Below are 1,029,758 nucleotides of genomic sequence, written 5' to 3' on the forward strand. Positions count from 1 at the left end.
AAAATTCAAGTCCTGGGTTGAGCTCGTTTGGTTCTGTCTCATTTTCCTCCCCTGCCACTCCCTCTTTTTTAAGTAAGCTGAAGAAAATGTACAAAGCATATACCCAAAAAGTAGTGATGTAACAAAACAAAAGTTTTGCCGAAGACTTTAGGCTGTGCTTTGCTACTTGAAGGTCCATCCTACTCTGCAAAGGGGAAGGCTGAGAGCTTGCTGTGGTCACAACCCAACACATCCTCACAGAGGCCTATGGGGACCCTCATCTGTGCTTGTAAATCTCATCATGACTTCAGACATCTGCCAGAGCTCTTTTCAATGGGGTTCATTTTCAGAAGATTTTAATTTCCTGGGATGAAAATTGCTTCAAATCATCTCTCACACAATATTCCAAAGTCAAAATTCATTTTGCACACCTTAACTTGGACACAAAGGCAGGTGCTGCTGGAGACGGAGCTGGTGAGGAAAAGACTGATCCTCTCAGTCTGCAGAAAGCAGCCCTGGGTACAAACAACCCCTCCAGAGAGGGGAGAGCAATCAGTGTTTCCTCCAGTGATACTGAGAAAAATGTCACTGCCAAAGGAAGCCAAATGCAAAGCAAAGGCACAGCAAGAGGCTCCCTCCTGGCCCAGACTTGATCATCTCCAGGCACCACGAGTGAGGCATCTGGGCTGGCCTCTAGCCTGCAGGACTGCTCACATTAGCCTCCTTCACCCTAGCAGATTTATTGGATTTTGAGCAATAAAAACCACATTTAGAAAGCATATCAGGGGCTCAGCAGTGCTCTTTCACCTCTCTCTATCATATGCAGACAGGAATGAAACTTAATGGATATAGATGGGGAAAAAACCACCCTCACATAAAAATGAGACATGATTAAACTCAAAGGTGAGTGTTGAGGAGAGGAGAATGAGTAAATGGCTGTTTGGGTAAAGGGCTAACTGGGTAACTTTCACCATACTCTGCCCAAATATTTGTCCTGAAAAGAAAATGATGACTTCAAGTTATTGTCACCAGGAACTCAAGCAAGCAGAAGTAGCCTGGAAGATTTAAAGACCTTCTTCTTCATCTTGAAATATACTTGTGTTTAACAATCTCACATTGGAACTACTTTAAGATTTAAAAAATGGACTAGTGACAATTTTAGTTGGTTAAATAGTTAAATATCTGTGAGTTTTTGTAAGCTCCTATGAGAGATTTGTGTAAAGTTTTCATACTTGATTTTATGCTTCTCAGTGGCTGACCTTCCATGCATGCCCCAAAACCAGCTTTAAGCCAATAGAGAAATCTCTTCCTTACAATAACAAAGAGAAAGCAGTTTGGGTTAAAAAGTTGCCAAGGACAGAGATAAGATCAATAATTTGCTGGCATTGTTTTAAATGAACTTCTACAAATTTTGAGGTATCTATTCCTAGAAAGTACTCAGCTGATTAACCTCCTGCTCTCACAAGGTGGGACCTAATTAGAGGATGAACCTAACAAGGACTGGAGCTGTAAAATCTCTATAAGTGCATGGTTTGTCATTATAAAATATCCCAGAAACAAGGCAGATCAATAGAGGGGGATTCCACAAAATGCCTGCTGAAATCCTCCCGAGCACCACTGTGCTGCTTGCTTCTCCAGTAATGTCATTCCCTGCCATCCCTCCTGTTCCCTGATGTGGCTGTTAATCCTCCATAGGTGTAATCTTCTTTGGGAACTGGCTGCTTAGCAAAATGCAGTTCACCCTGGGTGCTGACTGCTAATGCAGGCATCCATGTTAGTCCTGCAAGGAAGTTCTCCAATGTTTCAGTGCCTTTAGGGTGCAATTAAATAACTGAGTGATTACCAAAATATGCTGGAGAATATTAAAGCTGGGAGCAGATGCAATAGAGCAGGTGGCACTTGCCCGTGTTGGAGGAGCCCCTCAGTGCACTGAACAAACCTCCTTCCTGAAATATTTAAAATGAATAAGAAATCAACGTGATCAGCCAGGAGAGTTGATCAAGCTATCCAGAAAGTTTGAAAGAAAAGAAAATCCCTGCTTGTGACAGAAAAGCCTGCATGTCCCACTGTCCAAGTGCAGTGAGTGGCTGTGGGCAGCAGAACTGCTGCTGGAGGCAGCATTTCCCAGAGGCTCCTGATCACTATTCAAGTCCTGCAGTAACCTGCTCTTAGAAACTCCCAATACAGCTCCCCAGCCACACATTTTCCTGCCTCTTATTTTCTAAGCCTTATGTTCTTAAAAAATCCCCACAACCCTTTCTCCTTTTTTTTTGGTCACATTACATAAATTTTATAATCACCATCCTGAGAAATAAAATATTAAAGTGTATATTGGTAATTATAGATACGTTGTGGCAACATGTTTTTCTATAGCTGTAGAAAAATATTTGCTCTCTTTTCTCTTTTATGCAAGTACATAAAATTTAGTCTTACTGCTGCTCCACATACCAAGGGCCTCATTCTCTGCTCACACATGTTGGCAGCTATTGACACAAGTGAACTCAATTTCTAATTCACACCAGTTCATAATCAGATTACAGACTTCCCTGTTTATGGATGAAGAAGTTTTAATACCATGAGGGAGGCTCACTTGGGATCATTGTGAGGCTGGCAGCTCCCTCAGAATAATTACCCATCAGGAGTCATGCTGTGTGTGAGTGCTGTATGAAACTGAACAGGGCAGAGCCTGCCTCCACTCAGCTTCCCAAAAATCCTCCTCTCCCAGCAGCTCTCAAGGGAAAGGGCAGCAGCTATCATGCATTGCTGCTCATGGCCAGCAAGCTCACACACAGCCCAAGGTATCCCAGGAAAAGCTGCTCCAGGAGGATGGCCCTATGGCTATGCACATACACAGGTGTTCATATGTGTACAATCCCATGTACCCTGCAGCCTTCAGTCTGGCTGCAGCTCTTGGAGGGAATGTGAAAGAAAATTCCCTCAAGTGAAGCACAACTTCAGGCAGACTCAATAAATCAGTGGGATGCCAGCTTGAGCCTGGCTGCAGTGCCAGGAGCTGCTGCTGCTGTGTTAACCCACAATGTTTGGTTGCTGCAGGGAAGGGACACCTCTCCCACTGTGAAAGCCTCATGTTATCCCTGCCAGGTGTTATATTAACTGTGTGTATGCCCACTCCTTTCAGCACTCCAGAGCTCCCTCACAGCTTACTGTCTTGAGGTTTTGCAGGATGATTTCTAACCACCTCAACATGGTTCACTAATTGAAATTTTGAACAAAACCAAGGAGAATCCACTCCATTGCTGAAAGACATGCTCAAAACTTATAATCCAGTCCAATATATGGAAATGATGAAGAAAAAAATATAGATATTCCTCCTTTATACTAGCTAATATCCACTGAGGTATAAAGGTGCATTAGTTATGATTACTTTCTGTTCTTATTCACTACATTTATTTCAATAGAAAATATTTAGATTAAGTATTTGCAACTCCTTTTAGAAATAAAAGGTGTACTAAAAACTTCTGGCACACAAAGGAACCATTGGTGCACTTCACTTAGTTTTCTGTGAAGGTGAATGGTATTGAATTATAGTCAGAAGATGAAAAAAAAATCTTCCCTGTTACAATAATAATGAATTATCTTTCTAGATTTTGCCTGAAAAGAGGAGATATCATGAAAATAGATCCAGTAATGTCTACATATCATTGATTCAGTGCAGAGAGTACGCTGTGAGAAGAGATGAAAAAACAGCCTGCATACAACTGCCTTGTTACCAGGGAAGAGAAGCAAGTGGTGTTTGAGATATAAAACTGCAAGCAGAGGCAAGAGAAAATGGTCTGTGCCTGAATGAACTGAATGTGTCACCCACAAAACCTGCACAGACAGGAGGTGGCTGTATGAGCAGCCCTTTGCAGGGCACCTCTTATCAGGTCTCTGTGGTCTGCTGAATTAATTCTGATGAACTACAGGCAGTGCCACAAGCAAAGAGCATCTTCCTCAGGATCCCTCCAGTCTGTCCTGTATGTGCCTGTTACCAGACTCAAAGAGAAGAAGAAAAGAATGACTTTGAGTCCTTTACATTTTCAACTGAGGCTTCAGAGGAATAGGCACTACTATCCAAGAAAATAAAACAAAATCAAGGAAAAAAAAACAACACACACGGCCACCAAGCTATATTCATTTTCTTTAGCACTCTGTATATTGACAGATAGACATACTTCACAGGTGAGGAACTTCAGGAAAAAAGAACAAATCCTTTTTCTTTGGTCTCACATGAATTCCATAGTAGACCCCTGGAGCACTCTGCTCCATCTCACTGCATTCATTTAGCCTTCTATTTGCACAAGCTATTGCAGTATAAAAAGAAGGTGAACCTGACCTATCTGAGAAGTAGATTTAATTTCATGCATAACTATTACTCACACTGCTAACAGGATTCAATATTTCTACCATGCAAGAGCTACAGGATGAGTAATGCTTTTGCACATGTGAGGATTTACAGGAGCAGAGCCACCCATCTCCCTGCCCATGGCATTGCATCACACTCAGGAACTGCCACAGAGCACTGGTGGAGACATGCCAAAAGCAGTGTCAGGTAATGTGAAATTTCTGTACAAGTTTGTGCTTCTTTGCACCTTAAAATTTTGCTTGCCATGGGAAACACTGAACACCTTGCAGAGCAATTGCTCTGCAAGAGCATCAGAGCCCTGTCCAGTGCTGGCTCTCCAGGGATCCTCTGGCTCACTGAAGACAGGCCTGAGCAGTGGATTTCTGGGTTGACACCACAGCCAAAAGCCAGTCCAGAGAGGAGTTACAGAAGGTTCAAGATTAGCACACAAGCTTGAATGAAATGTCAAGCAAGAGCGAGAGTATTTTGTCTAAGCAGGATCATTTCCCTTATTTTCAATATATATAATAAATCATCCAGAGGCAAGTCCCCTTATCAAAGATTAGACACCAGGTAGTTAAACTTCTGAAACAGCACAAGAATTCCTACACTGATAGCCCAGCATTCCAAGTATTTATGTATCCAAGAGGTAGCCCAAAAACTTGTCAAGGCTTTGCCAAATTTACTATGGCAGAACTTCATGTGATCAAATTCTTTGTCCCCTTAACATGAAGAGGTTATCCCACAGCTCCTTCTGCTGCTGGGATATTTGCACTATGTATATATCTCATGAAAGCAAATTTCACAGTGAGCCATTGTTTTGGGATGAGAAATTTTGCTCTGAACTGTTTGTATGTAGAGATATCATCCTGAAATCAGCTCCCAGAAAAGCCATAATGAAACATTAAAAAAAGAAATTTTACATAATTTAGAGGGTTTGAAGTTTAAATTAATTGTTTGTAGCTATGGAGTGGTGAAGTAGAGAATTTTATGTTAGGTCTCATAGGCTGCAGGAAAGATACTTTCCAAATTAAACAACCCACAAAAATTCAATGACAACAGAAAAAAAAATATATTGGCTACATAGATAATTTTCCTTCATCCATCTGGGTTAATACAAGCCTAAGCAAAATTTCAGAGACATACTATCACTAAGAGAAAATAAATGAGAAGAATAAAACTTAAACCATAATTATTTCTCTAATGCTTCAATGGTATTGAATAACAGACAAAAACTCTCCCTTCCTTTACTCAGGGTAAATCTCATAACACATAACAGGATTCTTTTTTTCACAAATGAAAGATAATTTGCCATCAAATGAGTACTTTCCCTGGAACACTGCAGAGCAGTTTGCTCAAAGAACAACAAGGAGCAATTGCTATCAGAAATGAAAAGATGATTTCTCAACCTCTGAAGACAACCCTCAGTCTCTTCCCTGCAAGACATGTATTCCTGTCTCCCCACTTAAAAATTATTTTTACAACACTCTCTGTGGGGCACTGAGGAAGGCCCTAACTCATTGCCACATGTATAAAAACACAGATGAGTGATTAATGTTCTGGTGTACTCTCCTCTCACAGAATTCATTGGTTTGGCTTGGTCTGTGTCCATGTGTTATGACCACCTCTAAGGCAGGGTAACAGATCAGCCTTTTCCCTTATGTGAAAACCCTTTAAGGCATCAGGCCTGGGCCATCAGGGAAGCAATAGCAGGTGCAGGCAAAGGTCCATCAGGACGTGTTCCTTTACCGAGGCAAAACCCATCATTTTAATCAGGGTGAAAGATGGGATAGCCAGCAACCATGTCAGAAGGACTGCAGCTCAGATTTCCAAGGTGGCTGTTATCAGGACACTGCTTTGTTTCCCCTCCTCTGGGGCAGGAGGGAGCATCCCGAGAACAGCAGAGGCTCAGGCAAACTGCCAGGGTTGTTCTAGCAGTGCTGATTGCTGAAAGTGAACCCACCTGGTGAAATAGGGGTTCTGCACCATCTCAAATTGTTGCTCCAGGAAATTAAAATACAAAATGCTACAAGAAAAATGCTGGTGAGGAGGAAAACTTAAAGAACTTAAACAACATAAATGAAAATGGGAGAAAACAAACCACAGGAAATTGAAAGGAGAACTTGTCCAAAACAGCAGTAATAAATGAGAAACTCAACCTCACATTTTAGCTATAATCCCTACCAACAGGCTATGAAGACAACAGTGGGGTTGCAGTCCGGGACCAGGTTTGACTGTGTCTTTGACTGCTATTGGTCACACCCATAAGTGCTGCTGTTAACATGTTCCTGGAAGACAATTCTCTTCCTCCATGTGTAAAATGTCCCAATCTCTTCTTGTAATGCCTTTTCAATAAGAAGGCATCTGAAATTCCCCTTATCTCTGTTTTTCTGTTCAGTCAGAAGTGTGTCAGTCACAAGCCCACGCTGCTCAGCCACCATGATTGCTGCTGCAATTCAGCTGACAAGCTGTGAAAGTTTTGGCTGCCCAAAAACATATTTACTTCCTTTTGTTAGAATGATGTTTTTGCCTCCTACTGGCATACACCAATGTACCTTTGCTCACATACATCAGGGGTTTTTAGTGACATCAGGGATCACATCCAACCCTTTAGAAAATACTACCTTGTTAATGAGAGACAACATTACTGCCAGCTGCTCATTCCAATATCCTGTAAACATGCATAGAAATCATTTCCCTCTGCCTGAACATCCTTTTTATATTCTGCTTATAAAAAAAAGTAGAACATTATGTGGGGGAAAACAGTGTGGATCCCACTCCTGTACTTTACAAAAACCAAGAGCTGTTTCAGTGTAAATTCCAGTCAATGTCACAAGGCTTAAACTAACCAAGGAAGATGTGAGATCAGAAGGATTTCTTCTTTCGTTTGGGCTGTGAGCCATTAGTAAGTCCCAGAGAGCTGTTGAAGACTTGTGGGACTCACAATGTTAATAATTTTTTGGAAACAACCAAGTCTCATATGCAGTTACATATTCTCTAGCAATTGTGCAATCTTCTAACAACTAAATCCAGAAATTATGTTATCCTGCTGTCAGGAAAATATCACAATTTATGCTTACTGGGATGCTGAAGGCCTCAAATGCAGGCTGACAGCTACAGTTGCTATAGGAAAACACTGTTCATTGCATTTACTCACAACCTCTGAGGCAAATGTAACACAGCCATCCAGCACACACAATAAAAGGACACCAGCTCCAAACACATAATCCAGCCATTATTTTGATTGCAGTATGTTTTCCAAATTGATTCAAAAATATGTTTTTATTAAAGTGCATGATTTGTCAAACGCACTTCCAGGAGGTGTAAGAAAAACAGCAAAGAGATTGGAGCTTGCTTAACCAAGTTTATAAACCTGCTGTTTCAGCCTCAAAGATGAATTACACTGCAGGAGCACGTTCACTAAACGTCTGTGCTCTCCTTTTTGCCCTCCTACCTATGTTCAAAGAATAGAATAGAAAAACATAAATCAAAGTCTCAGAACATATTTCTCCCCCAATTCTGAAGCTGCCATATCTCTATACCAGAATCAAAATCCCCTGCAATACAAATAAAAAGCACAGCCCTGCAATCACCACTTCAAAATAATTACAGGCCACACAGTAATTTACACTTATCTAAAGCCTTTCACCCCAAGAACCCCCAAGCAATTTATACACAATATGGATGTGGCTGATATGAAAAATATAATGCCAAGGAGCTACTTGGGAATTGAGGCATTGTCTAAATCATGTGGATCTTTGCAGTCCAAAACTCACCCATTATCCTGATGGCAGTTTGAACCAAACCTATTAAAGTCTCAAATTAAGGACTATTCTAGGCACTGACAGGCATGTTCTGAACCTTTCTTTAATTTTAGTCAATGATATTGAGAAGTCAAGAAATGAAAAGACTCAAAACAACATTGCCCAGCAGACATATACAGCTTCAGAAGGTGCTCATCTGAAGTACAACCAGGGATGACACATCCTTCTATAAAGAAAAAAAGTCTAAATGTCTGTATTTGCTTCCTTTTCCTTTATAGAATTTAATTCTCATCTATCCAGGCTGCAGCTAAGTAGTAGCTTACAGGCAGAGATTTGCTCCTTCTGTGGTAGCTCTGAAATATCATCATTCACCTCCCAGCTGCTCAGTAAATTAAAGCAGACAGCCCACAGGTGCTTGCTGGAGTCCCAGCACTCTCAATAGCACCAGGCCACACGGGTACAAATGGGTCTTTAAGCAGGGCTGTGAAATAGCTGCTGGTTCCCTAATCCTCCAACCACACCCCTGGGGCTCTGGGTGAGAGGAAGCTTGAGAAAGTGAAGGGATATGTATTTCTAACAATTAACTGCTAATCCATTTACATTTTCAAAGCTGTTTTCATACAGAAAGAGGCTACTGGCTTTTTCTATATTATTAAACACAGACTTTGTTATGGCTTTCTTCAGTCTTCAAAGTGCAGGCGTGCAAATGTTGAAAGCATTCACTGTACGCTTTGTAGGATCCCCAAAAGGCAAACTTGGGGAATATAAAAATCTCTTGCAAGGTGAGTTATAGACACCAGCAACAGAGCTGGCCCCCTGGCAAGCTTCACATCCAGAGAAATCATTGCAAACCCCAGTATTTTAAGGGATACCTAGGTATTATTACCATATTTCAAAATTAGGAAATTGAATGAAAACATAGGACTTTGTGCCATAGGACTTAAGGGTACGAAAGTTTTTCCCTTGCCCTTTGCAACATATTTCTGTACCCAAACATGTACATGGGCCTGTCAGGGAAATACAGGATTTTTAATGTTTTGAGTGAGAATGGCACACACGACAGGACTGCAGCATCTCATCTGCATGGCTGATGCATCTGCAGTCAATCTGATCACTGAAAGCATCGGCCTCACTGCACCAGCAGGAGTGCTGCTGGCTTGGGAAGGAGGAAAAGCTAAGTGTGTTTTGGGGAGCAGAATATTTCCTTTTGTCTTAAAATAAGCTAACATCATGGAGAAATATTATTTTTGCTGCCTGCATGGTACCACACTTCTGTTTCACCCCTGAGTGCAGTTGCAGATCTCTCAACAGGGAGACAGAACTTTGCTATGAAAATGCAGAGAGAAGCCCCTGAAAGGGCAGTTTCTTGCAATTCTTCCTGATCCCTGGACTGACAGCTGATCCACCAATAGCACTCAAAACAAGTAAATAATTCAACCAGTTTTCATAGTGTTATGCTGGAGATGGTTGATTGCATTGCCTCACACTGGATTTCTTTTCCTTATTACTTTTTGGGGGGCAAAGTTGTCACAGAGCAAATATCTTTCTTTAATTAAAATGTCCTTAGAAATTGCAAATATTCAGTATTCTCTGTTAAGAGACAGATGCCACAGAAGAAAATGTGATGAAATAACAGACCTCCTAATGAGACTGTATTTGGCTAAACTCTGAAACTAAAACAGCAAAGATACAGGGTTTATTTCTTTTTCAATCTTCATATCGCTTCAATTTGTGGTTCACATCTTCAAGAGGTGAAAAACAATTTCAGTTAGTAAAAAAGCTGCCCAAAGAAGCTATGTCAATTTATACCACCTGGGAATCTCACTCTGTGCTAATCTGTTTCATTCATCCCCATTTCTTGACATAAAACTGCCAAGGGACTAGCCTGGATGTGGAAATGTATTACCCAAGTGTCACCAGTAATGCTGTCTCTTTTTCTCCCATTCTCTCCAGAGCATCTAAGCCAGAACTGACATCAAAACTAGATTTGTAAAAGTGAGTGGAGGCAAGGCCAAAGAAAAAAAGGGCTGTAGGAGTAGAATTCTGAGTAAATTCTGGGTAAAACAAGCTCTGTCATTGCCTTTACTGTAAACAGAAGTTAATTTCATAGTTCAGTTTTATCTTCTGTGTTCATATATTTATGAACAGGCTTTATAACTTGGAGCCTGCAACTGTAAGGGAATATTATTAGAATGACCCCAGTAGTCCCAGGAATCTTCATCTGTGGTTTCACTGCTCTCATGGAGCACAACTATTGTGAGAAACTGGTCTGAAAATTGCAAGGATTTTGATTATCCACACAATAGGCCTTGCACTGACTTTGGAGTTCAATAAAGAATCATTGCAGAGACCTGATGTCAGGGAGTACATATCTGCTGCTTCCTGTGTTTCTAATCACAGTACACTGGGCTGGAAAGACATCCTGGGGTATTCAGTTCAGTCCCTTGCCATTGCAGGTGACCAAATAATAAAACCCATTTTGTAACCTGATGGATTGCTTTGTTCTGTCAGAAGACATTTCAGGTCGTGTAGTTTTATTTCTGGTTACAGAAACTTTCAGTCAGTGCCAGGCACACTCTTGATGGAAATGTATTTTGCAGTCTCAGGATATTGAAGAGGCGGGGAGGGAGGGAGGGAAGGAAGGAATTCAGGATCAAAAAATAGCCACTGTCACATAATCAACAAAGCATTAGGACTTAGGAATATACTTATTTACTGTGTATGGAAAATAGGCCATCTCAAACAAAATTCAAGTTGTGTTCCCATTAAAGTACAAACTTGGCTGTAAAAGTGGCTGTGCTGATGGAACAAAGTTCTGTATCTCATTTGATTTAGTTCCAAAAGATGCTCTAAGTGAAAAAAGCATTATGACACTACACAACAAAGTTCATGCTAAATGGATTTAAATTATAGAACTGATAGATCTTACAGCATAAATTTTAATTTAAGTGTCTGTCTTAGCTCGGTGCTGCTGTACATTGCATTTAGAAGCAGATATAAGTGATCATTAATAAAATTCACAGTAACATTAAAAACTAGTGAGGTAGTCAATAATATCGGGAACTGCTGGATTATGTAAATCAACTGGCAGAGTAACACGCATTTTAAAACTGCAAAATGTCAAGTGTTAAAGTTTCTTAAAAGGTGGGAAACAGAATAGCTGGACATGCTGGCAATGAAAGGGACTTTTCATAGAAAATCCCCAATGAAATGTGACATCCACAAGTGAGAAGGGACAGATCAAATATTTGGCTGCATGGAAAGCAGAACCCAGAATGCTCAGGAGAGATTTTTTTTTTACATTTTTTAAAGGAGCTATTGAAAGTGCTGGAGAAGGAGAGGGGAAGAAGAAGAGGCTGAAGGCAGAGCAGGAGACATGAACAGTGTGAAAAGACACAGAGGGATTTTCAGCATTGAGCTACTCAGAGCTCACCTGGCATCACAAATGTTCATGATCAGGCTGTAACTGTGAGAGTGTCCACTCCCATCATGGCTGCTGTTGGAAAGAGACTTCCCCTCTAGCCTGTAAGAACTCCAATGTCTTCCAGCTTCTGCACTGCTTGGTAGATAGCTTGATAGTTTATTGTAAAGCACTTCCCTGAAGTAATACTCTTTCATTCCCTGTTAACTTTGTATCTAGCTTTACACAATTAATTAGGGAAGTGTTCAAAGACCTAGATTTTAAACCACTTAATTAATTAGAAATGAAGGTTTAATGGTTATTCCTCTCAGACTATTTAATTTAATGAGAGAATTTGCAGGAAAAAGAAGGAAGAGAAATCAATTTTGTGTATAACAAATTGCAACAGAAAACAGAAAAGAGATGAACATATGTATCTGTTTACTGTTGGACTGGATGAGAGCATCCCTATCAGAGCTCAGGGAGTTGCAAATTTTTGGCAATGGGGACACAACTCATCAGTTCCAAGAAACTGCCCATTCAAACAAACTGGTATTTCCATCACAACCCAGGACATCACTGTTTCCATCCCACCTCCAGAAAACAAGATCCAGAAACACAGGAACAGAGGAGCCTTGCCTCAAATCTCAGAAAAGGCTGGAAAAGAGAGACAGGACCTCCTGAGGGGGGGTCCAAGATCTCCCAAGAGCTGTGCCAGCAGCTGGCATTCAGCCCAGCATCATGCTGGGCAGGGAAGCGGAAGGCTTCTGCCATGGTATCACAGGAGGAAAATGACCCTTTCCAGAAGGAGAAGGACACACATGGCCCCATAATGTCCCTGACTAGAAAAACTAGTGAGTCATCATCCTAACACCCAGCTGAGCAATGTGATTTCATGCAGGACACACTTACTTGAGCTAAATCTTTCTATTAGAGGAAACAAAGCCATGCAGCAGCAGCCCATCAGTTCTGCTTTTTAAGAGCTGTCACACTGACATCTCTCTAAAAGCAAAATTCCTTTTTATGCCAGTGGAAGGTCTGAAAGCCAAATGATGGGAACATGCCCTTCTAAGTTACTGAAACATTTTCAGTTGTTTCTTTCCCTGAGGTATCTGCCACAAACAAGAAGATCCAAGACTGAAGACAGGATAACTTAGTAAAGAACACTGAAATACTTCTAATAATATGAGCAAGACCAAGAAAATATCTGAGCTGCTATTGCACTAAGCTTTGTAAAGACAATAAAAGAAGCTGCCCCTCTACTGAGACATTTCAAATCTAATCTCTGCTTTTAAAACAAAATTACTCTGATACATAGAAAAGATCAGGCTTTGGGTTGGGGAGAGACATTGCTTTGTTGTTTTATTTTAAGAACTTGGAATTTGATAGGATCTAAGTATAAGCATTCAAAAAAGCACTAAATTTGAAAAGAGGCTTTGTTCATGAGTACTGGCAAGACTGATTGGTGTTAAGATTAAATGAGACTCCTAAGCCTAGAACACTTCAAAATAAATATCAGCATGTAGCACTGCTGTGACTTTGCCAGCCATCTGCATGATTCATGCCTATATGATGCTTTAGCCACCTATCTGTTTTTACCAAAGCATTTGGAATAAAGCCTTGCTGATACAAAGCATAACTTTTTTCCCCTCAGCTCTTGCTAACTAATCCTGTCACTAATTCAAATCAATTCAGTTGGTCTAATTAATCAGGAAATGGATCTGCTCAGAATTGGGTGTCTCTTCCACAATTCATATAGGAAAAATATTTACAGTGAATATTCCTATTCCATATCAGCAACTGACTTTTTAAAAAACTAAGGGATAATCTTTGCTGCAGAAGAAGAGGAGGGGGAAAATATTAGGGACTTTTTTTTTTGGCTTTCAGAGGGTAATCTGGGTACAAAGCCTAAGAAACTCTAAGGAGTAAGAAAAAAATACCATCCTGCCCAGAAAGCAGCAAGACTGGCTGGATAAGTGAGTGGCCTGGGGTAAGCAACAAAATGTTTCATCAGCAAATCTCTGAGTACTCCCCAATAAATTCTAGGCTGGCCAGCAGCAGTATCACTGCCAAAGAGGGAGGATGCCTCTGCATTTTCTGTTCCACTCAGGACAGGGTTTAATCCTAAACATTTTTTTTTTAATCATTTAATCTCTAAAATTTATGTAATCACTTATGACTAACTCCTCATTGTAACAGGACTTTTACTGTACGCAATTATCTCTTTAGTTTGGGTTTTAAATTAATGTCAGTCATTCTCCTTCCATTTAAAATCTCATTTTTCACATGTACAACACTTTCAACCAGCTTTGGAAGAGAAATATCAAAGGAGCTAATTCCCCCTGGTTTAATTTAACTGAAGAAAATAGAGTTACAGAAAGGACAATTTTGAATTGTTACAGTGTTTCTGAACTCTCACAAGCAAGAGAGACAGCAGTGGCAAATCTATGGATGAATAAAAAATTCAGTGTCTTTTACTGGATTTTAATGAGGCTTTTTTGTTTTAACTGAGGGGAAGGCAGGGAAAGAGGAAAGTATTTCTGCAACACCACAGTAAACATCCCATGGAACAGCACTTTTCTTCTCTGACCCCTATAATGCTCCTGGAATTGCTTACAAAATGAAGCATAATTCATGTGATTGTAAAATCCCCTTCCTCCAAGCACCATAATAATTTCCTGCACCTAAATACTGTGGGACTCTCATCAGGAGAGAAGTCCTCAGCACCTTCCAAGAAGCAGCAGCAGCTTCCTTTGCACTGCCCTTCTGTTTCAACAAAATCATCTGATCCATATGCTAAATTATGGCCAAACTTCAAGCTCCACTGCCTCAGCATGGTGGGTTTTGCTTTGGGACATTTTATCCAGGCCAAACCTGACCATACAGAAGTTGCCAACACTTAGCAAGTAGCTGCTTTAAAGATGCCTCATTACATCTGATTTTGACTAATAAGTGATGTAGGTAGGAAAATGAAGTTTGTTATGATTAATCTGAAAATAGCCTCTCTCATAACTATGTTCACTTTACTTATGTATTTTACCAGATCCACTACATCTTCTAGTCCATCCTCCACAGTATGAACTCCCCTGAATAACAAGAAATTTATAATCAGGTGTATTTTGAGGTCCTCCTTTCTGTATTTCCATTCCCATGTTGAGCAAACATAAGGATTCATCATCAGAATGTGTGCACACAAAATTATCAAATTCTGTTTCTGAGTTTTAACTTTAGAATTCACTTCCCAGACAAAATTTGAATGCTCTAAAAGAAGCCAGGAAAATTATCAAAGTGAATTGGAAACAAATATTTGAGAATGTTTGAGAAATGTGGAAGTGGGGTTTTGCTGTATTGCTTTGGCTCCATCTTTCCATGGGATTCATCTGAATGCATTAGGAAGACATTAGAATTCATCCCTCTTTTGCATGGAAAATGTTAATTCTCTGACAAATTACTTGAAGTGGAATGTATTCAATTCCATCCCAAGAGATAACATTTTGTTTTGAGGAGAGCCAGATGCATGAATGCTGCTGAGCTGTAGGCACACAAGTACTTAAAGCTGTGTTTAATTAGAAAGCACCTCCCTAAAATGGCACTGCTGGAAAACTGAGCTGAGCCCAGCACACTCCTGGTCCATTTCTGGTCCAAAAAGGAGGGGAACGCCCTGGAAAGCCCCTGTCACAGCAAGGCAGTTGGATTTGGGGGACTCCAGAAAGGCAGCTGGCCAGAGGCCAGCATGGGGATGGGCAGCTTCTGACAACAGCAGCAGCCACTGAACACAAATCTCTGCTAAAGCAACGAGATTTAGTAACAGACAGGTACTGGTGGTGCTGCTGTTCCAAAAGGAAGGATTCCTAAAGAAAAATATTCCAGAATTTTAGTGACAAGTTTTCACTTTCAATTTTTATATTTCAATTCTAGATTCAAAAGAAAGAGAGAGAAAAAATTACAACAAACTCTTGGTTTTGGCAGAAAGCAGAAACTTCTTTTTTTCACGCACTCATTTCATTGAATTAGTAATTTGCCAGTAAAGGATTTCTGACAGAAAAAGTTGGTCCACCCCATGCTGCCTTACACACAGTGAAAGTGGATTTAAAAACTTCTCCAGCATCTAGAGGGTGAAGTAAGTTTCCCTTTGCCCCAAGAACAGCATCTTCAGTTTGATACCTTCAGTTTGATGTGAACAGCAGCTCACCAGAAACTCCCCTGGGTTTGGGCAGTGAGATGCACAACACTGTGATTACATCTGAAAATGTGATGATCAGATGAGCACATTGAATGATTGACACTAATACATTGCAAAGATGACAGAAGTAAAAATTGCAGGAGAAGCAATTCCTATAGAAGCTATATTTAGATCTGGCCATGACATAGAATAGCTCAGCACACCTTTACTGTTAAACTATTTTTGCCAGCATTCTTAAAATATTACTGCTAACCCATAAGAAATATTCCTCATTGATTTTGACAGTTGTATATATTTGAATCTTACCCAGAGATGAGCTTTCAGTGACTGGCAAGTTAAATTTTTCCATGCCATTTTTTTGCAGATGGGGCAGTCAGCTCCCTGAATGGCTTAAATCTCACTGTGGTTCAAAAGACTTCATACTGGTGAAGGTTTCTTTCCTAAGAAACATTCACAAATTTAATGTCAAAAAAGGTAGCCAAGTAATCTGTGACTTGACTGACATTTACACACACACAGTCATAGGCAATATATTAACTCAGTGTTTATGGCTCTGCATGCAATTAACAGCATTGCAATTAAGTTCTGGCATAATACTGCATTTCAAAAGGGCAGCACAAGCATGGATATAAAATAAGCCAGCAGAAAAAGTCCTTTTTTCATTGCATTTTCCCTTCAGTGGCTGCATCCCTAGAGACAGATTCACAAGCACTAGGACTGGGCTGAGCCTGTGGAATGTTCAGAAGAAAGTTTCTTTATCACAGTCCTGCTGGGGATGATCTGACTCAAATTTCAGTACCTGTTCTGAAAAGAAATGTAAGGCATGAGTCACTTGGCTCATTATCAAATATCATACCCAAACTAGATGACAAAAAGATGGTGATTTGCAACGTGACCTGCTGCTTAATACTGCAGTTTTATTTCTTCTTTATTCTGAAGAATCCAGCTACAAGTGCTGTTGTTGTCCAACTTCCAAACATCTCAGCAGCATGGATTGCCTCCTTTCAGAAAGATGCTGTCAGATCCACCTGTGCAATACTGAGCTACAGGGATGGCAAGTGCTTGGCTGATGTGCTTCCCCCTGAGTGCCCATTCAGCATTTGTGCCCTAGCACCTCATCCAAACTGGCTAAACGATTGCTGTGCAGCTGGACATAAGGTTTCCAACAAAACAGCTATCCATCAAAAAATGCCAGTCTGTAGAAATTAATTCGTCTTACAACATGTCAGTTTTGATTTACCAGGGGCAATCTTTTGCTTTCCAGTGGGATTTCTGATAAAAAGCACACAGCACATTTTACCCCAGAGCCCCTGTGAGTGTGCTCATGCAGCACCACCCTTCTGGCCCATTGCAGACCCCAATACTTCTCACATGTCTGGGTACCATTTAAATACTCAGAAAATGAGCACAGACTTTACGAGGTCGTTCATCTTTAACACATTTTCTAAGTATTTAAATATGATCTACTGTTTATGACATTTCCTGATGAATCCGGGGTAGCTACCCAGGAGAAAGGCTGCATGCAGTTTAGATGTCACCTGTGCAAGGCAGCAGTGGAGGAAGGATTTTCATGGGCAGGATTCTGGGCTTAGGACCATGGACAGCACCCTTGGACTGATTGATTTGTTTTTGCTTTGGCGCTGATGGCAGAAAATAGTCCTGATCCTTTACACACTCAAGTAATGTAAACAGCAAAGGGAATGACACCAGACTAAATCCTGCTAGCTGGTGTCTTTTTAATGTTATTTTTATGGCATTTTTTCCTCAGATTAATTAATGGATGCAACACACAAAACATAAACACAGAAAGACTCTGTGTCATGGGCAATCACAGAGCTCAGCTGCTGTTAAAAAGGAAAGTGAGCCTGCAAAATGCTCTGCTCTTTGGAGACACAAAACACGTGGAAGCTAATTTGTTTCTCTGCTATCACCACTTCTGAACCTGGAAAGAATCTCCTGAACTGAGTCCTATTTTATTCATAAGAATTATACAGCACTTTCAGTAAAGCAGCTGGCAACTACCAGTCATTCTGCCTTTTAAAGCTGAACAAGCAAACCCCTTTGTTTTATTAACAAGTACAGGTTTTGTTTGTGCCATCTGTAATACAAGTGATTCTATTGATTACCAGACTGGCTTTTGCTAATTAGCTAAATTACACTTCAGAAAAACATCACTGAATTCTCCAAGTTTTATGAAAGGTAGATGATCTGGCTTATCAAACAAATCAGTCCAGATCAGTGAATATCAGTTGTGTTTTATCCTTGCACAGGAATCAGAAACCTCTTTCTGAAAAGCTTCTGAGGAGCCAGGAGTGATTCAGAGTTAAAAGGCTAGAGAGTGAAGCAGGAACACTTATAAATGAAGGTAACACCTAGTGCTTGTTATCTGCTTGCTAATTCACCATAGATAATTGAAATGTGTTTGCTATCCAATTAGTGCCTGTTTCTGTCCTTGGTACTGTGCTAAATCAGTTTAATGAAAGAAAATTGCTGATGGTTTCATATCACTCTTGCTATTTTGACATATTTAAATCTGCTAAGCAGATTTAGCATTGATTTCTAGCATATGTTCCTTTATTCAAACACAGTTTGGGTTTATATATACTTATATATACACACACAAGGCATAATAATCTGGGAAGTGAGGGTGGAATAAGGCCATCTCTTGTATGGAAATTCTAAAATCTCAAAAAAACAATTTGAAATTGCATGCCTGCCTCTATGCAGCACAGCCCTCACAAAATTGTGTCCAAGGTTTGCATCTTACCATGTGGTAAACCTGTGCATGTGGCAGGTGACAGCCTAGTGGTTCAAAAACCAGTTCCCACCTCCTTTTTTGCCTCCTCATTAAACCAGTGGCAAGTGTCCCTGTTGATGGTTTTTTACCAAGTCTCCCTCCTATCAGACAATGAACCCAACCTTGCTGGACACAATTTTGGCCAAAGAGAAAGAGGTCTTCTAAATATTTTTGATAATATTTGTTTAAAACAGCACATAGAGCTGCTTCAGTAATTTTTCTCAGTCACCCAGAGATGTAAACACTCTAAAGGGGACATGAAATAGGCTATCTCATGGTCAATGCAAACCCAAAACCTATTTCAGAGGCAAAAGCTCTAAATTCAAGAGAATTGTCCTTTCTTTGGCTATTTCAGTATTTTATCTTCAAAAGACCAAGATTAAGAGACTGCAACTTAGCAAGTTCTTTGGCAGATTAGCATTAGTGAAAGTTTCAGGAGCTGTAGGGATTTCTGAAAACCTGACCAATCCACATACTGCACTTCTACATGCTTTTAGACTTGAAGTTCCAGCAGTGGCAAACTTATTGTGCAGATTATGATCAGATAAGGCTCATTTGCATGAGCTAAAAGCATAAACTCAGAAGTTAAATCCTGCTTTTTCCCATTTTCTTTGATCCAATCAGTATGCATACTGTCTAAATTCTTCCACAAAGCATAAGTGAACTTGAACAGAACTTTTATTGTTGAGTAGTTGACATTGACTGTCATTACTGGTCCTACTGAGCCAGAGAGTTTCTGATCACATTTTCCTGCAATATCTTTGTAAAGTCATAGGATTTACTTCACTTAGACATGACACATAGCTCATCACTCTGGGAGCTATCCAAATTCTTCCTGTGCTCATTAAACTCCTAAAACCAAATGAAGCTGTGCTACTTTCTGTAGGTTACAATGATGGAAAAATATGTTTTGAACTATCAACTTATCATAAACTTCAAAGAAACTGAGAGTTTAAAAAAACTATTTCACTACCTCCAGTTTCTGAACTATATGACTAGAACAAAGGTATTGAAATGTGAGAAGATCCATTATTGAACTCCATTCATTTTTCATTGACACTTTTTGTCAATTAAGCCAGGCTTCACTTTCTCAGGCTTCATACAGGATATTTTATTATGGTAATTCTTCTTTTTGCTTTTTTCCTTCAAGATTGTCTGTTATTTTTAAACTCCTAGCTCACAGCAGAGGTAGACTGCTTTTTAAGGTAGTAAGACTGTTTTATAAAAACTCTGCAAGATGGAGTTTTCTCCATGATATTCTGCTTCAGGGACATATCAGGTTTTCCTGAGACAGACCTTTTTTCCTTTTTCCTTTTCCCTTTTCTCTTCCTGACAGAAGTCCATTCATGCTTTTTCTCACATCCAGCCAGGAAAACATCATTAACTACCTGCTTTCATCAGAGGAGTCCCTACAGCCACCACACAGTTAAAGTGTAACTGAGAGATTTAAGGTAAGGTTAAAATCAGCCCCTGTGTGAGAGAGGGAGTTAAATTAGTTCTGAACTTCATAGCCAGGCTACATAGCCTTTCTGAGCTTTGGTTTTTAAGTTGGTTACTTTGCTCTTGGACAGTAACTACGTCAGGAAATTATTTTTCTTCCCTTTTTTTTTTTTTTTTTTTTTTTGACTGGTTGGTTGGGATTTTTCTGGTTTGGTTTGAGCTTCTTGCTAATAGATAATTCAACAAGAATAGACAATCCAAGCTACCAGCCAGAGAATTCAATAAGTCAGAGCCAGGTACCTGCCATGCAGTCTCTGTCTTCCAGACTGAGTGATCACCCAATACTGCAGCACATTTCAGGGACATATACATTTACTCCTCTGTACAAGTCCTTTTATCTGTCTTTCCTCTGCAGTGTCTGAACAGTTTCCTGTAATGCATTAAGAAATATGAATATTATACATCACCTCTATGGTTCTCTTTCTCATGTTCATGTAGGTGAGGAGAGAAATATATTAATGTTAATGATCACTTTAACTTCCTTAATACTTATGCTGCTTCCAGCTTTTCTGAGCAGGGACTCTTTCTTACTGGTAAGACCATCTGGGCTTAAAGCTCTTTCTGATTTTAAAATGTATTACAGCAGTGACAGTCTCTGCATTTCAAGGCAGCTGTAGTAATGGATTTGGTGACCTGTCTAAAGCAGCATAAATTTGGTGTGCCTGGGGTGAGTGAGGACTTTTCCAGACAGTGGCACCCAAAGGGGTGGGGTGGCATAGCACAGCTGTCTCTCTGCCCCAGCACCATGCCAGGGCTGCTCTCCAGAGCCCTCAGGGCCCCCAGCCCTGCAGTGCTCACCTCCTGAGCAGCCCCTGCTGGGTGTTTGTTATGGGTGCTCTTGGTGCAAACCCCAGGGGGAAGATCTCTGAGTGACTCTGGGTCTCACTGCAGGCTCAGTGTGTCCTGGCTCTTCCCCTCTGGCTCTTGTCCAGGGCTTGAGAGCAACGAGTTTCTTCTCATCTGATCTCTGAAGTAATCTCTGACTCCTCCAGTCAGTGCACAAATATTTCATCATTCATTCCCATTATTAACCAGCACAGCAACATTTTCATACCAAAGGTGTTATGGACAGATGGTTGAGGCACTCCTTATACATTCCTATACAATTTGCTCCAAAAGAAAATTCTGAATGCAACTTTTCCATACTTGTGATTAGAAATCATCCTCCTCTTCCTCTTGGTGATCCAAGGGCCTGCAGCCACCCGTGGTGCAGGACCAGTGGCTGGTGCAGGCAGGGATGGCCCAGGGCCACAGATTTCCCCACCACCCATCTGAGAGTTACTGCCACACAAATGATCTTGCCCTAAAATCCCAATGCACAGCAGCACAGCCACCCATGGACACTCCTTTAGCAGACATCAGTGAAGCTGAGACTCACCAGCCCTGTATCTCTCCCATCTACTCAGTCCCTATTCAGCATTTCTTTTCCAGCTGTCCCTGAGCCTACAGACAACCTCTCCTCTAAGCTTCTGTTCCCTCTTCAGAAATACATTTGGAAAGCTGTATCATGATGGAAAACAAAAAATCCCCTTTTAGGACTTATCTTTCTCCTAACACAGTTTCCAGTTGTTTGTAGGCTTTGTTTAAAGTCATCTTTTCAATTTAAATGCTCTTATTCCAAGATAAGAAAAACAATTCCCTGACTTGCATTTCTTTTATCTGTCCTAATTAGTTTCTTAATTAATTCATAACTCCAAAAGCACTCATTTATTTCATGTTTCAATTTAACTTCCAAGCTGGCATAATCAGATTAGCAATCAGACCCATTTTTAAAATATTTCTTCTCACAGGAAGCTGAGAAAACTTGTACAAAACTGCCTCTGCAAACCTAAGAAGCTTACAGTTCCTGCTTTGTTCCCCCAGCCTAACGTTCAAGTTTGCAGGCATCCCACTCCATCTGATTACTTACAAGGGTGATTCTTTCCCCCAGCAACAGCTCTGTTATTATTAGTTATTTGCACTGCAGTGCTTGGAAAGGATTCAGAGGAGCAGGGATCTGGGTTACAGGGAGCCCCACGATGCCTCCTGGGCACAGCTCTCCAGCTCCCCTCCTCCTTCCCGAATCACCGCTCTCCCCGCAACGCCAAAGTGTTCTGGGACATTTCATGGGCGTACTTGGAAAGCAGTCTATTAAAAAGTACTGGCAGCTGCAGATCAAAAAGGCTGTGATCAAGCAGAGGCAGATAGCAGGGAGTTGTTTCCTTCCCCCAAACAGTTCCACAGCACTGCTGTAACTCAGGAGAGCAGCACACTTTGGAAAAGCTCTTCAATACGTGCTTGCCTCAATATCGGCTCGGTGCTGCTGAGGCCCCTGAAAGATAAACATCCTCAAGAGCATCTTGAATAAAGACAGACTTAGCATGTGATACACTCTGGAGCTGATCTGGGGTCTGGGAAAGGCAACCCAAAAAGTAGAGAGTCATTTTCAGGGTAAATTTACAGAGCAGCACAACACTAAGATTTCTTATCCAACTAATAACTCCCATTCTTGCCAGTTTTGCCCTGGAAATGGATCAATTATACAACATTTCCTACAGAATCCCTTCTAATCTTTCTGCTATATCCTGGAGGTATTCAGAACTTTCTTTGCCATGGTGATATTTATAACAATTTTCTAAAAATCCTAATAAACACTGTCCCATTTTTGAGTTCTCCTTCAAGTATTACCTGATGCCACAAAGCACTCATTCAAAGGACCCCAAACACACCAATGGTTCACACCACCCTCACAGTCTCTACACCTCAGAAGATTTCTTTTTAAGATTACATAGCATGCTGTTTTCTTTCATACATGTGTGAAGAGACAGGAAAATATTAAGAAATTACGTAGATTAGGAACCTTTTCCTTCATGCTTTGAGCTTCTTCATTCACATATTAGGAAGCAATTGAGAGAATCACAATACAGTAACTTTAGCACAGGCATTGAAAGTGCAAATATTTTAACTCCTTGAACACATCAAACCCATAAAGATTTTAGAATTTAACTAAACATTTACTACTCTACCCCTGTAGTGTCTGGCCAAAGGTAATGCAATTATTAAAATATGGACACAAATAGAAAGAGAGGAATAATATCCATAATGACATGTTCTACTGTGTTACACTAAGGAGAAGTTTAGTTGGATAAAGTCTGCTGCATGAGAATTTTACCAAGGCTCAAAGTTTCATGTATACAGATGAAGAAAACCTTGAAAGAGATAACTATAAAAAAATAAAATAAACAAAATTACTCATCTATTTGTGAACTGAAGCTTCTCTTGCTTTTAAAATCATTCAGAAGAAATCTAAGTGGTATGGCGTGACAATACAGTTTAAATTAAGTCACATTAATCAATATTAATTTATTCTTATAGCAAGGAATATGTGTTGTCAACATTTCATCTTTAGAAAAGCATTAACATTAAAACTAGCTCTCATGATGAGATAAAATTAAATGTGTGTTTATCCTCACTGAAGAATATATGCATTGCTCCTATCATGTTGTTAAATAAGCTTTCAATGCATTCATAGTATTTGCATGTTTGCACATTAAACATTTGCACTGATGATCTGCAGATTCACTGCTGAAACTGCCTATTGTGCAACTGCATAAAGATTATTTTTTACAAAACCAGAAAGATATTTCTTCTTTTAAAAACATTCTGCACATGCTCTTATGTAAAACATTGCAGTAGCTGGCAGCACCCAGATTCAGATGTCTGTGTGAGCTGGGTGGGAAATAATCTTCCATTAATTTTCAAATAACTTCTGGATGCCACAAGTAACGTGATGCTCAGTGTCATGTTTTTCTTGGGATTTTCTTGACAACTGAAACCCATTCATAATTCATCTACTTATAAAATACACCTGAGGAACACATCAGAGAAGGGGACACAGCTGTACTTTCCACTCTGCAGTGCACAGGCATCACAGCATGGTTTAAGTCTGTCCCCTTAAAAACTCCCCATCTTTAGGTGGCTGCAAAACAACCTTAAAAATGGATATAGGGAAGGGCTGAACGCTGCCAGCATCTCAGTTCTGCCCCAGCATACTCTGCCACCAGGCATGGGTGCAGAAGTGAGGTCTGAGTTTGGGCTCCAGAGCTGCTCTCACTCCAACCTGTAGTCCAGCCAGACTGGGATCCATTTCCAGGAGGGGCCCTTCAGAAAACCCCAGTCACACCTACCAGCTCACACACAGTGTGGGGACCTTGTGCCACCCTCATCCCACCCATCCACACAGCCCATTTCTGCTGGTCAGGAGAATGAAATTTACCAAGACAGAAACCAAACCTGCAAGCAGAGCAGTTTGAGGGCGTTAACACATTTAGAGTTGTCTCCTGCTGTGCAGTTTGTGTGTCACTTGGGTTTGTCCCCTCAGAGGGACATAATGCCAGGCAGAGGTCCAGCAGCTGCAGGTGAACCTGTGCAGAAGAAGGCTTTGGTCATTTTTTTCATCACAAGGGCCTATTATAAACTTCCTAAATCATCACTTGGCTAGAATTTCACTTAGGCTAACATACCTAAAGGAAAATGAAGATGTTCAAGATGACCATTATCCATAAAATCCCTAATTCCCACCTTTCCTCCACCACCACCCATGGAGTGATATAGGCCCAGACTGGGGCAGTGAGGCAAAGCAATGCTATGTTTTGTTTATCTTATAGATGATCTATTAAGGGATGAAGGAGGAGACAGTTAAGAGATGTGTGACCTCTCAACACCGTGCCCACATCTGTGTTATTGTGTTATTGTCTCTCACAAACTCCTCCTGCCTGCAGTGTGGGTGCAGTGGATGTCAGCAGAGCTGGTGCACCCACATGTAGCACTCAGTTGCCTTTAGCAGTGCCTTCTTGCTTTCCTAAGCATTTTGCTTGAAGGATTTAATCCTTCCCATTATCTCCTTTTGCTAGGTACCCCTGTGTCTGACACATAAATAATGAAAGTGTGCTCTTCCTATTGTGATATCTCGTCCTGACAATCAGCTGCAGGGAAAGTGCAGTCAGTCAGTATTTGACAGGAATGAAAGAGAGAAAACAGGCTGAGTTTCCTCTGTGCAGTAAGTTTCAAAGGCAATCCCATAAACTCTCTTCAGCAGTGCTGGAGCCTAACAATAGCAGCTGCTAGAAACGCTCACTGCTTTGCAGAAGCCCCTAGCTCCAGCTGCAGTTCCCACTAAACATCAGAAGAACACAGGAGCTTTAACAGCTCTGACAATTGTGTGACTGGCCACACATCCCTGTGCTGTAGGGCTAGGGGTGAGCCTGAGGTGAAAACCAGAAACTTTCAGGCAGAAATAGAAAGAACCATGTGACTGGGTCCCCCTTCTCTGAGCACAGCAGCCCCATGTGTGGGCACCACACTGCCCAGCCACACTCATTAATGGCCCAGGGAGAGCAAATTCAGATGCAGCAGGAAAAACTTCAAGGGCTTGGCAGCCTGGATAACAGAGAGTGGAAATGTCCATTTGCCAAATCCACTGAGAGGCAACTAACACTTCACTTTCAATATTTCTGAAGCTTGGATTAATCTGACTCCCAGACTAGATATTCTGAACTATGAAGATGGTTTTAATATTGATTCTTGTTGTATTCTCCTATGCCAATTACTATTTGCAACTGCATGGAAATCCTCCAGGAATTTTTCAAACGACTGATGGTTTGAAAATACCTGAGATATTTTATCCACAGAGATACCCCTTATACTGGAAGAAATGAGAACTTTGCACTAAACACTTGGGAAATATTCATTATTCATACAATCAACATCCAGTCTTGGTCTCTGTTTATGTACTTCTCTGTCAAAAACTTTTACACTCCTCTTACAAGTATCAGAGCCTGCCTTTTTGATGCTTAAGTTTCACATCCTTACTGAAATTCAAGCTTCCAGCAGCTTGGAGCCCCTCTGCACCAGAACTGAGCATTAAATATCTGCTGAGATCAAAAAGCAGTTGGTGTCATTCTAAAATATTTACTCCCCTTCCCCAGATCCCTTACATAGTTATCCACATAAAGTAAACATGCAAGCCTGGCACTTTATTTTCACACCAGATATTTCTCACAGAATGCTTTTCCCCCATGCAGGAAAATTTTTACCCCTGTGAAAATTTATATTCAGAAGCTTCTGAAAGTGGGTGCTTAGTCAGAGGCATCTGCACCCTCAGCTGGCTCAGAAAGCAGAGCATAAACCACATAAAGCAGCTCTAACAAGCACCAAGGCTTTGCCTTGCTTGGGGCACTTTAGAGCACCTGGGTAGAATTGCAGTTGCAGCTGACCCCATGTAACACACAGAATAAGATCATTCCCCCTGAAAGCATCTCTGACTCTGCTGACTGCAGAGATCCCAGTGCAATTACCTTCCTAACCTGGATGCCTCGAGCAGGGTAAATCCATACTCCTTTTGTGTAGTCTTAGCACTAAAATGCTTTGAATTGCTGCTGTTTTGCCTTCACCTCCATCCTCTTCCCCTGTGCTGCCACATGTCTGCAGAAGGCATCTGGTCCTTCCCATTCAGTCCTCTAAAAACTAAACTTTTTATTGATATCATTTGTCTCTGACCTTCCAGAAAGTAAAAAACAGAAAAGGAAAAGTACCACAGGTTTCAAATTCAGAATGGATAGAAAAAGTAGCTACAAATATTTTCTTTCTTAATGGCAGATAATGACAGTAGATAACACCAAAATACATTTTTTGAGACATTTCCTAACTGGAGTGAGAAATAAATTAAAATGTGCAATAAAAATTTTATACCAGTTAGTGATTTCACTTTGGAAAACCTGCTAGGAAAAAAAGTTAATGGCATAATAAATTCTTTTTCTTTGGGTGAGAAATGATTATTTGGGGGGTTTAAGGTTTGACAATTTCTCGTAAATCTAATCAGCCAGCTAGCAATTAATAACATTAAATTGCTTTATGTCTTTCATGCTGTACCAAGGCAGAGCACTGAATGCTCAAGTTTCTCTGGCAGGCTGGTTCGCATCAGCTGCGTGCACACAGAAGAAAAGATTCTGAAATGTGTTAAATAACTATCAGCAGAAACTCAGGGCAAGGGATCAGAGGGCACAAGATTTCTCCCAGCGTGGTTGGAAGACTATTTTACTTTGGATTCTGCCTAGTGTATCTTTAGCATTTCATTTTAACTCCGAGGAAAAAGCAGGAAATTTGGGTCTGACATGTCTCAAATCAACACTCAACCCCCCTGACATACTGTGTTTTCAGCTATCATGCTTTTGATCCTTGAAGAGACTGAAATCTGTTTGAACCAAATTATTTTTCAGCATTGTGGATGACACTACAATTTTTAGCCACAAACTCAGTTCAAATGAGGAACAAGGAACTGCCAAAATGTCAAAGCCAGGGAGCTGGAGATGGCTTTGGTACTTTCATTAATTTGGATCCAAGATAATATACAGGACCACAGGGCACAAAAAAAAAAGAGTTTGAGCTTGAAATAAACATTGAAAAGATAAGTGGGATAACCAGAGTTCAAACACAAAATTCAAAGTGTCCATTCCATAATACACCCCCCTCTTCAGAGTTTTGCTTTAAAACTGAACTCAACCAGAGTTTAATGGCAAGAGATGATGTGAAGCTGCATCAGTAGCTGACAGCCTGAAGAGAAATTTCATAGCACCACTGCACAAGAAAAGAAGCAGAGCTGAGCTGGTGAGACTTAAAATTTATATTTGTCCATTATAATACTTTTTCTAAGTTATTACATGTCCCTAAGAAAAATGAATGTGCTACAGTGGGTTTATTTAAACCTCAGTGGAGTTAGAAGTTATTTGTATTTGTCTTTGAGCAATTTCATCTATTGCTCTTCATGTCTCCAATCAGCAGACACATAAACCAAAGTCCTGTTACAAAATCAAGTAGCTTTTCATCTTAAAATGTTAATTATCACAAAGTCTTTGTGAAGCTGATAAGCATCACTGCCCTCCATTCCTCAAAGGAGACAGACAGCAGCAAAGCAGCTTTCCTGAAACCACAGAGAAACCATTCCAGAGCCCAAAATGTGATTTAACTTCTGTGCTTTCCTAAACTGAGCAGTGGCAGGGACAGTGCCTTCATGATGAGTGTCACTGGGCACTACGGTAGCAAACACTTTAAATCACTCTTTTGAAAGTTTGCAGAAGTGAAAAAAACGTCCTCATGGCAGGGCCACTGCAGAAGCTTGCCCCATGCAATTCCACTTAGCTCAGGCAAAACCTTCTCCAGGCTCATCCCTACAGGCACATGTAGGGATCAGCCCAAGGCAGAAACTGCAGGAAAGCCTGATATGATAATAATGTGATTCCAAGAAAGGCAGAGCAGATCTTCACCTCTGCATATGATCTAACATCACATAAGGGAGGGAGCAGGAATCCTGTGCTCCCCACACTCATTTGGCTTCAGTCCTTTTCTCCCAGCTAGAGCAAACCCTGTTCTCATCACAGCAGTTCCCTTTACCTCCTGTTTGATGTATGTGCTGGGATTCTTATTAGGCCATGGAGAAAAAGCATCAGAATAGATGAATTCCATTTTTCAGGAGCTCTTTTGAAGAACTAGCCCTTAACCATAATTTGCTTTCTTCAGTTAAGCAGAAGGTTTATGACATTTGGTGCAGCCTGGGTGTTCCTCAGGACAGAGCCTTTATCTGCCAGTCCACAGGAACTTGTGCAACGAGCTCCATATCCTTAGCCAAGGCTTTTCACATCTCACCACAATATAAATCCTGCTCTAAGCATAAAGTACATCACTTTTATCAGAAGTCTTCTCTCACTTCAAAGGGAAACTGCAGTGGAACAGAGCATTAAACAGATCCATGGGGCTCATAAGCATTTATAAGCCTCCTAAAAGCAAAACTCTTACAGTTCATCTTCTCAGTTAAAAAAATACTCAGTTTTAACTTCTTTTTTTTTTTTTTTTTTTTTTTTTTTTTTTTTTTTACAGTGAAATAGAGCAAAGCTCACAGTGACGATAATTCAGGGATCTTGGTCACCAAAGGAGCAGCATCCTCCCAGAGGTGGTGGCTCTCCCCAGCCTTTTGCCCAGCTCAGTGTCCCCCAAAGGTGCCCTCCCCAGCCCAAACCTCAGCAGTGCCCAACATGCAGGGTAGGGAGTCACTGAACCTCCAGGCTCCACTCCTCGGGCTGTCCCCACTGCCACAGGCAGCTCCCTGGGCAGAGGACATGGAGCTGGGATTTTCGACTGGCTGTGGGCTCTCCACAAATGCTTATTATGGGATAATTAATGACAAAGCACCAATTGTAACTCTGCCTCTGCTGTGAAGAGCAGTGTGCTGTTCCTGCATGAACAACTTGTGTAAGGTTGGCAAAACCAAAGGATCAGGGCCAAACACAACCAAAGCCCATCACATGGCACAACAGTGAAGCATCACACACTCTCTCATTCCTTATTCTCTTGGTTTTTGTATTTTCCTTTAAAGAATGAGTAAAGTTAGGCATTTAAAAATTCCCATTACAAGTGTGGAATTTGATAACAAAGAATGTGGTTGCATGCACAACTCAGGGTATTTACTCCTTCAAAATAATGTCTGAAAACTTCCACTCAATTAGTGCTGCCAGTATAAATTGTTTTCATTAGAAATGAAGTGATAAAATGTTACATAGCAGGTGGGAACTCCATTACTAAATGCCCAGAAGGAAACCAGATGAAGGATTTTTTTTTTGTCTGCTGAGAATTGACCATTATAATTGAATAACTTTTTTTTAAAAGAGGTACTGAGCAAAGTTTTCATGACCTTAATTGCTTCACATAATTTCCCACGTCACATGCTATTGTTGTTCATATCCTAAGTGTCACTTGATATTCATAACAATTCATAAAGACTATCATTTGTGATAATTGATGTCATTAATATACAATCTTTGAAGGCCTTTCTGTAATCATTAGCTAAACCATACAGGATGTAAAATCAATGATCTGAACTATGTCATTAATAATAATAAGTTAGGTGTGAGTGAGTTTTTCCCCAAAATACAAATTCTTTAAGTTATTTCATTTCTACTATCACTCTAAAGAAACAGTAACCTTGACATAAGCCAAAGTTTCCATATGACCCAAGACATTTATTTAATGCCAGCTCCTGTTTTCCTTTAGGTGGAGTAAAGTTGAAATTATTTTCTATACACCGTGTAAAACATTAGTCCCAGATAAATTAAGATTTCACAGTGGAAATGCTGAGGGCAAAATCTGCTCTAGTGTAATTACTTGGAGTACTGAAAAAAATTCCTGTGGTCTGAGACAGAATGAAACTAGTAAAATTTTGCCACTAACTTCATGGATATTGCAGTATTTCCCTCTTTCCTCCTCTTTTCCATAAAACTCTGGGGGACTTTGCACCCTGCCTGCTGTTCTCTGCAGAAGGTGCAAACATCAAGGGGAAATAGTATAAAGGAAATCATGCAACATCCTCATTTTTTTGCTGTCTCTTCTAGGATCTGTTCTCTCATAAATCAAATCACAGGTGGGCTTTACCTGTTGTCCATACTCTCACTTGGCAGGGAGGAAAGAGATCACTGAGTCACCAGGTTTAACTCCAGCTATTGACCATGAGAAAGGGACTCCTCCTTCCCAGGGCTGTACCTGGGTCTCACAGAGGTGGGACACCACAGTTGCTGCCCAAAGCAGCACCCAAAGGCACAGGACATCACACCTGCTAAATGCCCCTCATGAGCTGCCTGACCTCCACTCTGAAGCTGGTTCAGAGCTTCTTCTTTAAACAGAAACATAAGGCTTTTTGTTTTCCAGCTGAGAGGATGGATGGACCCAGAAGGCAGAGGTTTCCTGACTAAATACTGCCTGGAGGTATAAAAAAGAACTGTAAGTGCTATTTTCTCCTGTGAACTCTGAGCTGGAGCCTGCTGAGCTGTCCTGCCCTGGGTCACGCCGTGTTTTAGGTGTTTTAGGTTTCAGCTAAGGAGGGCAGTGTGTCATCAGCACAGCCAGAGCCAGCAGTGGGCACTCAGAGCCAGCACAGCTCCAGCTCCTGGGGAAGCACAGCACAGGAGGACATGGAGGCTTCACCCTGAGGAGCAGCAGCAGCACTTACAGGGCATGGTCCTGGGAGAGGCTTTCTCCAGGAGACACGCTGGGGAACAGGACCTGTCCTGAAGTGAGACCTCTCTGTGCACCCTCCTGCCCACTCAAGGCTGGATCCATCAGCCCAGCCCTTGTGGGAGGCAGCAGGAAGGAAAGCAGCTCCAGAAAGCAAAGGGAAAACTCTGACTCTGCCCTATCTTAGCAGGAGGTGCTAACATGCCCCAGTCATGGGTGCAGAGCATTTTATCCCCCTCCATATATTACATGCAGATCCCAAGCTCTGATTTCCAATGCCTCTTCTCCTCTTGACTGAGAACTCCCCAAAATGACAGCTTTATAAGAAAGATGTTGCTGAAGACAAGATCTGACTGACAACATCTTTACAAATGAGGGGCTGTCAGGCAGAATGCATCTTGATTTGTGGATTTGCAGAGAAAAATGTTTCAAATGTTTACTCCTAAACTCAGCAGATTTGCAACAAAGAAATTAAAAGATATTAAACTAGGAAAGTTTAGTGCAATTTTATGAGAACTACTTTAAAGAATATTACCTCATTACACAAATAAGAGTTTGCTGTTTAAGACTGAATAATTACCAGTGGCAAAAGCAGCAATGTGGCTGAGAATGCCTGAAAAATCATTGACATCACCACTGACAAAGAGAGTGGGCCTGCTTTTGCCTTGGAGGAATATACTAGTAAAGCCCATTTTTGGCCTTTTTTACAACATTTTTGTTGTTCATTTGTTTCAGAATACTAATATTTGTCCAGGGAAGCTTCTCCTGAAGAAATGCGGATTCTCAACAGAAAGTTTGTGTTTCAGAACAGTTTCTAATGAAAGAAATGGTTGTTCATGGAAATCCAGTCTGTCTCTGGCCCATGCCATGGGTTTGTTAGACCACCAGGGGCAGGGATTTCTCTTTCCAGCTCCCCATCCATAAAAGTATCACTCCTGAGCACTTCCCCTGCCCCGTTCCTCCCCAGGGAGGCCCCTCATGCCTCTCCTTGGCTCCGTGTGCACACCCAGAGCTGGACACTCGCCAGCACAGGGTAACAGAGGGAGGCTGAGGCTGAGATTGGGGGGCTTGAATTTCCATATTTCATTTCCTTCAACATGGTGCAGAGTTTCTGTTTCCATCAGAGATCAAGATAACTTTGATCAGGCTATTTTTATTTTGTAATACATTTTTTCATTGCTGCATGATCCCCTCTTCCCTCAAACCGAACCACAATGAGTTATCTTCCTGTTTTCAATCACCAATTCTTTGGGGAAAAAGAAAACAAGGCAATCACACAGCAGGGACAAGAGCATCTTTTTCTTTTTTTTTTTTTTTTTTATATATATATATAAAGATTTTCTGCATGTTTTTCTGTGAGGATGGTTTTATTCTCATCCCTTAGTGAGAAGCAGAGGAACATTCTCAGGAGGCTGAACTGGCATTTGGGCACCTATTAAATTTGGATTTCACTAGAACTCATTTCCTTGCAGTCTCCTTGAATTAATTCTGGTGGCTGACACATGACTGTCCCCGCTCACTACAAAGTCCATTTCAAAACCTCATAGAAACTGCATTCCTGGATCCTTCTTGAAAGCATAATTGTGTTCATTCTGAATTTAATTATTTTAATTGCCAGCCAAAAGAACTTTCTTTCATTACACTCACGTAAAGCTTATCATTTCCCCCCTTCTACAGTCACTAACCAACTTGCATAAAAGAAAATACATTAAATTGATTTTCTTCCATAGCAAATGCATCAAGGAATGGAGAGGATTGATTTCCTTCCATAGGAAACAAGACATAAATGTTTTTAATCCAGGTGCTGCATTCAGTTACCATGTACAGTATGAAAAACCGTGCCATAAAAATGAAATTAAATGCATAATAGCATGGGAAAATCTTCCTTCATATTATCTTAAAGTATCTATTTTTTTGGCAGGACACAAAATATACCTTTAAGCATTACCTACACCCATCTATTTTCCAGTGGGTTCTAGTACTTATTTATGCACCTTTCTGAGATGTTTTTTGGAAAGGACCATGTTTCATCATCTCTCTCTAATTTCAGTGAGCAGACTTGGAATGCAATGTACTCACTAAATTTGAGTAAGAGTGACAAATCTCACCCTGTGCTGTGGCAGACTGCTCTCTTCCATCAAGTATCAATCCCATGAAGATTTATAACTGAGGATATAATTCACAGCCTCCTTTAAAGTTTGTATCTCAAGGCTGTACCATCCTTGACGTTAAAATCATCCATGCAGATTTTACAGGTCAAAGCTGTAATTATATAAAATTTTAATAAATCTTGTGGCCTGTATAAGGCAAAAAGAAGGCAAAGTTAGAAATACCAGATTCAAATATCACAGTTTCCAGCTCAACTATTCCATTAAATCTTATCCTTAGTGAAAATACATTAGTTATTATGTCCTTCTGAGGTCATTTTCATGGACATGCTGTTGTTGAGCAGAAGGATTTCCCCATATTTTCCATTCAAAAATAATTCCCAGCAGCTCTTCTCTTCTGCACTGCAGGCACAAGGGGACAGCACAGTGTTCTATGATCTCCTTGCCCACAGGAGGTGCTGAGTGCTATACAAGGGGTGTTGTGTGTTCATGCAGACAGGACCCACGTGCCATCACACCCTCACTCTGGCCAGGCAGCAGGAGCCAGGGGAATGCAGCAGGAATGGTCTGTGCACCAGTGCTCCCAGCAAAGGAGGGATATTCATTTCCTCCTGACTGGTTCACTTCTGAGCCTTCTGTTGCCTTGAACACAACTTTTACATTTCTCTTTCTCTTCAAGCCCATTTCCCTGGTTAATAAACACTAGATCTTCTTTGATCAGTATTCGGTAAAAGCCACACAGATGTGATCTTTTTGATTGGCATTTTCTATATCTGTAAACAAAATATCAGCAACAGTTTGACTCTGTTCTGTCTGCCAGAGAGGGACCCAGTTATTGTTCTGGATGTTAAGCTGCCATTTTATTGAAATACTGATTATCTTTGTATCTAAATTGGCAGAAGATATCAATAAGAAACTTCCTATCTTAGCATAGATGCAGGCAGGTCCTCTTTCCAGAGTAGCATGTTGGCCAACAGCAGTCATGACTTCCTTCATGGCTCTCTAGTAGTTATTTTCTGCCATTGAAAAGTAGAGATCAGTTTTAGATCAAAAGTTCTGAAGTCAAACACATGGAGTGCCATAACTGAAACTGGAGATCAAATGCAGTTTCTAGGGTCCCATTTTTAATTGTCCAACAAAATATGCAATCCTGGTTTTTCTTATTGCCTTGTGCCACTAGTGTACCAGAAGTGCCCACGTGTAATCTCTGTCTCTGGTTTTCATTTCAGAGAATGACAGAACCACAGAATGGTCAGGTTGGAAGGGACCACAGTGAGTCATCTGGTCCAACCTCCATGCTCAAGCAGGATCAACCCAGAGCACATTGCCTGGGATTACTTGCTTTAACCATATCTCAGTTGTGCAGATGGCAGGAAGAAAAAGCCCCACCAAGGTCAGAAGTAATCTTTGAGCTGTGCTGTAAAGAGAACCAGAAATGTTGGTGACAATTCATGTGGTAGCTGGTTTGTGCTCACTGTGTCAATGTGCCACTCCCAAATATGCAGGTGCAGGCTCTGCAAAGCTTTTCCTCATTCTTGTAGCCCCTACACTAGTTTTACTACCTTGCCCAGAGTTTTAATCATCTGCCTTTCTAATGTTTTCTCAAAGATTTTGACTGCCTTTGCATTTTTTACCAGAGCTCAAATAGGCTCCTTGACAGGCTTTAATGACAGCTACTCAAGAGGTGGTGGTTGAGTTTGCTACAAGAGTACCACTCCCATTTGATGTTCATTTATAGACCAAAGGGTAAATAAATCCACAAGATGCACTCAGGGATGCACTGTCAGCCATGCTGGTAAAATATTCCAATCTCATGCTGGAAGATTTCCACACTTATATTGGCAAGATCTCCCATAAAAGAGAAAAACTACTCTGAAAATAAGAAAATGCCTTTTGCCTAAGATTTTTTATGTCCCTAGGTTTATAGGGATACGCAAGATGCAGCCACAGTTCCAAAACTTGCTCCTTCTTGCTAGCTAATGGTTTGTTTCTGCAGGCAGAAAGCCAGACCCTGAGCATTAGTCAGACCACAGCACATTAAGGCTTATCTTTCACCTGTCTGTGCTGCTGGCCAGGAGACACCACATGTCTCCCTGAGCTCAATTCCAAGGAATAGGCTAATTTCTTTAATTGATTCCTAATCTGAAAAATGCCTTCCTAGGAGTAATGAAGGGAAACAGTGCTTACGCCACACCTGCTTGGTTTATGGTCTCCAATATCTTCACAGAAAGAAAATGTAACAACACTTGAATTCTCTTGCCAATGAGACATGGATTATAAACTCTCTATCCTGCAAGAATTTCAACACATCAGTAAGAATCAAACAGTTAAAGCTGAATTCACATGAGGAGGGAGTTACACCACTGGAAAGCAAAAAGAATTGCAAGATTCTTTTTGCAGATTCACCCCTCCTGTGGTTGATGCCCAGCATGGTCCCCATTCCTGTCAGACAGCAGAAGCAGTAGCTTGTAGTTTGTATAAGCCCCTGTAGACTAGAATTCCATTTATCAGATAGTGTCTCACACCTATCTGTGTGTCTTTGTTAGCCACGTTCCTGTCTGTACAGCAGTGCAACAATTTAACTGGACATGGAGCTATTGAGACCCAGGACAGGAATGCAGGACACAAAGGAATGAGCCTTTCTGGATGCTCCTCATTCTCCAGTGTCTTTTCAGAAAGTGCCCTTATCCTAACCTTCAAGTTATCAGTGGCTTTGCTTATCCTAGAGATTTCCCATAGCAGCAGGATTAAGGTTATGGTCAAAATGTGCTTTGCAGGTGACAAGACACCTCATGTCACACGGGCTCCCTGACCAAGGGGCAGCACTTCCTCACTGACTTGAGCAAGATATTTCACTGCATAAAAGCCTCTCTGTCAAATAGAGGCCAAGAATAAGGTTTTGGCCATCCTTTTTGTGTACATAACTTAGGGACTATAGAGCAAAACCACATGCAAAGCTTACAATGAGCTGTTTAATGGTAAAATATCACTGTACCGTTGAGAACAATTCCTGTAAAGCTGTCATGAGCTGCTGTCAGCTTGTCTGTGTGATCTATTAATCTGTTACTGCTGCAAATGTGACCCTTATTTCCTTGTTTTTCACATGTGGCATCTTGTTAGAAACTTTGTCCAATCTTTCAGCAAAACAGTAATTATCTTCAGTTATTCACTGTGGCATAAAAGGTCCTGACCCCTCAATGAGGATCTCCAGCCATGGCTTACTTGTAAATAAATATATATGCAAACAATTTAAAGCCATTAAGAAGAAAGACAAAGTTTGCTTATTCTGCCACAGCTACTTATACTGCCTGTGTTGATTTCTAGAAATAACATTGCTGCTTTATAGTTCAGGGGAGGCTGTAAATTAACCAGCACTGCACTGGATACATGCACAGTTACCATTTGCCATTGCCAACCACATATAGATTTCCAATAAACAGGTCTCATTCATTGCAAAAATTAGATAATTGAAACTATCTATTTGCTTCAAGGCTGTGGTCTCAGAGGTGATGCTTCTGTGTTGCCATGACAAGAGGGAGACAGCAGCCATAATTCACTTCCATAATACTCTCTGCCCAATTTTTTGGTCAGTAATAAGCACATTTTATGAAATACTGAAGATTATGAGTTGACTTCTGCCCACAGCTCTTCTGCCTGAGGAACTCCCCTTTTTCCCCTTTTACCACCCTTACCTCAGTAGCGGTATTTAAAAATTGTAAGAGAATAGAATCCTGTCAGAAACAGCAATCTCAAACTACTCTTTTATCTTTTCCATGCTGCAGATTGAAACTGTTGATTATTATACAGAATCTGAAATAAATGCATTTGTGTTGGTGGGAAATGTATAGCAAACACTGCCAAACAAATTTTCAATCAGCCCTTTTCATTGAAGAGTAGCTTATCTACTGAATACTAATTAAATATCTTTGCCTGTCTGATTAAAATCTTAGGGTTGAAAATCTATATTTTGTGCTAGACTGCAGTAAAGTAGAAGAGGTAGAGAAAGGTTCAGCTCATGTAAAATGCTTGCATCACCATCAACAAATGAATAGCTTTAAGTGTATATCTCCACTTTAAACAGGAAAAAAAATTAGAAATGAGTAGTTTCCCATTTACAAAATGTTTCTTTGATTTTCTCATCATAATTTTCATCCAATGCTACAACACATCTACTGACTTCTTGTTACAGTAAAAGTCCACTTAGTAATTTCAACAAACCTGTATTCATCATGAGGAAATGTGGGACGGACCTCACACTTGGAACTTTAGGTTTTTTTTCAGGACAGTCATTGAGATAACATGCTCCCTAAGTGAAAATCAGTCAAATACATCCCCTGATAGTTCAGGGAGTCGGTGAGTGGATGATCCATCACCCATTTCCCAGACACAGAGCTATTCCTGAGCCACTGCACCTTGTCGTCTGACAGACTGCTGCTCACATCCCTGCGAGGCAGTTTATAAAATCTTATGGAGTCACTTTTCTACTTCATGAAGCAATGTAGAAATATCAGCCATTATTTATACCACATATCACTAGCTTGAAACCAAAATAAATTTGCAACAAAATTACATCTGCATTTTTCTCAGAAAAATTAAAACAGACCTGGTCAGGGATTTATAAAGGAAAACTCTTCTCTTGTTTTAATGCATGAATTGCTGGCAGCTGGATGTGCCTTGCATTTGTAAGCCAAGGAGCAGAAGAAGCTGGTTTGTGCTCCTCTGCTAGCTGAGCCTTTTCCCACATCCTTGGGAAGCTCCATAATCACAACCATAACAGAAACTTTGGATTGGATGTTTGCCTCAAACATTTTCACATAAAGGAGAATTTCAGCCTAATGCAGAAATGCTCCAAAAATTATCAGATTCCCTCAGATTTTTGTTTCTTGTACTACAGTGAGAAAATTAGTTTAAACCCCAACATCTTTGTTGAGCTGGTTTTTTAGGTAACTGTCTGGTGTTCCCACAAGCAGCCTTTGCTCAGCACTGGTGACATAACCAGAGCTCTGCAGGAAAGACATGCCAAAATTAAAGAAAGTAGCAGGAGCAAATGTGGAGAAGACTGAATTTTGTCCCTTCTAGTGAAGGACTTGCTGCTGAGGCACCCCTAAGAGCAGCTCACCTCCACTGCACTCGGAGGGAAGAGGATTTTATGCAATCTGTTAATAAATCTGGCTGTTCCAAAGGAATACTTCACCCCTATTATCATTTCTAGTCCCAAAGGAGGAGGATAAATGAGGCTAATGCTGGCAACTGCCCAGGCTAAAAGGGCAATATCACTCAAGAGATGTCATCAACAGCTACAGGGGGAATATTTGACTGAGTAACTCAGAAGCATCAAGGCCTTTACCCTTAAAATTATGCTATACTTCATGTATCATTTCCAGCCATGTTCTGCATCATTCCCTTCATGATTGAAAATGATCTTTTTACTCTTACTAACAATATTTAAACCAAGATGTACCTGCAGGGAAATACATGATTGCTCTGCGAGAGAGCACTTCAAATATTGAAATTGGCAAGTCCTTTCTCCATAAGCCAAGAGATTTGTTGCACTTGCTAAAACTGAAATATGCAATACTGAAAAAGAAGGATATAATTATAATTTATGGAGAGAGTATTCAGTAAACAGTGTGATTCAAGTTGTTTGTATATGCTGCTTTAAATAGCCTGCATGAAAAACTCTTGAGTTCAAACAGAACAAATGAAGAACTGGAATTCAAGTTGGTGTTTTATTCCATATAATGACCATTCAAATAGAAAAATCTCTACTGATTACATTCATTTATGGGCCATGGTAAGCATAAGAAAGTATTTTAGCTAATTTATGAAGATTAGAATCATCATGACTTATAGGAAACAATTTATACAAGTCGTTCTAAAATATACTTTTGGATTAGGAAAGAGCTAAAATTCTGACAGTAGCCAAATTAGCAAAGAGAAGACACACAATAGTATTGATTAAAATTTGCATAATATCTGCTTAATTAAAAAAAGCAGTGTTATATATTGCAGCCAATAGATTAATCCACTTTTCAACCGGTTTAAAAGAATAACGTAATTGTAGATCAGAAATATTTTTTCCTACAAGCAATTTGCCAAATAAGGGGCTAAAATGTAAAATATTTTTTCCATTAGTTTTAGGTAATTGAAATGCAAAGTGCTAAGTACTTAATCTTTCCAGGCAGGAAAAGCTGCCTGCTGTCAGATTTTATTAAGTCTTTTTGCTGCACTTTGTATAGTCAATAACAAGTGTCTAAACCCAGGAAATGATGTAGAGGTAGTGCTCAAAGGTAAGGATATGATAAGGTGGTGTTTGCATTCAGGATAATATGAAAAAGTCCAACATGTACACAGGAAGATTATTCTCCATGTCAACTAATTAGCATGTTTATTGGAAGCATTAATTATTCTGACAACCAAAGAGATTTTTAAGTGTGTTAACTCTTCATATGCTCATTTCCTACATGCCTTTCTAGGCAGACTCTTTATATGTTTATATTAATAAGGTTAAAAGAAACAGTTCTTTCCAATTCTAATATGTGCTATATGTAGTAAGTAAAAAATAAATTCTACCAGGAATAAGTGAGTTTCAAAATTAATCCAAGACAAATAAAATTCCAACAAAGATTAGAAAATCCTTGGCAACTTTCAGGAGCTGGCCTCCTATTTGAGCTCATGATGCTATCTGCACCTCAGAAAAATCATTTAGATTTAAACCTACACCTGAAAACACAATGGTTTACAAGATCTCAGATATTAAAGCAGCCACTAAAGACAGGTGCAGGTCCATGCCCACTTGACAAATAAACAATGCAGTTTCCTGATGTGCCCCCAAAGGCAGCTCCTGGAAGCCCAAAGTCCCTCTAGCAGTCTGGTTGCAGTTCCTCTCCCACAGAGATGGGGTCCTGCAGCATCTCCTGTACCCTGGCTCTGGGGCTGGGACCTGCTTCCAAAAGCCTCCTGCCAAGACCTGTGCTGCCACAAAGCACAGCTGGGATTGACAAAAGTGATGGGAAGGGTTTGGGAGCTAATGCCTAAGCAAAGCTAAGTTCTGAGCAGATAAATAAAAGCCTTGTCAGGTTTGATTATGCAATCCCAGTGCAACACTTAAGTAAGGGTTTGGGGTTAGATCTGTTCATAAATTAAATAATTTGGCATGTAGCTTTTCTGCTTAGAGCAACCACTGCATTGCCAGGACCACACTCTCCCACCAGCCTCTTCCCCAGTGCCCTTCTCGCTCACGCTGAAATTTTTAGAGGCAAATAATTATTTTCACTGTGCCCAAAAGCACTGTTCAGAGCCATATTTTCTCATCTCAATCTCAGAAAACTGTCCCCTGCAGAAGGAAAAGGGATTTCTTTATGTTTTTCTAGTCTTTGTAGTGTGCCAGTACACAGCTTTTTGAGAGCAACACAAATATGCTCTATTTTCTCCCATCTTTCTTCTTTCCCATTATTTTCTTTCAACTTTCTTTGCAATTTTTCTTTCTTTCATTTCCTCTAGTGTTATTTCCCCTGCCTACCTTTCTTGTACTTTAACCATCCTATTCTCAGTTCCATCTCTTTACACCCATATCTCAGTCAATCTTTCTTTCCTGACTTCTCCTCACTTTCCCTCGCTGCTTCTCTCATCTCCAACTTTTCCTTCCATCTTTATCTCTGCACTGAGGCCTTTCAGTACACACTGCAACCTTCTCCTTCTGCTACATACATGCAGTAAATTATCTGCTATTGGCATGAATGCATATGCATGAAAACTGGGTGTTTATCAATAGCTCAGAGTTGCTGACCACAGACATTTTTTACATTTACTGTTTTTTCTTAAGATTTCTTCCTGTTACTTCTGTGTCTACATTACAAACCAGCAAGACAGAGACCATTGTCTATAACACATTTTGAAAAACCACTATCTAGGGCCATCATGTAGCCTTTCTTTTTCTCCTGTCAGCTTCTCTTGGTTTCCTCTTCCTCTGACAAACAAAACAGCTACAGATCTAATTACCAGTATCTCAGGCCATCATTAGCAAAGTAGACACAGAGTGAATTGAATATCACTTCAGGGAGACCATTACTTAACAATCCCACAAAACCCTTTAATATACCTTGCTTTGAAACTGCACCTCCAAGCATTTTGCAAGAGCTCAATAATACACTTTCAAGGCTGAATAATTTTGGGTACAAACAGAGAATTCAAGAATCTGCATACAAAATTTTAAAAAACCCTAAATCAAGATAAAACCCAAAGAACAGAGAAGTGGCTGTGGGTGAGATGATAATGGTTTCTATCCAGAAACAAAATCTGACAGAGGTGTTAACTGTGCACAGCTCTGCACTTCAAAGCAGCTCCTGACCTGGCACAAGATGAACAGCATTCCAGTGTCTTCAGTTTTCGATAAAAAGCTACAACTCAAGGGCCATAATTTTATAAATGTTTAGGGATATAGGAACAAAGGTAACTATAGTTAACTACTAGACTCATCTGCCCTTCTAGGTGTATCAAAATCTACATTATTTAGTTATAATGATATTATATCTAATATTAAATCTACCTCTGTCACATATTGAATACAGACAGCATTGATTATGACATTGTATGGTTTTCAGATATGTTCTAATCACACTTTTGTGTGGTAGCAAAATCAGTCCAAAAGGCAAAAATAACTGAAACAACTGGTTTTAAAAAAGAACCCAACTTCTTAATAAAAGCTTAAGAAGAAAAGTGCAAATCTCATAAAATAACAAAAGAGAGTTTGCTGGTAGATTTCTTACTATTATGATTGAGTTAATTTACTTTGAGCACTAAAATATACCTTTTGTATGAGATAACTGATAATTTTTGGCTACAAAGCAGGTTCCTTCTCATGGGAAGAAAGGGAAATCCAAGCCAACAATGGAGAACTTCAGCCAAAATACTATTTCACAAAAGACCAGAAAACTCAAAGGGTAAAATAAATTGCTGAAAAAAATTACTGGCTTGATATTTAAAACTGCTGAGCATCTGCAAGTCCCATTTAAGTCACAGGGAGCTAAAACCATTGACCACCATTGTAAATCAGGCTGGATAAGTGGCAGGACCAATAACAAGTCAGGCCTACCAAAGAGATCTCAAAAACTAGTGATGTGAAATAAGAGCTCTCACTTGAGTTAGTGGCAAAAGAAAATAATACAGCTTAACAAGAAAGCTCTCAGAATCCATGATACAAACATTTACCTATTTTTTTGAGTGTTTTCTTTTACAGAAGACTCATTTTCTCTGTCATGCTCCTGATAAGGAAAGCATTTCAATGACAAGTACAGGATTATATGCAAACCAAACCTGTACAAACAAATCAGTATTCAAGAGAAATTTTCATAAGAATATATATGTGTCAAAGCTTGCCTCGGTGATTTTACTTTTAGCTTTGTTTTTTTTTCAAGAATGTACTCAAAATAAAAAGGAAAAAACTTCTTCAGAGTCCTTAGACACTGACATGCTTAGGGTTACAAAGATAAGGAAGATAAGGGAGCATCATATAATTTTCTACTGGATGGTACCATCCCACAAGTTTGAACATCTCTTTGCACCCAGGTCGTAATATTTTCACTTGTCTGGATATCTCTCAGCACATATTTGTGAAGAATATCATAAACTGCTAAAATCTTTGGGCACAGTGAAGTAACAGTTAAGCATTTCAGTGTTGTCTGAAATGAAATCCAAGGCAACTGCTTTGGAAATACATGCAGTCTTGGAAAGAGTAAAAATTATTTCAGGAGCATTCATCAATATGTTCAGTTTCTTTTAATAGGCCACTGAAAATGGTTGTGTGTTTTGTCATTGGATGCACTGAGAAGATCTGACTACTGAGATACCATTAAATTAGAACTATTCACATTGAAAAGTGTCTCAAATTGGCTTTTTTTTAGTAAGGAGAGAGAAATGTTTTTGTTCCTTCCTGTAATTTGTCACAGCCACACAAATCTATTACATAGCTTGACACATTCTTGAAGAGTAATTTCTGAAAGAATTCATAAGAGAAAGATGAATACACATTTCACAGAGGCATCTCAGTAAAATATTGTGCAGATCATCCTCTGCACACGCAAAATTAAGTGGACATTTTCCTTGCTGCTATACAAATGATTTGTACCACTTTTCCACTGTTTCCCATCCCTAGACCCTTTGGAAGAACCCTCTAGGGGAGAAGAGGATTTGCTGCTACTAGCCACAGGTTCTCCAGAAGACCTGCCCAGGTCAGCCTACTCCAAATTCTCCAGGGGGCCAGCCTGGAAAGGGAGAGATGAGGCAGCCTCTGGTACAACACAGAGTTTTCAGAAAGAACTCTCTGGCTGCAGACAATCCTGGGAAAATGAAGACTGAGTCACTTGCTGACCAACAGATTAGAAATCTTCACCTTCAGTGAATCAGTATAATACATCTGAACTGAGGGGAATGATCCCTCTAAGCACTCTATACACCCCTGGATCAGTATTTTTCAAGTGAACAGTTAAAAAGAAAGACAAACATATTCCAGCAAGCTGGCAGTGCTAACCTGGCTTCAGTGGTGAGCACCCAGGCACAGCACATGGCCCTGCGAACCTGTTTGAAAGAGCTCCATCTCCAGTATCCATCAAACCTCCATGGGAAAACATGAATTCAGCTGGAGCCTGATAACTTTTTGACCACTTTTCTGATAGGTCAGAAATATATGTAGCAGAGAGAGAACCAGAGAAATTTTTCATGTGCCACAGTTGTTCTCTGCTGTTACATTTTCTAAGGTATTAAGTTGGTTTTCTATATTACAAAGCAGGGTGATCTAGGCCTCATCCATTGTTTTATCACCACCCTCCACATCTCTAAGAATTTAAAATGTAAACTCACCTTGGGTATGATGTTTTTCAAGCCCTGAATATTCCTGATTTTCTGGCACCAAACTTAATATGTTGATCCTGACTCCGGTGAGTGGCATCGCAATATCGCTCACTTCACACTCCAGTGGTGATGCTGTGCAGTCATACCACAGTAGGAAGGGTCAAAATCTGACCACTCTGTGTTAAAGAGGCTTTACCTTCCCTTCTCCCTTTCAGGTTAGCTAAATACTTGTTTCCAGTGTAGTTAGAAAAAGTCCAATAAAGTTTAACACTCTGAAATTCAGTGGAAAGTGTGATTCATAACGTAATATAGTCCTAAAACTCTTCTTTTTTCCTTCTCATTTGCACTTCTCTGAAGTCTCCCTCAATTTTGGTTTCCAAAGCACCATGAAAATACAGGAAATTCAACTGAGGTCATCCACAGACTAACATGGGTTTTATGGTGCCATTTTCTTTTACATAAGGATATCTTAAACTTAAGACGACTGCAAGAGGGAAGAAAACAATGAGGAATTAAAACATTAATGCACTAAATAATCTTTTTTCCTCTGAGGGAGGAGCACAGTATTTTTCTTTGATGTCTCCACTAACTTTTACTGTTTTCTTACCTCAGGTCATCTTCACCTGGTTCAAGGGGAAGTGGGGCCAAAACCCAAAGCAGAACTTCACCAAATGGCTCTTGCACTTTGGCTAGAAATTCTGGCTGAGTTAGGAAACATATTTTAGAGGAAAATACATACAGGAAGAAGAGGGAAGTGTCTACAGTTTTGCTTATAAACAGCTTGGCTCAATGGGGCCTCTGATCTCCAATGAAGCCTTGAGTGCTTTGTCATGCAATTAAGAAGCTAATTATCCTCATGCAGACATGTCATTTTTAGGACACTGAGCCTTTCTCCAAAGATGTGATAATTTTTCTTTCCAGATTAAGATGTAAACTCTTTCATGGATATAAATGTTTGTACAAAAGAATTGCTTTTATGTAAACACTTCACTGGTGAAAGTCACAGAAACCTATTGATGCACAAAATTCAGCATATATTTCCAGTGCTAGTCAGGTGTTCATTACATCTCTGAGAGGACAAACCAGGGGTAATGAGGAGCATTCTAGTTTTGATCCTTTTATATTCTGTGATGTGTCTTGTCTGCTTTATTCACATATCAAACACCAGTCACTGTACTATAGAGAAGCAGCTAAGCTGCAGAAACAGGCTGTAATAAGCTTTTCAAGCACCTGATGTGGAAAAACAGAATACTTGTTTATATATTCTGGGAAGTTTTGGAAATGTGAGTTAAACATGCAGTATCCATAAGACGCAGAACATTTTATTTCACCAGCAGTTAGTGTAAGAATTTTTACTTTACTTTGTATCATAGCAACTAATGAAGCCATTACTTTTTTCTGAATTCAGCTCACTAATAGTTTCAGCTGAAAACTTATTCAAAACACTTCACCAGAGGCCTCCCTAATGTTCTGCCAGTAAATAACATATTTCATTTATAAACCTGTTTTCCGTCCCACTTGGCTGGTCCTTTAGAAGCCTGTCAATAGACCAGGGAAATCCAATTTTCAAACTCAGCTAAATCTCATTTTCAAAAGTGACTTCAGTGCTCAGAGCTTGTCCTCACTTCAGTCAAAGATATGATTGTAATTCAGATAGGCATCTCAGCACCAAATAACTGTGCAAGGTATGATCCTGATACTCCTGACACAGCACAGGGGCCAAATGGGAGAACTTGCAGTAAATCCTGGATGGGTGTGTGACCCCTGCCTGGGCTGCCATGGTTATATTGCTATTTCTGCTCTAACGCTGTCTTTGATCTCACTGTGCAAGTTGGAGTCTGACTGCAGCCCTGCACAGACAGGGTGTCCACGTGCATGATTTTACATTTATATGTTTTATCTTAGGCTTGCAGTGGGCTAGAAGTGATTACATAGCTATGACCCCCATGAAAAGTCAACAAAACCTGACTTCTAGGCCCACTTTAAAAACATGAAACAAAAACCCTTAGCACAATCCTAATTTCAAATACATTTTATAATGTACAATTAAGAACTGAACAGCTTAATCAGTACTATTGTGTAAAAGGCAGGAAGAATCCAACTAATCACTCAAAAACTGCTAAATCAAACACGTTTCTAGCACATATGGAGAATACTTTGTCTTTTAGTAGGGGTGTTAAGCACTGAGCTGAGCTGGACTGCCTTGCAAAAGCCACTGCAATGCAAAGTAACCCCCTCACAGCTGGTGGGTTTAGTGCCTCTGGGTAAAGCTTGTCCTGGTTCAGTAAGTCCTGAGTATGAGTAGGTGTTAATACCTACAGCAGTTTGTAGAAGGGAAAAGAGCATATAGGATACAAATCTCCACCTCATTTTATTTAACCAAATATTTAAGCCCTTCAGGCTCCAGTGGGAGTGCTGAGGAATTTTTTTCTCGTTTAGCAGCTGCAAAGTTTTAAGGAAATCTAAAACTTTATATGAAGAGGAATAATAAGTCATGAGGAAAAAAAACCTGCAACTTGCATGATTTTATCTGCAGATACATGCAGCATGTTAGCAATTCAAAAAGAGCTTGTGGCACATGCAAGACCACAAGACTGAGCAAATGCAACTCCATGGAAGAATTGTGTAAATAAATAGATCTCACAAAAAGCTATCTCATGGTATTTTCTGTACTTGGCAAAGAATATTCAGCCAATTAAGCCATTGAAATTGACTTCTGATTTAATTACTTGAATTTCTGACTCTCAGAACATTCACTCCTACACACAGTAAAATGACCTTATGACTGAGCATTAAGACAGAATGGTATCACATCTAAAAAAAGCTGTAGCACTTTACCATGCTAGAGACTGCTTTCTGAAATGAGAAAACAGTAAAATTACTAAGTTGTTTGGGGAATACTCATTGATAACACATACAGCCAACTTCTTTTCTTCTGCCAGGTTTTAAATTACTGTCTAGGTGTCACATGTTCCCTCATTTTTAAATACATTTTCTCCCAGCTTTGCTTCTAAAACTCACTGTAAGTCAGCTGCTTCCCTAGCTTAGTACTAGTATTTTTAGAGTTTAATTATGTGCATATGAATGATTTATTACTGTAGGATTGCTCATAAGTACAGGTTGGCACTTAGGATTCTTCCCAAGTTTATGAAATAACTTGATTTCAACTCCAAAATTTTCAGTATACTGCCAGTTTTAAAACCTGTACATCCTCTTATCTGAGGTGTTTGACACAAGCCATCAATTCTAGCATTTTCTTTTATATATGTATATATATTCCACAAATCAATAAGGAGAGGTCAAACTGGTGACTGTTAAAGCTTCTATTAAGAAATGTCATGAGGTTATTCCATTTTAATCACTGTATAAAAGAGGTATCTTTCAGAAAATCTCTTTCAAATCAAGGAAAATTTGCAATTCTCAAATAAGGGAAAACTTCACATGAGTCCAGTGGTCATAAAACTTCATCTGCTTTGATCTTTTCAGGAAGAAGGTGTTATGGGAAAGTGTGTTCCCCTCCATTCTGTTTGATAGCCCCAGTCTTGGCAGAAGTTGTTATATTTTCTTTGGATCTATCTCAATATTCTGAAAATCTCTCTCTATGGATAAAACTTCATCACTTCATTCAGCCTTTTAAGAATAAATATGTCAACATGCATTATATTATAATGAGCTAAAGGGAAACACAAAAGCAGCTGAAGGTTTGAAAGTATTGTGTTGATGTTTTTCATTGTGGTATTGAATCAGAAAAAGCTGGACTTTTCTAATTCCCAGTATCCTACCCCATAAAATCTAAATGCTAGGTCTTCACAAAGGGCATAAGACCTTGCTCAATACCTTATGGCTTGGCTCAAGGCTTTGAACATGAAAAACCTGGCTGAGGCACACTGTTCTTAGATTATTGAAACTTTGGGGTCACAGTCTGCCATTAATATGTGAAGCTTGCTTTGATTTTTATGATCAGAGAGGATATATTCATTTATACTCCTTTGACTGTCTTAGAATAGCATCAGAATTGCCAAGAGAATTAGGTCAGACTTCTTTGCGAAAACTCAGTGTCCATTATAGGAATGACAAGAGACAGAATACTCTCCAGTGAATCCTATTCAATGCAAATTGAGAGGAACTACATGCTGGAATGATACACAATATTGTGTCTGAACTCTACAGCGTCTAATTATAAAACAAAGTTTTATAATGAACACTTCTCTTAGTGTTCACCTTTGATGTGCCTCATTGATGACAAAGGGAGTTCAACACAAGGACAATTTAGATGCCATCCAGACATCAGGGATGCAAACTAACAGCTTTTGCAATTGGCAGTTTTCTGCAGAGTCTTGTAAGTCAGTGTTACCCTCAGTAAACATGCTTTGGCATCTAAAAGCATTCAAATTTCCCTGGGTTTCAGATGTGAACACTTCCAGTTCTGAAGTTCCACCAAACTGACCCATGAGGGCTCTGCAGAGCCCTACAAACTCTGAAGCACTCTAGTAAAATTCTAACAGGAAAGTCCTGAACAGAGAACTGCTTTGCAGCTGTCTGCAGGGTTATATTTGTAGTTGCTTTGGCTATAGGAAGCCTCTTCTCACAGAGGGGTCCTGTGCTGGACATTCAGGTCATTCCAAACGGGATCTCATGTGCCCTGTCCTAGCTGCAGCTCCCAAAGAGCAAGGCAAGGAAGTCAGCAAGGAGGAAGACAAGAAGGGCATGCAGAGCTTGTCCTGGAGCCCTGGCCAGCTGCAAAACTCAGGTCCTGGCCAAGGAGAAAAGGTCCTGCCAAAAGGCCAGTGAAGTCAATGGGTGTCACAAGGAGCATTTCTGTCTTAGAGAAGTGGGGGTTTGGGGGAGGGGTGGTGCTTGCTTTGGGTTGTTGCCTTCTTTATGATTTCCCTTCATTCTGCTGTCCCATTCTTTCTTCTTATCTCTGGAACTCATGTAGCCTATTTCACAGTGCTGCTGCTGCTGGAAAAAGGGAAAAATCTGGAAGGGAAATGGTTCAATTTGCTTGTGCTGGGATGTTTGTTATTTTCACAGGCTAGTAGTCCAGGACTGTAAAATACAGCTGAACAAAAATTTTCCAATTGTTAATTGCTATCTAGAGTCTGTAATCCAAATGATTATAATTTTTTATATTATTTAAAAAAACTAAATGAAAAATCATAGTATTTTATATATTTGCAATACTTACATTAGTATGGAGTCATTTTCGCCTTCAAATTGAACATAATTTTAAGATAAAATGGCCATTTTGACATTTAGAAAACAATACAAAAAATGAATCTGAAAAGCTGAAAGCCTGGACTTAGAGCAGAACACTGATTTTCTTCAATTCAGAGCTACGAACTCCAATTTCTTTATGATAGTGAAATTGTCATGAACAATATTTGCGTTGTTTTATTCTACAATATTTCAGCCTGAAATAACTTCAGTTTTTTATTAACTGCAAGACTGAGTCCTATTCATCAGTTAGGCAGGTGTATTGCCTGATAATGCAATAAGCTTTCCTGGATGTATGAGTTGTTTTATTTCTTTTATACCAGCAATCAGCCATTTCTTTTATACCAAGAGCATAATAAAAACAAAAGGCTTATTTCTTTCTTACTGGTAGGAGAGTTATAAATTATCATCCATCAGCAATAACTGTTGCCATTTAATAAAAAAAAATAAACCTTTCCTAAATCTCTCATGGAACATAATAGATAAGAATAAACAATGATATTAAAGTTGGTGCCAAAATGAAGGATTGCTGCAAGTGAGGATGTGCAGTGAAGTTTGTGTAGATAACACAGTCTGGCAACCAAAAGGAACTAATTCAGTTGTAATAAAACAAATAATCCAAACTTTTCTGAAATCTAAATAATCATAAATTGCAATAATCCTAACTTGCTGTTCAAGTATTTCAAAGACAAAAAATCAGTCAGAAACAGAAACTAATCTAAAAACATGTTCTAAATATTTCACCTGCAAAGTACCTATAATCTTTTCACCTGAGGATCTCCACAGTTTCTTTTTCAGTTCTGTCCTGCTTATCTCAGATCATCAGTCCAAAGTTGATTGATATTTTTTTTTCTAGAACTAAATGTCAGCTTTAAACAACCAACATGGAGATTGCTACTTCAGAAAGTCTGGAGATCTTGTAGCTGCAGCCAGATATGCACCATATTTTAAAAATTTAATTCCAGATGAAAAGTTAGTGCCTTGGGTAGCTGAAAAAAATCAACAAGTCTGAAGAGCCAGGTTTTCAAAGACAGTGGGCAAGCAGTATTGGATGTGAACATCTCTGCAAGGCACAGCTTGCATTTAGATGGAGTGGCCACATGCTTCATCAAGAAAACCTGCACAGAGTCTTTAGGAATAAGCAGAAGAACAACAATGAAAGGTGTTAACCAAAATCCCTGTTTCTCCTCTTGGCTCCAGTCAGGTTGCCCATTTCAATGCTCTACCCTGGCACAGAACGCCCCTCAGCTTCTCGAAAGCACTTTCATTCTCTCATCACTCTTTTTCTCTGCTCACACAACACAGTGCACAGTGTGTATTTCTGTGGAGAACACTTCTTACACCCCAGCTGCAGAGCCCTTTCACAGGTGCTCACTCTGTGCCTCACACTTGGGAGATATAGCAGGACAGAGTGATCAGCAGCTCAATAAATCAGCAATATCAGTGTATGAACTGAAGATTATGTTGCTGGAAAAACTGATTTGTGGATAGACTTATTGTCTTCCAACCTGTTATCCTGAGAAGGTGATCAGTCATCCTCCATCTTTCACCTGAGTAAAAATTCTCTTTCCCATTTGCACAATGGCCACTTAGTGACTGGATCATCACTGGTGTCCTTCAGGAGAAGGGAAGACACTTCTCCAGTTGAAGCAGGGCAGAGAGGGAAGCACAACCCCATGGGAAGCTCCTTCACCTTGGGATGGAGGAAGCAGAGTGGAAACTGAGACAATGCTGAGGATCATTCACCCAGAAACTTCATCCAGGTGTGCAGCTGCAAGCTGATGTTGAAAGGCCAGTACCCACAGCTTCCTATACACCCTGAAATTCAATACTGGCTTCTTTAAATATAGATATGTTAACTACAAGGAAGATAAATTATGACCTAGCAATAAAATTCATAGGGTTGTCTTTTTTTTTTTTTTTTGCTTAAAGTTTGAAAATGGAAAATATCTTTCCATTATCTCTTTCCTTGATATATAACCTTTATAAATCACTGGCACTCTATTAGTCTACACTGAGAAACCAATTTATATGAGCAAATAATGATGTGATTTCCTTCCTTTTTATTTCCACACACACCTGACCAACTCAAGGCTAAGGAGGATGCAGTTAAGGGACTCCACAGAGTAGAGAATAAAGACACATGGGCCAGAGGGGATGTCAGAGAGGACATTCAACAGCAGGGCAGCAGGCTCACAGGGAGGGGATTAATATCCACTCATTCCCAGGCACCAGCCAGGATGGAGCATTAGAACAAGCCATCTGTGAGAAAGGGTTGCATGAAAAAATTTTTATAGCAAGACAAATGATATGGATTAGTTTTAAATTTTGGGAAGTCACATCTCACTTCACTGGCAAAAGTTCTCTTACTGACAGTTGTCTCTTCCAGCCATCCTGAAATAATTTTTTTCTCTCATTCCTTCCCTCTTTCATGTTCTCCTTCCCTACTCCAGTCTCTGGCAGCCCAAGCACATGTCAGCTCTGTTCCTTTGCCCTTTAGGACTCATCCTAAAAGGGAATTTATGGTGGAGGCTCATTCCTGAGATTTCATCAGAACCTGGGGAAAGCCCAGGGTCCCATATGAGCACCTCCAAGTTCCTTGACATGGATGGCCAAAGAAAAATTTTTAGGGAAAAATACCCTTACTGCAAATATATTTAAGGACCAGGTACATTTGATCTCTGCAAAAAGGGTCAAAACTTCTTTCCTAAGGGGCCTTTCAAGAAACAGTGTAATGAAAAAAAGAATAAACTGGTATTAAGAAGAGGGGAAATTGATTGCAAACATTTGTAGAACAATGAATTCAGCAAGACACCCAGAGTAACAATATAGGCTTTAGCATTTGGGCATGAAAAGTCATCCTTCATGAGCACATTCATTGCAAATCCTATGAAAATCATGACTTTTTTACTGGAGATGGAGAAGGGAGAGAATTTGTTAAATAGCCTCTGAAAATGATGCTGTATGTTTCAAAGATTAACAACATAAAATTTCCTTCATATAAACTGCAGCAATTCCTCTGTGTTATAATAGCTTAACAAATATAGTTAGGAATTTTACAATAAAGAGAAAGCGATAAGGCAATTATTTACTACCCACAAAAAGCTGTGAAACTATTTATTCAATATACCATCTAAATTACACATTAGGTTAACAGGTTGTAAATGATAATCTAGCACAAATCTCAAATGATGGCTTTTGCTTCCCAGAGTGATAACATTATTCCCAGCTAGAAGGGAATAAAAATACAAATTATTTTTTCATTGTGACCGTGAAAACTTTCCAGTTACAATTCACATGCAGTTCAATATTTTATGCACAAGTGAAGGAAGCAAGCAACATTTACATGACAGAGTTATCAGTCTTTTTTTTATATTGCAGCTGTTTGGAAAGCCACAGGGCAAAGGCATTTATATATGAGATAAGCTCAGTCTGTAGAACAAATTAATGCTGGATTGTGCATTAAATGCCCTGTCTTTGGACAGCTAATTAGCTTTGTGCTGCTCAATTAAGCTTTGAAAGGACATGTTGTGTTTCTTGATGGAAGAGCAAACATTTCCAGACTATTTCACATTCTCAGTACTTTCTGTTTCTATGAGTGAGAAGTCCAAGAAGAAAAAGAAAAATCCAGCAGCCTTACCAAAAGGTATCAAAGTCTAAACTACAAAGTAGGCAACAAAGTTATTTTCTACAGTCCTAAATACCTTTGATTTTATGTCAAATAGCTTAAAAATGTAAGTTTGGGATAGGAAGGAAATATAAATCCATGTCTTCAATGCTTCTTAAACTAGAAAAGTAACAGAACCTCTCCAAGGAGAGGATAGAAACTCTGTATAACAACTTCCAATGGCTTGTTAATATTGCCTCTTTATTGAGTTAGTCCAAAATTTTCCAACTTTTTTCTTCCTGGCTAGTATCCTAAGCATGAGCACTGAGCAAGAAACACTCAGGTGTCTTTGGTTTCCTCAGTCAACAGGATGAAAGAGACATTAAAGTTTTAAGTCTGATGTTTCTCTTGTAATCCAAACCCTTTGACACTTAAGCAGTGAGGAAAAACCTTCCAAGACCAGGTTTTTCACAAGAACTTCAATACTTGATTTTTCTTTTTCCTCCTGGTAGTAACTAGACAGCTGCCTTCTCTTTTTTCTGCTTGCTAGCCTTAGAGTAGGAAAGCCTGGTTAAATTGCCATGGAGAGAGGGTAAGGAAAGGAAAGGAGTGATGGTTTTCAAACCTAAGCCCATGGTGGCTCAGGCTGCATTGACCTCTAGCAGTGGGATCTCTTGTAGGGTGAGCAATCAAATTCTCTTTCCCAGTCAAATTTCTATTGCTCTGAACATTAATCTACTGTTGAGCTGCAAATGGCACATGCAGAATATTCATTCAATGTCAGCCAATAACCAACAAAAGGAAAAAACCTCTCATCAAATGCTGCCTTTGGCATTGTGAACTTCAAGGATCAGTTTCGTATCAGATTTCTGTACCTGGGGTATTTTCTTCAGCCTGAATCTTAAAGATAAGAGCATTTACTAAGCACTTTGGATTGTGAAGTAAACAGACATCAGAAATTTCTGTCATAGATCACTGATGATCACACTAACAAGGAGGGTAAAAAATCTGAGAAAATTCTGAAGCTATGAAAAGGTTTTCATCTTCAGTTGCTAGTGTTATTTATTTTACTTTTCCAAGAAAATTCTGACTTTCAGAAACTTCAGAGGCAGAAGTGGAAATCCACCCCAAGGAAGGACTGTCATCTACCAAACTGCAGGACTGAGTACACATTTTGCACGATAATATGCTTGTATATATATATATATATATATATATCCACATGCATAAGTATTATATATACTGTTAAAGTGGGCCCATGTACACCTGCATGTTATTCTGGCACCTCAGAAAGGTTCCCTTGTCAGACACAGATGGAACAGCTGTGCATCAAGACTCTTTTTTCTATAGCTCTATTTTTAAAGATTTTCACTTCCAAAGCCCCAATTTAGTATACAATGCTATACAAGTATACAAATACATGTGTTCTGCACATAATAATATGACATGTGCACTCATCTGTAAAACCATTACAGAGAAACCCTTTTAAATATGAGCATATTTTGGGCTTTATTTTTTTGCTTCAATCTGTTTTCTCTCAGTGTTCCCGCTCTTGCAACTCCTGTTTGGGAAGGAAAGAAAAATTCCTCAGGGTTAAGCAGGAAAGTCTTTGAAATCAGAAGTTAAATCCACAGGTAGCAATACTGAGAAAGCAGTACTTTTTATGAGCTCAGATAAAAGCTCATCTAGAAGCCACAAGGAAACATTAACACTAATTTAGAAATCGTTCTCAAAGTGATGTTTGGAATTTGTTGTATGGCAGTTCAATCTCTTAGAGATATTCCAGTAGACACAACCTTTAAAATTTAAGCTGAATGTGCCTATAAGCACTTCATTATGGCCTTCCTCAAATGTTAACATGAATTAGCTCTTGATGCCTCTCTTGGAGGAGGAAAACAAAATGGCAGCAGGTGCAGCTGGAAGGCACAACTTGCCACAAGAATGGAAAACTTCAGTGCACAAACAGAGCTAAGAAGCCTGCTCTCTACACAGAGAAATCAGCCTGAGTGCATCATTGCCTGGAACCAACAACAGCTCTCCCATACATATATTAATACTTCCCCAAAACCATATTTCCAATTTAGAAACCTGAGATATTTTTCATGTGTCAGGAGCAAAGCAACCACTTCTTTATTTAAATATCAAAAAGAGAAAAAAACCAACATTTTTAATCACTGTTCTTCTATAAGCTGCACCTCTGTGACAATCAAAGGTTCAGCATCCTCAAAGCCAGACAGAATGTTTAGATTTGCAGTTATGCCTGCTTGCTCAGTGTTTAAAATGTTCAAAGCACACAAGTGGTCTTGAAAATCTTAATAGTTATAGCTACTAAGAAAATGTTTTCAATTCGTTACTCTCATATCCCACCTTTTTTTCTTTTTTTTTCCTTTATTTTAAAGACAGTTTAGTTTTATTTCTGCCTGTTTGCCCCCTCAACATTCATACCACCACTTTTAATTAAGCAGACTGTAAACTCTGAACACACTTGGGGTATGCCAGGCCTCATACACCTGTATATAAAATAGAAGTGCTTCCTCTAGAAAGCTCTCAGGGAAACAGCATTGGTCTGAGCTGTATTTAATGTTCTTAAAGTAAATCTGATGCTCTGTTGAGAGTGAAGAATTAGTGAGAGCCCACCATGAAAGGAGGAGAGCTTGCTTTGTTCTGAGTCCAAGAAAACCAGCACCACTACTTCCTAGATTGTACATGAATCCTGCCCCACTTTGTTTTTCAAAACCTTTAATATCATGGGTTTAAACCAGGGAGAGTTCAAAATGCACCAGAGCAGATCTGCTGATTAAATAAATTATTAAATATTATGCTGTACTACTCCTGCAAATTCTGCCCTGCCAGTTCCCAAACTAACCCTCTGAAGCCAGCACAGAGGGGAACAGCAGCTCCTTGAGGCATTGGTTTGTAAGACTGCTTAAACCAAAGTCACATGAAGGAAACTAACATGCCCAGAAAGGAAAAGCAGGTGGAAGAATTAAACAGAACACGCACAATAACTAAACCAAACAATTTTGCTTTGGGAGAAACAGGAAACAAACCTGTTATGTAACAGGAGAAACAATAGGGGGTGAAATTCTTCTTTCAGAAGTGTTGGCCAGCCTGGCTGAGGGGCACCCTGGGGCAGCAGAGCCTTCCCTGTGCCCTGCAGGCTGCAGCAGGGCCTCAGTGGTTCCTGTAACTGAGCCTGGACCAGTGGTTCCTGCAGCTGAGCTGGGCTGAGCAGAGCTGCTGCTCTCCTTTGCTGCTCTCCTTCCCTCCCTCCCTCCCAGCAAAGCCCCCTTGGAGCTCAGAAACCTCCCTCGATGGGAAACACGGGGTAAGCCCTGAAAGACATTTCCACCCCTTAGCAGCCTGTGAGCAAAGATTAATGTCAGCAGAACCCCAGATAAAAGCTTGATTGTGTCGAATGCCAGAAATATTCCTTATTTCCCCTTTCATTATGAAAAATTATTTTATCCTGACTTTTCAGAAATACAGCATGATTGCTCTTTCAATTAACTTAGTGTTCTGTTTTCCATTAGTGCAGTACAGAATAACTGTAACCCATCGTACTGTCACAGGGCATTTTTCAAAGGTTCTGATTTACAGCAGAAAAGGGATTTTATGTTTCTTGCCAGTTATAAAATTGCTAAGGTAAAGCCAGGCAGGAAGCAGACATGTTAGCATTCATTTCATCTCCAGCTCCTTCTATTTCCCCATGAAGGCTGCAGCAGGCAGTTCAACATAAAAGAAAGTTATTAAAAATTCCACACCCTTGAAGCAATCTTCATAAAACTGATAAAAAATTCAATTTTCAAATTGTTTAATACAGCCTTCTCTTGACTAACACAGTTATCCTAACTTAAGGACCTTTTAAACTAATGACCTGGAAGGAATAGAGAATATTTCATTTGAATCTGTGCAAAATTTGAAGAAATGCTCTGTGCTCTGATTTTTTGCATCTCTTAGAACCATTAGTAGTCCCTGAGCATCCTTCTCTGCCATGGAAACTTGCAGGAAAGAACAGGGTGATTCATAATGCAACACAAGTGATTAAGTACATTTCAACACAGAAATATTAATAAGTTGCTAGTCATATATTTAAAACAAAGCCATGAATACATAATGCCTTACAAGTTCCATTCAAATATTACAGTAGTTGAAATAAGGAAAGTTTACTTAACTAAACCACCTAGGAGCAGAACATATAATAAATTAATTTTGGACTTTGTTTTTGAATTGGAGTTATGATAATTTATATCTCATAGATCTTTTTCAAACACAACACTTGAATAAAATTTTAAAACAACTTTAGTGGCATGAATCTACATTAAAAACTAGATTCCTAAATTTGTCTAGCTTAGTGAATATCAGCTATACCACTAAGAAGATTTCTTGAAAGTTTCTTAAAAGCTTCCCTACACAAGACAATACACATAAATCAGTCTGCAGTAAGCCTAAGAATCAAACAGAAGTTAAACATTTGTTTCTGTCAGCCCCCTTAGAGGAAGTGGCCCAGATTTCCAAAGGCTTTGTGCAGAGCAGCCCCACAGAGGTGCAGAGATCTGTCCTGCCAGGTGCTGGGTGATGGCACAGACCCGAGTGGCACCTGCAGGGCCCTGCTCCCATTCCCAGCTGCTTCCTGGCACAGCCCTGAGCAAACAGCACTGCAGGCCCCCAGCTAAACCAGCCCCTTATCAGCTGCTGGTGTATTCCACAGTCTTCACTGGCCCACAGAGTTAATAAAATAATTCCCTCAAGCCAGACTTTCCCTCAGCAGAGAGACCCCAGCTCTGGAGATGGTGCTTGGACAGGCATGAGTGACAATTCATGCTCCCAACCTGCAGCTTAATGGGATGGTTTCACATCCCCCAGCTTTCATGACACTCAGATCCTGCTGTAGCACTTGCTGACAGAGTTAAAATGCCTGCACCCTGACAGGGGGATGGCCTGTTTTGTGAGGAAGCATGAGCAGTTTAAGACAAACATGAGAGAAGGTAATATTTTGCAGCAGAGTGCTCCCACAGTTCCCATCAAAGTCTCTGTGCCTCTCGCAGGGCCGAATCCTTCTTCTACACACCATGACTATTCCTTTTGAACTTCTGCTGGGGTTTTAGCTCTGATTTGAGAACAAGATTGTGTATTGATTAGCAAGAGAAAGAAAAATCTGGCTTTGAAACTGTTCTTTTGAAGATATTTTCTTCCAGCTTCATGTAAATATCCAATGAATTTGGGAAATATTTGCAATGGCATTCAGGTAGCAGGATAAAATCTTGACATATATGGAAGCTTCTGGTCTGATTATACTGTAGAGATTTGGATGAGTGGGTATCCACTTGGATGAGGGAGTACCCACTTGGACTCACATACTATCTCCAAGAGTTACTTTTTAAAGCCAGTTATCTGATCAAAATTAATTTGTATTTAAACAACTGCAGAAATTAGTTTCTTTCAAGTACTCGCTTTTATAAATTGCAGATGCAACTTAATTATCTGATGAAGTGCAGTGCATGTTGTCAAATTCAGGAAGGGACACACTCACACAGTAACTGAGCACGTATTTGTGAAGAGCATCCATGACTTCTCAAATTTTAATGCGTAGCATAGGGACATAGGCTAATATCTGGAAAACTTTAGAGATTTCTGAAGATGGATTCTTTGATTGGTTGGGCTTAAAAGCACTGTATGTTACAACCAAGCCTCTGTCACACCTGAGAAAAAAGATCCAGCAGCTCACATAGAAACAGTAACACCACTTCAGAGCATGATCTAAGTACAGACACACAAATGAGAGGAAAAAGCCTTAACCCCACTTGACAGAGAACTTAATCCTGAGCAAGGTGCAGGAGAAAAATCTCCCCCAGAGCAGGGAACTGAGCCAGCTCCTTGTGAAGCCCTGTCCAAGGCTCAGCAGTGGCACTGTCCTGGCTCCAAGTGCCCCTCGGTGTCACAGATGTCCCTTTGGAGAAGTGTTTGCTGTTGACCTCTGCCTGCTGCCTGTAAGGTCAATGGCAAAGCTCCTACTGGAGGCAATGCAAGCACAGGCAGCTGAGGGGAAGAGTCTTTTAAGAGGTTTCCCATAATATGCAGAGTGAGAAAGCGACTTTACTTGCACCGTTGGTTTGAACAAAGCATTATCATGCTTTGAGCACACCTATTTTCTGGTGAGCTACAGTGGTTGTTAGAGCATAAGCACAATCTGCCATCACATAATAAAGTCAACACATTACACTTTAATTGGATGGAGTCATTTACTCAGTAGTAACGGGGACTGAGAAGCAAAACACAGCTCCTCATTTTCTTAAATCTATAACCAGCTGCTTTCACTGCAGGAATAAAGGCTATGTGCCTCACTCACCTCTTATTTGTCTTTGTGTTTTGCCAGGTAATTTAAGAAACATTTACAAAAAACCCACTGTTTTCAGAGATTGAGTCATTCAGTAATGCAGCTGCTTGCAGGGGAGTCAATCTGCACAGGAGTGCAGGGGGAGCTCCAACAACTTTTGCAAAGCTACAAAATCCCTGGATAGAAAAGCAACAACCCAAAAGACAAAAGGACTCCTTTTCCAGAAGAAATGCCTCAGTGATGCAAAATACAGCTTAATTTAGTGCACTGATAGAGACAAAGACTCCAAAATGTTTTGAGAGATTTTACTGTAGAAAGAGAAAATTAAGTGTATAAGAAATTAATTATTTGCTGCAAGATTTTTCCCAAATTAAATCTCAGTATTTCTTTCAATGTATTTTCTGGATGCATTTCATTCCAAATGACACTTTATAACCTTTTAACTGCATGTTACTAATTCCCCCTTGCTGGCTTGATTAGCACTAATCAGATGAAACATTTGACTGGATAAATATTGTAATGGTTTTTCTTCAGTTGTAAACATGCACTGTTGGTGCCATTGTGCCAGCATCAAACACAACTTCCAAACCTGGAACTGCTGTCCAATTCCATCTTGCCAAGAAACTCTGGATGACTTTAGGAAATAAATTTTAACCATTGACAAACCTGATTCATTACCAAATTTAATAGGTATTTCCATAAATTCTATGGCATAATTAATCTGAATCTCATAATTATGTTTTTCCCCTCCCACTGTTTGTGGAAGGACTTGTTTTCTAGCAGCAGCAAATACTGCTCCACAGTGCAGGCAGTGCAAAAACACAGACTGCAATGTGAGAATATCTATCATTAGATAAGTAGAAATTCAGCATAAGCTGCTTCTTGTAAAAAGCTGCCATCATTTAAAGTTTCATCTTCATCCATAATTTTATATCTTTGCACCTGTTTCTCTTCAAGATGTATTTTGAACACAATTCTAGTGTATTATACATCCCTGAGCAATCTGTTAAATTTTTGCATTACCAACTCTTCATATAGACTGAGTTAATAAAAGCTTTTAGCCTGTTTACTCCTATCTACTTCAAAACAAATACATCCAAAAGCTTTTTTTTTTTTTGAGTCAATGTAGCTATAAGAAATATTCTGAGTATTTTTATCTGTATAGTTTATTTTGATTAACATATTTACACGATATTCTTCTACCTTTACTAAGGCAAGTGTTTCTAAATACATATTACTATGTAACAGAAAGAAAACCCTGCAGACAGCTCATATTGCATTCTCTGGGTATATGTAAAAATCATCCTTTAAAAGCACTGTCAGGTCCCACAAAGCAATTCCTCCCAATTGCACTGGGCCTCTCATTGTCAGCATCATCACTGGAGGGAAAAAATGGCACTGAGACACTGTGTGGAAGCTGCTGTACACACATGATGTCCATCTGTTAAACATGACTTGGAGCAGTGGCCGGTGGAAAGTGAAACGCCCAGGCTAGATAAGTGTCCAGCCAACCTCCAGCCAGTCAGGCACTTCCCCAACCCGGAGTCAGGGCCTTGTGCCTAAGGCGATGTCAAGCCTTGCGGACGTGTGGCCGCAGTAGAGAGCTCCGAAGTCGCAGGATGAAATGAAGAGGCGACTCTCAGTTTCTTCGGGGGGGGTGGTTTTATTGGTAGGGAAACGTGCAGGTTCAGGTAGAAGAAGCTGAGAGCCCCGAGGCAGGGAAAACCTCGGTTTTACAGAGGGTGGGAGGGGTGAAAGATAGCAAATCAGAGAGGGATACATTAAGGATTGGCATGATCGGAGAACCCATCAAACACAGTTGCGGGAGGGACCCTGGCCCCTAACCCAATCACTCGACACCCTGGCCCGAACTCTCTAGAAAAAGAGGCAGGGGTGTCGAGTGACAGGCAGGCTGCCAGGGGTGGGGAACAAGAAAGATACATTTGGTAGTGGGGAGGGGTTTGGGGATTGACACAAACTGGTAACAGGGCAGGACCTTCTGAGAGAACAATGGGGGGAAAACTGAACAAGCATAAAACACACCACAACAATGACTGAGACCCATGATATTGGGAATGCAAACCAGGGGAACTTAAGCTCTGATTTTAAAATTGAGAACATCTTCCTAACAAGTCTAGAAATGCCTGCTCCAAAAGCAAATAAGGACACTTTTTCCCCCCTACTTTTGCAAGTTACAAAAGAACTGAAATATGCTTAGTATATAATGAAGCATATTGTTCCACTTGTAACACATGGAAAATCATTAAATTATGCCTTTACAGGGACAGCAAATACTGTAGTCTAATTTCAAGGCGAAATGTCTCCAAGTAACTTGAAATACAGAACAAAAATTAGAATGACAAAGCCATACCTCATTAATTGTCTTGAACAAAAATGAGTTAGTAGTTCAAAGAAAGGGCCTGGAAGTTTGTGACATGCTGCTCTCTCTAAAGTGTTGAAGAAAATCTACCAGTGTTCAGAATTAGCAATTACAATAAACTCATTTAGTTTTCCAAGAGATAGTGGCAAAGCAGTACTGCCTTCCAAACTAACAAAATGGTGCAGACAGCTTTGATATCAATTACTGCCTCTGCAGCAATTGAGAAGACTTCTTGTCATTGTGGAAGAGGCTGGTGTAATGTTTGAGAGCCAGTTAAGACCCCAACAACATCCGTGTAGTCGCTCCAATCTCTCTTCCCTCTGGACTACAGCAACTTTTCAGATTTTCAACATTCCACATTCCATGCCTAAAGTCCTGTGGGAGGTACCCAGACCAAGCACTGCAGCAGTTTTTACTGTGTTACAAAGTGCTTCTGTAAAACCTGCCTTGGTCCGTGACAAAGTTTCACATGCTTGGGTGAAGGCACAGCAAGAAATGGGGCAACATATTCCTCCAATTTCCCACTCTGAGGAACCTCCTCCATTACCAGGACCACAATCAAAGAAGACTAAAATTTGCCAAAAATATTCCTTTTAACAGAAAGTCCATGTCCCAAACACCTGAGTAAGCCCTAGGTCCAAACTGTGTCTCTAAACACAATTAAGAGAAATGAGGTAATGATAGTTCATAATTATGTACAAAATATCTTTGAGTGTATAACCCTGTGCAATCTGACAAAAACTTGTTCTTTAACATTAGCTCTGTGATTTACTAGAGAGAATTCTTTTCTGGAAAAAGTTATTTAGTATTTTCTTGTTTAAATTCCCGTATGATTGTTGACAGAGCTTCCATGGACATTTACCTGTGATTACTCAGTTACTGTAAGAGGCAGGTCAAGAGAAAAGATGGGGTTTTACACCTCTGCTGTTGGTAGAGTGGAGACAAGGAAGTAGGGACACCAAAATTTGTTCTCTACCCATTCCCATTGCCTCCTACATAGGTAGTGCAGGAACTTGCTCATCTCACTGTGGCTTCCTGCTTGTAGCACATAATGTAAAAGGAGAATTATCCCAGCCCAGTGTTAGCTGCCCTTTGTACCCACCAGCAGCTGCCTGGGGCTGAGCAGGCACAGCTACACAGCCTTCTTGCAAGGCTGCAAATATGCAAAGGTAAGATCAAGATTTCTTTTTTCCAGCACTTACCAAAAATGTTTTGGATGCTTAGCAAATCTAGGCCCAAACATTCACCCCCAGTCAAGACAAAACCCCTTGTTTTTCCAGAGCATCCTCTGCCACTCAGGCAGTGTTATTCCCTTGCCATTGTCTCGTGCTGACATTGTCATGATAACACAACTCAGTCTTCTTCACAAACTAAATATTCCTGCACATCTCTCTCATTATCCCTCTAAATGAAAGCACCAAAGTAAATATGAGTTGAGATTAGGCTGAGTATACTCTAGTTTTAATTAATATTGTAGAAGTTTTAGTGAGATCCAGTGCTTTCCTTACCCTTGCTAATCCATTTAATAGCTTTTCCATGGCACAGACAGGCTGCTAGACGACCTTATCCTGGTAATAAGGGAAATCAGGCCCTGCCCATTTCTAAAGGACAAGTTAAAAAAATGCCTCCTGAGCTTCTGATGTGGTCTCAGTTGCTGCTGGAAAACAAAGTAACTACCATAGCCAAAGCAAGTTGCTCCCAGCTGAAGGCCTGGCACCTCTTCTCACAAAGGAAGACCAAGTAAAATAAACACATGGGCCTTTAGCATCTTAAAACCAGTCTACATTAAACCCTGTAGGACTGGCCTTAGAGAACTTGGTAGCCTATCTGATAAGAAATATGAGTCTGTTTCCTGATAAGAAGTATGAGTCTGTTTCCTGCAGGTTCCCATATGACTCTAGATTTTTGTTTTATCAAAGCCCTAGCTTACCCTCACACCTATCTATTTCCTGGCAGCACAACTGCTGGGGCTGCAGTTGAGCTCATCAACTGAGCATTTTCAGTATGAAAAAAGCCAAATGTTCTCCTTTAGGGTCCTTGACATTTGAAATTTATATTTACTCACTCCCTTATGAACCAGAGACTAATAAACCTTCAAGGCACTCTTGGCCACTTGGCACTTTAAGGCCAAATGTAGATTTACACCACTGCCCTGAAACAGACTAGAGCAGTGGGAAACTGAACAGCAATTTTGGGAACTATTTTGATGCATTTGTTTGTAGAGAGCTATTTGATTTAGGGTAGGATTAAAGAAGAATTAATAAAGGTCTGCTCTTTATTGGATTTCAGAGATTTTTCCAAGACATGCATGGCGCTGGATTTTTTATAAAGTAACCCAAGTAAATACATAAAATATTGATCTTTCCCAGCAAGGCCAAAATAATGCAGATGTTAAAGTTCCCTGCTCTCCATGTACGTCAAAACCAGTAAAAACTAAAGCAAAACACTACAATTAAATGTATAGGTTTGTGTCTTTCATACCAATATCCCTCAGGTCCTAAAGTCCTGCAAACATTTTCCCCAGCTCTGCTGCACAGGGGCATGCATTATTTATGCACTGTGCACACTTAGAAAAGGCAAGCTCTTTGCCATTCTCAGGTAGTCTCTGAATAACACATAAAAGTACTGGGTTGCTCAGAGCAGCCCTAACACAAGCTCTACAGAGGCTCTTCACAGGCCTCTCTCTAACAAACTGTAACCCAGGGATGTGCTGGGAATGCAGCTGCTGGAAAGGCCATGGCAGGAGTGAGCAGCTTCTGAAGCTCTGCTCTCAGGGGCCAGTGGTGGCCCAAGACACACAGCCCTGCCACAGTGAATAATCAGAGTGTGGCTGAACACTCAAAGACATTTTAATCCCTCTCCCTAGGCTGCACTTTCTGTCCTTTGCCTCCTATACACTACAAAATCCTGCCTGTGGTTCACTAAATACCTGGAAGAAAAGCAGGATAAGAAGCACTGCAGAATGTGGAGTGTTATAGCTCTACACACGTCAGACAGAAGAGATACAATCCCTTTTAGTGACCCAGCATAGCCAAGGTTGACATGAAAACTGGTTCCCTTCACTCATCCTCACCAGCAAAGTGCTGTCTGTGCTAACACTGCACACAAACCCTTCTCAGCATGGCTGACCCTGGCTCTGGTCCCTCGGGCTGGCTGCTCTCCAAACAGAGCTGTGTTTGTCAGAATGTGAGTCAGCATGGGCTAAAGCTTGTAGCAGAAGGACAGCAGGGGCTGCAGAAAAGGCCCTTCCACACTCAAGCAGCTTCAGACACAGAGACCATCTCATACCTGACTGAGCTGGTGTCACCCAGAGGATGGGATCAGCACACTTCTGGCATTTGGTGGGCAGCAAGGGCAGTCTGAAACAATAGCTGGCACATCTGGAAACAGGGACAGCATTCAGGTGGATCCACCCTAGGCATGATGGAATGAGGTGGCGGTTTCAATTCGAAACTGGGTGAAAACACCAATTTTGTGTAGTAGTAACCCAAGTGCTTCCTCCCTGGTTAGGTAGCAAAGGAAGGGTTCAGCACTGTAATATTTTTCCCTGCCCCCACACTGCAGCTCACACATGTGGGGATTGAGAGACAGGGACCATGCTGTGCAAGCAAAGCCAGTTTATTACACTGGTCACCAGCATTTAGAGTTCTCTACGTTCCATACAAAATTTTCCACTCAGACTCCCTTGCCCCTGTTCCCGTAGCAACACAATCTCTTTGGTTATCAAGTCCTTGTTACATCTTCTCTTGTCAGAGCAGGCAAAGTGACCAGACATGATGTCTTCACTTTTGTTCTTGCCTTGAGTTTATCTCTCCCACAGCTTCCACTGTACCAGGGCCAAGAGGCTGGCAGTGCTACTAGCTCAGCTTCTCTAGCTGTCTGATCTTCCATACACATGGAGTGCACTGAATTAAGATTTTCCATGAGATTGGGAAAGGCTTAACTCTATCAGGCTGGTATTAATTAAGAATATTGTAGAAGTTGTAGTGAGATCCAACAACAATTTCTTCACATTTTAGATTCTCAGGACAGATACTGTTTGTGATCTTGTTTCCATGTTACTACACATTTTTATTACGGTAATTTGTTGTATCCTTTAATTAGGGCTGTCAAGCTTTTTCTGAATTCACTGCTTTTAAATATTTGGTTTCATGAGTTACTTTTGCCCCCTGGTTATTCCTGGAAGACAGAGGATTACTAACTACTATGTAATTTTATGTAAAATTAAATGCAATAGAAGTTTGAAAATATAGAATGACCAGCCATATAGCCTCATGCAGCCATAGCTTGTTTCTCATTAGCCTGCAGCAATTTCACTTAAAACTTGTGTCATCAAATTGTCTACTTGTTTTTTAAAAATAAAATACTAACCATCTTTCCAGAGAGGTGATTGAAACCATATATTAAAAATCCAAGTTGTAGTGCCTTCAGGATACACCATTTCTCAAAAGGCCTTTGTTCAGTTAATCAGACATAAGGGGCTTGGCAGTATCACAATCTGTATATTGGTGTCAAGGACATCACCCATGTGTCACCTCTATAATCAACCCAATTTGCTAAGCTCTCAAGTTTCTTGCCACAGCCTTTAGATGGAAATAAAGCCCACTTTGTAATCACAAAGATACTGGATTTTGCAGTAGTTGACAGTGACAGAAGTAAAAACAAGTTGCCTAGGGTAAACAACTACCAAAAGCCTCAGTAGCAGCCAGGTATGATCTGCATTTCTGAATAACAAAAGCTGCCCAAATAATGCCTAAAGTCAGAGGCAGTGAGAGTTGTGTGTACTTCCCAGTATTTCCATATGCATCCTATGCCACATGCAACATGTAGCAGCAGGAATCATGTCCTGCAAGATAAGACCAGGTAAGATCAGGTTGGGACAGAGTGAAAAGCAAGTAGTCCAGAACACCACTGCCAAAGTGCCCTCTCCTCAAATGTCTGTCTTTGGAATATTCAGCTACTCAATGCACTACTCTTTTATCATTACTTAAAGTATTAAAACATCTGTCAAAATGTGAAAGAGGAAAAGCCTTTTCTGTTGGAGTTGTATTCCGTTAAACACTAGTAATAATTCAGGCCAATACTATTTAAATTGTAAATACTGAAGGGTATGGAACAATTAGTGCAGGACCAAACAGTTCAGAAGTGTGAAGGACAGAATTTACAAGCAAAACGTATCTAGAAAAAGGCTTAATAATGGTCATTTTTTTTACACCCTGCTGTCACTCCAGTGGATTCAGTCCAACAGATCTCTGTTTTAATATCCATCCCTATTTTAGGATTATTAAAAAAATACCCAATTCATCATAACATTTCAGGAAAACATATAAATTTCAGAGATAGCAGCCCCCTGGTTATGGATCACAGATTTAAAGGACTACTGGGAGAATAGGATGAGGAAATTTACTTTGGAAAGATTGTACATTCTGACTTAGCAATGAAATACAATCATCAGAAAGCAGGATGTGCTTGGTAATAAGTGTGGATTTCCAGCCTTATAGTTGGCCTGGGAGCTGGGGAAGGTGCTTACTGTTTCCAGACATAACTTTTCCTTTGTCAGCCTGCCACAGAGCATTGCTGCATTGTGAAAACAAGACTGCATTTACACTGTAGTTATCAGAAGACTTCGCTTAGTTTGGATTCTCTGGGCACCCACAGGAGGCAGAGGATTTCACATTCACTTTGCAGAAGACCAAATCGAGTCATTATGAAATCAGCCCTCTAAACTTCAGGAAATAAGTGAAATTACAAGACCCCATATGCCATATTAGAGCTCCTTAAAACACTGGAGTTCCTAATACTCACAGCAGAAAAGATTCTGGACACTGCTCAGTTTCACAGCACATGTCATACAGCTAAACATGACAAATCACTGGTTCTTTTGCAACATCAGTGATGTATTTCTCAAAACATGTTCCAGGTACAAAGGAAAATTAACACACTGACAGACATCATTAACACTGACACTGTGCTACTGGTCCATTACCTCTCACATTTCTGAATCTTCCACATTTAAGAGGTTCTCTGTAACAAATATAGGAAGTTTTATTAGTGTTCTAACCTTTCCTAGCTTTCTTCTTTCTTTGTAACTTTTTCCACTAGGAGCATTGTGAACAACACGTTGGCAGCTCTGACACACTGCAAAGCACTTGCTCTCACTTCACCAGCATTTGTCACATGCCCTCCCTGGTCCCATGTTTCACAAGCTGCCCTTATATACATTATATGCACAATATGAATTCTGAGAACCTGTTGTCAAAGCATTATAAAAATCCTTCAGAGCCAAGTTCTTTAAACATTTATGGCTAACTGCTATTCGAGTCAAGTGCACTGTTTATATTACCAAATGTCATATCTAATTCCCTGTTATGAACCCTTGAAATAAAATTATGTGATAATTACACAATCTGTTTGAAACCTGACAAATATACCAGTACAAATGATTTATGAAGATAATGTGTTGCTATAGCATAATGGTACTTCTTAATGGAAGCAGTAAAGCTGTTTCCTATGCTCCGATAACCACAGTGATTTCTTACACAACCACTGATTAAGCAATAGATAATGTAGGCATTTTGGAAACTATACACACCACAGATTTATTTCAGGCTGCTCAGAAGTTATGGCCTGCCTATCTAAATGGCCTGTTAGCAAGGTATGAGGTTCAGCTGGGCTGTTTTACTTGCTCCTACCCAATTTAGTGCCACTGCATTAGATTTATGTTTAGAGCAATGCACAGTTTAGTCTCTTTTTGTAAGAACTGCTGTTAATCAGAAAATTAATGACTTGGCTGGTGTGGTGTGAGACATTAGTATTGCCAGCCCCGCTCTCCTGGAAGGGACTTTGGGCTGGTAACTGGTGAGAAGGAAATTCCCCCATGTGGGAAAGGCTCGTGGCCCTGCTGCTCTGGGAGCACCACCAGTGACACTGACTGAGGCACAGCCTCAGTGCAGCCCTGTGGCACCTCCCCTTGCTCCTCTTCCTCCCACCAAGAGGGGCAAGTGATGCCCAAGAGGGAAAGCAATTCAATGCACTGGCAGCTGCATATTACCTTACTTTCCTGTCTCCTTTTCCCACCAAATGAGAAGTCCATTCTCCACTGTTTCATCATCATTATAATTAGTATGTATGGCAGATGATCAAATTAATTGTTTCTTGGGTTGAAATCTAGTACTGGTAAGATGTTAACAATTTAAATGAGACCCTCAATTTTCTACACATTTCTGCAGAGAGTCTAGTAATTGCTTTAGCTTTGTTCATTCTGCCAATCCATGCTTCAGAACACTGATTTCATTAATGAGCAGCTAAACATGACTGCCCTGCTGATGATTTGTTCCCATGCTACCTGGGAAATGTCATTTGAAATGGCCTAAGCTCAGTGAAAGGGCACAGAAAAAAATTTAAGTGGCAGCACTTTGTTTTACTCCAAATTGCTACAAGTAGAAGAAAAATTCCATCTTACACAGCAATTTCCAAAGGCATATCCAGAAATGATTGGTGCAACTTGCAAAATCATGCCTGGTGTGAAGATGAAAACTCTCACTATGAAGATTTTTTCTGAGCTTTAATTATAATAAATGTATATTCTTCAAGAGCATCAGTGCTAGAATTATAGTCTATAATTAAGGAGGAGCTCTAATCTGGTTTGTTCTTGTCTTCACTCTAATTTCTCAGTAACACAACGTCTGTACAGCATGAACATTTAATATTTCAGAACCAATGCCAAGTGGACATGATGAAAGTAAGACTGAAAAACTGTATCCTTTCTTCCTTAGCACTATTCAATATTTTTCTGTGCTTAGCCGAGAGCTTCTTCTGTTTTCATGCTTTCAGATAGGCAGAGGAACATTGGTTAAGGGAGCAGAATAATGTTGCAGACATGTTTCTTGCTAATTTAGTGAAAATGTATCCCTATTCATGCAAACCTTTTGGATCTTTTGTTATGTGACTTTATACTTTATACATGCTCAGATTTTGTCAGATGAATCCTACAGCTGGGACAGCAGAAGGGAAGCCAGGTACCCCACTGCACAAATCAATTCACTGAAATCCTGGTAAGGTTTGGGATTGAATTGGGATTTTCTTCAGCACCACCCTTGCTACTGACTGGGGTTAGATCTCTTCATGTAAAAGGTTGACCCTTTCAGTTCCCTCTTGCCTGCAAATGACCAAGAAGTCTGCTAACACTGCTAAAAATTGTAAGCGCATTTTTAGCATCAACAATATATGGCTTTTTCTTAGACTTTGTTGTGATTCAACAATTTCAACTGAAACCTTCCTAAGCAAATATGTCTAAGGATTAGAAGATGGACAAAAGTATAAGTAACTGAAAGGATGGCACTAAGGAAAAAAGCAAACATACAACCAGGCACTGTTACCTGTACTGCCAAAGCAAGGATTAGCCCTAAGAGAGGCATCAGCAAATTACTGTCCTCATGAATAATTTTAAGGCAGTTATTTAAATTAGAAGTAGAGCAGGTGTTAGATACTAATCTGTTTTGCAAAGTAATTACATTAGTTGTATGCAATGTAATTGCAAATGAGTGCAACAGGCATTGAAGTAGGGGGGAGATAAGAGTAACAAGGGTACAGGCCTGAAACTACAGCAGGTGAACTCCATGCATTTATGGATGAGGTAGGAATGGGAACTTTCATTAGTTCTGGTGGGCAGGTGGCCATATCATGGCCAAGCAGAGTTACCAGAGTGCAGCAGAAAGGATGATGCCAACCATGCACCAGTTTGCTGCTCTCCACAGCATTTAAAAGAGAAGTTTGAAAAATGCAAACAGATTTTGTCAGCAGCTCTGCAGTATTGCCATGAGGCAATAAAGTTCAGTGATATTTTGAGGCATTCACAGATGTGAGAAGGGAACCACAAAGAGTTTGATTTTATTCAACTGCTGCCTGCTTCCCTTTCCACTGCTTTTCACACACACATGTGCTGGAAATCTCCCCTTTCAGCCCAGCTCAGCTTGTTGATGGCAAGCTTGGATGTGTCCCAGAAAGGAGCTGGCTCACCAGGAGGCCACTCTGCAACCTCTCTGCAGGACAAGGCAGGTTCACCAGCAACCCTGGGCAGCTTAGGAGAGCAGAGAGAAGGACCCACTGGGCAGGTTGTAGGCAACATGTGAAAATGTGTGAGAATCTCCCTGGCAGAAAGTGGTTGTCAGGAGGAAAGGGTCCCAGGGAGCCAAGGCTAACTTCACAGGAATGTAAAAAAAATGCATTTTACACTGGGGAAAAGACTGAGGTGGCTTGAGGCTGAGACAGGCCAGAGAGCAGGGAAGGAAGGAGAGGAGGTTTCCAAAAATCCCATCTACTATGTATAATATCAGGGCACCCTGTAGAAAGCAGGGTGAAGACTACTGAAGACCATTAAAATTTAGCAGTATGGTTTAAGTTCACATGATCAGAGGCAAATCTCCTGGAGAGGATTTCCTGGGTGCATCACACGCAAGAAACCCCAGAGGAACACCACCACCACCAGCAGAGGACCAGTGCCCAGAACCCCAACCCTTCATGAGGTTCCCTGCACATTTGGGGTGCTTCTCCACAGCCAGACACTTCTCCTGGCCTTTCCTTCACAGACACTTCCCACTCACAGAGTGCTTCAGCAGCAACCAGAGCTCCAGGGACCAAAACCCAGGTCCCAAGGGTTCCCTGGTGAGCCCCTGGTTCAGGTCACAAACCAGCACTAATGCTCTGAAATTCTGCATTCATCCAAGACAGGCCACAATCCCAGGTCTGCTCTAGCTTCATATGGAATAGCATGGTTTCTGTGAAGCTTGGTTTTTCTAACTAGAGCAAAATGCTCTAAAGGCTAGAGCAAGGAGACAACAGCTTTGCTATAAGGAAGAAGCTGGGAGGATTTTTTTATGCAAACAGTTGACATGTAGACAGCTATCTTAAAATCAGAGCAAGGAAAAAGGTTTTTCTCCACATTTTGTAGTTATCAGTGCCCAAAAAACAAAACATTTGACTTCTGAGTGGGTTTTGGTTGCATTTTTAATTCTCCAAGAATCCTGATGTGATGATTAGATCAATTCCTGTCCATTAGAATTTGAAATGAATCTGTTTTGCAACCAGAGTGAGTGCCCTTCTAGTATTTCACTGAGCATTTTTGATAGATGGGTGAATTTAAATAGAACAAAAATGTATCTGATAACGATGTCATTATGCTTTTTCTGATTTAATCAGAATATTTGTACCATATAAGTCCATTAGAATATCAACGAGATGATTCATATCAGGCTTCTTCAGGGAAATAACAAGCATTTTAAAAAATTTTATACTTCCAGCAGTGAGACTTTGTCCTCACAACCATCCACTTTGCACAAAGCTTTGGTATGTTCATTGTGCATCTCTGCAGCCCTGTGATCCTATTTCAATGCTTTCTTCACAAAGGTGCCATCACTTAGAAGATGTCATGTGAAGAAAAGCATTTTACCTTTAACAGGTATTCACAATTCAGGTAAATTGCCTTGAGGCAAGTGAGTAAAGGCACATCTAACAGAGCTTCTGGGGAAAATCTCCTCTCTGTTTCTCAGTCACATAAGGAGGGCCAGGAGCAGGCAAGGGCCAGGAACAAGGCGCTGTCAGTGCTGCAGGACAGTAGAGCCATGACCACCAGGAGTCCCCCAGGTACTAATGGCAGTGTCTGGGGACAGATTGTTTATGCCCATTTGCCAAATACAAGCTACACCTACTTTGGGGGCTTTTAATATCCCAACACAGACAGCTGTGGGGCCACTCCTATTCCCAGCTCTAATAGATGACCCTAATATAATCCAATGCTAGAACTCTGCTGCTGGACATTCCCACCTTCTTATCCCTGAACTCTATTAATGGGGTGTAGAAATCAGAGATGCAACTGAACACATTCATGAAAATTCATCTTTATCTCAAGCCCCTTTGTTGCCAAGCACCAAAAACCACTGTGAGAAACAAAGACCTTGAGTCAAGCACAGTCCAGCAGTGGTTAAAACACCGGTGTCTTATCAACACTGTTTTAATCATCAATTCAAAGCTCATCCCCATACAGGCTCCCATGAAGTGAAGTGACTTTGTGGGTAAATGAGGAATTAGCAATGAGGCTCATAACTAACTGCTGTTTGTCAGGCAGTTTTCAAACAAAATTTTTAGTCTACATGTTTTATTTCACATCCCTACCCATACAGACCTTTAATAACAAGCCATTGACATCATTAAACTTTAGCACATATTTCTAATTACGTCCTAAATATCTAAATGTTTGAAATAACAATGTTCTGAGTTTCAGTCAGGCCCTACATGTTAGCATACATGATATGAAGATACATTTCACTAGGTAAAACACTTGAAGGAAGGACTTGGGAAATTCAGCTCCAGCATATCACAAATGTCAACCCAATCCAAGCTAGAAACCATGACAAACCTGAGGATAACAGAGCAATGAAACTTGCAAATGGCCCTTTACAAAAAAGATGGAAAAACCCCAGTATTTTGGTGGTTTTAAGTCTCACAGGTACTTATTTTTAAATTAGGATTTTTTTTTGCTTCTTTGTCAAGTATGAGTTTAATTTCCACGTTTGACTGGAGTTAATAAGGAAATAAGAACATTTTCCTTGCTCCTCCATGTTACTCAGCCCTGTTGAGTCTCACATACAGAGACTGGTAAAGTTTCAGAGGCAGTGGAGCTCATTTAACTATTTCTGATCCCAATACAGAGGGGAAAAGCACACAAGCAGAACCCCAACCCCCATTCCTGGTGATGGGCAGTCATGTCTGAAATCTGCATTCATGGGCTCGTGCAGTTGTGCTTCCCCCACCCCAGACTCAGTGTGTTTCAGCTCAGCACTGACCTACCCAACACCCATTTCACACCTATGAAAGACAGATCAGGTAAAGATTAGTTTTTCATCCATTTCCATGTGTTAGGCTGTAAAACACTCCTCTGTTTTTCACATCCTTCCCGTGACATCTGAAGCAGCACCAGCCCATCTGGAGGTTCTGAGTGCATTCAAACATTAATGTTTTGATGAAAGGCCTGTTCCACCTCTGATGCATATTTCCCTTCCAATCATTCCCTTTTTCCAACTGCAATTCCACCAAGGCTGCATTTGCTCTAAGTTGTTATTTATTGCTCAACAACTCACATAACAACAGGTGAGTTATTGGATGATACCAAACTCAGCCTCATCCTCCTCTTGTCAGTTGTGCAACCTGCACAAAGCATTCCAGGAGAAAGGCAGGAGAGCAGAGGAGGAGCTACTGCATGGCACAGGAGCACACCAAGCCTGGTGCACAACTCCTCCTAAGAAACCAGTTCACAGCCAGGAAAATTGGTCTTAGGGGATTATTTTCTGGAAGCCTAAAAAGCCCTCTCAGTGTTGAGAGATGTTTCAGAAAGAATTCCTCCTCTAAGCATATTAAGACTTAAAATCTGCTTTCAGAAAAAAATATATATCACATAAAAAGTTTTATGAAGTCAGGCTTTTCTTCTTCCTATGGACAGATCAACCATAATTGCAAGACAAGGCTTTCAGAAACCCACAAGCTGTGAATACATCAAATAAACAATGCTGACAAGGTTTAGTTCAAATTCCCTAACTGGCTTTTACTAAGTATAAACTTACTTTTCCTCTACATTTCTGAGTATCCCTTAATACCAGTTGCTGTTGGAAGCCAGATTTCAGGCTCTCAGCTACCCTTTCTATTTACATAGGCCAGGTGATAAGAATCAGTGAGATTCTAATCAATCTAATTCAAGAGATATAGTCTGCAAGATTGCTATCTCTACATGCTGCACAACTCTAAAAGCATCATCCAGAGTAGCTCAATAAAACTCTGCTCTAGGCACAGCAATGGTCAAAAAAATCTAATCAAACAATTGGATGCCTAGAAAACACGATAGAAAATAGTGGAATTATAATAATGTCCTCAGATCAATATTACTCTTTCAGAATGTAAAGAAAGACTGAGCAGATGAGTGGCAAAGGTGAAGTTATAAACTTCAATTCTTACTGCTTCTACAGAAGGGCATAGGGCTTGCAGAAAAACTGCAAATTGCTGGTGCCCTGATTTTAAAACCACTTGGTCCCCTCATTACAGCAATCAGTGAGAACGTACGTGAGGAACACGAACCCAAGGCTCTGTCAGCATCTGCAGGCTCTACTCCTGCTCTCAATCTTACAGCCAGAACACTTTATGGCTCAAGCTGTCTGAAATAGATACTGTGGACAGCAGCACAAACGCTGAATTTGTCAAGAGAGCTGACACCGCATTCAGCACATCTGTAATTGCAATCTGGCCCCTACCAGAAGTAATTCCAGGCAACCACTTAGGAACAATATTTTTTCTCTCCCCTCCCTTTCTGTTTTTAAAGAAACTCAGAGAAAGTCTCTTCAGATGACTCAGTGCTTCTCACTCCTGCATCCTGACAGACTGGGAACTGACCTCTATGTGCACGTGCACCCACACAGCAGTGGAAAATCCAACAGCTTCTGCCTGTGTCCCTGCTGGACAAGTGGGGTCCTCTCAATCTCTTCTGCAGAATATTCACTTGGTGAGTAACTTCAGAAGGAAAAGTGTTTTCCTGCAGCAATGTGGTAAACTCCTTTTCCCATTGCAACCCCATTAGCATCCCACCTTCCCAGGACTGCTGCAGCACCAGAAAAACCCTAACTGCTTGACAGCCAGAAGGAGCTACAGAGACTCTCTGTGCAGATGCCTAGGCCATCCTTTTCATTAAAATCACAAAATAAAACCATTTACAGCTACATTTATCTACAGTCTCTGAAAGCACAAAGAGGAAATGACAGGAGGCTTTTCTCTCTAGAAATGCTTTTAAATAAATACACCATTTTCACCAAAGGAAGAACAGTCTTACAGGGAAAACTACTTTTGCTATCACACCCAGTTAGCACAAAATACACATTTATCTGTTAAGATATGGTCAAGAGGGAATTTTGGTATGGGTAACATAATCACCACGTTACTGATAGAAAGGCAATTCAAGGTTGTTAAAGCTCACAGCAGGTGCCTGCTAACTCCCAGTATGTGCTTAAATCCTGCAGTTCTCAGTGGCAGGTAGAGATGTTTGCAGAATTGACATCCTCAGAATAATGGCATTCAGATGGTAGCAGGCCTGAAACACTTCTATTCATTTTAAAGTAGAATATGTAAAAACTTTGGGTACCTTAAACATAAAATCTGTGCTTCCCTTAAGCAAATGAAATTGTAATTTTTAGCTTTCACATCTAGATTCATGGACTCTGGAACTTGATTTTACTATCATGCATCTTCACACTGGTTTCTGTTCAAAACTTTGTTTAGCACTCCTCTGCACAGGACCACGACTGAAGCTAAAGTGAAAGCTTGATCAAAGCTGAAACTGTTTTGTAGATAGTGACAAGAACACTTAGAGAAAGAAAATATTTAAGAAAAATTTACCCAGCTGAAAAACCAAAAAGGTATAAGCTAGTAAGCTGTTACCAACTATATTATTTCCTATTTGAATGGTACCTTGTTTTCTCCAGCTGTATGAAACAAATTGCTGCCCTGGTCTGAGCTGAACTGGGCTACACTGCAGACACTCAGAATCAAAACTCTTTTTACCCCAATTGCCACAATACCATAGAAAAAAAAGGCTAACATTTTTAAAGGAAATTGTTTTGACAACATTTTTGTTTTTAAACAAATGTTGCAGGTTTTTAAAATACAGAAATCAGTGTCTGTTATAATGATTTTCACAATAGCAGTTCCAATGCCAAGAAATAATTATGGTTTTAATAAACCATTTGCTATTTTACTGGAAATGTCCAGACTGATGATAAATTGTTACACTACTCAGTCTGGATGCTAGACCACATCCAACATTAGAAAAAGTTATGAGTTTAATTAAACTAGCTGTGATAACAAGAAATCTCCTTCCATATAATGGTACCATCTTCCCCATGAAAAAACAGGAAATATCTGAAAGGGTTGATTCCACAGAGTTAATTGAATAAATTATGGCTCAGATTTTTCCCACAGGCAAATTTGAATTTCAAAAGAGTTAATTTCAACCTTTCAGCCATATTTTTCCTATAGACAATTTAACTGTGCATCTTTTATAATTATGTACAAGCATATTCAACTGACAAAGGTATTCTCAAATTTTTGGTGGCCTTTCATTTTTTGTTGGGAATATGAGACTATCATCAGTAAGAAACACTCCAATGTGTACAAGTTGGGAAGAAGTTGAGCAAGCTTGAATTGCCTCTGCCAAGACTAGCAACTTTTGCTATAACATAGAGATCTACCTGAAAGAAGGGCAGAGCTGAAAAATGTCACTTTTGGCCCTGGGTATGACAGGGCCTCACCCTGAGGGGCCGGAGATCCCTGAGTTCCCCTCAGGCCCTGGTGTGGCTGTGAAAGAAATGTTCCTTCCCTAAACTCAGTTCTTAGAGAAAAGGGAGGCTGTAAATCATCAAATAATTAAAAACACTGGAGTGAAAAGTGAAAAACATAACAAAAATCAACTTACAGTGCAGGACAGGGAGGTGGGGGCCTGTGGGGCCTTGCTCCTGGCAGCCGCCTGCTGTCGGCTCTCTTGCTCACCCCTCACTCTTTAATTTCTGTCATCTTTAAGTATAAATGATCAAATGTTTTAGTCAAGCCTTGGACTGGGTGTTTGTGGGCAGGTGCTGGCCATGAGGGTTCCTCTGTGAGGAGATTCCCACAGGAGTTCTCTGCCACAGCCCCACGGCCGGGTACAGCAACACCACCCTCAGCAATGCTGCACTCAGCAACGCCACCCTAAGCAACACCATTCCCAGCAATGCCACCCTCAGCATTGCCACCCTCAGCAATGGCACCCTCAGCAATGCCACCCTCAGTAGTGCCGCCCTCAGCAGTGCCACCCTCAGCAATGCCACCCTCAGGAGTGCCACCCTCAGTATTACCACCCTCAGCAATGTCACCCTCAGCAATGCCACCCTCAGCAACATCAACCTCAACAATGGCACCCTCAGCAATGCCACCCTCAGTAGTGCCACCCTCAGCATTACCACCCTCAGCAACGCCACCCTCAGCAATGCCACCCTCAACAATGCCACCCTCAGCCCTGCCACTGGCAGCCCTGGAAAATCACATTTCAGAAAGCACAGTGTGCTTTTGTGGTGGAACTCTGAGGAGAACATCCCTTGCAGTGCTTCAGTGGCCTGGGGATCTTTCCTCACATCAAAAGCCCTGGCAGATTTTTAGGGAATTCAGTGCTGTTAAATAATGTGTTTCTGAGATCAGGGGTAAAAACAGCTCCTGCCTCAAACTGGCCAACTTTAATCAGAAATATTCATCAGAGACAGCTATGGCCATGGAGGCTGAATTATTTCTCTCTCAACATCTTGAGCTCAGATCAGGACTTTTGCCGAATCTTTGCCTGGCTCACAGGGCAGGACTGATTTCCAGGAAAACCTTGCCAGAGTCCTTAGATCTGAGCCAGATCTGCCACAAGGCAGATTTCCTCTGAAAAGGAATGCTCTCTCCAAGTCCCATCAGCTTTTCCAAGACTTTTTTAATTTCTGCCCTATACTCTGGAAAATGGCCTTCCAGCACTGCAAATTAGAAAGTCCCACAAGTGCTGAATGGATTTGGGCTCCAACAACTTCCAAATTCTTGCTGCAGAAGTGGAATTGAGGATAGAAAACAGCATTCTTTATTTGGGTGTTTGGATCTTTTCCTCAAATTTCCAGTTGAAAGTTTGCACTTGGAATTGAAACCACATATCAAACCCACAGGCAGAAAAAACCCTGGCAAATGTCTGCCTAATCTGTCCTTTAAACCTCAGCAATGGAAATCCTACAGCCTTTTTCACTGTGGTTCAAAAGAGAGAGACATGGAAGAAGAAAATCCTTGCCTATGGCTCCTTCACGGAGGGACAGTGGCAGATTAGCTAGTTCCCATTCTGAGAAGTGTTTATTTGGGCTGTATTTTAGCACACCATGATGTGTTTTGAGAATCCTCATAGAATCAGAGTGTCCTTGTGCTTGGTTAGCCCAGAACTACAAACATCTTATAATGCCCAAGTCCTGCTTGCTGTAATTTAAGTCCAGTACTTCTTCCTTTTCCTGTCATAGTCATGGAAACAGTTTCTTTCTCTACACATTTTTTTAGCTGTATTTTAGGCCTGAGGTGTTTCAATGATGCTCTCCTCTTCAGGACACAGCTCCAGCACCTCACTCTTTGCTCATATATCTCACTTTTGGTAGCCCTGTACTCCCTGGGACAGGTCCACTTCACGTTATTGAGAACAGTGCCATGAACACCAGTGACCCTTCCCAGAGTGCTGTATCTCATCACTTCAAACATTTCAATTGCCAAACTGCTCCTTACACACTGCAGTATTAGGGGGGAGGAGATATGCAAGAGTGTAATGTTCATGATTTTCCTGATAGCTGGAGGATAATTAAGTGCAACTCAAAGGTCCTTTTTATAAACATCATTTGTCACCAGCATTCCACTTTTTATAAAAATTCATTTTAGAATTTCAGGTCACTAAAAAGCTGACAGTTCAACTTCCTAACCAATCTTCACAGCAGAATACTTTGCTTCCAAATTCCTTAATAAACAGCAAAGCCTTTGGAATACCTTTCCTTTGTAGATTTGTTTTTCATGTGGAAATCTTACCAATTATTGGAGACAACCAGAATGTGCTGTCTTTATTACCTTTTCCTGTTTCACCTCCCCAAGAACGCTTTCATGATCATGATTATAAAAAAGTGCCTTTCACCATTCTTTTCTCATGAAGTCCCCTGTGCTGATCAGGTCAAAGCCACACAATTCTTTTTCCCTGCTTCTCTGCTTCTCTGTCCAAAGTTGTATCCAGGTTTCTTCTGGAACCTCTGCCTGTGTCCCTGGGCAGTCTGCTCCCTCCCATAAAGTGTCTTATCAAGCCCAGTCTTCCCTTCAGACGATGTTATTTGCTGTTGTTGAGGTCTCAGCCATGTGATGATTACCTTGGCCCCTATAACTGGCATCCTCATCCTTCATTCCTTTCACTTCACTTCCAGCCAGGGACTTTAAATAGTTTTATTGCTCATCACTTTCTGGACCTCAAAGTAGTTATACAGCTGCCTCTTTCCCCATGCTGTACCTTGACATGTTCACATCACCACTCCTCTTCCTGTCATGTCTTTTTCAAGGATCAGCTTTTCACTCACAAATCTCATTTACTATTTACCAATTTTACAACTGAAGATACTCTTCCCATCATTTATAGTTCAGACCATCTTTTGATTTTCACATCACCTTTTTTGCACTGGTTGAACCATTATTCTCTGGATAATTGATGGAAGGGGGCCGGTTCTCATAAATATGTTGGTCAGCAAAATGCAAATTATCACAGTGGTTTGGAACCAGAAGAACTTAATTTAATACTTCCTGGCTTTTGAATGTTGATGGAGCAAGTATAGAAAACACGTATAGGTATAGAAAGAGATTTATGTGTATGTATAGAGAGATAAACAGAACTATAAATTTACAGATTCAAAACTTGCTCATTATCAGTCTCTATACTGTTCTTTTCCTTTGGCTTTATTACAGATGAACTTTCTTTAGATCAAAGTCTAGCTTCCTGGAAGCATGTTTTCATAATTTATTAGTTACAGAAAACAAAATCCAAAAATATTGCAAAATGTCATGTGCTTATCCCATGGCAGTTATTTTGAATACATAAGAACAGATGCTGCTGACCTTGTGGCAGTAAAACGCCCACTCAATGAGGTTACATTTTTGCTTAGGGAAGAATAGCATGTTTCAGTCCACAATGGTATTTGGTTTGATTTTCAGAGATTGTTTTCTGCAGAGTTTTACAGTGAAGATGATTTCCACAATGCAAAGCTATTCAAACATTTTAATCAACTTGCAGGTGGACACATCTCAATCACAGAAAACGTTTAACTAAGACTAAGAAAGCATCATGCAGTGCCAAGAGCATTGAATGTTTTAAGGGAAGCGGCACAGAGAAAAGACAAAAAACCAGAAATTCACTTTTAAGCTCCTGTAACACCTTCACTTTGACTACATAGAAAATAGTTTCAGAAATCATGTTTTGTAATCTAATAATTTAATCTCATGCTATGGCCCTGGTGCTGTAAATAGAAAGACTCTCCAAGTCTCATATGCTGCTGAAACCTCAAACACACTGGTGGCTACTTAGATCAAATAACCCAAATAACCCAAAAGCCAGTGCTCAGTGCTGCTAATGGGGCTCTGCATGACTGAGACTCTGCAGGAGCCCAAAAGCCTCCAGGAGCTGCTCCCCAGCTCTGCAGAGCACTTGCACACAGGTCCAGCTGGAACTGCTGCCACATCTCACTTGGTTCAAAAAAAATGAGCTCACACGGCTTTCCTTGAAAGTCACATGAATTACCAGGGTCTGGATGCTTTGCAGGACCAGGGTGAGATCTGTAATTGCTAGAGGAGTCAGCCAGATTGAACAGCTGAGAATATCAGGGTATTTGAATATGAGGAGATTTCTTTCACTTGATAGGAAATCTCTCTGCTCAGGGACCACAGGCGTTATGCTGGGGCTTGGCAAACTCTTTGTGTCTTGGCCTGGACCAGAGAACAGAAAGAAAATCCTGGCAAGGACTGGAAGGCAGCATCAGCTCAAGGCACATTTGAGGAGTTAATGAACTCCAGGAGTGAAGCTCTTAAAGGAATGAATATCCTCAAATTAATAAAATTTTTCATTTCATTAGGAAGTGAATACTCTTTCTTTTTACTCTACATCATTGAAACCATAAAGACAGCCCCTATGGAAATGGAAGACTCATCTGAAAAACTGATTTCATCTTTATCCATTATCTTTCTAAATGCAGCATCTTAGTGCCTGTGCTTTGAGTGTTCTCTAGAGAGCCAATGGGATTTCTTAATGGACTCTGTGCCAGGCTCTGTGCAGCTTCACCTAACAATATAAATGTAGCAATTCTGCTGAGGAATGATGGAATGAGGAATGATTGTCAGTTATAGCCTTGTATGTGGGAATCTCTCTTTTTCAGTGCATTTGTGTGCATTTCCTGCCAGAGAGAATTTCAGTCCAAATTTCTGTGCAATATTTAAAACGTAATTGTGTTTAACAAACCCAGCAAAAAGTGGCAAGCAATGCAACAGTGAGGAAAAGCCCAGACTTGTTTCCAAACAACTCCTGGGCTAGCTGAGCCAGGCAGCTCTCAAGAACTGTGCTCGAGGATGTGTCCAGAAGGATGGGATGCCATGGGGAGCCACAGAGCAGCTGCAGGAGGTGTGGGGGACCTTACAGGGTTGGAAGGGGCCTGTGGAGATCACCTGGAGCAGGGGATGCAGGAACATCCCAGGTGGGTTTGGAACGTCCCCAAAGAGGGAGACTCCACACCCTCCCTGTTCCAGGGCTCTGCCACCCTCAAGGTAAAGAAGTTCTTCCTCATGGTGAGGTGAAACTTCTTGGCCATTGCTCCTCATCCTGTCCCTGGCACCACTGAAAGGATTCTGGCACCATTTTGTTCAGCTGAAGATGTCCACTCTGGGCTGAAGACAACTGGTCACAATATGAAACACTAGGAGACTGTTCATCAGCTGCTTCATTTGGTAATTTTTTTCCAGTAATTAACCATCCTCACTGCTAAAAACTGTGCTGGATTTCTCATTTGAATGTGTTTGGCTTCAGCTTTCTGTTATTCCTTCTTATTATTCTTTCTTATTATACCTTTCTTTAACCTGAGCCACTTAATTTTATAAACCACTACTCTTTCCCTGTGGATTTCCAGGGTAATCAAGTTACCTCTCCATTTACTTTTTGATAATTTAAAAAATTTAAACTCCTTAATGCTGCCACTTTCAGATGGAGCCTAAACCAACTCTGCAGACTGTAATTCTGTGTACAGCTCTTTTTTTACTATATCCCCAATAGTGTTCTTCAACATACTTTTTAAAATATCAGTCTCATTAAAATCAGATTAAAATGCATTTTGCCCAAATAAGCCTTGCCTCCCAAGTGATCTGCATGACTTTAATAAGATTTCCCCTTCCTCACATTAGTTCTTACTTTGTACCAGCCAGGGGTTTGCAATCCCTGTTGTTATATTTGCTTTGGTGGAGTGCAGCAGTGTCAGGGGGGCTCCTCTCTGACCCCAGAGCCACCTGGGGCAGGTGGCAGCTCCTGTAATGTTGCACTCCCATCAGATCTCAGCGTTTTTCCCGGGCTGATTCTGCCAAGTGCAGACCTGTCCGTCCCATGGCAGTGAGCTGGGCTGTCCCTGACCCGCAGGGTGCAGCTGGGCCAGGGGAGCTGTGCCCCTGCATCCCTGGACCAGCTCCAGCCATCCCTCCTCTCTCACGAGTGTGGTGCAATGTCTTTACACTCCTCTACAGTTGTTGAGGCTTTTTCTCTGCAGGCAGCATGATAAGTAAAACAAGCAAGGCAGGCAACCCAGGGTTTTGCTGATGTCTGGTGCAGTCAGAGCTCCCACTGCTGTGTTCCAACACCCATTTGCCCATGCGGAGGTGTGAAATGAGCAATTGTGAAGCTGAGACCAACTTCAGCTGTTCAACATTTTAGGAATCTCCTTTTTTTGAACCACCATATGTGCCATATTTTTTCATCACAGAACTTCTACATGTGCCTTATCTTTTTTTTTCTTTCCAGTAGTGTTGGTATGGCCAGACTGTCAAAGACAAAAAGCTTGTAAAATACTTCTTTGATTAATTCCAGTAGCTTAAATAACTTTGTTATTTGCAACCAGGTGCTCTGTGCAGGAGGGAGGGCAGCAAAAGCACTGCTCTCTGCCACCTGGCTTTCACCCCCACCACCTCATGCAACCCCTCCCACTGCACCAGAGCCGTGGGCTTTACAGGGCTGGTGGTGGCCATGGCCACAAGCCTGACCTTCTGGACTTCAACTACATAAAAGTGATGTGGATTCCACGCCCTGATATCTGTGGGTCTGCAGACACAATCCCACCATGGTTGGTACTTATATTTCAATGGAGTTTTGATTGTCTCTGGTGGAATTAAGGAAAATGGGGTTACAATGAAAGATCTGTTTGTATTTTCAAAATGTGCCTTGTGAAATCCCTCACAAGATTCACCTTAATGCATTTCTCAAGTCAGGAGTGAGTAATGTGATTTAGCTTCTACATTTTATGGGATCTGCAGCCGTAGAATTAGAAAATTGAGACAAAATAAATAATAAAAATAAAACAAGTGCCAGAGAGACACAATTGCCATTCTAAGCAGAAGGCAGCTCCTGTAAATGGGAGTGTCAGGTAGAACCTGCTGGGCTTCCTTAGGGAAATAACAGGACAGCATCTTTCCATCACTGAACCCATCTGGGAAACAGCCTGTGTGGGAAGTTCTCTAGCGCTCCTCGTTTCTCATGTTGTCTCATGTTAGGTCAGCCATTACTCAGGGACCTGCCACCGATTATAATCTGCCAAACTAAGGTTTGTGTGTACCCAGAACCAGGGGCAGATACGGCAAGATACAGCAGATACCGCTGGAAATGGGCAGCGGTGGCTGATTTCTGGTTTGGGTATCTTTGAGCAAGCCCTGTCAGGTGCTGGGTTTGTCCCTGCCTTGGGCTGGACGCTGTCATTGCTGTGATCGCTGTCATTGCTGTGATCGCTGTCATTGCTGTCACTGCTGTCATTGCTGCCATCGCTGTCACTGCACCAATGGGCGCGGCTCCATCGCTCCCCCCGGCCAGAGCACAGCATCAGGGGCTGCACAAACAGCCAGCCCGGACCAAGCAAAGTTAAAGCACATCTCTGTAGTACCCTGCAGCGTGAACACATTTAAACTCTCTGCCTTCCCTTCCCTCCCCCTCCAACCACCCATCTGCAATGATTTTGCCTTCCTATTTGCTAATGAAGCCGAAGCAGCCGGGACAGCAGCTGTAATGCTGGATGAAACGCCCCTCCCTGGAGTGCTGAGTGTGTGACACAGCAGGGGGAGCGCTGGGTGTCGGGTTGGTCTTTCTGTGGGGTACCTGTGCAGCGAACTTGACATCCTTGTCTAGACAGATAATACATTTCCTTTTCCCTATCACTTTGCAATGCAAGTCTGAACATTCTTAGTCTTTCAAATACGAATGATTTTTTTTTAACAGTTTGCAAACGTCTTTCTGACTTTGTTCCTTTTCTTCTTTTCAGTCTGGTACTCACTGGAATCGATTTTTAATTGAAATCGCTCCACCTCTAGGTCAGCCTGAAAGGTACAACCATTACATTTCTGTCTTCTCAAGTTTGGAACATATTTTTCATTTTGCAGCTATAGAAATTAGCTCTCTTTGCTTCCAAAAGAGCAGCAGTTACAAGAAATGCACAACTTGAGCAGCCAAAAAACAAAAAGTGGCAATAAGCAAAGCCTTGGCAGAAAGCCTGGGGAGTGCACAGGTGCCCCACTGCTGTGTTTTGGGGCAGCTCATTTGTTCATTGCTAATTGGGCTAAAACTCAGGGAGCTCCCTGGGACTGGGGAAGATGTCTGGGCCGAGGGGAAAAGGGTCTGTAAAGGTGCAGCCACATAGCAGAGACACCAGTTTGCTATGATTTCCCTTTGGATGCAATTATTAGATCCATACTTCAATGTGTTTTGGCAGGTACCGCTGGGTGGTTTTTTAGGTTTGTTTTGTTTGATTTTTTTATCCAGTTCATTTTCCATGAAAATCTGATTTCCATTTGGGATTAAAATTTACATTTCCTATCAATTCTACTGAACTGATGAACTTAGAGTTTGTCCTTTTTTTATTTTTCAATGTGGCCAGAGCTCTGCCTCTCCAAATACTGTGTGCTTTGTCCTGTCTAGCTTCCATTTAATTTTCTGCCTTTGTGCATGCTGTTCACCTTTCACATTTTGGAAATTGCTTTAGATGCAAATACATGCATTTGTGACTCCTCATTCAAGATTTTACAAGTTACTAGAAAATTCAAAGTAACATACGACAGATCTGAGCCTCTGCTGCTGATTCACATAATTGGTTTTAGGGATTTTGGTTTTTCCATTTTCTTCTTTTATTAACAGATGTTCTCTTCCATTTTAAAGGGCTTGAAAATGTTAATTGTTTAAAATATCAAGTCTGATCATTCTTTATCCTCTCTGTGTTTTTCAGCTTTTTCTTTCTGCAAGATCACCGAGCAGCACTCAGCACATTTAACTCACTCTGCAGACCTTGGTCACAGATTAGTAGACTCATTCCCTCCACACAGCACACTGGGATTTACAGAAATAGAAGTAAGCTGAAAACACTGGACTTTAAACATGGGTCAGACACAAAAGCAAGTTATCTGGCTTGGCAAGTTTAAAAGAAGCAGCTGGGCTTGAGGAACCAGCTGTGTCCATGCTTTTAGCATGACTCAAACAGGAGAATGTTGATTTAGTTTTGTCTGGAACACGGAAGGATGAGAGAAATCCACCTATCTGGTATTTCCAGTGGTTCAAACCATGCACACAAAGAGGTACAGCTCAGCTTGGCCATGGCAACTTTCCTCATTTGTGGTACCATTTTGCTGCCCTTGAGCCACACATTGTCATTCACTCAGAATATTTTGGATGGGCTGTAGGGAACATTGTCTGACTTGTGTTTAATCATTAAATACACATCTGTGCTTGAGCCTCCTGTAGATTTCTAGGAAGATGGGCACTTCCAAGCTGAAGCCAAATAAGGCACTCTGAGTGATCACCTGGAGGGTGCTGGCTCCAAAACATGCCTCCAAACACAAACCCCAATGCCCCAGGGCAGTTTGCCTTATTTAGAGTGATGGGAAAAACATCTCCATTCCTCAGTTACCCTTCCCAGACCCATTCACAAGGGCCAGAGCACAGCAAAGCAGAGTCCTCAGGGTGGCAGCTGCAAAGACATCAGCTTCTTCTCTAAATATTAGAAATCATATGAAGTGCTCTGGCCATTGAAAACTGCTGAAGGTGGTCCAGTGATCAGGCAGCAGCAATGATGCTTTGCCTCTGTTTCCCCCAGCTGTCTTCCCTGCTCCTTGGACACATCTGTCACACACTGTTGGAAATTGAAGGGGGTTTTCTTACCCCTGTGGGTCTGATTTTTAGTCTCAAATAAAGGTTTTGCAAGACCTTCATGGAAAGCACTAGAGAAATTCAACATCCTGTTGGAGCTGGGGCACAGATGACACACAGCCCCAGGGCTGCCTCAGGGAAGGGTTTCTTGTGCCCTCATTCCTGTTTCTATCCATCTTGCAGCTCCAGCAAAGAGCTCTGGATAAACACAACTTGGGCCTTTAATAATGTACAGCTTGCAGTGAACAAGACAGCAACCTTGTGTGTCTTCTCCTTTTCAAAGGGTGCTTCTCCTCTGTTTCCCCCATCAAGGCGAGGGCCAGAGGCAAGGTTAACACTTCCCTGGCTGACAGCAGGAGGGCTTGGTGATGGAGAGGGGAACACAGAGGTTCTGGGGACAGCCAGAGGGGTGTCAGACAGGGAGAGGAGATGGCACAGACAGGCTTGAACCTGCCCCCTTCTGTTCTGTCAGTAATTCACCACTCCTGTTTCAGCACAAACAGATTCACCACATGATGCACAGGCAAGTTGTCATCTCAGGAAGCTGCTCCACCCAGCAAGGATGACAAGGGCTCCCTCCAGTTGCCTGAAGTGCCACCTGAGGGGGGACTTGAGGACATCAGAAGGGTAACTGAGATCTCCTTGAGGCAGATATGAAGCGTAGCAAGGTGCCCATAGGGATCTCAAATGGCACCAGATCCCTGTGTTTAAGCAGCTGCCTTGCAGGCCTCTGCCCCACTGGACCACAACATGTGAGCACAGCTGCCAAAAATGCACATTTTGTACTTTAACATCATTCCAAAGTCATGTTGTGTTGCAAATTACAGATCCAAGTGCCGACTTTGCCTGTCACAATTCCCAGCAAGACATTTCAGCTGGGCCAATTAAGACTCAGTCTGGTAACTTTCTGTAAGTTGTTTCTTTTAGGATTTCAGCAATGGGCCTGGCTGCCAAGTGACATTTCTGAGCACTTTGTTCTAAGCTGAGGCAGTCTCTGATGATCCAAGCCACCCTGTGAAGACATGAGCAGTAATCCCTTCAAAGACACAACCCTCTTTTTCCTCTGAAATGCAGTTGGTAGTTTGTTCCTTTCTGAAGAAAAACAGCAAGTGCTACAACATGATATATAGTTTATTGCTATTAATTTTTGGATATGTTATTTCTGAGCATATCCTATCTCTTTAAGTTTTTTATTAGCTGGAATAATTTTCCTATTTAAGGGATTCTGCCTGCAGAATTGTGGGGTTTTCTTTCTTAATTAAACTCCAAATGAATTTCGCTGTTAATTTTCCCGATATCCATTTGCTCAGTACAAATAAGTGGAATGAATGTCCTGTCAGCATTTTCCTGCTGCAATAATATACAAACAGCTTCCTCACCAGCTCACTCCTGTGAGGGTGGGAGATCTGCACAAGAGGAAATGTCTGAGTGACTGGAAGCCAGAAGCCTCCACAAGCTGTCCCAAATCACCACGCTGTGCTCAGTGCAGAGCTGGGAAGGAGGCAGATGATAAAGAGAAGGGGAATTACTCAAGACATGTGGTCACAGTTCAGGTCTTCCTCGAGCAAAAATTTCTCTTCATGCATAGTTTTCCACATCACCTTCTCAAATAATTGGGAAAGAACAATGGAACTGCTTAGAGGAGAGCCCTGGAAGCAGAGCAACAATAACTGAAATGCCATGCCCTGCCCACAGCTTGTATACCTGCACCTAGGTCAGCCCACACCACAGGCACTGCAGTCAAAGGCTACAGTCACTGCTTGGGATTTTCTGGATGGTATTTTATGTGTCTGTAGAGGAGGGGGTTCAGAGACATTTCCAAATTCTGGAGGTGATCAGCTATGAAGTTTAAATCTGTTTCATAGTTGGAATAGGCCATAACAATATACTGCTTTATAGATAATTCTGCATAACAAAGTTTTTCTATATCATTCTGTCAGCTGCAGCATCTCTCTCCATTCTTACTGCAGCCCAAGAAATCCTCACATTAAATCTTCCCCCACCAGTCTTGTCTGTCACATCTACACCAGCCTACATGTTATTGTCTCTTTGATTTTGCTAGGCAGGACTTCATCATGCCTTACACCTTCCTACACATGGTTCTCATACTATCCTCTCCTTTTATTTCACATCCTTTATTTTGTATTTCCAGGCAGTTGCTGTTTCTCTTAGTCCTGTTGTTTTACATTATTCTCCTGACCTGACTATATGATCATCCTATTTTTCATATGATCACATTTCACCTTCTGCTTTCCCCAATTCTGATTGGTTTTCATTTATTTTGCTGGCAGGGCTTTGGTGTCAATTAACCAATTAATTCTTGCTGTCACTACATGCTTTTAATATGGATTAGGTGACTACAGACTTATGAGAACTTGAGCCCTAATTTCCAGCAGCTTTAAGGGGAGAGAAGTAGCTCAGGGCTGACCTGCCAGTTTGGGAGCCCAGATGTCTTCAAACTATGGCTGTACTGGACCAGACAGCAGAAATCTGCAGTATCTCACATGAGGAAAAGAGAGAAAAGAGGAAACATCTCATGGTTATTACAGCAGTAATGATATCACAGTGGGGGTGTGTTGCCTTATTCCAGATTTATAGCTAGGATCTGTAAATGTCCCAGGGCTCAGCATGCAATCCCAAAGACACTCTATTTGCATGTACCCCACATTCAATAAATAAAAAATGGAAGTGTCAGATTCACAGTTTAAAACACTCTGTTATTAAGCAGTTGCCAGCAGATCTTGTGCTTTTTGGTCATTACTCTCCCACAAGCTCTCCCTGGATGTTGTGACGAGCTGGAGATGTTCAAGCTTTACTGCCAGGCTGAGAACAAAAGCAAAGGGGGAAAAAATGAGAGGGGCAAACTCATCTTTAAATCTGTGTATCTTAAGGTAAAATCCTGCCTGCAGACAGCCCAGAGGAGTGATGACAGCCCCATGTCCTTCTGTGAAGAATCACTTTGCTGACAACTTCAGCCACGCAGCCCTACACACCAAGGCTCACTGATGGGCCATGAAATCTGAGTCTGCATCAATGATCTGTTTAACTTCCCATCCTTCCCTCCAGTTCCAGAGATAGACATCATTCATAAAGAACAGGTTTTGCAGTTACCAACCATAAACAAAGCCAGTTAACACAAAGGACAATTTTTTACCAGTCCATTCTTTTTCTGCAGATTCAGGATCTGAGAGGTGATTAAAGGAACACAAGATTATTACCCAGAATGAAAGCATGAGGATATTGCTTTTCTCTGAGATGCAAAGCATGCAGAGGGAAGAGTGAGACCTGCAAAATCCCTGAGCAGGGCCCTGTTTCACACCTCCACCTCTTTTCAAGCTGTCTGTTCCCTCCCCAGCCCACTTAGCTCACACCTCTAGTGAGGGAGACACAGGACTGTCATTCCTGCAGCACATCCCTTTTTCCCCAGATCCCTGTGTGAGTGGGCAGACCAGCAGAGCTCACTCCTACGTGACCCCAGCAAAACTGAATCTTAACGTTCATCTGGGCTGCCAGCCGGGAAGAAAAAAAACAAACGGTATCCTGAGAGAAGGTCCCTGCATCCTCACCAATGTCCTCCCCATGGTTATCTGTCCCCTGAACCTGTCCACTCCCAGGACCTGTCCTCTATTTTGCTGTCCCCTCTTTCTGCTCATTTCTCTCTTTCCAGAACCTTCTGTTTTAACTTCTGGGCATCACACAGGCTCATGTCAACTACATAACCCCAAGATATATGGTGTATTTAACCACTGCAGTCAGCTCTCTTAATTTCACCCTCTAGAACATAACCTTTTCTTTTTCCTTCCAGCAGAAGGCAAAGCATTGCCATGCAATCACCTCTTAAAGATGAATAACTTTATAGCTCTTCCACCCCTGCAAAGGCAAAATTTTAATTTGCTTTCCTCAAGCAGGACTTTTCCTACTCCATTTTATTGGCACTTTACCCACTGCATGATGTGAGAGAAAGTCACAGAGAATAAAATAATTTGTGCTGCAATGTACCTCAGCCATTTGGTAATTAATCTGAATTATTTTTGTGTTTGGGCTGGAGGAGGTGGAAGGGTGAGTTCCACCTCAATGAGAGCTGAGTGTTTCTGTGCCCCAGGTATTTTGTCCATACCTGCAGATATTTCCCCACTAAGGGCCACACCTGGTTCCTACACAGGTGACAACGAACACAAGCTGATGTCTCTCACCTCCCCCACCAGCTCTGCCAGGTTTGGTGACTTGGTTGAGATCTTGGTCTTTACCCAGTGCCTTAAAGCCATGGCCCCCAAAGTGAAGGTGCCGGGTGGGTCCTACCATATGCAAAATTACCTGAGCCCACATTAACATTTTCCTGAATTACTGTTGGGTCATCCCCAAAAAAGCAGCACCACAAATGATGCTGAAAGTTTGAAACTCGTTGGCTTGGACTTTTTGATTATTATTCTGCTTCCTCTGTGAGAGATGAACTGCACTCCCAACCTCGTGTTCTCTATTTGCAGGTGATTTTGACTTAACTGCACTATTGATCCCAAGATGGATAGGAAGCCCAGCAGCTTAAGCCCTGTCCCTGAAGGTGTGAAAGCTTCATTAGATTTATGAAATTCTCCAGGGTACACTCGGGCTCTGCAGTCTACCTAGCAAAAAGGCTTTACATTTTACTCACATTCACATGATTTGTATTCCTGGTTGAATTATTATTTTTTATTATTATTATTTAGCCTCAAGATTTCTGAGGCTAAATCAACTGCACAAGAAATGTAGTCAATTAGTAGGTGGGGAGGTGAGCAGTCCATCCCCCATGGGTCTCAGATATCCCATCTCTCAGCCTCATCCTACCAAATATCTTTTCCCCTTCGCATCCTTTTTGTCAGGCAAGACAGATTTTCCTCTGAGGGAACCAATGAGCCTTCATGACTTCCTCTTGTTTTCACCTGGGATAAACCAAAAACGTCTTCAGAAGGGGTCAGATAAATGCAAGAAGCAATGGCCTCACAGGTATGTCCCAGTTTTGGCTTGGATAGAGTCAATTTTTTTTTCACAGTAAGGCTTGTGGGGTTTTTTGTGGAAGCAGTGCTGATAACTCAGGGATGCTTTCCTCATCCCTGGGCAGTGCAGTCACAGGGCCAAGGCCTTTTCTGCTCCTCATCCTGCCCCACCAGTGAGGCAGCTGGGGGTAGCCAGGGAGTTGGGAGGGACAGGACAGCTGAGCCCAGGGATATCCCAGACCCAGGTGTCTTGCTTTGAAAAAGACAGGTCCTGCTAAGGAAGGCAGGAGCCTCCCTTGAAATGGAAAATGTAAACCTCCTCCCTCCAAATTGTTATAATTTTAAATTAAGGGGCTCTCAGGAAAAGATATGGGAATAGGAATAACAGTTCTTTACAAGGAAAATTAAAGTTAAAATGCAGTAATACACAAAAACAAAACAAAACCAAAAACCAACACTGTCAGAGTCAGAAGATAACCTGTTGGTGAGGCTGTTGGTGTTAGTCTGATTAAATGGTGGCTGCAGTCCTCCTGCAGTGACAGGTGTGGTTCTGTTGAAGAAATCCTGCAGAAGGGTGCAGTTCTCCTCTGAAGGCTCAGTGCTGGTGCAGATGGGCCCAGTGTTCCTCTGGGAATGCAGTGGGAAAAGGCTGCTGTGGTGTTCCAAAACTCAGATTATATCCAGGTAGGAATGCTTGGCTCCTCCCCCTGGGTGGAGCACTTCACAATGGGATGATGGGATTTTATCAGCCATGCAGGGACATTCACTGGCCCATGAACAGAAGAGATCTTCTGGAGGGAGGATGGAAGAGATAAAGAAAACTGCCCTCCTGGTTTTAGCAGCTGGCCCGTGAACAGAAGGTAAGTGCCCCACCTGGTTTTAACAGGTGGCAATAGAATACACACTTTTGGTTACATTTTGCATTGCAACCTAAGACCACAGGGCATCAAGCTCAGCACACAGAGCTGGGGGAAGGAGGAGGAAGGGGAGGATGAAGCAGTGGTGTTTGCCTTCTCAAGTTTCCTTTGTGTGTGACAGAGCCTGGCTTTCCTGGAGATGGCTGAACACCCTCCTGCCCACGGGAAGTGGGGAATGAATTCCCTGGTTTGATTTTCTTGAGAGAACAGCTTTTATTTCACCTATTGAGCTGTCTTTATCTCAGCCCACCACTTTTCTCACTTCCACTCTTTCAATTCCATCCCTCATCCCGTTGTGTGGGAGTGAGTGAGCAGCTGAGTGGGGCTGAGTTGTCACCTGGGGTTAAACCACAACAAGATGCAAATAAAACCTGGCATCCCCTTGTGACTCAGAGCAGGAACATCTCCCAGCCCTGGGGACAGAGCCCTGAGGCAGCACACTGCACACCAGCTCCATGGCTAAAGTGGCACTGGGGCACCAAGGGGACCACTTAGGGACACAATTTTTAATAACTTCCCTCACCGTGTGTCATGGGGAGTTAGTGGCAGATCCCTGACATTTGTAGAACAGACTAATTCAGAGGCTGAGAAGTCCAGAGAGGATAATGAAGTTAGACAGGTATTGTCTAAATGAGAGAAGAAAAAGGCCACCTTGTATATATAGGAAATACAATCCAAAATGTGGAATTTTTATTCAGGAAGAGAATGAAGCCTTGAAAGCAACAAAACAGAAGTAGCCTGAGAACAGACTACTAATCAGGTAAGTGTAAGGTGAGCACAAACTGGTAAATATCATCAAAATGTGACCATGGCTCAAGGCTGTTCCCTGAAACAGCCACAGGTTCTGCTGCTCCAGAGGGAATGGAGGCAGGCAGTGCCCTGCATACACTGGCAGGATTGGTGAGGAGGACAGCCAGGACTGCTGAGGATCAGGAAGAAGGAGACATGTCAGCTACACACACTTGAGGATTTTGCAGAATTGCAGCATCCAGAGAAATGCAAGCAGGTTTCAATAGAGCTGTGTGTGGAGGGAATGTGAATCAGCCTGCTGGAAGAGCAGGAAACCTCCCTGACAGCCAGATCAAGCTGCCTGTGAAGTGCCACAGCTTCCAGAGGCAGGATGGGAGCATCCTGCACCCAGCCTGGACCAGCATGAGACAACCTCCCCCAGACACAGCCACAGTCCTGGCCCAGACAGCTCCTCTGGCTGCCCCAGAGGAAACCTCCCACCCCAGCAAGGCAGCGCTGCTCCAGCAGTTTCCCACTTAGCTAAAGATAAAATAGAAACATTCCTGATTGCTCTTTTTCTGCAGTTTTGGCGAAGCTTCAGCATTACAAACAAGAGTGACATCTTTTTAGGCACTTCTAGTTTTTGTGCATAGCAAGAAAACACACTTTTCTTCCCATGAAATAGTGACTGTTCTCACCACTAAATGGCTGTTTGGATTTTCATTACATTTTCTACTTGCAAAAACCCTTGGACATGGGCATTATTTTAAGCTAGCTCTAGCAATGATACTTGAAGTCATAACAAAAATGGAGCTTTAAAAGACCCTTTACAGCTCTGATTTTCCTCACTTCTGCCTGGAGAGCATCAACATTTTTGCTTGCTTGTTCAAGGCAGCATTACTGAGGATCTAATACACTTACGGTATATTTTTAAAAAGACATTTCTCAAGCAACCTCCCCAGATTACAAGCAGTACCCCTTTTTTATAGGTGAATTTTTGGCTGTACCTGGTGGTATTCTGGAGCAGCCTGGGATCACAGGGATTGCCACACAGCCAGGGCATTTGGATGTGACAAGCAAAACTCCTGTGCCATTATCAGATGGGCTGCAGCCTCATGAACCAAATCCTTTTTGCTCCCTTAAAGTGTATTTGCTAAATGGTGGCAATGCACCAATCTGGAGCAGGCAGCTGGTTTGGTTTGGTTTGTTGGGTGGGGAGTTCCTCCACTTCTCTGACAGAAGAGCCAAGGGATGCACAGTGTTACTGTAATTAAACCCCCTCTGTGCTGAAAAACAACTGCACCAGGCAGCCCTGTGCCAAACAAGTGCTGTGAGCTCCCAGGCTCCACACACAGTCCTGGCTGACCTTTACAGAGCATTTCTGCTGTGCCATTAATTTTCCCAGGTCCCTCAGGTGGGCACTTCAGAGAGTCTTCCCTCGCTTTGCACGCTGCAGTTCCAGGGTTATGGCATTTTCAGACACAGCAGCCAAAGACCCATGCAGGCTTATTTTATTTAATGGGTATTTTTATATGCCCTTTAATCAAATATTTGGCTGCTGCAATCATCTTGGCTAATGAATGTGAGCAGGACCCCTCTGTGTTCAATGTCTGGGTTCCTCTCTTCATTTCACACCCACATCACACCATTCCTCCCCTAATACAGGGACATGGGTACAGGGCATCTTGTCAGAATCTAATTTATAAGTTCCAAGCATTACTGGAATCTATTTCTTCCTCTTGAACTAGAATCTGAAATAGCGAATTAGTTTCCTATAAGATAGCCCACCTAAACGATTAAACCTGTGACCATGTTGCTAATTTAAATAATCTGTTTTTAAAAGCTATTGAAAAAGCTCTACTAGTCAAAACTATTTTCCAAGGTCTTGCTTTATTTAAAAGCACAGTCCTCATAAAAAACACCTCTGAATGCAACCACTTAAACATATTTTAAGCTGTCCAAGAGTTACTTGGGCAGATTTACCAATGTCTGTGCATTGCAGATAATGCAGGCAAACACTGCAGTGACAGAGGGAGGCCAGACAGTGTAAGGTCCTGCTTTCAAAAATCACATCCCAAGTAGCAGTCGCTGCCCCAGAAGAGTTCCCAGTAATTACAGCCCCACAAGAAGCATAATGGGATGTAACACCAAGCAGTTTCTGAAGTTCAGAGTACACCTGTGGTGCATCCCAATTCTACAAACAACCACAGCAAACATTATATAGTTTTCCTTTGGGGACGAGTGAAAATTACACACAGAGGGGCTGGAAATCTATTAAGCCATTCAGCAGGTAATAACTCCTGCCAAATCAGGCAGTAACGTTAGCTGCTTATTAGCTGCATTAGATACCCGCAGACAGAAGGCATCCGGCACCGTTCTGTGGCACAGCTTTAGCCCTTGATTTGTTTCAGGCCACTTGTATTTGTCACCCTCCCCCTCAGGAAGCCAGAGCCACCACCTGGCGTCAGTTAGCTGGAGGCTTCCCTCTGTAAATTGATCTTTGTGAATTAAGGCAGCAGAAGCTGTGGGCTGAATTACACCCAGCTGCGTGCAGGGCTGTTTTAGGAGGAGATTGTGTTTTCAGCTCAGGTGAGCCGAGGAAGGGATGAGCAAGTTTTGCTGCTCCAGTAAATCATACACTGAAGGCTTTGTGGTTTTCCCCAAAACACAGCTGCACCCAGACCAAGGGCTCCAGCAGCAGTATTAGCACTTGTAGCCAACATCAGACTTAACAATAACATGATCAATGCTCCTGCAAGAAAAGAGGAGAGAGAAAATGCATCAAGAGATATTTTATAGGCATGAAGTACAACAATTTGATTAGTTATGCAACTCCTTCACCAATTGTTGGGTAATAATCTTGGAGAGCAATCTAATTTAAATTTCTATTTACTGTTATTATATTACAGCTGCTAAGAGCAAGAGCCTGTGAATCTTTCCCCTCCTTTTTCCTGACTGCCTTCACTCTTTTACGTGGAGCTGCTTATCCAAACCCCCATGTGGAGCACACAGGAGTAACCCCTCGGGCAAAGGGCCCCAAACTGCAGGGGTACCATCCCCACTGGTGTTTAGAGAGCTCAGGGACCTCAGTGCCATAAGTGACCATCCCTCTGTCCTGTAACTTACTCAAAAAACACACCAGATTTCAATTATCACATTATTTCCATGTAATACCTAAACATCACGGCAGAGGGACACCATATAAAAAATATTATCCAGTAAGTCACTCAAGACTTGCACTTATCACATAAAGACCTGGTTGTTAAATGGTCTTTCCCATCACATCTTAATTGTTCACTTTTAGAGGGCAGATTTGGAGTTTCCTGAGCCACTTCTGTCTAAAATCTAATACACATGACAGCTTCATAGTGTGTGATCCAGCTGTGAATGAGTAAAATGCCTTTTCAATATTGCCTGTGCACATCAATATAAAGACAATATTGAAAAGTCAGTTGTGTTTACCAAGTTAATGTGCACATTTTACGTGCTCACTTAGGCCAGTGCACTGTGTCAGTGGCAAGCCAAGGCTGTTAAGGCAAATACAAACGCTATAAAAACTGAATTAAGTTTTTCTCTATCTTTGCAGTTGCCTCTTATTTTATACTCTCCTGTTCCTTTTTTATTCCCCATGCGAAGCTGAGCACCATCCCCCTGCTGAAATGCTGACACCTCCAGTTATAACTTCATTGCAGCAGAAAAGCCTCAGGAAGATGAGTCTGGATCCTGCTGCCAGAGCCTGGGTAAGGGGTGGAAGGTGATGGAGGTCACCAGGCTGGGCCAGGCATTGCATTTGCAGGGAATGCCCCAAAGAAGGCAGGAATGATGCATCTGACTCCATGTTCTCAGAAGGCTAATTTATTACTTTATAATACTATATTATATTAAATACTACACTGTACTATACTGAAGAGTACAGAAAGGATACTTACTGAATGCTAAAAAAATAATAATGAAAACTCATTACTCTGAAAAGAGTCTTGACACAGCTTGGCCCCAGAGTGAAAACAACTCATAGCAGAATCCAATGAAACAATCACCTGTGGGTAAACAATCTCCAAACACATTCCACATGAGCAGAACACAGGAGAAGCAAATGAGATAAGAATTGTTTTCCTTTTCTCTGAGGCTTCTCAGCTTCCCAGGAGAAAAATCCTGGGCAAAGGGATTTTTTCAGAGAATGCGAATGCCACACCACAGTAGTGTCCAAAAGTTCCAGGTTTGCAGCAAGGAGTCTCCCAGCCCTGCAGCTCCTTCCTTCTGCTTCTTCACCAGGTATTGATTGCTTATCATGTATTGGACAAGTGCCTTTCCTGATCCACCACCCCAGACAGTGAGAGGAGCCCCTGTACCATCATTACCTTCCTCATTATATCTGGACATTTGTCCTTCCTTAGGAACTTTCAGTCCCCCTCTCTTCTCCTCTGCTGCTCAAACACACCCAAAACTAAGTATGTGAAGTTATCCTTATGCTGAACAATGGGGGAAAAAAAAAAAACCCCAAACCCAAATGGTATTTGAGTTGAATCAGGGCTTAAATGCACAGAGAGACAATTTTAATCCTGCATTGTCATCACTACCCATGAGGAAGAAAATATTTTTTCCTTTGGGAAAGATAGCAAACAAAGCAGCAAAGGGACTTCCATCACTTTCTGGCTTTGGCTGCAGCAGCAGGTGGCAGGGTCACACATCTGAGGGGACTCAGGGATGCACCAGGGGATTCACTGCAGCCCTAGACCCCAGAGTCCTGCAGCAGCAGCACCTCCTCCTCTGCCAGGATCAGGGCTGAGGCAGCTGCCAGCACTGCCCACCAGGGAAAGGAAAAACCTGCAGATAGGATCAGACAGGTGCAAATGTTTACTGCCAAGAAAATTTCACATTTCCAGTGCGTTTCGAATGAAACTTTTAAAAGCATTCTTTTTATGCCAGTGAATTTCCCCTCAGATTTTTTATTTAAACTACTCTGACCTGCTTGAGTTTCTGCAGAGCAAGAACTCTGTGAAAATGAATAAATTGCTACACAGCTATGTATTTAACAAAAATTCTATTTCTCTGACCAACAGCCTGTGTACCCAGCAGAAGGCATGCATCTGGTCACAAAACCTGGCAGGGGAGATGCTTGGGTGGGCTAAGGAGCACGTAAAGAAAGCTGCCCCTTCTTCCCAGCCCATGATCCACAATGATCTGCAGGATTCAGCCCTGTGCAATCCTTCTGCCCAGGTCCTTAACCTTGCTCTGACTGCTGGAGCCAAACACATTTCTCATTTAAAGGATAATTAACCTTCCAACTGAAAGTCAGGGCTCCAGGCTGCACGGAGGTGCTGCAGGAAGGAAAACCAGGGAGACCCCAGCTGCAGGTCTGTCAGCTCAAACCCCACCTCTTGCTCTACACAGGCTCCAGGTGTGCTTTATCTGTCCCTCCAACACCCATTTATAGCATGGTTAAACTCTGAGGGGGTTGGAAAATAGTCTGCCATTTGGTTTCCCTGTCCCTTGGAGGCTGGAAAAGCTGCAATTCTCAGCAGGGTTAGAGTGGGTCACAGCACCTGGGCCCCAGCAGCCATTACCTGCAGAAAGCAGCTAACCACTGCTGTCCTGTAGGTTTTTCAGCTGGGAGGAGGTGGGAGCAGGCATGAGGGGGAAGGCTGTGCTCAGGCAGCACACCTGAACCGTGACCACGGTCTGGACATCACCACCAGTGGCACAGAGTCCCCCAGTGCCCATGGCATCTCTGGTTTCTCAGCCTGGTGCTCAGCTCTGCTGCCATTGCCACAGCAAACTCATCCCATTCGTTAGGGGAATTATGGACATAATGGAATAAGAAGATAAAAAAATAGGACAGCAATTGCAGAGTGCTACAAAATGAGACATTGACCCCACAGGTCATAGAGCATTGTCTCCTATCATCCCTTTGATCATTAGTTTTGATCTATTTAGCTCTTTGGGGCACAGATAATAAATGAGAAACCCTTTCCCTGAGTACAACAGGAGGAGGAGGGGGAGCAAGGGACCAGAGCTATTCAGTGGGCAGTATTTGTGCCATCACCACACAGATTCCCAGCACAGAGGCTCAGAGGCTTTTGCCACATCCATGTAGAGAGGAGTTGAAGTATAAACTGACCAAGTCCACCACCAGAACAACCCCAGGAGCCCCAAGATCACCTGGGAAAACACATGGGCTGTGCTGTGGGATTGCCCTGCTCCATAACCTGTGCTCAGCCCCTGGTGCATCAGGCACTGTCTCACCTTTACCTTGCAGACAGCTCCATGTTTGCCTGACTTGGACAGGTTTTAGCAGCTGCCAGGGTGCTGCAGGGCAGGCAGGCTAAGGCAGTGAAAGGACCAGGAGTTAGAGGTGACTGGCCAAGCAGAACAAAGTCATCCCCTCCCTCAGGGTGTTTCACAGCTGAGGAAAGGTGTATCTGCCCTTTTTGAGCTCGCTGTCAGCTTGCACATTGGGCAGATAAACCACATTAGACATTTTGTAGGTCAGATAGGTTAATGGAGGTGAGAGAAGAGCAGAAGGTTGGCAGGTCATGACTTCATGAAATCAAAGTGCATTAGCAATAATTAGAGGAGTTCTTCTATAAATACTCATAGCTCTGTAAAATACAAGAGGCACACACAGCTGCTGCCCAGCTCCAGCCCAGGACCACTTTCTGCCTGGGCTGAACACTGTGATTACACCAGAACAGCCTGATTATGGCTCAGCTCCCCAAAACAATGTAAAAACTTTCCTCTTCCCCAAATCAACCCTCAGGTAACAGCACAATTTGCTCAGGAATGCCTGGTGAGCCATACTGAGGGCAGTGCTGAGACATCTGTGCAGGATCACCACAGCAGGGTAAGATTACCATTACCCACACCTTGGGGGGACAAGCTCAGCACCCTAAAAAACCACAACAAGCAGAGCTCTCCCTGCCTTTATCTCTGCCTGTGGGATGGGTGCATGCCCGTGCCATCTTCTGTGCACTCCCCACGACCAGGGGCAAAGAGAGGTTGAGGTTGAGAACTGGATTGAATGAGAGTGCAGAAACCTCCTCACAGTTATCCCCTGAAGGGGTGTCACACCCTGCATGTGACATGGATTCCCTTTCAGTGCCCCCCCAGAATTCCCTGTGCCGAGGGACGCAGTCCTGCTCAGCACCCACAGGTGAGCTCACTCCACTTCTGGCTGGAGCAGCTGCAGGAGACACGGATTCCTTGGCTCCAGACAGAAGGACAAGGCTCTAATCCTCCTATTATTGCCGTGACTACAAGGCACCAGCCTTCCCGGGAAGGTTTGCCATCAGATGCTTTCAGGCAGCTGCTTTTTCCCAGGCCGGCTGTGCTGAGGGGTTTTCCAGGCTGCAGGATTTCTTGTAGGAAAATGCCATCGTGTGGCAGAGTGTGAAACCCCAGCCTGCACCGAGCCCGCACGCTCCTGCCGGGCAAAGCCTCACGCAACTAAACACGTGCTGCAGTAAGGCCAACTGCGATACTATTATTGCAAATGTGAAATTGCAATAATAGTATTGCAAATGTGCCACAATAAGGCCATTCCCTTCCCCTCTCCACAGTGCTTCGGCTGCAACTCTGCATCACAACAGATTCATGCATGTTCTTGATTTTCTGGGTTCATTGGGAGATAAACCAGTTGCTTCATATTTGTTATTATTGTTTGGGGCACAAATTTTAGTATTTTTCATCACTAACACAGTCTGGCTAAATCAGAACCCAGAGAAGAGAATAAAACCAACCCACAAGTAAAGGCCACCTTTGGGGGTTGCATCTCAGAGCAGTCCCTGCTGGCAGAGCCCTTGCCATGCTGAGGGCAGCCGGCTCAACAAGTCAGGGACAGGCACACCCAAAAAAGACCAGGGGTAAATTTTCCTGGCTAGTTGAGTAGCCAGGGAATTTAGCCGGAAAGGAGAGATGTATTTAAACCCCTGCTCCAGTTAAAGTTCATTTATTAAAAAAATTGGAACTCCAAGATGCTAAAAGAGATGAGTCCTGGGTGCTCATGTTGGTCAACTTCTGGGCTTTCATGAATGGCTTCTTCTGTGCCAGTCTGTCTTTTAAACAAAACATCTTTCTTGATATTTGAATTCATGAAAAGAAGAAAAAAACCCAAGCTTTTTTCTCAGCCATAGCAGTGTTACATGCTTCATATCAAGCACTACATCTTCAGCTCCTATAAACTAATTGCTGCTGTGTTCTCTGGGCCTCCCTTCAGCAGTAAATGCATTCATACTAAAAATATATATTTATATTTATACTGCAGCTTTAGGGGGAAAAACTTACAGCCACTGTGCTTGCTACTGCCCAAACAAGGATGGGGGCATTGCTTCTCATGGAGGTGAGGAACACCTGCAGCCAACACGGGCCAGGCTCTGCCCTCCCTTTGGGAAACCAGCTTCTGATAAAAACCTGGAGAGGAAAGAGACATCTGCAGCATCCACATGGGAGCTGGGGTCTCTGTCCTAGTTAAAACAGGAAACTCACAGGCATGTACTGGAACAGAGGACTGGCACTTAGAGCTGATTATTCCAGCACTTTGCTTCTGTGGGGGAAATTTAAAAAAAAAATAAACAAAACAAAAACTAAGTGACACTAAAAAAGTATTTCTCTTCATTTTACTGCCACAGGAGTTTTGGCCTACACAGTTATCAGGCAGAGAGGCTGCACAGCACCAGCCCACAGCTGGCAGGAGCTCAGCCAGCCCAGCAGTCACCTCCAGGCAGCTTTTGCAGTGATAACTCATCCACCCCAACAATACCTAACACTTGGTACAAACATTTGCACAAAATGAAGAGATGAGCCTAAACCAGTGACCTTTGATTTATTCCAAGCTCAGCTGCATGAAACTACCAGCTTTTAAGCCAATTAAACCTAGAGTCCTACTCATCTACTGGAATAAAATCAAATTCCTGGAGAAGGGTAAAGTAAGCCAAGTTTGGGCAGGCCAGACTGCAGCTGTTTAGTGCTCTTTACTGTATTCTGTGCACAACCAGCACTGCTGCTCAGCCTGCTGGCAGCAGGACAGCAGAAGTGCAAATCTCCTTTATAGAGATTATATCCTACAGAATCAGTAGGTTGGAAATGACCAGCTCAGCTTTCAGCAGATGGGGAGAGCCTGCTCCTGTGTCCTTGAAATTTCCTTCTTGAAGAAGGTCCAGCCTGCCTGGACTCCTCTGCCCTTCAGGATGGTCTCCTAAGGGATTCTGTCAGCCACTCTCATCCACAGGACACAAAGCTATGCTGTGACATCAGTCCCATTAAATCCTCCTACATGGGTTTAAAATTGCTTTCTTCATGTAACCACCCCAGTAACAAGCATTTGGAGAAAAAAAAATGTAATTTCATTCTATGCAGGTTTTTTTTAAACACTTGCCAGCAATGAATCTTTCGGATGCTTTAAGCCCAGCCCCACACAGAACAATGGGAAATCCACGTTTCAAGATTGCAGAGGGTTTTCCTGGAGCTGACTGTGTTCCAGGTTGTGCAGTGTGTGCTTTACACAATCCCTGGGATGACTGACCCACAGGCTGCCCAGCCCTTCACCACTCACCAGCAGATGTGATTTGGAGCTGGTGTTACAGGTGCAGAACAGTGATGTGAAGAGTGAGTGGTGTGTTTAAGTATTGATGACTCTCCATGCAGTCGAAGTCATTAACAGGAGCTACTCATACTTTTTTTTAGTTCTTTTAACACACTCAAAATCAGCTGTGGCTGTGTAACTTCTCCAAAAGTACATCTACAGTATTAAAAAAAAAAAAGAAAAAACCTCCCACTTAATTTTCGATCACAGCTACCAAAACAAAATCAATGGTTGTGTAAGGGTGTGGTTGCCTTCCATTCTCTTCTACACAAACAACAAATAGAAGCTTAGAGCCTCAGAGCAGCTTCCCTGGGGCCTCAGGAAGATGAACTCACACTCAAGGTCTCTCTACAGCTGTGTGTGACAGGAAGAGGAATTCACTCCTTCTCTTTGCACTTGCTCACTGTTATGTATATGTGTGTCAGGAATTTAAGCTTTTCAAGCGAATTTTTAAGACTTTTTTCCCAGAGAGGAAAAAGATCCTTGCCTTATCTTCACAGCACTGCAGTGTATCAAAATATCCTGTCACTAGAGTATGATACAGTGGCAGAAGCAGGACTGCTGGAAAAGCACAACTCTGTTTTTTATGTATTTGCCCTATTGGTCTTCCTTACCACATGAATCAATCTACAGTTATGACCAAACTGAGTTAAAAAGTCATTTATAAAAAACCGAAACACTGTATCACTGTTAAGGAGATATCACTAATAGTTTTGCAATAAATTTGTCCAAAATTTTCTTGTTTGCATCATGTTCTGTTTGATTCCAGCATGTAAACTTTTTACAATGCTTACTGTAAAAACACTTTCCCACATTTATCCTTGTTTTTGGAGTCGCATTTACCACGTTTTGAAGCTCTGGCAATAGGTAAGCTTCTCTGATGAAAAATGTGAGGCATCTTTGCAACTCAGAAGAAACCAGGATATCTCCCTCTTGTGGTTTTCTATGCAAACAGCCTCAACTCCCTCTGTGGGCTCAGAAGTGCCTAAAGAAGAGTTTTCTCTCATCAAATATCAACAAATTGTAAGCAATTCCAGTCACTACAGAAAGTGTTCTTCCTAGAAAGAATGAGAAAGAGATTGTTTTCACTTTATTTTTATCTACATGGTATTTTCTTGCAGAAAAACCACAGAGATTGAAAACGCAGTGCTGACTCCTGAATAGCACCACCTGCAAGAAAGTGGGGGGAAAAAAGTTACAGAACAAAGTAGATGAACAAACCCAACAGTGGAGGAGCTGTCAGGCTTCTCTAGGTAAGTGCTAGCTAGCTGAACACACAAACTGCAGCTCTAAAATGCTCACACTTGAGTTACACAAAGCACATTACATCTCTACCTCACAGACCAACCTCACTCCTCAAAAGCCACAGCGGATATGTAGGGACCCATGCTCAGAACTTCCCATGTCATGAGATTAACAAGTCTGACACCAACATAAAAAGAAATTTTGTGCCTTTATTGGAATGGTGTTAGGCTTTAAATACACCAAATTTTGATAACCTGATTATTTGGTTTAATTAGAAATGACACTACAGAACTGCAATACTGGTCCAACAGTCTTGTCTTTACTTTTTCTTTTTTTTTTTTTTTTAAAGCAAGAGATAGTATGAAAATGCACCAAGTAATCAGAAAGCACTAGCAGGCATTGGTTAATCCAAGATAGTAGCTTTTAGTTCCAAAAGCACTCGCATTGTATGGAACCCAGGATTTAGACTGGTCATGATTTGCAAGAGCTAGTTGCATGAGTCATGACTTTTTTTCTTATTTTTTTAATTTACTTTCAAGTTGGTCACTGGTAAATTTTTTTCCTCAAATATTACAGTTTTTTCCTCAAAGTATAAAAAAGTATGAAATATAAACAAGCTCCTGTATTGCACCCATGAAGGGGTACAATGGAAGCATTAGAGAGCTGACTATCTACACACCATCAAATCCCATCAAATCTTGGATAATTCATTAATATACAAAATATCAGGGCACAGAAAGAACTAAAATCCACTTTTTTTGTTTTGTTACGCACAGGTTCAAATAATCAATCTAAAGAAAAAAACGTGATCATTTTGGCTTTCCACTACATCCGCATGTTGAGACACTTATTAAAATGATCCTGCTTAATTGTGTTTGGTCTTTTTCTTATTGTCAAGTCATGTTTGCTATCTTAATACCAGCCATCAGACAAACAAGTAATCAGAAAGACTCTTCCTCCTCCCCACTTCCCCCTCGCTGACCCCTGCAGGGCCAGCTTTAAGACATGACTCCAAACACAGGGTTGTGACGACAGATGCTAGGGCCAATCTCTTCATAATCTTTTTTGGTATGGCATACTTGGTAGAATTCAGGCTGTAAAGGGAAGGGAAAAAAATATTAGTGTATGGTATAGACACTTTAATTAACAATATTAACTTGTATGTAGCCAGTGGAAAAAACAAAGCTAGTACATAAATCCTAAAATTAACTTACATCATGTGTGGCTAAACACCAATGCAAACAATATATTCTGGCACAAAACTAAATGTGCCATTTAACAACTCACACAAAACTTGAACACAGCTTTCTTTTGCTCTTCCAAGTCTTTGAAGTCTAATGCAAACACAGGGAAGGTATATTTACCACCTGAAGCCTATCAGAAATTCCCCAATCATATTTAATATACAATGAAGGTGACATGAGAGCTCCAAAAGCCCAGACAGAATGGCCCAAACATGCTCAGCTTTACAGCTAAACTCACTGTGGAAGCCAGCATTGATCCTCCAAACCAGACTGCATATCTCTGCATATGGTGTGTAATGACTTGGACATCAATGGGCTTGGGCTGTAGAAAAAGGAGAGAAAAGCAACACATTAAAAGTCACTTCTGCTGGTAAAAACCAGATCTAGTTTTAAAGGAGTGTATATGCCAAGCTTACTTTTCATAATTAGTATTTTCATAAATGCTGTACACGTAAATTTACATTTATGGCATCAGACTTTCCCTTGTACAATGAAGAGTAAGAAACAGCTCCTGCTAATAGATAAGTTACCTGCTTTATCAGACAGAGATACTTCCATTCACAACCACTTTTTTCACACAATGTTCTGATTAATTTCTTGATGGACTATTTATTTATGCATTTATAAGGACTGACCCATAGTACCTAAACTTTTTAAAAAAACACACTTTAGGAAGGTAATTTTCAAGTTTCATGTGATTATTCTAACAAAGCATCAGTTGCAGATTGGAAGTTTATCCAGGATCAATACAGTCAACCATGCTTTTCTGAACCATAGCACTCATTCCAGTCAGCCATTCCCTTTCCCTCCATAGGCACACAACCTATTCCTTACTTGTGCCAATCAAAACTGCCAGTGTATGTAACAGTTTCAAAATTTATTTTTCCAGCCCAACCAGCTGAAACAGTATCTAAAAATGTTCTGTAACATGTGTGCAAAACTCCAGCCAGTGATTCTTTGCCATGCCTGGTACTTAGAATAGACGAAGAATCACATCCAATTTCCTTACTCAGATTCTGCTTCTTTACTAAGTGGTACAAATGTAGTGAAGAAAACAGAGACTAAATGATGCTTCTTGGGCCAGAGAACTGTGTATGATTGAAATCTCAGAGTTGCCTACATGACATATTATAAAGCTCTGCTGGGGTTTTAAAGGATTGTTCGAGCTTGTCAAGCTAGATTGCTTCTAAAAAATAAATGAGGAAAATCAATTTCCTTTAAATGGGAAAAAAACCACTTTTTTTCTCTGCTGGTCTTTTCTTCACAACAGAAAGCTGTAACAGTTAGGTCAGAGGTGTGCAGTGGAAAGAGCACAAATTAAGGATCACACAGTTTAGTAAAAACATGAAGTCCCTTATAGGGTTGTAAGATAATTGAGGTGGGAAGGGACCACATCACATCTCTGGTTTGGCCTCCTGCTCAAGGCAGGGTAAGCTATGAAGCCAGAGGAAGGTATTTAGGGTTTTATCCAGCTGAACCTCAAAATCAGTAATCTCCCCACATGTACTGAGGTGCTATCAGGAGTCCCAAAGCTGTCCCTTCTCTAATCAAGGCTCCCTCATTCCTCACAGGACACGTGCTCCTGACTCTCCTGGTGGCTCAACAACGAGCTCAATTCATTTCTCTTATCTTCAAGCTCAAGAGCCTGAGCACAATGAGCTGTAACTGATCAATAAACACCAAGCACAAAGACAGCTGCAGTGGCCAACTGCTGGTATGCCATCAGTGTAATGGATGAACCTCTGAAAAGCCTCTGTAAGAGTATCAAATAAGATAAAGACATTTCAACAAAGACCACGATCGCTGCAAGATGTTATTTGCACATTTCCAGGTAACAGATGCTTATTAGGTGCATGAGCTGCAGGAACCAACCTTCAGTCTGCCACCACTAAGTTCTTCACTAAGTTTCAGCCTGGCATCAACAGTCCTTTTCAAGTCTCGCTGTAAACGGCGACCGAAGTCCCTGAACATGGTTGAGCCTCCAGAGAGGACAATATTCTGTTTTGAATAACAACATTTGTTAACCACATCTGAAAATGCTAGTCTACACATTACCCACTTCCTAAATTCTAAATGCCTAAGTACAGTTTTAAAAGCTACAGTTAGCAGGTATGCTTTTACTGTAAATGATACAAGCATGACACAACATGAACTCACCAAGAGTTTGCCACATTAAAATTGTCTGTGCTTTAAAATCCATTTATATCTTATTACATCTCACCATTCCTGCTCAGTTTTTTGTTTCCCTAATGAAAAAGCATATTCTGAAAATGTCTAAGTGAACAACAAACCCTTCTGCATATTGGATTAATTTCTAGGAAAATGGTTAGTTTTGCTCATTTGGTACTGGTTTTTAAGAGTTTCAAATATGTACCTTAAAAAAATTCCAATTCTTTAAAAACCCATGTATAAAAAATAGACATTATAGTTACTGACCTTATATAGAGGACGTCTAACATCAATGGGACAGTTCTGAATAACTTCATCTACTACTTCTGAGATTGGTTGCGTGAAGTCAGGATTAGCAAACTGCAATCAGGAATAAAATCAAGTCAAGTCACTGTGGGAACCACAGATTGCAAAGGAAAAGAGGTAAAGAGGAAAAAAAGGAAAGAACCATTCTGTTATACTAGAGATATCATGAAAACTAATAATGGAAACAGTTGTTAGGCATTTTTGCTGCCATTTTAAGTGCTTTGTGTAGCAGCCTGGATTTTTATAAAGATTAGCAGCAATCAAGAATCAAAGCACACTGACTTGCAACAATAGCTAGTATCTATTTATAAATAAGAAGAAATGTAAATTAAGATAACCACTTCTTTACAATTTTGCAAATAGGATTTCTATGCTATCATCTAAAACAAAGTCTAGACAATTCAAACCAACTTACCTCAGGATGGAAGAAAATCTCTGGCCCCAGGAATCTCTCGTAACCAACATCAATGGTAAATTCTTTCTTTGAGATAGCATTAATTCCAGTATATTGTTTAATCCACTTTGTACCATCTGTGTCATACTTGTTAAATTCTTTTACTAAGTCAGGGCAAACATAACTAAAGCGCTCCTGAAAATTGAATAGATACAGTTAGAACTATTAAAAGTATAGAAAGCAGGTAAGAAATTTCAAAAAAAAGTAGTAATTTAAACTTTTAGGAGTAAGTATTAAATTGGCAGATAAAGAATAGGCCTCAAAACAGCTGAACTGACATTTACTGTACACAGGTAGATAATGGCTCTGCTACTACAGATCATTTCTGTGCAACACTGAAGGCTCTGGCTGAGCTAAATTACTTTTCTTCTGCTTCTCCCCTAAACTTCCAAGATTGTAAGAAATTAATTCTGAAATACATTGAAGAACTGCCAGAGAAACAAAATTGAAGTGTACTTTAAGCTGAATGTCTTTCAGAATAGCTTTGTTCTCTATGTAATGTGTATTACAAAAAAGAACACATTAATATTCAGAAAGAATATAAGAGCAATTACTGCTCTTTATATGACACATCCAGCCAACAGTATTTCCTACAGAACATTACAATAATAATAGCAACAGGATAATAACAACAATAATGATAATGGAGGAGAAGAGAAAGGGGAGACAACAGGTGAAGAGTGAAATTCCAGGCCAGACTGAGCGAGTATAACCCAAGTGTAAACCCTGTTATTTCATGTTATTACATTAAGACATTTTAATATTACTTAGAATCAGGGCCCCATTACTCAGAAGTACAATTACTTTCAGATGTTCTTGTACTTTAAAATCAGATACCAAGCTGTGATATAAAATAACTTTAAGATCTGCAGCGTTCACGTTACCTTCACTGCTTTAGCTGTTTCCAAGGATTGTTCAGGAGGAATTCCTACTTCTCTCTCCCTCAGCAACTGCTGAATGAAGTATGTGATATCTCTGCCAGCAATTGGAATGTGTTTGATACAGCTGCCAATCACATATCCTTCAGCCTGTAAACAAAATTAATGGGGACAAAGGTGCTGATAAGAACTACTTTCATCAAAGCTCAGAGGGAGAAAAAAAGGCATGGAGTCTAAACTCCTACCCACTACCTGTGGTTCTGAGGCTAAAGCCCTTTAAAACTGGCTCATTTAATTACCACAAATCCAATTCTTCACAGTATAGCCTTACTTTACTTTGCATGGCATTGGTTCATAATTCTTACAAGGTTAGAAGAACAGAAAGGTCACTAGTACATAAGGCAGACAAATCACTATACTCACTATTCCTTGGCCTTTATTTTCTCTTCAAAATGAGGTTACTCTTACCAAAAAGGTCAAGGAACCTTTTTTGGTGAAATATTATTTTAGAATAACTGATGTGGCCCTGCAGTCACAGCCACTGATGTAAGACGTTACAATCCACATGAACCAAAATTAATTTTCTGAAAGCAGGGAGAAAATGCATCATTTCAGGACATTAATTGAGACTGCTCAGAACATCAGACTGGCCCATCCTCATCCATCAACCTACCCTTACAAGTCACACTCATCCTGGGGACAAGTATAAATACACTAAAAAAAAGTCAAGTGTGCAAGGTTGGCCTTCAACCCTACCAGAGCTGCTAAATCCAAACAGAGGAATCCAGATATCACACTCATAAAATGTTTAAGTTTTCCTGTATACACAAACCTCATAGTCACACAAAAATGTCTTACTAACACAGAAAATAGTATCATAAAAAAAATCTACCACTACTTCACTACAGAGATAAGCATTTGTAATTCCTTTTTATCTAACAGAAATGGTAGAACATCACTAACAATTTGTTCAACATGTTTAAACATTTCAGAAGTAAATGACATTCTGCAAAGGAGGTTAATGCTTCAAATAATATAGACTACCTACTCTTATTTCAACTAAAAAAAACCCTAATCCATAATTCAGGAAAAGTTCAATTCTTTTAAACAGTAATTTTGAACTACTAAGTAAAATTTTAAAAGTTTAGCTACAGAAAGTCTGAGGTGCCAATTGTTTCCTAAGCCTTATTAAAAATACACCAACTTTGATGAACAGTATGGACAAAGATTTAGCCACTATATTCCCCAAAATTACTAAGTAATTGCTACATGACAGTGTATGTTTGACCACCACCAATGCTACTGTTTTTAAAAAATTCATGCTACTGGGGCATGATAAAGCTTTGTACAGATTTTTATCTTAAAATTTGTAATCTAACTTCATTCTGAAAATACAAATATATCTGGTACATAGACATGAATTTAGCTCCCCCAGGAAGATGGGCAATAATTTGACAGTAAAGCAAATTATTGCAGCTCTAGGTGTTTATTATTTAATAAAACATCACAGAATCATCCAAAATTCTGCTTCAGCAACTTGATGTACTGGAAAAGATATTCAACTCTAGGGGTTGTTTTCTTTCAGTCAAACAGGAACTTTGCCTTTGCTTGTATGCTGAAACACTACTAAATACTAAATAGATGAAGAAAAACTATAAACAATACTAGCTACATCTGCCCTTGAATACTTTGTATTATTTCTACTTTATATATAAATGGATTGAGCTAAATGAAAATGAGAAGTCAAACTTTTTGTACTGACTACTGTAAAGAGCCTATTCATTCTTACCAGCAAGCCAAAATAGAAATGTGCTAAAGCAATTTCACTCATCACTTAGCATGGCTTTGACAATTCACCTTTTAAGGTAAGTGACTGAAAAACAATTAGTCCTGCCAAACTCAGGGTTACAGAGTTCTTCAAGAGTTTCTGCACTACAAAATGAACCAAAACTCACACCTACAGCCCTGGGAATTATCTGATGTTTTTGAAGACTCCTGTCTATACTTGAGTGTAGGTGTACATCCAGAGAACTTAGAGGACACATAACTCTGCACTGAAGCTGTAGTGTAGCTGTGAGGCACACTTACCACAGGAATGACATGAGTGACACCATCTCCACTGTCTATAACTGTGCCCGTCAGTGTTCGCTCTCCTACTTGCCTTGATGTCCAAGATGCAGCTAAGGCAAGGACAGCCTTGGAAAAAAACACACTAAAATCAAATACTGGCAAAACATCTGCCTGCAGACCTCACCTCCCACCACTCCTCCCAAGAACAAGCTGACACACCCATGGTAATTCACAGCATGGAAACTGATTTAATAATATTATATATGTCAATACAACAGCTTAGAAAAAAGAGGCTGCAAAATGTAATTTTTGACACTTGCCTCGTATTTTTTTCAGCCATGCTCAAACACAGTTTTCCGTTACTTCATACTGAAAGGGATTCAGTTCTTGGATTAATAGAATTATTATGATGTGGTGTGGTTTTTTTATTTACTTATGATGCAACAGATATCATACTCTACTGCTCAGAAGGCCGTAGAGGTAACAGAGGAACAGTGTCCAGTAACCACCCACAGAATCAAAGCATGTCAAACATGCAGTGCTGGAACTGCCAACCAGAAGGACATAAACATATTCCAAACACCACTTACACTGTTTTTTCACAGTGAAATTAGTTTTAGCACAAGGAAAAATACTGCAGCTGTGACTTTCCCCAGCCCTCCCCTTACCTGAACAGCAATATATAGCCCTGGAACATTGAAAGACTCAAACATGATTTCAGCAGTATATTCTCTATTTTCTGGCGTATTTAATGGAGGCTCAGTCTGTGAGACACACAAAAAAAATAAAAAAGAAAAACCCATGAGTTTTACTTACATTCAAACCAAACATCTGACTTTAAAAAAAAGAACCACCAACTCCTAACTTCTAAGATGAGTCATTCAACAACAATAGCATGTAAAAATAGTAATGGACCAAGGGTGCTTGTAAGAATTTATGCAAATTGCATTAAAAGAAAGAAAAACAAAAGTGCAATACAAACTACATCAGTTACTGCTTAAGAATTTACATCCAAGACCCCCTTTGTGTGCTGGCTAGCTCATTACAACTTTTGATTTCACTTGAAAGAATCAAGGACTAACAAAATATGTCAAAGGATGCAGTTTAGCACATTTAAAGAATGACATTTTTTAGATTTCTCAGTGAAAAGAGCTGTTTTCCTTCAGAAAGCAGCCACTGTAACACAAGTTGGTATGCCCAGCTATAGGAATGTACCCAAATGAGAGAGGCTGAACATAAACCATACCATAATAGTGTGCTATAGCTTTCATTGAAATATCAAACATACTCAAGGCTCTACTCTGAAGGACCATTTTGGATAGTGCTACAGAACACTTGAGAAAAGAAAACATCATTCTTCCATTGCAGCAAGTGTGTAACAGCAGGGTAAAAGAGGAGGGAGTCAGATTCTTCACAAAGGTGTTGAGACAAGGGGCCAGGGACACAAAACTCTACTTGGGAAACCCTAAGTAGGTATTAGGAAGAAAAAAGGTAACTTAAAGGTGGTCAAATATTGAAAAGGGAGCCAGGGTTGCAATGGCATTTTGATCCTTGGAGATATTCACAGCTTGGCTGGACACAGCCTTGAGCAACTGGACCTAATTATTGTTTCAAGAAGATGAAGGCATTTAAACAGGTATGGCCAACACCTCTAATTCCAAACTTGGTCTATAAATATCACACTAAACCAAAGTGCCTATTTCAATGACCCTAAATAAAATACTAAGGAATAGCAGATGCTTCAGAATAACATTGACCTTAATTGAGATCTAATCAGCCCAAATATGACAATCAGCCCTTCAGTTCCACAGAAAATAAAAGACAGAAATTTACTCTCTAGATACTTCATCCAGATGGCAGTACTGCAAAAACAAAATAATTGCAATTATGTAAAGTCAAAACACAAGTATTGTTTTTGTGTCAAACATATAAACTTGAGATTATTGAATTCAGTGGAGAAGGAAAATAAGAAAGTGATGAATCAGACAATTTGGAGAGAAATGAGAAGAGAACAGAAAAATATTTGCTGTTCAAACACACTGATATTTTCAGAAAATTAAAGAACCTGGATGGCTTAAGGCAAATCAAGAAAGCTCCAGGTAATTTATTTACTTTTGCTTTCAAAATACAAATATTTATATTTAAGAATTTACATAAATCAACACATTGTTATTCATCATACAGAACTTCTTAAGCAAGGTATAAATTTACCTACCAAAAGAAAATAATGGTCCTCAGGTTCTGCCCTTAAATACTTAAAGATTACTTGCTCCATAAACCTCTCCATCAAGTCCCAGTCTTCAACTATACCATGGCGGATAGGCCACTGGTGGAGAAAAACATCAAATTATAATTGGAAAGAAAAAGGAAAAAAAAGAAACAAAAAACCCTAGAACCAAACAAAAAACCTGTTTTCAATTGCATTGAAAGTATATGATCTACACAGGCAAGAAACCTTGATTTAGGCTTCCCCTATTCCTGTGTGACACCTATTGAAAATTCTGATTCCAACCCTGAGTAGCAGAGACAACACATTGCATTTTCCCAGTACAGCAGAAAGGTGGCACTGGGAAAAACCAAAAGTTCCCTCAGCCCAGTATTCCACTCTGATGCTGCTGATAGAAGCTGCCAAGGAACAAGAGAATGTGGCATTTCCACTTAAGACCCTCTCAGCCTCCTTTCACTTATGAAGGAATATATATATATATGGAATATATATATATATAAAACAGTGTTTTGTAAAATCCCACAAGGTCAACAAAAACTAATACCAAAGCTTATTTTCTATTTAAACAGAGTTAATAAATAAGATTTAAGCTATCCAAAAAGCATTCTTAACATTATATCTATTGTACACGTGATGCTTGCTAAAAAAAACAAACAGGATTGAAAAATTATTTTTAAAATTTTTCTGAATACCTTGGTTGCATAAGTTGGTTTTTCTATTGCTTCGTCCCCAATGAAGAAGTCTAAATCATCCACACCTTTCAAAACCCTCCTTTGTGCTTGATCCACCACTTTTGCTGACTCTTTGATAGCAATACCTTCAACAGAGAACACAAACATTATTACAGGTCATATATCCTGCACTAAAAAAAGAAAATCTACACTGGAAAAACAGATACACTGATCACAATCACTCTTTGTTCCAAGTCTAACTCAGAAAAGCTACATAGAACACTGATAATTTGACTTCCAGTCATGGGTAAGCATGGTAAGGACTTAAAAAGCAACACAGCAACAGACTTAAATACAAATTTAATTGTTAGACACCTAACATGTAATCAGAAAGATAAAATATACTCAGAAACACTAAAATAGGATATCCTTACAGATCTCATTTTATTTAACAAACATGGTAATTTTCTGCACACTCTAATAATGATAATTTCAAGTATTATTATTATTAGTGTTGCTATTCTTTCAAAAAGAATCACTCCCCAGCCATCAGGGCTGCAGCTCCAGCAATATATGCTGTATTTTTTCAAATCTTACTAATTGCCTTTAAACAGATGAGGAAATTCACATATCCAGTTAAATCAGGCTCAGCTGTCCTAAGGCTGCGCTCCAAAAGCTCTTTCAATGGCAGAAGTATTTTTCTAGTTCTCACCTTCAGCAAGAAGTTATGTTTGCTCACAATTAAGATTTTAAAAGTTATGAAAAGCTGCAGTCTGAAGCCCAGCAGCCAGGGCAGCACAGCTACAGGACCTGGAAATCAACAGCTGAGCTCACAGATCCTCCTCATCCTCCTCCCTTCCCTTCCCACACCGAGCAACACAGGCAGAGCCAGAGGAACCAAGAAGCTGAGTGTTGTGAAAGACTGAACAGGATGGAACGCAAGTCATTATTTTGAGCTCTTCAGGAAGAAAAGTGAATCATAGTGCAACTTCTGTAGCTGCTTACAGGAGAGCAGAGAGGAAGCAGAAGGCTGGGGGAAGCCAAACAGAAGGGGGGGAGATGGGAAGCAGAAGCTAAAATCACAGGGAAGGAAATGTCGCAAGGCAGGTGCTTGCTGCAAGTCAAGACAGGAACCCTGACAAATGTTTTCAGGTCATTGTTACAGAGCTCACACATCTGGGGGAATTATTCTGTCCAGATGTGTCTCATCCTCAAGAACTTTCAAGTAAAATCCACCACTTGCCACAGAATTACTTTCAAACCCAATGTTTTCACCCTGTTACAAGCCTAAAACAAGATGGGAGATCTCCAATATTTTGCTGCCCTCAAGGCCAGCTTGTTCAGCCCTGCTTTTGAAAGGTAGAAACTAGGAGCAAACAACCTGAATCATATCCTGAAAATACAAACAAGAAAATGAATCTTGCTGAAACCTCAGCTGCTGTGCTTGAGGATGGGCAGCACCCCAGCAATATTCAGAGCAGTTGCCTTTGGTTGGCTTGGCACAAGAATGAAGAGCTTTTAGGGGAAAAAAAAAAATCCTTGCATTGAATCCATTTTTTATGCTGACATTACTCAAGTAATTTTCTTTTTTCTTTTAGAAGTCATCAGCTATCACAGATAAACTGAAATAATGAAAAATCGAGGGAACTTCTGGGTAATGGAAAGTAGGTGACTCCCATTTTAACAAACAGCAGGAAAAACCTGCGAAAGTGAATAAAAAAGTCAAACAAAATTAATGATCTAAGATCTAAAAAGCAGCCAGGGAAAAAAATATTGAACCCAAGCAGCATCAAAACACTGGCCCAATATATTCTCATTTACTTCACTTTTCATGCAAGTATTTATCATCTCTACAGAAGCATATCCAGAACAAAATCAAGAACACCTCATAAGGAGATAAAAATTTATTAAGAGCAGGAGTGAATAAGATAAGCTACAAGTGAACAAGGCACAAGGAATGCTGCTCAGACCTGTTTAACAGCAAACATTAATTTTAGAGAATCAAACTGATAAAATGCCACTGCTGGAAGTATACAAGGAGAAACCAAACCATTTTTCCACAGGGAATAGGATTAAGGAAATGACAGACACCAAAGTGCTTTTTTGTAGCATTTTACTTTGAAACTAGGTACTGCTGTACTCTATTTCTGTTTCTCTAATGTGGATTAACCCAGTGCTATTTTGTTTCATTCCAGGCAGAGGATTAACACAAACTCATGCCCTTACTGTAATTATCTAGCTTGGGCTGCAGCACAAATGAGAAAAATGCCTTTTTTATTGAGAGAATTGCAGTCAAGGGTCGTTTCAGCTGCAGGAGCATCTGGACTGAGCATCCTTTTTTCCATAGACCACACTGCATCAAAAGGCCATCAAAAAAAAAAATCTCATTTCGTCTCCTTCTCTTCTACTTTAACACATCCCTGTTGGAAAAATTTCTCTGCTTAATGATCTGACAGGTCATTGCATTTCCAGTGTTTAAAATATCAATATCATATTTCTTCTTTTTTGGAATGAGAAAGTGATCTTCAAATTAAATAACCAAATCTAAAGAGGCAGAAAAAGTATGTCAACACTATGTTTCTGAAATTAAATAACCACTTGCCCATTTATATTTTAATGAGTGCTACAAAGTTTAAAGAGCACTGTAAGCATTTTTTCAATGTTTAGGAACTTTTAATATCTAATCTTAAACTAGCTTTTGTGTGAAAAACAGAACTGTAGAGTGCTTTATATGACACTAAAATAAACTTAATGAAATTAATTTAGAAAACCAAATAATCTAAGAAATGCTTATTAGAAGCCAAAATAAAAAAATTCAGAATGGATTCTCTGAATGCAGTTTCCTGTTCTTATATAAGTGAATTAGCCTTATCTTTCCATGAAAATTACTTTTTGAAGCAGGTTTCCTTGAAAAATCAACACAGAGCCTGAACTTCCAAGTCTATTTCACAGTGACTGTGCTAAAGTAGCATGAGTTCCAGCTCTCTTCCTGTTGTATTTGCAAGGAAAACTGGGTGTGCTAATTATTCCTTTTCACCAGGATGTAATCCATGATTACTTTGGCACAGATGAACAATGAGGAACTACCAAGTGGTGTAGGAGGTCAAAAGGTGAAGCATTTCTAAGGGAAGCTGAGTGAGCTCCACTCTCTGGAGTAGAACTTTATCTCTTCAAGTGGGAGAAACAGTTCAGGAGCCAGGCAGCAAATAAATAAGCTGCTCTGCATGGGGGGGAAAACTGACACGGTTTCTTGTTACATTTGCAAAATACAGTAAATTAACATAGCTGTAATACTGACAACTTTCAGGCAAGCAGAACATTTTAAACCCTAGAGATATTAAATCATACAATTTTAATTTTTTTTCCAGTTATAATCAACTCAGCGTTTTACCAGATAAATCACTAAACGGGGGGGGGGGAAAAAACCTCCTGAAAGGTAAATGTAGCCATGCTACTGGATTTTTACATTATTTCAATGTCCAGAAAAAGATCAGCTTCAACTATTAGTATTCCTTTTTATCTCTCTAAACTGAGTACCCACAGCAAAACAAAAAAGCCACATTATTGCTCTGTGTCATGACTCAGAGATCAAGTAATTCTCTTTTAATGTTTTCTCCTGGGGATTTTTTGGGGGTTTGGTTTTTGTGGGGTTGGTTGGGCTTTTTTTGTTAGTTTTTTTTATGGCATGTTACACAAAGTCCAAGAGTAACTTTAGCATTGATACACAAGTAACAAATACTTACATGAAGGGATAATGAACTGGGGTTCAGTATTACCCGCATATCCGAGTTTTGTATACCTGTTGAGGAAAAAAAGATTTGGTTGCAATATTTAATACCACAAACAACAAAGATATCTGCTTTTTTAATGAAGAGACCCCCCCTTCCCATATCAAAGTCCCACACTGACTTTTCTATAAAAATAAACAAAAAAAAAAAAAAAACCTAAGGCAAACAAAGAATTTATCTTTTAAAGTATAAAACAATGCTCCCAGCCATAGATCAAGCATCACTGCTAACTTCTACTCCAATAACATTTTACTAAGGAACACAAAGTATGCAATTCAATCTATCAGTGTTTAGGAGTGTAATTTTTGTTCCTCCCTGCTCAGCAGCTAGTGTCCTCACAGAAATATTTTCATATAGCTGATGCTGGTGGTAAAAGTGTTTCTGTAATTCTACTGTGGGGGGAAAAGCTGCCCAGCCGGGCATGAGGCAGGGCTGGTCATCCTCATGTCACAAGCAGCTGATAATGCCAAGTCCTAGCAAAAGCCATTCCATTTCACAAATGGAAAACAGTGTCAAAATGTGTCTAATAAGAGTAAAGAAAGCAAGGGGAAAATAACTACATGCCTCCACCCAGTCTCCAGAATGTGCTATGGATATATATATATTATCTTCATTATCATGATGCAAGAAAACTGAAGAAATTAACAAAGTATTCATGAAAAAAAACTTCAAAACTCAGGGTACCGAAACCAGCTGCTAGAAATGCTGTCACTAAAGCAGCACAGGCAAATTCTAAACCGTGCAGACCAAAATGCACAGCTCTAGCTCAAGAGTTAGAGCTCACCCACATGTTTTTAACAAACACAGACGTGACAAAGTTCTCATTTAATTTGAGAGCAGCTGCACTGAATTAGCACCACCAGCAAAGGCACGAAGGCTGTAGTAGCACCTCTACAGCTTTCAGCACTCTGATGGAAAGCTGGAAGATCTTAGGAGGTGTAAGGCAGCAGTAACTCTCACAAACCATAAATCCATGGCAGTGACACAGCAGGAGGCTGGGCTGCCAGGCTGGGGGGGAGCGCTGCTCCGTGCCCCACGCAGCAGAGAGCAGCAACACCTTCACAATTTCCATCCCTGATGCTAACTGCACCCATCAGCGCTGGCCAGACACCAGATCTCACAGGGAAGGTGGCTTTCTCTCTGAGTTACAAAGTGGTTAGCACAGGACCTCATCTAACACCACAAATGCTATGCAGGAGATGTATTTTCAAAGCTGTAAACAGGATCTTGCGTGTAACACACTGTAACAGTTGTGAGTAACCATGCAGAGAAACCTGACTTCATACCAATCAACAGGAATGTTTCTTGACAAAGAAAACTTTGCAGGCAGAAGATGACAAATAATGAAAAAAGAAACTATCAGAAAGAACTTCACACCTCATGAAGACATTAGGCACTGTATGTGCCTCAACTCAGGAACACAACTTGGATTTTGCTCACTGAAGTTTCATTTTCTTCTTAAAGATCTACTTCCCAAAAGAAATATCAAGAATTCCACAAACTGGTGCTTCTTTAACCTAACATGCAGAGTACAACTGCTCATGTATTTATATTGTTTTAAGAGGCTTTTAGTGCCACAATTACTAAGTAAACCAGCAAATACTGACTCACTCCCTCTACCTTCCCCTGCAAACCAGAACTGTGGCATGCAGATTTTACAGCTAAATCTACACAAGAACTTTGGAGCCTGAATGCTACATAAACCTACAACGAGATTAGAAGTGTTTTTTAACAGTTTAAAAAGTTAAAACTGTTTGATTATTAAACTCAGTATTTCAAAGAAAGCAAAAGCTCAGCTGTTGCAGGTAACTGGCAGCTTAGTTGCTTGTGGGAGGAGTTTGCCCAGCACACACACAGCCAGCAAGACTGAAAGAAAAATAATCTCATGAAAGATGCATTTTACATAAAAAGAGAGTACTCAGACATAAAATCAGCATATATAAAAATACTATGGCCTACTCAGCAAGAAGTGTACTGACTCAGGGAAAAAAAAAGTAGTGCATTTTTAGGCTTACAAGAAAAGAAAGGGGAAAAAAACCTGCATGATATCTCAATATTAGAGCATTGTATCAGCAAGTCTCCAGGGCATTGTCCTACACAACACCTCACACCTCTCATGTACAAGACTTCCTTGCACCCCTGGAATTCCAGCATTGCTGGCATGTGGGCCAGGGATGACCCCCTGCTGCCCTGGGAGCCTCAGGCTCACAGCACAGCCAGGGACCATGGCACAACACATTATAAACACTAAGCCTAATTTTCATAACTAAATGCATATGGAGATACTCTTGAGTTAAAATGGAGTCTAAAAATGTGCTAGGTGAGGCAAAAAGCTAAGGTAAAACTGAATGAAAGTTGATAAAAATCTTAATAAATGCACACTCCAGTCACTGTGGGATTCTTTACAAATTAACTTTTGCAGATACAAGGCTCTATTCAGATCAGATCTATCACTGTCACTTGAAGTAAATATTTAAATCACATGAAAAGAAGGATACTACAGGCAATGCAGATTCCACAAGTATATAGTTTCCATAAGGAGTTCTTCCATAGCAACATGTGTCTGACTAATCAATGATTCACAGGGGAACAAGGCACACCCCAGCTTCCCCAGGGCAGGAATTAGCTGCTGCTATAGAAAAAGAATCCTGATACTAGAGATATCATAAGGCAGTACCAACACTGGATTTTCCATAAATCACCCTTGGTCTTGCTACCCAGAACTGAAGAGTGGCAGAAGGGACTTGCACAGAGACAGGCAGGCACACCCCATTAATGAGACATGGACTCAGCTTTCCCACATGGAATTTGGGGCATTCAGCAGTAAGGGCACAAGGCACTGCACACAGGAGTGTAATGGTATAAGCTGATTTCTATTAAAATCTGTAACACAGAACTGATTTACAAAATCCCAAAGGTGAAAGCCTGGATTGTTCAGGTGTTTCCCTCCTATTTCTCTGTGTTCAGCTCCCTGAAGTGTTTCTGTAGGCCTATTACTCATTAAAAAAAAAAAAAAAAAAGGAAAAACCTCTAAGAAACAATCAGGCAAAAAATTTATTGGATAATCATGGCCTATAACTTTAATTCAGAAAATCAGCTACAGAGTATCCAAGAGCAGTACACATTCTCTATACATATGTGCATGTCTGTATATGGAGAATCATATACACCCCCTCCCACACTCATATATACATATATATATATAGTGCTGATATTCCCCAGTGACTTCCCTGTAACACCTTCTCCAAAAGGCAGCACCACTCTCTAGTCTACAGAGCTATGTGATAAATAAATAAAACATTATCTTTTTGTAATAGACATTCATAGCACAAGCAGATTTGGGAGAGCAACTAATGAAGGTTCCTGCTGAGTTAACTCTACTAACCCCTATCTCACCTATCAGTGGAGAAATATGTTAATATCTTCACCCTCAAAAACTCACATCCTGAAAGTGCACAGCAGCTCTGCACTCTCTGCCCAAGAGCTCTCTGGAAGGACAGCCAAAGGGCTTCCCACAATGTTCTCAGCAGCACTAATGGGATTTCTTACATGTGCTCTCTCACCTAGAATAGATGTTTCTGAGGCTATGACACAGAAGCAAAGTCACTGGGAGGTTACTTGTGCATTAGTCACACAGACAATTTTAAAGCCAAGAGGAAACAGTGCTGAGGGTAAGAACTTGTAACAAGGATGTCATTACTAGAACCTCCATCTGCAAACTACAAACTATGACCATGTGCCTTTGCTCCACTGCCCTCCTACCCACAAGAAATGCCATTCTCATGAGTTATACACCCCTGTTCAAGCACAACTGCAATTCCAACAAAAGTGAGGAACACAACTGCTTTGTGGGCAATGCAGTTGCCCAGCTGCTCCTGCAGTACCACAGAGCTGGGGGGTCCAACACAAATTGTGTCATTTCTCTGACAGCTCCACACAAAGACAGGAGCTAACCAAGCACAAGCAGGCAAGAGCACTTGAGGACAAGCATCACCTGATCTCCAACTCCTAGAGCAAATCTGGGTTGCAGCCTATTCCTCAGGTGCTCCTAATGACCTGGGCTAACAAAAATGTCACACATTTAAAATGCACACACAAAAGATATATCTGCAATGCTGGTCCCACTGGAAAGATACAAAGCAACTTGAAAAACAAAAAAAAGAACCATTTTTCTGTGGGAAAAGTGAAGCAAGTGGGAGTAAAAAACCCCAAACTGACAGGAAATCAAAATGGTCACTTTCTGGTTTACCTTCGAGGTGCATCATTAGCAAAACAAGGGCATTTTGTTCAGAGGGCTATTTGTTTCCTTCTTGTTCAAACTGCTCTCTTCATGATGGTTCTGAATTACTTTTCATCATCTGAGCTACAGTCCTTCTGTGCAAGCTCTCACTCCAAATACAACACATCCTTTGTCTCTATCTCACCCTGCGGATGCAATGGGTTTCCCGGGCACCATAGCCTGGACAGTACACATGTGTAACTGCTAAAATTCTGCTTTGGTGTGCACCACAGCGTCTACATCAAGCCCAGCAAGGTTTCCCTACCTAAACACACCTCATCTTCCATGCAGAACACATCCAAGTGGTGATGCTCCAAGCAAGTCTAACATCCAGTGATTACATGAGGCTTTACACAGTTAAATGCATTTATTCTTAAATGTAAGCTGATACTGCCTTTTTGCAAGGTGTCACACCTGCTCAGGCAGCAGGAGATCTCTGCTCCATATCCCCTTCCATGCAAATGGGTTGGAGCCAATCTCCCATTTCCCTTGAGAACCTCTCTCAAGTGTTTATGAACTCTCCTGAGGCAGGAGTGCTCTGCATTTCTTTACTGAAACCACGTGGAAAAAATACTCCATTTAACAAGGGCCAAAGACAGAAAGCAAGATGATTGCAACACTCATCATTCAACACATGTTCATTGCTGGCTAAATTACCTTAACTCAAAAAATAGTAATTAAGTAAAGCAGGGTATAGAAGGCACTACAGAAAGCTCAGACTGTGGAGATTTTAAGGAGAACATGCACCTGGTAATATATTCAAAAGGGCATGAAATAAATCTCATGGCAAAAACTCCAAATTTTTAAACAGAATGGAAAGGGATTCTGCTCTTCAATATCAGCTCCTTGCACATGGTCTGTCCATAAAAGACTTTATAAAAAGGGTGTAATATCCTTTCTTGTTTTAACTGGATAAATTCAACATAGACAGGGATTATAAGATAGATACCATGTTTTTACTGTCTGATGTCTTCTGATAACAGCTGCCTTAAAAAGAAATTGAACATTTCTCAAACATGGATGAATTCCTAGTCTTCATACAGAGAGCCTCATGTGACTGAAAAGCCTGAACAAGCCCTTATGTTTTTATTTGTTGCTTTTCTTCTATCATCAAACTTGTATCAGGATTGTTCTCTCACCCAGATGGGACTGAACTTCCATATGGGAAGTATTTATTTTTCAAATCATCTAAAGAGAAATTATGAGGAAATTCCAGTGAAAGAGGAAAGCTGTCTTGCCCCTTTAAAAAAGGTCCCAGCTCTAGCATCAGGTGCAAATTGGTTAAGCAGCAGCAGAAGTCCCTGAAGAACAGATTACATTAGGAAAATGGGACTTGCATTAATAAATTAGTTTACTATCTCTTTTTAAACGTCCTTGATAAAACATAAGACAGCAAGATTTTTAACTTAGCCATGTTTTTCATATTTTACATCTTTAGCTAATATAGTTTACCTTTCACACATTACTAGTTTGCATTTTTAAATAGCAGCTGCTTCTGTCAAATTTGAAAACATTTTTGATCCACAAGTGTTTCAAGTAATCAATAGTGGAAACCAAAGAAATTGCTCTATAAATGGAAAAAAAATCACAAGATTAGAAGCACTCTCAGGTAAAGAAAACCTTCTTAAATTGTAGATAAGTCACATGAAGAGATGGTAAAAGGGAGTACAGTATTTCAGTGACATATGGGACCTCTAGGTAATAGAAGTGTTAAAAACCTCACAGACTACAAGCTTGACCTTGGAATTAACTGTACCACTGTGTGTTTCAAACTATTATTTTTCAGTATTTCCCCCCAAAAATATCAGCCCACTCAAGCAAGAGCCTTTACCTTGACAACAAACTTCTGTGCCTCATACTGAAACTATCACAGTAAAACAAACCATAAGAAGATTGGTGAGCAATTTAATAAATGAGCTTAAAAGCACCTTGAAAGAGAAATGCTTCTAGCAAAAAGGCTTATTTCCTAAATAGACCAAAACCACCTTTGAAAAAGGCTGATTTATCTTTAAAGGCATCTCTATTTTTTTGTAGAAATTTATCCAGTGCTGCTTTTTATCAGCAGCTACCTCTACAACTCAGAGCACAGACAACTGTACTGCTTGCTAGTAAAATCCAGCTATAAAATGGGGAGTGAAAACCACAAAGACACAGCTGCACACAGCCAGACCAGAATGACCAAGAGGAACAAGGGGACAAAAGCAGCCCGTGCTGCACAGCACTCAGAATAAATTCACTAGTACTGTAATACAGGTCTCCAGGTGACATTTTGAACACCAGTCTGGAGAACAGAGCTCCTGCATTGTGCTGCTTCTAACTTCACTAACATTTGGATGGAGTAGAAGAGCAGCAACTTTCAATTTTGCTTTCTGTTTACTACCACCAAATATCTGAAAAACCAACCAAAAATGAACAGCACTGCTAAGCTGAGTCTGGAAAAGTTCTCCTGAAAGTAAAGGGGAAGATAAGATGCATTTATGTCCAAAAAACTGGATTATAATTGAGCCATGAAAAGTGGACTTAAAACCAGCCCATACTTAAAAGTGTTTTCAACTAACAAAATCCAAACTCTGGCATCCTGATGATACTACCACATGAACCTGTACTCTTTGTCAATTTTATTTGTATACCTATTTCTAATATTTCATGCTGACACATACTTTAACACAAAAGTTAAAGCTTTTCTTTGAGTGCATTTTCCTCAAAAGAAGAGCAAATGGCTTTGGATATTATCTTTGTATGAGAGTAGAGTAGTTTGTGTTGGCAAAGGCAAAATGCTCCCTTTCTACTCACTGCTTCCTTTGAGACTTCTAGACTAATTCATTTTAACAAGTGTCTTAACAGTGCCTCTGTGTTACACCACACCCACACAGCACTCACCTATACTGATAGGCTTTTTAATAAATTTCTATTTCATTTTTCCAGGCTTTCTGAGCATTTTTCACAGCCTGCCTACTCCACGCAGTATTTCCAAATACTGAGGAAAGAATGCCCAAAAGTTTGGCAGTCTTACATGAATAATTACTTAACAGTGTAAGTTATTTAGTATGAGGGGGAGATTTATTTGGCAACTTTCTACATCATTTACCCAAAATAATCTAACATCAGGAGTTGGACTCAATTATGCTTGTGGGTCCTTTCCAACTCAGAATATTCTATGACTGCACAGACATTTATCAGGAAGAAAAAAACCCAAGACAATAAATGAATTATACATATTTTTCAACAGATAAAGCAAGGAAGGAGTGATCAATTGAATGAGCACATATATAACCTGCAAGTAAACAAAATTCTGCACTTGAAGAAATTAAACACATGAAATATAAGTCTTATGATGCAGAAAAAGCCTGACTTGACTTGAAAACAAATGTAATAAGGGGCTTTCTTCAAGCAAATGTAATAAGGGGCTACAACTGTAAAGTTCTTCCACAATTAAAAAAAAAGGAAAAAAAGAAAAGAAAAAAGTTGAGCTTTTGTGCTTGCAATTTGCACAGTTTCAGCACTTGAGAGCTGCAGCTTTGACCCAAGAGCTGTGCAGAGGGCAGGATGAGACTGAATGGCCAGGGAGAGCAGGGATGGAGGGCAGGAGTACCCACAAGCACCAAAGGATTGTCCCAGCATTCCCAATCTGCCCCACTGCCACTTCAGCCTTTCAGCAGGTCACCAAATGTTTTCCATCAAGAGCAGGCCTGCACCTAAAGCACCAGATTACATATTTATCATGTTACACCACATTTGTAATAAAAGATTGTTTCAATTAGAAACAGTTGGCTCATAGAAAAAAACTCAGCTGTGGACAAAAACATAGCAGTAAATCTTGTTTAATATAAAAAGCAGGTCTCATTTAACAGGATCACAGAGGTTCTGCAGTCTGACAGTAAATATGCAAGCAGTTGTATTGTGAAAGCTCCTGCAGATGATAAGCAATGTTCTGTATCTAAGGCAAGTAATGAAAAAAAAAATACTAATATTGAAAACCTAGATAAGGGGTATGGTGATAAAAATTACAATCTGGATTCATCCATTGATAGCATTTATTTATCAAAATAAACTATCAACCTCCTGTCTGCATCTTGCTCTCTACAGCCTGAGCATACCAAAACACATCCTGTGCACAGCTGCAAACATTTGCACTGACCACAAGAGAATAATAAAGAGAAAAAGGAAATCCCAGAAAAAATCAAACCCGTACATTCATCTAGAGTTTTTCCGTCTAGTCTTAAAAATGCAAACCCATGACCAGAACAAAAATAAAAAGATATGAATCATATTATACCCTACATTAAGTCAGCAAATAACATGATTATTTTTTTTCAATTTTGAATGTAACTGAATAAACAAAACCCCAGCAATAGATCACTAGCAGCACTTGGAAAGGATTGATGCTTCATTTTGATGGGTAAATAATCCTGCTATGGGCACTAACAAGTTTGCAATCCAATTGGTATTTTTAAACATCTACCCAAGGATGACTTCTGTTAGATTAGTACACCTAAATATATTTTAGCTCAGTGACCAAAAATTAAAGATTAAAGCAATAGAGATTCCTTTTCTTACATTGAGGAGAAAAGAACTTGGAATTTCCTTGGGGACAAAGTATGTTTTTAGTTATTTTACCTTTGAAATTAACCTTGTCCCCCAAAAGTGTTTTAATTTTGGACAAGCATTCATTTAAAGTTCTTTTTAAAAAAGTTTGTTTCAAATTGTTTAAACCTTTTAGCGTGTCCCAAAGAAAGTCTGCAATGATGAAACTAAATGTTGAGACATTATGTTGAAACTTTCCAACTGCATGAACTAACAGACCTACTGCAAAGTTTCTTAGATATGCCTATAAAACAACAGAGAACATGGACTACTAAGAAGTGATGCAGTATTTCTCAACTCATAAAAACTGTATTTTCAATTAATTTAGACAAGTAAATGTCCCTAAGAGTCATGCAATCAACACACTTGCTGGGCAGAAAGTCCAAGGCAGGCACTAAACACACCAAGGGACAAGGATGGCACCTGCCCATGCCAGGCACACCTCAAAGCCTGCAGTTTATACAAGGAAGTTCATTAATCTTTAACTTTACAGATCCAGCCCAGGGATGCAAGTGGCTTTGTCCTCTACCCTGAAATGCCACTGCCCCTTTCCTCTGTATCAAGCACAAGTAAGACACAGGAAAAGAGGAGCAGAAACTGAAGGATTAGAAGGTGCCATGCATCTTGAATGGCTTCTGGAATGCACTAAATAAAACAAGATATAAACTGATTTCTATGATGGAATTACACCAAAAAAAAAAAAGTGTGTCAGTAGAAATTTGTACTCCTAACTGAACTCCTATTATTCCTAATTACATTGCATACTCTGAGCATTTAGTGTTGCAACATGGACTGTGATGTATTAGTATCATCCAAGAGACACCACAGGTCATCATCAGCCTTCCAAGCGTCCTTGCAAAGGTTTTTTAAATGTATTAAATCAATTCTTAACACAGTACAATTCCTTTTTCCACATGAAGGATGAGACATTTCCCCCTCCCTCCTTAACCACACTTCAGCCACTGGCAAGCAAAAGATACTCTTAAAACCCTGGAAGAAGATTTTTTCCAAATGCCATCAAGGAAGTATTTTTTCCATCCTTTCCATATTGAAAAATTACTTCTGGGATGACACAATACAGAGAAAATTCAGCCCAAAAGAGAAAATTTTCATGAAGACTGAAGCCCATAGAAGGTCATGACAAGACATCCAGTTGAAGTATAAACTGCAAAAATACCATGGTGCTGAAATCTTTATACTAAACATAAGTTAGGCTTGGAAAAACCTGCAGAAATAAACCATGCCTGGAACATTAGGAAAGGAAAATAACTTCAAGGCACAGTATAAGATAGTAAAAAGTTCAAGAGCTCACAAAACAGACTGTTACTTCCCCCCTACCTTGATTTTATAGCACTGGATTTCTCACCTCACAGATCTTGCTGTCTATGGAAAATTATTGCTTTTCATGGATCTTGTACTTATTTACGCTCTCAGGTCAAAACCCAGAAGAGAAACAGAATTACATTATCCTGTCATATCTAATCACATCAGAAAACACTGAACCCATAAACACTTGGCTCTCCTTAAGAGCTATAGAGGTGCTGCATGAAGATTAACTAGAGCAGCAGGGTTTGTAGAGAATTTCCCCAAAGCAAAGCTCACTCCAGCCTGCTTCTGCTTTTCAGAGGTTCTGTGTGCCCAAATTTACTCTTCCTTCATTCACAGCACTGGTTAGAGAGACTGAATAGCCAAGAAACTCTCAGAGATGTATGTGACTCATTCCAAAGAACAGCTTGCAACTCCACATCAAGAAACCCTGGAAATCCTGAGCAGCCTCGATCCTCCTGGCTCTCAGCTCAGAGGGAACCCAGACTGCCAGGAGGTGTCCAAGAAATCCTGAGTTCCCATCAAGAACAGGAAATCTTCCTCCAGTCAACTCTAAAACGTTTCATTCACCCCTAGTATGCAAGAAAGAAGTTAAAAAAATACATCACTTTTTTGCAACCTGTGCATGGGAAATAAAAAAGGGAAATAAAAAGCTGGGCATAGGAGGAGGCAGAAAACAAGACCCATGACAACAGGTTGGGTTTTTTCCACACAATCATATAACCAATTTACTCAAGAAAAAGGTTACCACCAGACATGACCCTCCCAACAAAAGACTCTTGGGTATATTAGAGAAGCTGGTCACCACTGACAACTCAAGTATTGAATGGATCCACCTGGCAGCCACTGAAAAATGGCACACAAACTTGCAGAAAACAAAGCTCAGGTATAGAAAATACTAATAATATCCTGTAAATCTCTTTCAGTGCTATAATTAAGTTCTCATTTTAGAAGTGCAGTAGTTGCACAGCCACTTACTGCAGCTCAGCTGAAGAGCCATTAATTCGAACACTTTGCAATTATCTGCCACCCCAAATGAGCTAATTCAGTGTTATACAAGTCACACTGAAGGAAAAAAGTGCATTTACACAGAAAGACACAGTTAAAATCTACTTGTCAACCTAATCAAGCTAAATTCCAAAGTGGCGTAGGAAGAGCTTTTAATCATGACTCGCAGGCAGCGCTGTGCTCGCCTGTAGAAGAGGCAGCAAGAACAATTCAAATACCCAAAAGGCACAGAGCAAAAGACTGCAGCCTACTGTGATTAAAAAATGACTAACAGCCTTTTCCTTTCTTTGGTATGTTGCTCACATACTTTATGGGAAGAACTCCATCTCATTTTTCTATTTTTAATTCTTGTTTTAAAATGAATGTAATTCTTAGATACATCAAGTATGAAGTAAGTCTCAATTACAGCATACCTACTGACTTCAGGAAAATCAAAAGTTTGCCAGTGTTTGAAGGATATAAACAGCACAGAAGTTCATAGCTCATTGCTCATGGACCTGGTGCCCATCTTTTGTGGAAAGAGAGGGGCTCTCAGCAGCCAAGTGAAATCAAATTCACTACCAACATGGAAAAGACTTCCTGACAACAAGGTCCTTGGTGTTGCTCTACAGATTACCCAACAAACAATGTACTTAAAACTAAACTAGACAAGGCTATCAGTTCTAGAAATAAATAATACTGGGTTTAACAGTTATGTTAAACTAACTGGGCTCTTCAGATTTTTCGTATCATGTAGAAAGAAAAGGACAGAGCTTCAGGCAGGCAGCTTCTAAACCCACAAGTATTTACTTGCTCTTACTAGCTATCAATTACCTTATTTTCTAGGTATCAAGTTTGCTTAAGCAAAGAATGCAAATTTCAGGGTACAAATGTAACACTGGAAGAATTTCAGCTGCATCTGATTGCCATGTCACTGATTAAACCCATTTCCCAGCTCCAGCTGTATGACATGTACTTAGATGACCCCTAAAAAGTTTGACTGAGCTGTTAAAACCTCAAGCAACAGTCATCATATTATTTCCCCAACATCTTCCGTGTTTTTTGTTTCTTTATGCTTTGAAAGAAGTCCTTATCATTTCTATAATCTGTGCAGGCTGATGATGAAAGCCCAACTCTGCTGCCTTTCTCATCCCTCTGTCTTAGCTGGCAAAAATGCACACACACATTAAAACAACCCCAAATTTAACACTTAGATAAACTGAACTGTGGCTACAAGCACAAGACATAGGAAAACACTTTTCAATACCACTTCTGCACCTGCCCTTTTGCTGATTGAGGTCAACTCTCCTGAGACTACAAACTATCAACCCTTTCCTCTAAAATAAACCTACTTACTGGAAAACCAGTGCACATTTAAAGGCTGTTCTAAGCAAGGCAGCTCCTTTCACCCTTTCTGTTTTGGCTGTATTTTCAAAACCTCTTCTCCTCTTTTTGGGGGCTATATTTAATTTGTCTGCTTTCAGTCATTTTGGCAGGCAGGACAGAACACTGGAACCTCAGCTGACCTGCACTGAGCACAGGGCTGACACAGTGGGTGCTCTCACACAAAATGTGAGATGGACTGGGAGGGCCATTTTATTTTATACTAAATAAAAAATAAAAGCCAAGAGCATGATCATGCTATCATAACCCACTGCACTATTACCCAGGTGTTCCTTATTCATCTCAACCATCATAATTTTCCTTTGTAAATTCACCACTTTATATTTTTGTCTACTGAAATTATTGAATTCAAACCACCCCAACACTCTGTAATCTTTACAGTGCTACAAATCTTTGCCTCACTTTCTTGAAGCAGAATTTTACAGAAGAACAACCTTGGATGATGAAATGCACCTGAAATGAAATGCCTGGAGAGTAAAATAGGTTGGGGTGCATTAAAAAAAATACAATGCACAACAAAACAGCATCTTAGAACATTTTCTCAAGATTTGTAGGGAAATAAATAAACAGGAGCAAGACTTGGCTAACATCATATTCAAGAACATTACAGAGCACATCATCTGAAGTGAAGTTGATTCATGGTGTACTTGCACACACACCTTCCCCAGGAACATTTGCTTTAACACTGATGTCCCTTGGTACACCTCTCACATCACAAAGTTATTTCTTACACAGCTCTGAGCTTGCATGCTGCTCCTGCAGGGCACTGCTGAAAGCCTCAAGCAAATTTCTAATCCAGTGGTCATAACCTGCACTTTACAAACCTCTAAAGACATAATAATTGCCTTTAATGGGACTACTGGTGATACACAAACATGTGGGATGGGAAAAAGTCTCTGGTGGCATGTGGAAGAGCAGTTAGAGATCTTTTGCTCTGAAAGAACAAACAGCACATATACACGTTAAATTCACATATACTTCACTCGGCTACACACCCTCATTCCCACTGTGCCAACTCTCATCTATCCCACAGAACTCAAGGTTTTAATTCTGCTTTCATTACAGGAATGACTTCTTCATACAACTGTTAGACATGCAGACATCAGACACACACATAGACCTGCTCTTCCTAAAGATTTATTGATGTCCTACACCAAACAGGTTCTCTTGAGGGGATGATGAGCATGTGCTTTCAGAACCAAGTGCTTGGGTTGCAGAAGAACACACCCTTTCAAGAAAGCGTGATAAATACCTGCATCTACAGAGCAGACGAAAACTACTCACTGAAAACTTTATTTTTAGCAAAAGGGATGAGACGTGAAGCAAAAGTAAAAAGCGAGCTAAAGAAGCAGCATGCCATCAGCGGTAGCTAAAGAGCTCTGAAAACACAGCAGTGCTTTCCCTTCCCATGAAAGCCGCGGCCCGATGGAGCCGTTTCCTCTTCCCGAGGGCCCCGCGGGTGGCAGCGCGGTCCGCGCTTCCCGAGCGCTGCTGCCGCCGCCGCTGCTGCCAGGGCCCCGCGGAGCCGCCCGGCCCCGCTTCCCGCCGGGGCTGCCGCCCTGCCCAGCCCCCGGAGCCCCGCAAAGGCCGGCCCGGCTCCCCGGGGCCTCCTCCCGCACCGCTCCCGCTGCTAGGGACCACTGGCACCGCGTCCCCTCCGCCGCCTGGCAGCTGCTGAACGAAAAGAAGCGTTTCCAAAGCGGATTTGGTTCAGGTTTGACACTGAAAACTGCCTTATAAGGTATAAAAGCCCGAAAGCAGGAAGAGGCTTTGACAAAACTAAGGAAGTTCCTCTGCGCCTGCTCGATGGAAGGGGAGGGGTTTTTTTCTTCCACAGAGAGAAGTAGCACAGAATAAATGACATTATCCGCACATTAAAACAAAAAATAAATACACACGATCCCCCCAGACGGCGCCGGGCAGAGCAGCGACTCCCCCGAGCCGGGGCTCCCAGGGGCCCTGGGCAGCCGCAGGAGCCGCGTCCCCGCTCGCCTCCCCCGGCCCCGCAGCCGCACAAGGTCCCGCACCCCGGCCCGGGACCGATGGGGGCGGCCCCGACCGGCCCCGGGCGGCCCGAGAGCAGCGAGCGGGGCCGCGCCGGGACGCGGAGAGCGAAGGGCGGGGAAGGGAAGGCGGCTCGATGCTCCCCCCGGCCCAGCCCGGCCCGCTCCATCCCTCCCAGCACCGGCCCCGCGGCGGCTCGGGCGCGGCCGCCCAGCCCGGCACCGCGACCCCCGCCGCCATCTGCAGCAGCATCGGCGGCGGAACCCGCCCGGCCCCGCCCCGGGCGGCCCCGAGCTGTCAGCGGCCGTGTCTTACCCCGTGCCGCAGTCCACCACGCAGGCCGGGAGCCGCCCTGCCATGCTGGTCGGTAGCGGCGGTGCTGGGGACGGCGGGCAGCCCTGGGCTCCGGCGGGGCTCGACGGGCTGCGCTCGGCGGCACCGAGGGACTTCCGCAGGGCGGGCACTGCCTCCGCCCCCGCCCGCTCGCTCGCTGCCCGGCGAGCCCAAGATGGCTGACCCGCCCCGCCCCGTGACGTGCGGTGGCGCGGCCTCGCCCGCCGGGCGGAGCGGCCCAGTGCCCTCAGGGCGGCGGGAACTGCTCGCCCGCTGGTTATCGCGGATATAGCACGGGGTTAGTCGGGCTGGAGGACATCCCCGAGGTCACCGGGTCCGACCCGTGACCGAACAGCACCGTGTCAAACAGAGCATGTGCCATGTCCAGGCTTTCCTTAAACACCTCCAGGGATGTGGCTCCACCACCGCCGTGGGCAATCACGGAACTGTTAGGGTTGGAAGGGACCTGTGGAGGTCATTCGGTCCATCCCCCATGCCCAGGCAGGGTCACCTGGAGCAGTGACACAGGAATGCATCCAGGTGGGCTCGGAATGTCTCCAGTGTGGGAGACTCCTCTCCCATCTCAGACAGCTGTTGCAGGGCTCTGCCACCTTCAATAAAAAGAAATTCTTCCTCATGCTGAGGTGAAACTTTGACCAATGCTCTTCATCCTGTTGCTGGGCACCCCTGAAACAAGTCTGACACCATCCTCTTGGCACCCATCTTTGAGATATTTATATGCATTAATGAGATCCCCTCTCAGTCTTCTCCAGACTAAACAGGCCCAGCTCCTGCATCCCTCCTTGTAAGAGAGATGTGACAGACTCCCCCTATCATCTTTGTCCCAAAGAGGGCAGGAGACAATGCACGGTTGGGGTCAGGTGCTCAGGTGGACATAATATAGTCTGTACTTTCCTCTTTCTCCCTCTTTCCACCTTCCACAACCCTTCAGGCTTTCAAGGACAGAGTGCTGAGCTCACCAGGCCTGGCCTAGTCCTTGCCCTGTGTTGTACTGCAGCCATACACTATTTTTTGTGTTTTTTCAAAGTATCTGTTCTCATATTGGGTATTTCAGGTATTTTCAGTCCTTTGCTTGCAGCTCCTCCCTTGGCAATGAGTTGTGAGCTTCATGGTATAATCGAATGTCAAGCTGTGAACAAACTTGGTAGTAGATCAAAATGAGTAATTGTCAGTGTGCACTAATGGATCTTAATGGCTCTAATAAGCATCACCAGGCATCTCCACCCCACAGTCCTTGTCCCAGAGAACTGGAGACCCAGTGAAACTCAGCTCTGGCCCTTCAGATTTTGTTTGAGCTAAGCTGTAGGTCTGTGCTGTCCTAGCCTTGCTTGCTGCCTTGATATGAGACTTGCCTTGTCCCTCTGGTAGCCTCCACATGCTCCTAGTCCTGCTCTGACATCCTGACTTCACCTTGGAGGTGTGTGGCTGCAGGTGTCCCCTGGGGAACCCTCCAAGTATTCTCACAGTGGTCTGGCTTCTTTCTTCAAACATTTTCTCCTCACCTATCTCAGGTATCTTTAATTAATAGGCTTTTTGCTTTTTTTCACTGGAGGGATAGACTGGAGTTAGTACCAAAGCAAAGGAAGGACTGGGTACATGCCCTTCAGGATGAGACAGGAGAGAGCAAAACCATCCCTTTCAGTAGCAGCAGTTCATTTGGGAAGTTCAAGTCACCATCTGGCTTCTGTGGGCTGCCAGATCTTCCTGAGGAACATAAGCAAGGAAAGGAGATATTGAGAATATTAACATTTCTATTTTAATGTCAAAGCAAATTATGACTAGAACATTATGAGACATTTTACAGATAATGAAAGGGATTTCTGCAGGAAATTGTGTAGCTTGTGAGCTGTGCTGAGCTAGAATATTAAAGATGAATATCTCTGAAAGCTTTTCAGAGAAAGTGCAAATAGCCCTTTATTTTGTATGTGCTGCTGTGTGTGCATAGGTAAATATTTATCTAAAATACATACAGTCAGGATATAAACTACCATGTGGACTTTTCACTCTCCTCTCAGTTTTATTACATGGTAGTCAGGGTTATATATGCAGCAGGTTCAACTGCTGCATCTGGCAGATGGAATCACGGAATGAGAGACCAGCTTTGGACTCCAGCTGCTGGAGTTAAAGTATCCTCCCAGAGGAGCACAAAACAAGGTCCAAAAACCTGAGGCATGTGGAAAGGATGGAGCTGGCAGATCCTGTCCAGGCCATACAGCACAGAGGGGATCAGCACCAGAGTTAATTTACCCAGCTGCAGTGAAATTTAAACAGAACAATCATTAGTATTCCATAGCTGGCCAGCCTTTATTACCTAATATTTCCAAATAATGCTCCTGATTAGTCTTATTAACCTTAATAGCAAAGCCAAAGGACAGAGAGCAGAGTGGCTGTAATAGTGTGCTGGAGACTTTCTGCTAGCAGAAGCATCATTTCACTATAAAACTTTAAATCACACCCAAAAGCACTTAGAGTAATGCACTCTCCAGAAAGTATCCCATTGCTGAATTTATCTTTTCCTCCCTCTGAGTACAAGTGTTTTCTGGGAAATGGTGGGGCACTGAGCAGAACAAAAGGGTTGAGCAGAACAGAAAAGTGCTTCAGGTCATATGGAAAGTGAAACAACTCTGTTAAGCGACTCCTTTGCAATCTCTTGCTATCAGTGTGTGTTCTTCCTGAGTCTGCATGAAGAATGACATTGAAAAAGAGCAGTGCTGGTGCATTTTAATTTACTGAATTACAGTGGAATTTACATTTGAGGACCAAAAAGCATAGGATTTCTCTCAGTATCAAGGTGCCAGATGAATCACACTTTTGTCAGGGAAGGGGTTGAAGGACCCTGGCCATGAGATCTCCTGTTTCATTTTATTAGCCTTGCCAGATGCAGTTTTCAAATGCCTGTGGACACAGGCATCAGCCCAATAAAATAAAGGGGCAAGATTTCTCTTTAAGCAATATTGTCTCACATTGTTGAACCATAAACACAAGTTTGATATATTAACTCGTCCAAATTCAAATAGATCAATCTAAATTTCAATACTGGTTTCTGTATAGACCTTTTGTAGTTTTATGCATTGGCATCTAGATTATCTTGGTAGATATTTTTAGCACAGAAGTCTTGTGCTTAAATTACAAAATTGAGCTTTTAAAGCTGAAATTCAGCTAGATCCAGCAGGATTGCTGTGCTGATTGGTATATTTCTTTCATGGAAAGATTTTCCAACCTTTACTTCCAACCTTTTGGTACAAGAGCAGTAGAAAAGCCTACAGTCTCTTTTCATGGTGTAATTTTCTGAATCTTTTCTTCCTTATTTGGCCAGAAGTCAGTTCCTGTGTTATGAAAAGCTTTTCATTGTTTCAGGGTGTACCAGAAACAAAATTTTTAATGTGTAGAAGAAATGTCTTAGTATAATCTCAATCTTACAGACGGAATGGGAGTGAACAAAAGCCTGAGTTGCCTTTATCTGGTACCATCTCTGGAAGTGTTCAAAAAGCATATGGATGTGGCACTTGGGGACATGGTTTAGCTGTGAGCATGGTGTTGCTGGGCTGGTCTTAGAGGTCTTTTCCAACCTGTATGATTCTATGAAATCCTATACAGCACAAATAATCCAGCAACAGCATCCAGCATCCTTCAATGATGCACCAAGTCCAGGTTTGTAAGCACAGTTGGATTGAAGGTGATCTTCTCCTAAACATCCATGCTAACAGAAGTAATTACCATTGCAGAGCATCCTCCTTCTGTTGCCATCTGCCTCCAGGCCGTTTTCAATGTAAACACAGAGCAAGGGAATGCAGATGAATACAAATGGATAAGGAATGAGAGGATTAAAGTCAGGAGGAAAGTGTTTCTATTAATCAACAGGTAAACAGAGATGCAGTCTAACAGTTTGATTCAGAGGGAAGGAATTTGCAGACAGCTTTCTATAAGTGTTATACAAATCAGTGTGGGGCTCCACAGTTTTCCAAGATGTTTTGTATGGTTTACCAGCTACAGCAAATGCTAAGTGTTAAAATTTCACACAAGTACCTCAACCTGAAGAGGTGTGTACCTAGACAAAAGCATTACAAATCCCTTGCTAAGCTGTGTGTGGGAAGCTTTTCAGCATCCTGCTCGCTCTGGATCGTTTTCATGCAGTTAATGGCCTGCCCTTGAACATGCAGAAAGAGCAACGCTGTGAATCCATATATAAATCCAGGCCTGGGAAGTGCAGTAAAGTGCAAGGGGAAAGCAAAAAAAAAAAACCAAACAAAAACAAAAACAAAACAGAAAACCAAAACAAACAAAACAAAAGGAAGTTCCAGGGGTGGAAGGATTTTGGAAATGCCCAGGAGGGCTGAGAATCTGATGCCTGCCTGGATCAGCATGTTGCCATTCAGATTGGTATAAACTGAATTTAAAAGGCACCTTAATATCCAGTACATCACACTGAACAGCCCTTAAGCCCAGCTAAACATGACAATAAAAGTTAGAGAAACAGCCAAAAAAAATCATGTCTAGTTTATCCATTAGATGATATTCCTTTATTGTTAAGTATTTATTATAAAGTACCCTGTTAATCATTTAACCATCATGTTCTGAGTATTTTAATATGAATATGTTTTCCAGTAGTTGAGAGAATACTACAGAGAGCTAAAAATACCCAAAACATTTTATCTACCCAGATAAAGGATGTGTGTAGATTTCCTCCAAGAAGGGCCACAAGCAAGATTACAGTGTAATTGGTTGATTTTGGCATAGCTATAGCAACAGCCGTATGGGAGGCATGTAATTTCATGGAGCTGCACATGGTGAAGTCATGGCAAATTACCAGGAATTCATTTGATGTGGCTGCTTGCCAAAAGTTCAATGTAGATACACTAAAACCATTAACTTTCAAAATATAATTAGTCCATATTTTTTCTAAATATGGACTATTATAAATTTTTCCAAATGAAGGATGAGAAAAAAACCCAGCTATAATTCTTGGTACACTGAAATAAGGTGTGTAAGGAAGAGAGAAACTTATAAACTGGGGCTTGTTTATGTCCTTGGACTGTTGTGATGATAACACCACTATTGCCCATTTTATTTGGTAGGAATAACAGCAAATTGTATATCAAAAGACAAACCTAGAAAAAGAGTTTGATGAAAATGTGATGCCTTAAGAACTTGATGTTCTGGGCTGAGGCAAAATCTGCAAAAGTCTAGGCAAACTGCATTCCTATTTACAGCTTGTTTTTCCATTCAAAATTAGCTATCTGCGTGCTGTTATTCTGTTCTTTGTCATAACTTCTTAATCCTTTATATTTCCACTGAAAGTGAACTGGCAGAAGGATGGCAGCAGAATCCCTCCAACTGCAAAGCAGAGCACAAACCTCTGTCCTGGGGTTGTATCTGTACTGGAGCCAAGGAATAGCAGTGCAGAGTTAGCCCGTGATCAGAAAACCTGGGCTGCTTTGTGTAATAGAAACATTATTATGTGTTCTCTGTTGCACCTATTTACTTCCTTGGCTGGAACAAATGTGGATTGCTGCCTTTTTCATGTGACTTATGCACTTCAACTGAACTGAGAACCTGAATCAATCACAGCTGTGCATGCCTGACCTGTATCAACTGCCACTCTCACTGTGTCATGAACATTAATTTGAGTAAAAGCCATGATAACTCGAAAATTGATGTAAAATCACTGTTTTTATTTTTGTAGTCCTTTATTTTTTTTCCAAGGATGTCAGCAATGTGCTAAATAAAACCAGTCTGTCGCCAGCTTGCAGTTTAGCAGGTGTTTAACTGTTATGTGAGCTTTTCAGCAGAGCACAGAAGTCCACAGGGGCAAAACTGAGCCTTAAAACAGTGCTAAGTACCAGAGCAAGGAAAACTGGATTGGAAAAGAGGATCGAGGTAAACCTAGTGGGTCATTTCACAAAAGAAATAGCATGAAGAGTCAGAGAGAGTGCAGTGGCACCATGGGGTTTTTTTGCTACTCACCCACTTGAAACTGCAAGTAATTGAATGTGTGACAGGTAGACAAATGGGTTTCTGTTCTGAGACATTTTTCTGGCTTTCACCATTGCTTATCAACTTTTGAGAGGGTTTGGCTGCTAATATTTGACCTCTCATTCTAAATGGCTTTTCATAAGAGTATTGTTTAGAAACCCTCATATTTTATGTGTTTGGATTTCTCCTTGGTGTGTGACTTTTGATAAAAATATATTCTCTTCAGCTGACCCAAACTGTTGACTCCTCAGATTAGCTTTCAGAGGACAATAGATGTGATAAGGTCCTTATATCACATCTATGGTCATTGTGCCACATTACTCTTATTGTATTTACTTTAAGATAATGCAGGGAGGAGAGGAGGGCTAGGAGGAGAATTTGGGACACACATGGACAGGTGTCCTTCTCTGGATGTAGCAGGGTGCTGCTTGAATATGAGGTATCAGTCATCTGGATATTATAGCATCCACAGCTCTATCAGAGAAGCATGGATGAGCACTCTCCAATTGTCTCTAGACAAAATGGAACATAACTAAAAATACTCCTTCTGATGGGTTAAATTATTTGGCTGTCTTCTCTCTAGCAGGATGGGGAATGTTCTGTCACAGAACAGGGAACATTCCCTCCACCAGAGCTGGGGGAAGGCAATGAACAGCTCATGCAGCATCTTTTTCAATTATCACAGCTATCTGCAGTCCAAGTTTCTTATTAGGATGTATGATTTATTTAGAAACAATATACAATGCCACTTAAGTTAGTCAGCAGTGGAACACTTTAAAAATACTGTGTTCTTCGATAAGTGTATAACTCAATCTATTTCTAGTGACAATGCTGCTTGCATACAAAATGGAAACAATTTCAAAGCACTATTTCTGAATGCTGGGTGCCTCCATACAGGATTTATTGTTTCTCTTTGGTAGTATATAGAGAAACTGTTAACTCATTTCTGTAAAATTGCTTGTCCTGCTCAAAGACCATAGGAAACTTTCCTGAAATAATACCTTAATGAGTCACCAAAAAGTATAAAAGCTGATTTGCAGCTCTGCAGTGCTGTGTATGACACTGTAAGGATCATGTGGATGTCTTTGAAGAAGGCCACAGCCAATTTTTAATGATGTGGTCTTCACATGTCCAGTATCAAAAATATATCAAAACTAACACATTGTATCCAAGTGTTTCTCTCACTCTGCTGCTTTAAAAACAGTATTAAAAGCAATCACTCCGGTAAATATTGCTAATGAATATGTAAATTAGACAAAATCTTCTAGACAAACAGATTACATTAATTATGTTAGTCCTTACTGTGAGAATAGGGGCATTAAAATCTCTATTTGCAGCACTACATGCCTGTTCAATTTTGTGTGCCATCCTAACAAGCCAACAGACTTGACCTTTATGAACAATACACTTTGAAACCTTTTGGTCTAAAAATAATGCACCAGCAAAGCCCCAAACCAGTAGCTCTGTCCATGCAATTCCTCACTTGATAAAATTTCATTTTTGGTGCAGTTTAGGATCAGCTGCACTGAGAAGACCAGTGGTGTTAAAATTAGAAGATGTGAAAAACAAAACTTTCCCTCCTGTGTTTCCCTGCAGAACAGCTTCCAGTTTAATCCTTTTGTGGGCTCTCTCTACAGAACCCACATAAACACAGGAGGTCTCCCTTGCTACTGGGGTAAGAATCTACGTGGGACATTGATTCCTTTGCTTTAGCCCTTCCCAGGAGAACCCCTGCCCTCTCTGGAGCATTCTGCATTCCCAGCAAGGGATCAGTTCCCTATTGCCATATTGGGCAATGCTTCCATTCCCTTTGAATACCACCTTATGTTGCAATGTGCCTCCCTGAATCATTGTGATTATTCACCCAGGAATGTGCAGAAGCACAAATGTAAAAATCTGTTCTGTGTTCTGAACATGCGGGGTCGCATTAGCAGCAGTTCCATCTGGTTGGACTTGTGCAGAGAGAACTGCTTGACTTGACCTTTAGAAGAGTTGCTTTCATGGGGATATTCAGTGTAAATAAAACTCACTTTTGGCTCTCTGTTAAGGACTGTTTGGTGTTTTTGGCTCACATCTCCAGCAGGACAGGTATTCATGCTCACACATGCATTTCTGCTAACCCTGGAGTTCAAATGGTTCTCTGGTTGTCAACATGCATGAATATTACACATGCAGTCCACTCCTACATATGATTTCTCTCAATGGCATGGTAATTCAGTAATTCAGAACACTTCCAAAAGGTTTACTTTCCATTTACTTTTTGGTTCGCTTGAATGGGCTTGCAAATGGTTTTTAAAATGTCCTTTTTATAACAATTAATGATCACAACTCATCTACGGAAAATAATTGAGTGATAGCAATTTAATAATTTTCAGTCTGGGAAATCCCATTGCCAATTAAGCTTCCTGTTTTCTTTCCTGTTATAAATCAGCAGAGTAAAGAGACTGAAGTAAGTGATGGCAAGTTCCCTAAACGAGTTGTTTTACTCATCTGTAATTTTATGACTAGCTAATATTTGCAAGTAATATTCGGTAGGAAGCAGAAAAAGCTCTCAGTTCCAATTAATTTTCTACAGCTATTAAAAGTAATGGTTGATAAAAAAAATACAAAAATATTTGTGGTTTTTTCTTGTATTACATCTGCAGAATAACATTTTTCCTGTAAGTGCCAGTAGTTCTCATAGTACTCAGCATAGATTTTATTCAAAATAATACATTTTTAAGCACTAAGATTTCTTAGAGATGGCCATCAGGTAAAGCATTAAGAAAACAGCCGTGTAACAGTTCAGCAAGGTCAAAACCACAAAATGTTTGAAAATACACAAAAAAGGGACTGAAAACAGATTGGAAATCATAACTTTAATAGGCTAACTATATTTCATGTATTCATATGAATGTTTTCATTTCAGCCTCTCAAGAATTGGACCAGAAGGAGAGGAAGGCAGTGAGGATAATTGAGCAATAAAATCACTCCCTTAGTCACAAGAGGCTTCTTGCAAAGCTGGACTTAGGATGTTAGAACACCTCAAAGACAGTTGAGGACAAATATAAGACAGTTAAAACTCAAATAATGCAAAGATGAAATGGAACAACAATTACAAGTTGTGTGACAAGGTTATTATCCAGGGGCCTAAACCCAAGCAAAACAAAACATTTTCTGTTATGTCACAAGACTCTGCCTCAGTAAATCCATAATGACTCCGGTGTTACTGGGTTCACAAAGGGGATTTGCCAAATTCATGGGTCCATCAGAGCTATTAAATGCATTGGCTGAATACATCCTTCCAGGTAAGGATGCTGGTACCCATTTGTTTCTAAAATCTGGAAGGATGTGCCATGGAAACAAATCCCTTGTTTCCAGCACCATTTTCCCCAGGCATCCATTCTGAAACGCTGGGGATTCTGAGCTGGATGGATTTTTGTCTAACCCAACAGGACAGGGTAACACCCCACTGTCTGCATCCTACACCAAGTCTACTCCTGAACACTCTAACTTTGTCCTTTCCCTAAGGAGAACAGAAGTTGATCAAAACTGACTTTGTCACTTTGGGTTTTTATTACAGTTTCTTCTGCTGCTCTGCCTTGTTCATCAACATGGACATTTTGTTCATCAAAGATCTGTTCCAAATCCTTTTGAAGGAGGCATTTCTCTAAAATAAGTAGATTCAATTCCTTTGTAGAGCTCTATTATGAGACCAACAGAATATTAAATTTCATTCTTGGGATCTGATCTTTTTCTTCCAAATCAGCTTTTATGTTCTTGTAAGTAGAACATATATGAGCAGAAACTAAATTCAAATTTTCTTGATAAATGCAATTTAGAAGCTTTGCATGTTTTGTGGATGTTTTGTCTTATGAAAATATTACAGTGATGCTGGGAAATAGAATTTTGCTTTGCCTAAAAAATGCCATGCATGTAACTAAAATATTCACAGCAAGAAAAATAAATATGCAGTATGTGCACACTTTCAAGATACGTATTGTTTTATTACATGTGTTTACTAAAATCTAATTCCTGAAAAAGGCTCAGTAAAAACAAAAGACAAATCATTCTCATAATAGTTTCTTTCAGAGAAGACGCAAGATCATCACATGAATTTTACAATAGGAAGCAAATTAATCAAGAGCTAAAAATACAGAAGTCCTGTGATATTTTTGAGTGTAATAACTACAAACTTCTGGGCTTTTGACAATGCTGACCTGTTTCTCTCAAAATTCCCCAGGAACCACAGTGTAAGTGCTTCATCCTGTGGTGAAGAAATCTTGGCACTCAACCTGAAGGACAACAGTGCCCTCCTGTTTGCCTGCCCCAGTCAAAATGCTTCAGATCAGAACCTTGACAAGGTGGATTTAACTGTGCTGCCATTTTGAGGTGCAAACTGCTGCATTGCCTCCTAAAGAAGAAAACTCATACACCTGAGAGGCCACGTGGAGCTATACCCAGAAAGCTGTTCTTAATTCAGGTGGGATTTCATGTGCTTTCCTCTGTCAAAGGAGACTAAAGCATAAAAAGAGAGAAAATCTGCATATCACAGATACTTTGTCATCACTACTGCTGGTCACTATGGGAAAGCATTTTCCATGGACAGCAAACCAAGTTTTTTCTCTTAATCAGGTAAGATAGAAGAGCCTGGGAATCTCAACCTTCCCTGCTGCCTTGTTTATTCCCCCTGTTCAAATGCAGCAGGGATTTTTTTTTTCCATATAAAACATTCACCCCATTTTAATATAAATTGTCTATAATATTTTTCAATATATTATTTAGTAAAGGCACTATTAGATGTAGGAAAGTATTACAGGCAGTTTCTCTGTCACAGTGCTGTAGTCATAACTCTTTGGTTTTCTCTTCAGGTTTGGCTGCTGATGAACTGACTGACCTTGGATAAGCTGTGTAAGTTACTGAGTCTCTGTATAAATACTAAACAAAGACCACGAAAATTAGAGGCTGTGAGATGTACACACGTTTTTTTCTGTTACATTGTATTTATTTTCAACTCCTCTGAATTCCACAGAATGCACCATCAAGAGGACTGCTATTTTCCTGAAACTTTATCTAAGAACTTCACCTAAAATCTATTTAGTTGTAAAGTCACAATTTCAGGGAAAAGCACCAGGCTGCACATTTTGGCAATTTCATTTTGGCCAATAGTGATAATGAGGCCAGAAGAACAAATCAATACTTTATTTATAATGTACACTCAGAGTACATCAAAAAAGGACAGTTTGAACCAAGAGTATAATTCACTGCATGTCCTTGTGCCATTTATGCTATAAATGCCTCGGGGTAGGGATTGTATCTTACTACTTCTAACAACCATTTTTATGGGGCATCAAACTTGTTGGATGTCTCTTAGTGCTACTGTATGCAAATTAAAATACAGCTGGATTGTGAAATTCAGGCTCACAAAAAAAGCCCAGACCAGTTTCACACTAGAAGTTCTTCAAGTTTGGGGTTTGTTTTTTTAAGAAGTAACTTTTGTTTATCTACAGGGAATAAGCCCAACAGTAAAACTCACCCAGATATATGATGATAAGCTGTCACATTTTTATATGAGAGGGAATGGATTTTTTCAATCACTAACCTATAGGAAGGGTGAAATATCCTGTTTGATTTCAACAGTTTGTGAGTAGCATTTAAAATAACTTCACAGCTATATCATATATATCATCTAATAACAATTAAACACCTTCTTATTCATGTATATACATTGCTTACTATTGTTTCCTAACAGTTTTTGCTATAAAATTTCCAAAATATGTAATAGCTAAATTTTGCCAAAAGCTTTATTTTTGTTAGCAGGTGAATATTGAATAATCTGCAAGATGTGACATACACTTAGTTATCTTTAGGCTGCTATTGTGAGCTTAATTCTTAAATAGTAATCAACACTGACTACAGAGAGTACTAACATTGACTATAAAACCAAACCAAACAGGACCAGGATCTGAGTTTGCAATTTCATCTAAGCCTATGAAAGTTCATTTAATTCAATGTTTTTGATAGACTTTGCCTAGCATTTCCTTTTGCAGCTTGTTAGTCACTAACATATACGTCTTGAAGTTTTGCTTTAATTTAGCTTGCATGTCTACACAATATCACTTTTTTATGCTCTTAAACGTGTGTTGATAGTGAAGCCAAAAATATAATAGTTGCCACTGCTTTCAGGTCCTGTGAGATTTTGTATCACAGAATGTAAAGATTATGGTAACTATGAAACTAAGATTCACCACCTCGCTGCATTTTAGGACATTTCTCAAGGGTCTTGCACACTTCTGTTTTGCTTCTTCCCCTTTTTAATTTTTTTTTTTTGACAGACTAGTTTCAAGCTCCATTTCCACTTCTCCATCTCTAGTTCTTCACTCCGTGCTCTCTTCCTCCGCCTTCTCTGTTCCTCCATATTTTAGTTTTTTGGGGTTATTTTGTGGGTGGTATTTTTTTTCTGTCTTGCTTATGTTAAAGTTTTGGGAGAGGCTGTATAAATGTCTGTGCCCAGAGCGGGGCTGCCCGGCGGGACACGGGGCCCAGCGGGCACCGCAGCGCAGCCTCGGGCTGCGGGCAGGATGGGAACGGGGATGGGAACGGGGATGGGAATGGAATGGGAACGGGGATGGACACAGGATGGGAACGGGGATGGACACAGGATGGGATCGGGGATGGGAACGGGATGGGAACAGGGATGGACACGGGGATGGGGATGGGGATGAAGACAAGGAAGGGGGAAGTGATTTGGCCTGGGATGGAGATGGAGATGGGGGCGGTGAAGGGAATGCTGATAGGAATGGGGTCGGTGATGGCAGTGAGGACGGGGATGGGGATGAGTGACAGTGATGGCAACAGGGATCGGAATGGGAATGGGCACGGGGATGGGCTTAGGGATGGTGATAGTGACAGTGGTGAGGACGGGGATGTGGATGTGGATGGGGATGATGACGATAACGGTAGTGGGGACAGGGATGTGGATGGGGATGATGACGGTAGTGCGGACAGGGAAGTGGATGGGGATGGGGACGGTGGTGGGAGCAAGGATGATGACGGTGACAGTGGTGAAGGCAGGGATGTGGATGACGGTGGAGACGGAGATGTGGCCAGGGCTGTCCCCGCCGCCCTTCCCGGTGCCGCTCGTCCCCGCCGCCCCTCCCGCACCGGGCGGGGGGCGGGCAGCAGGACAGGGCTGTGGAGCTGCTGGCCGAGCGGGTCGATGGGGCCGGCCCGCGGGCGGGGCGGGCGGGGCGGTCGCTCGCGGGCTCGGGGATGGATTGCGGGTGTCCGGCGCGGGCGGGCGGTGCCGCCGCCGGACGGAGCGCGGGGGGCACCGGGCCCGGCGCGGCCTCAGGTACCGGGAGCGGGGCCGAAACCGGAGCGGGGCCGGAACGGGCGGGTCCCGCCGCTGCCGGGGATACCGCGGGCGAGAGGCCCCGCAGGGCTGAGCGGGGCCGGGCCCGGGAGGGAACTTTGTCCCTTCGTGCGGGAGGGGGGGCCGGGGGTGTGTGAGTGCTCCGCGTCCCGCCGGCCCTTGGCCCCGGCCGCCCGTGACAGCGCTGTGGGGAACGCGCCCTCCGCTCCCCGGCGCGGGGGAGCTGCCCTGGGCGCGCTGGGGGTGTGTGGAGGGTTCCGCTGTGCCCAGAGCGAGCCTGTACCCGCGGCAGTGCGGGCAGTGACCGTGGCCCTGGGCTCGGCACCGCCTCGGCCGCCGTGCCCCGCTCCGTGCCCTCGCTCCAGGAAAGACTGAGGCTCTGGAGCGTGTCCGGGGAAGGGCAGCGGAGCTGCTGAGGGTGTGGAGCACAGCTCCTGTAAGCAGTGCCCCAGGGAGCTGAGGGAGTTTAGCCTGGGTTAGAGGAGGCTTTGGGGAGACCTTGTTGCTCTGCACAGATCCCTGACAGGAGCCGGGCGGGGGTCGAGCTCCCTGGCAGCAGTGACGGGACAAGAGCACACGGTGTTAAACTGCGCCAGGGGAGGGTCAGGTTGGACATTGGGAAGAATTTCTGTGCAGAAGGTTGATTAAACAATGGAGTGGGCTGTCCGGGGAGGTGGTGGAGTTGCCATCCCTGGAGGTGTTTAGGGAAAGCCTGTGCCACGGTCTGGTTGACAGGGTGGTGTTTTGTCATGGGATGGATTCGATGATCTCAGAGCTCTTTTCCAACCGAATAGATTCAGTGATTCTGAGCTGGCACAGCTGTCCTGCCTGGCTGGGGCTGTGAGGAGTATGTGCTTCCTCTGCTTGGGCTGCAGCTCCCTTTCCTTTCCCCCTGCAGTTTCCAGTGTTCTACTTGTGAGTTTCTAGTCATTCTTCCTCCCCCGAGGTCCCCAGGGCTTGAGCCATATATCTTTTCTCTTAGGCATTCACTTTTCTCTGAGTGCATTAGGAAGACTTACTCATTTCCTTCTCTTTGTTCCTGCTACTTTTCCCCAAAGATATCTGTGGGCAGGAAGGAGACTCCTGTTCACTCCAAGTGCAGTGATTTCGTGGTTTTCTCCCTTGCCTGGAAGGCTCGGCTTCCAGCTGCCAGGGTGTCTCTCTGCAAGCTGCCCTGCTGGTTCTTATCAGGAGTCTGTGTCTGTATATCCTGTGACAAAGCACGATATGTTTAGTCCTTGCACTAGACGAGATTAGATCTGCAGCATGTGAAATGGATGTCATTTGTAATCTTTAGCTGATGTTAAATGTGGAGCTACTGGTGGCTGGGATTCCTCTCTATGTAGTGAAGCTTAGAGAGGCCTTGGCAGCTTGACATGGAGTTTTTTCTCCTAATGTTGCTGGACAAGAATAACAAGGAGGTCAGTGGATGTTCTGCTTGTCAGATTTCACTCTGTTGACCTGAAACTGGGTGTTTCCAGCTCATTCAGTCAGACTTGAACAGGGTCACAGCCTTGCAGGGGGTGCTGGGGGGGTTACTGAGAGCTGAGTGCTTGGATGGGCTGGGAGCTGGTAAGGACCCTGAGGTATAAAACAGATTAATGCTCTGCACTACTAGTTCTATATAGGAAAATTTGTTTGAAGCATTGTTTCATGAATTTTGAGTAAGTGCTGAATAGGAAGCTTTCATTTCATTGGTGAAAATGTTTAAACATTCTTGTTCTTTTTATTCCTCAAATGCCAATATCCAGCTGTGCCATGACAGTTTGATAGCATAACTGTTACATATCAACAGATTCCTAAACCATACCTTTGATTAAGCTAAATTCTCTTATTCTGGTAGTAAAATTAATGTGTTTTCTGTGCAGACTTTGGTCTTGTGTAACTTCCTATGCAGATGGGAGCAGTGATCTCTACTTGCAGAACTCAGTACTGGTATGGAAAACTTGGTTGCTTTTTTAGATCTTTTGTTTTGCTATATTCTAAGATCCTACAGGAAGCTTTATTTGAATTAAAATGACAGGGCTGCAGTGAATATGACAGTCATGTTGCATAAGGCTCACTTTTCCATCTCTTCTGAATATTCTTGCCTTTGCTCTCACCTCATGGTATCCTTTGGAGGTTGAGTAGACATCAGAATTGTGTTAGGTTAATGTTGCTTTAATGTAGGCTTACAGATTTTGACATATAAATGTAAATAATTTTACTTTCAGTTTTGTTTTGGTTTTTTTTTTCTGGTTAAAGTGAAAGCAGTGTCTCTGTTTCTTTTATCTCAAAAGCAATCTAATATGAAACAAGACATGATGACAGAACATGTTAAAAGGGGGAGGAGGTTGTATCCCAGAACTTGTATTGTTGGAGCAGCTGGTATAACTGGAAAAACTAAACCCATTTATTTTGCCTGCAAGCCTTATCTTGATATGTTGTCTTTCGACTTGTATATGAAATAATCTTGAGTAAATACAAGGAAGAATTTCCAGTTGACTTGCTTGCACCATGGCTTGTGACTGAGATGCTGTTCTGTGTCTTTTGGCATTCTTGCTATGTCTTTTTTTCTATTTTTTGGTGGTGGAGGGGAGAGACAGGCTGTGTGTTTTCCTCCTGGAACAGCCAGAACAGCAATACTTCTGTTTTGCAATGATTTGGCAATTCTTTGGCCTATAATGTTTTCTTCTCTAATTGTCAGTGCAATAAAAGTTTGAGAATTTCATGTGATTTTCTCTTCTTGGGCGGAGCTTGTAATGTGGAAATAATCTGCACAAAGAAACATTTGATGCTGTCCCCATAAGCTTGCACATGAAGTATCAATGGTGCAGTTTTATTTCCTGCCCTCAGAAGTTGCTTGTTTCATGTTCAGGAGAGGAGAGTTGGACAGGCTGCTGAGCCTGTTGCCTTCAGTGCAGTCAGCTGTGTGCACATGCACTGTAGACTACACAGTGAGACTGCTTTCTATATCTTTTGATATCATAAATTGAAGTGGTGGATCTTCTTACATGATCTAGGGTACTGCAGCATTTTAAAATCAAAGTACAGTGTCATGACAAGAAAATTTTTAATGTTTGTTTTTCAGAAGATCTTCATGTAACTGGCTGAAAAATGGTTCTGCAAGATGACAGCACCAACTCTAAGACTGTTGGAATGGTAAATAAATTTAAAAAAGGAGACTTTAAAAGGTCTCATTGCTGTTTGCTGAAAATTATAATTATATTAACAAAAGTCTTTTAAATGAATATTTCTTTAAATGTCAGATTAGAGCTGGTATGCTTAAAGTTACACCATGTGGAAAGCATATTATTTCCTAATAATGGAAACAAAGGACAAACATGCTTAAGTTTCTGCTCTATTAATAGAGTAGAATATGATATTTACTTTTAAACCATAATTTTTATTGCAGTCTCTGTGTCTTCTGGTGGCCTAAATTTATCATAACTTTTTGCACTTGATAAATTAAATGTTCTGTAAGGGTAAAGCCCTACAATAAAAATGCCAAGGTTGTGGCTTCAGTCCCTGTGCCATTCGTTTAAGAGTTGGACTTTATGATCCTTGTGGGTCCCTTCCAACTCAAAATACTCTGTGATTTTGTGATTAATTGCCTTGGTGTGCAGGATCTACAGTGAGCATTGTCTTTATGGAATAGAAGATGGATAATCACATGCTTTTGTCTTTAAAAAATACATCTTCCAGTTTGTTGGGTCTTTTTAAGCAGTTATGATAATTTGGTAAACTGTGGAAAAGGTTTGAACTTGCTGTGTGTAAATGTTGAGTTCAATGGGGGCTTGTGGGGTCCCTCTTAATGAGTTACCTCTTAATCAAAGAGGTGAAAAGCATGAATTTAACTATTGCTCCCTGTTAGCAGTTTACAAACTCTCAGCCATGCTTGACAGGTGATCAAAAGCTAATTTTGGGTAAGCATTTAATTCTGCCCTTGGTGTCACTTCTGCTGGGGATACTAATTTGAGACTCCTTAGCATAGTGTGTGACTCCTGTTCACCCTAAAACAGAGCTTAGCAACATTTTACATTAATAATGACAATAAAAATTCCAGCACTTCCAGGCAATAAAACTTATGGCTCTATTTTGTATAATGTTTCTTTTCCTATAAAACAGTGGATTTTATTGAATGTGCTTACAGAATCTGAGTTTAAAAATGATAAATAAATTTTATGTAAGACGATGTTTTGTTTTAATACAATAAAATGCTGTATCCATTTAAGGAAGGAAAGATACTGGGCTTTCACAAGACATAACATGGAGGTGCTTTATCTTTCTAGATTATTTTAAGGCAAACAAGGCTGTATGTTCTTCCATTACCTTCTTAGTTCTAATGTTTAAATTCTTTGCTTAGGAATGTGCACTGGAGAAATAGTGCCTTTCTCTGCATAGCTTAGAAAATCAGAATTTAACATCATCAGGTTCTTGTTCCTCATGTGAACCTCCTAGAGTCAATTAATAAGGAAGGGATTGTGTTCTTTGTAATATCAAAATTAGGTAAGGATCCTGTTTTCCTGCAATTCAGGGCTGCCCTGCATTTTTGATGCAGACCAGTTCTTAAGGTTCTAGATCTGTATGTCCCCAACACTTAGGGCTTGAGCTGCAGAAGAACTTGTAGAACTTGAAATTTTAGACAGTATTTTGCAAAGATACATGCTTAATAAACCTGTGCACATGATGTTTCACACTTTGCTTTTTTTTTTTAGGAGACTGTCTTCACTTTGACATGAAGTGTGAAGTTTGTTAGTCACCACTTTTGTTCCTTTTTTACAGTTATTGTGGAAGGTAATGTGACAAAAGTCTTGTTCTTGTGTGTTCATTTCTATCAGAGCATATTACCCTCAATGTACAGAAGGCAAACATTAAAGTGTGGAATTGTATTTCATTGCAAGTTAGTGAGTACTGTTAATAAGTGGGACAATGTGTCTGTCTAAAACTTCTCAAAATAGTACTTTTAAGCTGTCTTTGCATTTTTGCATTTTGTGTGATGTTTTACAGGGTTTTAATTCCGTCCTAAAACTTAGTATTTAGGTTTTAGTAGGCTTTTGAATTTCTGCTGAACTTTACAGGCATTTTAGTATTGCTGCTTGGTAACTTTTTTAGTCAACTATTAGCTTGAAGGTGCTGCACTTCATAGTCACCTTTTCTTGTTAAGCTTTTTGCCTTGTTAGGGAAGGATCAAGCAAAGGCTATATTAGGCACACAGAAATGTTAAACAGCTACTTGGTAGTCAGATGAGAAGTAATAGCTGCTCTTACTGCAACATAAAAAAATTCCAACTTCCAAGGCATAATTATGGGCTCTTTATTTAGAATTTTAGCATCTACTTAGCAAAGTTACAGAAGAAATGGTGTAAAATATGCATAGACTCTGAATAACTTTATGTGTAACCTCTTATCTAAGAAGTGCTGGATGTTCCATCATCCTTTACTTTGCTCCTGTTGAAGGATTTTAAAGCAAGGGATTTGTTCAAGCCTAAGGTAGACAAGCTGAGCACAAGATTAAACAGCTGCAGAATGTGACTGTTGTCTGTGCACGATCTCTGTTCACAGAGTGTGCTTTGAAGCAGCCTGTGGTGAGAGCAGCAGAGCTGGAGGTGTGAGGGAACACCTGATGTGGAGATGTCCAGTTGATCAGGCTGGGCCATTCCTTCCTGTCTCCCCAGCTCCCTGTCCCCTCCTGCCTGCAGCACAGAGCTGCTGGAGGGCTGCAGTGCTTTCTCTTTCTAGGGTCATTTCCCACTCTCCCTGCATTGTGCTATAGCCTGACAGGAATGAGATTTCTTCCTTCCAGCTTCTTTGAACTCTTCTGTGCCCAGCTTCCACATTAGCTGCACATTATGCAAACACACAAACAATTTTTAGGCTATATATAACTTCATGTAATGGCTTGTAGACTATTAGTCTACAAGCAAAGTTTGTAGAGTATGAAAGCAAAGTTTGTAGAGTATAATATGTAGTATTTGTTAAACCAATTCCTAAAACCTGAAAAAAACCTTTATAAGCTTTCAAGCTTGAAAACCTTTATGTTAGTTTCTTCAAGTTTAAGATAATACATTTGTTTGCTCTCTCTTTGAGAACAAATGTTTTCTCCTTTATTCTGTATCAAGTAGAAACTAATTCCTTGCTGAGTCTTTCATAACTTTGCCTCTCTCTACTTACAGATTTCTGCTTTCTTGTGTCAGTCCCACCATTTTATCAGAAAAGCAGAGTAATTATCCAGAACTGATGCCCACACATGGAATATATCGGCAGAGATCTAGTGGTATAATTATACTTCAGGAACTCTGCCTGTTCATTTTCCTTTTGAAAGAGGCCCTTTGAGAAATGGAGGAAAAAAATGTCAAGATTTGAACATGGCAGAGACTGTATAGAATATGAGTCAATGCAGAAAACAGTGCTGTGATCTGCAATGTGCTTGTGCATATCTGGGCACTTAAATCCTTAATCTGAGGCTGTTCTGGAAAAAAATAATGTACCCTCCTCACTTACTGAGGACATTATTGCACTGTCTCTTTCACAAATCATTTGTAAATAATGCAAAGAAAGCAAGTATTTGTATGTTGACACATGTGGAAGAAACAAAGCTCAATTAAAATTTATCAAACCATATTAGCAAAGCAGATGACCTCTATTTACTGTGAAAGTCAGAAGCTGCTCTCTAAAGATGACTTAGATTGCAGTTCCTTGAGCAGTTCTCTCAGATATGGTGTTTGAGTTTATGGTATACTGTGCCATCTGTAGTTAATGAACTCTTAATAAATTGGTTCTTAAAATATATACATAAAGAAGTGAAGGTTAATGATAGAAATCCCACATACATGTTTGGCTGACATTAGAGAGTTTGTAAAGACTTCTAGTACAAGAATGAGTCATCAGTCTTTGTCAATTGTATTTGAAGCTTTTTAGTAATATAATTGAAAGTTTTCCTAGATTTAGGCCTTCCATAAATTTAGGCCATCCAATGGGCAGCTGTAAAGCTGTGTCACAAATCTGAATTCCTTTGCAGCAGCGTTAATGAATTTTTGATAGATTTTCACTAGAATTGGTTCATGCTTATATTTAATAAATTACCAAATAGCTATATATATTTTTAATACAATTACATGTACTAAATATAATTGTATTAAAATTGCATTTTACTTTACTTTGTAGAATACATTGTATTCTACTTAAAGTAGACTACACATTACATGTGTAGTCTACTTTAAGTTTACAATTAATTATTCTATTTTTTCTTGAATCACCTCTTGTTGTAAGAGTTTATAATTTACCCAAATGTTTTCCTACATCTTCTGTAATATTTGCTGAATGCCTCTAAGTTTAAACACATTTCTGACATTTGTCACAACACATCAATCTAATTTATACTGTTTGCAGAACTTGTAGTGTAAATTCCAAATTGTATTTTACCTATTTTTTTCTTACTTCATTCCTAAAGCAGTTGATAAATTTTTGCAAAGTCAAGATTTACTTTCTAGTTGTCCCTAATATCTCTGAAAATTTCCTGCTGGATCTGTCAAAGATCTGCTTTTTAACAACACAGTCATGTGTGTCCTTGCAGATCAGGTCCTGTTTATATGTATGTAACAGTTGCCCCCAGTGTTTATTTTTCTGTGTGCCAGTGTAACCTTCTGTGTGTTCTTTCTGTCCCTTTGCCCAGGTTCCAAATGGTGTGGGTGTTTATCATGAACCGGATGAGCTCCCAGAGCAGCTCATCTGCCCAGCGCAGGCGAATGGCTCTAGGAATTGTCATTCTGCTCCTGGTTGATGTCATCTGGGTGGCCTCTTCAGAACTCACTTCTGTGAGTATTGTCCCACACACTTTGAGGGAAAATTAATGAGGAAAATGCAGCAGAATCATAACTATCAAACTTCATGTTTCACCAGCCTGAATCCACTAAAACTTACAGATAAGTTCAATTCAGTGCCTGTTTCTTTTGAGACAGAATGTGTTACTGATGACTTTAAAATTAAACAGCATAAACTCATCACTGTGTACTGTAATCAGGGAGTTAATTTTGTTATTGCTGTATTGATTAAAATAATGCCCATATGGTTCCCAAAAACTGGTAAATGAGCTGTCACATGCCAGGCTGATTGATGTAGTGAATTGTAGTTCAGAACATCCAGAAGTTCAGGATGAAAGGACTCAAAGCATGGAGTTTAAACCCTGTAATTTCATCTAGTTCATATATTAACCATATTGAAACTGTTGTGGTATTTATTTCATGTTAAGTTTTAGGACTTAAACCAGAGCTTTAGTAATGGAAATTGAGTTTTTAATAAACTCCTAAATTAATTTCTTTCAACTGTCATTATGTTCTATATCAGTTTTGAAACTAAACATATACAATTGTTTGTGCTTGTCTTGTGATATTAATAAAACATTTTTTTGAATGAGCTAGCGGAGTCACTTTTGATACTGAAATGTTATTTAGCCAAAGTAGTCTTCTCTAATTTATGATTAATATGTTATTGCTTATAAAAGTGGTCTTCGATTTAGAAAATATTTGTATGTAAATGTATTTTCAGTGCTATTTGAGTTCAGTAGCATACATAGTTGCTTGGTGAGATACAAGTAACAAGTGGTTTTCCTTCTGAGGCATTGTTTCTTTCAAAAAGTCTCCTTTTTTTGGCATTGGAGGTAGTTCGGGAGAGGGTTCCCCCAGAACAGGTAGGGCTATTTGATTCCTTTGGTTAACCATGCCAATACTCACAGCTCTGGTATTGTGGGAAGCAGGCTGTTCTGGACTGTATATTTACACTTGATCATTCATGTTGTGAACTCTTATCTATTTGGTAATTTTGGATACTGCAATTATTTTCTTTCCACAGTATGTTTTTACAAGGTACAACAAACCCTTTTTCAGTACATTTGCAAAAACATCCATGTTTGTTCTATACCTCCTGGGATTTATTGTTTGGAAGCCATGGAGGCAACAGTGTACTCGTGGGTTTCGTGGAAGGCATGCAGCTTTTGTAAGTATTACAACTCTGTGGATGTGATATTTGTCTAAGTTTGTACAGAAAAAAAGCCCTGAAAATAGAGACTAGAGAAGAGCAAGAGTTACATATTTGAGGTATAAGCTGAATCATGCCACAGGAAGACATGGCAGTCGTAACAGTTGTCATGTGAAAGGATGAGAGGCAAGAAGAAGCAATGTGAGATGTGTCAGGAGTTGTAAGAAATGCTAGAAATGCTCTGCTGGGCCAGGCCATTGGTCCCTGCAGCCTGGATTTGTATCCTGGACAATTGCAGAGGATAATTCCTCTTAACAAGAGCTTATGAAACTCACTGCTGGCTCTTGGTTCCCTTTAACTCCCCCCAACATCTGCAACCAATGGAATCAGAGCTTGAACTTTGTAGCTGATTTTTAGCACTGACTCTTTTTGTCTCTGGCACAACTATGAACTGTTTGCTGAGTGTTTTGAGGAGTTTAAAGTTACATTTAGTAAGGGTTGTAGAATTACATGTTTGTTGTTGTTAATATTATAGCTTTTATGCATGAGTGACCTTCTGATGCCCATTCCAGAGTTAGGCATAGTTTGTGCTAGAACCTAAAATTGTTGTTATATGACAGAAATACTGGGGTTTTTTTCCAAGAGATGCTGGGAAGAGCAGTTGTTCTGTGCCAGTGTTTCAAGATGCTGAACAGCAGCACTCAGGAAGCAGGAAGGCATTTGGCCTGATACTAATCTCACATAAAACCCAGAAAATGTGATCCAAGAACATGCTGTTAATCAACATGTCTTTATGGAAAATAGATTGTGTGAAAGAAACTGACTTGAGATTTTCTGGATGTGTTAGACTTCACTGATAGTGACAGTTGCAGGCATAACATATTTAAAGTGTTACATGACTTTTATCTGATTTTTTTTAAGAAAAGACAAAGCACAAAGAACAACTGAAAAAATATTTTAAAAAATTCTTGAGTTAAACACATAGAGCATTTAAAGTTGGCTGATATCTTGATACAATTTTTGCTAGATCAGCCTTTAATACCAAGTGTTTGTGTGTTATATGGCATGTGTTAGACTTGATGTTGTTCAGAGTCTTCATAAAGTAATTTGGGAATAAACAGAACTTAGTTTCTTTGCTGACAGTAATGAAATACGAACTGGAAAGCAATGACTAAGAGTGCCCAGTCTGTCACATGTTGTGTGTGGCACTCATGACACTGCTACTGGAATCCCATTATTTTTCCTTTTCAAAAGAGCAGTGCAGACAGGACTGTAATATGCTGTTAGAAAATTCCTTTCTCCTTCAAGGAGTGTAGTTAAATATTCAACTCTGTAATTATTGCAAGTGCCTTTAAAGTGTCTTGTGTATTAGTCTGGACAACACATCCATTTATATGGTTTTATTTCAATGATTGCTTGGAGAAACACTCACATCTTACTTTTAAGTTCTCTTCCACGTTAAAAGTTTTGTTTAATAATTTTGCTACCATCATGGTAGAACAGCAAGCTGCAGGTCAGGGAATATGGGTTTGCTAAGGTGCAGAAAGGAGGAGGGAAAGGAACTTTGCCTCAGTAAAATGAAGGAGGCATCTTGTTGTTAATAGATGCACAATCATTTAGTGGGCATTGTGTCCCTAAGACTGAATTTTTCAGGTTTTCTGTATCTAAGAGCCTCATCCTGCATTCATACCTGGGTAGTTTAACTCAGTGGGGTTCAAGAGGTAAAAGGAAGTACTGAAATTATTACTGAACTTGTAAGCCCTCCTGGTATTGGGGAAGGAGGGCTGAGAGGAGAGAGGGAATTGTGACAGAATGATGGAAAAAGTCATAAAAAACCTTACTCTTCAAAAATTACAGTTACTAATAACTTTGCCTTGGTAGTTTATTACATTAAGATTTCTGTAATTAGTTTGCAGATGCTGAAGGTTATTTTGCTGCTTGTACAACAGATACCACTGTGAACAGTTCTCTGGTAAGTGCCTTAATTTATGAAGGTGAATGCTTTATAACAACAAGGGACAGCTATCTTGACTTACTGTTCATAAAATATGGCAGTTTTAAGTGTAATAGGTTTTGTCAAAGGGGATTGGTAACTTGCATGCTTAATGTTACTAATAACTACTGCAAATAATGGTATTGCTTACTATGAGAAATATGGGTTCTCAGCTCAATAAAGCACTTAATTGAATGCTTCTGTAGTAGTTTGTCAAAGAAATATCTTCTACAGAGAAAACCTTTACAGATTCAGCTCATACCATCTCTGTAATAGAGTGGAGGAAGCAATGGAGTATTGCAAATTACTGTATAGATATTTTATACAGAATTACTTGAAGAGACATTTTTTCAGATGTAATTTTTTGGGGATTTTTAACTTTATCTATCTCTACTTAAGAATAAAATCATCTTTGCCTTCTCAATTCATTAAGATCATGTGACTAGAAAATGGAGCAATTTTGCATTAATTTAAACATCTACCAAAATTCTTAATCCTAAGCAAGTGTAATGAAAATCCAACTACCAGATCTTTTTAATGACTTTACTTTTACAGTTTATCAACTTAATCTAAGCAAGTAGCTTAAAACTTGTCTTGTAAGCAAAATTTTTAATTGCTTGAAATACTTCTAAGTGCCTAAAGTATTGTAGATATTTCCCAAAGTTTTTTGATGTAGGTTTAGGGTAGAAAATAAGGGCTTTTAGGGTCATGGGAAGAAAATGAGTACTTGAATTTTTCTACATACAGTCTGTATTTCATGTTTCTAGTTTATAATTTGGGCAGAAGCTATAGCTAATGAAATATCTGTAATATTGATGACTTATTTTGTAATTTTAATCAGTAGGCTGGCCATAAGTTTTGTGTTCATGAGGATACACACAAAAGAGCACAGTTCTCTTTTAGTACTGTGTTTTACCAATGTGTGTAACATACAGTATATTGTATACATGAATTTTGACAAGTCTATCCACTGTGTGCAGACCTGCTTTAAGTCTGATTCTCTTGCTATTAGCTAAATTTTTCTTTATTTAGTTTTCTAATTTGCTAAATAAATTCTGGTAATAATTGAAATATCCTGCTTAACCATATTTTTACTTATACTGATTCATTGCAGAGTGAACCTTTATATGTTCCTGTAAAGTTTCATGATTTGCCAACTGAAAAAAATGGCAGTAATAGTAGTGATGCAGAGAAAAGTGAGTAAAGACTTTGTTAGTTCTTTGGAGAAGGAGTTACTTTTCTCTTTGTTTAGTATAACTGCTGTCACGTTGCAGGACATGCTTCCCCTTCCTCCCCCCCTTTTTTTTTTCCTTTTTTCTCCTTTCTAAAATCTCTTATTGCATGAATTGCAGTCTCAAATGTTTACTTTCAGGTAGAGAAAACATAGGCCTGTCGTTCAGTTTACCTTTCTTGGTCACTACAGATGCAGCCTATGTTTATCTCAAGGGACCAACTGGGTTCAGTACTTGTGATTCTTTCCTTCTGGCCTTGTAAGACCAGCAGCAGTGAGTCAGCCTCTGGAAAAACAAGCTATTGTCCTTTTTAGAGCAGGAGCAAAGCAGTCAAAGTAAGAATTTTAATAGTCTATGTGCATTCTGGTTTTATTTAAGCCTCACTATCTTGAGATAGTACCTGAAAAAGGCCTAACTGTCCCAGACAATTGTGGGAAGGTTGGCTTCAGAACATCCAGTCAGGCAGTCCTCAGCAAAAGAGCTCCTGCTTATCAAAGGGAAACTCTCTTAATTTCCCCATGGCACACTTTGGTAGGCTCTGCTTCCTGTGGCAACATGCACCAATCACTTCAGAGTTGTTCCAGCTGCAGCTTTCCCTTTACTTTTTTAGGAAATCAGGTATTGTTTCCCATTGATTTAAGCTAATATTTGCCTGTAGTGTTTAGTGCAATATTTTCTTTATGGAGGAAGCTAATGATACTAAAATAACCTTCTAAATAAAAGCTGCTCCTAGTTTGCAAGATTAGTTAGAGAGTGGATTTCAAAAGGGCAAGTGACTTTATGGTCTCTGCTAAGCATTGAGGGCTGTTGGACTTTAATCTTGTAAATGAAACATTGTCCTTGCAGTTAGGTATAATTGTGTGCAGGTGTTGGCAGTTTGGCTATTAGTCAATTAAAGAAAATCATATATATATATGTATATATATAATGGTTTTTAAGATGGAATAATTCCTATCTAAAAATGTCTTGTTACCTTTTGTTGATGTTTTTTACAGGGAGCAGGGGTGGTGCTTTTCAATGAGGTTTTCGTGGGTGGATAGATTACTGATTGAAAACAGTAATTAATTGTGCTTTGTCTTATTAGTGGTCTCCTGAATAGCAGAATATTAGTTTAATAAATCATGATGACATGTCTTCTAATTGAATAAGAACCTGTTATTTGTGCAGTATTTTAATCAATGGTATGTTACAATATCATCATTTTATTTGCATATTGTGTTGGCTCAAAAAGTTTAATAATAACACGAATATTTTTATTTTTTAAATTTTTTTTCTGTTTTTCTGCCTCTGAAGCACCCAAGAAGCCTCGTGTGAGGTTCAGTAACATCATGGAGATCCGGCAGCTGCCATCAAGCCATGCTTTGGAGGCAAAGCTGTCCCGCATGTCCTACCCAACAGTGAAGGAGCAGGAATCCATCTTAAAAACTGTGGGAAAGCTCACTGCAAGCCAAGTAGCAAAAATTAGCTTTTTCTTTTGCTTCGTGGTATGTGCTCCATTCTTTCAGAAAACTTAAGTAAAGATGCATTTAAAACTTGTATAATAAGAGTGAATAAATATTGAGATGATTTGTATTCTTTAAACCTTATTTTATAAATGTGCAATAAGAAGTAAAACTCTCCTTGTGCTCGATTTAATTATGGATCTTCTGGTAGATGCTGTTGCTGCATCATGCCTCAGTTCTGGGGGGAGAGAGAGAATCCAGGCAGGATTTTTGAGACAGAAAAATGTAGAGGGCAGATCAGTGATGCCTTGTCTAGAAGCACCTTCACTGCTAGTGCCAAATAGATTCTATGTAGTGTGGACTCATCATGGCTTTTCCTCAGGAAGTAGTTATTTAAGCATTATTTTTATTGTTATTATTACCATCAACAATAATAATACCACTGATGGATGTACCAGAAAACAGTAGTGTAATTTTTTCTGGGGTAGTGTCCTCATGTCCAAAACAAATCCTGTTTATTCTGTTCATGGATGCTACTGCCATGTACATGTATTTCTTCTTGGACTTTATGAATGTTTCTACATAAGACTAGAGAGTGGTTGCTTCCCTTTGGATATATCTGAGATCTTACTAGTGAGATCTCAATCAAGAAGTAAGAAAACATTTGCCATTTTATACCTTTATGGAGGAATGAAGAAATATTTTTTAGGCATTGAATGTAAGAGATCTTGTTTTTAACAGTGGAGATGTGTGCTGGTTTGAAGTACTCTGAAAGAACCTCATTAGGATGACTAATGCCACATGCATTACTGAAATTTCTTTGCAGCCCTTGTGCAGTTATCATCTTGAAGCACTCCAAAACAAGTTAAAAGTATCTTTAGTTACTACAGACTAGCTATTATAATGTCATTTTAATTCTTTTTAGGTTCTGAAGTATGGTATTTTGTTATTAAACATGTGCTTGAATGTGGTTGGTTTGAGGCAGTTCTAAGTTTGCTACTGTCTTTTAACGTGCCTTCCACTTTAACAGAAGTTAGAAGTCTCTCTAAGCTAAAAATCTAGTTCTGATTTTATTTTTTAAATAACTGGAGTGGTTTTTTTTTAAAGTAGGATTTTATTGCACTGAGAAACTTAAACTCTGTTGTTGCTACCCATATAATAAGTGAATTATTTTTCTTTTTCCCCAGTGGTTCTTGGCAAATTTCTCATACCAAGAAGCTCTGTCAGATACCCAAGTTGCCATAGTTAATATCTTGTCATCAACGTCTGGTAAGTTTTATTTACACCACCAGATGTGCACTACAACACTGTTTATAACATAGAAATCTCATTGCAATGGGTTGGTGTAACATTTTTACCTGTGGATTTGACCTAAAGGCATTGAATATGTATGTTTAGAAAATTCATTTTGTATTTGCAGAGGTTTTTTAGAGTACCTTCATATTTCCCCTGCTTTTTATGTGTGTACTTCTGCAGCTACCTCTGTATATTAAAGAAATGTATTTGGAGTATAATAGCTTTGAAGCTGTGTAGTTTTCTGAGCAAACTACTGGCAAAACTTGGTTGTATAAACTCCTCTGAATTTCTCTTGCAGGGCTTTTTACATTAATCTTAGCTGCAGTCTTTCCCAGCAACAGTGGAGATCGGTTTACCCTGTCCAAATTATTAGCTGTTATTTTAAGGTAAGACAATGGGAGGGAACATTTGGTCCAAAACTCCCTGGTACAGTGAGAGGACAACTGTACCAGCTGTGACAATCTGTGACAATAAATGATACTCATCACTTTTTCAAAATCCTTGTTTCACAGATGAATTGAGCAACTGAATTAAGGATTCTTAAATGCTTCATATCACGAACCATTTCCAAATATCATTCTCCTGTAGGAAATTAGATTAATTTCGGTTGGAAATAGATGAACTTATTTTCTTGTGGTTTATTTGTGGTTTGTTTTAGCTTTGTGTAATGGTGAAAAAGTTTGACACTCAGTGTTGTCAGCCTGTTTCATTAAATGCCTGGAGCATTGTTCTGGGAATTTAAAGGTGGGGTTGGTTGGTTTTAATTTGGGATCATGCCTTAGCAGTTGAGAGCTTCTTTTGACTTTCCAGAAGTGGGTTTTGGTTAACTAAAAATGCCAAAAGATAGAACTGTATATTTGTTTTTCTCTTTCTTTTATCTGTTTTTGTAAAGAAATTATTGAGTTCAAGCAATGTTTTGCATTTCTTCTTTTTTTGCTAGCATTGGTGGTGTGGTACTTGTTAACCTTTCTGGATCTGAAAAATCTGCTGGAAAAGATACAATAGGTATTTACTTATGGGTTTTAATCCTGGAATATGCAGTGATCAGTACCATCTTTTGACACTACAAAGTAGTCATATAACAAGATCTGTATCTCTTATTCATGTAACATTTCACAATCTGGCTTTTTAGTTTCAACTTCTAAAACATGCCATTTATGATAAATTTTCACTCTATGCATATATTGGGAAAGTATTTCTATTTTAGAGCTTTTTCCATTTTCCCATGTTTTTCATTTAGTAATGGATTCTAATCAACAGAAGTTTAGGAGAGTTGATCCTACTGTACGTAACATGTTCAGCATATCTCAAGGGAGTATTTTTTCCATTTTTCCAGGTTCCATTTGGTCTCTTGTAGGAGCAATGCTGTATGCTGTCTACATAGTCATGATAAAAAGGAAAGTAGATAGAGAAGATAAACTTGACATACCAATGTTCTTTGGTAAGACCAAAAGTAACTATCTCTGTTGAAAGCTTTAATTCAATGTGTGATTAAATCATATGCTTTCAGGCACTGAACTTTGTCTGAGTGGTAAAGGGGCTTAGAAAAGCCAAGGAAGTAGAGAAATCCTCTTACTCCCACGATTATGAGTCCTTTAGAGACTGCTTGTGTGAATTGTTTCTTGTTTAGAGCTTTAACAAGGAGAGGAACTTCCTGTAGGTATGCAGACAGCCCCACTGACTTAATGAGATTTCTTAATTTTTATTTTCTTTTCAATTTCAAACCTGTAAATATCTGATGCAAATTTAGTTTGTGAATTTCAGGTTGAGTTTCTTACATTTGTTTCCTTTGCAACATTTCAAATATTGCTTCCTGGCTGCTTTTCTATATGCATCTATAGAATAGTCAAAATAGCAGATTTTAGCTGAGATTTTGGTTATGTTGAAGAAAATTTATTATGATTTACTTAATACTGTTTTTATATCCAGGTTTTGTAGGACTGTTTAATCTGTTGCTGCTGTGGCCAGGGTTCTTCCTGCTTCACTATACTGGGTTTGAAGCATTTGAGTTTCCTAATAAACTGATATGGATGTGCATTGTCATAAATGGCCTTATTGGAACAGTTTTGTCAGAGTTCCTCTGGCTGTGGTATGTACTCCATACATTGAATATATTTGACATGAATTATCTTTCCTATGTTAAGATGTAGAATTGTCTAGGTTGGGCTTTGTGCCCTTTTCTTTTTCCTGTTTTTCCTGTCCACATGTGCAGTTTCACCATTGTGTCACAACGTCCTGTTAAGACAACAGCTGACTTTAGAAATTAGCTGATGTGTGCTTGCAGTAATTAAAATTCTGTGTGCTTTACTTATTCTAGAATTAACATTTGACTTTAAAGAGGCTCTGTGCTACAGAGTTGAATTAACATTAAAGATGCTCTGTGCTACAGAGTTGCAGTAGCAGAAGTAGAGGATGAATTCTGTTGTAACAGTTCTGTGGCAATACTGCAACAAAAGATCGAGGTGGAGTAGATGGAGTTCAACAAAAACGTTTTTTTTTTTTAGGGGATGTGGATTTTTGTTTGTTTTTTCAAGTTTAAAGTTATGTATGAATTTTACTAATTTTTTGTTTATTGACAAACTTTTACACCAGTCCTAGGTGTAAATGCATTGTAGCCTATATTCCTTGGCAATTGAACTGGTTTGTTGATAGAATATTTTTGTGATGTTAATGCCATCCTGGAAGATTAAACTGCAGCTCAGTATCAGTGTCAGGTTAAGTGTACTTTTAATGTAGGCAAAATAACAAACAAACACATAAATCTCTCAAACCTCAAACATTGTCTCTCCAAAATCAAGTACTAGCATAGGGTTAAGTACATGGGTGTGCACAGACTTTTTACATACATGATATTTGTTTAATTACTCAGAATGATATTCCAGTCAATTTAAGAGCTAGTTTTACTTCCAGTTTCTTTTCCCTAGAGTTTTGGAGTAATTACAGAGTTTGTGCTGATATCATTCTTTACCAGTCCAGTGTGCCACTAGGATAGTCTTCTTTAATTTTTTTCGTAGTAAATAATATAATTTAACCTACTTGTTTACTCCACCCAAGCACATATTACCAACTACATAATGTAGGGATAGATGTGACTCTTTGTGTTTTTTTTTTTAACTTTCTGATAAATTTTTATTGGCTTCTGTACCATTTATGCATTTACAGTTTTCTGTGGACAGGTTGGTTGTAATTCAGAAGCACTCTCTTATGCTCTAGAGAATCAGGGTATGGAAACAAAATGCAGATTTTTCTAGATGAAGTTAGCACATGTGAAATAGGGAAATTTCCATCATCTCAGAAGATTGGTATGGGAATTAAACCTCAGCCCAGAAGACATGCATTGCCTAGTTAAGAATTCTGTACACTTTCACAGATTTATGATGGAGTGTGATGGTGTGAGTTAATTTTTGATTATTAAACAGTAACTAACAGTTCATCAAATGTCTTCCTCTTTGATGTATTACTTTGGTTGTCTTTTAACTTTTAAGTAAGACCTCATTATTATAGTTATTATTTATTGTCATTAAATTGTATAATTGTTATGATTTTATTGTCTTTTAGGGGCTGCTTTCTTACCTCATCACTGATAGGCACACTTGCCCTAAGCCTTACAATACCTCTGTCCATAATAGCTGACATGTGCATGCAAAAGGTAAGATACCACTAAATTTTGATCATTGTTTACAGAATTTCCTCTAATTAAATTCTTTTAGGCTTGTACTTGTTTATTTGGTACAAGAAAATAGTTGAGTTTTGCATTTGGAATGTTTCCAGCCAAAAAGAGGCTTTGCTGTTCAGTGTTTTTGCCAGCAAAGTGTAATGAGTACCTTTAGACTTCTGAAACTTTGTGCACGTAAAAATGAAGTTAAAAACCCCAAACATAACTTTTATGTTGCTTTTACTTCATGTCAGTGTGGATTTTGGAAAATAAGTCAGAAAAATAAAAGGATAAATATAAAAAAAGTCAAAAAGAGTCAGATCCTGAATAAATACTTCTGTAATGAACATGTGATAGGCAGTATATTTTGTGTTAGTCTTACCTGCATATTCCAGCATGGAAACAGAGCAAACACTGCAGTGGTTCCAACAATAATAAAGCATTTGTTGGTAAGACAGTTGTATTTGTGTTGCTCTTAAAACATCCACAATGCACACTTGAGATATAGATTGTTATGGGATGGTAAATAACTTATGATAACTGTAAAAGAAACAAGGAATAAAACATCTGTAGACTCCTCCCTCAAAACTCACTTCCATGAGGTCAATACATGGGAGCTAATGCTGGTAGTAAAAATTAAGAATTTTATATGTAGGTTTGTGTGTCAGTACACATTTTAGATATACACAGATGTGTGTGTATGTGCCAATGTAATACCAATGTATTAACATTGGTAGAGGTGTATATTATAGTTACATATTTCAATATATGAAAATTTTAGGTTGTCTTCTGAAGTGATTCATCTAAACTTCCTTCTGGGATGCACTGAAAAATGGACTATACTTTTCTAATTCCCAGTAAACAGTCTAATCTCTAGACTTTTTATTCTGAATAAACACAGAGTCCAGTTCTTGTAAAATTAATTTATTCTTCATGTACTAGTGCAACATGGAGGCATTTCAAATAGCAGAAACATCTCCCAAGCTCTGTTGGATGACTTTCAGCTGACATTGGTAACAAAAGGGCAAATTACCTTTTTAACTCATGTTGTGGGAAGTAATCCTTTCTGTATTACATTTTCTAAAATAAATTACTAGTACTAGAGGCACAAGTGAGGGACCCTGATTAAAGGCAAAGTGCTGCAGACTTTGAAGTTTTTTGGACAGGTGTATTTGTGCAAGTCTGTCTCTGTCATACAGACATCAGAATATCCTAAACCAGGCCCTGTGCTCACTGAAGTCTCAGGTGTCCACATCTCAGATAACCTGACAGAAATTTTAGCTGCCCTGCCTCAGGCCAGCCTTGTGTTTACTTAAAAGAACCCTGCACAAGAATGCCACTGGCATGGCTAATAATCATAGAATCATAGAAGGTGCTGAGCTGGAAGGGGACCCATCAGGATCACCCAGTCCAGCTCCTGGCCCTCCCAGGACATCCCAAGAATCACACCATGTAGTGTAAAGATTAAAATATCAATACATGCAGCCTTCATAAGACTGTCATGGGGTGGTAATTATACAATATTCATAATTACTAACTTTCTGGGTATTTATTTTTCTGTAATTTTGTAACATAAATCTGAATCTTAGGAAATTACAACCAGGTTTCTAATGACTAATTCCTTTTGGCAACTTACGTGTTCTGAATTTCATTAGAAATCAGTTGGGAAACAAAGGGTTTAACAAATGCAGTTGATGAGGTCTTTGAGGAGGATCATCAGTGCCAGGTGCCAAAGCTGAATCTGTTTTCTCCAAAGTCTTCAGCTTTGGATCCTCTTTCCACACGGGGGGGCTGTGCCCACGGCTCATGGCTCTGTCATCCTGAGAGGCAGGTCCCAGGCTCTTCCTGTCCTTGTGCCCTTGGTTTGGAGTTCCAGAACCATGGAATTCCAACCACTTTGGGTTGGAGTAGGATTTATGGATCACTGCTTTCCAACCCATGGAAGGTCTAGGAGACTTTCTCCTTGGCACCAGAAACACAAGTAAAAACCTAAACCTGAGACTATTTGGAAATAACAGTCTTCATTCAGCTCCCAGTGCAAACAGAATTTTCCATTGTTAAGAATTAATCAGTGGGAACAGGTTATGCAGTTCTTAGAAGAAGCAATAACTATAGAAATTGTACAAAATAACTCACACTGTTTGAAAGAACTCAAACTGCATCTCAAACTTACAATAATAATCATTCCAAATATACAGCATGTCAATTATTTTTTGAGCTATCTAGTGAATGATGTTTGTGTTTCAATTCCAGGTGCAGTTTTCCTGGTTATTTTTTGCAGGAGCAGTACCTGTATTTTTTTCATTTTTCATTGCAACTCTCTTGTGTCACTATAACAACTGGGATCCAGTGATGGTGGGAATCAGAAGAATTTTTGCCTTTATTTGTAGAAAACATCGAATTCAGAGGTAGGGCAGTCACAAACTATAATCCTGTTTCTTTAGCCTTTCCCATATCCTATAATCCTATAGTATTTTATAAGCCACAATACTCATCCTCTGTTTATTTTTACCTGATTTTATATTCAGGTGTACTAATTTCTTAATAGCAGTAGTTGCCAATCCATTCATACAATTAACCTATGTAATGCTCAGAAAATGGAAAGATGTGAAATCTGCTTACCTTTTAAAATAAGTTTCCTAGTGCTTGTCACAATTTTTTCCCTTAATGCATCTGTAATAATTTCTGTACCCAGCACATGCAGTGAAAATTGTGCAAATTTGAGTACACTTGATAAATTTAAGGAGTCTTTGCATGGTTTTAATGGCTAAAATTCAAACAGCTGCATATTTGGTCCCTTATGTTGGCTTCATAACACTCAATTTAATATTCCTGTATGACTTGAAATAAATGTGTTTCTTTTAAGAATGCCAGAAGAGAGTGAGCAGTGTGAAAGCCTCATCCCTATGCATAGTGTTTCACAGGATGGAGATGGCTGCTGTTCATAGACAAAAGGTAAACCTTTAATAAACCTCAAACAATGCACAGAAATTTGAGGTTTGGTTTTCATGGTGGCATTTGTGTTATGCAAGGACACGTTTTTAAGGAGCATGCAGTCAGTCTTGTTCTATATTGATGGACAGAGTTTGAAAGTGTATCTTCAAAGTTATGATTACTACTTGTTGCCAAGCATTATTCTCACAGTTCTTGGTCAATGGTTTTGAAATATAGTTTTTTACTAAAGAGTATTACAAAGTTCATCCAAAACTGGATGTGAGTTAATACACCAGAAAAGCCATACAACTTCTTGGCATGGGTGATGTGTTTGGAAGACATCTGAAGTAATTAATTCACTCTTTAGTGTGTTGGGGTTTCAGTTTGGGCTGCTGCAGCCCATGAAACACAGCACCATTCAGGGAAGTTTAAAGATCACCAGACTTTATCATTACTGGTCCAGAAAGTGGAAAGGAGCCCTTGTGTTTGTGGATGATAAGAATTAAGTTGGGAAATTCCATTAAGTATTAGGCTAAATATTTCTCATTATAAGCATAGGGAAAGTAGACTGGAATAGCTAAAGAGTTTGCAAAATATCCCACTTTTAAGAGGAGGTTGCACAAATCTCTAAAAGGAACATTACATGGTTTGTCAGTACTGGCCTGGAGCATTAAAGCAGACAAAGTTTAGAGCTCTCCTAGCCCTGTGCTTCAGGGTTTTCAATAATGTGTGCAGAATTACACGAGAAGTATATTTTTATTTTCCAACATTGCTTAAATCTAATAATGAAATTAAAAATATCCTAACCAAAACAGTAATTGTGATGTCTTAAGACATGGACTTATTCCTTTGTTAGTAAGATGGAAACAAATATTTATGGTAATTTCTCTTTTGTAATCCTGAGTTATGTACCTCTGATAATTTTTTTCTTCTTCTTCTTAGTTTAAAAATGGAATGATGCCCAGCGAAGAGACAATCTTCTGGAAAAGTCCCTAAGGAATCATGTTTCAGTGCCTATTCTGAATTTGTAGTAAAAATAGAAGTTTCAGTTCTTTTGAAACTCTAAACTTTTTCTCTTTCTTGCTTTCATCTGATTTTATAAATGAACAGATCTACTACATGCCTGTCACCATGGGAGTCTTAGTCCATCTGAGCAACCAACCTGCCTTATAACACTTGAGCTGGTGACATTACTTGACAAAATCAAGAAAGCAAATGCTGTTAAGTGATTTATTTCTTTTTTAAGTCACAATTTTGTTAAATGCTGGACAATATTATTTTTAAAAGATACTTTAAAGTGAGTTATGTAAATAAGTTTGCAGGTCATCAAGTCTTACAGGCTTTCAGATGAAAAGCTAAATAGATATGTTACCTGTAGTAGGTACAAATTAAATTTTTTATGTTGTATAAACTATTTGCATATTAATAGATTAAAATAGAAAAATAATTTATTAAGTGCATTCCTATAATTCCTGAGGCAGGATCTTTGTATGGTCCTGGAACACTACATATACAATGTCCTAGGCCATTTTGAGTAGCCTTGTCATGGCAATGGGTGCTGATGTTTAAAAATCAAAAAAACTGCCCAACAATCAGGAATGCTTAAAATTTCAGTGAATAGTTAAATATTTCTAATTACAATACATTTGGGTGTACATTCTTATACATGGTTTAAAACAGACTGGTTCTGTAACCCATTCTCAGTCCCAGTTGTCTCTCAGACATGGAAATTTTAAGGTGTAGCTGCCACATTGTGAAAGAGATCAAATTAATTGTGGAAGTTTTCAATCAGTGGGTTGGCACTACACTAATCTGCTAAGCAATATGAAGAGGAAAGGTTGTTTGCATTGATTTTTCTTTCCCCCCAGCTGTATTAATAAATTTATTCTAAAACTGATAATTATCTTCCTTCCACTGCAGTGTTTAATCCTTTTGAATCCAGAGAAGCTATTATAATTATATTCAAGAATATTTGAAATTAGTCAATGCTATTTTTCAGCTCCTGGCCTATAAGACACTTAGATCAAAGTTAATTTTGGCTTTTGATGGATTTGAGTTTTTTATAATGAATGTAAGATGGATTTTTAGCCAAGAGTATTTTCTTCCACATAACAAGATTAATAATAATGTAGGGTATTTCTACTGTCCCTCCACACAAATACAGAAGGATGACATAGCAGAAATGCCTCTTCATGTTTTGGCACTCAGTAATAATCCTTCCAAAAGCAATTTTGGTGTTTTGGTAATATAACTATTATTTAAGAGGGAAAGCAGGAAAGCAACATGCTTAAGCTCTACATTTATAGAAGAATTTGAGCCAGCAGCTGGAATTTAATATAAGAAATGTGTGTAGAGTAGGAAGACAAAATGAACCTGGGGCTATTCTGTTCAAGTATTTAACCTTTATCAGGTTTTTCCTTCTTGTTTTTAATACTGGATTGCACTACAAACTTTGGTGATCTGAGGCATGTCCTTAAGATGAGATAGTAAGTCCTTCCTGGACCCTAAACAAGAATTAAAAAATATCCAAAACCAACCACAACAAAATCACAAATCCAAAAGAGACAAGAAAGTCAATTAAATCACAGTTAAGTTTCCAAACCCCACAAGTAGAGGGGTCACAAATGCAGTATGTTGAACTAATTTTATTTTGGTCGAATTTTCAGGCATTTCTTGATCAGTGGAATTTCCTTAGGTTTTGGATTTTTCCTTCCAAATTATGACAAAATTAGAGGATGTTTGCTTTAACATTTTTTCAAAAAGTATTGTTAATGCCTACTTACAATAAAAAAAGGCTCTTTTCAGTTAATAAAATATTTCAGTGAGATGCTGCAGAATATTTGATACCAGGCATTAACTCCAAATTTGAATCAGCTGGGACTTATGGCATTTGTGCATTAAGCCTGGGAAAACCAAGTTTGCTTTCAGATGGCAGTGACAGTATTTGTAGCAAAATCTTCCATGACTGTTTTTTGCAATTGGTCACACAAACAGGATCGGATCTATAATGTCAAATATGCAGTTGCTATTTATATTTGCCCTTATGTTCATGGCTTAAAGTCAAAGATCATCATAGCCTCCCATGTATATGACTGTTAATTTTCATTATTCATTAGTTTGAGAGGTTAAGAAAAGAAGTACTAAGAAAATATTCTTCTGTCTCTGACCCTAGGAATGATGAAGAACATTCAGTACATTCAAAGTCAGGGCTATCCAAATGTTTTTCACGAAAATGTGTTATTTTTTTTTTTAAATAAGATATAAAATATTTTTATCTTCTGGCACTAGGTAGCTTAAGCTGTGTTTTTGCATTAAATTACAATTCTTTAAATAGTAGGAACAAAACAAACTGTCCTTGCTGAAAGGATTTTTAAACAGTGGTGCCCCTGTAGTTACAGGAAACGTGTTACAGTTTTAATTACAGAAGCTATGATATACAACATTGTTCCTGCATTTAATAGAATGTGATGGAGTTTTTTCTACAAAACCTTGTGATTTTTAGTACAATGATATTTTATAAATATAAATGTCTGATTTGAAATGTAAATTGCATAGCTCTCTAATGGATGCTTGGTAAATGCACAAGAGATTTAGCTTTGATTCTCAGGTACCTCTGATGCAATGGAGACGTGCTGGGTTTTTCTTCCCTGTGACACAACTGGAATGTGAAGGAGCTCTCTCATGAATGGCAATATACCCTGTGTAGTAGGGTATATTGTCATTGCTCTTATTGTTTCAATTTGGGAATGGTTTCATTCTGACTTACTTCTTGTAGGAACCACATATGCTTTAGAAAAATAATGTCGAGCATTTCTTTGATTGTCACCCACTGGTTAAGGAACAGTGATTTCCCAGGCCTGCAAAATGGGGAATGAATACTATGTGTTACTCTGTCAAACAGTTGAACTCATTCCTGTAATCCTTTGAGACAACCAACAATTTCTTCTGTGTGTGCAATTGAGGTTTTAGGGCTGTTTGGTTTTTATATATGAAGGAAATTATGATAATTTGCCAAAAGCAAATGCTACAGAGCATGCCTTTGCTTTTAGGGTTTTGGTGAGTCTTGCCTAGTTTGATAAGCAGTGTGCTGCACTTCAAAAGCAGAAAAGAATTTCAGTTTTTCTGGCCACTTCATGTTGGGTTTCAGTCACACTGAAAATGTGTTCCCTACAAGGGGCTGCTGCAGATGTAGTGCTGGTTCAGCAAGGGTTGGAAATGCCACCTCTGTAACCAAGTCTGGGCCACATGAGTGCTCCTGAAGGCACTGAGGGCTTGCTCTTTGGCTTTCCCAGTCTTCACTGCATCCTGCTCCTTGGCTTCTGGCCTCTGGGAATGCCTGAAAGGGCTGGGGGCTGTAGGACAGGACTGGTCTGGCTGGCTGCAGGGATTGCTCACAGGCTCAGAAGCTGGAGGCTGAGGCACAGCCTGGCTGTCCCTCTGGGTATTTGTGGAAATGGGGTGTTGAGCAGGGCTGGTGTTCAACCCTGCAGGGAACTGCAGGTGATTCTTGGTCTATTCATGGCAGACCTCCTTGGAATGTACTAACAGAAACAGGAGGGCTTGCAAATTGCTTTTCTTGGTGTGTGATGCTGTATTTTGTCATTCCTGTCACAATGCTCCTGCCTAGGTACTGCTATTCACAGCTGTGATGGCTTTAAATAAGGTGGCAAAACAATTTCTTTATAATTCTTGGTTCTATTTCTCTTAATGTTGAATGTTGTCTTTCCTATTCTCTACTGAAGATCCTCCTATCTTAGGGAAATTGTTACTGAGCTAAACTGAGCTCTCAGACGATGGGGAAAACCAGTAAAATTGTGGAGATAGGCTGAGTTTATGGACACACTTTGAATTTCATATGGAAATAGACCTCAGAAAGGCAGAGTGTAAATGAAGTGAAGAACTGGCATGCTCAAAAATCAAGATACAAACTGATGTTAATATCACAGTGTTGGGTTATATGGCTAACTGTAGGATGGTACTTTGAATCAGTTTCCTTTACTTGGCATAAGTTTTAAGTTACCATTTCTGTTCTGGCTGTCACATGTAGCCTGTGTTTTAATAGTTATAATTCCAGTAGCATTTATGTGATTCATAAACTGTTGTTATGCATTTTTCCCTCCCTAATCCACAATTTCATTAATGTTGTATTTTGTTTTACATGATCATTTCAGGGCATGATTTCTCAGGGAAATATGGATGATACCATATGTTGTGAGAGCCAATAACTAATTCCTGCTTTTAAAATCGTTACAAACATTTCCAGGTTTCACTCAAACATTTCACATCATGTAACTTCCATGTTGAATTTCCTTAGGCTTATCAGGTAAATCATGATGAGAATGTTAAGAGCATTTAAAGATGTCAATAAATTTTACTCTGCCCAACACTTTGTTACTTTTTGGAGAAACATCCATTCTAAGGTAATGAAATGTGTGTGATTTTCTACTTAATTGTGCTCTTTGCCATAGAAATGGATAGTTACTCTGCTGATTTTGAAGCTGCACTTCTGGCATGACAGTGACATTAACTTTTAGGGTTAGGCAGTGCTGTAATAACACATAATCTGATTCTGCGATAGATCAGTATAAATCTCTAACATAAATATATTAATTTTTATCATTAAATTTTTAAAAAGTCTCATCACTTTGGGGGATGTTGTTTGTTTTTCCAGTAAAGTTACTTTGGCCAGAATGGGATCTGATCCAAAGCCCACAAGAGTCATAGACAGCATTAATAAAGTAAAACTTTATTGAAAAGAGCTCTGCAGTCAGGTTGACCTTTATGCCTTTGCAGTATTTCTGTCTGCAGCATGTACTTGGAGTGGTTTGCTTTAAGACCTCAGTAATATAAAGGAGGAGTTTTAGTGCTGGTAAAGATGGTAAACACACTACTGTTACTGTTCACAAATGATATTTCCACATAGCCCGTATGCAACTCTAATTATTTAGAAGGTGAATTTGTCTTGCTAAGTGACTTTTGTCTAAAATCAGCAGCATGAGAAATATTAACCCCTGCACTTTGCTGTACACTTCTTTTGTCATAGTGAGAACATGTGATCATAGTCATCAGCCTTGAGCACCAGCTTCCTCTTGATGATTTCTGCTTTGACATTTCCATTTCCATGCCCTGTTGCATTCATTGCAAAGTGAATTTCCTCTCTAGGTAAAGCCAGCGTAATTGTATTTTGACTGCCCTAGTCCTCTGTGGTGTTAGAAATCTGACATAAAATATAAATCTGACATGTGTTGTGACTACTTAGAGATTTGTGTTCTCACTCTTGTCATTACATCTGGTGTTAGTAGGTAACCAGACTTTTTCTGGATATGCCTGTCATGATGTGGAATGCATCCACAATTCCATCTGGCTTTCACTTCCTACTTTTAAAAAGCATAAAGGGCTTTTCTCTGAGGATTTTTGTAGAAAGCAGCTGTTTAGTTCCACAAGTTCAGAGTCCTTTAACTGCATCTCAGTTTATGAAGTTGCATCCAATATTCACTTTCTTTTATTAATGAACTTCTTAAGGTTTTTTCAGGAAAGGTCCTCAAATTTTCTTTATGTTCCACAGAAGAAATATGCCTGGAAACTGAAATGGCCTCAGAAATAAAAATTCAGGGGTGTTTATTCTTTAGTTTTTCACATATGTTCCTGAGTTTTTGTACCCACTTTTTTTTTTTTTTTTTTTTTTAAGAAATCCAACCACATAAAACCAATGAAACCACCATACTTATCAAGCTGAGGGGAATTAGCCATTTAGCACAGAACTAGTTTTATATTATATACAAATGATTGTATTTTTATCAATGATACCAGTCAATGTGTTACTGATGTGGTCAGTCCACAAGTCTTCCTTGTCTGAGTCACAGGTGATGCTTCTCTTCTATGTAAATCTGACCTCTTGCATACCAATTAAGTTAGTTCCACTGCCAGTATGAGTAATTTCTAAAATACTTTAGAATCTACTTTTTCCTCTAGCTAAGGGGACAGCAAAGGCTTTCTAACCAATGTCACTTTCCTGTTGAAGAAGAAGAAAAAAAACCTAAAAAAATGTAAGACAGAAATGTTAATTAAAAATCAAGAATATTAGTAGGAAAGTAGGAAGCATATGCTGTAAAATCGTTGGGGTCATTTCTTGCATAGCCCAATTCCACATAGGCAGTAGTTTATTGGATTGATCTCTGGTTGGGTATTTTAAATAATCATTTCATATTGAAGCTGAAGGTTTAAATTAAGCCCTGTGATTGTTAAAAAAATCATGGAAAAAAAAATTATAATTGGAGAGTTAGGAGGTACTTTTTGTTTGTGGTTTGGTTATTTTGAAGTCCATCCAATGCAGTTACAAAGGAATGCTCTGTGAATTGGCACTCATGAGAGGCTGTTTACACAAGGCTACATGGAAAGTACAGCCAGGTGTTGGAGCTGACATTACCTGCATGGAATTAGAGAAATGTACTAAGTATGAGGTACAACTTCAGCATTGTAGAGCTGAAGGGACGTTTGTAATTATTTAAAATTCATGTAAGGTCTCTTTGGAGTAGATACTAGTAAAACAAAACTGGTTTGGAAACCTTGATTTCTGAAACCCCTGACACCTGAGTGCAATAAAAGATGCACAAAACCAGTTGTAGTTTTGGTGGTTGTTCTGGTGTTGCATTTTGGACTGACTTTCAGGGAATTCTCAGTTACACTTTTAAAGGGGAAGCTGCTTTAAGTGAAGAGCTTTCACCTGAAGAAAACTTTTTTTTTTTCCCCCTGAAGTCTGTACAGTTTGCTGATAATTCAGATGTTCTGGGAGCACAGCAAGTTCCAGATATCCAAGTATCCTCTATGAAACATCTTTATGCATCATCTTTTAGCCATTTTCCTTGTGAAAGCAGAACCTGAATTGCTGATGTGTATTGCATTTGCACTTGAAAACCTGATTTCAGAGTGTGTTAAACCTTGATCTATTTTTGATAAAAAAGAAATGTAGCATTTTAATCTAATTTCCATTTAATGGCAAGGATATTCATGCAGAGAAAAACATATATCAGGGTTTGATGCAGTGATTTTTAAGCCAAGAAAACAGCAGGATGGCAGTGGTAAATCTGAAATGGAGATGCATATCTCTTCAGAAAATCTGGTTTCCTCCTGCCCTTTTTATACCAAACTGTGTCTCCATTATTTCAGGATAATGCAGCTGAAGCAAGAACCAGAGCTTTTATCCTTTTGTTCTCTGAAAGTGAACACTGGCTTTTGCCTGGGGTGTCTTTGTCCTGTCACTTCATTTTCTGATGGGAGGTCAGTTAAATAAAAAATATAGAATAAGTATTTTTAATTAAAATCAGATTTAAGCTATTAATTATTTTGAAATTCTCTATATTAGTAGAGATCTAATGAATGGAAATTGAAGTCCTATATTGCAAATACTGAACAGTGCTTATATATTTTTAACAAAACCAGTATATATATGAATATTTGAAACATGCATGAAGGTGGAAATTGGAAGATTGTTTTTATGTTAAAAGGTTTATAAATTGAAATTCTCGATATCAAGTACCAAAACCCTATAAAAGGGCTAATGAAAAGAAAATGTAATGTATTCTGATTAACAGCCTGTGTAATACAATCAATGGGTGTGATGTTTTTGTTCTGTATTATATTTATTATATGTAAGTAAACAATAAAGATTATAAATCTTATTTTCTTAACAGGAATTGGTATTTGATTGGGGTTACTGCTTGGTGTGTTTTATATCATCAGTTAAGAAAAAATGGTCACCAGGGCTGGGGTTAAAAGTGAGTTTTGGGATGTCTCGTGTTACCTGGAGTCAGCCAGGATGTGGAAGGCTGTAATTTGGTGTCAGCTTGGTGTGAGTGCAGGTTTGGGCTGGGGCAGGGCTGATTTTCCTCCCCATGGCTGCTTTGGGGCTGGTTTGGGTCTGTGCTGAGCACGGGGTGCTAATGCAGAGATGTTTCTGCTGCTGCTGCCGCTGAGCGGGGCTTGCACAGAGCCAAGGCCTTGCTGCTTTTCCTGCTGCCACTCTGGGAGGAGTTTGGGGTGCACGGGAGGGGACACAGCCAGGATGGGGGACCAGGGCTGACCAGGGGACATTCCAGACCATGGGACAGCGTGCTCAGTACCTACAGTGGGGAAGGAAGTGCCGCTGTTGGGATGGATACACGACACACACGCACACTTGCATAGAGACAACAACAGCAGCTTCATTATTGCAAGTTGTTCTTAAGTTTTTATACCCTTAACAAAGTGTGATTTTAAGTCATTAGTTACATCAAAACAGCTCATTATATTCACTGGACACAGCAATAACTTACTGTGTTTTATTGGTGTAAAGTCATTAACATCAATAATTAATTGGTCAGAATTTACAACAAATTATTCAGGCTGCTCACTAGGGCATGTATCTTCTGCCAGTATCTTTTATGTGTTTATTTTATGAGTTTCCATGCTAATGGCTTTGCTTTCTTCTTTGCTATAGATAAACTCATATTTTATCAGTTTCTTCTGCTGCTAACTCAGTTTGGCTTGCAGACTAGCTGTTAAGCCCATCTACAGGAAGGAAGAAGAGGGGACATTGGGAGTGGAGGTGTTTGTGCTCCCAAGTCCCCATTGCGCTGGCAGGGCCCTGCTCTCCCGGGGATGGCTGAACGCCTGCCCGGCCCTGGGAGCAGGGAATTCACCCTCCGTTTGTTCCACGTGGCATTCCCTGTTTCCCTGCCTTAATCCCAGCCCACGGCACTGCTCGCTTTTACCCTTCCCCTTCCTCCCCGATGTCCCTCTGGGGCTGGGCTGTTCACTGGGATTAAAGCACCACAGTCCAACACCGATTTTTGGTGGGCCATTTCCACAGTCCAGCACCGATTTTTGGTGTGTTTCGGGTGGTTTTTATTGGCGAGCTCCTGAATGGCAAAGCGCGCACAGCCTGTGAGCAGCAGGGGGAGCTCCGGCCGTGCCCATCCCGCGGCTCCGGCTCAGCAATTATTGTGTAAGTGGTGAAAAGATAATTAATTTACCTGTTTATCATCGCTGATTCCCGCAGTTAGCCAGGGCTAGACATTGACCTTTCTTCTTGCAGCTGAACTTTCAGCGTCTTTAATAATTAAAACCTGGGGGATGATAGGCATTTACCTAAATAGTTCATCACAAAGAAAAAAAAAAAATTCCACCATAGGCTTTTCTGAGTTTTCTGGATTAACTACAGCTGAATTCTTTTTTACCGAGATCCTAAATGTTACTGCGCAGCTATAGCGAGATGCAACTCTTTACACTAAAACAAGGGGATACTTTCTTTGCCACTAATTAAGGAGTTCACCTCATATTCCCTGACGAGCAACAGGAATTCTGAAGCTCCAATAAAGAATTTGAAGCAACTTTACTTAGAAAGTTTCTTTATACTTTCAAAGGCAAGCTGGCACTAACAATGCTGTTCTTTCTGTGGTGTACTAACTGAATTCAACCAGGGCAGAACACTTTTTCTCTTTATAATGCCGCTATTAAAAGTGATCAGCTCAAGATTAGGAAGCTTGACAGGTCTGCAGTTTCTGCCGTCTCTCCCAGGACGACTCGCAGGAGGACAGATACAGCTTTGTCCACTAACAGCAAAGTTGAAATCCTTTAGGACACCACCTAGATATTGACCCAAGTTGCTTCGCTCTCTGCACCTTCACGGTCCGAGAGGATTTTGGTGCTCAGGGCGAGGGGTAACGAAGGCCCCCAGCATCTCTGCAGGCTCAGCACTCTGCTCCTCACGTCCAGACATCGCTCCAATTTCCCAGCTCTATATTGGCTCGTTGTTTTGGGGGTCTTTTCAGTACGTTTGCAGTAGTAGCCGCTCATGGCATGCTGGTCCTGAGGGATTTTTGCACGCTCCCCCTCCCAAGTCTCGTCCCTTCTCCTCACGGCCTGGGGAGGTCTCCGGCCTTCACTGTCTGGAGAGGAGCCATCAACGCAGCCCCGGCCGGGGCCTTTACTGATCCAAAAAAGAACCATTAACGACAAGGACTTGTAATTATCATAACAAACAGGTAGCACTTTAGCAGCAACAGCGGCCTGACTAGTGTTTGTAACCTTTTTCTCACAAAAAAAAAAAAAAAAAAAAAAATTGGCAGATTTTTTGTTTATAACACTAACCGATGGCTAGAATCCCAGTCATTGTGTGATTCCTCCCTTTTAAGTAGCAGAGATAAAGTAAAATATGGAATCATTTTTGGCAGGTTCTGCCAAAAAACCCATAAAAGCCTAAAATGCATCACTTCCTTAGGCTCTGTCAGTACTTGATGAGTTGTGCTGAGGGGACAGCTGGCTGCATAAATGGCTGGGGCAGGTGGTGACAGAGCCACAGGGAGGAGGTTTTGGAGGCTTTGATAGAGATCTGGGGGTCAGAACTTGTTTTGTGGTTTGGTTTTTCTGTTGTTTTGTGGATATTTGTTCGTTTGTTTTTCCTTATCCACAGCGTGAATCGATGTATTGTTATTCTGTTAGGCTAAGATCTAAACTGTCCTCTGTGATATCCTGACACCCGGTGCTTTTCTGTATACAAAGGAATCAGTCAGGCTCTCTGGATTGCTTTCAGTCTTTGGGATATAATTTGTTGACACATTATCTTGTTCTAGTCTGTATGCTCTTCAGTTTTAGGAGACACATTTCATACATGAAACTGCCACTTGCCAGAAGCTCAGTGTCACTTGCTACAAGGTGAGGTTTAAAGCTTCTCAGAAGGATGATTTAAATCCCATTTTCAGACTTCTTTTTCTATCAATAGTATGCATGTGGGAGACATTCTTGGGTTTTATTTAGATCTGCAACCCAAGTGTATTCCGTTTATATTGATTTTCAAAAACTTGGACAAAACTTAAGGTTTCTAAAGAAACAATAGTTTACTCTCACTTTCCCTTCCTCTTGCCCCCAGCCACTACTTCAAGATCATGTGAAAGAAAAGCTAGTTCTAGTTTGTGGCTTTGCAAGCTTTCAGGACTTTTTTTGGCAGTGTTGCCTAATGTGTTATAATTTGCTGGGAGATGAAAATCTTCATATCATAAAGATTCCTTAATTATCTAAAGAGCCTTTTCTTTGTGGGAATCTTCCAGTGGTGGGACATTTTCTAGGCTTCTTTGATTTAGCTGCTGGGGTCCTGCTGCTAATGGTGATAGAAAATTCATGATTACACTGCAGAGTGTGCATTTACACAGCACTAGAGAAGCTGCATAAACATAAAGGAACATTCTGTCTATCTGTAATAGTGTTCCCACTTAGAAAGAAGCTCATCTGCCAGCAGATCTACTTTTTTTTTTTTTAATCCCTTTGGAAGGAAAAAAAAAGTTTAGTTATAAGCAGATGGCTTTTGTGGCTGTGGTGTTGCAGGCAAACAGGAAAGTGAACCCATGAGAGAAAGGGAAATAAAGAGGAAATCTGAAGCAAGGACTGTGATGGATGGAGTTGGGTCTCGAGCACACCTCTCCCCAAGTCCTCCTTGCCTTTTTGTTTGTTTCCCTCCTCACAAAGGAATGTACAGAAAACACTTTTCACTAATTGAGAGGATGTCATTAGTTCATAGTATAAATATTTAAAATATTATGGGTATGTGTTAGTAATTTAACACATGTCTTTTGTTAAAAACACATTTTGACAAAAGTGCTGAGACTGACTTCTACCTCCCCTTTCACTGTTAGGTAAAAGCTGATACAGCTCCATCTGTCACTCTTTTTGCATGTGATGTTTTCCCCAGTACTTAAAAATGGAGTTGGATTCATTACTCTTCCTACAGGAATGTGTTGGCCATAGTGAGTTTCAAGTGTAGGAAGAGAAGCTCCTGGAAAATGTGTTCCTAGGGTAAAAGAGAAATATTTCTCACTGAAATATTTTTTCTCAAGGAAATGGTGATGGACTAAGCCAGTGTCCTCTGTGAGATGCAAAGGGGCAATCAGGACCAGCCTAACCTAGAGAAGAAAAGAACAATGGGATGATCTGTCAGGAGCTGATGGAGAGCCATGGAAGGGAATGAGCAGCCCCTTGGAATTAGATGCATAATGGATTTCCAGTAAATGAGGTATACCTGAGCTCCTGCAAAAGGAGTCAGCCGGAGCTGAAATTATTCCTGTCCTTGTCTGCTCCTTTTGTACCCAAGGGTGGGGTAAGATGGTGAGTTCTTGTTAAAGCTTCAAGACAGAGCAATTTTTCTAAAAGTCTCAACTGTTCTGTGAATAGTGGATGAATCACCTTCAGATTGTCATGGATTAAAAGTTTCAAAACACCCAAAAACTGAAGCATTTCATTATTTTAAAAAAACACTAATTTGCTTTTAGGGGTCTAAATGATATAAAGGTTTGGTGACACATCAAGTCTGTCATGAAATAATAGTAATGTCATATTGGCACCCTGACAAAGTAATTCCTCAAAACACTTAGTTAATGCTTTTAATGATGTATCTCTCCTTTCTGGCTCTGGTCTGCCATTATACTTGCCAACCTACCTCCTCCCTTTGCAGATGATTTCTAAAACTGACACATTTATGTCTCCCTTTATAAATTCTTCATTTTTTCCCTTTTTTTTCCCCTTCTCCTCTCACAGGTTTAAAAAAAGACAGTTCAATTCTAAATTGTTTGAAAAATTGGCAGCAGAGTCACCCTAGCAGTATAGCAAAGAGGCACAAGTACAGAGCTGAGAATCCTGGTTTTGTGAATTTCTCCTCACATACCAGACTATTTAAAATCTAAAGTGTTTGTTGGCCTTGAAGTGGATCTTCAAGAGAACTCTTTAACAAAGCTGCTTGTTCCACATAACAATATTTTATTATATGTTTAGAAAACACTCTGCTTCTTGCTTAGCTTGGCTTTTCAGGAGAGGATGATAGTTCCAAGGTAAAGGTTGCTGGGTGTAAACTCAAAACAGAATGAATTCTTAGAGAAACTCTAGATTCCTACAGTCAATTCCATAGTGTCCTTCTGAATTTGACCTGTTCCAAGGACTCAATCTTTTATCTGCTGCTTTGAGTGTTGTGAGTGACACAATATTGATATCATACTTGGGCAAGTTCCTTCACCTTCCAGTGGTTTGAGTTTTCCCCTTCCTAAAATCATGGTAATGATTGCAATTTCTTTTTTAGGAGGTGAAAACAAGACAACAAATTGTTGGCACAGTTGCTTCAGGGCCTGGGCAGAAAGCTGTAGCTCCCATTAAGGATGTTAAGTTCCTATAAAGAACTACTGCCAAAGTTCTTAAGGAAACAATAGCTACAGCTTTCAGCCCAGGCCCTGCAGCAATTATTGCCATCTTGTCTCTCATATTCCTTTAAATCTCCCTAATTCCTCCTGCCCTGCCTGACCTGTGCCACTTGAGCAGTCAGTTCACTTCCCAAAGTCCTTAATCAGTCCCCACTGGAGGGGCCAGCACTGAGATCAGTGCTGGGCCAGGACCTTTAGTGTGGATGCCACCAGAGAGACACCAAGGAAGATGAACTATTTGTTACATTTTTAAAGGAAGTCTTTTAGCTGTTTGAAAAGAGAGTGGGGATTGCTCCAAACCTAAAAATCTTTTTTCTCTAATGTAACAAATGTCAGTTTACCTCGACTGCTGCTGCTGCAGAAGCTGTGCCTGTATCAAAGGGTGCAGAGCCATCATAATGGAGATGTAGAAATGTTAGTGACTGTGGCTGAAATTCAGTGTTTAAGGAACTGGCTCAGGCTCCCAAAATTCACATTTGTAGGAGACCAGGGAAAGGACTAAGCCAAGAAAGAGAGAGGAGTAAGAAGAGAGTTAAATAGGGTGAAGGTTGTGCAAGTCCTCTCCCTCCATCTCCAGTTCTGCTGCTTCAGGTAGTTATCAATAATTCCCAAAACTCTGGAAGATCAAACCTTTTCTATGTTTACTGTTCTCTAAGCTATTCTTTCTTCCAGCAGTGAAATAATTTTTATGCTCTGTCCCCTTAGACCAGACATACCTTGCAGCATTGAAACACCCAAGAGATGTTTGCATATTTACTTTTCTGTCTTAGAAAAATCTTGACCTAGTGAAAAACATCCTGCTAGAGATAATGTCATCACTCTCCACCCACAATCTATTGAGTCTGAATATTTACTTCCTCTGAGCCACCTTGCTGCCTCTAAACCTATTCATGGACCTCTAAAAATGCTTTTCCTGCATTCTGCTAATCACCAAACTCAGGTTAGGTAGGAGAAATTCCTCTACTGGTAAATGGACTGCTGGTTAGTGGTACTCTGGTGTGCTTTTTGTTTGGGTTTTAATCACATGGTACTCCCACAAATGTACTGTGTTCTGCTTTTTCCTGTCTCTATATGCACCAAGTTACTCTTTGGAGATAGTCTGGCTTCTAGAAATCGGGAGTCTGAAATGTGTGTCTTGTACAAAAAGTATACATACTTACATGTAAATTGTAACCCTCTGAAGAAACATCTAAAAAATTCCCCCTCGCCCACATGTTCACTGTCCCACTGAGCTGAGATTTCTCTGTGCTTTATGGGCTTTAAATAATGGGTGTCCCTTTCCCCCTTCTTAATTTGCTGTGGTGTTGGAAGGGTTTTTGCCTTCCTTTGCAGACAAAGCAGCCTTTTGGAGAATTCAGGAGAGCTGAAACATCTCAGCAGGTGTGGTGTGAAACTGGGCTTGCTGTGAACGCTGACTTACAACTTTTGGCTCGGAGGCATCCCACAGAGTGTCTGTTCAGGTGAACAAAATCCCACTTCTGAGACTGTTACAGGCTGGATCATCAGCTGGGAGTCAAAGGCATGGCCCCATTTATTTGGATGGAGCTGTGCTAATTTACATCAATGAAAAAGTCTGATTTTAGTGGATAATCTGCAGTTAATCCCTACAGTGGGTAATAACTGTCTCTAAATGCCGTCCTTTGGGTACTTATTTTCTGTTTAATTGATTTTGTAACTTTTCTGTAGATTTTTTTGATAGCAAATTGAAATGTATGTGACTAGAAGAAAGAGATGCACCTGAGGCTTGTTACAGTAAAAGTGAGAGTAGGAACAACAGAAATGTCTTGCTCCTTGCTGATTTCATGAGCAAATGTGGATCACATGAATGAATCCTTTATATTTAATGGAACTTCTTTGTTGTCCATCACCCTAAGAAAATCGCAGAGTTTTAAATTTTGTCTTTCTATTTCTCTCTTAGTTACTGCTTCAGTTCTTCTCTGCACTGTACTTGGAATGGAGTTATTAAAAATTTCCCAAAATTGTTTAGTTTTGGAACGATATTAACATTATTACTCATAGTGACTAAAGTGCAGATCTTGGGGTTAGTGATTTCATGGCTATGTGCTGGTTATAAATTTCTGGATGGGGTTTAACAAATTGTGCCAAGAGAACAGAAAGGCAGACTGTCCTTGACCCTTAGTAATGTTGATTTTCCTGGAGAGAGTTCTAGTCTCTAGTCTTGATCCTTTTGCAAAGTAAGTACATCCCTGCTGCAATTTTCTGTCTGCAGAACATCCTTTTAAGAATCAGTTATGTACACTGCAATAATTATTTACTCTTAATTAGTGTGATAGTTTAATTCATGGCTTCCTTTACCGGTCATCTGTTCTGCTATTTCAAATCCAGGTCTGGCAAAATTTCTTTGCCTGCAGTTGCTTGAGAGGAAGATTATACAACTAATTGAACTTCCTGGCTGTGGTCCATGGCCTGTAAGTGTCCATCTTGCTCAAACAGCTGTATAGAATTTTCCAGACCAGCAGGCTGGTCTGGCATTCAGAGTCAAGCTTTATTCACCCATTATGATGATCACTCATCCCAAGTGAAAGGAAGGTGAAGATTCCTTCTTGGGAAGGATACTTCAAGAATTAGGAAACTGATTTACTCTTCAAGTGTTTAGTTATCAACCAGAGATCATGTTATCAAATATACACTGTATGAGTTATCTCATTAGTAATATGGACAATTATTAAAATGTCCAGATTATTAAAATATCCAGACAATTGCACAATGCAGGCAGGAAGCTGAACCTGGTAGCTGCCACAATACCTGGTGTTCAGCTCACTATTGCTCCTCAGTCTTACAGACATGGCCTGGGAGAGAGGGAGAGGATGCACACTTTGCAATAATGGATCACCACACTGAAGTGTGTCATTCAAAGTCACTTCAGGAAACAGGTTCAGGTGTGTAAGGTGCATCACATGTAATATTTACTGATGTTGAAAGACTTACGTGGACAGAATTTACAATTCTGTGTGGCAAAATAGAAATTAAGGAAAAATATTATGGCAAAACCAGACTCCAGTGAGTGTATGAGTGTATTTGTATATATATATATATATATATATGTTCAGAGGAGCTCTTGCTGAATTCACACAGTTTTAGGGCTGTGTTCATCTCCTGGCTGATTTTGTACTATGTCCTGCTCTGTGAGCACCTCCTCCCCTGCTGCCCACCCTGGGCACTCTCCAGGCTGTCCCCCACACCTGTTCCCTCAGTCCCTGGGGCCCTTTCTGAAGTGCCCAGGTGTCATTGCTGGGCTGAGCTGTGCCCTGTGTGGGGTCTGTGGCTATGGGGAGCTGCTCATGTCTGGCACAGAGGGAACCCCACAGCCCAGACACGAGCAGAGGGAGCTCTGGGCTGTGCTCTGGATCTGTCTCTGGAGGATTTGGAGCCACCAGCTGTGGAGAGGGAGCCCTGGCAGCCATGCTTCAGGTGTCTGATGGCAGCAGGGCCAGGTGAGCACCAGGATCTCCTGTCAGGGGCCCTCAGGGTGGGTGGGGTGTGGGTTCACAGCACAGTGTGCAGTGGTGAGGCTGGGAAAACCATCAGATCAGCTCTGTTACTTTATTCTTTCCTCACAAAGGAGTGTCCCTTGAAATCATAATCTTACTAATACCCTGTGTCTTTCCATAACCTTGTCCTCCAGTTGTCACTTCCCACGGGTTCTTGTGGACACAGTGCTTTGCTGTTGCCCAAGTGACATGAAGTCTGAGGGAGCTGCCAAAATATGCCCTTGAAATCATAATCTTACTGACATAAGCTCATATTGGAGCTCTTTCATGCTGATCTACTTATGTGGTCTCCAGAGACTGCTTTAACATTGATTTGGTTCATCTGGACATTACAGTGTGCCCTCCATAGGTGCCTGCTAAATTTATCTTACCCCTGGCTTTAGCAGGGACACCACCCCACAGAGCTGACACCCTGTGCCCCAAAATGTGGTCATGTAGAGTCAAAAGGTCAGAAAAATGCTGCCCAGATTTCCACTTTGGGTGCTTGGCTCACGAGTGCTTGGGCAGGCTGGGAGCTGCTCTGCTCCCACACATCCTGCAGTGCCCGGGGCATGGAGCAGCTTCTTGGGAGCTCCTCCTGGGGCTGGAGGTGCAGGTTCCTTGGGAAACCTGAGAATTCACCCCCAGCACCTCCTGCTGTGCTGCTGATGGCTTGGCTTGGGCAGTTGTTGGGTTGGGTTGGGCGTGTCCCTGTGCTGGGAAGATTCTGAGGCTCAGGCTGAAAGCTGCAGGTGGCTCTGTCCTGGAACACTCCAGCCCGAGCCTGGGTTTGCTCAGTAACACCCCAGGGGAGTCAGCTGCTTGCAGGGGTGTAGGAGGAAAGGTGTTGCCTTCACTCCCTCCCCAGCAATCCATCCAATCTGGAGCAGTGTTAGAACCCAGGAAATTCCTCTGGCTGCCCTGGAGGACTGGAGACCCTGCTGGGGGGGCTGAGAGACCTTGGCACAGAGCCCCGGACACCTGTGCCTTTGATTTAGCCCTTGGAAAAAACAATTACCAACCTTATATGAGGATCTGCAAGCCACAAAAGTCTAAGTAGAATAATAGTTAGTTGTCATGGGGTGGAAAACTAGAATTTTTTGGGTTTTTAGAATGGGGGTTCAGGGGGCAAGATGGAGGAATCTGGGTGTGTCCAGCCTTTCTTCTTCTTGGCCTCCATCTTCTGCTGTGATGGTGGCACTTTTAGATTGGTTTAGAGTAGAAGCTCACTGTCTAACATAGGTGATATGTATTGGAAAGTGATTGTAAACATTGTATATGTAGTTTTTAGTATAAAAAGGTAACACCGCCCCGGGGGCAGGCAGAGTGCCTCTGCCTGTCCTGCTGAGCAGACCTCGGCAGGACAAGAGAAAGAATTTTATAGATAAGAAACAATAAACAACCTTGAGACTGAGAACAAAAGAATCCTGCCTCCTTCGACTGCTGGGCTGGGAAAAAGCAGCTTGTAGGTATCGCAGAGTCACTGTGACCAGCAGAGATTCTGAGAGTGACAGGTCTGTCTGTCCTGTCCAGCTGCTCCTGCTGTCTGACTGTCTGGGCAGAGCTCCTGCCTAAAATCCTGCCTTTTGGAACAGCAGACAAGGTCTTCTGGTCTGCTGTGCTCTCTGATTTGAAATTCTGTGCACTGAATTTTAAAATTCAAAACCTTTCCCACCCTTTCTTGCAGGACATGGTGTTTTGCAAGCCAGGCCTGGGGTGACTGAATGTGATAGCACTTTGTGATTTTTGATGGAAGAGGTGCACTCTGAAAGTGAAACAAAGCTAATGGCTCCATGTTCCTTGGATCATAGTTTTCCAAGGAAGAGACCTTGGCTTCTTTGTACAAGCACAGCAACTTTTTACTGCAGTAAAAAATTTTTAATATATAGAATGGGGAGCTAAATAACCTAAAATATAAAGTATTAAATAAAAAATAATTTAACAATAATATATGTAGTCAGTTTCATATACCACATATGCTAGTCTTTCAGATAGTACTAGTAAGAGTATAAACTGCTCTTCTGCATACTAAAGCAAGTGAATTCAAACAGCCAAAGTTGCTGTTCCCTCAAAAATTATCTTTTCTGAGAACTAAATAAAACATATAGAAAATAACAGGGGGAAAAAATCCCCATTTATAGGTAATTCTTGCTTGCAGCCTGGCACCTGAAGAATTGCAGTGACAGAAGATACCCAGAGCCACTCTGAGACTGCAAGCCTGAATGAGAGCCAGGCTGCTTTGAACTGCTGCTTTTGGAGCTTCTCTGCTGCCCTCAGCTCCCAAAGCCCCTGGCTGAGCTGCCTAAGCCAGGCTCTCTTTGGAGAGAAGGATAACAGTAAGGAGCAGTTTACAGAAGGAAAAGGAAACTTATCAGGGACAGGAGGCTATCAGGAATTACACATCTTGCCTGGTGGTGTGTGGGTGTCTCAAGCTGATGGAGATAGTATTTCAGATTATCTTTGCTTCTGTGTCTGCTCAGGATTTCTTCAAATGTGAGCTTGATGAGATCTGGGTGGTGTCCCACTATCTTGGGAGCCCTTGAGGAAGGCAAGTCAGGAGAACAGCAAATTGAGTTCTTCTTTATATGGGTGCCTAACAAAAATTGAGCATAGTTACCCCAAAGGGATGGGTAAATAACCAACCACCACATCTAAATATTTTTAATGATCTGATTTTAATCCTGGAATATCTTTGTTTAACTGATTTTCTAGTTGATTCTCCTTTTGTATTTAGTCGTGGTCAGAACACCCTTCTTGGTAATATTTATTTTTTTGTATAAATTTAGACCAAATAATATTTTTATAGTAAAAATTTGACATTTTTATCATCACTGGTAGCTCATCCTTTGTGAGCTTTTTTTCTGTGCAAGAGCTATGTTGTTCAGGATCCCTTGAGCGCCCAGTTGTGAAACTTTCCAAAGAATGAAATTATGACCTCACTGAAGCCAGCAGGAAAACACATTTTGTGGTGATGAGCAAAAAAACCACTTCTGGGGGAAATGCTGGACATCCATAAATATAAGTGCATCTATTATGTCTCTTTTTATATATCACTTTTAGATCTAAGATGCTCTCCACTAAAAGAAGCAAAAATACCTCTTATGTTATGTTCTCCTGGGATTTCTCCCTTTCCAGCTCCCATCATAGGGCCTTTTAGTAAGTTTTGGGATCTGTGGAAATTTCTGACTCCTGGAAGTGCTTTTACTTTTAATTTAAGACTTTGAAATCCTAAATTTCTTACACTTCGTAATGCATTCTGCAGAGGAACCATAAGAATTGCCAGACCCAATAATAAACACAAACCTGTACTTACACACTGTGGATTTCATACAAATAAATGGACATGCACTATTCATTCTCAAAGAGTGTAAACACAGCTTTCCTATATTTCTAAGATTTTTTTGCAAAATTTCATGATGGTCTTAATTATTCAGTACCAATTATGAACCTCCAAGATGGGAATGAGAGCTGTGTTTTCTAGAAGTGAAACATGGAAGTGTTCTCCAAGCTATTTTAATGCTAATTCTTGCTCACTTTTTCAGAGCCTGAGCTTTAAACACCACAACTGCAAAAAGATCAGACCGAAGTGGGAAATGTATTTTGGCCATAAACATGAAATTGTGAATTGGCATTTAATTGTGGGAAGTGATTCTGTAGTAGGTCGTTTTAGATCTTTCAATTGGTGTGAGTCAGAGAGCTTTTATGGCAACAAAATTGCACAGTAGGCTTTAATTGTGCATAATTATTGCACTGCATGGTGCAGATACTATACTGTAGGCATTCAGCTGCATTCTCTTAGATGTTTTTGTTGAAATCTCTGAAGAAGTGTACCTGATGTTATTTGATATATGTTTGTTTAATGTGCTCCTGCTCTTTTTTGTCTTAGGAAAATGAAAATAATCATAATAGAAAATATTTCCTCCCTCCCTCCCCCCCATGTTCCAGATGACTAATTATACTGCATGGGATACCTGTGGGCATCTGCTAAAATTAACTGGAGTCTTATTTCTGATTTCAGCTCCAAGAATCTTACAAAAGGTCCTTGGGTTTAGGAGTGTAACTTTAAATAATACAGACTAGGACAGGGTTCAGGGTTTTTACACCCATCTGCACATTCTAAAGGCTGAATGATACTTGGTAGACTTTTATCTTGTTACTTCTGTAATCTGCAGCTGTTTCCAATTTGATTATTTTTCTTCCTTGAGTGTTTTATGTCTGCTGGATCTGACAAATGCACCCACCTACAACACAGCCTGTGCCTCGGGATTAGGAAAATTTTATTTCTTCCTCTACAAGTAAGTAAAACATCGTTATCACTATGGACCTAGTGATTTGTGAAATCCTGTTGTACTTTCTTATTCCTCCTGCTGAGCTTTTAAGTTGTCAGCAGTGATCTGATTGTTTCCCACCCTTTCACCAACAATGGAGCCCAGGCCAGCACTCTGTTGCTCTCATGAATTCAGTATCACAGCTCCCAGCCATCAAGAGGGCTTTATGATGTTTCTAGGCTGTGACATTTCTGTGGAAAAAACAGCTTTGGGTTTGGAGCTTGGGTTTTTGGGGGATGAAAAAATAGAGTCTGATATTATTGTCATTATTCTGCCACAAGATTCTGTATTTCTCCCGCCTCTCCAGGGATGAAAGCAGTGTGTAACAAACAGTGGCTCTTGCAGATCCTTTTCCTGTCTGTGCTGATGAACTTGCCATTGCTATAATGTAGATAACAAACCTCACAATAACCCTCTTTCTTGTTAGCATCTTCCAGCACAGCAGCTTCTGGCCTCAAAGAACAAGGGCCAGGAAGAATGAATGTTGATTGCACCACTGCAAAGCCTTTTATTGTTCTTGTTTGTATAGCAAAAGTGAAGTAGCAGGAAGAAACTCCATTTTTTAAAAATAACTGCTCTGTATCCAAGGCAATCTGAAAATATTGTTTCAGGCTGGATTAAGCCAGGCAGGGATTTTTCCTCTCTTCCAGACTATTTCCTACAGTTATTCTGGTGATCTATGCAATTCACAAAGAACATGTGAAAAATTCCCCAACAGTCTTACAGCTCTTTTCATAGGAGTGTGCATTTGGGAACAATGCAGGATCACTGGCATCCCACCTACTGTGAATTTTACCAGGGAAGTGAACTTCTATCATTTCTGCTTCACTACTTGCATGAGTGGGCAATAACTGTACAAACACCATGTCCTGTCTGACATCTGCCTTCCCACAGTGCTCTCAGCCCAGAGGGCAGAGAACAGACACCTCTGGGGGAGCTGAGGGGTAACTGTTGATAGGAACTGGGAAAAGGAACATTTAAACACAATTTAGGACCTTTTTCTTCATAGGCTCCACCTGTAAAGTGGGGTCTGAACCTCAGTTAAATGCAGTCATTTTACAACATGGCAGGTTTAAATGGTTTGTTTACTTCAAAAGCCATTGCACTTCCAGAGATAATCAAGTCTTTGATAATGTGCCATAGAACTGTATTCACTGTGAGGCTTCAGTCTGGTTTTTTGTTTAGATTTTTTTCTGTTTTGTAATTTTTTTAAAAGCTTGCTATTTTAAATTTTCTTTGTTTTCCTTGCTTCCTCCTTGCAGGAGGAAGAATGAGCAAAAATAAAAGGGAAGAAATTCTTACTGATTATCTTACTGCCTTAAATGACAATTTGGATGTAGTCCCAGATTGTACATCTGCCCCTCTAATGTACATCTGAAATGATATTAATACCAAAGCAGACATCTGTGTGCTGGATGTGTTCAGCTGCTTGGGAGAGTGCTGCTGCTGCTGCTGCATCTGCAGAGAGCAGCCTGAGCTCCTCCTGTGCTCAGCAAGGAGGGGCACGAGGGAAGAGCAGCCCTGGTGCCTGGGCTCTCCACGGGGCTCAGAAAGCTCTGAAATTGGCATTTCACCCCTCAGAGTTCATCCTGCTTTCTCTAACTCTTGCCATGAACTCTAGCTCACATCTAGAGCCAGGTTATGCTGTGGGATTACAGTGGCAATGGAAGAGAAAAGGTTTTCTCAAGGTATTGTTACCTGGACAGACACCAGCCCTGAGGTCCTGATGGGATGGGCAAGGGCAGCCTTTCTGTGCAGGCTTGAAGCCTGAAATGGAGAAAATTGCAATGCCCTGGCTGCACCAGCTACTCAGGCACACTTCTATGACTGTTCTTACGCTTATATTAATTATTAATTAATCATTTGCACCTGCAGAAAGAGCTGAACCTGTTTTCAGCTCAGATGAAGTTACAGACCAGGCTAGGAGAGTAAAAAGGTCAGGACAGGGAAGAGGTTTTACCATCCTTGTTTGTTCATAGAAACATATTTATATTTTTGTATTTTGCTAATAATTCTAACTTTAAACTAGTCCCAGAGTGGAAAGACCCATTTGCACTTGAGATCTTTTGTGAGAGAGCTTCATTTACAATGTAGAAAGATGACTGATATTCAATAGGTCCCTTCTTCTTCCAGGTTCCTTTTCCAAAGGCGTCATTTATAGGTTGCCAGGTAACCATAAGTCTTTGACTTTTAAATAATACTTCATGGAGGTACAAAAAGCAAGATTTTTTTTCCAGAGCTGAAGTGGCAAGAGCTATCTGAAATGAACAGTAGCCTTAGCAAAAGTGTATGGAGCTGACCACTGATATATCCACACCAAAATGTGGAAAAAGCCATGTGTTAAACTCTTCTGTGGCCTTGTGAATCCAATCCCAAACACAGAGAGTGTGCATTTTCCTAGCTGGTTATTAAATTGAATCTGCATATTCTTACTTAAGATCATATTAGTGTTCAATAGGTAAATAATATTCTTCATCACCTCCAGGAAAAGCAGGTGTCTGCTGCTCCCAGTCTGCTTCTGCTTCTCCACCGAGCTGGCTACAGTTCCTGCAGTGTGGGAGAGAGGAATAAAAAAGATAAGTGTAATTAAAATTGTCAGCATTAACATAAGAAGCCAAATGTCCCTAAAGGACAGTGCCAGCTCTTCCTTTCTCCTTCTGCTTTAATCTGAGGAGAAGCTGAGTGCTGTGGAATGGCCAGGATCACCCATGGAGCTGGAAGAAGGAGCTCAGTGATGGCTCTGCCACTTTTTCAGCCCTCTACAGGGCTGAGGCTCAGCCACCACTTAGGCAAGGTCCCTTATTCTAAGAATGTAACCCACTGTAAGCCAGAGCTAAACCCATGCCTATTACTGTGCTAAGCAGCACCAGATGCAGTGATTTTGGTTTAACCCCTTGTTACCAAGGCACCCCAGTCCTGCCTGTCCTGTCTCCGGCAGGAGAGCCCGGGCTGGGACTCAGCCTGGGGAACAGGGTGGATCTCAAAAGTTGTTGGTGCTGCCAAAGGTGGAATCAACTTTCACAGCAGTTAAAGGAAGATGTGACAATGCGGCCTTAAAAGCAAGAAGGTCATTGCTCCACCATTCCTCCTGCTCTAGTTGGCTTGGTGGTGAATCTTGCTCAAGAGCAGCTTTAGTCTGTGTCTTGCAGTGAGTCCAAGGGGCAGGGGATTGCCTCAGGTGATTGCCTCTGGTTCTTGTCTCTCTGATGTTTAGTGGCAGGGCGGGACTCCAGCCCAGCCCTGCTGGCAGGGAGCTGCCTGGGGCCAGGAGCTTGTGTCACAGGGTTTGCTCTTTGTCCCAGTGTGGCCAGGAATTTCAGTTCTTGCATGCCTAGCTTTGAGTCTAAAACCTCCACACAGCTTTCAGCTCCCCTTAAAGGCTGGCCTTTGAAAGTTTTCTCTGAGGCTATTGTGGAATATCTTACTCAAACATTCAAGCCAAATCAGTTCTCTATTCCAGACCTTTATCACAGCAGCAAAGTGTTAGAACAACTAAATGAAATGTTTATACCAATGTCTGAAGTTCACAGTAATCTGAGAGTGTGCAATGACATTCCTAGGATAAATTGTACAGCTCAGCATTGAAACATGACACATGACCACAGTACAAAGATTGTTTGGAAATCTACTGTCAGACAAGAAATCCAGCTTTGCAATTTTGGCTTCAGAATTTATACTGACACTTCTTTATCATAAATGAGATACTTACATGCCATCCTTTTGGGCATTACAGAATACTTCAGGATCAGAATTGGTGCTGAAAACACAGCCCATGTACCACTAAAACCAGCCAGATTTTTCCTAGCAGTGTGCTCATGTTAACTTTTCTGATAAGGTAAAACTGATAACACATTTATTGTGTGTTTTGCTAAGTCTGTGCTTCTGATGAAGAGCTCTGGCATTGCAGCATAAAGACTGCAGGCTTATTGCAGCATAACATGAAAGTCTTAATCCCTTATTGCTGCAAAAGCAAACAACTGTCCTTATGAGGAGCCTAAGCCAGGACAACAGAGCTCAGAGAAGAATCTTTCCACCCAGAGTCCCTGCAGTGCTTGGGTAGCAGGTTTCCCACCTGTGCTTCTGTGTGTGTTTATTTATACAGATGTTGCTGAACTAGGAGGACTTTAGTAACACAAAGTAGAGATCTGGCACCTTCAGCCTGCTTTTCTCTCTTTGCATTCCTACCAAACCCCAGTAAAACAGATTCACACCTGCCCAAGTACCAAAAGCCCTCAGCACAGCTAATACACCAGTTTGCTCAAATTGCAAATGGAAGTGATTCATCTTTGCCACACACTGGCTCCCCACTGTTAGGTCAGGAATAGCAAGGAGATGTGGGGGAGCAGGAAAGCTCACCTCAGCAGCTTTTTTCATTCATAATTCAGTTGGGGTTGGACCCAAACCTGTTGAAGAACTATTGCAGTTGATTGCAGTAGGATTGTGGTATCCAGCCATTTACTATGCAGGCAGAGCATAGTAAATTTACTTTTCAGCAGAGCTTAGAAATTAAATACAGCCATGTGATGCAATGGAATATTCCAGTCAAATCACAGCCCAATCCTTCAGACCCCACTCAAGTGTTAGGCTGTTGCCAGGTGAAGACAGCAAAATTGTCTGTAGTGATTCAGAAATGTTCAATGAAGTTTCTTGGTTGATATCACAGCAGGAAGACTTAAACAGAGCAGCAGATCTGGTTGTCTTGCACTCTACAAAACTGAAAAGGGGATTTTTAAAATGGCATCTCTGGCCTTGTGATGCTCTTTTAAAATGAGGAAATGTGGGGTAAAATAGCTAATGTTTTTTAAAAGATTTAAAAAACTTGACATGGGTAAGAAACTACACCCTCATCCTTATGTTGGCAAAATAATGGAAAAGTTAATAAGGGATTTAAATGATAGAGATTCAAAGGAGAGAAATATAATAAATGTTAATCAGCACAGTTTTTCTGAAAAATATAGCTTATGAAGGAAGCCTGATTTTGAATGTGATTACAAATGTGTTGATAATGGCTGTTGTATAGATATTGATAATATTTTTCTTATATTCTATTGCAAAATTTTGCATTCTGCAGCTTCAGTGAAGCACGCATTGAAAATGAGCTAGCAGATCTCAAAAATGAGATATCATTGGCAATTATTCCAGAACTCTGAAATTGCTCCAGGGAGGTTGGCTGGGGGAGCATTAAACAAAGTGCAGCAGATCGACTGATGAGCTCGGGCTAATCACGGGCTGGAGCTGGGCACCCCCTCTGGGAAACAGGAAAACCTGGATCTATTTCAGACTGTTCAAACAGCATCTGAAACTACTGAGCATTTCCATCAATGATCCAGCTGCAAGTGCATGGATTAAAGCCTGGGGCAGTGGTCAGCACGAGGGCAGGGTATCCCAGTTTGCTCTACACTTTAGTCGATAAATCTGAGCCCGTGCACAAAATGCAACCAAAAGAAAACCTGTATGGGATGCTTCTGCAGAAGGGAGAATTCCCTGGAAATCAGCAGCTTGAAAGATGTTTTAGGAGATTAATTGAAACTCAATGCCATTTGCCAAGGTGATTCTGTAGCAGAAAGGAGGAAGAAGAATGAGTGTTAGCTAAGCAATATCTGATAGGACTGGAAGGTATATCCCAGGTGTCCCACCCTGGTGGGGCTAAAGGCAGTAATGCCTTTCATGGGAAACCCTGACCTGGGAGGTGTAAAAAGCTGGATTCCAGGTAGAAAACAAACAAACATCACCAGGGCCAGATATCTTGGTATAAGGAAGAAATAATCAGGAAGACCACACCACACACAGGTGACAGTACATGGGTGACTGGAAGAGCCTGTGAGTCCCCTCTTAAGGGCTGTTTGACTTAAATTAGAGTCACAACAAGAGGCAGAGTGTGCAGGCAGAAATCAAACAAGTGCAAATAAGAAACTGTACTCACATTTTAAGGAACGACAAAAAGAAATGATGATGCCTCCATCTCTTGGGGTCTCTGGGTGGAGAAGGGTACAGATATCTCAGCCAAACAGAAGCTAATGTGCTCACTGTGGGGGACTGGGGGATTGTCATGGGATCCAAGCAGCCTGTTCCCTTCTGGTCTTCAATGTAATGAGCCTGAGAGGGAAAAAGCACAGCTTTTATTGAAGGCAGTGAAATTTTGCCTGAAGAAGTTCTGCAGCATAATTCCAGGTTTTTGAAAATTGAACAAAGTTCTTGGTTCTGAATACAAATCTTGCCTTAGAGTGTTGCTGTTTGCACACATCACAGAGTTCTTGAGCTATTTAATCCTCATTAGCGAAGCATTATTAATCCACAACACTGAAGGACAGAAGGTATAATTTAGAGAAATCCTTATGGGAAGGATCTCATAGGAGATAAAAAGGAATTAAAGTGTTTCCATGGACTAGTAACACAAATCATGGCATCCTAATGCAGTTATTCTATTAATGCTGTAAATCTAAAATTCTGCACAAGAGTTTTGGGTTCCTATGGGTGCTATAAGGTTAGGGAATAATGTTCATTTTTAACCTGTGTTAGATATAACCCTGGTCTGTGGGATTCCCATCTTGTTTGCTCCTTAAGGCTTTCCAGTAGTGTAATGTGTTAGAGAACTGAACTGTTCAGTTTACTATCTTGGGATTATTTTCTATTATACTCACTACCAGTTTAACCTGTCAAAAACAATTATTAAGCAATTTGTAACATAGTAGAGATGTAAATGGTCTCAAAAAGCATATGACTGAAAAAAAGAGCAATGACTTGCTGGAGCTTGCATACTGTAGAAATCTGTAATAACTTGTTTCCCAAGGGTTGGACCACTTGAAAATATTTTGGAATAGTCAGGAATTATCAGTCTGGATAAAAGGGGAAAGGCTTTACAGGGAGAGGGAAATCCCCCTGCTCATGGGAGTGTTTCCTTCTGTTTCACAGAGAGCAAAGAGGAGCAGCTCTCAGGGACACATGCCAGGTTCCCTGGGAAAGATGTGACACCCTCAGTTTGAGAAGCTGTGTCTGTCATTTCTCACAGCTCCCAGGTAAGAGCTGCAATGCCTTGGAAACAGCAATCTCCCCAAGTGATACTGCAATCACAGAGGGAATGAAACAATGGTGCTTTACACAGCACAGACAATGGGTGTGATACTCTATTCCAAAATGTTTCAGAGTGGGAGGCAAATTATCTCTGCCAGTAACAAAGGGAGCAAATAAAAGAGCTTGTATTTTCACTTAACAGAGCAAAATGGCTGTTTTGATCACATTTAGTGGTTCCTCAGCTCCTTCTCACTGAATTCCCTGCACAGAGGAGTTAAAGATGTAAAGTACTTAGACTTCAGACTGACATTTATTTTTTATGGTAGCACTACATAACTTCCAGAGCAGTCTGGGGCTTCCCACAACCCTGCAGTCAGGCTTCACCTCAGTGTTGGTAGTAGGAGACTTTGTTAATTCAGGGCCAAAAGAGGAGACAGAAACCTCAGCAGGCAGAGTTTCTCACTGCAAGGCTGTGGAGCTTGATCTAAATCAGAGAACAATTATCCTCTGGCACTCACCAATCCTCAGACCTGCCTCTTGGTTTGCTCCTTGTTTCTTTTCCTTTGCCAAGCTGTGTACATACTCCCCGTGAGGAGAGCAGGATGTTCATGAACCTGCACTCTCCTGCCCACTCCAGGTTTCCTGTGGGGAAGGTGCCCTTCAGCTCTGTCTCTCTGAATGTGTTCTTGGGTGCAGGTCCTCTACCAAGAACTTGTTTTGGAGATGAGTGCTGAGAATTGGAGTGGGGTCTGTTGTAAGCCCTTTGCAGCCTCCAGAGCTGCAGAGTCCCTGAGTCATTCACCCATCTGCAGAGCTCCATGCAAGTCTCACACAGAGTTTGCAAATGCATTTTTAAACTTTGCTTATGTAGATGTTGTCATTATATTGCACAGGTTTCATTCTGTTGTCTCCTTAGTGGAAGAGCTTTATACCTCTTTGATGTTTCTTGTAGGCAACTCCTCCAAGCACTGACCCTTCCTTCTTCTCACAGCAGCAAACTGATTCCAATTTTCTCTCAAGCAACCAACCCACTCTTTTATAACACTCTTCTTATTGGCTACAGCTGAGGCCTGTTAAAGTCAGGCCTGTTCCCAATCTCTAAAAATTGGCTCAACTGCAACTCCTTAAGGGGTAAGATTACTTTCTATACTACCTTTATTTTCTTATGTTCTATCCCTCTACATGTACATGTGCAGACAAAACCCAAGACCAACTCCAGTCTTGCAAACATTTACACACAAAACATTTTCTAGAAGACCTTCCTGACTTATCATCCCTCTAGGATTTTGGTTGATGTTTGACAGCTCCAAGTTTCTATTTTTTTGCCCTAGAAAGCCTTTTCTTCCTGTAGATAATACACAAGCCTGAGTTAAAACTTTATGTTTTTATAGATTCCAGTTCCTTCTTTCTGGGTAGCATCTGGAGACACTATCTGTGGACTGTGGACAGTGTTTCCACATAATTTCTATTCTTTATCAAATGTTTATTTAGGAGGAAACCAGGCAAGTCCATTCTGGAAGAGTGATTTCCTTTGACCTAGACCCAAATCCTTTATTCATCTGAATGGCTGTCCTGAAACACTAATGGCTCTTGAGCAGTCTGTATTGCTAGCTGGCTTCTGCATGCAGTGATTCTTCCTGATGGCTCTTAAATCAAAGAGAAGTTAAGACTGGGAGCTACAATAACAAAGAAAAGTCACCCAACAGTTGGGCAGTCAAAGTAGCATTCACAAAAAATGTGGGATATGTCAGCTGATGCACTCACAAAGATTTTTACATGCTGTCTCCACGCTGTGTTTGTGTTGGGAGCCCTTTCTGTTAACAGAGAAAAGAGAGACTCCCAGGGCAAGAGGAATATTTTGCATATTTTCTTTAGGATGGCATCAATCAGGTCTTGGTTCCAGAGAGGAAGATCTTCAGTGCCAAGAGGCACTCCTGGAGTGACAGTGTCAGGTGTCACAACAGGCCTGGTGGCAGCAGGTTGGCATTTCCAGCTGTTCAAAGCATATGTTTTCTTAGTAGGAATAGCATGGAACAGAACAAAGATAGAAACTATTGTCAACAGGGGTGGGGATGAGGGGGAGAGAATTAGAGATTCAGAGAGCAAAGAGAAAAAAAAGGCTTAACTAAAATATTTTCATGTTAACTTGATATAATTCATGCTTCAAAATTTGTATAAAAGCACTCAGTTCACTACAGAAAAAGGTGTTTTTGTATTTTTCCCAAACAGAAGAGCTCTACTTATCTGGTATGTGGATTCATAACAATTTATAGATCATAAGTTTGTCCTGTTGTGCTTAAACAACCACTTGCAGAGAATGCAGGATCACATAAACCCAGGTGAAATAAACAGTTTGGGATCCCATGTCCTGTTTTCCCTGTTCAGTTTTGGGATTTAGATCTGTAGGACAGTGAGCAGCCACTTCCCATGTCATTGTTGAATAGAAGCATTTCCAGAATAAAGGAACTTACACAGATAAAGTGAGCATAAGTGCATGCCCAAAGCAAATGATGAACCACACGCACACTGTGCAGGGCCATCAGAAATAAGCACTGCAAGCAATGCAAACCTTAACTCTGAAGTAAAGTGTGTGCTCTAAATTTAGATCAACTCCCTTGCACGTTTGTTTGTTTTATATTTTCCTTGCTTGACTTGCATTTATCAATATAGTGCTAAATTGCCAAACAGTCCCATTACACTGTTAATATTTGCCTCTGCATTTCAATGACAGCTAAAATGCACTGAAGAAAAAATGCAATCCTCCATGAGTCAACACTGAGCTGGTGGTGATAGAATATCCTGGAGCCAAATTCACCTAATGCTTTTGCTGAGAACAACAAACTGAAGCCTTGCATTCTGGCCGGATTTAATCTCTGTCAGAATTTATACATTTTACTTAGAAAACAAGATGTGGCATCTTCTAGATGCATAAATTACTGTCTAATACTAATTTTCCTGTTGTATCCAGTGGTTGTTGGTACCTTTTGTAGCCCACATCACAGCAACAGGTGAAACACTCTGCCTTTTCTCTTACAAGCTATTTAAAATTGAATTTGTTGATGTTTCTGCAAGGGAATGAACTGCATAATGGTAAAACACAAGACCCTTAAAATGAGAAGTTGGATATTTTGAATTACGTGTATTGTGAATGAGAAGGAGCAGGGTGGCAGGAGTGCCCTTGCTGTGGTGATGTGCTGCTAGGACTCCTTGGAACTGGGTCAAAAAGCTGTCATTGGTTTACTCCAGGCTAAACCTCATCAGCTGAGTTCTGAAAAGAGGCAAAATTATTCTGTAATAGCTCAGCTGGGCACGTGAGTGCAAGTCCTGACAGTGACAAAATGGCAAGCACAAGAAGCAAGCAAGGAGATAATTTTTGCTTTTTTTTCCCCCAATGATAAGGCTTAGTATTTCTATAAAGAGATTTTTTTCAGGAGACTGGGATTAAACTATCAACATTTTAAAGAAGATTCTCTGTTGGTTTGGTAGAGAAAAAAAAAAAGCACGAGCTCTGAACTGCAGTGTTTTGGTACCTGCATGTGACAACCATTTCCATGGATTATCGACCTTGCAGATTTAAAAAAAAATTATGGAGAATTCAGGATGTGAGATGCATTTTTGCAGAAGTTCTCTCTGTCTTGTCACTTTCAGCAATGAGCCACATTCAGAGAAAGAAATCTCAAGGTTTTTTTCTAGGGCAGTAGCATAGCAGCATCCAAAAGTGTGAACCTCTGTCAAAAGTTGAGCACTGCACAGAAGAGTTTCACTTAAAATATGGCTTAAGGAGCTGAGTATGCTCTCAAATAGGAGCTTTGAATTGTATTTTGTAGCCATTAACATCTATCTGGACAAGGTGGCAGTTCAGAAGCTACACAGAGAATGGGATTTGATTCAGTGTGCTGGGGATTGTGCCCCAAGACTGAGATTTGTTGAACCAAATGTTGTGCTTTGGGGTCACTGTGCTTCAGACAGAGGGAAGTCTGACAGATATTTCAGGATATGAGTTCAATATAATCAATTTGTGATTACTGGGACCTGGGCTTAGTGTATGTGTTCGTTTTGGTTGTAAATTGCAGTTCTTTTGTCAGGCCTGGGATATAAATAAACTCATTTCCTTTGGTGCCTCATGCCCAAAGGATGCAAAAAGGACCATCTAATTTCAGATTTACCTGCATTTTCCAGCCTGTCTAATCAGCTGCTCTCCACCTGGGGCCAGGACTGGTGGCCTCTCCTTGGCCAGCTAACACCTCCTGCAGTGTTAAGGGACAGAGAGGGGAATCTCTTCCCTTACTGCAAGAGTGGAACATTAACCCTTTCATTTCCTTGCCAGGCAAAGTGCTCTTCCACCTAATCACAGCAAAGCACAGAGCTCCTGGTGAGTTTGGTTTGCTTCAGACAGCATTGCTATTGAGTGAAGGCTTTGAACAGCTTTAATGTCTTTAATTTAGCAGGGAGATCAGACAGCAGGTGGTGCATTGTTCAACAGTTCCAGATATGACTGCGTTATGTGTTTTAGTGCTGTACTTGTGCTTTAATTACCATGAATTAACATCAGTTAAAAGCACCAGAGCAGCCAGTGAAGACCTGTGGAAGTGCATTTGTTGCTCAGCAGTCTGGGTGCTGCAGGTCATGTGAGGAAGTTAGCAGGAGCCCAGTGTACTGGTGAGGAGGCTCAGGTGTTGCACAGATTTTCTGTATCTTGGAGAAACCATTTATTCTCACTGTGCCCACTTTCTTCCCATGTTGCTTGCCAATTTGTAAAATACACTGCAAGCAGAGAAGTGCTTTCATCTATTTATTTAGATGGAATGATTTGGAGCAGAGACCTTTTTCACTGTGTATCCTGGAAGCACTCTCGAAACCCTGTCTCTATCCTCCAAATAAGCAAACACTCATAATGCACTGCTCCAAGAGGATGGCATTACAGCAGGTAGCACTGCACATGGCTGAATAAAAGATTCCAGCTTTCCACGTGCCACCCTTGTAATTCCATTAGAATTCATTATGGATGTTCAGGTTACATGGAAGATGCACTGCCCAGCTCACATAACCCAGTCTCTCATGCTGCCAGAAGAGAAGGAGCCAAGCAGTTAAGAGAACAAGGGTCATGAAACTGTTTCACCCAAACCCAAACTCCTAGGGAAATTAATAAGAAATAAATTTCACAAAAGGCTTGTATTTATTTATACTATTAACTATCACAATAATCTTCCAAAGGAGAAAAAACATGATTCAAGAATAACTCACCAGAAGAACAGAAAGGGATCTCAAGGGTAAAGAGGCTGCTTAGATTCCAGAAAGCAGAAAGAAGCCACAAGTTATCTGAGAGCTGTCTTTAATTATTTAAATTTCTAATGAAAAATAATTTACAAAGCCAACATGGGCTCTCTTAAGCAAATTGATTTCTTAAAACATTTAAAATCACTCGGACATTTCACTTTTGTCTGTGTTGCTTGTTCCTTTCATTCCTGCAGCACTCTGCCTGTGCAGATCAGAGTAGCTGTCACTGCAGAACAGCCATCTCATTTTGTTTACTTTGTGTTTCAAAGGGAATCGAACAAGCCCAGGATTCACTTTCTCTAAACAAATACTGGCAAGACAAAGGTATCACAGCTATTCTGGGGACAAGAGGTTCGCTGAGATGGGAAATGGTAAAGACTGGCAAGAAAAAAACAGTCAATGTGTTTTTATCTGAAAAAAAGTTAATCCTTTTCACAGCCTCATTTTCTTTGCTTTTGAGATAGCTCTCCTTTTTCATTTAGGTTTTAGAGTTTTTAAGCTAAGGGAAGCAAGAAACCAAGATATTTCCTTTGTTCCTGTCAAGTAGCTTGAACAGTTCCAGAACAGAAACCAGTCGGAGCAGTGTGATTAGCGTAGCCAATTAAAGTGGATTTGCATATTCACAACGCAGCTATCGAGAAATAACTCTGCAGAGATAAGGGGAGTGTGGCAGTGCCTGCGTGCCAGTCAGAGCAGGCTGGCACTGTGCTGTGTGGCACTTGAGCAGGGACAGCGGGGTGATGCTGCACCAGCCTGGCACAGCAAGGGAGGGAAGGGCTCTGGGCAGGCAGGAGCAGCCTGGCCCTGCAGGCTGGAAAGGGTTAACCTGCAACCTGCTGTTGCATCTGTCCAACGGGTTTGTTTTCCCAGCATTCATTCCAGCCGATTTTTTGCTGACAGTTTTTACCTCCTCGGGAGTTTGGGATGCCCTGGTCCACGGGCACGGTGGGGGGCAAGGTGGGGGGTGAGCTTTGCAAGGTGCACAAGGGAGCTTCACTCAGTGGATGGATGGTAAAGCCCTGCTTTCTTCTGCCCCAAAAAAGGCTTTTCACCATGGTGGCATCCAAGGACCAGTCCAGAAAGCATAACAGCCCTCCAGGAAGCCTTGTGCACTCTGTTGGATAACAAACTGGGGCTGGCCATCACAGCTTTGCTATCTCCGAAGGTGAAAAATCACCTTTTGCACTGCAGCAACAACAATCTGTGCTCCATCTCAGTGATTCTCTGTGCTCCATTCTCAGTCATCACTTACCAACAACTGCATCATTACAAACATTTGTGTGAGCATGAAATGGCTGAGTGAGGGCACACAGAGCCAGCTGCACCCCGAGCCCATGGGATCTGCACGCCCAGGAGGCTCAGCTCTCTCGCCAAGGGGCTGTGCAGCATCCGTGGGTGCTGATTTGAGAAGGAAATACAGTGGGTTCTGTCCTTAATGCTCTTGCCTCCTCCTCCTTAGCAGCTGAAGTCATGGTGTGCAATTGCAACAAATGGGGTCAGGAGGGAGTCCCTGGAGTGCTCTCCCGGGTACAACTCCACATTCACCTTCAAAACTGCTATGGGAAAGGCAACAACGCAGAAATTAACTCGTGGTATTCACTGCTACAAAATATCAAGGAAAACTTAATGAAATGCCTAAGGTGGGACCATTACAAAAATCCTGAGTCTATAAACTGGTATCGCATCCACTGGGGTAAAAACTGTGAGCACTGAACCTCCTTGCCACAAAGAGGCATTAAGCATATTTAGTTGTGGAGCAATGCCTCTCTCCAGGAAGATATATCTTTCTGTAATCACCCACAATAGGCATTTTACTCTGGAATACTCAATCCTGGTTTATCTAGTCCAGTAACCCATGGAGAATTTTTTTATTTTTAATGGTCTCCATCTATGATTATCCACAATTGTCTCTTTCCTTCCTAACCCCTTTGTGGCACCAGCTCTTTATTAGAAACTTAATAAACTTTGTGTACATTCTAAAGATAATATTGAAAACGTAAAATTGTATTCTGCATTTTATAATTGGTGTGGAAAAAAAATGGGGAGATCTAATCCTATTGGGCCTTCTCTTTTTCTCTCTCTCTCTCTCTCTCCCTTTTCCCTTTTGATGGTAAGCAGCAAATTTTAATTGGCTTCATTTCCACAATTCAGTCATGCATATGTAATCTTTGTTCACACTTTTATAAAGTAAAATTAAGTGAAAGAAATGGGGTAATAATAGAAAGCTTGTCTGAGCAGAACAAATGTGAATTATCAAACGTAAGGAAAGATGACTGGGACTACACAGCTTGAAGTTCTGCCAGGTTTGAGGTGATTTTTCGGAAACAGAAGTGCATAAATAATGCACAGAAACAGGTGCCGATTATCCTGTTTGGGGCATCTTTCTGTTCATTGTGTACTTGGGCTGCTGAGGTACAGTGATAACCACTGAATGTGAGGAGACTGTTTAATAACAATTTCCTAATGTTTCTCTTTTATCATGAGCTGCAAGCGTCACATGAGCTTGTCTAGTTAATAAAAATCACTTTGTGAGCCCACTGCTCTTAGATTTGGCACTGGAGCAGATCACTGTACTGGGCCTCTCTTTATTACAGCTGCAAAAGCTCTACTGTCATTTTGCATTGTAATTTAAAGGTTTCCTAATCTATATACACCCCCTCTAATTAAATGTTTCCAGGGGTTACCTCGGGCGCATTCAGTGCTATGGTTTGAAACTAAAACTAAGGACCACATCAAATTCTTTCCCCTTGGGGTGAGACACAGGAGGGGGAAGAACATTTGCATCCCTGCCACTCCAGATTATTTGAAAGCATTGGCATGACTGGGATTACTGACTTGGTTATTTCTGTTATCTTACATGAGAAGATGGAAATTTGAAGGGAAAGAATCCTCGTGTCTAAATCTAGAGCTCATCTTATTTTATAACTTCCAAGAAGCCTCTTTAGAGTCTGTCTAAGCAGTTATTTTAAGAAGCTACCAGTTCATTAGCAGAAGCTGAAAACCAGAACCTCCTGTTGATGTAAATCAGTCTGTGGCTGCACAGGCTCCATAACCAGCACTGCAGATGTGAGGTCTCCGTTAAAGGAAATGTGCAGTAGTGAAGCATGTGGGCAGTAACACACACTGCAGTGAAGTCTGGAGCCCAGGGAATATTATCATGAGGAGATACTTTCTCTTCAGCACCATTCACACACTCAGCCTGACAACCAAACCACAGCTTTAGGAGAAACACCTCTGCTTATGACAGGAAGTGACTTTCAGATATGAGGGGCTTGCTTTTGTCTATTTTTTCCCTCTCTCAAAACCTGCTGTGCTACCAGTGACTAAGGATGGCCAAGATTTTGGTTAATGGTTAACAGAGTAACGTTAGCACACAGACTCTGACTTCCTCCTGCTGGGGCCAGGACCAAAAGCTGCTTTGCTTGCTGGGGAACAGACAAATGTGGAAAGCAGAGCAGCTCACACCGTGAAGGGCTGGAGAACAGAGGCTTCACCCCATGGAGAAAGGAGGAGGAAAATCCAAAAAGAGCAAGAGGTGTTTGGTATGAAGAAAGGTAAGAGCTGAAACACTTTCCTGTTTAACTTACTGACTCAGAGACTGTTGCTCACAAACCAACAAAGCCCACAGGTGTGGCTGGTTGAGACACACTCGTTATACCTGACTGCTCAGACATGTGTGGCTCGGGGAGAGGGGCAAAGTGAGGAGAATCTGTTTGCTGTGAACCTGAAACTTGGGGAGGGCAGGAGAGCACCTCCTCCACCCTGGGACTGCTCATGGCAGGAAAGACACCCGCTTCAGACTGTTCTCCTGTCATTGACCACAGCCACGTCCCGGAGTTTGAGGTGGCTCTGTGGGTCAAGATCACCTTGGCCTTGGTCTACATCTGCATCTTTGTCGCGGGCCTCTTGGGCAACAGCATCACCATCAAAGTCACCAGGATCCTGCAGAAGAAAGGCTACCTGCAGAAGGAGGTCACTGACCACATGGTGAGCCTGGCCTGCTCCGACCTGCTGGTCATCCTGCTGGGCATGCCCGTGGAATTCTTCAGTGCCATCTGGAGCCCCTTTTCCACCCCCAATGGCAACATTGCCTGCAAGCTCTACTACTTTCTCTTTGAGGCCTGCAGCTACGCCACGGTGCTGCACGTGGCCACGCTCAGCTTTGAGAGGTACGTGGCCATCTGCCACCCCTTCAAGTTCAAGGCCGTGTCCGGGCCCCGCACGGTGAAGCTGCTCATTGCCTTTGTCTGGGGCACATCCCTCATTGTGGCTCTGCCCCTGCTCTTTGCCATGGGCACAGAATATCCCCTGGAGGCCATCGAGGGCTACGAGAGAACGAGCTCCTGTGTCAAGCCTACTCCCAGGCACTACATTCCTGAGCTGAAGCACAACATGACCATCTGCACCTGCCTCTCCTCCAGGTGGTCTCTGTTCCAAGCCAGCATCTTCAGCGCCTTTGCTGTGTACATCATCGTGCTGGGCTCTGTCACCTTCATGTGCCACAGCATGATGAAAGCCCTGATGATCCACAAGAAGGGGGCTGTGACAGTGAAGGGTGGACTGAAGCACCAGGAGCAGTACCTGAGGAAAAGTGAAAGTTCAGAGGGCAGGAGCTCCAGGAGACAGATCACTTTATTCCTGGGTAAGAGCCATGTCCTGCTCTGCCTCCCCTCCCTCCCTACCCCCTTTCCACTTGGGAAGAAAGCCCAGAAACCTCTGGTTTTATCTTACCAAGCTCTCCCAAAGGGTTTGAAAGTGGTACAAAATGAGGGATAATACTTTTGGTTGCAATGATACATTTCAAGAAGCCTGATGTTTCTCTATCATTTTGGTTCTTTTTGTCATTAGAACAGGTGGGAAGGAAAACCAAGGAAAAATCCAATCACTCTCTGCTATTTCTGTTGGATTTTATTACATGCAGCAATATGGGTGACAGGCTGTTGCAGCTTGACCTTTGGGGTAGCAATAGGCAACAGTTGCCTGGCTATAAAATAGCTCTACTTTATATATGTTTTATATATTTATATATGTTTTAATATATTTGTCTATAAATATTTTATATTTATATATATGTTTTACGTATTTATATATGTTTTATATATTTATATACGTTTTCCCACTAAATTACAAATATGAGTGTATTTAGTAAGGCTGCTGATGGGAGGGAAGACTGTATTGCAAGCTCTCAAGCTTGTCTCTCTCTGAAGGCATTTCCCTGTTAATTCAGGATGCTCCTTGGAGAGTTCTCAGCCTCAGCAGTTGTGGCTGTGTTGCATGTGAGCATTAAGGAAGCTGGACTGGAGAGCTGATTTGGTCTCACAAATTGCGGTTGCCCTCTTTGAATTTTTTTTTTCCTCTGGTTTTATTTGAAAGCCTGTAACCCTGAAATTATGTTTGATTCTGATCTCTCTCGCCACATTCATCAGACAAAAAACTAATGGAGCTGTCATTCCACCAGCTTGGAATCTTTCTGGGCAGTGATCCATGCAGCCTCCACGTTTGCTGATAGTCTTATAGGCACCCTCAATCATGTCCTGAGCATTACTGTTAGTTCCTGTTTTGTTGGGTCCCTTATTATGGTGCTGGATATAATAAATGAACCATCTAGAAGAGAAATGCACAGTACACCCAGTATCTGTGTTGCTTTTTGGTGCTCTGACTGATATGACAGAGAGGGACTTGAAATTTGTGCATCTGTCCACTTCTACAACTTTAAGTAGATTAGATTTTGTATTACTTTTTTCCTCCTTTTTAATGGTTTTTTTTTCCCCTGAGGATCCTCTCCTTCCTCATCTAGTCCTGCTCTTGCAATGGCCTGTGTCAGGCCATGAAATGAAGAAATCATCTCCTCTCACAAGGAGTGGAGAGGCCCCATCTGTGGTTTATTAAAAGGGCTCTGTGTCTCTCACTCCAGTGACAGTACAGATTTCTAGAGTTCAGGCTCAGCAGTGGAGCTAAACACACCTGTGGCACAAAGCAGAAAAAGGGATCTGCTCTTGAAGGGCTGCCTGGGGGATCCTTAGATATGTGTGGCTCTCCCTCCCATTAAAGCCAAACCTGAGATCCAAATCCTGGCTGGGCTGAGAGGGGAAGGTAAATTGTCATGGCTTTTCCTCCCCTTCTTGATTATTCTTCCTGGTACTCTAGCATGGAATAGGAGATGCAATGCTGCTTGCAAAAGTGCTGAATAAACAAAAGCAACTGGTTTGCCCTTTATGATAAGGGAATTTGCCCTCCTGTGTATCTGACACTTCCACTGTGCTCTCAGCTTTCTGGAGACAGGAGATACTTGTGTGAATTCCCCAAAATTATTTTAGTGGCAAGACTCTTAATACAAGCCTTGCTAATTTACTTGGCTTGGGGAATAAATTAATAAACTGAGGAGGAAGAAACTCTGGCTTGCATTTCTGAGAACAATGCAAAGCAATTTAATTTGGAGATTTCATAACAGTGATGCTTTAGGGCAGTTTTAACCCAGAAGAAATGAACATATAAATTGTTTACAAATTGCTGAATTTAAATATTGTGATTTAGAAGTCCTCTTTGTTTTTCATTTAACAGATGGGTCAAATTAAAACCAATACTTGCACATTCACGGCATATTTCACTTTTAATGTGAAATGTAAATGACAGTATATAGCATCGTGTCTTTGTACATCTAACAGCAATAAAAACAATTTAGCATTTTCTTCTGGTTGTTAAAAGTGATAAGTTCTATAAAACGGAGATTAAAATCATAAATCTGACTATGAGAAAAAGCTAAGTAGAGGATGACACTGGGAGGAAATAATGTTTTTTTAGTGTCCTGTTATTGTGTGGCACTCGAGAACGTTCATGGAAATTAATTGTAAATGTTGAAAGATTACTTGCTATAGATGGTATTGATGCTTGCAGGAGGGGTGACACCACTGCAGAAACTGGGTAGCTGAAATAAGTCTGAAAACACTTGGCTGATGGCTCTTTCATGAAATGCAAGCTTTTAACAGTATTTAAAGCCTCTTAATATGCTTGACCCACCCTGACAGGAATCAATTTAGTCTTTGTGGCTACTTGATCTTGTCTTTCTCCTATGGCCATGAAGGCAGTGACCACCTAAATGGTGACAAGGTGCCACTGGGACCTCTTGCTGCTCCAACACCTGAGGCCCTACGCTGTAGGAGCTCTCAAGAAAGGGGGGGTTTGGAGGGCATATGTCTTATAATTATAAATGTTATAAGTGGATTGCAGCAAACAGAGAAAGGGAATATAAAGGAAGGATTCCGTAAAAGACAGCTCCAACTAGTGCAATAATTATAAATATTACAAAAAGAACACTTCCATAGCTGAAAGTAAGTTAAGAATCCCTAGGAAAGTAAGTTAAGAGTCTTTGGGAAGTGTTAGCACTGGGAGAGGGGAGCAGTATGTGAGGAGCCTCCACATGAGCTCCTGGAGGGAAAGCACCACCAGCAGTGCCTGCTCCCTGGCCATGGCTACACCAACCTGGCCACTGTCCAGAAGCACATTTGTACAAAACCAGCTGTGTGGTTTGTCATCACACTGGACCTGACTCTACAACAAAGTGAGTTCTGATGATCCCAGCTGAAAAAGGAGTCGGTTCTAAAGCTTCTGTGATGTTTCCCTTGGCAGCTTCAGTTTGAGCTTCTGCTAAAAGCCTTGATCATTTTGCATAAAGCAGCCTCAAGCCTACCACAGTACAGACATTGAAATAAGGGTCTGTTTGTGCTGCTACATCCTCTTTCTTTGTATTATACACTTCCAGTTGGCCCTTCGGAGCAGCACTCCTCTGTTTCCACAGATCCACTGAGTGGGGCTGCTGGGCTTGGTGGCTGCTTTGCCAGTTGACATCTGGGCAGCATTCTTCTGTCTCCTGTCCATGATGAAACATCTGTCCTTCCTGAGGTGTTCCATCCAGAAAAGAGAAATATCCAAGTGGTCTGGCTGCTATGGAAGTATTGGTGGAGGTGCACTGAAGCACTGCTGTAGCTGCAGCAGTCTGCAGGAGCCAGAGCTGATGCTGGACCTGCCCAGCTGGAGATCCTGTTGGTACCATCCAGCACCATCAGCTTCCCTGGGACATGTGAGGCAGGAAATTCCCACTGCTCTCTCTTTCCCACCTCTACAGAGCTGCAACTTTTCTGCTTTGAGGCCATCTGACGTAGGATGAATTTTTCCTGGACAGCAGATATCCTGCAGCTCTTTTGATAAGCAGGCAAGAGAATTTGTTATAACCTACAGCTGTGCATTCATCTGAGAAAGGCAGCATAGTGGAGGTTTTAAATTTTTTTTGGTGGGGTATAACACTTAAGTGTGTCAAATACACTGAGTGTAAACCTGAAGGCAATGGCAGTGGTGATTTCCTGTGATGTGGTATGGTACAGACAGCTTCAGGGCAGGTCTGCTTTACAGGGCAAGGGCAGCCAGAGGCTTTGCTGACACTGGTGAGTGACATGGAATGAAAGAGAATCCCTGTCTCTAAGTTGAAAAAAAAACCCATCCAAAGCCAAAAAGAAAATGGGCAGAAGGGAAGGGCTGGAAAGCTAGGCAGGAGGAAGTCAGACCTGACCAAAGCCATGCCACTTTGCTGGTGGCTGTTGTTAAAGCAATGCCAGGCTATTCTATAACAGCACCAAAGCCTCTGTGAACACCATGACCAGCTTTACTGAGCCATTAGCTGAATCTAGATAAAACCTTGACTCACAACTTCAAAGGATCTCTTAGAACTTCAGATGGAGCACCATTTTCTTGCCATATACTACTGCTGGCAGCTTAATGCTCTGCTCAGAATAAAGGTATTATGTGTAGGAATGGCCTCTCCAAAGATCACTGAAGAAGTGTATTTTGTAAGGCACTTGGAAAATTTCAGGAGGCAAATTACTTCAGAGTACTTCAAGTAGTTGTGAAAAATGCATGGTTGTCATCTAGGTATGACTCAGGCACAGTGTAATTGGACAACAGACTTCTGGTACAGGAAAATTAGATGTTTCTTCATAGGCTGGAATTTGGCTGGGTTTTTCCCTACTGAAAAAGCTGAAGGTTAGGGATAGAACAAAAATGAAAAGAATAAGCTAATTGATGAGATTCCAGAACGCAGCTCCAGCCCACGTTCTTTAAACTCAGCTTCATTGACTCCTTGGGGTTCAATTCTTTAATCATTCCATCAAGCTGCCTTTCTTCAGGCACCTTGCTGCAGACATGTCTGAAGATGACTACCCTGTAGGCTGGATTTGATTTTAATCTCTCTGTGTTTCATATGGTGATTCCATCCATAGGTTTTCCTGAGCAGGGCTTTGAATTCCACAAGACAAGCAGGAGGCTCAGTGCACTGAAATGGGTGGACACTCAGACCAACAGACCAGGGTCTGGCCACTCTGGTGTCTGGGGCATCTACCCTCTGTAACTAGTAAGTTTTTTTTTTCCAGGTCCTGCTTCTTGGAAAAGTGATAAAAGCAAATTATTTTCCTGCTGGTGTTGGGTAAAATTTGTCTTCCCCTTCTCTGCAAAAGCATTAACCTGGTGTCAGTGGCAAAACCAATCAGTGCTGTTGAATGCTGGTAGCACAAAACTGAAGCTCAGCTATTCAACAGGTGACAATGGAAAGGCTGCATTGAGGGATGATGGATTCTCAGGGCAATTGTGTACAAATAATCTCCTCTGAAGAGCAGGGGAACTTCTGTCAGTTAAAAAAAAAAAAAAAAAACCCACAGTAAAATAGACTCAATGGAAACTTCCAAAATCCAGACATCTCTATGTTCAGGTTTCCCACACAGCAATTTAAAAAGGAACATGAGGAGAGACCAGCATAATTTTCCTCCCTATTGTACAGAAAGCAATTTATCTACTCCTGCTTTTAACTGGACTCATGTAATAGAAGATTGTGCTTTCAGCATAAGTGGACACTCTTCCTTCCCTCCTACACTGAGGGATGGCAAAACAACAACAAGAGAAATAGAATCGAAGAATAGGGACTAATTGAGGCCAGCACCCCCAAGGTATTTAAGATTTTTGTAGTTTTAATGGAAAAATCAATGTGTGATTACACTTTGCATTAGAGTACTTAAAAATTGCTTCAGCATGAAAAGTCTGCAGCTTTGAAAACAACCTCACCCTGCAAATACTGTAGTCAGAGGAGCAGATTCACCACTAATGGAATTCACATAATTCCCCATATATGATACCTTGGCAGATGGGGTCTCTGGGGACATCTGAGAGCTGGTTTTCCATGAGGACAGTGAATGCTTTCCTGGTGCTTTGTTAGAGTTGTGGCCATGCTTCTGTCTTTCACCTGATGCCTACAAGGAAGCTGGGATTTCACCTGGTCTGAAGCTGGGATTTCACCTGGTCTGTAGGGACTTGCAGCTTTTGATTCTTTATGCCTCAGCATCTGTGCTGCCCAGAGAAAAAGTGCCCAGCTAAGATTCCTGAAGTACTTCTGCCCTGTACTTACAGCTGCCCAAAGTCTTTAAGCCTCATTAAGGACCATTACCCGTGTTGGCCTTAAACTTAATATTATTAATCTCTCTCTCTTTCTCTTACAAGCTGTAGTTAATAAACCTAGTGGCCCTTGGTTCTTTTGGCACTCCTAGGTAAATGCTAAGAGAAGGAATTAGGGAAGTTCAGGCAATATCCCTCACTGTGCAACCTGAGCCAAGAAACAGGCAGGACAGGCTGTGTCACCTCAGCTTCTGAAAAACACACTCTGTGTCATGGCAATCCAAGACATGTTTTCTTACAAGTAGAAGCCTTGGGAAATGTCTTTTTTTTCAGAGTGGATAAGAAAGCAGGAAGATTTATTTCTCTCAAAGTGGAGAAATACAGATGTTGCTACAGGTATGAAGTGGCTTGACTTGTACTGGCCTTTTTCTTTGGTCAAGAGAATATTGCCCTAAGCATTAATTTCCCAGTATTTCTCTGTTTTCTTGCTCTCTCTTCTGAGTAAGATGCCATCTCAAATGTAGATGGCTCTTGCAATTCCCCAGTTTCAGAAGGTAGGAGTCATTTGTGGGAAGTTCACAGATAATTTATTGGAATCTTCACCTGTGAAAGCTAAATGCCTTATCTAATCCTCTGTTGTTTCATATTCAAATTATACTACAGTTCCTGTAATTAAATCTTTTGTTTTCCTATCTGATGTTGGGGCCATTATCTTTTAACAATGATTGCAAGCCTGTGAATTTTAATGGGGAAGAACTTTAATATCTGTGCTTTTGTTAGTGAGGCTTTCAATTTTGTTGTTTATTATCATAACAACACAGAGTGTCACACTGGGTGCACCTCAGCACGTCTGCAGGTGACACCAAGCTGAGTGGTGTGGTTGACACACCTGAAGGACAGGATGCCTTCCAAAGGGACTTGGACAAGTGTCCAAGGCCAGGTTAGACAGGGCTTGGAGCAGCCTGGTCTGATGGAAGGTGTCCCTGTCCAAGGCAGGGGGTTGAAGCAACATGAGCTTCACAGTCCCTTCCAACCCAAATCATTCTATGGTTCTGTGATTTTCCTACATAACTTCTTGGTTTACTGGAGGCAACATTTGTGTAAGAAACTGAGAACTGACCAATATCTTAAAGACTTCTTCCCTTTCATTGTAGCAGGTGAGTTCCTAAACCACAGAAGACAAACAGACATGATTTCAGATTCTATTTGGCACAATGTGCTGTAGCAGTTTTCCAGCCTTTTTTTGAGGGTATCATAAGCTTATACTGCTTAGGTGAGAAAGCAGTTATCCTTCTGATCTCTGCTGTTCATGGATGAGTAATATCAAGGCCAGAATATTATAGATTAAATGAGTCTGCCAAGAACCTTTTAATCTTATGAATTGTGACTTTCAAGGAAAGGTGAAACTGAGAAAGAGGTCTGGTACTGTGATGAGCTAACTTTTCCATGTTTCCTTTTAAGCTGTCTGTAAGCTTCTCGTTGCATTAATTCCCTCTTAAAAGCACACAGCATTTTTGTTCAATTTTGATCAATTTTTAGAATAAGGAATTTAAGTTGAAATGCAGATATGAGGTTAGAGTTGGGGATCCATCAGCAGGTGAATGTTGTTACAGAAGCATGCAGGGAGAGTTCTGTGAGTGCTCAGAAAGCGCTTGACGACCACCTGCAAACAGGGGCACGTGTGTAACAATTACCAGGAAACTAAACTTTAATCATCAGTATAAAAACAACAGGGGTTCATTAGAGAAGATAACATTTCTTAGCCATCCATCCTTGTCCTCAGTGTAAATGGCTTTCTTTTCCCATGTTTGATCAGGCAGCATCTGCTCCAGTCTCTAGCTGAACCTTGCAAAACAGCTCAGAGCTCAGCCCCTTTCAGAGGGTAGTGCAAATATCTTTTCCTTGCTCATTTGCTTATTTCTGCAAATCCACCTTGATTTTCTCCTTCATATATTATTGCCAGCTTGTTTTCTGTTCAGTGTAATGATTGTCTTACCCAGCTAAAACAGCAGCCACCTCATGCCCAGATTTTTTGTGCTATGTCTGGTATGGTGCTGCTGAAGGTGATTTTGATTTGAAGAAATTTTAGAAGGCTTTCTTGATTGCTCCTTCATAACTAAACCCCTGGAGTTCAGTATATACCTATGCCTTCTATTAGATTGCTGTAACTGCAATTGTTATAGTCCTTTTACCATAAGGCACACAATTTAAATTGTGAAACTCGCTGTTGTGGAGGCCAGATGTAAAAATGAGATCCTAAAAGAGGTTAAATATAACCTTGAAGGATAGTGCTGACAAGAACAAGATATAATCTCCACTCTAGAAGCCCCTGATACTGCTGACTGCCAAGACCTTGGTGTGAATAGAACAGGAAAATCCCTGGTTCCTTCTCCTGCAGATCTCTGTGTGGGATCATCACAGAGAGAAATTAATGGGTAGTCCTAGGTCTGTCCCAGTATGTCTGCTTTCAATATGAAACTTTCTGTATATGCAAAACCAGGCATGTAATCTGTCTGCCATCAGCCAGGAACAGGAACATGAGCTTTTTAAGATGGTAGAACAAAATTTTTGAGTAGACAAGAGACAAAAAAGGATTGAAATGCTCTGCCTCAAATTCTGCTTATTTTTCGCTGCATCCTTTTGCCCCTAAAATGTAAACTTTTTAAGAAAAGAAAGGTGTTAATTTCTGGGTGTGTTACTTACCTCTGTTGTGTGTACACCAAAATGTGTTTTGTTTGATAAGCTCTAGTACTTGCTGATGTTATAATTCCTGTGCCTCACATTGTCTCTCTCTCTCTCCAACAAAGACAACTTTTGAGCTGAGTTTGAAAAGAAAGCTGACATTTGTCCCATAAAGACACTGAGAATGAAGTTCCTCACCAGCTGAATCCCTTAGTAATGCTTAAAGGCATCTATAGAAGAGAGTTCTTGAATCTGCTAAGACTGAACCAAGAATCAGAATAAAACTTTTAAGGTAGCTAAAGGCTGCAGTACGTCAGCAGCAGAGCACACAGATATTCAAACAGCCTTTCTTGTGAACACAACTTCTAACATGTCAGGTTTTAACCATGAGATAAGAAGCAGCCTTGTGTGATGAAGGTCAAACAGGAGTCAAAAGCAAGCACGCTGGTGCTTGCCCTTGTCCTTCAGACAGTGAAATTGCTAAAAGCTGTCTGACTTTCTGTCACAGGATTACTCAACAGACCCTTCTGACTGCTTGAAAGAAATGCTTGTCTAAAATGGGTGAAATGGGTTGTGTTACAGGTGTTCATGAGATGGTGTTTAAAGGATTGTTTTGTCTTGAAAGCCAAAATACCTAAGCCTTAGTGCTAGTAAATGATGGCATCAGGTTCTGCCAGGTGTGTGAAAGCATGTATTGGCATTTTCAGACATACACAAACTTTTGAAATCTTGGATGATGATTCTAGAGGAATAACTTAGCTACTGAAGTTTGATGGTTTACAATAGATTTACTTTTAAACTTGAACTTTTGAAAAGATGCCATGTGTAACTACCCATATTGAGGTTGGAGGAAAAAAAGGCTTCCAAGGTGGTTGCAGAATGGGGGGACAGATGTTTAACAAGAGCTAAAAAGTTTGCGTTGTTTATTGTAGCAAACAGAAAAATACAGCTGGCTTTGAGTTATCTGTAAGTACAGTGGGGCAGTGAGTGAAAGAGGAAGATGTGGTTTGAAAGCCTTGCAAAAGGGATTGAGAAACAGCTGTATGCAGATTGACTGGGCACAATCAGCCTGATCTCACTGTCCATTGGGTTAAGCCTGGCAGGTTAAACATGCTCAGACACTGCCCAAGGAGCCCAGCCTGTTTAAGTCAGGTTATCTCAAGCAGCTTGCAATTGCCTACAGCTGCAGAGCAAGAATATTCCTTCCAGCCTGCACACCTTCCTCTCCAGCTTAGAGATTGGAGTCTGAAAGTTGTAGTACCCTTGATTAAGTGCACATTTAAAGAGCTTTAAATCCATGCTGACTATAGATTTGCTATAAAAAGAACCAACTAAAAAACAGTAGTAGAAGAGCAAAATGAGAAAATTCTTCTGAAACTGCTGGTCTGGTGGGCACAAAGAGCCATCCCCCCTCAGCTGGAGCAGTGTCTGTGCCTGTGGAGGTTTGTGACTGTATTCCTCTTCTTGCCTTCAGTGCTTCCCTTGTGCCCTTTCTTGGAAATTTTTCCCCACCTGGTGTACTTGGAGGCAGCCTTGGGAACTCATTGTTTAAAGTTAATGTCTGGAGACTGAAGCTTTCCATTGGCTGGATTCCCTTCCCTTTTCCTGCCTCCTGCTCATATGCACATCTACTGAATTCTAAAAAGCTTTTTGATAGCAACTTGGAATTTAAATGTCCCCTTTCTATTTGTCTCCTGGTCCAAGCCAACATCTGAATGCATTCTTTTCTATTACTAAGAACATATTGACAATTTAGGAAACATTGTCCTACAGTGCAAACACTCTGATATTACAAAATACTGCCATGTTCTCTGCATTGAGCTAAATGAGAGCATTGGCACAAGAACTAATAGGTCTATAGGGGCCATGAATGAGTACAGACAGAAATGAGAAAATTTCTAATCATGAGAAGGACATGGCCAGGGACAGTTTTCCAAGCAGAGACTGAGACTGAACTCATTCAGTTTTTGGGTACAGAATGTGATCATTTCTGCAAGTTGTGGTGTGGTAGCCTGTGCTGGGAGGGGGGACAGATTTCTGGTCATAAAGCCAAGGACTGCTGGTTTGGAAGGAAAAGGTTGGAATGGAAAAGTCATGCTTGGTGCTCCTTGGTGTGGCCTGTGCGGCTCTGCATCCTCCTTTGGGAGACAGCTGAACTTGCAAGGTCCAGCAAGCCTAAGCAAGCTGAACATTTCAGATACCTTTCAAATACCTTTTGCCAAAAGGAAACTTTGAGAAATGTGACCTGGGACCACACAAGTCCCTCTTGGTGCACATCCAGATCTCTGCCTGGAGGTGGAGGAATCATTTCCTGCATGTTCTGGTCTCTGAATCAGGGGTAAGCTATCCCTGTGCTGCTCCTCCTCTCGCTGCCCAGCTCCCTCTGCCCTGATGCCCTCCTCCAAACCCACGTGGCTGTCAGCCCCCCTGTGCCTGATGACTACCACTCAAAACCCTCCTCTGAGCCCCTATCTCCACGAGAGAATTGCTTTAACCTTATCAAATGGAGGTGAAATTTGAAATGACTTAATGTTTATTTGCTGACAGGCAGGAATGTCCTCTAAATTGACTGTCATAGCTGGAACACAATGCTGTAGGACAAACTCACAACCTCTTTCTGGCCTTCAGTGAAACAATGTTAAGATTGGGAACTGGGGATATAATTTTGGCCCCCGTGGATAATATGGATAGCGTTCTCATTTTGAAGTTTTACACAATGAAGCTATATTTGATATTTGCATAATTCAAATAGATGAAATCCTCAAACAGGCACAGAAGACTTGATTTCATTAACTTGGGATGCAGCCATCCCCATCTTTCATGCAAATGGAAAATACCTTTCCTGTAAGTATGCTTTAAAGATTCATTTCTTTCTCTAATCAAGTGGTGAAATCCTACCCGTGGGAACCAGAATTGATTTCTTTTCCCTCCGGACTCGATATCATAGACCTTATTTGGGTTAAGTTCTGTCATGGAATTGAGGATTAACCCTTCTGTGTGCTCCTGTTGGCTTCCCTGGCATGCTGAAAATGCACCTGGTGCAGTTGTCCTGCAGATGTAGCCACCAGCTCAGGGAAGCTCTGCCTCTTGTCAGCAAGGATCTATTTCCACTGAATCCCTGACCTTGAGAGCTCCTTTTTAAATTTCCTCCTGGGCCTTGAATGCTGTAATTGATTACGGTTGTTTTGGTTTTAGTCTTTAACAATCAAGGTGAAGAATTGCTCCTGAATTTTTTTAAGATGTCAGGAGGAAGGCAGCTTGCCCACACTGCATGGCCAGTGCCACAGTGGGCTCCTGCAAGCCTTCCATGAGACACTGATGTTTCTGCCTGGGATGGAAACCAGACAGGAATGCTCTGCTCTTGGAGCTGCCACTTGTGCCAGGGGCCTCTTGGGGTACCAGACAGCTCCACTGCATTAATTCAATTCAATAGGCACCAGTGAAAATTAAAGGTATTTGATGTTGGTCCAAGTAGTCTTAGGGAATAGTCCTTCTCACTATGTAGCCTGAGCCCCTGCTGGGACTCCTGTCATGGCAGTGCTTAGGTGAATTTCCCTCTCTCCTTACTACTGAATTACCTGTATTTCTTTGTATGCTATTTTCTGGTTCACCTTTTTGGTAATAAAGCTCTGCATTTTTTTTCTGTCTTTCAGATACATCACTTTTCACTTGAATTGTCTTATATTACTTGAAACTGATAGCCTGACCCCTTGGCCACTGTGCTTCATCCATAGCAGGATGCTCTGCTACATTCTAATGAAGAACTGCCTTACAAATGACAAAAAAACCCCCAAAATGAAACCAAATGAACCAACCAAAACAAAGCACCCCTCCACCCCCCCAAATTAAGAACCACAAAGACAAGAGGAAAATATGTATTTTTCTGTGATATCTCCTGATGCTTCATTTTCTCATTCCCTTTGCCTTAGAACACAAAGCATTGTCATTGGGAAGGGTTTTTTCTCACTCTGAAAGTGATTTTATGGTGTGTTCCTTGCCTCTGCTGCCTACTAGCTTGTCCTGCAGAAGAAAGCAGTTGGTCAGAACTGAATGGCTCAAGAGAAGCCAAGATGACCTGGATTTTCCTCTTGCATTGAAGGAATATTTTACTCTCTGACTGGCACTGATTAGCAAACCCTCCCTTAAGTGTATACATGTTGTGGTATTTGACCTTGGCATGCCTCAGGGTTCATGTGGCCACAAAATGTGACTCTTTTGGTACCAGGGAGTGCTGAAATAGTGTGTCTGCAGATACCTCAGATGTGTGTGTATATAAACATATTTACATTATATATTACATATTTACATTATTTGAGTGAATAGGAGTAGCCATTCTCACCAATCCTCTTGCTGTGTCTCAGGGCAGGTTGCTCTCACTGAGCAGCAGGGGGGGGGTTTGGCTTGTTTGGTTCAGTCTTTAAGCAGAATCAGGCACTTTTTGGGAAAACACTTGTCCAGCAAAAGCCCCAAGAGCCTGGAGAGTGGGGCAAACACCACGTTTGGCAGTGTTTACTGGAGAGCACCACACTGAATTCAGTGGGACTAAAAGCATTTCAGACTTTGGGTGACAAAAATCTTGCCGACTGAACTCTACTGAACTCTGCTTTCAAGTCATTTCAGGTCAGGAATAATTGCCATCTTTACATCACGATTTTCAAATTCTTTATCCCTTGAAGCAGCACTGAGAAATCCAAGTGTCCCTAGGGTTCAAATCTTCTTTATTTAATTTTCCTACTATTTTAATGTATCGATGGTTCTGATCATTTTTGCTCAATGTGGTTTTGAGGAGAAAATTCTGAGGCATGAAAAAATCTGTTTAAAGTGAAACATCATGCTTTTGATCCAAAGACTGATGTTCTATGGGAGGAATAGAAACAAAAGTCTCATGATAACCCTTCTGCTTTCCTGAAATAGAAAACCTGCCTAGTTAATGAATATAAATGAATGTACATTCACTTCCTTTTTTTTGAGGTTACTAAAGCTGATTAGCATTAGGGTACCACAATTTATTCAAAGCAGTTGAGTAATTATTCTTCTTTCTATCCTATGAACACGCAACTTATTTATTACTAAAAGTTTGGGGGCTTTTAAGGCATATCCTTGAAATAACATTGAGGACATATCTTTGTCATCATCTGAGTTTTAAATGAAGTTTTTTACAATAAGTAGTTCTGGTATACAGGCAAAGAAGAAAAATTGGTCAATGCTATAGATATTCAATAAACTGTGATGCATGGTCCTACAGGAAAGGACCTAAAATCCTTAGGCACGAAATAATGTATTGACAATTTGTGTTTACACAAGTAGAATTCAATATTCAGCATAATTAAATTAGAAATTGATAGCTTGAGCAAAACAAAACAGTTTTTCATATAAAATTTAACACAGGTGAAGGCACTTTGCTTTATTGTGACGCCAGGTGGATCAGGGTGCTTTGGCTGACAGTTATTCTCCAGCAGATCATCATAAAGTGACTTGTGTGCTTTAGCCTTACCTGTTATGTTGGGTTAATGAGAATTTATTCCCCACTTGCCTGTAGAGGCTGTGTTGTTAGTAATGCCAAGCAGGTTAAGTTGCTCTCTCTAGCTCTATCCTTGCAAAAATTGCATCTTCTTTTCTCTCCAACCACTTGTCCTCAGGGTGTGGAAAGAGAGGCAGAAAGGGGAACTGATTCTGGCTGCAGCTGGAGGTGCTCAGGAGCTGTGAGGGTGTGGAGAATTTTCAGGCTTGTTCCTTGTTGTGCCTTTTAAAAACTTTAATAAGCTGGTTGTTGGACAGAAACACCTCTAACCTGGTTAAAAGTTACTCACTAGGTTTACATAGTTTAAGGTACAATTGGAGTATTCTTTGGGCTGGGAACACTTTATTTCCTCATGCTTGGTAGCTGTCCCTAAAGGCACGTAAAATTTTGTGTGGAGGAAAATAAACTATGAGATTCTTAAGCACAATATTATTATTTTAAATGTAGCAGCACCATTTTAGATTAACTATCACTTCAGAATGTGAACATTCTATTTTGGGATTAATGACTAAATCATAGACACTTCCAGCCAAAACAAATGAAACTGTTGATATGAGCACCTAGCAGAGCAGAGTTTCAGTTTCAGGTTTACCTTCCCACAGGAGCACACACGCAGCTTTCATTAGTATTTGCAAGTTCTGTGTAGGTACCCAGGGAGGAGCACACACCACTTAAAAACTGGGGGAAAATAAAAAAAGAATCTGCTCTGAAACTTTCCTGCTAATGCACTTGAACCTCATCTAAGGAGTATTATGGGGCTGAAGAGGAAAAATTCTGCAGCTGGTGAACTTTATGGCAAAGTTGCATTTCATCCTCAGACCAGTTGTAAAAAGACAAGCTAAAATAAATCTTCTACGTTTTGCAGGTGTGCAGAAAATTCATGAATAAAATTTAAGTCTGCAAGCAACCTATTAGGTCACAATAAGAAGTTAAACAAATTCAAAGCACCTGTATGCTCCTCATGTAGAACCACCAGCTTTGAGAACAATGACATTGGGCAGCCTTTCCTGAATTAGCAGGAGCAGTACTGAGTTATATAAATGTGGGTACTTCAGTGCTGTAACTGAAGTTTATTTATCACAAAACAGTGTTTTGGAGCCCAATCTGACACCAGGTTCTGCTGTCAATGCACTGAGCAGACAAGAACCAATAACTTCTATGTCAAAATGTACAAAATCTACATAGAGCCAGAAGGAATGGTGAGAAGGAAATTTGACATATAAAGCTGGTCTCCTCTAACGTTTATTAACAGAGCAGTTACATTTTAAGTGCATGTACCAAATATTTTGAAACTAGATAAGAAATGTTTATTTGCAATAGAAAAGTGGCCCAGCTGCTTCTGAGAACCAGAGGCTCCATGACATCTGTGTAGCAAGTTTTAGCATTTCCTGAAAATGCACATGCAAGAATCTTCATTGTAAGAACAATTATTTATGTTTGAAGACATCATGATTACCAGGAGCTCCAACGTGTAGCATTTTTTAAGATGTTGATCATGGGTTACCAGATGAAAATGAGCTGCAGTAAGCTGTCAAAGGCAGATGGATTTGAGTAGCAAGAAATGCTGCTAGCAGACATTCATTGTCAGCCACCTCTGCTGCTGGTGTTGGAAGATGAAGAGGATTATTTGCACCAGCTTGTAGCTGCTCACAGGAAAAATAACTTCTGTGTATTTGCAGATTAGACTAGGCAAAGGCTTTGCTTCTCTGCAGAAAACTCCTTAATAGAACTTGTGCTGAGGCCCTGAAGTGCAGCCTGTTTGTATTTCTCCCTTGGCAGTGTTACAAAACCTCATCTCTCCCTGATCTGCATTTGAAGAATCTTCATTTTTATCTCTTTTAGATATGGGACTTTTCCACTTTAAGCACTTCCTCTCTTTCATTTGAGCATGGAGCTGTTGGGAGGCTTTCTTTTTTCCATCTTGAGCCCAACTGTTTGCTTTAGAGAGTCCCTGGTTTGTCACTGATGGGCAGTTGTATTTCCAAATGGACTGACTGCAGCTCTCCTGGATGAGAGTCATGTTTTGTCTGATTGTCTCTTGGAGTGAGGCAGGGAGAGCCTGCAGCTCTGTTTGTTCACAGAGCTGCACACTCAGACACACTGGTGCATTGAACTTGATGCATTTAGGAGGGTAAACATCCCATGGCATGTGGATGTGTAGGCCTTATGGAATCATAGAATCACAGAGTCTCCTGAGTTGGATAATTTCTAATCTGCAGTTTCATGTGCAAAGGAACATTATGGAATGAAGAGAGTGGAGAAACCACACAGTTTAATTCAGGCACAGCTCACCCCACAGGAACAGCCACCTCTGGGAGTGATGTGCTTGCTGCACAGATACTTTGGACTTTTGAAAAGACCATCATCTGATGCTGATAGTGCAGGTTTTCTGAGCCCATGATATCCATGTGTGAAGAAATTAAGCTGAAACCTCTCTCCCCTTTCCCCTCCTTTCTCTGTCTCCCACCAAAGTGCCAGTTCTGGGTCAATCAGCAATGAACAAACACGTGGGATCTCTAAATGGGATAAAGGCATGCAGCTTACTCATGGCACTTGATTTGAGTCCAAAAATGAGTAATTAAACAATTTTGGAAGACTGATCTTCCCTTTTCCCTACCTGCACTCTATTTCTCCCCAGCTGGCTGAACAGCAGTGTGTGGATATGTACCTGCAGATAATACAGGGAATTTCTTTGAAGTCTTCCCTGCCTTTAATTTAATAGCTTATTTGTGGAAAATGTGATTATGTAGGCAGTGATTTCATAGAATTGTGGAATGTTTTGGGTTGTAATGGACCTTAAAGACAATCTCTTTTGAACTATCCTCTACAGGCAGGGATGCTGAGCGCTAGACCAGGTTACAGAGAAAACAAAATGCTTTCATTTTCTGTGTGTTTCTCTGGAATCACTCCAAGAACTCCACATCCTTCTGATGCTGGGGCCCCAGAGCTCCAGGTGGGGTCCCAGGGGAGTGGAGTAGAGGGGCAGGATCACCTCCCTTGCCCTGCTGGTCATGTTTCTTTTGATGCAGCCTGGGATTTGGTTTGGGCCTTCTGATCTGGAAAAAAATTACCCACAATTTTGGGTAATTTTGAGCTTCTCATCAGCCAATTGACAACCAACTCAATTTGACAGAGGTTGTTTTCGCCTTGGATGCCCATAAGACCAAAAGTGACTGCCAAGTGTCCACCACTTTATGCTTCAAAGACAGCATCCTCTTTGTAGCTTATAAAGCTCTATAAGCCAGGAATATATTCTGGCCATCAAATCTATGGCTCTCTCTTACATCCCAGCCATAATAGGGTTTTTTATGGCTCTTGTGCTCTTCCTCCAGCAGGCAGGACATTTTCAGCAGGCTGCAAACAGCCCCGAGTCTGTTGACCAGAGGTGTGTGCACAGTGTGATTGAGGAAGGGCCAATATTGTCAGCACTCTGGTTCTGGAGCCCAGCCTAAGAGGAATTTTTAATTCTCTGCTTAGAGAAAGAGGTGCCAGCTTCATAAAGCTGTGTTACTTCTAAAGGGTTACAGATGAAGATAATCTGAAACACAGTAAGTATTAAAGCACTGGACAGGAGAAGATTTTCTTTACGGGAAATTGCCCATCCACAGCATAGTAAAGATTTTATTCCTTTCATAAGTCTGGATTCTGAGTTCAACTAAAGCTTTTACAACTTCAGATTTTTATCCTGCTGTCCAGCTGCCTCTGTTTCTTTTGGAGAACCAGTGAAGGTTTTTCTTTTTAAAACACTTTTTCCATGCCTCACCACCACACACCAAAGTGTATGCATATATTTTGCTTACAGTATGGCCAGGCTGATTTCTTATTTAACTTGCTTGTAATTAGGGTTCTAAAAAGATAGCTACTTTTAGCCCTTCACAGTTATGGAGCAGCAGTTTTCTCACTGCTCAGTAGTAGCAAACCCTTTTCTTCCTTCTTCACCCAAAATAAAGAGTAAATAGAATTAAATTTAATTCCCCCAGCCCCTACCTTAAGTTGCTCTGTCCCAATGACACCATCACTACAATTATATTTAACAATATAAGTTTTGTTCTTTACACCCTGTGAAATAAACATTTTACTAGCCATAACTTTGCTAAATTTGTAGCCCTTAGACTCAGGGACTCTGCCCTCAGGTTCTCTGTGCTTTTGCTATAGAAAAATTGGATGAGAGCTTCAAATGGTGTAGCTGGAAAAAGAAGTACATTCCCAGTATCTTTTTCTTTTCTTTTAAAAAGCAGCAGAAATTATTTCAGTGACACACAAAAAGATTTGTGTTGCAGAATAGCTGGAAAGCAGGTTTCCCTCCATTTGTATTCATGACAGCTTCTATATATTCAGCTATCAAAACCTATTATGAAGGGCTGTATTGTAGTGTAGATAGATTTTTATGCTTGTCATAATACAGATCTATAGGTAAATTTGTCAATGATATGTTCACTGTCATATTGCTCTATTTCTTACAGAAAATATTCTTAATGATACCAAGCTATATATCTTTACCATGTAAGACTGAGCTTGATTTGTTGCTTGGTTTTAAGAAGAATGTTTTAAATTAACAGGGGTTTTTCAGTTTGGAGCAAATTTAGAACCCCACATTTAAACCAAAAGTAATTTGCTGGGCTAGTTACTTTCTACATCCTGGTTTTTTTAATAAGGTGTGCACGGTCCAACAAGCTTCTTCTATGACTTCCAGTGCTAGATTTTCCTTCTTCCCACTTATACATGACTTGTACAAACCATGTAAGCAGCTTATTCTGGAATGGATTTTAGCAGATTGATTTAAAACCAGCTCTTCTTGATTCTCATTTAAGCTCTAGGCTTGAGCTCAAGGGCTGTCCTTAAAACCAAAAAAAGAAAAAAAAATCTCTGGTTTTGGTAGAAAATCTCCTGATGAAAGAAGTAATTTCTTCCATTTCTTCAGTGTTTTAGTTCTCATCCTGTCCTTCTTCCTGTGTTTCTCCATTGCCTGTTATTATCTGAAGTGGGGCTGAGTGTGGGGTGACCAGGAATTTATAGGGAGGGAGCAGGAAGGAAAGAGATAGGGGTTGGAAAGGGAGTTTCTTTCCTCACCAAACAGGAGGTATTTATACCAACCATTTTGTTGTTTAGTTATTTTGGTCACAAAATAGTTCATCACTTGGGAAAAGGAAGCCTCAGGTATGTCAAGAAGATAAAGCCAATTCCCTCATCTGCAGAATCAACAGCAGAGGCGTGCCCTGTTCCTCCCACCCCATAAATAAGCAAACTCATCCAGGGCAGAGGGAAGGGAGAACTGAGGGCACAGCTCCGTTCTGGGGCTCTCAGGGTTGTGGCACATCCGTGGTGACACATCTTAGCTCCCACAAATACACAGTAATGTCATTCTCTGGTACCTGTGGGGTACCAGCAATCACTGCTGTGTTACCCTTGAGCTCTGACTAATTTCCTCTCCAAACATAAAAATGACATCGACCACTGACTGAGTGACAAACTCGGTGATGCCAAGAGGGAAAAGAAATCCAGGCTGAAAGATGTCACACCCTCACCAGGTAAAGTCTGAGAGAGTGTTGGGGGTGCCCCAAGCCCTACCAGGAAAACTCAGTGTGGGCAAGTGGGGCAGCTCAGCCGGCACAGGCAGGCACCGAGGGCTCATTTGTCCCTGGGTGCTGGGGCAGCACCCAGAAAGTGCCTCTGTGTCACAGGGGAGATGAAGGAGAAGAGCTGTTCCCAGCACTGCTTCTGGTCTAGGCAAAAAACCTACAAATCAGCTAATTTCTGAGACACAATCCATAGTTTCCCTGCTGAAGGTCTTGTGCTCTGAAGGAAAAGATACTAATCCAATCAGAGGAGCCTTTCTCATTCCATTTACCTGGGATTTTTCTGTGTTTCTTTTCCCAAATTGCCCTGCAGGTTAAACTACTGCTCCACGTCCTCTGTTGTTCAGCTCCAAGTACAGCTCATATTATAGCAACAGCATTCAAGATGAACCCAAATTAGGTCTGTGTCTGCAAGGGAGACAAAATAAAAAGAGCTAACTAGTTTAATTACTCCCCATTCAGATGTAATTCAGTTGCATTGCACTAAGAAAAATAAACACTGCTGGGATGTTATGAGACAATTAGCAAGATAATGGAAAATAGTTAATACCCCTCATGTCTGTGAAAGAATGTTCTCCCCTCTGCTTCAGAGCAGCCTTGAAAGTGTTTTCTGAATTCTATTTTCGAGCAAGAATATCCTCTCCCTTGGGAAATACTAACAAAATCCTGTCAGAGGACAAAATGGTTATTTACATTTTGGAAATCACAGAGTTCAAAGAAATCCCCTTGGTCCCGAGCCAGGCACAGGGTGCAGATCCAGGTGCTGTGAGGATATTCCTCTGCTGGGAATGAGGAGTGAGTGCTGCACTTTCTCACTGGCTGTGCCCTGTGTGTCCTTGCAGGCACACCCAAATGAATCCTTGGCCACAGCAGCCATTCACAATATTTCACTCAAAATATGTCACAAGTATCTTTGTTTTTTTATGTTCAAGATTGAGGCTTTTTCCTCCTCCACTGCCACAGCAAAGTTAGAACAGTGGATTTGCCAGTACCTTGCCATCTTATCTTCCCAGCACCTCTTGCCAGCCATGAATGCATTTGCCCTTGGTCTGGGACTCAGGCTCTGATCCTGGCTCCTCTGTGGCCTCACTGAGTGACCTTCAAGCTGTGCCTTCTCCCTGTGCCTCAGACACTTCCACACCATTGTGATAATCATTTCAGACTCTCTAGAAGTGTGTTTTATTTGTTACAGTAGAGTCAATTACCCTGGATTTTGCCACTGTATGAATTACCAGCTGCCAGCACCCATGGGCACAGCAGGGTGAGCCCGAGCACTTGTGTGGGCATTAATGCAGATTTCCTCATTTCTCATGGTTTGAAGTCCTTCCCTTGGGGTTAGGAGTTTGGGGATTTTTTCAGTCTCTTAGATGTGGAATTCTTATTAAAAGTCAACTGCCCTGTGCAACTCGATCAAAAAAAAAATCCCGTTTAATGTGAGATTAGTTTAGGCTTTTGTACTTGGTTTCCTTGGGACTCTAATGGCAGTCTGCAAAAGAAAATCACCCCTGAGAATGTCTGGGTTTCACATAAATGTAATCCAATTACCCCAGCCTAGGCCATGCAGAACTATTTGGTCTGAGGTATCCATCAATCTAGGAGAAGTACAATATCCTGAGCTGAAAAGAAGGCAGATTGGGCATATTTCTTAATAGCATAACACAATGCAATTGCCAAAGGAAAAGCAGATGCTTCTGTCCCACATTACACAGAGCCTGGACTGAGTAATTTGGGGGGGAGGCGGGAGAGAGTGAAGTCCTTGCAGGAAGGGATTTTAGAGGTATCTTCCCTGGAGGCCAGTTTTGTAAAGGAGCACCATCTGGTGCATTCAAAGTGCAAAAAGATTTGTTCTTCAGAAGTCTGAGCCAGGGATGAAAGTCCATCCCTGCCAGGGATGGCTTAGCAGTATCCAGAGAGAAGGATGAGTTTTATCACAAACAACGAGAGTCTCCTTTTCCTCCGCCCTTAACCTCTAATTCAAACATGAAATAGACTGATCTGACTGTAGCTGCTGCCTTCTCTAGTGAAAGTTTCTGATGTCCTTGCTTACTGGGAACTGAGCAATGAACTGGTTCATTACTATTTCTGCTTTGCTTCCAGGCACCTTCATTTTACACAGAGGTCAGAAAGGGGTTAAATGCAAACGCTGACATTATCCCGAGCACAGCCTGAGCTGGGGCTGCTGCTCCCCCCTCCCTCCCTCCCTCCGTGCCTCCAGCAGCAGCCAGCCTGAGCTCTGGCTGCTCAATTTTGGCACCTCCCAGCAATGGTTGAGTCTCCTTGCAGAATGAGGCAGTTTCTGCCCCATGCCTTGCAGGGTGGATTTCAGATTTCCTGCTGGAGCAAGGGGTGGATGTTTAGCTTGCCTTGGAGCCCTCAGTGCATCACTGTCACCACTGCAGCTCTGCAGAGCCTGGGGGCCTGCAGGAGGCACCTGCTGGCTCATCCCCTGTTGCTTTTATGCTGTCTCTTCTCCTCCCATTGGCAGGAGTAAGATGGGCAAGTCAGAAGCTGTGGCCAGTGGTAGAAAGTGTAGTCACACCCAGATAAGCCCTTAACCAAGAGAACATCACAAAATTAGGGACAAAAACTCTTATGCACGAGCTCTTTAGGGCTTATAGTGCCCTTGGTGCTCCCACTGGGTGGGCTCAGGCTGGGCACAAAGTGTCCAACAGATGTGTTGAATAAGCACAAGTTAGGATTTTACAACAAAGGATGGCATAATCACTGAATAAGAAGACTTTAGTGCTTCGTGCCTGAATACTGGGAATGTGATCAAAATCCACTGCTCCTGGCATATCTCATGGCTGCAGGCTGAGTTTCCTCTGGAAGCTGGGAGCCATAAGACAGCAATCTTGAATACTGAGAAATTAAGTTAATCTCTAGCTATTACTGCCATGTATATCTTTGCCTGCATAAAAGCAACAAAACAAGCACTGTGGGCTGCACGTGCTGAGGCTCAGCAGAGCAGAGTGCTGCTCTGGCTCCCAGGTGTGCTGTGTGCACAGGGATGTGGACTGCTCACCCACAGGTGGTGTTCTGGCAGCCCTGCTCCTTGCTGTGCATGTCTGCAGAGCTTTGAACTTGGCTTTGTTTTGTCAAATTTAACATGCAGCCAATCGATGTGCTGCTCATGAGATCCAAGCGCTGTCAAACCTCTCTCAGATGTGGCTTTTTGGTCTAATCAGGTGTAAAAGGAAAACTAGCTTTTTTACTTTATTTAAAAACATGTCTTATATTGGTTTTTCTCATACTAGGAGAAAAATCCTGTCTGCCAACTAGAGGGACCCTTTACAACCTCCTCTTCCACAGGTACTTTTGCAGGAGAGAAACTCATAGGAAACAACTTCTACTCTGTTCCTTTTAATTTCTCCTGCTCTTCCTCCAGATTTGTGAATTGACTTTCCTATGTCTTTGAAGCTTAATAGCTTTAACCTCATTCCAGTCTCCCTTCAATTTGGGCACCTAATGTGTAATATCATGGACCTCAGGAAGGAGTAACTCACGGGAAAGTTACTGGGCATCTTCCTGAGCCCTGCAGTTAATGGGTGCTTCAGCCTTGAGGAGGCAGACAGAGTCCCAGTGGTGATGCTTTGCTTTGTGTCACCTAAATTTGTCCCTTAATGATCTCTGAAATGCATTTGCTGCACTATCATTGGGTTCTAACAGCTCCCACAAGAAATGTGCTTTTTTCACTAATTTTGTGATGTTTTCTTGGTTAAGGGCTTACCTGGGTGTGACTACACTTTTTCTGCCACTGGCCACAGCTTCTGACTTGCCCATCTTATTCCTGTCAATGGGAGGAGAGACAGCATAAGAGCAAAATCTTGCTATGATAACTTATGTGATCACGACAATTAATTAAAATAAGTATATTACAGAGAGGCAGCAATAAGAGAGCCCTTACATTGTCTTTTGTATGGCCATGGTGGGGCTGGCTGTTATGAATAAACCAAATCACCTAAACTGGGGCTTTCTCCTGGTGAGTCTTCCTTTCTTACATTCTCTGCCCTTTCTCCCTCTTGGAGAATCTTTGAGGACTTGATAGAACTTGAGAGCTGAGGAAAGCTTATTCAAATATGACTTTTATGGCCAGGTTAAAGGGTGCTCTTTGCTTTCTCTGTCTCTGTTCCCTTTCACCTGCCTTGCCTGACAGAGCACGGTGTCAGCAAGGCCAAAGGAGCATACTCACTATCACACTTGGAAAAATGTATTAAAGCCCTCTGAAAACCTATTAAAGCTCAGGTTAGAAGAAGTGTTATTCTTCACCTGTCTATTCCTTCTAAGCTGTTTTTTAACCATCCATGTTGTAAATATCTCTGACCCAGAGGAGTGTTTCAGGAGGAAGCCAGAGCAAAACAAAAAATGTGGCTTAATTTAAAAGTCTTCCAGGGAAAAAAATGTGTTGACCATTACAGAAAAATGCCAAAGCATCATTAAGTGCTGTAAATATCCTATTAATAAAACACAGTAATTTAGAGTGGTTGGCCTTCATTTGCCTTGCTGGGGGAAGGACATGTGATTTAAAACTTTCTTTTCCCTCTGTCACCTTGAGTAAGGAGGACCTGGCGGATTAATGGTGAGCTGGTGAAGGGGAGAAGAGGAGAGAGAGGCTGTTGCTAGAATAAATTACCCTGAACTTCCCACTTTAGAAGCCAGCACTGCTGCTCTTCACCTTCCTTTTGCAGCACCCTTCCCTCCTTAGCAAACCCTCCAGAGGTTCACTGAGGGCTCAGCACAATAGTAAGCTACTTTTATTCCTTTTTTCCCCAGCCTCCTTTTGAGTGATATGAGGTCCTTGAGTCATTTCAGCTGCAGGGGTCAAATTTCCCTTTTGTCTCTGGGGGTGCAACACTTCCAGAAGCCACTGAAGTGTTGTTGGCAATAAGCAGGAGAGGTGTATGATGTTGTTGTGGATAAATGCCAAGGCTGCAATGATAAAGCTTCCCTTCTGTCTCATTCCTCTCTGGAAATGCTTGAGACAGGCAGGACATTTCAAGTGCCTGCAATTGAAGGCACCGAGGTTTTTATTCGGTTCTGCTTAAATCAGTGGTCTCAAGCATATAGTCTCCTGCAATTATATATTGCTCCATGCTTGATTTTATGGTTCTGCTACCATAAACTTCTACTGGAGCTTTCTCAGGCATAAGAAGATTTGAAATGTGCAGATCATTAGAGGAAGTATTGAACCATTTGCTTGTAGAATAGACATAGATTAACTGGGAACGGACCAGTGCCCTTTTATCACAGAGCATCAATAGTAAGACTGGATCTTTGGGATAAAGGAAAAAACCAATTGTTTGCAGTTGCAAGGAGATGAGGGGGCATGGTGTGAGAGGTACAGCAGCCTGCATCCTCTAAACTGAAGTGAATATTTGAAAGCAGAGTTCAGTCCTAGTTTATGTGAAATTTCAGAAGTGAAAAAACTCACCCATTGGGAAAAAACTTTCCCATTGTGAAAAGAGGCTGGCACTGAGCTGCACCTTCCCTCCTCACCTGCCCAAGCCCTGGTGACTTGCTCTCTGTCCCCTTGCTCTCTGTCTCTACCAAGGCCTGGTTTGGTGCAGGGAAGGAGTTTCCCTCCCCTCCCTCCTCCATGCTGTAATGGCAGCGGGGATCAATTCAGAGGGAGAGTCCTCCAGCCCGTGTTTATTGAGCGGGTCACATCAGGAGATTGGAGTGGTTCATTCTGCTTTTCTAATCTAATAACCTGCTTTTATCCAGTTACCCTCTGGACTTTATTTTGAGCTACTATTCGATCAGAGAGCAAACAAATGATAGAAACCCTCAATGACAGCATGCCAGAGGAAATGCTACAAAACCAGAATTAATTGGAAATATATATTCCAAGAGTGAGATACGGACCTTTTTTCTAATAGACTTAGACTTGGATATTATTACTGAAATACTGGCAAATTCACACATCAATGTAAATTGTCTTGCTGCATCTGTCAACAGGCACCTAAAGCAGTAATAAAGGCAGAATAGCTCCTCATAAATATCCAATATCCTAATTATCAGAGCTTGACTTAACCAATGGCAGGGTAATAAAAAATGAGATTTTTGGATCTTTTGCCATGACAAATGCATACTTTATTCTTTGAAGACTGACTGCAGTGTCACAACTTTTGTGGCAAATAGAGCATGAAGCATATTGTCAAAAATATGGTTAGGGAATATGAAGCCACTAAATATTTTATCTTCCTGGCAATGTACTAGGAGAAAAGTATAAACCTTAAATCTATCAGGTTCGTCCTCCCATCTCCAAAACTGTTTTAATAATATAGAAATTCGAGTTCCAAGAGAAAAGCAATACATCCATTTTCCAGTGTGCTTTGATGTAGTGAGTATTGTGAATTTTGTAGTGTTTGCATTGGGGTTTAAAATGTCATCAGTGTATATCTCAGAGAATTGTTTAGCAGTCACATGTTGTGAATGTTCCAAATTTTTCCCTCTCTACTGATCACAGTCACAATGTGCTGGTTGGGTGCAAACCCCTTCTGACTGGGTGTCCCAGGGATGCTGAGAGATGGGGGGCCAGGAGGGGTCCCAGGGAGGGACAATCTGCCAGAAAGTGACATTTCCCAGGGCAGGGTGAGACTTCTGTACGCTGTCACTGAGTAACAGCATTGCACTTTGAAGGGAGATGGATGGAAGCACTCCAGGAGTAGTGGGATCCATCCCATTTTTTTCCTCACGTGGCCATGGCTGTGGTTGGGAACCCGTGGCTTGCTCAATAAATTGGTGACAGTCAGCACTAAAACACCAAATCTATACTGAGCACCTGGATATGTGCCGTAGTTCGCATTTAAATTTATTTAATTTATTAAAACAAGGCACCTTTTTCCAGTGTGATCGGGATATCATCCTACGTGGCAAGGACACACTGTGCCCTTAGGACTGAGTGCTGACCCTTGTGAAAAAGTGCTGATGACAAAGTGTCTGGGTCATAAAATGGTTTTCTGCTGTTCATTCCTAGATAGGGGGAAATGGGCATGTGTGTGCAGAGCTGTGTCATGTCAGGGCTCCAGTTACACAGCTAAGATCCCAAACTTTCTGCTCTCCAGGAAAATGGGGTTTTTGTTACACTGGTGATATGGGGACAAAATATTTCAGGGTGCTAAGCAAATTCCTGTTTTATACAGAGAAATCTTTAGACATAAATGCTGCCTTTCCTCTCCTTGGTTTCCTTGGAACAGCCAAATGGAAGCTTCCCAGCCTCACCCCACTTGTGGCTGCAGTCCCAGCCTGTGTCAGTGTGATGGGGAGGAGGGCTGGCCTTCCTCCTGAGGTGATCATCCCCCTTACAGTCTCAGTGCAAGGTGTTCCACCCAAAGTGTCAAAATCCTGTGCACCCAATAATTTCTTGGGGAGATTTGAAAGCAGGAATACACCACATACAGATCTAACTGGTGAACTCTGATCTTCTGGTCTAGAAATTTAAGTGCTCTGTATGATGGTGGTGGCATAAAAATGCTGCATTCACTACACTCCACATGGTTTGAAACAAAAAGGACTTTATAGTTCTGTTTTGACAACAGTGCTTTTTGGGAGGCTTTGCAGCAGTGAGTGTTACTTTTTGATGAAAAAAGCTTACAGATGGATGTGCATGAAGTAGGAGAACCCAATTTTTCACGACTTAGGGAAAAAAGCCTCCTTCTCCTAACACATCACTCATGCTCCAAGTACATTCACCTCTCTCTTTTAAAGCACAGAATGCACAACAGGCAGGACAGCTCTGAGAGTACATCCTTTGGAAAGGATAGTCTATCATCTTGTCTCTGGCTTTATACTCCCTGTTGAACAAATCTGCCAACATGACACTGGATACTGATGAGCAATTTGTATGGTTATAAAAATATTGGCAGTGCTCCATTGTTTTGCTATTTAATTCTTAATTTACATTTTTAATGTGCTGTGTCCTCATTCATATTATAGGTTTTACTCTTCTGTGTATATCTATAATAGAATGATTTTTTTTTCCAAAAATTAATTATGAATACTAAAGAGCTGTTACAATTGCACTGTGTTTGAATTAAGGACTGTGCCTGTCTTTTAAGATATGCTTCCTTAGGAATGGAGTACTTCTGCGAGGGACAGGGGAAAATGAAGTAGGTACAGAAGAGGTGTAATTTCAAGTGCTCTGCCTGAGCTACAGATTGTGTCCAATACTCAGACTGGCAAAAAAAGTGTAATAAATGATGAGGACTGAAGGCCCAAACTCTGAATGGCCTGTCTCAATGTATTTATTAGTTCTCCCTCCCTCCCTCCTCCTCATCCCCAGGTTTTGATGAGGAGGATGATGTGGATTTTTCCCAGCCCAAGGAAATAAAGGGCTTAGCAACAGTGCCTTCACTCTCTGTATCCAAGCAATGTCTTTAAATTGCTGTGTCCAGTAAAAATTTTTTACTGGACTATGATTTGTGTTGGAACTGAACTGCTGGTAAATGGTTTGGTTTCCTCCTCCAGTACAGCCTGCCCACAGAAAAGTATCCTAATATGTGTGTGTTTCTGTGCTGTGTTCCTACAACCTGTGGGCTGTTAGAGGAGGCAGGGAAATGCCAAATCTGCTGCTGGAGCTGGGGCTGAGCAGTAGGAGCTGGGACCCCCTTCTCCTGTCCTCTATTCTGTCCTGCCCTGGGGAGCTGGGCTGCAGAGGCATCACCTGGAAGAGTGGAAAGCCTGGAAAAAGTCTGGAAAAGCAGAGGTGCAAGCTGCACAGAGAGAAGTGTCTGCAGGCATTTCACTCCATCAAACAGACTGCCATTCCCAGTGATTAATGGCTTATGGAATAGCAATACAGTGAAATCATTGACAGTAGGTTTAAAGTATAGTTTAAGGACTCTGAACCCAGAGAAATAACAGCAATCAAGTTTATGTGGCACAGGCTGATAAACCTGCTGCTGTGAGGAGCAAAGCATGGGAAGGGAAAATGAGTTTGCACAGAACACCTCAGTGATCCTGTGCCAGTGCTGTGCTTCCTCTGCCCTCAAAAGCAGTAGGAAGGCTTCTCATTTCCAATGCTTTGCTCCAGCAGAAAGCTTTGCAGTTGCCATGAAACCTGGAATTACCTGGAATACCTGGAATAACTTTAGGACCCTGTTCAGGAGTGCACACCTTCCCCCAATGGGGACTGTGTAAGCACAGGGAACAGCCCCAGAAGGTGCAGCAGAAGCAATTTTTGTTGTCACAGAGGGACTTTCAGGAACACGTGGAGAAATTCACCAAGAGCAGGAATTAGACTGGAAACAATTTTTTACATACATGTGCAGACCCAGGCATTTTTATGAGGACTCCTAAAGCTGGGGTTGAGATAAAAGGGCTACAAGGAATGGAAAGCAAGTTATTCAGTGGAATTAAGACTGCATCCTGGGTAACTTTTCTTGGATCACTGGGGATCTCTGATGTATATCTTGGACCCTTTATGCTCATTGTATGGAATTCTATTTTTAACTAATTGTTTAATGCTTTGCTTTCTTTTACAATGAGTAGTCACAGTACTGCTAAAAATAAAACTTTGTGTGGTTTATGTCCAGATTTGGACTTCTTATCTTTTGGACTTCTCTTTAATCTACCAGCTTTTTGAAGGCATTGGTGAGGAAAGAATTGGGGCATCCCCTAACTCATCAGTCAGAGGAGTTTGCCATATTGATGGCACTTTATTCTTATGGTTTTGTTCTAAACATCTGTTTATGAAAAGAAAAAAAAGCCATTAACCAAGAGAAATTACCCAAGCCCCCACAGAAGCCTGTTCACTGCTACGTGATCTCATAGAGTCTCACTTTTTCCAGAAACATTAACAGATTGGTTTGGAATTTTTCAAAAGTGCCTCTTTCCTCGTGGCAGCTGTGTAAGAGCACAGTGGGAATGGTGAGTGGGAGAAGAGCTCCCTGCAGAGCAGCTGCTTTAGGGCATTCCCAGGACTGGGATGGGGGCACTTCCATCCCACAAGGTGCTGCAGGTCCCCCTCCTTCCCGAGTGGTTCCCGAGGTGGGTGGGAAAGGGAGCAGAGAAAGGGGAGGAGGCACAGAGCCTGTAAGGGGTGAGACCCCGGGGCATCCTCCTGGAAGGCACCCAGGGGGATCACTGGGAAGGGTTTCTACCTGCTGCTTGTGCTTCCTGCAAGGAAATGTGTTGGAAACACCACCCTGGGCTCCCTGGACAAACACACTTTAGCTTCCTCAGTGCTGCATAGGGTGTAATAAACTCTTACTGCAGGGAGTCTTCCCAGTGCTTTAGTTTTAATTCAAAAGATGTCTTTAATCTTCCTGTTGCTTTGTGTAAGTTGTAAATTACACAACCCTGCAGAAAATTATATGTAAAGTAGGATTATGATTCTCATTTTTATTTTGAAGCTGGCTCTGCATGGTAAAAACCGATTCTCACGGTCACTTAATTTTTCATTTACTCTCTGATTTGCATTTTGTGTATTAAATTCCTTCAAATCTGGGCGGATTATTGCAGTGTGGATATTCCAAATTTATTTATAAGCAAACTAGCTAAACAGATGCTGTAGACATGAGCTATAAATGATCATAACTGTTGGGCTGACATGCCAGAGGCTGTTCCTGTGCACGTGCAGAGCACAGCCAGAGCTGCTGCAGGGCACCAGGGTGCTCAGAGCTACTGACAGACCACAGCAGGCGGCATCCCCACATCCCCTGGGGAGCTGGGCAGGGCTCAGGGAAGGGCAGGAGCCAGAATTTGAAGCAGCACTGCAGACATTTATGGAGAAGCTATACAGGGAGTGAAGAAGGCACAGCAACACAGGGAGCATCTCAGAAACTTGAAATTGGCTGTAACACCTGCTGGTGGGGGCTGTGCTGGGACAGGGCAATGGCTTGATAATGTTTAAACTTTATTTTGGTTCTTACTGAGCTCTGCATTTCTCTGCAGTTCATCCTCAGTGTTTACTCCTTTGGAGTTTGCAGTGGCCCTGGTGGGGGAAGGAGGATGTGCTGGGTGAGCTGAGGGGCAGAGGGCTTTCCTGAGGGGGGAACCTGAGCTGGGAGTGGGAACAGAACACCAAAAATAGGGAAAGGAAAATTAAAATTCCTGAGAGGACATTGTCCCTGATGCTCCAAGATCCCTGCAGGCAGCAGTGTATGGTTTGAGTGCTGCCCTGGCCAGCAGACAAATCCCTCTGGGAAGCTCAGCCTCTCCCTGCTGTTGCTTTCCAGCTAGCATTGGAGTTACAGCACTAATGGGATCTTTTGTTTAAAATGAGCATAAAAAATCTCCATCACCAGGTACTGTGCAATGACATTCAATTGCCAGTTCTGTGGGACTGCAGACAGAGCTGTGGAGTGCATCTTGAAAGTTTCCTGATTATTAGGGATTTGTTTTTTCACCCTCCCCCATAGGTTGAAGATTTTGTATTTAGTCTTTCCCTTCTTTCCTCTCCTTTTCTTTCCTCCTTCTTCACCTCTCCTTCCCCTCTCTCTTTTTCTCTTTCTCTCTCTCCTTCTAATTTAAGCTAAATTGGTTCAGCTGTTTTTGATTTATGCAAGCATGGGGAAAATATGTTTTTCCCATAACTTCAGAATAAAATATGTGCACACTCATAAGTCTAAGCTGGCTGGAGCTAGCAATGTCAAATTAGCTTGTTTATAGCTCTCACTGGGGAGTTCCAAGTTTTTTGGAGAAAATTGGTTCCGTGCTTTTGAGTTCTGAATGCTCTGGAAGTCAGCGTTTTCATGTACACACATTAGATGGGGTTTGTTTGATTTTTTTTCTCCTTCCCCTGATGCTTTTAACCTGAATCAGCTCTGAGCCTTTAAGCATGCATTGCTAGGAGACTCTTACATTCTGTTGAAGTGCTAAAGCCCTTTGGTCACACATGGGTGCAGAGAGTAGCACACTTTTCTTCCTTCTAAATAAACGTGTATGAGAGGCAAGATGCAGCGGGGAATCTTGAATAATGCAAGCCTAGTGTTTCTAATGCAGTGTAAACCATGGGAAATGGTGAGTTTTCAGAAGGCTTGGACTTGTTTCAAAGACCTCTGCCACAGTGTTTACAGCAGCTGCTAAATGTTGTTATGCTCTGTAGCACACAGTATCAAACAGGTGCACAGCAACCTCTAAGTGCTTTCAGTGCAGTGATGCATTCCATCATCACTGTTGTGCCTGCCTGATTTTGGGGAAGTGTGACAGTGTTCACAGGGGTCTCAGGATGAGGGAAGAGATGAGGGTCTGACTCCAGGTTTCAGGAGGCTGATTTATTATGTTATGATATATATTATATTAAAACTATACTAAAAGAATAGAAGAAAGGATGTCATCAGAAGGCTGGCTAAGAATAGAAAAAGACGAATGATAACAAAAGCTCATGCCTCTCAGTCCGAGCCAGCTGACTGTGATTCGCCATTAATTAGAAACAACCAATAGGCCAATCCCAGATCCAGCTGTTGCATTCCACAGCAGCAGATAACCATTGGTTACATTTTGTTCCTGAGGCCTCTCAGCTTCTCAGGAGGAAAAATCCTAAGGAAAGGATTTTTCATAAAAGATGTCTGTGACAGTACAGATCCTGCTTTGGACAACTATTGGCTGATGTTAACTCTGGAAAGGCTAAAAATAAGCAAATTAACCTAACTATAAATTCCCCCTACAGGTTTTTAGCAGTCCCTGGCCTCCTTGTTTCCAAAGAGCTTTGCTGAGGTGAAGACCTGGTTCCTCCTGAGGCTGTGCCCTGCCCCTCCCAGGCAGCACTGCCTCTTCCAGAGGGATGCTTGGGCTTCAGGAGAACGATCTTCTGGATTTTAGCATCTCCTTATCTATGTCTGCACACATTATTTCCTCCTTCCTCTGTTTAAGCTGGTCCCTGTCTGTGTTCCAGTGCAAGCAGGAGGTGGTACAAAATTTGATAGGGACCACTAATGGCGCAAAACAACTCAGAGCTGTTTTCACCAGAGAGGTGGCAAGCAAAGGAGCTGAAGGCTCTCCCTCTCTTCCTCACCTCACTGCTCTGTGCCAGACATTGAGTGGAAGCCCTGATGCCTGGCCCTGTCCCTTTCCTCCCCAAAGAAGGGGTGAGGAAAGAGGGGAGGATCACTGCTGGCAGAGGAAAAAGGAATGCCAGGCTTGAGGCAGCTGATGAAAACTCCTGTAAGAGCAAGGAAACATCCCAGGGAGACTGGGGTTCAGGATTTGAGGGGAACAGAGGCATGCAATGGATGCTGGACACCACAGCATGTCCCTGTCCATGCCCACTGCAGCACCTGCTCCCAATCCCTGAGGAAACATCTTTATTCTGCAGTGTTTAACTCAAGTGGCTGCATCTGCATGTCCAGAAAGTAATCTAATTTTGTGCTGTGTTCATGTGCTGCATCTCTAATGTGAAATCTGAGAGTTGAACTTTGGCTTGGAAAGATGTTTCTTGAAGTTGTGGTGGGTGTATTTGATGCTTGCACATAACAGCAGTTTTTGGCAGCACATAAACATCACCTGCTTCTGTGCAAAGTGACAAAGGACACGTTTAGATTAGATATGAGGGAGAAGTTCCTCACTGGGAAGGGATGAGGCAGAGGCACAGGGTGCCCAGAGAGGCTGTGGATGCCCCATGGTTTGATGGACTTGGAGCACCCTGGTCTAGAGAAAGGTGCCTGTGGCAGGGGCTTTGGAACAAGATGATCTTTAAGGTCCTTTCCAACCCAAACCATCCTGTGATTCTGTGAAATGCATCCAAAATCACTCTCTATCATCGTTAACATTTATCATTGCTAATGAAATTACTTACTTAATCATTTTAACCTTGATGCTACCCTGGATAAAAGACCTACGGTGTATCTGAAAGGAATAACTACACATTTGATACAGTTGAAAAGATAGCACTAATTTATTTTAGTCTGATTTATGATTAGTGCTGGGCTGCATGACGCACTCTGTGCTGCTCTGTACATCATTCAGGGCCCACAGGATAAATAATTGCTGTGCTCACCATCCCAGAAGCTGTGTGTGTGGTGGTGTGATTTGAGTTTCCAAAAAATATGGGTGTGCTCCCACCATGGGGAGATGCTGAGCCATGAAAGGCTGAGAGGGTTCCAGCAGGGTGGGGAGAAGAGACCAAGGAATGCCAGAAAAGGCTCAATCAGGATTTTACAGTTGTTTTCCTTTAAGAGAAGTCACCTCTAGAATCTTTCCCTGTTGGCCACCAGAGTGAGTCTCCAGGAACAAGATTTCCCCAATAAAGCTGCTCAGGTTTAAAAGCTGCCTTTTTGTATTTGTGCTGGCCAGTGGTGATGGTGAAATGATATGCTGCATTATTTTTGGCTCTTAATTTCAATTTAGGATGGCTTTTTCAGCCATACCTTAATCACGTAGTGCATATCTAATCTACAGAGAGGACTGGATCATTAGGATAATTAGCAGCCATTAGGAGTATAGGATAATATCACTATAAAGCTGTGCAGATGTTCTGTATTTTTCAGGTCTCTGTCAAAGGAGGAAATTTAACATATGTCAAGTCCTATCTCTGATGTCTACTTTATTTCTGTAACATACAGGAAGCTTGGAGGGATTCATTAAGCCAGATTCAGAATATCTTTTCCTTCTTTGTTTTCAAGTTAAAAAAAGTGTTTTCTTCTAAAAAAATCAGTAATTTTTCTCTTGCTCCATTACCCCCTCCCAGTATTTGGACTCAGAGGTATAAAACCATGAGCTCTTGCCACTTGTTACTTCTCATTGAATTTCAACTTGCCTTTTTGTCTCTTACATCTATTCAGCCTGTGGTCATCAGTCCTGAATTACACAGCCCTGTCTAACCTGTCATATTTTACTCCAGGAAATGGAAAGGGTGGCTCTGTGCAGCTGTTCCCAGGTGTGGCAGGTGTGACACTGGGACTGGCCTTGCACACCCACACCTCCAGGCTGGGATAGCTGTGCCCTCCACAGGGTCACATTTTGAGTGAGAGTTATACCTGCATGACCACTGACAGTTCTGGAGAAATCTAGGTGCTGGTGATTTTATTTAAAACCTTCAATGCAGTTTTTGGTTTTTTGTTTTTTTTTTTTTTTTTCAAAGAGTCATGGCTGCTTTGTCATGTTACAATACATAATTTTAGATTGCACTGTGTGGATTTTGCCTCCTTCTCTCAAAGGTATATTTTAAGGTTGTTGTCATTTTGGATAGAGTCTCTGAAACAGATTTCCAGATGATTTGAATGGACACCAAAAGGTATTTTAAGTCTTAATGTTAGATTTAGTTCATATCTTTCACTCACTCTCTCTCTGGCTTGAAGGATGCTTTCAAAATGCAGAGCTCTGGTCCTATATCCCTATGATTGGCACAAAGATGTAATAATCTCTTTTGTCTTTATGGCAGTTCCATTTGTAGCAATTTAAGCATCAGTCTCCAGTGAGCCTGAGTAAAGAAATGTATTTAATATGAGCCAGCTAAATATAATTTCCCATTTCTTTGATCTCCACTATTTTAATTTGCTTCTTATCAGGTACCTGTAGGGCTAATAGATACAGTTGATGGTGTGCTGCTTACGGACAGATCTCATTTAAGCCCCATGGATTATTGTTGGTGAGATATTGCAATATCCCTCTCATTATGGCTGTGCTAGTGGAGGTTAGAGATGTTGCTGCTAACAAACAGCCTGCAGCTCTTTTGGGTAAGGGTTTTGCTTCTGAATCTTCCAGAAACTTCTGTGAAATGTAAGGAAAGCATTGGACGAACATCTTGAGCAGGTGCCTGTTGAGTAACAGCAAGGGTGGCTCAGTCACCTTCACCTGGAGGATTCTCAGGGTATTTGTGGTGTGCAGTCTCAGCTGTGAGTTGCAGACAGAGCATCCCTTCCTGAGCAGAGGAGATGAGCTAAGAACTGGGTGTCACCATCAGGTGTCCCAGCTGCCTGCTCTCTCCTGCCTGTCTCCTCAGCCAGGGCCACCTTTTGCAAGCAAATTGCATCCTGAAATGTCTTTCCTGGAGGCAGCTGGAGAAGCGGGGAGCACTGAAGCCCCCAGCTTTTCTTTTGTTTTGCTGCATCACATGTTACTAAGAGCAGCAAGAGGCAAATAGTGCTTCAAAATCCTGTGAAGAAAGCACCTCAGGAGCAAGTGTGAAAAGCAGGATGGAAGAGCCAGGCTCAATCAATGTTTTTGTGCTATTGCCAGCACCCACTGGAGATGTAGCCTGCTGCCTGCATTTCCCTTTGAGGATGAGTGTTGAGAGCTGGTGAGGGTAGCTCAGTGCCTGTGTCCTGCTCACCCATGCAAACCACCTGAGCAGGCATTTGTAGAAGGAAAAAGCAGCTGTTCTTTCGTGCTGTGGATTTTGGTGCTTTTGTTCTGTGGGCTGATAAGGACCTCGGTGCTCCTGAAGTAGAGATCAGGTGTGCACATGCACAAGTACATTACACTAATTAGAGCCAATTTGAAAACCAAACTCTTCTGCACTATTTAAAACACAATAAACAGCTTTGCTCCCTAAGTGTTAATCATCTCCTGCTGTTCAGTCTCTGAAGCTAAACCCCTCTATTCACTTCAAAACACTCTCAAGTAACCGAGTGTGACATTGCAAAAAAGATTTTGAGGACTTCAGTCTGGGAAATAGCAGATGTGTTTAGGAGAATGAAATCACCAAGGTCTTTGGAACTACAAAGAAACTCTAGGAAAGAGAAGGAGAAGGAATGAAAAAAACCTACCCCTAGTCAATGTAAGTGGACATGCTCTAAAATTAGCAGGAGGTGAGGGAGAAGGAGGTGTGTGTGTGCTCCCAAGAGTGCCTCCCCCAGGAGCAGTCCTGCAGCTCCTGCAGCTCCTGCAGCTCCTGCAGCTGGGGCTGTGGGCTGCTGCTGGGGCCCTGGACCCTCCCTGGGCTGAGAGGGAGCCATCCAGCCTCTCCCAGCCCTCTCAGCCTCGCTGGAGCTCAGACTCTGCCATGCCATCAGCACTGTGAGATGGAGTGTGTTATTAAGCTGAACCTAGGCATAAAGAAAGGGCTGAGAAATTGCTGCAATCGCTGACCCATGCATTTATTATAATTGAGTCCATTAGCCTTAATTTTATAATTTCTACATTAGCTCTTCAGGTTTACAAATGGCCTTAATTGCTTCGTGGAGGGAGTTGGGCTTTAACAAAGCTAAATGCCTGAAAACTGTATCAGTTACATCAGAATCACTGGGTTCGTCTGTAACATAATGCCTCCAATTTAGATCAAGCAAATTGTTTAGAAAATGCATTGTTGAAGCATCAAAGTTACTTAAAGTGATTCTAGCTAGGAAGAAAAAACCCCAAAGCTCAACTGGAAGTTTTCCCATGGAAATTCCTCCCTATGTATGCTAAGCATTGATTTTTAATGCTTACAAAAGGTGTTAGCATGCAAACATCAAAGCTGATGTTGTCTCTCTTGACTAAGAGTAGCCTCTCTGTATCAAAGTTCTCATCCAGAATTTGGGGTCATTCTCTGGAATTTTCATGGCAGCCTGTGAAGTTCAATATTGATATTATAATCTTTGTTGTGGCTTTCTTTTGGACCTGATGGATGTTCCAGTTTCTATTCCCACATCCTGGTTGGTGAGGGACATCTAGATGGAAGATGTTTAATCTAGAGATGCATATTACAGGTTTTGGAAAACATGTTCTTAGGGGACATTGCTGGAAAGTAACAAATCCTTAGTCTTTATTTATTTGTACAACTCTGGGAGACAGTTCCTCCAGTCCAATCAGAGATGTGAAGTGGTTTTAGAGGGCTGATGGGCTCTGCCTAGTGGAGACAGCTGTAAGGAAGTAGACAATGAAACCTCAGTTGTCTTTCAACTTGTATTATTGTGGGGTGTTTTGGGTTTTTGTTTTTGTTTCTGTTTGTTTGTTTGTTTTTTAATGCATAGAAATGCAAAAAGAAACCCCATCACTTTTAAAACCTTACTCTTCTTTTGAGCACATTACTGAGACTGAATCCAGTCCAGCTGGCACATTGCCTCAAACAGCTGTTGCTGGTGTCCATCTCCCAACAGGAATATTTTCTGATTTTTTTTCCTCATTACTGAGAAATGCCAGGCTCTGACACTGAAATACCTTTGATGTTAATGGCTGCAAGGTGAATATTTTAATGTTTTCCCTGAAATGTTGCTGTTTGGCCTCCTGCACAGGTAGCATTTCCTGAAGGCACTGTGGAGTGTCACCAACAGTGTGCAGGGTCACCTACTGTGGTCACAAAACTCCTGCTGTGGTGAACTTCTTAGAGCAAGTTGTTTGGACTGAAATTTTACTTCTGAATGCTTTTATTCAAAGTAGGAAGGGACGTGAATTAGAAGCTGTAGTTGTCTCATCTTTATCTAGAGAAAGTAAATTGAGGGGAATAGAAAAACAAGGCTTGAAAAGTAATTTATTCAAAAGAAAAGAGAATTTTACATATTTGGGGCTATTAATATTCAGCAGTAGTGTCTGTGCTTGAGAAGAAAGTGAACAGAGAGACTTCAGCAGACAGATCTGGTACAACATGTGACATTATGGTGTGTTTGATTGTCAGTAGTACTCTGTGACAGACATGGAATTGGGACAGGAGGACCAAATGACACCATGTTTTTATGTGAACATTCCTTTTCAGGCCTGGGTGCTTTGATTGAAGCTTTGAAACTGAACTCAGTTCTAAAGTAGGCAGCAACAAGAGGTGTAGCTAGATTAAAAACCTTTTCCCCTTTTACTTTCTATTTCAAAATATCAGTGCTTTTCTCCTCTTCTGCACTAGGATGAGCTCTCTCCATATCCCCCCCCTTGTTACTCCCCTAAAAGAAACCCTCCTCTATGAGTAATTTGATGATGGGGGTATTGTTGAAGATAAACAGCAGAGGCTGTGACCTAGTCTGAACTCCCACATTATTGGCTATTTTGAGGTTGAGTCTCTCTGGCTACATCAGAAATTTCCCCTGTGACTGGACAGTCTTTTCCTGGAGAAAATTTCATTTAAAACTATTCATGTATTTCTATAAAAACTTACATTTAATGCATGCTTTTTCCAAGGTCAGGAGAGGAGAAAACAAACCTCAGATAGAGAATTCTCTGGAGTTCTGCTCCCAGTGGGGCCTAGGTTATTTTCAGGGAATGTAGACCTGTTTAATGTGATTTTTGTTATTATACTTTAAACAACTTATTTTGTTGCTTACTCAGTTAGTTATGAATCTGAAATACCACTGAGAAAAAAAAATGAAAAAAAAAAAAACAAACCCCAAATCCAGACCACCTCAGACAACTAATGTGTGGATAGCAGATAATATTTCAGAGAGTGGTGATTTTAAAGGTGTCACCCATGAATTGCAGCATTCATGTGCAGGTGAGCTCTGCTGCCCTTCACATTTATGGACTGCATTGCTGAAATCAGGGGGAGTGGAGGGAATCCTCCCAGGAGTAGCTGTTCCTTCTGTCACTGTACCAATTTCCACTGTCTCATCTTTCACCTCCACAGCCTCCCTGAGAGGCTGCAGTCCCCTCAAGTGCAGCACAGCAGCTATTTCCCAGTGTGTGAGGATGTGTCCCAAACCCCTTAAATCTTTCAGCTCATTTTTTCCCTGTTTATCTGTTGGCCTGGAGGTCATAGCATAAATTTGTCCTAAGGCCACCGAAGGCCTCTTCAGTTACAAGCACTGGAAGGAGTCTAAGAGTCCATTTAAACCGTGCATGACCCTTTTGTCTTGGTCACTGACTTCATTTGATCGAGCTTGGCTTTATTTTTGTAAAAGATTGCAGTGGTAGAGGCTATAAATATTAAAGATTTAGAGAAAAGGGAAAGTGACAGGACACAAAGGGTTTAGTTATGGATATGTAAAGACCAGAAAGGCAGTTTCCTCCTTTCTTTTTCCTTTTTTTTTTCCTTTTCCTAGCAGGGAAATGAGCAATAAGAGTGAAGTTAGGTGGACTTCCTGAAGTTTTACAGTACATCTCCATTGAGTAAAAAGCATGTGCAGAATGACAGGAATCTGAGCTCTGACCTATGGGCACCATCAGGATGGAAGATGAGAGAGAAATGAATATAGGTGGTAGTCCTGACAGGGCTGAAAACAGCCTGTTTGATTTGCAAGCAGTGGCAGTGCAGATGGTAATGCTCAGATTGGATGCTTTGATGGGATGATTTGTGCTGCATCCTTTGATGTCTGATAACAATCAACACCCTTTTATATCTAATAATACAGAAGCATCAGCCACAAGCTGTGATTGAATCCTGGTAAACAGGAGCCACAGGGCCAAGCCCATCCTCCTCCTCCTGCAGCTCTCCTGCCCTGCTGAATCTCAGCTTTCTGTGGAAACCCAGCTTGGAAAGGTTTGTGTGTGGGTTTATTTCCCCATGGCAGCACTGTGAGCTGGAACCCCCACAATTAACTGAGGGAACGTTGTATCCCAGCCAGTCCTAGCACCACCAGGCAGAGGAGAAATGCCTCACAAAAACTATGTTTTTCCAAGTCTCACTGCAGTTCTCCATTTTTCCAAGTTCCCTTCAGTGAGACCGGGAAAAATCTGGCACTGTGGGTTTTGAGGCACCAAGGCTTAGGGGTTCTTTGGTATTCACCTCCTCAGAGGATTTTGGATGAAAGGAAGAGCCCCATCCTGGGTGCTGAAGGAACTGAGTCCCTGGATGTGAGCCCAGTTCATTTCATATGGGAGAGTCAAGGTAAACCCATGGTGCCCCAAGTGCTCCCATGTGTGATGTCCCTTGGTGTCCCACCATGCCTCTGATGTCCCTTGGTGTCCCACCATGCCTCTGATGTCTGTCCCTTGGTGTCTCACCATGCCTCTGATGTCCCTCGGTGTCCCACCATGCCTGTGATGTCCCTTGGTGTCTCACCATGCCTGTGATGTCCCTTGGTGTCCCACCATGCCTGGTGAGCTTTGCAGCTCCTGTGCATTGAGTGTTAGAGGCTTGAGAGGCCTTCACTTGCAGCTCCCCCAGGACTTTTTGGATAAAAGTCTGACAGACACAATCTTTGGGAATTAAAATTTTGGATTTAAATTGAGCACTTGGTTCTTACACTGAGAAAATAGAGGGGTCCAAGACAAATATCTCTGCCAGAAATCGATGACTTGTGGAAGGCAGAAGTGCAGATGAGCTTCCTAGAGCCTCAGGGGTTTCCTTCAGGCTTCTGAGCAATGAAGCAAATGTGATCCAAGATGAGTGCTCCCAAGAAATTCGAAAAATGGTCCCTTTTTGTAGCAGTGGGGTTTTCTCTGGAGTGTGCTGTTGACTTTGGGGGTGTTCAATAAACCAACCCCCATGGAAATGATGTCAGGGTGGGCACAGCAATGATGCAGTTTGGGTACATCAGAGCATCAGGACTGCCTCCATACTTATCCCAGCATAATGAAAGTGGAGAGGGGATGTGAATTGCTGTCTGTAAATACATCAGAGAAGTAAACACCAGGGATAGAAGGGAAAGGAGCTGGTTCAGCTAGAGGACAGTGCTGGCATGAGAACAAATTGTTAATAAACTGGCCGTGAATAAATTTGAGATGGAAATTAGAAGCAGCTTTCTAATCAGTTAAAAGGTGAGGTTCTGGAAAAGCCTTTCACTGGGATTTTGAGGGCAAAACCCTACCTATTTTGCAGATGGATCTTAATCAATTTATTAATGTGATTGTATGATGTGGTTGTCTCTAATATCAAGGGATGGGGCTCCTTGACCTGTACATCCCTTCAGTGCTGTGCTCCTACATGTTATATTTAGTGATTCCCTCTGAATTGCCAACGTGCACTGAGCACAGAGAAATGCTGCATTCTTCTGATGCAATGCTATTTTTCAAAGAGCATATCAGACTGTAAAGGCACAGGGATGAGGTTAGTGCTGGGTACCTTTTTATTTAACCTCCTTTGAAATGAAACCCAGGTGCTAAACGGCTTTAGTCACTCAGAGGATATTGGCCATATCTCTCCACACTCCATTGCTAATTTAATTTCTGAAACTTGTGCTTCCAAAAAATATTGGCTGCTTAGGACTGGAAGTGGTAGAGGATATATAATATTCAAGGTTACTCTGTGATTAAGGACAGCAAGCTGCCATCACATACTCTAGGTGTTAGAACAGCCTTGTCCACAAAAAGATCATTACTCCTCTACTTCCCATGGTGGTAGACACTTCAAGCAATAGAGAGAGCAATTTCTTACTTAAAAATTGGTTTACTGGTTTTCCTTCTGGCATCTGGAACTGCCACTCTTGGATCCCTCCCTTCTGATGGGCTGTTTGACAATGGCAATGGAAAAAGGAGTTGGCTGCTAAAAAAAAGCCCCAGACCCCTCTCCCTGGTTTTGTACTTGGGAATGTGAGTTTTAAAATGAATCCTGTGAGTCTGACTGAATGTGACTGGCATCTGCCATGGATACAGTGAGGAGAGGAAAGACCTCCATTTCTGACGGGGAGAAAACCGACACCTTGCAAAAATCGTTTTCTTTTCCCTTATTCATCATCTCTCAGGCTTCTCAACAATAGCTAAATAACAGGAAACAAATTCTGTATTCTGAGGCTGCTTTCTGAAATGCCAAAAAGCAAATCAACAGCCTGGCTCTTCCTAGGGTAAGAGGTCTCAGAATTTAAGTCAAGCTATGATGAATATACCATAATGCTGAAATTCCAGCAATGATTACTGTGTAAACATTATAAACAACTAGTCTGAGGGAGTAATTTTTTTTGCATTGTACAGAGTGCTTTGGTTGTGACTGTCAGCAGAGTCTAATACTGATCCCAAACCTCATTTTTATTTTTAAAAAAGGTGTAATAAGCAGATCAAAGAATGTGAGAGAAGAAAGAAATCTAAACAGAACCGCACACAGGTTTAGAAAATATCCTCTGCACGGAGGATTTGCACTTATGAAATGCAATTTGTTTGTGTAGGTTTTAAAGGATTCTGTGCAGCTTATTGACTTTTGTGTGTAACAAAGCATTTTGCATTTGATCATTGAATTCTGCTTTGCACCCCGGTGTGGTGGGAAGCGCGGCGTGGCAAAGAGCTGCTGGTGCTGGCAGGTGTGAAAGTGCAGGGGTAGCACTCGCACCAGTCAGATCTATTTTGTGTCTCCTGTTGATAATTGCCTCAAATTTTGACAGAGCTGTGATTCATCAGGTTTGTGACATGTCTGCCAATCGCCTCTGCAGCACTCACAGTGCAACTGCTCTGCTCAGGTGTGGGGGTTGCTGGGCTGGGCTGTGCTGGCAGTGGATGCTGCTCAGAGCACTCTGAATTAGCACTTCCATTAGCAGGAAGGAGCAGTAATCTGCTGTCCAAGTGCAGTGAATCAGTACATCTGCATCGGCTGGGGATTAGCCCCAGATTTCTATACGTTCTAGTCCCTTTAACCAAATTACAATTTTTTGATGTTGGAGTCTGTTTTCCTTCTAGCCATGGGGAAGTGTTAGGAGGGAAAACCCAAACTAAATTGTTTTGGAGGACTTGAAATTTGGAGTGCAGTTCATTTGGTGCTCTTATTCTCTGTATGAATGACTTCATAAAATGTAGTTTGTAGTAGTTTTAATATGCAAATGCTTTTTTGCCTTTTTTTTTTTTTTTAAGTCTCCATTTTTCCAGCAGAAGAAAGGAAATGCAGACTGATGCATGCTTAGGACTGAAAATGGAAAGTAATCTCTCAAACCATAAACATATCTTTTAATGTAGGCACATCTCATTTCATTACCTGCCAGACCAAATTAATGTGTTTGAGCATCTCTGTTTGGTGATGCTGATACTACTCTTGAGTCCTTCAGTATCTGCTCTGTGCCCTTTGCAGCCTGGTGCTCCCACAACAGTAAACTGAGCTTGTGTAAGAGCCCAGCTGAGGGATTTTGACACAAGAAGTTATTTCTGAAAAACATGATGTTGAACTAATCTACCATGGAGCAGTCTCCTGCTGCAATGAATTTCCCTGTCCCTTGGCAGAGGCTTGTTAGGAAAGGGAGAGAGAGGGTTTCAGAGCATTGCTTTGAGGGTGCTGTGGGGAGAGGTGCTGCTGCAGGATGGGACCACAGCTCTGCTCTGCCCCACATCTGGAAATTCCCAAGTAAGGAGTCCGTCCTGGAAAACTGCATCGGGATTTTGATTTTCAGAGGGAGAGTGAGCAGAGAGGGGCTAAGATTTCACCTGGACACAGGCCCCTGGAAATAAATGCTTCAGGATGGCCAGGAAATGCTGTAAAGCATCTCTCCTTGGAGGCACTGTCCTCTGGGTTGCTGTTGCTCTAGTTAAACCCCACATCCTTGGAGGACATGAATTCTGTTTTCATTTCAATGGTAAAAAGGGGCAGTATTACAAATGTGCAGCACTGAAGCTCACAGCAGCCCTGGCTGTATAACCAGGTGCCATGTTGTAGGTATAATGATGAATTTAAAAAAGGAATGTAAGCAACTGAATACTGCAGGAATTTCTGTGGGGATTTGAAAGATTTCTGGAGTAAGTTGAGTTTGGATTTGCAGATGGTAAATGTGAGGAGATGCCTGGGACAGAGCAGGGATAGCTAATGAAAACCAAGAGGAATGCAAGGAAGCCAGAGGACATGTGGGCTCCAAGGTCTCATTTGCTGCTGAGGAATCAGTGCTGAGTAGGGGCAGAGGGCAAACTCTTGGCATCCCCTCTCTCACCTGGTGGAAGGGAGAAGCAGAGCGGAGAGGGGCAAAAGCTGCTCCATCTCAGCACCCCAGTAAAAAGCTCTGTTGAGCCCTTGGGATGGATGTACACACAGCAGAGCAAAGTTTGCTGAGGCTGAAGAAGAAATGAGCTCAGTGTGCTGCATAATGAGTGCTGGGGTCACAGGCAATCAGTGAGGGTGAAACCCAGGATGAGCAGCCCTGCTGTAGGCAGAACAGGAGGCTGAACTATGGGCCAGGGAGATGAGCAGGTCTGGAAAAGATCAGGAAAATCAGTGGTGGTGAGAGGGGGGACTTCAATTTTTGCTCCATCCAAACTGCTCACAAGCTGACAGCTGGACATCCAGGTAGGGATCAGGGAGACAGGCTGAGCCTCTCACTGGGACTTACTGAGACAGGTCGGTGTTGGAGAGGCAGATCTGAGTTGTCAGCATGGAAATGGCAGCTAAATTTGTGCTGGCAGCAGAAGGGGGACCAAGAACCAATCTATTCACCAATCTATGCGGTCCTAGAGGAAGGAGAGTGAGGAATTGTTCTGGTGATTAAATGAAGCAGGAAAAAATCCAAGAGGCTGACCTAATTGGGGGTGGGAACCATTTTCCATTTCAGAAAACTCTGTAGGATTGAAAATATTAATTTTGCAATTTTGCATGCTTGAGATAACCAACAGCTTCGCACTTGATAGAAGGACACAAAATCCAAAAGGAGTGTGCGAACCTGAAAATACACCCTGCCACCAAAGAGCCCTTTGCTATCATCAGCAAAAACAATATGGCACTGATAGAAGGGCTGTGGACAGAACTTCAAAACAGAACTGCAGAACAAATGTTTTCAGCTGATTTGTTGACACCAGCTCCTGTGATTGTTTATCTTCAGCTCACTCGTGCCAGGGTGCCTGCAGCAAGCTTGGCAGGCTGCTTATGCCCTCTGGAGCTTTTCTTCTCATAGAGTGGGATCTGGAAAAGCGGAGGAGGAAAATACTGTGGTTGGTGCAACTCCCAACCATTGCCCTATTGCAAATACTGCAGTCCAACATCAAAGCCTGTGGATGCATGAGCAGGGGGGGCAAGGATCACAGAGTTCTGCCAGACCAAAGAGCAGCTGCATGCAAGCAGCCAGGCTGCTCCTCTCGGGGCTCTAAAGCAAAAACGAGAGAAAGTGACAGGAGGTGTATTTGTCACCATTCTGTCGTGACACTTGTAGCAGTGGCGTGTTGAGCTTGCAGCCCTTCAAGCCCTCCCAAAGCTTGCCTTAGGTTTTCTCTCCCCACACCTGCACCCTGAGATCCCTGCTGTGTTTGGCAGGGGAATGAAGGATGGTGGGGAGCTGCAGCGTGCTGGGCTCCTGTGTGGGGTGTCTGGGTGCTAAACCCTGTGCTCCACTCCCACAGCAGCTGCAGGGATGCGCGGGGCAGGAGCGCACACAGCGAGGGAGGCCGTGCTCCAGTGTCTCTGTCTGGGGTCTCTCGCTGGTCACAGTGACCCCAAGATGTGTTAGAAAGTCTCTTTTCCCAGCCCAGTGGTTGAAGAAGGAGTCAGAGCTCTTCATTTCTCTGTCTCAAGGTGGTTTATTGTATCTTATCTGTAAAATTCTTTCTTCTGACCTGCTGAGGTCTGTTCAGCAGGACAGTCAGAGGCACTCTGCCTGACCCCAGGGCAGTGTCATCTTTTTATACTAAAAATTACATGTACATTATTTACAATTACTTTCCAATACCTATCACCTATGTTAGACAGTGAGCTTCTACTCTAAACCAACCTAAAAGTGCCAACATCACAGCAGAAGATGGAGGCCAAGAAGAAGAAGGAGAAAGGCTGGACACGCCCAGATTCCTCCATCTTGCCTCCTGAACCCCCATTCTAAAAACCCCAAAAAATCTATTTTTCACCACATGATAAATTCACTATCATTCTACTTAAACTTTTGTGGCTTGTAATTCTTCATATAAGGTTGGTAATTGTTTTTTCCAAGGGCTAAAGCAAAGGCATAGGGGTCTTGGGCTCTGTGCCAGGGTCTCTGAGCCCCCTGGGCAGGGTCTAGAGCCCTCCAAGGCAGTCAGAGGAATCTCCTGGGTTCCCACATCTCTGCAGAGTCCCACCATCATTCCTGGATAAACAGGGCAAACCCCAGGCACCTGGGCTAGCAGGGCTGTGCCAGGACTGGGCTGGGACTTCCTGGTGCTGGGGTCTCCAAATCTGACAGGTGGAAAACACCATCAAAAGGTGGGACAACAGAGTCCAAGACAAGGCTGCAAGCGAGTTTTAGGCCAAATCTTGTGTCTTTAGAGCATCATTATCTTCTCAAAGCTATTTCTTAGAGGAAGGAATTCACAGAAACCCAGATGTTTGCATGCAAATCAGTCCGTCCCAGGAAATCAACAGGAAACAACAGATTTGTTTAGCATTTTTCCTTCTGCTCCTATTTTTCTGTGCTGGCATGATTGCCTGGAAGGGCTGCAGAGTGCTTAGGTCTCCCTTGCCACAAAACCCAGCACAGTTGCCATATAATTAAAAAGACTTGAAGCAAAAATGTTGCCAAATTACCTTGTGATCATTTGGTTTACAGAAGAGGGAGAGGAGGAAAACCTGTGTACAGCAGTCACTTAAGCAGCGGTAAGAACTGTGGATATGAGCAGAAAATGAATGAAACTTTCATTATTAACCTAATGGCTGCATGGCTAGAAGATTGCAGGGTTTTTTCTATAACAATGCCAACTGCTGTCTTTATTTACAGTATCTTAATTTTTTTTAGACCTCTTGTTATGTTCTCTTTCATAAAGACACATATGAGGCTACCAGCAGCATTAGTTTAGGGAATGTTTTTTATATTTCTCATATGCAGTTGAAGACTGCCATGGAAACAATTCCTAGTCCAATTGGAGGACTTTTGTTTGTTTTAATCACTTTCTCCTGGGTCTTCAGTTATTTTTACCTTTAAATATTTTGAAGTGTAGGAGAAATTTTTATAGAAAGTAGCAGCAATTGACTTTTGGAATGTAGTTTTAATTAAATTGCAAAGACAATACCTTCCGCAGTACTAACAAACTATATTAATAAAGTGATAAAAATGAAAGAAACAATTTATTGATGACAAAATAGAGGGAAGAGTGAGCAGGAAGATAGGTAATGAAAGGCAAGTAAGGGCTTGGCAGCCCTCTACAGGGCAGAGCGGAGCTGGCAAAAGTCCAGCTGGAATATGTTCCCTAATTAACCTTAATTCTCCCGTTTAAATTCAGACGGGATGGCGACACGACATTTCTCTGTTCACGCGCGCTCCCCTTGCCGAGCAGCGATGTTGGCACCGAATGGCGAGCGCGCAAATAAATAAATAAAAATAAATAAATAAATGAAATAAAACCAAACTGCCACAAACCATTTGGGTTTTCAAGGATGTGTTCTTAGTGGCCGTGTCGGAGCTGGGCGCTCAGCTGCGGGAAGTTCATTAAGGCTCTCATTAGCGCTGTGCGATTCCCTGGCGCAGCCTCTCCCGGGGAGCAGCTGCGGGAGCGGCTCCGGCAGATGTTAATAACACATCTAATGTCGGAGCATTCGCTGCTCCTGCTCGAGCAGGGAGGCACAAAATATCTGCGCCGACAGTAAAATATCTACGCTTTAAAAAGGAAAAAAAAAAAAAAAAAAAAAAAAAAAAAGCTATACCAGTGCAGTATAAAATAAAGCTATCAGCTCGGAATGTTTATAGTGGGTATTTATAGATTAGTGCAGTAAGTTGGAAAATCAAACACTGCTATGCACACACGAAGAGCCATTCAATGAATTATTCAGGGAGATCTATTGTAAAGTGCTCCGCCGACAAGGGAAGCAGGGGAATGTCTCAGGGAGGTGAGCCGAGCCTGCCCCTGCCAGCCTGGCACCTCCACAGCCCTGGCTGCCCTGAACCCACCTTTCCACGAGCTCTCTGTGCTCAAAGGAGGTGCAGCCGCACCTTGGGCTGTGCTGGAAACCCCGAGGAGAGTCAGACAAATTGGCAGCTTCTCCAAGAACCGGGGGGATGATGTGCCTGGCTGCTCCGCCCCAAAACACTCCGGAGCGGCCCCGCAGGGGTACCTGGGGAAAGCATTTCGTGCATTGGCCGCGCTGAAGGAAATGCCCAAAGTCAGCAGGAAAAGCAGCCTGTTCATGTTTCAGCAGTACTGCAGGTTTGTGCATATGTGGTGGCCCATTTGAATCCAGCTGGCTGGGAATTTCTGCGTTTCCACCGTGCAAGGTGTAACTGGGACCTGAGGTGATAGGGTTTTTTTAATTTTCACCTGTTAGGCTGCTTTGCTTGTGTCCTTTTCCTGCGGCTTTAGGAGGGCCACATGTGGGTGCCTGGCTGGTGCCTGGTGTCAGAAGAGCTTCCCTACTCCTGTTTCCCACTCACTAAAATCACATCAATGTGGCATTAGCAAATTGTGCCTTTTTGGGACAGCTCTGCCACAGAAAATGCTTGTGGAGGGGGCAGGACTAACCACATTGAGTAATTTAAAAAGGAGTGTTGATATTTGATGGAAAGGTTTCCTATATGGTACCTTGTAAATGTGACTAATTTCTGGTGTGAAAGGTGGTCTCAGTGCCTCAGGACACTCATCATGCTCAGATACTGTGTAATGGGCACCTCTCCACACATAAATAAGTGACATATTAATTTTGTATGAACTGCTTAAAGCTAAAATAGGTTTTCGGTCTCTTTGCCTGGTTGCAGTATTACCACCAGGCTCCTCTTATTCACATGGGATAAATCTTCACTTCTGGCCTCAGTGTATGGTGGAACTTGTGAATTTTTCATGCTATTTACTGTGGAGTTGTTTTCCTGCTCATGGTCTCTGTTAAATACTGATACATTTTCAATTATTTTTTTAATCTGATAAAGCTTTCAGCTAATTTTATTTGAGCTAATAAGCAATTCACCCCTCAAAAGTGTTTTTTCAGATCTTTTATCTGGAATGCCAATCTCCATTGCAAATTCTGCTTTCTGCTCACCCGCTGAGGCTTTGCACACCAAGATGATGCACAGCACAGCTGAGTGACTCCAGAATTGTAGACTTGAAAAGTGTTTGGTCCAGCACTGGGCAGTTTTCCCCCCTCCATATCTTTCTATTTCACATTTGAATGTTTCACTGTTGTGTGTTGGTATCATGGTGTTTCTTTGTGCTGCCAGTCCTGTATTGCTGTGACTGAAAAGTGCCCTTGGGGCCATGGTGTGGTGACAAAACTCAAGGTTCTCTGCAGTGTTTCAGGAGGGAGAGGGGTGTGGAAAGCCTCAGCTCCTTCCTTTCATAAATTCACTCCTGCTCTGAGCATCACTTTACTTACAACCTGTCAGGAGAGGGCTTGGCCAGAGGCAACCCCGACTGAGCCAACAGCAAATTCCCCAGTGACACCGATGTGCTTTTCTGGCTCGGGTGAATGAGTTTGCTTAATGAAATTCACGGGGGATTTCCTACTTACTTACCAAAGTAAAAGGCTTGGATCTCCCTCATCAGTCTGCATGGACAGCTCCCTCATGCCACAGCTGCAACCCAGCTTGTGCGCACTTTCTTACAAAGAAGTGATGTTTCAAATTCTCTTTTCTGTGCTCTGTAATTGCCAAGTTAAGACAAGGGCCAGGACCCCGTCCTGTGCCCCTGGGGTATATCGGGAATATTCACCAGGGTGTACCTGGTGTGTGCTGACCTTTGCTCTCAAGGGGACCTGCCCAGGGGCTGGGCTGGGTTCCCTGCCCACCCTCTCAGGGCTTTGGCTGCTCACATTGACCCCGAGATATTTTAAAAAGTCTCCTTTCCCAGCCTGGCGGTCGAAGAAGGAGTCAGAGCTCTTCATTTCTCGGTCTCAAGGTTGTTTATTGTACCTTATCTATAAAATTCTTTCTCCTGTCCAGCTGATGTCCATCCAGCAGGACAGTTCCAGGCACTCTGCCTGCCCCCAGGGTGGTGTTATGTCTTTATACTAAAAGCTACATGTACAATGTTTATCATTACTTTCCAATACCTATCACCTATGTTAGACAGTGAGCTTCTACTCTAAACCAACCTAAAAGTGCCAACATCACAGCAGAAGATGGAGGCCAAGAAGAAGAAGGAGAAAGGCTGGACACACCCAGATTCCTCCATCTTGCCCCCTAAGCCCCCATTCTAAAAACCCAAACAATCTAGTTTTCCACCCCATGACAACTAATTATTATTCTCCTTATACTTTTGTGGCTTGCAGGTCCTCATATAAGGTTGGTCATTTGCTCCATGGGTCATAATCAAAATCACAGGGCATCTTGGGCTCTGAGCCCCCTGGCAGGGGTCCTGGCAATCCAGCACAGCCAGAGGGATGTCCTGAATTCTGACACCACCCTACACACAGAGCTCTGCCAAAAACACCCTCTCGACTGCGGCATGCCAGGAATTTCCTGCTGCTTCTGACACATCCTGGGACCCTGCATCCCAAGCATTGTCATGGAGCCGATTTTTACTGTGGAATCAAATCCCTTGGAAACTACTTTCTAATGGAAATGATGATGCAACTTTAATTATAACTGTGCTGCTTGGTTCCCTGAGCGTACACATCCCATTAGATGGTTTCTGCTAAGATAGTGACATCTTCCAAGTTAATTTCCAAGCACATTAAAAAAAAAGAGAAAAGATGCTATTACCTGTGACGTTACAGCTGTTGGTATTTTTTCTGGGTTCATTGAAATGTCATTAATCAGAGATGTGACCAGAGAGCAATGTAGTTCCTTGGGTTATAGAATTGAACAGAAATATTTGCATGAGCCAGAAACATATTTTTTGGTGAATTTTTATTTGTTTAAGGTGTAAGGAATTTTTCAGTACAGCAGAAGGGTTTGTACAGATTGTTGTTTGGGCAGCATGCAATCCAGGTTTTATTCAGGTGATTAAGCCTATTGTTCCCATGTGACTAGTAAAGGAAAAATACGGTGCAGCCTTTCCTCACTTATATCTGTATCATCATCTTATGCAATAATTTTGCAAAAAAAGGGTATTTAACGTATTTTTAGCAGATGAGCCATTCCATTAGCTTCACTTGCAGACTCTGTGGGTAAGACTTGCCATTACTGCAACCCAGAAACATGCAGCTGGAGCTAGATTACATTAACCTGTTTATGAATGAGATTACTTGTAGGGCAACTACAACCCCCAGATCCTTTCTGCATGAGAAACTGAGCAGTTTAATGGTTTGTGGGCTGAATGCAGATCACCGTGTGTCATTATTTGTGTGACAAATAATGCAGTGCAATTCCAGGTGGTGGAATCTGATCTTTCCAAGCTTGTGCTCGGTGCCCATTGGTGACACCTTCTCCTTGGAGGTTTGGATATTGCAGGGCTGTGAGCATGGAGCTGGCAGAGACAGGCAGGGAGGGATTCTTCTCTTCAGCCTCAGCCCTGTGGGGTGTCAGCAGCTCAGGTGATGTGGCCAGCAGTGATGAGCAGCCCTCAGACAGACAGACAGACAGACAGACAGAGAGACAGGCAGCTCTGTGCACTGGTGTGGGATGTGAGCAGGCAGGGCAGCCCGAGGCACTGTCTGCTCCCAGCAGGTCTGTCAGGGAGGTGCATGGTGCAGTCGGGGCTGTAGAACACAAGTCTTTGTCCTTTTCTAGGTGGACTTGAAAAAGAATCTTAACAATAATAATGATGATGAAGATGCTGCTAGCTAAGAGGGACAGGAGAGGCCTTTGCAGCATTACAACACTGGAAAGTTAGAGACGTTTCACTGTTGATTTTTGAAAAAGGCACTCCGGTGCAGGAGAGAGTAGGAAAGGATGTTGTTCTTAGTTTAAAATAGCCCCAGAAAGCAATTACTCTTCTTGTGGGAACTGCAGCATTCCTGGGCACTTCTTAAGCCTGTCCTGCAGGTACAAGTGTGCCTTTTAAAGTGTAACCTCCTCTGTGAATCCTGCTGGGAACCCTGTTTTCTCTCCTTGGCTTTGTTGCTGTATGTCCAGCTTGTCTGCGTGAGCCAGGCCAGATTGCAGTACAGAAAAGTTGACATTACAAGTCAGAATAAAGCCTCCTTCCCTGTGCAATGCAAGGGGCTTGCTTTTCAGAGATAAAGTGACCACCTTTGGCTCCAGCACTGCCCCTGAGCTAATGGTTATCATATCCCAGATGCAGAACCAGGGGAATGAGCATGGTGCCAGCAGGAGAACCTGTGGGAGGGATGTGCTGCCTTTGACATGACACCAGCTGTGAGCTGAGGGCCAGATCTGTAATTCAGTGCCCACAGCAGCCTCAGTGTTACACTCTCCTTCCATTGCAGGTTTTAACTCCAGCCATTAATTTGTGTAAAATGCTGGGACTGGGAGAAACAAGGGAATGTAATTCAGCCCAAAAACCTTCCTGTGGGGTCAGGCTTTTGTTCCTTGCTGCTAAGCAGAGTGACACAGGACTGAACACATGAGCTGTGGGACAAGGCAGATGCAGTGTTTCCAGGTGTGTATTACCTGTTCAGTGTGTACCAACCTAGCATGTGAACAGTCCAAACCTTCTGTGTTTGAAAATTAATTAAAAAAACTGAAGTAAAAAATGAAGGGAAGGAAAGAAAAAAGAGAGAAAGAAAAAAAAATCTGTCTATAATGCTTATGAGAACATTTTAACATCTGGAATAGCCAACATGTGTAGATCATGTTCATCATCCTCCTAATCAGCACTTTCCTTAATGAGCTAATTGGTGGCACACAAAGTGGCTGTGTGAATTTGGTGCAGCAGGATGCTGCACAGTGGCTGCCTGAGCATCATGGCTGTAACTGCTGAAACCATCCCACTGCTCAGCAGCCCATCCTCTCGTGATCTCAGAGCCCCTGCTCTGCTCCCTGTCTGTCATCCTGGGCTCCTGCAGCTCCATGAGTGCTTTTCTCCCCTGAGGAGCACTCAGGGCAGCACTGTGGCTTTGCTCCTTGCTGCCCCAGGCCCAGGAACAGGCAGCTGTCTCCCCTCGGTGCCTCTCATCTGCACTGGCAGCATAAAAGTCAGTGTGCTGTCCTTTTAGACAGCAAAAATATCTCTGTGCCTGGCAGTCCGTGCACAATGGATTTTATGTCTGCACCATCTCAGGAGTGGGGGGTTTTGTCATCTCTGTTGTTCCTGTGTGCAGAGGGAGATCCTGGGAGACCAGAGATTCCTGGGAAGACTGGAGTTTCCTGGGAGACCTGAGATTCCTGGAATTTGGGGAGAAGGGGCAGCTGCAGGCTTGCACTGGGGTGCAGGGAAAGGTGGGGAGGTGCAAAGCAGATTGGCACAGCCCAGGTTCCTTCTGGCACTGCTTGTGCAGAGCCAAACCAGGGGAGGAGGCATGTCTAAACAACACCAGGAGGGTGCAGGCAGGAGAGACACAATCAGAGAGGGGCTCAGAAGGGAAGAGATGCAAATTCCCCCTGCCTCACATGGGCAGTTGTGCAGCAGGGACTGTCCCATGGCAGCATGCAGGGCCGGGTGGGAATGGGGCAGCAGCTGCAGCACTCCCAGCATGGTTGGTGGCTGGCTCTGTGGGCTCTCAGAGCCTCTGATCCTGCCCTGTCACCCTGCAGGGATGGCCCCTCACCCATGGGGTGGTGACAGGCTGCAGGGGGATGTCCCTGTGCACTGCAGTCCCTGGCACAGTCCTGTGCTCCATCTCCACACAGGCTTCCCTCTGGGAACACAGGCTGATCCTGGATGAAAGCACTTTGTTATTTTATATATATTGGAGGACTTATCATTTAATAATTTTGTCCTTAACGTGGTGCTGTTCATCTCTATTCATGATCTCTGGATTTCAAATGAACATGCCCTACAGAGCACGAATTTACATGGAAATTCTTACAAATCTGGGGGGAAGTGCGCTTTGTGTCTGCAGTTCGAATTTCTAGACCAGAAACTTCCTTCAAACATCAATCTGTTCAATTCCAGTAAAAAGATTATAACTATGACACATGAATTTTGTTTTAAATTAGACTCTAAGGCCCAAGCTTTAGGATGGAGTCAGCCCAAGGTCTCAGTACCTGATGTTGTGAGCCTGAATCCACATTTTCACATTTGCCCCTCCATAAATCCCCCCATGTCCTGTCCTGCCCCCACACAGGCACCAGCATTAAAAATGCCTTGGCACCAGCAGTGTTCCTCCTCTTCAGGGAACAGCCTGAAACACAGAAAATCTCTGCAAAACAAAGTGCACATTTTATTATATAACCTCTAAATTGCACTTTGGAAAACAAACAGCTGCTTTTCTGGCTCCCTAAAGCCACTGTGAAGAGAGATGTACTTTGTCTTAGCAAGCCATCTACTGTTATCTACAGTGTTTGTGTGTTCAGTTGCAATGATAGTATGGGATTAAAGGAGAAGAATTCCAGCCTGTAGGTTAGGGACTAAGCAGGGCAGAGGCACCCAGCTTTCCAGGGAGGCTCCACAGAGCCTGCAGGAGCCTGATTTTCAGAGTACTGTGAAAGTGAAACCTGATGAACTGGAAGGACAACCAGATTACAGCGCAGGCAGGACCAAGACTTTGAATTAAAAGTGTGTATTGGTGCACAAACAGATAAAAATAACCAAAGCCTCTTCATTTGAGGGCTTGCAGAGGAGTAATATCTTTCTAAGGTATGCTTTTATAAGCATTAAACAGTTTTTGGCACTTGTAATAATCACAAGGTCCAAAAAAAATGAAGGTAGAAAATTGCCTTTTTCTGGGAAAGAGCACTGTTAATATTGAAATCATTAAAGAAGCCAAACTGTGTGAAGGGCATCTTTATTCCCCTTTGGCATATCATGACTTCAGTTCGATCAATGCAAGCTACATCTGCACGGTTTTCTTTGTCTAAACCGGCTTTGATCAACTCAATTGCACAAATTTCTCCAGGCTCCTTCAGCAATGAGGGTGTGTGCTCTAGGCTGGTCACTGGCCACCTGTCCTTATCCACATGACCTTAATGATGAAGAAATGAGATTTTTTTAGATGAAGAAACATCATTCAGATCTCGGTGGATCAGCAAAAGGACCTGGTTGTGAATCGCTGCCTGTCACTGGGGCTGCTGGGTTTGCTCCAGCCACTGGCACGGGGTGCCTGCTCCTTCACTGGCAAAATGTGGGGGCTTCACCCCTTTTGGAGAGGAAATCCATGAGGAAATGGCTGAGGGAAGCTCTTTTTGTGACTGTGGGCTGAGCAGGCTGGGCAGCCCAGGGCAGGAGGGAGGTGTCAGGGGCTGCTGTTAGCTGGGAGCAGCAGCACAGGAAAGGGAGAGGTGGGTCTGTAAAAGGGGCACAAAACAGGCACAAAACCCCACTTGATTTTAAGTGGGGGAGGTTCAGCTTGGTGTTTATCTCCTCCTTGAACTGTTGGCTCTTCATTTCCCTCCTTAATTCCTCTCCCCAGTGGGAGCAGGGTGCCTCTGTCCGGGTGGCTGTGCCAAAGGGACAGCAGGGATGGAGACAGGAGACATAAAAGCACTCTGGCATGCACAGAGAGTAAATCAGGGTGTTAAACAAAACCTCTGCTCCCAGCTGGCTGATGTTTCAAAGGAAAACATTTCAAACACTGAGAGAGATGGTGCAGTTAGCTGGTGATGCAATTACATGGCTGTAAGCTGTAGAAATTCTTTCAATGTGGCACATATTAAACCTTTCAGAGGTAGTGCTTTGATTTTTAATTTTACGCTGTTGGCAGGCAATCAGGGTCTTTAATAGTATGGGGGCCAGAGGGAAAATGTTTCAAAACAGCAAGGATCTTATCATAGTGTGCAATTAATGAATAATTATTAAAAACCAGAAATAGCTGGAAGAGCAGGCAAGAGCTGGCAATGCAATTCTCTGGTTTCAGGCCTATAATGAAATCTCAAGAGAGGGAACTATGATATGCAGCTTTGTGCAATTAAAGGTGGGATTTTTTTCTCCCTAGTTGAAAGATCAGTGATCTTGAAAAATATACCCGTCACTTGGGTTTGTTTTCCAGTCTTTTAATTGCCGTGGTAAAGCATTAACATATAACAAATATGGATACATTCTTCTGCAAACTATGGATTTTTTGGGATTCTTTCTCTCAAGCAGTAAGATCTTGATTATTTAAAAAAAAAGTCTGAAAGGAAGATTTGCAGCATAGTCTGAATGTGTTAATCATGGGAAAGGGCTGAAGCAATGCTCTGCCATTGCTCTGGCTGGTAAATTTGTCCAGGAAGACAGCAGAGATAAGAAGAAAAGATTCCATGAGGACATCCACATCTGTTTGATGCTCTGCCTCGGGACAGTGCTTTCTCTGTGATGCTGAGGAAATCTTTTAACACCTGTAGCATCTTCCTATTTCAAATCCACTTAAAAAAGAGCAACCAAATGCTGCAGCTATCACTGGTAGTGTTACACTGGCCTTGTTTTTCTAACCAAAAGTGAGCTCAGAGTTTGCACTTTCACTTGAGGACTATAGGACCTTCCTGCTTGGAAGTGGGAACAACTGCTCTGCTTTTAAAGCTGCGTAACAATTCTAATATTTAAATGTGCAACACTCGTGTTTTGGCACTGGAATCCATTATCCTGTGGCACAGCAAGAGGGCTCTGCCATGCAGGCTCAAAGATGCATTTGCTTGAGCAGCCTCTTCTCCTGAGTGCTGAGCCACATTTGCTCACTGCTGTTTCATTATACATGAATTAAAACCAGAGAAAGTTATTTACAGCTATCAGGCATTGCTGCACACAGTGCTGAGAGGGGTTTTTCCACGAGCTGTGAGCTAGAGCAGCTTGAATGGTGTGTGTGTGAGTGTGTGAGTGTTTCCTGGCTGCTCTCATCCCGCAGTGTCCCTGGTGTCACCCCGTGGGATTGGCGCCCTGCGGGAGTGTAAGACTGGCACCCTCCTGAGCAGTGCCTGTGCTCTGCTGCCTGACTGCTATTGACAAAAACAGACTGTGAGCAACTCTGAGCTGCTGCTGAAAGGCAGGGGGAAAAGCTCTCTTGGTTCCTTGGAAGGCTTTCTGGCTTGAGCACGCTTTTGCATATTTATTGAGACACTTTGATTGCCACGGAGCATGGCAGCTCTAAAGAACTTCACGAGCTAGAAAATGCTTCTGGAGAAACAATTAGATTTCCCAGACACATTGCACTGGGAACCAATGGCACTCTGTCAGGGGGGATGCCAAGTTGGCTGGTGGAGGCAAGTGAAACCCAGCACAAATGAGAGGTGGCATTTTCTTAAAACTGTTTCTCCGAGACAGAAGTCGATCCTCAGCGCTGAGACTGGTTCCTTTGTGCTGGTGTTGTTTTCTGGCCTCAGGGTTTTATTGTGCTTTAGTTTTCTCCCAGTTCTGATGCTCCTTTGTTTCTCCAGGATGTTGATATGGTGTAAGTGTGTGAGAGAGATCCCCAAACCCCTGTCCTGGCTGGGGGACAGGAACTTCCCTGGAGATGTGGGAGAGGGATCCTTGCTGAGCTCTGCCAGCCGGTGGTGCAGGGAGCTGTCCCTCTGGATGGACAGCTGCAGACATTGGAAAATGGCTCTTTTTTGGGGGCAGAGGTTTTGCAGTCCCTGTCCCTATTCCCAGGTTCCAGCCAGTGCTGGGTGCCCAGGAGGGCTGAGGCACCAAACAGGAGCCGTGTGTGCTCCTGTCCTCACATCACTCAGTGCCAGCAGCTCCTCTTCATCCCGGGGAAATGCTCTGAGTCCTTTTGTTCCTGAAACACCTCCTGAAGGCAGCAGCTTTTTTTGCTCCTTCTCCCCTTAAAGTATGGAGGCAGAGTGTGCACCAGTGGAGTTTGTTATGCTGTTGTACCTGCCTTCAGCTGCTGGCATTAATGGAAAATCTTACTGGATCTGCTCTAATGCAGTGCCAGCTCAGCAAGCTCCAAGGAGCTCTTGGGTAAAGTGCTTTCCAGTTTGAGACCACTGTTGGCAGCTGATCACTTGATTTATCTCCTATTTCCAGGTGTGGAACTAAAGGTAAACTTGTCACTGTAAATCGCTAATTCTAGCAGAGTGAGTGAGCAGCTCACAGTTTCCATATTTCAATACCACTTAATTAGGAAAAAAAATTCCCTTGTTCTGTACAAATGTACAATGCAAATCCTTTCTCTTAGTGCTTCAGATGGGTAAAATGTTCTTTTGAGTCCCACATGTCTAACACTGCTGCTCATCTTGTTACAACAGAGTTTTAATTTTGTCCCTGGGACCAGATTGGGAAGGAGATTTTTTTTTAAACCCAACCCAATATGTGTCTCAATCTGGGAAAGAATCCTGCCTGCTGCTGGCACGTCCACCAGCACTGACACCTCTTAACCCACCTTTGAGCCTGCTGGCCATACTTATTTATTTTTTAATGAAAAAAGGCCTTTTGTCCCTGGTAATTGTGTAACTGCCCTTTTATGTCCCAGTAGTCCTAGATGAGGTTGAGCTGTGTGTCTTCCCTAAAGGTGTTCTCATTTGACTCTTGTTCAAAACCCGCTTCCAACTGCAGATTGTGCTTTTGCATGACTGGACCTTCTCCTCTACCCACCCCTGATTTCCTTAAGCCGCCTCCATGAAAAACAGACTCATTTACTGGATCAGTGGGAATAACATTTTCTTGTGGCATGCTGCTTCAAAAAAACAAGATATTGTTGATACAATCAGTGCCTTCAGCCCTCCTCTCTTAGCATCCCTTCTTCCATTACCCTTTACACTCCTGCAGCACTGCTGGATGGCTGCACATCCAGCACTTGCATCGTGTCCCTCCCTCTGCTCTTCATCTTGCCAGCCTAAATTGCTCCAGCAGCCTGATAATTTTGATCTGCAATCATTTTGCCCCAGTAACTCATGGCAGTGCACAAACCAAACCCTCCCTTTCTTTTCAGCCGGGGCTGGCTCCTGCTGTGCTGATCTCAAAGTAACTCTGGAGCTGAGAGGTTTGTCAGGAGCCAGGTGCACCAAAAGGCAAATTAAAAATTAAAGCTGGAAGACAGAGCATCCCTCTTAAGACACCATCCAGTGTTTTTTTCTTTCAGCGCTGGCCAGGTGCTATTTAACCACGAAGTTATAAAACCACTATCCCATTAGAAAAAGAAATATCCTTTAGAAAAATAAAGCAACAAACAACAACACAATCTTTTGATTTATTGGTGCGATTTTTTTTTTCCCAAACATCATTCCTAGCAGGTCTTTCCAGTGTGGATAAAAAAAAACATGCATTGTACATAGGATTTTCTCGTTCAGATCAATTGGCTAAATTTTCATTTAGTTTCAAAGTGGTTCATTTTGTTGAGGCTTCATTTTGTTCAGACTTGCAACTCAAGAGGTTTCCTGTAGCTTAGAGAGATTGCTTTTGAATTGGTACATTATTCAGCCATGAATTGTTTCTTTAGTATATGAGCAGCTGAGTGGGGCTTTTATTACAAATACGAATTTCAGTGCAGAACAACTACTATTTTTGCCAAAAAAAGAATGTAAAATTAAGCACAGGTCTTTATACTATGCTGAGATGCTTTTCCACACTGTGTCCATTGGGGTTTTTTTAAGTACTTCACAAAAAACTCCCATAGGGCACGCTAATATGATTGACTGCAAACAAGATTTAAAAAATAATACAGTTTAATGTAGAAATGTGGCTACAGCAGTAAAAATTGAAACGCTTTTCCTGTTATCTGGAGATGCAAGTAAGTACATTTTGGTTTTTGTGATCAGCTGCTAATTAAACAGGTTTTCAGCTGCATTCAGCCCCTGATCCTGTTGTGAAGTTCCAAGTGAGTGTAGCAGGGTTTCTGCAATCACTGTGGTAATGAGGTGGCTCAGGGTAGCAGAGCAAGTGCAATCCCAGTGTTATGCACCAGCCTTTTAAAATATGGTTTTCCTCTGTGTTGTTTCTTGTTGTTTACCAGTGTACATGATTGCTTTTACCTACCTGGAATTAGTTTCCATCTCTGCAGGATTTTTTGTCCAATAAATTAACTTGGTATATGGAAAGCAGTAGGAAAGGAGTGCCTGGGTTTTGAAGATGCTGCCTCTGGATTTAGGTGGATGCTGTAGATGGAATATTCTTGTAGCAAATCAGGTGACGTTATTTACTTGGTGCTTGGGGTAAATTGGAGGCCCTTGTGTTCCAGCTGCCTTAGCAAAGAGGTGGAGGAGCCCATCACTGCCCCAAAGCAGATCCCATGCTCTGTTTTGGCTCTAACAGGCTTTAAAGGTGCAGCCACCAAAAGAGTTTTCCCTGACTTCAGAGGTGGGAGGCAGGGTTTGGAAGGGTCACCCACTCACAGCTACCCAGGGGTCACCAGAGCACCAAGTCCTGGCTCTTGGCTCTCTGACTTTGAGGAGAGAAGAGACCATTTTAGCTCTGGTATTGTAGGAAAGAGCTGCTTGTCCTTTGCTCTGTGACTTACCGGTTAAAGAAGTTTCCTGCCATATGGGAAGATGATTTTTACTTTTTGGGTTAATCTCTTGAATACTTTGAGAAAAATTAGCTCTATCACTTCTTGGGAGTTAGGGTTTCACTCATTAGTAGGTAGAAACCTTACAATGTTCAAAAGAAAGTATTTGAAAATCTCTTCCCAAGATGATAGCTCTCAGTAGAAAAACTTATTTCAAAGGAAGAGACCATTCTGGAAGGAGGACCAGAAATGAAAGTCCAGTGGATATAGCTGTGTTAAGAGGGGCAGAACAGCTACTAAATTATGTAGCAATGTCAGAAGCAATAGGATTATCTATTTCTGTCATGATCTGGGTCAAACTGAAGTCCAGCAGTTGAACTTAAAGTGCTATATAAATGCATAGGAAAGTTCCCAAATGCTTATAATCACCCTCTCAGTTGCTGTGAATTCTGATATTTAATGATCTTCTTTCTCTCTTTCACAGTCATATTTTTATTATATGTGAAAGGGTTATTGTAGAAGTCTTTTCTCTTCACATGGGTCCTATGTGTCCCCAGTTGGAACCAACTGCATGAGGATGGAGGAAGAAATACATTTTGTAATTTACAGTAGGGTAGATTTAGTCCTTTGTAGAATCCTCTGTATCCTCACTATTTTCCAGAAAACAGCATATTTATCACTGGATTCCAGAATTTATGTTAAAAATGGCATAATGGAATGCATTTCTACATCTTGATTCTTGCCATTTGTCTATAGAGTTTCCTTCAAAAAGCACCATTTTATTCCTTCATTTTCTGGGAGAGAGGGACAGAGCAAGCTGTTGGGTACTTGGAGCTCAAGCCTAATTAGTTTTCTCAGGTCTGCAGTAATATCTTATGGCTCTTACTGTTTCTTGGAAAAGTGCTACAAAAGACAGAGAGAGCCGCATGCTCCAGTTCCACCTGGGATACTCTCGTTAGCTGTGGATTTGCCCCAAGGAAATAAATGAGAGTTAAAAGGCCAGAAGAATGTACCCTGTAGAGCTTGGATAAAAGAAAGGAGCATACATTGTTTTTTTTTTTTTTTTCCCTAAACTTTAAATAAAGGAGATTATTTCAGCTAGATTATAGGCAGCAACATGAGCTGACATCTTTTGCTATAGCTGAGGTGCAAGGCTGAGGTTGGGTTTGTGGAGGAGAGGAAGAAGCACTGGCTGATGTCTGCTATGAGCTGCCCACCTGAGATATTTTGGAGGTCCCCAGCAGCTTCTGGAAGCAAAGTGCAAATATCACAGCACAGACAGCAGGCTCTCAAACCAGACAGTGCCCATGTGCTGGGCAAATCCATGCCCAGGTGTTTACCTGAATGCCATTTGCAGGGCACATTTGCCTTCCAGCCTGGTTTGGGAAACTGTGAATTAGGCTGCTGCCAAGGCTGTGGTGAGGGGGAAGAATGCTCTTTGTCTTGCATATATATTCCTTGAAAATGCTTGAGAAAGGAGGTTTTGACAGGTTTGCACTCATTACAGTTCTCTGGACAGCTCCAAAATGTAAATAAAAGGAGAGTCAGGTGTTAGCAGAGAAGAAACTTTGCTGCAATCAAAATACTACAGCTCCCTGAACAGCCTTCTTGGAGGGAAGCTGCAAACAAGCCCTGTTTGCCTGGCACATTTTTCTTAGAGTGATTTCAAGGAGCTTCGCCACTGCCCAGGGGTTTGATCCAAATAATCAAAGGTTAGGCCCAATTTAGAAAATACAGCTGCCTCGTTGCTTAGCATTTACTTTGTTTCCCCCGTTGACATGCCAGCCAGGACACAATTCAGAGTCAGACTGGAATTCAGCCCTGCAGGGCTGGGATTGCCACTGGAGGTGGCTGAATCAGAGATTCCTCCTCTCCCCATCCTTCCCAAAGGTTCCTGTCTGCCACCACCAAACAGCTCGCTCCTCACCTCCTGCAGGTGATGATATCACTGTTCTCAGGGACAGAGGAGAACAAAGAAGTGCCCTTCAGTCTGAAAGCTGAGCCCCTGAGCTGTCAGCCTCATGCCAGGGGTGCCACAGCTGCCTTGTGAATTTCTGCTCTTCCATTCCCTGGCTCCTGCTTCCCGTTGCAGATTTTGGTTGGTGGAGTTTGGATAACTACACATGATTTTGATGGCAATTTGCTTTGGTTTCTCTTCTCACTTAGGCTGCTGAACATAAACTCCAATTGCATTTGTTTTTTAGAGCAGCTGGCAAGCATGATCGTGCTACCATTTGTACATCAATAATTCCATTTTCATCTCACTTGCTAAAATAGAGCAAGTTTTATTCATTTGCAGGTTTTTCGTACGAAAATCTGACTTGTGTATTGATAATACATCTCTCATTTAGGGAGAGCTTTGCTGATCCCCCCATGATCATCAGTTCCATATAAAATATATTTAAAGCTTGTCTTTCTGGCAGAGCTCACTGAAGTATCTGATGTATCTGCAGAGCTAATAGAGCATCGTTCTGTATTTGTATTCTGCAGTTGATTGTTCAATGATTTCTCCTGCTGAATTGCAATAGATGAGCTGTTTAATGTTGCAACGGCTCATTTTGTAATGTAAAAACAAAAAAACCTCTCAATTCCAAATTGTGTTTGCTAGTTAGAATGCAGAATTTAAATGAGATTTATATGGAAGATGTATTTTCCCCATTGTTTCGCCAATGCAGAAGGAAAACAGGTCTTCAGTCTTTCTAAAAGAAAATCAAACCAACCATGGTAAGAATTTGTTTTGCAAGAAAGAAACATCAATAAAAACTAAACCTCTTCCCTTCTACACATTTCAGTCCATATTAGTGATTTTTAAAAATACTTTCTCAGTTCAGAAATAACAATTTCCAATAAGTGTGTCTTTCCTGACAGTTGAAATGTTAAAATTTCTAAAAGTGAGCACTTTATATTTATTTTACCCTGTTATGTCTTCTGCTGCTGAGTCAGTGAATATTTCCCCAACATTCTTGATCTTCTTTTCACCAAAGTAGCCCTGATTTTAAAGGGGCTTTTATGTTTTACTTGCAAATTGTGCTTGTGAAGGGCAGTGAATGGCTCAAAAGCAGATGCTGGATTTTGTCTTTTATTGACAGACTGCACAAATGAACAGTCAACTCTCACTTCAAATGCCAAGTTGGTATTTATTGTATGTTCATGACTGTTTACCCACCTCTGTGAGGGAAAGCACCCAAGAGGGCAAGGGAGCATTGGAAATTCTGCTGGCTTTTGTGTTTGGGGGCAGCCTTGGCTCTGTGCAAAGAGTTGGGGTCCCAGGCAAAGGGCTGTGGTGTGTTGGTGAGTGACCTGAAAGACAAACCCGCTCTCAGGGCGCGCAGCCTTAGCACTGAATTATCCAGTTTTATCAGAGATTAAAGCATCATCTCTGTGTTGTGCACATTTAGGACTGAATTGTAGCTGATGAGGAATGCTAAAATGGAGCTTGATATTGTAAGATTAACTCTGAAGAGCAGGATAAACCTCCAGTGCCAGGTCCATCCCAGAGCCATTGGCTCCACTGGACATGGGGGAAGCTTCTGGCAGCTTCTCACAGAGGCCACCTCTGCAGCCACCCACTGCCAAACCCTTGACATGCAAACCCAACACAGAGCATTCAAACTGGCATGATTCCCTCTGGTTCTCCATGAGCATGTCTGCTTTTTAAAAGCATATCAAGACTTTAATCAGTGTTTCACAAAGCGTCTGCTGATGTTCGGTAGCGGTATTCCTGTCGTGAAGCCTTTTCCAGTGCTTTTAGGTTTTTTCCTGCTGTTTGTACTGAGAAATGACAGTATTTAAAAATGTTTGAGAAGCAAAAATTGACCCTGCTAGGAACTGAAGATAATTGTCAGACATTTTAAATTGCTAAGAAGTAAAACTGTTAACACTTGTGTCCTCACTAATTATGTTCTGCATATCTGTGTTCCCCTGGCAACTTCTGGTGCCTCTGGTTCCACTCTAAGGGCTGTGGGCTGTGAGATGATGGTGCAAAGTAAAAATAGCTAATTCTTCTGAAGAGCAATGATTGCCATTGCTTGTGGAGAAGTGTGTGATGGGATCCACTTATGTTCCAGTGCTGCAGAAAAGATTTTGCTATAGTGCCCTGCAGGTCCCAGATGTATGGATCAGTGATACACAGACAAAATTTGTTTCAGCTCCATGTAAACCTCTCATAATCTTCCTGTTTATTGGCAGTGTTCGTGTTTCTCAACCCAGGACACTGAAGCATCATCAGCACCTCTGCAAGGAAGGTCAAGTGTTCTTCTGGGCAGGTTCCTTCAGCACTGGCTTCTCTTAAAGGTCAGGTTTCTGGAAACACAAAATTGGCCTTACTCTTTGCCAGTGAGGCACTGATGGGATGTTGCTGTGCTTCAGCCAGCCCAGAGCAGCTCTCTGTTGCCAGTCAAGAGAGGAAATGTGTGTGGCAGGGCAGGGAGGACCTGAATGGAGCAAACTGTGGGGTGATGCTGGGGTTTAAGGCAGATAGAGGGATTGTGGGCTTGTTTTTGTATCCCTGGTTTGGCTCCATGACTCTTGGCCAGAAGCTCTGAGAAGCCAGCTTGGTCCCTGTGGTCTCATGGCACCCTTTAGAGGGTTTAAGGCAGGGGAGTTAGTCCAGTCCAAGTGAGATTTTGGATTCTGCGGCATCTGCTGTGCCTCAGCAATGATTTACGTAGTCACCTGTGAAATGAAGTGTCAAAAGCAGCAGCAGGTGATTTTCTGATGCCATGGGGCAAATACTGTGTGCAATTCTTCTTCATATGCCTGGCAACTCCAATTACCTACAGAAGCTTTAAATAAAATAAAAGATAGACTCCCTCTGTTGTCAGTGCCCCACACCTGAACCCATTGCTGTTCTGAGCAGAGCACGGCCCCTTACAGGAAGAATTTGTGCATCACTTTAGCATTTGGGGTTTAGTGAAACTCTTCACTTGGAAGAGACACAACTTTATGTGCAACAGAACAGCAATATATTTATTAAAATCTTGCAGGTTTGGTTCATTTATTGCCCCAAGAGGCAGCTGGTTTTTCCTCAGTGCCTTTCATTTATTGCTCCAGTTCGTGGGACAGCACTGTCCTGTCACCCAGGCGTGCTCGCTAATGAGACGTGGCCTTGCTGCACAGCACCCTTGGAGCTGGAGGAGCATAAGGAGCATGAGATGGACCCAAATGCCTCTGAAGGCTCTGGGACTTGCTGGTCCATTGGTTTTTTGCTGGAAGCTGTTGATGGGGTGTACATGGAGCTGGTTTCCAGCCGTTTGTCCCAGGCCATATGTTCAATCCTTCCAGCAGCATTCACAAGGATAACGAGTTTGTTGCTGGCTTCTGTGCAGCTCAAGCCCATTCTGAGAAGGGCTGTGGGCTGTTTGCCAGAGCCTCTTTGTGAGCACTTAGAGGTTTTCCTGTCTGTGCTGGTGACAAAGATGCTCTCTCACTCTCCTTTGTCCCTGGATCCCCTGCAGAACCAGCAGAGGCAGGGCAGGGGTTGACCTCAGTTTTGCTTTGCCTGTAGCACTGTGTATGTGGTCTGTTAGTGAGGTGGCCCCACAGCAAAGGCAGAGAGTTGCTGATGTGCAGCCATGAGGAAATCCCTGTTCTCTGAGGAGGCTGCACACAGCAGCCAGCCCAGATCCAGTGTCAGAGCCCACACGTAGCCTGAGGGTCTCCCTGGTGGTTAGAAAAACTGAATGGGAAATCCCTGGGAGATAGACACTGGCCATATTGTTATTTTTTCTCCCTGTAGTTACTGCCTGAGTAGGGCTAGTTTCCTTATTTCCTTCTTCTCTTACAGAGAAGCATTTCTGAGAGGCAAATCTGTGCTTCTGAAAGTTGAGGATAAAAAAAAAAGACAGATTCTGAATAACTTGAGCTTATAGAAAATGCATATGGCAATGCATGTATTGACTTGTTTCAGTGAATATCAAAATTTATTGTCCCTTGAACTAAATATTGACATGGACAAAGCAATATCAATATTTATCTCTCAGGTTAATACATTTTATATTCTCCTCAACATGCATCAATATTGCTTATTATTACTATAATGTTTGTCCTTCAGCAGAAGAAACTTGCATGTGGTTGAGAGGGGCAAGGGAGAAGTTTGTATTAGTATTCTTTTCCTGTTTTTAATCTTTGTTAGAAGTTTATCCTGCCCGTAGAGCACAGTGCAGCCCTCATTCAAGCAAAACCCTTACTGATGGCTGTGGCATTGTGCACTGAATACAGATTGGGTGGTGGGGTTTTGGGAAATGGGAGATGAATGGTCCTGAGTACCCTGGTAAGGGCAGTGAAACCACCCCTGGTGTTTCATAGGCCTGGTGGTGCTGCCTGCAGTGACTCTGTGCCCAGGAGCTGCCTCAGTGCCCACAGGGACACAGAGCAGGGACACAGGGACAGGGCTGATCTGAGACCCAGCTGGGAATCTCTGCCCAGACAAGGATGTGCAGGTGTTGGACAGGGGCACACAGCTGGATCTGATGGGGGCCCTGTGGCAGGCTTATCTCACAGCTGGAGCTGGGTTTGTGGGCACTCCTGGGCCACAGAGAGCCCAGCAGCCTGCCTGGGCCTTCTGCAATTGTGTGTGGGCAGGAGGAGTGTGGCCATTTCTCTGTGTCTGGAGGATTACCCCTCAGGTCTGTCCTGTTGCCTTTTTTCCCTTATTCTGGATCTTAGAGAGCAAGGCAGAGGTTTCCTGGAGAGATGACAGGCTGTACAAGAAGGATGCAGGCATGACAGCACTGACAAGACTAATTTAGGGTATACAAAGGCCTTCTAGCACATGATTTGTGCTATACAGACCCTTTTATGTGGAGATACCAGCTCTGGCACAAATACTGCAATTTCCCCAGAAGCCTTGAAGAGACACTGCAGTTCCTCTGTGCATCTTGCTTTTAAACTTTCTGCCCTTAAACCCAAGGGAGATGATGGGGGAGACAATGATGGACTGGGAGCAGAAGGAGAAGCTGTGTTCCTGTTTCCCACCCTCCTGCACACCCTTCTGCTCATCAACAGCTCATTGCTGTAGGTCAGAGATTAGAGAGGGGGTCCAGGCACTTTTTGGACAGTGGCTGACACCAGGTACTCACCAGGAGCTGTTATAAGCTGCAGGCTTGGGCCTGAAATTCTACCCAGCTGCTCAAGGAGCAGAGAAACTGCTCCAGACTCTCCCCTGTCCAAAGAAGAACCAACAGGAGATCCTTGAGACTGGAGAGCATGGAAAACCACCCTCTGCTTGAGGTGCTGCAGCCTGCCTCAGTTTCCCAGCAGAGGCAGAGCAGCCTGCAGTGCTCAGGGGCAGCTGCCACTCAAGCATCAGTCTGCCTGCTGTCCTTGCTGCACTCACAGGCCAGACTTGCAGCAGTGAAAGTAACAGCTGTTTGCAAGCTGACATTTCAATGGCAATTGTCAGGAGACAGGAAGCATATGGCAGCTGCCTCCTGACATGCAGGGAGCTGCAGCAGCAGAGGCACAGAGCAGCTGCAGATGCTGCTGCATTGATCTGCAGTTGGGAAGGTCATCTCAGTGCCTGAAGGCTGCATTTCATGCCTTGACTCTTCCTGGAAGCTCAAAAGACAATAAACTAGTGCCTTATGTCTTTATTTCTAACAAAAAGCAAGATTTTTCTCATGGTTAAAATAAATGTAACACAAATATAAGCCAAAACCCCACCTCCTGAAAGTAGCATTCTTAATTAGTACTTCTGTCTTTGCTTTTTCTCCCTTCTCCTGAGTTATCAGTGGCTGATAGTGAGACCATTGAGACCCTGATTAGTGGGAAGTTTCTTTGCACATGTTTTCAAAGCCTGTAGCAGACTCCAGTAGGGACCAAGTGCTTTCCTGGTAATTAGCATTGCTTTATGATGGTAAACTTAATAATTAAAGGTGGCCTTTCTCCCTCTGTTGGGACTTTTTGGCACTTCTGATGCACTGTTTGAAGACTTTATGACTAAGCATTAGTGTCATGTTGTGCCTTTGAGTATAGACAGGCCAAGTACACAAAAGTGAAACCAACACTAAAAAAAGCTCTTCCTCTGAACCAATTGCATTCCTGCCTGCACTTGACTCACAGCTCAGTAACCATATGCTTATATTCCACTGACAATTGCCATTTAAATGTCAGTTTACAAGCAGATGCTGGGAGCCTGCCTTTGTGTCATTAATCAGATCCCAGAGAGGCAAAGTTTTGGGTCTGGCTGTGCTTTGGGCTGGCTGGAACAGAGCAGCAGCAGAGTCTGGCAGACCTTGACCCACCAGGGTGGTCAGGGTGAAGTGCACAGGTAAAGGATTCTGTACCTGAGGTCACCAACAGCCTCAGCTAAGGGGCTGTGGCAGCCAAAGGAAACCTGTTCTTGGCACTGTCTGGTGGCAATCATGATCTTGTTGACAATTTCAGGCTTTTTGGGATGGCTGGCAGCAGCCAGGATAGAGGCAAAGCACTGGGTTTTGAAAGGAGACAGATTTAAGTGCTTAGGTACAGAAAAAAAAGACAAAAATCTATTCAACAGAAGAACAAGGGGAAGTGTGGAGAAGGAAGCCCTCTCTACCAGACATCTGCACATATTTAAAATCCTTCCCAATAAAGTTCATAATGAATTTAATTCAGTCCCCTATGGCCCAGAGGAATTTTCTGAGTAATAAAAAAGTATTGCTAAGGGATAGATGACTGCCAAACTCCTATTCTCTGCCAGCAATGAATATTTATACTATTGGCACTTAAATGCTAGGTTTATTTTACTACATAAATGATCCTTTGTTACATATTAAGAATTAATACTGTGAGATTGAGTTTTGGGAAGTTAGAATAATAATTACCAAATTTAAAGTGTTGTTAAATTTGTATGCTTTGTTTGTAAAGATGCTTGGGCTGGGCTCTTTTCAGATTCAAACAGTAGTAGGATGTGGTAATTCCTATTTTGGGGTAAACTGTTTTGTGGCTTGTTTATGGTTTAACTTTATAATGTAGTTTTAGCCAAGGACCTTTTCATGTCTTTTGTTTTGTTTTGTTTGTTACCTTGAAATATCTAAATCAATGTTAAATGAATTCTAAGCTCCTGCTCTTACTTAAAGGTTGAGATGTTCTTACTTACAGAATGTAACACAAGGGCTCCTGGCTTCTGCTGGCATTTTTCTAATGCCCTTCTGATGATTGAACTGGAATAATTCAAATGTGAGTTGGAAATTTCAAGCACCAGTGATGGAGGTTGCAAAACCACAGCATTACTTTGTTTATAAATATTGTTATTCCATGGAACATAAAGCTCTGCTCTGTGTCACTTTCATGCAGTGGTCAGGAAAATGGGGTGGAAAAAGCAGAGCCACTGATCTTTCTCCCTTTAATAAGAAGGAGTGGAAGGCAAAGTTGGACATGAGCTGAAATGTGGAGAATTATTCCCATCAGACAGCAAGCTCACAGGAAAAATACATCAGTGCTGGTGTAAGATTCAGTGTGGTTTCCATTCCAGCTGCTTGAGGCTGTTTAAGCACCTCTGGCACAGCAGCACAGCACAAATTCCTGGAGCCCAAGTCCAGGCTCAGCCTGACAGCAGCAGTGCTGAGCTCAGAGGCTTCCTGAGTGAAGCCATGACATTTTCTGAAAAATCCTTTCCTTAGGATTTTTTCTCCTGAGAAGCTGAGAGGCCTCAGGAACAAAATGTAAACATTGATTATCTGCTGCTGTGGAATGCAACAGGTGCATCTGGGATTGGTCTCATGTGGTTGTTTCTAATTAATGGCCAATCACAGTCAGCTGGCTCGGACTCTCTGAGAGGCACGAGCTTTTGTTATCATTCTTCCTTTTCTATTCTTAGCCAGCCTTCTGATGAAATCCTTTCTTCTATTCCTTTAGTATAGTTTTAATATAATATATATCATAAAATAATAAATCAAGCCTTCTGAACCATGGAGTCAGATCCTTGTCTCTTCCCTCATCCTCAGACCCCTGTGAACACCACCACACCTGAGGTGCTCTTCTGCTGTGCTTCCCTTTACTCCACACTGCCATGCCAAGTGTGAAAGCTGGAAAAAATATTGTGAGTCTGTCAGCATGTTTATTTGCATGGTGCATCTCCTTTGAGTCAACAGGCATCTTCTCAAAGTGTGAAAATGAACAATTAGTCATCCCTGGGAAACAACAGTTTTGCAGCCGTCCCCTCCCGCCCCCCGAGAGACAAACCTGCCTGTGCTGCACAAGGGCACAGGCAGCTCATTTTTCACTTGCTGTACACACTACCAGATACTCACTTCTCCAGAACAAAAGGGTCTGAAGAATATAAGGAGGTACCTTAAGCAGTTGGCGGTTTGAATTAAAAAGAAAGGTCAATGCCAAAGGAATTCAGATAGAAGCAAAAAAAAAAAAAAATCAGACATTTCAGAGCAATGTAGTTAGGCTTTAAAAATGAATGCATGCATTGTTTGCTCACAGTTTTTCTCAGCAGCACTCATAATTTAGGAAACTATTAATCAGCATGATGAAGTATCCTGTTTCTAACCAAGAACAAAAAAATAAAATAAAATTGTACAATACAGCTTATTTTCTTCTCACTTGAGAGAGATCTTCTGGTAAAATTTGATGAGAATTCCACAGATCTGGGCTTGTGAACTTTTGTGTTTAAGTTGTGCCAGAGAAAAAGCCCCAGTGAAGCAATAAAACCCTTCCACTGCCTTTTTATAAGATTCATCACAAGTCACTGCTCAAGGGGCCTTCTTTTCTTTTGGGCCATGCCAGGACTGACACCCTATAGTTGTTAAGCTGACAGCAGGAGAAGAGCACTGAAGGCCTCAAACTTTGCAAGATTAATACAGAAGTCAGATCATAGAGGCACAGCAGGTACTGAACAGTGAGGCAAGGTGGCAGGGCAAAATCAGGGGCAGGGAGGGGACAGTGGGACTGAGAGCAAAGAAACAGTGGCTGAGGAGAGTTCTGGTAGGCAAAAAACTGCAAATGGCAAAGGTTTTGGTGATGGATTTACTGCTGGCCTGCCAGCAACAGCCCTCCAGGGCTCTTAAGCCAGTGCTGTAGGTTTAAGATCTGCTACTTCCCCATCCCAACAAAGTTATTATGACAGTAAGTGATTACAGAAGCAAGGGATCCAAAGGACAGCTTTTATTTGGTAGCTCATTCAGGGAGATAATAGATTCATTAAAGTAATTATCATTTTTATGGAAAAAAAAAAAATTCTTTATTTTAAAAGGCATTTCATACCTTTTCTTTGCTTTGAGGGTAGTGGTGGCGAGAACTTGGACAGAGCCTGATGAAGCTCTGGCAGTTTCAAAGTTATGAAAAATCTTTATTCTATTTCCTGCCTCCCTTCCCTGCTACATTCACATCTTCCTGCTAGTGAAGTATCCTTTTCCTGGCTTCAAAACCCTGCTATTTCCAAATGGCACTGCTACAGTGACCTGTCCAGTGGGGCAAATCTGACTCAGCTTAGAGAAGCAAGAATTAAACAGCTTCTGTGCTGCTTTTGGGAGCAGAGGTCAGGCATTGGATGAGGTTCACAGGTGACACAGGACGAGAACTGCCCCACCAGGACACTCCCTGCCCAGGGAAGCAGCCAGGCTGCAGCTTCTGCTCCCTCCAAAGCTGGTGTAAGGCACAGCTCCTGCGCAGAGAGAGGCAAAGAGGGGACAGCAAAGTGGAGGCTGCCCTGTGAGCCAGCACTGCTGGGGGAGCAGCAGCAGGAGGAGTGACTCTGTGTACCTGGCATGTCACACAGGGTGGCAGGATTTCTTTCCAGTGCTGGCACACAGGAGAAATAGAGGATGCCATGAGGTGCCTTGCTCCTGCTCCATGTCCTGCCTGGGCACAGCCAGCTCCATCACTGACACATTCCTGCAGGGCTGCTGCACCCTGCAGAACTCCATCCACGCAGGCAGAATTTTCAGACATCCAAGACTTCAGCCACCCCTTTTTAATGCCATTAGTGATGCAGCAACATGTATTTATATTTACATATAAATACAAAATGGTCAGATACCACATTTTAAAGCGTAATTTACAATCTGAAACTGCTTACACTTTCATGACTAGGCTTGGGTTTTTCTCATTTACATTCATCATTTAATTCCACTGGAATTTGATTTTTAAGAAAGCCCAACATATCTTAATTACCATAAAAAGACCCATACACATTTTACTTAAAAATAGCTTCTGTAAGAGGAAATCTACCAAAAATAACACGAAATATATTATTATGCATACATTTTCTTTTTTTTGTAAAGTACAAACAAGAATCTGATCTCTTCTGGGTATTGCCTGATCTAATATGGCTATAGGTTCTATTTATTGTGTTTGTTTTTCAAAGTAAAGGGAAAGACAGAAGAAATGTAAGAGCAGAAACCAAACTAAAACCATATTCTTTCCAAAGACACAGATGATCAGAGAAAGAACACTGTGAAAACCAATAAATGACAACAGGTACAAAGAAACACCATCCAAGCACTGTGCAGTGTTTTGTCTGAGCATGTGCCACAATGACCTTGTAACAGTTATTAAAAACAACAAATAAAAAATGCTACTGGCAGAAAAAGCTGTCAAGCAAAACACTGAAAAATTGGTGCCATTTCCTAACAAGTAAGTGCAGAACTGATGGTATTTCATGTGTCTTCCCCCACGTATGCAGACCTCTTTCTTGCTCTCTGTGCCCGCAGGACTGATCATCGCCACGCTGGCGGTTTGCTGGATGCCAAACCAGGTCAGGAGGATCATGGCAGCCGCCAAACCCAAGCAGGACTGGACCTACCCCTACTTCAAAGCCTACATCACCCTCCTTCCCATCGCCGACATCTTCTTCTACCTCAGCTCCGTGGTGAACCCGCTGCTGTACAACATCTCCTCGCAGCAGTTCCGCAGCGTGTTCCTGCAGGTGCTGTGCTGCCGCCTCACGCTGCAGCACGCCAACAGGGAGAGGTTCCTCAGGGCCAACCAGAGCTCTGGGGCGCGGAGCAGCCGCTCCCTGCGCCCCCTGCTCTTCACGTCCTCCAGGCACGGCTCTTCCGCCAAGGGCAACGCCAAAGTTTTCCTGAGCACCTTCCAGAAGGAGCCCACGCCCAGCTGCAGCCCACAGGAGACGGGTTCTGCACCCTCAGATCCCAGTCCGGAAGTGACGCCCCTCGAGAGCAGCTCAGAGCCCAGTCAGGGCGCACAGAACGGCCTCTGTGAACATCAAGTGTGACCTCATAAGGCAAAGTTGCTGCTTAGCAATGAGCTTAAAAAGATGGAAATTGAAATGACCCAGGAAAGAGACAACATGGCAAAAGGAATAACACAGATGGATTTGTTTCCAGTTATGCAAAAGGAACAGGAGTTCTGTGTCCTGCTGGGATTTTTAAGCGCACACTGGAAATTCAATCTGCTAAATGAACTCATTAGCTGACAAAAATATCAGCCCCTCTTCTCCACAAAACCACTGAACTTCCCTTGCTCTTGACAGGGATTTGGAAACAAACAGAAAATAATTGCAGCGTCTTTGAAGAAAGAAGGATGCAGAACAAATTGCGTCAGGGAGAAAAAACCAACCAAACAAACCAACTTGCTTGAAGTTTAGCAGTACAAAAACAACAGAGCCAATTTAGGGAGCAGAAGAGTGGTCATCATGGGTGCCCTGGGCACCACAGCAGAATTGCCCCTCTTCTTGGGGCGGGGTCCATTGCAGAGGGGAGTGTTGCAGCAGCTGATGCAGACGGAGTTGACCTTGCCAGGGGAGCAGAAGGACTGGTAGCCGGCGGAGGCGATCAGGCACGCGGCCGAGGAGGCGCAGGACTTGCGGTACATGATCCCTGCGACACACAACAAGGGTTACTCCGTTTGAGGGGAACACCTCACAGCAGGATTCCTGCTCAAAAGCAGCTGCAAAGCCAGCTCTCAGTGCCCCAAAGCACTGCTGGTGCTCAGGACAGACACCCCAGCAGTGACAGGACAAACAGCCCCGCGCTGCCGGAGCACCGCGGTCGCTCCGCCTGGGATTTCTCTGTACTTCGATCCTGGTTGGAACCAAAAATATGACAGACTTAATTTGCATAATGTATATCAAATGGTGCATTTTATAGCTGGAATTCTTCATCTTTCAGAATAAACTGTTTGAATAGCTATAACTGAAATGCAATTAGTGAGAAAATTAGTTTTGTTTCTATTGCTGAACATGTCTGAGTTAAGGTGTCTAAGTAATTACAGCTTTCTATGCTCTTCATTTGTCTTTTGAGAATTTTTTTTTTCCTTTTCTCATTCCTTTGCCACACACAGACAGGTAACTAGGAGTAAAAGGAGATGATTATCAGCAAAACTTTCATCCTCCTCCCTCCCCTTTTAAATTTTTTTTGAAGAAGAATTAGAAGTACTTTTCCAGGTAATCTCAGTTCTTGCTTATCTTTGAAGTTTAATACCCTCAATAACAAAAATTTCCTTTTCTATAGAAGCATCTTTCTTGAGTTGAAAGTCTTCCCTTTTTGAATGTAATTTAAGGTAATTTTAATTAATAAGCTAATTTATAATTTCTCAGATTGTTTTTGACTGAAAAAAGTACATTCTGATGCATATATTTTAGCTACTATTTTAACATGGTTTAAAAAGGCTGTAAAATACACTGTTGTATTTTCTTTTGTCACAGTGGAAAATGGTTATGGGCAGTTCCCCACCTCATTACTCCAAAAATTTCCTGCAAGTGATACAGTAGAAATTTTGTCTTAGAAAAACATAGACATAATAGAAATAGATTTGAATATGGGATTTTCAGAATGTTTTTAGTTTTTTCCTCCTGAAAAGCAAGGGAACATGATTCCCTTGGAGAATGGTACCTTTACATCCTGTGGCATGATCCCAAAATGTCTTTAAATGCACAGTGACTGAGACTTTTTTTGGAGGGAGTGAGGAGGGAATATAACCCTGGTGCTGGATGTACAGTGCCTGCAGATATTTGTTCAGTCCCCAGAGACTTAATAACCACTACAGCACCTCCATGGTCCAGGAGAAACCTCTGTAATTTGGCATCAGCCACTGCACCTCTGAGTGCTGAGAGTAGCAGCAGAACACCCTTTCTTTGGGCTGTGCTCAGAAAGAAGGATTTCCTGTCTTCAGAGACTTTTAATTAAAGCAATTCTTTTATACTGTCACAACACTGCTGCCATCCCAACAATGCAGGGGTTTCCTTGTTTTGTGCTCTCCCTCTGCAAATCTCAACTCTGAAATGTGTTTTTAGGCTATCTATCTCATTGAACTTATGAAGAGAAGCCCTCAAGTGAGTGTTAAATCTTCCTCTGTCTCCAGTGAGCTTCAATCAATCAACACAGCAGGTAGAGCCTTTTCTCAAGAAGGAAGAGGAGCTGTGGGCTGTTCTCCCTGTAACAGCAAAGGCACACAGATCAAGCAATGCAATCTTTATTACTACAGTTTGCAAGAAGAAGGGAGTTCTGTCTCTGCTGACAAACCACTGCTGTCAAGGAGCCTCAGTGGTGCTGCCACTGATCTCCTTTACAATACCAAAATCTTAGCTGATGTTCCCCAAAAAGACCTGGTGCTTTGGCCATATTCCTCCTGCAGCCTTCCCAGAGCAGAGGCAGATATGACCCTTCCCATGGCTACAATTAATGTTTCTCCTTCCCCTTCCCTCTTGAGAAAGGACTCTTGTATTCAGTTAAACCAAGCACAATGACTGCTCTCCATTCCCTGATCCCACATCTCCCCATCACAAATTATGTCCCTGAGCAACCAACACCCACCAAACTTGGCCATTCCTCAGTCTTCCATATGAACAGCAGTGAATTTGACTTTCCCCTCAAAGACCAAGCCTCTAAAAAGCTTTTGACCCTGGCAGGTTTCTTATTCCCATCATTTTATAGATCACTCTCTTCCTGCTGTTTCCTTTTCACAGTTTCCTGCAAAGCTCTGTTCACAACTTGAACTAGTGATTTATTAGTTTGGATAATTTATAGTCTGGAAATATCACACTTTGCACTCCTCCCATAGATTAGGAGGCTGGAATTGTTCATTGCTGTGAACAATTAGATGATGCCCTCTGAGGCATGGTTTTCACCAGAAAACTCTAGGAAACCCTCCTACAAAAAAATCAAAGTCCTGCAGCTTAACTCCATGTGTTTACAACAGATCTGTTCTCCAGGATCAATCCCATAGAACAATCCTGAGCTTCTTTTAAAGTCAAAACACAATATTCCTGCACAGACTGAAATTTTACTACTCAAAGTCTCATGAACAGATGGACCATGTTCACACCTAAATAGGGAGAATAATCTGACTAGCAGCAAAATCCCCTTGTAACGCTTCTCCAGTGGCTTTTCAGTAAATGCCTTACAATAGGAAATTTCACACCCAAATGATTGTTTATTCCCATTCCCTGTTCTAGTAATCTAAATTTTAGAAAGATTTTTTTACTTTAAAAACTCAGCACTTCCATGAGGTTTTCAACAGCTCCTTTGCTAACAACATGCCCTTCACATCCAAGATTTTTTTCCTGTGAGTACTGATAGAGTCTCTTGATCTCACAAACCAGCTGCTATCACACTGAGTGCTTTTTACAAAGCATCAGGTATGAAGGAAGCTTGCTCAGCATGGAAAGGCTGTGCTCTCTCTCTCTCTGGTTCTGCAGTATCTTGACAGGAAGACACAATGCAAACAGGCACAGAAATTGGTGGAAAAAGAGGGAATGTTAGCACTGCAGGTGTGACATTTTTAAAACACTTGTGCTGTGACTTCACTTACTCCTAAACCTTGTTCCTATCATAATTCTGGTAGGAAATACATGAGTACAACTGACTTTTATGATCTGATGGCAGGGACACCATCTTCTCACTCCAGCAAACAGGTTCATGGGTCCCAGAAACTTCACCCCGAGTTCAGCCAGGACAGCAGCCTCCTCTCTGAGTTACACCCTGAGATCTCTCCTCAAATTCCTCCCTTGCAGCATTGCTGAGCCAGTTCCAAATGATCCCCAAGATCTCCCTGAATCATTTGCCACCAGCAGGCTGAACTGCAGACAGATCTTCAAAGTGGTTATCTGCCTCACAAGACTCATAGCACAGACATAACTGCTAATTACTGGGTATTCTTGCCTGAGCAATCAGCCCCATGCATTCATTAACACATCACCCAGAAAAATAATTGCAAACCTTTCTGGAAGCTTTTCTTCTCCCTCAGATTGTTCTGATTCACTGGCTAAGCAAGGAGATTTCACTTTTTACATTCTGCTTTTACTGGGATGGGGTCATTCCCAGCTACCCACTCCCAACAATTGACACCAGTGATCAATTAGCATATTTACAGCTACTCAATTAGTGTATTTATTGCCCAGTTATTTGATGGATGAAGTTTGTAACTTGTACTTTTTCAGGGATTCAGCAGACCCCCAACAGCAGTTTAGGTATTATAAGGATGTTTTACTGTGAAGGAGCTATTACTGACCAACAGATTTTTCATTATTTTGGCTTCAAGGCTTGTGGGATGCAGATCAAGAAATTTCAAGAAAAGAGGGGAGTGCACAGAGCTAGAACAGCTGTGTGATAATGTGCTTATATCCCACACCCCCTCCTGTCACATATACCTGCAACAGCCATGTTTGTTTTCAGGGTTTTTTTAAAGTAAATTTTGTCTCAAATCTGGCATTGAAGATTTATTTCTAGACTAAGCAACTTGCCCACGGTTACACCTCTCTCTGCTCCACAAATCATCACATATTTAGACAGTGTCAAAGCCCAAACTAATATTTCTGCCTTATTCCTTGCAATGAAGGGATGGGTGTAAATCTTTAGGCTTTTCTACAGTTCCTGCTTGCAATATTTATTTTCTCAGCTGGATCCAGTCTAGTCCTGTGCATCTGCACCCTGGACACTTGTCCACACACAAGTGCATTCTGTCTTGATTTTAACAAACAATTTGAGCAATAATTTATTCCAATCCAAAAGGGAGTGTTCTTTCATCTACCCTGTCTGCACAGCCCAGTGCATTTCCCTTGAATAACAGCTTAACTTGTTACTAGGATAACCAAAAAAGGTGACATCACACCTACTTCTTACACTGGCTTTATGCAGAAGGCACCAGAAGATCCAAGGTTTTTGTCTTACTGATTGAAAAGAACCTTATTAGACACCTCTGATTCTTCTGTTGTAGGAGGTGCAGACAAAAAAGATGCTGTGTAAGCATGACTCTCCAACTTTTCAGAGCCAAGCACAATCCAAGCATTGTGCAACTTCAGTTTGCACCTGTACTCTCAGGAGCGTCCTTCAGCAAAATGCACAGAGCCAAACCAGGCAGCCAGGGTATCACCTCTGAGATCAGTGAGCTAATTTCCAAAAAAGTCACCTTCCCACTCCTGTGATGACCCAGCTACTCTGAAACTGCTTTCTGCAAAGGCACAGCTCAGCAGGAAATCACAGCCCTGCCCTTCACCCCAGGACCCGATGGCCACAAACCCCTCCTCTCTAAGCTTGCCTCAGTCAAGTGGGCAGTGTCACTTTGCCCAACACTGAGCTTCCCAAGCCAGATGTTCTCTGATCTTGTGGGCTGTTACTGACACTCCACTTGTTTTTCTACACCATTTTATTTGTATATTTTATATGCATATAACCAATTTCACAGGCACAGGTGTGAAAGTCAGTCTTGTGCAGCTCGTTCCACAAAGAGCGTTTTAGCAAAATCCCCTGCACGTGCTCTGAGCAAAGCTGCCTCATGAATCTTCTGGAGCTTAGAAAGAAGTCTGTGTCCAACTAGGGCCCAGCACTGAAGCATCCTTGAGCCTTTTCAAGGCTGCACCAGGTGCTGGAAGTGAAAAAAGAGCAGCAGAAAAGTTTTGTATCTTAAAGTAGCTGAGAAAGCCAGCAGGTAATCAAGGCAAGTTTGAGGTGTACATTTACAATTTTGACAGAACCTCCACTGAACTCTTTTAGATGGGGTGTTTAAATCTTGCCCATCTCTTCTAAGCAAAAGCTGGGAAATTGGCCAGCAGTGGATAATTCACAGTGTAGCACACAGATCTCAGGAGGAGCCCCAGGCTTGTCCCAGCTCTTGCATTAGCATGAACTGCTCAGGATCTGTTTGGGTGTTCTCTCAATGTTGTTGCTCATAGGGAAAAGTTGATGACTGTGCTTATGTACCAATACTCCTTTCTTTGAATATTCTGCATAGTTCCAACTTTCTTATTTCACCAGAATTTTCAATTTTCTGCTCTTGGTGAATCTGCAAGTTTTCCCTCTCATTGTGCATAGACTTGATGTGTGCTCTGCCTAGCCATGCTGGCTTTGTGATTTCATTCATAAATTTCATTCTGTATTTTTTTTCCTAAACTTTCACTAGCTTGCCCTGCACTCAAGCAAAATTCAGCACCCAGCAGGACTTACAAGAGCTCTTTTCTGATGTCTGCCAGGAAATAAAATGAAAATTTATACTAGTGCAAGAATAACACGTAAACAGGTGAACATCACCTTCTATGGAACATAAAATATAAATGTGATTATTTCTGCATTTTACTGTATCAGTAATGCTACAAAAATTGCATTCAGACTATACACAAATAGGTTTGCAAATTATTTGTTTTAAGTTCTGTATTAGGTTTTATGCCCATCTCTTTATGGCTTCAGTGGTTTTGCTATGATAATTATCAGTTCCTCAGCTTGTACCTGTTCATATACATGAAACAGTGACAGACTCCAGGGGTCCTATTGTGATTTGCTGTTTTCTAGAGAGAGTGATTATAAATATTTTATCTAATAAGGTCCTAAATATCGTAGAAGGTGACTGAATATTGAAGAGCAATCAATCATTCTTTTGAGGTTGTTCTTCCTCAACAATTGCAGTTTTACTCAGATCATGTTTTTATTGGTTTAAAGTATGAATTAAGCTCAACACACAGACTTTCAGCTATGGCTAGAAATTTATTGTTACAAAAAACCCTCCCAAAAACCCCAAACAATTTGAGCAAGTGTAAAATATGACAATATCCACTTCCTCTAAGTTTCACTTCACAAAAATTCTTATCCTTGTGTACTCCAGAGAGAAAGTTGACAAGTGGTTTAAATAATTTGCACCTTGCTAGAATTGTATCACAAGATTTTCTAATTACCTTGTAAACAGCTACTTAAATACTGTGAGATACCATGGTCGATGTTTTCCAGACCAAAAAAACCCCCCAAGGCACAAAAAGTATGTGCCTTGAAATCTATTGCAAAGCTATGCACACACTTCCTGATTTTTAATCTTGTGTTTTAGGACTGCAGCTATTTCATCCTGGTCCTCCCTTTAATGCATTCTATAGACAAGATAAAAGCACATTCATGCCTTTAGGTTCTTAGGGAGTATACAATTCTATGAAAAATAAAACAAACCCAGCCCACTCTGCCCCCCCTGCAAAATGAAAACAAATCACCTTGTTCACTTAGCATATTGTCATTGTGATTTTGTATGAAAACCTAATATCATCACAAACCCTCCATACATTTGGCACTTTTAAAAAGTTGCACATTTTTTCCAGAAACTAACAGGAAGCTTTTCACAATGAAAGTCTGACCTCATCCCTCTCCTTCTGACCCTGACATGACACCTTGCAGAAATTAAGTCAGCTCAGGAGAAAACTGGACAATTGTCAGCTGACAGAGGACAAGGGTTTAGATTACCCTGATATCTTTTTGTAAGTTGTGCCTTCTAATTCTGGTGCTTGAAATGTGACTCGAAATGGTGTTGTTAACAACAACAACAAAAAAATAACAAAAAATTCTTTGTCACTGCTTGCAAAGCTGAAGCATGGCATTGAAATGCTTAAAAATGCATAGGCTGGGAAAGTGAAGTACAACTGCTAATGGTGGTGTTATCAAATATTTTTTAAAGCCACAGGAGGCTACAAATGAGAGATCAAAGCTCAGCTTTCACCTGCATGTCTAATAATTCTTTGGTTTCCTACTGTTCTCATTCATTTCCCTGCTCACCACTGTGGATGCAGTCAAGCACTACAACACACAATCTTCCCAACAAAGCCTCCCATCCTCTCCTCCTACCTGACACAAAGGAATCAAGATCTAAATAATACTTCATCTTGTAGAGAGAGAGGTGAACTTGGACTCAATTTTCAGAATTCTGTATGAGGATTTTTCTTGACAACCCTTGCATTCTGAGCTGAAGGGAAGCCTTTCACCTTTACAAATGTTAAAATGCTACATCCTTGCAAAAAGTCACAGAAACAATTTTACACATGAATAGTCTTGCTGCATCCCTAATTGATGTCCTTACCAATTTCAGTGGCATGGCTCAGATGTTGGCACTTGCATGCCAGAACTTTGGAAATTCATTCTGCTCTTAAATCTTTAGCTATTTTCATGGTCAGAGTTTTACAGCCTGTTCAACTTAACAGTAGGATTTTCCTGGGTTTTATATGGCTTTTTCCAGTTTCAAAGCCTTACTGGTAAATTGGCAAAGTCCAGTTTTGTCAAGTTTCCCAAAAAAACCCATCCAGACTACAAAGGAAAAATGGAAATGAAAACTGTTTGGATTAATTAAAGCTTCTTGCCAATGATTTGATAAGGTCACTGGGAGCTAAGAGGAGTGACAGGGTCAGGCTTCAAAAGGGTTTGGAAACACAAACTCATTTGTGTGTGAAATGCAATAGGAAACTCTCAGGGGAGGTTTCAGAGACACCAGGCTGTGGGCACTGTATCATCACAAAATTCATTTGTATATCTTTCATAGGAGCCTGAGAAATAGAATAACATAAAAAGCTATTGTCCACATCCTGTGAAAGATGGAACTCGCTGGACCAGATACCCCATCTTCCTTAAAATAATGCAGCCTTCATCACTCTGCACTTGGATCTTTGTCATGACTTTCAAGTCATAAACTGCTTGAACTGTTAACTCCACTGCTGCTTTTCTTTATTGAAAGGCAGTCAGAGCAGCAGCTGCTGAACAGTCTCATCATTTCTCCTTAGCTGACACACTCAAGTCAGTGCATTCCATAAGTGGCTGGAAGTTTTCTGAGAAACCCAAAGATTGGAAAAAATTACAAGTGAGGAAATGGCTTTGACATTTGAGAAAAAGTGTTTCTGAATGGAAATGTATCCACAGATCCAAGTGTTCAGCATACAGTGCAAATTAACAATGTCCATTGCAAGTCTTTTATTCAATATCAAAAGTGAACTGTGTTTCCAATATTGGCATTATGTCTTCATTTTGCTGGCACCTGGTAGCACAATATGTGATGTTACAGGTACCAACTGTCCCATGCAAAATTTTTATTTATCTTTTAAAATTGTCAATAAAGATTTATTATATCGTGCTTTGCTTTGAGTAAAAAACAAAAAAAGCCCCCCCAAACACCACAAATTCTCTTGAGTTATGTTGATATCCTTTGGCCAAAAAAGTGTAGAGGAAAAAAAAATAAAAATTCACCACCAATTTAGTGGTTGTTTCTAAATGGATGCTGGGGAGGCAACAACTTCCTATAAAGCTTTAATGCCTACAGTAATTCTGGCAACATTAAACTTTGTTTGCTGTTTTAATTACTTTGTCAATAAAAGTGATTAAAACAGCAAAGAGCATAATTTCCCCTTGATATAAATCCTTGATAATTTCTCCTTGATTTGCAATTAATATTAGTACTAATGGATTCTATACATGAACACAGACAAAAGTTTGTGGTTCTGTAATCCTTGCACACATGAACAACTCAGTCATGGCAAAACCAAGTAATAACCACAGGTAAAGAATTCACCACAGCCCAACTCATCATACAACACAGCCACTGATAAAACAAATGATGGGAAAACCAGTACTGGAAAGAGTGCAAAGAACTAGATAAAGTTCTAATTGAACACTGAGATGCTGATCTTGCTCATGGTGTTTCCATGCACTGCTTTTAAGCACACAATCACAGCAATTTCTTTAACTACACTGCAGACTTATATACCAATTAAATACATTAAAAGGACCATAGTAAACCAAACAAGCAAAATTTCTTATTGCAGATTAATACAATAATCTGATTGCTTCCCAATTTGCTTGCAAAAGGAAAAATCCTTGATATTTTCAGGCATTGGCATTGCTACAGTGAGTAATTTTTTTCTCCTTGCAAAAGTTAGTAAAAGTATATTCACAATTAGATTAGAACAGAAGGTGTATTGTTCAAAACATGCTTGTGGGCAGGTTTGCTTGCAGAGAGCTCCAAGAAATTGAGAGTGGCTACAGGCTGGCTGTCTCATCCCTCCTGCTTTATCCCTCACTGATGTATTCACATGGCAAGTTTCATTTTGCCCTAAGTAGGTTTTAGATCAGCCTTTATGCTCAGATAACTCTTCCCCTCAGTAAAAGGCAAGACTATCATTACCAGTATGTTTTCTGTGATATATAATATATATAAAAGCATATACACACTGTATACTCATCTATCTATCACCAAGATGTTTCACTTGATCCCAATATACTGTGGGATTTCTTTGTTGCTACATATATTCTAAAAATGAAGGAGCACTGACATGTCTAATTTAAAAGTCCATAGAGTGGAAAGAGAGAGGCAAGTGAAGGGAATCTACCATGGGTATTTCCACAAGGTATCTGCAAGTAGAATTGTGGTAAAAACTTTGATCCTTTGTCAAACATTCAGTTTACACAGTTTTCAAACACCTGCTTATCCAGTTGAAGAATGCATTAGAAACTTATCCCTTACATTAATTTCTGTGGGATAAAAAATGTTGTGGTACAGTCTTAAATGCCACTTTCCATTCTCATCACTCCTCCCTCTAAAAGAAGGCTTTTTCTTTTCTTTTTTAATTAACAAATTAATTAGTAAGATTCTTTATCACAGGGAAAATACTGTCTTGTCCTGTATCTCCCACTAGAACAGAATTCTAACAATCATTAAACTTTTTCTGGCAAAATTTTTAAATACAACTCAGCCTTAAGAGAGAAAAATATTTTGCTATTTGCTGCTCAATTCTCAGCTGTCCAGAGGAGCAGATGTCTACCTGATACAACAAACAGCTGAGATCAGATGCCTGATGATCCAATTCAAAATAGAAGTTACTGACACCTGCTTTCTTAGCTGCTCCCATCAGAGGCTGCCACAGGCACAGCCACTTTTTAAGCTCTGGGTTAGGAACAAGCCTGAGCTGCTGCTGTTTCTCACCTGAAGCTGCTTCTGCAGGAGCTGAGGCAATGTTCTGAGAGAGCCCAGTGACATCTGAAGCACTGAATTTTGGGAGGCTGAGGAGGAGCGGAGTGTGAACAGGCATAAAGAACTTTGTGCAAGGGAAATGGGAAGAGCAGCCCAGGGCTCTCGTTTGCCACCCTCCAGGACAGGGGGTTTAACACAGAAATGCAGCTGAGCCACAGAGCTGCCGTGGCAGCATCTCAGTGTTGAGTGAGAACTTGATCTGCCTTTATCCTGAGCACAACAACCATTGCTGGAAGAGCCCCTGGCCACAGGCTGGGGCTGCCCTGCAGGAAGCACAGAATTGTGCCCAGCACAGAGCCTGAGCCAGCAGCCCCTGACAGCAAAACGCCCAAACTGGTGCCTCCTGCAGGGCAGGGGTGGCTCCCCCAGAGGATGCTCAACACTCCCACCACGAGCTTTGTCTCAGAACACTGGGCTTGACTTTTCAATAAAGTTTGAGATAACTTGCTGCACTTTGCTCACTGACACAGCTACTTTTATTGACAAAAGTGGGTTAACCTACAAAAATTGCACTCCTTTGACTGCTTTTATTGAGGAGGAAAGAACTCTAATTAGGAGATTGTGCTGTCAAATGAATGCAAAATTTCCATCTTTCACTTTCTGGGTTAAAAGCTCAAACTCGAGTCTATTATAAATTAAAATCAATACTTGAAACATTTGAGCTTTTAGTAATAAGCAACAACCAAAAGAATCAGGTTATGAAATATACTGGTAGAAGTAAAATGAATTATTAAATAAAACTTGAGAGAGTAAGGCATTTATATTGCACACATTTAAATATCAATTAGGAATAAAACCAATAAAGGATGATGAACTGAATCATCTCTGTTTTACAACCAACCCTCTCTAAAATTGACTGAGGGTAACAGAAACTAAGCTTGCAATGTAAATTTCATTCAATTTGAAATAGGTTAGAATTTTAATTTATTAACTGGCTGAAATTTACAATCTCTGAACTTAAAATTAATAAGAAATGCATTTATAGAAGTAAATACAATAAAACAGTGGCACCTGCTATGCAGAGCATGTTAATAACCTCCTAAAGAAAAAAAAAAAAAAAACAAACAGGGATCTACTCAGAAAAAAACATAAAATTGCACAGAAAAAAACCCCACCAAGCAATTTAAGGCTGCTTATTTACTGTACTGCAATTTCTTCACAGGAATAATGGCAACTTATGCATCCATGAAAAGAGTTCAAATCTGACTTTTTTGTCTGTGTCTGCTACCACATCTAGAGCCCTCCAAATCACCACAACATCCTGTCTAACCATATGAAAGTGCTACAGAAGCTGTGGTGTGGAGATAGCAAAGCCTTCAAGCAGTCATTTAGAGATACTCAAGATTTTAAAGGCACCTTGCAAGCTGTAACTATCACACACCCTCACCCCCCTTTTCAAGTAAACTTGAGATAAAATACTCCAGTAAAAAAATAACTTAGGAGAGACTAATCTTCCTTTAAACAGCTTAAAACCAGTTTTTTTCCCCTACACTGGACAGGTTCTAAGTATTTCACAGCAGTAGCCACTGTGGATGGTGTTACCCAGGATGAAAGTGTGTCAGCAGTTCAGCTATTTTTGACATGTAACAACAATTATTGTTTATGCAGGGCTGATTACACAAACGAGTGGCCTGAGATCAGCAGCACAGGCTGACTGAGGAGGAAGAGGAGTTTGCTCAGCCCAAGGGGCGTTGCTGCTGCTCAGGATGGAGGCTGCACACGCTGGCACCCAGAGGATTCCTGCTGCTCCTGGAGGCCTTGCTGGGAGAGGACAGGCTGTGCCTTGGGCTACAGGAACAGCAAAACCCCAAAGCTGTGAGATGGGCAATCCCAGAGAGCAGCATTCCCTTCAGTCAGGGTTCTGAAGCCCCAAATTCCCTTTTGCTCCCCAGGCTTGGCACAGGGGGCAGGTCCAGGCTGGGGCTGCTCCTTGTCCATTCCAATTCCCGACCCCCTCTCAGCTGCAGCTCCCTCCCTGCCATCTCTCCCAGAGTCCCCAGCAGAGTTCCTGTCTCCTGCTCACATAGAAAAGCTACAGAGCAGCACAGCAGTGTAAGACCTGACAGTTCCCTCTAAATCTCAAATGCCTTCCACGGTGCTGAACAAAACCCAGCCTTTTATAAAACAGCTCAAGAGGCAATAGAGGCAAGGTGCAGAATCACAGCTGATTCCCTCTTGCACACATTGCTGTCCTAATGTGTTAACTTAAATATTAATTGCTGTAAGGGAAAAATTAAAAATTGGGATGACAAATCCATTTGTGCCCTTCTCTTCCCCCCCAAAAACCCCTCCCCCCCTTTTTTAAAAAACCCCTTCTCCCTTTTGCTTGATGGTTTCCTTAATGGATGAAAGCAAAGATCACCACACTTTCCATCTCTTAAGACGAATCTTCAGTGTATATAAATTGCTTGAGTAAATAAAAGAAAGGAGGGAATTACTAATTTAATGCTCTTCTATCTCTTGGGGAAAAAGCCCATGTAATTAACTGTAATGAGATTAAATTAACTTGTTGTTATTAATTTCCCAGTGCTGGGAAACTATATCAGAGACCCATAAGGGCTGTGTCTTAACCAGCTTTATCAACATTTGGCTTGCATCCTTCAGTTTTAAAGGAAAATGTTTAACTTCATTGAGTTGCAAAGCCACTCAGAAGTATAAGGCATTGAATCCAGTCCCTTCAGGTAGGAGCACGAGATTCATATGAAGCTGAACACCATGAATGGGTGGAGCCAAAAGCAACAAATGCTGCCTAAAGCAGATAAACTGAAGAATAATGATTAAATTCTTACCAAAACTTTTTTCCATTACTTCTTTCTGACACATATCTTGAACGTTCACTGTACAGTTCACAATGAACTCTGGAGAGGAGCAGTCATTGTTTAGCTGGAACTCCTCACACTGGTAACACTGTATTTGCAAACCCGAACCTGGAACAGATAGAGATTTGTTCAAAACCACAGAACGCTTTCTTTTGGAAAGGACCTTATAGATCATCTCATTCCAAGCCCCTGCCATGGGCAGGGACACCACCTGCTAAACCGCGTGCCCCATCTAACCTGCCCTTAAATAGTATTAAAAAAAACCAAACCAAAACAAACAAAAACCAAACACCGAAGAAAACCAAACAACCAACACGTGCCAGAAACCTTCCTTATCCTTCCCCTTCCCGCATTTGGCTGTTCCTGGCTCCTCAACAGCTCAGCCCAAGTATCCCTTTGACAAATATGAAGTAAAGGAAACGCTGCCGGCTCTGCTGATGCTCCTTTCCGCGGGGCGGCCGCTCCGGCGCTGGAGACGCCGCCGCCAGGAGGCGACGGGCACCGGTACCGACACCGGCATCGACACCGGCACCGGCGCAGCCCCGCAGCCGCTGCCCATCGCCCGCCCCGCGGCACAGCGCGCTGAAAGCCGCCCGCGCCCCGCAGAGCGCAACGCGGCTCACAGATACTCTCCGGTCTTATCTGTGCCGACGGGTTTACTTAGCTACTAATTAATTACAAATTATTTAATTACTATTTTGCCATGCACAATTAAAGCGGCGGAGCATCCCTCGCCAGCCGCCTTTATCATGCAAACGAGGCTCCCGCGGTTCGCCAGCAGCTTCCGCCGGCACATCCCGCACCCCTCGTCCCGCGGCGGGGACCCCCGGCCCGACCCCTCGATCTCCGCTGGGAGCGCTGCGGCGGCGGCAGCGCCCGCTGGCACCGACCCCCGGCACTGACCCCCGGCACCGCTGGCACCGACCCCCGGCACCGCTGGCACCGCTGGCACCGACCCCCGGCACCGACCCCTAGCCCTGCATCCGCGGGCGGCATCCACCGAGAGGCACCGGGGCTGCGCCTTTCCCCGCGCTGGGGACACCGGCGGGCGCTCTGCGAGCCGCGGGCAGGACGGGGGCTCCGCCGCTCCGTTGGTTTTAGCGCCCGGCTAAATCAGCTCCGTCGAGGGGCTACGATGGGACGGAGGCTGCCAGCGCCAGCGCGGAGCCCTTACCTGGCGCCAGGCACAATCCCCAGAAAGTTGCAGCGAGGAGGAAGAGCCGCATCCTCCCGGAGCCGCGGCCGCCGGGCTGGCGTGCAGTCGCGAAGGGGCATCAGAAGCCGGGATGCAGCGGAGGCGCCGCGCTCCTGTGCCGCTTGCCCGCCGCCTCCGCTGCGGAGCGGCGCCCCGGGAGCCGGCGGCGGAGCCCGCCCTGCCCAGCCCCGCGCCGCGCTCCAGCCTCGCCAGAGTTGAGCGCTGAGACTGGAAGAAACTGTAGGAGAAGCGAGGGCTGGGGGGCGGCTCCCCCTCCCTCCCCCAGCACCATGTGATGCCGGCGGAGCGGGGCGGGGATCCCCGCACCTCGCCGGGAGCGCCTCGGGCACGGGCGAAGTTCAGCGAGGCAGGGAGGGAGGGGAGGGAGCCCCGCACCGCCCGCTCCGGCTCCGGCTCCGGCTCGCACGGCGCTGCCGCGACCCTCTGCCCGCCGGGGCTGCTCATCGCATGGCATCACAGCACATCGCATCCCCGCCCTGCTCCTCGACTCGGCACAGAGCCCGCGCCGTGTCACCCCGGTCCCTGCGTGTCCCCGCCCGGCCGAGCCCACAGGTGGCAGCCGGAGCGCGTCCGCGGGGAGCGACGGGCCGGGCCCCGCTCCAATGGACACCCCGCGGCCCCGCCATTCCCTCCTGCCAGCCCCCTAAAAGGGAATTCCAGAGTAACAAAACGGGGGGGAAAGGGCGGCCAGAGCCTGCAGCCTGCGCGGACACACGGCGGGATGGCCCGGAGGCGGGGGAGGCGGGATGCGGCGGCAGGAGCTGGGGATGGGATGGGATGGGATGGGATGGGATGGGATGGGATGGGGCGGGTTAGGGTTAGGATGGGGCGGGATGGGATGGGATGGGACAGGGCAGGATGGGGCGGCGAGAGCCGTCGGGGGCTGGGCAGGGCCCGTGGGGAGGGAAGGGCTGGGGCAGCCCGGGGTGCTGCCCCCACACAGTCCCCCCTGGGACCGTCTCAGTGCATCGCCTCCTCTCCGGATTATTTCCCAGTGATCGTTTCACAGCTCTGCTCCAAGGAAGAGTTAATTAAGCTGAAATCGCTGTTTCACAGCCCCGTGTCACGAATTCTCCCAGCACTGCCCGCCCGTGTGCGCTGTCCCGCAGCGGGGGCGGCTCGGTGGGTACCCCCTGACCCCAGCCCAAGCTGTCACAGCATCCCCCTTCCCAAAACCCCTCAGCAGGCACCGGTAGGCAAGAGAAGTTTTATTTACCAAAGATGTTTCAATGAAAATCTCTTAAAAGTTGAAAAAGACGATGCAAGTATACGGCAGAAATGAATTAAAATATAACAAATTGCACAAAATAGTAACACTGATCATACAATATTTCAAAGATTAACAAGCATGTGCTAAAGAAACTGTAGAGTCTAGAAATACTCCAAATATATCTAGTTTACAATTGCTGTACAAAAAGCAGTTATAAATACTTCACATCTAGAAAAAATACACAGAACCTTTGAAATAGACTCTCCCTTACATATAAACAACCTTTGTAGAAAAAAAACAAGAACACCCAATACAGCCCCATCCCCCTGCTCCAAGATATGTTTGAACTAGTACTGGTTAGCACCAACATCTTAATGTGTCACAAACAGGAGTTGTTTTGTTTTTTAAAAAATAATTTTAGTGTTCAGAATTTACTTAAGACCAAACAGAGACTAGAAAAGATAACACAGCATGGTACATTTTTAATTTGATGGGAAATGAGTACAGTACAGAGGAGGTGGAAGGTGAGAAGCCACGTTGCAGTCAGAAGTAAAGGGTGGTTTATGTGGCTCTCTTCCCTACAGGACTCCTGTTTGTGTCAGCAGTGAATTGCTTTGACCCTGATCCTTCAAACAGTTATGTGCATGACTGATGAAGCCAATGCCAGCAGTATCAGGCCTTTTAATCTATTCATTTTCTTGCCATGTCAAAAGTCAAAACCCTTCTGAAATAAGACACCTGTTGTGAAGTTGTAATAACTGAAATGCATGTTTCCCTAGAATACCTGTATGGAATTGCACTAAGAAGAAAAAATAAAGTATGTTTTCTAAAAGGGAGTCCACGAGAGTTTATTAAAGACAATCTGGTAGGCTCAAGTTTATGGTAATGCAGTGTTTCTACATACAGTTTTAAGACTAGGACAATTATAACTCTTTTTAAAAAAATCTACAAGCTTTTCTTGTTAATATTCACACCAATATCTTTAAGTTAGTAATCTGCCATTACAGGAGCATAGCACCAATTTAATATTTATTGCCGTCGTGTATCCCTACAAATATATTTTCCCAAGGTATTTACAACTGTACAGATATTCACAAAAGTGCAAAATTAAGACTTTATTCTGTGTATTCGCTGTGTTGGGTGTGTTGAGTCCCCTGCACCACCGTGATGCTGCCCTGTGTTATTGCTGTGTGGTGGGAGCTCAGAACACCCCGAGGTGAGCACAGCCAGCTCCAGGGGGAGTTGCCAAGCAAAGTCTCCTCTCCCTCCTCTCTCCACGCTCACCTCCAGCTCCACCCCGTGCTGCAGCCTGTGGGAAGTGTCCCTAAACGTCGTTGGAACCTTGGCTGGCACAAGAGGAGAAGCTGTCATACAGGGAATCACTCAGGGATTCCAAGTTGTCCACATCCTGCCGACCCGAGCTGGTCAAGGAAGCTGCTTCTTTCTTTCCATTTTCTGCCTTCTGTCCTTCAACCTTGTTCAGACAGTTCTTCTCTTTTTCTAGTAAAAGTACATTATTGCTGTTAAATTTATTGAGAGACTCCAGGGAAATTTTAGGGACTCTATTCTGGGAATCTTCTTTTGTTTCTTCAGTTAGCTTCAATTTCTGTAAAAGTGAGAGAAATATTGGAAGCATATTCCTTTAAGAGTTATACTATTGTACACCATTAATTACCATCTTTCTAAAGTTCACAGGGTTAAAGGAAATAGAACTGTTAGATGCTTTAATAACTGTTATGATTAAATAGAGCATTAGTGTCCATTTTAGGATAAAGAATAACTTTAATGATTCTTCTAAGACAAATAGAACTCCATTTATGTAACACTCAAGTGCTATTAATGTCCTAAGCAGCAGACCCTGGCTATGCATGAGTTAAACACATCTCCAGCATCCTCACAGGAATTCAGATCTTCTCCTGCATGAATGCTTTGGGGGGTATGTTTAAACAGGTATTTGTTTAAGTAGAGTTTAAAAAAAAAGAAAAGTGCAGAGGAGAAAAGAGCATTTTCCATAAATTACGGATGCAAATGAAACTTGCTAGGGAATAGCTTCACATTTTGCATGTATAAGGCTATTGATTTCCACAAACCCAAACCCTCTCTAATAGACAAGAAAGCAACAAGACAGGAAATTGCACTGAACTGGGCCAATCCCCACAGACCAGAATCAATCAGATATTGGTCAGGACTTCTCACAGAAGTGGTGTAATTCTGTGGGAACACTGGACAATGTATTAGCACATTATATTAAAAACACACAGTAGGATTGTACCAGAGTAATTGTATCCCTTTGTTAGCTACTGGTATTTTCAATCAGAGATCTGACCAAGGAATCATTAGGGAGCTGTGTAGGGAGCAGCTCAATAAAAATGACCTGCTGTTCATATACAGAGTATTTCAAAATCTGAGTGAGTAACTAACTCCTCTTACAGATCATGTTACCAGAGATATATGGGATAGCATTTGACATTTTACAATCAACATTCAATAACCTCCTGGGCAGATAAGATTCAGGCATTCTGAGATATGCCATCAGAGTGCAAAGCCATTCCTCATTTCTGGTACTCCCATCAGATGGCAAAGACAGAATCAGTAAATTACTGTAAATCCAAGGCATCAACATTTTTGTTTAGCTAGAAAATGAGGTGGCACTTTAAGCACACTGAAGATACAGCTTGGGCAGATGTGTGGATGCTCTGGGTCATTACATGTGCAGTTGTAAAGGGTCCTTAGAATTTTCTGCAGAATTCAAGCTTCAAGTCAGTGAAATGTTGTGCACGCTGTGCTGCTTCTCCTTGGAAATCTCTGGCGAGGGGAAGACAAATTGTTACATAGTTTGATTGCTTGTTTTGATGGCTACTTAGATAAAAATTGAAATGCCAGTCCAATGACTGTTTTTGCTTTGATTTTGTCACATTTCATAAGATGACAATGCATGGATTAGATTACTATTTTTGGAAAATGTTTCAAACAAACTTAAGCAAAGCAACAGGAGATCCTAAAGTCTTAGCAAATGAACATTTTCTGTTTGGTGCATTAATTAATCTTGAGTCTAAAAGGTTTTAGGGAATGTTGTGTTGGATTCTAATTTTAGATGACAGTTAAAACTAATGTCTTCAATATCTGTAATTAAAATGTTTTCTGAGATAGAGGAATATAACCCTTGGTAATGGGAACGAACACAAATTTAGGACCCTACAATAGAAATTTTTCACAATTTCACCTTTAAATGCTCTCCTCTTTGCCCTCAATTGAAATACTGAAGAAGCTGTTTCACTTCTCTATAGGCCAGATGAGAATATTCTCAGCCATGGCATCAATAACACATGTTAGCACTTTCTGCTTTTCAGAGTGCTAAGCCTAAAATGCTTTATTATATGGCAGACTAAATGATGTTTCTTTGTCTTTAATTTTCCCACTTCCCAGCTTTTCTTTAGATAAATGGAATGTGACTAGTTAGCACAGGCTTGGGACTGCAGGACTCAATACTGCAGTCAGTAAGGCCTGTGATAAAAAACTCTTATTGATTCAAATGGAGCCAATTTCAACTCCTGGGCAGGAGGGGCACCTGGAGAATCTGCAGGACAGAGCAGCCTGGGTGAGGCATCACAGTCAGAGGATTTTGGCTACGCTACTGAAGGATGGATTTACACCTCAGGACAGACTAGACTGAACTCATTGGTATATTCTGCATATATGCAGTATCAATAGTTTTTTTATACCCTTCAAGCACAACCTAGGCTACAATCCTACTTTAATCACACCCTAGTTTCTCATTTATTTTATAAAGTACATTAGAGAAACTGCAGGGAGCAAAAGTACTCTAAAAATTTTAGCAAAGACATTGAATCAAGTGAAATTGAAGTGAACTGAAGCCCATCAGAGAAACCTGTTGGCAAAAGATCCTGAGTAGTGAACAGTACATCTACAATACAGCAGGGCTTAAAGGGAAAACTAATTCTAACAGTGGCAGCAAAATTTATTACCAAAACAAGAAACAATTCAGAAATAAGTTATGGGTATTTTTTTGGATAAAGAGTTGTCCTTTTTAGGTGTCCTCATACCCAGTTACATCCTTCTGAAAAAAAACCCTGAAGCTTCCTTTCTTTAACACATAGAAGAAAACTCATAAGCAAAAATAAAACTTTAAGCAGAGATATTAATGTAAGAATCTGCACAATCAACAAATCATTTTCTCTCACAATAAAACAATTATGTACATTCCTAGAGCTGAAAAGTCACTGGTCATTTCTTTAACCTTGTGTGTCAGAACAGAAATGCTAATCTAAGATTTTTTTCTCTAGTTACTATAAATACAGCTTGTAAAAAATTACCAAAGAGTGTTTATTTAGATTCATCCTTGAATAAATTTCTTGTTATTCATGGCAGTCTCAAAAGCTGCTAGATGAAACAAAAGGAAAAAGCAAACCAATTATTGTTAGAATTTGATTGATAAATTGTCCATGTGGTTACATAGTAACTTTGTGGTTTTTTATGTAGATTTGCTATTGACTGCAGCAGAGTCACAGCTCTAACAAAGAACAAGGGTTAACCCAAAGATGTTAGCATTGTTTATTTTCAAGTAATTAGTTCATTAATGCATTTGAGAGTCACACTGCAGTGACTCAGCAGCTGCTCCTGCAGAGTGGAACATGAGGTGGGTGTGCCCTGCACCCAGGAGGGCTGGGTGAGATTTGAGGAGTGCACAGAGCGCCCAACCTCTAAGCCATGAGTGGCTTTCTGTGTAGTGAACAGGTGGTTTTGGCACCACAGCACAGAGAAAGACTCCTGATTTTGCTCAGTGCTGCTACAAGAGCCAAGGTGGACCAGCAGCCCGTGCTTGCCCTCACACAGGATCCTTGAATGAACCATTTCAGCCCTCAGGTGTTGGCTGCTGACTGTTCTGATCTGTTCTGTGAACAAGGTGAGTGTTGCATTTGGTGCAGACTCTCTGTGTTTTCCTAAGTATTAATTAAGGGAAAAGACAAAAACATGTAGTCAGAGATTTTGGTCTACAAGAGACAGATAATAGAAAAAAAAAGGAAAAAAGGTTCAGTGCAGACAAGATCTGTAGTTTTCACAGTGCCTCTGTAACAGTTCTGGCCTAAATCAGATCAATGGTTAGCTTCTTTTACTTAACCTAAATGTATTTTTGTATGGAAAATCTGTACCATTATGGCCTTAGGGTATGGGGAGCATTTGTTGTTCTACTCCACTGTATAGGTGCAGAGCTCCCCACAGCTGGAGCTTCCTTACCTGCCCAGCATGGGGAGCCTTGCACCACCTGGGAGCAGTGAGCAGCTGTCAGAAGAGCAGAAACTCCTCCTGACATACACAGACATTCATCACCAGCCACATCACTTTGAAATAAATCCATGAGTCATGAATCAGAATGATGTTTCCTTGCTGGCAACATCCTAAAGGGAATAACTAAAACCCATTAGTGATGTAATAAAATCTGGCATGTCACTTCAAGCACAGCAAATTAGGAAAACAAAACTAGCCTGCAGTTACACTGATACATTATAAATAGGTGTTATTCCTACATTAATACATCAAATTAGATTTTCTCCAAACTGTAAAAATGAGAGTTACATGTGGGTAGAATGCCTTTTCAGAGCTGTGTGATCAAGGAGCAGGAAGAGCTGCACAAGGATTCCTCAGGTGTAGTGGGAAGGAGGAGAGGGAAGGATGGGCTGTTCATAGGCACAGAGGCCCCACACTCGTGTGCAGGAAGGAGAGCAGCAGCAAGGCCATTTCTTGACTGTGGTAGCACACAGAAGCTTTGGTTATCTGGAGGTCAGGCTGTGCTTATGAGTCCCAGAGCCCAGAAATAGAAACGAACCATTCTGCAGGATAAATGTATTTTCCAGCTGTCTAAGTTTAGTTAACCAGCACTTTAAAGAGCTCAGAATCAGTTACAAAAAGGAATAAAGTGAACTTTATTTATGTCACTCATGCATTGGGCAATTTAGTTTTTAGATTAACACAAAAGCAGGAAGGGCATTGTTTCAAGTGAAGTATAACTGCAAAACACTATTGGGTAAAACCAACAAAATTGCTATGAGAATTAAACATAGATCAGCAAAATCAATACTTAATTGTATAACTCAAGGTCTTTGGTTTCAGATCTGATCTCTAATAGAAGATACAAAACATGTTCCCTTTTGTTTTTTTAGTTATTGCTCATAACTTTATTGCAAGGGAAAACAATTTTCTAGATTTTACTTTTTAAAAATTGCTTGTTACTCTGTCTGCATATGCTCAGGGTAAACTTGATCCCAGGAGCCACTATTTCTTATTTTAAATTCACAGTTCTTCCAATTTAGCTCTCCTCTAACTCCTGTAACTGCTTTGTATTTACGACACAGGAGGTCTAAGTGGGATGTGCTGCTGCAGCACCATAGGCTGCTCATACATAACCTGTTTAGGGGGACAATTTTCATACATTCACAGCTTCTTGCAGAGCAAGGAGATACAGGGCACTTTTCTGGCCAGAGATGTGCTGGTCTCATCAGGAGTAACTTCTCACTGAATTCTCCAGTGTCCCAGGGCCCTTTGCAGTAGAAGGTGCCCCATGAAAAGGGCTGGGCAGTGGCTGTCTGTCCCCCAGCCAGGACAGAATGCCATGCAGGCTCTCTGTGCAAAGTGAACAATCTCCAGATCCCACTGAACATCAGGTGAACAGGGAACACTCTGCAGTGAAAATAGTTACACAGCCCCATCCAGCAAACTACAAAGGTGAGAGCTGTAACTGCGTGACCTCTGCTGCATTACAGCGGAGCTAAAAATGGGATGTTTGAACCTCTTTCTCTCTAAAGCATAACTTTAAATAATAAGATAAGCCTTGCTCTCCATTGTGCATTGTCAGAAGCTTTCATCTATTTTCTGGACTGACAGTAAAATAATTTCTGAAATAATGAATCATTTTTCTTTTTTCTACTTGAGCAGAAATCCCAAAATTATTTTGCTGTAGCAGATAATGACATTCTCAGAGACACACATCAGATTTCAATGATAAACAATAAGTGCCAGCTTCTTTTTGTGTTAAAAAAATGCATTGCTAGGAAGCATTTTTAAGTTAATTAGTATGTTCAGCAGCTGATAGGAAAGCCAGATATACATTGGTATGCATCATCCCCTGATGGCATTATGGGTAATGTAACAATGACTATGTAATCCAAGTTTACCTACTGTATTTCAGAGTATAAAAACCTACAAATATATTTCAGTATCACTTCTCATGATCCTGAATTGTAAGTGAATTACCTTGAAGGAAAAGCAGCTGATTAGCACAAACTGTGTATAATCCATAGCTGCAGATCTGGACAAAACAGCTATTGCCTCCTGAACTGAGGAATTGAGACTTATGTTGTCTATAGCTTGAATTCTTGTGTGGTTTAAAAGGAAATAAAAGAATTTAGTTTAGTGAGCTGGGCCTTATGCTTTGAAAAGCAGAATTTTCATAAAATGATGAGATGACTCAGTACATTCAGCATTGTAATGCCAAGATTACCATCCTCTACATGAATATTTCCTTGACATGACAAGACTGTTTGACCTGATTAGGTTTATACCAACCCTCTTTGAACTATGGCATAATTTAATAGACCAGGGTGTCGAGGTCTGAGTTCCCAGGCTTTTTGCCTTTGTTCAGGTACAAACTGAATGGCAAAAATGTTATTTTTTTATAGTGCCTCAGAATGGCCACTGGCTGCACCAACTCTGCATGGACAAAGTTTATTTAAAAAGGAATAAGAAAATACAATTCTAAGTGGCAATACCTTGGAAAGTGATAATGGTGCTGGTGCTCAGCCAAGTGTGTTGAGGCAATGTATTAAAAAGAAAAGCAATTAAACACCAGGACTTTCTCCAGAAGGCAAAGCACAGCCTCGCTCTGTTCACTTTGGCAGAATCACCAATTTTGCTTCTCACAGAGGGAATCTGCCCACTAAAAGCAGTGCTTAGTGCAATCAGAAGCTCACCACAAGGCATTAAGGAAGAAATATCCATGGTGAGAAAGGAAGCTGTTACTCAGTTTTTAGAACCTGATGGACTGAAAAAGAACAAGAGATGTATAGGATTCACTTCACTTCTCAGAGATCCTTTTAGCTCTACTTGTAGAGGGAGTTAAATAGCAAAATTTTTCTGATTTTCTAGTGGTTGAAAAAAACAGCAGTGAAAAAAATCATACTGAAAGGTAAGACTGGTGACAAAGAGACTGAACTTGACCATTTGAAGGTCAGTATTCTTCCTTGACAGAATTATATGAAGGGTTGTGTTGTCAGTGATAACCAAATGGTACTGGAACTATGCAGTCCTAAGTAACTTCACTGTTTCAGTCTTCATCACACTATATTTCACCTCACAGAATTTAAATATATAGAGGTTAGTCCTACTGAATGAAAGTAGTTACCCTTTTTTTGATGAAAGTATGGCTGATTGCTTCAATAAAGAAGGGGCTTTATACAAAAAAAGGGCTACAATTTTATCCTAGACTAGAGGTTTGATTGATTTTTTTTTTTTTTAATTGGGATACTTACATGGATCTGAATCCAGGAGGGGGAAAAAGTACAGCTTGAAGTTGTTGGTTTTTTAAAAAAAATCCAGTACCAAATGCATTTCTTAAAGATACAGGTTCTATATCCCATTTGACTGATGAGAAAAAATCCTCTCAAACTCAGTAAATGCAGGGCTGCAGTCATATAACATATAATCTCACTGACATTTTCAGTAATCAGAGTAATTTTTTCTGTATGGCTGAACCATTCTCAGAGTACTGTTCCTGAGTTTTAGCTGTGTTCTTACCTGTCTTCATCTTCCACCTTTGGCTTTTTTGAATAAGACAATTCATTTTGGTAGTTACAAAGACACTTATCCCCCATCTCCCTAGTGATGCCTCAGCTCCTGGCCTGTAATGTCTGTGTCATTCATCCACAACACTGGAACTGGAAAAATGGAATTGCACTCCAATACTGTACTGCAAAAGGTAATTGCAAGTGGGTAGGGATTTTCCTCACTAGTAATCCTGTCTTTTGTGCCCTGGACTAGATTCATAACCTGTGACCATCCAGCTGACCTGTGGGTAAAAAGACAGCAGCAGTAGAAAGGGAATCATGGAATAACAGGACTGTTTAGGTTGGAAAAGACCTTTAAGATCATTGAGTGCAACCAGTGAAGAAGCAAGGTTATGTGGCAGGATCAAGAAGAAATCAAGCAGGATGACAAAAGCATGTAGGGATAATTCTCCCAGCTATGAAGACTGGCTTGTGGTGGGCATTGAGAGGGAGTTCAGTGAGCATGAACCTCTGCTGGAAAACCTGCAGAGGAAGGAGAGGGAATGCCCCTTCTTGCAAGCTCTCAGAAGGATTCAGGGAGGTGATTTAAACAAAGTTCCACAGCAAATGGGGCTTTTTTTTACTTTTAGCCTCTGAGGAGGAAGGAAATTTGGGAGGAGACAAACAATCTTTCCAGAGCCATCAGTTCCCCTCTCTGTGAACACAAGGCTCAGCTGCTGCAGAGGGAGCCTTCATGTCCATGGTGCACATACATCAGAACTAAAGCTCTCACCAGGAATACAGAGGTCAAAATTTTAGAATTTGGAAACAGGGCCTTCTTCATTATTAAAAAATTCTGAGTTAGCTTGCTTAAATCCCAGTCTAAAAGCATAGTTTATTTTAGGAGCCTGAAGCTGACATTTCCCATTCCACTACTGATTTTAATCAACTCTACATAGCAGAGATGTTTTACCTCTAATGATTCTAACTCAAACCCACTGCCCTTTCTTTTCCCTTCTGTGACACCAGGCTTCTGAAAAGCACTAAGGAAAGAAACTCACTAGGTGTGCCCTCCTCTGCACCTTCCCTAAGTGAGGGTCAGGGGCTGGGATAAATGCTGCACTGGGATCAATGCTCTTGGAGGAGCAGGGGAATGGGGCAGAGCCCAGGCTGCCTTCCCAGTCAATCTGTAGCAGCCTGAAGCACAGGCACACTGTTTTCTGACTGTGCAATGAGACTAGAGAAGTTCCTTTGTAGTCAGAGGAAAGTGGGACAGGACAGATGCAAATAATGATGCTGGTTATGTGACTGTGCTTGTCACCTCTCCAGCTGATGTTCTGAGCTGAGCTCCAGCACTGATTCAAGCAAAGCATGAATTGCAGATGGAAACCTATGCTTGAAGTTCATCTGCTAACAAATCCTACATAACAGTACAGTCATCTACATGGACCTGGACCTTCTAAATTTATGCAAACAATTTATCTCTGCTGTAGGCCAGAGGATTTCAGGGACAGCAGCACAACACGCACAAAAACCCAAGACAGAGTTTCAGGCACAGGCTGCAGAACCAAATTAAAGTAGAAGGATAAATCCTCTCTTGCAATTTTTAGTTCATTTCAGTACAGCAAGTTGTATCAATAAAAAGCCTATAGTATAAGTCAGCTAGAAAATAAATGCTATGAAGGATGTTCCATTTTATGTGGTTGGAATTTGATTAGTGATTAGTCCTGGTGGTAAAACCACATGGGAACAGTAATCAAGGGTTCTCTACTGCAGTTCTGCAACAACAGGAAAACACTGTTGGCTCATGTCCTATTCCATGATGGGATATTAACCTAAAATCTAATTAATATATAAATGAATTACATTTCTAGAAACATACTATATTATAATCAATTTTAAGTGAGTTCCTAACAGGAGATAAGATGAAGAAAAAGCTGTAGAATTACCAGAGGCTGATAAATTCTGTTTACTGTGACTGATGATTTTTATGGAGGATAATTTTACAATCCATCAAACTTTTGTCAGTTCAAGAATCATGCTGCCAAACGTATGCAGTAAATTAATTTTTAAATTTACATATTTATTAAAAATCTTATTGAAAACAGCAGGAAGTAAGCCTTGTTTGAATAATAAAATAACTTGTTATTCTACTGGAAAGAAAACAAAAACCCCCCAACCTTCTATTAAGATGATTTTATAGCAAGGCAATAATTATAAACAACTACATGAATTAGTTAACCAAACACTGTATTAAACAGCCAACCCCAAAATTAATCAAGAATTTAGAAAACCTTTTGGAAGCTAATCAGGTAAAAAATGCAATTTAAAAGGGAAGGAATTAATGCTGAGTTTCAGATGTGCTGGAGGACAGCTTTTCCAAGCCAGGCCTGTGGCTGGGGCTCCAGGATTCCTGGGGAGCTGCAGGTGCCTGCCTGGGGCTGAAGGTGCTGAGGAGGAGGGGATGACAGCAATGCTCCCATGCACGTGGCCACAGGGAGCTGCCCACTGGGCTCTGGGACCTTTGCTCCCTTCCCTGCAGATTTCTGTGGCTGCTCTGACACTGGGGCCAGCCACTGACACTCTTACAGCACCTACTTTGTGTGTTCAAAATGCACATTGGGGTACGTGCAGGGAACAGGCAAGTCATGTCTGAAATGCTGATGGCAGGTGATAGTCCCCTTTTTAACTCTAAAGGATGCTCAAAACCAAACACTGTTTCTCTATTATCAGGAGAATTAAGAATTACAATGATTAGAAATGATCACAATTAAGCAGAGCAATGCTGGGCACCTAGATGACCACTGCTACAGCTGCAGATGGAGCCAGGAGATTTATAAATGCTGAACTTGCCTCCTCACTGAATTAAAGCAGTGATATCCATTTTGATTAACATGCATATCATCTGGCTGCGATCCGAGGGGAATTTTAGGTAATTTATGGATTTAGATGTGTTTACTTCATCTTTTAGAAATGAGTACATCTGTTTCTGGTGGTGAGAAGCTCTCTCCTACTTGGTGGCCCAGCCAGGCACACAGAGTGTGTCCCACTGGGACCTGGCAGGAGCCATCAGGGGCTGAAAACTGTGAGGGGCACAGCCTTGAGACAGAAAACTCGAGCACAAGTGCTGGACAGACCTTTGCCTTTCCACCTCCAGCTTCCCTGGACACCAGCAAAGCTCAGCTTAGCATCTAACAGGACCTGAAAGGGAGGCAGCTCTGTGTGCTGAGCCCACCTGGGCTGTAAAAGGCCCTTCCTAGAGTGTGAGGTGATATTTTGGCAAGGCTCTTTAGGCTTTCTCAGAGGAAGAAGGCACAGTGAAAAGATATTTTGGGAACCCTGTTTTTGTGGGTTCTGACCCCCCTTGTGTGGCTGTGGGAAAACCTCTGCTGGCTATGACTGAAGAAGGAATTTGGTGTGAAGCAGCAGCAGCATAGGCTCCTGCTCCCACAGTGGGCTTCCTGCAGGGCAATAATATTAGGGGTTTTTTTGCATTGATTTCACTGCAATTTCTGCATAAAAAGAGAAGTGTGTGAAGTGACAGCTGCCACATGACTGGATCTGTTGGACAAATGCTTTAGGAGATTTATTGACTTTAGCAATGGAGAAGTGTTACTGCAGCATCAATGCTGCAACTGCAGGGAGGTACTGGTGATACAGAACATGTTCCTATGCCTAACCACGGATTGTAATATTGTTAATATAATAGGCCACTAGGAGGACTAAAATACAACTGGAATTCATGCAGACACACTGTACAGCTAATGCACACTCATGTTTTGAATGCCCAAAGATGACACAAACAGAAAATCAGGATGAAAATACAGAACAAAGCAGTTGCCAGGCCCTACTAGTGAATGAATAATCTGAAAAAATGTTGCTGAAAATGAGCTGGCATTTAATATTTATTAGAATACCAAAAAAACCCCTTTTAAGTGTTAATTTCTTCAATATCTTAGATTATTCAGGATTCAAATACTCATAACAATGAATAAAAATTTCCTCCATGCACAGGCATGGTTAGAGCCCTGTATGGACAGCGGGACTGCTGAAGGTGGTAGAGTTCTGCCCATGCAAAACTCTTTGCAGGATCAGGGTGTGAATTTGCTTCTGACATCCAGAAAATTCCTCATCAGAGGAGCAATGTGTTTATGGTTAGCCCTTGTAATGCAAGATCCCATCTTGAGCAAGAATGCTTAATGAGAATATTAAGTGATAATGATTATTTGCTTAGTGCTGCTATGGGGCCTTCAAAGCTCTCAAAGCAGCCTGCTAACAGTGCTAGATTAAATTCCAAATGCAGCTGGAAGGTATTATTTATATTCTTTATTTAAAAAATGGGGAATTTAATAGCAAGAGAGGCTTAGCAATTTGGACATTCAGCCAGAACATCATCCCTATCTCCACAGTCCTGCACTCATGTCTGTTAAGCTTTTTGAATGTATTTGAGTATTTTTTTATTTGCAGGCAGAAATTTCTCTGTGAAAAGGCAGAGGCCTCACAGAGGTTCTCACTAGGGAGCATCTGAAATACTCTTCAACATACAGAACCTGGCATTTAATCTACTGAACATGGTAGTTAATCAAATGTTTTGCACTGACTTTAGTAGAGTTTGGATCAGAATCTTGATGCATTAGAGAAATAAATTATTTAACTTACTGAGTTCCCCTAGAAACAAAATATTGAGCTGCAAACAAAGCTAACAAACACCAAATGGGATGCCATCTGCTGCAATGAACAGAACATGACCAGTTCCCCCCATGCTTGAGATTTCTCCAAAATACAATTTGAAATACGTTTGTTAAACTCCCAACTGTCTCACAGAATTGGCTTAGCAAATTCTAGTGCCACCAGAACTAGAATTTGCATGGCAAGGCAGGCTATGATGTATTAATTGGAGTTGTTGATGATTTCACTCCTATTGGAGTGCCCTGGGTAAACCCCCAGGGTTTTGTGCTGTCCAGAGCCTATGGAACCTATGGAGATCTTTGACTTCATGCTCTGTGCCCTGGGGCCTGTGGACTCTGGGTGGTTTCTGCCCCTGAGTAAATATGAATGGTAATTATCCACATCATGCTGCATTCATAAATCTGGATTTTTCTATCCTCTGACATCCGGACTCCGTGCCAACCAGAGAAACAGGATATGGAGGCAAAAGTTCTGCTTCCCACAGATATCTGTGCCAGGAATGGCACGAGATAGCTGAAATCCCAGTCCCTGCTTTGTATGGAAGTTTTTGGCTGTGGAGGAGAGAGAGTGGGCTCCCCAACACTTTCACAGGAACAGAAGGACAGCGCTGAGCTAAAAGCAGAGCGTGTGACGCCTGTGGGTGACATCAGCCTTAGCCCCCTTTCCTCTTCCCAAGCACACGAATTGGGCAGCCAGGCAGCTTTTGTGGAATGGGAGGAGAAACCCAGCAGGATTTGCCTTGTAGAACAAGACAAAAAGATAAATGTCTTCATACCTAAATTCCCTGCCCATCCAGAGACTTCATCTTCTCGTGCCACCAGGACAAGTGATGAAACTGCCACAAACAAACAGAAGCTCCAAAGACAATTTAGTCTTCAGCAGTCAGTCAGGAAGGCTCCAGCCCTCACATCCCACAGCTTCTAAATGGTGGCTGCTGTCCTTGGCTTGCTCTGCTGCCTCTGTTTTCAACACCATGCTACTAATGATGTCATAACACAGCTTCCATGTCTTCACCATGGATTTTATTTGTAGAAATGCTGTAGTAGAAATGTTGAGCTCTCTGTACCCTGCCTTGCCATAGTGGTTGGAGGAAACATTAAAAGATAGGATGATGTTTCTATAATAGTGATAGTAAAAATATTCTGTAAAATGATACAAATGAAAGTTTTAGCTTTTTCCAGCTGCCCATACGCTAATGTTATGGAAAATGCAATAAAAAAATGGATTTAAAAAGATGAAGAATTTCATTATGATATGATCTTAATGGGAGCACAGTAGGACCAGATTAGAAATGCACAGTATTTGGCCTTCCTTTTAACTTGGGAGAAATGTCTGCTGATGTTCCATGTCATTGCCCACAGCAGCAGGATGTTACACACCAAAATTCTGCCAGTTAGAGGGAGAATATCAAAACCAATTTTCAAGCACCTCTATAAATGCCATGATTTTCACAGGATCCAATAACATAAATTGGTCAGAGACATCAGCAAAAGCTACAGATTTGTAGCACCTTTGAAAACTGGGCAGCTAAGGGTCTAAATATCCATGTAGGCACAGCCATTAAGAAGAGAAGCTTGAAGAAACCCTGACCTTTATTTTTACTGATTAGAGGACATAAAAAAGTCTTCTCTTAGTCTATGCAGAGAAAACTAATTCTTGCAAGAGCAACCAGCAAGCATGTGCTGTCTGCTCTGCTACTTCTGCTCCTCAGTTTCAGGCATTGTCTGGAAATCTTTTACATTTCAAATCTGCTTTTTGTCTTATTATATGTGTTAAGTTTCCCAATCTGGTAACTTTTTTTTTTGTTAGAAGAAATATCATAGACTATTACTGCCTATTAAATATTTTAATTTTATAATCCACAGCAACACACCCTATTCATATTTAATTTCTTCTTTTCCACCCACTTCTGCTTTACTCTTCATCCTCCCAAACCCATCTGAGACCTTGTTTTACAGTTTGCTTTACAGAGCATTCAGTAACCCATAGGATATGTGCATATGAAATAGGATGTCAGAAAAATCACTTTAAAGTGTTTGACTGGCAATTTTTACATAAAAATCGCTCGGGGTTTGACTTGCTGAGATTAACACTGGAGTAGCTAAGAGAAGTTCTTCAGGCTACAATTTTTTACAGTAGGTAAAATTTTTAGTGACCTCTATTAATGAGGAGGCAAAGGATGGAGAGATTGAGGGAAGGTGGCACTAATGGGAGCAGAGCCACCAGGTTGTGTCTCAGTCACCAAGGGACTGATGAGCAGCTCAGGCTGCCAGGGCTCTGACATGTGCTATGGAAACTTGCATCACTTTTAGCCTTTGTGAAGGATAATTAGACATTTGAATTATGTAACTACATCTTGTGAATTTCCCAATGTTCCCTCTGTCACTTTTTGCTACTAAATCTGCTCAATACCATGGTTTTTTCTCCTATCAAATACAAACATTACTTTTCATTAAATTAATATGAATGCTGCAAAAGCCTGAAATTCATGTATTGGGGCCTAAAATATAGAAAGAGAGAAAATATTACACTTTGGGACCTGCTATAAAGTAGAAAGTTTGAACTTGCAATAAATATATACCAATATTTTCCTTAAGGTTTTGGGAGTCCATGGGTCATAGTGCACAAAATCTAGTATAACTTCTCATTTCAATAAAAGGCAAATCACTTTTGGGAAAGGAAAACAGCTAGTGGAACAAACAAAAATAAACACCAAAAAATTATTTCAATATGTTTTTTGTCAATATTTGACATAAAATACCACGTTGATTAGGATATTATTGTCATGTGCATATGGAAAGAAAAAGCATCCTCTTAAAAATAGAAATAATTTGCCAACATATTCTCAGTATATTGCCACAGTTCCTGCTACCATCATCTGTGTAACTTATTCCTCATGTACTCTCCTTGGTACAGAACTCTCACATATAAGATCAGTCATTTCCCACCCTTCTCTGTGTGATGTTTGAGTGCTTTATGCAAAACATCACTGTTATAGATGGGCAAGGCAAGCTTCAGCTGGAAAAACAATTCACAAAAATATTACAGCCTTATTCATCTCATTTAACTCTGCTAATCACATGGTCCTCTTGGAGTCAAAATATTTTCCAGCTTCAGAAAACAAACAGCTCACTGAACACACCTCTGTGCCTTACTGCTCTTATCTTGATTGAGTCAATCCAATGTTTATTGTATACAATCTATTTTTCAGCTTTTTCTTTTATTACTAATATCATTACAACAATTACACTATCTCACATGCTTACTAATATTTATAATTTGTTGCTTTTAGTGACTCCTGAATTCTATTTTGGCCCACAGTGTTATTATAATATTCCTATTCCACAGTGAGAGAAATGAAACTTGCAGCTTTATTTCCAGAGATGGGGGACTGAAGAATGCCTGGTTACAAATGGCAGAAACATGAGTGCACTTTGGGCCATGCTGCAAATCACATCAGCTCCATCTGTCAAACCTCTGAAAAACAGCCCAGAACATTTTCCACTCGGGGAAATCACCAGCAAATTATCCTTTTATTCTGTATGTACTTTTGGTTCTTATTAGACTAAAGGATCTTCCTGCTTTCCACCTAAGAGCCCCTGTGCCTATGAAATCCAGATGTAATCTCCAGTTATAAAGGCAAATGGACTATAAAGGCACTCCAGTGAGTGCTGGGGATGTCTCTGCAGTGGGCAGGGGTGTGGGCAGGGACCGAATGTGTTGGGGTCTTATCCACACCCTGCTCATGCAGCTACTCAGCCCTGCTGAGAAATGACCTGGGGTAGCCAGGCCACCAGAGCTGTGCCAGGGCACACTCCCTGCAAATGCACAGCTCTGCACAGCTGCTCTGTGCTGCTCTGCACAGCTCTGCACAGCTGCTCTGTGCTGCTCTGCACAGCTCTGCACAGCTGCTCTGTGCTGCTCTGGGCACTTGCACTTGAGCAGCTTTGGGCCAACACTCAGGGGCTCTGGCAAATGAGCTACAGGGTTTTCTGTGACATCTGGGCCAGTGGGTAAGGTGGTTATGCAGCTCCCACGTGCTGAAAAGACAAGCTTCTCTCTGTAATTTGAAATTACTTGCTGAGATGGTGGGATATGAGGTTTCTGCTCCAGTGATCAAGCTTTTCCACCCAGAAAGGGCAAAGTTCTCCCCTCTTTACAGGGCCAAAGGGGTTCAGTGAGCACAAGGCTCCAGCTGTGGCCACAGGACATCTTGACTTTAAATCACAAGCCCAGACATCTCCACCTGGCAGCTGAGAAGCCACACAGACACAGATCACTGGGTGCTGTGAGTGACTGGGGAGCTCAGCATTGGTGACACTGTGCCAGTGGCACTGCAACTGCACCTACCTGCCCAGCAATGCCTGAAGCCCTTGGATTTTCTGTTCCCACTTCTCCACATCTTCTCTCATCTTCTCTCACATCCAACCCATTCTCCTGCTAGCCTTGCACACCATGTGTTTTAAATGCCACACAGCCTGCTCTCCTATGCCAAAGACTTTCTGTCCCTCACTGATACCCAAATACTCTTAAAACTATGTGCTAAAAGATATTTGAGTTAAAATGTCACCACCTACCCATGCCCATAAATACACTACCCAAACACAAAATAGCCTTTGTACCAGCTGGAGGGCTAGTCAGAATGGGCTTTGGTGGCACAGTACTAAAACTACTGAGGTCATTAATGCTCGAAGCAGAACTGCTTCAGCAGCTTCCAGTTTTTTTTTTTTTTTTTTTTAGGGTTATCTTTTCCCTAAAAATGTCCCTTGCATACCATTAAAAAGTTATTTTCTCCTGTGGACACTGCATTCCAAATGTTTTCTCTTGCCAAAGCCTTTTAAAAACTTAAGGAAGTTATGGAGAATGCTATCAACCTTCTTGCTGAACCACTCTCCATTGCATAATTTTTTACTAAAACTCTCAGCAGCATAAGAAACCTCAGCAGTTTCACCTAGAAGGCACAGGGAGAGAAATGAGTCTCCCATAACTGCAGCTTTTTACTGTTGCCAAGCCAGTTCCTCAGGCTGGCTGCAAGGATGTTCTTCCACACCACACAACATTTCTCTTAAGTGATGTGTGTCAAGTGAGGCTTTGGTCCCAGAAGACTGCCTAGCCAGGCTTCAAATTGCTTGTTTTGCTGTCTCTTCACTTTATTTTTTGGGGCCAACCTTGATGGCAAGGTATTAGAAACAATAAAGACCTCATTGGGAATATAAGGCTTGGAAGCAGATCTTAGAATGTGAACTTGTCCTGTGGAGGGGGAAAAACATGCAGATACAAGTGATTTGTTGATGCCTGCAGATGTCTTAGCCTATTTCTAATTTAACATGAGCAAATCAGACTTTAGCTTAGAAAAAATATGTTTAATTCTGCATTATTCCCACGGGTGGTATGGTCAAATCTGCTTTCTTATCAGACCATGCTCCTGTGGTTTTTGTCACTTAGGTTGTCAAATACTCCTACATAATTCCCCTGACAATGGGTTTTACATCAACTCAGGCAATTACTCAGACAGTCCCTGCTTTGATGGCACAAGTATTGCATCACTCATCTGAGAATCAAACCCCTCTGATTACACAGAAAGGAAATCTTGCAGCCCCAAGCCTGTCAGTGGCAAAATCCTATTGAGGCAATTTTGACAAAATTGGGAAATGTGCAGCTCAAAGGTCCCCACGAGGCCACACTCAGGGATCACATGGTGGTGCTGAATATTGATGCCACCAAATGTTTACAGTACTAGATCACCTCTCTGAACATATGCAATGATCTGATGTATTCATTCCTTACTTGAAAGAAAAGCAAAGATCTTAAAACACCACAGATGGATAAATGAGGCTGCAGACTTCTTTCCCATCTACAGATTGTACAATGGCAGTTTCTTCCTTAATATCCCAGGTTCATCAGGGCTAGGAAAGCAAATGAAGCTGATTCCCTCCCCACCTCATCATCTTCCTCTCTCTTAAGCCTGACAAGAAAAATAGCAAAGAGGAGGTGAGGTTTCTGTGCTTGACATGAAGTAAACTGAATTATGCAATTAGTACTCAGAAACATACTATCACCTAGTTTCTCTATTTGATCCAACCCATTAGAATTATTTCTTTCACTGACAAGGGACCTCTTCTACCTTCCATTACTTTCTGGTATAATAATTTGTAAGAGCTGCTTCAAACTCTATATTTGCAGTAACCCACACATTGTACAAAACAAGCCAAGACCAAGGTCCTCAGGAGCATTTGCTGTTTTCTTCTGGCTGTAACATGACAGAGGTGTTGCTGTCACCAATTTCCAGACAGCAAAACAGATCCTGCTGGCCCAGCAAAATATCACCCAGGGCTGCCCCAGCTGCAGGTATTCATGTTATATGAAGGTAAAAGGAAAGAAGTTATTTAATGCTCACCAGAGTGTGCCCTGAGATGTGGTTTCACTCTCAAATACAGATGATAACTATAATAGCTGACTTTTATTAAGTTTCCCACCGAGGAAAGTTTGGGGCAATGTTCATATTTTAAACTTTGGGTTGAAAGTCTGGTATTCAGGATAAGGCAGCTGCTGGTCAGGGAAAGGAAGAAAGTAGTTCCCCAGGGCAATACCTCCTTTCCAGTTTAGTCTTAGGATACAGCTCTTCCCAAGTGCTAATTGGACCAAAATCATTATCTTAGGCTTTTCCACATGTGATAAGCAGAATCCCTCCCTAAGCACATCTGATAATGTGAAAAAAATTAATTCTCTGTGAAAGCAGAGTGTACATGGTCTCCTCAGAATTACTTCAGATACCTAAACATGGAGAGCCCTTTTTAAAAGAGACTTAATTCAAGAGCTGAAGAGCTGTTGTGGTGTGTTTTATGCTTGTTCAGTTTTCCCTCCATTGTTCTCTCAGAAAGTCCTGTCCTGTTACCAGTTTGTGTCAATCCCCAAACCCCTCCCCAGTTGTCTTGGTTACCAAATGTATCTTTCTTGTTCCCCACCCCTGGCAGCCTGCCTGTCACTCGACACCCCTGCCTCTTTTTCTAGAGAGTTCGGGCCAGGGTGTCGAGTGATTGGGTTAGGGGCCAGGGTCCCTCCCGCAACTGTGTTTGATGGGTTCCCCGATCATGCCAATCCTTAATGTATCCCTCTCTGATTTGCTATCTTTCACCCCTCCCACCCTCTGTAAAACCGAGGCTTTTTCCCTGCCTCGGGGCTCTCAGCTTCTTCCACCGAACCTGCACGTTTCCCTACCAATAAAACCACCCCCCCGAAGAAACTGAGGGTCGCCTCTTCATTTCATCCTGCGACTTCGGAGCTCTTTACTGCGGCCACACGTCCGCAAGGCTTGACATCGCCTTAGGCACAAAGCCCTGACTCCGGGTTGGGGAAGTGCCTGACTGGCTGGAGGTTGGCTGGACACTTATCTAGCCTGGGCGTTTCACTTTTCACCGGCCACTGCTCCAGTTTTGGCGCCCAACGTGGGGCCCCCCCTTTTCTCGGATTCGTGGACCCCACGGACGGGATTTCGAGAATCCCAGCGGTCGCGGAACTACCTGTGGTCGAGCAGACCTTGTGCGCGAGGTAGCGCTCCCCAGGGACCCTGGACGGCAGCTCCTTGCACCTGGGAGTCGTCCTGTCGCAGGAAACCCCTCGTTCCAGCTTTTCGTTTGTCGCCTCCGGACTTCGTGAGTATTCTGCTACTCTCCCTGTCGCCTTCCCCTCTATTGGTGTTTCGTCACCACCCTTCTTTTTCTCTAGACAGGAGCCGGGGGTGGGCACCCTTATTTTTTTTCTTTCGCGTTTACTGGAACGGGGGGGGCTTTTCCGCAGCTGCCACTTATAACATCGAGCGATGGGTGCAAAGTTTTCGCTCTCGGCAGCTCAGAAGGGGCTGTTTTACCAAGTTGTGGGTATCCTAGTTGGGGGGGGTTGTTCCGTTGATAAAAAGGAAGTTAAAAAATTAATCCGATGGCTTTTTTCTGAGTTTCCCGAAGTCTCCCCCGATCTAATTAAAGATCCTGCCTTTTGGCAGAGGGCAAATGCCAAGTTATCAAACTTGATTAGATCACGAGACACCTCGCTTTCTCCGTTAGCTTTTTGGATTTCACAAATTCGATCTACCCTGAAAGCAGGAGGAAACTCAGAAAAACCTTCGGTCAGTTTTAGTTCGTGCCCCAGTTCTTCTACTTCTCCCTCTACCCCTAACCCTTCTTCCCGTCCCCATAAACGTAAAACCGGGATTCTGAAGGGTGCAGCGCGCTCCAGCCCCGCGCAGGGTGACCATTCGTCCCCTAGCCCCCTTCAAAATCCTCGGCCCCCCCGCCCTAAGAGTCCTGGCCAGTCTCTTAGGGGCTCCTCGTCTTCCCCTACCTCCCCTGTTCCCGTCCCCAGGTCCTCAGTTTCTAAAACCCCAAAATCCAAAACCCTAATTTCTAAGTCCCCAGTTTGCTCCCAGTCGCCTCCAATTCCCCAAAATGGCTCCTATGGGGCCCAAGATGGAGGCAACCACATGGCTGAAATGGCGGGAAAGCCCTCTTCTTCTCCCCAGAATCCCTTTTTCCCAAGCTCCAACCCCTTCCTGCCAGTCGGCCACTCCCAATGTTCTACCCCCTCGTCCTTCCCCCCTCCTGGTCCCTCCTCCTTTCCAGAAACCTCCTCTTCAGTAGTCCCTCCCCTTTCTCCTCCCACATCCCCGCCCATAGCTCCTCCCTCGGTCCCTCCCATACCACCTCCCATCTCTCCACCCCCTGCCAGTCAAAAGGTTCCACCCCTTGTCTCCGCCTCCTGGGAGGGTCCCTCGATATCGGATTGCCCTGCTCAAGTTCCCAGCCACGCCCCTACTTCCTCCTCTCCCGGTTCCCACGCTCTCCCTGCCGGCTCCCGCGCTTTGGGTTCCGGTGGGGGGGCAGCAGTTGGGAACCGGGAACCGGGGTCTGCTGCGATACCATCCGCAGCCCCGGTTGTTTACCATCCAGAGGGAGATGGTGGGGTGCGTCGCCAGTGGGTCCCCTTACACCATTCACAAATTAAGGAGCTGTGCAAGGCACAGAAAGATTACGGCCGGGACAGCGAATACTTTCGGGGAGTGTTGCAGGCAACACTTACCGAAGCCGATGTCACCCCCTCTGACATCCGGCGCCTCTTCACGTGTCTGCTCAATCCCACCGAGCGGGCTATGTGGGAGGCAGCCTGGAAGAGGAGAGTGACGGAGGCCCTCCCGAGCCTGTGGGAACGGCCCCACACGGGGCTGGACCTAACGGGCAATGTCCTGGCCATCGATCAACTCCTTGGGACCGGCAACTGGGCAGATGGGCACTCGCAGGCGAGTGCCATCCCCCAGGAAGCACTCCGGGAGTCAGCGCGGGCAGCCGAGAAGGCGTTCCTGGCGCTGCCGGGGGCGGCTCCTCTCCTTTCTTTTTCCAGAATCTTTCAGGGCGCCGAGGAATCTTTCCTCGATTTTGTCGAGCGTCTTCGAAAAGCTGTCGAGCAGCAAGTGGCGGACGAAGTTGCCCGGGAACATATCCTGAAGGAAGTAGCATCCACGAATGCAAACTCTGCGTGTAGGGATGCCATCCTCAGCCTCCCGATGCACCCACCCCCCTCGCTGCACGATATGCTCGAAGTCTGCACCCGGAAAGTCCTAATCATGCCATCTAGGGAGGGAGAGAAGAGAAAACAGCTGCCACCCCGAGTCAGCGCCGCAGAAGAGGCGCCTGAAAACACCTTCTCTGAAGCCACCTGCCGCTCGCCTGCTCCCGGTCCTTCCGCCGCCAAATCACCCTGCCATCTGTGCGGAAAGCTCGGGCATTGGATGCCCGACTGCCCGCTGCGGCGGGAATTTTATGAATTCAAAAGGGGGCAGGGACTCCTGGGGAAAACCCAGACAAAAAACTAACATCTGAGCGCAGTTCCCCCCTGCGCCATGATAAAAATAGGGCGGGACAACTAACACCACGCAGGGAGGGGAGATCTCAGGGACCGCCGCCTGCCAAACAAGACATATTCTCACCGGACTTGTCACATGTTGCATGTCTCCAACCTAGACCCGTGCTAACTACCTTTTCTGCTTTCAGACCCTTCCGGCTGCAGCTGACGGAGCCACTACATCTTAAGAACTCCGATTTTCAACTCGTGTCAGTCAGCCCGGAATGCCCAGGAAACTGGGGGCGGATAAGGTGTAAGTACGTCGTTGTCGGAGACACTAAGCACACACCTTTAGAGGTGAACATAATTCCAGGTCTTCTGCCATCTGACCCGGGACTGTTCGCCGTGGGGCTGCACTGTGTCCAACCCCCCACTTTCCTGCCCAAGGGACAGGTGATCGCGCAAGCGATCCCTGTTCCCGAAATAACTTGGGCCCTGGGGTTTCCTCCGGCTGAACTCCAAAATCCAACAGTAGCTTGGGCCCAGGTCCTGGGGCGGGAAAGGCCTCATGTCACCTGTCATATCTCAAAAGGGGGAGAGGGCAAGCCTCTTAAAGGCTTGTTGGACACAGGAGCAGATGTAACGATCATTCCTTCCCGGGAATGGCCGTCACATTGGGAATTGCAAAACGCGCCTGGCCACGTCCGAGGTGTCGGGGGTTTACAATTGGCACGTCAATCAAAGAGCGTTGTACAAATTACGGGGCCGGATGGGCAATTGGCTTCAGTGCGCCCATTCGTATTAGATTACACGGAACCCCTGTGGGGGAGAGACCTCTTAGCCCAGTGGGGAGCCCGAATTGACCTCCCAGCAGCTCCCCAGGTTTTTCGGGCAGCGGTCACTGATGAGCGCCCTACCTGGAAACTGAATTGGAAATCTGATAAACCAGTACAGGTAGTGCAGTGGCCGCTCAACAAGCAAAAATTAGCGGCGCTCAATGAGCTCGTTAAGGAGCAGCTACTCAAGGGCAACCTGGTGGAGACCATGTCAGAGTGGAACTCCCCAGTGTTCGTTATCAAAAAGCCCAACAAAGATAAGTGGCGGCTCCTTCACGACCTCCGCCAAATTAACAACATCATTGAAGATATGGGGCCTCTCCAACCAGGGATGCCGTCCCCAACGATGCTCCCCCAAAATTGGAATTTGGTCGTAATTGACATAAAAGATTGCTTTTTCCAAATTCCCTTACACCCGGACGATGCTCCGCGTTTCGCCTTCACGGTTCCTGCCATCAACCGTGAAGCCCCAAGCAAGCGCTATCATTGGCGAGTTCTTCCGCAAGGCCTGAAGGCCAGCCCGATGATCTGCCAATGGTACGTCGCCTCCTTGCTGTCCCCAGTACGTGCAGCCACCAAAGACACCATCATTTACCATTATATGGATGACATCCTAGTGTGCGCTCCGACCAACGACCTACTTACCCACGCGCTTGACCTAACAATCGATGCATTGGTTGTTGCAGGGTTCGAGCTCCAGCAAGATAAGATTCAACAGATGCCACCCTGGAAGTACCTGGGCCTGGAAATAACAAAGCGGACCATTGTTCCGCAAAAATTGGCTATTAAAACTAACATCAAAAACCTGGCAGATGTCCACCAGCTGTGTGGGTCCTTGAATTGGGTAAGGCCTTGGCTAGGCATTCCAACAGAAGACCTAGCCCCCCTTTTCAATTTATTGAAAGGGGGAGAAGAGCTTAGTTCTCCAAGGTCCCTTACCCCAGAGGCCCAGACAGCGCTGGAGAAGATCCAAAACTCCATCTCGGCCAGGCAGGCCCACAGATATCACCCGGGCCTGCCATTTAAATTCATTGTTCTAGGTAAGCTGCCACACCTCCATGGGGTGATTTTCCAGTGGGACGATTCCATCAAGGGCAAGGACCGGGGCTCGGGGGATCCCCTCTTAATCATAGAGTGGGTGTTCCTCAGCCATCACAGGTCCAAAAGGATGACGCAGCCAGCCGAGCTGGTGGCAGAATTGATTAGAAAGGCTAGATCACGGATCAGAGAGTTGGCAGGTTGTGACTTTGACTGCATCCACATTCCTTTAAAATTTGATTCAGGCCATCTAAAAAGAAAGATGATTGATAACCTTCTGGAAACAAATGAGATGCTTCAACTGGCTTTGGACAGCTACACCGGCCAAATCGCAGTAGATCGGCCGGCCCACAAATTATTCAATCAGGAATTCACATTGTCTCTAAAATCAGTTCAGAGTAGAACTCCTCTGAAGGCTTTGACAGTTTTTACAGACGCGTCTGGAGCATCCCACAAGTCAGTGATGACTTGGAAGGATCCTCAGACTCAGCGGTGGGAGGCAGATGTCACAGAGGTGGAAGGTTCACCTCAAGTTGCTGAGTTGGACGCAGTCGTCAGAGCCTTTGAGAGGTTCTCTGAACCATTCAATTTGGTCACTGATTCAGCCTATGTCGCGGGTGTAGTTTCCAGAGCCGAAAATGCAATTTTACAGGAGGTATCAAACATCCCTTTGTTTAACTTGCTCTCTAAGCTTGTGAACTTAGTCTCCCACCGAGAGCAACCCTTTTATGTGATGCATGTCAGGTCACATACCGATTTGCCTGGATTTATTGCGGAAGGCAATAGGCGTGCTGACGCCCTTGCCGCTCCTGTTCAAGCTGCCCCACTCCCTGATCTGTTCAGTCAGGCCAAGATCAGCCACCAGCAATTTCATCAGAACGCCCCTGGCCTTGTTCGACAATTCCATCTTACACGCGAACAGGCCAAGGCGATCGTGGCTACATGTCCTCAATGCCAGTCCCACCAGCTCCCAACAATACCCTTGGGAGCTAACCCCAGAGGTCTATCTAGTTGCGAGGTGTGGCAGATGGATGTTACCCACATCCCTGCCTTTGGCCGTCTGCAATTCGTACATGTCTCAGTGGATACCTTCTCCGGCGCAGTCTATGCCTCTGCCCACACAGGGGAAAAGGCAGCAGATTGTGAAAAACACCTAGTTCAAGCGTTTGCTGTCCTGGGCATCCCCAAGGTCCTGAAAACAGACAATGGCCCGGCGTATAAATCCAGGGAGCTGCGAAGCTTCCTGCAACAATGGGGAATAGAGCATAAGACCGGCATCCCCTATTCCCCGACAGGCCAAGCCGTGGTAGAAAGGACCCACCAGAGCCTAAAGAGAGTTTTAGAACAACAGCGAGTGGCTGTGAAGGTGGAGTCCCCCCATATCCGTCTCGCGAAGGCGCTTTTTACCATTAACTTCCTAAACTGTTCTTTCGAAAATCTCAATCCGCCTATCGTGCGACATTTCGGGAGACATGAGCAGCTGCAGGCCAGGGTCAGGCCTCCTGTCCTGATTAAGGATCCGGAGACCTGGAAAACGGAGGGGCCTTTCGATCTAGTGACTTGGGGAAGGGGATACGCTTGCGTGTCCACCCCCTCAGGTCCGAGATGGATCCCCGCTAAGTGGGTCAAGCCCTTCCGCCCTGGGAAGACTCTGAGAGCAGAAAACGTAGAACAGGTCACGGAGGCATGTTGGCGGCGGCGGCGGAAGCTCCCAGGGATGGAGCCACTCCCAGTTTAACCCTCTCCCTGCCCCGGGCAGGACCTGATTCAGAGTCATTCCTTATGTCTGTCTCTTGTTTGTTTTTAGTTTTCCCCCAATGGAACGTGTCTACATCTTAGCCCGCTTGACAGCCGTCCTCATCTGGACCCTGATGCCATCAGTGGGCCCATGGATCGTCCCCCAGCCCAAGGCCAACGTTTGGCGCACCCTCGCGAGTGCCCTTGGCCAAGAACACATATGTTTAGATATGGGCTCAGCAGAGGACCCGATGTCGTCATGCCTTGTGGGGATCCCTCTCTCCCTTAATGAGTTTCCCTCCCCTTTCAATACTTCCCTCACCTCCCTCTTATCCAAGACCCCTCCTCTAAAAATCAATGCACAAAATGCCTGGGGAGAAGGAGTCAAGGGGCTGGTCCCTTTGAGCTCTGAACCTCCAGAGCTTGATTTGCTCGGCTCAGCCAATGCTTCCCTCTGTATTTGGTTTCAGTTCGCCCCTAACCCTTGGGACAGCAGGTACTCGTGGATCAAACCATCAAGGCCCGAGTACAAAGCTGCCCAGTGGTGTCGAATGACCATCGAGATGCCACTTGCTTCCACCCTGGGTAGCCAACCGCTGTCCCTGCCCCGAGGTATCTTTTTCATTTGCGGAGACCGAGCTTGGGCTGGCATCCCCGCTCGTCTAGCCGGAGGTATCTGCACTTTTGGGCGGCTGTCGCTGCTTACACCCAACATTACCCAAATTCGCGATTGGAAAATGAAAAGAGCACAACCGAATTCGGCCCGCTCCAAAAGAGATCTCAAAGATCTCGACCCGGATTGTGACTCCCAAATTGAACATTGGTCGAAACCAAAAACTGTAGCCCTCACCCTGCTTTTGCCCTGGGTGTCTGTGGCCAAGTCTCTAGGTGAATTGGCCCACCTGGAGTGTTGGGTAGCTAAGCAAGCCAATTTAACGTCAGCGACGCTATCAGACCTCCTCACAGACGAGGAAATTACAAGGAAGGCGACCCTCCAAAATCGCGCGGCAATTGACTTCCTGCTTTTACTGCATCACCACCGCTGCGAGGAGTTTGAGGGCCTCTGCTGCCTTAATTTGTCATCTCGGGCTGAAGACGCAAGGGTGGCCATAGATAAAATGCAAAGCCTTGTCCACCAAATAAAACAACAGACATCAGACTGGCTGGGGGACCTCTTTCAAGGATGGGGTCTGTCAAGCTGGGCTGAGTCCATCCTGAAAACTATACTTTCCACCCTTTTAGTTTTACTTATTGTTTTGATCGCCTGCTCCGTAGTCTGGGGACTCGTAAAGAGACTTATATCCAGGACCATCAATGTCCCAGACGTCAGCCGAGCGGAAGTCTCAGAAGAAGAAGGAGAAAGAGTTGACACCGCTTCATCAGAAAACTCCGATCCTGAAGACTCCAGCTCGGTTTCTAGCGACGCGGAGCAGGCTGAAACTTCATTTTGAACAGTGTTTGCCCTTACAGTTCTTTTATTTTTAAACGAAAAAGGGGGAGATGTTGTGGTGTGTTTTATGCTTGTTCAGTTTTCCCTCCATTGTTCTCTCAGAAAGTCCTGTCCTGTTACCAGTTTGTGTCAATCCCCAAACCCCTCCCCAGTTGTCTTGGTTACCAAATGTATCTTTCTTGTTCCCCACCCCTGGCAGCCTGCCTGTCACTCGACACCCCTGCCTCTTTTTCTAGAGAGTTCGGGCCAGGGTGTCGAGTGATTGGGTTAGGGGCCAGGGTCCCTCCCGCAACTGTGTTTGATGGGTTCCCCGATCATGCCAATCCTTAATGTATCCCTCTCTGATTTGCTATCTTTCACCCCTCCCACCCTCTGTAAAACCGAGGCTTTTTCCCTGCCTCGGGGCTCTCAGCTTCTTCCACCGAACCTGCACGTTTCCCTACCAATAAAACCACCCCCCCGAAGAAACTGAGGGTCGCCTCTTCATTTCATCCTGCGACTTCGGAGCTCTTTACTGCGGCCACACGTCCGCAAGGCTTGACATCGCCTTAGGCACAAGGCCCTGACTCCGGGTTGGGGAAGTGCCTGACTGGCTGGAGGTTGGCTGGACACTTATCTAGCCTGGGCGTTTCACTTTTCACCGGCCACTGCTCCAAAGAGCTTCTCTCTCTCAGAGCGAGCAAAGCACCTTCAGAAAGGGGCTCAAAGAACCCAAATCAGGCACACAAACTTTTCTGGCACATTCTCCAAGATCTGCCCAAAGAGGTGAACAGTACCCAGAGTGCTGTCAGCTCACACCCATCTCAAGTCTTACTGATCTCTGTAGGAGATGAGGCACAAGGAGAAGCAGCTCAGGCCTTTCTTTATTTCCCCCTCACTCTTGTTTAGTGCAGCCTGCAGAGGTGTCAGGGCTGCTCTAAGTGATGCTGTAAGTCAGCAAGGCCTGAACACCCTCTCTGCTATCAGCTTAATGCTCAGAGATCCTGGAGGATGGCAAGTGTTGTGCAATTACCAGACTTTTCTTGTTTCCAGTCCTTCAGTGGTATTCTCTCTGCTAATAGGAGGATGTGAGCACAACAGGTCAATCATACAGCATTAGCTCCCAATCAGCTCACTCAGCTGTAAAATCCTTGAGTTTATCTGGGAATGCTGCCAGGTCAGCCCTATTTGTAAGTGCAGCCTAAACAGCAGCAACATCTCTAATTTTTCCTTGGCCTGTATTTGCCAGCTGTCTCTAATGTCTACTTGAATTTCCAGGCACAGGGATTTGATCTCATTCATGAATCATCTGTTCCACACACCCAAACCCTGTGTGGTGGATGTGGCCATAACTCAGACTGCACAGAGAAAACTCTTTTGTTAAATGAGTCCCCCAGTTCAAGGGCCCGTGCAATTAACAAGGTAACTGTGCCAGAAATGTCAGATTTCTTATGCATCTTATCACAACTTGGGGAAAACAAGAGGAATTAGAAACTTCTGATGGGTACCCATTCCTTCCATAAGGGATCTTTTCTTTAAAGTTCTCAAGTTGTGCTTGAAATCCCAAGCAAGCCTTGATGGTGACATAAATTGAGAAACAGGGACAAGAGAGAGCAAGAAGGGCTGTATTACAGAGTAAAAGCATGTGATGGTTGGTTAAGGACAGAGAAGTAAACATATTTTCCATGGTTTTTTGGGACCATAAGGATGATTAAGTAATAAAATCTTTGACCAACTCAGTTACTCCTCCAAATGGTTCCTGTTTGATTATAAAATATGTTAATAAACAATGGGCCTGGGGAAGGGAAATTCATCTTGTTTTCTGAATTCTTGGAAGAAAAAAGTCACTTGAGCTACAAAGTCTAAACAGTAAATTAACTGATGAAATGTGAAATAATTTTTTCACTGCATAAGCATGGTCATGATGTTGGCAAAGTGCTCAGGGCACTCCCAGGGTGCAAGGAGTAGGAGCAGCTGTTTAATGCAGGGCTCAGTGAAGTTTCACTGACAGGGTGTCTCCCATGGGCTGCCTGCAGTGGACTTCAGATCAGGTGCTGCATACATTGTGTTCAACCAGAGAAGTTACTGTTCAAATAGAAAGAATTCCTTTGAGATATTTAAAATGAATGTTTGTTGTTTGGAAAATCCTACATGAGGAAAATACAGCATGCTTGTTAATTTAAGTGAAAGTTTTCTGCTGATGATTCAATGCATTTTATTCCTTTCTTTGAAATTGTGATTTGCTTTTCTCATCCAAAATTCTGCAGTGTGCCAAAGGATGACATAATTTCAGAATATGTTTTTCAGGTCAAGATAAAAGTAACATAAAATTAGTCTTAATGCCAAGAGAATTTAACCAGGATGCTGTTTAAGACAGTAACAGTAAGTATTTTTCCTTTCAATGTCTAAAAGCACTTTTTGATTCCTTAAACTGTCCCTGCAGTGTCCCTTTATCACAGTAATGGCCCAGCAGCTGTTTCTCCTCTGAAGCTCCTGTACAGTACTTTTTTTGCTGATGAAATTTGCTGTGTATAAACTCTGGAGGCAATGCTGGAGGATGCACTGGTTGGGAAGGAGACAAATCAAATGCCAAGTCTGGGCTAAGAGAGATTCCTGGCTGCCTCATTAGAGCCCCCAGCCTGCACCTCTGCCATCCTGGAGCTGTACAGCCCCATTGAATGGGCTCAGAGACTGGCTCAGCACAGTCAGCTTGCTCTTCAGACAAGCACTGTAAACTCATTTTGCCCATCATCAGGCATTCTTGACACACATCTTTTGTTTGGTTTTTCCCAAGGCTTGACAAATGCCACTTGGGAATTAAATTCCAAGCCTGTACAACTTCCTGTTTCAAAATACCAAATACTATGCATGAAAGCTGCATTATTTCCCCCCCAAAATTTATACACCTAGATTTTTTAATTTGTGGGCCATAAGTGCCTTTGTCTCTGCTGTCCCCCTCTTTTTGTGGGTAATGTTGCAGATCACACAGCTCTGATTTAAACAGACTGTAGATCTTCTCCTGTTGGACAAACTACAGCTGTGAAATCTGCAGTGCTGTTTCAAACAGGGAGTTCAGGGCAACCTGCTTTTCATGGTTACTTCCCCTCATTTGTCATTCTGAAAAGTTTAATACTAATAGGCAAATCTCTAGTGCTTTATTGAGCTTCTGCTGTTCAGGGAGAGGCAATGCTGTTTGGAGAGCTATATCAGATCCTTAAAAAGCAAACTCAAGAGCTCCCCAACACGATGCATGAAAAATGCTGGTGCTGGCTGAGCTACAGCTGATGCCTTTTGGTTAAAGGATGGAGTTTTACAGGATCCTAAGGCCTGTTCAATGGCTTTCTTTAGGTTTTGAGGCTGATTGGGCACATTGCAGAGACATCATATACAAGAAATGCATGAAAAGAATTAATTAAAAGTAGATGCAACTCTGAGTCACTTTTCTATACTGGAACCAAATCTAATTGCTCTGTTAATAGCAAAAGACCTTGGCCTTCAGAAGGCAGAACTGATTTTTATGTATTTTTTCATATACACACATATCTATATCTATATATATATATATATGCATGCATATATAATTCATCTCCTACACATAATTAAGCTCTGAATTTCTGGATGTTCAAGATGAGGAATTAAGTGGATGCTCAAATTATTTTCCTGCACGTATCCTTCTTAACACCCTTCTGCTGCCCTTTTTTCTTTTCTTTTTCTTCCCAACTATGAAGTCAGATTATTTAAAATTGTTCTCTCTAATATGACCCACATATATTAAAATGGAATCATATTCTGGGTACAAATGGAATTGGGTTGATTGGGAAATGAGGCACATACATTTCAGGATTTTTCTTTTGAAGTTTGTAGTCAATTTAATATTCAGTTAAGCAGGACTTTGATGCCAACAGGGTTGGAATAAATAAGGCTACTGCCATTTTGTTCTTCATATTCCTTCTGCAGATTTGGCCCAGATTCCTGAAAGCTCCAAGACTCTAACTTTGGTTAATCACCTCTGACATTGCAAGGCACAGTCATTTCCTGAAACTGAAAACTGGGGTCTGGGAAGAGATAAAAATTCTTTTTCATTTATGCACTACACCAGTAAATTTCAAACCAGCAGCTCATTCCTTACTTTCTGCTACCACCTTTGTTTATAGTGTAACACTTCCAAAATGTGCTGAGTGCTACACACAGAAATAAAAGAGCTTGTGCCTGAAAAGAAGAGCTGGGGAAACAGACTGAACATGGAAGCAAAATGATTGCACTGGATCATGACTGGGCATCTCCACTTTCAAAGAAATTGGCTTGTTAGATCAAAGGAGAGAGGGAAGGGAGTGAGATGATGAGAGGAGAAAGCATGAGAACAGAGGAGGAAAACAACAGGTTGGAAATTCCTCTTCAGGGTTGCTGAGACTGTGTGATGCCAGTTCAGTACTTACAGACACAGAAAAGGGAGTGGATTCACATGAAGTAAGAGGAGAAAACAAATTTGTTTCTGTTTAGCACTAAGGTCAACTAATCAGATCAGGACTGGTCTTCATCAAAATAATGTTTAAAACCATCAAATCTGACACAAAGATCTCAGGAGAAACCAGAATATAGGTGATTTCCATAGCATTATTTCATTTGAATTTTCAGGAATACTTCTCCAGAGTTTTAAGTAATTTAATCCATGTTGTTCTATATAAGCTGTCTAATTATATGTGGAGGAGCAGCCTTAAAAGATAAACCCTGTGTTTACTTGCTAGCTTTAAATTTCAACTCCTCACTAATGGTGGAGTACAAGCACTAGCCTGTCTCTACTTGTCAATTTTGTAAGTCTAATTCTGTGACAGGTGAGCATTCAAATGTAACATTCTGTTCTAAAAATATTCAGATCTTTACTCTTCTGCAGGTCACATTCTTTCCAAGTCTGCCTGGTTTTAGTAATCAATCAACACACTGGGGAAAAAACCAAAAGGGAAGTAAAAATAGTAATGAGCAAAATGAGAAATAATATAAAAATTACAGTAACTCACATTTGGGCTCTCCTTGGTCTTGCTGTCTTTACTGGAAGCTCCACTCAGCTGCTCAATTAAACTGTAATGTGCTAATTGTTCAGGTCCATCCTCTCCAAAGTGGCCATAGAGACTGTGTTGGTATAAATCCAAAATTGACATTGGGTTCCCCAAAAACGACCTTCTTTGACTTTGTTTTTCCTGCACGGCTGCAAGAGATGTAACAAATAATATCATTATGACAGTCTACATAGATTTTAATGTAATTCTACAAATTTAAAATGTATTTAAATTGGTTTTTAAGGTACATGAAATTCAATGCAATAGAAACATTAAAAATACTACCTTCTAATTCTCCAATGCATATACAGGAGACTGTTCACACTTAATGTTTGAGCTGGAGGAGATAGTATGAGACAGACAGGATTAATTTCCTTTCTTTTCAAATTATAGACAAGGTGGTTAATTTGGGGGATCTTCCCACTTAATTATTTGCAGCAAGGTTTTGTTCTTCTCTTTTAATAGACTTACATGGCAGATGTGCTAAGTTCCTTTAGCATACCCTTCAGTTTGGATGTACTTGGGAGTTTTTTCCTTTTCACTACATTTTTAGTTAATGAATACAACAGCATAAAAAATACACAAGTGAGGTAAGAAAGTGGTGCTTGTTCCAGAGTCTGCTGTAGCACAACAACATTAGGAATAAAGCCCTGGTTTCTGAAGTCCAAGGCTGAAAACTCATTCAGAAGAACAAAATAAAACCAGGGGAATTTTCTGCAGCTTCATGAAAGCACACAGGAGACAGATGTTTATGTGAACATTAAATTCTTTCCTCACAATTCTTGTTGCACAAACTTCAACTCTGCCTTATAACCTACAGCCTTAGGAGAAGGTCTGCCTCCAATGCCTCTAACAGAATCACATCAGGGTAGAACAAATTTATAATATTGAAATCAAGACACTTTCATGGTTGGAAGAGAAGGATCTGGAATATTTGGCATATTCCCTGTTACTCTACTGACCTTCTCTGTAACATTGGGCAATGCACTGGGAATCTCATGCTAAGCCCATTAAATCAACAAAAGTCTTATCATTGACTTTTAATAGCCTTTGCATTGGGCACTCAGTCTTTCTGTTCCCTGCTCATAAATGGAAAATGAAAATCATTCCAACATTATAATTGTGCAACCGGTGAGTTTGGGGATTTAGCTAATAAATGCAATTATCTATTCATATAGAAATATTCTCTGTGGATCTGCTGGAGCCCCTGCCCCAGCCTCATGTGGATGTTTTGAGGTTATATCAAAAGTGCATAAAGACACTGAGACCTCTGAACACAGAATGGGATAAAGTATGGTTGTTAATTCCATGTGAGAACAGCATTTAGAGAGCACAGAACAGAAACCCTGCCTATAAGGAATGAGCACAGCAGAAATACTTTTGCAATAATGTGTCATAATCTTCTATTTGCCTCAATCACAATTATGTATTTATTCTCTTACTGGCTCAAAAGGGAGGCATTTACACAAAATTAATGAATCTCAATGTAAGATGGTCACCCCAAGTCATGCTTAGATATCATTAAACTTGGAATCTGCTGCCATTTAAAGCAACTGCTAACACATGATAAAAATAGGGGTTTTTTTCTGCAAATTGTGATGAATGCAGGAAAGGAAAAAGCTTATTTACTTCTTTAAAAAAACCACATTTATTGCATTAAAATATGCTTTGTAAAAAGAAGTGTTTATGGGCTGACCAAAATGACTTGCAATATTTTCTACAGATTAAACCCACAAAGCTGCAGCACTAATGTAAATAAATGGTCCTAGCTTCCTATTCTGCTTGCTCCCATGGAATCACAAGCACTGGAATAGCTCTGAAAATGCCAAATGTTGGAGACACTGAAGAGCCCAGCATGCAGCCAGCTGTGCTGCTCTCTGTGCCATCATCACCTGGTGATGGTGTTGCAGGTGCTGATCTCTGCCAGGCCAGCCCTGGGGCTGCCCAGGGCATCAGCTCCCAGGCTCTGGCCAGAATTCCCCAGCTGCAGGGATCCCTGGGCTGCAAGGACAAGGACAGAGCTGCCCTCCCCTCCCCAGGGCACACATCTGCACTGGAAAGTGGCTCTGAGCACAGCAGGCTGGTGATGGAGACAAGGCAGCAATTTCCCAGGTTATTAAACACATAGAAAACTATTATCTCAAGAAGTTCACTTAATGTATTTTTATCTACTGGAATTCAGTAAATTCCGAATTGCCATCAATTCTCACTAAAAGCTTTCTTACTTGAAAGCTGCAATATATACAGAGAGGAAAATGAGAGAGAGTTCACTGTGGCACCATAACCAACATCACCTTGACACAGAGGTTGGGAAACTGTGGCCTTCATCACTGCATTATTTCAACTGGCTGTATAGTAAAAAAAAGAAAAAAAAAAAGAAAACTATATTTATAGTCACCTTTCAATTTTGTAATAATGTAATTATTTTTATTTGCACCGCAGAGGTTTATGTATAAAAACCTACAAGTTAAGCCCGCACTAGCAAAAACTGTGGAAGAGGGGGAAAAAGAATTTACACATAATAAAAAGAAAAAGGTAATAAAAAGTTAATGGAATTTTAGACTGAAGAAAGATTTGGGGTTAGAAAGTGAAACCTAGACAGAAAGTTCAATGAAGGACACTGTCTGCTGCTGAGTCAGTGTGGAGATGAGGGACATACATCTTTATGTACCAATTTTCAATTACCTTGTCTGTTGCTCTTTGTTAACTCCACAAGAGTTTCCTCTGCAGCTCTGAAATAACTGGATTTGTACTCTGGCTCTGGCTCACTGTCAGTGCTGCTCGCTGAGTACGTGCACACCCTTAGTGCTGGGTCCTACACAAAGAACGGTATGGCAGCAAGTCAGAAAATGCAAATAGATCAAAATAATGCTGAAGATAATACTGAGAGCAGCAGATTTTATATTCATCATGCAGTATAAACAGGTAGTTCAACTGGGAAAGTCTGCATTACCAGCCTAACTCCTTCAAGTAAGTACTCATCAGTCTGATGTGGGGGAAATAATCCATTCTTGTCCTGCTACATCCCCTGAGACAGTCTGGCAGAAACAATCCACATTTTAATGTTTTTTTCCCCCCAATGTAACATTTTTTTCGATTCCACCAGCATTTTTGGGTAATTTTATTCAGCAAGTTTAATTTTAGTAGTTCTCAAGTATGTTTAATACAGTCTAGTTGTAACATGCAAAATTATCACACCACAAATAGTTTGCTGCAAGCAACTCTCCCTTGGTTCCCAGGTGATTCCTTTGCCAGCTCTTTCCAGGAAGCAGCATTATTGATTTTCTTCTGGGAATAAAGAGGAACACTGACAGCTCTGGACAGCTTCTAATCATGGAAGGCCTGAAGGCTCAAAGCATGCAGGAGCAGCAGCTCAGTACAATAAACCCTCCAGGCCTGATAGTGTTGGGGTGATGGCATCTACAAACACCACCCCCTGCCCCTACTCTGCTGGCTCTAGTGAGGGTTGAATTCTGTTTCTCTAAGAGGGATAATGATTTCCCCATCTTTCCATCCGTGCTCCAGTTTTTAACTGATGCAGAAGGACATTTTTTGATAGGAATCACCCACTTGTGGAGAGGGAAGCAGAGCTGAGGATACCTGCATGCAGCCAGGAATGCCCAGCATTAGAGATTGCAAGTCAGCTGTAGTCCCAAAACCCCACAGAAACCTGTAAGAGTGTTGGGAACATACTCAAGAGTATTTTCCTGTTCACAATACTTCCATAGCACCCCTCAAACTCTCATACAATACAGCCTTACAGACAAGGAAATCTAGTCCTGAGGAAAAAAATATCCCAATCTCATGAAAAGCAACAAACAAGATCAACTCTCTAGAAGAGAAGAATGGGGTAAAAACTCTCAATTTCCTTTTCTAAAAGTGCCTGAGAGGATTTTAATTAAAACATGTTTATAACCAGGAAGACAAAGAACCTTTAGGTGCTGTATTATTATTATTATTACTGATAAATAATGAGAGAGTGAATGAAGGGTAAGGAAGTAATTGCAGCTGTTAGACTGTTAGTTACTCTTCACACCATATCAAAACACTGGCCATTAAAACACTGATACTCAACATTTGCCACAGTACCCATCTCATTTAAGAGATGCCACTACTTATTTTATACCTTTGGTTTGGTAGTTTTCTTGGGGGTACACTCTGGAAGAACTTCTCTATTTTCTACAGTCTCTTCGGCGTGGTCTAATGAGGCAGAGGTCACAGAACTTGCTTCTTGTTCACTTTGCTTTGCAAGGTTAATTATTCCTGAATTAAGGGAGACATTATTTAAATTCTAGGTCTCATCAGCATCTTCGTGATAGTGTGTCAATTATAATTCAGTAAAAGCTGGGGGCAAATTGTGATACTTTCATTATGTCCAATAATGTTTTACTACTCTAAGGAAGAACTTACTAACTTACTGGAATAGTTCTAACTAAAGTAGCAGAATTTCGTCCAAATCCTTTTCCAGTTAAAAAAGAAGACGAAGCCATGAATTTAAATCCCTTCCTTAGGAAGAAAACATATACCCTTTCAACAACAAAACAACATTCAGTAACTACTTCCAGGCATTGTAGGATCTCCTCTGCTATTTCATGTTCTTAGAGAACAATCTTTTAATATAAATATAATTGGAAGTACCTTTCTAGCACAAAGCCAGCTTTTTTATTTGCTATATTTGCACTATGCAAAATCAAAACATCAAAGAAGATATATGGTACATATGAAATAAAGTGATAATTGTAATTTGGATGAAAAAGTGAGGGAGAGAAGAATTGAATGAAGATAGTCTAGGTAAAGAATGAGCTGACCCCATCATCTGATGTATACTACTTTTTTGTAACATCTCTTCATGACAATTTAATTAAGATACAAACCTTACAAGGTTGGTGCAGTGAATATTAGCATTAAGATCAGAACAATCTTACTGCTACTGACTTCTTATGAAGCAATTCAATGCTTGCAGTTTCTGTTCAATTTGTTATAATGACAGTGTTTAATCATGGGCTCTACTCTATAACACACTGCTGAATTGAGGTCACACATGTGGCCATTCAAGCATGCAGCACGTAATCTATAACTAAGATTTCTCTTCTGAATCCTTCTTAGCTGGACCATTAATTAACAGTACACTTATTTTAAAAGTAATAAGTATTAAAATATCTTTTATTCAGCTTTGATTTGAAACAAGCAAGGGAGTCTGCAATAAAGCATACAATGTGTGTTTGCAGCCTATTATACCACTACAATACTGCACTGGGAATGTTGCTAAATCAACTGAATTCTAAGATGTTTAATTAGAAACCTTCTGTTATGCATCCTATGGACATACAATAGAGGCTTCTCTCCTCCTAGGTTCAATATATGTCAGCTCATTTAGGAGAATATATATTTGATGGCCTTGAACTAAGCCAAACTTGATATTTAACCTTACATGCTAATTACACAGAATCTCTCTTATAGAGGGATACAGATTTATACAAGTTAAATACTCACAAGTTCTACAAGAGCAATAACTGGACTGACAAAGTGCTAATCACCATGACCCAAATAAATGAGTGACATTGCATTTGGTCATGATAAAGCAATACCCTTCTCCATCAAACTAATCACTTTTACTGTGCTTTCTGCTGTATCTGTTGTGCTGACTATGAAAATTTCCCTATTGTTAATGTTACATGATTTTTAATGCTATGAAAATATATATTAATAACTCCAAAGCCTTCAAAAAACTTATATAAATATTCAATTTTTTTTATAAAAAATGCACAGGCTTCAATGGAACTATTTACCAATACAAAGTTATTTTCTGGAGCTTTGATATGTTGCCAGTCCTTTTATACCTTTGTCAGCTCTTGTTTTACAGCTTAGACACACACATAGCTCATAAGTGAGAGTCAGGTACTTTATGTTCATACACAGAAATGTGTTTGTATGATGTGGTAAAGTAATGAGAGCCTTGTTTGAGGTCAAGGCCATATGTTCAGTGGGACAGAATTTATGCATTGAGGCCAAATGAGTCTTTAGCTCAAATCCAGTATCAAAAGCAAGTCTTTATGAATTTGTCTTTTCTATGTCACAACATGGTTGTGCTTTGTACTTTGTACAGTGTGACCCTGAATATTGCTGAACATCCATATTCTTTTTCAAGTCAACTTCCAAGGCTGTCATATGGCTTTTTTTCTTCAAGTACTGTTTCTTGAGAAAAGGCTTTAAGTACTAAACTAATTTTTCTTTCTCAGATAAGCATTTCGTATAACAAAATTTCCATACGGCTCAGGTCACAAACTTGTTAACCTTACGCATTCATAAAGAGAGTATCTTCTGCTCCACATTTAACATTTCTCTTATCAATTGCCATTATTACAGCATTTCTGCTAATCAAAACAGAGTCCAAGGCAGAAATAGCGTGATTTTCAGTGTAATTGACATTTTACCTGAGGAGGCTGGTTTGGGAAGGCGACTTTGAAAAGGTCGTATCCCTTTGGCAGTCATGGCCGGATCAGATGTTGAGTGACTAATTACACTTTCCACAGACTCCTGGCTCTTAGCTGCTGAAGGCACTTCTCTCTCAAGAGTTTTGGCTTTTACTGAAGGAGCTGCAAGAGGAGCTTGCTCAGGTGCTGCAAAGATTCCCATTTCCAAGGGTGACTCTTGCTTAGAAATGTGTCTCCCAGTTGATCGGTTCCCCGAGTCCGGCAGGGGGAAGGTTCCAATGCCGCTGTCCAGCGTCCTCATCTGGCAGCAAGACTCTAAGGCACAGGAGATTGGTGTGATGGGATAGAACTAAAGGTATTTAAAGCCAGGGAAAGGACCTAGGGGGAAAAAAGGGCCTCTTCAAGGGAAGGGAAACATTTTGCATTTTGTGAGTGTGCTGTTACCTGTCACTAGAAAGCTTTTGACACTTTGTCTAACTGAGTACAAGGAAATCCCTGTTGAGGTGCAGTGAAATTAAGCATTGACACTGGCCTGCTGTGGAGCAACAGTGTGACAATGGCTAAGTGAGGCAGGTCCTGGAAAGCAATTACAGATGAAATTTTAAAATCATTTAGTTTGAAAGCCCACAGAATGTTTGGAGAGTACCAGTGTGAGGGATGGAGTAGTGCAATATATTCCTTCCAACATCAATCCATTCTCCACAAAGGTTTGGCCTCTCCGCACCTGTGTTTTGCTAATTGCTTCTCACACAAGAAGGTGTTAATCAAGATGTATGATGTATTCTTACACAAAATTAAGATTTAGAGGATTTCTTAGAGATACCCATCTCTCAGAGCATCCTGCAAACCTTGGACAGCACAGCCCTGCCTTTGTTTACCTCGTCACACTCTGGTCTGCACATCCCAGTTTGGGTAAGTGTCCACAGTGCCAGGCAGGGATACCTTTAATACTTTTTTTTGGAAGCACTGTGGTCCCACACAGCCCTCTGGCCTATTTATCCTATTGGAAAGATGCTGTACAAACCATGGAACAGGTTCAGGTGTAGCTGTGTGCTCACTGCTATTTGAGCAACCAGGATGTACAGGCAACCCCCCTGCCCTCTCATTCTCTATCAGTTTCCAGAGAATTCCCTTTTGTTTCTAGAAGGGGCGAACAATGTTGAAGAGCCTGTGATGGGAAGGTCCTTCTGAGAGCTATAAACACCAAGGAGGGAACTTCAGCACTAATGGTTGGAAAATGAGCATAATTTAGGTTAAATGTCTGGAAACATCCCTTGACAGCAAGATCTTAAGTCTGTGGCAGACAATCCCAGAGGAAGCAAAGGAATTTGCTTTGAACAATTTAAGGCTACACTAGGCTAAAGATATACTGCACTGAACAATTGTACTCTAGCAGGAGATGCAGAACATGGCCCAATATATCTTCTCCATCTCCATTTTACATGTTTCTGAGTGTTGACTTTTTTTATGATATGTCCAATTGTTATTTAAGTCAGTTGTAGATGGCAGTGCTCTCTCAACTAATTTTCATTGTTTTTTTCCTCTGCAATGTTTCTAATACTCTCAAAAATTTGGAAATATTTCTCCCCTGTGGGTTTTGCCTATTTGTTTTTGAACTAAGAACATTACCATAGTCATTCTTGTTAAATATCTTCATCTCAATGGGCCTTTCTTGATAACAAGTAAGAAACTACTTACAGATACATTAAATATGTATTTCTATTTCATGGTTCTTGAGAAAGGAGAAGCAGCCTATATTTATGTGGTCCTCCTTGCCTTATCCTCATCACTCAGGATCAAAGAAGGACTGGAATTCCTACTGAGCACCTGCACCTTACAGGGCCTGGCTGAGCTGCAGTGGCAGAGTCTCTCTGCATTGTCTTTTAAAAGGGCAATAAGTGACTCTGATTTCCCTCACACAATTACTGCATGCCAATAATTTCTCTCCAAAGGAGATAAGGTGTGGAAGCCATGTCTAGCTAGCACCTGCATTTTCAATCACATTTTTGCATTAATGTATCATAATGATTTTTGGAGTTGATGAAGGTTTTCCAGGAAGCATAAAGATAAAAAAAAAGGATTATATTTGGTTCTGCTGCATCAAAAGGAGGTATCCCATCTACTGAACCCTCTGATCTCAGCTACACTTACTCTAACTTTTTTTTGTTTGTTTGTTTTTGAATAGCAAAATACCTAGATAGAAGTGGGAGTGTGGAAAAGCAACTTAAAATGCCAGGTGTTGCCCTTGCCATTTTTCTGAAGATAATCAAGCTGAAACAGCATGTTAGCTCATGGACAGGCAATTCTTCAACTAAGGACTGTTGGTGAGAGAGTTAGCAAAAAAGGGAAATATGGAATAGAAAAGGATTCCTGTTATCTGCCTCTCAACCAAGAGACATCTGAGCAACCCTGGTTGTGTTGGTGAGGCAGAGAGACACAGAGTAAACTAAAAACATAAAAAACCACAGAAGTCTGAGGAGTCTCCCCTCTCCTGTTTGTATGGTCAATGTGAGACCTGATTTGGAGCCCATTTCCACAGGGACTCTGAAGGATCTTTTAGTGTTGTGTCCTTTCTTACAATTCTCTAAGAAATGAAAAAGTAATTCCCTCAAAATTATTACAGAAAAATTAAAGAGGATCAAAATGTATATCAAAAAGCAAAGCTGCAGCCTTGGCTAAGGAGAACTGGAAGATGGAAACTTTTATTTTCTGAGGGCATTTTTTGAAATGACACATGGATTTCTCTTGCCCACTACTACCTTGTGTACATCTAGGAATGGACCATGAAAACAATGGCAGAGAATAAAAAGAAATTAATCGTGAGAGCCAGACTTCCAAGATGTACAGTCTCCTGCTGTTTCCAAAATAATTGGGAGAGTGATGAAGGAGCACACCAGTGGTATCACATTTAATTAAAAGGAAAAAGAGTTTTAATCAATTATATTCTTCCTTCATAGAGACTTTATCCATGATAGAGGAAATATACCAGGTGGAAAACAGATTTTTAAAGCACCTCACACAGCTCAATTTTTAGTTCTGAAAAACCACAAAAGGGTCTGGTTTTCAAAGTGCTCAATGCTTGGCAGCTCCCATTGCGACACTTAGAGATGGTTTTTTTGAAAATTCTGTGACTTAGCTATATTGAACAATCCTCAAAAACCTGGTCCTAAATCCAGAGGAAACCACAAAATTCTTTGTGGATTTTTATTTTTCATTACTGAAACTAACTAATTCACCCCTAAATCTATATAATAAAAAATAAAAAATATCTTTCAGAACAATTTGTATTACTGAAAGAATAGATATACATTAGCTTATGTTTTAAAAAAATTTTTGTGAAGCAACTGCAAAATAAAAAGTACTTTATACATCCCAGTGACAGCTTTCAAACAGCTTCATGGCCCATCTGATTTCATCAGCTGCACTGACACTTCAAATTACTGTTATCAGCAAGAGCTGCACAAGACTACATAATGAAAATATGTAAAAGTTAAATCTCTGGTGCTGTGACAGTACCACTCAGTAGATGAAAAATGACTCCGTGAAACATTAAAGTCTGGGAAGAGTTATATATGAGCTTAATTACTTTTGCTTGAGAATTCTTCCTGGCATACCAGCCAAATTCCTTGCCTGTGTCTGATTTTTTTTTTTCTTCCTCTTTCTTTGCCAGGGAAGAGAGAAGCTCACAGAATGGTATTGATGTTATAGTGGACATCTACATTGCTTTATAGTGGATAGACTCATCACCAGCCATTTCTCTGAATAATCAGACTAGAATCAAAAGTCTGAAATAACCCCTCCCCTCTCTCTCATCATGGGGATTTGAGTCTGGACCTAAAACAAAGTCCTTGGAAGTCCTACTGGAGAGGAACAATTCCAAACTGAAAACAGAAACAAGGAAGAATTTATATTTCCTGGAGGTCAAGAAACTCCTGACTGCATGGGACCCTCTTGATGCCAGGGTGTTGTAAGAGCTCAGTGGAAAACTTGAGGGAGATCTTTAATGTTAAGAAGCCTCTTAACCCCAGGAAAAAAAGGAGTTAACATTGCATAGAAAGTTTTCTGAAAGTTTTCTGAACTACTTCTCAATAATTTTCAAATTTAATATTTTCACGTGCAAGACGATCGCGCAGTTCATGTGCTCCATCAGCTGGACACCACAGCAATTTGTGCAGCTGGACAATGGTTTGCAATATTGCATCATCACTGGTGCTTCACCAGCATTTTCTGGTGTCAGTAGGTCACCAATGTCTCCTCAACACAGAGTCAGCACCCAAATTAGAGGTGGAATAAAAAGGATCTGTGAAAACTCTGCACCACTCTGAGGATCTGCATTAGAGGAGAGTAGGAAAGGGACACACACTCAGGCTGGCAGGTATCAGGAATTCTAAAAATCAGATCAGCACAGGGGAAAACAGCTCTAGCAGCTCATTCTGTGGGGTTTTTTTTACATTTTCCTCTGAAATGCAAAAATTAAAGAGTTGGAAGTAAACATACCCCACTGATAAGAACTGACAGCTTAGAATTAATTGAAGTATTTTAGGGCATTCTCCTGAGCGTAGATAATTTAAAAATGCATCTTAAATACCAGCAACAAATCATTAAACCTAATTATTCCTCAACTTCTTTTTTATTTCTTCTGAAACACTTGCCACAAAGATATCAGAAACACACCAGCTCCATCTCAGAAAGCATCCTTGGTACCATTCATTGGAGCCAGGAAGAGAATACCCAGGGAAGCTGAGTGCTGACCCTGCTTTGTGCTGCTCTGGGTCACTGTGAGGCTGAGAGGAGCTCCCCTCTGAGCTGGTACCATGCTGCTTTATGCTGCTTCACAGCACCCTCCTCTGCTCCTCTTTTCATACAATGCATGTGAAAGGAAAATAAATGGGGGGGGAATAAAAGGAAGCATAGAACAGCTCCTGTGAAGGGAATTGCTTCCAGCACAACATAAGAAATGTGGGTCCAGCCCTGATTAAGTTCTACACTGATGGTTGCAAAATAGGGTATTAAAACAAGCAGTGGAATAAAATCCATCCCACTTTTACATTAGGGATATGTTAGTCTTTCTAATGTTGAACCTATGGTTGAGTCCTAGCCCATAATGAAGAGGTTTTATGAATTTCATAAAAGAGAAGACATAAGATGGTGACATATCTTTTGAACAAAGCTTCTGATTATACTTTTCTTCAATAATGTGAAAACATGCTTTTGCTAAGGGGGACATAATGACACATGTTATTGCAAACAAACCTTTAACTGAATAACTGGGGAGTGTTTCATAATGTCTCCTCAGGTAAAGTAAAGATTCACATTCTAATAAAGTCTTTTTATGTTGCATCCTAAATGAGTTTCACAGATGCTCAGTCTACTCACAAATCACATACAAGTCCTGCTTTACACAGGGACTGTTACACTGCTGAGCAGTCTATAAAATAACTCATGGTTATTTTGACCACCTATTTAAAACAATATGTGAGTTTTTTCTATGATTCTTGAAAAATCCATAAAAATCTTTACAGAAACCACAAGATGCCAAGTTTTACCCACAGAGCTAAAGTAAGGCATCAATCAGCAGTTCTACTGAACAGGTACTTGTGCATAAATACAGCATCACTCAAAATGGTGAGGCAATTCCCCTACTTTGAATTACATAATGAGAGGACACATTCCTGGATGGTGGCACAGAGGAAAGGACTTCCAGGCTGGAGAGGAAATAATTACAGGTCCTGGTGTGCTGTAACTGCAGTTCTGCCTCTCTGCCCACTTTGCCACGAGTGACAGAAGGCAGCTGCCTCTTAGTGCAGCTTGAGGGGACTGAGAATTCCAGAATGACCTCAGCCATTCCCCACCATGAAACACACTGATGGCTACCAGATGCAATTACTGCAAACAGACCCTATTTCTACTTCAAATGACACATAAACAGTTTCTGTTTGGAGGCTTTATGTTACTTATCTTCGATGGCCAATCTACCTTAACATTAAAAATAAACAGCAACAAAGAGGACAAATGTATTTTATGTCAGAAAGATCACAGGTAGTTCTGCTTGCATCAGGCTTTCTAGGCATAAGACTAGTAGCACAGGGACATATATTCTTTAAAAGAAGCATCCCACCTCATGAAAAATGTGGAAACCTCCCCTGTGTTCACCACTACAGCTGGTTTGAGATATTCCTCACATAAATTTTCAAGTTTTGGCCTACAAAACTGTACATGATTGACAGAAATTTCAGCTGAAATCTTTAAGTATCAACCAGAATTCTCCACAGAAAGCAGGCATTCTCAAGAAAAAAAAAAAAATCAGTCAAAAATAGCTCTGTATCAAGAACAGTTTCGCTGGGAAATTTCCAGCAAGCTGTTTTCAGAAGTACAGACTCAAGCCTTGACAGGTTTTGAGAGGTAAATAACACTGAATAGGCCTTCTTCAAAAAGGTATCCAGAACATTAATAATGGAAGGCCATTGTTCCCATCAGTAACAGAATAAACAAATTCTCACAAATTACCTTTCTTTGCATTAGAAAGTTCAAGAGTTTCCACTAAGCTGTCATGGGAAACCAGATAACATCTACTGGCTTTCTTCTGGAACACACAGGGAGTATAGTTTCCCCTAGCATTTTGAAACATGTCAAATTAAAAAGTAATAGATTTAATTTTTTTTTCTTTTCAGAAGAATATTTCTAATGTTGATAGGTCCCTGCAAAATTCTTTCAGAAGTTAATAAACATCTTTAAGCTACATGTGGCATTGGCAGGAAGAAGTTAAACTACAGATGGCAAAACAGATCTCTTTATTTGCACATCCTTCTCTTCATCTGCAATGCTAAAGCAACCACAAAAAAAAGAAAATGCATTTCTGCCAAATCGATGTCAATTTAAAGTAGATTATTCCTTCTGGGTTTACACTATAATTTGATCCAGCTGATCAAAGATGAGTGCATTATTGTTTTCTATCTAAACTGAGGTACAATCAGTGTGCAAAATTAAAAAACCCAAAGGCTATCCAAGGTAAAACTAGAAAAGACTCAACTTTTCACAGCCCTACACTCCCATGGGCACTGCACTGGAGCCATGGGATTATTTCCAACATATACTAAGGAAGGATAAATTGGAGGAGGACTGTGCTGTGTATTTTCAAATGATGGAACTTCATTCATGGCTACTTGAATCTGGGATTACAATTTATGCCTATTTATAATAACAATAAACTAAATAAATGCAGCCTTTACCAACTTATTCAGTGTTTTTTCTATATTTGTCCTAGTCACGCTTTCTTTTGCAAAACTCACAAACTTCAATATGTCATTTATCCAATAAATTGTCAGCTGTCTTCACAGTTTTCCATGACCACAATCCCATCTGAAGTGTATTTTCTGAGTTGAAACAGATAATTGCTGCCTCATTATAATTCCAGTCCCATCTTAAAATACATTTCCACTAGTAAGTCAAGATTAGCTTTAATTATTAGGGAATACTAATGATCTTGTAGTCCAATTTAGCAGTTATCTATGGACTTTTTTTTCTTTCAACAAATGCTTCCTATCCTCCTCCAGGCATTTAGGTCTGGTCCCTGCATGCTTGTAATGGTGGCAAGCTATGTGGAATAGTGCTGTTAAAGAGGACAAAATGAGCTGGAGAAGGAATTTGGATAGTTTTTTGAATTTTCTACTCCACATCTCTAAGTGTCTATTAAATACAAAAGGTGCATGTGCAGTTTTCCAGCTGGGGAAGTCTCACAGCCAATGGCACCTGGAATTATCTCTCTTGTATTATGCTGTTATATTTTCTTTCTAAAAATCTCCTCACTGTTCTCAGGAGACAGGATATTAGGAATAGATACTATTTTAATCCTACTAGAAAAGATATATTGAGACTTATAATTCATTTGAAGAGCAGCTTGAAGCTCTGTGTAAAAGGTAATTAAATGAAGACTGGGTGCAGCCTGGTTGTCAATGGGGCCAGCCTAGAAATTCTTTGTGGAGTTATTCCTCTTTTCTGGTTGTATATCCCCCTTTGGCTTTACACTGCCAATCAGCCTTACAACTTTGCAACTATCTCTGAGAAAGTTACAGATGAGTAAGAGCTGAGAAGAAGGAGAAGTCCTCACATCTCAAGCAAGGTGTGAATCCACGGTAAGCAACAGGTCTGCTGCCATGCAGGAATGGAGCTTTCCCAGGCTTTTTCACTGAGCAGATCCTTCTGCTTCCCTCAGAAATGTGAAGGTGGGGAGCCAGCAATTGCACAGTGTCAGGAACACCTTCCTGGGGATGGCTCATTCAAGGTATGGGTGGATGCTCCCCTTCTAACAGGAAGGACACATCCCAGCTCTCAGAAATGCTGCCTGTAACCAGCAAAGCCCCAGACAGGATGGTTTGTTATCTACCCAGGTGCTAAGGGCTGCCTCAGCCATGCCTTTCCCATGTCACCACAGGCCTTCATCTCTCTCACTTTATGCCCCAGTTCTTCCCATTAAAACACAGAGCTAATCCCACTTCTCCATCCCTGGAGTGCTGCCACGAGGATAAAGGACGTGGATGTTTGGCAGTCAGAGCATAACCAACCTGCAGTGCCTGCCATGAATAATGCTTGTGCACAGATACCTCCACTCAGCTTTTCTGGAGCTTGTTCAGGAATTAACAGCCAGCTGCAAAATACTTACAAGAAGCATTAAGACTGGGGTTCTGCTGGTATTATTAGAGGCAGCTGGTTTATTTTAAGAATAACTGCATTAAACCACAGTTAGAGAAGTGGTCACACAGCATCTCAGAGACACGGGCTGCACACAGTGCCCAGGGGAGCATTTGGCTGTTCCATGTAGGGCTGCTTTCACTGGTGACTGGGCTGCAGGCATTTAAGGATAACAGGATGGAAGCACTGATTTACTTGCTGTTAAGCAACTCTCTTATAAATTGGAGTTTGGTTTCACTCACAGTGAGATACTTTCTTTGATTTTCTATTCCCAACAGATAGGACTAGGGATAGTGCTTTAAGCAAAAACGCTGTCTTTGGTAAACATGGACCGGTTTCTAAGTGCATAGGAAGCTCTGGGTTTTGCAAATGCACTACAGAACGTGCTATATTTATTCTGTAACATCACTGCTTTTTGTTTGTTAGTACAAAAAAATACTGAAATTAAAGCCACATGAATATTAAATGAAGCTTTAAATAATTTATTTTTAGTTTTGCCCTGCAGATGGCTTTACTTAAGGGCACTGCTAACAATCACTTAAAATATACATCCACACCTGAAAAAAACCCTGATTTTATTTCTTAATTAATGAAAAACTATTAACAGAGTGAGAGCACAAAGCTTTAAGTAACTTTTAGGTGCACTAGAATCCTTCCATTCTGGTACCTAAATTCAGCTCCTCCAAACCAGCTGAATCAATGTGGAACTAAGTGCAGGCAAGCAGGAGCTGGTAAGAAACCATCATGATTTGAAGCCAGAAGAATGAACTCAGATTTTTCTTCAGGAATTCTGTTTTTTTGCAAAAAACGCATGCCACATTACATGGTGCTACAAAAACACCAAAACAAACACAGCTTTGAAACAACATACTGGACCTCTGCTTGTTAAAGAAAGGAAGTAAAGAAATTATTCACTGTAAATATATTGATTGATTTCCTTTTCTTTTCCTAACAGTGAACTGTCCAAACACTGAAATATTGAGTTAATCTAGTATTAAAAACTATGCACTAATTGTATAGGTATTATTTCTCTCTTAGAGTGATTTTTTTTTGAAGACTCTGTCTTTCTGTGGTCTCCAATTATGACTAATTGCATAATCATATGTCAACAATTCAGGTGTCGGACTGAAGACATGAATCAATGCTCAAACTCAATTAAAATCAGCAAAAAAATTAGCAATAGGCATCCTATCCTCAGAGTGAGAATCTGGAAAGGCATATGCCAATACAGCTCAAACTTAACTGATAATTCAGGTAAAAATGTATTTTTCATAAAAGTTATACTAGATTTCACTGTAGAAAAGGAGCATAAAGTCCCTGTGAGCACAGATGAAACGTGTTTAAAATAACACATCCTCACTAGAAATGCTTTTCAGTTTGCTCAGTTGTACTTCAGCTATATGAATTAATGGGAAATGCATGACTGAAGTTTCATACACACATCCACAGATGGCCCTTGCCAGGAGCAAAAAAACATGTAAAGTAAAAAAGTTTCAAACAGAAGGACTCACACTGCTATAGAGAATACCAGTGTGTGCTATCCTGTAAGAGGTAGGATAATCAGGCACAGTCCTGATTTGAGTGATAAAAATGAATATAGATTGGGCCAGACTGTAAAATACTGTAAATCAACACAGCAGCATCAGCTTCAGAGTGGCAGAACTTGGCCATCCTGTTTAATTGACATTTTAAGCCTGAATGAGACCAGCAGATTCTCAGTATCTTGAATAATAATTAGACTGTATCCTATATATAATGCATAAAGAGACACACTTCTCATTCTAGTGATAAAATTTGGTATTTCTGGGAGAGTAGATGTAATGACAAAGAAGGAAATTAACAGCAAATCACTGTGGCTAATAAGGAAGTGTTGAGCCAAAATACTAATTCTCTGCACAGAGGGAAGACAAGCCAGACAGTAGGCAGCAGCAGAGCTGTAGAAGAATTGGCAATTAGACAAATGCTATGGGTACTATCTTTAAAGTACAAAGAAATGATTTGTCTTTGCCAGACTCTGAGGAAGGTAAGCTGACATAAATTAGAAGACATTAATGGATGTTAGTTTCTTATTATTCACATTGGCAAGGTTCTCCATCATCTTCATGAAAATACAAGTATCAACTAGAAAAATGCACAGAAAGTTTCACTCTGTTATCAGAGGCTCCTCCAGACCATCACTTCAAAATCAACCCCTGCAGCAATGCCCAAATGCCAAACAGGTCAAGAACACAGCACAGCTGACACTATTCATCCTGTTCCTAGTGCTCCAAACACATAATGGCACTCCTCTCTCAGCTGTCTGCTCTGCTTGTTCACCTTCTCACCCATAAAAAACCACACACAAAAAAACCAGACATTTATTTTAATAAAGTTCCACTGAGAATGTGCAGAGCAACTCAGTAGAAGGAAAGGATATTTAGTCAGCTTTATGCACCAGGGTGAGTATTTGTGATGAGCAAGACCTGGAATGGTAATTAAGGGAGTTGCACACTGCCCTGGAAGGCCACTCAACAGCAGGACCACAGCACAGCTTCAGCAACACAATTATTGCAGCACAGCAACATGGGACTGCTGAATGCTCTGTAAAGTCTCCCAGAGAGATGGCACACTGGTCAGGGACAGATGTAGAACAATATCCTTGAAGATTTAAAAAACTTGAGATGAGGTCCCTGAGCAGGACTTCCAACCTAAGGGGATGCTTCTAACACAGGACAGTCATTGTTCCTGCAATGCCTACTAGTTATTAAATCAGATTTCCCATCAGTGATGACTCACTTTAGCTGCTCTGGTTCAGAAAAGTAAGTAAACAACAGCCACAGGTCATTCCAATGGTGTTGAAGGATCAGAAAATGAAGATTTTGGAGTACAAAAGGGGAAGAATAGTGCTTGATAATTGCATGGAAATGTAAATGCTTTGGGGATATTACATGGAGGCAGCAAATGGCGTAAATTTAGAGAGACTGACTGAGGTATTCTGGTAAGCCAAAATACAAATGAAACTGCTTCTTATCCAGATGATCTCAGTTCTGTTTGGGCACATTCAAACATTCCTCCAGTCTGTAAAGTGACACCATGGTAGATAAGATTGTGATGGTCTTGCCCATCTTTCAGGACACTTATGGTGTTAGAGTTTGAGGCTTTTTTGTTTTATTTTGATATTTTTTTAATGAACAAGTTTGGATCCCAGCATTGCTAGAGGCAAGCAATGTATTTTACTATTTATCAATTCATCATTGTTCTAGCAATTGGGAGCCTAGCCCTTTGGATTAACAGCCAAGCTGGAAGCTGGTTAGATATGGCAAGTGAGCAGATTTTTAAGTTGCCTGCTATGCTGAACTCCCATTTCAGGGCTCTAGCACACTTGCAAAGCAATACAACAGCACCTACAGATCTAACACCGACCTCTCACCTTCCACATACACACAGGGCTTGGGAAAACAGCTTTGTAATGATGTGCAAATAAATCCATGCATCCTTGTACCATTGCTCATATAGGGGGTTCATGAAAAATCTAATGCCTTATCACAACTTGTATCAAAATGGAACATTTTGCAGATGTGAAATAGGAACAAACCCAGGCTGGAAATGGATTCAGTGATAACTGGTTTTGCTTGATGACTTTTATAGACAACCTCAGGGGTAGAGACTTCTAGGCATTCCACAGCTTTGCTGAGTGGTGATGGGGAAGATAAAGCAAACAATTTCCCTCTATCTGAAAATGTGTAAATGAATGATTCAACTGCTATATCAGTTATGATTGCTAAATGGTTCTTAACTTCTATCAATGGCCTGATGAAAGGAATTCATTCTGACAATGATAAATTGTTTTCTCAGGCATTGAGCCTTCATGGCAGGAGAGGATTTCTTATGAGGTGAGATGACACCGTATCAGTTGAATATTGTTCCTCATTACATGCACTGGAGGCATCCAATGATTTGCTGAGCATTTAAGCAAATTGTGGCTTTTCCCTTTGCCTCTCCACAGTGATGTGGATCAGCTCTCTCTACTGAATGCACAGGCTATAACACAATAAGTTGCTCACCATCTCTCCTCTCTCATCCTGTTGCATTTATCTCAGTAATCCATTACAGACCTCACATAATCTGTCTCCAGGTTTTGAGGGTTCCTTAATGTAAATGGGTTTGCTCAAATACATCAGCCTTAATGGACATGCTTTAGGATGATGCATGTCACATTTAATGTATTTACCACATTAATCAGGATTGTTTCCTTCACATCTATTTCAATTCCCCAAGAACGAGAAAACATGAATTTAATAGCTGTTTACTTATTACCCCAGTAAAAACACCCAGTTTTAGTAGTTTGCCTAATGGTGGACAAAACCAAACGATTGGTTTGGCAGAGGAGGGTGTCTAGTATTTTTTTTTCTCTCATTGGAAACCTGGAACAACCTTATTACAAGCAGAGGGACTGCTATTGTTTTCAGCAAACTTTGGAATAAGACATTAATTTATGTAACTAAGCACTAAGAGTATGTACATTAAATGGCACATTCAGAAATGAAATGTGAAACATAATTTTTCAATTCCAGTGTTCATCAGATCTAGATTTCAGAAAGAAACCAAGAGGGAAGAAAAAAAAAAAGACAGATGGCACTGGAGCAAGGATCTATTGGTTAGAAATGGTTATAGGTATGGATACAGAAAGGCTCTGAATGGTAGTCTGCATTTGTGCTTGTCCACACAAGCAGTGACCACCAGTTTCAAATGATGCAGGTGAACAAACATGAGGAGAAAGCTGAGAAAAGAAAATGGATTTATTTGTGGGAAAAACACACATAAGAACCAGGAAGAAAAGAGGAGCAGAAAAAAATTTATCTGGAGCACTACAAAAAAAGGCCCTTGTCATAGAAAAGTCTGCTCATGAAGTGTGTTTTCTTATTATCCTATATATAATTCCATAGTATGGCTACTGTGTGCTGAATAAAACAATATCAGAATACAAAAGCCAAAGTTATAATCTTTAGTATTTGATGCCAATACAAATAATTTTAACAGATATTTCATTTTAAGTCAAACCCACCTCTATCTGCAAAGTTACACGTTCTTTGCTATCAATATATCTGTAAAATTGCTATCAAGGAGCTGGCAGCTTATCTATAAAACTTGCTGTGAAGGAGTTTCCTGGTTTCTACTGAAAATGGGCTTTGATCACTTTGCTGCATATAAAGCTTAAAGGAGGGGATTTTAAAACACAATGCAACATATAAAACACTCACTATACTTCCTCTCTGGAACTTGAAGCATCTAAGGAATTCTACCAAATGCTCCCTAAAGAAGACAAATCTCAAAAAAGTTTCTTAAAGAAACAAAAAAAAGTTTCTTCCTTTTTCTGACCAGATTGCTTTTAAATTACACTGCAAGACCCTTCTGAATGTTTGTTCTTGGAAAGCAGAAAAAATGATGATCGAACCTGCCATAAGGCAGATGATTATCAAGAACTTTAATGGATTTGAGCACAGCAGAGCTACAAAAGAATCCCTTGACCTCAGTGTGTGTTTTTGCTCTGGCACAAAGCACCAAAGCCTACAGTGTACTTTTAATGTTGCTTTAATAGTGTGAAAGCCCAGCCCTTTACCTAGCCAGAGACTTTTCAAAACCCTTTTAAGTCTCTCAAGACATTTGCTCTGTATTATCAAGGTTCCCATTTAACACTGGATGAATCAATTTAGAGCAACTGACCTGGACCTCTAATGAAAATTTGACAAATATTAGTTCCAAGTCCTACTTCAAAGTTTCAAGAATTCTGACTACATTTCATCTTCATAATCTTTGCCCAGCTGTGAATTTCTCTTGGAATTCTCCAAACAACAGGGTCAATGCACAGTTAGGTAATTTGTTTCCAGGAACTGTGAATCTTTCTGCTGTGTATTCAAACCCCAGGCTGCCTCAGGGATTTAACTCCCCACACAACCTCAGTAGGAAGTGCCTTGTGCTTCCAGTGGAGAAGGCAGTACCTAAAACCCCAGATGGATTTTGGATTGCTATGACCAATTCTCCTGTTATCAAGTATTTTCTCTCTAGAGAACCCACAAGAAACTTCAGGTCTATTCAGATTGTTAAAATCTATTTTATTCTTACCAGTGATGTTATTTTGATGAAAAAAATCTACTTGCAGTGCTGCCCCTGATATCCAAACTCAACAGGCTTTTATTATACAATGAATCTGGCCTTTTAGCTCTATCAGTGACATATTAAACATAACATTTGAAACCAGAAGCTTTCCAGTTCAATAAAACAACTCCTTCAGATGAACTGCCCATGCTTCCACTGAATTTCAGTGCTTTAGACCAGAAGAGTTTGATTCACTTATGTTGCTAAGTATGAAATGCCTGCTGGAAACCCACAATGGTAAATAAACACATTCACACATTGAAATGTCTGTGACAAAAAAAGAAACCCTCTTTCTTTTTACTGAAACCTGAGTGTAAATTTAAGAACAGACTTGAAACTTTCTCAGACACTTCTCATCAGCCTGTTTAAGCTGAGGCTGTGTTTTGTGTAAAGCTTGAGTATATCATTAGCAAAAAGCTTATTCCATCCCGACTTGCTCTTCTAGCAAAATTTCACCCATTTGGTGTAACAGAAATGGAAACTAGACCCCAAAAAATTATTATTATCATGCAACTTTCAAACTGGGGTTTGATAAATCACCAAAGTGCTGCTATCTGAGAAAATGGCACATTCAATCTTTCCCTTCAGCCTCAGCAGAGGTTCATACCAACACTGAAGAATGATATGATTAATTACAACTAAATTTCCTGTTCATTAGAGATACATTCCCAAAAAGAAAACAGCCTGTTAATTTCTGTGTACTCAAAAATACTGTTGCTGCATACCCTACTATTCCCATGTGAAGTTGTCTGCAAGAATGAATTCTTCAGTAATTAGCATTTGTTTGCTTGTGCCATGGATTTTTGACTTTTCCCTTGAAGCTGTTTATCAATGAAAATTCTGAATGCATTTTAATTAATACAATCACACTTTTCCAGGAGTAGCTGCTAATTTGAAACAGTAGTTGAAATATGAAATATTGAACTTTTTATTGCTTTGTTCCTCTCAAGATGTCTAATTATTATATTCTGTATGTAAAGAAGTCATCTGTAACTGTCTTGTAAGTTTTTGGGTCATTGTGACAATGGGGAAGAGAAATAATGACACTTCTACTCCCTTGGGGGGAACAGAATTCTTTTTCTTTGTAAAATGAAGGTACCTTTTTTATGTTTACATGGGTGCAATACTGTCAGGAGCTTGACACATCATCTGTGCGTTCAATAAAGGAATTTTATTTATAGGAATGCTTGAAGACCCTGCTGCACCTGTCTGAGCTGGGGAGTCTGCCATGACACGAAGAGGAAGTCAACATTTTCATCATGCCTTTCCTCTTAGGTACTTCAGCATTTCCCACTTTCAAACACAACTGCTTTACTGCACAGGGCTCGAGGGAAGAGCTCTGAGCATGACTGGGCTTCAAAGGGATCCTCAGGGGTCCTTGGGTCTGCTGTCCGTGGGGGTGGCAGCACTGGCAGCATCTCTGCTTCCTCACTGACACCACAGCAAAGGCATCCGGGGCGTAACACATTTTAAAACACTTTCAAAACGGTTTAAAATATATTGAAGAACAGCACAGCACAATATAATGACTGCTTCATATGGAAATGATCGTGTCTTCCTGAGATATATGAGGAGGGAATTTGTATATAACTGGGCACTCTTTCTTTCCCCTCAACTGAGCAAATCTGAAGAGCCAGCATAATACTTCAATTGCTTTAGATCAGCAACTGACAATTAAAAGCCTAGCAACTGGTATTTTACACATTTTTTGATTCATACCCAGGAGTATCTCACGGTCAGAACGTGCTGAACCAGAACTGTCTCACATTGCACCTACCTAGAGCACTGTTATTACCTTGTTTATTGGTTAACTGGGCAGGACTGCTGTCAGTTTAGTTATTTTAGTGACAGCTACAGAAACACATGCTTTTCCTGCTGCATAAAAACCATTTTCCCTGCTTAATGATAGCTTTTCTACCATCCATTCAGCTCTAAGTCTGTTTTCATAAAACCCAGAAGAATAAATGCATTAAAATACAGCAAAAAAACCCACAGCAAACTTTGTTTTCTGGGGAAATGGCCTTAAGCTGATGGAGAGTGGATTCAGGAATTAGTTAGAAATTGTTTACTTATAAGGGTGGTGAGGCCATGAAACAGGTTAGTGAGAGAAGCTGTGGCTGCATAGAGTTTCAGCAGGGGAAAAAATCAGTATCTTCCTATGAAAACTTTTGTATCAGAAAAATGCCAGAACCTCTATCAAGGAATTTTAAACGCATCTGACAACCTGCTCCATAACCACTATGTCCTGTCAGAGACTTGGATTTGGTGTCTGTGGGAGGAGCAAAATATTAATACTCTCAAAAGCCACCAGAACTATCTATTACAGGATGCAATAAAAAATAAAATATCAAAATATAGCAACTAGGCCTCAGCCACAACCACCAATTACACTGATGAACAACAAGGATACTCTGGAGTCTTTTTACAGAAATAAAACCCCCAAAACTCTGCAAATAGTTGTTTGGGGTTTTTTTTTTCAGTATCTAGATTAAAAAAATTGAAACATTTCATATAATTCAAAGTAAAAGCTTTGAGCATATTTGGTATGGAGGCAAAGTAATTATTTCAGTAGGAAAAAAAATAATTTTGAACAATCTTAGGTGAGGCATTCTCTGCTGGGCAATTTCTGGTAACACAAAAGAAGTCCTTTATGTACAGCATGAGAGGCATGAATTTCTGTTTGTGAGTTTCTGCTGGTGCCTACCACTGACAGAATGCCCTCAGAGTCCTACACTGTACAAAGTTCTTGTTATTCAGCTGTTGTCATGGAGCCAGGTGATGGCTGAGTTCTCAGAGAGGGAAGAGTTTAGGGATCTTTCCTTCAGGAAACACAGCCAGAGTTTATTTGTCTGAATTTGGGACTGAAAGGGCTGTACAAGTCAATGAAGCATGCAAACATTTTCCTACTGCCCCCACAAGAAATGTGTTTTGACATGATACCTCTGCTTGGACCTGGTGGGTTGGCAGTACCAGTGAAATGAAAGAGATTCTGGCAAGAAAAAATGGAATCAGCTTTTAACTTTTTAATGAAATTTTTTATTGCAGCCTCTATCTGCAAAGGGAACTTGCTAAAGGTGATTTTTCCTTGTTCAGTCAGTTGTTTATACTGGTGACACACTGCTGTAATACAAACCTCACATTTCTGTTTTGTCCTCCATTGCCTATTAGATATTTTGACATGTAGTAAAATTAAAAATTGCTATGTGCCAGTCACAAGGCAGGGTTGATGGTGCTGCCCTTCCACAGCAAAGGCAACTTTATTTTCAATAACAGCTTTAAAGTCAACTTTATTTTCAATAACAGCTTAAGGTCTTTTGAACAGACACCTGTTGCTGCTCCTTGTGGTTTAGTTTATCACAGCAATTATTCTGCTATTTAAATTTTATGCTGAATTTTACTAGTTCAAGGCCAGATGACAGAGTTACAGTATGTCAGTATTATTCCCACTCAAAGTGCCATGCACAACATCCCTTATGTTAAGCCACTGTGTGTAACCCACTGCTCTTGGAGGCTGAAATGATCTTTCATAACCCAAGGCCCTCCAATCAAACATTGCATTGACCCACAGTTGTAATGGTGTGTACTCATCTCATGCATTTGATGAAATCTGGCTGTTTAGGAGCTAAATGAAGGCTAAAGCTGACATAAGGGGGCAAACAAACAAAGTAATGAGAATTAAACATGTCTTTTTTGCAAGAACTGACAGCAATAAAATCCAGCGTAAAATATAATTCTGTACCTATCACATGACTCTGACATGTAGTCCTTGTCATGGTGTCCTCCTCTTCTTCTTGCAGGTTTTCTGTGACTACTTTAGCCTGTACACAGTGCAACAACAAAAGTGAAGAACATCTGTGACTCTGTTTATGTTGCTTCATGACAACTACAGAATGTTTTACAGAAATAAATCACAGTAAAGTTACATGGCAGCTAAGAATGGAATATATAACCTGCTTTATTCTATGATTAATGTCCAACGATAACAACTTTAATTTCATTCAAAATCACAATATGCAGCAATGAAAAATACCCTTGGAAGATGGACTTCTTCAAAAGAAAAACCTAATATATGGTGTGGTATCTCTTTAGTTCAGTTTGCAAACACTGAACTTTGGCATTTTTATTTCCACCTCTGTTTAAAAGCATTTATTAGCTAGACAGAGAGAATAAATTCATTTAAGAATGCAGTGCACTCTAAGAGCCCGTGTGTGGTATTCAAGTTTGTGTAATTCAAACCCCTCAGATATCATGGGTTTTTCCCAAGATGTATCCTTGCCCTGTCATTCTGCACTCCTATTTCCCAGGTGTACAGATAATCTGAGTCCCTCCCTGGCACACAGTGAAATCCCCCTCCCTCCATCATGTGCCATCAGTGGCCACCATTCAGTTTCAAGGACATATTTTTCTGCCATGCTCCATAAATCAAACAGGAATAAAGATACTTCCATGGTGATGAGAGGAGAAAAGGCAGCACCACAGAAAAAACTGCTTTCAATATCTCAGGGATCTTAAATTATTTGCTAATCACTCTCTGCTGTTTTAAACTGCTTACAGCATGCTCACGATAACAAGAGCACATTTTGTGATCTAAACCCCTGGAATTTATCATCATTTGCATGACATATCTTTGATCACAGTGTAAATCCTGCTGGCTGGGTTACACAAGTAGCCCTGTTGACCTCTTGTGAGCAGCCTTAGTATAACACCAAAGACTTGCTCTCCAGATTTTTATAAGTGCATTTATCATCTCTTAATCCCAGGCATTTGATTACATCTTTTCTTTCTTATGAAATGCCTCTCTTCAGGCTGTGGAAAATGAGGAGGTGAGTGTTCATTTGGCACCCAGGTCCAGGTGGAAGTTTCTCACATTTGCACAGAGCACAGTCAGGTGCTGCTGTGACATTTCACAATATTGGGATAGATCCCTGGGTGCTCCCCAAACACACAGACTGAGCACACAGAGTGCCACACACAGCTCCTGGTGCCTTGGGTTTGGTGCCACATTTCTACCTCACAAACTGAAACCTGTGGCTGCTCTAAATCACACTGGGCTGCAATAAAATCACAAAGATGAAATGAAGCAGTGCAGCACAAAAATGATTGTATCTCACCTTAAGCTCCAGCCAAGGACATGAAAAAGTACTGGAGAACATGGAATATCCTTGGTGTAGGCTGAAGTGTTATGTATTTCTGCTGGCTGGCCTTTAGAGCAAAGTGCTTTTTTGATGAACACTAACGGGAAGTGTATCCCTCTGAAGGTGAATGCACAAGGCCACCAGTGGTGGAACACTGCTTTTTCCATAAATTCCGTGGCAGCCCAGCAATAACATCCTTTGCATGAACAGAAATCAGAGGTAATTGGTGCATATGTTACGGTGTAATAGTGCCTCAAGCCTTTACCTGGCACATCATAAGAAAAGTGATTTAATCATCAAAAATTAAATAGCTTTTAAAGGAAAAGATTGTGCTAGAAAATTAATGTTAGAAACTGTTCTGGCCAGGATTTAAAGCAGCAGTATATATCTGATAAGCAGTTTGGAAATACAGCAGCTTCTGCACTGAACCATATGACTGAGTGCACTTTGCATTGTTCAGAAAAGAAAAGAAATCTTCCTGGTTTAGGGCTTTTAAAAAGATTTATGCTGTTTTCTCCAAAAGCATTAATTTTGTCTTTTTATGAGGAAAAAAAATGCACAACAGGCCATTCCACTGGATGTGTCTGTTTTCAGTCACAGCTATCTCCCAGCCCTTTGCAATCTGCTTCAAAGTAAGCAGACACCAAAGAATAACTGGAAATCATAGTAATAAGATTCATGAACTTTGAATTTAAAGACTTTGCATTGTTTTTCTTTTAGAAGTTTGGAGGACAAGATGAAATACCACATATTGAGGAATCTTAAGGTATATCTCTTTCATAAGTTAGCATTAATAACTGTAAGCACGTTTAAAATCTCCTTATTCTGGATGTCATCAGTCTCTTGGCACTAGATATTTCTTTCAGGAATTAAGTGCCACAGAAAACACAATATGAAACTCAAAAAAATGAAATATATAAATGTAACTTAATCTTCAGAAACCACACAAAAATACTTTGTAAGAAAAGAGTGTATGGTGTAGCAGAAGTAATGCCTTTTCACCATGACCAACATGTCCTTAAAAACTAAATAGTATAATTAGCATTTCTCCATTATTTATGTACATTAAGAACAATCTTTGTAGTTCCTTCACAAAATGAAGTGTGTTTCTTTAAGATATACTTCAAAGACTATTATTGCAGCATTTAGAAAGACTTCACAAAATGACAGACAAAAAGCACAGCAAATTATTGCAGCATTAGAAAATAATAAGTTAGAATGAAATTGTAGAAGCAATGTGTAGAGGTTTTGTACTTCTGTACAGTGAAGAAAGCTGTCAGGACCATATTAAATGGGGCATAGTTAAACTGAGTGGCTCTGATAAGGGGCTCTGCTCTGCTATCTGAGTTCTAGATCAGTTGGATTGAATTTCCTGCATATTGCACATTTCCAGACTTTCATTCTCTCTCTTTCCTTTCAGTGACACTACAAGGACAGCCTTAGATATGCTTATAATTTGTGGTTTTATAATGCAGGAGACATCTACATTTTCAAAGAAGAGATGATACCAGAGGAAAGTTTTCCAACACATTCATTTTGCATATGTTCCCTGTAAGTTTTAAAAAAAATGACCTTGCATATGTTCTCAGCAAAGACATCTGTATTAAATAAAAAAAAAAAAAAAAGAAAAAAGAAAAAAGAAAAGAAAATGCCTGAATTTGAAACTATGTATGGAATGTCTTGAAACTATGTATGGAATGCCTTGACCTCAAGCATCCTTAACATCAGCCCTAAGCTAAGAGTTTTTTCATTTCTCATTTCAAAGCTTTTTGCAATGTTCCCAGAGAATTTGTGTTTGAGATTCCCCCAGCTGTGTGTGCTGCACTTGAGTACCTCAGTTCTATCAGAACAACAAAAGGAGCAGCCTCAGCTTCAGAGCAAGTATTATATTTGGCACAAGTTTTCTGGCTGTTTGTTAAAATTGTGGTTATGGTTAATAATAACCATAATAATATGGACAAGGCAGCTATCTCAGGAATGAGGAAAGAATAGGGTTAAAGCATTTCTGTTCTCCTTGTGCTGGACTTTAAAACATCACAGGGAAGGTCCTTGCTAGGCAAGACACTGCTCATTAAATTCTAAGGTTAATTAAAAGAAACTTCACCAGGAAGGGCACCCCTTCAGCCTGACTTTAGGTTACAGTCCTGGACTCTGTGTGAACACTTCTCAATGCAGTAAAGTCAGACTCCAGCAGCTAACAGAAAACAGGATTATTTTTCTTCTACGTTACAACATTCCTCCTCTCTGAATAAATTGAATTATCAGGTACAGTTAGTACCTTACTGAAGTATAAAACTAACTACAGGCCCCTAACAGGGAGATTTTTAATGGCACAAAGTGAGATGCATGTCCAATGTATGTTTTCGCTTTTGAATATTTCCTCTTAAATGACAAATATTCCCAAATGTGGTCAAATAATTTGCCTTTTCCACATCAGCAGTGTACTTTTTAGGCTTAATGACCTCTGTAATGTTCAGAGGAATGTTCAATACTGGCATGCAATTTTAAGGGAAAGAGTTAAAAATAAAATAAAAAAATAGTCCTATCATTTCACACTACAGTATGATTATAGCATCATTGTGCATGTATCTTCACAGGAATTGAATTGCCAGCAGAAGCAGTAGAATCTTCATGACTATCTGTATAATGTGGCCTACAGCCAAGCTGCCAACTTTTGTATTAATTCACAATCCTCTAGCTACACAATATCCTTCTATCTTATATATAAACAGTTATTATCCTGTTTGCCCACAATGGCAATAGGAAACACATCCAGAAGTTAAAAAGAAGGTAATAATGTTTTCATGTACTGAAGCACTTACCAGGGTCTGATTCTGCATTTCCATATCAGCTTTTGTGTTGCTGTTTTTCCTGTGGTTTCCTTGAGAGCTGATAGAGTTGCCATGAAGAGAGGAGCCCTGGGAGCTGCCCTTCGACACACTCCTGTAGGAAACATTATTTGATCCACTTTCTGTCTGCTGAGCTGCTTTCTTATCAACTCTGCAGGTAGAGAGTGATTCCTCTGATAAATTGCATTGCCCTTCTTCAATCACTCTACTTTCCCATTCCTTTAATGTTTAAAGTAACCTCTCTGTATCTTTCTGTCTCTAGACCTTTGAGTGATAAATGTTTCTAACTAGCCTTGATCAAACCTGTCACTTGCAATTTCAGGTAGTATATCAATTTAGCCTTTCACATGTGGTGATTTATATTATATTTGGGACTGCTGCGGGGCAAACATGAAAATAATATACCCATTGCTAAGTTCTTCTGTGACCAAAGGTTGTGAGAGCTGGAAAGGTAATTAATTCTGACAAGTTACCAAATATGTGTTTTCTGGTTACAGTACAGGAAGATGGAATACATTAAAACATGTACCTAATTACCCTCTATATTTACATGCCATCTGCCTAGATTCTTGATTTCTGGAATAATTTGAATTATCAGCTTGGATGTAACACTCCTATCTTTAATTTCAAAGACCAATGGCTTGGTTAAAGTAACATGAACAAAATTATCATCTCATTGTGAATGCTTTTTTTTTTTCCTGTAGAGAATAAAGTCCAAATTGTGCACCTACTGTTTGCTACTGTGCATTCTTAGCACAAAAAGAACATACAATGAACTTCACATCTGGGCATCTGTAAAGCTACACGGACATCAACACATCCCAAATTGTGTTCTGGAGTTTTACCTGTTTAAAAGCTCTCTCATGAAGCTGTCTTTTGGTGAGTAGGCAGCTGTGGTGGAACCTCTCAGTTGTTCACACTCCATCTCACCAGGAGAGTCTTGGGAAGGCTTCACAATTTTGCTCTCCGTGGCTAAAATGTCACCATTGTCAGCTTTCCTGTTAATCTGATTTTCTATTTCACAGTGCTGCTCAGTTTTCTTCTTTTCTTTTCTTCTCTCTAATTTTGCCTGCTTAATTCCAAATCCTGAAACTTTTATATCCTTTTTTTCCACCTTAGTTTTAGGAACATCAGTCTTCCTGCTACTCAGTGCTGGGAGCTTACTCTTTCGGAAGCCAAACCAACTGGCTATAGAAGGCCCAGTCTTCTGCTTGGTCTCCACAGTGGGAGATTTGGTTTGTCCCTGACCCTTTTGCACATTTTCTTGAATGCATAACATGACTTTCTCCTCTATGGTAGGTTGCAGAGATGGAGAACTCAAAAGAGCATTAACCTTCTCAGAGGTTTCTGCTAATTTTAAAGACATTTGCTGTCTTCGTGACCTTGTTGCTTCCAGTTTATGAGGACACTTTACTCCATCAAAGCTTTGGAAGGACAAAATTTGTTTGGAAGATACAGTAGCCGAGGCTTCTAACTCCAGTTCTGCTGACAGAACACTTTTTTTACCTAGAGCTTCATGCTTAAAACTTTCAGTGCTTTTTTCACTCTGCACAGATAGACTGCATGCATCTTTCTGAGAAAATGGTTTGCTTCCATCACATTTTGATGTGCTGTGAAACTGGTCTACTCTTTGAGATGATCTGAAGGGCAATTTGCTTGGGCTTCCATGCTGGCTATTGCAACTACTCATATTTCCAAGAGAGCCTTGTCTAGGACAAGAATTTTCTGTGGGTTTACTAGTATATAAAAGAGCCTCTGGTGTCACTGCTGTCCCAGGAGCAGCCTTGATCTGAAGCCCTTCCACGGCTGAGTTCTGCCTCGTTAGAGAATTCCCTCTGTCAGAAGTGTTTGTGATGATCTGAGTCCGTACTTTCCCCAGCCCTTCAGTCCCAGGGGCCGACGGCTTCTCCCCTGTGTGGATGCTGAAACTCTGACTGCGAGCTTTCGCTCCGTTCATGCCCAGAGCCGGCTTCAGGTGCGACTTGCTGCCAGAAGAAACAGACCTCTTAACTAATTTGTTTTCTAATCCATCTCCTCTGTCTACCACCAAGTTGCAGCTTTCATCTGAATGAGCTGATGCTGTATCCATACTAAGCCCCACAGCACAATTATTTTTTACTTCAGCATCAGACCTGGAGTCCTTTAATTCCACATCCATTGCACCTTTGGTGCTTACACACACAGACTCACTTTGCTTGTACTTACTGGAGCTCCCATTGCTTTTGGAAGCTGCATTTATGCTGTCTTTTTCCTGCTTCCCTGGTACAGTAGAGCTCTTGCGGAGAAGCTGGGGAGATTTGACAAATAATTTCAGTCCTACAGGGAGACGGGTTTTCACTCCTCTCTCATTAGAGTTTTGAGAGGCGTGCGCAGCGTTGCCGGCATGAAGCGGCGTTGACGGGAAATTGTTTACCTGAGATAGCAGAGGCTCACTTGTGCTCGTCGTGTGACACTGAGGAGTTGTGGGGAGAATGTTTGGCATCTTTTGTAGCTGATCCAACCCACTGTCACTGGAAATATTGTTTTTGTTGGAATAGGTGTCTTGTGAAGGAGTTGTTTCCAGTGATGGACAGCCTAGAGAAAAGGACCTGGCTGTTTGAAAATCTGTGCTGGAATACTCACGATTCCTGTGGAGACCCACCTGATTAGGGTTTTTTGGGCAGATTTGCTTTGTGGAAACTTTGGAAAGTCCTTGGCATGCACTGTGGGATTGCTGAGATGTGCATTTATTTTGCATAATTCCTTCTGCATTTTCTTGAAGGTAAGATAATTCAATTTTGGCCCCAGAAGATACATTTTTTGCTTGCATTTCATGACTAGATTGATTATGAAAGCCAGAGTTCACAGTTCCTTTTAATGGAGATGATTTCAGTACATTTTTTGCTGTTTCAGTGGGACCAGCTCCTCCTAACTTTACTGCTAGAGGTGGAGAATTAGCATAATTAGGCCTAATCAACAGGGATGTTGACCTGCCTGGAGGAAGGGGTGGGGATGGAGACCGGGCTTCTACAGGAGCTAAATCACAATGAAAGTCTCTGGTTGGAGGTTCCCCATAGCTACTGGGCTCTATAAGGTGCTGAGGCAACAGTGGTGATGCTGGACTCTGACTCTTTGGATACTTTGCCCCATCAGCCCTGCCAGGACGTTTCAAGTCAGGCAGGGCATGGGCAGGGGGCTTTGGAACCTGAAATTCGACTTTTGAATCAAAATGATGAGGTGGGCTTTGGGCCTTTTTGAATCTTGAAAGCTTTACAGGTGGCAGAGCAGGTGATTTCTCAAGGGCTGTGGGGCCCACTGACAGAGCTACAGGTGCCTCCCCACTCTCAGTCATCAGAGTTTTTTGGGGAGAAAATTTACCTCTGCTGGGTATTTTAGTGACATTTGGCTTTTGATTGATTCCTGCATGCACAGTGGAGCTTGAATTCACCTTGTATGATGCATCATACACTGGCTTCACTAGCTTCTGTCGTGAAGCATTTTGCTGTGTCACCCTCCCACAGCGTGAAGATTCACCACAGGTCAGGGGGACAGCTGTATTTTTATTCCCTGCATTATCTTCAAGAGTGTTTTTCCCAGTTTCATCTTCCTGTCTTTCTGAAGCAGAGTAGCTTCTAGCATTGGGTCCTGGCTGCATATCAGTTCTTCCCTGAGGTATAAGTTCAGTGTATTCTGCACTGGACGTAGTTTGTGGCTGGTTGATTGAAATCTCATTTCTTGTTACAGTGACAACTCCAGTTTGATGTGAGCTGAATTCAATTGGCTCACCATCCTTAGCATCATATATTACTGTAATGCACTCTTCAGAAGAGGTCTTCTTTATAACCTTTTGTTGTTTAATGAAATTACATGGCTTGGGCCTAATGTCTGGGTGAACAGGTATCTGGTTCTCTTCTTTGTCAGTAGATAAAAACTGAGAATTCTCCGTGACTTTGAACAAGTCAGAGGTCTTTGTATACTTCTCAGGAAAGGGAGTTGCTAATAAATCTGAGGGACTTTTCTCATCACTGCTTTCTATATGCAATTCATCCAAGACTTCATTGTCATCAGTGTCTGAAAGCTGAAAATTAAAGTCCTTCCAGCCTATATTAGAATGGCTTTGATTTAACTGTAACTCAGGCAGCTTTGCTCTGGTGCATGATTTTACTTCTGCCTGGAACCCACTGACAAAACTAGTCAATTTCTCAGGTCTTTCCTTTGAATTAAAAAATGGACTTCTTTCTGGCAAATGTTTCCTGTTAGGATCCCAGTCAAAGAGACTGTCAGAAATGCTATGAGTTAATTTGTTACAATAGGTCCTGCAGTCTTTGCTTGGAACTTCCTGCAGCAACAGTAAGGATGAAGAGTCATCATCTGCATCATCATGGGAATCTGAATCATAAGAGAAAGTTTTGTTGTGCTCAATGCAAACACTTCCCATTTCCATTGGCTTACAGTGAGTCTGTTCGTTATGGCCTCCACACTTAATTCCAGGGGAATATATTCCTTCGTTGGAGTTCATGCAATCTTTGTAACCCCATTTTGATATTACTGAAGGTGGTTCAAGTAGTATTTTTTGCTCCTGCAATTTTTTCAGCCCTTCTAAGATATGGTTTTCCTTGATACGAGTTGGAGGTAGATCATCTGCAGGACTTGAGAGGTTGCTTGGGAGCGAAGAACCAATGCTTATTCTTTTATCCCATCTCACGGATGACTGTCAAAGGAAAATAAAAATCACTTGTGTTACTCACAAGTGCTGTCAATAAAAGTGTTACCATTTTGGTAAAGAGATAGAGGAGTTGCATAAGGGCATTCCATTCCATTCTTTTCTATTTAAAGCAAAGTTCTTTTTTAATAAAGGGTTTTACAGTGGTATGAAGGCTGTAGTGCATTAAAAACTTGTAGGAAGAACAATATGAATAGAAGGATTAAGATAAAAAAGAAGAGAAGTTTGGAATATGAAAGGCAGAATAAATGTCTCAACAAATGAGGAGACTGTAAGTAAGCTGGAGTGATAAAGGAATCACTAAAAAAAATTAAATAGGGGGGTAACAGTTTAGTGACAACTGCTTTCAATATAAAAGTGAGAGGAAAGTAAAAAAACTTCTGAAACAGGCAGCTTTTCAATTAATCTTGTTTCAGATTAACTTAAACTAAAACATGAAGAAAATGAATTTGATTTACCCTTTTGCTTGTCTTTCCATCATTCCAAGTGTAGGAGGAACCACTGGAATATTCACTGCAAGCACTTGAGAGGGAGAGTTCACTGCTGCTGCAGCTGCTCCGAGGATACAGGCGGCTAGAGCCTGTCATATTTAATTGACTCTGGCATTTCAAGACAGGTATGCTGGATTTCACATTCTGCTGGCATTCCTAAAATATGAGAAGAAATTGAAATATCTTATGGGGAGAAAATGATCATTTAACTTCCCCTTGATTAAGAATGGCAAAGAAAAAGCAAGTAAGCCACTTCTGCCTTCCTCTCATGCAATTTAGCATCTGGTGAATTTAATACAGAGAAATAAATTTAAAATTGCTAACAGTTTCATTTGTCAGGGGGAAAAAATCCACAATCCTCAGTGTTTTCTTCTTTGTTCTTGGGCTAGTATTCTGCTCTTCTTATTGTAAAGATTATTCTGAGTCTATTTGAATTATGCTTCCTACATAAGCAGAGTGGTCCGGTAAGATACAGAAAACAAAGTTATAAGAATACAAGTACATCTTGACAACTGCATTATAGCCCCACAATGTAACAGATGAGGCTGCACATCCTGGACAAGTTAAATTAATTTAGTATCCTGAGCAGAATGTCCACTGAGAATGGAATCTCTCCATTACAGTCTCATTTTGGTTTCCTATCTAGTTCAAAGCTTTGTCTAAGAAACTCTCTGACGTAGGACAATCCATCTTCGTGTCGCTCGCAGACAGCTGAAGCCTCTTGCTTATGCAATTTATTGACACTTTATGGCTGCCTTTAGTACTTGTGTAGTTATCGCCCCTTTCCAAATGCAATTTCAGCTGACTGTGACTAAGTGCCAGCTTTGAGGAAGAGAGTAATGAAGAGTAGATAGCACTTTAGGTAAAATATTAAACCTCTGTAGAAGTAGCTAGGATGCCTTTAATTTGTTTTCAAACTAATATTCTTGAGCCTAACAGCACTGGAGCTTCTTTAGTGTTAAGTGCTTGCACTATTCTCCAGTTTCCTTACAGAATCAGACATCATTTTAATTACCAGAAACACCAGCCATGAATACATGAAAAGAGGTTGTAATGAGGTGGGGGTCAAACTCTTCTCCCAAGTAGAAACTGATAGAACAGGAGGAAACAGCCTCAAGTTGTGCCAGGGGACGTTGAGATTGGATATTAGGAAAAATTCCTTCACTAAAAGAGATGTCAAGCGACGGAGCAGGGAAGTGGTTGAGTCACCATCCCTGGAGGGATTTAAAAGCTGTGTAGCTGTGGCACCTGGGGACATTGTTTAGTGATGGGATTGATCTCAAGGGACCTTTCCACCCAGTGGTGGATGAAAGGTTTGATGATCTTAAGCATAAAGGTCTTTTCCATCCAAAGCGAATCTATGATTATGTGCCTTTGTTTCACAAAATTTTCCCTTGGATTTCCTTAAGGCAGACTGAAACAATATTTATTGATTTTTGTATGTAGATATACGTCAAATGAATTTTGCTTAAATGAAGAATTTACACTTAGGAAGAAACAAGAAATCTAAACTTATTGAATCCATAAAAAAATTATCGAGGCTGTGTATGCCCTAGACTCAGCTTCTTCATGGAAATCTTTGGAACAACAAGTTTGTAGGCACTTCTCAGGCACTGACATGTTTGTTGGCCTTCTGCTAATTTCTTCCATTTATTCCCCCATGCTCCTCCCATCTATTACTACTGGGTTTGAACCTTTTTTCAGCTGAATGGGAGAGAGCAGGATTTTTACTGCTGAGGAGTTCATCAGTACAGCTGTTCATGGCTCAGCTGACATCGTAATGTTCAGGTTTTGACAAACGTAACTACAGGGCAAATCATTATTCTTCATCACAGGCAAAACCTAGGAATGGGAAAATCATTTAGAGGCACCAAGAGCACATTTCACCTCTGGGAATTATTGCTACATGTTCTCCTACGAAGTCAAATGGATGCAGGAGGAGCAGCCTTTAAATCCAGTGGCTCTGGGAAGAATACCTCTTTCAGCATCACAGGCAGGCTGATGCCTGTGTTTTTGGCTCTGAAGCGGATTTTGTTGTTTTGTTGAGACAGATGAGTCTTTATTTCTGACATTGTGGTTCCCCTGGGAGACCCCCTGCCATCAGCCTCCTCAGCTGTGGCAGTGTCACTCCTGGGGAGGGTGATTGCACAGAGGCCAAGGGCAGCAGCTGCTTGTTCTGGCTATTCCTCTGCATTTTGGCATTAGGAAAACACATCATGTGGAATTCTGCCCTTTACACTGGGCTGTGTCCCAGCCATCACAGCATTCAGGGGAAGGATGCCTGCAAATCCTCTCCTGCAGGAGGAAAGAGATCACAGCACAGTGACAAGTATTGCCTTCCTGTCATCTTCAGCTAGTCTGAGAGCCTCTCCAACCTCTCACTTTGTTTCCTTTGCACCTAAAAGAGGAGAAAGGCATTTGGTCCTACTGTTTCAGCAATGGGAAAAAAATGGAGCTATCCAAGCAAAGCAAAAGAACAGTATATTACTGCAATCATCTTTAAGAGAGGAGAAAATGTGCAAAAAATATCATGTCACTCCAGATTATGAAGTAGGGTAGCTACTCAATTTCTAGATAGCATATTCAGATCACTTAAGAGAGTGGAGTTTTCCCCTTCAATTTGCCTTTATACTCTAAATTATTCAAGAAAGTACTTTGAATAGCATGTTTATGACGCATTAATTAAATACATTTAACTTGCATATGGGTCTATTAACTGACATGGTGAAATTTTAATTTTTGTAATCATGACTTTTTAGTCATTACCTTTAATGAAATTAGAGTAAAAAGGCTTGAATGTAGTATTACAGTTTAAAAATGTAATTTTCACTAGAAATCAAAGAAAATTGAAATAATCAGACCACTAAAGACACAAAACTATATTAGAGCAACTTAACCTGAAGGCTTAATTAAATATGATGCAAAATGTTGTTAGCATTTTTGTGAACCTTCGAAACAATGCCTTCTCATTAAAGTAGGTATTACAAGGGAGATTACATTTTTGTTGACACTACTATACTTCAAGATCAAAGGCACAAGCAGGTTCAATGCTCTGTTCTTGTACTCTTTGTTTCCCTGTATGTGATTTTTGTTTTTTAAGCTACTTTTCTCTTTGACAATGAAACATGAAAGCCACGCTGGTGAACGTTTTGCCAAATAAGCACAAAGCTCACTCCGTCTGAAAAAAAAAATAAAAATGCAGAGCCCATGAATTTTTAAAAGTTCATACATAATATATCATAAAAGTGGGATGAATAATACGGGGCACGGGCTTTAATAAAAAGCTCCTTGACCATTTCTCAGAGCTTCTGAGATGTAATCAATACCCAAAAAGGTGTATGGGGGACATTACTAAGATTTACTCTTTTTTTGCACACAGTGACACTATCTGCTCACTATATCAACCGAGGACACAATATTGAATTTCAGAGAACAGAAGGAAGTAAAAGCATTGTTATCTGCCTCAGCCGTGTTTCAATTCAGAGATCAGCTTTATGGCTCTTCCCTGACACCAGACTTCAGAGGAGAAAAGGAGGTTCCAGATGAGGGGAGCAAGGGCAGCACAAACACTCACGAGCATCTGAGCATCAGCACTTGGAGCCTGCACCAGGCCTCGGTTCCGTTCCACTTCTGAAAGCAAATCCCCAGAGGAGAGGTCCAAGATGCGTGAGTGGAGTTTCTGGGGGGGCAGAAGGGAAGGAGAAAGCATAAGCATTTGTCAGACATTCAGCAGATCAGCATTTTTAAAATTCCAAACTCTGCTGTTAAATTTCAAGGGAAATGAAGAGCCTGAGGTAAAAGAGGATTTGTTCTAATTTGAAATGTTGCTCTTTGTGCTTACTTTGTCCAAGACTTCCTGACTGGAGGACAGATCATCCTTCATCCAAAACAAACTCTACTTTTTCTTCTAGTCACTGATTTGCAACTTATCATTACTTCACACACAACAATAACAAATGAGCATGAGCCCCACCATTATCCACAGAGTTTGACAGGTTTCAGGAAAAAAGCATAAAAATGAACTAAAAAATTAACATTTATAAATCAATCAACATGTTAATGTTGTTTTATTTACAAGCTGTTACACCTTGTGTGAATGATTGCAAAAGTGACCCTATTTTTAACCAGCATTGATCTGCTGAAGGCCTCCTCTGCACACATTTTAACTCAAAGTCATTAATGTCATCTGTTAGGAACAATTAATGTGAATAGAAAATAATTGCATCAGGGAACTGGGGACTCAGAGGATTTTGTGCATTAATATTCACATGCTGTTGGATTATATACACAGTTTTTCTCAGTTTTGCTTGGCAGGGTGGCTAAGTTTGTGCCTTTCCCTCCATGTCCACCTGTACACTAATTCTAGGGCTTTCAGTCTACATTAAGCCTTGTTTGGTTTAATTGCAGTTTCAATAAAATCCATGATTTATGTGAATGCCTCAGCCAATGACTTCAAAAGAAAAAATATCTGCAGTCTTGTTAGTCAGCACACCGTGTAACAGGCAGCAGGGATCTGACTCAGGGTCCATTGAAATCAATGCAAATGGACTAAAAAAATAAAACCCATGAAATAAGGACCTTGGATCTTTTCACTTTCCCATTAATTTTCCAGGTTTGCAACATCTACCCTCCTCAGCCTGGAGGAACCAATGGTGCAGACCCTGGCAGGTGCTTTGCCAGAGGACTCTGTGAGGGATGCAAACCACGGAGTTTTGTGGAGCCTCTGTGAGTGCCCCATCACCCTGTCCATCCAAAAAGACTGGCTACAGAGGGAAAAAGAATCTGAAGGCAGAAGAGCCTCCACACAGCGTAGCAGCAGCTCTCTGCAGAGCCCTGAAATGCAAGTCACACAGTATCTTACACCCAGCTGCTCCCCAGCCTTCTCTCTGGGTACCCACTGCAGAAATTAATCTGCCAGAGAACAAAGCAGACAGCCATTCCTACAGCCTCTCTTATCTGCATGCTCTGCTTCAGGCTTCTATTCCAGACAATCTAGGAAATTTTTTTAAAAACTTCTAATTATGAATTTGGGAGTCATTTCTCTAGAGTAACTTATTCATCCAGGTTTATTAAGGAGGTACTGTCTGTTGCAGAGAGCTTATGGAAAATATTTTCAATGATCAATATTCTGTATAAATATGTATTATCTAATACATTGTTGAATAGATTAAATGAAATGCTGCAAGCCCTCAGTACCCAAGATACTTTTCATTATAAATATTAACTACATCCAGGCTATGTGTTTTTAAAATGAGTGATGTCTGGTAATTCAGCGTGCACCTTTCAAAGTTCTACCACTACTATTACTGTCAGGTAGTTGTTAGAGATTTAAACTCCAGGTAAAATGCCTGCCCAAAGTCACAGATTCACTGACTTTGTACATTTGTTCCTCTTGACAATAATTCCAAGTGCATCACTGAGCCACCAGAGAATCCCACTGTTTTCAGAACCAAGGGTCACTAGTGCTATGAACAAGTGGTTTGCAGACAAATTAATTATTTTCTCCAGGGAAACCAGTCACCTGAGATATTTTAGTGGAAGTTACAATAGTCAGATCTGTGCTTTGGAGTTGATGACTGGGGACAGCTGAGATGGATGAACATCTATAGGTGAAAATGTATTTTCCCAGAAAAAAAAGGATCCTAGAAATAGTGCTAAAGGAATTTTACAATTGTAATACTGCCTTCCCATTTTATTACTTAAATGGGAACATATAAACATTTCAATAAGGGAAACAAAATATTCCCCTACAACGTCATCCAATGAAATTTAGTGTTACTTACAGAATATAGAATCCGTGTCAGACATAGGAGCAGAGATCAGTCAGAACAGGCAGAAATCAGAAACAATTTTTGATCAGTGATCAATGAGAGCCCAGCTGGAAACAGCTCAGGGTTGTGGGATCCCTCCCCAGTGGCTCAGTGTAACCCTGCACAGAAGTCATGCTTGTGTTTGGATCACCTTTGCCACTGTTAAACTCAGTGACTCTCTAAAACTGCAGTACCAAAGGCAAATCAGCAGACTAAAATGATTAACAAAGAAGGAAAGCGTGTTCTCAAGATGTATAATGTGATTATATTTCTGTATCAAATGAGATCATCACATTGGGAATATTCCTCCCCACACATATGCAAATAAACTAACAGAGGTGGCCAGAACAATGACTAGCATTAACAGCATAATAAAGTTTGAGGTCATTCATTAAATATAATCACACAGCACTGAAGCAAGTCAACCAATTACAAAAGAAAAGCATAAAAAAAAAATGTTTTTCTTTCATTTATTTTTCTTTTTCCTTCTCCATTTTCTAATTAAAGAATGGGGACAACTCTAGCATTTGTTAAAAAAACTCATTAATGATGCGTTTAAAATCAAGTAACAGATTGTGCTATGTATCTTGGTTCTGATTTCTTCTCAGATACACAAACTGTACTGTGTCCTTTATGGGTATTTTCAGATGGCAGTCACATAACTAGACCAAGGAGTTACTGCTGCCTTGAAAATTGTACAGTATTAAAATCACTGTTGATGCTATCATGACACAATGCAACCAAAGGCAGGACACTGCCCAGAATGGCTTCCATGGAAGAGATCATATTTGTTTAAGTGAATACTTAACTATGAAACTGAGGAGCTACAAGCATCAATCCAAGCTATCTGCCCACTTGTTGGTGCCCTATATAATGAAAAAGGGAAAATGAGCAATACTAGAGGTGCTGGGGAGTGCCTGGACCCCTCTGGAAACAGAAAAGCATCAGGATCCCTGGGCTGCAGACCTGAAAATCCACATGGAACTGAATACAGCATGGAATGGGCCAACTTCCTTGGAAATTACCCTGTACTGAATACAGTAATACTGAATACTGAATACTACAGGGCAGGTGTGGACTGAAAACTTTGTTAACATCTTAGCTTGACTGGACCCACATCTCCCCAGAAAGGGGGTGCTGAGAGGCCAGGGCAGAACAGAGGGGACTTCTCTGCAGGTGCCTGTGACCAACAGCAGCAAAGCTCCTCCTTCACCTGTGAGACTGATGCAGAAAAGGCAGCGCCCTTTGTGGTTCCATGCCAAGATTAACTCCTGTAACCCACATGAAAAATAAAAACAAAGTAATTGATAATTCAGGTGGAAACCTATTCTATCAAGCGCAATAGGAAATACAATTATCTGGCAGGCAGGTAACAATCCATCAACCAGCAAGCCAGTTCCCTCCCCCAGCAGCATTCTTATTAAGACTTTCTAGGAAGATAAAAGAAAGCTACTACCTGCTGGCACAAGGCAATATTACAGAGACTCCCCTAACCATTGTGCCTCCTGACTCCATCTCTGCAGAATATCTATCAGGTCCCATCTCCTTTTTAAACATCTAATGGCCTGCAGCATTGCCAGAACAATTTTCAATGAATTATGCCAAAGAGTACACAGCTCTCCAATATTGGATGAGTTAATTGCTATTAAATCAATTGGCTTTGCTTTTCTCACATGAGCCAAAGTCTATCATTCACAAAATTCTCTCTCTAGATACCAAGGAGACATTTTCATCCTGCTGCTCCATGCCAGAGCTGTAAATGTTTGTTTGGTGTGTGTGGCCCTCTCCTGTCTTTGCTGTTTTTCAGGGCATCACCAACCTGAACAGGCACATTCTGGCCTGCTTCCCTCTGTAGCCCAGCCACTGAAATTGGGCTGGCAGGGAAAACCTTCTCATTTCCATTGCACCATAAAGGCAGCAGGCCACAGAAGGAAAAAATATTATTAGGCAAAACATTTACATATTATTAGTTTATGTAGAAGCATAATCTTTTTTTTTTTTTTTTAAATATTGATTTTGTAGTCCTTAGACACAATTCACAGGGGAGGTTCAGCTGGAGATGAGAACATCCTTCACCTATCCCACCAAAAGTTACCTAGAGTAGAACATGCACAGTTCAAAAACAAAGTGTGACCTTCTCATCCACTAAATATTTTGGAATTAAGGACAAAATTAAATATATTTAAGGAAAAAAATAATAAAACCTCCAAAAGTAGAAATTAACTTTGCCTTTAGACAAATAAGACTTTGGAATATATATTATTTTGACATATGGAAATTTTGCTTTCTAAAGAGAGTAGAACATGTGGTTGTCAACAAAAACCAGCCAAATATGAGGTGAAAGTGAAAGCTGCAAGAAGATGCTTCCAATTTTTAAATTCTAATAATCACCAACATAGGAAATATACTTGCAACTACACAGTGTGTACACACAGAAATGCCTGATGTCTTATTGTATATAATTGGTATCACAAAAGTATAATAATTATTTTCAGCTGTGGAAGTTATCTATTTAATAGAAAATTCAGAATTATTTCCTACTATTCACTTCCTATAAGCAGAACTTCATGGCTAACACTGTTTAGTAAATGAAAACCAGGTCTAGTGAATGGTATCCTTATCCATGGCAGGGAGGTTGGAAAGAGATGAGCTTTCAGGTCACTTCCAACACAAACCAGTCCACAATTCTATGAAAATGAGTCTTTCTCTTAATGTTGGGCCATGTTTAACCATTTACAGGACTGAGGCTAAAACTGGAGTGAAAAACCAACACTCTTTGACTGTTTAAAATGCTCCTCCCTAATACAAAGTAATTAGATGTTCATCACTTAGATCTCTAAAAGCTATAAATAAAGCTCTGCACAGGCAGGAACATCCAACTTCTGCCTGCAAAGCCAATGCACTGCATGCAGCCAGCTTTTCTATTTCTCTGCTGCTACAGGGTTATTATACAGTGCTGCTACAGGGTATTTTTGGTGGGAAGAAAGGGTTAACACACAGTAGGTGAGACCCAGGATAGCTCTTAAAGTTGGAGACTTTTACTGATCCTACCCTGGGCTCTTTGAAATACAGGACACAATCACAAAAGTGCAGTACTGCTCAGTGGTGATAGGAGGATGTGTTGTACATAAGTGAATATTAAAGGATTAACTTCAAAATGCATTTCAGTAAGCTAAATGAGTTCTTAGTACAAAATTGAAAAAAAAAAGGAGGTTTTCAGCTAGCCCTTAAATTTCAAGAGAGTGGATCTAAATTTTCCATTAATCTAATAAAAATACTTCCATGGAAGTTCTAATTTGGCATTTTCCATTTGTTTTTGTTGTTTTTCCCTCCTACTAGGCACACTTTTCTGAAAAGCCTTTACAGAAGATGCAAGACTTTAAATCCAACTCCAGAATTAACAGAGGTTTCTCAGTTTGGTGGCAAATCCTCTGGGTGAGTTTATTGAGACTCAGGCAACATCCAAGACAAAGTACAAGGATATGATACTAGAAACATTTGTATGGAAGATTAGGGTGCTAAAACAACATCAGAAAATCCTGCTAACAAGGCAATTCCAGCACAGAAAGTAAAACAAAGTTTGATTTGTTTGCAGAGTTTCCAAGTTTGCAGCTCTCTATTACTATTGAGAGATCCAGAGATGGCAAAACTCAGTGAATTAGACCCAAAGTAACTCCAAAGGCTGGAAACTTATATTCTAGGGTATAAATTGGGAGGTATTAAGCAGGCATTTGATGTACAAACACCAATAGCATAATCTCTCTGTATTCTTCAGAGAGTTGACAACATTAATGTAAGGCTAAAATTACTCTTGTTCCAAATCCTTAGTTTTATTAATTTTTATAAACTGCTTTAAATAAAAGTTACATTGAAAGACACAAAGTAATCCCCTCTGATCCCATTTTTCATTTTATATGTGTACCAGTGTTTTCAAGCTCTGAGATTCCAAAGTGTTTTTCTCATTTCAACAGCACTATGGTAGGAGTCTGTAAATATTGCAGTAATATGAAAATGAGCTAATTTAATTTCTTAGGAAAATGCATGTATAAAGTTCCCTGTGGTTTGTAATTACTGTAAAGTCAACAGTTTATATCAATGACCCAGTAATCAGCTACTCAGAACGTGAATAATTAATGAAAAAATGTTTTCAACAAGCTTGCAAATGGAAGACTCCTTGGAGTATGGTGAAACAGCCGTGCTGTGAGAATAGTGATGTGCAGGAGAGGAGCCTTTTATTAAGTACATCTTTGTATTTTGTCTCTTATTTTTCTAAATGTCTTCCCATTGATCTAGCACTACTCAGTATGTCAATTCCACTGTGCTAAGTGAGGGCCAGCATCATGTGGGTGCTGTGAATTATGGCAACATCAAAGAGTGAAGGGCACATTCTGCACATCCTGACACCTGCTGTTGTTACACTGTCCACAAACAAAACCATTTTGTTTTTAACACTTCAGTGTTGCCAGAAAGAACAATTTTATACTGAATTTATACTTTATACTCAGAAACAACTTTATACTGAATTCCTGCAACAGTGAAGAACTATACCATTAATCTTTTCTGGCATGTCCTACACATGTTATCTATGCTTCAGTAAAAAGGTGGGCTGGTTTTTTATTATTTCACTGTATTTAAGAAATGCTTTAATATAAAAACACAGGAGAAAAGTCCTAGTTCTGCAACAGTTGTTGCATTATCAATCCTTATATGATTAAAAGATACTCACTAATTTTACCATTTCATACAATGACAGGCAGGGATATTCCTGGCACAACATAACATTGGTCGTTGCCTTTGTAATTTCTACAGTTTAAAATCCATTTTCATATTCAGTTTCTGACTATGCCCCAAAATAATCTAAAGGAATTAGGCAGGCCTCAGTGAGATCTTCTTATTGACATTTATGTTGATCAATGTTGGCTCTACCAGAATTGGAATCTACAGATCAATTCCCTTATTAGATTCGTTCTCAGTGCTGCCATGATCATTTTATCACAGAAGCTGCTGCCATCACATGCTGCTTTATCACTCCATAATGGGATAAGCTGAAGCTTTCCTCTGGCATAAAGCTGGAAATGATAACTGTCTGAAGTCTTTTTCTTTCAAAGATTTTCAAAAATGTCCTAGTTAAATGCACAGGTCTGTTTTAAACACTATTTTCAACTGAATTTACCTGAGCAGCAATAATTTTTGTCCACAAGGAAGTTCCAGTTCTCAAGGTGTTAAACCAACCCCAATGCTAACACTGGAGACTGCCTTATTAATCACTTTCTTCTTGCTGAGCCTACGAGCCAGATGACAGAAGAAGAAAAGAGGCTCAGAATGAAGATATGACAGAAAAAAAGAAATGGTCTCAGGAACAGTAGGAGTTTCATATGGACACACAAACACACGTGCAAACACTCCAAAATAGCACACACAATACATACACGAGGTTTGTCACAAGTGTTTTATCTGGTTTTGAAAATATACAGGGACATGGTATTTTTAGTGAGAGTGGTGTTACAGCTCCTGTTGAGAGAGGAGTTCATCACATTAATTTAAATCTCCGATAAAATAAATTAGCTTTTTTATTGCCAGGTTGAACTACAGGGCTATGATTGTTATGTATTGCTACAATCTAAGTCTTAATGGCATTTTAGCCCTGTGGTGGTCAAACAGAAACCATTTCAAACCTTCTAAAGGCTATTAAAACATGTGCAGATGTCTGGAAAATTAATACTATTATCTAACACTAACCTTTTGCCTGTAGGAGGAAAAGGAGAGAGAGAAGGCTCAGGAAGATGCTTTAGATCAATACCTGGCAAGCCAGGAGGGCAAGCTCTGTCTCACAGGGAAGTTCATTGGCTGTGAATGGGGGATTCAAGTGAGCAGATTCATCCTTATTTGGATTTCACTGAAATCATTCATTTACTCAAAAAAAAAGAAAAAACTTAAAAGAGATGGGCATTGTTTTTACAATCCTTCCTCACTGCTGTTTTCCAAGGTCCAGCAATCTAGGCACTGGAAAGGTTCATTCATTTAAATGACAAGAGCACAAATTTGTCAAGGTTAATGTTGAACAAGCCATATTTTCCTTGCCTCAGTACTATGCATTAAAAAGTTATTTCATTCCTCCACCCTCCTTTTTTTTTTCTTTTTTTTTTTTTTTAGTGTGTATAATACTGCTGAAATGTCATGTGAATTGAAAGGAGTTTAAAAGTAGGAGGAGAGTTGCAAGAACTACTTTTATTGTTAGTTTAAGCCTTTTACATACGTATTTTTTCTCCAACTCTAATGCATTGTTTTTGTCTCTGACAGAATAATTTCTAATAAGAAGAGACTTTTTTCTTGAATACCTGGATACAAGGTACTTGATTCTATTCCTTTTCCTCAAAGCACTGAGTTAAAAGTATGATTTAGAAAGAGTAAGTGGGTAGATTCCCAGCTGGTAGGAATGATTGGCTTCACTTCTCCTACTGAAATGAAAAGAATTTCTGCCAGGACAGGAATTACCCCATAGGCTTCCCAAACTTCTACTGCTCTTCAGAAATAAAGCTTCTAGATGGTCATAAATGTGCATTTCCAGTGGGATTTTGTGACAGTGTTCACAGGGGTCCGAGGATGAGGGAAGAGACGAGGATCTGACTCCATGTTTCAGAAGGCTGATTTATTATTTTATGGTATAAATTACATTAAAACTATACTAAAAGAATAGAAGAAAGGATTTCCTCAGAAGGCTAGCTAAGAATAGAAAAAGAAGGAATGATAACAAAGGTTTGTGGCTCAGACTCTCTGTCTGAGCCAGCTGAGTGTGATTGGCCATTAATTAGAAACAACCAACATGGGTCAATCACAGATGCACCTGTTGCATTCCACAGCAGCAGATAACCATTGTTTACATTTTGTTCCTGAGGCCTCAGCTTCTCAGGAGGAAAAATCTTAAAGAGAGGATTTTTCATAAAACATGTCTGTGACAGTATTTCATTCTTGGAAGCCCCAAATCTGACCACAGGACCTCCAGATGGCACTTCAAGTTCTTCAAGGTTTATCCTGATAACAACAAAATCTCAGGGCTTGTGTAGGACCCAGCACAACTCTGGAGGCCTGATGATCTCAACAAGCAGCTCAAACCTTGGCTGTACCCTTCTGGAATTCCACCAACCCACTCTGGAGGGATGAGAAACCTTGGCATGACCTCACCACCAGGCTGGCCATGCAGGCCGAGTGAGGCTGAAGGCCCGGTGAGGAGGGAGAGCTGGTGCTGGTACCAGCAAGGACCGTGCATGGGTGGCCTGAGGACACAGCCCTGCACTGCCCATGCTCATCTGCACCTCCCTCCTGCTGCCCCAGCCAGCAGGAACACCAGGAGATGGAAAATGCCAGGCACAGCTCCTGGCAGGAAAGGTTCCATACCCTCCGAGCGTTATTTGGGACCTGAACTGGCCTTGGCAGGGCTAGGGCTAGGCCTGGCATGGGATGGCATGGGAAAATCCCCTCTCCTGGCCCAGGTTGGGAGTTTTACCTCTGGCTCAGGTGGTTCAGAGCTGCAAACCCTCTCAGCAGCTGTCTCTGCCAGCCAGCTCCTGACTAGGAACCTGTGCCCTTATGCATTGATTGTTTTCTCATTGTGGATAAAAGCAGGGCTTAAGGAGGTATTATACAGGAATTTCTAAAGGGATCAGCTCCCATTTTGGGAGTAGCTAGGTTTTTAGAAGAGCTCAGCACAATCCCTGAGCTCTTGAAAGTCTGGTCCCATGTGAATGAAGGACCTGAAGACCTAAATGAAAGGTTAAATCCATTTGTTATTCCCTCAGGAACAAGTACCAGGTGACAGGGCAGAGTACACCCATATTTCTAATTATTGTCAAGATCTCCAAGGGATCATTTAGTCAAATAAATCTAAGTGAGCTTCTAAAACACAATGCCAATCTCTGATTCATGCTCACACTTGCAGCATCTATAATTCATAATAATTGTGCCTAGATCTGTGTCTGTTCCTGCATCTACTGTACAGGAAAAGTACACAAGGCTTATTTAGAGAAAAACATTTAATAGTAAACAACAAAAACTTAAAAAAAATGATTGAGCATTTCTGCTTTTAAAATATAACTGAATATAAAAATTTAGGACCAAAACACTACAAAATTAAGTAGCTCATTTCTGAAATTGTATACCAGAAAGATGAGCTGAAGAGTGGGAGTATATTTGAGATTTTTTTAAAGCACTGCTATTAATTCATGATGCCATTACTTTGGCAGTCTGTTTTCCACACTTCTAATGCAGTAAGATGGAGTTTAATTCATAATGTGGAAGATGCCCTTGTGATGCACACAGGACACAGACAAATCACTGCCCCTTCCTGCACCCAGACATTGCTCGGTGACTAATGGAACACAGCCTGCCCACATCTAGAGAATGAAAGGAGCAGGGATGCAGTCTAAAGATGCCAAAAATACAGAAAAACTCCAGGCTGTCAATATCACATTGTTAAAGATTTAATGACAAAGGTAACTTTTCCTTTCAGCTCGCCCTTATCAAGAGAGATTACAGATGGTAATTTAAGAGTTAAGGCACTAATGGACTCTTCAGTTTCACTGAGCACCTCATGCTGATTTTATCTTGCAATACAGGATTTCACATTCTCAGCGAATCAACAGAGATTTAGTCAATAGTGCCACGGCCTTTGGATGAGAATTTGAATCTTACCAGTATCCAAACTATCATCAAAGAAGATAGGTCATTTGGGAAACAAAGGAGAGCATTAGTGAAATTCAATACTAAAATATAGGGTTGGTTCCTTAGGTGTTTTATGATTCATTATGAGTAACATTTTATTCTAATTATCAACTCTTTCTTCTATGTGCAGTATCTGTAAGAGTATACAAAAAATATAAAATATATCAAAGGAAAATGATTTTTTCCATAACAGATGGCAACAGAAAATACCTATTGAGTAACCTTATGTGCTTCAACCCACTTAGCATAATGTCAGTTTGTTTCATTTGATGGAATGTGTAAGTTTACATTACTAGCAATTCACACTGGCCTGATATAATCTGAACAGTTGAAATGTTATGAAATGTTATGTTGTACTTCTCTGTACAAAGAGCCATGATTCTATATTGTTTCCCATCTTCAAAGTGTCACTGCACTTAAATAACAGTAACAAAACCACAGTAATAAAGTAAAATATAAATGAGGTTTTATATGTATTGAGTGTAATAACAGATGAAATTCATCCTTTATCTATTATTTGTTTCATAAATGCTTTTGCACAGTAATCCTTTCTTTAAATCTCAAAGTTTTAAGAAAATAAAAATGAACTACATACTTAGCTCCATTAGCACAATAAAACGAAAATCATAGATCTGTAATAATAAAGGTTATAATTCTGTAGTGCTTTAGAATTTCAATAGATTCCCACTTTACCACAAGACAGAGCCCTTTAAATCTTTGAATTAATTTTTTACATTCTTTTGGTATTCCATTTGAGAGTTACAGAGTGTGAAATATGCACCATGATGAGAAAACAATTACCTGCACACCTGTTGTTTGAGCACACTGCCTTTAAGCAGGACTTGCAGAGGTTACTATTTTATTCCACTGTGAAATCCAAAAGGGGGGAGGCTCTAAAAGCTGACCTGATGATATGAACTTGCACTTTTACTTGTAACATGTGGCTTGCAGGTACCACATCACAAACTGTGATAACACTGGAACAAATCCATGCTAATTTTTGCTATCAGAATGTCCATGATAATTTTTTTTTCCATTTAGAAAGGAAATCTGAATGAGTGACTCTTGGCTTAAATACAACAAGCACATATTAAAATAAATAAATTTCAAACTGCAAAACTAGAAACATATCAGACAACACATGGATGTGCTGGTCACACAAAACAGAAACATATGAGTAACTCAGAGTTTTCACTAAGTTCACAACCAGTCTCTAAGCAGCCTCTGTACTTACACTTGATCATTTATGCAGGGATTCACATGGAAAGTTGCTAATAAATCTTGTTAGTATATTCAACAAACAGAACTGGCTGAAAGAGCAGCCACAATTTAAGCATTACTGTGGGTTAAATATAACTGCATGGAATAAAAAAGCATGTCTTTTAATGTTTATTAAGAGTGAAGCACAGGGCAGGTTTGGAAAGGAATAGAGCAATATTCTTTCCTATTATGGAATTCCTTCCTTTTTAAAATTTATTCCCATATGGAATACCTGGAATAAAGGAAAAAACATGAAAAGTATTCTTGTACTTAATTACTCTGTCCACAAACTTGCTTAGGGTTTCAAATGCCATATTGGATTCCTGCCATCATGTGGCTCATCACTGATAATAAAAATCTATGCACAGAATAAAGAAAAATTGTTGGTTGACTCAGTGTCAGTTGCTTATTTTTCTTTGTCTAAAAATTGGCAGCAAAATCTCACTTTTGTTGTCCAGGCCTGTCACATCAGTACAGCCCCACCATTCTCCTGACGTGTGCTTACCCTGAAATGCTCTCTTTGCTCTTGAATAATGCCTTTACATTTCTTCAAAACCTGAAAAATATTGCTCTCCTCAGTCAAAATCATTCATAAATACTTCACCAAGGATCACTTGTGGCTTTCCTGAAGATTATTTGCTCATTTGATTTGCTGGTTTTGCTATAGCTGTAGCAATTTATTTTTATCAGGATAATGGAAATGGCTCATTTTTAGACTCAGTAGCTGAAATTTATCTATTTAAAATTGTATCACAGAATGTCATGTTTGTGTTGACATTGGTTTTCTGTGGAACCTCTCCAGGCTGGTTAAAATACTTGGACAGAGGAAAGCTGAGCAGCTGGGGGTAATTTTCTCTTAAATGCATTATCATTCTCGTCAGATCTACATGCCCCGGGAGCTTAAGTTAATGCTTTGATTTTGTTTGAGAGCAAATTGGTAAGAATTGAATTGCTGAAGTAAGGGACAACAGTCTGACAAGAAGGTAAATCACCAAAACACAAATTACTGATGGAGCAGGCCTATCAGGTTGCTTGATCTAAGTTCTTTTTACTGAAATGCTGTTCTCCAGTGACCCTCTCACTGTGCCTTGCTTTAGTCTGGTCTGTTGTGAGGGATCTTGCCCTACCTCTCCTCTCATTCCACCATCTCTAACAAACATTTTTGTGTTCCTTTTTCAGCCTGCCTATCTGGGAGCTCCTTCCAGGGCTGCCTGCATGTCAGATACACCACCAAATTCTTTCAGGTATTGTGCTGCTGCAGTGCATTCAAAACTAGAAATCATATGGTTTAGGGAGATTAGGTTGAGTTTCTCCATAAGGGGGATGTTTCCTTTCTTCCCCTCATCACTGACTTTTTGGTCACCCATTTATCTAACCAATTGGCTCTCCTAAATATTTTATCTCTGTAATATTTCTTCAGCATATATTTGGAGCTGCAAACAGGACAAGTAATAAATATGGTTTATAATGTATTATTACATGTTGATGATTTAAGCTGAGATGAAGTACAGACATTCAAAGTTTTATATTTCTGTCTTCTCAGATATTATTGGTGAGTGAGGACATGGAACAAATAGTATTTAGAAAACAGTTTACTGAGATAATGCAAGATTGGAAATAATGACATCACCATCCTCACATGAAGAATGTTCTTTAATTTGTTGTTGAAAGTCTCAAAAAAATTGAGTGTTCCATACTAGATCACTGTCCTGATTCCTGTTATACAGAAACATTCTTACAATTTCTCCTGGCTGCAAGGCTGGAGGCTCATGAAGACCCTGGGGATGGATCTTCATGACTGTAACTGTGCACTTTGGTAGCCTTGACCTGCAGGAATCAATCCAGCAAGGCAATGGCCTGAAATCTTTTGAGAACCATAAACAGAGTAAAATCCACTCTTACACTTCTTAAAAGGGGTTCTGCTAGCAATGTAATTCTTGGATAAAGGTTAATGTACTAGTTTAAACTTAATATATCTCAAACATGCTTTACATTTATGTGATCACCTTCTTCTCTGTTGATACAGCCCTGGAGATTGTCTTAACTTGCAAGCAGTATTTAATTACTGCTGAAGAAATTAGCAGATCTGGAATTAACTTCTCCTTCAAGCCACCAGTCCTGATTTCTGAGTAAGGAAATATTCACTACAGATGCTGCTACAACTTATTTATGTTGATATGTTTACAGAGGAGAAAAGAACAGAGTTTGTTCTGGAGCTGGAACTTTCCTGAAGATTTGCAGAAAGGAATGCCCTGACAATCTGATGGGTACAGAGGAATAAATGTGAAATAAGCAAATAAGCAGGTCAGCTGCAGGACTTTCACAACTTGAAAACAATTTGCTGATTTGGTATCAAGTCTGCCTGCTCCCCTGAGAGCCTGCAGGCACCTGACTTCTGTGAGAAGGAAATCCTACTGCTCCCCAGCATATAACAACACTGAAATGTACCTTGGGATGCTGACAAACTGTTCCCTAACAGTATGGGACCATCTTTAGGTTTCATTTCAAACCCTCAAACACCTCTTCTCTGAAACACTTACATATTACACAGATCTCTTTGCTGTGAAGCAATGCAACTTCACTTTTTACCTCCTGCATTCAGACCTCATCATGCCTCTGATGTGTGCACCAGAGGTCAGGCTCTGAGCCCAGACATTCCATCTCCTTTTGGCAGCTCTTAGGGCAATTAAGTGCCCTCTTCTTCTTCCCATATATAATAATGTCTTTGGTGCAATTTACCCCTTCCTGCTAAGTTGTGCAAGGTTCCATCACAGCCTGTACAGCCACACTCTGTCTTGTACATCAGGTTTTTAAAAGGGCTCATACCAATGCAGTCATCACAAAGTAATTGTTATTTATCTTGACCACCTGAGAATTCAACAGTCTGTGCTGTAGAATTCTGGGCAAAATTTTAGGTGTGAAATTAAACAGTGTGGATGGTCCATGAGTAATAAATATAAGTAATTCAGCCAGAGAAACACAAGAAGAAAATAAATGCTTCAGGAGACCTCCCTGCCTGGTTCCGGGGCTGATAAAGTAGAATTTTTATGATGGAAATAAAATGGCAATGAAAATATAGTTTAAGATCAGGGATATTGTAAATCTTATGATTAAAAATATTATCTTATACTTTCCCAACTATGAAAATTTTATTACTTATTTAATCAAATAAATCAACTCAATAAATTTTGCTGCTTGCCACTTTTTTTATCCCTTTTCCCTGAAAAATCCTGCATGGTTTATAAAAAACCCTCGTGACAACAACTTTGTGGGTGAAAAGTGAAAGCAAGACTTCTCCCATGGGAACAATTCATCTAGCAAACAACTTGAATTTATGTAAACAGAGCTATATGATATTAAAAATTTTTTAAAAAGGGATATTTATAAGAAGGCAACCCCTGATCCCTGTCTTATTCCTTTCAGCATCCTCTTGTAAATCACTTCCACAGATTTCTCTCTTCACTTCTAATTGGTTTTCCTCTACTCAGTTTTAAATCTTTGACTATTATCCCCAGCTCTTTGTCCCATTTGCAGATGAAGAACAAGGTGGGTCACTAAAATGGAGCTCCTGGTTTTCTTTCCCAGCCCCTCTTGCTATGACAGGCAGAATTTAATATCTTTCTAGCAACCACATTGACAGAGGAAAATGAAGGCTGCTTTGGTAGAATCTGCTCTTTTGTGCTAGGTTTTAACTATAACTATTGCTCTTTCTCAGATGGTGCTGACAAAAAACACTTTTCCAAGGCTTCATCATTTTAAAAAAGCTGTTTCAGAGAATTATAAAATAATAATGAAAAAAAAAAGTAATCAGCCTTCTCCTTATTTATCTATTCTAGTACTGCCTCTGTAAATCACACACTTCAGCTACAAAGAATGCCCCCAGAAAGAGAGGGTAGCTCATAAACTGCCTACAGTATCAGAGGTGAAGAGAAAAAAGCCTGAATTATCTTTTTATCCTGCTAAAATTTTGCATCAGAGACTGCATTACTTATCTTTTCATGACAGGAATAAGACAGCATCTGTGTCCCTCCCTGCAGGCAGTAAGCACACCAAAATTCCTGGGAGCAGAGAACTTACATGGCAACACACACAATCCCAAACTCAACACACATTGCTTCAAATTAGGGGCTTCAACTTCCTAAGCACTCACATTTTATGTAAATGCATGAAAAAGTAACACTTTTAACACCTTTTCTACAGTGCAGGATTCCTGAGGCAGTCATGGAAACTGTACTACATGAATTTAATTTTTTTTAATTGGTAGTAAAATGAGTGTTTCTTTTGAACTGTGTGAGAAGCATGAGCAAAACCAACATGGGCAATTGGTGCAGTGTGCAGGCCAAATTTAAAAGATTTGTACCAATCTATTCACTAGAAAATAAATGTGAATGATCTGATATCTAAGACACATCAATCATGAATTATCTGCTTGCAATCATACACACAAAAACCTAGGGCAACGGTGAAATCTACACTTACCTTTAAATCTTGTTTTTAAAAAAGAAATCTATATTTCTCTTGAAATTTGAGAAGTCAAAATGTTTACAGTTTAAAAATAAGCTTACTGTGTAATACAAGAGTCTCCTCATGTCAAATATGGAATAATTTTATGCTAATATCCAATGAAATCACAGGAGTTGATATGCAGAAAAAGCAGCTAACATTACTTATTTTTAGCTTGTGCCCTCTACCACGGCATTCTTCAAAATTTGTAGTTTTACTGAGTGTGGCTAGTCCTAGGATGAGATCAGCATTAAATAAAATTGAACTGTATTGTACCAGGGAGTACAGGAAAGGTGAAAACACCCCATGCCCCCACCCCCAGTTAGCAGAATTTGCCCATTCCCTTGACTGGGGTCATGGTCTAACAGGAATGTCCTTATCACACATTTATAACTTTTCTGTAGAGTGACACATTTAAACCAATATTTACCTCCTGCTCTAAATCTGGGCTGTGTGCACTTCCAAGAAGACATAATGCAAACTTTTCTTTAATTTTATGCAGGCACACAACAGTATTTGCTCAGTTTCAGTCCTAAGAAAACAGCCTTCTTCAGATGTTGTCTCTCAGACAGCAAGATCACAGACTACATGCCATTCATTCGAGTCTGGAGTATAATTAGAGGATAATTAAAATTCTGGAAACTCACATATTTCCTGTTTGGTTTGGATTTTTTTTTTCTTGGTAAAAAAGGACATATGAAGAGTTTCAGCAGAAGTTCTTCCTTTTCTAACATACACTGCCACTTGTTCTCTGGTTTGTTTTCACCTAGTGAGTTAAAACCTTTTGATAGCAGGAGAACAGACATAGCAGCAAATTTTGCTCCAGGGAGATCTGGACTTTCTGAATGAGCTTAATTCCCTTTTGTCCTCAGCCAGTAATGACAAATCAAGCGAAAAGTGGGGGAAAAGAAAATCTATGAACATTAGTTCCTGCCAAACTCGGCAAGAACAATGATGTAAAATAATTTTAATCCCTCAGGGAAACATGTTAGATCATTTGGTTCTTTCTTCCACCTGGTGCAGGTTCATCTCTTTCAACTTTTTTTCAGAGCTGCTGCACAATCCAGTTTCAAGGATCTCAAGTCAAAGTGTTGATCCCACTCTTCAGATGTTATCCAACACTTCTGTAGCATTCCCAGAATAACCTGGTTTTATTGTTGCCACACAAGGAATTGGGAATAGGAACTGCATCTTCAATAATGAATGTGCAGCATGTGACTTCTGTGCAATCAAACCCCAAGCTGACATCAGCTGGACTCAGACCCTTTGGAAACAGGAAAAAGAAAGAAAAACCACCCCAAACTGGGAAGAAGGAGCAACTGATGAGACTGTCAAAAGCAGAAGTGAGCAATGAAGATCCAGCTGTGGTGGATGTGTCAAAACTGTGAATGGATAAAGATAAATCAGACCTCTGTGCAGGGGTCTCTGAAGGATGAACTGGGAAAGGAAGCAGGAGACAAGGGACAGGAAACCAGGATAGAGGAGATGCTGACCTAGCAACACTCAAATCAACACAAAATCAAGAGAGGAACAAGAGCCTGAAGAAAACTCAAGAACCCAGATCCGTGTGATGGTGACCTGGCACCACCCTGCCTGTGCTTTAGAGCCCCTCAGTAAGCACAGTACTTGCCCTTAGCATGCAGATCCCCTTGCCTTTAACATCAGCTGTGAGCAAACTGTGTTTCTGCACAATCCCAGCTTTGTGCTAGGTTTCTGTGTTTCTGCACAAACCCAGCTTTGTGCTGGGTTTCTGTGTTTCTGCACAAACCCAGCCCACCCTGAGCAGAGTCAGCAGCCTCAGCTGTTGGACAACAGAGCAAGGGCCACATTTTCCTCTGAGTTACAGATGCACAGCAGTGAGGGTTTAACATACACATTTAATATCACTTATGTAGCTGACATGTCCTGCAGGTTGTAATTAGTCCTCATTTGCTGTTCTCCTAGCTCATGGTCAGATTTGTTGGAAATTCTGCAAAGCAATTCTTCTACAAAAGGATGACAAAGAGATGGGTTCATTCACAATAACAGACATTGCCAAATGAAGAAGGATACTGGAACACCTCTTAGTATTCCAGAATGGGAAATGAGTGAGACATGGGTCAATTGGTTTCTCAGCTACATCCTCCCATAAAACATTGGCAAAAAAAAATCACTCTAAGCCTGTGAAGATGTACTTAAACCCTTGCAAGTTAGCTGAAACCAGGACAGTATCACATATGGCAAAAGTTAAATAAATGGGCTGTCTTCTCACAGGAAATTACACTGTTCACCATCAAGCAGGATGTTAAGGAATAGGAGCTTCTCCCCTGCAGAGGGATAATGAACCCATATCATTCCATTCATCATAGAGAAGAATCATCTAAAAAAGTAAGTTACTCTGCAGGTGTGCTCCTCTCTCCAGATTTCCATGCAATATCAGAGCTCACTGGCACACATTTTCAGTTTCAATGGGATCAGAGTACAGATAACAGTTATTCTTCTAATATATTAAATCTATCAACTGTCATTTCCCACTTACTGACATAGCCTTGAAAAGAAGAGAAATATTGTATAATTTTAAGAAATATAAAGCTCCTAGCTTGCTTCCTACAAAGGCCATTTCCTACCTGAAGGAGGAGGTCTGAAGCTGGTTTGACTTTCTGCTGGAAAAGCACACTTAAAGTTCGATTCTGTTGTTCCAGATCAAAAACTCTCATTTTCAGCTTTATACATTCCTCCCTCAGACCCTGCAGCACAAGGGAAAACAATAAGATTAGGAAGCAGGTAACAGAAGCACATAAAAACTCTAATGATAGAGTTTTTATAAACATACAACACACAACTTTTAAACAAATAAACACACAACTTTTAAAGTAGTATAAATCAGAAAAACGTGCTACTTCATTTTCTCTGGTCCTTTGATCATCCATTATAACATTAAAGAAAATCTTGTCATGAAGAACAGTAGCTACCTGGCACCCCCTTTCAGAGTTTTCTGTTAGCATAAAAATGACTTTGCTAGCAATGTGTTCCATCGTGCAGCTGACACAAAGCATAAAGCAGCAATTAATAGATGGATGCTGTCATAAGCATGAGCTGAGTGAAATGCATAAGCTACACCAAACCAGGCAGAAGTTCAAAGTGCCTTCAAGGTGCTCCTCTGAAGTCTGATCCCTTCCTTGCTTTTCCTGGAACAACCAAGTCAGCATTGCTGAGCCTGATGTGGATGGGCTGTGTCTTCCCAGACACCCCAGGGTGTGCCCAGGTGGGCAAGAAGGCAGTGGCATCCTGGCTGGATGAAAATACTGTGGCCAGCAGGACCAGGGCAGGGATTTCCCTCGGTGCTGGGCATTGGTGAGGCCACACCTCAAGTGCTGAGTTCAGTTCTGGGCCCCTCACTAAAGAAAGACACTGAGGGGCTGCAGTGAGTGCAGAGAAGGGCAATGGAGCTGGGGAAGGGTCTGGGGCACAAACCTGATGAGGAGCAGCTGAGGGAGCTGGGGGTGTTTAGCCTGGAAAAAAAAGAGGCTCTTTTCCCTCTCTACAACTCCCTCAAAGGATGTTCTAGCCAGATGGGCACCAGCCTCTTCCAAGCAGCAACTGATAGGACAAGAGGAAAGGGCCTCTGGAATGGTCTCCAGGAGAGCTTTAGGTTGTACATTGGGAAAAATTTCTTACGGAAAGGGTTGTCAAGCATTGGAACAGGTGGTGGAGTCATCACCACTGCAGGGATTTAAGATTTAAAAGCTGAGTAGATGTGGCACTTGGGGACAGGGTTTGGTGGGCTTGGCAGCACTGGGTTAATGGTTGGACTTGATGATCTTGAGGGTCCTTTCCAATACAAGCAATTCTATGATTCTATGAAAAAGATTTAAAATTGCCCATTAGAAGCAGAGGTGGAGTGTAAAACCAGTCAAGCCAATAATGTCTTTCAGATACAGCTAATATCTATCTATCTATCTATCTATCTATCTATCTATCTATCTATCTATCTATCTATCTATCCCTGTATCTATCTCTGTATCTATCTGTCTATCTATCTATCCATCTATCTTCAGTGTAAAACCTGCTTTTCCTGGTCACCTGAAGGAACTCAGAATTCTGTTAGAGAGAGAATTTTGGAGATTGTGCAGAATCTGACACTGAGCTTTTCAGCAATATTTTGTGCAGCTGCCCTTTTTGAGGTAAGAGAGCTTCACAAAGCAGGAAAGGTAGTCTCCTAATAAAGGTTACATGTAAAAATAATAAGCCACAGCCATATCTCGGTTGGTTTGTTTGGTTTTTTAATTTACATCTCCAAAATACTTACCATTATTTAAATTTAGGCCATTTGTTGCCCTGTGGTAGTGCCTAGCTCATATTACTTCCCACCATATGAAGGTGGAGAAACAGGCCTCAGCACCCCCATATGCTGTCCTGTCAATACCATTAACAACATGATGACCTGGCTTGATGAGACAACAAGTCAGAGGGGAAAATTGTATTCAGATGTAGCTTAAATTCTTGCCTACAGTTACTCTAGTCTCTGCTCTAACCAGCACTGAGGTTATAAGAGGTGAACGCACAATAAAATATGTTCATCTTGAGACTCCCAGGAAACTGTAAACATCTTTTTATGCATATGTATCAGATTTTATGAATACTGGATGAATGCAGTTGTTCTCTCCTGATGGTTTTATAACATTTGTTTTAGGTGCCTGTCAAGTGGCTGTTCAGTTGAGATTGCAAGAGCCTTCCAACACGACCCTCAAAAAATCTCGAGGCTGATGATTTCTAAAGCCCTGAAGCTTTGCTTCCTGTCAGTGAGACCTCTTATCCCTGGTCTTGCACAAGAATCTCTATTAGTAATAGAGACTGCAAGCATCAAGACCCATCATTATCTGTCTTTCACAAATCAGAGAATTTAAAGCTGAGCCTTGGCTGTTATAACAGTGCTTAACATTTCAAGACTACTAAGGGCACTGGAAAGGAAAAATGATTCACAGAAACTAACAGTGTAGAAAAAAATTAAATCTTAGCAAGGCCTCTGCCCAAAACTTTCCTATCTTACAGCATTAAAACCATAAGATTTATGCTTCAAACTTCAGAATTTCTGTAAAAAAGTGAAATATAAGATAGTAGATTACCCACCCAGATGCTATAAACCCTGCCAATGGTAATGCCACACATAGCCCAGAGGAGAAATGAGGCACATAAAAGTAGCAATATTCTGGTAAAATAAAGTCTGAGTTTAGAAACTTGCAGTCCTAAAATTACCAATTAATACAACTATCATATGTCTGAAGCATATAATTCCTCTCCTGTGGGCAAAACAACTAGCTATTAAGGTAGCAATCTCCCAGATATTTAAAGTACTCCTAGGGTTCCAGTACAGTGATATCTGAGCATCTCTGTGGTCTTGCTTTATCTCTTCAGTGTGAACCAGACTCACTCTTCTCCAAAATGGGATCCAATGGCCTCAGCAGAGGTTCCCGAAAAACACTGCTCTCCCTCTGAACATGCTTCTTTCTGCTTTAATTACCACTTAATTCAATTATTTTTTATTTAATTGATGAAAATGGAGATATGACTTTCAAATAGAACCCAGAGTAAAAAGAGTAATCTCCTGAATACACTCCTATGGAGGAGATTACAATGCAAGAAGTAGATAAACAGGGCACAAAATTATTCAATTGAATGGTTTAGCTCAAATTTCAAGCTGCTGATCCAGGTCTTACATGGAAAAAAAAATTAAAAATCCAGTTATCAGCAGTCCAATCAGCTCATGTTATATGACAAGTCTTTGAGTGGAAGGAGAAAGAATGGATGTTTTCAGTATTATAGCATACAGGTTTGCCTCAGTTAATTTTGTTGGATATCTGACTTCTTAAATTTCCTAGAGGCAAAATTTTCTATTAGTAAGTGGTAGAAATCCATAGAATTTTGCTACATAGAATTGTGAAATTATGCTGCATGGCTAACTCAGCACAAATTCAATTTAACATCGTTTCTCCAGTCACATCAAAAAAAAGTCTCTCATGTTAGAGAAATTCTATATGTATTGTAACAAATTACATACTTGAAAAGGGAACGTTTAAGACTGTAATTCCGTTTCAAGGATTCAGTGACATTGACAAATCACTCAAGCTTTGCTCACTCAATTTGTGTCACCAGAATCTCTCAGTGGGATCAGAGTCTTTGCACATCCCAGCAAGCACACAGCGCTTTACTCCTTCCATTACAGCGTGTACTTCATTTAAGTGAAAATTAGTCCTTGAGGGATGATTTCAAATTCACAGCCAAGCCCACGCAGTGTGTGCTGCTGTACAAAGCCACTCTTCTCCCTTTTGTGAAAGCTCTCAGCTTTTCTCCATGTCTTGCTCTGCTCCTGACGGCTGTTATCTCTCAGTGGCATGACTGATTCTGCCTTACTGCTCAGCTGCATGATGGTAGATTTATCTGTTTACCAGCCACTATTTGGGTTCTGATATCTACCCTTTTGGGACTGGTGTGAGGAGTGCAATTTCCTCTTTATTGTACACTATTGTGTTCCTGTCTCTTCTTATAAAAGGACTTGTATGAACGGTGTCAGGAGCACTATACATTTAATATTCATTAGCATTTAGAAAAGTACCCTCTTTCCTCTTTCTATGGATATTAAATTAGCTGTTATTACTCAGTAATAGGTAAGCAGCTGTTAAATCCCATCAACCCTAAGTAAATCACTTTATTAAATGTATTTGGATCTGTTTTTATTGTATCCTTAGGTACTCCTTGGTTCCTATGGGTTTAGAAGGATTAATTACTGAGGAAGTATGCAGTCATCAAAATGTCTGACACCTTTGCAAAGGAAATCAGCCAGCTCCTCTCTCCATTTGGGAAACCATCAGAATATTCCCAAATTAGAGATTAATATATTGAGATTAACCCTCTGGTGAGTATTTCACCACATTTGGTTTCATCACACAAAATGTGTATGAGGTTTTTGTGTATATTAACATGAAAAAATACCTCCATTTCCATTTAAACTGTACTGAAACACATATTTGGGATTTTTTTAGAAAATACCTCAAGTTATATTTCTAGCAGGTGTCACAGAAACAGCTCTGCAGTCCTCTGATGATGCACAGACCCTACTCCTACGTGTAAACAGAGAAACACAGCACAGACAGCAGCAGGGCAAACTTCCCTGGATGTTGTGGCTTGCACAAATCACCTCTGAGCTGCAACTTCCAACTGCTGGAAGGCAGTATCCCTCTTCCAGAGTAAAAACATTTGTTTTCCATCTAAAAATCGTGGGATGAGCAATGATACATTCAACCCAGCCTGGCCCCTCTGCCCCCACTCTTCCCTTGGCAGGGAATTCTGAATGATGCCCTGCTGGGCAGAATGATGTCCATGAAGGGAGGCTCTGGAACTGGTGCTCAAAAACTATTTGCATATAGAAACGCTTTTGTGCATGTGGCAAGAGTTTTCTTGATTATTTTTACTTTGTGTTTCGTGCTGCATTTTAAGAACATTATTACTTGTCCTGTCATTAGGTGTAGACAAGATAGTTTATATTCTCCTTTGCACTATCTGCTTTAAAAGACTGCATTTATGTCTCTTTCTGAATCATCTTTTTACAACTAAATGATCCAGAGCATTTTAATAATGCCACATCCTTCAAGTGGTCTAGACCTCACAAAGAATCATTCCATGAATATTGAAATGCTCACAGCTTATTGTTATAGAACTTTATATTTTGTCTTTCCCTCTTTCTCTCCCTGACAGAATGAAATAACGAAATCATGTTTAACTCAAAGACCACTTCAGAAAATTGGAATTTCAGACATGACTTCATGCAGTAGAGATCTCTGTAGAAGCCACAGTGAATCTTTTCATTGTGCCAGGTTTGCAATTATCCTACAAGTACTTTTCCTGTGCAGTACTTACCCTGCTTACTGAATGTGTGAATGTAGTTTAAAAATGTATACTATTTAAGAATATCTCTCAAATAAACAATGACTACCTGCAAGCTTTAAGTTACACTGAAAATACCCAAATCACAACTTACCTTTTGAGTAAGTAGAGCCTGAACAACCTGATTAGCCACCTGAAAGAAAAAATGTAAATGAAGTTACATATGTTATGAATTTACATATGTGTGTGCATGCATAACAATATCTTCTTTTGTGGCCTGTCCTGGTTTCAGCTAGGGCAGGGTTAATTTCCTCTCAGTAGCTGTTACAGTGCTGTGCTTTGGATTCAGAATGAGAATGGTGTTGATAACACACTGATGCTTTGGTTTTTTGCTAGGTTGTGCTCATCCTAAGTCAATGACCATTTTTTATCTTGTCTCATGCTCTGCCAGTGAGGATGTTCAGAAAAGAAACTGGGAGGGAGCTTTGCTGGGACAGGTGACCCAAACTGGCCAAAGGGAAATTCCTCACCACAGAACATCCTGTGATATAACCTGGGGGAGTTGCCAGGAAGGAAACTGTTCCTGTCTCAACATACAAGTTTTATGCTGACTCTTCTCCCCATTCTATTGGACCTGAGCAAGCAGCTGTGAGTTCCTTCATCTCCATCTGGGCTTAAAACCATCACAATCCTTTTTTGGCACACAATGTGAGGCCCAAAGGGTTAAGGACAGATCAGACCAGAGTGAGTTAAAATATTGTTATAAACATTTACTGTAAGGGTTTCACAGTTGTCAGAGGCTTTATACTCCACCTTCCATCTACAACCACCACCATTTCTAGCATTTTCATTATTTCAATCAGATAATACCAGTAAGAATACATGAAATTCACATCAACTACTTCTGTGCTAGTCCTCATTATAAGCAAATGTGCACTGTATCATTTGCAGTGTGACATGAGGGGGATTTGGTTAACTTCTGTCATCTCTTCTCTGCAGTAGATGAAACTCTCACAGTTCTAGATATGGCTGGTGTGCATCAGCATGGATTGACTGCATTCACTGGAGCAGATTTTTACCAGCCAAGGATGGAAGCCTGAATGTTTTCATGAAGTTTAATTGTTTCTTGATTAAATATTGACAAAATGGTACATCTACCATGACAAGCAGGAACCATAAAGTGGCACAGAAAATTAAAGTATCTACTGTCATTGAAATGTGGTTGGAAGGCATTCACCCCACATAGCACAATTGACTTGAATGAGATTACACACCATTGATTAGCAGAACTATATATTCAACTGGGAATTTATGAAGTTATTTATTTTATACATCCTTACTAATTTATATTTACCAGCAAGGATAGGGGGAGTAAGGAGGAAGAAGGAGGGAGAGAAAGAAAGACTGAGGTAAGATTTTCTGTTGGTGCTGTCTAACTTGAAGGTTCAACTCCATATATGTGATAGTGGAGCCCTGGAAAATGTTAAAGATAGACTTTGAAAATGTTAGGCTTTGTGTTTTCTCAGATCACTGCACCTGCTTAAGCAGTATGATAAATGATATAATTGTTAGATGTGATGATTGTTTAGTAATTAAATATAATTTTTATATAATCATAAGAAGAATCATGAGAAACTATGTTGGAACTTTAAGGGGGCTATGCTTAGCTGAAATCTATGTATACAATAGAACAATATAAGTTTAATAATTAACATGAAAGTTATATAACGATAGAATATAAGAACACAATCATCTCGAATGCATGGTCAGAGTCAGATTTGAGTGGAATACTCCTGACACCCAGAGCTCTTAATAAAAGCACCTGCACATAACAGCTTATGTTATTGTGTGTTTCTGAATGCTAACATATGCACATATTATCACCCAATGTGCTGACTTATCATTTTGCTCCTGCATTTAGGCAGAGCAAGTAGAGATGTCTCTCGTAGAAAGAAGAGATTTTTGATTTAGTTTTGGCTTACAGAAATTACAGTAAAAATTTATGCAGATATCACTAAATAATCTGCATTGATTCTTGTTACTCTTGGCAAATTAAATAAAAACCCCCACCAACACTGATGCAAACTCAGTGGGGAGTAAAGAGCTGCAGCACCTAATTCACTTCTGTAAATAATTTACTTTTGCTAGATACAAAAGCTACACTTGGTTCCTACTCATAAAACTGCCTAGCATCAAATTTTTTTCCCAAACTGGTCCCTAACTTCAGGCAGCCTGTGGAACCACGCTCCAAAAGAACAGCTCTCTACATGATTTAACAGAAGACACAGACTAATATTAGAACAGTAATAACCAACAGAAGTAAACATGCTAGGGTTTGAAAGCCCATGTGCCTTGCCCTGCAGGCTCTCAGGCTCTCCACTGACACTGCTCCTTCTGGCAGGTACTTTAAGGGCTGTTTGCTCTACCTGAAAATTGAACAAACCATAGAGAATACATTATTCCTTTACTTTCTGACGCAGAGTTACTTTACCAAGGAAGAACTAAAAGGTTCTTTGAAGTGTGCACTAGTCACTCACAACAGCATAGCCTACAAAATGACTCCTACAGCATTACATATTGTACAGAGGAGTGTAAATGGCATAATATTCCAAATGGGGAAAAAACTGAACCTGCTGATGCATTTATGACAAACTTTCCAGCTTTTGAGTGAAGATAGGTATCTAAATGGAAGTACCTGCCAGTGATCCGTAGCTCCCATGGAACTCAATAAGAAAGATATGTAACCAGGTTCTTTAGAAAAATATGGCTATTTTTTTTCTATTATCTAGCAACTTGGCAAACTGTGTTGTTGTTACCATTCAAGATTTTCAGGTCTGTATTTTTGGTATTCAGCAGGAACAGAGGTGGGAAGCCTTCAGTGAAATGTTCTGCAGTTACTAAAATTAATTTAGCACTCAATAAGTGGAATCATAGCCAAATGTTTGCATTTCAAATGAGGTTGCCATTCTACTCCTACAGCATATAGAAATAAGCTGCTAAACTCACCAGTCTACTTCATTTTAACTTACAGGTATCAGGAGACACCATGGATGTGAAGAACAACATGAACCAGTTCCACAAAACTGATAGTCACTACTACCAAAAACTGTGGCAACTGAGATCATTGAAGACAGAGGAATTGACTTCTGAGATGCAGAAAATGTGAAAATGTGAAGTTCTCACTTGAATGAGACATAACTGTGGCTCAATCCCAGTAAAAATCAGGCTGTAAAAGTACTTGACCTGTGATAACTGCAGTTAATCAAGGTGAAACAAGGAGTAGAACAGAGCTGGCTGGTTTCCTTGGTCTGCTGTTCTGCAGAAGGTGACACTCCTTCCTTTCACACCACCTGCCTCTCCTCTGAACTTAATAGGCAGGATCTTTGGGTGATGATTCCTTTTTGGGATTGCAATAAAAGAGATAAAAGATCCGGCTTCACTTTTTCCTTAGGCAATTATGTTTACAAATATATGTCATAAAGTGGTCTTAATAGAAAAGGTATAAAAAGAATGAATCAAAGAAAAGAGACCCTAATGCAACATCTGTTATGCCTTTTACAAGTACTGAGATTTTACACAGCTGCCTTTAATGTATAATCCCATATGCACAAAGACATTCCAAGTGTACTAAAATAAAAGATTTAACTTTTATTCAAATCTTAAAAACAGAATGCCTTTTTTTAAAAAATAACTCTGCATTTTTGATTAGTTAATTCTTAAAACATCAGCAAAAAATATCCACTACCCCAAGTTGCATAATTTCCTGCACGTGAATATGGTGAAGCTTTGACAGAAATCTCAGTTGGCACAGAGATGTGAATAACCATGACACTGCCACCTACCAGTAAACTGACAGCTGAATTACACAATAGGAAACTGAGATTAAGCATGTTAACCTCAAAGCCCAAAGGTACAGGAAGACAATCCTGGGTTTTGCATTAAATTTTTCAGCAACAGAAAGATACATTTATGGAGTATGTCTGAATTTAAATAAGCTCTTTTCTTATTTATCAAGTACTGGAACATTTCAATGACACCTTTTTCCAAAAACTGTTCCAAGGTTTTTACATTTACACTTCAGAGATGAACAATTATTTTAAAATCAGTGAATAATTGTTAAAATTCATAAAGGACTCTGCTCAGCTTGACCCATATGCTTTTCAGATTTAATCTCTCTGAACATTTGAGTTTCACTGAATTTTACCATGAAAATGATTACAGAGCATGCATTTTTATGTCACAGTTGCAGGCATTTATACAATATTAAATGTAGGGCATTATATGAATGAAAAATATGTAAAATAACCGATTAAAAAAAAAAAAAAGAGAGACAATAATGGCAAGCATAGCTTTAAAAACTCAGCTCTGGTATATCAGACAGACAGGAAAATCACAGTGGCTATTTTTACTTCCTTCATATTCAGCTTAATGGCCAGCAACACCTGAGCAGAGAGCACACTGTGCACTGCAGGTGTCACTGGCTGTGACCCCGAGGGAGCAGGCAGGTCCCCCTGCCAGGGTGGCCAGGTTCAATGGGGCTGGAGTGCCCTGAGCAGAGTCTGCCCGTGCCCAGGGCAGAGGAGCTGCCCTCTGAGGCTCTGAGTGATGAGGGAGACATGGCAGCGTTCTCCCAGTCGTTCCAAATGATGTTGCTTCAGTTCCCGAGGGGCTGTCAAGCCTCCCAGACATGGAACAGCCAGGATGGCCAGCTGGTGGCTTGGGAGGGAAGCACTCCTTGTGCATCAGCCCAGGAGAAGTTCATTGCACTCACAGCTAATTTGGCTACAGAGGCAGAATTTAAAAAATGAAAGCCATGGTTGTAGTAGCTGCTCAGATGTTTCAGTGGCAGCCCCAGGTGTCTCAGGCTGGGGTGTGATCACAGCCCTGTGCTCCCAGAGCAGCTCTGCTCCTCACTCCAAACCTGCCAGGTGCCCCTGAGGCAAAGGGGGGCTGCAGCACACACAGACACAGGCTGCTCCTGAAATACATCTGCTCCTAAAAACATGAACAGGTTCTGAGAGCCACACTAGGGAAGGGCTGAAGAAATTCTCACTTTCAGGAAGAGGGGCGGGTGTAAGATGAGGTATGAACAGAGCAATCATCAGACCTAAAGCCCTTAAGAAATTTTAAAATTGAAATATTTTCAAATATTTTTAATTTTTTAAAACAATCTTTATGGAAAATATTTTATTTGCTTAAGATCTCCAATAACAATCCTGTCTGGAAAGGAATTTTTGTTGTTAACTAATTAAATTTCTGTCTCATCTCCTATTCCCTTTATTGTTACTCTAAAGAAAGAGAGTGAGGATGTGTGATTTCTTGTGCAGCTCCAGCAAAGGAATGTGCTCAGGTGAACACTGGTGAACACTGACCCGGGACTCCTGCAAAATTTGCAACTATTAAATGAGGTTTTCTTGTCTCAGTCATGGGCAACAACTTTTTCACCCCAGTGACCAGAGGACATTAGGCCCAAGCTTGTGTCAGCTGAAACAATGCTGGTTACAGTGCCTCTGCCAAAGCATTGTGAAACACACAAAAAAAGAATGAGATGAACAAAAAAACCCCCACAAAAAACAAAACAGAGAAGCCCCAACCCACAGGTGGTGAGAAGCACTTTCTCCTGGAAAAGTTGACACAGTGAGAGAAGATGGACACAGCTGTGACAATACAGAAGAATTGGAAACAGCCAACATGATGTTGAAGATAATAAAGTTGAGAGCATAGCTTGATTTAATTATATGATCTTCAAACTGAAATAGTGTGTGAAAAACAATCCTGGGTTGGAAATCCACCATCCTACTTCAAACAGGATAAAAGCATGTTTTCTATCCTTATAATCTGCATGGAGTGTTTTGCTGAAATGGACAGCTACAGTGCTTCACTCATCTCCAAAACTAATTATGTAAGCAGATTTTGTCCTAGACAATCAGAAAATAATTTTAAGTCAGGCTCCGTCATTTAAAATGAAGTTAGCAATTATATGGTAATTTCATCCTTATCACCAAGATGTCCATGCATGGTTTGAGTGTGCACTGAGGGTGACTCAGGCCACTGCAGACAAAGGCTCTGCTGGACCCCAGAGCCCCAGAAAGGGCAGAGCACACCCAGGGGGAAGGTGTATCTGCAAATTTCCTGACAAAAATCTGCCACAGTGGCAAAAGGGAGGATTTGCTGATGAAAATCTGCACTAAACTGTAGGTTTCTTGCACCAGAGTCGTATTGTTCAGGCTTCTAGCACTTCAGCAAATGCCAATTAAAAATTAAAAAAGCTGCAGTGAAGACTGGAGCTGTCATCTGCCCTGGGTGGTTTGCTTGCTCACGCACTCTTTTCTCCAAGGTACAGCTGGAGTTCTTGTTTTGTTTGCATGGCAGTTAATTACTTATGCCATGACACATCCTTATTATGGAATGGGTAAATGATTTCTACAAGCAACTCTTGGAGCCACTGAGAGCTTTCAAACTGCTTTAAACTCTGAGCCATGCTGGAGAGCCTTATTGGGAGGAGCAAGTGAGCATCAGTACCTGTGTGAAGGAAGCTCCATGCAACAGGAGACAGCGGGCACTGCTGGAATGCAGCCCCTGCTGCAGTGCTCAGACAGTAAGGGAGGAGTGAATTATATTCCAGCTGTAACTGGAAGCTCTGATCAAGCCAGCAGCTAGAAAAATAAACAGCATTAAAAGCTGTGTGTGCAACCCTAAGGGGGAGCTGAGAGACTCAGCTGTGGGGTGATGGAATGTATCACATGGGAAGGCTGAGGGGCTCCTGATCCACACGTGTTCCACCTGACAGAAAAGGAGTGCTCAGCACCTAACAGGCAAATTATAATCTCCTCCTCTTTATGAAAGCAAGCCAGTTCCATGTATTGGTCACAGGGATATCAACTTTTCAGTGAAGAGCTGTGGTCGAAACAGGATTTACAGCAGAGGTCGTGGAGAACAACACCTTTGACTGCCAGACACATGTTCTTGGAATTAATTAGAATGAGGTAATACAAAATTTGCAGAACAATGTCAACCTTCTAAGAGAGGCAGAGATTAATTTGTATTAACTTAATTATAGTAGCAGGTAAGAACAACCTTTTTATCCACCTTACCTCATCGAGACATCTTTCATACTGTTCTCTCTGATTTTCATTTTCCAGAGCCAGTGCTGAATTCTCTGCCTACAGTAAAAGGGAATAAATAAATAAATATGTAAAATTAGCAAAGGATATCTTTCACCACATGACAATTCATAAAAATCCTTGGGGGGCTTACCTACCATGCTTCTTCAAGATCCAGAATAAAATACACTGTGCAATTTATTTTCCTGCAGGTTGGTGCTTTGAGTAAAACCAGAAGTGACATTCATTTATGAGATTATTCACACCCTGCATTACGGTTTAGAACAATATCATAGCAGATATTCCATGTACGTCCACCATCTCACCTTGTCAGGTGCAATAGAGTTGGTAATGAAACACTATAAAAGCTATTGACATATCTTCTTCTCTTCCTCTCCCTTTTCAGTTTAGAGGGAACTTTTTACTTAAGAACCACCTGGACACAAACAGAGGCAGCCACTACCACAGGGAAGCAAAAGCCAAGATCATGTCAACTTTTAACTGTGGCAGCTCCTCTCAAGCCTGGCTCTGCAGTGGGGAACCCCACAAGCACAGGTCATTCTACAGCTAATTGGTGAATTATTACATCCTTTAACTGACCCTGATAAATTTAATAGTCTTTACTCACAAAAAAATTTGATTATTTAAGAGTGAGAGATATTTTGCTGCATCTAAATGTAGTCTTGAAGTCAGATTTTTTTCTCCCACATATGTAATTCTAAATTTGATAAAGATTCCTGTGCAATAGGGCCTTTCATCTGTCTTTAGTTTTCATTATGCTCACATTTTTGCATAGTGAAAACTTAAAAATAGCACAATCTGGTAAGTAAATCACAGTAAACTAAAGTATTTTTCTCTATATATCTATTTGACTTTAAGAATTTCTACAGTATGGGAAGAGGAAAATCTCTAAAGTGTGATGCAGTTTCATCAGAGCAAGTTTCAACTAGTCTTCTCTTAGAGACTGAGAAACTAAAACAAAATATATAAAAATCTGAGAGTGAAAACTGGCTCTAGAAATCTCTCTGCCTCCCATGCATAACTTCCCATCACATAACCATAACACCAAAATCAATTCCTTTCCATAATTACAACTATTATGCAATTTACAGTACTTGCATTACTTTAACCTTCCTCTATAAAACTTAAACAAGTGCTGTTTCAATGGAATTGTGGTTACACAAAACAACAGTGATAAATACAGTTAACATTTGCAGTTTTAGAGGAAAATTAATGGAATGTGCTGCATGGAAAGACTGTGAAAGATGCACGTTGTCTTTGTTAAAAAAGCCAATGAATCAACAAAATAAGAATCCCAAAGTCTATTAAATTGATTCATTAATAAACATTTCAAATTCAGCTGAATCATAAGAGCAAGGCTAGGAAGCAAAAGCAAATGTACACTATTAGCCAGCATCTTGAAAGAGATTGAAGAGTAAAAGTGTGGTAGGAAACAAGGGCATATAGAGTTTACTTATTTAAAAGTCTAAATAAGCAAGTGTAGAGAATCTGTGCTTTATCTCCAGGGTACAATTAAAGCCAGCAAAGGTGGTAAAATGCTCTGCATCATATTTTCACAATGTCACCTATGGATGGGTTCAACATAAGGCTATAAAAAGTCTATGGGTGATCCTGCAGAGAGCACTGTGAGATGAGGCAGCAAAAAGTGGCAGAAGCAGAAGGAGCAAAGTAGAAGAAGAAGCTGAAAAAGCAGCAGTAAAAAATCAGAAGCTGGAAGGTAAATAGTCCTCCAGACTGAAGAGGCCACAGTTTGCTTTTACAGACATATTCTTGCAGATTGATTGATAAAATAAAGAGATGTTTGTTACATAAAAATATTCCCGAGTTAAAGATTTTCAGACATTTTCTCTATGTATACCCCCCTAAAATGCCATCCAAAATAAATTCTTACTGTTCTGAAGCAATCACTAAAGGATTAGCCTGCACAGACTAATTGATATATTTATGGATTTTATTTTTAATTTTCATTTTTATTAACATAAAAATGCATTGTATGATTTTATCCTAAAATAGTTTGGGCAGACTGCTTACACACAGAAATCTGTAAAAGAACTACAGCACACCCTTGTACTACATGAAATATACAGAGAGCTCCCCATGCTTCTCTCACTCCATGCTTTGGAATGCTGTAAAATGGAATGTTAAATCTTCCTGGATCTGTGCACTGAACCTCTGATTTCAGCAAGCTATTCCATAACAAACAGGCTACCAAAATTAGGAAATCTAAACCTGACAGCATTATAAATAAATGCTACATTTCAGCTCTTATCAATCCACAGTGGAAACATCTGTATAATAAAACCTGTTCTCACACCACTGGTTTTAAAATTGCAGTGAAAGGATGTAAGGCAGTCAATGTTAGCTTGACTTTTGTGCTTCTTGATTGCCAAGCAAATCATGCCTATTTATTTGGCATTTTTGTAATAAGGACTAGACTAGAAAGGAACACTTGACTGACTTTGCTTTAGAATCTGTGCCAGTTCCCACAATATGAGAAAACCAGTACTTGATATATTAAATCACTATACAGTGCAACCAAATACATGATAATAATCCTCATTCCCCCAAAAGTGTTCATTTGGAAAATTTGTAATAGCACTTACAGCCTCAAAACTCTGCCTCCTAATCCAAACCTCCATTTATTTAACAGAAATCACTGGTTTTGATGTTATTGTAGGGCTGCTCAATTTTTTCTCCAAAGGATCTGCCTTCCTCTTGTGTTGTATATTCTGGGCATCCTTTGTCAGTTAAGCAGAGTACATCTCCTTGAAGGAAACTGCTATTAAATTTCCATTTTTATTTTCAGGCCACACTTGGAGAGGGCTAAACTGCAGGAAGGAGCCTCTCTCTATTCTCACAGCTGGAAAGCTTTTGCAGCCTTGCAGGCCCCTGGGGCAGTGACAGTGCTGACCCCAGCTCTAATCCCACCCATGACCTGGCAGGGACTGTGCAGGGAGAGCTGAGCTTGCTGAGAGCAGGCAGCTGAGAGTCCTGAGAGCAGCACTTTCTGAGACAGCACTGGTTTCTGCAGTGATTCCCAGTTTAGTCATGGCTGTCCTCTAGGAACTTATGTATGTTTCATGTCACACATAGAAATGAACAATCATTCTCTGTCCCTCAGCCTTGCTAACACAAAAAGTGATGCAGCCCAGCAAAGATGGAGCACTCAGGGCCTGCCACCAGCACCTCAGGCACACACATTGGTTTTTGGGGGACAGCTCACAAAGGACAGCAGCATTCAGTCAGCCAAAAGTAACTGTGGCACAACTTACCACTAAATGCAACATCAGTACCTGCTGCTTTTGGATCATTACAGGATCCTAAAATGTCAACATAGATATCCCTCCCAAATCTGATTTTGAAAGTATTTTGCACTAGAGTCTCTCCCAACATTGGAAAATTTAAAGATGACTTGGATAATGCTAAGCCACCTTCAACTTCCTGAATTAAAGACAACATGGTTCTGAATTGTGAGATGGAGTTTGAAAGGTAAAACTTCAGACCACTTTAACAAAACAGGCTGCCTTGAATTGGTACCATTGCTAACATACACTCATTATCAGAGACTTTGTCAATTGATTTGAATTCCTTCCTCAGGACAAAAAAACATAGCCCTGGTTATGACAAAACTTCTTTGGGTCAGCTAAATTCTCTCTCTCCCATAGATATTTTCTCCTGTGGGGCAGCTGTTTGCACAGTTTCAAAAATAATAAAAGGCCACACACCTGATGCTTCAACAGACAATCCTCTGCACTTTTATAATGACAATGAAATTAATTAAAGCTATTAATTAACTATTAAAATTAATTGAATTTTCTACTAGAATGCACGAATAAAAGAGAAGCATGACTAAAAGGGAATTATGTACAATATAGTTTTCCTTACTCAAACTTTTGTCAGAATTGAGACAAAACAAAAGGATGGGAGGGGGAAGAAAGAAGAAATCAGGAAGTGATATGCATTTTGCACTAAGGGAAGAGGAGATCACAGAACCATAGGGTGGTTTGGATCAGAAAGGACCTTTAAAGATCATCCAGTCATGGGCAGGAGGTGAAGGTCTAAAGGTTGCACATCTAGTTAGCAGCTCAGCAGGCTCTGAAGGTATCATCAATAAAGGTCAAGGGGAACAAAGTTATGACAGTGAACTTTAAAATCCCTGGCAGAATGCTACCCCACAGTTACCATGTGCACTCCTTTGTTATTCACTCTAAACCATTTGTCCATTTATAGAAAGCTTTATTGATTTACACAGACATTCATTTGTCATGCCCACTGCAGTGTATTAAGAGCTGTCCAAGCACTTCAAATGTACTCAGCAATTTTTTCCTGCTTTCAGCCTCTGATTTTGTATACTTCTGTGGTCACAGCTTCCTACAGCACATGAGGGGTCAAACCCTGTTGTTGGCACAGTAAGAAGTGATGCTGTTGCGTTTTTTCCTTAGGTCCTTGGAGCATTTTTGTTAAGCTGCTGTTCTAGGAGGAGTTTACCACCTGAACCACCTCTGTGTCTTTGGTCACAGGGAACTTTTTGCATTTTTCTGTCCCTGCTATGCAGATAATTTGTCCTTTGAAAGACTAATCCAACAAATTGTCAGAGAAAAGTTTAACACCATACTTATGCTGGTCAGAAGAGCTGAAAATTGCATTTTTGCTTTTAAATCAATGTAATTGTAGCAACAAAAGTTTAATTTAATTCTAGCACTATAAAAGCATTTCCACTGGCCACCTTCCAGAGCCTTTTATATTAGTAAAGACAACTCATTTTACTCTTTGCTGGGAGTAAAATGAGAACTGCACCTCAAGGCCACCTGTCAACATTTGGATGTTTCCACCTTGTCCTTTACACATTTTCCACAACAGATGAAAGCTTGGGCAGCCATGGAGCATCTCCTGCTGAACAGCTCTGCTCCCTGGCCCTACAGCCTCCAGACACTGACACTGGGCAGTGCTACCTACTGATGAAATTATCAGTGAATTTAGTGGAAAAATACTTAAATAAAGTGCTTTTTTATTTAAATGTCCCAGCCCTAACTATTTCTTCTAGATCATGGAGATGGGAGAAAAGAAGCAAAACACCAAAAAGAACAAATCAATGATATGATGACAGCCAAGCTTCTCACCCTTGCTTCAAAACACTTAGCCTTCTCAGCAGTATCATTTTCTGGTTTATTTTTTAATGGCCTGTTATATTTAACCCCACTTAAAACATTTGACATATTTTATCTGAAATACTCAGCCAGTGCTTAATTTCCATTCACTTAAAACATGGCATGGAAGGAATACATATGCGACGTTAAATAATAAACACAGAACCATGCAAGTGTCAATTATAATTCTCTCTATAAAAAGGCCCTTATTGGGCAGCACTGGTGGGGATCATTCTTGCAATTCACAGCTTCAACAATGTTTTTTTTAAGATTTTTTACTGTTACAAGACTATATTAAATCTCAAAAGCAGTGTATCTCCCAGGACATGCTCTGCTATAGCTGTGCTGCCCATGGGTTTGTAGACTCACAGAAAGCAGTACAACCTTCTGATGTATGCTAGAAATCAGAAGATATTTATTCAACATCAGGAAAAGAACCACTTAAGGTTACAAAAAACCCCTTGGGTTTAAATGTTGTGAACAAAAAGCAGCCCAAGGTCTGTGCAGCTTCCTATGATGCCTAACCAATTAATTATTGATGAGCAGATTCATGTATTTAAACATGAACTTACAGCAGAAATTATGTAACAGTTTTAAAATTTGTGTTGATTTCACACTGTCAAAGATCAGAACACAGAACTTGCTCATTTATTCAGATTTTTAGCAGTTTGCAAGGAGAGACTCCCACCCACAGTTCTGGATGGGACTCATAACCACAGAAAGCTTTTCCTGTCTGCTGAGCATTTCCCAGCTCACACCAGATGAAACAATGGGTGTCCAGCCTAAATGAGGAAGCCTACCTTTGGAAAGAAGAGTGCAACTGGAATTTATTCCTCCAAATTTACTTATGTTGGATAAATGTGCAAACTTCAGGATTCAAATCCAACAAACCAGAACCAAATGAGATTCATACACTGCTGATGAGACTGTGTTCTAAAAATGACTAAAGCAAAACTCATATTCCTGGGAATTCCTCTGTGAAATACCTGGTTTTTGCTTTTTTGGTTTTTTTTCCCCCAGAATCTGGGGCTGAACATTTTCAACTGGTTCAAGAATGGCAATATTTGTCTTTTTATCCTTTTGATTAACTCTAAAGTAACTAAAAATGACAAGCCTTTAAAACCTTCAACATTTTCCCTTCTGACACCATAGAAATGTTTGGAGTTGACATTTTAAGAAGGTTGGGAATAGATCTAGCAAAACAGACTGCATTATAAGCACAGGCTTATCTTCAAGCAAATAATCACCTAGGCTACTGCTAACAGATATATCAATAATAGAGTTGTATGTTTACCTGCATGCAAATGGTAGAAAACAGCAAATTCTACCAGTATTTACAGAGATAATAATAGACTCTCAACATTTCCACTGGCAAAGCACTGTCAATACAGGCCTTTGTACAAATGGGTTAAAATTATGAAGGATGCCTTCTTTTCCCCAAAAAGATTTTTTCCAAATGATCCCATATAAAACATTTTTTGAGCATGAGGAGTCAAAGAGATCTGAAGAAGCAGAGACAGCCAGCATTCAACTGTATTTCCAAAAGACATTGTCTATGTAACACATGTGCACTTGATAAAGCATAGAAGTACAAGGATGGAGAGCCAAAAGCCTCACCAAGATTCCCATCCCATTCTTTCCCCCCCTCCCTTCTTGTTTTAAGTGATTTGTTCCCTTTTGGAATTGCTCTCCTTAAGAACTGAGTGCATTTCACTCTGACAGACTCACTGTGCTTCCCCATGTAATATTCACAGCCAGTTATTTCTTCTATCAAAGAAATAAAAATCCCTGGTCCATGAAAAAAGCTCTGAGATCCTGAAATTCTAAGTCAAACTAAGATTCTTACAATTAACACAGATAGATAAAGGGAAGTGGTGAAGAGTTGATTAATCCAAAATGGCATTTTGTGTTTAATATCAACTTGTATGTGACACATACCTAAGGATCTTTGCATAGAAAACTCTTCTAGGAGCCAATCATATCAGATTTGGTCAGTTGCATCTGTTTCAATTTTTCTTGCCAAGCAAAATTCTAACTCTTTGGAATAGTAATTATTTGAAATTAGTAAAGATTAGTTGAAAACCATTGACTATCTGTTAACCCAGTGCTGAAGCTCAATAAAAAACTATTGGTGCAGTCATTTTTAAAGAAAATATTTGCTTTGCTCTGCAAGGAAGCATTTTGGAGAAATTTAGGAGTGACACTGAAACCAGTAGCTAAATTTTGGGTTGAATCCTTCTGAAATTATACATATGGCAACCCTTAAAAAAAAAAAAGTTTTCAAAGGTAGTTTTTATTTTTTATTTTTTAAAAAAACTTTCAGATCTTGAAGAAAATTAATGCATTTTAAGACAGTTTTTCAAGCAATAATAGAGAGCACTTCAGAATTTACTGTAAATGAGTTATCCTTCAAAGCTGGGCAATTTTGACCATGAGCTCACTGACACTGTGACAGTTTTGTACTTGCTGTGATTTCATTATCCACACCTGAGTAGCACACAAAGCTTCAAGGTTCATCTAATGGGGAGGTTGAAAAGAATAGGGCATTTCAGATCTGTGTATGAAAATTAATGTTTGGGCCACTTCATCCCAGCAGAAACACTTCTTAATTTTCCCCCTCTTGTCTCTGAGACATTCAGAGAAAATATGGAAATACTACTGCTCACTCTTGGCACTTGGAAGTGGATATGAAAAAAAAAAAAGACCAGGGGACAAAATGCCTTCACAGGTAGAAAACCTTGAAATTAAGTATCAGGAAGACAAGGATTACATACATTACATTCAGGTTTTTTTTTTTAATTTCTAGAAATTCTATCTATCAAGAACAGCTCTTCTCCTCTAAAGTAGCTTTTCTGTTTTTTTCCTAATAACACTGGACTGAAAATAAAATATAATTTCACAGGTCAGCGCGAAAAAAATTGCTGTAATGCCTGAACTGGTGCTTCCAGGCTGCTTAATGCACCTGAACCGAAGGGCTGCTATTAAATCATAGTAAACAGTAAAAATCTGGAGCTCAATTTGGCACCATCTTCAAGGGACAGCAACACCAACCACCTCCCCACTTATCCATTCCACTCCCCCAAGGAAATTACAATTGAGTTTGCTCATGGGAGCTGATGATAGAAACAAAATATTCAGACTTTACTGCCTTCCTGCTTTTTGTCTCCTCATTTAATGCATAACCTACAACACAAATGTATCCCACACTCAATTATTTTGGATCTCACTGGAAGGTAAAACAACAGATGTTTTGCTCTGACTTCAGAGAAAGTGGATGTTGAATATTTATCAAGAAATATTTTTTCCTAATTATTTATCCTAAGTTCCATCATTTAGTTCAAACATCATGAAATTATGAAATGAAATGATTTAAACTGACAGTCTGGAAAACACTGATTCCATTTCCTTGAATGTCACATTCACTGGTTGGGTGATGGGAAACTCATACCAGTTCTCTGCTATGCAAATGGGAAAATCTTTTTCTTTTCTTTTTTTTTTTTTTTCTTTTACCAAAGAAACATGTATGAGTTTTTCTGAAATGTAAAAAATAAAATAAAAAAACTTTAAAAAACATCCCTTGAGCTTCTTTTAATTTGAATCCCAAGAAAAATAATGGCTTTCCTTTGTGGTACTATGCAATAGGTTTAAAAATTATGTGATGATGTAATTGATACTGCCACAAAGTATTTTTAAACAAAATATATTCTTTTCCTCCTCCTATGCTGAATCATTTTACTTTCTCCCTTTAAAGACTTCAAGTTAAAAGCTCTCCACCACAATAAGCTATTAATGTCACCTGTTTCACAGTTCCCCACATAAATTTATAAGAAGTTTTTCTGTTTTAACTACATGGGAGCACTGAGTTATTCCTGAAGGCAATGTTTCTGCAATTCCACACTCTCCATCAGAAGTCACCCATAAGTCAACCTCCCCAGGTATTTCAGAATGAACTTCTCTTGATGGCTTCAGTTATTTCTGTCCCTCCCAGCTAAGGAGCTGTGAAGCCAAGTGGAGCAGGACAGGCATTGGTGCTGTGCTGTGGAGAGCATCAAATGCCACAGCACGTGCAGCAATTGTTTTGTAGCCACTAGCCAGCTCCTAATAACTGAATCACAAAATTACTGCTCATTTCTTGCTAGCTGAAATGAAACTCTATTTGCAAACATCACCCTGTTTCTCCCGAGAGCTCTGAACATTTCTCTCTTTTGTTCTCAGAGGCACACAGCAAGAATTGGGCAATGCCCCTTGCTCCACACAGCAACACGTGGCTTCTGCACTGACATTTGTTAAATTGAAAGTTCTGATTCATTTCATTTTTCATCTTTTAGAGTGAATTTGCAGAGTAGCTGTATTTGGCCTGGAAGAACAAGAGCTCAGGCCTCAAATTCTATCTTTTAAAAGATTCAGCAGAGTACAGGGTTTTTATTGTTTTTTTGGTTTTTTTCTGCCCTATGCAGACTGTGCTCACTTACAGAAGATGGGATAAGGACCCCTTGGAAACTGTGTGATGTGACAGCATCAAACTGTGACCCTAACTAGTTATAGGAAATGTCTCCTACTGAGCTGGCTGACATCAGGCCATTCACATTGGCTTTTTGGCTTGGATGAGCTGTGGGTGTCCTCATCTCCAGTGATTTTTCTGATCATCACACTGACCAGACTACAGCTCACACCGTGGTGTGGCCTTGGATCCAATGGATGGGTTTCTCCTACAGGAAATGGGAACAGGAACTGCAGCTGCTGCTGGGCTCTCCTGGAGTCAGAGTGACTCCCCAAAATGTACACAGCACGAGTCTGAAGATCTGCTCCTGTTACACCATTCCCAAGGCACACACATATATATATTATTATTATAACAGGATATATTCTAATATTAATAGGGAAGCCCTAAGGAATTCAACTGCCAGGACAAAAATGTATCCAACAATACCAAAAAAAAAAAAAAAAGAGAAGCCTGTTGGGAACTTTTCCCTGCACACAAGAGAGATGTGCCAGTGCAGTTTTTCTACTTGGATATTTTTATAGCTTTGTACATTATGAAAACAGAAAGAAAAAAACCTGTACAGAAATATATACATTCAAGCCAGCTATATGGAATCAAATTCCATTGTAATTGTATATTACTAAGTGCCACTGTGTTATATTAAACTCTTTCTCAATTATTAACTTAACCTTGCTCTTCAGCATATAAAATTTGTCTCAGATTTTGTTCTTCATACTTGCATTTGTGGGCAAAGTAAATTCTAGGAGGTCCAAGAAATGCCTTAGACCACAATTTTGGGAGAATGTGGCAAACCAGAAGTCCTTAAAAAAAACAAGATTTGGCTGAAAATTGCAGTCTCATATGGCACACACTTCAGGTCAAAGGTGATGGGGTTCAGGGGCGCCCCAGTAAGAAGCTCAGGTGTGAACAGCACAGCAGCAGCAGCAGCAGCCCTGATCTGCAGAATGAGCCAAATTCACATCACACATAATTAAACACAGCTCAAGTGCAGCCACTGGAACTGCACCCACCTTCACTTGTCTAAATTTGATAGCCAAATAAAATAACATTAGTATCAAAGATGAGGAAATGTTGCTGCTATATTATTCTAAGCTCCTGTTCAAGAGCAGGATCAGTGATTAATCAATTGGCCTAAAGGAAAAATGCAGAGAAAAGAACAAAAATAAATCAATGTATGAAATACTGTGCAATGTCAGATATACCTAGAACTGATCACATTACTGCTCTGTCAGATTGGCCTGCAATTGGGAAATATTCCTGCCTGGCAGATGTCACCAGCGAGGCAAATCACTTGCTCAAAAAAGAGAAGCAATTCTCATCTCTTATTTCTATTCAATGTCTTTGTGAAAAGTACAGGTTTAGCCTAATACTAGCAAAGCTTTTTTTTACAATGAGCTAATACCTATTTTTACTCATCTAAATGGGTAAAATTTTGAATAGTTACCCTGAGGTCACTACAAAGGGCAAAATATTTGAGAAAAAGAGTAAAAAGACAACCATCACTGGAACGGAAAAAACCTATATTGTGCCACAGCAAGAGGAGCCAAGAGCAAGACTGTTTCCCTAAAAGTGAAGTTATGTCAACACTGCAAAGATCTGCTAAAGCTGGCTCAGGTTGCTCCTGCATTGCTCTTCTGGGGCCAATACTCTGGGTCTCAGGAAGAGTTAATTAGCTGAAATGAAAGCTGTTCCATGCAATTACACTGCTTCTGCTACCTGAACTACTTTGCATGGCAGGACATTATATAAAAAGAAGATGCTGTTTATAAAGCTTGCAATAGAGCCTTTTTCTCTGTTTCACACCTCCTACCTTAATTGAATCAAATTTATGCATGTATGTGTGTAACAGTAATCTCTGCACAGCACTGGGGAGACACTACAATGTGTTACAAAATCCTTTTTATGAGATACAGATCAGACTTAACTTACAGAAAGCACATTCATGGTTACTCAATAAAAAGAATATTATAATGGTCACTACTGGTAACAGCAGCTGAAGTATAATGACATCAAATAAAACTGAAGGAAATTACCAAGGAGGGTGCAAGAGACTTTTCTCTGACACATCTAAGGTGTGAATGGGCAAACTCTGTAAGGTTCAAAAGATGAAAAAGGAGGAGCTATTGGAGGCAATTAAGGAGAAACATCAGCTGTTTCAGCCCCCTGACCTCAATGCTGAGAAGCCTCCGCTCATTTCCAGATTACCATTAACTGTTAAGAGAAATGCTAACCAAGTCTTGCAGCAGGAGAGAGGCAATAGAAGAAAATATTTTAACTCCTGTTTAAACACAGCAGTCTCACATAATGCATGACCCTCACACCCATTTCTCAGCAGATCTGAAACTGTTGCTGCCATAACTTTACAGAGGATTTTGTCTAGCAAAGTAGCCAATTGTGTAAGTACTTCTTAGAGTTTAATAAAATGCTGAATGAAATATTCAGGTCTTACTTTGTTCCTCAATTTAAAATAACATTTTCCTGAATAATTTAAATGTTAAGACCCAGAACACAAAATCAGAAGGGTATTTCTGGATGAACAGCTCATTTGACTAGGACAAGAAAGAAACCTGGAGGCTTATTAAAGGGAAAGAGCTGTAATCACCAATTGAGCACTTCTAAATAATTTCCAAGTATTGGCCTTTTCTGAGTACAAATACCCAGAAGAGGAATAGGAAAACCATGAATCACAAAGATGGAGAGCACTGTCACCACAGGTGATGGAAGAAGGCCAGCAGGGATCCCAGGTATTCCTGTGGGAAGGGAAGAAGCTCTGCCCTCTAGATGGCATTATGTGCCTGTAGATCCCAGATGGAGCTGGGGAGCCCTGCCAGGCACGGTGACCACATCTCCACCTGCACAGGAAACATGGGCCCAGGGGTCAGGAAGGGAAGATCACCTTCCCTTCTGTGTGGGGAGGTGAGAACTGCACCTTCCTGAAGGGCAGAGCAGGGGCACAGACCTGGTTTTGCCAGGTGGGAAGCACAGGAATGGTGCTCAGACTAAGGTGAAAAAAAAAAGGGAGGATCTGACCCCATACGGGGAAAGGCAACTTAACTGGGAGAGGTGGGCAATATGTGAAAATTTATAATAAAAAACCAAAAACAAACCAGAAAAAAAAGAAGATTGTCCTTATAAATAAACAAAACTCTCCTTGACATTTAATAGCTTCTGAAACAGACAATGTACACTAAAATGTGCATGTAGCTATCCACATCCATGCACATGAGGCTGTAATGCATCCATGTGTAGCTTTTTTGACTATACACTGAAATTTAACACTTCAAGATAATCAGGTATCTACAGAACCATCAGCAAAAATCAGTTCCATGCATAATGGACCAATGTCAGACTATTCCACATTTGATTTATCTATCCTCTCTATGTATTTATAACTAATCTTAAAATCTGTGCTTGTCACCATGACAGATTAAGCAGACTTAAAAATAATCGTTTGGGTATTTTCTGCTGTGGACTATCAAATTAGCTGCATAATAAAGCCAGTGAATATTGAATTTCAAGAATATGTTAATCATACCAATTTCACATGTGTAGTTAAGCATTTCCCAACACAGAAGCCAACCCTTACAGACTAGAATTCAGCACAGTGCCCCTAATTCCAGTGTATGAGTGTAAATATACCTGCCCAGAATCCCTTCTATAATCTCCAATGCTGTATTTCTACAAGATGAACAAAAAAGAAATCACTATCAAATTAAGAAGTGTATCACCATGAGATTTCAATACTGTTCAAGCATTTTCAAGGATAGTAAGGAGAAATTAAAAGATAAATTATTTTATTATGTTGTAAGTAAAGAGTTGTAAGGGATTCATCTCAAACAGCTGAGGTAAAGTAATTGGGATATCCTATGCAGCCAGTGGAGAACATCCACAAAATACTGGGATTTTTAAAATAATGTTAGCTTGAAATAAACTGCAACTATTTATTTAGTTTATGAACTGTAGAACTGTCATTGCTGACAGCCAAATTGAATGCATTAGTATGTATATTAAAAATATAGGGTGTGATTCTAAAAATCTCTGTCACATAGAAGCTTTCCTCTGAAACAAGGGCCACTGTGAGTAATGAGCAGGCTCACAGAAAGGGCTTGTGGAGAGCCAGGCCCAGAGTGCACAGCTGAGAGAAACTATTAAAAAAAATTACTGAGTCTCACTCTCTGAAATTATGGATGTGTGGGGATAAACACAGCCACCTAGATCTATAGCACAGTGCTGGAAAATCTCATTCCATTCCATGGGGAGAGTGGATTCTCAATTGTAGCACATGCCTGATTGCTGAAAAAGGTAAGTTACAGTAAATGATGATTATCTGCAAGAAGGCATCGCACTTGGAAGGAAGGGTACTGAAAAACTATCATTAGATTATAAAAGGCAGACAGAAATAGCAGATTCCTTCACTGCAACTTAACAAGGACTGCGTGCAGAATACAGTTAACATTCATTACAATAGAGAAAATCTGACAGGTTTAATAAAACCGAGATGATTTTCCTTGACTTCTGTGACTTACCTTTTCTTCACTGACTACACCTATTCCTCAGACCTTCTGGCAGCAAATCATTATTCTTGTGGCCATACTCAATACTCTGAACTATTTAGAGATTGCTGTTATGTCAGCCAGCTAAGTACCACAGAGCTTTCTGTGTGGTACACAGCTATAAGAAAAGTGCCATTGGACTGGAACTTGGAAAATCCCAGAAAACAATTAATTTGTAATATATGTAATTTCATTTGGCTGTAGTAAAATGAACATTAAATACTTATCTATGATCTCATTTGTTTCAATAAAATTTCCAGTTCTCAATATATTGTCTTGAGGATTCTACAGGATACCTGTAATTTCTACAACTGGATGCACCAAAACTTAGGAAAAAAAAAAAATCACCACTGTAGGTGAACTAAAGGGTATGTTAAACAGCATCCTGACTGAAATATTAATGTGTAGTAAAAAAATTGCATATAAGACATCTGCATATATTGCATTTCTTCCCCCCTGCCAGATGTTGGATTCACTGTCCTGGAAAAGAACGTTTTATGTCATTCTGTCTTGAGAAGGAAGAAATCAGGAACAGCACAAGTTGCTCCTTTGGTACGTGACTTGTACCTCACTGGGATACACTGATGTGTGTGATGAGCACTGAAGCTGGGAAGTAACTTTCATTAAAACCTGTTTACTGCATGAGCAGGCTAAAGGAGAAAAATCCTGATCTGCAGCAAAATTCACAGGTAGTTGATGGGGTATGACACAATGACAAGCTTAAAACAATTAAATGCTGGTCTAAGACACAGCAGAACAGGAATAAGAGTTGAAGCATACTCTGTTGAGCACTTGGTTGAATTAGCTTATTTCAATATATTACTGCTTTGTGGGTATGCCAGAGTACAAAACAGAGCTGATCTGGAAACTTTTACCTTTTCAACAAGTGCTAAACCCTCAGAAGCTCTGCATGTTGTGACCCAAAACATTCAACTTCTGAACCACTGCCATGGTGTGTCATAGGAGATGCAATTCCAAATTCTTTTATTTTCCCTTAGACTCAATCAGAAAAGAAAACAATACTGTTTGTAACTCAGGAGGCACCACATTTGATTTTAGAAAGCATTTTAAGGTTTTGTTGAACTGAATAGTGAGAAAAATGCAGATAAGCATGGCCTTCTCTTGGACCACGGAGACAATGACTTAATGTTCAGTAATTTTTACACAGGCACTCTCCCATTTCAGGAGATGAACAGTGGATCAGGAATCTGTCTCTAATGATGGCAGGAAATGGTTACAGCACTGACGGAGTAAATCTGAACAGATCTTCTAACATCCAGTGGGCTGAGCTATTTTCAACACCCCTGTTGTAAATTCATATCCCTACTAGATCATCTTGATTTTTCTATGCCAAAAGAGAAATTGCCATGAATTTCAACTGGCTTAGGGGAAAAAAAAATAAAGGGAGAGAGAAAAATAGAAAGATAAATATTTTACATGTCTGCAGGAAATACATCCTCTTCTCTTAAATACTCACCACATTCTAACTGAATTAAACTGTCTGCCCAGAAGAGGTTTCTATTAATCCTTATCCATATGAGGATATTATTTCCAGTAACATCCCAACAGATAACTCTGTGCCAACTGTGGAGCCTCACACCCCTGTGGGATGGCTGGAAAAGCCACAGTGGGAGATGTGAACTGGCAGGGGGGGAACAAACAAAAGCTGGGATGAGCTTTTGAGGACTTCAGCCAGAGCAGGGGAGGACAGACAGAAGGAGGAAAGCACCCCAGGGCACAAAGGCAAGGAGAAACAGGTAGCAGCCATGAGATTTGCTTCCCAAAGACCAGCTGAGCCACTGAGGACCTACAGCAGATCAGCTCAAGCACCAACAGGCTACAGAAAACATTCAGCTTGATGGTACTCGTTCAGTTTTAATTTAGAATTTACTCAGTTATTGGAAAGCTGCAACAGTTTGCCAATACTGTTATCTGGAAAGAGCTAGAATAAACTGGGCTGGTTTTGAAAGCAATGATGTGATTCTGTGCTGATTCACCACTGTGTAAGGTGGGAAATAAGACTTGCCCTGCCTCATTGTCCGATCCCTCACTATAAAAAAACAAAAGAGTCCTTACGCACAGTTCAGAAAACAAATTATAAAAGTCTCCTACTGAAAAGATTTAGAAGTCAAATCATCCAAATATTAGAATTAAGTAGGTTGGTCTTCAGTGACAATTCAGCATAATGGATCTAGTTGTGTGGATGGCCAAGGCATTGGGCTAAGAAGAGGCTTCTGGATGAATCAGATTAAACACATTGGCTGGAACAAGACAGGTTGCTGCAAAATTTTTAGAATGTTGCTACAAAATATTTCAAAGTTTCATGATTTTTCTATGCATCTAAGTCAAGTGATTCACATTTCCTATACTCCAGTGTATCAGCTGACTTGCAATAAACAAGAAGACTTTCCTCACAGATATTTTCAGAAACTCAGGCTCTTCGCCTCTGCATATGGTGTGTTTCTTTCATGGAAAAGAAAATAATTATTAGTTTTCTTCCCATTTTACCTTGCAGTACATGGAAAATCATTCAAATAAAAATAAAGAAGAGAAAAAAAATAATGAGCAAAATAAAAACCAGCAGCATCCCATTCAAAGTTATCTTCTCCATCCACCCAGAGGAATTATGTAGTCCTCTCATATTTCTATTTTATAGTTCATAGTTCATTACTATCATGTCTTTCTTCCTCTGCAGAGTAGTAAAAACATAATATCGGAAATACTTGACATACTTCCTCATTTGTTTAATGGTGATGATAAAAGGGAAATAACTCCTCTAATATATTTGAACACTTGGCTTATTATCCTGAGTGAGTTTTCTCCCAAAGCTCAATTTATTAAAACAAAACACATCTTTCTGTGATGAACTGCAAAGGGTAAGAGGGCAAAATTCTTTAATTAAAATTGGAGTGGTTTGATGATTCTACCCCAGCAGATACTGCTTCCACTGCAGCTTGGTTTACTGAAACCTTCATTGAGTCTCACTCACCCACAAGCAATGAGATTTTCACACATGAATTAGGCTTTTCATTCAATAACTCCAAGGTTACAATCTAATGCTACCCCAGTGGTTTGCTGAAAAACGCAAGGTTGGGAGCAGCCCTCAGTCGGTATTTTTGAGGCCAAAAGAACTCGTGCCCATTGCAGCTGGGGAAGCAGACACTGAGCAAACCAGGGAATCTCCTCTTTGTTGCCCATGCCATGTTGTTTATTTCATTTTGAATGCAAATATTGTGGTTTTAACAAGGTGTTAGCTGTGCTGTGTCCCAGTCACTTCATGAGCAGCCAAAAGCAAATCTTTCTAATCAAGTTGCACTACTGCAGTTGCAGAGAAGGACATTCAAAAGAGCTGGAACATTTCACAGAGTCAGACACAGTTAATTCATACTGAATTACCCTCCCTGCAAAAATGTCTGTGCAAATGACAGACTTTAATAAGCCTTCAAAGCTGACACAGTATTTATCACTGATTAAATTTTTAAAATCAAAGTAACTATAGCTTTTACAGACATGTTTAGATTAAGACTGACATTAATGCTGTAGATCAGTTTAAATCACTTTCAATTATGCAGGTGCTTGGTGCTTGTATTTCAGTCATTTGAGGCTAAATTGGGGCAGAGAACCCGTGGCTCCATATTGGATAACAAAGCTTTGGGACACTCTTAGGGCCTTTACAGACACTGTTTGTCTAATACAGAATATTCTTAAAGCTTCCCTCTGTGGACTGTAACTGTGTAAATTGTTCTTGCTGGAAAAAAGAAATAGTAGACAATCTTGAAATGAAAATCCATACAACACCTAACATACCCAGGAGAGCAAATTAAGGCTTTGTGAAAAATCTCTAACTTGTATCTGTGTGACTTTGGAAATATAATATTATTGTTTTACTGTAATTGAAAATGGTGAAAAAATCTGGAACTGCTGTATGGGGGTTGATGCATGTCCAGAATAAATTATACTTTTTGTATATTTCTGGCTACAATTAAAAAAAATGCAATTCTTCTGGTGATGAAAGCAGAATTTTAAAAAGGAAATTCCACCACGGAGTTCATATGTTATTAACCATATTTCATTAATATTTCATTTTTTGCAGCTCTCCAGATACACAGAGAAGATATCAGAGAATGGCTTTTTTTCTTTGTAAGAGCTAGAAGGCATTTGATCATAACTACTGAAGTAAATTAAATGGCATTTCAAGAGCAGCCAACTAAAAATGCTGAAGGCATAAAGGAATTTTGATATCCAGGAAATCACAATTAATTTCAACTATGTAAAACGGGACACAAGATGGTGTGAACCATTTTTTATTTGTCATCTGTTCCATTTGATTAGAAACTTATGGTATTTATCAGTCAGTAAAGTGGAAATAGAATTTGCTGTAAATGATAAAGGATGCAAAAAAAATTACAGGCAAAAGGAGCAATGGGAGAATATGTGTAGATATCTCTTATCAAAGTATATGATAGCTTTCACTTGGGCTGGCTACAAAGATACTTTATTATACTGATTTGTACTGTTCAGTGAGAAAATTTCTAGGATAAACAGCAGTTAATAAAACATAAAAGGTATTACTGAAATTTATTTGGCCATACAATTGACAGCAAAAAAAAAAGAAGACATTTTAAACATAACTCCCATGATATGGAAGCTATTTAAATAAAGTTTCCTGTGAAAATGAAGCCTTGTCCCTTTTCTTATTCTTAGATTTCCTGCTGCAGATCCAGCTGACCAGGATGACTACAGTTTTTTTCCCATCCACAGAAACTCCTGAAGGAAACCATCTCACATCTACAAGGTCAGTAGCCCAAGAAGGGCAGAAACCATTTCCTCTATGTATGGAACAGAAGTTATTTTCCCATACAGACATTCCAAACAAAAGAAACTAAATAATCTGTTATATTGCACTTATATCTGGAGAAGCTGCCTATTTATCCCTGAGCTGGTGGATAGCCTTTCTCTTTTGGTACTTCATTCACTGGAAAATTAGCTCAGATTTACCCAACTTTTTATGTGAGCAATCAAGAGAAGGCATTAACCAGAACAAAAAATACCTGCTGGATGTAAACGTCTATAGAATTAAAACTTCACTTTTCCTTGGATGTGCACTGTCAAATACATTTATCTACATGTGAATAAATGTAAATTTATATTATATGTGCCAAGCAACATATAATATAAAAGTGAACACAGCTGAGGAGGAAGAGGATGAAATAATTCTACAATGCCCCAACAGACCAGCTTGTCATGTGCTACAGTTGAGGAACAAACTAATAGGAAGAGACATCAAAAGCTTTCTTACCACTGATGATATTAATGAAATTATATTAATAGGCATTAATGGATTAGGTCACACACTCTGACTATTACTTTTAACAGCTTCTGTTTATAGGCAGTGTTCAGATTCTGTAGGACAGATGGAGGACCAATTCTAGCAAGCACTTTATTAGCCCTTCTGATTTCATTAATTCAGTAACATCTAATAATGTAAAGTAAGATTAAGGATCCTGACACCCACAGCACAAAAAACTAACAAACAGTAATTTTTTGTGCCTTTCTAGATAGACTAATAAAATATTTAGAATAATTAGTCTGAAAATAGTAAAGCATTAGAACAGCTAATTGCATACAACTTTTAAAAAAGTCTCTTAATTAATAAACCCTACAGTCTTTGACACTACAATTTATATTCTTCAAGAGAAAAATACAGCAAAGATGCATAATGTTAAACAACACAGAGTTAACAACACTTTGTTTTGATTATATTGGATCACAATTAATGTTGGCCCTGGAGTTCATATTTCTCCTTTGATAGCTCCTTACACTCCACGTGTAGATTAATCCCAGAGGTATTGGCATTCTCTAACGTGTGGTTTTGAGCAAGGCACTGCATAGCACTGACACCAGTGAGGAGAGGTCTCCACTGCCCTTCCTGAACCAGGTCCTGCCTGTCCTTAGTGCTACATTCTCTCTCTGGGCAATTTGCCACAGCTGATAAGGGCTCTGGTCTCTGTCCCTCTGGGAGCTCTCAGGAGCCCTGGGCCAGTCCCGAGTCGGCAGACACCGGGGGCAAGCCCGACATGGCCGACACGGGGAGACACTCACTCTGTGTGCCCCGAGGGTGCTGAGGGCACCTGGGCTGGCGGGAGACACTGTCTGTGTGTGTGCCCCGAGGGTACTGAGGGCACCTGGGCTGGGGGCAGACACTGTCTGTGTGTGCCCCGAGGGTACTGAGGGCACCTGGGCTGGGGGCAGACACTGTCTGTGTGTGCCCCGAGGGTGCTGAGGGCACCTGGGCTGGGGGCAGACACTCTCTGTGTGTGCCCCGAGGGTGCTGAGGGTACCTGGGCTGGGGGGAGACACTCTCTGTGTGTGCCCTGAGGGTGCTGAGGGCACCTGGGCTGGCAGGGAGACACTGTCTGTGTGTGCCCCGAGGGTGCTGAGGGCACCTGGGCTGACAGCAGGGAGACACTGTCTGTGTGTGCCCCGAGGGTACTGAGGGCACCTGGGCTGGCAGGGAGACACTCTCTGTGTGTGCCCCGAGGGTACTGAGGGCACCTGGGCTGGCAGGGAGACACTCTCTGTGCCCTGAGGGTACTGAGGGCACCTGGGCTGGCAGGGAGACACTCTCTGTGTGTGCCCTGAGGGTGCTGAGGGCACCTGGGCTGGCAGGGAGACACTCTCTGTGTGTGCCCTGAGGGTGCTGAGGGCACCTGGGCTGGGGGCAGACACTCTCTGTGTGTGCCCCGAGGGTGCTGAGGGCACCTGGGCTGGCAGCAGGGAGACACTCTCTGTGTGTGCCCCGAGGGTACTGAGGGCACCTGGGCTGGCAGGGAGACACTCTCTGTGCCCCGAGGGTGCTGAGGGCACCTGGGCTGGCAGGGAGACACTCTCTGTGTGTGCCCCGAGGGTGCTGAGGGCACCTGGGCTGGCAGGGAGACACTCTCTGTGTGTGCCCCGAGGGTACTGAGGGCACCTGGGCTGACAGCAGGGAGACACTCTCTGTGTGTGCCCCGAGGGTGCTGAGGGCACCTGGGCTGGGGGGAGACACTCTCTGTGCCCCGAGGGTGCTGAGGGCACCTGGGCTGGCAGGGAGACACTCTCTGTGTGTGCCCCGAGGGTGCTGAGGGCACCTGGGCTGGCCGCCTGTGCAGCACAAGAGACACCAGAGACATGGGTAGAAGACAAAGGGCCGGCTCTTAGCAGGGGTTGATCCAAGGTTTTATTCTAGGAGTCCCAAAGGAGCTCCTGCATCTCAGGGCCCTCCTGCCCAGAGCCCCGGGAGAGGTGCCAAGGTTACATTTAAAGGGAGGTGGAAACCAAAAGTAGAAAACATTTTACCAACCAATGAGTGACCCTAAGGGATGGGTACTGGGAGATGGACATTTAGGACAGCGTATGGGGCAAGGCTTGGGGGCTGACCCCTGGCCTCTGGACAATCACTCAATGACCTGGACAGAAACTTCTGGATGGAGGGGATGGGAGGCTGAGTGATTGACAGAGAGCCAGGGTGGGGGTTTGGGGATGATCTCAGCAAGGGAGAGGGATAACACAGGTAAAGGGAGGGAGGTACAGTCTGGGATAAACCATTTGGGAAAAATATGGGGATACAAAACAAAACTAGTTCAAAGTATTACAAAGTGTAAAAACTCACTGCAACAGGCTGTGACATTATTGAACACCTCCCTACCAACCGAGGACATAAAGAACTGCAAATGTCATGCAGACTGGTTAAGGATGAGGCAAAGCAAAGAGAAATCATGCATGTTTTGGAAATAAAAGACAACAAGGAACCTACAGTCATTCTTCATCAACAGATAAAGCAAGACTATATTAAACTGTACACTTTTCTTAGAGTTTTACTGTCTTAAACACTTAGTAGCATGTGGTTTTTATCCCCAGGGCAAAATTAGAGTTATTTAATATTACATGTGTTTCTTTCACAAACAGTCTAAGCCTTTAAAGTAAAATTAAAGAAACTGCGTACACCTTTGAGATTTCAGATCCTGTATTTAGATGCAAACAGGATGGTTGTGACTGTTCATATTTTACTTTTAACAAGGTCCTCAAGAACAAAAAACCCAGAGTCCTAATCTGAGTACAACTCAACCCAGAAATTATCATGTGAAAGGGCCTTCACACTTAAACAAAAATATATAGGGATAGTGATGAATCTATTGTCTACCAACACCTTACACAGGGAAAATGTCACGCAGATCATTCTAAGGCATTCATCTACCCGTACCTATAATGCTACATAAATGCTTGAACAGAAGAGAAAGGAGGAAACACTAGAAAGGTGAAAAATGCACTTTTTAGTAGTTAAAAATTAGATTTAAATATGCAATCTTATTTTTTCATAGACATTGAAGATCATGCTTCTATCAAGAAGCACAAAATAAGCTCATGTATATTGTGGTCAAAGTTTTACCTGCACCTTGTCCATGGCTGCCTTAGAAAACTTTGAAACTTCTCCTCTACTTAGAAGCTACCACAAGCTGCACTGTTTTGAAGATCCTAATTTTCCAGAAATGCACTCAAAATGTAGAGTGTGCAGTTCTCCATGAGGTCTACAAGGAAATAGATTTTCCACAGCCTGGCAGTAAAAAGGCCTGAGCTCTCCCAAGCAAGCAGTCCAGCAATTAAAAATTGAGCAATAAACTACAATGGAGCAAAACTAGTTTTATGACAGTTGTTAAACCACCTATATTAGTCTTGCAATATTAATAATTGAAACAAAACGAGTAAAAGCAATTTTTCTTATTAAATGGTCTCAAAGGAATTAAAATAATGTATTAAGTTCCTTTTAAAGATATGTGATGCTCAGCATTAGAGAGGGATCCTTTTAGTGGTTCTAAGCTTCCTGTTCACCCTTGGTAAATGAATTGTGAAAAAAATACCCCATAACACGAAATCAGGTGAACTGTGAAAGATTAGATTAATACTACAGGGTGATTCAGTGCCAATAAATGAATGAGGCAGGGGGAAGGGTGGTCTTTTATGTGTGAAACTCTTGTGCTTCTTACCTCCAGAGCTTTCAAACGCTCCAAGAGCAATTTTGTTTTTTCCTTTTCCTCCTCAGTGCTGCTGCTTTCACTTCTTGAATCTTCATCTGCCTGTGTGCGAATTTTTTCCATGCCTTCTTTACATCTCCTACTGTCTTCTGACAGCTTTTCCTGCAAAGATTTTTTTAAAATGTCATTACTCACAGGTGCAAATGAAGTTAACTATGCAAATATCTCCAATCCTCCCTTGTATATGAATGAAAAAAAGACAGAGGAAGTTGCTAGTGACATGATTAAAGTGCTAAATAAGTGGAGTCATGAAGGCTCCGTGACACATGCTATGTCAATTCTGCAAGTGTATGCACAACTTAACTGCTACTTCTACTTCAGATTTTTAAAACTCAGAACTGTCATTTCTTTAATAACTTCCATTTTCTTCTTTAAAATTTGCAATGAACACTGAACATACCAGCTTTCAGTGGCAGCTTTTTGCCACTGAAAGATAAAGCAGTTTATTGAGGGAAAGCTAACATATGTTCACGCCTAATGTCTTTCACCTTTCTTCATCTAGAGCTAATATTTGAATTATTAAATAATGGGCTGAGAATCAAGCTGCTACCAGATGAATACTGATTTAAGATCTGCTCTAACACATAACTGGAGAGAATGAGACTGACAACAAAACTTTCAGAAGTGTCCCAGTCTATTTCCAGTCAGTTAGCCTGAGTTCTTACCAGCTGCAGCTGCTGAGTTTTACCAGAGCTGAGTTTTACCAGAGCTCTCTAGAATTCATAGGATTGAACAGTGAGTCCTGCTTAACTCCAATAATTATCTGTCCAAGCTCTCTGTCCACAGAGAGAGTGAGACAGAAAGAAAACACCAAGACTACAAGCAGACAATGTAAAACATTGCCCAAAATGACAATGCAAGCATAAGGGGAAAAAAGAGAACTCCACAGATGTTGAGAGTGACCCATCATCAGAGCACAGCACAGGAGGGACTGGCTCTACCTTGCAAACCACCTTCTCTACCTGCATGAGCAGATGCAGACTGACAACTCATGAGCAGCTTGAGAATGGAAAATGTGAGGTAAATCAACATTAAATACTGGGTGTCAGAACAAATCTAGAGAATTCCTTCAATGAGCATCTAGTCTTTGTGTGCCTTTCTGATAATTATGTACAAAAGCTCAGACATTCATGATCTTTGAGTGAACCCAGAACTGAGATGCTTTGCCCATAAATACTACACAACATGCCAAGCATAAAAGTGTGCATCTTCATGAAGAACTGATCCTGCTTGAATAATGTGCAAATACAACTGTTTGAGAGTTAATAGCAAGGCATTGTCTTAACTAAACCCCTTATAGGTAAATGAATTAAAAATCAGCAGTCTGGATCAAATTCACAACAATATCTTTTTAAAATATTAACTAGCTTAGAAATTGACTATTACTATGTTAAGACTTTAATCAAGAATTAGTTTTATATGCTATGGGCTTAATTAATAAACACCCTTATACAAACCATGTGTAAATATCTCATTTTGAGCCCCAAAACATAAATGTCAAAGAGTCATTCCATCAGATTTCCAACATTACTGCTACCCTGATCACAAAGGAATCATAAATATAGTACTTGGGCTTTGTTTTTTTGCTCTTGCTACCCACTGATGCAACAATCAAGTATCTGTAAAAGAGCCATTAAACCATTTTTGCTTCAAGTTGCCCTAAGGAGTGCATTGAGATAAAACACTTCAATGAACTCAGGGGAAAGAAATGACAAAGGTATATATCTCTGATGCAATTCAAATACAAACTATTATTTTTAGGAGGGGATGTGACATGAATCAGATGTGGCTAACAATAGAAGAAAACATAAACATATGCACAGGGTCACCTTTCCTGCACAAACTCAGGGCAGCAATTTCAAAGGACAAGTAGAAGAAAGCACAGGTTATGACATTTCATTACAGAAAGTGGAGTAATGCAGCTTCTCAGAGTAAATCTCAGCCACACAAAAAAGTAACCTGTTCATCTTCTAATTACAAAATTAGATGAACTTTGCACACCAGTGGCATAATCAGAACACACATCCTATTTCACTCTGATGTGCACTTGAATACTTCATGACGCTTACTGCTGTTTACCCCTGCCTGGGTGTTGAAGTACAGCTCACATAGTTCCAAAAGTAGTTTACTACTGAGCAAAAATAAATGAGTTCCAGCATTTCAGCCATGGAAAAGGTGCAGAACAGAGGAAAAACCTCTAACCTTAGAAACTGTGCTTAAACCATGTGCTGAGGGGTCTGCCCCATCACATTCACCAGTTCCACCTGGGTGATGTCCAGTGAGGGCAGAGTGGAAAATCCACACTCCAGAAAGCAAGCAGGGATTTGTAAAGTACCCTTTGTGCTAAAAGTCAAATCCCTAAAGTGACAAAGGCTTTTGGAACGACAGAAACCTCTTGAGTGTGCAAAATCTGTTAGTATCAAAGGAGCTGAGTGCTGGGGGAGGAAATGTGCATCTCCTGGGGGATGTGGGACAAATCCTCCAGAGGGCTCTGGAGTGGGCATGCTGAAGGCAGCAAACAATGGGGTAAAGCAGCTTACTCCTTTTTTCCCTGAAGTTCTACACTTCTTGTGTTATCTCAAATAAAGAGCATCTTTTGCCACTCCTGAGCAGTCTCTGCTCATGCCTCACATATTGCACAGTCACAGGCAGGCTGTGTTCAAACTGAATAACAAAATCCTCCCCAGGTGCAAAGCCCAGCAAAGGCAAAGTGCTGTCCTGCTGATCAGTGCAGTTTAATTTCTGGGAAAAGGTAACAGTTGGAAATGGTGTTCTGGAAGTAAAACAGCTTAAAAAAAAATAAGAGGAAGAAAAAGCAATGACTCCATTCTGGGTCTCCCCAGACCAATGAGTTTAAGATACATGTCTGTACCATGAGAGGATGCAAACACAGCAGCCTGATGAGAATTCTGCAGTAAAGGCTCATCTACTTCTCTAATGCTCTGTATCAACAAAGAGAAAATAAAAATATTAAAAATTCAAATCTTACTGAAACTAGGATTATGCTGCTCACTGTAGACCCTTTCCCACAGAAATTAATGAGAAACTTACAATGGAGTCCCACATTGTGTAAGCTTCTCAGGCTGGTTTAAACTGCCATTGCTCCGCTGAAACCAACAGCATTTTGCAAATCATGCCCTGACCATTATTTCTAAGTATTCAGTTTGCTCCATAAATCAAACAAGCAGTCCAGTGATGATGAACCCTTTGATGAAACACCATGGGCCCCATGGCCCATAGAAAACAAGGGATGGAAACAGTCCCTGCAGCCCAGGAATGGCAACCATCATCCAGGATCAATGGAAAGATATAGATCACTAAAGACATTGATCTATGAAGCTGGACAATGCAGTGGCCTGACTGAGACTTATCAGAAAGCTGGATTTCAGTTAGCTGAACTAGGAAAGAGCAGTATAATATTCCCACTTTCCACTAAGAAATAAAGTAAGAACAATAAATTAAGACAGCAGGAAATCCACCTGAAATTGCAAATGATAATTTACTGGAAACTGTGGAATGTAAAGCCAATTTTCTCTCTTCTCTCTTCCATCTACCTTTCAGAATATTGAACAAGAAAGTGTTTCCACTGTTGATTAACAGGGAGCAACTACAGTGATGGAAAAGATCATAGAGAAGCTTTCAGAAGATAAGAGAACAAACTGCCTGTTTCAGAAATTACCTCTTTCTTCATCCCAAGAAAGGCAAAAGGCTGCTAACCCTAACAATTAGTCATTGGGATGTCTTTCCTCTGAGAACTGTCACCTCCTCAAGGAAGACAGAAGCGTTGAAGGGATACTTAGCCAGCTATTTCTTAACTATTATTTCAGAAATTATGTTACTTTAGAAGTTTTATTGGTAGTACCACCAGCCCTTTCTTCTTTCTAAGATGCTTTCTAGGAATAACACTACACACATGGAAAAAGGAGAGGAAAAAAAGAGAGTTCACTTAAAAATATTTCAAATTGTAGCTATAAAATTTCAAACCAAGAAGAGTAAATGTCAGAAGACACAAAGAAAAAATATGTAGCTGGGAAAGATTATTCTAGAATTTCTTTTTTATGGTGAAAACTATGATTAGGCACTAGACAAGTGGCTATAATAATACAAGATAGCATAATCTAATAATGATATAACTGGATCTGGGATCTAGAGCACTGATTATAAACAAGTACTCTTTCACAAGCACACATGACAAAAATCTGATTGAACCAAACAAGAATTAAAAAAGATCAACGTCTTTGAAATGCTGATTTTCCTAGTGAGTGTTGGATGACATGAATTGCTTGTCTGGAAAGTGATAAGTAATAATTAGAAATGACATCTTTGCTTGTAGAAGCTAAAGATCATTTTCATGTGCTAAGCACAGGTCCTTCAGAGAAGTGAATTTTTTCAGATGCAATTCAGTAAGGACCTCTCAGATACAAAAGATCTCTATTTCAATTTTGGGTGTCAGATTGTGATGCCTGAGTGGGATCTTTTCTGAATTCCTTTTAATTCTTCAACTCTGAAATTTATTAGAGACAAAGGCTTTACAATGGTAGCAAATTCAAGTTCTTCTGAGAGTCATGCCTGCAATTTTCCAAAACCACACTTTAATCACACATTAATCGACCAAGAATAAAATACATGTAGGATATGATATATAATTAAATAGTGCTTAGGATTGCTCATATCTAATTAACTGAGGAAAAAACCCAAAAATATTCACAATGTAGCTGTTCTTATAGAGAGGCAGTGGTAACAGGCATCCAGGAATCCAGTCTATGTGGAACCCAAACTATGCTGATAACACCTCAAAACACTTTTGTGCTTTCTGTGGCGTGCCCAGAGCTTCCACAGGACCTTCCAAATAAGATATTTTCTGAACAGATATGTTAGATTTCAGGGACTGAATGTGGTGATCTGAGTACACTACACCACACTCTAACACTTTCTACAATCAAGGCAGACTCCCTCCAAACCCAAACTGCAATTTACAATCCACGCACAGAATTGTTTGTGTTTGCACTGCTTTTGGCTGGGCTACAGCTCTTTTTTCTCACAGTAGCTGCTATGTGCTTTGGATTTGTGCTGCAAACAGTGTTGACAACACCAAGATATTTCATTACTGCTGAGCAGTGCCTACATCACATGGACCCAAGGGCTTTTGTGCTCCTTGCCCCATCAGCGAGGGGCTGGGGGGCACAGGGAGTTGGGAGGGGACACAGCAGGGACAGCTGACCCCGGGTGACCCAAGGGATGTCCCAGAGCATATGGCATCCTGCTCAGCAGTACAGAGGGGCAAGGCTGCCTGGGCTCCCCTGCCCAGGGACTGCTGGACACCAGGGAGTGAACAGTTGTTTACATTTGCATCACTTCTCTTTCTCGGGGTTTATTTCTCTTTGATATTTTCCTTTCCATTACAATTTGTTGCTGTTGTTGTTTTACCATTTTCATTACTAAACTATTATTTTCTCAACCCATGAGCAGTGGCAGAGCAGTGTCCAGGAGCTCCTTTGTTCCTGGTTCCTTCTCAAAATGAAAAGCTTCAGTTGATTAGCAAAGTTATGAGCAGGAAAAAAGAACATTTCTAAGAAGCTGTTCCTTCTTCTTCTATCTAGATAAGGTAATAGGAGAATAATATTCAGCATGATTTTTCATGCAGATATATGAGCTGTCTCACTTTCACCCTCCTGATTTCCTTCTCCACATCCTGCTGGAGTGGGGTGTGGGGTTTAGTTTCCAGCTGCAGTCAAACCACAACAGTGTATTTATAAAGTGTGAACACTTTTCCTTGCAAGACCATTCTATAGTCTTGATGCATTCTCAGATGATGTCTTTTCAGCAGTTTCCAGTGCAGACCTCCTAGTGCTCAACACCATTCACTGTGAGCACTATAAAATAAGAATTTCTAGACTGTTGATGAAGATAAAAGCTGTAGATGAGGGTTTATTTGTACTTTCATTAAAAAAGCAGCCTCAAGCTATGCACAAATAGCTCAGTCTGACTGCACAAGCTGAAAAAAGGCAGAAATTGCTCCAAGCACTTCAGACTTAACATTCCAACAAGTTTAAATTTGTTTTCCAGTGTCACCTTGTTCCTCTTTCTCCCCCACCATGGCCTCTTCTTCCTAAATATACCCTTTGAAAATTCGCAGTATCTTCTGATATGCTTTATAACCATTTTCATTTAGCAAAACCTGAGATGTGTAAAAGACATATGCTAACTCTAAGGTGAAGTAAGTGTGTGCTGAAGGACTCTCAGTATAGGAATAACCAGAGATATCTCTGTGATCTGAATACATTTTTAAAATATACAACTTAAAAAAATTTTTCTTTACTTCCTGATGGGAATCCAATGAAACACAATAACCTGGGCCTGAAAAAAAAACACAAACTAAATCAGAACTGAGCAAACAAAATACAATATGAAAAAAAAAAATCAAATGCAACTAAAATTATATGCAATTGGAATTATCTTTGAGTATAAGGCTACAAATGACTTCTGCTTTACCTTCCTTGCTTTTATCTATATATTCAGCTGTTTTCTCTTGCTTTCTTTTCTCCCAGTGGAAGGAGAAACTAAAATATAGCTTTGCTTTAGACAGCACATCAGTAAGTGTAATAATAATATATTTTTGTTTAGCTAACAGCTTTTGTTCAGAACAAGCTGACCAAAATTGAAGGAAAACAAAGGAATGCAACATATCACAAAAGTTTACAGAAACATCCCAAATAGTTCATGATTTAACATTACCCTTGTCAGAAAAACATATTAGATTCTCCTTTTTCATCTCTGGATTTCACTTCCAAAGTAAGCAGAGCGAGCAGCAGCGTTGCCTAGATTAAACACTTGTGATGGATAAGAGGAGCAAGTTCATACTTTATGTTTCTGATATGTGCCTCCCTCCACCCCTGTATCAATCTAACTGTTCTTCACATTATTCTCCACTCAGAACACTCCCCACCAGTACAAGCTATCATCCCTGCTGAACAGCTCTGCAGCAGCATTAATAAATTTCCCAATGATGCTTTTATTGGCCGCTCCATGCATCAAAAACATATTTCTTTTGAAAAAGTTCAGATTGCAAAGGAGTGTAAGAGCAGAAAACCTTCAGAGTGCACTTGAGGATGAAGTGTGCTCCTCAGATCAGCAGGAGAGGATGGAATTTCTTGTCCCCAGGTCCCAGTGCCAGCTCCTGTCCTTAGAGAATGGATATTGCCATCCCCAAGAGCCACCTCTGGCACTGCCAGAGCAGGAATCAGGACTGAAACCCCAGGCCAGGTCTCAGGCTCAGCAGGGGCAGGGCAGTGTCCAGGAGCTCCTGTGCTCCTGCTCAAAATGGAAACCTTCAGTTACACTGATTAGCAAAGTCACCAGCAGGGAAAAAAGAACCTTTCTAAGCAGCTGCTCCTTCTTCATATATCTAGATAAGGTAATAAGAGAATAAATCATATTCAGTGTGATTTTTCACGCAGATATTCTCTTAGAAATTGGTTCATTATACTATCATACTTAAAGTAATAATCTTTCCTTCAGGAAAGCTGTATGTACCATTTAATCTTTTGTGAAGGGGTTTGTAGGTATTATAGTAACTATACTTGACTAAAGGTACAGTATTAAAATACCTTCCTTTGACTGAACTAGAAATAAGCCAAACTATTCTGAAATTCAAATTCAGTAAATTTTATGTAACAGCAATTCAGGCAAAAAAAAATTCCTCTAGATTTAAGTTGCTAGAAATAAGCCAATTTTCCTTCCATAGTATTTTGGAATGAGATCAGTGTATTAGCTGACTAGTTCTCACCATAAGCACAATTGCAGAAACTGACCTAAGAAGTTACCTCTGGGATTAGGAAGAAAAATCCTGGTATATTATTCCATTACCAGATAATTTTTTTTGTAAGTGCCAGGGAACAGTTTTATGTCTCCCAGCCGTGTAAGGAAAACTTCTGAAAGAAAATCATAATTCATCTTCATGCAAAAATAAGATGTAGGAAGAATCATTGCAGATTAGATCAAAACTTCAACTTTTCAAGTACATTACTGGAATTCAGATTAACTATCTTAACTTTTCCTGATCAGAAGAACACTTTCTTTCCAAAATAAATTTATTGGTGTACTGCTAAGTGAGTGCTTTTGTTAAAATAATTTTCAAAGACAGAATAATTGTGAATTCAGCACAATCATCCTTTTTTTGTCTTAGAAAAGAAGCAAAATTTTAGATTTTTTTTCAACTTTTTAAAATTTTATAACTAGTGCTGCTTTCTGCTGGTTGGAAAATATCAAGGAAATAATGTCAAAATGCAGAATGAACAGTATCTTTTATGGACATGGGGAAGTAGGGAGAGAGCAATCCACTTGACCATATATAAATTCATTAATTTGGGGAAAGTGAAACATTCATGTTCAGGCAATGGGTGACTTTTGTGGATTCATTCCCAAAGTCAGAAACAGAAGTAAGATACAGCAAAAGATAGAAACACTATATAGAAGAGGGAAATGTAAACTAGAATTATAGTCAGTATAATCCAATATAGTACCATCAAATCAGTCAATCTTGGCCTCTTGATGCTGTAGATATCTAGAGGATGTGTGATGGATTAAAGTGGTAGCATAATGGCACCTGTGCACTGTGAAAATGCAGATCTGTATCTGGAGACCTCATCTGTCCTTCACCAGACTTGGTACCTCAAGGACTGGCAATGCATTCTCAACTCCTGATGGCAAGAAAGGTGGCCAGACAAAAGCTGTGGGTGATGGGATATAATCAAATATGTGGATAACTCTTGTGTCAGTACAGGACATCCTTGTTTCCCTTCTCTTTAATTTGGTAGTTCTTTGTTTTGAGATGTAGCCAGCTTGGATGGGCATTGGAACAACCTGTCTAGTGGAAAGTTTGCCTGCCCATCGCAGGGGAGGTGGAATGAGATGATCTTTAAGGTCCCTTCCAACAAGAAATGTTGTGGCTACATGAGTCTGGGAAGGAAAGAACAGCCTGCTTTCTGAAAAACAGGCACACAAATGGCACATTTCACTTATGAGACTTTGCTGTGCTAAACAAAACTCCATTGCTGTGCTTCGTTATCACAAACAAGCAAAAAAGGGAAAACTTTTTGCAACAAAACTGAAATTTTGAACAATGCCTCAGGAGCACAATCAACCTCTTTTGGGGGTAGAGAATCCAACCTCATTTTGGTTAAATATTTACCAAAATCTCTGCATAATGGTGCAAATCTACAAAAAGCCATAAGGTATTAAATTGTTGCTGAGCTTGCCCTGGATTTCTCTGCATGGAAAAGCAGTCTAACAGCAAATGCTTGTGTCCTTGACATCCCAGGATTTCCAGTGGAGCTCCCAAGAGTTAGGATGGCTCCTCTCTGCCCTTCTCTGGGAGACACAAATGTGCTAATATTTGCCTAGTAATGTACTCCCTAGCAGATTAGGAGGCTTGGCTCATGCAGTCCCCTGTGGGCACTTCCATTCCAGAGACAGATGTTTAAGTATATACATCCTCTTTCTGCAATAGAAGTTAGCATTAAAAATCCTACATGGCTTTCAGCTAGGGAATTCAACTAGTGCTTTTTTTTCAATTCATGGCCGTGCCCCCATCTATAAAATGTCACATACCAATGGCCTGAACAATAAGCTTGTATAATTTTGTGTTAAGATAAAATTATATTGCCAATGGTTACAGTTTTTCTCTCGTGAAAGAGCTGTTGACACCAACGGCTGTGCAAATTAGAAGTGACAGCCACAACAACTGTTCCACATTGGAGTAACACAAAAGCATGCAGACAAAAAATGGGATTTATGGTGGCCACCTGAAGTGTGCCTGTATCACTTGTGTATGTTTTTACCTCCCCAATGTGACTGTACCTTGTCTGTCCTGAGCTTTAGTGCTCACATTGGCAATTTCAGAATGATATTAAATCGTGAACTTATAACAAATTCTCTTCCTCATCTATTTCAATCACTGTAGATTGACATAAAGTCAAAATGAGTTAAAACCTCCAGGTCTTTGAGTGATCTGTAATCAGGTAAGACTCTACTTAGAGCATCCAGCATTGTGATCAAACAGGAAAGTTTTTTGATATCCAAATCTCAAGGGCAAACTCAGGAAGGAAAGCCTGTGGGGTAGTTGGTTTAAAGTCTGGGGTTCAAGAACTGCACACAGTTATTTCTGGGAAATACATCAGCTCTTGGTTTGGCCCTTCATGATCTCATTTTTAGGTGGTGAATGTCTCTTGGAAACACCATTAAGCTAATGCATAGTAGAGACTTTAAGTCAAATAAAATTTAAAGTAAGAAATATGGTGGTGAAGGCTATTCAAATAACATGCACTCTTATCTACATTATGCAAGCATTCATTACAATTTTTCCCTTTTTTATAATGTAAAATTATAACAAAGGAGAATTTTATTTACAATCCTGCTTCTTAATTCATTTACCCAAAAGAAATCACATAACATCTGTAAGTCCAGCAAATTAAAATCCCATAGGGCATCTAGCTCTATGGAAAGAGTTAGAATATTTTGCTTTAAGTAAGAATACTGGCAAGACCTAACAAAATATTGCAATAACACTGCATGCTTTAGGCTCCACCTTATTGTTATTATTCTAACATTATCACTATGCAACATTTAAAGTTCATTAGCAAGAATATTTATTCTGGAGTCAGGCATACTGGTATCATAATAATAACTCAATTTCATACATCCCAGAACAATAATTATATTTGTTAAAAAACCCTATATAGACAATGTTCAGTAGATCAAAAGCATTTATTGCACAGAGTTATCTTTCATGATATTCAGATATTTACTCCAACAAACTTCACACACTAAAACTAAGTCACCACCGTGTCAAAGAATATGGGATATATGTTGGTAAGTCACACTGGAAATCACCTAATTTATCCCCATTTGTTATGAAACACAGAGTTTTGAATCTGCACTAAAATCCCTTACTCTACTGAACCAACTGATCATACAGTTTTGATGATATCACACTAATCAGAGAGAAAATGTGAGGTTCAGGATGTGTTCCATAAGGTAACTGATTGTAGAGGATGGCTTTCAGAACAATGTCAGTAGTTATACATTCAATAAGGTTTCTGTATGCATATGAATATAACATACAAAATTTCATTTAAACTTCCTTCACAAATACAGGTTGATAATACAGTTATCATGATCATGTTCCCAAAAACCTGAATACATCAGTGCTTTTAAGGAACATTACCTGGGTTTTACATTTGGTGTTTTTAAGGAATATTACCTGGGTTTTACATTGCAGGTTCTATTTCTATTTGTGAATTATGGTCATAAATATATCAAAAAACTGCCTGAGTACATGTATTCATTTGTATTTGGAGGAATACAAATGAAATGTCTTTGTTGAAATATTGATGTTTTCTTGCTGAATTTGGACACAGCACTTATTTAAGATTCATCACCTGTTTAAACGGTATGTTTGTCCATGATTTCCACACAGCTGGTTTCAATAACATATTAACAATTCATAGAAAGCTTCATTAATATATTTCTCAATATTAAAATGCTTTGTGAACATTTCAGACCAGGGATTCTTTGCCAAGTACCTGTTTGGAGGAGCCTTTCAGGTACGAGCTGTGGCTGTGACTCGTGGTCACTGCCCAGCTTTCACTGTGTGACTGTAACAAGCACACACTCAGTGACCCCATCTCTAACCTACATCCCAGGGCATGGCAACTCAGCCATTCCTTGAAATTCCTAGAAAAAAAAGCCATTTCTTCACATTTTCCATAAAAGTGAACAAAAGGGATCTGAGGATGGATGACTCAAAAAGACATTCAGTAAAAAAACCCCACAACATTCCCAACACAACAATGTTCAGTGTTTCTGACCTGTTTTACCAGCCACAGACTGGTGTATGATGCAGCAGCCTAGCTATTCCTCCAGGAGAGGAAAACCCATTGCTTCTGAGTCATGGATTAGGAGAGGAAATTCAAAAGCAAGGAAGATTGCATACCAGCAATATTCAAGGAATGAAAATGGCTAAAAAACAAGCTGAGAGATATCATGAGTGAAAATGTTCCCAGGAACAAGAAGAGGACAGGAAGGAAGGTGTTATGCACTAAAATAGCTCCAGAGACACAGGAATATGGGTGTTTTAAGGCCCTGGGACAGAAACAGCTTCACTCTGAAAGAAAGAAAAGCTCCAGTTTGAGGAATTTGCCCAAAGGATCAACCACCAAATTCAAACAAAACCTTGAGTCCTGAAAGAAGGGAACAAAAGGGGTCCATTTGCTAAGTAGAGGGGGCTGTTTGCTAGAGCTGAAGGAAAATGAAGAAATATTTTTGCATCTGGGCACAACTTCCTTGTTCTTTTGCTGATCAGAAAATAAACCTTGTGTGATTTTACACAAAGCACACCACAGTGCCCACTCTCCTGCCTGGCTGGAGACAATGAATATCTATATCAGTGAGGCCCAGAATGAGAAGAAAACCCAAGACCATACTCAAATTCTCTTTTTTTTTTTTCCAAAAAATTAAGAACTAAATAAAGATAGTGAAGAAAACTATACAGAAATATACAAGCAGTGAAATTGGAATGACTGGCTTATCTCCCCTCTAGGAAAGCAGCACACAAAATCTCCAATTTCAAAGACCACATAGCTAATTTTTTTCCAGTTTAGTGCCCAAAAGAAAAATAAAGAACCCCCAAACCCTCAGTTCTATGAAACAAAACTGCAGCATTTTTTTTTTTGCTTTTCTTCTTGACAGTTCAAAAACAAAACCCCAAGAAGCTGAAGCCTAATTGTGGTGCCACCTTACTGGGGTTTCCACAGTAAGACCAGCACAGAGAAAAGCAGATAATAAAATCATCCCAGATGTCTGTTATAATAGACAGGGGCAGACAAGTAATCCACCTTGAGGAGAGACTGATATCAAGCCCACTTCAGAACAACCCCTGTGTGGTGACAGGAGTGAGCAGCATGTATGGATTTAAAGCCATAAAGAAATAACAGAAGGGAACTGAGTTTCAATTTTGCACCCCAAAAAGATAGTGCATAAAATAGAGATGCCTTTGTCAACAGTTTCTAAAAGAACTATGTTCTATTATAACTTCAACAAAACAATTTAATTTGTCCTGAAATTAAATTTTACAGGCTATCATTTTAACAAGAAAATTTGATTATATTGAAGGTTAAACTAAAAGATTCCTTTCTCTTCAACCCAAGCTTAAAATGAAAATGTAATTACAGTGATAGATACTCTTTAATATACATTTTTGTTTAGCTATACTGCTGTATTTTTGATCCATCAGCTGTAAGAATGAACTAATATAACTCAAAATTTTGAAAAGTGTTTTATCTGATGGATCACTACCTGGTATAGACTTTAATATATTATTTCAGTACTTTATAAGAATGCTTATTCTGTTTAAAAAGACACAGCACAGGACTGAATTCATTAAGTCGAAGTGATATTTTTAAGAATTCATGTGCCTGATATTTGATTAACTGAGATGTATCTCACTCCTGTTTCCAGACTCTTAAATTAAAAGGTTTTCCACCATCTTAGGTTCACTGTTTCCAGAATGCAACAGTCTTTTAGGAAAATGTAAAACTCTTCTGTCTTATAAACAGACCTGGCTCCCTTTGAAAAACCTCTGAAATCTTTCTCTCCTAAACTCTGTCCTGAGACACTCTCTCTAACCCCTGGTGAGGCTGATAAAACTGTGAAGCTTGATAGGGATCCCCACACCCAATAAGAACATGAGTGGTAAAATTATCCATCACAATCTGAAGGTAAAGTTGTCAAAAACACCTATGTTTACTAGAGACACTGGAACATATGAGTTAAAATATTAAGTGCTTTAATAAAGGTTTCAAAACTAGTTTCTTTGTTCTCTGTGAACTATGAGGAGCAACAGCAGCAGATAAAACAAGGACAATAAAAGTGAAAAACATTCAACTCTGCTGAGAGAACACCTGGGAAAATGTAGGTTGAACCAGCTACCACTTACAAGTATTCATAATTAATAATCAAATAGAGGAAACGATGCCAGATATTTGTTTAAGTAGTGGGATTTTTGTTTTAAAGAACTTTTCTCTCAGAAGAAAACAGGTAATAAGTCACTAATACCTGATATACCTTCATGATATTGACAGTTCCTTCTCCATGCTGGCCTGGGGATCCTTGGCTCTGCAGCAGATTTCTCACTGTCTCCTCCATTCTAGAGAATAAAAATATTTATAAAAGTCAACTGCATGGAAAAAATATAAGAGTTGCATTCAGTGTTTTTGTTCTTTACAAGAGCCTAATGCATCCATGGCTACCATGAAATTAATATTTAAAGACAATCCTAGCCTTATAATGTTCTCATGCTCCATGTTATGAATAACACATTAAGGGCACTCTTTTATCTTTTGAATATGCACAGTAATTAGTTGTGTTGTTTAAATCCTACCCAAGCTCTTTCACTAAACTAAAACCAAATGTGTGCAAAAGACATCACCTTGTTAACAGTGCAAACAACGCCACGATGAGATGATTGCCATTTAGGAGCAGTCAGGTTAAAAGCCCCCCCAGACAGCCGTGTCCTGAGCCCACAGTGGGGTCTGTGCAGCTCAGACAGCCTGTCCAGGGCATCTCTGCTATGGGGCAGCCTCTGCCACTGCCTTGGTTCATGGGGGCACAGCAGCTGAACACCTGCACCTTCTCTGCCCTTTCAAACAGGTGCCAAAACCAGGGCAGGCTCCACCCTGGTACCACCACCTCAGGACAGTGCAATCAACTTCAGCTCCAGCAGTTAAAGGAGGAAGGTTTGCACTTCTGTTTTAGAGGTTGTTAACAGGCACCATCAAAAGTCATCTTTGATCTACACACATTCATCAAGAAAGTTAAACTGATGGTAACACCAACCCTGATGAATGGAGCCTGCTCACAAGGAATTCTGCTCCTTCCCACAATAGGAAAAAGGGAAGACACCTATGAAACACTGCCCCATTCAAGGTGGGTCAGAAATTAAATCCCATGGGCTTAGATGTAACCAAGGCTGATCACAAATAGCAGGGCTGGGAGTAGGGCTGGTTTCAGCTATGGGTAAAGGAGGAAAAGGATCAAAATCAGAGGAGCAGTGATGGACACAACAACAAGGAAACTGGGTTTCATAACTAAAAATGGTGAAAATTCCAGCCAAAGATCCTCACACTTCTCCCCACTCCCCATGTCCCACACAGATTCTCACCCCAGTACAGCCTCTCCTTCAGCTGTGTTGTAACAGTTTTTCTCTCTCCCTTTCAGATTTTCTGTTCTTTTCCTTTCAAGCAGTCTCAGTCCCTTGAGATAGTTGGAAAAACAGCCCAGATGGAATAGGGGCTGGAGAAGGGAAAACTGCTGTGGCACAGGCATAAGGGTGATGCAAAGGCAGGAGAGAGAAATACCTTAGCTCATACTGCCAGATACACTGTATATTAAAACAGTGACCTTGAAGAAGGTGCCAGTATTCCTGGGCATATCAGAGCAGCAACTGCCTGCTGTTGTTTATTTCTACTGTGTTTAGAGAAACATGACTTTTTTTTTGCAGTATTCTTTCCAAATGAAATTGAGCAGAAGAATTATTCACAGCATATCTTTATATTTGTTTATTTCTAAGGTAACAATCCAGCGAGACAGAAAATATTCGCTAACTGCTCTGGCCAAAGGCCAACAGCATTATCTCTTATATGAGCCTCATGGTCTTTCTGTTCTTTCAATCTTATCAGAATGAATGGCATTGGCTAATTAAGCAACAATGTGATGTTATTCCAGGTTTTCTCCTTCCAAGTCAGCCCACTACGCTACTTTTCAAGAAGCTGACACTGGGTGCTCATTCTACTCAGATGAACACTGACATTCTACTTATTCCTGTGATGGTTTTTTGTCATTGATGTGCAGACTTCTACACTGCCAGAATGCCCACAGAATAGTTTGACCATCTGTTGACCAAATGTGCATAAAATCAAGCCAGCTCTAATCTCTAGTGCAGACAGTGGTGCAGTTTTTCAGTTGCAGATTGGAACCATTTCTGCTCAGAGGCTGACCTTAATCAGATGCCTTTTACATGAAAGAACAAATCATTTTGGTTCACACCATAAATTCCTGTGCAGTCCTCACAGAAAGATTTCATTTCCTAACATGCCCACCATTTCAATTTTAAATTAATGGTGTAATAGCATTCTTAATTATTGTGTTTATCTATGCAAATGCAGTTCCAGTGCTAGTCCTCCACAACATTCTTCCAAATTAATAAACAAACAAAAATGGGAGAAAGAATAGATTCAACCAGCACTAAATCACGGTTTTTCAATTTAGAACTAAGAGTATTAATGAAAATAAAGTCCAGTTGCATATTATTATGATTACTTAAACCAGCTCAGGAAAATTATGAATTCTTTATAAATTCAATAGGTCCTTTAATCTTCAGTCAAACTCAGATAATCCACAGGCCTGCCTTGTTGAACAGCCTTACAGGGACAGTTTCTTGTGGCAATCACAAATAGCTCCCATCAGCACTCAGATTTCTAAGCAATAGGGTAATTTTTGCAACATGAGCAAGAGCTCAGTTAAAGACAATTGAAACTTCTGTGGTTTTGTTGTTTGCAGCTACTATAAAAGTCTGTAAGAGCTGACAGCTATTAAGCTGAATCACAGACATTACAGACTGTGATGTGTGGTCACATCACCATCAAACCAGCCCTGGGAGGATATTACCAGCTTTGGGTAGCCATGGAATATCTGAAAAAGAATTAACAACTAGGAGAAAACAAGGAGGTGAATTATGTTTGCAGTCAAATTCACTGCAAAGCTCTGATGGCCAGTGCTCTTGCAGTTTGTGAGCTGCTGCTTCTTCACTCACATCCCAGCTGTCCATTTTTAGGACCAAATATGGTACAGGAGAATAATCAAGACTTGTTTCTTATGAATGAGAGTTTTTGATGCATGAATTAATGGCACCTTAATTGAAAAGCTATTGTTACCTTATAATCTATAAAACTCTCCTCAGTGACAACACATACCAGAGCAATTTACTACAAATCCTATTTACAGAATGCAAAAATAATGGAGCCTCTATAAATTCAGCTTGGGATCCCATGTTTTGCTCCCTGAACAAGGCCACCAAAGGGGATGAAAATTTTGGAAGTGAAGCCAAAAAATTATGAGCTTCATGAAAGGCTGTTTCTACACATTGACCTATATTTTTTCTCCTTCTGGTAACCACAAAAGGTTATCTGCTCTTGGTTTTGATTCTAATATCTCAGCTGGACCCAATCCAACATCCAGCACTTCCAGATTATTTTTAGGATAGTTATCCCCACATGTGTATTCTGCCTTCTTGCTGGACTGCTTTGCCAAGGATTCTCTGTATCTTATGTAACTAGCAAGCTGTTAAAATCTGAAAAATCAGCCTCTAAAGCTCACCACTTCTGAGTCTAAATTCTTCAAGCACTATTTAAGAACATTTATTTTCCCCTTTCTTTTGTACTTTATTTACTGTCTAGTCACCTGAAGCATCTTGCATAGCGCCATTAAATTTTCTGTTACATCTGTCATTTGAATTGTCATTTTCTTAAAACTCAAGTGTTCCTTTCAGCTTCTATTTTTTAATAAATCTATGGGGTTTTTTGGGGGGGGAAAGTAAATGAAAACCATGTTCAACACGAGCTCCTTAAGTTTCCTGACAAAATGCCAGTTTAGTGTAGGGGAACAAATCCCCACCAGTCCTAAAGTAAAGATAAATATCTCAAAGCACAAAACAGAAGAAGAAATGAGGCATTCAGAAACCAGAATCTGTTCTTGAAATATAAGAATTTAAGTAACATGAAATATTAATGCTACTGTGGAAAGCACTGTCAAGATTCCATGAGGAAGATATTTACAATTACAACCACAAGTGTTCGGGAGTGGCTTATCCAGAGAGGATTCCACAAAAGGGATTGCTCTGAAGCTGTTGAAATGACAGTGTGTGCCACAAGAAGAGACTAAACAAGAGACTTGCTAAACTTCTGAGACAGAGGGTTTAAGCAGCCAGGTATGACTTACACAAGAGAATCAGTGGAAAAAAGTAAACTGTGAAAGAAAACTACATCAACCTAAGGCAGATGATTGAAAAACAAGTTGTATTTAATGGTTACAAATACATTTAGGCTGGAATTAGGATGTTTTTAATAATTTAAAAAGTGAGACTCTGAACTAGCCTGCCAGGTAGAGTAACAGGATGAGAAATACAAACAGTTTTAAGCCACAATTGATTCATTTACAAAATTAATTACACATCGTGTGAAGAACTTGAATTTATGATCCACGGTTCTTGCTGCTATTCCTCCTGACCCAAAATCACTCCTACACTTCAAATATGCAATTTGTCCTGTGCTGTTGAGGGAATATCAGGAAATTAATCCAATTGCAATGGACAGTAATTTTTTTTTCCCCAAGTGTGTTTCTGGGTAATGGGGAGACAGGAAACATCATTCCCTGCCCAGGGAGCAGCACACAGATGCTCATGTGTCCAAGGCTGCTGTATTTTTGCTGGAGACTTGCTTTTAATGCTTCTCAATGATGTGGTTCTGACAGCTCTGCTGCCTCCCTCTCCTGCCTGGCCCTGCTGGTGCCACTCCCTGCAAGAGCCAGAGCACAGCATCAGCCAGGCCAGGCTGGACAGACCTTGCTGAGGTTGATGCATCATTACTGAGCAATTAAATTCCTAAATTCCCTACCAGTTTTCTCAGGACCATCACTTGCACAGGCAGGCGTGTCCTTTGTGCCATCCCACAGCAGTGTCATGGTCAGAAATGCTGCTTTGTGCCTCTGCCATGAATAAACCCTCTCCCCAACCCCCAGTCTGCTCAGCCATGTCCCCCAGTGCAGCTCTCCCTCCAAGGGACAGGCAGCACAGAGCTGTTCAGCACTAGAAGGTTGATGACAGATTCAACCCCTTCCTCCTTGACCTATTTCCTTCCAGATTTCCACAGGCTGGCAGCTGCTTTTTGCTAGGTGCTATCACCTTCCACCCTCATCATCCTCAAGCTGATGGGACATTACTTGGTGGCTATTTCAAATGTATGTCACAAGAATTCCTTCAGCTTGATTCTGATTTAGTGTTACAGAAATGTATCCAAAGGTTTCTACAGAATCCCACTGCAGCTGCTGAGCTTTATATTTCAGCTTTTTCTTTCTCATGTCATGCAAGGTGCAGGATAATTTTTTAGTCTTAGAGAGAAATATCAATAACAGATCTTTCTCTATCTTCAGCTTGTTACTTCAGTGTAGTTAAAATCCTCAGGAGGATATTTTTTCCAGCTCTTATCTGTGAAAGAGTGAAGCTTCCTGTCTCTCTCCTATTTAAGTCTCCCAACTTCTCTTTTTAGTAATAGATTTCCTGGAGATGTGGTCTGGGTTTTAGCTCCTTGAGCTGTCTCAGCCCTTTCTACCACCTGACCACAGACAAAGGAACAGATTCCTGTGTGGTTTCTCAGCTCTTTTAGCTCCTGTACACCTGTGAACCAGATGGTATTTTCACCAGCTGGACTTTTGGTTGTCTCTTTGGAGACTGCATTCTGTCTGGTACTGTGACAGAACTCTGTGCCTCTGTCCAAGCTTCCCAGCTCCCTCTCCAATCTCATAATCCAACCAAACAAAGAGCTTCTCTCAGATCCCAGACAAATCTGTTTCCCTACTTGTTAGTAATTTTGAACTTCAGGTTTGGGCTTACCTGCATCTCACTTCCCTCACCACTCCATTCAAAGCTTTGCAATGGACCAGCTTAAACAGGGAAAATATTAAAGTGGCTTTACAAGATGTAACAGAAGAAAAAAAAGCTCATCACCAGCAGTTCCTGTTCACTACATCCTTGCAGGAGTGCCTCTCCCTCTACCTGGTTTCAATTAAATTAGTGGCTGTGTGCTCTGTCTCCAGGGATTCCTATTAAGAGCAGACATGGCTGTCTGCTCTCCTCAGCTCTGCAGGCTCCTCTTCAGACTGTGCAGGGTCCTGCAGCCACCCCAAGAGCCCCATGTGTGAGCCATGGTGGTCCCCAGGATGAGCCACCCCCGTGGGGTCCCCAGCTCTGCTGTCCCCTGTGCCCCTCCTGCCAGCTGTGAGCCCATGGCTTCAAGGGCTGGGGCCAGGAGACAAACACAAATGTCTACAAAGAATTTAGATATTGGAAATGGATTAAAAAGAGAGAGAGAAGTGCAAATGGGCATGTGATAAACTTAAAATGAGAACTGACAGATGGGAAATACTGGGGCTTTAAACCCCAAGGGGTTTTCAGCTCTGCTTAGGATACAGCACTGGTACAAGCCTGATAGCTGTGAGCTGGGCAAAGCAGAATGCTCAATATCCCCATTTAATATTTCAGTTGGAAAATAAAGTAATAACATCCTTCATAACAGCAGCAGAAAGATGCACACGTAATGTATAATTTATATTTATTCTTTCTGTTCATCAGCACAGGTGCTTATCAATCCAGAAATATCCAGGCAAATCCTCCTCCTGCAGCACCATCTCCACCCTTTCCCCACCACAGCCCTGTGGCATTTCCAAACTGCACAAGCCATGCAGCTTTCACATATTCATACAAACCCCTCTTTCCAAAGCACTCAAAGCATATCTGACCTGTTGCCCAAAGGGCACTCTGAGGATGAGGAGCATCTCCAGTATCTTGTGCATGATGAAGGCAATGACTGCAAAGCCCTGCTGGGGTGAAAGAGGCCTTGAGCTCCAGTCACACAAGTAGAGGAGGATCCTCTACTCAATCAGAGAATCCTCTACTCAATTGAGACAGCCCAGTCAGGTTCTCTGTCCCCTAGACCATGCCATCACTCCAAATGGCACAGAACTGAAAAACCTGAACACAACTTTTACTGTGTTTAACCACTGGCCATTGATCACAGTGGAAATTTTCAACGTATCCTTAAAATAACAGGAATGTTTTGAGCACCAGATAAGTAGGGTAGGATTTTGAAAGACCTCAGCATTGGCACATCACTGCTCCCACACAAGTCTGAATTCTGTTATCACGAATGACATTTCTCTGAAACTGCTCTAACTACCATTTGAGCCAGGAAATGTTGGAAGTGTTTCCATTGTCTCTCTCAGTCATATGGATTTCACTCATCAAACTCCTATCTACAGCAAAAAGCTTCTGAACAGCAATAGAAATCAGTGGTAATGTTTATTTCTGTGTTGACAGATAGACAAATGCCATATGGACTGCATGGGTGTCTTCCATCACCAGCCCTGTGTATGATTTTGGAAGTTACAGGCATGGAAGAACAAAATTCAGCCCAAGACTAAGCCTTGCAGAAAAACTGCTCACCAGCAATTGAAAGGATTTTTGAACTGCAAGAACTGTCCCTCCTACAGGTCCCCAGTAGCATATCTGGGACCTTAGGACAGAAGATATTTTCATTAACTATAAGTGGATAGAACCAGGCACACAGAGAAAGTTAATTATTGTGTCATCTTAAACATATGTTCATAAGTTCAAACTATATTCATGCTGGAGGCACCAGAAATAGTCACAACTAAAAGCTTCAGAAAAAATTACAGGCAACTATACAAACAGACTGCAAATATTTCCAATTTCAAATAATGGTAGGGGTTTACTTTTTTTCTTTTTTCTACACTTTAAACAAATATTTGTTTTTCCATATTTGCAAATGTTTAGCTGGATGGAAAGATATATCTGCCAGTTCCTCCAAATACTCATATTTCATTTTGCATACTGGTGCAGACCAACCACTACTTACAGAATTGTACAGCCACTCAAAATTAAAAAGCTCTTGTTCAATTCTGAGTCACAGCTTCAAGGTGGTACCAAGACCATCCTCACACAGCTGCAAAAATTTCTGCATTATGTCACAATGCTATTTGTGAATTTAAGGAATTTGAAAAACTAACCACCAATGGAGTCAATGGGACTCTACAGAAAAAAAAAGAGAAATTCAAGAAACCGTTTCTAGTTTGAGTCAAGAATCTAAATTTTACATCAAAAATCAAATTCACATGACAGTTCCAGCCCCTTCCTGACAGTACAGCCAACTGCAAAGGCCAAACTCCTGCACATGTAACTGTACAAGACCCAGCTACAAGAGAAAACTTCCCACTTTGAACGTAGATTCCCCCAAAACAAATAATCTCTGATGTTCACAAAGAACATCAAGAAACAATGCTCTGGTTCCCAACCATGAGATTTGCTTAAAAGTACTTTTAAAGAGACAATAGGCAGTCTTAAAAAATATAAATTCTTTTCAATTTTTTGACTTCAGCCTTTCCAAATTTCAGCTCAAAAAGACTACAATAAAGAAAGTAAAAAATGGAGATTTTCTCATCAGCTGTGACTTCCTGAAAACCTCTAAATTAAAGATCTGCAAAGATGGATGAAATGTGTAGGAATACTCCAAATGATGTTTGCATTACAAATAATGATATGATATTTTAATTCCAAGGGGGATAATGTGCTGCTGTAAGTATATCTAACATTTGTCTTTCTTTGCTTTTCCTCAGCAGAGATCTTGCTTTGGATCTTCAGGTATATTCCAAACAGGGGGTATGAGGCACTTCTGGGCTGACCAGCTGAGATCAGGAGCAGCTGATGCTCTGGTGTCCCCTCTGTGTGACTGGGAACAGCTCACACAACAAACCCTCCACATTACACTCTCCAAATCACAAAGTTATGGAATGAAAAACATATAAATGAAATGCTTCCAACGTGTTTTGCCTCAAAGTAGATCCAAACTGCCAGGACAGGGAATGCTCTTCTGAGCATAAGGAATGCCTTCATCCAGGTGGGTTTCCTGCTGCACTGCCTGGAACAGCACAGATTCCTGTTCCACGGGTGCCCAGCTCAAAGGGAGTTTATCCTCCTGCAGGACAGATGCACTAAGCAGCAATATAGATCTGCTATTAAAGAAACTTCAGATGTACAAATAATTACTCTTCCAGTCTAATGTTCAGGTGGTTAGAGAACACCCACAAGAGCAGGTCATGTCAGAGATGTCAGAACAAAAGCCTTGTGGCTTTAGATTTCCAAACCACAGCAGCAGAGCAAACCAGCCTGAACAAGTAATAGATGGTCAGAATAATGGTCTCCAAGGGCTTAATTACCTGTGTCATTAGGTAGTGGTAGCCTCTCTAAAATTATATTGACAGCTTTTCTACAACCAAGCAGTTGATAATGAGGCAATAAAAACACATGACAGTGCACACAGAAAAGTGCTGCAGCAGTGTCATAAACAGCACCATCAGCTTTGATACCAACAAACAAGAGCTGCACGAAACTAATTGTGAGCTGGTCACAAAAAAATCAAAGATATGTATTTTGTCATTAATAACTTTTCATGTTCTCCCCTTCTGTATGTGTGCAAGCCTGTCAAAAGCAAAAGAAGATAAGAAGGGAAAAAGAATAATATCAAGATACAAATGAAATGCAAGAGGAAAAAAGGAACAGCTGTATTAAAACAAACAAACAAAACAAGGTAGAGACAGTTTTATGCCTCCAAGTTAATTTCCATAAAGCACTCTACCATCTTTCCAAACAGTATTCTGTCATAGCCACTATCCATTGTATGATGTAACAAAAGGAGTACACAGCTTCAAAATGCCAAATTTGACCTATTGAAGCCCTTCTCTTGAAATTGGATTATCCTGGAGACGAACAGGGTAAATGCAGGCAAATATTTCTGTAAGTAGGATTTGCACTGAAATGCACAGAAATATTTGCTGCATGGATGGGCTTCCACAACTGCCTGCTCCCATTTGAAGAAAGAAAGGAGAGAATTGAGAGGAAGAGAACAATACAAGACATGAGGATCAGAAATAAAGACAACATAGCATAAAAGAACTTGAAGAACAAAAAAAAAAAAAAGACATGAAAAATTTAAGCAAGAAGTAAGGCGGCAGATAAAAGAAAGTATAACAAAAAAGTTAAATGTAAAGAGAAGTGAAAAGATGTCTAGACATCTCTAAGGTGCAAATGTTTAACCATTTGTACTGTATTGGTATTTCTTTTGAGAAACAGGAGATCATTTAAGAAGGGCTTAGAGAAAGATTTTCAGTCCAACTACAGCCCTAAGTGGAGAATCACAACATCACTCCCTCCTCCACTCTCAAGCACTCATTCTTTAATCATTTATCTTCAGCACAGCATGGGATCCATTTTCAAACAGCTCTGCAGGATTTTAGCCACACGGCTCCCATTGTGTTTAATGGGAATCCTGTGGGCACAGCCCAGTATGAGGCTTTCAAAATGTACACCAAAAATCTCTAAATAATGCACTAGTTGAACATTACCCTGTTTACTTCTCATAGGACATGACTATAATGAAGCAAAGGTTAGGTCATTTGTAAAAGCAGTATTTATTGCAAAGCTCATTAATGTTTCCTATAGGGATTTTATTTCCACTGTAAAAATATTTAGCATAACTATTTAGGATTCTTTTTTTTCATAATATCTAAAGCAGAGAACAAAATCAACTCAAACTTCATTTGCTTCAGAAAGGAAGATCCAGCAGTTAACACATCAGCCTATGCTTCAAGAAGCCTCTTTTCAAGACTTCCCACTGTCATGGGATACCTCTGTGGCTTTGTTTCAGAATTTCCCTCTGAAAATTGAGTTAACAGTTTCTATTTCATAACAGCTTTATGATGATTATAAATACCAGTGAAGCACTAATCAAAGATTCATCAGAAAAAAGCCTCAATATGAACTCCCTTCTCTCCCTTCAAGAGGAAGGCTGTTTCCATGATCAGGTCTGACATAACTTGAAAGCTTTGAGAAATGCAAATCTTTGCCATCCAGCTCTATAAAGACAAGAACTTCATTTCTGTGCTTTCACAAGCAGCATTCAGAACAGATCCATGAGCACACAACTTTAATCAACTTTTATGCACCCAAACAGCAGATCATATTTCATCATCCCTTGGAATAAAAACCACAGAAAGTTTCAGGCACTTCCATTACAAGGGACAGATCCTCAGCCTTTTGAACACCTGCTAAGTGGAACAGCTCTGCTGTAGAGAAAAGTCTGCTAAATTCACCAGGCAAAGGTGCAACCAAGGAACAGCAAACAGAGCATATTTAACACATATTTCTAGCCCCAGAAATTAGTATTAGATGGAATATTAACATCACAAGTTTACTACAAACTGTCACCTTACCCTTGCAATTTGTGCTACCTCAAAAATGTAAGATCACCACAGGAATAAACACATTTATGTTAAAATACCTCAAAATTTGACTCAGCAAATAAAATTCTTATGTTAAGAACTAGATTAGCACTCTTTTTCCTGGATATACAAGAACTGATACCAGATATGGCAGTCTAATATGCAAACCTCAAGAAATATCTGTAAAACACGAGGTTCAGCATTTTGCAAGGTTCTGAGTTTATGTCAGAGGAATTCAGAAAAATTAGATGACTCTAGAAACTACTGTGTCTACCAGTTTCAAACTGTAGCAGCATGAATTATTGCAAAATTGCCTAACTTTGAGCACAAGTCATTCCACTGAACTCAAGAGTTCATTTCATAGAGTCAGAGCCTTTGTGACTTAAGTGAACAGCCAGGCCGTGTTTTAGATGATCTGGTGAAGACAAAGCCTCACAAGCCTGCCTTGCTAAGAAATTATTTAGTGGTTCTCCTGAGGGACTTCTTTTCCCCTCTAAGCAAGAATCAACACAAAGAAAAAAGATCCCTTTGCATCCTTAACTAAATATTATAAAAAGTTGAAAGAAAATGATAATTATCTTATAGCCCACTATTACCATGCTGGAGACTGATTTCTAGCAAACCAATTTAGATATCTATGTCCAAAGAGGGGAAAAGGGCAATAACAACAAAAAAAGTCACAGTGATACAGGAAAGAGAGGCTGGGCTGGACATGTTGGGGATGAATGTCAAGCACTGAACAGCAGCACCTCACATTGCTAAAACTTGAAATTTTCCATTTATTCTTCAGAAAGGAAGGACCATTTACCTTCATCATGAGCAAAAATGCTGCATAGGACAGGACCTCTTGTGCATGACAGGAGAATTGCCATAATGGGAGAAGAAGGTTTGTCAGGTCCTTTTATATCCATAGCTGGGTGTGGCATTCACATTCTCTGAAAAAAATCCCTTCACACAGAATTTTTCTCCTGGGAAGCTGAGAAGCCTCAGAGAAAAGGAAAACAACTCTTATCTCATTTGCTTCTCCTGTGTTTTGCTCATGTGGAATGTGTTTGGAGATTGTTTACCCACAGGTGATTGTTTCATTGGATTCTGCTGTGAGTCGTTTTCACTCTTTGGCCAATCAGTGCCAAGCTGTGTCAGACTCTGGAGAGAGTAATGAGTTTTCATTATTATCTTTTTAGCAATCTGTAAGTATCCTTTATGTATTCTTTAGTAGAGTATAGTACAGTATTCTTTAATATAATATAGTATTATAAAGTAATAAATTAGCCTTCTGAGAACATGGAGTCAGATGCATCATTCCTGCCTTCATCAGGGCTTCCCTGCAAATGCAATACCTGGGCAGGTGGAAAAGCTGGACTCTCAGGCAATTACACAAAAACAATCCAACCTGTGGGCACGGAAGACATCTCAGACTCCTGCTTGCTCTGTTAATTTAAGCTCTCTTTTATGACACAATTATAAGAATTCACTCAGGTTTCAAAGTTCTGTCGTTTTAAGGAAAAAAAGATTTTTAGACAGATGTGAGCTGGAGGGGAGGGTGGGCTCAGAGGGTGGACAGAACCCAGGATGGGTCAGACCTCCCTAGGGGGGCTGCACTCAGGGAAGCACAGATCTTGCCAGCCTACGTGGCTTTAGAGAGATGTCAGCCAAAAGGAGGCAAAGGCAAGAATAAAGCAAGTGGGCAAAAACCCCATCCCTGCAAAAAGCCACATCCAGAGCAGTGGCTGTAGGGTGGGACAATCTGCCTTCACAGCAGAGACAATCCTGCCTGACACAATTGCAAGCAATGTCATCTTGGAGAACATCCAATGCTGACATTGAGTGTAAAATTAAACTAAAATGAAATTGAATTACTTTAAATCACCCATGTTCACTTTATTTTTAAAATAACTGCTATAATAGCAATTTGTAAATGATCCATATTTGTCTATTTTGTCTGTTCATATTTGTCTATATTAGTGTGTTCTAAACAGCATTTTTATTTCAAGATTCTTATAAAATAAGGATGCTGACAATCTTTTTATTAATACAGTGCTAGACAAGTATTTTTATACCTTTGTTAAACTCATTGCTAATGATTTACTTCAAAGTAATTTCAGAATACTACAATAAAGTGTAATAGATTTCCTTAATCTTCATGATCTCAGACCCTAATTCACTGCTGGAGCCACTAAACACATAGCATATTCTGAGAAATTGCTTGGCTGCAAATGGCACAAATTAAACCTGCTAATAAAACAAACTTGCTCTTTGCAAATGTAAAAATTATAAATCCAACAATATTTGGAATTGCTGAAGGAATATGGTAACTCATTTTGCAATAAAGGCCATGTTCTTCTTCACACAGGCTTTTTTTGTTTTGATATTTACACTGATGCATCTCCAAATGACAAACAGTCTTATGGGAGGAGAAGAAACAAATCCTTAACTGCTGGGGTGATCACTTACACTGTTTGACTCCTAACACTGTTTGTTAAAGGCAAATCTTTCAGAATTTGAGCAAATACATCTTGATTTCAAAGTTTACACATTCACACCAATTTAATCAACAGATTATATTCACAACTCTTTGAACAAGTGGAAAGCTCCTGGATTTTTAATTCATTTGGGAACAAGTCTTTCAGTCTCTCACTGATGAAAAATTAAAGCGAGAGAAAAAAGCTATTGTTAGCTTAAAACATAAATAATCTACTCATTTTACTAGTGACTATTATTTATTATTTATCAGAAGCTGCTGTTGTCAAGAGAGTTGTTCCAAGCACCTGCTTACAAACATTATCAAAACACATACAAACTGGAGGAATTTAAATGTTAGCATTAAGGGCTGAAAAATGGTTAATAGACCTAAGAGATGGTGTATTAACAGTAATCTGAAGAGAGAATGTACCTCCAGCACAAACATGCCTTTAATAAACAACAGTTTTCAACTGTGAATATAAAAATCCCATTTTCCCGTATTCTGTAAAATACCTGGTAGTATTAAAGCCTTAATGTTGGAAAACCAAAAAAAAAGACATCCAAAATCATCTGGCACTTCCTACATTCTGTGTTTTGTCCTCAAACTTTCTCCTTTTTGGTAAAAATAAAAGGCACAGGAAAAGTGGATAACTTGCCCAGAGTCAGTCAGCCAGAAGGGTTCAAACTTCCTTTCAGGTTTCAGTGAAAGCAATACCTGGATGGGTTAATAACTTCATAATTTAGTCAGAACAAAACCCAGCACACCAGTTCAGTCTTTTGTTACCAAACCACACCAAGTATACTCAGCCTCCTACTTTCTTCAATAATGTAAAGGCATTGTTTTACATCTGAGTGCTTTATTTAGACACAATACAAACTCCCTGGTTTGGTTTAAACTTTGCTCTGTAATCCCAATATTTAAAATACAACCATTCTCCAATAAATTAATACAGAATCACCAACTATGATTGTTTGGGAGAAAAAAATTATCATCTGCTTCTGAACTGAGCTTTGAAAATTTATAATAAATGTGGATCTAAGATACTGACTATTTTATGATGTAACATTATATTGGGTTTAAAATGCTTGCATTTTAATATAAGCAAAAAAATTTCACTTTGTAACAATCATAAAGATATTTCATTTGGCAGTAGAAATAAACCAGATTACCTTCACAGTCCAAACATAATTACAGGAAATAATATATAAAATCTATTTAAAAAAATATTATTACTCATTCTATATGAATGTCTAGTAATACATAAATGTGGAAGTATTATAAATGTGCAAGTCTGATTTTAAAGAAAAATATTCTTAAAATTGCAATCTATTTAAGCTATTGAAGTTGAACTTAAACTTTGCTAGAGGACAGCCAGTTCCAACTGTTAATTATTTTTAAAATACCATGGGAAAAAATTTATCGATGTCTATTTTTTCACTCATGTTTACTTTGGGATGAAAAATTTTGCTTGAGGTTTTCAAGCCATGCAGCCTGCACAGATTACACTGAATTACAACATTCATGCTTTATTAAAACTCTCAAGTATATATACTAATGAATGTCATCTCATATAAAATTTATATATTTCTGCCCACACATTGCATAAAATTGAGATAAAATGCCAAATATATAAACGATTGATAGCTAAAGTTTTACGAACTACAAACACAAGGTCAGTAGTGCTTCACTTCTGCAAGATAAATTTGACATCTGGGCAGCACTGTGAATCACAACCAGAACTGCAATGGCCAGGGAATTTAAACTGCCTATTAAAAAAATAAACAAAAAATACAGCAAATCACTCTTGCATGGACTTCTCAAAACCCTGTACCATCAGAGGCAAATGCTTCTTTCAGCAGCTGCTGAAACTCTTCCATCCTCCAAAGAAGCATGAAATCCTCCTCTGAGCCAAGGCCTTTCAATAGAATTTCCAAACCTGTTTGTATACAGACTTTTTGTGTGACCTAGTAATATGAATAAGTAGGAATTGACCCAGTGATGTCCATTTCTGTCACTTTTTGCTTTTCAGCAGGTACCTGTGCTCAGCAGTATAAGATGACATACCTTCCTGTGCCAGTGTAAAATAATTCTATCATCCATGGCATATATCAAAACTGACAGATAAACCCATTCAGAAAAAAATTTACTAAAAAAGAAAATCAATTTAATTTCACTAAATAGATTTAATTTTTTGTTTTACTTTTTTTGGTGAGCATGTCTGCATTCAGGTCTTTGTATTTCATCATGCAACAAGAATAACAGACAGAGAAAACCACTCATTATGGTTTTTAATGTAATTGCTTAATTCAGGCTACCTCCAAGAACACAAATCTTAGAAAAGCTCAGATCACATCCTCAACTTTCTTAAATGGGAAAATGTTCAGAGCTAGAGCTGGATGATTGAATGGGTCCAGTCTGGTGGCATTGAGCAGAGTTAAGAGATGCTGGGTTGTGCTTTCGTTTTGTTTTGTTTTTCTAAAGAAGAATCTTTTCACTTGACCTTTGCTACTATCAAGTTTCATTGTCATTTTGACTGAATTTTATTTACACCACTACATGTGCACATAACCAGTGTGGCTCCAGGGCTTCCTCCTTGGTGCCTTATTTTTAAATCTCTGCAGAAGCTCAGTCCTGTGCCAGATTATGTCCAGTGCTGATGCTGCCACAGACATGATAGGCAGATTTCATCTACTCAAATCCAGAGCAATCCCAAATTTTTATGTGAACTTAATATTCAATTAAAGGAAAAAATAGGAAAGAAGGAATTCCCATGAATATAATTTCAAAAACTCTTCTGGACAGCTTTCCTTAAATATTTTGGCTACTTCTATTCCAACAGCTAAGAAAATGGTATCTCAGAATTAGCATTACTTTTACAAGAACTTATTGCTGCACTCTTTATCTAAGTTACTAACAGCATATTCACCACTATAAAAAGCAAGATTGGGGATCTTAATGCCATGTTTTTCTAACTTTAGAACCAGATAATGCACACATATGTTACTTAGGAAGACTTAATAAAAATCTATTAATAGACTTAAGTAACATGCTCTGATGGCCTATTCTGCATTATCTAAAGTTTTACTTTGAATATCACTGTATCACACTTTGTTGATCACTGCATTATAATGGCTCCAGTTCAATGGTCAGTGGAGTACAAATTTTCAAAGTTTACACATTCACACAAATTTAATCAACTACTCACACCAGTTTAACAGTAATTTACAACTTTTTATATTGAGAGCCTTCTTCAACCTCTGACTCATTTTGTTCCATATGTCTCATTTTGAAGAGAAATCTGCAGGTATTACCCATAAAGGAGCCCTGCAGAAGTGATGACCAATACAAAAATGCACTAGGAGGGTGATTCCTTTTCTTCTCTGTTCAGCTTTCACTTTTATAAGCAAATACTGATTTATTGAATGGTAAGAAAAAAAAATACTAAAAATGTTTAGGATCTCAAATGCAAGAGGGAAAAGCTGCCTGATGTTGGTCCATCCCCAGTCTGCAGTCACAGGTTGCTACACAACCTTCCCCAGGCCCACTGTACACAAACACCCTCAGAAAAGGATCAGGAATTAAGTGAATATTGCCAAAAACTATGATAAAAGATGGCATAAGCACTCTATAAACACTTCCAATATCAATAATTATCCAAAACTCACAATCAGCAGAGACATAAAAACTACAAACTGCAAGGAGCTTTAAAATTACTGAAACCTTTTGTATCTACCTTCCTTGCGGGGAACATAATCAAATAAATTCTCTTGTAATTACATAGGACTCATATTCAATTTAATTCAATTATTTGGAACATGGGCACAGTGCAGGACAGCCTCATTAAGATGGCTCAGCAGTTTGTTTTCAAATGGGACCTGTAAGTCAACATTTATGATGAGGCATCACAAAGGCTGCCCATCCACTCCAAGGGTTCAGAATAATCAGTTATTACAGCCAATTCAAAACACTGCAGAACTCTGAATAAAACTGGTCTGCAGCTGTAGGTCAGGAAGATCTGATCTTCCAAACAAGAGAAAGACACTGCTGGAAATTTGTTTCTTTTCCTGCTTTCTTCTTGTTATTCACAATAGCACATTACCTTGTGGGGATGCTGTCCCCATTGTTTTCCTCAAAGGAAATGAAATTTAAGTTCTCTAGACTGCTACAAGAAGCAGATTACTGCAATAAAAAAGAAAAAAGATATTTTGACCTCAACATCAACAGGTTGACAGACTGCCTATCTGCAATACATTAAACAGCAATGTCTTTCTATTTTACCCTAAGCAAGAATACAATCAAATGTTGTTCACAACAAAATTCTTCATGCATGTTTGTTATATTTTCCTCTTCTACATCTTCCTATCCTTAACTTAAACACTGTTTCTCTCTCTTGGTAATTCATGTAACACAGGAACAAACTGCTACAGAATAAACAGCAAGTGTTTGTGACACCTTAATGTGATTAAGGGAAAACTTTCACCACTTATATAGATTTTTTTTCACTTAATCTTGGTACCTGAAGAGGCAAAATGCTTCTTTTTCCACTGCCAGGGATATCTTTGGAACATCACAATCATTACCATATTTAATCTGCTGGTTCAATGACAGCAATTGTAATGAGACCTGAGGCACGAGCAAGGGCCCATTGTAGAAAAGCACATCAGGGAAGTCAGACAAAGCTAAATCCTTGGGTTCAGTGGCAGTCAGCACAGAACTCTTTCCACTCCAAGGAAACAATTGAAAAAGAAATCAGCAATATCTGGAAACCTTGTTTTTAATCCTTATTTAAAACACAATGTTAGTAACACCAACTTTTGAATGGGAATTCTCCCTCAGAGAAGCATCGCCAACAGCACTGCCCACGTGTTGTGCTTCCTTAAATTAGGTGCAACAGACACTTCCCAAAAAATTATTCATCTATTCAGCTATAAGGAAATTTCACTTTAAAAAAACCCAAGAAAAACAGTTATTTTATTTTCAGACTAATATTTACATAGCAGTAAGACAAAGTAATCAGTAAGACAAAACTATCCCAGAATACTTCACTCTTATTAGTTGGTCACCAGCTCCTCCAAATCATGAATGCCCACATGCTGTATAACCCAGCCCCTAGATCTCAATTTGGCCAGCTCTTGTCTGGAAGTTCTCTGCTCATTTTCCTATCCTCAATTTTCACTTTTTATTAGTTGAGTCATTGGCTGGGAGCCATTACTGACGTTCTATTTTTGCCATTTCCTGCTAAAGTGTCAGGGAGGCATTTGGTTTTCACAGGAGAGGCTGCCCTGCCACTCCTTTTTCCATGGAAAAGTCTTTTCCATGGAAAAGACACTGAGAGCAGGTGAGGAAACTGTGGGGGTCTGACTCAGTTCAGTGGGACACAACCAGGCAGAGGTTGATGCTTCAAGTGATGTAACCTCACTACCAAGGCAAATATCTTGCAACAGCAATAACTTCTACTTAAAAGAGGAAAATAGGAGGAAAGTAATATGAGTTTATGTCTTTCAACTTACAAAAATTAAAAAAAAAAATAAGTATTTTAGAAAGGCAACATAGTTACAGCAATTTCTCCACTGCTTATGGGCAGAAATCCAGACATTGCGTCTTCCCCAATGACATGGGGAGTTATGAGGAACAGAAACAGATCACAAGTTCAAAAAATGTTCCCAGATCTGCATCACTGCTACACATGAAAATTCTGTAATACTTTTAGGAAGCAACACACTGCCAAGTAGAAACACAACAGCTTTAATTTTGTTTGATGACTAGGTATACCCAAGTAAGGTCTTTGTGAAGCTCTAACATTACCCCCTGTAACAAACTGTGAGAAAATAAGGAGATGTTAACCAAGTACTTGCCCCAAGAACACTGTCACATATACAGGTAATGAGGTTCTGTGGGTGAGCAGGAATACTTATCTCCTCCCTGCACCTATCATCTCTTGGTACTATTCATGTCATTACTTACCTGTAGGTCACTCAAATTCATTTTCCCAGGGTAATATTATAACCTTGCAGGTATTTGAAGCAGACTCACTAAAACAAAAAGGTTAATTGTGCATTCTGTCAGGACCATGTGGCATCAGGCCATGACCATCAATTGCCTGGTAAATCTTATCTCAGTTTTCTTTGCTATTTAAACTCTCCCTGGCTGAATGATAATTTTGCATTGTCTAAGCTGTCTAAAGGGTAGGTTTCAAAAAAAAATTTCAAATTCTTTTGCTCATGCCTTGGTTTAACATTCTAAAAGTCTTCATTTTGGTAATGCTTTGCATACTCTTACAGATTACTCATTTCCTAATAATTTAATACTATTTGCTTTTGCAGTTTAAATGTATTATGAGACTAGTCTCCCTTAGTACATGGCTACAATTGAATGAATAAACCATCTTAATAAGCCATAATGATAACAACTTAGAAAAAGGTATTCCTTGCTATCAGCAGTCATGACAGAATGAGGCTTGTACACAATAATACAGAAGGCTGGAACACTGTAGCAATTTTTCTTTACACCTATGGCCAAATTCAACTCATAGAGGAGATAGTTCAGCCATGCCAAGGACAATTTAGAACCTCATCAGTAAGACCATTGTGAACTGGATTCATAAGTGAGCACCCGAGACAGAGCTGAGTGTGATTTTAGAAGGGCGGAGAGCAGCACTAGGGTCATCAAACTCTGGTGGGTGCACTTTGAATACAGCTATCACCTCTGCCAAGGACTGAAAGTGTCTTAAACCACTGTCACAACAACCACATGGTGTGAGGAAAGAAAGGTGATGTTGACCTTTTGTGCTGCAGTTGGAACTTGGCTGGACATGGCCACTGTGAAGAATGACAAGAAGAGTCTCAAAATTACCAGCTGCAGCAGGGATGTGGGGCAATTTTTTTCCAGTGACTGCACAGTTACACAGAGCTATGCAAAAGGAACTAATTCTAGAAGGACACCAGCTTTAAGGGAAAAGGGAATATTCCCATGAGGAGGCCATTCAGTGCCAGCCAGGGGACACCCTCCTGAAGGACAGCAAAGCAGGCAGACAGCCTCACCTGAAGCCTTGTGTGGACTCTGTGTCTTCCAGCTCTGACTCAGGTGCTGCTTTCACTGAGGGGTCTGAAGAGAGCATCCCCTACACCATCATTTCTTCTTCCAAACAGTTAAAAGACAAATTCTGAGCAGTTCACCTGTGGCACTCATTTACACACATGAGCTCTAGGAAGTGACACAGTCTGACCCTCAGCTCTGGCTGCTTTTTCACTCAGCATAAAGACATTTTCATCACCCTTCAGAAGCACCTTTCTCATAGTGGGAACTTGTGCACCACATTTTGGGGTTTTTTTTCCCTCTGAAGGTATATTTCTATTTCACTAGAAATTCCTTTACTTTTTTATATTAAATTCCAGCTACACAACAGATTTATGAAGCCCAGAAAAAGTGGAACGAATTCATGCCTGTGTTCTTTAAAGACAGCAAATGCTTTCTTACTCCATTTAATATGATACTGCACATGCAGGAGCAGCCAGGCAAAGATATTAATATTATCACTCTGCTCCAGTAATTAATAGCAACTCCCTTCACAGCTCTAATAAGCTGGGAAACACATTTCATTTCTTTTCCTTTCCTGCTCATGAAATACTAATGGAAGAGGAATGGGTACAGGATTCTTGCAGTGACCTTGTGCTAGGACTGCAACTCCTTCAGACTGACCCAGAGACACCATGGAGCCATTAGGAGTTTCCAGCAGTAAATGGGATGGGACACTCACTAAAAATTTAGAGAGCATGCAGCTTAGTGAGGCATTTCAGTTCTATCACAACACATTATTAATGCCAATTATGGCATGAAAGATGCTAATGTGAGGCTCTTCAGAGAGCAGGCAAAAACCACTGATCAGTTCTGGAGATAAGGTTTGTCTGAGTTACCAGTTTCCATGCCCAAGCACACATTGGTCTGTTGAAATTTTGCAACCAGTTTCTTTCCCTGTCACTTTCGGAGGTTCCTAGAGCTGTTAAAATGGAAAACTAGGCTCAATCTTCAGTCTCCAGAAGAATAAATAGCTAATAAATAGGATAAAGACTCAAAGATACTATTGTAGACATATTTTCATATGTAATTTGCATAACTTTGCCTCTTCCCTTACCCTTGTATGGAAGAATGACACACAAACCCATGTGGAGCTTGGGGAGGGGTATGGAAAAGGCAAGATGGTCATGCTAAGACACTGCTGGCTGGAGAGATACAAATAAAGTATCCATAAAGCAAAAGGAGAGTGTGTGGAGAACAAGGTTTATCTACCACACCAAAAGGCAAAAACCTCTCTTTAGATGCTGGCAGAATTTGTGGAAAGAAATACACTTGTCAAGTGCTAGATCTACACATCCCCAGAAGATAGGACATGAAATTTTGGGGTATCTTAAGAAAATTGTCACTAGCCCAAAACACATGAAAATCACATAATAAAGTAACAAAGCTCAGTAGTACATGTTCACTAGTAAAATCAACTTAATAAAGTAGAATTATGCTTTATGTTGGTTTATTACTAAACAGCATCATATGAAATGATGAGCTTAAGACTAAAGTTCTCTCAGGAGTGTATTTTTATGCTTTGTTCAGTTTGTTTGGTTTTTTTTTAAGCATGGAGATGCTGTTCATCAGTATGCAACTTAAAGGATGAACAAAAATAAAAAAAAGGATTTTAAAAGGAAAAGCAAAGTAAAAATTTAAGAAACAAATTAAGATATTAGAAAGAACATGCTGAGTAAAAACACCCCTGACTACCACATGTTCTCTTGGTGTTTATTTTGCTGGGGATTTCTGCTGTATGGGAGCCACCACTAGCAAATTAATCACATCAGCTTTCTAAGAGGATAAAGTGTCCTCTTCCAATAAAAGCAAAGAGAAGTTCTCATTGAAAAGCAAAACAAGAAAATAGGGTTTGACTTTCTCCCTACATAACTATATTGCCATCCCATGGAACAGACCCAGTGGCAGGCATTGGGCCTAAATTACAATGAGCAAATCCAGGTTACTGGAAGAGATCTTATCTCAACACTTGGCTGTCATAAGAAATATGAGATCAAAAAGCTGCTGAAAATCTTTTAAATGGCCAATTTAAAAGTTTTTTAAATGGCCAATTTGAGTAAAAGTAATTCTTGTAATTTTAATTGTACCAGCAAGATGGTTACAAGTTTAACCAGCCAAGGAGAAGAACTTGCACAAGACAAATATGAAGCTCTGCTGAAATCAGTGTGAGGTTTTTCACAACAGTAAAGAATGAAGAATATCAGATATTTAGTACTGATATCAGGCCCATGTGCAAAATCACAAGAAGTATTTGAGATATGATTTTTTTGTACAGGGCAAAGCTTTTGGTTAAGAACCCCTAACAGAATGACAGCAGGCAGCAAATTAAATGTTAACTATGTATTAACATAACTTACTCCAACATCAGCTGCCACATTCATCCTCAGCTGGAAGACATCTACTTTCCCCACTTGCAACTTCCTCCCTTCAGCCATAGCCACAGGGACTGTTACAATCTATATTCACATATGTCTTTCAGCACAAAGACAGGATTCTGAAGTATTATGAAAGGTTGGTTTATGTGCATGTTAATGTATGCCCATGAATTATGTAAGTGCAAAGAGAGCCAAAAAATATATCATAGAATATCTACCTACCTCTATTCACATTCTATGAATGTGAAGCCACATTCGGTGTGGCTTCACAGGAGAAAGGTGACAGCCACAATTCACACATTTTAGGTTTTGACTGCTCTTAAGTAGCTTCACATCTTTTTGCTTTTATGTGTCTGTTGGCAAAAGAGGTTTGTACTCCACTATAGGGGGATTTTCAATCTAGATTAATAACTTATCAGATCCATAAGAGCAACACCACAAGAAAAAAGCTCCTTGTGAAATGTGGGACAGCAATATTTGCTCATTAAGAATCTTGGTTTATTTTTCTCCAGGGGTGCTGTGATTCTATCATTCATTTCCTTTATCAACAAATAACTTCCCTGTGTGTTTCTTCTTGGAAACTATAAATGAGGCAAATTCCATTTTTAATTTCACATGGTTTCAGTAACAGAAGCAGGCATGTATCTGTCTTTGGACAAGTTGATAATCCTCCACAAAATCTGAGTATGTTAGGACTCTGCCCATCTATACTTCACTAATCCTAAACCTCACAGTTTAGAATCACAGGTAGAATATTTACCTGCAGAACTGCAACAAAGGCTTCTTCTTGCCTTTTTCTATATTGGTAGGAAATTTGAAGAAAAACTTTATAGCAGTAACATAAAATATTTTTATTTTTTTCACTCATAAGAGGAAGTTGGGAATTATATGCACAAACAGTATTGTCAAACATTTTCCTTTTTTTTCTCATGTGCATATTTCAGCAATTAGAAGTTACAGGTGTCATATACCCAGGCATGGGAAAAAAAATGTGATACTTGACATTTGCTTTTGGTTTGTGGGTTTCACCCTTCCAATTAAAATAGTTCTCCAAAGACGTCTCTACTAGCTATGCCTTTTAGAGTCATAGAAGCAGACTTCCTGAATAACTGGGAAAGATTTTGTATGAGTAATTGGATAAATTTGGATTTCCCCTATATAGTCTCCTCATTTCTGGAGCTGAAAACCATCAGTTGTGTTTTGACAGAGGCTTATGGTCAATGAAGAATCTCCTGAGCACAGAGCTGCACTATGCAATGCTTAAACACCAGATTTTATACATGGTAGCTCCTCTTCAAGAACAAAAGATATTCATGATATTTTAAGCACAAGAAAATTTATCGAGAGAATTAGGTTTAGAAATGAGCAATTTTCATTCAGGCTTAAATAATGATTGAGATAACAGACTGCAAAAAACTGAAATGAAAACTTGAAACACCAAAACCCAGAAAATTCATAAAATTTTCTTAGAATGGTGGTATCTGTTCTATTTATATGTCCTTGAGTTGTAAATACAGATAAGTTCTTTAAAGTCTGACATGTGAAAGCTTAACACATGAGAGCTCAAACTGAAGCAAACAAGCCTACACAGTGATTCCTGTCAGAAACCATTAACTTCACCTGCCAAAAAAGCCACTGTTGTTGCTGAAACAATCCCCAGGAATACAGTTCACCACTTATAAAGAGGGCTGCACACTTAGCACAGAATTTCTCTGTTAGGTCTTTCAGCAGTGCTGAGACACACAGAAATGCCTGTAGAGAAATATTCCCATTTTAGAGCTGCATTACACGAGGTGGGTGGAACATACCCATGTCAGCAGCACTGTTAGAGCTGCTCTGTGACCAAAATTGCCTTTAGTATTAAATTAACTGCACGAGTTGTACTTGAAGGGACTGATGGGGAAGAATATAATTCCTGGAATTAAAAATCTTATTATGTATTTGTACATCAAAACCTGCCTAATAAATGGAAAGAAACTTCAGCCTGTCTAAAACTTCTCACCATCTCACAGGATAAAATATGCAAGACATAAATAAAAGATGCAAACTATTTTCAATATCCCTAGATATTCTATATGAGCGAAATTTGGTATTGTATGGGGTTTTTAAAAAAATTTTTATCAATAGAATCATCTCAGAAAGATGCTAGCAAGACAAAGAAAGGAAATACTCCAAATCTCTGCATCAATCTTTTCTCCCAGAGTACTGGGAATAGACTGACAGGAGGATAAAGAGACAAGTGTTCACAAAAATGTGTGGAAAACATTCCTGGTGTGATCACCAGGAAAATACAAACATTAGATAGATAGATAGATAGACAGACAGACAGATAGATGGATGGATAGATAGACGGATGGATGTCTTCATTTGGCTGATGTAACCAGAAGGAAATTCTGCAGTTCACAGCTCACTGCAATCGAACTTATCTACAGAAAACAAGCAGCCTACAAAACATTAGATTGGCCTAAAAATTAATTACACCCAGCAGAAAAAATTTGATTTATCCAGATTAGTTACTAAAATGCCCACAGGGGGCAGATATAATCTTTCCTTAGAAATGAATTAAAGATCTGATTCCAAGTGTCATGCTTTGAACATATAATCAATACTCCCATTACTAAAATTTCCACTGTGAACTTCCTTAAAATGATATCAGCCAGCATAATTTTGAAATCTGAAAGAAGAGCTGACAAGAGAAAAGCCTGCAGTTATGCACAACAAAGGCACTCAGTTCACCTCAATGGATGTAACTCCATTGCAGCATGCACACATTTTCCAGCCACCTCTTAGGAATTACATGCCATGGGAGCCCACTGGAGCTCCAACAGACACAGCCAGGTGTATCACCTGCAAATGAGAACACTTCTATTTCATGGACATAATGTTCTACAATAAGAGATGCCCACAAGGAGTCTTCAAAGATATTTAAGTCATTGCTTTTGCAACATCAATGCCCAACAAATTTGATTAACAAACTGACAACATGCAATCCACTACTTTAAAATCATACTTTTTTTCTTAATTAATCTATTTATATCTTTTTCATGAGGCATCCATCCAAAAGGTGCTAGAGAAGCCAAAGAAGTAAAATAATAATGATGACTTCATATCTGACCCTGAATAGTTTCAATTAGTATTGCAATTCAAGACTTATGGTATACTGGGGCTGGAAATTTAACCTGCTTGAAAAATACAAAAATTCCAAACCAACAGATTTTCTGCTTTTTACAGAGATAGCACTGCACTGTATCAAGAACTTCTCACTTTCTAGTAATCCTTCCATACATTTTAAAAACCTGTGCACTGTCTCATCCTATACACCAAGTGTCTTTCTTGATATCAAAGCTTAAAAACTCAGGGACTAAACTGCACAAAAAGAATTCTGCAATTCTATTCTCCTCCTGTGATGACTAAACTGAGAAACTCAGACAGTGGAAACTAGAAATTAAAAAAGAAAGAAGACGAAAGATACCTAATACTGGGTTTATGAGCAAGGTTTTCCTCCAACTGTTTACAGCTATGCTCTCCCTTTCTTCTTTGTTCTAAATGCTAGTCCTTAATAGAGCAATTTGTCATTGAGCAGCAAAAACTCTAAAAAATGTAAATATAACTCTAAGAGCAAAAACACCTTAAAATTATAAGATAGATGGTTAATGACAACTGTAAATTTGTCTCTAAAGAAGACAAACCTTCAAAGATCCAGTCTGAGATGCACAAGAGACAGATGTGGTCTATATGCAGTCAGTTCTCAGAAGTCATTACCATGACAAGTTTGTAAATTATGAAAATTTTAAAAGTTGAACTAAAATGGTGAGGAAGGAAAGACAGAAGATGAGTAAAACTTGGATAACAGTTTTTAAGTCAACAATAGCATTATCACAACTTGCAAATGAGATTAAGAAAGCTGTCAGAACACTTTTGCTGCAGTGGAACTAGCCCATGATAAATCTACAAAATTATTATAATAAAAGTATCTAAATCATGGGTAAATTTAATTTGTGGCTTGCATAAATCACACATTGCTACATATCAGAGTTATGTGCTTTCCATGGCATGAAAAATTATGAGATTTCACATAAAACACTGAAAGAAGGAACAGCTCCTCTGACCAACATTCCAAGTTCTCCAAAAGGGGTCTAAAGACCCCTTAAAATTGATTGCACACAAGTATGAACTCTTTCAGTATATAATCAGCTTTATGAACTTTACTGTATCATTCATCTTAAATTCTCTCAGACTTAAGACAATCAATAAGAAAAGTTTCTCCAGAAAGATGCAATACCTGCAAACAGCCTCTCTTAGCATGAAATTAAAGTCAGGCTCCAGTGAGTAGGCTCTGCTGGGCACACTCCTCTGTGGCACGTTCCGGAACATTGCCGGTTCCTTTTTCTGACTTGGACAAATGACTTCTTACAAAGGGCTACTCAGCAACTGAGCTGCTTTCTAAAAAAGCATCAACGTGGCCCCACACTGAGCAGAGACTCTTCTGCATGAAGCCTTCATTACTCATACATTTCAAATCTGTTCCATTAGCACACGGGACATCAGAGCCACTCATTCTGTCTGGTGCTCTGTTCCAAAGTCAGCAGAGCTCCTGTTCCCACTTGCTGCTGGGGAAATCAGGCTTTTTCTTCACCACATGTTAGCCAGTGACTGACCTACATCAGGAAGAAGGATGAATCTTCCACTAATCCACATCCTAATAGCCAGACTTTCTTAAACCCCAAACAGGAAAGCCAGACATGTGACAAGAAGAGTTATTCCTGCCCCCACCTTTCATTAATATTCTTGTTCTTCAACTCCTTTTTTTCATATCCTTTTTTCCCTCTTTGCAAAAATACATCAGAGCAAATTAATGACATTTATAATAATTTACTGTGTTCATAAATTAAAAAGATATGATCTGCCATTACTCTGTTTATCAGGAAGCGAGGTATCTCTGTTGCAGTATTTAATACAATAAACCTTTTAAATCAGCTTTAAAGAACTCAATCAGAACGTGCTTGCAGTGAGTAATATTCTGTACTGGACCTGCAAGTTGTTTATTGACATAGCATCATCTATGCCACATTGAATTTTGAAACCCAAACTTACACAGTGGATTGATTTTTTTTTCCGCTCTCCAAAGGTTCTTAATCCGATTTGGAAGCCTGCAGACTTAGACCAGGTAAGCAGAGCTTTCATCTTCTTGATTTGTGAGAAAACTGGTGCTGACTTAAAACTTCAGTGGACAGGCACCTTTGGGAATATGTGTCAGGTATTTTTCAATTTAGGGTCTTTAGAAAATTATTTGTAAAAGGTCTTGTATAATTAGTAGCATACTGGTGGTTAGACCATGGAGCTTGGAAATTCAGATAGAAAAACATTTTCCTGACATCCAACAGTGTTCTCTCCTATTTACCCCATTTTTCATGTTCAGTTTTAATACTTTTTAGTATTTTTAATATTAATTCAATGCTGCTTAATAGGCTTGATCAACTGCTACTTCCCTTTCTTTTTCAGGCAATGCCTGATGAAGAACTCAATCCTATTACACACCTTATGAAGTCCATCAGAGTCAAGATTGGGATCTTTTGTCTCAGGTGTGACATTTCTTTACTGAAAAAAAAAGGATTTACTTTGCAAAACATTGTGAATTCTACAGATGAGAAGTCTCATGTATAAAAATGTACATAAATGTACGACAAATAAATTTGGTTTCCTTCACTAGTAGTTTCTTTGGCTGCCTCCACAGGATGCATGAAGAAGGTGACTGAAATCCTCATCTCAGAAATTGGGTTATTTGGCTCTCAGCTACCCAGAGCAGCTGCTGGTGAGGCCCCAGGGACACCTCCTGCATCACAAACCCACGCAAGGGAGGCCCCCAGTCAATGCTGTAATGAAATCAAGACTTTTCCCTCTCAACCTTGCACTCCACTCATAAAAAAGGTGGCAAAACGAAGCCTTCTGTTCTGCCACTCCCCCTCAAAAATAAACACACAGATTTATCAGGTGGCCTATTTATGAGGTTATTTTCTCAAAGGAGAGGAGCTGTTTCTACCCACATCCTACTGGGGAATTTAGTTTTGTTGTAAAACTCCTGAGGAAGCACTTCTGCCCGTTCTGAACACCTCAAATCTAAAAGAACCCTCAGAAACCCAAAAATCCTGTAATAAATATTCCAAACGTGCTTTTTAAAATATCATTTAAAATTCCTGACAAGAAGCACTGCAGTATTTCCTTCCTCACTAAGCACAAGTTACCTGAATTTACCATTCTTGATTCTGGAGAGGGAGACAAGACAAAAGGAGCTGTCCCTTTCCCCGCTCAGTTCCTCAGCACTGGCTGCTGTGGATCTATTTCAATAGGAGTGAGTTGGCTGGGTCAGAGCAAAGGCACACACTTTCTGTGCTATAATCACTGTCTCTGCCCACAGATCCCATTCCATACCATAACTGCACAATTTTGATTAGTCACACCAGATTCAGGTGGACTGTGTTTTTTTGTTACCCACTCATCATTAGGAACACAACACCAAAACACATGCTGGGTTACCCCAGAGGTCCACAAGGCAGATTTTATGTAAGCATCCATGTACAACTACTCTCAAAGACATCAGGTCTGATGATCAGCCACTGAGCATGGGGTTAGAAATAATGGGGTCAGTAGCCACTTGAAACATTTTTATGGCTTCCATTAAATGCAATCTGTCTGTGAAAGACTCGACATCTGTTTAGAGTTCATTTCTGTCTTTTCATTTGTACATTTTTTTTCACCTGGTAGATGGACCAGATTTTCAGTTATCAAGGTTTTCTTTCACTGTTTAAATATTTCCCATCCTATTTCTTAATTCCATATATAATTTCACAGCAATAGTAGTTAGTGAATTGTTCAGAATTTATCTGTTGTTTAGCTGTGAAACGTCACTATTTTCATTTAGAAGACAACAGAGAAACAAATCCCAAGAGATTTTGAATCATTTTCATAATCTTCTTTTAAAGCCAACTGATTTAGGAACAGAAAAATAGAGTGAAACATGCTTACACAAATATTCCTTCAGGTCAGAAACAAAAAATTTTAAGCTATGAGTATTCTGAATTATTAGATCATATTGTTTATTACACTTGTATCAGCTTCTGCAACACAAAACACAACCAATCTTTACAAATCTCTATTTCCACAGACCAGGAGGGCAAGGAAGCGATTATTACCATTTATGAAATTTTTTCAAATGTAGATTTTAAATTTCAGACAGTGAGATTATCTCTCCTTGAAAGCACTGCTTCTCTTCCCAACATGCTTTGAGTGTCATTTCTGCAGGATCTGCATCCTCTTCACCCCAAGCAGTGCTGCAGCCCAAACAGCCAGGGAGCTGGTGTCAATCCTGAGCAGCAGCCCTGCACTGAGGAGCTCCCTGCAGTCCAGGGAATATTCCTTGGGGGAGCAGGGAATGGAGGATACACTGATGCAGACACCAGTTCTGGTGCTGTGTCACTCAATGAACACTCACACATCAGCTACCACCCCAATCTGGACTTACCCTGAAATATTTTGGTGGGAGAAGGAGTGTTGTTTTTCTTTTTTAATTTATCTCTGCAGCTTCCCAGGCTATTAGCTGACTGTAAAACCTGCACTTGTCTTGGAAAATTATAACAAAGCAGGTGAATCAAGTAAACGCTCAGAATAACTAAAATGTACTCTTGTGTATTACTTGCATTACCATTGCTGGTATGTACACACAACAGCAGATACATTTAGAGGTTTAACTAAAATTTTGAATACAAAACATTAGGAAATAAAAGATGATACTCATATGTTTTTTTAAAATTTAATCCCAATGCATTTATGAAATCAAGAGCAATATAATTTACAGAATAACCAGCAATGTTTTGGATTATTTGTCTCTGCAGCAGAAATAAGCAGAACTAGCACAAGAATTGGCTGGCACTCTTTAAGCATTAAATTAATCTCAATACTGCAGACACAAATTTCGGTTAGAATTACATAAGAATATACAGAGACTAAACAAGATGCTTAAAATAAAATATATTCTTATCTACTATATTTATGGGATAAAAAAACCACTGGCCCACTTCAACTTAAGCATCAGAATGAAATCACATCCTCAAAGGAATTAGTTAAACAGTCCTAATCCTTCATGTTCTAAATCCAGCACTAACTCTCAGATTTTATACTGTTTAATCTGAACAGTGAGGGGGACCATCATCTAGTTCTCTGAACAACATGATGATTAACCCTTCAAAATGAGAATCAAGGCACAGACCAAAGATTCAAGAAGAAGCTTCCAAGATTCCAACACTGCATCAGTACATTTAACCAGAAACATGACTAATCACAAGAGCATGCCCAAACAGCACAAACTCAGCAAATATCAGTTTGTTCTGAATGCAAGAATTAGAAAAATGGCCATTCAGAAACTCTGCTGGGTGTTAGTCAGTATATATTTGTAAAAAGAACCTGATAGAAGAGCAGAAACTGAGCAGTATTTATATGTGCTACAAATAGGAAGAGCTCAGTACAGAACAGGTGTGCAACAGCTGGACACAAATATTCTACAGTAGGCATGGAGACACCATGGAAGGAGTATGTGCCACAATTGTTCCTGACAAGGTAAAGCTTCTTGACCTAATTTAGGCCCAAAAATTTCTGGGCAACAAACACCTATCAAATAAGTAGAGCAAGCCAAGAAAATACAGAAAGTGAACTAAATTACCTGGTTATAGTATGAATTACAAATTGTTCTCCACCACAGGCACGTTGGTTTGTATTTGTAACTAGATTAATATCCACATTAAAATGCCAGATTATTGTAAACAGAGACTGTATCTTTTAGATTCAAAACATTATTAACTACTCAATAACCGTCATAAATGGAGGGGGGGGAGGGCTTGAAGAACCTAGACAAAATAATGAAGCAGTGAATTTTTCTCATAGCAAAGTATTTCATTTCATTAGGACTCCATCAATGCCAATACTGTTCTATAGCATGTGCCAACCTTATGATAAAAGGTTATTTCAAATTTTCATATACTCCAGATGGCAATGATTCAGAAAGAATCTCACTCTTTATTTCAGCAGGATTAGGAAACCTCTTATGACAGCCTCAATTGACATTTCTCATCCTGCCAGCACTACAATGGATCTTGGTGCCTGTGTTCCACACTGCAGTTGCCAGTATAATTGTACTATTACACACTGCTTGAGAATACACATATAGCACTGCAATAAACACTAAATATGTCACAAAATATGCAGCACAGGGCTCAAAGTGAAATACAGGCAAGTCTAGAACAGGAAAATATCATTCATTACTTTGCAATGCTACAAATTTCAGCTGAATGAAACCCAGACTATTTTAAATATTTTCACAAGGACACTCACTCAAGTACAAAACTAGTGAAACCAGTGACCCATTATTCTCCCCAGTACACACTAAAATTGTCAACAAATATTTCGGAAACAAATCCAAATGTTTGAAACTCAGCATTTTTTTAACATTCTACAGTAAATTCACACCAATATAAGAGACCCTCCCACTATACACTACTGCCTAGGCTTAGACAAAAGAAGCTCTTTTCTCAGTGAACAGCCAGGACTATGAAGTAAGAATAGAATTTGAGAGACATTTGCCTCTTAAGGAAGACACTGACAGCTGGATTGTTCTGTGGTTTTTCTCTGCACAGTTTGAGAATAAAAGCATAGCAGCAGCACACATTTGGAGTACTTGAGAAGATAAAGAAATACTTTGCCTTTAACAGAATTCATAAGATGAGATACATGTGCACTCAACAAGCCAATGGGAGGGATCTCCACTGCAGACCACTTTTAACACAAACTCACTTTGATGTGCTGTAATATTGACTGTAATTAAATCAATCAAGTCCCTGGCTTTTTAATCTACTGATTACCTTGCTCTGCCTTTACCTGCCTTTCATAAAGTAGTAGTGGTGGTCAGAACTTTGTTTTGTTACTGATTTTTCCAGTAAAAAGCAATATACACAAGGGCATTGTTACTTGCTTATAATCAATATGTGACCTATAAAGGATCAGCTTTCTCATGGTTAGTAGACACAAACTGGAAGGAATCTTCCAGATGAAGACAGTGCACAGCAATAAAAGCATAATCAGCTCAGTGCCTACAAAAAGGCTTTAGGAGGAGGGATGAAACTTACAGCTAAAGACAGGAAAATTTTCAGTTTCCTTCTGATCAGGTGAGGCAGTGTCTCGACTTGTGCCACATTCATTCAATTAATAGACTGCAGCTTGCAGACACTGATAATACAGTTTAATAATCTAATCTGTACTCCTAGAGAATGAAGGCTCAGTTGAAAACACACAACTGGCTTGGATTTCCAGTTTTGGCATGATGCACACCTTTCTCTGCTATGTACTGACATGGAAAAATGGACAATTAAATCCCACAGATATCGAAGAACAGAAACACTTGCAGAAAAAGGTATGTCAAGTTCTAAAATGCAGCACAACCTCCTGTGCCAAACAAGACTACAGAAATCCCTGTTCCTTGCAGTATTAAGTCTCATGATCCCACATCTCCACCTCACCCCTTTTCTCATGACAAATGCAGCTCTTCCCTTGCATGCCACTTCCTTCCTATCTGGAGTGGTGGTGGGAACCAAGAAGAGTAAAATCCCTTATCTTCCTAGAAAGCAATTGAACTGGGATTCAATTATCATGGAACAAAATGAAGCAAAAGAAAAATCTTCTCTAAGGTAAAACGTAAACCAAGAGTATGCAACAACATCCTAAAGAACTAAAAGTGTTTTCTACAATGTGACTTGTTCTGAACTGGATTTGCAGTTTCTCTGCATCCTTTTGCAGCATATCCCTAATTATCTGGTTGTCACAAGAGGAGCTCATTGTTTGATGCAATACAATATTCTACTGACATCCTTTTGACAATGTTTTCAGGATAACCTATCTGTAGTTATTACACTGCATGATTAGAAGATGGATGTTTTCTGAAATACATATTTAATTAATGATACTTAACACACAGCTTGACTGAAGGGTAGAGTAGTGCCCAATTGGTAAAATTTGAGATTATGGGGCGGGCACTACACACAGAATTAAAGCCACATTAAACTGAAACAATCATTCAAATCAATCTACATTTGCTTACAGTATCTGCAAACTGAAGCACACATTATGACCAAAGATAATCACATTAAGATTTTTGGCAATGCTCTACAATAGAAGCTATCTGAAATAGAAGACAGTTATTGTTACTAAATGGTGACAGAATCCCTGTAGAGTTAGGAGTTATAGCAATATTAGTTATGTAAGTTGAGGATGATTAATGATACTGCAAAAATGATCAAGATGGTAGCAATTAACTGTTTTACAGGCAAAGCCCACAGTAATTACTGAGATGCCTTTTTGCCACAAGCCAGACATACCTTACTCTCATTGTTACATTTTTGGTGCAATTACCTGGCACCTTTCAGGAGCTCGTGGGGATCTGGTCCACCAATCTTCCTTAATTGTTTGAATAGTTTGAATCATGTCAGATGACTTAAAACTGTTCAATTTGTGTTTCATTCTTGCCTGTTTCTTTCCCAGGGACATTCCCTCTACCAAGTGTAGATCTAAATCTGGGAGAATCAAAGGAGGGACCTCACAGCTGTCCTTGCTGATACTGATGGACTAAAACAATGCATCTTTTCTTTTTCAAATCCCATTTTCTCCTCTATATGATATATGTCAAGAAAATGAACAAGCAACATCCGTGCAGCTGAAACAAACTCCTTATGCATTCAGGAGATAAATCCCTGAGGACAGACTTGTAGAGTAACCATGAAAATGTAGTATCAGAGTAAGGCATGAATAATTAGAAGAACTAGGTCTATAAACCAATAAATATAAGGAAAAAAATTCCATCCTGTTCTCTTAATGTTTATCATATACCCTGAGAAGCAAAACTCCACAAGAGTCTGCATCTAGCACAATATCTTTTCAGCTTTAACTATAGTCACTGCAACCTTTAATAATGATAATTGAAATGTGTGCACAGAGGCAAACAGACCCAAAATGTTTTGGTAAAAGAAGAAGATTAAAACTAAATTTTTAAGTTGCCCTGTCCAAATTTGAGCACTTAAAAACAAATGAACTGCAGCACAACCTGTTACATTAGAACAATACTGTGGAATAATTACAAGTTCTAAGATAAAATTAAAATTACCATAATAATTCTCCTGTGAAACAATCCAATCTATGCAGACTACGAATTGCTACTAGGTTGAAAAAATGCATTACCACCTCAAGTCAGGCAGATAAATAATTCTATTTTCATTAGTTAGTGGAGATACTTAAAAGGTTATGCAGAGCAGGATGAAAAACTGATTATATTTGCAGATTATGTATTGGTCACATTCAAGGACCAGCTCTTTACCAGCATTAGAAAGCCAGCTATGCAAACTGTGGTAAAGATATGATTCCACAGAAGTTTCTTGCTGAGGAGAGCAGAAGTCCCAGTCCAAAGAGCCCACCTTGGCTACAACAGGTGGTATCCAGACAGGGACACCTTTGTGCCCATTTTTCTGTACTGTTCTTGTACCACTTTCCTTTAGAGTACTTTTGTGAAAGGCCTTTTCTCCTCCCTGCCTCATATATACTCCAAAACCTGGCTACAAATTGAGACAAAACTAAGTATTCCTCTATTACTCTACTCAGAGAGACAACAGTCAGGATTTCATGATCTTCTCCTCTTTCCCACAAATTGGTATCTTTCTACTATTTAATGTACTAAACTCCCAAAAGTACTTGGAACACACTTTTCCTTCTGCCCTTAATGAGAGATGAATCATAGAATGGCTTGGGTCAGAATGGTTTGGGTTGGACAGGACTTCAGAAATCACCTACTCCCAACTCCCCCACCATGGACAGGGGATGCCACCCACTAGATCAGAATCACAGAAGTCACCCCAGAATCTTAAAAAGGATGAGCACTTTTCAGGATCAGATTTTTATCTGCTTGCAATTAAAATGGGAATGTAGGCTCCCTGGTTTAGTTTGATGTAAAACTGTAATGGTAAAACATAGACTCAGTCAACCAATGAACCTTTGAAGATTCCAATCATGTTCATAAAAGAGAAGTATAACTATGAAGATCATTTGACTTTATGTCAGCTTTTTAATCATATTATTCACTCATGGTTTAATTTGCTCTGTGCCTACCACCATCAATCTGAATGCACACCACTGCCCATTAATGTTACATTTACAGTTTACAAGTTTTATAGTGCAGAAAAATTACTAAAACAAGCCACCACAAGCATCGAGCAGGAAAACAACCATAAAAACTGTGATCATGAACTCACATTTCTCTCTGATCCATTAGTAAAGAGGAACAGTCTATAATCTGCAAATTTCACATTGAGCATGGGTTTTCAATCCTTTGACAAAAGAAACCACAAGTCTGAGAGGATCAGTGATCTAAAATGGGATGAATCCATGTGGTTTGGGTAGCAATTAAAGCTAATCATGAAATCAGAGGATCAGTCTTATTGATATTGATTTTAAATGTGTGTGTCTTTCTGACTCTCCAGGGCCAATACTCACTTTGAAGAAATCAAAGTGTGGACACAGAAATCAAAGTGTGGACATCTCATGTGTGACTTAGTAGAGCATAGGAAAGACCCCAGACTGTGCAATGGAGGTTTGCAAATTGTTCCATAACCTCCATATCAGGAAGGGATCATTAATAGAAAGTGCCATTGTACAACACAACAGGGTAGGACAAGAAGGCAGAGAGACATGGGTTGGTGTAAGAAAAAACTCTGCTGGACAATCCTGTAGCTCAAACCAGACTGATGCTTTAAAAAAAACAAACAGCCTTTTATTTTAGCAGTCATCCATGACAGAGCCTAAGAGAACATTTGTTCTTTGCTGGCCTTTTTGTCTCACCTGCTCTTACCTAGTTTAAATCTAATCAATTTATGGGGACATAATTTCTATTTACACTGATTTCTTTGAATTGCTGGGTTCAAAAAGGTAAATGACAACAAGGTTTCAAAGGTGACTCCCCATAATATTATTTCACTGTAACGATTTAAGGTTTTTATCACCACACTGTTTGGTATTTCCTCCATTTCCTCTTTAATATTCTTTGCTATACAGGTATTATGAAATGTAGTTATTTTTCAAAAGACAAAGGTACACAGTCTAAAGTAGGGAATTTCCCATGTTCAGGTTCAGAAAGATGGATCTGATTTTTACATTAATAAACTACACTTGAAGACTTCTATCCCAATGAAGCAGGAAGCAGAATATTATTTCATGTCTGAGAAATCAGTAAAAGGCAATAGATGCAAACTTGCAGAAATACAAGCATGATGCATCTAGTGAGCACACAGACAAACACAAGCCAGACACAGGATTTCCTGAGCACACAGATCACCGTGCTTTTGCCTCTGGAAGATACAATTACCAATTTCCCTGGTCCCATGCAAGAAGCTTTCAGCAGCTAAGGGCTGTCAGGAAATACCACACATGATTCACCAGTGCACTGGGTACTGAAACAGGGCTGGCTCTTCATGTAGCCTCAGTGCCTTCAGAGTCCACAGAAAATGGAGAACTGCAGGTCCCTTCCTGTGCATCTTGAATCACACCTGGAGCAAAGCAATCCTTTGCTCTCTCAAAGTGCTACACGAGTCAATATACTTCAGGCAATAAAATCTGCTACAATTTCTGGTCCTGGCAGGAGTTCTGTGTTTCAGGTTTACCCTGCTTCTTCAGATGCTCTCTGCAGTCACTCTGAGCTCATTGCTTTTGTTCTTTCTCAGTTTCAGTATGAAAGTATTATTTCAACCTGATGGTTTCTAATATGAGAATGACAACTTTGTTTTTGAAGAAAACTGAGTCACCACACTCATTGAAGGTATTTCTCAAGTGCATGTACTTTCAAAACCATCATACACTGAACTAAATATTCATACACTGAACTAAAGAGTGGAAAAAAATGGGTCTAGTATCAAAAATGACAAAATTTTCATTTTACATTTTGTTGGTAAAACAACAGGAAACCAGCATATTTAGTACAAAGCAGCCCAGAAACTGATGGGGTCAAACTCCATAAAAACTTCAGACAGTCTCCTCTTTGGGCTTAGTTTCACAAGTTTAGTAAAGCCATTCCTTTATTTTCTGTTAGATGAAAACTATTCACACAAAAGCTCCTGGATCTTAGAATGGTTCTTGACAGTTCTGAGTAACTGTTATAGATGAAATATGTACCTAAGTGTTGTAGATGCACATAAATAAAAATTCTAATGTAATCACTCCAACAGTGTTAATCTAAAAGAAACTTCATTCTTTAACTCTGTCAATTCTAATCAGAATGTAAGATCAATACCTTCAATAAGCAGTAGGTCAGAGCCCCAGCAAAGCAGCACGCACACCATGTCCTGAGGCTTGTAGAGCTCAGCAGCTTCCCCCACAACCCTGACACCCACCCTGCTGCTCAGGTGGAAGAGCCAAGAGTGAAGGAATGAAGGTGTACCTGGGAAGAAGGTATGGGTGGGAATAAATGATTTAGTTTTGCCATTGTTTATTGCTACCCTACACTATATCTAATTAGCAATAAATTAAATTAATCTTTAACAAGTCAAATCTTTCCCCTTCATGGTAACTGGTGAGTGAGCTCCTGTTCTTTTTTGCTGTTCTTTTCTCCCCCAGCTCTCTTGAAGACAGTGAGTGAGGGAGTGGCTGGGCGGGCACCTGGCAGCCACTCAGGGCCAGCCTTCCCCATGTTTGACAGTGCCCATCCTGCAGCTGGCAGCAAGGCAGGAGAAGATGAACAGGAGAGACACCCCAGACATGGAGAACTCACTTGTGTGTCACACTCACTCACCAGTTCTCCTCCTCATGACATTTCATACAGCATCAGCTCATAAAATCCAGTGGTACCTAAAACCACAGGGCAGGATGACAAGGTCAGCCCTTGATACAGACTCCATCTCTGGGCCAATTCTCATACAACACCCCTACTCACAGGCCATGCAGGGAGAATGACAGGAGGCCACTGCAGAGCTACACAAAGGAGAATTGCAGACAACTTCCTCTGTAATCTCCCTCCGAGAAAAGGACAGAGCACCTACTCACCCCTGCTATGACAGAATCAAAGGAATGCCATCCATGGCTGCCAGGAGAGCATTTTAATCTCCCCAGAAATTAGAATCAAATGTTATTAATGGCTGACTTTAGACAAGGTGACCAAAGAGCTCAGCTGGTGTGTACTTCCCAGACACGTCCTCAGCTGGGTGTGGGTTACCAGCCATGGCAGTAAGGCCACACAGGTGAAAGCAGGTGTGACCTCCAGACTGAGCAGATCCTGGAAATTACAATGGGATGCCTCCACATCAACATGCTGATGCAATGCATAAAAATGTCCCTATCACAGCTGCAAGGAAAGCAGTTATCATTCCCACTCACCTGTTGACAAGACAGTGTGGAGCTAGGGGAATTACAATAATTGGAAAAAACATGAAGGATGTGCCTAAACCTACAACCACGCTGTTCTTTTATGCCAAATGTTGTAGCAGTGATTTTTCCCTTGTCAGAAGCAACAGGCTTAACCCTACACTCAATACTAAAGGGAGGGGAATATACAGTCTAATGAGAATTGCACTCATCCCATTCACAGGGCCCTGGCAGATCAAACAAGGATCATTTCCTACTTTTCCAATAACATCTTAAAGCCTGAGGCAATTTTCCAGTCACAGACATTGGTACCAATAAACAACACAACTTTAACTGAAATAGTTTTTGAAATTTACCCAAAAGGGATTTTAAGATTTGATAATGGGATCTTCAATTACTGTTTCCAAATACACTTTATAATAGTGTCTATTGAACTTGTTTCATTCAGACCAAAATAGTGATCAAAGTAACTTAAGTAAAGCTACTTTTACTGCTTTAACATTTAATCACAGTTTAGTCACCTGAACTGTATGCATTCCACAGACAACAAGTTCTACTGCTTACTGATGTACAGCAGGGAAATGCAATCAATTTATATTGTGTCTATTAGTGTGCTTTTTACAATGATACCATAAATCACACCTACTGCTGTGGGCAGAGTTGCTGCATTTCTGTTCCTACTGTTGCAGGAAAATGCTGAAAGCAGGAAAAGCACAGCTGAAACCAGCAACAAGGAGGTAAATGAGACACAGTGTGCAACAACAAAAAAGGGAAACTCAGACTGCATGGCACTGTCTTGGAAGAAACTGGGCTGATTTCTTTTTATAGGGTAGATCTCTGTGCATTTAAGAACTGTACAATGCCATGCCAAAAAGAACCTTATGGAATTTAACAGCAGCAGCGAAGCAACAGATCTCAGTGGGTTTAAGAAAGAAAACATCAAGTATTTCAACTCAAGGTGAGATTATACTATGGCAATGTAAAGATAACAGCACCCAGCTACAGTGTAAAAACCCAACTTGAGCATTAAATATTTTTCCTGCAAGGCTTCTCCACACCTCAAACATATTTCATTGCTAATAAAATTAAAACGCAGATTTAAAACTACATGGACACACATTACAATTCTGGAAAAGAAACTTCAGTTTAAAAGCTCTTTCAGCAGGTGTCACATATTTATCAAACTAACTACTGTGTCACATTAAGGCTCTGGCAGATTTATGCAAGTGTTAAGAAAGAGAACTTCGATTTATTTCAAACTACTAGGCTGAAATATTGCTTACTTGGTAACAAGAGAAACTTCATTCAATAAGAAACCCCTCACCTTCTGAAGTCCTCCATCTCAAACCATATGCTCATATGACAGATTAGAGTTTCCCCACAATTTCATTTAGGAATAGGGAGTGTTGCTCTCCTGATTACAAAAGTCAACTTACAGATTACCACCAACTATTATATTTCATTCTTTCCATCATGCAAAGAAAATAGTCTGAAATGTAAAGAAATATGTAGAAAACATGTAGAAATGTCTAGGTAAATCCTCTCAGTTCAGGAATTACACATACTTAAAAGATTTATGCTGTAGTATATGTTCTTACATATCCACATCTGAAAGATAGAATGTTTGAGTCCAAAATATTTTATTCTCTAGTCATCTTCTTCACTTGGCTTTAACATTTCCTCCCATCATCATTTGTCTTGTCCTGTTTAATTGTGCTCAAATTAAGCAAAGGTTGCAAATCCTTCAAACAATACAGAATCTCTAGGCAGCACAAGATTATCCAGCTTCCAGTTCCACTGTTTGTTCAAACAGGATAAGAAAAAATAGACTCATTTAGAGAGAAAGTCTGTTTGTGTAAGCAAATATCTTAATATTCTACTAAAAATCAGCAAAAATAACCCTTAATATTCATCATAATAAAATGTTGTAAAATAAAACAAAATATTTAAGTGACATATTCTCTTCCTAGTATCTGGCCTACACTAAAATAAAGCCACAGCCTGATGAGGCCAGCAGGAGTTTTCCTCACTGGAATAACATGGCTAACCAAGCTGCCATTAATGAAAGATGATATTTAAGTTTGCCTTCAAACAGTTTAGCCAATGTGCAGACAGCCTTAAAAAGAACATAATGCTGATTTAGAGGGCCTTCACCTTTATCTAAATCAGAGGGACAGACATAAAGAGACAAACAACTTTAATTCTAAGAACTTGTGTCCCTCTGCTTCTCGATAGAACCAAGCACGCTCAACTGCAAATAGAAGTGAAAGAAAAAGAATGGATTAATTTGAAGATAGTGGACTTCAGGGATCCTGACTAATAAAATAGTTTTTCTTTTCAGAAACACAGTAGAAATGAATCAGACCACTGCAGTTCCACAGGAGTAATGACGAGCTCTCTTGAAAAGATCTGAATATGCATCAGTTAAAATTTTATGAAGGTACTGGGAGCATCACTCTGGAGACTGGCTCCCCCTCACCCCTTCTTTTCTTAACCATGGCTCCATCACCTCCAAAGTTAATTGCACAGGTTTCTAGCTATTGCAGCAATAATACTGTTCTAAAATCAAGACCTCAGGAAATTCTTCCTTAAACAAAGATTAATATACTATAGAGCAAAATATTCTAACCAGGAATACTCATGGGGTGGATTTATTTTGTGTACATTACTCCAGGAGTCTCATCAGAATAAGTAAAATTGAAACCGAGGATCAATGAAGAGGAAAAACAGAAAACTAAAAAAGAAATATCCTTAGCATTTTTAATGGAGATTTCAGAATTAACTGAACACTAAGGATTTTGGAAATAGTTTTTTTGAATTCTGCAGAGAATTAATGCAAATTTTTCCAAACACAAAATAACAGAGGAGAACAAATTTTATTAATGCTGTCAATGGTTTTTGCAGTGTTGCCTAGAAACCCAGATTCAAATCAGAGGAGCAGCATGACAAACACCGAGGAAATAAGGAAAAAACCACAAAAAATGCCCAAAGCAGAAAACTCTAAAACCCCCAAGAAGCCTAACCAATAATAAAAAAAAACCCTCCAAGTTTTTTTCACCTTAATTAACTGAACTTGATCTTTTAACACTTCGGTGCTAAGGGAAGGAGTTAATATTCAGCCTTGATGGAAAATATACATGAAATTCCATTGTCTCTTTTGATTTTTTGGATTGTTTTGTTTCTGTGCACATGACCAAACCAATGAAAAAAAAAATCCATTGGCTGTACAAGATCTCATCATGCATCATGAAAACAATAAATAACTCAAATCCTTGCTATTATCATACGAATGGTTTGTGTTAATCTCTGTTCTAAGCTGGTTCTCTTGTAAATGGAGCTCTGATCTAGCCCAAAGCTTTGGCCCAGGAAGATGCAGGAAAAGATTTGAAGCAGGTCCAAGCAGGATGAGCTTGCCCAAAGGCTTTACTTTTTCTTCCTCTCTTTATTCAGATTGATCAAACCCATTCTTACTTCCAAGACACAAACAGCCACATGCTGACTTACCAGTGGCATGCACTTCTTGAGAAGTGACGACCTACACTTAGAAAATTATTGGGAATTCTAGCAAACACAAAATCCCTAGAAATGAAAATTTTCACCACCTCATAAAGTGAGGGCATAAACCTCTTAAGTATTCCAACAATCATTTAGCCAAGAGGCTGTAATGTTCATGGAATTTCTGAGGGAGAGCAGGTTTTGCCTTAGATTAGATCCATTTGAGTTATGAACAGGTCTGGAAAAGGATGTTTCTGCCATAGAAAGGCAGAAACCACCTGCACCAAAGGATGTTTCTGCCATCTTTTGGATGTAGTTTCCTGGTGGTACATACCTGGAAAACTGCTCCTGCAGCCCCCGCATCTGGGCTCTGCTCCGCTCCGACTCCAGCGTCACCTCCCGTAACCTTTTCTCACTCTCCAGCCTCAAATGTCTTTCTTCCTCCAACTCATGTATCAGCTTCTCACGCTGAAATGCCATAAACATTTATTCATTAATTTTACACAAACCACACTTTAAGGAAAAAAAAAATGAGATTTAATTTGGTAAAAATCATCATAAAATCAAAACAATCACCCTATGAATCCAGTGCCATCTTTATTGCACAGCAAAGTTACAGAGGGAAGAATTTTTTCAGAATATCCCACCACACTGAGCTACCCTTCCTCAGCTCACTCATGGATGTCATCATATTGAAAAACAAACACCCACCCTCTCCTTCAAAGTGTTTTTCCTTTACTTCCATTCCAAATAAATACAAAAAAATTATATTTGAGGTCTGTGACCCATCTTTCTTGAATGCAGACATAGGAAGAATGAAACAAATCAAGAGGTCAACTTGTCACCCATCCCTGAATGTTTCAACCTCACAAGGAGCAAATGAACCTGATTCTGCAGCCACTGCTTTTCTTGTTTTGGCTGAGAGAAGGATCCCTATCAGCAGAACAGAGTTTATTTGAATTTACTTAGTGGAACACTATGATAATGAATACGTTTTTAAAATCTGAGTACAAATTAAACCAATACAAGAGTGATAAAAGTGTCATTAATGTTACTAACAGCTCTCAAAGGCAAGTAGGACATGGGTTTTGCTAATTCTTAAAACATAGGACCCAAAAACCCAATTCACACCATCCTAAATCTATGTATGTCATGGCCTAACCCTTTAAAAAAAACAAACAAAAAGCCAAAAAAAAATCATATAAAGGGTACCTAAAGATTTTAGAATCTTATTTCAGTAGTGGCTAAATATGATTTAAGAGGAGCATAAAAATTAACCTAAAATTATTAAAAATGTTACTGCAATTTAAAAAAATGTATTTATAGGCTTTTCCATGTGACCCCTGTTAAACAGAAATGGAGCGAAATTAAATTTCCTCCTTGTGAATTTAAATGAGAAAACAAATCAATAAAAGCCCCGAGGATTTTACGTGGCACTACATTATTCTCTGTCAGTGGTGGGGTTCCCATGTCCAGGAACAGCTTAGGTCACTGTAAAGCTACAGTGGGTTCCCCACCCATCTGCTTCGTGCCTGTGGTGCAGCGAGATCTGCAGCCTGTCAGACAGCCTGATGTAATTCCATGTCTGACCTCAATTGTCATGGCATACCTGCTAAAACGTATATAAAAATTAACCATACAGTTTCATTAGTAAATAACAGAGGTAACTTAGAGAGAAGCCATTAAATGGGAGAGACAGGCTATTTGTACAAATCTCACAGCTATAAATCTTACTGGATAATAATTTACAATAGCAGTAACCAGGGGACCAAAAATATGAACATTGCCAAGTGGAAAACGGATCTTAAAGACAGTGATAAATAAGCAGATGCCACAAAGGGAGGCTGCAAAGGTTTAAATGAAATATCTATATGCTTGTGAAAAAATAGGGGGAATTACTCAGAGAACAGAGAGGTTCTGTCTGGTTGGCCATATGTAATGCCTGGAAAATGGAAAACTGCACAAGAAGAAACAAATTACTGGCAAATAAATACATTGTTCTAACTGAATTATCTAATCACTGTCCTTAGTGTTACATAGCCACGTCCTGCCAGGTGCTGAGTAATCCTCAGTTTCTGCCACAGGAGAAAGAGCAGAGAGTTCAGCACCAGGCAGAAGACAGCACTTGGCTCACAGAGGATAACTCAGGTTAATGATCTGGGAGGAATATTCACAGCAGTCAGTATTGCTCCAGCTTAGATCCCATCAATGCCAACTTCAAAATGATCCTGCCCCAGGAACTCTTGCTGAATGCTGTCAGCATCTTCTCTCGTAGGGAAGTTTCACTGCTGCTAAAGGGGCATCTAGGACCACCCAAATCAGTGGGCAACAAGGAAAGTGACATAAAAGAAATATAGAACTACCACCTAGGACTTAAGAAAAGCTTTCAGAAGATACTGGTGTCTACAGAAACTGTGCTTAAAACCAAATATGCAGCTGTTCCTTCAGGAACTGAGAAGCCACCTAGCAGGAAACTCAGGTGCTACTATGAACACCTGAGTGGCCAAGCTGACCCAAGGCTGTGCCTGAGAAACCTGACACTGTAAAGCTAAACTACCACAATGGACTGCAAACCAGAGATTCAGCCACACCTTCAAGGCTTAGTCAGCATCACAACCATCTTATTCAGCTACAATGATCTCATTCTGATAGAGCAATGTCACAGCACAGGCCACAGTCAAGACAGCAATGATACACAGAGCATCATCATACAGTTTCAGAAGGCTTTAGGCATTCACCCAAACAGAGTAACACCATACCACATCAAAAAGCTTCAAGCATCTGCCCTTCTTGTTCTTTAGCCCAACCTTTTACAGCCCTCCTGTTGATGCACTGCACCTGTGTGCCCTCTGTTCCCTTTGGTGGTTGGCCAGTGTCCCTGGGCACTCCATGGCTCATTGCTGTCAATGCTGTTCTCCTGCCTTTCACAGCTGTAAAACCATGTTTTACATGGTTTACAGATGAGGCTGGGCCTTCCCCACTCCCAATTACCACAAAGTGTGTACCTACACAGCAACTACCTCTGCATGTCTGCTATTCTGACCATGCTCTGGTCCCCAAATAAATCTTCCCACATGATGTACAAAGCCAGATCTCCACAGGGAGGACAGACAAAAAGTGAGACTCTAAAAAGCAGATGAGTCTCCTGCTCTGTCCTGCAGAAGGTCTGTACTGTACCTACAGCCACGCTCCTGCTCATCACAAACCCTCACCTTCTGGAAGAGAACTGCATAGACAGCACAGATTCACAAACCCAAACTTCTCCCTACAGGTGAAAGAGCTGTACAAGCTATTTCTAAGTTTCATTTACCTCTTGCTGATAGGTCAGAGAATGCTGTTGCTGCCATTTATTCCTTCTATTCACATGGGGAAGGGTGTGTGATAACACACATCCTACACAAAGAGATCAGCAAATCCACATGGGGACTTTCTTCTTAAGAAGAAAGAATGTAGGAATTACCTGAAGAAAAGTACTTTTAAACGAGCAACACATGTGCATTCCAAGAACAATAACATCTCAGGAATGAAATCCCTAAACAATAGGAACTTCTGGAATGAGCTAAACATCCAGTTCCAATTCAGCCACCTCATGGGCAAGAATTACAACACATTATTAGTTATATGAGCACATACTGTTGCTGTACAGAACTCCTGCTCCTTTCAGGTTTAGGGATGAACAACAAACCAGTCACAGGGCAATGAGACCAGAAACAACAGCACTGACCTATGGCCCTGAAACCCTGAGTTCTCTTCCTAGCTACCAAAACCCTCCTGCATGAATGGGGCCAAGACTTGCCCACAGGACACCTGCACAGCAACAACACCATCAGCCCTCACTGCCAGGATTCTTCACAGGAATTCATTGGCAACCTTGTAGCACTTCTGCCATTTCTTGCAGGCAGAAAGCAGATCTGCTTTCAGCCAGATCACAGACAGTAAATACTGTGAAGTGGGGAGAAAAAGGTGCAAGAGACCACCCACACTTGGGAAGTTTTCAGTCTGCAGGACACAAAACACTAAAGTATACTACACACAGAAAGTAGCTCCCAGTAGTAGTGACCTTATCCACCAGAAAAGAGAACTAGATTTTTATTCAAACTCAGAAAATCCATAATGAAGTGTCAGAAGAGAGAAGTGAGCCTAACATACAGAAAGGCCAGGATTAAAAAGAGATTTTTTAGATTTTTTTGTCTCCTAGAAGAAGAAAAAATATCCCTGAACTTTGCAGGAATTTTGTGCTGACATAATAAACTTTATAGGCTCCTCTGTGCTAACCCCACTTTATTCTTGTGCAAAAAAAAAAGGTGTGAGAGAAGAAATAAACAGAACTGGTTAAAGGTTTTATAGTGAATATAAGTTTAATAGAAAGAAATAGAATTAGCATGCTATGTGAAGAAAAGGTTGAATAAAAAAAGTGTCATGTGAAATGCTTCAGTTCATTTTAACACTAGAAAAATCATTTCCATCTTCCAATGAAGTTATATATTCCCACTTGCCCCTATCTCTTTAATTGCAGATTCTTCTTTCCACAAGCTCTAGCTCAAACTATTTTTCCCTGCTTCCCCTCATTGCCTTCTGCAGCACAGCTGTACCCTTCCCTTCTTAGAAACATAACCTTTACTTGATTCTTGCTTCCCCTTTTCAGCCTCCCCGGAGAGCCTGACTTTCATCACACCACCCAGTCAAATTCCTGATAACCTTCCAAACAGGCAAAAAACTCATGTGAACAAACTAGAGTGAAAGACAGTGTTAGCAAACTCTACTGATACTTTGGTGCAAGTACCGGAATATTTTAGCACTGAACAAAGTTTCAGGGGCTGCTCATTATGCTCCTGAGCCTGCACTTCAGCAAGCTCCTTCTTGTGTAGCTGTGGAAATGTTCGTGTCAAAATGTTTCATTCCTCACCCAGGCAGGGACATGCACCTCATGTTAAGTCATCTTCTAAAAGTTAAGGAAGGAATCCAATCTGAGCTACTCGCGATCAAAACAAAACACGTGAGAACTATTTATAACTAGATTGGAAGGAACGCGTGTGTTTGACAGAAAAATGGGATTTGTTCCTCAGCACTCCATGAAGAGACTAAGAGGCACCATTTATTCTCAGAGTCACTGGTTAATAGCTGTGCTCACAGTCTAAGGACTACCCCTGTGCAGCCACACAAGTGTCTGCCAAGAGGAGCTCAACCATTTGTGTCTCCCTTAATTACCCTGGGATGTGCCACAAAAGGCAGCACCCGGCTCTTCCACGTTCTACCAAAGTGCAAATGTCTGGTGTGGAGAGGGAGGAACTGTGAGTGTGGATGGGGCAGGTGGCAGCCTGGAAGGCAGACATGCATACGGTGCTGTGGGCTGAGGGATGCACAACAGGTCCTTTGCTTCTGAACAGCCTGACACCAGCACACAGAGGGAATGTGGGGCACAGCAGGGTTTGGCACAGAAATGCTGATGTCTTACCTCTTTTTCATTTCAGGGCTATTTCATTGTTAACTTTAAACCTAGACATGGATGACACTAAAGCCTTCCAAGTCAGGGACTTGGAGTTTTACCTCCTTTACCTGTTACTGCAGGTAAATTCATCAAATGCCTCATCAGAATGGCAGGACCAACTTCATGAAAATACTTCTCAGAGAAGTACTTGGAGATTTCTCCTCATTAGGGTCAAGCCTTTTAGTAACTCAAGCAGATTTCTAATTCTTCATCTCCTTGACTTTATCTTGGTGTACAAACTTTTTTGTAATTTTTTGTACCCTATGTCCTGCTGAGGATGGGAAGCAGAAGCAAAGCTGAACCAAGGCTAAGGTCAGCCTACCACACAGAGCATTTTCTTTTTTAAGTTGTTAATTTATCTTTCACATAAAAAAATCATACCATCATAATCAATAATTTTATCTATAAGTTAAAGGAAAATGTGTCTGTGTGTCAAGATGACTGCAAGTGAAGAATTAGAGGTGTGGGGTACCACACACACCATGCAGGCTGTACAGGGCATTGCAATCCATCAGGGACAGCCCAACACTTCCATTGGGAACTGCTTTCTCCTCCTTCTGTTTAGCTTATCCTTGGCTCTTATGAAAAGCAGCTCTTCAGAACAGCTAGATATAACCTGACTGATTAGTTCAAATATCAAAAATGTCTTAAAAGGGGCACACATGAAATCTTATCGTTAAGGTTATACTATAAGTAGGGGAAAGAGCTACTGATTAAGTAGAAATAAGAATCCTCTGGTCTTGAATTTGTTCTTTGCTTCCTCTGTGCATCATAAGAGAGGGTTTACTATGGTGCTGCTAATTATGCAAACATGGGACCAATATTTCGTCAAAAAAAGTCTACATGACAATATTTAGCACAGGCTTAATGTTGCCCAAAATCAGGCTAATAACCTTCACATTAAATTTTTAACAACTACTTTAAAGCATTTGCTAAAGAGGGTCACAATTTCTGTGTAATTAATATTGATTTCAAACAGATACTTTGCAATGAATTTAAATGATGGGAAGAAAAGATTAAAATATTTTTTGGTTTACAGTTTGAAGTACAATTAAGTCGTTGCAAACCCAAACTGAGTTTTTATGTATTTATTTTTAATGCATTTTCTGATGCTGTTTCTCTGATACCTTGCCATAAAAGTCATAATTTAACAGACTCATAGCCTGGTTTACAACACAACATCCCACGAGCCAGAGAGAATGTAGACACAGAGTAGACAACAAAGACAACTGAATGAAGCAAACAAATAGCAGCTACTAGAAGCACACTAAAATTAGTTTTTCTAGCAAAGTCAATGCCAATACTCTTATGAATAAATGTGCACATTCGAAGTATTCAAGCCCACTATTTTATCACCCTTGTATGCCCTTTTGAAAGACTGCTGCAGGCAGGAGCCATAGAACAGCCTGGGACAAGAGATAAGAGAGGAATGGTGAAGCAGTTCCATTTTTCAATAATCAATTATGAAATATTAATTGAAATAGAAACTGGGATTTGCAACTTGGTCTCCCAGTTGGTTTAACAAAGTAACTCATTCTTTCTGATGCAATGAATCTTTAATTCTCCCAACAAAATGCCTGGTGATCAAATGGTATTTGTTCAAGTGCCACAAAATACACCTGAGTCCCAGCTGCTCATGGCCCAAGCAGCTGGGGAAAGGGAAGTACAAATGTTCCCTGTGTTACAGGTATTTTGTAAGAGCTTGTGTTTGGGCCTTGCAAATCAAGCAGATCAAGGTGGTTCTCCCTCATCTCTCTTACACAGAAGGAGGGTGGAATCCCTTTGGTGAGATTTTCCTCCCTCTCCAGAGGCAGGTGGACCTGCTTGTCCCCCTCCTGCAAAGCCCAGTGCTCTCCCCCCAAACTCCTCACGTGCAACCTGGTCCCAAATCCAGCACACAGGATATTACAGTCCCCTATTTGAACCTATCTCACTCACAAACAACAGGAAAGAAATGTGATTAAAAACCAGAGAGCATGTACCATTTTTTATTTCATCACGAATTGCACTGGGTACTGTATTTTTGCTCAAATTAAAATGAGTCAAACTTCAGTGTCCTTTGTTTGCCACTCATCGATCCCTGTTAAACCAAATGTTTCTCATTCTGTAATCAATACTTCTCTGCAAAAATAAACCCAGGCACTGACAAACAACTTTGCAGAACATTGCAGCATTCCTTGTAGTGGACTTTGTCAGCATGAAAAAACATTCCCCCATAGAATGGGGAGAAAAGAAGTGCACTGCTTATTGTGCTTATTACAACTTTTACAGGCTGCTTAAAGCTGAATTATTTTACTGAAGAAAGACTGATTAAATTAATCAGCTATTGGAGGCAGGGCTTTCCAACAGTGGCAGTCAATATGCCTTTGTCCCTCATTACCTTTTTCAGTTACACTGGGAATACTGACAAATACACTGAAGCATCCAAAGCCTTCCCAGGGATGAAGTTACAGGTGTATTTAAAGCACAGTGAAGCACTGAAGTGAAAACAGCAATAACAAACACTTGGAGGGTTCATGGAAGGAGAAGTAGCTTTACTTCCAGGTCTCTTCAATATAAGAAAGTTAATGGTGAGGTTCTGTGGCTGCTTTGCAGTCAAAATTAATTTTTTCATTTCACCTTTCACCTGACAGATTTGTACTACAGAGGCTAAGAAAGACATTGCCTTGGTTTATATTAAATCTCTACTTTCCCCCCCCAATCATTTTATGATGTAACCATTTTTCTTAAACTTATTCCTGCTACAGCTTTGCAACAGTAAGATATAAATAGTATAAAAAAGCAGTATCCTAATTTTAGTCTGGTATCTTCTAGCTTTTTCATACCAGTAAGAAAAAATGATGGCTCTTGAGAACAGCGTTCTGCTCCAAAAGTGACAGGCTGCCCAAAAAAACCAGAGGAAAATCTAACTGACATTAAATAATTTGTTTCAGAATTTTCTAAAAATGCCTTGAAACCAGCTAAAATTAAAGAATTTGAAGCAAATCATGCATTTTCCACTATGAAATTTCCTTTTGCTAGCATATCTGTCTCTTTAGCTTCATCTCAGACTAACACAGGTAATCCCATGACTTTCAGATGTAAACCTCAAGCTTTTCTTACCTCTACAATGAACAACAAAGCAGGAAATGCTCAGTATTATTATTAGTGATATTTTGGTGACAGCAGTTTACACACTTCATACTGCTGGGTGATAAAGCTGCTCCAGAGCCACTCAAGGAAATTAGAAACTGTTTCTTGGTGTAGTTACTCCTTCTGAACAAAATAAGATGCTAGATTTCATTGTGCACTAGCTCAAAATTGCCACCATGTGGAGGGACAGCAACTTAATTTAGCATTATTTATACTGCATTGATATGGTTTTAATTGCATCTGTGCGACAGAATAACTGCTGTGCTGAAGCTCCTTTATCATTGCAAGCCTACAATTAATCTGAATTAGGCAGGCTATTACCCCAGCAGTACTGTATATATAGTTGGAGTTGTGATAACATTTATTTTACAAGGAAAAAAAAAAATTAAATAGCTCATAAAACCTTTTGGCTGAGAGCTGGAGAGTGAGCACCACTGCCTGCCCATCCCCTCCAGGAGCTGTGGTGAGCAGCCACTGCTCCAAAAGGGAGCTCTGACTGCCCAGCAGCTCTTGAATTCTGTGAAACACACAATGACAGGCCACCAAATATCAGAGTCACCTTGGGAAAAGAGATTAAATAGCAAAAAAATGCCCCTCATAGTCTTTGAGGAATTAGCAGACTGAAGTGAGCTCTGTGTCCTGGGGACGCAGCTGCAGACACAGCCCCTGGCAGCAGCAGAGGCACAGGTGGGCTCCACACCCCTGGAACACCTGCACCCAGCAGCCATCACTCTCTCAGCTCCTTAAAGCTCATCTCAATCATATTTGCAGTGTTGAATGGAGTCAAATAATATATATAATTATAATACATATTCTATTCCATATAGATATATATAAATTTATATTTTATATATTATATAAATATTATATATTTATATATAAATATAATTCATATAAATATAATATACAATATAATATATAAATATAATATATAAATATATCATAAATATATATTTATATATTATATAAATGTTACGTGTTTATTATATATATATTATTACATATTAAAAATATAATAGATATTTTGAAAATCTTGTCTCCCTAATAAAACTATTGCTATTTACTCAAATTCGCAATTGCTAGCCCAATTTTGAAGACTTGCTTCATTTCTTAGCATAATTCATGTCTCCATTTTAAACATCATTTTCTTACAGTTTGAACGCTGTAGAGAGAATACTATTAGTAAACCTTAAGTCCCACATAGTCAGGTCATGATTATTTTTTTTAATTAGTAATCTTTAAATGATAACACTTTTAAAAATGAATTTGCAAATGTAATTGAGCTTCTAATAGCTTCTACAGACAGCAATTAAAGAAATCTCATTTTTCTAAATTAAACATAATGAAATATTTTTCAAGTTCAAATAAAAACTTGCAAATTGTATTAAGATAGATATAATCCATATGAACACCTAGTATTCAAAAGTGTGATGTAAAAAATTCTGTCAATAACAAAATCAGAAAGAGTGGCACTGCTAAGGAAAAAAAAGAAAAAGAATCCTGAAACATCTTAGATTACAGTGTGTAATTATAATTTCAAGCCCTTTGCTACATGTTTTTTTTTTTCTTTTTTGGTAAGGTGACTTGCATTACATTAAGATTTCTAACTAGACACAAAGCTGTTTAGGTTTTTTTTATTTTATACCAGGTATATACAATATCTTCTTATTTGAACCAATGTTATATAATCAGGGTTTACAAAGAGCCTTGTCTATTTCAGCTGCAAACAAGCAAAAATCCCCAGTCTCTATGTTTCCCACTTGTTTGACTCCAGAAGTTTTATAATAATGGTGTTTGAACCATAAAACAGCACAAAGGAGTGTGTGCAGAGGGTAAGCTGCAAAAACCAACCCACCTGGGCCAGCAAAGTGTCAGTTGTTTGATTCAGTGTCAGTTGTTTGATTCTCCTACAATTTTCTATCAGATCTGCAATTCTCAAACATTTCCTGAAGGGATATCAACGTAGCAACACAGAAAACAGAAGGTAAAATGCTGTCTGGCAAAACAAATGCTCCAGCTCACAGAAATAGAACTGAGGTTTGGAACTTGAGTTTATCCTAAGAACAAAATTGTATCTGTGAATAAATAAAACTGGCACCAAAACATGAACTATAACACAGGTATAGCCTGCATTTGCTAAAATGCATCCATCCATCTCAATGCTCACAGACTGAGAGTTCAGAGCTGAATGTTGTGCTGGTGACAGACTGCAGGCTTCTCAGCCACTTTCTAGTGGATTTATTAGAACAAACAGGCCATGGAATGAACTCCCCACTCACAAAGATAAGAAATAAATTAACCCAAGATAAGAAATAAATTATCCAAGAAGGATCCAGGTTCAAGAATATGCCTGATCTCATGGGACATTGTCTATATTTGGCAGGCAGAAACTCCCTTTTGGATCAGAAGTCTTGCAGCGAGGGCCAGAAGATTTGTGTGAAGTTCTCTCAAGTACAGTACAAGTTCTTTGCACTTTTTGTGACCTACAGCAACAGCTGTGCTCTGTGTAGGTGCATGAGATGAGCCTCAGGCCACATGATTTAGGGTAATTTCCACACTTGCTGAGGTTACATTTAATTTTTGATGTGGCACTGGTTTCTTTTATAACTAAGTAACAGGTATTTGCTGTCAGTTTGGATGAAATGAAATTTCAGCCTAGACACAGACTTCAGGAGGAAGGAGTGAAGAGAATCCTTGAGGTCTGAAAACCAGGGTGTCCCACAGGTAAGATTTACAAAAGTGTTTTTAAGAATTCATGTATTTTCCAGGTCCTGTCTTCATTGTTTGGAGTGTCTATAGAAGATAGTTCCATGAACTGTGGCAAACAGTGGTCAGCTCAGAAGACTTATTTAAATTTCTTTTAACCAGGTTTATTTTGATAAGACACCATGTAAACATTACCACAGAACAGTATTTTTTGCATACTTGCAAATGGCCATGAAGGCCAGACAGAGTGGGGGGAGAGAAGTGAATTGAAGAATGAATTCATAGTCATGCTGGACTTTGATTTCTCAAACATTGATGCCTGTCCATTTAAAAGAACTTGGACTTAGGAAGGTCATGGAATAGTAGAAACTATTTTAAACAAGTTTCAAAATATAGCTTTGCAAAAATACTAGATATTTTAGAGAATTAGAAATGTGAAAGATGCATTGTAGAAGGACCACACAGGGTCAAAATATAGATGATTAGTGTTAGAAGTAATAGCAGCATTGTGTGGCAAAGGCTAATGGGCTGAAAAACATTTATAATGTATTGTAATCAGTAAATAGGTTGGCTCCTGATGGAGTGGCATTGAGTTTTACACCTCTTATGTCTCACCCTTCATCGACACTGATAACGGAATAAAATCTTTTAAAACACCCCTCAACTGCCCTACAGAATAGTGCCCAGCAGAAATCAAACACCATTTTGTGCAAGGGCAGAAGAGAAGGGACAGGTAAAAAAGTCAAAGAAAGGTGATGAGTCACTCGTGGTACAGTTGCACACCTGGGCTGGATTTTAACCTGGAATCCACATGGAGCCATGCAGCATTCCCTGCTCCACTCCCTGCAGTGTGCAGGGAGGGGACACAGACCAAGGACACGATCCCCAAGGAGGGCCCAGCCCCCAGGGAGATCCAGCTGTGCTGGTAGCCAAGGCCCCTGCCCCAGACTGATCCCTCCTGATGGGCAGCTGGAGGCCACCAGCCAGCAGAGAGCTGCCTGAGGCTCAGCACAGCAACAAGGCTGGGCTTAGCTGAGCCCCCAGCCGGGCTTTGAAGTAACCTGGGATGAAGCAGAAGTAACCCCCAGTCAGCAGGGCTGACAGTAACCCCCAGCAGGGACACAGCCACATCCTAAATGCCCCCTGCTTATCTTCAGTGCCTCCTCTGCCACTGCCCAAGGTGGCCTTCAGATGATAGAAATGCTTTCTTTGCCAAAGGACTGAATGCTCACACAACAAACGGGCACGGGGCTGAATCAAGCGTTTCCTGCTTGGATCTGTGCTCCTGAGATAGGAGTTCAGGCAGCAGGATAAAACCAGGAAAAAACACACTTCTGAGAGTTTTATTTGGCTTGAACAGATTGGTCAGAGGAACTCTGCTGCGCCAGGGAGCTCTGGGATGTACTCACAGTCTAGGATAGTGGGTGGTATTTTGCCCTGATGCTGGGGAGTGTTAGGGCTTCTTGACTTTCTGCACTTCTCATTCGTGTGTTTGTATTTCCTGCTAGCAAATAGGATGTCAAGGAGTTAATTGAAATAGATCTAAGGTTAAAGAAAATTTATGAGGCTGAGAGAAGTAGAACTTAACCATGCCAGTCAGAGAGCATCTCAGAGCAGTCAGCAGTGACATCAGACCCCCAGAGATCTGGGATAAAACAATAATTTCATTTTCACACACACTCTTCTATTTGCCTTTTCAGCTGACACATTCAACACCTCTGGCATCACTTCTTTGCTGCTATCTTTCCATACAGCATTTCTTTTCCTCGGGCTCTTTACAGCATTCCTCATGAGCATGTCAGATTTTATTACAGTTTTTCTGTGTCCACTTGCAGACCCCATTTATGGTTGGTAAGTAACTGCAAAAAAAGGTGCCTTATTTACTCAGCTGTTCCTTGCACTGATTCCAGAGACCTACTGCTTTCATTTTCTGACAAACATGTCTGTTTTCCATATTTACCCCTCTAGCACTGCAGGCACTGCCATAGGCAGTAGGGAAATGCTGTGGTTTTTCTGTTAGCTGGCACATCATCTATGGTATTTTTAACAAAGCTGCCACTACAAAATCTTTATAAGTGCTGACAACACAGACACTCAAAAGAACTGACTCAACTTTCAGGGGCCAGCCTGAGTTTAAAGGTCTGGTACCTGGCAGAACATGAAAAAAACAAAACCCAAGCAATTTTTCATGCAGTTTCTAATTCATTTGCTGGTAAAAATGAAATAATTAAAAGACTTTTCTCCACCTGATATAATTTTGCACTATCAGTTTTCAGTAATAGGTCCATATGAATTTCTGTTGGTGTTTCCAGAGACCAAATTCAGCTCAACTTTAAGTGCCAGCCTTTAGAGGCTTTACTCCTTTAGTCCCATTTTCACTAGCACAAGTAGCCTGGATACACTTGTACAGCTGAAGGTCAGAAACAGATATAAAAACTCTGACACTTACTTCTCTGGTCTTCATTACCACATTAATCTTTTTATGCAGGATTATCTGTTTTATTGGATTTAACCCTAGTTTATCCTCCTCTATTTACTGCACACATCTCATTTAAGCCATAAAATAACAATCTGGCTTTTTTCAACTTAATAGTGAGTGTTGACAACTTTAAGTGTTAGCTCGATATTCCTGAAGAGAAAAATATGTTTCCTTTTCTACAGAAAAAAAGTAACTACTAGAACCAAGTAGTGCAGCTCTACCCTCTTCTGCCACTTCCACCTTCAGCACTTAGCTGAAAAAAAAATCAGCAGCTATTAGACTGAGCAGAAGTTCTGCTCCTGGACAATAAAACACATAATCACATAATTAAAACTCAGGACTTTGCATGAACATTTTCTACCATGCAGAGCACTGAAACAGGAGTCAGGAGAGTCATTCTGAATTTTTTTAGTACGTTTTGGCCAGCACACTAAATTTTCAGATCACTTTCACACGTAGCTCACTTGTCTTTCACTGGGGCAGAAACTTGAAAAGCGGGAGAGTGACCCCTTTGCCCTGAATCAGGGCAGCCCAGTGAGGCTTTAGAGGCTTCCTGAATCCCAGCCATGCCAGTTTGGGTACAGCCCACTGGGCACAATGAACAGTGGGTTAGAAAACTCTTTGTAATTATATAGTCTTTCAGTTTTGGCAAGAAATAAATTCTGCTGCACATTTAGAGAACAGGAAATACTCTCTTCCCCAGTGCTTCTGGGGACTCCTGCAATAAATTACTAAAACAAACAACTCCTGTCACTCACTCAAGCCATCAAGTTTGACATCAAATTCAATACAGGAGAATTATGAACAAATTTGTCTAAATGGGGCTGAGAAGAACCACCCACACTGCAAATGACCATGCAAGCAGAGCTGGTTCCTGGGAATCAGGTGCACAAGGGTTTGGTTCAGCTTCAGCTGCTGTGGGTTTACAGGGACCAAATCCCCTCTGACCATTCATTCCAAGCCCCTGGGCTGTGACTGTTCATGGCACACCAGCACTCCAGGATCCAAGCATCAGAGCACTTCTGCTCCTGCTCCTGCCCAGCACTGAGCTGTAAGCCAGTAGCTACATGGAGAGAGTAAAACTAAGACAAGTTTCTCCTTCCTGTCTCCCTTTACACATTAAACACATTTCTAGAATTGATATTCTTGTTTCTTGTGGCTCACAAGAGTATTTCTGCTCACCTGCTCATGCTCCTTCTCAAGCTCTTCCTTCTGATGTGTGTTAGATCACTTGCAGTCTTCACACCTTCATTTCCACTTATCTCCTCCCACCTATTTGTGAACAGGTTTCCCTTATCCACTGATGGAAGATACAAGCACTGTACACCTGCCTTTAGACTATGAGAGCTGGCAACTCTCAAAGGCTAGTTTTAGTATGAAAATAATTTTCAACTTCTCAGTTAGTGCATGTATTTTCTGACGATATCTCCTACATCACAGGTTTTCCCTTTTTGGGTGGTTAATTAAGAATGACATCAGGAAGCAGTACACAACTCAAGATTTCCAACAAGCACCTGGAAATTCTGACCTGCTCCTCTGGAGAGATCCATGGAAAAAGTTTCTTAAATGGAAAACTGTGCCAGCCACTGCCACAGGGCACTTTTTAATACTTACCACCAGGAAGAGGATGTTCCCAAGAGATAATGATTTTTCCCCAACACTCAGAAAGTATTTCTAAATAAGCAATGTCACCATGGATGCCAATCACAATGTGCATCATAAAGATGTAATTACACAATGACAGTGGTGTGAACAGCACACACTGAGCCAAATCCCCTCTCACTGTTCATTCCAAGCCCCAGGGCTGTGACTGTTCATGGCACACCAGCACTCCAGGATCCAAGCATCAACCAGCACTATTTAGAAGACCCTGCCTCTTCCCCAGAGAGTTCACTACCTACACAGGCAAACAGACAAACAGCAGAAGAGTCAGAACAAAGCTTGTTTTGCAAATCAGATCAGAAATTTAATATTTTCCACGATTATGAAGGATTTAGGTGGCAAAGGTAATTACAGGCCTTGTAGGACACCAAAGTTAAAGAACATGACCATTAATGAATGTACTGAAGAAGGGGTTTAAGCACCTGGTTATTTAGTCCCACAGCAAGGTACTACATGGAAAGCACAACTTCTCCATGTAGTTTGGAGAAGGAAGAAAAGCCACTTCACAGCCAGGTAAGGCCCTGCACCAGGCCTGGCACTGTCATTAATTTCCAGACTAACTACAGAGTGCATCATGCCAAGCGGTATGGAAATAACACAATCCAAACATCACAGTCATTCCCACAGTCTAGACAGTCTCCTCTTGCAGGACATGCAAGCAAGTCTGATCACCAGCTCCAGACTTGGAAAACTGTGTCATGAGATCTCCATTATGAAAGATCCCGTAGAATATCAAAAGATGCCTTATCACAATGCAATGGACACGGAGCCAAAACAAACAGAGAGTATGGAAAAGCAAATTCCTGACAAAGCAAAAACTGAATTAAAGTTTATGAGAACTGGACTTGGGAGGGAAAGGACAGGAAGAATCACAGTTGCTCAAATTATATGAATCTGTACAAAGCTAAATAGGTTTAGTACAGGAAGACATTACTTCCTTACTACATTTTAATATTTCTTTTAAATCTTGGAGAGAAGTTGCAGAGAGATGTGATTATGCTCTGCCAAGAGAAAAACAACAAAAAATCTCATGGGACTTAATGGCACAAAGAATATCGTCCAAAATATAAAGTACAAATCTCTTTCAGATGAGCTGTAAATAGTTTTCCTGTCTACTTGCAAAGTGTTCAGTGGACAGAATTGGGCCAAGAGTTTTTCCCAGTTTCTGCTGTCTCTCTTTTATTTACCCTCAGCAGATTATTTTCTATAAACCTATGTTGTGTCACTGCCCAGAGGGAGCTGAGAAGCCAGCAGAACCTTACCCTGCTCTCCTGGTGCTGTGGAGCAGTTATGGATCAGGGCTCCACGGGCTGGATGCTGAACAAAGCCTTGTTGCAGTAAGGAATTTGCACTCTCACATGCAATTTAAAGCACTGCAATTTAAAGCACTGCTTGAGCTGACTCGTTCCAAGGGTCAGCACTGACTGACTTCACCGAACAAGCTCCAAGAACACTGCATGAATTTAAATAAATGGGAAATTAATAGAAGCAGCACAACTGAGAGACTCTTGGTATATAAATTTTGTCCTTCCTTGTACAGGAACTTTCTCTCCTTACTGGTAACCTTTTCTGCCCCATGCAGAGAAAAAAAAATCAAAACCTTTAATTAAAAAAAATATTAAAAGAAGTCTTAAGAAGATAATGGAATTCTCTCTGTTACCCAAATTAACAACAGAAACACACATTTTACAGAAGCAATTTCTGGTATTATAAATTCTACAGTAATAGTTTAACTACTGGCCACCAAAAATAAACCAAGCCCAACAAAAATCTAGCAACTTCTTTTGCTTCTTGTAACACACTAATTTCCCCAGGTACTTCAAGAACAAAGTTGCAACACCAAGTATACCACAGCAGTTTCCCTACTATTAATCTGTATAAATTTACCTTCCTAATTTGCATAAAATTAAAACTGTTGGCCCAGTGCACACATTCACCTTTCCTGTTCCTCATCCTTAGATGTTGTGACTGATTCATTACTACCTGAGATGCCTTTTTGCATGAGCTAAACCAGACCAGAAATGTTCTGCCTTTTCAGCCTGCAGATTGGTGGCCCTATTCAGGTCACCCTTGCAAAAATATTAATCCAGCGAGTGTGTGGCTTACTTGAGTCAACTCCCGCCATTGCCTGGAGCAGCTCAGGATTGCAGAGCTTAACCTTTGATATGAAAATGTCTGCAATTCACTGTTATTAGTGCATGGGCACATCACTCCCATTAGGCAGTGAGGTACTGCCTAGAGCAGGATCCATCTGCTCCCAGTCATAAAGCAGGATTTCCTTCACGCTGGAGCCAAGTGCCACTCCAATACTCCATCCACCCATGGATGCTCTGAGACTGCCCCTGCCCTTTCTGTACTTGCACATCCCCTGCCTTTGTTATCCATAAATGGCAATTTCTACTGGAGGGCACTTTAGCCAACATGACATGCTTTCTACACATTGCCTCTGTTTTACTTCCAGACCTTATATAAATGCATTTTGATGTTGTATTTTTTTTTCTCCGTGTTCACTGATTTTTACATAACTCTGTTTGACTTTTTTTTTTACGTTGTCTAAATAGTTGCTGAAGAGAGAGACACCACTTCGGTGAGTTCCAGCTGAAGGGGAAAAGCTTATTTCCGCCTCTCTGGATGGAGCGCTGGTCTTTCCGTGCCGGTGATTTCGGAAACGCTGCGGGTGGAGGGAGCAGCGCTGCCTTGGGAATGGCGCGATCCGAGCGCAGCCCGGGAATTCCGGGGGCGCCTTTCCCGTGGCTGCAGCGCCCTCTGCTGGCGGGAGCGGGGAGCGCCCGGCCGGAGCCGGTCCGCGGGAATCGCTCTCAGCGCGGACCTGCGGGACGAACCGCGCTCGGAACTGACCGCCAGCCCCGGAGCGACCCTTGCTTCGAACAGCGGCCGCTTCTGAGCAGAGGCAATCGGGCTCTCGTTGGAAAGTGACTGCTGGAAGTGTCAGCAACTTAAATCATAGACAATAGCTAAATTCATAATACCTTTAAAATACAGAATTTCAAAATATCCACGTATTTGCAAATTTGAAGCAAACAACAAAAGGTACCCAGGACATAAGGGTGTCCTGGGTAAAGGTATACAGGACATAAGGGGTTTTATTTTAAAACCACTGAAGATAAAACTGCAAAGTTGTGAATGAGGACATTTGGCCTAATGAAGTATGAAAAACTAATGAGGTCCAGGAGCATTAAATCAGGCTTGTAAAGAATTTCGATAATCATTATTGATGCTAAAGCTGCTGCTAATGTCACTGAGCTTCCATGAGGGCTGTATGATGGAGTTTCTGGGGAAAAGGAGCCAGACAGCAGGGCTGTCTGTGCATAAATACACAGCTTCACAGAGAGGGCAGCACAAGGGTTAGATTGCTTCTTTCTGGCTTAGGATACTGTATATTCAATGAGACATTTCAAAACAGCTACTTGTGCTCTCTCTCTGCTACTTTCTAATTAAAGTACAGATAGACGCTTTCCTAGAACATAAGGACCCAGAAGGTGGGAAAGAACATTTAGCCTTTTGTACCTCATCTTTAACACTTCATTTATTACTAAATATCCTCTATTTTTAAATGACCCAGGTGCTTCTGCATCAGCAGCCTCCCCCACGGCTGGAAGGGATGGCAGGATTCATCACACCAGTGACAGCGAGTGCCTCTGTGCTCATGGCAGGACATTCTGCTGCCATCTGCAACACCCTGGCTCCAGAGCAGCCTGAGCATCGCCCTCCTCCCCAAAAACCTGGTACATAGTGCAGATGTTGGGAGCTCTGAGCACGCTGACCCTGCAGCTGCTGAATGGGGCAGCAGCATCGTCAGCTGCGGAGCTGAGCACAGCGCCGGGGTGGTGGCTGAGTCTCCGTGCCCTGGGAGAGCTGAGCACCAGGAGGGGTAAATGCAGCTCCCAGCAGTGGCACAATTTCCTACAATCATGGTCTGCCTCTCCAACTCTCAGCTTCCTACAAGGAATTAAAAAAAAAAAATTTTGCTTTCTATCGTCATTTCACTCACAGCACCATCAAGCTGGGGTATGGTCTCTTCTTCTCACCAAAAATTAGCACCATGCTACAAGCTTGAACTGGAGTAAAGAGCAAACAACTGAAAATGCATACAAACCCCCAGGTAATTTGGGAAAGATGAGAACACAGTCAAACTTTCAACTGACTTTAATGCAATTCCAGTCAAGACCTTTTCTGCACTTCAACACATCCATCTCCATGTGAACGCTCCAGTTTGGCAGTGCTTGATGAGAAGAGGCAGATCTTCTCAAAGCTGATTACAATTTACGTTTCAATCTGGCAACCAGAGTGGTTTGCACTTCCCGTGGATTTGAAAAGACTGTTACATATATCTAAATCCACTACATTTAAGAAAGTTGTAACAAGCAGAAGTGACTCAGTTCCTTACAATAATGGGACATGTTACTGACTCTGCGAGTTTTGTTAAGCCTTTTTTATTTCTTCCACTCTTTATTTAAAAACTTGCAGTCTCCACTGTTTTACTGCAAAAACTGTTTGTAAAGCAAGAATTGTGCTGATCGCATCAAAACTCATTAATATAACTTGTTTTTCCATTATTAGCACCATCTGAGCCTGTTGAAAGCCTTAACCAGGACTTTAATTTTTCCACAGAGAGCTTTAAATTAATTAGTGGTTTACATGCTAACAAAGAATCTGATACATTCATAAATCAATCTAATGCAGAAGGATTACCAGAGGGTGGAAACCTATTCAGTGGGGAGCTCACATTCACTTAACATGGTGTGTTTTCAACAAAAGGGTGCAGGTGTGGAATAGATGGGCACCAGGAAGAGCCCATGATAATCACTTTGCATCACTTAAAGGCGCAGCAGGACACATGGTAAATCAGAGCCTAGGGCCCAGCCTAAGTGAAACCCATGTAGATATAAAAGGCAGAAGCATCCCACTTTAACCTTCACAGATAAATTGCCAGAGTGGTACAATTTCTTTTATGTAGGTTACAGGCCACTGAACTAATGGAAAACAGAGTTGAACTAAAGGACTTGGATGGAAAGAACAAACAAATGAAACTGTATAGCACAGATATAAATAAAGGTATGAAATAAAAAATGTAACTTTTTTCCGGGTAATTTTTAAACTTATTCAAGTTATCAAAATGTACTTGTATATCCTTTTGGTTCATTTTAGGCTTTTAAACTAGTTTCTGCTAAAACAACACTCTACCACAAGAGCTCTACTGTTACTGTTCTCATATTTTTCCTAACCTGGCATTGTTTACTGTTAAGCAAATTTCACAATGAACACTTTTCCTCGTCATGTTTTGTGTCTAAAGGTGCAAATTCATGTACTTCAAAGATATAAAAAATACTTTGATGACTAACGTGGTTTTCAGTCTTCAGAATGTTTTGGAATAAACTTGTGATTTGCTTTGAAAGCTGCTTATTTTAAAAATGGGATCTCTGTCACTACAGACACCTGCACAGTCCCCATCAAATGCAATGAGAAGTGTACACAGATGAACTGATCATCTCAATTTCCTTTACAAAGAGTCATCCTTGATGAGTCAGAAGAGACATGACTAAGAAAATTGTGAACATGCAGACTATGAAATAAAAGACCATGAGTGACAGAAAGAGCCAAACAATCCTGGGTCAGTGCTGCTGGAACTTTCAAGGGAGGGATTTGCAATAATTCCACATTTTGATAGTGAGCAATCAATATTTACTGATGGTCATTCATAAAATAAAGAAACTTGAGCAATTGTCAGATATTCAGCCTGAATGATTCAGTTCACAATTAAAGTCATAAATCCACATCATCCAATATACGAGGTATCAGATTTTCCATACAAACATATGGAAAAAAAATATTACTTGTATGGCTTTGGTGATGTTTGTCTTGAAAGCAAGTATCTTCATTTCATCTTTTGTAGTTCCTTCCAGTAACAAATCAGTCAGGAAAACTGTAACTCTGGGACATATCAAAAACCCAGTTATTTGGAGAGCACTGTGGGTCCCACACGCTGGTACCACACAGCACACACTGACTGATCTTCAGCCTCAGGAAAACCTCTCCTTGTGTACATCCTTTCCATCATCACTCACCAGATGTTTACAGATGCACAGACCCATTTAGTGAGCAAAGCCACCCCAGTGTAAGCAGCTTCTACAGCACATGCTGTGTGTTTATTAGTCACTGGTTTTATGTACGTGTCTACCTTCCTGTGGTTCCTGGGTGTTGGGTGAACCCGAGTGGGAAGGACAGGGAACACCCACTGCACCACATCCCTCCAGCACCCACAGGCACAGGGCACACGTTCCCCCTCCCTGACTCTGCTCACTCGTACAGAATCACAGAATCACAGAATAATGAGGTTGGAAGAGACCTCTACGATCATCAAGTCCAGCCTATGCCCTAACACCTCAATTAGACCATAGCACCAAGTGCCATGTCCAGTCTTTTTTTAAATACATGCAGAGATGGTGATTCTACCAGCTCCCTGGGAAGAGCATTCCAGTACTTTATTACTCTTTTGGTGAAAAATTTTTTCCTAATATCCAACCTATCCCTTCCCTGATGTAGCTGGAGCCTGTGTCCTCTGGTTCTGTCAGTGCTGCCCAGTGGAAGAGACCGACCCCACTTGTCTACAGCCTCCCTTTTGAAAGTTGTAGAGAGCAATAAGGTCACCTCTAAGCCTCCTCTTCTCCAGGCTAAACAGCCCCAGCTCCTTCAAACATTCTTCACAGGGCTTGTGTTCCAAGCCCCTCACCAGCCTTGCTGCCTCCTCTGGACGCGCTCCAGCATCTCAACGTCCTTCCTAAACTTGGGACCAGAAGTGGACACAGCACTCCAGGTGTGCCCTCACCAAGTGCAGGGGAAGAATGACCTCCCTGCTCCTGCTGGCCACACTGTTCCTGCTCCAGGCCAGGAGCCATTGCCCTTCTTGGCCACCAAGGCACACTGCTGGCTCATGTTCAGCCGGGTGTCACCAGTACCCCCAGATCCTTTTCTGCCTGAACACTGTCCAGCCAGTGAGCCTTACAAACACACACCCTTATGAGTTTTACATAAAGTGGGCACTTCCTACCCTTCTGACCTATCTGTGCCAGCAAAACCCAAATAATTGTTTTTTTTTTTAAAGAAGCAGAAAACGCTAGTGGGTATTACATGAGGTGCCAGCTTACCAAAGGCTTGTGTGATGCCCTGCACAGCTGCCAGGACACAGGGCAGCTCCCTGTGCTCCCTGCCTTGCTTCCCACTGCAAGAAATGCCCTCCACGAGACCCAGCAAGGTACTGGATGTGCCACTGAAGGTGCCACATGCTGCCACCTGCGCCCTTCCCAAACGAAGGAGCTGCTTCCATGAAAACCTCCACGCCAATCTAACCAGCACAACAAACAAAAAGCAAACGGGAGCGAGTAAAGGCGATTAGCTAATTAGTGATTAAATAAAGCCGTGGCCTGTCCCTGGCAGGGAGGCTGGGGGATGCCATTGCTTTGATCCCGGTGACAGCAGGGCCAGGCCCTCGGGGGCCCTGTGGCTGGCTGGTGGCCCTGCCCAGCCCGCTGGCCCCGGGGGATGCCCATCACAGGGAACAGAGCAGCACACGGGCTGGGCACCCTGCGGGCAGGCTGCTGGCAGGGAGGGAGCCCCCACGCTTGCCAAGGGCTTGCTGGCTCACAATCCCTCCCTGAAATTTGGCTATAAGGATTTGGAAAGGATCTGCTACTTTGGAAAGGATCTGCTCCAAGGCCAGGATGCGCTGCCGGCTCCTCGCCCTGGGAACGCGGCTCCACGACTTTCTTAATCCCTGACCTCCCCTGGGCTCAAATGCTCCAGCTCTTGGACTCTCGCTGCTCTCACACTGCTCGAAGCCCCGCAAGTTCATTAATGTTAATTAATGACTGCTGTGTTTCATATTAAAATCACCAGCTCTGAGACACAAAGAACTTTCCATACATCAAGTGCTTCAAAGCAATCGTCTCTACAGGCGCGCTGGCTCTAGCTCAGGATAATTGTGCATATTACCCTCAGGGAAGAGGGAAAAAACGACCCAGTATTTACCCCGGGGGAAGACTGCACCCCCGGAGAGCTACCTGTCAGCTCCTAATGGGTTACAACACTTGGCCTCTCAACAAATTATACAAAATTATACCCTGGTAACAGAGAGAAGTGATGCACAAACCCATAGTGAAAGCACAAGAAGTGTCTGACAGGCAAGAGAGGAGACCACAACATGGGTGCACATACCAAAAACCTTAGCAGCTCTAGAAGGTTAATCAGTATTGCTCATTTCATAGAGCCTTGGATTATCCCACTAAGTATATTTTACACTCAATATATTATATTACTGCTATACCTCCAAGGGAATGCTAGTTTAAAAAAAAAAAGGAAATATTTCAAATAGAGTAAACAGCTCTTCCCAGATTTTGACATTTATTTACTCTGAAAACTAAAATGCAATTGCAAATCCAATGCCTGATCTTTGCCATTCTTCCTCAGGCAAAATTCCTGATGGAGGCAGCAGGAGTTTTATCTCAGTCATGGACTCCTGGGTAGCAACTTTACCTGATAAAAGTTTGTTCCTCAGCTCCTCCAGGACTTCTGTGCCCATTCTCATAAATTACCCATGGGCCAGGCTTCCCAACTGCTTAAACCCCATCTCAAAGTCTCCTTGTGGCCAGCCCAGCCACGCTGCAGACCCCAAGGGCAGGAACAGGGGGTGGTGCTGGGATGGGACAGGGCAGTGGCTCTCACAGCTGAGCTGGGCACATCTGGGGCTGTGGTGAGAGCAATAAACCCAGAGCTGGTTTCTCCCACCTGTCACTTAGGTCCCTCCAAACCTCACCTCACCATGTTAATCACTAAGGGTTTATCAATGGCACTCACTGGAGGCAGGTGGGATTTTAAGGACCCTGCATCACGCAGTTCACAGAGCATCCCCTCCCCAGAGACCTGCTGCAGCTGCTCCCCACGAAGTTAAACAAACTTGGGACCACCAAAGTCTTTCACAGCCAACTGTGCAATCACTCAGATCAGTGGCACTTCCACATATGTTCAAGGGGATAGTTTGGGTTTTAAGGTTTTTGAACAAGTCTGCTTTATCCCAAGGAAGCTTAAGACATTTTGTCTGAAGACAGGGACAAACAAACGCCTTAACAGATGGAAACAGTTCCTCAGATATTAAGTAATTAAGCACACTCAGCACATGTTGGCTCCCAAAGAAAATTGTTTTGAAGAGATAAGGCACTCTATAAATTGAGGTTTGTGGTCAACTAAAAATCTGCCATTTCATCTTTTGCTCACAAGGCTAATCTCATGAATTGGTACACGAAAAATGAAGACACAAGGAGCATTACACGATTTACAAAATTATCAGATTGAGGGGTTTTTCTAAGCTTCCAGGCTTGTGTTCTTTCATTTTTCTGTGATTAGCTAAGATTTAACAGGCAAGTAAATCTACTACTTTTTGATCTGAAATTGCCTTTGTGTGCTTGCCTTGCTTCTAATTCCAGTGAGGAATGGAAGCAGCTTTTCTCTCCCATGGCTTTTCCAAGGAAACCAAGCCTTGAGTTCCTTCACATTTATGAACATTTTCCTCACATTTATGCCAACTCTTTGTTGTGTCCAAGACATGGATGCTCTGGTGAGCACCTTCAGCCAGCCCAAAGGTGAGCAAGACAAGGATTGCAAAGCAGGGAGTAGGCACAGCTTACCATGGCTCCTTCGCTCTTACTCTGGGCAACCTCCCGCTGCAGCCGAGCCACACACAGCTTCTCCCTGAGGAAAGAAAAGCCTGTGAGCAGCAGTTCATTCTCCCCTGGCTCCCCCATCCTGCATCTGCATTCCTGCACATCGCTGGGGTAACCCCCACCAGGCCCCAGTCTCCTCCCTGTGCTCCCCTGCAGTATTTGGTTGGTTGTGTTATTATTTCATTCTGTGGCAGTTTGACAGAGCTGTCAATAAATCAGCTGAATCCAAACATCGTTTGCTTCATTCAAACAACAAAGCAGCTCATCATGCTGGTGATATGGAAACAGACTGTGCAAATCAGATTGTGTTATTTATTTTCCTATAGCCCTGCACATCAGCTTTATTCTGCACCATACTAACACACGCCAGATTTATTGCATCGTCAATAAATATATGCATAAAATTGAAATTAAAACCGTCTATTCTATATATTAACACACTGTGATGCATTTTGCAACTACTGAATTATTAGATTTTTTTTTAATTAGCCTTTTTTCATATAAGATCCTTATACAAATATTTGGCTCGACTCAACTAATAGTTAATTTGTTTAATTAAGGGTTTGGCAACAGCAACACATTTTCAAGTACACTGAAAAGTTGTAAGAAAGAAATGAAAGGTAGTGATTAGCATACATAGAAAAGGAAAGATAATTTCCCATTGTATGGCCTGGGGAAACTCCATCCCCCAAAAACCTGCAGAAGTGCCAAGCCAGGGCAGAAGTAGGACCCAGGCTTGGAAAATGCTCCTATCATTGAATGGGTCAGTCTCATCCAGCATGGAAAACTAACTGCTCTATGGTATTTCATTCCCAAACTTGCAGAAAAAAAGGTAGCCTTTAAACCTTTTCTCAGGAACCATTCCTGATGAGAAAAATCTGCACGTGCCTGCCTAATTCCTGTGGAATGGCAGCTCTCCTGTCACTCAGCCTCAGCTCAGGGTATGCCTGGGTCAGTGCACCAGGCCCCCTCTCCATTCCAGCAGAAGATGTGCTGTTTAAGCTGAGTCTCTGCCACTGAGCACCCCTCAGCATTCCCCATACAGCCAACAACTGTGGGTATCAGATTAGCACCAGGCATTGCCAAAATCCTGATCTGTACACAGGGATGATGCTGAAACCACTGAATGTCAGCAAAAGTTGAAGATGATACAGCCACAGCCTTGTAGAAATTGTGTTTGTGTTCTCCAGCGTGATATCAAGACCTTCTTTGGGACATGTGAAAAATTATGGAAAATTGAGAAGTGCCATTAGTCAAGAGCCTTAACAAAGGTGTCCTAAACTCATCTTCTAAAAGACACGTACCACTTCCCACCTTCCTTGCTCAGATACCATCACAGGCAAATTATAAAACTGGTTAATCCTATTTTTAGGGTTTAGTTCATGTGCTGGAAATAGCCCCTTGCATTTTTGCACTGCTTCAGTGCCCTAATATGTTCTAGTGGAAAAAGCAAGTATTCCCTTTGAGGAGGTTTTGACCTTTTAATTGCAAAACAAATGCCTAAAGATATTTTATGAGAAAATATGTGGGGGGTTGGGGAAAATAAACAAACCCCCCCACAAACCACTCCTCCATACACTTCCTGCCAGTGGTCTGGAGAGATTTATTTAGCTATGCTTCCTACATCAGGAATACTCCTACTTCCCTCACTCCATGTTAACTCCAACATGGAATCAGTTACACATTTTTGGAATTTTATGAGAATAAATTTCACTCAAGGTCCATTCACAAAGGAGGCTCTTCCATCAATGCCAGGTATTCCCTGTCTGGGTGAAGATCCTGGCTGACATTCCCAAAGGGTTTTCTTAGCAATTTTCCCAGTGAAGGATGGCAAAGACTGGCATTCTCTAACTTTGTTTATAGCATTGCTGCTGTTAGGAACAGAACCACTTTTAAATAGCAGAAAATGAAAAAGAAACTTGACTATTATGTAGAGTTCGGGGAAAAAAAGGCGCCATAGTGGGTAGAGAAGAGCCAACTTTTCCAACAGTGTCTACAAATAGTCAGCTTTGAGGCAAGCAAACTTTGTGCTCCTGCTTCCCCCTCCCACCTGCACTCCCCAGGTGAAGGAGCTGTGGACTCACAGCCAGACCATCAGATGATTTCCCTCCTCTGGGCAGGATGAGTGGCAGAAGCTCAGCATGCCTGTGGACCACAGGCATCCCTGAGGCTGTTCCTGAGCTCTGTCAGGGATGCACTTGGCCCATTGCCTGCTGTGAGCCATTCCCCACCACCTCCACACAAACACGCCGGTGTGCAGGGCAAGGAACGTGCTCAGACTCCCTGTACAAGCCAACAGCATTTGAAGCTAATCTGCAGTGTTGGAAGTTTCCATATGAGATAGATGACAGGAAAAAAACAAGGACCTCCATGTCTAAGGATGACCAAATACACCCTCTGGTTATTGTCCCCCATCTCAGTCAGTTCTGATTAAGGCAGCACCTTCAGTGACTACTCTCAGCCCCCATTTTTAACATGGTGTTACGACTGAATAAACATTTTACTATGACGAGTTGCAAAAACCATAAGGTTTTAGCTGCTTTAGCCTTTCAGATGTTTCAAATGCAAAGAACATTTGACATGCAGCTTCAAAGTTAATCTCATTTTTAATCTTAGCTTTTAAATAGGAAAAAAACAGTAGCATCACTTTGTTGCTATATGGTTTTATTTATTTTTAATCAAGCATGTTTCATCCCTATAGCATGTTTAATTAACAAAGTTAATTAGCAACTAAAGCCAACCCACAAGGAAACAAAATCTTCTCTGGGGATTTAAAAAATTAAAACATGTTCATTGAAGAGGTCTCATGTTCTCTTTTGAAAAACCTCCAAATGATAAAAGGTTTACAAAAATGCTCTTTGAGAGCACAGTTTATGCTCTTAGGTTTGAATATTTGCATTGTAAGTGGCAAAATTCCCAGCCAAGGACTTTGCAAAGAAATAATTAAAGAAGCCAAACAAGGATTCAATTATATCCTTTCCAGATGGAACCAAGCACAAAAGTAGTCAGTGTGTGCATGGAAGAAAGATACATTTCAAATCTCAGTATCACTGGTAGATACTGCAGTAGCTTGTTCTAAAAAAACAACAGTTTGAGGAAAGCCCATTTAGTCCAAGAAAAACACAAATGTGCTAAATAATTCTGCATATTTGGAATTCTCCTTAGACTAAAATTCCTTCTTCACTCTCCTTTCTCACCAGGTTTGACTCATTCAACTGCCAGACAAAAGAAATCCTGTATCAGGTGGCAGTAACAGCTCAGGGCTCCACCACAGAGCTGCTCTGCTCCAGCTTCCCCCCATCCACCAGGACAGAGGCAGGGAAGTCAATTCAGGCCCAAGCCCCTACCTAATTATCAGAATAATTATCTCCTGATTCTGAACAAATGCTGATGCTCTTCCTGACGTGGTAACACATCTCCTCAGATCAAGCACCACAATAAAAGCCACACTGGGTCCATGAAAGGCTCCATTTTTCTCAGTTCTCTTTGTATTGCTTCTGTACATTGATACAATAAACCCAAAAACTCTAGCAGTGTACGTCAGCTTCCCAAACTTTGATCTTCATTTTTTATTTGGAAACCTCAGATTCAGAAAGCCCCAGATATAGGGCTTTGCACCTCCATCTAACAAAGAAAGATATTACTTAAATTAGCTTCTGAATAAAGTAAAATTGTGCTGAAATATATCCATTTGCCAAGACCTAAGCTATACAGAACCAGGATGTATTTTCAGTGGTAAATAGTAATTAAGTACTGTTTTAATGATGAAATGTAATTTTATCTTTAATGACAAACACAGCCAAGACTCAAAAAGAATGAGAAATATTTTAGAACCATCATCTGAAATTTAAGTTAATGCTTCAGCAAACTTTAAGCCCTATGATGCCCTGGGAGAGGGGCTCCCTCTACCCTGACATTGTCCTTTCCTGTCCTGATCAGCCCCACAACCTTCCAGCATGCATTGACAGCTCTTACACTTTCAATAAGTGTCAACACTGATGAAGATTTCAAACTTTCCCTATTTTCTAAGTAATTTTTTCATTTTCTCTGCACAACAAAATTCAATAGGTATGAAGCTCCCAAATGACTAATTTGTTTCTCTACCCACTTTTTTTTATTCAAGAACAGGAATGTGTTTTCTTCGTGTTTCATCCTGTCTTGGAATTTTTCACTCTGAAGCAATTTCATTTAGAAGCATTACGCATCACAAAGTGAAGCCCACCTTTCTTTGTCATTTCATAACTTTCACTATTTGAAAAGCCATAAAATCACCACTGACAAAGTCAAGCTTTGAAAATACAACGAACATTTGTTTTATTGTTGCTGACTGTGGCCAAGCACAGTGGCCAAGCCATATTCCAGCGAGTCCTTCCATACTTTCTGGAGGCTATTTTGGAGCAGAGAAATCCCAACCAAGTTTCCACTCTACACTATTGCTGTGAGATTCAGAAGGTGAATAAATATTTTGTTCTCATGGAGAAAAAGCAAGCAGAAGACTGACAGAGACTTAGAACCTGAATTTGCAAAGCCTCCTTGTGCCTTGTAACCACTCCTTATCTACCACCTATCAAAATAATTTCTCCTTAACTTTTTCCCCCTATATCATTATTTATAGCCACACCATTGTTTTTCCAATGAACCAGAAAAAAAACCACAACTAAACCCCATCAAACACGGATTAAACATAGCACAGTGCTAACAACTGACCCAGGGGCAGGGTGCTGCTTTGTGCAGAGAGATGCAGTTTGTGCCCAGCCTCCCTCAGCTCTTGGTTTTCCAGGGAGTTTCCCATCTGAGTGCTGACCAGGCTTGACCCCATGGGATGGATGAGATGTGACAGGGGAAGAGCTGAGGGTGGAATGGCTGCAGTGAACTCCCGTGCCTCTTCCAGCTCCGACCGCGGGCGCGGCGCTCAGCGAGGCTCCTTCCTCTCCTTCCTCTCCTTCCTCTCCTTCCTCTCCTTCCTTGCTGCTCCCCAAATGTCAGAGCACTGTGGAACTGGGCTCCAGAGCCTCAGTGCCTTAGCCAGGTCTGCCAATAAAGGAGTCATCCCCAACAAAAAGATATTCATTGCAAATTTAAAGCTGAGCGAAGTACGGGCTTTATTTAACTGCTTTTACAATAATCGCAGGGACTGGAGTTACAATAATGGAAGCACTAATGCTGTCAGGCAGAAGCAGGAAAGATAGGATGAGCCACCAGCAAGGAGCAGCTCCTATTCACTGCTAACTTATTGGTAATAAAAGATAAGCCTACAGAAAATACAATTTACAATTAAATTTCTCTTCTGTAAGGCATGATTCTGTCATGCAAAACAGGTAGTAACTTACTTTAACTGTATTTTCTTTGGGTGACACTAACAGCAAGGAAAAAAGAAAATGATAACTATAATCTAAAATAAGGATCTGCAATCCTCATGGGGTCCTCACCAATTTCCAGTGGATTTTCATGTACATTAATCTGAAGAAGTTCAAAGACAACCATCTGGTCACTTCCCAGAAGCATCCAAACAAGACACCAAATACAAAAGTAATGTCATGGAAGAAATCACGGGAGAACAGGTCAGAAAGGGGGAGGCCAAGAGAGGAACATCATGAGGGCTGAGCCTTCATTATAAAAGCAAAAACATTGTCTTTGGCTAAAAAGGGAGACAGTTATGACAAAGAAATTAGAAAGGAAAGGTTATCAGGAATCCATGGCAGATCATCCCTGAATTGTTTCCATGACAAATTGCTCTCCCAGCACGGGCACCTGAGCAGGGAAATCCCCCTCCTCTGAGCATGGGCATGGGAACAGGCAGCAATGCATTTTTAACACAAGCTTCCTCTCTCACACTAGCAATCTTTACTATTTCATTGATTTTTTTTTCAGCACTGAAATTATGAGTGCAAGGCAGCAAACTTTAATGATTCATTGGTATTTCAGACAAAATTTTAAATATATCTATTTATCTATAAATATCTCTATCTATTTATTAATGTTGGAGTGTCTTCTTTCATTATTAGCACTGGCTTCACAATACTGTCCACCTTTAAAATTTGTACTTATTTTGGCAAAAAAAAAAAACAGTTAAGGAGGTCTAGACCCAAAGTGTAAAATGGGGTTTTTCTTTTGAACGTTGAAATGGGTTTTAACCTTGCTGATGCAGAAAAAACATCAAGTGAAGAGCAAAAGCTTAATAAATAACTTTCATTAGTAACTGAAAAATAATTAGAATGACAAGAAAAAGAGCCACCAGGCAAGACATGAGTGTGGTATCAACCATCACAATCAATGCAGATTCTTGACTAAGAAAACAATAGGAAGAAAAATTGATTTTTCCCCCCCCCATTATGTACATATTCAGTTGGAGAATAAAAGATTAATGTCTGTGTGATACAATGCCAAATCATTGAGATGATTATGAATTACACCAAGCAATCATTTTACAAATCTCCTGGAACATCTCACTTCATGACCAATATTCATGAGATTATGCATTCAACTGCAACTCTTTTCTCAGATATATTCCTCTGAAGCCTTTCTCTTGGTCAGAGATTCCAGACCAAAGAAGACAAAAATGAGTTTTTCTAGAAATACAAAAATGGAGGGAATACCCCCCATTTTTCTAACCATGTCTAGTCTGCAGAGAGTAGTGAGAGATACTGACTGAATTTTAAAAAACAGCCCCAACACAGAGCAGTAAACTGCAGCAGGCAAGGGAGTTACACCTGGCTATCAACTTGAATGCAACCTCCTCAAGTATGAAACATCAAAACCCAAGTGCCAAGAAACACCAAGTAAACAGCACCAGAATACTGAACTTGGAAATACATGTAAAGTACAAGTTTTTACATTATGATTAAATAGTCCATGCATTATGCAAACCTTGCATTTACCAGAAAGCAAAGTTAAGGCTTTAGCAGGGCCAAGTTGTGCATGGATTTGCTCCCTGTTTAAACCTTTTGATTCAATATATTCCAGCAAAACTACTAAAACTCACTGCTAAAAATAAACGGGCACTGGGTCCATCACACAAAATTCGTTATTATCAAAAGTGATACATTAACCATAAACCTTTTTGCTTCTGTTCTGAAATACACACCTTAAAGTATAGAGCAAAAGCAATCTGACAAATTCACACTGCTGTAGTTTGGAATTTTTTGACCTAAGTGACTGATTTATCAATTTTAATGTTACATAAACAGTAATATTTATATTTAATGCTGTATTATTTCTGCCAATAAGTTGCAATCCAAGAAGCATACAGTGGGAACTTGTACAATTAGGCAAGCTGCCAAGTTCTCAAAGAATTATCATCACTGAAAACCTCAGCATTCAAAAAAGAAAAAAAGAAGGAAAGGACTAATAAAGGTCAGTATGGAATATTAATTCAGCAAAAGAAAACTTTACATCACAATATAGGCAGCTGTTGCACAGAGATCCCCATTCTTTTCTAAGGGAATTACTGCTTGCTCTTTGTCTCAGGTGCTACTTTTAAAAAATATTGTACACTAATGAAAGCATGTTTAATCAAAGCCCTTAAATGGTACCAAATTTCTTCCTGAGAATCCTTTTACAGCACAAGGCTTTCAGTTTGCACTTTTCTAATTAAATCATATTGTAGTGTTTATCTGCTTTTTGATGGCATTCCAGAGCCACCACATTATTCTTATGACTTTCTCCAGTACAGGTGAGTGTGAAAAGCAAATTGTCCCTCTGGTACATGACGAATTCACCTGATCCTCCCTCAGCAGTCCATGGTCCAGGAGCTCCAGCTCTTGAAGTGGGATGATATGACCATACAGGTTGTTCCAAACTTCCCAGTTTAGCTTGATAGTGCAACTGAGTTCAGAGTGGGTTAAGAAAGAGGCACAGGGTCATTGCCCATGGAGAGAGACAACAGTGTAAGTCACCACCTTCTAACCCCTCTTATTCTCAACACACACAAAGTGCCACTCTTCATTTCAAACGCCCACAAGATGCTTTTTTTGGTCCTAATCCCCAAAACCACCTGCTCTCTTTGCTGGAAGTACCAAAGCTGGTGACATTGGGCTGTTCATTAGAGCTGCCATGGGCCTGGTGACACATCAGCCACCAACACAAGGAAGGTGCTGCTGAAGCAGATGTTGCTTTTAGATGAGGCAGATTTTTATTTCTGTGCCTTGGTGACACCGAAAGCAACAGCAGATATGTAAATGGAGAAGCTCTGCCCATAGAGCTATCAGAAGATTTGTTTTTTTAATGTGTATTTTTTAATGCACATTCAAGAAAAAAGAGAGCAAGGACCAGATAGGAACCACTCTGTGTAAGGGCAGCTCTCCCATCTTGCCTGCCCTGAGCACATCATTCAGCACTTCTGCTCTACTCCAGATTTCAAAGCAGCCTACAGCTGCAGGTCATGCACAGAACTCCTGTTAGGGCAAGCAAAGCTGTTCCTCCTCAGTGCCATTGCTCTCAGCAGTGTCTCCCAGCTTGTGAATGTGTAAATTCTCCTCTCTCTGTCTGCTGTTCAGTTTTAATCTGGGTCAAGCCTTTCTCTAGACCAGATAGAGTCTCAGTCCTTGTGTTTCTGGTTGGGGTGTTATGGATAGTTTGCAGTGTCAGATCCTTACAGCATACAGATTTATACCATTTTTACTGTATGGTTTACTTATGTTTTGGGGCTTTTTTCTTAAGTAGCTATTTAGAATCCAGAAGATATCTATCTCCTGCTATATGATGAATTCTTTGGTTTGTGACCCAAACCCCTCCAGCCATTTCTAAAAGAAGTGAATTATTTTTTTCACCGAGCCTGGATACAAGGCGACCTTGGAAAATGAAAAACGAAGAAACAAGCAAACAAGGTTTTCTTATTGCAAAGGACTCGGAAGTTGAGCTAACAAATTCCCCCCAATCACTTTTCCTCATATAATTTTTTTCTCTGGGGATTTGTCACATGGAGATGATGTGCTGTGGAAATTCTTTTGAAAGGACATGCATTTCCCTAAGGGGTTTTTAATGAGAATTTATTGCTCATGAAAGATTCAGGATTGGCAGCACTTCAGTCTTCAGTTAATGATCTTTTGTTTATTAACATAAAATGCATCACACTTAACAGGAGTGTAACTTTCCCAACCAATGCATCAAAGCACGGAAGAATTCTCACTCCTTCCGTCTTATCCCCTGAGGCTGTCTGAGAGGGTGTTAGCTGAAATTTATATGGTTGTCCTCTATGAAAATGAAGTCAGAACTCTTGTTTCACATAAAGCTGAAAATCATGGAAACATTTTTTTATAAACTAACAGCAAGAAATGTCAGTACACTACTGTGACTTCTCACAGCACCTTTTCCTCCCACACAAACCTTTTACCAGAACCAGAAAGTATTTGCTTGGTCCTAATCTAAATTACTTTTACATTCTGTGGGTAACATGCATGCAAAGTACTGGTTCCACATCCTGGTAGTAAATTACCATATTTAGAAAATCAACAAATTCCTAAAGAGTGAGGAAGACTACAAGCAACTGGGTCTGTAAACCAGAGATCCCAGAAACACACCCCTAAGCCACCTCTTGTATGTTAAGGAAATAAAGGCAGAAATACTTTTTTACACCCAAAAAAAAAAAAAAAAAGGATGAAACCCAACACTGAAGGAAAATGGGTGTAAGACACAAACCCCAAATTCATTGTGTTGGATACTAAGCTCAACCAAACTTTTAGATCCCACTGCTTTCTTCATAACTAGCTTTCCTTTGGCTCTGCCCAAGAGATACACCCAGATCTCATTTGTTTGTGAGAATGCTCAGAAAGATTTTCCTCCCTGCTCTCTACAAAGCTTTCCACTTTTGCTGTTACAGTTCAAAGAATATACCTCATTTTGTTTCATTACTGGTTGACCTCTTACTTCTGTTTTCCACTCCTTTGTTCCCAGATCATCACAACAATTCCTGGTATCCTTTGTAATCTCTTTTTAAAGGAAGGTGTTACACAGTGTGATGTGTTTCTATCCATGCAGAAAGCCCACAGCATGAGGACTTATGGGTTTCTTAACAGGCTGCATCTGCTATGTCTTTTTTCTCTCTGAGCTAAATTTATTGCACACTCTATAACCTTCTGCATGTCACTCATGTCCTGTTCTAACTGAACACTGAAATACCTTGTAAAAACCATGTGGATAAGAAACAAGACCAAAGTGATTTTTATGCTTTGCTCACTCTGCTCACAACCCTTTCTCTTGACCTTTTTGTGTTCACACAATTGTTCAATACCTACATATTTTGGTATAAATCACTAACAAATCTGCAATGACCTTCCACTCACAGAAAAAATACAAAAGAGTAATGGTCAGAGAGAATAATTTTCTTTACTTATTGTTTTCTTTTTGTTTTTTCTTGTAATCTCATTTTGCACCCTCAAGAATACTGTTCTTGTAAGACTCAGAAGTACTACTCAGTCAGGGGACAGGTTTCTGCTGGGAACTGTCTACATTTTAAGGCCAAAGAAGGTGAAACTCAGATCAGGCCCTTGGAAAAGTGTTTTCAGTTGTAGCCCATCCCTGCTCTCCTCTACCAACCCACCTGAGATACAAGAGAATTTCTTCTCACATCATTATACAGAAAATGAAATAATCTGAACAGTGAGATTACACTTTTGAATACAGCACTTTTGATACAGTGCCTGCAGGTGCCTTCCAATAGGATTCTCAGCAAGTGACAGATAAAATAAATGAAATAATTACTTTCTGAGAGCATTTCTTAAATGTCTACATCAAACATATTAAAGATCTATCAACAGGCAATAATTGCCACTTAGTTTTCAGTTTCAGGAATGTGATCCTGTTTATTGAATGCAAAGATTTCAAACGAGAAAGAAATTCAGATTTTCGTATCAATTTCTGTGGACTTGGATAAGCTACAGTTTTGTGAAGAGAAAAACAGGAGAAAGCTAATAAGGATTTTTTTTTTTTTAATTTAAAGTGATGCTGTAACACAAAGTTCCTTGGAAAAAGTTATAAACTGCTGGACTTCCCACTGTCCTCCCCCAGACTAAGTTTCACTGTGCCTTAAAAAAATAATGTTCTCTACACCACATCTCACCAGGCCAGAAAGAAAACAAGCAGTATGCTGAAAATCACTTTGAAGTATCCTTCAGGAACCCAACACACAAATTCATATTCATGCAGCCTTATAGCACTAAAATCAGTTCCATGCTAATGATATAATTGTTTCTTCTATCATTCTGTCTATAAAAGAAGACCAGATAAAGTCAAAGCAGTGGCCTCTGGCTGATTACGTGTTTTGACAAATTAGATGATTAACTGAAACCTCAAACCCAAGCTTTGCTGTCTCAGTAGAGCTGGAAGAGGAGAAGAAAAGCTTTGCTTTTGAAAGGACGTGGCTCTACAGGGAGCTCAGCCCAGCCTGAGAGCTCTCCTCAAAGAGCAGCGTTTGTAGTGAGCACACAGCCCTGCACACAGCCTAATTCCAACAGAGAAATTACAGCTGTCACTTTAAATAATGGAAGCAGCATATGGCAATATATGCAAAACACTTCCCAACATGTTCAAGTAGAGATGGAGAAACTAAGTTATCAATGACAGTTTTACCACATAATATACCAGTGTAACACTTAGCAACACTGAAAATGAAATCCAGACATATCAGTGGGGTGATGGCAGTATTCCTATATTTATGAAGGTGTTTAAATTCACATACTGTCAAATCACAACTAGGAATAAAACAGGGAAGACTGAATAGCAACAGGCACAACAGGCACAAAGATCCACTTGTGTTGCTCAAGTCGTTTTACTGAGCTCAGTTAAAAAATTCAACATGTGGTACCCTGAATTTGCCTTAGTACATCTCAAGCCCTGCTCTCTGAATATTAAATGACAAAACATTATCAGGTGAAAGCCCAGTTATGTCTGTCCTTCCAGCTAGCAGCTCAACAAAGCTGGGCCAGAACTGTTACTTAGAACTTTTTCATTTATTTGTGATGTGACTGAAAATGCTATTACAAAAGAGTGTACTGTCATCCTTTTCCAAGCAAACACAATCTAGAAAAAAAGGCTTTCTGTTTAGAACCTGAATCAGGGAAACAAACACCTTCAAGAAACCCCAGACAAATGAAACTCTCTTGGGGCATTTTAAATCATTTTCCCCAGAGACAGCAGCCAGCTCTGCTCAGTGAATGAGGCCAGCTTCTCAGAGCTCAAATAGCATCAACTTCAATGGAAGTTCAACTTCAGCAAACAAAACAAGTCATTTAAAAGATACGGAGGAATAAGGATTAAGATGTGTTAGTGTTCAGGCATTTCCAAACATATTAAATGTATATTAAGAAATACTAACTGTCTGAAATATTAAAATAGAAATGCTTTCAGCAGTTCAAATGTCAACCAGACACTTAGGCAATTCCACATTTCTCCAGTTTCAGCAAAAAAAAGCATGTTTTGAAATCATTTGATGTTTGAATAAAGCTCTTTGCCATTTTCCACAGCAGATGCATTGTATCTGGGTAATGAACTGTGCTCTGAAATAACTTATTACAGTCATCACCACAGCCAGCTACATCACCTTTGGCAGAAAGCAAAATAAAAATCACACAGCGCTCACATAGCATCACCACAAGGATTACTTCATTTACAGAATCAGGAAAAGCTCCATTTCAAATCAAGGTATTGATTATTTCAGAATTTAATCCCACAGTCAAAAGCTGTAACAAGAAAATAAATCCAATAAAGGGCATTTTCCAATTAAGTAAGTGACCCTAATCTTGATTTTAAATTTCTTTGATATTAGAGATCATAAAGTAGAACTACACTTTAAGTATCCAGGTTACTAGAGTAGGAATTAAAACAGACACATATAAAACAGGTAATTAATTCTATAGGTCAATCTCCCACATCATGGCCATGCCTTTAGTAGATAAGATCAAAACTGACAGAAAATTCATACATCGGTACCTTGAGGTTTTTCTGCTTAAACCTAAGCTTACCTTAATTTCCTTACCTTATTTTAATAATAAAAGGGTCAGAATGAGGCTGCAACCAGCACCTACTTCAACATCCACTCCCAATAACCAGCAATTGTCTTGGAGAAAACCAACAGGAGCAAAATCCTCCATTCTCTGGGTTCATTAGAAAAATTGTAACTGTGGCTTTTCACAGTATTTACAAGAGGGCATAAAGAGCTGGAAGCTCTTGTCTGTACAGAAATATATGTTACTAATGGTCTAAGTTGTTATACAGGTGGTCAGAACTCAGGGGACCAATATCCAAGAGATGTTTGGGTTCCCTTTCCTCCCCAAAAGTCCCCAAAGCCAAATAGAATTGCTTCTCTTTTTCACTAGGCTGCAAGAACCACCAGACCTGGATGCGCTGAGACACTTCCATGTTGACATATTTTCCTTAACAAGATATTGTCTTAATTAGTTTCATCTGCCATTTGGAGGTTATCTAGAAGACAAGTTAAGGATTTTTTTAGTGAAGCAGAAAAAGCCCATATGTTTTTAGGTTGTGTATCTTTCCCTATTATACCTGCTCATTACTGCACATCCCACAAAAACAGTTTTCACAGCTGACACCGAAAGCTGTTATCATCTAATTTCACATGGAAATGAAATGCTAGGATATCTTTCTGCACAAAATACCCACATATTCATCCCTTCATCAAACATTTTTGGTGAGCAGGCATGATCCAGACACAGAGGTGTTGCCTTGCCCTTAGCCAAAGCCTTTACCCTACCAAGGTAAAGCCAGCACCAGCAGCACTTCCCTGGCCTCTGTTTGCAAAGCTCAGTGTGTTAGATGGCAATAAAGCCACATGCTAAATTCAAATTTATTTTAGTTAGCATACTGCTGCTTTTTCCTAGATTCAGATAAAGATAAGGAAAGGATAAACTCTCAAGGTATATGAGGTCTATCAATAGGTATTTTCCCCCAGCACTGTCTTGTGAAACCATTATGAAAAATGGTACCTACATATAGACAGTGCTTCTGTATGCACCTATAAAAACTACAGCTTTGTTTAAAAACCCTGAGCTTCCAATTTCTCAGACTTGCAAGTGACAGATAGAAGAAACAATTTCTTTTCTAGATAGGTGGGGAATAATTTCTCTTCTCCCCTATACACAGATCACAGTCTACACAGTTTCCCAAAGACATACTTTCTTTAAAAGCAGCAATATTTTTGGAGCATTACCTGCAACAATACCAATCAACTTTTCTTCTACAAGGAAAATATTTCTCAGTGCAGACAAGTACTGATAGTCAAAAGTATTCATGAAGAAGAGTATTTAAGACCACTAGAAAATGATGCCCATCATACCAAGCAGTAATTTAACACTTTAAACAGGCAGCCAGATGGCTGGTTTCAGTCAGCCCATTTCCACTGACATGCATTTAATCAGCTGAGTTACCCCAGACAAACAAGCAGCATGGATTTCTAAGGGCAGGACAATGATGGAGTGGGATATCTGGATCTGGAGACCAGCAGGGTTTAGAAATTACTTCAGGCAGGGGCTCACCAGCCCTTGGCAGGCCAGAGGCTCAGCCCCACTCCCTGTGCCAGCAGGACAGCTCAGGCACCTGCTGGAAGCCCCAGCGGCTCAGCAGGACCTGCAGGACATTCCTCCAGGGCCAGCCACAATCCCCCAGATGGGCTTTTAATGGCAGTCCCTCTGCTCCACCACCTCCTGCCACCCTGGAGGACACACATCCCTCTGCCAGGGCCCAGCTGGCCAGCCAAAAGCCACACAGGGAGAGATCTGCTGCAAAGGGAGGGGAATTAAATGGTGTCCCTGCCACAAAGCAAAATTCCCTCTGAGTCTTCAGACTTTTAGCCTATTCAGTAGAGACCTCCAGCCACTGTCACACTCTGGCTGGACTTTTTCATTTAGGTTATAAATCTGCTCCTTCCTCAATGCTCAGAGGAATTCCCTGGCCAACCACCAAACAATCCCACTAAAGAGCCATGCTTTAACCCATTTATTAACTGTACCCCTCAATGCCCATCCTCTCTATACCTGCATTAATTCCCTCCACATCCTCCCCTTCTGTATTCTCACAAAGCACTCTGCTTTTCACTAGGGTTTCAACACTGCTGAAGTCAATGAGTTCTCACCAGCTCTAATACACATGTTTGGTGCTGGTTCTCCTAAGCAAACTTGGTTTGGTCCTGAAGTCAATGATTATGGACAGAGCCATTCAGGAACATCTGTGTACTGTCCCTGGACATCACAGAAGAGGACAAACCTGGGGAGAGCCAACATTCCAATCTCTGAAGAGATTAAAGCAGCAGGATCAGTAATTGCAGAACACTGACAGAGCCGATCCTGTTATTTTACACAAAATGAAAAAAGGCGTCACAGATTTTCACAAATTGCTCAAATATTACAATTTGAGTACTCAAACACTTATTTCTACCTCAGCACTCTACAGGAAATGTGCAGTTTGAGGTGGTAATGGAACCACATTAATGACTCCCAGAACCAGCCCAACTTTGAAACAACGTGCCTTGAGCTTCACTGCAGAAAGAAATGAAGATATTACCCATGCCAACCAAGAAATAATCTCATACTCAATGCTCAGTTACACACCATACTGTTCTGTTATTTACTGCCCTTTTTATGCTCTTCTATGTACAGAAGCATGTAACATTGTCTTTATTTTAAACTAGGCAAAGTTTGAGAGCTTTCCTGAGAGGCAAGGATTTTGTTTTTCACTTCATTTTTAAAAGAAATTAAAAATCTAGATCATAACATCCAACAACAAACAACAGTGGAAGTCAGTGCCAGGTTTGCTTATTCTCAGAAATAAAGCTGAGCAGTCTCAGGACCTTGTCATTTGAGCATAGATTGCATTTTGGCATATCAGATGCTGCAGTAATGGGATTTTGTAAATCTTAAATGCATTCATATTGTGTACATAAAGAAATCTCTTGATGTTTTACTTAGTTCAATGCTCTTTTTCATCATATGTACCAACCCGTGCCCCCCTGCGTTCAACAGCTAATAACCAATACATCTGATGAAAATTAATTGTCTTGACAGCTTGCATAAAAACTATAAAGGTGCAGAGGAAAAATGCTGTGGCAGCATTTTCTTTCTCTGTAGGACAGTAGCTATGGAAACTATCTTCAGAGGCCAACTGGCCGCCATCCCAGTGCAGCACAAAAAAATCAAAATGCTACTTTTAGAGGGTTAGTCAGTGGCACCAGTCATAATTATCAACATCTATGATGTTGCTGCACATTAGCCACAGCAAAATATTGGTTGATGTTGTTGGGAGCAAAGCTGATATTATACCACTATTACAGATCTGGATAACACAGAACCTTATAAACTGTTCTCATACTGATTATGATAACCTGTCAAAAATTGCATAAAAACATGTAAAAATAGCTGTCTAAAATATCCATGTGAAAACCATCCAATCACTTAACAGAAAATGTTGTATTATTTATTATGATAGAAATACCCAGGTAAATACTTGCAGATGAAGAGGAAATCTCTAATGATGTTATTTAACTGTCACATTTCATAAACTGAAATTTCTCCTTTTTGAAGGGTTTTATCCCATATAGCTAGCATGAACAGAAGTTGTGATTTCTAATACAGTCTGACAAAATCATCATTTTTTATGAATGTTGAGAGATTATGAAGGATTTTTCCCTAAAAAGGTAAGACACAAAGGAACCAGAGGTTCATTATTGCTAATGCATGTGGCAACTTTCACTGCCTGCCACAGAAGAGTTCCTGTGGAAATGTAGTCACAGGTCATTGATAAGACTCAAACCTTTGAAGAAATATGTCTTCCAGCCAGAACAGTACTCAAAAAGCAGGAAGATTTCAGTCAATAAGAAACTCACATATAAGGAAGAAAGCTGGAGTATAAATACACATCAAGTATATACACAGAGATTGGTATTTCACTCAACCACACAATTTTGTGACTCTGTGGCATTCTCTAGTGGATAATTTCTCTCCCTGTGGATCCCTTTCTCCAGTTTCTCTGCAAAACTCCTCCTCTGACACCAGCCATTCTTATTTAAAAGGTTTATGGAGACTACCCAGGAAGGGCAGAGTTTACAGAGCAGGTTTATGTCCAGTCAAGAGCCAAATTCTGCCCAGTGCCACACTGCACTGGCTGGGTCTGCTGGGGGCTCTGCAAATGGAACCTCTTGAATGATCTGACTTGAAGCCTTGGGACCTTGACATGCACTACAAAACTAAACATGAGCATGTCTGAGGCACTGGGCTGTCAGCCTGTTATCCTGGTAACCTCTGAGCAGACACAAATCAATGGTGGCCTCATTCAAAAAAGTCTATGCCTCTGGGCAGAAAATAACTAAAAAATAAGGCATGTACTAAAATACATGACATTTAGACAACTTTAAAATTCAATTTAGCACACGGATTCAATTGCTGTTATTCAGCTATGTCTGCATCCCCATGCTGCTGCTTCCACTGAGGAGCTGTGGCCCATCTCCCCCTCATCTCACCAGGATCTGTCTCTAAGAGCTGGGACCCAGGCAGGCAGGCTGCATTCACAGCAGCCTGTGCTGCTCTAGCCCCATTTTGCCTGCTGAAGATCCTCCAACCCAACCACTCCACTGCCCAGCTCACTGCAAATTCAAGCAAAGTAAGTGATTTTCAGGCTTTTAAACCAATGTGAATTACTATAAATAGCAAGTAGGTCAAGACCATGTTTTCTCCTGCATTTTCTCTTGCTCATAACAAATGATCCAATCCTGACCCCTGCAGGTCCCTCATCAGGGTGGTACAGCCTCACCTTTTGTGCTGACTAGGTGAGGTGGCACAGGGGCAGCCCCAGGGGAGCCCAAACATTATTTTCCACTCACCCTGGTCTGTCTCCTTGTAACCTTAGTCACAACCTTCAACAATCCTGCAAGTGCTGCATGACTTTCTACAGGTCAAAGTTTCTTTTCTCTTATAGAGAAAAGAAGATGTCTAAGCTGTGGTTTTTTTGCAGATGCAAAACAATACATGCCTGTTCCTTATTTTTAATAAATTAGCAGTGTTGAGCAGCTTTCTCTATAAAGCAGCAGATGCAGCATCTCAGAAATATGTATTTACTTACACTACCTATTAGGCAGTCAAAGAAATAAATTAAGACCTTCAAAGCAGTCTTAATCCAAACTATTTCACTGATTGACTAAGTGCCTCAACATTTAGAAAAGGAGCGTTCACACATCCTCTCCAGACCTCACCGATGGGATAATTTGTAATAGCACTGTAAAACAAAAACAATAACCCGACAACAAAAAGGGGCAAGTTTTCTGCAGCCAGAGGGAAATTCACTACTGCTTTAAATGGGAAGAGAAACCCAGCTGTAGGGCTGTGATTTCATCCTGTCATGTAGGAGCTCTGCATCTGACATATTGATTGGGGTAACTGGAGGGAGGAGGATCATGCCATGCCTAGATCCCCCAGTGCCATCGATAAATCCATGCCTGGCTGGAACTGTGGGTTATATTTTAGATCTAACAACAGCTCTCATTAATTCACCTGTTACCTTTACTTGGTTATATCAGCAGAAAATTGCAGCAAAACAGACCAGAACTATTTATTACATGCCTCACACTTGGTTTGATCCAGCTACTACTAAACAAACCAAGTTATGGTTCAGCTAACTTGGATCTGAGTCAAAAATACGTGGTCCATGCTGCCACCAGAAAAGAGGAGATTAACAGAACTGAAAGGAGGGACAATAGGGTTTGTGTGCCAAAAGCCTGAATCTTTTCCTGTGTTAATCCCATCAGAGACACCCATGACTGAAAACCTTGTCTTGCCTACTGTCCTTAAGACTATCACAGCTACGCGCTGCCGAGTGACGATGTTAAGGAGATTAATCCAGACTCTAATAATATTTATCTAACTATTGCTAAAAATATCTCTCTTAGAAAAGCCTTTACATGACAAGGGAGAGATAAACTCACATAGTGATACATCCCAAACTATCCAACCTCCATCCTTGCAGAAAACCCAGAATCAGACAAAAAAATGCACAATAAATAATGAAGCATGTTTTCATTACTCTAGGAAATAAATACATCAGGACCACTGCCACCATTTGCTTTAACAGTGCACAGTACACCAATAAGTTAAGAGCATTGGCTTTTAACAAAAAAATATTTAAGTAGTTATGAAAAATCTGATTCTGTCTTTGACACAAGTAGCTCTACCCTAGAAAACAAGTCACAGTAAAATAAAAGATTTCTAACACCTGTTAATGCCACACTTACTCTCCTACAGTTTTATGGTTTGGTTTCACCCCTCACTGAAATGCATGCTGTTTCAGATCTTAATATCTTTCTCCACACCTTCTGTGACAACTTGCAACACCTGTATCGTGAATCTCGAGACTGAACAGGTTGTTCCACTGATTTTTTTTTATTCCTTTAGTTCTGCCACTTTCCTAACTCAGCTTTTCAAACATAATAGAATATCCCTTTGCAGTTAAGTATTTTCTGCCTTTGATTAATGCGCGCAAACCTGCAGTTCTCTTCCTGAACACAACTTCCCATTTTCTTCCAAGAGGAAGCAAATCAAAATTCAAGAAGGTAATTTACCTCCTCCTCACCTGCCAAGATCATGTTGATATCTCAGTCCCTCCTCTCACCTGGTCTCCTTACTCTCCCTTAGAGTTCTGCTGTCCCTGGTTCCAGTTCCTTGCCATACAGGTCTATTACAGTCTTTCCTGGCTTAAAAAAAAAAACAACCATCCTAGACTTTACTTCATTCTCTGAACACTGAACAACTACACTGCCACTCATCCTCATCCTTCCTCCATGTCTTTCCTATCAAAATACCAGAAGTGGTGTTTGACCCTCTGTGAGTTGTAATGTCAGGAACCAACTCCTAACTCCTCACCAGGGAGCTGTGAAGCCTCCTCCTCCTCTCAAACCAGGAGTTGCTTTACAGAGTCCAGAAGAGGAAATCTTGGGATGTGCTGGGACTTCCTGGGTTTCAGATATGGAGTTTGGGCAGAGGCAGCCCAAGGTTACCAGGAGACATCAGCATTTGTAGTCTCCTGTTACCCACCAGTCACATTTGGACCTGTAAGACACAGTGCCAGCCACAGAGGCTCAGCAGTTTTGAAGCAGCTCTTCAGATACCCAGCCTAGTGAGAATGTCAGGCTTTGAGAACAAATAGAACCCTGACATCAAAACAAATCTATTCTTGCTCTCTGACTAACAATTCCTCATTTTTCTTTGTACCCTGCAGTCTAACTCTCTCATCATGTGCTGAGCTGTGTTTCACACATACAATGTCAAGTTTGGGAGACAGACATTCTTTGTGATCATATTTTAAGACATTAGGTGCATTTGCAGTACCAATTTAATGTAAAGAGGGGCATTTTCTCAGTAAAAACTTGATGTGTGTTGACACTTAAGGTTTTGGGCCCACCATTCATGATAGCATGCCTTGATTTCCCCCTGCAGCTGTGCTCCAGGACAGCACCCTCAGCACCCCAGATATAACACAGATGCAGCAAGGTCTCCAGCAGCTGACTCCTTGCTGCATGCCCAGGACAAGCAGCTGGTGCAACCTCTTGGGCCAGCTGGGAGATGAACTGGAGGTGTGGTCCTGGACCCACCAGGGATCACAGCAAATAATCAAGTTTTTTCTCATTTGTGCCATGTCAGTTGGTAATACCAATGCTCCTTGTCTGGGCTCTACTACAATGCCATAGCAAATGTAAATAAAGTTAATTAACAAGAGTGAGCATTAAAAAAAATTAAAAAATCAAATCATAGCCATATACAATGCCACTATAATTGCTCATTTTCATTAGGTAAGATTGAAAATTGGTAACTTACTCATCTCCAGGATACAAGCTCTAGCAGTAGGAGTAAAGCCAGTGTTGCCTGAGAGAGAGCCCTGCAGCAAAACTTAGAGCAAATTGTCCCTGTGTTATGAACTACAAACACCCATCTAGAGCTTAGATACCAGAGGCATTCCCAGCAGTCTTCTCTACTACCACATGTGCTATTTACATGAAAAAATATTTTTATATGCTTGAAGGTTGGCACGTCAGATTCCCATTAACACCACCAGGAATGACTGCAATTCAATCTCATGTTCAGTAGCCACCAGGAATCACTTTATTGCAGATGCCAAGAAGGCCAGGACACAACACATGGTTACTGTGGCTCCACTGGTAGCTCTGGTCCTGTCCCAAACTCAACAGAAAGATGCATTTATTGCACTGGGTTTGGCCTACATTCCCCTCTGACCACATGTCACACAGGTGTGTTCTCAGTCAGGACACTGCTGCCCTTCAGGGTGCAGGAAGTCACTGAGCTCATCATTTTACAAATGCCAGCTGGCCCCTGGGCCTGAGACTGGGAACATCCACTGGAATGCACACATACACAGTGGGCATGCAGAAGAGGTACACAGGCAGCCAATTCCAAGAAGGGGAGAAAAAGGGAAAGAAATGGAAGAAAAGTTCTGTAAAGATCGATGTCTTTTGCCACAGAAATTACTCTTTATGGCAGTGAAACCTGAAATTATAATTTGAAATGCTTAAAGCATATAGCTCATCTTCAGAATAAAAAAACCCACTCAGAATAAGTATGTGGTATACTCAGGCACAAATTACTTTATCATCATCAACTATACAATGGGATAAGGATTTTAGCTTCCTGTAGTGGCTCAGATCAAGAGCATGGGTAAAACCTTGGCACAGAGGAGAACTGAGAGGATTCAAGTGGACATAATGAGAGAGCAGCTGCATTGTCCATTTAGAACAACACAGGCCATCAGGAGCCAAGAGCCTTTTTAGAGGGGTTTATACACAAAGCAAGGGAAGTTATTAGAAGGTGGAAAAAAGATGTACATGGATGGCAACTGGTATATGTTTGGCTCAGGCACGTGGAACCACATGGATTTAAGAGAAATCCTATAAAGAGAGACAGGGAAAAGAAGAACGCTTATTTTTGTTCTTTCACAGCACACAGCAGTGTTGAGAACTTTGCTTCTGTAATATATCAAACTTTTTTTTCCCACATATTGGTTTTTCCTTCATGATCTTACTTTCATTCTGATTATTCTGAGGAATAATTTATGTTTCAGATGCAAACTGTCAGTGCACACACCACAGCAAGATGCAGAAGTACTTGATTCTCCTTTATGAGCCATTAACTTCTGTACTTTCAAGATTGTCTCTGCAAAAAAATAAAAAAAAGCAGCTTCCTATTTTCATTTCAAATGATAAGTATAGAAGAAAAAATAAATTCTCAAAGAAACAGACAATTTGAGGGTTTCTGACATAAGTCTTGCTGCATAACTTTCTTTTAAGGTTTAAATCATTTGAATATATCAAAACTATTATGTATATTCTTTAAAATTCCATTTACATCAGCTTGAGACTGTAACCATCACCTAATGTTCTAACACTATCAATTCTTTCATAATTCCTAGGAGTTTCCATTATATGGCATCTAAATATCAAATAGTTAGAACCAAGAAACAGAATTTTGCTGCTGTAATAATCCCTTCAGATCTTCTTCAGAATGAAAGCATAAACACAAATCCTACCATCAACCTTCTGGTTGATGTTTTTACACAAATATTTTTAAAATTGCCCTTTCATTCTCTCCTTTCTGAGCAGTGGAAATTCTGTATCACTGCTTCGATAGCCTCAATTTCACCATGGTGCAGTTTCAGTTGGAAAAAGAGGGTTTGAACATCCATGGAAACATCAGCCAAGAGCAGAAACACCATGCTTGTGTCTTAAATAGCAGTCCCAGGTCAGTTCCATCACTTGATGGGATTTTGTTTTAGCTAAATCCAACAGCAGCTATTGAATTGCACTTCCTAAGAACCGGAGCAAAGCAAAGTGGATTGGGTTGTTGGGGTTTTTTTGTACAGCACCTCTTTGCAAGGTGCAAGTGAACAGGAGCACACACACTTAGCTTTGCATGCAGAGTAGCCTATCTATTTCAGTGCTGTAACTCCAAGGTTAAGCAGGTGTCTAACTGGTGGCAAAATCAGGGTCTTAAAAGGAAAATTAATTAGTGTAAGAAGTGGATTTATGCACAACACCTGGCTGCTGCTGCTGCTGGGCTTATCTGTGTAGGGATTTATCTGGTGGAGACAAGCAGTGGTGTAGCAATAACACTCTACAACAGTTGTAATCAACTCTACATGGCATAGAAGAGTTAACCATTATTAATTATTACAGAAAGGGAAGTTTTTTGCTAAAGAAAGAGTGTGACATGAAGTGCTACAAAGCATCCATTTAAACATCAACAAGAAAAAACTGTCAGTAAGAGCATGCTACATGCAATAAACTGCAAAAATGCAGATGAGAATAAATGTCCTAGGAAATACTCTAGAAAAGAGACCAGACTGAAAAAGCCAAAAAGTACAATATATACAATATGTATGTATACAATACAAATGTATACAATAACGTACAGTATTTCTGAGCCAAAGTATATAATCTTCCTGCCCATGATGTTGAAAGGGGAAAGTACGTGGGAGATGCTGAAATCACTGTGAACATTTTATTATTTTTTTTTCCATCAGAGCTCTGCCCTGACCATCCAATCCATCCTCCCTGATGAGCACACCAGTGAGGTGGGGGGACACACCACATGGCTCACTTTAACTCTGCAAATTGTGTGCTGTGACACGAGTGGGACCGCTCCACTGACACAGGCAACCTCCAGGCCCAAGGATTGGTGGGAATGGGGATCACAGCACAGGCTGCAGATGCTCTGGGAACAGGCAGGGCTTCAGAGAGGGCAGCCCAGCCCCGCTCAGTCTCATTCTGCACACCCAGAACCCAGCAGGTCACAACGAGCTCTGTAACCTGGATGGCTCCAAATTTTATTGGAGCATTTGCAACACAAATGTACTTTTCCATACTGCTTCCCTCCACGGCACAGCAAATTACAGGTTCTAAAAGAAACATGTAAATCCATAGCAGCAGAAACCTGATGACATTTTTATTCTTGCTACAGGCAAGCCCCATGTAATGCCAGTGGCATTAATCCCACTGTTCACTAGCAAAAGGAACCAAGTCCTGGTAAATTCAACCAAGGGCACTCATTGCTTTATGCTGAAAGGGAATTCTGTATTTAGCTTATATGATTTGTTTCCTCTCTTTACAAGGAATGGAAAAGCATTTGTGGTATTCATGGCAAAAAAAAAAAAAAAAAAAAAAGTATTTTTGGTTCACCACCAATGACCAGCATAAAAATGTACCAAAAAAATCCTCAGCATTCTGATTACTGGCTAGTTATTCCCCAACCACATTTAAAACTCTAGACTGCCCATTCCAGCATTTCAGTGCAATTTTTATTGACCTACTAACCTGCAACTCTGGGAAGCCTGGAGCTAAGAATGCAATAATGGCTAACAAATACAAGTCTCCAAACAGAGTGTAATAACCTTAAGTAAACTACTGCCAAGCAAAAGTCCTGCAGATCAAACAGTTCCCACGAAGCCTTATGCTATTAACTAGCAAAAGAGTCCCATGATATCTCCATAGTCATGCACAATAACAGAGCACTGTGCTTCTGTTTACTTACATAGCTTATCTGCAATCCAGTAATGTATACAGCCAGCCCCTCCGATGTAAATCACTCCTCTACTTCAGGATACTTCCCTTGTTAAAACTTTGCTAGCTTCCTAATGATAAACAGGGGGTTTATCTGAAATATCTGGTTTTAAGGGATGGGCAGTGGACACTGACAAAAATGGGACTCTATGGTTACATGGAGAAAAAAAGTTGATAACATGCAAAATAAAGTTTGCAACAATATGGTATTTATGTGGCTCTGCATTTTTCCTGCTGCAAGGCCCACTCACACTTATTCCACCTTATTTCTGTCATTCCCTGGGTAACCCCATCTCGGCAGATGGATAGTGGAGCTAACATCCTACCACAGCTAAAAAGAAGAATCAACAGCTAAAAGCCTCATGGCCAGCAGTGGGTCACTCAACACTCTGTGTTTACCTCACACCCTACAGCTTTGTGTATTTCAACTCATCTCAGAAACGAGTTTCACTTCATTTTCTTTTCTACCTAATAGACTTCTTCCATGGGGACAGTCTGCATCCAGCTATCAGTGCAATGTGAAGAGGTCAAGCCTTAAACAATCAGGAATAAAATTAAAACAGAAATAAAACTCATTAGGATGCTCCTTCGCGAGGCAGAGAACGCGAGCAAAATCTCCTGCCTCTGAAGCAACAGGGCTCGAATGCCGATCAGGGAGGAAAAGGCAAGAAAAGAGCGTTGCCCTTCTCCCCCGTGCCGAGGAGGGGCTGAGCCCCGCGGCGGGGCCGGGCGCGCAGGGGGCGGTGCGGGCTCCGGCCGGCCCGGTCCCGTCCCGGCGCTCCGGGACCCGGCCTCCCGCCGGCGCTGGCTGCGGCACGGCCGGCGGGGCGGGGAGGAGGCCGGGCCGGCGGCGGGATGCGGCGGCTGCAGGTGCCTCCCCCCGCCCGCGGGCCGCGCCCGGCTCCGCGCAGCGCCGCGGGCCCGGGCGGGGGAGCGGCGGGCGCCGCCGGGGCGGGTGCGGGGCGCCGGGGAAGGGGAGGAGACGGCGGCGGCGGGGCGGGCAGGAGGCGCGGCGGGCAGGTGAGGGAGGGAGGGAGAGAGGAAGGAAGGGATAGAAGACTGGATGGATGGATGGATGGATGGATGGATGGATGGATGGATGGATGGATGGATGGATGGATGGATGGGGGCGCGGGAGCGGCCGCTCCTTACCTGGGGCGCGGTGGCGCATCCTGCGGCGGGCGGGGGCCGCGCGTCCCGGCGGGCCGGGGAGCCCCCCGCCGCCGCCCCCCGCCTGGGCAGAGCGCCTGCCGCCCCCCGGGCCGGCCGCCCCGCCGCCGCCGCTCGCCCGCTCCGCTTTGTTCCGCCGCGGCGGCTTCTCCTGCCGCTGCCGCCGCAGCCGCGGGACGCGTAACATGTGCCTGGGGAGGGCGGGCGGGCGGGCGGCTGCCCGGGGTGGCACTTTCGGCGGGGCGGGGAGCGCGGCGGCCGGGCCCCTCCGCCCCCGGCCCCGCGGAGGAGCGGGGCTGTCAGATCCAGCCCATCTGCCGCGATCGCAATCGGTCGCAACTGAATGGCTCCGGCAAATCTGCGGCGGCAGCAGGGGCTCGGCGCGGCGGGGGGGTGGGGGAGGCCGGGCCATTGTCTGCGGCGGCCCCCGGGTGCCCCCGGGCTGGGGGCGGCGGGCGGGGGCTGCCCGGGGCGCCCGGGGTGTCCGGGAGCCGCGCAGCCTCCGCTTGGCCGCACCGCGGCCGGGCAGCGCTGCCTCTGCGCTGCCCGCGGGATGGAACATCCTGGGGAAAGCTCTTCCTCCGCACAGCCCCGGGTGCAATGCTCGGCTGGAGCTGATGCCGTCCCAGCTATCCTCGAAAGTTAGCAGAGAGGGGTGAGCTGGATGCGCCAAGGGGCAGCGGCTGTGCCCATAGGGCTGCTGAGGGCCCGGTGTGTGACACACAGGTGAAAGAGTTCTGATGGATGGAGACTCACAGGCGTGCACCGCACGCTTTTAAACCTCGTGGTATAGGAAAATGCAGTTCCAAAAAAAATCGCTGAAATCTTTGGCATCTGTTAATCCAAAAATAGCAAGTCAAAATTTTTTCCTGGTTAGAAGAAAATCTAAGTGGTACCTGAGCCAGTTATTTGTCGATACATGGTGTGTGTAAGAGAACCTAAGATATGGCAAATGTGAGAGAACCTAAGTGAACAGTGAGCAAGAGTTCAGGCAGGATTTCCCAGTTTAAAGAGAGAAAGTGACAGATCATGGAAATAGGGTGAGAAAAACTGACCTAATGCAAATGAGAGGCAGTGGGTACACTGGAGTGAAGAGACTGCAAGAACCAGGGTGCAAAGTAAATCCTCATCTATGGTGCTGAGACAAGAAGGAAAAGGTAGAGCTCTATCTCAGAATCAAAGACAAGTAGTGGAGAAGCAGAACTTCAAAAATGAAGGTGGCAGGAGTTTTTCTGGATTTTGAATTTGGAGGTTTCTTAGCAGAGGATCTCAGAAGAACAAATCATTGCATTATGCTCAGATTTTACTTAATAAATTAGCTGTGGCTGAAGACAGTGCAGTAAGTTTGAGAAGAAATATCTTCCTGTGGTGGTACAGAAAACAGTCTTTTCAGCTAAATGTGTTGCTATGGTGTCTTGAGTAAATCCACAGCCAGATCTCTTAATGCAGGTTTTCTTCCAAGTTGGCAATTCCTTTTTCCAATGTGAAATGAGAACCTCCAAAATTACTTGAATCTGTCAAACCTGTAAGTTTGTCCCTTCCAGGATACACCTTAATCTCTTCTAATAAGACACAATTGATCCATTCTCTGAGGGCTGATCTAGGGTCCTGGGCTAGTCAAAGATCTTGGGTTTAATTAACTGTAATGAGGTGAAACACTGTGAATCACAGTAGATGATAAAGTGATGTTCTTAAATACTGCAAAACTCTGTGACAGAAAGCTGCAAAGTAGCATGGGACAGGAACTAAGCATCATGGCACACAAGAGGTCCTCTCCAAATCCAGTAGAATTTGGGGTCTCCAAAAAGATTGTTATTCTCCATTCAAACATGTTTTCATCATTTAAACCATGATCCTGTCTGCTGATGTGTTTTAACTGCTTTGTAGTGTAGAAAAACACCTTGAGCAACTCTTGTAAGAGCCAATTTGCCTACTGAGTAGAAGATATGTTAATTTTCTGTTTAAATATAAAAAAAAAAAAAACAATAAAATGTAATCACCCGATAATGCCTGTTGCTCCTTTCTAATTAGTGATTGAGACTGCAAATGCAGTGTGGTTTTTGAGACCTGGCTAACGTGAGTGACTGCACTGGATCTGTCCAGAAAGTTTGTGTAATTCAGTGTCATTTCACTGGCAAAGCCCAATACCCAGGGGAAGATCCAGCACTTCACCTCTCTCTAGCCCCCTGGGAGCTCAGGGATCTCCTGACCCAAGCTTGCCCTGTGTGTGTTCAGTACATCTCACTAGCTCCCTTTCGTGGCTGTCCAGCCCCTAACTGAGCCCACAGACACTTAAAATCCATGGTACCATGTCACAGATGCTCTGATGCTTGTTTAGATGAAAAGTCTTCCTTTCATTTGTTTTTCAATGTGCTGCCTGTTTTCATCCCACAGCCTGTGTTTCTTGCACTGAAAGAAGCAGTGGACGAGCAGCTCCTCTCCATGCTACTCACATTTTATCTGTCATTCCCCTGCCTGTGTTCCTGCTGTTTCAGACTGAACAGTCCCAGCTGTTCCATGAATGGAAACCAACTCCTGCTTATGATTACCCTTTTCTGTCCTCCCCTGAACTTACCCAGTTTTTTTGCACCTTTTCTGAAGTGGGGAACAAGAACTGCAATTGGTACTCCAGATGTAGTAAAATCACTGGCATCATCATGGTCCCTTCCTAAGGGTGGTACTGCTAATCTTAAAATATTATCCTACTCAGGGTCAAGTCTTTCTATGAAGTCTGCAAATTATTGCATACAAAGTTTCTATTTGAAGACCTCATCTTTCCATGATTCTCCTTTCCTGAATTCCTAGTGAAAACATGGAATAGTTTCACCGAACAGCAGCTAGAGGGATTAAAAAAAAATAAAAATATTGCCATTTGTTAATTATTTTCAGGCCTAAACTTACATTCACTGAAATCAAGAGTGACAGACTTGGTCTCTTCCTCTGTAACTGGAAGTGATTTAGAATTGAAAAGAACCAATATTTATCTACAACTTAAAGCTATAATTACAACTTGAAAGTGTTTTTTATGCATATGGAGCTGCACTCTATCTGACTGCTGAGATACTGTTCTTCTATGTCTCTTCAAGATTAGTAGTATCTCAGTTTCATACACAGCAACAAGTATATGTTCCAAATCATTATTTCTTGTCCCTAGGCTTGCACATTTTTGTCTAGCATAGGCATTTACAAGATAATACACCAATCTTCAAACAAAATTCACGACTTGGCTCACCATTGCTTCTGAGAGATACAAAAAACTGCAGTGCTCATACTTAAAAAACTGAAATGAAGTAGATGATAGCATTAGCTCAATACACTGCTGCTAGCCATAGTTTTAAATTAACCAACCTAATAACTGGCATGGGCAAATGCATGATTTGGGGGATTTTTTTCATTTTCTCAGAGACACCAAGCTACCATTGAAGGGACAGATGCTTCCTAAAATGATTTCTGATTCTCAGCTGGCATAATGTGCATTTATGTGGAGGTGATGTACCTCTGCTCACTGCTGCATTCTGCAGCTCTTCCAAATGGGAGAGACCTGGGAAAGAACAGGAATATTGGCAGGTTGGAGGTGACACATTTGCACAGTAGTCAATAATGCCAAAACAACCAAAGGAACTTTTAAGACAGTGTCTGCTTCACAGAGAATCTTCATTGGTCAAAAATCTGGGAGGGGAAAGAAACCTCCCAAGATGCAGTTATTAAACTTCACTCATTTCTTGTCCTTCTATTAATATTTCTACATTTGCTTGCACAGGACTGAGGCTGTGTATGGGTGATGTAGGACCAGATTTTCAGATGTTCTACCACAAGGTTACACCAGTGGTGTTCTGGAGCTCTGTTGAACACGAGCAGGGTAGAAATCATGTGAGCTGACATCATTAATGGAAACAGTTGCTCTTTGAGGCTGACACAGGGCACTGTTCAGCGAGACCTGGGGCACTTCTGCCCTTTTGAGGACTTCAGTTCAGCTCTGGGGACCGCTGCCTGCACGCCTGGGGAAACTGCCAGGCCAGGCTCTTGCACAAAAAGCTGTGCAACAGAAGTGACAGGGACACTCAGGGAGTGCCCTGTCCTGGCAGGAAAACTCAGTCACTGGAGGAGAGGTGGCAGAACAAAGTGGTCCCCAGTAACCATGCTGGCATTTCCCAGGAAGGCAGTCTGGCTGCTGCCTCGTGCTGATGTGTGCTAGCATCAGCTCCTGCTGCTAAGGGGGACTTTCAAACCAAAAAGGATTCCATAAAAGTTTTCTCTGGAGCTCAGTGGAGTTCGAATGTAGATTCTTCATGGGAATTCTGAGTGTCTTTTGAATTGGCTGAATAAAGGGTCAAGTGCTGCCACTTGCACATTTCCACATTGCAGAACAGAAGTGAAGTCATGACTTCACTGTCACAGCAAGGATACAGCATTTGGCCATTTTTTCAAAAATTTACAGCTGTTATTAGGGGAATTGATACTGTTTACAGCCTCTGGTGTGTTTTTAGGCCAGTTTCTCCCAGGGCTCTTCAGGAAGATAGGTACTTCCTTGGCATTTAAGATCTCCCAACCAGGAGGAGTGGAAGATCATAAAAATACAGGAAGTAGGAGCCACAACATACGTACTTATGACTTTCAAAAGGGCTTCAGAGGCTTTTGGCTTGCCTGACAGAGGACTAAGAATCTACTGAATAAAGAACACTAATGGATTTATTACAGCACCATCAAGAACTGGACTGGGAAGAATTTGTAAGGTAGTATCAAACTTCCTCAGTACAGGGCAGTAGGAGCACATACTGATTCTGGCAGGGTGTGGAACAGATCAGCTTCTCCCTCTGCCATCTTTAAAGGTGCTACATAAATGACAGCAAACTGAACAACCTGCAAAAGCTGGCATCTCCTTACTGCAAAGCATTTGGTGGAGCTCAGTCTGGGGTTTTTATTTTTTGTTTGTTTGAGTTATACTTTCTGAATTCTGCTTAGCTAATCAGGTGGTAATAAAACTAAGAGCCCTGCATTTTGCAAGCTTTTATTAAATTTTGAAAATCTCCGGGGAGTATCTACATAAGCAAGAGTTAGCAAATTGTGAGCTACACAGATTTAAGTAAGAAAGAACTATGTTCATGTCTTTAATATGTGATGAATGCTGCTTTATATTTGAAACCTTGTCCCCAGTGGAACCTATTACAATAATGTTTATACAGGTTCATGCTATAAATGCATGATATTTTCCCTACAGCAGAATATGTTGGAATGTACTCCTGATTAAAAAAAAAAAGTGTGAATGGGTGATATCCCAGAATCTGGATTGCTATAGGCACAATTATGCCCTTTTATTAACAAATGAAGCAATGAAAAATATAATTTGTTAACAAAAAAGGACTTTGTACAACAGGCAGAACTGATGAAAATGCACCCTGAATCTTTTGCACCACATGGGAACTGGAAATCAGCCAAGTCCTACAGAATTCAGGGAAACTGGATCTTCAAGTGCCAGTGTCACACAAGGCCTGGAGCTGCAGTCAGAGGTGCTGACTGTCATGGAAAAAAGCAGGAAGATGATAGTGATGGATCAGCACATGATTAAATAGCAGGAATAAGTGGTGTCACAGCAGCACAGGTGTTCTGCTTTCAATTCAAGCCATATTTGTCTTGTAACAGGCCCAGCCACATGACACAGGGTCTACATCCATGGTTTTCTCTATGGGAAAAACCCACTGGTTTCATCAGCACAGGACATCCATGTACTTTAAAATGAACTGCCTGAAGAGAACAGGTCAGAGCCCTTCTCTTCTGCTCCCCTTGCCACTGCCCATCCCCTGAGAGGGGACATAATGTAGTTTATGCTGTGGAGTGGCAAGGGCCAAGGACAGGAGCTGGAGACATCCAAAGAAAGGTCACTTCTTCCTCACCTCATCGTGGTATGAACACAAGAAAATGCTCTCCCATTGCACAGCATGGGAAAAGGCTGCCACCAAGTGTGTTTTAGGCCACAGAGTTTTTTAAAGATTCAAGAAGTGATGTGGGAACTTCATCCTTCAGACTGAACAGGCTGACAGTGTGCAGTGCTGTGACTGAGCACAGCAAAGCTCTGCCTTACACATGGATCTCTTGTACAAGCTCCATTAATTTTCTTTGTTAAAAGGGAATTATATTATCTCTTGTTGCATCCTTGGGGCTGAGGAGATGAAAACCATGTCACACTTAGTGTGGAACAATGAGGCCCTGTTCTCAATTGGGGACTTAAGCTCTTGTTTTAATATAATTTAGGGGAAAAAAAAGGTTGAGCATTAAAGAATGAAATAGAAATGCGAAACTTGATTACTTAACTTCTCTTTCACAAGGAAAGGTGCTAACCTGACTTGAATAACTTCATATACAATTTCTCCTTGACCTTTTCTACATCTGCCATCAGCAGTGCCCTATTTGTAGAGTTCATCAGTGAAACAGATCAGTAAGGTACCATTCCTTTAAAATTAATGAGTTTTCCTTTTCTTTCTTAAACCCACCATGCCATCTAAAACCCTATCTCATAGCCTGTGACTGTGCAGTACTCATTTCTATAATACATTTTGACATCCCGGTTTTATAAGGACCTGAACTCTCAGTTGTTGCCTTGATGTAAATCTATAGGTTTTCCTCTGCCAAATAGGAGCCAGGGATCTGTGTAAAGTTGTTCAGTCTTAGAGAAGACTTCAGGGAAATGCCACTATTACTCATTGAAATTATTCTTTGCTCTGTGAATAAAGCCAATAACATAATTGGGATTATCTGAAGAGTGAAATACGATTCAATTTGACTAACCATGGCTGTGTGCAGACATTAGTGGAAGAGTAAATTCAGCTCCAAATAATAAAATGAGACTGGGGTCAGTTTCCTTTTGGAAACATTTGATTTCTGAAGAAGAACAAGGTCATCTCAGAGCACCAGCACCCAATAACTGCGTATTCCTTTCTTTGGATCCTTGTGTGGGTGTGATCTGGGTTTCCCCTCCGGGTGCTGGCTCCAGGAGCAGCTGCCCTGAGGTTTCCCTGCAGGGCTGGGCTGGGGTCAGTGCTGTTCCCCCATGCAGTGCTGCAGCAGTTGTGCAGCGCCCAGTGCTGCTACCTGGGCCAGGCTGCACTGCAGGGGACAGACAGAACCCTGCCACTCGCGCTTAGTGTCAGACAAATCCACTTCACAGCAGGTTTTTTCTTTTTCCCCTAACCCTAAATAGCCACTACAGTAATATGTATATCTGCATACACAAAAGAGTTTGTTCTTAGGAAAAATCTTAAACAAATGCAGAACCATGCCGGGATTATACATTTCATTTCCCAGCATACAAATGAGGAGCTAATTTAGTCTGGGCTGTTCATGCATTTTGCTTTTAACAAACATCCATATGCCAAATAGACCTTCCACATACTTCCCTGCTGGAGTTTTTTTTCCTTTCAACTTGGTAGGGAACATTTGTGATCCTTATTCAACCAAATATATCTAAAGAATATATTTTGCTCAAGGCCTTCTAGTTTATAATTTAAGAGAAACAAAATCAATTCATGGCTCTGGCAGTCTCGCTATTATGACAAGTATACATCTGTGCAAAACTACTCCAATCCCTAATTAATTACAGAATGTTATTAACATTTTATAATTTAGCATTGGTTAATTTATTTAATTCCATAAACACGGCCATATGAAGTTACTTTTTATGGACCACTTTTTCATCTTTTGCATGCAGTTCTGAAATCTGGGTAGTTTAGCATAGATACAGAGATATTTGCTTGTATCAAGATTATTTTCTGTTCAGATGGTTCTCAGTCCTTTATGTAATGACTTCAATACTGAGGGTTGACACTTCACTCCTGACTCATGCAGCACTGATGAGCAGTGTTAATGGGAGTTTTTTCCAATTAGAGGAAACAGGCTGAGAGTCCTGTTCTTTAAAATTAATACTTTTATTAATATATAATGCCAATCATCTTTCTCATTACCAGGGCCCATCAAGTTGAGTTTAATTTTAAGTCAGCTTAGTAAATACATCTCCAAAATATGCCCTGTTGGAGTTAAAATGCTGAAAGAGATTTATTTATTGATCTGGTAAAGAGCTGCACATAAAATTGCTATCAACTTTAATCAGATGAGGACAATTATTTTATATGACTAATTAGTGGAACTAATAAAAAATCTGAGCAGGTATAAACTTCTGTGAAGCATTTATATTTTTTTGAAAGACAGTGATGAGTCTTGATTGAACATTGAGATCAATCCTCAAATAAGCACTGTTTCTACTGCAACTGCAACAAGAGTTCTAGCAGCTATTCAGCCTTTTCCTGTGCTTACATATTCAGTATTTATGGTGGATTTACATAGTCCATCAGGTTCATTTGTAATCTTTAAACTATCCTCTCTTACTTTTTTATGACCCTATTAAAAACACAATCTAAAAGGCAAACAGTAAAAACCTTGCTTTTCTCTATATTCACTGTTCAGATTGCTCTCAGCCAATCTGGTCCTGAAGTACTTTTGATAGCTGTGGTGTGACATGGGCATGGTACTGGGGAGCCAGAGGAAGCAAGGGGTTCTCATTCACAGATAACAGGGTGACAGTGTTTTTTGTGGCCTGTAACCACATCTGCAATGCTCACTGAACCATCCACATTTATACTCAGAAAAGCACGTTTGGCCAAAAATAAAATACATTTTTAATTGGTATCCTCATGGGAATATTTAAACACCAATCCTCTGTTAAAATGCTCATCTGAAGCAGTACTGTGAGCTCTTTAATATAACTTTGTAGCTTTACATGCTTTTTATCTACATTTTTGTGTGGTTTTTTTACACATAAGGTCACAAATCAGAACCTCAGCTTTAGAGAGATATGTATGTTACAATGTTAGTTGGAAGAACCTGAATTAGTACCTGGTGACTGAATGACTCCTAATTGCCAAATTCACTTCTACGCTACCTCATTCAAATGCTAAGGAAACTAAAAGGAATCAATGTTTGCAGGGGTTTTACAAGTTTATCATATGAATCTAGCAGTGCTGTAGAGATGTAGGGAAAAAAAACGCAAGTAAACACTACCCCAGCAAAACCAAAGACTGATGAAGAGGCAAGAGGCAGGCTTTAGTGGCTAATAGCACTAAACACCTTTTTCCCGGCTTTGTGTGTTGCCAAGGTGGTATGACCAGACAGGTGGATCAAGAAGCAAAGTAGAAGGAAGCCTCATGCTCTTACCACACCTCACCACACCACACCAACCTCTAATCATAGACTACAGCAAGAATTTAGGAAGATAATTCTTTCCAAATACAGCCTATAACTCACATTAGCATCATAGACCAGAGGCAGTGTTTGTTATGAGAACTTGCAGAATGGGTTAAAATGGGGGTTTGGCCCCAAGACCTGGCTACTTACACCTTCATTCCCCTCAGGCCAAGTTACTAAGCCCTGGCAAGAAAAAGATGCTTTTGCAGAGCATGACCTTATTTAGTTGGGGTAGCACTTGATTTTTTTCTCAGCCTTCATTACTGTAATATCATACACAGGGTTTTTCCTTTGTGTGCCATGCAATTTATTCCCCTAAGATTAGTCTTTTTCTAGTCAAGCAGTTTTAAGCTAATCACGGTTGTTATTTTAATCTGTGCTCACCATTAAGAATTCTCACTGAGCTATTTTGCTTGCTCGCAATTAAGGCTTCCCAATGGAAGCTCATGATTACAGCAAAGGCAACCTGTTTAATACTTGGCACCTCTTTAGTACACAGCCATTAAAACCAGGAGCACAGAAGCATGCTAATGCTGCTGATGAAAGCAGAGCAGATCTATTTAACAAACTCTGGTTTGAATATACAGCATAGGAGAAATGCAATGCAATCCTCATGTGCAGTTCTGGTCCCTCCCCTCTGTGTTTTACATTTCTGTAATAAGGTGGGGAAGTGCTGTTTGACCTTCATTAACTTATTACATATTAGTCATGTCTGAACTGCAGCATGTCCTCAGGCTTTCACCAGGGCAGACTGAAGTGTTGGTCCCAGTTCCAGTAGCACTACAAATAAAATTCCCTGGAAAGGTTCTCAAGACCAGGATCTGACCTTTGCTTATTCAGGCAAGCATCCTATGCTGAATTATGACTTCTTTCTGCTGTTAAGAGAATTAGTAATTGCTGCCACTGATCGATGTGTCAAGACTTAAAAATTATGATCTACCATCAAATCAATTAGCAAAGACTGCAGGAGCAAAATTTTGCTTCTCATGTTGATTGTCCATGTGATTCTGCCATAAAGATTATACATTAGCTGAACTAAAGCATTAAATGACTAGTAGAAAACAATATTGCAAGGGGATTCCACTCACCTGTCCCAATTCTGTCCTGTTTAAAGCTATTTTCAGACAGGATAGGGCATAGAAATCCAATATAATATTTTCTTTTTTTTTTTTTAACTGATACATGGAGATGCACAACCATTACTGTGCATCACCTCCAATGGTAAATGTTGGTGATTTACATTGATGGGGGCCAAATTTGTCTCCCACTGGGTAAATGTGTTGAGCTCCAACCTGAGAAATAGGTTTGACAAGTCAAATATGCTACCAGTAATGTGAAAATTACTAGTGTAAAATGTTCAGTATAAGAAAAGCTGTGTTAAATAAAATCTGCATCATCACAAACTACTGTGGTATAGTCAAGTTTTAAGAAGAAGGAATCTGAAGCTGGATTAGAGGTCTGCTTTAGTGGAAAGCCATAAAACATGACCTAACCATTGCCAGTCCTCCTGGGACAGCAATTACAGCAATAAATGTTCCACAGCAGATGCTAATGCCGTGTGTAAACAGTTGTCCCCTAAACTGAAAGGAAATTTTGGCCCCCACATGCCTTTTAGGGTCCCATTGTACGTGCGGAGATGTAAAGGAAATGTAAAATTGATATGCACACCATGGCAGTGGGTTTAGTCTCCTGTGCCTCAGCCTGGGCCATCAATCTGTGCTGGCTGTGAGCGAGGCTGCAGGAGCCAAATGGGCAGGATTTGTGTGTGTCAGGTTGATGGGCTCACCCTGGAGCCGCGGGGTCATCGGTCAACGTCAGGTTCAGCGCCCACTGACCCACTGGGCTCAGAGCATGCAGTCACAAATCAGGAGCATAATGAAGGCTGAGGAGAGGGCTCTGCTGATTTATTAGGACATCTGTCTGGCTGTAGACAGCCCAGCACTGCCCCTGTGTAGTGCCAGCTATTAGCATAATCCTCACCATGAAACTTCTCCGAGATTTAAAAGAGAGGAATAAAGTGTTGAAAGCAGACTGGCTGAACCAGAAGGGTTTTTCTTGTAGTGTTCATTACCAGTCTTAATTTTTTATGCCAACACACCATAGAAATAATAATAAAAATAAATAATGTTAAAAATAAATTAATGGTTTTGGTTTTTCGAAACCACTGAATTTTCAGAACACAACTGTATGTCTGTTTATAATAAAGACACTACCCCTGCTACTCTTCAAAGACTTTAAAATATTTTAATTTTTTATTATTCATTTATATTTAATCACAGTAGTGTCATCTGCATATAATGTTATCACCTTCATTCTTACAAAGTTAGTCTCCTGAACTCTGTAATGTTAAATGAAAACTCCAACTTTTTGTGCCAATTATATTTGGCTACTTTTTAAGAAAAGGGGGAATTAAGCACAAACTTTAGGAGTTTGCCAATAAGTCAGAGTCAATATCATAAGCTGGAAACACTGTGATACTAATTTATAGTAGTATAGGTCAAGAAATTTGTGAGGTGCAGACTAACTAATACTGGCATATGCAAAGTTACTCCTTTTTTGTACATGAGAGGCATTCACCTGGAAAATCAGACAGATCATTATTTCTCACTTGATCAGAACTAAGGTGAAATAGGTTTCAGTCTATGAACATTAAATTATTCCCTGAAGATACATTTATATTTGATTGTGTTTTAAAAGACTGTCACTGTTCATATGTCTTCAGGAAAAAAAAGTTAAACATTGCATTAATTGCTGTGAATGTTGAAGGAATTATACCACTGCTATTATTCCATTTCCTTTGTATTAAATGTTATGTTAGATAGTATTTAAGCACTTACCAAATTTGCAGTAGGCAGCATAGAAACACCCACCAGCATGTGGCAATCCCTGCTTTGCCTAAACCAGGGTGAAGTCTGGGCAGCATGAACAGAGAAGATGTAGAAAATCCAGACTATCAAGAGCAAAATTGTAAACCTGTGTTTATTTTAATTTCCAAACTCTCAATTGGTCGTGCTACTATGGTGGTATTTAGGCTAGATTTTGTGTGTCATTCAATGAAAACATTTATATTCAAGAATATAAGACAATTTCTGAAATTCAGTCCAATTGAAAGAATCTGAAGTAGAGTTAGCATCCACTGCCTAGAAACTGTAACATGAATAAACCTGTGCATGTGTGCAGCTGCCCTGATTAACAAAGGCAGGATTCCACTCGTGTGTGCTGCCCTGCTACTTCATGAGCTAAGATTTGGTAATCTGCAAAGAATTAAAAAATGGAGAAACTGAATAGCCAATCATTCATTTGAACTCAAAAATGGAAACTATGGATTGCAGTATCATTTCCAAAATAGCAACATAAATAAGCGTGTGGCACAGTACTTGCCTCCATAAATTCCAGCGTTGTTCTTCCAGCTGAGTCACTAAATGCTCTATGTATTTGTTGGAGTCCATATATTCCTAAAGGAAAAATTATTACAATATTAGTTTTTCAATGTTCTAAGGATTTGTAAAACTTTGAGTAAAAAGCAGTCAGAGTCAGTTTGTGGAGTGCTCTTTGATTTTGCTCCCAAAGTTATCCCACATACACAGAAATCACAGTGATGTAAAAATCTAGATTAAATTCACATCTGGATTTATATGACATGAACAGGGCAGTAGCATAATGCACACTTCAGAGATTATTTGAGGGGAAGACAAGAGGCACTGAAGATACACAAGCAGCACAAATAAATTAGTCTACATATAAATTCATATCCATATTCCAAGCCCAGAATAATAATTTCTGGATCCAGACTGAAAAATAACTGCCCAGCAGTGCAGTCATTGGTTTTGGTGCACATTTTGTTTACTTTAGATATTAATCAAAGTGAACTGAATATTTGACTCAAATATTTATTTTATGGACAGTATGAAAAATACTACAGCATGTACCCTATTTGAAAATGAAGCTATAACTCAGCCCCTATATTATTTTCCAGTCCAACTTTTGCAGAGGCAATAACTTGAAATATCAGCTCTATGAAAGCTCCTGTACTTGTGTCTAGACAGAACTTCTGATAAATAATCTTGACCAGATGAAAAATTTGGATTTTTTCCCTATTGAAGCCTATTCTTTAATTCAATGCAAAGAGATGATGTTTACTCTCAGCAGAGAAATCTGTCAGTAATAGAAATACACCACCTCATTTCCAGGAGGAAGGCAACATCAGCGTTATTTATATCAAATATTTCAGAATGAGCCCACAGAATAACATGATATAATATATTTGGATGACAGTAGTACCAACACAGTCACATTACTATTATTCTGAAAGTCTATCAGTAATAATATAACTGTCCTGAAATATCTCACCAAAGCAAAAATATGCCTTAAACCTCATACTGCAGGAAATTGCAAGTATTGGAGTAAAGAATCCATCTTCACTTTCTGGAGACAAAAGCTCCATTTTTATAGCTCCACTGTTTTACCTTTGGACTCATCACAGAACCACTTTGTGAGGTTCCTGTTTGTGTTAGAAGTTGTCTCTTTACTGTTGTTATTTCTTTTGTGTACAAATATGGATTTTTGTTGCAAAGTGGTTGGTTCTTCTGAGCCATTTATCTTCATGACCAGGAATGTGAGACAGAGACTGTACATCATTGTGTCTCCTCAAGGTGAAGATAAGTGTTAGCTGATTTTAATGATCATAATTTATATATAAATGTACATTTTTATTTTTCAGGACTGGAATTGTTCCAAGTGATTCCATGTTTCTGTCCACAGTAAGCAAGAGTAGGACTCAGCTCCCAAGGAGCCTCTGCAAAAGCATCTCAGCCATATCCTGTTCAAACTGCATGGCTTGAAAAGCTTTGGGTATTGCAAAACTTTCCATTAAACTCTGTGGTTGCCCCAAGTTTAAATTTCATTCTAACTGCTGTAAATAGAAGCATTACATAGCTGTTTCTTTCAGAACACATTAAATAATGGAAATCCTGAGAAACGTCATGAGCTTCAGTGGCAATTAAACAGGAAGCTTCTTCTAAGCTAATTCTAGTAAATTCTGCAATACACATATATTAGAGTTCACCAAATATATACTGTACAAATATATAATGATGATTAGTTGCAGTACCAAGTTCTTTAAAACAAATTGCCTATTTTAGTTTATATTTTTTACTACAATGAATCTGGCATAAATTAGTACCTTTACATCTTTTTAATGTAATATTAAACAATATTCCTGATTTATTCATCAGTGCACTTTGCCCTACAGGCAAGATGGGATCAGCAGTTTTATTCTGCATAAATTCTACCATGATAATATAAAAACCTCAGTCTGAAGCAATTTTCTTAAAACTGTTTTCTGGAAATAAGGACAATGGGGAAAAGAAAACCCTGTGGTTATCCTATATGACTGCTGACTTAATGTTAAGGTTTTCCTGTGACAGATCAGAATTATTATTCTGTTTCTCTTTAAAAGCCAGCAACCTGGGAGTATGTAATCTTGTCAGTGTGCAAAAGTGATGTAAAAAAATCAGCCATGATTTGATGGTGGTTAGCAGCACCTCCTTTCTCCTGGCACATTCATGTGCCAGCTGTGTCTGCAGCAAGCCATCTGCTCCAGACAAGGCCTCTGTCCCTAAGCCCAGGTCTCTGCTCTCTTCTCTTATCAACTGTCCCAATAAGACAAATTCTGCCATCCCTGGATCAGGACCCAGTGTTATCATTTTGTCAGTGTGAAGGAAATAGCAAACAGTCACTTGAGATTTAGAGCAACTTCGTGATTTAGAATAGCTTGGCACATTCAGTGACAGCAGAAAATGTGAGTAAAAACCCCAAAGTAATCACACTGGTTTATGGTTGGACTCAATGACCTTAAAGGTCTTTTCCAACCTAAATGATTCTCTGACTTTATGTTCAACAAGACAATGTATACAGTTCATTAAAGCACTTCACAGTGCCCAATAGATCACACCTAGAGGGGAAATACAAGTATTTTGTGGCTTCCTTGGAGCTCTGTCCTGTGAATACTTGTGCCATGCAGGCTCTGAGTAGCACAGAAAACTGTGGAGTGTGAAAGATTATGTGAAGCCTCCTTTTCTGATGTAAGGATAAAAATCATTTAGGCAGACATGATGGTCCTCATAATAGATACTAATGAGACAGACCAATCAAATGGGAGAGAAAGGCTGTAAAAGCACAGGTGCCCCATGGTTTCAAAAGGAGGTCACAATTCTTCCTGCTCACCTTAGAACAATGGACACTGCAGAGCAGGAGGGCATAAAGCTGTGTAAGGCCAAGCCAATATTTCTGAAATGACACAGCGTTTTTAATCTGAAGTTGGAGACTCCAAATCAAAGTATTTATGTACATTTGATACTGTTATATAGCAATTGTGCTGGTGGTAGAATTGCCATCCTTGCTGCTGTCCACACCTGGACTAGACCTCAGCAGCCTGCACTGCTGGCTCTGCTTGGAGTCCCCCTCCTACCTCCAGCCATTCCTCACAACTTCCAGGATTACTGAGAACTTCAAGATTTAAACAAACAAAAATTTAAAATTCTTTTCAGAATAATGAGTGAAACCTGTCCCTTTTCTTCTGATGTAGTTACCTTGTAGTCATGAGAAATTAACTGCTCCTTCTATCCTCCTGTGATGGCACTGTTTTAAGGACAAAACCTTCTGTATATGTTTAAATGCAGTAGAAAATCTTTCTAGCAGCTGCATGTATTCTGGCATGCAGGAGGAGATGGCATGCAAATGTCACACACAGCTCATCTAATTTAGAGAGCATTTGAGAATTGCTTCACCCAGATTATTGCTGATTTGAGTTGAAGCACAAGCCTAGAAACACACCTAAATATGGTTTTTTTGACAGAACTAACTATCTCACTTTGCAATGCTGAATTGTTTTGCTAGTTTTTTTAGGGTTTTATCTTTCTTTTCTTTGTTAGCTGGATGGCTGTCAGGAAAAAACGGAGAAGAGAAAGGAAATGAAGTGCCTCCACTGAGGCCCGGGATCCTCTGCTCGGTATTTTGGTTGGTTCCTTGGGTATTTGTTCTGGCATATCCCTGTTGTTGTGCTGGGCAGGGTATCAAAAATTATCCTGCACACAGAACATTTTCCCATCCATTGTTACAGAGCAAGCCCTTCAAGCAACCTTAGGCTCCCAGCACAGGAGTCCCTGGCTGGAAGCTGGAGGTGATAAATTCAAGCCAAAGGAATAGTACACAGCCTCTGCCTCTCTTAAGGAACTTGCACAGCTTGGTATCAAAGAGAGTTTAATGAGCTTAGTGAGATGTGAAAAGGATTAAGGATACCAGCAAATCACTTGATTACGTACTTAATTCAATAGGGCCACTCAGGAGCTCGCCTGGGCTGCCCTGGGCAGCAGGGCCGTGGGTGGGACTGGCCTGTGGAAGAGGTTTTACAGCAACTTCTGTGAGCCAGAGAGAAGTTTGATGAGAGGATCCATGCTTATCCCTGAAAGAATTTTCTAGCAAGGTCATTGACAGAGAAACCAAGAAAGGAAGGAGGATAAATAAGAGAAACCTGCAACTGTCTATAAGCACTTTGCTTGTCTCTCATGACCAATGAATGAAGTGTAAACTTATGAGTTTTGTAAGAATGTATAAAAAGCATGCATGCTGTAGTAAAAACAGGTTTGAAGTCTTCTGAAAATGGAGTGTTGCTTTGCATTGTGACCATCTCAGCTATGACACTGGCCCCTCCTGCAGCATGGACACCCCAGCTGAGCTCCCCCAAACCCACACACCTCAGCCAGGCACATGGGGACACAGCCACTGTCCCCCTGCCAACGCTCTCCTGTCCTGAGCAAGCTCCCAGCAAAGGGCCTCAGGCACAGCTGAGATGCCTGAGCTGTGCAGGAAACAGGGAAACTGGGACAGAGACTAGGCTGGCACTCATATTCCTGCAGGTCAGTTTTGAAGCAGGGCTGGGAGGTAAGCATCACATTCAGCCCTGCACAGCCCAGAGCTTTCCATTTTCCCCTGGCACATGGAATTGCACTCCTGGCTCAGCTGGAACAAACTCTGTGCACACAGCCCTAGCCCACTCTTCCACAACACTTCCTCTTGATTCCCCTAATATTTCTGTTTGGAAGCAGGCAGGATTCAGCATGGATTTGGCTCCTGGGCTCCACAGAGGAGAATGTTGGTCCCTGGGGAGCAGAGAGAAACCAAATGAACAACGGGATAAGGGCCCAGACAAGTTCCTCTGAGAGTCTGGAGCCATCCAGCCCTGGAGACAGGGAGCTGCATGCAGAGCCCACAATCATCTGCTGCAGTTCAGGAAGTCACATTTTCACAGGGAAAGGTTATTAGAAATCAAACAACAACAAAGCTGTCTGCAGCTAAACAGCAGACTGTTGCAATTAGGAAATGATGTTAGCAGAGCAACAAGGGGGACATCTAAGCTGTTACACTGAGTGTGGAGACATGAGTAATTTTTGAAGGATCTTGGAAGAATGCCCTAGGGTAAAGCTTTAAATCTAGGGAGAGTGACTTCAGAGAATATTATAACTTTTGTAAAATATTTATTTTTGTTTTCATCCTGCTGCATAAACCCTTGAAAGAAAATAGACTTTTTTCCAGCAGCCTAAGAGGACACACATATATATTTATATATATATATATGTATTCTTCTCTAGACAGTGTTTTTCATATCCAATAGCAATGAGAATTGAGAGAGCTTTCTGTTGCACACTAAAAAGAAATCAGGTATAAAAAAATAAAACCCTTTAGGAGTAGTCATTTTTCACTCCTTTCAATACCTGGCTAGACTACTTACTTTTGGTCCTAAATAACAATGAAAGCTAAACCGTGTGGCTTAGAGAAAATAATATCTTTTAAAACTGCCATTATTGCTGATTTAATTGTCAATATTTTAATTGTCAGTTTTATTAACAACTGGCATGAAAGTGTACATTGAGAGCCTCTGCAATGGAGCAGGGGGCTGGCAAGAGCCCTTGTGCACATTACACCATTATGGAAAAAGCAGTAATGATTATTTTAATAAATATATTGAGCAAATTTCTTAATTGTTCAAAATCACTTAAGCTTCAGTGAACAGTTCATATTACATCTCAGCTGCAGTGATTAAAACTGATTTACCGATTCATCTGAAGCCAGTTGTTTTCATAAACAATCAGCTGGGTTTTCCTCCTGCTGCTGCTTGGCTTCCACTTTGCACCCTATTACCCAGCACCATCCACAGACACAGCAGAGTTTAATAAAACCTGAAATAGCACAAGCTCATTGGCTGATAGGCAGATTCTGCACCCTGTGCTCTCTGAGGGCAGGGATAGCTCTCAGAGGGATGCTGTTCAGATTCACCACACTGGTGTTGGTGCTCTTTCCCCACAGGGAAGAGAATGGGGGGAGAGAGAATGCTGCAGTTTTATGCTTTTTTCCATCAGCTCATAAACCCTTCTGTTTTCCAGTAAGACATTTTCTAGGAGCAAATCTCCTGTCTCATGTATGTACCAGTATTCTGCCAGAGCTCTTCCCTGGCTCAGTGGACCAGTAAACCATAAGCTGGAAGGTGAGGAACAGATTTGGTAGGAACCACTACCCCCAGTCAGATTTCCAGGTGCTTGGCTGGTTTGGGTAGTTGCAGACAAATGAATATTTTTCCTATGCAAATAGCAAGCTATGTAAATTATGTCATTTCTGCTAAATATTGAGCAAATCATTCCATTTAGCTGTAGAAGAGGAGGAAACTGGACATTTTGTGCAGAAGGCAAATCAATGCTGCTTTTGGCTGATTTTCTTCCCCCAAAAGTATAAATCAGTGAAAACAAATACAAAGCATTACCTGAAATTTACTAGAGTAATCTTGAAATAGAAAAGGATGATATCATAGTGGGAAAGTTTGCATTTACATCTTCTAAGCTGTGGAGCTTTAACACCCATGAGCAGAGACATTGAGCAGCACATCCCTACAGCATCAACACAAGGATGTCCTTCATTTGGATGTGGAGCCAAAACTGTCTCCATAAAGGCCAAATCTCCATGGACACCCTCCTATCCCAAGGTTCTAGAGGCTGGGTAGGGCTTGACCCTGAGTGACAGAGCAGGAACTGCAGCAGATGCAGGTGATGGTGCAGAGTACTCATCAGTGCTTGTCCCAGAGGAAAAAAACCACCAAGAACCCTTTGAGCTTCTAGCCTACCAAAAAAGTCAACAAGACCATTGGATCAGCCAAAGATTTCAGCAGAAAATGGGAAAAATTTGCCTTTTGGTCAGGAAGAGGAATGAATACGGACAAGCAGGTTGTGTCAGAGCATCCTGGCTGTCTCTCCTGGGGAGGTTTGGGGCTGCTCTCCCAATTACTGCAGCTTATGGAAAGTTCTTGTCCGCACTGAGTATAAAATCTCTCTGTACAGGGAAATAGAAAATGAACAGAGAAAGTGAAGCTTAGCATAATGGTACATGTAAGAGTTCCTGGTTGCTGGAAGTTATTGATGACCATGTGTAAGTTAAGGAGGTGTCAGAGAGATACAAATGCTTATAGCCCAGCAATTCCATGAAGGAAAAGGTGACAGTGTTATTTAAGGCAACAGGAATTTGCTATTTAGCTAAAACAGACAATTTGCTATTTAGCTAAAACAGACATCCAGAGTTTAAAAAAAATAGCAGGAAGATGTGCAGATTTTATGAGTTTGCTGCTACACAGTGTGTATATTTACATGAAATAATTAGCTGTACTCTTGTTTATGTCAAATCCAATTTACATTAATAAACTTCACCCAGCAAACACTCTGATGCTGTAAGAAAATGCCCAGAAATGTTAGCAGCCTTAAAAATGCAGAGTAAACACTGGAGCATTTAATTAATCAATTCCTGACATTACCGAGTAATTACAATTTCTGAATCATTTCTTGAATGTTTTTTATGAATATAAATCAACCACAACACATGGAAGAACTGCTGGTGGGAGGCATTTGACTTATGTAGACATATGGCACTTGCATATGACTCCCGCTGCCTAAAGAAGACAAGGAGTTACAACAAGGACAGAAAAACATTCATGGGATCTATTGCAGAGTTGGGAAAATTTAACTCTGAGGGTATTAGGGACATTTGGGATTCACAGATAAAGATGCTTCTTTCTCAGAATGCATCAGACTTTTTAACTCACTTGGAATAACCACTGCCACCTATCCAACAACAAACTTCAGGACCTGAAGTTTTCTCTACCATTTTCTGTAATTCCTTTGTTATCACTTGTCCTCACATTTATTCTGGCAGCTTCTGATGAGGAACAATGTACATACACATAAGTCAAGCCTATCTTCATATGGTTTCATTTCTACTAAAAACAACCTAATAAACAAACAGAGTAGATGCTCATTCCTTCAATCATTTTAAGTCAATAGCAAAAGTTATAAAGTGTACACTGTATATAATCATAGGATGGCCTGGTTTGAAGAGCACCTTGAAGACCATCAAGTCCTAACTCCCCTGCCATGGGCAGGGACACCTTTCATCAGCCCAGGTTGCTCCAAGCTCTGTCCAACCTGGCCTTGAACACTTCCAGGGATGGGGCAGCCACAGCTTCTCTGGGCAACCTGTGCCAGGGCCTCCTAACACCAAATCTCAACCCTCTCAGTTTGAATCCACTCCCCCTTGTCCTGTCACTCCATGCTCTTGGAAGAAGGCCATCTCTGTCTTTCTTGTGGGCTCCATTCCCACATATAAAATATCTCAATATAAGGTTGGAAATCCAACACAATGTTACAGGCACATCAATCTCATGATGCTGAAATGTGTCCAAACATCAGTGGACAAAACAAGGTGAGGAAAAGTTCTGAGGATCTCTAGACCCTGACCCCCACTCTAAGGACAAGGATAACCTGAGGTTTAGCAAACCCCAAATTACCTTTGTCTGGATGGAAAGCAGGGAATCTGGAGATTAGCAGATGATGTACAGCACCACAGGCTGGGACCTCTTTTCCAAACAGATTTCACTTGCTTTCACCAACCACCCCTCTTTTGTCCACCTGCCGCAGTGCTCTGCTCTAACCACAAACATTTTCTCACAGAGGAGGGAACTGGTTATAGCACATTTTGAAAATTAATCTCTGTTTTGATGGCTCTGTTTGCAATGCCTCGCCTGTGCATAGCTATAGTCAAGAAAAGATTGTCTCTAAGTTAATAATGTGACATTGCTCAGAAAATCTCAGAAGATGCTTCCAGCACTCCACCCCTTCTTGGTATGCTGAATTTACTGGGACTACTTACATCCATCCATCTCATCTGCATGGTACATAAACACAAACACACAGAAAAATGATGGAACATGCAAATAAATATGCTCCTAAACATCCCATGTTCATTTTTCACTCTGTGCACGGAAAAAAAAAAGAAATTAATCTGAAGCTAACACAAAAATATACCTCTAAATTTTCATAGTTTATTATAAACAAAGCAGGAGCTGTGCTCAGAGGGAGCTTTGTCAACTCTGCCTGGAACATATTTATTGTCACTTCCAGGACTTGCATCAGGTTCAGCTTTGGGTATTGACTGATTGTAGAACACAACTGAGTCTAGGCATGGATCAGTTGTGAACTGCTGCCCAAATCACACTTTTTCTTCAACCCTTCAAGTCCAACTCATGGACTGATTTTCATGAGATATCCAAGAAAATAAAAGCATTCATTAATGCAACAGGGTTGGCCCTGCTCGTAGATATCTGAAGGTAGGAAAATTTTAAAAAAACACCTCTGCAACATTCAATATATTTTCTTGCAAGTAACTATTCAGTTCCATATGGGAGGAAGGTGCACTGTTCTGCAAAACAGATTCTTGTGAGGAGCTCACAGTCCCCATGCAGGACAGGCAGGCAGCACAATGGAACCTGACTTTCTGGGTCAGGGGATTAATCATAAGAAGTTTGGCATTTCCTAAGTGGTGTGTAGGCTAGAGAGCATCATGTGATCCTGGATGGAGATAAAATTTTAGTGTATCAGGGATTTAGTGAAAGTGGATTTAGTGGAAGGAAAATGTTTCACTTTAACGGCAAGCTATAAGCAGAGGGTTCAGTAAAATCCTAGAAAGGAAAAAAGAACTGGAATATTTGTGTCAGCAAGCAGCACACAGGCATTCACTTATGTTGTGTAGGCCTGTTAATTACTTAAGCCAAAGCAGTGCCTTTGGTTACAGACACTAATTCCAAGTCAATTCTGTGTGGAACAGAAAGAACAAAAGCACTGCAAGGACAATTTCTTGTTGGGCTGTAACTCCAACCCTGTCATCCCCACCAAGGCTGTAAAAACTCCCAGCCATAGGTACAATCTGGGATGGTGCAATTTGCACTGGCACATTTAAAAGACCCAGGGGCTAAGTGGGAGATGCCCAATGGCAGCAGGAGAGCTACTGGGGTGCATTTCCTGGGGTGAATTTGAATGCCAGTTGTTGAATTTAATGTGTAGGGGTAACTGAGCCTAATACAAAGCCTTTCATAAAACAGGAATTGGTAGGTTTTCCCCTTAACTTATGATGCAAAGAAAAACTCCATCTTCAAATCCTGTATACTATGGTTGTGTTAATAACCATTATTATCTTGTGCTTTTATAAGTGATGTGGTGCACTATTATGCTCTGTCTCCTGAACACTTGTTACTCCATTATGCCATGTGTGGTAGATGTTAAACAAACAAAATGATGCTGCTCAGTTTAGCAAGAATCTATTTCCTTTTGATAAAAATTAAAGTGAAACTTTCATTTCATTCAGCATTAAAGAATTCACAGGTACAATGCAATAGCAGTGAAATCAGAGCTGTAATTTACCTCCTGGTTTATGCTAATAATTTTTCTGCAATTGAATACTTCTGCACTGAATTGCAGATCCATCTCAAATGTTATGTGCCTAAAGATATTAGTTACAGTTATTGCAGAGCATTCTGTTTATTCAAATCAGACTGAAACAAACACAAACTGTAGCATGAAAGGCTGGAAAATATTTGCTTAGATAAATATTCATTGTTGGCTGCTACCAGGATATATAGACACAATTCAGATTACATGATAGCTTTTTGTTTTATACACCATCTTGCCAGTTAGCATGCAAAATGTAACTTTAAAAATGCCTTTAATTTTATGTGTGCTATACAAAGTGATATACTTAGCTGTCCATATTTCTTACACATGAATCTTTAATCCACAGGAAACTTAATAGGAATTAAAATTGGAAATATAAGCATAAATCTTTATATTTCTGGTAATACAATCTTGTCGTTAACTGAAGCTTACTGGAAAAGTTCTTTGTGTTATTTAACTGAATTACATTTTAAAGAACTTTACCATCATCAACAGGAAAATCTATGGCAACCAGTGATGAGTCCTGCTAGCCTACCCACTACTCTACTGCCAAATTTGTGATGTTTAGACAGTGTCTCTGTCTTGGGAACCAGAGGCAGAGACACAATTTCCTGCAGAAGCATTGGCTCTCATTGTTCTGGGGCAGAGAGAGCAAATTAAAAAGCCCACCATGTATCAATCATGTACCTAAAAGCACTTTTTTCACATGAAGGAGACATCCCATTTCCAGTGTGTAAGGGTGTTATGGGCCAGCTTCAGCTGGAATCACTCTGACCATGAGGGAATTAACTGAAGCCACCATTAGTCCAAAATGAACATAGACAAGATGCTGAAAGTAATCAGGTTTCACTCTCTACTGTTAATGGATGATTTTTAGAGTAATTGGACCAAAAGGTTTTCAAACATTGGTTTTAAAAAGTTTCATTTGGGATAGTAATTATTGTACACAAACACTCTGGAATGCACTGGCCTCTGCTATTATCTAGCATTTGTTAAGCATCTCATATTTTTGAGTATTCAAAACTAGTGTCAATAATTGATGTACAACAGAAAGGCTGAAATTCTGCATCTGAACTGTGTAGGTGCTCCATGCATGACTCACAGACAGTTTATTGCATGATTTTCACAAGAGTTAATGATTTAGATTCATTTCCTAAGCCTTAGGATGTTTGCGTGCATAGTCTAGATCAGAAATTCTGACCTCACTTTAAATCAGAGGAGAAAAAAACCCCAAAGCTTCAAGAAACTTTAGCAGTTAAGAGAGGTTCTAGCTGTGCTTCTTTCCCTTTCAAATCTGCATCATCTACACCAACATGCCCTTCATAACTGTTATTTTTGAAAGGGTTGATTAGAGTTGAAGGCTCTGCCCTGCCCCACAGCTCAGGCAGGGCAGGTCTCCCAGATGCCCAGCTCCCATCAGAAATCACAGGGGTAGGAATTTCTCATGTCTCACTCCTCACATAAAGAGAGGCCCACCAGATAAGTTTTCAGGTGTTACACACATCCAAAGCCATAAAACTGAGCTGCTGCCCCCACTGAGCTGTGCCCGTGTAATGTTGCACGGTTTTGCTGTGAGAAGTGCTGAGCATCTGCAGGTCTCCTTGGTGCTGCAGAATTAAACTTATTCAGGGGAGAAAAACCAATTTCAAAACTTTAGATACAGTCCTTAATCATTCATTTAAAAAGCATTTCCATAGCCATCAACTTGACAGTATCTAAATGAAAAGACTCAGAAAATCTCTTGTTTTCCAACAGGAAATGTGTTCAGGGAGAGACATTTCACATGTATAAAGAAATTTACAATAATCATGTCCTGATGACAAGTCTAGAAAAGGATTTACATCTAATAGGAATGATCTAATTTATCTTTCATACAGTAATACCCAGTGGCTATTGTGAACATTTTATTATGAAGGAAATCAAAGACAACACAAGAAAATTAATGTTTTAAGGGAAAGTCGTATGTTCCATTTAACTCTTCTTTTGACTGTCCACATAATGCAATGAGTTAATTTGCTTCTTTTCATATGCTTGAATAATAGAAATAACACTTTTCATAAATCATCTACAAAAGCTTTAAGAAGAAAAGCAAGCTAGTCAGTGTAAAATTCTTGAATTACTTCTATATAAATGCACATCATGGGTACTTCTGCAATTTCTCTCTTGAAGAAAAAGTCCTTACACTGAAAACCAACCTTTCTCCTCTTCTCCTTTCCAATTTTTTTTTTTTTAGTTTAGACCAAACACCTCACTACACAGCAGTAATATCATGTTTGGGACTCGGTGGACATTTTGTGACAAACACGTGTCCTACAGTCACTGCTTGGATGTGGAGACAGTGGCACACTGAGAGCAGTGCAAGAGCTCTTAGCAGGAAGGTGCCTCAACACTTCATGGTCAAGGACCTGTAGGGAAGCACTCAAAAGTTTTGCAGGTGAGCAAAGCCATTTCTCTTGTCTTACCTCCCTTTCCTCCAAGTACCCTTCACGACCGAGTCTTGTAAAAGAAAGCTGTTCCACCCAAAGGGTTTTGTGCAGCAGTGATGGGACAGAGCCTCAAAGGAAAGGTCTCCATGCACCTGGGATGTGACCTGACATCCTGATCAGTTCTCCTGTGTAGCCTCTCCTGATGAGGATGCTGGGGTAGGATTTCAGACAATGCCTAACCCTGCAGTGTTTACTTAAACAAACAAATCTTAGAGCTCAGTATGGCCTGAGTCTTTCAGTCCAGCCACTTTTGCCTGTGTCACTCCAGTTGTTGAAAGGAGAAGCACAAATCACAAAGGAATAAAAACAACACAGTTTTAGATGGAGCATTTAAACAGTTAAAGACATAGATAGGCACCTGATGAGATTTTAATGGGAATGTGCTCATTCTGCTTCCTTGGAGATTTCTGAAATGCCTCTTGACTTTTTGGTAAATTTTAAAAACTGTCTCCCCATTCCTCCCTGTGTATCCCACTACTTTGCTTCTCCTTTTCTGAGAGGAGGAGGGCAAGGAAGCCAAGCTTATAAATTCCTTTCCTTGCATTCATACTGAATAAGGTGAAGAAAAACTTCCTCTGTACATATTTGAAAGACTCAATCACTTGTGTGGATAGCAGAATTCCCCCTTATATTACTTTGCATTCATGCATCACATGCCTGGGGCCAGAAGGACATGCTGAATATGAGAGTATCTGTCTAGCCACAAAGTAAATATGGTGCACAGGAGGATTAAGACAAGGCAAACGAGTCTGCTGTTTCAGACTGCAAAATTTTCAGGCTCTTTTGCAATGCCAAAAAAAAAAGTTAAGAAGTTCACAGAGATTATTGGACTGATCTGCATACTGGGGGAAACTGAGTCACTGAACAAGTCCCATTCTCTGAGTCACCCTGGCAGGACCATGGGTGAAAACAAGACAAGCTCAGTCCTTCTGGTCCTTGAGCCTGGTTACATCCTAACCTGACATCCTAAACATGCCAGGTGTGCTTGTGCATTACACACACACACACATATGTACAAAAACAGCTACTTCAAAAACTGTTTCTTTAGTTCAGGTCCTGTGACTTAATCTTATAGCCTTGAAACCTGGAGGGGCCCTTCCCATGAGGGAGTCACACAATCAGCTCCAGAGACATCTCAGGCACAAGAGATTTTTTGCTGCTTTGGCAGATTACATTTCCTGTGCCAATATGTATCAGCTGGTAAGTCATATTGAATTGGTTTGTCTTTCAAATTTTGCTGAAAAAGACCTTTAGATTATTAGTCTCCTAAAATGCTCCTGGTTAAAGCTCTGCTTTCAAATCCAATACTTAGTTATTAATCATGGCAGAGTTTTCTGATTTCCACAAGTCAATATTTATGCATTTAGCCATGATTAGTGCTACATGGGGAAAACCTTTGTTTTAAAAAAGGCAGCATTCAATTCTTAGCCAATAGAGTACATCATAAATGCAGTTTGGATTTGGAATAATGTGGAGATGTGCTATTCTCCTGGGACATCTGAGGATTTCCTCCACATCTGATTTTGAATTTATGGCACTTATATGCTCTAACTGCTTTATATGAAAAAGACATGAGGCACATATTAATATCCATCAAGAGGAAATTCTTGAACATGACTGCAAACTCAGAAGCATTTACTAACCTATAATCTAAAGAGAGCACTAATTTGTCTCACAATGATTATTTGTATGCCCTTAAAGCCTTGGGAAAGTTTTCTAGTGGGTATGACTGCAATCCCAGTGACACCTGAGCACAATTCTAGGCTGGATTTCACCATTTCTACCACCAATTTATATAATTCTTTCCATGACTGTGTATCAGCTCCCAGAGAGGCAGGCAGATGTGGAGCCCAGCTACCCTGCTGTCCATGCCTTGGAAAGTCAGAGGAAAGTCTCAGTCTAACAAGGCTGCAAGGAGGACTGAGTTTGTGAATGAGCTCCAAGTTTGGGGAGTGCAAATGACAGGGAAAAGGATGCAGTGTGCTACAAATATCAGATATTCAGTAAGAGAAGTGTAGTGTTATGGCTATTCATTAGCATGAGAGGATGATAGAGCAGGATGTGTCTGCACTGCTAAACATGAAGAGCAGCATCAAAGCCCTTTATGAGCCCACTCCCTCCCTGGACCAGCCCATGGGGCTGCTCCCTGTCCTCACACCACCCAAGACACACAAAAATGCTCCCTGCTCAGTCAAGGTGTGCTACACACAGCAAGGAAAAGGAACAAAAAAAAAATTCCCACCATTCTCTGAAATCTAAAAATTTCAAGTAATTATTATTATTAAATGGTAAAATTGTGGGACTTTTGGCTCATGAACAATAAACACAGACCTGTCATTTAATGTTTTAGTTTTGTGCACTTAGAGGCTCGCTTGTGCCTGCAAGCATGTTTTCCAAGACACAACTGGTGACATTTCCCACCTTCTCATCTATTTTCCTCCTGTTGCTCATGTTATGACTAAAAGCAGCAGGCTTATATTTTTCTCAGTGGGAAATATGTCACCTGCTGTTGAAAGAAAAGCAATTATTGTGTCCTCGCTAAATCTTCGGCCTATTTGTGTAGAGCTTTAGAGCTTAAAAATATAAACATCCTTGCCAGTGCCAGTGTAAGTGGTTAGACACTCAGAATCCCAGCTGGGATCCCCCTGGATGTCACCTTCAGTGCCTGCTAAGCACAGGGAAAGATGCCAAACCCCAGTGCCTTTCCCATAACTGTGTCTGATCACTGGAAATGAAAAGAGAACAATGCTCAGCTCCAGCACAGGACACCTCAAAAAATTATGTTCTCCCTCTCCCCCCTTACTCCAGGAGTCAGTTAATACTTTTCAGCTTTATTGGAACAAGATTTATGTCTGCTCTACATTTGAGCAGTTGTTTTCACTCCTTTTGTGTGTTTTTATGTGGCTGTAAACCTGTCTGACAAAGGGACAGGTATTTTATTTGCACAATGTCAGATGCTTTTTCTTTGTGTAATCTCCAGTTATCAAACAGAAAAAGCCTCAGAATCAAAATGGGAATTAAAACAACTGGACTCTTACATTGCAGCTGGCCAAAAGCAATGAAGGAAACAAACTCACAAACTGTATATAAATATAAAAATATATAAATATAGATATACACACACAAAAGGATGTAGAGGTGCATGCTAAGAGACAGTAGTTCTTAATATACAAAGTTTGTTTCTCATGAGTCTGTTGTTATTTAAAAATTATTTTTTCCCACAGAAGTGAAGAAAACATATATAATCCCTTGAAAGGAAAAGGGCAGAGTTATGACTAAATTTAAGGAAAAAATTGATCTTCCACTAATTCTGGAAGGAAGTTTCTAACAGTACTGATCAGCATCCTAAGATTTAGGGAAGAGGATCTCAAATCAGTTGTAGGGAAAGGATAGGATCAGTAACCTCAGTAGTGGGCATTATTTCAGGAATTAAAAGAAAAGGGTTCTCAATTTTTACTACAATATGATGCCAGCCAATAACAATAAAAACAGCCAGGAAGAATTATTTTCCCTAATATAAATTAAACAGTTACTTAACATTTAAAATAGGGATCATCTACCAACACTTTAGGAGGCACTGTCTATGCAACTGTGGGATTTTAGAAGAAAACACACCTTTATATATCTTTTTATTTCTAACAAAGTGTGCAAGCAGCAAAGCCATTTTTTCAAATGAAAAATATGAAAATACTAGAAGAAAACTCTCAATTTATAGGTATTTTCTAAGTATCTGTCTTATGCTAACCATGTTGGATAGATCACACAGGTCTGGAATCTCTTTACTCAGGTAATGATACTCACTCTTTTGCCATCTTCTATTATCTTAACAAAAAAACAATTTTTCAATGAATGAACATTAGGAAAGTGTAACCCAGTGCACTTGCACTGAAGAGAGAGATTGAGATTATATTCTCAAATATATATATCAAATATTCCCAAAATAAGTGACCTTATTTCTGACCACCTTCCCACTCAGACCCAGTGTGCAGGCTGCTCCTTCAGCAGCAGCTCAGAACCAGTCCCTCATCAGCCCAGCTGTTGCAATGCCTTCAGTGGTGAAGACAAAAACACTTTTCACTTGCTGATAGTGTTTGGCAGGATTCAGAAAGGACCTGAATCCTCCTCCATTCTGAAGGCTGCAGGTGACATGGAGTACACAGTGTACAGCACCCATAGTAGGCTGCAATTTAGCATTTAAATCTGTTTATACAACAAAAAACATGCAAGGAAAACTGTGTGAAGAAAACTAGGGTTGTGCCACTTGCTAAAATAAAAAAATCCCATTTTGCATCATGGATAGCCTTTCTTCACTTTTGTTTTACCACAAGTGTACACAGTGTTGCAGGAACATTCAGTGTACACTTTCCCAAATACACTAGTTCTTGCTGGCCAAAAATTTATCTGAGGTGAAGAAGGAACATTGCAGAACAGACTAAATGTTTTCCTTCATGTTATCTGCTAGAAACAAGGGCTTTTATTTTTTAATGACATTGAACACTCTGCAGAGGTAACTGTTCCAAATTGCAGCCTATGAACTAAATTTCTATTTAACAGCTTGACCTATAAAATCTTTCCTAAGCTGTGATACAGCATATGGTCTTTGCTGAGATGTACCAAAAGATTCAGTGATAATGTGCATGCAAGGCTTTCTCCATTCCAAATCATTTTGGATGTGAGTTGCCAACATCTATAGCATATGGATGTATTTTTATTTCATTTCATTTCATTTCATTTCATTTCATTTCATTTCATTTCATTGTTGCTATTCTGTCTCTCTTCTGTTTTTTTTTCCCTAAAACTCTCTAGAAAAGCTGACTTTTAAGTCCAGAGTCAGTATTACACCCACTTTGATCAGTGAATCACAGACCTTTGAGTCTGTCCTGTGAAAGTTCATGAGGTTCCCAATGGCTCTTGAAATGGCACTTTGTATCCTCAATTTCTAACTTTTTATGGCCTTCTAATGTTGATTCACAAGAAGTATCACACTCATATCTACAACAGATTTGTACTGAGACTACAGAAGAGAAATACTGTATTTCCCTTCCTTTGTCAGCTGTGAATGCAAGTGGTAGCAGACCTCTAATCCTTTCTCTGTGGGCAGATGGCCGTTTGATGTATGTACTCATCTACAAACAAAATTCAGAAATTCATTTGGCTTTATCTTCATTCATTATGTATTATTGGTCTCCCTTCATTTAACATCAAAAGTGCAAGTAAGAGGACTGCCATTCTTTCTGTTAATTGTTTGGTTGATTAGTCATGAATAATAACACTTAGAATGTATACAGTTCTTTACATCTCTAAATTACCTTATAAGTATTGGTCCATCAAAATATCTAAGACTTTTCACCAGAACTTACTTTCTAATAATTATTTTCCAAAAGAAAAAAAAAAAAAAAACAGTGTCACAGTGTTATTTGTTAAACATTTAGTGGTCTGAGGTACCAATGCAACGGAGTGCATGAGCTTTGATGAGTTTTACATTTCATAAATGCTTCTCTTCTGCATACATGGAAACAAGCAGGCTGCAAAGGGGATGAGAAATGAAAGAGCAGGGAAGCATTATGCCAGTGAAGATTCATTTATTGGAGGATTTCATACCACACCTCCTGTTGCCTGACTGGCCAGAACAGGGTAAATATGGACCAAACTTCACCTTCATGGTAGTTCTACCAAGGGCTAGCTACTCCACCTTTGAGGGTGAAGACAAGCCATGGATAAATTACATCCTTGTGGTTCTCCATACTCCATTCTGCTTGCCAAGAACCTGCTGCTGGTGTTTGGCAGGTTTTTGTTAACCAGTTCAGGATAATTGTGTCCCCAGTCAATGTGCCCCTGTCCCAGCCCATGGAACCTAGTGCACCCATTTTCATTGCATAATTACTGCTAAATTACCCAAATAAATGGTGATAAGTAATGAGAGCAGGGACTGAAATGAGAACACTCACAAAATTATAGATGTCAACAGAATTTCCATGTACCAAGAAGGGGAAAATAATTCCATAGAAAGCTGGAGTGACATATCTCAGTGGCTGTGCAATCCACAGGTGTCCCCTGTGGATGCAGGTGCACAGCTGGCAGCCTCAGTGCATTTTATGCCTGACACTGAGTATCAAGAAATTTCCACTTGCATTATTTCATGGAAATGAAAAAGTTTATATTACCTCAGTGTATTTTGTAGGAATTTTTAAGCAGGGAGTTTATCCAAGATGTTGTAAACACAAGTTTCTATTTAAAGAAACTTATTCTTCTTTAGACAGAGCAAAATGATTAGTGATTGTGTATCTAAATGAAGGCAGTTTATGTACAGGTTTGTATGGGAATAGATTTTGCTGGGAAAAAAAAGCAGGATTGTCCTGAAGGAGATGACTATGTCCCAGAGCAGTGAGTGAAAATATGCTCATGAAAGGATCCTAGCCCTTTCTGTAGGGAACTAAAAGCACCTTCATGCCCAGAGCAGATGCACAGAGAGAGAATAAAGAGGCCAAAGGCTGTTTCAGTGCTGAACCTCCCCAGTCACTAGAGCTGCCTCCCATGCATGTGCTGGCTCTATGTGTTGTGACACATGTCAGGGCCAGCTGTGCTCCTGCCAGCTCACATTAAATACCAGTGACTCCCCAGCTATTCTCTGCCTCTGCCCTGCAAAAGAAAACTGACTATGAGATGTGTTTTCCGTGGGACAGCTCACTTGAGTGTTACCTATTGTTACCTGCCAGGCTGAAAATTCAAAAAGTGTAAAAAAAACCCCAAAATTCTTCATATCAGTTGTACAACCAATGTTTTAACAATCATGAACCCTATAAACTATTACAGACTTTGAAATGTGCTCTTTAATTGAGGCAATTAAAAGCAATGGTCCAGTGTCAATGATGGCTTCTAGGGGCTAAATGAAACAAATAAAGCTATTAAAATAAGTGGGTGCTTAACCTCAAACCTTCACATGATGTTGGGTGTTACTTAGAACATTTCTGTTAGTTTACAAGTGACAATGTTATTGCAGTAAAATTTTTATCATTAACTGTCCAGGAGTGAACTCCAGTGATGTAAGGCAAAATGCAGCCTCCTACCTGCAAGAGTAACCAGCCACTGTCAGTAAAATGGTTGAAACAGCAAGACCAGTAGTAATAGTCATGTAGCTCATCTGGACCATAAACACTTCAAAATTTTTACTTTATCAAAAGGGTTTTGATTACATAAAAGTGGTTTCCATTTAAAATAACTATGCATTTCATCCTTATTATAGTTAAAATGAATGCATTAGATCCTTGACAACTCAGAAAAGGCTGTAAATGAGTGAAGAGCCCATTTCAGTCACCTTGACATGATTAGTCTGTAGCACAAACTGTGCTATGCATCAATTGCATTGTGATTTGCTGGAGAGCCTGGTAGGTTACAGAAATGACTGATACTTAGGCTCCTGTGCATTTTTTTTTTGCTTCATTTAAAAACTGGTCCCCTGGGCTTTTGCTTAATAAAAACCACATACATTGCTGTAGTTGTAAGTCATAAATAAGCCTGGTCTGGGGTCAGGGCTAGCAGGAGGATCCTGGGCTCCAGAGGCAGTGAAGGAATGCCAAGGACACTTGACATCCTGCAGTTTTGGAGCATGACTTCATGGGGCTGGCTGGGTGGGTTGGTGTGATTGCAAACACTTGAACAAATTTCACTGGGAGCCCTGGGAGCTCCTTAGGAGGTAATAAAGTGCAGGCATTCAGAAAGAAACACTGAAGGCAGATCATCAGGGTCCCAGGAGGGACTTTATCTTTCTCAAGAGAACCCCATTACAAGTGAGCACACCCTTCACAGCTGACCTCTCCTGGAAGGCTTTTAATCTCGGGCTGTCCCCAGATTTCTAAGCAGAATAACCTGACAGTTATTCTTCCTACATTCCCAAAGTATTATGTACCAGATAATGTCTTCCCACTTCTCCAGAGAAAAAAAAACATTGAAGATGGTGATGAAGAGAGAACAGAGCTGAAGAACTCAGGGTCCTCCCATTTCAGTGGTACTGGTCTTGCAGAAGATAAGTTTTACTGCAGAATTTTGGGAAATACCTGAGTCCCTTAAAAAAGCATTCAATTTCTCTCAGGGTTTATGATGTTTAAAAGGTAGACTGAATACAGGTGGATTTTACCTTTTATCCAAGCATTTAACATTTTCTGTTCATTACAGTGCACTGCTGTCTCTTTCCAGCAGGACCAGAACAGGGTAGATGGGAATGCAGCACTGGATCTGCCTGTGCTGCTGCCATCCAGGGAGCTGGGGCTGGCAAAGGGGAGGTGGCTTTTCCTGTAAAATCCCATTTCTATAACCTCTGTCACTGCCAGTGATGGGGGGTAGGTTTAGGCTTTAGGCAGGAGGTGCCTGAACTCCTGGCTCCATCCAGCTCTTTCACTGAAGGCTCCAGATTTCAGGAAGCTCAAACAGGCCTCAGATTTAAGGAAAGAAATAGGACCTTTCATGAAATATAAGGGGAAATTACAGAGTCCAGTATTTGCCTGAGGATTATCTCAATCTCCTGCTGTCAGCTCCAGAAGCAAAGTCTATTATTACACTTCTGCTGCTGCCTTGAACATGTTTCTACAGTATAAATGAAAAGATTCTTATTACCTGCCTACAATGGTGATTGAAAAGTTTGCACTTTGTAGGAACAGCTCACTGCTCTCAATTGCCTCATCATTGATTTTCTCCAGGCCATGCCTCTCCTGTCACACCACAGACAGAAAGCCTCCTTCCACAGAGCTGCTCCAGATGCAATGAATTTTACTGCTGCTGCAGCTCTCTATCCCAGTGGAAATTTGCAGAGCTGGAGCCAATGGAAAATCCTCTTACCCTCTCCTTGCCAGCTTTGCCATTTGCTCCCTGCAACCCACCCCACTGCATTCACTCTGAGAGCTTGATTTCTCATCAGGAAGGTAAAACCCATCACAGAGGGCAGAGCAGAGAGAGGATGAGACAAGGGGAGTTCCTCCATGGGTGGCAATCAGCAGTGTCAGAACTGCTCACCTGCTCAGGGAGAGGTGCTGAGCACGCAGCTGAACAGCTGTCAGTACATAACCAAAAGTGAGGAAACATGAAGAGCTCACAGGATAAATGTGATTACGTTTTTAAAAGCCATTAAGGCCATGAACCCTCTCATCCTCTCTCTCTCTCTTTCTCTATGCATATATATATGTATATAAAGTAAAATATTTCACTCCTTCCCGCCTAGGTTGAGAATTTTTTTCCCACAGATATGACAAAATTAGAAACACATTTTCAGAGAAGACCTAAATCCCAAATAGTTGTGTGGCCTTCAGAAAGATAGCTCTGCCCTTACAGCCTTCTCATTTTTGTCTGAGCAGCCGTCTGCTTGGCCAATTAGATGTCTGACTATTAAAAATCCAATCTCGAGGAAAATGCTGTGAATCATGCAGGGTGGCTGCACAGTTTTTCCCTCTCTCCCAGAGCAAAATGCACACACTGACACCAACCCATCTGCCTTATGACAGAGATATGCAGCTCCTGGTTCCTCTGTCCATCAAGATCAAACCAAACTCTGCTTTCCTCCAAGTTGAAGTGCAGTGATAATAAGAGCATGACAAATTGATCATCTGCTGTGGCCAGTCCTTTGACACTGCTCTATGAGCAGTTGGAATTTGTTGGGAACAAATTAAAGCAGAGATTAAAGCAAATCTGGACTTTAAAGACCAAATTGAATCACTTGCTGCATCTACAATAACTGAGTGGTTCCTGCCTTGTAAATGTGGGCTGTTGTTTTCTTTAGCAGCATCCACAAAATAGATAAAATCAATTATAAAGATGATAAACTCACATAAATTAGTTACAGTTAATCAACATAAGAAAGGTTTGCATTGTACTGTGATCAGTAATTACCAATTATTTCAGGCTCTCTCTTGTGACTGTTACTTTTCTGTGACATCTGTGTGTGTTATATCAGGGTAATACAATGCCTCAGAAGTGTCTCAGTGTACTTCCTTTCTAGGCTTGAACATTATCTGTTGGCTCATTTGCGTCTAATAAAATAAAACTAATTTCAAATATATATATTTTTACGTAAAACATTTATTTCATAAAGCTGCCTTAAAAACATGTATTGGTATTAAAAGGAGCTGAGTAGACAGGCTTGAGCCTATGCCACAGCAATAGAGTGGTTTAGCAGATGCTGTTGACTTTGGGCTTTTGTGACTGCTTAGGATTGTTTTCCTTTTATCTTTCATTTTTTGAAAATTACTGTGTCACAATGAGTGCACGTGTGAACTCAGGTAGCTGGGACAGGCTCCCCCACGTTTTCTCACACTGCTTTTGCATATTAACCCACCATCATCCTCTGAATTTCATTTGGTACCAACGTGAGCCCCCCCTTGCACCTTCAGTTAATATACTCAGTGGACAGCAGAATCCTGCATGGTGCTACAATATTCAGCAGACCAGAGTCTTCCCTTAAACAATGTCCAATTTCCTCCTCTCCTCCTTCTCCTCTTCCATCCAGGTAGGTTTCAAAGAATTCTGAAATAGTTGAAATTTATAAAAATATGTGCCAAGACACCCAAGATAAAGTAGCATGGAAATGTACTTGAAAAATGCCTTCTTATTTGGCAGACCTGCTGAAAAGCTCTGTAACTATTTTCCATTTAAGGTGGTCATAATATTTGAAAAATAGCAAAATTCCTGTATGCTTTTTTTGAGTTCTGACATAAAATGATGGGAAACACAATAACTGCATCATGTTTAAGCACTCTGTGGAACACAATGCAGCATCAACACAAAGCCAAATACAAAAAATAGAAAGGATTTTTTCATTAATATTATCCTCAAAAAGCTGCATAAGACAAACATAAAGATGTCCTTGGAAGAAAATGGCAATATTTTGTCCATGCTCAGCTTTGCCAGCTCATTCTAAAGTGTTTTAGTAATGTCCATGAATGATTATAAATGTTGTCTTAGATGGTTGCCCATTGCCCTGAAGAAAATGTTTATGACCTGAATAGATTAATTATATTCTCCCCTTAAATATCATTCCTTCAGGACTAGTTATTGTTGAGTTTAAATGTGCCACTTTATATGCAAATAAAATGGACTGAGAGTGGGATAAGAAGTTCAGCATATATCTACTGACAAATCATCTTATTATGTTTTATATTAGCAGACAGAACATCTTGTGGTAGGAAATGTTAATAGACCTCAACAGGATGCAGTGCTTGCTTCCTTGTTTCTAGAAAATCTTAGTCAAACTTTCAATTATTTTCTTGTAGTCACCTTTGCTTCATTTGAAAAGGATTTTAATTGTATTGTAAGAAAAAGCAATATATTGAATGCAGGGAAAAAATCTAAAACTCATTAATACCTAACCTTAATAAACCAATTGAATAGCAGTGACATAAATTAAAAACAGAAGGTAATATAATCTTGAATGCTCTATTGAGGATGATTCTAAACAACTAATTTACATCAGTGCAAGTCAGTGCACTCAAAAGCCAGAGACTCCTGGGATGAACCTTGCTTAGATTTAGCAGAGCTCATCATTGGCAAGCCAAGGCCATTCCACTCTGAACTGCACACTTCACTCCCACAAACCTTTCGTTTCTCAGGAGCAGGAGGAATCACAACACACAGACTTTTGCCCTAATTTGTTCCTGAGGTGCCCAAAATGATGTCCCATGGCCTGCCATCAGCCAGGAAGGACAGTGGAGATATTTATCAGCTCTTGGAAGACAAGACTTTTAGTTTTTAAATAAAGGAAAGATCCAGGAGATCCAAAGAGGAAAAGATGATATCTCTGGAAGGTACAAGAGCAGAGAGATGTCTTGGGAGTTTCATGTCACATTAGAAACTATTCCAATTAAAAATTATGAATGTTTCAGGGGGAAAAAACCTCATGGATTAGGAATGATGATCAGACCTTGGTCTATCTTTTCTCATCTATGAACAAAACTGGGAGTCTTCAATAAGGCACATTAGCAAAACCAAAACCACCATTGGCAATACCAAACCTATCTCTACTATCCGTGGAATCTGGTATTTGAGGAAGATAGACTTGAAATGAAGTTGCATAAAATATTGAAAGTAAGAAGTTATCCATTGCTATGGCTTAAATTTGTTCTGTATCAAAAGAAATCTTTGAATTTGAATAAAGCACATAACATTAACTGAATACAAATAGTCGAATTAAATTTTATGGATTGGTTTAATATATCTTCTTCTCCCATATTTTTAGCTGAACATTTAATTAATGTAATTATATCAGTGTTTTTGTGGCATTAGTCAAAATCAGCTGGAGACAACCTGACTGAGTTCAAAAGAGCCAGGTTAAATGTGGTGCTCTGGATCAGGCCATGATAATTAAAAGAAAATCACCATCAGAATGATTTAATCATAGATATGTCTTGACACAGAATTATTGCCCTTGAAGTGTGAATTTAATTATTGAATCTGCTGCTGGGTATCCTCAAATACCATTGAAGCTCAAAATACTCAGGGCCTCTGAGATGCTCCCATTTCTGACATGGACAGGCTCCAACAATGAGATCATTGGATTCATCAGCATGGGAACATATAAGCAGAATATATACTCTGTGTGTTGCATTTACACTGCTAATGTGCTCACGGGTGGGTTGGCTGTTAATTTAGGGTTCTGTACAAAGTACCAGGAGCATTGGGAGAAATAAAAACCACTGCATGAGGCATAAAATATTTTAAAAGTTGTTTCCCTATTTTCTCCCTAAATCCCTGTGCAGTTTTGAAAACAAAAGCTGTGAATGTCCTTCTTTCATAGAAATCTGCTCATGTGGTGGATATCACCAGCCTTTGAGTTCCAAAGAGCAGATAGATAACAAATAGATTCATTATTGATTGACTGATTGATTGATTGATTGACTGATTAATAGATTAGACATAGATTATATAAATGTAGATAAATAAATAAGGATGATGACAAAACTGCCCATAATATTTTTAAACTCCTTTTAATAAATCTGTACAAACAGATTGAAACAAAATTTGGGAAAAAACCCCAACAACCAAACCCTACCACGTTTAACTCTTGCATGCCAATTCACAACTCAGAGATCATTTTTATAGCTATAATAATCCTATGAAAGTGGGATAATACTGCTGCTGGCATTCCTCAAACTGTTGTGGCACTACCAGGAACTTCTATATTATGAGGAGATATTTGAGCCCATCATCTCCAATTTCCAGATAGTACACTGATAGTACACACTCCAAAATACAAAGTAGGCAATCTTTCTGTCTTTTGTTCATTTTTTACATCTGAGAACAGTTGTGTTTCAGTCTTCTATATATAATCTACTCCCACATCTGTCTCACACTATATAACTATTCTTTACAATTCTTGCCACACTTATTTTTGTTGCTACATTGAAATCTTGTGCATAATTATGTGTGGTTGCTATGGAGATTATGTGTGATTTGTCATGAGGAAAATCTATTGTGTTTGAGATAATTCTGCACAATAGTAACCTCTGAATCTTTCCTCTCCACTGCCCCAGGGATTAGGAGAAAGTACCTGCCCGGATTTTACAAACCAAACAGGTTTTATAAACACAGAAGTTTGTGCACTGCACACAGGACAAGGTTGTTCCCTCTTTTAGGTAGATGGATATGAAGTGGTGCAGGATGATGTTGATGTAAATATTTTGAAGAATGCATCAGAGGTATTTTTAAAGCTTCTATAAAGTTCCTCTGTCGAAAATGCCTCCAGCCAATGTTTGTGATTTCCCATGAAGGAGATCTGATCTGGTATAAATTCAAACAAGTTACAATTGTGTGGACAGCACTTTCAAAATTATGTAGACAACAGTTCTTTGAAACTTAACTTCTCCAACCTTAGCTCTGTGTCCTTTTCAGAGCTGGGCAAGCTCACTGTGGTTGATCACTGCACATCTGTCACAAGCAATTCAGCCCATCCAGCCTGGATAACAATAACCAGGGGCTAACACAGCTTTCAGCCAAGGTCATGGGTTAGCCCTTCCCCACACCAGCAAGCAACTTCCCTCCTTCCCCAGGCTTGGACTGTCCCAGAAAACACACATATTTGCATAACAAGTGGACAAGAAAAGAGGAACATGCCAAGCTTTTCTGCCATGGAAGATCCAACCAAAGGAATCACAGGGGTTTGGTAGAAAAATCCCTCCTGTTTCAGGCAGAGTCAGAGCACAAACCCAGCAAGATTCAGGGAGCAAAGAAACAAACTCATAGAAACAAGGTGTTCATAAGGAAACTGCAATCCAAGGAGCTGTTTTAGAAAAGCCTGTTCATGTGACATCTCCAAAATAAAATCTAAAGCCTTGGACAGTCACAGACTCTGCAGTTCAGGTCATCATTGTGTGGCAGGTGCAGGTGTGATGTCCTTTACTACCCTGCTAATGCTGGATGGAAAGGAAGGGACAAAAACTACAGAGGAAGAAAAATAATTAGATCTTAAAAAAGTTCAAAACATTCATCATCCTCTGCCACTCTTTCATTCCTCATAAGTGACCCTCATCATTTTTACTACCCTTCTACAGATCACCTTGTAAGTTTTACTTTTATGCAATTACTGATGAATGTTTTGCTGGCCTAAGCAATTCTCAAGTCACCAGTAATAGAAGAAAAACATTAAGATGAGCTTGTAACAGAAGGACAAACACACCCTGAGGTGTATGTATCTTGATGCTGGCTTCCTCACATAATCTTGTATTAACCTACTGCTCAGGACTGCTGCCTGTGAGCACAGGAATATATCTGAAATGGAAACTCTTTAATTAAAACCTGACTTTCAGTAGGAAACTATTACAGCTGAGCCTTTGAAAAAAATATATCCACTTGACACCCTTTCACTCAGTGGTTTACATTTCAGAGGCAACAGGACTTTGGATGATTCTTTCACATCTCCCATCCCCTGCACTGCCCCCTTGCCATCCAGCCTGGCTGGGGTTTGCAACACTTTGGTTGCTGTCCCACCATGCTCTGAAGGGGTAATCTGCTTCAAAAGCTGCATCAATTGATTGCTCTGACTCTGATGACCAAAAAAAAAAAAAATTAAAATCCAAGTTTGCTCTGGTGGTTCATAATGTTGCCAGAACCCTTGAAGGAATTTACAGCCTCATTATGCATTACTGGGAATACATTATTCTATATATTGCTGATGTTACAATGGTGTTAAATAATAGAGCTTTTTAGTATTTGAAAAGCTCTTCTACACAGCACCTTTTGAATGTAGTTGATAAAATACAGTCAAGTAAAGCCCATTATTGACTTTAACCAAGCTGTTATACTACTCTATGCATTTTTAAGCATATTTTTTGTGGTTAGAATTAACACTGAAGTCTGAAAGATTTATTTTAAAATAAGAATAAATGAGAGAAAATGAAAGAATGATGCTTAAAAACTCAACTATGTTGCTCAGACATGCAGGTTTTGAAATGCTGCATACAAGAAAATTGTGCAATTCATTGCTTCCCAGATATATGCCAAAAATGTTGTCCAAAAGAAAGGGTGAATAGAGGTGATCTGGAAAGGGCTTTTAATCTGTGTGATAAATTGCCAAATGCCATTACATTTAATGAGTCTCATCAATGCAGTGCTGGAATAGCAGGAATAAATAAAAAAATAAATAAAGCCCTATCAAAAAAAGTAGTATAAACAATTGCATGAATTAATAATAAGAATCCCATTAATGCATGCATAATTTAGAGAAGTTAATGAAGCCAATTTAAAGTTTTACTAATGTATATTTGATTCTGTGAAGTCTAATTTTCTAAAGAGGTCTTAATGCTCCCTTTCACTATTTATTCCTTTGACCTGCTCCCCATTTAAGAAATGAGCTCTTCTGGAAAAAAACATGAAATTTAATGGAAAATTGTATTTTCTTCAGGATTTTAGAACTGTATTGTGAATTTCTCATTCCAGTAGAGTACTCAGTGATTCAAATACACAAACCTTTAAGAAGCACAGAGCCATCATTTACATGTGTACCAACTGAGAAACATGTCCCTGCAGCCCATGGAAGCCTGCTAGAAGGATCTACTGTTTCCAGTACTCAGATCCTATTATTGTCATTTTATTGGAATGAAAAATCCTTGAGGAAAAGCTTCATAACTGGCCAAATGTTAAATAAATATTCAAAAGGGAACCAACTTGTATATACATATCTTCAGAATATTTTTACACCTTAGCAGGTTCATGTAAGCAATGGAGAAATGAAGTAATGAGTTAAAATTCTCCTACACTTCTTTCTAAGCAGCAGATACTATTTGTGCATTTGCAAGTAATTCCTGGTCATTGATGGTTAAAAGAGTAAGTTGTGAGCAGAAAATAAAGTTATGAAACAAGAGGCATCTACAGATGGTTAGAAATAATGAAACCCAAATCGTGGGTAGTTCTACAGTTAGGAAATAAGAAAACTGTGTGGATTGGCATCAACATCTGGTTGCAGAAAATGTTTGTTGTCATTTTCAGGTAAAGGCTGTGGCCCATCCACTTTCTCAGTGCCCCTTTAGGTTCATTTGGTGGAGTATTTTCCAGTTAAAGTGAGAGGGACAGCCTCACCCTCTGCCCTTCTAGGGAAGCTGCTGTCCAGGCTCCAAAGTTTGTTCCAGGCTGAGTGAGGACAGAAAGGCAAATGCCTCCAGGATAAACCAGAAATCAGCAGGTGGGTAACGAGGGGACCTTGCAGGACCCATTTGCTCTGTGGCTCTGCAAAGTGTTTGCTCCCTGAACAAATAATGTTTTCACACAGGTTGTTTACTGCTGATACTGGGGCTGCCAGAAAAGAGAGGTCTCACTTCAGCCCTGGGAGCAAGTGAGCTTTTTATTGAGGGTCTGAACTGAGGCAGTGTGGGGAATGTTCCTGCACATCACCTTTAACAACTCTGGTATTTAAGGTGTATTGATCACTTCAGTTTTCCACTCATCTCTGATGAGTGAATTCAGGTTTTTGGGCCATCCTCTTGGTGTGTCTCAGCAGACAGCACACTTATATGAGGCTGCTTTTGGTTCTGGAGCACCTTTACCTGTGAAATGTTTTGCAAATTGCACAGGATTTTATATTTATCTCTTGTTGAGTGAACTCTGGTTTGAAAAAACCAAAATATTAAATTTGAAGTGCCAAAGATTTACAGTAGCTACAGTGCAAGAGTGCCAGAGCTGAGTGAAGAGGGCAACCTGCTATCCTTCAAGGAATTGGGCTTCATGATCTGACTCTGCAGAAATGACATTTAAAAGCCCCTGGCAATGTCTGTTTTAAGTTGCAGTGCAAGTGGCAGTGCTGTTACCAGCTGACATCCATCACAGACCCACTCTTTTAACAAGGAGAGACCTCCCAGATTCATGAATTCTCTAAAAGGCACAGAGCAACAATATTGGTTGCTGATTTTTTCTGCCCCTCAAGAGGTATATTCAGTTATATTTGAATTTCTTCCATTCAAGAAGTATATTAGATCTCTCCCTTTTGCTGTGCAGCAAATGGCAATTATTTACCATGAGAGATATTTAAGAAAATGTAAGAAATGAGAAATTGCTGATGAGCATCCCCTCTATGGCAAAGTCTGTGAACTTAATACCTACATTTACATTTCCAGCATTTCCAATTAGCTGCTTTTGTGGAGGTTTTCTGCCAGATGACAAGAGTTCATGTTGCACTTACAGCTCTATCATACCTCAGTGTGAGCCAGGGTACAGCACTCTAGTATTGTTTCAAGTCTCTAAAATAACTACTCCTGATTGTCTCTATTGAAACCCAGTTCCCTAAAAATGAATATACCTTTCCAAAGGGTCACAACACTTTTTACCTTGTCCAGCTGCTAACCAAATAACACAGCTCTGTGTATCCTCTAAGTTAAGACATTTAATTCAAAAGGTTCAGACCCATCCCAGCTCTCCTCCATTTCAGCAATATTCTCCTCACTCAGTTGCTTGCAAAAGCATAAGCTCATTATGTGCTGTCCAACACTTATCAGAAGATTATTGTGTATTAATTTTCAAACCTAGTATTGCATTTCTTACTTGTGATAAAGTTTCTCAGAACAGAGAGACACCAATTACTTTGGAGTGGCAATTTGTAAAGGAGATTAGTCTGGCAAAGTGGATCTGAAGAGTTTGTTTCTAATTACTTCCATAAATGAGCTTTACAGGAAGTTCTAATAGGAATTTCCAATAATCAAGAAATTTATGCCAAAATAAGCTGTAATATTCTCCACCTTCAGACACTACATTTATTCCATTAATGTCTATAGACATTGTGAATATCAAAAGAGTCCTAAAGTAAAAATGAACAATAATGTAATATACAATTTAGAAAGTACATACATCATGTGCTTGCCTTCAGATTCTGTTTAATTGTGCCTTATACCTAAAGGAGTTTTATCACATTAGGTGGACTGTGTTATGGATCTGTGATTAATTCTAAGCATTATTTCACAGCTCAGTGCTTTGAGCACAATAAGGAGGAGCTAAAGGCTTTGGCTATCATATTGCATTTGCATAAAAGTCAACCTGGAAGTGAGCACAGCTTTTAATAACATCTTGTAACTTTTAGTTTGTTCATGACAGAGCAAACACTCTGGGATAGATCATCTTCCCTCAGTACCAGCTTTCCAAGGCTCAGAGTATCAAAGTGACAGCAAAGAAAACTGCACATGCCACACAAGCTCAGCCAAGGCCCTACACCACACATGCACCCTACTTTCAAAATATGCAGGCACCCACTACCTCTGTTTCCAACTGAATTATGCAAAGCTCTAACACAGCAACCCAAAAATGGACATTGGAGCTCCACTGAACTCATCACATGCCCATCACATGGGTTTTTGTGTTCCTACCTCATACAGGTATATTTATATCAAACAGAATTTTCTCTGGGAGTGGCAACTCTGCCAAGACTGGCATTTTCAAAGCAAGACTCATGAAGCTGCAGTGTGGCACCAAGCAGCTGGTGATAGGCAGCCCTGCTATCCTGGAGGTGGCAGCCCTGCTGATTCCTGCCTGCACTTCCCAGAGATGAGGATCTGAGGGGAGTGATCTTATTGATGAGAAAATATTAAATATTTTCTAACCAAACTGAGATTTTTTGCTAGTCAGGACTGTAGTGGTATTCTTGGATCAATGTCACCAGGAGAGAAAGTATTGCCACGGTTCAGTCTTTTGGGTTAATTGAGAAACATTAATAGATTACATTTATAGTTCACTTGCAAGGCATGATAATTTTGTCTTCAGTGATGCAGGCCAGATTGCTTCATCACAGCAAGCAGAAAGAACAAAAGAGAAAATTAACAAACTGCTGAGACTCATTAGTATCTCCTATTCACATCCCAAACATGCACATATGCCCACTGACAGGTAGGATCAAGAAAATCACCCAGCTGCAGCTGTTTCTTCCCTAAATTGCAATCTACATGGTCCACTCCATCAGCTTATCCAAGAAACCTAGGGCACTAAAAGGAGAAATAATAAAGTATTATTTTACTTTTCCTTTCTCATTCTAAGGGAGAAATAGCCCCATTTACTGTGTGTCCATTTGTGTACTCAACTGAGCCAGCAGGATGGAATTATTGATGTAAGTCTAAATCTGTCCATCATTTCTGGAAACAATTGATATTTTCTTTATTTTATATTCTTTTTACTTTACACAACTTCTGGGAAAAATTTATTTCCCACAGTAAAATGTATCTTTTTTTTTTTTTTTTTTTTTTTTGAATGCAGCTGCTTGGAAGCTCTTTGGGATGCAGGTGTTTGGAAGGAGGAGAAGAGATCTCAAAGGTATCAGGAGCCAGTCAATTGATGGCTTTTAAATATGAGGGGCTGAGACTTTGCACTGATCTGTCTGTTCAACAGAGACTCAGCAAAGGGAGCAGAGAACCAGGATAATGCCCACAATCACACACTGGTGCTGTGTGGACTGGCACTCCATTTGTGGAGTGGAGACTCCACTGTCCAGCTTCATTCCTGCATGTAATGTTCTGCACTAATCAATATTTTGACTCATGGATGTTCAGACCACCTAGGCCAGCTGCACTGTCCAGTGGCTTTGGTGGCAGCCTATGCACTGCCTGGAGATGAAGCTCAAAAATGAGCTGCTAGAAAGCCCTCCCCACAAAGCACAAAGCAGCCCTGCTCAGCAGCCCTGGGAGGATGAATAGGACTCAACCAAACACAAATCCAAAAAATCCTAGCTTTTTCTTCCATGTCCCACCTAGGCTGAGTAGCAATCATTATCATCTACAACCCTAAACTTACCCTCCTCAACTTCTACCTATACGCTATAATAACTGCAACCATTTTCCTCACCCTAAACACAATCAAAGTCCTAAAGCCATCGACCCTAATAACTGAAAGAAGAGGTCGTGGTGCTGCTGCAGAGAGCATGAATTGTGCATTCATCAGTCCTGCAGCAGAGCCCCTCCAGCCCTGCCAAGGCTCCCTCTGTGCCCTCTGGGTGCCAGGGCTGCAGTGCAGGGATGCTCACAACCATTACTCACAAACAACAAGTTAGGGCTTCACCAAGGAGCTTTGTTGAATTCTCCTTTTGATATAAGTTCAACCACAGTTGAATTTGCTCATAAACACACTGGGGAGAAGAAGAGCATTGTAGTGACCTATAATATCAGGACACATGGAAATGTGCAATTATTCCATGCTTTGGAGTGAATTAGCAGAGATAATTAGTGTAAAGGGGTACTGAGGAAATGTTGATAGGCTACACAGAAGTCTGGTGATATTGTTCTGATATTCCACACAAGTGTGGTGTAACTGTATTGTCATTGCCAGGAAGTGCTTTGTGAGATTTTAGGACAAAAAAAAAAAAAAAAGAAAAGGAAAAAAGAAAAACAAACAACAAACCACAAAACCTTACAGGAAAAGGAGAAAGAATTTCAGTAGGGCTTTTCACCTTCTGTTTGTAGATTGACACCTGATTTGTGAGGGGAAATGGCCCAGATTTGAGCTGCTGCTTTATTTTAATGCCATGTGGCCACCATCACCACAACTGGTAGGTGCAATATATAATCCAACATCTCTTAAAAAACTGAAAGGAGCTGAAACACAGAACCTTGCCCAGTGCTTCCTGAAGATGGACAAGAACTTTAAAAGAAGTTGAGAAACTGAAAAATGTTGATTTTCTGTCGTTCAGAGAAAAGTTTGAGAGTTTTTATCATGGAGTTCTTTTGCAATAAATTCAACCTTACACTGCTGAAAGGATGTTAAATCTTGGTTTTCAGCAGGAATTCAAGAACTACCTACTGACTGCTTGTTTTATTTATTTAACCTTCATAGGAAAACGTGTAGGGCTGAAGCTCTTGCAGCTGTGACTACAAAGGTGCATCATTCATGAATTCATGAGTTTTCTCTATCTGACACCAGTACAAAGGGCATGGAGCATCATAGATGTTAGACAGTGAGAAGAGACTGAGCTGATTTTAAAATTATTTCTCTCCATTTCATTGTGAAGACAGATAAATAATTTCCTTCCCCTTTCACATACTGAAAACATGTTTTCATAAGAGTTTTCAGCAGCTAATCCACATTTTATTGCTCTCTTCACTAAATCTGAGGAAACATGTACCTTATTTTAGTGAAAATTCACTGTAGATTATGGTTGCTCAAAAGTTATGTGATGAAATCCAACCAGACACAGTGTTGGAGATTTTCTACTTCATTTGAAATGAAAGATGTGCCAAGCTCACAAATGTCCCTATAAAGACAGCCAAGCAATTGCAGGATACTACAGCATTTGAGCTTTGTTTGTCACAAATAATGAAAAACCCAAGCCAATCAAACTTTTTTTCATATAAAAATCCAAACAGCATTTGGATTAAAGCTCTGTCACACTTCTGATTTGTCTACCTGCTTTCTCAGAGCATCTTTCCAGGGCACAAAGAACAGCCAAAGTAATGTGCCTCCTCTATCCTACACCAGAATGAGTTGGACAAAACCTGCACACAGCTTTTTAAGAGAGCATTGCGTGGTTATTCAGTGTACCTGCATATTTGGTCACATTAATTCAGATTAAAAAAGCAAGTGGAGCTTGCTGATTAAATTTACTGATTAAATAAATTCAGTGGAGCTGTTGTGCTCCTCTGGAGGTCTCATCTTTTGTGCAGACAACAACACACTCCAGGAGATTCTCCCTGTAGTGTTTGCTTAAGACAGGCCCCACTATGACAATTCATCTGCAGATCAGTGCAGTCTAATTGATTTACTCCAGAAAATAATCTACCAAGCCTGACTCAGTAACACAGACTACACTGCCTGCTTGTGTGTGAAATACTGCTTGAAAAGGTGCAGAGATGACTCAGTGAGTGCCTCCATAGGATGTCATCAGTAAAGTGTTTACTGACACAGATATGCTGCAGATACTGTGCTGACATTCATCTACAGCAGGAGGGAGAATCCATTCATCAGGGAGTAGTTTATTTTTATAAAAGACAGTCTAATTCTGTACCCTCTCCTTATCCAGGTAGAACAGATCAGTGAACTGATAAACATGGCCAGGACATCCAGATGTGCCTTTTTTTGCCAGAGCAAAGCCTGCCTGCTCTGAAACCTTAGTTATGCCCTTTCTTGAGTGAAGACAAGCTCAACAGATGTCAGCAAGTCACTGTCCATGAGTTAGAACTCTTGGTAATATGTAAATGTTCCTATTTTAAAGATGGATTGATACATCCCTTGCTATAATAAAAAATATGTTTTAATGAATCAATATGGTAGTCATGTAAAGGCGCATTTCAAAACACTCTGTGGTACAAAAGAACTCCTTTTTCACTACTCAAATATTCCATCAAATCAAGCTTTGTGTATTTAATCTGAATTGGTACATGTTATTCATTATTACAGTCACACAACACCTGGTATTTAATTCCTTTACTGGGTGGATGAAGAACTGCCACAGTCAGTGATGCACTGAGGATCTGTGGCCACCCAAAGCAGCACATTCTACTAATTTAAACACGTGGCCAAACCCACTGGTCTAAGCAATCTGAAGCTGCAAGAGCTGAATCCCTGGATGCAGATAAGGCAATTCCTCATTAGGTAACTTCTAAGTTATCACTTGTCCTTTGTGTTAGAAAAACTGCAAATTATTGTAGGCCAAAAAAAATTCAAGCTCTGCAAAATACTGAGAGTGTAATACAAGCTGTGAGGAGAAATATGACAAGTAGTAATTGTTCTTCAGTGTGGAATCTCTTCTTTCTGAGATATGCTCACAATTCTGTTAGCTCAGAATCTTGAATCCCATTTTGTGTTTGCAATGACAGGACACACAGGTCCTTACAGTGAGGCCCTTGACCTCAGCCAAGGTAAAACCACTGCCAAATGTGCAAGAGGCTGATGACTTCCAAACCAAGAAACAGCACACTAAAACCATAAATTGTGATTTTCATTTTAGTCTGCTGTCCTTTGTGAGCTTGATACTACGTAGGGTTTCATTTCACATCCTTTTGAGGGTTCTCTTGGTAAAAACAAAGCCAAACAAGTTTCTCTAAAGCATGCAGGGATGCAGGCTTCCAGGAGTGCTCCATGTGCAGAGCTTCTCACTGGAATGGGCAGGGCAGAAGGGTCAGAGTGAGTGCTCCCATCCCACCCTGTCCCTTCTTCCCAGAGGAACTCGTGTCCACTGACACACTGCACTCATCTGTGCCCTCTCCATCTCTTTCCTTCCAATTCTCTTCGGAAGTTTTGTCATTTCCTGGTAGCTCACTGTGCTGTTTGTGCTGTTTTTACTATTTTGTTTATGTTCAAACTTCCTGTTCTTTATAATTCCCTGGATATATTTACATTCACAGCAAAGTGTAGTCCCTCCTTCCTCCCCTGGTGCAGAGCAGCACCCTGGGAAGATCTGGAGGGCTTCCTGACACAGGGGGAGCTGCTCATTGCCCTTCTATTTTAAACTCAAGGTTTGTTAGTTATCTCCAAGATAACATCAGATGCTGACTTACATGGATCAAGGAGCAAAATCCAGTTCTCCTTCATTAAAAGGAGAACTATTCTGCCTGCAGACAATATACAGTAAACATAAATTTGAGAGCTAATGAATGATATCTCAAGGACTCGAGCTTTAGCAGGGAGCATTACTAGAGTTCTGTTATGAAAGTCATTTCTGTCATTGCTGAATCCTGGATAAACAGAGGTTTTAAACCCTGGAACAGTGTCAAGGGTTTTATAAAGCTGCCACCATTTGTTTACTCCTGAAGCAGAGTTTGAAGAAGTCTAATAGAGTGTATGTCTGTAAGTTACTCTGCAGAGTGGGGGATCAGAAAACATGTGATTATTTTGTGGAATTAAGAGGGAACCAAGGAAACTATTAATAAAATATGAAACGATGTAATTAATATGCCATGTTATTTTCTGGTCCTAAACCAGCAGTATCTTCAACTTCACATCCTCCTCTGCACAGATCCACTTGTGGCCTTAGTTCTGCTCACTGGAGATCCTGAGCACAGCTTCGTGCACAGCACAGACAGAGTAACCAGTGCCAACAATCTGTCTGCCAGAATGTATTCTGATTTTTAAACATGGTTTGTCTCATTTAATTCCACATTGCAACCACAAAAAGTAACTGAAAACTGTTAATCAGAGTGTAAAGAAAGCAGAGATTAATGTCAGGCAAGAACAGAAAACCCTAGTGATGCCAGTGGGATTTTCTATCCCTGGTCTGTCTTTGCACAGTATATAACTGACTATGTAAGATGTCTTAAACACAGAGCTTTGGCAAATAAAAGACTTTCCACTTATAATTTTCCCACTCTCCCTTCTCCTTGTAGTTAATTATCCTATAAAAGGAAGATTTATTGAGGCCTGTTCCAATAAATGCTGTGCATTAGCTATAGCTATATATATCTTTAACTTTCCAATTGAAGTTCTGTACTTCACACAAATCTTTCTTGCAGGACCCTAACTCCACAGTTTTTACACCAATTGTTCTCTCACTACAATCCATGAGGCGTTTACCAAGGTTAAAACTTACAGGTGAACCCACAAACTACCAAACTCTCCAGAATCTTCAGTTTGACAATAATTTGGTGTGCAACACGGTTGTCTTGGCAGGACCTAAGCTGGAGGATGCTCTGCTGCATAGAGTGGACCACAGTCTTTGCTTTAGAGAACAACTTTATTTTTAAAAACACTCCAAAGCCAAGCTAGAATGTACCTAGTACCCATTACATACTGGCAGAAATTAATAAATATTCTGGGAAGGCTCCAAATGCACCAGGAAGGCAGCACCCACCCCTGGGGTGCCAGGCTTTGGGCTCCATTGCCATGGAGAGTTTTATGGAGCAGAATTCACCCAACAGAGTTTGCCCTGCCCTCATGAATCCCTGTAGGATCCTGTGGCTGAACTCTTGGTTCAGGGAGCAACAGGAGCTGAACAAGGCATTTCCCTACCTAAGACATGAAACACTGCTGGGCTTTTCTTGAGGGTCAGGTTTTTAGCCCAGGAACCAGCAGAGCAAACATACACCATCCTAGGCTGGTGGCAGAAAGGTGACACTGGGTGCTGAGAGCCAGCTGAAAGGGGCAGCTCCAGCTCAGCTTTGGTTTACCCTGGCCCAGCAGAAGCACTGGGGAGCACTGCACAGCACAGCAAACTGCTCTTTACCTTGACTTTTGCCACAGGTGGGCAGGTTCAGAAAACTTAGGGGAAAAAAAAAACCCAAACCAGCCACCTGAGAGATTTTCCTCAGGAATATAAAATTCTATTTAAGATTTCCAACAAAGTCATCAAAAGTATGGGTTAAGATGAAGTCTTTGTCACCAAGCATGACAGACTATTAAAACATTACACAATGAAGCATAAACAACAATGTGCTTCATTTATCCATTCACTTTACAGTCAGCTGAAGGAGTATTTAGGTCATTACATTTAAAAAGCCATTGCAGTAACTCATCTCTCAAACAACACAATACCCAGACAGCAGATCTGCTGGGTTTCCTAATACCTCCCTGGAAAGATGTGGAAGTTCTGATTAGGATGACAAAATATTTCACAGAAATGCACATAGCTCTCTGTGCTGGTGGGTAATGGTGGGGACAGTGATATTGGGCAAAGAGTTTTTGTCGATGTCAGAAATGTAACTTACGGATGTCAAATTTTAAAAACAATCCCACAGAACTGCAGCCAAGTCCTTGAAAATAAAGAGCATAAAGTATTGAACAGCATGAGAGATAAAAGAGAGCAAATGCCAAGTGTGAAAGTGAGGTGTCTGAGGCAGGAGCTGGAAGTGCTGGGCAGTCCCTGCTGCTACACCCAGAAACCCAGCAGGGTCTGGGTACAACTGCTGGCATTGGGAGCACTGGGAAAGTTACACTGCAAAGGCAGAAAAGTAGAAAAACCAAAGTTCTTGAGAACACATTTTATAAAGCAGCAACAAATCCAGGATTTAGATGCATGTCAGGGCTGGAGCGGAAAATAATTCAGAGGAGATTTCCCTGTCTGCATTACACTTGTCTGCTTTTGAGCATTGTTCCAGCAAACATGCCAGAAAAGGGCTTTTTCTCCTAGTTAAAAAATGTTTTAAATTAGGGTGTTCCTTTACCCAGATCATGTCTCTCTACCTGACCTATTTCCTCTGGACTTCCAAGCTTCTGTAGAACAGACTTGTGCCTCACACTACTTCAGTTTACTGCATACAAAATTGAAAACCACTGCTACTGGTAGAAGGAACTAGAAAATTAATAGTATTGGTACCAAATTCCATGCCTACATGTACATATAGTATGTGAAGCAAAATTTCAGTTTTGAGAAAAAAAAATAACATACTCAAGTGCAGGTAAAGCTGAGCACACACAGCACACGGAGCACCGCTGTTCCTGAAGGCACCAGCTGTGTCACAGAGTCCCATCCAGCAGGAATCCAGCAGAACCCTTAAGACAATTTGCCAGCTACCAAAACACATTTAAAATCCTGTCTCCAGCCTCCAGTAGCTGTTACAGGGAATATCCACCTTATAGCAGATGCATTCACCAAGTGTCTTTTTTCCTTCTGTTTTTCCTTTAATTCCTTCTATCAGTGATTTCTGCATGTGCCTTATTAAATTCTGGCGTTGACCAGTAAATATTTTGCCAAACAGATGTTTGTTTGTTTAAAATTATTGGGGAACCAGATTGATTCCTGTGCCTGTGGCTGTATACTATAAATAACTCCTCTGCTTTTTGAATAGCTAGGAATTAAAAAGAAAAGTTCAGTAAGGAGTGGATGGGGCTGGACATGCCTGCAGTGCTCACCTGACCATCAGCACGTTCAAATGCCACAGGGAGAAAAACAAACCCTTTGAGCCAACTGGACCTTAGAGCAGAATATCTGAAGGCTTTAGCTGGCCTGTCATCCTGTGTGCAATCCAAGCTTTTCATTTCCCACATGTCTGGCAGTGTGCAGAGGAACCATATGGAATCCCAGCAAACTGCACATGGGAAGGACATGAGTATCCAGGGTGAGCACAGGGAAGGGTCAGGCAGGCTCTGCCTGTTGTGTGTACAACAGTTGTACCTGTAAGGTGTATGTATGATTGATTGATGTATATACAAATGCTTGATTGTCTCCCATGAACTAGACCATAATTCACAAAGTCATTCCATAGTACAAGCTAAGATTTATTTACAAATAATAAATAAATAAATAAATAAAATCTTCCATCATTTTTATTTTTATAAATATTTTTTTTACTATACACTGATGAAACACTGTATTTCTGTCCTTGATTCCATAAACACATAACTATTTCCAGAGTTTATTCTCCTATTAATATCCTTTGAAGACATTCAACATATTCACATAATATGTCTTTAAAAATATCATTTTATATCACATCTTGGAGCCTGAGGAGTGGATTACACAGAGAAACGAACACAGTAGGTAAAGAAGTTTGAGAAGGATTCAAGTCACATTTCAAATCTAAAATCTCTAAATTGGATTTTAAAGCCCAAGTCTCAGGGAGGAGCTGCCAAGCAATTTCAATTCTGTCCTAGGCAGGGCCAAGGATCAGAACACAATCCAAAGAAAATATAGGTTGCAAGATTCTTTCTTCAAAATTCAGCCTGAATTGAAAGTATATCCTACACAGAGATATTATCATTAGGGAGAACTGCACAGTGCTGGAATATCAAGTGCAGCAATGGGATCACTGTTGTATTACTGCCAAAGAACCAGGGACATCCCTGTTTAGTGATGGGAAGGTGACAGGTTCTGAATGAGGATCACACACTGCCTTATGGATAATTCTGCGTTTCTTTCCATGGCAAAATTCCTCTCCTGCTAAAGGGAGCTTCACCAGAAACACAAAATTTAACAACTGTAACTAAACAACTGTTTTCTGCAGCATTTGCAGGGAGAGCCTGATGAATCTCCTCATTCTTTCCCAAGTGTGATTACATTATACTGCCTGATTATGTTGAGTGGTTATTAATCACTTTTAAAGCCAATTTGTGAACTTGGCTTAGAAGTCTGTTCTTACATCTTTGCTGTTGTCTTTGGTTTTTATTTAAATTGATAAAAAAATACCACAAAACCCATGACCAGAACAGATGTATTATTTTTCAAACTAGCATGAAAACTCAGCTACCTTGCTTCATAGAGGAGACTTAACATGGCACTTTTTTCCAGCCATTTAATCACATGGCAAAATTTCTTCCCCTTAAGCTTCTGTTTCCATAGTTAAACAAAACCAGACACCAAAAGAAGCAACTTCTAATTTTGAAAATCCCCATTCTCCTGCCAAACATTTGGTTTAGCTCAATCACACAGAGTAGCTGCAGGGGTTTCACTGCATAAATAGGAGTATGACATTAAGTGACAATGCACTGAAAAATAATGTAAGTCTAATCATTCAAAGTTAAACTTCCTCCCCAGTACAACACCTTCTTACAAGTTTCTGAGATGCAAAATAAAAGTATTTCTGAATTTGTTCAAACTGTTCCCTCCATAGGCAAATATTTCCTCCAACTACAGTGAAACAAACAGGAGAATTCAATCAACTTCATTATATTTATTTTATTCTGTAACCTCTGGGCCAGATTCAATAAAAGCTCTATCTGATTTTAGTCTGTGTGACAGAACATTAAAAAGACATGCTATTTATTTAATTTAGCACTCACTACTTTTTTGAGCAACGAAAGATAACTTCCTGCTGACTCTTGTTTACTATGACTTATGCATGGGAATTGTGCTTTAAATAGCTGAAGTCCTTAAGATGTCAAAATCTGGAACTTGGGTTGGAATGCACACAGATCTTATTAATTAACAAGGCCTGGGAAAACAAATGGGAGAGAGAAAATATATTTGGGCTCTGGATTCAGCATGAGAACGAAGTCTGCATTCAGATTCAAAGCCAAATCAGAGCTAACGTTCAAGTATGCATGGAATGAGGTTCCTAGCAGTGCTTATTGTGAGATTCTTGCTCTGACACAAATCTCCTGATATTTCCTTCATTTCTAGCAAACTCAGAGTGAACTCTTGATTCCTTTGTTGCTTTAATCACCTTTATTTAGAAACAGGGATTTGGACCTCACGCCTGCAAATTTGAACCATTTATCTAAAACGATCAAGTACTATTTGGGAGGAATGTTCTCTCTCTCACAGAATTGTTTGTAGACCAGATACCATTCCACTATGTGCTACATGCAATAATCTCAGTTCCTTATATTGGATTGGATTCCTAGCTCCATTTTTCCTTTCTGAAAAACTGTATTCAGTTTGGATGCCTCTCCATGTGTAGAATTCCCTCCTGGATTAACGAGGCTGATGTCACCGCTGTGCAATTCTGGGTTAAGCCACAGTAACTCCCCTGATCTCAATAAAGCTGCAGCAGCAGAAAACCCCAGTAATGCAAAAGTGAGTCACACCCAGGCAGCTCTGCATGTGGAAGGGCTCTGGATGTGCCCAAAGAGTAATCAATGAAAGCTTTTCATTTCTTACCAAATGCTGGCTGCATTACTCTGCAGAACAGCAGTTCAGCATACCAAGGTACACTTGAAAAACTCATTCAAAGCAAAAATCAGAGAACTGATTTCAATGTTAGTGATCCATACACGTCGGGACACGAAGGTATTTGGGAAACCAAAGGTTATCACGTTGTAAGGAGGCAAAATTGATTAAATATTCCTGATTAGATGAAGCCACAGCATATTAATCCTTAATCAAACAGTATCACATATGGCTTTCTTCTCTGTTTGGTACCTTGGCTATAGCACCATGGGCCGGGATCCAAGTTTTTTATCAAAAATGTGCTTGTGATTTCTGTCTAAGAACACAACTAGGGTTCAGCATGGCTCCCAGTGTCATGTCCATTGCACATCAGCTTGCAGATAAATGTTAGGCTTTCCTCCTTCCACAATTCCCTTTCCCTGCAACACTTCATACAGAAGAACTGCTAGCAAGAAGGAGTGCAGGGACTTTCCCAGCTTTAGAAGCAAAGCCATAAAATTTAATGTGCCCAGCATAGTTCTATTTAAAGCACTGGTAAATGAGCCAACAAACTACTGTCCATGAGCATTACATCACGTGTTGCCACATTTCTCTGAGGCTATATAAAGCTGTAATATGTTCACTAATGAATTGTATGGTATGTTCAGGCCATATGGCTCCCCGGAACTGTACAGAACAATGCTGCAGTTATGGGGGTACAGAACAGTCACTTTCTGACATGTACATCATCATGTGTTTATGAAATGTCTCCCAGGGAGACCACATGCTAAAATAAACAGTCAATATTTTATTGTTCTCTCTCTCCTGTGCTTGTTACAATTTGGTTTATGTTTTATTTGTTTATAAAACCATTTGTGCTAATAACCCAACCATATTTTTTATTTTCCTCCGTGCCCTAATTTCACTGCTGCTAGGGCAATACAGAGGAGATGATTTGCTCCAGTATTTTTGTTTCAGAAGTTCCAGCTGCTGACTAATTTACCTTGTTGGAAAAGCAAACATGGCTGTTTCTCATATCTACACTACATTTTCTTATTTCCAAATATGAAGTTACAGGAATCCAAGGCAGTTAATATGTCAGGTTTTATTTACATAGCTCTTCAGTTATCATGTGAAGCAGCATCTCTGCTCAACCTTTTGGATTATAGGAGGATTTTTGTCAAAAGACAAAATGCTGTGGAATGAGTTAAAGTATGTATATAAATTTAAACAAACACAAATAAAAAGCAGAACACTTGGGCTATCTCTGTGCATTATGGTAAATGAAGCCATAATCTCCTAATATCCCTGGCAATGAGGTCTCTCCATTAGCTAATAGCTGGTTTAAAACAGTCTTATAATAATTCTACCAACTAAATAAACATTTTAAAATACACACATGCATAACCATTCTGATTTACAAAGAAGAAAATGTACAGCATTATGTTCCACTGTCTGGTTTTCAGTCATTAAATTTTCAATAGTGTAAGCCTGCATGCAACTGTGTGACCCATAATAAAAATACCCCCTTGAAGTTAAAGCAGCTTTGAGGTCCCCACCCTGCTCCCTCACAAGGTGGGAGCTTCCTGGGAAGGCAAACCTACCTTTAACAACTGGAGGAATGATAAACCATGCAGGGCATTGGACTGGGTTGGATCTTTTGGGTTCCTGCAGCCATCCATTGTGGGCATGAAAATCCTGGCTGTGCTCAATCAGAAAAGCAGAAGCGTGTTCTTCTCTTCAGCACAAGTACTGCTGCCTTTCTGCTTCTTGTCAATATTTAACTAGTTTGTCAAGTTGGATTATATCTCCTGTCCTAAATCCTACTCCTTTAATTCAAACGAAGTGGGTGTGCTTCCAAGGCAGCTTCTTAGTCATGTATTGATATCTTATCAAAGCCATTTGTTTGGCCTGGAAGGTTTCTTCCTGGATGCATTTTCATGTATAGGTGATGCAGTTGCCAAATCAATGCACCAGAGAAACCAGAGGAACAACCATGGTGAACAAACAGCCATGATTTCTGTGTTCCACAGCAACACCCACAGAAAACAAGGGCTTTGTTGGATTTTCAGCACTTCTCGATCACTCTTGGCCGCAGAATGAGAACATCACTCCCAATAATGAGAGGAATTCCAATATATACACACTTTTCAACAAGCTAGTATAAAATAAAGTGTTTTCTCAGGCATTTTTTTAAGCAGAGGCTGAAGGAAGTGCTTCCTTAGGGCTGATCTCACCCTCAGATGTGGCTGCAGCTGCCTTTTCCCTGCAGCTACTCCAGCATGGCCAGAGCTGGTTTTGCTGTCTGCAAACAAACCAGTTCAGTTGGAATTGCTGGAGCTGCAGCCACCCACTATTGTGAATAAGCTCGTATGAATTCATGTTTTGCACCACTTATGTACATTTATTTGCACGTTAAGAGTGTCTCTTAGGCACAGGCAATCTGCCAACACTGTTCTCAATGGAACACAATTTTGCTTTCCAAATTAAGAGGTACTAATAATACCAAGCAGCAAAAACAATGATGCAAAACCTGTATAGTGCTTCAAGCTACAGTAGTTAACATTAAAAAGTCAATTATTACCAGTTCACTGCAACATTTTGTCTCAGAAGTTAGATTTTTTTTAAAGAATGTTATAATGTCTTAGTTTGGTGTTTTTTTGTTTGGGAGGTTTTTGAGGACTGGGTTGGGGCAGGGAATGCTGACTTTTAAAAATAAACTTTGCTCTTTCCAAAAGAAGACAGGATGGAAGAAAACTACAGGTTTCAAAATAATAAATACAAATATTCCTCACAGATCTCTTTTTCCCTGTCCTCCCTCTAAGCTTTTTCACACAAGAAAAAAGAAAGAAAAATAAAAGAAAAAAAAAGAAAAAAGAAATAAAAAGATTATATTTGGAGCCAAAGAAACCAGTTTAAGCAAATGATGGGAGATTCACACCACTCTACTGCAAGGAGCAGTAGAGGTACAAGAGGTGAAATCTGCCTAGTTGTATTCCCCAGGTGAATTTCTGGAATTTTGTGGCTGCTGGGTAACTTTTCCCACATCTTTGATAATACAGTTCATTTACATCCCTGTGACATTTTTAAAGTAACCTGGCTATTATTAATGACTAATTCAGATCTGAAAATATCTCTGTACACATGGATGTATACAGTGAGTTCCCATAATAAGTTATCAGATCAAGATCATTGCATCACTCTGCCTGACACAAAGGCCGATGAAGAATTGGGAAGATTTCCTGCCATTCTCTGACCTGCAGGCTGGGCCAGGCTCCACCAGCACACAAGCACAGGAGTCACTCAGTGCTGCTTAGCTCCATTCCCATACCTCTGTCTCCAAGAGAACAAGCTCTCTGTTTCAGGTCAGTGTACAGGGCATGACATGATTACAGATCACCAAAAGAAGCAGGAGCTCCCATCTGCCTCTCAGCCTGATGGGCACGAACCCTCAGGGGACAGTTATCAGCCAGGGAAATCATATGTGTGACGGTTATTCCAGATAGAAAAGGGTTCTTAACCTACATATACAATCTCTTGAGCAACTTAACTCCCCATCCCCTTCCCCAGTGCTGTCTGAAACCCTCAGCCTGCCCTGGAATAGATGCTGAGCCTCAAACAGTCAGAAGCAATTTCGTACTCTGAAATCCAAACCACGCACAACTGGCCTCTGAAACCAGTGGAACAAATGCTACTCTCTTGCAGCAAGATATTTTGGTCTTTGATAAATATTAACTGACATGCAATAGTCATAGCCAAAGCAGCTGACCCATATTTCATAACTAGTGGAAGTTTTCCCTGACACTATCATTAGAAGCACTCAGCTGCTGGGGGCTGTGAGCTGGATCCCGCTGCAAAACTCCTGCTCAGACCCAGTACAAGATCACCAAGCACAGGATTACTGCCTGTGGCCTGGAGAGGAGGAAATGCATTGGGGATCACTTGACAGAAGATTTTAATGCGGCTCTTAACATCCTTTTAATTGGTTAAAATGGGAAAAAGTGGAAGCATTCAAATTATGCCTTATTAACTGTTATTCTTCACTGGGGAAACTCTGCAGACTCACCTCTGTCAGCACAATCAGAGGGAGGAAGCAGATACTGAGTAAGGGGAGTTTTGTCACAGGGATATTGTGTGACAGAGCTCATCTGGCTGCAGGGATTACAAGATAACACACAGAGATTGGTCATGAGGTCACCTTCGGTGTGACTGAGTTACTGCTTTCAAAAAACTGTCATTGGATGTAACTTCAGTGAAAAATATTTAATAACTGAAATCTGCAGGTCTCAACAAGATTGCTAGACATCAGAAAGTCCTTAGAAAAGACTACATTCTTAAGCTTAGAATGTGGGGGGTTTTTGCTATGAAGCTGAAGTCCTTCATGTTTTCAGGGTTGTGTTCAAGTTCGGGTGTTTTCTGCTTTTTTGAAAACAAATAGATTCAAAGTTTGCAAACATAAAGAGGAGTGCAGAAAACCTGAGAATAATCACAATCTGCCTAATAGTTTAAGTAATATAAATACAATGCACCTTAGAAGAAAATGCTACAAACCTGGTACAGGAAAATCTTTGTTTACTTAATGCAATTCTGACTCCTTATCCATTATTTATTTATTTAAGTATTGCACGAATTTCCCCAGCCAAGCTGTTCAGGTTGCCAACATGAATAGCTTTCCACATCTGCTGCCAACTGATGTCTCCCCTGATGGTATTCAGAGCTGAAGAGCAAAAATTTCACATAGAGCAGAATTAGCTCTTTAATAAATGGGTCTGTGGAGCACTTCAGCACAGAATAAAGCAGCTGTTTCAGTGGTCATGTGGCTTCTGGGAATTTTCTCCAAAACTTGCCTGTGCCACAGCTCACCAAGGAGTTACCTGCTGCTTCCATCACAAGTTTCCATTTTTGCATTTTTAAATAGCATTTTAAGTGAAATGGGGACCTTAAAGGGTATATTTAGGTTGCTCAAATTCTGCACTCTTTGGGGAATGAGACTAAATTCCAACCTTTAGATCTCAGTGAAAATTTGTCATGCTTTTCTTGAAACCCACTTAAGCACATTCAGGACTTTGCATGCGCAAAGGGGAACATTTCCTGGTACACACTGCAACAAATGGAACTCACAGATTCATTCTGAATCTTAGACATGTCAGCTGAGGTCTCACTGTCTCACAGGGACCCCTGAGCTAATTCTGTCAAACTCCCATTGCCCCCAGTGGAAATTTGCCCAAAATTAAATTTAAAAACCCCAGAAAACTGTGGGCCATGCTCTATGTTTGGGTGAAAAATGAACTGTCTTGGTAGCTGCCACATTTGTGTGCCAGGAATTGTTGTGTGGGATTGTAAAAGGTGCTTACTTTTGGCCTCTGTTCCCAATGAAATCAGTCAGTGATTAAACTTCCATTGACCTCAGTGGGAACAGATTTAAACTCATATTAAGCATTTTTAGATCCAAGTATGCAGGTTTTACATATCAGACAACATACTTTTCCAGGCACTGTTATAAACCTTTTTCTCCCATTGCATGTATTGGCAAGGCATTTTTTGCAGTAGATGTTGGAAGAGACTCAAGGAATGCAATTGTTTTTCAGTGTCACTTAAATAAATTGAGTACAGTGCCACAGTCTGAATGAGAAGATACAATTTTTTTATAAGCTCATAATGTTTTCTTTTGCCTTGGAATGTCTTATAATTGTTCATTAAAATTTGAACAGTGTACAGCACACAAAATCTGACATAACTGCCAGGCCACCACTGCCATGTCTGCCCCATCACACAACAAACCAGACATGACTTTTTAATGAGAAACAATAAAAATGTTCATCAATTATTAAAGTTTTCTTTTCAGTATGTTTGGCTGAAAAAAACACATAAGTGAAAATATCACTTACACTGACTACATGTCACATACACTAAATATTTTGGTTTTCTTATAGTAGGACCAGCCAATATCTTGTTTAGAGCGTTGTCTGACAACAATACTTCACTATTTTAGGCATGAAAGAATTCAAAACCCTCACTACTATGCAACACACAGCTATGGCCTTGGGATAAAAAATAAATACCTGCTTTTCACAGAATGCGCTAAGCAGTTCAGCCTTTCCAGAAATAAATTTTCTCTGTATCCTCTATTTGGATCTTTTCAGAAAGAAACAAAAGGTCTCTGAACCATCAAATATTTTTGAATGTGGCACTGTTAATAAAACTGATAGCACACAATGTGGAGAGGGTAATTAGTCCTGCAGCCCAGCATTCCCTCCCATGAGTGGGAACACTCTCCCTGTGCAGCTCCCAGTGACCTGAAGGTCATCCCTCTGTACAAGGACATTTGCTACAAGGTCACTAAGCTTTTTTTAACTGAAGAGAAAACAAGGAAATTGCTTTCCTCTTCTGCCAACTTCTCTTCAGAGCATCACCATGTCCCTTCCAAACTTTTGCTGCCTCCTGCCCCAAACTATAACCTGAGGAGTAGAAACTTCTTTTAATCTTTGACCTTCATTGCCTTCCATAAGAAGGCAACTTAACTTTCTTGAGGCAGAAAAGACCCTCCTTTGACCTTACCTTCAGTTCTTCTTCATTCATGGATGCCAAGGGAGAATGAAGAGGAAATTTGTTGTTCCCTTCTCCCCTGCCTCTCTCCCTCTTTCCCAGGAGCAGTCACAGCAGCCCTTGCAAAATCTTATCTCCTCAGTGCCTCACCCTATACATCCTATAGTTCCCTTATCTTGCCTGAGATAACAGCCCAGCTAGTGCAGTGGGTATTGGCTCATTCTGGGGTTCTCTAGTGGGTCTGAGGTGAGTGTGTCACCCAAGAGCTACAAACACCATTTCCCGTGCTATCCATAGATTGAAATGCTGGAAAATCTAACATCCAAATATTGGCAAGCCAAGCTTGGCTCAGTGTGAGACTGAAAGAGATCACAGCCCAGGGAAGGATGGCTGCAGGCCATAAATGCAAATAGCTGTGCGATTAACAACATGTTATACCCATAAAATTTAAATCAAACATTGGTCAGCTGAAGGTCATTAAAGAAAGAAAGTCCCTTAGTCCTCCTTTAGGCTGCTCTGAAAGGCTGATACTCAGCAGCAGGAGGTATGGTGGACTAAGAGGAAACCACACAGATTTAAAATATTTTGTTTTGAAAAAAGGAGAATGGATTTGCTGAGTATTATGGTGAGCCCGATCGATGCAAGCAAAGCAGTAACAGACTATAAATTACCAGAAACAACAACAAAAACTCTTTGTTGATTGGAGTGACTATTGTCAATACATATCACTTACCCAGCAACCAGAGAGAGCACTCACAGCACAAACATTATAAAAGGGCCAAACTTTCTAGAGTGCTCTGGATCCTTTGCAAGCTTTTGTAGGCTGAGCTCAAGAAATGTGAAACTCCTTCCTGTCAAAGGGCTGCCTGCTGACTGTGAATAGTCACCTTTGACAAGAGCTGGAGGGGATGTGGAGGTTGTTTCTGCAAGGCTTCAACTCCTTGAGGCAGCAGAGGAGGCTCTGCAGTACCTCAGTGCAGGTACCCTCAGCTGGGCAGCATATCAGGTCACTGGGGGATGAAACAGCTTCTGAATAAACAGATCTGCTAAAGTGGACCATTGTCTACTGCATGAACCAAAACAGGCTTGCTGGCAGTACAAATACCAATCTTTTTCTCATCTCCACTGCTGGATGAGTAGAAATATGCTGGATTTAAATAAAACAGAGAAAAAGACATTTAATCCATGACAAAATTGCCTGTGACCAAGGTATGCCTTCTGTACCAATAATTAAGACAAAGATTATAAACATTACCTCGTAAATTGGTTTAACGTTACAAGCTAGCAAAACAAACTCAGGGAGGCTGAACCTCTTGGTCAGAGCTGAAAATCACCATGATAGCTACAGAAAATGAAATGCTGACATGCACTTGAACAGCTGGAGGACAAAGTAGTTTCTTTGGAAAGTGTTTGAGTTTGTGACTCCTTCACACTTTATCAGGGAAATAATATTCCTTCGTGGCTACCAAACAGTAGGAAAGACCATAAAAGTCCAAAACTGGCCAACTGAGAAGCATCTATTACACCTGGCCCCAGGGAAGGATGGAAAAATGTATGAAAGTCTGAAAAGTGCCTCTATGCAGAAATTACCAAATTCAGTACATTCACATAAATACTCATGTTTATATTTATGAACAGTTTATATTTATGAACATATTGCTATTGCACTATCTTCCTTGGCTTCTTTGTAAACTTAAAAGGAAAGCAAAATAGTACTGGTTTTGTCTGAAAAGTTTTTTCAGATGCTGACTTTATTTATTTGTTTATTGCCAAGAAGAAGCCTAAAGGATGTGTAAAGTATCTGTTGTGACACACAGCACTTTCTTACTAGATCAAACCTAGGTCTCCACAGACAGCAGACAAGAGCACAAAAGGGGAAGTGCAGATGAACTCACACTAGAATTAGGGGAAGAAAGGATTTAAAGCTGAAGGATTTGAAGGAAAACATCCATTATTATATGCTTCACATTCACCATTAGGCTGCCCTTGGGAGGAAGGGAATCAAGAAGCTGTAAAACAGAGTTTTAAATGGGCTTCCTGGGACTTGAGGAACCACTAGACCTCCATTAGACAGACTTTTGACAGGTCTCCCTGTTAGCATATCCAATATATAAAAATAAAAAGGGCTCCAGCTGGCAGACTATTGTTACCATGGCAGCGTAGATCAAGACCACTCAGAACTCTTTGAAGACTTTGAAACCAAACTATTTTCTAAAACCACAGGAAGCACACGTCACAAATATGGCATCATTCCTAGCTTGGAACTGGGTAGTGACAGCTGCCTTTTCTCTGCTCTCTGCTTGCTTTCCTGGGGAGGCACGTGAGTATCTGGGACTCTCAGGACTCAGCAAACATAAAACTATCCCTGCACAAAGGGTCTGAGCAACAAGGCACACATGACAAATGTTTTGTACAACAATTTTATAATTTTTGGCATGGTAATGTTAAATATCACTATTCCTCATTCTGTCCATACAGATATACAATAGAAAACTGATTAATCCATCCAGTTCTCCTAAATTTGAACCCTTTTTTATTAAATACTTCAGCTTCTATTGTTGTCTTCCTTTTTGGGAGGCTCTACTCTATTTTTTTGCAAATCTCTAGAGAACATTTGCAGCACGACTGCTTCCACCACGTCAAGAAGTGGGTGTTGGAATGTTGCTTTGTAAAGTCAGAGAAAAAGGTTGATTTGAAAGTGATTAATGACTGAGAGCTACAGAAGCTTTGAGGATGGAATATACTGTTTTACACAAAAAGTGTTCCCTGCTTAGGCCCTCTTGTTGCTTTACCAGATTACAAAGGGTTTTTCCAATGGGCAAAAGCAGAAGGGGCAGATTGAGCTCTGGGAATTGGTTTTAAATAAGGCTGTATTCTCTTAATCTCCTGTTTCTAGAAGAAAATCCAACAGAAGAGAGATAAATCCACAGCAATGAAAATACATGCATTATACCAGTATTGGTAAAGCAGATATTTATTTTTGAACACACTTAGCAAGCTTAATATGAACTGACTTTAATAAAGGAAATATTTGCCTTTTTGTTGATCACTCATGTATGGACTTGCATCCTTGCTTTCCACATTTCATTCTTTGAAATTAAGCAGGAATAGTTCCTTTTCTGTTTTTAAACATCAGGTTCTTTGCAACACCCAAGTCAGACAGCAAAATGCAGACACATGAGGCAAAGCCTAATAATGCACCACCTTCCCCTGCAGGTCCTACCAGTAACTCATAAATATTTAAGAGCAGCAGCACCTGAGATCAGAAGGAAATTGTGATTCTTCCAGTCCTCCAGTAGGGAGCCCACAGAAGTGCATGGAGCAAACACCCAGTTTCCCTGTTGGTCACTGGGCAAGCTGGAAGGGCGTTGTGTGGGGGAATGGGAATTGAGTAGAGGCTGTCAAGAGCAGTGAGGAGAAGGGATGCAGTTAACTGGCAGCCTCCTGGACTCTGAACCATACAAACCTGAGCTTCAGCAGCATCCTCTGAGTTCAGCAAACACATTTCAGTGCATTCACAGTTTGTCAGGATGGTAACACAGGGTTCAAACAGGGAGATTTGTTTGTAAGTAAATTCTTGTCCCACTACTACAGCTGTGTCAAGCCTGATGCCAGCTGGCACTGGAAGCTGTTCTGCTGCCAAAATTTGCTGTCTCCAAAGCAAATGGGAACGAGCCAGCATCCTGTGGATCTCAACTGTAAGTAGCCATCCAAGACAGAATATAAGATGAGCTTGTAGAAGGGACTGGTGATCTCCATAGGAACAGTCAGCTCAGAGACACACAGAGAGTGAAAAAGAGAGAGGGAGGTTATCCCTACTGCATAAACAGTTCATTTTTGTCTCCTGACTAATATTTAGGATCAGATTCTCCGCTGGGATAAATTAGAGCATCTTTAGCTCTATGTTTGAAAAAATCTTGACATCATTGTATAAACCATACTATTTGAAATGATAACTCTGTTTTCTTTGCCTTACAGTTTAAGAGCCTCCAGGCTATTGTTTTCCAGGCTTTTTCCAACATCAGAGAGGCAAGAGACTTAGTCACACTTCATCTTCATGCAAATGGAGACTGCACGTAGTTCCCCAAGTCTGGGTTACAGGGAATGAAAGGAAAATCTTGTACCCAACACCACAAGGCAAGTAACAAAACCAGAAGAAATAGTGGCTGCAAAGTCTGCCCATCTCCAGCTCACATCAGTGGAAGAAGTGGTTTTGTGCCAGCGAAAGACCCAGCCCTCAGTCTAAATATTGACTCAGTGTTTGGCCTCCTGGACTAAACAAGAATTTTCAAGAGGCATTTCCCAAACCAGTTGAGTTTGGAGCACCTGAAGGCCTCCATTTCAACCTTTATGTGATCAAATTTGACAGCTCTATTTGAGACTACTGCAGAATACAGTCAAAAGGTTTCTCAGCTGCTTTAAAATTTGGTTTTTAATATCTGGTTTTTATATATGCTTGCTGCAGCACATACAAACTAGTAAGTATTCTCCACAAATGCAAGAAAAAAAATTCCCTGTAGTCATGCCTAAAGCTGGACAAAATATTTAAGAATCATTTTCCTCTCAAAAAACAAGTCATTTATCTGATTCAGGAAATGGAAATCAATCTTTACTGCTATGCCTGAAGTGAAAATTGTCTTCCATTCTTCTGAGAGCTTTGTGTTTTATTTGACCAACTAAGTATGTTTTATAGGAACTTAGGAAGAAAAGGCAAATCACAAACATTTGTCAAATTCTTTCAAAAATATGGCAAAATGTGCAAGATTTGCATATTTTAAACATTAAAATAGTAACAGGATTTTTCTGTAACCAAGGAGAAGGCATCAAATATCTTCTGCACTAAATGTATAAGATCAATCTTACTCCGGGACTACAAGCACTGTAAAGTACAAATGTTTACTTAAGAATTTAATTTCTTCAATCCATTTTCATCTCTACAGTCACCAAAAATCTGAATTGTCTTTGAAACATGTTCTCTCTTGATCCTGATACTCTACTTTCAGCATACCAACTCTGCTGCAAATTTTGGAAAAAATCTTATCCTGGGCAATTGCCCTCTTTTCTCTGACGCTGAGCTTGTTGGCTCTGAATTGCTCCTCTGGATTGAACTCTGCTCCTTTGCAGGCTCTGTCAGTGATATGCTGCTGCATACTCTGATTTAGAGCTCATCAGTGTACCATCCTCTGCTCTCATCATGTCTCACTCACTGCTGTAGCCAAGGCAAAAGGTCTTGGTTAATTACTTGCTTCCTTAGAGGGTGTTTGGAAGATCACAGAAGACAGGTATGTTATTGTTAGCTGTAATACTGCTTGTTCATTCAAAGGCCATCAAAACCTCCTCAGATCAAAGTTCCTCACTGAGAATTCTTACTGTGATGTATCCTAATGAGTACAGACTGGGATCACGAGTCCTCAGGGCTCAGAAAACAGAATCACCTCTTTTAATCTGTAACCTTTATTGTTGCTGTTTTCCTTGACTACTTAACTCTGGCCTTAAGTGCTCTTGTGCACCAAATTCCAGCCTCCATTTACTAAGGGGTTACCCCACCAAAAGGACAAAAGCTACATTAGCCCCAAGTTTGACAGCAGCCACATACATTGGGATTTTTTTTTCCAATAGAAGATAAAAAAAATGCATTTTTCTGCTCCCATTTCCAGTTTGCTATATCTGCCTGTGATGAGGTCCTTTCTGTTCACCCAGCAGTGACAGCAGTGAAAGTAAGAGTGTGTCAGCCCCGCATTCAGAGCCCAGATTCTGGACACAGCCTAATGGACATTGCCGGTGGGGACACACTCAGAGAGTGCCATCTGTGCTGAGGGAAATTGCCTACATCAAATGGATGGGGAAAAATGTGTGTCATGAAGAGGAGAAGAAAAATTTATCTGTTTTGCAAGGCTATCAAGGATTTCAATAAAGGGCAGTAGATGCATTGCCTTTGATTAGCTCATAAACGCCCTTATTGCCATTCTGGGGAAATGAAGTTCTACTTAACAGACTCTGCTCTTTCTCACAGAGATGGGAGGAATTTATCTCTGATGGCTCCTCACTGAAAGCAAGCCATCATTCACATCCCAAGAAATACTAGGATAATGAAAAGTGCCATACACTGTGCAGATACTTCTCTCAATTTCTCTTTGGAAGCTTATTAATTATCAGAACTTTCTGAGAGGTTTGTAAATCACAGAGGGAATCTGCTTAAATAATCTATGAATGTGTGATCATGCTCATTTTTTTTTCAGGGTTTGGAAAAACAGGTCCATGGGCAATCCCATCCCCATGGCAGCACTCTCTTTTGGTCTCCTGAGTGTGTGAGGACCCCCAGTCTGTAACCATGACACCCTTTCTTGTGTTTCCTATTAAATAATACAAAGCAGCAGTGATCATTTACATGGATTCAGCTAAAGGTCTTTATTTTATTATACCTGTGCCCTTTTAAGCCACTTGTTTGCATTTGTCTTAGGAGATGTGCTAACTTATAAGAAAAACACAGAAAGGCAACAAATGCCTGGAGAAGAGCCACAAGACAAGAAAAGGCTGAAGTCTGCTTGAGAAAAGGGATTAGACAGGCTCACACCTAAAATAAAGAGAAAAAAGCTGCAGGCTGTGCCTTCCTGCAGCTCCTCCTGCCCAAGGTCACCAGAGGGGAAGGAGCAGCTTTAGAGGGCTCCCCACCTTCCACTGTCCACCCAAATCCAGCTGGGCACACGAGGTGCCCACACGCAGGTGCACAGAGATGCAGTTCACAGATTTGCAGTTCATAGAACCAGCTGGAAAGATTACAGTCCAATAATTTCGCAGGCAGCTTTGTTGGAGATGGACCAGAGGGCTCATTCACTTAGGGGGAAAAAAAAAGAGCAGGGCTGACTTCTGCAATACAAGTATTTACAGAGGCAGATCACAAATCCAGTGGTTTTAGCTGCTCAGTCACGGGGAATGACTTGGTAAGGCCAGAACAAAAAAACAACACTTGGGAAGAGCTTAATTTCATTGTCTGAAGGTTCCTCTGCTGGGTTCAACCAGCCCTGCCCTCGGCTTGTTTAGGCAGCTTTTCTTGGTAACAAAAGAGTTTCACACTCCAGCATCCATGAGAGATACAATTTTCAGCTGCACTGACATGACGCAGCCCTGGCACTGGCCCCGCTCTGTGCAGAGTGAATGTAATTAGGTTCTGGTCACTGGGCTGTGGGCAAACACCAGCTCCCAGCCCACACAGTAATTAATGACAGCACAATGACATCCAAAATCGACACACTTCATGCTGGGGAAGGGGGATGTTTGGAGGTTAGGAAACCATGGTCTGGGAGTTTTAGAAAATCTTGTGATACAACACTGAATGCCATAAATACCCAGAATGTGCATTCCAAACTGAGCAGCTGCGAAAAAAGAGCAAAATTCTCCTATCTGTACAGTACCAACAAGTGTATAGAGAGTAGCTCACCCTATTTTTAGGTTCTTCATACATTCATCTCTATCCCTATCTCTTCTGCATCACTTCCTGAGCTTGCTAATTAGTGCATTGAGCCATACATGTGGATATATAAATATAGCTTAGATATAAAGACCTTGTGGGTTTGAGTTTTAAAAATAACCCTAAAAATAGATGGCAATTGTGTCTAATCGGGAGCACAGTTCTTCATATTTCCTCCTTGCCTTCATTTTGTGCATGCAATATAAACAGTTATTAAATATAAACAATTATTTTACCATCATAAATAATTCAAGTCATTCCACAAGATAGCAGTAATGTCAATTGGATTTCTTCCCATCAATGCAAATTTCCTGTTTTCTACTATGCTTTGGGAAAAAAAAGCTCAGCCTTGATACATCAGGAGTTGAAAACATGTCTTTTATCATTCACAGCCTTTGGAGTCCAACTCGTACACTGTGAGCCCAAAGTCACAGGTTTGTGCTTCCTGAAATTTGTGTCCTCATTTCCAAGTGTCATCCTGCAATTCATGCAGGGCTGGACAACCTATGGTACTTGTTAAGAAAGCACCATAAGGGAAGTTAACTGGGCACCTAAGTGACATAAGTCCTCAAATCATTGGCCCTGAAAAATATGTAATCCATATTAAATAAAGCCCTGAGCTATTTGCAATAATATTTTCTTGGATTTAAAAGGTCATTAGAAGGAGAGAAAAGGTTGAAGTAGAACTTTTTGCAATGGATAAGAAAAACACAGCACAGATGTAACATTTCTGGTGGATGATCCACCAGGTCTCTGCAAACATTAATTAAGCCTCACATTTTCCTTATGAGATAGGTAAACACTGTGGCTCCCTTGCTCTCTGATCTGTAAAACAAGGCCAATAAAAGACTTGTGACTCATAAGACATCACAAGAGCCAAGAGCAAAATTAAAAAAGACTTTGCAGCCAGCCCACATTCTAGAAATGTGAATTAATTCAGTCAGTGATGGGATCCTGTGCTCTGCTCAGGCAGGGTCAGGTCCTATTTTTCTCCCTAGCCAGCTACAGCAGAGTCCTGGATGTTCTGACTTCCAGTTTTGCATAACTATAAATAATCTGCTACGTCTCATTCTTCCAGGCTCCAGTCATCTGTAATTTCCAACATGACTTCTTTCCTCCTCCTCCTCCTCTACTTCACTGCTTTGATGCTTAACCCCTTGGTGCTTTTCCTTGCAGTTGGTATTATAAGAGGCCTCAGTAGAGAGGGAAGCTGTGAGCCAAATGATGAACGTGTTCAGCATAGTCCACAGCTGCGAGAAATTGAATGATAACAAAAGCCAGCAGGAAAGTGTTTAAATTCTCCCTTCTGTCCTCAGATCTGAATAGCAGCAGGGTGTAAGTGGCTCACGGACATTGTACCTCTCATCTTCACCATGGGATGAATTTCACTTAAACAGCACAGTCATATCCCACAGCTTTGGTCTCCATTCCTACCTATTTTCAGTTCTGAGATAGATCCAACAGAAACTGTACCTGATAATAAATATTAAATCACACTTGTGCTAACTTCCAAACACAGCTGTGCACCTATAGATTCAAAGTGCTGCACCGGACAGGTGGACTCAGAGATGAATACATTGACTCAAGATGAAAACATAAACAAAAGAAGAATCAAGCTCTGTTCTCCAAATTTTCTATTCTGTTAGGCTCTATATATTGTATCAAATAGACAATCAAATTATCTTTTTTCTATAGTTGGTCAAATACCTTCAAAACTCTGTCCTGGAGAGCACTTGGGAAATGAATGCACTAAGCTGTTTAGGACAGAAGTTTCAACTAAGTGCAGGTTCATGATCAGAATCATTGTTTAGAATTACCTATCAAATTATTAAATCTCAGGTCACATTTGCCTAAGTTATTGAGAAAAAAGTATGTTATTATTTTTAACTCTTTGGGCCAACAGTCCTTCAGGAAAGAATTTCACTTTGTTCTCTTTGAAAGACCAAAAAAATTGCTAAAAAAATTTTAACTGTAGCTTTTGTCCCTGTTGCAGAGACACATATTTGTCAGCTCTGAAATTCGATTTATTGTGGAGGCTGTCAAAAGAATCAAATTGATGGTGGAAAACAGTGATGAAATAGATATGAATCCTTTGCCTGAGTATCAGAATGCAATGAGCTCTACAAGCACCACTGCTTTATCTTCACAACTAGATGCATTAAAATTTATCAGTATTTGTGTCATTTATAGAAATAGCGTGTTAATATCTATGTTTCACATGGAGTGCCCGTTTGATTCTACACAAATTCAGTGTGCGCTGCTGAGGGCAAAAGAAAGTCAAAGCAACTCTTGACTTGTGCATGAAAGCCCTGCATCATTAATGAGATAAGAAAAGAAGGATCACCTCTAGGCAGGTGATCCAGCAGAATAAGTCTTTTGATCTGGATCCCCACAGTTAATTCCTCTGCATCAATATTTCAAATGCGTCAGGTTCAGGGGAAAACACACTTGCCCAAAACAACAGTTTGGCTTAAAATCAAAACCTGTAACCTGTAATGTGTTAAGTGCCAATGTTCTTGGAATGCTTCCTGGTTTTATGAATACAGCCTTCAGTTCAAGTGCTATCATGCAACCAGGATAAGAAGGTATTTTAAAAATAAAGATATAAAATACACCATACCAGACGGATTATAGCTTAAGAATATAAATGAATGCAGAGTCAAGTCATTGCTCGTAAAGTATTATTCAGTAATCTGAAAGAATGACCTAGAGAAAGGCATGGTTTGTATGTGGTGATAAATATGCTCATAAAAAACTGCAAAGCTCACAGGTTTCTTTAAGACTGACAGCATCGGAAATCCTGAGCTATACCAGGCCAAGCAGCTTCCAGTTCATTCAGACATAACATGTTCTGGGACCTGAGGAAGTGTCTTTTAGTACAGTGCTGGCCAAGCTGAACTTGCTTTTCAGTTGAATATTCACTGAATATTACATTTTACTCGGGCTTTTCTTGTACTGATGTGACAGTTCATCACAGCTGCCTACAACTGTCAGCATCTCATTTCTCCAGACAGTGAGGCCAGAAATTCATTCCAACAGCCTGAGTAAAATAAAAGAAAGCATAACATCCAGAATGCTGGAGACATCCCATGCTTGGGAACCCAAGTGTGGTTTGGACAAAAGTTATGAACTGAGGAGGTGCCACTGGAGCTGCCAGTTTGAGTGAGTCTGAAATAAGTGATTCCTGAATGGGTCTCTCCCTCCCTTTGTGTGGAAGCTTCCTCACTTTGCACAGAATAATTAATTAGGCAGAAAGATTTTTTTGTTCTGTAGTGGGAGATTTAGATTCCTATTCCTGTACCAGTGGACAGTCAATTATTTATGCAAAGTAGAAAAGAGTCAACAAAAGGGACTGTGAATGCCCCATGCAACATAATGACCTATTGCTCGGAGGCTGCAATGCTCTCGAGGCAGAGGAGAGAACTGAACCTCATAAAAGCAGGACAAAATCATCTCCTTCACCCTCAATAATAGAGGTCTTTTGCTGGTTGGCTTTTTTTTTTTTTCCTGAAATGAGAAGGAAAATGTGACCCAAATTCACAGGCAGTTTCCAGGCAACTGAACTTTGCCAGGACATGTAAGGAAGCTCTGAGAGGCTACGTGCTACCCTGCTGGAAAAACTTAATGGATGGCAGCTGTACCATGAGGTACAGGATGGCAGCCAGCACCTTCTGAAAGGCAGGAGGGAAGAGTTCCCTGCCACTAAAGAAACACTAAACACTGATCATCAGGATGTACTGTTGCCTCCAAAGGATGCTGATCCAGATCTTGAAAGTGATGGGAATCCTTCCCCTCACCATCTAGAATCTTGTTTCCATTTCTGCTGTATGAAATTACAATTAATTCTTCTTGCTGGGATTTTGATATAGGTGGACAACTTAGTGATGCTCTGTAGAATGTGGGTTTGGGGCTGGAGAATAAGCAGGGATTTCAGAATAGGAGTCACCTTACCCTTTTTCTTTTTTAATACACAGTGCATTAATGATGTATTTTAAAGGTTTTTGAAGGAAAGCAGTATCTTTTGCTATTAATGACACATTTTTCTGAAGAGTGAGGAAGACCTGGGAAATAGTAAGAATGTCTTTTGACACCTCTTCAAGCAGAGTGGTGAGTTTATACTAATGGTGGGTCAGGAGGCCAAATCAGCTCTTCACAAGAGGCTTGAAAGCTAAATTTCCTAAAATGCATTGAGAGAAAGGTGAGGTAATATAGGACCACAAAGTGAGATGACCTGACAAGTGAGCAGACTGGAAAATGAGTCTCTCCCTTCAACAGAGTTAAAATAGTGGTGTTTACATCCAACCTGCTTAACAGATCCTATGGTTCTGGGGTAATAGGTTACTGAAGAAAAGCAGAGTTGGCCTTCATTGCATGCTCTGACCAGCTTAGAGAAAACTCTTCCAGTCAAGTTCCCACATTCCACTCTCTTACTGGGTGCTCACCATCATACACGCTGAGAGTTTGCTCAGTAGCTCAGCCATCAGAGCAGATCCTCAGGAATTTGAGTGGGATGGATCCTGTTGGAAGGGAGAGTCTCAGGTTCCTGGGAAGTTAATTCTGAGATTGTCTTCTGGAGACAAGCCTTGCAGTTTTACCCTGAGGTTCAATGCTACAGCAGAAAGAAGAAGCCTAGAATTTTTCAGTACCTTAAAACATAATCAATTTATTTAATAAAAGATTTCTATCCACATCTAGTTCTGGGTAAAACTATGTTAATTAGCCCTTGAGATAAAAATATGCCAAATACTACCAGCAGTCTTCCTTATTCTTCCTAGACAGATGTGAATGCAGACAGAGATACTTAAGAGGATAATTGCACCCTGGCTCTTTGTTCACTGAAGAAATCCCCTGCTTGAGCTTCTGCTCCCTTCTTGCACTGAGAAACCCAGCAGAGCAGCTCATTGCAGAACTGGGTAGAACCATAAATAAACAGTACAATTTTTTCTTTTTTTCTCATTCTTGTTTGAGTTATTGCTAGTTGTCCCATCCCCAAACTATATTCTTTGTCTTGAAGAAACAGACACCTGGAGAGATACCATAATCAGTGATTATCTACTGTGCCATGTGCACACAAACAAGGTATTTTAATAACTCTGCTAACCTATTATATTATTCCAATCATAAATCAAATCAAGGAGGGGGGGGAATTAGATAAATATATAAGCTGATCAAAGTCAGGCAAAAGAACTATAATCTCTCAACTTTTCCTAGAAATGCAGAATATATTTTACAATAAAATAATAATGAAAATAATTATATACTGTTTTGAATAAAAACACTTCAGAAAAGAAATGTTTCTTCAAATTTATTTTTTCTTTGTGGATTGAACAATCTTATTCCACATTAATATAATTAGGGACCCATCCTCGTTTTAGTTCTTCTACTGACACTGGTAAAATGCATCACTCTTAAGATGCACATTGTCTAACACTCTGTCAGTTTTGTACTTTTTTGTCCCCTGCCATTCAGCATGCAGGGCACAGGAGAGGAGGAGATCTCCTTTCTTCAATTAAACATACAGCTATTTATTTCTTCTGCAGTCAGTATTTTCTTTATGATCTCTCAGATAAAGATGTGGGAAACAGTTTGTGTCTGGATTTGCAAGGCAAAACAAAGCACAGTGTGACTACTGCCGAGTCTTACATTCTTCTGTGCGTCACAGTGAGTGAACTTAATTACGGTTCATTAACTCCAAATCCAGTTTCTCATTCATGTACCCAACAGTGTGGTATCAAATCATCTCTCATAACTTCAGCATGATGTTCTTAAATCAATGTGAAGTTCTTTTAGATCAGCATACCCTCTAGTCCTTGCGTTTTTTCAGGATATTTATAAATGGAAACATGGCACATGATAATTAATGCTTTCAGAAGATAGTTTTGAAGAGAAATAAATTTGGATTATCAAATCTCTTCCCTGAGGACAGAGACAGTCTGATTGAGTACTTCCAAAAGTTCCTGTTCAATATCTTTAGCAGAAAATACCCTGCTGTGCCTGCCCTCTGGTTATTAGTTTCACCTGTAAACAGTTCACTGCCACTGCTGACTTCACTAAACATCTTCTTTGTACTTCAATCTGCATTTTATGTGAACTCTGGAGCTATTAGCCACTAATATCAATAGCATTGCACAGTCTAGGAACATTTATTGGTCCCCTGCTTAGTTTAATGTTTCTGCCTTAGTATCGTAATATTATTAATAGTCACAAAGTACAATAAAAGAAAATTAAGTGTTTATTTTGTTTAGGCTTTCGCCACTTTACCTACAGCCTTTTTCCATTACATTTGCACATAAATGAGCATACACTACATTTTTTTAGTGCATCTAAAAGTCAGGGTTTAACTCCCCTAATCATATTCTATTTTCAGTCATCTTTCAGGCTACTCTATTTTTTATTGCAAGTGCAAGTATATTATGGTAAATCTATACATATATTTTATAGAAATTGATAGCATGCATTTAGTAGCTAGTCATCTTGCTAACAGACTTCATTTGCATAATTTTCTCTCTCTTTTAAAAGAAATATTTTGAAAAAAACATTTTATCTTCAGTAGAGGCCTGACATAGTCTGCAGAACATGCTCACATCACACGCTTTCCAAAATAGCCTGTTTGCTGCTTGTGGTGCTTCTTTATTGTTCCCCTCAGTTTCATAGTTATAAAACCAAAATTGAGGTTTTAATGCCTATTAAGATCAGCATTGATTCAGATGTATTTCAAACTGATGTGCATGGAAGACAGTTGCTTTCCAAGAGACAATGAAATTCTGAAGTGTCCACTTTCCCGAGGAACATTGGCCTCCACAGACAATGTGCTGCTAAAAAATCATCCAACTCATATCTGGCCACAAGAATAGAAATGAAAGTGCTTCCCATGGACAGCCACAATTATGCATGAGAATAGAATTAACTGCATTCCTTCCAAAGACCAGCTCGAGTACATATTCCTCTTAAAGGAAGTAGAGGGTGGATAAATTAAAGATTACACGGTTAACGAGTATGCAAAACTGCAGCTGCAAAAAGCCCCTTTCTGTGTGGGGCAGGCTTTGTGCAGCACCCTGGTGGGCACAGCCTGGGCTGCTCCTCTCCCACTGCATGGCAAAGGCTGCCAAGGCTGAACAGCCAATCTGAGAGGTATCAGAGTGAAATGGAAAATAAAATAACACTTCCTTGTGTGAACATTTAACAAGGCCCATAATCTCTTTAGTAGAGACGTGCCAATTGTTTTCCCCATCCAGATAATTTAGCTCCCCACAAGTGTCCCAGCCAGTTCTGCAGAACTTGCACAACCCTGTACAATGGCAGCATGAACTACCTCAGTCACAGGAAATTTGGTTGTGAAAGTGCAGCTCTAGAAAAGCCTGAAGGGCCCAGATTTCCCAAATGGTCCTTGGAGAGGCCTTCTGCCAGCCTGGCACAAGTATCTGGTACTTTGTGTTGGATTCAGCTCCCTGGGATTAAAGTGATTAAAGCTTAACACTTCTAAACGGCTTAATGAAAGACAGGAGGTGGCTTACATTTTTTCTGTCTCTAATTTTTCCAGTATTCAGGGGCTTAGATTATATGCCAGGAGTCTGTGCACCATAGGAAAAGTATTAGGTTCTCTATTCTTTCACTATGAATCCAGACTAATAGCTCCAAATTCCTGCTCCCTGCAGACTGAAATGCAATTCTTTGAAATGTATGCATTTGTTGGGCTATATTCATTTGTACACATAGCTAATTATAAAGTAATTAGTATTATCTCTATACATCTAAACGGGCAAGCAAAGGAAGACAGAACCATTTATTATAGTGACAAAGGGAATCAGCATTTTCTTATCATGAAAATGCAAGTTATCTTGTTTTCTTGTACATCACTGTAATTAATCACTGTGTTTAGCATTCATAGATAATAACACCCAGTATCTGCTTTGATGAGATACAAACAAGCATATTATGAATCACTTCACATACAGACCATCCTAATTGCCAAAATTACTGTCTCCATGTCTGTTGTTCCTGTAGCAGCAGTTAACAAAATGAAATGCCTCAAACACCCCCATGCTTTGACAGCCAGCTTAGCTGCTGTGCTAATATGGTGTTTGGGATTCTTATTATGAAGACATATTCTTACTTACAATTTCATCAAGCTAGAGAAGTCCAAGGGTGATCATTCTGTGATGCATGGCATAAGCAAGGACATAATCAAACTTTCTATAGTGGATGACTGAGAGAGTGAAAAACAGTGTCAAATTCACTAATTCACTGATCCCACCTAAATAAAACTCTTCACTGAATGGAAAACAAAAGGGAAAACTTACTTTTATCTTTAACTGAGTAATAAAATGAAATTTAAAAATAAAAGTACTGTTATCAGTTAATTGAGATTGTCTTCAATTATATAAATACAACTGACTAACCTTCAGGGCTTTTCATTAATCAGGGTTCATCAATTCTAATCATCTGACACTCAAACACTCCAATTGCCATGCCAATGTAATTACAAGTTGCCAATTCTGCTGACAAAGTTCTCAGGTTACAAATACACTTATCAATGCAGGATAAGTCATATTGTGCCACACCAATTTCACTTTCCTGAAGCATTAATGCTAAACTGGTGACCGATTATTATTAATGAAATCAATCTTCAAATATGTACTCAGTCATTATTTTTGGTTCAGAACCAGAAGCAGCCACTGGTTCCTAATCCCACATGATATTTTATCACAATTAATAAACACAATTGGAGTTATGGTAGAGTTAATCTTCATCTTCAATCAAAATAATTAAAGTATAATCTTCTAAGGGTAATTTGTTTGACCCCATCCTACCAAAAACATTCTGCTCTACAGATTGTGACAGAGGGCAGAAGGACAGTCAGGGTGTAAGGAACCAATTCAGCACTTGCTTTAGAGCATCTTTCATGCTGCACTTACATCTAAATGCAAAGTGTAAAGACTGCTCATCACTACAAGATGACTTCCAGCTAAATAATATATTTGCTGCCTACAAAATGTACACAAATTCATTTCAACAGCATATAATACTACCTGTTAGTAACTGAAAAGCATTCTACAAGCTTATGCAGCTACAGACATCCAAGCAATGGCCAAACATTACACACTGGAAAAGTTTCATTCACTTCCACCAGGCTGATTACAGAGTACAATTATCTTCTCATTCAATTGTTGCTTTTCATTTCCAGAATTGCTACAGGATACTTAGGAATAAGTTTTCAAGAAGAGATATCCCCTTTCCTCCTTGCATTCAGCATTCTTTATCTTTTTTTTTTTAATAGATCAAGAAAAAAGAACCAGAGAAAATCTTTCACCATATGATAAAAACACCTTAGAGCAATGTGATTTGTGACAAAGCAGAGTCTGAGTTTCAAGTATCAGAAAAGGAAAGAACAGCCAAACTAGGTCAGATCAAGGGCTCTGAAACTGGCCAACAGAAGCTGACAAAGTGAAAGTGTTAAGAGGATAGCAAGCATATTGTCATGCTTTCACAGAACACTTTCAGACAGTCCTAGTCTCAATTTCTTCTCCAGTAATTCCTAAATTCAATTTTCTTCCTTGAGTGCTACTGAAAACTGAGCTGACATTTTCATTAAACTATTTATAGTAACTATAATGGCTCATCTGTGAACAGTAGTACTTAGCTCCCATCTGAATATATTGAACATATTGAACACTTATCTAATCACCAGCCCTAGAGCAATCATCATTTAAAAAATTAAAATACAGTTATGAAATATAGCTGAGCAGTAAATACATCCAATGATCTCCTGGATGCTTTCAGACATTTGAAAGCAAAAAGACAGAGATATTCGAAGGATTTCGAGGATTTGGTTTTGGTTTCTGAGGTTGGTGGCTTTTTATCCACCAAAATCACAACAGGGTCATTAGAATTATTAATTCATGGGTAATCCCTGGCTTTTTGACTCTGTGTCATAAACAATTATAAGATAACCAAAAGGAAAGTTAAAAAAATAATTAAGACATGACTTGCTAAATATTGTTGGTCATGTGCACTGACATTAGCAATTGTCTCCCTGCTCTGCTTGCAGAATTCCTTTTAACAGAACTGTCAGATTGTGCCCATATTAAAAGAAAGAACAATAATATTAATTTACTTCTATCTTGTAAGAGTTGCTAAGCAAACTCATACTGAAAATTTACATCAGCACTCCAGCTTCACAAGAGTAAACATGCAGTTGAAAGTAGTCAAGGTTTTTGACTTTATTTAATTTTCATAAATAAATCACTATAGTAACGACATAGGCATGTACCTATACTAGCTTGAGGCTGTATCAGCTCAGGTCTTATCTCACAATGAATCACTTTGAGTATTTTTTTGACCTAGTGCCAGTCCTGCTCAGAATATCTGTACAACTATGCTGGAGTCAGTAAAGCCTTGAACTTGCAGGCTGCAGCACATGCTTTGCTGTGTACTGCAAACAGGCTGCTGAGGTCTGTGAGAAAAGACACAATGAATAAAAAGTGAAATATAGATAAGGGTTTGGAGGAGGAGAGCCTCCTGCTTTCACCTCATAGATTTTTGGTATTCACTAGAAATGTACATTCCCAGGTGCACTTCGAGAGCATTTGACACATTGTAAACTTCATTGTTCAGAACAAAGCGGGAAAGCTGCATGAGTTCATGGCACAAGTGCATGGCAAATTCAAGAATGCAAGCCTGCCCTCAAATACAGATTCACTCTCTTTCCACATGACCACCAAGCTGAGGCACATGTCCAAGGTCCCCAGAGAGTCCTATTGGCCCTCTGATGGGTCATCATTCTCACGATGGCAACGCCAGACACTGAATTTGTCAGCACTGGAGAGGAAATCAGAAGCAATTAGGCAGCAATATTGATTAAAAGTAACTCAGTTCTTAGAACCATTTCTTCCCACAACACATATTCAATGACAAATTCTGAAAACTCCATTTAATTTTCACTCAGCTTAACAGGCACTCACCCTCTGAAGTGCCTGGGAATTGTTTTTGAAAGGGGGTTCAACAACAATGTCAACTTTTGGCCCAAAGTCAGCTGGAAACAAGCCACAAGCCAGACACAGATGGCCCGTAGGATACGCTTCCAAAGACCTTGACAAACTTAAAATTAAATTTTAATTATGTCTGTCCCGCTTGATTTATAATAATTGTCAATATCTGTGGTTTGAAATAACACGTTTTACAACAGGATCAGTTAGAGAAAATATTTTCCTAATGACTAAAGGGAGGAAGAGTCTGCATTGAGTCCAAGAATTATATTATCAATCTTATTTATTATTTTTTTAAACCATAACACAAAAACATTTAGGAGACACTGATCTGAAACTGGGGTGAAAGGCTGAAGAATAATATGTTTTCCTGGTTCTGCAGCAGTCAGATTTAGAAGTCTATTCCTGCAGACACAAGAGCAGCTGAGGTCCCAGGAGTTCACAGAGATAATTAATGACATTTGATATGCTCACAATTTTGAAGAGTCCCTAGAGCCATAAAAATTACATTGGCCAATTACTTTTTTAATAATTATGTGCCAAGAGTTGATAATTTATACATTTGGACAAAGATTGTTGTGATGTTCTTCACAAGTTCTCCACAATTATTTTATACCACAGAAAGGCTCATTAAAATATTCAGGTCTTTCTATCCTGTAGAGCTCACTTGCAAAAATGGGGTTTTTCAAGCTTATCAGGTTTTGGGCAATATTTCTGAAATAAACTGCCTTGACTTAAAAAATATCAGGCTCAACAAACTCTCCTTCTCAACTGGTGTCAGTGTTTCTTGCCTTCAAGCCAGGGCCACCAGCAGAACCACAGGCTCAAGCTGTGGCTGTGCCAGGAATCTGCTAAATCAATATTTCAAGCTGCTCAGATATCATCTGCTTTCCTGCTTTGAATCTATTTACAAAGAAATTACTGAATATGGTTTTAAATAAGAAGAGTAAAAGGGTTGATCATAAGAGCAACTCAATTCATGTGAAATAAGAACTGCTAAGCTGGAGTGAAGAATAGATCCCAATAATGCCAGCAGAGGAGTATTTAGAGGTCATAAACCACAGAAAATTGCAGCTACTGTCCCTGCAATGAATAAATGGCTCACTAGAAACAAACCCCATCACTCACAACTATTGTATTGGCAGGTTAGAGATGATGCAAGTCCTCAGTGTTTGGGGTTTTTTTCCATTATAGAAAATGCACAAAACTAATACACATTTCCAGCTTGATCTTTTTACAAATTGACCCAGAAATTACATCTGCCATGGGTCTGTGAATTCCTGGCCATTGCTTGATTCATTCTGACTTCAGCTGAAAAGATATTATAAGCTTTCCAATTTTGTATTCTTTTTAAATATTGGTTCCTGTAATTTCTCCTCCCTAATAAGCTATTTGCTTTTCATAGCACCAATTGAATGAAATGTTTTTCTTCATACATCAAATCTTGCCTAATTTACAACATTCTCCCATTTGGGTTACAAATTAAAATTACTGTCGCCTTTCTTTTAAGTAAGTGAGTAAACCCCTGAAATTTGTGTATAATGAAATAAAGGACAGGACTTTGCAGCTTTTCTGCATTCTACCCCTCTAACATACAGTTTCTAAACCTTGTGGTTTCCTCACACAAGTCCTTCACTTTTTTACAAACACAGCTCCAGAAACTCTGTATATCATCTGGAAGTCTGTGCATCAGAGCTATTGATTATGTCACACCCTGTCCTAAAGCAAAGCTTCTCCTTTAAAAATTACAGCACATTATTCTGTAACAATATTTTCCCTCTCACCCAGGCATCAGAAACACGAGGAGGTGATGAGAACCTCGGTGGGAGTTTACTGAAAGCCACAGGAGGGTGAAGTCTATGGCTCAGCTCAGCTCCAGACCCCTCACTGAGTCTGATTCTCTGAAAATAATGCAGTTTTACCATGTTTTTGACAGCCTCTTCTCAAGTCAGAGCCCCAGTTTCTGTCCATGGTTGTGCAGCTCTGGCAGCTGGGATGGGCTGCATGGGGGTGTCAAGGAATTCTGCACAGAACCTGTCCTCCCAGAGAGCAGGAAGGAGCAATGCCCAGCATCACTAAACCTGAGCACAGCCTCTTCTACAGCCTCCCAGGCCATGAAGAGCCCCCTGGTTTCCAGCCTGCAAGCCAAATCAGTGTTTGGGAGGCTGAGCAGGCACGGCTTAACCAGCAGTTCAAGGAAACAGAAGCTGTCACTGCAGAGGAAGAAATCTTTAAGCAGCAAAAGTATTAAATACTATTAAATATTGTCATTCCACTGAGCAATCTGGGGGAAGGGAGCTTTAGAGGACTGTAGGCAGGGGAACACACTGTGTGTTCCCTGGTCTGTGTGATCTTAGGATAGGCGACAAAAACAGGGCATTTGGCATTGCATTTTCTAGATCTGAGATAATTCCATGAGTCCTGCATATCACCCATTATTACAGGGAAGCTTTGTGAGAATTATCTTTTAAAGTAGGAGTTTTCTACAGCATTATATCTTTAAATGTATGTTCTCACAGTCCAAGGCTTAATAATTCAAGTTTAATCCTCTGTAAAAATGATACACCAGAAGCTACTATTTGAATACAAATAAGATTTTGTATGAAACTAATCCCACAGGAGGGAGAATAATTAGCAGATAGTTTGCCTAATTGTAGGCTTGAATGAAATAAAATCTAAGAGAGAAAAATTTGTTTAGAAAACACATTTCACCTTCTCATCAAAAAGAGTTATACAATATAGATTTAAAATATCTTGCTTGACATCTCCCAAACAAATATGATGTTGTAATAGAACAATGGTATCAGGATCTGTATCCAGAGCAGAAAATAAATTATAAAAAAATAAGGGTTTCTCAAATGCATGTTAATTTGAGATTTTTTTAAATGACAAGTCAAAAGCATCTTTCCAACCAAATCATTACCCCTCTCTTATAAGCAATAATGAGCTTTTTCCAAAATAATTTCCTAGTGAAACAGAAAGAGGTAGATTTGCTGTATTTCATGTTACTTCTTTTCATTCTGTACCAGGCAACAAAAATGATAAAATTTATATCAGATACAGAAGGAGCCACAGCACTGCTGCCTTCTACTGAGACAGAGAAAGGAACTTGAGTGAAGAACCTGGGCAAAAGCCAGGAGTGGCATCCCCTGACACATTTTGGTTCTGAAATGCAGAATCTTTCAGTAGAATGGGGGACAAAAGAAGATCTAAACAAACTGAGTTTAAAAGAGAGGAATTTGGATAGTGAAGGTGAATGTGGTGTGTGCTGGTCTGGCATTGAATTTATCATTACGGAGCCTAAAGCCATTGGAGCTGAGGTGCCAAGGACAGCTTCCCCCCAACACAAAATATCTTTCCAAAACCTATTTCCTTTTCTTTGAGGGAATACCCCACTGTGGGATATTTAGCCACAGGGAAGAAACTGGAAAGTTCTGACAGACCCCAGTGGAAAGCCTCCAATCCAATACAAGGGCTTCTGTGGTATCTTGTGGGACTGAGTTTATCCTTGAAGGAACAAGCCAACATCATGGCTGCTGCCTTGAGCCCCTGAATCCCTGAGAGGATTCCTCAGCACAGAGAGCAGCAGCACATCATTGCCACAGCATGGGCACAGCACACATGAGCAGGACCAGGACTTCTCCTGGCCTGGAAGGCTCCAGCCCAGGTTTAGCCTCCCAGGCTATTGGCCTGGCACCAGGCTGTCAGCTGCACTGCCTCTGATGGCAGCCTGTGCTCTTCTGCTAAACTCTGCCTTCTGTTCCCAGGCAATGGGCAGTGTATCTCTACAGGAGTTACAAATTATTGCATACAAAAGGACTTTCAGGGAGGCAAATAATCATAAAGAAGGAAAAAAATATATTAGACTGGTTTGAGTCCAAAATCATCTCTCTCTATTAGACTCTGCTGCATTCAATGGATTTACATCTTTTAAATACATCAAATGCAAATGCAGACATTTCCAGCACAATGAGAAGTGATCTAAGTAATGCTGAATTAGTTTTTAAAGATCTGGTAAATAAATTGGACAGGTCAAGATAAGCACAAGATTCCACACACCCTTCAAAGGCACAGTAAGAACTTTTCATAACTCTTACACATGCTTTGCTCCTCTCTCACAGTGCTGTGGATTAGTCCCACACTCATCTGAAGGAAACACAGCTGGGGAGAGAAGGATTCAGGGAACAGTATCTCCAAGTGCCTGGCATCCCTTCCATTTGTGAGCTGAATTCCACTTGAGAAAACACATTTACTTAGTGTGCCAAAATGGGTTTTCTGAGTTCCAGCAGCTTGTGACTTGCTGTTCTAGCCTGCACAAATACAAAAGGCAGCACACCCAGACACAGATGGGGACTATAACTAGTACAGTACAGTGACACCCAGAGCCATACAGTCCCAAAGAAACCAAGATTTCCCTTGGTTTCTCTTTCTCTAATTATGTATCTCTCCTATTCTTGCATCTAAAAGTGGGAAGAGCACAAAGATTGTAAAACACAAGAGAATTTTCTATTCAGCCAGTTCTGAGACCTTTTACTACCCACTGTAACACTCAGTGCATGAAGGGCACCAGAAATGACACTGGTGTGTATTTTCCTCAGTATGTGGAGAATCACATTTCTAACACACTCAGGAAAAGATCTTTAGAGTGGCTCCACACACACTTGCATTTGATTTTCATTTCAGCCTTAGATATTACTACTGAAACATTATCAGTCTAACACACAGGATTTTTGAGCAATGGTATCACTTCAATGTTGAAGTTTTTGTGGCAAAACTACTATTTTTGCCACTAAAATTAATTTCTTTGCCACTTCATTGCTTGCCTTGTGTGTATACAAGACCTTTAACCAAAATATGTCTCTCCTTTTGCAGAGTGATTTCTTCTTTTGTCAATAGTACATGCACTGACTGCTGAGCAGAGGATAATCTAAAAAATTTAACTCCAACTTTCAGTTTTCCTAACTTATACAATCACTACAGTCATGTCTCACTCGATATCAGTTGACCATAAATGGATTTGCTTACCTAGAGGGCAAAAAGAATAGAAACAGGAGACAGAATATAACATTTCAAAAGAAATATTATAGCTATTAGTTCCACAAACACACTGTACCTAACTCAGAACCAAATTCTGCCCTCAAAAAATGACGTGTCATTTATAATTATATGTCTGTGTGTACATATAGAAAGTGAAGGAGACAGAATATGAGAGGACAGTTTAGTCCCTGAATTTTAGAAAGAAATGCCTGCCTCAGGTGTCTGGATGTTGTGGAGATCTACTATATTGTTATCTTTGTTAACAGGACTTAGAGTGTGTTGCAAATGGAGTCCATTCAACAAAATGAATTAATTATTTTACAAAAGTTATTTGGGGTTTTTTCTGTACTGACTTTTAATTTAATTCAGAGTGCTTCTACCAGCTCTTGCTGTCAACATTAGTTAAAATTAAACAGGCAGGCAGGAGATCAGGAACAATTTTAGCATACTTTAGATGATAAAAAATGTATAACTTCAAAATAGCTAATATAAATTTGGCACAATATTCATAAATTGCAATTTCATTCGAATATGATTCAAAAATCCTGGTGGGCTAAGTATTACTATTTCTGGGATATGAAAGTTCTAGCTAGAACAAGCTCTTAGCTTTGTTTCTCTGTTCACCCCACTCATGCCCTATAGCTCCTCTTTGAAGAAATTTCCCATTTCAGGAGATGTTCCACCATTTATGCCACTTCTAGAGAAAGGCAATTTCCTCATTATGTGTAAGTGGCACAATCCAAGATATTCCACAGTGAATGTAAATCCTGCAAACAGAATTTTGCAAGAAATGTCTCAAAACACATTTCAGAATTTTCCTATGTTGAACTGGGAAATACCAGAGGCCTTTCTAAATAAAAATCTGATAAATTTTAGCAAGAAAATTTTCTGGTATTTTATATTGTATGAGAGAGTTAGGGAATTATATTTTCTTATTCTACTGGATACAAAAAAAAAAAGATAAAAGACATTGTTCTTAGACTTATTTATCACGTGGTCTGCATTGGTTGGGACAGTTCTCAGAAAGAGTGTCCCAGGTCTTCTTTGGAATACTTCTTCATCCTGGAAAAACCATTGTTAAAAATAAAACTTTTCTTCTTGAGTTTTGGCCCTAATGTGAAGAATATGATACAATAATATGACAGGTTTCGAATGTCCCACTTTTCTTCTTCCTATTTCTTTTCTTTTATTCATACCAAACCACCTTGGCCTTTGATAGATCAGTTTGAAAATTCCCTTGGGATTCTAAAAGCAAAAGCCAAGCAATACATGGCAAAGATAAAACAAATAGCTCTAAAAATGGCTGGAGGATCAGCTCAGTGCTGATGGAGTGGTGAATCAAAAGATGCACATCCTTTAAGGTTTCATTGTGACAGTCCTGCATTGAAGGCATGAGGAAACTCATCTGAGTCACACTGTGTTATAACATTTATCAGAAAGCAGTGCTATTAATGCAAGCAGACAAGACAAGTCACAGTCTGATGTATTAGTCCAGAGAGAACAGGAACAGATAGATTTTCTACAAACAAGCTTAACCCAAAATAAATATAAAAGCATCTTTGTTCTTTGAAACGGCCCTCTCATTCATACTATTCATGCTTTTTTTTTTTAGCAATTCTTGGTTTTAAATTAGTGTTTGGAGTACAGCATATTCCTCTGGCCAAAAGGGCAAAGTAATTGTAAAGCTGGTACATTTCTATTAAAAGTACAGCAGCTCTTCCCTCCATCCCATAAGCCATGGAAAGGAGAGCAGCTCGAGGCACGTGGCTGCTGCCCCAGATGGTGAAACAATTGTGCCTGGGCTCTCCCCTGAACTGCCCTGCTTCCCTCCGTGCTGTTTCCCTTGCTGCTTCTCCTGTGCTGCTTCAGCTCTTCTGCACACACTCCTTCCACTGGGGAGGATGGAAGTTTGTCAAACTACTGGTAGTCACTTCTACCCAGAAAATAGAAGTGACACACCATAATGATACCCTATCCTCCAGAGCACTCTCACAGCATTGCAAAGCACGTCAGGAAAAGTATAAACTATCAGGCTGAAAAAACTGAGACACAGAAACAGCCACCCTAAAAACACAGCCGTCACTGAAAGCAACCACTCCTTACCAGATTTCCTTTTTCACTTCCATTTTGCCCATCATCTTTGAAAATTCATGCCAAATCTTGCTTTCTCTGGTTATTGGCTTGCAAAGAATAATAAAATGCTGCAAATCGCTTTCCCCTCTGGGAATCACACAGGTAATAGTGTGGCTTCACAGCATTACAGAGCTGAATAACAAGGACAGATAATGCCAGGGCATGACACCAAAATCCAGCTCCTGATCCTTAACCCTCTAGAACTGCAGAAGTACCAGATTTCATAGGCAGCAGGACCACCATTATCTTCAAATCTGACCTCCTGAATAATGGAGGCCACAGAATTTCATTCAGTAATCCAGTCAGAGGAGGGAACTAAAAAGGGGTGCTTGATTCTGCCTGCTGAAGTAGCTCTTGAGACTAGTTGTAAGGTTAAAAGGAGGATATCTGCTGGCTGCTCCATTCCAGACAGCAATAGCTAGGTTAACTCTGTACTGTCCATATTTAAAAATGGGCAGAATTTGATTACAAGCCCTTTTCCTCATTTATCAACTCTCCCAGGCTACATTCACAGAGCCATTGCCCTAAAGCCCTGAGCTCTGACCAGCTCTACAGCAGATTTGCTCAAACCTAAGTCCACAGCCGAGCCCAGTCCTGGAGCCTTCACCAAGAGATGATTTCACCATCCCCCTTCCAATACACACTTTTCCATGCTCTATTTTATATTTGTTTGCACAAACATATGCTGTGAGCTCAGAAAGTCTGTCAGCAATTCACAGATGGCCACATTCAAATAAGCATCTTTGATAGAGATGCAAGGTCCGAATAAAGATGTTAGAAATCTCTAATATGACTTGAAGCATCTCAGCTTCAAGTGGTAATGTGAAATCTGGGTTAGCCTCGTGCAGAGACAAAGACCAGCTGCCCTATGAATTCACTCTTACATTCTGAATTACTCTAATTCCTGACATTGTTTGGCAGTTTGGGACTGAGATAATATGCAAGGTTGCCTGACAGTTGCGTTTGAATTTAATTCTGTTTCCAGATCTCATAGAGAATGCCATATAAAGAGGAGTGTTTATCAGAGTGCTCAGGCCAGACCCAACACCTGTCTGTTTTCCAGGGTAACTCATGGTGCCTGTTTGTCATCAACTAAAGTAAACTGTGTGTTATTCACAGTTACAGAAAAAGCAAAAGATCAAAACATTGCTGGGGGTGCAGCCCACACTGCCTTTTCTTACTGCTGCTCTACAGTTCCATATTGCCTAGAAACATCAGTAGGGAAGGGAGACAAAGAGAAAGAAAACAGTCTGAAAATAACTTTAGTATGGTTTTTGTATCTCAAGTACTGGAAAAACAATGTTTAAAACTTGCTTCTAAGATTACTTTTATCCTTACTTCATCGGAATTCAACAATGCCAAATGAGCAGAATGAAAAACAAGAAAACAGAAATAGCATCAAATTTACAGCTGAGAAATCACAGTAAAACCCACAGCATTATCTCCTTCCTTCAGGAAAATACATGAAAGAAGTGTCAGTGCCAAACTATCCAGAACAAGGGCCAATTTATCATATGAGAAGCTTCACCACAAGCTGCAATTTGTCTGCATTTTAAGCAAATGAACAGTAGCCCATTGCAACAGATGCTACCTCAATTTTGAGCCTCTCTTGCAGAGCTCTCCTAATTCCCACCTGGAGGGCTTCTTCTGAGTCACTGCACTGTGGCCAGGTTGGGGACATTTGTTGGCTACAGGACCAGCAGAGGGGTCCATTTCCAAAACACCCCATGTATCCCAAAGCTACCATGAGGATATCCACAAGAAATCAAGACAATCCCACAGCTCTCACCTCTCCTTTTCTGCCCAGGCACCAAAATCCTCCAAACCCCATGGCTCATGGTGTCCCACATCCTCCTGCAGTCCCACTCCTGATAGTGCTGGTGGTTCCTCTGACAGTCCTACTTTTTCAGGGGATTCCTGAGAAAACCTAATTTCACTTCTTTTCAGAGAGGCCTTGATGATAACTGGTCATGCCCCAGGCATCCTAATTTGACCAAACAATACATTCCCCCATATCAAATGTGCCTCCTGTGTAACTCACAGGCTTGTACTCCTCCGTGAAATTGTAACTTAATGATATTTAAAATACTGCAGTTACCTCCTTCTTTATATGTGAGGAAATGCTGCAGCTTGACAAAGGTGGCTTTCCTCTCTCCATCCTGTGCTGTGCAGATGCCCCCTGTGTGTGCCCATTTGGCAGCAATTGGTTTGGGTCAATGCTTTATTGGCCATTTGTTTGCTGCCTGAAAGGCCCCACACAGATGCTGGGTGCTTTGTTTTCTTATCCTGATTGCTTTCACACATGAAGCTGTTAACCACATGCTGATGGATTAAATGAAAATATCACACACCTAAACTCTTACCAAGCATGCCAGGTGAGGAGCATGTGTAAGTGCCTGCTTTGTTCAGTGCTGCCCATGCCAACCTGTCACCTCTGCTTGCAAAATAGTTTGTGTTAAAAACCTCTAGTGCCAGCCCATCTGTGCACCTTAGAATGAAGCTCATTCTCCAAATAATCCCTACTTAATTTATATTTTGAAAACTTTTTAAAAAATAGGCACAATTTGAAATATATCTTCTCAAGCTGTAGTAGAATTACTGGCAAATAAGTGTCATTGTCTCTACAAGATGGATTTAGGCATAATTTTTATCATTTTGCCCTCCCATGGCTCTTATTGACAATATGGCTTAAGCTCATCAATTCCAGTTTAATTATAGGCACGTTGAATCCAAATACTAATTTCCATCAAGCATTCCATGTTTCAGATGTAATACATTGATATGTTAAATAAATACATTAAATAAATTAGATGTGAAAATCTTCCAAATTTCAAGCTGTGCTCATTAACTTATTTACTCTATCATTAGAGAAAAAAATATTCTGAAGTGCTGTACTTGTCACAAACACTTGAGGAAAATCTCAGTTTTAATACAAATGCTCACAGAAATGTATTTTGAGTGCAATTTCTCTTTCTGCAGTTCCATCTTTTGCAAAACTGAACGTACAGCTCTTGCAAGGACAGTCATTGTCTCCTTGAACAAACAGAATTCATTCAGTGACAGGTTTATTGCTTCTTTACCTCAGAATACTTCCTACAGTGGGCATCACAGAAAACTACAAGAAACCAGAACATTAAAGGTGTTTTCAATAGCAGGGTATGGGATTCTACAGCTGGAATAGTATTTGATAAAACAATGTTCTTAACTCACATTGTCATGTCCAAGAAGAACGCTCAGATGCATGAGATAAAATGGCTGGGTTCACTAGAAAAATTGAATTTTGTTTTCTGTCAATATTTTTGGTTGAACTAAAGCATGGCTTGAATCTTTCTGACATCATAATTTCATTGACTCTCAGCAGCTGCACAGAACTGAATAATTCTGCTTGCTTGAACTGTCAATGTTATTGCTTTTAAAAGTTTATGGAAGCAAGGACTGAACTGTAAATTTGACAATGCTGTTGGATACTGAAGTGTTGCGTTTAAAAACGTGCCCCAAAATGCTTTTTCAAAATGGCAGGATTAGGGACAAAGGTCACATTTTTGACATTATTTACATTCAAGTTGCTCAGATTACTTATGGGAAAAGCAGCCATGAGATTTATACCCACAATCAGGCATGATTGCAATATGTGTTCTGGTGAAAAGGTAAGAACAGCTCCAGTGAGGAAAAAGCCTGAGATGAGAAATGTTGGCTACTACACATGGCAGCATTTCAACCTGCAAATTACCCAAACATAAAGAGTTAAGAGTCAATCTAAAGTCTCTGTCCCTAAATACTGTATTTTCCTCCCCACAGCAGGAGAGGAACTTCAGCATGAGAGAGCACTAAATTAGGAAGAGACAATACAAACTTTAAATGAACAAGAGATTTCAAGAGGTCTTAGAGAAGTTAATTCTATTTCCCACTAGAAAATGAGGTTTCTTACCTGACTGGAATATGAAAAAGCAAACTCTGAGTGGTCTATCCTTGTACTTTCACTGAGTATAATTCATCTTATCATTTCTCTGGCATTCCTTAAAACAGATTCCAACGGGTGCCTAAGCAGCACTGCCACAGAGGCTCTTGAGATGTCTCAACAAAGCACAATAATACAATGCTATACTGACCACTGTAGAGTCAAGACTTTGGGCTCAAATTCAAATATATCTCCCCTGCCTTGCCTTCCTGCCTTCCATAACTCTCCCTCCCATCAAAGCTGAGCATCAGTAAATGAGAATATACACATTCCTAAGACGACAAGCAGCATTTAAGTTTCAGGTGAGCAAATCCTCTCCCCCACCCCACTCTGCAGTTTTGAAAAGCTGAACTTCCATGGCAGCAAGTCACCCTCAAAAACATCTTCACCTCAGAGGCATCACAGGGTACTCATCAGCGGCAACTCATTTGAAGGAGGAGCTGAAAGCAATGCTTGAATAGAAAAAAAGTTCAGGCTAGGCTGGGGATGTTTGATAGGGTGAGTCAAAACTTATTCAGAGTCACAGAATATCAAATTCTAACAGTATCTGACTTGAAAGGGATTTGATGTTTTATTTTGTTTAGGGTTGGGGTTTCTTTGTTGTTTTGTTCTGTAATTTTTAATAACCTTACATATCTTAAAATGAAAAAGCACAAAGTGTCCAATTAAGTAATCCCGAGACTATAAAACAAGCCATGTACATCAAGAAAATTCTAATTAACACTCATCTCAGGCTTCAAATCAAGTGTCAATTTGTTCCTTTTTATTTGAATTTATTGTAGTCAACATTAGTTGAAGCTGGAGACATTTGTTCTCTTCCTAATGATATACACATAACTCCCACTTACATCCCCTTGCTCCTTCCAATTAAGAACTTCTTCTGAGCATTTCAGCTAGAAGGCTTATCTGGCATAGATTATTCACTGTATCATATGGATTCAGACTCTTATGTCTGGAAGCTCTTTAAAGCAGCAATTTGTTCTTTGTTTAGGGCATTTTGCAGTACATGGTGCTAAATAAGCTTAGGGAGTGCTATTCACTGAGGCATGTTTGTGCTCAGTGGATCCAGCACAGCCTTGTGCTTTGTTCTTTCAGTCTGTGCAAACTCCCTCTCTGATGCAATGTGTAAAATCCAGGCTGCCTGTAAATCAGCCTGGCTCTTCAGGAACCCTTCAGACCAAGCACACAGAAATTAGCAGCTCTGAGGAGCACTGCAGGTGGAAATGCAGCACACATTGTACCTTGCTATTCCCTAAGTACACACAAAGAGCACCAGCTCATGGCTTATCTCCTCTGCACAACTGATTGCCTTGCTTGCCACATGGCTCTGACACATCCTGTGTCCAATCTGGGAAAATTTAACACCAACTGAGCAACCAAGCAACACCAGTGCCTGGAGTTCTGCAATTCCAGACAGCTTGTCTGAAGTTAACTATTCCTTTACTTTTCAGCCTTGTTGAAGTGAACTTTAGAAAGCAAAAAGAGTTTTATTCCTCTGAGCCTTGGAATAGGCTTCCCCCATCAATGCAAACACGTGATGTTCTATGAAAGCATCACATCTGTTTAGCTCCCAGCTCCACCCTGGGAACTCTCAGGCTCTCAGGACAAGGGAAACTGCTGCAGGGGAGATGTCTGAGGGAAGTGAGAGCACCACAGATCTCTCTCTTTTCCCCTGCAGGAGCCCAAGAAGGCCTTGCTGGCAAACTGCACATGAACATGGCTTTGTCAGGCCAAGCTTTTGGTCAAGAAAAACAGCACTATCCAACAAGTGCATGTCCTTCCAATGCAGACAAAAAAATCAGGGAGCAACTTTGCAGATTTCACCTAGCACCATTAATTTAATAAATGCTTTCCTCCAATAAACTATAGGGAATCTCCTCAGTTTTAGTTAAATATTACAGTTGTTAAAGAAATGGGTTATGAGTAATTTTCACTCTGTATAAGTTTTCCCTCAAGGAAATGGAATTTTAACACAATGCATTTTATATCTTGTGTGATACTCATCCTCTTGTCTCGTACATCAGAGGAAGGGATGTTTAGATAAGATACCATAAGTTGCTATGAGAATGGTGTAGCCATGAACTGAGGCATGAAAATATTCTTGCTCTCAGTTGACTGATACATGAGAGGACTTACAATACTTACAGATTATGAGATATTTGAATCCAGACTGAATCCCTAGGATGATTGGAAGGATACTCACACTGAGCACTTGATTTCTCAAGTTGCTATACAAACCAAGCAATCTGTTCAAAACACTGAAAAGGTTTAAGTGCTTAAGCTATTGACACTTCTTCCTCTGATGGAGATCCATGAAAACCAGAGAAAAGAGTATGCTTATGAGATTTCCACTCACAAAATACAGAAATTTCACAAGCTCCTGCCTTCACTCAGACCAGCATCAATCTGTAGAAACCTCACCACTTTGCCCTTCATGGAAATGCCTCAAAGCTGTCCTTACAGAGCTTCAGCAAAAGGAAATATTTCAGGTTTTTAGTCCGTTGACCTGATTTTAGTCACACCTACTTGACTGTGCAGCTCTTCATTACATCTGATTCTTACTTAGTATAAACTGAAATAGCTTGATTATCATCAGTGCCAACTTATGTCACATAAGAGCTTGGTTCACTGACTTTCTTAAAGTGATGCTTGATTTACTCTGAAGCATATGGGGGTGAAATCAGGTTTTGTTTCTCCTTTACATTGAAGCTTCAAGTTGAAAGCTTAATTTTGAAAAGGAGACTGACAGAAAAATTCTTCTGTAATATGTACATTAGCAAGAGAAGATGTGTGCTAGTTAGCATTAAACTTTATGGTCCTTCCCTCCTTCTGCATGTCTCATCCTACCATAACACTTAACCCACTCTCCAAATAAACAATGACTGGTTCAGGTTGCATGTGATCTCACAGTTGCTTCTGACGCCCCTGGGCACACTAAAAGGGATTTTATACATGTATATTATGTCAAAGAATCCCTTAGGGTGGAAAGCACTTCAAAGATCACCAAGTCCAGTTGTCCACCAGCACTGCAAAGTCCACCATGTCCCCAGATGCCACTTCTGCTTGTCCTTTAAATACCTCCAGGGAAGAGAGGTGACTCCATCACTTCCCTGGGCAGCCTGTTCCAGTGCTTTATAAACATTTTGGGGAGCTGTGCTTTAGACCCTTCACCTGCTCCATTGCCCTTCCTCAGGGCACACCCCAAGACTTTTCTTTTAGCCCATGGCCCAAAAGTGATTACAGGATTTGAAGTGCAGCCCCACCAGTGCCAAGTACAGGGGGACAATCCCTGCTGGCCACACTGGTGCTGAACAGTGGCTCCCATCTCCTCCTGTTTGTTGCCTGTGGGCAATGTAGAGACTGTTGATCCCATCACCTTTCTACCTGACCATTTTCAGGCATTTTCATGGTTTCTTGGACATCCCCAACCCTTGTATCTTTGCTGCCTCTTGGATCTCCATTCTTAACCTCCACAGAGCCAGCAGACTGAAGGAACTCTGCAGCACACCATCCCTCAAACATCTGTGTGTGCCTGCAGGCTTATGTCTAAACACATCTTTATATGTTCCCTATCTTGCCTGTGGGGATTGATATTTTCATAAAATTTTGCCTATGTTTGTACATGAATGCAAATAAGAGCAAGTTCAAACCCAAGAAGTGTGCTTTGTATTTTAATGAGCATTACAGGCAATGATAAAAGTACCTATCAGTCTCCAGTCCTGAAATTCCAAACTCACACAGTCCAAACAAGGCAAACAAGAGTTACAAGGTTTCCCCTCATTTATTTGTAACAAAATTGCAATTTTTTTTCCTTCTACTTTTAGATAATATGCATCTCTGGGCTGAAACTGGAAACCCCTATCTCCAAAGCTCTATGTTTTGAGACATATTACAGTGCAAGGTATTATCTTGAAATCAGCCTCAAAGGAGTAAAAGACTTTTTTGAGAGAAGCCCACATCTTTGAGTGCCACTGAGGACACAGCGGGTAAGAAAGCTGCAGGCTCTGTTAGACTTCCCTTTCCATGGCCTAAAATTGTTCCTGACCAGCAGGATGGAGCAGTGAGTGACACTGTCCTTGACCCAAATATCAGCAGCACCTCTAGTCAGGAACAGGCAAAGTCAGCCACAGCAGCCTCCTTAGAAAGGGCTGGTGTTGTGCATGAGGTGGACACACATGATGCCCTCACTAATTCTGCCCTTAGAGCACTGTGAGCTCCAGGGGTGCTGGGATTGACCACCTGCCCTGGCCACCCTCTGCAGGGAGTGGAGACTCAGATAAACACTGAGCATCTTTCCAGTCTCCTCCCATCCTAGGATTTAACAGCTACTCTGAACAGTTTTCAAGAAAGCACCGGTGCTCTCTCCTTTGTGCAAATGGAAGAATATGGAGTATGTAATTACCATTTGGAAGAAAGAAGAATCTCTGCTGAAAAAGAAACCTGTAGCTACAAAAAACAGTGTGAAAAGAATTTAAATGTACTTACTGTAAACCTAACTTTTTAAAATTTTAATACTATTCCTCCTCTAAACTATTTTTAAAATCATCTCACATCTCTAAAATACCTAAAGGATTCTGTTTTTAATTAATCTTAATGTTTAAATGCATTAACTAATATAATTGCTCTTTTCAGAAAATTAATTCTCTACTCAAAGAATAGATGTTGTAATTTTGGTGCTATATAAACTTTTCTTTATAGATAGAAAAGTAATTTTAATTATTATATCTGCATTAGCAAAGTTTTGACAGATGAAGAATACTTTGATCTGTGCATAATTATGAATCTTTACTTCAGTTTTATAGGTAAGGCTGAATTTCTGCAGCTAGCAAACCCCCTGTCAAGCACATCTTTGTAAATGAGATTTCTGGACAAGTGAAGGCACACTGGTTAAGATTTTCAAAGGAACTGGTGACTCAAGATATTTGAAAGTTTTCAGTGTCCAACTTAATGGGACCTGTGTTTCAAGATTTCCAACATTCCTGTAAATAAAGTACCCAAACTGGAATGCCCAAAGTAATACATCTGTCGTTAGTCAATGAACAGCCAGCAGAACTAAGCAATTATAAATCAAAATATTATGATCATAAAACTGGTGAGTGCAAAAAAGAAAAAAATCCTTTGAAAATCATAACTTCTGTCAAAGGAAATTCCCCGGTCACTTAGGACGGACTCTGAAGGAAATCAGAGTTTCTGCAGCAGAGGGAAGCAGCAACACTGGACACCAGCAGTGCCCAAGTGCCTCCAGGACAATGAGGGAGGGTTGTGAGACAACCTCAGCAGTGAGGTGTTACATTCATTAAATCCATTCATACCTCACACAGACACTGGGATAGTCCAGGATATGGGCATATGGGGAAGGAAGCACAGTTACAACCTTTTAGGTTTAAACAATGCCACATTCCACCATAATTCACTGCCTTGTACAGGTGTGGTGTGCTGATTTCAGACACATTTAACTGGATCTCCTTTAGGACATAGAGTGAATTTTGCACAAACATAAGAACACCATGTAGCAGCCAATCTAGGAGGCTGTGAACCAGCCACTGCAATAATTCAACCTGTGCTGTTATCCAGACATAAATCAAACCCTCTGTGTCCTGCTGAGACAGCAAGACCTGAGCTTTTCCTGGATTCCTATACAGATGAAAAAAAAAAAAGAAAGCCTTGACAACGTAGTTGATGTGGTGCTCAAAGGAAAGCTTGAAGTCACAGATGAAACTGAGATTACAAAGTGGTTGGAAAGTATATAAGAATCCCATCAAACAGAACCACACAGGGAAAAGGGCTAGGAGGAACCTGCTGCTTTGCCAGTGACAACCAGCATGATTCAGTATCACAAGATAATCCAATCTACAAAGACACAACATGAGAGAAATCTCCTGTCCAACCCTCAGTAAGAGCGTGAGAAACAGGCAGATAACTAGCTGATAACTAAAAAAGTGTTTGAATGGAAATACCTACAGAATAAATGGAGGACATTAGCTTGATTTTTGTCTCATATAAATGTACATCAGAACAAGTCCATTGAGTTCCCGAGTTCCAGGCATGTCAGAGACATGAATGAGATAAGATGCAAGTACTTGCTATGTCAGATTCTATCACCTAACATATGTGGAGTGTGCACTTTCCTGTCTGAAATATCTCTCTAATCAGTGGCACTGAAGTTTCTTCCTAGTGGAGTAAGGCAACAGATAGGCTGGCTAAAGGTAAAAACAGCATATTTTACAGCTTTAGCAAAGCTGTTCAGGAACTTTCTATAGACTACTCCAGAGGAGACTGCAGTTTACACATGAAAAATCAGAATTTTTGAAGGGCAATGACAATGTAATTCTTAAAAAATAACAGATTTCCTTTGGGATAACAGAACAGTTTTCATTTCTGGGGACAACTCACATTACTCCAATGCACACACCCACACCCCCATTCTTACTATGAATCAGAAACTTTTTGTTTGCACTCTCAAGCTTGGTGCATTTAAGGCCATAAAAGATGCAACAAAGATGGGGAGAAAGTAAATTCAGTTTAAGAGAAGATATTTTCAACATTTATAAATTTAAAAAAATGTAAATTTAATTGAGACCAAAATGTCAAAGCATTGAAACAAATTTCCCAGGATGGAAAATTCCTGGGAAATTTCCCTGTTCTGATCCAGTCTAATGTCCAAGAGGAATTCTGCACTACACCTTTCAGTCATTTAATTCAAGCACTTGTCTTCCAGGAAAGATCTCTAATGAGCAGGTATATTTGAATCTACTTACAAAGCAATAGAAACAAAATAAGTGTCTTCAACAGTCAAATCTTGCTCTTTTTGACAAGGACTGCAATTTATGCTGTAAAAACTTTGAAAGAAGTTGAGAATTAAATTGTGCTCCAGAAAGCTCTTTCAATACACCGTGTAGTAAATAATACACTAAGACAAAAAACAGACTGGCAGGATTTTGGAGAGCAATGACCTGTATTTTTACATCACCAAAGACACATTGGAGCCTTCTGAACAGTTACACTTTTGTTTGGGATTCAGTGCAAGAAACCACTGCCCTGAAACCTGATCATATTGTGAGTTATCTTTGCCAAAACTCATAAATTCAAGCACAGAGAAAACATATTGGGTGTCTGGAAACAGTGGAGGTAATTTTTCCCTACAGACCTACTAGAGATTTTCACTATAATGAAAAACTCTAAGGTATCATTATAGAAATAAGTTGGGAAACTGTTTCCCAGCCAAAATTACTTGGATCTGCTTTATACGTTGGGAAAAATACCCATTGAAATCATAAAAACTCTCTGGATTTACACTGTCAGCTTCCCATAAAGCCAGCTGTTGATACCCAATTATTTTAAATGCCTTGCAATGATCCCAGCTCATTTCCTATCTGGGTCACACAAGGCCCTGCAAGCCAAAGCACACAGGCAGGCTCAGAGGTGCAGGAGCAGAGGAGGGAATGAGCTGCCAGCAGAGCCATTCCCAGCAATTAGAGCTCAACAAGCACCTACAGATTCCTCAGAGCAGAAAAATGCCTGGAATCGGGGTACCTACCCTCAAATATCCCTGCCTCCAGGGGTCCCAAGCAAAATACATATTTACACTGCAGAGTTTTGCATGGCTCTCTTGACAGCATGAAGCAGAACATTTTCCATGTGGAAGATTTAGCCTGTTCTTTGGCAGCTTGGTTTTTAATGAGGAAACACTTATTCCACAAAGGCAAAACACACAGCGATTTAACTGAATTTTTCAGTAAGGCACACTTTATCTAAAGATCAAAATTGTAAACTTGTGAAGCAAAACATTGTACATCATCAGTTTTAGTGTGCATCATCTATCACAGCTATGCAATTAAACGAGTAAGGGGACAAAAGTGTGTGTGTGTATATATATATATATATATATACATTTATATATAAGAACAAAAGAGAAGTGTGTATGTATATATATAAATAAAATATGAACAAAGCCAGAATTTTCCAGCTGAAAGTAAAATATAAAAGCCTCAAAATTTTTAGCACAGGCTGGAAACACTGGTTTGCAAACAACTCAGAGCAATAATTTTGACTTGAGGTTTTCTCATACTCACTGTAAGTGGACAAAATTAGCAAAATTCAGAACATGAGTGAAAGTTGGCCATACCTACTTGTAAAAGAAAACAACCTGGAAATGCCTACATATCTCCTTGCAAAGATTTATTTTGTTTCCTTTGTATGTTGGCATGCACACAAGCCTGTGAAAAGAAATTTAGATTCCTCTATGGATGCAACAATATTCAAAATAGGACTTTTCAGTGGATGCCATAACTGACCTAGCAGGAGGTAGATTCTCTATTCATTCTTGGTCTTGCAGGGTAGGGAATTATGTCAACACAATAAAACAACACAGGGCATAATTTTTTCCTTTCTCTTCTCCCTAGGATTGTATTCCACTTGAATCAGGCAACTGGGAGACACAGAGGAGACTTGTGCTTCTCAGGATACGTGTTATGCTTAATTGCTGAAGGCATGAAGCATTTGAAAAGGTTTGTCAATAAAATCCCTATTTAGTTAACCCCAATCTCTTCAGATCTCCTGTTACAGGCAGCCTTCTGCTCTTAACATCTGGGCAGGCAAAGCGTCCAATTCCACTGCTGCTTTGGGAGCTTACCAGAGCTAGATAAGAGTCCTCAGAACATCCATTTCCCTTGGTGGCTGCTTATCCCTGGCCAGGCTGATGACACACAGCCTTCATGTCACAAGAGGCACATCCCTGTGTGGCACACACCCAGTGTGGTGCACACTCCCCCTGACTCCAAAGCTCTCCCTGAGCTCCCCTCTTCAGGGGCCGGGCTGACATCTGTCACAGCCCCACTCTGTAACTGGTGGGGCAAGACAAAGGGACAGAGCAGCCTGAGATCACAGCCAGGAGCTGCTCACAGCCCTGGAGCTGCTGTCCCCTGCCTGCAGCCCTGTGCTTCAGGGATAAAGGCAGCAGCAGGAGGAGGCTGCTGAGCTGGCTCTGGACCAGAGGGCAGGCACCTGCCAGCCCCTCCCAAAAACCCTGGGGAGCAGAGCCTGGTGTGCACACTGCAAATCATCAAACTCCTCCAAATCAAAACATGGGGTTCCATTCTAATAACAATCCACCAGCAAGCAGTTCCACAGCAAGACTCCTCCTTAATGTGTCCCAAAGAGCAAAGACAAGTCTCAGCACAGTTGTCTCCCCTGCACCAAGATAAAACTATAACTTTTTTCTTCCAAGCCCTGACATCTGCAACTATAAATTATCACAAAATTCACAAAGTTCAGTTTCAAAGTTCAGAGTTTGTCAACTTGAACACTTAACACCCTTTCTTTTTGTAACACCCAAATTGTCTATTGTATCGTGCTGAATTTTCATTCTTGAATAACTCTCAAAATTCATGCATTTATCTCTTGCCTTTTCCTTCATTTTCATTTTTAGTTCCTCCTCTGCAGCTAAATCAGTGTCTTTAAAAGCTTATTAGGAGTTGTTGAGAATTTAATACTTTAATGTCAAAAGTCTGACAGTGAAATTACTGAGATTCTGCAGCAACATAGGCCAATTTCCCAGCTTTTTTAGATGGCAACAGAATATGATTGCCCTCTGTTTTTTTCCCAGTCCATCTGCCAGCTAATTTGCAGGCCCAAGTAAAACCATCTTTTCTGTTCTCTGTTCTTACTTTTCCTTCACTTTTGCATCCAGTTCTGTGACAATGAACAAGGGTAGATCAGCTGCACAAATTTCCTTTAAAGCTTCTATTTTAACCTTCAAGCCTGGTGTTTGTCACTTTAAGTTTATGTGCCAAAGACATGAGAAAGCAAAAGCCAGCAGTTTGTCAAAGCATGATCTCTGGGGATGTGGGTACTGTTTCAGCTGTCACCATGTCACCCTATACACCTATTGATGTAACTTTTGATGTACAGCAACAAATGGTAAACAATTCCTCTCTCAGAGAGCTCTTCTGCCTGTGTTGGAGTCAGTGCTTTTGATCAATAAACCATTGAGGTATATTCCAGTAGGAATATTATTTGAAGTTTTGCTCAGGAACAACATGCTCCATGCACTGTTTGTTTTCAGGGCTGTGAGTTTTTTGTTTCTAGTCTCTCTTCAAACATCTCTCCACTGCTCACTGTTTATCCACCTCTCCAGTTCCTGAAAAGGATCACTGGTTTCTATTGGTGTAAGATTTAATCAAAGCAATAGGCCACTGTCCATATCAACACAAGAACAAATTTCAGTTCTTTCTGTGGCACTAATACCTAACAGAACCATTTCTTCATGTTAGACCTGGCACTTACTTCTAACATCATTCCCTGGGTTCATTGAGTCCTTTGGAACTCACAGCCCCAGTGTTTCTTAGTTTTGATGTAAGGTTTGCCAGGCTGCTCCAGAGTTTAGAAATGAGACTCACAGTAACCAACTGCTGTCAGGAAGTTCAGTGCTCTACACACTTCTTCATTTTCAAATCCCTCTTCTGCAAATGCAATCCAATCCAGCCATCTCCACCACTGCTACATGGAAGTGCCACCATCTCTCTTAGTGTAACTAGTGACTGTGATCTTCATCCAAGCTGATGTAGATTCTACTCCTAGCACCTGAGATGTACTGCTGTGCTGGTAAGTGATGTCCTTAAATCCATGCAGACCACAGTTCCCCACATTATTTGTATTACTGGTGTGCTAACACCAAGCCCTAAACACTGCTGTCCCATATCAGTGGTTTCTCTTTTCTCCTCACCTCTCAGCAGTTTCTGCTGTAAACTGACCCATTTGGTTGGCTCTTTTCTTCTGCCTAACACACCAGAGCTCTTGTCTCAATTTTCACTTTATTAAAAATGCAAATGCAGAGCAGCCTGTGCTCTTGGCACTATATTTATAGATAGCTCAGTTTTCTCAAAGTCCAGGTGCTAAAGGCTCTGAGTGTGCACAACAGAATCTGTCCTTCTGTTTAGACAGCTTTTACACACTCAGACCCCACTGAGATTTTCTTTTTCTACAAAGTTCCTGTCAGATTCCAGGACTGTCTATTATGCAGATGGTTGATAGCACTTCATCTGCCCAGTCTGTGGAATAGATGTCCTAACTGACATCTATTTGCAGATTTGCAGAATTGTGTGATACTATCCTTGCCATCAGGAAGGACAAGATGATCTTTATGACCCCTTCCAATTCAAACCATTCTATGATGCTATGAATAGATTTTTCTTAGAATTCTGTTTACTGAGCCCTTATGTCAATTCCAAATCTCACGGTTTTCCTCATGAATGTACAAACCTTCACCTCTACAGGCAGCAACACAACCTGTGCTTCACTGCTGTTCTTCCCTGCATTGTCTTCTAGCTCAAAATTCCACTGCTCACCTTTATTAAACTGTTCTCCTTGACTTACTCTCCCCCTGGATGCACTGGATGTTAGGCATGCTTTATCTTGCCTCTGAAAAACACCAAAAACTATTTGTTTGAGGCTCACATTCTGTGTGCATTTTCCTATGCTGAACCATAATTTTGCAGTGCCAGATTCAACCCTTGGCATGGGCTTTTCTATGATGGTGTACCCAGCTGAACAAAATTCTGCATTATAAATTAGCACACAAATCAAAATCCGAGTTTTGAGAGGACTGAAAGTATTTGCAGACTCCAAAGGAATTTGGCAGCAGCTTTTAGGTGGGAAAAAATATTCAGGCTACAAAAGTTAGAGCGCCAGCCGACATCTGACAAGGCAATATTTTTAATGCCACCTTTCACTTTGAAATGCTGGATTATGTTATGGCACACAGTGATGTCAGACACACTGTGAATGTCACAGTCAACTAGCAAAAAAAATACTCAGAGCTATTCCCAGAATTTAATTCCCAGACATGAAGGGTTCCCCTCCTGCCTTGCTGCTGCAGCAGTTTTCCCAGCTCTGCTCCAACGTCATGTTCTCTGTGACACCTTTCATCTGGAGATATCAAAGCAAGCCACAGACTCACGCTAATAACAGACTATTCCTGGAATACTTATGAGGTAAGAAATTACTATAACACCCAATTTATTGACAAGAAAACTGAATCAGAGTTTTGTTAATGAGAAAACTCAATTAGAAATTTATTAAACCAAGTTAGGAATTGATTAGAGGTGACAGATGTCAGACTTAACCCCTGAATTCCTGGCTCCCAGATCTGGATAACACATACACACTTCTCAGCAGCCTCTAATTCAACTCAGTGGTTTTGCCCATGCCACCAATCCAGCTGCAGGCAGCTGAAGGTATTCCTCCCACGCCCCAGAGCAATTCATTACATTACACTCTGCCCTTATTACAACAAAGTGGTGCCATTAAAGCCCATCCTACAGAGCCCCACAGGAGCGTGTGACCAGAATGAAAGCAGCAGGGCACAGTTCACCAGCCACCACTGAGGCACTTTACCACAACTTGCTTTCAGAAGCAAAAGCCTCATTTTAAATAAAACAAAAACTTCTGCTTTGATAAATGCTGGCTGCTTCAAAAAGATATTCTGTTCTCAAATCTCCCCAGCTAAATGCCACCACAGCTGTAAGGGTGAGCCATGTGTGTAGTCAGGCTGGGAATTATCCACATAAATAAAGAGCACAGCTTGAAACATTGACTTTTTCCTGATCAAAAGGGCCTGGGAGGCAACTGGACAGTTTGGATCAGGCAAAGGATAGGGCTTTTATTATTTTCAAAGAACACCCCAGTGAATAGAGTAGCCAACGTGGCCCTGGTGGCAGTGATATGTTCTAACACTCCCCTCATCCCACACAAATTACTTAAAAGCTGGCTTTGGGTCTATTTATGGTTTGGGATTTTTCCATTTTTCTTTTTGTTTAAGAACTTTTGTAGGGAAAACCTGAAATACAATCAATCCTTTCATGAGGCCTTTTAATATCATTGCCTGTCTGAGCTACCTCCCTCACATACCAAATAATAAATTGCAAATATCAACAAAGAAATCTTCTCATATGTCTTCATTTTACCCATATTAAAAAAAATAGGTGCCTAAATTCTATCAAAGTACATTACATTTTTGTATTAGTTTTTTTTTTGTATATTCCAACCTGAAATGAATAAAAGACACAGAAAAATCCCTTTCCTTCCTGTTTTTATCTAGTTTCTTTCACCAGTTATTTTCAACTAGTTATGCTTAAATGCAAGATTCAACTGGAAAAATATTATTTGTGAAAAAATCAAACCCATGAAATATTCACACTCTTATTCTTTGTAAAGCTGCTCTATTTAACCAAACTTAAAGGATTTAAGGATTTAAGGCACACAAAGCAAAATGTTCTTCAGAGAGAACTGTTTCTCTTTTAACAGAAAACAATCTGACATGGGTATTACATGACAGCCAAGCAACATATTCCAAACACATGCACTCCTTCAATATTCTGAATTTTGCAGTTTGTTTTCATGCTAAACAGAAGTGCTGTGGCAATAACAGCAAAGACTTTAGTCTTGATTTCTCGCACAGCAAACCAGAAGGACACAGAGTTCTACCTTATTCTTCAACTGTTGTTTATCTTATCATCTTATAACCACATATAAAATAAAATATCCTTACAAATGTCATAAAAACATGAAAAATGCAGATCTGTTATTTAAAACAAAAAAGATTCAATCTTTAGTTCTCCTTTCTCAAGCCAATTCAATTTTTAGAGTTGTGGTGTTTTGATTGGAATCAATTTGCAGAAGAAAACTTTATAAACTCAAAATACAGTAGCAGTACTTGTACAACAGATGAGACAATAAGGTAGTATAAAACTATATTGAAACTGTAAAAGGTATATCCTCCTTGGGTGGTATGTTTTGGGTTTTAAATGCCAGGCAGAAGTTACAAAGATATTATTTTCTATAACTGATCTCATAGGATTACCTGTGAGAATTGTTATGAAGTTAATATTTTCTAACTGTTTCACCTGAATACAAAGCCATAAAACATCAATGTCACTGCAGGCTTACCTGCTTTGCCTGCAAATGTAAATAAGTGAGTGTATAACAAATTTTCAGCATGGTGCCAGTGTTGGAAACCTACAGAGCAGTAACAGCCATTGGCTATACTGGAGATTTCTGGAATATCACCTGTGATATTATGACTAAAAACTGATAGAGATCTAATTTAATTGAAGCTAACAGCAAGATGTCCCTTTGACCTGGGCAGCAGTAGTAGCAATTCCTCTGGCTTTTCTTTACAGTGGTGGGGTTCTGGAGCTTGTTAAACTCCATGGTTTCAAACCACTAACTTCCAGGAAAATATTAATTATCACTCACTAAAAAACTACGCCCTATGAAAGACTTTTTATGAACATATTTGTGCACTTATGTTTTTTTAATTTTAAAATGTTTATTTGCTCTCATTGTAAAGCTTATTTCCCCAAGACACCACCTGTGAGTGGTAGAGTAGTACAGGAAATAAAACTGAACCCCTGCTTATCTGAGTGATCCAAAAGTAGTTACTGTGCCTGTGGTTGGTGTAAGGAAGAGTGGTTTAATAGCTATGGAATTGTTCCCTGTTTGAAGGATGTCCCTAACATGGATCTTTCTTATCTGAAACCTGAAACTCATTGTTTGATGGGAAGGCCTGAATACAAAACACTGACGGAATTTATGGTCATATTTTGAAGGCCCAGATCCATCTCCTAAGGAGAGAGAATGTCTTTTCTTCAAAATACCTCTTTCTTCTTCTCACTCTTCCATCAAATACCTTCCCAGATTCTATATTCAGAGTCTAAGAGTGGAGGAAGCAAGAGGACCTTTTTTGGTTTTTTTAACATCACTATGCAATACTTGTAGATTAAATCATGGAGAAAAACATTCCAGAAGATTACAATCTGATGCAGATGGGAAAAGCAGCAGAGCCAGGCAGGGTAAGGAATGTTATCAGAAACGCCTATTTGTATCTCATGGTCCAGAGCGCAAAAGTAAAAACATATTTTCTTTAAACACCCAGAAGTTAGAATTCTTTCTGAGATATGATAATGCTTAAACTCTCCACCAAACAAGGAGAAGCTGGATTTGAGAGAATCAAGGCCAGATTTCCCAAGCAGAGTGTCCAACCCTGAATGCCTGAGAGGTTAAACACATAACATCTGGGAAGAGAGAGAGGACAAGAGAGACCCAAGAACTTGGATGAGCAGAGGACTGGACTAAAGCACAATGCTCAAACAGAATGTGATGATACCAGGGTAAAAAAGACAGAGGAGGCAACATACATGGAGGCAACAATTGAGAGGAGGTATGCTAGAACAAGAATTTGGGGACAACAAGGGGCTTTGCCTTTCCTGATTCAATTTCATGGAGTCACAAAGCAGCCATGTGATTTACTACAGGCTTCTGAAGGCACTTGAGTCTCAGAATGTCTCTTCCAATTTGTTATGAAATAATAGCTGGGCGTAGGCGACTCAAAAGTAGAACTCAAAAGTTTCTAATTAAAGGTATGGATATAGTTACACATGTTCTACTCAATGAAAAGCTTCACAGACACAGACCTGTAACACCCCAGTACAGCAAATGGATGTGTGCCCTGAAACTCAACAGGTGACACAACCTGTAAATGCCACCTGTAGCCAAAGATACTGCTTTACAATGGTGATGACAGCCTGATGGGTTTAGACGTACAAAATTTTGAAGTATTGCAATATTTCTTTCCCTCAACACATTTCCTTCAACACTTTCACACCAATATGGGTAAATCAGCCACAGAACTTCAGCTGCCACACGTTGGCACTAATTCACTGACCTCAAGCCAGTGCTTGAAGACTGATTTCAGCTGTGTGCAACCTCCCACCCTACTTACCCCTTCCTGAAGGGCAGGGAGAGAGTATCACCATCCCACACAGCCACAGTTTCTGTTTCTCCTCCAATGAAGTCCTTATGGGTGCTTCACCATGCACATAGCATTGATTATAACACAAAGCACTTTGGATGGTGCCACACACACAGTATTTCCTGTGTCATTGACAAATGTCTCTCTCTACTCTCCTCGTACTCACAGGGAAGGGTAAGAACTAGACATAGTCCCCTACCTTGGCTATAAATCAAATCCAAATTTCCACTAGGTGGGACTGGAAGCCAGAAATATCTGGTTCCTTGTTGCCATCCACACAGCTCATTACAGTCACCTCAGAGAAATGAAAGTTTCTATCTTAATACATTTAGTAAAGCTAAATCTAGTCCATTACATCAGTGAGAACATTTAGGGGAGAATAGTACACTAAGCAATGTCTTTGTGCAAAATTCACAACTGCTAGCATTTCCCTTAGCTTTCAGTACCCATTTTCTTTGAACATTCTTTTCTCCAGATAAATATTGACAGTCTGTGGTCGATTGTTTGGATCACAGCAGTACATTTTAGCTGCAGGATTTAGGCTGGAGTCTGTCTTGGGGCTGTGTATGCCTAGAACCAATAACAGAGGTTTAGGCCCTGGGACTAAACAGACTTCTGAGCCTACAAAACCTTTCAGATTTTGTCTGTCTCCAGGTGTATTATATAATGTTGTGAGTTCATACCAAACCTCCTTTCTCTGCCCACAAGCTAGAAAGAGTTTTAAAGTGCTGGGAGCACGACCTGACCTGCTGAGTGCATGCAAGCCAAGCTTTTGTTGCAGGCTGAACAACCTGAAAACAGTCACGTCTCAGTATCAGAGCCCTGAGCTGCATGGCCTGAACAGGGGCAGCTTAAACAGCTCTTCCTTAGGGTCCTGAGCAGCTCAGAGAATTCACTATTCTTCACTACTTTTATTTCTCTCCAATTAATTATATTTTTCTGAAAAAAGGGATGTAATTCATCAGCATAAGAAATGGTGCCAAGAAAAGGGCAGAGCCCTTTTTAAACATTCTCTGCACATTTCTTCAGTAGCCACCTGACATTACCTGAGATGTGCCTTGTAGCTGAGGCCTGAGGGAGAGGAGCAGAGCCCTTAAAGGGGTGGAAACCTGGGAAGGTGGGACTGCTCTGCTGACCCCAATAAAGAAGAGAGCAGGTGATTGAAGAGCATCAGTGGATAGACTGAAACCTGCTGAGTCCATGCTCACTGCTATTGGCATGTCAGTGGGCTTTATACTTTGTGGGGATAAAAATCTCAAACCACAATTTTAGCATAAGATGAAGGAAACAACATAGTTGTAATACAGTGTAAAATTCAGGTAATGGGGTTAGCACAGGTGTGGCATTGCAGGCAAAAGGGCTTTGGGGTCCCACAGTCACCACCTCTATGAGTGTCAAAGAGAAGGCACAGGTTTCCTTAGATCTCTCAGCTTTGCCTGTTTCAGTATTTGCAGATTGTCATGCTAAATACCTGATATGGGCACTTTTATCTTCATACACAACTCTTCCACATCTATGAGCATTTTCTGGCATCTATGAGCATTTTCAGCATACAGCTCTAAAAACTCCTTGTTTGTCTCAGTCATCCTTTGAAAATATTAACTAAAAAATAAATCTAGAATACAATCTCCAATGAATTTAAATCCTAGGTAAAGCAAAAGCAAATGTTTGACAGCCTGTGGCATTTATGCTTCTCTTTCAGTGGATTTTAGAGTAGTTTATAGATTTGCTATGGTGAACACATTTGTGCTGATATCCTGATAAACATTTCTGACAGAGGACCTCAGCACTTACAGCCCTCATATACTAAGTATGAAGCAACACAGGATGATCCCACAGAATCTGAGTAGTATTTTAATAAAAAATCCATTATAATTGTCTGGATTCCTTCCTTGTGCAAATTCAGGGACATGTTTCTAAATGATGACAAGTTTCTACCTAGGATGTCGTCAAATTGCTCCAATACTTTTTGTTGGAGAATCTGAATAATCACAAAATGTGGTGATATTGTGATGAAGTGATAAACACCTTTAAAATACATGTAATTGTGAGTATTGTCTCTTAATATTATATTTTTATGACAAGATATATTCAGTAAATGCAGCAAATATTCATTCTTACCACAAGACTGCTGTCCAGAGAAAGTCTTTTCCCAAATTCCCTTTTCTGTAGCTGTCTTTTTTTCTCCATAGCTGCAGTTATTTGTTTTCCTTTTGATGGACTAGAAATGTCAGGCTGCTTTCAGCATCACTGGAAGAAAAAAAAATTAAAATATTTAAATGCTTATTTCAATACCCTACTAAATTGTTACTGTCTTTCATCATTAACTTTGTAACAACCCAACAGCTAATAACTTTGTGTTTCTAGTAGGCTGTGTTCCAGGAATAAATGTTCTGTGGCAAAAAATCTAAACTCTCCAAACAGAAATATTACCAATATGTTTGGGTCGCTTCTCAAAGGCAGAAGGGGAAAAAATATCTGCTACAACTGCCTTTAGCATTACACCCATGTTTCCATAGCCTTTTGAACTGGGCAGGGAGCTGAATTCGCAGAGCCAATGAATTACCTGAGGCTGGGCAGGGGGAGGGAAACAGTTTGTTTCACATTAATTGCACTCCTCAGTAAGCCCTGCTTCTTGGCACATCTGTGCTGCTACTGGGATGTGCAAATTTTGGAGCTAATCCTGAAGAGTTCTAAAAGCTTTCAACTCCCATTATCCTTAACGAGAGAGAAATGCCCTCAGCACTTGCCTTACGTTTTTAAGGTCAAAGACTCCGCTGTAGTAATCAGACAGTCCCACTGCCTGTACAGAACAGCCAGGGAACTCAGCCCATAAAGCTACCACAGAGGGAATTAATCTTTCCAGTTTTGTAGGGTTTGGTAATTCCTGGCCAGTGGTTTCTACTAAAGCCAAGCCACAGCTTACAAGTAATAACTACCAGTTCTCTTCCTAAATGTTCTTGTTGCTATGTGAAAGTTGCAGCTTGTATTTCAAGACATGTACTGTTTGTGATACAGGAATATGGGCAAAGTTAATGAATTTATTTGGGATGTACAGAAGTAGTAAAATGATAACATAAATCAGAATCTAGCCTAAATTAAGGCAGGCAGATGTACTTATAGAGAACCATGCACAGAAGTTTTCTCTTGCATCTCATAGCCATTCTATTTACTGTATCACAGTCCCATTGACTGAAAAACGAGACTTGGAAGGGAAGATGTGTGTGTTTCTGATCCTTTGTGCTTGTTGTGAGCATCACCTTGGGTCACACACAGCCAGGTGATACACAGATACCTCTGCTGCGGGGTAGCACAGCTGGCATTCCCAAAAGCAGCCTCACACATGCCCTCCAGACACATTTGCATGCCTGTGGATAGACTCGGCTTCTCACGCACCTGTGAACGATCCCATCTGTCGCGGTGGGGATATCAAGCGGATAAAACCTTCACAGCTCGTCCCTCAAGCTGACCCCAAATGCTCTGCCATGAGGGCACACGGGAGCCTGACCGTGGGCCAAGCACAGGCTGCCTGCAAGGAGAGCAGGATGCCCCAGGCCCAGCTGCTGAAGCCAGCTGGAATCCAGAGCGCTCCCAGAGGCACACTGGGATCGTTGGGAACAGCGTGGGCATCACACTGGGACTGCTGTTTTAAAGCACCTCCTGTGGGGAAGCCCTGGGTGCTCCAGCTACCAAACCATGCAGTGCTGAATCCAGCCCTCTATTGAACAGCACCTGGTGGTTCCTACACTTCTTTTGTACTTCTGGTTTATGCTCATGCAAGACCGGAATTCAGGGCATTTTCTCCCAAACAGATAAAAGTTAACTACTCTATATTCATCTAAGGAACACATGCAATGAGAACATGTGCCTACAAAAGTAAGAAAATCTGCTACTTCACCATGCTCATTGCAGCCTTTTGGGGTTTTCTTCAGGTTTACTTATGAGCCCTTGCTTGCTTTTTTTATAGCTCCAACCCTAAAATGACACATGCTATTTAATTCAGCTAATAAGGAATCTCAATGGTGTGACATCACATAATTCCTATTGTTTCCTTATTAGCGAGCAAAAGAAACACTGCAATAGATTTAAACAAAAACAGCAACAATGTATTACACAGTTTGTGTGATTAGGCCAGAAATTAGCAAACAACCTTATGTAATCATTATGTCATTCTCCTGAGCATGCATCATGCCTGAAGAGCATGACTTCCACCAAGGGAGACTTTGCTGAGCACAGAAGCACTCAGGAATGAGCTAGTGAGAGCTACAGCTGGAGCCAGTAATCCCCATGGAAGGTCAAGTACTTAATATGAGTTAAGTGCCTGAAGTTTCTGTCTGCAGGTATTTGGTGGAGCCACCCCAAATTCTGGTTCAGAAGTAAAAGCAGGAAGGATTATAAAAATTATTCCTATAGTTAATAGGTTGCCCTGGGCACTTGAAGTGCTAGTTACTGTAGCCATAACTAGCACAGCACAAGGACCTGCTCATGTACTGGTGCAGCAACTCCAGACCTGCTGTCTCCACTGCTTCCCCCACACACACCATGGGAGCTCCCAGCTCTGCACATTACCTTGAGCAGGCTGTCACACATCTATCTCTCTGAAGAGTTAACCACCTAAGGCTACGCACACAACGTTTTGAAACACAGGTAATTATCAGACAAGATAATACAATACATCACCTGTACCAACATATGTTGATGCCTCAAAGTACCCATCTCAGGAGGCCTTTAAAGAAAAATGATCAGCAGAGTGATGCACTTAGGAAAAACAGAGCAAGTTTCCATCTTGGAATGGTCATTTTTGTGCATCATACTGCTTGTCACAAAGAAAAAAATGGCCCTCCCAAGTAAATCGCTCTTCCTCTGAGACCAAACAAAAGACTAATAAAAACTCTAAATTGAGCTAACATGTCCACTGGGAGGCTCAGCAGAAGAGAACAGCTGTCCAGATGGAACAGTCTTGGAATGCCAAAGTGCTGAGAACCAGTTTGCCCAAACATCAGAAATACTCTTTTTGTACTAGCAAGAGAACAGACAGTAGAAATTTACCTGTCTTCCCTAACCAATTTGCTTGTCAATATGTTCACAGCAAAGACCCCAGTGACCAGCACTCAGACCCTGATGGTCGTATTTAACTTGGTGGAACTGTGAACTATTTCAAAGTCACATCTGATTTATGGTGTCTTCACCCATACTGCACTCAGATGTGTATATTCCTGAGTCTTTGGGGGCTCATCTTCCAGTTCTTTGTGCTGCAGGAAGTGTTTCTGCTGTAGGACTCTTCCCTAAGGGGAAGTTCATCTATGTTCAACATATGGGGGCAGGCACTTGGTTTAGAGCACTCAGGGATGAAGGCCGTATCCCCAAAGCTAAGAGAATGCAGGTCCCAGATGTGTGCCCAGTGTTTGCACTGAGCTCAGGGCTCAAGGTTTTGGACACAGAAAAAACTCTCAGAGGAAGACCCAAGTGTGATCTTCAATAGGATATTGCCCTCACTGCTCAGGAAGCCAGCAAGCCAGAGGCATCAGCTTGATATATATCCTAAAGTGCAGTATTGTTAGTACTCAGTACAAGAATGTTCATTATTTCAGGAGATGGCTTGAAAAGTATGCCCTGGAGAAACAGTGTGATTAACACAGAAAAGCACTCTCTAGATTCTATGAGAGAAATTTCTTGGATTATAATACCCTCTTCATTTCTAGTAGTAACAAAGGATGATTGATGTATATTGCTTTAGCTGATGAAAATGTACAACATCATATTCCTCGGATAAGCATCCAAGATATTTTCGGGCAGTTTGAAACTGCAGTCACATTTCAACAGAGTTATGCCAACATATGCCAGCTGGGAACTAGCATGCAGTATATCTGTTTGGTAACTGGAAAGGGACTGTATTTATTTTTCTCTTACAAACATGTATAAATTTAACAGTTATGACACATGACAAAAAATGACATCTCTGCAAACCAGCACCCTTTTGTTTAAATTCAGGGTAGATACAATGCAGCCTCCCCACTCTTGGCTTTGCACAACTTAATGCTGCCAAAAGGCAAAACACCCCTGGGGCAGCAAGGTATTCCCTCTCAGCAGCCAGCTTGTCTTTCTCAGGTGTTAACAAGAGGAGAGGATTTGTGGTTTGTGGAAATCTAACTGTTGGGTAACAGAATGAGGCCAGAGTTATACAGTGATCATCTTTAAATGCTTTTTCTACTCTGTTAGCCCTGCTTGCTTGACAGCCAGACTTTAAGACTGAGAGAAAACAACCAGAACTGGTATTATCCCTCAGCAAAGAGGATAATATCACTGGCATAGGTCAGGAAGCAGCAATGAGAAAGTAAAGATTGCCATCAAAGCAAATGTTGAATGAACAGGTAACCGAAAGGTGAAAGATTTTATATCTCATTACCAATCTGTGGAGTGATTCAGTTTCCTAGTAACCTAATTGAATTGAGTCTGTCATTTTGCAGCTGGGTTTCTTTTGCCACCTCTGATGTTAACATCAATGTGCATACACTGGTGTTTGTTGTGGTCTTTGCAGAGAAGGTATAGTCAGTATAGTTTATCAGGGCCTCCCAGAACTGGGAGGAAAAAATAAGATTCCAGAATTAGAGTTGATGTTTGTTTAACAGATCAATGTCCAGCTCTATAAAATCACTACATTTATCTTGCTAGGCATAGGCCAGTAAAAATATATTAGGTTTATGCTAGTGAATTTGATTATTTCCCTTGTTTTTTTTTGTTTGGGTTTTTTTGGTTTTTTTTTTTTTTTGCGGGGGGGGGGGGGTCGGGTCAGTTTTTTTTATTCCTCTAATAGCAGAGTATTCAAACCATTCTGCCTAGTCATTAAAAGGCAACTGTGAACATGGTTTCATTTCCACACCCTTATCTGTCCCCACCGTGGTGTTTAGCTTGGTCACAACTTTAAGTGACAAAGCAGAAAAATAATTCCTAAATTCTCCCTTGAGTTGGTGCTTCAAAATTCAGTTCTTGGGAAATAGAAAACTGAAGCAACATCAGCACTTCTGCAACCTGACACTTAGCTAAATGCCTTTTGTTGTGCCCAGTGTATTTCACAGCAGCACTGTGGGCAGGCCCTGCCTAATGCCAAATACTGCCAGGTATTTGCTGAGGCTGGTCAGCAGTTCATTAGCACTAATGTACATGTCATGCACTCACACCCAGTGGATTAGGTTGCTATTTAGATTAACAAGCTGCATTTTTGCAGACAGGGAAGGAGAATGTGCCATGTGCCAGCATTAATGAGTTAATTTAATTAGAAAAATTCCAATGCAGGAAGCTAAAATGCTTAGATGAGTAAAATATTATGGGAATTACAAGACAGCAAACAAGCACTGCTGTACCATTCTGCCTATATACCTAGATATTGACTGGCTTTGGAATCTTGTATTAAAAAATTCATCAAGTAGTTCTGAAATATCTGGGCAGAATAATATTCTTTTCCAGTTCTTTGTGGGGTTTTTTGTTTGTTTGTTTGTTTTTTGCTGTGAAATAATTAATTTTCATACACCCCAAATATCTTACAGTCTCTAAAGCTCTTAAAAAGTTTATAGGAACTGTACAGGCAGTTCCCAGAGTCAACTGTGCCCTGCAAGTTATTTTGTGACCCAAAACACTCCCTAATCCAGTAGTCCTATAGTTCTGACTGAAAACTTTCCAGCAGTCATAGAATCACAGAATGGTTTGGGTTGAAATGGACCTTAAAGATCATCTTGTTCTGACCCCCACACCATGTGTAGGGATCCCACCCAAGCTGCTTCAAGCCCCATCCAACCTGGCCTCAAACACTGTCAGGAATGGGACAACCACAACTTATCCACCACCCTCTGAGTAAAGGATTTCTAACACCTAACCCAAATCTCTCTTCTTTTAGTTTGAAATCATTCCCCTTGTCCTACCACTATCTGCCCATCATATACCAAGCCATGATAAAGGAGCCCCCCAAAGAAGTGTGGGAAGGGCCAGAGCTAGACATCATCTTTCATCCTTCCTTGGCAGGGTGTTGAACTAGATGATCTCCTAACTATTCCAAGATTCTTTGATTTTTTGTGATTTTAATGAAGTACAATTACATTGACACATGGCAGTCTACAAAGGGTGGACTCATTTCAGAGCCAAATGATCTCTCCTGCCCTCACTCCATCCCCCAGAAGGGAATCAGTAGAGCACATAGGATGGTCTCATGCAATTTTTGACTGGTGATCACTTGCAGCAAAGAAGAGACTGAATAGCATGTTCTAGAAACATTTGAAAGAAAGCATGCCAGCTCCAAATTCCACCACATTTCAGCCACAGCTTGCAAAACGTATTTATGCTTTCTTCATGCAAAGTAATCTTTCATTTATTCAGCAAACTAAACAACCAGTAAAGCTTTCTATTGCACTGCTCTGAGGATTTAAACAAGTTAAGATTAAGGGCTTAAATCCAGCAAACCTATCACTGTGCTCAAAATAATACCAGGAATTTCAATACATGAGAAAATAAAGAATATGGCATTAAGGATGCTATTACTACGACAGCTGTCAAGATGAATTGCATGAGAAGCATTTAAAAGATTTATATCTCAGTATCTCACCAGGTTAATTAAATGGATGCATGCATTCATTTAAGAGGATAAGGTGGGTTGCAGTGACATAAAATGAGAGGGCTCAAGATTATATTCTTTCAGCATTAACAGGAATGGGTTGAACCAATATCATTTCCGGATTCTGTAATAAGCATGATTCATCCATTGCCATTTTCAGCTCTCATTTTCTTTCTGGCAGAAAAGAAAAAAGACTATGAACATTTATAGACTAACATAATCAAAGCTTTAACCTTTTCAGTGTTTTCTATTTGGATTGGCTGTCCATTTTTATCATAGGATTTCAGGGCCATGCCTCAGGGAGGAGAGGAATCGCCAGTAAATTACACCAAAGAATGTTGAAAGGTCAAAGGATTACCCTTCCCTGTTTGCTTTTATGGGACATATGAAGCATTCATATCATGCAATAAAATTATCAAGACAAAAATGATGAAAGATAAGTAGATAGAATGCATGAATCTGTAGTCAGGACAGCAGGGGAAGAAAAAGGAGATATTATAGTGTTATCATCAATAAAAAACAGATTATGACAATGGTGTTTCTGTATCCTTAGCTTCTGCACTGAAATCAAACCCTTCAGAACACTGTAAGACCTGTAACCAAGACAGAGATATCCAAGCATGACTGAGGCTATTCAGGCTGAAGGAAACATTAGATCCAAAGCTCCCGTTTCTTGGCTCAGCTTCTAACCACCTATTATTATATATTATTTATTACCAAATACTATTATAAAATATGTGAAATAGGTTATTATGTGGTAAACACGGACTCCCTTAGTCACTGAGCCTCTTTCAGCAATGCAAGGCTATTAACCTGCAAAAGGCATGGTCTGAACACATCAGCAGCTGCCTCTGGGGGTTTCAACACACATTTGTCTCCCCTGGGAACCACAGCTGAGCTTAGTCAGAAATAGTCACTTCCAGCCACCCACAGAAGCTGAACTCCAGGACCAGAGGAAATTTCACTGTTACTGTTCACAGACCTACAGGGTTATGTGGTGATTTCAAGGCTCAAAAGCAAATGCCCCATTTATATCCCAATAAAGACTCGTCTGACATCAACTAGATGTAACCTCTAACCTATACATCATTAATAAGGTTAGTTATTTCTCATGGTAAAGTGGCTGGTTGGCAGCAGAGACTCAACAAAAATCTCATCAAACATTGAATTACAAATCTTCTTTAGAGGCAGTGACATCCAGTTCATCTAATATGTTCCAATACTCAGAAAAATTAAATCCAGCATCTGAATCATTTTGATAGACAACTAGATGGAGAAAAGAATTTAGAACACATAGTCAAGTTCTCTAAGTTTTGCTCAGTTTGATTTTTGTTTTTTTCTCATTTTTCTTTTATTGGTATAAATAAAGGCACTGCTCAAGAAAGTCCAAGAATTTCAGACCTACATGTAAGATCTGTATCAGGGTCTCTGTTGCAAGCAATGGTGGATTGCCAATTCAGTTTTTGAAACTGGAACTAGGAGCTTTTGAAACGTGCCTAAAGATCCCTCCCTCTCTGAGGCAGATGCACTTCAGTCAGCATCTCTTTTGCCTGCCCATCTGTTGTAATCATAGTCCAGAGGGACCACTAAAAATCATCAGTTCATTGTGTGCACTCCACCCCTTCCACCTGCACTGCTAAAAGAGATGATGGTGTCTGTGATGGCCACAGTATCCCAAATAAATGCAACTCCTTTTGGTCCTCCTTGCCAGAAGAGATTAAAGGAATAAAAGATCATTTATTTAGTGTGGTATTCTAGCTCAGAGGATATGAAGAATTATTAAACCATCTTAACATAGTGTTCAGACATCTGGTTTTACTCCTCTGAGCACTGGGTAACACTTCAAAACGTTCACATGGCTCAAAGGAAAACTCCCTGTAGAAAGTAAGTATTGTAAAAAATGTTTCCTTAGTTACTAGTAACACTTTCAGTATCCAACCCTGTGCATCCTTAGATAACAAAACTCATTTGAATCAGAGGGAAATGTCAGTGTCTAGGCTGCAGAATTTGCTCCTAATGAATCTGGGGCTTTGTGGGTTGTAACACAGTGTCTCACATTTCACCTTGCTGTACAGACACTCCCAGTGGGCCAGGGGCTGTCCTTACATTACAGGCAATAACCTCATGATGAAGGTATTAGCTCAATAACAGCCCAGAAAAGAAGGTGAACCAAGCTCATAATCCCCTTCTGTCCTGTGAAAAACAAGGGAAGATAATGTACAGTGAAATGCACGTCAACCCTCTGTGACCTGGGAAGGGGCAGCTGAGAAAGGGCTCCACTACTATTTGCATAATGTGAAAGTAGCTCCTCCACCCCACCACAACTTAAGTCCACCCTGGGGAAGAACAAGAGGGGAAAGAGCACTGATCTCTTCCAGCCAGACCAGAACTGAGCCCCTGGTTTGAAGGGATGGACGAGCAGGGAGCATAGCAAGAACACACAGCCCCAGTCAGCTGAGCAGCTCCAGGTGCTTCCCACACAGAACACCATGCATATTTCTATCAGGAAAAAATCATGTATTACTTATTTTTCTGTGCAAATGCCTTCAGAGCTCTGTAAATCTGTGCAGTTAGGACAGCTACAGGTCCTTGGACTCTGCAGTCATCTCTGTTCACTGCCATGGACAAGATACACAAGAGATGTGGTACCAGGGCAGAATTTGGAGGTGCCAGAACTAATCTAGCTCCTATAAGGATGGGCATAGAAATCCTTCAGCTGGTTGCCCACCTTTTGAGCCTTTGCAGAAGCTAAAAGACTATTCACATTTCAGCTGACCTAACACCACCTAAGGATGACCTGAAAGAATTCAGCTCCAACTCTCATGCATGCTTCAGCAGTGTTTGTACCTCATGGTCACAGCAGAAAGGTGACAGGGTACAAGTCAGCTCTACCACCTTCAGGTTTTTTGTGGGATGTATTCCCTATACACTGATGAGAATACATAAAGAAAAACCCCAGGGAGATATCCCAGCCAATATAAGTTCACTTTATTCTTACACAGCAGAGCATGTAGGACTGTGGGATATCAAGACCATAAAATTGAAAGGAATTGATACACATTGATTAAATCCACCTTCAGCTTATGGCCAAAAAAACTATCATGGAAACATTAAAAGTGAATGATGTTCTGTCTTCATGCATATTTTCTTAATGGTGACAGAACAGTGCACAGTGTTGGCATACCAAACAGCCCTCCACCTCTTATCCCTGCAATTTTAGAACAATCTCATCTCTGCTGCTGAATTCAGTCTGAGCAGAAAGGATAGAGACAAACTTTATGGAATTCATACAATTGCAGCAAAGATGATTAAAGTATTGACTTGGTAGGGAATGAATAACCAGTCCCTTCACAGCAGCTTTAAACAATGACAAAGAGGAGACTAAAATGTCAAGGAATGACCATCCACACAAGTTTGAGGGACATATACTAACAGTAGGGACAGTGAGAAATTGATTAGGTTTATTGACAGTAGGCTGAAAAGAATAAAGGAGAAATGATGCTGAGTACCTGAATAAATTACCTAAAGTGAAATCCAATGTAGAGAATCAAAGGAACACTTGTCATATGAAAAAATTGGGCAGGATGAAGCACAAAAAAAAATCACTGAAAGTGAGAATGTTGCCAGAAGTGAGATGTCCAAAAACCTGATGAGGAAGAAAAGCCTTTCTTCTCAACATCTCTGTACTTTGCTGTAGTTCATCCACATTAAAGACAATTAAGGGCTTTTGCATTTGAAAAAATGTTACTCCATCCTTCCTCCCCATGCCATCAGCTGCTGGCAGTGCTTATTCCAGTTCCTCAGTGTGAAGACTGTCACACACTGATTTCTAATTTCTCTGTCTGCCAGAAATGTAATAAAAATGTAAATTAAAAAAAATTAATGAATTTCCTACTTAAAAGGTTCATAGCTCTTCTATGTTTTATGTCATTATCTCAGTCTTTAGCTCACCTGTGCTCAGTTCTACCAAGTGAAATGTCAGTGCCAACACAGACTGCCATCACAGATAATAATCCAGCACTCTGGGATTATGGGTACAATACTATCCAGAAAATATTAGAAAGAAATGAGCTATAGTATTAGGATTCCTTAATCTCTCTCTCAAGCATCTGTTCGTTTTGAATGCAAAATAAAAACAGTCCAACTACAAAAGAAAAAAACAAAACAAAAGAAAACAAACCAAACCAGAACCCCTGGCAATTTTTAAGTCAGTTATTCACTAAAATCTGAAAGATGTACTTGCTTTTAGAAGCAACAGTTGGGTTGGCACAGAATTTTTCAACCATTTTTTTCTACAGAATTCAAGCAATGACTCCAAGTGGAAAATTTTTACCTAGATTATTTCTTGGAAGTAATGCTATGCAGATTTAAATAAAGCCTTTATGCACCTTTCTAGGCTTACAATAACCAAAGTTATTCAATATTACTATTTAGCTCAAAATTCAGCTGGGAAATAAAAAGTATTATTAGTATGGAAAAGTGTTAATACACTTGCATGTTCTAAATGATCCACTGTGAATTTGAAGACTAAATATAACCTTTAAAAGTTTGGGGATTTTTCTACATAAAGTTTATTAATTCAGGGTGGATTGGGAAAAAAACTGTTTTGAGTATTAGCAAGGAAGAAAGGGATCTGCTTGGTTCATTTCAGGAAAACCCAAAATGTTTGCCCATGTTTTAAGTTGGAGATTTAGAAAATTCAGTGACTTCTCCTGTCTCTGTTTCTCCACTGCCCTGTGAAGGTAGTAATATATGTGTCATTTACTGAATAAATCCTCTTTGTCAAAGACTTTAATAGTGAAACTTTCTATTAGTGCTGCTTCTCTGTGTCATTACTCTTCTCTATCTACCAGATGTGCACATCACTATAAACTGAAACAGGGGAATAATCCTCTCTCCAAACTCTGCTCTGTGCAGTGGAATTCACTCAGTTTTCATTCACATCTTTGCTGCTCTGTCAAAATTAATTTGATGGGAGAAATTCAGCTAGAACTGAATTAAAAGCAACAAAGAAAAGATTCTGCCACCAAAAGCAGCTACATAGGTGAGACAGATATCCTGTACTTCCTCCACAGATTTAAACCCATCTTCCCTGCAGGGGAAACTAGGAAGTATTAAAGCAGCATTAAAAAAAATAATTAGGGCAGGCCCATATTTTTCTTTAATAGTGGGGGAATTAAGTAGGTTGCTGCAGTCTTTAGTGCTGTTCACCTTTGATTTTCCTTGCTGGCTCACATGAATATTACCTGCAGCTACTGGAGAGAAGAGAAACTCTGAGTGGGACTCCAGGAAAGGGAAGAAAAAAGAAAAGAAGAAGCCAGGTGGGGCCTTCACAGGACTTCTTGCCTAAAGGTGTGCCCTAAACACACAAGTTTCCCATCCTTCCTCCCTTCTTGGAGGAGGATCCTGTGAGTTAAATCTCCACCTCTGCTCTGCCTGACATCTGGCTGAGCCACCACATCAGAGCTGAGCATGGCAGGAGCTAAAGGGATCCACCCTCACTGGGGCTGGTTAAGTCAGAGACCTCAGGAGGGGTCTCAGTTCTGCTTCCCAGAAAAATAAATCTTGAACTCTGCATCCAGGCTCAGAATCCTCAGTGACACATAGGATCCAAACCTGGAATTCAGGGAAAAAGGAATAAGTAAAGCAGGTAAAGAATAACTTGTTTTCAAACAAACAGCCAGTGGGTAAAAGTGATATTTCAGTGTTTTTCTGGGGAGACAGGACCCATCAGTAAGATTTGCTCCCTGCCAGGAGCAAGGAAAACCCTGCCTAGGGTTTGTGGCTTACAAACCATTCTGTTCCCAGCCCTGCACCCAAAACTATCATCTAGGTGATAAATTCTTGGCAATGTTTTGTTAAAGCTTTTTCTTGTGATGGAAGAATTTTGTAGTAATCAAAAAGAAAAACAATTCACTTGATTAAAGACAAATTGGTAACTATAAATGCCAGAACTGGTTTGTCATGAAGATCAGGATGCATTCCCAATCAATAACATCAGGACAGAATTCCAGCTTAGGGGAAGGAATTTACTAGTTTTAGCAAAGCACATCATGAAATTCCAGATGTGTCTACAGATTGTCAGGAAGAGAGGCAAGCAGAATGGTCTACCTGAGGCCTTGTAGATTGTGCTACCATTGTCAGTCTTTTGGTGCTCTCTTTCATTTACTGTGCAACCTCAAAATCCAGATGAAGATATTGGTCTCAAAAGTTAGAGCTAATAGGCAGTGACATAACAGAGAGCTGTTTATTAAAATGTTACACCAGGTTTCATTTTAATGCTCTCCTTCATAGCAGCAGGTGTTAAAAATCCTTAATGACTTGGCAGAACTTTTAATATTTTCTAAAGTTTTTCTCATATGTAACTACAATGAGAACCTGGGCTTTTTACCTCCAGCACAATATGGGGATTGGACAGGTTTCACTATTGATAATTGGGATTTTAGCATTTTACCTCTGGATTAGTGTTTCAAACTCAGATAAGGTTGATATTGAATAAAAGTGATTCCATCAGCTGGCTGGCTGCTCAGTGACCTCTGAGAAATATTACAAGTTGGTAGTGGACAGGTGTCTATATGATTAAAATACACTTTGCAAGCACAGTTGGCACCCTGGAATTTTCTTATTAAGAATCTATAATCTGCTCCCCCCAGCTCATAAATTCAAAGTATTCAGGGGCACAGAGATGTCATTTAAAGACAAGGAGGAATACAGTGTTCTTTGCTAATCTCACAAAGTGCTTCTGTTTTTAGAGCAGTTTTGAGTCCCTGGACAAATGCTTTTGTGCAGTGCAAAGATTATCAATCACAGCATTAAAATTCATTAATTACGTGTTAGGTATCAGCATTAAAAACCAAATAAAAACCTAAAGTGCTGTAGGTTCTCTATCAAAATCTCCCAGCCAGCACCATGTATGGTGTTCACTGTAAAGAGAAGAGTACACACAGAGCCAACAAAGTAGAATCATACAGGGTGTCCCACATATGCATGAACCAACAATAATCGAATCAATATTCCCAGACATCCACAGAGAACTCAAGTATTTTTGGTAGTAAAAAATGCTAGAATGTTTTTGGCCAGAGAAGGTGAGCCCAACCTCACAAAGAGGTGGTTCTCTGGCTAGGAATCAAGGAAAGAGCTTTGTGTTTGAGGAGGATTTGGGGGATGGGCTGGGGAAACATCACAATACTGTATGGCTTTTGAATAACCAAGCCCATAATTCAAGCCTCAAGGCTTTAACCTGTTTCTCTTTAACCCATTCAGAGATTTTGTCCGAGAACACGTGACAAAATATTTTCCATTCATTTTGTTTTTTTCTTTCTTGTTCCACCAGTTTGGAGCAAAGCAAATCAAGGCTCTTCAGGCTTAGGCCTTGGGGCAGATGCAGCTCCACAGAACTGAGACTTCCCAAGACTATCATGGAAGCTTTGGTGGACTAATCATTTATTCACATCTGTGTTAATGAAGGAAAGTAGGAGAACCTTGTACAGAATCCAAACAGGGAAGGACACTTTGGTAGAGTCAATCCCCAGTGCGAGATGTTTCACCCCTCTGAAAAGAAGCATTGTTTGGACTGGCCCTGTTCAAGATGCTACAAGATTCATAAGAACATAAAACAACAGTTGCTAAGTTGGCACTGTTGTGCTGTAGGGGAAGGACTATGGATCCATCCAAGAACAGAGCCTCCACCTCAACATGGGAACACAACACAGACGAGATTAATTAGCTCAATAACAAAGTAATAATTTTGTTAAAAGGGGAGAGAGATGAACCTCATAAAAAAACCCCTACAGTTTTCTAATGGTCCTACTAGGAAAGTCTTACTAGAAATTTCCTCCTAGGAATTGTCTTCTTAAAATGATTTTCTCAGCTACTAATTTCCTCTGCAAGGGGCAACTGAAATATAGGGACAAAATCACTGCTAAGCAACTCAGCATTTACCCCTCCAGCCTTCAGTTTAAATCCATTAAAATGAGCCTGCATTTTACATATATTTTAGATGGAGTGGTTAAAAGGAAGAGGAAGATCAGGAGTGTGTGCAAAGCAAGTATTCATGCACCTGTTTTTAACTGTTTTCTATCACATTGTCCAGCAGAATAGCAGTAACCTGCTCAAACTGAGCCACACTCACAAAAAGTTTAAAACTGAAGACAGCACTGTTAACAAATTGCAGATGCATGAGACTCATCCAGAAAGACCTCACAAATCAGCAATGAGAGGAAGAGAGAGCAAATCATGCAGAAACTATTTAATCAATGAGTAAAGACAATTATAACATCTGTTAATCTTTTGTGTAGGTTATAATTAGATGCTGAGGAGGAGTAGCCTTTAAGGGGGAGGCAGTGAATCCTTTAACATCTGCTAGAAGGGCAAACACTGTGCAATAAATGACTTTAAATGCAATCAGCAAAATGAGAGCTGAGCAGAGTTCACAAAAGGCCTGTATAAATGATTGAGGATAACAAAATATTTTGCCAAAGGTCAACTCCTGCAGCACTAGAGCCTGAATAAAAGTTCTAGTTTATGGGCCACATCAAAACCAAACGTGATTGTACCTCTGAAAAACAATTCTTTTCTCATTTGTGTCATTATGGCAAAAGCACATGCTGCTGCTGTATATCACGTCAGCTTAATGACTTATTAGGGCCCTATCTATCAACCTTGAACAATTCAGAATAAACAGGTAGGTGTGATGTATTTTAAAGGCCAGAATTCAGTCTGGTTACACTGACATAGAACTGCATCACACTGTAAAAGTGATGTGATTCTGATTTTAAATAATTAATCATGGAATAGCTTCTAAAAGATCTAATTATTTACTCATTTTGCTGTTGAAAACAACCATATGCTCTAAACTGTTCCTCACTGAAAATGTGAGTCCAAGAGGGAGGTGTTTTATCCAGTTTAACACGGCCCTCTACTGGCAAAATAACCCCCCGAAATCTTACCACAATGTACCATTTCATCAGATCACTTCAGAGCAGCAGTAAAGATCCCAAATTTTACAGCAGTCACACCAAATCTTACAAGATAGAGTAGAGCAGAGTTTTAGGACTTTGTATAAATTAAGTCATCACTTAATCTCTCCAGAATTCCCTTGAGGAGAGCATTACTTCCCACCAGATGCAGCTCTGGCCATCAACAGAGCACTGAAAAAACAAGCCAAGTGCTCATATCTAGAGGAGTAAGTAATTTTAGAAACAAATGCAATCCTTCTACTTGTGTCAAGTTGTGCTGTGTTCCTCAAGGATTGCCACTGATTCCCCACAGGACTGATGCATCCATGTGATTTCAGTTTGCACTATTAGGTAATATTTAGTATAGGCAAAACAAGCATAATAGAGCCCAGCTGCCAAAAGGATACTGTTTGAAACACAAATGCTAAATACCACCAAAAGCAACTTCACTGCAAAAGAATTCCTGCTTCCTTCTTTTCTCCACCATTGCTGAAAATCCACAGTGGTGATTCAATACAGCTTCAATCAAAGTGAAGCAGACAATGAAATTTGCCTCTGTTGTTGCATGTGGTAATTAACTCTTCCTTTTTGTATTATGTCTGAGCAACAAAGAAACAAAAGGATACGGTAAAGTATTGAATTTAACAATTTAGATAACGATGAATTATAATAATCAATTAGCACTGTCAAAGAAAATAATTTGTGACATGCATTTGATTCTGTCCAGACCTATTGTGTGCACACACTATCCAAGGCTGGTTTGGCTCTGAAAACAAATAGGGTTGTCCTGTGGAAAGCTTATCAAACATTCAGTTTAACAGTGGCATTTGTTCTTGCTGTGTGTCAATATTAATAGACCATATTTCAGCAACATAATTTTTATCCACTGCTTTATAATCCAACCTGCTTTTCAGGGTCTTCATTATTCATAGCCCATAGGCAATGTCACAGCCCGTTTCCAGAAGCCATTGCCACTGTACAAACCCCATTTATCTGATCCACCTCAATGCCAAGCAATGGGCACAAAAAAGATTTCTCAGTGTTTTTCACATAATAGCTATCTAACTTTTCATCCTGAAAACATCATGACTAATTCATGTAACCATCAGGGGAAACCTAATGTAATTCAGGTTCCTGCATGCTGCACAAGCAGTATCAGTAAACATTACAGAACAGAGAATTACAAGCGTTAATGGCTCATGTTCTATTTACATTGTACATTTATCCTGTTTCAGTAATAAAACAGCATATTACATGCTTTAACATCTGAAGGTATTCTGGCAGCTTTGGCATGGATTTTTCTTCAACATCACTGCAGTCCTGCCAGGAGCTGAACACGTGCAGAGGCACACACGAGCTGCAGAGCATCCTGCTGCATTGGGCCCTGGCTGCACCGTGCTGAGCTCCTCAGCCAGCTGAGATTCCCTTTGACACCTTTGTTCCGTGGCTTTTATCCAACCCCAATCCCACTTGTCAGATGATTACAGGCTGGAGTCTGCTCTTATTCCATTTCTTTTCAGATGGTGAGAAAGCCCAAAGAATTGACATTCCCTTGGCAATTGTCCCTCTTAATGCCATCCCAGAATATTATCAGATTATACTCTGTATCTTTGGGCAGATTTCTCAGGAAGAATCCAACCAGGGGATCCCTTGGCTGAAAAGAGAGCTCAATCTATATCCTAATTTGCTACATCGGTATATAAGAAAGAAAATGTAAATGTGAGAAGGAAAATGCAAAAGAGGAAAATGAAAATTGGATGCCCACGGGCTCATCAGGTTTTGAGTGTCTGCTTCTGCTTTTAAGGGAATTAGCTGAAGATTAGCTCAGGACTAAAGTGGAATTGTACCCTCCTACTTTACATTTACTGGGGCAGGATTTCTACTTCCAAAATCTAAGCCCCCTAAACACTTATACACAATTCATGTATAAAAACAATACCAGAGGAACCCATGAATTTTTCTTTAAAAGCAGTAAAATTCACATTAGAATTTGCATTTAAAATTAAAGTGAGAAGGATAACTGGAACCCAAGTAGGGATTTTTAGTCTCACTTTGTTCTAATTATTTTTAAGATTTCACAGGCTGTTTATTTGCCAACAATACCTTTGTTAAAAAACTTTGCATATGTGCAATCTATACAAATATACAAAGAGATCTATACAATCTCTTTGTATATTTGCCAACAATATAAATAAACTTCACAAGTGTAAATAATCAGTTTACAACTGTAGATCATCTTTACTGACCACAAGGCAACAGAGGAAAGGAAAGACTTGCTCTCACTGATAATAATCAAACCCATTCCATCTCCCCAAAGCAAAGCCTCTATCACAACTCTCTGCTCTTCACTCCTGCACTTGGTGGAAATTTCTGAGCTACAAAAGCATCTTTTAAAGATCATATAATTTTTTTAAATATTATTTGTGAAAAATGAGGATGAACACCTGAGGAATAAAAGTTAGGTCTTATTTACACACCCATTTGAAACACCAAAAGCCTTTGCCATTCCCATGGTATTAATGCAGAGCTAAATTTAGGTTGGTTCCCTCCACCCCCCAGGAGAATATGCTTCCATTGCAAAGGCAGAACAACAGCTCCTGAATTGCACAGTATCTCGACATGCCAAGCCACATTATAGCATCAAAAAAGAAGAGCTGGACAGTTTTGATCTGCTATAGAAACAGGGTCACTTGAGAGGGGCATCTGCAGTTGTAGCCCTGCTGACCTTAGTAAGAAGCCCCAAAAAATCTGTTGCTGGGTGGGACTGAGTGGCCTTGTAAATAAAGTCAGTAGCAAGCAAAGCACACCAAAATAAACAGTGATAATTCATGAGGAATCCTTCAGTTCCTATCTGATTGATTTGTACTGACTTACCCTCATACACTTGCCAATCATCATTTTCTGATTTCAGTCCTCAGAAATGTGCTTTGTCTTCACAAAGACAGATCATTAAACAGAGGTAAACAGTAATAAAAAGTTCCTCATACACAGTACTGTGATTAGGTTACATCCTAGAAAAAGCCTCTACAACTGAAATTACGGTAATTTAGAATGGGCTTCTGGTGAAAGACTGAAATGAGAAGCAAGAGACCTGGGGTTTGTTACCAGCTTTTGAAGTGGGTAAATTATATTTTAATAGACCACATCTATGGACCAGTTTATTCCTCTGTCAAACACAGATAATTCCATGCCAACCACAGCTAGTTGTCCTGAAAATTAGTTAATCTCTAGTCAGAAACACAGGTGTGTCCCACAAACAGCAGGCAGCACAAAGTTTTTTCACAGAAGCTACCAGAATGTTAGTTTTTCTGCTATTTCAGTGCCATAAACACTCAAAAATTACAGTTTCTCATATAATTGAGAATTCATTCTATCCAAAAGGCATCACATTTCAAAGCACTGTATGATTCTCTCTTTTAAACTTATACACCTCCAGAACTTAAACAGGAGCTAAAAGTGAAAAATGATCAAGTTGTTTTTGAAATAAATGCCTGCATAAGAAATTAAATCATTTTTAAAGAAAACTGTACTAAAAACTACAAGGAATTTATATCAAAAAATCAAATATATATTCAAATAAATATATTCAGATAAATATAAGAATATTCAAATAAAAATAATTAAATTACAAGAGAACAATCTTCAGACAGTCCAGGTTTTGTTCAGTTAATGACAGCACTCAGGAGACTTTTAAGAATATTAAAGTTTCATCACTTAAATTAAGAGAGAGCCACTTCAGTGCAATCTCATACAAACAAAAGCCAGAGTGAAGTTTTCATTTGTCCTTAACCACCGTCAGATACATGGCTGTAATTACTCCTAACAACTACATACTTGCTGCTCTTTTAATTAAACAAAACTACAAATAGCAATGCTGACACACTCCTAGAGAAAATAAGCTTTACAGAGATGATAAAAACACCAAAACAGCAAAAGCCTTACTTGCAGCAGTTCAGTCAAAACATGCCAGCCCTGGAGAACTCAGAACCGTAAGAAGTCTTTGCAGTCCAGAAATTCTCTTGAGTTTATCCAGTGTTTATTTACCAAGCTTTAAAAGTCTGTGGTTAGAAGAACAGAGTTAGCTTTCTACACCCTGCACAGCACCAAAGTCTTTCAGTAACAGCAGACATGAAGTTTGCTGATAGTTTGGGGTTTGCTGCTGCTGTGTAGTTGCTCAGTACTTGTAAATACAAGCTCTGTGGACAAAGTCCCAAATGACATCACAGGCAGCTGCTTATTGTTGAGTCTTTATTAACCGACTGTCAAAAAAGAAAAGCGAGGAGGAAAGAAAAGCCCAAACTATCTTCCCTGCAGCACGATTTGCATCTTAGTAGGAGTTGCAGTGCTACACATATAAATACTTCTGTTTAGCCAACTGATGTTTTTCTAGAATGAATAAACAGTGTTTGCAGGGAAAGCAGAAAAGTAAGAACAACTTAAACAGCTTCACCACGTGAAGAGCACAGGGAGAAAAAAAAAAGGAAAAAAAAAAAGCCAACACCAGAGCTGCCTTTTGCACAATTTATCACTGAATTCTCCTAATTCTTTTGTTTATTTAATAATAGGGGTACAAACCTCCCTGGATTTTAAAGCACAGAGCAGAGAACTTTAGTAGGTTGAAATAAAAGTTTCAAGTCATTCCAAACTTGAAAAGTTACAAAATTACAAACTATAATCTTTGCATGACTTAAGACAGCTCAACTTCAGTAACACTGCACTTTGAAGAAAACCCTCTTACTTTCCAAAGATGAAAACACAAGAAAGCAAGAAGCTGCATCAAACATGGTTATTCACAAGGTGCTAAGGGCACAAATACTGACCTTTCCTTCTCAGAGGGGAGGTGCAAGCCCAAGCAGCACTGTGGAGCTCAAACACTCAGCTCCCAGCGAGGCACGGGGCACTCACTGGAGAACTGGTCCAGCTCCTAATGTGAATCTCTGTCACAGAGCTCCTGCTGAAAGAGAGGGGCTGGGACTCTGTGCCTCGATTTCTCAGAAGTCAGTCCTTTCAAGTCAGAACTTCAAACGCTGAAAGAGCACCAGCAAGGCTTGTGACAGACGGAGCTCTCTTATCTGTGCACGTTTCCACACGAAGAGGTTCAATATTGGAAACACCTGGCCACTCACATCTAAACACCCTAAACTGCTCCACAAACAACAAAACAAGTGAAACTTGAGCTCAGGGATGAGCAGAAGCCAAGTTTTCACTGCTTTTTTAATTGCTACACATAAAAGCCTCAACCCAAATTCTGCCTGTATTTACAGAGAGAAAACCAATCTTGGGTCAGATCCTCAGCTGCTGTAAATCAGCCTAGATGCAATTACACACCTGAACAAGAGCAGTCAGCTGCAAGCTAAAATCCTGCTTTTAGCCTGAAAGAGTGCCATTAAAAACATTTGTGTGACCTTAATAACAGAGTGCCTGGTTTTCTTGGTGCTTGCCCTGAGTGGCAGCAATACCCTGCTGGCACAGTGGTGCTGAGTTCATTGCAACTGCTCATGCAGGCAATTGCTACCTCTGCCACTTGCTGCCTCTAAAATATAAGTTTGTACTTTTGATGGAGATCTTTTGTAAATCCCCTGCATTTATTCCTGTGGCTAATCAGCCTCTAGCACATGAGAAACACCACACTGTGTAACTCTGGGTTATATTTACCTCCCTGGCTCAAACACACAGGGCTGTGCTCCTCTTCTATTGCACTCAGCAAGGTATCTTTCTCATTAAGAGCTTGCCAGTCTGATCCAGGAAGTCTTCAAAATACTGTGAGGATGAAGTGGGCTATGGGAGTAATAATTACTAACACATCATATTGAATCAGATCAATTTCAAACCATAGAGCTTTAGTTGCAGCTTCACAAGGGCCATTTAAGCAAACATTAGCAAGGCCCTGTGCTTGGATACACAGCTCCAGAAGGCTTCAGCTTTTTCCATGAGAAACAAGCCCATAAGATTAGCAGAAGAGTTAGATTTTGTTTAAATCTGTCACAGATTCATAGTGTGCTTTCTCAGACAAAGGATGAAATTAATTTTTTCTCCTGCCATTAGAAGTTGTTATAAAATTTCAAAACACATTGAAGGTTACATAGAAGCTCTCTTGATGACCAAACTGGTTTTCTCTGAGACACTAATTCAGACAAACACGTGTAGAAGAAAGGAAGAGAGTATAGAGTCATAAAAGAAGGAAACCACTGGTTTAATTGAAAAAGCCAAGTGCTTAATGAAATAAAAAAGGACAAGCCTTAAGGAAAATTGCAGCCTGTTCCCAGGAAGAATTTATATTATTTAGCAAAAGTTAGCACTTACTTCATTTCTTAGGGTTTGTTAATGCATTTCCAGGCTGAGCACACCTGAGTGAGCAGGACCAGGACAGCACACACACCTCACATGTCTCTGGTCAGGCAGCACTGCAGAGGCACTGACTTGAGTTGCCTGAAAGCAATTTTTTCTGACTTTTTCAGAAGTGTGGTTATTGTAAAAATAAATACACAACAAAAAGAGTACTGAGATCTGTGGGTTTAACCAGCAACTTATTCTTCCCAAGAGGAGAATTGCCATGAGGGTGGACAAACAGATTTTGCATTCTTCAAATTACAGCACTTATTAAGGGAGTGGCCATTAGCTCACCCTGTCAGTGCACTTATCCATCTAATTTCTATTCTAAGTCATAAGATATAGCTGCTGGCTGTGCAGATACAACTTATTTTTGGCAGGAATGCCATGGATTTTGGTAGAACAAAATTAACAGCAGAATTCAGTCCTTGACTAGCTGCAGGTTGAGTGAAAAGATAAAGAAGTCAAAGTCGTGGGCTGCAGTCATTACTCCTGGCCTGATGTGCAGTAGGCTGAACTGAGGAAAGGATTATTTCTTCTATCTGAGGAAATAATTCAGCTTCCTACTGCCTCATTTTTGATGAGCAGACAGGTAAGATGAGACATCACAAACTGATCTAAGGACACACAGATATTAGGAAAGCTTGTCAATTAACCTCTCACAGTATGGCCAGGATCTCTTAAAGACCCCATGTCTCATACTAACACAAATTCCATGCTACTTCAGGTTTGCCATCCACATTTTGATTTTACTTTGTTATTAACTTAAAAAGTTCCTCCTCACTGAAGAATCCAAAACAAGGACATCTTCTTGGAAAATGCAATAATTGGCTGTGATTGAGTCACCTAAACTGCCTTTACTGAAGCATGCCAGAATCCCTGAACTTGTGATGTGCTTGCTCACTTCTTACCAGCTCAGGAGCAAAAAACAGCTCGGACCAGGTGTCTTAGGGTTCAGTCTCTCACCACAGACCCCTAAAGCTGCAGCAGAGGTGGTCAGCCCCACAGCCTGAAGAGCTAAAAGGCAGATGGGAAGAGCTAAGAGCTTTTTGCCTGAGAGATTTCCAAGAGTGCTGAGAGTCCTGTGTGGTTCAGTGCAGCCTCAGACAACCAGCCCATGTAAAAGCCTTGTTTTACTCTCTAACCACTGCTGGGGAAAGGACAGACAAGCTGACAGGCTGAAGAGCAGTTTAGTGTAGGGCAAAATTGCAGGATGTTAAAATCCCAACAGATTGTAATACGATAGAATATAAAATCCTTATGTCTTATATTTTAATTCCACAGTAAATACTTAGATCACAGGAGTATAAATTAAAAAATAAATTAAACAAATTGTAAGCAGCAGAATTTGCCCTCTTTGGAGTTGCACATGGTTGGAAGTGTTGAGCTGGTTCCTAAAATATCATGGAAATTTCTCCAGTGTACTGAAGAGCAAAATGTTCTTTGAAAATTACTACTATGCTCACTTTTACCAACACAGCTCTGTCTTACTAAACATGTACCTACAAGAACGTGAGGTGCCACAAGTTAACACAGTAAACACTTTCCTGGGGTAGCTGGCCAAGCAGATAAACAACTAACAAGCTTACAAAAGTGGAGAGAATAAAAGGAAGGATGTGATGGCAGTAAATGAATCTCCTCAGATACTCACTGTCAAAAACTGGCCTTCAATTGAAGCAGTTTGGTTGGCTGGTAAGCTTTTGATCACAACGATAATTTTGTTTTTAACCTTGCCAGGTGATTTTTTCAAAGCTTTTTACCTCCCCTGCATGTCAAGAATAGGGGAAAGGTCCTTAGCAAAGGCAGGTTTTACTGCTGGAACAAACTATAGCTCTCTCTTCTGTCACATTTATGAATTTAAGCTTCAGAGAAAGCAACAAATAACATATAGCAACAGTAACTGTGTTCAGATTGGCCATTCTGCTACATGCAGGGTTGGAGCTATCATCAGTCTGCTTTGTCCTTGCCACTTGTGCTCTCCATGCCTGGCACTGCCCTGCTGTCCTCTCCAAGAGCTCCCAGACAGCTTCAGTAACAACCTGCCTGCTCCCCAGTCCCTGTCACTGCTGCAGATAAAAAATATGATATTCTACCTCCTGGAAGGGCACCTTTATATGGAAACCTTTACTCTAACTCACATCCCACACTATGGGAAATCCTGTCCATAAGTGTCAGCATGAAGCCTTGACACCCAATTCTGACACATAGGAAAAAGAAAGTCTAAAATGAAATGTTTAATCTAGCCTTTTCAGATGAGCTGAGAGCTAAAATGAGCATATACGATTGCTCCTGACACAGCAGTGATTTGCAATCAATTTCTAAATCTTTTTCAGTTCCATAATTTTTGCTTCAGTAGAATTCTATGAAAAGCATTCATTGGAGAAAATTGATGGGATGTCTTTAAAGGACATTGCCTTTCACTACAAATTGCCTCATTGTAAAAGATGATAGGCAAATCATAAAAAGTTTGTTTTGAGTGTTTGCCACTTGAAACTGGAATCAGTGTGCAGAAGCTGAATTTTTGAATCACAAGGGAACTCAGAAATCTCAGAAATATTGTAAATATGATTACAAAATAGGACTGGGTCTCCTTAATTCCAAAGGTTTAAGACATTACTCCTTCTTTGCTTTTCCTGTTGTTTCTGGAATCAAACAATTGATTCAACCACCAGTGACCTTATCTGGAATTAATTGAAATCAATGGCATTAGTGGCTTCTGGAGCAGACCCAAAACCAATGCATGTTGAAGGGCTTTTTATATCCTTAATCACACGAGTAAACCTCTGCAAATTCAGATTCCAGTGGATCCAACCATTAAATCAGTCCTGCAGTGTTTAACTTCACATATGGACAGAGGTCCCTGCTGGATATTGAAAGTGGTCTCTATTATGAGGACAAGGTTATTCCCATAATCTATTTCTGATGAAAGCATGTATTTGTACAGGTGTCAGTGATCCAGCAGGGCTGGCAGCTAATGGCAAGGCTGACTAATTTGCACTCTGCCGCTGCCTCCTCGGACATGTCGCTGTGTGTCAGCAGCAGAGGTAGCGCCTTGTGAAACACACATTCCTCTGATGCAAGCATCTGGCTTCTTGGCAGCCAAGTCGTGACAGGTTCTGCAGCAGCTGGGATGGCCCCATGCTCTTTCAGATGGTTAAATGGTCTTGTTTTTCAGCCTAGCTGTTTGTTTTCCTGCTGCACTCCTGGACGGAAGCCCATTGGCCCTTTAAATCAATGAACTGGCCGTTGGATGGGAGTAATCAGCCACATTTCTGTGCATGTCAGAGCAGAGATTTTTGCCCAGAGACTGCCAGCCCTACAGCCCTGCACTCTTGACTCCATGCTTAACCTTGTCCTGCTTCGTCCTGACACCTAACACACCAACATTGTCTTCCCAAACTGAAAGCAAACACTAGAACAGCATCCTTCATCCTTTAGTCATAGGATTTCCTGGATTTCGTAGCTCCTGCTTTGTACAAAAGACAGAATTCAGATCAAATAAGAAATACCATTTATTTATTTCAGATGGCATTATAAACTGTCCTCCCATGTGCACACACCAGATGGAGATAAGAATCTGGCTGGAAGGTTTAGCCTTACACTGTGTGGCACAGAGGTAACAGCATATCAGATTACTGAGAGAAAAAAATCTTCAGAGAAGGTCCCATAAATCTGAAATAAATTTTATTTAAATTGCCTTTAAACATATTATGCAAATCCACAACATAACGAGCAGTTCTGAGTAATTTCCTCGAATAAATGAACACATGGCACTACTAACACCTAATGTGATAATGCAGTATTAAAAAGAAGTTCTCACAGGGATACCACAAAAATCAAAAGCTGTCATCTGCCTCTCAGCCATTTGTAAGCCACCTCCACCTTTTCACTCTAAATGATAATCTGTCTCTCCTTTTTTCCTATGTACTGTTGCTTGTGGAGGGAAAATAAGTAATGAACTGATTTGGACAGGCCACATTTTCCCCTGGCAGGGTTTTACTCTTTGCTCTTGTGCTTACTATCTGAAGCTCTTTCTGTGGGATGCAAATACTCCTATTTTCACACTCACCAGAAGAGAGACAATACACAAAAAGGCCAATTCCTGCCCCTGCCACAGAGACAGGAGGGAACAAATCTTCCCTGCCATCTCCCTTGGTGTGTTCCATTAATGGCTTGATGAGAACCTAGTAACAAGCTGATCTGTCCTATGACCCACTATTTGCCAAACACACACACACACACACACACACACACACACACACACACGCACTGTTAATCAGTTCTAGTGACCAAAATGATGCCTGTGGAAACAATACAGCAATGTCACCATGGGCTCCAACCACACCAGGCCACACATATCCAGAGTGACCATAATTGGCACCCAGCACCATCCTGTCCTAAAGGAAGTATGAAAAAAAACAGTCCCAAACCATTCTGAGATTTGTTACTATAATATAAGGTTGTCTTTGGGTCTTTCCATTTCATCTCCAAAGCAGGGCAGGCAAGAATTGCTTCCAGCAGATGACATAGTAAATGAGAGCTGTAACAACATGCCTGGTTTTAATACCATATAATTCCATACTATGACACACAACATAAATTGATAAAAACTGTCTCATTTTAATGAATGACTGTTATCAAGAAGAAGTGATCTGAAATGCATTGCCAGTATTCTGGTCTCTTAACACTCATAAAATCTGCAGAAAGTTGTTCAATGTCACAGGTAAAATGTTCAAGGGTTAAGCTGCTTGCTTAAAGCCCAAGAAAAGACACCAACAGATTAAAGTCTAGGAATTACTGCTGCCAGCACTGTCAGTGGAGTCCTGGACAATACCATGAAGTCTTACTCAAAAGTACTCAGTGCAAGTCCTCAGGCCTTGCAGCTCTCTCTGGAAAAATCCTGGGTTGTAGAAACTGTACTAATATAGAGTACACACACTGGGATTTCAACAGTATGCTGTGATTACAACTAATAACAGCTAGCAAGACAATTTTCGGGACAAGAGGCAAAAGTGTCTCTGTGAAAAAGATGATGGAAAAGCACAAAATTATTTTTGTGAGCAGAAAATTATCTTAGTCTTCCTGCAAAAGAAAAAGCCTCCATCCTGTTCCTCTGGATAGAAAAGAAAAGGTATATCAAACAAAAGCTGTTCTGGTTTACCACGCTGCCTTCTCCACTAGAGTGATGAAGATTTTATTCCATGCTATAAAGAGAGGAAAAACTCATCTTGTAGTCATATAAACATAGTGAACAACACAGAATAAGTATCAATTACTTTTGCAAGTTCCAGTGATAGCTTCAAACCCTGAGGACAATTTCAAATGGTATGACAAAAACTTCAGTTAGATTAAAACATCAAAAGCAAACTAGCATTCAAAACCAAACAATTTCGTCTCTGCTGAGGAAGTTACAGTAAATTTTCTGAACTGGCAGATTTCCCTCCTAGCTGTTCAGCTGTTCCTTTCCCACAGGTAAAATAAGTCAATCTGTTTGAGAAGACAATTTGCCACCCAGCTTACTTAATGCCACACATTAAAATTAAATGACTGACTAATTTTGTTGTCAAAGAGCTGTTTTAATGGGAATTCATGGTTAAAAGAAACAATCCCAATAGGGAAATAAAATCAGATGATGCTGACTTCCATGTGAATCAGGTCTAAATAAAATAATCGTCCAACTTTTTGCCTCTTTTTACATGGAACTTTTCTCAAATCCTTCAACAGGTCCTGCATATATGTCAGTCCCTGTTCAGTTTAATCCCATGATCCAACTTTGGCTCAGTGATGTTGGTATAAACACAAACATGACTAACAGGAAACAATAGATCTGTGACAAATTTTTGCTCATCTGGAATTGAACATGATAAATTCTTGTAGCATACTAGCAAGCCAATGTAGTTGCTTTTTCCATTCCCCTTGTTCCAACATATGTGGCTGTGGAAAGTGCGTGGCAATGGTGCTGGGTGAATTCACACAGGGCTGTGCAAGGCTTTGCAGAGACATTTGAAGCAGCTTTAAATAAGTTACTTTGGTTCTGGAAAGCAACTTGGCCACTTTATTTCCCTGCATGGAGTCCAGCCCAGGAGATACCCTGGCAGAGGCCTAAGGGAGTGTTACAGTCCTGCCCCTGCCCAGGAGCAGCTTCAGAGCCAGCTCAGGATCTCCACACGACACTGCCCTACGACCACAGAAGTAATAAAAGTGTTCATTTTGCTTTCAGAAAAAGGCAGGAAAATTCTTTATCTTCACAGCATAAATCACAACCTGAAAAGGCTTTCCTAGTCATGGTGTGAGCTCATTTGATTCATCCTAGAACACCATTCTTAACTGAATGAATAAAAGCCTCTCTGAGGTTGAGTACCACCTTTGAAATGGTCTGTGGGAGCATGAAGCAAGACTCATCCTTGCTTTTTGATAGATGAAGGGCTAAGGCTCAAGCCACTTCACTGGCCTTTGCCTGCAAAGGAGCAAAAACCCAAGTGCACACTGACCAGCACTGCTGGGGTCTGCTCCACATTCCCTTGATTTCAAATAATCTTAGCAATTCAGGTGAGCAATGCCTGTTTTCAAAGGCCAAGTAACATGCATACACCCATGGATATACATGTATTAATAACAGGGATTAGCTGCCACTAGCCAGAACCACTTGGTTACAATATTTGGAATATCCTGAAAATTTGAAGCCTTTACAACTTTAACTCAGATATTCTTGCTCTACTTTATGTTCTAGGTTGCTTTGCTGAATGATTTGGGTCAAGTCTTGTGTGGTCAGTCCTAGAGGTCAGTCATGGCAGACACCTGGAAGAGCTTCTCTGACATCTGTCCTGCCCAGTTCTTGTTTCCTTATTCCTCCTTTTGGAGGGATTTTACAGATTACAGCAGTTCTCAGCATGCAGAAGTGTGTCTTACTCTATATGAGTGGGTGGTACTGTTTATGTGATGCCACAGGTAAATGGACAATTTCAAAGAATTTAAAATAAGGCCCATTGTGCACATTGTCTCCATTTCAGAGCTCTTCCAAATATCCCAGAAGTTTGAACAAGAGAAATTTCTGCTGTGCTCTGGCTTTGGCACATGCCTTTCAGCAGATGGAAATTACTGTTATGTAGCCTTAGGTCATATCAGGATCTCTTTTTATTTCTATAATGAGGCCCAATTAATACCTAATACTGACTTTCTGCCACTCAAAGGATTTTAAGATATCAGGATTTCAGCCAGAACTGTAATGCTGATGTGTGCTTTTATGATATAATCTAACTGTAATTACCCAAACCAATATCAACATAATAGTCATTCTATAGGAAACTTGGGTATTCCACTGTATTCAAAAAATGCTTACTCTAAAAGACTTTTCTCACTCCCATTGCAGGGTCAGCATTTCACCTTATGTGAAGTACAGTTGCAAATTAGAGAAATTAGAGTAATTATATTGAGCTAGACAGGCTTTGGGCTGGTCTCTTATTTTGCTGTAAAATAAGACAGGACAGGACAGCTGTCATTCTGTGCAACCTTTCCATGTAGCATTAGAAATATCTGCACTGAGAAGTGATTTAGAATAGCTATTTTGTAGTGATTTACTGCTAATTTTAGTAGACAAAACCCTAAAGCCAGCTTTCTATTTTTAGGGCTTATGCCTTTCAGAAGGTTTTACATAAAATGACAGCAATTAAAAACCTTATTTACAAAATAATCACAGATTAATACTCAATTATAGCTTATTCAGCATGCAGGACCTCCATGAATGCTTGAAATTTTTTGACTTTTACTTGGGTATTAGAAGTTTGGACTGAATATTTAACAATTCTGGGCAAATGATAAGATGACACTGAAGTTTACAGTTCAGCTTCTTCTCTTTCTCGACCTGTAGCACTGGGAACCTCCTGGAATAACTCTCAGCATCTTTGATGAATCCATAGGACTGTTCACTAACTGTGGTTTCCAGCTGCTGCCCAACATACCTGGAAATTTCCACCAAACTCAACATCCTGACCATCACACTTGAAACAGATTAAGACAGAATTGGATTGCCCAGATGCATTACAAAAGAGAAACTTACCAAGACTAAACCGAATGATACTAAAATATAGTGAAATTAATGTGAATAAGCTTGGTATCTTCTTTCCCCTCCTCCCTTCCTCTCCTCAGAAATATTCAATGACCAGATAGCTGGCAAGATAAACAGTAAATGCTACTGTAACTTGTTGGGGGCTATGTACCAGAAATGGTAAATAAAATGACAGAAGTTGCTTTACTATTAAATGGTAAAATTTAAAAAAAAAATATTTAATTACTGCTGTCAGAAACTGTGCTAAAAATAGGTTCTTGAGTCGCATTTTTTCTACATGACAGATAAATGTAGGAATGTAGCCTTCTCAAGGAACTGTTTGTACTAGGCACTGTATTTCCTCTCCACCCAGCAGAACTTCCAGAAGATCATATGAATTTTGCAAGTATATCAAGGAGATAATAGTTACCACAGGCTGTAAAACTGAAAGATCATAGACATGCAAGTATATGCAGGTGCTATGAGCAAAGTACATTTTCTTCCTGCCAAAAAGGCCTCTCTAATCTCCAAGCTAGTGAAAATGTGCTCGTGGCTCCAATATTTTCCCTGCAGCCACAACAATTTTTTAAATACATATGCAGCCATTTGACTTTATCCCCTAGAAGAGCAAACCCAGCAAGGGACAGTGTCCATCAACTCCCTTGAAGGTTACATACATTTTATATACATCTTGCAAATTAGTCTGCATACTCAGGTTCTCTGTATTTATTTAAATCCTACCATCACTTCCCAAGAAGGAGAAGGAAGAATGTTGATTTTAGATATTCAGGCATAGCTCTCCCTAAACTGAGTGGCAAATCAAACCATATGGGGACACTAAATGACTCCAGGTCACTGATCCACATCCCCACAGAGTGGGTTTAGTTCAGAAATGTTTGCTGTCAGGAGCTGAAACCACAGTTGCTCATTACCCAAGCAGCAGCTCAGGACGAGACGCCCCGTGTGTGCTGGGTTGGGGATGTCTGGCACCAAGGCACTCGAGCCAACATGGTTTAATTTACTCAAAAGAACAGTATGGTTTCATGACTTGTACACCTGAAAGAATGGCCCTGCTTCCATAGGGAATGGCAGTGTGCTATGAACTAAAAAAGCATTTTTCCCAAAAAATGGCAAAGCAGAGGCAAAGCAGTGCAGCTCCAGTTCTGACTCTGCTGTCCCACACCTCCTGGCCTGGCTGGGTGGCACTTGGCTTCTCCAGAAAATGCCAAGAACTCACCTCAGAATGATTAATGCCACACCTTCTAACTAGGATGTATTCCTTTTCTACACATACCTACAGAAAGCTGCTGTCCTCAAGTTGTCATACTCTGGAAGCATTTTTGAGGGAAACAGCACTAACATTGGAAGAAAGGCAACAGCAGAGACACTTCCCAAAGAAGATGTTCACCTGAAATATCTTCCATCTGAGTTTGCCAGTGCTCAAGCCCTCTAACCAGCCACCTCAGCTCCACAGAAATCTTTCCTGGGAATTCACAACAACCAAGCACCTGCACCTTACCACAACACTTACTCCTTGCTCGAGAATTAAAGCTTTAAATAAAAGTTTCTACACATTGTGCCTGCAAGGAAAATTTATCAAAACAGAAGCAGAACATAAACCTTCTACCTATATAAAGCTTGAGACAACTGCTCAGAAATTCTGTTTTTCTTCTTAGCACAACACTGAAATGAAATCACAGTATTTCCTAAAGGCAGCTTCACTGAAAACACCGGATTTTTAATAAATATTTAAGTGTAGTTCTCAGGGGTTTTTTGCCACCCCTCCTAAAGTAGTCTACAAGATTTTTGCCTTCAGCTTTGCTGTTTTTCCCCTCAACAATCCTGAAAGAAAACCTATACCTTTTTTGCTATCTAAAACATATTTAAAAGCAAGATACTGACAGACTACAATTGTACTGAGCAACAGTATAATTATTTATTTAGCAGAGCTTTCCAACAGGCATGTATTGACACATTTGCTTAGGCAAAATGTCTTTCCTTCGAAAAAAACTTGAGCTGCAACCAAGAGTTTCAGGAAAGGCTGCAAGATGTTGGGGCTGGGCAAGGACCTCCATGGGGGTGCAGCTCTTTTCTCACGAGCCTCTGTGTCACAGACACTGGCACAAAACTGCCTCTTGTCCATGGTTTTAACACCACAATTAAAAGCTGTTAATGTCCATGGAATCCATTAACTTCCATGGGATTTGGGCATACATACCAGGAGCTGCGCTACACCAAGCACCACCAAAGGAGAAAGGCCTCCACCAAGAACATTCCTGAGCAAGACCCAAAGCCAAAGGGCAAATCTCACGCTGCTTGTGGCTCATCCCTGCCATGCAGTGCCATCTCAGGCTCCAGAACAACAGCTCCCTGCCTCCAGAGAAAGGCAGACAGACACTTCAGTCATGGCACTCTGCAGAGGCCACACAAACCCAGGTTTGTTCCAGGACAAAACCACAGAGGCAGCAAGGCATGGCAGTGATTTCACAAATCCACAGTCACTCATGTCACTGGTTCTCTTTCCACCAAGCCCAAAGCTGCACAGGGAGCTGTCAGCAGCCACAGTCCCTCTCCTCATCCCCGGAATGCTCTCCCTCCTCCTCCCCTGTCCCCTATCACAGCTCAGGGTGACTCAGCGTAGCTCCCAGGAGGAAAATCATCCCTGCTGCTCATGCACATGAATTCTATCTGTCCACAAGGATACACATGCCCTTCTGAGAAACCTCAAAAAGGAGAGGAAGAGAATCCATGGGAAATGGTAGGACAGAAATGGACTGGCACACACAGCCACAGCTATCCTGCATTAAAATGAAGTTACATCCATGTGGGTTTCCAGGAAAAAGGCTGCTATAGGATCTTCCATTGCACATCATTCAGTGCAGTGAGGTGGGCTGTACTTGCACAAAGCGCCCCAAACTTTTGTATATCGGTTTTATTCCTTATGAAATTATGAAATGAAAAAGCTATTAAACTTACTTCATACAAAAACCAAATTTACCTTCTATACTGAGCCAAGAGTATTGGCATTGCCACCCCGCTGATACCCACTGAAGAGTCTTATAGTAGGCCACTCTATTGCACAGATTGTTTTTAAAGTTTCAAACACGTGTGCACTGTCACAAATCTTTCCAACATTTATGGCTTCCAGTCACTCACCTTATAACTGTAAAAATGCCTTCATGGGGCTATATGGTTAAAAGGAGGAAGACAACGGGGAATCCAGTGTATCACCACTTCTCCTACCTTAACTGAATGCCTTACTTCCATTTCTCTTCCTTCATTCCTGTTCAAGTATGAATGATAGCATTCAGTGGACATACCCCTGGGAAGAATGGAGCTTCCTTCCCCACAGAAATTCTGTTTTGTGAAATGCTCAAAGCTGCTAAGTATCCTTATAACACACAAGTTTCCAGTTCAAAGGATAATGCTCTGCCTCCACAGCACTCAGCTCCCATAGTGGTGCTAAAAAGAGGAATTTTGCTCAACTCTAACTACACACTATTCCAGAAACAAAAAGGAAAAGAAACCCCAAACTCAATAGTCCTCACTCCTTTCACTGTAAATACATTTTCTAATCCAGGGTTCCAAATCACACACTCATGAGCTGGTTGTGTGCAGGGCCTGATAAATCCCGAGCCAGTTAAAAACTAGCTAGCTAGCTTTTATCAGCATGCACTGATAAAAGATCAGTCTATGAAAGTGAAAGGTTTGAACAAGTGGGAACAACTTCACTTTTTTGTTAGGGCAGTGCTTTGTTGCAATATACAGACCTGAGCAGCTCTGGAACCAGGGCTGGTGCAAAGATGGGAATTGATCTGAAACATGAGGAAGGTCTTCCCACTGCTACTGGCACTTAACGCAGCTGCCACCAAAGAATGCCTCTCACCTGAATTTTTTTCAAGACACAAAAATAAATTACCACGAGTCACCATTTCTTCGTTTCTTTCTGAACAAGAGCACACGCAAAAATTTTATAAACCACTTTGTGCAATACTATTTCTAAAGTATTCCCAAATACCCAAACTACTGAAAAAGCCCACGGGCCCTGGCGCTGCTGCATGGTAGGGAAATGTTTGTATTTTGAGCTCTACCAGTTCTACTGACCAAGATATACTGTTGTGACCACAGAACTCCTTGGGGGATTAAAGAGTTAATAAGAACATAGGAAACTGCACAATTATATAAAGTACAATCTGTCACTTAGATATTGGAAATGGACTATGAAGATGCCAGTATAAGTGCATGTACTTATATACAGAGAACATTTTAAACAGTTGACCATGATTTATACGTGCTGCAGCTGTCACACACACTATTTCTGACATCCAAAGAGCCTACGCATACTTTTAGTGGAAGAAATTTCTAGTTATTTGCCATTTTGTAGAACTGTAAATCACATAAATGCTCATATTATTACCATGTGCTCTGGCAGTTTGCATCAACAGACCATCTTGGAAGAATTACAGTGATGAATTATTGACAGTATCTCATATAGCTGACAAACATTTCTTTGAAATGCTGTGGTACAGAACCTGCCTCTTTCCGATCTTGAGATTGACCCTAATGTAAACTATAGCATACAACAGATCAAAATTATATAGCCTGGCTCTCAATTTGTGATCTCATTTTCATCATTCAATGGTTCCCATAAAGATTGTTTATTATTGATGTGAAATGCTGGAACCAAAATATCCTGTAGCTGGAAGCTGGAAGTCTCAGTAACTGAGTCAGAGTGACTCTTCTGGCCTTCCCTCAATATGCTTTATTTCTTCTATTGAATAAACAAACAGTCCCATTCTGTAATGACAACATGAGCCAGGATTTTCCCATATTGTTTTGACAGATGTTGTCAGGGGCTGATTACAAAAACCTGTACACCTAGATACTTAACTGCTATGATATTCCATAATAGAACTGAACTACATGCAGAATAAACTAATGTCATGGGAAGCTCTGCTAATGAAAAGCCTCCGACTATGGAAATTTAACTGCAAAATAATTTTTCCAACTGCAGCAAAACTATTTTTAAGGGTACTGGAGATAAAAGTATGTTATTTGGTACATTGTATTTACTGATAGGGCACAGAAAACAATGATGGATTGATTACCAAAATACCTTAATGTTTGGTTCAGGCACCTTGCAGGGAAAGATTAGGTCCTTTTCCAAAAGCCAGCACAGCCAGACCAACCCTAACTGTTACTTGGCTCAGTAAATTCTGTTACTTGGCTCAGTAAATTCAGTCAGAATTTAATCTATTAATTATGGTTTTGTGCTCTGTTTTTACAGGTAGGTGGAAAACGCATGAAAGCTGGTGGGGCTGAAATATAAGCAATTATTTTTAAGATTTTTCTGGGATTTGTATTGCAGGTGGGTTGGGAGAGGCCGTTTCACTGACCCACATGTTATTTTAAAAAATAAATAAAAGTAGGCTGAATCCCCACTACTTTTACACACAGACCTGTGAAACAGAATGATTTTCTATTATCAGGTGTTAATGTGCCCTTTGTAACTGTTAAAAGGAAACCCAGACACTGCACCATGGGTTGTCTTTTTGAATGCTGCTTTTCAGGTCTGTAGCCCCCACTGGCCCTGACATTTACTTGTTAAATAGATCACAAAGTGAGTACCAAGAGGACAATATTTTTCTAAGCTCAGGGAGAACGAGAGGACATCACAGTGAGGGTATTTAGACAAGCCAGACACTGTTTTTGCAAATTTGACCCACTAATAATGCTGGAAATTAAAAACCTTTTGCAAACCTGGTTGAATACTAATTCTGGAAATTAAAACCTGTAGCTCTGTATGATTGACCAAAGAGATCTTGCATCATTTTGCCAGCGCAGAATGAGACACTACTAATGAGACACTGTATTTCCTGAGTATTTCTCTAGATTCCACAGAAAGAGGCTCGCATGTATGTGTGCATACAGACTGAGGGGAAGGTTGAAAAGAGATAAAAGGGTATCAACACTGCACATTTGCAATAGTTGAATCCTTATGTGGTTGGTTGGAGGAAGATCCTAACTAGATATGAGCCAAAAACTCAAAAAATGTTCAGTGATCAAAAGTTTTCACTACTGTCTCTAATAAAATACTTCCTTTGGTTAAAAAAAAAAAAAAAGATAGTTTGGTTTTTTTAATTAGCTGTGGAAATGTATCACTTCATGGCTTTTCTTCTGTCATTTGTCTTCAGGTGTGTTAAACAAGCCCAAACCTGAGAATTTTGCAATTTTTATATTTAGAAAAAACTTTAAATGAAACCTATAACTGAAAAATAAAGGTTTAATTCTTCACCACTGTGAAGAAAATTTGAAATCTATTCAAACAATATAGTGCAGTTAGCATCCAGAAGGGGTTTAGGTGGGATTTAGAATACCCCAGTCTTTCCAAGGACACAGGCCTAAGTGACAGGACCTGCATACCAAGGACAAGACCAAAGCCCATTCTTAACCTTGCAAAATTTGCCAGTGATTTTCATTACTATTAGACTGATTTGATATAAATCTCACAAAAGTGAAAGCAGTCTTCTCAGTAATCTTGTTTCTTTAACAAAACCTTAGCTTTCTTCATACTAAATGCATATAAAGAACATATTTTTCAACAAATGCAGCATCACCAAATTGAAAGCAATCCCTGCCTAGGAAGGATTATGAACTGGCTGTCATCCCTCTGTGCCCTAAGTAGGGTCAATAAGTCATTCTTGCCATGCACAGTATTATGTAAGAAATTACAAAGGGGCCCTATTTAGATGACCTCCTTTTTTTGTTTCATATTCTAATTGCCCAGCTAAAAAGAAGCCGTTGTCCCAGTGGAAACTTCAGGAGCAGCGCTGGGCGAGCTGAGCACACAGGAGCACTTTACACGTGCACTCTGACCTCTCTTGACACTGCAGATCCTTTTCCAATTTCCAAAAGTTTCCAGGAGGAAGCAGAGGGAGTCAGCCCTGTCTGTGTGATGTCTCAGTGACATTTTGCTGAGATGATAGTTCACTGGGATTTGCACATCTGAAACTCCCTCCAGGGAGGCTTGTGAGAGCTTCAGCCTAACCTACTTTCAGCACTCCGTGGAGTAATTTTGTTCCAAGAGCCAGCAGCCACTGATGGCAGCAGGAAGATGCAAAGGAGTGCAAAGGGACCTCAGCCCTGTAGGACCCAGTGAGGCCTAAAAGCCACTCATAAAAATGAAACATCCCCATGAAGTTCCCTGATTTCAGGAAAAAAGTGTATTTTTGGGGGACAGTATTATTGAACTAACACAAAACTGAAAAACAGGTATGCCTTAAATGAGAGTCTAGCAAAAGCTTTATTTAAAAAAAAAAAAAAAGCAAATTTGAAAAAAATCATATTCACCCTCCAATATCTTTGAAATAATTTATACTTCCAGCTAAAAAAAGGTGTCATTGTGAGAAATATGTGATGACACTTGTAATATTTCTAGCCATAAGATACATTAGATGATTGGAAAAGCAGAGTCAGGCTAAGTCTGGTTTGCTCTGTTACCTGAATTCCAGACCTGAAGCAGCTGTGGCAGAGGATAGGGGCTCTCCCAGCATATTCATGGACCCCCACACTAAACTTTTTAATGGTGCCTCCACAGACAGCACAAATTGTGGGTATTTTCACCTTTCTCTTATTTTTTCCCTTCTCTCGTATCACAGAGTCCCAAGGACTATCTAATATATTAGTTCTTAAAGGAATCCTCTTTTCATGCCTCCTGAATCCAATTTAAACTTCAAACTTTAATTCATTGAAGGGGGATGATACCTAGTACCCCGTTGAAGACTGTTAAATCCATATGATTCATTTCTCAGATGAAATGAGCACCTCTAGGAAATAGTGGAATAAAATAGATACCCAAAATCAAACCAGGTAGGTATCAGCTTTCATTCAAATACATTTATTTGCACTGTTCTGGTCACCTTCAGTGATTATTACTTCCTGCATGCAAGAAGAGCAATGTAAAGCAGAACCAGTGGGTGAAGGCAAGATGCCAAGGAAGCAAAGAAAATAAAAAAGACAGGGGAATTTCAGCTCTAGTGACAGAGGATGTAGCATGGCTGATTGTCCCACCATCCTCCCAGTGTGTTATGTACAATGAGGACTGGCAAAGGTGAGGTGTCCTTGCAGCAGATTCACACAAGCTGGGCCACAAGTGCTTTTCCCAAAGTTTGGCTCTGTGAGTGCTGATCCCAGCCCAGCCTTGCTACAGTCAGACCCTTCAACCCTTACACATGGTGCAGCACAATTTATTTTACACAGTGAGCAGAGGCACACCTCTCCTTCTCCCTCCCACATCCACCAAACCATGTTAGAGGAATACTCCCCTCAAATTCCCTTCCATTGAACTGCAGCCAGTAGGGCTGACCATGGGGCTGCAGGAAAGCAAAAAAATGCTATTGCCACAATAACTGCAATCCAGTTGTTCCAAACAAGAAATATTTGTAATTCTTCAAGGCTATCAATGATTCTAGAAAATAATTCTAGAAAAAGCTTTGCTTAGTTTAATCCACATGGTTGATGACTCTTCAGTAAAACTTTCTGTACTTAATACAAAGAGGTCTACAGATTTACTTTACATCTGTATTATGTTATTCATATAAGTTTGTCATTTGAAATTATTTTAGGCATAATGTTTACAGAATTATTTCAATAAGAAAGCTTATTGCAGAGGGATTCTAGCTTTGACTGCTGAAACCACTTGGTCTAATCATTTATGGGAGTAAATAAATGTTATGAGACTTCATGGAGAAACTATTATCCAAATTACTGAACAACAACAGAAAAGCCTTTATTATGTTCCAGGAATGCATTTCTGGCAGAGAAAATAACATTTGTATACAATGTCTTTTTACAGATTAGACAGGAGAAAAATGCCTGCATTGATGTACTGCAAACTGCAGGGATTTTTTTCTTTCCTGAAGAATTACAAGTGACATCAGTTTTCAAAATTTCTGAGAAGAAGAGAACACACTTTGTTAAAAGAATTCCAGCTTTTTTTATCCTGCTAAATTATGTACTAAGACAAACTTTCCCATTGTTTATTGTTTGACAGGTCATGGCTCTGGTGTAAAGAAAAAGTTCTTCAAGCTCTCAAATATTCCTCCTGAATAATTATTTGATTGTTTTCTATTGAGCAAAGTGGCAAAATGATCTGACTGAGATATGTAACACTATTTGCCAGGGTCTTGATGCCTTTGCCTGCAGTGCATAAAATAAAACTGTGGGGTCTCAGCAGACTGTTCTCAGGATACTTATTCCTGGATCATGTTGGTCCAAGCAATCCTCTTCAATGGTCAAATACAATGTAGAAAAAAACTAAGCAGTAATCACAGGGGTTCTGCAGAGGAAAACAGCTTATAAGATTTTCCCAAGGGAGGTAAACAAAATACATAGTGTAGAGGAGAAAAAGAAAAGATCCAAGGTTTTAGGAATCTTAGAGTAAATCTCTAGAGAATTCTACTTGTTCTTCCCTTCATCACTTGATAACTGGCAGAGTTTTGGGCCACACCACTGCAGCTCTCTGACCCACCAAACAAATCTGTGCTCTGAAATAAACCTGAACTTCTTTCCAGGTTTGTTGATTTTGACTGTCAAAATATTAATGCTGGAAACAGCAGGAGCAGCAACCAGGCTGGGATGGATGAAACCTCCTGTGGAGAAGGACTTTAACCAAGCACCTGCAGTACCACCATGGGAGATCTTTTGTGTCCAGCACCTGCAGCATGAAGCTGCATCCTGTCAATATTAACAAAGCCCAAATGAAGCTGTGCCTAAATCCCAATGTCTTACATCACACTAAAGAACAAGTTAGTCTCTAAAGCCATCTCAGTGTGTCACTCAAATATATTCTTGGATGACACCAACTGTCACAGCTGCACTGAGGCTCAGCTAGTAAGTTCAACAAATCCCATAGCAGCATCTATTCCAATGATTAAAAATAAAAGTATTTACTCATGTTTGCTCTGCTCTCTGCTCTCCATCTCCTCTTTTTGTTTTTTTCTTGTGTATGAAGGAAATAGCCTTGTAGAGCAAAAAATTCCTCCAATTAAGTGTACTGGCATAGAGATCAGCCTGCTGCCTTGCAGTAAATCAACAGCTTTACCATTAGGGAAAAGAGAAAATGTCTTTGATCACAGCACAACCTGTGTGGAGTTCTCAGTGATCAATGAAAGAAGCACCTCATAACAGATCCTCCATTTAGAATGAGAAGTCAGCTCAGAAGATGAGATAGAAGGCAATCTCAAAAAGCCAATATAAACTTCAGAGTAAGAAATAGGGTTCTGAAGAAATTGTACTGCATGGCTCATGTTGCTAGAAAAGACCTAGCTAGAAGTACCCAGATCTTGATTCAAACATGGTCTTTGTGTTGCACAACAAAGCCATGACATTCCCCAGAGAAGCCTCTGTCCTCCTCAGTCTATCTCCTTTAAATGAACAAAGAATCCATTTAAAGATATTCAGTTTCAAAATTATTCAGTTTTGGCACTCCACCACAGCCTCCTGAGGGGACAAGCAGCAGCACAGGGCTGTGCTTTCTGCCCTCATAAAGCTCCCTTGTTGAGAGGCAGTCCATGAAGTGTCCTTTCAGTTTTTACTGTCGATAGGGATACATCACATTTGTATCACCCACCTCAGGCCAGGCAGTCACAAAGCCCTTTACCAGACCTCATTTCACACAAGAGCTCTAAATGCACAGATATCCCCTCAGCACATCCCCTTTTACCTGCACAGCCCAGGTGATCCCTCAAACCTCCCAGCTGAGCACTTACACAGCTCAGCTGGATTTAGATGGCAAAAGAAAGCAGGATTGCATTATTCTCTGCAGGATTTTGTAAACTATGAAATTTTATACTCAACTTCCTTGTAACATGTATCCCTATGCTACAAGACTGCATAACAATTCATGTATTTATGTTCAATAATTCAGGCTAAATATATGTTGCAATATTAAAAGTAAATTGTTAGCAACAAAAACTCTAAGAAAGAAAAAAAAATCATCCCTGTCTTTCTCCACAGCAGAATCAGGGAGTTATGAAGTGTTTTTTTTAAATTTACCTGCACTAACAAGCATAGCAATAGTTGTTCCTTGTACCTCATGATGTCAGAGAGTGTTGCCAAAGGTAAAACTGTTGCTCTGGATATGAACATGGTTCCAATAATACATTTTGTCCCCCATATAATTTTTTGCAGTGGGTCAGTTTCATTTTTGAGCTGTACACAGCCTTTCTAGACTGAAAACAGAGGAACACTTCAAATAGAGGCGCTGTTTGGATTGTGTCTCTGCATACATCCCCAATGGGCTCAGAGGGGTGGAAAGAATAGGAACTACACAGCTACTGTTATTTTCTCCAGAAGGGTGATTTGAAAAGAGTAAAGAATTGGCTTTTCCTTTAGGACCAGTCAGAAAACTGAGCCAGTGTGGGTGAGAGGCTGGAAAACAGAAGTAAATTACTTTTCTACCAACAAATGAAAGAAATAAAGGCAATTCCTTCCTTGGAGCAATCACATTTATAAAAATTGGTATCTAGAGACACAGTTTGACCCTACAGGAACAGAGCACACGGTAATGAGGTTGGGTGCCTTTCCAGGCAGAGTTCTCCTGGGTTGATGTAACAAAGACAGCATTCACATGTGCTACCACAGAAGAAATCATATAAAAATTAATCTGAATTCCTGATTCATGGTTCTTACCACAGAAGACAGCAAGGGGACCACTCCTTGACATTGGACAGGAAAATAACTTTGGTCCTGCAGGTAGCACCAGTATATGTCTGGAACAATAATTTCATTAAGGCCCAGGATCCATTTTGTGAACCACAGCTACCTGCACTGATCATCAAGGCCTTAAAAATCTCATTTATGTGTGATGTCCTCATTTATCACCTCTAGTTACCACAACAAAATTAAGGTTTTGGACTACTGCCCTGAACTGCCCAGTTTTGGAAAACTAAAACTTCACCATGTGCATGATGATTTTATTGCTGAGGTGGGAGGCTGGAGAGCTGCCTGTCGTGCCACCAACAAAATGTGTCAGCAACTCCAGGAAGGTTAATGTCAGCTTATCCACAGGCTCCAGACAGACAGTGTGAGGCTTGAAATTCTCTCTTTAAAGACTGTAAAGAGAGAGATCCACCATGGTGGTGAGGTTCTGCAGAGAGAGAGGGCTGCTCAGTTCTTACAAACTCGTAGATTTGAAGGACAACCTGAATCAGCACAGCCAGTCCCATATGTTGGGTAATTCAAGGATAGCTGTAAGTTTATGCTTCATCACTGACTATTGATCATTTTTCTTTGACTAGTTGATCATTTCAGCTATCCTTATGCCATAAAACCGTAGCACAAGGAATAAGGAAGTTTACCAAAGAACTGGCTCCACAAATACTTACAGGTGCTCACAGAGCTCTGCCAGCAAGACATCTCCTGCAGTACACTCAGATTTGTCCTGCTTACCTTCTACTATTTCCTACTGGAAATCAGTCCTAGCAAAATCCTACTCAGCATGATACACACATCTGGTATACATTACTCTTTCATTTAAGTTTTCCACTGGCCATGTGTAACTATTTATACTACTTAAGTATTTCTTCTCTTCCTCCATTCATTTATTACACAGCTCCTATGTTTGGTAACAATTATCTGTCCTCGCAACAATTTGTCCCCCAACTTTCCTACATGGAAAATCTTAACCAAATCAATAACTAACAAAAAAAAAAAAAAAAACCCAGAGAAATTATTTTTTAAAAATTCTGCAAACCCCAAAACCCCAGAACTTTTCACAGCAGGTTTTAGTTTGTAATAGCAAACATGCCCAAAGGGCAGGAGCAATCCACAGTGTAGCTTTATGATACCACCAGTGAGGGACATAAAATGTTCTTCAGCTGCACTTTTCAAAGAAATTACCAGTAAGAGAAAAATAAGGCAAGAATTGGTCTCCTCACTGAGGAGCAAAGTTGACTGTTTGATGTAGGTAAAGAAACATGAGAGCTGTTCTAGCTGTTTTCAGCAATCTCTCTATGAAGACAGTGCAGTAGTTGCACTGGCTTTCAGTTCACAGGTCACAAGATTATGAGCAAACTGTCACACACCACTTTGGTGTAAATTGTAAACTCTATTTTAATCAGCATCAACAATTTTCACTTTTCATCTGGAAGACAGCCATTATCTTTTTGGCTTTTTTAAAGGCATTTTGTTCCAAGTTGTTCTGGCGTTTGGAAAATCCCTATAAAGACCATTAGACCATTGCCCACGGAGAGGCAAAATGCTGGCATTCAAATTCCATTTCACTACTGCCTCACCTGTGAGGACAGACCAAGAGTGCTGGAGTGATAATGAGTTTAGGAAACAACTGTGAAAGGTGCACTAAAAGTACTCCAAGCAAACACACTCCTCCCACACTCTCCTACTGCAAGCAGTTAAATTCTGTCCCTGTGCCAGGAGGACTGTGGAGCCCAGGACCAGCTCTAGTGAGCACAGTGGAGGGCAGAGCAGTGGCAGAGAAACATAGGTCAGCTCCTGTCAGCTCCTGTCACAGAAACCAGGGCCAAACCTCAAAGTTACCAGCGCTGACACAGGGGAGCACCTCCCTGAGGCCAATACCTTCCTTTGTGCTTTACCATACATGAGGCATTATCAAGGATTGAGATGCAGCACCATGTAAAAAACAGAGGCCTCCATCCTGACAACTATTGGAGAATAACATGCACTTGGAAAAAATCCCCTTTCTGCCCAGGTAGGAGGAATTTTGCTACTATCCAGGCTTCAGGTTGGGTCAAACTTTCATCTTTATCCACTAATTTGCTTGATAGCCCTCCACTGCTGTACCACTTTCCTTAAATATGGAGCCAGGCTCTATCCTCCAGAATTCTCTAGAGCACCAGAAAAATCTTCAGTGAAGGAATAGTAAATCCTACCTAAAATTAATAGATGTTTTAATGTAGAAAGCAAAGTGCACTTCACTGTTCAGGAAACCAGCAGAACAGCCATTCCCCAGTCCTATGGGCAGTATAACCAGTGTAGGCTCCATGTGAGGCTTTTAATAAAGGAGGGTATATATTCAGATACCCAAAAATTTCAGAGTTTGACCTGCCAAAGGCATGAAGTAGTAGTGGCTTTTACTGTACAGAATCACTGAGTAAAACCACCCCGGGGAAAACTCCAGGCAAGTTCTCATCTGCTTGCCATTATAAATTACGTCGACCCTTCGGTTGGACTTATGTAATTTTCCCTGTGGACACACACCAAAGTTGTACAACTTTTCAGCAAGTCATCCTGGGGAGAAGCCCAATAGAAATCTGCCTGTGTTTTGGCAGAATTTAAGGGCTAATATCCAAGGAAATAATCCAGAAAGCCAGTTTTCCAAAGGATATTTAGCCTTGGGGACACCTAAAAAATTTTTAAGTGTTCCCAAAGTGTTTCATCCACACCTGTGCCGAAGTGCAAGGCAGTTTGGAAGGTTTCTCACACAGCTCCACCTAAGCTCCCCCAAGTCCAGAGCCCAGGCAGCAGTTCCTGCAGGCCAGTGAGCTCCCCAAAGAGACACTCGAACCCTGATTAATTGTGCAGCAAAGGAGGCTCTAATTTGCAAGCATCCAAACCCCAGCCCACTGCTGGTACAATGAGATCAAGAAGGAAATTCAGAGGGCTAATGCATCCTCTGCACCTGTTTGTTTGATCACTTCCTAAGCACCTCTCTCTCTTTCTTTAAGGTAACTGATATATCACATGGACCACTGGGCATAGGGAATACATCCATCATTGCACATATGCAGAAATGAAAAGTAAATGACATGAAAAATGTTATTATGCAGGAGAACCTAGATTCATCTTTTGATTTATACTGAGTCAAGCCTGTTTAAGACAGAGATTTAGTTTGAAACAAGTTTTGTTAGCCCTGAGATTCCATTAGAAAAAGAAAAACCATGAGCTGGCTTTTCAGTGAGTCTACATTTAGCCATCAGCTTCCTCAATTTGCAACTCTAGAAAGGGGTTAATTGGTCTTTTGTAATAATAAATTACTTATGTTGCACTACTTGTCTATAGATCTCAAAACTAATAAAAAATATGTCTTACAATCAGTTAACTGTCATTTGCACCTTCCTGTACCCTTACTGCTGTGGGGCTTGAACCAAACCTTTAATGCTGCTATAGGCCAGGTGCTGCTAAAAATTATTTTTATATATACTGTGTATTTCATAAACACGCAGACTTGTTTACTTCCATATTGCTATTAACATTGACCCTAATTTTTCAACAGTGACTGGGAATCAGCTGGACTATGAAACACAGTAGTTTCACTCTATTCAATGTGTTGCTCTCTGTAATGATTGTCAATCAATAAGGGTATTTCAAAAAGAAAACCACCTCTCAACTCCGAGATTTTTTGTGTTTCTTCTCTTTAATATTTTGGGATTAACTGAATTTCAGTTATTTTCAGTGTATGTGCACTTGTCTTTGTGTTTCATGACAAATATCTTTAAAATTTGATTTTATAATTGAATTGACATTTCTTTTGGCAATAAGCTTATTTCTTATGAGGCTGTCTTTGGCACGTGCTCTGTGCTACTTTTGCATTAACAATTAACAAGGCACATTTAACTGAACCCCTACTGCTGCAATGTGATCTGTCACCAGAAACTTTGCAGGAGTCTTTACTCACAGTTCACAGAAGTGAAGTCAAAACAGACTTATTGAGTCGGATATGTTAGAAGAGAAAGCAATCTGGAATTTCAAATTATTTCAGGTGAATTTTGTGTGGTAAGATACAACACAGGTAGAAACCAATATTTGTTCATTTTGGAAAACATTTTTTTTCGTATTCCATTAGTTACTTCCTGATTCAATTAAGAAAAACCCGAGATAACATAGTGAACACTTTTGATTCACCTGATTTCAGTTATTTTTTTTATACCAAAAGGTTAAAGGCAATAAAATATTACATAGAAAAAACCTCTCTAAACTGCCTATAAAAATTTTGTTTCCATTTCTTAAATCAGTACAATGATCTATTGAACAGGATTAAGATTAAATTTTACTGAGGATTTAAGATTAAATTTTACTAAAGCAGAGTAGAGGCAGAATAATTGAAAATCTCACTTCTAGGCAGATGCAGGCATGAGCACAAAATGTCTGGAAAGCACCAACATTGAAATACAGATGTGAATTAAAATGTCTGCAAGGTTCCTGCATCTATAGGACACATTATCCACAGCGGCTGCACACAGCAACTTCCTGGGCAAAGTCTTTCACCTATTTACATGGTCTGTTCTATCAGCCAAGCTTTTTCCCAAAACATGAGGTTAAATCAAAAGTGTTAATGGCATCTTTCAGTGCTACTAGCTGTAAACCTCTTTTACAATAACATTTAAAGCATTAAACAAAAAAAATCTGTCCTTACTTACAAGGCAAAGCAGAAAAGGAAGGTCATTCATTACACCCCATTCACTATTTTCTGTTTCATTCTGTAAATATTATAGTGCTACTGAGAAAAAATATAATGTCTGCAGTTCTCAGATCTTCCTTCAGAGTTTCAATCACTTGCTTCCCAAGAAGGGGTTTAACAAATACCACACTGTTCTGTCAATATTTGTATGCAGCACCACATAGGGCAAGCTGCCAAACTTGCATGGTTTAAAGAGCCAAGGGTGGAAAACTGACACCCTAACAAACACACTCCCGGCTTTGTCTCTTTTAACTTGGTGGTAAAAGTGTCATCTTTGCCTCTGACTGCACTTTCGGAAGGCTCTTTTGTTTGCTTGCTCTACTTCTCCAGAAATGCAGTATTTAATAATCACTCTTCACTGAACTTCGGGGATTTGTTTCATGCTCAAACATTTCTTATGCAATTATAAGCCTTTTGCTCTCCACGAGCTGCACTTTAAATGTATTTTAATTGGCTGGAATTTAGAAGGAATCCATTTGGCAGTCATTTACATTTGAAGCACGCCCCTAGCAGCTGAAACAGACCCCAGAAGCAGCCCGATTACTTCATCAAAAGAAACTGCTTGAATACCCTCAACTCCTACATAACTACAGTGAACCCTATTATATAGGTGTGGTGATGTAATTAATAATTCTCTTCTATGTTTTTGCTTGTACTGGGGACTAGAATGGATTATCAGCAGATGCATTTAGGGAGTGTTCTCAGGTTTACAGCACTCAGCATTAGTTTTCAAACATCCCTGTCTTTCCAGAGGGGCCTTTCTTGTGCTGTTTCTCTATCTGATGTAGCAGCACTGTGGCCCTAACACTGGTATTATTGTGTCTATACTTGCAGCACAGCAAGAATGTCACCAGCTGGATTTTTGTATGTAATATTATTTTAAAAGTTTCTAATGTGCTAGCTATTCATGGATCAAAGTACAAACTAAGTTTAGGACATTACATTAGGAATGGCTCAGTTTTCCACTTCTCTTTATTTTTGGGCTCCTAATGTGTATTGCAAGCCAACTTTGCAGACCTTGATTTAATGCAGTATGCTCACCCTGGCCTGCAGTTTGTAATGCAGAGGTTTAAGAGTTGACAGCAGTAGGGAGAGCTACCAACAGCTGCTCAGAATAAAAGAATGAGAAGACATTAAGGGGAGAACCACAAGAAATCCCACTGTAAAATGCAGTATTTAGGATGAATGTAGTGACATTAACAGGTCAGATTTAAAAACAGAGAGACATTCCAAGTGGTGCTGATTGAACGCGTGGTATCTGAAAAACCCAGAGCGCTGCAATCCATGAAAGCTCCTGTGAAATTGTAACTGCCTGAGAGTTCACTTATCATCAGCGTGCCATGGAGGATGAAGGAGCAAAAGAAAAGGGATTATTCTCTAGCTGAAGTACAATGAGAACTGTTTTCTGCATTTAAAAGGTGAATAGTTCTTCAAGTGAAGTTATGACAATACTTGCCACCTACAAAGAAAAGCAGAATTTCAAGTGCATTGTATGAAAAGGAGAAGGATTAATGCCACAGAGAGAGACCATTATACCATAGAAGAGCTGCATATTTTAAAAATTTGACTCCATCCAACTCTGGAAGTTTCCATAGTTAACTGGCTTATATTCCTAAGGGGAAACCCATAGTGTACTGAGTTCTTAAGGAAACTTACAGAACAAAATACTTTAGAGAGTCCTGAAAAGATGTAGAAATTGCCAAAGCAGGTGATAAAATATGAGAAGCCAAATAATTTGTTGTATTTCAACCACCTTATGACACTTCACTGGGAGAGGGCCAAACAGCTCTCCAGACTGTGTTATTACAGTAAGCCAGTGTACCACACTCACTTAATGTATTTCATCCTCAAATATATGCATGACATACAGAAATATTCTTGCTTTCCTCCTTTTGAAGGCACGATGCCTATGACCAGCCTGTGACAAGATCCCAGCTCCTACATGCCTTCCTCAATTTATAATTGTCCCATGTAGAGACACTCGTGGCCACAACCCAGATCAGAGGTAACTCAGGTTAACAGCTGAAAAGCACAAAGAAGCATCTTAGCTCTCTGAAAGCCAAAGGAAACAGAAGAGGGGCTTAAATCCAGAATTCTTTCACCCTCGTCCTAAAAGAAAAAGATTAAAGAGCTGCATACCTTTGTCTCATCTGCAGCCTATCAAAACAGATGACAGAACTACAACTGTATTCAAAAGGTGACACAGATAGAAGAAGAGTTGTAGAGCTATCTGTGACCTCAGCTTTAAATGAAAAGAAAATCCTATATCATTACAAGCAAACAAGATACATCATATTTGAATCCTTACTCATGCATCACAGCGTTGCCTACATGATTTTACATGTTTGCTTAAAAAAAAAAACAAAGTCTCTCTCCCTAATAGAAGGACTAGGGTGTAAACTTCCAGGGGAGTATCGGTAAGAACGGTGTGATGGATGAAGAGGAGTTCTAGGCAGGAAGGCAAATGACAACAGCCAGCTCCTGTCCCCCTGCCTCTGCTGAGGGACAAGCAGCAAACTTGGGAAGAGAAAGGTCAGCACACCATTCATGCTGTCACTCTGGGAATCCCCTGCGTTGTCAGGGACTGCGTGGTGACAGCCATGAAGCCCTGATGTGTCCTTGACTCTTACAGGACACTGAAGACAATTGGCCATTATTTAGCTTCAATATCTATCTTCACCATTATTTAAATGTGAGACACTGGCAAATGTTTCCAAAGAAACAGTACTGGTGTGATTTTCTAAAGAGGGGGACTGATTTATTTTCAAGCCTTATATGAGATTCAAGTCACAGCAACAATAAGCCTCAGAAAAGCTGTACACTAAACTAATTTTCTGGTAGCAGTTCTGCAAGGAAACCCTTGGCTTGACAAAACTTAAGCATAAGACACTTTTACTATTAAGACAGTTAATAGCCCTAAGCACAGGGAAAAGGAAAAGCATTTCTTTGAATTTCAGAAACTATTAAAAATAGAAGACAGAGAGAGAAATATGGGTGCTATCAAAGGAAAGATAATCAATCCTTCAAATGCAGAAGTATCAAGCAGTAAAGAATACTTCCACCATGCCTAATGGCAATTCTTTGCTGCCTTCCTTCCCTAACTGCTCTTGCAATTCGGCTAGGCTAGAGGGGAAAAAACACATTACAGTCATACACACAAGCAAAAAGGAACTGTGGCAAAGGAGACACCCCACAGTGAATGAAAAGCTGGTGTGCTCTTATGCAAATTCTATGCATCAGTGAACCAGATTCCAGTCTAACAGAACAACGTCCACGAGACATATAAGGCTTTAGTGTAACTGATACCTGGTTGAAAATGAAGGAGGTGAGGGGGATGAGAACACAAACATGTAGGATTTATTAAAACATCAGCCCAGCAGAGTCCTAGTGAAACATATGAGAAATTACAAAAATGGTGCTTCTGAAGAGGACTCTAGGAATAAAATATCACCTAGCCTGTATGCCAGAAACCAGGAAGTGGAAGTATTAAAATGAAGCTTATTGTAACCTCTTGAAAACCAGGTGAGAACACTGGTCACTCAATTATTTTTTCTTTTATCCAGAGGCTGCCCATGTGAAACACTCTGAAGGGCAGTAATTGGATGATCAGGCTCACCCTGGTCCTAACTGAAATAGGAAGGCAGAAGGAAAACAGAGAATAAATTGCAGCCTTTGCTCTCACAAAGTGGGATTATCTCTGTACATTTTACATCATTTTCTGCCTCTCCATCTGCCTTCTGTACATTTCAAGATTTCCAAATCTGCACAGACAGGTGTAGGATAACAGCAGAGTTAAGCTCCACTGACCTCTAATACTTTCCTAAGTATCACCCAAAAGGTGTCACAGCGCATGCACCCCTCCCTCCATGCTGTGGTAAGTGGGAAAGGATGTATATTTATTAAAATACTTTTCTTTCCCTGACCTTCTTTTGAAATCTGGTTCTGCATCCCTTGCTCTCTTCCTTCGGGGAATTACATCCAATTCAGCCCTACATACACATAGGGTGTATCTTCATGAAGACTGTATAAAATCTCTGAAACTCACAGCATGGCTGCCAGGTCCCTGGCAAGATTATACTCCACTGCACCACTGCACTGCTTATCCATGCTGACATATCCCCAGTGGAAGCAAGACTCAACAAAACCATGACCAATTTGAATGTGTCTTATGCTTCTGAACAGCAAAGTTGAGGCCTGCTAAACAAAAGAATTTATACAAAAGACATCTTATGCTTTTTGGATGGTGGTGACCTGATTACAAGGCCTTGATGCTGTGCAGTAGTAGAACAGGTGAGGAAGACATTCACTTTCCCTGTGCATTAACACCTCACCTTCTTGAGATCAACTGCAAGGAGTTTGGAGATGTTAGAAACCAACCCCCTCCCTTGCAGCAAGCAGCACTCTGAGAAATGCTTCCATGTCATTGGCGTGCTGGGAGTTCAAATGTCACCTGTCTGTGACTCCCTTGAAGGAGCAAAATCTCTGAGATTGGACCTGGAACACAGGGCATGTTAGGGAATACCAGGAGCTGGAAGGACAGACACCCTTTGATAGATCAGTTCCCTAAAGATAAGCTGCATGCATTGTTGCTCTGTTATCTGCTACACACACTCCTCTGATAAGGTATTTCCAGCACTGTTGCATTCTTTTAAGTAGGCCTCAGTGCTAAATATGGAAAAAAATCTTCAAAAAATAACAATTAGTTTGTATCCAAGGTTAAATCCATACTATCAGCAAAATTGGCTGGGTGTAAAGTCATATTATTCAGCCTGAAAATAAATTTGGAAGCTTATTGTGGTATTCGTGTCCCTGGGCTTCTTACCACAACTTCTCAAATTTTCCCCTCAAAATACCATGACTTTCTTGCCTCATTTCACTTAAAAAGGGAAAAAGATATTTTAAATATTAGTTTGGATCCAGAATTGATGGAATCATATGCTTTGCAAATTGCTGCAGTCAGAGAAGACAGAGATCTGTTCATGAGGAGGAGAATAAAACCAAACCTGGCTGGTACAAAAATCTCCAGACCATTCCTTTGCACGGGCATGGCCTCAGAGTTCAAGTTTTCAGGGCAGAAGACACCAAAGGCTGTGGGATAATGCAACTGACTACAAACAGGTCTGGACAACATAACTGACTGGAGGGCAAAAGTAAACAGGGGTGGGGCAAAAACAATCCAAATTATGCATCCTGCATGGATGCACATTCACCTTCAGGGGAGTCAGTCTGCTGCCCTGGAGATGTGTCATCCTCAAGTGAACAATATTTACTTTGACACATAAAGACAAATGTCATATTCAGTTGCTGCAAGCTTGTTTACCTTTTAACCAAGCAGATTCACATGTCAAGCTGTGACAACTTGAAAAGCAATATAAAAAAACTATAAGAAAATTATATATTTTAAAAAGGTATCAATGAGTCACTCTCATCTTGTGGAAAACATATAGCTCCCTGTTGAAATTATTTAAAATATTTAAAACACCTACAGCTATTCTAGGACTTTTCACTGAGGATTAAGTTATTTACAAAAGGTGGGAAAGACACAGGGAAGGCCATGACTAGTCATTCTTATTACTTTTATCAGCTTAATTTTCTATTAAGTTAACATTTAGGTTGAGGAAGACTGATGGATACTTGGCAAAGGATATCAAGGACCTCTACAGAACTGAAAGTTTTATTTATGCACATTTCTAATAATATCTTCCTCAGAAGCACTCCCAGCTTGTAACAAAATAATACCCAAAAGTTCATTTGAAGGACATTATTTTCTATAAATATCAGAAATTATGACATTCTCATTAGCTTAATTAGGATAAGACAACCTGAAAAGAGCAGGTGGTTTTAATTAAACTGTGTCTTGGAACAGCACAGAATGGTACTGTACAGTGTTACCACTGACACTGGTAAAATACTAATTTTTGTGAAATAAGGTTCTGATCCAGGACACCAGCCACACCAGCAGATCATCAGTGCTGGACCACCAGCACTGCAGAATTTCTATATGAGCACAGAATTCTAATATTTTCCTCTGGTGGAAGAAAGTTCCAGATTGTACTTTAATCACTCAGGTTTTCACCACTACTTAGCAATTATTATAACAATGCCTATATTAATAAACTTGTTTCAAATATCCATTTAATAACAGCAATTGGAACTTTTTACAGTATTAGAGGATTCAGCATCTAAACCTTCCCAGAAGGCAGGGATATAGTAAATGACATGTTCTCATAATGCTTTTAGGTACTGTATAGATGGGACGTAATTAAAGTAAGACTTAATTAAAGCTTTTCTTCTCCAGAGACAGACAGGTAAAACATAACTTACTGTATTCTCAAGCACAAAAGAGTCTAAGATTGTCTTCACAATTACACAATTGTAGATTCTCAGTACAGCAAATGAGAAATACAGTGACAGTTGGGAATTAGTGTTGTTTCTACCTCTTCCCATTTCAATCTGAACTAATTTCTAACCCCTTGAAACAAAGCAGTCAGTAGTCAGCTGATACTAAGCATACTGCTTAGTATAGAAAACTTGGGTTTTGTAGCTTGCTGCAAAAAGATTGTATGGGTGATTCTGCTCATGCTAAACTGAATTGCTTTCAGTGGTGCACCACAAAAATCCACCTGGGTGGAACCAGCCACTTCAAAGTGTGTCCTTGGGCAAGGTACATAGCTTTCTTGGTTAACAACTGGTTTTCTTTGTGGCAGTACTCACCACTTACCATCTGTAGGTGTAGAAAACAGTGCATCCAAGAAGCCACCACACTAATGAGCCCTGTATAAATTCAGTGGTGGTTGCTTTATGTCTGGTGTGAGATCCCTGAGATGATGGCTGGCCTCAGTGCCCTATGTGATTCATGGGGAGAGACCAAAAACAGACAAAGAAAACAAACAAACAAACCAACCAGCAGCACGTGCTGAAGTCAGGACTCCACATGGAGCCACATGCTGAACTTCCACCCATCTTGAACCTGAAGCACTGATTCAGAGCTCTCTAGAACTCTTTCTGCCTACTTCTATTCCAATTTGTGCTCCATTGCTTAAGGATGTTTGGCAATAAAAGTACTCTGAAAGCCTTACAAAGAAAGCTCCCAGAGGAACCAACCTCCTCCTCTGTGTCATCCAAAGAGCAGCTAAAGGTAAAGTGTGTTAAGGAAAAGTGCCACCCATCAGTATTTTCCATACTGTCCCAGAGCCAGCAGAAAACATCCACCCCAACAGCAGGGGCCCTACCACAGAGGCCCCTGCAGTCAGGTGGGGTGAGCTGGATGTCTCTGCTGTCCAGCCCCTCCACTGCAGGTGGGCAAGGGAAGGGCAGTTCTGCCTGCTCAGAGCCCTCACCAGGTAAAACTGTCCATGGGCCAAGGGTTTTGTCAAAGGAATATAACCAAGAAGGCTCAGCTGCATTAATATTGAGAGCTGATAATTTTACATCTGCTTCAGGGCTGTTATAAAATTATTCCCTTGGACTAAAGAAGGGCCTAAAACAAGGCAAAAAACTCCTTTTGAAAGCTAGCTGGTCTGTGTTAAAACATGACCTAAAATAGTGTAATAACAGGTGGTCTAGGCTTGGCTGACGAGCTCTGAATGGTTGTACCAGGTGTTGCACAAGTGCCAGTGACTGGATCTCCGTGCAGAGGATTTGTGCCCTCAGCAGTCACCAGGCAGGGGTTGGTTTGGGTTGTAGGATGGTGCAGAAGCAAAACCCAGTTTATAAAGTCAGAGCTGGGTCAGGAATCACAGCCATGAGGTGGAAATAAGAGAATGGACATCTGCCAGTCAGCACAGAATTAGTCATTGTCTCTTCTTTCTGTTCCTTGCTCTGCAGAATGGGATAACTTTCTCCTCAAATGACCATAGTAGAAAGAGGCAAGGAACTTAGCTATGAAATCCTCTACTGAAAGCACTTTCAGAAGCTGAACACTGTATTATTACTTGAGAAACATCATTCTTTTTAAAATCTATTCTAGACACACTGCCGAACTAAATTTTCCCGAGCACAGGTGATTTTTAGCAGAATTTTCTTTGTTTACAGGGGCATGGGAAAGAGAATGGGACAAAGAGTTGCAGCATGACTAGTAAACAGATCCAAATTTTCTTAGGTCACAAAATTAAAGCAGGTCACAGAGTTCTGTAAGATCTTCCAATTGCTTCACTTTTCCTCCAAAAGCCGCTGAAGCTCTCTGGGCACAGCAGAGAATGATATGGTCACTTCTTCCCCACTAAATAATTGTGGTTGAATTCTGAACAAACAGACCTCTGTAGGAGGGTGCTATTTACAATTACTCATATTAGTGAACATGAGCACATATAAACACTCCAACGAGAACAAGAGCATTTTGGTCAATGAACCAGCAAACAACAGGGAAAAAAAGCAAAATCGCTGCTGAAAAAAGGATGAGAATAAAACAGCCAGACTGGGACAAAGCAGTAAGTTTGGCATTTCAATTTTCTGACCTGAAATTCAGATTTAAGGTATTTTTTACTTCTTCACATTACTCCTCCATTTTTGGAGGCCCTTAGGTGCTGTAGTGTGGGCAGCTGAATTTGCTCTTCTGTTTCTATTTCCAGGATAACAATAAGCATTCACCAGATCAAATCTGATTTGTGCCAGCACAGCTTTTGGTCTGTGCCTCCTTGACCACACAGCCCACAGATGGGTTTTATCTAAGGTCAAAATAATATAATGGATTACTTAAAGCATCTCCTGATGACAAAGCACTTTTAAGCATATTCATGGTGCAGGACTGAGAAAGGACAGCTGGACGTCTGCAGGAACAAATGTGGTGTTTGTTTATAGCCAGAGTTTGCAGAGCCCCAGCAGTGATGCTCTGAGTCAATGCATCCTCCAGCTACCCAGGTCAGCACCATGTGTGTTGAGGTCACGTTAACCCTTCTGCACTTGTAGCAGAGGGTTCCTGCAAATGATTGCTTACATCAGCTTTCCACCCCAGAAACTCTGTATGAGGGTCTTGTGTTGATAACACACTGACAGTGAATCAGACCCTGAGAATCTGACAGTAGAGCAGCAATTAACTTTTAAACATACTGCCCAGCTGTGGAATTATCGAATCTAAATAAACTGCATATCTAAGGCAATTTTCTTCCTTGCATGACAAACCTAGGTTGCTTTTAATCTGATCCCTAAATAGACCTCTCCCATTTGCATTTAGCCAAATATTTTGCTGTAAAACTTTAACAAGGGGAATGATGATTCACCTGAATTATAGCTATAAATCTGCAGTAACTGTTTGCAAGGATGCTTGGATGCTCTACACACCCATGGGACGGCTTGCAAAATAATCCACAGGAATGTACATTAGAAAGACACAGCCATAAACACAGCAAGATGAAGGTTTGTCTGGGAACCAGTCAGTTAAAACAAATATTTTTGCTCTGAGCAATTCGAATCACAATTAGAACGTGTTCTGTTCACTATGAGATACATATAGTTGACATAAAATAAATTTTTAGTTCTTAGCTCAGTAAGTGCATTCTTAAAACCTGCAAGCACAAGGGGCAGATAAAGAGCCTGAGCCTTGTATCACACATGAAGATTGATTGAGGCAGAGCAATTGCAATAACAAGCATTTCAATCATGCCCTAGGCCTCACTAGAAAAGTGCTTTTAAAAGGCAACAATAGAGACACTACTGCTGATCCAGGAAAGCTCCAGTGTGTATCATCTGGATCTCCCAGATGCTAGGCTGTGCACTCATGATGGATTGACTTGTCTGTACCTCGGGAGCACGTGGGGAGCATTTCATTGTTCTCTTCTTCTGCCACTATTCTTTGGACTCAGCCCCCACTGTAATTGGGCACAGGGCTGCACAGGGCCTCAATGGCCTCACATGGCTTCTTTCCTGAGCTATCATCACCATGTTCTGGTTATTTTCTTCCAACGGAAAAATCATACAGGTTCTGCTTTTCGTGACTCAGAAGGCAGCTGAAAATGAGGATGGTAAGCCTTAACAACCCTAGCAGATAAAATGTATTTGATATGCTATTTTTATTCTACTGTCATGTTGCAATTAAAAGGAAAGATTTGCCACCTCCTTCTTCCCAATTAAAAATCTCCAGATGGAAGTTGACTGGGCATGCTGTAGGGGAATAAGGAGTCACATTCATCCAAGATAGCAATACTTTTTGTCTACAGCATCAAAGCAGTAGTCTGCAGGTGCAGAATGGGAATTTACAGAGATTCAGCATTGTTTTTATATAGAAGAGGCAGACATTGGATGGAAAATATAATAGAAGGAGGATGCATTCATTTGGTCAATGATCAGAGGGACCCCAGCACTACAAATCACTGTACAACTAATGCCACAGCTTTGCACCATATTGAGGATTTCCAGGTTGGCTGAGCTGTTTCCATTCTGTGTTGTGGGAGGGATTCTGTTATCATTCCTATTTATTCTGTCTGTATAAGAACAGTACAGTGCACATATGTGGTACTTGTGTCATTTCATAGAAAAAAACACAGGAAAGCTGACAGAGTCATAGAAGAGTAAAGTCAATCTGGGAGAGGATAGAGGAGAAAAAGCAATTTTTTATACAAAAAGATCTTGGAGCACTGGAAGAGTGCTGTAGCAAAAACCAGAAACCTGAGTGGAAACTAGAGCTTTGATAGATGAACAAGAGGAACAATGGTCTGCTCAGAGTTGCATGATGAAGAGTTCTGCTCTTCCTGCTCCATCACCTGTATTCATGTCTAGTGCAGAAAGAGGATTCTCAGGGCTCAGGGTTGCTGCTGATTTAAAAATAGATCTGCTAACCCGTGGTTTAATAGTTATAAGCAGAGAGTGTACAATTTGTTAAGTTTCAGGCCAAGTTTTAGTCATATTTCCACAGCACAGCAAATCCACCTACCCCTCTGGCAAGAAAAGGAGAGATCACAGAATCAAGAACAAACATGTACTGCTGGAGGATGCACATTACATTTTTAAGCTCAGACGCTTAAAAGTTTTCACTATAAAGCAGTTAATGATGGGCCAAAACCCCAAAGGTTTTTATCCTCCTTTCCCAGCTGTCAGCTTCAGCTGCAGATAAAACAGGATCCTGATTTGAGTTTCATAGATAAAGCCAGCAAAACATGCAAAGTTGAGAACATTCCCACAAACATCGGTAAATTCCTCACACAAAAGCCCATGGGGCTTGCCTGTGTTCCTTTTGTTTTACAAACAGCAAAAGTACCAATTTTTTATATTTGTGCCGGGGAAATGTAGTTGTTTCCCTAAATCTGTGATCTTGGCCCAAGAGTCAAAGCCCTTAAAGTGATTGTGGCCAACTGAGAGAAGAGCAAGTGTTGCAGTGCACTTGTGATGGAAGGAAAGCAGCCCCAAGCACAGGCAGAGGTGTCACCAGGGATATCCCCATTAAGCAGACTGGTATTGTTTCCTTCCATTGACTTCATTACCTTCTTTATTTCAATGGTTTTCAATGATTTTCAATGTTGTAACACAGTTCTGTAATCAAAATGCTCGTATTCATATTGACAGAGCCGGTGAAATCTGTGGAAATTATTATTTTTACTAAAAAGCAGAAAAGAACAAAACTCCCGACTTCCTCAAATAATGAAATTTGCACCAAAATCAGGATGATAAATTTATGTGTCTCAACATAAGCTCTGATAGCTGATTTACTGATTAGGTCTGAGGGAGCATAGAGAATAAAACCACTTCCCAGAGATTAGAACATGAGTTTTGGACAATGAAAAGTGCATCAGTCATCCATTCCTCTGAAATAAGTGTCATTCATCTTAATATGCATTCCTGTCCTCTTGCTTCATTTCAGTTGGAAAAGAATCTGGTAAAACTTGGTATATTTTTTTGTATAAACTAAGCAGTGAAAGAATTATTTGCTCTGAGTATTACTTAACACTGAATATGCTGTCATTTTTTTTATATGTGGGTTATTTTTTTTTTAAATTTTGCACATACCAGATCTACAAAGGAAATATAATACACTTTTAGAATTCCAGGGTGTACTCTTTTGAATCTTCAACTACATTAATATTAGTGTTCTTCATATTTGAAAAAAATATGAAAAAAAGACAGGCTATTAAGTGATTTTAATCACAGCAGAGCCTTTACAACTGAGTCAACAACCAGCTGTGAAAAGAGCCAGATTCTAGATGAAATGGACTGTAACATATTTACAAAAGAAAGTAAGGAACATAACCTTCGACTTTCCCTTAGGCCTCATAAAAGAGGTTCAGATGTGATTTAAGAGACCTGAGAAAGGAAGGTACAGAGCATTGTAGACTTATTTGATGAAAAATGAAAGAAAAAAACCAGATGAAAGAAAAATCCACTAAAATCTAGTTACTTAAAATATTATAAGCTCAATTATTTTCAATTAATTATATATCTTTCATCCTCTCTTCTTCCAAGAGATGATCACAAACAGTGTAAAAATCTATTACTAAATTGATGTGATTCCATTTAAAGTACTCTTAAAGAAGAAAAAAAATTAAAAATCAGAAGTACTCTTTGCAGTCAGTTTAGAGCAATAGCAACTTAACAGAGTCCTGCTCTATCCCTCTGGCAGTAAGTTCAGACCTGCACCAAAACTCTAATTGTCCCTGCAAGAATGTTTCTCAGTACAGTGTGAAAAACTGAGGGGGAACTAGAGGGAAATTCAGAATTTACTTAAACATAATTTAACTACATTTCTCCATCACCCCAACTACTTCATTTCTCCACAAAATTTCACCAGACCTTTGTTACCCATGGCATCTTCCTTCCTTCTTCCAGTTTATCAGACACAACCACAAGCTTTCTGAAAAACCTGATGTCCCATAAGATACCTTCATATTTAGTGAATAGGAAAAAAGAAGAAGCAAAAAGAAAAAAACCCAGTCAGGTGCTCTATGAATCACGGTGGGGTTTGAATCTGAATTCCTTAGTAACAATGTTTTTGCTGACACATAGTGGTTTTATTTGCCTTCAGAACTGTGTTAATAATGAGTAATTCCACTTGGAAAATATTTACATTAAAGTATTTATTCTTATGTCACAGGCATAGATAGTATCTTCCTTAAAGGGAAAGAGCAGCCAGGAAATTTCTAATATCAATTTTAATGTGCTGCCCTGGGATATCCTACCAGAAATCTAATATGCACAAAAGGGCCATGACTCCAACCTCAGCCACCACCACTTGGGAGATACGAAGGTGGGCTTGCCCTCAGGATTTGGACACTCCACTGCATTCAGTCAGACACAAACCTTTTAGGAGTTCCCAGCACAGTGATGGTTTTCAAAGCCAGTCCAGTGTAGCCTGCAAACACAGTTTAGAGTCATGTAAAATATTTACAGGATGAACTAATACCTCAGGCAGAGAACTATTTGCCATTTTTCACTAATACCACACCATTTTCCTGTTCCAATCCCAAATTCACTCTACACAGGCATTCTCAATTGGAGACAGAGGGAATGCAATGCACTGTAATGTGGGTGAAGGGATTAATGATCCCTTCTGGAAAGACTGTCTGTGGAGAACAAATAGAGTAATTAAGGGCTATGCTGATTGATTTTAGATGTGAGGCAATTGGGACCACAATGACTCTGAACTCAGAACTAGGAAGACAGCAAAGCTCAGAAAAAAGCTGAACTGGGAATTAGGAGTTAAATTAACAATTAAGTTGGGAATCCAAAATCAAGATTAATTTTCAGATTAATTTTTACACCCCATAGTAAAAAAGTCAGAGAGAGCAGGACAGTGAAAGAAAAACAGAAGAACTCTTGCAGAATGCAATTCCTACTAATTATTTTCTATAATAATATCTAATCACACTTGTTACTAGAGAGTTTGCATTTCAATAGAGGGTTTGTAAATTATACAGGAAGGTAAGATTAGAAAAATCTTTGCTGATGCCTTTGTTTGCCAAAGCATCCAAGATGCCTTTGCATCAGTTTAAAGATACTCAATTTTAGGTAAGAAATATAACAGCATCTCTTTGTGTTAGGTTTAAAAATTAAAGTTTAAAGGGTCTACAGTGGTTTAAAAGTTGTCAATTGTAATTGAATATATCCTTCTGAAAACAGTCGTAGCCTCTGTTAAAAATCTTGCCCAGAAAACTTTTTTCACATGACGTTTGCTGTAAAAGGGCTGCCTAGTTCAGGCAGAAACAAGCTCTTATGAGAAGCTAGGAAATCATAGTTAAACAGCATAAAAGGGGACTAGAAGGGAACTTCCAATGATGATAACAGGGAGTGAGGACAGTGCAATGTGCTGCTGAGCACCAACAGCAAAACTTGTCCCAATGTTGTCAAAGTGGGCTATAGGTAAACCCACCAGACTGAGGTGCTGAATGTGAATCTGCCTATAATACTGATTTAAAACAGAGAACAGAGAAATAAAACTGAAATAACAGAGTAAAACATTACCCACGTCATGTGTTTTTCTTCACAGCCATAGCCAAAGATGAACATCCCAGAAATTCTGCAGATGGCTCCCTTAAATTCCTAACAGAAGATAAATAACTGCTGGGACTGAAACAGAACCAAGCAGATAAATATTTCAGGTTGAAAATGCCCAAAGGACTTTACATATCCTCAATACCTCTTTGGACTCTCTGACTGTGGCAGACAGCAGTGAAATTCAGTGTGAGGCAAAGCCACGTAACAGAGACACAATTAAGATATGCCTTGGTCTCTAAAAATTCTGGCTTCCAAACACAGGAGGTTCTCTGTTTGTTTTGCATGACTGAAGGAGAAAATCCAAACATGATACATCACTTTCCCTTTTGAACTTGCACTTTTAAACATTTCCAACAGCCTGTGCAGGAGGCAATCAAGGAACTAATGAGATCACTACATATGGCCTTTGGATGTTGCAGGCATTGTGTGCCCCACAAGCCACGGTGCCTGCTGTACATCTCTCCTTAGTGACATCTGTCCCTTGCAGGACACCCCACCCTGAGCAGCACCCATGAGCTGCAGGGCCAGTTGTCACTGTTGTGGTGGGGACAAAAGGTTGTCGTGGGCACTATTCAGGCGGCTCCGTGACAGATTGTGCGGCACAGCATGGGCTCCTGGCGCTGGCCCCTGCTCCCAGGGTCCTCCTGAAGGCAGCAGGTCCAAGGCAGAGTGTTTTCACATCAGTTATTACCATTTCTAAATTAGGGATGGATAAACTTGCATTTTGTCAGTGCTCCTGCCCACAAACCGTCTGAACTTGTCCCAGCTGTTTGCAGACACGGAGCAGGCCGCCTGCCGTGCATAGCCTGTGCAATGACCTGTCGGACACCTTGGTTGTTGGCAAGTTGTTTATTTGATCACTTACCCACGGTTACAAAGCACATTGTTACCTTTTGCTACTTTTATAAATGTTTCTAGGCCTACTTTTTAAAAGTGGCCATTGTTTTTCAAAAGTGAGCAGCCCACAGTGCTCTTAGGTGAACCAGAGCTAACCAAAGTTCAGGCCTCCTCCTCTAAATCTCTGACAGTTTACTGAAGAGATGGATGAATTTATAAAGCTGGAAAGCATTGTTTCTGAGGAAGGTGACATGAGACAGATGTTAGTCATATTCTCTATTTTTTTTCCCTGAGACACACAACTGTGAGACTGAATTTACCTTTGCCATGATATAATATGTAAACTCTTGTTTCTCTGTCTTGAAGAAAAAGCTATTTATTTTTTCTAGGGAAAAATATACAAAGACATGCCTGAGCATTACCACAGGCACCTTTAATGAAGATTTACAAGACATTTCAAATGGAAACCCTGGCAAACCTTTCCTCTTCCCCAAAACAATTGACTGCCAACAGCAAATATTTCTGCTGGCAAACACTTTTCTGCTCTATAAAATTCTTCCCTATTAGAAACCTCCTTCCCCAAAGGCCTGGTAAAAAGGGTTTAGAAAGCTCCATGAATATTGTCAAGTGGAGGCTGCACTTTGCCTTAGGGCCAGAAGGGACCATTAGATCATCTCATCTAACACCTGCATTAAAAAAGGAAAAAAACGCCAAGCCCACACCACAATAGAACAAGACAAGAAAACCCCCAGAATTTCACCCACTCACTTCTGTATACAGTCAGCAAAATGTGCTTACTTAGCAAATATCTTCCACAAAGTCATTCCTTCGCCCATCAAGAAATGGAGATTCAATTCAACAGGTTCAGCAGTTCCTGTGTTTTTATCTCTATGAAAAAAACTACATTATATATCTCAAAAATTCCTTCCCAGTAATGAGCTCCCCCTACTCTGGTACCTGTGTTGGTATCTCTCAAATCTCCCTGTGCATGCAGATCCTACATCTCATGGGTGATGTTATAGTGCAATATTGAACATCTTACTAATTTAGAAGCCAAGTTGCTATAAAGTTTGCAGTTTGCCCATCAGTAATTGCACTGTGCTTAATGTGTAGGTGGACATATGTTCTGTGGGTATTCAGCCTAAGCCTGAATTTGGACACAGGTTTTGATTGATGCTGATCTACATTGATTTACCCTCATCTGTAAAGTCAAAGGACTCCAGCTGTTAGACCTTCTTCCTATGTTTCCCCTGCTTATGCAGAAACCTTGTTTTTTTCATTTCACAAAAATAATTCTTAAACACAAAGCCAGAGAGAACTTATTTCACTACATATTTGTCTAAAAGTTACAAAATGTTTTAAATTTCTAATAAATTCATATCTTACGATACTCATATCAAAAATCATTGACACTGGCATATAACTTCCAAAGAAAATTTATGTTAATATCTTATGTATTTAACATTATGCCACCTTACTGAACAGTTTGCTAGAACTTCCCATTTATAATTCTTTACACGTTCTTTGCCTACCCTTGTTTGCTGGAACCTTTCCCACTTGGGGAAAAATCCAGATTGGAGTTTTGTTCTCTATTTATCAGCATATGATTATTTTGGCTCTGGGCCTGTATAGCTATGCTGGCTTCCCGCAGTATAAAGAAGAAAAGACATTTCTGCCTTTTTGAGAGAAATTGTAATGGTAATACAAAATGACATCCATTGTCCTCATAAGAAAAAAAAAAAAGATAAAAAATAATGAGGAGATAAAAGGAGAAGCAGAAGTTTAACCAGGAATAAATCCAACAAAAATGGAGGAACGAGGGCTTTTGAAATGGTATTGTGCCACAGACTGCAGAGTCAGCACAATTAAGGCTTGTGTTTGGGTGCACATGTGACGTGGCACTGAATCATTGTCCAGCCAGGGTCACTGGGAACAACCTTTTGTGGGACTGGCCTGCACAGGGTCAGATGTGACACCTCATAAACAGCTCTAATATGCAAGCTCTGTTTTGTCTGCTGTGAACAGTTTTGCCAAGAGAAGAGCTAAAGGATGATGACACCTGAAACAATCTTCCCAAATTACACTCTTCCCTGAGACATTGTCCCACTCACCAGTTTATGCTGTTTATCTACAATAGCTGTAAGGATTTCAGAACAACCACTGCAAGTACTTTTGAATCTGCATCCTTGCCCATCCAAAGATAAGGAAGTACTTTGCAAACACAGGTTGTTAATAATTTGGGGAAATCCATTCATCCTCAAACAGCACCCACCTGAGTCATGCATGAGAAATGGCTTTCTCCAACACTGATGTACATAGACTTTCTTAAGGACAAATATAGATGAACTTTTATACCACAAAGCCTTCTTATCTCTGCATAGCATCATCATAAGCTTTCTCCTGTGTGAAAAACTATGCTAACCATTTACAATAAGCAGATGTTTTTTACTCTGGGAGGAAAAAAAAAAGGAAAAAAAACAGATTTACTGGTTTACTATAATTTATGGAAGAAACTTCATCATTATAGAAAAGCCTTCATCTTTCATAGCTAGAAAAAAAAAATAGCATCGTGCTCTGCTTTCAGATGCCTCCACTGGGAGGCATCCCTCAAACACTAGATAACACTGGCAGGCATAAGATGAACTCCAGTCTCCTCCAGGAGTGGAAGAGGAATTGAAGCTCAGACACAAGGATTTATAAAGTAGCTTGAGGAAAGCAACTGCAATTAAAAGACATATGTTTAAAACAAATCTTGGAATTTGTGAAAATCTGCAGGGCTGAGGCACCTACCTACAGCTAAATATGTGCTCAAGTACTTTATTGATTTAGGACCACAGTTGGGAGGGAAGAGTTTCTCACGAGTCAGCTCAGGCTCCCAAATGTCTGTCAATGAGGAAATTAGAAAGCAGATACACATTTGCCACTGTTCATACTCTGTTCTAAACAGCCTGTGCTGACTTCAGGCTTGCAGCAAATCTTGCTCAAAATCAGGTGCTAGCTGGAGAAAGTCACTAGTATAAAATTAGGGATTCAACATTAGGAACATGACTGTGACAACATACAGGGTGATACTGCTTCCTTACAGTACTAAACAGATCATTTCTGCAGTTCCTGCATTAGAACTTCATGCAGGCAGCTCAGTACTTTGCACACAGCATCATTATTCCCCACAAACAAGTACAAGATGAACCAGATCACATTAACCCATTTACATGCACGGCAGTTGAAATCTCAATGGGTATCAAAGCATTTAATAAACTACAGCCCATGACAAACAGACAGAATAGATGGTGAACTGTGTTGTGGGTTCCTGGACACTGCAGAAAATCTCCCACAGCCTCTTCTAGGAAGATAAAATAGCAAGTAGGTGGTTACAGTTAATTCCCTCTAGTACAGTATCAGCTACTTAGCCAAATTAATGAATAACTTAATGTTCATTTCAGTCCTGTTGCAAAAATACACACATGGATCATCAATATTAAACTGTTTCCAGTTGCAGAACAGCAATTTGTTATGTGATACTGTATACAAGCAGAATAATCTCCTCTCCTTAGCTACATAACTTTTCCTCTGACTAGAAGTTTGTGGTTTATACGAAGTTATATCTCTTCTAAGATACAGATACACAGAGAAGATTTTGTTACTATTGGGAATACAAGGAATGATCACTTTTAAAGATCCTGACACAGGTGGGGAAAGTGTTCTGTTCTGAAGATCAAGTAATTACAAAAAGCCCCTATTCATGAAGAGCTGTATTCAGCTAAAGAATTAAAATCATATTGTCTTCATTCTATAACTTGCTAATTTTCTTATATTGCCCTCTTAGAAATATTATAGTTCATGTGAAGTGATCAGAGCTCACTGAGCACAGATCAGCTGTGTATTAAAGATGAATTAAAGTTTTAATTTAATTAAAGGTTAATTATGGTCTGTTCATAAAGAACTCTCCAGACCAAGTGCCTGTCATCTTAAGCATGGCTATTAAGTCATTTCTACAGCTTTACTTTCAAATCTTTATGCATAGCATCAATGTCACAATTCCTCTCCCAGTCTTTCCAAAGTGCCAATCCAATGTCTCATTTTTACAGCTTCTCTCCATCTCCAGATTTGTCAGACACAATTTATTCCTTATGAATCAGAACTAGTAAGTTTTGTCAGCTGATATTTCTCCAGATGTTTTGTGATCTCACATCTTATTAACTCTCCAGGATATTGTCTGCCAGTAAGATTAGGCACATAAACCTGTAATTGTTTGTCTCTTGCCCTTCCCGATGGCTCCCATGCTAGCAGGTCTCACCAGCAAGGTCAGCCAGAGAAGGCACATGGAGAGCTCTTCACATGCCACATGCAGGGTATTTTTTCACTCATTCAGTGACCACAGTATTTTCAATTTTATATATTGAAAACATATATCTACTGACACAAAGCCTGCTAATCTAGTGGTGAAATGGGAATGAAACAGTTATAAATAAAGAGAGGAGAAAGGAAGAGGGGAAGATATTTCCCATACCCATCATTTGAAATCTCATCATTGAAAGAAAAATCTCTCTGTCTTGCAAATACTCTTTAGTGTCTGGTGGATTTCAAGTTGCTACTAGTCTTCAGGTTATGCCCTAAAAGGAGGTGGAGCAGTAGAAAGAGCAAGATGTGACAAGAGAGCTGGCAGGAATCCAGAAGATAGCATTTTCACTGTGTTGATTTGACACAGTTTTAGTGTTGGGGATAACCTACTTGGGTTGAAGTCTTAGGCATTCAAACTGTATTTATGCTAAGCTTTAATGCACATTTCTGTAAGCGTGGTGTCACTGCCATCTTTACAGTTGTCTTAGACCAGGTAACAGAGAAAAAACAACAGTGTTAACTACAGAGCAAGTGTCATTCCTTGTGTCCTTTGAGCTAAGGACCTCAAGTACATTTAGAGACAGGATGAACATAGCAAACTGTTTAGTATGAATTATCTCCTTATAAAAAGCACTGTTGGAACTAAACAGCTACACAGAATCTTCATCTTCTTCTGTTGCTATTCCAAATTCAAGCTTGCCTCAATCTCATTAAATAGTTTTCTTTCAAAATCCAAGAATTTATGTAGTTTTAGAGTACAAAACAACATGTCTGTGCTTGCACAAGGCTTCTCTCCTGTCCTCTTCTGAATGTTTGAAAACCAGGCAGAGGTATCTCCCTACAGACTGACTATACATCCCTGCTATGGCCACACAATTTCATCTGCTCATTCCATACGCTGCGAGGGAAATTATTTAGTTTATCCTAAAGGATGTCATCAATATTTTTGAAAACTATGTTAAATGGAACTTCACACTGATCACCCTTGAGCTTCTGTACACAACGGCCTGCAGAAGTTCCTTCATTTCTTCCTCTCATATTCTCAGATGGGCTGACTGTTCCTTGATGACACTCCATCACCTACCACTGGTAGCCTTTACCACTCACACCCTCTTTAGCTGGTTTTAGCTGCACTGGCCAATTTCTCCATCATCCTTCCTCGAATTCACATTCTTCCTCTCATTAACTACCTCACAAAAGGGCCTGCTGTTTAGATCCTCTTGGGAATTAGCTATCTGCAGCTTTCAGGCTTACCACCAGGCTCATCCCCCTCAATAGTCTCAAAATTAAATTAGAAATCCCAGGACTTTTTTTGATTGCCTCTCCTCTCCATAGATATTTCTGTCCCCAAGGTTTATTATGTGCTCTTTCATAGCAGCTGCACAATTCCATAAATCCTGGAGCCTGTATGCTTGTTTGCCTGTATGTCATGTATGTCATGTTTTCAAATTTGATTTCCTCTAATGCTGTCATTTCAATCTTCCTTATCCTTACCAGAAAAATAGATAGAGATGCCCCCTCTTTATTTATATAAGCACTAAAAAGCTCATATAAACTCTCACACAGAAATTTGCTGGCTTGTACTACTTGCTGGATTTCTGGTGAAGGCAGTCTGTTGTGCTTTCAAAGCCCTGTCCCTCAGACAGATCCTAAATAAACATAACCTGTGACCATGGGCAGGAAAGAGGTGCCAAGGCTGACAGCAAAAAAAGCCTCCTGTAATAAACCCTGGAGAAGGATTCCTCAGACATCCAACTGCTACAGGTGGATAGCACCACACAACATAAAAAATCTTCTCCACAGAAAGCCTTTGTGCAAAACCTCTTCTCTAATGCTCTGTTCCCTCTTTCCCACTGGTTAGAGGGACTGCAACATCTCTCTGCTCCTCCTGTTAAAATGGTTTTGTGAAGGATCACAATCCAAGGTGAGATCTTGGCATCAGGAAAGCCAAGTGGCCATTAACATCAAAAGGAAACCAAACTTTGCCCAAAGGCTCCTTTGCCCAAAGGAACAAACACAGTCATCTTGTCAAGTTTCTGCATGCAGAGGTGGATTAAGAGTTCTGTAGATTAAGGCACTCTATCATCTCCTGAGTATTTACAATTTATTTCATCTAATACCAAGCATGAATTTTGTAACTAGCTATTGCATATTAGGCTCCTTCATTTTTGTGATTTATGTTGTTCGTCTCTTGGCATCCACCTCATCACATAAATCAAACCACATATAAAAATCATTGCCAAAAAGAAATAAGATTTATGCACAACTCACAGTGGTCATGCAGCATCTCTAAGTGTAAAAGATGTTCTCTAATCAATTTAAGATGCATCATCTTTCTTATCTCAGAGTTCTAAAAATATATGTTATATTGGAAACCTATTCACAGCACTCCTCAAAAGCTGCACTTTAAACACTAAGTCAGTTTCAGCAGCCAAAAACCACAGAAATAGCACTTTTGTCCTAATTTTTAGCAAAGAATTATTACTAATTCAGTGTTCTTGAAGTACAAATGAGAGGTAACACCTAATGAGAAGTACTTTAATCATCCCTCATGTGTTTCACAGTGCTTTTTCTGGTGCTACTGTTGTCTTTATGTGAATGTGATTACTTTTAGAATTACAGTTGTACATAAAGTCTGTAAAGATAAAGCAGGCTGTATCTACCATAGAGATAAATATGAAAAAATGTCAGTGCTGCTACTCTCTAAAATTTTTCACTGAGAATTTGTATATGATAAAGGTTAAATTTACCTTTATTAAGAATTTTGATGTGTGGAAACATTATTTTGCATGTTTCCAAAACAGGTAGTTACATTTTCTAATTATTGATAAGCTTTTTCCTGTGCTTTTTTTCCTTTAAATTTCTTTAAAGGTGTTCAAAACACAACTAAAATTACAAGAAAAAGCCATTAAAAAAAACTTACAATATTTTAAGTTATACTCTTATGATATTTGTGGAAATACAAAAAATGGCACATTTTTCATGCTCAAAAACTAGAATAAAGTCATAGATATATAAGATCAACAGCTTTCAGCAAAATCATCTTTCTTGCAAAACATACATATATATATCCCCCACTAAAGAAACACAGCTTCAAATATTTTTTTCAGACCTGTCAACAGATTTGGGGGTGGTAACACACTGCACCTCTCTAGGTACTTCAGTGCTATTAAAAATGTAATTCAAGAAGCATAAAAGCCCAAAATGAGCAAGAGATGCCTCTCATTTATCATAATCATTAATTAAAATAAAAATAATTGCATTTAAATTGATCTCTAGCTGCTGAATGAAAGACATGGATTCCTTGACAAAATTTCCACCCAAATTATTAAGAGTCCTTTTCCAGGGCCAGTGAACAGCCTTTCACCCTGCATAACTCTTTTTCAGTTTAGTAGACTTCTACTACATATAATTATAGATATCTTGGAGGATTTTTTGGATCATTTTCAGCTCACAAACCTTTTCCCATCCTAGATGGAATTACCAGAGAGATCTACCCCTCCTAAGTGGTCTGCCTGGACCCAAGGCCAAGGAGAGCACCATTTTCTCTGTAGACAGAGCCCAGGACAAAGCTGCCCCCACAGAATCCCAAACCCCCCATGGATGATAACTCCAGCTCCTGAGAGAGCACAAAACACAGACTGCCTGCTTGGAAAAGCATCTCCAGTCCCTGAGCTCAGAGTTAATGTTCCTTCCCCTACATGAACTGACCTCTCCCTCACTCAGTGGAATTTCATGGCATGGCTTCCATATAACCTAGACACCTTAAAAGCCCAGCTGGCCACTTTAACCCAAGTATCCTCCAAGTCTGTGCGTGGATCCCCGTGGCTGTTTTTTGGTGTGGCTCACTGAAGGCTTGCAGGGTTCAATATTGAATAGGGATCTCTCTCCAAATGATTTCAAGCTCTCATTCCTAAGCAAATGTCTGGTGTCTTTAAAAATAAGACACTCATGTTTTATGACCCGGACCAGGCATTTGATTTTCACAAGGGAAATAATACAGAAATAATGATAAATTGTCCAATAATTTCTCCGGAAGGAATCCAGAGAGAGGAGACATTGAAGCATTTAAAACCAAAGGCAGGACATGCAATTTAACAGCAGAACAGTTTTGTTTTGGAAGAGTGCATGTGAAATGTTACTGTTGATTGTTCTTTTTAACTGAGTTACTTCTACTGCAAATATTGGCTGGAAGTGCCAGTGACAAGTGAAACTCATTCTTTAAAGAGTGCTGTGGCTTTCTGTAGCTCAGTGTGGCATGTCCCTGAAAGCTGGGCTTACAATCTTGTCCTGCTATTGCAGAAATAAATATTGGTTTATTTAGCACATCCCTCAATCACCATGTAAACTTCAGCAGTCTGCTGAGGTCCAAGAATTATCCCAGCTCCTGGAGACCTGGCTAACAAATTACACAGTTGGAAAAGCTTTCTGTGTGTGTTTGTACAGCAGCACATGCACAGCACCACATCCTCATGTCTTTCCTGTAAAGGAGAAGAATAGGTAGCCCTTAGAGCTGGAGCATTATGGTCCTTTCCAATTTGAAAATCATACTGCTAAACTCCAGAGAAATGAGCTCTCAGCTCTGAAATCTGGCTGTGCCTCATGATGTTTAAGTAGAATATGAGAACAGTGTTTTCACCACATGAAAATCTTGGATATACTGACATCAGTGCCAAACCTGCCATTTAACTTCAGAAGGGTCAGGATTTTAGCTCAAATCTCACTGAGACACTGAGACAACACCAAGGTCTACCCTAAAAAGATCACGAATACTAAAAGTAGTTGATTTACAGAATTGAAAACTAATAAAATCAGTGCCCTCCAGATGAAATCAGAGTGAATCATACCAGAATATCTCACCCAGACAGAGATAGCAGGAAAGCCTCAGAAAAGTTTAGCAATGATCTTTGCAGCTCTTCTTCATTCCTGTTACTTTGCAATTGTAAACCATATTTCAATTTATTCACAGATAGCCAGGTCAAAACAGTCCAATAACAGCTCTTTTCCACAGTTCTGCATAATGCTAGGAAAGGAGAACTGATAAAAGAAATACTGTAAATGGCTTAACTTAGACAGTAAGGGTATTCATTTCAGCCCATGGTATATGTGCACCCAACAAAGCAAACCCAAATAAAACTCAAAAAAATAAAGGGATCAGAGACAAGATTTATTTCAGGACACAGGGTACAGTAAGGTAATGCAGCATTAGGAGAAAGATTGCTCATCCTTTTCAGTCAGCAAAGTGTAATTCCTTCCATTCTCATCCACCTTAATAGAGGCCACAGAGCAGATGCAGGTGACACTTTGCAAATTCTCTCCCTTTTTGAACACTGAATGTTCTGAAAAACTATTTTGTTTTTAATCTACTTTTTTGCATCTTTATATAAGGCAATGGTGCTGAGGCACTCACATCCCGTTGTAGCTGGAGAGAACTGTGAGCACCTTTTGTGAGCCTTTTATCAAAAACTCCCTCTGATCTTTTCATTTTTATATCAATGCAAATTCTTTAGGAATACTCTAAATTGCTCCTCGTGCTTAATATCTTCATGCAATTCAGCACCAAATATACCTCCATTATGCATTCAGAGCCTGGGCTTCATTACTAAATGCTATTTACCTCAGAAATAAAGACACTGGAAAGACCTATTACCTGGTGTGAGCTTTTCTGCAAGGCACTTATCTATGTGCATGGAAGCAAGCAGACATTTCCAGTGTCCCTTATCTGTACCCTGACACTGCACAGCCTATTTAGAGTTCTGCAGGGGGAGGGTGATGCCTCTGTGACAGGTTTCATGTGCATATTATGAGAGTAACCACTGCAGTGATAGCAGGATGACAAGTAGAAGGAGTTGTTACTGACTCCTTTTGTCTTGGGTTGCAGACACAGCACTCTTAGCAGCAATCCTAACATTTCACATTTACAGTTTAAAGTGGTGAATCAGTTTATTCATTAACATACCATACTTTTTTATTATAAATTACTTGTAAGAAAGCCTGCCAGGAACACCTTTTAAATGATAGATATTCTTGCTGGTTTTTCAGGTCCATTGTGTGATGTTTTGGTGCATTTCTGACTGGCAGGGCTCTGTGCAGGGGATTTAGGAAGATAGGATAGACTGTAAATGGTCTAAAAAACCCCTGAGAAATATGGGACAACTTCATTGTGGACAAATTTCTATTCATCCATTGAGTGTAATACAGTGAGTGACAGCTTATACAGAACTTGGCAGGCTTCACAAACAGGGAAATAAAAGAAAACTTTTAGCCTGTGATGAGCTTTATGACAGGGCAGTAAAATCCTAATTGAGACACACTGAACCATACAAAGGAGTTTGTATAATACAAAACAGGTTCAAATGAATAGGCATAGTCATAAGAAGATGAAAGAAACTTTCTTTAATGATAGATCCTCTGGTTTTTTTAGAGTATTAACTTTTATAATTTTTGCATGTGTTGATTTTCTTACCTATTCTTGTCATTTATATTATGCATAAGCAGGTAAATTCTCATATTTGCTGTCATTATTGTAATTATTTTGACAAGCTTTAATTGCACTAATAATTTTTAATTCCCCTTTTTATAGGAATACATAACATGGCCTCAAAACTTGTATCATCTTGCCTTAAAAGATGTGTTACCACAAACACCATTCTAAATCTGCTGAAATCCAGCAGATGTTTAGTTCATTACCATGTAGGGAGTGTGGGAATAGCTTTTACCATAGTTCTATTTCAATGCATCCTCACTACAGGATTTGGTATGGCAGGAAGATTTTTATAGAAATTAAGTCAGCTGCAGCTATAAAACTGGAGATATTCAAGCTGAAATGAATAGACTTCAGCCAAGCTCAGATACTTTTGCAGACAAACCACCTGAAGTGGTCACATTGCAATTAAAGGATTCATAAAGGAAATAAAAATAAATACCTGATGGCAGAGATTTATTTTATATCTCCTTTACAACATCCTGACAAGGCATCTGTGAGGGATCTGTTGAACTTCAGTCTCTCTCAAAAAGTGCTGCAGTCTCTGGTTTGCCTGAAATAACGCTCACATAAAAGGCTGCATGACCTGAAGATACCTCACTGAGCCAACACCCTTTCTGAAGTCAGTAACAACTCGAGCTCCAGTCCCAAACCTAGCTCGAGTTTCTCTCCTCAATGCTATCCCAATGGTAAATGGCAATTTACATCTGCCCTGTATCCATCCCTACCTCATCAGCCCTTTTGACATCCAGCTCTGCCCCCTGCTCTTCATTCAGATTTGTTCTACATGTACTCTACACCATGATTTGTACTCTCAGCCCAGGATTGTATCAACCACTCATCTTCAAAGGTGCTAGAAAATTATTTCTGAAATGAATAATGGGGTCCTGGTTGAGAGGAGTTTGAATATGAGCCAGCAGTGCCCTGGCAGCCAGGAGGGCCAGCTGTGTCCTGGGGTGCCTCAGGCCCAGCATTGCCAGCCAGGCAAGGGAGGGGAGGCTCCCACTCTGCTCTGCACTGGGGCAGCCTCACCTCGAGTGCTGGGGGCGGTGTTGGGTGCCAGAACATAATGAAAACCATTAAACTATTAAAGAGCACCCAAAGGAGGGCCATGAGGATGGGGAAGGGCCTTGAGGGCAAGCCATACAAGGAGCAGCTGAGGCACTTGGTCTGTTTGGCCCGGAGAAGAAGAGACTGAGGGGAGACCTCATCTCAGTCCTCAATATCCTCATGAGGGGAAGAGGAGGGGCAGGCACTGATTCTCCTCTCTGTGGTGACTGTGACAGGACCTGAGGGAATGGCCTGAAGTTGTGCCAGGGGAGGTTTAGGTTGGATATCAGGGAAAGGTGCTTTCCCAGAAAGCAGCTGGGCACTGAAACAGGGACCCCAGAGAAGCGGCCACAGCACCAAGCCTGACAGATCTCAAGGAGCATTTGGACAATGCTGGGCTCTTGGACATATGGTGTGATCCTTAGGGATGGTCCTGTGCAGGGCCAGGAGTTGGACTTGATAATCCTTGGAGGACCCTTCCAACTCAGCTTATTCTCTGATTCTATTCTGTGAAAAGGAAATTCAGTCTAAATTGTTTGTGGTGTCTCCACTTTTTGTTAGACCATACAGTGGCTGCATGGGGTACTACTTCAGAAACATGCTGATAGAGTTCCTGGCTGCCATTAACTTGAAATTAAAACTGACTATCATGCCACCACTGTCTGGTCAGAAAACATGAGACATAGATGTCAATCTTGCTGAGACCAGGCGCTGACTGAACTAATGCCTGACATTTTCTGGATGGTAACATTTACCACAGTTCCTTTCTTTCGATTAGTCCTCCAAGTTAGGAGCTCACTTTGCAAGCATATCCTAACCTTTTTGTAGGGGTGCTGCTTAGCCTCTTCCATCAGACAGTGATAAATTCCCCTCCAAGATAAAGGATCACAGGAATACAGGCTTTCTTGATTCTTTCATTTTATCTTCAATTTCCCTATTGAAATCTGAGCTTTGAGGATGTGACAAGTCACATCCACCTCAATCTGTTTTGCTCAGTATGATTGTTTTGATGTATACACATTATAAACCAACATTTCTGACATTTTTTTAATTCAGTGAATGACCTTCCTATCTGATTGCCATGTGGAGATCATGCCCATATGCCAGTACTTGGAAGCAGAACATCTTTCTTTTGAAGACTCCACTGAAAACTCCTCAAAACTTAAAATCATTATCACTTTCTGTCAATTATATTTGCATAAGCAATTGCCATTACCCAGGAGCTGCAACAGGATGAAAAACATGCACACCGTTGAAAAGAGACCGTTCTTTTACAAATACCTGGCTTGAACCCCAAAGTAGTTTGAAATTTAATTTTGGAGAAAATGAGGAGTGAAAGGGTTGAAAAATCCAGTGACAGTTTCTCACCTTGTCATTTGGCACTGCTTCACTAATTTAGACAAATTTATTCGCTCAATATCAGCTGGTGAGGTAACTCTCGGTATTCAATAATTAAGGTATTACTTCCATTTTAGCATGGCCACAGTTAAAAAAAGACAGATTCTGTCTGGGAGAGAGACTGAAAGGGAAGGAGACTGTAGAACTGTTTCCATGGCAACTCTTGAGATAAGAGTAGCAGCCTACCTAGCCTAAAGGGATAGGTAAGTGAGACTAAAATATGTGTGTAAGAGAAGCACTTTCAAGGTCCTTTTCCAGGTTAAATACATAAATTTGAATTTAGGTATTGCCTGAAAACTCTAGATATAATGAATCCTATATGTTCCATATAAACAGTTAAAGAACATCTTTTTTACACTGTACTGAACAATTTCAGTGAGAAAATGTTTTCTGAGAAAAGCCTGGCATCTTTCCATGGGAAAAAATCAAGACTATATCTTCCCTAGGTAAGTTGTTCAGGCTTTGTGTCCTTTAAAGTGCCACCAAAATCACAGTGAAATGGGCCTCCATATTATACTGCTTTTGTTTCAGCATGTAAGTGGTTGACTTAGAAGGTCTAAGCAATCACTTTGTTACCGTTAGTGAGAAAATTCTTTCTCATACTTTGCACCAACACCATGAAAAAGTCCTGGGGCTGCAAGAATTTGAAGAGCAAAGAAAGGCCAGGAACATGGCTGACAGAACCAGAGCAAGCAAAAAGCTTGAAAAATATGGAAAGTGAAGAGAGTCAGATGGTATTAGAAGGGTATTAAAAAAATAGAGTAGTCATGGGGAAATAAAGCTCAGAATAACATGAATAACACCAAGAAAATCCCATTCCCCATGGGAATGTGTTGAATGTTTCACAGTTACAGCCGGGCACTGCAGTGGTGAGGCCAGGCCCAGCCACACTTCAGGATGGCTTAGGAAGCAGACTGTGGGCTGCAGAAACTTTAGCCCAGTATGTTCAGACACACTAACACCCAACACAAATTCCTCAGAAGCATGTTCAAAGTTATCCCATGTGGAGCTTTGTGGTGCTCCAGTAAGGATTCACCACCTCAACTCTGCCTCTGTCTCTTCTCAGACAGACATTATAAATCCAATTAGAAACCTCAAATCCTGTGCAAATATTTGCCACAACTTAAGCAATTCCTTTTTTTCTGTGAACTTATCTCCAATCTCATGTATTCTGTACCACCTGCTGTTCTCATTACTCTACTCTCAGCTGTTTCTAAGTCTTTTTGGAAGTGTGGTGCCCAGAGCTGAAGGCAGGATTCCAGCTGAGGTTTCAACAGCACTGAGGTGAGCAGAGTAATTACATTTGACACTCCTCCTACAACATTCTGGAATTATATTTGCCTTTTAGCAACTGCATCAAGTAGTTGGCACACAGCTGACTAGTCAATGCCTTGTGGTACATATGTATTTGATTTCCAAAAATAGAATGGCACTTTATTTTCACTTTAGTCTCTGTTCTGATGCCATCCTTCAGGATGCTTCATTGCCTTCCTGTTCTTCATTTAGAGTCATAACAAATTTTGTAACTGAGTTGGTTGTTTCATTATCTAAGTTTAAGTAAAATGCTGACTAGAACTCAGCATACAACAGACCCATCTGGTCTGCCTCAATTTCAAAAGCCTCTCCAGTTCCATACTAAGCCATGGCTTAGGACTCACACAGATGAACAGTTGACTTTAAAAAAAAGCCATTTTGTTATGGCAATAGAGTAGCTTACCTAAATGGGCCATGAGAAATGGCATTTGGAACTGTCAAAAAAAAAATCTTTATCTAAAAAGTACTTAAAATCTCTCAGATGACAAAGATATTGTTTCCACCCTGTTGGTAGTTCAATTATTCTGCCACATTCATAATTTATGTCAAGATAAAGCCTGGGTTGTCTTAACACAGAACCACAAGGAACTGAAATTTGACTGGCTGCTCTGGTATCAACTGGACCTTCCACACTTTCTCATTGAAAAGGTAATGGCTGGGCTAATTTTTCTCTTCTCCCTTGGGCTATAACTGATGAAATCTTACAGATAGACACTAATAGTTAAAAAATTACTCCAGTGGACTCCTGATGTACTCTAGACTGAGCCTGAGGTCCATTGAGCTCTTTAACAAGAAAGCACAAAACTCACTCTTTCCTTGTACAACTATCCCCTTCTTAAAATTAACTTCATGATGTGTCTAGTCATAATTAACTTAATTAAGACCAAAACAAAGAAGGCACTGACTGCTCCAGTCCTGTTTCACCCTTCATTTCCTCTCTTCCTTTGTTTTTGTTCTTTTTTCTTTATTCCAAATATATTCACAGAACCCCCTGGTTATCTTCTACACACTTTGCAAGCAAAACATCCAGAACTTCTCTCACTAAATGAGACCAGCATGGCTTAGACTCAGCTAAGTGGTTAATTCTCATTTTAAGTCATAAAACCTTTTTTCTGACATATTCCAAATGCTCACTCTTGTGCTACTGGTAAGTATCTGTGGGTCAAGTAGCTTGGAAGAGATTCCTGAAGAGCAGTTCATCAGCTACCAAACAGAATTCCACTCACATGAACCCACTGCAGAAAGCTCAAAGGAGTCTTTTGCACTGTATAGTGTCACTCTAACCTGCACCTTGTTCTTCAAATGCCAAAGCTCAGACTTAACCATGCCCTTCCTTGCAGTTCAAAATGCACCATTTTCTCTAGAAGCAATGTAAAAAATAATTTTTACCACAGAACTGTAGGGAGAGTAAAAGTATTTCACCTTCCATTTCAGAGTTAGATTTTTTAATGTTTTTATATTCTAGGAACCTTGTGAACTTGTTTCATTTTTTTCCAATACTCAGCTACTACACTTGGCTTCTCATCTGCACCCAGCTTCCTCTTCATAAACTGTCAAGTAACTGCCTAAAGAGATTTTAAACATCATGAATTCTCAGCAAAGATTTAAATTATTTATTGTTGGCAGGTATTTGGAAACTAGCCTACATGTGTCTGTGCAAGAGATAAAGCAAAATAACATTTCCCCCAGCTGGGGAAAGTCTGGCAGTACTAAGGATGGAGGTGTCAGAGGGAAAAAAAAAATAGAAAAGAAAAAAAATCTGCTCACTCCTTCCTTCCCTTTCTCCTGTGGTGACTTCAGTATGATTTGCTAGCAGCCCATCTTCTCCAACCCATTGCAGACTCATTGCCCTTTTGAACCCAGCCAACAATCTTATCTGCAGCACCTACTGCACCAGGCTTGACAAGCACAAATTAGCAGAACACCAATGGCATTTATCAACTACATACAATTCCCTTTGTAAACTTCTATAATCGATATTCTACATTCTGTGTCTCTTCAAATATAAAAACTGAAACAGTAATGCTATTCCTCATAAAAAATGTTCATACCAGCAGGTCCTGTAGATGAGGTAAAAAGGCTGTGAGTTTGATCTTATTTGACACATGAATGTATTCAACAGTTACTCTCCTCTATTCTTCACTTTTGAAGTAGGTTTTAAAAGGGAAAAGAAAAAAAAAATCAACACTATGTAAGAATATGCAATTTCATACAGTTTTTGATAGATATTATCATACTAATATATGCTTAGAATTTCTTTAGCAATTAAGCATTGTGCAGTCAACAACATAAGCACTGTAGTTTCTCCAGGAGGCTTCATTTTGCTTCAATTTGTTCCTCACTCTCTCCTGACTCTGCCATGCTTAACAAGCAGCAATTACTATACCACAAAAGAGTTATATTTGAAAGCTTTAGAAACATTCCAGTAACATGAAGTCTGATTTAGCATTCCAGACCCAGAAAAACCTCAAAGGGAATAAAAAGTGGGCAAGATATTAATTCTTTGTGCCACTAAATGGTGACTGAATGTGAAGAGTTGTGAGAAGTCTTAAGAGGAAGTCCTGAACAATGAAATGCAGGGCTGTGCCAGGGTCATGGTCAGTCAGTGTAGACACCTGCACTACCTCTGAACCTTCTCACACAAATGTTAGAACCCTGGATACTGAAAGTTTTAAGGTTATGAGCTGGCATCACAACTATTTGAGCACAATGCTCTGACTGTGCCATTTATCCCACCCCAAACCATGAGCCAAGAGCCATCAAAGCAGCAATATTTCTTCTGGGACCAAGGTGGTGCAAAATCCACGTTGCAACAGCCTGATGTACACAGAGCAGTGGCAAAAGTGCAGTTTGAAGGGGTAAACTGTGCCGCTTTCTCAGCTAAGTGACTTAATGGATGCAGCACTTCAAATCTGTTCCCATGGCAATGTAGAAACAGCAGTGGCAATACAGGCAGTTTCCTCTTAGACTTGCAATACAAGGAGGAGAACAAAAGCCTTTTCTCCATTTGAATGAACAAAAGGAGAAGCATTTTCCAGTGCAAACATGTAAAGCCAAAATCTTTCCCATGTCCTGACCACAGTAAAATTCATGAATAAACAGAAAAGACTTGCCAAAAAGGTCAAAAAACTTGGGGTTTGCTTTGTCAGACCAACAGGGGTTAGGACTGATTCACAGAGAACATCCTGCTCCCATTCCTCCTGAGCAAAAATATCAAAGCAGTGTTGGAAGAAGAGTCCCAGATGTTCTTTCAAGAGGGCAAATAAAGGGAGAGACAGTCCAAAAGGTAGCTTCAGCTCTGCTGACTAGTCATCGTTTTCCGTTGTGTTTGGAAAGAGACGCAGCAGTAGGGGGAAAAAAGAGATGCACCACACAAAAAGTGGTCACCCAGAATAACTTCAGCCCTGAGGTCAAACAAAACACAAGCAGCTCTCACATGGTCTACATCAAAAAAACCAGCAAATTCCTAGACAAACAAAATTCAAACCAATTATCCTAGTTGCCTCTGCTGCCCTAGGAATCTGGAAAGTCCAATCACTCCCAAACAGAAAATACCCCTCAAGCTGCTGGCCTCACTGACCAAAGGGATTTCTTTGGAAAAAAAATACCCCTTTCACCCCATTTTCCTGCTGTCTAGCATCATCTCAGCCTAGTCTGCCTTAATCTTTGGAAGAGATTGCTTTTAGGCAGGCCTCCAAATTGGGTGTTGAGAAAGCATCAAGCCTGAATAGTTGAGGGGAATGCTATGGATCAGGGTACCCAGCTGCTCAGGTAGGTATCTCACTGCCTATTGCAGCATCCTGCTATTTGTATTTGCATTCCAGTTGGACCTAAATGCACCCATCAGCAGCCAAAATTCCATTCTGCCACACTTGCACTTACATGAATCTACAGCTGTCTACCACAGACGTAGTATGCACACTGAAGTTGTACAACAGGCTCTCCTGAGGGACTAAACTTGAAGATAATCCTTTTGCTAACTTTCTAAACTCAAACACTTGAAAATCTAATGCAAAACCTTGCTGAAGTACTTGCAGCAGTAGTAGCAAGTTTGTAGGAAGATTCCTGAATCACTTCCTATGAAACAGTAGACCCTGAAATTAATCAGAAGCCTGACCAAAGAGCACAGATATTTAATATCACTTTCCCTAAGAAAATTTAGAGTTTCAAAAAGAAGCAGATGGAGACTCAGAATTACCATCCCAACTTATATTGTGCTCTGTCATCCCACATGCATCCCATCACCTATTGTCTATCTCCAGAGGCCCAGGTCAAGTTCCTCTGTTTCTCCTGTAGAGTCAGGATAACCTGTTGCCTTTCTTTTCCTAATTGTTTTATCATTTAGAGCTTCATTCAAGCCTTGCTGCAGTCATCATTTCAGATCTAGAGCTGGCAGCAAATCTGGACCAAGGCATAGGCCAAGGGTAGAAAATCAAAGTGAAACAAGAGATTTTTGAAAGCAGCAGTAAAAAAAAAATTTGATTACACTGTATGTCCATCTTATCAAAAAGTCTTTTGCCTGCCTCCCTTATTTTCTTCTCCTGAGTGTTAGTCATGAAGGAAGAAGATGCAATAATATACATCCTTTCAATGAACACACTGTCACAGTGCTGTCACTGTGCCCTGAAAGCCAGGACACTGCCTGGGCAGCTGCTTTCCATCTCATACTGCCTGACACAAAGTTGAGCGCTAAAAAATGAAGGGCTCCAACAGAGGAGATGCAGGTCTCCCACTATCCTGCTTTTTAATTAAATAATAAACAGGATTAAATGGAACTTAATCTAATTCCATGGGAAATTCACACCCACTCCATGGGTGTGCATCACTTGCTAGCAGTCAGCACTGTATGGATGTCTCTCTTTATTAATAAATGCTCCTCCATCCCAGAGGCTGTATTTGTGTGTCTGTCTTCCTTTCACTCTTGACGTGTGGCTTTTCTAATCTCTTGCTTAGAAACCTTCAAAAATCCATCTTTGGGGTATTCTGAAAGAATTAGTACTGGATGTCTTTGCACATGTAAGCTGCAATTTATTCAATCATTCACAATACCTGATTGAATTTATCCCAGTGAATGAGGCTGGGTATTTTTTGTTAATATTAATGAGACAATTATTTAATTTATAAAGGACACAGAGGCAGCTTCTTTTTGCTGACTGCTCTGTGCCAGGCCTACTTCCCAGTCTCAGGGAATAGTCTGTATACCCACTGTTATCCTTAGTGATAAGAATTTGGAATGTTCACTTTTGCAGTGGTTTTCTAATTGCATGAGCTGAGTGTGGTTTGGAGACCCACTGTATTTGGGTTCACACAGCAGCAGTGATACTCTATTCCACTTCATCCCTCATGTAACATTATCTGAATCAGGGGAACTTAGCTGGCCCAGATATGATTTATGCTGTACAGACTACAGCAGTAATTTCAGAATAAGAATATCACAGTGACCTTGACGTGCCTTCTGTTCTTTGCTGTTTTTAGTAGTTTTAATGAATATATCTTCCTTGAGCAAAGGATCAAGATGTGGTCCTTTAGATTACCCACTCAGATGATGGTTTCTAAATTCATTTTAAAATCACAGCAAACGGATTTAGGAGTTATTAGGAACAATTCAGAGATGGTGCCTGCTGAAAGCCCGATTATGCTCCCAACCATCATTTTTCAGACATGGGGAAATCTGTTAAAGTAAAGCTCCAATTAGGATGCTTGTGTTCTTTTAAATTAATGTTTCATTTCAATTTTGTTTCCTAGTTCCTCCTGTCATCTTCTGAGAAATACATGTGTTGAAATCATTCCTTTGATGAGGCACAGACAAGAAGCTTAGTGTGCTTTGATGTGGAAAAGGAAAATGAGCCCTTTTTATTTCTATGGAAGCAGCCTGCAAATCAAGGAATGATCACAATCACTGTAGCTGATACAGGGTAAGCCCAAATATTTTTCTAACCAATAAAGAAGGCTGGAAGATGCAGCTAACCCAGAAAGTTATGAGCAACCAAGTAAGGATGAGATGTTTCATAATTATCTAAGCTTCTGTTTTCAGTTTTTTCAAAGCATCATGAAGCAGTGAACTGGAACAGCAAACTGTGTTTGGATAGGGAACTCCACAGGACAAAGCCATGCCAGCCAGACACCAAAGAGATTCAGACCTCTAACGTTTGACTCTGTGTACGTGCAACCTTTGCATCCTTAACTGGTCAGCAGCAGGACTGGATCACAGTGGCAAGTCCCTCTTTGGCTGCATTGTTATTCTCACTTCTCCATGCCCTACATACACAGGAGAAAATGACTGAGGACATCCAGAACACTTTTACATGACATATCCCAACTGTGCAGAGGGAACAAACTTTGACTATGGAAAAATACAGTTCCATAATCTGCAAATGTACTTTGATGTGTGAACAGAAGGGGTCCAACTGTACAACCACAACCTCTCCCTATAAATATATGTCCCTTAATTTCATCTTTTAGAAAAATCAGAGACAAGGCTCAAAATGTCCTCAGAAAAATCAAGAAAAAAAGAATTTTTGATGCCAGTGTGAAGAGGGTCAAGTCTACTTTCTACCCTGCTGATGCAAACTGGAAATGGGAATTTCAAACAGTGTTAACATACTGAAAATTGTCAAACCACTTTGTCTATCTAGCTAACTTCAGTAGCTGTCATCAGAGTAAAGGAGCTGTGTGCTCAAAGACTTTGTACTTTCTGACCTCACTGCATCTAGAAACATTAGCAATTGCTTCACATTGCTGGATTGGGTTTTCATATACAGCATGATGCCCCAAAGTGAAAGCCACATTAAAAATTGATTATATTAGATGTGCTAAGTGCAGCATGCCTTCAACTCCCGTGGACTTCGGTGAAAAGGGGAAATACAAGCACTTTGCAAGAGACAGCCTGTTGTGATGGGCTGGTCCCCTCTTACCCTTTCAGCACTTTCTCATATACATTCTGTACCAGTAAAAGGGATAACTTTTACTGCTATTATGAGCTAGGGCATACATTACACATATACCATTTATTCCTCAAATACTTTGTTCAAAAGAATTCTGCTGTTAATTTTAGAATTGGAAGTTTCCAGTTCTGCTAAGTTTTATTGTTCCTTTGATTGCACACAATAGAGAGATGGCTGCTACTTCACTTTATGCTACTTGGGAAATTTTGATGCTTTTTTGAATAAGTTTCTTCCAGGTCAGTTCCATATACAAAATAGGCTGAGAATTAATAAAATTAATAAAAATGCGCATTAATCAACCAATTAGTTTTTAAAGACACTCTTAGTCAGCAAAAAGTGTCATAATGAATATAGATTGTCACCCTGATTCCACAAGTCACCTGCAGCTCATCATGAATCTATCAAATAAACTCTTCAAATAGAGAATAACTATCTTCAGGTCCAAAAACACAGCAAGAATGAAGGCAGAAACCTCTTCCCTCCATTGTGAGTCTGTTCCCCCGCAAAATGACAAACCTGGGGCAGCCACATTTGGGGCTCTCTCATGTTCCTACTTCTGTATTCTTTCCCATTTCTTTGATCTAAAAAAATCTCAGCCACTGGGGACTAAACCAATCCAGGAGATTTACATGATTTCTGTGTTCACTTGTGGGTACTTATCACCTTCTCTACTGCAGGCACTTTTTAACAATTCATTTTCATTTTGTTCTGAAAAACATGGATGTTATGGAACAGACATTAGCAGGAGAGACTGCATCCAAACCCCCACTGACATCTGGATTAAGAAAGTAAGATTCTGTTCCTGGCTGTGCCATAGATCTATGCAAATGGCTTCAGTGCTGGGCTCCTCATCGTACACAAGTGCATGCCATTTTTTTAACGCTGTGTATCATTGCTAAAAAGGGACCAAATCAGTAATACTGCACTTCTGGTCAGCCAAAGTTTTTCCTGAAGACAATTTCTTTTTCTTAGAGGAAGCATCACTACCTGTGGCCATTGTCATGCCTGCAAGGTCACACAGAGGAAGGGACATGGAGACCTGCAGAAAGGAAGAGCTTACACCAAGAGAGTGCTAAACACAAGCTCTTTGTCTCATGTCAAATTATTCTTTCTGGTAAAACACTCCCAGGCAAAGTTACAGAGGGCAGCAGCTGTTGTTGGCATCTCACAAACTCAGCTACACAGCCACACCCTGCCTTTCTTGCCAGGTAGCCCATGAGGGAGCACCTTAAATCCCAGAGAAGCCCAAGAGAGACGTGCCTGCAACAATCATCAATGTGCTGGCAGATGCAGAACACAATCCCACAAAAAGGAATGGGGTTAGCAGAAGTGAGTCTGTCTCACTTATTTCTGTTTCTGCGCCACAGAAACAGAAAGTCTGTATTTTACCTACCCGGAACTTGAAACTCCTTCCAGTACACTGCAAGACAAACTTCTGAGAGTGACAAGTTCTGAGGCACTTTGTGCCTAGCATTCTGCTGCCTCCTACAAGTACACAGAGACCCCTAGCTGCAATTCTGCTTAGGACAAGCATTTGCCTGAGAATACCATTTAATATCATTTTAATTGAATAGTCGGGTTTCATTTTTAGCAGGCACCACATGGAGCCACAAGACTGAATAATGCCATTGTCCTGTACAGAATACCTGGCAAGGTCTTACAAATTTCCATTGGCACAAGTTTGTCAATCATCCATGCTGTTCTCCACTGAAACTTCTTGGTGGAAAGGTAGCTCAAATGTATATTATTCCCTGCAGAAGTAATCAGAACAGCCTGTCTCTGAGCAGTGTGATTATCTACCTCAAAGCCCTGTGAAAACTGATGTATCATCAGGCATTATTTGATTCTTTGGAGAGACACAGCAGGAAGCCCTTTAAAAGTCAGTTATCAGATCTTTTATGCTTAGAGAAGTGCTGACTCCCCATTGCTTTCAGGATACTCAGCTCACAGGCTGTCCCGAGGCCAGGATGCTGTAGCTCTGGAAGCACAACAGGCACAGGGCTGGGGCTGATTGTACAAAGCAAACAGCAGGACAGCTGTGGCAGGGCTGCCCTCCGAGCCAGCCTCACCCTCAGGCAGCTGCCAGGAGAGCCCAGCTGTGCTGGAGCCCCTCTACTCCTGCCAGATGCCTTCCCCAGTGCCAGCTGTGCCCAGGCATACGGGTCCCTGCACGTTCTGGCCACCATCCCCCTGAGGGCTGCTCAAGGTCAAACACAGCAAATGACAGATGTGGCCAGAGCCAGTCACAAGCTGGGACAGTTTCACAAGCTGGGGGTAGATTTTTTTGTCCCCTCGTTGTTCCCACCTCACAGTACCACTGCTAAGTTGCCCCTTCTTTCTGTGCTCTTGGAACAGTGTTTGTTGCTCCTCTCTGGGCACAAACAGGTAGTGCTGCTGATTCAGCAAAGCCAGCCTTGCCCTTACACTGTCATTTATAAACTGATTTGTGTGAACCCCAAGAAACACATGATCCTGCAGAAGTGATGAGGCGTCCTTATTTCTCTGGCTGAGACAAAACAGAAAATAGTCTTAAATAATTTATAACTTCATAGGATCAGCACGTTCAGCAGGAGAACTGCTTATGCAGCTGACTCACTTAACAAAATAATGAGCTTTTGGCCAGGTGATAGGTTATGTTGAACCTGAGCAGATCAATGTGAAGAGGGAAAAGCTCAGCTTATTAGAGTACTCAATTCTCTAAATGTACACAGCAAGATGTCAAAATGACCCATACATGCCCTGCAAAGGAAATTGAAACTAATTCTACCATATTATTTTGCCTTTTCCTATCCATCTTACTTTCTCTCACTTATGCTCAATGTATTGGGATTTTAGCAAATGAAAGTTAAAATTAAAAAAAAGGCTGAGACTTCATTGTATCTTGTTTCTAAATCTTCTGCCACTCCAGTAAAATTCAATCCATTTTCACTGGTAAAATATCTTTTGGAGAGAATTGATAGAGAATCGATACTAACTCTCTGTTGGAGTTCAAATATTGATGAGAAAATCTCTTTAGCAAAAAATATTCAAAAATATGTACAAAAGGCAAATGAGATTGTGCTTGAGCATGCTACTCAAGTAGATGTGATATAGAAGCTGAACAGGAGAATGGCAGACTATAGTCCTGTTCCTGTTGCTCACATAAAGATGATCACCATCATTTTTCCCTAATTTAAGACAAAATCTCAACATCAAAGTGATTTCTTACATATTCCCTATGGAAAGCAAGCCCTGTAGGGAGAGCAGGAGCACCTGGACAAGGGCAGCCCATCTACATTGTCCCTGCAGGGGCCTGTTTTCACTTTGTTAATCCCAGAGGAGCCCTCTGAACCACTCCCCATTTAGACACACACAGCTGTGTACCACACTCCAATGCATGACCCATGGCTGGAGATAGCTGGGCAAGAAGAAAAGGAGGACAACCCACTGTAATGCCCCAGGGCTTCCCCATTGCTCTAGTCAGGGAAGAGGAAACACTGAAAATAAGTGAATTTATTATACATGAACACATTCAAAGAAGAAATTTTCCATTAAGGACAATGGTAAGATGGACATGCATTTCGAAGGAGATAAATTTATTTTCCTAAATTCTAGAGTGTCATGAGGAGGATTTTTTACCAGCTCTGCCTGCCATTAACAAGAAGTCATTCATCTGACAGAACTGTCCAGGAAAGAGACAGATCAGGGAAGTGCTCAAGTCACAGAAAAGAAAGCATTTTGAGATCTGCAAATGGAAAATGCTTTGACACAGAAGTGCATATACAGGACAGTGGTTATTCATCATCTTTGCCTTTCAATAAGACAGCTTTCCAGACAGCCAAGCAACTTCTGAAAATAGTTTCAACAGTTTTGATTGTATGTACAGGGTAAAATTTTTGCTTTCCTTGTTAAAAAACAATAGAATATTCTAAAACTATCTAGAAACATACAAGCAAGGCATATATTAGAACATCTCTTAAAACAAAGCATTTCTTAGTTTCAGTGCAGCCTCCAAAAATGCACTCATTAGGTCACAGAAAGTCAATAGGCACATTTATGCTAATACATAATTTTTTACACAGATTTTGAAAAGCATGGACTGATATCCATGGATTAAATGGCCGTAAAACAGCACATCACCACACTTGGTTAACAAAGGGAGATTTTGAGCTCTCATAAATTTTTTAGTTTAGAACTTAAATATAAAAATCACATGTAACTAGAGTGACATAAGGTTTGGGAAGCAGCTGAGAGCTGCTAGAAATTCATTGTAAAGCATATGAATTTTGACCTTCCCTTTACAACCAAGTTATCAGCAAAGGCCAAGTACCTGCCATTTTACTTTTTTCCTGCAGACCTTAACATTATCTCAATACACATGATGAATTCATGTGCTTCATTAGGAATAAGTAGTCAGGGAAACACGAAAACGGCACTTTAAAGACAGCACAGCACTTCTGGCACTGCGAGGAAGAATGCCAGGGAATTTTAGAGCGCTCATTTACAGTGGGCATACACAGCTCCGAAGCAAGGGTCACTCCAGCTTGTTAACGCCTCGTCTCCAGGCTATGAAAACATTTGGGGTTACTCGTGTCACTGCAGTCATTCAGCGCGGTACCGACCCCGCGTTCCCTCTGGGAGCGCTGCCCGCGCTCCCCGGCGCCGCTCGGAGCCCGCGGCGTTCGCGGGGCTCTGCTGACACCTGCCGGGAGCCGCGCTCGGAATTCCTGCCCCGCCCGCGGAACCCCGGCCTGTCCCGAGCCTCTCCTGCCCTTCCGACTGCAGGGGTGCCGGGAGCCGCGCTCGCAATTCCTGCCCTGCCCGTGGAACCCCGGCCTGCCCCGAGCCTCTCCTGCCCTTCCGACTGCAGGGGTGCCGGGAGCAGGCTCGGAATTCCTGCCCTGCCCGTGGAACCCCGGCCTGCCCCGAGCCTCTCCTGCCCTTCCGACTGCCGGGGTGCCGGGAGCAGGCTCGGAACAGGGCACAGCCGAGACGCCGCGGGGCTTGACCCGGCTAGGACGGCGGCACAGGAGCCGCTCGGGTTCCGACACACGCCGGCAGCGAATCTCCCTCCAGCCTTTGGATGGTTCAACAAGTGGCGGGTGGGAAGGACAGGTTATTTTTCACCCAGTCAGTCCCTCTCCTCATGCGTGCAAATCAGCGCACACAGGGATTCACACCCATTTCTCATTTGGAAGGGAGCTAGAAGAGTATAAATTTGTGTCAGTCCTTCTGTTCACAACCGGTCACAATTTTCATTTACTGTCCGTGCTATCCTTTAAAACTAACCACACTTTGCTTTTTCAGCTTTCCGCGTTGCTGTCTCCTTTTTTTTTTTTTTTTTTTTTTTTTTTTTTTTTTTTTTTTGTGAGAAATGGCAGCACTTTTCCAAGGAACTCAAGAGGAATAATGTGGTGAGTGCCCCGGGTTGGCAGCAGACCCATCCCCATGTAAGCAAACAGCTCCAACAGGGTGAGGGCAAGGGAAAGTAGTTCTGACTTCCTTTTTTAATATCTGTACATGTGTAAACAAAGCTGAAAAGGGATTTTTCTACACACCAAAAAACCAAGAAATAAATCTAGTAGTCTGCCGCTGTTGGTTTGGTATTTGAAATGGTTAAAATAATTGGAATCAAAGAAAGGTGGCTAATTTATGAGTAAGGGCAGGAAAACACTGAGAATTTTCTACTGGACTGATTTTCTGGTTTCTAACATAAGACTTTTAATTTATTAAAATAAAAATGTTCCAAACTATTTTTGGTGGTCTTTTTTTTCTTTTCTCAAGATTATCCCTAACTGTATTTTTTCAGATGAGTCCAACATCACTGAAAGCTGCTACAGACCTGCCAACACACCTCTCTCCAGGATCAGAACTTTGAGCCTCCCCCCTCCTTTCTGGGACAGATTCCTGCAAAGCTGCAGCTCTCACAGCTGTGAGGGTCTGAGGCCCACTAGGATAAAAAGCAGCAATAGGATCTTAATGGCAATTTCACTGAGGCAAGGCACAGATCAGAGCTGAAATGAGGCATTTTGCTACATTAAAAACAGAGGGAAAAACCCTCAAGCATGTTACTTTGAAGAAATATCCAACGCTGTGCAGGTGCACCAGAGCAAAGACACAAACAAGGAGTTTCCACTTTTAAAAATTAATTTTAAAGAAGAGATGAATGTGTTAAAATATGATGTTCTCTTCCAGGCATCTCACTGGGAAGAACGGGATTTAGAGTAAAGTGAATGCTCCCTGGAAAGATTTTTAAAGGCATTTTCTGTCAAGAGAGGTTTGACGTGTTCCATCTTCTATTGCTGCTAATGCACACACAGAGGAAGTGCTGGGATAAAATGTGGCAAAACAGCAATGCCAGAACAAATATGGGCTCTCTGCAGAAGACATAAATAGCACCTGCAGTGTTAGATAAGTCTCTTATCTAAACCTATTACTTGCTGGTGCTTTTACTATGGAGTAAGTGGCAAATCAGCCTGGGATGGCCTCATATCATTACCCAATGATTGACCTCAATGATTGACTCAACTGAGGTCCCCAATTAGAGGTGAAAACAGCCATCTTTGTTTTAGTTCCTGTGTCTTTGTAATGAAGAATCAAACAGGTGATGAAAGTCCCCTTGTAGCAAAGTCTGTGTTCATTTTTGGCACTTCCACAGAGACACCTTCAAAATCAGTCAAAACAAGCTTAGGAAGCATTGCCAGACCCAGATGGCTGGGCCAGCTGGTCATGTTTCACTAGGAAGTGTAATTGCTCATTTAGGACTGGAGTTACCACTGCTGCTGCATAAATTTTGTACCCTTCTCACTGTTGTGCAAACTTTTTAACATGAAAAAAAATGGATACAGAAGTGCTGCAACAGAAGTACAAGACAGCTGCTGAGAGCAAAGAGACACGTTCAACAGGGCGTGAGCTCCCGTGTGTTAGCATTCTGGGAGTCTTGTGTGAGACATCCAGAATCACAGAATTTCTAGGTTGGAAGAAACCTTTAAGATCATCAAGTCCAACCATGTTCTAACACCTCAACCAGATCATGGCACCAAGTGCCACATCCAGTCTTTTTTTAAACACATCGAGGGATGGTGACTCCACCACCTCCCTGGGTAGATGATTCCAGTATTTGACCACTCTTTCTGTGAAAAACTTCCTCCTTAATTCTAGCCTGTATCTCCCTTGGCACAGCTTGAGACTGTATCCTCTTGTTCTGTCTGTTGTTGCCAACTGCAAAGCCTGGAATTATGTGCTGCTTCCCCTGCCTTAGGAAGTGGCATTCACTGTGAAGGCAGTATAAAAAAAAATTAAAAGGTAATTGCTTCAAACACTAGATTTGTTAAATAATAAGTAATTTATGAGACCTTGTCAGAACAGAATAACTAGGACAATTCATTTAGCTAGAAGAAAACAAGATATGATGAGAAATGGTTTAGAATAGCTGAAAAAAACCCTAAAATCATCCTTCAGAGCCTAAATGCTGTCTCACATTATTTTAAATGATGAATTACTGGGGTTGATCCTGCTAAGAACTAAACATTAAAATTTAGGAAGTACAGATTTTATTAAGCCTAGGCCAGTCCAGGAGAGAATAGAAGCCACTGCTCTCATAAATGTTTCTTTCAACCTAGATGGCAAATGGCTCCAAGCCTCTCCTAAAACTCCTTAACCTTGAATAAAATCTCCTGAGAGCAAGGAAGCATATTTCAAAAGCATCAAAGCACTTTGTGAACAGAAAGCTCCTCTGACATTGATATGTCTTCACAACATTTACATTGGATCATTACAGTGAGTGAGACATGGGGGAGTCAGATTGACACCTTGCTGGGAAAGGCACCCACCAACTGGCAGAACATGACAGAGAAAGACAATCACTCGATGGGAGGCACAAGGTGACTGCAGGAAAATCATGAAAAATGCAACAGGCAACACATGCAGCAGCTCTAGCACCCAGAGGAGCTCCAGCTTTCCAGGCAATACAGTGGGAAAACTCCTAAGAAAGCACAGAGGTACTGAGCAGTGGAATGAGAATGCCTGTTGTAGTGGTGAGCTGTCTGTACAACACCTGCCTCCGTCCAAAAATTGTACACTTTAATAGGCACAAAAAATAGTCACTGCATGTTCATTATATGCTCTTCTGTTTTAGTACAAACTACAAATGGTTAAAGGCAACCAGCTTTTCTTTGAACTGGAAGGGAACAGAGTGGCTCCAAAATGCAGAACCAACTGAAAGATGCTTAAAGAGATGACAGACTTTGATCTGAGACCACTTCCTAACTAAAACTGCAGACAGGCGAATACACGTTATCACCAAACACGTAGGTGTGCTGATAAATACATGCCTGAGTTCCCACTATATCACATTCCCTCTTTTGTGAGACCATGCAACATACCCTGCCATGGTAGTCTACAGATAAATTTTAAGTAGGAAACACAGACTAATGAAGTATGTCAGTAGAAAGAGAAGCTTGATCAGAGCTGGCTGTCAAAGCTTTTCATGTTTGGAGGAAGGAAATGTCAGAACAGCCGGAACACCGCAGAATTTTGAGTAGTGTACATTCTCCGACTTTGAAACAGTTCGGCAATAGATCCTTCTGGTGAGAGGAAATAAAACAGAGCTTCTTGCCCCAAAATGAGCTGGACATCCAAAACCTTTCAAATTAGTGTTTCACAAAGCTCTGAGATGTCAACACAGCAGCATTACAGACGGAGCTTGCATTTGGGTGGGAAAAGCCAAATATTCTCCATGCTTATGTTCTTATTAGAGAGTTGACATAGCAATGTCATCTAGACTTACAGGGAAGCTCTAAGTGCAGAACTTAACATCTGTGGAGAAAATTTTACATTTTAGAATATAATTTCATCATAAAAATTAAGCAAACTTTTCCAAATTCTTGGGTAAATGTTCTATTTTTGTTTTGAGACAAGCATTTGTAGCATCCCAAATACTGAATAGAGAGTGTCTATATGCAAATAGCCAAATAACTGTAATTTTGCATCAATCATAGCAAAATGAGTAACCTCAAAGGAATTTCACAGACAAGTTTACAAGCAGAGATACACCTTGACTAGTGAAATCAACATCTTTCAGTGGCAAAACATTACAGTGGGGTGAATGTTCAACCAGCTCTAGGTCACAGCAATTATAAGAACATTAGAGAAGATGAATTCTCCAAGCTGCCATAAATGCTGTAGGAAATATTTCCTTCACTGCTCATTCATTTCCTTCCTTGAGAATCCAGGAAACATGTTGAAATCCTGCACATGCACACTTTCTAGCACTCATTCATTTGGAGGCAACAACACACTTTACCTGTCCCTGCACATCACAGCTCACTCTTCCAGCACAAAGCAATGCCAGCACAGCAGGGTGCAGAACAGCTCACTGTGCCAGCTGTATGATTGCAGCTAACCTTTTGATTCACAGCACTTCTCAGCCCTTTATTACCATAGAAAAAGACAAATGGGAAAAACTTCAGGCATTCTGTTGTCTCTATATATTGCTGCAGGTAAGAGCTGCAGGAGCCCAGAAAGCTCCTTCACTGCAAACCCTTCAGTACACTGCTGGTAACTCACACCCTGCAAGGGATGCTGGATTTGGAGAAATGAGTTTGCACACTTAAATCAGCACCAGCTGCAGAGGTGCCAGTCTTCAGGGGTGCCTTCCCCTAAAGTTATGGAGGGTGATACCTACAGGACATTTCCCTCCATCAATGGCACTGGTTAGACCTCCAGCCTAACACAAGAAATTTAGGTTTAACTATGTGTTTAATCACAAGTTCTTGTGTGACCTTGTACAATTCCCTCAGTTTCTCAGCACTTTGCTGGAAAATGTCACTTCTGTGGTGGAAAAGGTGTTTAGGTACCCAGAACATACAAATGTTGGAAGATAAATGGATGAGGCAGACATGCAGTATAAGGAGTGATAACCCTCTGACATGCATTTTTGCATACTACAGTCTGTTTTTTTCTTTTCCTCTCAAATTTTAGCAGCAGCAAAACCTTTTAGCACATCCAGCAGTTGCCAGCACTGCAGGCAAAGAGGCCACCTGGTAGAGAAAGGACCACCACTGGCATGGCAACCCATCCTTCATCCCCACTGCAGTGGTCCCTGCACACATGCAGCTGCAGCCTGCCAGGGCTTAGCAGAGACATTTCTCCTCCATCAGCTCTCACCCACACACTCTGCTGTGTTCTGATATTTCTGGGGAACAAACAGCCCATCTTTAAGGCAGCCATGTCTGGTGCAGCGTCACCAGCAGCATCAGTCAAACGAGCTTCAATTTCTGAGTCTTTCCACAGGAAAGTGACCTCTGTCCCAGGCAAACCCAGGACAGCACTGCAAACACTCCAGCTCTGCACAGCTGCACCACAGACCAGGCAGGTGAAGCCAGGGCAGCCTTCCTGAGCGGCTCTTCCACGAGTCTGGGGCCGCAGTCACACCAGTACTGAAGCTGTAATGCTTGACCTGCCCATCACCCATCTGAGCATACTGGTTTCAAATATGTTCCAGAAGCACCAAACAACTGGGCAGAAAAACAGTTTTGCAAGTATTTCACAGCTTCTCCTCTTGTTATCTAATGCACTCAAGATTTGAGTTTTGTGTTGAAATACGGGTATAGTAGGTATTAGATTTTATTACTAGAGGTAATTTACTCTTGCAATCATTTAAACATATTTGAATGAAAAACAAATGGGAATCTTTCTCTTCTCAGAAAAGTTTACAGCAATGCTGTATGGAGGAGGGATGCCCAAGAGACCTCATTTCCTCTTCCCTCCCACTCACAGCTGGCTCCTAAAATAGATCTTCCTTCCCATAAACTATCTGGAGCTTTAAAGGAAGCTCCTTTAACAGGAGGTAATATTTTCATTCATGCATTACAGGGAGGCTTTAAACTTGGGACATATTTGCTACATGCTCCAAATACTACCATCTTTCTTGAGAAACTGGAACAGAAAAGGAGAGAGCAAAAACTTTGGGAGGTCACCTTGTCTGTTTGACCTCCCAAAATCAAATGGGTACTTGTGTAGAATGTCTGGGACCTTCTTCTCCTGAACACTAAAAAACAGTTATTTCTTGGTATTATAAAACAGAAAGCTACCAAATACAGTAACATTTAAGAACCCATACAGAAACTGTCTCCACCATTACAGACATATCTCCCTAAAGGACTACAAATAAAGACAGAACTTTTCTTTCTCAAAATCTTGAGCTAAAGAAACCGTTTGGAAAGTCCAAGCTTTAAATTTGACTAGCGACTCCAAAAAGCGGTGGCTGAGAGAAGAATCTCAGACCTGTAAGAAATTGTCAGTTTTGGGGCACTTGTTTCAGATTCCACATATTGCAATTATGAGTGAAACACACATCATAAGCTTATATACATATTAAAGTGTTAGAAGTTCACTTCAACAATGAACACATTCTATTCTTTCATGCTAAGTAGCATTTTTATTTTAATCTTCTTTAATTAATATCCTTCAGCTAATTTTTAATTTTCTTGTATATTATGACCAATGGACAGCTAATTAATAAATAGCATTTCAAATACTCTTTAATCAGTAGTTTGCATTCTTATTTTGAAATTTTTAAATATGTCAGAACCCACACTACACTATCTTCATTTGTATTATGCCTGAAAGTTTCAGTGAGACTTCATAGTAAGCAAATGAAGTTTTGATGAAGCCTGAAAAGTTTGAATAAATCCTTCTTGTTTGCTTTTTTGTTGCTTTTATGAAGCACAAACAGCTGCCTAAAAGGGAAAGGGCTTGACATGATGCCTGTGAATTGAACTTCTGTGGATATCTCTAAGTGTCTAAAATGTAATTGAATGGAATGTATTTGTCATATATATAAATATAAAGTAAAGCAAATGGTAAGATTTTAGTCTATAAAATTGGGATTTTAGCTGCTCAAATGAAAAACTAATACAGAATCACTCACTCAACACTCAAAAACACAAAATGCCTCTTTTCAAGCAACATCTTTTTGACTGTCTAGGGTTCTGTATCCAGAGCAAAAGAAAACATACTATGTGGATTTTTAAATGGAGCAACTGAGAGGATATTATTGATATTTTGCAAGACTTTAGTACCATTATTATAGAGTGAGTAAATCTAGGATGGAAAAATAAATGAAAACTGTGATAAAATTCCACATGATTTTATCACACTGCATTGTGGTAATCTGTAGAGTCTTCAATAAAATAACTGGATTTTTAGACACACTGAATGCATTGGAACTAATCTCAATACACTTAATCAAAAATTGCTTTCACTGCCTCAAGGGATATTAATTATTTAAGTGGGAAAACTGAGATTAAAGGATAACTGTTAGGTAGGTAAGAAGCAGCAATTGCAACTGTTTATACTACTGGGAAGGAGGACATAATTTTCTAGTCTGTGTCAATCCCAGCTCTGCTTAGTATTTTAATTGAAACCTTGGTCCAAGGAGAAGGTGGTCCAAGGTGCATGGTACTGAAGTTTTAGCTAACACAGAATAAAAAGTTAATGCTAATTAAAGAGAACAAATTTTCATGCAAAGAGAATTGCACAGACCTATGGTGCAGAGTCACAGAGATGGGAAGTCAACAATGCCAGGCCTGCAGCAATAAACGAGCATTTTTTTGCTGGAATCTGAGCATTATTACATAAAGCTGACAAGAAAGAAAAAGGCAAAAGCTGAATGCTTAATGGCAAGACAGCAGTGTTAATGACAAAACAGTTACCTGCAGAGATCATCAGGGCTGCTCACAGGTAATGCTCCACTGCTGATTGACTTCCAGAAAAAAAAAAAATCGAAACATGCGGCAAGTTGGGTTTACACTCCCAGACCTGCCCCTTTTAAAGAGGAAAAGGGATAAACAATAGTTGCAAACTCAAGTACCAGTGACATGGGCAGACATGGACTAAAATTTTGATTTGAAGAACAAACTGATGTTCATGGGATGAAACTGAACTTTAGGAATGCTTCAGTTTCAGCCCAAATCTCAAACTCAAGAACTTTCAGATCTGAGACTGGAGTCAAGGCCTGTATCTCTGACTCTGTTCCATCTTGTAAAAGGAGATGCAATGTAAGGCAGGCCTCAAAAGACAAGCTGCTCCCCTTCTGCAGTGCAGGAACAGTTTACTTTATTGATCAGGCTCAGAAAGAGCCAAGGTTCCTCTCCCAGCTTTACCCAAGGAACAGGCAAGATGAGTTGGTGAGCAGGAGTGGAGTCTGGGCAGCTACTGCAGGCTCTGAACCGCCTGGAAAGGGATGTCAACTGCTTACTGAATGAGAAGGTTGTTTGTAACCTATGTGTGCCTTTATCCACATTCTCTCTATCCTGAGAAAAGCCTGTCTGAAGCAAACATCTGTATCCCAACAATGTTGGGACACTATTCTCCCTGTTTACTTGCTCTTACTGTCTTCAACCTTTTCATGACATTTGTTTTATAGTGTAGGAATTGGGAATAGTCTTCTCTATCATGTTTGCCAGAACAAAAGGTGAGCAAGTCCCTACTTCTAAGCATCTCAGTATAAACAAAAAGTAAGCAGGAAGATTATTACAAATGCTCAGGGATTTTCCTCCACTCCTTTAATGCATTTGCACCAGACAGGTGCTACAAGGGATGAAAGCAGAATGCAGAGACTCCACTCAAGGCTATGAAAGCCTTCAGCGGCTCTGGTCCAATTTGCTACGTCCGTTCTGTAGGGCATCAGACATGAGAGCAGAGAGGCACTAAGAGTGGCTCGGGTTGCTGGCTTTTTGTCACAGTGGAGGTAAAGCAGAGCAGAACCCTGAAGCACCTGCACTTAAATTACTGGTCACCAGATGTCACTGTCAGATGGATCCAACACAACTGGAAAACCCATCCCTGCCGTAAACGTGTCAGCCCCTCTAGCCACGATTGTTTGTTCTTCAGAGAACCGGGAAACCTCAAAGTCTGCCTGGAAACAGTAAAACACTTGCAGAACCAGTTATCCATCAAAAAGTATGGACGTTGAACGTCCTGGGCGATAAATGCAGATCTCAGACTGCCTGGAATTCCACCTTCCTCTCAATGCCAAGTATTAATGGGAAACAACAAAATGGATGGTTATTATACACATCCTACTAAAATGTTTGTGCTTCACTCCACACCTATACAATGTCTGCTTGAACCTTTAACCAAGGTGATAACATTCTAAGAATCATAAAAGCTGCTACTAAACTGGATCTATATCAATTATTAAACTCTCTCCCAGCAGAAACACTCAGTAGCAACACCAACACAATAATTTGGGTCATATGCACTGCATGGGAATTATGGCAATTACATTTCTCTCCTCTCTGGGAAAGCATTCTGGACAACTCTTACACAAAAGAGGATTTTTAATACCATTGTGTTCACAGTCCTTGTAACTGCTTCTTGTTCTGCTTTAGCAACTGGAAATTTTAGTTCCTTGATTATGAATGTGATTCCCATGGTACTTCACTTCTAGCAACAAATTTCTTGTAGGCCTGTTCCAAATGAAATAAGTTTTTATTTGGGGGGGGTTCACTTTAATAAACTAAGCAGGAAGTTTCTTGTGGTTTCCTGCTTGGTGTTTTCCCCCCATCAAAAGATCAAACCTCCGTTCCTTTATTTTATATGAAGCAGACTTTGATGGTTAGGTGATGCAAATACAGAACAGACAAATTCAGCTTTCTGTAGCTCTGCTCCCCACTGAAAATTTAACCACAGTCTGTGTAAATCTGGGGCTGCCACTTTCCATTTCATTGCTGCCTGAGAACTTTTATCATCTGGCCTCACTAGTACTGATATTCCTTTTAGAGCAGCAAGAAGCAAATCCATAAATTTGCTACAATCAAGACTAAAATTCTCACTGATTTCAAGATTAGGATCTTTAACAGATTTATGCTACTAGAGAAGAAAGGAAATAGAGCTTCCATTTCTAGATACATCTGTCTAAATCATTAGAAAAAACACTGCAATAATTTCAGTTTAGTTGTGATTTAGCAGCTCATTCACAGTGGATTTGATGAATGAATGATTTTTTGTTTCCTGCTCAGGGGCTGTATTTTTGACAGATCTCATGATGTTTCCAAACCCACACTTGTTATTTGCTTCCATGATTAGAGCACAATTCAAGATAAACTTGAATGTATTATTTAATGATTTGTACTTTAATACCTTCAAATTATTTAAAATTTTGATGTACAATTTAATCTTCTTTTTCCTTGCTTTTTTTCTAAGTCACCTCAAAATACCACTAGAAGTCAGCAACAGCAGCTGTACCAAGCAGAGCAGTGGGAAAGGTGGCATTGTTTCCCTCAAGAACTGAATTAAATATATATTGTTGGACCATTTTACATTTAGTTAACTTGAATTCACACTTCTCAGAAGTCAGCCTGCATGAGAGCTTCAGAACTGATGCCAGAACTTGAAACAATAGATGACAAGTCACAGAGTATTTCTTAGTTCTTATCTCTGCATTATATACTCAAAAATGTTTTAACAACAGATTTTAGAAGACTTCACAAACCTGTACTCAAACCTTTCTCCTGAGTACAGTAGAAAGGCAAAGTAGAAAGGCACAATCTACAGAAGTAGACTGCGCCTTTGCAATTTCTATGCATTGAGGGATACAGTCTCCCAAACACAAATAAAATCTGCAGGAATTTGATTTTTGTCTCCCCTTCACAACCAGGGAGCTGAGATACAAGATTGCTGGAGTGCCTAATTTAAGCACCACGTCTGGCTGGCTTTGTTTCCGTGTCAGGACTATTTCTCACCACAGATTGTATAGAAGTCTGACTCTTGACAGCTGAGGAAAGCTGGCAGACTAAATCTCTTGCTGCTCTTTGGAACTGGGTACCACAACACCCAGTGCACCTTGTACTAAGCAGACAGAATTCCACTCTTCAGCACTGTACCTCCACAGAAGCATGGGAACAGCCAGCTTTAAGAAAAGACCCCAATTTGTTATCAGCAGCCTCTGTTGGACCTTTAGGGCCAGTGCAGCAACCTTTTCTTGGATTGGGCTAACATCCCCATTCTACATCACTAGGGGAAAGAAAAACCCAGGCTGACAGCTTTGGGTGAGCATGCAGGGCTCATGGTCATGGGAGAGGGGGAGAGAAGAAAAACATGATTGTCTAAAGAGAAAGCTAGAGATTTTGAAATCAAGAGATCATAAGGTGACCACTGTCACGAGAACACTGATCAGCATTTAGCCCTCTGGTACTACATGAAATTGAGTAAACATAAGAATTCCAAACTTAAGACACTAGGGGAAAAAAAAAATCACTGAGCATTTAATGAAGAATCCAAAGAAAGAAATGAATGTCTGCCTTAGATGATGCAATTGATCTAATGGAAGGGAATAATCAAAATATTTTTCATATATGATATAAGCTCTCTTCCCCCAGTAGCATTATGTTAATGCTACTCAGAACTGGGGTCTTAAACTTTCCAATGCAGAGATCTCAGGAAAAAATTCCTGCTTGGATTCTCAGGGTTGCCAGGCCTGAAAGAGTTTAGCTGGTGAGGTCTGCTTAGGACTCGTGATCTTGGAAAGCTTTGGTTTCACTGCCTGTATTCCAGTAGATTTTGTTTTGATTTGGTGGAATGAAAATTATTGCCATGCATTGCCTCTGCTGAAGAGACAAACAACAATCTCTAAGTATGTGTTACGTGTAGGAAAATGAATACTGTGAAACTACTCTGTAAAGCAATCAAGTGTGTTGTGCAAATAAAACTTAGAGGAACTGTTCAAATGCTTATTCTTAGTGCCTTGGTGAACATGATCTTAACAGAAAGCACACTATCTCTATTTAAATCATCAGAGAAAACTTTCCCTTTGGAAATATGAGAGAGAGAGAGGGAGAAATATGACTGTCTGAATCCTAGAAAATGTGACAGGGCAATATGTATCTTTGTTATGTAAAATGGATCTATATAGCCTACACGATCTAAAATGGGATTTTTTTACATAGACACAAAAGCACTTGTTTTGTCTCAGTCACTGGTAAATAAACAATCTTGGGAAAAGTCAGAAGCAGCTTTCAGTGTTTCTCTATGTGGCAGCTGGACACAAGACCATTTTTTGTTATGGAATGACTAGCAAAGATAAACTCTTGGGAAATATTCCCAAAACAATTGAAATAGATTTTGCTATTTGCAGAAGGCAATGTTACTGTTTAATTTATAAAGTTAATAAAGTGGCTTCTAAATTATTTAATAAGGTAGGGAGTAATCACAAAGTTAGTACTGTTTGCTTTGATAGTGCTATGAATCACACACCAGATTCTGGTCATGAAATAAACAACTATAACAATTTCAGTTTAAATAAAAAATAACTACAAAGCAAAAGGACTTAGCTTAGAACTACAAAATTTTTACTAGTTTACACATGCATTTTTACATCCCTTATTCTTTACTATGATCATGGATAACTAATTCATAACACTATTCAATGCAAGCACTTTATCTCAGTCTTTTTTGAATTGCCACAGTATTTCTGGGGCAGGGAGATCTGAGGACAGAATGAAACCATTTATGGTTCCAATCTGAATAACAATCCTTGGAAAGAGGCAGATAGAGCAGAGGGAGAAAAAGAAGGAGAAACAAGGATAATTTTGATTCCTTCCTTTCTCAGATTAAAGATCAAGTTTTTCAAATCCCATTTAATGTACTGAAAAAGATTGAAGTTGCTACAAGTGTCTGAGTGTTTGTGGGTTCAGCCCTGCTCTGGTGCCAGGTGATAGACACAAGTTCCTACAACCCATGTACACTTAGTGTGTCTGTGTGCACACACAGAGAAGGATTAGGAGTGACGTTGTAAATAAGTCTGTAATATCTAAAATAGATGGAGAGCTCTGTATTTTTCATGGGACTAATTCTTATGATGTTGTTCATAATCAGAGCTATTATTGAAACTTGCCTACCATCAAAACCTTTGTTCAAAGGTTTAGAAATATTTGGGGAATATTAAGGGAAAAAATCCAAATAATTATGTGAAATAGCCAGGACACTGTCATTTTAAAAAATTGCTGTTGATAAGGAGATAAAAACAAATCTTTTTCAGCAATTTTAGTTATCCAACCAAGCCTGCAAATGGAAGAGGAGAAATTTTCATTTGTGTTTTGGATTGATACTTTTAATGAACAACAACTTTTATTGCCTACCTCAATCAATTTCTTCTGTATGTGCACAGTGTCCACAAGAACTTCTCAGTAAATCTGCAGTGAATCTCTCGAATTCTTGTTCCAGTGTGACAGTCCCTGTTACAATTACAGTCCAGCATTTAGCAAGTACAAGCAGAGCAAAGCAGAATAAAAAATACTCAGAAACCAAACAAGAGTTGTATCCAAGTCATGTAGATTCTACCTCCCAGAAACTATTCTGGCAGCTCAATCTCCTCACCTGGCTACATTGTGGTGAAGTAATAAGCACAGAAAATCAATCCTGCAGAGTCAAATCCTTAATTCCCACTAATTTCATAGAGTTCATGCACAGAGGGGCAGCATCCATTGCTGTCTCTTAACCAATGGTCCTATGAAGCCAAAGTTCATTCAAGACTTACCCCCTGGAGCTCCTTTTTACTTGAGATAATTGTTGGTCTGACAAGCCCATATGATGGAAAAAGAGGAGGAAAAAGACATTGGCACCTCAGGCACATTTGGCAGGATACTGGAGGGAGCATTTCAGCCTTCAGCTCTTCTGTGGCCAGCTTAAGGCTCTGAGAATGAAGATTTTTCTTCCCACTTACCTACCTGCAGACCTGTCTGTCCCTGAGCTCCACAAAACCCACTCCCACCCCAGGGCACTCCCTTCCCAGCCCTCCTAGCAGTGATCCCCAGAAGCACCATCCTGTTCTTCCACAGCCTCACCCAGAGACTCGGGGTTGTCCTTGGCAGCCCCCCATCCTTAGCAGCAGCAGCAACACTCGAGTGCCTGTCCCTGTGGCAGGCCTGGGGGTGATTCAGCCCTGTGGGCTGCTCCTCCTGCCTCAGCTGCTCCCTGTCTGCTCCAGGGAAGCAGTGGTGAGCCAGATGAGAGCATTGCACAGGTCACAAGCTGAGCCACATTCGCCTAGAAGCATTCCAAGGGCTTTAGCCCTGAATCTCAGGGCAGAAATTCTCTTACACCCCACAGCCCAGCAGCTGGCTTTGCTACCAGTACTCACTGGGGCCATCTCATCTTGTTCCTGCCTTCCCTGTCCCACTGGCACACACCAGGGGCTGTTAATAACTTGACCACATAAAAGTCTACATCACATTCTTTCTTGCCAACAAGGTTTATTTACTTCAGTCAATCCATTTGTCAGCCACTACAGCAAACTGCATGTACCAGCTCTTCCTGCAGCAAAGGCTCTTGACAGAGCTGCTACTATGATTGCTGGTAATGTGTTAGTGCTAAAAATTACATCATTTTATGCCAATGTTTGTTTAAACAAGAACTGCAATATGAGCTGCTGTTCAAACTAGGAATATGGGAAGGGTTGGAAGGTACCTCCTGAGTCATGCAGAGCTTGCTTTTCCTAATGGAGACCAGACATCCCTTAATTCCTTTGATCCTTGTCTCCCACATCACATACATGCACACGCACACATATTCTTACCTCGCTCCTCTTACTATTAAAAACTCTCCTTTAAAGGTATTACACTTGGCTGACTTAGAATAGAGATTTCAGAAGTCAGGGTGACATATGTGAGAGCTAAGGATAGACCATGCTCTGTCAGAAGGATCTATGAATATTGCAAAGGAAATTAGATGACTTCAGGGTCCAGGCATCTTTAGAGAAGATAGCAAGACAAGCTCTCCTTTAAATAAGTCCACTCAATGACAAGAACAACTCCCACAATACTGACCAATCCCTGCTTCCCAGACACAAACACTCCTATAACAAGAGGCAATGAAAGGCAAGGTGGAGGGAATATAAATGCATATTTAATGGAAACCTTAGAACATTGCAGTAAGCATACACAAAATTAAATTATTGAAACCTGAAAGGTAAATCATATCCCACATTAACTTGTCAGGCAGAGCATTGGCCCTGAGAAGGGGAGAAATAGGAAGATATCATATAGTCCTCCTAGGGTCTTCTTGTGCTGAATAAGTTACAAGGCATTATGCAGAGACTACATCATCCAGGAGCAACCTGGAACTACAGGGGATGGAGGCAGATATTACTTACCCTGACTTATGCTGAAGATGTAGAATGATAAGGGCACTGCTTTTCACCAACCTGAGCCATGGACATCATGTGTACCAGGAGGTGTACACTAATTTTAGTCACAAGTAGATTCCCCAAGGACTTCTGACAGATGATTTATCAGCAGTGAATGTTGTGAAGGCAGACACTCCTCTCCAAATCAATCTTTATCCAGTCTTGATAAGGTAACAGTGTTTTGTAGTCTCACTTTCTAGTAATTGGTTCTCAAAGCTTGCTTTTTCCACACTGCTCCTTTAATACTCTGTAATGCCACAGGCTGCCTTTGAAGAGTGAATAATAATGAAGAGCTTTAAAGAGACTTGTAAAAGTTATGAAGTCATAAAACTCTATTTGATTCCTCCTTCAGTCTGTTTTCTGGGAATGGCTGAATATAAATAGTGAAGTGATCTCACAAGCTTTGAATGAAATGTTCTTTCTCCTTTCAGGCTGCACTTCCCACTGTGTTATCCCCACTGGTATTTCATTGCCTTCAGAAGGATGGTTTCACAGCCCAGGTCACAGCTGAGATGACCATGATACACAAAGTATCATCATACAGTTTCAGAAGGCTTCAACCCATAGAGAAGAACACAACTTCAGAAGGCTTCCAGTGTTGACCCTTCTTGTTCTTTAGCCCAACCTTTTATACCTCTCCTGTTGATGCACTGCACCTGTGTGCCTCTGTTCCCTCTGGTGGTTGGTCAGTGCCCCTGGGCACTCCATGGCTCATTGCTGTCAATGCTGCTCGCCTGCTTCTCACAGCTGCAGCCCACTGGGGATGAGGCTCAGCCCCAGCCCCACTCCCAATTACCCCAAACTGTGTGCCTACATGATGAGATGCATATAGAATCTTTTTCCAGTTCCTTATCAACAGTATTTTGGGACATTTGGCCAAAAAATATATGCCTAGTCTCCAGGGGTTCCTTTTCAAATGCATGGTGTAAACCAATTCTGTATTGGGCTACAGTCATTGTGATGCAGAAGGTACATCAAAACACACTTCTCCCAACAAGAGTTGCTCTTGTTTTCCTTTGGCTCCTTGTTCCTGGTGACTGTGTATAGGGGCTTCCCATAAATTGTGTTCATTTCACCTCCTCTCTTCCTGAGGTGCAGCTACGTTGTGACAATTGATACTTCTGCAAAGAAAAATAGTTTTCTTTATCATGTTGCACAGTCTCAACTTCCACCAGCCCATTAACTCAAAATAAACTCCTAAGCATTTGACTGTCTGATCAGTGTCTGCACAGTGACATTTACCAGGAGAGGCAGACAAGAAATAGTCAGTGACTGGAGATTTTTAGACCAGAATAGTGACACTGTAATCTTGCTCTTTCCCTCCCTACACCCATCACCCCCTTCGCCAATCTCTGTACCCTTTTCTAGACACAGCTGAAATAACCATTAGAAGTGTCCCTTGACATGTGCTCAAATCCAAAATACAGGTTTTAGAAATTACTTGAAAATTTAAAAAAAAAATTATAATAATAAAAACAAGGAAGTAAAAAGAAAAGCAATTTAAGTATCCTTTAGTTCCAAGACATAGAAAAGACATCACTATTACTTAGCTCATTTCTGAAGTCAACAGATGGTCGTGCTACATTTAGAGCACTTGGAAGTTGTTTTCTCTGTTGTTTGTTAAAGGCAAAAACCTTGGAAGTAGGTTCAAAAGACTGTATCCAGAAGGCTTTATGCCAATCCTACTTAATCCAGCTTTCCTGATACTGCTGCAAACAAGTGTTACAGCTGTGAGTAGGTATACAGTCACAGAGCATTTGTAAGTACACATGAGCCAAATTAGAAGCAACAAAAATCTGATGTTATCACTCCAGTTTATTTCATGCACCCAGTCAGTGGCAGCAGCTCACAGATGCTGAAGCAAGAGATGCTTTAGTAAACAGAACAATTAGCAGCATTGTATGAGCCACTAGCACAGCAAAATAAACTTGGAGATATGTGGTTATACCTCTTCCCAAAAAGAATAGATTGTAAGGAACAAATTACTTATCTGAAAGAGTGGATTAGCAACTGCCAGCTCTGTACCATAGAGATGGAAGCAAGAGTTCTTGAAATGGGAACTTACAAAGGTACTATGCAATAAGTAATTAATACCATGCCTTTATATCAACCATCTTTTTGTCTTGTTTTAAGGGAAAAAAAAATCCCCACACTGTTTTCTTGCCATGATGCAGTGCCACCAAACACTGACAAACAAATGATCAATGCTTAGCATTGCTCCCTAGCCTGGCTGCTTTCAGTCATATATGGTAATCAATGATCCATTCATGATAGCTCCCTGCAATTATCACAGCAAAGATTGGGGACAGATAGGCATACAAGGCACTAAAACTAAATAACCACAAAGTATTTCACCCGTGCATTCTCCAGTTGCTTCCTCCATTTATGGATAATGGCCCTATTTGCAGACAATGGCAGTAAAATTTTCCTCCAGGGATTTATTTATAACATTTATTTCTTGGATTATGGTTTGTATTTTCTAATGTGGTAAGTGCCCCAGAGAAACATTTAAGTGAAACAATCAAGAGAGGATTTTGCTCTCCTGTCCCATAATTCCTGCATCCTAAACATTCAACAGAAGGTGTGCATTAACCTCACACTGTACTGTGAGCTGCACTCACCTTTCCCCAGCCTCCACTACTGCCAGCAGAGCACATAGGGACTGCAGTCTTGGTTATTCAAATTAAAATAATCCAGAAGCTCACCTGGGCTGTGCCCACAGACTGGTGAGAAGAAGATATGATTTCTGTGTTTTACTAGTGTTTTTATTCTCAAATTAAGACCTAAAGCTATTGTTAAAGTCCACCAAGAGAAATAGCAGGTGGGTGAAAAATTGGTCATTGGCTTGCCTCTCCTGTGAAAACTTGAAGTAAAGCTGAGAGAGTGGTCTACTTCATCATAATTTTTCCTGAATTAACTGATAAAAATAACAGATGACTGTACTGTCAGTGATGCCCTATTGTTTATGTAGATTAGCTAGGATCCATTGGCATGTCTACTAAATTACAAGTCCCTACTGGCTAGTCTATATAAAAAGGTACTTGTAACAGCAGCTGAAAGGAATAAAAACCAGGAGCCAAAACCAGAGCTTTACCTCCTTTCATCCTTATTTTTCACCTGTCCCTTTAACATTCAGCAGCCAGAAAATGAATGACAGTGATTAAATTATTTGTCTGCCAGATGATCTCAGTTGCTGTTCTTAGCAGAATATCCATGCAAGCCATTGAGAAAGCAGGATATGAGCAGGTGAATCAGACTCTGCAGGGTCCCTGCACCTCTGACTCTCTATCAGCTTCTCCCTGGCATTACAAAAATTCTGAAAAAAAGATAACCAACCTAAATGGATGCTAAATATTGAACTAAATCAAAGACAATATATGTGAACTTTGATTGTCTAACAAATGTGACCTAAAAGGAACAGGAATTCTGCAAATGAGAGCCTGAAAGCTCCCTTCATGCTTCCACCTGCTCGTCCTTTGAGGTAGATTTTGTTTAGTTCCTGTAAAATAAAGGCATGACTCAGGACATATGGAGTGGTAAAGTATAGAAACTAAGATTGCAAAGCTACCACTGTGTCTTCAGAAAGCTTAACAATGATTTCAAACTGCTCATTGTTATGGTGCAGTCCCATGTTTCTTTCTTGCACACGTTTTCTCATTAAATTGGGAAAGTGGTTGTTGGGAAAGTGGTGTTTGGGTGAGTGGACCCATCCCCCTATATTTTACCTGTACAGTGCCTTGGACAATTAAATATTTATCTCCAAATGGAGATTCCAGGCTTTATTACGACCTGAATAATACATGTAACTTGAGTTCTAACCTCCTAAAGGGCTATTAGCAAGTCAATTTTTTTCTGTCTGTTCAGCACTGCTTCCTGACTACCAGCCACTGATAGCATTTTAAATAAACTCTTTGGTCTGTGCACGTGTTACCTGTTCTTTCTCCCCTTAACCAAATTACAGCACTTGGTTAAATCAAACTACTTATTTAAAAAGAAAAACTTCTCTCCCTCCACTCAAGAAAAGTTGCTGTTAGCAACTTAACCTAATGAGCAAGTTATCCCAAAGGATGAGATATTAATTTAAATAAAGAGAGAACCAAATTTGCTCTTATTACGAGGATTGCTTGGTAGGGGAAACCAGCAGGTAAAAAAATTGTAGATTCTCATGACAAGTACTTACAAAGACAATATATCCCATAGCCCTAAAATACATGCTCCACAGTTTTTAAACCACTGTAGGACTTCAGAACTCTTCTGTGTTAATTTTGGAGAGAGAGGAAAGAACTGAGACAGTATCATTTGCTTGCCTATGCACTCATAAATTTTCCATGATTCCTCCACACATGATGGAGGAACATGAGATGCACATTTCTCAGGATTTTTAAAGTGCTCCTGACAGTTTCTAAGGATATTCAAAGCATTGCTTTATGAAGAACTTAGCCCAGACACCCAGTCAGTTCTGGCAGCCTATCTCTCATGCTAAAGATGCCTCACATCAGCTGCCCTTTGAAAGGCATTCACAAAAATAACTGAACTTAGTAAACAGGCTTTATAAAGTAAATCAAGAATATTTGTGTTCAGTCACCTTGGATTTTTAGGTATTTTTAGGTAAATCCCTCTCTGTGTATTTAAGAGGGTGTGGCTTTGGGAACATCAGTAGGCAGTGGTGCCTCAGGGAGGAGTGTGCTACATAAAAAGGAAAAAAGTTCCCTTTGCACTTAACCTGCACTTTCTAAGAGGGACCCTGCCTTCCAAGGGAAAGCCTGGCTAAAACACTTCATGGAGAAGCTGCCATGGCCTTCCTGGTCAATGGGCTTCACACACTGTCTCAGACTCTTAAATCATCTGATGGGCCAGAAAAATGGGAAAGAAATGACACTTCACTTAAGCCTGTGGATCAGGCTAAAAGCTTCCAAATGCTAAGAACTAAAGATAAGGTACACTTCCCAGCAGGGGACAATGGAATGAGTTGTAACAATTGCAATTGCCATTTCAGAGCCTTCTGAGTGATGAGTGGTTTCATTACAGAGAGTGTTGACAGCATGACAGCTCTCTGAGAGTGTGTACTACCTGCACACACCACACACACTGTGCTTCCTGCTTCTGGCACCCAGAAGAAACTACCAATACATACAGCAACATTCTGGAATGGGCTTCCTAAATTGAGAAATTCAGTCCCTGCTGTCAGCCAGCTGTGTCACACAATCCCCTTCATAAGCTGATAGAAGAACATCCTCAAAACTATCTGGGGAGAGAGGTATTTTTACCAGCATTAGTCTTCCTGGAAGGACAATGTAGAAACTAAAACATCTGTCATTTAGCAATCATTTCCTTCCTAAATGTAGTTGTGTACCAATTTGGTTTTATGCCAGATTTTTCTTTTAGATAAATGGTTGTTTTCCCTCTCTGGTGTTTTTCAGCCAATACATCTGTATGCAGCAATTGCCTTTCCTTTAAGCCTTTCCTTTGATAAGTTAAATAAAGTTACTTTACTCTTGATTTTTTATGATTGAAAAGATCTCATCCTAGACTGTTTGCCCTTTTTTTGGTTTACATTCCAGCATTAATTAGTCCTGCTCAAAGAGAAGCACCTGCACATAGTAAGAACAGTATATATTATTATGTCTAGATCTTACAGGATGGATACTTCCCCTCATGTCTATTTTCTCAGCAAAGGTTGGTATTTTTCAGGGCTGCATCATACAGTCAGATCTGTTTTATTTGAGTCTTGTCTACTACTGAATTTTGAACAGGAAATCTTCCTGTTGACAGCAAGCATTTTTCTGTTTGTCTACCTAAATCAGGACTTTGTCTTTTAAATTACTAAATTGAAATGCAATTCTATAAGTGAGGTAGCTTAGCTCTTCCTCATATTTTTGCAGGTGCCTTTGGGAAATCCAGTTTTTTCCATCTTTGGGGTATTGTTTTATCCCATAGTTCTTAGCAAAAATAGAAAATAAAATCAGTTGTTACCTCAATTGAGCATCTTCACTATCATTCCTTCTCAAATATTATAATTCCCTGTTCAGCATAACCTCCTTTCAATACTAAATGAGATACTTCAAGGCACTCATCAAATCTGTTTATAATTTTTACACTAACACCATTTGCGGGAACAGCAGATTGGTGTTGTCATTGTATGAAGGAAAAATATGGAACTTGTTAGGGTTTAATTAACTGAAGGACTTTTATAAATCAAAAGTACCTTTTGGAAAATTCACAATGGTCAGAATTAGTCTCAGAAACATAGAAAGGGAAAAACATTGGGGCTGTCAAGCAAAATTTAATCTTCTGTATTTGAAAGAGATGTTGCTTGCTTTAAAAAAACATGACAGACAATGATCTGCAGGGACACTCTAGGACATAAATGCAGGGCCTAATGGAACCATTAACATCTGTGGATCCAGCAGCACTTCCTAGATTGATCATGGCTTGGGGGAATCTTTCACTAGACAAAGAATACTTCTTTTTATATTGCCAACAAGGCTACTCATTGAGAAAGCCCTTATGACACCAGTATGATATTAGAGCACTTCTAGGAGCTCAGGGTGGTGTTCCAGATCTTAGATTGTGCCAGAAGGGGAACAAAATAGGGATACCAAATAAACAGCAGGTAAGGGCTTGATCCAAACTGTAACACTGAAGATAGAACTTGCATCAGTGCTTTCTGATATGTATATAACTGATTCATTAGCAAAATCCTAGAATTAGATTAATTTTTAAACAAAATTACCAGAGTAAGCAATATTCCAGCATGTACATCTTTATACACAGAGACAGAGTGCTTGCTGCTGCTATCTCTGACAAGGTATCTATTCACTTATTACACTTTAAGAGAATGATGCAATCTTCCTGCAATTAAGTACCTGTCTTATTATAGACTCTGTTACAGACAGGTCCAAGAGAAAGGCAGGAAACTGGAATGCTGGTGCACAAATGTAAATTATTTGCTAAGGTGTAAAGACTTTGTTTCTTGTTCTCACCTAGTCTAATTTCACATGTCTTGCTGTCTCACTGTTGCTCCAAAGGCATAAATACATATAAATAAACATGCATGTGTGCAAGTGCATAATGATTTTTTTTTCTAATAGGCACTTCTGACTGGGATAAACACTTGCTGTAGAATTTGACTGCATCAAATTCAGGCATATTCTTAGCGACACATTTAGCATATGGAATTAAAAACCATAGAAACCACTCAAAGAATTTAGGTTTCTAAACAAGAATGGTGAAAATTTCACCCACAATTCAGAACAGCTGTCATTTTACCTGAGTTTCAAACTGGTTTGTACTTCTTGATTTTTCCTCTGGTTTTATGTTTATAAAAATACTCCATAGCGCATCTGTAATATTTTATGCTACAGACCCAACTAGCATTTACAGTCATTCATTAGTAACTGATACTTGAAAGATTACAGAGGCCTGAACTGCATGTACATCCATAATACAAGGAAGCACTATTACAATGTATTTGTTGAGATAATGAGGTAGGGAAAACAAACAAAAAAGACACCACTGCTGTAGCTGATTTTTCTTTTAAAACAGTCCATTAAATGTCTTTTGGCAAATTACTTATTTAAATCAATGGGCAGCTCAGGGAATCATTTCTGTGGCTCCTAATAGAATTCTAAATTTCTTTGTTTGATTTCTTTTATTGCCATTGGTTGCATCAGACATCTGGGAACAAGTTAAAGAAAACCCAACAATAAAAAGGAAGCTTTATGACACTGAGGTCAGAGAGTAGAAGGCTACACTGAGAGATCAAACCTAGCACAATGAAGAACGTGCATCCTGCAAGGAAAGGAGGGCCCATTCTTTTTTCCCAGGGCAATACAATTTTCCTATGTGATTATATACAAAGAGCTGAAATTATTCATGCAAACACTTCCATTAGGGTCAGCTGGAGTGCAGTGAGCAGGATGTGTAAGAGCATTTCCTTGCAATCAGCAGGGACCAGGAACTCTGTTGTGCTAGATATGGTTGAGACACACTGAAGGGTCTTCTGGGCTTTTATTGTCTGAACTAAAAAAAGTAAGAGGAAGAGAGAAACAGAGGCAAAGTGCAATTAGCACCTTGATGCACCTTAAAGCAAATAAAAGTTCATTTCTAATATCATAAATGTCTAAATTTTTGCCAGACCATGGTCAAACTGACTTGCCAGAGGACATAGACATAATATCTGTGAAGAGTTCAGCACTGAGTTCCATTATTCTTAAATCAGCCCCAAATAATTAATCCAGGCAATAGCATGCTATGCACATTTACTTGTTTAACAGGAGCTTTACTGTATCTTTGTAAAAAGATACAAAAAATTAAGAAGAATAAAAAGGATCCAACAACATATTAAAAGATTTTTTTATTATTATTTAAATGATGGGAAAAATCTAGAAAGGATAAAAGCAATCGGATAGCACCTGTTTATATTATTCATGTACCTAGAGCATTTATAAGTATAAAATATTCATTTAAAAATAAATATTGTAAAACTGCCTTCTTTACTATCATTTTAAATGTAGTTCCCTGTAAGGAACTTGATAATATTCTCTATGATAGAAGGGAGGCAATTTTTTTTCTTAATCAAGCCAAGTGTCTGCTAGAACAAGTTAAAATCAAATGCTCCTCTTTGAGCAGTTTTTTCCATACTCAGCCCTTTCAGAACTGGAGGTGCTGTGTTTGTGAAGCCTCTGAAGCCATGGCTGGACAACTTGACAGGATGTAGCATGAACTGTTGGACTGAATCAACCACAATGCCAAAGGAAGCCACAGACTGTCACATCGAGCAGAACTCATCTGATGGAAATCTCTTGTGACAAATTAAAACCTTTCTGGTCTCTAAAAAGTGGGTACCAAAGCAGTGCCCTAAATACAATTTACCATCCATCAATCCTTGTATTTACAGTGTTTTTCAGGCAGTTATTTCTGCTGTTTCTTCATTCCATCTAAATCATGTAGTTAGCAGGAGCTACCAGTCCTTAAGGAATGTGGTACCTGATGCACATTTGATGCTGGATTTATTTTGTTCTGTGTATAACAAAAATGGATCATTTCAAAAGTAAAACCAGCTACAACAGCAATGTCTTTTGTTTTGCTTAGCCTTTAGAGCCCTTGAAAAGCTCAGTTCTAAGAGCTGACAGGACTTTACAGTACTCAGGATCTTACAGAGCTCAGCTCTTCAAATAAACAAGTCATCTATGAATACATTTATGCAATTACATTCCAATTACAAAGACCCTTAAGAGCTCTTATATAGAGACCATGCCCATGCCCACTAGACATCATCTACATGATCAACCTCCATGCATATCCTTATGATTGTCTCAGGAAGTACATTATTGAGGGCTTGCCAATCAATTTTTCTGAATTCTAAATATTTTCTGTGAAGTGCTGAGAAATTCTTACCATTTGCATAACTGCAACCAGTCTGTGAATGACTCTAAGCCCAAACAATCTCCCAGTTTCAGTTTTGTGTCCCTAAAAAGCCTGCCTTATCTTTATTTCATAGAGCAGTGTTTTCTCACATAATTAAGTAAAGCTAAATATTGAACTCCAGTTGTTAAAGTAAATTGTTTTTTCTAGATTGCTGCCATTTATTGCCTCATTTCCACAACGGTGGCTCACTGCACACTGACAACTGAAAACCGTTCACTTAGAAATCTCTTTCCACATACTTCAGTCTTCACTCACCAATAACTTAATTTTTTATCTTTCCAGTATAGATACTGACAGGTCACATATATCAGAACATAAAGAGTTGTCATGGCAGATCAGACTACTGGGCCATCAAAGCCTGGTAGTCTGTCTTTACTATATCTCAGAGGAAGGTGCAAACCCTCACAACATGATAAGTGATTATGCAATGGTGCCCATATGGGGAACATTTCTTTTTCACTTCCCCAATCAGCCTATACCTAGAAGTGAAAGATGCTATCATCCCTTCAACAGTTTCCTATGCTGTGCATGACAGACTCCCTTCCCCTGTGATTGATATTCAACAAGACTGTCACAGCTAATAGGCTCAAAATCTAATTTGGCCAAAGAAGAACAAGACTAAAAAGCAAGGTTAGCAATAAAATTGTGTTTTGAAAATGAGGACTGAAACAGAGAGAAAAAGAGGGAATCTGCAGCATTAACTTTGTTGAAGTTGTATATGCAAGCAGTTCAATGAATTCAGATTCACACATGACTAGTGAAGAAGACAAAGTAAATTTTAAGATGATCTCTTAAAGGGCCATTTGGAGCAGTCATGGAGTTTGTGGCCTGGACTTATCAGCTCTCCTACAGTAAATTCTGAATAATAGTCTTTAATGGTAAAAATCACTCATGAGAAGAGGCTGCTTTTATTCATATGTCCTGGTGACATTTTGCATGTCATCTTCCCCGAAAAGCACTGTCCAAAACTGCATCATTGTGCAGTGATGTTTTATGGAAATTAATCAAAGCCTAGAATCCCATTATCCTGTGATTCTAGCATTTCTGGACCTACTGCTCAACAATCTGCTGAGCTCAGAATAACTCAATTTACGTGATTTCCAGTCTACTTTGTAATTATTTTCTGTAATTGACAGCAGATTATGCAGAATATCCCACAGAGATCATCAAACCATCTGAGCTCTCTCTGGCTTTGAAAAAATCATTGAGATGTCAGAGGACTGTGAGTTCAGGTATCCTTTTCCATAATGAGTGGTCATATTTCCATTCTTTCAAACCCTTATTTTTATCCAAAATTTGACCTTCTTTCCTGAAGGAAGAGCCAGTTTGAACCTTGCTTTATGACTGCCACAATGATTTGCACTTGCACCTGTCTGAGCTCATAGGATGGGCCTGGTAATTGCTCCACTGCTGGTACCATCCCTCCTTCACCACCCCAGCTCAGCAGGCAGGGGCAAGATTAGAAATATTAAAGTTAACATTTCATCTACCTGATCTGACAGACTGATGTAACTCAAACTGCAGTATTTTTAGGCATTGACTAATGGTTAATTAACTAGCATATGAGAAATACCTGCTTTCCTGCTAGCACCCCAGAGCCCATTGATCTACCTCCCTGTAATGCACATAAAAAGATGGCATTTCCTTCAGCATTGCCTCTTCTGATTGATTGAATATTTGTCACTAGTCAATAACCCTAGCTCCTGATGACTTTTTAAAAACAAGTCTTCAAACACTAATTTGTGTGCTATTTAGTCAGATTTTCTTTAACTGCAGGCATATCCTAAATCCCTTGCTACTTTCCTAAACTACATAGGTAACCTAAAAATATATCATGTGATCACATGCAATATGTTAATGGTAATCCACTACCAGCCTTAGACAGAGACATAGAGACATTTTCCAGCTTATTAAAACCTAAATGATTCCCTTTAGGATCTCTACCACGTGCAAATGTGAGGCTGCCAAGGGTCACTAGGTTCAAATCTGAAACTCTCATTTTCATACCTCTCCAACCTGGGCTGAAGAAGCTGCACTGAAAGCTTTGTGCAAACACCCTTCTGTAACAACCAATAACAAAAGAGACTTAGAACGTTGATGCTGAAACAGAATCTCAGCTATAAACTGGTCAATATTCAGCTCTACACATTTGGAGACACACAATCTTTTCCTGCATCTCATACTTGTTAGGCATATATGTCTAAGGAGATACAATTACCCATGAGAATTATATTCTGGGATGTGTAAGGAGACCAGAGAGTAAAGTCATTTGAAGCAAGGGACCTACTTAGGAAGGCATTAAAATTCCAGGCTCTCAGTTTTACTAGGAAACTCAGAGCTTGACTGCATCTGCTTAACATTGGGATGTACCTCCAGGAATAATCAAATATCTCTAAATTATTTCTGTCCACAGGGACTGGTATGGCTCAAAGTGATGTGAGTGATGTGAGAAATGGATTTGGAGACTGTCCTCTTGAATATTCTTGAGATTGGGGTTTATTTTTTATTGTTCTTAGGGTTTTTCATAACAATGCCAAAGAGAGGGGGGGAAAATTATAGGATTATTTCAGTGTTTGGACAATCCACAGAACACCTGAATTCCAGAGCAAAGTATCAGCCCAATTTCTAGCAGATTTTTCATGTAGAAATACAATTAAAATTGACAACCTGCTGTAGGTTCATTGCATTATGTTCCACATTTGATTACAGTTCCTTTTTGACTGCAGCTCAAGTTGGATTTCCATCACATTTACCAGTCCTTGAATAGTCTGGAATCTTGGCATGCTAGAAAGTGATTTCCTTAAGCATCCCTGCAGAAAGAATCCTTTTTTAAATGGTCTTCAGCCTCATGTGGTAAAAGTACATCAAAATAACAAGAGATGTGGGAGGAGAAGGTGGTGGTAGACGAAGATGTGATAATTCTTCTAGTGGGTAATGAAGATACTTCATTTGAAAAATTCTTTTAAGAGTGAAATTAGGAATTACACTGTATTTTTACAATTCTAAATATGTTAAGTGAATATTGACTTTGGACTTAGCAAGCTTGCTTTGCTTAGCAAGCACCAAACTCCAAACTGCACAAAATTAAAGGTGCTTTTCCACATTTTGCAATTGGAATCACGTCCCAGAAGTGTTCAGTAACAGCACGAAAAGATTTAGAGGTCACTGAAATTCCAGAGGGATAAGCATTCCTCTGTGACTCTTGCAGTGTTTCAAAGTTTGTACAAATAAATTTTCTTGTGCAAACCTGGTGGACCACAGTCACAAAAATATCAGCAGTTCCAGACAACTGCAAGAACCTAAAAAATTCTCACTTAAGTCACATTAAAATTTTCCAGATGAAGCTTTACATCCCTTCCAAGGAGACATCATCTATGATAACCTAAAAAATTAATTTATTATTCAGCAATTAAAATCCCAACAAAACTTTCATTTATCACCAAACAATGCAAATACATGCTCATATTGTTCAGACCCTAGCCAGTCTGAGTTTATCTTTATAAATAAACAAACAAATAACAATATAAATATGCATGAGCCTGTAATTCGCTGACCACAGTACTGTCGACATTTTCCATTTTTAAATTAGATTAAAGGGGACCTTCCAAATCTGGGTAATCACCTGGAAGCCCACAAGTAAGCTCTTCCATGTGGTAATTCTACAGTCAAAAACCCAATTTTTATTGCCTACTTGTAAATAACAGATAATCCTACTGCAAATAATTTCATTGGAAAATATGTACATAAATATAAATATATATCCTATTTAAGATAACCTCCATTTGAGGGGCTGAGAAGAAAAGAGTATTCAAAAGTAATGATGTAAATCTCACAGTGTGAGTTTGTATCTAACAACTGCCCATTGAAGCAAGAGAGTCTTGTCACAGTTCATAAACTGCTGAAAACAGTTTCTATTTTCCTGAAGTTTTATAATTATTCCCTTTTGGCTTCATAAAGCACACTCAGTTTAATGTCTTTTATAAACCAAATGCCTCCCACTATCAAACATTAATTGCCAAGATAGGAGCAACAGTTCTCTACTAAGTAGGCAGGAAATAAAGTAAATCTGCTGTTAACACTCTGGTTTAACAGTTTCTGTAAGTGAAACATCACCTGGCCACTTGAGAGACAAAAGATGCCAATTTCAGAGAACATGACCTGTTTTCTCCACCCTTGGGTGATAATGCATTTAGTGGTAATGAAGAGTAAAGATAAGGTACATTTCTGAGCTTGTACATCCTTTTGAGCTTCAAATTCATAAGTTTTAGAGAAACAAAAAAAAGAACAATCAAGGGTCACTTAAGAACAACTACAGGTATGTACAACAGTGTGAAGTCTGTCAGAAGTTCTGGAGATTTGAGGAAGTACTGTATTTCCTACTTGTGTTGTTGCTCAAAGCATAGGCCTGATGCTGAAGTCACAGCTGATATCATAGTTAAAACTGCAAAACCAGATACAAAATAAGGATTATTTCCCTCCTGATATCTTCTTTAGATATCAAGTAACAACAGAAAAAGATACATTAAGGATAAAAAAGAAGTTCATCATTTGCTTTTGGCATTGACCTGTAGCCCTCTCTTACACCTGTGACAATGTAGCAGAGATCCAACCAGATGCTTTGTATTCCAAATTCAGCACTGTTACACTGGCCACACTAAGAACATGCATTGGTTAGAAAACAAGGAATTTGACTTTTCACTACCAAGATTGTCCAGATTGTGGCTTTGAGACACAATTCTGTGAGATGCAGAACAGCCTCAAATTCTTGGGGCTATACTGGGGTAAAGAATTGGTGAATACATGGAGAAATAGGTATATAGTGTTTTTTCATCTGAGACAAAGCAGAGTAACATTTCTAGAATATTTTAGAGCTGTTGTATTGATAGAAGTCATTCAAGTTCACTGTTCAAATATGCCAGGAGCTGCACAGGAACCTACAAAAGCCAGAAAGGGGAACTGAGTCTGCACATAGTTAGGCCTTCTTGAGCTGGAGCTCTTCTGTGCCTTGGAGAGGTTGAATTTCACCATTAAGAAGAGGCATTATGTCCTGCTTAGGTTGTTTCTTGAGTTAGACATTAAAAGGAAGGAATGAGGACACTGTAAGAGATGCACTGAATCAGATGAAGGACCAACTGCTCAGCATCTCAAAGGAAGAACATGAGAAGACACCGAGGAGAGCAGTGTAGGAAACAGGACAAATACAGAATGGTGCCTCCCAGGAAATATTTTGCCATCTTCCTATCAGTCAGACTTAGAGGCTTCTTAAAAGTTGTTTCCTATTTAACAGCTGCTAAAGGACCTCTTAAACTGTGTGATTTCTCCTTGCATCCATTTACACTTTTGGCCTGCAGGAAACTCTGTAAATTCTACAATTTAACTTAGATTTTGCCTGGCTGAGTATTTAACTTTATTTCTTTGAAACCTACTATTCAAAACTTCATTGGGTGCCACAGGGGTTTTTCCTGTGTCAAACACTGAACAGTCCCTCCCTGTTCATCCATTTGTGATCTGTGATTTCATAATCTTGTTTTAGTCAAACTTTACCACTTCCTTCCCAAATTGATCCCTTCTCTAATTTCTAGTCAGCTTCATCTCTTCTCATATGATGTAATTCACAGTCTCTGATCACTCCTAGCACCCTGTATTATTTACTGTACATTTTCTGATGTAGAGAAAGACAACTGACAGATTCAGATCTGAGTATACCATGGATCTGTATCATGGATCACAGACAAAGGGATGTTTTGTTTTGTTCACAAATCCTTTCTTAATCATTTCCAGCTCCGTGGTTTTTTCATCACTGCTGAACATTGAGCTGCTATTTTCAGAGACTCTTTGAAGTATTTTCACAATCTCATTTCTGATTAGTAATATCAAAAGTCCATTTGGTTTTATAGGCAGTCACTTTTCACTTCTAATGTGATTTTGCATTTATCATGGAAAGTACTACCAACACTAAATTATATCTGCTGTTTCATTTCCCTGTCACGTAGCATCCCAGTATCCTTTTGCAACATTTTGCAATCAGATTTAGATTTTATTATCCTCAGCAATTTTATGACATCTGCAACTGTCACCTCAATATTCCTCCCCTTTCCAGACCATTTACAAATATGCTGAAAAGCGAGGTAGCAAAACAAGGTCCCGACAGATTCCAAATTTCCTCCACAGCAAGAAATGATCCCATACTCCTATTTCTGGTTTTTATATTTTCTACTATTTTTTAAGTATTTTATATCATCCCAAGGAGATTTCATTCCTTTAACAACAGTATTTGCTCATGGTTTTGTGAAAAACTTTACTGATATCTGAATAGAGACCACTATGCAGATCAGAGAGGTGCTTACTGGCTCCTTCAAATAACAAAATAACCTGAGAGCTGACTGTTTACCTCTATAGAAGGGGATCACAGATAGATATTTACCTATTATACACATGCTACCTATAGGCAGCCTAAGTACATCTTCTGCACATTCACCAGGGCAGAAGCCAGACTAAGCCATCCATTCCCAATTGTCAGAGTTACCACTAACAACTTTCTGAATTTTGTGCTACTGATAATTGCAAAAAGAGGTTGATTAGACAGTGCAACAAAGACAACCACTCAGAAATTTCCTACCTAAGTTCCTTTAAAACCCTTGGACAAATACCATCAAGCCCTGGTACTGCTCATTTTACTTCAATAGCTTCATAAAAATTATACTGGAGAGAAAATGTAGAAAATTACTACCTCCACAGTGAACACTAAGACATATAACTCATCCATATTTTCTAGTCTGTTCTTACTGCTTTTGTTCCTTCTTAGTCTTTCTCCTTTTATACATCAGGAATTTATCTGCTGCACAATCTCTTTGGCAAATCTCCATGAGTGGCTGGTGACTTGTTTCCTCAGGGAAGTTTCTAATTCTCCCAGGTCCAATGAAGTCTGTAAAATAAATCATGACAGAATTTCAGTTTGCATTCAAATGAGACCACAGAGTGTCCCTGGCACCTTGAGCTGTCATTCAAACCTGTGCAAGGTGGATGAACAGTATGGCCACTCTTATTAATTATGGCAAAGGAAAGAAGACAATGGAGAATCAGCTCAACCAGGATTATACTGTGCCTGTGGGATTTTACAATTAGATACCACTTTGCAGTGAAATGCTAGTGTGATATCTGAAAAGAAATCTCAAATATTTTCCTGCAAATGGGGAGCTCCTTTGTACACTTAGTGGACGCACCAAGTACCTATTAGAAATGTCTGGTTTGGTACCTAAAGCCAAGAGTTTATCTCCTGCTTGACAACTCAGTGTTGTAGAATTTATATTTACAATATCTGTGGAAATGAGCAGGTCTGAACATAGATTAATATTCTCTGGTGCTGGAAAATTGTATAGCCCAGTTGTTACTTTTATGAACAGGGAACTGAATAAAACTTTCAAAAGCACGACTCGAAGAATAATTTATGGGGGTTTGCAGAGGTTTTTGTTTGTTTGTTTTCAGCTGGGCAGAGTTTATAATACTTCTTTAAAATCTGACTTTTTACTGACTTACTGACTTACTTTAAAATCTGATTTATAGAAGGACAAGGACACAGTTAAATCATAACTGCAAAGTCTTACTCATGTTAAAAAACAGGGCAGTTGTCTGATTATGGGAGAAGGACAGGAACATTTTCTATTACTTACTCTTATATTTAATCAGAGTTAAACCCAGGTTACTCTACAGCAACTTCAAATTGTGACTAAGAAAAGAGAGTGTGACTCCTCAAGATTTCACTCTGTGATCAGAATATTAGTGGGATTGGATACTGTTTCAGCTTTTCAGAATTGTATTGTACTGCATTTCAAAAAGCATACACGAGGTCCTGAGAAATCAGAGCAATCAAACAAAAAAGCAAGATACATTCTTGAATAAGAACAAGAGTTTTCTGATCTCTAGCACAGGGGCTTGAGTCAGTTATCATTTTGCAGTAAATTCAATTCCATCAACAAAGCTGAGGTAGACATCAAACAGAAAATTTTAAAAGCATATCTTGGAAACCTCAAGCATGATTATTTTGTTTAGCAAAGAATAGACAAAGATACTTTTCAGGAAGGTCTTTTTTATCTTATCTCTGGTTCAAATTTCTTTTTTTTTCCCATTTTTTTTTCTTTTCTCCTTTTTTTGTTTTGAAGTTATGTCCAACATTAATAATACAATACTCAGCCTATCACCAAAGAGTCCACTTAGTGTCTGCAAAGCTAAGAACCCTTTATTCAGAGGAGCTTATGAGGGGCTTATAAAAGAAGGGAAGAAATCTTACATAGAGGGATGAAGCCCTTCCAGAACCCAGGCAGCAGGGCTTTGAAGGAGATGCAGATTATAAAGCAGATTCTCTCTAGTGCCTATCCCAAGTGCTTTACTGCTGTGGCAATACAAGTATAACATGATGTAACACTGTGTCTGTCTATCTGACACAAGAGAGGGGCTATGAACCACAACAAAGGCAGGAATGCTGAATGTAGTCCCCCTCACAGGAAACAGATTACTATATCTATAATATTTTCTCTGTCTGTATTCTCTAATAATAATATATAATTCATCATAACAGATTTTGCTATTATGAAAGGCAAAGTACATTTTATCTGTGTGCTGTAATTTTGTTGTACAGTGTTACAAGTCAAAAGGGAACACAGCTGACATGTACTTCCCCAGGGAAAGGTTGAGGAGGTATTGCCTGTAAATAATTCCAGAGTTCTTCTATGCTCTAGTAACGTTTCTCCAACTTACAGTAGTTCATTATTTGAACACCTGGAGATGGAAAACTCAACAAGTCTGCTATATTAAAGGTACCATTAAGCAATTCTGGAGTTAGCATGGGTGATTTCTGTGCATTTATGTTTTATGTTATCAACCATTGTTGGTCTGTAACCAGAATTCTCTGAAATTCAGCGCAGAGAAGTGCCAAAGAATTGGTTCCACAACACAGACAGTCCCAACAGTGTTCCATGTCTGCCTAAGACTATTCCTGTCCTTTCATGCTGAGTGCACAGCAAGCAAGCAGAAGCTGGTACAGATGTGACTTCTGCCCCTTGGCTGCCTGAGTTCTCTGTTATTCCAAAGCTGTGACTGTCACTCAATCACACCAAGGAGTTTTTGCCATCCACTCAAAGCAGGGCTGTACCTGCAAGTTTTGGACAAAAAAATCAAGCAGGAAAACACTGTCAATAGATGATACCTTGAATGTCTCTACCAGAATATACTTGTTTGTCTCATGAAAACACAGGCCCTACAGTAACCCAAAAGCTCTCGGTTAACAACAGGTACAGCTGAGATGTACAGTCCCAGCCTTACACAATGTTTAGGGAGTTTCACACAACCAACAGGTGTATCAACCATCTTCTTTAATCACTTTAATTACTTCTGTAACGATTCCTCCTTGCACCAAGGGTCAGGGGATCAGTACACGGAGTCCTGGAGAGATGCCAACAGGCAAGATGAGATGCCAGCACCAGGCCTTAATGGTCCTAATCAACCTCTCCTGGGGCCTCCACCCACTCTCTTCCTATGGTCATGGAATGAGCAAGCAGATGGGTGGAAGTTTCAATGTGGGACAGGCCTGGCAGAGCTAAATCTGAATAATTGCTGGCCTACTTGGCTCACAGTAAATGCAGAATAAACATGTTAGTGGTCAGTTCAGATTCTACTGACACCTCAGTGCTGCAGGGGGTTATGCTCTCTCTTCTTTCAGTCTCTTGCTCACTGTGATTCAAGAATCCAACATTTCCAAACTTTCTCCAGGAACACCCCTTGAGCAGGGAGCCCGCTCACCTATGCAGTTTTCACTTCCCTAATCAAGGCACGTAATTTGCTCCTAGCTGCCAATTTTTTCATGCAGCTATGTCAGATATAAATACTGTGGAATGTGTAGTGTACCATCCTGTTCCTGAATGGGGGCTCTGGTTGACACAATCCAGCTTGAGAGCCAATAAGGGCTACCACTGCCTTTGGGAAGAGCTCTGCTAGGAAATCACTGTTGTATAATATTTCTGTATAAGAACTTATCACGCTCAAAAGTGACTGCAGTGTTAGGTCAGCTCCTGTATATGAGCTATACAAATTAAAACCATAATAAATGGGAAAGAATGAAAGTCCTGTAGTTGCTGTTATTTCACCCGCTTTGTTTGCCTGTGATGGGAGCCATTGCACAAACCACAGCAGATCATTTAAGAATTTCTCCATCTTACACAGAAGGATGTCCAAGGCTTTGATCATTCAGTGCCTCATTAAGTTCCTAAATCCCTAACCTGTTATTAAATGCCAGTGAGTTTTTCTAAGCAGGAACACAGCACAATGCTGGGTGAAAAGCAAAACTCCCAGGTATTCAGCATTGTTGTAGATGCCTGTGGGTGCAGACAAGTATCTTTCAGCATGCATTTGTAAGCCTTGAGAAAGTGAATCATCATTTTCTGTCCTGTGTGGAGAAATCCCTGAGGAACAGCACCTAACACCAGCAGGGATTTTTGTCCACTGCCACCAAACCATACCCATTTCCTTAATTAAAAAAAAAAATATTTCGTAACCATTTCCTGAAGATTCAAGGCATGTGATGAATATTGCGACAGAAATAGACCAGAGTTCTGCATCTCATTATAACATACAGGCATGTTTCTTTAATTTATATGGGGTTGTGGAGGTGACCAGAAACAGTTTTTTACTTTGATGTTTGTCCTTATGAAAGAAGGCTGTATCTATGCAGAAGAGCAGGATTGACCACGAGATGTCACCCAGCCTCTATGAACTCTGAGGCAGGCTGGAGGAAACAGAGACCGCTCTGAAGCTGAGCTAAACGAGAGACTGTGCCCAAAGCAGTCACCTCCTCACTGCAACAACGCACCCGCTTCCTCTGCGCTAATGGCTCTCACAAGCGAACTTCTGGTGGCGTGCAGAGCACGTTTTAAGGACAGCCTAAGCGGCTGAACAGACACAAATTCCCGTTTCTAATGCCTAGGAAACGTGTGGGCCGGTGTAACGCGTCCGCTCGGCGCGGGCAAAGCCGCGCTGCTGCCGGCGGCTTTGCTGAGGGAAACCCTCGCAGGAGGGGGACGAGCCCGATGAGGCAGAGGCCGGGAGCCGCCTCCGCACACCCACCACGGCGGGCGGCGGCTGTGACCGTGCCCGGTGCCCGTACTCATACCCGAGCTCGGTGCCCGGGGCCGTGCCCACAGCCGCGGCCATGGCCGTGGCCGGGCGGTTCCCCTCACGGCCGCCCTGCGCGCTCGGCGCCCGGGCACGCACTTTGCAGACACTCCCTGGCTCTGCCTCGCCCTGTCACAGGCGCTTCCGGCCGCGAGCGCTCCCCCGCCCCGCCCTCCGCCCGCCCCGCCGCGCTGCGCTGCGCCCCCGTGCGCGGCCGGCACTTTGCAGACGCTCCCCGGCGCCGCCCGCCCCCGCCTGGCCCGTCCCCCGGCGGCGCGGCCGCGCCTCCGCCCGCGCTCGGCCATGGGCGCTGCGCCGCGCTCCGCCCGGCGCGGGGACCTGCGCGCCGCCCGGACAGGTGAGGCAGCACCGGGCTGCGGGGCCAAGGGGCTCCGCCGCCGCGCCCAGCCCCGCTGCGGGGGTCGCTGCAGCCGAGCGGGGGGGGGCCGCACGCCAGCACACCCCCCCCGCCCCGGCGGCATCGCCCCCGCCTGCCCGGGCGCGGCGGCGGGCGCGGAGCGGGAGGGATGCGGGGATGAGGGGAGCGCCGAGCGGCCGCCCCGGAGCGGCGGGGCCCGTGCTGGCCGCGGCCCGGCCGCCCCCGTCACCTTGCGGAACGACCTTCCGCGGCGGGGGGAGCCGCGGGGCCCCGGGCCGGCCGGGCCGGGCGGTGGCTGCGGGGAGGGGGCGGCCCCGGGCGCACGGAGAGGTTTCGCCGAGCGCGGGCGGCGGTGCCGCGGGTGGGAGGTGAATCTTGGGCGAGAGTCTGTTGAAATCTCCCCCTTGTGATGCCATTTACAAGCTCTCGGTTCCACCCGGTTTCGTGGTTTTGTTCCCTCTCCAATGCTTTGTAAACCTCTAGGAAGTGAATTTGAGAAAGAGGTTCCTGAAAGCTGTCATCTCAGTGCCAAACGTGCCTTGGGCTGCCATAGCTACTACTTTTTCTTTTTATTTTTTTAGGTTTGGTTTGTTTTTTTTTTTTAATTTGCCAGAGGTGTCTTGAGGTTTGGATTAGAAAAACAGTGCTTTTTATTTGCCAGCTGCGGTGTTTCTGGCACATCAACATCACCTTGTGGTTTGATCGCAGGGATTTCTGTGTCAAAATCACATCAGGATGACCTGATGTGTTTGCATAGGTGTGCGGACCTACGCTTGTGTTGTTTTTTCTTGAGTTTCAGCAACTGTTTCATGCAAAGTTACTTTTTAGCACATTTAGGGGGAAAATAAATGTCACTCGGTTTTGAGGAAGTAAATCTTGGTAGAGGCTTTCCCCGCTGTGAAGAGTCTGTAGGTTCCATCTTTCCCAGCTGTGCTACAATATCAGTCTCATCTTTTGAGAGCATATTTTTCCTGCCGGCATTGGGGTCAGCAAACCTGAGAAAATGAATTCTCGGTTCTTGCACTCGGTCTTGTTACATCAATCTCTCTTGATAACTGCAGCAAGAATAGAACACTTTAAATGAAGGCTCACTCTTGAGATTCATGTCATTATTCAGTCTTATTTGCCTAAAAAGCTCTGTCGCCTTGTCCCCGTGAAATAGTATGATGGCTTTTTCAACAGCATGACTCATAATCCTAAATACAGGAATGAATTTTGCCTTAGTGCTGTGCAAGTGCTTTATCTCAGCAAACAGCTTTGTGTGTAAAATGCCAGTAGGGTGGAGGGAGTCGCTGGCACTCATCTGCTAATCTCTGTCCTCAGGAGGACAGCATTTAAAGTTGCTTCCAGATTGGGGGTATGTCTTTGCTCCCAAATCAATGAGGCGATCTCAGTTCTTCCAGCATAATTTTGCCATTTCATAAAAAGCTTTCAAAAAAGGACGAACCGGTTAGTTCTTGGTTTCTATATTATTGAAACCATTTTGCCTGGGGATGCAAAGTTCAATTTAGTCTGAATGAATGATTTACCTTTTTCCTTCTTGATCTCCGTGTAATGACTCTGACTGTACTTCATGAGAAACCCTGCTTACTGCAGCACCCACGGTTCACGTAATTACTGCTGCTTGTACCAAGCCTAACAATAAGGGAAAAGCCTTCCACCTTTCTCTCTGGTGGTTTTACTGCATTCAAGGTACTCTCACTTCAGCTTTCTCCTCTTTGCCTATCTGAGGTGTAGGGAGTAGTTTACTCTTAAAATGGCCCATAGAACAGTATGTTTACTGAAAGAAATGTCTATTCTTCATGATTTAACGTATGCAGGCTGTTTTCTGTTGCTCTTATGTAGAATATGGATTTATTTCGTACGAACAGAATAAGGATTAAATAAGAACATATGCTTCCTCTTTTCTGGGTGATAAATCCATCTTGCTGTCCCGGAGGAAGGCAGCTTATACAGCCTGGACTGAAAAGATGCTGAAAGACAAAGTGACTGAATGCTGAATATAAGAAGATCAGGTTGTCTAAGCTTCCCAAACTCGACTGCCTAAAACTTGGGAAGCAGCCAGCAACACTGGGTGCAAATCATGTAAAATCCTTAATCTGCTTCATGAAATAGAATCTGGCAAAATAGTGAAGTGTTCTGAATTCTTAAAATGACTTAGAATAAAGACAATTGCTCACCAGTTTTAAGTTCTCTCCCTCCAACCAGATTCCCTTTGGTTCCCTTGTTTAAAAAAGCAAAAGAAAGCTTTGTATTGTTAATTTCTATGCTTCAGATAGTACGTGGAATTTTATTAGCACCACTCCCTTCCCTTCAAGTCTGAAATTATTCTTTTTTTTATTTCATATGCTTGGTTATGTTTTTGCCATTGTATGCTGCTGTCATCAAACAAGTTCACTCTGCTTCTGTTGAGTAAAATAGCTTAGTGTGCAATTTCATTCCTCATCTTGGCTCCAAAATTTTAATAGATTTATTTAAATTTATTAGCTATGTGGTTGGTGTTTTAAAGGCTTATGTGAATGCAGTGTTCGTGTTTTCATGCAGTGTTCATGTGAGAAGATTGAGATCTAAAGGAGACTTGGTGTTTTATGAGAGAATGGGAGAATCAGTTCAGGTTTTTTTCTGAGGAAGAGCAGTCCCAAGGGAGATCCAGTGGCAAACATCATTGTTATTTGCCAACAGATTTTTTGACTTAGTGTTTGCTTAGTCTCTTAAGTAGATGTGGAAACAAATACACTGATGAATATCAAAGTGCCAGGTTCTGATTGCATTTTCACTTATATCACATTGTTCCCAAAGTATCTGCAGAACTCTTCTGCTTAGCCTGTTTTGGAACCAGAGTACTCCAGCAGCAATTCTTGGTGAAAAATATTGGAAGCATCTGCTGAGGAAATGAATATGCTACACAGTGCTAATCAGCTGGGAATCTGATGAGTGGAAACTCTTTCAGGAATCAAGCAGTTTTGCTATTACTGCATCTTCAATTTCAAAAAAAAATCTTAACCGCTTGGAGTGGAATAAGGTCATTCTTTATTCCTCTCTACTTTTGCAAAGTTAATATTTGTGCATCTCTGTATTTCATATACCACATAAACAAAAAACAAAAAACAAAAAAAAACAAAACCAAACCCAGAAACCCAGAACACAAAAAACTAACAAATCTCTTGTCCTTCCATACTTCAAAAGAAAAAGTGGACTTTTGCATTTGCTACCCTCTGTATGCCTGCACACTCAAAACCCTCTTGTTTTCCTCTATACACCTCCTATTATTGGCATATAATATTGAAGTTTTGAAGGCTTCCTTATCTATTTAACTTTAATTTTTTGAAGAGCTCAGACCTATAATGTAAGGAAGTATAATTTCTCTGGGGTATAAATCTCAGATCATGTTTTGGTAGATTTCTGTTCCTTTTGACCCTGTTTGGTTTTACTATTTCTTCCTTGTTCCTGTGAGTTGATAATTTACTGTAAATTATGGCTACAAAGAGAGAGTGAGCAGAGTTTTGCAGTAACTTAGACTAGTTCAGTGGAGGGTTTTGGATAATGAAATAGGCTCTCTGAAGTGGATGTGGTTTGAGGAAGAGCCACCATAATGACAAAGCACTGACAGCACAAGTACTGACACAGCCTCCAGGTGTGAGGCAGTGCCTTTCTGTGGCAATGCAGACTTTTGTCAGAGTGGATAGCCTTCTTCTTTTACTCAAGCTGGAATAGTTCAGCTGTCTTGAGATGAATTGTGGGGTTTTGTTCTTACCGTCCCACAAGGAGACGTCTTGCCTGCTCTAATCAGGTCAATCCTTCAAGCCCAAGGTCTGTGCATGCAGTCAGGCCATGATGCAGCTCTTTCTTTTAGAAACTTCTGCTGAAGAGATTTCATACCTGTGTGACAGCTTGTGTACTAGGGAGACACTGCAGTGAAAGTACCAAGAGGAAATGCTTTGGGTGATAGGGATTCCCTCTTACACTACTCTAAACAGCAAAGTCCGTTTCACATGGAAAGCTTAAGTCAATGCCGTGATTCATTTGATTTATTATTTATGGTTTGTATGAGTTAAGAATCCTGTGATCCTGGCCCTTTGAGTCTCACAAGGACCTCTTATTCCTCTTAGCCAAATGTATTTTTTCATATATCCCACAGGCATTCCAAACTGTTTAACCTTGATTATTTGTCTAACCTGCTGACATTTGTCTTACTGATTTTTATATCCTGATAAAATCCTGTAATCTTTGAAAGTGATCAACCACCTCTTTTGACCTTGTCCTTTAGATAAAAGGTTTTTCCTAGATTACAAGTAGCATGTACTATGAACCTGATTTTACTTTAATTGGTTGTTGCTCATGGGTCATGTAGTTTGTTACATTTTTTCATATATAATCTTTGACATGAAATGTATTCCTTATGGTTATGTTCCCCTAGAATAGTTTTAAAACTAAAAGCTTTTTTCACTCTTGTTAGAGTTAGGTAATGAGGTTATTGCTGCTTGTTCCCATTGCCTATTAAGGTTGTGTTCCTTCTTTCCTGTGTGCACCGTGACTGGTTCAGCTTTTTATTTAACCTGTGTTGAGCTCCTAGCAGGGCATTCTCAGACAGCTACTGATGGAGCAGTAGATTGCATGCTAGGTAAAACTCCTTCACCAAAAGGGCTGTCGGGCTTTGGAACAGAATGCCCAGGGCTGAGTCAGCATCCCTGGAGTTGTTTAAAGGACATGTAGACCCTTGGACTCAATGTTCTCGAGTACCTTTTCCAACCAAAGAGATTTTGTGATTCTACATCGTCATAAAAGGTACAAACTGCAGTGAATTACCATTCCTGCCCAAGATTGTGTTGTGTGAACTGGATGGCTTTTGATCTTTGGAATACTGAACAGCTGGATTCTGCCACATTGTGTCATAGTCCTCTTGTCTGCAATGTGTGTGACCAGAGTGGATTAACACATTTTTACTGTTTTACTAATAAGAATCTTCTGTATGAAGATATATTCCCTTGGGCAATAGTTCTCTTGAGTTTGAAATGCTGTCTTATCCCTCACCTCTCTTTTTTTTCTGTCCTCACCCTTTCTCTCTGATCCTTTTCTCAGAGAACTGTTACTGTTCAATGCAGCTTCAATGCAGTTTTTGAACTCTGCAGAATGCATGTGATATACCTGGAAGACAATTTCAAGTATTTAAGGACCCACATAACTAAACTTTTATTTTCTCTTCTATTTTGACCTTCTTTTTTATAAAATGAAGCATAAAATATGTTTTGATTGAAGGTGCACTGTCTGAAACATTTCATTAGACACAAAAACCTTGTCTGCATAATATACATAACTCCTTCCTTCAGTGAATTTGAAAATTGGTATAGTATAATAAAAATCCTTGAAGAGATAATCTACCTCCTAACAAGCTTATGTAATTGCTTGTTAAGTAATTTCTATGAGTCTTTCTTGATAGGCCCCGTTCAAGTACAGTTTGTGCAATGACTTAATTTTCTATATTCTAGATTTAGAAGAGTGAAAATACCAGCTCTAAGTTGCAAAGAAAGTTTCATGCTGCACCACTACACCTCTGTATCAGGCATTCCAATTCATTTCCTTCTCCTTAGTCTCTGCTTCTCTCTGTACAAGTTTGACGGTATTGAAAAAAGGTGTGGAATATGCTGTAGAGAAGTAAAGAAAGATTTCTCAATCTTTACCACTCAGACTTCAGCCTAGGTGTCTCAGGATATTTGACCACATTATTAAAGCTACCTTGTTCCAATCAGTCCCTTAGCACATTGTTTTGGTTTTCTAAGTTCTTGTAAAAATGAGCAGTTTGCTTCCCTGTATTTCTTTTTGTGAAATGTAGTTCCTCTCTCAGGATTATTGATCCTCCAAGAGCATGGTGAAATGCAGAATCATTCTGTTTACACTTCACGTCTCTTTCTGTTATGCAGCTGCTTTTCTCTTACTAGACTGCAAAAAATCATGCAGGAGCAGAATGCTTCCAGTGGCTTTTCTGCTGAAGCTAACAGCTATTTTACTACACTTTAAATTAACCAGTTTTGAATACTTAATCTAATTTTAAGAGCTTGTAATCAAGTTGCCATATTTTATGGTTATACTTTAAATATGTTTATGGTTATAGCTTAAAATAAAACATTCAGTTGTTATTTTTAATAGAAATTTTCTGAAATACCGGTAGAGTTTTTTAATAAATCAACAATAATAGTAAAAAAAAAAAATCTTTCTTTTGATAACTTCTCTTGAAAGACAAACTGTGCTCCTTATAGATAAAATGTGGGTTTTGTTGGAGTACTTTTCCGGAGTGTTTTCAGTAGCTCATCATTCCTAAGTTCACAAAATTGGATAATGAGTAAAATAAAAACTTCTGGCTGTATTAATGATGTGAGAAATGAAACCAAGTTGAAGCAGTGTTTGGTTTCACAAAGTGATTTGACCTATTACTGGATCTACATCCTGGTGGTTTGAAGCCTCTCAGGCAGCTTATTGATATCAGGTTTTGGCAGCTTATTGATATCAGGTTTTGGCTCCAGTTGGGAATCTCTGTGAAGTCTTTGAGTGTCTGAAGTGAGTCCCCTTGGGCTCTGGATTGATAACCTAAAGGGATGATTCATGATTCCTTTGAGGAAAAGGTTACAGTAACTTTCACCTGACCTATCGCACAAAATTCTTCCCAAGGTAAATTAGAGAATATTTGAGGGAGCAAGGAAGAGCTTCAGGCTGGGAGCTGCTCAAGGGTTTGGTTTCCATCACAGCTTTCTGCATACTTGCATCTGTGATGCAGTTCTGTGGAAATTGGACTTTCCCACTGTAAGTTTGGAATTCCCCTTTGGTGGGCGATGCGATCTGGCTCCTGAACCTGCAGTAAAGGAGCAGTTGTTACAGCGCTGCTGATTTGTTACCAGCAGGGATTCAGTGTTGCCACAGCTCTGTGGTGAAAGGGCTGGAGCTTTCCAGTGATGTAAGGAGAGTTTAACCACAGTGGTGAATTCTGGGCCGGTGTAAAAGGCACATTGCAGTTTACTTAAGCTCTTTTTGAGTTGATGCTACCTAAACCTCTGGCTCTGTATACTAAAACCAGCACAATGAGGCCCAGGTGTACACTTAAACTTTCCTTTGAGGGCTGTACTGGCTGATACAGAGCAAAAAGTAGTACCAGGTTTAGCTTCTGTTCAGTTTCTATTCAAGACCTTGTACCTTGATTCATTTCCTGGCGTTGTAGTTTCCATATGCACTGGATGCATAGCTTTTGCACTGTGTAATGTCACAGAATGCCACTTCTGAGTCACTCAAAACATGGCTGGGAACACTTTCTTACACACTGAGATATTGGCATGTATGCGGCCACTTCTAGAGCAAAGAAAACTGTGAGCCTTATAAATGGAAAAAAATTTCATTTTTAAAAAGCTGTACTTGAAAAATAGTATTGTAGTTTAACTATGTGTGGAAAACTGGTCTACATCAATTTTACAGTTTTTAGACTTAAGAAGGGGGTTAGATGGAGATCTGAAGAATTTTCTCATTATTTGGGGTTTAAAAATTTTTTAAGAAGCAGGGGTTCTTTTTTCCCTACATTTGAAGTGCAAGTTTCCTTCATCCTTTGTACTTAAAGACTGGATTTTTTCCCCCATCCACCATTAGTATTCTGGTTTGTTAGAATTGTCTTGGACTCTATTCAGACTGTTTGTACCCCAAGTCTGTTCTACCTTTGAGTATTGTTCATGGTGGATATGGAAAACTTGAACTCCATTGCCTACTATCAATATATATTTTTATGTTTGTTTATCCAAATTTAAAAACAAAAAAGCCTCCTCACTGTATAAATTCCTGATGTACAACTCAGATTTCACAGTATTGATTTTGGGTGTGCATTATGAAAAGGGTTTTTTAATGAAGGTGTACTCTTGCCCTTTGACAAGCTACAGAATATTTTTAAGTATGCCACCCACCTTATTCTTTAACTAAAATTTGACATTTAATTAAAAAGGCTGCTGATGCAGCATTGTAGTTTGGCAGAAATAACTGTAGGAACCTTACAGTGTCTACCTTGCCTGTACTATGGGGATCAAGCCCATTGCTCAGGATAAAGATGTTTGTCCAGGCCACAAAAATGCAGAATTAAAACCTTCTCATTTGTTATTTTGTACTGACCAGCTCTGTCATCCTTACATTTGACAAACAGAGAAAGAAATCTGTCAAATGTTATTTTCATACTTCTTTTTCTTTTGCTAATATATTCTCACTTGTGTTGTGTGTGTGCCTCAGTGCAGTGCTAACCCTTGTCCAGTTTACTATGGTGTTCAGGTCTTTATTTCCATTATTAAAACTTATTTAGGATGTCATGGGAATCTCTCAATCTAAGTATGCAGAATTAGGGTTTGTTGTTGTGAGTTATGTGTGAGGAGAGCTTTCTGTATCCCCTGTTGTGCTTGAAAAAAAAGCATGATTTCAATGTTAATCCAGACTTCTGAATGGCTTTTGCTATTTCACTCCAAGCATTTTGTCTTCAGTTTCTAAAACCTAATATTTTTTTATTTAAAAAGTTAGGAAATGGCCTTATTGCTAAACTCCTTGACTTCTAGAATTGACTAAAAGAGAACCCACTCATCCTGCTCCACCCACTGGACAAGCCTAAATGGATTTTTTTTCTGTACAAGTCAAAGCTGATGAAGTCTCTGAATGCTGTATTGTGCAGTTGTGCTGAATCTTTGTTATAATCAGCTAATAATAGGTTCTAGCTCATCTTGTACCTTTCTGTTGGGTTGTTCATTACCTATTTATGAAAACATGATTTGAAGCATTGATTTCAAGCCTTCAGAAGGCCAGTTGGTCTTCATCTTTTTCTTTGTCACAACAAAGGTTCCTCACAGTTCCTCTTTGCTGTTTTTTTGGGTTTTTTTCTGATGAGCCTTTTTCAAGTGACCTCAGGATGTCCAAAATGATTGAGGGTGTTTTTACTGAAGGTCTGATTCACTGCCCATGTTGCACAAGTTTTGAATTCACAGAAAATGGAAGTAGCACATTGAAAAACTGGGTAATCCATGAATGTCCAGTAATTTGTCCTAGTCTGCAGAATTTTTTTCCCTTGGTATTATTAGCACCAGAGTTATCTTCCATGTTTTTGCTAATATAGTCAATATATTATTGGAATAACGTATTTGGCTTGATTGTTATAAATGTTTGTGTAGGAATCTCATCTAAGGCTATCATTATACCTCCCAAAGAAAGCTAGTCAGGCTAAACAAATGAAAATATTATGGAGAAAATGTAAGTTTGAAACTTTACATTGTCTCAGTGGTCTGTTAGAATGTAGGAAAGCTGAGCGGAGCAAGGCAGCAAAGAAATCTTAATTTAGACAGCTTTTAAAATTCCATCTTCTGAAATGTCCAGTAAATCCATGCTAGCTGCTATCATTTCATAATTAAGCTGCTTCTTACAGTCCTGAACCTCAAGTCATATGTTGAGTCCAAACTGTAGGATATGACTTTTCCTATTGTAAAAATAATAGTCTAAGTTGGAAACTATTAAGTGATAAAAGCTGCAGGAAGAAATATCATATTCATCTGAAATACAGAGGAAAATGCTATTTAAAAAATTTATTCTTTCTTTTGTCAGGCTAGTAGCTTGAACTGTTCTTCTCTTTAAGACCAGACCTAATAATAGAATTAATCATAAAATCACAGAATGGTTTGTGTTGGAAAGGATCTTAAGGCTCATCTCATTCCAACCTTCTTGCAGGGACACCTTCCATGGGACCAGCTTGCTCAGAGCCCCATCCAACCTGGCCTTGAGCACTTCCAGCCACTCCTGTAGTGAGGGCTGGGGTGTTTTGGTGTCCCCCCTGGAGTCAGAGCCACTGATGGATCTGCATGCAGGTGGCTCAAGCACACATTTACCCACTTCAGCCAGAGGAATTTGGGTGTAAGGCTGACAGGACACCATGGTCTGTGATGGACCCTCATGGTTGTAGCTTACACAGCAAATGGACTGCTCAGGATGTTGAAATGTGATAAGATAATGCCTGAAATAGTTATTTGCAGGTTATCTGTCAAATCCTGGCTGCTACAAAGATAAATCAATGTAGCCCAGTGATACACAGTTTAAAAGAGAAAGGCTTTTTGTATCAACTTTGAAGATGTGTTTGCCAGCACATTTCCCCTGTGAGTTGAAAGGAATGAGTATTTTCATAATATTAGAAAATCTATTCCTCTGTCTCTGCCTATCTTTTTCTCTTCATTAGGTTTGACTAAACAGTAAAGAAATCCATTCATCTGTGGTAGTATCAGTAAAGTGGTCTCTGTTTTCCTCTCTGCTGGTACTACAGTACAGTTTCAAGATCATTTGCATTCTGCTCAGAGCTGTAAGTGATCTTTTTGGCAGCTTTGTGCATTTACATTAACTGCTGGATTGTAATAATTTTCAAATGGATTGTCTGAAAGTAGAGGGTTTTGGGTACGTATTTATAGATTAGTATTCCTGTCTGTGGGTTTATTTTATGTCTTGTACATTTACCTAACTAATATAAACGTGGCTCTAGGAAGAACCTTTTTAGATCAAAATGCAGAGCTTTTCACTGTCATCATTCTAGAGATGGACAATATTGCCTATTGAATTTCCTTTCTCATTCTGGAAGCCATTTGGACTTAGGAGGCTATTTAGGAGATATTTTCTAGAGATTTTTTTTATGCTTGAGGGAGAAGAAAGGAAGCCTTGCTGTTTACATTATATTGTTTATCATGTGTTTGTACTGTTGAAACACAGGAGAACTAAGCTAAATAATACCCTAATGTTTTTGAGTGGACCTTGGAAGTCTGACTTAACTGCTTTGTAGATCTTATCCCTGTTATTCAGGTAATGTTTGACAAATATGTGGGTTTTTTGTTGTACATAGGTGGTGTTTTCAATTTATATTAATGTCCATCTGATGTGTGGAGGAGCTTTTAGTTGGTACACAGCAAGATTTTCTGCTAGAAGGAGCATTTTTTTTTTGTCTCTTCCATCCGTACCACTCAAAGAGATTTGTGAATGCTAAGTTTTATGTGACCTTTTTAGAGATTAGCTACCAAAGTGGACACATTTCTCCTTGTTTTTGGAAAAGTTTTTCATTTAATGACAGTGCTTCAGTTTAAACCACGTGTTCTAAGAACTGGCTTGTGTTCCCAGCACTGCAGGGGGAAAAGCTCAACGTGCATGTTTGAGAACACACTGAAGAGCACACGTGGGGGAATTCCAGGACTGGTGAAAATTTCAGAAGGTAGAAGGTATTTAACATAATTACATAGCTTCAGATTGTATAACCCTTGTACAGTTCAGACAAGTGCAGAATTACCTCACCAAACTTTCCCCTTTTTTTTTATTTAATCTATTTGAAAAGCTGCAGAGGACTGAATTTCTTAAACTGAGAAAGTTCAGAAGGTAGACAGGTGAGGTAAATAACCCTCTGATATGATTCAGACTGGAAAATATGAAATCAAATCCATGACAACGCAAATATAATCTCATTTTTGAGTTACATAAGACTGTTTAAAATGGGTCATTAGTGTTGAGGAAAAACATGTTTTAATTTTCTAGGCTTTTTTTCCCCCCCTCCCCTTCCCACACTAGAGGGAATGCTTTCCTCTAGGGACAAAGATAGGATGAAGCTAAATATATCACTTGTCTACTTTATTCTCCATCATATTGCTCCAGTGGTAATCACTTGTTTGAGATTCACCTTCAGAGATTCTGCCTGACATATGGTGACGTGCATAATGAATATATGCAAACATATAGCAGTTTGAAATTAATTCTTTATTGCACTTAGGTTTTAGTTCACAAATTTCTGTAATAATTAAAGAGATTTGGTAACCGTTAATCTATGCACTTATGGGAAATTTCAGCTTAATTATTTATTATTTGTGTGAGATGAAAAAAAAACAATTTAAGACCTGCCTTGAGAGTTTTTCTTCTCTTGTTTCCTAATTTCAAATTATGTACAGGCAGATTAGGTTTCTATATTTTGAAAGTACCACCACTTTCAGGGGAGGATAAGAATTTGGTCGTTTAAGAAATGTGACCTGGGTGGCTTAGTTAGGGTTTTGGCTGGTGTTCAGTTTGGGGATTTTGGGGTGTTGTTTTGTATTAGGTTGTGGGTGTTTTTTGTGTGACTGTGGTCACAATAGAATGGGGTGGGGATTGTTTTATTGTTTGGGATTTTTTCAGCTACAAAGAGATCTTGGATAGAAAGTGAGTGACTTCTTCAGCAGCCCCTTAGAACTGAGACATACAAAGGGAAGTGCGCCCAGGTGTCCTCTAGACATGCAAGAATGTAAACCTCAAAAACCAGTTCTCTCACAAACTCTTTTTTATACTGTGTTGTGGTAACTGGGGAAAGCACTGAAATGTTCACTTTCCCATTCATAATGTGAACCATGTGATAGTGATGATGAGCAAGATCTCAACTGCTGCAGATCTTGTTGAAGCTGTACCTCTTCCTTGGGTACTCCTGACTGTCAAAATTGTCATAATTGGTTGCCAGCAATAGGAGTTGCATCCACGAAATCCAGCTCACAGCTTCTGATGATTGAGATAATTTACTTTGAATTTCCATTCAGTGGCTATGTCCTATTAATCCAGCTTCTTGTTCATCCTGATTTTAGATTCTTTATAGGAGCTGACAGTAAAACTTTTCAGTTCATGCTGAAAATTACATGTTGGCAAATAAACAGGTAACCATTATAACACATCAAATCAGCATCTATTCAAGCCTTGTGCAGAGCCTTTGATCAAGTACTTGATAATAAGTCATGATGTCAGTCAGTGTGCTGAACCAGAAGAGGACAACAGGATGATTGTAGGAGAGATTCCTGCAACCTTGATGGACAGCCCAGTCTACACAGCCTGAACTATGCTAATCAAACTAGCAAGACCAGATTTGCAGCTGAAATAGCAAATTAATTATTGCCCTACTTAGTTTGCAGTAAGGTCTAGGGGACACTGAGGTTAATTGCATGGGCAGATGTGAGGGGGCAATGGGTTCTGGTTGGAGAAGTGGAAGTCTGCTGGCACAGATGGATTCAGAGTAGCTCGTGTCTTCCTCACTTAAGCCTGTCACGCTGAGAGATTTAAGCCATGCATACATCACGTGTCCCATGTCATTTCCATTTGTCAAATCACAAAACCATTGTCCCTGTCACTCCCTCCACTATTTTGGCTTGACTGCAATAGTTTCTCTTACCAAAAATGGCTGCTGGTAAGCCTGAGCATTTCTGTGTTTTCTAAATTATTCTTCATGATCAGAAAGAGACTAAAAATTTGCTCATACGATGTTGCAAAGCACTGTTTTGAAGAACAAAAGAGCAAAAGCTTTGGATGAGTGACAAGCAATAATGATTCCCTGATATTTGTTGTGCTGTAGAATATTGGGGTCCACAGAGAAAAGGAAAAGTAGGGATGAAAGCACATCCTAATCTGAGTTTAGGAAGCTCAGGTCCTTTCATAGTCAATAGAAAGGACAAGGCTTTTGGGGCTGCTGCTTTGAATCATTCCCTAAAAGGGGGAGATGGGCTAAGCTAAACATCTCTTTGCTACCAAAAGATACAATTTCTCCTTTTCATTTTCACCAGCCCTGATACGCACCTGACCCATCTGTTAGACAGCTTGGTTTGTGAAACAAGCAGAAAGCTAATGTAAGAAAAAGGCTTCTTTTGTTTTCATGAGCTGAATCAGCTCATCGAGGGATCTGTTGATTTGGCACATGTAGCACAAAGGGGGGTGTGAGCCTGGGTAGCTGGAGCAGTAGGATAAGTGCAGGGAGATTAGGCTGTTCCTCAGCTGTGAGCTGCTGGCTCTGCTCAGCCCTCTGCTGTGCCTGGACCCTCTGCTGTGGGTCCAGAGGTCTCCAAAGACCCCAGATGTCTTCACTGACTAGAGCGACAAAATTACCCACTGCTTCTCCTTCTGCTCTGGTGGCAACACTGGCTGCTGTTGGCATCTTTGAATGTTAGCTTTTCCTTCCTCTTCTTTCATCCTGTGTGATCATGCTTTTTTTTTCTTTTTTTCTAATTTGAAATCAGAAAGTATAGTAGCTTTATTAAATCTTTATACCTTGTTAGGTATATCCTCAGTAAGTAAATGATGGAAGGGTTTCTGTGGCAAATAAAACTAACTTTGTCTTCTCAATTGTAAGTAGGGTATATGCAGAATTTCTGTTTTATGGCTACACTCAAGAACAACACACCTAAAATATGCTGCCACACCTGTAACCATGTCAGAGTTCAGTGCCAAGCCTAGTGAAGCTCCCTTTCACTTAGATCACATCTGGGTTCTTTGCCTTTTGGCAAGCAGTCAAAACCTGATTTAGCCCTTTGCAGGCATTAAGCCCTGCTCTTAGACATCCTAGCTCAAAAAACTGTGTCCAGTGTATGGTGTGAAATTAATCAAAAGGAAACAAAATTAATGACCTGCTGTGGTGCCATCCATCATGATATCACTCAGCAGGTGTGAAATTAAGTTGCCTTGACTGTGGATTAAATTGAACGGCGTGACGTGAACCTACAGGAACTGTTTCCACTAATACTGGGGAGCAAGTGTTTTTAAAGAGTCCAGCTTAATGAACTGCTTATGCCATGCACTGCATAGTCTTATGATCATTTAACAGCATGAGTTTAGATTATGCTCCCTAAGAAGATCAAGTATTACTGTATCAGTAAAAATTGTTAAAGGCAGGCCACAGAAATGTGGTTTTAATTTCTGTAATTACTGTGCACCAGATGGTGGATGTATACTTTTTTTCCAGCATAAGTACTTCAGCTCAAATATAAGCAGTTGTGATCTTTATTTACAATTCATCAGATTTTAACCTAGGTGATAACAGTTCCTTTGTTATAGCCCATTATGATGACCTTCAAAGAAGTATGTAGATAAAACCTCACTATTGTTTGTTATGGTTACAAAAGACCTTTCTTCTTGGGTTTGTTTGGCTTTTCTTTCTCCCAGATCTTAGTTACAGTGATAGCAAAAGTATGCACTAACCTTGTTTTGGAATAAGTTATCTAATGTTAGAATATGTACTTATAACATTTGGTAAATCTTAGTTAACTTATGAGCAATACTGCAAAGATGCAAAGTACATTAGAGGTTACTAACAACTTGAGAGAAATGAGGAAAATGAAGGAAATGTGTTTCCCAATTTGAATCTAAAGATCTTGCATTTCTGCCAACTATTTTCTTCTGTCCAGTCCTATTTGCTTATGTACATGCACTTTTTCCTCCATAGTTGCTCTGATAGTTGTTTTTCAAAGGATCTATTATCATTGTTGTGGAAGCTCTCTTTGACTTCCAAGTTCTTAGTGCATTTTTGCTGAATGTGCCCAGAACATCATCCTCTAAAATGTTCAGAGTCATCTCAGCCCTTTAGAGAATGCCTGGTGTTTTTGCCCTTGGCAGAAAATAAGTCACATATGAGTTTCTTGGGGCTTTTTTCCCCTTTTTGTCCACCTGCCCTCCCCCTTACATTCTATATACACATTTTCAAGAGTTAAGGAATTTTCATGTTTGTGATTAGGAGGAGGGCTTAGTTATGACTTGCATGGTGGCTTTCTTTGAAGTAGGACTGGCATGCAGCCATTTATACATTTTCAAGATAAGGTGTCCACAATATATTGGCACACACTTGATAAACTGGTCTTTATAAGTTGATTCATTTGACCTCTTATTAAGAGCTGTCTGTACTTTATACAAGCAGTACCGTTTTGTTTAAATATTGTTGATAAGAAAGATGTTAGGCTGGTGAAAGTTAATTAATTCGTCGTGGTTGTTCTAACAAAGTTTGGTGGATTTTGTGTCAGAAGATAATTCTGACATTAGCATTAGTAGGTTTTGGTTCATAACAAATGTGGTGTAACTACTGAGAAATGTAAGAGCTGTTCTAGAGTAACCCCCTTCAGGTGCTGTGTCACTGGCAGGATTTTTTTCAAGGACAAACCCATAAGTAATAGCTCTAGGATCATGGGGTCAGTACTGTTGGAACTGAAGAGCTCTGTAGAGCTTCTGGGTAGAGCTGACAAGATATTTTAGAAGCTTCTTCTTTTCTTAAAAAGAAATACCTTGGTACCCATTTCAAAATGAGGTAAGCAATTCATGGAGGCCTAATGCTTTGTAACATTATAAACACTAACAAAGTCCATCAAGCTTTTAACAGAGAACAAAGGTTATGAGATTGCTATTCAGTCTATATTTCAGCTGGAGCTTTGCACTGCTTTCTTTCCTGCATTAGAAAATTATTATGTTGATATGAGTGTAAAGAAATTTGCTATTAAGGCTTAGATTGTAACACAATGCTCCTTCCACCTTCCTTATATTGACATCAACCCAGGGATACTGTGTTCAATTGTCTGCCTGCAGTTTGGGTTTTACATTACTGGGTTTATTTAATTGTACTTCTCCCTGCCTCTTGTTGATGGCTTTTATAGTTGCTTAAGCTTTTTTAATTAATTTGTAGCTCCCGGGGAGATGGGGTGAGAAGAGGAAAAGAAATAGATTTACCTTCTTTTGTGAAACTTCTAGTTTTTCAAGACAAGTGACAAGCCACGCAGGAGTGCTCTCTGACAGCTGTGGCAGCAAGAAAATTTAACTGTTCAGGCTAACCTTTTTGTCAGCCCACTTTGGCAGGAAAAAGGCCTTGCATGCCTGTCTTCCATGACAGGCTGTATAAGTTGGGTCCCACAGCTCTTCACTGGGCCTTGCATTCAAACTGAGTTTGTGTTGGCTGGCTGTGCTTTATCCTCTCATAGCTGTGATATCCTATCACAAGAGAGCATGAAGTGAAGGTTTCTTCACTGCAGGGTTTGATTGTTTTTTATGCATCACTGCTAGATTGTGGTATGAAGAGAACTCCAATTTCTCTGCTTTGCCTGTAGCAAGAATTTGCAAACTTAGTTTGTCAGAGTTAAGCAGTGTGATGTTACATGCCTGGGAGTATGGGTTCCTGAGAAACTATTTGGATTTGGCTGAAAATGACTGAGAACTGCAGTTAAAATTAGCAGAGATGGTCCACTGCAAGTAAACTGATCCAAGGGAGAGAGAAGCAGAACAAAGTCAAACAAACCCCCTGCTTGTTCAATGCCATTTCCACAACTGATATGGTGATATAAATGTCTGCTGGTTGCACTGTGTCTGCAGAGCATTGTTCATGTGCCAGGTCATGCTGACAGTACTTTCTGATGGGCTCAGAACACGTGAGGAAGTGGAAATTTTGTCTATTAGCAAAGATGAGGCAATAGGCACTGGTTAAATCATTGGGCAGGGTTTTATTGTTGGGGTTGTTTTGGTGTTTTGTGGATGTCGATTTTTTGGGACATTTTTAGGGTGGTTATGTGTGAGGAGTGAAAACTTTGTTTGGCTTTTCTCATGACATTTTCTATATTTTCTCAAACTGCAGTCAGTAAATGTCCCTTCCCAAAGGAATTGCTGGTCTGTAGACTTGTGATTGTCATTGTAACTCAGCCAGGGATAGACAGAATCTTGTTATATAAGAAGTCAAAAATGATGGTATTTAATAAGAGGTTTATTCTGCATGGCAAGAATTTAAACTATTGTTTAATTAGGAAGCAAACCACTTACTTTGCCCTCTAGTTCGTTATGTGTTATGAAGGTTTATGACACTGATTCAAATAGCTTATTACAGCTCATAAATGTCACCATAAAATTAGACAAAATAAGAGTGTTGAAGTGTCTTGCTGCCATTAGCTACCCAGTTGGTTTGGCTTTGGTGACAAGTTTGTAGATAAAGTGTGAATTTTAGAGTTGAAGATGTCATAGGACTTGAGTACCACACTGCTTCTCATTATGGAGTCAGCCTCTATCTAAAAGTTGTAGATAAAACTTATTTTCTGGTCATAGCTACTCCTTGCCAGCAGTGGCAGTCAGTGAACTGCACCAAGGTTAAAAGCCATTAAAAATTGTGATAATTGTCAGTAAGTCAGTGATGCTACTTCTGGGAACACAGTACCAGTGAGATGCTTTCATTGGATATTTGTGGTTTTGCCCAAATGGCAGTCAGTCAAGGCAGGCAGTCAACAATGTGAGCTGAAATGGCCACTTCTTTAATAGTGCAGTTAATGACTTGCAGATGCAAGTTATTGTAGTATGCTCAAATACTTTATGTGTGTCCTCAAGTCTGCATCTTGCAAGACTCTTGTCATTGTGAAAAGGTGTGGCTTTACACCAATAAATTTCAAAAATTGTCAGATATTATATACTGTTTATTATTTTTTACCTATAGAAAATAAGATATGGGAATGTACAAGGAAAGTAGTCCATGGTAGTAACAGAAGAACTGTCACCTGATCCCAGATCATTTTAAGGAAACTAAAGCAGCCTGTCAGATAACATTTGTTTGCTTGATGGGGTGCGTTTAGAGATGTAGGTCTTAAGTGACTGAAGATATGTATTTTTTTAAACTGTCACAATAAACTAGAATGTCACTTTTAGTTAGTCTCTGTTTGGAGGCAAATCTCCTCTGTTTTTAATAATTTATGTAGAAATTGTGTGGAAGATTTAAAATGTGACAGCTCTGAAATAAGAAGATTGATGCTACTGTAGTGTGATCTGATTTGGATTCTGACCTAATTTCTTTTAGTTAGTGATTGGTATAGGACTTGTGGGGTGCATGAGCTTATGACTTTTGGAGATTACTGACTGATATTTTTAGGTTACCAGCTAATCCTGTTTAGGAATGGGATTTTCATCTGAAAACAGACAGCTCCTTAAATTCTTCCTGTTTTAATTTAGAATGACAACTGGAAATTGTACAGAAAAAGCAATGGATTGTTTGCTTAGTTCACACTGTCTTGTGCTGTGGCTCTCTGCTACATGATTATTTTCTGTGTGCACAAGATTAAAAAAATGCTATTTTTCTTTAATATTTAACTAAAAGTCAAATCTCCCATTGAAGCTGTTCGTTTTGCACATGCTCTAGAAGAGGTATGGGAAAGCATTGTGTACACGTTGCCCCAAAAACGTTCTGAACCTTTCAGTCTGGTTTTTCCTTACATTGCCTTGTAGCTGTTTGCAAAGCAGCCAGACCATAGATACACTAACAAATGCAAATTCACACTTCCGTTTGCTTATTCAACAACTGTGTTCCATATATAAACACTCTCCTCCAGATGTTTTTCTCCTTGTTAGCAGTACCTTTCATGTGCTTGTAAGGGATTGCAGAGAGAGCCTTGTTCCTCAATTCCACACTTAGTGAGGGTTGCCATCTGCTGTGTGTGTGTCTGTTTGGAAGGTAAGCATTTTGTCACCTGTTCCTACAGATTGAGACCATAGTGCTTTACCAGCCTTATTTATGAGGTCACCTCTGTGAATTTTTATTCAACTTTGTGAAAAGTGTAAGGATGCAGAAAAATGAAAGCTATTGTAGCTTGAATGTTAGAACATTATATGGAGGGTTTTAGCTGCTGTAGCTGTTTTATTTCCTTTTTCTATGCCCTTTATGACGGGAAAGGAAGCCAAACTGAGGTGGAGAGATGAGAATTTGCACTGTAAGTGTGAAGTGTATGAGTAATATTGTGCTGTATTGACAACATTGTTTAAACTGTGTGGGTTTTGTTGCTGGCTTGGCATGCTAATATTGATAGGCTTTGCCCATTTCAGTGAAAAGATATGTATTGGACTGAGCTTGATGTAAATTTCTGTGGGTGCCCCTGCCCCAAGTTTTACTGCCTCAAAAGAGCTGTTTCAATGCACACTCTGTGTACTGAAGCCTGTTCTATTCCCATTGCACAGAGAATTCCCCTAATGGCTTGGTGAGGTCTTCCTCTCTCTGGAAAGAGGGCTGAAGTGAAAGGCAGGGGAGTAGGAGGATGTCACATTCACGTGGGAGATGTCATGCCTGATGTGACATCCTGCATCCTAGAACCCAGTTCCAGTCATGCTCCTGTCTTCTGAAGGCACAGAAGGTGCAGCTCTGGGGGCACTGTCAGCAGTGAAAGACAGCAGCCAGGTCCCAGGAGTTCTCCCACACAAATCAAGATGAACTTTGCAGGGCTTTTTTCCGCCTGTGCTTCCTTCCACAGCAACTCTTGAGAGTTACTGAAGGTGTGTTTAAGGAATAAATCCATTCAGCTACTGTTATTCAACAGCTATTGGGGGAGAGGGAGCATTATCTCTCACTGAGGCCTCTTTTGTCCCTTCAGAACTGCCTTAACAACTGTCCACATCTGCTTCCATTTCTTCCTTTTCCCTTCCATTTCCTCTGCAGTTCCTGTTTATCATTTGTGGTTTGTTTTTATTTTTTTTTTTACGCACACAATATAGAAATAAATAATATCAAATATCTGCAGGACTTGATTGACCTGTGTTTCTTAAGCTGAAATTGTAGAGATTTGGTAAACTTAATAATTTCTCTGAAGCTGATTTGGATATTGTATAAATAACACAGAGCTTCAGCTCTCTGCTCTTTACTCACCTGGCAGCAGTCACATGGAAGAGACAATACTGCCTAGATACTCAAGTTCTTTGGATAATTAATTTACTTTATTTTTAATAACTCAGATTTTGAGGTATCAAAAGGGGGCTGTTTGTGGGAATGGCTTTAACTTAATTTGCACGTGTATGTGTGGGATAAGCACATTCATTACACTAGTGGAGACTTGCATCTGATTTAAGAGGTGCTAATCAAGTTTTACTCAATTTCAGTAAAATCCTGAAGAGTGCATATATGCATGGATACTTGGTAAACAGACATTTTAAAGCAGAACGTTGAAGTCTTACTCATAAGACTAACTCAGAAAAACCAGAATCCTGTTCTGAAGATGAAGGTACCTGGAGGAAGGTTCTGCTGAAAAGAGCCAGTGGGAAGATCTTTAAAAGGGACCTGAAATTAGGTGTATTGTATTCTGGTCTTGCCTTAAATATGAGAATTGACCAAGCTTGTCTTTAATCACTTGGGATGAAAGTAGATGCTTTTCACACACTTAATGATATTTTGCAATGTATTTTGGGACTGTCTGGGAAACAGAATGAGTTTGATAGTAACCTGCATAAAATTTCATTGATAAAATGCTGTAATTATGGAAAGCTGTTGAGTGGAAGAAGGTCTATAGCTGTCCTTTCTTTCATACTGGATAGAGAGCTCTTTCAAAGCATTTTCAAAAAGCTTGTATCATTTACTCAGATAAAGACAGCCAAGATTTGAGGCCAAAATACATTCACTTGCATGTTAGAAATTGTGTTGATGAAGGAATGCTTATTGCTTGGAGGGAAAAAAAGGTTTTGCAAGATGTTAATGGCTTTTTCTAGTAAATGGTTGCAAGATTTGTACTATTAGGTCCAAAATTCTTTATCTGTGTGGGTTGTTTGTAAAAACCAACTGTGCATAAATCAAGTAAGATGTTTGGAATAGATATCTGAAGCATGAAACTTATTAATTTAGTCTTTGAAGTTTTAGTAAGCCTTTAAAAGCCTATACAGTGTACCAGCTTGGTACCTTGGGCTGTGTCTCCAATGTGTGTGTTCTCATTTGGTTGACTTTTACTGCTGCTGTTGTTGCTGACTCTGAGTTTGGTTACATACAGACTTATGTTGATGCTGTTCTTTGGTATTTACAACTGTGTTGAAAATATTTCACTTACAGCAGATCAAGATGGGCAAATGAAGGCTTATGGTAGTAATAGTATAGTTCAAGTAAGTGTGAGAAGCATCAAAATATCTTGTTTTTTTTTAAACACTTTCAGAGTTAACAACACAGTTGAAGCTGTAAATTGTGCATAACCTCTGAGCCATTTTATGCTTATTGTGTTATTCTGTATTAGAAGTACCATATCTATGTGGGGAATAGTATTTGGTTTTTCACAGATGATGCCATGCTAACAGGAATAGTAACTGATTTGCTGCCACAACATTTATGGATACTTCTAGAATTCCCATGTTAATGTGCACCACTTTGAGTGCTATGTCTGGTTTGAAGTGTTCAGGTTTGAGTGGTTTTCCACTCTGTCAAAATGAGTTGCCTTACCTACTTAACTTTTGACTGGAGAAGTTATACCTGCAAGGGATTATAGCATCTGGTATGGGATGAGAGGCTGAGAGAGCTGGGATTGTCCAACCTAGAGAAGAGAAACTTTGCGGGGGAGTCTTATTCATTTTTATGAATGTCAAATTGGGGAGGTGTAGAGAAAACAGGGACAGACTCCTCCTGATTGAGCTGCTTTAAGATAATACTTAAGGATAAATTTGCTCTATGTGTTTCTTGTATATTCGACATACACATCTATGTCAGTGAGTACTATCACAAACCTTGTAGTATTTGTTTGAATTACTTGAATTGTGTGATGAACTTAATTAATCCCTCACAAAGCCAAATAAAAAGTTTACATCAATGGAGAAAAACGTGATCTAAATCTAAAAACAGAACACAGAAAAAAGGCTTTCTTATATTATAATAGCAAATTTTAAAGTAGAAGTATTGACTGTGTGCTGGGTGAGATTTATGTGATGGTGGCCCAGTGTGTCAGTAGACTAAGGCAATTAAATACTTAGGAAGGGCAAGGGGAGGTCAACTGCCATTTTAAAAGCTGGATATGAAATCCTACACTGTCAAAAAAAGTCTTGCTTTTATGCAAGCTACCACTTAACAGGTGTTGGAAAACAAGGACACTTTTTGTATTGAGAGACACCATGTTCATGTTCAGCCAAATGAATGGTTTTTTAACAAGTTGAAAGTGAGTTTTTGAGGGTTTTTTTCCCAACCTTTCTTTTTTTTTTTTCAAACCAGAAATTGCAAGAGATACTCTGTCACTTTGCAAGGCTGTAACAATGGGTCATTGCCAGGCACTGCAGTAGGGGTTAAGGATGATGGAGACATCAGGCACAATGCTGAAAACAGAAATGTAAAGAGAGAAATGCTGATTTGGGGTCAAACTTTTACTTCTTCAAGGAGTACATTGTTAAAGCTCTTTTATAAAAAGAGACCTAAGTGCATTCAGTGGGGGGGTTAACCCCCAGTGTATTATGTTTTATTTTCCTAAATGAACTATCTGCTACTTTCACTACTTAAGAATGAAAAAAAAAAAGGAAAAATGCATGAGTGTAAGTGATTTTGTAGTAGTTTTCTTTTTCTCTGTACTGTAACTGAATGCACTTTCAGTTTGAGTAACATCATTTAGATGGATTTCTGATTGATGGAAATTATGCCCTCTTAAAGTGCTGCAAGCCATGATGATTTATTTTTTTTGTAGCTGACAAGTTCACCTCTAAACCATGTCCCTAAGAGCTATATCCATGTGACATTTCCATCCCTGAGGAACAGTGGCTCCCCCACTTCCCAGGGCAGCCTGTGCCAGTGCTTGACAACCCTGTCAGTGATCACCCATTCACCTGCTTCTACTGTTAACTAAATCTACTTCATTTTGCACAGGATAAAAGGCTTTCCAAGGTTTGTCTGCTGATCTCTGTCTCCTTACCTTGACTGCAGCCTGGGCTGGGTCCCTGTGGGCTGTCACTGTGCCATCAGCTGTGCAGTGCTGGGGAGTTCTGAGGGAGCACAGCAGCAGTCCCTGCCTGCTGCAGCCTCTGCAGGGTCCTTGTCAGGCTTGTCCTGTGTTCATGAAGACCACATTTCTTAGCAAAGTGAACTCCTGGAACAGCAATAAATCCCCTTGCAGGGGGCACAGCGTTTTGGTGCACAAGTCCTGGCTGTGATATCTGTATTTATTGCATTTATTATGATTCTGCAGGACCTGAGGAAGTTGTAATACTATTAGGTCTTCAGATTTGAGTGACTGACCCAGTAAAACTTTTTCTGAACCAACTGAAGACAGAAATGTGCAGTGTTCCTAAACTCTGCTGTCCTATCTGCCTGTGGGTTAAATGAGTCCTGTCCTGGAAGGTCAGTCTGTCCTGCCTGTGAGCCACATTTTTATTCCATCTGTTAAGATGAATGTTCTGAAAATGATGCCAAGAAAGATTTTACTAAATATACACACACTTTTTATGGGAATAGATAGTCCTTGAAGTTATCACGTTCTTTTCTGAATACCACAATTAAAGAGATTTTGACCACCCTCTCAAAAGTCAAGTGCTGGAAAATGACTTGACATACATATATATATATGTATGTATATATATATATGTGTGTGTATATATATAAATATATATGTGTATATATATATAAATGTATATGTGTATATATAGATATAAATATATATGTATATATATAAAAATATATATATGTGTATGTATATGTATATATTTATGTATATATATACTTCAGATTCTTCTTCATTCATTATGTTAGTCTTTCTATATAATATTTATAATATTTTATAATAGTATTTTATTAATATATGGTATCAATTATGAAGGTATTTATATTAATAACATCTAAAACGCACTACTAAAAAAATATCTTAAATTCAGATGCTTAACTGATACAATGTAAAAAGGCAGAGCTGTAAACTTTAATTTCTTGTTATGAGGAAAATGGAGAATACTTAAAGCTTAAAATGTAGGTCTCTTAATGTTTTTCCATGTTTAAGCAAATCACGAAGAGTAGCTGAAAATATAACTTTCAGTACCAGTATTTAAATCTCAAACTTTTTTTATTCTCATAAATTCTTGTTACAGCTATGATTTATATTTCCATGTAGCAAGTATAATATTCCAAATCCTGAAGAAATTTTTTCTATTTCGCTCCCTCTTTAACACATTAAGAAGGATGTGGGGAGGGAAAAAGAAGAAATTAGCTGGTGCTGAAAAATTCCAGCCTCACTCCTACTCTTTTATAAATTGCTGTTAGTATTCCTGTCTCCATGTGTGAGCCCAAGGTCTAAGCTTGAAGTTTAAGCTATAAACAGAGATGAGATAATTTTGTACAGGAATAAATGTGCACAGATGGAGATAATCAGAAGTGACTTAAATGTGTGGGCTTTTCTGGAGGTGCCAAAAGCCCACCACACCACACTGACGTTGATGGGGACTACAGGTGTGAATTATGCTCAGCCATTCCCCGAGTCTGCTTTGTAGAAGGTGTTCAGACACCTACAGGACTACCCAGGAGTGTCTCATTAAATGCTGTGGGAGTTACTTGGGTATTTGAGCGTGTTCATAAATCTCTTAGACGTCTCTTTGCATATTTATTGAGATTTCTTTAAAATTCTTGCTGTGCTGTTGACAGTTGCCATAATTAAAGTGACTTTTTTTTCCCCCCTCCCAGCTTGTCTTATAGTTCTCAGTTAATTAAAAGAAATCCTAATGTTGTAGGCTCAAAAGTAGAAACAACAAAAACTTTCAAGGACAGTACTTTGCATAACATGAAGGATCTCTCTAGGATTCTTTAACCTGTTGGATACATTAAAATTCAGGGAAAGGACCTTTTGTGCTTTAGAAGTGTTAATGATAAATGCAAAAAGCAGCCTTTTTAAAATAAAAACAACACTTCTGTAGATGCACCTCTGAGACATCAATTCTTTGAAATTTAGAAGGAAAAATATTTTAGAAACAGTTAAGAAATTCTAGGCATTTTTTATTGACAGTCATCTGGCATGACTGACAAAAACCCCCTTATTTTTCTTTGTTCTGCTTCCATTTAAGGCACACTTGTGTAGTAAAGGAAGATGTTGGTATTGGCAAAGATTCAGATTTTTTTCTCACTCCTTGATAGTTATAGTGATTAAATGTAGATAGTAATAGAGCTTTTGATTGAAGAAAAAAACCCTGTAAATTAGTATTAATTTTGCAGTGACACACTCTTGCATGTAAATCTTATATTGCACAGTAAGCCTCCACTAGGCTAATAAATCAAACTTCATATTCTTGAACTTGTTTTCATCTCCATTCCCACTCTTTCCTAGCCACAGTAGCAGCCTCTCTTTCCAAATTCTGAATGTGAGAATATTAAAAATAAGAATAAAAAGGCAGAAAGCCCCCAAGCGTGAGTCTTGCAGAGTTTTGACACACTTTATGTGAGGTATAGCCTGTCATGTACCATAAATGTTTTAACAGGCAAACACACCTCCCCCCTTTCTAGTCTCAATTTAGTGCAAAAGGATTTTCTCTGGCTTTGCTGTGCTGACAGCTCCCTGTGTTTTCCTGTACACACTGGTCTGACCATGTTCCCTTTCCCATCCTTTGCTCCCCTCCTGTTCCCCCTCTGACACATCATCATTTTGTCTTCACATTCCTGTCCCCATCCTCCTCCCCAGCAGGCTTTGGGAGGTTTCCTACCTCCCCCAGGCCTCGTGCTGCCCACGGTGGCTTTGCCTGTAGATCCATTCTGTGAAAAGCATCTTTTTGCTTTCTGCCTTCTTCCTCCCAGCCACAGATGAGAAATCTCCCTTTAATCTCTGCAAAGCCTGACCATTCTCAGATCTCTTCTGAGAACTCTGCTCTGCTGTGATGCCTACAGGACCAGAAGGAGCTGAGACTCTCACTCTTGTTAGCAATGCTTTCTGAGGTTCGTTTCTTTGTGGTCCAGTCCATCCCCACCTTCTTATCTCTGGTTGCATGGCTCGGTTGCTGGGCACAAGACAGAGCTTTGTCCTTGGTATCAGAGAGAGCCAAGTCTCCTAATCCTTGAGCAGGATTTGCTGCGGTGCCAATACCAGTCTGGAGAGGTAGGTGTGGCTTTAAAAACCTTTCTGTATGACAGGAGGTGTCCAATGTGTACCTCAGTGAAAACCAGGGTTGGCAAGGAGGGAGCTGTGGTAATTTTCCTCTTTTTTAAAAATTTCTTTTGTTGTTCTGTGGCCTATACTGTATTGTCCAGTTTGATGCATCTCGCTGACTGGAATCTGACTTTCCAAGCAGAAAAATACACAAAAGGGTTGCAATTTGACTTGTGAAAAATATGGTCAGGATTGTGGGGCTTTTGTGATTCACAGGAATTGCGTTTATATGTCTATATTATTTCACACATATTTATTACTTGAGCTGTGGTGTGTCCTTGTAATTTCATTTTATTTATTGACTTAAAACCTCGTGACAATTTAACCCTTAACAATACTGCTGGACAATCTAGTTTTTCCCTCCTGCTTTAATTGAAAGCTTAGGTCAAATGGAGATCAATGCATTGTCTGTGTCACTGGAATTTGTAACCAGCCTTACCTTCTTACAAATTCTATACATTTTATTTCCTTTGAATTCTGATTATGTTGTAAATGGTACATGAGGCAATGTGTTTTGTTGAAATCTAGGGGTTACTACTTTTCTTCTTCGCCTCAATTCATCCTTTTTTTGCTTGGGTTTTGTTTTACTCTGTTTTAGCTGGTCCCATTTGTTTGCTTTTCTTGAAAAATTGCACAAGGGGTATTTAATTTAATATTCTTTCCAGATTTGAGCTTCCAAAACTTTCTTGCCATATTGCAATAAAAAAACAACTTCAGCAAAGGATGAAAAATAGAAAATGTTAGTGAATATATTTAAAGCAAATTTAATTCAGTGGATGACTATTTTTTTGGAGTTATGCAACACTAAATTTAAAAATGAATTCTTGTCAAGGTTCTTGAATAAAAATTGTGGGATGTCTTGGCGCCTTTATCTTTTTGAAAGGGAAAAATTCTCTGCTCTTGTACTTTAAAAACTACTTCCTTGGAATTAGCTGTAGTGTGGGGAAGTTTTTTGCAAGTGGTTTTGCTGACATTTCTCTAAGTCTTGCTTGCTTGCATTTTTAATCTTCCTGATGTTTATTTCCTTGCAGTGTTCGCAATGTCACTTCAGTTTTGCACGTAAAACTTGTTAAGCATTTATCTTTCACCCACTGCTAATGTTAGATCTGAGTTATTTGTGGTTCCTACTTTGTCCTTCAAACTCCTTCCTTCTCCCTATTGTCCAGAAAAACAGAAATGTTGACTTAAGTGGGGGAAAATGCCAATCCACCTTATTTTATTTTTCATTATCATGCAGTCTGAAAGATAGTTTCCTTCTGTATTTTGTAAAGCAGATCTTGCAACAAGTCCTGTATGGTGTTTTTTTCTTTAATCATTATATACAAATGCCCAATATGTTGTGTATTTTTTTTTTTTGCCCCACTAAATTTATTATTTTAAAGTGATGAAAGTGTTATTTGACTGTTGAGAGTTGCCTCAGAAATGGCTGACCTTCAGGGAATAATGAGATATTTTATCTAATAAAGTTTCTTGCATTATAATACTTAAAAACTAAATAATGAGAGCTGCTGCTTCTACAAAGCTCTGCAAAGTACCAAGTATTTGGTGGGTTATTCTTTTGTTGCATTTGAGGTTTAGATGGCATATAAGCAAAGGGGGAGAAGAGCAAGATGAGTTATTTAAATTATACTTAAGTAAATTTTATCAGATTTGAAAAATCTGATATGCAGCAAAATAATTTTGTTCTCTAGCAGTATGTGCTTCTTGGTTAGTGCTTATATAAAAATGCAAAAAGAGTGTTATGCAGGGGAGTGTTTCTTTGCTTGACACTCACTACACAGCCAGCTGTTGAAACATGAAAGATTCCCAGTGCAAGCTCTAGAGTGTGGCTGCTGGTGATCAAGCATGTTTACCAACCTTCAGGAAGCATATTCTGTTGTTAGAAAAGTGCAATTTGAAGGCCTGATCAAGTGAATGCATACAAATTTTGGGGGGAGTGCATGGGCTGGGAGGTGGTGTTGTGCTAGTAACAGGCACTGAGCTGCCAGCTGATTCCTGTGAAAAACCACTTAAACATGACTCTGCACAAGGGTGGGTTTACAAACATCTTTTTGGACACCTTCAGATTTCATAGTATCAAAAAAAGCCTCATGGCACTCTTGTGCAATATTTAATGTGACAACACTTGACTCATGTTCTAACCTCAGTGTCAATAAATGTAATTAATTACGTATTGTCAGAGCATTGAGGGGAATTTATTCTCAAAATAGGAGTGGAGGAACTAATGGAAATCACCAAAGTCTATAAGGGATGTTTAGTCATCTCTCTTCTGTCACCTGTGGTTAGCTGTGTGGGTGTGTGGGGTTTCTGAGTGTCTCTCCGATGTGGCTCTGTGTGTCAAATATGTGAAAGAGGGTGGATGGTTTTGGGACCTTTCAAAGTATTACTGAGAATTGTCACTGACCACATGGGATGATTTTCACCAATTTCAGTGAAATGAGACCCTAGACCTTGGACTTCTTGAGCCAAATTCTGTGAAATGGGACCCTAGACCTTGGACTTCTTGAGCCATAAATGCTTAATATGTAATTTATACCAAATACTTTCATCATCTTCCATGTAGATCTTGAATATGTTCTTGCAATGTCTTGTGGTTTTGTTTCCTGTTACCATCTGCTCCAGAATCCTCTTACTGCCTATGAAGCAACATCTACATAGACCCATAAACTCTTATGCAAAAGTAATGTTGCATTTTGGCCCTGAGGACTGCTGAAAGCTGTAGAAATTATTATACTGGTGAATGTATATATATGTAGTGGAACAAACCCTATTTCCTAAGGACTGGGTCCTTGTGGTTTGAATCGATGCAAGTGTTTGGAATATAAATTACAGAGAGAGCTGACCCTATAAGAAGTTATTTTTTTGGTGAAGCTGATATATTGATAAGACTAATGGTAATATTGAGGAATAGTCATTCTGATAACCTTCCCCATTATCTTAAATATTTTATATTTAAGGGAGGTGTTGATATAGGAAATTCTATTCACTGTTTGTGACTTTCTCATAAACTAAAAGCTCCACCTGTTTCCCACTCAAGATGAAAGTTGTAGCAGCTGAAGTGTATCAGGAAACAGCGATAACTTTTGACAAGCAAACTATTTCCTCTATCAGTGGTTAAAGTCCTATTTGTTTATGGGAATGCATTTGTTCTGCCTTGCCACTTGCACTTGTAGTCTGTGTTTGTTGGCAAATCGCTCACAGTATTGATTTAGGATTATTTCAGGTTCTGTGTTTTCTTGTTCTTGCCTGACCTGGTGTATTCAGCCATTCAGTTTGTGTGGCCCTTGTCTGTCAGGCTGTTCCCTGTTAGTACCTTTACATCTCCTTAACATTCATGTCCTTTACCCTCTTAGACCTGCATTTAGATGTTTGCTTACCTCATCTCACTCAGGGCATTCTTTTTTTCCTTTCCCTTTCCTCATCTTTCAATTTCTTTACCAGCTTAATACTTTGTGTTTCCTACAGTGATTTCCCCACTCATCAGATTTTCAAGCTTACCTACTGTTTTCTCTACAACTTTCTTCTCCTATCTGCTGTTCTGAAATTTTATCTATTACTGCATCCATGAAATGCTGATGAAATTTGCAAGTTCTTGCTCATAATTAAAAGGAAGAGCTTAGTTCTGCTTTCCTATTGGTAATATTATTTATCTGTAATCTGTTGCACCTAGATTGCGGAACACAAAATTTCTGCCTCTTTAATTTTATTCTATTGTGACTTCCCAATGAAAAAGGACTCTTTCAGTCATACAGTTTTTTCCTTCATACTTCCAATTCCTGTTGGAATTTCAGTCAAATTGGTGATGAAATTTCTACAAGCTTTCTGTGAATCAGTAGCTGGCTGAGAAAGCTTCTGCTTCTACACTAAGATAGGGAACAAGATAAGGAACAAGAAAAAAGTAAAAGAGGTGGAAAAAAGAAAAATGCAGAAAATTGAATTGGTATTCATCTTTGCAGTATTTGCATTTTGTTGCAATGGTTAGGGGGCTGTAAAAGGGGAGTACCTGTTGGGGCAGCCGTAGCATGTTACAGAGCTGCAAGAGCTCAAGAAACCCTTTTGGATAAAGTTAAAGCTCATTCATGCATGAGCTGAGCTGTTTTCAAGTGCATTCTTAGTAAATCTGCAGTTGTGTGCTGATCCATAACCAAAATGCATGTAAAGGAAGCGATAGGGGTTTTTTATATCTTTTTGGCCATTAACATTACAAATTGCATTATGTTACTTGAGAGAATAACTACAGGCAATTGATTTATGAGTTTACTTACTTGGCAATTTTCTTGATTGTATCTATGACATGAATGTGTTTGGTAGCTCAGAGAAGTTTAATGTGCTCAAACATGGGTTTGCATGAGACATGCTTTTGGAACTGATAACCCACTAATAACACTTTCATTTTTTTATGTATATGTACACACACATAATGGAGACCACTCTAGGAGACCACAAACTGAGTTGCTCTGTAATGAAAATATTCCAGGAATACAAGTGATGTCCTCGAACTATTGGTATTTATTCTCTAAAGCCAGATTAGATAGAATCCACAGCACCAGTGCTGACAGACACCCACACCTCTGAGCTGAAATGCTTTTGGTGTGAATGTCACGTCCTCAAAATCTGTTGGGTTCTTTTACAGATGTGCTCCTGTTCTGCTGTGGTATTTGCTCACATAAAGAGAGATTTCAAGACTTAAGTTGTGATTCTATGTCTATTAAAGACAGACCTCAGGCTTTATTTTCTGATTTACTTAAGGACCACTTTCTTATTTGAGTTTATCTAAAACTTTGGAGAAGGAAGGGGAAGCTCATGGCTACTCAAGCATTCAATATTGTAAATAATTAAATTTTCCGAGATGTGAATGTACATTTACTTTGAAACTGCATTGCAGGGGGAATAAAGGTTTGCTTTCAGCACTGAAAATGAAGCTACTTTTGCTACCAAACCTGGAATGAGAGTATTGATAATAGCTTCAACAAAGCATGCTTTGGAAAGAAGGCCTTGTAATTAGGATTATTTATTAAAAGCACTGAGGCATTAAAGAAAGTTCATTACCCAGACCATTACTGCAGTGTGGACCAGAACCAGCAGATGAAATAGCTTTTTTGAGTAGTAGCTTATCACTATCTAGAGAACCTGAAAACCTGGGAGTGAGAGAGGCTAAAAAGAGGAATGTTGCTGTTAATGACGGTGTATAAGCGATGAGGAGAGCTTAGGGAGTTCTGCGTTGTTCCTTTAGTACTGTGTTGTGCAAAACATCAGATGAGAAACCTGGGCTGCTTGCTAGGACATTTTCACATTATTTTTTATCGTGGTGGTGGGGTTATATGTTGTCCTGCCTCTCCCTGCCTAGCAGTAGTCTGGGGAGAAACAACAAAATCCTATTACTAATTCATTTTCCTTATGCTGCCTGTGCCGGCTGTTTTCTACACGTCACTTCTTTCTTTTTTTTCCCCATTTAGCTTTGTAAGGGCTACAGCTGAAACAGAGCTATTCCTCAGAGTTTGCCAGTACAAGTTGTTCTACAGCTGTCTAGGGATGCTGAAAGAGGGGAGGCTGTTTTCCACCTACTCAAAATAGTTCAGAAGTTGTGCCCCGTGATAAACTAAGTACAGCTCATACATTTGCAGAGGAAATTTGTGTAGTTTATTGATCCTGCAGATGATTGGAAAGCTGATGCACTCCCAGCAGTGCAGTGATTACAGTCAGTGACAGGATAGAATGTGGTTATGCTTGCCCTCACCTGGCTCTCCTTTGAAAATACTGTTGGGGTCAGGGCCACGTTGTTCAGTATTTGTCATATTTTCTCACAAAGCTTTAAAATTCTTAACAGCATTGTGAGAATCATGTGCAGAGGTTTTGTGTGAAGGCTCATGTTATTACTACTTTATGGCTGAATGGATCAGAACTGTGTAGACAGTGAAACTTTTGTCTAAAAATGTTTCCTCTTAACACTACTTTCAAGCCCTATGCTATAAGGTTCTGTCTTCTGTAACTGTAGGTTTCTAATGGGGCTTCATTGCACATGTACAGAACTTCATGTATGTCCCTTTAAATATTTTGACACCTCTGTGTGACAAATTGTTGCTCCTTATAAAGAGAAATAAGAAACATTGTCAGTTTTCATTCTTTTATTTCAATTAAAAATGCTTCTCTAATCTTTGGTGCTATCAGCTGTTGAAAAATACCAGTGTTAAGCAACAGGATATATGCAGGAAAGAAGTTAAAATATTTAGCTGCCCTACTAACTTTTGAATTAGATTACAAAATAAAATTTCATCCTTTCAATAATAAAGGTCTTAAATGCAGAGTGATTGAATAATCAGCAGCACTGTTGCTTCCAAACAGGTGACAGTAGTGAAATTTTAATTCCATTAGATTTTATTCTCTGGAGATGCAGCTTGTGCTTTCAGCCATTTGTCTAGCCACATAAGCTGGAATGTGTTCAACATGCTTGCCAAGAACAAATCCATTGGAAGAAATGTTATACTTTGACCCAAGTTCAAGAAATTCTAAAGCAACAAAAGATAAATATTTCTGAAGACTCATTTAATGTTCAGCTTTGCTGTTTACTTTTTTGTCTTCCCTGTGATCTGATATGCACTTGCTTAATAGCATGCACATAAACATTTTCTATATATTTATTTCTGCTTTCCTCTATTTTAATATGACTCTGCTGTCTTTTCCTTTGGTATTTGTCCTTTGCAAAAAGTTTGTGTATAGAATGCTGTAGCAACAATTAATTTAAACCAAATTTAATGAGAATTTATATTTGTTTTGATTATCTACAATTCCCAGCAAATGGTGGAAAATTCAATATAATTAACTGTTTGATACAGATGTACTTATATTCTTTGTTTTCTATTTTTGAAAAACTTTTCCCTTAAGGTGTAGTGAGTACTTTGAGCATGAACATGTTTTGGATCTTTCCTTAAAACTTGTGTTTATTTTTGTCTGTCTCTCTGTCTGGGGTCCAGCACAATTGCTGAAGACCACATTTAGTGTGTTGACCATGGGTTTGGGAGGGGATGATAGCTGGGCATCCACAGTCATGAGAGCTTGCTTGCTGACTACAAAGAAGGTTTTGACTTTCGTCTGAGAGTTGGACAGAGCTCCTGTTGAGAGCTGCTTGTTTTTCCTCTTGGACAGACCACAAGATGTGATGTAACAGGCTGATTTGTGGTTAATAGCAGTGGGTGAGATTGGAGCCTGGAGTATCAGCTTGATGCAAGAAATGAGCTAATGGATCCAATTTCTATGTAATAAACTTAGTCATTCTTGGAGTGCCTCATAATTTGGTTGCTTTGATTATAGGCTAAGGTTAATTTTATTATTCATTAAAAATAAATAAAGCTTTCTGCATAAGCTCATAGCAATGCTTGCAGCTCTTGCTGCCATAGATACTCTGTGCACTAAAGAAATGGGAAAGCATTACCAGAACATGGGATTGTTGTGTAGGGACCAAGGAGGTTTTGCTCATGACTGTGGAGATCATCCAGGTGATCTGAAAAGGGCAAGGCCCTGCTTCTCTGCAGGTGCCATGATTTCACCCTTCAGAGGACAAGTGTCAAATGTAAAATTGAGAATGACAGAAGAGGATGTCATATATTAGCTTTTCACTGGGGGGAGTTGCAAAGAGGGGAAGAGAAAAATAGATGTACTTTATCCACACTAGAAATAGGATAAAACTTATTGGGCATGAGTCCTATTTTTAAAATTCATTAAAATTAATGAACTAACGTAAAGGTTTGTTTGTGCAGTGGGCTTCAGGGACTCTTGAAGCCATGAAAGCATGCTCATGGGTACTTTTTTCACTGGTTTTAGTGATTTTGTAGATGATGGCTGGGGCTCTCAGGTTCTGTAAGTTACTTTCTTGCAAAAATAAACAACAACCAAAACCCAAAACTGTTTCTTAATCTTCTTAATCTCTTGGTCAGCATGCTGACATTCCAAAATGCTCTTTTCAGTGAGAAAATGCTATTTTGGGCATATGGTTTTAATGCAGCAGCAAGACGAAGGTTATTAATATTCCCCATCCTTTGACTGTAAATGGCTGTAAAAATGTTCAAGGTCAGGAACATTTCTGATTTTATGAAGTTCATTGAAGTCCTGTTCCTAGTTCTAACATTCATTCAGTTTATTGGAAGATCAGATTGCTGTTGTGATTATGTTCTTAAATGCATTGCCTGGAGTGTTTCTAATCAGTAAACAGTGTATGTACCATAAGGATTTCAACTCATAAGGATTTTTCCTTATGGATTTTCTTCTGTTCCTTTTTCCCCTTATCTGTTGTGTTCTTTCCTTTTCTACTCTTTCCTCCCTGAAATATCACAGTAAGCAAACAGCATGAAAGGAAGAACATCAGATGGTTTAGTTTTTGTAGGACTGAACTACAGCAAGTGATGTGCTAGGTAGAAAATTTGGAACGCTTCAGAGTGCTCTGTGAAAGCACAGACCCACATGGGGGAATTAAGGTGGGATGCCACCCAAATTGTTTCTAAGTGGGGGAATTTATTTTTGAAAGTGAAGGCAAGCTGCTTGCTCAAGATGAAAATTTACTTGTTTTTATGGCACCTTATCAGAGACTGTTTTCCCTTCCTTCAACTCATCCCACCACCTCCTGCCAATTTGTACTACATGCACATGCACAAAAGCAAACATGCCTCCCCAACCTAAAAAAACCCCAAACCTGGAGTATTTATACTCTTAGTCTCCCTCAGTCCATCTGTCCTGCTGCTTCTGTTGTGACCAAGTGTTGTTTTGCTTTTCTCACTCCATGGGATTGCATCCCAAATTGCCACTTCAGGCACAGGACATGGTGCCACATCAGCTGTAGAGGGGTGGTGAGCGAGAAGACACAGTGACATCTGTCAGCTACAAGAAGAGAATGGGTTGGCAGAAACATTGCTGAAAATAAAATTGAGCAGCAGTAGGAACAGCAAAACTAAGACTCCATCATACAGTTAAGGGAAATTGTTTCATGCATTTATTTTCCATATTAAGGAATTTAAATTATAAAATGTGCAGCTAGCAAAAGTAGGCGTAAATCTGGGATAGTTGCATGGTTTTTTTCAGCTACCTCTTCTTCCTGAGGAGCCTGCGAGGTGTGTAGGAAATATGTACAGCTTCAACCAGTTGGAAGCCCTCACCTAGACCTAGGACTTGCAGATCTGAGTTAGTATTGTCAGCTTTGCTCACATGCTTCTGCTCCTTCCAGGATGTTCTATCAGCTTTTTTATCAGACTTCTGCTTTTATTGGACTGAATGAAAGTTTGCTTTAATATTAACAAGTGTTTTGAAGTGGCTTCAAATTTATGACTTGACCTATTGAAATGAATGTTCTTTTGTTTCTGTGACCCACTCAGGCAGGATACAGCCCTTGGCACCCTAAGCAGGTGTGGATTCAGCCTTTGCTTGTCCTGCTGTCTGACCTCTGCTTTATGCATTTGACATGGGCAGTGGCTGAAAGCAGCTAAACTGCTTCTGAACACTCAGTGTAACTGAGGCCCCTAAGTTCTGTTTAGATGTGTGGATGGTTTAATGTTAATGGAGTACATTTCCTAAGTGGATCAGTTAATTAATTGCAGTGTCAGTACTGGAGTCAAGATGTGTGTGGTAGAAAGACACTTGACAATGGTACGAGCAGACACCGTGTCTAAATGCAAGTAATCTTATCAGGAATCAGGCTTCTTTTTCTCTTCTCTGATCCTTTCTTATCTTCTACCAACAGAGCATGTGACTGTTCTTTGATTTCACTTGCCTGCATTAAGTAGGAGGCCATAAGTTATCGTTGTTAATGCTGTGGTCTGAAAGAAGGAAAGGTAGCTTGAGCCTCCAAAAGGACTGAGGGAACCAGCATCTCACAATTACAGCACAGATTGCACTGTTTCAGAGCACAGACTGGCCAACTGGGGTGGGACAGCTGCTGGGATATTCCCCCAGGAATAAACAACTGCAATACCAGGAAATCCAGGAATTTGCATTCAGTTGGGGTATAGTGCACATCTGTTTAGACAATACAGCTGCAGTAGGAGAACTGTGGTTAACATCAGCCTGGAATTCCAGTTTATGTATACTGGAAGTGTGGCTGGCTTAAACTCTTAAAACGTAGCACTCCCAGTTTGGACTCATTACTCCTAGAAGAGAGGTTTTAGAGGATTTTAGGACATATTGCATCAGTTTCTGCTTGAAGCCTGACTCCTGGCACCCCTTAGCAGAGGAGGTCTGGGATGGGGCAGGTGTTTTCACTCACCCTGTGTTTGCTGGCTGTAGCTGTGGTGTTCTGGCAGCCCACTGGCTTCACACTTGAATTGTCATCAGCTTTTAGGTTAGCACGCCCTTGGTAAGAACAGAGGCGGTTCATGTCTTGGTGTTTGTCCTTGGCTGCTCTGCAACAGCTTGTTCTGCAGAATCAAACAGCTGCAAACAGGAGGGCAGCTTGCCCTCTTCAGGAAACAATCTGGAAAATAGGTCAGGCAGGGTGGCATGAGTGCACCTGAATACACATTGTGAGTGTCTGCATGGTTGTATGTAAGAGGAGAATGGGAGATTGCTGTGACTGAAGGTTTAGGAGGCTGATGGAACAAAGCAGTTTAAAACCAGCTTTAAACTTTATCACAGAACTTTGGTAGATAGACATTCATTGACAATACCTGTTACTAAAGGCTGGGTATTACTCATCCCTGGTCATTACTACTGCATAGTCAAAGCAATTAGTGTGTAAAAGTTTCATTATAAATTGTGAGCAGAGGGTACCACAGAGCTGGTGCCATGCATTTAGCACTGATGGGCCTGTCGCAGGTGCCATCTCTTATACTAAGCAGTACTATCCTTTCCAGCTTTTGTTGCTGTTAAAAGAAAAGCAGGGTTTTTCCCAAAAGTCAAGGTTGTGTCTTTTGGATGACACATCCTTGACACGTGTCTATCATATTTGACCATTACTGAATAACTCACAATTTTGGGGCCTCTCCTTTCAACCTGTGCCTGTATTTCCCAGCCCATGGTTCTTATCTCATATCTAAGCTGTTTGCTGTAACATGAGGCACCTGGTACCCAGCTCTAGCTCATACAGTTATTCCTAGAATAATTTCTTAAGCACAAGAGGCCAGAATTTGGGACTTGCATGTTTGGCATTGGAGCACAGGCCTTTTCCTAGCAGTGGCAATACTATTTTTACTGAGCCACATGGTACAAAAATACATATATACTGTTTACTTGCCATGATGTGTAAGGTTGCTTGGGTTTGAGTTTATAACAAACTAATAATTAAATACCACTCAAGCTGCTGTTTTTATGGGTACAAGAGCTTCTGTTTTGGTTACAGACAATTAAGGTTTTAGAACTGCCTAGCTACTGATGAATGGTGCATTCAGATGATGAAGGGTTTAATCCTGAGTATCCTGATTTAATTCTGAGTATCCTGAGGATAGTGGTGTTCCAAGCTTACCCTAAGTACCATTTCTAATATAGGTACAGATTGGACAGGGAATATCAAGCTGTGTATATGTACATACTTAAAAAGAGACTTAGCTTAATCTCTTGTAGATGATTAATTCTCCTCCTTAAAAAATGAAGAGGACTATGTGGAGATGTGTCACCAAAATCTGTTTACATGAAGATGAACTATTTGTACTCTATTTTAAGCATTAAAAAAAAAAAAAAGGTAAAGTCTTAAAATGCTGAGAAATTTGTGGCTTGCACCCCTGACATACAGTTCACTTTAATTAGGGTACTTGTCTGAGATGTTTCTTAATAGTGTGAGGTTCTTTTGTAGCAATGACATCAGCATGGTAATGTTATCCTCTCTAACTCATGAATTCACCAGCTGTTGGACAGGATTTATTAAATACAGAATAGAAAAAATGTGTTTCTGATGAAGCTATATAACAGTACTTTTAGTATTTTGAAATTCTTATGCCTGTTTAAATGGGTGTAAGGTTAGCCCTTTTTCAATGAAATATGTGAATAATTTTTTTCAGGGTAGTGTAGTGTTCAAATTGAGTTGAGCTGTAACTAGTCTGTTTAAAAACAGTCCCAAACACCTGCCTGCCACCCCACAGAATGTTGTTTCAGTTGTGGTGGGATTTTGGCTGTTTAGAGTTGAATTTGAGAAAGAACTTAACAAAGATTCTGTTTATTAGAAGTGTTCTTGCCTCGTGTATCCTTTCACTTTCATCCTGTTTTTCACACTTAGTGTTAGTTTTTGTACATTAACTGCTCTGACTAAGTCAGGAGGAATTATCTTCCTGACAGTTTCACAAACAAACTCATGACTAAAGCATCCAGTTTCCAGAGGATGCTGGAATTATTTCAAGAGACATCTTAGAGTGGGACCACATTTTTCCAAAGCTTAAAAAAGGGGTGGGAAGTGGGTAAAAAAAAAGCACCTGTCATTCTTTAGAAGCACAAATAAATGTGGGTGTCCATATCCTTGTTAGGTATGTGCATTTGGAGACTAGACTAGGAAAAAGCCTTAGTAATTAACAGGATTACCTCCTTTGGAACATTTATAAGATGTGCAGGAGAATAAGGGAAATACACTTACCACCTGAAGTTTTGGGATGTCTTACTTGGTATGGGCAGAGAGATAACTTGTCAGTCAAAATCCATCAGTGATTGTGGTAGACAAATGTGTGTTTATTGCTTCAGCTCTTGCTCAGTTCAGTTATTAATTTCCTGTCAAAACAGAAATACATGGAGACATTTCTGTGCTGCTGTCTTCATGCATTCCACATCACCCCTTGATATCTTCTGTCCACTGTCCACTTAGGTACCAAATAATGACTGATTATAGGTATGTGGTAATCATTAACTGGGGAATAGTTGTGTTGCAGTCCTTGACAGCTGTCAGATCTGGGATTAATATATACCAAAGTCATATAAATATTTATTAAATATATCCCAAAGTCAGTGCAGCTGCCCATGGGAGTGCTGGGATTCTGCTGTGCACTTTATAAACCTCCATGGCCACCAGCAGGGCTGTAAAGTTAATTAGTTAAGTACAGGTTGTTGGGAGCTCATCAGGTTGCTGGCCACTGAAATTGCTTCAGGAAAAATTAGTCTTGTTGGTGATATTTGGGTTTGGGGTTTTCTGTTTGTTTGTTGAAATAGTGGGGGCCATTCTTCCATCTGTCATTGAATTTTAGTACTTTCTTATGGCAAAAGTTTAATATTTGCTATCTACCTTCTTACAGTTTTTAAGTGGATTTATTTTTCTGCTGGTAAATAGAACAGAAAAGTCAACACCTCTTTAAGGAGATCATTCTCATAGTTCAGTGTCATTACACTATTTCTTATACCATCTTTCTTTCTGTTCTAGAACTTTAAAAAGAAGGCTGTGAAATACTTGCATTTTTAATTGCTGTTTTTAATGTTAATTATGTTCAGAGGTGTTTTTTCCCCATTATCAACTAGTCATAAACAATCATTAGCACTTGTCTGTTAAAACATGGGTGGTGATAGGTTTACTTTCTTACTCAGTGTTTTCTGCTTCACAAACAAGTGATAATTGAGAAAGAAATATTGACTATTTAACCACAGTTCTTATTGCTGTAGAGGATGTTGTCAGTGCTTACTTGAAATTAAGTCACTGAGGAAGTTTATCTGGAATATTTTAGATTTTTTTTTTAAAGTCATTATATTTTTTTAGACTATGGATTTTTCTATATTTTCTCACACCCAATAACGCAAAAGAATAGTAAAACTTTCAGCTTTTAATGAAGTAACAATATTCTGCTATCCAGCCATACCAAAAATATCTCAAGACTATAGTTAAACAAACAGAAAGAAGTAAAATTTCTCCCTGCCATTTCTTGGAAAATTAACTGAAATTTATGTAGAGCAGCATTAAACAGTCCTTAATTTTCTCTGTTGAGACTGTTCATTTTCTTTCCCGAGATATTTTCAGCGTGAAAAAAGCCAGCTTGAGGGCTTTATGATGTTTTTCACTGTACTTGCAATTAATTTCTCTGCCCTATTCCACTTTAAGCAAAAGATGGCTGCAGATTGTTCTTTTAGCAGTGTGAGTGCCCGGGACAGTGTCTGCCTTGCCTGCTCTCAGTTTAAGTAATGTGCCTTCACCTCTACAATCAGTTTAATCAGCGATGTGCAATGTGCACACTCAAGTCACATTGAAGATAAGTGCCCCAAAGGCATTTCTGTCCAGCTGCACAGCTCCTGGTTCAACTGGAAGCAGAAGATCTACAGGGAATTTTAACAAGCAGGGAGCACTACTAGCAAGGATCTGAGTAATTATCCTATTAAAACACAGCAACATCTGCATTATCTGTGCGAGCAGAGAATGGAAGGGAGCATTATGTTCTCTAATCCTGTCTGGGAGCATTATGAAGTTAAAAGGATAACATTTTACCAAATCTGTGTTCTAACATGATAGGTTACACTTTATTACCTTTTAATTACGCCTCTTCTAGTTGGACTTTAGGCTAAGGACCCTGCCTCTAACTCTCATCAGAGACCATTTCTTGCCTTTGGATTCTTCATGCCAAGTTTTATAACTGAGTTTAGTTTCAAAAGTTGGTCCTACTGTATCTTGAAGGCCTCTATTACAATTCCTTTTCCCTTGTGTATGAAAAGCTTTGAAAATATTAGTTTATGTATAAAAGACATGTTGCTGCATTCAGGAGTTTGTGCTTTCAATTTAGTTGCAAAGAGCCACCTCGTTGGAGTATGTTTTATGGCTGAGGAGTAACTGCACAGCAGAGGCCACACAGGAGCAGGACATTATTCCAGCCTCCCAACTGCTTGCAGTGGAAGCCAGGAGAGTGTATTGGCTTAAATAATGTAGATTTCTTCTTTCCTCTTTCCCCCTGAGGGAGTCTGATTTCCTGATCACCTATCTAGCCATATGCTGTAGCTCCTGCCAGGAACTCCGAGCAGTGTCACTGCCAGCTAAAATTACTTGTTTTCTGAGAACTGAATTACATTGAGAATTGTCTTAAATTGCTGCATTGGCAACATTGCAAAGTTTTGCATACACACACACAAATAAATATGTTACAGCAGCCTTACTTTGAAATTCAGCTTAGAAACCACTTCAGGCAGGGAATTTGATCCAGATCCTGTGAGGTGTTCTCCACCTGCTCGGGCACATCACCCCTGCTTTGTTGTCTTTCCAGTGCTTTTCTCAGCCCCTTTTTGCTCTGGCTGCTACAGTGCAATGATGAGACATGCAAATTAACCATTTACAAAGCAAGCACATTGTCTGCTCCTGGTTTGTACCAGTGAGAGGGAAGAACTAGAGTGGGTAGTAAAAACCTCAGGTGTGCTAACTGTGTTTTTTTCTCTTCTCTTGCAACAGGATGGAACTGAAACACGGATACGTGTTGACAAAGGAGTTGGAATAAGACTGAGTCCTGCTCTGTGATATTTATATACCTGGACCATGAACTTGCTGTTTGGCTTCATGCTTTAGGAACCTTTGTAGTAACTGTGTGAAGCTGTTGGGAATCATGGCATTCTCTCCATGGAAGCTGTCCTCTCAGAAACTAGGCTTTTTTCTGGTGACTTTTGGTTTTATTTGGGGAATGATGCTCCTGCATTTTACTATTCAGCAGCAAACACAACATGAAAGCAGTTCAGTCCTGCGTGAGCAAATTTTGGATCTCAGCAAAAGATACATCAAAGCATTAGCTGAAGAAAATAAAAATGTGGTTGATGGGCCTTATGTTGGGACAGTGACAGCATATGGTAAGTGTGTTCTCTGGATTATTTGATAATCTGATTAAGGCTTTTTCCTCAATTGTCCAAACATTTTGCTTCATAATGCCGCTCAATTAGCAGTACTTTACCCCTATGCATTTTCTGTACAAATGGAGAAAATGGCCTTTCTCTTTAAGTGGGACAAACTTTATATTTCCAGTGTCTGCTAATTTTTATTATGTCTGTCTAGTACCTCTGTCTAGTATACTTTAGGTTATTTGTTAGAACTCAGTTTTAAAAAACTTTTTCGGTGTTTTTAAGAAAGTTGGGAGGCTTTGCAGTTTTCCTTTCACTGATGCAAGAAATTCCCCATGGAAAAGCTTGTCTTAGTTTAAAATGGAGACCTGCTATTTATTTCTTCTTTCCCATTTCACTTCTTTGTTCAGTCAATTTACTTAATGTTTAAGTTTATTTATCTGGTATAATCCTAAATTAAGCTTAAGTATATCCTATTTGCCTCAGGGCAGAGAACTCTGTGAGTTTTAGTGCTTTGTTTGGCAGTTGTTTCTAATGCTTACTCTCTTCCAGTTTGTTGATGAGAGTTAAGTTTTTGTGCATGTGTCAGACAAAGCAAGCAGAAAAGAATGAAGCATATTACCTGAAAATATTACTAAAAAATAAAATATAATCAACTTTCAGGTTAGGTGTGGTTCCTTTTCAGTCAAAGTTCACATAATGCACCTTACTTGTTTAGCAATTTTTAGACTCACTTTCTTTCCAACTTACCTATGCACTTGCAGAATGTCTGGAAAACTAATTAGTCATTTACATTTGGTTTCTTTTATAGTTGTCTTAATATTCAGCTCTGAAGAAATTGAGTTGATAGTTTTTGTATGCTTAGACAAAGAATATAGACTAGGATGCAACAGATAGAATAGCTGCACTTTTTTCTCTAGTTTTCTCTTAATGCTCTATACTTTTTGGTGCATGCAGTGAAAATATCCTGCTAGAAGGTTCTCTCCATGTCTTTTGAGTTGGTGTGCATTTGTTTGCCTGTAAGCATGAGATTATTATCCCCAACATAGCGAACAATTAAATTGCTTCATTGCTAAAATAACAACCTGCCCTTATTCTGTAACTCCAGATTTGTGGCTGCATGTTGAGCTGTACTGGAACTGTAGCCTTACAAAGCAACACAAGCAAAACAGAGTGGTATAGATCAATATTTGCATTGAGGATCTCTGAGCAAGTAGGGATCCTCAGAGGATTGTGTGATTAGGCTCAAACCAAAACTTTATCTGCTGTATAGCCATTACCAGTGTCCTGTTACTGTGCAGGGGTGCTTGATGGTGGATGAATTGAGAAAGAAAATAGACAGCAAAACCCAAACAATCTGGCGCCAGATATTGAAGGTAACTGGATTAATATGGGTACAGGATATCCATAGGCAAAGTTCCCCCTGCAGCTTGTTGCCTGTGGCATTAATTTCCTGTTCCAAATCCTGCTGGGGAATAAGTTGACTTGCCTCCAAACACTGGTCAAGTTCCCAAGGAGAAGTTAAACTGCATTTGGAAGCAGGTGAAATAACTTTGTGACATTTCTGTGACGGGAAAGCCAAGGTTTGTGTAGCAATTTCAAGTCCATGTCTGACAAGATTTTTAAGATTAAAGACTTAAAATTTAAGTTTGGCCAGGTGTTTTCAACCAAGTAGTTTGGAAAGATGGAAAATAATGGTAATGCAGTTATTTAAAATATTTCAGGGGAAAAGCACTAGGGTGAGTGAATAACACCATATTAAATAATAGTTTATGAAACTGGGTAAGGTAATTACTTAATAAGTTAATTTGTCCTGTTTGGCATACCAAATGACTTGCTGCTAGCAAATAATCAGGTTAGCTCTTCACAAATAAACACATTAATGACTGATGTTAATAATAATTGGTAGAGGCTTCTTCAATATTCTGTGAAAATTAATGCTCTTGCTTATTTAGCCTTTTTATATTTCTTAATGTTATCCTCTGATTGCTTTAAGTGAGCACAGTCGTGATTTCCATGTTCAAGAATTAATTAAATGTTTGCTGGATTTGACTGCTTTTACCTACCTGAAAGGTTTTCAGTCATTCCTTAATTGTGGTTGCACAGCTTGTTTACTTTCTCACTTTTTATTTCTGCCATGTCAGGTAGGTGGCTCCAATATTTTCCTTTTAAAAGTTATAGTTCAGATATACACAGTGAATATTAGATTTTTCTTTATAGCCGTAAACTGTTCTTTTACAAAAATTCTGTGAATCTGTGCTTCTGCCCTCGCTTTCTCAAACTAGCCTCCACTTCCCTTTTTGTTCTGACAAGATGTCTCTCGTATCAGTGTGTTGGTATCAGAATTAAAAAATAATAATTTTGAACCTTTTTTGTCTTTATGAGCAGTGTAGACTTTTATGTTGGCTGCATTTCTTCCTCACTGTTTCCTGAGTTATTTTTACTACTTTTTTTCCTTGATTTTTTTCTTCCTTCTGTACCATGGTTTTGTTCCTGTTATGTCCAGAGTTTCCTTTTCTTCTGCACACTATGCCATTAAATAACTTCTGGACCACTTTTAAAATAGTCCAGACGTGTGGACTAGTGCTTCAGATTCCTGCTTCTAATCTTTACAGGACAAAGCAAAACACACTTATGATGAGAAAAACTTTCTTTATGGCACCATGGAATAAACATGATTCTCCTTTTGTTTGGAGAAAACAATTATAAGCTTTCTAAAGTAATAGCATTTTCTTATTTATTATCTCATTTGCACAAGAATTGAGATAGTCATAGGAAAAATAAAAAAAAAAGCACAGAATGAATGTGGCAAAAATACGACTGCTGTAGAGACAATAGAATGTCTTCAGATGTATGGAAAAGTTTTCTATTGTATTTCAGAATATTATTTGATTTGAAAGTTGTGAAAAAACAGAAAATACATTATACCAAAACACATGAAATTATTTTATGTAATTAAATGGAAAAATAATGTAAATTCCTTGTACCAAATTCTTTAATCTTTAAAAGAGTAAGTGAACAAAGGACAATAGTTTCATCTTCTTTGGCTTGTTGCCATTATAATTATATGGTTTTGTCTGATAGTTTTCTCCTCTTGCCGTCAGTTCTTGCCAAAGTGTCTTGTGTTCCTTCAAGGAATCTGAACAAAATGAAAGCCAAGGAAAAAAATAAGGAAAAAAAATAAGGAAAAAAATAAGAAAAAATAAGAAAAAAAAAAAGAAAAAAAAGAGGAAAAATAAGCAAAAATAAAAAAATAAGGGAAAAAAAAGACCTCTTTCCATCTTGTCATTTGATATGCAAATTCCTGTTATTGTTCATTGCCTTCCATGCCAAGGAAGCCCTGTGTCGCACCAAACAGAGACAATCACTAGCAGACTGAAGAAAGGAAATGTGATTTTTGGTGTTGTGTGAATACAACAGAAAGGTTGAATTTAACATTTTTTTAGAAATTGTTATCTATTTTTAATTTGCCAGTGCAGAAGCTGGTTACATGGAGGAGATGCAGGAGAATGTTTTTGTACTGGCTTAAAGCTGTCCTTTTTGGGAAGGGGATTTTTGTTCCCAGGTGACTGAGTATCAACAGACAGTTCCTCTGATAGTGTTTGAATATGGATTTAGGTTTAGCCTCATTATTATTTAAGCAGCTTCTTATTACTCGAGCCATTGCAAAGCAAGCATTTTTCTGTTCCTGTAAAGGCTCACATTTCACCTTGAATGTGTATATCTACAAGTAGCACTGTGCTTCATAAAATATACAGGCTGACAAGTTCCATGGCCAAGGAAACTTGGATCTGAGGCTGAACAAAGTGGGGAACATGAATGCATAGAGCTGCTAATGGCAAAGATTTGCACTGAGAAAGTGATGTATGTATGTATGTATATATGTCTATATATATATATATATCTCCAGTCTGATTCTTGTATCTGTTGTTTGGTTCTGTCTGACCAGTGTGCACTGCATTATTAAGCAGTTTAACTTCATTTTCATTTGCAGATTTGAAAAAGACACTTGCTGTCCTGTTGGATAATATCTTGCAGCGCATTGGGAAGTTGGAGTCCAAGGTGGAGAATCTTGTACTGAATGGAACAGGAGCAAACTCGACCAACAATACCACCACTTCTGCTCCCAGCTTAGGAGCAGCTGAAAAGCTTAATGTAGCAGGTGTGTATGGCAATTATGATAATAAATAATTATCCTTTTCTCTCTTGAGCATAACATGATTTTTCAGCGCTAGATATTTGGAATGTCTTCGAAAACAAAATTCAAAGTCTAGTCTTTATCAATGACAAATTGAAGTCCAGGCTTAGTGGAAGATCTTTTTTCTGTGGTAACTGTAACCCATTAGAAAATCAAAATCTCTTCTCAAGGGAGTAGTTCACCCATTTATAGTAGATGTTTCATGCTTTTAATGGTTGCATTTTAGAATGATGAAACTGGGGAGATCTTTTCTCTCAAAGCCTTATTTTGGTTGGTATCAATCTGCTCTGCCATTCTACCATATGCACTTTATTGATTATTAACTGAAAGAAAACATTTATTATGTTTGTTGGTCATGATTTAAAAATGTCTTTCCCTACAGTGTTTAATGGCTCTTAGGATTTGACACAGAGATCACCTACCTGGTACATTCAGTTAAAATAAAAACATGTTTTGAGATGACATTTGAAGCCATTCATTTTGTTTTCAATGAATGGACTGTTTTGTTCTGCCACCAAGTTGAAAGAGATACTGGCAGTCCTGACTCATAGGAAAGTCTGAGTCTAAGTCCAATGATTTTTGCAGTCCCAAAAGAGAACAGAGCAGAAGAGTTAAGGCAACTTGGTAAATAAGTTGATAACTGTGCTCCTATGTCTTGTCTGTCCTTGGGTTTCCTGCAAAAATAAATATTTCTGTTGAGAAGGTGTTACTTGCTGAAATTCTCAAAATAGAGAAGCAAATGCTGCCTTTGGTAGGGAAATGCCAGTGGAACAAGTCTAGGAAAGCAGATTTGCAAGTGATTGCCTGATGACAGTGTGGCAGCAGAGTTGCTCTCAGCTGCTCAGTCCTAACTGCATTTATCTGTGCCAGAGTGCTAAAGTCCTGTTATCTCTTGGTCAGACAGACCTTTTCCTCCCCAGTCTGCCTTGCCTTGGTAGAATTGAAGGCAGGTCAGGAACAAGTACCTGAAGAGGTGCAGCACCTGCAGGGTGCTGACAGGCTGTGCCACCTTCCTGCCACAAGGCATCCAGCACCAGATCTTGGAAAAACTTCCACTGAGATGGAAAGTGAGCAAGTACAGCACTGTTAGGCCTGTTTCTAGGCCATATGTATAAAATGAAAAACATCCCTGTATGTTTTCTTTTTGTAGCTGGACAAAAGGGAGCTATTTCCTTAGATTTACAGATAATTGGAACATGTACACTCATGTTGTTGCTTTAAAATTTATATGCAAAGGTTCATTGTTCTTACCTGAGAAGGAAACATCTTTCATCAGTTTTTAGGGTGATTTGAATGTTGTTTGTTATTCTTGGAGTGGGCTAGATTCACAATTTTGGTATTCAGGAGCAGCATTAAGGAGCCTGGTAAGAGTTTTCTGTTTGCAGTGTTTGCATTACTTTTTACTGCCCGAGGCTTGCTCTGTGGCAAAGAACACAATTCCTCTCTTCAGAGCCACAAGTTTTTTACCTTTGACTCTTGGTACCCTGAGTTTAAAATGTCTGAAGCAACCTTTAAACAGCAGCAACAGGAAAAACCTTTAGGTAAGAGCTCCTTAAGGTTCAATTAATGTATTGTGCTGATGACTGGATGATGTCACTGCTCGGGTACCTCTGGACTGGATAGTACCTAGGGTTAGAGTAGAGTTTGAACCTAATCCCTGTTTAAAGTGCCTGCTCTTCATCCATTTGAAGCAATCAGTGGCAATTAGTCAGATCAGAGGCAGCCAAATGGAAATGAAAAACTTGTCTCTACTTCTTCCTTCGTGGCAGTTTCCTGTCAGCATGCTCTGGAAGCCATATGATTCCAGCATAATTGTAATATAAGTATCTTCTCTGTTGGGAAGGAATTGTTCAGAAAACAAGCTAGGTGAGGGCATTGTGATAATAGCAATGTTGGTTTTGTCTGTAATATTTCAATAACATCCCTTTTCAGTTGTGTTAGAGCAATTGAGGTAATGTGAAAATTGTGGTGAAAGCCTTTTGGTACCCAACAGTTTGTCATTTTACTGGAGTTGAAAGAGGTATGTCTACAAATACAGATGATACTTTTCTTTATAACATTCAGCTGTTAAAGTATGCAGTGATCACAACAAGCATGTTAGGATTACCCTTCCTCTCTTTACCAGCTGTAATATTTTAATGCTGACTTTAGACAAATTCATGTTAGTGATTGTTAATAATTTTGGTCTTTCTGTGTGGACAACCATAGTGTTTGTGAAGCATCTGATTAACATAATATTTAATAATTTTGATAATCTTTTTTAAAGGCTTCTTGAGTTGCTGCTTAAAACTCTGCAGTAAATTGTGTTTTATAGCCTTATTTGTCAGTGAAACAGTGCAATGTCATTAGCAGACTTTTCTACAAGAGTCCTGCTTCCAGTGGGGCTATATCATGCAATAATATTAAGATGCTTATAAAGCTTTGGCTGATTGGTTTCAAAAGCAATAAAGCTGTCTTTCCTTCTCTCTCCTTTTGCTATTTATCTAAGTTGTATCTGAAAAGCTTCAGAGATATTTGATAGCCATCCTTTCTGCATCTGTGGGAAGTAATATATTCCCATACACACAGGAAAGTATTAATCTAAACTTTGGGTGTCTAGGAGATAAGAATTTTCATCAGCCTTTAGAACAGGAAGTTTTAAGGGACTGCCATAAATGATACCCTAAGTAGATTTAAAGTTGCTGTTGTAGGGATGATTAAACAGAAAGGGGGAAATACAAAACCATGGCACTTGAAAGCAGAGCTTGTCTACAGGGCTGCTACTGTTGAAGCTGCATCTTTGGTTCCATGTGACAAGCACAAGATCAGTTTGGTTTAGGCAATATAGTTTTTAACAGTTGTGCTTTTCTAAGATAATGACAAAAGAAATCCTTGATTTTTGTGGGACAGAATTGCACTATCATGGTTCATCAGATAAGGAAATCTGCACAAACATGATCAGAAAATCAGTCCTCTGTTTTCTTCATGTGATATTTTTGGTAAGCAGTGGGAGTGGAATTAGTGTTGTGTTGTGGGATGTTCTTTAGAGATGGTCATTGCTCTTTCTGTGCTTGTTCAGTGACAAGCTAAATTTTTGACAATCTTGACCATCTAGCACCCCAGATATAATAATTGTACTGAAAACTGCCAGACTAGTGTTTTACAAAATGTTCTTTTGCCTTTAAAAGTGCTGCTTTGAATGATTTTAATTGTGTATCTTTGATCCCACAAAACTGAGCAAGTGAAGGTTTGTGTTAAATCCTCCTCAGCCTTCCCCTAGTACACAGCTGGTGCTGGGAGGGCCCTTGCAGAGCCTCAGGACAGCCCAGGCTCAGGCTGCTGCATGGAACACTGCACAGTCAGGGAGGACATTGCTGGTGTGTCTGTTCAAAGCTTCCATAGCTTTGCTGCCTTGTGCATTAGCTTGTTCTGCTGTGTTGGCTGTTCAGTTCCCTTCTAACAATTTCAGTTTTAACATCTTTCAAGTCAGTCATTAAGATGCAGACTTCAGTGTGTACTTGTCATTGAAGACATGATGGCTTGGATGCCTGTCAGATATCTGGCATCCTTCGTGAGTATGTAGCAAGGCAGGCTGACAAGTCAGCTTTGGCAATGCTACAAGGCTTTTTTTTACAATGTTACTATGGTGAGAAGGACCTTTGTGGTGGTATTTCCATGTCCTTATTCCTGAAGCCTTGGGGCCGCCACACTGAAGCCTTTTAGGTCAGGGGGGAAGGACTCAGGTAACCTCAAGATCAGTGGATTTGTTTCCATGGCTCTCTGATTAATTTTGTTACACGGCCTCGTTGGGTTTAGCAGTCTGCAGCTACAGTTCCACCATAGTCCTGTACTTGCAGAGATTAAAAAAGCTAAGATACTGCATGTTGGTTTAAATTCCAAAGCTGCCCTCCTGTCTTGAGAGGACTGGAGTAGGCTTTTCTTCAGTCAGCACCTTGTGTCAGAGCACAAGGTGACTGTCCCCACAGGGCACTAGTGTGTACCAGTTGTAGCAGGGTGTGGGACTGCATTGGCTCTGATAGTCAAGATAGCAGCTTCCTGGAGGTGATGTTTGGCTTTGACTCATGTTTATTGTGCCTAATGCATTGTATTCTTTTTCCACACTGTATATGTGTACTTATTAAGATTTCCCCCCTCCCACAAAGGCAGTTGTGTGGAACTGGGGAGCTTTGTGTGCCTCAAACCTGGCTGTCGCAGCACAGCGTGGTGTGCGCAGGGGACCAATGGTGAATATTTTCCACTGCAGTGCAAAGCTGTGTTAATAATGCTGAAGGGGACTCTTAGTGGTCCCCTGGGCTGCATTTTGATTAACCACTTGACTACTACTTGAATTCTCCTAACACTGCATTGATTTCAGTAGTGCTAATGGAACACAGCAGCACAGCTTGTGTGAGGATGGACTAGAGGTAGAAAAGTTAATTTTCTTTAAATCATACCAACACTTTGCTACAGAAGTCTCTAAAATGTTGGTAGAAAGCATTTTGTGCTCTGCATTTAAAATCTTGAAACCTTTAGCTCATTTGGTTGAATATGTGGTTAGTGCTTTCAGCTCACACTGCAAATTCTCTCTTTAAAGAAATCTTACCAGCTGGAGATGAAAAATGTGAATTGAATTGAGAATGTGTTAATTAGTTGGAGAAGGGAAAGGAGACCTTACACAAACTAAACCAGCCTTAACCACAGTCTGTGTCTAACCACAGATACCAGATTTCAGGACTGAAATAAAAACAGGAGAAGTTTCAGGAATTAAAGTAAGAATAGTACTTATATTTAATGATCAAAACCAGAAGGAGAACAGAGATAAAATTGATGAATAGATTTGGTCGGATGTGATTACTCTGACCTTATAATACTAGAGAGGTTCTGCATTTTATGAAATCTGCTGATGGGAACACTTTTGAATTGAGCTATTATCTGTGCTGTATATCATAAAAAAATACTTTAATATGCACTAGTCTGAAAATCAGAGTTTAAGCCTCAAGGTTCCAAAGTACATCATTTTTAGTGTCGTGTTAAATTCTTAATACATTTCTATTCTCAGAAGAACACCAAGCTGGTCCTTAGCAGAGTAGATAGGCTGCTGGTGTCAGCTTGCATTTTCAGCTGTATTGCAGCCCTTTTCATTTGCTTTAACCAATATTGCTATTTTAAAACTCTTATGACAAACAGGGCACCTATCAAACAGCACTCACTGCTGAGTGACTAATTATAACTCTTACTCAGAGTACTGTCTTAGTGGAATATTTCTAGACTTCCTAACTGTCTGATGGAGGAAAATTGAAGCAGAATTTTTTTAGCGTCTTACAAAGCACATTATTTGGAGAATGTGCAATGTAGGAAAGGGAGGAAATATGCATGTAGCACTTACTATTGCTCATTTTTACTGTTTTATTAAAGAGCAACTTGAAAGCAAACAAAAATCAATTCCCTACCACAGACTGTGCTTTTAGCCACATCATTCTCAACGTGGGTGTTGTAAACGTTCACTATTACAAATAAAACCTGTGGAGTTGAAATGCAGGAGGCAATGAAGAGCTGCATCTGTGAGCTGGTATTTAGGTGCTGGAGGCCTGGGGCTTTAGCAGGTGCAGTGCTCATAGCAAGCAGCAAGAGAGAAGCTTCTTTTCCAGGGCAGGGTCGGTGGCTTAGCTCAGATGTGTGTGGTTGGTGCTGACGTGCCAGACTTTGCACTGAAACAACTGAGGATTGTTCACAAGTTCAGGTTCACCTGCTGTGCTCCAACGACGTCTGGTGCAAAGCTGTAGATCATTTGTGAAGGGAGCATATGGCTCCTTTCTAAACATGAGGATGGAGTTTGGTAGTTACATTTTAAATATCCCAGGACCTCACAAACAGTATTTAAAGAGGTTTTTTAAAATCTGCAGTTGGTGGGTGTTTTATCAATATTTTTCTTTTTTTTTCAGGATGATCTGTACCAACTGCATGCTTTTAGGTTTATAATGTGCTGTGTTCATGTTTTTAGTGTGTTAATGCATTGACTTTTAATGTAACATCATATGATATAAATGTTTAATGATTATGTATTTTCATAACAAGGGGAGATAAACTATGCATGAATTCAAAAACACTTAGGTGTGTGTAGAACATAATTTAATGGCTCACACAAAGTTTAGGAGCAAAAAGTGTGTTTATTAACTGCTTTTGTTTTGTACTAACTTGACAGCTGTATTTCTAACTTTTTTGGCTGTAAGTTCTAAATTTTGGCTGGGAAAAGAGATTGCAGAGCTTACATTTTAAATTACATAAATCCTAATTAAGGGTAAAAATTCTTGTGGTTTCTCAAATACTATTTTTCAACAAAAGTAACTTTAATGTCTGGCTTAGTTTTCCCCTTCAGGAAAGAATTATCGAACATGAATTTGCTAACAGCATAATACATCTATCCAGACTTTTTAACAAGAATCCTCATGAGATATTAGGGTTTGGGGTTGATGAAAACCTCCTAAGTCTTGACTTGTATGTTAATGCTTGCTTTTCGTGCTTTGGAAGATCCTGATGGCATCCTGATGGAAGATTGGCATCCCCAGGGTTCCACTCCTTCATCTCCTGCACTTCATCTGTCTTTATGATCACACTCAGAAGTGTGAATTGCTGGTGTCTCGTCGAGCTTGGTCTCAGCTGCTCACGGGAAACACAAGATTTGTTCAGCTCTGGATTCCTGTTTAAGGAGAGCCAGCTATGAGGTGTTACCAACAAGCTCAAGCACACCTCCATGCTGAGTTCAAACGAGCAGCAGGAGGAGCAGAAAAGTAGTTCTTCATACAGGGTCTGATCATTAAGGAAAAAATTAGGAGGGATGATTCTCAACCTAGAACTCCCACTGCCAGTGGCCAAGAAGAAAGGGTACAACCAGAGCAAGTAGTCGTTGACTGGAACTGTCAGGATTATTCACTGGGGAATTCAGAGCTCTGCACTGAATTCTCAGGCTTACGTGTGGAAACCAGCAGTGACTTGCCCATTTCTGCAGGCAGTTGTTGCTTTGGACAGCAGTCCTTGATGTAGATGTGTTTCCAGTCTGACTGCATCAGCTGGCTTCCTATTCATGGGCACTGAGGAAAGACTGCTTCTCTAGGGAATGCTCAGATGGAACAGAATTACATTTCTCTGTTCCTTCTGCTCTTTCACATTCATTTCCTTTTGTATGCACATATTGCTACATTTTTTCCTGCTCTGGATAGCAGTTTTATATTTAAGTTTTATAGAATTGCCTTTACTGTGCTATTACCTTAGTAATAGCTGAGAATGAAGCAAGTGAAAGCTGATGGAGGTGTTTGGGATATAGATCCATGGTAAGGCTGAATGGGAAGCTGGTGATTGTGTGAAGCATCTCCTCTGTCTGTGGACTATGGTGGAGAAAAACCATGAATATTTTTGAGGAAAGCAAATCCTAGGAGTGTTTACTGTTGCTGGTAAGAAGGAGGAAAGATGTCAGATGCTCTTGGTAATACTCCCAGACACATTAATATTTCAACATGGTGAAAAAGAGGTGATAAAGGTGGGCATTAGTGTTCCATGCTCCCTGTACAGACAAACTACCCTGAAGAGATCCATGCTCTGTTTGTGTGTAACCCATCCCTGTGGAAGAGCAATAGTGGGACTGCTCTGAAAAAGCCTTAGTGCAGCTGGCCACAGAGGATACCAGAAGCCTGAGAAAGTCTGCATCTTGTGCTGAGAAAAATGTCTTTCTCTTCCTTTTTACTTCTTGGGATGGAGAGGAGCAGGGAGGGCTGGCAGGGTTTGTGCTTGGGAAGTCTCTGTGTGCTTCTGCCACGGCTGATGGGAGCTGTGGAAGTGTGAGGCTGGTGCAGTGTGTGACTCTTGGAAGAGGGTTTTGTTTTTTTCTTACAGGTAAAACCTTGTGAGTAATGAACAGCAGCAAAGGCCTTTGACTCTCAGCAAAACCACACTGGGATGCAGAGAACGTGTTCACACATGACAGAAGCAAACATGTAAACTGCAGTTGTGTATTTACTAAAAATCAGGCTGTTCTCTGGATTTTGGGGGTTTTTCTTCCATCTTTTCTTTCTTTAACAGGCCATGAAATCCCCATTAAAATGAAATATGGTATAAGTGATGGACTTGGCACTGTATGCCGTAAAATAAGGAATTATAGCTTGTGCTTATGTATTACCCTGTACTTAATAGGACTTAAGTAGAAGAGAGGATTTGCTTGACTAACCTTCTGAAGAGGAAAGCCATCATATGATAGCATAATTAACTTGAGATAGAAGACATTTTTCTTTATTTTAAATGACAAAATTCATGGCTCATTCTTGCTGGCAAGCTATACCCAGGCATTCAGCATTTTCCACCCTAAATTTAGTATGGTGCTGAAAGTTTAACTTTTTTTAGGGTCATGCTGCAGCTATGATGTTGTACCAGAGATTTCAGTGGTCTTTTTTTCTTTTAGGAAGATCTTGAAATTGACATGCCTTATGTAAAAATGTTATTTTGCATTCAGACTTATGGGTTAGGAGGAAAAGAAAAAAGAAAATCCCACAAACCCTTTTAAACCATAAAGGTCTTCTAATGGAATTTTACTGATTATTGAAAATTACCATATAGTAGCCATGCATCTTCATTACTGTTAGATCCCAGGTACTGATTCTGGTGTGATGCAAGTGGAAGGTCTGATTCCTGAACTGCAGTGAAGCAAATAGTCCTATTATTATGTAGCTCTACTGACTGAATTGAGAATATACCTTAAATTGCTGCTATCTGTGTGCATGCTCTGTATGTTCTTATTCAGAGCAGAAATCAGAGCCTTAGATGTCAGTGGTCTGGTCTGCAAGAGCCCCACAAGGATGAGAAGATAGGCAGAATATTTTGAAAGTGCTTATTGATTTGAAATTACAAAGTCATTGTACAAACCACTTTGCTTCAGTGCTATTGTCACTGGCAGCACAGCTCAGTTTGTCAAATCTCTCCTGCTGCAGAGACTGACAAAGAAGTGAGGACTTCCTGCCATGACTCTTCTTTCCCCCATCAAGTTCATTTTGCAATGCTTCGCTCACATTTCAAGTTTTATCTTTAGAAGAAGCTATTTGCAAAAAAAAATGGAAAATAGATAGATCAGGTCGTGGGGTTTGCATATAATAATATAATGCAACATTTTAACTTTAACCACAGATTTTTGTCGCTATTCTATTCTAACACTGCAACTTTTTTTTTTTGTATTTTCTTCTGGGCTCTCTAATTAGCATATTCTGGATGAAATTGTGCACAGTTACTGCCACAGTATAAAGTGTTCCCAGGGTGATGGCTGGCTGACTTTAATGATCTTGATTCTTGGCTGTAGAAAAAGCCAGAAATGATGCAGGTAAAATTTAGATAGCTGTGGGATGAACTACCTAAATTGAAAACCTCCTCCACTGCCTTTGGCAAGAATCTCTCCACCATGGTAATAATTTTACTTGCCTTAAAGGCCTGCATTAGAAGGTTCTTCTAAGAAAGTCCCTTGGAGCTGAAGGGGTAATGTCCTTTAAAACTGCTGCTTTTTCCTTGGCTCATGGGCTAGAAATCCTCCTCTTTATTACAGTCTTTAATGCATTGCAATAATCTAGAATGAAAAAAATATTAAAATGGGCAAAAATTAAGAAAAAAATACCTTGGGAGACCATAGGAAATATTTCTTGTAAGATGTGATGTAGTGCTACTCAGTTGTTAAATGAGATCATATTGCAACATTTATTAATTGGGTCATATATCTGGTGCCAAGTTTTGGATCGTGGGTATTTGATAAAGTGATAGCAGAGCTTGAAAAACTAGTTTCATGTTTAAGAGCCATATACATCCTATAAATGTTTGACAAATGAAAACAAATTGTTGCAATTTAGTAGTTTCCAGCACACTTTGATTAGGAAATTATTTTCTTCTTGTTATTTTCAGTATGGATGAGCTTAATTTTTGAGTCTTTATACATCAATTTTTGTAATTCAGCACTCTCACTTCAAGTCAGAGTTGAAATCTATGCAACCATTTTCTCATGTGGTCAAAAAGGAGCACACTGAGTTTTAATGTTGTAACAAATATCCTACCCAGTAGGACCCTTCAGTCAGTCTGGGCTGTGGATTCATGAAAACAAAAGGCAGAATTCATCAGGCTATCTGTCAGAGCTGTGAAATGAAGCTCAGCTATGCTCTGTGTTTCTCTTTAGATCTCATAAATGGAGCCCAGGAACAGTGTGAATTGCCTCCTATGGATGGTTTTCCTCACTGTGAAGGGAAAATAAAGGTAAGTGAACTGGTTTTAATCTTATGTGCATTCTGTTAAAAATGGAACATATGTTGCAAGAGGTCTCTACTCAGAGGTGTTAAACAAGAACAACTAAGTCAAAAAATAGGATATTTAGGACTGTGTGTCACTGCAGCATTGCTCACCTCAAGCCTTTAATACTACTGCTGCAGAGAAATAAAGTGGCATCCTCTTAAGACAGGAAAAAATTGCCATATTAAAATGCTATATTATTTACTGAAAAGCCTTATTGTTTGAATGCTATCTTGTTATTCAGAAATTCCTCCTTTGAAAAAGCCCTGTTTTTTTCCCCATGATGAGTAATTTGGTGTTCTCCTGCCCCAGGACTGTGATTCTGTGGGTACCTCGCTCCAGCCCCTTTTTCAGCGTGATTTTTCTTTGCATTTATTCATCTCATTGCCTTACAAGTCTGTGTGGTTCCTCTATCCCCCTTTTTCCTTGAAAACATTCTGCCTCCTCTGCTCAAGAATAGGCAGTGCCTAAGTGTGCAACCAGAATTCTGGGATTCACAGTGGACCCTACATAAGTCCTGTATTTTACTAATAATGCAGTTGGAAAGGCTAAATATTACAACCCATCAGACTTTAGCTGGAAAGGAAAAAAGAAAAAGGCAACTTAAACCAAGACACAAACTCCAACAAACTTCCAGAGACTGAGCTTTTTAAGGTTGGTTTTTTTCCCCAAGAAAAGTTTCAAATGTAAGGGATACTGGTTTATTACTGTGAATGCCCCATCCCTAAAGGTTCAAGACCAGGTTGGAAGGGGCTCAGAGCCACTTGGTCTAATGGAAGCTGCCCCTGCCCATGTATTGGAATGAGATGATCTTTAAACTCTCTTCCAACCCAACCATTCTGTGATTCTATGATTAATGGTAGACAATAGTAAGATTTCTGCTTGCTAATACACCCAAGTATTTCTAAAATTAAAACTCTCTACATTTTGAATCTCTGGTCTGTGTTTTGATCTGTTTTGGCAAACAGGCTGCATAGTAACTATGTAATAAATTATTTGAATATTGAAATATGAACGGAAATTAATTATTTGCTTCTGCAGAAATGGCAGATTTCAGTTTTGGTAACTGAAATGATATCTGAAATTCTAGAGGGAGCATATCATGGTGGGGAACACACAATGCATTCAACTCCAGCCAGAGCCAAATGTCTGGATCCCAGTTTTATTCTCCTTCTGATATTTCTCTCTGCTTGCCAGTTTGTATAAGCTGTGCTCACATCTGCTGTGCTGTTGCTTTCCCAGCATTACTGAATGCAGGCATACAGTGCTGCTAATCATTAATAAAATTCCTGGTTTGTTATTTGTGATATTTATAGCCACTTTGCCACTTCCCCCTTTATTCCTGGGTGTGAAACAGAGCTGTTTTGTTGTACTTTAACCTAATAAACTCTTGTGTCTTTTGTTCTGTTGCAGTGGATGAAAGATATGTGGCGGTCGGATCCCTGTTATGCGAGCTATGGTGTAGATGGGTCCACGTGCTCCTTTTTTATTTACCTCAGTGAGGTCAGTAATCTTCTCATCTGCAGAAGGGGAACATCATATTGCCTTCATAGCTTTGTTGGCTGTACTTTTCTCAAAAGAAATCATCATTTTGTGCAGAATAATTAGGTAAAGAGGGAAAAGTTATTAAAACTGAATTATTAAGTGTGTTGCTATTATTCATGAACTCTGCAGGGGTTTCTAGCCTGAGGAAATCTAATGTTTGTAACTGCAGTGATGTGAGTAGCAGCTCTCCAGGGAGGCCATGTTGGGTATCCTGTTAAACCTGCATGTGAAGCTCAGTCAGAGATCTTTGCCTTTAAACACTTTTTCTGTTGCTTTTAATGCAGCTGCTTACGTACTAATAGAGAGCATTTGGAATGGAAAATTCAGAAAATGGTGCTTGATGGTCCATTGTCCTGAGCAGCATGGCCACTTCCTGCTCAGAGACTGTTTGTGAATTGTGGAATCTGTTAGCAGGAACAAAATATCCTGTTTATGAGTGAAGCTGCAGCTATATTGGCTAAAGCCTTTGGTACCTGTCACAGCCTAAGGTGTTTTGTACACAGCTGAGTAAGATGCTTGTTCTAGTGAGGTTTTATTTCTATTTCCTGGGTAACACTTCTTTCCCAAGAATTAGTTTTGTCAGTTAATTATCATGAGTTCTATTACTGGCTTGAAGTGTGCATGCACCAGAAATAGGCAGGTGTACTTGATCACTCAGCCTCTTCTAAGTGAAATTTTGATAACTTATGGCAACTAATCTTAGAAGGAGTATTGATATCCAGTGGCTCACTGCTTGCAAAGAACTAAAAGAGCCAATGTGGCTGCAGGATTGCAATTAATAATAATTTTGTAGCTTCTGTAGGATTGGGAGGGTCAGGCTGGGATTTTAAATTAAATATCTGAGATTAAAACAGTAAGTCTGTTATAATAAATGACTCTGTTGTAATCAAAGCAGTTTCTGTTGATTTACTCAGTTGACTGTCATTGAACTTCTGGGGGTGTTGCTTGAAGCAGCAATAGTTAAATGCATATCCAAAACATTTATCTGAAGGCATAACAAAGGCTGGGTTGAATCACAGTTTTGACTCATTCCATTTCTAGCACCAAGTGTTGATTTATTTATGGGCTGTGAAGCTGTAGAAGGAAAAGATAAAGTACAACTATATTATTTATTTTGTTATTTATCATAGAGGCTAGAGATATGGTTTCATAATCATATGAAATTGATCTAAGGTTTCTCCTAGAAGGATTTGTTTTAGTATCAGAAGGGCTATGTTTGGTCATTAGTATTCTGTCAACCAGCAGGTGCTTCATGGTTTTAATGCAGATATATCTTAAAAATGATGATGTATATTCAGCTGAAGCCAAGACACTAATATTCTTCAATGACATTTACTGTTTTGCATTTCTGTTAAAACCCAATTTTTTACATTACAATCTTCCCTTTTCATCAGTCTTGAAAAGTCAGTTGATGGTGTTAGCTCTTTCATAATTGATCTTTCATGGCCAAATGTGAGCAGACTTTCAGAGGCCAAATGGTTGTTTTTTTCAAGGGTCTTGGGATTTGAATTTTTTATTTAAGCAGCAATATTTAATTTGGTCAACTTTTCATTTCATGAAGGAATAAAAGTGCAATTAGCCCATGTGCATATTTGTTAACTTCAGAAAAAGGTATTGTCCTTTTTTTTTTTTCTTTTAGAGTGTTTTCTTATGACAGAATGTAAAACTAATATTGGGTGAGTGTGTTATTAACCTTGAGTTTAAATTTGGCATTCTTAATCCTATGATTAATTTCATGATTAATGTCCAGCAGCAGAGGTTGAAAGCTTAAATGTTTGCGAATGCAAGCATGAAATGAAATTCTAATAACACTACAATGATGTGGATTTATGAGGTGTGTTGGCTGCTAGGGATAACTTGGAAATGCTGTTGCAAGAGTAATTTGTCAACGTGGACAGTGATGAAGAGTTGACAGTTTATAGCATGGTTGCACAGCTGAATGATAAATGTGCCTACAGAGCTCTCAAGTCAGAACTGCTGATTTAAAATATTAAAATGTATTAGGGTAATGGAAAGGATATTACTGTTAAGATTTTTTCTTTTTTACTTCAAGGTTAGACTGTTGGAGTGAGATGGTTGTGTACATGCATGTTTCAAAAGGCAATATATGCATCACATTATGTACAACCTCAGTTTGGAAAAACAATGTGCATGAAATTATGCATATATCTACTTTTACTCTTCAAATCACCTCTACAATCTAGTGTGACAAGTGTCTGTGTTCTTTCATACTCTTCTAGGGTCTACTTTTTTTATTCTGAAGCAGTTCAGTTAGGGTGTTACATTATGCTCATCCAGTATTCTTTGTAATGTAATTTTAAACTTGTAAACAAAGGAGCCCAAAATGTTTCATTTTGGTGTGCAATATGGGTCAGAACCAGAGAGACACAAAGTCATTTGTCCACAGTTTATGTAAAGGTTTGAAACTAAAGGCTGACATAAACCCTGGCCTTTGGGTATCAGCCATGTCCTCTGTTATGTTTTCCCCATGAGTGTCTGCAAAACAGAAACAATGCTGACAAAATCCAGGCTGCCCCAGGTGTTCCCTCCTAAGAGCCTGCTCAAGGGCAGGTACCAGCAGTTCTGCCTTGCTTTGGGTGGCAAAAACACCTGCAGGAACTCAAGAACAGCTCTTGTGCACTGCTTTGTGTCTTGGCTGCTTGAGCAGAATGGGAGGCAAGTGTGGCAGCCCAAACCAGCCCAGCATGTCCAGGCTTCTGCCTTTTATTTAAAGCTGTCCCCTGTGCAAACTTGCTGGTGAAACTGAGAGGATTTTTGCATTTCTTTCTCACTGTTTTGCTTCAGGCACTGGATCTTTCCTGGGGTGTGATAAGCAGCTGTGTGGTCACAGACCCATGGAATGGCTTGGGTTGGAAGGGACTTTAAAGCTCATCTTTTTCAAACCCCTGCCATGGGCAGGGACACTTTCCACTGTCCCAGGCTGCTCCAAGTCCTGTCCAACCTGGCCTTGAACACTTCCAGGGATGGGGCAGCCACAGCTGCTCTGGGTGACCTGTGCCTCCCCACCCTCTGGTCCTCAGAACATGAATTGTGCTGGAGTCTTTGAAGAGTGGGTGAGATACAAATGGCCTGAATAGCAAAACCAGGCTTGCATTCCCTTGAATACAGAGCCAGACAGGGATTAGAAATAGCAAACATTAAACAGCAAGTTAAACTTGCTTCCTTTTAACTGTGATGCCCATAGAGAAGAGTTACTTACTTTTAAACTTAGCATTTAGTTATGAAAAAAGCAGTTGTTAACACTGTAATGGCATTGGCACAGTTATCATTTTCAGGGATGGCATTGCCTCTGGGCAGAAATGTAAAAAAATTAATTTCTAGGCAGTACAAAAATATATTTCACTGCAAAATGTCAGTTTGCAGCTGAAGAATTAAGCTTTTAAAAATATCTTCTAGAAAATTAGTTTTTCACACTATTTCCAACCTTTTAAAAAGTGGAGAAAGTGGAGGGAGCTTATAGATCTTTTTTTTTTTTTTAATTTCTTCATCCACATCCATGTTTCTCTGAGAGGACTGCTTTCTACTCAGGAGTGGGACTGGTGGTCAGCTGGGAGCTGTGGTGCAAGTGACCCCCTCCCATTACACTGGTGCTTACCTGCTGGGGCTGGGCAGGTCTCTCTAAAATCCCAGGCTTTGGATCTCCAGCTCACCTTTCAGGTGCACATGTAATTTTTGGTACCCATCTTGGAATCCAGCACTTGAAAGGTTTAAAACTGGTTTGAATTCCAGTCTGTGAGACTCCTATAGCTTTTTGCATGCTGGAGAGAATTTTTGTTTTGCAGTCCTTCAGACTTGATGGAAACACAAGGCATAGTTTGCTAGTGGGAGGATTTTTCTTCATACTCTTACTTCTGCTTTCAGGTGTAAAACATAAACCAAAGGTGATTTTGAACATGCACTTGTTTCCAGGGTGCAAGCTGTATTCTGAGGCACCATTTAGTGAAAATTCCTGGGTATCATAATTATAGAGATTCCCTTAATCATTGTGATTTTTCTAGTTTACTGCAATTTGCTCACGTCAATGGGGAAGTCCCCTTTCCACAGCTTCTGCTGCTAATCCTGGACATTGAGTTAATGATTTGCATTTCTTCAGTGTAATGTAACATCAAACCAGCTTCTTTCAACTCTATGCAAATACTCAGAAATTTCACAAAACCAGTGTTGTTGTCTGAAATGTAAATCACCAGAAGTTCAGAGTTATTTAGACATCTTACATATGTCCCTAAGAAACTGAAATGCTAATGATAGTCAGCACTTTGTCCCTGAACTACCTGTTGGTGGATTGGCCTGATTTTGGGTGATTTGGGCTGTTATTTTTTTCTTCTTCTGTCACCTTAAACTGGGATTAGTCTTTCAATGACTTGTTGGAAAAGACATAAATGCCAGTGTATGAGAGGAGTCAAATACAGTGCCCATTGCTGAAGGCAGACAAGAGGCTGTTTGCTGACTGATGTGTGAAATGTTGTGTTGCCTTGTCACCAGGGCTGTGGGTACCTATCTCCCGATATTTGAGACTGCCTTTGGAAACAGCCACGTCCAAAGCTGCCTGTATCCTGCTCCATTTCACTAACCAGACAGGCACTCACCTTGCATATCACAGATTCTCTTCCAAGGGATTCTGTCATTGAGGAAATGCTAAACAAAAAAATAGGAGTTCAACAAGTCATCTTCCCAACTGGAGCAGTCCTTTCACATCAAATTCTCAATGGGATTTCTGGCATTACAAGTTCACTAACTGCCTTCATACTACCTAATAAATTTAAAGATGCATTTTCTTTCACCACATATTGCAGTGGATTATTTTGTTTGTGCATTCTTCTCTCCTGGACTCACTTAAGAGCAGCACAGTACCATGGATAGAAGTACACTGAGCAGTGTGTTCACCTGGTGTGTAAAGAAAGTTGTTTTAGCTTCCCTGTGGATGGGCTGCACCTGCCCTTTGGCAGAATCCAAAATGAAGATTATCCCAAGGGCTCAGAGCGTGCCCTTCAGCTCCAGCTTTATGCAACTCCCACTGTGACTCTTTGAAAGCATAAAGGTCTTTCTGAAATTTTGAATGTGCAGAGCTGCTGGCAGAGTATACTTTGATTCAATTTGGAAGATGCTCAGACTACTCCAGTGCTACAGACGTTTGTCAGGTTCTTAAAACCTTGCTTGAAGTACTTGCTCTTTAATAGAGTTGAGTGCTGCAATCTTGCCTTGCATTCAGTTTCTGTGTGTCTGAGGAAGAGGCACTGGAACACACACCTGCAAAGCTTCTATAAAGCAAGTACCCTTCAAATTTATCAGGTTTGTTTGGGGTTGTTTTTTTTCATCCTAAACCTAGCCATTTACACCTCAGAACAGTTCATTACACCAGCTTTTCTCTAGTATCTGGAATCATGTAGCACTTAAATTTTGAACTTCTAAACTGCTGTGCAACTTAACCTTAAGGAGCTGGCTACTTATACTCCAGGCAGTGCTGTGACTAATGTGATTCCAAACCAAGTAGGGAACATTTGGCTTCTCAGGTAGACGCAGTTTCCTGAGCAAGATCAAAGACTATCTAATGCCCTTGATTTGCATTGAATTCAGTACCAGGAACAGGAGGCACAGCTGGTCTTATTCAAAAATATGACAGTACAAAGATAAATATAGTGTGTTCTGAATAATAGCTTAGCATTTATATCACTCATCCAAAAAATGGTCTGTCTTCAAATCTGCAGTTGCTGCTTCCCAACAGTCATCTTTAACCACTAATCTGTCTGGTATCACATCCTTCCTATTAAATCATCTCCCTGGCAGTACAACAGTAGGTTGCTATGGAGAGAATCAGCTGGAGAAAGAGCTGATGGTAACAGTGAGAGGAAGGCAGTGCTGGAAATGGGCAAGAGGAGCCCTGGTTCCTTCTTCAGAGGCAACTTTAGTGTTTGGTCTTAAACGAAAGTTAAAGAGCAGGATCCAAATGCGCATCGCTGCCTTCCTTCACCTTGCTCAAAATTAGGGCTTGTTGTATGTAGATCTTCTGTACCTAAACAGCTGCAAAGCTGAAGTCTATTTCTGATGGAGTTTTCATCTAGACCCACTCTAGTAATATCATAGTCCTTTCTGCCATCATTGCTAAAGATCAATAAGGAAAAATGAGAGTCAGACCAACTGCAGACGCTGATATTACTGTGAATCTATTCCTTAGGTGTTTATTTGTGATGAGAATTATTATCATTTATTTTTAGACTAGAGGGAATATTTCTGAAAGCATAAAAGAAGTGTATTTGTTTTTCAGTCAGTGAGGCATGCAGTGAACTGTCCTTGGCAGTCCTGAAAAATCTGCAATTCCTTTAGGATGCCTTGTGGTGCAATGTGAAATGTATAAAGTCAGAAAAGGGGCACATACAGTAGTCCTTGAAATGTCATATCTTAATTTAGATCAGTTCTAATGCTAGGAATAATGCAAAATTTGTACTATTAAAACAAAGAAAAAAAAACCCCAGAGTTTGTGACTGTGCATGATTTATAATGTGGAGCTTGCAACTCTTTTCTGCCACAACTTTTTAGTTGTAAAAGTTAGGCTTGGTAATTGCTACACTTTCTGGTGTGGTTCCAGAGTTGAAGACCACTGAAGAATCAGATGTTTTCAAAGGAGGTTGATAAGTCACTGCTTTCAAATGTTATATTAAACACATTGAGAAGATTAAGTCACAGCATTCAAAATGCTTTTTTATGATTTGTCTGAGGAACCCAAGGTTGATACATTTCTTCCCTTTAATGAGGTTAGGATGGCTATTCATTTATTTTCATGTGATTGGCCCTCTAGGCAATCATATGGTGTGATCTTAAGCCTTTAATCTGTAATGCTCCAGGCTTCTGCAGCATGATTAAGCTAAAATTGTGTTTTGACAGGTCTGTGATTGGAGGAGCCATAAAAGCAACTCTGACTTTCAATTCTGTGAGAGTTGTGAACTTAATCAGTAGTGATGGGGTGTCTTAGCCAGCTGATAAATTTTTGCATTTTCCCCTTTTCACAGTACAGTCATGTTTCAGTTTTCATGGGTTTGCCTCCAACACTGAGATTCCTCCTTCCCCAGAGCCAGTGGTCAAATTTCTTAAGGTACATAAATAAAAAGGATTCTACACAACAGGCAGGATCCCTGGGGGCAGCTCAGGAGCTCTCAGTGACTTGCATCCATTTGCTGTTTCTTCACTGACTACTACTTCCTGTTGTACTTTTTTATTTCTAGTGGACAATAGTAGGAGTATTGCATTTGCATTGATCATGTTTCTCATTGATGCTTGTGAATATTGTTCCTTATGTTATAATTACCTGATTTATAGCCTTCAAACATGGTGGCTTTGATTCTATAATGATTCTTACTTTTTTGGTTTGCATTGCTACAAGGTAGAACTTTGATCCTTTAATTTAGCTGGCTTTGTCTCTTTATAAAGATATTCTAGGGAGATGGAAATGTTCCAAAATACATATTTTTGTAAGGTGTAGAAGCATAAAAAGCTTATTGAAAACATTTTAGAACTGCTCAGAGAAATTGTATTTTGAGCATTTAACAGCTGACCTCTGCCTTGATCTTCTGTTTTCATTATCTTGAATGAATATCTAAATGTGACTTCTGGTGGCAAATTTGCTGGGTTAAAAGAGCATTGAATTGCAAAAAGCAATCTTAAACTTTTTCTGCAAAAAAGCAATTTTATCTTGAAAAGATCACCTTATTATCAGCTGATTACTTATTTAAGCCATCAGGTTAACATAAAGGTGTAATATAAAGGCATTGAGTGGAGGCTTTGGTCAAGCTGAAAATAAAGTAACATTATTTATTTTGATATGATTGTTTTACAGGTTGAAAATTGGTGTCCTCGCTTACCTTGGAGAGCAAAAAATCCTAATGAAGAAACTGATCAAAAAACAGTGGTAAGAACAACCATGTCCTTAATAAGGACAAACAGGAAAAATAATTCAGTAATTGTGATTCATGCAAAATATCTTGAAATCCTGTGCCACATAAATGCTATAAAGATTAGAATTTACTAATTCTATCTTGAAATCCTGTGCCACATAAATGCTAAAAAGATTAGAATTTGCAATTTTTACTCCTCAGTTCTTCAAAGCTGAAAAGAATCCTCCTTGACATGTGTAACTGACGTATTCAGTCATTGTATTGTGCTCTTGCTGGTAGATTTTCATTAAAAGCATATTTGTGTTTAAATTTATGAAATACTCTACACAGATACTGAGAAAAATGACAAATCCACAAACTGCTCACCAGTGTTAAGTATACGTGAAAATGTCCATTTTTATCATCCCAAAAATATGGGCCTTTTTTACAAAACTGCATTTATGGAAAAGGCTTAGATCCATTTCAGGTTTGTAGTAACATTTTGATTACTCCCAATTTTTTCCCATTAAGTACTGTAAGCACACAGAGTTGTTTCTAAATTGTTGCAGCCTAATTATGTAGCAATTAGGTATTTTAAGATAATTTAAGATAATTGCTGGGCTGCATATGAACATTTCTTACATAATATAGATATAGGCTGCCTCTTTTTTTTTTAAAACAAATTTATCTTTGAACAGTCTAGCTTTAAAACAAGTATTTCCTTTAAAATGTAGACCCTAGTAATGTTTCTTCCTTCCTGGTATAATTGGAGACTTCCTTGTGTTTGGAAGATTCATGATACACATAAATCTGAGCCTACTGTTCTGTATTATAATTTAGACATACCTGTGCCTCATTTTGAAGCACATAAACAATACCAGACCTTATATTGCAGAAATAAATGCATTGTGAAACATTGCAAATCTATTCTGGGCTACCAAGTACTACTAATAAAAATAACAGTAATTTATGTAGTTTAGAAGTATCTGTATAAGTATATCTTTAATATTTGAACTAAAATCTTAATGTGCTAGGAGTGTATCCTTTCTCCTATTTCTATTTCTTTTTTTTTCAAAGAGGAATATAAACAGCTCACATTTGAGCAGTTTTTTAACTTCTGGAAAGTGTGTTGAAGAATAACTAATGTTTGGGATGTTTCTTAATGCTTTGCTTGAAGGCTGAAATTCGTATCAACTTTGATAATCTCTACAAAATGATGTCAAGGCATGAGGAATTCAGGTGGATGATGTTGCGCATCAGACGAATGGCTGATACCTGGATTGAAGCCATTAAATCACTTGCAGAAAAACAAAATTTGGAGAAAAGAAAACGAAAAAAGGTAAATGAGAGCACTTTTATTTATGTCACTTTCCATTATATGGGCTCTTTCAACCTTCTTGTTCCAGGTGTAGCTTCAGAATGGAAATAGAAAATACAGAAGGTCGTGTTTATACTCCGTTCAAGAAATATTTTGCTGTTTGAAATTCTGTTGCAATGGGTGTTTGCTTTACAGATCGTTTTAAGTGTTTTGCATGAGTCAATCTTGGAGTAAGTTTTCTGATCTGTATAGTGTTGGATAAAATAGAGACAATGTAGACTAAATACAAACTGTGTTCTAAAGGGAGAAACTGTGAATTTACTGCAAGCTGATCACACTGGAGTGTTTTATGTAGTCATGGTAAGCAACAACTGTACATCTTTGTTGTCCAAAATTGAGACTCTAAATGGTATACCTTGGGTTTGGATTTGAGTAGACTTAAAGTTAACCAAAACTTTGGATTGGATCAGTTTAGACCTCCTGTAATGAGTTCACTTTTAAACCCATGAGATACTTGAAGTGAAAAGGTGTAGTTCATGTGATTTATTTTTTTTTAATTACCTTAACTAGTTAAGATAAAGCCAAAAGTTGCAAACACAGCAACAGGTTTGCTTTCTTGCCTTGTTATTCCTGGAGCCAGTCCTGAGTGGCAGCAGCCCCATGTATGTTCATATTTCTACTCTCTCTTAAGCCTGCCTGGCTCAGCTCCTTGCTGGAGATTCTCAGTCCTTGCATTCATTACAAAATTAAATTATTCAAGTGGAAGTATTGGCTTCTTTCCTTTGATTTTTTTTTTTTTGGCCATAGTTGGAATTTAATAGAAAGAGAAACTGCTATAATGTATAACAGTTGCATGTTTCACGTCGATAACTCAAACATATGACTTTCCTTTCCAGATCCTTGTTCATTTGGGGCTTTTGACAAAAGAATCTGGATTCAAGATTGCAGAAAATGCGTTTAGCGGTGGCCCACTTGGTGAATTAGTCCAGTGGAGTGATTTAATTACATCTCTCTACTTACTGGGCCATGACATCAGGATTTCAGCTTCACTGGCAGAGCTCAAGGAGTAAGGAGATTACTTTCCCTTTTGAAACCAGAATTAGAAGAAAAGAATTGTAAACTCTTGAAGCTTCTATTAACAGTATATAATTTCTTGAAGCATAAAATGAAAGTGATAATTCACTAAACAGACGATAAGATTATTTTCATGAGCTAAGTACATGTGCCATGGAAAGGATAATGTGTTTTCATTGTAGCTTCAAGCTCCTGGGACTTCATAAATGAATGTTGTAAAATTCCAACTAAGCAGCTTAGTCTTTAACATTCCAGGTGCTTTAACCAGCTGCAATGGGAAATGCTACAGACTAGCTAAATTCTGTGTCCTCTGCTTCAGTTTCTGCTGTTCTTCACTCAGTATCTCTTTTAAGATAAAGGTTTAAGTTCTTTAAACATGTTACTTTTGATGTAGTTAATTGCTTGTGTTAGGTCAAATTGCTCCTTACTCTTCCTTGTCCTGCTTTGCCAACTCTTTCAGCACCAGACATAAAACATCTGTTTGAAGCTTGAGCACATGTGCTTTTTCTGCAGCTTTCTTTTTTAAATTACATGACAGCATTGTTTTATCGAGAGCACTTATACTATAAAGCTGTCAATAGAAGGCAGAAATTATTTTGAATAATTTCAAAGCACACTATTTTTAAGCATTTCAAACATATCATGCTTTTGCTTAAACTAGATGAGATTTTTAGTGAAAATTAGTGCTTTACATTTAATAAATGTAGAGCATCTCCAGCATTTCAGTGTTCTTACATGGATCATGATTTCAAACAGTAAAAGAGTAAAACTTTTTTGGAAACTGGAATTATTTGAATAAGTAGTATTACAGCATCAGTTCAAGGTATTTGGAAAGTAATGCTTTTTTTATGTTGTTTCTTTCTTTGTTTAGGATTATGAAGAAGGTTGTAGGTAACAGATCTGGCTGCCCAACCCAGGGGGATAAAATTGTAGAACTCATTTACATTGATATTGTGGGACTAACTCAGTTTAAGAAAACCCTTGGTCCATCATGGGTTCATTACCAGTAAGTATAACACTCACTTGCCCTCTAAACTGCTTTGTTAAGGAGCTTTTGTTGAATAAGATATGTCAAAATACTGAAATAAGTCCATTCACGTGAATTTGTTTAAAAATGAAATGCACTTTTCTATTGTCTTTAGCTTTTAGGATTAAAGAGGGTAAAACTTGTTCTTTGCATGCCATCATTATCCCCCCCAGCATGCTTGAGATTCTTGGATTCAAGTACTTTTAATCTTAAAAATTTTAATTATCCTCTTGATAAATCATCACCTCTGCCCCTCTTTCCCTCCTTTCTTTACCTGCACTTCCCCCTCCCCATTTTTTCTGTAAATTAGTAGGTGAGCTGAGAGATTACTGCATTTTGTTGTTTAGTTGGAATACCAGAGGCATGTTTTGCTTTTTGGTGTTTGTAACCACACTGGATCAATGATTGTGGAGATTTATCTGTTCTAATTGTATTGCCCAACAACTGCAGTGCAATTTTCTCTTCCATTCCTTAAGATACTGGGCAGAGAGTTCAGGGCCAGATCTGAAGAATAAACTGCAGTTACTGTTGCTTTTGTGATCTATAAACATCTTTCCATTTGAAATGGAAGATGAGAGTCACAAGAAATGACTTTGTGCATCTTTCTTCACATCTGCAGTTTTAGAACTGCTTTTCTTTTTGTCAATGGCTTTAAATCATTAAGGCTCCCTTGCATTGTACAAATACCCATCAGCATGAAAGAAATCCAAATCTCAGTTACTGATGCTGAATTTTCTATACCTGCTCAAATTATCCATATTTCATGACCCACAAAGTCCAGTAAATCCTACTTGAAGGAAGGTGTTGGAAGGTGTTCATGGCAGAGAAACTGTTTTCTTTCACCCTCAGGATTTTCTGGAGCATTGGATCTTTCCAGTGTAATTGTAAATGAGAGTACTGTGATCAACATTGCAGATTAGATTACTCTTAATCTCTTTTTTGAAGCAGGGGAGTAAATGGATGTTCTAGTTTTTAGGAGCCTGCTAATAAAGATAATCCCATTTTCCACCCAGCAACAGTTACTTGTCTGTCTGCCAGATGTAATTGTCACTAGGAGATCACATGCAGCACTGTGGTCAGGATATGAAACCCTTCCTATAAATTTTAAATGTTTCTTCCTGTCTGCTTGCAATTACCTGTCTGGTATATCCTGTAAAAAAGCTATGGAACAATATATTGAGATTGTAGATTAGCTATTCAATTTTTCTTTCCTCATAAAATAATTACATCTTGAATTATCAATCTGTTTTACATTGATTACTATTTTCTGGTAATGGCTGGTGTTTTCTTGTTTAGGAGAGCAGAATTACATTTAAGTCCAAGTACCTTAGGTACTGTAGAATTTTTGGAGGCTTTGGGGGGAGTAAAAGGTATCTGAATGCCTGTCTTCTGCAGCACTGCCTTTCATGGACTGGAAGGGAGTCTCATCTAGTCCATGGGCTGAGTGAAAAATAGATAAGGATACATTTGTCTTTCATGAGAGATTTTCTGCCTCATCTTTTACTGAAGACTGAACAAGATGCCCCAACATGTTGCTTTATATAGTTAAGTTTTTCTTTAATGTGTTTTTCTTGGCCTGGTGTTTTGCTAACTGCCCATTACTGCTTATTCTAATAGGGTTCTGGAGAATAAATTACTTCTCTCTTCTCTGCCAGCCCCTAGGATATCTTGTATACTGCTTTTCCTTCAGTTTGCTTTTTTAAAGTGCATACATTTAGGGGTTTGAGTCATTGCATACAATTCATCTTTTGTATACCTTTCTTGAAACTTGTTACATTTATTATGAATCTCTCTAATTACATGAGGCTTTTTCTCAAGTTCAGTGTACCAAAGAGGATCCAGTCTAGCAGAGACTACAGAATTGGTTAAAGCAGAGGAATTAATTTGTAGCTGCATGCATGCTGTCTCCTGTTTCAGGATCCTCTTCCAATCATTGTTTTTTCTCCCAGCATCATGAGTTATCTTACAAATTTGTCATTAAAATGTCTTGAAGTTAAAACCACAAAGTGCCTTATAACAGCATAGGCATCAATTTCTGTTTAATTCCAATAAAATAAACACTATCACAAAAAAAGCTGCTTTTTAGCCCTTGTTCTTTACAAACTCTGCTTTTTTTCTCACTTTTCTCACTGTATTTTATGTCAGTAGGAATAATTGTTTGTCTCAAAAAAAAGTGTTTTTCAGTGGATGTGTGCAGGTCAGCTCAGTCTGCTTTACACAGACCAGACTCAGATAAAAATGAATTAAAATGTTTTTATTCACTTTGGATCAGAATAGAGTGGCAGAATGAGCCTCTGCCTTCAGAACAGTCGCTTCATATGAGTGCTTTATATAATCTTTCTGGGTGAACTTGAGCCCTGAGGAAATTTTTGGTAGTTGCAAATCAGGTTTCTGGAACTGCAAGCTCAAAAGAATGACCCTGCTGCTTTGGGAGTGAGTATTTCTGAAAGACTCTTCTGCACAGCTGAGAGCACCAGTGACTTTTGGTAGTGTGTGCTTTATCTGTGGGATAATTGGTGCTGCAAATAGCAGGAACACAGCAGAACACATCTCATTTTAGAGTGCACCTTATTTCCAAGCAGAGCAATGCCTGCTGGATTTTTCAGTTCTGAGGTGTGGATGTTTGAATGCAGTTTGTGTGCAATGAATCAACACTCAAATAATTAGTTTAATATAGTTTGAGAAGTGCTGTCTTTCTTAGCACCCTCATCCTCCATGCAGCACATAAAAATCTGGTATTTTTTCATTTTTCCACAGTCTCTCTAGCAATGACTCATTCCCATATGCCAACAATCCAGCTGGCTTTTTTTTCTTGAAATAAATTAACGTGACAGCTATCCTGAGAAATGAGCAACATTCCTGCTTTGTGCATGTTCTCTAGAACACATCTTTTTTAGGAGGGTTATTTTCTGTCCTGAGATTTTAAATGCAAATACTGAGTGGCCTGATGAAGTAGGAGAAGGATACAAAAATGTGTATAAATATGTCCACTAGGTCAGCTCTGTTAAGATGTTAAGACTCTGCTTCTGCCCAATGCTCAAGGGGAAAGAAAAACTCCCTTTAAATAATCCTGGGTTACTTTTGTCTGTTTTTTTTTTTTTTTTTTTTAAGCTCTAAAATTGTCACTTCTAATGTGCTAGACAGAAAAGACTAATATGGATGTTTCTAAAGCAATTTACTACCTAGCAATCCTCTTTTTAATTAGGCAGAAAATAGACTTATTCTGACACCAATTTCAGGGCACACTGAAATTCTCTGCAGCTTCACTGCTAAAGCTAGGTGACATTTTGGGAAGGAAGAGTGGAAAAACTGAAATTAAAGGTATAACAAATTAGCATTTTAATTTAAAATATATCCCTGAGTTATAAAAAAAATACTTTTTTGTCATTTTTAAAATTAATTATTTCACTTTAGAAATGCTAATGCATTGTATGCAAAAATAATTAAAAAATGAAAGGCATCTAAATTATTAAGTGAAACAAATGGAGAATATGCTAGTAGGGTAGACAATCAAGGCATTCCTACATATATTAAAATATCAGTTCAGCATAACTCCTATTAATTACATTCATTTCTAAATTTTAAATCTTTACCAGCTCTTTTCTGCTGCATTTCAGGGATTCGTTTCACCACTTGAAGCTTTGATCTTTCATACCATTCCTGCACAGACTTGCACTTTTTTCTGTCATCTTTTTTTCTGACTTTATACCAAATCATAGAAATATTTTTTTTTTGTTTTCCTGCTTTCTGGTTTGGATTTCTGTTGCTTCACATTGCCTGTCCTGATTCAGAAACCTGCATGTACTGGACATGGTTCCTCATATCCCTGTGAGCCATTAGTGCTTCTTATCTTACATCTGAGTTCAGGAAAAGGAGAGCCAACAAAGCAGAGTAGTGCTCCTTACATGGATCTCTTGACAACCTCCAGTAATGTTGCAGTTTTTCAGTAGTTTTCTCCTATTTTTCGTTCTCCTGTACTCAAGTACCTGGCCAAAAGCTGTGTGTTTGAGAGGAATTTTGTTTAAAGACCTGCCAAGAAATGAGAGGGCTTTTATTACCGAATGATTCATCAGTGCAGAACTTGTTTTGGTCCTGCTGGAGTATTTTGTGTGATGCAGAGATAATTGCCACTGTTGTAAAATATTTTCATTGAGAACAGTTGACAGAAAACACTGCACAGAAACTGATCTGTCAGCTTTGTTGTTTGATGAATCATAATATGTTGTATATTTTGACTTTCTTTTTGTTTGAAATATCTCTGTGAAGGTTTAAAAAAACCCATTCTTTTTCTCAATTTGTATTTTGAAATACACAGGTAGCATTTCATAGAAGAGTTTAAAAGCTGCTGGGATTTTTTTTTTACTTCCCACATTATTGAATACTTTTAGAGAAAGGAGCAACATATAAGTAACACGTAAATTTACTTTGGGGACTAAAATTTTTTATTTTTAAAGCTGACAAATAGTTGAAGATAAGTTCTTTTACTTTTGAAGGCTAAATTCTTTCACATTTAAAAGCCAAATCTGTTTTACTGAACAGAATGTACATATGGGCTTGGAGCATGGGAAATGTTGAAAACTGTGAAAAATAGGCATTTTAAATTGTTTCAATTGTCATTTTGCAGCTACCTCCCTTCCCTGCCACCCATGAGGTTGTGTCCCTTCCTTAGCACATATGAGCCCAGTGCTACAATGTGCAGTGATAAGAGTTTGTGTTTATGACACAATTGTACATGATATTTAATTCATTAATAAGCTTTTTCTGCAATTTTGTTTGTAGAGGGTTGAAGAATGATAAACTCTGGAGCCCTGTAATGCACTGCACTAAGTGGCAGTGGTCAGTATGTCCAAGTCATATCAAAGATTTGGCAGGCTGCATTTTGGAAATATAACTTCTAGAATCTCTATCCTATAACATGTACTGTCTTCTTCATACTGACACTTTTTCTGGCCCTTTCTTTTTCAAGAAATTAATAGGATTTTAAATAAAGGGTGAGCATGGTTCTCTCATCCCAGGCCCTTTGTAATCCAGTGCCAGCATTTCTCTCTGTTGTGTGTTGGTAGATGCAGGTAATTGACTTTTATCTTGTTTCTTCAAAAGTCTGTGACAAAATATTTCATAAACAAATAAATGAGCTGACTGCAAGAGCTCAGCATATTAAACCAGTGCTTTTACAGTAGTTCTAAAAGTCAGAACCTGGAGACCAAATACAATTCTCTAAAGACAATGTCCTCTTCTGCTCTCATCTTCTTGGCATGTGGCCCCTGGTTGCTGCATTTGGTTTGTGGTAATGGTGGAGAACTTTAGAAAACACATGGAAAATCCTCTCTTCTTCTGCCTAAATTCTACTCCAGAGCCCTAGGAAATGCAGGTGGCCACTGTGGCATTCCCATAAGCTCTACTTGGATTTTAAAGCATACTTTCATTCTGTAAGGACAAAATAAGCTCCAGGGCTGTTATTTGAATATCTGATATATCCTTGAGTTTGCTGTTCATAACATCTTTGTGAATGTAATATGAACAGAAGTGTTTGATATTAAAATGTACCTTCTGTTTATGTGTTCTCCACCGCTGCAAACAAAGACAAAACACATTTTAATTATCATAACTATGCATATATAGGCACATTCTTATATATACATATGTAGGTGTACCTGCAGTAGTTTTTTTTTCTTTTTCAGGTGTATGCTAAGAGTTCTGGATTCCTTTGGGACTGAGCCAGAGTTTAACCATGCCCATTATGCCCAGTCTAAAGGTCACAAGACACCATGGGGCAAGTGGAACCTCAATCCACAGCAGTTTTATACAATGTTCCGTAAGTACCTCTGTTCTTGTGAATAATTCAGAGCTTTAAAAAGGAATGCTGTCAGTAAGAAGAATTTTTTCATTATGAAAGGCAAATTCACAGTTTAATAAAGTGCAACTGCTAAATGGGAAGATTTGTGGCAGTGTCTGTAGATATGCAAAAGCTCTGTTGTGCTTCCACAAAGCAATGAGAAAACAAAAATATTAAACTAATATAAATAGTGGTAGGGATCCTTATGCCATGGGTACCTGTGGAAAGTGATGCTTGGCTTTACCCCCAAGTATCAGGGAGTTTGTTTTTGTTACTTTTGCTTTCTCTAATATTACTATGAAGCAATAGATCTTTGAGGAACTTGCTAAGTTACATTTTTATAAACTCCTGTATTTCATCTTGTTGAGCTGAAGTTTGGACCTATGTTAGCTATAGTGTTGTATTTCTGATTTTGTTCTTCAACAGCTGAGCAGCACCATCCTTTCACTGTTTCTTTGTGTTCAGAATTTTAAAATGACCACTCAGCAAAATTTTTTGTCACTACTTTTTTATGGCTTTGTGAAAAAATGTACCTAGCTTGTTTTCATATTGTGAGTATTTATCTTAAGGTAAACTGACTAACATTTATTTGCCAACAGTGTACAAAGCTATTGTAAAATAAGGAGTAGATTTCAGCACTGCTGTAGATCTTTGAAGCATCAATAAATATCTTTTGAAGTGACCCCAGCCAAACCTAAATAAGAAACAAAACATACACAAAAAAAGGTGCAAATTCTGTATAAATTGGGTCAGATTAAATTATTAGTGTGAGCTGGTCTGTACCTAGTCTTTGGCTTTATGGCAGTAGGTTCCAGAATCAAGGGATCTGTCTCTTATGCAGCAGTAATTCAGGTGTGTTGTCTCTGAAAGGTGCAGGGCAAGGGAGGCTCAGGGCAGAGCCCTCTGCTGTGTGCAGGGGCTGCTCAGCCCAAAGGAACATTTCATGGTGAAATGTAAGGAAACCTGTAAGGAAACATTTCATGATGATCAGCCCACCTCCAGGGTTTGGTGCTGGTCCCTGTCTGACATTAAGACCAGGGCTCTGTTCTCTCTCATCAGCTTTCATCATCAATCTTTGAAACTTTCCTGCTTTTCACAGCAGAATTATACATGCTGCTGTCAGGCTGACATGCTTTTGATTTCAGTTGCCCTGTAAAATTCTTGAGAGAGGCATATTTTGTCTGTCAACATTTGCTGTGCAAGTTTTTCCAGAGAAATATAAGTGAAGGTTGTTCAAGAGATAAAAGGCTGCATTCACAGTTGTTGGGAAGCAAGTAACAAAACATGTGGTGGTGAAATGTGACTTGAAAGTGGTTGCAGAGTTTGTGTCTGGGTATTAGTAAGCAGAGCTTGTTTTGTATCCACATTTGCTAATATTTATCGGTTTATGTCCTAAATGGAAAAGGGACTCAATTGTGCTTTGTTTAAGTTGTCCAGCTGTTGGGAAATTCAGATGTGAGGCCTGTTCAAGATAGCACCAAGGGGGATGATGCACTCAGTGAAAATAGCTGGAGGAGCACTGGTGGTACAGCTGTGTGTGCACTGCTCAGTCCCACTCCATGAAATGCAGGAGAAAGTAAATCTTGTCTCTAGAGATCTCTGTTGTGGCAGTACAGGCTGCCACTGGTACAGTCTCTTGTGCAAAGAAAATTGCTTCATAATGAATTTTCCAAAGAGTATGACTGTATTGGAATTTTAATAAATACCCATTTCCAATTTTTACTGCTGGAAATGATGGCGGGTTTTCCTCTGCAGGAAAAGGGATAAATAGATTGCAGGCAAACGAATTCTGAAGCATGAGTGATTTCAGTGCCATGGATTATTCAAGGATTTTTTTCTTCTTTTTTTTTTTTTTTTTTTTTTTTTTTTACTAGGTGCAGAAGAGTCAATATGGTTTGTGATATTTAAAGTTTATATTTGTTGTTTTGTTCTCTGCTGCAGAGATAGCACCATCTTTATGGGGTTGTGATTAAAAGTGCATGTTATGCATCAGTAAAGATTTTATGGCAGATTGGGGCCCTGGACAGCTTCCCAAGATCCCCAGACTCTATTATGTTTTGAGAACTCTGATTATAAGGGCAGAAAATTATCCTGAGCAACAAGCAAGCCATATTCAAACCTGTGGCATATTACCAAGTGCCTGACTGTTCTCTGAGTTTCCCAGAAGCATGAGAGCTTTTCCCCCTTTTTATGTTTGCCATGTTTTTAATTCAAATACCTTCATGCAAAATAACAGCCCTGGTATTTCTAAAAGTGCGTGATCTTGCTTAAAAATCCATCTGAGTGCTGCTTCCTGTCCATGATGTTTGAGGCACTAAATTCCACCAGTTTTAAAGTGCTAACTTTAACAAAGGTTTATTTTTCTTTTGAGTGTGTACTGCCTTGCCTCTCCTTTGAATGCAGTCTCTCATCCAAAAATATGAAAAGATGGAAAAATGCCCCTTTTCAGACATATTTGAAATGTGCTGTTTGCTATGTAAAATTCTAAAAAGTCCTTGGGCCTAAGTGGGTGCCTGGCTGTTGCTGAGGCGTTTTTTGTGAAAAAGAGTAATTGTCATTTGAAAGACTAAATGTAAGGGCAGAGGGACGTGTACACTGTGTATGGTTTCTCTGTTCTCCTGCATTATCCACTTGGCTGATTTTCAGGAACAAAAATGCAAAACCTCATCATTGCAATAGAATTTTTTTTAATAACTCTAGTAGAGGTTTAACATTGCACGTATCGAAAATGCCTGGGGTGTTGTCTTTGGATTTAGGAGTTTTTTGTTTTGGTTTGGGTTCTTAAGCTTTTCAAAATGTGATTAATTGTCAGCTTGTGTGCCAGAATTTAACAGGAGGCCTAGAGAGGAGATCCTGCTGTTTATTGCAGCCTTTCTCTATGTGCATTTGTGAGGCTATGCCACTTTTTAGAGGCAAAAAACCCCCATGTGTTGGAATAGCTTTTATATAGTAGGGATAGATTTCCACCTGAAGCATTGAGTGTTGGAGTCCATCACTGGAATTAAACACCCAAAATAAATTAAAAAAAAAAACAATATAAAAATAAAAGTCTACAAAAAATAAAAGTCTACAAAAAAAAACCAATCCAAACCAACAGAACCCCTTTTAATGAGCCTAAATATCTGTCTCTTTATAGGGGGTGGAACAGTGACTGACACTGCTGGAAAAAAGACCAACAGGGGCCAAAATTAATATTAAAAACTATCAATAAATTGCATATCCTTTGTACACAGTCTTTTTTTTGGCCTGGATTGGATTTAAAGCAGTATTGCTGACTTCACTTGCCACATTTAAATATTTTATGATCACTGTCTGGGTGAATTAGGCAATGCAATTTGTATTCTGATTTGTTTACTGTGACTTGGTAGGCCAGTAATTAGCATGGGTGCATAATACACAGAAAGTTGGGTGGTTGGTGTTGGTAATTCCAGTGTAGGAGGTGAACCCAAGAAATTGGCTAAAATTTATTTATGCCATTGAGCAACATCCATTTTTGCTTGCATCTTTGCTAACAAGCATAAATCCAGGGGGTTTTCAAATTGTTGGTATTGTATCTCTGAGATTTGTCAAGCTGGAGTTCTTCTGTTTCTTTTATAATAAAATAAAGCTTAGCACACAGACAAAAAAGATCATTACCATTGGACTCAGTCCAGCAGCTGAGTTTTTATTATCAGAAACAAGACAGAAAATAGCTGCTTACTCCAGTAGGCATATGGAGCAGGACTTAAAATTAATAAAAACTATTTTGGATAATAAAGCAAGCAAATGTATCTTTCAGTACTAATAAAAAGGAGGTGATCATGTTCCTTATAGCTTCTTTTCTGACAACATTCACTCTAATGCAGCATTAACCAATATTTTCAAAGGTGCTGAATCTGCTCTGTTTCTTGCAGCTCACACTCCAGATAACAGCTTCCTTGGATTTGTGGTAGAGCAGCACCTGAATTCCAGTGACATTAAACACATTAATGACATCAAAAGGCAGAATCAATCTCTCGTTTATGGCAAAGTAGATAATTTCTGGAAGGTGAGTTTTTTATACTCATATGCTTGAGTAAATTTATGTTTATCAATAAAATAAAGCATAATTTGAAATTTGAAAGTGTCCCATCTGTCTAAACCTCTTAAGTTCTTTTTCTGAAAACAAATGTGTTTGAATAATTAAATTGAACATTTTGAAGTCTTTCTGTTAGAGAAACTTCTGTCTAGATTGATGTGGATCCTTTGCTATTTCTGTACACCTTTCTGGTAGAATAAAAAATATAGCCTTAATGTCACAATAATTTTAGAAAATGCAGAAGGCTGGTAAACATAATGGAAAATTTAAGGTGTGAACTTGCATTAATCATAACCAAACCTGTCTTTCAGTTACTTCTGTTCTTATATCTACAACAAAAAATGTGCTGCATTTTGAGATGGAAAGCCTGTTTTATGAAAGGCTCTAAAAGTGTGCAGTCTTATTTTATCTCCCTGTAATTATATCAGAGTTTTGTTTCTTTAGGATTGCCATTATTGTATTTTCTCTCATCTGCAGATGAGAGCAGCAGAATAACAACACCAAGGTTTGGTGATGTTTTCACTAAATTAAAGTCTATTGTGTTTTTAAGTCATAGTGCTCTCTTTTTTTTCACCCATTGTCCTTTTCTGTGGCTCCTTCTTCCAGGCTGACACACCTAGGAGTGTGTGTCTCATGCAGATTTCAGAGATTACTTACTAGTAACTGGATTTCTTCCTAGTTACCTCCAGCTCTGTGTGCCCAAATACTCTGCATGCTCATATCCTCCATGTGCCTTCCCTCCTGCCTAAAAAGACCTTATTTTTAAGCCTCTTGTCAACTGAAAAAGGAACTTATCAGTGCCATACATAGGGCCAAACAATGTGACAGTGGGAGACCACCTGGGTCTCACATTGCCATTCCTTTTCTCTTTATTGGCATGAGAATGTTGGGCTTGCACAGTTTTTCAAACCTCAGAAGCAACATTCATTCTGATGACTGAGATTATACAGAATAAATTCTATAAAGAGGATAGCTGCAAATAAATAATCTGTGAGACAAAACAAAACTAAAACTTAGTAAAAAGAGTGGAATGTTTGCAGTGGTAGCAGAACAGGTAGAGCTGGATGCTTCTTGGCTGCTGTGCTGAGAAAATATGTAGTAAATACATTAAGGTATTTATTTATTCTGTTTGGATCAGGTACAGAAGGATTTAGTGTGCCCAGTCTCTCCTCTCTGCAGAGTGCTGGAGCAGAGCTGGAATCCTCTCTTCAAGTCTTTTCAAGCTTAGGCTCTTGTCCTTTTACATGTGACTCTACTTACACTTTTACTTGTGACTGATCTCATTATCAGTCTCTCAAAAGAGACTGATAATGCAGCAGCATACAATAATCATCTAAACTTCCTGACCTGATTTGCAGTGCACATCAGCAGAAAGACCTGTTGAATACCACTTGGATTTAAGGAAGAAGACAGCTCCTTATTCACCAGGGTGTTTCTCACTGACATATATATCTTTCTCAGTTTATTCAGTCTGTTCTGTGTGGATTCAGAAATATGGATGGATAGTTTGTGTACCCAGAGGGAGATCTGTGATTAGTCTCAGATTCTGTATGACACACAGGATATTCATGGACTGATTAAGATAAAAACATGGCTTTTTGGGAAAGAATATCCAGTCTTGATTTTTAAATAGCACACAATGGAAAGGCCACAGTTTCCTCTGGTGAAGTCCTCCAACAATTGCTTTCTCCCTTAAGACTTGGCATTATTTCTGCTTCAGATTTCCATATGGTTCCTTCCAGTCTTAGTAGCAATTATAAACTTCCTCAACTGGCCTGATGGTGCTTCTCTTCTGCTGTCCTGTAGGAATATAGGTTGAGGTCAAAGTAACCCACAGTCATCTCCTGTAAAGCCTGTATATGCTGAGCCCCTGAGAGCTTTGTGCTTTCTAATCCTTAAGAGTTTTCACATGTCTGTTTTCTCTGAACCTTCTCAAGATTATTCACATTCCTCTTGAAAAGTGAATGTTTGCAAAGGGCACGTGGGCCATACCAACATCAAATCCAAAAGAAAATACTGTCTCGTTTTTAGACAGGTTCCCTTTTCACCATTAGGAACTCTCAGCCAGGAGCTTTGTATCATTTTTTAAAGTGCTGCTTTTCAAGTCACTGCTGTATTTTATCAGCATTTCCTATCTTGTTTTTCCAAGATGTTTGATTTGGTATCTGGCCATGTTAAAATGTGTACTGTGTGCTGGTAACATCGAGCAGATTAAAACTGTAACTTGCAGATTGTAACTGCAGTCATGCCCATATGCACTCATATATAAAGTGCAAATCACTGCAGATAGACTTTGAATCAGTTACAGTGTAGGATTTCTTATCTGGAGTGATAAAATCCAATTCTTGTGATCAAGAGAAAGCCTGAACTAATCTTGTGTCTGTGTAATTTGCTTATTTCATGTTTCTTTCATTTTCCCTGTTCAGTGCTCTTTTCATCTGCCACCACGGCTTGTATGGAACCAGACTAATCTATTTATCCTGCTCCTGTTCTTTCTACTCAACATGGCCAATTAATGAGAGGTGTAATCTGCACAGAGTACATGTGTCACTGCTGGGGCTGATCAGTCATTAGAGGAGCACAGTGGGAAGGGGAGAGCGTTCCTGTCCCCAGACTTTGGTGCTTTTGGGGAATAGCAGTGACAAATCAATTGTTTAATTTAAACCAAGCAGGCTGAAGTGGGACTGCCATGTGCACAGGACCTCTTCTCCCTGGGGCTTTATAAACCACCTTGGCTTTACATAGCCATGGATATGGGGTTTTTCTGTGCCTGAGCCCAGTGACATCCATCCCATCCCATCCCATCCCATCCCACAGTGGCCAAGTCTGGGTACACCTCCTGAGGTCAGGAAGGATGTGTGATGCAGAGGGTGTAAGAAAATCTGCTTTATTTCCCTCTGATAACTAAATCTGCCCTAGGTGGGTTGAGGATAACAAACAGGAGGCCCTAAAGATTTTTTTGCCGCATTTCTGAAGGTTATCTTTAGAGGTAAGCTATGAAGGGCAACATTTACCAAGTTTTGTGAAAGTGTTTGTTGGGATAAAAGGTTTGGCTTTTTGTTTGGGATTTTTGGCAGTACTAAGGAGTAAAGAGAGTCCTATTGATGCCAAAGTGGGGGGAAAAAATGGAATTTATAAAATGTGCGTGAAACCCATAATGCTCTCCATTATCAAAATTTACTTTAATTACAGAACATTTCAATTAAAAGAGAATGTTTGAAGCCTTTCATGTTGCCTTAGCTCTTGTTTCTAAGTCTTTTCTTTGTTCTTCTTTCTGTAACTTACTGTTATACTCTTCCACTAATTTGACCCTTTATCCTAGAGGAAAGAAAGAGTCAAGATTGATTTTGCAGTACTTGCTATTTCTTTTTTTTTTTTTGTGGGTTGCTGTGAGAGAAGTCAGAAGGTTGCTTTTACCAGAAAATAGGCATAAGTGCATAACATAAGTATATGATGACTGCTTTAGTATTTTGTCTGTTGGAGCAAATATTGAAAATGTTTGTATATTTAGAGGTAAAATAATGTGGGAGTTTCTTACTAATGCTACTTGAAAAGCATTCTCCTTAAATATATACTGCCTGCATAGCAACTTTAGAAGAGCTGCATTGGAAATGGCTACCTTTAGCCTGTTCTCAATGGGAAAGCACATCACTGAGGCTGTTCACACTAATGTTCCCTTTGTAGCTCCAGGGAACATGTGATTAAATGTAATTTCCCCATCATATGCCCTCTTGCACAAAGCAGGAGGAAAGTCCCTTCCTTCTGGTTGGCTTTTGTACTTCATGTTTAGCATTGTATTTTGAAGAAATATTTTATTTCAACTTTTAAACTAAAAGAAAAATAAGTTAAGGGACAGAAGTTCCTTCTCACCTTTTCTCCCACATGGTCAGTGCACTCACAGACTTTCTTGTGGTCGTTCTGTTTTGTGTTCCTCCAAATGTGCAGCAGCACTGGGGCCTTATCAATGGGTCAAAAGTTACCCCAGAGCCTGGCACCAGGAGCACTGTCCTGCCTTATGCCACAAATCTAACAAATTGGAATGAGCCAGACACTTTAGCTCAGCAACATTTCTGAAATTCACCATTTCATTCTGGAAGCAGTACGGATCAGAAACAAGTAAATCAAAACAAATGAGTGCGGTAAATAAGCATGCACCTTTAAAGGCTTACTCTTTAACATTTATTATGAAAATTAGAGTTTCATTTATTATGAATAAAGAAAAAACCCTACTTTTTCATGGATATTTACCTGCCAGTGGTCACCTTCTCACTTTGCAGAACTCTTCAGCTGCAAAACGAATTACTGAGGTCTTACAGTACTGATTAACACAATCACCTACTCTTATGTGGTTAGCACAAAACCAACACAACCTTTTCTTCCTCTGGTCCCACTTCCTATTTTCATCTGTACCTCTTCACTTTTCCCCTTCAGCACTCACAGTGAACAAGGATGTCTCATTGGTTCTGGAAATTTCCATTCCAAGGACAGGAAATTACTGCTTAGGTGTTGGTGTGCATTGCATAACAATGAAATTGTCAAATCTTGGGAAAACCTCGGTGTTTAAAAATCCCCAAACCTTCATGGATGAAAAAGATGAGGATAGGGAAGTGGATAAGGTTCTTAAAGCTCTGCCAGAAATCCTAAACCTTTACTGAGATGTTTTATTCATTCTTTGGGCAGAATTTATATATGTGCCAATATATTTTTTATTCAGAGATATATGGTGCCTAAAAAAGAAGCTATAAATGGACATTCAGGAAGAGCAAGAGCCTGGCAAAGTTATATAATACTTCCCTTGCAAATTCTCTCTCTTTCCAGCTCTGCTAATTCAGAGTATTTCCTGAATCTGTTTCTCTGTTGATAAACTGTCTGCTCACACATTGTTGAGATCTCAGTAAGAGGTGATTTCAAAATGTTGGTTTGATCAGGCACCTATGCAAACTTTGTTTTGCCTCTGCAGCTTTCTCTGTCATGGATTCTGTCAAATCTCTGACCTGTTGCAGGAGAAATAGTTAACTCGGGCATTTTTCTAAACCTGTCCCCTATGAGCTTTGTTTGGATTTCTTTGTATAGGACATTTTGAATAGTCAGTCACTATTCACATTCTTTATGCCAACTATGGATTTGTAAACCTCCTTCATATTCTGACAAGTTGCCTTTTTCAAACTAAATTGTTAAAGAATTTCTTGCAGATTTCTGTGTATAACAGTGGAAACTGTCCTGTCTTGGATCCTTCTTACTCCTCACACTGTCCAGTGAGAAAATGGACCAGAACTGCAGTGGTGTGTGAGGAGGGAGAGAGAATAATTCAATAATATTCTCTTTATTTCTTATTTTCTTTCCAAAAAATTCCTATCATTTACTTCATTGATGAGTGGACTGACTGCTACTGAACAATGGACTGATTTTTTCATGGGCCATAATCATGTGTTAGTATAATGCAAAGTCTTCATTCTTGAGTGACACTGGTTAGCTCAGGGGTTTCTTTCCACATTTGAAGTGAGGACTGGTTTTCAATATTCTGTCATTTTAGTTAAATTACCAAACAGGTTTTATTTCTGTGAGAAGTCTATGCAGCAGTAGGGGAAGATGTTGGAAAATACTTTCAACTTGAGCACATAATGTACGATCCCCATATTCATGCTTAATTCTTAGTTTTGTACCATACAGTGCTTAGTACAAATGCCAGAGATTAATGTGGCCTTGTGTTAACTCCCTGTGTCTGAGATTAATAAGTCTTGTGCCAGCTAATGCCTCCTTGTTTACTTGTATTAGTGATTAATATGTACTGGCTGATATCTTAGTTTTGAGAACAAGGATTGTGTGTTTGAGAAAAGAAGGATAAGAGAAGTACATTATGACTTGATGACATATTTCAGATACTGTCAAGGAGAAAAAATTCATCAAAACAGCAGAACCATACCCAGACAAGTCCATGGCAATAATTAGCACATGTGCATGTATTCAGAAAATATTATGAATATGCATTAATTTCAGTAATATAGCCTGGTCTCTTAAATTATTGAGCGTGCATTCTTTGGGAGAGTTCCCCATGCATCCAGTGCTGCAAATAAAGTAATGTCAGCTTTCTGACCTGACTAATTGATTGGAGAGTTTATTTCCTGGGTTTTGGAGACAGTTGAATTTATCAGATGGTCTCTTTTGTAGTCTCTCTGTCCCTTAGATTACTGAAGGGGCTTTTTCAAAAGTTTTAAAACCCCAGGTGTGCAAAATTATGATGTTTTTATCCAACATTTTAAAGTTAGTTTGAATTTTGTTAGTGTGAATAATGACAGCATATTTTTGTCATTTCTCTGTTCTCTTTCACATGATGACTGTTCATTCATAAGAGTGATTACCAATCTCTCCCCAAGAGATTTAATTCCTTTAAGAACTTCAAAGAATTCCTACAAGCTGTTTGGCTTCTTTAGAAAATGCTACCAGTTTGGTGAGAGAGTATTTCCTTGGACAGGAAGAATTGTAATTATAATTTTGAGGGGTTTATGTGGTTGCAGAGTTAACTCTTCATTTAAATTTCAGATTACTTGGTCAGTGTAGAATTCATATTTACTAGTCATGAATCATTGAATCTTCTCCACTTCCATTTATGAATTCGGGCCAAATTGAGATTTATAAATTTGAAAGTTTCATCTTTGACTTTGAGGAGACTTAATCTACTCTTTGTGATTTACCTCTGTAAAACACTGTGTGCATTTGAATCTCTTAATATTCCCCAGCCTTTGTGCACTCTTCTAGCTCCCTGGTAGACAGGATTTTCATTATTCAGGCATGTCTTGAGAAGTCTTTGAGAGGGTGACAGCTCTCGAGCAGAGATTATGTTTGTGTCACAATCTTGATTGTCATACATTGCATGTACACTGCATTTTGGCTTACTTTGGACTTGACACTTCTACAGATAAGCACTCAGATGATGGGACTTCTCTACAGCATGCATTTAGGATATACACAAAGATGAATCCCAGTACTTGTTTTTCTGAATTAAATTTGTCAAGCTTTATAAAACCATTGCCTTCTGAATTTTTCAATGCAAGGAAGTGAGGCTGGATACATGGGCTGTTTTACATGTTTTGCAGTCTGAACTTTCAAGCCATCAAGTAGTTCAGGACTCTGAATCAAGCTCTTCTGTAATGCAGTTGGCCTCTAGTGATCCTTAGTTTCATTCAGTGCTGAATTTTTGGTCTTCTGTGAGGGCACCCAAATGGTCCAGAATTGCAAAATGCTGTCATTACCTTGAACTGGCAAACTGTTGGTTAAGCAGAGTTGTTAATTACCACCAGGTATTACACAGAGAAAACTAAAAGCAGAGTTTAGTTCTTGATGAACTGTGTTTCCACCACATATTTTTATAGCTTTTATATTTAAATTATTCACCCACCAAACTTAAAATTTTACCTCTTCATATTGTGTCTTCTTGTCAACATTGTCCTGGGGAAAGACTTATCAAACAGTTGTCACTTGATTTCTTTGATGAGAAAGGCCTTATCATGATGCTTTTAAAAGTAGGTGGAAATGATTGATGAGCAGTAATAGCAGTTCTGCAGTCAGTGATCAACAAAAAGTACTTTTCTGAATGGCATGTTTATTTTAGCTGCTGAAAATTTGTTTCAGAAAAGGTTTGTGTAGCTGTTACTCACTGTTACATTTCCATTTTGATTCTGAGGAGAAATGATTTGCCTTTTTTAAAATGTGATTATCTTCATCCTCTGAGTCTGGGTTTGCAGTGTGGACAGCAGGGTGAGCAGTGCAGGCTGACACAAAATGCAGACAATGTCAGGTTGGCATTAGTCCCCAGCAGCTCATGGTCTTGTCTCTTTGAATCCATCTTGGAGAAAGTAAAGTTCAAGTGGTTTAAGATAAAAGAATAATTATGTCTGCTCCCAGGTGAGCAAGTCAGGAAACAGATAAATAGTTGAAGGAATGTCAGTATTTTGTTTTCAGTCACATTTCTTTGTTTACATGTTGCCTTTCTATTTATAAATGCTCTTTTTGCACTCTCTCATTTTCTAATTCACTCTTATTAATGTCTAGAATTTGATTGTGTCCTGATCATTTTTCTGAGGTGGCTGCCTAGACTATATGCTTTTATGATCCAAAATAACCTTTGTCTGCAAGGAATGTGAAAATTCAGGATTACTTAATTGCAAAAGGAGACAAATGTTAGTGGGCTTGAGGTAAAGTATAAGGTGCTAATAGTACTTATATGGTACTTTGTAGATGATTATGAAAGCAGTTGGTTTTGACTCCAAGTAAGGAAATAAAAGAGATTTTGGTTGGATAAATTATCCATTCATTTGGATAATAAATGTTTTATTTGTGGTTTTAGACTCTGAATTGGGAAAGAAGTCAGTTATATGCCTAAGTACTATTCCCAGTTAAGGCTGTGCATGGTTAATGTCATTTTACAATAGCTAAGCATTCTGTAAAAGGTTTGTAACATTGTCATTGCAATCTTGAAAAGAAGTGCAATTTTAGGTAATCTTGGTTTTGTTCTTTCTAGCTGCTTTTTGTTCAGTTGTTTGGTTTGGTTTTTTTTTTTTTGAGTTAGAGTGCATTTGTGTCACCAGGGTTTGAGCCAGGAAAATCTGAGGCAAGTGCCTTGGTGTTGCTACAGGTGGATATGTCAGTAGCACCTGCTGCTTCCTTGCCTTCTCTTCCATTCAGAACCCTGAGCACTCCAAAGTTCTGGAAGTATTAAAAGCCAGGTAGGCAGGAATGAGGTATCCTCTGGAAACAAGACCAGGCCACTCCTTTTATATTTCTCATGCTCATTTCCAAAGAAAAATTTCTAAGTGGATTTTCTCTTGACAAAGTGTATGAGTATCTCACAGTTTCTAATTATGGTATTTTAGCAATTATGTCAGGAATATCTCTTACAGAGTAATTCAAATTTGAAGCAAAAAATAGAGCGAGCTTTTAGGGTTTTTTTGAATAATTTGTGTTAATTAATAACAAGAGCAGCCACATTGAAGAAGAAAGCATCTTTGTCTTTATCTGTTGGCTGTTTTATGTAACACTTAGCCCAGGACAGTGTCTGGCTGGTGCAGCCTTGGCAGAGGTGCCAAAGGGGCATTCAGGGATGGCTCAGCCCATCCTGCCCAGCACAAGCAGGGTGAAAGGAGAAACCATTGTTACACACATTAAACACACTCTGCAGCAATGAATCCAGCAAGGAAGCTCAAAGAGGCAGCACTCATCCACCTGGGTGTGACACCTGCTCCTCCAAGGTTGGAAAAGACAGGATTTTCACCAGTCTACTTGTCCTTTGAGTGAACTTCAGTAAAATTGTTGGCCAGCTTTCACACAGGGCTGTGCAGGAACCGTGCACAGAATTTACATGACAAAAATAGTGAGTGAAAGTAGAATTGGTAAAAACTTGCTTGCTGCCAAGAAGTAGAGCAACTTGTTGCCTGATTTTAGAGCTATTACTAAGTCTATGTGCAAATATTGAGGGAAAATCTTCTGATCTGTGTTGCAGACTGCATGTAAATACAGACTTCAGCTAATTGCCTTGGAATGCCAGTAGTCTTTAAAACTTAAAAAAACATATGGCATTGAAAATTAAAATAATTCTTGTGTGCAAACTAGGATGGTGTACTATTTTTTCTTAATTTTTTTAAAATGCAACATTAAAGCCATTGCTCTTCTCTGGGTCTTTTCCAAAATGCCTTTAAAGCTTCAGGTAGGCAGAACATTTGTAGGTCTCTCATGGAACTCAGACACTGGGTATTTAAATAAAGGGGTGTGTTCAGTATTCAGCTGGCAAGACTGCATCTTACTAAGGTGACATTCACCCTTTTCTTCACAAAGAAGAGAATTATTTTGCATCTTTGACCAAAACAGTGAAAATTTGATATTTCAGAATGGGTTTATAGTATTTTTAGGCCAAGTATCTTTCCAGCATGCTGAGATTACAGCTGTCTGATGGCATCCTGGGTTTTGTCCAATTAGAAATTAAGAGAACCTTGGTATTAATTTCTTTATACCTCGACTACAAGTGAAAAAGCTGCAGTTTTTTTCCAGTTTAGTAGAAAACCAAACTAATAATGTAATGAAAGATCAAACATTACAGAAATCAAATAGGAATGAGTGAACTTCTTTCCCTGGCTTTTGTGATACAGGAGATAAAAAACCAGCTCTGATTAAATATTGCCACTTCAAATTCATAACAACTGAAAATATTTTTTCCTTGCCCTTACAGGATAAGAAGGCTTACCTGGATGTCATCCACACCTATATGGAGGTCCATGGAACTGTTCATGGGACGAGCACCATGTACATTCCTGGCTATGTAAAGAACCATGGAATACTCAGCGGGCGGGATTTGCAGTTTCTGCTGAGAGAAACCAAAGTAAGTTTGTCAAGCAGGAGTGGTGGCAAAAAATATCTCCAAGTAGAGGGTGTCTGAAGTGCATGCATTTCACCTCCTATGAATAAGCTCCTAATTTAAAAGCACTGGAAAAAAATTATCATGTGTAAAGGAGCTTAAGTTGTGTTCTGTGTGCCAAGAATACATTTTTCATCGTGTCTCTGTTTGGTGGATTGACAGCTCATATTAGAAAATTGGGATGACAAGCTACAGTCCCATTTAACAACCCGCTTGAGAAACAGGGATAAATGCATTTTTCATTTTCTTGAATGTGATATTCAGCTCAAGGAGATTATCAGCTGAGACTGTGCTGTGTTTGACATGCCTGAGGTCAAGGTTAGGTAACACCCAAAAGCTGCACAGCTTGCTGTGCCCTGCCAGTGACTCTAACCCAGAGCAACCCTGCTCTCTCAGGGAGAAAAGCAGAGCTGCAGCACTTCATTTGCCATTCCTGTCCTTCCTCTGCCTCAGCTGGGCACAGAGAGGGAGCACAGGAGCGTGGCTGCTTGTGATGTGCTTTGCCTGTGCCTCCAGAGTCAAGGGAACTCAAGCTGAGGGACAGGATCTACATGGAAATAAATTTTGACCCCACGTTTTGTCAGGATTCTCTGCCCTTCCCAGAATCTTTGTGGCTCTTTGCAGCATTCCAACGCTTCAGTAGATTACATTTAAATAGAATGTTTAAGTTGGTGAAAGAAGGGAGTTGTGTGTTTAAAATTAGCAAAATCTGTGGAAGTGCACCACTGTTGATATTTTCTTGCTGTGCACTTTCACAGAAAAATCTCTTAAAAAAAAAAAAAGAAAATAAAAAAGCAAGCACCTCTTAGGCTTCCCACACAACTGCAGAGGTCTCCTTTTTGAAGTACTTGGGAAAATGATGGTAATTTGACATCTCTGTGTGACAGCTGTTGGTAAATTCTGAGTTTTTAAGTGCAACCACTGTGTGTATGTGCTTGATGCATGCAGATACACATAATGTTGCATATTAAAAAGCCAACATTTGCTTTCGTCATAGATAATCTGAGATTACACAGCTTTTGCCTGTGTGGAGTATGAAATCCCTGTGTTAATCATAATGTGGGAAGAATATTGACCTTGTAATAACCCCCAAGCATGAACAGTGACTACCTCCTAAAAAAACATGTGTGCTATTCACTGAAATAGTAAAATAAGCAAATGGACTTCCTGTGGAATTACTGAAGTCCCTATAAAAGTGCCAGTTCATATAATAGTTATGTTTAACTAAGCCTTCCTCTAATTTTTTACCAGCCATCTTGCATGTATCACATTAAAAAGCTTGATTTTCAGTATTAACTAAATGTCTCATCTAGTTGTTATTGGTTATATTTGCTGTGCTCTAAGATGCAATGTAAAGACACATTCAATTTAGGACAAATTCAAGTTGATACCTATGTGTTACAGTTTAGTTGTATTGATTTTGTGACACAAGAGGAGCAGACTACTTCCATTCACATTTTGAGCAGTAATTGCAGCTTCAGATAGAAGAGACTGTGTTGGGATTATGAAGTGCTCCTGAGATAGTAAATTGCTTATTTTTCACCAAAAGTATCTGGTGAAAACCATGGATCTGTGCTGTACTGTAGTCAGAGTCCTAGAGCATTTTAGATTTTAATGATTTTTATTCTGTTGTTGTGCATTGGTTATGGTTGGTTTTTTCCTTTATAACACTGGGGAAAATAGTTTTTAGAATTTGCTGCATTTCCTAGTGGATGGCACTGAGAAAATCACTGATATGTTTCAGAACCCTGTATCAGGAAGTCGGCATTTTAAAAATTACATTTGCAAGCAGTATTTTTATATGGCTTTTCTGAACTTTTGTTAGCAGGTTTACAAATGACAAATGCTGTTTTCCTTTTAAAGAAATTATTTATTTAGGATACAGCCAGGCTAACAAAACTTTGCCCTGATGATAAGCTGTTAATAGTCCATCTGCTTCTCCTAATACATAAGCATTGTCATGGAAATGAGAGTGCAATGCATTTCTGATTTTGCAATGAAATGAAATTAAATATGGCTTATTGCATCATGCATTTTGCTTATTATTCCTGTCTAATACAGTTTCAATGTATCTAATTGAACAGAAAAAAACAGCAGCATGCTGGGATTGAAAGTGGAAACTGAGATCTCCCATCTCATTTTTTTGGACACTTCAGGTGGAGGGGGATTGGGGTGGGTGGGTTTTTGTTTTGTTTTGTTTTTTTGCTGGCTGATGCTTTGTATCTCATAGGTACTCTGGCTGTTCTACCTCAGCATATGGTTACCTGTCAGTGTTGATCAACAGACACACTTGCTCCAAGTCTTCTTGCTGCCTGCATATTCACAGTTCCAGATTTTGATACCCTTTAAGAGGCAATGCTTGAACACAGCTTAGTACAAAACACTGCTCACCTGTCACCAGTGGCCATCTGCTGCCTATGTGGGTCAATATAAAGCTGGATCATGGGTTGAATTGCAAAAATAAGTGCAGGTTTCTCACAAAAATCAAGGTGACTTGAACAGGAGCTTTGTGCCTGGAGGAGCCCCATGTGTGTGTGCACATGCATGCAGTGAAGTTCAAGGACACTTTTTAATCATAATCACTTTATTCACCAGGCAGCATAGTCAGAGTCCCCTGATTAATTTAGTTATGGGGTTTTGTCCCCAGACTGTGCCTGTGCTGCAGGTGTGTGAATAATCAGGGCCATAACTTTGGGCTGGGTGCAATACTCATCTGGAGCATCATGGGGAGACAGCAGCCTTTGTCCTTAAACTTGCAGAAACCTTCAGATGTGTTGAGACCATGGGTTTGTCATTGGTTGTGATTTCAGCACTGTGTTAGCAGGTTTTTGTTAGGTCAGCTGACAAATGTTCTGGCTTTCAGAAAGGGAGAGCTAAATAGTAATTTAACAAATCACATGGTTCAGCCTAGTCAGAAGTGTCAGCTTATGCTGCACTGCTTCACTTTGTCCTTAGACAGCAAAATACCAGTAGGTGAGGGTGCAGTCCTGTGATTCTTAATCAGAGCTTTGCATTCCCCAAATGTCTTTGGTCCCTCCAGTAGTTGGTAGGACAGAGTTATTCTGGGCACTGTGCAGCTGCCATCTCCTTCTGTGTGTGCTGTAAAGCAGCACATTTCAGAGGGAGGGAGCTCTGCAGGCAGGAGGGGCTGTTTGAGATTCATCATGGCTGCTTCAGCTGTGTGGAGCATGACAAAAAGGAGCCATGTCTGCAGCTCCTAATGAGAAGATGTGAAGCCATTCATCACGCTGGAGGAGAATGGGGTAGGCGAGCTGGCAGCCTTCCTGCCAACTCCCAGGGCTCCCTGCCAAGTGGGCAGCTGGAGGAGTTGGCTCTCTTGGAGGAACCAGTGTTGAATTCTTGAGAAGTATTTCTCCTTTTGAGAAAGTTTCAGATGCAACTTTTTCCTTCAAGTCACTGTGAATTTTTCAGAGTTCAGATTCTTTTCCTAAGTGAGTTTTGCGATTTCTATGATTAATAAAAGTAGGAGCAACAGCCTTATGCAGACACAGGAAAACAAACTTTGTTTGCATATGGCCTTTTATGAAGGAATATATATTTATATCTCATAAAATCAGCTGAAAAGATATTTACCTAGTGATTCTATTCTCAAGTTTTTTGAATCACAAAAGGATTGACTTTTGCAGAAAGTATTTTGTATTGATGAGAAGAATATAGCAAGATAGTTAACCTTTGCTATACTCCTCTTTCTGGAGTTTAGAAGAGAATATATAAGTTGAATAAGGAGGCATATTAAAGTGGTGATAAACCTACAACCTGACAGAATAAATTGAATAAAGTGCAGTAATGCTAGAAAAGGGAGAGGAGAAGATAAACACTCCTCTGCGTGAAACTAGAGCATTTGCTCTCTGAAATATGAAATTTTTTCTTAACTATTCAGCTAGTCATAATTACAGTCAGGGAAGTAAAGCATTCACTCCTTATTTTATATGTCTGGCTATAATTTAGGAGGACTGTTTACTTACTTACATTAATAGTAGTCTGATGTGGTGCTGTAAACTCCACCAAAAAAACCCTTAATAGTTTTTTTTAACAACAAAAAAAAACATACTGCTTTTCATGAGAGGGGTTGTGAGTCACTTTTTGTGTCAGAGATGTCTCAACTACTGCACTGTGAGAGAGCCCCTTACATTACAGCAAGAAGAGTGGTTGGTGTGATGCTGGGTGGCCAGCTCAAAAAATCTGACATTCCAAACCAGAGGTTCAGTTCATTACAAAGGTGGAGAAGGTTCCTGAGGAGCCTTTGTTATGAAAACCAAACTATTAAGGGTTTCAATTTTACTCAAGTTGAGCCAGTGATGTTGCAGACACAAATCCCCTTCTCTGCTCCATGCAGACCTACAGGCACAGACACACTGGGGCAGCAGCAGACCTTGCTAAAAAGGAACAGGGTAAAAAAAAAAACAACCCCACATTGCTGTTTCCATGATCATTCTATTTCTGTTTTTCTTGGCAGTTATCTCTTTTAGATAGACTTTTACAGTGTAACTTCCTTCTGGCAATCACCACATTCTGTGGGGTGTCAGCGTGCACAGCCAGCTGTGCCGTGTGCCCGCTTAGAGCTGTCGAGGAAAAATAATGGCTTTTGCTTTCAGAAACATTGGAAAGGTGAGAAAAATGCTCAAAAACAGATTATGAATTTTTTCCCAGCACTAATCAACCAGTAAAGCATAAAGCAATCTCCTCTGCATAGCAGTTCTGCTGCAGCTAACAGAATGAGATCTGGACTAATATTTTTTAGCCAGGTGTTCCCACTGTGGTGTTACCAACACAGTCACATTTGGAGTTTTGCAATATGGATCTTCAGCCCTAGGGTGCAGGTGCCTTCCCATGGTGGGCTGGGTTACCAGACCTCCATCTGATGAGAAATTACCCCAAGAGCCATAGTCAGCACCTGCAGTGTTGGAGGCAGCAGTGAACAGCCACATCACAAAATTAGGGGAGGCACAGCCTGGTGTAAATTTTCACTCTGTGGGACAGAGTGTCTTCCCCATAGCCTCATCTGTATTGAGGATGATGTTTGCTTCACTGGTACCTGAAAATAGTTGACTGTTATGTCTGCTTTTTTCTTTTTTTCATTTCTTTTTCAGTTAGTGACTTGCAGTATTTGCTGCATACTCTTAGGAAGTACCTTGCCAGATTGTTTTAGCCTTTCTGGAAATAACAAACTGCATGTAATTCAAAGGATTAGCAAATGAGAGCATTGTGAGTTACAGAAAAGGCCTGTGTACTCTAATACTTGCTCTTTTAATCATAATGAATGTGACTTTCTTGAGGCATGTAAGATATTTCTGTTTTGCTCTTTATAGCAGACAAAAATACTGACTCCCTAACCAAGGAAGGTTAATCATAGAGAGATTTGGGCTGAAAGGGACCTTAAAGATCATCTACTTCCACTCCCTGCCGTGGGCAAGGACACTTTATAAGGGACAGCTTTCTGGAGAAGGGTCTGGACTGAGTTTGGGAATTTCAGCTGGTTTGATGATGATGTGCTGGAGGGTGATAGAAGGGCTGCAAGAAGGATTTGAGGGGCTGCAGGCAGCTGTGAGCCAGGCTGCAGGCTCAGGCCACCAGGCAGCACACACACACACACACACACACCCTTTTCTAGGGATCAGACACATCCTTCTTTCTTCCTTCAAAGGAACAGTGCTGCTTAGAGGTGAGGTTGGAAAATGGATGGGAAACAGGTGGTAAGCTATCTATTATAGATTAAGTGATGGCACTGCTCTCAGTGCTGTCAAAACACAAACCCATGTTTCTTTTCCCATGGAGCTTCCTCCCAAATAAATGGACCAGTCAGACACAGAACTCAGCAGTGCACAGCAGCAGTTTATTAAAAAAGTGCAAAACTAAGCAAACAACCCAGCATTCCCTACATAACAGACAAACACAGGATCATAGGAGGAATTAATACTTCAGATAGGTTTAATTGCTGGTTCTCTGCTGGTTTTCTGCCTGAACTAAGGAGTAGTTTAAATAAATAATATTTTATGTGCAGACTGCATGAAATGGTTTCATGTCCTTAATTCATTGTTTTCAACAGATTACCTTTTTGTGAATTCCCTCTTTTGAGATTATACGTAGCATGCATTTCTCTGACTGAAAGCTGGTTTATTTTTTGCCATATATAAAACCAGAATTTATATAATTTGTCGTTAGTAGAAATAGCTTCCAGATCTTTTTATTATCAGCCACTAGACAGTTTCTGTAAGATTTAAATCTGTGAGAGAGTTGAGAAACTTTTTGCCACTTCTTTAACCTGAATATTGAGAACTGAAATTAGAATATTCAGCTCCGTGCAGTACAAATTGCATGTCCCCAGCTATGCTGAGAAGTGTTAACTTGCTTTTCTAAAATGAGCCAACTCTGAATTTATACTGTTGTTGCCATGGGCTGGGGAGGATTGATGCTGCAATGCCTCTGCAGGGCTGACTACAGGTTTATGCATCAATGTTAGCATCAGCTCCTAGGAAGAGCCTCCAGCTGTGAATGTTCTGTTATTGGGATTCATTTCTGTGTTGCACAAGATTTAATGCAGAATAGTATGCCTTGACCTCCTTGAATATGTGTCCTGATTGCATGACTCTCATAGTTATGAAGGTTGTGCTTTATTTTCCTGATAAAAGCAATAGATATATATATAGGTATATATACATATTGTTATGCAGCAGTACTGAGAAATTGCTGTTCCAACTCAGAGCTTGTAGTTCTCCCATTATACACAAACATTCAAATGTTTGTGCATAAAGAAGAATCCTATATTTAATTCAGGAAGTTTCATTATGTTTGGGCAGGAAAGGGGGTCAAGACTATTTTAGACAACTCAAAAAAAAAACCATTTAATGTATTTTCACTGGAGCAGAGCAGTGCCTTTTCTAGAGCACCTGGAATCTCAGCTGGTGGAGGAAAAGCTTTGGGATGGATTTTTGCTCTGGCTTCCCTTGGAGGCGCTGAACCCTCTGTAGGTTGAACCCTCTGAAGCCCCTGCAGGCTCTCGCTGCCTCCGTCCATTGTCGTGAGCTGCTGTTTGCTGCCACCTACCGTTTTAATTAGGAGCCTTAATTAGTGTCCCAGGAGCGTGTTGTGATGGCAAAGCCGGCGGCTTGGCTGGCTTGGCAATCAGGAAAACACTGGTGCAGCTGTTCCTGGAGATTGCTGCTTTAGAGCCTGGGCCTGTAGGAAAGCCCCAGCAGCTCCACTGCAACTCCAATCAAACCACCAATCTTTCCTCCTGCCCAAAAAAATCCCTAAAAGGGTCTGTTGTTGCCTCAGCTCCATGAAAAACCAGCTAGGCTTATTACAGGTGATGATTATCAAATGTGTTTTACAGGACATTCCATTACTGCTTGGGTGGGAGGTGGTGAGCTGCTGATTTTCTTCCATTTTCTTCTTACCATTGCATTTTCTTCAGGCTGGTACCTTTAGAATGTGTTTTTTTTGTTTCTTTTTCGCTAGCTCTTAGCTTTTTTGGGAATAACAAAAATTAAAATACCCTTTGTTTTGTATTTTTCAGCTGTTTGTTGGTCTTGGATTTCCATATGAAGGTCCAGCTCCCTTGGAGGCTATTGCCAATGGATGTGCTTTCCTAAATTTAAGATTTAACCCACCAAAAAGTAGCAAAAACACAGATTTTTTCAAAGGCAAACCTACACTCCGAGAGGTAAGCTCTATCAATATTGATAATTTTTTTATTGAAAATGCTTGTGGGTTTCCTTTTAGTAACAGAGTACAAGAGAAATTGCATTAATGTTCAAGGTTTATTGCCAGAGGCATGCAAGTGCTTTTTTCTTTAGTCATTGATAGGAGTATCAGTTCTTATTTTTGTAGAAAAACTAAAATGGTGTTGTTAGCACACTTCAATCTTTACCTCTAGGTTTGTTTTAGGTGCATTCTGCTACTTCTTATTGAGACATCATAAACTGAAGTTTCTTTTGGAAGCCTGATGTTCTGCCCAGGAACAGATCTGTGGTTTTGATACATCATTTGAAAGTGGTTTTATTTTGTTGAAGAAACAGACATTGCAGTGTACTGTGCAGGAAGTAAATAGGTGTTTAAGCAAATTATGAAAAGGGTATTTGTGGGTGGTTATGTGTGTTTTGGGATTTTTTTTTTTTCTTCAGAAAAGACCTGTTCAGGCACTGTTGAGTTAAGGTATTAATGGTCACCCACCGTGGTTGTGGTTAAATGCTGAAGACTTTTGCAGAACTGACTCTTGAAGAAAACAGGAAAACCAAACTCCCAAGCTTTTAGAACAGTCAGTGTGTTTAGGCTCTAGTGAGAGAAGACTGAAACTAAGTAAACTAACCCCTCATCCTGGCACTGACTTTGGAACATTTTCATTTATTCAGTGTAGGTAAAATTCAGCCTATACTTGTAAACATTTAATAGTCACAGAGCCATTTCTGACATCAGCTCTCATGTCTGTGGCCATGGCTTGCTCATAGGTGTATGTACATATATTCTTTATGTATTTACATCAAGGGAAAGCTCTCAGGTAACCTGCAGATGATTCAGGTTATGCTTGGGCCATTAAATTGTGTCCTGAGCAGCACCAGCTGGTTGATAAGCAGAAGACAGTTTCCCATTTTCAACCAGGAGCATAAAAAAAATTCTTTATAATTTTATGTTCCACAACTGTAATTGCCTTTCTTGTTATACACTGAATTCATATCCTATACAAGCTGAAGCTTGCCCCTTCTCTCAGTCTGTGTTGCTAACAAAGGAGACAGCAATAAGGGAATAAAAACCTGTTTAAAATTTCTCCTTGACACCTTTCAAGACTTTTCCTCTGTGAGTCCCTCAGTTTTTGTGTCATTTCCAGTTGTTCTGTGCCCAAACACCATAACTGGTCAGGCTCAGTAAATAATCTGAACCCATCTAAGAGCTTTGTGGGAATTTCAAGGCTTGGAATGCCATGATAAATCCTGCTGGCATGTGTCAGCACTAACAGAAATGCTGTATACCTGACTTGTACAGAAAATTAATCCTTATTGGCTGCTCAAATCCAAAGTATATCATATATATATATATATATATCCATACATTGCTGCCTTCACATGCCCTGCTGACCTATCCTGAGAGTACCATTTTCTCTGACTGGTCTTCACAACTGCATTTAGATCCAATTGCCAGTAATCCAGGTGCTGGTTCTTTGGGATTAAAAAACCCTTAAATGCTTCTTTCCGTTCTTCAAGTGCTAAAGAACAAAAGGAGCTTGTGTAGTTCTGTGACATGATTATCCATACAAGAATTTGAAGTCTGCCTTTTTGGTTTTGTAAAGTAACCTTTGCAAGTTGCTATTCCCCACAAGCAAAATGCAATGGCTATTTTTAATTGTTTTTTTTAATAATGAATGCAACAGTTTCTGGCAGATCAGAAGAAAAGATCAAGTACAGTGTATCTCCTAGTGCAGGAAAAGGTTCTTCCCCACAGTCCTGCTTCTGCAATGTCTTTTTATCCTAACTACAGCATAAATTGGCAGCTGTATAAACACTGCCTATAAACAACCTATCCTGTGGGGTTTTTTGGTATTTATTGAAAATGCAGGTTTTTTCTGAGACTGGTGTGAACCACTTCTCTCTTCTGTAGCTTTGGCTCCCTTTTGTGTGTTCATGTGCATGTTCTCACTCCTGGGTGACCAGTCACAAAAAATACATATTGAGCTGTCCTGCTAGTTCTGAAAGCAACTCTGATACAGCTTTTCTTAGTTACCCTCTTGGGGATTCATTGATATTATTTTCTGACCAAGTGATGAGCAAAATATTGGTTATCACTCTTGGTGAGGTCGTGTTACTCTTCTCTCAATCATGAGAGTCAGAATTAATCCCTAGTTTTTAAAATTATTCTTTCTTCACTGTTGCTCACAGAACTCTGGAAATGTTTGCCATTTGAAGGATGCAGGGTGAGGATGACATCTCTGGGAGCCAGCCATGCAGGTCTAAGCAGGACTTGTGGCAGTGAGAGGCTGTGAAGAAGGAGGGTGGCTCTGTGAATGAGCTGTGGGGAAGCAGGGCTGTGCTGCAAGTAATTGCAGTAAACATCAAGTCTTCTGTGATGTGGGTCTTGGTGAGGCTTGAAGGCACAAATTAGAGGTGCACATATCTGACTTGTGATCTGTGTTATCTGATTTTCAGTTTTCCAACTAAATTCACCCTCTAAATTTAAAGAGAAAAATCTGAAAAGTAACTCAGAAGGAATGAGGCTAAGTGTTGTGTTCTAACTGATTAATCCAAGTCTGATGAAGAGAGTGAGAGGCAAAGATATCTTTACACATTAATTTTTACCAATATAATTTCTTCTTTCAGTTGACCTCTCAGCATCCCTATGCTGAAGTTTACATTGGGAAACCCCATGTGTGGACTGTGGACATCAATGATCTTTCTGAGGTTGAGAGGGCTGTGAAATCCATTTTGAATCAAAAGGTGAGAAATGTGTCTTCAATTTGCTGTCAATTTGCACTTGAGTGTGGAGTGTGTACTGCACATACAGTGCTTCCTAATGTTAGTCTAATGAGTGCTGCATTTTGGTAGGATATTGAAGAAAAAATGGGTATTCCATATCTATGGTATTGAAATTCTCATGTTTTAGTACTGGATATTGCAGGTTCTTGAAAAAAATGAGTGAATTTGTATAGAAATGAGGATTTCACATGTGAATTTTACAGCAATCTGTGTTTTCTGTGCATTCAGTGAGGAAGTTTCATTGTTGATTCTTAGAGCATTGCAGGCTCTGCACTGCTCCACTCTGAGTTTGTAGCCTTGAGATTCCCAGAGAAGTGCTTGTGCACTGACAGTGAGGAATGGCAATGAGGGCACTTCAAGGGGGGAAGAGTATGAAGGAATTTTCAAAGGTACCACATTCTGTTTTGTCACTTCAGCTTCAAAACTGAAACTTAGTTAAAACAGGAGCTCTGGAATCCCAGAGGGTCTCAGACTAGCCTTACATCTGCCACTTTGCAGTGTACCCTGAGTTTCCATAAAGATAGTCATGGAGCAATTATTACTGCCTTTAAACAGGAGAAAAATCAGCTAAAGCTGCTGATGGTTTTGTAAAATTATTTTTTAATGAGTTTATTAGTACTTTTTGTTGCTATAATGGAGTATTTGGACCAGAAGCTACATCACAGAGTACACAATGAAGGTGATTGAAACAAAAACCCCTCTAACCTTAACACACTGTCTCCACAGATTGACCCTTATTTGCCCTATGAATTTACCTGTGAGGGAATGCTTCAGAGGATGAATGCCTTTATTGAAAAACAGGTATGAACTTCTGTTTTGGATGACTCTTGGATTATGTTGGAAAGGGAGGACCATCTCCATTTTAAAGTTTCTCAGTGTTGCTGCTGTCCAAGTAGGAATAGTAGCTGTGCAGACCTTGGCATCGTAAGAAAGCAGAAAGGCCAAGCAATTTTTCAGTGTGTATGTGACTTCCTTAGCTGTGTGCACACATAAAAGCTTTGGATCAAGAAGGATCACTTAAATACAGAGGTACTTTTTGATGGAATTGCAGTCTCCTTGCAGAATTGCAGCCTCTGGGCAGATTTTTCAAGTATTTAGTTTCAATCAATAAAGATTTAAATGGTTTGGAACCCAGTTACTTAAAGGACTTTTGGTCCCTGGGCATTACTGCCAGCTGAGAGCAGCAGAAGATGTTCAGTTGAGTAATAAACTGCAGGGATTTACTTGGGATCCTGGTTTCTAGAAATTGTGTGTTTGCTTGGACTCCTGCCCAAGCCAGATCTGTTGCAGTAGCCAGCTCTGCCTTTTGTTCTGGCTGCTGCAGAGCAGAGATAGGAATAACCTTTATCTCTGATATGTCATTTCATTGCCAGCATTTCTTTCAAGGGCACTGGACATCTGTCTGCCCTTGTATTTTTGAAGGTGGGTGCTGTTAAAGACAGTCCTAAAGAATAACACAGCTCCAGGTCAGGAGGGTAGTTAACACAGCAGAGCTATTCCCACTTTCCTGCCAATAAACACTTTAAGCTTTTTGCTTCTGTATTGATGACAAAACCTGTAAAAGTATCACTGCTTTTGATTATTCTACCCAAGTTAGAATTGGGAGTTTTTGTCAATTAGGAAGAAATGGAGCTCAATGTAAGAGAGAAAAAGACAAGAGGTGGCACCTGTGGCTGAAACCTGTCTCTTCCCTCTGGCCCACCCCCAAGGGCTAAGCCCTCCCTTGTACTTCTCAGAAAACCACAGGATATTGTAATTTTGTTCATTGCTTTGACTAATTGTCAAAAGCTGGTGGTGTTTCACAGCTCCCAGGATGCTCGAGCACAATTTTTAGCTGCATGTACTTAGCACTTTGCCTAATTATCATGTCAGATGAACCAAAAATAAAAAGCAAAAATAGAGATTGAGACCTTATTTTGATAAGTTTGTGGTGAAGGCAGGAAGAACAGAGAAAGCAGCACAAGCTTGAAATGGGAACAAAGATGCTGGAATAAAGAATTTGTTAAATAATAATGGTTAAATAAAGTTAAATAATGGTTAGATAATAATTGGTTAAATAAAGATGCTGGAATAAACCACTGGTTCAGTGGTTTGTGGTTGCCCATGACAGTGGAGTCTTCAGGGGATGTTTAGTGTGAAGAGATGGGCCAGATACACTGGGCAGCTGGTCACTGTGGACAGTGGAACTGCAGCATTTAAAGGTGCCCAGAGTTCCCCCTCTGGGGCCTTGGCAGTGGGTCAGGAGGGAGGACAATGTTCACAAGAAAGGTTTGGTGACCTCCCTGTCCCTTCAGACCCAGCAGCTGGGCTGAAGGCCTGTATGGTCTGTGAGACCTCTGGGCTGTGGCTGCACACCCTGCAGTGTCACCTTCAGCTGCCTCAAACCAGCCTGGTCTCCAAGCTGCTCCATCCTGGCAGAGCCCTGGCCCTGCCAGCTGCCCAGTGTGGCTGCTGGGTCACAGCATCCCTGCTGAGCCCATCCCTGCTCCTGTTTGCTCTGTGGCTGCACACACACTTGTGTCTGCTCTGCGAGGCACCAGCAGGGGCTGGGAACCAGAGGGAGCAGGGATTGCTTCAGTTTTGGCACTGGCATCAAAGGAGCAGCCAGGCAAGCATGGCCCAAGCAGCAGGGACTCCCTGCTGCAGGTCTGGGAGCTGCTGGGGGAGGCAGGCTGGGCTGAGGGAACAGACATACTGACTCTGAAAGATGTGGCCAAGCAGAGAAGTTGATAACCCAGCAGAAAATGTTTGAGCAGGACTCTGTGAGGTCAGAAAACTGACTTGGCTCAGCTGAGCCCCAGAGCTTGGCAAAGGGAGTGAGAACATTCAGCCAAGAGCAAGAAAAGACAGATGAAGGAGGACACCTCCTTTGGTCTCACCTTGAAATTTGTGGGTCCCCTCCAACTCAGGATACTTTGTGATTCATGATAGTATAGTATTCCATTTGTGGTTAGACCTGGAAGTATGAAAACTTCCTCCTTCAGCAGAGGAAATCAAAACAGAATGAAAAAAGCTCAAGCTGATCTTGAGAACTGGCAAATGAATTTGGGGGCTTTGGGTCACAGTGAGGGGATCAGTTCACACAAGTTTTGGTTTTGTCCAGAGAAGCAAACCATGATGGTCCAGACCCAAATTATTTGATCACCTTTTGGTGAGAGTTGCCAAATGCTAAAACACAGTGTGAGTATTGTGCAATGTTGTCTGAACACATCATAACAAAACATGATCTGTCACTGCAGGATTTCTGTCACGGGCAGGTGATGTGGCCCCCATTAAGTGCCCTTCAAGTCAAAATTGCTGAACCTGGAAAATCCTGTAAGCAAGTTTGTCAGGAAAGCCAGCTCATCTGTGAGCCTTCCTTCTTCCAGCATCTTAACAAGGACAAAGCTCTGCTTAGGTAAGTATTTCTAGCACAAGTATGTTGTTTGGTCTCTTTATTGCACTGGTTTTTGCCACACTTGGAATTTAAAGCACAAGTTCTGTGAGAAGGGAAGGTGGGGAGAGAGCAGCTCTGGCTGGAGGTGTTAGTGCAGATGTGTAAAACTCACCAGCTGTGCATTAAGGAAAGGAATGCTGCTTTGGGATGCTCTTTGGAAATGTGTCTGTGTTCCTCTCAGAGTGAAAACAAAGTCCTCAGAACCCCAGCAGCAAATTGGCTGCTGGGGTATCTGCTTTCCAGGTTTTCCATCCCCACTTTTTGCTAAATTACGTTGGAGAAGATTTTGGTGTTTGTATTTTCTTTGAGAAGTTGTAATTTCCAGTGGAGCTCAAAAGCAGCTCATATAAAAACTTTCTTTTCTAGCTGTCTAGACAAAATCATAATCCTGTGGAAAAAAACCCATCTGTTAAATGCTGAAGGTTACCAATGTTTCCAGAATAAGTGAAAACAAGGTTTTGCTGGAATTGCTACCCTGGTGCTTAAGCTTTGTGGTCACAAATGGCAACTGGCATTTTTCATTTTCTGCTGGCTGGTTCCTGGGAGCTGCAGGTCCTGTTCCATCCCTTATCCCCACAGTCCAGCTCACCCACCTCCAGCTGGCTCTGTGGGGCTTCCCTGGGGAAGAGACTTCCTGAAATTAAAGAGAATATCTCCTGATTTCAGATTCTTTGAGTCTGTCCTACTGAAAATCCACGGTGTATTTAAATATTAGGTTTTGGGGAATAGTCAAAAGCAGTTTTTTTCTCTTTAACTTCTTTTGTTAATCTTCAGGAAGCAGCAAAGCTGTAAAGGCTGCACTGCCCTCTGCAGAGAGAATCTGTACAGCAGAAAAGTCATGTTCTGGAAAGCTGCACTTGTAAATGCACTCAGTTTAGGACATAGTAGTGCAGGGTTTGTTATTTTTAGTGAGGAAGGTTGAAAGCTGTACCAAACTGCCATGACCTCAGGTGTGATGCAGATGCCATGCTTTGCTTTTTAGGTATAATATCGAATGTCTCACCATGGAGTCTGCAAACGATATCCTGGTCCCCTCTTTTGATGGAAGGAGGAAGCACTGTGTTTTCCAAGGTGACCTGCTACTGTTCAGCTGTGCTGGCTCCCACCCTGCCCACAGAAGGATCTGCCCCTGCAGGGACTATATCAAGGGGCAGGTTGCACTCTGCAAGGACTGCCTATAGCAGCAGCAGGGCTGCTCCCAGCTGGGCACAACCAGAGTCCTTTGGAGAGGAGATCCTTAGTACTCCCTGCACTTTGGTCCAGGTTTTCCACTGCAGGCAGAGCTATCATTGCTGGGCAGAATTATCTACTAAGAGAGGAGGGATTCATAATAAAACAGCTGTAACTGATCTTTTCTTCCTGTAAGGACATTTGCAGTGTCACTCTTCAGATTCCTTCAGCTGTTTGCGAAGAGAAACGAGTCTCGTGTTCAACAGTGATTTGAAGATGACTGCACAGAATAGTTTGTAGAAAATTTCCAGACCCATCAAACTTCTGTTTTTGTTGTTTGGGTGAAGTGTTTTCTATTTTTTTAATGAGTTAGGACATCCCCCATCATGGTTAGCTAAAGGATCTCAACTTCATTCCAGGTAGAAAATTGAAAAAAAGTGTGCTTGAGGGAAGGGATGCTGGGGAAGGAGGACTAACATTTTATTCAAGGTGCACTGGTTTGGGTACAGCTTTGGCTTGAATGGCTACAAAGTGGTTTAGTTCCCAAGAACTTGGAATAATGAGAGAGCTCTGTACCCTGCCATTGGGTTATTTGGGCCCAGTTGTTGTTTTGGTTTTTTTTCCTTTTTTTAAAATTAAACATTTGTATACAACAAGGTATTGTGTGCATCACAGCTGCTGCACCAGAGCAGCCTAAGCAGAGTGTCACAAATGAGCAAATAGGCAGTTGCCAGCATGTGACACATCTTGGTGACTGCACAGCTCACTGGGCTTGTGGCATTCCTCAGTGTGGAAAAGCTACAAAAACACACAACCATTTTTGGAATGGACTCATCACAGTTTACTGGTCCCATTTAGGGAGTAATCCTCAGAATTTGCCCACGCTTCTGTTGTAGTCTGTCTACTAGAAATTCTGTGTGAAGCAAAAAGTATCAGCATCATTGGAGCAATATTATCCTTAGAGCCTCAGTTTGCTACGGCTTCCAGTAGTTCAAGTGTTGCTGAATGACATAGAAAGGTTAAACTCAGCTAACTACAATTATTGTATGGTAGAAATGTAAAATGTCTTCACAACTAGCTAGGTTTTTAAAGAGAAATTTTTTTCTGGAGAACAAGTAAGAGGAGACGAAGAGCAGAAAAGAAAAGAATTATTCAGTCCTCTTGGGTTCTTTGATTTTTTTTCTGGCTTTAGGGGGCTGCTTGTTCCTTGTTTCTTCCCTTTTGATCAGGCACACCCATAACAAATTTAGAAGAAAACAAATCAGGAGTTCAGAATTTAAATCAAGATTGGGTTTTGGGTTTTTTTTGAGAGAAGCAAGTTAACTCCTCTGAACTGCCTTCTTTTCACAGAAGTAATTTTTGTTATTTTCAGCAGAAGGTGACATGCTTGACAGCACCATTTGTAGTCAGGAAGTTACATGTTAAGATTAGTGAGAAACAAATCTGCAGTCAGAGTCTGTAGGTTTGCAGTGTGGACATGCTCTCACCATGCTGGAATAAAACCTCAAATCAGGACAGATTTTTTTTTTTTCCATAAAGATTACCAGGTAGTATGAAAGGCAGAGATGCTTTACATTTTCCTTTCTCGGACATATCTGCTTGGTTCAGATTTTTCTGGTAAGCAGTGTTCATTATCTATGTGGGAACATTGATGGATGTGGTGACCTACCAAAGACCAGGCAAGGGAGATGCTATTGCACTGTGGATAAATCCTCCAGAACAGTCTGTGTTTTAAATTCCAATTTTAAATCAGTGAATGAGCCTTTTCAAGCATTTGGTTTCCTGCCTCAACACTCCTGACAGTGTTACCCTGTAACACTCCATAACATCCCTCTGCACAACACAGGAGGTTGTTGAGTATCCAAAAAGGAGCTGTGGGAGCTGTTGAACAGCAGGGTCACCAGGATCTGGGTTTGATGATGTGAAAATCTGCTGTATTTTAGATTAATTTTCCAGAAACAGAACAGCTGGGTTCTCTAATGGGAGGCAAAATTTTTGTATGAAAAGAAAACAAATGCAAACCAGTATGAAAATCCCTCCTGTTGCCACAGCTCAGCATTTGCTTCAGTCAGCACAAATGTAGTTTACCATAGTTTCACTGCCCTGGAAAAGCTGGGGGAGGACAATTGGAAATGGGTCTGAGCAGGCACAACAATTCATTCTGTATTTATATAAAATATCCCCTGCATACCTGTGCATATTTGTGCAACTAGAAAATGCTGCCTATCACAGTGTATGAACTTCCAGCTGGTGCTGAAAGTAAAGGCAAGAGCAGGACTTGTCTTCAGCCTGATGTTTTTCAGGCAGGAATTGATTTTGAACTGGGATATCACAGAATTATGTTGGAAACAAAGATTTGTGCGTGTGCACTTCAAGGGTGCAAAAGGTGGGTTCTGCTGTAGTGTAATTCTTTGCTGTAAATACATGTGTGCTTGCTTCCCCCTGCTGCAAGGCCCACATGGCAATACATACTGCATTTCATTTTGCCTCTAAACCTTTAAAGATGGGAGGGGTTTGGTATTTGTTATTATAACATTTTCTGGTCTAGTGCTTTGCTCAATGCTAAGTTTGCCTTTACCACAGCAGGGAGAGTTTATTATAAGCTGTTTTCTCATGCTGTAGCACTGTTTCTAGTCTGCTGAACTGAATTGTGCATTCTGGCAAAAATGCAACAGCAGCACCAATGCCGCTTGCGTTTCAGCCAGGGACAGAACATCCAAATTGGCTTCAGTGTCAGGTCTCTGATCTTATGTCCACTGAAACCTCTAGAGAAGACTCATTAATCTTGAAGGATAACAAATCAAGACCTACAGCTTGATGTAAAAGGAGACTATCATGAGAACTGTAAGTGCATAGACTCTGCAAGCCTTGCTCACTGAGCTCCACACCCTCCCCGTCACAGCCGCCTCCCCTCGTGCAGTGAGAAATTAGTGAATCCTTCTGCAGATCAACACTCAGGCAAATCCATGTGGGACTAGTGAAGAGTTTGAGTTATTTACTACAACCTGTTTGAGATAACTACATTTCAGGCTAGGGGGCAGCTTTCTGTTCAAGTTCCATGACTATTTTCTTTCCTAATTGAAGAAGAAAGGTGTGTAGTCCTGTTCTTGCACTCCAGCAAGGCCATCAGAGAGGGGACTGTGCTGCTCTTTTCAGTCTCACAGCAGAGCTTGCAGCTTCCTGTGCTCAGAAGTCAGGTTTTTGCATGACTGCATTTGAATATATTGATCTGCGATTGATGGGGAAAAAAAATGTCAAAAGTTGAATACCTAAATCATTTTACAAGCTTTTAAACATATCTCTCATATCAAGACATTCTTTGTTTTAAAATTTTGTATTTTTGTATGTGACCTAGTTTTTTTCAAAAATCTTGTTCCTACGGGATTAGAAAACTTGAGAGAAGCATTTACATATTTATTAAAATTAACATAAAAGGCTTGCCTTTGAAAGGTAAAGTTGGTAAATACACACTGTTTAAAAATGCCAATAAAAACCTCATTTATTTCATATATGCAAGTTGATTTGCACATGTATAAATAGAGTTGCTTTTTGCATTTTTTGCTTAGTTTCTATGTTTCTTTTTGTAATTTATAGTTGCAGCAGTGTGTTTGCTTGTTCATATCAGATTATGTTTCTACAAATATTTAATGTTTATGTGCCTTTTTTACTTTCTTTGGGGTTTGGATATGTGTTTGGAATATGGACACTGTCTGAACAATATAATGGAACACTAATTCCAGGTAAATTGTGCTCATGACTCTACAACTTAGTGGTGTGAATTTTGAATGTTTTTTAGTAGTGAAGAAATCTGTTCTAAAACTATATAAGGCTTAATAAGATAAAAGATACTATAACTTTTAATAATTCCTGCAAAACATTGCTTCTGCAAGCAGAATGCAATTTAGTGAGAATCTGTGATTTGGCATGAGAGCTCCTGCTGGGACAGGATGTCTGTTCAATGACCAGGGAGCAAAGGAAAGCCATTAACATTCCCCAGGGAGACAATGATAACAGAAAACCTCCAGGAACAGCTGATTTGATGGGCAGGGAAATTGAAGATCCAGAATGAGGTTTGGGAGGTGTTGGTTTTTCAGATAAAGCTGTCTCTGCATGGACGTACACAGGGCGGTTCCTGGTGCTACCAGAGAATATTGGCCTTTTATCACAGCTGAACTGGCAGCTCTCAGTGAGCAGGGCCTGGTCAGCTTATTGCAGATGGATTTCCTTTTTTGTGCTACTACTTTTCTGCAGCAGAATTTTGCAAAGCAGCTGCTGATCAGATTTCAGTAGGGATGGGCTTGTAGCCAGAGCCAGGACTCTGCACCTTCCCAGCTACACTCTGCTCCAGCTACTTTATGTCAGCTTTTGCACCTTGCTGATTATCAAGGATTCAGATTCATTGAAAATTTCTCTTGATATCATCAGCTCCAAATCAGGCTGTCATGTTGTACCACTGTCCTTTAAAATCCTAGGCAGCATCCTTGATTTGTCCTTAATACAAAAGCCATTCCCTCCCCCCTCAGAGTGCATGGCCCATCTGAACTGCAAAGGGATTTCTGAGTTTGCAGCACTGTTCATGTAAACAAAACCCAAATTGCTTTCTCAGGTATGTCTTTTGCTCAGAGTTCATTTCAGGACCAGACTTTGCCAGTAAAATAAATTAACTGGGATGAGTTGGGCTGGATATAATCTCATCCAAGCCTCATTAACTTAGTGACTCCCCCTGGCTTCAGTGATAGCACAACTCCTCCATTAATGTTTCTTAAAATTAAAGGATCAGCCCTCCCTTTTTAATAAGTGTAAAGCACTGTACCTTAAATGATAAAGACCAAACACTTCCAGGGCATATTATTCACATATCAGCAACCAGATTTTCTTGCTGTCACAATATAGATCAGCTCTAAATTGATGTTACTGATTAATTATTAAGGTATCAGTTGAAAATGTGGTTAAATTGCTGATCAGTCAACAGTTGGGAGTCTGAGGGATTAAATTTTTTATTGTTTCTTTTTAGAGAGACCAGGAGTTATCAGTTTCTGATTTCCCAGTCTTTTTTCCAGGGGTGCCAACATTTGGCATGGCTGTTTCCTTGTGATGTTTGTCCTGCAGCTGCTATGCCTTCAATTTCTCACTTGTGATCTCTTTCCATCTCCTTTGGCCCCATTGTTGTAGGGATTGCTGTAAACTCCAGGAGAACAATGCACTGACAGATGTGTTTTCATTGGAGCTGAAATGGCCAGGGACATATAGAGGATTTGATTGAGATCTGCTTTAATAATATTGTTGTGAATGTAACATCAAAACACACCATTTTATGGGCAGTGACTTAAATCTCATCCACACACTTTCAAGCAGTTCTGTAGGGTTTTTTTTTAATTAGTTTGCAACTTCCAAATATATTTAAATGGAATGTGTAAACAGCAACTCCATGTATCAAGTGTAAAATGTTTACTGTAGGAATGTGTTGAAAATAGCAGAGGCTGGACCCCAGAGTGCCTCAGTTTTGAGGCATCATTCATTGTTCTTTCTTCCAGGAAAAGCAACAAAGTGCAACCATTGCTGATGTGCCTTGCACACTGGGTCCTGTTCATTTTGAACAATGTCATCCTTTGCATATTCATGTAATTAGAACACATAAAAGTGTGTTTTAATTCAGCAGACCTCTCTCAAGAGCACTAAGCCACTTCTTTATTAAATGAGTAAATAAAACCAGGTCCTAAAAGTTTTGATAAAATGAGTAATAACTTCACCCTCAACACACAGAAACTGCTTTAAAAAATCAGTTGTGCTCAAGTGATTGAAACCCTTCTCTCTGCTGGGCAGTTCAGTGCAGGTGCAATTTGCTAAAGTGAGCTGTGCATGGGACCAGAATTTGCCACCTCGTGTAAGGGCTCACAGAAGCATTGAGGACCCTGCTGTCCCCATGGCCACCAAAGCACGTGGCTGCTTCTGGTGCAGGAGAACACATCTGTATTGTCACTGCAAACACAGCCCTGGGTCCTGCAGGAGCCACAAATCCTTGGCTTTAAGGAGAGCATGTAAATAATGCCTGGCATTTCCTGGAGCCATCCAGGGCATCAAGTGCATGAAACACGACCTGGCTCAGGCTCCAGCAGCTGCAAAGTAGTTTGAAGTATCAAATAGGCACATGATAAATCAAGTTAAATTGCTGTCTGAAGGCAGTTAATTTTAATGGTGTAATACCCAGAACTAATTTATGTTCATTATCAGGTCTGTTGCAGTACAGTGACAGTGAAAAATATTTTTAAGGAGTCGTGAGTTTAATTTGGTTTTTGCAAGGAATGCAGGAGAGGAGGAGGAAATGGCAGTTTTTACCAAAGGAAAGAAAAGAGTAAATTTTGTGAGAAAAGTTACCCTGAAGATTCTAAGAGAGCCAAAAGAAAAATATCAGGGAGTATTTACAAAGCAAATTTGGGCTTGGAGACTTTGATCCCCCTGAGCTTGCTGAGCTGACCACTGCAGGGAGATTCTCCAGAGTGCTATTTGAGGCAGCTCTTTGGGTCTGCATCATTCCCTGCAGGAGTCTCCCTCCTCATGGGTGAAGAGGGTCAGAGTCTGAATAAGCCCTGTAGCAGTGTAAATTGGGAAAAACCCTACTAAATTCACTGGAAGTAAAATACTGCTTTTTGTAAACAATAATGTGGAGTCAATGAGGGGTTTAAATGGACACAAGAACTTCAGGATCAGGCTGGTACTGTGGGGTGTTTGGTTTGAATTCTCCCCTAATAGGTTAATCCTTTGTTTTATTTCAGTGATTGTGTTCCACTATATTACATTCAAGCAGTTGGGTTCAAACAGAACAGAACGCAGTGGTTCAGATACTGCCAAGTTCCTGGGGTTCAATAGGATGGGATTTTTTTTTTATTTTTTTTTTTTTTAGAACAGTAAATGTCTGTACTTTAATGGCATAGAAAACTGCTTTGTTTTCACTGTTGTAGAAAAAAAAAACTAGGGAGAATTTATTTTTCAATAAACTTTTTTCTTGTGTGATTTGGATTTATGATTGCTTTGTGCTTAAATGGGAATGCCATGAGCTGCCTTTTATCCCAAACTGCATTTCTGGGGCTTCTTCCAACTCTGCAGCTGGGTGTTTCTATTGCTGCCCCACCTGTGCACAGGTAAGTCCCACACCACAGCCAGCAGAACATCAGGTGAGTGATGAACTGTTGGCTTTGTTTTGTTTTAAACCTGGGTTCTAAAATTGGATAATGGGTTACATCAAGCCTCCTCTGAGGAGGCAGCTTTGTCACAGCAGTAGTTAGAAATTCCTGCTTTCCTATAAATTTACAGCACACGCTGAATTTACAGCACACTGTAAATTTGAGAGAGAGGGAAAGTGAGACTGAATTGCAGTGGCTCTCAGGCCTGCAAGACCTCCTGGCACAATACACTGTGGAGCTGAAAGATGGAGCTACTCTGTGGTAAATAGCAGCTTTAGAGAGCATTCTCCTGCAGGATCCAACTTAACATGCTAAGCACTCAGGAATGAAACATTTACATGAGGAACAAGGGCTCAGGCATGGAGCTTTGGCTCATGTGGGATTGGGGTGTGCATTCAGTGCCCTCAAGAGGTGCCACATGAAATCACCTTGGCAGCTCTGCAGAAATTCAAATGTTCAGGGTGAAACTTCTCCAGAGGAGCTGTCAGGGTATTTCAGTGGCACCCATTCTGCTGACAGGCCTTTTCTGCCCACCTCAGGTCTTGTTAGCCCAGCCAAGAGTGAGGGAAGGGCTGTCTGTTGTCAGCTGCTGGGAATGTGGAGAGGTTTTGGTGGAGGCATCCAAGAGTAATAGAGCAATTAATGCAGGAGCAGTATGCAGTGGAAAGAATAATATTAAAAAAAAAAAAAAAAAAAGACAGTTCTTTATCTGTTTAAAAAATGTCCATTTGTAGCACAGTTTCTATGTATTAAAAAAAAAAACCATGACTACACTGGAAAGAAGCAACAGCTCATTTTTTTCAGCATTACCTTTTTCTACTAAGTTTGTTGAGGTTTTGTTTTTTTGTTTTTAATGTGGCCACACGTGAGTACTGTAGAATCAGAAGAGTACAAAAGTCAGTAACTATCACGTTGAGATGCCTTGTGTTGTCCCTCTCCCAGTGAATGACACACACCCTGGTGAGCAAGAGCATAAATGAAGATGTCAAACAGATGCCTGCAGGCTGGCAGAGGTTTCTGGGGTGGGTTTGGATATCCACTTGGCCAGTCTCTTCCCTGGGGAGTCCTGTGCATTGTGGCTACAGAAGGTGGTTTTTCCACTGTGCAGTGCTGCTGCAAGAGCCTTTTATGGCTGTTTCAGTGAGGAAAAGTATGTGAATATCCTTCACCACTTGCCCCTTTTTATGGTCCTTGGCATACTTCCCCTTGGACTAAATTGGGTGAAAATGTTGTTGGTTCTGTGTTGCTGTTCAACACACCACAATTTCCAAATGTTTCCTACCATCAAAATGAATTAGTGGAGGACACTGCTCATTCAGGCTCTTGTTCTGCTTATTTTTGGAAACGTTTTCCTTCCTGTTTCATTCCCTTAATTGTTGTTCAGATTTGACATCTAAAAAGCTGAAGAGACATCTGTAAAATGGTGAGCAGCTAGAGTTACATGTGGGCTGTGTTGCAATCATATAATGGAAAAAAAAAAAGCTATGAAAATTGGAACTTGGAATAAAAAATACACCATGCAGCTGTATTGGAAAGCTCCTTTGGGGGAGCTTAAATACTGGATACTTCAACTCTCACATGCTTAGACTGGGTTTAGTCAAACTCCAGCTGGTAGAGAGTCCACAGATGGAAACGTTTTGCTGGGACTTTGTGCTGCTCTCAAAACACTTCCCCTCAGTGTGCAAGAGCTGGAGCACCCACTCTGCTGCCTCACACTCCCCTCTATTTGTGTTTATGCTTGTCAGGACTTGTTATTTTATTTTATTGATAGTGGAGATTGCATTTAGCTGCAATCTAGGTAGTAAATCCTTGTAGCAAAAAAACCTGGGACCGGTTTGCAGAGAACAGACTGCAGCTCTTTGGTCTCACCGTGTCCTGCCTTGCTTGGGAGCCTTGGCTTGGGGATCCTTGCTCCTGCAGGAACTCAGGGAAGCACTGCCTGGCTGAAGACATCTGCTTGTGAGGAGAGACACATCAAAGCAAACCAGTGCTGCACAACAATGCTGCAAGAGTGAAAACTCCAAAGAAAATGGACTGAGGTGAGAGCCTTTGGTGGCTCAGCAGGTAACAGCTGGTGCTTCCATTGAAAGTACAGGGGATCTTGGAAGGGAAGCTGCCAAATCCCCAGAGACCCCTCCTGGCTTTAATTCCCTCCTCACCTCCATAGGAGGGTGGAATTGGTGTGATCAGGGTGGAATTTGTGTGATCAGCTGCAGGCTCGGGTTCTGCCCAGTGACAGGAGGTTGGCATTGTCACTTGGCCTGTTTAACAGGAGCTGCCTCCACTCCTTGCTCCGTGGTGAGGTGAGGGGTGACAATAATCCCTAGAGCCTGTGTCAGCAAGAGGTGAGCTCAGAAGGGTGCTGGGTTTGGTGCCACCAGTGGGAGCTGACAAAATGGGATGTTTCCCAGCTGCTTGCCAAACTAACGTGGAAGAAAATGTACTTTGAGCCTGCCTGCAGCTGGATGGTGGTGCTGGTGTCAGCCCCTGCAGGACCTGAGCTCTGAGCTTCCCTTCTCCTGCAGCTCCTGGTGAGTGGGCTGGAGGCTTGGGGGCAGCTGTGCCCACTGAACAGGGAAAAAGCAGGAACTGTTCAGTGCCACCCCCAACACCAATCCCGTGGCTGAGAGGAAAACAGCAGCTCCCAGCCTTGGGGGAACAGGAGAGGGAAACACCCCTGGCTGCTCTGTTACTGCATTAATTATGCTCTCACATTGCATAACCTGGCCCCATGTGCCAGGCCACAGGAATGTGTTTTTGTGTGCTGCTCCTGAGCAGTTCCTGGTCCTGGATGAACACAGCCAGAGGTGCAGGGATGGCTCTTTCACAGCTCCTCTCGGTGGCAGCACACCCAGCACGGGCAGAGAGGTGAGAAATCACTGCCAGCACAGCAGAACTGTGTGGAACCCCTGTGGGCAGCATCTACACAGGTCCATGAATTCCAGGGACAATCTCTGTTCAAGGAGCTTCCTCAGCTCTTCATTTGACTGCCAAGGAAAATGTGTTGTCAGATTGGGAACAAACATTCCTGGTCTGCATATTATTAAGGTTTAATAGAGGGAGTGGATGACCTTGGGCTAGATGACCTTTAAAGATCCCTCCCACTCCAAACCATTCTGTTAATCCTTGTCCCATGGCCTAGCATTTCCATGAGTTGGGCCACAAAAAAGAATGCCAGAAATGCCTTCACTTTTTCCCAGGCAGCTGGGATTGCAGGAATGCAAGTGGTATTAGCAGTGGTGAGCACCTTTGTGGTACATTCCCAGCTGCAGGTGTACCTACAGCTGGATTTGCCCACATCTGAGGAGCTTCTTGTCTGGGATCTTTGCTTCAGGTCCATTCCTGGAATATCATCAGGGAGCTTCTTTTGTGGCTCTTTTTCCACCGTGGTTGGATGATGCTTATTTATGGTCTGCCTACTACAGCAAGAAGTAAAATGGAATAAATCAGCAGCAGATGTTAGTCTGGTGATTTTTTAAATGACAATCAAGATTCAAAAAAATCTGGCTTTTAGCTAAAAGTGAACATTATCATTTCCCATGCCTACCTGGTGTGTGTGGGTCATGGCTGGGGATTCAAGATTGCAGTTCCTGTAATCCTGACAGAGTTGTTGAGCTGCCTTCCCTGCTGAACAATATGGCCAGATTCAAAGCATCTACTCAGTGTCACAGTCACTTCCAGGGATTAATTTGCAATTCTGAGCTTGGCCAGACTTTGATAAGTGGCAGTTTGCAGGCTCATTCTGGCCAATGCTGTTCCTTGTGTGAGCACTGAGGCTCCTTCCTCGCACCCTGGGCACAACAAAGAGCCCCTGGCAGTGCTGAGGCTGCTGTGAGCACCAGGCAGGTTATTGTGGTGGCCAGTGCCAAGTTTCAGGTGATTAGTCCCAGTGCTTTTGAGCTGTTGCAGCTTTTGAAAAGTCCACCTTCCCTTAGCCTAGCTAGAAGCAAACCTGCCATCTCATAGTCAGAAAAAATCAACAGGCACTGACATTTAATAAAGCAAGCTCATCTAGGAACTGTTCCCTCTGAGGTGGCTGCTCGAGCAGTGTCACAAGAGATGGATGAGCAGTTGTTTTCTCTGCTATTGTCACATACCACACAGAGTCTCCTTTAAGCCAGGTGGCTTTATCACCATTTCTGAGAATCATTTTTTCCTGGACTTTATCAAGCATCACAAGGATTTCTGTTATTTTCTTGCATTTACCAGCAATTTACCAGGTGCTTTGAAGCACCTGTGGTAACTGAAAACTCTCTGCAATTGGTTTCAATGAGTCTGATAAGAGTATGATTAACTTGTTTGACCACATATCCTTTTCAGGTGTCTGTACTTAGAAACATCCTCAGAGCATTCCAGAGACATAAGGAAGTGTGAAACTTCATTAACTGAGTGTTTAACCTTCCTTTGTGCGTGAGCAGCACTGCTGTGCTCCTGTTTACACTCAGCATTCTAACAGGACTATTTCATGTTTCAGCTGGGTGTTGGTTTGAGTGTCCTGCATACTTTCAGTGGTTTAGGACTTTGGTGTGGCAAAGGTTATACCAGGAGCTCAGCCACCACCATGTCCCTTCTCAGTTTTCTGCATCAATGGGCACAAACAGGCTGCTGGACTGCAGCCCTGGGGAGCAGCACTTCTGTAGTTCTCAAATGTCATTCTCAAAATTCTCAATGGGACTGAGTGGGAATAAAGCCCTTGGGGAAGTGGAAAGGGGTAAACAGTATCAAGAAAACTAACAAACTCATGAAATGTCTAATATTGCTGGGTTCAGGCCCTGGCTCTGTGGTCCTGAGGCTGAAGACACCTGACAAACACTGCTAATACCAGCTCACAGCTCCCTTCATGGAACTGGTGTTAGAGAAAAACATAACAGGAAAAGCACAAGGGTCTTGGGGTGGCATTTGATATTTAAAAATCCACCTGTGCTGAATACAGTGAGCAGTCCTACACTTTCCAGTCCTTCTGGAGTCCTTGCTGAATGCTCCTCTGAAGTAGCTCCTTTGCAACTGGGTGACATTATCCTGTGACAGCAAGGCACAAGCAGCATCAGCACTCATAGCACCACTTTGCATACAAATATGAACTTAATTGATCCAAAACATGTGAAAACAAATGATAGCAGCAGGGCAAGCTTCGTTTTGCCATAAGGAATTCTGTATCAAGGCATGTTCTCTTTCCAATATTATCACTCTCATATGGGTACTGCCAGGTCAGGGAAACCACTGGGGGGTCTCTTCCAACACTGATCAGTGGGAGTGGGCATTTACTAGAGATCCTTAAGGACCTGGTCAAGTCACAGATGATGGGAAATGCAGTTTTTAACATCCCACTTGTGAAAAAAAAAACACTGTACATCCCTCACTGATCAGTCTAATTGTACATCTACTCTCATATCTGTAGTCTATTGTTATGTACTAGAAATGGGCATTTCTAGCTACTCACCTACTCACCATGGCCTTACTCCAAACTCTGCAGTGGTCTGTCCTATTTTTTATTCACCTGTGATAAATAGAAGCAACAACACTGATTCTCTTTTGTGAAAACAACCTGGAATACATCAAATAAAGAGAAAATGGCTATAGCCAGAGAATCCAGTTTAATAGCTGCTATACAGGAAGACTTTGTTCTATGATACATTCTGGAAATAGTTTTCAAATGTTACTTACAGATACTGTATAAAATAGATACCAGTTTTATTGATTATACATCAAGATTCTTCGATCATTTAACCTGCTATTAAGTAATATATAAGATGTGTGGTGGAAAGTGAGCAACACTTTACAGGACAATCTAAACCTAATAAATAGATCTGTATCTCACCATGAGATTGAGCCACTGCTGTGCCTTTGTCAGACTACAGAGCAACCACAACGTCACACACGCTGCTACAGCTGCAGATGGTAAAATAGGAGATGAAAATCCCATTCCTTGAGCAGCTCCTCTTCCCTGCATGACTTTTTTGGCTTTGGTCTGTACAGTAATACTGTGTGTGCTTGTTTGGTCCATGCAAAGCTATGAACAGTGTCTCATTCAGAAAAAATAGAATTTAAATTGAAGAGGTATCGTTTCAGTTAACTTGGGGGTAAAATGCAGAGTCTCTCTGATCACAGGAAGGGCAGTGCCTGCTCTTTCTGGCTGTCTATTTCAACAAGAGGGTGGAAGTAGCTACTTAGGTGTTTTAAGCAACACAGCTCTTGGTGTCCAGACTCTATGTAAGATACTCTTAGTCGAAGAGGTTAGCAAGGATTGTACTCCTGTTACAGCATGTGTTTGGGAAAATACAGGCCAGGGGAGAAAAAAAAAACTCCAAAACTCAAATCTGAAACTGGCACTTCTTTACCCACAGGCTTACCACACCATTGAGAACACTTTCACTCTGGAATATACAACATGGCAGCTGGGTTCAAGCTGCAAACTGCATGTTTTCTATTGTCACAGGAATCAATAGCATACTGGAAATAAATAAGGAAATTAAAAAAAAAACCAAAAAACCAAAACGCTGCGGTTTGGCTGAATCGCAAGCAGTGTGCACAATATGCCAGATTTACAGAGAGATTTCCCATTCAAACAAACTTCAACAGAAACAGACCACGGGGAAACAAACTGCATGTTCAGGAAAATACCATTGGCACCACTTGCCAGGACGCTGTGGCTTTACAGTCCTTGCAGGGAGAGGGCAGCACCTTCACTCGAACATCTCGTAGTGCCGCGTCTGCCTCACCCGGGGCACCATGTCCATGAGCAGCCTGCAGGGACAGCACAGAGCTCAGCTGGGACACAGCTGGTGCAAATAAACCCCTAAAGCTTAGAGGGTTATTAAGAAAACACCAAAAGTTAACCTATGGGTAATATAATATAATATAATATAATATAATATAATATAATATAATATAATATATCATTATAATATTATATAATACAAAACATAACATTATATACCTATTACCTAGGTATACGCATATAATATAATATAATATAATGTAATATAATGTAATATAATGTAATATAATGTAATATCATATAATATCATATAATATCATATAATAATATATATTATATATTATATTATATATTATATATTATATACTATATACTATATATTATATATTATATTGTATAATATATCATTATAATATTATATAATACAAAACATAACATTATATACCTATTACCTAGGTATACGCATATAATATAACAATATAATATAATAATATAATATAATATAATACAATGTATCTATTCAATATGCCTGTAAAAGAAAGCCTCACGTACATTATTTTCAAACAATGCTCATGATAGTATTTACCCAGACTTTATCACCTTATATCTAACTGGACATACCTTGTGATAACTCTAAATAATTACAACATAACTTTGTCACTTTCTGTTTAGTGATTATTCACAATCCTTCATAGAAAAATACACCTTGGGCCATCAATGAGATCCTTAGAATGACAACTCACCTGTAACTTTACTCAAATACTTCAAGAATCAAATGTTTTAAAGACATTACAAACACAAACATGTGTCATTTTTCCTCATTTGCCAAAATGTTGCCTGTGAAACCTAACTAAGACACAAGATGTTTCCTTTGATAATTTTGAATTAGTCTTGCAAACAGTACTTTCAGAAGCAGTTGTAAACCTCACTAAATACAATTCTTACAGCTATAGGGTGTGTTACACCACTAGTATCCACTACATAGCACTTTAAAATATATTTTTTTAAACAGAAAACAGTGAATGCCTAGTGTTATGTATATCCTAAAACAGGTGACACTATTAAAAGGATTTGATATATTTAAAGAAATGAAGATAAAGGATTTCATTTATTTAAGAATATAGATAACAGGCCAGCTGTAGTCCACCACACAAAGGATCATGCACAGGACGGGCCCAGAACGGAATATTTAAATATTCATGAATAAAAAAGAGCTCAGGTGGCATAAGAGCCTTTACAGCTTTCCAGAACAGTTAAGTTTTACAGTGGAAATTGTGATTATACCCAACCTATTTAAAAGTGGTACTCCTCATTAAAATGTTAATTGAATTTTCCAAGTTGAAAAAAAAAAAATAAACCCACACAGTTTCCAGCTGAGGGCTGACTGCAGCCTGGCCAAGGGCTGCATCTCAATGGGCATAATTCCAACTAAGATGCTCCATCTCCCACTTCCTCTTGTGGCAGGTAAGCCATGAGGGATAAAGTCCAAAATTCGGGTTAGAGTCCATGCAGTGAAGGGAAATTGTGGCAGCAATGAAGGGCATGGCAGAGCTCCATTTGATTTTTTTATTCTGTTTCTGATGTGAATCAAGAAAGCATCTTAAAATTCAAGAGAAACAGCATCTGAGCAGGAACCTTTAGTTCAGAGGCTGCCAAAGGTAGGGCTGGGACAGAATTCAATAGCAAGATCCCTCTTTAATTTTGGGCACCTTTCCTTTAATCCAAAGGCAAAGCAGTGCTCAGAAATGTGCCATAAATGCAAAGAGGACTGATTTCATCCATCATTTTTGGTTATTTTTCAGATATTATATTTCAAGTATACAAAAATTATTAAAATTATTCTGATTCCTTTTTAAGTCCTGGTTGCTTTCCAGCTGATGTGGGGGACACAGCCTTTCATAACCCTTTCCACACATTCTGCTCCAGCACTGGCTGCTTGTCTAATAAATTCCAGGGCCTGATTTCACTGGAATCACCTAAACTCTTAAAGGCTATGAGCTCCCACCTCTGAGGGCCCTGCCTGCTCCCAGGAGATACTCACTTGATTCCATAGGCAGATATTGTAAGTCCAATCAACACTCCTATACTGCCATCCAGGAACCAGACAGAGGAATTGTGTTTAAACACTTCTGCACTAAGAAGGATGGAAAATCCCATTATTCCACCTACAAGAGAGTTGAAACCTAGAAGGGAAAAAAGAAATAATTAAAGGATGAATGCCAGGAACTCATGGAAAGGGAAATGGCTTTGCACAGTTTCCCTGTCAAAGGCCTCTCTTGGAGTTTTGATCCCATTCCATATATTTATTTACATGCTTGGCACTATTGCCTAGAGCCGTAGACATTGCTGATGACATACAGAATAATCCTGGTAATATTTTCTGTTTATGCTTTAGATGTACCACAGAAGCTTCTTATCTACTATTTGCAATTCTAATGAACATCCTTTTAGATTCCTTTTTTTTAACCTGTTCCCTTTTTCTCCAAGACTGGCCCTTCAAAATTCTCACAGAGCTTTTGGAAAAATTAATGCCCTTTTCCATTCAACTCCTATTGGATTGATTATTGATTTGGGGTTTTATAAGTCATTCTTTGTGTTCTGATTTTTAACTCCAAATTCCCTTTTTCTTATTTTTTTCCACAATAACCAAAAAAATACCCCTTTTGCTCTACACAAAAAAAAAAGTCACCGAGAATGCATTAATTTGGTAGATCCATACACTATTTAACCTAGATAAAAAATGAAATATCAAACTTGAAATATTCTATATTGCTTGGTGAGTCAGCTCTAGCCAGCTGCTGTTTACAGCTCTTAGCCAGGTTTTTGCAGCTCCCCATGACTGCCAACAATGACACACCTGACACTTGTTCCTGAGTCTGTCCTTCCAGCCACACCCCTCACATCCAGTCTTTGTCTATTTGCTCATTTATACTCATTGAAATTATGTAGATTGTGTCTATAGGTATAAAGAATATAAAATATAAATTAATAATTAGAACGTTCAACCAGTGTTACTTCCCCTGCTCCAGCTTAATTCAGAATCCATCAGCACAATGGATTAATGCAAAAGAATAAAAAGAATAAAACATTTCCATGTCATTCTTGGCTGATGGTCCCAAATAATTTAAAAGCTACTTGCAAAGGAAATTGTTTTCCCTTCCAGACTCTCATTCAGGCAAACCTTTCTCTGCTGATGTGGCAGGAAATCATGGAATGGCTGCAGGTATTAATCCAGACACTGCTCTGAGCGTAAGGCCAGCACAGGAAAAAACAGGTGGCTAAATCTGGGTAGGAAACAGGTACCAAAAACCTACAGGAAAGCTGGCTGACATCACTGACTGTCACAGAGTTGTCCTCTGGGATGTCACAACATTCAAGGCAGGAAATGGCTATTTTTATTACCCAAAAGGCCAAGAGCTTTTGCTGTAAACAAACTGCACAAATGACATTTTGCCTCATTACGATTCATACATGCAGGATTTAAAGAAAAAAATATTTTAAAAAATTAATAGAGGTTGACATGCATAAAAGAGAATTTGCTGTTCTGAAAATAAATCTATTTTTTAGGAATAAGAATTCATGCTCCTTTTACTCAAAACAGTTTGTTGGTCTGGAGCCAGGGATCACAGGAGGTAAATTAACAGGAAACAGAAAACACTAAAAAAAGATATGCAAGGGACTGCTAAATCTGTCTCAGCTGCTGAATCACATTGTCTCTTCCTGATCATTAATAAATCAAGTACATATGTAAATATATCTTGTGAAAGCAGATATTTAACCACACATGTTAAGATCAGCCTCCTACATTTTCTAAAGTAGCTCTAAAGGGGAGAAGAGAGATAAAAACCAGGCTGAGGTAATTGTATACTTTTTTCCCTAATTTTTTAAATCCAAGAATAAGCAGTCTCCAGCTCAGAAGCAGTATCATTAGCATGAGGATGTAATTATGGGGAAAGAGATTTCTCTGTCATACAGGAGAACAATTCAGAGCTGGAGTTATTTAGGAATTTTCAGTTAATATTTTGGCTGAACAAACTGCTCTGTTTCAAAACTAAGCTACATTTTTTTGAAGGGAGGGTTCCTCATGGTGCCTAGGCACAGCTCTGAAATGGTCAATGTGTCCCACTTCACCCTGGCAGGGAAGGAAGTCAGACTCACTGGGCTGCAGTTCCCAGTACCTTCTCCACAATCCTTTCTGCAGGTTGCAGATATTTTTGTTTTCAAACGTGGCAGAGTGGCAGACCCCATTGGAAAGAACAAGATCTCTGAGCTGCAGATCTGCTGGGAGAGAATCCCAAATGCAGGGAGGCAATGGCTTGGTTGTAACCCCCTCACTGCTATTCTGATGCCTTTTCTGCTTCTTTCAGATTTAAAATATAAATACTCATGAAGAATTTATATAAGTGGGAAGATAGAGATACTCATAATATGTGCTATCACACATCATCCAGAAAAAAATTAAGTATGTTTAATTTGCTTAAAATAAAGCAAAATTTATGTATCTCTAGAGTAAGCTGAGAATTGAATTTCCTTATAGTGAAATCTGTAGCAAAGAGTAAAATAATTTAGGTACCACAACCCATGAATCATGAACACCCTACAGTGTTTGTTTACTGAGTATTTCACACTGCCCTGGCAGATAAAACCAGGAGAGATTTGTAGGGGCTGTGAAACTTCTGCCATCACTGTGGCCTCACCCGTGTGAGGGGCAGATCCCTGGATTTCTGAGGAGTCAGGAGCTTGAGCCCTGGCAGTGAGAGGAATACCTGGACCTACTTTTAAAGCATGATTTCCAACCTGCCTCTAAAACCAGAAGCAGTGAGGGGCTGCAAGGGTGCAGAGGAGGAGATCCCAGCAAGGGATCTCAAACCCCAGCAGGGCCAGAGGAGCGCAGGGCAGGGAAGGGTTTGTCTCACACCTGCCCTGCCCCAGCAGCTCTGCTGAGTGGCAGGGTGAGTGTCACTGTGGTGACAAATGACACCAAAGGGATGGCACCAGCACTGTGATGATCCCTGCTCAAGGCAGGCAGCAGACTTTGCTTCATTTGAGCTTTCAGGATTTTACCAGGCACAGGCAGTGAGGATGGAGGTGACCTGACCAAAGCTCTCTAAACTGGTGTCACATCCCCCTGCTGCAGCCTAACTCTGACTGACACACCTCTGATCCATTATCTGCTCTACCTCTAACTCTGTTATTGCTCACTATCCACACATCCACTGCTTGGCTTCCACCAGGCATTACTGATTATATTTCTAGCCATAGGATACATTAGATGATTGGAAAAGCAGAGTCAGGCTAAGCTTGGTTTGCTCTGTTACCTGAATTCCAGACCTGAGGCAGCTGTGGCAGAGGAAAGAGCTCTCCCAGCACATTCATGGACCCCAACACTGAACTCTTTAATGGTGTTAGATAGCTGAGCTATCTGTGCTAGAGGCCAGTGGTACCACAGACTGTTCTAGGGTTTGGGTCTGGGTTTTTTCCCATTTCTCAGTAGCTGCTTTATTTCAGTGCTCTTTCACAGCTCTCATCATGCAGGGGTGTCCCTGGGAGAGTCTATAAAAGCAGCAGGATCAATGTCACACTCACCATCAGTTATCAGTGCTCTGCTTGTAAGGACCTTTCCCAGCATAAATTTGATTACTGCCAAGACTGTGCAAAGGATTCCACTTAGAACAGAGACACTATACAGAAAATCATCCTGGGGAAAAAAAAAAAGTCAGACATTAGTATGTCCTCTGGTCATGTCCCACCTATTAAATGAAAAATAGTACTGATTACTGTGCTACTTCTTTATTATTATCATTTGTGCTACTGAGAAACACAACCTGAGACCAAGATTTCCTGCTTTATGATTTCCACAACAGCTGGTGCTTATTTTGCTTGTATTGTCACCTGCAATTGCTTTTGCAGCCATAATTAATGACAGTTCCAATCAACAAATTGTGACTTGACCCAGCCTGGTCAGAGTCAGGAGCTTATATTTACCTGTGGGGCTGAGTGCAGACTGCCAGGGCATCCAATGCCTGATGCCAGCAGTAATGAAGTCCCCACAGGCAGGAGGAAGGCTTGAAAATAGAATCCCACTTACCAGACCAATATTTATTCTTGGTGTTAGAAATAACCATTTAATGTTTTTCTGATTCTGGGCTTGCTTTGATTTTGTTTCATTTCCTTTTTCAGAAGTCTGGTTCAAGCTACAGCCATAAAACTTCTGATGCTGATGTGCAAAGTAAGGTTTAGCTCTTTCATAGAAAACAAATTTTTTCAGGGACTTCACATTTCACAGAAGCATTCCCATTGCTTAATTTGCATGTGAAACGTGGGTTCCCCAGGCTCCCTCAGGAGAGAGCTGTGTGTCAGGGCAGGCACAGAAGAGTTAGTTATTATTGTTTAACACCATTCTCTGAAGGCCATCAGGAGCCCTCCAGCCCTTCCTGCTGGCTGGTTTGTGATGGTTGGGCTGGGAGGACACTGCTGGCTCTGACCTGCTGCAAGGAGGTGCCCAAAGGGGTCCCTGTGCCCTCTTCCCCCTGAGGAGCATCAGCCCAGGGGCTGCAGAAAACCCCACAGCTCTCAGCTGCCACCTACCACAGAGCTTTGAGTTACATTCGTTTATTACTCCTGATAGGAGCTTTAATTCAAGCTGTTGCAACACCAGTACAAGTAAAGGAAATAGCAAGAATTCTTTTTTAATTTGTATCTGCAGGTCTAAGTGGGCCAGTGCCACTGGGACCCTGTTCCTGATGAAAACACTCTGGCAAAAGTCCCCATTGGTACCAAACATTGTCATGGTGATTCATCAGCTGCTCCATCCATTTTCATTATTTCAGCAGCAATTTGAAACCCAAAGAAATCAAAAAATGGTTTTGAAAGCTGCTTAAGAAGATACTGGGAATTAGATTACTGGTATAATGTACTCATATCCCCAAATAAATCATTCAATATTTTTTATACAACTTTTTATGTTGTATAATTGTAAGTCTAGTTCACTCACATACAGTATTAACAAGATTAAGTATTGAGACAAAATGTACTGAGGGAAAGAGAGTAAAACAGAAGCAATGAGAACACAGAACTCAAGTACTTGGTAAAGGTAGGATAAAAAGCATTCATAAAGTTGTTTTAACAGAACACCTGAAAAATATACAGGCAATTTCTGAGTGCTAGGGAAAGACTAAAGAAATATTTGGTTGCTGTCAATCTAACAAGGAAAGCTGGGAGCTCTCAGAAGGTCTGAAATGACAACAAAGCTTCAAAAGTCTGGACAAGCCTTGCAAAACACCCTCAAAATTTGAGATCCTTGTCAAAACTATGCCTCTAATTTTTACACATCTTTCTCAACAATGTGTATTTTAAGTGCCCAAAGACTTAATTTTTATTGCCAAACAAGTTCTGATTGGTTCATCTAATCTAATCTTTTACCTAATATTTAATATACAGCATAAGGCTTCAGAATAATCTGAACCTGAGTGCTGTGCTCCACCAACATTTCTCTCATGTCCCACTTGGCACAAGGACCACATGAGATCCCTTGTTTCCCCCTCACCCCACAGACCCTCCAAAGAGTCTCTGGTTCCTCCCTGACATCCCCACCTCTCATCTGAGCCTTCCCTGGCAGCGAAGCACAGGCTTTGTCCCCAGCACAGAGCTGGACACTGCAGGCCCAGCAGAGGTGACAGAATAAATCACTTTGCAAGGGACACTGGTGTCACTGTCAGCCTTGGGAGGATGAAATGCAGTTTTCCTACACCTGTGGAGTCCCTGGGAATGCACTGGAAAACCATGACAAATTGACATAGTTTGGAAAACATCTATGGATCACAATACAAGGTATTTTGAAAATTGTTCCAGAGATGTTCAAAATTCTACTTAAGGATTCAGAATCCTGAAAATGCAATGCCTTGTGCCCTGTGCTATCGTATCATGTTTCATCCTCTTCATGGCATTTTATTCAGAGCTTTTTCTTGGTTTTTTTTCTTGTCATGGCATGCTACAAACTTTTGGGGTGAATTCAGTGTTTTTCCTGCACATGTCACTAAAACCACAGTATGTGGAAATGCATCTTGCTATTTGTTCTGCTTTACAGTCATGATCAAAATGAGTCTAGCTACTCTTCTGGAATCCAAGAATGACCTAAATGTACAGAATGACCTAAATGTACAGAAATCCTACAGATTTCTGAATGAAGTAAGGAATTGCTGAACAGGCTTTTTTATAGAGGATATATATTCAGGATCTAGAAATTGTTTCTAAGCTTGACTTTTTTTCCCACTGAATCACACAAGACAAGCTCATTTTGTTGCCAATACTACCCACTAACTACCAATCACCAATACTAACCCCTGATAAAAGAAAAAACCAAACAAATCAAAGTTGCTTTGTTATCACTGTGGATGCAAGAGAGGGAAGAAATTAAAAACCCTGCTCTGAATGCAGATGCATTTGGGTGTGCCAAACTGCTTTTTGGAAGGTGATATTCCTGGCTTTATCTCTAAACAGCACTCAAAATCTCTAAACACTCCCCAAAATCTCTAAACACTCCCCAAAATCTCTAAACAACACCCAAATCTCTAAACAACACCCAAAATCTCTAAACAATACTTAAAACCTCTAAATAACACCCAAAATCTCTAAACACTCCCCAAAATCTCTAAGCACTCCCCAAAATCTCTAAACACTCCCCAAAATCTCTAAGCACTACCCAAAATCTCTAAACAACATCCAAAATCTCTAAATAACACCCAAAATCTCTAAACACTACACAAAATCTCTAAACAACATCCACAATCTCTAAATAACACCCAAAATCTCTAAACACTACCAAAATCTCTAAATACCCCCCAAAATCTCTAAACAACACCCAAAATCTCTAAACAACATCCAAAATCTCTAAATAACACCCAAAATCTCTAAACAACATCCAAAAGTTCTAATCACTACCGAAAATCTCTAAACAGCACCCAAAATGTCTAAACATCCCCCAAAATCTCGAAACACTACCCAAAAATCTCTAAACAACGCCCAAAATCTATAACAACAGCACCCAAAAATCTCTTAACAGCACCCAAAATCTCTAAATAACCCCCAAAATCTCTTACCACCCCCCGAAATCCCCGAGCGCTCCCCAGAGCCAGCAGCCCCCGCAGGAGCCACCGGGCGGCGGCAGATCCCGCACGAAGCGAGCGCGGCTGAGAGCACCAAACCAAAAGGAAAAAGCCTTTTAAACTCTCCTTTTTCGGTGCTTCTCTGTGCTTTCTGGAGCCCCGGAGCTGGAATAAGGACAGTGAGGCTATTTGGTGATGCCAGGGAGGTTTTGGGGGTGTAACAGAGCAGCCCAAAGCGGGGATGCCCAGCAGCAGCTGGGCAGGTGAGGGTGGAAGAGAAGAAAACCAGCTCAGGGCATTGCCTTGGCACTGTTTTGGTGCCAAGCAGCTGGGACTGCTTTAGGACAGCAGGATTCAGTGAATCAGCCGAGGGAAGGCTAATTCATGGAACCCTGGGCTGAGCAGAGGTGACAAACGCGCTGGGCTGCGGGCTCCAGAGGGTTAAACAGGGCTGTGAAATGATTCCCGTGGAACGAACTCGCCCTTCGGAGAGATGGAGGCAAGAAAAGCCGTAATGGAGATGTAAATTAATAAAATCAGCCGGGCCATCTGGCACCATCTCCCTGCGGATCCTGCCCTGTCGGCAGCCCCTGCCTTCCCATCTGACGGGCGCTGGGGGCACGCAGCGCATCCAGCACAGCACCCCACGCGTGCTCCGTGCTATTTTAATTAAAGCAGCTGCAAATTGTGGCAGGTGAGTAAAATTTAAATTCTGATCGTTTCCATACGATAAAGGCTTCCCAGTGTGGTAAATAAAGCGCCTTCCTTTTCCATTTCTTTTCATCATATTCCCTCACTGCTACTACACTGTACACTGTTAATTAAAGGACACCTATACCTGATTAGATGGCTTCAGGTATAGACCAGCACTGTACAGAAAGCAAGGTGCCCATCCTGGGCTGCCTTCTCATTACACAGCATTTTAATAGCTACAATCTCCCTACTTAATATTTATTTTATGCTAGGTTTTATACTGTGGTTTAATGCTTTCTTTCCTAGGAATAAAATATTTTCCTCTTCTACCTAAGAAAGGAATAATAGAAGTCAGCAGGAAGCTTTCCTCCACTTTGTCCAAGTGCATTGTCCCCAGTTGTGCAGTTGAGAAGGGGGGGTTGCAAAATTGTCACAACAGTTCTGCCCCTGCTTTCAAGGATTTCACCAAAAGCAGCAGTAATCTTATGGCTTCAGAAAAAGTTTGTTGGGTTTTATGTGGCAACTTTGATCTCTTCCTGAATCTATTGTAGAAAGTAAAAAAATAAAAAACCTCAAAATGGATTCTTCGGTGCTTGGCTTATTAGGTAGAAATATTTTTACCCAATTCCCAGCCTAGTAACTAAATTGCATCTGATTTGTGTTCCTAATCTTTCCCTAGAATGCATATTGCTAATTCTGACCCTAAAACTTTGCCCTGATTTCATGTTTTATTTCTACCAGCTCCTCTCTGCCCACTCTCCTTCAGTTACAGCCCTTCCACTTCTGAGATGTAAAAATGTTCTCATTTCACTGGCACTGTACAGTGTGGAGTCAAAAGATATTCACTGGCATGGGAGGAAGCTCTGTCCCTCCTTGGTCACTCATCCCACTGCAATCCCAGAACAAGCTGCTTCTCCCATCCAACACCTGCAGGCTTCCTTCCACTCCTCTGCTCTCTCTGAACCAGCCAAAAGTTCCTCCACACTGCTGCAGGAGCTGGGAATTACTGGTGCTGCCTTTTTCCTGCCATTTTTTCCCTTTCCAGAGAAGCTGGTGTCTCACAGTGTTTTGCCTCTGCTCTGCTGAGCCTGGCTCCTCTTGGCTGAGGAGGTAGGGATGTGTTTCTGGAATGCTACAGATGGTGTTGGCAGGAGCAAAGTCATGGCTGGCCCAAACTGAGCTGAGTTTGTGTTGTTAAATATTAATTTTGCCCATCTCTGCATCTCACCATCTGTCTCCTGGAACCCAGCAATGACCCTTCTTCAGTCCAGGTGCTTGGTGACCATCCTCCCCAGCACCTGCCGGGCTCTGCTCCCCATCCCTACCTTCACACACTTCCCACAGCCTCCTGCTCCCCCAGCTCCCCCAGCAGCTGCCAGGGCATCTGGGCACACTGGGATCACTAAAAGCCCCTCTGCAGAGCATGTTACTCAGTCAAAAAAGACTACTCTTCTTCCCCTGAAGGATTATGTTACTATATAGAGAGCAACAAAGATGTTTCTAATACAAACACTTAAAAAAAAAAGTCCAAATCTCTCTCACACTTTCTCCCAAGTAATAAATAGTTTATGTAATCAGTCTAAAGGGAGCTCCTGGGAAGCCAGAGGGTCTCTCTCACTAGCAAGCTTCAAAAGGGATGAGTTCTAATTGCACTTCACTGTCAGAAAACAAACCAACAGCCCAGTCTCTGACTCAAGCAGGAGACAGTCTCTTCACATGGAGATACAAAGAACTATTATTAGTACCAAAAAAAAAATTCTTATGAATGTTTAAACTTGTCTTTGGTGTGACAAAGCAATCCCACAGCACGGAATGCTTTTTCAAGAAGCAGATACCAATGCCAGGGTGTGCTGGATGCCATGGCAAGGCATGGGGCCTGGGAGCTGAGGAAGCACAGAACTCTCTTAAGTGACCTTAGGACTCCTGCAAAGGGTCTGCTTAACTGTTAGATCAGTCATGCTTCCCATTCTCCCAGAACTCATCCACACTGCTTTAACACCAAGGTTAAGAAACACAAATTGAAATTGTGTTTGTCCACCCTCAGAAGAGTGAGACTGATTTTTCCTATGAGCAGGGAGCTGAGAACAGCAATGCATTCCACATCACCCACCAAGTGGGGAGCAGCAGCCAGCAGCTTTTTTTTCTTATAAAATCTGGAAAAATCTCTTTATGGGAAAATCTGGAAAATCTGCTTTTCACCTAAGCAAAGAATGATGTGTAGCTGTTCATTTGTCCAAACCCTGGCTTACTCTTCAATTCAAGTATCCACAACATTCTCAATAACCTGCAAGAAGCACATGTATTTTAGGCCAAACTCCAAGCCATACATAGAAATAACAATTATAAAGCAGGATTCTCATGTATAATTAATGTGTATGATACTTTGATTTGAAATGGCAAGCAATAAATTATATATGAGGTTTATAAATGTATAGGGAAATGTGTATAAGGACATATGTGTATATAATCATAAGTGTTATTTGTTATGTTCCTACTGGCCTATAATTCAACTGCTGACATTGTTGAATATATGTTTATGATGTATTTATTTTAAACTATTAAACCAATAATCAGAACTCACAAAGCTACACTGTGCCACCCCTGCCTTCCTTTTTCAGCTGTAATCAATAACACACAATAGAATAACATATGGCCTAATTTTTCAAGAGATTTCATTTATGAAAGCGTTGGAGGCACCACATGAAATGGGCTGCATGTCCTTCATACACAAACTGATTGCATCTTTCCTTTGTCCTGCAGGAAATGTCACAAATATTGCATGATGCTTGCTTACTCCTGCAAAAATTGTCCTTTGCCATACTAATGAGGACAAATGCCAAACTGCATTGACATTACATGTGTTATACTATTACCCAGGGAAATGCAGGCAGTAACTGAATAGTAAATGGATATTGATTTACAACCCCAGGTGAAATTAAAACAGCCTTTCTCAGTGTGGTTGGGTTGGGCTTTTTGAGCCTTCTTCAAGAAACAAGAAAAATTCTGCAAATTAATTGTGGCAATGGTCAAAATAAAGCACATCATTCACATCTAAATTATGTTTGTACTACCCAATTATGTTTGTACTACTACTACTAGAATATCTAGTAATTGACATGATGAAGGTAAACGGGCAAATGATGAAGGGTTTTTTATCACAGAGTTGGCAAGCAGCAAATGCAAACACAAAGCAATGCTCAAAACCTACACTCAAGGATTTTTTGATTCCTTTCTCAATATATTAATAAAATGTCAAAAATCACTAAAATCTACACAAAAATCCAAGCATGTCATCAACAGTATGCAAAATCACTATTGCTTCTTATTTGTAGTGAAATGTGTGTGTATCAAATCCTCAGGGACAGCACTGGCTGTGGATATTGCTCTCTGAAACATCAATAAAGGAATGGTAATTCCTTCCCCTATTGGGAATTATCTTATTATGGCTAACACAGGTTGGAGAACAAATGCTGAAAGTAACAATAAGGGAAACATTCTGAATCTCATAGCTAGGGGAAAAGGAGCCTCAGTAAATTATTTCTGAGCCAACAAGATGATTCTATTTTAGGTTCAATACTCATCATTGTAAGAAAAAACCCCCATTTTAAATTACATGATCTGAGAAACATTCATTTAAAATTAACCTGAAGGGTAAACAAAAATGAAGACTTTATCTTCCAAATGTCAATTACTGATTAGCTTTTTAATTCAGGTGTATTGAACAAGAGCCAAAATTATCAGAAATTTTAATTCCAAACACTCCAGAAAGAAGAGCAGCTGGCCTACTTCATCTAACACTTTCAGCAAGTGCTGGAACAAAGGAAAAAAAGAAAAAAAGGGAGAGGGGAAAAAAGTCAAAGATCTGGCTGGTGAAAAATATTTCCTTAGGGATCAATGATATGAAACTGAAATAATAACTGCAGCATGTCATGTTGAAGCAGGTCCATACAGAATAAATATTCCCAGCTAAATAAAAATTTCCCAGCTACATAAAAAATAGGACAAGAACACAGAAAGAACTGGAATTTGCAGCTGTAATGTACCCACACACATCAATGGCACATCTCTCTCTCCTGTAGAAAATTTGGTCTCTTTGGGTTTTGTAATCTTTCCATTTGTTTTTTTTGGGGGGGGATTTGCTAGTGGCACTGAAAGATCCTGGGAAGGGCTGGGGACTGGGTGTGGACAGGAATCTTACCCAAAAACTGAAGCATTCTAGAGATACAAGAGTAGGAGAGAAACAGCAAGATTTCCTTCCAAATGTGCTCCAAGGCAAGTGGAAAATGTCATCACATCTCGAAATTCTCCAAATGAGGAAGCTTTAATTAAAAATATTTTCAGGCAAGTGAGAATGGAGGTCACAGCTGGACAAAGCAACTGGCATGTACATGCTGGCAGAAATTGTCTCCACACCCAAATCTGCCTCCAAAGGAAAATGAAGCATCTCTACAAATCCAAGGTGAGGTTGCATGGCAGACAAATCCCCTCTGGAAGTGATAGGAAAACTCCATTCTCCTCATTTACTCCTCTCTCCAAGAATCAAAGACACATCATATGTTTTTTAATGCTCACAAAATGTAATGTAAAAATCCTCAAAACTGTGGGAGAAAAAAAATCCATTCCACTTCTCACTGCACATATTCAACACTGGCATTTTCCAGCCCTCTTGGACAAGCAGATCACTTCAGTTGCAATATTTCTCCTACATCTACCTTATAATCAACCCTGAAATTCATGACTTCAGTAAATAATTCATTTCAAGACATACACCATTCCATGGATCATTGTTGAACACTGCTCTACATCACAAATACCAAAAAACATTGGCACAAGGGATGGTGGTTTGAACACTGAGGATTATTATTATATCTCAGTTGCTTGAAAATGAACTTTTCTACACAGTTAAGAGATGTATAATTAATAAAAATACAGAATTACATAGTAAGTGTATAATTAATTGTCTGGCCAACTCTCCTGACACAGAATATAATTTTTCAGGGCAGGCTTCTTTTTAATTATAATATAGATACAAAGTCCTATGCAAAGGGAAAACCTTAAGTTTACCTAATAATGACAATTTCTGGACTTGCTGCTAACTGCAGGAAATGAAATCTACAGTTAAAGTTCTCTAAAAGTATCAATTCAGTGCTAAACAGTAATTTGCAAAAGTGAACATATTGCATAAATCCCTGGTGACCCATATCCTTTAAATTCCGTGGGCTCTCCAGGCTTCCTCATCTAAAGATGGAAATAAAATTAAAAAGAAAAGCATGAAGAAAGTCACTCAATACCAAATTTGGGGGTTTTGGGCCAGTAGGACCGTGCTTGCTGTTGCATGTAGGAAACACTCACACTACCAAAGTCAAAATTCCAAACACTTCTCAATTAAACTCATCCAAGTTATTTTAAACTAATTAATCTACCTGGTCATTCATATCCTGCCTTACAGGCTATGCCAAAATTAACTACAGTCCTCAGCATATCAAGCTAGGAAACCAGAAGGAGAAATCCACTATTTCTGTGTTTCCCAAGGTTTTGAGGCATTCAAAAGGATTAAAAAATCACTGCCTGTGCTGAAAGCCTGTGTGGTGACATAACACTACCTACTGGTGATTTTACTTGAGACACAGCAAGAGGTAACACAAACAAGAAGCAGAAAAGGAAGGCAGAAGCAATATTAAGAAATACAGAAAGTCAGGAGCTCTAATTGTCCTCCCTCCTGTGCCAGAGCAGATCAGGGGTACTGTCATTCACAGGGTCTCAACAAAATTACATCCAGCATGGAAGAAAAGAGAATTCAAATGGGTGACTGGAAAATGCCTGGCTGAGCGAACCATGTAAATTGAGCAGCACCTCCCTGCAGCCTAACAGGAATCTGGGGGCATTTAAGCCCCTTACACCATGGGGAAGTCAAGGTGGAAATGCCATTAATGTGCAGTAAAGCTGTCATTCTCTTCCTGGTTCTCTGAATCCTTCTGAGGATAGCCAGACCTGCACCTGAAACCATCATGTGAAATGGCAATAATACAGGAGACTCCTGTTTCTAAGTGTCCACATAAGTAAAAGAATATCTGCTCAAAAGATTTGGAAAATACTTCAAATTATTTCCTAATCACATGACTTTTATATTTTCTCTTATTGCTAGTATTTTCATGAAAACAATTATTTCAAGATTCACTTTAAAGACAACAGAATTTCTACATCAAAGAATTCACAAAATCTTTCCAATTCACAAAATTTTTCCTCTGTGCATATTAAGAACTGATACAGATACATAACCAGTGTATCTCATATGCAACAAGAAATACAATGAGCTTCCTATAATTGATCCAGAATTATTCAAACGTTACTGACTCTGCTTTTAGGATTTTAGTCATAGTTCTTTACAATTAGCAAGCAGACGCTTAAGTACCTGTTTAATTTCTAAAATTAAACTTGTCGATGTCATATTATTTTCTCCAAAACTTCTGCAATTTGAAATGAACTCAGGGAATTATTCCAAAGTTCCTGAGGTTTACCAGAAATAAAGACATAAAAAGAGACTTTATAGCTCTGAGAACAATGCAGTCAGTCATGTTGCTTTGCATTATTATTATCACTAGGTTAATCTTGAATCCCCCATGTAGAGCAGTGCATTCCCAACCACCTCTATCCTCAGGGCTGACAATACCAACTTTGTGTTCAGCATCTGAACACCAAGAGCAACATTTTTCAGTTGGGTTTTTGTCACATTATCTCCCTTAAGATTGAAGTCACACAGCTAAAATTTCACAAGGTTCTTTAAAAATTACCCACATCTTCAGTGACCTTTGCTGCAATAAAGGGTAACAAGGATGTAAACTGTACCAAAAAATCACAGGACTCTGACTCACATGTGAAACTTCTGTTGAGGCACACATCCTCTTAATTTAGTGCTGAGCTCTTCACCCCAGTTTTATACCAGTTTGGGACACTGGTGGAGTTACACTACCTTTCCTTGGTCTTAATGTTCTGCTCTTGCTCACACCACAAGGATAATTCCCTGGACTCAGAATAGCAAGTTAATATCAAACCCCAAAAACACAGATATCACCAGCAGAAAATATTTCAGGTCACTACTTTGATGCAGAACTGGTTACTTCACTGCTATGCAAAAAGCTATTAACAGAAAACATTGTTCCTGTTATATATATGATATATAAACCCACATTAAAACCAAATTACATGGTAAGATACTACAGAAATTAGTATCATTAGCAATTAGCTCATCAGTGGCCCAAGTAGAAGACAGCACCCTGGATGAAGGAGCAGAGGCAGAAACTTCTGCCTCCTACTGATGACATTTGAGCAGATTTCCCCTCTGCCCAGATGCTGATGGCATGGCCTGGGCAGGTGCAGCTTTGCTGGGAGCACAGTCAGTCAACAAAGACCCAAACAACTGAGAACAACTATTTCTGCTAGAACAGCTAAGGGAGAAACAAGCAACCTGAAAATCAGCATCACAGTCAGGCACAGCTATGGCAACTGGAAAGGTCTCTATTCAACAACATCCTCTTCCCCCAGTTATTTTTAATGTTGGCAAACCCTAGGCATTACACCTCACTGGCCATGCCTTGCAGCAGTGGTGCTGTCCCCTGAGCCTTCCCATTTTTCACTGTTATTCTGAGTTTGCACAGAGATATTTCACCTGTCACACAACCCTTGCTGAATCAGTTTCCCACAGGAGATGTACTGAAAGGCTTTGAAATTAAAATCTTTGCCATGTCATTTAAGAGACACTGAACAAAAGTACCATCTTTTTTTCATCCCATGCTTCAATCTACATTCCAGGCAGAATTGCCAGGTATGAAAATCCTTCAGGGGTGTGTGTGTGTGTGACTTGTACCCTGCCACCAGTCATCCACAGCCCATGCTCTGCCAGATACATCCTTCAAACTCTTGGTAGCACTTGAGTGCCTAGATGAGTGAGAACAGTCACAGGAGGAAGATTATCCATCCATATTTATAGGTCTGATTCCAAATATTTTCCTACTGTAACTGCATTTAAAAGCATTAAAATGAGGAAGTACATTATCACAAAAATCATTACATGCAAATCATAAAAAATTTTCACAATCCAAACATGAGACATTTCTTCCCATGCCAGAAATAGAGCCCTCTCTTGCAGATTGAACTTGTAATGATGAAAGAGTAAGATATAGATGACACAACTTTTAAATTTCTGTTCCTACTGACAGAATTATTAGAGCATTACCCACAATGAATTAGACTGAGACTTCCAAGTTAAGCTGATACACACTACCAAAAATTCACCAAAATGAGTGTTTTAATTATGGTTGTAACCTCCCTTTTCCCTTCTCCTTCACTGAGTCAGGACTATGTATTTCATTTTCTCACTGAACAGGAGTCAAGCTGTAGCCAGTTTGCACTGTTTGGCTACAGACAAATTAAGCAGTTGTCCCTTAGCTGACCATCACAGCAGGGTCTCCCCTCACCCTCACCTGCCTCCTCTTCAGCCTCACTGGCACATGCCCCATGCTCACCCCCCAACCCAGTTCTGTCAAAATGTTTTGGTTGGGTTTAAGAACTGACTCCTGAAAGTGTTTGAGCTAACCCAGATCATTTTGACAGAACCAGGCTGGTGAACTCCATGTGCTGGAATGCTGGCAAAGCTGAGGAGGCAGTAAATTATGAAGACTGGAAAAGAGGGCAAGCAAAATGCAAAGAGAACATGAATCACCTGCAGTCAAACAATGCACCTGGCTGCAGTTCAGTAACCTGCTCACTCATGGGCTGTGCTACTCAGCTTCACCCAGATTTTCACAAACTACTGAAAACAAGCTCCTGCAATTGCCCAGCTCCTTGCAAGTTTCCATGAGAACACAGGACCCACTTGGTCATCTGCACAGTGGAGAACAGATGGAATCTCATTTTGGCTTTTTGATTTTCCAGCCCTGCCTCCATCTCCTGGCTGAAAGGAAGGAATTTTAGTTTCTGTGTGGTGCTGTGTTGAGAATGGCACTTGGCAGGGTGAATCCTCGAGGTCAAAGGCTGAGCACACAACCTGACCAAACTTCCCAAAGGCTGAAGAAAAAGCTCTGAGTCAGGTTGCACACACAACAACTGAACTGACAAACTCATTTTGTTTGAGCACATTAGGAAGAGTCTTGTGGGAGTGGAACCACTGCCAAATGGTTTTCCCAGTGAGCAGCTTGTTAAGATGAGCAGGCGTTAATAGCCAGACTGAAAGGAAGCAAGCAGGACAGGCCAGAGCAGAGCTGAGAGAAAGGCCACTGGGGAGAGCTGCTCCACAGGCCAGGTCGGGGCTGCTTTCCCAGCCAAAGGAAAGCAGAGAGCAGGAGAAAAGCCCTTTGTGATGCTCCATGGTGAGTCAGTCTAAAAGGCAGCTCTTTCACCCAGCATGCTCCCCTCACCTGTTTCATCCCTGCTACATGTACATGGCTCTGGAGTTGGAGGCAAGAGCTGGAAGACATTAAAATATAATCCAAAATATGTTTTTTTCCACACTGAAAATAAAATACTGAAGCCATTGGATGAGTAAACTGTGGAAACATTCTTCTCATAAAATTCTAGTACATTCATTAAGCTCAGAGAGGCCTCCTCTCTGTAAGTGAACCCCCACAATCCTGTGTAGAAGCTTTAAGTGGTTATGCTGAGAGAGCTTTGGGGTCAAACCTATAAAAACCCCTTAATTAAACTCCAAAAGTAGACTAGACTCCATCACATAAATAAAAAATACTGCTGGAAGAGCAGGGCCAGTGTGTGAGCCAGGCAGGAAAGGCACCTGCTAGAGCTCCACAGAGTTCAGTGGGGCTGTTGGAAGGAGACACTGGCAATTCTCAGTCCCACTGGCAGGGCAGGGAATAAAGAGAACATTTAAAAGAATTCCATTAAAGAATTTTAATAGAACATTTAAAAGAACAGGAATCACCTTACCACTTCTGGAAGCACCCTCTTTGCAAGATCATGGATGGCTTTGATCACAATACATATTGATGACAGCAGGAATATGACACCCAAGATAACACAAGCCCTGGGGGAAAAAAATAGAGAAAAATACAAAGAAATGTTACGAACATATTTGAAGTTGCCAACTCTTCCAGGGTAACAGAGGGCGACAGAATATTAATAATGAAAAAATATCTTAAGGAGCTAAAGATAGAGGCTTAAATTAAAGAACAATATGAAATATCCAGTTCCTTTCCCATTCTTAAAACCTGGATTATGTATGAGAAGACAGGGCACAGCAGATGATGTTCCATTCTCTGATGTTTCAGGGAGAAAGACCTGCCACTTCTGCTCCTGATGATTTGTCACAGAGCCTCTAGAGAAGGACTGTTTCTCTGTGTTTGTTTGTTTTGCTAGGATCTCCCATTAGAATAATGAAAGGAACTTCATTCTCTTTACCAAGCCAGCAGAGATATTTGGTAAATGTGGTTGGTAGCATAACAGAACCTGGAACAGCTGTTCCTGCCCTTTCCTCCCCAGTCAGGCATGACATGACTCAGGAACTGCTCCACAAAATCTGGCTGGCTTGCCTAAGGCCACTTGCTGAGCCAGTGACTGCTTGACATAAGACACATGAACTTCCTGCAAGGATATTCTGGCATTTCACCTGACAGCCATTCTGAAAGATAAGCTCTTCTATCCCCCCAACAGGCTTAAACCAACACAGCCCCAAATCTGTGAGCTGGAAACTATGGATCACCCTTCCTGTGGCAATACCCACTGTTGGATGCCCACTGAATGCGTCTTCCCTTTCCCTCAGCACATCTTTTATTCCCTGCACACTTCTGGGCAAGACAGGCAAACATTCCCTGGGGAATGCCCTGACCACTGGCTGGATTTTGATCCCACATAAATCAGAGAGTTTGGGGTTATCTCTGTGGGCTTGCCAAACACCCAAATATTTTGCAAATTTGCCAGCAGATACACAATGGCTTCAGTAATCTTGATCTGTTTCTCTTATTCTCCAGCTCAGTTTTACTGTGGCAAAAGAATTCCCATCCACCTACTTACCCAGAAATAGCTGAAGTAGATAGAAGAAACAGAAGATGATAACAACAGTGACAAGGGTATTAATAGCAGACAGAAATGCAGACTGAGGTTTGAATAAGCATTCAGTAGTCGTATTTAGCAAGCCTAGCTTCTCCTTTATATGCTGGCTTTTGGAATCCACAGCCATGCAAAATTCATGAGTATAGTACTTCAAGCAAAAAAATACATGGTTTTTGCCTTCTTGAATGTATTGATTTATCTGCAAAATCACTAAGACACAACATTGCACTGTGTCTTCTTTTAATCTCATTTGCTAAAAAGAAATAATTTCTAACTAGACTGCAAATCATGCAAGATCCAACTACAAATGTAAAAAATAACAAACCTCCTAAAATTAATCTGAGAAATTGTAGTACATAATAAACAAGTTGCAATTGGTTATTGTAAGCAAGCTCTACTTTCACTGTGCTAGACCACAAAAATGTTAATACAAGCCAGCTCCCTTCCATCTGCTAACAGCCACTGCTGTGTAACTACAGAGTGTTTCCAACTGTACATGAAGGGTGTAAGTGCCAAGGTGCTTGGCAAATGCAACTCCATTAATAACATTCAATTAAATTAGATGAGCAAACTGCCATTTCTAAGCAGGTTGAAATCAACTCAGGAGTACCCATAAAAACTAGTGAAAGAGGAGTGATGCAGAAGTGAGGGTGGATTGATAACACAGAGAAGAATTTAAAGCCCTGATAGCTTTGCCCTATCCCTTGACTCACATCTCCAGCACCTCTTGAAGGTAATGTCCTTATTTTACAGCCATTTCTACCTGAGTTAGTGTCAGAGGTTACCACTAAGTATCTACTAAATAATTATAGTTATAATTGATCTGTAAAGCAAAAGAATTGGTGCTACAGGTTTGACAGGCAACAGAAAAGCTCTAATGAAGAATGCATGAATCTGGAATCTTCTCCAGTCCCATGTAATATATTGCTTCTAAAAAGAAGGAGGAAGAGAGAAAATTTAGTCAAAACATTTTAAAACAAAGTGTAAAAGCTTTATATGTTTTTCAGAAACAATAATCTTTCTGGAATTTTTCAGAATGCAGTATAGTTTGAAAATAGAAAACTATTTCACAGAGGACAAGGTGAGGGCATCTCTCTGATATTCAGGCAGCAACCAACTTTTAACTCAACTACAGCTCAAACTTTCAAAGTTGGTTTTTTTTTTTTCCCTTAAAGCAATGGCCTTTGGAATGCAAGAGTAAAGAAAACTACAAGAAAATTAAATATTACAGATTTAACAGTGAAACCACCAAGCCTTCTTTAGTTTGCTGGAGGTGTTGGTAGCTGATCATGATCTGCCCAAGACTTCTAGATGTGTTTTTGAGGCTGTATTTGTATGTGAAAATCCAGAAGACAATATGAAGTGTAATTCATTGTATTAGAAATTGCCTCATCATTTCAGCATTATTTTGTCACATATGGAACCCTCTGTTAAATTGGTTGTACTGCAGCCTCAGGCATTCAGAGTAAAATAATTTAGATTCTCAAAACCATCAAAGACTTTACACAGGTTTGGAGCTTATGTCCCTGCTAGATCACTTCTAGTGGAATCCAGACACCTGTATAAATCTAAAAACAAAAGATTGATTCTGACAATTGAATCTTGACAATTTTCAAAATATGTTTCCTTGAAAGCAGTATTACAACCCACATACAACCCATTTATATTTATACAGCCCTATAAATACCCATTTTGTACTACAGCAGCCCTGGATATTTCACAGCCATCAGAAGCAGATCAGTGTAACTGCATTACAGCACACACAGCTGCCACCTCACCTCTTCCATCACATATTCCCTGTGTGCAGCTCTAATAGACACAATTCCTCATTTTGATGACAAATTTTCACAACTCACAAGGAAACCAGAAAAGGAAATCAATCACTTTAAGCACCTGATATTCTTTTCCTTAATCAAAAATTTGTTGCTTTGCATAAGTCAATGGCTTTTAAGCAGGTAGCTATGAAAAGTACTGAGATTCAGGGACTTCCATCTCCACAAACTCAATTTTCAAGCTGCTATTAGTAAGTTAGCATTTTTCCCCCTCATTTTATGATAAAATTAATTTCCTAAGGAGAGTAACTCCCATGATCCAATTCATTTGCATTCAGCAGATGCAGAACAGCCTCCTAATTTGTGGATTTAGCCTTTATTCTATCTTAAAGTTTGCAATTCTTTGTTATAGTTCCATACAGATAGTGATAAGACTAAAATTCTGTAATGTTGCCAACATAGAATTGGAGATTAATCTCACTCAGATTTCTATGGTAATTAATCTCCAACATAATGAAGCAATTTTACCTTTAGCATGGTCTTGCCACACTAAACACCCTTTCCATGAGGTGACCCCTTTCAGATAAAGAGGCTGCTCCTCCAGGTGAGCAGCAGTCAGATTGATGTAAGACTGCAGGTTTAGATTCTCAGCTACCTGTTTGGTAACATTTTATAAAAAATAAATCAATAATAGCAATGAAATTACAAATATATGCTGAGTAACAAGCTTGGCTATAAACAACCTCAAAAGAACAAAAGGGAAAAGCTACACAAGGGTGACTGGAAATGGAGTTTTTCTCCTATCAACTGACTGCTATGAAACAGTCAAGGCAAAAATTTCCTCTTTTTAATTATCATCCCATTCTCTTTCTGGCAAATCTTTACAGCAGCACTGTACCCATGGAGCCCTTGGAAATTCCTCCTCTCATGTCAGCAAAGGTGGGACAACAGAATTAAGGATTCAGAAAAAGTTAGTGATGCATATGAACACAATCTGCAAAAATGTGTCAACTTTCTCCTAGCAGCTCACAGGGAGTGGTTTTGGGGCAGTAGGGAGGGAAACAGGTCTCAGCATTCGATGGTTTGTCTGTTACAGCCTGGAAACTATTTCATCACCACACTCCCAGTTCATTAAACTAATGCCTGAAACATGATGACACCATGTGGAATAAAACAAGTTTGTCAAGAGCAGTCTAATTACTTCCCAATTTTGTTCTATTCTCCCACCTGTTTCATTCACTGCAGTATCCCAGATTAGCTGACCTGTTTTGATTATATGGGTTATTTGGTGGGGGGTTTGGGGGTATTTATTATTCTAACCAAAGCAAAGAGGCTCACAGACCAACAGAAGAGTCTGGGATGGAAGGAACCTCCAAATGTCAGCTGGTCCAACCTTTCACAGCACCTGGATGAGATTCTCAGCACCCTGCCCAACTGCATCTTGGAAACTTCCCACAATGAGGGCTCTGCCACATCCCTGGGGAGGCTGTTCCAGTGATTGATTGCTCTCACTGTAAAAACTTCCTTTCTGGTATCAAGATTGCTTGCCTTATTTACAGAAAACATTTTGATCATTTCAACTGAGCTACAGGGGTAAATATGACAAAAAGAACTAGAAAAAAAAATCAATGTATAAAGCACAAGGATTTGTATTCGTATTCTTGAGATAGGAACTCTATTCTCACATTTGCAAAGCTGCCATCTAAACAAGCTTCTGTTCCTCATCCAATTCTCTGGCAGCCACAATGCTGTAAATAAAAGACAATACTTCTAATTTCTGCATGTATTCTGGTTACTCTACAAGAGCTGGTTTACCCTATTTTAATTCTGCACTTCCTTGATTCTTAAGAATCTTACCACATTATATTTTCCTAAGAGAAATGAGATTTCCACCATGGAAATTAATAGTGGAACAGTTTCTCAGAGAGGCTGTGGAGCCTCCATCCTTTGGAAGTTTTGGAGAGCTGACTGGATGAAGTTTGGAGTGCCTTATTCTGATCTCACAGCTCCCTCTGCTCTGAGCAAGAGCTTGTGCCAGAGACCTCCTGAGGCCCCTTCCAACCTGCAGTATCCTGTGAACCCATTAATTTTTAGTCAGAAAATCTTTAACTCTGCAGGCTCTGTCAAGATCTTTCAGTACTAATGACTCCTAATAGCCCACAGAAAAGAAAATGTTAAAATCTCTGCAGGCTGTTTTCACCACTGAAGTGGTGAAAAATATTATTCTGCAAGAAACTGTAAGTTCACATTAAAATGAGCTGCAGGCCAATATGAGCTCTAAGCCCAGGAGTAATGTGAGCTTCTTCAGCAAAGCTGAGAAAATCAGTTTTATGATGGATACAGAATTTAATCTCTGGGTAAACCCCCCAATTAAACCTCTAGAGTTTAAGGAAGAAAAAAATATATAAAATTAATTATTCTAATAAAAACTGTAAAAGTGCTAAATCCTGTTTCCCTATGATTAGAAGGGATTTTAGGATTAGTGGCTGACAGAGTGAATATCATGCAGGGAATCATTCAGGGGAAGTCACATGCTGTAACACAGAAGGCAATTGTCCAGGAGGTTTTTGCTGTCAGAAGATAGGAAAATATTTTTGAGCATGAAGTATTCACTCAGTTTCTAATTCTGTATCTATACTTTTTTCTCAATTGTCTTCCAATTGTTCCTCCCCGTGGGAGGAACCCTTTACTATCTCTCTGCCTTGCTGGTACTCTTGTTTTCATTCTTCCTTCCCCAAACCAAACACACATTACATTCTGTGACTGCTCCTTCATTAATAACTTGGAACTTGCAATAACCTGCTCCACATTTCTTCTGGGGGAGAGGCTGTCAGCCTGTTTAAACACTGGAACTATGGCAGCTCTCACAGCCTCCTTAACACAGCCAAGTGTAAAATGCCAATTACAGCCAGCCCAGGAATCCTCAAGTGCAGTCAAAACTGAATGTTGGAATCTAAAGGATAAGGATTTGGAGGAAAAGGTTCAAATTTGGCCACCAAAAAAAATGATTTTCTGGTGGCAAATAAGTGGGATCTGCTTGATGGAGATGATGAGAAGCAGGGTAGGGAAAATCTGCTGTCACACAAGTGAGGGATAGGAGGAATTGAGCAAGAGCCACTCCTGCCATGGAAAAAGGGTGTGAAAAGAAGCAGAGGGGAGCCCCAAGGAGCTGAGCTGGGGGTGTCTGCCCGCAGCACCCTGCTCACAGCCCAGGCACAGCAGGGGCAGGTGGCAGCAGCAGCTCCGTTCTGGGGACTGCACCTCTGTGGCAGCAAGGGCCTGCCCAGTGCACAGCACACTGTGCCACAGCTCTGCTGCTCTTTCCTTTAAATAGAGAATTCCAAATTACAATGCAGCTGTTCACTAACATTTGCTGCTGTTCTGCAACGTGGCAGTCACATTTTTCATGAGGGTGACATCCAGAACTCCGGCAACTGTAACATCTGCCTCTGAAACTCATTAAAGGACTTTTTCTAAAAAGAACTAGCCACTGTGACATATTATGGTAATACACAGGCAAAAGATGCAATATTAGCTTCAGTCTTGAGAGTCCTGTCATGCTCTACTGCTAATCTAAAGCTTCCTTGTGTCCAATTAGGCAGTTGTATTAGCTACTGGTGTAGCTTCTCTGTTATCAAGTGTAGCTCCTGGAGAGGTTTTGGACACCAAACTGTACAGAATCACAGCTGTTCAGGGTATTTACACCTGTCTGGTGCTCAGTGAGGAGGGAATGGAGTCAATTTAAGACACTCTTTAAAAGGAACCAAGTGGGCTTGCTGTTCATCACACATGTTCCATAATCCACCCCCAACTGCCAGGATCCAGATCAGCATCATTACAGCTACTCTGTTTTTCTCACCATAAAAAAACATAAGCCCAAACTAGATTACACAATAAAGAGAATACAAGTAATAGTCCAAATGACCACTGAAAATCAATTTTTCAATTATTGTGTGTAATATCACATGGTCTAACTTAAAAGACACGGAGGGGAAATGCTGTTTATGTCTGAGACTCAGATCAGCTCTGCTAGGGAACCATTTCATGCTGAAAGTGTTACAGGCCTTCTAAAACTTTTATTATCCCTTAGGATTTCAACTGGTTGCTGCAGAACAGGGCATTTACATACTTTAACATCCTGCAGCTGAACTGGGGCAACATTTCCATAAATAATTTGATACTCCAGGTATGGAATATCTACCAGAAAAAGCTAACAGACATTTCTACAACTGGGGGGACTTCAAAAACTCTCAGGACCTATTTTCTAGCTCCTAGGTCTGCACAGGCTCTGTACACTTGGAGTACACCTGCCTTACAGCCACCCTCCTGGCTCCAGCACTGCTCCTCCCTTGCAGCAGATGATCAGAGACTCTGCCATTCCCCTCAACCTAGAAATTAAACCCTTTTGAGAACTTCTATAATGTTCATTTTTATGGTGATCATCAAACTCCAGCACAGGAAACATCATATCCCTGATTTTATATACATAGGCCTATGTGTAAATAGTAGGCAATATACACAAATCCTGCTTAATCAACCACCAGTCAAGTAAAAGGAAAGGCTTTCATAGGTTTTGGATCTAGCTCCAGTAAAATCATTGCCAAGTCTACAGATGCCACAGTTTTTGAAACAGATTTTAGAATATATAAATATATACATTTTCTATTTCAAATTTAATATAACTTGTATGTGCAATGATTTTTTGGGTGTGTTTGCACAAGGCATAAATGCATTTCTGTCTGGGTAAGAGCAAAGTTTGTGATTTATTTACTTTTTTTCTGAATATGGGATAATGAATTTATGGAGAAATTATGATGTTTGTTAAATCAGCCATATGAAGCACCTCTTGTATCTGGCACTGCACCTGGATGTAGAATTTTGTCCAAATATCTCAGAAGAAAGAATGATTTAGAAATTTTCAGTGTGGTTAAGAAGAAACTATACCTCTGCTCCTATAAAGCAGATATCCAAGCACAGGTGAACACTCCCTTTGAAAACTCCTTATTTTGAGCCTCATTCTGTAGGAGAGACGTGAAAATGTGCTGTGAGACCAAACCCCTGGGAGCTGAGAACCACGCATGAGCTGCAGAGGTGGCTCTGAGCTGTTTGCAGCTCCATGCAGTTGACATTTTTCCAGATCACTTAGGTATTCCATTCACTCATCACAAAAGAGCTTTGCCTCCAGCCACAGAGGTTTGCCCTGAACTGTGGGTAGGTGTGGATTTTGCCATCTGTGCTTCAAGTCTCTTTCATGTGCATGGTATAGATAAAATTATCCACAGTTTTTTCAATGTGACTGATATGTTGGGTCTGAACCCAGAGGATTATTTTCATTCAACACTACCTAAATAGACAGTGCTCATTTAGCTGGGTTAACCAGTACAGCAGAGCCAACCCTCACATGAAAATTTAAATACAATAGAAATACTGAAAATTTGGGTGGTTTTATTCAATTCTGTGAACCAAGAGAGAACATGCCCTGGAACCATCTAGATCAATATGCTTTCTTTTAGAATCAGAGGAAGAGAGAAGAGCCAGACCTAACTTTGCAGTATGACAGCCATAAAAGGTGGCTTCTAATTCTTTCAAGCTTTGAGTGCAAAAGTAGGATACATCAGAATCCCCATATTCCCCATATGCCTAATTGTAATGCACATATATTCAGTATAACTTCTGCAAGACTCCCCATGGCCAGATACCAGGGTAAATATTCCCAAGTGGTGTCATCTGAACATGAGCAAGAGAGAAAAAAGGGTTACAATTACTTTGGAAGGAGAGGCTCTCTCTCTCTCTTAGGGTCTCATCACATTTCCTCATGTGATTTCTCACATAATTTCTGATGAGGAGCAATCAAATATCTTTCTTAGAGACTGCTTTAGCTGAAGCTAAATAAGAAATTCTTGGATTAAGCTGTTATAGCTGTGTTCTTCTGAATGTCAAAACAGGTGAGATCACCAGTTCTTCCTCCCCATAGTTTAGGAATCCATTAAGAAGCAAATCCTCTGAGCAGGCATTCTTCAGGGGGCAAATGGGCTCAGCATCCTGAAGGTACCAAATCCACAGCCACAGCTGAGGTGAGGAGATGAAAGTTAAGTTACAGGCACATAGCAGAGCATTTAGGTAATGTCTAATTGCAAAATGACTCTTCTCTTCTGGCAAAAGCTTTCTCAGAAGCAGGTGGAGGCATGACAGATATTTGCACCCATGTCTACCACACTGTAGATTTTAATTCCTGTAATTTTAGTATTACTGCTCATGTTTCAGATAACAGCTCCACCAATAGAAAAAAAAAGAAAGGACATATCTGCATTCATTATGTATTATGTCATGGCAACATAGAGCACCACAAGTGTGTTTAAAATGATTAATCCACAATATAATTTAATTTTCTAATTAGGTAATTAAGGAATGCATAGCCAGAGTCTGAAATACGCAATCAAAAAAACCAAGCAAACAAACAAACAGAACCACAACACCAAAACAGTGAAAGAAACATAAGAAATGTGTGTCTTCTGCTCTTGCCATAATCCAGAATGTTCATTATGAGTCAGGATTCCTATTTACTCTGGCACTGGGTTAAGAAAGATGTTGACAGACTGGTTCCTGGGAAACACAGAATTTAACTTGATACCATCAACAAAATAATATATAGCAAACACCAGCTGCAACTGTCAAGAATCACTGTTTTAAATATGCTGTACAGAGTTGGGTTTTGCAATAAAAAACCCAGTAGCCAAAAATCCCAGAATGGATCCCACAGGCATAGGCAGATACTGGGTCCTGTACTGCATTGTACAGAAAAGCAAGATATTTCCAACCAGCTGTACTGAAAGAGCTCTGGGTTTTAAAGATTTCCCATAAGGCTGTGTACATGTAGTTTGTTATTCTGTTTTTCCAATCCTTCCTTTTTTGGTGGTATTTCTCACTTTCTCCTCAGACACAGCTCCTGCACTCCAGCCAAGTCCTGCATTCCTGAATTTAACAGAAGCTAAAAGCTGCCCCTGGCTGTGTAGCCAGTGAGTAGTTCAACATCTTATGAGACATTTTTCCAGTCTTCTATTAAGAAATTTCTTCTATAGCTCTTGACTGAGTTTATTTAAGCACGTGAAAAACCACTGTTGCCAAACCAGTGTCAATAAAGTTCTTCTTCAGCAGATTTATACTTGCTTCAGCAACCCAATAAGCTACCAAGTTGCTAAGGGTTTACTAAAGGGCAAAATATTCAAGGCATTTGTAAACTGGATATGGAGAGCAGCCAGGAGGACCACTGACATTTCTTTGCACGTCTTAAACACCTCAGTCAATTTCAGTTGTAGATTTTCATCTTTAGTGGACATTTCAAATTATTTCTCCGGTTATTTCAGCACTTTTTTCTTTCTTTAATTCCTTGATCATTGCTTTTTGATGGCTTGTTCAGCACCTTTACATTTCCTGCATGTTAATTTACAACCTAGCAGATCACACTGAGCAGATCAAGCACTCATGAACTATGCATGTACTCTGACTCTCTTCCCAGATATCTGTAGTCCTTCCCAACTCTTGCATTGCCTCAAGACCTACAATTCTCTCAAGGACTCTTCTAAAAAAGCATCAAATATTCATCCCACTCCCACATACTCTTTCATTAATGAGCCAGCTAGGCAGAGCCAAGCAGTGTCTCAATCTTGCAGTGGTTTAATTCCTGGTCTTGGTGAATGTTTTAGCCTTGGCTTTTATTTCATGTGGGCACCAATGACACATCCAGGAGCAGTCTGAGCAACAGCAGGAAGGGTGACAGAACTCTAGAAGAGGCAGTAAAGGACTCTGGAGCTAAAGGAATTTTCTCATCAATGCTCCCAGTGAAAGCAGAGCTTTGAGATGGCTGAATCTGGAGAATCAACAAATGGTTACAGGGCTGGTGCCACTGCCAGGGGTTCAGCCTCTTCTGAGCTGTGTGTGGTTGACACCCTGGAGGGAAGGGACGAACCAAAGGGATGAACTCTGAAAAAGAACCTTCTCATCTCACCCCAGAAAACAAGAGAAATCAAATGATCTAATAAAAATGAAACACATTAAGCAGAGTTAAGCTCAGCAGGACACATTTGCATGATGGTTTCAGCACTCCAGTTGCCCTGAAGTCAAATGGAAATGCATTGGTTCCTCTGAGCAGAACTTGGCACAGCAAGCATTTCTGTACCCTTGGGAGTGCCAGCCCATCAATGCTGCAGCTCCAACTGCCATATGGCTACAGCTTAGGCAAGACTACGCATTTCTTTCACATCTTAGCATTTTATTCTCAGTATTTAATTCACAGCACATCATGAGTCAGGCTGCATTCTCTGTGCCTTCTCCTGGAGGTGTGTTTTTCAGGCTATCTTTATGTTCTCTCTCAATGACGTCCAGGAGCTGGGACTGACTCTAACGCTGCCTTCCCATGAGAGGCTTTACACTGATTTTAACAGATTTTGGATCAATCTCTTGCTGTCAGGTTTATGAAAGAGGAGGTTTTATAAATTTGCAAAACACAATTAATTGGCAATTCCACTTGGCTTTTGCCAAGGAGATAAGGGTTTTTTCAGATCTGTTAGGATACACAGACAAGTGTAATATTTAAATCAATAAGAGAGACCTATAAATAAAGAACTAAACTGAAGCTACTTTGGCACACCTTATTCTGGTAAACAGACCCCTGCACTTGGGCAGAATATGGCCAGGCACACAAAAACAGGAATAACACACAGCACAACCTAAGAACCCACACAGTCCAGGAGTCTGAGGGAGGAGGCTCACAGAAAACAGGGATGGTGACAGACCAGGTGGAGTTAGAGGCACATATGATGCAAAGATTGATTATTCATAAGCTGAGCAAGCAGCCAGCAGGCATCATTGCAACATTCTCCCAGTGTCAAGGAGGAAAAACAATTACGTGCAGTGTTTCAAGCTAGAGATTGATTAAACACAACAGGAAATTAGAAATGTGGTTCCCTCAAAAATCTGACACAGTAAGAGCTGCCTCAAGCAGCACAACCATCTCATCATCTCTTTGCTTTCAGTACTGTGGTGGCAACACAGTTCTGGAAACAGGGATAACCAGGCTGCTATCCAGTGATTCATATTCCCAGCACATGGGAACATTCTTTCACTTGATACTGAACTCATAATGAAACCCAAACTGTCTTCAACTAATGGGCATGGCAAGTAATTCACTGACTTAATTCAGTCTTATTAAAGCAGAGGGATTATATGAAAGCAAATTAAAAATGAGCATAAAAAACCAGGAAAATATGTTTACTATTTTGCCTGTTCACTTTACTGGCTTAGCCACAGGGATATGTTGAGTCCTCTTTTGTATATTGTATTCTTTTAAATACTTTACAAGGTTCACTTGAAAAATTTCAAAAATATGTTAATTGAATGTTGACAGGAATCTCTGTGGACACCCACAAAAGCAAGATGCTAAGAAAATGTCTGCTAAAATCTCCAAATCTGTGCAGGAAGACTAATTTTAATCACATTTTTCTGATTTTATTTTTATGAATCAATGCCACATCAGTCTTTTATGGCCTTTTATTCCAAACTGTTCTGTATGGAGCCCTGCCAGAAAGGAACTCACAGCCCTGGCAAGCTGTTGCATGAGCCTGAGTTAAGGCATGTAAAAATACTGCTTACTTTTTCTCAGTTTTTAGAAAAAGATTGTGAAGATGTGATTGAGACCCTCCAGGGTGGTTTTTTTGTTGTTGGTTTTCGGTAGGTTTTTTTTATCCTATCAGTTATGCAACGTTTGGTTTCATCAAGCTGCCCTTTGTTAAAAGGACATCATGAGAGGTGTTTCAGCCCAGAACCTACTGTATCCCCCTCTACTGTAAAATTGCAGTCCATTCCAGGGGACAGTTGAACTAATTTCCAGCCAGATGGGATGCTGCCAGAAATGGCAGTACAGAGAAAAACCAAAAACAGGCAAATATATTGCAATTCTCCACCTAGATGCCCAAAATTCAAATAAGAATTTTAAAACTTTTTTATGCACTAATTGGAAAAATTCTTGGTTCAATCTCCACCTAATCCTCTCAGGTATCATATGAATCACCCATAGAAATGCTGCACGATGATGCAGAACACAATTCCCACTGTGATCAATACTGCACTTCATATGTAAAGACCTTTTCCCCCCGCCATAGGACATATACATCAAACATTTAATATGGAAAAAATTTGCTTGCAAAGTAAGCATAAAGAAGACATGCATCATTGCTATACTCTTACTTTAAAAAAAAAGTGATTTATATTCAACCTTCTTGAGAGAAGTACAAATATAATACAAGCATCAATTTCAAAAAACATACTCTAGTAAGAATAACTCAGTAAGATGCGAAATGAAAGATTTACAAATCTATTACAGATTGCAAATACAGTTCACTTGATACAGGTGCTGCAAGAGAAACCAAATTCCAAAGGCCTTGTCATTGCTACGTTGGCTAAAAAGAAACTGAAAATCCCAACCACGGGGAGGTTTGCCTAAGGAGGGGCTGCGTGTTTGGGAGCGAGCAGTGAGCTGGCAGAAGGAAAGAATACTTGCTGACAGGACAAAATGCTTTTGTCAAAGCTCTGGAATGTGCAGCCCCCCAGCCCGACACCAAAAGCTCTGCAGGCCCCTGGCAGAGGCAGAAGGAGTGCAGTGTACTCACATGTACTCCCTGTGTGCAGAGTGCACCGCGGCCGCGTTGCTGTAGCGCCACAGAACTATCGCCGATGACAAAACGTCCAGGGTGGCATCAAACTGCAAGAGAGACAGAGCCCATTGTCCTGTGGGCCACTCAGTGTGCCCTGCACTAAGAGCACAGCATTTACCATCCTGCTGCACAGACACAAAGCAGCTTCAAATAAATCACTTTAATGAGGGCGCGATTTACGTTTATTGAATTGATTTTCACGTTTTTGCCGTGTATTATTGCACAGTGATACACTTCAGAGCTCAGAAAGTCAATGAAAGGATTTAAAAAAATTGAATTTTTAATCTATCAGCTGTGAAGAAGTTAAGAAAAAACAAACATCACAGTCTGCCACTGTAGCACTCCAAGAGTTAAAATACTAATACGATCCTAATGCAAAGACTGTAAAGAAATAAGCATAGAAAAATGCCTGCAGTCACTAATTTCCTGCAAGAGCTTTTGTTTCCAACCAAGAAAATATTAACTTCTTCTCCAAAATCCCACCCCGATTTCATCATACATGAATTTATTATTCTGTATCATCAGCAAAATTGCCAGGTTTGTATTCTCAATTAATGCAGATGTGGTGTCAGGAACACTGAAAACCAGGCTTGTCCCATGTCAAACTTCCTACAGAGTCAATCTGACCTTCAGAATTGAAAGCTAAAGATGAATTGTTTGATATGAGTCATTGCTTGTCATTAGGAATTTTTTGCTCTGCCACGAATCTGGAAAGTCATGGCAAGGACTGGAGAGGAAAGCTGCCCTCCCAAAGTCAAGAACAGTCTCAGCATCAGCTTCAATGGGAAGAGTTCAGAAGGGAAATTCAGAATTTGGTTCAAGTTCAACAACAAAAATGATTTGTAGCTGAGAGATTTTGTATAAGAAAACCATATCTGCTGGATAACATCTATCAACACTAAGGTATAAGCATGGGTTTTAGCTCCAGGATGGGACTTAATGGGCAGAAAAGGAAAAAGTATAATTAGAGTATCTTTGCCACCCTTTCCAATTCTTGACTTTAACAATATGTTTTCTAATCCATTATTGACTTTGCACACCTTTCCATGAACTTACCATAAGAAAAAATGCAGTATTTCATGTTCAGAAAAGGCCCTTGGAAAAGAAAAAAAGAGTAGATAATATTTCAATTGTATCTCTACTTACAGCAAATCCAAAGGATGATGCACTGTATCTCATTACGGAGACAGCTGAAGGAAAGAAAATATTGTTTAGAATAAATTTAAACTTTCTTTGCATTTTTTTTTCTTTTTCTGCTGTTTAAGAGCTACAAAACCAGTTTTAACACATGGATTTACTTTCACCCAATTCCCACTAGAACAACACTTAGAAAATGTCTACAAAAAGACTTTTGCCACAGGAAATGGTCAGAACACTGAAGAGATTTCTTCCAAAACTGTAATGGGGGAGATTGAGCAGCATTCAAGTCTGCTCATGAAAGAAGCTGTGGTTCACATGCAGATTTTAACAAAAACATTTTGAAACCACAATACCAAACTCCCAGAAAACTTAACACATCTCAAAGTGCTCCTTGCTCCAGCCAGGAGTTCCAGGCCACCTGAACTGGATGACAGAAAACCATGCAGGCCCATTGAGACACCTTGAGTGCCATCTTTTGGCAAAAAGCCCAAGGGTAACTCACACAGCCCCAAGAAATGCTGCAGATCCCACAACTGCCGTGACTTCCAATGCAAAAATATCAGGAGGAGAAGTTTTGAGCAGCCCTGGTTTTGACCACATAGTACCTTCTAAAACATAACCAAGACTGAGAATGTGCTAATACCTAGGAAAAAAACACAATTTAAAAAAATTTTACTCCTCACATCCTAGTTTCATCACTTCATTTTCTAATTCTAGGAAGGCTTGTGCCAGAACAAATACTCCAAAAGCCCAGAGGAATAGCAGGGAAGAAGCAGTGGGACAACTCCTCCTCTCCAGCAGTGGGAGAGGAGCCTCCTGGAGATGGGACTGCACCAAATGCAGCTCTCAGGGTCACAGCAACCCCAGGCAAGCTCTCAGGCACTGGGCACTCCATCCTTTTTGCTATGTTTTGTGAAGGGCCACCTGAACCTCTGCTCCCTGGACAAACTCACAGAGCTCCAGCTCCTGTATTTAGAGGGCTTGAAATAAAGCCTAGAAGGATTGATTTGTCTACTCTTATATGAACAGATACCAGCTAACTTAATGAGAACATATTCTTGTAGAACAAATACCAAATAAACCAAAAAACAGACTCATCAATGACTTCTGTCAATCTCAGGCTGACAAACACAATATCTGGTTCTCAGTGTTCATTAGAGCAGCTTGGCAGAAGAGACACTATGATTTGACTGTTCTTTTCAGTAACAGCAAGCTGCAGTTCTGTGGCACTTACCTGGGTAAACAGAAATTAAATTCTTGGGAAAAAAAACCTTTTTGCTATGGATCTAAGACCTAGGTGTGGTCATGAGCAAGCCAGATGTCACAAATATTTGGACTTTATCATTACATTTGGCCCAAACACAAAGAAAAGTCATCAAGGTTCCTCTCCAGACTCCAATTTTCTCAAAGCTGAAGAGAATTGAAACAGTGTAGATTTACCTCTCCCTCTCATTTTTAAACCATGATCTCCCACACTTCATTCCCTAGGTAAAAAAAGAAGCTGTATTTCTTGGTCAGACTTGCCAGTGATCTGCAAATTTCAACACTTCACTGCATAATAACATATTGCCTATCGAATTTTCATTGTCTGCCTCCTCAGAGGCATATAGTTTCAAAATCAGCAGACATTGCAAAAAAATGAAGGGGATTCACAGGTACATAGAAACTTGCAATGTTCCTGTCATTGCTGCTTCCATATGATGCTGTTCAAAGCAACACTTTTACTCCTATTTCTAGCTTACCCCTCTAGTGGAATCAACTCCTCCATTTTTACTCAGTTGCCAGTTTCTTTCCCAACTCAGATCCAGACTTGAAACTAACTAATTGTATGGTTCCTTTAAAAATGAATATGTAATTTCTCTGGTGATGAGCTGCATACAGATAGCTGTTCCACACCTTAAGGATGCTTGAAGGGACATATTTGGTATATTTAAAGCACAGGGAATTCTGCATGAGAACTATTTTTATTTTATGTATTCTATCACAGCAGTAACACACAATCTGTTTGTCCTGAGCTATCTAAAACAGCAGTGAAAAACAAGTATTAACTAACAGTGTCACAACTCTGCTCAAACCTTTTTGCTAATTAGTGAATATGACTAGGAGTGGCATCCTACAACACTAACTTTTAGTGGTAGAAGGCCGTAATAAAGGTAATAAAGAGCTTTTAAGCACTGGAAAGATGTATTTCTATATTATTTATTTGGGTTTATATTTTATACTGGTTTTCTAATGGAATAAACAACACATTTCTTTATCTTTCAGGGTCAAATAACAATGTTAAAGCACCTTCAGCCCTGACTTAAGCACATTAATACTTCTAGCTGACAAGTACAGTCATAAAGCCCCCCAGTAAGCCATCCCAGCTTAAACAGGATGTTTGTCCATGATTCCAGGCTCTGTGGCAGTGAAAGCAGCTCTAATATTGGATTACAGGGTATCAGCCAGCACAGGCTGCCCCAGTCCAACCACAGCCACTAAAAACAACTGGTTCCCACTGCAGACACTGGAGCTGGACACCCTTGGGGAGGTATTTCTTAGCAGCCAAGCATTTGAGAGCCCTGGGCAGAGGAATAATTGTGGTTCTTTTGCCTCCAGAGTCACTGCTGGGCTTCAGGAGGGCACTGCGGGGATGGGCCACGGAGCTTCTGCTGATCCCTCACCTTCCCCCTTCCCAAAGTGCATTTTCAGCTATGGAAAGTCATGGCAAGGACTGGAGAGGAATGGGGGGTTTTTCTTCCAGATGGGAATAAAACCCCCCCAGAGATTCCAAATCTCCACACTGAGCCAAAACAATGGTGGGGAACAAGAAATGAGGAAAGAACAGGGCAGGCAGCATAAAGCCACTGTGAGGCCATGCAGTGCCATGACAGGGGGAGCCTGCTTTTAGCTGTTTTATTGGCTAAATTGGACAGGGCTTTATTACCTCTACAATACAGCAGATAATCCTAATGCATTTTCCTGACATTTGTAAACAGAACTTGCAAGCAGTCAGAAGCTAAAAATAGAGCCAGCACAGTAAGCAACAAATCTGCCTCTGTCTCCACCTGCCCAGCAATATCAATTGGTGGAGTCTGCTGGCCTATAGGTCAGGTTTTGCTGGAATTCCTTTGCCCCTTTCAAAGTGATTCCAAACAATAATAATTAAAAAATAGCCTATTTCCCACACATTCTACCCTCAACAAAATGAGGGTTTTATTCATTTCATCTGCCTCAGAAATAAATCATGTAACTAAGGCCTTAACTCCACAGAATAGTTCCAATTTAACTTTCCAGACATCTAGTCTGCCACCAGCCTTTGGCAGGTTCAATCCAGCTCAGATTTGTTCTAGGGTGAGGACCCTGCTGTTAGCCTGGGACTCTCATTTCCTCCCCTGTGCTGGGAGAGCTCCCTGGCACCTTTTTGTACAAAGCTAGGAGACAAGAAATAGGATAGAAAATTAACTCTGACTCCAGATCTTTCAAACAAAAATTTTGGGGATGAGTCTGACTACAAATGAGAGATGGATAAAAACTGCTCCTCCACCTGTCATAAAAATCTCCTCTTACCTACTCAGAAAGGGAAAAGTTATTTTTAAGCAGCTCCTCTAGATGGGACAATCACTCCATCGTGTTTGCTTTGAAATTGGGCTTTCTGAAAGACAAGCTTGGATGTCAGCACATAAAATACCAAGGCTTCAAAAGCACATGACCTGCACTCGGGCAGAAATCAGTCAGGCAATCTGAACACTGCTGAAAATGGTGGGGTTTTGTCTCTATATATTACAATGCAGATCTTGCAGGTTGTACAGTCACGAGCAAGAGGAACTGGAAGTTCTGCTGAATCAGAAGCGAGACTGAAATGCAGTCTGTTTTCATTGCCTAGTGGTGGTAAAACATCTAAAACTAATGTTACAACAAATATTTCAAAATAAATTCATTCCAAACAGAGAAAACCAAATAAGCAGTTATTCTCTGAAAATCCCTCACAACAACTGAAGGCAAAGAACAGACATGTCTGATAGTATTAATAATTGTTAAAAATGCTACTGACCCAAATCAACAGGTGTCTCAGGTGCCTTCTCCCTTCCCCAAAATTCTAGTAGAGCAAAATGTAAGGATTTTTATGCACTTGCATTAAATTTCTGCAATCAGCATCTACAAATGGCTGCCACACATTCAGTATCTCAGACAGAAGTCTGCCAGATACCTTATCTTCATGGTAGATCCAGAGCTATCCACCAGTGTCATCCTTCTAGATCCATTTTTCTATCCCAAAGTAATTGGCAAAAGTGTAAAAACATTATCTAAACAAAATCCTTGGCTCATTTTCTCAGTTTATATTGCATCATTTAAAGGCCCTCATTGCTGCTCAGTACCACCACACTGTGATGTACCTACCAAGTGAAGCCTGAACTTCATGCACATCAAACCTGGATCTTCAGCTCATTAAAATTCACCACCAACTGTAAAGAGGTCCCCAGGAGGGTTCATTTTCCACCTGCCTGGAAGGTGTCACAGCAACTCTGTGCAGAATGAGCTGCAGGAGAGTCCTGGGAGATTTCAGTCCTTGGGGAAGTTCAGCTCTGGGACTGAGTGAACAAGGCTCTGGAGCCAGACATCAACTCTCCAGCTCTGCCACGCCTGGGGCATCACTCTCAGGCCAAGAAACCACAAAAATCTTCAAGGTATCCTGAAAAAAATCTTGGCAGATTCATCAAGGTAACAAATTTTGCAATTGGTAGTAGTAAAACCTTCCAGGAATAATTTTATTTCCTTGTCTATTATGCAGTTAATTATTTGGCTTGTTTGTTTGGCAATAGTCAAATCTTTAGCAGTTGCAAACTTCCATAACTTCATTTTCTGCAGTGAGATACAACAGCATATATAAGTTGAATGTATTCCTCATTTACTATTATTATTATTTAATCCTTATATTTTTATTATTATTATAGAAGAAAGTTTCAGGACTTTGTTCAAAGATTTTCTCTTAAGTTTAATCAAAATAGTTCTTTCCAGTTTGTTCACGTTAGCAGATTTTAAAATTATTATTATTATTATTATTATTATTATTATTATTATTATTGTCATTATTATTGCTGATGTCGGTATTTTCTATATTAAGTGGTTCATTTTTCAATATTTCAATTATAGAAGTTTTTAACACCTGTTTTTGTGGTTCTTGGAAAGAAATGCCTGTTCTCCCCTAATTCCCTTTGCTTACATGTCTTTTGTTTCCATTTGAAAGTGATTATCTATTACACCATGGTGCTCAGCAATAGCAACAGAGAACCAAGAATGGCAAAACACTCCTAAACCTCACTTAGGCTGCAGATTCACTTCTGTCTGATTTATATTTACCTCTCCTTTTGCCACCAAAAGAGCAGCCAGGCCTCCCTTGGTATGTCCCACAAATGGGCCAGACTGGGCAAACTCACAGGAATTCCCAATCCAGAACTGTGAAATAATCCTGCTACAGAAAACAAGGGATAACTTTCCAAATGATGGAAACATTGGAGAGCACAGTGACCCAGCTGCAATACACAGCAAACTGAGCACAGCAGTGATATAAAGAATCCTGGTATAGAGCCCCTGAATGGCAGAGACACACAGACACTGACAGCAAATCTGTCCCTGATTTCAGAAGAAGAAAAAAAATAATGTCTAGGATATCTTTTAACAGCTGCTGAAATATCTCCTGCCCCCAGCAAGCTTTCCCTGCCACCCTTCAGTGAGCAGAGCACTAATAAATGGTCAGCAGCTACACCAGGGCTGTCCATTTTCTGTGGCACTCTTTGCCAGCATTGCTGGAGATGAACACCAGGAACCATTTCTTTAGGGAAATTTCTTTAGGGAAAGCTGTTTGTAAAGGCAGAAATCAGGCAACTCTGATCAGGCAGAGTTAGCAGCAATTTCCAGAGCTGCTCAGGAGCAATATTCCAGCAATATTCCTGCAAGTGCAAGTGCTCTGCAAAGCACAGGAGAGAGCAGGATCCCTCCTGTCTGGCATCCCACTGCTTCACACACGCCCGTGCTTCCTCTCTCAGGTGCCAACCTTCTGTTTCCAAACAAGATCATCTCAAAAAAAAGGGAACACAAATAAATCAGAGCAAAGGAGAACTTGGTCTTTTTGTTTAGTTTTGGCTTTCCAGGGGGCCGGAGCTAAAGGAGGGCCATATGTTGCAGCTCCAGTTGAGCTTTATCAGGATACTAAATGCATATGTTGGCATTTCAGAATAGAAATAATGAAACTTTTAGGTCTATAAAAAACCAGCTAGATATGTGGTGCAAACTCTCTGCAACTGAACATACAGGTGCATACTTTCATCTGTTGTATTTCAAATGGGGTCACTTGAAATGCCCAAAATAACTCACTGCAATGACATTAAAGCACATTGTCTTTTAATGAAATTATGTATTATTGATGCCCCAGCTCCAAATATAACAACTGAAATGGCCTAGAATGCTGCAAATGCTTGTAACTGAACATTTACCAGGGAGGTTTTTGCAGCTTATGCCTACAATCCACAAGCTTTGTAATTTCAAGCCTGGAGTGAGCTTCCAAAACCAAAAGATCTTGGACCTTGAAGTGGGACAAGGAAGGAGTGGTACCTTGGCTAAAAATCCACAAATTACCACAAATGTTGCGTGATATCAGAAACACTCAACAGCTGTAAAGCCCTCTGGCCAAGATTTGTTACTTGCTGTTTCCAGACAAGGGTTATCTAGATTTAATGACCTGGGAGACTCTCCAAACACAAAATTTCTCCCAATTTTTGTTTTACTGACTGGAGGCAAGAGAGGCATTGAGGTTCTACTCAGCACAAGAGGAAAAAAAGAAAACCAAAAAACCAACTTGTTTGGGGAGTCTGACCAGTTGATTTAAAACAAAATTAACAGAATAAGCCAGGACACTGAGGTGAAGACCCTTATCTGACCTAAAGGGTTTCTGGAATCTTCACAGGAACTCAACCAACTCATTTTTTATAAATATATCCTCAAACCTGTAACAGCTAAGACACTGATTAAACATTTTTACCAGTCATTGAATGTTTTGAATTGTTAATCAAAGAGATGAAACACTGCCATTATTCTTAGGTTCTGGTGAGTTCCTGTCCTGTGGTCACATTAGAAAGATGAAGAGATCCTTTCAAAAAGATAATAAAAGACAGATATTGTACAAAAGCTCAGATGTATTAACATAGAATTTATATGCAAGGATTCAGGCTAACTGCAGCACAGCCAACAATAAATGTATGAATATCATTGGCTGTGCTACTGGCTGTGTATTGGTGTCTGTAAGAAAAAAATATTGTTAATAACCTTTATTTAGAAGCACAGCACACCCAAACATGCATACCCAGTGAGAACTGCATCCCCTGCCCCTGACAGGGTTATTGGTCTCCATTCCTGTAAAGAAGCCTACTGGTTTCATTTTGAAAAGATGATCAATTTGAAGTCTGCCAGATTTAGACTAGAAAAAAATTATCAGAAATGTCCAAGTGCCAAAGTTCCAGATAATGATATTTTTTATTTATTTTTGCTTTCTATTTTCATGCTACTATTTCAAACTTGACTGTGAGCAAGTTGGGGTATTTTAGAAATCGAGAGCATTAAAACAAATCAGTGCTGCTGTTAAAAAAATAAAAACATTTAGGCATCCTCAGAGCAGCAGACAGACAGACAGACAGACACAACCCAGTTTTAATACCTGGAATCACACTGCAATCTATCCTGTGCTCCATATAATTGGCTGAGAGAAGTGCAACATGGAGGGTGTAGATCAAGAGAGGATTTAGTTGGCTTCATCTTGTATCACATTCTAGAATATATCTATATTTCTAGAAGTATTGCAACTATCCTGTAGCTTAAATACACTTCTTAAATAAGAAAAAAGACCCTATCTGTGGTTTACATTTCCTCCAGTATGACTCTTCCCAGCAGCCTCTAAATTTAGAGAAAATAAACACATTTTAGCCATGGTAAGCATTTAAAACCAGCCCACAAAGGCACTGGCTAAATTCTTACTTTTCCACATTAACTGTAAGAACTCTTTTTTAGTAGCTACAATCCTTGACACAACACAGATGAATTTTCAACTTATGAATAAATAAAATTTGTCAGATGGGAAAATTTCCACTGAAATTCCAGGTGAATATACAAATTTTTTGATCAAAGTTCTTTTATTTCCCTAGAATTTCAATAAAATTTTAAGCAGCTCATCATATGAAGAAATGCATTGCAACAGCTTGCATTTACCATGAAAAGTTTTCCAAACAAATTGGAATCTATTTTATTTTATGGATTTTTGCTTTTCCTTTCATTGTGTGGGTGGATGAAGTTATGGGGTTTGAGTTCATTACAGAGATGTAACTATATTTACAATTACAATTACATTTACATTTACATAAAAATTAAAAATAAAAATAAAAATTAAAAAATAAAAATAAAAATTAAAAAATAAAAATAAAAATAAAAATAAAAAGTCTTCCTATTTCAGAGGAAAGGAAACAGACCTGGATAAGGGAGCACAGGAGATATTTGAAGATCAGGGATCCAGAATAATTTAATAATCCAGAAGGACGGGGCTCTGGAGACAGAGTGTAACTGGCAGGAATTGCACTCTCAGGTAGATGCAGGTGGCTGGCACAGTCCCACACACCCTGCTGCCAACCCTTCCACATTTCCTTCCCTAGGATTCTTATCCCTAAAACAGGGTACAAGTACTTCCACAGTCCAGGGGGCTGCACACAAGGAAAATCATTTTACCCTACAAAAGGGTGGAATCATTCTGCAAAGAGTGACAGCAGGCACCATCAATATCTTATCTATTCTAATAAACTGTGTCCTGCTATGACCTGCCTTTTATATTTCACATTGTCAAAGCCTTCACTTTTAGATCTGCAAACTTTACCCATGGAAAATTACCCCAATTAGCAACAATCTGGAGGAGCTTTATGGCATTCCCACAGCTCAACAGTTGTGAGAGACTATTTTTACACTAAAAGTATTTGAACAGACTTCAGAAAATCAAAGCAGGTTTCCTTCTATAGAGAAATACAGCACATCTTCAGAAGTGTATCAAGTGCTGGAAAAAATATTCATTTTTAAAATGATTTTGCATTGTCCCTCAACTTGCATTAGTATAATGTAATTATAATTACTGAATATAATTACTTGTGCACCCCCACTGATAGGTTTCAAAGCTCGGTTTTGTCCTGCTGAAACCTCTAGAACACAAATGCAGTGGGAGCCATGAATGCAGAGGTGACTATTTTAAGCATCCCTCATTTTAGCTCCCTCTGAAAAGTTCTGAATTTGGAACAGAGAAAAGTGAGTCCATACAAAACTGTCAGCTGGACACCAAATAATGAATACACCCCAAAAAATTATAAGAAAGAGATATTAAAAATTACATTCAAACTCGGGTATCTGAGAACACAGAGGCAGCCTGAAACTTTTTTAAAAAACCATTTCTAATATAACCACCTATCTGTGTTCCATTTTTTTATGAAGGTAAAAGAAGATATTTGCTTGGCATTTTCCTTGATATTCTTGTCTGGGTTTCTCCCTTAACTCACAGGTGGTAGTCTTGCAATGCTCTTCTTGAGGAAGATAAGCAGAAATAGAATAAATTCTCTTCACATCTACATTTGGGATTTAGAGACCTAAGGCTGCTCCCCTTGGAGCCCATGCACACCTGACCCAAACCAAAGCTGGAGATTTATATTATATATAAATATATTTATATTTATTTCTCTATGCATGGCTCTCCTGAACGTGCCAAGAATGGAACAAAGTCTGTGAGCACAAGGCCAGAAGAAATTCACATTCATGACTTTTCATCTCATACAAAATGTTTGTTCTCTGAGCATTTTAATGAACTTAGAAATATGAAAACCAGGAAAGATCCAAACTGAAAAGCATTGGTTGTTGAAAGATAATTAGTTGCCTTCACAGCCCTTTTCATCATCCCTATCGATTTCAGAGACAAGACACATATCAGGGCACCCCTATTTAATTAGGAGGCTGGTGAGCAGCTCCAGAGCCAAAACAAGCTGCCAAGTACAATTAAGCAGGCTGCCAGAATACAGCACAATCTTAGAGATTTTCCTTCTATAAAGGGAGATTCGGAATGCACCATCCCAGGCAGCTCAGTGACCTACTGCAGAAACTTCAAACCCTGGTTTTACATACAGGTCTGAACAGAATTCCAGTTTAAAGTTGTTTTTGACATGAAAAAATTTAGATACCTCAACTGGCTGTGGGAAAGGACATCTGACCAGACTTCTCCAGCCCATTCTAGTAGCAGGAGCCTGAGGACCTGTTCTCAGAATTTAAACACACAGCACATCATGCTAAGGAAACCTCTACATACTTCTTCACAAATGTTCCATAGCCTGTTAAATCCTTCTATTTAATCTTCAGTTTTAACAAGTGGGAGTTCAATTCCTGCCATTTAACATCATAAACTAGTAAAACTCTCACAGAGGTGTTCCCACACTAAGCATCTGAAGTTTTTAAAATGCAAAGTCACTTGCTCTCCCTTTACTGGTCAGTATGTTCAAGAATTTCTTTATGAGGCACATTTGACAAAGCACCAAAATTCACACCTGAAAGGATTATATTGGAATAAAGTAACAGGTATTTTGGAACAGAGGAAAAATTGGGAAAACTATCACAATTATCATAAATTTAACTGGTCCATTTTGCTAATAAAGCTACAAAATGCCAAAACAACAATGGTCACTCTGAATCAGCAAGTTTATTCATAATTTAATCTCAGTACTGTCCTATCAATATTTATTTACATTTCCTGTATTGTCAGATGATCTGTGGCAGTTTATCACTTAGATTGTTACACTAAGAACTCATTTCTATGGTTAGGTAACTTGAAATAAAGAGATGACTGAAAATGTTGCCTTTTTCATTCAGTTAGACCAAATGTCAGATTTTATCACCTATTTGTATATCTTTTATCATGGGTCATGATCAAAGTAACATTACATTAACATTTCCACCTCTGATAGGGAAAATTATGTTATTTGCACAAAGCAGAGAAATAGTCCAAGTAATTCAAGTAAAATGGATTGCTTTCAGCTCACCAACTAAAAGATAGCAGGCCCTGGCTCTACTTCTTGTACAGCTGCTGGCATGCCAGGAAATCTTCAAGTCTGAAGTGGATTACTAATGCTCCTTTAATAAAAACCACCAAGAAATGAAAGTTCCCCCTTCTTGCACAAATTTAATTAAACAGTCAAGTTCTGAACAGAAACAATTCTTCTAAATAGATCAAAAGTCAAAAAAGACAAATAGAAAAAATAAATCCTCTGTGCAATCTTTTATCTTTCTAAGCTGAACTAGAAACAAACCTTCTGGGGAGAGAAGCAACTGTCTGCTGGTTCTCTCTTGAATGCAACTGCAGGGAGGAATTGCAGGCCCTTCAGACAAATCTCTTGCTCAGACAATGTGTTAATCTCAACAATCTATTGCTGAGGGCTGCAATAAAGAGCCCTGTCATCAATCCTGCTTCAGTGCTGTAGCATGGGGATGCTCTGACAGCCAGGATGCCACAGACACACAGCACACATAAAATAGCTCAGCCTTGGTGTGCAGCCCAAGAGCAAACCCAAGGTATCATGTCAGCTGGGAGCTCCAAGTCATTAAGCAAAAATTAAAATTAAATACGAGCCTTACTAGCAAATTTCCTTTGTTCTGTGTTTGATTAAACAGGTCCTGTTAGTAGCTTTTAAATGCAGAAATTCTAAATAAAGCGTCTTGCAACATTTTATGACTCTTACAGTTTTCTTCCAATTGCATGGTCTTGACAACAGGCAGCAATAGGAAATCATATCCAGCAATTCAAAGACTGGGAAGAGCTTCCCTGCCAGAGCCAGAGTTGTAAAACTGAAAGAAAACCCACTAAGTGATTGACATACCACACTGCTCTGCATCTGCCCAGTTTCAGAGTAATTGGCTTGACACATCTTCTGCTAATTCTGATCAAAGTAACAGAAGACTTGCAAACCACTCTGATGAAATGAGCTTAATTTATTTGGACAGAAAACAGTCCAGATAATATCATAAAAAATGTGATGATAAGACAGGGGGATATTACAAGGTTGTACATCACTATTTACAACCTGTAATCATGTCAATAAAACTCAAACTACATCCATTATACTTTCTGTTCCATGCACAACTCCAAGGAGCAGGCTCTTGAAAAGCCTTACAAATATATTCCCAGGATAAAACCTGTTATGTCAAGCAGCATATACGTATTTTTTAACATACAAAGAATTTCTGCTGTTGATCTTTTTGCTTTCCTTTCCTGTTATGGAGCCTTCAAAAGTAAGATGAAAATGTTATGTATCAGTATATAGGGAATGTTTACAGCAGGGTTGATATGCACTTCACTTCCTAATGACTTTTCAGTGGAAAGCACCAACGATCCATGAAATCATCCAAAATATCCTGACTTAATTTTTCTGAAATGATAAGCACAGTCTCTGAAAATCCAGTTTCAAGATTTCTGCAGTTGGCCTTCTGAAAATGGATGTAACTTTAAATGAGCTAAAATGTCCTCTGTGATCATCAGACAGCAAAATTTTTTAAAAAAAATTTGACAACACTATATTTTTTAAAAAAGTTTTTCAGATTATTGAAAGCAAAAAACCCCAAACACACAGAGATGAACACACACACACTTGTATCATTCTTAGATCTTCATTTGCTCTCCTTTTAGAGATCAGCCAGTATCATTCTGATACATACTGATCCATGTATCAGTAATGATGGGTTTGGGTTGGGGTTTTTCTCACTTCTAAATCACGTTAAGAATACCTGCTGGTTCAAAAAAGCAAGAAACCTAGAATTACTAACACCAGAGTGCTGGACTGGCATCTACAAAAAATCCAGTGGTCTGGAATTGCAGTCACCAATCCTGACCCTTGAAGCTGAGCTCACTTTTGGAAGGTAGAAAGAGCAAGTTACCTTTTGTCACCCATGCAAAGAGAATTACAGTGAGTTCCAGAGTACTCTGAATTCACCTCACTGTGTATTTCATGGTAACTTGATTGCACACATAGCAGCTACGAGTCCAGAGTCTCAGACTCTGTGAATTTACACCAAGTTCCTCACATATGTTTGTTTATTTATACTACTTGATTATCTTATTGTCTTATCTTATCGTCTGTGTTTGTAACACTCACCTGAAATTTAAAATTTCCCATTTTGAATAGAGTGTAGTAAAGTATAAAAATTTCCATGGAAATTGAGATAGCTTGATCAATGATATTGCTGGATAAAATAATACTTACAGGTGAAAACACTATTTTTCAAATATAGGTTTGAAATGCTGAAAGACAATATCCTTTCTTCAAATGAGAATTTTTAACAGCTTCTTGAGCATCCTGATTTCTTCCTTCTGCATACTATCTCTTAAAAAATATGCTGCCATACCCTACTTCATTCTGTCAAAAAATAAAATAAAGAAAAGGCAATTGAAAGGAATCTCCAGAGAGAAAAAAAAATTAATTCAGAGCTAGAGCTGAGACTCCTCTGGGGTAGGAAGTAGGAATGACACAGCTGCTCCAGATGGAAGCCATGAGATTAGTCACAGTTCTCACATAAAGTCTTGAAAGGGCTTAAGAACAATTCTGAAAGTTCTTCTGGAGCAAGAATTTATCCTGGTACAGGAAAGGAGCTCTTATGACACAGAAAGCAATCTTTATAATATGCATATACCTATAGCCTTATCATTTCAAATAAAATAATAATTTATTTCTGGCCTCCTGTGCATTTTTGATAAATACATGGCAAGAAGTGAAGGGCCATGGTTCAGGATCAGTCACTAGGTACACAAGAAGCCCATCCTGTGGCATGTGGCACTGCCCTGTATTTTGAGTTATCAGCCACAAGACTGCACAGACTGTCCAGGAGGGATCTTGGGGCACACCTCCCCCAGCTATGGCATCCAAAACTGCTACACAAATGAGCTCTTGGAATGACAGTTCATTTTCAACATTCCTAACTGATGCAATCAAAGTCCTGATTGTGGTTTGATGCATCCCAGCCACAACAAGGAAAATTCAGAGGAGGAAAGGATCAAAAGATTAATCATACTCTAAAGATTCCATTTATTTACTTTTTTTCCTTCATATGCATGATCTTCCCAGGAATGCACAGCAAAAGCATCCCTCTTTTGTATAAAAGACTTCTTTGGAATCTGCTTTTGTCATAACAGGAACAAAATGACAGATCCCTACCTGGCCAGCTGTGTTAAAGCCAACACTGATTTCACTGTTAGAGTTGGGCTTTGATTTAACAAAATCAACAGGTTACAGAACTTACAGTGGGAATTATGAGCAAACTCACTCACTGGCATGGCTTTGAATATTCTTCTAACTTCCACCTAGAAGGGAAGGAAGTATTCACCTGTTCTTGTACAATTATAATCATTTTTAAATTAATCTTGCCCATTAGTAGCTCAAATACCTCCTCCCCAGGCTCTGGCTGGCACCCACACTGTCCAAGGCTGGCTCCCCTGTGCTGGGGTGGCTCAGATCTCATCTCACAGTGGCACAGCAGCAGCCCACAGCTGGGACCTCAGTGGTTATCTGAGCAGAGATCCGATAATCACTGACTCATATGCATTTGCAGAACACTTTCATTAACACTAATTTAATTGGGAATATTTTCAATATCAGAGTCTCAATAGATAATGACTTGTTGGGGTGTGATACTGATGAAGTAGGGTCCAAAATAAGCCACTTCCTTAAGAACTGGGTAATGGCTTTTGACCAGTTATTGCTTTTGCTGCAAATGAAGCATTTACTCAAAAGCAAATACAATAAAGGACTCAAAGGTGCTTATCAGGAGTTATTAAGTAAATATGAAGGCAAGAACTTTAAATAAAATTGTGAATCCTCTTTGTTCATGCTATACATTAATACAAATTACTCTCTCAATTGTTTCTGTTATTTTTTCATGTCATGGAACAAGAAGAAACAGTGATTATTTGATCCATATCTTTGATGCTCTTTAACAAATTCAGGATTAAAAGTCTGCAGCTTTATACTGACACAAATGGAATCAATGAATTCTTCTATTCTACAGTGAAAGAAATTGTAAAAACAGGTGTTGGCATTTGGGAACTGCAGTACTGAACACAGGCCAGATTAATTTCATGACAGGTACCATGGAGAGCAGTCTCAGAAAGAAAAGTTCATTGAGACAGCTAGAAGAATATATGCACAAACAAAGGGAAACAATTTTATAAATACTCAGTAAGATTAGATATTTAACATTCATCCAAATTGGCTGTTTGTGCCAATCTAGTCTCCCTATATAATTCAGGTTCCACCTATCTAAAATAAACAGTCTTTATGATTTAGTGATACAATTAGTTTGGCAGATTTAGACAGAATTTGCATCCAGTCTGAATGGCATCCAGCAATCACCAGATTTAGATTCTTACACCTTAAAAAAAGGTTAATTACAGTCACTTTGATTATTTGCAGTTTTGGATCTGACAATAGTCAGGGGCTGGGCCTTTAACACTCTGTGATGTTCAGAAAAACTCTCAGAAAAGTAAAAATATCTGCTGGTGTTAAATTTTTTTTAAATCTCTGGCAGCTGACCTGAAATGGATGTACAGCATCTGTTTCCTCTCAGCACCACTTTAAATTTGTACAGTTCCATACCAAGAATTTGGTTCCATTTTCAATTCCTTATAAAATTAACTCTGTGAGAAAGTTCTGATCCATAGCCAAAACAACTGTTAAAATGGAGCACATCAGTAAGGTACTGATTCATCCTTGAACTTCAAAAGAACTATTAAGAATCCATGTAAAAGTTTATCACAACAAGGATAATGAAAATATCCTTTCTTCCTTAAAGAAACCCTAATGTAACTTGCAGAACAATTTGTAACTCGCCTTTTATTTTACAACCAGAATGAAATATTGTGTGAATAAAAATATCTAGAAACAGCATCAAAGGAAACCCTGTATAATGTCATTACACAGGTTTGTACAGATTATTATAAAAGTTAAAAGACAGAGGAGTGTCTGCACAGCAAGTCCTGCAGAGATGAGGTCATTTCCTAGAGCTTGGTCAATTAATGATATACCTTGATGTTAGTTTAAAGATGCAGGTCCTCCCTGTAATAGATTTTAGTGCGGTGTGATTCTTGTGACACATAGCTCCATTATCAGAACATGAAAATTACACAAATATCTATTCTTATTTTGCCTTTGGCTTCTTTTGGAACTACTGCAGAACAAGGGCCATCCCTAAAGCTGCTCAAATACTGAAAAACAGTAAAAACAACTGGCCAAACCACTCCTTCAGCTCCTAGGTGTAACTAAGGATTTGAGAAGCTGTAAGGAAGCACAAAGCAGAATTCACATGGAATCAAATGCAAACTAGCCACTTGTTTACATCTCCCAACTGAAGAAAAGCACAGTGCAGCTCAGGAAAGGTGCTAAACAAATGCCTCCATGTGCTTTCCATGCGTGTGTAGGCACAATCACACATGCACTGGGAGGAGGGAAGGTAAACCAAACGGAGCTGACAGAAATGGCATTTGTGACATTTGTGGAAATGCAGAATGGAAGAAGCAGAGCTGGCCTAAACCACCAAAGACAGGAACAGCCACACTTGTCAGCACCCATCACCAGCAGATCCCTGCTCAGCCCTGTGTCACCAGCAGAAAATGGGGGAAAACAAGGGCAATGATGTGGAGGCTGACAAAACCTCTTCAAGCTCGGCCCCTAAGGGCAGCTACTCCTTTTCCCACCTCCCACAGCCACAGCAGCACAGTTCAGCTCCTGAGGTGAGAGCTCAAAGCCACAGGTGGGGTTTGGCTCCGGCTTGGGCAGGGCTGAGACCTGCTTCATCCACCCTGCCACATCTTCATCTGTTGCCATGACAACACTGACATCTTCCCGTGCTGGGAAGAGCTCTCACTTTAAATATTGTATAAATGAACATAAATCTTGAATATATCTCATGCAGCTATTGTTTGTGGAATGGGGGTAGGATTCCTCTTAGTTTTATTAGAGGAAGAAATATCACACAGATCAGTCATACTGTTATTCACTGAACATTGAAGAATTTCAGCAGCGCAAACCAGAAAAAAATGTTAATATTTTTATGAGAAGTAGTATAGTAAGGAGTTCTCTATCTTGAGCACAGACAAGCAGTTTCAACTGATTTTCAGTCCTTAAAGATTCAGGTATATCAGAAAGCAAGACTTTCACAATAACTTATTTACAACTAAGAAACTTAAGGTGTGTCAAATATTTTTTAAGGTGTGTCAATTTTTTTCAAATTTCTCAATATTTTAAAGTGACAATTTTGTGGAGATTTCCAAGTAACAGGTTTGGATCTTTTTTTAAATTCCTTTTGGATATTAATCATAAACATTGAACTGTTTTTTTAGGATAATAATACTTGCATCTGTCTCTAGGTGAGTTTCAAAGCATGTACTTGTAAACCTGTAACAGTGATTCTATTATTTTTAATTCTGCATTCATAAAAGTATTTGAGAAAAACCTAGAAAAAAATTAAATTGTTCTAGTTTTCTGATTGATTAAAATAATTTAAGAACAGATATGCAAACAAAGAGAAACAAGAACAGTCAGCCCTTTAAAAAAATCATTTTTTCACTGCAAAGACCCATGAAGACATTCACATAGTCTTATAATGTAAAACCACTCCCTACAGAAACCAGCCTCTTGTGTGAGCTTTCTATCCTGTCCCCTCCTTTCCATGCAGGGAGTATGGAGCATCTACTGAGGTCTGATAACACATATTTATACTTTTTATTACTTCTGTACATATATTGCAGAATCAGATGACACTGGGGAGCAAGGTATTTTTGTTGGCAAATAGCAATGTTGTAAAGACCTATAAGGGAATGCATTAAATAAGGTCAGACTCATCTTTAATCATTCCCTGCATTTTATTTATAGCTAGGCAGATAGACAGATATTTCATCTTCTCATTTTTCTTTCAGGCCCACTTTTGGTGGCTGCTGTAGCATTTAAATGGAGTTAATCAGCTCCCTCCAGAGCAGAGGCAAGTGCTCTGAACAGAGCTGCAGGGCTCAAGGGACGCTCAGCAAATGTGTTCAGTCAACACTTGCTCCTTCTGGAACAGCGAGGATGCGCCTCTGCATCAGCTCCAGCTTGAGCAGCGTGGGTGCCTCTGCCTGGGCCACGGTTTGGATTGAGGGCAAAAGGCCAAGGGGCTGTTCTAAACCCGAACTGACACGCCCAGGTTCCCTCTAATGAGGATTCTCTTATTTGCATTTGAAAACCAGCACCCACCCCAAACGTGCGAGTCACAAAAGGAAACACACGCGGGGCTGGAGCTGGAGATTTCAGTTTGCTCTCCCGGGACTCTTAATCTGTATGAACACACTGAAATAAAGACTTTTATTGAGCAAACTAATACAATCTTGAAACATAATATTATCTTTTCTTCTGATTAAGTTAATTTTAATAGAAAATATCAAGCTTATAAGCATAGCAATTTTTGGCACATGAAGTGGCACAAGATTTGCTGCTCTTAAATATGATGGCAAAAAAAAGTCATTTAGTCCTAATAAGCATTAAAGAAAGGATCCTGAGGAATGTCATCAATAAATATCAAGTGGAAGTCCTGATTCTGTAAACTACCACACAGAAATTGGCAATTTCCCCCTGTCCAATATCTCCTTTAAATTGGCTAAGATTACCCAAATGCTTGTATGTTTATAAATTGGCTAAGATTACTCAAACACTTTATTATTTTAGTAGATTATAGGTTAAATCTGAAAAGATTTAGAGCCTTCCCAACCTATCACTTTACATGCCTGAAATCCTTTAAGGAAAGAACACAGGGCCGTTTTACACACAGACACACAGGTTCCTTTCAACTCTAGAGCCAAGCTGCATGACTCCAATTTCCCATTAATTAGATAACTTTTCAGAGGATTATTTGCTAATTATCCTCAGTAGGTTTTCAGCATATGAGAAATACATAGAAGAGGAAAGAAAAAAAAAGAAATTCCAAGATTTCTCTAGAAAACCTGGAATGTTACATGGAGAGAAATATGGGAATGCCCCACAGATGCTCTGGAATCCTTCAACCATGACATTCCAAGTGTAACAACCTACTTGTGTTAGCTGCTCTGGGTGACAGATACCCAAGGTCTACCAGACTTCAAACTCACTCAGACAGGTCTTTAAAATAACATCATTTCACTAAAAAGTGTGTTTAAGCAACTCCTTGACAGATGTGTAAACAGACATAAAAATAAGTGTGACGTCTAATAGCTCTGTGTCATTTATTAGCTGTGGGGATTTCCTTCTTTTTCATTCTGCAAGCAACCTAAGGGCAGACACAGGAGGTATTTTTGCATTTGTAAGGATCAAGAAACAATTCTTAATTGAAGCCAATTTTCTATGCAGAAAAAAAGAACAGAAAAACTTGTGAATAGAAGTGCTCTTCCTGAACAGACACACTTGCTTAGAATTTTCCTTCATAAACCTCCCTACTAGGAATTTATTAATCTGTCAGTTTTACCTGTAATGTTTCATCCTGACATGAAATTCAAGCAAGACATGTTTGCCACTTCCTTACTAATGAAATGCTGTTTGTGGCAGTCTTATGATGCTACATGATGGTGCTTTTGAAGCATGCAGCCCTTTCTGCCAGACCTAAAAAAGCATTAACATGGGCTACACTAAGGATATATTCATATGATGCTAACAGGATTTGTTCTGCCAGAACAGCTCATGTCCTGGTACATAATATGTATTTTGACAATCCCTTTTCACACAACATGGTTACTGCCACTAAGAAGTGCATGCTAACTTCTGCATATGATCAAAACTCTGTGGCAGATGAATTGAAATTTGAGGATTCTGATGTATTTGGGCAAGGTTACAACTTTATCAGTATTTCCAGGATATGGAGGGCATGAGTTTTCTACACACTCTTGCTGCCTACATGCTTTTTGCAATACCACATAAACAAAGGTATCAAAATGACTCAATCTACTGGCCAAATAGGCTGAACAGGAAATGTTGAACTACTGCCTCCATTAGAGCTGGACCTGTGGTAACAAACAAGCACTATCAGCCAGCATGTGCTTGGATAAACCTTTTTCCAGCCTTGCATTGATAACTATTCATTCTTACAGACTTTCTTTCAGTTCCTTTCTTTCCCTCACACAGTTAAACTGCAGTTGCTGGGTGCCCAGCTGACACCAGAGCTGCCTAGTGCTGGGGTTTGAGTTTCTCCACGTCCACCCAGAGACTGCAGCCATAACCAGTGAATCTCTCCCAAACTGCAACTTCCATGACAAATTCGACATCTGTAGCCAGAAAGGATGAAGCAGGAAGAAGGAGCTGTCAGACTTATCCTAGCAGCTGCAGAGTTTTCTTCCTTCACCTACTCCCAGCTAACCAAAACATGGCACAGAGCTCTGGCTGCTGCTCCTGGCTGTTCCAGCTGGTGGCTGCCATTCCCTCCTCCATTATTTCCGAGGCACAGAAATGCCAGGTCTGTTCCAGGATCTCCCACATCCAAAATCTCAGCAGCAATGTGCAGGCAACATGATTTGATGCAACTGAGACAAGCAAAATGATACCTCAGGCAGCCGAACAGGGCAAGGATGGATCAATGCTGGCAGCTGCAGAGCACAGCCCTGCTGGCTGCTGAGTCAAGCGTTTGCAGCACGTTGGACAGCAGCAGACACAGCCAAGTGTGTTTGAACTTTCAGCAGCATGGAAACATCCTGCCAGCAGCTCCAGAGGCACAAAAACCTTTCTCATAATCCTATCTCACCTAAATCCTATCTCACCTAAATCCTAAATCTGAAATTGGCAAGCCAAAACCATCACACAAAGACATCATCCAAGTCCATTAGCCTCCATGGATTTGAACCTGGGTCACTGAAGTCAAGAGAGACATTCAGGGAAAGTCAAGCATTGGTTTATGCAGTTGGAGAATTTGGGTGCCCTGGGTATAGATTGGAAATCTGGACAAAAACAAAACAAACCAAAAAATGTTGTGTACATACCTATACATGAAAAAAAACCATCTACCTCTTTTGGTGATTTAAAGGAAAGGTAAAATCCTTATCTATACCAGATTCATAAACACCTCCTATGTTACATTTCTGCTGTAATGTGCCAATATTTCGAGTTACTGTAGATTGAATAAACTCAAGAAAATGCATATTATTTTCCTGTAGCCCTTGTAGATAGCACTCTCCTGCTGAGATAACTAGAAGATTTTTTGGTTTGACAGAAAGAAAAGAAAAGAAAAACATGCACAAACTGCTCAACAAGAGCTGATGGCTTTCTTAGAACACTTTAGAAACATTTGGAATAAATGTTCACCTCACAGCACTGCCTATACATCCTCGAGGGATTGCTTTTGTAAAGAAGTAAGGAACTTAAGTTTTCAAGTTAAAATAATGAAATAAAAGGTGTCGTATGTTCTTCAGTTGTCTGCAGTCTAAAAGTCCTTGTATCAGATCCAATATGCATATTAGGGAAAAAAGAAATCTGTTTGATTTCTATTTTTAAAATAACTGGAATAAAACAACGGGTACAAAGCTTCATATGTATAATAAGCAGCCTGGAACAGACTTCATTTTCCAGCAGAATTCCTATTACATATGCAGACCCTGAAACATAAATATTAATGTCAACAACAAAAATAATTTGTATTTATATCTGTTTGTGAGCAAAACAGATGCACTTAGTAACACCAGTCATGCCACTATAGTCTACTGCAACACATAACTTCCTAAAGTATATTGAATACTCACCTTAGAGGTAGGGTTTTTCTTGAAACATTCATTAAAATTTCCACATAAATACTGGACATTCCAGTGGGTTTAGAGACACTGTATTTTTGTGATCATTCCTTTCCCAAAGACATAAAAGTGTAATACAGAGTAAGAGGTTGCTCAAATCAAAGCTAAGTTATAGTGAGTTTAGAATTAAAATTCCACACTTATGTTATGCCAGTTCTGTTCAACCAAACAAGAGAACAACCATGTATGGTCAAACAGATCAGATTCTATTTTACATTTTAAAGGAAAACACAGTCACAAAAGACCAGAGTAGAATTTCTACACAAGTACAAAACTCATCCTGCTCTGGTACAATGTAGTATCAGTTTTGCTGCTGAAAATACTTCTGCACACACCAAGTCCCTAGAAAAAAATTCACTTTTTTTCTACTCCTATTGGAGAGTCACACACAGACCTTTACACAATTTAGCAACTTGCAGTCTAAAATCATCCTGGAGATGGTTAACACAACTGGGCTGAAAATAAATTCAGATTTCAACCATGAAAGAGTTTCAATTCAAGCTCTAGCACATGCACTGAGGCAGTTCCGTTTGCTCAGAATGGTAACTAAATTCAAATAAAGAAATGTAAATAAGTAAGATATATAATATTGCTGCTTATTCTGAAACTACCATTTTTCTCAAGCTCTCCCCTTCCACCCAGTCTGATATTTGATGAATATAATCCAGCAAACTTTGGATTTATCAATGAAGAAGCCAAAAAGAACAATAACCAAAGCTGTATGAATAAGGTGTCCTTTCTTCCCCCCACTGTACCTAATTCTCATGGGAACCATCTGAGCCTCACAGAGCTGCCTCAGCCCTTGGATCCAGCCTGTCCAGATCCCCCTGCAGAGCCTTCCTGCCCTCCAGCAGATCCACACTCCTGCCCACTTTGATGTTGTCCATGAACTTGCTGAGAGTGCCCTCGATGCCCTGGTCCAGATCATCAGTAAAGATGTTAAACAGGGCTGGGCCAGTGCTGGGCCCTGGGGAGCACCTGGTGACAGCCCCAGCTGGGTGTAACTCCAGTCACCACCACTCCACTGGATGTCAGACAGACTTTTAGCCAAGAACAGTGCAGCCATCACTGCCAGGAGCAGCCAATTTCTCCAGGAGAATGCTGTGGGAGATGGAGTCTTTACCAAAGTCCAGGTACAGCCATCCCCAGCCATTCCCTCATCCCCTAAGTGCCTGTCCTGTTAGAGAAGGAGATCAGCTTGGTGCAGCAGGACCTGAGCCTCATAACCCCCGAATGGCCGTCCTGTCCCAGGGAATGGTGTGGTGGGCAGACATCAGCCTACAAACACATGAACACTGAAGTTAAACTGCTCCTGGGGCTCACAGCACTAACACTTTGCTTTGCCATTACATGGGCAATCCAGCAGCATTTCAATTCTTTAGATGATTGCAGCCATGAACAGTGCAGTTAAACACAATCTAATAAAATATGTAGCAAGTAATGGAAGCTGGATTTGACACAAATTTAGCAGTTGGCTACTCTCCTGCCAAAACACAGCCTCAAACGATTCCCAATATCAAAAATCTGAATAAGGGAACCAGAAGTAAATAATTGAATTGGAACCATTAATCTTCAGTGAAGGACTTTCACTGGTCAAAACTTATGGCAGCTGATGACAGCAGTAGCTGTCTTACTACAAATTAGAGACAAAATCCTAGCTCCAAAGTCCTTGCCAAATTCCAACAGTACTTTTGAGCAATTCTTAGTCTTCTGACTCAGTTTTTGAACTGTCAGTTGAGTGGGAGGTGTGAATTGAGGAAATGTTTTCATGAGTTTCCTCATTTAGCCATTTTTCCATAACATACATTGGCAGAGCTCAGAGGGAAAAAAAAAAAAAAAAAAACCCACCCTGCAGACTGTTCACTGTTTTCTGAGTGAATTACTCAGCTCTTTAGCTAAGCCAACACTTACACCTTCCAAGGTTTCCAGAAATGCTGAAGGCTGTAATTCTTACTCCTCAACACAAAGAATCAAATCCCAGGAACAATCCTCTTCCTGCCATCAGATTTTTGCAGGTCCCTCATCCACATGAAGCATATTAACTTCAAGCTATTTCTGAAAGGAAAAAAAACTGCTTGGAGACTTTAGTGCAAATAAGAAACAGATATAATAGCAATTATCATCCTAACCGAAATACTTATCTTGAACTTAAGAAAAACTTGAGCAGGCTGGAGTAGTTAGGAATTCCAGGGCAAGAAGGCAAAGATGACTCCAGCACTCAGGCCAGGAGTTGGCAGTCTGATCTCTGGGGTTCCATTTCTGCCTGATTCTGTGACTTCAGAGAGAATGTTGCAAAATGCAAAACACAATAATCCCTGCAGGGCCCAATCAGTTCTGTAAGTTTTGGCCTGCCTTTATGAATTCACAACAGAGAGAATAAGAAACATCCATCTGTCTTTGAAACGCTTACTTGAAAGGGGGTGAACATTCAGCCTTCCCTGTCTATGAGAACAAAATGTCAGGATTCAAGTAATCCCTACAGGAATGGTGAGAAGGCAGAAACAAAATGTGTGCCCAAAACTGGCTGTGCTAAAGAGGATGAAACGAGAGGAAGAATGAAGAAACTTTTGAAAGAAAGACACATAAGCATTTGTAACAGCAGGAAACAGCTGCAATCCAAGGGTGCCTGACACTACCTGGGGTGCCCCCAGCAGCACCACAGCCCCAGGAGATGCTGGGCAGGCTCCATGTGGAGCCAGCACTCCAAGCCATGGGACAGCACCAGGAACAGCACAGGTAGGACCCAGAGCACCCAGGGACCTCAGGGAGTGCTGGGGATGTGCTTTGGAGGATGCACAGAACACTCACATCTGTCACCACTGGAGGGGTGGCAACACATCCAGCACATGGCCAGGGGAGGCTCCAAACTTTATTTCTGTAATGAAGGGATGGGGGTGCACATATAACCTTGGGGAGGTTGGGGTTAGTTGTACAAGGGAGCTTGATGCTGCAAATAAACATTTTTCAAGCCTAATGTTGTGGCTTATACATTGCACTGCTGGCATTGATCCTTAATGTACAATTTACTGATTGCCAGCTAATTACTTGCCATCAATAAATCAGTGAACCACTTTGATCCCTGATTGATTTAATCCGTCTTACCAGAGAGGTCTGTCCCTGAAACCAGCATTCAGATGAAGTGTCACTGCTGGAAGAAACCCAGAAGTCACTACTACCTAACTAATTACCCTAAATAATTTTGTGTATCCCCAAATAACAATTCCTTGGTGGGACACAAAATAGAGGGAGAGCTCCAGGGCAGACAGCATTTCCAGTCAGAACAGCTGTGCTCTCCAAATACACACAGAAATCCAGGTTATCATTGGATTGCTAGGAATCATTATGCATGCAAACTATTTAAAGGTATTTGTATTACTGTGCCCTATTTATAGAGTACTTGGCAATGTTTGGGGGAGAGCCCATAGTGTAATAAATAAAAACTAACCTTTGAAGGAGTCATCACTGGGAAAAGTGCTTTTTAAGTACAATGTACCACTAAGAATCTTTAGAATCTTCTCAGTTTGAGACAACATCACTTTTGCATAGCAACAGCCATCATGCACAGTCTGCAGAGATGGATGTCAATGGATCTGTAATCCTATTACTGCTGATTTTATTTAAAAGATAACGAGAATGAAATTAGCAGGGAGATAAAAAATAAGTAGAAAAAAAAAATAAAATCCAAATACATTTTAAACATAATCCTCTCCAGTGGGTCAAATTACTTATCTTTTCCATGTCTGCCATTATGAGAGCAGTTTTCTGTTACACTAGTTTACTAATTGCCAGTCTCCCCACAAAATATTGACAAAACCAACCTAAAAACAACAAACAGTAGAGTACACAGCACTAGTTTCTCAAGGGACACATATGCGTTGATGCATGACTGGAACATGAATAATTCAGAATCTTCCCATCTGAAAACAGTTTTTGCATAACTAAGGTATAAAACCCCCTACATTCATTAAGAAAGATTAATAGCTACAACTGCAAATTCAGGGATTTTTTTATTGTCATTAGACTTGGTGCTTAGAATGTGAGTTTTATATGGGCAAGGATCACAATTATCCCCTGTCCATGCTCTGCATCTTCTAAATAAATCACTCAGTAGCTTCTCTGTAAAATGCATTTTAATGATATTGATTGGTCAGGTGTGCCAAATTAAAAATACCATTTAAAACACCATTAGGGTAAACAGCTAAATAAAAAGCCAAAAGGAAGCTTCTGCTAAACCACAGACAGCAAAATGCCTTTTTATGTCATACTCCTGATGAATCTGAGCACATGAGGAGTACACCTACATGGTTCCCAGGACTCAGCCTGGCCCAGAAGAAAACGCTTAGCAGGAGGGAGGAAAGGCAGTGGATCTACAAAATCCACCTTCTCTGCTGCTAGGGAGAGACATCAGTAGATGGGGTGGGTTACCAAGTCCTACAGTGAACTTGGGCTAAGCCAGGGCACTCATGACTGCCACAAAAAATTGAGATAGGGACGGGGAGGGAAGTGAGGGACAGAAAATCCTCTGGGTTTCTGTTTGTGTGGTGTCCTCAGTCCAGTTAACCATGCTGCACGCTGTTCAAGAAGACACCAGCAAAGCCCTGTCTGCTGTACTCTGTCACTTGAGAGTTAGCAAAGGATGATGTCCAACTATTAAACACTTTTTATGGCAGAAAATGTGCTTATGCTTCCAAAGAGCAGCCTCTTCCAAGAAAAACAAAGTACCAAACCATAAATTAAATATCCCATAACACTTCATAAGTGATTCTTCTCTATTAAACAAGGTTAAAGGAGCCTCACTTAAATGATTCTATTGAAATATTTATGATTTGTATTTGTGGACTTTGTTTTTCTCTGCAGAATCCACTAATGATAATAGGGTAATTCAATACATATGCACTACCCAGTACTATCCCATCAGCAAAATATATCAAGCCCAGCTATCAAAAGATCTCTGATGGTTGAGATCCTTAAATTGTATTCTAAAAGTCTAAGGGCTGCCTATGCAACTCCATCAGATTTTTAAGCTTGTAAATGCATTAGAAGAGCAAATGCTGAAAGGTTTGCTCAGGTTCCTCATGCCAGATTGATTATATCAGACATCAAAGTCCATTGCTTGAGTTTTAATTCATAACTACTTCAGAAATGGCACAAACGCTGATCAATAACTTACAGAGGTTCCTTTCTTCAAAGCAGAACATTATTCTGTAAAAGGCAAGAACTTTAGATACTGTAAGTAACTTGTCGGACTTGCTGAAGACATGTCTGGAGAACCAATGATGTCCTTGCACTAATTATGAAATTGAACTACTGCAGAATTCCTTGGAGACACAGAAAATGAGCCAAACACCTCTTCCAGTGCATGAACTGTGAGACCTTCAGAAGCAAATACATATAAAGAGCTGAAATGCATTTGATTGCAAATCTAAACAAAGCATGTGATCAACTCAACAAATGCACTAAGAATGTTTCTTTCTCCCGGTGAAGCTTTGAACCTTCTCCTTTGCAAGGTGAGGTGCTCAGCTCAGACTCTGCCACCCAGCTCAGGAAGGGGCCAAGAAGAGTGAATGGTGAATGCTCAAAGAATAAAACAAGCAGGAAACCAAAGAATTGCTCCAAGGAAGCTTCTCTTCCCATCTCATTTGCTGTTTCATTGCTCTCTTCAGTCCTTTTAGTCCAGGTCTGCACAAGATAAGCCCCATAGGCCAAGTATATCTTGCAGCCACCAGTAAGACTATACTGTATTATGTTATAAATGATATTTCAAGAACACTGAATAATTTATATCAAGTATCACTTGTACTTCCAAATGCTAAGACATCAGAAGGCACTATTCCAGGATTAGAAATAATCACTGCATAAGTTGGAAAGAGCTGTTCCCCTTAGGTAAAATATTAGCTACCAAAAATATAAGTGAGATTTTCCAGTTCCTCCAAATGTTTTCAACTTGCAAAATCAGAACTAGAAAAACTCATGAAGCTCACAGTGCAACCATTCCAATACTGAATTGGTCTTCAGTGACTACATACATATATATATATATATATATATATATATATATATATATATATATATCGATGATGATGACAAAAAGTCAGTATTAGAAAAAACTATGGAAAACTTGGGCTAACAAAATTATTCAATTAAAATACTGCATCTGGGAGACAGAATTCACTATAGAGGGAAACATTCTCATATGGCAGGAGGGGAAATTGGGTGTAATCTTGAATATATAGATTTTTACACAGCATAAACTTAGTACCAAGGTTATAAAATATTTTTCAGTGAGGAGAGCTTTCAGTCCTTGCACACTACATCTCCTAGATCCAATATTTATGCAGGAAAGATGTGTCACATGTTTCTCTTGGTATGGAACTCCACAGCAGGCTTTTGATTTAGCTAAAAAATCTTTTCCTATTTAAAGCAACAAGATGCTTTAAAGGATGGAATTATTAAATTAAATTTTTTAGCATCTTTTTGTTGATATTTCTTTCAGTAGTCATTTTTATTCTAGATCCATGAACAGTTTTTATTGATACACCCAGTTTTGGGGATCAAAAAAGTACAGTACACCCCCCAAAACAGTCTCTAGCTCTACATAAGATCTTAACTTCCAACATTGCCTTAAACAAACTTTTACACTAGAATGGCTGACTGCATAATTACCATTTAATTATCAGATGAAACAGATCAGACAGCTCAGAGGCCCTTTCTTTGATAGCCTTGCTGATTTAATAGCAATGCATCTTTCCCAGCTGCCATGTGATGTGTGAAAGCTGCTGGAGTAGAACTCCACAGTGGTAGCACCTTCAGGTTCTGACACAAACACAGCTTTAATCTATTCATTTATACAGCACTGAGCTTGTTAAAACAGTTTGGTATTTTGAGTTGGTATAAATTTAACTCATGGTGCAATTTTTAAAATTACAATTTCCCCCAGTAGATTGCTTCAAAGCATAGTGGTGAATTTATCAGATTCCTCCTGAACTCCTGCACTAATAAAACAAATATTTAACTGGAAATCATTTTGCTATTTCTTTCTCTTTTCAGAAATCAATGCACATTTAGGGCTGTTATTCAGTGAGCTCAATCATATTTATTACTGGAAGTACCCATGAGGACTATTACCATGCTCTGCTCTGTCTGATAATTACAGTGTTGTTACACATGGAAACCCAGCACATGCCCAAGTCAGGCTGCAGGTCAGAAGCCAACAATGCATAAATATTTGTCATTAATTCATTAATGTATTTCTCAGCTACACAACCATTCCTTCATCTTTGGTTCCTAGTGAAATGTGCTTCAACCAGCACTGGGTTTTCCAAAGATATTTGGTACAAAAACACTCCTCACAAGTTGTTGTTGTTATCCAGCCACTCATGGGCTTCCTCCTGAAATTCTGAGTGCTGACAGAGAATTGACTCAAACTTCACAATTTCATTGACTTCAATCCCTGACTTGATCAATTTCCAAAGCTGCCTGTTAGCACAGGGTGCAAACACAAATCTGAAATCCTGAGTCGCTAATCCCCAGCAAGGATCTTAAAAACAACAAGATCTTAAAAACAAAAAACTTGATGGAAGGCCAGTGCCCTGGCCTATGAGTCCTTAAGGATGAATATGCATAAATATAACTCTGAAAATACTGCAGAAAAATTTCCCTTAAAATGAGAAGATATGGGAAAAAGTCGCAATATTTCTATAACAACTCCTCTTAAACATTTTAAGAAAACATCATGTAATGCAAAACTATCCACTGGGAGAATGTTCAAAGAGGTGATCTGAGATATTAAGAGTCAAAATTCTAAAATAAGTATTCAAATTACTCTTCTTCAATATAACCTTCCCACTGGCATGCAATAGCAAATATGATCCAATTCACAGGCATTCAGTGATAAATAATAAACCAGAAGCATAAAAATACTGCATCACAGTACAGAGTTGGGACCTGAACATGCACTTTTGAGACATGATCAAAACAACAGCAGAGTCAGAGCCAGGGAAAGCACAGAAACAAAGAGGAGCTGGTTAAAATGCCCTTGACACCACACAGCAAGGATATCAATGTTCATCTTATTTAAAGCCAGGTAACAGCCAAAGAACCTGCCCCTGAAGTCAATAGTCATTGTATATATAAATCAAGACCATATACTTTCACCTAAGAATGATAAAAATGTAATAAAAAAGAAAGTTTTCAGTGATCAGAATGGTCTAAAATGTACTGTTTAAGCACTTGAACAAAGCATAACTTGAGATTCAAAACAAGTGGACACTTGAAAAAAAAAAAAAAAACACAGAACCAACAGGTATAGGGGGAAAAAGGAGGAAGAGAAAGGGAATATGCACTTCTTTAAAATGGTATACCTTCTAAAATAGTATCTCATATTACTAAGCATGTAATGTGATTCTAATGGAGTTTTTCTTCTAAAGGCTTTTTATTCAGATTATAAAAAAATTTCCCTAATTTTTAAAGATAAAATTAAAGAGAAGAAGTATCAGAGGGGACAACCATACTACTGGTTAGTATCCCAACAACCCACCATGTCCACCAGCCCTGACTCTGAGCTTGTGTTCATCTTCCTTTAGGAGTCAGTAACACCTCAACAGAAAACTGGAATTTGGGCTGCGTCTGTGTTCTCCTTCTCTCCATCTGGATGAGAGGAGCAGGAGCTACTTGTTTACTCTTTCAGGCGTTGAAGTACAGGCAAGCACAATTTCTGTCTTTCTTAGGACCCTCAATCTCTCTCTTGCCCAGCAAACAGCACTTAGGGTGATGTGCTTTTCCAGAATAAGACTGCTTCTCCCTCTCCAACCTCTCATTTCCAATCCTAAACCTCAATTTCAAAACAATTGCTTTCTCAAGTACTTCTGGAGAACATAATTTAATTTTTTAGGATGACAAGCCATTCAGTTGCTAGGGACTGAAAACCATTCAAACATATTGCTTTGAAGTCTACTACATTCAAGGCTGACCTAAGTCTTGCTAAAGGCAATTAACCATATGAACTACATCAGCAAGACCAGTTCTGTATCATGAAATAGCAAAAATATTGCATCACTACCTCTACAGTGAGCACAGAAGAGAGGAGGTGGCCTAATATTCTTTATCTGTTTGATAAATCATTTATCTTCACAATAAAAAAAAATTAAAATATTTAAAAAGCTAAGAAACTTTGAAGAATGTTTTAATTTGATGGAAAACAATGGAAGTGCATCAAGAATTCATGTCTCCAGGTTCTGTTGCTTTCCTATCCCTTAAAGCTATATTCTCTCTTTCTATAATCCAAAAATAAGAAAGTAAAGAAATTGTCATTTAATTTTTGAGCCAGAAACTTGATAGTTGCTCAAAGCAGCCATCCCTACTATTTTTACTAATCTCCAAATTCAACATGTGCTCTGTGCAGCGTTATGAATCACTTTGTTATTTGCTAAAGAGCTCAGATTTAATCACCATTTCCCACAACAGCAAAGTAACAGGATGTTCTGCATCCCTCCCCAGTGCCTGTGGAAGTGGGCACGGCACTGGAGGCAAACACTGCGTGTGAGCTGCTCCCTGTGACTCAGGACCACAGCTGCTGTGAAATGAAACACAGAGCAGGCCAGCCCTTGCCAAAGGTGGTGAAATGAAAATTTGAGAAGATTTATAACTCTCAATGCCCCAAACTTCCCTGTTTCCAGCTGTCAAAGAGACAAAAGTTGGTGTGGAGTGAGGAGATCAGGGTTAGCACAGCCCTGTATTGCTGCCACTGAAAACAGTGGGACGTGGAGGATTAGGTTTTGTTCTTCCACTTGGAGTTAACCACCACTGGAAATGAACACAGCAAGATTAACAAATGTTTCATGTACAGAAAACTATATTCACATTGGGGATTTCATCATAGCAAACAAAGGCGGAAAACATTCCAGAAGGGTCATCTGAGCCAAGGGGAATGCTTTCTAAAAACCAAATATTCCTTGCAATCATTAATATCGTCAGCAAATTAAATTCTGAACCAACTGAAGAAAGAGGAAAAATCCTACAAAACCACCTCTGAGACAAGGGAGTTTGTCCCTATCTATTGGAATTCTGAACAATCTTGTTTGGAGTTTTTATAATAGATGAAGCTAAAAGGAAGAAATTCAACAAAAGCACATGTAATTGCTTCTAAACCTCCTTCAAGATCCTAAGTACCTTCTTCTGTATTTCTTTACTTTCTATAACTATCTAGCACAGTCATTTTTGCCTAAAAGTGGAGGAATTCTGTACCATGTTCTACTACATCTACACTTAGAAAAATACATTCTTTCTTGAAAATCTCAAAGCTCAAGATCATGGATCTTACAAGGGCTTAGAAGCACAATGTGAATAATCTCAATGAAAACAAAACAAACAACATCAGTAATTTAAAATTCTAATTTCTATTTAAATTCTAATTCTTCATCCTAAATCACAGTTACTAAAATCAAAATCTAAGTGCAAAGTGGTGACAAAAAAGTTAAGTGCCCTACCAGCACCAGAACTGGAAACTGAATTCAGATTTTCCTAAAGCCAGGCACTTTTTTGCATGTCAAATTCTTCCCAGCTATTGACGTCGTCCTATGTCAAAGGATTCCTATTGATTGCAATGAAGATAACAAGCACCAAATATCTCCCAAACAAAACCCCTTTATCAACATCTTCTGCTGACCCAGGGCCTCGACATTTCTTATCTTAATTTCATCAGCATCACAAGACAGAAGCACACAAAGACAAAAATCAATTCTGGTTGAAGTTACAGAAGTGAAATCAAGGCAGACACATTCTGTGAGCAGGGGAGCTATGCAGCATCATTAATGGGATACATTTTATTAATTTCCCTGCACCTAACATAGTGAAATCATTGTATACACACACAAAAAGAGCTGAGAAAACAGATTGTAAATGTTAAGGCCTAAAAGGTGTCTTTGCACTGTGTAGTAACCAATATTTTTTGCAGTTCTATCTGCCAGCAAATGCAAAGCCCAAGCCACTAGGAAAAGGGAAGAACCATTTCCATTCCTTCCTAATTGGACCCCAGAGATTGACAACTTAAACCAAAGATCGAATCTGCTGCTTTTTGGAATGGAACTGCTTTGTAACTGTGAAACTGCCTGTAAGGGACAGGTAGCAGTATCATTTCTTAAACTAACTGCAAAATGTATCACCTGGACAACAGTTAAATAGATTAATCACAAGCAAAGGCAATCAGCTCCTCACGTGACCTCTACTGCTCTTGAATAACCTACTTATATTTTATGAGAAATTAAAACAAACACAGCTAAATACCAGAAGCTCCAGAAAACAATTCTTCCCATTCAAAAGTGTATTTTCTCCAAAGATTTCTGAGTGTTTCAAACACTGACAGTGTAGGACACTCCTGAATAAAACCAGTATTGTAACATTATCTGCCATAAGCATCCTTGCTTCCTGTACCATGCAGCAAGGGAACTGACTGTAGGGCACAAGAGTGCAAGCCTGGTTTTATAACCCTTGTCCCTCAGCAGCCCCAGCTCTCCTGAGAGCTTTTAGTTGGTCTGGAACTGAGAACATGCTTTTAGAAGCACTCCATCCCCCCAAACTAATTTCTTATTGCACAGGACTTAGCAAGACCCATAGCTTGTGCCCTTGCTTTAAACCACAGGATCTGCACACTTATGTTTGTACATTTGTATGAGATTTCCAAACCAATTTGTTCATCCTGCAGCTTCTTTGCAACCCAGTTGTGCAATCTGTTTTCCCACACGTTCTCTACTGTGTAGGGTAGGGTGAGGGAATATCACCTCCCTCTTTGTGAAACAGTTTGCTGCCAGGTTTGATGGGTCTTACCCTGGATGATCCATTTAAGAGTCTGTTTCCACCCGTGTTTAGCACTGGCATCACTGAGTTCCATCCTTTCTTTCCAACTAAGTCTGCTTTCTTCAATTACACGAAAGTCATGGAATCTTCAGGCCCAACTACATTTTTAAGAGTGCCATTGAAAGAAAGGTTGATTGTGCTCACCTCTCTGCAACAGCACAGTAAAACCAGGAATACACAAAGGCAAACCAAGCATCAAAACAACTCCCACCTCTAAAAACACCCAAGACATCTGCCCACATGATGATTAAAAAAAGCCTTTGTCTTCTCCTCATTCTAGGAACACTGAGCTTTGCCAGTGCACATGAGAATAGCAAAGACGCTGGGACTGAAAGCAGCTCTTTCCACTAAATCTGTTTCAAAGATTTGACAACAGGACTTTGTGACACACAGGACACTGAAACCTTCCCAGGATTAACCTGTAGACCCAACAGATGCACTGCTAGCACATCATGTCCAGTTCCTCAGAACTTCTCTGGGTGTCCTCCCTACTTCCCATCCACACCCTCAAGTGCCATACAAGGCTGCAGTAGCTGTAAAGATAAGGCAAGACAGTAATCCTTTAGTAGTTCTTCCTCAAATCAGCTACCTGAGGCTCCTCTCCATGCCAGGCACTGGAATAATAAGTATAAAAGGCTCAGAAAAGAGCACAGCAGCACAGGAAAATGTCCTTTAAACAAGTGATGTGCATTTGCTCATGAAAAATTGATTCCATCAGTAATAAGCACCATCAACCCTAATTTTTAAACAAACTTAACCCAGCATTTGGGGTGTTTTTTTTATGTTGTCTAAGTCATACCACACCTAGCAAAACTTTTCTCCTCTACTACAGAAGTTGGCTTATTATTTTGACTTGGTTTTTTGCAAAAGCAAAACTTAGCAAGGGTTTTTACTGCTTAGGAGAAACCTGCATTGCAGCAGGAAGCCTATGCAGAAAATGTGCAGAGTACCCAGCCAGGGTAACAAATCACCAACTCACTAAACTCCAGTGTGCCTCACAGTCACTGCAGAACAGCATTTATTTCACAGTGAACTCTAAAAACACCAGGGGGAGAGATAAAGGGAACATTCATATGCAGAGAGCTGTTTATTATGGTTCCAAGACAACATGGCAAGACTGACTTCTCCATTCTGTAACAGGGGAACACAAACTTCCAGCCACCTAAAGAACCATGAGGGACACCATTCTGCTTGACAGTGCTCATTTTGGCACACCTTCTTAGCCTTCATAAATTGATTTTTGCTCCTTTTTTCAGCTACAATTGGCAGGGAAGCATCCTCCAACACCACAGCAACCTCCAGGGACATACATGCTGTACTTAATCTGGTCCATTAGACACCCATTTCACTTCCCTGTGTCATGCCCTGAAAAATATTCACAGCTCAGTTGCAAATTACCAGCAGATTCTTACTGAGTAGTAAATGCAGTGACCAATCTGTCTATATATTCTGTGAATAATGTAGCTTACCTAGTTTTAGACTGCCACCTGAGCCAGCCAAACCTCAAATGTCTGTTCAACTCTTGGCAAAATAAAAAAGACGAAAATATTTTGTAACCTCAGGGAATCCAACTGCACTTTTTATACAGCTTTCAAGCCTTACTTTGAACTCTGGACTGCTGAGCTTTGTTACAAAAACCTCCAGCTCAGTTTTTCCCAAGAAGAGGCAAAAGTACATGCAACAAACCTAGCATAGCCCTGCAAAAAATAACATCAAACATGAAAAGTTACACTGAACATCAGGTCAAGAGATGGCAAAATAGGTTCTTCCTTGAGATTCAAGGCCTCACTGATGTGTTCCAGACAACTGTCAATAGTTAAAGCCACCTTACTTGCTGCTTGAAGAAACTTCCAATTTTTTTAAACTGCCATCCTCTGTAAAGATTTCCTCCTTGATCTCAAGAACTTCATGCACTTAGAACTCAAGGCAGGTTATTTCCTAGCATTCTTCTGTCCTTTCCATTTCTCAATAGCACACATTTGGCAGCAGTTTCAAGTTGTAAAAATCCTTTCCAACCTCTACCTGACCAATAAGAATGGTTAGTCAAAGAAAGTGAACAAAGATAAGTTTTTCAGTGCTTACAAGCACTGAAAAACCAATGTTAATAACATTTACCTTTCTCTACCACCTATGAAAGGGAGAAGAAAAAAGAAAAGAAAGCAGAAAAAAAGAATATTCAAGCCCCTCAATACTTCAGGGAGGCCCTGCACAAAGTGAAGCTATTCCACCAACAGCACCACTCTACACACCTGCCCAACCCTCTCCTCTTAGTCTAAATTGTCTCCTAATTATTCCAGTTCATCAGTAACTGGGTTAACTACACCACCAAAATACATCAGGAGAAGCATCACATTCCTCAAAACCCACCAGCCCAAAACACAACATTCAACAGCAGAGTTACCTCGGCACAGGCAACAAAGCCAAACACATCTAAATGCATTCAGCATTACAGCACTAGAAATTCTGTGACTTTGAAATAGTTCTCAGAAGTTAAACCACAACAAACTCTGGAAATTATCCCACAAATCAGCAGGTCTAATATTGAGATGGAGCAGCCAGCAATGCCTTCCTGTACATGCAGAATTCAGATAATGTTGTCACTCTAAAAGACATAGGTTGTACATAAATATGCCAGCTATTATATAGCAAAACACTCCAATTTTTGGCAGAAAAATCAGTTACCTTTTCCTTTATCAAAGCCTGATGCGTGCAGATGGAGAACAAGCTTATGGCAGTAAAATCATTTCCCCAAAGCCACAAAGAAAGCTTGGGCTATGCCCAGGATTAGAACAGTCCCTGGAGCAAATTCTTGGCCCAGCCTCTGTGAACTTAGCAGGATCTGAGTTGCTGCTAATTCACTTTTTCCCCCAGTGTTTAAAAATGCTTGTAAGAGTCAAGACAGATTGCCTTAAGCAAATATTTCCTAACAAAAGTGAGAAATAACTTACTACCAAAGCACCAAGGAAATGCTAAACAGAGTCTGAAAACACCTCTTGTAGTACAAGTTCATCCTAGCATTTGTCATATGCTTTAGGGACTGATGCTTATTTGTTTCAAATTGAAATAAACCCATGGAAGTCAACAAATCTCTGGACTTCAGTTGAAGATCTGTCCCTATAAATTACCTTCAGTGTATTCAGGTGATTCCAAGTCTAAAGATTCCATAAGCCATTAAACATCACTTGCAACATTATCCCTTAAATCACAGCCTTGTTTTCATCCACCAGATGTTTCTCAGCAGGCAAATGTACACACAATAACCCAGTGAGTATCTCTTAGTGGGAGAGTAACAGGAAATTTCACTTTGAGTAGGGTTTGCTCAAGTGGCAGGACCCAAAATACAAAAATTGAATCATTTTCCTGCCCACTTCTCAGTATCAGATAATTGTGGGTTTGGTTTTTTGACACATTCACAGGCAGTAACTACGGGTTTCCCACAATCAGAACTCATGTGGTAAGGGGCACATAACTATGATTTCTACCTCTTTAACTAAAAATCTTAATAATTTAATTTGCTGACTTAGTTTTTCATGGCTAGAGAGGATTGTTAAACAATCTCTCCTTGTTGCAGGCAATTGCACACAGAAACATCAAGTCATGCTAAATGAAAAGGAGACACAGTTTACTATTAGTTTTTAATGTGCCACAAAAATGAGCAGATGAATTGGCTCTTTTGGGTGCTATTAGTTCCACATAGTTAGACATTACAGCCTGATATATGTTAGCTTCAGCAGCGAGTCAGACAATAGTGATGTCTCTCAATTTGGGAGGTTCACAACAATCCTCTGGGCACTCACACAGCCCTGTTTTACACAACAAGCTGAGACTGATGCCTTACATCTGTCTTCCTTGCTCCTGGCAGCACGCTCCAGCACACATGCAAATTGATGCCCATGAAGCAGCTCCAGCACAGGCTGCTGGAGCTGTGGAGCAGCTCTCCCACAGCCCCTGGGCCATGTATTTAGGAAATGATCTGCCGCCAGCCAGGAAGTGATCAATCACCAGCAGTTTTGTCTCTGGCTTCCACGGTCTTGGCCAGGTCTGATGCTGGGTCCTTGGCTCTGCTCTGTGCCTTCCATGGAGCTGTGAGCAGCACTGAACTCAATTCACACTAAATGTGAATTTAACATCAACATTTCAAGTGTACCTTAACCTGTCTATTGTTACCTACCAGAATAGGATTGAATGGAGTTTTCGTTTTTTCCCAACTATGCATCCTAGCTGACACTGCAGACAGCATTTCCATCCTATTAAATCTCCCCCTGAACAATAATAAATCTTTCTTCCAAAATTTTTCTTTTCAGATCCTGGGGAAATACTGTCATTCTTTGGCCATTAAAATGTTTCACTAAAGAATGTGATCTGTGGACGATGCACTTAGATGTGTATTTTCTTCTCTTTGATATATTGCAAAGCTACATTGTACTTAACAGTTCCTTGAAGTAAAACCTTTAATAGCAGAAGATAAACAATCCTCATATCTGATGAGAAAATGCCATTTAGGATTCAGCCAAAGATCCTGCAGTTCTGCAGTAGATGTTACTCATTCTCAGCATCACACCTGGCACAAAAATGGCTCAGAGATCTCTCCAGAAAGGAGAGCTTGTGGTGCAAGTGCCAAAAGCCACTTATCCTGCAACAGTTCCTGGAAGGCAGATGCCTCTTGTCTACCTATTTTTATGGTATCTGTCAGACCATCCCACTTCCTCTGCACTTCTTCTGTCTAGCAAAATACCAGCTGGTTATTTCTGGTCATTCTTCTTTGACTAAGCACTGACTAATTTGCTTCTTTGAACTCTGAAGATAAGCTTCTCTGTCCCTTTCCCTGCAGTATCCAAAGAAAAGAACAGTAATGGAAGTCATACATGAGAGTCAAAAGAGATACACAGGACCTCTTAATGGTTTTTCTGAAGAAGACTGCTTTGCAAATGAAGGTGAGGTCCATTAAAGTTTATCTTGTCTTTCTCAATCTCCAGGCTTCTAGTTTCAGTCTTTCATAAAGGCTGTGATGATGTTTACTTGAACCAAATGAATTTGACCAGGTTGTACACCCGTTTAGCACAATGTATCAAAGTTTTCCCAGCTTTAGATTGACCAAACTGGATTTTTCACACAGTATTTCCTATGTCTCCTCTCACAAAGTGTCATGGCATGAGACCTACAGGAGTACCCATGTAGGAGGACACCAGGTTTATGCTCTTGCTGGTGGCATTTTCAGAAACCAAAGTGTCCTTCAGCCCAGACTGGGTTGTTCACCTCACCAGGGGTGGTGCCACCCATCCACACAACCTCATTCCCTGTTATTTCCTCTGCTCCCACTCTGTGAATCCCCCCAGCTCCCAGAGGCTCCAGTTCTCACCAGGCTTCACTACCATGGCTTCACATCCAGCTCCAAGGGATGGAGCTGCTGGAGCTCAAGGGCAGGGTAAAGACACATATTATTTAGGAGATTATTTTACTAAGTCCTCCCACATTGCAGTTTTCATAAAATGAGTCATTTACAAATAATATTCTGTTCTGAGAAAGTATTAAAATCTAACGAATTTCTACTTTCAATGAAAGGAACTCAAACGTTGTTACTGAAAAATCACAGAAAATAAGGGCGAAAAAGGGAACATCAAGCACTATCAACCTCCACAGTAAAGCAAAAGCTATAAAAAAATAACTGAAGTACCAGTTTTAATTTTGTTGCGTATTAAGTTAAAAAACATGAACATTTTAAAATTTCTGGCAGAAGAAACCTAAGAAGAAAGCTGTGCACTGATTTTCATTACTTTCACTACCATGACCACAAAGTTGGAATCCGGTAGTGCTTTAAAAGCTCACAAAATTCAAACAATAAAGTGAAACTGCACAACGAATATTAAACATACATTTTCTGTCATTAATATTGATTTTCAGCTCCAGATACGAAGAATTACAAGCTCACCTTTGCCAATAAGCAAAGAAGTGCATTTTTAAATTGGGACAGCAGAGAAAATATGAAATTGTCTATGAGAACCAAATTCTATTGGTACATCAGGCATTCATACAGAAATCTGTTAATACATTCGTGCCTTTGCACAAGCCTGCAGCAGCTGAAGCACTACTTTGTGGAAGTGATTCTACAGCAATTTATTGAAAATACATTTGACTTTTCAGCCTGCAGGGATGGTCCTTCATAGGGCAGATGTACACCCACTTGTGTGATGCAGCAAATACAGCAAAAGCAACAAATGAGACTTTTGCTCGAGGATCATTTATTTTCAATTTTATACATAAAATTCAAGCAGTTTTTTTATGGATAACAGTTAACACCAATCACATGCAATAAACTTAATATTACTTTTTTTTCCTCTAACTACTTCCATCTGCTTTTAGTCAAGACACACACTCACTACAAGCTAGGGATGGCTGTAGGGAACATCATTCCCACACCACCCAGTTAGCACCAAGCGGTCTGCACAAAACCCTCCCCAGTCAGTGTTAAATTCTTTTCCCATAAGAAAAATTAACCCTCTCCCTACACCTGTCTGTAATGGCACAGTGGAATTTTCTCAGGGCTAGGAGTAGGACCCATGATATCCATACAATTACTTAATAATAATTACACGTGGTTATTTATACTTATTTTTATATTGCACCTTGCTACACAACTGTATTCTCCTCGTTGGAACCTCTGAACCATCAAACACAGAGTTGTCTTTGACAGAATCGAATGGCAAAACAGAAGACCAAATTTCAAGTGTCTATAACCTCCTGCTATAATTTAAATATAACATATATTACCTATGTTACATAACATAGATGTCAATTCATTTGAAAGATGTTACCATTCTTACTGGTCTAAATGCTGCACAGACTCATTCCAATCTTCACCACACAAAATAAATCCCAACAAAACCTTGGAAAGGAAAAATAAAACAACAAGGGAAGGAACTGTGATTGTGATTATTACACCAAGCAGCCTAAACAATGTACTTGCACGTTTCTCACTCTCCATGAAGTTGTGTTACAGTGTTGGTTTTCCCTCATCATCAGCACCCTATTTTAATTCCAAAATTCTTTGGGATGATCTTTTCTCATGAGAAAAAAATAATAACTTAAGCAATTATTAAATTGCAATTTTCTAATGCAAAAATACAACAGACTAGCATGTTTTAAAGGTTAGCATTTAAACACAAATTCAGCTGTTTTAACAAACTTCTACCACAGCAATAATTTTTTAATTGTTTGCTGTTCAAATACATTATATCATTATCTAGCCTGTTCTAGATTTCACAGACTTCTACCATCATTTTCCTGCCAGCTAAGGAAAAGATTTCATGAAGTGTGAAGCACTGCAGATTTTAGACCCACACTTCTGCTCAACAGCTATCAGTCTTGAACTTGACATCCATATGTTATTTTCTCCTCCCAAGAAAGTCACTTAGAGCTTTGTGTGCCTGGGGAAAAAAAAAAACTAGACAGGCCCGTACTGGCCTCTCATTTCATTTTCAGTGAATGAAAATTGCATTTTGTTGTTACTAAGTACAGATTGACCTATACAAAAGGCTTCTTCTGCCAGTGCTGCACAGGCAATGGATTTTTTTGTCCTTTAGCTTTTATGTGTAAGATGGTTGGGATTTTTTGTCCTTTAGTTTTTATGTGTAACATGGTTGGGATTTTTTGTCCTTTAGCTTTTATGTGTAACATGGTTAGGATTTTTTGTCCTTTAGCTTTTATGTGTAACATGGTTAGGATTTTTTGTCCTTTAGCTTTTATGTGTAACATGGTTGGGATTTTTTTGTCCTTTAGCTTTTATGTGTAACATGGTTAGGTCCAAACTCCATTTTCACCTGTAGTGGTGCAGCTGTAACGAGGATGACAGGGAAGCACAAGAGTCACCAATATCAGGACCCTTCCTTGGGAATTTGAGTTCCACATTTCATTAAGGCTTCTGTGAGGCTACAGCCCTGAAGCATCTGTCTTTTTGTGACTGATGTAATTAAACACCCTGAGAAAGAGGCAAAGTGAGGGATCTGTACACTACCATGGAGGAGCTTTAGTCTCTGTTTAGTCTTCACTTGGTTTTAAGTGCTTGCATGGAATTGTGACTTGAAATGTAAGTTTCTGAATAAATGCAATGTGCTCTACTCAAGAAAATAAAAATCTAAAAAAAACCCTTCTCTCTGGTCTTTAGGAGTGAGAAATGCAATGTTCCTGGAAGAGAAATGCATAATTCCTGGAAGAGAAAACACAAAGACCAAGACTTTTCACATTTTCTGTGATCCTGGAGAGCTCTGTTTAGGTTCCCAGATGAGACACTCTAACCTCAGCCTGAGTGCTGAATGCCCATCATTTGTCTGAAATTAATGACCTTTAAAGAATTAAATATCCAAACTAAAGAGCCTCACAACCATGTACCTTCCCCTACATTTTTCTTTAGTAGTGTTATTATGATTCACAGCTGTGCCCAGGGTGTACTGAGTATTGTGCAAACATCAGGGAAAGCACACATATATTTAATTTTTCAAGCATGAATAGGAATGGCCCAGAGAGAAAATGATATATTCATCAATAAATTAATCAGTTGTCTGAGATGAAGAGTGACAGATTGCATCAGTACATCCACATGTGAGCATCCAGAGGACAACTGTTTCAATTGCTCAATGTTTGTCCCATGTAATTTGATTTGCATGCACCTGAGTAGAGGAAAACCAGTGGTCATGTCCTATAGCTAACTCATGTGAGACTTTATGACTCAGTGTAGTCATTCCAGTGAAAAAAGTGGGCCTGGATACACAATTTCTACATTCGTTGGCATTTATAACTGTTAGAATCTGAATTAGCATAAAGCATTAATCTGAAAGCAAAACCTACCCTGAAATTTGTAAGCATTTGCACCATATATTTCAAACAAAATGCCTCCCAGTATGTGGGAGCTCACTATGATAAATCATTTTTCAGCGATTCGTTCTGAAACACAAATAATTTTTTATATAAAATCAGAGTCTGCATTTACATTTGGTATCTTATCCATGGGCTAATGGATAAGCCAATCCTGTAAAATACTCCCACTCACAGAATTCTACCTGCTGAGTTTCCACCTGAGATGTGATACAGACAAATGGAATTCACCTTCTCAGAACACCAGCACCTCTTCCTGCACCAGACTAAACACCTACCAGGATGTGGCTTTTTGCTGCACCTGGTTATGTCTGTGCTGCTGAACCTTACCTGTGGCTGTGGTGAGCTGAAGGGGGGATCTCCAGAGCAGCCCTGGGACAGATGTGAGCAGCCACTCCATGTCCCAGCACTCTGCAAACAGCCCCTGCCTCTCCAGGGGCTGGTCAGACCTGCCCTGGCCACAGCCCTTCACAAAGATCACATTTACAAACCCAGAAATTCTGAACCTTCTCTCAGTCTCTGACCACAAAGAAAGCCTTCACTGCAGAGTTTGGTCTATGCATTGTTTTGAGGCAGTGCTAGGACTCCTCCATTCACGGTGAAACAATTTTGGCTGATCAGATCAGGAAGATGAATGAGCACGCTGCTTTCTGTGAATCACAAGTCTACACTGGACAAAAAACAGCAGACAGAACAAGCTTGTTTTCTGCTTTGACAATATTATCAGAGATTAGCTGCCTGAGCAGAAAATGAACTGCAACAGCAGAAGCTATATTTGTATATTTTTCAAAATTATGCTTTAGCAACATAAATGTCAGGAAACTAAGAATAATGGGTTTCAAAACACCAGAGTTCTATTCCACCTGCTCTCCATTATGATTCTTAAACTAGGCTCAGTATGAACCCACAATACTGCAGCTACAGAAAGAAATAATGGTTGTTATTATGAAATGAGTGCAGCCTTATACTACACAGATATACACTGCAAAAAAAAAAAGTTATTATTCTGTTATCATTCTTTTCTCTGTTATCATTCTTTCCTTACATTACTGTAATCCAGAAATAATTATATGAGAACTATTATTCTGACACTTACTTGGGGTGCTAAGGAATAATTTAATGTTCATTTTAATAATTTTTATCATGCTCAGACTCTGTTTATTGCTGTATATTTATAACAAAGTAAATCCACTCTTGATGAGAATTCTACAAGCATGCATATTTCAGACAGCCCTGAAATGAAGAGCAAAATGAATTTATTGACCAGGCATTGATTAGCACTTGATCATGAAAGTATTGCACAAAACAACAGTGCCAGAATATTTTGAGAGCACCAAATTTTCAGCTACTAAAGATGATATATGGGGCTCCACTGACTTCAAGGATCTCACACATTTAAGTCTGCAGAGATTTTACTGAAGCCTGGTGCAATTTCATGCTGGAGAGCAACATCTGCAACAACTCTCAGAGCCCTGAGACCACAGTGGTTACCACAGAGTGCAGGAGCAGCATCAGAGAAAGCAGCTGGAACTTCCAAATGGTCTTTTACATGTATTTCTGCAGTAAAATTAAGTTTATTAAGTGCTTGACAGCAAGAGATCTGTTCTTTCAGCTAAGTGGAAAAGCTGATTTCATGGTCTAAGTCCTTCTTGTCAATATTAGTGAACAAAAGGTGACAACTTCATTTTCCCCCAAGCAATGATTCTGCTCCATACCCAGCCTAGCCTAGTTCAGCTTTCTCTGAAAGGGTGGCCAGGCACTGGAAAAGGCCACACAGGGAAGGGGTCGAATCATCACCTCTGGAAGTTTTCAAAGAATGTGTGAATGTGGCACTTAGGGACACTGTCTAGTCATGAACGTGGCAGAGCTGGGTTAACAGTTGGACTCGATGATCTTAGAGGTCTTTTCCAACCTTAAAATTCTGTGATTTATGATCTCAAGCCTCACTTGCCATAAACATTACCTAATAAGGAAACTGCTTTATGTATTCAGATCATCATGAGATTTTTCAGTCTCCTTCAAAATTACCATGTGAAAGATCAGAGTTCAGCTAGGGCAGCATCATAATCCCATCAAAAGAAAACACTCCATACCAGTCAAGACAAACCATTCCAACTTACTCTAATGCTGGAAAAATCCAGTGCTGGAGGCAACCAGACCAGTCTTGACAGGAAGGGTGGGGAGTGGACCATAAAAAAGAAAGAAGTCTGCTTACAAACACTTGGTTGGAAAAGGAAGCTCCTGAACCTCTTCCTTACTCTCCACGTGGACATCACTCCCCTTAGCATTTTTCCTACAGTTATCAAATAACATCAGTTCCCTGGCCTAATATCTTGACTATATCATGTGGGACACGCTTGCAAGAAAGCATTTTGAAGCCTTTAAGGGGACAAAACAGGAATTTAAATGAGGAATTTCTAGGGGATTCAGGAAGAGCAGTGAGAATAGTCAGAGTAGCCCAACAACTACCAGAACAGGTCCCTGTTTTTCACTGAAATGGAACATCAGGGCTGTATTTCCAACACTTCACCATTACAGACAGGAGGGAAAATGGAAAGAGGACGCTTTAAATAGCAGTTGTTTGCAGATAATTGTCAGTGTCAGATACCCCAAAGTGACAACTAGACATTTCTATCAAACAGGCAGCAAACTCTGGTGACCTGGCATCTCTCCCAACTCATGGATTGGCTGGAGGAACCTGCTAAAAGGACAGCACTGAGGAAGAGAGCAGCCAGTGCAAGGCAGTAAAATGAACAGAACTTCATGAAATTGCATGGGGACAGCAAAGTGATCCCAGAAGTCACTGTATTTTCCTCAAAGATTGAAAATTTTTAATAGTAAAGACATGAAAAGCCCTGGCAAGGCTTTTGTGGCATGTAAGTTAACTGCCAACTACCTAATAAGAGATTCCATACAGAGATTTAACATGTATCCGTGTGCTGATTCCTCTCTTATTCTTCATAAATTTAGTCTCAGCAAACCATGGGGACAGATACATTCCAAAAACATATTAGTTACTGATTTCAGTAGTTCAGTGCCTATCCCCTCCAGCTGAATATGCAGCCACAGGATATCCAGACAGGGACTACATTCTTTGCTGTTTGTTTCTCTAAACACTACCAGACTGCCAAAAAACAAGGGGAAAAAAAAAGAATTCAGCCTAAACAACCTTAAAAAATGTTTTTAAGGATCCTTTTAAAAGACACAGTTTTAGTTATCTATATTACACTTAATTCTTGCAACCCTGACAAATGAAAATGAAGAATAAAATTAAGCCATATCACAATATTCTGTAAAACTACAGTGTTAATAGGTAACAAGGTTATTCTGTAACTTAGTATTTACCTTTATGTTGCTTCAGTAGCAAAGACAGACCACTGTATTTCCATGAAGCAGAACAAAATGGAAACTTGTTTCACTCTCTTGTTAACATTCAAATTCTTTACAGTGTCAGATTCTGCCTTTAAGTGTCCCTCCTCTTTTTTTCTTATTTCTGAACCAAGTTATTGTACCTGTGTTTCCATATAAATTGCTCTGAGTAATATATGTTGAGTTTCCAGAGACCATTTGGTCAGATTTTAATCACCTCTCCTGGGAGCTGACACCAACTTCCAGCAGCAGGTCATACAATGCAGATTAGAATAACAAAAGACATGCTGCTGTGATTCCAAAATAAAAAAAAAATAGGGGAAAAACAATACAAGTCTGTCTTTATCAAGCTTAAGAATGATGTTTTGGGACTTCTTTGATGTCTCCTAGACAGAGCCTTCCTTTTGCTTGTATTAAAGCACAAATTCAATCGCTTCTGATTTTTCCCTCTCTAAAACAGAGAATGTGCCGCTGAAAAGATTTTGTTCCACATTCCATGTTTCTTTTTCTCTTTCATGTGTTACTTAATAGCCCAAGATACAAAGCTTGTATTTTGCAAATTTGCATTGAACTAAAATTTGTATTTACACAATGATGCATTTTTTCCTGTTTTGAAATAAAAGAAATAGATTTTAATTTTTCCCATATAAAAGTGATTTGGGTTTAGTTTGGATTTTTTTTTTCCCATTCAAATTCTTTGTTTAAAAGGTAAACTAGAAAAATGTCATGGAACTTATAGAAAAACAGTGTTCTAAAAAGAAAATGGAATTTCTCTTTCAGATTAGCATTGTCTTAGGTTATCTGTCAGTATATACAGATAAATTATATATTTCTCCCTTACAATTCACTATTCTTTATTATAACATTCCCACTAAAAATCCCAAACAGATTAAGATTTGTCATATTGGACCTCTTTGGTAAAAAGCAACCCACTGCATAATGATTTTTACACTATTCTCCAAAATGAACAGTTCCACATGTATAAATGCTAGCAGGAATCAACATCTCCTGTTTCTTTCTCTGACCTTCAACAATCCTATACTCTGCAGAAAAAAACCCAACAGTTTTACTAATTTATAAGCACCATGCAGACAAAGGCAGTCTAGAGAAAAACCTTTTTAGCAGTTGCAAAGGAAAAAAAAAACATGAGAAAGCTTCCACACAGAAAGAAATTCTGAGAGACCAAAGAAAAGCAAAAAGGAAGAGGTGTGAAATTTAAAATATTCCCAATACTCACTGAAAGCAGCCACTGCAAGAGCCAGTGTGACAATAATGGAGACCCAGGAAACCCACAATGCCTTCTTTCTGTAGCTTTGAGCTTCATGAGGTTTTAGCCTTGTACTGCTTTCTAGTAAACCTGATAAGCAATAAGCAAAGAAGGTATGAACAATGCATCGCTCCTTTCAAATACACAGCTGTGTTAGTTCAGCCCTAGAAGACACATTTACATTCTATATTACACACAGAAGCAATACAGAATCAAATCCTGCTCACGTTATTAAGGTGAAGTGAATGAGGCCACCAGAAACATGTGAGTAAGCAAGAAGAGCACACACAAGCTGTTTTGACTCCACACATCAATCCCTTAAAAAGAGCACTGCATTCCAGTCATGGAAATTCACAAATCAATATGGTTTCCAGCCGTACCTCTCCACAAGAAATGGCTCAGTCCTGTACTCCCTCAGATCAAAATTTGTTTCAGAACTTGAGGATCCTGGGGCTAATTAACATAGGAGAAAAACTCCTGCTCAGCAGTGCCAGTGGAATCACCTCCCAAAGCACAGGGATACACTGCTCATATTGATCATCAAAGCACAAGTGGGCATGCCCCAGAATCAAAGCTGGCACAGCTGGAAAAGCCCCTTGAAGCACCTCGTCCTTCATTTGGGGTAAGAACACATTCCCATCTAGAACTAATTGAAGAACCAGCTCTGTCCTTGCTGCAAACGGTGCAGAAGGCTGTTGAGCACAAAGGAATGCTATTGCTTTTTCTCTTTTTTGATGCTTTCAGTCTGTGGAAGTCTTTTGTCCACAGATCTTACATCACAGAGAATGCAGGTTAAACATAAATTAACATTCTTTGGTTTTTATTCTCTCAGTCTGAGTCTAAAGCCACTTCTAAAATGCATTCAGAATTTTACATATTTCCATTCTGTATATCCCATTCTGATTAGTTTATGCTTAATATATTCATCTAATTTGAAACATACATTCTCTGTCACCATTATGTTTCAGCTCAAATCTGCTTAACTGGAGAGAAAACCTGATGGCTTTAAATTTCTTAATGAGTTACTCCAGAAGATGTGGGTGGCTCCTCTCAGATGATGAGCACTTTTCAGAGGGATTTGCCTGCACTGAATGCATTGAACTGAGACACTGGTTTAACAGCACAACTTTCAGTAGCTGCTCTAAGGTCTCAGACAAAGGGTGGAGAAGAGAGGCTGTGTCAGACCCAGCACCAGATTAAAACAGAAGAGTTGAAGCTGTTACTGTCCTCACCTTCCCCAGTTTTCTCTCTGGTGGCTATTGCCACTTTCAAGGCAGGGACATCTGATCTGGTTCTCAGGGTACTCCTGAATCCACACCATGTTTAACCAACTTTATTAACCTTCACAGATATTAATTTCAACTGATTGTAATATACTGGCTGAAAACAGCAATGGTTTTGGAATCAATTCAGAACTGAATCAGACATCTCTGCCTTGGGGGCAGCATTATGTCAGCAGAGGGGCAGGCATCCAGGGGTGGTCAAATTTGAGCCATCAGATTTTATTCTGCCACTTGGAATCTGTTAAAATTACTGGTTGTAATCCCAGCATAATTGGTGGGATACACACTGTCTTGGAAAAATTCTTTATGCCTTTTACACCCCAGTTACAATAAAGCACAGAGAGTTTCTTTATGGGAGTTCAGAAAGCCACCCTGAAAATTTCATGCTTGTATTGTATTTTTAGAAAATTTAAAATATTATCACACTTTGTGCTACACACTCCCCCCTTTATGAATAGAAAAGAATCTACAAACTTGCATGGACCAGGCCCTATACTGGAATTATGTCTATTTCTTAATACATGCATTCTTTGTTAATACACAAAAACTGATAGATGACAACTCCAAAAGCTTTGAGTCCTTTACTGATAGTGTTGCACAGCTATTTCTCACATGCCTGCTTTCATTTGGGTGAATTTTTTTTCCCCCACAAATGTTTGGCCTATCTTCTGCTACTATATATAACGATGTACAGTTTAATTGCTGTCTGCTATGAGGTAATTCAGCAACACATCTTGAAACATAGGAGGGATTTCTACTAATCTAACCATAGAGAAAATACATCTTTCACATTGTGTGTGTTCACCCCTCCTGTCCCCTCCTCAAACCAAGGATTTCAAATTATGGTCCAAATCTTTTTGGAACGTAAAGCAAAGGTTTTCTCAGCCAATTTTGGCTCTCAATATTTCAAACCTCAAATAAACACAGATCAGAATGACAGATATCCTCACCTGTTTCTTTCTTTTAAGACATTTTTTTAATTCATGGCTACAGCTCATATTACCTGGGAAGTCCAACATACATAGTTGATACTAACAAATCAAACAATACCCTAATTAAACTGAGGGATGAATAACAAGCCCCAGAGCTAGTGCAGCACTCCTGATTACTATTCACATGTCAAGCACGTGTCCAGTATGACAGAGACTGCAGTCTTTATAAAACTCCACCACTTCGGCCGTGTGTGTGTGTGTGTGTTTCTCTGTCTCTCAAAATGGCTGGCATATTCTGGCTGTCAGCGATGTGATCCCTTCCTTCCTGAAATAATTCAAATATATTTTCTGTCTTTAAAATTTTCACCCCCAAGAAAGATCATACAATTCTTAGGAGTGTCCTGAGGCCAGCACAAAAAGATACAAACTCATTCACATGACTACCAAGCCCATAGAATAAAAATTATTTAGAGGCAACAACAGCTCATTAATTTACACACAAGAACAAAAATCACAAGGTAAACTTCCATATTTCTTCACTGACCATAAGAAAGCAAGCATCCACAGGAGGATGGAAGTTAATCTTTCAGTATGACCTGCACTGCTACAAAAATAAAAAGCTACCATCTACAAATGAAATTCCTCCACCCTGAAATTAACATACTGAGTAATTTTATTGCCAATAATTTATTTAACACATGGATGTCCTTGAGGTATAGAAAAGACGAGGAACTGATTAAATTCACTGGATTTTTAATTTCTCTTTCAGCATCTTCACATATTAACAGATTTTCTTCCCATAAAAAAATCAGAAGGAGAAAAAAACCTGCCCAACAGTTGCAGAACACAAGCTTGGCATATTTGTGAAGTGATTCTAGGATATTCTTTACCATATGCTGACTTACCAGAAGTACTTTTCTATTTGGCTAAGGGATCATTTTAAAATGTCACATTAGAAATTGTGGAAGAGATAAGGCTAATAAAAAACCTGTTCACCTAAGGATGTTAATTTAAGCGTCCCATCCACAAAATTATCACCGATTTTGGATCTGGCTCTTAAAGAGCAAATATCTAGTTCCAAAATTTAGGGTTAGTATTTATTTTTAGCAAACATGGAAGCATCATGTCTATAACTGGATCTGGTATGATTCATTGGAAAAGATTGTAGGAAAAAGTACAATCTAAAAGGACAGACTGCTACCATTTTCAACAGGGACAACCTGCAAAAAGCATACCAGATTTCCCTCTGCAATGAAATTATCCTGGTACACATGGAACCAGTAACTACAGGAAAGGCTAAAAGAAAGGTACTGCAAGGGCCATAGAAAGAGCATGGAGGCAAGGAAGAAAACTAAATCAGCAGCTTTAGCTTCCTCTCCCTCATAGAAGGAGATAGGTTAGGTACAACAGACACTATCATTATGGAATTACCCTTAATGCCAAAAGGGACAGCCTTCACCTTTGACTCTGTCATACTGGGCACTAATTAAAATTTTCTGTAACCAAACTTATGTGTTGGAACCATAATCAAAATTCCTCACTCATGTAAAAGAGAGCTCAGATTGCCCTCAGGCAGGCACAAAGCCTGTCCTTAGCCACTGCCAGTGACAGTGAGGGTACCCCTTGAGTAAGGGCTGTCCCCAGCCCCAGCATGACTGGAAGCTGTCAGGAAGGTGGTGAATGCTCTTCCCCCTCACTCCTCTACTTCGTGTCTGCGATCTGTGAGCAGGCACGGGCTTCAGGAAGCTGGGCATGGAACAGGACATAGAGGGGTTACGTGTAAAGGGGCTGGGGATGAACACTGAGAACACAAAAGGGACTCCTGGATGCTGAAAGCAAAACGGAAAAGGAAGAAAAGGCAACAGAGAGACAGGCTAAGGGAAGCCAATAGATGAATTTAAAAGATGGAGACAAATTGTGAGGAAGAGGAGCCTGGAGGCGTTGTGGAGGACAGGGCAGTGGGGAGGGTTAAAATGGCAGCTGCCTTTGTGGGCGGCAGGTGAGTGAGCCCTGAACAGATGTCCGAAATGGATGTGCTTCGCACTAAAGCGTTACGCGGTTTGGCAGCTTCCAAACACCTGGTCAGGTATTTCCGCAAATAACAAAAAACGAGTTGTGTGGAAGTGCAGAGCTCGGTGGGGGAAGGGAGACAAGTGCCCCGACTTTAACCCGCAGCCTGGCTGGGGCGGCCCCCCAGAAACGCCGCGCTGTGCCCCTGCTCGGGCGGGGGGCGGCTGCGACCACCCCAAGGGCTTGGGCACCTCAGCGGCCTCCGAGGAGAGCCCCGAGAGCGCCGGGAGCGCCGCCGCCACCGCGCCCCTGGGCCGGGCGCTGCCTGCGGAGCCGTGTGCCGCCCGCAGCCGCTCCGCCGCCAGGCAGGCAAGTTCCCTGGCGAGCTGCGAACAGCCACGAATAGAGTTTATAAAAATACTTCAAAGCTGTCGCGGAGCGCTCGCACGGGAGCTAAAACGGGGCAGAGCTTGGAGGGTGGCGCGGGGGGGAGGTTAAGCGGCTGCCAGCGGCGGGATGAGGGGTGGGCGAGCTGGGCTGGAGGGGGGAGTTCGGGGGGCAAGAACCGGTGTGCGGCTGAAGGGCTGAAGGGGAGGGGACGGGCAGGGCGGCTGCGGCGGCATGGGCAGGGTACGGGTCCAGGAGAGCGAGCCAGAGGATGCTGCGGAGAGGGTGTCGGAGGAGCCGTCGGGGTGGGTATCAGGCGCCTCAGGACTCAGGGGAGGTGGTGGGGCTCGCCACAGCGCAGGGCAGCGTGCAGGAAGGCGGGGGACGGACGGACGGACGAGCGCTCACCTCTGTCCTCCAGCCCCTCGCTGAACTGCCCGCTCTCCCCGATCCGCAGCTGCTCCTGCTGCTGCTCCCGGGGGGCACCGGGCGGGTTGGCCCCGGGGGGCTGCACGATGGCGGGGTCCGGAGTGGTGTCCAGGGGGGCAGCGGGCGGCTCCATCTCTTGCGGGGCGGCGGGAAGAGGCCGGCGGCTGTGGCGGGGAAGCGAGGAGCGAGCGGAGCATCCAGCCCGGGTGCGAGCCCGGGGAGAGGAGGAGACTCCGGCTCAGAGCATCAGGGAGACGAGGACGGGCAGCGAACAAACTCCGGGTGCTCCGCGCCAGCCGCTGCCCGCGGCCGCCTCATCACTGCCCGCGGCGAGAGGCGCAGGTGGAGCGCGGTGCCGCCTCCCGGCGCTGCCCGTCCCCTCCCCGCCCCGCCGAGCTCAGCGAGCGGGAGCCTCCTCAGCCTCCCCTCGCCATGGCGGGCTCTGCCTCCTCCTCCTCCTCCTCCTCCTCCTCTCCTCCTCCTCTCCTCCTCCTCCTCCCGCAGCCGAGCCTCGGGGGGAAGCGCTGTCCAGGGGCTGTCGGAGCCGGAGCGCTCCCGCCGCTGCCGAGGGCTGCGGGTGCCGGCCCTGTCCGCCTCGCCTCCCCTCACACAGGTAAAGACACAGCTCTCCTTGGCTGGGGATGTGCTCGTTGCCCCCGCCTTTGGCCTTTTTCGGGATCGGAGCAGAATCGCCTCACACAGGCGCCTCTCAGAGCCCGCAGCGCTGTCGGTCTGTCACAGAGTTGCCCTAAAACTGCCCTCGAACGTGCAGCGATCTCATGTTGAAGCATGGGGTTACACTCGCTGGCCTCCTCAGATTGCTCACCTGCCTTTACTAAGGCTGCAGAACAACATAGGGGAAAAAAACAAAAATCTCAGGGGCACAGAAATGCTTTTTAAAAGATGTAAAATTTTACAGATAAATCTGTGCCAGGGCTGCTCGCTCTTCTGTGCTGGTTTCTAATGGCTAGATGGAGAGGTACAAACAAACAAAGCATTCTTTGTGAGGGCACAGTCTCCCAACTGCATGCTTACTAGCATGTAGATATATTTTGAAGCTGCAGCATGTTTTTGACTTGAAAAATTTGTCTAGGAAAATATCAAAGGACATTTAAACATTGCAGCCCTGGTCCTTTGGTGATACATAAGTATAAAATCCCGATTAAAGTTGTATGAAGATCAAGTTGCCTTTCTCCTTGGACAAATTAGTGAATTTGGGGAGTATAGAAAGGCCAGCAGGAAATTAATATTTATGCCAACATAGAGACATGATTTTATAAACTGTCAGAATCTTGCTGATGTCAGCCTTACAAAAAAGTTTCATAGCAGTTTAGTAACACCTCTCTAAAAATGGTCTGTGCAACATTGTTAATGTCTTAATTTTAAGAAATGGCTCGATTTTAAGAAATGCCTCTTAAAACAGTATACTAATCTTTAAAATCTTTTCATTGGAATTTTTAAATCATTAATTATTTGAAAAAGTATAAGTAAAATATAAGTAAATGTAAGTAACATAAAATGCTCATTTAGAAACTGATTGGCATTTTGGCTGTCTTATGGAATGGAGATGGCTGTTGTAATGTGAGGGATTGGTGTTTTTAATCTTATGATTTATTTCTGTATAGTATACCATACCTACTGTATGAAATATTTTTGAAGTCTTCATGACTCTCACCCAAATTTCACCTTCACCCCTAGCTATCCTACCCTGCTTTGTGATCCCAGAGCTCTTGCTCTTCTAGCTGGATCAGCATTAATATCAATATAAGCAATGCCAAAATTACTTGCTTTTTCCTCATGAAATGGATAGTAAATTACAACATGCCTCTTTGATGCTAATGTCAAAAGAGTTTTTTTCTCATGTGCATAAGTTAACACAAATGAGTTCTTTTGAGGGAACTGTTATTTTTGAGGTTTGGACTGAGTTGGGAGGAGTTGAAAATTAGTAATTGCATTAAAAAATGGATTTTTTTTTTCTTTAAGGGCTCTGTATTAAGCTCTAGTTACCTAGAACCTGCAAGATGCTACAGCAGATGGATGTGTGCATGTGAGAGGTAAATGAAAAGTAGAAAAGCCTTGCCTTTTGTTGCTTACTATAAAAATAGATTGTGATGTGTTTCTTTCACTTAAAGTGTGTCTGTAAAGTGAGAATCCTTAAATGAGTGGAACCAGTTTTGTAACCTGGTCAGAGAGAAGGAATGGGCACCAACCACTCTTGGAGACCTCACAGGGACACAGAAACCTCTGGTGGCACCATCCCGTGCAGAGCACAGCCAGGACAAACCATGAAGGGTCCCTTGAAATTGCTGCAACAGATACAATGCTCCCTAATGCAGTTATTGCCAGATCCCTCCTCTTTTATGGAGATAAATCCATATCTGATGCATTCCAGTAAGAACTTCCTTATTCCTTGATAAATGAGAAACTGACCAGTGACTCTCCTTGAACACCACCTCCTTTCTCTTAGTCTCTCAGAGCTATTTTGGTATTCATAGAACTTCCAGAAATCAAACCAAGAGGAAAGTGCCTGGAGATTCCTAATTCCATTTCTTTAAAAGGAGGTCACAGGGGTAGGTTTTCAAATGATTTAGAGAAAAATAGGAACTAGGAACACCAAAGCACAAGTTTTAAACTTTAATGGGTTTCTTTCTCTTTTTTTCAGTTGCCCTCAATTGCTGTTCTTACATAAAACTGTGTCTGGCAGGGACTGGAGCTATCTCTAATTGTATAATTGCTATAGTGTTCAGGCTATACCAAAGAATATGATGCCTGCAAAGAGTATTGTAGTTTATTTTAAATGACTCTCTTCAGTGCTTTCAAACACAGCATGAGAAGGGTCATACACTGCATTTAGCAAATACAAATTCAAAACATTAGGCAGATCCACAATGAAGGGCCTTTCAGAACACTCCATTGTCTATACAAACTGGCTACTAAGAAGCAGAAAGAGTGTCATATCATAGCTGCTGGAAGCTGCTTTCCAGAATTGCCTCTTATTTCTCATGGCATTCACACAAAGTGTATTCAATTGGATAAAGATGTAGGGCTAGATTTTTAAAGTCATGGATCCTGTTTTCCAGCCCTGTTGGACTCTGTTGGACTTCTTGTGTATGAAACCCATAGGCAAAGTTAATGAAGACAAAAAGCCTCACTCTAATAGCCATATTAATACATTATTTTATTTCTTGGTCCCTCAAACCTCCCATTGGTGGATAGGAATAATGGAAACCCAAAATCAATTATTAAAAAAAAAAAAGTCTCTGTATTCAGTCTAACTAGACTGACACCATCCTATCTCCTGTAGCTGCTGCAAGATTAATACACATTTGCAGAACTTTGTTCCCAGCTGGAGCTGCCTATAATTTTCATAATATTTTGACTTCCAGAGAAAGGAGATTTCAGATTAGATGAAAGTCTCATGCACCACAGCAAACAGCAACACAAAGAACTTCTTCCTTATCTGTATTGTCTGTGGTCTGCTTTTGTTGTGGTTCTTTTATCTCCTTCCTTCCTTTCCTTCCTTTCCTTCCTTTCCTTCCTTTCCTTCCTTTCCTTCCTTTCCTTCCTTTCCTTCCTTTCCTTCCTTTCCTTCCTTTCCTTCCTTCCTCCCTCCCTGCCTATGAATAATGTCAATTGGATTTGAATTTCTGGTTTTCCTTTTCATTTTAGCACTACTGACTGGAATGTTTTCACTTGAATTAGCAGAGCACAGTGGTGCACTCAAAGGCTCCTGAGAAGGAATTTTGCTTGGTTTCATTGATGTTAGCTTGTCCATGTTCCATATTGACCAACATCTTAAGTGCAGCACTTAAATTAAGAGCACTCTTGCAGGTTTGGAAAGAGCTGGTCAGCTGACCTGGTGATTATTTGTTATTGTGCTTAAAGGCATAAGAGCAAGATAATCCCATACACCATTTTGTTCACTGGGTTGCATTTCACACATACACTAAACACCAAACTGCCCTTTTTTGGCAGCAGAATTCTGTGTTTGTCAGTGGTATTGTATTGCAGGAAGTGCAAGTGTCAGCCAGGGTGGTTTATTAGTTTGGTCTATCAGACATTTCATGGCTGAGAGTCAAAAGAAAATTCTCACTTCTTACTGGATCAATGTGCCTTTCATGGCCCTACAGCAGGAGCAGTGCTGCAGAGACACATCTCAAACAAAACTAAGAACCAATCCAGCTCTAAAGGTGGATAAAGGTCATCATGACCTCATAAAGGTCATCACTATAGCTCATCTTCAGTGTCACTCCTCTAGGACCAAAGTCTGAAACTGAGTTATCCTGGTATTCCAAAAGACAGCACCTTCCATAAGTGCTTATGGTGCTGAAGTGCTCAGTAATTTTGCACTACAGCTCCCTATTCATGTCTGTCTGTGGATGAGGTGATGAGATACTCGAGGTCACTTAGACATGTCCTTCTCTAATGACTAGGTTAAATATGTCTGTTTACTGAGGAAAACCCCTAAATTCTGTATTTCACTTTTTTTAACAAACTTTATCACTTCTTTAATAGTCCCTCAACCATCCTGTGTGACATTGGCTGCCATAGTCTTCTTTTCTCCTACAGTTTTCTTCTACAAACAAGTTAGGCTACACACTGTAGGATGTTTTTTAGCTCTTTGTTTTTTTGCTAGTTTATTGGGTGGCATGCAGGCAGAGGCAGACACAGATCTTGCTCTTGTTCTGTAGCTCACCTGTAGCCCCACAGCATTTTCAGTGGTCAATAGGATCTTTTAACCTAGTCTGGATGCCTCTCAGTATTAGTATTATACACCTTCTTTTTTTCATTTACACTAAAAATAATGTTGATGTTGGTACACAACAGTACATTAATTTTTAAACTTCTGAGCTTGCTTAAATTATTATCCAATGTATGTCAGTGGTTTAGTGTTTTTCTCTTGCACTGGGTTAAATAGAGTTTAAATTGAAATTGTCTCTCTTCTTGGCATTTTTAGACTGAATATTAACTTTGGGTCAAAAGTAATCAGAATGTTATTTTGGCCAAAGAATATGATAATTCAGTACCTTTTCCTTCAGGCTGTGAAGAGTGCCCATAATATGATTCCCAGAGAATACAGCATGCAGTGACCTTGGTAAGTAATTGATGAGACCTCACATAAGTGCCTACCCTTTCCCTATACAGTGCTGTTGCAGGATCATATTTGCAAAAAATGCCACAGCCAGCACGAGCCACAAGCGCTGATAGATTCCATTGTGGCAACAAAGGAGGAATAAAAGCAGAGGCTGCAAAACATGTCATCTGAAAATGAGCAGAAAATCTTGGAAAATATTCTTTACAGTGAGAATTTTCAAACTATTTTAAGAGCCGTTCTTAATTCAAGATAAAACTGCTGTGTAAATATGGGAAACCATAAAAACTAATCTCATGATTTTGTTCAGAGAAATATTTTGCAGTTAAGCAAGACTAAATGTGTCTATTCCAAACAATGTTGTTTCTTTATACCGCTGCAGACCTCTCGTTTCCAGGTTTTATGTAACTGAATAAAACTGGCTTATTTGACTGTGGTTTTATTTCATTGTTAATATTCACAAGTATTGAAGAGAAATGGAAGGGAAAATTAATTTTCAAGAGGTAACAACCTGTTACTTAAGTCATAATCTTCCTCTTTTATACTTTTTTCCTGCTTTCCACACCATGTAGAGAGATCCTATTCCCAATGAGACTCTATCCATAGCCTATTGGATGATGTGACTTTAAGCAGCTGATATTTGATTTTTGCATCAAAGAAAAGAAACAAAAAAGCTAGGAAATCCCTTGGAAGCAAAATAATATAATTTTGTAATAAACTTATTCAATTGTTTATAATTACTTGATGATAATTCCCATCCTAAAGCATTTTAACAACCAGACACTTCCAATGTATTTGCATAACTTCAAGTATTCTCACATTCATTTTGAAAATTTATACACAATTTTCCATTAAGTTCATATGATTAAACATGAGATAAGTGAACTACAGAAATCACAAAACATTCTTTTTGTCATAAATAGATTGAGTCACTTTTCCTCTTTCTAAGTCAATTCTTCCTGACGTACCAGTCCATTGAGGCCTTTTTCCAACATGCCAGACACAGGTTTTGTTAAAAAGGCTGCATGAAAAGGTAGATACACATTTACTTCATATTCAGATTCCCCCCCATGCAAGTATGAAATATTTATAGTTTATAAATTTTATCTTGTGCATTTAAAAAATGAAAAAAATTAAGAGTGGTAATCCCTACTTTGAAGGTAAGGACCTAATGCCTGTGTCAGAAAAGACAGAAAAAGAAAAAGAAAAAATAGGTTTTATGGGGAATAGTGCCCAACTCACATCTTTTCTCATATTTTAAGCTCTAATTTGTGATTTAGTTTGGTATGGTATTCCTTGTGTCATCAGCAACACAATTTCTTTTTATTGCTGTATTTTCATCTTTATCAAAAGACCCTGAATGAGTGTTTGAGGGAATTACCCTTCTACTCCTCTACAGCAATAATACTTAGATTGCTTCTTCTTTGCTCTTGAGTAAGCATCCACAGGTCACTTTTGCTGTAAGTTGTTTGATAAACTCTATGACATGATAATATTTCTGCATTTTATTGATGAGTATTTTATCCTTTTCTGATGCCAAATGAATTGTTGCTGGGGATCTGCACATTCCCACCTGAGTATTTAGCAAGGGTAACTATAAAGAGTGTTTGGAAAAAGCCTGATAGCCACTGCCAAAATGAATATTTTGTAAAACATATTCTTCATAGCCAGCAAACCATTCACATTTCTCAGTGTGCCAGTTTTGGGGGCTTTTTGACACCTTCTCAGCAGATGTTTGACACTTTTAATCAAACTCTGATAGGTCGTGATGGACATAAAATTTCTAATACCTAGAGGAATCTGTTACCCACTTAATGTTTTTTTGCCTGTTTGATTTTGTTTCTGGTTGCTTTTTTTTCCTGGAGGAAATAAAATTAGTTTCCTGAGTCCTGACATATAATTTGGGTTTGAATACTTCATTTTAATGAAGGGAGATGCTGTAGGTAAAATAATTAAATTCTCTAGATACTAATTTTTTGGAAGAGGCAGAAATATTGTTGACAACCTACTGGGGAGTGATAATAGATTTTTGCATTCTTTATTTTCACAGTATATTGATTGTTTCTCATCCTCCTGAAGAGTGAAGCACATAATTCATGTTGTACCTCTTGTAAGAAGAAATGGAGGTCATTTTTTAGTGGAATTCAACCCCAAAAGTTTGAACCCAAAAGCCAGGCCCTTCTCTGCATGCAGCAGTAGGAAAAGCAATGTATCTCTATTTGGTCTTGCATGGGGAAATACACTGAATATTGGCATTTGCCTATCCATAATGAACACTGTCAGATCTGGATTTATGGAAGATGGATAAGGCAGTTGGTTAATAACCCCAATAAAACATTTATGTTATATTAGCAGTTGTGCATGGCTGTTAGCATTTGCCAATTTTACAAGGGAGAGGAGCATCTTTAGGAAAATGAAGAACTTTTCCCTATAGAATGAAAAGTTTTAAATCCACTCCACCTACAAATGCCTTCTTAAACAACCAGTAAAATTAAAATTTAAATGCAATTGAAGTTTGAAGCTCAAAATGTCAGTGAAATTTTGAACCTCTGCTGCAATAAAATTGTCCTGTAACCAAAAAGAAAGATGACAATGTCAGTCATATAATTTGATCAGACTATGATGAAAGTCAATTTCTGTCTCTTTCAGATTCTGTCTAAAGCTTTTGATGAGGCCTAAAAGTTATCAAGGGACAGGCAGTCACAGAGTAATGCAGGCAGCTCCCTCTCCAGCATCAAGACCACTGATACTTTTGGTATTGGGGTGCAGGGATGCCTTAATAGCCACAGAAGTTTCACTTAATTTTCACATTCTTCTATTTTACTGACAGAATTTATATATTTTGATTATATTTTGCCCTATCCACTAACTAGCACAGCTGATACTATACAAATCAATTGTAGTTATATATTTAGGCAAACAGAGGCAATATCTGTAAATAGAAATAAAAAGTGTCATTAAACCAACTGGCTTAATTAATTTCCAAATAATATGCTCAGAAAGTGTAGCTAGGTGTACAGTCTTCCTGACTTCAAGATTTGTGTCTCCAAAAATACCTGCTTTCTTCATTTCTTCTTTAATTAAAAAACCTGCCCACAGACTTTGTCCTATCTTTGTACCAAAGTGTCTTCATTCACATGTCTGAGTTTTGTCACTTTTGTCAGGATACCAATGTATAATTTGTTAGCAGGAGATGCATCACAAAGTGACTTTTCAGGTTGAGTCAACCACAAGCCATATATGGGTCAGACAGGATTTTTTTTTGTGTGTGTCACAAGAAAAAAAGTTTCTTCTTATAAAGTTTGAAATTCAGCTAATGGAGGCAAGGGGATGTGTTTTTAATTAGTTGCACTTTTAACAAGTGGACCAATATTGTAACACAGACAGGTGAAGCAGATAAAGGCCTCACTGTGGCAGTGGCAGCCTCAGAACACTCACACAGACCCACAGCACATCTCATGTGAAAAAGGAGCCCAGTTTATGCAGCTGAGCACACTTCTTGCATCAGACAAGACTTGTAAGAGATAATTAGTGTTTGAGTATAGTTGTTACTTAGTTATAAGATAGATCTGTCTTTTTTGTTCCTGTTTTTAACTTGCACTCCTCTAACTTTGCTCTGGATAGCTTTTTCTTGGCTTACTCATTTGAGCCTTACATTCAGGCTGAGAATTTGGGGGGACACATTCAACTTTTTAATAAGACAATTTTTTCTCCATAATTCTGCTGTGCAAAATCTCTTTTACTGCTACAGTAGAATTGCTTGTTCTTCTTCCCTTTTCAAAACTGAAGAGGGAGAATGAGAATGAATGGCCTGAGCCAGTCACAATCTGTGTCATGAGAGGTTCAGATGGGACATTAGGAAGATGTTCCTCACTATGATGTTGGTGCATCACCAGAAGAGGTTACTGGAAGAGGTGGTGGAAATTTGTCCCTTGGAGGATTTCTAAGTTCAGCTACCACAAAAGCCACACAGCTGACCTGGGAGAGTGGTGCTTATGGTCCTACCCAGAGAAAATGGTTCTAAATCATCTCCAAAGGGTCCTTCAGGCCCAGAGTTCTTTGATTTAGCCAATATAATCAGGGCTTATGCTGCTGTTACAGGGTAAGGTTTTACCTTGTAACTAGTAAATAAACTAATATCAAAGCAGGTTGACGCAAAATGTGCAGAGGTTTAGAGAAAGTGATAATTCAAGCCTAAGAGCAGGTTAATTTACCAATAAAGGATAAGTGCTATGATTTCCTGGAGGATAAAATCCTGATGAATTACTCCTCTTGGATTGTTGCTTTACTGTTTATTTTAGAAGGGCTCTCAATGGAGTACATTACTTATCTGATAGTCTATCTAAGCCCCTTCTTCTACTCTCTCTTTTTATGATAAGTCTACTGCCTTTACCTTATATAACTTCAAATTCTGGTCACTTTGTTTCCTTTTTTATTTATGGGTACAGAAAAGTGACCTCATGCTTATGAAGATCATTAATTGTGAAACTCTCCAGAATTACAGGTTGTTCTGGCTGATGTATCAGTAAACTTTAAATTGCCTCCTTTATCAGGCTGAAGTTTGTGTAATTGTGTTTACCAAAAATTCAATCTCTACATGAAATTTAATCAGGAAATAAAATCAAGAATCTACCGAGGTCTGTTTCATATTCCATAATCATTTTAAATAGAAGTTTAAATAGAATTTTTTTGCTTATCTTTACTCTGAGGATAAAACGTCTTTGGAAGATATTTAAATTTTCATGGAGTCATGGAACAATTTGAGTTGGAAGGGACCTTAATGATCATCTGTGAAGATTTGTTTTTGTGGAGGCTCTTTTGCTTTAAACTTATTTCCATATAAAACTGTCCAGTGGTTGCAACACTAATTAGATTGATACTGCATGGGATATCCAGACTTGTTGCATCTAAACCCTTTGATTTTCCCACTAGATGGCATTATGCATTAAGTGCAAGTTAATAATAGGTTGACTATAATTGCAGATGCTAAGGATTTAAAAAATAAGAAATTATCTATTGTGTTTGCTCTTAATCTATGCTTAGAACTGCGGCATAAAAATCACTTGACCTACTTCTACCCAACAGCAACCCAATCCATCCTTAATGCATCAAATATGGATTTACTCAAAGCAATAAAGGAAGTCAGCCATGGCAACAATATCTGATCATGTGTGCAATGTGCTTTTTAGAATAAAACTTGTCCAACCATTTCTGCATTTAACATTTAAAGAGTGACTTCAGTGCTGCAGATTGCTTCCTTTCTGGGTACATGGCTCCAGCTGAAGTGATGGGAGGTGTCCTAAGCAAAGCTGCAGTGCTGAAAATTGTTTTTAAATAAAGAGCCCCACATGAGGTTTTTTTTTTATTTAGTAGCTAATTCAGGATAGGTAATCAGAATAATTTATCACTTCAAGTTTAAATATAGAGATGCTGCTGTTTCCTCCACCCAGATGAGTTCTTAGCAGTCCCCTTACAAAATTATGGGGTGCTCAAGAGTGAGGCTCCCAGAACCTCAGGTCCTGACCAGTGAGGGTCCATCTGAGGTGGAGCAGAAGTCCAACTCCTTCAACAGAACTGATCAGATATGTGTTATCCACATATCTGTATTCCCTGTATTCTGTATTCTGAGCTGGGTTTTTTCTTTATTCTTTATGTAGAATGTAAGAGGCTCCAGGCTGGAAAGGGGCAATCCAATATTGCAACATTTTACTGCAAGAGAGGTGTAGAGTATGAGCTGGATGAACCAGTTCAGTTAGCCAGGGACAATAATGGAAAAGTATCCAAGGACAGGAAATCAAGTAAATATTAGCTTAGTATTAAAAAGGTCTTTTAAATCCTCATGCAGTTGGAACACATAATAGAAAAGTAGAACTTGTGCTTGTTTCTAAATTGGCTTTTGTGAAGAGGACAGATTGATGCCACCAGGAGAAACTTACTAAAAGATTGCCACGAACTCAGGCTGTTAAACTGTTTGTGTTTTCTGTTTAAAATTTTATTTTACTCATGCTATCCCCTAAGGTTTGATAAACTATGAGTTTAACTGTCCTGTGCAGTGCATGGCTGTAGATAATGCAATGTGTGATTCCTTGACACAGAAGTGCTTATGGTTTGTATTTGCCTGTGATGGGTGATGGGATTCAACCCTTTTGTAACACTGCTATCAAAAATACCTCATGAGATCTGCCTTCGACCAAATTGTTGAAGTACCTACAAACTGCAAATATGAACAAGGGTATAGATCCACTGAATTAGAGCAACTGGTTTCCTCTTGTCACTTGAGATGAAGAGATTGAATGTAGCTTTTAGTTGGTTAGTAATATTATAAATTAATAGGCATTAATCATTGTTAATTGTATTGTTGATTAATTTTAATAAACACACATAGTTCATTACTAGGATGCAAAACTTGAGAGTTTCACAGATGGTATGAAATTGTATTGCTAGTTACCAGATTTTCATATGGAAAGGTTAGCGACAGAAATTTCCTTTATTATTTAGTCAATGGTGAACACTCAGTGAAAAGCACCATCCCAATGCTGGTATTTGAAGCTTGCATCCTAATGGTTGTGCCCCAAGGGATTTCAATACACCCAGTTCAATAACATACAGCAGAGGCAAGCAAACATGTTAGAAAAATGGATATTTGGAGGCATGTATTTCCTTTCTGTTCCTAAAAATGCTGAATTACTTGAGACAAAGGGAATTTAAAAACCCATTCCCCAGCCAGTGCATGACATGAATGTGTAAAGCATTGGCTGTAAATCAGCACCGTGCTCAGCAGCAGCTCTCCCCAGCCTGCTCTGACATTGCAGAGGGACGAGGGAGGGCCAGCCTGGGTCCCATCCCACAGGCAGAGCCCAGGGCCATCACCAGGAGATCTCTGCTCTCTGGGAGCTCTGCAGCCACTGCTTGCTGCTCCACCAACTGCAGCCTGCAGCACTCACAGGGAGCTGCACCAACAGCATTGAAAAAGTCCTGGTTTATAATGCACATCTTGCTTTTGAGGCACCAAGCTGGCACGGGCTGTCACACCTAGTCCAAAAGCAGCACTCTGGTGTTTAATTACTGAACTCATTTACCTGTGATTCCTCATTTAAATGAGTCTGTCTTTCCAGGTCTGTCTTTCAAAATTGCTTTTTGAATCTTCACTTGATTGATCTCTGCAGTAACAACTGGGTTTCCTGGTGACTTAAGGGGTCTTTCTGTTGGGTCTGAAATTATTAATTACCATAGAGTTCTTCTAAAACACCTGAATTTTTCTTCAATTGTTAAAAAGTTTAAATGAAACATTTGATTGAAATGAGTGGCAATATCCTGAAGGAGAAAATAGATCTTATTTAGGAGCAGCTTTTTTTCTGATCTTCACACACAGAAATTAACACAGATGTTTTTGGTCTATCTGCAATACAGTCTTGGCTGTAGTTGTGAGCACGAAAGTGCCAATTTCTTAATCTTTTTTTAGCAAATAAAGAAAAAACAAAATCAAGCAAATTAGTAAAGCACATTTGAACACAGCCAGGAAGTCATGGATCTATTTCAGTAATTGTGAAGAAGGTGGCTCATCCTCAAAGGGTGTTATTAAATTCCTAATGTCAGAATAAAAAACCAAAAGGCAGCACCTGCCTGTTTGTAGCTGGACTCAGCTAGTGAAATAGGCTCCAGAAATGTTCTGGGGAGGAATTCCTCGGCCAAACTCCCCTCTCCAGATGAATGAATAAATGTAGCTGCAGCACAAAACCCCAAACATTTACAGGGAAAACATCTGCAGAGCTGGAGAGGTCTGTGCTTGTGCACTCACTCCCTCTCTGAAGCAGTGAAAACTCTGAGAACTCTCTCCTTGTCCCCAGAATTCAGATGTGCCCAAAGAGTCCCACAGAGAGGCCTCTGCAAAGAGGGAAAAGTGAGGATGTGAATATCTAGCAAACAGAAAAAAAAAGTTGTTGAGACAACATACAGCAGGAGTTACTATTTATTTGTTTTAGGCACCAGCCTTCTAAATAATTGAAACTATTTCAGATGTTACCATGGGGTATTAACTTGAAAATTATGACTTTTTGGTATCTGTAAGCTTCATTCCATCTGTTCTTTCTGGCCCACGTTTATGCTGCTGGTATCTGTCTGGTTGCTGTCACTGCCCAGGAGTGAACCTTGGCCTGGTTCATTCATTCTTAAATAGAGTATTTTTTATTTGCTTGAGTCTAATAATGGGGAAAAAATAAAGTTCTATTTTTTTCATACTGACATTTTAGAAAATATCTATTTAATTTACATTTTTTGTAGAATATCTCTATGCAGGATTATGCACGGTAAGTGTAAATTGCAGGACTGCAACTGTAGTGTATAAAGAAAATAATTATGTTATTTGAAGGTTAGCCATATAATTTTGTTTTATTCTTTGAGAATGGCAGTTAAATTTCAACTATGTAATATTTTCTAGAAATAAGGATTTTTTTAATGGCTTCACTTAGGTACAGAGAACACAGTAATGGTCACGAATTTGGCAGAAGACAGTGTTTGCTTTCATCACTGTGTGATTCATCAGAACTCTTGCAGGATGGTGGTCACAGAGCAGTGCAGGGCTGCCAGAGGCGTCAGCAACCTTGGACACCTTTACATTGCAAATTTTAGTGACACAAAAAGGCCGTGGCAGCTCTCCCCACCTGGAGAGCATCACCCTGAGCTTGCACAACCGTGAAACTTCACCATGCAGAGTCAATAGCTGAGACCCTGGAAGCATCAGAGGGGCACCAGTACAGTGCCACACCTGAGCTAAAAAGCCCAAATGTTCTGCAAGGCTAAATGGGCTCAAGATACAGAGCAGCAGCAGCTCTGATGTCTGTGTAAACAGAGGCTCTTACAGCTCTTTGTGTCTGCAAAGGCCTTTAAATAACAAAGTGAAAAATCTACTGCTCTTCAGGATTTAATGATGAGTACACCTGCACTGCTGACACCTTGAGCTGGTTTAGCTGACTGTAGATTGGAGGTGTGTGTGCCTTTTCAGCTGCCCCTGTGAATGTGTATAAAGAAAACCCTGGCACTGTGCGAGCCACCAGGAGCTTAGGCAGCCACACTGAGTGTTTGGTTTATTGCACTGGAGAACAGGAAATCATAACACCACTCATTCTCCAGGATACATCTTGGTTAAGGACTTTACTGGTGTAGCTGTAGCTGGATATGTCCTCCTGGTGTAGCTCTGCTAGGTGAAAGGATGTTTTCCTGAGAAAAATAATACTTGAGAGCTCCACATGGAAAGTACTGCATGGGAACTGCATAATGTAATTCCTCATTAGGAGGGAAACCATAACCATTGTTGCTCTTCCCTGCAGAACTCAGGCCACACCTCTCCCACTGAAGTCTGTGTGCTTTAGAGTCCCAGAAGAGGTTTAAGTTCTGTGATCAGGCTAATTTAATAGGAGAGGTTTAATTATTTGATACCACAGGAAAAAAAATAGAATTACTGACTTTTGCATCCTTTCCAAATCTGACATTTCCAAGCAGGTCTGTAATGGCAGTCTCAGAGGACCCGTGCAGTCCCCAGCACAGCCAAAGGATAACCTGTTGCTAAGCAACCAATATAAGTGTGCTGCTCAACATTTATTTCATTTGGAAAGAACGGATTCTTTAAGTACTTCATCTTAGCTACCAAGCACAAAGAGTTTTCTACTTGTTTTTCTGTAGCTGTGCAAATGTGTAAAACAGCTGATTTGCACAATCAAATGTGCACTCCCAAAACAGGTGCCAGAGAGGAGTAGGCAAAATGGAAGGTATAAAAAACTGGCCTGAGTACTTTAGCCCTTTCTGAGATCAGCATCCTGAATTTGCCTCTTTGTGTCTTTGTTCTGCCTAATTGAAAATGGGCTGCCTTGGAGCATGGATGTGGCAGAGCTCTCTGCAGGGCCTACCAGTGTTTGTTGATGCAGCCTCTTTTGAAGACGTCAGGGTTTTCCCACTGACACAAAGAAACCCTTTTCACCCCGACAAGCAAAGCCAGAACATAACACTGAATTTCCATCCTGAAGACTCCAAATCTCAGATTCTGCACTTGTTTCATAAAAGCAGCTAAATAGCTTCAGAAAAGAGCACTTACTGCCCTCCAATTAACACCACTTTCACTTCAGTGCTTGTCCCTACAGTGAAATGAAACCCTATAGATCTGCTAGGCTTTTGTGTGTGTGTCTGAAATCAGCCTTGGCTGAACAGCCTCTAGCTAGATTGTCCTTGGAGGAGTTGTTAGTCATGTTTTCCAGTTCAGAGTACATTGGGTGCCTGAGTATCTGAAGAGCTTTTTGTTCCCAACCAGTGAAGGTCTCTCTGCTGCTGCCCAATGGATCTTGCTGGATACAGACAGATGTCTCACTGCCCTCTGATCAAGGGACATGGACACACATTTTGCCTTCAACTGGTGTGGTTTCTAAATGATGTGTTTTGACAAATGAAATGCAGCGTGGGAGTACTACAGTGTTTGCAAGCTAAGCTGTGTCTTGGGAGCAGTAACTAACAACTACAGCTTTTTTTAGGAAATTAAGCTCAGTGTTGAAGAAATGCAGCGGAGCTCTGCATGGAATCCTGCAGCTTTGGTGACTGAAGACTCTTGGTGTCTTAGACTATTCAGGTGCACAAATCTTCCTGTGCCCCTCTCCCTCCCTTCACTCTGCTTTCTATGCCTAAGAAGGGAATTGTCTTGCAGACATCTCTTCACTGGAGGTCTCACTTTAAGTGTTTGCCTCCCATCATGATGCAGAGCTCCCAGAGCTGAATCAATACTTCTTTCTTCTGTCAGCTGTAGTCCATGCAGGAGCACGGCTGTCAACAGGCTGACACTGCAGTGCCACATCACCCAGCCTGGCTGTCACACCTGGGGCAGGAGAGCCCATTTGCTGCTTAACCTGGCAGCCTGGTCATGAACAGGTTGAGTTGGGTTTTCAGACAGAAATAATTGCCATTTTCAATCACAGGGTTTTGATCTGTTAAAGCAAATTGTTGGCTCTGTCTTCCTTCATTTAGGGAATACTTTCCCAAAACTGCTGCTTCCTATTTCTTTGGAACATTCAGTGACCTCGTGCTGCAGAGAAGTACAAGATCAACCAACCAACCAACCAACCCTGTCACAAGAAGCTGACATGAAAAATATCTCCCATGAAAGTTATCTGACCAAATCCAAAGCAGACTTGTTTAATGAGTGAGCAAGTAGGGAAATGCAAGAGTTTGGGGTTTTTTTCAAGCCCAAATAAAATACAGAGGTCAGGAAAAGGATAAAACAAAATGGGCCAAGATGCTTATTTTTCAAGATGCTTGGTTCAAGTTGCAAGATTCACAATAGCATTTGGGTTTGGGAAAAAAAAATCAGCATTTTTCACTAAAAAAACTAATCAGGGAATGGTTAACAAACACTCACAAGAGGACGTTGTGTGAGTAACATATACTGAAATAAAACTACAGGGGGAATAAATTACAGACAAAAATACAGCACAAATAAAGAGCAAGGGTATCTTAAGCAAAGTGTAATTCTAAATTGAGTAAAGGGCAAAAGATGAGATGTAGTTTCACAGGAAATCTGAAATAGCTCCAGTTAAGCCTAACTTAGGATGCAGAAGCTGGTATATTTGAAATACATCTATGTATTCCTGTATAATGGAGGCATCTTGAGAGGCTGTAAGCACCATTATGCAGTAGCTTGTGTAAATATCCTGAGTGAACCAATGATGAGGAGGGGGAATATAAAATGCAGAGCACAGATTTGGCTAAAATTCAATATTTTGGAGTGGGTTAATATAACTTTAAAGAAAATGCAAGAAAAATAGAGAATAGATGAGGATGTGTGATTCTTCCAAGGGCATATTATATGCCCTCTACAAATAATTTCATAACCTAGGAGGGAGAAAGGAGGAAATTTAAGTCAGCATGCTTAATACACTTATACTAACTCAATTTTATTGACTTTTTTTTTTGACATTTTAGATGCTGTATAAAATAAATCACTTCAATGCCGATATAAACAAATATTTTCCCTTTGCCCTCGATCAACTGCTCAAGTATTTTCCCTTTGCCCTGGGGACTTTCTGCTCAAACTCTTTGTTCTTTTGAAGAGCCACTCCTCTGGAATTAGGCTCCCTGGTTGGCCGCTGTATCCCATTCTCCTGATAGGACAGCAGGTGGATCTGGCCAGCAGCCAAAGGGAATAACCTGTGCCCCAGGGACAGCAGGGATAGCAGCACTGACACACAAAGCATTAGCACTGAAGGAGTATTTCTCCTCTGGCACTTCAAAAATGAAAATTGATATTCATAGCCACATTCTACCTAAGGAATGGCCTGACCTGAAAAAGGTAACAAGAGTTTAGGTATTCAGTGCCTTAGGTTATCAGCAACCATTTCTACCAATGTGATTTCTGAAAGAAAAATGAATGAAGGGTTCTGGGGTAAATATCTCTAGGTTTTTGTCTAATCTGGGATATTTTTCCAACTATAAAATATTTGTATTTCACTACTTTGAAAAGCAAGAGTCCAGTCAGAAAGGCATGTAAAACTGGGCTCTGTTCCCCATTTTTTATTTATTCTGAAGCAATTCCTAAAGTTTTCCTTGAGTTTTTTGAGACACGAGATTTTGGGATAATAAGGTATAAATTCCACTTTCTTGATAAAAATAGAGCTGTTCTGTTCCATTCCTACATGGTATTCACTTTTGTTTTAAATAAAATAAATAATCAAATATTAGACAAAATTAATGTTAACTAAGACAAATTTATTCACATCATTATACCCACAGGCATGAAATCATTAACTTCAATGGGAGTGGGGTCATTATAAGTACAGCTAATTGATGATGATAATTTTACTAATATCTGTTCTTTTTTCAGTTACTGGAAAGAAGTAGCCTGTTGTATTTAAAATAGAAAATCTCAGTTGTCAGAACACTGAAGCTATTAATGAATTTATGTTAGCTTATTGTTGTTGCTATTGTTGTTATTATTCAGTGTCATAAATTTATTCTTGTCCACAATGTTTTTCATGATCCTGTGAAATGCATTTTAGAATGAAAAATGTCATTTAGGTTTTAATGTAATCAATCCGAAAGGATTTCATATCTATTAGCTCTGCATTTCTGTGATTTTAGGCAGTCCAGTTTCAGTCAATATTAGAGAGAGAGCAGCTGGGAAATGTAAACAGCGTATTAGAAAAAAAAAAAAAAAGTCATGAGAAAACCTGGCATTGAAAACATACATAGGATTATTTCTTCATTAGTTGTGAAAAATAACATCATTATGCACAAAACCTCCTGGAAAGGAATGTTTGTTTCCTTGTTTGGCTAGGAAGGTTTTTAGAAATATCTATTTGAACACCCTATTTGTAATAATAACAGCTCCTGATGAAAAACACATACACTGGATAATGCAGGTGAGGATACAGATACTTTCAGAACAATTATGTCTGTTTTAAATGGATAGGAGTGTAAATATCCATACTAGAAAGACAGGTTGCTTTTGCATGTTTCAGATTTTGTTGTCTTTGTGCAATAGCTTCATAAAAACATGATGTTATATGGGTTTTTTTAAAACATGGTGTTATATGGGGTTTTTTTAAAAAAATTAAATATTTTTGTCTGTAAGTACTTTAAAAGGGCAATAAGTTCACTGACTTAAAATGACCCCAAGAATTCCTTGATGTTCACTGATGTACATCAAGACTAAATTCACTAATGTTAGACACTGTGGGCCAGCATTGCATTCCTTTAAACAGAGATAAAGAGGCAAATACCAAATTTTTAAAATTTAATTTCCACCTGCTAGGTTTTTTTCCCTCTGTTCTGAGCAATTCAATAGTTTATTAATGGGCTCAGAGTAGAAAACAACTCTAAGAATTCCCTGGAGTCCTGTGGAAATTCAAGCCATTAACACAGATCATGCAAGGAAAACCAATGAGGCATCTTAACATGCACACATTTATTTAGTGCTAAACTTCTTGTTTCCAGCTTTGTAAATACTGGACCTTCAAACTAGAAAATTCTGTTGTCAAGGTACTGATTTAACAGCCTAGGAAAATATCACAAGTATAGAAAATCACAGAAAAAGCAGATATGGACTGTCAATACCTACAACTAATACCTGAAGGGAAGAAAGAATAAAATAAGTTGAAAATGAGTTTCTCTATTGCCTATGGGCTCCTTCAGTCCCCATTTCAGGTGCTTGTTTTCTGCTCAGCTTGCAATTGCAGTTAGCATGGATCTAGTTTATAATTCTCATTAGTTGTCGCTCATTAAATTTCCCAAAATTTCAGTATTTTTACATGTGTATAAACCTCTAGATGTATAAATTTAAATAAAATTTACATAGTTGCATAGTTAAACAGAGCACACAGCCTCAGTGACTGCATCTCTGGCTGAGGTCAGGAGGTTTGGCTCTTCACACCCACATTAGGAGAGCTCACAGTGGCACTGAGTGATGATTTGGTATCACAGGAAATTCAGGACTGTGTCCAAATCGTTTACACTTGAGCAAAACAAATGCCTGCTCTTCCTTAGTTTCATTTTAAATGTTTCTTTTTTTTTGGAGAAATGGGAATTATGAGCATTGTTTTCACTCAGAGATTCCAAGAGTTCATTCTTTTCTAATTGATAATTTATGAAAGTAAAAGGAAATCAGCATCTTATGTAGGTTTTGCGTTTTTTGCATGAACAATTCTGAATCTCTCTGGAAGAATCAATGAGCATCTAAGCTTCTCCTTTTTAGCTTCTCTTCCCTGTTTAAATATTAATAGACAAGAGGCTGACCTTCACTCCTGCTGCTGAGTCATGGAAGCTGCAAAGTGGAATCAATGCATCTTTGTGCTAATGATTAACTGATCACAGATTGGAAAGTTGACGGCTCAATTTTCACACTGCCAGATGCTTAATTTAATATTTTCAGCGTCAAAATTATTTCAGTTAGAACCTCAATGTAGTAAGCAATTTTAAGCATTTCTAAAGCAGCTGTTTAAAAATGTTGTTGAAATGGAAACTAAAATTCCAGCTCTACAAACACCATTAGTCCAGTCCAGCAACACTTGAGCACTTCTGCTGACGTCAGTGAGGCTACTCTGGCTCAAAGCTCAGCACGTGTAAGGGTTTCTCCTGAATGAGGTATTTTTGTAAGAACTGCTATTATTATTATTATTATTATTACTACTACTGCAGAGAGCTAACTAGCCCTGTCTTTCTCTTCTTTCCTCCACAGAGATATGGATATGGTGGATGGGTACAGCTGGATCATCACTGCAAGGTTTGAGCTCTGGTTCTCAGAGCTGATCTTGTGTCATCGTCAGGAATAGAAACTCACAGGAGATATATTAGAGAAGCAAAATGGCAATAAGATTGGCTCTGGTTTTGATACAGATTTCTCTAGAAGTCTATTTCCTATGAAGTAGTATCAGGCCAAGCCCTAAAAGACCTCAGCAGAACCTTTTGCCTGGAAGATGAAACTCACACCCTCCTGTATGAACCAGCATCCATTCTTCTTTATCATCTCACTTTAACATTTGGAATGAATGGATAGCTGGGATGGGAAAGTCTTTCCAACAAGAAAGGCCAGGCTAAAGCAGATTACATACAGATTTGGGTTGAGTTAGATGCAGTCATCTGTGTGACAAGCAAACCCAAAAGGAAATGATATTTTAATAAACAAGAACAAGCCACCTGTGAAACCAAAGCATGGATGGCACAGATTTTGGAATATGGCAGCTGCAGGAAGGATAACACGATGTTATATGGGTTTGGGGGGACTGGACACAATTCTGGTGATTTTGTTACAGGTCTAAAATTCTGTGCTAAAAATAATTTGCAGAGGAACTTTGTGACAAGTCAATAATGGCCTTACACACTCCTCCAAGAATTCCATCCGGCCTACTTCTGTCTGGAAATTCTGCATGACAAAATGTGCATGGCAAAATAAAATCCTGTTCAGACAGGTGGAGCTGGGGATGGTAACTCCTAAGATTTAAAAAAAACCCAAAGGCCTCCCATATCATTCTCTGAAGAAGCACCAGGGTCAAACTGGAAGAAAATAATTACATGCATATTTTAAAAGTGCATTTTGGGATGTTACTGAGTGGTTTAGTGAGAAGAGAATTTTAAATGTAGTTTGCTGAACCAAATCAGCCTGCAGGACTTAATTTTTAAATCTCTCCCTCTTAATTTCCATATACATTAATCAAAACAAATATTAGGTAGTTTTTAGGATGGGACAGAGTAGAGAAGTATAGAATAGAATGGAACAGTAAAGTCCATGTGATGTATTCATGATGAAGTGCTTGGTTCTACTGTACCTTTTTCTCACACCCCAAGTATTTTTTTGTTTATTGGACAACCTGTATCAACGCTCTAAACTTTTCTTAATGTATTTGAGTGTATGGCTACAATAAACCTCTCCATCAGGTTGGAAAACCAGTTTTACAAGAACCTGAAGTATTTCACCAGGGGACCAGGACCCTGTAGTTGTAATATTTCACGTAATTTTCACAACCCATGATACAGCTAACAAGTAACTTGACAGGTTGCCAAGGCAGCACACTTAGATTTGTTGAGGATGGCTTTAAAATATTCATTAGGACAGTACATTTGTGAATGATGTATGAAGGTAGTAACAAATTCAAGGTTAAGAACAGTTTGAACTCTCAGAAGAGGGGGACAGAACCCCCCCTGGCTGGGCACACTGGTAATAATATTCTGATTTAACAGTTTCTTTTCTTCAGAAAAATTAACAGGATCCTAAATAAGACCAATTTTGTGAGGAAAAATAAAGTGCCCTTTGGAGAGAGAGAGAGAGAAATCCCTTTCTTGAAGGGCCCAAAGACTGCCTTGCCTTCAGCTCCTGTTTACTGGGAAGGTGAAGGAGGGGCTGCTGGGTTTTCTTGTGTGGCTTTCAGTTTTCCCCTGCAGATGGAGTGGGTTCTCTGCCCAGTGCCTCTGCTGCACAGCTGCACTGAGCCAGCCCACATGCACAGCACCAGGGATCCTCTGACTTCCCATTTACCCCTGCAGCAGATTAAAACAACCAAGAAATACTCAGGGCCAGCAGGTGTTGGTGAATTTTGTCTCATCCATTTGTGCCAGCAGAAATCCTGATGTGTCTGTAGCAGCTGGTGGGCACCCCTAACTGTAACAATTTCCTTAATGTGGTGACACTGCCTCTCTTTAAACAATTCACAAATCAACCAAATAGGACATTTCAAAAGTTTCCAGGCTGATAAAGGAACAAATTCCATGACTCTGATAATATTTTGAACTTCCTAAGTCCGGAAATTGGTGGCATATGAGAAAGTTTTACACTGATTCAGGTCATAGGTTTATACCGTGTATAAGTTTTGTTTGGGACTTTTCTTTCCCAAATTCTTCAATTTATTTTTTTCTTACCAAGGAGAAAACATAATCTGAAGACAACACAATAGGTCTCCTTTTGTCTGAGTATCACTGGTGATAAGAAATCACTGGACTGAAATTAACTGTGTTACACAATTATTTCTGTGGTTACTGGAATCATTGTGATGCTATTGAACACACACATACCCAAAGGGAAAATTTAGCACAGATTTAATTAGAGCATTGTTTTGAGGTCAAAATTTGCTTTGAGGATAAACTTGGATTAAGGTACCTGATATCTCTTCCAAATAAATATACAGTGATGTACATTGCAAGAGGAAGGGGATGTTTTTTATAATTCTGAAGAATTAAATCAGAACTATGAATGACTGTTTTATTCATATCTATTTTTAAAATAGTTTCTGTTTAAAAATACCTACTGAATAGAAATAAAAGATCAAAATTTTGCCACTGAATATCTGTAAGGAGCCCAACATATCAAGAGACTATAAATTAGCAGGTACTACTTTGTCACATTTATAATATATGAAAATGTCATTTCACAGGGACAGGCAAAGATGATGAAGGATGGAAAGGTTTTTAGAGTTATCCAAGAGAACTGCTGGGACCCAGAAGTAAGGATTAAAGAGATGGACCAGTCAGGTACCTCCACAAATCATTGTGTTTCATTTAGAATAACAACTTCTCTGTCAGCCCATCTGAAAGTGCTCAACAACAATATCAAAAAAAAGGTTTAACATACTAAGTCCTGGGTTTTAATCTGTTGAAAGTTATTGGAAACTGATATGCTTTCCACTCAGAAGTATATATGATTTATATTGTGCCCATAACTTTCCTCATTCTCAGTAGCAATTTATTCCCCACTAGAATTTATTAATTTTTGAGGGATTTAAGACACTAAATTGACAAAAGTAAGGATGACTGACCCGGACTTCAAATGGCATCATACATTCCAGTTAAAATATGATTCACAAAGGAGGAGGAAGCCCCTTTCATTTTTGTTCCAAATATTAAAAATATTCTTTTTACACACAGGATTTCTTCTATGTCTGTTTCCTTTTCTAATACTTTTTTTATGTTTATCCATGTTTCAGCCTCATTTTGTGTTTTTGCTGTAGGACTCTGAGCCTAGAGAACTGGTACAATTACTTTGTCAGAAAAGGGTTTTCCTCATTTAGAAATTTAACCAGATGCCAAATTTGCAAATTTATTTTCCATCACATTACATGCAAGCCACTAAATAAGATTGGTAAGATGGGAGACTGAGGATGAAGGAAGGAATTTCTAGGCTGATCAATTATTTTTGCTAGTTCTTATTAACACTGTAATTCCAAATTACTCTTCTAAGAGAAATATTATGTTACTAAAGATTATTTTTTAGATTATATTACTTAGATTGAGGCCTGAATAGTTTCTACATAGTTTCCCAGTAGACACAACTCGAATATCTTCAACTTTTCATAAGGAACTAACACCTGGATTGCTTAAAAGAGTGGATATTGTACAAGTAGCATCTTTATGATTATTGCTTCCTCCTCTCAGGCCTTATCACTCTGGACAAGCACATGAAAGAGGTTGTGGGAAATGGGGAATTGGTCTCTTCTCCAAGATGACAAATAATAAACAGGAAGAAATGGCCTGAAATTGCACCAGGGGAGGTTTAGATTGGATATTAGCAAAAATTTCTTCACTAGAAATGTTGTCAAGCCCTAGAAGAGCCCTGGTGTAGTCCCCATCCCTGGAGGGATTTAAAGGATGTGCAGATGTGGTGCCTGGGGACACAGTTCAGTGGTGGGCTTGGCAGAACTGGATTCATGCTTGGAATCAATGATCTTAGAGGTCTTTTCCAACCTAAATCATTCTGTGATTCTGTGTTTGGAGATAGTCTGGGTTATTCTTAGGGAGGTTTAATGCAATACATAACATAAGCTAGCTTGGGAACCCACCAGGTAGTGGGAAATTTATGCAAAAACAATTTAGACAATTTTCATCTACTTCATTTTCACCCTGGAAAAGCAGAATTTGAAACTCCAACCGTTAGGCATTTAATGGGAATTCCAGAAAGCCTTTGCAGGCTCTGAAATATGCTGCCTTGTCACAGCATCATGGAATCATGGCCTGACTAGGCTGTAATGTTTCTCTGAGTTGGCTCAGGGATTTTGGGGATTACTAAATCACTCAACTACACAGTGGATCATAAATAGCCTTTGGGCATCTTTCTCTTTCAGATATTTCCCTCAGCACTAATGGCAAGTTTCTACAAAGCAGTTCTGCCCCATATGTTTGTTGTAGACAAAGGGAAAACACAGGAGGATTTTTTTTTCAAGTTTTTGCAGCAGTTCTCCAGAAAAGAAAATGTATCATGAAAGCAGCATCACAATATTTCTTCATTAACTGAGCAGTGCTTTCTTGGTTAAAAAAAAATCTAAACCTGTATGTTACAGCACCATCTGGTGACTTGTCCCCTAAAAATGTCCCTTTTTATTACAGCACTCCAGACATACAGGTATCAGGCAATTAATTATGTGGGGAGGAAAAAAAGGCCTTGGTGTTTTTCATTGCTTCATCCTTACTGCTCAGCTAATGATATGGACCACATTTATTTCTTTTTGGTTTAGAAAGCTGTAGCAACTTAGTTCAGACTGCTTTCTCTTATACAGGCTGAGATAGATTATACCCAAAATTTAACTTCCAAACGTGGCATAATTTTGGGGCAAAGATGCAAGAAGTGTCCCAGCTGAACAAAACTAGAATCAGTCACTGAAAGTTATTTTTAACTCAGAGAGATAACTTGGTTAAAAGGCTTTGTTTGTGCAATCTTGCCAGTAATAAGAAATGGTCTCCAGTGGAGCAAAGAGACTCAATTAGTTCCCCCAATCATATGTCCTAGGTCTAATTGATGTACATATTTCTATCTTGATCCACTCAATAAAGCAAGCTATCCATGTAACTCAATAAAACAAGCTGTAAAAGTAATTACCATCACAGTTCTGTGACACAAATCATCACAATTTTGTTTGAGATAATAGATCAGTTCATCCTAACTGCCTTTCCTTGTTATTTTCTCCTTTGTAAAACCCTCTGAAGAGGGTAAAAAAGTAGAGGCTTTTCTGTGCTCATTCTTTTTCCTAAAGCTAATGTCTAGCAACAGTCAGCTTGGAAATGTACCTTTAAGGTTTATGTTAAATTTGCTCAGAAGTGTAAAAATTGATTGAAAGCAGATACAATGGTTTTTGTGGAAAACATGGAGAATGTTCTCAACAGACTAATCAAGTGCCCATATTGGTGGACGATCTAACTTGGATAATTCAGTATTTATGTAATTTTGCAGACCTAATCCTTACCCCTAAACCATTGCTGCTGCACATAATATTATTCAGATCTTGTAGCAATCTGAGTCAGCTTCTTCTCTTGTTTCCTACTTAAACTTCTCAGGAGGAGGATAAATCATTCTAATCATTCAAATATTTTGGCAAGTCATTTAGAGGTCTCCTAGAGTTCATTCTCCTGGAGGTTTTTTCTGCCATTTTTTGTTCTAGCAGTTTTACAACTAACAACCAAGTTAAATTTTTTAAAGCATGACAAGATATGTGCAAAAATATTATAAACAAACCTAAAAAACCACCAAAATGAAACAGTTTTGCATGTAACTATTTTGTGATGTCCTAATTACTCTTTATTGTTTATTTTGTTTGTCTGCCAGGTTTGTTGTTTTCATTCCTGTAACCTGTCATACAAAATATAATAGAGATTTGTGTTTGAGTAGAAACAAAACAACATGGACTTAATTCTTTTTCTTTTTAACATCAAAGTTATTTCTGAAAACAAACAGATTTTTTTATATTTACAACCTCAGCAGTCCAGACACAAGATGAATGAAACCTAACACAATTTAGCTTTGGGAACACTTAGGAAAACATTGTTTAACAACCATTGGTTACATAATGTTATTTATCTTTGGGCTAATTCATTTATTTGTTTAATATTTATGACAAATTCACCCAAAAGTAAACTTGAGTTAATGTTTTCAGTTGGTTTAATGTCAGTTTCATTCATGTGAGAGTAATACTAAATTGCTATTTTAATTGTTTGTACATGTGCATACTAAATCCTTCTAAAATCAAAAACCCTAATTTCCCAAATTAGCTAGCATGAAAATGGTAGTGTTTGTTCTTTCTACTTAGCAAAAATATCCAAATCCTAATAAACTGATACACTATGAGTTTTATTGCCATGATCCTTAATTTTAAAAAAATCATTTCTCTATGTCACTGTTAAATCAGCTTTTCTTATCAGTAAAGCTTTTACATTCTGCCTCTCAAACCAAAGTACTTTCTTATTTATAGCATTTTCTCAAAAACAAAAAAGGAAGCATTAATATTTGCTTTTTCTTACTCAGGAGTCACCATCCAAGTCCTGTCCACAGTCCCTGTGATGTTCAGCTACTGGGTAAGTTCCAACTAAGATATTTCATAATTCATATGTAGCAACATTTTTAAAATACAAAAGCATCTTCCTACAAATTGAAGTAGTCACTAGAACTGTTCTGCTGTGAAAATGAAAAGGCAAAAAAGGAGTGCAGGTATGAGAAGGTGTCTGCAGGATGTCCTGGCAAAGCTCCACACCCAGGGAGAAAAGATAAAACAACTGAATTCCTTATGGGGGCAGCTGGAAATGGAGAGAAAAAATACATCCAACATGAACCCATGGTTAGCAGGCAGACATGTATATACACATTCCATGAAAGGTAGACATCAATCAGTACTTTCTCAAGGAAAAAAAAAAGACATAAAGGATGCAATTGTGGCCTTGTCCCACTTTCTTTTAAATGTGGCATGGGACTCATTAACCTAAAATGTTTTGAATCTCAAAATTCAGGAGGAAATTTAAGTTCCTACATTCCCCACATGGTGATCTTGAATGCTTCAAAGAAATAAGACAGGCTGAGGAGATAAATCACAGCAAAATGCTGTTCTAAATACGTTTTGGATGTGACTATTTAGCACAGGTCAAGATGCCTATATGTAAATGTATTTGTGCATTTAGTATTACTGTGATAAGCCCATTGATTTTTATCATTTCTATTTAGTAACTTCTCTTCAAAATTTTATTCTGGTATCTAAGGGAATGTTTTCCATTAAATATGTATTGGGAGAAAAAATCTAGAGTTTGATTGCATGGATATTGCACTTCCATATTAGAATTATGGATGTTATCTCCTTCTAAATGTTAGAGAAGTTTGCTCAAGCTTCCTCTGTAGAGGAAGCATCTCCCAGCATCTCCCATTTCTTATTTTTATTTCTTCAGCTCCAGTAATAGGAGAGTAAATATTCATTGCTATGTATAAAAATTATATACTGAGGTTTTTGCATGGGGATAAACAAAACCAGGGGACTGCTTTACACAAAAGACCAGGTACTTAAGTACATCAGCAACCTGGGTTTTATTGCACTCATCCTGAGCAGTAAAGGCAACAGCAGTTGATAAAATATTCAAGAGAAAAAGCAGAACTGTACCCAGAGGTTTTAAAGCAAGGCAGAATTTAGCTCTATTTTCCACCTATTCAGAACTGTAAAGCAAATTTGGGTTCAAACCCTACCAGTTGCTTGCAATGACATTTATCCAATAACTTCCAAAGGTGATAACATTTGAGAACTATATTTAAATGTACTCTTCTGCTTCATATCTTACCAGGCCAAACCTCAGGATACTTTAGATCTCGCCCAGATGTTAAACAATGACTTAGCTGCCACAGTAAAGAAGTACCCCAAGAGGTTTATTGGGCTAGGCACGTTACCTCTGCAGGCTCCAGAGCTGGCTGTGAGGGAAATGCAGCGCTGTGTGAATGAACTTGGGTTTCCTGGAGTGCAGATTGGATCTCATGTCAATGACTGGGACCTGAATGCCCCTGAGCTCTATGATGTTTATGCTGTGAGTAGCTCTTGCTTTCCTTCTTTGGGGGAATTCTGTGATATGGAAATCTGTCTAAAAATATTTTGGAGGATTGAGTCATCATTTGAGCCTTCTAATCTGCTTAGTGATCAGAGAGACTCAGCTTTAGTTGTAAATGATAATTCTTTATAGAATATAATGGCAATGATACCACATATTCTGAAATATATTTTATAAGAATGAATAACAAATTTTGTTTTATTATACTAGGTCTCACTGTAGATCTGCCTTCTTGATTTGTGAGGATAAGTGCAATATTATATAAAGTCCTTCTGCATTGTTTGCATTTGAGTTCAAGTTACGGTTTCCAATCCTATTGAAATAACTGATAAACTCCTCTGAGATTATCAGAGATACCTATAGCACCAAAGTACCACACAGAACTATGTAAACAGGAGCAAAATTCCCAAACTGAATGTATTGATTATCAAATGAATTAATAGATAGCATTTCTTAAATAGCCTGAGATCCAGATGAGGTGGTCATTTGTCTAAATTAGGGGTTTAATCAATGTCCATTCTGAATCTGTTTCTCAAGTTATTAGAGCTGTCAGCCTGGAATTGATTCACAGAGGTTCTTTTGTAGGATGCTCAATTTATTCAGAAACTCTGTTGGCACAGAACCTGAACTGCTTGTTTGTATGGCCATATACAGTCAGATATCAACATCTGCTCTTGGAAATGGCCACATTTATGGAATCACAGCATGGCTGAGGTTGGGAGAGGCCTCTGGGGGCCACCTGGACCAACCCCCTGCTCAAGCAGGGCCACCTACAGCCAGATCCCAGGACCATGCCCAGGTGGCTTTTAAAAATCTCCAAGCATGGAAACTCCACAATCCCTCAGGGCAACCTGAAATTTCCCGATTGCCCCTCCTAGGGGACAAACAGTCCCAGTTCTCTCAGCATTTCCTCACAGGAGAGATGCTCAGTCCCTCCATCATCTTGGTGCTCTCTCCAGTAACTCCATGTCTCTGCTACTGAGATCCCTCTCTTCTTCTGGGATCTCTCTCTTAAACTGTACATCCTTCAGCTTATGTTTCACACATGTAGGAAGTAACCCCTTTCATTTTTAGAAACATCTCTGGATAATACAGATTATGAAATTAAGCCATATTGGATAATGAACTTTGCCAAACTACCAGGCCAGTTATTTAATTGCTATTTTTAGTTTACAAATGTAGATGGCAATTATTCTCCACAATCCAAAAGTTGCAGCTTTTATTTATGCATGTATGGGTAAATAAACCCAAATTTTTCAAATGTGTGACAATCTCCTTAGCAACAAGAGCATGTCCAGAAATACATCTGACAAAACGAAGCTGTTAAATCCTGGTTAAGCATATGAATGACTCTGATGACTGTGTATTTAAATTTAAGCACACAGTTAAATTACAGTCAGAGTCAGCATCCAACACTAGTCTTCTGTTTGCCTTTCCAAAGATGTCAGTAGTTTTGGAAGAATTACTGTACTTGGGTAGAGATGTATTATTGATCAGAATACAGCCAGATTTTGAACTCTTAGGAAGAATTAGGAATAATTTAACATTTTTTTAAGCTAGGTATAGGGGACAAATGTAGTGCAACTCAATGAAAATTTCTGAATGCAGCTGGAACAATTCTGCAAAACCATCTCAAATGATTCTGTTAGACAATGTGGGAATTCATTCTCATATGTGTAATGAAACCAAAGGAATGTTTGCTTGAACTGATTTTATATTACAGGATGGCTGAAAAACATAGCTGGAAAAGCATTTTTGTACTGCATTATTCTGAGAAACACTTGGTTCACTAAAGAGATGTCATCATCTATGCTTCCATCCTGTAGTCACAGGAAGAGTGTGAAACTGAGTGAGGACTTCAGAGTATGGCCCAGAGGAGTAAATACAGCCAACTATTGCTTGTAGTTCTTACTTGTGGGCCTATTTTCATTACTAGTACTACTGCTCAGTACTACTGCAGGTCATTGAAAAGGATGACTAAGATCTAAGATGCGTTTTGCTATGATTAATCAAGATTCAGACTTTTTCTTTTTGCTGCAGGCTGCTGAGAAATTAAATTGCTGTCTCTTTGTGCATCCCTGGGACATGCAGATAGATGGGAGGATGTCCAAATATTGGTTTCCCTGGCTAATAGGTAAGTGTATATTTACTTTGCTTAACCTACATTTATGAACTGGATTATGTCCAGGAGATTGCTGCCAAGTCAAGTACAAGTACAGAGAAAATTACATCATTTTTCTGTCAAAGTTTCTTTTTTTTAAAATCTAGTATTATGATTAAGTCTGTTGTATAAACTCAGCAGTCATTTGTTTCTAACCTTATTTGCTTTTCTTTTAAATACTTAGAATTAAAATTATTCAGACTAGCAACAGAATATAGTCATCTCTTTTGCCCTAAATACAAAGAGCAGATAACAAGGAAGAAGTGAATCATCTCAGAAATTAGCTCCTCAAAAATAACAGGAGTAAATGAAGGAGTAAGCAAAACCAAACATTTTTTTCTATAATTTCTTGAGTTATTTCTTAGAAACATGTTGATCAGAGAGGAAATAAATCTAACTTTACATCTGCTGTAGTTGAAACAACATGTACTTTGAAAGCTCTCAGTAGGTGTGGGATATTATCTAGTTTCCATTTTTTCCCTGTTTGATAGGTAAATCATAACACTGAATAACAGGAGCAGGGTTATTCTGCTACCCAGAAATGTTTAGACCTGATTCTACTCTCATGCATTTTGTTTTGTGTTGGGTTTGGTTTTTTTTTTGCATGGTTTCGCACTGCCACCAGTTCTGGAAAACATACACAACATATATATTTAATACACATTTTGCTTGGAAAGTCTTGCTGTCCAATCACCAATGCATTATCTTGAAAAAATATCAGTTAGTCTTAATCAGATCAGACACGAAAATGCAGATTTAAGGAGAAAATAAAATTATTGCATTTACTTAACAAAATGAAAATAGAATATTTTCTTACTAAGCCTAATAATGCTTTGCATCTGAGCGTATGGTAAAACATTAATAAAAATAACCTTTCCAGATGCATAGCTGTTGTTTCCCCCATAAATATGGGGAACTCAGTTCCTGATTTCAAGCTGCATATCCGAAGCTGGGTGTTTAAAATGGCATGATACTCTAAATATGTTGGGTGTGATCGGAAGCTGAGGCCTGCTGTAGGAACCTAAATTCCCATTCTCTTCCTAAGCAGGCATCCAACTCAGCCAGGAGCAAAGAGGTCAGTTCTAAACTGTAGGATCTGGCATCATGTGGTAACCAAACCCCAAATCTGTGCTGGAATATCCATTAACATACCTGCTCCACTTTCCACACAAAAGAAACCCACAGGCAGAGGGGAGAAGACACCCTGGCTTATTCCAGACTTGTCTTTGAGCAAGGATAATGGGAATCAGGCCTGTACAGGGTATTTCAGGACATACCCAACCTGTCTATATACCCATCTGTCCCACTGGTATGGAGTAAAAGCTGGAACACCTCCACTTCCAGGCCTGTGTCTTCATGTCAGTTAATTAGAGTTCAACTCTGTGTCCCTCCAGTGGAAATAATCCATGACCTGTGCTAGCTGTCCTGCAACTATTACTTTTTCAGTTGGCTCAAGGCTAATGGAAAAAAATTAAAACAACATTTAAAAATCAAATAGGAAGTTTAAAAAGTAAAGCTCTTACACAATTAAGATGTTTTTCTTCTTAGGCATGCCAACAGAAACAACCATGGCCATTTGCTCCATGATTATGGGAGGAATTTTTGAAAAATTCCCTAAGCTGAAAGTTTGCTTTGCACATGGAGGTGAGTAGTGTACCATGTGAAACTCCTGCTCTTTGGCTGAGCATGGTACAGTTGTATTTTCTGTATCTCAGCTAATGGGGTCACCACATGAAGCCTGCCACCAGCTGAGCACTGTCACCCCAAAGAAGACAGTCTGACAGATCAGCTGCTTTTATGAACACTCTCTAGCTTTTATGAACCCTCTCTAGCCTGCAGGGCTTGAACTGGTACAACAGTTAAGGGAAAACAAAAAGGAAGGGCAGGCAGCAGGTGGTTTAAGGAAAGGGACAAGGAAGCAGCAGGGGGAATTTGGGCATCACAGTAGTGAAGAAGTGAGAAAAATAGAGACAGAAGCTAATGAAGGTAAAGGAATAAAAAACCACTAGTGCAAAGCACTTTCTTTCTAATGAGCTGCCAGAAAACTAATGGATCTTTGGTGATAAGGTGCCTTTTTTCCCCTCTTAGATATTTTCAGCTTTTTAAAAGTTATTAACAATTCCTTCTTGCAGGTGGAGCTTTTCCATACACAGTGGGTCGAATCTCCCATGGCTTCAACGTGCGCCCTGATTTGTGTGCCATGGATAACAAGGTGGATCCCAGAAAATACCTTGGCTCATTTTACACAGACTCTCTTGTCCACGACCGTGGGGCACTAAGGCTGCTAACAAGTGTAGTAGGAGAGGTGAGTTTTAGTGCTTCCAGAAGTGGGTGAGTCATTCTTCAGTTAATTTTCCAGGAAATAGCAAGAGAAGAAGAGAAGAAGAAAGAAGGAAGAAGACAGTGTCACCCAGTGAAATAAATTGATGGGCTTCTGCCATGTTGATAATGCTTTTACCATATGGATTCATTGAAATGGTGGGTTTAATTCAGGAAATCATGCACTGTCAGCCTTAGTTCCATCCTTCTCTGAGCTTATTCAGGATGGGACTTCAAGCAAAGAGTGCTTCAGTCTGAAGCCTGGTTTTTCAAATGGCTTAATTTTCAAATTCTAGTGCATGCTTGAAGAAATCAAATCATATTTCCACTTGGAAAGTTAGACAGAAAAAAATCAGTAATAAAGAAAGCTTTTGTGGGTATCTCAGAGAGACAATTAAACATTGGGTTTGCAGAAGTATTTTAGATGTTTGTAAAGAAATCTTTGTAGTTTAGCAAACTGTGGTGTTTGTGAGGTCCCCAGGATGAAGTGAGAGATGAGAATCTGACTCCAAGTTCTCAGAAGGCTGATATATTATATTATATTATATTATATTATATTATATTATATTATATTATATTATATTATTATATTATTATATTATATTATATTATATTATATTATATTATATTATATTATATTATATTATATTATATGAAAGAAAGAGAAAGGATACATCAGAAAGCTTAACAAGAATGACAATGAAAGCTCATGACTGACTCCTCAGAGTCTGACACAGCTGATGGTGATTGGTCATTAATTAAAAACAATTCACATGTTTGGATAAACAATCTCCAGACCACATTCCAGAGCAGCAAAACATGGAGAAGCTGAAGCTTCCCAGCTTCCCAGGAGAAGAAATCCTGGCGAGGGATTTTCCAGAAAATATCATGGTGACAGCAAGCCGTTTAAATGAGGTACAGCATGGGACAGAAAAACCCTAAAACATTCAAATAATCCCTTCTCATTTAGTAAATGCCCAGGAAGGGATTGAAGATGGCATCCCTCATGCCAGCTTCCCGTGGATCACCACAAATCAACAAGACACCTGTCTTTGTGCCTTGATCTCTGCACCTCACAGTGTCTGCAGCCAGAGGCAGATCCCTCCCAGATGTCAAAGCAGAAGTGCAGGCTCTGACAGGGATTTTCTTCTCTCAACAGCTGCAGTCCTTTTGCCTGTACATCAGTGCCTAGACTCACATGGTGTGGGGCTGTTGCTGTCATCAGGGCCTCCTGTATGACCAAAGTTCACAAACACCACTCAGCTTACTGGGGTTTTTCTCCTACAAAAAAGAATCTGTTGATTTCCCATTTCTATTAGTCTGAGCAGGTTACTGCAATAAATCTGCTCTAGAACTGGGTACAGAAGTGACTTGCCTAGGCCAGACAGAAATAGCAATGCAGAGCTATTGCTTTCTTTACTGTGGTACTCTGAGCTCAGGTATCACACTTGAAAATCTGTGGATTTTCAGTTCATGCTGCACCTGAAGTCTGTAGCTTTGGGACTGGAGTTCTGCCTGCAGCTCCCCTGCAGGACTTGTGCCTTTTAGGAGAACTTTGCATTTGAAGATTTATGGAAAATCAACCATGTGGCACCACAACTACAGCTTGAAACAATAGTATGGAAACTTCTGTGATGTGTATGTTTGTACAATACAGTAACACTGCAGCTCTAAGGAGTGGAGACAACATCTTTTTGGTTAAACCAACCTGAACCAAAAATAGATTTATGGAAGGAGCCCCTATTTCCATTAGAAACAAATAAGATAAAACCCAGGTCAATTTACTCAAAAAAGATCTGGAATAAGCTGTTAGTAGTGGAAAGTTCTGATAATATCAGTGGGTATTAACTCAGGTGTCATTTGCCATCTCTGTGCCAGGGATTAATTTTAGGCACCAGATGGTTTACAAATAAAGTACCAGGGCTCCCACCCAATACTGATTTCTTTTCATTTCTGTTGCCAGCCTCTAAATAGCAAACAAATCATAGTCCATAGCCAGTAGTTTTTGATATACATTATCTTTTGAATAACTGTAGCTTAAAGCAAGTGGCTTTAAGGTGTTCTTTTACAATAGATTTTAAAATTTTACTGTGTGTGATGTGCTTGTCCATTCTACAAGACACCCAAAGGCTTATGGAGTAACAGCTCAACACTTGCCTCTGTTACCTCCTTTTCTGAGAAATCTCCCCAAATCCAGACCATGTTCATTCTAACTATATTTTCTTTGTACATGCAGTTCTAGTACACAAGGATGAGTCTAGCTCTTGAATTTTAAATTGCCAGTGCAAGGAGAAAAGATCACTCACTTGTTTTCTTTTACCCATTTTAAAATGTTGGGAGACATGTTTTGCCATTGTCAGAAAGACCTTGGTAAATTAGGAGCTGTGTGACTCAGGCTGGCTGAGACCAGAGATTCTTTTTGTGATCTGAATCTGTTAAGCTGAATTGTAGATGTCAAGAGCAAAGCAGGAGGGAAAGCACAAGATGCTGAATCCATTGCTGAAGAATTGAAGTTTTTTTTCTGTCTGAACTTTTGTAGCATACAAGTCTTGGGGCACTTCTGCTTCAAAGTCAGAAGTTTTGCATCTCAAAGCTGCTCTAAACTATTGCTGCTGTGGGAAAGCTGCTGTCTTTGCACCACACTTTAATTTCTCTTCTTTCCATTCTAAGAAGCTACACATGGACTCTGGTCCTTAATTGTGATTAGTCTTTGCAAATGAAATTTTGAGGAGAGAGAGATTATGGATTGTAAATTGATAACCTAAAAGGCACTCCGCACTAGCCTCTCTGGTGTCTTATTTATTTTGTCAACAGACTATTAAAATTCATAGTCTTAAACACAATAAATTTGGCTACCGTAGTACACAGGATATTGGTGTCTTCTTTAATTCTCCTCTGAGTACTTTCAGTTCAAACAATGTGACATCAGGTGCAATCCCAGGGCTGAAAAGTGATGAGTCAGATACCAAAAACGTTTTTTACACTCAGGAGAACTTTCTCTTTTCAATTGCCTAAGGCATCTTATCCTTGAAAACAAAAACATTCACATCACGATTTCAAACTTTACTTTATAACCATGAAGATTAAAAAGTTCCCTCTTTTTCTAAGGAAAGTTGACATTCTCACATAACACCCATGAGCCAAATGCTTAAAGAAACACCAAATATCTCAGTGCTTTCAGTGCAGACATGTGTTGGCAGAGTAACACATATAAGATTAATAAATGCTGGGCTAAAAACAATGTGATGGAGTCTTGAGGCTGACACTGTAACTTTGTGAGCTGCAGGTTTGAAATAGGCCAGGTCTCCAGAGAACAGCTCAGAGCTGTGCAGGAAGGGCTCAGTGTGAGGGAAGATGTGCTTGGACATGGCTTTGGGTCCCTGGGGAACAGCCACTGCCTGGCACCAGCGCCTGGCGTGCTGGCCTTGAGCTGATCTGAGTTAAAATCCACTGACAGCTGTGATGAGCCGTGTCCATTTAGTCTCATCCCTTCTTAGTTTGGGGTGCAGGTTAATTGGGGATGGAAGCAGAAACACACACTCCTGAGAAAGAGTTTTGTAAGAGTGCAGAATCGCTGCAGTCCTTCGCTCCCCCCGTGGCGAGGTAGCGTGAGGTGAATCCAAATAAACACAAAATCCCCAGCGTTGCTGGCTATAAAAAGTGAAGAACTGGGTTGACATGGGATTAAATGATTCAGTGCATCTCTGCAAAAACTTCCCCATGGTGATTCCCCCAGAGCCATCATCCAAAGGCAAAGCATTCTCTGGCCAGAAGTTGGAGCTGAACTGACTACAGCGTTCTGGGCATTTTTTTCAGGTGCATCATAGCAGTAGGAAAGAAGGCAAAATTCAAGGCAAATACAATTTTTCCTTATGTAAGAGGATGAAGTCATGTTTTAAAGCTTTCTGAGATTCATTTTCAGATTTAGGTCCTTATTACTGTGAAAAAAGTTGTGCTGAGTAGCAGGGTCCAGTGAGGTTAATCATTAGCCCCATGTACCTCTCTAATAGGAGAGAAGTGCTAATTAAGGAAATGACCTCCAAGTCTTCTAGGGAAAATTGTCTTTGTTGATATGGTTTGGGATAATATAACAGTACCTCCCTTATGCTAGGAGCATTATTCATCAGCAGAAGTTTCCCAGCACTCCTCTGAAGCTGGGTGCTAAAGACAGGTATTGCAACCCCCATTTTATAGATGGGTACAAAACTGAAGCTCAAAGGGTACAAATGAACAGCCCAAGATCACAGCCAGAAGCACAGCCAGAAATCTGCTTCTAAATTTTTCTTACTGATTTACAGCTCTTAATTTTACTGCTAATGAATAGATCCCATGATTAGCTGTGAAATACTTTCAAACAGTGGGAAAAAATATATCTACATAGAGGGGAAAAGAAAAATATGTATTATTGCAGTGAGGATGTGGGATTTAATTCTGGTTTAGTATGTTATGTAGGAGATATAAATAAGAATATACAAACCTTCCTGCCTTACGTGACCTTCCCGAGTAAACAGATGGACAAATTCTATGTTTCCTTTTCTTTTACTTAAAAACTCACTTTCTCATATAAACCTGGTGTGGTTTTAGTTGTTGTGGTTTTTTTTTTTATCATAAAATGCATGACATTCGTTTTTCTTATGTGAATAAATCATCTTGGTATTGAATATTATAAATAAAAGAATATATTTAGGTTCTTCAAAGTACACACATCCAAATCTATTTTGTTTAGTCTATGCTCAAAATCTAGCCTATGCTATCAATCTGTGCTGGATTTATTAGACAGAGGGTATAAATTTTCCTATGTTAATCTGATGTTAATTCTTCTATAATAAATCAGAACACAGGACAGAACATAGGAGAGAACAATAGAATGTGTCTCTTCTGTTGAGATTTTGGGCAAAGATTTGTGTAGGCTCTATCAGAGACTTTTGGGTGACATCTAGTGGAGATTAAAAAAAATTTTTAAAAGCATTTGACAAAAAGAAAAACAAACCATTTCAGAAAATAACTGAATGACATTTTCTTCACCCTATTTCAGTGTTGAACTCTGGTAACAGAGTCAAACATTTTAACAATTCTAATTATGTTTTATTCACCCAAACAATAGACACTCATGCCTCAAGCCTGGGATTTGCATTTTCAACTTTCTGCTTATGAGAATTAAAATACCATACCTTCAGTTAGATACCACAAAAATTATTAATAAATATCCTGCAATTTTTCCAAATAAAACTCATCCAAAAAATTCTTGAGTCATTGCTTTCAAGCTTTGTTCTTTTCTAAGTGGAAGTTATGATCTTCATATTCACTTTCATAATTAATCAGTCCAATATATACATCTAATTTCTTGTACTTCATTATACATTCCAGAAAGCATGTGCTCTATTGTTTAATGTTAATTAAAAAGAAATTAAAAATCTGTAAAAATTAAAATTTATGAGTTTAAAATATAATATTAATGTTACTATAATATTGTACATATTAATATCCATATTATTTAAACTCTATTGTTTAATGTTACTGCAAAATGTAAAATTCTTTTTTATTACCAGGACAAAGTTATTTTGGGGACAGATTACCCTTTTCCACTTGGGGAACTGGAACCTGGAAAATTGATTGATTCAATGGATGATTTTGACTATAAACTGAAGGTATGATTTTTACATTTGAGGGGTTTTCCCTCCTTTTTAAGTCTCTGTATGTGACATGAGATAAAACACTGAAAAATCAGTGTAGTACACTGATTTCTGCAAAGGCTGGAAAAGACCCTTCAGTCTCTTTGCAGCAGTTCCTTTAAAAGCACAAGTAAAAAGCATTTGAGTTAAATATGAACTAAGCACAAACGTGTATGTGTTTTGTTTTAACAGGATAAACTCAAGGCTGGAAATGCTCTGGAATTTTTGGGTCTTAGCAGAAAGCAATTTGAATAATTATGAAGTACTAAAGCAACCAAACTTCTGAAATAATATCCCTGTATTTCTGTTGGCATGTGCAATCGTGCAGATGAAAAATAAAACTGACAATTATCTGACAGTCTCCTGTTATTTCCAAAACAAAAGCAAGAGTACTGGAAAGGAGTATGCACAGGTATTGCCTGAGGATTTAGGCTGTTCTTAAACAATTCTGAAATCCCTGCTTTCATAATAAAGGAGAGATTTCATCTTTTGCAGCTATAAGAATCTCTGAATTATAATCAATGCCATGTTATTGGGATTTGATTCCCAGGAAGGAAGAGCTGAGAAAATTATGTACCCACTACATTTCTGTCTTTGTTATAGCAGCCAAACAGAATCTGAAAAAATATTAAAACAGAGTTTAAACAGTGTTGATGCCCAATAAAAGGCAACATTTTCTTTAATCCACTGGTGGAAAATGCAGCCCACAGCACTCAGCTCAGCACTGCAGGTGCACTCGTGCTTTGTCAATGTTGTGACAGGATGGAAAAGGTCTGTGTGGGGACTTTACATATCAGCTGCCACCTACAGCACTGGGAACTTATTCATCAGAAACAATTTGAACAATATGGTTGTAGGTGCAGAAATAATGTATTTGTGTGGGTATTACTTGGTGTGTCACTGTCACTGTCACAATAAATACTAGTGTTTGGCAACAGTACGGGTTAATGTTCTATTCCTTACAAAATGCTTCCTAAAAGTAAGGCTGAATAGTTTAAATGTTGAAGTGCTAATGCTCTCCCTAGCTTGAGTCCTGCTATGGGAATGGAAAGGTGGTTTGCTTTATAGACTATTGATTGAAACAGGTTTTCATTATTATCCAGTGAGGCATCCTCCTCCCAGGAGAATTGTGTACCAGTCAGAAAAACGTGGATTAGCACTTACAGTCTTTGTTCTTGTGGGAACATGGGCTGGCTGCATGTGGTGCCACCATTCCTCTGCTCAGTCTTGGAACATTCCAGGCAAAAGAGTATTAGACAGAAGTTGTTTTTAGTTCTGGCCATAGCCTTCACAGGCTGAACCTGAAGGATGCTGAACATCAGCAGTTCTGCTGATCCCAGCCTCTGTTGGACAACAAAGAACACTCTGTCCTTCTTTACGGTGCCCAACCCACTCCCAAAGAAAAAAAAACTGGTTTGTGAAGTAGTTGGAGCTTAATTAGTCAGCAGCTCAGAGATTTAGAATATCAATTCTTTATGTAAGAGGAAGAGAAGAGACAGAAAATAGCTTTAACAACATTATTGTCCTCAGGTTTGCAAGACTTCTGTTGACCTTTTTTATTTAAATATCCACATGCAGGCATTGAGTTTTCAGCACGTATGATTTTTCAACCAGATTGCTTTAATTAAATTTCAAAGTCAAAAGACAATTTCATTCTCATATTTCCCTTCAATATACATGATTCTCACAGATGTTTAAATGGATTTAAGAGGAAAATACATTGTGATTCCTCCAATACATTTTAATTGGATTAATTCTTCAATTTTTTATGAATGAAACCAGTTAATGAAAATGCAATGTCACATCTTTGGGGACCAAGGTCTGGAACCTCTCCAATAGCAAGAACTGTATTTAATTACTTTAACCTGTGACTAAATGGGTGATTGCAGTATCCTGCATGGGAGTTAATTAATGTGCATACCCTGCATAAATCATATTCATTATGCACTGTCATTATTTAATGATATTCTACCTATTCTTGCTATGTTACAATTTTTAAGACAGGGATATATATATATAATCTTCCCTTCATCTTTTCATTTCATTAACAAAGCTAATGTAAAATTCTAATTGCAGCCAGATGAGAACATTCTTAATAATCCTCCACCAATTACTGCAGGAATAAAGAATCGAAGTTGAGCACCCAAATTCCATTACCTTTACACAGTGATTTAAACAATGAGGTAAAATATTGCACCTTGATTGTAACAGACACACAAATATGAAGTCCAAGATCAGCTAATTACATGAGAATTCTTTGAGGTTAAATTTACAGGATCTTAAAGAAGATATATACATTTGGGAAGATCAGGGAAGTAATCCATGCCTGTGCTGCAGTATACATCTGTATATATTTCATCAGCATTCTGTCAGGTCTGGTTCTAAGATTACAACTGCGTGTATAAAACTGGCACTGAAGTTGTAAAAGAGCTCATTGTGATGTAACTGCAGGTGAACAAAACCACTGCAGATTGGCAGTGGAATGCACTCACATGAGCAGAGCTCTCATTTTCATGCGCGGTGATCAGAACTTTAAATACCTTTTTGCACCCTTTGAACCTTGAATCCATAAACTCAAACCACGGCTGAAATTCCATCCCTGAGCACGGAGTGAGAACAACCCGCACGCTGCAGGAGCATCACTGACATGCTGGAGCTGCTCACCTCCAATGACACAATTCGTACTAATAACTCATCATTTTCTTGTACATTTCTCAAGTGTTCACAAGCTGATATTGCCAGCAGACAGGAATTTTCTAGGAACTAGTTGTGCATTCCAAATCTTTCCTTCCTTTCTCCCTTTCCATGTCCTCCTCCAAGTACGCTGTTCTGTGATTAGCTTGCATTAAAAAAGGAACCCTTGCTTCAAACATTTTTATCTGTTTTTCACTTTATTAAGCATAAAGGTATCTAGACTAAGATTAGATATTTGAAGTATCGTATGAAATAGATACGCAGTTATGGGGCATTCAGGCAATGGGATAGGCGTTACGGGGAGGTGGTGGAGTCAGCATCCCAGGAGGTGTTCAAGCTGTTACACGCGGGCACGGGGCGATGGGGTTCACTGGTTGAGCGGGGTTACAGTGGCGGTGCTGGGCTGACGGGCGGACTGGATGCCCTCAGACGGCTCCATGACTCCACGCCTCCATCCCCGGACGGCCCTCACGCCGCGCCCGCCATGGCCGCTCCCTCAGCCCTTGCAGCCCACGTGACCCCGCCCGGCGCGCGGCCGCCCCGCCGCGAGACTCTATGGCGGAGGGCGCGCGCGGGCCCGGGAGCTCTCGCGAGAGCCGCGATGGAGGCGGCGGGAGGAGGCGCCGGAGGAGGAGGAGGTGTCATGGCGGCGGCGGGCGCGGGCTCCGCGGGGTCCGCAGCGCGGGGCGGCGGCGGCTCCTCGGCCGCGTCGCGCTGGTTCTTCAGCCGCGAGCAGCTGGAGAACACGCCCTCGCGGCGCTGCGGCGTGGAGGCCGACAAGGAGCTCTCGTACCGGCAGCAGGCGGCCAACCTCATCCAAGACATGGGCCAGCGCCTCAACGTGTATCCGAGCGCGGACGGGCGTGAGGGGCGGCGGGGGCTGCGCGTGGAGGGGCGGCGGGAGACCTTTTTCCTGGCGTGGGAGCCGTCCCCGGGAGCCTTGCCGGTGGTCCGCAGCCCCGGCCGGCGCTCCCGCGGGATGGAGCCGTGGCCTGGAGGCACAGAATGGGAGGAGGAGCCTGGCGAAGCCCCCGCGCCGCGCTCTTTGTCGGCGCTCGGGGACGCGGCTTCCCACCTGCCCTCACAGCCGCGCTGCCGGCCGGAGCTGCTCCTTGGGGCTGCTCTGGAGTAAACCCGAGCTGCTGTTTTATCCGAAACGGGCAGCTCCTCCTTAGCCGTTCTTTAATGTGATTTTTTTAAAGGAAAAAAAAAATCGATCAGAGCAAGGCCAAACCCTCAAATCCCTGACTGAAATAGTTGAACTGGAACAAAACAAAAGCACTTGAGTGTTTCAGTGTGTGTCGCCCATTGAGGAGTTCTCATTCCGTGGGTGACTGTGGGGAGCCTGGCGTAGGAATCTCCACATGGTCTGCGGAACAGATGGGAACGATACGTGTTAATATCAGTTAAGTTCTGAAGTGTCACGTCCCTAATCCATTTTCGGCTGAAGACAATATGTTGCGAGCAGTCATTGATATGGAAAGCGCATCGCTTTCAGTTCTTGTCGACAATTTTCTTAATATGTTAGTGTTTCCTTCATTTAATCTTCCAGATCTCAGCTTACCATAAATACTGCAATTGTTTACATGCACAGGTTTTATATGCATCATTCCTTCACAAAATTTAATCGAAATGTAAGTATGATTGATTTGATATTTGGTTATAGCATGCCCATAATTTTGGCAGTTCTGACTGAGAAGTGTTACACGCAGGAGTGTGAAGTGTGATTTGTTTTTAGAATTCTAGCTTCTTACCAATGGTTTAGAAGCAATAATGATACTTGTTTTCAACTTTGGATTACTTTAACTAGTAGCAATTAGATTTTATCTTTTGCCATCAAAATAAAAATAAATAGACACCATCAAGCACATTTCAGATGTGTGAAGAATACATTTAGATGTTTCAAATGTGGCTTGTGTTTATGTGCTGAAGTTTGAAAGGCTAATGTGTAGGAACACACATTTTTCTTGGTGAAGTCAGTGGAAGTTCTGGCATGGTGTGTCTGACAATGAAAATGTGGTTATGTGTGTATATCCATATGGATTATGTAGCTGTTCCTGAAGCAGTGTGAATTATTTTAGCTAGTCTCATCTTGAGTGGTAAGTCATATTAGATAAGAAAAAATTTTACATGTGTTGAGGTAAATCTTGTTTTGTCTAATAACCTGGATATGTTTACTCTGAACACAGAATGTGTTGTTAAGAACAGAATTTTGCAGTAAAAATGCTAGCTGTTATTGAGGAATATTGTAACAGGTATGGAACTGGAGATAACAACTTGGGAATGTCAGGCTTTTTTTTTTTTTCAATGTCCAATGCTGTATGCAATAGGTGGAAAAATAATAATAATAATATAATAGTCTGGGTGTTCTTGGGGTTTGTTTGTTTTTAGGAAGAACAGTTAATAGTGATGGTGGTTTAAATGTTAAGGATGAGTTTTCTTAGATCTTCTAATGACAAAACAGATTGAAGCTGACAGATGTTAGGTCTAGGTCAGAGGAGACCTTCACCTGCCAAGGGGTAGGCTCCTGCAAACCTTGCACTGTGTGCAGTTGGGGCAGGTACACAGGGGGGTACAAGGACAGCCAACTCTTCTTCCTGAATGAGTGAATTTGTTCATTATTGTTGGCTGAGCTAATGGGCATCTTGTTTGGTGCCTCTTTAGCTGGAAGTACATACTCATTTGTAGGTACATTTTAGAAGTGTATATAATTATTTTTCATGCAAAATCTGAGCTAAACTGAAATTTCCAGCAGCCAGAGCTGCAGTGTTCATCCATGCAAGTTCCTCTTTCTCCCCTCCTGCTGCTGTTCTGCCCATGTAGTAGTAACCTGGAGCTGGTGAGGCATCCAAAGTTTTCGGGGACTCTTGAATGGCTTGTGGGCCTGATAAACTGGAGCTGCTTGGAGTGGAGAGATGGCTCAGTGTGGAGCTGCTGTGTTTATAAATAGACCCACATACCTGTTATATCACCTGCTGGAGTGCTGCTTGCACTGTCAGCTGGTAATCTGGGCTAGATTTAGGCAGCAAAGAGCTTTGGCTGCTGTGTTTGGGTTTTCACTGGATGCTGGTGAATGACAGTCACTTGGAATTGGCAGTGCAGTAGTGTTTGAATGTGCAGTGCTCTTTATATGAAATCTATGGCTTAAGTTGAATTATGAATGTTAAAATTCCCAAGTAAGCTATGTAAGGGCAGACTGCCATGGAAACTGCAGCTATTAGAGGGCAGGGAAGTGTACTGTTTAATTAATTCTCAGGTAATAATGTTCAAAGTTAAAGGCAAGTGAGCTGCAGGTTGTACCTCAGCAGTACCAATTCTTGCTGAACTCCTTTTTGTAATTCTTAATGAACATAAGGCCAGAGAGTGGCTTTCTATATGTCCTGATGGGCAAGAGCATTTTCTTTTTACAATTCTGTAGGGCAAACAGGGTCTCAGTGAGTGGAGTCACTTTTAAAATACTCCCAAACCATCCATTAGGTCCTCTGTAGAGAAAGCAGAAGCCGAGAACTCTAATAAATACTTAATATCAACTCTTCAGAGTACTTGGCAAGCTAAAAAATGTAACAGTATTCATCTCTGCAAGAAGAAAGTAGCCCTTGGAAAGGAATAGTAAGGTACTGGCAGTCTCAAAGGTAAGACTTGTGCAGTATATCTCTTATATTTCTTTGTTGTGTGCATGTGGTGCTGTTTATCCATGGCAGAAAGGAATCTGAATGCTGGGGCTAGAAAATGAGATGGCCATTAGTCAGAATGCCTTATGATTTTCAGCTGAAAAAATGTGGCCTGTGTTGACTTGTTTTATTGGTAGATGAATGTTTTTAGGCTGGTAATAAGCACTTGCACATTTATCATCATGTATACCTGCCAGGTTACACAAATACACATGTAGGTCATGTCTGTGACATGCACTTAATTGTTAACAAACAGGGATAGTTGTTGTCTTAATTTTATGGCCTTTTTCTTCAGTATAAGTTACTGCTAAATAGTTTTACAGGCTTTCAGGAGTTTGAGTCATCTCAAACAGGGAACAGAATTCCCAACAGTATCTTCAATCTGTAGATGCACTTAATTGTTAACAAACAGGGATAGTTGTTGTCTTAATTTTATGGCCTTTTTCTTCAGTATAAGTTACTGCTAAATAGTTTTACAGGCTTTCAGGAGTTTGAGTCATCTCAAACAGGGAACAGAATTCCCAACAGTATCTTCAATCTGTAGAGCCTCAGGGGTGGCATGTACCAGTTAATGTAGTCTTGGTTCATTGGGAATGGATTATATGTACTGCTTATTGGCCAAATATCCCCTTTTTTGTGAAGTTACTGTGAGCTAGCAAGACACTTTTGAGTTGCTCTGGGTTGCCTACTGAGTATTTGCATTTAGGTACAAAGAAGAAGGTATTGAGGTTTGGATGTGGCAGTCGAGGCAGGCAAAGTCCTTGCAAGGTTGCTGTGCCCCAGTGAGGATGGAAATTTGCTTTACCAATTCTGGGAAGCAGAATTGGATGCCCTGACTGCTAATTTTCCTGGCTGTGCAAATGACAGGAGCTACTGTGGATCTCCTCAGCACAAATTATTCTTTCTACATTGCTGACCAGGGCATAGGAACTTTGGGTTGCTGAGTATAAAGTTAGTCTGTGCTAATATTGGGATGGGGAGGGTGCTTGCTGGCTTTTTATAAGCAGTACTAGCCTCACTATTATACTTTAAAATATCTTCAAAATTAAAATTCTTCTGCAAATACTGCTTCTGTAGTACTTGTTGTGTTACACTGTTATATAGCAAATAGTTCTTTTGGATGCTTACTCTTCAGTACACTGTGATTTGAAGTACAGAAAGGGGGGTAAAATCCTTCCTATGCTGGCAATGAGAGGTAAGGCATCCAAATGGGAGCTGTAGTTTTTAAATATAATCCTTAGAAATGCCATGTGGAGCACCAGCCAACCAGTTGAAAATAGTCTTGATGATGTCAAGGGATTTTTGTGCCATACAGTGGAGCTTAGTGAAGAGCCTCAAGAAGGCTGCATAAGGAGTTGTTTTCCTTCAAGTGCAAGGTAGGTGAGTTGTGTGGAGGCTGTTTTGTTTCCAGTCCTCTGCATTCCCTTCCTTGTGCCCTGTCCAAAGCACAGTATTAAACAGTTGACTTTGCAGTTTTGCAAAGTTTTGAAACTTTCATAATACGCTTCAAGCTCTAGTGAGGCTGTTTTGGGTACTTCAGTTCTGGTTTTAATAGTGCAATTTAACATATTTGCTACTTTTACGCAATGTGAACTCCTGGTTATAATAAAAAAAATTCCTCACAGCTCTTTGTGTTCAAACTTGAAAACCCTCTCATAGACTGTAAGCACTAATGTCTTAGGCTAAACTGGATCAGTCTAAAAACCTACTAATATTGGCATTGGAAGGGAGAGGGGGATCCCAGCAAACTACATGCATGCTGCTGATGTGTTCTGAGATTTTCCTGAGTGCCTGTGTCATTACACTGCCTTGTACTTTTAAGTGAAAAAGGGCTTGTACCACAGTTCCCAGTGAAACTTGCTGTATAATGCTTTTGGGTTGTGTAAACAAGGCTCTTATGGTTTGGGGATTTTTTCTGTTTCTGTGGGACATGGCTAGTTATATAGTGGGATTTAATGTCATATATCACATGTGTTCTGAAGATTTCTCAAAGACTATTTGGGGTGCATAGTATATAATTGCTCTAAGTTATTTTGATTGATATCAAATTAAGATATTTATATATAGGAAATACACTATTGCTTTGTCAAGGGTGTTTCTTTAATTTTGCTTTTTTTGTTCTACTTTGCTTGGTTTTTTTGCCATTTTTGGTAATTGGAAATGAATGAAAGCATTTGAGTAACTTTGCCAGTTATACACTTAGCAGGGTGTGTTCACTGAAGACTACATTTGTGCCAAGTCTGGAATTTTACTAGGATGTCTATTTTTCTGAATCAATACCAAGGCAGCTAAAAATAGTGGCCTACTCTAAACTGGGAGTGAGAACCCTTGTCCTAGATAGGATAAAGACCTGAAATTCTTTGGCCAGAAGCCAACACTTATTTTGGAAGGAAATAGTTAATTGGGCTGCACATAGATTTCTGATGAACCAGAGTTATATGACAATTAATCAGCTTGACTTAATCAGCCTCCAGAGCTGTGTTCTGTGTAAAGTCTTGGAGATCAGGAATTGTGTGGAGATTTCTTGGCCAGATCTGATCTGCTTCAGTAAATCAGAAGAGATCCTGAGTCAGCCTGATGGTGCTTTTTTGGAAAGAAGTAGAACTTTGGTGCAGTCAGACACAGAGCAACACTGTGTGAGAATTTGCTGATGATTTAATTATCTGGTCATTGGTGACTTGGTTCAAATAATGCCTCTGTGAAATGGAAATGTTTTCAGCCATGGCAGTTGTTGAAAATTGAGTTCTGTAAAATCCCTTTAGATGACATGTGTGTGTTGGTTTATGCCTGTGTGTGCTGCCTGACATCTTCTGCATTTTCTGCCACTTCAGAGCTGTTGATACTGTCACTTTCTGAACTCCAGAAAGTGTTTCCATCATATTTACTGTTTAAAAGTTTTACCTCCCAGTGTGAGACACATTTCAAGTACTATGTCCTTGGCAAAGGAAATTCCTTCCAGAATTTTAAATCATTACTTCAAGCAATGGGGATAGAAACTTCTACAGAATCATCAGAAGTATTAAATGACAGTGCTAATATGGCCTTGTTCAGCAACACTTCACCTTGGGTTTTTATTTCATTTGTTCATCAGGCTTAGGTTACAAGATTCTTAAAAAGAAAACAGGGGTTCTTGTCTCCCTTGTAAAAGAATTTGCTCCCTGTGACTTGTTTTGGGTGGTTGGTTTTTATAGACTGAGATTTTTACTAGATTTCTCATGGCACACTTCTACTCATCAAAGGTTCTTGCCTTACCAGGGTGTCAATTTTCAAGTCTGCCAACTTTAAAGTTTTACTTAAGATCCAAGCAGACATTTCAAAGTGATTTAAGGATGCAAAAAACTACTCTCAGTACATTTGAACGCTTCTGAAATTTAATCCCTTAAATGTTTAATTAGTTTGTTGCAGTTTTGCATATAGTGTAAATTTTTATACCAAATGTTTCATTTTGGCATAAAAAGGGGCTGTTTACTGGCAAAAAAAGCAAATCTGACTTTAGGGGGGCTATGCCTCCTATTTAGCCTAGTTCCATTTGGACATTGAATGAGAAATCCAATACTCGCACCATGCATTAATGAAATACTCAGCAAGGAGCTATTTCAGTCTCTGAATAAATGCTTTATACTGGCTTAATTTTAATCATTTTAATCAGCTATGTCTAGATGATTTCTAGTACCATTTTAATTCCTGGTTAACATGGGCAGCTTTTGCATGCAAAGAGAACCTAATTCATCAGTGGTTGGTGGTTTGCTGTGTTCTGCCTGCACACATCAGTCACTGTAGCTGACAACAGGCACCAAAATCCTACTTCACAGCTACCTCTTAGGTGATACTGAACTGCCACCCTGTGACACCTAGAGTTTGATATACATTTTCTTCTTTAAATGTAATGTGTGCTCTTTACTGACATTGGGTAGAACTGGTGTTTTACAAATCCTTACGCTTTGTTCTCCAGATACTGCTGGGCATATAGTAAAGTTGCTAAGAATATATGTGTATATATATTAAGTTCCTTGTACTTGTAGAGCCTATGTTTATATAACAAGCTGTTTTTATTAAAGTTCTCTGCAAAGTTTCTCACTCTTTGGGAGAATTAAATGCTACCAGAACTTGTGATCAGCTGTTTTACTGAAAAGATGGTGTAGTGACTCGCTCTGTGCAAGAAATTGGATGAACTTTCTCATGAGGTATATTTAACTTGAAACAGCCTGTTCTACTGTGACTAAGTCTTCTGGGCCAAAATATTTTATGTTGAACTAGAATTAGTTTGACCTCAGACATTTTACTCACAAATGTAATTTAACATTATGCTACTCCTTCCCTGTGCTGCTGAGAGGATTGCATCAGTTACAAAATAAAACATGACTAGTTATATTTTCGTTGCCTTGCATGACTTCAAAACTGGAAAAAAAAAAGCCACAAATCCAACTTCTTAAACCTTTTCTGTGCTAGTTTAGACTCCATAAAAATTCAAGTCCTGCTTGTAAAAAGTTAAAAAATACACATGTTTTTCTTCTTCAGATAATGTCTCCCACGGCATTGTTTTTGGCTGCAAAAGTGGAAGAACAGCCACGGAAACTTGAACATGTTATTAAAGTAGCAAATGCCTGTCTTCATCCTCAAGAGCCACAGCTGGATACAAAGAGTGATGTAGGTGGAAGTTATGGTTTCAAAGATACATGGTTTGAAAGATGTCATTTCACCTAATGATTTGTTACATTGTCTTGCTGGAATATTGCTCTCTGCAGCCTAGGAAGAAAAGCCTTTGTATTTTTTACATTTTTTGGTACCATTTAAGTCTTTCTATTACTTAATGCAGTTTCTTAAAGACTCACTTATTTGTTATGAAACGTGAAGAGATTGCTCCATCTTGAAATTCTTACAGCACCCACCTGGCCTCCCAAAAATGCTTTGCTGGAATAGATTGTTTGAGATCCAGACTAAGTTAATCTTGTGAAAGGCAGGCAGGTGGAGCTGAATTTGCAGCAGTGTGTGTACTGGGGGAAGAAAGTAACCCCAGTGTGAAGTGTTGGGAGTTGGCAGTGCTCACTGGCCTGGGACTGGTGCTGTGTCCTGTGTTGCTGTGCCACAGAGGCAGTGTGGGAGTGAAGTTCTGATTTTGTGTCTTCACCTGTCTGCTTGTTTGTTTCAGGCATACCTTCAACAAGCCCAGGAGCTGGTTATACTTGAAACAATAATGCTTCAAACTTTAGGTATGTCTTTCTAAATACCTCCTGTGCAGCCAGCTTGCCACAAAGAGCTAGTGGGACCCAAATAACTGGATTTTTGATGTGCTGTTGGTACACTAGAATTTAACTGTTTTCCTGTATAACTCCTGAATTTAGTTTTGTGTTAGCAGCTCTGCTGTGTTCACTGTGGAGAAGAAAGGTGTGTCTGTCCTTGTGAAAGAGATGTTTCTGACAGTTTGAGGTAGAAATGTGTAGGCTTCCACATAGATTTTACTCTGAGTAGTAATTCCATTGGCATTTCTTCCCATAAGGTAGCATGGTGTAGTAGGCTGGCTGTGCATGTCCTGGAGCAGTTGGAAAGAGCTTTGTACCCAGTGCTCTTCCCTGTTCTGCCTTCCCATAGAAGAACATTATGTAATTCAGCAGGTGCTGACTCTGAAGAAAACAAGTTGTAGAGTAGCCATTTAATGGATTCAGATGATTCCAAAATTTGAAGTGGAATGTTCTGTCAAGACACTCTTCTGACTAAAATACCACAGAGACAATTACAGCCAGAGGCTTGAGAACACTGACTTGCTCAGATATTCTTAAATACCACTTGGGGTATTGTTAAAAAAAATAACTCACAGTAGTGACCTAGTTCTTAAAACAGTGTCATAAATCAAGAAGGGTTTCTTAAGTCACTGATCTACAAACTGATTTAATTTCTAATTTCATACATGCAACATGTTTAAGTGCTAGAAATCAATTAATAAAAGTATACATGCACACCATTGTGTTTGCAGTACAGTTTTTACTGACATACTAACTTGCTAGAAATTGTTCAGATATATTCAGCTTTAAAAATACAGTAATTTCCCAGGTTACAAGTGTACAGGGTTTGAGATTACTGGAGAAATGTTTTAGTAATGGATTTCAAAGTCGCTTTACCATCTGCCATTCAAAAGTATGAAAAGGTAAAGAATAAAAGGCACTTAAATAGTGTTACTTACTCTGTAGTGCAAAAGTTTAGCAAATCTTTTAGATCTGTGGGGAAACATAAGGGGTTTGCTTTTTATTTTACAGATGCAAATGTATAATTCTAAAATGTATTTGTAACTCCTCAGGTTTTGAGATTACCATTGAACATCCACACACAGATGTTGTGAAATGTACACAGTTAGTGAGAGGTCAGTGACTTTTAATCACTTCTGTAAGTCCTTTTTTACCTTTCTTGTAAAATTTGAAAGTAATGTTATTTGTCTAACGTGATTTTTCACCAACTATGTTATCCAAAGAGTATGTTTAAAATTAATTATTAAAGGTTTGATATTTACCTTTAGAGAGTCACAGAGTCCAGTCTTTTGTCCTTCTTTTTTTTTTTTTTTTTTTTTTTGTTTTCTTATAGCTTTGTTTTTAATAGTACCTGTTCCACATGTTCTGGAATGCCAGAAGCAGTTGCAAACTGATTGGCCAGATCCATAGTGTGGTTCTGAGCTGATGATTTTCACTCTGAAGTAGTTTTACCCATTGATGGCTAATGCCAGCTTTTTGTCTTAGCAAATCTTTTCAGGTAATGGACTGAGGGATAGAGAGTGCATAGCAAGTCTGCTGGCACATGCAAATAGGTGTGACTAATTGTTTTTCTGTGGCAGTGTGTCCTTACTTGCTTTGGATGGTTGCACAAAACCCCAAACCTTTAGTTAAACATATCCTGTAACTTGTCTGCAGCTCATTCATGTGACTGGCTAGAAACCTGTTTTGTTCTCTATCTTTTTTGTGGCATTTTGGCACATCTTCTTTAATTCTTGAATTGGTTTCTTTTGGAGCTTTAAAAAAAGATTAAAACACCCTCTTATAAGATGTAGGATGAAAAAAATTAGGTTTCAGTTGTAAAAGCATCTAAAATAAGCTTTTCATTTTAATTATGTTTCTTAAGTAAAAAGTGTTTTGAAATTATTAGACCATGGTTGTTAGTCTCTAATCATTAGCTGGTTTTGCAGTGAGAAATGCATAAGTGCTTCTAAGTTTTTGGTGTTTTTTCTTTTCCCTTTATAAAATATATAAAATTTAGGTACAGCCTGACCCTGTTAACTAGATTTGGTTTGTAGTAACTCTGGAATTAATGGTGTTCTTTTAAGGAAGGGTTTCTCTTATTTGCTGTAGCTTCCTGGTGAGTGTCTTTGGACACTGAGTAGGGCTGGTGCTGTAACTTACTTGCATATAAAGTAGTTTTATTGCTCTGCTTGCTGTAAGATAAGGATTCTCTGCTTTCTGCCCAGATTTGGTTGTGACTTGGTGCACCAGTCCAGTTGCACCTGAAGTCTCAGTAGTCTGCACCAGCTGCCCTGTAGGGTTTTGTTTTGGCTTTTCTTAGCTGTTGGTCACTGTAAATGTGGGCACGTTTGACTCTCTTGGGGAACCCCTGTGCTTCTGTGTGGTGTCTGGGGCTGTGGGGAGGGGTGGGGGAATGTTGTGTTGCCTCAGGATTTCCACATCAGTGTGTATCACACACTGGCACACTGCTACACAAACTGGATTTCCTTTCAAGGGTAGATACCACTCTAAGGCAGTTCAGCCTTTCTCTTTGTGTTTTGTAATGACAAGATTCATTGTAATCTTTTGTACTGACAAGATTCATACTTGGAAGATACTGTGAATTTTTTAATTTGACATCTTTAAACTAGTATTTAATGTCAGAAGAATTAAATACTTAGAAGTCTAAAGTGATACCAAGTCTTGAAATCTGAAGACTTCAGTGAGGGCTGAAAATCCATGTAGCTCAAGGACTGGTGCACAGTGAATGTAATGTCTCTGATGTTCAAAAACCTGCTCACTGGAGGAGGTGTGCTCCATAGTGTGTGTGTGGATGGAATCCTTGGGAACATGTCCCTAGGAGTGGTGTAGACTGTAAACATGAGATTTGAGTACCTCATATTAAAATAAGAAAAAGGAAACGAATTAATTCATTTAAAACATCAGGCATGAGATTTGAAGTCATGCATGCAAGTCAGGCAAGGACAGAATAAGTGCCATGGAACGTTGGTTTGATTGTTGAGAGGACAGGGAGATGGGCCCATGGGCACTGTGATTATCTTCAAAGACACAGTGGTAGCAGTTTAGTTTTCTGTCCCTGAGCATTTATTTATTGGACAGTGTGGGTTTTCAAGGTCAGTAGATGCAACACTCAGATATCTGAGTCCTGAAGCTTTTAAAATATACTTAAGATTTTTCAGTGTTAAACCTTTAGTACCAAAGGGATTGACTGAGAAGTTAAAGAAATCCAAGGTTACTTCATCCAGTTCTGGATCATCATCTTGGACAAAAAAATACCATTTCAGAAGGCAGAGATACCTTTTTTGAATAAAGATGATTAACTTACCCAAGCCTGTTATGATTAAAACTTCCAACTGCATGTTTGAGAGAGGAGGAAGGGAGGAATGTCATGTCTGACTGAGTATCAAAAAAGAAGCAGCAATGTTAGCTGAGATCTGCAAGTGTGCTTCAGGATTTGGCTTAGGGTTTGTGCCCTGCATTGTCAGGTGGTGGGAAAGGGCCCTTTGGCTGACTAAACTGCAGTGCCTCAGAGGATGGCTGATTCTCTCCATCACTTTTTGCTGTCTTGCATCCAGGGTAATTTGTTTTATGCAGTCACTGTTACCTGTTATTAAGTTGTAAGCTATCCCCCTTAAAAACAAAATGAAAAATTAAAAACCCAGGTTGTGTTGATGATGCTCAAAAAACTCAACCAAGTCCTTTGTCAGAAGACTGTCTAGTCTGGCAGTGGCACACCAGAACCAATTGATGGAAGCTGAAGATGAACTAGTAAGTGGGAGTTGGTGCAAATAAATATAATTGCTTCAACATACAACTAAAGAAAAAATGAATTCTTCTCTAAAATGAAAAGCCTTTTTGAAGGTGTTACTAGACAACACAGATCATTGCAGAGAAGGGGTGACTGGATGCATAGATAATGATTCATGATGTTCAGGCATACAATACCTAGTGACTCCTTCTAGCGTTCAGAGACTCATGGGTTAATGAAATTGTTCCATCTTTGCAGTTTGGTCAGTATAGCAGACAAGGAAAATGGTGTGGGCTTAGTATTTTTTCTGCACCATTCTTCCTCAGTGTCAAGAGACTGAGAAGAGGAGACAGAACCATCATTCCTTAGGATCCCACAGGTCCAAGGAATCTGAAGGCAGTGGATATGTGAGGGCCAGTCAGCAAGCTTCAGTGTCCATTCCAAGAATGCTCCAGTAGTGAAGAGAAGAAAGGAAAAAAGAAAAGGGGAAAAACAACCCCACCAAAATACCAAAAACTGTTCTGGTTTTGGCCCTTGCTGCCTTCAACACTAGCTGAGTGATCAGCAGTGGAACTGCCCTGGTGCCAAGATTGTGTCATGGTCCTCTTACACTGGTGCAAAATCAGTCTGTTCTCAGCCTGCTTCTGGTGAAACTTGGAATCTGTATCCTCATCTCCATCTTGGGAAGTCTTCAGTCACTCCTTTCCCTGTGCTGGAACACAACCTTTTGGAACTGAAGATGAGATCTCAAGGATTTCTAGGATTGTTCTCGCTACTCTGCAGGTTATCAGGTATCTCGAACACCCATGATCCTTACTAATCATTTCTGAAAATTGCACTGTCAAATCCTTCAAATATCCCATAGTATCTGTGTGCAAATGCCATTGCTTAAATCAGCCTGAGAAAGACAAAATCAGCAGAAGACAAGGTGAAAATGCCTCAGCTTTTTCAGAGGGTATTCTCATGAGGAAAATTTGAATCTTAGTGGTGTGGAAAGATGTGAAACACCAGCTGCACTCCAGCACTTGCTACAGGCGGCCTTCCCATTCTGAACTTTGACCTCAGGTTTTTGTGGGCCTGTTTCCAAGTTTTAAATACTTCCAAGAATTAAAGCCACCAGGACTGCTCAGACCTGAATGCCAACACCATGGCCTCCTCCAGCCCTTTCCAGATACAACAGGCACCTTCCAGCATCCCTCTGTTCAGAGCCTGGGGCTTTTTGCTTTTGCCAGAAGGACTTCAGCAAGCTTCTCTCTTCTGATGCTGACTGGCTTTTCTGCAATCTCCTTTCTGGGGAATGCTCACACGTTGTCAGGGGCCAGGCATAGCCAGTTACCAGCTCCTAATGGGCACTTGGCAGTCACGTTTTCATGAGCATCCCAAGATCCAAGATAAGCTGTGTTGAAGAAAAGACTCAGGTATCTTGGAACTGCAAGCAGTGAATTGTGTGGCTATGCCAAATAAAAAGCTTTTTGGTTTCCAGTTGGCAATTCCTTGGAGACAGCCTCTCGGAAGGTGTGTCAGACAGCAAGTCCTGTTTCAAAATATTGATGACTATTTCACTAATCCCTGTTTTATGGCTGCTTCTGCAGCAGTGAGACAGGATGGATGTTTGAAATCACTCCTGAATGCTAAAATCTAAAACTGGTCGTTCATGGCTGGTGTCGTAGCCATCGGTCCTGCGGCTTGTGAGTTATAAGAGCAGCTCTGCTGGCTTGTTCTAGCCCCTGCTTCAAGATGATTTAAATTTTGGAGATGCACTTTCCACTACTATAATGGAAATAAACCACCAAAGTATAGGAACCAAAATTCATTAAATTTAATTTCATTGATGGATTCTGCTAAACCAAAGCTGCCCTACATAGAAGAGTTTGGGACGGATATTTTCAATTGAGCCTTGTGTTATCAAAGGCTTTAGTTGTGAGCTGAAGTTTCTTGCTGGTTTTGGCAATGATTATTATTTAGCTGTAAACAAATTGAAACAATCATACTGCTTTTAGTCTAGGTAAGGTATTTAGCACAGTAATTTTTGATTGAGGCTTAAGTGTGTGTTTCAAGATGTGATTCTTTTCTTCCAGGTATGTGTTATGATTTACTCATCTTTCAAGCTGATGTTAAATAGAAGTTTTCTGGCATCTGCTTTTCTTCCTTGTCCAGAAGGGACATTTCAGTGAGAGTAGAAATGCTTCTTGGTCTTGCTCCCTTAATTCAAACATGTAATTTTACAGAATATATAAATCCTTGAAGGTATTTCTTTGATGAAAAATGAAGAGCAAGACATCAATTTTAGTCTTACTCAACCATTCAACCATTGTGTATTTTTATTTGTTAATTTTACTTTTTCTTTTTTTTTTTTTCTTTTGGTGATTCCACCTTCTTTTTAGATGGGAGGAAGAGGTTGAACTCCTTGGTTTTTTTGGCATGCAATTACCACTACAGCGTGCAAACTAAATATTATGGCATAACACATTGTCAGTTCACCTTCTGATTATTATGGATTAGTAGAATTTGTGTGTAGAACAGATCCTGTTACCTTGCAACTTCCACATTCTTCTTAGATTATGGCACTTCCTGGCTGTGTAGCATAAAGACAAATCTGAATTTTATTCCTTGGCAATTATTAGAAGTTGAGTTAAATCACATTTTAAGATGCTTTTTACAAACTAAATTTAAAAGCCACTGTAGCATTTCTCAAACTTTCTAGAAATATTATTAAAATAAAAGTTTACCAGTATTCCCTTTGACATAAAATTCAACACTACGCTCTCTGCAGGTAGCACTGATTTCAAGTGATAGTGTCAAAGTAAGAATTCAATGAAGGCTGCATTCAATCTGCGGTTAAACCCCTTGTGCCCAGCTATTCCATTAAATGCATGTTACAGTAAGTTCTCTTACCTGAGTGAGGAGCATTGGGGTGTCACTCTAGGGGCCAGCACTCTGTGGCTGTAACAGCCCAAGTCAGTTTTTCATTCCTGGCATGTTGCAGTCCTGTGGTTTGTTTCGGTATTTTTTTCTGACTAACTCAAATGAATTTGTCTGTTTCCTATCGAAGCCTTGCCATAGATTTAACAAATATGGAACAAAATGTTATGACTACAGTGCTCTTAATTAGAAGGAGCAAAAAACTGAATTTTTTTCCCACATGGCTTGGGGGCTGGCTGTGTTACAGGGCCTTGGGAGAGAGGTGTGTCTGTCTCTGGGGAGGTGGGAGGGTGCCCCTCTAAGAGCAGATGGAGCACTGTGCTGTGAATTGGCCGGGCCTGAGTGCCTGCTGCACTCCCAGCTCCAAGCAGGGATCCCTGCAGGTGAGGGTGGGGAAGCAGAGCTTCCCAGAGGAAAGTGCTCACCTGGCAGCTGTTGGAGGGAACTGTGCTGTGGGCTGTGCAGGGGGAGGGAGGGGCTCTGAGGGAATGACAGGTCCAGCTCCCCCACTGAGTGTGTCTCAGTCTTCTGTGTCTCAGAAAAGATTATTTTAAAGGCTAGTTAGCTAAAGCCAGATCAGTACTTTAAAAATACCCAGCAGTGATTTTTGGAAGGTAAAACTGCTTGAATTTTGAAATAACCTTGACAAATTAGTACAGTTCTTTAATCTCTTTTGTTTTTCTTTTCTTACAGCAAGCAAGGATTTGGCACAGACATCCTATTTCATGGCTACCAACAGGTTGTTATCCTGAACCTCTTTGTTGCACTGTTGTAGCACACTATAGCTTCCTTTACTGCAGGGCCCCCTGATGTGTCTTACCCTTGTTGCAGTGGGGGACTGGGCCACCTCCAGTGGTGGTACCTCCCCGCCTGCAGTGCGGTGTATTGGACAAGGGCCTGATGGCACAAAGGGCTTAAATGCACAATGAGAAGTGTAGTGGTGCTTTCTGATGACTTTTTCTCGATTGTGAGTGCATAAGTCTAAAATTGGTAGCCTGAATAGCAGCTAAAGATTACAAAGAGATAAACTTAACCTAGAAATCCGAGCATCTTGGTAAGTACAAAACTATTTTTAGTTTACACTTGTAGTTAATGGCAGTTTTCTCTTAACTTTAAATATATTGATTCAGTCTTAACTTATAAAATTCTAGTGGGCCTAAGATATTTTCAACTAGCTGATCTTTCTTTTTAGATAGACTAGTAGTAGCCCAATGTTATTTCTTTTAGAAACAGCTCTTTAATCTTAATTTATAGTTTTAAAACTTAAGTACTAGATAAATTTATAGTCCTAGGATGCCAAGTGGGTGTTTTGTAGACATAGCCTGTCATAGAAAGAATTAGAGGGCAGACTTTAGCCTTGATTACTTCAATTTGCCTCTTGCAAAACTACTTTAACCTTTATTTAAGAGAATTACATTATGTGTAGATAGAGTTTTTAAACAGTATCTGCTGGTTATTAGAACTGTTCTAAATAAATAAATAACTCCTTGTGGTTCCTTGATGGACAAAATTCTGTACTTCAGCAGCTGTTAAGAGAAGTTATGCTAAAGCAGAGAAAGTGAACCAATGTGTTTGTGGTGCTGGAAGCTGAAGACAGCATCACAAATGTCACAGATCCAGGCCTGGTGAAAGCAAAGCCCACAAATAACTCACCTGGCTGCTGGGAACCTTCTGATTGTCTCATTCAGAGACTGCACAATTAGCTCTGTGCATTATACTGCAGAATTTTAATTCACCATATTATACTGCCCCTTTTGGTACTTAAGTACAGTAGAATAATTGGTAAATTTATTTACCGTTCATCAAGCTTCTGATAGCAAAATCAAATTAAACTTTTCTACCAGATAAATGCCCAGCCCTTTGTTTTCTTAGGGCAGTAGGTATCTTATGAACTTATTCAACAACTGTTTAATTGCTGTTGATTGACAAGCTATCTCATTCTGTATGTTAATGGTTGATTTGTTTGGGTTTTCTGTTTTACATGTTTGATTTCCTTTGGTTCCTCATTACGAAATGTGTGCAACAGCCTTCACCTTACCACATTCTGTCTTCAGTACAAGCCCACAGTGATAGCATGTGTGTGCATTCACTTGGCCTGCAAGTGGTCCAACTGGGAGATTCCAGTATCAACTGATGGAAAACACTGGTGGGAATATGTAGATCCCTCAGTTACTCTAGAACTACTAGATGGTAAGTCGTGCTCCTGTCTCACTTTGAAATTCAAGGGTTATTCATGTAAGGATGGAGCTTACTATGTAGTGAGAGCATTCAGCTGAAATTAAGTCTCACTGACTTCATGTGCTGTATCTTCAGTGAAAGAAAGATGTAGGAGTGAGGAGAACTTCAGAAGACAAACTTGGTTTGGCTGTTGGCTGGGGTGTCCACATACATTTTGCAGGTGGAGGATAGAATCCTGCTTTTAAAAGCTTTTCAGAACTAAGACAGAGATGGAAATCTGGCAGTGCACATTCATGCAGTCCTGATTGTTTCAGGAACCTCAGTGTTGTTTCAGTGACTGGACATAAAATTGCCATGTTTATGAAGGCACTTCTGTGTTAACAGTTTGGTGTAGCTTGTGGGATCTCAGACTCTGGTAAGAAGAAAGCATATGTCTAGAACACCCTACACCTATAAGTTTGCTGTCTTTCAAGTTAGTATTTACTACAGTGGAGTCTGAATTTGAGGGCCAGATGTGCTGCTGTAGAGGAGGTGGGAGCTCCTGGGGCTTGCAGATGTGTGTGTTGGACTTTGTTGGTCCTGGAGTGAAAGGTTTGTTTCACAGTAGTGGTGGAGATCTCCAGGCTTCAGATGGCCCAGCACTGGCTCTCTGTGCCTGCTGCTTTCCTGAGCTGCTGAGCTGTTCTTTTTTAACAGCACTCTGGGGAGGGAGGGTTAGAAAGTGAGAAATTGAGTAGATGTCATGTGAAGCACAGAACCTGAGTGAGCTTCATCAAAGTGCAGGTGCAAACATCTCTGTCTTACTGG

The 1,029,758-nt window shown here is 40.3% G+C and overlaps 9 protein-coding genes across 34 annotated transcripts in view; 5 read left to right on the forward strand and 4 right to left on the reverse strand.

Moving 5' to 3' along the window:
* Positions 1-104,150: 104,150 nt before the first annotated feature.
* Positions 104,151-132,867, reverse strand: ACTR3 (actin related protein 3). The gene is made up of 12 exons (XM_071435381.1): positions 132,668-132,867; positions 117,724-117,779; positions 114,002-114,126; positions 113,298-113,408; positions 111,751-111,846; positions 111,101-111,208; positions 109,019-109,162; positions 108,096-108,269; positions 107,642-107,734; positions 107,078-107,203; positions 105,444-105,527; positions 104,151-105,055 (listed from the first exon to the last, which is right to left on the reverse strand). Exons 1-12 carry the CDS (start codon positions 132,709-132,711, stop codon positions 104,960-104,962), a joined length of 1,257 nt encoding a protein of 418 aa, XP_071291482.1. The 5' UTR covers positions 132,712-132,867; the 3' UTR covers positions 104,151-104,959.
* Positions 132,868-145,346: 12,479 nt separating this feature from the next.
* SLC35F5 (solute carrier family 35 member F5) lies at positions 145,347-176,217 on the forward strand. 4 transcript variants are annotated; one of them, XM_071435382.1, is made up of 18 exons: positions 145,347-146,012; positions 147,902-147,968; positions 149,104-149,174; positions 150,731-150,809; positions 153,687-153,828; positions 154,862-155,005; positions 156,897-156,959; positions 158,095-158,176; positions 159,506-159,696; positions 160,842-160,923; positions 161,249-161,336; positions 161,891-161,955; positions 162,287-162,391; positions 162,880-163,039; positions 164,509-164,599; positions 166,859-167,013; positions 167,472-167,560; positions 168,482-176,217. In XM_071435382.1, the coding sequence occupies exons 5-17, from the start codon at positions 153,694-153,696 to the stop codon at positions 167,551-167,553; spliced, it is 1,443 nt and encodes a 480-aa protein (XP_071291483.1). In that variant the 5' UTR covers positions 145,347-146,012; positions 147,902-147,968; positions 149,104-149,174; positions 150,731-150,809; positions 153,687-153,693; the 3' UTR covers positions 167,554-167,560; positions 168,482-176,217. The 4 variants fall into 4 exon arrangements, with proteins under 4 accessions (XP_071291483.1, XP_071291486.1, XP_071291485.1 ...); XM_071435384.1 differs by lacking the exon at positions 145,347-146,012 and adding an exon at positions 146,075-146,880; XM_071435383.1 differs by lacking the exon at positions 145,347-146,012 and adding an exon at positions 146,917-147,454.
* A 29,419-nt stretch (positions 176,218-205,636) lies between these two features.
* Positions 205,637-280,095, forward strand: GPR39 (G protein-coupled receptor 39). The gene is made up of 2 exons (XM_071435393.1): positions 205,637-206,504; positions 279,572-280,095. The coding sequence occupies exons 1-2, from the start codon at positions 205,637-205,639 to the stop codon at positions 280,093-280,095; spliced, it is 1,392 nt and encodes a 463-aa protein (XP_071291494.1).
* LYPD1 (LY6/PLAUR domain containing 1) lies at positions 278,818-295,490 on the reverse strand. Its single transcript, XM_071435394.1, has 3 exons — positions 295,071-295,490; positions 293,867-294,004; positions 278,818-280,699 (listed from the first exon to the last, which is right to left on the reverse strand). The coding sequence occupies exons 1-3, from the start codon at positions 295,120-295,122 to the stop codon at positions 280,464-280,466; spliced, it is 426 nt and encodes a 141-aa protein (XP_071291495.1). The 5' UTR covers positions 295,123-295,490; the 3' UTR covers positions 278,818-280,463.
* Positions 295,491-296,305: 815 nt separating this feature from the next.
* Positions 296,306-686,477, reverse strand: NCKAP5 (NCK associated protein 5). Of its 7 annotated transcripts, none has more exons than XM_071435389.1 (20): positions 686,338-686,477; positions 640,129-640,257; positions 543,258-543,331; positions 504,884-504,947; positions 480,053-480,186; positions 436,819-436,900; positions 422,650-422,799; positions 399,393-399,461; positions 392,453-392,491; positions 387,045-387,164; positions 367,722-367,826; positions 364,115-364,303; positions 359,800-363,644; positions 358,928-359,105; positions 354,710-354,788; positions 336,148-336,462; positions 333,840-333,976; positions 332,399-332,528; positions 329,675-329,862; positions 296,306-297,928 (listed from the first exon to the last, which is right to left on the reverse strand). In XM_071435389.1, the coding sequence occupies exons 2-20, from the start codon at positions 640,195-640,197 to the stop codon at positions 297,647-297,649; spliced, it is 6,249 nt and encodes a 2,082-aa protein (XP_071291490.1). In that variant the 5' UTR covers positions 640,198-640,257; positions 686,338-686,477; the 3' UTR covers positions 296,306-297,646. The 7 variants fall into 7 exon arrangements, 6 of the variants coding, with proteins under 6 accessions (XP_071291490.1, XP_071291492.1, XP_071291487.1 ...); XM_071435391.1 differs by having other exon boundaries at positions 358,928-359,048; positions 436,810-436,900; XM_071435386.1 differs by having other exon boundaries at positions 436,810-436,900.
* A 77,638-nt stretch (positions 686,478-764,115) lies between these two features.
* MGAT5 (alpha-1,6-mannosylglycoprotein 6-beta-N-acetylglucosaminyltransferase) lies at positions 764,116-876,359 on the forward strand. 4 transcript variants are annotated; one of them, XM_071435426.1, is made up of 18 exons: positions 764,116-764,281; positions 775,451-775,548; positions 806,246-806,634; positions 810,617-810,784; positions 820,995-821,071; positions 822,518-822,607; positions 830,499-830,570; positions 831,713-831,874; positions 832,750-832,919; positions 833,799-833,933; positions 839,636-839,769; positions 843,684-843,817; positions 854,067-854,216; positions 861,790-861,936; positions 864,581-864,697; positions 865,463-865,537; positions 867,976-868,133; positions 869,155-876,359. In XM_071435426.1, the coding sequence occupies exons 3-18, from the start codon at positions 806,397-806,399 to the stop codon at positions 869,351-869,353; spliced, it is 2,226 nt and encodes a 741-aa protein (XP_071291527.1). In that variant the 5' UTR covers positions 764,116-764,281; positions 775,451-775,548; positions 806,246-806,396; the 3' UTR covers positions 869,354-876,359. The 4 variants fall into 4 exon arrangements, with proteins under 4 accessions (XP_071291527.1, XP_071291528.1, XP_071291526.1 ...); XM_071435427.1 differs by having other exon boundaries at positions 775,451-775,541; XM_071435425.1 differs by lacking the exon at positions 775,451-775,548.
* Positions 876,360-882,098: 5,739 nt separating this feature from the next.
* TMEM163 (transmembrane protein 163) lies at positions 882,099-970,312 on the reverse strand. Its single transcript, XM_071435437.1, has 8 exons — positions 969,951-970,312; positions 964,901-965,020; positions 917,724-917,767; positions 916,533-916,624; positions 902,975-903,071; positions 888,828-888,939; positions 885,283-885,424; positions 882,099-883,267 (listed from the first exon to the last, which is right to left on the reverse strand). Exons 1-8 carry the CDS (start codon positions 970,102-970,104, stop codon positions 883,207-883,209), a joined length of 822 nt encoding a protein of 273 aa, XP_071291538.1. The 5' UTR covers positions 970,105-970,312; the 3' UTR covers positions 882,099-883,206.
* ACMSD (aminocarboxymuconate semialdehyde decarboxylase) lies at positions 969,165-1,008,869 on the forward strand. Of its 6 annotated transcripts, none has more exons than XM_071435433.1 (12): positions 969,165-969,231; positions 971,955-972,025; positions 975,011-975,066; positions 990,272-990,316; positions 992,958-993,054; positions 996,812-996,861; positions 998,107-998,343; positions 1,000,405-1,000,498; positions 1,002,074-1,002,169; positions 1,002,658-1,002,830; positions 1,008,394-1,008,492; positions 1,008,709-1,008,869. In XM_071435433.1, the coding sequence occupies exons 5-12, from the start codon at positions 992,970-992,972 to the stop codon at positions 1,008,769-1,008,771; spliced, it is 897 nt and encodes a 298-aa protein (XP_071291534.1). In that variant the 5' UTR covers positions 969,165-969,231; positions 971,955-972,025; positions 975,011-975,066; positions 990,272-990,316; positions 992,958-992,969; the 3' UTR covers positions 1,008,772-1,008,869. The 6 variants fall into 6 exon arrangements, with proteins under 6 accessions (XP_071291534.1, XP_071291533.1, XP_071291536.1 ...); XM_071435432.1 differs by lacking the exon at positions 969,165-969,231 and adding an exon at positions 969,742-969,847; XM_071435431.1 differs by lacking the exon at positions 969,165-969,231 and adding an exon at positions 970,413-970,584.
* Positions 1,008,870-1,011,815: 2,946 nt separating this feature from the next.
* CCNT2 (cyclin T2) overlaps positions 1,011,816-1,029,758 on the forward strand; it is a 26,060-nt gene continuing 8,117 nt past the window's right edge. For 2 of the 9 annotated variants that reach the window (XM_071435418.1, XM_071435420.1), the window contains exons 1-7: positions 1,011,827-1,012,053; positions 1,012,763-1,012,844; positions 1,019,400-1,019,528; positions 1,020,031-1,020,091; positions 1,021,174-1,021,236; positions 1,027,467-1,027,512; positions 1,028,800-1,028,963. In XM_071435418.1, the coding sequence (XP_071291519.1) occupies positions 1,011,854-1,012,053; positions 1,012,763-1,012,844; positions 1,019,400-1,019,528; positions 1,020,031-1,020,091; positions 1,021,174-1,021,236; positions 1,027,467-1,027,512; positions 1,028,800-1,028,963 (745 nt within the window). In that variant the 5' untranslated portion in view covers positions 1,011,827-1,011,853. Of the gene's footprint in view, positions 1,012,054-1,012,762; positions 1,012,845-1,019,399; positions 1,019,529-1,020,030; positions 1,020,092-1,021,173; positions 1,021,260-1,022,516; positions 1,024,643-1,025,374; positions 1,026,733-1,027,466; positions 1,027,828-1,028,799; positions 1,028,964-1,029,758 lie in introns of those variants that run through there. The other 7 variants (XM_071435416.1, XR_011680423.1, XM_071435417.1 and 4 more) reach the window with 7 other exon arrangements.

Source organism: Agelaius tricolor, unplaced genomic scaffold (assembly GCF_023055355.1).
Source record: "Agelaius tricolor isolate 1412-34295 unplaced genomic scaffold, bAgeTri1.0.p SCAF_10, whole genome shotgun sequence".
Lineage (NCBI taxonomy): Eukaryota > Metazoa > Chordata > Aves > Passeriformes > Icteridae > Agelaius > Agelaius tricolor.

Excerpts from the sequence above, each read along its gene's own strand:
- SLC35F5 (XM_071435382.1), top strand. The coding sequence starts at position 153,694 with ATGGTGTGGGTGTTTATCATGAACCGGATGAGCTCCCAGAGCAGCTCA. Across the intron at positions 164,600-166,858 it reads CTGACATGTGCATGCAAAAG|GTGCAGTTTTCCTGGTTATT; the intron begins GTAAGATACCAC and ends TTTCAATTCCAG. Across the intron at positions 167,014-167,471 it reads AGAAAACATCGAATTCAGAG|AATGCCAGAAGAGAGTGAGC; the intron begins GTAGGGCAGTCA and ends GTTTCTTTTAAG.
- GPR39 (XM_071435393.1), top strand. The coding sequence starts at position 205,637 with ATGGCAGGAAAGACACCCGCTTCAGACTGTTCTCCTGTCATTGACCAC. Across the intron at positions 206,505-279,571 it reads ACAGATCACTTTATTCCTGG|GACTGATCATCGCCACGCTG; the intron begins GTAAGAGCCATG and ends CTGTGCCCGCAG.
- ACMSD (XM_071435436.1), top strand. The coding sequence starts at position 987,332 with ATGAAAATTGATATTCATAGCCACATTCTACCTAAGGAATGGCCTGAC. Across the intron at positions 998,344-1,000,404 it reads AGCTCTATGATGTTTATGCT|GCTGCTGAGAAATTAAATTG; the intron begins GTGAGTAGCTCT and ends TTTTTGCTGCAG. Across the intron at positions 1,000,499-1,002,073 it reads TTGGTTTCCCTGGCTAATAG|GCATGCCAACAGAAACAACC; the intron begins GTAAGTGTATAT and ends TTTTCTTCTTAG.
- MGAT5 (XM_071435426.1), top strand. The coding sequence starts at position 806,397 with ATGGCATTCTCTCCATGGAAGCTGTCCTCTCAGAAACTAGGCTTTTTT. Across the intron at positions 864,698-865,462 it reads AATCCATTTTGAATCAAAAG|ATTGACCCTTATTTGCCCTA; the intron begins GTGAGAAATGTG and ends CTGTCTCCACAG. Across the intron at positions 865,538-867,975 it reads ATGCCTTTATTGAAAAACAG|GATTTCTGTCACGGGCAGGT; the intron begins GTATGAACTTCT and ends CTGTCACTGCAG.
- LYPD1 (XM_071435394.1), bottom strand. The coding sequence starts at position 295,122 with ATGCGGCTCTTCCTCCTCGCTGCAACTTTCTGGGGATTGTGCCTGGCG. Across the intron at positions 294,005-295,070 it reads GGGATTGTGCCTGGCGCCAG|GTTCGGGTTTGCAAATACAG; the intron begins GTAAGGGCTCCG and ends TATCTGTTCCAG. Across the intron at positions 280,700-293,866 it reads AGTAATGGAAAAAAGTTTTG|GGATCATGTACCGCAAGTCC; the intron begins GTAAGAATTTAA and ends TGTGTGTCGCAG.
- TMEM163 (XM_071435437.1), bottom strand. The coding sequence starts at position 970,104 with ATGGAGCCGCCCGCTGCCCCCCTGGACACCACTCCGGACCCCGCCATC. Across the intron at positions 917,768-964,900 it reads TCTTGCAGTGGCTGCTTTCA|CTGTCTCCGTAATGAGATAC; the intron begins GTGAGTATTGGG and ends TCTTTCCTTCAG. Across the intron at positions 885,425-888,827 it reads CAGAGCACTGATAACTGATG|GTTTCAACTCTCTTGTAGGT; the intron begins GTGAGTGTGACA and ends TTTCCCTTCTAG.
- ACTR3 (XM_071435381.1), bottom strand. The coding sequence starts at position 132,711 with ATGGCAGGGCGGCTCCCGGCCTGCGTGGTGGACTGCGGCACGGG. Across the intron at positions 109,163-111,100 it reads TCACTCATGTCATTCCTGTG|GCTGAAGGATATGTGATTGG; the intron begins GTAAGTGTGCCT and ends TTTTGTTTACAG. Across the intron at positions 107,204-107,641 it reads TTAGACGTCCTCTATATAAG|AATATTGTCCTCTCTGGAGG; the intron begins GTCAGTAACTAT and ends TATTCAAAACAG.
- NCKAP5 (XM_071435386.1), bottom strand. The coding sequence starts at position 640,197 with ATGGAGAAAAAAAGACAGCTACAGAAAAGGGAATTTGGGAAAAGACTT. Across the intron at positions 543,332-640,128 it reads CTCTGGACAGCAGTCTTGTG|GAATATATGGACTCCAACAA; the intron begins GTAAGAATGAAT and ends TTTTTCCTTTAG. Across the intron at positions 332,529-333,839 it reads AGAAAACTACCAAACCAAAG|GACCCAGCACTAAGGGTGTG; the intron begins GTATAAAATAAG and ends TTCTTTGTGTAG.